Source organism: Scyliorhinus canicula, chromosome 13, assembly GCF_902713615.1.
Source record: "Scyliorhinus canicula chromosome 13, sScyCan1.1, whole genome shotgun sequence".
NCBI classification, from domain to species: domain Eukaryota; kingdom Metazoa; phylum Chordata; class Chondrichthyes; order Carcharhiniformes; family Scyliorhinidae; genus Scyliorhinus; species Scyliorhinus canicula.
In genome coordinates this window covers 128,587,465-129,740,897 of record NC_052158.1, presented here as the reverse complement: position 1 = coordinate 129,740,897, position 1,153,433 = coordinate 128,587,465, and the positions used below count along the sequence as shown (strand labels likewise).

General features: G+C 46.4%; 9 protein-coding genes and 1 long non-coding RNA gene across 28 annotated transcripts; 7 read left to right on the top strand and 3 right to left on the bottom strand.

Moving 5' to 3' along the window:
* Positions 1-36,078: 36,078 nt before the first annotated feature.
* Positions 36,079-55,056, bottom strand: LOC119976398 (receptor-transporting protein 3-like). Its single transcript, XM_038816917.1, is given in 3 exon segments — positions 36,079-36,922; positions 36,924-37,257; positions 54,698-55,056. Coding segments are annotated over 3 exon segments (513 nt in total). The 5' UTR covers positions 54,844-55,056; the 3' UTR covers positions 36,079-36,889.
* Positions 55,057-65,473: 10,417 nt separating this feature from the next.
* Positions 65,474-83,766, top strand: LOC119976399 (receptor-transporting protein 3-like). Its single transcript, XM_038816918.1, has 3 exons — positions 65,474-65,579; positions 77,287-77,463; positions 82,906-83,766. The coding sequence occupies exons 2-3, from the start codon at positions 77,291-77,293 to the stop codon at positions 83,243-83,245; spliced, it is 513 nt and encodes a 170-aa protein (XP_038672846.1). The 5' UTR covers positions 65,474-65,579; positions 77,287-77,290; the 3' UTR covers positions 83,246-83,766.
* A 30,687-nt stretch (positions 83,767-114,453) lies between these two features.
* mul1a (mitochondrial E3 ubiquitin protein ligase 1a) lies at positions 114,454-136,927 on the top strand. 4 transcript variants are annotated; one of them, XM_038816908.1, is made up of 6 exons: positions 114,455-114,761; positions 115,521-115,608; positions 119,983-120,138; positions 121,373-121,460; positions 126,081-126,201; positions 134,456-136,927. In XM_038816908.1, the coding sequence occupies exons 3-6, from the start codon at positions 120,022-120,024 to the stop codon at positions 135,183-135,185; spliced, it is 1,056 nt and encodes a 351-aa protein (XP_038672836.1). In that variant the 5' UTR covers positions 114,455-114,761; positions 115,521-115,608; positions 119,983-120,021; the 3' UTR covers positions 135,186-136,927. The 4 variants fall into 4 exon arrangements, with proteins under 4 accessions (XP_038672839.1, XP_038672836.1, XP_038672837.1 ...); XM_038816909.1 differs by having other exon boundaries at positions 114,507-114,525; XM_038816910.1 differs by lacking the exon at positions 114,455-114,761 and adding an exon at positions 114,803-115,060.
* Positions 136,928-162,244: 25,317 nt separating this feature from the next.
* On the top strand, positions 162,245-163,032 carry LOC119976400. The gene is made up of 2 exons (XR_005462924.1): positions 162,245-162,313; positions 162,352-163,032. It is a non-coding gene; the product is annotated as an uncharacterized LOC119976400 (long non-coding RNA).
* Positions 163,033-195,246: 32,214 nt separating this feature from the next.
* Positions 195,247-198,436, top strand: camk2n1a (calcium/calmodulin-dependent protein kinase II inhibitor 1a). The gene is made up of 2 exons (XM_038816916.1): positions 195,247-195,711; positions 197,173-198,436. The coding sequence occupies exons 1-2, from the start codon at positions 195,261-195,263 to the stop codon at positions 197,241-197,243; spliced, it is 522 nt and encodes a 173-aa protein (XP_038672844.1). The 5' UTR covers positions 195,247-195,260; the 3' UTR covers positions 197,244-198,436.
* A 13,982-nt stretch (positions 198,437-212,418) lies between these two features.
* ece2a (endothelin converting enzyme 2a) lies at positions 212,419-602,456 on the bottom strand. 3 transcript variants are annotated; one of them, XM_038816913.1, is made up of 3 exons: positions 602,028-602,456; positions 450,413-450,696; positions 212,419-212,901 (listed from the first exon to the last, which is right to left on the bottom strand). In XM_038816913.1, exons 1-3 carry the CDS (start codon positions 602,185-602,187, stop codon positions 212,617-212,619), a joined length of 729 nt encoding a protein of 242 aa, XP_038672841.1. In that variant the 5' UTR covers positions 602,188-602,456; the 3' UTR covers positions 212,419-212,616. The 3 variants fall into 3 exon arrangements, with proteins under 3 accessions (XP_038672841.1, XP_038672843.1, XP_038672842.1); XM_038816915.1 differs by lacking the exon at positions 602,028-602,456 and adding an exon at positions 464,801-464,895; XM_038816914.1 differs by lacking the exon at positions 602,028-602,456 and adding an exon at positions 456,127-456,260.
* A 386-nt stretch (positions 602,457-602,842) lies between these two features.
* On the top strand, positions 602,843-641,364 carry alg3 (ALG3 alpha-1,3- mannosyltransferase). 2 transcript variants are annotated; one of them, XM_038816907.1, is made up of 9 exons: positions 602,843-602,976; positions 613,075-613,174; positions 613,995-614,142; positions 616,919-617,079; positions 618,452-618,572; positions 628,978-629,183; positions 630,819-630,895; positions 633,291-633,435; positions 637,686-641,364. In XM_038816907.1, exons 2-9 carry the CDS (start codon positions 613,101-613,103, stop codon positions 637,861-637,863), a joined length of 1,110 nt encoding a protein of 369 aa, XP_038672835.1. In that variant the 5' UTR covers positions 602,843-602,976; positions 613,075-613,100; the 3' UTR covers positions 637,864-641,364. The 2 variants fall into 2 exon arrangements, with proteins under 2 accessions (XP_038672835.1, XP_038672834.1); XM_038816906.1 differs by lacking the exon at positions 602,843-602,976 and adding an exon at positions 603,002-603,279.
* Positions 641,365-651,873: 10,509 nt separating this feature from the next.
* Positions 651,874-852,110, bottom strand: vwa5b2 (von Willebrand factor A domain containing 5B2). Of its 8 annotated transcripts, XM_038816216.1 has the most exons (24): positions 845,638-845,777; positions 844,884-845,013; positions 773,768-773,939; positions 765,462-765,623; positions 759,936-760,152; positions 757,900-758,063; positions 749,756-749,887; positions 743,864-743,988; positions 730,116-730,292; positions 722,864-722,974; positions 720,344-720,546; positions 715,874-715,988; positions 711,477-711,659; positions 705,424-705,637; positions 703,873-704,159; positions 696,734-696,989; positions 693,344-693,679; positions 692,301-692,438; positions 690,467-690,595; positions 688,091-688,171; positions 664,338-664,487; positions 655,567-655,636; positions 654,994-655,117; positions 651,874-652,975 (listed from the first exon to the last, which is right to left on the bottom strand). In XM_038816216.1, the coding sequence occupies exons 3-24, from the start codon at positions 773,904-773,906 to the stop codon at positions 652,205-652,207; spliced, it is 4,284 nt and encodes a 1,427-aa protein (XP_038672144.1). In that variant the 5' UTR covers positions 773,907-773,939; positions 844,884-845,013; positions 845,638-845,777; the 3' UTR covers positions 651,874-652,204. The 8 variants fall into 8 exon arrangements, with proteins under 8 accessions (XP_038672144.1, XP_038672147.1, XP_038672146.1 ...); XM_038816219.1 differs by lacking the exons at positions 844,884-845,013; positions 845,638-845,777 and adding an exon at positions 852,091-852,110; XM_038816218.1 differs by lacking the exon at positions 844,884-845,013.
* A 48,977-nt stretch (positions 852,111-901,087) lies between these two features.
* LOC119976163 (palmitoyltransferase ZDHHC5-B-like) lies at positions 901,088-957,621 on the top strand. Of its 4 annotated transcripts, none has more exons than XM_038816387.1 (9): positions 901,088-901,264; positions 915,690-915,829; positions 924,822-924,967; positions 928,927-929,099; positions 932,770-932,872; positions 935,862-935,950; positions 940,331-940,394; positions 947,824-947,899; positions 957,389-957,621. In XM_038816387.1, exons 1-9 carry the CDS (start codon positions 901,161-901,163, stop codon positions 957,502-957,504), a joined length of 1,011 nt encoding a protein of 336 aa, XP_038672315.1. In that variant the 5' UTR covers positions 901,088-901,160; the 3' UTR covers positions 957,505-957,621. The 4 variants fall into 4 exon arrangements, with proteins under 4 accessions (XP_038672315.1, XP_038672317.1, XP_038672318.1 ...); XM_038816389.1 differs by having other exon boundaries at positions 901,089-901,264; positions 915,708-915,829; XM_038816390.1 differs by having other exon boundaries at positions 901,129-901,208; positions 915,708-915,829.
* A 91,967-nt stretch (positions 957,622-1,049,588) lies between these two features.
* Positions 1,049,589-1,107,715, top strand: tfr1a (transferrin receptor 1a). Of its 3 annotated transcripts, none has more exons than XM_038817249.1 (19): positions 1,049,589-1,049,693; positions 1,061,448-1,061,507; positions 1,064,333-1,064,546; positions 1,069,658-1,069,847; positions 1,071,040-1,071,183; positions 1,074,048-1,074,159; positions 1,078,241-1,078,363; positions 1,081,718-1,081,813; positions 1,084,091-1,084,230; positions 1,084,906-1,085,069; positions 1,085,237-1,085,353; positions 1,086,117-1,086,202; positions 1,091,826-1,091,889; positions 1,092,304-1,092,371; positions 1,096,972-1,097,048; positions 1,098,832-1,098,916; positions 1,100,052-1,100,273; positions 1,103,049-1,103,189; positions 1,105,462-1,107,715. In XM_038817249.1, exons 2-19 carry the CDS (start codon positions 1,061,475-1,061,477, stop codon positions 1,105,702-1,105,704), a joined length of 2,319 nt encoding a protein of 772 aa, XP_038673177.1. In that variant the 5' UTR covers positions 1,049,589-1,049,693; positions 1,061,448-1,061,474; the 3' UTR covers positions 1,105,705-1,107,715. The 3 variants fall into 3 exon arrangements, with proteins under 3 accessions (XP_038673177.1, XP_038673174.1, XP_038673175.1); XM_038817246.1 differs by having other exon boundaries at positions 1,049,681-1,049,819; positions 1,105,462-1,105,704; XM_038817247.1 differs by lacking the exon at positions 1,049,589-1,049,693 and adding an exon at positions 1,055,342-1,055,406 and having other exon boundaries at positions 1,105,462-1,105,704.
* Positions 1,107,716-1,153,433: the final 45,718 nt, after the last annotated feature.

Below are 1,153,433 nucleotides of genomic sequence, written 5' to 3'. Positions count from 1 at the left end.
GGTTAGGGTAGGGCTGGAGTTAGGGCTAGGGTTAGGGTTAGGGCTAGGGTTAGGGCTACGGTTAGGGTTTGGGTTAGGGCTAGGGTTAGGGTTAGGGCTAGGGTTAGGGTTAGTGTTAGGGTTAGGGTTAGGGCTAGGGTTAGGGTTTGGGTTAGGGCTAGGGTTAGGGCTACGGTTAGGGTTTGGGTTAGGGCTAGGGTTAGGGTTAGGGTTAGGGCTAGGGTTAGGGTTAGGGTTAGGGCTAGGGTTGGTGTTAGGGTTAGGGCTAGGGTTGGTGTTAGGGTTAGGGCTAGGGTTAGGGTTAGGGTTAGGGCTAGGGTTAGGGTTGGGTTAGGGCTAGGATTAGGGCTACGGTTAGGGTTTGGGTTAGGGCTAGGGTTAGGGCTAGGGTTGGTGTTAGGGTTAGGGCTACGGTTAGGGTTTGGGTTAGGGCTAGGGTTAGGGTTAGGGCTAGGGTTGGTGTTAGGGTTAGGGCTAGGGTTGGTGTTAGGGTTAGGGCTAGGGTTGGCGTTAGGGTTAGGGTCAGTTGCACCTGGTGGTGTGCCACACATCGGGGGAAGGGGGTGGGGTTCTCATCCTGGCTGCCCTGACGAGGTAATTCACCTTCTTGTGGCACTGGGCGCCTGTCCTTGGTGTTACAGCCACAGCGCTGATGGCCTCTGCCACCTCCCTCCACAGGCACCGGCTGAGGCATGGGGCAACCCTGCGGCCGTGTCCGGGGTACAGGGCATCCCTCCTCTGCTCTACTGCATCCTGGAGCGCCTTGATGTCACGCTCCTGGAACCACGGAGCTGCGCGGCAGGTGACCATCTTGTCGGGTCTCCGGGGGGGGGGGGGTGTTTTTTGTGCTGTGACGCCGCGTGGCGGGTGACGCCGTCATGAATGGCGTCAAGCCACTACTGGCCCATACCGGGCCGAAGACTTTCCGTCGTTTTGGGGGGGGGGGGCCGACACCGGACTGATCCGTGCCGTTTTGGGCGCCGGGTTCCGTCGATCGCGCCAATTACAGGAGAAACCCGCCCAATGAGTTTATCATTAATTTTGTTGTGTTTAAAGCATTCATATAAAATTTGAGATTGTTTACATTTTGCAGAAGTGACCACAACTGACTCATTGGAGGAACTGTGACTCTGATAAGGAGCATGCAACATTTTGGCTGACAAAGCACTATTTAACTCTGGTTTATACCACACTAGCCAATGTGTATCTCAATGTAGTGCACCAACGGCTCTTATAGGACATTAATCATCATTGATAAGGCATACAGATCTCACTAAAAGATAACCAAAGTGACTCGCTGTGAAAGAACATTTCTCTTCTTGTGACCTTGAGTATAATTACTTGTGTTCTTGCAAGTTAGCATGGCTATTTCAATAAGTTGACTTTTTTCACAAATGTTAGATAAATTCATGCTGCCCATAGCTGGAATAATCATCATGTTGTGTTACTTTTGGCTGTCCAAATGATAGCATTGTGAACTTGCAATTGTTGGCTTCCCCCAATCATCATCTGATTCCAATGATTTTTACTGTACTTTGACCAGTTGAGAAGGGATGAACCTGCTCCCCCCTATTTAATTTCCTCTGTTGGTCACAACAAAGGTTCAAGTTTCTTTTTCATGAAGATATGCATTTCCCAAATCAGATTTTCTTGAGTCAAAGAAAGAGCAAATTTATTGACCTCTAAACCTGAGAAAACTAATAAAAATGCATGTCAGTCATTCAGCCTTTGCACAATCATTCGAGACCAAACACACACCCATACGCATGCACATACACACCCATACATACGCACATACACTCACATACCTGAGCACACACATGCGCGCAGGTATCAGAAACAAGAGAGTTAGAGTCCAGTAAAGAAAAAGTAACGAGATGGCCAGTTAAGTGTCCTTTGATCGTCTTTGAGGAGTAGATTTCAAAATGTTGCGGCCAATTTAAGTTCGCTGGTTTCTTGGTTGCGGTGAGATGCAGAAATCTTGCAATTATTGGGACATTTTTTATTTTCTGGCAGGTTTCTGGGAGAGTTGGCTTCTCAAACCAGGTGACACTATTATTCTAAAAGAGAGAGAGAGGGAGTGAGAGCAGTCTTCAGCCTGTGTCCTCTGCTGAAGACTTTCTCGACACTACCTGTGTCACTTGCAATCTCTCCCAAGAGGCTGGACATTGTTAACTTGAAATAGTTCAGCCATTGTGTATTTCCAGGAAGTTTTGGATATGTAAGTTTATGGCAGCAATTGTCTCAATACTTTCTCAAGTTATTTATTTTTCAGTGGAGCCACCAGGCTTTGATTTAAAAACTTTAAAAATGACTGCCAATCGTGATTGTGATTAGCATAAACCCTGTGCAAAATGGGATTAAATTTCTGGAATGCGTTGAAACTGGGCTGCTGCCTTTAACATGACAGTTCAGCCTTGCACTTCAGCAGCAGGATAAGGAGGTGGAATAATGAGCTGAGGAAGAAACAGTGCTTGGCTCACATACTTAGCTCCCAGATAACTTCACCGTATGACTCATCAATCTGTTCATGCTCCTCAAGATTGTCTGCAGCAGAAAGCCAAACATAGCCACAGGCATAACACCCAGGTAGAGAAGATCACTGCATGTTTCTGACTCAAACCTCCAAACACAAATTGTATTAAGGAGGCACAGACTCCATGCCAAACAAGCTTAAAGGGACCGCTTGCTTAGAGGCTACCAGTGTAAAGCAATATCCACTAATATCCACTGGGGGAAATAGCAACACAAACTGTAAAATCCTGAATTAACGATCACTGTTAATCAGAGTAAAGTTGTGCAGCTTTTTAGTTTGGAGGTTCGAAGAGTGTGCTTGTTCTCCACATAGGACAAGACACATTTTGATGCATTTTCTCCTCAGAGAGTCTCTCTCCCTCTCTCTCAGGTTTGCTGAATTTCCTCAAAAGTATTTGAAGGTCGGTCTCACTGAAATTGTGCACTCGCTGCAATTAATTTGTCCCTTTGTAGCTGCTCACGTCAGTCAAATGAATCTTGAACTGTTGAGCAAATCACACATGAGCTATTCAGGACTTCCCTTCTTATTTACTGTTTCCCCACTGTGTTTTATTTTTCTTTCATGAGATGTAGGGATCGCTAGCAAGGGTAGCATTTATTTAGATATCTAATTGCCCTTGAGAAGGTGGTGGTGAGCTGCCTTCTTGAGCTGCTGCAATACCTCTGGTGAAGTGTCCCACAGCACAGAGCGGAAGGGATTCCAGAATTTTGACCCAGTGACAGTGATGGAACTGGTTCCAAGTCAGAATTGTGTGTGGATTGGAGGGAACTTGGAGGGTGGTGTTTCCATACATCCACTGTGTAGTAATCCACGGGAAGCAGGAGTTCCGTCACCACACCAATATTTATTTACAATAACGATATTACAGGAGCAGCTACAAACAGTGCTGCTGGCAGTCCAGTCAACTTAAGACTGCTCACAAAGCCTACAGAGGTGATTATATGGGCCTCCTGAATGAGCTATCATTGAGGGACCTCATACTCCAATTGGCCAACCAATAAAGCCAATTGGAGTTCATTACACACTGCATTTGTCGCTCTAGTTGGTAGAGATCAGGGGAATGGAAGGTGCTGCTGAAAGAACTTTGGTGAGTTATTGGAGTGAATCTTGTATATGGCTCATTCTGCTGCCACTATGTATCAGTGGTGGAGGGAGTGAATGAATGTTTAAGTTGGTGGATGGGGTGCCAATCAAACGGGTTTGTCTTGGATGGCCCCAAGCTTCTTGAATGCTGTTGGAGGTGCAGTCACCTGGACAAGTGGAGAATATTCTATCACACACCTTCCTTGTGCTTTGTGAGTGGTGGAATCAGGAGGTGAGTTATTCACTGCATAATTCCCAGTCTCTGACCTGATCTTATAGCAATAGTATTCATTTGGCTGGCCAGGTTGAATATCTGGTCAATGGTAACCCCAAGGATGTTGATAGTGTGGGATTCAGCTATGCTAATGCCATTTAATTTTATGGGAGATGCTTGGATGCTGTCTTGCTGCAGATGGTCATTAACTGGCACTTATTTTATACAAATGCTACTTGTCACTTGTTATCCCATGCCTGAATGTGGTACAGATCCTGCTGCACATGGACACGCACTGCTTTAGTATCTGAGGAGTCACAAATGGTGCTGAGTACTATGCAGTCATCAGCGAATATCCCCATTTCTGACCTAATGATGGAAGGAAGGCCAATGATGAAGTAGCTGAATATGGTTGGGCCTTGGACACTACCCTGAGGAGTTCCTGCAGTGATATTCTGGGACTGAGGTGATTGACCTCCAACAGCCACAATCACCTTCCTTTGCGCTGGGTGACTCCAACCAGTGAAGAGTTGTCCCCATATTCCAAATGATTTCAATTTTGTCAGGGCTCCTTGATGCCATACTTGGTCAAATGCTGCCTTGATGTAAAGAGCAGTAACTCTCATCTCAAGTCTTGAGTTCAGCTCTTCTGTCCATGTTTGGGTCAAGGTTGTAATGAAGTCGGGAGCTCAGTGGCCCTGGCGGAACCTAAACTGGTGGTCAATAAGCAAGTCATTGCTATGTAAATGCTGCTTGAAAACAAGGTTGAAGACAGGGGCAGCACGGTAGCATGGTGGTTAGCATAAATGCTTCACAGCTCCAGGGTCCCAGGTTCGGTTCCCGGCTGGGTCACTGTCTGTGTGGAGTCTGCACGTCCTCCCCGTGTGTGCGTGGGTTTCCTCCGGGTGCTCCGGTTTCCTCCCACAGTCCAAAGATGTGCGGGTTAGGTGGATTGGCCATGCTAAATTGCCCGTAGTGTCCTAAGAAGTAAGGTTTGGGGGGGTTGTTGGATTACGGGTATAGGGTGGATATGTGGGTTTGAGTAGGGTGATCATTGCTCGGCACAACATTGAGGGCCGAAGGGCCTGTTCTGTGCTGTACTGTTCTATGTTCTATACCTTCCATCACTTGGCTAATGATCAAGAATAGACTGATCAGGGATAAATGGCTGGGTTGGGTTTATCCTGCCTTTTGCTCACAGGACATTCCTGGGCAATTTTCCACATTGCTGTGTAGATGACAGTATTGTAGTTGCACTGGAACAACTAGCCTAGGGGCACAGCTAGTTCTGGAGCAGGTTTTCAGTACGATTGTCAGAATGTTGTCACGGCCCATAGCCTTTGACGTGTCCTGTGCCTTCAGGTGTTTCTTGATGTCACGTGGAGTGAATCAAATTGAATGACGTTTAGCATCTGTGATGCTGGAAATCTCAGGAGAAAGTCGAGATGAATTGTCCATTTGGCATTTGGAAAAAATGAAAATCGCTTATTGTCACAAGTAGGCTTCAAATGAAGTTACTGTGAAAAGCCCCTAGTCGCCACATTCCGGCGCCTTATTGGGGAGGCTGGTACGGAAATTGAACCCGCTCTGCTGGCCTGCTTTGGCCTGCTTTAAAAGCCAGCTATTTAGCCCTGTGCTAAACCAACCCACTTCTGTCTGAAGATGGTTGTAAATGCTTCGGCTTTGTCTTTTATGCTGGACTACACCATCATTGAGGATGGGGATACCTGTTGAACCTCCTCCACTAGTCATTGGTTTAATTGTTCACCTCTATTCATGAAATAATGTGCCAAGACGGCAAGTTGTGGAATCGCTTAGCTTTGTCCATCAAATGCTGCTTCTGCTGTTTGGCATGCAAGCAACCCTGTGTTTTGGCTTCACCAGGTTCGCAATTCATTTGCCTGACATGCCCTCGTCTACTCAGCCCTTTTGTCTTGATGTTAATAGTAGAATGAGGTTTATGATGGGCTGTGAAGTCATAGAATGTGCTTGAGTGCAATCTGCTGCTGCTATTGGCCCAAAGAGCCTCATGGGTTCCCAGTTTTGAGCTGCGAGATCTGTTTTGAATCTATTCCAGTCAATACATTGATAGTGCCACAAAAGACAATCATCAGTTTGACTTGGCTGTTCAAAGTCTGCACACTAATTGCTAAGTATTCCTCACTCTTTTTCACATAGAATTAATTGAAAAGGAAGAAAGATTTGCATTTATGTGATACATTTTACAAGATTTCAAAGTGCTTTAAAGCTAACTAAGTAGTTTTGAAGCCTTCTCACTGGAGGAAATGTGGCGGCCAATATACATAAATTCCCACAAACGGCAATGTGATAATGACCAAGTCATCGGTTTGTTTTTTGTTGTAATGTTGAGTACAGAGCAAATATTGCCCAAAGCACAGGAATAGCTCCCATGCTCTTCTTAGACATCGTCTCGTGGGATCTTTTGGTTCTTTTGGAGCCCCTGTCCCAGCCTCTTGCAGGTTCTCGTCTGTATGCAGTTTATTCCGGCGCCTTCCCGTACCAGCCTCCCCGAACAGGCGCCGGAATGTGGCGACTAGGGGCTGTTCACAGTAACTTCATTTGAAGCCTACTTGTGACAATAAGCAATTTTCATTTCGTATTTCTACGGGGGAACAAAATCACTGTCCCGATGGTAAAATATTGATGTAATGGTAATGTCACTGCCTGAGTAAACTGTAGCTCAAGTAATGTCTTGGGCACATGGTAATAAAACCAGTCTCAGTAATAATGACCATGCATTAATTGCTAAAAAAAACTGATATCCTTTGAGGAAATCTGCTAGCTGGCCTACACTTGCCTACACTTGCCTCCAGATTCACAGTAAAGTGGTTGATTCTTATTGCTCTCTGAAAAGAGCCACTTAGCAAGCCAATCAGTTCAAGGGCAATTAAGGATGAAAAACAAATACTGGTCTCACAATGCCCACATCCCGTGAAAGAAAAAAACAAAAAGAACCAAAGAAAGAACTCTCTGCAGCTCAGCCCCTTTAAGTCTCACAAACAGGCTTCTTCATTTACAGCAGGAAGTGGGGTTTTGTCAAGTATTCTTCCTGGACTTTGAAGGTTGGATCATGGAGGTATGTTCCGAACCACTTGACAATATTGTTCTTTGGAGATCAGACATGGAGATCGCAAGTTTGTGATTTGAAGGGAGCCTTTTCCGTCATGCTGATTTAGGACTTCCTACCTTTCCTTCTTTTCCATGACCACAGGAAGCCAGTTAATGGATGCTCTTGGTATAAACTTACTGGTCCCTAGTTACAGGCCAGACCCCATTTGCTGTACAACCGACCTGACGGAAAGTCAATGTTGGCAGCGCCATTAAGGGTGTGTCAGTAGCAGTGCGTAAACTATCAATCCCAGCTTCTGTTGGTTGTAACCATGGGGATAATGTGTGGAATCCTGTGTCAAGATTTAGGAAGGCAGGAGGCAAAGTAGTTTCTTTCTGGGGCAGGGTAATACGCCATTACATGTCATGCAATATTCTAGAACCTAGAATTTCAAGCGCATTGAAGTTATAAACCACAAGATCTGATAAATAAAAGTCATCCATAATATAATACTGAAATCAATGAACTAATGGAATAATCCTTTTGCAAGCAGATATTTTCAACCTTACATTCCTGTAAATAGGAGCATGTTGACTCAATGCTGTTTTTCCATTTGCCCACATAATTACCAATAAACAACATCATCAACTTGAACGTAATTATTTATCACTGTTCTGTGGTTAACAAGCTAGACTTTAATCTAGGGCACGCTGAAGTTGTTTCTTCAATTTCCTTTGTTTGTTATCTTCACCCACAGAGCAAATGTCAATTTTTTGTTTTCACTTCCTTCCTGTGTGTTCGTTTTGTGACATCATACAATACTAGCAGCGGCGTGAGCAGCATTGCTTGTCAGCAAAAAATCACTAGCAACGAGAAATCTAAACCACACCAAACAAGTTACTGATAACACTAAAATAGATGTGTAAATAGATTCCAAGTGAAGTCGCAATGCAATTCCCCAGTTTATTTTCTGTTCCACTGAACCTCTAATGGTATCTGCTCACTTTTCTTTCAGCTCATAACAAAATTGACGTGAAAATACAGCAGAAAAGAAGAAGCAACAGAAAATGTTTATTATTAAATTAAAAATGCAGGGTCCTGTTTGAAATAACATCATTTGTTGGCATAGTTGACATTTATTGCCTTCCTCTCGTTGCTCTTGAGAAGATGGGCTGAGCGTTTACTTGAACTACTACAGTTCTACTACTGTACCACTGCTGCTAACTAACTACTGCTGCCCTACTGAACTAGGGCAGCACGGTAGCATTGTGAATAGCACAATCGCTTCACAGCTCCAGGGTCCCAGGTTCGATTCCGGCTTGGGTCACTGTCTGTGCGGAGTCTGCACATCCTCCCCATGTGTGCGTGGGTTTCCTCCGGGTGCTCCGGTTTCCTCCCACAGTCCAAAGATGTGCAGGTTAGGTGGATTGGCCATGATAAATTGCCCTTTGTGTTCAAAATTGCCCTTAGTGTTGGGTGGGGTCACTGGGTTAAGGGGATAGGGTGGAGGTGTTGACCTCGGGTAGGGTGCTCTTTCCAAGAGCCAGTGCAGACTCGATGGGCCGAGTGGCCTCCTTCTGCACTGTAAATTCTATGATAATCCGTTGGCGAAGGTGAGACCATGATGCTGTTGGTTAATGAGTTCCAGGATTTAAAAAAAATTAGTTCGGGGGATGAGGATGTCGCTGCTGCCTGCCAGCATTTATTGCCCATTCCTGAGGACCTGAGGACATTTAAGAGTCAACTACATTGCTGTGGTTCTGGAGTCACAGATAGGCCAGAAGGACAACAGATTTCCTTCCCTAAAGATAATTAGTGAGCCAGATGGGTTTCATGGTCATCCTTAGACTTTTAATTCTAGGTTTTCTTAAAAATTCAAATTCAAATTTCACCATCTGCCGTGGTGGGATTTGAAACCCGGGCCCCTCGACCCTGGTCACTGTATTACTAGTCCGGTGAAAATATCACTGCATCACGGTCTCCCCCAACAGCGAATGCCCAAGTCAGGATAGGGAGTGACTTGAAGGGGCCTACACAGGTGAGAAACATTACAACCTGGTATTGTAGCACACTCATGTTTTGAAGATTAAGGTCAAGGTCTTGATGATCGTAATAGGTGATGGCTTCTCCCTGGAACTGGGACAATACCGTGCAAAAGCCCTGAATGTTTTTGAAGATCCTACCAATTCAAATAGAAATTAAAGTGGGTAATACTGTAGTACAATCACCCCCTGCTGGCCTTACAGCCACATGACATGAAAAGATCCATTTAGCGTGAATCAATTGAAAACTCTTTCCGTCACATCACCTTTCCTCTGCCACACTGACGATGTCACCTGCCAATCTTCATAATTAAACATTATATTTTCAGGCATCACATCCTGTATATTTGAAAATTAGGCATTTTTAAATTTATATATCTAAAAGGCAGCAGCTACTGGTTGAGCTACAACCGTCTCAAGCGGTGGTTAAAAAAAGCCCAAGGTCCTGGGCGGTATTCTCTGATCTTGAGGGTAAGTGTTAACGAAGTCGTAAACACGGTGTCAACATGGCCCCTGGAGCAGAAATTCTGACCCCTACAGGGGGCCAGCACGGCACTGGAGTGACCCAAGCCACTCCAGCTGCCAATACCAGCGTCAGATGGGCGCTGTGGGTCTGCGCATGCGCACTGGGACCGGAGCCAACGCCCGCATGCGCAGTGGGACCGTTGCGATTCCCGCACATGCGCGGTGGCTCCCTTCTCCGCGCCAGCCCCGACGCAACATGGCATAGGGCTACAGGGGCCAACGTGGAACAAAGGAGGCCCACAGCCTGAGAGGCCAGCCTGCCGATCGGTAGGCCCCGATCACGGGCAGGGACCCGGGGTGAGAGAATCCCGGCCCCTATTCATGGATGGCCTTGGGGGCTCCCATTTGGTGTGTGAGTTCTGTGTGTGTCACTGAGTTCAAGCTTGAAAACAGGCCAAAAGCAATTTCACCTCCATTGATTCAGATCCCCAAAGTATGGGGCGAAATATTGGATAGTGCACGTTTTCAGACCCAGGGATCACAATGTGTGATTATCTTACAACCAGTCAAGGTGATTTGGGAAGCATGAAATCACATTTCCGACTGGCTATGTGCTCAACAGGTGACCTGGATATATGTGTTGTCAGCACAAATTGTATCTAGGCTGCGTTTCTTAAAGCCACCCTGCTCCTCTTAAAAGGGTGTATATTCTGCCTGCACATTTTTTCTGTGCAAGTAATCACTTAATGCCTTCTTGAATGAATTGAACCTAGCAACACCACACGTCCAGGCAGTGCATTTCAGGCGCGACCCACTTGTTCTGTTGTTACAACACGCTGGGTTAGTGCACGGCCAATTCCCGCCCCAAGTGCCCCAGAGTCACAACACAAATTAACTAACCAATAATTCTTTAAAAATACCCAAAGTCTTTGGCTCTTGTCTGCCCAATAATTATAGTCACCAGGTTTGTAAATAAAAACACAATTACTGTTTATTTATAACAAGGACTATCATGAAATATGCAGTAATTACAACTGGATAACGACAAGCTAATACCGATTGCCCACTTTAACTGTCCCACCCTCTACTCACACACACAAGACAGACAAACACATGGAGTGGAAAGGGATAAAAATAATAAGGAAGATGGTCAAAAGATAAGAGTCTTTGCTTCAGATGGTGATTCTTTATCACACGTTCTTCACAGCAAGCTTGCTGTTTAATGTCTCTGGTATACAGCCAGCAATGATATTCTTTGTAGAATCATTCATTCAGGGTCCCTGCAGTTTAGAAAATGCAGTACTCACAGGCAGCAGACTTTCTGGAGAAACACCTTATTTCTCATGTGCCTTCAGCTCAAGGTTCACATTCAGGCTTCTATAGAGGGAGTTGGTCAGTTCTGCCTTTGTCTTTTAGGAGAGGGAGTTGGTTGAATGTGGAATCTGCCTGTACATAGATTCATTCAGGCTCTCTGCCAGTTCAAAAACTGTCTTTCTGGAGAAAAGCGGAGAGGGGATGATAGGAGCCCCTTTCCTGGGGCTGCCAAGATCAAAACTGAAACCAAACCCAACTGTTGGAGCTCTGAAAAACATTCCAGTAGGATCAGATACAATCGTCATCTGTTTTTGGGCCAATTCATTGGCCATCAGCTAATCAATCGAACCAAGTCCTCGCTGATCTCTCTGTAATTGGTCTATCTCCAGTTTATGCCAGCGCAGCCTTTCGGATTATTCTGTTTGAATTAAGGGTACAAGCCTCTTATCTTAAAGTGAGATCTCCATCATTCATCCATAGATCAAAAGTGCAACAGCAAAATAAAAGCAAGTGGATATAAGGGAATAAACAGGAAGGACCTTACAGTGTGAAAAGGTTTTTTCTCACATCACATTTGCTTCTGATGCAAATCACCCCAAATCTGTGCCTTTCGTTCTTGATCTTTGTAAGGAACTGAAACTATTTCTCCATATCGACTCTATCCAGATACCTCATGATTTTGAACATCTCTTTCAAACCTCCCCTTAGCCTCCTTCTTTCAAAGAGAACAGTTCTAACCTCTCCAATTTATCCTCATAACTATCTCATCGCTGGAGCCATTCTTGTAAACTTCTTCTGCACTCTCTCCAATGTGTTCCCATCCTACCTACAGTGTGGTGTCCAAAATTGTACACAATTTTCTAGCGAGGGTCAAACGAGTGCCTTGTGTAAATTCAACTTAACCTCCTTACTCTTGTGCTATTTACTCCTATGAAAAAAGCCCATGTTCTTCATTAACTGCTCTCCACCTGCCTTGCCACTTTCAATGACCTGTGCACATTTACATCCAGGTCCCTATGATCCTTAACCCCTTTAAGAATTTATCCCTTATTTTATATTGTCTGTCCATGTTCTTCCTGCCAAAATGCATCGCCTCACACTTCTCCTCATTGAACTTCATTTGCCACCTATCTGCAAACTCCACCAAACTTTTTATGTCCTTTTGAAGTTCTCTTCACAGTTTAACATACTTCCAAATTTTGTATTATCGACAAACTGTCCCTGCACACCAAGATCTAGATTATTAATGGACATCAAGACAAGCAAGGGCCTCAATACTGACCCTTGGGAACACCACTACAAACCTTCCTCCAGCCTGAAAATATCTACTGACCATTATTCTCTGCTTCCTGTTATTCAGCCAATTTTGTATCCTGATCAAAGCACCATGCCCCTTTCACTCTCCTGTCAGCAATCTCAAGCAAGCATAATTCAAGCCTAACATCCAGATACTTCACCTCACCCTCATAAACCTACCATTGCTGCAAGGCTCACACCCACCTCTCCGAGCTTTGATGTGAAGCCAACAATGCACCAATGGCGAGCACGTGATACAAATAGTGCAATATACACTGCATTCTTTGCAGGAAAAAGTGGCACACAACAGGAGGTAACATCAGGGAACCCTTGGCACCACAGGCCAAGAAGAAGAGAACTTCCTGTTTTCCATAAAACCTGTAGAAAGCCAAGAGGAGTAAAGTACAGGGGATGAAGTAAAAATGGGAATAAGGAAAGCAAAGGGAGATACAAAAAGATATTGGCAGATAAAATCAAAGAAAATCCGATAATGCTGCCAGGAAAACAAAGGTAGTTTTAAGGGATTTATATTTGCATTTATATTTGCATTGGTAAACATTTAAAATAAGGTATAGGGCGTGATCCTACAGCCACACTGCGCCGGAAATGAATAATAATCTTTATTAGTGTCACACGTAGGCTTGCATTAACACTGCAATGAAGTTCCTGTGAAAATCCCCTAGTAGCCACACACTGGCGCCTGTTAACTGAGGGAGAATTCAGAATGTTCAATTCACCTAAAAAGCATGACTTTCTGGACTTGTGGGAGGAAACCAGAGCACCCGAAGGAAACCCACGCAGATACAGGGAGAACATGCAGACTCCACACAGACAGTGACATAAGCTGGAAATCGAATCCGGCGCTGTGAGGCAACAGTGCTAACCACTGTGCTACCATGCTGTCCAAATGCAGCTCACTGTGGCACAGCGTGGCAGTTGAAACCCGTGAGACCCTGCTCCCGCGATCTACCCAACTCGCAATGACTCGCGAGATTCAACGAAAACTCGCGAGACTTTGCAGTGTGAATCCCGCCCACAATGAGCGAGATCAATTTTTAGCAAATCTGCATATTGGACCGAGTCAGTAAGCCTCACTCTAATGTGCAGGTTCCCGAGGTAACTGTGGTTTGGGATTCATCCCCTCACTTCAGAGACCTTGGGTGAATGCTGTTCCGCACTGGTTCCCACAAACGGCATTGGTGGGGAGGTCTCCCAAAGGATCGGAGGCCCTCAGATGCATGCTCTTTGGGCAGGGTGGTACCCTGGCACTTCTGGTGCCAGCCTGGTATCTTGGCAGTGTCACTTGAGTGCCAACCTGGTTGGCAGTGCCAAGCTGACATTTTGTGTGCATGCAATTGGGTCAGTGTTGCCTGGATGGGTGTTGCGGGGACTCTCCCATATTGCATTTGGGCTGGGGGGAGGGAGGTCAGGGATCGCTCCAGGGGCCTTGGCGATCGGACACTATTTTTAATGGCAGCGTCCCGATTTCTCGCTACAATGGGGAGCCCAGCGAGCAGAGCTCCAGCGAACGGAACTCCTCACTGTAAGAAACGGGGCTATGTACGGCCTCAGCAGCGCATTCCCTGATCAGATCCCTTATTCAATATGAGTCGAATAGCCATGTGTGTCTCGGCACTGTGAGTGCCATGAAACACATGGCGATATGCGCTCACTATGGGACTTTGTTCTCTTTTGGGAGAATCATGCTCATAGATTTAAGTGAGTTTAGTTTAATGATTCTGTGGATGGTACGGTGGTGCAGTGTTTAGCATTGCTGCCTACGGCACCTCGGACTCAGGTTCGATCCTGGCCCTGGGTCACTGTCTGTGTGGAGTTTGCACACAGTCCCCATGGGTATCACCCCCACAACCCAAAGATGTGCAGGTTAGGTGGATTGGCCATGCTAAATTGCCCCTTATTTGGGAAAAACAAATAATTGGGTACTCTAAATTGAAAAAAAAAATTAATGGGCTGGTGTCTCCGGTCTCCAACGCCAAAATCACATCCGACGATTGGCCGGAAAATCAAAGTTCCCGACCAAATTGGGGGCGGCGCTGCTCTTGCGATTCCAAAGCGAAGAATACGCCGCGAATTATAGTCAGCCTCAGGACATTGCCTGAGGCCTGCCCCTTGATGCTCCACCCACGACCGGCCGAGTTCCTGACAGCGTCAGTCACGTGTGGTCTCATCTGTCGGGAACTCGGCGCGGCGGCTGCGGACTGAGTCCAGCGCTGCCAGGGGGTAGGCCGATCCGTGGGCAAGGGGCATCTTAATCAGGGGCTGGGGGCACTGTGGGGGGGGGGGGGTGGTCCGGGTCATGCAAGCTGGCCAAAGGGCGGCACTATTTCGCGGGCCGGGACCACGAGTGGCCTCCGCCATGTAGCATGATGCAGCTGCTGCAGGCCTCTGCCCTGCCCATGCTTGGCCATGGACCCGGCAATTCTCTGGACCATATCAGCAGCTACAGCCGGGCGTTCTACGCTGCCGGTATGCAAGGCCCCAGCTACATGTAGAATCGGTGGCCGTTTTACGCCATTTTTCCTGAATCAGAGAATCCAGCCCAATGTTTCTGTATTCTGTGCCTGGAGAGGTAAAACCTATCGTTAGATTCATGCCAGGACAAATTGGAGAGGATAAGGGAGTTGCAAAGATGTAATCTTCCTGAGGAACAAGAAACACTCCAGATAATCAGGGAATTGGTACAGAAAGAACATTTAAGACACCTGAAGTTAACAGAACAGAGACTGATATTTTGTTCAGAAGAATTCAAGAAAGAGTAAAGAAAGTGTTTTGCGTTAAATAGACAATTGCAGTGACTAGATTTAAAGTGAGGCAGCAGACTTCAGAGGTAAATGGAACATTTGATGTAATTTTAGTACAGTCTTGGAATTGAGAGTTAATGCAATTGTGAAGTTAACTTGTGTTCACAGCAGAGTGTGTGTGTATTTATGTGCTTAAAAAGGGTTTGTGTCAATTAGACCATTATATCTTAAAATGTACTTTATAAACTGTGTTAATCTGAAAATCGGTGTATATTTGTTAAACGAAGGGGGAAGTAAAGACGTATAGTATCATAATCCCTTTTTTTCATATTTAATAAAAATAATTATTGTTGTTAACACTAATTAACGATCCTATGACTTTGTTTCTCCACATTTTATAAAATTAAATAAAAGTAATGTTCTTTATGGGATCTTCCCGGCCAGATATAGAACCATAGGATTCCTACAGTGTAGAAGGCAGTCATTTGGCTTATCGAATCTGCACTGACCCTCTTGATGCACGATCAATTGTACAAAGACTAAGGTTGGATACAACTGTGGCTTTATTGCAGTAAGATGTGTGGCCTCTCACAGCAGCTGGCGAAATGGCTGCTGAATAGAGGACACGCTCCTCCTACTGGGTGGAGCCAGCAGGCAGGGGCTACCGGCGAACCTGTAGTACAGGTCCTACCTTACATCACCTAATACAGGTGTAACAGTGGTTTACCACATTCACCCCCTGTTAAAAATGAGTCCGGCGAGGATGGTATATACAGTAGTGAATTTATGTCCTTTGAAAGTCCGGTGCCAGTTTGAGATTCAACCGGTCTGATTCCTTGACGTTCCGCTGGGAGCGATGTAGCGGTGATGGCGATGTCGATGCTGGCGATGTTGATGCTGGCCTGATGTTGGAGGACTCCGGGAGTGTGCCGAAATCCTCTTCATCCTCTGGCGTGGGCAGGGGAAGGAGGGATGGTCCTGGTGGGGTTAATGTTGGGAGTGCCGGGGGAGGGGAGGGTGGTGCTGGGCCGGAGAAGTGTGTATGGGTGGAACCTGCTGGTGCCAGGTCCCTGAGGGAGACATTATCTTGGCGGCCGTCGGGGTACGCCACATAGGCATACTGGGGGTTGGCATGGAGCAAGTGCACCCTATCCACCAACCGGGTCCGCCTTGTGGAGTCGGACGTGCCTACGGAGCAGGACCGGTCCTGGAGCTGCGAGCCAAGGGAGAGCGACACCCCGGATGTGGACTTCCTGGGGAAGGCAAAAAGACATTCATGGAGTGTGTTATTCATAGCGGTGCACAGTAGTGACCGGATGGAGTGTAGTGTATCAGGGAGGACCTCCTGCCAGCGAGAGGCTGGGAGGTTCCTGGACCGTAGGGCCAGTTAGACGGCCCTCCATACCGTCCCGTTTCCCCGGGGATTATAGCTGGTCGTCCTGCTGGAGGCGATACCCCTGCTGAGCTGGAGCTGACGCAGCACATCACTCATGAATGAGGATCCCCTGTCACTGTGGATGTAGGCGGGGAAACCGAACAGAGCGAAGCTTGTGTTTAGGGATTTGATGACGGTGGCAGACGTCATATCGAGGCATGGGATGGCGAAGGGGAATCTGGAGTACTCATCGACCACACTAAGAATATACGTGTTTCGATCAGAGGAGGGGAGGGGCCCTTTGAAATCCACGGTGAGGCGTTCAAAGGGGCGGGAGGCCTTCACCAGGCGCGCACGGTCCGGCCGGTAGAAGTGCGGCTTGCACTCCGCACAGACCTGGCAGTCCCTGGTGACTGTCTGTACTTCCTCGACGGAGTAGGGCAGATTGCGAGCCTTGACAAGATTGTACAATCGTGTGACCCCCGGGTGACAAAGGCTGTCGTGTAGGGCCCGGAGTCGGTCTACTTGTGCGCTGGCACATGTACCTCGGGAGAGGGCGTCTGGGGGCTTGTTGAGTTTGCCGGGCGATACAAAATCTCATAATTATAGGTGGAGAGTTTGATTCTCCACCACAAGATTTTATCGATTTTGATCTTGCCCCGCTGCGTGTTGTTAAACATGAAGGCTACCGACAGTTGGTGAGTGAATCTCCTGCCGGCCAGGTAATGCCTCCAATGCCGCACAGCTTCAATAATAGCTTGGGCCTCTTTTTCGATGGACTAGTGATGAATTTCTGAGGCACGAAGGGTGCGGGAAAAGAATGCCATGGGTCTGCCTGCCTGATTGAGGGTGGCGGCAAGTGTGGCGTCAGATGCGTCGCTTTCTACTTGGAAGGGCAGTGTCTCGTCTACTGCGTGCATCCCGGCCTTGGCTATATCAGCTCTGATACGGACGAAGGCCTGTTGTGCCTCGGACGTAAGGGGAAAGTGGATGGACTGAATGAGTGGGCGGGCCTTGTCCGCATAGTTTGGGACCCACTGGGCGTAGTAGGAGAAGAACATCAGGAAGCGTTTGAGGGCCTTGGGATAGTGGGAGAGGGGAAGCTCCATGAGGGGACGCATGTGGTCGGGATCGGGCCCCTGAACTCCGTTCTGGACCACATTGCCGAGGATGGCTAAGCGGGCTGTGCTGAACACGCACTTCTCCTTGTTGTAGGTGAGGTTGAGGGAGTGGAGGAATTTGGCAAGGTTGGTATCGTGGTCCTGCTGATCGTGGCCGCAGATAGTGACGTTGTCTCGGTACGGGATGGCGGCCTGCAAACCGTACTGGTCGACCATTCGGTCCATCTCCCGTTGGAAGACCGAGACCACGTTAGTGACGCCGAAGGAAACCCAGAGGAAGTGATAGAGACGACCGTCCGCCTCGAAAGCAGTGTATGGACGGTCCGATTTATGAACGAGGAGCTGGTAGGAGGCGGATTTGAGGTCTATCGTTGAGAAGACCCGATACTGCGCAATCTGATTGACCATATCAGATATGCATGGGAGGGTGTACACATCGAGCTGTGTATACCGATTGATGGTCTGGCTGTAGTCCACGACCATTCTGTGTTTCTCCCCAGTTTTGACGACTACCACTTGGGCTCTCCAGGGGTTGTTGCTGGCCTCGATGATGCCTTCCCGAAGCAACCGCTGGACCTCGGACCTGCTGAAGGCCTTGTCCTGGGTGCTGTACCGTCGGATCCTGGTGGCAACGGGTTTGCAATCCGGAATTAGATTGGCAAAGGGGGAGGGTGGGTCGACCTTTAGGGTCGCGAGGCCGCACGCAGTGAAGGGGTGGTAGGGGCCCGCCAAATTTGAAGGTAAGGCTCTGGAGATTACACTGGAAGTCTAGGCCTAGTAGTAGTGCAGCGCAGAGATTAGGAAGGATGTACAGGCGGAAGCCGCTGAGTTCTACGCCCTAGACCATGAGAGTGACCATGCAGAACTCCCGGATCACGACGGAATGGGATCCGGAGGCCAGGGAGATTCTTTGATTGGCGGGGTGGACCGCGAGGGAGCAGCGCCTCACCGTATCCGGATGAATGAAGCAGTCCAGCAGGCAAGAGGTCACGTGACCGTTGATTCTCACACTGGTCGAAGCGGTGGCCAGGTTGTGCGGACTAGACTGGTCGATCGTCACTGAGGCGAGCTGCGGTCGGTCGTCGCTGCGTCAGAAGGTGGAGAGCCCAGATCGTGGAATGCTGTAGGCATCCATGCCCCTTGGGGAAGACAGGATGGCGGTGCCTGAAGATCCTGCAGGGGCAAAAATGGCGGCATGCATGGACCGCACGTGGCGGGAGCTGTACAAGATGGCGGTGCCCATGGGCCGCACGTTGCGGGGGCTGGACAAGATGGCGGCAGCCATGGGCTGCATGTGGACTGAGGAGGGGAAGATGGCGGCACCCACTGGCCGCTCGCAGCCCCGGGAGGTGACGATCGTGGCGGCCACTGGCTGCGCGTGGTCCGGGGAGGTGAAGATGGCGGCGCCCACTGGCCACGCGTGTTCCAGGACAAAGATGACGACGCCCATTGTGTGTAGGTCAGGGGGGAGGGGGACATAGCGGCGACTGCGAGGGCCTGGCACACCGCGGGGAAGTGCCCCTTTTTGCTGCAAGCCTTGCAAATGGCAATGCGGACAGGGCAGCGTTGGCGGGGGTGCTTCTGCTGGCCGCAGAAGTAACATCGGGGACCCCCGGGGTGCGCGGGTTGGCGTGTGGCGCAGGCGTACTGGCTGGGTAAAGCCCCAGCTGGGGTGGCCGTCTGTGGGGTCCACGAGGGATAGGAGGGGTGGGCCGTGCGGCCGGAGGGGTAGGCCTGAGCATTACGTGAGGCGACTGTCATGGAGAGTGCTAGCTTTTTAGTCTCAGCTAGGTCGAGCGTGGCCCCTTCTAGTAGTCTTTGGCGTATGAGCTCCGACCGCAACTCCGTTGCATTGTGCATAAGAAGGTTGGAATGTTCAGTGGCCGTAACGGCCTGACAGTCACAGTCCCGGACGAGTGGGATTAGAGCCCGCCAGAAGTCTTCTATGCACTCACCAAGGAGTTGAGAGCGAGTGGCGAGTACGTGCCTGTTGAAGAGTGTGTTTGCTTTCTGTGCGTAGTTTTCTTTGAGGAGCGCCATGGCGTCTGCATAATCCGGGGTATCCTGGATCAGTGGAAACACGTTGAAGCTCAACCTTGAGTACAGGATCTGTATCTTCTGAGCCTCCGTCGGAGGGGTGGTCGCTGAGTTGATATAGGCCTCGAAGCAAGCTAGCCAGTGATTAAAGTCCTTTCTGGCATCGCTTGATTGCGGATCCAGCTGCAGGCGATGTGGTTTGATTCGGAGGTCCATCTTTTAGAAAATCTTACTGCAATAAATTGAGGCACGATCAATTGGACAAAGACTACGATTGGATACAACTGTGGCTTTATTGCAGTAAACTGTGTGGCCTCCCACAGCAGCTGGCGAAATGGCTGCTGAATAGAGGACATGCATATTTATAAGCAGGGGCTACCAGCGAACCTGTAGTACAGGTCGTCCTTACATCACCTAATACAAGTGTAACAATGGTTTACCACACCTCTGAAAGAGCACACTACCTAGGTCCACTCCCCCTCCCTATCCCCATTGCCCCATCTAACCTTCACATCTTTGGACACTAAGGGGCAATTTAGTTTGGCCAATACACCTAACCTGCAGATCTTTGGACTGTGCGAGGAAACCAGAGCACCCAGAGGAAACCCACAAAGACACAGGGAGAAATCTCCACACAGACAGTCACGCAAGGCTGGAATTCAACCCGGGTTATTGGCACTGTAAGGTAGCAGTGCTAACCACTGTGCCAGAGTGGTGCCCTCTAATAACATCAACTGGGATCATAACAGTGTTTTACCAATGCATTAAGAGCAAGAGAATAATTAAGGAAAAGGTAGGGCCTATCAGTGATGTACATGGTAACTTGTGGGTTGATTAAGAAGATGTGTGCAGGTTTCTCAATGAGTACTTGGTCTCTGTCTTCACTAAAGAGAGGGGATAATGCAGACATTTTATTTAAAGAGGAGTTTGAAATATTGGATACAATAAGCATAATGAGAGAGGAAGCTCGCTGGAACTTCTCAGTGTAGTGAGAGATCACCATTTAAAAGCCCCCAAAACGACTCCCGACCCCCACAAACGTGACAGTGCCAACCTGGCAGTGCACCTGCCAGCTGACAGTGCTACCCTGGCACCTTGGTAGTGCCAAGCTGGAAGTGCTAGTGTGGCAGTAGAATTGCACTCATTGTCTACATGGATTTCAATAAAGCATTTGACAAGGTCCAATATGGCAGGCTGGTCAAAAATGTGAGATCTCATGATATACAGGGGAAGATAATCCTGTATGTTGGATCCATAATTGGCTCAGTGACAGGAAACAAAGGGTAATTGATGTTGATGGATTTTTTTGTGAATGGAAAACTGTTTCCAGTGGTGTTCCATTTGGCTCAGTATTGGAACCCTTACTATTTGTTGCATATATTAATGATTTAGACTTAAATGTGGGAGGCATGATTGACAAGTTTGCAGATGACACAGAAATTGGCTGTGTAGTTGATAGTGAAGAGGATAATTGTCGACTCCAGAATGATGTCAATAGTTTGGTGGAGTGGACAGAGAAGTGACAAATGGAATTCAATCTGGAAATGTGTGAGGGAATGCATTTGGGGAAGACAAACAAAGCAAGGGAATACTCAATGATTGGGAAGATATTGAGAGGGGTTGAGGAAGCGCGAGACCTGTTCACAGGTTCGTGAAGGTGGACAAGGTGATCAAGGAAGCGTATGAATTGCTTTCCTTTATTGGGAAAGGTATTGAATACAAAAACAGGGGTGTAATGATGAACTGTATAAAACACTGGTAAAGCCACAGCTGGAGTTGTGTGTCTAGCTTTGATCACCACATTACAGAAAGACCAGAAGTGCTCTGGAGAGAGGGCAGAGGGGATTTTCGAGAAAGTTGTCAGGGCTTGAAAATAGCAGTTATGAGGAGAGATTAGATAGCTGAGGGTTGTTTTCCTTAGAACAGAGGAGGCTAAAAGGTGACCAAATTCAGGTGTCCAAAATTATTAGGGGCCTAGATAGGGTATATAGGAAAGACTCGCTTCTGCTAGTGGATGGGTCACTTGCAAGGGGGTATAGATTTAACATGACTGGTCGAAGAATTAGCAGGAACATGAGGAAAAGCCTTTTAACCCAGAGGGTGATGGACGTCTGGATTTTCTGCCTAAGTTTTTTTTTTTAAATAATTTTTATTGAAATTTTTCGATACAAACATTTACCCCTACTACATTTTAAATTATAACACAACAAATCCCCCCTGGAAAATCCCCCCCACGCCCTCCCCCGCGCGCACCCCCCCACCCTCCCCCCCCCCCCCCCCCCCCCCCGCGCTACCAGTCTAGCAACCAAACCGTTTCTCCCTTTCTGCCGATGGCCTCGGGCAGTCATTGCCCGCGACCCCCCGCTGACGTGCTCCCTTCGTTGCTATCCCCCCCCCTCCCTTCCCCCCCCCCCTTTCTCCCCGGGTTGCTGCTGTTTCGGCCTCCAGTTCCTATCTCTGATCCAGAAAGTCAAGGAAGGGCTGCCACCGCCGGAAGAACCCCTGTACCGACCCTCTCAGGGCGAATTTGATTCTTTCCAATTGGATGAAGCTTGCCATGTCGTTTAACCAGGTGTTAACACTTGGTGGCCTTGTGTCCCTCCACTGAATCAAGATCCTTCTCCGAGCTACCAAGGACGCAAAGGCCAATATTCCGGCCTCCCCTGCCTCCTGTACTCCTGGCTCCACCCCAACCCCAAAAATCGCTAGCCCCCACCCTGGTTTGACCCTGGTTCCCACCACTCTCGATACCGTCCCCGCCACCCCCTCCCAGAACTCTTCCAGTGCCGGGCACATCCAGAACATATGTACATGGTTCGCAGGGCTTCCCGAACACCTAACACACCTGTCCTCACCCCCGAAGAACCGACTCATCCTAGTCCCCGTCATATGGGCTCTGTGCAGCACCTTAAATTGGATGAGGCCCAACCTTGCGCACGACGACGACGAATTGACCCTCTCTAAGGCATCCGCCCATGTCCCATCTTCTATCTGCTCTCCCAGCTCCGCTTCCCACTTGTCTTTCAGCTCCTCTATCGATACCTCCTCCACCTCCTGCATTATTTTGTAGATGTCCGAGACCTTCCCTTCTCCGACCCAGATCCCTGACAGCACCCTATCACTCACCCCTCTATCGGGAAGCAAGGGAAATCCTTCCACCTGTCGTCTGGCAAATGCCTTCACCTGCAGGTATCTAAACGTGTTCCCCGGGGGGAGCTCAAATTTCTCCTCCAGCTCTCCCAGGCTCGCAAACCTCCCCTCTATGAACATGTCCCTCAGTTGCCTGATGCCCGCCCTGTGCCAGCTCTGGAATCCCCCGCCAGTGTTCCCCGGGACAAATCTGTGGTTCCCTCTCAGTGGCGCCGCCATCAGACCCCCCACTTCCCCCCTGTGTCGCCTCCACTGCCCCCAGATTTTAAGGGTGGCCGCCACTACCGGACTCGTGGTATACCTTGTGGGGGGGAGCGGCCATGGTGCCGTTACTAGCGCCCCCAGGCTTGTATTGCCGCAGGACGCCCTCTCCATACGTTTCCAAGCTGCCCCCTCCCCCTCCATCACCCACTTGCGCACCATCGATGCGTTCGCCGCCCAGTAGTATCCGGAAAGATTGGGTAGCGCTAATCCTCCACTGTCCCTACTCCGTTCCAAGAAAATCCTTCTCACTCTAGGGGTGCCATGTGCCCACACATAGCCCATAATGCTGCTAGTTACCTTCTTGAAGAAGGCCCTGGGGAGAAAGATGGGCAAGCACTGGAACAGAAACAAGAACCTCGGGAGGACCGTCATTTTGACTGACTGCACCCTTCCTGCTAGCGACAGCGGTACCATGTCCCACCTCTTGAACTCCTCCTCCATCTGCTCCACCAGCCTTGAAAAGTTCAGCTTGTGGAGGGTCCCCCAGTTCCTTGCCACCTGCACCCCCAAGTACCTGAAGCTCTTTACTGCTCTCTTAAAGGGGAGCCGCCCAATTCCCTCCCCCTGATCTCCCGGGTGTATCACAAAGACCTCACTTTTACCCACATTTAATTTATATCCCGAAAAGTCCCCAAACTCCGCTAGTATTTCCATTACCTCCGGCATTCCCCCTTCCGGGTCCGCCACATATAACAACAAATCATCCGCATAGAGTGATACCCGATGTTCCTCCCCTCCCCTTGTCAGTCCTCTCCACCCCCCTGAACCCCTCAGTGCCATCGCCAACGGTTCGATCGCTAATGCAAATAGTAAGGGGGATAGGGGGCATCCCTGCCTGGTACCTCGATGGAGCCCAAAATACTCTGACCTCCTCCCGTTTGTAACCACACTCGCCATCGGTCCGAATACAGCAGCTTCACCCACTTGATAAATCCCTCCCCAAACCCAAACCGTTCCAGCGTCTCCCACAGGTATTCCCATTCCACCCTATCGAATGCCTTCTCCGCATCCAGTGCTACCACTATCTCAGCCTCCCCCTCCACTGCTGGCATCATAATCACATTCAACAGTCTCCGGACATTTGTGTTAAGTTGTCGTCCCTTTACGAACCCCGTCTGGTCCTCATGGATTACCCCTGGCACACAATCCTCTATTCTGGTTGCCAGGACCTTTGCCAACAGTTTGGCATCTACATTCAAGAGGAAGATAGGCCTGTAGGACCCGCACTGTACAGGGTCTTTGTCCCGCTTCAGGATCAAGGAGATCAGGGCCTGTGACATTGTCGGGGGCAGAACCCCCCCCTCTCGCGCCTCATTGAAGGCTCGCACCAGCACTGGACCCACCAAGTCCACATACTTCTTATAAAATTCCACCGGGAACCCATCCGGCCCCGGCGCCTTCCCCGCCTGCATCTGGCCTATCCCTTTAACTAGCTCCTGCAGCTCTATCGGCGCCCCCAGCCCCTCCACCCGTTCCTCCTGGACCTTTGGGAACCTCAATCTATCGAGGAAGTTCTCCATTCCCCCCCTCCTCCTGGGCGGCTCAGACCGGTACAATTCCCTGTAGAAATCCCTGAAGACCCCGTTCACCTCTTGCCCCTTCTGCACTACGTTCCCTCCCTTCTCTCTCACTCCCCCAATCTCTCTGGCTGCATCTCGCTTGCGCAGCTGGTGTGCTAGCATCCTGCTCGCCTTTTCCCCGTACTCATAGACCGCGCCCTGTGCCCTTCTCCATTGCGTCTCCGCCTTCCTAGTGGTCAGTAGGTCAAACTGGGCCTGTAAACTGCGCCGCTCCCTCAACAGCCCCTCCTCTGGTGTCTCCGCATATCTCCTGTCCACTTCTATAAGTTCCCCCACCAGTCTCTCCCTCTCCTGCCTCTCCTTCCTTTCTCTGTGTGCCCTTATGGAGATCAGCTCTCCTCTGGTCACTGCTTTCAGGGCCTCCCAGACTACCCCCACCTTCACCTCGCCCGTGTCGTTCGTGCCCAGATATCTCTCAATGCCCTTCCGGACCCTTCCGCACACCTCATCGTCCGCCAGCAGCCCCACATCCAGGCGCCACAACGGGCGCTGGTCCCGTGCTTCCCCCAGTTCTACCTCTACCCAGTGTGGTGCATGGTCCGAAATCGCAATGGCCGAGTACTCCGTGTCCTGCACTCTCGAAATCAGCCCCCTGCTCAGTACAAAAAAGTCTATTCTGGAGTACACCCTGTGGACGTGGGAGAAAAAAGAATACTCCCTCGCCTTTGGCCTGCCAAATCTCCAAGGGTCTACCCCCCCCATCTGCTCCATGAACCCCCTTAGCACCTCTGCCGCTGCCGGCCTCCTATTCGTCCTGGAACTCGATCTGTCCAGCCCAGGGTCGAGCACTGTATTGAAGTCCCCCCCCATGATCAGGCCCCCTGCCTCCAGACCCGGAATGAGGCCCAACAGGCGCCTCATAAAACCCGCGTCATCCCAATTCGGGGCATACACATTCACCAGCACCACATTCTCTCCCTGCAGCCTACCCTTCACCATCACGTACCTACCCTCCTTATCTGCTACCACCTGCGCCGCCACGAACGACACCCTCTTTCCCACCAAAATCGCCACCCCCCGGTTCTTTGCGTCCAAGCCTGAGTGGAACACCTGTCCCACCCACCCCCTTCTCAGGCGTACCTGGTCTACTACTCTCAAGTGAGTCTCCTGCAACATTGCCACATCCGCCTGCAGTCCCTTTAGGTGTGAAAAAACCCTTGATCTCTTGACCGGCCCATTCAGCCCCCTCACGTTCCAAGTAATCAACCGGGTCGCGGAGCGACCCGTCCCTTTCCCCTGTCTATTAGCCATGTCCTGTCCCCTGTTCGCCCCGGGTCGCCCCTCCCCTTCTGACCCGTTCCCCATGGCGATGGCCCCCCCCCTCTCTCCTCCCGTTCCTCCCTTCCCGTCCTCGGCCTTTCCAGCAGCAACCCGGTATCCCCCCCTAACCCCCCTTCCCCCCCCCCCCCCCCCCCCCCCCCCCACCCCCGGCTAGGACCCCTCCTAGCCGCGGTGTATCCACCATCGTACTCCCGAGAGTCAGCTGGTTTTCGCTGGCCCGGCTGCCCCTGCCACACTCCGACTCCTCCCGATGTGGGGGGGGAGGGGCCTCCCCCCCCCCTTGCCATCCCTCTCTGACCCCGCTTCAGCGCGGGAAAAGCCGCCATTGCTGGCCACACCCCACTCTTCTCTCCTCCCCCTTCCTCCGTCCCGCGCGCGGGAAACAGGGGAAAGCCCGCGCTTTCGCCCGGCCACACCCCACCCCGTCATCTTCAATTCCACCCCCGTCCCCATCCAAGCCCAAAAAAAAGCCCCCTTAAAACGAGAGGAAGAAAAAAGAGAAAAAGAAAACACGCATAACCAACTTGCACCCCCCCCCGTCCCGCCTCCCCAACTTAACAATATAAATAACAAATCTCAAATAAATACATAAATACATAACTATGCCTGCATAACTAAATAACTACCCAATAATAACGTATTTAACCATCACCCTCCATCGAACAGAACAGTAACCATAACCCTTAAAGAACAGATCAAAAAACAGTAAAAAAAGCCCCCCCTACAACAACAATAATTAAGGGAAGTTGGCAACGGGAAGAGACACACAAAAAGGAACAAAGAAACCCCCCATAACACAAGTTTCAAAGAAATCAAACGATCCATCAACTTTAACCAAGTTCCGACCTGGCCTAAGAAAGACATGGGCCACTTGATCAGTCAAGGGTACTCGGGCGGCCTCGACCGCCGGCGTTCCCAAGTTCTAGTTCAGGTCCAGCTTTTCCTCCCGAACAAAAGTCCATGCCTCCTCTGGGGTCTCAAAGTAATGGTGCTGGTCCTTGTAGGTGACCCACAAGCGCGCTGGCTGCAGCATTCCGAACTTGATCCTCTTTGCGTGCAGCACCGCCTTCGTCCGGTTAAACCGGGCCCGCCGCTTTGCCACCTCCGCACTCCAGTCCTGATATATCCGCACCGTCGAATTCTCCCATTTGCTGCTTTTCTCCCTCTTGGCCCACCTCAGCACTTTCTCCCGATCACAGAAACGCTGGAATCGCACCAGCACCGCCCTCGGGGGCTCGTTCGCCCTAGGCCGCCTAGCCATGACCCGATATGCTTCTTCCAGCTCCAGGGGCGATGGACCGGCCCCCTCTCCCATCAGGGAGCTCAGCATCTCCGCTACATATTTCGGGAGATCAGGCCCCTCCAGGCCTTCTGCTAGGCCCAGGATCCTCAAGTTCTTCCGCCTCATTCGAGTGTCAAGCTCCTCAAAGCGGCTCTGCCATTTCAGGTGGAGTGCCTCGTGCACCTCCACCTTTCCCACGAGGACCGTGGCCTCCTCCTCCCTTGCAGTCATCTCCTGCTGCAGCTCTCTTATCGACGCCTCTTGGGTCGCCTGGGCCCCCATCAGCCTTGTGGTCGTCGCGTTCATAGACTCTAAGAGTTCCACTTTCAGCTCCGTAAAACACCGGAGGAGAGCGGCCTGCTGCTCCTCCGCCCATTTTCTCCAATCTTCTAGTGCGCCACCGGCCGCCATTTTGGTCCTCTTCCCCCGCTTTTTTCGGGGAGCTGCTGCCGCTTTTTTTGTCGCCCCACTCCGAGTACCGACCATAAAGTTGGTCTCACTCTCCTCAGGGAGCCTTCCCCCACCGGGATTCGTCTTTACAGTACCGTCGGGGCCCTCCAATCGGCCCTTAAACACCTTTGTCGCAGGAGCTGCCAAATGTGCGACTTAGCTGGTCATAGCCGCAACCGGAAGTCATTTTCTGCCTAAGTTGATGGCTGAGGCTGAAATGCTCAACTAATTTCAAAGGTACCTAGATCTGCATCTCAAGTGTTGTAACCTGCACGGCCAAGGACCAGCTGCTGAAAAGTGGAATTAAAATGAGCAGCGAGTTTCTCTTTTCCCCTTCTTGGCCAGCAAAGGTCTGAATGATCTTTTTCTGCACTGTGATTTTTCTATCGTTCTATGGTTGCTGAACCAACTTACTCATACCTGAACCTGAGCACCTAGGGGGCCTAATTGACCTCTACATTCTGCAGCATGTTTGGATGCTGCAAAATAATTACCATTCATTTTAGACACTATCTCCCCAGTCAATGGGCAAGGAGGTACCTTTTATGTGGTACTGTGCTTAAATCTGATCTGGGGTATAATAACTAACCCATATTCATCCCAGTATATTCTGACAGTGAATCAATACTAGTTCATGCAATGGGCACAAGATATTCCATGAAAGTTTTAACTCGATGCCCATAATAGACTCGTACAGTGGAGTCTACAAGCTTGGTGTGATTGTAATTGGCAATGGTTTTGGGTCCATAGTCTGACAGAGGAGGAGGTGTGTACAGATAATGGAGCTGCTTGTGTTGGTCAGCAGCTCTGATTCTGGGTTGGGTGGATTGGTTCTAGCGAATAACACAACTTGCAGTAATTGGTGACCTCCTTTAAAAAAAAAAAATTTTTTAGACACTGTTGGCTCGACAGAACCTGAAGCAATGACAGTTTAATTCACAGCTGTGAATTGATGATTGGCTATCAATAGATTGTTTAATGCTGCCAGTTCATTGACACGTGAATGAAAGATGACCCAGAAAATGAAATGGGTCTCTATCGTATCGCCCCACAATCTTGCTAGTTTTATGGTAACACTAAGATGGAACAAGGAGTGTGAGTTAAGAAAGAAAACATCCATATTGGTTCCCATGTGAAGGGAAGAAGTGAATATTCCCACGATTTGATTTCCAACTCGTCATGGACATGCGTTATAACAGAACCTCACCAATGGGTGTGACATTGCAATTTATGTATGAAGTTGCTGCACCTACTTCATAGTTTCCCCATAAACATGGCAGACAAATGTTAGGGTTTGTGCATTCAGGTGTAAGTAAATATTCAACGGTGTGATAAATTATAATTACTGCCGAACAAATTCTCAGGCCATGACAATTAAATTTTACAAGTGCGGAATCTTTTTCCTTCAGAGTGTAATTATTTTGATTTATATTCCTTTTTTTTAATCGCTCTCTTAATCCTATCTTTCTTTCCCTCCCTTTATTTTGCTCTCTTTAAATGATTTTACAAGTAATTAAATATTGTAAATTTAACTTCTAAGTTTGAACTCTGCAGCCACAAAATCCAGTACTGTAGTTTTGCCAATAGGGGTGCTGTTGTAGTCCCAACATGGTATCCATGTCACTTCTGGTGTGGCCCATGTCAAATCCTATTTTGGTGAGAGCATTAGTTTGTGCTTTTCAAGTGTGCTTCGAGAGTATGGAGAGTGAACCTATGTAGGCGTTAATAATAATACTCTTTATTAGTGTCACAAATAGGCTTGCATTAACACTGCAATAAAGTTACTGTGAAAATCCCCTAGCCACCGCATTCCAGCGCCTGTTCGGGTACACTGAGGGAGAATTCAGAATATCCAATTCACCTACAGTGAGTCTTTTGGACTTGCGGGAGGAAACTAGAGCACCCGGAGGAAACCCACGCAGCCACGGGTAGGACATTCAGACTCCGCACAGACAGTGACTCAAGCCGGGAATTGCACCTGGGTCTCTGGTGCTGTGAAACAACAGTGCTAACCATTGTGCTTCCATTAGCCAGTATCTAATATTGATTTGACACTAGCATTCTTATTTTGGACATCATTGTTCTAGGCAACATCCTTTCTTAAACATGCATAACCAGGCACATGTTCAGCAGTATGAAGGAGCCCCTCAGGAGTACTATTTAAATAGATCATCAACAACTTGTCGGGTTATTTTCTGCTACTTTCTACTGAGTCTATTTGTGTTTATGCAAGTACCGTGTATTTTGAGGTGTTGCTTGCAATTGGTGAAGACTGCACAGAGTGGTGCTGCATGTAAAGAAGGCATTGGTTGTGACAGTAAGGGCTCTGAGCATACAACTTACTTCCAGTCAAAGAAGCATTTCCCCTGGGACGGCAGCATGAGATGGAGATGGTGCAGAGGTAGCAATTAGGAACGTAAGTGCTCCCAGTGGGAGGTGTAGGAGAAAGTCTTTCAGCTGGTGGCCATATCCACCGGCGGCCTTCTGGGAGCAATTTCCTTGCCTCCAGCTCAACCAGGTGCTTTATGTGCATCATCTGGGATTCACCTGTGCCACCCTTGGAACCAGATCTCTGGACTATTACGGGATGGTACTACTCACGGTTGTGAAGGTGAATGCAGCCTGAATTTTTTCACATCTGGATTCTTCCAAGCTGAAACAGGCAAAAACAGCATTCACCAACTAATGCTGCATCGGGGAGATGACTTGGGCTCTTTATATCATGAAAGGGGAGTTCATTGTCTTCTCTGAACAGAGAGAGGCAGGAGGAACATGCATATGACTTTTCCAGGGTACAGGCATCTCTATGATGCAGAGCGCCCCCAACTACACACAAGTAGATTTCCAGGTGTTGCATCTCAATGCTGAGATCTTCTGCAACCACAAAATGTGCAGTTGTTCTGTGATCATGGTCATCACACCATGCTAATTTGCTATCCTGGCAGCACTCGTGAAGCATTTATTCTCTGCCTGTCTGCTGTTTCAGCATTAAGTCAAACCAGGGAGTGGCTGCCGGGTGACAAAGGCCATGTGTTCTATAACTGACTGACTAAAAACTCTCCTCCACAACCTAACCACACACAGACAGCATACATATAATGACAGCCATGCTGCCGTGAGAAACAGCATTGGGCAGCCAAATGACTTCTGAAGCAATGGTCCCACTGTTTCTGCAGCTAGGGAGGAGCCATTCAATACTCAACAAAACAAGTGGCCCAATTTGTGCTGGTGTGCAGCATTCTCTACAACCTGGCAATCATGAGCTCACAGCGTTGGACACATTCGATGACCATCTCAGAAGGATCACAAAGGTGAGTGAGGAGGCAGGAAACAAGAGGAGGAAGAAAGAATGCAGCCGGCCACATCCATGTTCTGGCCAAGCAGTCTGTGAGCCCTTAATTCAACTGCAGTCCCTGTCAATAAAGTATCCGAGAGGGCCACTCTTTACCATCACAGTTAGGTCATGGTCACATTCTTGGAATAAAAAACACCACAACATTCCGTAGCATTTCTACCCAGCAAAATATCCGATATTCCAACAAATTGTGATTAGTTACCCTTGTGCCTTCCATTAGCACATGTCCTCCTGCTGCTTTGCAGTGCTAGCCCAGTGGCTGCAGTGTGGCTGCTGAGAGGGCTGCTCATTTCCTGTTGAGGGGGCTGCAGACAAACTTGCATTTCAACCTCAAATAGCTCTTAACTGTTCTAGAAGAGCCAGTTTCAGACTGCACTCAGCGTTGGGGACTGAAGTCTCGGCTGGCTGGCGACTGGAAAACAGCAAGGGCACAGGCAGAGTGGCAATGGTGGGAGGGAAAACATTATTCTGCTGAGAGAGGACAGCATGTTGGTGCTCCATGAATCCTCCAATCTTGTCCTTCAAGAGGAGGAAGTGTGAGAATGTGTGCACAATTTGATTGGTTGGTGTGGCTGTCATAGATTAATAAATCGTAGTGCGTTCAATCTGTGAGATATAACAGCAGTGCTAAGTGCGTGAGGTGAGGTGAGGCTATGAATGTGAGTCATGGTTGACGAGGAATGTTGTTGGATGAGTTAACGGGATGTGGTTAATGGAAGAGTGTGTGATGGCACTGGTTAAAATTGAAGATCCATTTTTTGGCTTTGACCACACATTATGTGAGGTAATTAAACTTATTATTGCACTGTGTCCAGGTCTATGCAGGTAGGCTGCAGGCATTGACTGCAAATGTTACCTGTTCCCACTGCCTGCTTAGCAACTGTCTGGAGGACTGTCAGTATCCCTTTGAATGGGCATAAGTTAATTGCCCATCATGATTCCTATGCCCAATCTATTATTTATTCAATGGATGTGGGCATCACTGGTAATGTCATCATTTATTGTCTAGCCCTAATTGCTTTTGAGAAGGTGGCAGCTAATCAAGCGAGCTATTTTGTCCTGGATGGTGTCGAGATCCTTGAGTGATTTTGGAGCTGCATTCATCCAGGCGAGTGGAAAATATGTCATCATACACCAGAGCTGGGATTCTCCGATATCCCGGCCAAGTGTTGACGCCGGCATCCAAACCGGCTCGAGCGACGCCGGCATCAACGGGCCTCCAGGCCCAGTTATTCTCCCTGTCCTCGGGGGCTAGAACGGCGCCGGAGTGCTGTGCGCTTCTCCGACGCAGAGAGACGCGGGTCGGCCTTTGCGCGCCACGGCCGTCTTCGCACTGGCCCGCGGGCAACATGGCGGAGCCCTACAGGGGCCTGGCGCCGGAGTGCTGTGCACTTTTCCAACGTAGAGAGATGCGGGTCTGCGTATGCGCGCCACGGCCGTCTTCGCACCGGCCGGCGGGCAACATGGCGGAGCCCTACAGGGGCCCGGCGCGGAGGAACATAGGCCCTCCCCGGAATTAGCACGCCAGCTGATCAGTTGCGCCTGAACACGCAGAATCACCGCGGAGGCTGCTGTCAACGGCCCCCGACCGGTGCTGTGGTGATCGCGCCGGATCCTCCGACCCAGCACAGGCTCGGAGAATCCCAGCCCAGATTTGTGCCTTGTAGATCCTGTAAAACGTGGGGCATCAGAAGGTGAGTTACTCAGTACAGAATTCCCAGCTGCTGTAGTGGGGAATTCAGTGATAGTAATATCATTGAATGCCAAGGCAAGGTGTTTACATTTTCTCTTGTTGGAGATGGCCATTGCCTGGAACATGTGTGGCATAAATGTTACTTGCCAATCCTCACCCCAAGCCTGAATGTTGTCCAGATCTTGTTGTATGTGATGTGGAGATGCCGGTGTTGGACTGGGGTGAGCACAGTAAGAAGTCTGACAGCACCAGGTTAAAGTCCAACTTCCTCACCTGAGGAAGGAGCAGTGTTCCAAAAGCTAGTGTTTGAAACAAACCTGTTGGACTTTAACCTGGTGTTGCAAGACTTCTTATTGTTGTATGTGGGTAGTGACTGTTTCATTTTCTGAGGAGTTGTGAATGGACCAGAGGATTGTGCAATCAACAACAAATATTCCCACTTCTGATGTTATGAAATGAAATTCACTTATTGTCACAAGTAGGCTTCAAATGAAGTTACTGTGAAAATCCCCTAGTCGCCACATTCCGGCGCCTGTTTGAGGAGGCTGTTACGGGAATTGAACCGTGCTGCTGACCTGCCTTCGAAGCCAGCGATTTAGCCCTGTGCTAAACTAGCCCATTGGTTATGGTGCAGGGAAAGCCAATGATGATGCAGCTGAAATGTCCTGTGGCTGAGATGATTGGTCTCAACATCCACACCAGTTTTCTTTATGCTAGGTATGACTCCAGCCAGTGGAGAGTTTTCCCCTGAATATCATTGACTTCAATTTTACTAGGGTGCATGATGCGAAACTCAGTTAAATACCATTTTGATATCAAGTACAGTCATTTTCACCTCATCTCTTGAATTCAACTCTTATGTCAATATTGGACTACGGGTCTAGAGGTCTAGAGCTGAGTGGTCTTGACAGAATCCAAACTGAGTAAAAGTGAGCAGGTTACTGGTCAGTTAAAGCTACTTGATAACGCTTGACAATGGTTTCTATAACTTTGCTATTGATTGAGAATAAGCTGATGGGACAATAATTGGATGATTGGATTTGTCCTTCTTTTTGTGAACAGGACATACCTGGTCAATTTTCCATCTTGTTGGGCAGATGCCCATGGGTAGCTGTGTGGGAACAGCTTGGCTAAGAGTGTTTAGTTCTGGAGCACTATCAGGGCCCATAGACTTTGCTGTATCCAGTGTGTTCAACTATTTTTGATATCACATGGAGTGTAAGGAGCTGGCTGAAGACTGGTATCTGGGAATTTAGGAGGAGCCTGGAAAGGTCACCCACTCAACACATCTGGCTGAAGGTGTTTGCAAGCTCTTCAGCCTTGTCATTTGCCCTTAAGTGCTGAGCTCCACCATCACTGAAGATGAGATGTTCATGGAGCCTCCTCCTTCTGTTAGTTGATTACTGCCATTAATGATTGGATGTGAGGGCTGTATTGTGGTGCAGTGGTTAGCACTGCTGTCTCACGGCGCTGAGGACCCGGGTTCAATCCTGGCCCCTGGCTCACTGCCTGTGTGGACTTTGCACATTCTCCCCACAACCCAAAGATGTGCAGGGTAGGTGGATTAGCCATGCTAAATTGCTCCTTAATTGGAAAAAGAATCAGGTACTCTAAATGTTTTTTAAATAAACGATTGGCTGTAGCAGGACTGCAGAGCTTTGACCCGATTCATTGGTTGTGGGATTACTTTGTTCTTTGTCCGTAACATACTGATTTTGTTGTTTAGCATACATGTAGTCCGAAGTTGTAGCTTCACCAGGTTCACACTTTAGTTTAGGGTATGCCTGATGCTGCTCCTAGTATACGCTTCTACACTCGCGTTGAACCAGGGTTGGTTCCCTGGTTTGATGGTAATGGCAGAGTGGGGGCTGTGTTGGGCCATGCGGTTATAGATTTTGGTAGAATGCAATCCTGCCATTGATGATGATATACAGTGCCTCATGGATGCCCAGCTTTGGGCTGCTAAATCTGTTCTTAAACTATCCTACACAACACAATGCGGGGTAACCGCAATGCAAAGGTAGGCTTTATCTCCAATAGGACTGTGTGGTGCTCACTCCTGCCAATACTGTCGTGGACAGCTACATTTCTGTTTTATAAGCTTTCACTCATAATGGTCTGAGCTAACACAATTAATTCCAGGTTAAAAAAGCTGTTCCATGTTATGCATATTTTCCAGCAGTAACTGGAATTAAACTCATGATAATGTTAAGAACCTCACTGATATTACCTGCAGGAGTGCCTCGAAACCCTGAAGAATAACTTGAAACACAGGTTCTTAGTGTTGTATTTGAATGTGGAATAATGTGAGGAACAATGTACAACCCAGTGAGGAACCTGTCCAGCCACTGAGTAAACAATTAATACAGAATATCTATTAAAGTGAAAGAAAAGAAAAAAACACAAGACAATAGATTAATATACACAATGACACTTAAGTATATGAATAACTAAACACACCTGAAGTTACCTCTTATTCCCAAAATATACCCACGTTCCTGGAACTCACTGAGACACCCTTTTTCCAAGCAACGTCCAATTTTAGTAATTCTATAGGTCAAATCTAGTTCCTGGTACCACACAATACCATTTAGGTGACCAGATCTGGGACAATGTATCTTCCTGGTTTAGCGAAGGCACAAAACTATCGTCTTTTAGAGGAGAATATCTGCAATCTGCCGTGGTTCTAAATGTTAGCTGGAACAGGTTTCTGTGTCATGGATCACAGATGGAGAACGAGCCTGCTTTCCCAATAAGGGTGCTAGCAGTCTCTCTGATATTCCTCTCTGTGTATTCTGTTGTCTACCTCGCTCAAATTCCTTGCCTTGAGAAGTTAACATTTGCATAGCCTCACTGATCTCTGGTAAACAATGCTTATGATATGACCATTCGCATCTATATGTCTCGAGGCTCCTGGTAATCTTGTTACTTTTCCATTATTTTGTTTTCAATCTCAAGTTCACTGTTAATCTCTTTAATTTCCCACATTCCTGACAATAATACAACTGAAGAGAGGAAATGCAGAAATATACCCAACTGGGTTGAATTGGAATTCAGATCCAATATAGGATAAAACAGTTTAATAACCCATAAGGGGATTCAGGTCATTAATGCCTCCTGACCCAATGCTGTGATGTATCATCAATTGAACGCGAGACGAGTTGCTGTACAAAAGTATGGCTTTAATCAGCTAGATGTTAGCCCTGCGGTCGATTACAGTAAATGGACGACCGCCGGGAGTACTGGGTATTTATACCCCGCCCTGGAGGCGGGTTTAACTCAGCCTCTCGACCAATCGGGGAGCCGTCACATGACTGGTTTCAAACAACCGGTCGAGAGGCACATGACCGACCAGGGCCAATGGTAAGCCGGTGTTCTGCACCAATGGCAGGCAGCTATGCTAATCATACCACCACATGCTGTGACCTAAAAGTATCTTTATTCGAGAAGAGCATTAGTCATAAGAGTTGATGCTGTTAGCTTGAGACCAGTCTTGAGCTCAGCAAGCTGAGCTTTACCTTATGTTAGACAGAGAAAAGTAAAGGTTCCTGTGCTGCTTTGATGGAAAAGAAGGTTGCTTAGCCTAGATTGGCATAAAAAGCACAAAAACACCCCTACGGTTCATACTGGGCACAATAATGAACATTTTGTTAACTCCTGGAAGTTTCTTCTACTGCCCAGGAAATGAGGATGAGGATATCAGGAAAGTGCCATTTGTGTATTGTTTTATTACTTTTAAGAGTGCCAGAATACAATACCATAGGCAGAATTTTACACCGATGGGATTTACAGTCCCTCCAAAGTCAATGCTGCATTTTACAGTCCTGCCCCCACCGCGAAAGACCATAACCTGCCACCCCACAAAGCTGAAATTTCCATTTGACTCATTCAAAGACAATTTATTGCATTCATTTGCTGCTGCAATTGCACTGTAAAGCCCGGTGAAATAGTATAAAAATATATAATTTAACTTTAGAGGTTTAATGTTTCCCTTGGAATGGGAAAAAAAACTAATTTTTGTCAACAGGCAAGAGATACATCTGAACAGATAATATTTTCAAGTGCTATGAAAGCAAAGCCTGAACATTGGGATTTTATTTCATCTGCCAGCACTATTTTAAACTTGAATGAGGTTCATATGAATAAAAAGGTCTTCAAGTGGTTATTTTGAATTATATAAATAATGTACAATTAAATATTAGTAATGCAGCAATTTTCATTGTCATTTTAATTATATTAGTCAGAAAATCATGCCATACAGTGATAGGCCAAATGATCCACACTGTCTGTGACAGCTCTTTGAAAGAGTTATCCATTAAATCCCATTACCCTGCTTTTTGCCCATAACCCTACAAATTTTCCCATTTAAGCATTTATTCAATTGCAATTTCAAAATATGAAGCTGCATCCACCATCTTTCAGGCCTTACAGGTTCTAACGACCCATATACATCAATATGAATTACAATGAAATATAATTTTGCAACATCGAATCCATCAGGTTTGCAAAAGTTTTTTTCTCAAAGGACAAGCTCAGGCTCCTGGTCAGTTATCTTGGTTGCAGATTCCCAAGCTGCAAGCTTCACAATGACGACGCTCGTGGGGACCATCCATGTAGTTATCTCTTCCAAAAAAGGTTGTACCTTCTCCAACGTGTTCCTTATAACATCGTTGCAGAATTTTTGTCATTAACCGACCAAGAACTTGTTTTATATTTTCTTCATTGAAAGATGGTTCCACAAAGCCGACTTCATCATTATGGTCCTTTCGGCACTGCTGTTTGAAGAATCGGACCTTCACCACTCCTGTCCCATTTTGCAGTCTCATATTGAAAAGAATTAGAGCTTTCGCAGAAGCCCATTTATTGGAGCAAGTTGAACAATAAAATCTGAGAATAAAGAAATAAAGCATGAGTTCCTCGTATCCTAATTGTTACAGAAAAATAATTGACCCAGTGTTCTCATTCTTTTCCAAAATCAGAACATACCTGGCTCTCAACCAAGGATGTGACTAAAATATGTAATGCCAGAATTAGAATTGATGCTAGACTGTAGATTTTATTCCTCTGCTCACTTCATATTAGTAAAAATAAACATTGACATGACTTACGAACTTTTAGTAGGTGTTGAATTATGCTAAGATTTAGTTCCACCATGCCTATCACTTTAATATGTCCTCCAAGTAGCCGTTCTTTAAAGAGTGACAGCCAACAGACTGTGTCATCAGACAGAACAAATTCTGCCTCCACTGCAGATTTCCTACTGTAAAATCATAAGATGGATTTAGACAAAGAAAATCATCAGCCCATTTGATTGCATGAGTGTGGAATATGAATCCTACTGACTCCATGTTTAGCGGCATCTTAACAGTTCTATGTACTGGCTGCAACTACTGTAATAGCTGTCAAGTGCTTTGAGAGAATCTAAGTATGTTATAACATGTTTTGTAAGCATGTGTTCTTACATTGCAAATGAACTCTGCACAAAAATGCAAATTGACTACAAATAATTTATTCACTTAACAGTGCTTGCGATGTTCTAATTATTTTCCATCCAGGTGTTTCCTCTTGATGGTTGTATATAGTTTCTGAGAAATATTATTTAATATAGTGCTCCTTCCCAGCCCAATGAGAGAAACAAGTGAGGTGGGTGGCTGCTCATTCTCAAGGTTTGTGGCAGTGGCTCTGTACTTCTTTGCGTGGGCTTCTGCAACTGTTCACACCATATCCAACGCTATAGAGACTTCTGCCTCGGCCGGCTCCATTTATGGTTCAGCATATGAGATTTGAGGGCAATAATTTGGTGGCACAGATGTTCTCTCACCTGTGTCTACTATTATTGCAAGTTACGACTGGTGTGTGTTTCTGCAACATTCCTGTAATCTGCAATCAGCAGAATACAAAGTTGTGCAAAGGTTGTAGAAGTCCCACAACATATCGCCTTGGTAATTCTCCAGTGTGGTACACTTAGTATGGTCCAATTTCAAGCAGAGCATAGCTTTTTTTTGGGGGGGGGGGCTTTCGGTATTTGGGCATCCAGGTGGCGTGGGGGTGGGAGCAGCTACACAAGCTGAATCTAGCTTGGTTGGTGGAGCAGCTGAAAGGGGATTTTAGGAGGTGGTATGTGCTCCCGCTGTCATTGGCGGGAGACGGGTGCAATTGGTGAAAATGACGGTCCTCGGGTGTGACCAACATTCATTTCAAGCAGATGATAGGGACATCTTATGTGCACCTGAAGCAATATGCGAGGGACATTTCTTGTGTGCATTTTGGCACAGGACCTCCCACTACAAACTTGGTAAGTGGAATGCTAATTTTATGCTCAGAAAATCAGCAAGGCACAATTAATTTCTATCCCAAAATCTTTTTCATACCTTTGAGCCATTCAGGTGCATTTTCTCTCTGAACTGCCTCCAGCTCTATGAGTGTCTCTCTTGTATAGGAATGGCTACATTGAACATAATGCTTAAGGTTGTGATCTGACCAAAGCATTATTTAATCATAACTTTCTTTACAGTAGTTGTTGCTGATGCAATCATATCTTTTCTTGCTATTTTGGCTTTATGCGTTAGCATTATATTTGCTTTGTCGATTGCTTCTCTGCTGTGTTTGTGTATGTTGCTCATCAAGCATAACTGGTCTCTTTCAATTTCATCTCAGCTATTACAACGTCTTTCATAAGAGTGTGTGCTGCTAATTTTTCTTCCTATATGTAAAACGTGTCTATTTTAAATTTAATTTATCATTGTTCCATCCAATTGTATATTTACTCCAACACATTTTGTATTTTCGAAGTGTCTCCTTCAAATCAACCTTTACCCATTAGTAATGAATTTGTAAATTCAGGCTACTGACGCAACTTGAAGTAATAATATGAACATGAGAAACAATATTGACCCTGAAACACTCCATTCAGCACTATCTATAATTTCGCGCTTTTCTACCTTTCATACCCTTTATACTCTTCGGAATCTATGTTCACTGCTGGTTGCTAGGTTATTATTGGAGATAATCAACACCTTTAATCCAAGTGATTAACTTCCTGACTTGACAATGTACTGCAGTAACTTTATCAAATTTCCTGAGGCCGAAGCAAATTTTGAATGCTTACCCTTCTCATCTGGGGCAATAAACAGAAGTGACCTCATTCCACACAAACAAATATAAGAAATAGAAACAGGGGTAGGCCATACGGCATCTTGAGCCTGTTCCACCATTCAATAAGGTCATTGCTAATTTGATGTGGCTTTAACTCCATTTCCTAGCTGCCCCCCATAACCCTTGATGTTGATCAGAACTCTGTTTCAGTATTGACCCAGTCATGATGCAGCCTCTGGGTTAGAGAATTCCAAAGTCTACTGGCCCACTGAGAGAAGACATTCTTCCTCATCTTCACATTAAATGGGAAGGCCCTAATTTTCAAACTTCATCCCTAGTTATATATTCCCAATGTCAGGAATAATCCTCATAGATCTACCCTTTCAATCCCTCTCAAAATCTTTGGCGGGATTCTTCTGCAATCGGCGGGATGGCCCGACGCCGGCTCCAAGAGGGGCGCGAACAATTCCGGCGCCAGGCCGCCTGTAAGTTGCGGAATCCTCCGCACTTCCAGGGGCTAGGCCGGTGGCAGAGGGGTTGGTGCCACGACAACCGGTGCCGAAGGGCCGCCGCGGACCGCCGTGAGTTGGCGCATGCGCAGGACTGCTGCCGTGTTCAAGCGCATGCGCAGAACCGTGTTTCCTGCGCATGGTGTTTCTTCTCCGCGCCAGCCATGGAGGAGCCTTACAGAAGCCGGCGCGGAGGGAAAAAGTGCCCCCACGGCACAGGCCCGCCCACAGATCGGTGGGCCCCGATTGTGGGCCAGGCCACTGTGGGGGATGCCCCCGGGGACGGACCTGACGGCCGAGATGACCTTGTCAATTTCACACCGGTGGGACTGGCCGAAAACGGGTGGCCGCCCGTCTCAACGGGGCCCAGAAAATTGCCGGGGGAGGCCGCTGGCAACGGCCCCTAACTGGCGCGGCGCATTCCCCGCCCCCGCCCAAAAACCGGCGCCAGAGAATTCGGCAGCCGGCGTTGGAGCGGCGGGGTGGAATTCACGCCGCCCCTCCCAGGGACTCTCCGACCCACCGGGGGGGGGGGGGGGGGGGGGGGGTCGGATAATCCCGTCCCTTATGTTTCAATAAAATCATGTCTCCTTCTTCTAAACTCCATTGAGTATAGGAGCATGCTGCTCAATGTTTCCTCACCACAAGACAACCCCGCCAGACTCGGAATCAACCTGGTGAAACTTCCTGAACTGTCTACAGTTCATCGATGTCGTTCCTGTACACAGACCACTTGCTGTGGTCTTACTAATGTCCTATACAGCTTTAGCGTGACTTCCCTTCTTTTATATTCCATCCCAGCTCCAATAAAGGCCAAAATACAATTTGTCTTCTTAAGTACTTACAGTAACTTCATGCTAACTTTGTGATTCATGTACAAGGGCACCTGGGTCTTTGTGTATTGCAGCTTTCTGCAGTCACTCGTCATTTAAATAATACTCGTTTTTCACTTCTTCCCACATTATACTTCATCTGTCAGATTTTTGCCCACTCACTTAGCCTATCTTAATCCTTTGACAAACTCTTGGGGGCGGGGATCTTGGGTCCACGTTCGCCCCGAGTGCAAATGGTGAAGCGGACTCAGAACCCTGCAAGAGCTGGAAAATTTGAACCTTGCCGGCGAAATCTCCAATTTTCCCTGCTTGTGATGAAATGAGGTTCCTTCCCAGGAAGGTCAGAAACTTCATTTCAATACATAAAAAAATTAGTGGGATTCCCCACTATATCGTCCCTCCCACCATTAGGAATTCCTCCCCCCACCCTCGCCATTGTGATGTCACAATGGTGAGGTTTACATATTTTTAAAAATGTGAACCAGGTGATGGGAACACGCTAGGGGCACATAAATAAGTATAACTCCCAGGGGAGAGGGACATGGCAGGGCACTGCCACCTGGTACCCTGGCACTGCCGGGGTCAGTGCCAGACAGCAGTGCCAGTGTGCTGGGGGCAGGGTCAGGGAGCCCCTCTGGGGAGCTCCATTGGAGGGAGCTGCCCTTATCCGGGGGTGGTGGGGGGGTGCATTCCCCTTTTGTGTGCCGGGGGGAGGGTTTGCCCATGTGCGTGTGGGGCTCACTATGAGTGTGGGAAGGGGGTTCCTGTTTCTTTTATCAGCGATTGGGGCGCCCAGTAAAAAAGGCACCGTGATCTCGGGATTCCCAGTGTTGCTGCCCACCCCGCCTTGCCAGTGTAATATCATGGTCCGCACCTCCATTTTCTTTTGCACAGAAGCTGTACAGAGTATGAGAAAAGATGGCTGTGGGCCGACAAGCTGCATGCCAGTTTTCTTACCTTGGCCCATCGAATCTGCTCCATCATTCAATGAGATCATGATGGATCTGATATGATAACCCTCAACTCCACTTTCCCAACTTATCCCCACAACCCTTGATTCCCTTATTGATTAAAAATCTATCAATCTGAGCCATGACCTAGCCTCTACAGCCTTCTGCGGTAAAGAATTCCACAGATACATCGCCCTCTGAGAGAAGAAATTCCTCCTCGTCTCTGTCTTAAATGGGCACCCCCTTACTCTGAGATTATGTCCTCTGGTCCTAGACTCTTCCACAAAGGGAAACAATGTGCGCGATTCTCCCAGACAGGGAGAAATCGTAAGGCTGGCATCAAAACCGGGCGGGTTTGACGCCAGCCTCCCCCTCCCCGACCGGGAACCGATTCTGGTCCCCGGTCGGGGCTAGTATGCCGCGGCCATGAACTCCGGCATCGCGGGCTTAACGAAATTCGTTAAGCCCGCTTGCCAGAGTTTGCGCCAGCTGACGCGTCACATGACGTCAGCCGCGCATGCGCGGATTGGATGACTCCAACCCGCGCATGCGCGGATGACGTCATCGCGCATTTGCGTGAAACCCGCGCATGCGCGGGCCAGGATGCCCCTCAGCCGCCCCGCGAAGTGATACAGCGGGGCGGCGGAAGGACAAAGAGTGCGCGGGAATCGGACCCGCTGCCCGCGATCGGTGCCCACCGATCGCGGGCCCATGGTACCCTTGGCACGGCCGTGGTACTGCTGTGCCAATCGGTGCCATGGTTGGCAAGATCGGGACTTTACGGCCGTTTTTACGAACGGCCAGACCAGGTGTGTTTGCCGTTCGTAAAAACGGCCGTAAAGGGCTTGGAACTCGGCCCATCGGCCAGCTAAGAATCGCTGCTGGCCGTAAAAAAACGGCGGCAGCGATTCGTATCGGGAGTTGGGCGTGGGGGGGGGAGAATAGCGGGAGGGCGTCGGACGAGCGTGGCCGTAAAAATTTACGAACCACGCTATTCTCCGCACCGTCGTGAGTGCGGAGAATTGCGCCCAATGTCTCAGCATCGACCCTGAGAATCCTATATGTCTCAATAAGGCTGCCCCTCATTCACCTAAACTCCAATGAATACAGGCCCAATCTATTCAACCTCTCCTCATAAGATAATCCATCCATACCCAGTATCAACTTGATGAATCTTCCCTGGACTGCTCCCTATGCCAGTATATCTTTCCTTAGATAAGGGGTCAGCAACATTATACAATACCCTAAATTTGGTCACACCAAGGCTCCACATAATTACAGCACAGTTTTACTCAGATTCTCTTGCAACAGAGACCAAAAACCCATCTATCCCAGTCTTAAATGTATTCAATACCCTCTGGGGTAAAGTCCTAAACGATTGGATCCTTATCCTGTGACCCAGTGTTTTAGATTCCCTGACCAGCAAAAACAATCTGTCAGCATCTACCCTGTCAAGCTCCTTCAGAATGTTATAGGTTTCAGTCAGCTTGCCTCTCATTCTTCTATTCTCCAGAGAATAAAAGCCCAATTTACTCATCCTCTCATCACAGGGGAACCCCCCTCACCCCAAGGACCAATTCAGTGGACCTTCTCTGTACCGCCTCCAATGCAAATATAGCCTTTTTAAAATGTGGAGATGAGAAATGCATACGGTATTCCAGATATGGGGCGCGATTTAACTAAATGGGAACAAAGTTCCATAATGATCACTGTAGCCGTATGCTTCCCGGAGCTCTCAGCACAGTGAAACACAAGGTTATAAAACGCGAATTGCATTTGATAAGGGGTCTCAATGGGGAACGTGTGGCCGAGGCTGCACGAAGCCCCGTTTTGTAGACTGAGGAACTCCTCAGTGTAGCGAGAAGCGGGATGCCATTTTTAAAGGGTATCCTGATCTCCAAAGCCCCCGAAGCGACCCCCAACACGCCAAGCCCCAAGGGGCTATGGGCGGGTTCCCGGCCTAAGGAACACTCAATAACACCCGTGCAAAAAATACCAGCGAGGCACCTTGGCGGTGCCAAACTAGCACCTTGGCAGTGCCAGGGTATCACTCTGCCCAAAGTGCATGCACCTGGGGGCCTGCGATCCCATGGAAGACCCCAACAAGTGCCATTCCATCTGGTCCCCATTGGTGGAGACCAGGACTGAACAGCGCTCACCCAAGGTCCCTGAGGTGAAGGACATTGATCCTACGCCTCGGGTAACTCTGAAATCTGCAAATTAAAGTGAGACTCGCTATTTCGCCTTAATATGCAGAGGTGCTAAACAGTTAGATCTCGCAAGGTGTTGCGAGCCGGGTAGATCTGGGGAGCGGGGTCTCCTGGCTTTTATCGGCCACACTGCGCTGTGTGAGCTGCTTTTCAGACACAGCGTGGCCATTAAATAGCACCCATGGTCTCACCAAAATCCTGTCCAACTGTAACGAGGCTTCTTTATTCTTGTACTCCAATCCCTTTGCAATATAGACCAATTTGCCAATTGCCTTTGAATTGCTTGATGCACCTGCATGCTTACTTTCTGTGTTCTACGTACAAGAACATCCAAATCTCTTTGAACATCAACACTTACAAGTTTCTTACCTTTTAAAAATGTTCTGTTTATTTATTCTGAAAAACTTTGCACTTCTCTGTATTATACTCCATATATCCACTCATCTAACCTGTCTATAAATCTGTGCAGACTCTCTGTCACCTCCCTGCAACTTACCTATTTCCACAGAGCTTGGTATAATCAGCAAACGTAGATACATTACTCTCTGTCACTTTGTCTAAGTCATTAATATAGACTTAAATAACTGAGGCCCCAGCACTGATCCTTCATTGTGGCACTCCATTATTTATTTCTTGCCAACTTGAAAACGCCACATTTATGCGAGCACTCTGAGTGCGATTATCCGGTACAAGTAACTTTTGGGCAGTCTCCAAATTTTCCCATCATGCCTGCAATGATGCCCACTACTGGCAGGACAAGAAAATCCTGGCCACTATTTTCTATCTATTTACCAATCCTCTACCCATGCTAATTTATTACCTCCAACTCCAGGAGGTATTAAACTTTTGCATGAAACCTCATTGAACACCACTTGGAAATCCAGACATACCACATCTATTAGTCTTCCTTTTCTCTATTTGTTAAACCTGAAAAGAATCCATATTTAAAACTTCATTCATGGCATTTGTTTCCCATCCCTAATTACCCTTGAACTGAAGACACTTAAGAGTCAACCACATTGCTGTGGGTCTGGAGTCACATGTAGGCCAGACCAGGTAAGGGTGGCAGATTTCCTTCACTAAAGTGTATCAATTAACAAACTGGTTTCAATGCAATCGACAATGGTTTCATCATCATCATTAGACTTTTAATTCCAGAATTTTATTGAAATCAAATTTGACCATCTGCTGTGGTAAGAATCAAACCTAGATCCCCAGAACATTGCTCATGTTTAAATGGCGACATGATCTCTGAATCCACCCCCCCACCTCCCCCCCCCGACCCCAACGACCCAACTTACCAATGAAGGAGTTCTCGAGTTCCCCCATCTCATAAGGGCAGAACACTCCCAGACCCTCTTCCCAGTATGGGAAATATGCCATCCAGACACCTTGGCACTGCCAGCTTGGCACTATGGCAGTGCCTTTGCCAGTCACGATGCCATCCAGGTGGCTCTGGCATGGTGCCAGGCTGGCATGCTATGGTGCCAGGGTGGCATTGGGGGTGCCAGAGTACCATCCTGCCCAGAACCCGACCACCCAGGGACCCGACCACCCAGGGGGGCATCTTTACTGGGTGGGCCACCATCAGGGGGGGGGGGGGGGGGGGGTGGCGGAGGGGGTGAGGGGAATGTTGCTGAGCAGGGGAGGTGGCCTTCAGCTGGTTGGGAAGGGCAGGGGAGATGGGTGTCTCCGAAAAGGGGGAACATTCGGTCTATGTTTACTTTATCAATCCTTTTTAGTATTTTATATATCTTGGTCAGGTCCCTTCTCATCCTTGTAAATTCCAGCGAGTATAAGCCCAATCTGTTTAATCTTTCTTTATATGTCAACCCTTTCATTCCCGGAATCAATCTGGTGAACCTCCTCTGAATTGCTTCCAATGCCACCACATCCTTCCTCAAATAAGGAGACCAAAACTGGATACAATACTCCAGCTGTGGTCTCACCAATACTCTATACAATTGCAACAACAGTTCTCTACATTTATACTCCAGTCCTTTTGCAATAAACGCTAACATTCCATTTGCCTTTTTAATTACATGCTGCACCTGCATATCGACTTTCTGAGATTCATGAACGAAGACAACCAGATCCCTCTGTCCAGACGCATCTTGAATCTGCTTTCCATTTAGATAATAATTTGCCTTACTATTTTTTCAGCCAAAATGGATAACCTCACACTTATCTACATTTTTTCTTATAAATTTAGAGTACCCAATTATTTTTCTCCAATTAAAGGGCAATTTAGCATGGCCAATCCACCTATCCTGCACATCTTTGGGTTATGGGGTGAAACCCACGCAGACACGGGGAGAAACAATTATCTACATGAAACTCCATTTGCCAAATTTTGGCCCAACCTCCTAACCCATCTATATCTGTCTGAAAGGTTTTTATCTCCTCTTCACTTCCTGCTTTCCCATCTATTTCGTATCATCCACAAATTTTCCTATGTTACATTCTATCCCTGCTTGCAGGTCCTTTATATAGATTGTGAACAGTTGAGGTCTGAGGACTGATCCCTGCAACTCCCAGCTGGTTACAGTTCGCCATCCAGAGAATGACCCATTTATCCAAACCCTGTATTTTCTGTAACCATGTAATCACGGGCGGGATTCTCCCATGCCCAGCGGGGCGGGGGGGACCCGGCGGGACGAAGTGGCATGAACCACTCCGGCGTCAGGCCGCCCCAAACGTGCGGAATCCTCCGCATTTTCAGAGGCTAGGCCCGCCCCGGAGTGGTTGACGCCCCACTGGCTGGCGGGATAGGGGTTTGGTGCCACGCCAACCGGTGCCGAATGGCCTCCGCTGGCCGGTGCGAGTTGGCACATACGCAGGAGCGCCAGCGCGTGTTGGCGTCATCCCCGCGCATGCGCGGGAGGGTTTGTCTCCACATTGGCCATCGCGGAGGACCACAGCGACCATGCGGAAGAATAGCGTGCCCCCATGGCACAGGCCTGCCCGCTGATTGGTGGGTCCTGACCATGGGCCAGGCCACTGTGGGAGCACCTCCCGGGCCAGATCCCCCCCGCAACCCCCCAGGAACCATGGAGTCCGCCCGCGCCGCCAGGTCCCGCCAGTAAGGGACCTACTCTAATTTACGCCGGCGGGACCGGCTACAGGCGGGCGGGTCTTCGGCCCATCGCGGACCGGAGAATTCGGTCGGCCCCGGGCCCATTGAGTCGCGCCGGACCCCGCTATTCTCTGAGGCGGGCGGGCCGACTCACGCTGGGCCAGTTTTTGGGGAGCGGGAAAATTGGGAGGGCGACGGGGGCAGGATTCACGCCGACCCCCGACGATTCTCCCACCCGGTGGGGGGTTGGAGAATCCCGCCCCATGTCTCTGTAATGGTGCTTGGCTCTAAACTATTTACATCTATCTGTGCCATTTCTTCATAGATCATATTGTAGAGCTTCATGCATTTAGATAGATAACCTTCATTTTCACTTTACAACGTCTCCTCTTTTTACCCTGCAATGACTAATTCGCTGATGCACATTTATTCCTAGAACCTCTGTCCTTTCCTGTGTCACTCTGCATGTCTTTACCCACATTGCTCTACTGCTCTGATGCCTTAACCTTTCCATAGAACCACTACAGTGCAGAAACAGGCCATTTAGCCCATAGAATCTGCACCGACCCTCCGAAAGAACACTACCTAGGCCCACATCCCTGTTTTACACCCATGAACCCACACATTGATCATGGCAATCCATCGAACCTGCGTATCTTTGAACTGTGGGAGGAAACCGGAGCACTCGGAGGAAACCACACAGACAAGGGGAGAACGTGCAGACTCCACACAGTTTCTCTTTCGCTTTGGATTTCTCAATCTACCTTCACCCTCCTCAACTCCACCCCGTCTTAGTTCTAAGCTCTGTCCACAGCCCTAATTATCCTCATGGCCAGGCGCTGGTCCCAGCTAAATTCAAGTGAAAACTACCTCAAGGGAATAGTTCACTCTTCACTGAGTACTGATGTCAGTGCCCCCTGAATTAAAACCCATTCTTCACGTTTATTTCTCTAATCTGTTTAATTCTATGCCAATTAGTGTACAGCTCAGCTATCAATTCAGAGATGATTACCTTTGATGTTCTACATTTTAATTTGGACCTTAACTCCTCAAATGCTCTTAGTATATCATTATTCCTGGTTCTACCTTTGTCGTTGGTTTCCACATGGACCACAACAACTGGGCCCACTCCCTCCTACTCTAACTTTCTCTCAACCTGCAAGGAGATGTCCCTAACTGGGGCACCGGGCAGGCAACACGACCTTCAGAGTTTCCTGTCACTAGTGCAGAGAACAGAATCTATCCCACGGAAATACTGTGCACTATCACTATTACATTCCTCTTAGACCCACCCACTTGCCATGGTATCCTTCACCATGACGCCATGGTCAGTCCGCTCATCCACCATGCAGTCCATCCCCTCCTTAAGTGGGAGTTACTGGGTTACGGGGATAAGGTAGATACGTGGGCTTGAGTAGGATGCTCTTTGTAACGGCTGGTGCAGACTAGATGGGCCAAATAGCCTCCTTCTGCACTGTAAATTCTATGATTCTATGATTCTTATCCACAAAGTTAGCAAGGACCTCATAGCATTTGGAAAAAGCTGACAAGGCTGAGGCTTCCCATCACTATATGCTGGGTTCCCATTATTGGGTTCCCATGACCAATCATTCTTCCCTGTCCCTGACTCTTGACGAACTCAAAGGTTCTGCCTAGCCTCAGGAAATGTGATCGCCTCCTGGAATAAAATGTCCAGTAAACGTTCCCCTCCTTGACGCATCGCAATGCCTGCAGCTCTGCCTCCAGCTCAACGACTCTGAGCCAAAGTTTCTCAACCTGCAGAACTTACTGCAGACATGTTTGCACTGGATCACATTGGTGTATGGGACACCCTACATTCCACAGCCATACTGCACCATCTCCCCAACCTTTGTTATTATGCATTAGTCAATTAATAGATAATTTGTTTCCTTATTTGAAAATTAATAGCCACATTATTCCCAATAACCTATACAGCAACGAGCAAGCCTTAATTCTACCAATAAAACCTCACAATTATTAGTAGGTTATACACTTTTGAAAGATAAAGGAGCAAAACACTCATCGACCAATCACTTACCTATTTCACACTTTGATAATTCACAAGACACAGCTGGTCAACAGTCAGAGCCTCCATGCTGGTTATGCTCTTTAATGGACTCTCATCTCACTCTGCACATTTTAATGGACTCTCATCTCACTCTGTACTCTTTAATGGGCTCTCATCTGCCTCTATGCTCTTTAATGCTCTTTAACCCCAGAAGCCATGGATGAACTTGGATGAGCAGCCTTCTCAAAGGTCAACCCACGGAAAGCCACTGGCCCGGATGGGGTACCCGGACGAGCACTCAGGCCTTGCGCGGATCAGCTGGCGGGGATATTCGCAGACATCTTCAACCTCTCTTTACAACAATCTGAGGTCCCTATCTGCTTCAAGAAGACGACCATCACCCCTGTACCAAAAGAAAGTCAAGCCGCGTGCCTTAATAACTATCGTCCAGTGGCTCTGTCATCCATCATCATGAAGTGCTTCGAAAGGTTAGTCAAGGCAGGAATCAACTTCAGCCTCCCGGATTGCCTTGATCCACTACAGTTCGCCTACCGCTGCAACAGGTCCACAGCAGACGCCATCTCCATGGCCCTGCACTCTACCCTGGAACACCTAGATAACAAAGACATCTATGTCAGACTCCTATTTATCAACTACAGCTCAGTCTTCAACACCATCATTCCAACGAAACTCATCTCCAAACTCCGTGGCCTTGGCCTCGGCTCCTCCCTCTGCGATTGGATCCTGAACTTTCTAACCCACAGGCCACAATCAGTAAAGATAGGCAACAACACCTCCTCTACGTTCATCCTCAACACCGGTGCCCCACAATGCTGAGTCCTCAGCCTGATGACATTAGGGAAGAAGCCGTTCTTGAGTTGGTTGGCACGTTATCTCAAACTTTGGTATCTTTGTCCTGACGGAAGAAGGTGGAAGAGAGTATGTCCGGGATGCGTGCGGTCCTTGATTAGGCTGGCTGCCTTTCTGAGGCAGCGGGAATTATAGATAGAGTCAATGGATGGGAGGCTGGTTTGCGTGATGGATTGGGCTACATTCATGACCTTTTGTAGTTTCCTGCGGTCTTGGGCAGAGCAGGCTCCATACCAAGCTGTGATACGACCAGAAAGAATGGTGCCCTCAGCCCCCTACTATACTCTTTATACACCTATGACTGTGCAGCCAAATTCCCCTCCAACTTGATTTTCAAATTTGCTGATGACACCACTGTAGTGGTTCGGATTTCAAACAGTGATGAGACAGAGTATAGGAATGAGACAGAGAATCTGATGAACTGGTGCAACGACAATAATCTCTCCCTCAATGTCAACAAAACAAAGGAGATTGTCATCGACTTCAGGAAGCGTAGTGGAGAACATGCCCCTGTCTACGTCAATGGGAACGAAGTAGAAAGGGTTGAGAGCTTCAAGTTTTTAGGTGTACAGATCACCAACAGTCTGTCCTGATCCCCCCATGCCGACACTATAATTCAGAAAGCCCACCAACGATTCTACTTTCTCAGAAGACTAAGCACATTTGGGATGTCAGCTACGACCCTCACCAACTTCTACAGATGCACCATTGAAAGCATTCTTTCTGGTTGTATCACATCTTGGTATGGACCCTGCTCTACCCAAGACCGCAGAAAACAACAAAAGGTCGTGAACGTAGCCCAGTCCATCACGCAAACCAGCCTCCCATTCATTGACACTATCTATAATTCCCGCTGCCTCAGAAAGGCAGCCAGCATAATTAAGGACCCCATGCACCCTGGACATACTCTCTTCCACCACCTTCTTCTGTCAGGAAAATGATACCAATGTTTGAGGTCACGTGCCAACCAACTCAAGTACAGCTTCTTCCTGACTGCCATCAAACTTTTGAATGGACCTACCTGGTATTAAGTTGATCTTTTCTCTACACCTTGCTATGACTGTAACATTATATTCTGCAATCTCTCCTTCCTTCCCTATGTATGGTATGCATTGTTTGTACAGCATGCAAGAAACAATACTTTTCACTGTATACTAATACATGTGACAATAATAAATCAAATCAAAATTGGTAATGGACTCTCACCTCACTTTGCATTCTTTGTGGACTCTCACCTGTCCCTCTGCTGAGAAAATTATTGATTAAAAAACTAATGTAGGTCCCTTACATTCAGAAACGGGGCAATTCATAACAGGGAACAAAGAAATAGCTGAGGAACTAAATTCGTACTTTGCTTCTGTCTTCAGAAAGGAAGACATGAATAATGAACCTGAAGTTCTGAGAAACACAAGTTTTAGTGAGGAGCTGAAGGAAATTAGTATTAGGAAAGAAATGGTTTGGGGGAATGAAGGTGAACAAATCTCTAGGGCCTGATAATCTTCATCGCAGAGTACTTAAGGAAGTGGCCCTCGAAATAGTAGATACATTGGTGGTCATTTTCTAAAGTTCTTTGCACTCTGGAATGGCTCCAACAGATTGGAGGATAGCAAATGCAATCCCGCTATTCAAAAAGGGAGGTAAAGAGAAAAGAGAGAACTATAGACCATTGACTCTAACATTGGGAGTAGGGAAGGTGCTGGAGTCCATTTTCAAGAATTTTATAGCACAGCATTTGGAAAGCAGTGGTGTAATCAGATAAATGCCTCATGGATTTACAAAAGGAAAATCATGCTTGACAAATCTACTAGAATTCTTTGAAGATGTAACTAGTAGAGTTGACCAGGGAGAACCAGTGGATGTGGTTTAGTTAGACTTTCAGAAGGCTTTTGACAAGATCTCACATTGCAGATTACTATGTAAAGTTAAAGCGCATGGGATTGCTTGTCATGTCTTGAGATGGATAAAAAGCTGGTTTGCAGACAGGAAGCAAAAAGTTGGAATAAATGGGTCTTTTTCTGATTGGCAGGCAGTGACTAGTGGGGTACCACAGGGGTCTGTGCTAGCACCCCAACTGTTCACATTATATATTCATGATTTGGACAAGGAAACTAAATGTATTATCTCCAAATTTGCAGATGATGCAAAGTTGGGTGAGAAGGTGAGCTTTGAGGAGATCTGAGATGTTCCAGCGGGATTTGGACATGCAGAGTAAGTGGGCACATGCATGGCAGATGCAGTATAATGTGGATAAATGTGAGGATATCCATTTCAGTGGCAAAAGTAGGAAGGCAGATTATTATTTGAATGGGTGTAAATTGAGAGAGGTGGATACTCAGCGAGACCTTGGTGTCTTTGTGCACCAATGCTGAAAGTAAGCACGCAGGTATAGCAGGCAGTAAAGAAGGCAAATGGTATGTTGGCCTTCAAAGCGAGAGCATGTAAGTATTGAAATGGAGATGTTTTACTGCAATTGTACCGGGCATTGTTTGAGGCCATACCTGGAGTATTAGAGTTAACATAGAACAGTACAGCACAGAATTATTATTGTGTGCAGTTTTGATGTCCTTATCTGAGGAATGTTCTTGCTATGGAGGGAGTGCAGTGAAGGTTTACCAGGCTGATTCTTGGGATGGTGGGACTGTCCTATGTATGAGGAGAGATGAAGTCGGTTAGGATTATATTTAGAAGAGTGAGAGGGGCTCTCATAGAATCTCACAAAATTTGAACAGAATTAGACAGGGTAGATTCAGAAAGAATGTTGCCAATGGTGGGAAAGTCCAGAACTAGGGGTCATAGTTTGAGGATAAACCTATTAGGACTGAGGTGAGGAGAAATTTCTTCACCCAGAGAGTGGTGAAGCTGTGGAATTCGCTACCATAGGAAGTAGTTGAGGCCAAAACGTTGTGTAATTTCAAGAAGGAATTAGATATAGCTCTTGGGGCTAATGGGATCAAGGGTTAGGGGGGGAAGGCGGGATCAGGGAATTGAACTTGACAATCAGCCGTGGTTATAATGAATGGCGGAACAGGCTTGAAGGGCCGAATGGCCTCCCTATTGCATCCATTTTCTATGTTTCTATGTTTCATGGATTCTAACATCACTTCGCACTCCTTAATGCATCCTCACCTCTCCCTCTGCTCCTTAATGGACTCTTGCCTCTCCTTCTGCTTTTTAATGCTTCTCACCTCACTCTGTGCTCTTTAAAGGACTCTGCCCTCTCTACCCTTGTTAATGGACTCTCGCTTTCCCCGCCATCGTTAGTGGCCTCTGACCTCACTCTGTGCTCCACAAAGGACTCTGGCCTTTCTACCCTCGTTAATGGACACTCACCATCCCCTCCATCTTCAAATGGACTCTCACCTCTCACTCTGCTCTTTAATGCAATCTTGCCTCTCTCTTCATTCTTTTTTAATGGACTCTCATCTTTCTCCCTCTCTCCACTCTTTAATGGAGCCTCACCTCTCCTGCTGCCCTTTTTAATGGACCATCGACATTCTCCCCACTCTTGAATGGACTCGTGCTTCTCTCTGTTCTTCAATAGACCTCAGCCTCCCTCTCCACATTCTTTCCTCTTTATTGCTTATTATCCAGCGAGTGAGCATTTGCCTTCATTCCAAAGCAAAGTAAATTTATTGAGCCACTTCCAAATTGGTGTGACTGAAATCAATTAATTTACAGGTAACAAGATCAGATAACAGAAAGAGGACAATAGGCATGTATCAGTATCTATGGTAAATTGAATCAATAACTTATTTTCTATTTTTTTTCTGCTCGCTTACTCTTTACTAAGGACACAGGGAGTCCACACCGAGTAAAAATAAGAAGAAAGATTTATTTACAATCGATATATATGCACTTTCCGGTAGACTGGGTTGTAGAATCATAGAATTCCTACAGTGCAGAAGGAGGCCATTCAGTCCATCGAATCTGCAGCAGCCTTTGCACAGAGCATCCTACTATAGCCTACACCTCCATCCTATCCCCGTAACCCTGTAACCCCACCTAACCTTTTGGACACTAAGGGGTAATTTAGCATGGCCAATCCACCTAACCTGCACATCTTTGGACCATGGGAGGACAGCGGAGGACCCGGAGAAAACCCACAGGGACACGGGGAGAACGTGCAAACTCCACACGGACAGTCACCCGAAGCTGGAATTGAACCCGGGTCCCTGAGCTGTGAGGCAGCAGTGCTAACCACTGTGCCACCTTGCCACCCGGGTTCCTTCTGCTTGGTTCCTTGCTGGCAGACCTTATATACACTGGGTAATTGAGATACCCCGTCCCTAGCAGGGGATCACGTACTCTGCAAGGAGCACGGGGAAGGCAAGCATTCCCACCCCGTAGGTCCTGTGCAGGATATTATATACTCTTCCCTTCAAATTTCATCAGTCTTTTTCTGCTAAATGGCCTCATCGCAAGAATTCTAGCAGCACGTTCATGATTTTATATGTTAGCATCATACATCTGCTTTTGTGTAATTGGTTCCATACCATTTGCAACCCTTTCCTTTCTGTGCACTGTTACTGAAATGCAACATTACAGGGAAGTACCGTGCAAATGATTTGACTTTGAATGCTGAAAAATATCAAAGAGCTCCCAACAGGGGATTTGTTTGCTTTGCATCACTCTTTTCCTTAGAGAACTTTGGCTGTTATTATCGCCTCAAAAGACGAGTTAACAATATCTTGCTGATGTTACTTAGTTTTCCTGCCCCTATTGCCCCTAAGATAAAATATTACACATATGCCTTACCTTGCAAATGACGATGTCCTGTACCAATTCCATCCTGCAGGTGCATGCTGTGGTGGCAAGTGGTCATCTTGTGTAATAGTCCAACTATCGGAGTATGCCAGATCTGACACCTTACAATTGAACAATTGAACCCAGCTTGTGTTCATTTTCTTTAGTCTAAAAAATTCACTGACACTATCAAACAAAATCTAAGAAACCTTCTCCAAGTTCTCTTCAATTTTCAGTCTCATCTGTTAGATTGTACTATCACAGTAAGTATGCAATTGCAGTAAGAAACAGAAATATAATTAGGATCTCCTGCTCACGTTTCAATCATTTGGTCTGATACCGCATAGTAACAAGAACAGACTAAATCAAATGGGAGATTCAGCTCTTTAAAGGTTTTGCAGAGTCACTGAGATTAACCACGCCCTCAGTAACTAGAAGTGGGTAAACAAATACATTGTGAGTCGTTACGTAAAAATTGTCAAAGGAAACTGAAACTAATACCAGTGATGGTCTTTTGTAAATGCATATGACAGGAACCTCTTTCACTTTTGTCCTTGTCATGTCATGCTCAATATTTTGACCGTAGATTTATTTTTAATTCCATGCAGTTTTTTGAATTCATTCATGGGATGTGGGTATTGCTGGGGAGGTCAGCATTTGTTGCCCATTGCAAATTGCCCTCGGACTGAGAGGCTTGTGAGGTCACTTCAGAGGGCATTTAAGAGTCTACCACATTGTTATGCGTCTAGAGTCACTTTTGTCAGTAAGGACAGCAAATTTCCTCCCCAAAAGGGCATCAGCAAACTAACAATCAACAATGGTCATCACTTATAATTTGAATTCAAATTCCACCATCTGTTGTGGTCTCTGGATCCAGTGACAATACCACGGCGTCACCGCCTCCCCCCCTTCTGACCCCTTGTACCTTCCAACACAACAAAGCATTTGGAAGGGCAAACAGTGGCCTGCTTCTGGACCTCTGCAATTTCTGCTTTTGGGCTGATCACTGAGAGATGTAGTCCAACAGTAGTCCAGAGTGATTCACCCTCTAACATTCCTCTCTCTGGAAGGGAAATGCCTATGCTTTGTGTCAAAACTCATGTGAAGAGTAAATTCCAAAACAGACTGAGCCCAATAGTATGTTATTGGCCCATAGGTTCCATGCTCCAGGGCAACGTATCTGGGAGGTATCGAAAAGATGTGCTGTGGAACTGCATGTTTCAAGCTAAGGATTGCATGGCAATTGCCAGGGAAGTTCAAACTTCTACTGGACAACTGCTCTGCGCTGGGAACCATCCAGAAATGCGGTTTAAATCGCAAACTTGGGATGGTTTTGACTGCCTACAGCAATAGTTACCCAGCAAAAGTTTGAAGAATAATTTCTAACTTCTGGGTAACTATTGGACTGATGTCCCCGAACCACCATGGGACAACTCATTACCAGCCCCCCACCCCCCTCCCCAACAACCACCAGAACACCCTTCGGCCTTCATAACACCTTGCATGGGACACAGGGGACCTCCTGACTACTCCAACTAGTTCCACCATCTCCCTGATCACACCACCTCCCCACCCCAACACTCCCCCACCCTCCCCTGGCCATGGGACACCCCAACCATCTCCCTGTCAATCTGCATGGGATGCTCCACACCACCCTAAGCACCCAAGCCCTCGGACCCACCCCAAGAGCACCTTATGCGGCCCCCTGCATCCTGTCCACTTACCTTATACTCTCACCTTTACCTGGCTCCTCAGTGTCTGGATCTTTAAACTTTCATGATTTATGGCCGCTAATGCCGTAAAAAAGGAAGTGTGGCTTACTTTGACTGAGCTGCCTTTGATTGTAGGCCGCCAGAAGCTGTTGTGATACACAGATCCCACCTGCCCGAATCGAAAGGTTGGGTGAGAGAGCGGGTGAAATTCGCCGCCTTGCGCCGCCGCTAGCGGAGTTAACGACAAGGCGGAGAATTTAGCATCATGAAGTAAAGTGGATTGGCGCCCCATATCTGATGCTCTGCCCCCCCCCCCCCCCCCCCCCCCACTCTTGGCATCGGGATCGGGGTTCGTGCCTCACGCTAGTGGGAGGATGCCAATGGGTCATCAGGACATGATGAAGTAGTCAGCTAGAAATTTGCATGCTGAAGGATTGGAAATCGCTTCCTGGTTTGCGCTCCCATATTCCTGATTTGCGTAATTCAGCTCCAGCGGGAGAACATAGCCGCCCAAAAGGAGAATTTAGCCCAGCAGCTGGATTTCAAGATAAGTAATTACAAGTAGTGAGGTAATCCAACTCAGTTGCCACTCCACCGGGAGTTATGGGCTGTAACTTGAAGTTATTCCGAAAATAAGAAACTTGGAATGAGATATAATGGAAGAATCACTGCTTTATGGAAGAAAAACACATAAATAGCCACATCATATTAATCATTCAAGCGATGCAGGTTTTGAGATCCAGCTGCTTTTAACGCAAATTATGTGATTGCATCATGTTTTCAAGAGATGGTCTTTTATTGGAAGATTTTTTAAAATTCAGAGTTAAAAAAAACAGGTTTGAAATATCGGATGCATTGTGAAAGGATTGAGAAATATGTGGAGAAGACAAACCTGTTAAAAACTGAAAGAGTTGTTTGGACAGTGGTCCTTTCCTGTCACATTTCAAACAATCGATTAACATCCCAACTCGGTTGGTTCAGGTTTACTTCTGGATGAGGAAACAGAAACTGAAACTGAATGAACCTCAGCTGATCTATCTGGCATGAGGCAAATAGGAATGAAAGGTCGTGCGGCAAGCACAGGAAAGGAGGGTCGAGAAAGAGGAGATGTTGGTAAATAGCTGAAGGCGAAGTGGAGGCCAAGGGGGAGGGGTTGGGAATGAAGGAATCTGGTGCAGCTACAGGAGAGAAAAGCTACTGCTCTTTCAGCTGCCTCTTCATCAGGCAGGGCCAAGGGGAAGACAGAAACCTGGATGAAACAGATGGTGGTCACAAAGCAGAAAAAAGTGGCAAGCTTAGCCGGGCCTTAAGGTTCTCTCAATGGAAATGTATTGAAAACAATGAAACAGTTGTTTAATCATATCGGCTGCACTTGGGTGTGATAGCTGTTTCCAAATCAACATCCTGGGGGTTACCATTGATCAGAAACTGAACTGGGCTAGCCACATTAATAATGTGGCTACCAGGGCAGGTCAAAGGCGAGAAACTCACCTCCTGATTCCCCCAAAGCGTGTCCTTCACCTACAAGGCAGGAGTCAGGAGTGTAATGGAATATCCTCCACTTGCCTGGATGAGTGCAGCTCCAACAACACTCAAGAAGCTTGTCACCACCCAGGACAAAGCAGCCCGCTGATTGCTCCCCGTTCCACAAACATTCAAACCCTCCACCACTGAACTGTGGTAGCCTTCTGCACCATCTACAAGATGCACAGCAGTAACTCACCAATGTTCCTTAGACCAGGCATTTTCAAAGTGGGGGGGGGGCGCGACCCTCGGGTGGGTAGTGGGCGGGTATCGGAAGAGACGCGGAGCCATCCATCGCAGCTTTTCCGATTGCGGGAATTCAGGTGCAACGGCCGCAGCAGCCGACTTTTAAAAATGGCAGCTGCGAGCAACTTTAAAAATAACGGCTGCGACTGCCTTTAAAAATGTAGGCGCGCTGCGGATGCTTGCCCGCTCATCAGTCCGCATGCCTGGAGCCTAGAGAGAAACACCGCCTCCTCTTGATGTCAGCGTACTGACCCAGGAGAAGATTGTTTATTAAAATTCAATTCAGTCTTCTTGCATCTGCCTGGAATATGCTCAATGGCCGAGCCTGCAGAACTCTCTTTGATAGTGAATTTTAGAGATTAAAAAGATTCACAATACTTTGCATTAAGTAATCCCTCCTCATCTATGTCTAATATCGCCGCATTGTAATTTGCAGACTGTATCCCCAGGCTGTAAACCACCCATCTGAAGAAATCTTACATTCTGCACCTGCTCTGTCGAGTCCTGAGTGAATAATGCCTGTTTTAATGAGGTAATTTCTCATTCTTCGCCACTCTAGACGATAGAATATAAGCCCAGGTTCACCTCTCGCATTAAAGGTACAAGAAAATGATAGGTCGCGAATGTCGGCCGGCGTGGGTCGCGAATGTCGGCCGGCGTGGGTCCCGATGGTTGGCTGGCGTGGGTCCCGAAGGTCAGCCTGCATGTTTAAGCCGGGACTAAAGTTGCTTATAACGGTGAGCATTATTACCTCACATTTCATGTGGCCATTTGTCAGGTAAAGTTTTAAAAATTGACTTGGACTTTGATTCCCGGGCTGCTTTTGCTCGGCTTGTTGTGCAAGTGTTAAAGTTTAACCTCTGTGGATGGTACAGCAATTGTCTTCAGGCGGGTTGATCTGCTAGATTTTGGCAGAGGATGAGATGAGTGTGGTGAATGTAATATAGATATGTATATATGATAATTCACACTGTCTTTGTAAGCACAGTAGCGCTATTCTACCACTAGGGGGAGTAGCTCTGGGAGTACTCAGGAACTTTTACTGGGCTCCACCCTTGGATCCGCCCATGACTCCTCCCCCTAGTGCAGCTGTAGAAATACCCTTGTCCAGAGCCAGCCTGAGTTCACTAAGAGTTCATCAACGGGTAACAGGCTGGCTCTGAAGTAAGTCGATTAAAGCCTAGATTCAAATTGGAAACACGTGTCTGGTGAATTGATGGTTCCATCAATTTAATCGACTTAAGAACAGTAAAGATCGATTATAGAATCGGCCCTCAAGCCTGGACGCCTGGAACTCGACCCGCAGGATGCAGAGGCTAAAGAAATCTTCTCCCACTGGATCCGGTGCTTCAAGGCCTACCTGGCAGAAGCGAGCACAGCCGAAACGAAACGAGGATCAGAAGCTAAGTATACTGCACGTGAGGGTGAGCCACAGAATCTCTACGCAACTAAAACTCTGCCAGTTCATATACTGCGGCGCTAGCAGTTCTCGATAAAATTTATGTAAGGCCTAGTAATGATGTTTACGCTCGCCATGTGTTCACGACTCGCTGCCAGCGGTCTACAGAATCACTCGCCGAATTCCTAAGGGAACTCAATAATTTGTCCAATGACTGTAATTACCAAGCGATTACCGCGGCTGAACACAGGGAACTTGCAGTGCGCGATGTTTTTGTAGCGGGCCTCAGGTCTAACTATGTGTGCCAACGACTGCTGGAAAAGGGGGCCCAGGACTTAGAAACGACTGTGGAAGCTGCTACCACGATAGAGGTCTCCTTCCGCAGCCTTAACTCGTTCCCCGCGGACCCCGCGACCCAATCATGGGCCCCCGACCAGCGACTCCCCCAGGCCTGTGCGACGTGGCCGCCCAGTCACCATGCTGCCCCAGCCAGCCACTATGCTGCTCCAGCCAGCTACTACGCTGCTCCAGTCTGCCATTTCTGCGGCCAGAACCAGCACCCGCAGCAGCACTGCCCGGCCCGCAACGCAACCTGCAGTAGGTGCGGGCGAAAAGGCGATTATGCAAGAGTGTGTCTCGCCAAAAGGGCCCCAGCTTCCAACTCCCCAGCGACTCAAAGTAATCGCTCCCCTCACTCGCAGGCTCGTGGGGCCCGAAACGCTGGGGCCTATGCCCGACTCCGCCCCCTCCAGCCACGTGCGACCCATGGGGATCGCCATCTTGGAAAACGTCCACCACACGGCCGGCCACGTGCGACTCATGGGGGCCGCCATCTTGGACGCCATCTTCCTCGCCGCCCGCCACGTGTGATCCACGGGCCCGATCGGCATCTCCGCGCTCGGACAACTCTGCGGAAGAATTCGAATTTGACTATGAACTCAAAGGGCAGTCATCACGGGACCACTCCATCCCAGCTGATCGAGCCGCCTTTGCCTGAAAAATGGCCACATGAAATGTGAGGTAACAATGATCACCGTTATAAGCAACTGAAGTCATTGCATCATTTGTTTGAGAGGCGATTCTTTGTTGGATTGAGAAATAGGTGGAGAAGACAAACCTGTTATGTTGTGGTGTCACATTTAAAACAATCAGATAACATCCCAGTTCTGTTGGTTTAGGATTACTTCTGGATAAGGAAATAGAAACTGAATGAAACTCAGCTACTCTAACTGGTATGAGGTAAATAGGAATGAAACGTCATCCAGCAAGCACAGGCAAGGAGGGTCAAGAAATAGAAGGTTGTGAATAGTGTAGGACTCCCCCTTCTGATTCAGATGAGCGGCGCCACCGAGGATCAGGACCTCTGGGACCCTGGCCTTTCCCAAACACCATTGGAGCCAGGGCCATTGGCCGTGGGCTGCTGCAGCCAGATGACATCTCCCCAGAGCCACTGGAGGAGGATTCACAGAGGTGCAGATCTGTGGCTGGTGAAACCGCAAGGACCGGCAATTCTAGGTCAGCCAACCAGCACGACACTCTGGTTAAGGGAGATGCCCACCTAGAGCTAGGAGTCAGGGCCGGCCCAATGTACCGGCAACTCGGGCAGTCGCCCGGGGCGCCATGTGCTAGGGGGCGCCAGAGACTCGGATCCCGCGCATGCGCAGTTGGGCCGGTGCCAACCAGCGCATGCGCGGTGGCCGCCCTCCCCCAGGGCGGCTCCCTCCGCCCCCCCTCGGTCCGCCCCGCCCCCTCCTCGGTCCGCCCCGCCCCCCCTCGGTCCGCCCCGCCCCCCCTCGGTCTGCCCCCCCTCGGTCCACCCCCCCCCTCGGTCCGCCCCCCTCCCTCGGCCCTGCCCCCTCCCTCGGCCCCCCCCTCAGCCCCCCCCTCGCCCCCCCCTCGGTCCGCCCCGCCCCCCCTCGGCCCCCCCCCCCTCGGCCCCCCCCCCCCGAAGGGCGCCGAAGTTCAGCTTGCCCGGGGCGCCAGCAACCCTAGGGCCGGCGCTGCTAGGAGTCTCCACCCAGAGCAGCCCAACAAAGACAAATATTTGCAGTTGAATTGCAGCCTCACGCTGCAGGTTTCCCTCATCAAAATCACTGTCCAACAGAACTGTCACCTACTAAAATTAGAGCTGGACATGAGGGCTGCTGTCTCAGTGATAGGATGGCAGGTGTTCAAAAAGATCAGGACAGGAATCCAGCATTTGAACTTAAGGGGCACCGAGGCGAGGTTACACCTCGTGGGGGAACCACAAGCTATAGCGGGTACAAGAATTATCCCAATTGTCTATGACAGCAGTCCGTCTGGTTGCCCTTGATAATAGTATGGAGCCCCAGCCTGAGCATATTGGTCTGTGATTGGCTATGGAGGCTCAGCTTGGACTGGCAGCGGATTTTCAGGATGGGAACTGGGGTATTATACAAATTCTTGGGGAAGTACCCAGAGGTTTTAAATGAGAACTTGGGTGAGATCAAAGGTGCCATGGCCAAGATACACGAAGACACTGAGGCCCAACTGAAGTACCTCAGGGCGCGTCCAGTTCCCTACGCTTTGCTGACAAAATAGAGGACAAGCTCAACCAAGGCAAGCCAAGGAATTGTTCAGCCAGTACAATTTGCAGATTGGGCAGCACCTGTAGTCCCGGTAATGAAACCAGACAAAACCCATCTGCCTGTGCAGGGATGACAAGCTAACAGTGAACAAGGCCTCTCATTTGGACAAGTACCCAATGCAGCGAATAGAGGACTTCCATGCAAAGTTGGCTGAGGAAACTTTTTCTAAACTCAATATAAGTCACGCATACCTCCAATTGAAGCTGGATGCAGATTCCAGAAAATTAATACCCCCGGAGGCCTATATTGGTTTACAAGATTTCCATTTGGAGTGTTGTCGGCTTGCGCTATTTTCCAGAGAGTTATGGAGAACATCCTTCAAAGACTACCGCGAGTGGTAGTCTACTTGGATGACGGCCTGGTCACCGGGGCCTTCGAAAAAAAACCACCTGAGCAACTTGGAGGAAGTCATCTGCCGGTTTCTGAGCCAGGTGTCCGCTTTAAGAGAGGCAAATGCATTTTCTATGTCAAAGAGATCAAGTACTTAGGGTATTGTGTCGGCCGAGATGGGGTACACCCAGGAGAGGAGAAGGTGAAAGCAATTAAACAAGCCCAGGGAACACACCAGGGAACACAACAGAATTGCAGTCGTCTCTTAGGACTCGTGAATTATTGCAGGAAATTTATCCCAGGCCTGACAGTGATCCTCGCACGACTGCATGTACTACTGAAGAAATATCAAGAATGGGTGTGGATAGCAACACGAGGAAACATTTGCCAAGGTGAAGCGGCGCCTGTCATCGTCAGGGTTCTTGGCCCATTACGACCCCACAAAGCCCCTCTCGGTCACTTGCAATGCCTCTCCATATGGAATCGGGCGGTGTTATCCACATCGATGACGGGCAGAAGAGACTGATAGTCTATGGTTTGCGGACTTTGGCCGCTGCAGAGTGCAACATTGCCCAGATTGAGAAAGAATGGCTGACTGTCAACTTTTCAGTGAACAAATTTCACCAGTATGTTTATGGGCGTTGGTTAACCATCATAACAGGCCACAAGCCATTGCTCAGATGCAAATCCGCCAATAGCATCTGTCTGGAAACAGAGATGGTCTCTGTTGCTAGCGGCATACAAGTACGTGTTTGAGCATCACCCAGACACCCAGATCATTAATGCGGACCAAGGACTGATGAGGCTGTATCAATCTTACATTTTATGGCAACCTTGCCAAACACCACCGTACAAATACACGGTTAGACACAGAAAGAAATTAAATGAAATTAAACAAAAATCGCTCATTGTCACAAGTAGGCTTCAAATGAAGTTACTGTCAAAAGCCCCGAGTCGCCACATTCCGGCGCCTGTTCGGGGAGGCTGGTACAGGAATTGAACTGTGCTGCTGGCCTGCATTGGTCTGCTTTAAAAACCACCTATTTAGCCTTGTGCTAAAACCAGCCCCATTGATCCAGTATTGGCAAAGTTATGGCGTATTGTCTTACACGGGGAACAGCAAGGGAAAGTGCCTAAGGAGCTGTGGCCTTTTGAGACTAAGCAGTAAGAGCTCAGCGTGGAGGATGGCATCCTTCTTTGGGGAACTCGCTTTGTGCTCTAAGCCAAGGCAGACACGCCATACTGCAAGATTTACAAAATGGCCACCATTTATATCAAAGATGAAAATGCTAGCCAGGAGCTAAGTATGGTGGCTAGGCCTGGGTGTCAAGATCAAGTGACTTGCCCAGCAATGCACCAGATGCCAAGAGCATCAGAAACTCCTTCCAGCCGCAATACTCCCATGGCAATGGCAGGTGCGCCTGCATGCAGATTTTGCTGGACCTTTTCAAGGCTCAATATTCTTGCTGATAATGCACGCCCATTCCAAGTGGCTATACGTCCATTGAATGCCATCCACCAGTTCAAAGGCCACTGTTGAGAAACTATGACTCTCATTCAGTACACATGGCAAGCCAAATGTATAAGTTATGGATAATGGTACCTTGATCGCTAGTAGGGTATTTGCACACTTCATGAAAACAAACGGGGTGAAGCACATGCAGTATTCCCCATATCACCCTTCCTCAAATGGTCTGGCTCAACGAGCAGTGCAGACTTTCAAGAAGGGTATGAAGAACAGGCCATGAGATCTGTGGAGACGAGGCTGACGCGTTTTTGTGTTCAGCTATGGGGCCACGCCACGCGTTGGACCGGAGTGTCACCGGCTGAACTGTTGACGGGCCAGAGGCTCAGAACCCGCCTTCACCTAACCTTCCTCGATATTAGCGGGAAAGTAGAATGTAGACAAGACTTTCAGAAGCAGTACCGAAGCAGATGGACATGGGACAGATGTTTACAAGCAGGGGACGCAGTATATCCGAAACTTCAGGGACGATGCCCAGTGAAATCCAGGGGCCGTAGTGAAACGGGCTGGACTGATATCTTATTCGATAAAAACACAAGAATGGATGGTGCAGAAGCACGTGGACCACCTCTTGAGTAGGGATCCAGCATCAGGACAAACCCCACAGGAGGAACTGTCTCCCAGCCCTGTAGGCCCAACATAAGGGGGCCTGGGGACATCACCCCTAGAGAACCAACACTGAGATGCATGAAGTGGAGGAGTCAGGATCCAACATGGCGACTCATTCATCCAGGTTTTCGGACAACGACCGCCACCAGTAAAGATTGCCGATGGTGCCCCCTGGACAATCAATGCAAAAGCAACATTCTCTAACTCACTAGCTGCCCTCTGACCCAGCCCCACAAAAGCCAGAGACACAACCACAGACAAAGCGGAGAGGACATCCTTCTCCAATCCCTACAACAGAGGGATTTATGGACTTTGGGGGTCCGGGGGGGGTTATAACCCCATGAGACTGATGGGATGACTTGATTGATCTCCCCGTGGGGCCTGTGGAGTATGAGCTGCCCCACTGAGGGGCGGAGGCCCAACAGCGGGCTCGTTAATTCCCCGAGATAAAAACCTGCCCAGGAGGGAGCCGGCATCTCTGGATGGTCCCGACTAGGAATTGGACTGTTGCTCAGTTGCTGCATTTCCTAACTGTGAGCCGGAAATAAACTACTTTTGACTCAGCTTTTTGGGACTCCTCATTGACTACAATAATAAAGTAAAATTGGACAAGGTATAAAAGGACAGATAGGGGCACTCTCATTTTTACTGAAGTTTATACTAACACTGCTAATCCAATCCATGTAATATTTCAGGATTGATCTAAAGGGAGAGCCACAAAAGTAAGCTCAGTAGGATGAGTCGACAGTCATGTGATTTCTTAGAAATGACATAAGCAAAGTGAAACTTACGTTGATAAACTCCACCCCACTGGATGCATATCATAAAGTGGACAACTGTTCTTCAGAACGAATACACAAATTTGCCCCATAGCAAAAGCAATTTACTTTCTGACCAAGTTGCTTCTCTGTGCTGGAGGAACATATTGTCAAAGTGAAAGGTAAGAAATTCTTCATTATAATTCTACCTTATTTGATAATTTGTGATTATTACCGGTCTTTGAAACCAGAAAGGAATGCTTACTGTAGTATGTTCAGGAATGTATCTTTGACTGGGTGGAGAAATACAGACCCCTGGGTCTTGATGCCGTCACACTTGCCTGAACTGTAACCCATAACGCCTGGAGGGAAGAGACACAGGCATTGAGTGGAAACTCCCTCAATCCCTAGTACAAGGGGAGTCTGCAACCTGCAGCTCCAGAGCTCCATGCAGTTCTCTAGGTCTCATTTATAGCTCCCAACCTTTTCCAATTAGGTCAGTATATCACAAGAAATCTAAAATAATTAAATCAAGTAAGAGTGGTGTTTTTATTGTGAGGTCAAAAGGGCAATCATTATGCAGCACTTTACAGTTTCAAATGATTATGCTCTAAATAAACCTGTTTTGAATGGCATAGCTACACCATAGTTATAAATAATGTTTTCGGTTCAAAGAATAGGCGTTACGATGGCACAGTTAGCACTGCTGCCTCACAGCTCCAGAGTCCCGTGTTCGATTCCGACCTCGGGTGACTGTGTGGAGTTTGCACATTCTCCCCGAGTCTGCGCGGGTTTCCTTCGGTTTCCTCCCACAGTCCAAAGATGTGCGGGTTAGGTAGACTGGCCACGATAAATTGTCCCTCAGTGCCCAAAGGTTAGGTGGCATTATGGAGTCAGGGCAGGGATTTTGGGTGTAGGTAGGGTGATCTTTCGGAGGGTCAATGCAGACTCGATGGGTTGAATCGCCTCCTTCAGCACTGTAGGGATTCTATGATTCTGTGAAAAAACTTTTATGGCTGTGACCATTATTGTTTCTAATATTTTTGAGACGATAAATTGTTTGGAATGTGCTATTTGAAGCTTCTTTTAATCACGGCAATATATGGCCATAAAAACAGTCTTAATTCTACACACCTTAAGTTAAACTTTGTTATCAAGATGATTTTGCTGACAAAATCTGTTGCAGAATGCAGAGGCATAAAGCATTCTTTCAGGTTTCCTATGTAAATTTCTTATCACTTTATTAATTCAAAATGGAAATCTGAGGTGGAACTTTGAGCCCTTGTTAGCCGTCTGTGTAAACAGCGACACAACCCAAAATCTCACAAGAGTCAGAAAACTAGATTCACGCCGGCGGAATCTCATTTCCTGATTTCCCACGCCCCCTCACCAGTGACGTAATAAGTTCCGGCACAGGAAAGTTGGGACCCAGATTTTTGAAAATTAGCATTACATTAACAAGCCATCCAACGTCACTTCCACCCTCATCGAATATTCAAGTAGTGCCGGCAGGAAACACGAACTCGGTGACCTCATATGCCAGGGAGTTATCGGAGGTGAGCGCGCCAGTTGTCACAACCCATCAGGGAGTTCAATGTAAGGGGGCATTGGAGAGACAGTGGAGGAACCAACTAAGTCATTATTGGGGACCGGGTCAATTCTGTTATTGTGGTGCCATTCGTTGCTGGATTAGTGCGGGCTCTGTTATTGTGGTCCCATTGGTCACTGGATTAGTGCGGGCTCCATTACTGTGGTCCCATTGGTCACTGGATTAGTGCGGGCTCCATTACTGTGGTCCCATTGGTCACTGGATTAGTGCGGGCTCCATTACTGTGGTCCCATTGGTCACTGGATTTGTGCGGGCTCAAATAGCGATTTTCATTTTCATTTCATTTTTGTTGTTCCATTGGTCACTGGATTAGTGCGGGTCTCTGTTATTGTGGCCCTATTGGTCATTGAATTACTGCGGGCTCAATTATTGTGGTCCCATTGGTCACTGGATTAGTGTGGGCTCCATTATTGTGGTCCCATTGGTCACTGGATTAGTGCGGGCTCCATTATTGTGGTTCCATTGGTCACTGGATTAGTGCGGGCTCTGTTATTGTGGTCCCATTGGTCACTGGATTAGTGCGGGCTCCATTACTGTGGTCCCATTGGTCACTGGATTAGTGTGGGCTCCATTACTGTCGTTCCATTGGTCACTGGATTAGTACAGGCTCCGTTATTGTGGTCCCATTGGTCACTGGAATAGTGCGGGCTCCATTATTGTGGTTCCATTGGTCACTGGATTAGTGCGGGCTCTGTTATTGTGGTCCCATTGGTCACTGGATTAGTGCGGGCTCCATTACTGTGGTCCCATTGGTCACTGGATTAGTGCGGGCTCCATTACTGTGGTCCCATTGGTCACTGGATTTGTGCGGGCTCAATTAGCGATTTTCATTTTCATTTCATTTTTGTTGTCCCATTGGTCACTGGATTAGTGCGGGTCTCCGTTATTGTGGCCCTATTGGTCATTGAATTACTGCGGGCTCAATTATTGTGGTCCCATTGGTCACTGGATTAGCGTGGGCTCCATTATTGTGGTCCCATTGGTCACTGGATTAGTGTGGGCTCCATTACTGTGGTCCCATTGGTCACTGGATTAGTGTGGGCTCCATTACTGTGGTTCCATTGGTCACTGGATTTGTACAGGCTCCATTATTGTGGTCCCATTGGTCACTGGATTAGTGCGGGCTCCATTATTGTGGTTCCATTGGTCACTGGATTGGTGCGGTCGCTGTTATTGTGGTCCTATTGGTTACTGGATTAGTGCGGGCTCCATTATTGTGGTCCCATTGGTTACTGGATTAGCGCGGGCTCCATTACTGCGGTCCCATTGGTCACTGGACTAGTGCGGGTCTCTGTTACTGTGGCCCCATTGGTCGCTGGATTAGTACGGGCTCCATTATTGTGGCCCCATTGGTCATTGGATTAGTGCAGGCTCCATTATTGTGGTCCCATTGATTACTGGATTAGTGTGGGCTCCATTATTGTGGTCCTATTGGGCACTGGATTAATACAGGCTCCATTATTGTTGTCCCATTGGTCATTGGATTAGTGCAGGCTCCATTACTGTGGTCCCATTGGTCACTGGATTAGTGTGGGCTCCATTACTGTGGTCCCATTGGTCACTGGATTAGTGCGGGCTCAATTATTGTGGTCCCATTGGTCACTGGATTGGTGCGGTCGCCGTTATTGTGGTCCCATTGGTCACTGGATTAGTGCGGGCTCCATTATTGTGGTCCCATTGGTCACTGGATTAGTGCGGGCTCCATTACTGTGCTCCCATTGGTCACTGGATTAGTGCAGGCTCCATTATTGTGGTCCCATTGGTCACTGGATTAGTGCGGGCTCTGTTATTGTGGTCCCATTGGTCGCTGGGCTAGTGCCAAATGGGACCAACCCACCCGTTGCACCCATCTGACAGAGCACCGAGACAGGTTGTAACATGTGTTTAATGTGAACGACTATTTATAGATTTGTGCCCTAGCCCCTATAAACTGTGCCCTGCACCCATGCACTTAACTAGTGTCTAACCTCCTGGCCTTACGACCCTAAAGGTACGTCATGATGGTTCTCCAGACAGTACAGCAGGAGTGGAGGTGACCTGCTGTGATTCCTGCCCTGTGACCTGGTTCCCCATTGGTGGGCATCTTCTGGGGCGACTAGGCCTGGATGGGCCCGACTGCTGCTCGGGTCCCAGGTGGCATGGTGCCAGCCGCGTTCTGCCTACTACCCACCAGGTGCACCAAGTATTGTAGGGGATGAGTCCGGGATGCTATGATGTTCTGGCACCTCCCGCGGGAGAGTCCCCATCACCCCTCCTCCCTTGGGGTGCTCGATGGCCCCCAGGCACTCCAGGGGACTGAGGTATGAGCGGAGCTATCCCCTGAGGCTCCCCCGCCACATGGCGCGGCGAGTCATGGAGGGCGCTCTAGTCTTTACCAGGGTCTGCACTCTCACGACCATGGAGCACAGGGAGTGGACCAGCTCCATCTGGGACTGCGCCACATCCTGCTGCGACTGTGCCACCACCTTCTGGGTTTGTGTAACATCAGCCAGTGACTGCATTATCCCCCTCAGATATTGGGCCACCTTCCTCTATGACTGCGCCACATCGGCCAGCGCCTGTTCAATGTCACCGATGTTCCCTGCTGTGACGTGGCTATGCTGAGGAGTGCCGCTGCAATTTCCAGGTGCATCTGGCAAACGGTTGCCTGTGAGTCGGCAACCCTCTCCTGGGCCTCGGCCAACACCTGCAAAGAATGCCCCAGGCCTTGGACATGCTGATCCATAGCCAAAACCGTCACCCTCAATGCCTCCACCGTGGACACCACCCATGCGGTGTTGGCCTAGGTGGCACACATGGTCGGCACCACCTCCTGTCCGTGCATGCAGTTGGACACCTCCAACTGTGCCTGCAGGTACTGGATGCTCATCAACAACCTCTCATTTTCATATAGTTGATGGCTCTGCGATTCCATCTCCACTATAACCACTATAAATGGGACTGTTCCTCCCAGAAGCTCAAGACCCGTCTGGACGGCAGCTAGTTCCTCCGGTCGGCCTACCCTCCGGCCATCCATTCCCTCAGGTGTTCCTACCTCCACCTGCTGCACCGGGTCAACTGTGTGGTTTGCACCAGAGAGTATTCCAGGAGCCTCTTCACTAAAGTGCCTAACTGAGGTGAGTGGCTCTGGGATGCTGGAGGGTGTTGGAGAGAGCTGTGACAGGAAATCAGTCTTATACTCCGGCCCGAGCTCCGGGGTCTCCTGAGTCTCAGGCAGAGGATTAGTGCCCCAGCTGCTTTTCTTGTCGCTGCTCGGTCAAGCGGGGGCTCCGGCTGTGGCACTGGTTGGGGGTGGGGAATGCCTGATGGACCCGCCCCATCCCCGTCCTGTAAGAAACAAGACAAGACAGTGGGCCGGGGTGTGGTGGGGATTGGTGTCTACACCTTTGTAATAAGAGCACGGAGGCAGAAGTCCCGTCATCAAAATTCCTTTTATTTACAAACCCAACAGCTGAACAACAATGACCATTCCTTCTGCTGTCTACTCCGGGAGTGCAGAGGATTTGACACTCCCTGTTATATACAAAGAAAGGGGTTCACTGATTGGGCCACTAATCAGGGAACTCGTATTCTAATTGGCCAATCTCAAAGGCCTGGCCTAAGTCATTACAACCTTGCAGTCCTCGATGTGTTGGGTAGGCTGGGTCTAGGTGGACTGCATTTGATGCAGTGTAGCGAGAGAAAAACTTCCAACACATGATGAGATGCAACACGATTTTATTCAACAGCTATTTACGTATCCGACTGTGGGTTGACACTATGCTGACTTGACTGGAGACCTGATGCTAGCCTGACCAGACTTGCTGACTACCACATGGTGTTTGCACTGGCTAATGCTTACGAGCTCTGACTGTCCCAGAGGCTGGATCCCGAAAGAGCGGGAAAGCTGGTGCCCTCTGGCTTTGTAGTGGTTGTGTCCTGTCTGGTGATTGGCTGCTCTGTTCTGTGTGCTTACTGGTCATCCTGTGTGTTAATCACTGCCTGTCTGCACTCCATTATATACATGGATGTATATTATGACATCTCCCCCCCCCCACTTTTTTAAGCTTGTGTTGAGATAATAAATATTAAAGTGCATGTGCGTGAAAATGTATACATGTACGTGACTATATACATGATATGCTAAAATGGACTTATATACATGGGAAGGTGTCACTAGTGCAGATATAGGGCAGATGAAACAGTAAGAAAACGATATTTACAGATGTCGAAACGATGAAGTAACAAAATTGTGCAAACATTCAGTCTATAAGTTTAGTCTTTGTGGCGGGCGACGAATTCTGGTTGACCGCCTCAAGGGTGGATCAGGGGCCGCCTGCACTTGGATAGGCGGAACCGCCGGCAATGCGGCGGGCGCAGAGGTCGGCAGGATTACTGGTGGATCGGTGGCCTCGTGGCCTCGTCCAGAGGAAGCAGTGTGTGAGGTGGGACATCATGGTTGGGTGGCGGATGTGGAAGTCTACGCAGCGCCCGTCTGTTGCGTCATAGGAAGGAGCCATCAGCCATGCGAACGAAGAACGATCTCGGGGCAACTTGCTTGACCACCACAATTGTGGCAGACCAGCCACCGTCAGGCAGCTGTACATGAACTCAATCAGTTGGGACCAGCTCAGAGAGATGCGTGGCATGTGCGTCGTATGCTGACTTCTGTTGGGCCCGAGACTGCTGCATCTTCTGTATGACCGGGAAGTGGTCAAGGTTTGGGTGGAACCGTTGTTCGCAGAGTGCGGTTCATGAGCATCTGCGCTGGAGATAACCCAGTGGACAGCTGGGTAGCTCTGTGGTAGTGTCCTGTCTGGTGATAGGCTGCTGTGTTCTGTGTGCTTACTGGTCATCCTGTGTATCAATCACTGCCTGTCTGCACTCCATTAGATACATGGATGTATATCATGACAGTCCTGACATTAGCTGGGAGCCTCTCTGTCTGCTCTTGACTTCACTGAACCGGACACTTTTTTCCAGATTACGGTTCCTTGTTCTTTTAACTTCCTGGAACTCTCTTCTTTCCCATTTTGTGGTTTCTGGGACTTTCTGTTCTTTAGTTTCTGGGACTTGCTTTCTGTCCCACTGTATAGTACTGGCAGTGTCTGTGCAATGCGCCTTGCCTCTGGGTTGCCTGGGTACAAACTGACACTAACTGCTCTTGCTGTCCCAGTGTGGGCCTCTGGTTGCTAAGTAACAGCTTAGTTTTTTATATCGTGTGTTTGCTTTAAAATAGTTGTAAAGCCTTATTACAATGCGGGCAACATTTAAAGTGAAACTAAAATTGAACCACATTGAAGTTATTAACCCTTCCTTAGCCCACAAATACAGAAACAATAATCAAACTTAAACTTATACCTTATTCCTAAAACACACACCTACAAATATAAATTACTTGAAACTATCTCTATTTCCTACCATCATTCATTTCAAGAAAATCAATAAGTTTTTTTAATGATCATAAGTTACACTTACTAATTCTATGCTTCAGACAGGGAGCTATACTTGAACTATGTAAATTTCTGTTACAAATTGATGGAACCATCAATTCACCAGACACGTGCTTTCCAATATGAACAGTGGTTTTAATCTACTTACTACAGAGTCAGCCTGTTACCCCTTGATGAACTCTCGATGAACTGCAGGCTGACTCTGAAAAAGGGTATTTATACAGCAGCACAAGGGGGAGGAGTCGTGGGCAGAGCCAAGGGTGGCGCCCTGTACAAACTCCTGAGCATTCCCAGAGCTACTCCCCCTAGTGGTCGGATAACGCATCTGCGCTTACAAAGATACACTGTGAATTACCAAGTTACATTCACCACATTCACCCCCTGAAAAAAAAATCAAGTCCGGCGGGTGTGGTGGTCTACAAAGTCAGTCTGTCTGGTGGTCGAACTGTCCGCTGTGATCTGCAGAGCACCGGGGTTGCAGCCTCTTGCAGTGGCTGGATGGGTGTTGTGTGCTGGGTACGATGGCAGACTCCAGGGAGGGTTGTATCCGAGCTTCATACTCTCCTGGTTCGACTGGGGGCGCTGGGGGCGCTGGGGGCTGGCCGGCGCGGGTGCGCAGAACTGGTGGAGCGGGCTCGTGGGCTCGGAGGCACGAGGGGGCGGCAGCATGGGGTGTAGGTTGAGGGGTCCTTCTGTGGGGGTAGAGGGGGCACTGGATCCAGCGGGTGCCAGATCCCAGAGGGATACAGAGTCCTGACGGCCGTCAGGGAACTCGACGAATGCGTACTGGGGGTTGGGGTGGAGCAGGCGCACCTTCTCAACAAGGGGGTCGGTTTTGTGTGTCCTGATGTGTTTCCTCAGGAGTACGGGGCCCGGTGTCCTCAGCCATGCCAGAAGTGAGACCCCCGTGGTAGTGCCCCTGGAAAAAATGAAGAGCCTCTCGTGAGGGGTCTGATTGGTCGCTGTGCACAAAAGGGACCTAATAGCGTGGAGCGCATCTGGGAGGACTTCCTGCCACTGGGAGACTTGGAGCTTTCTAGACCGGAGGGTCAGCAGGACGGTCTTCCAGACCGTCGCATTCTCCCTCTCCACCTGCCCGTTCCCCCTGGGGTTGTAGCTGGTAGTCCTGCTCGAGGCAATGCCCTTGTCGAGCAGGTACTGACGCAGCCCGTCGTTCATGAAGGACGAACCCCGGTCGCTGTGTACATAGCTGGGGAAACCAAACAGGGTGAAGATGCTATGCAGGGCCCTAATGACTGTGTGGGAGGTCATGTCGGGGCATGGGATAGCAAATGGGAAACGGGAGAACTCATCTACAACATTTAGAAAGTTAACGTTCTTGTTAGTTGAGGGGAGTGGCCCTTTGAAATCAATCGCGAGGCGTTCAAAGGGCCTAGAAGCCTTGATCAGGTGGGCCCTGTCTGGTCTATAGAAGTGCGGTTTGCACTCCGCACAAATCGAGCAGTCCCTGGTGACCGCTTTTACCTCCTCGTTGGAGAAAGGCAGGTTTCGGGCTCTGATGTAGTGGGCGAGCCGGGTGACCCCCGGGTGGCAAAGGTCATTGTGGATGACTTTCAGTTGGTCAATCTGCGCGCTGGCGCATGTCCCGCGGGATAGGGCATCCGGAGGCTCGTTGAGCTTCCCGGGTCGATACTTAATATCGTAATTGTAGATGGAGGGTTCGATCTTCCACCTCAGAATTTTGTCGTTTTTAATTTTGCCCCTTTGCGAGTTGTCAAACATGAAGGCAACCGATCTTTGGTCGGTGATGAGGGTGATCCTGCGAGGTAGTGCCTCCAGTAACGAATAGCCTCCACAATGGCTTGTGCTTCTTTCTCGACTGAGGAGTGTCGGAGTTCTGAAGCGGAGAGGGTACGGGAGAAAAATGCGACTGGTCTCCCTGCCTGATTTAGTGTGGCTGCTAGAGCTACCTCTGAGGCATCGCTCTCAACCTGGAATGGAGTGGATTCATTCACCGCCTGCATGACCGCTTTGGCAATGTCCTCCTTGATGCAGTCGAAGGCCTGGCGTGCCTCAGCTGACAGGGGAAATTGTGTGGCCCTAAAGAGTGGGCGGGCTTTGTCCGCATATTGAGGGACCCACTGGGCGTAGTAGGAGAAGAAGCCCAAGCACCGTTTGAGGGCCTTGGGGCAATGGGGGAGGGGGAGTTCTAAGAGGGGGTGCATACGGTCCGGGTCTGGGCCCAGGACTCCGTTTGCCACGACATAGCCGAGGATGGCTTGTCTGGTTGTGCGGAAAACGCATTTCTCCTTGTTATACGTGAGATTCAGTTTCTGTGCCGTCTGGAGAAAACGGTGGAGGTTGGCATCGTGGTCCTGCTGGTCATAGCCGCAGATGATGACATTGCCCAAGTACGGAAACATGGCCCGCAGCCCGTACTGGTCCACCATTCGGTCCATTGCTCGTTGGAACACCGAGGCCCCATTAGTGACGCCGAAAGGGACCCGGAGGAAATGGAAGAGGCGGCCATCGGCCTCAAATGCCGTGTAGTGGCGGTCCTCCGGGCGGATTGGGAGCTGGTGGTATGCAGACTTCAGATCCACCGTGGAAAAGAGCCGGTACTGGGCGATCTGGTTTACCATGTCTGCAATCCTGGGGAGGGGATACGCGTCAAGGAGCGTAAATCTATTTGTGGTCCGACTATAGTCGACAACAATGCGGAATTTGTCCCCGGTCTTAACGACCACCACCTGAGCTCTCCAGGGACTATTGCTGGCCTCTATAACCCCCTCACTGAGTAGCCTTCGGACCTCTGCTCTGACAAATACCCTATCCTGCAGGCTATACCGCCTGCTACAAGTGGCTACAGGTTTACAGTCCTTAGTGAGATTGGCAAAGAGAGGAGGGGGGGGGGGATTCGCAGCATAGCGAGGCTGCAGATCCTGAGTGGGGGCAGGGGCCCGCCGAAGCTGAGGGTGAGGCTCTTAAGGTTACATTGAAAGTCTAGGCCTAATAAGAGTGGCGCGCAGAGGTCGGGCAAAACGTAGAGTTTGAATTTTGTGTAGCTAGCGCCTCGGATTGTGAGTGTTGCGGCGGTGCGCCCCTGGATCTGGACAGAATGGGAGCCTGAAGCGAGCGAGATAGTTTGCCGCACGGGGAAAACGGGGAGCGAACAGCGTCTTACCAGGTCTGGATGTATGAAGCTCTCAGTGCTCCCAGAGTCGAAGAGGCATGGCATTTTGTACCTGTTGATTTGGACCTCTGCCATCGAATTTCGCAGATGCTTCGGGCGTGATTGGTCCAGAGTGACTGCGCTGAGTTGCGGGTAGTTGGCGGCTCAATCAGCTGTGCTGGAGTGGCCCAGTGATGACTGCCCTCTGAGTTTGTAGTCGTACTCTTCCGATGAATTGTCCAAGCGCGGAGATGCAGGTCGGACCTGTGGATCGCATGTGGCGAGCGGCGAGGAAGATGGCGTCCCAGATGGCGGCCCCCATGAGTCGCACGTGGCCGGCCGTGTGGCGGAAGTTTGACAAGATGGCGGCCCCCATGGATCGCACGTGGCGGGAGGGGGCGGAGTCGGGGCATAGGCCGCAGCATTTCGGGCCCCGCGGGCCTGCGGGTGTAGGGAGTGATTACTTCGTGCCACTGGGGAGTTGGAAGCTGGGGCCCTTTTTGCGAGGCACACTCTTGCGTAGTGGCCTTTCTGCCCACAGCTGCTGCAGGTCGCGTTGCGGGCAGTGCAGCCACGGGTGTTGATTCTGGCCACAGAAATGGCAGGCTGGAGCAGCATAGTGGCTGGCTGGGGCAGCATGGTGGCTGGGCGGCCGCCTAGCACAGGCCTGGGGGAGTCACTGGTCGGGGGCCCATGATTGGGTCGCGGGGTCCGCGGGGAACGAGTTGAGGCTGCGGAAGGAGACCTCCATTGTGGTAGCAGCTGCCACAGTTGTTTCTAAGTCTTAGGCCCCCTTTTCCAGCAGTCGTTGGCGCACATAATGAGACCTGAGGCCCGCTACAAAAACATCGCGTACAGCAAGTTCCCTGTGTTCAGCCGCGGTAACAGCTTGATAGTTACAGTCATTTGATAAATTATTGAGTTCCCTTAAATATTCAGCGAGTGATTCAGTAGGCCGCTGGCGGCGAGTCGTGAACACATGGCGTGCGTAAACTTTGTTAATGGGCCTTACAAATATCTTATCGAGTATCGCTCACGCTGCAGCATATGAACCGGCCGGGTTTAGTTGCGTAGAGATTCTATGGCTCACCATCGCGTGCAGTAGACTTAACGTCTGTTCCTCTGTTGTTTCGGCTGTTCTCGCTTCCGCCAGGTAGGCCTTAAAGCACTGCAGCCAGTGGGAGAAGATTTCTTTTGCCTCTGCATCCTGTGGGTCGAGTTCCAGGCGTCCAGGCTTGAGGCTGATTCCATGATCGATCTTGACTGTTCTTAAGTAGATTAAATTGATGGAACCATCAATTCACCAGACACGTGCTTTCCGATATGAACAGTGGTTTTAATCTACTTACTACAGAGCCAGCCTGTTACCCGTTGATGAACTCTCGGTGAACTGCAGGCTGACTCTGGACAAGGGTATTTATACAGCAGCACAAGGGGGAGGAGTCATGGGCGGAGCCAAGGGTGGAGCCCTGTACAAACTCCTGAGCATTCCCAGAGCTACTCCCCCTAGTGGTCGGATAACGCTACTGCGCTAACGAAGATACAGTGTGAATTACCAAGTTACATTCACCACACAAGGTAAAAACACTGCAGTTACACTTCTCTGACGATGATTCCTTTTGACTTTAGCTCTCCACTGGGAGTGCCAGACTGATTAATTAATTGCTTAAGCATGTCATATGGTCATAACATTCTTTTTTTACATATGACAATAGAAAAATGACCCGAGTACCTGGAAAAAACCCTTGGATTGACTTATTCACGAAGCGTGTGGAAGAAATGGAATTCGAGGCCAAATGGACATTAAATTTCAATTACAAACTCTGTCCAGTTCTTGATGGCGAGCAAAGAAGAGAAGGTTGGAAGATTTATAAAACATCAGCATTTGGCAGGTAAGGAAGATTTAGCCGGGCATCAATCTTGGTGGGTAGGGAAACTTCATTTGGCCAGAGGCCAGAAATCAAGGGCTGGATTCTCCGACCCCCCGCCGGATCGGAGAATCGCTGGGGGGGCGGCATGAATCCCGCCCCCGCCAGCCGCCGAATTCTCCGGCACCGGAGATTCGGTGGGGGCGGGAATCGCGCCGCGCCGATCGCCTCCCTGGCGAATCTCCGGCCCGCGATGGGCCAAAGTCCCGCTGCTGTACTGCTTCTCCCGCCGGCATTAATCAAACCACCTCCCTTACTGACGGGACTAGCGGTGCGGGCGGGCTGCGGGATCCTGGGAGGGGGGGAGTTGGCCCCGGGTGGTGGCCTGGCCCGCGATTGGGGCCCACCGATCCGCGGGCGGGCCTGTGCCGTGGGGGCACTCTTTTCCTTCCGCGTCGGCCATAGCCTCCGCGATGGCCGAGGCGGAAGTGACCTCCTCCCCTGCACATGCGCGGGGATGATGTGAGCAGCAACTGATGCTCCGGTGCATGCGCGGACTTCTGCCGGCCGGCAAAGTCCCTTTGGCCCCAGCTGGCGTGGCGCCAAAGGCCTTCCACGCCAGCCGGCGGGCAGCAACCACTCCGGTGCCGGCCCAGCCCCTCAAGGTGATGGCTTGGCCCCTAAAGGTGTGGGGAAATCCGCACCTTTAGGACGGCCCGATGCCAAGTGGTTCACGCCACTCCATCCCGCCGGGTAGGGGAGAATCCAGCCCCAGTTTCCCAATGGCGGGATGCACTTTAGCAACGATATCCTGGGGACTTTAAAGGCTGGTTAATGGTAAGTCAAGCTTTCTGATGAACAATGTCAGGAGGTCCATTTGCATGTCATGCACATTCAATTAGAATGTTCACATTATTGACTGTACATAGGTAGTATGCACTTCGAGGCAGAATTTTTCCATGGTTAATGGGGAGTTGCTGCTGCACTGTCGTTTTTGGGCGGCCTTTGTAAATGGCAGCCTATACCTTGAGGCCGGTGGGTGACAGTGCAAGTTGTGTGGAGGATGACCAAGAAGGTTAATCGGTAAGTGTGGAGCAGTGGCCATCAACGTGACTAGGATGGTGTGTTACCTCCCTGGTGCCAGGGTCCTGGAACAGCTGCAGGGCCTCTTGAAGGGGGAGGGTGAAAAGACGGGGGTCATGGTACATGTTGGTACCAGTGACATAGTTAGAAAGAGGGATGAGGTCTTGAATCAGGAATTCAGGGAGCTAGGCGGTATGCTAAAAAGCAGGACATCTCGGGTTGTAATCTCTGGATTACACCCAGTGCCACACGTTAGTGAGTACAGAAATAGGAAACTAGCACAGATTAATGCGTGGCTTAAGAGTTGGTGCAGGAGGGACGGTTTTAGATTCCTGGACCACCGGGACCGTTGCTGTGGAAGGTGGGACCTGTATAATCAGAACGGTCTACATCTGAACCAGGGCGGAACTAACATCCTTGCTAGTGAGTTTGCTAATGCTGTTGGGAGGGGTTTAAACTAATTTGGCAGGGGGACGCAGACTGTTCGCAGAATAGGGACACAATGTGTCACAGAAAAACAATCAAGTCAGAGGGAATAATGTGGTAGTAAGTTTCAGGAGAATAAGACAAGGCTGAATGGCCTCTACTTTAATGCCCGGAGTATCACAAGTAAAACGGATAAGTTAAGAGTGAGTGTTGGCACATGGAATTATGATATAGTAGCCACCATGGAGATGTGGTTGAGGGAGGGGCAGGGTTGGCAGCTTAACATCCCGGGATACAGAACCTTCAGGAGGGACAGGAGAGGGGGCAAAAGAGGAGGAGGAGGCATTGCACTACTAATTAAGGAGTCAATTACTACAGTAAGGAGAGATGATATCTTGGGAGTGGCGTTAAATGAAGCTTTTTCGGTAGAGTTTAGGAATAAAAAAGGGACAGTCACATTGCTAGGTGTCTATTATAGGCCCCCAGATAGTCAGCGGGAAATTGAGGTGCAAATATGTGCGCAATTTACAGAAGTGTGTAAAATAATAATAGTGTAATAATAGTGGGTGATTTCAACTTGCCCAACATTAACTGGGATAGTCACTGTGTTAAGGGCATAGATGGAGCAGAGTCCGGAAAATGTATAAAAGAGAGCTTTTTAGCTCAACATGTAGAGGGTCCAACAAGGGATAGTGCAGTGCTGGACCTCATTCTGGAGAATGAAGCCAGACAGGTGGTTGATGTGATGGTGGGGGAGCATTTAGGGATAGCGACCACAACATGGTGCAATTTAAATTTGTTATGGACAAGGAAATTGACAAATTGCAGAAAAAGGTCTTGGATTGGGGGAGAGCAGACTTTAGTAAAATGAGGTAGGATCTGGCCAAGATAGATTGGAACAAGTTACTGGTGGGGAGATCTACAGAAGAGCAGTGGGGTGTTCCCTCTGGGTAATAGGAAGGATTAACAAGCTCAGAGAACGATGGTTGATCAGAGATATTCAAGATACAATGAGAAGGAAGAGCGAGGCATTTAATAAGTACAAGGGGAGCAAATCAACAGACGCATTAGTGGAGTAGAGCAAGTGCAGGATGGAATTTAAGAAAACAATTAGGAGAGCAAAGAGGGGATATGGGAAATCTCTAGCTGGTAAAAGTAGGGGAAATCCCAAGATATTCTATAAGTACATCAATGAGAAGAGGATAACTAGGGAAAAGGTAGGGCCCATTAGGGACCAAGGGGGAATCTGTGGGTGGAGCCAGAGAACTGATGTATTATACTGTATATATGGGTTTTATGGTAAGGCCCCTGTACTACAGGTACGGGGGTAGATCCCTGCCTGCTGGCTCCGCCCAGAGGCAGAGTATAAATGTGTGTGCTCTCCGTACAGCAGCCATTTCATCAGCAGCTGTAGGAGGCCACACATCTCTGTGTAATAAAGCCTCAATTACATTCTACTCTCGTCTCGTCGTAATTGATAGTGCATCAAGGACATTGGTAGGTGTTAAATGAATATTTCACATTAATCTTCACCCAAGAGAATGAGGAGGCAGATATGGAACTCGGGGAGAGAGACTGTGAGATTATTGAGCAAGTTGTCAAAGGGAGGGACGAGGCTTTGGAGGCTTTCACAGGCTTAAATGTGGAGAAATCTCCCGGTCCGGACGAATTGTGTCCCAGGTTGCTGTGGGAGGCGAGGGAGGAGATTGCAGGGGCCCTGCTCTAAAGTTTTTATTCTTCTCTGGCTAAGGGAGAGGTGCCAGGGTACTGGAGAACTGTGAATGTGGTCCCACTATTTAAGAAAGGTTGTAGGGGTATGCTATGGAACTATAGGCCAGTGAGTCTCACGTCAGTGGTGGGGAAACTAAAGGAGAAAATTCTGAAGGAAAGAATCTATCTCCACCTGGAGAAGCAAGATTTGATCAGGAATAGTCAGCATGGCTTTGTCAGAGGGAGGTCATGCCTGACAAATTTGATTAAATTTTTTGAGCACATGACTAAGTGGATGAGGGTAGTGCAGTTGATGTAGTTTACATGGATTTCAGCAAAACATTTGACAAGGGCCCACAGGAGAGACTTATAAAGAAGGCAAATGTACGTGGGATACAGGTGAACTTGATAAGGTGGATTCAAAGCTGGCTGAGCTGTAGGAAGCAGTAGGTAATGACAGAAGGCTGCTTTAGTGACTGGAAGCCATTGTCTAATGGCGTACCACAGGGATCTGTGCTGGGTCCCCTATTGTTCATTCTTTATATAAATGACTTAGAGACTATGTAGGGGGTAGGGTCAGTAAGTTTGCGGATGCCACAAAGATAGGACGAGTGGATAACAGTGAGGCTGAGAGTCTTAGGTTGCAGGAAGATATAGATGGGATGGTCAAACGGGCAGAAAAATTGCAGATGGAATTTAATCCTGAAAAGTGTGAGGTGTTATGTTTTGGAAGGAGCAATTTAACAAGGAAATATTCAGCGAATAGCACCACACTGGGAAGTCCTGAGGAACAAAGAGACCTTGATGTGTTTGTTAATAGATCTCTGAAGGCAGAAGGGCTGGTTAATAGGGTGGTTGAAAAGGCATATGCCACAGCAAGGTCCCTAAGTGCTGGAATAACTCACCAGGTCCAGCAACATCGGTGAAGAGAGCAAGATTTAATGTCTCAAGTCAGAATTGAAGAAGTCATAAGGATTCAAAACATTAACTCTCCACAGATGCTGTCAGACCCGCTGGGTTTTTCCAGCACTTTCTGTTTGTATCTCAGATCTGCAGTATTTTGCTTTTGGGTGCAATTGAACTTCTTCGTTGTGCCCAACTTGGTGTCGGGGCGAGGCTGTTCAATCTCGCGAGAGGCCTCTCGCGAGATTTGCGATGCTTGAAACGTCTCACTAGATTTAACTGGGCGTGACCTATAATTAACATATTTAAATGTGCCATTAGGATCATTTAAATATGCATTTGCAGTATTCTCGTGGTGCCAGGGACCTATCGGTCATGTCTGGGAGACCTCGCCAGGGCGCCGCTTAGTACTGGTTCCAACAAACATGGACTAGTCATAATGGCGCCTGTGGGGGGGGGGGGGGGGTCCCAGACCTTTAGAGAGCCCCCAGGTGGTCAGGGACAAGGAGGGTACCACCCAGGCACCCTGACAGTGTCAGGTTGGCACTGCCAGGGATCTGGCCCAGGGCCTTACTGGTGTGGGGAGAGGGGGAATTACTCTTAAGTACAGCCTCGCAGAGAGAACTTCCCGAGTCCAAAAAAAATGGCACAGTGCCATTGAACAGCTGGGTGTTTCTTGGCTGAATGCGGACAAAACTGGACATAGATTTTTTTCCGATTAAATCCGTCCTTTATAAGAGATAGAACTCATTATTTTGCAGTAGCCGTTGCACTGTTTTAACAGTGTAGAGAGTGCTGTTCAATTGCAATTCAATCATTCCCACTATCCCCATCTAATTATTACTTTGTTTGCATGAACTATCTTAACAATATAAAAACTTGGTCAAGGAGTTCATGTATGGAGTTTAGTAAAAAGGCACAGCATGAACCTGTGTTATAATAACTATGCTAAAGCACTCAGAGACTACAAGTTAATCCAAAGCACGAAATGGGCGGCACTGCGGCACAGTGATTAGCACTGGTGCTTCACAGCGCCAGGATCCTATGTTTGATTCCCGGCTTGGGTCACTGTGCGGAGTCTGCATATCCTCCCTGCGTCTGCATGGGTTTTCTCCAGGTGCTCCGGTTTCCTCCCACAAATCCCGAAAGATGTGCTTGTTAGATGAATTAGACATTCTGAATTCTCCCTCAATGTACCCGAACAGGCGCCGGAGTGTGGGAAGTAGGAGATTTTCACAGTAACTTCATTGCAGTGTTAATGTAAGCCTCTTGTGACAATAATAAAGATTATTATTATTATAAATACTTCAATAGCATTAACCATCCACCCATCCTTTTCAACAGGTTTGACTGTCACTGTTCAAACTCATGGTCCTCAGCCCATGTAGTTATTTTGTTTCATTACCGACTAAGAAAGAAGCGTGGATTAGTGCTGATCCGCCTCTTCAGACAAGGGTGTCGAAACTGCTGGAACTCTCTGGAACTAAAACCACAGGTTACCCACTCTCAAATACAGAAAGTGTTTGATCGACTTATTCCAAAAATATGTAAAAACTGCTATGGGGAAACTGTGGAAGAGATTGAAAGAGTCCTTGAGCATCGTAAGACTAAACCCCACGAGACATCACTCTGTGAAGCCTGCAAGTCGGGTATCTGTCGTAACCAAGCTGATACAGTTGACTGAATTTATATCTGTGAAGAACACTGGAATGGAGTTTCCACTTTGGGCAACAATTGGAAATCACAGTTAAAATGCGTTCTGAGCTCTGCTGGTTAGGTTATAGTTCAAGTTTCTAATAAAAGAAGCTCACATTTAAAATCTCCCAAGAGCCAGCAATATCCATTGGCATAACAGAAGAAAATTGCTTATTTAATTTCTGATAAACAGTATCCCTTGATGCATCTGAAAGTGGTAACCTGGTGAAATGTTTTAATGCAACTGAAAATAGGTTAATCACCAAAAAAAAAGCATTTTAAATAAAAGTGTACCCATGAAGAACCTTATCAAAAATCACAGAAAATGACTCCAAATAGTCACACTGGACAGTTTTATCAATGTACACGCTAGCTTCTTTGTAAATTAGATATTTTTTGATATGCACCTAAAGAAATGAGCGGAATCTTGCAATTTTGATCTGGAGACTGGCTGATCCAGGTGAATTGAATCTTAAATCAATGTAATAATTATGGAAAATACAAGCAAAACTGGTTTGGAGCACAAGTCATTTACAGAAGGCCGTAACCAATAGCAGGTGTCGGCTATTTGGCTCATCAAGCCTACTCTGCTTGATAAGTTCACGCTTGATCTGATTGTACCTTAACTCCACACTTCTGCCTGTCCTTTGAACCTTGATTCCCTTGCCAATCAAAAATCTATCCATTGATGTATGCCTGAATATATTCAATGACCAACCTCACTGCTCCCTGGGAAAAGAATTCCAAACCTAAGCACCCTCTGAGAGAAACAAATTCCTCGGCATGTCAATCTTGCATGAGAGATAGCTTACTTTTAAACTGTGCCCCCGAGTTCTAGATTCCCCCACATCAACTATGTTGAGCTTCCTCAGAATTTTAAATGAGATCCTGGCCGGAATTCTCCAGCTGTTCACTGGCAGCGGGATTCTCTGGTCCTGCCAGCAGTGCACCCCCGCACTCGGGTTTCCCGGTGGCTTGGGGTGGTTTCAATGTGAATTCCCATTGACAGCGACGGGAGCAATGAATCCTCCCGCCAGCGAACAGCAGGCCACCTCCCGCTGCTGAGAAATACTTGGCTGAGAGGCCAGAGAATCCTGCCCCATCACTCATTTTTCTAAACTTCAAATTTGCCCTATATGGAACCTGATTTAAAATCACTGTAAATGATTTCAAATGGCTATACTGAACAACTTAATACATTTTATTGGTGTGCACCAATTAGGTTCTGTGGTAGCGCGGCCCATTTAAGGGGGCGGGCTCCACGGACCATGTGACCAGTTCAAGGCCAATCACACTGGAGCACACGAACCCCAAACTCCAGCAAATAGGGAGTTTGCAAAGGGCCCTGGGAGCAGGACCCCGGGCAGCATGGACCAGGGAGCCTAAGTGTTGAGGCCTGTTGTATAGTGTTCTGTGCCAGTTACTTAATTGCCTTTGCTTTTAATCAATGAACCCCTTCATTACCTAGTGGACGCTCCACTGTATATAAATTGAGCCACCACATTGGCGACGAGGTAAAGGTTTTCGATCGCAGCCGACAGTCATTGGGGGAAAGGAAGGAGCAGTTGAAAAAGTAGGGAAGCTACAGGAAGAATTAGAATCATTTAAACTATGAGTGGAAATGCCTATCATTGGGAGACTAGACCCATTTGACCAAGGGACCAAGAGGTTCAAACTGTTCAGTTTTATTTTACTGTGAATGAGACCACGGGTGAGGACAAAGCAGAAGGTGATACTTCTGACATTTTGCGGGCCTCAAACGTATAATTTGATTGGGAACTTCACATCCCTGGAGGCTCCCGACTCAAATACCTTTGACCATGTTATAACCCTCACGAGACCGGGGAAGGACCTATTAGCCTTCCCGTAAGCATTGTGGAATAGGAGCTGCCCGATAATGGATGGGAGGCCCATCAGTCAGATAATTGATTACGGCCATAAAAGCTGGCCCAGATAGGAGCCTTGGCAGAGAAGTCCTGGCTGGGGCTTAGATTGTGACCAGTAAATAGTTTGTTTTAATAATAAATAATTTTTGTTAAACTCTTGTACCTGACTCTTTGGTGACCACTAAATTGGCGATGAGGGTAAAGTGGTGCTACAGTCGGCGATGTTAACCATTTGAAGCATGGCCACCTCCCCTCTTTGTACCAGAATAAGGTTTGCACCATTTCAAAAATGCTGCTCTGTGGAAGACTCGATGTGTTCAATGTGAGCGTGGAGAACAGGACACAATACCCAGAGCGTATGCGCTATTTCTTTAAGGCTACGATGAGCAACAGATAGTGATCCTTCTGACTACCTGTGGAGCCTGCAGTTTTGGTATTATAATAAGCCTGATGTACCCCGCAGCCCCGGACTCCAAGACATTCAAAGAGCTGGTGACATTGTGGCAAACCACTACCACCCTAAGCCATCTGTCATTGTACAGCGGTACCATTTCAATATGGTTGAGAGGACCCCAGGGTAGTCTATTACTGAGTTCTTGACAAGCTTACAAAGATTAGCTGAATTTTGCGACTATGGCCGGTCCCTTCCTGAGATGCTGCGGGATCGACTGGTGTATGGAGTGAACAAACAAGGCGACCCAACCGAGGTTTCTGTTCTTGCCATTATTGGACCTTTAAAAAGCCGTGGAGATCTTCCTTTCACGGGAAAGTGCGGAGAAAGGAGTCCAGGAACTCTATGGAATATCGAGGATGGAGGTAAACAGCGTGGGACATACACCATCCCGCCATTTGGCACACCTCAGGACTCCACCTTGGCAAGAGCACCGCCGAGGCCAGGTCCATGGGTCCAGGGTCGTGAAAACCAGCAGAGTTCCTCCCCCGAATCAGTAGACACTGACCCCAGACGGTGCGACTTGTGGCTGGAGCAGCCGCAGGGTAAAGAAATCCCTGCGGCAACCAACACAGTGCCCTACCTGAGGCAGATGCCAGCCCAGAGCTTGGACTTTCCACATGGATCAACCTGAAGATGAAGTTGGACATGGGAGTTGCAGTTTCGTCAGGAGACAAGCGTTGGAGAAAATTAGAACCGGGGTGCAACAGTTGAGTCTGCAAGACACAGAAGCAAAATTTCCGACTTCTACAGGGGAACCCCTGCCATAGCAAGGACAACAATGACCCCAGTGACCTATGGGCAGCAATCCATTCGGCTGCCATGAATATAGAGAAGGGCCCCGAACCAAGCATACTGGGCCACGTTTGGCTGCAGTGCCTGTGCCTGGACTTGCAACAGATCTTTCGAATGAGCACCGGAGGTCTAGACAAGGTGTTAGGAAAATGCCCGGAGGTTTTTCAAGCAAGCTTGGGTAATATCAAGAGAGCCATGGCCAAAATACAAGTGGACCCTGAAGAACAATCTAAATACGTCCGGGCCCTCTTGGTCCCCTGCACACTGCTGGCGAATGTCGAGAGGGAACTTCACCGACTAGACAACCTTGGCATCAACCGGCTGGTGCAGATCGCCGATTGGGCAGTCCCCATATGTAAGCCAAACAAAACAGTTCAACTGTACGGCGATTATAAGTTAGCCATGAATAAGGCCTCCCATTCAGACTGGTACCCGATGCCACGAATTGAAGATTTGTACGTGGAATTTGCTGGGAGGTCATTCGATCACCAAACTCGACATGAGCCACGTTTCTCTCCAGCTGGAGCTGGATCCAGAGTCCAGGCATTGTGTGATTATTAATAACACAAGGAACTTTCTGAGTATACAAGGCTGCCATTTGGAGTGTTGTCCGCTTGTACAATTTTTAAACATGTCATGGAAAACATCCTGTAAGGGCTGCTGCATGTGGTGGTTTATTTGGATGACGTTTTGATCACTGGAGCCACGGAGATGGAGCATTTGAGCAGCCTCGACGCGGTCCTCCACCAATTCTCTGAAACCAGCGTCCACCTCAAGAGGGAGAAGTATGCTTTCCACTTGGGTCAAACACGCCCAGCATAAAGACAGACCGATGTCTACTGATTCTCCGTTATCCACCCTGCTTGTTACAACCTCAAAGAACTTTAACAAATTCATCGGAGATGGTTTCCCTTTCACAACCAAAGAGGTTGTCTACTTGGAATACTGCATGGACCAGGATGGACTGCACCTGGTAGAGGAGAAGGGGAGAGCTATTGCACGAGCTCCCACTCCAGAATATGCAACTAAACTGCGCTCCTTTTTAGGATTTGTAAATTACTACGGGAAATTCACTCCTGGCCTGGCGGTCATATTAACCCCACTATATGCTTTTCTGAAAAAGAACCAGGAGTGGGAATGGAGAGCACCTCATGAGGAAGTCTTTGCCCGGCTGGAAAGACAGTTGATTCTGTCCGGCCTGTTGGCGCATCACAAACCCGCTAAACTGTTGTTGGTCACGTGCAATACCTCGCCATCCGGCATTGGTGCCGTGTTGTCACACTGCATGTACGATGGTGGAGAGCGGCCCATCGCATTTGCATCCAGGACACTGGCCGCAATTGCGTTCAGATTGAAAAGGAGGGTATGGCGGTTGCGTTCGCGGTGAGAAATGTTCCATCAATATGTATACAGACATCATTTCCCTATTGTGATTAACCACAGGCCATTATTGAGTGTTTAAGGAAGGCCAGGCAATTCCACTGAAATGCAAGTTGTGTGGGCTTGTGTTTTGAAGTCCAGGCAGGAAGGTACACAGAGGGGTAAGTGCCTCCTGCACTTTCACTAAAGCTGGTCAAAAACAGTTTTCCCAATCAAGTCCATCTTGCATCGGGCAGCATGTTATGTTTCTGGCAGCAGAGGCAAATTGAAGGCCTTAAGTGGACAATAATTGATGGGCGCCTTACCTCATGTTATGGGAACTGGGTTGGGGTGGGCAGGTGGTGGTCGGCTAGCCACTCAATGTATTTTAAGTGCCCCTCAACCCCGTTGCCAAAAACACACCCAGCATAAAGACAGACCTATGTGTAATGATTCTCCGTTATCCACCCTGCTTGTTACAACCTCAAGGGGCTGTTTAGCACAGGGCTTTGAAAGCAGACCAAGGCAGGCCAGCAGCACGGTTCAATTCCCATACCAGCCTCCCCGAACAGGCGCCGGAATGTGGCGACTAGGGGCTTTTCACAGTAACTTCATTTGAAGCCTACTCGTGACAATAGCGATTTTCATTTCATTTCATTTCAAGAACTTTAACAAATTCATCAGAAATGGTTTCCCTTTCACCAAACTATTACATTTAAAATTTCCTGAATTTGCTTTGTTCAGCTAATTCAGATTGCATAACATTGGCAGCTGAAGGAAGGAGAATCTCAACCCCATTGTTTATACAAAATGCTTTTACTGGGGCAAAACTTAAATAAGGATCATTAAAGTCATTTTTAAAATCTATTCCCCACATAAATCTTTTTCAGGTTGGTGAATCAGTAAAACGAAACAAGTTTCTCCGAATTTTAGGGAAAAACCCCAATGCTCCCTGTAACTCTCAGGGAAAGAAATGTATTCATAGCAGCACTACCCAGACATATCCTGGGGACTACTACTTGCACAAACTCCAGACAGTACTTTTCATTGATATGCATTGAAGTGGTATTATGCAATAAATTTCTCCCACCACTTTGTTCCTCGGGCTGAAAATTGGGTTCCAAGATCTGCACACTGTCTGGGAAACTGATTTCTACCCTGAAAAGTGAAAATAAATGTCTTGAGGTGATTTGTGGTCTGGATATTCAAAAAATAGCCTAGATTCTCCAATAAATCTGAGGCAGGCAGAATTTCATATGCTCCACCATGTCTCAACCTCCCCTCACCACAATCCCCCTAAATGACACTCATTTATTTGTGCTGCATCCAAATCCAATTTAGATTAGAGAAGTAGAGTTCTCATGATTTCCCCTCACTGAACACCAGGGCCCAGTGTTCGGAATTGTTAGATTGGTGGACAGGGTCTGGAGAATTCAATTTAAATGACGAGGCGGCATGTGCACGGAGCATATCATCATATCATCAGGAAGGAGTCTTTAAATAATTGCAAGCAGCTTGTCAGTTGTCCTTTCCTCCCATCCTAGGAACACCTTGAGACCTGCTGTAGTATCATCTTCCCTCACCATCGCCACCCCACTCTGCCCCATTCGCAGCTGTAACTGTCCAGCGGAGAATAAGGAACTGGTCTCCCACATTCAAGTGACCCGCAGGACCAGAAATAAACCCAGGTTAGGGGTATTTTCTCGACAGGACATCCATCACACTACTGGATACAGAATTATTGAATTATAGAAACTTACAGTATAAAAGGCCCATGGTGCTTGTACAGACACTTTGATAGATCAGTTAGACATCATATCCTGTTTTTGTCCTTAACATTATCAATGCCTCATCCTCAAGTGCCTATTCAGCTCCCTTTTTAAATTATGAATGGAACCTGCTTCCACCACCTTTTCAGACAGTGCTCCAGATAGTAATGTCTCATCTCCCCATTTGGATGTTTTTCCAATGATTTTAAACCTTTTGTTATTGACCCACTCATCAAGGGGAATAATTGTCCCCTCCATCTACTCCTATCAAAACCTATCATCCTGAAAATCCCCTCGATCAACTCTTAACCTTAACTGTTCCAAGAAGAGCAGTCCTACCCTCTCCTCACAAGAGGAAGTCCCACGTCCCTGGTAACATTCTGACAAACCTCCCCTGTGCCCGATTTCAAGACCTTTTTGTCTTTCCTGAAATGTAGTGGCCAGAATTGTCCACAATATTCATGGTTTATAAATTTCGAGCAAATTTCTTACAAACCCCATCAGAACATCCAGCCGATAAGTTTAAGCAGTAACTTGAGGCAATCGCTAGAACAAAGAGGTAAAGTGACAACTGTTCCTTTGCCAGTCAACAGTAAGTGGGTGAAATTATTAACATGACGAAAATCAACTGGAGTAGTTTAGAATATTGTGCTTAATTTTTAAAATATATATTCAGCTTCTTTTCCACAACAAAGTGTTACAGTTTAAAGATGTGTTTTAACTGATCTGAAAGCTGCTGAATCTAATATTTGTACAACCAGCTGACTAAAATACAGTCCACTGAAGTGGAACATAGGCACATGTTTTAAAAAAAACATACAATTATGCAAATCTTCCATTTCTTACAATTTCTCAGAGCAAACGTTTGGCAAACATTCTAAAAGCCAAGTGATTAATCTACAATTAAAAGAAGTGTTTAAGAGATACAGAAGAAAACAGAATTCAGGTTCGGTGACTTCCATGACATTAATAACTGCAAACTTAGGACTGCTATCTAAGTCTGTAAAAGTGCGAAATGTGTAGATATGCATAGGTTGTCATTGAGCATATTTTCTTGCACTTTAAAAATGTTGCAAATAAAAATCAATTTTTAATCATTCTTAATGCGTGTTCAATTTGTGTTAGAACATAGACCATACAGTACAGAAAGAGGCCATTTGGCCCATCGAGTCTGCACCGACCCACTTAAGCCCTCACTTCCCCCCTATCCCCGTAACCCAATAACCCCTCCTAACCTTTTAGGACACTAAGGAGAATTTAACATGCCAATCCACCTAACCTGCACGTTTTTGGACTGTGGGAGGAAATCTGAGCACCCAGAGGAAACCCACGCACGCACGGGGAGAACGTGCAGACTCCGCACAGACAGTGACCCAGCGGGGAATTAAAGCTGGGACCCTGGAGCTGTGAAGCCACACTGCTATCCACTTGTGCTACCATGCTGTCTGTATTAATATGTGTTGCTATGTATGAACACATAACACAAACATTTTTTGCAAAACCAAGAGGATAAAGGCAATGAGAAATGTAAACAATCACTAGAGAAAAAGTACTGGGAAGGCTAATTGGATTAATGGCTGACTAATCTCCTGGACCTGACAGACTGCATCCTAGGGTCATAAATAAGTGGTTACAGAGATAATGAATGCATTGGTTGTAATCTTCTAAAATTTCCGAGATTCTGGGAAGATCCCAGCGGACTGTGATACTGCAAATCTAACTTCTGTATTCAAAAAAGGAATGGAGACAGAAAGCAGCAAGTTATTGGTCAGTTAGCCTAGCATCTAAATTGGGAAAATTCTCAAATCTATTATTAAGGAGGTAGAAGCAGGATATTTAGAAGATAATAATATAATCAGGAAGAGTCAACATTGCTTTGCAAAAGGGAAATCATGTTTGACAAATTTATTTCAGTTCTTTGAGGATGTAACAAGCAGGGTGGAACATGGGGTACAATTAGAGTGTGCTTGGATTTCCAAAAAGCATTCAACAGGTGCCACGTAATAGGTTATTGCATTAATGACATGGACGATGGGACAGATGGTATTGTGGCCAAATGTTCTAATGATGCAAATATAGGCAGGAAAGCAAGTTGGGAGGGGTTTTCAAAGAGTCTGCAAAGGAATAAACATAAGTTAAGTGAGTGGGCAAAAGAATAATGTAGGAAAATGTGAGATTGTCCATATTGTCAGGTAGAACAGAAAAGCGGAGTATTAATTAAATGGAGACTGCAGAATTCTGCGGTACAAAGGGATTTGGCTATGCTTGTACATGAATCACCAAGGGATCACAAGTACAGCAAATAATTAGGAGGGCCTTTACTGCCAGAGGGATGGAGTATAAAAGTAGTGAAGTCTTGCTTCAGCTGTACAGGGCATTGGTGAGACCGCACCTGGAGTACTGTGCACAGGTTGAGTCTCCTTAAGGAGAGATATACTAGCATTGGAAAGAGTTCAGATGTGATTCACTAGGCTGATTCTTGTGTTGAAGGGACTGTCTTAGGAAAGGTTCTGCCCATACCAATTGGAATTGGCAGAGGTGATCTTTTTTTAAAATATTTTTATTCAAGCCATTTCACAAATATGCACAGAATATCAGAGGAACACCACATCAACCCAATAAATAACCACAACTGTAAAGCCCCCCCAACACAAATCCCCTGCCATGTCCAGCCTTCCCCATTTTAACCTCCCCCAAGACCCCCCCGCCCCCCCCCCCCCCCCCCCCCCCACCCCCCCCCGCCCCCCACCCCCCCCCCCACCCCAACCGGTGACCCATCAATTCTCCTTGAAGAAATCGATGCAAGGTTTCCACCTCCGGCCAAACCCTCCTACCGACCCTTGCAGTCTGAAATTAACCTTTTCCAGGTCGCTGACCCACATCCCCTCTCTCGGTGACTCCGAGTACTGCCACCCCAGCAAAATCCATCCCCAGGCTCTCAGGTCCAGAAATACCATGTCCGCCTTGAGAGTCCTCAGATACGTGAACACACACGACCGTTTAACCGGCCCATTCAACCCTCTCACGTTCCACATAACCAGTCTGGTCAGGGAGCTCTCTGCCCCCACCCCCCCCCTCCCCCGCTGATCAGCCACACCCCGTCTTGTGCCCACACCCGGCCCGCGTCACATACCCCTCCGGGCCCACCCTCAGATTTCTGCCGCAATCTCTCCCTTACCAACTGCGTCACAACAACCGCACCGATGTCAGCACCTCTGCCCACCCCCTTTCACCCGCAAACAAAGAACCAACCCCATCACCCCCCACCACGCCTTCCTCCTGATGACCTCCCGACTTCTCTTCCATTAACTAGCCCGCCCAACTAGCATGGTAGCCCCTGCCCAAGGTCACTGACTTCCTCTCCCTCCAGTCCACTCCACTCCCTCTCTTCCGAACAAACAAAAGAAAAGACGCACTCACCATCACTGCTCCCGCGTTGTAACCAACCCCAAAACCCATCCCATTCACTTTACCATAAACACAAAGCTCCTCTCCAAAGTTCCGTGTCCTCACACTCCTCCCTCATAAAGTCTACCGCCTCTTCTGATGAGTCAAAATAAAACTCCTGTTTCTGATGTGACACCCACAAGCGGTCAGGATACAAAACCCCAAACTTCACCCCCTTCTTGAAGAGGGCCGCCTTTATCCAGTTGAACCCGGCTCTCCTCTTCATCAGCTGGGCAGCACGGTAGCATTGTGGATAGTACAATTGCTTCACAGCTCCAGGGTCCCAGGTTCGATTCCGGCTTGGATCACTGTCTGTGCAGAGTCTGCACATCCTCCCCGTGTCTGGGTGGGTTTCCTCCGGGTGCTCCGGTTTCCTCCCACAGTCCAAAGATGTGCAGGTTAGGTGGATTGGCCATGTTAAATTGCCCTTAGTGTCCAAAATTGTCCTTGGTGTTGGGTGGGGTTGCTGGGTTATGGGGATAGGGTGGAAGTGTGGGCCTTGGGTAGGGTGCTCTTTCCAAAAGCTTGTGCAGACTCCATGGGCCGAATGGCCTCCTTCTGCACTGTAGATTCTATGATCTATGACCTATGAACTCCACACCAAGGTCCTGGTAGACCCGCAGCTCACTCCCTTCCTGGGTGCACTTCCTGGTCTGCCTCACCCATTTCAAGTTGTTCTCTTTGTCCAAGAATCGATGGAGCCGCACCACCGACCCCCTCGGCACCTCACCCACCTATGACCTCCTCCTCCACGCCCTGTGCGCCCAATCCACCCCGAGGGGCCGGTCGAAGGTCCCCTTCCCCATCAACTTCTCCAGCATCCTCGCCACATACTTGACAGCCTCCGCTCCCTCGATGCCCTCAGACATTCCAACGATTCTCATTGTCTGTCTCCTGGGGCGATTCTCCAGGTCCTCAAATTTCTCTCTCAGCCTCTTCTCGCTGTCCAAGACCGTCCCCAACTCCGTCTCCAACAGAAGTCATCCAGTCCTCGTGCTTTTTTAAAAATTCATTTGCGGGGACGTCGTTGATAAGGCCAGCATTTATTGCCCATCCCTTGTTGTCCTTGAGAAGGTGGTGGTGAGTTGTCTTCTTGGATCACTGCAGTCCTTGAGGTGTAGATACATCCATTGTGCTGTTTGGGAGGGAGTTCCAGGATTTTGTCCCGAAGGAACAGCGATATATTTCCAAGTCAGGGTGGTGAGTGGCCTGGAGGGGAACCCCCTCTCCCTCCTCCACCTTCTGTATCACCTGAGCCTGCCTCACCCTCTCAATCGCAGCTCTGAGCGGCTGCACTACCTTAGCCAGGTCTCCCGAAGCCCCCTTGCCCTGCTGCTGGAATTTTCCGTTCAAGAACTCCACCAGCTGCTCTATTGACCACTGGGCAGCAGTGCTATCCCCTTGCCCTCCGCCATCTTAACCTGTGGCTCACCACAAAAACTGTCCTGCTCCAGCTGCTCTGTCTTTCTTGTGGCACGTCTTACCCTCAGATCCATACACTGATCTCACCAGAGGAGTATTACCTTCCCTGGACACTCACACACCTTTTGCACTCAAAAAAAACCCCATATGGGTGGGGAAAGGCCAACAAAATCCATCTTGAGCAAGAACCACCAAATGTGCTACCACCTAAATGGTGGGGCCGGCTCAATGTTCGTACTTATGATTCCTGTGTTTTTGTAAGTCTTCAGAGTTAATAATCCATGCAATTATGCAACAGTCTTGAATTTGCACTGCAGCTGTCAGTCACAGAGTAACTTCCAATTCAAAATGGTCAGTTAGAGCCCTCTGCCATTACATTCTCCAACAAGTCCTGAAAGACGTGCTGTTAGGTCATTTGGATATTCCGAATTCTCCCTCAATGTACCCGATCAGGCACCAGCGTGTGGCGACTGCAGGATTTTCACAGTAACTTCATTGCAGTGTTAATGTAAGCCTACTTTTAACAATATTAGTCGGTAATAGGGGTATTATGGTACCTAGGTTGGAATTACCTGATGCTGTAAGATCTGTGTTTCCTTTGCTGCTGCATTCTGTACCTGCGCTGCTGGGGGAAATATCCAGTTCAATAAATTGATGCACGATCAATAACTCCCGAAGCGAGATTGCAAGACAATTGAAGGCTTTATTGAACTAGATGTTTCCCCCAGCAGCGCAGGTACAGAATGTAGCAGCTAGGGAAACACAGACTCTTATACTTCGCCTTACTGGGCGGAACCAGCAGGCAGGCTTCACCAATGATCTTACAATATCAGATACCCCGCATCAAGCCGGAGTGTCTGCAACTTAGCTCCCACGCGGCAAACTCAGCGGCGACCTTTAAACACTGACTGGTGTGTTTCAATGGATACCTCAGGATGGCCACAACTACACCCACGGAGGACCAGAAACTGCAAGTTCTCCACTCAAGGGTGAGCCCAGAAATCTATACACTCATCAAAGACGCGGACGGTTTCGAGGCCGCGATGACACTGTTGAAAGAATACTACATCCGCCCAGCAAATCAGGTTTACGCCTGACATCTTCTAGCTACTAGACGACAAATTCGGGGGAATCGTTAGACGGATTCTACCGCGCACTGCTGGTACTAGGTAGGAACTGTGACTGTCCACAAGTTTCAGCCAACAACCACACCAAACTTATAATCCGGGACACCTTCATTGCAGGTATGCTGTCCTCTCAGATCCACCAGCGGCTGCTGGAAAAAGAGACACTAAGTCTCAAGGAGCCTCGGACCCTCGCAAGCTCTTCGACGTAGCCTCCCGCAATGCCCGAGCGTATGTCCCCGACCGCGCGGCAGCCCCAGGGGCAGCGTGGACCCCACCCACAGCCGATTCCGACGCATCCCCCAACCCCCCATAAGCGTGTGCCGCGCGGCTGCCAGGCCACCCGGGGGGCCCCAATGTTATTTTTGCGGGCAAGACAAGCACCCCCAGCAACGCTGCCCGGCCCACTCCGCAACTTGCAAGGGCTGTGGAAAAAAGGGTCATTTTGTGGCGGTATGCCAGGCCTGGGCGGTCGACCCTGTCTCCGGGGACGAACCGGTGCTGCCGCCATTACTCGTCTCGCAGGCCATGTGCGGCCCATGGGCGCCGCCATCTTCGATCCCGCGAGCCACGTGCGGACCCCGGGCGCTGCCATCTTGTTCCCCAGGGACCACGTGCGATTCATGGGCGCCGCCATCTTGCCCACCCCCGGCCATGTGCGACCCATGGGCGCCGCCATCTTGGCTGGAATCTCAAGACCCCGATTCGGATGACCGCTCACCGCCTGAGGAATCCCACCAGCTTCTGCCACAACTCGCCTCAGTGACTCTGGACCAGTCTCGGCCCCGAACTCTTTCGACCGCTACGACCACGGTACTCATCAACGGATACGAGACATCCTGCCTGATCGACTCCGGGAGTACAGAGAGCTTTATACACCCCAACACGGTAAGGCACTGCTCCCTCACTATACGCCCAGTTAACCAGAGAATCTCCCTGGTCTCCGGGTCTCACTCTGTAGAGATCAAGGGGTACTGCATAGCTAATCTCACAGTCCAGGGAAGAGAGTTTAAGAATTTCTGACTCTACGTCCTCCCTCACCTCTGGGCTGCCACACTCCTGGGATTGGACTTCCAATGTAACCTCCAGAGCTTAATCTTTAAATTTGGCGGCTCTATATCCCCCCTCCCCTCACTGTCTGCAGTCTCGCGACCCTCAAGGTCAACCCGCCTTCCCTTTTTGCAAACCTCACCCCTGATTGCAAATCCGCCGCCACCAGGAGTAGACGGTACAGTGCCCAGGACCGGACCTTCATTAGGTCGGAAGTCCAGCGGTTACTGAAGGAAGGTATTATCGTGGCTAGCAACAGCCCCTGGAGAGCTCAAGTAGTGGTTGTAAAGACCGGGGAGAAGCACAGGATGGTCATCGATTATAGTCAGACCATCAACAGGTATACGCAGCTCGATGTGTACCCTCTCCCCCGCATATCTGATTTGGTCAATAAGATTACACAATACAAGGTCTTTTCCACGGTGGACCTCAATTCCGCCGACCACCAGCTCCCACCAGACGACCGCAAGTACACTGCATTCGAAGCTGATGGGCAGCTCTACCACTTCCCAATGGTTCCCTTCGGTGTCACAAATGGGGTCTCAGTCTTCCAACGGAAGATGGACCGAATGGTTGACCGGAACGGTTTGCGGGCCACGTTTCCATACCTTGACAACATCACCATCTGCGGCCACGACCAGCAGGACCATGACACCAACCTCCGCAAATTTCTCCATACTGCCAGTCTCCTTAACCTGACCTATAACAAGGAGAAATGCGTATTCAGCATCGATTGTCTAGCTATCCTTGGCTTCGTACTGCACGATGGAGTCATTGCCCCGACCCCGAACGCATGCGCCCCCTCATGGGGTTCCCCCTCCCACACTGCTCCAAGGCCCTGAAATGTTGTTGGGTCTTTTTTTCATATTATGCCCAGTGGGTCCCCAATTACGCGGACAAGGCCCGCCCACTAATCCAATCGACGGTTTTCCCCCTGTCGGCAGACACCCGCCAGGCCTTCAGTCACATAAAGGCAGACATCACAAAGGCCACAATGCACGCAATCGATGAATCCCTTCCCTTCCAAGTCGAGAGCAACGCATCCGACGTAGCTCTGGCGGCCACACTCAACCAAGCGGGCAGGCCCGTGGCCTTCTTCTCATGCACCCTCCGTGCCTCCGAAATCTGCCATTCCTCCGTTGAAAAGGAGGCCCAAGCCATAGTAGAAGCTGTGCGGCATTGGAGGCATTACCTGGCCGGCAGGAGATTCACTCTCCTCACTGACGAACGGTTGGTAGCTTTCATGTTCGATAGTGCACAGCGGGGCAAGGTAAAAAACGATAAGATCTTACAGTGGAGTATCGAGCTCTCCACCTACAACTACGAGATATTGCATCGTCCTGGGAAGCTAAACAAGCCTCCTGATGCCCTATCCCGTGGCACATGTGCCAACGCACCGCACAAGTGGGCAGATCCGGACCCTCCATGATGACCTCTGCCACCCGGTGGCCACTCGTTTCTTCCATTTTATCAAAACCCGCAACCTGCCCTACTCCATTGAGGAGGTCAGGACCGTCACCAGGAACTGCCAAATCTGCGCGGAGTGCAAGCCGCACTTCTACCGGCCAGAGAAAGCGCACCTGGTGAAGGCTTCCCGCCCCTTTGAAAGCCTCAGCATGGACTTCAAAGGGCCCCTTCCCTCCACCGACCATAACACGTACTTCCTGAACGTGATTGACGAGTACTCCCGGTTCCCGTTCGCCATCCCCTGTCCCGACATGACCACTGTCACTATCATTAAAGCCCTCCACAGCATCTTTACCCTGTTTGGTTTCCCCGCCTACGTCCACAGCGATAGGGGGTCCTCCTTCATGAGCGACGAACTGCGTCAATTCCTGCTCAGCAACGGCATTGCCTCCAGCAGGACGACCAGTTATAACCCCCGGGGAAACGGACAGGTGGAGAGGGAGAACGGAACGGTCTGGAAGACCGTCCTATTGGCCCTACGGTCCAGGAATCTCCCAGTCACCCGCTGGCAGGAGGTCCTCCCCGATGCACTCCACTCCATTTGATCATTATTGTGTACCACGACCAACGAAACACCTCATGAACGTCTCCTTGTCTTCCCTAGGAAATCCTCCTCCCGGACCTCGCTCCCAATCTGGCTGGCAGCTCCTGGACCCATTTTGATCCGCAAACATGTGCGGGTGCACAAGTCGGACACGCTGGTCGAGAGGGTACACCTCCTTCATGCTAACCCTCAGTACGCCAATGTGGCGTACCCCTGACGGCAGGTAGGATACGGTCTCCCTCTGGGGCCTGGCGCCCGCTGGATCCCCACCCACACCCCCCTCACCAACCCCACCCACCCTCCACCCGGCACACCCCACGCTGCCGCCTTCCCAGGGGGATCGGTCCTTCCACTGGTCCCACCCAGGGGTGATGAAGCTGAAGAAGCCACGCTGCCGGAGTCACGGATGCCCGAGCCGGCCCCTGCATCACCGTCCAATCTGCAACGATCACAGAGGACGACCAGGCCCCCGATCGACTAATAGCTTCTTTATGACATGTACCTGTAAATAAATACATGTAAATAATTTGTGTGACATTGAAAAGGCAAAACACTGTACCACCAACAGGTACTGCCATAACCTCCACCACTGTATAATGCGAGACCATCACCCCCGCCAGACTCTTTTTTAACGGGGGTGAATGTGGTAATCGGTATTAGGGCTATTACGGTACCGAGGTTGGAGGTACCTGATGCTGTAAGATCATTGGTGTTGGAGGTACCTGATACTGTAAGATCATTGGTGAAGCCTGCCTGCTGGTTCCGCCCAGTAAGGCGGAGTATAAGAGCCTGTGCTTCCCTAGCTGCTGCATTCTGTACCTGCGCTGCTGGGGCAAACATCTAGTTTAATAAAGCCTCACTTGTCCTACAATCTCGCTTCGGGAGTTATTGATCGTGCATCAAACTGTTATAATTCCTTGGGCTAGTGCGCGGGCAATTCCAGCCCCACTTGACGCGGAGTCACAAGACTATTGAAATTAACAAGTTAATTCTTAGAAAAATAGCCAGTCTTTGATCTGTAGCTGCCAATAACTACAGTCACCAGGTTTGTAAATTAAAATACAATTAATTTGTTATTGATAACAATAACTATGAGTAAATAGGCAGCAAATACAACTGATTCACTGTTATCTCATTCAAAATCCTTCCCCTTCTTTAACTCACCCCACCCTGTACAGACACACAGGACAGACAAACACTGAGGTGAAAAAGAGGCATGAAAAAAAAAGGACAAAAGTCCCTGTATCAGATGGACGTCTTCCAATACAGCTTTCTTTAGTCTAGGCCTTGGGCTTTTGCTTTCAGACTGTAATGGTCTTCACTGTAGATTCATCAAGGTCACAAAGACCTCTCCAGATGTTCAGAAAACAGCCATCCAATCGAACCAAATCCATTCATTCCCTCGGGTGCCAGAAAGTCTGGGTTTTTCTGTTCCAAAGCTGAACCTCCATAGCACAGTGTACCATTTTGTTACTTTTGAGTTCCTCGCTTCCTCTGCTCGACTTAAAGGCATATGTCCACTAAATATCCATGGATAAAAATGAGAATGACAAGGTAAAAGAAATTGGAAATAATGGAAGGGCAGGCAGGAAGGTAAGGGGGGTAGTGTAGCACTGATATTTAAGGATGACATCAGGGCAGTAGTGAGAGATGGTATAGGTTCCATGGAGAAAAAAGTTGAATCCATTTCGGTGGAAATTAAAAATAGTAAGAAGAAAAGGTCACTACAAAATTGGTACGGCAATTATCATGGGATAATGTTCGTATTTATGATTCCTGTGTTCTTTTAAGTCTTGAGAGTTAATTATCCATGCAATTGTGCAACTGTCTTGTTTTTGCACTGTAGCTGTCAGTCACAGAGCAACTTCCCATCAAAAATGATCAGTTAGAGCCCTCTGCCATTACATTTTAATCTGCATGTCGATTGGTCAAACCAGGTCGGTCAGGGCAACCTTAAGGAGGAGTTCATAGAATGCAACCTTAAGGAGGAGTCCATGATAGTTTTCTCGAACAGTAGGTAATGGGAACCTACGAGGGAGCAAACTATCCTGGATCTGGTCCTCTGGAATGAGACAGGAATAATGAATGATCTCATTATTAGGGATGCTCTGGGAAGGGCTGACCATAGTATGGTTGAATTTAAAATACAGATGAAATGTGAGAAGGGAAAATCCAATACATCTCACTGTCTTGTGCTTAAACAAAGGAGACTACAATGGGATGAGGTTGGAGTTGGCTAGGGTAGAATGGGAGCAAAGGCTTTGTGGTGGGACCATTAAGGAACAGCGGAGGACTTTCAATGAGATTTTTCACAGCGCTCAGAAAAAGTATATATCAGTGAAAATGAAGTACTGTAGGAAAAAGGATAATCAGCCATGGATGTCAAAGGAAATAAAGGAGGGTATCAAATTGAAACAAAAAGCATACAAAGTGGCAAAAATTAGTGGGAAACTGGAGGATTTGTAAATCTTTGAATGTCAACAGAAAGAACTACAAAGAACAAAGAAAAGTACAGCACAGGAACAGGCCCTTCGGCCCTTCAAGCCTGTGCCGACCATGCTGCCCGTCTAAACTAAAATCTTCTGCACTTCCGGGGTCCGTATCCCTCTATTCCCATCCTATTCATATATTTGCCAAGATGCCCCTCAAACGTCACTATCGTCCCTGCTTCCACCAACTCCTCCGGCAACGAGTTCCAGGCACTCACTACCCTCTGTGTAAAAAAATAGCCTTGTACATTTCCTCTAAACCTTGCCCCTTGCACCTTAAACCTATGCCCCCTAGTAATTGACCCCTCTACCCTGGGAAAAAGCCTCTGACTATCCACTCTGTCTATGCCCCTCATAACTTTGTAGACCTCTATCAGGTCGCCCCTCAACCTCCGTCGTTCCAGTGAGAACAAACCAAGTTTATTCAACTGCTCCTCATGGTTAATGCCCTCCATACCAAGGCAACATCCTGATAAATCTCTTCTGCACCCTCTCTAAAGCCTCCATATCCTTCTGGTAGTGTGGCAACCAGAATTGAACACTATACTCCAAGTGTGGCCAAAATAAGGTTCTATACAGCTGGAAAATGACTTGCCACTTTTTATACTCAATGCCCCGGCCAATGAATGCAAGCATGCCATTTGCCTTCTTGACTACCTTCTCCACCTGTGTTGCCCCTTTCAGTGACCTGTGGACCTGTACACCTAGATCTCTCTGACTGTCAATATTCACTACCTGCATTAGACCTTCCAAAATGCATTACCTCACATTTGGCTGGATTAAACTCCACCTGCCATCTCTCCGCCCAAGTCTCCAAACGATCTAAATCCTGCTGTATCTACTGACAGTCCTCATCGCTATGTGCAATTCCACCAACCTTTGTGTTGTCTGCAAACTTACTAATCAGACCAGTTACATTTTCCTCCAAATCATTTATATATACTACAAACAGCAAAGGTCCCAGCATTGATCCCTGTGGAACACCACTTGTCACAGCCCTCCAATCAGAAAAGCACCCTTCCATTGCTACTCTCTGCCTTCTATGACCTAGCAAGTTCTGTATCCATCTTGCCAGCTCACCCCTGATCCCATGTGAGTTCACCTTTTGTACCAGTCTGCCATGAGGGCCTTGTCAAAGGCCTTACTGAAGTCCATATAGACAACATCCACTGCCTTACCTGCATCAATCATCTTTGTGACCTCCTCGAAAAACTCTATCAAGTTAGTGAGACACGACCTTCCCTTCACAAAACCGTGCTGCCTCTCACTAATACAAAGCCATGGAAAAAGCTATAATGAAAAATAAGATAGATTATGAGAGTAAACTAGCTCACAATATAAAAATGGACAGCATACGTTTCTGCAAATAGATACAACGAAAAAGAGTAGCTAAGATAAACATTGGTCCTTTAGAGGATGAGAAGGAGGATTTAATAATGGGAAATGAGGAAATGGCTGAGGCACTGAACAGGTATTTTGTGTCAGTCTTGTGTGCGGAACTTGGCGATAATGTTTTGCTCAGCGATTCTGTGTTGTCGCGCGTCCTGAAGGCAGCCTTGGAGAATGCTTACCCGGAGATCAGAGGCTGAATGCCCTTGACTGCTGAAGTATTCCCCGACTGGAAGGGAACATTCCTGCCTGGTGATTATCGCGCGATGTCCGTTCATTCGTTGTCGCAGCATCTGCATGGTCTCGCCAATGTACCACGCTTCGGGACATCCTTTCCTGCAACGTATGAGGTAGACAACATTGGCACGAGTATGTACCGCGTACCTGGTGGGTGGTGTTCCCATGTGTGATGGTGGTATCCTTGTCGATGATCTGGCACGTCTTGCAGAGATTGCCATGGCAGGGTTGTGTGGTGTCATAGTCTCTGTTCTGAAGGCTGGGTAGTTTTCTGCAAACAATGGTTTGTTTGTGGTTGCGCGGTTGTTTGAAGGCAGGTCATGGGGGTGTGGGGATGACCTTGGCAAGATGTTCATCTTCATCGATGATGTGTTGAAGGCTGCAAGGAAGATGTCGTAGTTTCTCCGCTCCGGGAAAGTACTGGACAACGAAGGATACTCTGTCGGTTGTGTCTCGTGTTTGTCTTCTGAGGAGGACGGTGCGGGTTTTTGCTGTGGCGCGTTGGAACTGTTGATTGATGAGTCGAGCGCCATATCCCATTCGTACAAGGGCATCTTTCAGCCTCTGTAGATGTCTGTTATTCTCCTCCTCGTCTGAGCAGATCCTGTGTATACGGAGGGCTTGTCCATAGGGGATGGCTTCTTTACTGTGTCTATATATATGTTTCTGGAACATACCTCTTCATTCACCTGAGGAAGGTGCAGTGCTCCGAAAGCTAGTGTTTGAAACAAACCTGTTGGACTTTAACCTGGTGTTGTAAGACTTCTTACTGAGAATTCTGAGATGTTGCTTATCCAGACCCAGTGTTGGTTAGCGGGTACAGAGGTACAAAAGAACCACTAAGGCAGAAGCAAGCAATGTTACAGAGGTAGAACTAATTCTTAATGACAGTGTGGATGCGTGTTGGAAGCTCATCACAGGATTCAATGTGACACAAGATTGTGAAAAGGCTAACTCAATCTCAAACAGTTACCAAGGAGAGGGATGGAGACAATGGTGAGGGAGGAGAAACTGTGACGGGGACTGAAAACAATGGTTTCACTCTTCCCAATAACTAGGTGGATGAAATTTCTGACTTCCAGTTGAGGTGGAGCAGGGTGTTGTCAGAACCCATGAAGGAACTCACTGTTATGTCTCCTCGTTCTCATAAGATAAAAATAATCACACTTCAGACTACAAATGCTGGAGCTTCATCAAGTGGTTAGTAATGTTGCTTCACAGCGCCAGGGTCCCAGGTTCGATTCCCGGCTTGGGTCACTGTCTGTGCGGAGACTGCACGTTCTCCCCATGTCTGCGTGGGTTTCATCCGGGTGCTACGGTTTCCTCCCACAAGTCCCGAAAAGATGTGCTGTCAGGTAATTTAGACATTATAAATTCTCCCTCTGTGTACCAGAACAGGCGCCGGAATGTGGCGACCAGGGGCTTTTCACGGTAACTTCATTGCGGTGTTAATGTAAGCCTACTTGTGACAATAAAGATTATTATATTATTATTACTATTATAAGTGTATTTCTTTCTGCTCTCCATGACTGGAAAACTGACTGCAGTGCAGCAGTGAATGTGACATCCTGGGATATATATTAAAATAATAAATTTGTCCCGAGCTCTTTACTAATATATATCTGCCTCTATATCAATATAACTGTTCCTATCATTATTTTATTTTTCTAAATTAAAGATTACAATTGGCTTTTATCAATAAACTGAACAATTTAAGAATCTTTTTAGCTTGTTTCCCTTTCTAAAGTTATTATTCATGGTATCCCGTATCAGCCTCCCCGGACAGGCACCGGAATGTGGCGACTAGGGGCTTTTCACAGTAACTTAATTGAAGCCTACTCGTGACAATAAGCGATTTTCATTTCATTTCATCAATGGGTGTTGTGGCTCCACCTTGTAGATTAGGCATTCATCACTCTCAGTGGTGAGTTGGCAAGTTGAACAGACGGTGGGTGTGTTGCTCCTGATGCTGTAGGAATCATGGCTGATGTTGCTAATGTTGTGTCACATCTTGGTGACATTGTTGATGTTGAACTATTTGACAGTGATGCTGTTTGTTGAAGTCAGATTTAGAAAGAAGGTTTTTAGACAAAAGGTACCCACTGGCTTAGGTGTCAGTATAAGAGGCAATTTGTAAGAATAGACAGTGTATAAACGATGTGTGTGATTTTATAACCTAAGAATTACTAATATCAGAAAGGACAGGCATACAATTGAAAAGAAGTTGCACACAATAGCTGTTAGCTGAACTAGTCGCATTCCTGAACAACCATTAGCTGGGAAACTGGTACAAACAATATTATACACAGCAGAGATAGTCAGGAAGATAATGTTGACTGATATTAAGGTTTTGAATGGAAAACCGACATGTAGGATTCAGGGAGGAATGCACAAAGAAGTGATAACAGCGTCCACAGGACAAGGAGCGTTGTTCATCCTTGCTGGCTCAAGGTTTCCAGATGGGGACAGAGAAGGTAACTTTAACAGTTACCATGAGTAGTGCTCATGAGGTCAGGGGCTAATCAGGTACCAACAAGCTCTACTTAATGTCAAATTTCATTGGATATATAACTAATGTATGTAATCTGTAATCAATATTATTGGACAAGGCCAGCTGAAATGGGCTGTGTAGCTGTTTGGCAAATTGTAGAAGAATGGATGTTTTCCTTTGTTCGGTGGAGAGACGGTCTGGGGCTTTACCAGACGCCATCTCCCCGCCAGCGCAATAAACCGTTTGATGCAAAGACCAGCCCTGAGCATTAAGTGATTTCTTCGAGATTCTCTTCCATGAACACTGTTGATGTTGTGTCGCTGGCTAGTGATGTTGATGGTGTTGTTCATGATTTTTTTCTGCTTTTTCCTCTCAGGTGTACATCAAATATGGACTCTGTTTTTTTTCATTTTGCTTATCGGTTTCAGTCTACATGATGTGTGGGGCTTGGGGCCCCAGCTTCACCAAAAGCCTTTGGTGGACTTCAGGTTTTCATGATTGGATCCTGTTATCTGTAGTTTGTCCTTTCAATAATTCAGGCAGGGATTTGGCAAGCTTGTTGAAGTGTTGACCTCCTTTTACCCATGCATCAGTGAGCTGCTGCCTTTCCTCCTTCTGGTCACTGGGAGGGAATATCTTGATTGGCAGAGTTGGCTTGTATTTTCTTCCATTCAATAACTGTAATTCCATGTCAGCCTTGAGATGTGCAGATCAGATAAGTAGATCAATAAGGCAAGCTTTGGATCTTCCTTTGACTCTCGGCATTTTGTGATGATTCTCTTGACCGTCTGGACATATCTTTATATAAAGCCGTGTAATCTTGGGTAATGTGCAATGAGGTGATGATGTTGAATCCTTACTGTTCAGCGAATTTCTTCATTCTCTGGGGGTGAGTTGAATTCCATTGTCACATTTTATTTTTTCAGGGATCCTTTGCCCTGTGACCCAACATCATCCTGCTGAGATGATTTTTGTAGCTCTCAAATCTTCTGGCTTTTGGATAAAAGTAGCAGTCTGCAATTATGGGGAACCATTCGTGATTGTGTGTGAACATAGAGCAGGGGTGGGCAAACTTTTCCGTGCAAGGGCCACATTCAGAAATTCACAATTCACAAAGGGCTGCATAGTATATTAAGTAAAATAATTACTTCACCCGGTTATGATTCTGGGCACCTCATATAGAACATAGAACAGTACAGCACAGAACAGGCCCTTCGGCCCTCGACGTTGTGCCGAGCAATGATCACCCTACTCAAGTCAACGTATCCACCCTATACCAGTAAGTAACCCAACAGCCCCCCCCCCCCCATTAACCTTAAAGAAAATTAAAAAAAAAAAAAATTTTTTTTTAAAAAAACAATTTTTTTTTTTTTTAAATGACTTGGTGGGCCGCAGAAATACCTTTGGCGGGCCGCATGCGGCCCGCGGGCCGTAGTTTGCCCACCCCTGACATAGAGGCTCCCACAAATGGCATGGTCTGGACAGCAGTTCAGTAGCTACCATTTCCTCTTCCTACCGTGTATTACTGTACTTCCCATATCATATCAAAGCTCCAAAACCTAGGACTTGGCTCTCCACTCTGCAACTGGATCCTTGATTTTCTGACCAACAGACCACAATCAGTAAGAATGAACACCAACACCTCCTCCACAATAGTCCTCAATACTGGTGCCCCGCAAGGCTGCATACTTAGCCCCCTACTCTACTCCCTGTACACACACGACTGCATGGCAAAACTTGGTTCCAACTTCATCTCCAAGTTTGCTGACGATACGACCGTAGTGGGCCGGATCTCGAATAACGACGAGTCAGAATACAGGAGGAAGATAGAGAACCTAGTGGAGTGATGTAATGACAACAATCTCTCCCTCAATGCCAGCAAAACTAAAGGGCTGGTCATCGACTTCAGGAAGCAAAGTACTATACACACCCCTGTCAGCATCTACGGGGCCACGGTGGAGATGGTTAGCAGTTTCAAATTCCTAGGGGTGCACATCACCAAAAATCTGTCCTGGTCCACTCACGTCAACGCTATCACCAAGAAAGCACAACAGCGCCTATACTTCCTCAGGAAATTAAGGAAATTCGGCATGTCCACATTAACCCTTACCAACTTTTACAGATGCACTATAGAAACATCCTATCGGGCTGCATCACAGCCTGGTATGGCAACTGCTCGGCCCAGGACCGCAAGGAACTTCAGAGGGTCGTGAATACCGCCCAGTCCATCACACAAACCTGCCTCCCATCCATGGACTCCATCTACACCTCCCGCTGCCTGGGGAAAGTGGGAAGCATAATCAAAGACCCCTCCCACCCAGCTTACTCACTTTTCCAACTTCTTCCATCTGGCAGGAGATACAGAAGTCTGAGAACACGCACGGACAGACTCAAAAACAGCTTCTTCCCCACTGTCACCAGACTCCTAAATTACCCTCTTATTTATTGACTGACCGCATTAACACTACACCCTGTATGCTTCATCCGATGCCAGTGCTTATGTCATTACATTGTATATCTTGTGTTGCCCTATTATGTATTTTCTTGTATTTTCTTGAATTGTGTTTAATTCCCTTTTCTTCCATGTACTGAATGATCTGTTGAGCTGCTTGCAGAAAAATACTTTTCACTGTACCTCGGTACATGTGACAATAAACAAATCCAATAAATCCAATCCAATCCAATATACACTGCATGTAGACGTCATTATTTCAATGTCTTTGTATGTGCCTGTCCAGTACACAGCTGATCTGGCTCTGAGCTTACACTTCTCCATTTCCACGTGGCTTTCATGTATCTTTGGCAGAAGTGATTCCTGCATACTTTTCGGTATGCTTATTCGGGATCCAGCGAGCAGAACACCATCTTCTAGTGAGATCTCATCTCAGCTAGACCAAAACTGTCACGTTGCTGGCTATGTTTGCTGAATCTTACATAGAATCATAGAACTTACAGTGCAGAAGGAGGCCATTCGACCCATCGGGTCTGCACGAACCCTCCGAACAGCTGCTTCCTATCCACCTTGTCGATACCCCTCAAAATCTTATACATCTCAGTCAGCAGCATCCCCCCCCCCCACCTTTAGCCTTCTCGGCTCTGAAGAAAAACAACCCGAGACTATCCAGCCTCTCTTCATAGAATTGCGTTCTCATGCTCATTGTTATCTTCCAGGGTGTGGATGTTTTGGGTTTTTTTACTTCTCATTCACTCTGTTGCTCTGTCTCTGACAACTCACTTACCAGCTTCTTTCTTTGTTCGGCAGACCTTTTCCCAGTGATTGGGCTTTCCACAAGTTCTGCAGTTTGACGAACATGCAGGACATTTGTTTCTCTTTGTGAACTCAAGTTGAGACCCACATCCTTTGCACATCATCACTGCATCAACCCTGCTGCCTTTCCCTTGATTTAACTGAAAGTTAATCACTTGGGATAGTCTGCATCTTAATCTGTCTCCTCTCATTTGCTCTGGCAATATCAAAAGCCTGCGATATTCAGAGATTGTCTTTTTCAATTACATTTGGTTGTACTTTGGAGTGTACCGAGCCACAAATGAGCTGATATTTCAGCATTGCATCTGCATTCTTGAATTTCTACTTTCTGGCAGCATTTTTCAGTCTTATTAAGAAATTATCAACAGGCTCACCTGATTCCTGCCTCAGGCCTTGAAATTCACATCAGTAGAGCTGACGATTTGATTTTGGCAAAAGGTATGTGCTGAATTTTTCAAAAAATTTGTCTGGGTTTCTCCTGTCACCTCCACTCAACTCCCAGCGATTAAACAAATTTAACCCTATCTCTCCTGCCTTTTAGACTCACCTGATGAAGGAGCTGAGCTCTGAAAGCTAGTGATTCCAAACAAACCTGTTGGACTTTAACCTGGTGTTGTAAGACTTCTTACTGTGCCTTTTAGAAAGCTACAGAATGTCAGTTTTGTTTAAACTTTTCAAATGCCTCTATGACACCATCAACTTCCCAATTCATCATGGGGTGTATCCTGGGATGAAGGGTTGTCTTATGAGGAAAGGTTGAACAGGTTGAGCCTTTTCTCAGTGAAGTTTAGAAGAATAAGAAATGATTTATTGAAACATATACGGTTCTGATGGGGCTCAACAGGGTAGATTCTGGGAGCATGTTTCCTCTCGTGGGGGAAATCTATGACTGGGGGGCGCAACTTCAAGAAGGGGAGAAGCTATTGGGACCTTGGATAGACTAACTGTGACATCATGGGAGTGGTGGTGGGGCTGCAGCATGACCAGGAATATGGTACTGGCACTGCAGGTTGGGACCCCAATCTCCACACACATGCTGGACAGCCATGAACACAATCCTTCCATCAGTATTTTGTATTGTTCTTTGTTCTTTAGAGGGATGCGCCACCAGAAAACGGTGAGGGTTTTGGCCAAGGATGGTACCATGACTGGTACAGGCTTGGAGGGCCAAAGGGCCTGTTCCTGTGTTGTACTGTTCCTTGCTGAAGCCAAATAACTGTTGAGTGAAAGTGCCGGCCAGCGTTCCCTCGTGGGGATGTGTGCTGGGGCCCAAATTGCACATGCAGGCACAAAAGATGCTGACACTGAAGGAATCCAGGACAATTGCATCCCTGAAAAAGCTTAACTCATGAGATGGAAAGCCAAATTACGGCACAGTCCCAGAAAATCCAGGACGATTGGTCACCCTGAATCACAGAAGGAGACTATTTGGCTCATTGTGTCTGCATCAGCACTCCAAACGAGCATTATGACTTAGCACCATTCCCTGTATCCCTGCACATTTGTTTGTATTTAAATAATAATGTGGGCGGCATGGTATTACAGTGGTTAGCAATGTTGCTTCACAGCGCCAGGGTCCCAGGTTCGATTCCCTTCTTGGGTCACTGTCTGTGCAGAGTCTGCACATTCCCCTTGTGACTGCGTGCATTTCCTCCGGGTGCTCCAGTTTCCTCCCACAAGTCCCGAAAGACATGCTTGTTAGGGGAATTGGGCATTCTGAATTCTACTTCTGCGTACCCGAAGAGGCACCATAGTGTGGCGATTGGGGATTTTCACAGTAACTTCATTGCAGTGTTCACGTAAGCCTACTTGTGATTATCTAATGCCCTCTTGAATGCCTTGTTTGAACCTGCCTCCGCCATAACGGGTAAGGTTATTATTGCATGTGAATGACTGTCAGGTTGTTACCTGAGTCTGCTGTGGGACAGCTCTCCCAATTTTGGCATAAAGTAAGCAGGACTCGCCAGGTTGACAGGCTGAGTTTGCCATTGACATTTCCAGTCCCTAACTCAATGCCGAGTAGGCCGTCCAGTGTCACTCAACTTTGTAGCCGTTTCCATAGAACTGAGTGGGCGTGTTAGGCCATTTCAGCGAGTGTATTACTGCTCTATATGTAACTGATACATTGGATTACTCCATACATGGTGGCTACAGTGAATATGGCACCCTGGGATATATTTACATAACACATAGTTCTTAGATTTTTATAATAGTCCCATTGTTCTTTCAGGAGCAAAAAGGTGCAGTGATATGCATTACTGTATATACACAAGAGGTTAAGGTAAATACACTACAACTAAGTAACCACTAGAGGGAGCACCAAAGATGTATAAATACATAGACAAAAAGGAAGTCAGCCTCTCTCTCTTCACAGGAACGGCAGCTGGTGAGCAGGACACAGACGGGCTTTGAGGGCCAAAGGGCCTGTTCCTGTGTTGTACTCAGATGTAACATAGTCTAAGCCCTGGAGAGAGAACAAACTCATAGAAATAAAGCATCTACTTCAACTGTAAGACTACGAGCTTTATTCAGACACAAGGAATAATACATGGTACCAGGTCTAGGTGACTTCAGAACGCTTACTAGAAAAGTTACACAGGATGCACACAAAGCATGATCGAAAACAGAAGAAAACTCGGACATGGGGAGACTTTGCTGAGTCGATGCAACTCGTTGGAAGTCCAACGCAGCTGAAAACAACCGATCATTGAAGTCATAGATAGAAAATATTTAAACAAACGTTCAAACTGTATATCGTGCTCATAATGTTCGTTTGGAGTACTGAAGCAGACACAATGAGCCAAATAGTCTCCTTCTGTGATTCAGGGTGACCAATCATCCTGGATTTTCTGGGACTGTGCCATAATTTGGCTTTACATCTCGTGAGTTAAGCCTTTCCAGGGATGCGTTTGTCCTGGATTCAGCGTCAGCACATACAGTTCGAACGTTTGTTTAAAGATTTGAACGCGGCCTCAGAAGAAATGAAGATAGCACTTCTCCTAGCAGGAGATGAAGCTAGAGAAATCTATAACTGCTTTAATTACTTCAAAGGTGAAGACAACACCAAATTAGAAGTAATACTTAAAAATTGAAGATTACTGTAACACCAGTAACAATGCTGCTTTAAGACATTCAATGCACAGAGACCAAATTGCACAGGGGATGAAACTCAAACAATCATCAGAACAGAACGGTTTAATGCTGGAAATCCCAATTGACAAGTGCAGATCGCAGCAAAAAAATAACTTTAAGTTTTTAACAAGAAAAAAATGGCAAAAAAGTTCTTTTCCACGGGTCTGAAGAAGTTAAAATGGCGTCTGAGCACATTTTAAACAGCCAGGGAACAAAAGACACAAATCTGGGTCTATGCATGTGCAGGAAATGGCAACTGTGCATGCGCAATTGAATAAAAGACGTTTTCGATTCAGATCGTTCGCCGCATGCACAGTTTACGAAAAAGCGCACAGTAAAGAAAAGCGATTTGCGCATGCGCAATCGATTCCTACGCTTTACGTCATGAACGTCAGAGGTCCTGGACCACACCCACTTTAAGGGGAAATGTCCGAAAATTGAAAAAGAGTTTTAAAGCAACAAAACACAATTTTTTCACCTCGAAAGACAGAACAATGCCTGAACTTCTACCAGCAGTTGAAAATAACCTCCGCAGCACACTGGAACAAGCAGTTTGCACCACCCGAAATGAAGAGCACAATGACAAATCTGAAACCAAAGAAGATGATTTGTTCATTGAACATAAAGAGCACGATGACAAATCCGAAACAAAAGAAGATGATTTGTTTCTCGAAGAATACTACGCAGACATGGCTGAGTTATTCGGATATGATGTTCATAAAAGCATCAGCGCCACGGTTGAGAAGCTCAACACGACTCTACTCATGGTAGATGAATCCAACACCATGATGCAATGGCAGATCGTCGATACATTGGTTGACAGCAACCTGTCAAATACCCAAGAAGAAAATTATGCCACACAGCAAGTACTGAACGACTCTGCTGGGAGAGCACAGATCGACTCCACAAAAAGACCACTGCATGACTTCACACAGAGAGCGATGAAAGATCCCACAGGGAGAGTGATACAAGCCTCCACAGAGAGCTCGGTGACAGACTCCACAATCGAAGCAACTCAAGACTCCATAGCGAAGTCCATGCATGAACAAGACCATGAAGGTCTATCAACCTTATCTCAGCAACCAGCAGCAGACTATGAAAGTCTACCAATCTCACGTGAACAACAAAAAGACTATGACAGTCTACCCAGCTTATTTGAGCCACCAAAAGACTATGATAGTCTACCCAGCTTATTTGAGCCACCAGAAGAAGACACCGGCCCCTGTACAACATGGCGGAGGCCTACAGGGGCCTGGCGCGGAGTGTTGCACGTTTTACTTGAGTGTATTACGCATTTTATTGGAGTGTATTAACACGCCTCCGTTTAAAGGCCGTGTGCTTAACACTACTACGGCTCTGTGTATGTAATTCTGCTCAGGAGTCGCCAGGTGCCGTATTTAGACACCTCACAAGTACATCAAGGTCAGGTTCAAAGTAATAAATCTGTACACCGATTAGTAAGTTCAAACGATTGATATTTATTATAACAAATATAATAAATACACATGCATACGCTAAAGAGACTAAGTTACTTCTAAACGAAACGACTAAAATACTTATCTAGACAGGAACAGGCAAGGTCAGGGAGCGAAGGCCTTCGTCCCGTTCTTGGTCTGCAACTCTCAGGGTCTTAAAATTGTCAGGGTCTAGCAAAGTCTGGATCACGTAGCGATTGTTGTGGTGACACTTACAGTTCGATGGCTGGTGGCTCAACGGCTGGTGATGGAACTGGACTCAGGATGCGATGTATCAGCAAAGCGATGAAAACAGCAGAGAGCCGGAGCCAAAAACAACAGCGAGCCGGAGCCAAACAACAGACCGGACCATGTGCGGGGTCTACTTTTATAGGTCCCCCAAAGTCCGTGCCTCTTCGGGGCGGTTCTCTACCTGCCGTGTATCGATTGGGCCTTCTCCCAATCGATATTTTCCAAACCCCCCAATCTGAGGGTCGCTTCTCGATGGGTGGGGCGGTCTCTATGGTTCTTTGTGATGGATACTATGGTGCCGTTTCGTCTGGGCGTCTACTCAAAAGTATCCATTCATACCTAAATGTTTCTATTGTGACGGCCTGGATCTGGATCACCTCATTACTATGTAAATCGTTGTTGCCATTTACACCTTTAGCTGAGATTCTGCACCTGGCCACAAACTGGTTTCTGTACGTGCAGAATGCTAATTATCCTTCTGCAAACTGCTTGTCCTTGCTAAGACTGTTTTCTCCCTGCAGCCTCAGCAGTTCTCCATTTTGTAGCCCAGTGTCCATCTTAGGTGGCTACAGGAGGAACATAGGCCCTCCCGAAATTAGCGCACCTGCCGATTGGTAGCCCCTGATCGTGGGTCTGGCCACCGTGGAGGACCCCGCCCCCAAATCGGATCCCCGCGCCGCCACCCCCCCCCCCCCAACCAAAACCAGGACGGCCCCCGCAGCCAGAATGCCGAGGTCCCGCTGGGTGGGCCACATATGAACCACGGCAGCGGCACTCGGTCCATCGAACGCGGCGAATCGACGCAGTGGCTGCTTCCAACAGCCCCCGACCAGCGCCGCGTCAACTGCGCGTGACGAGCCAGTGCGCAGAAAATCGTGGAAGCACCATCTTGCCTGATTTCAGGCATGAACGGCTATTCTCCGTCCCCGCGCTGGGCGCGATTCCGGCTCGGAGGGTGGGAGAATCCCGCCCCTGATGTTGCGCACTTGGCAAACTCTGCTTTACTGACAAATGGCAAGTGCCGCATGAGCGGTGTGGGCGAGGACTATCAGAGGACTACAAATCCCATAATTCCGCTGCGCCGGCGGGGGCGGGGCGCAGACTCGGGCGGTGCATTGTGGGAATTGGTCTAGAGGACTATACATCCCATAATTCCGCGGTGCGGTGGAAAGTCGGACGGTGCATTGTGGGGGAGAACTCCAAATCCCACAATTCCGGGGGAGGGGGCCTGCCTGTTGTTTCGGTAACGGACAAACCCTGAGTAAATACCGGCCCGGGAGCAGGTCGTTGCTGCTCGGCCTTCTCTCACCTTGACTGGGAGCAAAGGGGCAGGAACCCGGCCGTTCCCACGAATAAATGGGCAGTAGCCATGCTATTGAGCGGCTGGGCCAGGCCAGGCCTCGGTTCCCCCACTAACAGGGGAGAGGGGCCAGAGCGGGGCTGTCAGGACTCATTCTGCAGACAGGCAGGCTGAAGAAGGTCAGTAGGGTACATCCCAGTCTGAACTTCTAAACAGGAAGGGGGAAGGCTGCAGGAGCTACAGAGTTCCTAGGAGAGAATGAGTGGGTGTCGGGGAGGATGTGTAAACTTGGGAAGCGGGGCATCAGGGAATGAGACAGCGGAGAGGGAGGCTCTTTGGCCCATCCAGCTGTGCTGCCTCCCGAGTAGAGTTTTGTCCAGTTACCTGCTATTTGCCTTCAGGCAGTTGGTCAATGCTGCTCCAAACGTTACTGTTGAATCTGCGTCCACCATCTTTTCCAAAAGCGCTAAAAGCAAAGGTTCCTCATACTCTTTTGTCAATCTGTCTCCCCTGGTTATCAACCCTCGATTTCTGAGTTTGTAAAGGATTTGTGGGCACAGGTAGGAAAGTGGGGATCAGGCCAAACCAGATGCAGCTGTGATGTTAGAAGGCCAAATGTCCTATCTGCCCGTGCCCTTATTTCTTATACTCTGCCACCACATGAACTGCAGCAGCAGTTCAATAAAGTGGGTCACTGCCATCTTCTCTAGGGCAATTGGGGGTGGGCAATCAATCTAGCCAGAGGTGCCCATATCCCTTGAATGAATAAAAAAACAATGCTTCTCCTTATTTACTGTATCAAAGCCTTCATGATTGTGAACAGCTCCATCAAATCTGCTCTTAACCTCCTTTGCTCTTTGAAGAACTCCAGCTTCGCTAGTGTCTGCACATAACTGAAGCCCCATATTTACCAAATGTTATTTTATTTGTTTTGACAGATAATGTAGTATGAGAATTGACTGAAGAGGAATTATTAGAGTTGTTAACAATCTGGCTTCTACCCTATTTACTACTGTCTTTTGACAGGTAAGGTCTGTAGTGTAAAACACATTAGATTATCATACAGTTTTGAAAGCCCTAAGTATTCAGTCAGAATTTCTCAAAATAACAATGAAGCTAATGGCACAAGCTGTTGTTTATCCTAAATTGGATTGTGACTTCAGGCAAGGAGCAGATGTGTAGTTAAAGTATATAGATAAAAGTTGACAGATGACTTGTGATGCTTTCCATTAACTGATGAAATCAGTACATTGATGATGGAATCAGTATCTTGTTGCTGGCTTTCTTGATGTAATAAGGAATTTGTTCTATCTGCCCATTAATTGCCAAGTAAACTTGCCACAAAATGTTAGGTCTTGCCATTACAAGCATACCTTTTAATGACAAAAATATTAATAATTGCCAGTTATCCTCAGGCACCCTTTGAGGGCGATTTGACCTGACGATCGCCACACCTCTGGTGAGGAGCAAGGTTGAGAAGGCAGGCCTTCATGAAAAACCTAAGCCGGTATGGGAATTGAACCTATGCTCTGCAACACAAATCAGCTGTCTCGCCATCTGAGCTAAAGCGGCTCCTAACTGCCATTACCAACTCGCTCACACAATAATAATAACCTTCATTAGTGTCACAAGTAGGCTTACATTAACACTGCAATTAAGTTACTGTGAAAAGCCCCTAATTTGAAGGACAAAAACAATAATTGGATACTGTAAATTTGAAAACAAAAAGCTTCCTCCGTGTCCAAGGAATTTGCATAACCCATCTGATGCCTGCTTTTGAAAGACTTAATAATAATAATAATCTTAATTGGTGTCACAAGTAGGCTTACATTAATACTTCAATGAAGTTACTGTGAAAATCCCCTCGTTGCCACACTATGGCGCCTGTTCGGGTACACTAAGGGAGAATTTGTTACGGGTATAGGGTGGATACGTGGGTTTGAGAAGGGTGATCATGGCTCGGCACAACATCGAGGGCCGAAGGGCCTGTTCTGTGCTGTACTGTTCTATGTTCTATGTAAACCTGAGCACCCGGAGTAAACCCACACAGACGCAGGGAGAACGTGCAGACTCCGCACAGACAGCGATCCAAGCTGGGAATTGAAACCAGGTCCCTGGCGCTGTGAAGCAACAGTGCTAACCACTGTGCCCCCCACGTCCATCACAAAATCACTTCCAGTAACTTTGTGGCAATACATTTTTGAGCTGAGGTTGCAAGGACAAATCTGTAATTAGCAGAGGATGTTAATGGCCTGATACAAAACATCTTGGTCCACTATTTTGTGTTGTGACTTCCTGTTAATTTTTGTTAAATGAGTTGCCTACCTCGGATGTACATAAAGAATAAATGTGATGCACTGGAATTTCCCTGTGCTGTGATAAAATGTATGGATTCAAAGAGGTTTTGGCCCTGTGCGACTTGTTTACTCTAGACTATTGACTGTTGAGGACTTTCCCAGGGGTAAGTATAGTGTGCAAAAGACTGAGTCATAGGTTATACTCCGGGTTATGCAATTATTAATATACTCTTAAAATTTCTTTGGAAATGCTTCATTGACTATATTCTGAACTAGCTGAAAGAAAAACTTATACATTTTTGTATTGCGTTGCCTTTTTGTAAGTGATGATTTTGGGGCGAACAGGAAAGTGAGGTTGAAGACCAAGGGCGGGATTCTCCAATCCCGCAGCAGAGTGTCCATGCTGTCGTAAACGCCGTCGCGAATGGGCCGCTCCTACGACAAATTCTGGCCCCTCCAGGGGGCCAGCATGGCGCTGGAGCAGTTTTCACCGCTCCAGTTGCAGATCCCGGCGCGAACTGTGCGCCGCGGGATCCGTGCATGCATAGTTGCGCCGGTGCCAACAAGGACATGCGCAGTGGCACCGGCGCCAATGCGCGCATGCGCAGTGGCCTCCTTCAACGTGCCGGCCCCCATGCAACATGGCGCAGGACTACAGGAGCCGGCGTGTAGGAAAGGAGGCTCCCAGCCAAAGAGGCCGGCCCACCGATTGGTGGGCCCCGATCGCGGGCCAGGCCATATCGGAGGCCCCCACAGAGTCGCGCACCCCCCCCCCCCCCCCCCCACACCCCTAAGGCTGCCACCCGACCCTTAGGCGCCAAGGTCCGAGAGCAGGTTAGAACGGTGCCGGCGGGACTCGCTCTTTTCTTACGGCCACTTGGCCCATCTGAGGCTGGAGAATCGGGCCACCATGTAGAGCGGCCCGCAACCGGTACTGAGCCAACCACGCCAGCGCCAATGGCGCCGATTCTCCGCTCTCCGGAGCATCGCATGCCGGCGGCGTGGCGTGATTCACGCAGCCCGCCGGCGATTCTCCGACCCGGCGTGGGATCAGAGAATCCCGCCCCAAGATCAGCAATTATCAGATTGAATGACAGAGCATTCTGATTACCAGTTCTAGGAATAGAAATTCCATTACTCATGTGGTAGGGGATAATTGCATGGAATATATAGCACAGAAACATTCCCCTCGGCTGGCCTTTTACGTCACCCCAGTCTCCCTCAATTTAATTTACCTCATCTCAGTCGTTCAACATATCTTTCTGTTCCCTTTTCTCTGATATGCCAACCAAGTTGCCTTTTAAACATTAAAACTATTTGCCTCAGCCATTTCCTGTGGTAGTAAGTTCTGCATTCTAACCACTGAGTAAAGAAATGACTCCTTATTTTACTATTAGATTTATTAGTAATGAGACAAACATATGAATTAGGAGCAAAAGTAGACCTTTTAGCCCAGTGAGCATGCTCCATCATTTATAAGATTATGGTTGGTCTGATTGTGGCCTTACCTCCACTTTGCTGCCTACTCCCATTCCCTTTGATTCAATTGTTAGTTAAGAATCCATCTAACTCTGTCTTAAAAATATTCAAAGATCCTGCTTCCACCATTCTCTGGGGAAGAGAATGGCACAGTGATTAGCACTGCTGCCTCACGGCGCCAGGGACCCGGGTTCAATTCTGGCCTTAGGTGACTGTGTGGAATTTGTACATTCTCCCCCTGTCTGCATGGGTTTCCTCCCGGTGCTCCGGTTTCCTCCCACAGTCCAAAGATGCGTAGGTTAGGTGGATTGGCCATTCAAAATTGTCCAAAGATGTGCAGGTTCGGTGGGGTTATGGGGATAGGGTGCTCTTGGTAGGGTCAGTGCAGACTTGTTGGGCCTTCTGCGCTTTAGGGATTCTATGACTCATCACCTCTAATCTACATCTTAAATGAGACCCCTTATTTTTAATATCCCCCAGTTCTGGTCCCTCCCACAAGGAGAAGCATCCTTTCAGCATTCATCCTGTTCTGTCCCCTCATGATCTTGTATATTTCAATAAGATCACCTCTTCTAAATTCCAATGGATAAGTGCCCTACCTGTTCTCAGATAATCCTTTCATCCCTGGAGTCAGTCAAGGGAGCCTTCTCTGAACTGAACACCATATTTTATTTATGGCCCCAAGCTTTGGATTCTCCCAGTTAGAAACTTTCTCTGCGTGTTTATCCTCACATTGTACAGTCCATTTTATAGACTTTTTAACCAGGTCAGCTCCAAATTACCCCTTTTGCAATCCCTTCAGTGCAGAAAAACACTGTTCTAGACTGAACCAGGCTGAATGCTGTCTTGGTATTGCATTTGACACAGCTGAGGTTTGACCCCATATCCTTTCTCCTTTCTAAACTTTGGAATTAACTCCCAAAAGCTTTCTCCCCTAGATGGTCCTTAAAGCACCTATCCTAGAATCTTTATCTGGCTAAGTGTCAAGTTTTGTTTGATATGTGCTTGTGAAGTGTCTTGGGGAGTTTTTACGATATTCAAGTCACTATATGAAGTTTTTTTAAATAAATGAAATATGCATTGCTTGCTGAATGAAAACAGCAACACTCACACTTGATACTTATGGAAGAGAACAGCTGTAATGATCTACCCTTGTGCTATTTGACCAAGTATCCATTCCCACCACCACTGACGCACTGTGGCTGTTGTAAGTGCAATCTGCAGGATGCGTTACAGCAACTGACCCCAGACTACTTTTGACAGGATCCCATTCCTCTGGACCGCTAGCACCGAGAAGAACAAGCAGCAGTGCTGTGAGAATACCATCCCTAAATTACATACCATCCTAATTAAGACATATTTGGTAAGAGACCATTGCTATTACCCCAGCACCAGAAAGACAACAGTTGTTCAAGAAGGCTCATTAATACTTTCACCTGTTCTGAATAACTGGAGATAGGCAGTGAATGCAACTGTGCCATTCTAAGAACAAAATCAAAACTATTTTTAGATGATCTAATTAGTTGGTTACTTCACATTTGCAAGGAATGCAGAAAGAAAATCAGAGGGTAGACAGTTTGTGCTTGATCTCGCATAACATTGTCTTTGTGTTTTTCTTTTAAAGTCTTGAAAGTTAAAGCAATTGAGTGAATCTAGCCAGAAGATGGACAGGATTCCTGTGTCAACCGTAGAGCTGATCTGTTTGGGGTCGAGCTTTGCATTTTCTGGGTTATTTTACTACTTGTATAGAAAGAAAAGAGCAACAGTGCAATTGCTAAAGGTAAGAGCCATTCTTTTCCAGCTAGTTCCTCTTCTCTCCTCTTCTCCCCCTCTCCCCCCCCCCCCTCCCCCCTCCCCCCTCCACCCCGTTTGTGGCTCTCCTTTTAACTTCACTTGGAGGCAGGACTGTCAGCAATATTTTTATGACAGATCAACATCATTGAACTGTGATGGCAGAGTGGTTAGCATTGTGCATGACAACGCCAGGATCCCGGTTTCCATTCCGGCCTTGGGTGACTGTGTGGAATTTACATTTTCTCCCTGTGTCTGCGTGGGTTTCCCCCGGTTTCTTCCACAGTCCAAAGGTGTGCAGGTTAGGTCGATTGGCCATGATAAAATTGCTCCATAGTGTCCATGGATGTGCAGGTTAAGTGGGGTTACTGGGATGGGGCGACGAGTGGGCCAAGGTAGGGTGCTCTTTCAGAGGGTTGGTGCAGATGGGCTGAATGGCCTCCTTCTGCACTGTCGGGGTTCTGTGGTTTGGTTCAATCTGAGACGGTGGCCTATAAAGGTGATGAAACCATTGGCACAGGTACAGAGTGCGTGACTTCCCAATGATGGTAGCTTCAACCTTCCTAACTGTTAACCTGAGGAAATTGTAACTTAGAGCCTGAATGTCAGACTCTCCCGTCTACCTAGGACGTTGCAAAAGGACAGCATATAGATGAGAATTGGGGGTGAAGGATAGATTCTTGCGGGATACGAGGAAATGGCGTGGGAAAATAGCCCATGCTGAAGATTCTTGGTTATGGTGGAATCAAATGACTGCAGGCCCACTTGGCTGAACAATGGTGTTAAAGGCAATGGAGGAAGAATAGTTGGTTGATGATATTGAAAGGCTCGTCCAAACTGATGAGGCTAGATGACAGTGCGACAATAACCTTAATGACAGGCTATTTTCTCATGTACCTCACAGTCTTTGTGCAGCAACAGGGCACGAGTGGACTGGCCATTTGAGATTGTTCCATTTAAGAGTGAAATGGAAAAACATGTTCTCACAGTGTTGTGGAAATCTGGAACTCGCAACCCCAGAAGATTAGGATGCTTGATCAATAGAAATTTATTTGAGGCCTATAGGCTTTGTTGAATAAGGGTATCAAGAGATATATGGAGCAAATGCGGCTGAATAGAGTGGAGGTGCAGGTCTAACTGAATAGCCAAACAGGCTCAAGGGATAGATTGGCCTAGTCCTGTTCCTACGTCCCAATTAGTTCACTTGTCTTTTTTAAAATTAGGAGGCCCCAAAATTTCAGATCAACAAGAAGTTGGTGGAATTTCTGAACGCCAATCCAGGAAAATGTGTGGAGTATGCTGTTGTAGAAGGTGAGACTTATTTATTTTCTATTTACTGTAATATATTTTCAACTGCCCAGTTGTAAGACTAATGATGTTGATAAATAGAAGGAAAATCAGGCCCCAATTGACCAGTGTTTTTTTTTATTCCCTGCAAGTATTAAAAACATAATCTAGACACACTGCTTTTTTTGTTAGGAGAAAAGAGGCTGTTAATTTTTTGGGCTAACCAGTTAAAAAGATCAGGCGGTGTTTTTTCTCTCTTATCGAATTGCATTACTGACATGTATAAAACCTATCACATAGGATCATAGTAGCTGGCAGATGTGGACAAACTTTCAGACCATCAATCTGGACTCAATTCAAAGATAGTCCTGGAGGTGAAGGGACCGCATGATTTGCTCTGCGACGAGGTTTTGTGAATAAAGTAAATAAACTAGGTTAGCTTTGCTCTTAGTTGAGTCAGCTAACTAAGGGGGTTTACAAGATGGATCTTTGCACAGCCTTGCCTCCAGGCATTCTTCCTGCTCTGCTGAAATCAGTGAACAACGTGGCGAGTTAAAACTTCTCAAAGCAGCCAAAGAAATGTGCTGCTGTCAAACATGATAAAAACCATTTGATAGTTTCTCAAGCTCCAGATTGAATATTTTGGGTATTTTTCCCTCTAATTTATGAAAAGAGGGCAAAGATATTATACAATGCTGTCTCAAATTATCCTTTTGAATAAAAACAATCCCTGCTGCTGTACTGCAGTATTTGATTTCCTACCTGTTTGTGCCCTGCTTAGTAGCTTTCTGGTTTAAGGTCTCCTTATGTTCTGTTTAACAGTTGAAGTATTAGGCTTCTGATACTGAAAGCTTTGTGAAAAATGGAAATATCACCCTGTGTTTTTGTGTTAACTGTTTTTTTGGGCCTGCAAGGCATATCGGCTACTTTACAAAAGTTTAAATTGCATCTACAGAATGCTCTGATGCTGTCAAATCTAATGTTAACAGTGTAATATATCCTATAGCCTCTGGAGCAAATGTGAACTGGTGAGCTTTAGTAGAAAATACAAGTGCTACATTTATTTGCAATTTGGCCAGTTGCAATACTAGTTTTCTGCCATTAGATGGCATAAGTGTGCTTCGTAAAGATGGTTGAAGTGTGACAATTAAAAAGAATGAAATGCAAAATACTCCTAATGACAGAAAATGCTGGAAATTCTCAGGTCAGGAAGCTTCTGTGGAGAGGCAAACACTAGATGTTTCAGGTCAATAGGTTTTTATCAGAAATTTAAAAAACATTGGAAGTGAAAACCTTGTTTTTAAAAAAAAAATTACATTTTATTAAATCATTTATGGTTTTATAACACTAACCGATACAAATGTAAACATAGTTCAGTGCGTAACCCATCCCTCCATCTCCCACTGTTCCCACCTACTCAAAACACAAAATAGCCTAACTCCCCCCCCCCCCCCCCCACCCCTTATTGAATCTGCTAACAGTTTAGTTTTCTCCGAAGAAGTCAATAAACGGCTGCCACCTCCAAACGAACCCTTCGAACGAACGAAACCTAACGTTGATCTTCTCAGGGTGAACTTAATTTTCTCAAGCCTAAGAAACCCAGCCAGGTCGGTAACCCAAACCCCTGATTTCGGGGCTTCGAGTCCCTCCACGCTAGCAATATCCGTCTCTGGGCTACCAAGTTGGCACAGACCAAGACGTCAGCCTCTCTCGTCCCCTGGACTCCTGGATCTTCCAACACTCCAAAAATCGGCACCGCTGGACTCGGCGCCACCCTCACATTTAGCACAGTGGACATGACATCCGCAAATCCCTGCCAGTATCTCCTAAGCTTCGGGCGTGCCCAAAACATATGGACATGGATTGCGGGCCCTCCCGCGCACCTCACACCTGATCACCACCCCAAAGAACTTGTTCATCCGGGCCACCGTCATGTCTGCCCGGTGAACCACCTTAAATTGTATCAGGCTGAGCCTGGCACAAGATGAGGATGTGTTGACTCTGCTCAGATCATCCTCCCACAGGCCCGCCTCTTTCTCCCCTCCCAGCTCATCTTCCCATTTACTCACCTATCTGGGTTTACTCCCACTCCATAAGTTCTTTATAGATTTCCGAAACTTTCTCCGACACTCCAAAAATCGGCACCTCTGGACTCGGTGCCACACTCGTTTTTAGCACCGTGGACATTACATCCGCAAATCCCTGCCAGTATCCCCTCTCCCACCCCCGTTCTATAAACTACCTTGTCCTGTATCCCCTGTGGTGGTAGAAGCGGATAGGTCAAAACCTGCCTTTGCACAAAATCCCTTACCTGCAGATATCGAAACCCATTCCCTCCTCCTCCAAATCCTCTAAACATGGAAAGCTCCCATCCATAAATAGATCCTCCAGCCTCTCAATCCCTGCTCTCTGCCACCTCCGAAACCCCCCCCATCCAGCCTTCCTGGGACAAACTGGTAGTTGCCACAAATTGGAGATCACACCAACACTTCCTCCACTCTCATATGCTTCCCCCACTGCCCCCAAACTCTCAGAGCCGCCACTACCACTGGGCTTGTGTGCTTGTGGAGTACCGGGCCAGCGGGAACGGCAGAGGAGCCATTACCAATACCCCCAAACTTGTGCCCGCCTTCATCCGCTCCCACACCGACCACTGTGAAATCCTTGTTTACTGGACTATATTGTTCCATCAAATTTATTTTACTATAATTGATCTACTGGTGCCTCAGAAAATGTGCCCGGCAAAGAATCTTTTTCACAAGCAGATGTTGGCTGCATTTACAGACTGCAGTGGTAGTAGTGCCCAGAGTCACAGATGATTCAACACAAAAAGAGGCTGTTATCAAAAAGCTTATGCAATCGGTTCCATTTTCTTCACCCCTTCCCATTTCCCTTTCACAGATTTAGCTGATTCCCTTTTTAAATTCAGTTTGAATCTGCTCTCCTTTAAGCAGTGTATTCCAGATCAGAGAAACTGTTTTTAAAACAAAAAGTTTTCTTCATCTGGTTCTTGCGAATTACTGCTGGTTGCTGAGCCATTTGCCATTCTACTAAGCTCCTGCATAATGTTGAACACCTCTTAAATCTCCTTAACTTTCTGTGCTCCAAACCCCTAGTTTGTTTATGTAACTGAAGTCCAGCATTCCTCGTACCATTCTAGTAAGTCCTCTACTATCTCTCTTAATATCTTGAAATCCTTCTCAAAAGATGGTAACTAAGCATGCTACTCCAGCTGTGGCCTAGCCAGTGTCTTAAAAGTATGAATAAAACTTCCTTGCTTTTGTACTCTTTCTCGGTTAATAAAACCAAGTATCCCATATTTGTTTAACTGCCGTCTCAATGTATTATATCACCTTCAAAGATTTGTGTATGTACTGCAACAACTTCAATTTATATAGCATCCTAACATAATACAACATCACAAGGTGCTTTGGAGGAGTGTTATAAGACAAAATTGGACACCTAGCTATATAATGAAATATTAGGGCAGATGGCCAAAAGCTTGATCAAAGAAGTACTCCCCCCAGATCTCTTTCTCCTTTCACCCCCTTTAAAAATGCACCATTGAATTTTATTTATTTATTTATAATTTTTTCCAATTAAGGGGCAATTTAGTGTGCCCAATCCACCTACGCTGCATATCTTTGGGTTGTGGGTTGCGGGAGTGAGACCTATGCAGACAAAGGGAGAATGTGCAAACTCCACACGGACAGTGACCCGGGGCCAGGATCAAACCCGGTTCCTCAGCGCCGTGCGGCAGCAGTGCTAACTACTACTGTATCATTTAATTTGTATTGTCTTTTCAGATCTCCATATTAAGTTACATCTGCTACATGTCTGCCCAGTTCACCAGTCTGCCTACGTTAATGTACTTTGCTTTTGCTTGATGCATCCTCATGGCAGTGAAACCAATTTGGAATCTGGTGACTGAAATCACAAAATTTGTGTCCCCCAATCTCGTGGGCTGATACTCTAACTTGATGCGCTATACTTGCCAGAGCATTTTGCCCTCTTTTTCACAAGTAGCAGTTTCTTTTCTCAATACATTTCGATAATAGTGAATATGCTTATTGCTTTAACCTATTTGCTGTTCAATCTCATGTCCAGATCCTACCTAGAGCAGTTCTGGACATCCTTTAGGAAGGATATATTAACTTTGGAAGGAGTGCAGTTCAGGTTTGTCTTGAGGATATCAGGATTCCAAAGGTTAAGTTACAAAGAAAAATTATAAACTAAGGCTGTGTTCTCTGGAATTTAAAAAGTGCAAGGTTGATTAGATCGAGACATTTAAAAAATATTGCAAGGAACATGTATGATATATAGAAATGATTTCTACTGGAAAGCGAGTCTTGGTTGGGGACAAAATCTAAAAATTCCTCTCCGGGAATCGAATTAGGGAGCAATTGCACATGCAAAAGGGTGGGAGAGATTGGACTTGCCATCCAGAAATAACATTAAATACTGGATCATTGTCAATTTTAGGCCTGAGCTGGATAGGCTTATGCAAAAGTACTAAGGGATGTGAGCAAAAGTGTGTTGTGTGTGAATTTTAGGGCAACTATCTGTCTTCCTGCATCCTCCTCTGTAAACGGTGATGTGTTAAATTTTCACATTCCTGTTGAACTGTTCTCTTTACCCAAACAGGTATCACTCGACCAGTTGGGGAGAGTCTGCGGAGCCATTATCAGGATGACTGCACTGGAGTAATGCAGCGTCTTATTTTGAAAGAGCACAAATTGATCTGGAACAATTTGGCGAGGAGTTGGTATGTGTCCATAATAATTCTACTTCAGATATTTTCCATTCATTTTGCATGTTGCACATATTTTATTGTATGGTATTATTTTCTTTAAAGTTAAGACCAGATTTTTAAAAACTATCTATTGAAATATCAGGTAACTATTATAGTCTCTGGAGAAAGACAAAATTTATTTTCATGGTCCCTGTAAAATAAACAACAAGAGTGATTCCAGGTGACTTGTGAAGGTGACCTTTGAAATTCCATGTACTGCTGTGAGAGCAGTGATACAGCACCACTGCCAAGCAAATAAAGGTATCCATTTCTGTAAGCATCAAATTCCTAGGTGTGTACATCACCAACAATCTGTCCTAGTCCACCCTAGTCGATGCTACGACCAAGAAAGCACAACAGCGCCTCTACTTTCTCAGGAAACTAAGAGTCCAGACTGTCACCAACCTTTACAAATGCACATAGAAAACATCCTATCTGGCTGCATCACAGCCTGGTATGGCAACTGCTCAGCTCAAGACCGCAAAAAACTACAGAGAGTCATGAACACCACCCAGTCCATCACATGATTCCGCCTCCCATTCATTGACTCTGTCTACACCTCCTGCTGCCTTGGGAAAGCGGGCAGTGTAATCAAAGACCCCTCCCACCCAGCTTATTCACTCTTGCAATTTCTTCCATCGGGCAGGAGATACAAAAGTCTGAGAACACGCACAAACAGATTCAAAAACAGCTTCTTCCCCGCTGTTACCAGACTCCAAAACAACCCTCTTATGGACTGATCTGATCTCTTCACACATCTTCTCTGCTGAGTAGTGCTTCACCCATTGCCTGTATCGATTTTTGACGTTGTGTATTTTATGTTTGCCCTATATATTTTCTTTTCACGTACGAATGATCTGCCTGAACTGTACGCAGAACAATACTTTTCACTGTACCTCGGTACATGTGACAATAAACAAATCCAATCCAATCCTGTAGCTCGGAATGCAATTTCTTATTGCAATACAGTTTAAAAACGTACTCTGAATTAACAGTCGTGTAAAATGAGGGTTAGAATAATCACCACATACCATCCCTTGTAAAATACATTTTAATACCTGGAGTTACGTTATCGGACTTTAAAAAATATATATTTTAAAGTTTTTTATCATTTTTACCGATATCGCAACAAACTTTCAAAAAACAAACAGGTACGGTACACAATTACTTCTGCAAACATAAGAATAGAGAAAGACAGCATAATTTCAGATTTATGGTCCTTAAGAACTAGTGCCTCTGCACAACAGATCAATTAGAGAATGGAGGGGGCAAGAGGATAGAACCATACAAACATGGTAGAATGACATAACAATGAAGTAAACCTTTACATATACCGAAATCAAGATTTGTAACATTGTTCATGGAAAACATTGCAGGAGCAGGTCTGACAGAACTGAGCCTATAAATCTGAGATGGGGGTCCCACATGTTGCGGAATATATTTGACTGAGAATTGTTATGGGCCAGGGTTTAGAGAACCGCAAAGTGTATCATGGAATTCACCTGACCCACAACTTTTGATAGATTGTGGTATGGGGAGCACATGGCCCACTCTACAGGTGTAGTACAGCAGAAATGGAAAAGTATTTTTTAAAAGCAAAATAATGTTTAATCTATGAACTCAAGTTAACCTTTTTAAAACATACAGCGAACATTTTAGCAACCATTAATTCAAATACAACCCCCAAAGAATACAACACTAAGTAATTCTTACTTTCCTTTTAACATCCAAAAGACTTAAAACACCTTTTAACAGAAGCACAATAGGTTTACATTCACTACTGAGAACATTTATAATTCTGAATTCACCAAATGATCAAGAGATAGTCTTTTCATGGAAGAGAGATCAACAGTGCACCCGCTCTGTCTGGCTTCAGCTCCAACACTGAAAGTGAAACTAAAACACACCCTGCAGCCTGCTCAAAAACGAAAGTAAGAAGCTGACAGACAGCCCACCTCCACCCACTCTCTGACATCACTGCAGTAGTAAATACCCATTTCTTAAAGGTACTCTCATTACAGATATTTATATACATACCCATTTATAAACACCCATTTCTTAAAGGTACTCTCACATGACAGAATGGAGTGCAGAAGTCAGGAATTCCATAGGACTGCAATCCATAACTAGGAGTAGAGGATATTTTTCCAAGCTGCAAAAGTTAGGATGTTATACAGCCTTTTTTCATTAGCATCAATAATTCTCCTATCTGGAAGATCCAAAATTAGGAATAAAGGACCAAATTCCAAGGCCGTTCCAAATATCCTCTCAAGCTCCTTAACTACACTGGACCAATAGGATTGAATCTTGATACAGGGGCATATGCAGTGTAGGTAATCACCCTTGACTGCCAGACACTTTAGGTACATTGGGGAAATCACAGAATCAAACCTGTGTCTCAAACTCCACCTAATGTGCAAATGGTGCAGTATCTTGAAATGAGTCTCCTTCATTTTGTTACATATGATAATTTTATTGACATAATCTCATGTACTACTCCATGTCTCCTCATCACTGTTGGTTGCCAAGTCACTTTGCCAAGACTGCAAGGTACCCAATATACTCATTAGAACACAAGGTATCATAAAATTTGCTAATTATGGACAGCACAGTAGCACAAGTGGATAGCACTGGGGCTTCACAGCACCAGGGTCCCAGGTTCAGTTCCCTGCTGGGTCACTGTCTCTGCGGAGTCTGCATGTTCTCCCTGTGTCTGCATGGGTTTCCTCCGGGTGCTCCGGTTTCCTCCCACAGTCCAAAGACGTCCACGTTAGGTAGATTGGCCACGCTAAATTCCCATTAGTGTCCAAAAAGGTTAGGAGTGTTTATTGGGTTAGGGGGATAGGGTGGAAGTGAGGGCTTAAATGGGTCGGTGCAGATTTGATAGGCCGAATGACCTCCTTCTGCATTGTATGTTCTATGTTAACTGTTTAGGCTCTGCAGAAGTCAGGATTTTTTCCACTAGGGAAACCGAAGTGTCAAGGTGCAAAGTTGTCTTATTAAGGGTGAAGTCTTTAAGTTGCAGATACTTAAAAATGCTCCCAGACTACAAATGCTCCTATCTCCAAATATTGAATCCATGGTGGAAAGTCTGGGTTTTTCTGAAAAGGAGAGAGGGCAGAAATCAGTTTAGATCTCCCTTCTAATTGACAGACCATCATCCACACTCTTAAGAGTTAATAATTATAGGGTTCTCGCACCAAGCAGAGCCTGATCTAAAGTTCCCGTAAAATAACTAGGCTTGTAAAGGATACATCAACTGGCTTGCTTCAATATTGAGCCAAATGGAGGTAGGATCCTTTCTAACCCAATCCCTATGAAGCTAAAATGAGAGGCTAATTGGTACATTCTAATATTCGGCACCTCAATCCCCCCTTAGAACCTGGGAGCTGCAAGCTGGCCAACTTCAAACAAGACTTTTTATTCCATATGAACTGGCTGATCATTCCATTGATCACCTTTTAAGACTGCAGCAAAGAATAAGATTGGCAACATCTCTAAAATAGGCAATAATCTAGGCAACACATTTATCTTAATCAATGCAATCTTACCCAGCCATGATATCGGCAGGGAGGACCAACAAGTCAAGTCCCACCTAATAGACGCAAACAACTGAGGAAAATTGTCTCTGTAGTTGCTTAAAGAAAGGGATAATTACAACACCCAGATAATTGAACTCCAAAGGGGACCAATTGTCTAGGAAGTTAGCAAGCAGGTGTGGTCTACCTCTCAGCCTTCCCACTAAAATCTATCTTGTAATCAGAGAAAATGATAAATCTGAGATGTCTGGCTTCGATACAAACAGCCGTACATCGTCAACGTCAAGTATGATCTTATCGCTAGACCGCACAGCAAGGGGAATAAGAGCCACCCCTGCTTGGCGCCTCTCTGAAGGCAAAAATTCTCAGATCTATACACTGCCGCCAAGGGCTTGTGATACAGCACCTGTATATCCTTAACATAGTCCTCTCCCAACCTGAATCTCTGCAATGGATTAACTGAGTAGTTCCATTCCACCCAGTCAAAAGCTTTCTCCATAGGGTGGCACGGTAGTGCAGTGGTTAGTACTGCTATCTTATGGCGTCGAAGAGCCGGGTTTCATCTCAGGTCACATCCTGGAGTTTGTACATTCTCCACGTGTCTGCGTGGTTTTCACCTCCGCAACCCAAAAAAGATGTGCAAGGTAGGTGACTTGTTCACGCTAATTTGCCCCTTAATTTGGAGGGGAAAAAAATTTGGATACTCTAAATTTTAAAACAAAGAGGTTTCTCCTTGTCCAAGGAGTTCACTAATCGTCTGACGCACCGTTTTTGAAAGACTTGATAATCTTTATTGGTGTCACAAGTAGGCTTATATTAACATTCAATGAAGTTACTGTGAAAGTCCCCCAGTCACCACACTAAGACACCTGTTCGGGTACACTGAGGGAGAATTCAAAATGTCCAATTCACCTAATAAGCACGTCTTTTGGAACTTGCCGGAGAAAACCAAAAACCCAGAGGAAACCCACGCAGATACTGGGAGAAAGTGTAGACTCGGCATAGAGAGTGACTCAAGCCAGGAATCGAACCCGGGCCCCTGGTGTTGGGAGACAACAGTGCTAAGCACTGTGCTATGTGCCGACTTGAATAACATTCAGTAACCGTCTGACATTGCAAGAATTTCGACTCTTTATGAACCTAGTCTGATCCCCCCAGATGATCAACAGGCAAATCCCCTCAAATCAGCATTCTGAAGTGAGATTGGCCGACAGGAAGCACACTGCTCTGGAGACTTAACTGACTTCAAAATCAGATAAATATTCGCTTCTCGGAGTGTCAGTGGTAGCAGACCTGCCGCAAATGAATGGCAGTACATGTAATTAATGGATCTATCAGCAAATCCTTAAATTCCCTATAAAACTCATACCCAAAACCATCTGACCCAAGGGCCTTATCGGTAGGAGCTCCGTAATGGCCGCAGCTGCCTCCCATTTAGAGATAGCATTTAGGACCTATTGTTGATCCTGTGATGCTGCAGGAAGCTCGAGGGGGAAAAATAGAAGCGTTCCATACTTGTCAGTACATTTCCAGACTGGCTTGTCTTGTATAACTCAGCATAAAAATTTCTAAATACCTTATTAATGTCCACAATTTTAATTAACCTACTATCCCAGGGATTACGTACAGATAGGATAGCTCTAGAATTGACCCATTTCTTAGTCAAGGAAGCCAAGTATTGATTCGGCCTTTAAGTAAACACTCGAGGTAAACCGAGCATGGTCAGGGTTCACAATAGAGTAGAAGGATACCAAATGTATTGCTCTTGGCATGAAGAAATAATAAATTTTAGTGTGACATTGATGAGGTGCTGAGAAAATGAGAGTTCATGGTCTCTTCGATGTAGTCGTCACACAATTTTCCATTTGGAAGGGAAAACTTTGTTGACCAAAATTGCTATTCTCCTATCGGTTGAGAATGAGGCGACAAAATCCTGCCCCACCCAGTCCTGCTTTAACTTTAAGTATTCTTTCTCATTCGAATGAGTCTCATGTAACAAGGTTATGTTCACTTTATCCTTTTGAAGGAAAGACAGGGGGCTGGATTCTCCGTTTCAGCGGCTAAGTGCCGCCTGGAACAGGGAATTTGCGGGTGTTCTACAACGAAAAAAATCGGCACCGACCCCTCACTGATTCTGAAATCAGTGAGGGGCTCGCAGTGGCGCCAGGTGAAACTACCGGCCCCTGTGCCGCAAACGGTTGGAGAATGGCCGGGTCCCTGGCCCGCATGTGCCTGGCGACTACCTGCAGCGGTCGTGTCGTACAACATGGCGCCAGCCGTGTGTGGACCTGACCCGCCAACTACAACCCTACTGGCCACACCCCAATCCTGGCAGAACCACACTTCAGCCAGCGGCATGGATCCCGGCAGAATGTGGCGGCACGAGACACAGTCCACAGCCACCACACTGGGTTCCCGACCGCTGAGACCACAGTTGGGAACTCGGGCCGTCGGGGACGAGCATCACGGGAGGGACTGCCGATGACGCGCCAACGCCATTGCTGCGGCGCGGGATGGAATGACTCCATTTCAGAGGGGACGGAGCATGGCTGACTGGTGTCAAATCGGCGCCGCCCCGATTTAGGCATCAGAGTGGATTCTTCGCCCGATCGCTGATTACAATATTGGCATCGGGCAGCGGAGAATCCCGTACCGGATCTTTTTTCTTTTGATAGGATGTTGCATTCCCCACACTCCAGGAGCATAATTGCTCAATTGTTAACCCCTCCCAATAAACATGGAAATGCTCCAAATATTTAAAAGAGCTGCAGACTGTTAGTCCAAATCCTCTCTATGGACTTTACAAGGTCAAGGCACTAGCCAGATTATCAAAAGACTTAACGGGGCTGTTGGGTATCACCTTCTGGGTCGCAGGATAAAGCAGGGCATAATTAGTGTCCAAAAAGGTTAGGAGGGGTTACTGGGATAGGGCGGAGGCATGGGCTTAAATTTAGGGGGCTCTTTCCAAGAGCTGGTGCAGACTCGATGGGCCGAATGGCCTCCTTCTGCACTGTGGGGATTTTATGAATTCACTCCAGCTGCCTTGAGCGGTTTTCTGACTCCCACAAGTCTCTGCGCTTCTGCTCTGCTCAACTGAGAAATCCTGGAAAAATTAAATCCTCGCCCCCTCATGGAGCCAGGTCCCACCACACCTTGCCACCTCCGGTGTTAGGAAAGAGTTACATCCCCTAGAACTTATCTTGGAATTGGGGTTTTAATTGTTTAATAGACTTCACTTATTGTTTAATAGACTGCACCAAAAATATAAAGGGGACACAAGTGGCACTGTTATGTTGCTGGAGAAGTAACTACTGAGCACAAACTTGAAGTCAAAGAAGTCAAGACCTGCTTTCTAGAGTCACCATCTGAGCTTAACATTAAGAACCTTCTGGCGACTTTTGAAGTTGTGGAAGCGAATGATATTGGGCGTGGGACATTGGTTGTCCCTAGGCCTCAAAGACAGAATATAATGTGCCCTTTCCAGCTTGAAACTCCCAGCCTTCACATCTAGCTTAAGGATACATGGTAGCCAGCTCTCAAAAACAGGGACCTTACCCTCCACTCCTCCTGGCAGTCTGGCAACCCAGACATTCTTCCTCTCGCTTCAGTTCTCCAAATCCTCCAGGATTTCTGACATAGCACCCAACTGGTCTTCCAAGGATTGAATGCATGCTTCGGCTGAGGAAGCAACATTTTTGACGTTCCGGATTCTTTCCTTTGCTTCATCAAACCTTTTATTAGTATTCTGAAGCTCAGCCTCATGAGCATTTATGATCTGTGACACCAAGCCGAGTTTGTAGTCCCATTACTCTGATGATATTCACAATCGTCATTTGATGCACGTTCAAAAGCGCCGGGTTGAGAGCCTGCTCAAGGATCGGGTCTCCATATTGAGAAAATTGCACCGACTGCTCCCTTTTATTACCAGCTTTCTTAGGATTCCTCGGCAGCTTTTCTCCAATAGTCAACCAGAAATCGTCTAGCGACATACTATGGCGTATTAACTTCCAGATTAGGTAAGCATGTGCCATGCAAACAGAATGAAAAAGATTTGAAAATGGGTGGCGCCAGAGCCTGCAGAAAAGCTACTATTCTCATGCCCGCATCGTTTGATTCCTGTTATAGGACTTTTATACGAATATAATTATTGTTACCCACTGCAGTAAGATCTGAGTGCTACTATACTATCGTTTTTAATAAAGGAACACCATTTAACACCTCTATTTGAGTAAAATTATGGTTTGAGAAAAGAATAATGATCAGGAAAATGTCGTAGTTTGATTACTGCTTGAAAAAAAACTATTTCTGTAATTTATCTGGATTTACTATTCCATGTGCTTGAGGTGTATGTTCATGTCTAGGTTTTCAAAGATGCAATGCATGACAGTATTTTGACAGGAATCTGCAGAATGAATTCTGTGCAGCCATCTGCAAAGAAGCAAAATTGGTAGCGGGGAGTTACCCTGATCAAGATGTTAGATCCAGTCAGAGTATCAGTGGTAGTGTCTCTGAGTCACCGTAAATGACACATGAAGAAATATGATGCTTACATCATTTTTGTATAAAGCAGGTTACTCTAAGGCAATTGAAATACACCTTAATAGATCCAATCTTTTTATTTTATTAACTATATACGCACTAAAAGTATGTTGTTGTCTGCCTAATGTCAACACTTCCTTCCTCAACAGGAATGATAGCGAACGGATTATCCACCAAAGAGAGAATGTTGTGCCCTTTGACTTGATATCCCCTGAAGGAGGGAAAAGTGCAATCCGTGTGATCAACCCACTGGAGGCGTCAGGACTGCAGTTTGAAACAGTGTATGAACGGTTTCACCAAGCAACACAAGGCTTCACTGATATCATTGGGCACTACCTGAGTGGTGAGAAGCCCAAAGGCTTCTTGGAAACTGAAGAGATGGTCCGTGTTGGAGCAACTTTAACAGGAATTGGAGAACTAGTTTTGGATTCTGACAAGATTATCAAGCTCCAACCTCCTAAAGATGGTCTGGAATATTTCTTAAGCACCTTGGACTTCCCAAGCATCCTCAAACAGCAGGAGTCAAGTTGTAAACTTTGGAAGGCGCTCATGACCATCTGTGCCCTAACTGGCATTGCAGTGATCTTGGTCGTCCTGCGCAGGATGTACAAAGAGTTCAGTGAGAAACAGGAACTGGAAGAACTGAGGAGGAGCTATGAACGATTTAATGAAAGCAGACGTATACCAGGTTCGACAGCAGATGATGATGAAATTCCAGAGAATGCATGTGTGATTTGTTTATCTAAACCACGGGAATGTGTCTTCCTGACCTGTGGGCATGTTTGTTGCTGCTATGATTGTCAACGGGCTCTTCCCTCACCAACTTGTCCAATCTGTAGAAGTCCTATAACTAGAGTAGTTCCTCTTTACCAAGCATAAGAGAGTATTCCACATACCAAGCAAATTAATTAAGTGCCTTTAATTGCTCATCTGCACCAGAGCGCCAAGCTTTAGAATTTATGTAGTGGCATTACTCCCGTCACCATACCTTCACTTCAATGGTGTTATTGTCTGAGCTTTCGCTCTGCTTTAGCCATTGCAGCCAGGTTGGCACTCATTTCTGAATATGTGGTCATACCTGTTTTCATTCATACACTGATTAACTATTGACCTTTGGTTAAAAGTACCCTGTAATACACCGCACGCAGATGTATTTAAGACCAATAAAGATCTAGTCAAGCTGGATTTGTATTGATAGCAGATGGAATTTGTCATAAGACACCCGTGGCCCATACGAGACAAACCATCATAGATCAATTAGAGCCAATGAACATAAGCAGCCATTCCTCAGGCAGTGTTTTACAGTGTTTCCCATAACTTATTTTAACTCGATACAAGAAGGCTCATGAAAGCAGAATGGCCTGCTGGAGTCCCTTTGACTTGGGTTGCAGTATGGATTAGTTCCTCCACAATTTACAATTTCTTCAATATGTTGACTTCAAAAACAACTTGTTCAACATTTTCCTGCATTAGAAAATGCCTTCATTAATAATAAACAGTATGTCTAGTGCTCGGGAGGTGAGACTAGAAACATGAATGAACGATTTACCCCCTGTTCTGGCACTTTCATCAGTCTATTCTTCATTTCCCAGCTCCTTCTAGTTTTCTTACTGTTTTACAATCATTCATAAGCAAAAGGTACTGTAAGTGGAAAAGCCAGTGGCATGATCATTTATATTGTCAAAGCTGAATACCTGCAATTTATGGTCTTAGTCATCCAGGTAACAGAAATTGTCAGTGTGAGTACTTTTTGGTATTTTTGCACTGAAATCTATGACATCTCTGCCTAATTTCATGAATGCTTAGCTTCTACCATGGAAAAAAGAATGAGGCTTTTCAGTGGCACTGGGAGTACTGCGATAGTACTGTAACATTCAAATGAACTGGGGTATTGTGGCCAATGAAGGCAAAAGAAGGGCGGGAAAGGAGAGATGTGCAATGGACAGAAAAGATGTCCAATGCTTTTTAAAATGTGAAAAACTATCTACAACTTGAGTAGTTTTTACTGGCCTCTTTGTGAATTATAATCTTGTCCTTGAAGGAGTAATACTGTGAGGTAAGTTTGTATATTCCTATATTGTACATTAGATGACACACTGAATTGCATCTTGACTGTCAATTATTTCCTGGTTAAATTTATATGGTTATGTATGATGACTTGATTCTGGTTTTGTGATAGGTCTTTGTTCCTAATTCGGCTTTGATGTTGACTACAGCCTCTAGTGTAAAGCATCACCTTTTGTCACAAACATGCAAGAATTTCCAATCAGAGATGCTGTATTTATAACTGTAATTTTGATTTATTTTTAAATGCACACTCTTAACTGGCTTGACAACAAGAACATTGTGTTTGATGTTCTCATCTAAAAATGCTGCCTCATTGCCAGTGGCTCCCTTATATCCGTCTGTGTCACCTCGTATGGTTTGATTATAAAAATTATCAGAAGCCAAATGAAATAATTTTTCAGAGCTGTGTTCTGGTAATTGTAGCTAATTTTTTAAAAGGTAGAGGGCAATAATTATTTTTCTGTTGCAGGAAGTAAACATATTAGTATGTAATAGTTATTGAGATATATGTGGGTGTATGAAAAAGACTAAATAAAAACATCTTTACAATTACATGAATTCGATCAACTTTTGATTTATTACTTTTTCACAGGACTGATCATTTTTAATGGAGTACAATAATTATTTCCTATAGAGAAGATGAATTTGCATTTCTATGGCTCATTTCATATCCTTGTACCACCCCAATGAACTTTACAAGCAGTAAGTTATTGTGAAGTGTAATCACTGTTTGATAGGCAAAGATGAAAACTAATTTGCATACAGCCAGGTCTCCACCAACATTTAAGTAAATGACCTGTCAATCTGATTTTGCTGGTGTTGGCTATGAGGTGAATCTTGGTCGAGGAGGATGAGAGACCACTTAATAGCGGTTTATAAGATGATGAGGGGGATAGATAGAGTGGACGTTCAGAGACTAATTCCTCGGGTGGATGAAGCTGTGACAAGGGAGCATAACTATAATGTTCAGGGTGGGAGATATAGGAGGGATGTCCGAGGTAGGTTCTTTACTCAGAGAGTGGTTAGGGTGTGAAATGGACTGCCTGCTGTGATAGTGGAGTCGGACACTTTAGGAACTTTCAAGCGGTTATTGGATAGGCACATGGAGCACACCACAATGACGGGGTGGGATAGCTTGATCTTGGTTTTGGACAAGGCTCGGCACAACATTGAGGGCCGAAGGACCTGTTCTGTGCTGTACTGTGCTATGTTCTCTCTACCTTAGTACACAACACAAATTGGGTGAAAATGCATTGGCTGCAGTTCCAAAAAGTAAAAGTTTGAGTGAAGAAGTGTAACTTCAATAGAAGACTGCTTCCAAAATGTCATAATCTTGGGGTTCCGGTAATTCGATAAATTGCCTTTACTTTTGCAGATTTGCACCCATTTACAGCAATGAAACAATCTCAAATTTATTCCACTTGAGTTGGCCAATGCAGTGGTTCGCAAAGGCACCTTTTCAGGGGTAATTGGAGTTGGCCAATAAATACTGGCCTAGCCAGCGAAGCCCACATCCCACAAATATTTTCAAAAAGTGAATGTCCTGCTTTTTCTAAAAATACGTTTAGATGCAATAAAGTTATAAAGTAAAAGCTTTGCAACCAGTGAGCCAGTGCCATTACAATGTATAACATTTACAAAAGCTTCAACATCGTACCAAATCACAAGCAAGTTTTATTATAAGTTGAACATAAGTCAGGAAAATGAGATCTCCTTGTTTTCAGGCGTATTAGCTCATTATTTACAAGTGCAGCGATGTTACATTTTGTCATAAGTGTTTCTCATAAAATTAACAATGTAATGCCAGGAATTTAAATGAACACTAGTTCCATTCTAATGCAAGGAGTCAAAAATAATTACTTATATGTATTTTTGTCCCCTCTTAAATGGATTTACCAATTTGCATTGAAGCCATTCTGAATGTTTGCAGTCTCATTCTGATCTGTTTAATTATTTGCAAGCTAGTTTTAGACTTCATTAATGCAACAAATGAACCTGCAAGTAAATAAAAGTGATACTGATGGTCATTGCTGTTTAAGTGCTAAAAATATTCTTGAACCATTTTAGATTTTTCTAAATTGGGAATATTGTGACCTCATTGAGCTTTAGTATAATTGCTCAATTTTTGCACTAAAATCTGAACAGATTTTTTATTTTGATATGGGGCAAACTTCTCACAGTAACGTCATTGCAGTGTTAATGTAAGCCTACTTGTGACATTGATAAAGATTATTAAGATTATTATAGAATTGTGTGCAGTTGGCTTTCCATTGGGGCGCTATTTCTGGAGCAATTCAGGATATGCTAATGGACCAGCACTCCGCTGCCGCGAATTCCGAGAACTTCCCAGCCCAGCGGATTCTAACTGCTGAGGCCAGAGTTAGCTTAAGCACTCGACTTACCAAATACTCACTGCAGCCACCAAGATGGCTCAGAGAAGACCTGTGGACCCACAGCTTCATGCCAGTGAGGAGCAGAGCTCAAGCCTGCATCCCTGAACACTGCCTGGGAGATGATGGCAGAGGCAGTCAGCACTGCCGGTCTCACCAGGAGGAAACAGCTGGTGATCCGGAGGGGTGGAGGTCACTGGTGAGTCCTCTGCCCAGAGAACCCTGGAGGGTTACAAAGGCTGTGGTGCAGGTGTCCTCTGGTTGTGGTGAGCTCTGTTGATCCCCTGCTTCCTCTGCAATTAAGGAGTGCCAACACCTGGTTGCCTCCTGATTGAGCTTGGCCCTTGATGGTGCAGCTGGGGTATGAGGGTGTCCAAAGGGGCGGCCTGGGTGGGCTCCCAGATGACTAGAGACCACCTGAGCATTTAACAAACACAGGCAGCACTCAGCAGTGCTGAGTGCCCGTAAGTAGCACCAAAGGGGTGCGTTTAAAAGTCAGACTGTAGCAATGGTGGGTCTGAGCCAAACCACTCTGATCCCAAGGAGGACACCCCAAGTCCACGGACTTGGCACCAAGGCACTATCCTCTATTGCCCTCGACCAGGGTGCCAGGATCTCATTTTGTCTAGATGCCCGATCGTGGTTTGTGTTTGCAGCGTTGGGGAGGCGGAGAATTTCACCCATGCACTACTGAGTTTGGGTTCCAAATCTCCTGACTGGTGGTTGGAATTGATTAAATTAAATGTAAGAAAATGAACTAATTTCCAAATAAGAGTTGCTTGTTTGGTAGAGCTTATTGGGGATAGTGTGGAGGGTTGAGCCTGACTCGGGTAGCCTGCTAAAAATAAATGAACTGGTAATCAGTTCAGGATGGGTAATTAGAATAGATTCCAGGACTATTTTTGCTTGAAGGATTTGCATCCTAAAGTTTTCAAAATGAAGTAATGAGACCAGAAGAAAGTAACTAAATAAGAATTTTTAAAAGCCCAAGCAAAATTGTAGCTAGTTTTGTGATCAGATAGTGGTGTAATTGATCCATGTTGTTTCGATATGCCAAAATGGAAAGGATATATTTATTCACAACACTGTAGCACCGTAACATTTTCTACATGAAAGCACTATAAATTATTGTCATCTTCAATAATATGAATATTTTATTCATTCATGGGATTGTGGATGTCACTGGCTAGCCCAGTATTTTATTGCCTGTCCCTGATTAGCCTTGAGAAAGTGGTGGTGAACCCTTCTTTGAACCTCTGCAGTCTATGTAAGCTCCAGTTCAGTTGCTATTAAAGGACCTGGGTGATCTAGAATGATCCCAATGTGGAGAGATTGACAGAAGGGTTTAATTTCAATTGTATAATAAAGATTGGTTGACATAGAGCACTAAAATGCTACCCTATCACCTCTGGGTCTAGCACTTTGAATTACCCCACGGAATGGTTGTTCAAAATTGACTTTTGATCTGTGCATAACTGCACTTAACTTGGCCATAATATTCAGACTCTTCAGGATAGAAAATTGGAACAGTGTGAGCATCCTGCGATTTGGGCTATATTTGAGCAATTTGCCTTTTTTGTTCCTTCTTGAGATGAGAGCATCATTGGCAAGGCCAGCATTTGTTGTCCATCCCTAATTGCCTTTGTTTAGGCCATTTTAAAGGGCAGTTAGAAGTCAACCCACATTGCTGTGGGTCTGGAGTCATACGTAGGCCAGACCAGGTAAGGATGGCAGATTTGCTTCCCTAAAGAACATCAGGAAGCAGATGTTTTTTTCTAACAATCAGACAATAGTTGTCATGGCACCATTACTGAGATTAGCTTTTATGTTCCAGATTTATTAACTGAATTAAATTCCACCACTTGCTGTGGCTTGTCCCTACAGCATTAGTCCAGTGACATTCCTGCTACACCGCCCCCAGTAACAAAGCAACAGTTTTAGTCAAAAGATGACTGTCAGTGTACCTTTCTAACAGCCGGGAATCCCATTTTGTTGAAGACAAACAATTTTATTCTTTCTTAAAACTCATTATGGCTTCCTATTCCACCACCTGTTCTGTAAACTGTTCCACATACTTGCTCCACTCTTTTAGCATTTGCTATTTTATTTTATTATTAATTTGTAAATAGGAGCCCCTCTGCTTAGAAACAGACAGATGGATGTAGCTGTTCTAAATATTAATGCAATATTTCCGGTAGCCAGGAGCAGAAGAGTATAGGCACAGATCAAACATATTACATGGAAGCAGATGGAGATAGGTGGGAAGTAGAAAAGTACATACAGAGAAGGAAATTAAGAAGCCGGGAGCAGAGAAACAAGATCAAACAGAGAGAGTTTCCATCTAGGTCTGAAAGATGAAAGAATGTTGGAATACCCTGTAGCATCTATTTCAAATCATGTTGTTTCTTTACAATGTTAAAATAGAATGGCATATTTAACTCTCCTGTTTTGTTCATTCTATTCTCTTCATTCCCGAATCACTGACAAAAAAACTTCACGCTCTTGTTCTATTGCTCTTTGACAGGAAGGGGAGACTACAACCTGTCAACAATAACTTTAATTTATATTGCGCCTCTAATGTAAAAACACTTCTCAGAGGTGTAAGAGAAAAAAATTGCAGGTGCACTTAAAAGATAAGATATTGGGAAGAATGACCAAAAACTTTGTCAAAGATGCAGATTTTAAGGAAGGTCATAAAGGAGGAAAAGGATTTAAAGAGATGAATGGTCCAGGGAGGAAATTCTAGAACGTGGAACCAATCTCACTGAAAGCAAAGTCACCTTTGGGTTAACAGTGAGGGGATGCAGATGGGGCAAGTGTGTGTGCATGAGGGGTGAGTGTGCATGTGCAAGGGGCATCGTATGTGTGTGTGTGTGTGTGTGTGTGTGTGTGTGTGTGCGCACGCACCCGATGGATGTGTGTCTGTGTGCACAAGGGGAGCGGGGAGTGTGCATGTTTGCGTAGGGGAGGGGCATGTGTGCACACTGGAGGGGGGAGTGTACATATTTGCGCAGGTGTGGGGGAGGTGTGCATGTGCGCTTGGGAGGGGCGAGTATATGTGTGTGCATGGGACGGGTCATATACTGTCCAAAAAAGCCTATATTTTGCATGAAGAATCATTGTGGACAGTCTACAGACAACCATTTAATACGTCGAATCAGTCACTCCGTCATGTCGTTTTTTTCTGAGCCTAGAAATAAATTTCAAATGTGCGCGTGGGAGGGGTGAGTAGATGTGTGTGCATGGGTGTGTGTGCATGGGAGGGGTGAGTACAAGTGTGTGTGTGCGTGGGAGGGGTGAGTACAAGTGTGTGCGTGGGAGGAGTGAGTACAAGTGTGTGTGTGCGTGGGAGGAGTGAATACAAGTGTGTGGGAGAGGTGAGTACAAGTGTGTGTGTGGGAATTGGGGATATATACAAGTGGCTGGGGGAGCAGGGAGGCAAGCGGGTGGTGAAGATCAAGGAGAAATGGGAAGCAGAGTTGGGAATGGTAATCGATTGGGGAGTATGGAGTGAGGCACTGCGAAGGGTAAACGGGACCTCTTGTGCAAGGATGAGCCTGATACAGTTTAAGGTGGTGCATAGGGTGACTCGGGCGAGAATGACTGGGTTCTTTCAGGGGGTAGCAGGTGAGTGTCAGAGGTGTGGGCGGGGGCCAGCGAATCACGCGTACATGTTTTGGAGTTGTGAAAAATTGGGAAGATTCTGGGCGGGAGTGTTCACGGTCTTAGCCAGGGTAGTGGAGGAGGAGATGGACCCGGACCTTTTGGTCGCGGTATTCGGGGTTTCAGAGAAGCCGGAGCTCATGGAGAGGAGGACGGCCAATATAGTGACCTTCGCCTCTGATTGCACAACGACAAATTTTGCTGGAGTGCCGGTTGGCATTGCCACCGGGGGTAGTGGCGTGGTTGAGTGACCTGTACGACTTCCTGCGGTTGGCGAAGATAAAATATGAGTTAAGGGGCTCAGCAGGGGAGCTTGAGAAAAGGTGGGGGATGTTTGAGGAGCTGTTCATTGCAGGGGAGTGGGGGGTGAAAAAGGGGAAAAATCTGTACAGACTTTAATAGTTGATTGTTGGGAATTATGTTTCCCGGGGTGTTTATTGGCTGTAACCTACTTTGATACACGTTGTAATAAAATACATTAAAAAAACAAGTGTGTGGGTGGGAGGGGTGAGTACAAGTGTGTGCGTGGGAGGGGTGAGTACCAGTGTGTGGGTGGGAGGGGTGAGTACCAGTGTGTGCGTGGGAGGGGTGAGTACCAGTGTGTGGGTGGGAGGGGTGAGTACAAGTGTGTGCGTGGGAGGGGTGAGTACCAGTGTGTGGGTGGGAGGGGTGAGTACCAGTGTGTGCGTGGGAGGGGTGAGTACCAGTGTGTGGGTGGGAGGGGTGAGTACCAGTGTGTGGGTGGGAGGGGTGAGTACCAGTGTGTGGGTGGGAGAGGTGAGTACCAGTGTGTGGGTGGGAGGGGTGAGTACCAGTGTGTGGGTGGGAGGGGTGAGTACCAGTGTGTGGGTGGGAGGGGTGAGTACCAGTGTATGCGTGGGAGGGGTGAGTACCAGTGTGTGGGTGGGAGGGGTGAGTACCAGTGTGTGGGTGGGAGAGGTGAGTACCAGTGTGTGGGTGGGAGGGGTGAGTACCAGTGTGTGGGTGGGAGGGGTGAGTACCAGTGTGTGGGTGGGAGGGGTGAGTACCAGTGTGTGGGTGGGAGGGGTGGAGGGATGAGTACCTTTGCGCACATGGGAGGGGAGTACATTTGTGTGGGAGGGGTAAGTTGTGTGTGCGTATACATGAGGGCCAGGTTTACATGTGTGCACATGCAAGGTTTCTGTGTGTGTGTGTGTATGCATGCACCCAAAGGGTGAGTATATGTGCGCATGTGGGATTGGTGAGTATGCACACGCATGAGAGGCGAATGCACACGTGCGATCAGGAGGGGTTAAGTGTGCATGTTTGTGCAAGTAAATCATGTTTAATATTGTGTCAAACCGTATCTTTTCAATAATGTACTAATTGGTCCCTTGGGAGAGAAAATTGAAATGTGGCCCCCCACGAGAGAAGCCTGTTTAGACTGATTATTCACTTTAATGAGATGCTTTCAAAAAATTGAGACAAATATGGACTTTAAAGAACTGCTAATCAAGCATGTATACAAAGGAAACTCAAGATCTTGTTTTTAAATCAAATTGCTTGGCCCTTTCCTTGGAGATTTGGGAAGACCTTTTAAAAATGTTTCTCTTAGATTTTCTTCAACACTGGCAAGGCAGCATTTACTGCCCATTGTTAGCTGTTCTGCAGGTGTTAACAGCCAACCAAGTAGTGTAGGACTGGAATTCCACCTGGGCCAGACCAAGTAGCAGTGGTAGTTTCAATTCCTATTCGGGCAGCTTTCACTACCAATTTTTCCAAGTTGATTCTGGTTTCAGAATTTGTTGTGAAACTGAACACGCACACCCTGGATAACAACACTAAGACTATGGTGATAACTTGCTGGACCCTTTATAACTGCATGCTGCACCATTTTCTGGAAGTACATCTATTTTCATTTTTTTTTAAAGTACCAAAATGACAGATGGTATTACTTAAAAATGGAATTCTTGTAATTTCAGACAACTATCGTCTGCTGCAAGCACTTCCAGCTTCTGTACGGTACACCCCAAGCAACAGCAATGCTCCTATTCTACTCAACAAAGTCCCTTAGTCCAATGTGAGCACATCCTACACAGCAGTGTAACACTTCCCATTTTTCTTGCTCTCCATAGATCTGAGAATCCAATTTGAGTTGGGTCCTGAAGGCCCATTTGGATCTAATTTCACATGGAACCTTAAAGCAGTTGGGGCTGCATTTGAAGCCAAGTTTAAAAAGGCTAATATCCTAAATGTGGATTTTAACTTTGTAAGTACTGTTGAAAAGAAGCCAATACTATACAGTACACCATCGGCAGAATTTTTAAAATCATTTTATTGAGGTATTTATGGTTTTATAACAGTAACAAGAAACAGTGTTCATACAAATATAAACATAGTGCAAAAAGCCGTCTTCCTCCCTCTCAGATCCCACATTTTCTAACACCCTACTCTAAACTAAACTAAGTACCAACCCCCCCCCCCCCCCCCCCAATCTGCTGACGGTTAATTTTCCTCAAAGAAGTCGATGAACTGCTGCCACCTCCGGACGAACCCAACGATTGACCCTCTCAGGGCAAATTTGATTTTCTCCAGACCGAAAAAGCTAGCCATGTCAGTTAGCCAGGTCTCCGACTTCGGGGGCTTTGAGTCCCTCCAAGCTAATATCTGTCTCCGGGCTACCAGGGAGGCAAAGGCCAGAACGTCTGCCTCTTTCTCCTCCTGGATTCCCGGGTCTTCCAACACTCCGAAAATCGTCACCTTTGGATTCGGTGCCACCCTTGTTTTTTACACCTTGGACATGACATCCGCAAACCCCTGCCAGAATCACCTAAGCTTCGGGTATGCCCAGAACATATGGACATGCTTCGCTGGTCATCCCATACACCTTGCGCACCTATCTTCTACCCGAAAGAACCTGTTTATCTGGGCCACTGTCATGTGAGCCCGGTGAACGACCTTAAACTATCAGGCTGAGCCTGGCACATGTTGTGGACGTGTTGACTCTACTCAACGCGTCCGCCCAGAGACCATCTTCTATCTCTCCTCTTAACTCCTCTTCCCATTTGTGTTTCAGCTCCCCTGTCTGCATTTCCTCAGACCCCATGAGTGCCATGTAAATGTCCGAAACCCTCCCTTCTCCCACCCACATTCTGGAAACTACCCTGTCCTGCATCCCCCTTGATGGTAGGAGCGGGAAGGTTGAAACCTGCCTGCGTAGGAAGTCCCGCACCTGCAAGTACCTAAACTCATTTCCACCCGTCAATTCAAATTTCTCCTTCAAGTCCCTCAGGCTGGGAAAGCTCCCTTCTAATCCCTGCTCTCTGCCATCTCCATCTAGCCTCCCCGGGGCAAACCGGTGATTATTGCAGATTGGAGACCAGACCGATGCTCCCTCTGCTCCCATATGTTTCCTCCATTGCCCCCAGACAGTGCCGGCCCTAGGGTTGCTGGCGCCCCGGGCAAGCTGAACTTCGGCGCCCTTCGGTGGGGGGGGGGGGGGGGGGGGGGGGGCAGGGGGGGGGGCGGGGGGGGGGGCCGCGGGGGGGGCAGGGGGGGGGGGGGCCCGGGGGCCGGAGTGACCACCGGCGAGCCTGGATCCATCCGCCATGTTTGTGCAGGGCGGCCTGAGGGAGGGCGGCCACCGCGCATGCGCTGGTTGGCACCGGCCCAACTGCGCATGCGCGGGACCCGAGTCTTTTACGTGGTGCCGGGTCTCTGACGCCCCCTAGCACATGGCGCCCCGGGCGACTGCCCGAGTTGCCGTTCCTTGAGCCGGCCCTGCCCCCAGACTCTCGGGGCCGCCACCACCACGGGGCTGGTGGAGTACCGTGCCGGCGGGAACGGCAGAGGCGCCGTTACCAATGCCCCCAAACTAGTGTCCTTGCATGTTGCCGTCTCTACTCGCTCCCACACCGACCCCCCCCCCCCCCCCCCCCCCCCCCGGCCACCCACTTCCTAATCATTGCTATTTTCGCTGCCTAATATTAATTACTAAAGACCGGCAGCGCCAGCCCGCCCACCCCACTGCTCCGCTCCAGCATCCCCTTTTTTACTCGCGGTGTCTTACCCGCCCATTCAAGGCCAGAGATCACCTTATTGACCCGTTTAAAGAAGGACCGTGGGATAAAGATGGGGAGACACTGAAACACAAACAGGAATCTCAGGAGGACTGTCATTTTCACTGTCTGTACCCTCCCAGCCAGTGATAACGGGAGCATGTCCCACCTTTGGAAATCTTCCTTCATTTGGTCTACTAGACGGGCCAGATTTAACTTGTGTAGCCGTTCCCATTCCCGCGCCACCTGGATGCCTAGGTACCGAAAGCTTCTCCCTACCACTCAAAACGGCAGCTCCCCCAATCACCTCTCCTGCCCCCTTTCCTGGATCACGAACATCTCACTTTTTCCCATGTTCCATTTATAACCCAAAAACCAGTCATATTTCCCCAGAATCCTCATAATTTCTTCCATCCCTTCTAGTGGGTCCAAAACATATAGAAGCAGGTCGTCTGCGATAACAAGACTCCCTGGACCAGCCCCTTCCAGCCACTTGAGGCTCTCCACGCAATTGCCAGCGGTTTTATGGCCAATGCAAACAGCAGTGGGGAGAGGGGACATCCCTGCCTCATCCCCCGATGCAGCCTGAAATATCCCAATGTCAACTTGTTCGAGCGTACACTCGCCACAGGAGCCTGATACGGCAGTCTAACCCAGTTGATGAAACCCCGTCCAAATCCAAACTTCCCCAGTACCTCCACAGATAATCCCATTCCACCCGAACAAAGGCATTTGCTGCGTCCATTGCGATCACTACCTCTACGTCCCTACCCTCTGGGGGCATCGTAATCACATTCAGCAACCTTCTTATATTGGCTGCCTACCCTTAACGAATCCCATCTGGTCCTCCCCAATCACATCTGGAATGCAGTCTTCAATCCTAGAGGACAAGATTTTGGCTAACAGTTTGGCATCTACATTTAGCAGGGAGATTGGTCTGTAGGACCCGTATAGCTCCGGATCCTTATCCCGCTTCAGGATCAATGAGATAGTGGCCTGTGGCATTGTCGAGGGAAGTCTCCCTCTCTCCCTTGCCTCCTTAAATATCCTCATCAGCAGCGACCCCAGTATCCCAGAGAACTTTTTATAAAATTCCACTGGGTACCCGTCCGGTCCCGGGGCTTTACCCGACTGCATGGCCTTCGGCCCTTCTGCTATTTCTTCCAACCCAATTGGGGCCCCCAGCCTTTCTACCAACCTTTCATCCACCTTGGGGAACCTCAGCATCCGTAAGAATTGCCTCATTCCCTCCGGCCCAGCTGGGGTTCCGAATCATGCAGCCTGCTGTAAAACTCCTTTAACGCCTTATTAACCCCTGCTGAATCTCCGACCAGGTTCCCATCCCTGTTCCTTACTTTTCAGATTTCCCTGGCTGCCTCCCTCTTTCTGAGCTGCTGCGCAAGCATTCTGCTGGCCTTCTCTCCATATTCATAAATCACCCCCGCTCTCCTTCCTCAACTGCTCCACCACCTCCCTGTAGTTAACAAGCCAAACTCCACCTGTAGCCTCCATTTCCCCTTAAAAACCCTGCCTCTGGGGTCTCCGCATAACTTCTGTTGACCTGTAGTATTTCTCTTATCAGTCGGTCAGTCTCTGCTCTGTCTGCCTTCCCCCTGTGGGCCTGTATCGAGATCAGCTCCCCTCTAACCACCACCTTCAGCACCTCCCAGACCATTGCAGCCGAGACTTCCCCTAGGTCATTAACTTCCAGATAGTTCTGCTTACATTTCCTCATCCATCCACGCACCTCCTCATCCACTAAAAGTCCGACATCCAATCTCCAGTACAGGCGTTGACCACTCTCCTTGCTCACCTGTAGGTCAACCCAGTGCTGGGCATGATCCAAGATCGTGATCACTGAAAACTCAGTGTCCACTACCCCCACCAGTAAAGCCCTGTTCAAGATTTAAAAAGTCAATCCGGGAGTACACTTTATGCACGTGTGAGTAGAAGGAGAACTCCTTCACTCTCGGCCGCCCAAATCGCCATGGGTCCACATCCCCCCCCCCCCCCCCCCCCCCCCCATCTGCTCCTTTAGATTCTTTGCCATTGCTGCCATCCTGCCTGTCCTTGAGCACAACCGGTCTAGCCCTGGGTTAATGACTGTGTTGAAGTCCCGTCCCCCCCATGACCAACTGACGTGAATCCAGGCCCGTGATCTTCCCCAACATCCTCCTTATGAACTCCATATCATTCCAACTCAGCATGTACGCATTCACGAGCACCACCGCCAGCCCTTCCAGCTTCCCACTAACGATGATGTAACGGCCTCCTACATCCGCAACTAGTCTTCCTGCCTTGAATGACACTCGCTTGTTAATCAGGATCGTGACCCCTCTAGTCTCCGAGTCCAGTCCCAAGTGAAAAAGCCTGTCCAACCCATCCCTTCCTTCATCTGGTCTGGTCAGTTACTCTAAGGTGCATCTCCTGCAACATTGCCACGTCTGCCTTCAGTCCCCTCAAATGCGCGAACATGCGTGCCCTCTTACATTCCATGTGATCAGCCTGGTTGGGGGGCTTCTTGAACCCCCACCCCCTCCTCCACTGATCAGCTATCACCTTTCTTGGGCCAGTCTCTAGCTTGCGCCCCATGCCCGCCCCCAGGCAGCCTCTGCCCCCGACCTCCCTCTTGTCCCCCAGCAAAAGTCCCAGGCCCTGTGAGCAGAACAGTTTCCCCCCCCCCCCATAACAGCACTATACAAACCACCCCCTTCAACAAGCATAACACCTGCTCACCCCCCATTGTGCTTCCGTGAGCTAGCCCGCCCAGCTAGCTTGGTGGCCCCCGCCCATGGCGTCAGACATTTTCCCACCTGTTGTTCTCCCCCCCCCCCCCCATCTCAGACACACATATGCAAAAGCAAGAAGTCCCAACCCAATTGCCCTAAAGAAACACAAAGAAATTCAAAAAGAAGATCCAACATCTAAGATTCACACCTCCATCCCCCATCAGTGCAAATACAAACTTTAACTCACACAGCTCCGCAGCAGGCCCCAAATCAATACAGAAGGTATTACAGATAATGTCCAAAACAAAAACTTTTTGGACATGAACGTTGCAGCAAAGTTCAAACACCTCAATCCGCTACCAGCCTTTTCCCTCCAGCGAAGTCCATCGCTTCCTCGGGCGACTCAAAGTAGAAATGTTGCTCCTCATAAGTGACTCAAAGATGGGCCAGATACAGCAGTCCAAACTTAACCTCCTTTTTGAAAAGAGTGGACTTTATTTGGTTGAACCCTGCTCTTCTCCTGGCCACATCCACGCTCAGATCCTGATATATATGCAGGATGCTGTTCTCCCATTTACAGCTCCGTGTCTGCCTGGCCCACTGTAAAATACACTCCTTGTCCAGGTACCTGTAAAATCTCACCACCATCGCACTCGGGCGGGCGGGCGGGGGGGGGGGGGGGGGGTGACCCCGACGCACGGCTTGCTCGCGAGCGCTCTGTGAGCCCTGTCCACCTCCAAGGGTCGGGAGAACGTCCCATTCCCTAGTAACTTCTCGAACATGCCCGTATGCCCCAGCATCTGCTCCTTCGGATCCCTCCGGGAGACCAATGATTTTCAAGTTCTGCCGGTGGGACCTATTCTCTAGGTCCTCCAACTTCTCCTGGAGCCTTTTCTATTGGTCTCTCAGCATCCCCACCTCCAACCCCACTGCTGTTTGGTGTTCCTCCTGGTCAGCCAGCGCCTTCTCCACTTGCTGGATCGCCCGATCTTGAGCATCCAGTCTAAGTTCCAGCCGCGCAATCGATTCCTTAATCGAGTCCAAGCTTTCCTGTTTCTGCTTGGCAAAGCCCTCCTGGATGAACTGCATCAGCTGCTCCGTCGACCGCTGAGTGGTCGAGCACGGACTCCGGTCACCCGCCATGCTTTCCCCCGCTGCAGCCTCAGCCCAAGCCTCCTCTGTTCGCCTATTTCTTCCTTTGCGAGCACTCCTGGCCTGCCTCTCCATGCACTGATGTAGGATTCCTCTTCACAGTTGCATCCTCCATCAATTTTCCAAATCAAATCCAACAAAAAATCATGGAAAAATGTCCAAAGGTCCGACCCGAGCAGGAGCCCCCAAATGTGCGACCTACTCCTTCATAGCCGCCACCGGACGTCCCCATGGGCAGAATTTCTTGATTGCTGTCACAGTAACCTCTCTGTTCACCATCAGTATGCCCATACCAAGACCGTTAGAAAGCCACATTTCCTTTCCAATTTCTTTTGGTTATTTGTGATCTTCAGGTATTATTCAGCTACCCAAGTTTAAGAAGGCAAACTAAAGCTTTTGAAGCTCAATCAATAATCTTGATTGTACACTTCACAGAGAACACAACAACAAGCAATCATTCAAACAATTTGTAGAAGTGTTGGGCTTCAATCACTGGCGACTAAGGACTTATAACAACAATAATTTATGAAGTACTCTGAGTAGCTCTTACATGCTTCCACTTTGCCCATACTCGAGAGGGGAGAACTCCCATGCTCCTGACAAGTGACCCTTTAAGTAGCTGAGTCATCGCATGACCCCTTGGTCTACACCTTCCTTATTTAGGTGAGACAACCAGTGGTACTGAGATGTAACAGTGTGCGTAAACAGCAACTATGTGCAAACCATATTATAACATGCGTTGATCAGGCTAACAACATGTAACTACACAGGTTGAAACATGTATTAAGTTGTTGCAGCTGGTGCATAGCCCATTGTGTGTCCTCCACTGCTCCCACCCCATTTTATTGTTTAAAGAGATGAAGGCTATTGTAGACTAGTTTGTTGCATAGTTCTGGAACCTTGTATTTGGTTTGATCATATGCCCTGAGCATGTGATGATGCCAGTTGACTGTGTTGGAGATGCTCACTAGCTAGGTATCCTTAGTGTGGGTGACCTGGAGCATTATTTAGGTGCAGGGTTTGCTGCGTAGACGTCTGAGGTAGCCTCCATTTCCACTGGTGTATGGGGCCTGTATTATGGACTGGATGACTGGGGTACTGTGGCATTTGCTGGTGCTGGTTCTGATACCTGTAGTAGGTGACACACCAGTTTCAGCAGTGGGCACTGTCCAAGGGTACCAGTAACTGGCTGCGAGGCATAGCGGTGTACCACTGCCAACTTGTCATGGCCAAGTGTGGTCTGGATCCTGACTGTTTGACCAGGTGTTGGAGGGTAGAGTCTGCTGGTACTTTGTCTCTAAATTGGCCATGAGGACATCACACATTGGCCTGCAAGAGAACCTTGGCAGTAGGAATTGTGATCCCAGTGTGCCTGGAGAACAGTCAGAGGGCAAGCCCTGTCATGGTAGAATTTGTAGGCTAAGGAGTGCAGCATAGTAATCTGTGTGAGCTTGGGACAGTTCTCGAGTAGATGCTTAGTTCAGTGTACCGTCCTTAACGCCTAGCCATTGGATTGTGTGTAGGGGCTGTTCGTAATATGCTCAAAGTCTCATATGTGCAAAGTTCCTAAACTCACTGGTAAACATTGTCCGTCATTATCCTCCGAGGGATACCGTGTGTGGCCAAGTATCTTTTGAGTTTGATTATCACTGTGTTGCTCTTCATGTCTGGCAGGGAGTCTAGTTCAAACCACCCGGAATACGAGTCGACTGAAACTAAATGTTGTTCACTTCCTTTTGAAAATGTCAGCTGTCGTAATCGACCATGGGAGATCCTGGACCTCATGTAGGTGCATTGGTTCTTTAGTTTGATATGGCTTGAGTGCATTACATTGTGTACATCTGATACTTCACTCTTTATGTCAGGGTACATAGCGGGCCAGTGTAGTGATTTTGTTTGCATCTGGTTGCTTCCAACCCTGAGTGCCCCTGGTGCAGTTGCTGTGTGTAATACCTGTGGAGAGATGTAGGGATGACAGATCGCTGGCCATGCAGTCTGTCCTGCACAGTTAGTTCATCTCTGATGGAAAAGAACAAATGGATCTCGTGGGGAAGCTGCCTTGAAGACTCGATCCATGATGTCATGAAGTTGTCTGCATGTGATGTCTGCCTATATGGTATCTTTAAGTTCCTGGATTCTATGAGAGGAAAGCACCTCTATGATCATGATGTCTATATCTTTCTCATGATCTGCCTGGTTTGTAGTGGGCAGGGAGATTCTAGAAAGGCCATCAACCAAATATAACTCCTTACCACATCTGTAGATGACAGTGAGGTTGGAGCGTTGGAGTTTTAGCATCATGCACTGGCAGTCATGCAGACGCAGTGTGAAGAAGCTTTCTTAGAATAGTGGCTAAGGATCAGTTTCGACACTTGCAGGATGACCATGAATGAAGTAATGAAATTTCTGGCAGGCGAAGGCTAGAACAAGGAGGTTTGTTTTGATCTGTGCATAACGAGTCTGTGTCAGTGAGGGTCCTTGATCCATTCTGGATGCAGACTGCGGCAAGTTAGTGCCGGAAGGCGTCTGCTGATGAGAATGGGTGCTCAAAACTCAAAGTGTTGTCGCATCGGTGGAGCGGAGGCTGCCATGTTTGTGTCTGTTGAAGACCACTGTGTGGAGGTCCTGCCAGCACTGTTTGATGACCTACTGGAGAAGCTGGCTAAGAAGTCCAATGGCCATACTTTAACAAGGAATAAACTTGGAAAAATAATTTGTAATACCAAGGAAGTTGTCCATGGAGATGGCCATCTGTCATATAGCTGTTGTCCCTTGAGCACAGGGTAAAAGTGCATGGGGAGAGCGGCAGAGGCACAGGGTAATAGAGCCTGAGGAGAGCGGCAGAGACACAGGGTAATAGAGCCTGAGGAGAGCGGCAGAGACACAGGGTAATAGAGCCTGAGGAGAGCGGCAGAGACACAGGGTAATAGAGCCTGAGGAGAGCGGCAGAGACACAGGGTAATAGAGCCTGAGGAGAGCGGCAGAGGCACAGGGTAATAGAGCCTGAGGAGAGCGGCAGAGGCACAGGGTAATAGAGCCTGAGGAGAGCGGCAGAGACACAGGGTAAGAGCGGTTGAGGAGAGCAGAAGAGACACGGTAAAAGCGCGCGAGGAGCGTGACAGAAATAGGGTAAAAGCACAAGGATAGTGACTGAGACACACGGTAAATGCGTGTGAGGAGAGTTGTGGAGAAACCTTGGGCTGGATTCTCCGTCCCCCGGTGCCAAAATTGTGTTCGGTGACGGGGCGGAGAATCCGTTTTGGCGCACAAATTCGGGACCGGCAGTGGTTTCGCAATTCTCCGCCCCTTAAAAATCGGCGTACTCATGGAGTACTCACCAAGTATCCACTGCCTCAGGCCATTGCCTGAGGTCCGCCCCGCGATGCTCTGTTCCCAACCGGTCGAATTCCCGACGGTGTGGTTCTAATATGGTCCCACCATCCGCGATCCTCGCGTGGCAGCTGCGGACTCAGTCCGGGGCCGCCACAGTCGGGAGGGCTGACCAGCGAGTAGGGGGGGCTTCATTCGGGGCTGGGGGCAATGTGTGCTGGCGGTCCGGGTTGTGTGAGCTGCTGATGCGGTGCACTATTTTGGCTGAGTCCGCCTTGGAACACGCGCGACCGCTGGAGGCCGCCGCCATGCGCACGCGTGGCCTCTGACCCGGAGGTGCGGGGAGGGTGGCCGTATCAGCAGCTAGAGTTATGAACTCTACGACAGCTGCCTGCTAGCCCCCAGCAAAACGTGGAAGCTGTGGCCTTTGGTGCCAGTTTTCCTGGCGTAAAAGACCAGTTTTCCCAACGGCGTGGGGACATAGTCCCAAAAATGGAAAATCCAGCCCCATGAGTGACTGTGGAGCATCCTCCTAAAATAAAGCTATCCGCAGAATTCGTCACTATTCTCCGTCTGCTCCACGATGATATCCAAGCTGTGATCCTCACCAACGGAACCATTACAGACTCAATATGTGCGCACTAGGGTCAAACACGGCTGCTCCAACGCTCTTCTCCATCTTCCTTGCAGCAACACGCTACCCTGTCACTCTGAAACTCTCTGCTGGAATGGAGCTAACCCACCAGACAAGCTGGAAACTGCTCAACTTCCAGCGCCTCCAGGCCAGAACCAAAACAACCACAACCTCTGTCATCGAGCTGCAGTACGCAGACCATGCCTGTGCGTGCGCATATTCAGAGGCCAAGCTACCAACCATCATCGACGCATTCACCAGGGATATGAGAGAATGGGCCTCAGACTAAACATCCGGTTCTCTACTAGCCCACTCCTGCCACACAAAACCGCCCACCAGCCATCAAGATCCACGGTGAACCCTTGGACAATGTGGATCACTTCCCATACCTCAGGAGCCTCCTCTCGGCGTGAGCAGACATTGACAATGAAATCCAACATCAACTCTAATGCGGCAGTGAAGTCTTCGGACGGCTGAGGAACAGAGTATCGAAGACCAAGACCTCAAATCCAGCACCAAGCTCATGGTCTACCAAGCAGCCGTGATCCGTGGTCCCTGGCCTCCTGTATGCATCAGAAACATGGACAATGGACAGAAAAACCTCAAATTCTTGGAGAGATATCACCAATGTTGCCTCTGCAAAATCCTGCTAATCCACTGGCAGGAAAGGCGTAACAACCTTAGTGTCCTCTCCCATGCCAATATCGCCAATACCAAGGCACTGGTCACACTCGACCAGCTGTGATGTGCGGGGCCACAGAGCCTGACACAAGACTCCCAAAACAAATGCTCCACTCCGCAACGGCAAGCGATCATTGGGAGGGCAGAGGAAAATACTACAAGGGCACTCTGAAAACATCCCCAAAATGGGAATCACTTGTCTTCGAACACACAAGTTGAAGAAAAAGCATCCATGAAGGCGTAAGGTGGAGCACGCGGAAGCCAAACGTAAACGTTGGAAGGAGAGTGCAGAGTCCCACCCACCCACCTCATCAAACACCACCTGCCACACCTGTGGCAGTCTGCGGATCCAGGATTGGATGATTCAGTCACCGCAGAACCCACCTCCCCGGAATGGAAGCAAGTCATCCTCGATCCTGAGAGATTGCCCAAGAGAAGAAAGCTGTTGTCTTATCTCTGCATCTGGCTTCACGCCATTGGCTGAGTAAATGGTGCACATAAGGAACCTGGTTTTCTCTGAATCTCCATTTTGCAGGATTAAGCTTTGATTGGAATGGTCCTAATCTTGGAGGCCGAGGCAGAGATATGCACCATGTTTCCCCAAACCAGGATGCCAGCATCTACAAAGAGCTGCAACATACACCACTGGAAAAGCTCACTGTCAGTGGCAATCATGGAATCCCTACAGTGCAGAAGGAGACCATTCAGCCCATTGAGTCTGCACGGACCCCTCGAAAGAGCACCCTAATTAGGCCCACTCCAGCGCACTATACCCGTAACCCTACTTAACATTTGGACACTAAGGGGCACTTTAGCATGACCAATGCACCTAACCTGCACATCTTTGGACTGTGGGAGGAAATCTGAGCACCCAGAGGAAACCCACGCAGACACAGGGAGAATGTGCAGACTCCACACAGTCATCGAAGGTCGGAATGAAACCTGGGTCCCTGGAGCTGTGAAGCAGCAGTGCTGACCTTGTGCCACTGTACCGCCCCACAGGATAAGTGAAGAAAACAGTATCTGTCTACCAGAGACATGAATGAGTAATATTGTTCATCTTGCAGGATTTGCCAAAATCTGAATTTTGCATCCAGGATATTAAAAACCTTGGCATTGGACATGTCTGCTATCAACTGTTTCACCATCTTCATAGAGCGATGAAGTCTGAGCAGCACCTTGTTCAAGTGCATTGGGTCAATGCATTTCCTGACCGTGTCGTCTTTCTTTACTGCAGCTACCATTGCTGAAACCCATTCTGTGGTCTTACCAATGGGAGTTATGACACCTTGTGTTATTGTTCGATGCAGTTCGTTGACTACTTTCTGCTTCATGACTACTGGTACTCTTCTCAGAACACAAACTGTTGGTGGAACTGACTTATCTAGACTCATGTGGTATATTGGTAGCTGACCAATGATGTCACAGTTGAACAAGTCTTTGTACTCTTTGGATTTCAGGGCTCAGTGTTGCAGAGCATGCAGCTCTGGACCAAGGCACATGAGCCTCAATGTAACGCTGTCCCAAAGACCTAACAATGACCTTACGTTCTGGCCGATGATGTGAAATCTGAATCTGCCCTGTGTGCAATAGCGAGTGGCCTCATCTTCTGTGTGGGTAGTTTGTCTGCCAAAAGCAATGAGGTCCGCCTGGGTGTTAGAATCTGTTAGGCTGTTAGGCAGGGAGTTCCAGGATGTTGCCCTGGCAACCTGGAACTGCTTCGAGATAATGATTTAACTGTCTCAAACAGCCATCAGTGTCTACATACTAAACAAGTAGTCTGAAAAAAGCAGCAGGAAACGCAAGTTTTCATGGTAAAAGGCAAGCCCTCCCCAACTGCGGTGGCCATCACCCTCAGAACAGAACAGCATGTTTGGCGTTAGATAAATGCTGCATTAAATGTGGTGATTGGAACCTTTTTTCAAAATGTTGCAACTCTAAACCACAACAGCCTGCCTCTGCCACCAGTCACATTTCAGCAGGGTCCTCTTTCTCCTCCTCCATTTGAAAGACAAAATATCCAAACTTCTTGATGGCATTGGGGCTCGCTAGATTTAGTAAGGTGTATGGTTGTACCTTTTTGGATTGTCTGATAACCCATTACCACTGTAGCTGCACCACTTCTTTTCAAACTTCGCCCAGTTGTCCACGAGTCCTTGTGCCATTCTGCCCACTCCTGACACCATGTAGAAGTGCTGGGTTCCAACCATTGGTGACCAAGGACTATGACAACAATAGTTTATTGTACGCAAACAGGTGCTGGAATGTGGCGACTAGGGGCTTTTTCACAGTAACTTCATTGCAGTGTTAATGTAAGTCTACTTGTGACAAAAAATCTTATTATTAAGTACGCTAAGCAGCTCTTACGTGTTTCCACTCTGCCTGTGCTCTGGGGAGAACTCCTATGTTTCAGACATGTGACCCTTTAAGTAGCCGCGTCATCACGTGACTGCACAATTTGTTAATCCTATCGATCAGAAATGTACCAAATTGATTCACATCCAATGAATTTCTTTGAAGTGTGGTAGTGACTGTTATGCATGAAAACATCAGAAGTTTTAATACAGTGTCCCATAAACAGCATGAACGTGAAGGAAGAATGTTAACCAGAATGGTTATGGCCATACTCCTCTTCCAATCATATCATTTAATATTTACAAGTTATGCATGTATAATAGTTTACAAACCTCCAGGGTAGTAAAAATAATGTCTTGTGTTAAGAAATCAACCTTATTTGAAGGGCTGCACTAACACCTGAACCAACTGTACTTGTGATGCTGTGGAGGAACACTGGGTTGAAGTCACTGACTCTTCTTATTCCCTGCCAGACTCCCTAATAATAGAAGGGTGGGTAATTTGCACAGATTTATTGTAGTTGATCTTCTTATGATCCGGCAGCCCAACACAGAGAAATGTCCCAGCTATGACCACAACATCACCATTCCTGCAGTAAAGAAATATTTAAAATACAATAAATGGAGTACACTTCGTGAAATTGGGAGGTGTGCTTTGCGATTGTTGTATCAAATTATTCATTAGTTGATTTTTTTTAGAACAAGACTGTGGTGTATCTGCGGCTGATTTCATTCAGATTTTTTAAAACTCTAATTCAAGGGAAGGAAAACTCACAAATAAGATGTACATATAATTATCATTTCAGGGTTAAAGCTAATGGTGTAATTATATAAATATACCAACTGCCATTCCCATTACTGTCGACATCATCCCATTTTATACCGCATTTCATAAGTTGTTTCAAAGTAAGAAACAGTGACTATTTACTTCAAGAAGGCTACACAAGCCAGTGCAATTGCTTGGTTGATCTGTATGCAGTAGGCAGAAGTATTTCAGCCAGTCAACCCGCTGACAATCATCTTGTTTAATCTGCAAAATCAAGTTGACCTTGATTTATAAATCCTGAGAAAAATACATTCTGTTCTTACTCCTTCAGCAAGATCCAAGTAGGGGACAAGGTCAATCTGTCCAACAATCAGATGATTGTGTGACTAGTGCAGAAAGGTATATCTAACTTGCCTGCTCTCAATAACAGTCTGCCAGTTCCTCCACCAGCACTATAGACATGGCACCCGCTGCAGCATGGGCACTGAAGCTAGGTCAGAAAAGCACACAATTACGGGATGCACTCTTCTGCACCAAGAAAATCACTTGATGCAAATGTGGCACTGACTGTAGTCCTGTCACCCAGTGTCAAACCACAAAATAAAAGCACAATTGCATCTTGGAAGAACTGGGTTGTGTTTGTTCTAAGTGAGTTAGATCACATATGTGACACCACATATAAAATATCAGTCACGCTTGTTTAAAGCTAACAGCTGAACCAAAGGTTTGTTGTAATACTTCCTCGCCTATGTCCTCGTTCCCTTCCATTGATGACGCATGTGAAATGTGGAAAGACTGTAATACTTGAAACTGAATTGATAATAAACAATGCCATTTCTTTGGTCCTCAAAGCTGAGAGAAGTATGGATCAATACACAGTGGAAATACAAAATTTAATCTGCCACTGAGCAGTGCATCACAAAGTCACGCATGTAACTTCAAGTGCCCTTGGGCTCTGTCTAGATAAAAGGATTCTTTGGTCAGTTTGTGAATACTCAAGTCTTAGAGTGCTGAAGGATATTCTCAATTGACTAGACTTTTAAGTATGATTTGGGACACCTTAATTTGGGGAGTTAGCCGCATGCAATTTTAGCAAATAGAACTGGATGAGTAACCCAGATTTGGTATACAGTTTTTTAAAAAAGTGTTAAACCAGTAAAACGTTACCATTGTACATACGCTGCTAGAGTTAAAGTCTCTGCCCTGGCTAACATGTGCACTCAAACTTCTCTTGAATAAATCTTACCATTCTTAGTAGGATTGCCTGTGACAGAGCAGATAAGTTAGGAATACCTTTCGGCACTAGTCATACAATCACCTGATGAATCAAACAGCAAGCATCATCACTGGCGTATCCATAAGGGTGACGCAGGCAGGTTGGCCTTGTCCTCCGCACATATTTTTCTGAAACATTAAGAATGGAATGTGCTATTTATAGTCATCTGCAAATCAAGATTAAACTTGACTTTTGCTTTTTTCTCCAGTTCTTTATTTCTGTCTGACGTTCACAACAGCAATGAACAACTTAAATTTCGATTGCATCTTTAACGTAGAAAATCATTCCAAAGCACACCGCAGAGAGATAAGAAAGGATGCACATTGATTTTAAGGAATTACTGCAAGGAAGGATCAAGGGCAGAACAATGGTGTAGTGTTAAGCTCTGTTGCCTCACGACAGCGAGGACTTGTGTTCGATGATCCCAGCCGCGGGTCACTATCTGTGTGGAGTTTGCACATTCTCCCCGTGCCTGCGTGGGTTGGCTCACCCTCACAACCCAAGGATGTTGGATAGGTGAATTGGGCATGCTAAATTGGGAAAAAAAAAGAATTGGGTTCTCTAAATTTATACTTAAAAGAAGATGAGGAAGTGAACAAACGAACAAGGTGTACCATGCGGATTGAGTGTTCATGGACAGGACAAAAGGATTCAGCCAAAAGCCTGTTTGAAACCATCGGGGGAAGGGGAGCTTTTGCCTCGTGGTAAGCAGGGGGCAAAGGATGATGGGATTACAAAGGCAAAGCGACCAATTAAGATATAGGGCCAGGTCAGGAGGTGTATAGAATGACCAATGGGAAGCTTATATGTGAATCTTACTGTGATTTTTGAATATATCAGCTAAAGCTCTTTTGTATTCTGTCTCTTTGGTCCGGAGTGCTGCAGGAGACAGCATGTGGGTCCTGCAGCTCTATGGATTAATGCAGCCTTGCAAGTGAGTCGATTAAATGATATTATACCTGCAAATCCATCTCGATTTAATTGAATCTAGACTGACTGCGAATTAACAAGGAATTAACATTTGGTGCCGAAACCCGGGATTTCTCAAGACGGACATACCGGCCAGCTGCGAACTCAGAATTAGGCCGGTCTGGACTGGGAGGGTGGAAATGGGCCCACAACGTGAGTAGCTTAAAATTGCCACGTTGATCTCCCCTTTCCCATGGACTGATTGGCCTGGTCAATCGCGGCTGACACGGAGTGACTGTCTCGACGAAATCAAAGGTCAGTCTGATGGATTTAAAGATTTTATTTCAGTCATTGCAGGTTTGGTTAAGTTTTGGAATGAGGCGAACAGTTCAGTTGGTGTCTGATGGGATGTTGCCTGGTTACTCAGTTGCATGAGGCGAACAGTTCAGTTGGTGTCTGATGGGATGTTGCCTGGTTACTCAGTTGCATGAGGCGAACAGTTCAGTTGGTGTCTGATGGGATGTTGCCTGGTTACTCCGTTGCATGTGAGTAGCAAATTAAAAATTGGCTCTATTAAATTATACTTTAATTCGGTTAAGGTCTTTAACGGATTGATGTGATGTCGCGCAACAGTTCAGTAAAAGACCGCTGATGGGATGTTGGCGCACAGTTCAATTCCGTTCTATTCTAATTTGATTAAAAAATTGGTTAAGGTCTGTACCGGGTTGATGTGATGTCGCGAAACAGTTCAGTGAAGGACCGCTGATGGGATGTTTGCGGACAGTTCAATGCCGTTCAACTATAGCTTCGCGAAGATATGGGTTGTTTGAATGAAACAGAATTGGGTTATAAATGACTTGTGTGTGATGAATGACCGTATAAGGATTTGAATTCCTTTGTCTGAATGGAGATCTCCAATGAATGAATGAGTCTGTTTGATAAGAATGTGATATCCTCTGTTCCTAGTTTTGTGAAATGTTGTGTTTTAGGAGGTATTAAAGTGAGAGTTAAAACGGAGTAAGTATTTGAAATTTCTTCAGAACCTTAGCAATAATGATGTTAATTAAACATAATTCTCAAGAAAAAAACAAAAATTGAAATCAAACTGTATAAATTGGGATTTGTAAATGATTAGTTGCAACTCGGCATAGTCTTGGCTAAAAAAAAAAAATAATAAATAAAATGAGGGAAATAAATACAAAAGTTTCAAATCAATTAGAAGTAAAATAAATGGCCGGCACAGCAATGTGCTTGGGACAAAGATTTCAAGCAGACAGCTTTGTGCAAGCTGTACTGCATGGCTCCGCAGGGTCCCAGTGCCCGACGAGAAAGAAAAGTTTCTTGCAGAAAGAATGATGTTTAGCATGTTATAGACATTGAAGAAGGAGATTTGGAGAATAAAGATATTGGACCAGAAGTTAGATTAAAAGAATTAATTGCAGTATCAGGAAATGAGAATCTGATTGCAGGGAAAGATTTAAAGAAAAAAAAAAAAATGGATGCAGAAAAATTTAGATATTAAAACAATTGCTAATTTAGAGGAAGTTTGAGTGACCATACCAACAAAGACTGCAGGGAACATCATCCTGAAGCTGTAAGATGTGAAGACAAGATTAGTTCAGATTCTGGGTACACATACAGTTGAATTAGGGCAGCATGGTGTCTGGAGCAAATGAAATTGTATCACATTTAAAACAAATGATCCAATGGGGGAGAAGACAGTGAATTAAAACCTGTTAGCAGCATTGATTTGACAGCTGATAAAGTTCAAATGTCATGTTTGGATCTTACTTTCATACAAATCCGATCTTACTTTCATACAAATCCGGTCGTCATCAACATAAAGTAATTAAAGTAAATGCAGTAACACTATCAGGAATGTATCAAGGGAAGGTTTTGACCAGACGGGATCACTGGGTGAGCAAAAGGGGAGGAGTTTGAGATTCTTCGCATCTCACTCAGGGGTGCAATAACAGAAGGAGGAGGCTTAACAGGCCTTAATTGTATGATGTACATCAAGGGTAAGGAAATAAAAAGGTTCAAAAAGAAGTTATGTCAGAATTTAAATAAAAAAGGTTCAAAAAGAAGTTATGTCAGAATTTAAAAATCTGGTCATATTGATCAAATACAGAGGAATTAACAGTTCCAGTAATTATATTACAACATTTCTGATTAATTGAAGATTGATTTATTTGACACCTTTCTGGAGTTTGGCGCTGGTATGCTGATTTACTATCAGCACACACCTAATGGTGTATGTTGTAATAGTGGCTATGTTGCTGGACTAGAAATCCAGAGGAGTGGACAAATGATCCCCACACATGCAAATCCGATCACAGCAGCCGGGGATTTGAATTCAATTAAAGTAATGATTACCATGAAACTACCTGATCTGGTTCACTAATGTCCTTGAAGGAAGGAAATCTGTTGACCTTCCCCTATATAGGACACCAGACCCATGACATTATGGTTGATTCCTAACTGAAATATCATGGTGGTGTTCAAGAAAATGGCTCACAATGATTTGCTCAAGGACAATAAAGGATGGACAATAAATGCTGGCCTTATCAGTGACACCCCCATCCAGTGAACAATTGAATTAAAATGTGAGCTGGTTTAAAAATGCTATGGTCAAGGAGGATGTGGCCCCTGAGAATAGAGCATTTCTGAGCTGTAGGATCAGTGTGAATTGGGTTAAAAGTACTGTATAGAACAGGAGTGGGCAAACTTTTCCGTGCAAGGGCCAGATTCAGAAATTCACAATTCACAAAGGGCCGCATAGTATATTAAGTAAAATAATTACTTCACCCGGTTGTGATTCTGGGCGCCTCATATAGAACATAGAACAGTACAGCACAGAACAGGCCCTTCGGCCCTCGACGTTGTGCCGAGCAATGAGCACCCTACTCAAGTCAACGTATCCACCCTATACCAGTAAGTAACCCAACAGCCCCCCACTAACCTTAAAACAAAATTTAAAAAGAAAATTTTTTTTAATGACTTGGTGGGCCGCAGAAATGGCCCGCGGGCCGTAGTTTGCCCACCCCTGGTATAGAACATACAGTGCAGAAGAAGGCCATTTGGACCATCGAGTCTGCACTGACCCACTTAAGCCCTCACCTCCACCCTATCCCCGTAACCCAATAATCCCTCTTAACCTTTTTGGACACCCAAGGGCAATTTAGCATGGCCAATCCACATAACCCCGCACATCTTTGGACTGTGGGAGGAAACCCACGCACACCGGGAAGGGGGAACGTGCGGACTCCGCACGGGCGGTGACCCAGCCGGGAGTCGAGCCTGGGATCCTGGAGCTGTGGAGTATTTGGGATAACCACCATGCTACATAAGTGTCAGTGTAAGTGGGATAGATTAATGACAACGTGCAATTACTGCAAGGATAATTTGGCCGACAACAATGTGACTTTAAAAGGCTGTGCAATCTTGTAGACAAGTGACAGACTTATGGTATCGATTTGTGAGGCAGTACGTGGGCTATGCTAGATGGTACTTCTGGAATATCCAAGCACGGATAGGAAGATACAAATGAAGAAATAGGGCCCTCTCCGCCTTTGACCTGTTCGTTTTAGTTTCAGATCAAGCAACGATCATACCGATGAAGAACCTGAACAACACTCTGCAGAAGAATGTTTCAGACAGTATGGGAAAAAACTAATGATACAATTGGCTACATGTTTGAGGGAATTGAATGATAGAGCCCGGAAGAAAAACCTTACGGGTTAGCAACAAATCAAAATATCAAATTATTACTGAATACTGAAACCTCCGGTCAGACATCTCTAACGGGACGTTAGCTGATGGGTGATCTGTGGTCTCCAGGAGGGACGTATTACGCGGAGGAGTTATTAAGGGTCTCGGCAGACAGCAGTGACTGACGAGGAACCCCCATATTTTAAATGACAGTAGTCTGGAACAGTGCATCTCAAACTATCTGATGTGGCGTACCGGCAGTTTTTTTTTTCCCAATGTGCCAGGGACCGGTGAGCGAAACAAGCCAATCCAGGATTACTGTCTCTTTCTTTTCTGTAAACACTCCACGTACCGGTGCGTACACGTACCACACTTTGAGAGGCACTGGTCTAGAATATTAGCAGCTTGCTGCCGCGAGGGGAAATTTGTAACCAATATAGCATTGGAGAGTATAACAGTTGTTACAGACTAAATGTCCTGTAAGTTGTTAGGGACTGTTATGTATAAATTCAAATGGGCTGTAACCACAAGAAGTTACCTGTACTAAGTGCGTGAGTGGTGTTTAAGAAAAAACAAATAATGGCAAGTATACAATCCATGCGGTAAGGAAAATGATAACAGACAACAGGGGGTTGAAGAAAACGGAGCTATTGTCTCAAGTAAGCCAGGGCGGGCAGGCTACATGATTCAGTACAATGTTCGACGTCAGAGTCAGGAAGTCAGAAATAGAAACAGGATTGGTTGACGCTCCTGCAATTAATAAAGCAAGATAATCAGTGCATGATACAAAATATCAGCAATTACCATTCCTATGGGAAACGGAAAGCACTTCCTACAAAAAATCCCAGTGAGGGATAAGGACCTTTTGGTCGCTGATGGACTGAGTTGTGGGCTGCTTCTAAGGGACATGAGGACGCTTTTATGGTGCTACTGCCCCGAGGTAGTCAGATGCCTTGGAGGTAGTGGAACAACCGGAATGGCTATTGTGTTACCTTCCTGAGTGGCGCCAGCTATGGTTCACGGTGATTGGACTTGAGGAAAGCACCTCACAAAGGGTCTATTGACACTGGTCTGCGAGATGGATGCATTTACCATTGATTTTCCTGCACAGTTTACAAATTATGACATGTAAATACGAATGACAAGGCTGAGGGATAGTTGCTAGTCAGTATAACTATAAGAAGGATATAAATCCTAAGGGAAACACAGTAGTACTGAGGATGGCTATCTATCTAGTCAGATTCAGTTCGGGGTAATCTCTCATAGCTTGGTCAAGGGGATTTACCTGCTGCATGGATTGATAATACTTGTTATTATAATTGTAGACTGCACAATCATTGGATGCTGCCGATAGGCTTGGCCCATCATTATTCACCAAAGATGACATCTCGTCACTGGTGACCATCACACCAGACGGAAGAGGACGGAGAGCCAAAGGCTGTAAAAATGTGATGAGGTGTTTATGTACGGAATACCGGCTCAGTTAAGTTCTGTTAACGGGCCTCATATTTTATTGGACAGATTAACAAGGAGTTCTGCTCCCAGTTGGGGCAGACGCCAGCAGCTAGACTGTGCGTACAGACCGCAGGCAGCCGGGTTGTTTGAGAGACACGATCAGACCCTCAAAACTAAATTGGCTAAATTAAGAACGGACACGGGGCCGACATGGCTTAAGTTGCTCCCCGTTGCCCTCATTCAGCTGTAGGTCACACCTGCAGGATCGGCCTGGCTCTCTCCTGCCGAGTCTTTTCCGGCAGGCCCATTAGAACTCCCGGGAACCTGCCTGTTCCCAGATTGGTCCAGTTTCACCATCTGACTAAAGAAAGGACTAACTATGTTCTAGCCCTCACTAACGCCCTCAAGGAGCTCCATGGCCAGGTCCGTGCAGCTCACTCGTCACCATCCCTATTACATAGCTCGCTCTCAGTGCAGCCTGGTCGTTATGTCATGGTCAAAAACATTGGACTCGGAAAGGGTCAGAGCCACGATGGGAGGGGCCTTTCCAAGTTCTCCTTACCACCCCCACTGCAGTTAAAGTGGAGGGGCGGAGTGTTTGGGTCCACCTCCACTACTGTAAAAGGTCGGTCACTAACCTGCCTCCCTTCCCCAGCGCTATTTTACAGGTGTGAAGCATGATGGGGTGGCTACACACCGCCTGTGTGATCTTCGGCAACGCCTTGCTTGGAGTGACATTGGCGGCGGACATGGAACAGGGGAATATCATCTACATCTGCAACACCAACCAAACTACAAGGACATTCCACCTCTGCAAAGGTGACGTTCTTCGCTGCCCCCATATACGAGGACGTGGTATCGACACATGGAAGGTCATCCGGTTAACGGACTATGCAGGACTTATGACGCAATGGCACCGGTCCCAACGATGGGAAGGGAAGACTGCATGGACATTGCCTTGTTTTTGGAGCATATGTAAATTTGATTTTGGATGTGTTAACCTTGATGCCTTACAGGTAAAATCAGACTATGAGGAGGGGGTAGGAAGAGGTTGTGAGAGAGAAAGAGGGACTAGACAGAGGAAGGGCTGTGTAAGAGGGGAGGTACAACCAGACGTAGATTATCAGGAGATGTACTTAATTTATTTAGGATCCGGAATGAGGGAAACCTGGACGGTATGAATCTCTTCTAGATTTACCACCGCTTGTATGGCCAGGGGAGGGTTGTCTGCTACCCAAACCCCACATCGGTGTCTAGGTTATGTTCTGTTTCACCGCTTTGGGGCACTCCCCCAACTGTGGTTCATTGTCAGAGTTCCGAGCCACCGTCCGCGCAAGTTACTCTTCCTTCCGATCCAGGTTCGGCCCACCGGCTATTCGCCTTCCCCTTCCTGGGGATAATTCCCACTCTCACTAGGATAAGCTTCAACGGTGGAGGGCATATATATCTAGCCCCTTCACTCCCAATAGAGATTCCCGGTCATATGAGAATTGTTTCAGCAGTGAGAGGTACGGCTATTTGCTGGTAGAGATGAAAATGAATATAACATGTCTGTCCTCCACTTGTACTGATCCAAAGTGTTGCATAACCCTGACATCAGGTCAATGTGCCTGTTGCAATGCCACTTGTGTTCCGTTGACGCTAGGCATCCAGCTCCTTTGAATGTCTCTCATATCACTGTTGAGTCTAGGGCGTTCTGCATTGCTATGAGGCCCGAATGGGCTTTCCAAAGCTGGATGAAATGGGCTACTGGGGGTTCCTTGGCGGTCAACGATAGAAAGTATTTTATTTGTGGCCTTACCATCCTGGGAAACGAGACCTTAGGGGCCCTTGGGGCACTAAACAGGGAATTATCTTAACTCAGGTTGGTTGTCATGCAGAACCGTTATGTTCTTGACTATCTCGCCTGCATCTTTGTGGGCATGATCATCCTTAAATGCATGATGGGTAAAATGCAGGGTGCCGTGGAACAGATAGCCGCCCCTAGAGTCTTGACTGTTAGGATCTACGAGCATGCAGCGGCCGATGAGGTGCTGCAGTAGGATTTAGAAGTGCAGCAACACGTTTTCTTAGTTGAGGGGCCATAACTGCAGGTAGGAATGATGGGTTATCATGAAATGATAAAAGGAGGGAATGAGGAAGTGAACAAACGAACAAGGTGTACCATGCGGATTGAGTGTTCATGGACAGGACAAAAGGATTCAGCCAAAAGCCTGTTTGAAACCATCGGGGGAAGGGGAGCTTTTGCCTCGTGGTAAGCAGGGGGCAAAGGATGATGGGATTACAAAGGCAAAGCGACCAATTAAGATATAGGGCCAGGTCAGGAGGTGTATAGAATGACCAATGGGAAGCTTATATGTGAATCTTACTGTGATTTTTGAATATATCAGCTAAAGCTCTTTTGTATTCTGTCTCTTTGGTCCGGAGTGCTGCAGGAGACAGCATGTGGGTCCTGCAGCTCTATGGATTAATGCAGCCTTGCAAGTGAGTCGATTAAATGATATTATACCTGCAAATCCATCTCGATTTAATTGAATCTAGACTGACTGCGAATTAACAAGGAATTAACAAAGATAGACAGCGAAGTAGTCCGAAACTATGGTCCTGAAACTAAATAGAGGGAGCCATGAAGGTATGATGCGTGAATCGGCAAGGATAGATTGAGGGACCTTATTAAAGGGGTTGACAGTGAATAGGCAATGGTTCGCATTTAAAGAACATGTGCATGAATTACAACAGGTATTCATTCCTGTCTGGCACAAAATTAAAAGAAGAAAAGTGATTCGACCATGGAATACAAAAGAAATTTGGGATAATATTAAATCCAAAGGGGAGAGATATAAATTGCCAGAAAAACAGCAAGCCTAAGGATTGAGAGCATTTTAGGATTCAGCAAAAGAGGACGAAAAAATTGATTAAGGCGGAAAATTAGAGTACGAGAGTAAAATTGCAGAGAATATTGCAACTGACCATAAAAGATTCTCTAAATATGTGAAGAGAAAAAGATGAATAAAGACAAATGTAGGTCCTTTACAGTCAGAAACCAGGGAAATTGTAACGTTGAACAAATAAATGACAGAAGAATTGAAAGCATACCTTCACAAAAGAGGCCACAAATAACTTGCCAGAAATGTTAGGGGACTAAGGGCTTAGTGAGAGGGCAGAATTGAAGGAAATCAGTATTAGTATTAAAATGGTGCTGGGGAAATTAATGGAGTTAAAGTCTGTCAAATCACCAGGGCCTGATAATCTATATTAAAGGAAGTGGATCTGTAAATATTGGATGCATTGGTGGTCATCTTCCAAAATGATATAGATTCCGGAGCAGTTCCTACAGATTAGAGGGTGGTAAATGTAACCCCGCTATTTAAAAAGGCAGGGAGAGAAAAAAGGGGGAAATAGAGACCAGTTAGCCTAACATCAATAGTGGGGAAGATACTAGAGTCTATTATAAAAGACAAGATAAGGAACATTTATAAAACATAATGGGATTCGATAAAGACAGAATCGGTTTATGAAAGGCAAATCATGTTTGACAAATCTACTGGAGTTTTTGTGAATATAACTAGTAGAATAAATAAGGGAGAACCAGTGGATGTGATGTATTTGCACTTTTAGAAGGCTTTTGATAAGATCCCTCATAAGAAGCTAATAGGAAAAATTAAAACACATGGGATAGGCGGTAATGAATTGGCATGGAATGAAATAGGGAGGGGAATAAAGAGTCTTTTCCAAGTGGCAGGCAGTGAATAGTGGGGCACCACAGGGATCAGTGCTTGGGTCCCAGCTGTTCACAATATATATAAATGACCTGGATGTGGGAACCAAATATAACATTTGCTGACGACACAAAAACTGGGCTGAATTGTGAGGAGGTTTCAAAGTGATTTAGACAAGTTAAGTGAGTGGGCAAACACATGGCAGATGCAGTACAGTGTGGCAACATGTGAAGTTAAACACTTCAGTGTGAAGAACAGAAAGGAAGCGTATTATCTAGATGGTGATATACTGGGAGGTATGATTATACAAAGAGATCTAAATGCCCTTGTACAACATCAATGAAATTGGAGGGGCAGGTGCAGCAAGCAATTAGGAAAGCAAATGTTATGTTGGCCTTCTTTGCAAAAGGATTTGAGTTCAATAATAGGGATGTCTTACTGCAGTTACATAGCACCTTGGTGAGACCACACCTAGAGTACGGTGTGCAGTTTTGGTCTCCCTACCTAAGAAAGGGTATACTTGCAATTGAGGGAGTGCAGCAGAGGTTCACTAGGCTGATACCGGAGTTGGTGGTACTGTCTCATGAGGAGAGATTGGTTCAACTGGGCCTGTATTCATTAGCGTTTAGAATAATGAGAGGAGATCTGATTGAAACATATAAAATTCTAACAGTCTGGACAGGCTAGATGTAGGGAGAATGTTTTTCCTGGTTGGGGAATCTAGAACAGGGGACACAGTCTCAGAATATGGGGTCGACCATTTAGGACTGATATGGAGATGCCTGTGTTGGACTGGGATGGGCACAGTGAGAAATCTTACAACACCAGGTTTAAAGATTTTCTTCAGAAATTAATGGCATCAAGGGGTGTGGCGAGAAAGCGGGAACATGGCATTGAGATCAAGGATCAACCATGGTCAAATTAAATGGCGGAGCAGGCTCGCAGAGCCAATTAGCCTACTCCTGGTTCTAGTTTCTATGTTTCGATTACCATCGTTGAAACCTCACCATCAACATCCTGAGGGAGTCCATTAACCAGAAACTGAACTGAACCAGTCATATAAATACTGTGGATACAAGAGCAGGCCAGAGGCTGGGAAATCTGCGCCCAGTAACAGACCTCCTGACTCCCCAAAGCCTGTCCACAGCTTTTGGAGAGAATTCCAAGGAAGATCTTAAAAGGTAAAGATTGGAAACCCTCGTGAGAGAGACGGAGTTCCAGTGAGATTGGTTGATTCACAGTGTGACTAACGCCTGGATGGGTTGTTGAGAAATCCACAGAATCTGTTTGGGTCACATCCGTCATTTATTTTATAGTGTGCTCTGTCCAGCCACAGTTGGCCCGTTAATTCATGAGGACTTAACAGTAACCATGAATCTTGGAATATACGTTAGATACTGTAAATTGTTTTATCTTTCTGAACTTGTATAGTAACGTTTATTTTTGTTTGTTCATTTATTTTTGTTTGTTCAAAACCTTTGGAATCTTGTGGCTTTATTCACTCAGTATGCGTCTTTATTAGCAAACTTTGACTACTTTAAACAAAACATTATTGGTCCCTAAGTCGATCTCCTCCACAACCCAAGGTCTGGCCAAGGATTGTAACAATGGTAGAAGTTGTGGGTTCTTGCAGTGCATCTTGGAGATGGTACACATGACTACAACTGTTTGTCAGTGGTGGAGGGAGTGAATGTTCAAGGTGGTGGCTGGGATGCCAAACAAGTGGGCTGCATTGTCCTGAATGATGTTGAGCTTCCTGAGTGTTGTTGGAGTTGCACTCATCCAGGCAAGTGGAGTATTCCGTCACACTGCTGACTTATGCCTTGTAGGTAATGGACAGGATTTGGGGAATCAGGTTGCCTGTTGCTTGGTCCACCTTGCAGGGTTTCAATCTCACCTTCCGAGATTACATTCCCCTGGATTCCAGAGAACACTCTAACTCCAGCTCACAAGCACAATTTCAGCTCTTTGGCCCCACCAATCCAAACACTGCTCCTGAGTGGTACTTCTGCCCCAGCGACCAGCAGCACAGTGTCGCCAGCAGTCCGCTGCCTTTATGGATCTTTAAGGCTTCTCTCGAGCCCAATTAATTTAAAGGCTACTCCCTGCCGCCCTTTCTTTAACCTTGAGGCTCTCTGTTTCTTTGCTCCTATGTTTTAACAAAGATGAGGAAACTCCGGCTGTTATTTGGCGGTGGGATTTCCTGGTCCCACCGACAGCACACTCCTTCTCATGAGTTTCCTGGTTTCCCGCTGCCATTGAACAACACGCTGCCTCCCACCAAGAAACACGCTGCTGGGAGGCTGGGGAATCCCACCCAGGGACCCAGAATTAATGGATTTCATGACATCCACGTAGAAGGACAAGGTCAGCACTTGCATGTGAACACTAATACCTGCAAGTTCCTCTCCAAGCTGTACACCATCTTGAGTTGGAACTATATCGCTGTTCCTTCACTGTCACAGGGTCAAAATCCTAGAATTCCCTCCCTAATGGCTTGTGGGTGTGCCTAAAACCTGTGGACTGTGGTTCAAGTTAACTCACCACTATCTTGTCAAGGACAATTTGGGATAGGGAAATAATGTTGGCCTAGCCAGTGACACCCACATCCTGTGTATGAATAAAAAGAAAGGCATGATGACTAATAATGGGCTGACTGGTGGGGAGAATAACAAGAGGTTAATGTCAGAGGATCACAATTATTGCTTTGGAGGAAGTTTCAGAGACAGAGAAGGGAACAGCAATGAATTTTAATCTTTGAGGAGTGTCAGCCAATGTAACTCAGCGAAAATAGGGATAATGGGTGAGTGCAACTTTGTGTGGGATGGGATACATGCAATAGTTTATAGAGTTGGGGAGAGTGGGTCGTCCAGGAGAATACTGGAAAGTTAAGTCTGGCAGTAAAAAAAGCAGAGATTATTGTTTTAATGCAAGATGTCCGAGGTATGAACTGAGTTTGGCAATGTTACAAACACAACATAGGCAGTCTCTCTGATAGAAAACATACAGAGTAGGAAGTTCTGCAGTTGAATAAGATGCTGAGTTTGCAAATAGTATTGTTCAACCTGAGGCATTGATGTAAAGCACACCTAGAGCACTGAATACAGTTTTGGGTCTCCATATTTAAGAAGGTATGTACTTGCATTGGAAACATTTCAGAAAAGGTTAGCTAAGCTGATTGCTGGGATGAAGGGGTTGTCTTGTGAAGAATAGGTGAGCAGTTTGGGCCTATATTCGTTTGAGTTTAGAAGAATGAGAGGTGACCTTATTGAAACATATAGGTTCTTGAGGAGGTCTGACAGGGTGGATGCTGAGAGCATGTTTCTTTCCTCTTGTTGGGGAATGTAGAATTAAAGGATCTCCTCTGGAGAGGAGGAGGAATTTCTTCTCTCAGAAGGTTGTTAGTCTTTGGAAAGCAGTGAAAGCTGGATCACTGAATATATTCAGTGCTGAGTTAGATTTTTGATCGACAAGGTTATGGGGGATGGGCAGGAAAGTGGAGTTAAGGTCACAATCAGCCACGATATTATTGAATTTTAGAGGAGACCTCTTGGGCTGAATGGCCTGGTCTTGCTTATGATCTTATTATCTAATGTGACAGTAGCTAGGATGGAGAATGTTTGTCCCCAGGGGCTAAAGATAATGGGTAGGATTCTCCAAATGCCAAGACCGAAATTGCGTTCGGCGATCGGGGGCGGTGCCGTTTTTCCGATGCTCCGTCCCCTCAGAAACAGCATACCCGAGGAGTACGCCGTTGGGACAGCCTCATGTCTGCAGATGATGACATCAGAAGCACATGAAGAAAAGGAGGGGCCAACAATGACACTGAGAGAAATCTCAAGATATTGGTGCGGGAGTAGGAAACAAAGCCATTGCAATAGATGCGCGGGCAATGATCAGATGGACTCGAATGAAACCAGGCATATATGATGCAACTAGCCTTTGCAATGGAAACATAGCATTGGGAAAGGATGGTATGATCTAATGTCAAAGGTTTCAGAGAGATGGGTTAAGTTGAGGAAAGACTTTAGGTATTTAATTGTCACGGAAGGGTTGGAAACTTCATTGGAGGAATTTAAAGAGAATTACAGAAGATATGGGTGTGAATCTGACAGCCACCAACCTATTAAAGTCCCTTGAACAGGAAAGGCAGCTTGTAGTTGATGCAGTCCAGAGGGTGTAGCCACCTGGGGTGGCGACTGCCCAACACAAAATGAAAGATTGCAAGGAATGCAGGGAAAATGGACATGTTGTAAAGCAAGCAGCTTGCAAAGCGATTGTATATTGGGACGGCTGCAGAAACCAGTTTTGACTGCTACAGAAACCAGACAACACTGTGAAAAGAAACCAGTTAACATACTAATGAGGCGATACCGGGCGATCCCCAGATACAATGGAAACAAATTAAACACAGATCGATACATTGAATGGAAGGCCAGACCTCTCGGTTCCAGAGAAGCCCAAAACAATAAGTCCCAAGAACTGCCCCAGTGACCGAGGAACTGCCCCATGATTGGGGGGTTCAAACATATCAATTGGGAAGAGACCCAATCGATTCCAAGCAGGTAAGGGAGTCCGCCCAAAGGGGCGCGGATCCCCTGGGACCTATAAAAGAAAGGTCCCACACGTGGTTCAGTCTCCTGTCTCCTGATCCAGCCTTCGGACAGCAGTCGCCAACAAGTAAGTGCCTCACAATGATCGCTACCAGAGATAGGCACTCCTGACCCCTTTTTACTCATACTAACCTGAAGTCTGCAGACCAGAGCAGAGCAAGAGGCCTTGTTCCCTGACCCAGCAGTTCCTTCGAGATAAGTATTAGTTTATTTAGCGGTAGGAGTAAGTTTAATCCTTTTAGCGTGTGCATGGGTAGTTATTACAATTGTATTATAATAAACTCAGTTGTTTGGACTTACTAATTGGTGTATGGTTTTATTGCTTTGAACTTCACCTTGAAGCTTGTGGCGGTGTCTCAACGACACCTGGCAACTCCAGAGCTTAGAAAAGAAACAGAGCCAAATTGAGTGTTAAGCACACTCACCCAGAACGACCAACAAGGGGTCAAGGATAGGTTTAATGAATGTTGAAAGAATGAGGGGCAGTGCTTAATGAGAGGGACCTTTTTTACAATGTTAGCTAGCATGAGGGCCAACAAGGGCAGTTGGGTGGCCAAGAAGGAACGGTGTCAAGGGAACAAGAGGTGGGTCTCACGGAAAAGATGGCAGCAGAGAGGGCGTGGGGAAATCGGGGAATTGAAAGGTAAACTGTAGAAGGGTTAAATTTCCACATCTACGTCTTTTGTTCAAGGTTTTCACGAATCAACCACTGCTGGATGAATGGAATCGCCTGCTGGGAAATAACTAAACATGAAATCAGTTCTCAGATAACAGGGCCTGGGGTGATTTGATTCGTTTGGCAAAGGGAAGAGAAGGAAACAACAGACACAGCTGAATGCTGGTCTGTCTTGGTGACAAAACACTGCATATACTTTGCAGCTTTCAAGCCGACACACAACAATCTCTGTGCCAACATTGAAGCAATGCTTAATATCAAAATTCCTGAACATAATGAGTTTACAAAACCATATTAAATTGGCTTCCAATCAATAGAATGGCACAAAGAGGCCCAATTCTTGATGTAAGTCACCTGCTTCTGATCTCCTCAATCAGTATATTCCATTCCAATTCTCTTCCCACATCTCGTGGTGCATTAAGGCAGTCTTTTATCTATTTCCACAGCTAGTAATTCCTGGAACAGGTCGCTAGTCTGTTGCCAAAGGCTTACAGCTTGATGGGCGCCATTCAAACTCAAACATGGCTGACGAGGATACTCTCCCGCTCTTACCTCCAGCCTTTGGTGTGTTTGGAAAGGTTTGCAGGTTAACACACTCAGCCTGTTTGGCCAAGTTATGAACACACCATCCTTGATCTTTAAGTCCTGGGATGGGACTCAAACTTGGAGCTTCTGACTCAGAGGGAGGAATGCCATCCACTGCGCCATAAGACCTCCCAATCAGTGTATAGCGGGGACTAAATTTGATAACTCCAGGAATGGGGGTGAGGATCGCGAGGTGTAAATTTAATGTAAGGCCTATTTAATGTAATGCAGGCAACAAAGCAAATTTGCATTGTCTGCTGTTTAAAACTATATCAGAATCTAGCCTGCCTAGCCACGCCGTGGATAGGAACATTAAACCCCAGTACACATTCCACCGTTCAAAGGCAACGTAATTCCATGGGCTGGATATTACAGACCCTCACCAGAGGTATTTTCCACAGGGCGGATATGCACGTAAGAAATGAGGGGTGGCTCAACAGCCGGCTCGATAGATGTAAATAAATAATTGAGGGTCATTTGAGCTTGTTTACAGCCAATTGACTCCAACATACCGCTGCTCACTTGGGAAGGGGGGTGTGTGTCCTTCCCACATTAGGGGCATCCCCTGAAGATACTACCCCTCCTTCCTTGCTCCCCTCCTGCACTGTGAACCCAGACCCCCACATTCCCTCACCAACCAGCCCCCTCAATAAGAAGCCTGACCCCTTCCCAACACCCAATACTGAGCTTTGGTACTGTGTGAAGGCAGGATCTCCGCCCAGTGCTGTCATTGCTGCCTGGAGTGCATCATTGCTGCTTGGCAGGCTTTTTTTTCATTGATCGGTTTCCGACTGATGTTTTAGTCGAGGGGGGAGAGGGGTGGAGACAGGGAGGTGAGCAGTAGCCCCCCCAACACCTCCCACGCTCCCAATAACATCTAGCCCCACAACTCTTAATGCTTTAGGCTAACAAAATTTATTAATCTCAGATTCAAAATTAACAATTGATTTAGCATCAATTATCATTTTCAGAATGAAGTTCCAAACATCTACCCCTCTTTATGTTTTGAAGAAGTACTTGATATTTTCACTCCAGTTGGTCTGACGAATATCTCCTCGTAATTTAACTCTTGGAGTCCCGGTATCATTCTGATAACGCTGCACTCCCTCCAAATTCAATATATCCTCCCTAAGATGTGATGTCCAGAACTGTTCACTTGTTGTCTAGACAGGGTTTTACATTGCTGTAATATGACTATAATATGTAAAACCACATTTTGTATTCTAGTGCTCCAGTTGAGCGTTCTCACCTCTCAGTCACAAGGCTCAAGTCCCAATTGGGGGCCTGAGCACGAAATTCAAGTGCTCCAGTGCGGTACGAAGGAGTACTACACTGTTGGAAATGCTGTCTTTCAGATAAAATACTAAACCTTGGCCCCATTTGCCTGCTGGGATAGATGTAAGATATTCCATGACACTATTTTCAAAAGAGAGCGAGAGTTATCCCCAGTGTCCTGTCCAATATTTATTTCCTCGCAAAAACACATTGGGCGTGATTTTGTAGGTCTGTTAGCCACAGGCGTAAGACCTGTATTTGTTGCAAAATCTTGCAAGAGGCCAAAAACGGGATTTATGGCAACGAGATTTTGGAATGCGTTCTTCCCAGGCCCTCCCCGATGGCAATTTGAATGCATTTAAATCCATTTTAATATCGTTAGTGAGATTAAAGTCAGAAGTTCCGGCCTTGCTGAATCTTCCCGCCCACCAGCGTTATAAGAACATAAGAACATAAGAACTAGGAGCAGGAGTAGGCCATCTGGCCCCTCGAGCCTGCTCCGCCATTCAATTAGATCATGGCTGATCTTTTGTGGACTCAGCTCCACTTTCCGGCCCGAACACCATAACCCTTAATCCCTTTATTCTTCAAAAAACTATCTATCTTTACCTTAAAAACATGTAATGAAGGAGCCTCAACTGCTTCACTGGGCAAGGAATTCCATAGATTCACAACCCTTTGGGTGAAGAAGTTCCTCCTAAACTCAGTCCTAAATCTACTTCCCCTTATTTTGAGGCTATGCCCCCTAGTTCTGCTGTCACCCGCCAGTGGAAACAACCTGCCCGCATCTATCCTATCTATTCCCTTCATAATTTTAAATGTTTCTATAAGATCCCCCCTCATCCTTCTAAATTCCAACGAGTACAGTCCCAGTCTACTCAACCTCTCCTCATAATCCAACCCCTTCAGCTCTGGGATTAACCTAGTGAATCTCCTCTGCACACCCTCCAGTGCCAGTACGTCCTTTCTCAAGTAAGGAGACCAAAACTGAACACAATACTCCAGGTGTGGCCGCACTAACACCTTATACAATTGCAACATAACCTCCCTAGTCTTAAACTCTATCCCTCTAGCAATGAAGGACAAAATTCCATTTGCCTTCGATGTCACGCCGGTGCCAATTACTACTGTTTAGAAAGACATGGACTAGGCGCCCATGGACTCTGAAATGGAGGAAGGAGGTTAGTACCGCTCTCCACTGTGTACCATGGTGCACAAGGGGAAAGTTACCTCTGGAGCTGTGGAGGGGGAAAGGTAGTTCAAGGGTTTGGGATGGGGTTAGTCTGGGGGTGAACGGGGTAGGTTGGGAGTCCCTCCTGAGATGGGAATCGCAGTTGGTCTGTGTTGTCAGTAAGCCTGCTGGGTGCCTGCTTTAAATTCAGTTCACAGCCCTGAATCTGCAGTCTGTATGTTCTAAAGCAGTTCACAGCCCAGAGTGAAAGGCTCTTTGTTATACAGCTTCTGACTGCCCTCAGAGATTTTAGAAAGGTTTTTGCTTCCCTAGCTCTGACTGCCCTCAGAGATTATACAGCAAAGCTTTTTATCTGAAAATCCTTTTATTGCCAGTAATGAATCTTCAGCATGTGTGCCAATGAAGTGAGAATGTCACAGATAGCAGTAGCCAATGAGGATCTGGGCCAACTGGGACAGCAGGTCTCATGAAGTTGGAGGAAGGGAGTGATGAGATTAAAGGTTGCCGGCTTAAAGGGCTGACTGGAGGCTGGATGTGACCCCGAGAGAGAAGGCGGGGGGGTGGGGGGGGGGGGGGGGGGGTGGTGTGTTGTGGTGCCACTGCACAATCACTCAGAGATAATGCAGTGACTGCCCAGGAGTGTTATATGTTAAGGCATGACCAGCAATTAGAAAACTGGGCGACTAAGTCTGAGTATGATCGGCTCCTATTTGTGTAGCCTTTCCCTGCCTCAGAGAATAGTTGTACCCTCCAACAGTCCTGAGAGTCTTGGTCTTCCAATCCTAAATGGCCATCATCATTTCACCCTCAGCAACATCAGCAGCCCACACTTTTAGTTAAGGTGAGGAATTAAAGCCTTAAGTGTCAAGGGATGAAGGTTGGATGCAGGGCATCAGGAGGGATAGTGTTGATCTTCGCAGCTATGACCACCCAAATGTCCTGGGGGATCCAACAGCCCTTAAGATTCACATGGGTGTTTTTTTGCCCAACACATGATAAACCCCATTGCTGCTGATATTAAGGGAGGGAGCAACCAGATATGAGCCCATAGGCGTCTCGGAAGGGGTGAGGGCAGTGACCATGGGTGGTACAGTAGAGAATTGAGGAAGCATTGGTCACTGGATATGGAGTGGGATAGTCAACTTCACGAACCAGGTGGACAAGGGGTGTTGGGAGGGAGTGAGTGTTGCAGTGTGGATCGCCCAACTGACTGGCTCTCTCTTTCTCCCATTCCTCCCAGATTACCGATTTGCCTTGGTATGGAGCCAGTGGAGTTGGCGATAATTCTAATAAGAGCACTGGAGGCTGACAGACAACGTTGACTCTGAGAAGCCCAACCCAAGGAGGAACCTGTGCCAGAGGACTAGGAGGTCGCTAAAACACGGCTGGCCACATTCCAGGGGTCGTCTGATGACCTCTGCGTGATAGCTCAATCGTCAGCCCACAAGTGCATCCGAGAGTTTGCGGATGCTCTGTATGCCCAGGCCTTTCATCCATTTTGACCTCAACCAGGCCAACCAAGATACCCGGGCTGCAGGATTTCTCACCATCGCTGGGATGCCTCACGTCCATAGATGGGACACATGTGGACTCAAGAGCACTATGGCATCAGGGAGTGCCCTACATCAATTGTAAGGAGCTCCATTTCCTGAATGTCCAACTAGTCTGCAATCACCGGATGGACATCATGCACGTGTGTGCACGCTTCGCTGGGAGTATGCATGAGTTTCATACTGAGGTATTCACAGATCGCTGGGGTCTTCGATGACCATCCCAGGCTGCCAGGATTACTCGTGAGGGACAAGGACTACCCGTTGAGGTCATGGTTAATGAAGCAAGCGCGGAGGCCTGGGACTGAGGCAGAATCCTGTTATAATGAGGCTCGCAGTGCCAACCTGTCAGGAATTGAACGGGGAATAAGACTGCTGAAGTTTCCACTTCTTGACCAGTCCGACGGTGCGCTTCAGCCTAGCTTCCAGAGAGTGCCCTGCATTGTCGTTGTCTGTTGTGTCCTCCACAACCTGGTGCAGCAGTGGGGCAACATACTGGAGGAGGAGGAATGTGCCGCTTCCTCTGATGAGGAGGAGAACCAGGAAGGAGTGGTAAAAAGATCTGACTACACAGAGTAAGGAGGACAGGAGACATCCAGGATGCACCAGGCCAGGAGGACCAGGGATGCCCTTATAGCCTCCAGGTTCACTCATAGGAGGATTGGTGGCAGGCAGCTTCATAACAGCCCCCCCAACAAAACCTTCATACCGACTCCTCCCCCCCACAAAGCCTACCCATCCCAAAACCTTCTCCCCCACCAAACCTTCCTTCCCCCAACACTCTCACCCCTCCAAAGGTCTCATTGACATATCACCAGGGTGATAGGCCTAGGTTGGCCGAGTAAGTGAGTTGCAAGTCAGGGCTGGAGGGTAATGATGATTCGATGTGAGGAAAGTTATGATGCGCCTCAGGTTCTGCTTATAAGAACATAAGAACTAGGGGCAGGATTAGGCAATTCAGCCCCTCGAGTCTGCTCCGCCATTCAATATGATCATGGCTGATCTCCTCTCGGCCTCAACTTCTTTCCTGCCTATTCTCCATAACCCTTCAAACCATTACTAATTAAAAATCTGTCTATCTCCTCCTTAAATTTACACAAAGTCCCAGCATCCACTGCACTCTGGGTAGTGAATTCCACAGAATCATGACTCTTTGAGAGAAGTAATTTCTCCTCATCTCTGTTTTAAATCTGTACCCCTTATCCTAAAACTATGGCCTCTTGTTCTCGGTTGTCCCACAAGAGGAAACATCTCTCTATGTCTACTTTTGGCAATACCTTTTATCATCTGATATACCTCAATTATATCTCCTCTCATTCTTCAAAACCCAAGAGAGTGTAGCCCTAAACCACTCAATCTCTCTTCAAAAGAGAAACCTCTCATCTCTGGGATCAATCCAGTGATACTCCTCTGAACAGCCTCTAATGCAACTACACCCTGCTCAAATAAGGGGACCAAAACTGTGCGCAGTACTCTAGTCTTACCAATGCCTTGTACAGTTGCAGCAACAGCTCCCTACTTTTATACTCTATTCCTTTAGCTATTTGCCTTCCTTTTGACCTACTATACCTACACATTAGTTTTCTGAGATTCATGCATAAGGATACTCAGATCCCTCTGCACCAAAGCACTTTGAAGTTTCTGTCCATTTAGATAATAAGTTGCCTTTCCATTTTTCCGACTAAAATGGATAACCTCACACTTATTCTCGTTAAATTCCATCTCCCAAATTTTGGCCCATTCACCTAACCTATCTATTTGGAAATTTCTTATTTCCACATTGCAACTTACAGTCCCATCTATTTTAATGTCATCTGCAAATTTGGTCATCGTACCTTCTAACCCTATTATGTCTTACTCCGGTTTGTCTGCTGACTGTGCACTGACGTCTGGGCTCATATCTGAGTATGGGTGAGGGTCACATTCCCTTGTCCCACAGCTCCAAGGGGGGACGCTGGGGCAACGTTAAGGGTTCACTGAGTGATGAGGCAGTCTTTGCTGGATGTCTGTACTGAGGGTCTCATGGGGGTCTAACAGTTGGGAATGCTTGGACGGCCTGCGGGAGATCCTCAGTTTAGATGGGGAGATGAAACATCCCTGCGGGAAAGGGGTCAAAGACAGGCATAAAGGCTTTCAGGATCAGTATGTATTATTTAATACAGCTATTCGCGACAGTGCAACATTATCTATGCCCTCACTAATGGTGTCTAACTTCACCTATGCCCTCTATGCACCTAAACTTCTTAATCTTCCATGGCCTACATATATGCCTAGGTGTTATCCCAGGATGCACATCAGATGTGGAGGTGGCCTGCTGCCTTTCACTCCTTGTGGCCTGAGATGCCCTTAGCAGTCGTCCTCTGGAAGGCCTGGACCAGGAGGGACCCGGCTGACTTTCAGTGTCACTGGCGCTGTAGTGTCACCTTGTTCTGACCACTGAGATGAGTCCTTATCAGGTAGGGCTAGGGACTGCCAAAGTCTCCTTTTTGAATGAGCTCCAGTGCTTCCTCGGGATGCTTGTGGGTCCCTGAGCTAATCCGTGGAACAGAGGGGCAGCTGGAGTGAGCTCCAGAAGCTTCTGCGCCACCTGATGCTGTCAGTCTCGGAGGTCCGACATTGTCTGCATGATGGTATTGAAATCTTTAGCGATGGTGCTCTGTGTCTGCACCAAGTTCTGGAGCTTCTCAGCCAAGGCACTCGGTAACTGGGCCCTGCTCTCGTGGTCCTCAGCCATAGTCCTTAGACACTCCTCCATGCCTTGAATTCCACCACAACGGCTCTGACGTCCTGTCCCGGGCTCTCCATTGCAGTTGGCACCCTTGCAGTGTTAGCCTGGGTGCCACGCAATGCCTACAGCATTATCTGTGACTGAAGGCTTTAGAACACTTCTAATCGGCTTTGCGTTTGCTGGAATGTCGCTGACAACCCCTCCTGGGTTTCCAGGCTCCATTTTTGCATCTCCAGTAGCTCTGGGAAGACGTAACCAGAAGCTCAACATCTGGCTGTGGGACAGTTGTGTCCTGGGATCCAGCAGACCTCTGACTGCCCGATCCCTGGGGCATTCCTGTCTCCACTTGATGTGCATCAGCAGCTGTGTTGTGCTCACCAGATAGTGACCCAGAAACCTATTTGCTAAGTCCGCTCACCGAGGTGCTTGTCTCTGCGCTGGTGGATGGTGCAGGTGATAGCTGTGATGCTTCTTTGATGTCCCCCTCGGAGATCTCCTGCAAGGTGCTGTCGAGCACTGCAGGGAGGGCTCTGCCTTTGGATGGGCCAGCCTCATCAGATGATGATCCTGCAAGACAAGGGACAGGGTTTCAGTGAATGGGAAGGACAAAGGTATGTGCAGTTAACAACCCACAGGTCATCTCGATGGAGGTTCAGTAGACCCTCACTATGGTGTTGGCCAACCTCACTGTTGGTGATGGTTCGTTCCTCAACCTCCCCTGCGAGCTCCATCGCCCTTTCTTTATAGGGATGAGGATACTGAGCTCTGGTATCTCCCCCCCCCCCCCCCCCCCCCCCCAACTTCTCCCTCTCCTTTTTATTCTGGGCTATCTTCTCCTGTGGGGACACAAAGAGGACATTGTGAGATGCACACCTGGAGTGTCAGGTCCCTAGCAACAGGCACCTGTGGGCACTGTGCCTAGACTCTAAGGGATTGTGATGAGGAGCTCCGGGGGTTTGGAGGAAGATGCTGGGATGTCGGGTGTTGTGTGGCTGCGAGGTGGCATCAGGTGGACTGAGGCAGACACCAGGAGGGTGACTGCCCAGGTGAGGCCGGGAGAGACAGCTTGTCACTCACCCTTGCAGCACGTTGGAGGTCGTTCATCTTCTGGCATTGGTCCCCCGACCTCCTGGTCATGCTGCTGGCACTGACTGCAGCTGCTATGCCTCCCACAGGGGGATGGTAATGTCACTTGTGGGTCTCCTGCCAACATGTGCGTAGATGGTGAGCCACCTCTCCTCCACTTTGTCCAAAAGTCTCTTCAGGTCACCTTGCATAAATCGTGGTGCAGCTTTCCTTGCGTCCATCCTCCAAGATTGCCTGGAATTGAGTGCAGAGGAACTGTTTAAATACAGTGGCCCTTTGATTGCAGGACTCAGCCGAGCCCCAAGTCAGGCGAATCAGACACGTGGCGAGTCAGGTATGGCATGTTTCACTTGGATTCCTTTCCTTGGATTACCACCGTGGTGGAGAGGTTTGAATGATCCATTGATCCGGAAAGAAATGCCATCAAGAGTCTTAAATTCCAGGAAGGTACACCCATAACGGTCAGTTTAGACGGATGAGCCAGACAAATCGTAAACCAAAACAAGTCCTCAACAGCGGATCAGGCGGAAGATACTCATGTGATATCAACCGCTGTGATAGCAAAAGGCTGCAGCAGCAGGAAGATCCCCAGTCATTGAGGTTCACTTGCTGCTGAAACTGGACCTACCCTCTGTCGTGGATCATTTGACAGCTGATGTGCAATGGCATATCCACATTAAAAGCTGTTCCGCACCAGCGACTGACCACTGACGAAGAAACAGAGTTTCACGTGGGGGAGCACGAATTGCACTAAGTGGGGGTAGATCACGATCTGAATTGCGCTGTTGGTGCTGGCGCAAAGCGCAACCATTTTTATGCTCAAAATGACACTTGGTCATTTTTCGGGAAACTTTCGCCAATTATCTGCTCACTATCACACTCTGTGGGAATTTACTGTGTACAAATTGGCTGCCCTGTTTCCTAAAATCGTGATTTTGTGTCAAAAATACTTCACTGGCTTGCATGCCCTTTGAAACAACCGATAGTCAGGAATAAATGGAATAAAAGTAAAATATTATATATTATACAAATTGAAGTCTGTCTTTCTTTTCTTTTTTTTTAACAAAATATTTTATTGAAGCATTTATAATTTTCACAATTTAACATATTGACATTTCAAAAACAACCGCGCGGGTCAGCACACTAAATACCCCCTAAAAGAACAACAAACAATAAACCATGTCCCCCACTTCTCCTGCCCTGTCCCCACCCGTATCCTTATTTAACACCACCATATCTCCTGTCCCCCCCCCCCCCCCCCCCCCCCCCCCCCCGCTTTTCCCTTTCCCCCCTTACTGCTGACATTCAATTTTTGTTGAAGAAATCAATGAACGGCTGCCAACTCCGGGCGAATCCCTGTATTGATCCTCTTAAAGCGAACTTGACTTTCTCCAGACTGCGAAACTCTATCATATTGCTGACCTACACTCCTGACTTTGGAGGCTCTGAGTCCCTCCATCTCAGCAAGATCCATCTCTGGGCCACCAGGGAGGAGAAGGCCAGCAATCGGCCTCTTCCCCCCCCCCCCCCCCCCCCTTGCCTCCGGACCTTCCGACAGCCCAAATATTTGCCAATTCTGGACTCGGAGTTACCCACATTCCAGGACTTCTGACATAACATCCGCAAATCCCTGCCAGAATTCCCTCCGTTTTGGACATGCCCAAAACATATGAACATGGTTGGCCGGGCTACCCCCCACATCGTCCAGATCTGTCCTCCACCTCTTCCAAGAACCTACTCATCTGGCTACCATTATGTGGGCCCTGTGGACTACCTTGAACTGAATCAAGCTGAGTCTGGCACAGGACGAGGATGCATTTACCCTTTTCAAGGCTTTTTCCCACAGTTCAGTTTCCAACTCCCCTCCCAACTCCTCGTCCCACTTCCTCTTCACCTCTCTGATAGGGGCCTCTTCCCACTCTAACAATTCCCTGTATATCTCCCTGTCTTTCTTTTCTTCCCTCTGAATACAAAGGCCTGCATCTCATTAACATTTTTGAAGTATTCTCTATCTCTTCATGATATTTTAATGATCTATGTACCGGAACTCCAAGTTTATTTAAATATGAACCAATTGTAGCTTTTTGCTTTGATTGGCTGGCCATTGGGGTGGGTTATCTGATGTGTCACTAATGCCAGTTACAGCTAGTTTGCATCTCTTAAAGGGAAGATGCATTGTGGCTGGAACACTTAGTGGGAATCATGCAGGAAACAAATTTGACCTGCGAAATATTGAATAATGGCACAAAACAGGAGAGCAGGTGACACGCTTTTCAGACACCATGCTGATGGCCTTGGGAGAAAAGTTGGAAATTAGGAGTAATGTCCTATAACTGCAAGGAGCAAGAAGGCACTCCAAGCCCACATTCAGAAGGCACAGAGGAGTAGATAGCCATCGAGGTCAATACCAGAAGTCAAAACACAAGGATACAATTGTTTCTGGGAGTTTGATGACAGTCAAAGTCAGCAAATGGACCTTCAAATGCACCTACATATTCCACTAACTGTATCATAAGCATCAAACACAGCGAAATTCGGCACATCCTCATCACTTACCTGTCAACAATCTCGTCAATCTGGATTAATACCTGTTTTTACACTGTCAACCACACCCTCACACACTTAACAATGCTGCAAGTCTCACTCCCACATCTTCCAGCTTGCACACACTGCTAGCTGAACCATAATAGCTAGGTCACTCAAACAAATGATGCCACACTCACAGACACATTTCCCTCTCTCTTAATGACAAAGTGATACATTACCAGACGCGGAATAATTCAGCAGGAAGGAGATGGGCACATCTGCATATCCTGACCATTATTGGGATAGCGATTGCTGAGGTCATGGCTCACAAAGTTGCTGAAACCATTGAAGATGATGCTCTTGTCATACATAATCTACCCTCTCACATCCCATGGTCCGCTTCATCTCACGTTATTTATTAATTTAAAAGTTGCAGGCTCAGGTATCTTTCCCATCCAGCCCACAAATCTGACCTTTGTGCCTTGCTCCTCTCAGATAGTCAGGAAGTACAAGTTAGCCAGGCAATGGACGAACAGGAAGAAGATGATGAAAATACATCACTCAATTTCACACTCAGAGCCATCAGCTCAGCTACTGACACTGTACTTAATTTACAAGAGCACATAGAGGTGGCATTTGCACATGGTGATGCATTGGATATGAATTGGCTGGAACCAGACCAGTGGGCAAGGATCTCCCAGGTGCCAGTTCACCAGAGGGTGAGATTGCACACAGGCTCTGCTGCAAAAGACTCAGATGAGGACTGCAATTGAGTCATCTACAGAAGAACGCTGATGGATAAGCACAACAAAATGCTTGGTGCATTGGCAAGTCTGCCGGAAAGTCAACATTCAGGGGCTGGTTTAGCACACTGGGCTAAATCGCTGGCTTTTAAAGCAGACCAAGCAGGCCAGCAGCACGGTTCGATTCCCGTACCAGCCTCCCCGGACAGGCGCCGGAATGTGGCGACTAGGGGCTTTTCACAGGAACTTCATTGAAGCCCACTCGTGACAAGCGATTTTCATTTTCATTTCATTTCAATGCCAAAGTGCATGGTAGCATGCAGCACCAGCTTGGCACAGGGCTTTGGACAGAGCTTGGAGCCCGTCCTTTTCAGCAACAAAGTGGTGGCCAGCTGCTTCAGCACACTTGTATATCCAGCCATAATGCAGCACCAATGTCGCAACTTCCATTTCAGCACAAGCAGCTTCAAATTCTGAGTGCCAAAGGAGAAGCACAGACTGAAATCCTGCCATGTCACCTTGCTTCCATGCAACTCAGTACAGTTGTGGATTACAGTTTGCAAGCTGGCTTGCAGGGTATCACAGCAATCCAGCAATCTGCCCTCCCACAAAATACTAGGATTCCTGAGGCACATCCCCATGGAGCATGAAGTTGCTGTCCTCTCTCAAGATAACAGCATTCGTCCTCCCATCCTTCCAACTCCACCAGTGTGATTGTTGTTGTCCGTCAGCCATCTGACGCAGACTTCCGTTGCCCTTGCCAAAATTGCAGTCTGAAGTCAGGCCTTCTAGGCACAGAGCTGTTCAAGGTCATCTTCCAAGGTCGTCAACTGTCTCTTCCACTCAAAGTTAGCAGCCATCCCCAACCATACTGAGTCACTAGGGTAGCAGACGATGGGAGGGACTCTATGGGCCCTACAAGAATAGGGGAAATATGGCGTGCGGAGTAACTTTATCAGGTGGGATGTGAAATTTTGATTTCCTGACGTCTGGTTGAGATGCAGCGATAAAGTCAGCCACGTGTCGAACCTGACACCAGCCTGTGATGGAATTGCATTTGTAATATATGTGCATGCCATGAATACTTATTAGTGCAAAACTATTTAAAATAAAGTTCTACCTTCAGGACAAAGCTAGCGAGAATTGCATTGCACTGAGTTCACATTTGTTTAAAGGTGGTGTGCTCCAGTCAGCTTTGCAGTGTGTCTAAGGTCAGTGCCTGAATTCATTTTCCTCCATGTGTTATGTGTTTATGATTTTTTTTTACACACATTGACCAGTTTGGTGTTAATAAACACCCTCTCCTGGATATACTTTCTCCGTTCTCTACCCTCACTAGTTAAAGTTAGGACTCATCATCTTTTTTTTCATTCTTTCCCACTGCCTCAAAATGGGAGAACACCTGTGTCTAATCTTCCTTTCTCCTGCAATATGGACTTTTAAACCCAAACAGCTATTGTTTCTGAATTCACCTCCTCTTATTTGTTACTCTTTTCAAATTTAGTGATTATTTGCACTTTAGATCCTGGCCTTTCACCAAGGCTTCTCAATTTATATAAAGAATATGCATGAACTCGATAGGCAGAATGGCATTAGTGCATAATGTCACTTAGGACTGAATTTTACTGGGACAGCAGAGGGCCTGTTGAAGTGAGAGGTGACCCCACTTTGGCGAGCATCGGGACCTGAGGCATTACCTTGCCAGCAACAGCCAATGAAGAGGCTAGCACCGCCCTATTAAGGATGATAACTAATACTCAAGACCTGCTGGACCAATCAAAGGGCAGGCAGATCAGCAGTCCAGGCAGTGCCACCACTAATGGTGGCCATTCTGAGGCTATTGCTGCAGGTTGAGGTTTCCTTAATACCCACGTGCCAATGAAGTGGGGTGAGGGGAATGCTAGAGTCTGTTTTCACTGGATGGTCTCCCCACATGCTGTTGAGCTCCCACAACACTGACAAAAATACACGCAGAGGCAGGAATTGACCATTTGAGTGACTGAATTGGGTTCCTATTGGGTGACCAAACTGCCATCTTTCCTGCTGCTGGCAAAATGGCATGGATAGGAGAGTATTGGACATCCCTAAATGCATTCCTGTGCCATTTTGTCAGTCTTCCTGCCCGTCACCAAAGGGCAAGTAAAGTTCTGACTCATGACTATCAAAAATTAGAACTCCAAAATAATCTTTGAACATATTTTGAACATAAGGTAATATATCTGAAGAAGAGTCATATTCGACTGGAAACATTAATGCTTCTTCTCTCCCCACAGATGTTGCCAGAGCTGCCGATAATTCCCAGCACTTTCTTTTTCACTTTATAATATATGAAATATATCATAACTTGGATATGGTCAAATTCTTGTACATTTGGCAAAATTGGGAGTGAAATATTCAAGAGCACCCACAAGGATCTTCATTACATTTAACAGATAAGCACCCTGGAGGATAACTCTCTTTCAGGTCAAAATGAAGAAGATGCGGTACTGTTTAGCACAGGGCTAAATCGCTGGCTTTGAAAGCAGACCAAGGCAGGCCAGCAGCACGGTTCAATTCCCGTACCAGCCTCCCCGAACAGGTGCCGGAATGTGGCGACTAGGGGCTTTTCACAGTAACTTCATTTGAAGCCTACTTGTGACAATAAGCGATTTTCATTTCATTTTCATTTCATTTGGAGCATTAATATCCATATAAATGGCTAACACAGACTCCATTACACCCAAAATTAAAGAAGTACATCAAATCATAGAAACCCTCCAGTGCAGAAGGAGGCCATTCTGCCCATTGGATCTGTACCCACCCTCTTAAAGAGCATCCTACCCAGGTCCAGCTCCCTGTCCCAGCCCTGTAACCCCCCCCCCCCCCCCCCCCCCCCACCACCCCACCAAATTGCACACAATGAATTAATTCATAATACATGCTCTAAAGACATGTAAAATAAAAAAATACATCTGATCTTGCTAAATATTTTAGATGAGCAACTGCAGTTTCTAACAGTTAATCTTTGAATAGGTTTAGCTATTTAGGAAAAACGATCAGATAGACAGAAATAAATTACCACAGGTAAATCAATTTTGGTAAAAATATAAATCACATATTCCAGTAATTTACAGCAACTGATGCCAAAAACACAGAAGGTGCTATGAATTCTTGTTCATATTTTGTCCTTCGGGATGAGGTACTACTACTGATAGAAACTTTTTGACAGCTTTCCTGGAGAGATTACAAATACAATGGTGCAATACGGCAAACATGTTAGAAAGCTCTGTTAGTGCAGTGTGGCAGATGGTGCATTAATGCATTAACAGCAGCTTCTTGTGTTGAATATTAATGCTTCCAGTTTGTGCAGAGGAGGACAGTGTTAGATGATTCTGTGCACAAATGCTGATGTGAAAAGGTAATCAGTATTTACTTTAGGAAAGCCACAGGAAGGCTCAGGCAGGCTCTCCCCAGCCATTTTTTTAATAGCAGAAAATCAATATTCGCATTTCCGATGTATTTGTATTTATTGCTAGTACTTTGGAATCTCAGACAACAAACAGCTCACAAATCTCAAGTTAAACAATCTTTTTTGCATAGTTCCAAGTGGAGACTTCTTAATGTTCAAAGGCTCCTTAATGCTGAACAGAAATTCTGATTGATCCGAAGACCCCTCTCGTTGAACTGCAGAAGTCTGTAATAATGGAGCTGGTTGGTTCAAAAGGATTTATTGCTATTGTTAAATGTAGTGACAATTCTATATAAACCCTCTATTTCTCTTATTTATTTAATACATCTTGCCTCTCTGCTATGTCTCTCATCTGGTATTAAAACAGAAAATACCATTGATGTCATATAAAAGTTTGAAAATGTCACGGCCAAATTCTAAAAGATAAAAGTCTTAACTAGCCTTTCATTACAATCGCTTTGGTAGAAAAGAGTGCAATGAATTAAGGGAAAATATCTCAAGGATACCTAGAAAGGACCTGAAAGTCAACATTGATTCATTGCTCTGAAGGTTCAGAGAATGTCACAGAGCAATTAAAATGTTGGGGTATATTATTAATGCAGTAAAGTGCATGCCTTAGAGGTATGCTGAGGTTTTACAATAGTTAGCCAACATTTGAAAGACTTTACAATGTAAAAGTAACTCAGTGTTCAATTTTGGTCACAAAGAGAGTGATAAATTTTGGGTGACAAAGCCAAAAACATTAGGGGCTTTCAAAATGCAATTGGTTGCTCAGTCATTGGTTTAATGAGGTTTGATGACCAAGATGCTCTTATGCCACTGTTTTTGCTACTTTTTGCATTCTGATCCTATGAACAGTTTCATAGAATGGTCTGTTATGGTTTCATCAGCTTAGCAATGATGACATTATTACAGCATAATGTTGGCTTGTTAGCATATGAAGTGGTAGACTTAAAAACACACACTAGCAACTCATTATGGAACCCATCTAATTTTCACTCTAGTTGATCAAAATGAGGAAGATTTTTAGTCCTCGCTGGTGAAGTTGAAAATCTCATCTGATGTTTCAGGTATTACTATGCCTCTGTATAATTTTGCTAAAACTCACCCTTTTTCAGTTAGACAAGTGGATCTATCTAGGCCAACAACTTATCTGTAATTACCTTCCTTGCATCTTCATGGCTAGTTATTAGGCAGCAAAACTCAAGTTGCATATCAGAACTAAGTAAGTAATTAGCCATAGTTCATAAAGGATCATAGGCATCTCGCTATGTAGTCTCAGCAGCATGTCATAGACAGAACTAAGCAATTTCAAAAATATTGATCAAATCAAAGAAATGTAGTCCTGCTACATCCACTCACAAGTGGTGGTGAACTATGATGCAATTAATGGGAGGAGGAAGATCCATCAACTTTCCCAACCCCAACAATAGTGGAGCCCAACACATGAGTACAAAAGACAAGGTTGAAGCATTCATAACCATCTTGGATCAGCAACATTAAATGTGATTATTCCCGGTCACCTTCTGTGACCCTGACCACCACAGATGTCAGTCCACAGCCAAATTGATTCACTCCATGTAATATCAAGAAATGGCTGAGTGTAACTGTTACTATGAAGAGGTCCAAAAGTTATCCCAGCTGTAGGGCTGAAGATGTGTGCTTCAGAACCAGTTGAGCTGTTCTTGTACAGTTACAGCAATTGCCACCCTGAAAGATTGGCCAGTTATGTCCAGCCTATAAAATGCAGGATTAGTCTAACCCGCCAATTACTGCCCCATCTATCTATTCTCTGTTATTATAGCAATGTGATGAGGGGAGTTATCATCAGTGCTATCAAGTGTAATTTACTCACCAACAACCTGCTTACTTGATACTCAGTTGGGTTTCACCAAATCAGGTGACTATAGGCCTCATGGTAATTTTAGTCCAAATATGAACACAAGAACTGAATTCCGAAATTGATGTGAGAGTGATTGCCCTTGAAATCAAGGCAATATTTGACCAGGTGTGTATCAAGGAGCCCTGGTAAAACTGAAATAAATGGAAATGAAAATGGGGAGACTGAAATCGTGCCTGACAGAAAGGAAGATAGATAGTTGTGGTTATTTGAAGCGAATCATCTCAGTCCCAGGAGCAAGAGTTTCTCAGGGCAATATCCTCCATTCTGGGATGGGATTCTCCTGTTCCGAGCCGCTGTGTTTCTCAGCAGCACCGTTTACTGATGCCGGAATTCTTTCTTCCTGCTGCTGGTCAATGCGGTTTCCCATTGAAGCCACCCACACCGCCGGGAAACCCATGGTTAGGGGTACGCTGCCAGCTGGAAAAGAGAATCCCAACCACCGGAGAATTCCGGTACTGTTATCTTTCAGCTGTTTCATTACAAATGGAAGCCAATTTGCCCATTAACCCTGTGTTGCAGCAATTTAACTAGTTCCATTCCTCTCCTCTGCCCTTTCTCTTTCTGAAAATCGAATTGTTGTAACTCTACAATGAACATATATACGTATACTTGATGATGTGGTTGAGATATCAACAATGTAATTGGCTCATAACTACTGCCAGGCCATATTCTTAATAAATCAAATAATTATTTTAAGATTCAAGTATTTGACCTCAGTATGTATTCATGACTGCTCCTGTCATAACTTTACATATTTCAAACTGATATTGATGAGAATATTAGCACCAAAATAAACAGTATGATCAAAATGTTTCATCGTAGAGATGTCCATATCTATTCGTCTTCACTCTACCTAATGACATTATATATATATTTACATCAAAGTAGAAAAATGCTCCAAGCAGCTTTGCATAAAGACACAATAGAAGCATGCCTAAGAAGGAAATCATGGGAGTGGTGAGCAAAAGCTTTGTCAAATATATGAATGTTGTTGGATTCAAGGGAAGAGGAGATGATAACACAGAGGGTATAAGGGAAGAAATCCAGACTGTGGGGCCTAGGAAGTTGAAAGCAGAGGCAGTATTGGTGGGGTGAAGGGAGCTGAAGTTGCCAGAGTCAGGATAATGGCAGGTTTAAGGGGAAGATGTTGTAGTTCTTAAGGAGGTTATAGAATTAGAGAGGAATGAGGCAATGGGGGTATTTAAACACAGACATTAGAATTTAAATTTGAGACACTGGGTATGACAGCAATGATAGGGATGATAAGTGAATGGAAGTTGGTGTGGGCTAGTATATAGGCAGCACAGTTTTTAATTATGCTTATGAAGAGAATTGCCAGGAGTGCTTTAGAATGGTTTGGTCTGATACATGCATAGATGAAGGTTTAGTAGCAGATGTGCTCTTGTACGTAAGAGGTCATGCAGTGCTAAAATGGTCTATGGACTGGAGAGGATTGGAGTTTGGGAGTCCAGCACATGTAGCAAATAGGATACTAAGATTATCCACACAGTATTTAATCTTGATACTTTACCTGGGCAGAGAAAGTGATAAAGGTTTGGGGCAGCACGGTAGCATGGTGGTTAGCATAAATGCTTCACAGCTCCAGGGTCCCAGGTTCGATTCCCGGCTGGATCACTGTCTAAGGCAAATGGAATGTTGGCATTTATTGCAGGGGAATTGAGTTTAAAATAGGGATGTTTTGCTACAGCTTGATTTTTGAAGACACCAGTGTTTATAATGCTCAGAATATCTTACCGCTGGTAAATTTGAGCTTAATTCCTGTTTACCTAATTGTAGCCAATACTCTTTCTTTGAAGTCCTACACAGTCACTTTGTGTCCTCTCAAGGAATTCATCACTCTAGGTCCACAATGTGGTGATCCTTAATGACATCTTCAGAAAGTATGAGCAAGATTCTACACATATGCGAATGACACCCAGCTCTACCCGAATGGCCTCCTTCCGCACTGCAAATAAACCTTGCTACAGCTGTACAGGGATGCATCTGGAATACTGTGTAGAGTTTTACTTTTCCTGACTGAAGAAGGGATAGAATTGCATTAGAAGCAGTTCAGAGAAAGTTCATCGATTGATTCCTGGAATGAAAGGGTTACCTTATGAGGAAAGGCTGAACAGGTTGTGTTTATGCTCGTTGGAGTTTAGAAGAATGAGAGATGAGTTATTGAAACATATAAATCTCGAGGAGAATTGATAGGGTGGATGTTTCCGTAGAACTAGGGGACATAGTTTAAAAATCCATCTAAATGGAGATGAGGAGAAATCTTCTCTCAGAGGATCATTAGTCTGTGGAATTCTTCTCCGCAGGGTACAGTGGAGGTTGGGCCGTTGAATAAATTCGAGGCTGAGGTAGACAGATTTTTGATCAACAAGGCGGTTGACAGGAAAGTGGAGTTGAGGCCACATGATCAGTCATGATCTTGCTGAATGATGGAGCAGAGTTGAGTGCTGAATGGTTTATTTGTGCTCCTAGTTCTTGTGTTCTTGGATTTTGGATAAGCAATCTGACAACATGGGGCAATACAGAGGTCAAATAAAATAATATAGAGGGTATAATCATAGAATTTACAGTGCAGAAGGAGGCCATTCGGGTAGAGCTGGGTGTCATTCGCATATGTGTAGAATCTTGCTCATACTTTCTGAAGATGTCATTAAGGATCACCACATTGTGGACCTAGAGGGATGAATTCCTTGAGAGGACACTAAGTGACTGTGTAGGACTTCAAAGAAAGAGTATTGGCTACAATTAGGTAAACAGGAATTTAGCTCAAATTTACCAGCGATAAGATATTCTGAGTATTATAAATACTGGTGTCTTCAAAAATCCATAAAATTCAGTAATGAAAATGTACTGAGCTTCAGAGTAAAATTAGGGATTCAACATTATCAATAATAAAGCACAACAAAAGGAAATGGAGGTACTTCACAATGTAGTGCAGTTATCCTAAATGGTCTTTCTGCCAAGGTTGAACGATCAGCATCACGAAATTCTGTTTGACTAACATCAATAATGTTCTGATCAACTGAGAGAGGTGCTACTCACTCAAATAAGCTGAAGTGTCGGTTCCCCTTTCCCCCCCTAGACTGATCATTCTGCGGCTGCCTCGAGCGTTGGGATGAACATATTCGTTCAAGTGAAAATTTAGGAAACTACTGCTCGAGACAGGTTGAAAAGGCAGTCAGGCCCTCAGATTTGAAACGTGTGGAGTTGGTCACTTGTTTCGGCAGATTACAGGCCACTGTGAACTGAAAATAAAACATTTGAAAATTGATACGATTAATGTTTTTCAAATACTAAAATCAATCACAGTTGTATGAGTGGACAAATGGGGGAATGTAAACGAGTCCATTCTGAAGTTATTAAGATGATACAGAAATCCACATTAAAACTACTGAATTCGATTTTTGAGGGGAGGATTGAAGATATGTTCCGCCTGAAGGTACACAAAAACGTTTAAAATGGTGAATTCAGCTGGTTAACTGGATATTGGTTATTTTATTCTTTAGAACTCGCTGGTGCAGAGTCTAGTTGGACTAAAGATTGCCTGAGATGGTTTTTGCTTTTTGTTTGGGGTGTATCTGACACACACATAAAAGCCTTTGCCCGTGCTTTTCTGCATAGACTTCGCCTTTGAATAGAGAGAATTGCAATTGCTATTCAAACGCTGCCGGTTGATGTCACTGTCTCCTCTCCCAGCCTGGGTGGGAGGAGAGTGATGATCATTAGGCTGTTCTACATCACTCCTTCCCCGGATGGATGACTTCATTCTTCCGCTCGGAGTTCCTTTATGTTGGCGGTGGGGTCCCCGTCTCTCTGCAGAGCTCTCTAAACACAGAAAGGAGACAACATCTCCAGCATCACCGGCGGGGCAACAGCAAACCCTCAGCCACCGACAGTGAACGCCAGGATTACCCAGAAAAGACCCGCCTCGTGCAATTTGTGCAACTCGCTTTCAGTCGGCGAATTTCCGGGACATTGCTGCCACCCCACCGTTCTTGCTTTCATTCCCCCCCACCCCCTCCTCTTGTTGGAGGCACCATGTCGGAGATTTTGCCCTACAGCGAGGAGAAGATGGCTCATTTCGGCGGGGAGGGTGAGGTGGGTCAGCTCTCCTTCAGCTGTCGCCTCCAGGACACCAACACTTTCTTCGGAGGTTCCCAGCCCAAGAGACCCCCCAAACTGGCTCAGATCGGCCGAGCCAAGCGAGGTAAAAAGCGCAAACGTTCGCCTAAGTTTGGACGCGCTGCTCGATCCAGTGTCATCTCAATTGTTAATCGCCTCATGATTTTTTAATGAAATGCCAATACATAGTAAGTCTCGGCATTTCGTCAAAATAATTGTTTGTGTTTAACCCAGATCGAGTCAGCGAAGTCTGGACTTCCCCTTGGTGAGATAGAGTGAATGATGTGTGTCAGGTTTATCGTATTCCTCCTCCATTTGACAGAAAATGTTCCCGATGTTTGTGCGGGTTTGTAGAATATCGATTACACCACATTTTAAACAGAAACCCTGCCACCAGCCCACTATTCTTTTCAAATCATCAATGGTTTGAAAGTTCCTGTCTGTCGCCGCTCACTGTTCGATTCAATCCTATTTAACATTCAGATTTAATAAAAATTCAATGGGATGTTCGAATCCACTTTCCCGCGAAAAATCGAGGTTTTCATTTCATCCGTCCGTTTATTGAGTTGCGGTTTTTTTAAATTATGCACATCATGCACACTTTGCTGCGTCTTTTGCTTGGATGACCAATTTGAAATGGAACCGAGACGCTCGGAAATCCGGATCCCTAGTCCGCTCAGACGCTTTCATTCGCCACGAACCGGTGTAATATTGCCAGATTCGCACCGTGTCAGAATGAACCCGCTCTTAGACAATCCCTTCCAGACCAACTTTCATAGATTTTGCAGAATCCCGCAGATCCACATATCGCCTCATGCACAGAATTCAATAACCAGGAGTCACATCAGACTCGACACCTTCCTCTCTCCACCATGACTGAGGTTTTCCAGCATTTTCCGTTTTTCAGCGATTTCTGCTGTCATTTCAGATTTTTCCATAATCCGTCCAACCCGTTTAACACGTTTTGAGTATCTAATTCGCAAAACGGATGCATATTTCCATCTGTTTCGGCTTTAAGACCTCGCCAATCACGCCAAGGTGTCTGCTAATTTACTCAAATATGCTTAGATACCCCTGTCCTCAATTATTTCATTTAATTCCAACTTGATCAGCGCAAAACCAAAATACAGGCATTTCGCTGAGCAGATATTCCGATTAGCACCATAGTCTCCCCAGGAATAAGAAGCACTATTTTTTTGGTAATTAAAATGTGTTGCAACGTCAAATTATTTGGCGATATTTTGATCATTTGTAAGGCTTGGAAAACAAACATTTAATTTGACGGAGTCTCGCACAACATCAAGCTGAAGAAAACAAGCCCGTGTGTTCTTAACAAAACAATGGACTTTTTAATGTTTGCAATAAATTACAATTCCACATCTTTGCCTTTGACCAAAAATATGGTGCAGTGAGGGCGATTGTTTGCCTCACTCCTGTTACGGTGCATTGAAGGTCAACGTGTTTGTTTACATTTCTCAGTTTGATCATGTTTTAGTGGGGGTGGATACTGTCTACAGACACTGAATTGCCTGTAATTGCTTTACAGTTGTTATCGAAGACGACAGAATAGATGATGTTCTGAAGGGACGGGAAGACAAAACCTCGTCCGGAGTGTAATCGGAAAGGGTGCCACCCTGACTCCCAAACTTTAAAAAAAACTATCTTAAAGCACTTTTGGGCTGTGCATGCGTTTATGGATTGTCCAGAGAGATTTTGGGGCTTGCTGACGAATCTCCAATCCAAACAAATGCACACAAATTGAGGAGCTGTCAACCTCAGCACCATTCGGTTTATCCAAGGCACACACAGATCAAGTAGCTGTCCATTTCAGAATCCCAATCCAAGCCAACGCACAGAAATGGAGGAGCCGGTCATTGCAGCAGCAACAGGCTTCTCTCAGTAAATGCACGGAGATTCCCGAGCGGTGCACATCAATTTCAGACTAACCACAAACACGGCGGTTGATCGGAGAGGACGACAGCTAGCAAAAACGACTAGGTGGCAGAAAGAACGAAAGCAAGGGACAACGAGCAGAAAGAAAGGGGTTTTTTTTGCATCAAAATAGACATATTAAATTCATCCTGTTGCATGAGCTTCCGGTCACGGTGCCAATATCGGTGCCAGCAGTCATTAACAGTTTGGCACGCTTCTTTCTAATGGAATTCTTCGTACTTGTATTTTTATATCTAAATCTTTGTAAAACAAATGCTAGTCTATGTATTGTAATGCATTAAAAATGTTTGTATTTTTTGTAAGGATGTATAAGACCAGATCCAGTGACTTGCAAGACTGATTGACTGATTGTGGTCGATTCTGTATCAGCATTAGGAAGAGACTTATTGAATGTTATTTATGAACTAGGGATTTTTCCCTAGTTTTCTAGGGATTTTTGTTTTTTAAAAAGTTATTTTTGTTTATTTGCACACATCAATGCTAAAAATCTGTATTTAAAATCTATATTGTGAATAACCATTGCTATTGGATTAGTGAAATCTGAAGGTTTATGGGGAAAACGAATGCACTGTTTAAGAAGTTTAAAATAATGCGCTGTTAACATTGACTCTTCTCGTTTTGGACTATTCTGAAGCTGTGTTTTTTAATTTAATTTTGTAACATTCTTTTATGAAGCTTATTATCGTTATATGTGCATGTTAACATGAGGCGTAATTTTAAATAATGAAATCAATCGTTCCAAGGATATATAAAAGCAAAAAAATTGTGATGACATTCTAAGAATGATTCATTGTACATTTTATGACCATTTTCACTGTATTTGGTGAACAAATAAATGGTTGAAGGCTGTAAGGACACATATTGGTTCACTTTCTCATTGTATCTGCATCACATTTTGATTGAATTGGTTTACGAATTAAAAAAAAACATTTTTTAAACGATTTAGTATACACCAACCATATCCATACAATCTTGCACTGTATCATATAACTGCAAATAAACTGTCGACTGGTATAATCTGAATTGGGGTTCAGAGTGGAAGGACAGGCACAATTTCTTTAGGATTACATTTCTAGTTTGTTTTATAGAGACATTATCCTGAACGGTTTATAGATATATAACATGAATTTTAGATGTGCATTGTCTTCTTTTTCATTGTTCCCATCTGCCATTTCATTTCTTCCTTCAGCAGAGGTCTATGATCTGGGCTAATGGTCACTAAACATAAATAGCCCTCCATGTGTAACTAACCATATTTCATGAGAAACTAATGACTGAGCTGGACTGTCACAATCCAGTTGTGGTTAAAACATTGGGAATCCAATCAGTGGAGATATAGATAAAAGCAAATTACTGCGGATGCTGGAATCTGAAACAGAAAATACTGGACGATCTCAGCAGGTCTGACAGCATCTATGGAGCGAAAAGGGAGCTAACGTGTTGAAATCTGGATGTCCGGAGTGGAGATATAGGTTAGGTGACGGGGTTGGGCGGTTTTTTGTAACAATACACGGATTCTGAGGGGGATGATAGGCGGAAGTGTTTATTCTTACTGAATTTTGTCCTCGTGGATCGTCAGTCATTTCCTGACAACATGTTTTTCGGTTTTGTTATAAAAGTCCTTATCTAAATTACTGCCAGGAACACTGGCCGGCAGCAATAGGAATACGTGGGCTGACTACAAATCACCGAACTTGTATCCCTTATAATGGGAATGCAGGAAATCGAAACCCGGGTTGAAGGGGATTCCATTTTGAAATTATATTTTACGCAATTATCTCTCACTTTGACGAGTACCCAATTTAAAAGTAGGGTGACTTTCATTTTTCCCAAACAACATAGCAGTTAATGAAGTTTGACAATGATGCAGTGTTGAAATGCCATTGGTTTTAAGCGTGTGATTAATATTGAAGCGTAATTGAATTTTAAAACCCGGTAACTGAATTCTAATTACATAATGCGCAATAAAAACGAGGCGATGTCGATTATGCCTGGCGGAGCGACATTGTGGCATTATTTGCATATAAATAAAATGAAATGAAGGCGCGCGGATTACAATTACGGTTGGTCATCAATTGTGTAAACCTGGTGTTTATTTTCACCCATTTTTGGCCCAAAGAGGATAAATGTTTAGTTAATTAAAAAAAAGATTAGCAGTACCATTGGCAATGAAATCTGGAGCAGATTGTTAGCTCAAATAGTGAAGCCCGAGGGGCCCCATCCGGCGACAGCTCGAGTCACAGTTACATTGTACCCGAATTGGGGAAATTCCAATGTTTCTCCTTCATTTCTGGTAGAAGCAGAAGCTTCGTGCAGGAAGGGTGCATACATCTTGGGAACGCAGGCAAACCAACAATTCAATTCTCTGCACTTCCATTGTCTAAGTATGAGAAACGTGAGGGGAAAGTTCGACGACTGAAAGTCTCGCTAGCCATTGGAATTTGTTTGGCATGTCACATTGATGGGACAGATACGTCTACGGTAAGGTTATTCGCGCTCTTCATCACGACTTCCTTACCTTTTGAAGTGGGGCAATAAAACAGGCTGCTGCAGTGGAGCAGAACTTAATACCAGACCGTCTTCTGCTCTCCAAGTAACTATTAAGTGATGGAAATGTCTGTACTTGGGCATTTCTTTTCTAAAACGTCCGAGAAGGCAGTCACAATTAGTGAGGAGCATCCAGAGGATAATAAAGGGTCTGTCCCCCCCCAAAGAAGACCAAAAACAATATTATTTTCTCATCCAGAAACGTACAGAACTCGCCCTAATAAATTGTCGTGTTTCAGGAAATCACTGTTGACGTAACTTGGATGAAATCAAACACCAACAGATTTTTTTTCATTGGAAAGCATAAAACAAAAAGCATAAATCACTGTGCATGTGGGAAATCTGAAATAAAACCAGAAAATGCTGGAAATACTCAGCAGGTTACGGCAGCCCCTGTGCAGAGAGAAACAGAATTAATGTGTCACCACAACTGGGAAATGTGAGAAAAGTAATAGGTTTTGAACAAAGAGTGGGTGGTTCACACTACTCCCTCCACCATCTCTGCTACATTTCCCACACTCCTTCTCTCACCTCTTCTCCTTCCATTGCAGAAACACAAGTTCTCCTTGTCCTCACCTTCTGCCATCAACGCATTAAAGGGATCATTTTCCATCCAGGTTGCCATCATCAAACATGTCTTCCACTCCCCTCCTCTTTCGGCATTCGAAAAGGATCGTCCTCTCCATGGTACCCTGGTCCACTCCTCAGTCACTGCCAACATCCCGTACCTTTCACAGGCACCTCTCCATGGCCCGGTTTAACTCAGTGGGCTAGTGAGCTGGTTTGTAATGCAGAACAAGGCCAGCAGTGTGGGTTCAATTCCCATACCGGCTGACCCGAACAGGCGACGGAATGTAGCGACTAGGTGCTTTTCACAGTAACTTCATACTTGTGACAATAAAAGATTATTATTATGCAAACACAGGAGACGTAACACCTGTTCTTTTACCTCCACTCGCCTCCCTGTCCAACGCCCAAACACCTCTTCCAAATGAGGCAGCAATTTACACATGCATCTTTCAATTTAGTCTACTGTATTCTCTGCTTACAATGTCATCTCCTCTGCGTTGGGGAAACCAAATGCAGATTGGGTGACTGCTTTGTGAAACACCTCTGTTCAGTCCACAGATGTGATCCCAAGCTTGCCTCTCATTTTAATTCTCCACCTTGCCTTCATTCACGCTGATATTCCTTCCCTCAGTCTACTGTACTGTTCCGGTGAAGTTCAAAGCAAGCTTGAAGAACAGTACATCTTTCCACCTCAACATTGAGTTCAACAATTTCAGACCATAATCTCTGCACCCATTTTATTTCCTTTTCATGTTTTACTTCTTCATTTATTTGTTGCTTTCAGTCAGCTGCTCTCGACACATGTTTTTCTTTTCTTGCCCCATCATTATTCCTTTTGGCCCTGGAAGACTAACTCGTCTGTCATTCAACCTCTCCTGTCTTTTACACAGGCCTTCCTTTTATTGATGTCCCACCCATCCGTTGTTCTAAACCTGTTACTTATTATATTTTACCTCGTTCTGATCAAAGATCACAGACCTGAAATGTTACCTCTGTTTCTCCCTGCAAAGATGCTGCCATAACCTGTTGAGGTATTTCCAGTATTATTTCCTGTTTTTAAAAAAAACTTGTTTTCATATTTGACTGAAATCAGTCTGAGGCACAGAAATCGAAAACAGTTACCACTTTTCGAGATCATGCAATCCGATCTCTACCATCAAAACATTGATCAAAGAATTAGGAGAAACATATCTATTGTCTAGATTGATATTTACATACACAGATCACAGGCATCCAACAATCCAGTTTATAATACGATGCCCTAATATCTGTTTACCATCATTTCTTTTAATCATAGTCTAAACAACTTCAGTCTTATCAGAAATGAAACTGGAATACTAATTCTGCTTCTAGAAAGTGTGTATGTTTTACTCCAAACTCAAAGTAAGACATTGGAACAGGAGCAAACTATTTGTCTTATTAAATCTGTTGTCTTTTTTAGATATGGCAGGATTTAAGTTAAAACAAAATCCAAATTCTTCACTTTCTCCACATCCCTTAATACTCTGTCTTCAAAAAATACTCATGTCCCATTTAAACACTTTATTCAAATCTATACTTACATTCTTTGGCACAATGCATTGCACATCCCCACACACATTGATAACATTGCTTAATTTTGATCCTTGCTCTGGATTCACAACCTGGAGTAAAAGGTCTTTTCCTATCTACTTTGTCAATTCCACCATTACGCGAAAAATCTTAATTAAATTATTACATGATCGCCTCATCTCTTGGTACTACAACCCAAAAGTATAGGGTCTCATCATAGCCTTATACTTTCACACTAGATAATCTTTAGTGAATTATTGCAGGAGCCCATCTAAATCAGTAAAAACAGTCAGCAGAGTCCCGGGGTTCATCAGCTTATCTCCCAATGGAGAGAGAGCTGACTGGTGGTGTAACCTGAGGGTCATCACAAATCAGGCGAGGTGGCATGGTTGAGAAGGCATGGCCTTCATGAATAACTTCAGCTGGTACAGGAATTGAATCTGCACGGTTGGCATTGCTCCACATCATGAAGTAGCCATCCAGCCAACTGAGCTAACTGATCCGAGGTTGATTTAGCCACTTCAGGTGAGGCTGTTAGAGTTTACGAATGACATTAAGCAATGGCAGTGTTTAATGTAATATGGCCTGATGAATATGAAAGCTCCCTCTCATTCAACAATATGCCTCAGTGTCAATCTTATAAGGTGTGAGACCTTTACACCAGTCATTATGACATCACCCTTAGATTGCCAAATTGTGGGGAAATTTTGTGATCTGGACCCATACTCACCAACAATTTGTTGGAGATTGCCAATTGGATTTGTATGGGAACATTGCAGATAGATGAGGGAGAATTTCATCCATATATCTGGGTTGAAATAGTCTAAATTATTTAAATCAAAATTTACATCAGCCATGAGAAGATGGAGATGGCAGTTCAGTTTAGTTAACGCTGCATCTAAGGACCTACATCCCCATATCAATTGAAAATATGGAAGAAACATTAAATGGATCAAAATGAGATAATATCACAGCACATTTCAAAGATAGCTCGACAAACACATTAGTGCCAGTTGGTGTGATACTAACACTATAATTGTACATCAGCGCAACATAGTCCCCACCTTTCTGTGATAGTGTTTCCGTCTTCTGTGAGTTTTGACAATATAACAAGTGGCTATATTTGTTGAGTCATGGTATGAAAAATGGCAGTTCTAGCATTTAATTTGTTTGCTAAAGAATAGAAATGTGTCAGAAACCTATGTGGCAGGTTTTATGAATATGAATGAAACCATCAAGAAAAGTATCATAAAAGGTCACTTATTGCGAATAAAGGGAGCTGGTTGAATAGAATAGTTTGTGTGTAAATGAGTAGAAAAATAAATGTATAAAGGGTCTGTAAGAAGAAGTGGAGCAGTTTGGTGAATGAGGAAGAATTGTGAGAAGTATTTCTAAAACCTAGCTATGCCATGTTCTACACATCCTGCTATATTTTCATTATGATTTTTCCTTCCTGTTAGATTCCCTCCTGTTATATTACTCCTTTATTTTGCTGAACCTAATGTGAGGCAAGTTGCTATAATTAATTAAAAAGCTGGTTCTAAGGAAAGCTGGTAGACTGTCACATGCAACATTAAACAAGATGGTGTAACAGCAGAATGAAGCAGAGTGGGCTTGTTAAATGCTCAATCATTAACTGCTGGTGGCGAAACAAGCTTAAATAAGAGATACATGTGTGGCTAACATTTGGATTAAAGCACCTACAAAGCAGCAATTGCTCTGTTGCTCATTTTTAGAAGAGTTGATCACTCCTTCAGTATACTATAAAGTGGACTTGATGGTTTGATTTTCAACTTGTTGCCTAGGCATGATATTGACATTGATGATTGGTCACCAGCTAGAAAAACTGGCTTGATCTTTATTTTCAAATTGAGCATTTGACCTGGTGTTTCACCAAAAAAGGTTGGAACTTAAGATTTAGGGTATACTGGCTTTTTCAGTTCTTCCCAAACATTGTTGTTGTTTCATTTCCCACACCTAGTGGCGCATACGGCAGACTTTCATCTGTTCCCACAGCAAATTTTTCTGGAACAGGTTGCTAGTCCGTCACCAGAGGCTTATAGTTTGAGGGGCGCCACTCTACATCAAGTTGACCAGGAATCTCTCATTGCCTGTAATTAGTGTGTTGGAAGGATTTTGCAGGTTCATACTCCTGTGACCCATTATGAACACACCTTCCTTGGCTATCGTGTCCTGGGGTGGAGCTTGAGCCCGGAGCTTCTGGCTCAGAGGCAGGGATGCAACCCACTTCGCCACAAGACCTCCTTCCCCAAACATTACATTTGTGAAAATAACCCACTGTTTTGAATTTCAGTGTGTCTCAGATGGAACTAACGCCAGGGCAATAATTAAACTTTTAGTGATGGTTTAAAAGGGGTGATTTGGGACCAATGGTTGGCAACCTGTGGCTCAGGGGCCACATGCGGCCCACCCGGGTTTCGAGTCCGGCCACAAGCCATTTTGTTGACAGCTGTTCACCTTCAGGGCTGCGTCAGTTTTCTGATTTCCATCCGTTTAGCTTTTTTCCTACCTGTATAACTGAAGTGATTCGCATGTAAAGCAAGGGCAAGTGAAGTGAGGTGCGTGCTGATTGCTCGCAACATTGACTGTGAGAGCCATGCTCTGTCCAAAGTGTGAAGATTTATTTTGTATTTACCATTTGAAGTTGAAGGCAGCTCCATTAATAAGTGAATGATTAAGCATTTTCTATAACTCGTTATGAAATATTCGGTATTTTAAAATATATTTTATGTTGTTCATGGGGGTCATGATTAGTGAACAAAACTGATTTCAATCTTGCAGCCCACTGAGATGAAGGAGGGCAACTCATGTGGCCCCCTCACTAGCCGAGGTCACCTAATAGTGTAAGGTGAAAGAAGAAATATGCAAACAAATTAGGGAAATAAGTTGAAAACATTGAACCACAATAATGGGTTTCAAGTACGCTGAAATTAACAGGCCAGAAGAAGTAGGTAAAGAAGATTTTTAAAAATTAAGTTCAAGCAATGTGTACAGGAATCTTTTCCAAACCAACAAGCAAGAATCCCAATATAAAGTCATAGAGGTCGACAGCACAGAAAAGTTCCTTCGGCCTATCCCGTCTGTGCCGGTCAGAAACCTAACTCTTCTCACCCCATATTCCAGGACCATGGCCTGTCGCCTTATATGCCTTGGCATCGTAATGCACATCTAAATACTTCTTAAATGTTATGAGGGTCTCTGCCTCCACCACCCTTTCAAGCAGTGAGTTCCAGATTTTCTTCACAGCCCCTCTAAACGTCTTGCCCCTTACCCTAAATCTATGCCCCCTAATCATGGATCCGTTCACCAATGTCGAACATTTCTTCCTGTCTACTCTATCTATGTCTCTCATAATTTTAGACAGCTCAATCATGTCCCCGCTCAGTCTCCTCTGCTCCAAGGAAAACAAGCCCAGTCTATCCAAGATAAGCTGAAATTACAGTGAATGCTGGGATCAGAAACAAAAACAGAAAATACTGGACAATCACAGCAGGTCTGACAGCATCTATGGAGAGAGAAGGGAGTTAACATTTAGAGTCTGGAGGAATCTAGCTCCCTTCCCTCTCCACAGAATCTGTCAGACCAGTCTATACAATCTCTCTTCATAGATAAAACTCTCCGGCCCAGGTAACATCCTGGTAAATCTCCTCTGCACCCTTTCCAGTGCTATCACATCTCTCCTATATCGTGGATTCCAGAACTACACCCAATACTCTAGTTGTGGCCTAACCAATGGTTTATACAGTTCCAGCATAACCTCCCTGCGCTTAAACTCTATGCCTCAGCTAATAAAGGCAAACATGTGATATGCCTTATTGCCCACTGTACCCACCTGCTCTGCTACCTTAAGTGACCAGTGTACGTGCACACCAAGGTCCCTCTGATCCTCGGTGTTTCCCCTGCTGTTTATCATGTATTTCCTTGCCTTGGTTGTCTTGCCCAAGTGCATCACCTCACACTTATCCAGACAGAATCCCATTTGCCACTGATCAATGCATCTGACCAACCCATCTATATCCCCCTGCAATCTAAGGCTAGCCTCCTCACTATTTACCACCACTCCAATTTTCATATAATCTGCGAACTTACTGATCAACCCCCTCCCACATTAATGTCTAAATCATTTGTATGAACCACAAATGAACAATGGCCTCAACACTGATCCCTGCAGGACCCCACTGGACACAAGACTTCCAGTCAGGAAAACATCCCTTGGCCATTACCCTCTGCTTCCTGCCATTCAGCTAATTCTGGATTCAATAATGGGGAGCCGATGGATGTGGTATATCTGGATTTCTAGAAAGCCTTTGACAAGGTGCCACACAAAAGGTTGCTGCATAAGATAAAGATGCATGGCAGTAAGGGTAAAGTAGTAGCATGGATAGAGGATTGGTTAATTAATAGAAAGCAAAGAGTGGGGATTAATGGGTGTTTCTCTGGTTGGCAATCAGTAGCTAGTGGTGTCCTTCAGGGATCCGTGTTGGGCCCACAATTGTTCACAATTTACAGAGATGATTTGGAGTTGGGGACCAAGGGCAATGTGTCCAAGTTTGCAGATGACACTAAGATGAGTGGTAAAGCGAAAAGTGCAGAGGATACTGGAAGTCTGCAGAGGGATTTGGATAGGTTAAGTGAATGGGCTAGGGTCTGGCAGATGGAATACAATGTTGACAAATGTGAGGTTATCCATTTTGGTAGGAATAACAGCAAACGGGATTATTATTTAAACGATAAAATATTAAAGCATGCCGCTGTTCAGAGAGACTTGGGTGTGCTAGTGCATGAGTCACAGAAGGTTGGTTTACAAGTGCAACAGGTGATTAAGAAGACAAATGGAATTTTGTCCTTCATTGCTAGAGGGATGGAGTTTAAGACTAGGGAGGTTATGTTGCAATTGTATAAGGTGTTAGTGCGGCCACACCTGGAGTATTGTGTTCAGTTTTGGTCTCCTTACTTGAGAAAGGACTGGCGCTGGAGGGTGTGCAGAGGAGATTCACTAGGTTAATCCCAGAGCTGAAGGGGTTGGATTATGAGGAGAGGTTGAGTAGACTGGGACTTTACTCGTTGGAATTTAGAAGGATGAGGGGGGATCTTATAGAAACATTTAAAATTATGAAGGGAATAGATAGGATAGATGCGGGCAGGTTGTTTCCACTGGCGGGTGACAGCAGAACTAGGGGGCATAGCCTCAAAATAAGGAGAAGTAGATTTAGGACTGAGTTTAGGAGGAACTTCTTCACCCAAAGGGTTGTGAATCTATGGAATTCCTTGCCCAGTGAAGCAGTTGAGGCTCCTTCATTACATGTTTTTAAGGTAAAGATAGATAGTTTTTTGAAGAATAAAGGGATTAAGGGTTATGGTGTTCGGGCCGGAAAGTGGAGCTGAGTCCACAAAAGATCAGCCATGATCTAATTGAATGGCGGAGCAGGCTCGAGGGGCCAGATGGCCTACTCCTGCTCCTAGTTCTTATGTTCTTATGTTCTAATTTGCCAAATTTTCTTATTCCCGTGGATTCTTACCTTCGCCATCAGTCTCCATATAGGACCTTATCAAAAACCTTGCTGAATTCCAGGTAGACTACATCAAATACATTTCCCTCACCTACACACCCGGTCACCTCTTCGAAAATTCAGTCAAATGGTCAGAAATGATTTTTCTTCAGTATTTATTTCTTCAGGTAGAGATTAAAATTGGTAAATGAGATTAGAAATCACATAACTCAGATTCAAAATAAAAAAGGAGGTATTAAATAAACTAATCAAACTCAGAGAATAAAACTCCTGGGCCAGATAGATTGTGTTTGTGTATTTTAGAAGAATCTAGGGAAGAGATAACAGATATACTCTTGTGCTGATGCATATTTAATAATTAGTTAAAAAAGGTCAAGTGCCAGAGTACGGTGGATAACTAAAGTTAAATCTATAATTAGGAAGAACCATTGGAATCCCTACTAAAAGAGAAAATAGAAAAGCGCATAGAACCAAAAATCAATAATCAGTATGGATTTCAAAATGAAATTGAATTCTTTGAATAGGTACCAATTTAGTTAGATTTTTAAAACATCTTTGATAAGGTGACATAAAAGACTAATGAATAAAGACAGGGCATGCAGAATCGGGGTACAAGTAACAGAATGGATAGCTGCAAGAGGAAAAGGGTGGCTATTCCGGGTGGCAGAAAGGGGGACGCAATCTCCCATAAATCAGTGCTGGAGTCACAGTTGGTCATATTTATGTTAACATTTACCCGTTGGAATCAAAAACACCAAACTGGTGGACAAAATCAAATTTGTGGGGGAATGAACTGTGTAACACATTACGTGAAAACATGAATAAATTTGCAGAATGGGAATTTAATCAGCAAATGCGTTTCAAGACATCTTAGTATTACATTGGTTTTACATTGTGGCAAGAAAAATAATGGGGTCACACATTACTTGAAAAGTAAAAATTTTAATGGAATAGAGAAGAAAAAAGTTCTGAGAGCACAAATACATCAATCACTAAGAGTAGCAACACAGGCTAATAAGGCCATAAAAAGACAAATTAGGCACTAAAATGTATTTCTAGACGGATAGAACTGAGAAGTCGTACTAAATGTATATTGCACCTTGGTTAGATCGAACTTGAAATAATGTTTACAGTTCTCATTACCATATTTAAAAAAAAGTATATGAGGCACTTGGAGAGGGTGAAAAATAAGGGGCTGGATTCTCCGTTTCAGGAACTATGTCCCCACGCTGTCCTGAAAACTGTGGCCTTTTACGCCCGAAAAACTGGCATCTAAAGGCCACAGATTCACAGCCCTGTAGGGGGCTAGTAGGGAGCCGTCGTGAAGCTCCCAGCTCCAGCTGCAGATACAGACCCCGCACTCCAGGTCAGAGGCCGCGCATGCGCACGGCGGCGGCCTCGCCGTGCTCCATGGCTGATTCAGACCGTGGAGCAGGACCATGGAAATAGTGCTCCCGATTGGCCACGCGACTGACACGGACCGCCCACTTAAAAATATCTCGGTCCTGTATGAGGCCCCCTGCCCTCCGATCGGCCCGCCCCCGACCATGGTGGCCGCGGACTAAGTATGCAGCCGCCTCGCGAGTTTCCCGAACGGCTGGGACCATGTTAGAAATACACCGTCGAGTCTTTGGCTGGTCGGAGGTGGGGAGTAGCGGGGCAAGCCTCAAGCAATGGCCGCAGGTGGGGGATATGCAGCGCGGCATACTACCCCGGCGCCGGACGCAATTTCAGCAGAGTGTGGAGAATCCAGCCCAAGATTTTCAAGGTTGATACCAGTGTTGCGAGTTTATAAAGATTGGGGAAAAACTATCTCTTTTTTCTTGAAAAAGTCTCTGATAAATTTTGAGAGTATTTCCACTTGTGGAGAAAAGTAGAAGGAATGAAATGCATAATTCAGAAGAAACTTCTTTACCCAAAGAATGGTGAGGATATAGAACTCAGCACAGTGCGTGGTTGAGGTGAACCATAGAGATTAATTTAAGTGGAAGCAAGTTAAGCATATGAGGGAGAGGGGAATTGAGGGTCACGCTGATAGCTAGATGAGGTGGAGCCTTGAGTGAAGCATAAATACTAACATGGACTAGTTTGGCTGAACAACTTGGCACATTCTGTTTCAAACTAGGTTCATGTGTGGGCATGGACATCAGATTGAACTTTGGGTTAGGTGTAGTAATGTGTAACAGTTACAAGCCTTTTGCATCTGCTTGAGTGGCAAAGTTCAGTTACTGGTTAATCGAACATTCATAACTTTCAAGTGTGCATTTAAAAATGCATTCGAAAGCTGTATCGGTGGATTTTGCAAGACTTGAATTGTACACATTCTATAGTCATCTTTGGCAGACCTTTGGAAATGTCTTCTGGTACTTTGGTTGACAGCTCTGTCCTATCATACATCATGTTGTACTCACCCATCACTCTGTTAGCTCTGGCCTTTATTGACTGCCAATCTCCCAACACTGCAAACTTAAAATTCTCATCCTTGAGTGGGATTCTCTGGTTTCCCAGCTTCATATTTGTTGGCGGCAGGAGGCTGTTTGCCGTTCTCAGCTTCTGCTGCTATCAATGCAAATTCCCATTGAAGCCACCCCAGGCTGCTGGGAAACCCACAGGTGGAAGTGCGCTGTCAGCGGGAGCAGAAAATCCTGCCACCAGTGAATGGCTGGAAAATTTTGTCTCTTGCATTTAAATCCTTTTGAGCTATTGTTCTTTCTTATTTGTGTATCGTTCTCCAGCTTTACAATCTATCAAGTGCTATGTATTTCTACAACTCAGCCTCTTATGCATCCCAGCTCACTTTTCCCCACGATTTAGAGAGATTGGGGGGGAAGGAACAGAGACGAGAATGTATGTTGGGGAATGAAGTCATTGGGCGTTAATCAACTAAAAAATTTCTGAGGGTGCGATGCAGCAGCCAATATCTAAGTCTGCTTTTGGCAGGATGTTTCTAGGAGGCTGCACACTGAGAATCACCCTGCTACTCAACAACACTTTGCCTTTTCTTTGGGCTCGGGAGCTTCTCCCCACGATTGCCACAGTTGAAAAGCAGAAAAGGCAGCTCGCAGATCGAGGTGCTATTTTGAATGGCAAGGCCAATCTCTACGCCCCCTTTCAGGCCCCATCCAATGCCCCAGCAACCCCCCCCGCCCCATGATTTAGTGACCCACCCTCCATCTCCTAAACCTTGTTGAGGCCCCTGGGAACCCCTCACTCCTCCCCCCCCCCCCCCATTGGCAGTGCCAGTGTGGTACCCTGGCAGTGCTGCTCAGTCATCCTGACAGTGCCAAGGTACCAGGTATTACCCTGCCCTGTCCCCAACCACGCGGGGTCTCCACTGACCTGCGAGACCCCCTGAGGTGCCCATTACACCTGGTCCACTTTTGTGTAGATCAGTACTAAATGGCACCCGGGTGAGGTCTACAGGTGTGGCCGTTGACTCCCACGCACTGGGTGACTCGTGCGATGTATTGCATCAGGCGCGAGGCTCAATTTGGGCCTCTCTCACGATTGACCAGTCACACCCAGCGGTGGTAGAATCGCACCATTTGAAACAGAAAATTGGGGTTTCAGAAACAGGAGCCAATGAAAATTATTGAAGACGGGTGATGGATAAGTGCAACTCGGTATGGGAAAGGTAGAGGCTACCATTTTGGATGAGTTCAAATACAGTCTATAGATTTATTTTATTTGTTCATGGGATGTGAACGTGACTGGCAAGGCTAGCACTTATTACCATTCCTAATGCCCTTGAGGAGGGGATGAACCACCTTCTTGAACTACTGCAGTCTATGTGGTGTAGGTACACCCACAATGCTGTTAGGAAGGGAAACTCAGTGATAGTGAAGGAACAGTGATATCTAGTCCCAAGGCTGGATAGTTTGTGACTTGGCGGGGAATGGGCAGGTGCTGATCTTCCAATGGGTCTGCTGCTCTTGTCCATCTAGTTTTTTTTAGAAGACACGGTTTTGGAAGGTGCTGGATCAGAATATTTGGTGAGTTGCTGCACTGCATCTTATGTGACACACAGTGGGTGATGCAGGGAGTGAATGTTTAAGGTGGTGAATGGGGTACCGAACAAAGATAATACTGGATCTCTAATAATGCAATATCCCTCACCATAGCAATATATTATGAAGATGTTAAAAAGTAACCCAGAAAGCAATAGAAGCACCTGATTCCCAATTCCAAAGTAATAAACCCTCCTAACATTCCCAACATTAATTGTTATTTTGTTTTGACCTTTTTGTTTACAATAAAGTGAATTGGGGAGAAAAATAAAATCACCATATCAAAACACAGGATGAAAAGGAGACTGTTACAGATAAGGTGATAGGAGAAAAATAAAGCAGCAAAAACATAATCAAAGACAAGAAAGGCTTGGAGTTCAAGCTGTGAGGGTGAAACAAATGGCTGAGAAGCTGTGCAAGTCCAGGGGCACATACACCAGCTCGCATTACTTGTCCATTGACTACCTTCCCTCCTCATTCACTCACTCTGATTGCCTGTGGGCCCAAACATTGTGTTCCACTTCCCAGAGTGTTTCAAAAATCACAAAATGTAGTTTTGATAGTACAGTAAATATTGAATAGGAAGGGAGAGAGACTCAAGTGGATTCTATCCAATATTCTACACAATAATTATTTTTGGAAGATCCGAGGGGGTTGCACCCACCTTGGTTAAGAACCTCTGCATTATGCTATGCCAGGTCAGAGCTCCTGAAACTAGAGTTTTTCTTAGTCTTCGTCGGCCTATGTACCAAATGTGAATTTCCCATTGATAATACTTTATTTGCTTACATTTTGGCTTGTACACATCCTTTCCTGGAATTAATTTGCTAATTAAAATTCAATGTTATTGAGGTAGTCTTCATCCTCAGTGATTTGGAGATAAGCTGTGGCCTTGGGCTCTGCTCTCTGTGAACATTTATCTTCTAGTTCCCGATCACCAGAAGATAGGATTTCTCCTTTGGTCATGGTATAGAAATGATAATGGAAGTCAGTTCCATAGGTTTGATGTTTGATGGACCAGCTGTAATCCCTTTTGGCATATAGCAGCTTCCGAAAATGAGGCTGTGCAAATGTGATGGAAATAAAGCGTCCTCCCTTCCGCAGAATGCGACTAATCTGAAATAAAGAAAGAAAACTTAAAAATCTTTTCTACAAATGACACACTGTCCAATTTCTAGAAAACAATGACACGGAGCCGGTGGAGGATTATGCCACCGGTTTCAGGGTTTCAAACACTGGATGTACTATGCACTGCAGGTGTCTCTCAACACACTAGAAATATAATGCAGTTTGAAAGACAAAATACCAACTTTCATGGAGTCATATAACCTGTAGCATTTCAGCTGACATTTTGACATAACAGAAAGTGCATGTACTAGGTACAAAGTAGCTTGGTATTTTCAGTGGATTACAGAGACAATAATTGATGTTTGAGAGTTTACAAAGAAGTATCTGAAAGATTACATAATATGCCATAAACCGGGATAGTGAATCTAAAGGGAAGACAGGCTATCTAATGGAAGAAAAATAATTTTGTTCATCCTTTGAGGCAAAGATGACTATGTTTTCATCTGGGGTGCTTGGTAGGGTTTAGGTGGGTGCACAGCTGACCGTCAATGCCAATCTGTGCCAAGAACGTTCTGCTGCAATTATCAAAGGTTCCACAGATGGTAGAGTTTCAGGTGAGTTGCTGGCTCAGGATTTCCTCTCTGCCCTTTCTCTCTGGGCAAGATTTTCTGGCTGTTCATGCTGGCGGGATCTTCCAATATTGCCGATAGCACACCCCTGCCATGGGTTTCCCAGCGGCGAGGGGCGCATTCAACATTAAAGCCCGTTGACAATGGCGGAACCAGAAGGTCCCACTGCCAGCCAATGGCAGGCCACTTCCCACCTCCACAAAACACGCAATGGGTTTCTCGGTAAATCCTGCCCATTGTCTCCGATATGCATTTGCTTTCATACCAATCAAAAGCTCATAGGACCTGAAGGTGGGCCCACCATGTTGAGAAAAATAATATTATAGTAGAAATTTAAATATATTTACAGCAGTTTTCACCCCTTTCTTCTACTTGAAGATCCAACCGTGTAAATGTATTATAAATCAATTATGGTTAAGAACCAGAATGCTTCAATGTTCAAACACCAACAGGGTCGAATGAATATTCGAGAGTACTTAAGGAAATTAGATTAGAAGTAAAGGTTAAAGCACTACCGTGGTCATTATTGGTCTGTTGTACTGACATCCAGTTTAGGAAAAATATTAAAGTTTATTATGAAAAGAATTATTCAAAGTGTAAAGCAAATAATTTCACAGAAACATAGAAAATAGGAGCAGGAGTAGAACATTCATTATGATCACGGCTTATGATTCAGTCCAACAGAAATCGAAAATTTTATGGAATTTTAATTTCTTTGAACAATAATGGCCGTGTGATGAGTGTTATGTACCATGAGTTGCTCAAGGCACTTCATATTCTGTTAAATAAAGAAACAGCTAAAAATAAAACTATCGGGTGCGATTCAGTGGACTCACTTCAGTTAAAGCCCGTGAGCGGTGTGTTTAATGGGATTTTCTCAGCAGCTGAAGTGCCGACGAACACCCTGCCATCCAATGGCACTTTGCTATATTTTGTGGCCTCGGGGAGATTCTCTCCGCCGAGGCCACGCTGAGCAGAATTTCCTGCTTCCGAGCTTCAGCTCGCCAGCAAGCTTCTCGCTGCTCAGGCTGCCATTTTCGAAGGCTGCCCCAATCCTCCCCCCTCACCTCACAGACCACCACCCCCAATTTTTGTGACCCCCTTACACAATAACCTCTACCTGGAAAGGCCCCAGCCTCCTGGGCAAGGGCCCTGGCAATGTCAACCTGGCATCCAGGCACCCTGGCATTGCCAGGCTGGTACTGCCAGGGTGCCCAGGTGGCATCAGCAGGCTTCTGGGTTGACAGTGCCAAGGTGTCCAGGTACTAGGGGAGAGCCATGGCACCACACTGCCCTGACTCAGGGCGCCGGGTGAATCCTGCATCCAGGTATTTAAATGAGCCACAAGTCAGCAACTCCTGGCAGCGAGTGTAATGGGGGGTCACGGAATTACGCCCATTGTTTTGACAAGGGAGAAACTATTACTCAGACATGAATTCACTAAATGACAGAAAATTAATAGTTGCGATCAATGCTTGTTGGGCTAATTAGACAGCTGTGACCAGAGGATTCATTGTAGAATGTCTGCTGCAAATGATATTCATAAATAATATTTAAAGCATTTGCAGTAACTTTGCAGATGCCACAAAGTTGTACTGAAAGTAAGATATTCAGAGGCAAATAAATATAGATTCATCGCCATTCATGTGGAAGGCATGGGAAACAGTGGTTAGCACTGCTGCCTCACAGTTCCACAGACCCTGGTTCAATTCCGTCTTCGGGTGACTATCTGTGTGGAGTTTGCACTTCCTCCATGTGTCTACGTGGGTTTCCTCCGGGTGCTCCAGTTTCCTCCCACAATCCAAAGATGTGCAGGTTAGGTGGATTGGCCATGATAAATTGTCCCTTTGCGTCCAAAAGGTTAGGTGGGATTACTGGGTTACAGGGAATAGGGCGGCGGCGTGGGCTTAAGTAGGGTGCTCTTTCCAATGGCTGGTGCATGCTCGATGGGCCGAAAGACCTACCTCTGCACTGTAAATTCTATGATAACATAACATATGATGCAGCCGACAGCAAGAACTCAATACCATGCAGGTTTGGGATTGTAAATGACCTGTTAACATATGCACCACTCATCTCTGCCAGAAAAGGTCAAACATCACACCTAATCTTTAAATATTTTTACTAAGACCCTCACCTGTGGGCCATCACTAATCAGATATATATTGGATGAGCCATATGAACACATACATAGGGGCTGGTTTAGCACAGGGCTAAATCACTGACTTTGAAAACAGACCAAGGCAGGCCAGGAGCACGGTTCAACTCCCGTACCAGCCTCCCCAAACAGGCTCTGGAATGTGGCGACTAGGGGCTTTTCACAGTGACTTTGTTTGAAGCCTACTTGTGACAATAAGCAATTTTCATTTCATTTCATTTCAAGTGCTCAGGTAAGTGACTGTCCTCTTCACCCCTCAATTCCTCTCCATTGTGTACCAGGTTCAAGCCTAGAGTGTGGTGAAATACTTACCAGTTACCTGGATGAGTGCAGCCACAATATTCAAGAAGCTCAACACCATCCAAAGCAGATTGGTCCATTTGAATGGCACCCTGCCTCTGAACTCCACCAGCAGTACACAGTACTGAACTACATGTGATATATATAATAAACTTCATAAAGTCACCAAGTTTTCTTCAAGAGCATTTCCCAACCTTTGATGCTATCATCAAACTACCCATGAGCAAGGCGATCAATTCCAAGATCGACACTATCTTACTGCAACATTTATTGTCTTCCTTAATCTCTGCATCAAATTCCCAGAAGTTTCTTCCTGGCATCGTTGAAGGAGCAGAATTGCAACGTTATAACCCCAGTTGATATGTTATAACTAGACGGGAAGATGCCAGAATGAAACTCTGGCTCAAAAGACTGAAACGTTTACATTTTTTAATAAAACGTAGTGGCAAAGAGTCATAGGACCGTGATCAATGATTAGTTTCAACAACAAGAAAAAATATTTATTAAACATGAACAAATTGGGTGTTTGATACAATGCTCCTTTAATCTCCCCTGCCTTAGTTTAACATTACGCAGTTTTTAGGGTTAACGCAGATTACAAAGTACATCTTTGTCTCCAATGGTCTCATTAATAAAGATAAAAAGATAAAGTTGCCATTTATGGAATGATGTGCTGGCTTCTTGAATTGCTGTTGACCTTGAGATGTGGGTACATCCACACTGCTGTTAGGAAGTCTATGTCCTGTTGGACAATTGCACTGTAAAACAGTGGCATCCCTGAAACAATCTGCAACCTGGACCCCCCCACCCCACTCCACTACCATCTGCCTTGGAGCTCTCAGAGGTCACCGACCAGCAGTGTAGGTTCACCTACATCTCAAGGATTGCAGTGGTTCAAGAAGCCAACTCACCACCACCTTTTCAAGGACAATTAGGCATGGACAATAGCTGTTGGCATTGCCTGCAATATCCACAGTCCACGAGTGAATACCAAATTATTTTGAACCTAAAATGGAGACTTTGACCTGGGATTTCTGTGGTTTTCCTGATTTTCCACCATATCATAGACAGAAAACCAGGGGGAACTTCAAAGTAACAGCGTAGACAGTTGTTTTATTTCTGGATCAACACAGATCCACACTAAACATACAGCACAGGATCAGTTCTCCAATGCAAATTCTAACCACCATCCATTAGTGATGCCACAAGTGGAAACTTATGGGTGATTAGCTATTGGTGATGGCCTAGGAAAGAACCCTATGGATGGGTATATATTGGTGATGGAACATACTAGAAACTGATCTGTAAGGACCGATTTATGATGATATTTATCAGCAGAGTTGCCACACTGTATATGTGTACTTTTAAATACCAAAATAAATTCAATGCAATAAGGGACTGGTTACAAAGCTGCCTATTTTGTGATAAAAGATCTTCATGGAATTCTGTTTATTGCAATTCGTGGCCGATATCATGTCTTCAAATGGGATGATCCTGTCTCTCATGATGAGTCATTCTGTTACTGCTACAGCTTTTATTGACAGCAGTCTACCCCCCTTCTACACCATTGCCTCTTCTAGAGGTGACAACTGATTAATGGACAACTGCTTAATGGGCAACTGATTAATGATGATGCTCTGTTATCCCCAGAATTTTTATCCGGCCCACGGTGCTGTCAATTTCATTCCCGTGATCCTTATGCCTGATCTCTATCACAACGCAAGAAATGCTGTTATAGAGCCGAAAAGAACATGCTTTCTGTTTGTTAGTATAAGCAATGCTCAATGACGTGACAAGTAGGTAGTTGTAGAATCCACAGCTGCCTGGGATCAAATACCTGCTGTTGGGAGTTAAAATAACATCTGGATTGTCTTGTTGCAGTCCCCCCCTGGAGGGGTTTTTGAAAACAAAAACTGATACATAAAACTGGCTGCAAGCCCATATTCAGTCAGGGAATCTTACTGTAAAATAGTGGGAGCCATGGAACAATCAGCAACCTGGACACCCCCCCCCCCCCCCCCCTTAAAGGTCACATTGAGTAAGTGCATCTGGAGTACATTATAGGGCAAAACTTAAATGGTTAATATGTAAGGGAGAACAAATTAACAAATAGCAATTGGATTATTTGTCTCAACCATAAATTGACTTGTGTGTATGTGGACACACATTTCCACAGTGCACATGGCACTCTGCTATGTCACAAGAAGAGTGGTACGTTTAAACTGGACAGGGATTGTAATGAAGCCAATTGACAGGAATAAGTAAATCTTATTGAGGAAATAATGCATTTTGATTTTCGGAGCGACCACAATCCGGTAAAGATCAGGGACTGGGTAGATATTTGATTGCACTGGAAGAGGGAGTACTTCTGCAGTTTGACTGCATGAGATTTATAAGTGAGGCAGAGTCCATGATAGGGAAGGTCGTAAATATTTTAATGGAAGTTTAATGGGTTAAATAAACCCTTTCGTTTTAATAAAATAAATCTGTATTTTCTTGTACTTCCCATGGAATATTACTTTTTATTGTAGAGTAGCTCTATTATATTCCAGTGAAGGTACTGAAAATATCAACCAATTGAAGGTGAGCTCATTAAAAACAGGTAGCTGCTCCAACATATGCTTGTGATACTGGATGGATGTTAGTATATAACCTTAGAGCACTAGCAATGACTTTAAGTGGCTATCAAATGTAAAGTGATGAATCATATGCGTATAATTTTTATTTTTCACTTATTTAATTTTCAGTCCATATGGCTAGGTTCACATTGCAGGAAATATACATTATTTCAAGCTCAATGACTTATTGGGCTGAATTCTCCAGTCCCCTAGCCCTGTGTTTCTCGGTGGCACGCTGTTCCCTGTCAATGGGGAACACGGTAGCATGGTGGTTAGCATAAATGCTTCACAGCTCCAGGGTCCCAGGTTCGATTCCCGGCTGGGTCACTGTCTGTGCGGAGTCTGCACGTCCTCCCCGTGTGTGCGTGGGTTTCCTCCGGGTGCTCCGGTTTCCTCCCACAGTCCAAAGATGTGCGGGTTAGGTGGATTGGCCAGGCTAAATTGCCCTTAGTGTCCTAAAAAATAAGGTTAATGGGGGTTGTTGGGTTACTGGTATAGGGTGGATACATGGGCTTGAATAGGGTGATCATTGCTCGGCACAACATTGAGGGCCGAAGGGCCTGTTCTGTGCTGTACTGTTCTAATGGGAAACCCATAGGCGGGGATGCGCTGCCAGCGGGAAAAATGAATCGCAACGGCCGGAGAATTCCAGCCATTATTTAATTTGAATGAAATGCCTCTGTTTCTATGTTTGCGTCCAACAAACTTTGGTTTCTTCCTGATACACCAGAAGTCGTTTCTATATTGCGTGTCAACACAGAATCACTTTACCACTTTGGTTTTCTGCAAAGGTCTCTGTAACACTTATTAAATACTGCAAATCATAGGCAACTTTACTATAGTACTGGGCCACTCTTTCTCCATGACTAAACACCAGGCCTGGCTCAGACAACCTTGATTTCATCTTTCAACAGCTGCAGCAGATCGTGGACAAGTAATTGAAGACAAATGGAAAATAATTGGTTAGTTCCAAACAAGGGGCAACTATGAAAAAGCTGAAAGTTGTTAAATTAGAATTACGATCAATTCTAGGTCCAGTATTTGTGTCTCTTTCTGACAGATTCTGAAAAATCTTGCAATAATTTATGTTTCAGCATCCTGTCTTTACGAACATGCCTGCTTCACAATCTCTCCCAGGTTTTTAATTGACCTGCCAATCAAAGCCGGCGTTCTGATTTGCAATTTGACCTGTAACTGACTGCCAATTCGTTTCAAGATTCCACAGCAATCACATGCTCAAGGCACTGGGATTGCCGTCGCTCTGACTGCACATTTCTTGTCACTGCAATAAATATAATATGCACAAAAGTAAGAGAAATATGTAATTTACAGGACCTGCCAGATGCTAAAATGCATGAGCTCCATTTGCGCTTCCTGCTGATCTTATTGAATTCTGAATGAGTTTCACAAGAGTAAACCAGCAGCAGCGTTGGGACCTTAAACCTTACTGTAACTACGCGCAAAATGCAAATTCTTAAATTTGTTGTGCATGCCTGATAATCAGTATCCGGTTCTTCAACAAGGAGTGTGACCACAGTAAGAACCTCAACTGTGTTTTTACCTTTGTAAAATAGCGAGCTGAGCCTTTAAACCGGTACAATTTGTACCCTGTCGATACCATGAAGCATCTGAAAGCTGGTACCTTTTCACATATTGTCAGGTTAACTACTGGCCAGTCTAAAGCTGTTAGCAGTTAAACGGTATTCAATAACAGATTTTTACAAATTACACGTGAGCAACATATTTGGTGGTAATATTGCATAATGAAATTAATATACAATACTCCAGTTTTAAATAACAAATCACTTCATTTTGAGGAATTGTTATATTACAGATTGCTAGATGGATTTGAAATGAGGCACTCGTACAATCATGTAAAAACTAAAAAAGGCACATTAAGCTTTAACAGACTACAACATTGCAAAAGAATTGCACAGCAGAAGGCAGATATGAATTATGGATAAGCCATCATTATTTAGTAGCAGGTACAGTGGGAAGTTGCTTTAGTTGAGGGCAGTATAATTGACATCAGAGGCTTCAGTCTTCTTCTCTTGCTATTAAATAGATGCTGGGAATCTGCCAAACCTCAGCACTTTTGGGACATCAACTGTAGGTTTTTAAAGTGGTTTGATCTCTGCGCTTTTAATCTTGTAGGGCTTCATTATGCTGAAGACTGACTAGAGAAATATGAAAAAATAAAAAGGAAGTTCATCCCAATGGAAGCTTCATATCAGAAATGCTGTCCACATTCAGACCTTCACCTATTTGAATTTTCTCATATTTACCAAACACTTTTCAAAACAATTACATTTACTTAAGCATCTTTATATAAATTTTAAATGAAATTTATTTTCAATTAATTCAGTTTATTAGAGGGAAGCCTTACATCAGGCACAAAATATATGTAAAGAAAACTCCCGACAAATGTTGTAAGATTGTTTGGTTTCTCACAAAGAGGTCTGGAGGCTTGTATGATTGAACATAAACTGTTTATTGGTCTCATTACTATATACATCTCCAAGATGCGGTCTCCAAGCTGGTTCCTTCCAGACTCTACTACACACAGACTTCCATTATGTGACTCTTTGTATCACTGTTCGGTACTCTTTCCCTAGTCCCACACTAATCCTTGCTTTGCTTGAACACTCTTATACTACACCTTCTTCTCCAAGTCATTATCAAATATATTGCGCTACAATCTTCTTTACTTGCTACCACTTCTCCCCAGCTCAAGTCTCTGACTTGATAAATTCAGACAGTATGTTGGCTTGCCAATTCTTCCAGATCTTGTTCTATTACGTTTGGAGGAGTGGTAGTCTCAGTTGATTTGGGTAGATTTTATAGGCTTAGTGTTGAAATTGTAGTACTCTGTTTTTCCTATACTTAATAGATATTTCTAATACTTGAAGTTCAAGTTCTAATTTTTCATCAGCAATTTCATAATTTGTCTGTGAATGTTGGTTCTCTGCAGGGAACAGTTCTCCCTTAGCATAGTCTAATTCCTGTATGCTATCCTTCAAGCTCGCATTCTGTACTTTTACTTCTGCTAGCTGTTTCAGAGACTCTTCATGAACTTTATGAGAACTTTCACTTTTCTTTTAACTTTTCAACAATTTTTTGACCTTCTAAATGCTGGTGCTCCATATCAGCCATTTTGTTTCTGAACACTTCAATGATTTCCACTATATTTGAGGCATCCAGTGCTTTATATTTTAGCTCCTTGAGCTTCAGCGTCGCATTTGCATTTTCCAATCTGGGCTGGGATTCTCCACCGGTGTGATTCTTTGTTTTGCCGGCTCCCGGGGGTTTCCCGATGGTATGAGGCTGCCTCACAATGGGAAAACCCATTGACCGGCTGGCATATCGGAGAATCCCGCCGGTGGGTCATGGTAGAAATGTGGCGCGGCGGGTCGGAGAATCCAACCCCCTATTTGTTTTTTTTTGCTCCGTCTGCTGTGGAGCTTTGGCCTTGACCTTCATTTTGGTTTCACAATTGGTCAAGTCTCTCTCTGGTGAAGTCTTAACTTGCTTCCATTTTGTAATTGTCCTATTCATGGCTTTCTTATCCGCTCACAGTTTTATGGCTTTTTTGTTCAATGCCTCCACTTTTCCATTTGGGTGGTTCTTCAACTCTTCAATCTCTTTCTTGTGTCTCTTGGCTTCCTCCTGGAATATTAAACATTGCTGAGTCTTCGCTGCCAACCGGTTCTTAAGTTTATTCAGAGTAACATTAAATTTGATTTGCTTTTCTTTGTAATTTTCCAGAGGAACAAACTTTGATCTGGGGGATGCTTGTGACGTGTGAAGGTCTTCCAACAGGTTTTCATTTTCTTTGCGAAGCTCAATTGCTTTTTCTTGAGTTTTCTTATAATTCAACAGAATCTACATGAGATTTCTCTGCTGTTCACAAGTCTTCATTTCTTCCAGCTTCTGAAGAGTTATGTACTCTTTTTGAATTTTATCTTGAAGGATGATTAACTGTTATTTCAACTGTTTCAATCCTTGCTGGTCTCTTGTCAACACATGTCACACTTCAGTGCATTGCTTTATCATACCTGACAGTTCCAATACAGTTTTTTCTGAAGTAGTATTCAACACTGTTTTCTTAACTTTCCCTGTTATTCCAAGGCTACATATTGAGTCTTTGAAAGGTCTTTCACCACAGAAACTGCTTTGAGTTCCTTTTCTACTTGCTCTTGTGCCTGGCTGTATTTTCCAGCTTTGATACAAACATTTTCCTATGCAAAGCTTCAATTTCTTTTTGCAGGTTTTGTTTATTTTGGGTTATCTCGGATAACCTTGTTATCATTCACAGCCAGCTGCTTGCTCCATACTGCCACCTGAAGTTGCAGTTTTGATGACATGTTTCCATTTTCAAAAAGCTTTATTTTAAAGTGTTCCGGCTGCTTTCAGCCTTTTCTATCCTCAGCACGTGTACCTCAATGCGCTGACATGCAACCATCTTGTGTTTTGCTCAAGTATCACTTCCCTCAGCCTGTAATTTCATCTCCCTTGACGTGGAGTTTTGCTGATTCTGTTGTCCTGGGGTCTCCTTGCCATTTTGGTGCTTTATTGGGAGTGTTCTTGCCCTTTTTTAAGATCGGTGGGCTCCACAAATTGGTTCACAATACTGGTAAAAGGCCTTTAATATCTCATCAAATGTGGCTGAGGATGCATCGATACCTTGTTTTAGGATTACCTCATTTGTTCATCCACAAATATACTGAATTATAAATACCTATTAACTTGCACTTTTTCAGATTTTTTTTGTTTAAACCTGTAATCAAAAAAAAAAGTCTCCATGATGCACAATTTTGGGAATGATTTGGTCCTTGCCTTCACCTAAATGGTTTCATAGTTCTATTTTACTAACCATGGCCATTTTTCATAACAGGTGAGTATCTCTTTAAATTATTTTCTTCCTTCAAGAAGGCGTCACAGTTGCCATGCTTTTTCTGTTCCTTGGCGGCCCCCTGTTGCAATTGCAGGCTTGATTCTCCAAAGCAAGCCAGCCGCTTGGGCTGGCTACTGGATTTTTAATTCAGAGAGAATAAATTGGAAATCGATTTTTAAGCTTGGCCTCAGTTTTAAAACTCTCGTTTTCTTTCAGTCGAGTTCAGCCACCACAAGTCATGGTGCTGTGGACGCATTCCTGCAGCTTTCTTGCAGCTGCACTCTGGAATGCTGGTGCTGATTGCTGTCTATTTTAAAAGACAATCTCATCTTTTTTACTGTACTTTGCTCACCCTTGTTGTGATTTAGCTAGGTCCCTTAACTCTGTACTCACTCAGCTTCTTCTTTTCATCTGCTCGGTGGATGATTCCTCTGATTTTCAGACTTCATTTTTGGGTTTTGCTCAGCCTTTTATGATGTGGCTGTGACACTTGATTCTGCATCCACTAAGATCTGGCTTTTCACCTTCACAGTAGATTCTTCTGTTGCCTTTAAGCCTTTTTTGTTTTTTTGAGTTTTACTCAGTCTTTTGTGATCTAACTAGGTCCCTTGAGTCTGTGTTCGATCAGGGATGCCTTTTCATCCACACAGTGAATTCTTCTGCTGCCTTTAGCCTTTTCTCCATTTTAAAATTTTGCTTAGCCTTTTGTAATCTAGCTAGGTCCAGCTTCTGCTGGATACTGGGGAATCCTTTACTGTGCCATGTTGTTTGGTGTCTCACTGAGAGGTCGGGAGGCTTGTATGGTTGAACAGAAACCATTTATTGGTAAGTTATAACGGTATACAACTCCATAGTACAGCCCTGCATGAGTGCTGGCTCCCTGCTGGCTCCTTCCAGACTTTACTACACATTGTCTCCCATCATGTGGTACTGTTTCTCCAGTCCCACATGAACCCGTGTTCTGCCTGAACACCCTCATACAACAAAAGCAGACTCTATCCAGAATTGGTTTAGACGGGAAGGGGAGGTTCCTCCAAAACACCCTCATTTCCACTTTGGGAGCTCATTGAACTTCACAGGGTGGATTGAACCTTCATAATGTTTTATCCAACATTCAATGCATCACTGCATGAATTCTCATGTTCAAATATTACGGGCGTGATTCAATGGTCACGCTGTGCCTGAAAAGCAGCTTGCCACGGCGAAGTGTAGCCAATAAAAGCCGGGAGACCCACTCCTGCTATCTACCAGGCTCACAACGCCTCATGAGTTCCAATGCAATCACGCGAGATGTTGCGATGTAAATCCCGCCCATTGTGTGCGGGATGGCTGTTTGTGAAATCTGCATATTAGAGCGAGACAGTTAGTCTCACTCTAATGTGGAGGTTCCCAAGGTACCTGAGGCTTTGGGATTCATCCTCTTCGCCTCAGAAACCGTGCCGTTCAGCACTGGTCCCCACAAACGGGGGGAACGGCACTCATGGGAGTCTCGCAGGGCATTGGAAGCCCCCAGCTGCATGCCCTTTGGCAGGGTGATGTCCTGGCATTGCTGGTACTACCTGGGAACCCAGGCAGTTCCAGCCTGACATCCTGGCAGTGTCACCTGGGTGCCAGCCTGGTACCCAGGTGGCATTCCCAGCTGGCATGGACAATGCCAGTGTGTCACTGCCAATGTGCCAATCAGGCTGGGGTGATTAGGGGGCTGGGGGGAAGCATAGAGCATTCGGGCAAGGGGTGGCGGTCAGTGATTGCTTCGGGGGCCATGAAGATCAGGACATCATTTAGAAATCGCTAAATTGGGGGATTTCCGGCGAGTGGAGCTCCCCCAGTGTACAAAACAAGGCTATGTGTGGCCTCGCCACATTCCCCGCTGAGGCCCCTTATACAACGTGAGTTGCGTTGAACAGCCGTGTATTTCTTGTCGCTGCGAGTGCCGGGAAACATGGAGCTAAACATGCTCGCTTTGAGACTTTGTTCCCATTGATTTGAATCGAGCCCTACAAGTTATTAGAATGCAGTTATTTGGGCATTCCTTGCAAATGGTACAGTGGTTATTCCTTGATAGTTTCAGATAGAAGGCAGAGATATCTAGTTGGTTCACGTTTAATCCATTGTAGTGAGAAGTATGGGCTTCATTTTTGTGTTGTTAAACCAGCTGTTAACAAGATAGTAAGATTTTGGGGAATTGGATTCTAAATGTGGTGGGCAATTTAAGGGTTAAAAGCCTGGGGTTAGTTTGTGTTTGACTGCAGTTGTCATGTTTTTAGCAGCCAGAAGATGAAATTGATGAAGGAATGTATTTATCAGTCGGGCTACTACATAGTGGTTTGACTGGGTAAGTCCCTGGGAGTTAATGTGCTTTTGCAGCCTGCAGAGATAGTGAGCAGGAACTAAAGGAAAGATTTCTAAATGTCATTTCAGACGGGTTTGGCTGGGTGTTTCTCCCAGGCTCCGTTGGTGTGTTACCCACTGCTATCTAATCACACATAGTCACTTTTTCAGGCCCTGAGGAGATTCTCTCCGGGCTAGCCCACACTTAGAATTTATTTCATCACTGGACAGCTGAACTCGTTGAATGTTTTTAAGGCAAAGATAGATTTTTGAACAGTAAAGGAATTAAAGGTTATGTGAGAGGGCGGTTAAGTGGAGCTGAGTCCACAAAAAGATCAGCCATGATCTTATTGAATGGCGGATCAGGCTCGAGGGGCCAGATGGCCTACTCCTGCTCCTAGTTCTTATGCTCATAGCCAGCCTTCACCCCCCACCATTTGTGCCCCCCCCCCTCATCCCTCCTTTCATGGGCATGACTCCCCTCAGGTCCTGACCCTTGGCAGTGGCACCAGGAACCCTGGCACTGCCACCCTGGCAGTGCTCCATCCAACCTGGCAGTGCCATCCTGACAGTGCCAAGTTGGCCAGATGCCAGGAGGGGGGCACCCTGCTCCTGACCACCAAGGGCCTCCAGTGGTCTGGGAGACTCCCCCCCCCCCCCCCCCCCCTCCTCCCCCCCCAGATGGTGTGACGTCTGGTCTAAATTGTGTGGATCAGTGCTAATTGGCACCCGTGTAACCTCTCACTGGGGGAGCTGGTTCGATCACGGGGATCCGTTAGATTGGGCTATCATCTTGCCCATGAGATGGAGATTGTCCTTAACTGGCCTCAATTAGCTTTGCACCGAATCTGGGTGGAATCCGGATCCCACCAACGGGAGCGGGCCGGTTAGATCGGCAACTGCTCGGCGCCCTGCGCACTTCTTGATTTGGGCCTCTCCCATGATCTAACCAGCCCACATGGATCCTTGCCGGGCACACTGCGGTCGTTAAATCATACCCAATGTGTTTCAGCTTGGGGAGATGAGGTCATTGCTGGGTGGAGCTCAGAAAGGCAGAGAGTTTGGAGAAACATTGAGGGAGGAGTAGAGTTATGATCTGCCTGAGTCCACAATTCTTTCCAAGTAGGATAGTTTTTAAAAAAGTATAATATTTTAAAGCAGAGTAGTCTTGACTAAAGACAAGGAAGAGGTTGAAACAACCCAGTTGAAGTAGCGATTTGAAGATAGTCAGCCAGATTCAGAAGGGGTTACAACCAGAGCCAAATCTGTTTTATAAAGCATTACTCCATGTCTTGCTAATTTTAAGATGGATTGAGAGTTGTATGTTTATTTTCCTGTTGCTTAATGGAAAATGGTATAGTTGTGTTAAGGGGGCAATTGTAGGCTGTACTTTTTGGGTGTGAAGTTAAATATTTAATATTATATTCATAATGAAATTTTGTTTTAGAAATACTAAAGCCTTATTTTTTATGCAATCACTACTGGAGTGAATCATTCTTTCTGCACAGTCTTACAAATAAATTAAAATATTGGGGTTATGGTCCAGTATCCTAGCCACTGTTGGGGTCTGGTCTGAGATCGTAATAATAGACCAGAGATTTTCAAACTTTTTGTTGCTGAACTCTTCCCACCATACAACCACAGATTCAGGTCCCCTGTGCACCCCTTCCTTCTGTCTGTCCCAATCACCTTATCATAGAATCCTAGAATTTACAGTGCGGAAGGAGGCCATTCAGCCCATTGAGTCTGCACCGGCGCTTGGAAAGAGCACCCTACTCAAGTCCACACCTCCACCTTATCTCCACAACCCAGCAACCCCACCCAAACTAGGGGCAATTTTGGACACTAAGGGCAATTTAGCACGGCCAATCCACCTAACCTGCACATCTTTGGACTGTGGGGGGAAACCGGAGCAACCAGAGGAAACCCACGCAGACACGGGGAGAGTGTGCATACTCCGCACAGAGAGTGACCCAAGCCGGGAATCGAACCTGGGAACCTGGAGCTGTGAATCAATTGTGCTAACCACTGTGCTGCTGCGCTGCCCAAACCTTAACACCAGCAATGTGAAATCTATCTCAGGCTCTTTATAAAACTTTGATTTGAAATGACAGCTCAGGTATCAGCATTAGTAGAAAACTTCCAAAAATAGTTTAAAAAAAATACTGCGTACCTCAGTTGTTGCCTGTAACTGTCTAAAATAACAAGCTTGATATTCCAACATCATATGATGTGCTGAGAGTCTCCCATAACACATAGGTTGAGGAGGATTATTATAGTGTATAATCGCCACACAGTAATTACAATAATAATCTTTATTGTCACAAGTAGGCTTACATTGCAATGAAGTTATTGTGAAAAGCCCCTAGTTGCCACATTTCAACACCTGTTCAGGTATACAGAGTGAGAATTCAGAATGTCCAACGGATATATCATAACTACAAAAAAACAAAAGAAAGTCCGCAAAATCTCCAGCACTAAGGGGAATATATAAGCACATAATCCAGGCCTGGGACAGAATCAACATCAATAGAGTCACAACATAATGATGAGAGGACCAGCAGCAAAAAGGAGCAGAAATGAAAGACCAGGGGCGGGATTCTAAGCAAAAAGGAGCAGAAAAGAAAGACCAGGGGTGGGATTCTCTGTAGCCCGGCAGCAAAATCGAGAACGCGATTGGGCAGAGAATGGCTCCCGATGCCGAAATCGGGGCAGGCACCGGTTTGACGCTGCTTCGCGATGCTCTGCCCCCTCCAAATCGGCGTCATTGGGACACGCGCAGTGGCAACCCCATCAGCCGGCCCACCTACGATGCTCCACCTTCGATGGGCTGAGTTCCCAAGGGCGCGGGACACGTGTGGTCCCAGTGATCGGGAGCCTGGTGTGCCGGCTTGGGCAATGTCCAACGCCACCACGCTCGGCTGAGATCCCTGCTGCTGGCCGAGGGAGGGGGGATTTCTGCTTGGGCTGGGGGGAGTGCTGGGGAAGGCCAGGAGGTGGGCTATGAGGTCAGGGTAGACAGGTATGTGCTCCAGTATGGCCAGAGCCATGTTTTATGCCGTACTCGGGGCATGTGTGGGGGGTGTAGGCGTGTGCGGCTGCAGCTTGTCAGCCCTGCGCATGTGCGTCCCTGGATCCAGCGATTCTTTGCGTTTTCCGCACGTTCCGCAGGTGTTTCACGCGGCACCGATGCTGACCCCTCACCGGCACTGGAATTGTTATGGGATTCGTGTTGATTTTACCATCGTGAAACATCGCGTCCGTTGGCCCCGGCACTTAGCGCCAGGAACAGAGAATCCAGCCCCACAGCTACCTCCACGAAAGAGAATGACAGATACTCAAAGCCCACAACATAAGAAAGGATAATCATTCCAGTCCCTGCTGGCAAGGGATCCCCACCCCGGGGAGAAGGGGGGCCATCAAGACACCATTCAAAAGGACCCCCTGGCAATCCACACCACAACTCGGACCGCCCAGGAGAAAAGCCAACATCAGCTGAAAACGTTGAACGCCGAGACGCAGCCGGCCTCGATATGACCAGGATAGAACTGCACTTCCCAATAGCTCAGGGGAAAAGCAAGGGCAAAATGAGAGACGCAGTGGAGGGCTCAGCCCACATCCCAGAAGACAAAAGGAAGGAAGAAAAATACTATAACCATTGGAGCTAATCACACAGATAAGAGGGAAACAGCATCCAACCCAAACCCCACTATTCACGGGCAATGGGTAGCACGGTAGAACAAGTGGATAGCACTGTGGCTTCACAGCGCCAGGGTCCCAGGCTCAATTCCCGACTTGGGTCACTGTCTGTGCGGAGTCTGCACGTTCTCTCCGTGTCTGCGTGGGTTTCCTCTGGGTGCTCCGGTTTTCTCCCACAGTCCGAAGACATGCAGGTCTGGTGGAATGGCCATGATAAATTGCCCTTAGTGACCAAAAAGGTTAGGAGGGGTTATTGGGTTACGGGGATCGGGTGGAAGTGAGGGCTTAAGTTGGTGGGTGCAGACTCTATGGTCCGAATGGCCTCCTTCTGCAATGTATGTTCTATGTACTATGTAATAGCATGATCCAAGCCAATGCAGGGGAGATGCAACCACTCAGTCCCACAAGGGGGCATCTCACCTGCACCAGGGAATAGAAGGGGCTGGTTTAGCAGAGGGCTAAATCGCTGGCTTTTAAAGCAGACCAAGGCAGGCCAGCAGCACAGTTCAATTCCCGTACCAGCCTCCCCGAACAGGCGCCGAAATGTGGCGACTAGGGGCTTTTCACACTAACTTCATTTGAAGCCAACTTGTGACAATTTAATTTCAACAAGAAATCAGGATTTAAAAAAAGCAAGGATATTAAACATAATTCCCAGACAATTTAGAGTTTCTCCATCTTCAACCATTACTCTTGATCATTGCAGTTTTAATTCAGGCTGCATTGTTATCAGCATCATGCAGTGCAGCAGTTCTAGCTACATGGGGCAGAGTTACGGTCTGGAAACCAGGAGGTGTGAATTTCTTTGACCGTTTTTGAGTTTTAACTCCTGGCAATATGAAACTTGCTCTTGTATAAAATTAGGAAAGAGAAATAATAATTTGGGCATTTAATATAATATTAACTGATTGGAATGTTGATCTATAATGACATAAGTACATGTGACCCAAACACAATCCATTGTTTTCGTTGAATTGCAACCTTAATGGCTATAAAGCAGACTATAAACCCCCATCATGATCTTCCCCTGACCATGCTCTTCCCTCCAGTTGCACAACTAATCTCATTGCTCTTGGCTGCGGCTTTCACCGGGGCCTCCCCTGCCTGACACACAGCACAAGCCCCGAGGGAGGGGTTGCGGTTCCTCAGGCAAGAAGAGGGGTATTTGTGTTCGTGTGGGGGATTAAATTCTTTGTTAAAAGCAAATTACTGTGGATGCTGGAGTCTGAAACAGAAACAGAAAATATTGGACAATCTCAGCAGGTCTGACAGCATCTGTGGCAAGAAAAGGGAGCTAACGTTTTGAGTCTGGATGAGTTTGATAAAGGGTCATCCAGACTCGAAACGTTAGCTCCCTTTTCTCGCCACAGATGCTGTCAGACCTGCTGAGATTGTCCAGTATTTTCTGTGATTAAATTCTCTGAAATTAATGCCAGCTATGGATCCCTGTTACTGTTTCCTCCCGGTCCAAAAGGCAAGACGGCATTGGATTTCTGTGCTTACAAGAACCAGTATGCATTCGGCTATTGACAGCCAATCTTGTATTGGCACAAGATGCAGACTAGGATTTTTGGGATGGCAGGGTTTACTGACTTGCCATCTGAAAAGTCGCTGCCTGCTCTGCAACAATTTCACATATCAACGAGTGGTCATTGGATGCAGATGGGAATTCCACCCCTCACTTTGGAGGAAGTGCCAGCTTAGAAAGCTGCCAGTCAATCTGATTGGCCAGCAAATCTTCATATCCCTGCAGTGCCAGAAGCTGCAGTAGACAGTGTCATGTGCGAGTACCTTTATGCAATGGGTGTTTATAAATGGGTGTGTATATAAGTATCTGTAGTGAGAGTACTTTAAGAAATGGGTGTTTATTACTGCAGTGATGTCAGACAGTGGGTGGAGCTGGGCTGTCTGTCAGATTTTTACTTTTGTTTTAGGCTGTTTGCTGGAGGGTGTGTTTTAGTTTCGTTTTCAGAGCTGGATAGCTGCAGTCACAGCCAGAAGGTGACTCAGAGTCTCTCTCTGTAACCTAATGACTGTAAATCGGTCCTGGTGCTTTAAAACTAATAACTGCTCTCAGTAGTGACTTTAACCTGATGTGCTTCTGTTAAAAGGTGTTTTAAGTCTTATGGATGTTAAAAGGAAAGTAAGTTACTTAGTGTAATATTCTTTGGGGGTTATATTTGAATTGATGGTTGCTAAGATATTCACCGTATGTTTTAAAAAGGTTAACGTGTTCATAGAATAAACATTGTTTTGCTTTAAAAAAATACTTTTCCATTTCTGCTCTACCACACCTGTAGAGTGGGCCATGACTTTGGGGCTCTCTAAACCCTGGCCCATAACAACAGGACTGAAACTGCATGCAGTTTCTGGAGCCTAAGTCCAAGGATTCATGGAAGATGCAAGTTTTGAGGGTCTCAGAGTAGGGAGCGAATGAGGCCTGGGGGATGGACAGTGGAGGGATTGCATTGTAGCGGGGTGGGAGGGCCTGTGGCTGACAGGCTTTAAGGGGGAGTGCTTGAAGTTAAAAGGGAAATTCTGGTGGAGTCGCCCTTCCCCCTTTCCTGTCTTGAGGCCTGAACCCGATTATTTTCAAGCTTCACCATATTTAGGAATTACTTCCACCAACCTAAAATTGAGGCTGGGCGATAAAGGTCCTTGAGTGGACAATAATTTTCCACTTAAGGGCCCCAATTGGTGCAACAGCAGGCAACATGTCTGAAGTCTCGCTTGTCCCAGTGTACAATTTGAGAGTTTGGGGTGGGCGGGTGTTCAGTGGGAAGCTCATCTGCGATATTTCATACTGACCCCTCCTGCCTATAAACCTATTAGCAGGTGAGCGTAAAATTCAGGCCACAGTGTTATTTCAGGCTGGATTTTTGTCATTTAAATTCCCGGTTAAGAGATTTCCAAACTGCAAATATGTTTCAGATGCTTAACCTGACATCTATTACTGTGAATTTAAAAATATATTCAACGCTACATTCATCATCAAGCCAACAGCGAACCTTCCAGAAAATCTCAACATGAGGAAACTGGAAGGCTAATTAGCCAATCATGATTAAAGCTACTTCCAGTTCACAGCCAGTCATTATGTTAGAAAGCTGACAAATCCATCTCAAATCTTAGCTGTTCAAGAGGTTTCCTTTTGAAGGGATGGTATTATCTGTTCCTGAAGCAATTAAAATTCTGTGCACTGTTCAGACACTAATGTTGTTGATGCATCTATAAAGATAGCTGTAATATTGAAAGTACAGTCCTTCCTTGTCAATAATATTAGCCAAAGAATAATCACTGGAACACTCTTAAAACCTCAAAGTATTTAGGTATAAGCCTAGGTAACAAATGGCAAGGAAACAGAAAATGGAAACTGTATTGCAAACTATAAAGGCTACATTGAATTCTTCAAGCCAGAATTTCTTTATGAAAAAAATATTTTTATTAGGGTATTTGCAAGTTTTTATAATAATAACAATGCCATGAACATGATACAATAAACATTCCCCCCAATCCCAATCTTCACACACCCCAAACATGAAACAATAATCCCGCCCTCTCCCCCTTTTGGAATACTGCTTTCGCTGGCAGTTTAATTTTCCCCGAGAAAGTCGACGAACGACTGCCACCTCCAGGTGAACCCTACCATTGACCCTTTATGTTCTCAAGACTGAGAAGCCCAGACATGTCACTAACCCAGGTCTCTACACTTGGGGGCTTTGAGTCCCTCCACATTAATAAGATCCGCCTCCGGGAGGCAAAGGCCAAGACGTCAGCCTCTTTCGCCCCTGAACCTCTGGCACTCCAAAGATCGCCACCTCTGGACTCGGCACCACCCGTGTTTTGAATACCGTGAACATTGCCTTAGCCAAACCCTGCCAGAACCTTCTAAGCTTCGGGCATGCCCAGAACATGTGGACATGGTTTGCTGAGCTTCCCGCGCACCTCGCACACCTGTCCTCTATCCCGAAAAACTTGCTCATCTGGGCCACAGTCATGTGTGCCCAGTGGACTACCTTGAATTGTATCAGGTTAAGACTGGCACATGATGAGGATGTATTAACCCTGCTTAGGGCATCTGCCCACAGACCCGCCTCTATCTCTCATCCTAGCTCGTCCTCCCACTTGCCCTTAAGCTCCTCCACCGGGGTTTCCTCCACATCCCAAAGCTCCTGGTAATTATCTGATACCTTCCCCTCTCCCACCCAGGTACTGGAGACAACTCTGTCCTGTATCCCCCGTGGTGGCAGCATGGGGAAGGCCGGAACCTGCTTTCTCAAAAAGTCTCGCACCTGCAAATACCTATACCCGTTCTCTGCTGGCAATTCAAATTTATCCTCCAAGGCTTTCAAGCTGGAGAAGCTCCCATCTATAAATAGATTCTCCCATCCTTCTAATTTCTGCCCTTTGCCATCTGCGGAACCCTCCGTCCAGGCTACCCGGTACAAACCGATGGTTGTTGTAGATCGGGGTCCAAACCGATGCTCCCTCCACTCTCTTATATCTCCTCCAATGCCCCCAGATTCTCATGGCTGCCACCATCACCGGACCTGTGGAGTATCAGGCCGGCGAGAACGGAAGAGAAGCCATTAGCAGTGCTCCCAAAGTTGTGTCTTTGCATGCGCCGCCTCCATCCGCTCCCATTCCGGCCCCTCCCCCACTACCCACTCCTTAATCATGGCTATATTAGCTGCCCAATAGTAATTGCAGAAGTTCGGCAACACCAACACACCCTCCCCGCGACTGCACTCCAGCAACACTTTCTTCACTCGCGGGGTTTTACCCGTCCACTCAAAGCCCAAAATAACCTTATTCACCCGCTTGAAAAAGGCCCTTGGGATGAAGATGGGGAGGCACTGAAAGACTAACAGAAATTTGGGGAGGACTATCATTTTCACGGTCTGTACCCTCCCCTCCGGTGATAGTGGAGAATGTCCCATCTCTTAAAGTCCCCTTTCATTTGTTCTACCAACCGGGATAGGTTTAACTTTTGCAGTGCCTCCCATTTCCGGGCTACCTGGATTCCAAGATACCGAAAGCTCTTTCCTATCATTCTAAGCGGCAGCTCTCCCAGTCTCCTCCTGTCCTCTTGCCTGGATCGCGAACATCTCGCCTTTCCCCATGTTCAATTTATACCCCGAAAAACTGCCAAAATCCCCCAGGATTCGCATTACTTCCCCCATCCCTTCCAACGAGTCTGGAAAATACAAGAGCAGGTCATCTGCGTGAAGCAGATGCTCCACCCCAGCCCCCGAATCAGCCCTCTCCAGTTCGTAGAGGCTCTTAACGCCATGGCCAGAGCAAACAGTAACGGGGAGAGGGGGCATCCTTGCCTCGTCCCTCGGTGTAATTTAAAATTCCCCGACCTCAACCGATTCATACGCACTCGCTACTGGTGTCTGATAGAGCAACAGCACCCAGTTAATGAAGCCCTCACCAAACCCAAACATTCCCAGTGCCTCCCACAGGTAATTCTACTCCACCCGATCAAAAGCCTTCTCCGCATCCATCTCTACCACTATCTCCACCTCCTCTCCTTCTGAGGGCATCATAATAACATTTAAAAGCCTTTGGACATTGGCCTTGAGTTGCCTGCCCTTTACAAATCCCGCCTGGTCTTCCCTTATCACCCCCGGGACACAGTCCTCTATCCTTGTGGCCAGTACCTTAGCCAGCAGTTTGGCATCCACATGTTTGGGGGGGGGGGGGGGGGGGGGGGGAGAGACCCCCTTCTCTTTTGCTTCATTAAATGTCCTCACCAGCAGTGGGCTCAGTATCTCTGAAAACTTCTTATAGAATTCCACCGGGTAGCCATCAGGCTCCGGGGCCTTGCTCGACTGCAAGCCCTCCAGCCCCTCGATTATTTCCTCAGTCCCAATTGGGGCTCCCAGCCCTTCCACCAGATCCTCATCTATCCTTGGGAACCTCAACTGATCCAAAAACTGCCTCATCCCCTCCACCCCAGCCGGGGCTCCCGACTCATATAATTTACTGTAAAAGTCCTTAAACACCCCATTCACCCCCACTGAGTCCAGGACAGTATTCCCACCTCTACTATTTACTCTCCCCATCTCCCTGGCCACCTCCCTTTTTCTGAACTGGTGCGCTAACAATCTGCTTGCCTTTTCCCCGTACTCATAAATTGCCCCCTTTGCCTTCCTCAGCTGTTCCACCGCTTTCCCAGGAGTCAACAGCCCAAACTCCGCCTGTAACCTCCGCCGCACCCTCAGTAGCCCCGCGCACGGGGCCTCCGAGTATCTTCTGTCCACCCGGAGTATCTCCTCAACTAACCTATCCCTCTAGGCCCATTTCCGCCTTTTCTCTGTGGGCCCATATAGAGATTAATTTCCCTCTGACCACTGCCTTCAAAGCTTCCCAGACCGTCGCTGCAGAGACCTCCCTCGTATTGTTTGTTTCCAGGTAGTTTTGGATTGGTTCACCCGCCCACTTGGTTCACCGATCGCTTCGCCCACTAGCAACCGCATATCCAGTCTCCACAGCAGGCGTTGCTCTCTCTCCACACTAACCCGTAGATCCATCCAGTGCAGGGCATGATCCGACACGGCGATTGCCGAGTACTCAGTATCCATCACCTCCGATGTTAGCGCCCTGCTCAGAACAAAAAAGTCAATGCGAGAGTATACTGTGTGGACATGGGAGAAAAAAGAAAACTCCTTCATCCTTGGCCGTGCAAACCTCCATGGGTCCACTCCCCCATCTGTTCCATAAACCCCTTCAATTCCTTTGCCGCGGTAGGCCTCCTCCACGTCAATGCTGTGTTAAAATCTCCTCCCATAATCAGGTTATGTGACTCTAAGCCTGGGAACTTGCCTAACGCCCGCCTCATAAATCCAATTCGGAGTATATATGTTCTCGAGTACCACCCACACCCCCTCCAGCTTCCCACTCACCATTATGTTCTTACCCCCCTTGTCTGGCACAATTCTCCCTGCCTCAAATGCCACTCATTTATTGATCAAGATCACTACCCCCCTGGTCTTTGAGTCCAGCCCTGAGTGGAATACTTGGCCAACCCGTCCCTTTCTCAATCTCGTCTGGTCTATAACCTTTAGGTGTGTCTCTTGTAGCATTGCCACGTCTGCCTTCTGCCCCCTCAAATGCGCAAACACGGAAGCCCTCCTGACCGGCCCTTTCAACCCTCTGACGTTCCATGTAATCACCCTGGTCGGGGGGCTGCCCACCTCCCTCTCCCCTGCCGACTAGCCATCACCCTTTTTAGGCCAGCCTCCAGCTCGCGCTCTCGGCCTCCTCGAGCCCCCCCTTGGGCATTCGCCGTTCTCGACCTCCCATTTGTCCCCTGGTAACAATTCCTCCCCTGTCAGTAAAGCAGCTTCCCCCCACTCCCTCCCTGCCTAGCAACAGCAGTAGAAACCCAACCCCCCCCCCCAAGTCAAGCACCAGCTTCACACCTGCTCACCCCCCACTGTGCTTCCATGAGTCAGCTGACCCATGCTGACTTGATAGCCCATGGGCTGGTTTAGCTCACAAGGCTAAATCGCTGGCTTATAAAGCAGACCAAGCAGGCCAGCAGCACGGTTCGATTCCCGTACCAGCCTCCCCGGACAGGCGCCGGAATGTGGCGACTAGGGGCTTTTCACAGTAACTTCATTGAAGGATACTCGTGACAATAAGCGATTTTCATTTCATTTTCATGACACCAAGCAGCCTGTCTCCCAATTGTTCTCTCCCCTCTCCCCCCACTTGGACAAACATATTCAAAGCGTCACATTCCCCAGTTAGCAAACATCAGAAAAAACTGTGAAAAAACATCCACTTTAGGAAAAAAACAGCCCCAGAAACCACCCCCCCCCCCTTCTAACAGCTCCCTGCAAGACAAAGTTAACTTTGGCCATCAAAACTCCCTTATTACACATAACACTACTTATACTTATACAACCCAGCACAACAAATGGCCACCACAGTACTCTCCAAGGCTTCAATGTCTTTTAGTTCACCTCCAGTCTTTTCTCTATAATAAGTTGTTTGGATTATCTAAGTAGAAGTCCCGTTCCTCATATGTGACCCACAGTCGCGCTGGCTACAACATCCCGAACTTCACCCCCTTCTTAAAGAGAGCCGTTTTTGCCCGATTAAACCCAGCTCGCCTCTTGGCCAAATCTGTGCCCAGGTCCTGATAAATGCGCAGCTCACAATTCTCCCACTTGCTGCTCCGTTGTTTCTTGCCCACCACAGAACGTGTTCCTTGTCCAGGAATCGGTGTAAACGTACCACCATTGCCCTCGGCGGCTCATTCGCTCGGGGCTTCTTCGCTCGGGCTCTGTGAGATACATCCACTTCCAGGGCCCGAGGGAACACCTCAGCCCCCATCAACATCTCCAACACGTCCGTCACATAAGCCTTTGCATCCTATCCCTCACTGCCTTCAGGAAGGCAGGCACTTCTAAGATTCTGCCTCCTGGGCCTGTTATCCAGCTCCTCTAGCTTCTCCTGCATTCTTTTCTGGCGGTCATTCATCATCTCCACCTTGGTCTCCAGCACGGTTATGTATTGCTCAGGCTTGGACACCTTTTTCTCCACCTCCTGGATTGCTCTTCCCTGGGTCTCTTGATTCACACCACTTGATCAATCGAAGCCTGATAAGGTCCAGCATATCCTTCTTCAGCTTGGCGAAGCAATCTTCGAAAAACTTCACCAGTTGCTCCATCGACCACTGTGCCGTCTCCTCGCGGCCCTTGCTCTCCGCGATGGTTTCCGGCTCTGCTTGTGTCTTCCTTGTAGGACTTTGGGCGTACCTACACCTCAGGGGCTGCAACAGTTCAAGGGGACAGCTCACCACCACCTTCTGAAGGTAACTAGAGATGGACAATAAATGTTGGCCTAGCTAGCGACACCCACATCCCATAAATTAATATTAAAAAATATAAATAACTTGACAGCTTGACAGATCTACAGACCTTCAAGAACATTTACGACCTCTCTATAGATTTGTAACACCCAAACTGTGGGATAAGGTCCTTGCTCCAGCAAAAATTGAGTTTGTTCAACTTGGCATTGAATTGAAATGGTCTATTCCCCCCCAAAAATAGGATCTGTTGGAAATGGCGGCAGAACTTCTGGATCCAAGTGATGTCCACCAGTATTAAAGATCTCCACATTTCAGCAAAAATTCAACCTTTCATATTTTAATACGTAGTTCAATGGTATGATTCGATTTGTGTCCAAGTATTGCTGGTGCAGACTACAGAAGGTCACTGACAGTGTGAAATAGGTGAATTTAATGGTCCAGACATGAGGGGCTGGACTTTCAATTGCCTGTGGGGATGCAATGAAAATCCGGTTCATGGATCCGTCACTGGATCCCAACACCTCTGGAATGTGATGCAACTTTCAAAGGTGGGGGGATAGTCGGAAACCTGTGAGTCTGCAATTAGATGGTTGTTGAGCCCATTAAAAGACTTTTGATCTGGTATTGAGAGTGTTGCATTTGTGAGCAGTGCATGGTAGGGCCTTTGCAAGCAATTTTAAGCTCTTGGGATCATCTGTGCAGCAGAGGTTGGTTGAGGAAGCCCTGGTGAATGAATGAATGAGTACTAGCAGAAAGAGTTAAGAGGGAGAACACTGCTCTGATATTGGACAGAGGAGCGAGTAAGAGCTTCTGAGCAGTTGCACCTCCTGGTCAAGAGGAGGCCAGAGGGTGCTTCATGGTGGTACAGTGGTTAGCACTGCTGCCTACAGCACAAAGGATCTGGGTACAATCCCAGCCCCGAGTCACTGTCCTTGTGGAGTTTACACAATCTCTCCCTGTCTGTCTGCGTGGGTCTCACTCCACAACCCAAAGATGTGCGGGGTAGGTGGATTGGCCATGCTAAATTGCCCCTTAATTGGAAACAAAAGAGGCCAGAGGAGCACAGTGACGGATTGCAAGAGGAAGAAATCGCTACGCAAGAATATTTTGTACTGCCCAAGAGTCAACTAACTGCAAATGACAGAGAGTGAGTGCTGTAGGATACTGCGCCAATCCAGGCAGTTGGTTTTGGACATTCCCTGGTGCAAACTGACCTGTTAACTCGACCTGTCCACATGGCAGTTCCAAGATCACCACTGCCCTGAACGTATTATGCATCCAAATTGATCTGGCGATTAGCTGTGAACAAGGGTGGCATTGCATCATGCCATCAGGCACAGTCACAAATGCTGTATTCGGGAGAACTGAAAATCCATCCATTTTGAGACAGATGGAATATTGCAGGTACATAGTGGTTTGTTGCCATTGATAGATTCTCGCAGGTTCAGGGAATTATTGATCGTATCCAAGGAGTGATCAAGGCACTGACAGACCAGCCAGCACGATTCATGAACAGGGCTTCCATTTAATGAATTCCAGCTGGTCTATGACCACTCACCTGAGGAAGGAGAAGTGCTCTGAAAGCTAGTGTTTCAAACAAACCTGTTGGACTTTAACCTGGTGTTGTAAGATTTCTTACTATAACCACAGGAAGTGCATCTTTCTGGGCTGTAATCATTTCTCTATCCTTCAAGAGTCTCAGGTGCCGCACCTCTTTAGGACAACATCCATTCTTGTGAGTGATTGCTGGGAGGTAAGGGTCATCTTCTGAGGAGGTGTTCTTACATCCAGACATGGGTGGGGAGAGGTGCTACAATCAAAGCCATCTCCTAACACAAACTTGCATTGAACAGACCACTGGAATCTGAAGATGAGTTTCCATTGCCTTGACTGCTTGACTGGTGCTCTCCAATATGAGCCAACCAGGATGTGATTATCTGCAGTATGCAGAACAATTTGACTTTCTGCAACGTCATTCCTCCTGGAAGTGGGATGGGGGAAAGAAAGAAGTGGAGAAAGAGAATGAAGGGGATGCTCCAGAGGAGCCCGATGTCCAGGATTTGGAAGAAGACCTCCAAGGCTGTCCCAGGGCTCAGATAATAAGCAGGCTGGCCATTCTAATTCAGCCCGGGCCATTTTAATTCTGCGAGGTTTCACTTAATTGGCTACCACTCCTTATAGCAGGTGATTCTGTAACTCACCATCCATCAGAAAGCAAAATCATCCTGCAAGCACACAGATCTGTGTAATTTCATTCACACCCAAAGACATTACCAACGGGGTCTCCACGACCAATATTCCCCCATTGCACAGACCATGGCAATATTGCAAACTAAGGCCCTGCTGACAGCCCCTCTTTTGACATCAACCAACAATATCACTCAAAAGCATAAGCAATTATTATCAGAGGAAAAGTTAATAAACAAACAAATTGGGAAAACATCACCTTGACAACCCATAGGTTGCAACGAACAGCATGATGTCTTCTGGTCCCACCCATGCCGAGGAGGTATTCATTTTTGGCTGAGAATGAGGTAGAAGCAGCCTGCTCCCTTGTCTCTATGCTCGGCTGAGATGTCTGTAGTACTGCCCTTCTCTTGGAGGTTACTGTTTTGATTGTTCCACAGGCTGCTGTGGAAGCTGTATTATCACAGGAGCAGTCTATGTCATAAGGCCTTGCTGCATGGATGGTTTCTGAGGCCAAGGGGGTTTGAACTGGCTCCAGTGTCTTTGAGGAGTTATCCCCTCATCAGCCTCTTCAGCTGAATCAGCCCTTTCATGGTGCTCTTGATAGTGCTCATACACAGAGAGCCTCACTCTAACTGTGCATGTCAATAAGCTGTTCCTGAGCCCACTCGGGGGGGGGGGGGGGGGGGGGGGGGGGGGTGTTGCATATGGCCTTCCAAGAGAATGGCCACTCTCTTAATGCAAGGGTTCACGTGCTCAAAATGCTGAGTTATCATGGAGCACGTGCGTTGTATGGCCTCCTCCATTATCTGTCCACAGCTTTGCAATACCACAGGGATTTTCGTCATTTAGGAACTCACTCGCCTCTGATGCTCCAGAAAGACCCTCCTTGTTTATGACACCTGAGGCCCAGCATTTTTACCCAGTAAGCATGGATGTGTTGGTCATCCAAGAGGACTGTCAACAGCTGACGCTGGCTCACTCTCCTCCTCCAGCTCACTCATGCTGCCCGCTCTAATCTTGATTGAGGCCCAACCAAGGTGAGTGGGTTTATACTGGAGAAGATGCAGAGGAAGCGATAGTGCAGGTCGTGGAACATCTCCCCTCACAGATGCCGCCAACAATGACTGGGCTGGGGCATTCTGCTCCACCTCTGAAACTGATCCTGTGGGGAACACAAGAAGGTGGTGATTAGAACCCAGGCTACTCAGCAGGTGTCTGAGAAGAGCCAATCCCATAAAGGCTTTTATACACAAAACATCCATTGTACAGGAGTATCCTCTATGCTCTTAACTTGAAGATAGAGCTATAAACTCTAGAGCTAGAAGATAGGGGCTGGTTTAGCACACTGGGCTAAATCGCTGGCTTTTAAAGCAGACCCAGGCAGGCCAGCAGCACGGTTCAATTCCTGTACCAGCCTCCCCGAACAGGTGCCGGAATGTGGCAACTAGGGGCTTTTCACAGTAACTTCATTTGAAGCCTACTTGTGACCATAAGCAATTTTCTTTTCTTTTCTTCTTCTTCTATCAAATAACCCTGCTCCTCACAGTCTCCAACAGTATGACACAATGGCACTCACGCTATTTCCAACACCGCCTTACCCATCGGGATGTGGAGATGCCGACATAGTTTCTCCAGTCTGGGGAAGTACAATGACATCTTCTTCGCAGCCTTCAACACGTCATCGATAAAGACGAACATCTTGCCAAGGCCATCCCCACACCCCCACTAATTGCCTTCAAACAACCGTGCCACCTCAAACAGACCATTGTTTTCAGCAAACTACCGAGCCTTCAGGAGAACAGCGTCCACGACACTACACAACCCTGCCATGGCAACCTCTGCAAGATGTGCCAGATTATCGACATGGGTACCACCATTATACGCGAGAACACTACACACCAGGTACGCCTCGGCAAATTTTGTCTACCTCATACACTGCAGGAAAGGATGTCCCGAGGCGTGGTACATGGGTGAGACCATGCAGACACTGCGACAATGAATGAACGGACATTGCACGACAATCGCCAGGCAGGAATGCTCCCTTCCAGTCAGGGGACACTTCAGCAGTCAAGGGCATTCAGCCTCTAATCTTCGGGTAAGCGTTCTCCAAGGCAGTCTTCAGGATGTGTGACAATACAGATTCGCCGAGCAGAAACTGATAGCTAAGTTCCATACACATGAGTACGGCTTCAACCGGGACCTTGGATTCATGTCTCATTACATTCACTCCCCACCATCTGGCCTGGACTTGCAAAATCCTACCAACTGTCCTGGCTAGAGACAATTCAGACCTCTTTAACCTGCGATTATCTCTCTCTCCAGTCGCTCCATCTGGACTGGTAAAGACTTAATTACCTGCAAGGACACACATTCAAAGTATAATCTTGCATCATTGGCTTTGTCTATATATGTGGTTGTGGAACCCACCTCTTCACTCACCTGAGGAAGGAGCAGTGCTCCGAAAGCTTGTGATTCGAAACAAACCTGTTGGACTTTAACCTGGTGTTGAAAGACTTCTTACTGTTAACCTCGGGGTTAGAGCTTCGAGGTTCAACAAACCTGTCTAGCACATTTCCTTAGTGTGGTGGGCTCTCTTCTCCTTCAGTAAGAGGAGAGGAAGATTTCTGAATATTCCACCTATTCCACAATGACATTCTCATGAAATGTTGCTCTCCTCAATGCTGTCTCCTATTGGGACCTCTACAAACAGGATGGTCTTCACCTGAACCAGAGGGGTACCAATATCCTGGGAGGGAGATTTGCTAGTGCTCTTCGGGGGGGTTTAAACTAATTCAGCAGGGGGATGGGAACCTAAATTGTAGTCCCAGTGTACAGGATGTTGAGAGTAGTGAGGTCAGGGATAGGGTTAAAAGTTCGAAAGAGGGCACCGGCAAGCAGGACGCTGGTTTGAAGTGTGTCTACTTCAATGCCAGGAGCATCCGGAATAAGGTGGGTGAGCTTGCAGCATGGGTTGGTACCTGGGATCTCGATGTTGTGGCGATTTCGGAGACATGGGTAGAGCAGGGACAGGAATGGTTGTTGCAGGTTCCAGGATTTAGATGTTTCTGTAAGAACAGAGAAGATGGTAAAAGAGGGGGGGGTGTGGCATTGTTAATCAAGGAAAGTATTACGGCGGTAGAAAGGACGCTTGAGGACTCGTCTACTGAGGCAGTATGGGCCGAGGTTAGGAACAGTAGAGGAGAGGTCACCCTGTTGGGAGTTGTCTATAGACCTCCGAATAGTCCCAGAGATGTAGAGGAAAGGATTGCAAAGATGATTCTTGACAGGAGCGAGAGTAACAGGGTAGTTGTTATGGGGGACTTTAACTTTCCAAATATTGACTGGAAATACTATAGTTCGAGTACTATAGATGGGTCAGTTTTTGTGCAGTGTGTGCAGGAGGGTTTTCTGACACAGTATGTAGACAGGCCAACAAGGGGCGAGGCCACATTGGATTTGGTACTGGGTAATGAACCCGGCCAGGTGTTAGATTTAGATGTAGGTGAGCACTTTGGTGATAGTGATCACAACTCGGTTATGTTTACTTTAGCAATGGGCAGGGATAGGTATATACCGCAAGGCAAGAATTATAGCTGGGGGAAAGGCAATTATGATGCTATTCGGCAAGATTTAGGAGGTATAGGATGGGGAAGGAAACTGCAGGGGATGGGTACAATCGAAATGTGGAGCTTTTTCAAGGAACAGCTACTGCGTGTCCTTGATAAGTATGTACCTGTCAGGCAGGGAGGAAGTTGTCGAGCAAGGGAGCCGTGGTTTACTAAGGAAGTTGAAGCACTTGTCAAGAGGAAGAAGAAGGCTTATGTTAGGATGAGACATGAAGGCTCAGTTAGGGCACTTGAGAGTTACAAGTTAGCCAGGAAGGACCTAAAGGGAGAGTTAAGAAGAGCGAGGAGAGGACACGAAAAGTCGTTGGCGGATAGGATCAAGGAAAACCCTAAGGCTTTCTATAGGTATATCAGGAACAAAAGAATGACTCGAGTAAGATTAGGGCCAATCAAGGATAGTAGTGGAAAGTTGTGTGTGGAATCAGAGGAGATAGGGGAAGCATTAAATGGATATTTTTCGTCAGTGTTTACACTGGAGAAAGACAATGTTGTCGAGGAGAACACTCAGGTTCAGTCGACCAGGCTAGATGGAATTGAGGTTCAAAAGGAGGAGGTGTTAGCAATTTTAGAAAATGTCAAAATAGATAAGTCCCCTGGGCCAGATGGGATTTATCCTAGGATTCTCTGGGAAGCCAGGGAGGAGATTGCTGAGCCTTTGTCCTTGATCTTTATGTCGTCTTTGTCGACAGGAATAGTGCCGGAAGACTGGAGGATAGCAAATGTTGTCCCCTTGTTCAAGAAGGGGAGTAGAGACAACCCTGGTAATTATAGACCTGTGAGCCTTACTTCGGTTGTGGGTAAAATGTTGGAAAAGGTTATAAGAGATAGGGTTTATAATCATCTTGAAAAGAACAAGTTGATTAGCGATACTCAACACGGTTTTGTGAAGGGTAGGTCATGTCTCACAAACCTTATTGAGTTTTTTGAGAAGGTGACCAAACAGGTGGATCAGGGTAAAGCTGTTGATGTGGTGTATATGGATTTCAGTAAGGCGTTTGATAAGGTTCCCCACGGTAGGCTATTGCAGAAAATAAGGAAGTATGGAATTGAAGGTGATTTAGCGGTTTGGATCAGTAATTGGCTAGCTGAAAGAAGACAGAGGGTGGTGGTTGATGGCAAATGTTCATCCTGGAGTTCAGTTACTAGTGGTGTACCGCAAGGATCTGTTTTGGGGCCACTGCTGTTTGTCATTTTTATAAATGACCTGGAAGAGGGTGTAGAAGGATGGGTTAGTAAATTTGCAGATGACACGAAGGTCGGTGGAGTTGTGGATAGTGCTGAAGGATGTTATAGGATACAGAGGGACATAGATAAGCTGCAGAGCTGGGCTGAGAGGTGGCAGATGGAGTTTAATGCGGAAAAGTGTGAGGTGGTTCACTTTGGAAGGAGTAACAGGAATGCAGAGTACTGGGCTAATGGCAAGATTCTTGGTAGTGTAGATGAACAGAGAGATCTCGGCATCCAGGTACATAAATCCCTGAAAGTTGCCACCCAGGTTAATAGGGCTGTTAAGAAGGCATATGGTTTACCTGTAAATATGTGTGTTAATTTTTGCGTGTTTGTTTTTGTTTGTTTTTTTTTTCTCTCTCCTAACAATTTGTAATTTGTTCAATATAAAATACGAAAACTGAATAAAAACATTTATAAAAAAAAAAAAGAAGGCATATGGTGTGCTAGCCTTTATAAGCAGGGGGATTGAGTTTCGGAACCACAAGGTCATGCTGCAGCTGTACATAACTCTGGTGCGGCCACACCTGGAGTACTGCGTGCAGTTCTGGTCACCACATTATAGGAAGGATGTGGAAGCTTTGGAAAGGGTTCAGAGGAGATTTACTAGGATGTTGCCTGGTATGGAGGGAAGGTCTTACGAGGAAAGGCTCAGGGAATTGAGGTTGTTTTCGTTAGAGAGGAGAAGGCTGAGAGGTGACTTAATAGAGACATATAAGATAGTCAGAGGGTTAGATAGGGTGGACAGTGAGAGTCTTTTTCCTCGGATGGTGATGACCAACACGAGGGGACATAGCTTTAAATTGAGGGGTGAGAGATATAGGACAGATGTCAGAGGCAGTTTCTTTACTCAGAGAGTAGTAGGGGTGTGGAACGCCCTGCCTGCAATAGTAGTAGACTCGCCAACTTTAAGGGTATTTAAGTGGTCACTGGATAGACATATGGATGAAAATGGAATAGTGTAGGTCAGATAGGCTTCAGATGGTTTCACAGGTCGGCGCAACATCGAGGGCCGAAGGGCCCGTACTGCGCTGTAGTGTTCTATGTTCTATGTTCTAACTGAAACTCGTATATGCTGATTGCTGATGCCTAACTGATAAAACTGTTCACTTGACCTAACAAAGTTAAGGAGTGCTATGTGCACTCTGCCCAGCTTGAACAGCTCAGCAGGCATCTACAGAGACCTATCACACAAGTGTCACTTGTCACTCACCTTGCCAGACCTTATCAGGTCATGGAATCTCTTTCTACATCGGACCCAAATCCTTTTGATGACTACCTGGCTCATGATCTCCATTGCCAAATCCTTCCAGGTCCTTTTTTGTGTTGCTTTCTGCATTTCCTCCATCAGCAACTGGGAGCAAGATATGTCTTCTTTGCCATGGCATTGGGTAAAGCCTCAAGGGAGGTATCCGAAAATCTTGATGTCACCTGTGGATGTCTGCCCATGCCAACGCTGGCCCTTTGAGGACTCTTGCTGCTCCATCACATCAGTGAAGCTCTGTTATGGCTGCTGCTCACCTTTCAAAGAGTCCTCGGTAACTATGACCTGCTTCTAGGTTGCTTCCTGCACCACTAATTGGCTTCTGGACTTGTCCTCAGGTCAATAAGGCCCTTTATATATGAAAATCGCTACTCATCTCTGGCGCAATGCAGGGTCATGGCCCAGAAATGATCCGGGCGTCAGGCTCCGAATCCCATATTGAAAATTCAGCTGAGAAGTCAGTGCTGCAACTGGGGATAAAACACCTTTTTTTGGTGTTGCTGGCGGTTGGAAATTGAGGGAGGGGAGGTGGAAATAGGATGGTGCAGTGAATAATGAGTGTGGTACATTAATAAAAAGTGATCAAAAGCAATTAGAGAATGAAAGAAGATTTTCTTCTAGTCGGATTTTCACAAAAGGTTTCCACAGTTCCAGCAGAATAACCTACTTACAGAAGCTTTACTATGAAAATCAGTGACCTTTCAAATCAGTTATCCGAATTAAGGAACATATGCATTAGGGGCATTAGGTCTTTCAAGCCTGCTCCATTAAAATGTTTCCAATTTAAACATTATAGCTAATTTATTTTTAAAAAAATTTCCTATACAAACTGATGTTCAATTTAAATGTTTGGTTTAAATTATTCATTATTTCAAATCAAAATTGCGCAAACAGCAGCCTCTGTATCATTTTATGAGTAACACTCATTGCAATGGAAGCACAGTAATAGTGTCAGAATAAATTGCAATTATAAAATAAAGATCTCAATTTACAGTAATGCAGTAAGCTTCAAAGCATATACTGGATTCAAAAAGGTTGTTAATGATATTGTATGCTGGAGACATGCATGCAAAGTAACAGGTTAGGTTGGCAAAGTTTCCCTGTGCAGTAAAAGACAATGGGGGTAACAGAATTGTGTAAGCATTTAGTACGCTCCTTCTTAGTGATTCAATGAATTGTAAAGTGTTATAGTTGCAGCAGTTCTAAAATAATTTTCACTTATCTGTAGGAGCAGACTCTTGCTAGACTACAGTTCTACAGTGCTGGCAGCTTCCAATACTTCACCCAAGTGGCTACATGCATAAGCCTAGAATTTAGGTAGGCCTTTTGACCTTGGAAGACATCATAGCCAGTTGTTCTCCTCTGATGTCCACACACATATAATTTCCAGAAGGGTCACTTGATAGCAAATGGAGGAGGAAATCAGGCTTCTAGGTTCAGTTAACTCATCAAAGGCCAGAAATTGAATATGAAGATGTGAGGCATGTGCAAACATAACCATAGCCATTCTGAACAATCTGTCAGAGTCGTTTCTCCTTCCATGAGCTAACTTGTTCCTTCATTCTCACGGTGAGCATGAACCAAATTAATTAAGTATAAATGGAATTCAAAATGTGCTCTCCTCACACTGACCTGAATGTTTCAGATTGTACCTAATGCTCCACCTTTGTTCGCTAACCTTCCAAAACAGTATAACTACCCTGCGTCTAAGCTGCTGTATTAGAAAAAGGTGCTGAAATCAAAATTACAGAAATGTTAAAATTTAAGAAATGTAGTTTTAAAAGAAATATCTGAATCATTACAATGGGCAAAACAGATAAAATAACACAAGGTTGATAATGCATTGGGAGGACAAGCCATCAAACTGTCACATACATATGTGCTCTAACTATGAAAATTGCTGGGGTGGCACAGTGGTTAGCACTGCTACCTCACAATGCTGAGGACCTGGGTTCGATCCCAGCCCCGGGTCACTGTCCATGTGGAGTTTGCAAATTCTCCCTGTGTTTGCGTGGGTTTCACCCCCACAACCCAAAGATATGCAGGCTAGGTGGATTGGCCATGCTACATTGCCCCTTAATTTAAAAAAAATACTATGAAAATTGCCGATACCAGGTATGTAGGCCATAGGTTCCAATGATTGGCAGATTGAATCAAACAGTATGTTCCTTTGGTTGTTCGTAATAGGCAGCATACAGACTATACTCAACTAGCCCAACACTTGCAAAAATCAAAAGCAAAACATCTACTGTTAGAAGAGGTTCTGCAATTGGGCAGCACAGACTGAACACTCTTGAATGCGTTATTAGCTATACCAATGACCAATATAAGATACTCAGTTGAGTTCATAATGTGTAGTAAAAACAGAAAATGCTGGAAGAACTCAGCAGATTTAGCAGCATCTATGGAGAGAGAAACAGAATTAATATTTCATGTCCAATAGGATTCCTCTTCAGAACTGAAGAGAGGAAGAAATATGATGGATTTTATTGTTGAAAAGGGGGAAAGGGTCTGATGGAGCAAAAGGGAAAGTCAGGGATAGTTTATGGGGTGGGGAGATTAAACAACAATGATGGAACAGAAGGCAAAAGAAATGGTAATGATAGTAGCAAAGAGGCCAGCACGGTGGCCTAGTGGTTAGCACAACCGCCTCACGGCGCTGAGGTCCCAGGTTCGATCCCGGCTCTGGGTCACTGTCCGTGTGGAGTTTGCACATTCTCCCCGTGTCTGCGTGGGTTTCGCCCCCACAACCCAAAAATGTGCAGAGTAGGTGGATTGGCCACGCTAGATTGCCCCTTAATTGGAAAAAATAATTGGGTAACCTAAATTTATAAAAAAAAAAAAAAAATGATAGTAGCAAAGGAACAAAGCATAGGTCCGGAGTAGCTGTTAATAGCAGAATAAAAATTAGCACTGCCTGAAAGCAAAACATGAGAACAAGATACAGTCCACCGCTAGGGGAAAATACAAAATGGAGGTCAGAGTCCATGGTCTGAAGTTGTTCAAATATGTTGAGTCTGCAACAATCCTCATTTATGTACATTCATTTTCATTTCATTTCATTCCCAGTTTTCTGCAAACAAAAGGAATATGTTCAAGCCTTGTGCATTTTTCAAATAACCCAGGGAGTCTAGTTCTCTGTTGCTTCCTGAACGGCAACAGCTTGGGCCAATCAGCATCAACTTGCCAACTAATCCTATTCTCCTGCAGTATAAATTGTTGATAGAAAATGCATTCTTGCATTTATCCTGATGCGTGCAAGCCGAACGTTTTCAGCAAAATGTCGCTCTCTTCTGCGATATTCAAATTCTGTACTACCAAGTAACTATTTGTTCTAACTGTAACAGGGAAATATTTGAATATGCTGACAGCATCAGTCCTACACCTTAGGTAATTACCTCTACAGAGGGAGAGCTGTGGCAATAGCATCATAAGATGGACTGCCTTCAGATGACAATGCATCTCCAAGCTAATGGGCGCGATTCTCCGCCCCCCACGCTGGGTGGGAGAATAGCAGGAGGGACTCTCGACATTTTTCTCACCCTCCTGCTATTCTCCACCCCCCCACGCCACGAATCGCAGCTCGCCGTTTTTTACGGCGAGCGGCGATTCTCCGAGGGCGATGGGCCGAGCGGCCGGGCCTTCACGCCCGTTTCAACACTGCAGCAAACACACCTGCTCGCTGCCGTCGTGAAACGGGCGCCAGATGCCTGTTTGGGGCATCTGGGGGCCCAATTGGCACGTCAGTACCACGGCCTTGCAAAGGGGGCCGTGCGTCCGTAACGGACGTACTCTTTTCCCTCCGCCGCCCCGCAAGATCAAGCCGCCACGTCTTGCGGGGCGGCGGAGGGAAAAGACGCCAACTGCGCTGTGCGGGTTGGCGTTGTCCAAACTGCGCATGCGCGGCCAACATCATCGGCCGCGTCAGCCGGCGTGATGCTTGACGTGCAGCCTTGACGACGGTCGTCAAGGCCGTGACGCACGGGGCCGCGGTCCTAGCCCCACCCGGGGGGGAGAATCGGCCCCGGAAGTGGGCGTGAAGGCTGCCATGGGTCACGGCCTGTCCCACGGCAGCCTTTACGATTCTCTGCATTTGCGGAGAATCTCGCCCAATAGGTTTCAATAGTTTTTGCAGGGCTTCAACATTACAAGTGATGGAGGGAGTCATGAACAATGCTATTCAGCGCCACGTACACACAATAATTTTCCAAGATAATTTGTTCTACCAAATACTTAGTTCCATTGGCTCCAGACGCATTCCAACATTGGCACAAATATGAACATGAGCTGAATTCCAGGGTTGAGGCGAGACTAACTGCACCAAATGGCACCAAAGAACCCTTGTAAAACTGAAATCAATGGGGTTTGGGGCGGGGGGTGGGGGGGGGGGGGGCTCTCCCCGGTGGTTGGAGCCACACCTGCCACATAGGAACATGGTTGTAGGTCATTAACCTCAGCCCCAACACAGTACTGCAGAAGTTCCTCAGGGCAATTAACTTCATAAGTTTTATCAATGATGCATCTTCACCATAGGAACATAAGTTGAAATGAAATAAACCAGGCCTACCTGCAGCAAGATTTGGACAATATGAAGCCTTGGACTAATAACGGATAATAAACATCAGCTTCATAGATTTGTCATGCAGTAACCATCTCCAGTAAGAAATAACCAACATTCCATGAGATTACCATTGCTAAATACCTCACAGTGGTGGGAGGGGTTATGGCGGTTATCATTAACCACAAAATCAACTGGACTAACCACATAAATGCCTTGTAATGCCTTAGCTACTACAGCAGGTCAGAAGCTGGATATTCTCCATGTGAATGGCTCACTTCCTGACTCTGCAAAGCCTTTCTACAAGGCACAGTGGGGAGACAGTGGTATAGTGATAATGTCACTGGATTAGGAATCCAGAGGCTCATGCTAATACTCTGGGTTCAAATCCCACTATGCCAACAGATGGAATTTAAATTCAATTACTAGATCTAGAATTAAAAGCTAGTCTCAGTCATTGTGACCGTGAAACCATTGTCATTTGTCATTCAAACCCAACTGATTCATTAATGTCCTTTGGGGAGAGAAATCTGCTATACCTACTTGCTCTGGCCTACATGTGACTCCAAACCCACAAAAATGTGGTTAACGCTTAACTGCCCTCTGAAATGGCCCAGGAATCCACTCAACTCAAGTGAAATTAGGGGTTGGCAGAAAGTACTGGCCTTGCCAGCAACACTCACTTCCTAAGAATAGAGAGAATGTCATGAGTGTGACTTACATGGATGGTTGCAGTTCCAATGCCATTCAAGAAGGTTACTATGCAGGATAAAGCAACCTGCTTGTTTGGCACCCCATTCACCTGCGTAGACATACAATAGCTACAATCTATCCACAGATGCATTTCAGTAACTCTTCCAAGGCTTCTTCAGTAGAGCCCTAAAACTGAGGGAAGCACATGCATTGGAACATCATTGCCTCCAAGTTCACGCCATGCTGATTTGTTCCTTCAATTTCACTGTGATGACTTTTTGGATATGTTCTTTGTAGTTCATTATGTGGGATGTTTACGGACCTCTGACCAGTGTGCAGCAGGCCATTAGCTGTCATTTCCTGTGTGTGTGTTTATTTTGAAGATGCTTTCTTCTAATGCAGCTGCAATTAAAAAACGGTAACTGTTCTGACTGTTTACCTTCAAGGCTTTGAGTTTTGCAATATTTGTGAGTATTTTACAGAGTTTGTCAAAAATCACAAACTTTGTTGTAACATTGGAGGTAAATATACTCAAGTTTAAAAAAAGTAGATCTCATATCAGCTATTGATAAATATGTAAGAGTCTAGAATTTACTTTTTAAAATTTCTGAAAAAAATCTAGATGTACTATGCATTCAATAATTCATACAGTGCTGCAGAATTCTCAAAACCCAGGCTGGGAGTGGATTGTTCCAGCTGAGACCGGTGAAAACAGGTCAAGTTGTCCAGATTTAAAGAACATTTGCTTTTAATTAAGAGGATGAATTAACAGGATAAGTAAGGTCGTAATTTCCCAGAGATATAGGGGGCGATTTAATGGATACATTTCAAAGTATCATTTTGGTGGCGATTGGCAGGGTGTTTCTTGAAAGCACGCTGGGCAAGATTGTGTCCCATATGTAATTTAGTGCTGTAAATGAGCCACCACGAGCTTCTGACAATCACGTCTCAGCATCTCACTGGTAACAAGGCGGAATCTGCTTTTAAACGCTCCCTCACCACTCACCCCAGTCAACACACAATCATGGCAATGCACAGACCTGCTCCTTGCTTTTGCCGACCTGACCAGGCTTCTCAATGCTGTTGATGTGAGCCAGGACATCTTGTTACCCCGAAGGGGTTGGAAGACCAGCGGCAGAGTCATCAGTACCACCTGGGAGGCAGTAGCAGTGGCTGTCAGAGCGGACAGCATGACCAAGAAGACTGCTGTACAATGTTGGAAGAAAACCAATGACCTCCACTGAGCAGCAGATGGCTACTGAATATGAAAAGTCACCGGTAGCCCATTAAAGTATCCCGACCCAACCTCTGGGCTGCTCAGTCAAGCCGCACCACTGCCTGTGGTATCGGCATCTGATCTTCCATCACCTCCCTGTCCGAGAACTAGGCCACAGGAACACAGGGGGCATTAACAAGTGACCCACAAGTCCAGAACAGAATGCACAGTCAACACATAAAACAGATCCTTAAAAACATCCACAGGTTGCTCAAGCAAGTCCTCCTACATCCTTAGCCCGGTGGTAGGCTCCCCGAAATCCTCTCCTTGCCGTACTCCAGGTAAAAGAGACCAAAAGGTAACTAACTAACATTTCCAAAATGGAAATGGCTACACGTTCTCCTTAGCAGCCATTGCATCAGCTTCACGTTTTCTTTTTTTAAAAATAATTTTTATTCAAAATGTTCATAAAATATCAACAACAAAAAGTAATTTTTTTTTACAAAGAACAGAAAAAAGAAAAAACAGTACCCCCGCCCCGCGCATACACAAAGAAAGAGGTAAATTAACACCCGCCATTCACACAAAACACGCGCACACCCCTTCGACAAACCCCCCCCGTGTACACGGAGAGAAATAAATAAATCAACGCCCGCCATTAGCATAGAACAACTATGCCCGTCCCTCCGGTCCAAAACAACGAAACAACCTCTCTCTCCCCCTTCCCCCCCGGGCTGCTGCTGCTGCTGGCCTTTTCCTATCGTTCTGTCAGGAAATCCAGAAATGGCTGCCACCTCCTGAAAAACCCCTGCACTGATCCCCTTAGGGCAAATTTCACCTTCTCTAATTTAAGAAACCCTGCCATATCGTTGACCCAGGCCTCCACGCTTGGGGGCCTCGTGTCCTTCCACTGAAGAAGAATCCTCTGCCGGGCTACTAGGGACGCAAAGGCCAGAACACCGGCCTCTTTCGCCTCCTGCACTCCCGGCTCCACTGCAACCCCAAAAATTGCGAGCCCCCAGCCCGGATTGACCCTGGATCCTACCACCCTCGACACCTTCCTCGACACCGTCCAAAATTCCCCCAGCGCTGGGCATGCCCAGAACATATGGGCATGATTTGCTGGGCTCCCTGAGCACCTGATACACCTGTCCTCACTCCCGAAGAACCGACTCATCCTTGTTCCAGTCATGTGAGCCCTGTGCAGCACCTTAAACTGTATGAGGCCAAGCCTCGCACAAGAAGAGGAGTTCACCCTCCCCAGGGCGTCCACCCACGTCCCCTCCTCTATCTCCTCACCCAGCTCCTCCTCCCATTTACCCTTCAGCTCCTCGACCGAGGCCTTATCCATCTCCTGCATCACCTGGTACGCTGCCGAGATCCTCACCTCACCAACCCACACCCCTGAGAGCATCCTGTCCTGGATCCCACGCGGCGACAGCAGATGAAACTCCGCCACCTGCCGCCTGACAAACGCCCTCACCTGCATGTACTTGAAAGTGCTCCCCGGGGGGAGCCCAAACTGCCCCTCCAGCACACCCAGGCTCGCAAACTTCCCGTCTACAAACAGGTCCCTCAACCTCCTGATACCTGCCCTGTGCCAACTCAGGAACCCTCCATCAATTCTCCCCGGGACAAACCGGTGGTTCCCCCGATTCGGGGTCCCCATAGAGGCCCCCACCTCCCCCCGTGCCGTCTCCATTGCCCCCAAACTTTGAGGGTGGCCGCCACCACCGGGCTCGTGGTATACCTCGTTGGAGGGAGCGGTAGCGGCGTCGTTACCAGCGCCTCTAGGCTTGTGCCCACACAGGACGCCATCTCCATCGTCTTCCATGCTGCCCCTCCCCCTCCATCACCCATTTACGCACCATCGCTGCATTGGCAGCCCAGTAGTACCCACAGAGGTTGGACAGCGCCAGCCCCCCCTGTCCCTGCCCCGCTCCAAGAACACCCTTCTCACCCTCGGGGTCCCGTGTGCCCACACAAATCCCGTAATGCTCTTGTTAACCTGCCTGAAAAAGGCCTTCGGGATAAGGATGGGGAGGCACTGGAACAGGATCAGAAACCTCGGGAGCACCGTCATTTTGACTGACTGTACCCTACCCGCCAGAGAAAGCGGCAACATGTCCCACCTCTTAAACTCCTCCTCCATTTGCTCCACCAACCTCGTGAGATTAAGCTTATGCAAGGCCCCCCAACTCCTGGCCACCTGAACCTCCAAGTACCTGAAGCTCCTCTCCGCCCTTTTCAGTCGAAGCCTGCCAATTCCCCCCTCCTGATCCCCTGGGTGTACCACAATTTCCCGGAGAATCCACATCACCTCCGGCATTCCCTCCACCGGGTCCGCCACATACAACAATAGGTTATCCGCATAGAGCGACACTCGGTGCTCCTCCCCACCCCACACCAGCCCCCTCCAACTCCCTGACTCCCTCAGCGCCATAGCCAGGGGTTCAATTGCCAGCGCAAAGAGCAGAGGGGACAAGCGACACCCCTGCCTCGTCCCTCGGAATAGCCGAAAAAACTCCGACCTCCTCCTATTCGTGGCCACGCTCGCTATCGGGACCTCATACAACAGCCTCACCCAACTAACAAACCCCTCCCCAAACCCTAACCTTTCCAACTCCTCCCACAAGTACCCCCACTCAACCCTATCAAAGGCCTTCTACGCGTCCAGTGCCATCACAATCTCCACCTCCCCTTCTACCACCGGCATCATTATAACGTTCAAGAGCCTCCTTTATGTTGGTGTTCAGCTGCCTCCCCTTCACAAATCCCGTTTGATCTTCGTGGATAACCTGCGGCACACAGTCCTCTATCCTCACGGCCAAGATCTTTGCCAACAGCTTGGCGTCCACATTCAAAAGTGAGATCGGCCTGTATGACCCACACTGCAGGGGATTCTTGTCCCGCTTATGAATCAGGGAGATCAGCGCCCCCGAGACATCGTCGGGGGCAAAGCCCCCCCTTCCCTTCCCTCGTTAAAGGTCCTAACCAACAGGGGACCCAACAGGTCTGCGTACTTCTTGTAAAATTCAGCCGGGAACCCATCCGGCCCCAGCGCCTTCCCCGACTGCATGCTCCCTATCCCTTTGACCAGCTCCTCCAGCTCAACTGGCGTCCCCAGCCCCTCCACCTGTCCCTCCTCCACCCTCGGGAATCTCAGCCTGTCCAAAAAGCGCCCCAACACCCCCTCCTCCGCTGGGGGTTCGGACCGATACAGTTTCTCATAAAAGTCCCTGAAGACCCCATTAATGTCTACCCCCCTTTGCACCACATTTCCTCCTCGATCCTTAACTCCACCAATCTCCCTAGCCGCATCCCGCTTACGGAGCTGGTGTGCCAGCATCCTGCTCGCCGTCTTGCCATATTCATACACCGCACCCTGTGCCTTCCTCCACTGAGCTTCCGCCTTTCTGGTGGTCAACAAGTCGAACTCAGCCTGGAGGCTGCACCGCTCCCTCAGCAATCCCTCCTCCGGGGCCTCCGCGTATCTCCTGTCCACCCTCACCATCTCCCCTACCAATCTCTCCCTCTCTCTCTGCTCCCTTCTCTCCCTGTGGGCTCGAATGGAGATCAACTCCCCCCTAACCACCGCATTCAGCGCCTTCCAGACCGTCCCCACTCGGACCTCCCCATTGTCATTGGCCTCCAGGTGCCTCTCAATACATCCTCGAACGCGTCACCCCACCTCCTCATCCGCCAGCAGCCCCACCTCCAAGCGCCAAAGCGGCCGCTGGTCTCTCTGCTCCCCCAGCTCGAGGTCCACCCAGTGCGGGGCATGGTCGGAAATGGCTATCGCCGAATACTCGGCATCCTCCACCCTAGCAATCAGTGCCCTACTCATAACGAAGAAGTAGATCCGGGAATAGGCCTTATGCACATGGGAGAAGTATGAAAATTCCCTGACCCTCGGCCTCGCAAACCTCCAAGGATCCACCCCTCCCATCTGGTCCATAAACCCCCTCAACACCTTAGCCGCCGCAGGCCTCCTACCCGTCCTGGAACTGGATCGATCCAGTGGCGGATCCAGCACCGTGTTGAAATCCCCCCCCTATTATCAGGCCCCCCGACTCCAAATCTGGAATCCGGCCCAACATGCGCCGCATGAAACCTGCATCGTCCCAATTCGGGGCGTATACATTGACCAGCACCACCCGCTCCCCTTGCAGCTTGCCACTCACCATCACATACCTCCCGCCACTGTCTGCCACCACATTCGACGCCTCAAACGACACCCTCTTCCCCACCAGGATCGCCACCCCCCCCCCCCCCCCCCGATTTTTTGCATCCAGCCCCGAATGAAACACTTGGCTCACCCATCCCTTCCTCAATCTAACCTGATCCGCCACCTTCAGGTGCGTCTCCTGAAGCATAGCCACATTGCCTTCAGCCCCTTCAGGTGCGCAAACACTCGGGCCCGTTTGACCGGCCCATTCAGTCCCCTCACATTCCAGGTTATCAGCCGGATCAGGGGACCGCCTGACCCCCTCCCCTGTCGACTAGCCATCACCCTTCCGCAATCCGCCATGTGCCCGCACCCCCTCTACATGCTCCAGCTCTGCCTTGGCCATTCCAGCAGCAACCCGGTACCCCCCCCCTTTCACCCTCCCACCCCCCCCAAGCTAGAGCCCCCCCTAGCTGCGTAACCCGTTCCATTGTACTTCCGTAAGTCAGCCGACTCCTGCTGGCCCCGGCTGCTCCCACCACCCCAATGAACCCCCCCTCCCAAGTGCAACACAACCACCTCCCCAGTGCCGGCCCCGCCCACCGCTCCTCTAGCGCGGGAGAAAAGCCCGTGCTTCCATCCCAAGCCCCGCCCCTCCGACCCAAAACGCGGGCAAAGACAGGCACATGACCCAACAGGACCGCGAACCCCACCCAAACTCTCAACCAGTGAACAAAATACAGACCCCAAACATGAGGGTGATTTAGAGATGTGGATCAGAAATTGGCTAGTTGAAAGAAGACAGAGAGTGGTAGTTGATGGGAAATGTTCAGAATGGAGTTCAGTTACGAGTGGCGTACCACAAGGATCTGTTCTGGGGCCGTTGCTGTTTGTCATTTTTATAAATGACCTAGAGGAGGGCGCAGAAGGATGGGTGAGTAAATTTGCAGACGACACTAAAGTCGGTGGAGTTGTAGACAGTGCGGAAGGATGTTGCAGGTTACAGAGGGACATAGATAAGCTGCAGAGCTGGGCTGAGAGGTGGCAAATGGAGTTTAATGTGGAGAAGTGTGAGGTGATTCACTTTGGAAAGAATAACAGAAATGCGGAATATTTGGCTAATGGTACAATTCTTGGTAGTGTGGATGAGCAGAGGGATCTCGGTGTCCATGTACATAGATCCCTGAAAGTTGCCACCCAGGTTGATAGGGTTGTGAAGAAGGCCTATGGTGTGTTGGCCTTTATTGGTAGAGGGATTGAGTTCCGGAGCCATGAGGTCATGTTGCAGTTGTATAAAACTCTAGTACGGCCGCATTTGGAGTATTGCGTACAGTTCTGGTCGCCTCATTATAGGAAGGACGTGGAAGCTTTGGAACGGGTGCAGAGGAGATTTACCAGGATGTTGCCTGGTATGGAGGGAAAATCTTATGAGGAAAGGCTGATGGACTTGAGGTTGTTTTCGTTAGAGAGAAGAAGGTTAAGAGGTGACTTAATAGAGGCATACAAAATGATCAGAGGGTTAGATAGGGTGGACAGCGAGAGCCTTCTCCCGCGGATGGAGGTGGCTAGCACGAGGGGACATAGCCTTAAATTGAGGGGTAATAGATATAGGACAGAGGTCAGAGGTGGGTTTTTTACGCAAAGAGTGGTGAGGCCGTGGAATGCCCTACCTGCAACAGTAGTGAACACGCCAACATTGAGGGCATTAAAAAATATATTGGATAAGCATATGGATGATAAGGGCATAGTGTAGGTTAGATGGCCTTTAGATTTTTTCCATGTCGGTGCAACATCGAGGGCCGAAGGGCCTGTACTGCGCTGTATCGTTCTATGTTCTATGACAAGACACCCAAATATAAAGATAACAGTCCCAAACAGGCAGGAAAAAAAACAGAACAGCAAAAACAAATCATCCAATAGATCCGATAAAGCGAAAGGATACCTAGGAGGACCATGCCTCCAGGCTGTATACAGCATTCCCCAGCCCGCATTCCCCAGCCCTCAGTCCTCAGTTCAAGTCCTGCTTCTCTGCCTGAACAAAAGTCCATGCCTCCTCCGGGGAGTCAAAATATAGCTGGCGATCTTTATACGTGACCCACAGGCGTGCCGGCTGTAACAAGCCAAACTTGACCCCCTTCTTGTGAAGCACTGCCTTTGCCCGGTTAAAGCCAGCTCTTCTCTTCGCCACCTCCGCACTCCAGTCCTGGTAGATCCTGATCACCGTATTCTCCCACTTGCTACTCCTCTCCTTCTTCGCCTAACGCAGCACACACTCACGGTCAACAAAGCGGTGAAAACGGACCAGCACCGCCCGATGCGGCTCGTTTGGCCTGGGTTTCCTCAGCAGCACCCGATGGGCACCCTCCAGCTCCAAAGGCCCTGGAGCGACCTCGCACCCATTAGCGTGTTCAGCATCATGGCCACATAGGCCCCCAAATCCGAACCTTCCAGCCCCTCTGGGAAGCCCAGGATCCGCAGTTTCTTCCGACGGGCCCGGTTCTCCATCTCCTCCATCCTCGCTGACCACTTCTTATGGAGCACCTCATGCGACTCCACCTTCACTGCCAGGCCCAGGAGTTCGTCTTCGCCCTCCTAGGCCTTTTGCCGAAGCTCTCGGATTTCCGCACCCTGAGCCGTCTGGGTCGCCATGAGCTTGTCCACGGAGGCCTTAAACGGCTCCAGAATCTCTGCCTTCAGCTCCTTAAAGGAGCGCTGAAGCAGCTCCTGCTGCTCTCGCGCCCTCTGCTGCCCTCGCGCCCTCTGCTGCCACGCTATTGCTGCTTCCCTGCCCGCCGCCATCTTGCTTCTTCTGCCTCGTACCTTTCTCTGCTCCAAAGCCGATTTTTTGACCTCTCCGCTCCTAGTCCAGGCCATCCACCGGCGGAGAATCGTAGAGAGAGTGTTCCCACACGGGGAAAAGTCCAACCAGCACCGCTACGGTCCCTTAAAAGCCCAAAAGACCGAAAAAAGCGCGAGCTACCGAACATGCGGCAACCGGAAGTCATCAGCTTCACGTTTTCAAAAAGGAGTACTAAAATACGCCTGTGTGATTTCTTGCTGGGGAGCCAGCTAATTCCTGGGAGGCCATTACATTCAACTTCAAACTCATTAATGAGATGGAAATTAATGCCAATTGGGATTAATAATATGCTCGCCATATTTTGGTAAAATCCGGAACTTGCCATCGGGAGTGGGCCAGATAGCAACCTGATTCGTGCCCGGTAGGAATCTTGATTTTGGCATTTCCCACTACCTAACCGGCAAGCCCAGATCCACATCGGGCGCAATGTGGTGGTTAAATCACACCCATACTTACAAGGAATCATGAATTATACCTGAAACAATTTTTGCTGATTCAGACAAAACCAGTTTGATTGGCAGTCATTTTTGGGGAGGCGGAGGAATTGCTATATAAATGGATAAATAGAGTGGGCAACCGATTCTTAGATGTTTTTCTAGATGTTTGTTATTTTATACAGACAAGGAATTAGTGATACACTGGTAAATTTAAATATAAAAGTGACTGATTTATCACCATAGTATTTTGGCATGCAGGTTGAGCGACCACATTCTGAGCCATATTTTTGTAATTATCATTACTTTGAAGTCTAAATACCAGCAGTAGGAGCTTTATTTAAAACAAATTAGTTAACAAGCAGTCTTGCAAGAAACCAATTGATTGTCAATGAGCAGATTTATGACACCAAAATCGAACTATTTATAAATACAGCAGATAAATTCAAGGATGCAATCTTGTTCAGATTTAAATCACACTAAGGTGATTACCAGCTCCTCTACTGTTATTTTGCTATCGTATCTTCTTCCAATTTAAGTCAATATTTTTCTTGCTTGTTCCCTTCTCCCCAACCAGAATAGAAAATTCTAAAATCGAGTTTTGTACAGCTGCTGTGATTCCTAAACCGTGATTGCCTCCAAGCAGGGGTAGTTCAGGCAACACAAGCCAAAGAAACTCAGTTTTCTTTTCAACCCAAGATAAAATATGACCCACTAGAATGTCACTCAAATCATCATCTCAGGTAAGAATTGAGGATCTTCACCCGACTGAGGATAGTTCTGCATGTCAGAAACCTGAGGCCTGAGATTTGAACTAGACCACATGTTCCATATTTATGCCTTGTTTCCCTTCTTCCGGTCGCTCCAATTTTTTTCTTGTAGCTTGCTGATATTTAATTCTCCCTGAGCAACAGGGTGCTTCCTAATATCCAAAGTTAATAGTTTATGACTCACCAACAGGTGTATTGAGTTAAACAAATCAAGCAGGATAATTACTCCCAGTCCGAGACTCAAATGGTTTATCACTCATTTTATGTTGCAAATGACAATCTATTGATAAAACTCAGCCTATCAAACAAACTAGGACATACAAGTGAGGCTTTCTATCTGGCAGTCAAGTTTTCAAATCATAAAAGTTGCCTGAGAGAGTTTCTTCTCAACGAAAATATGTTGCGAAATTGGATCAAGTATCTTCTGAACACTGAAATAATATTTTTAAAAACCCATGAAAAGCATAGCATATCAAATAGAATCTAAAACAGAAAGATAAGCTGCACTTCCGGTAATACTTTTAATCAGGAATACTTTTATCCGAACCCACTCCAAGACTTGTGCAAAAAAGTTAGGTTGACAGTTTGAGTACAAATTGAGAGGATCAGTGCATTCTCCATAGCAACGCCTCTACCAATCAGAGTCCACTTGCCAACTAATCAGCACTCTCTTCTCAAACATTGTAAATTGTTGTTCCCATTACATTTGGCATTCTTGTGAATGGTCCTGATGACTGCAAGACAAAAGCTTCCACTACACGTGTCTTTTTTCAGCAAAATCAAGTTCTGTACTACCAAACGACTATTTGGAATCATTGTTTCTTCGGATTCAATAGTGTTGTAAGGGTTAATGAGACAGGCAGGTGTTATTTTTGGCAGGCAAGGGCTAAATGCCAAAATCAAGGAGAAGGCGGGAATGTGTTTTTCTTGTGTAAAAGTGTGGAACCTGCCACAATTAGCCCCGTTGCACCCTCGGGCCACTTGAAGACCACGTTTCTTATTCTAGTCAATGCTCCCTCAAAATGGCCTGAAGTTGCCATCATGAAGTCAACATCATTGTAGAAAACAAATGAGAGATTGGGTGAAACATTCAGCAGATTTGGTTACCCTGAACAACAGGTGAGCAATAATGGACCGTAGTTCATTTACCAAGCATTCATAAACTACTTGAAGGAGAATAGAATTCAACACAGTCAGTCTGCTCCTTATCACCTTGCCAGAAATGGGCTGGCACAAGGTTTTGCACAGACGATGAAACATTCATCAAAGGAACCAGAGAACAAGGCTCATTGTCTAAACGTTTGAGTGAATTCCTGTTCACATACAAGAATACTGCATACTCAACAACCCAAGTTTCTCCAGCATTGCTAGAGTCTGCATGTTCTCCCTGTGTCTGCGTGGGTTTCCTCCGGGTACTCGGGTTTCCTCCCACAAGTCCTGAAAGACGTGCTCTTAGGTCATTTGGACATTCTGAATTCTCCCTCAGTGTACCCGAACAGATGCCGGAATGTGGTGACTTGCGGCTTTTCACAGTAACTTCATTGCAGTGTTAATATAAGCCTATTTGTGACAATAAAGATTATTGTTATAAATATGCACAGCATTCAATTTGGTAAACCCATGCAAGGCAAAGTAATTGGACAACGAAAAGCAGCAGGATTAGATTTTAAGGCAGGAGAACAAGACAAAGTGTTGTGTTTCTGGCCAGTGTCAAGACATTCTGGCAAGAAGTTACACCACAATTAAAAAGTGGATTCCTGCCACCATCTGATCATAGACAGGACCGGTGTCTACACCGTAAAAACCGATGTAATATGGAGAAGGCAAGTGGATTAACTTTTGGCAACAAGACACAATTCACCAGAGGCAGAACCAATAGAGGGTCCAATTTCAGCTGTGCCAAGAGATGACCTGGGTCTTCCCAAGAACCTGACACTAACTGAACCAATTGGGGCAAACAGCATCTCAATTGCGAATCAAACACCAGGTCAACCTCAGATCACTACGTTGATTCCGGTTAAGATAACCACTGCGACATTCACACTAAGCCAAGACACCAGATTTGCAGCAAATACTAAAACGCAGAGGCCCGAGATTCACCAACAACCACACAGAAAACAATGATCTCCGGAATGGCTGCATATTGACTATTGTTGGTCACTGATTGTTCATGTTGATACTGATTGTTGGTGTTAAACTGTTTATTATACAAGGGACCTTTGATGTAAAGGGAGAGGAAATGTGGTGTGTTCACAGTGTTTTTCGTGTTGCCTCACAAGCAACCCTGTAGCTGAACAGGGGCACTTTAGGAGATCGATTGCGTTGATGCCATCTGCTGTTTGCATGGGCAAACGGGCAGTCTAACATCGCAGCCAGTAGTGTTAACATTTTCTAAATAAAGCTCTACATTTTGGTTGAGCCTCCCAAGGCCTGAAGACTTTCCGCAAAAATTCCTAAGTATGGTAGCGAGAGTGAATTGCCGCGAGCGTCCTGACGCTCGGCCCAGCGAGGCCAGCAACTCCAGTCAAAGTTAATTGGTCCACTTCACGAGGTCTCACGGGCAGCTGATTTGGCAACAAGGCGCTTGCCAGCCCCCCGCTAACATGGTCGAGTAGCACTTAATCTGCACTTGCTCAGCCAACCCCTTCCAGCTTGAAACAATGGTGCCGAGGAGACCAGCCCCAAGATTCAGGGATGCTGACCTGGGGAGGCCCCTAGACGCAGTGAAGGAGAGGAGGATGTCCCGAGGGTGAGCCACACGGCAGCCAGTGCTGCCTTGGACGGGGTGGCGACAGCAGTCAGCTCATGGAGCGTGACCAGGACTGGCTTCCAGAGCCGGAAGAATGTCAACCACCTACACCGGGCAGCACAAATGAGTAGACACCAACACCGTGCTCCCCCCCCCCCCCCCCCCCCCCAAAGGTAGCATCCAACCCCCATCCCCCAGACGACCCCTAACCCCCCTCCACCCCCTCCTTCAATACTTACTCGACCCTGGGACCCTCCATGACTCCACTGATTTCCACCCACCTCTTCCCCCCCCCCCCCCAGAATGCCCTGCCTTCGCACATTCGGCCACAGCGGGCCCCCCTCACCGGACCCCAGACCTTGTATCCCCATCACTCGCTCACAATGTCAACTGGACCGGGTGCTGGCCCCCTCCTCGTGGCACTCACCCACCTGCCAGCTGTGGACATATCACCCCCGAGCTGTGTCCCATCCCCTGGGTGTTCTGTTGTTGGCTGCTGCGTGTGTGATGTTGCCTCCCACAGTGTTAAGGTACACTGTTCATGCATCAAGGTTGGATTGGATGCGAGGTAATGGCTCCCACATGATAAATGGCCTGCTCACCCATGGGAATCCTCTTGGGTTGTGAGAAGTGCTTATTTAACCACGACTGCCAATCCTTATCAGCAATAACCTTCAGCTAGACGGCCAGAGGCCACGACAGTCAGTGGGGGTTATGGGTGGTCATTGGGGCAGAGACTAGGGTTGCCCCCCGGAACAGATATACATGCTTTGGGGGTTGGCATGGTGGTGCCACGAGTGGTTGCCCCACAACCTTCCCATGGCAGCCCACCCCTGCGGAGTGTCCCCCACCCCCTGCTGGTAGTGCCACCTGGGTACCTTGGCAATGTCAGGCTGGCACCCAGGTGGCAGGGCACCAGCCTGCTGAAAGGACATGCAGCTTGACGAACCCCATGACTGCTGTTCCGTCCGGTCCCCATTTATGGGGACCAGTACGAACCGGCGCTCACCCGAGGTTCCCAAAGCAAAGAGATTTAATCCTAGAACCTCAGATACCTTGAGAATCTTCACATTAGAATAAGGCTTACTGCCTCGCTCTAACATTCAGATTTGCAAAACGTGATTGCGGGATTCCCCTTTCAATGTCTCATGCGATTGTGTTGAATCTCGTGAGGCGTTGCAAGCCAGGTGGATCCCGGGGACGGGTCTCGGCTTTCACTGGCCACGGTGCGCCGAGGCGAGCTGCATTTCCGGGACAGTGTGGCCGGAGGATCGCGTTCTATGTCTTATGGTCTTATACTATTTGTGCACTTAATTTCCTAATACCATGGCCGTGATTCTCCGGTCTCCGACGCCAAAATCACGTTTGGCAATCGGCCGGTCAATCCCCGCTTGTGCCAAAATAGGGGGGGGGGGGCGCTTTTGCAGTGCTCGGCCCCCTCCAAAACACCCGGCATATGGACGGCCTCAGGATGACACCTGTGGCCCTCCCCCGATGCTCCGCCCCTGATGGGCCAAGTTCCCAACGGCGTGGGTCACTCATTCTATTTATTTGTGTGAACCTGGCATGGTGGCTGCGGACTGCGTAGTGCTGCCACAGTCGGGTGGGAGCCGTTCCGTGGGCAAGGGGAGCTTTGGCGGGGGTTGGAGCACTGGTATGGGGGTGGCGAGCCTGGTCAAAGGGAGGCAGTTTTTGCCAGGCCGGGTCCGCTCGCGGCCGGCACTATGTTGCATAGTGCAGCTGCTGCAGGCCGCCGCCGTGCACATGCACGGCCACGGACCTGGCATTTCTCCAGCCGTATCCGCAGCTAAAGCCGGGGACTTTACTCTGCGTGCCTGCTCCCCCCCCCCCCCCCCCCCCCCACCGGACAGAGGCTTTTGCGCTGTTTTTTGGGGCGCAAAACGCCACTGTTCCCACACCGCCTTCAGTACTCAGTCTTCAAATCGGAGAATCCAGCCCCATGTATTTGTTGCACTTTTATGTGAGCGTTCCCCATTATAAATACCTATGCCCATCTTTTCAGTGGAAAATGGCAACTAAAAATCATCACTCAAATTCCGCAATCTGGCCACCAGGTTCCAACAATTCTCACAAAATGCTTTCTGTATCTTTTCATTCCACGGGAATTTCAATTACTAATGTCTAATAAAGCTTTCACCAAAATGTGAAAATGTAAAATAATTCATAATTCACAATTATGCTTACATTTAACCACTGAATTGGCATTTGTGTCTTTTCAATTTTTACTTTTATGCCCCAGCTTCTCCTAAAACCCTGAGTTTTTGAGTTGGGTATTTTTACCCAAAGATGTGACATTGTGAGCTGAATATTTCACTGCACACTGTGACTAATTTCCCAGGATGCCTCATTATCAGTCAGCTAAAATGAGAAAGCTTTAGCTCCCAGCAGTTTCTACTCAAAAGTTCTTAAAAATTATTTAACAGCACAAACTTGAAAAGCTTTACTGATGTAAAATTCAAAGAGTTTTTTTTTTAAAAAGACAGCTCGTGGAATCTTACCAGAATTTGGCAAAGTGTCAGGTTCAGAATGAAAACTAGCATCTACCTCAGCAGTTGCACAGACCAGTTTTATCTCCAGATCTTGAGCCTCTTTTTAAACAGGATGGCAGGGTTAACACCATCACTCTGGCAGGGCGGGGTCTGAGATCAGAACTGGAACCTAATATTCCCAGCCCCCACCGTGGAGGTATGTAGGGCTCCCCCCCCCACCCGACACACTCATCGGGGGCTTTTATGCCTGCATCTCCATTCTCTCTGACGGCAATCGCATTTTGAATATTGCTCCCAGTGTAAGTGAGTGAAAGAAAGATTATTGCAGTTCATGTTACACACTTGGGGTAATTCATGGTGGGGTGGGGGAATTTTCTGGCAGTGCTCGCCAGCAGGATCTTCCGGTCACGCCGATGGCAAACTACCGCCGCCGGTTTCCCGGCAGCACAGGGTGGATTCAATGGGAAATTGAATTGACAATGGCGGGACCAGAAGATCCTCCCACTGGCCAATGGCAGGCTGCCTCCCGTCGCTGAGAAACATGCTTAGGGATGCCTAAACACCCCCTTCTGTTTCTGGGATCTGAAAGAGAGAGAGGGTATGAATTTGGGGGAACAATTGTTTTACTTTGTTATTTAAACCTTTTAAACAGGATTTTGAAACAGTTAATTACCCTATTTATAACTCCTTGATAATGGCATCTTACACTTGTGAGAGTTTCTAATTTGACAATATGAGACAGATATACATTGACCATTGTCGGGAATGCACAGGATGCGGGCACTGATATTGATGTGGGGGGGGGGGGGGGGGGGGAGGAGGGGGAGGAGCCAGTGCTGGTGGTGCCAGGGCGCTACAGGCGCCCAGCAAGGCCTAGGATTCACCATAACCGAATGTCCTTCGAGGCCCTACCGGACACGGCATGCAGGAGGAGACTACCGTTCAGCAGGGAGATGGTCGCACATATATGCCACTTCGTGGCGCACCTCACATCACGTGGAACGGGAGGAGGACACGCTATACCAGTGTCCGTCAACGTGTGCAGGACGCCTACATTCTGGCAGAGTCGTTCATTCCCGCAATGTTCGAGGGACGCCTCCGCCGGCTGAGAGGCTGGTTGCTGGGCGACAGGGGTTATCCGTTGAGGTCATGGCTGATGACGCCAATACGGAGGCCCCAGACCAATGCGGAGACCCTATACAACGAGGCCCATTCAGCAACCAGGGGTGTAGTAGAGCGGTGCTTCGGACTGCTGAAGATGCGATTCAGGTGTCTGGACCACTCCGGCGGGGTCCTGCAGTACCACCCAAACAGGATCGGTCGCATTGTTGTGGTCTGCTGTGGTGATGCCCTGGTGGAGGAGGCACAGGGAGAACCCGATGGCAGCGGAGAAACTGCAAACGAGGAGGAGAGGGAGGAGGATGAGGACGACGACATGAGAGTGTGGGGGGTCGCCGGGCACAGACACGTCCCGGGTGCTGGTTATGGCCAGGAGGCTGCACGACGGCACCGTCGAGGACGGCGGGCACGCGATGCGTTGGTGGCCACACGGTTCACACACTGCGGGGGAGGTATTCGCTGAACACTGGCACTTTCACCGCCAGTCGCGCATACGGGCACCACCCAGCATCCCCCCGCACCTCCGCACCAATTTCACATCACCTTGCAACTGCGGCACTACGGTATAGCACGACATTGATGATTGTGTAAGCGGGTGTGATCAGTGCCATGTTGAATGATGACAGCCCGATCTGCGATGAGCTGTGAGCTCAGATTCGTTAGACAAAGTCTGACTCATGGCAATAGCTGAACCATTCACCTCGGTGGTCACTGTGTTCGTCACAGACACTCCATCACGTGCCCATGTGGGGTCGCATGCGTCGGTGTGCCGATGACAACGGTGTTCGGTTGGGGGGGGGGGAGGGAACGCACACCCGGCATCACCGTTGCACCAAAGATAAAACCCAGCACCATTCGGTCACCCTCACGAGCCCCCTGGCACCGTCGGACATAGCACAGAGTCTTCAAAATTCAGTGTAACATTGACTTTAATTGTGACATTCACAGACAGGTGCCCTAGCCCCTACAGCTAAGCTGTGCCCTGCACCCGTGCCAACTAACTATGTGTCTAGCTTCTTTGCCTTATGGACCCTACCACTACGTCTAGGTGTCTCCCCAGTTGGTACAACGGGAGTGAGGCGGACTGCTGAGAATCACGCCCTGCGACATGGCTCCCCGTCGGCACGCATTTCCTGGGGCAGCCCGGCTTCGATGGGCCAGGCTGCTCGGCGTGCGTGCTGGATGGCGTGGTGCCATCCTGTCCTGCCCGCTGCCCACCAGATGCGCCAGGGATGGAACGGAGGGAGGCTGACTGTTCAGGGACCCCCTTGCTAGAGTTACCGGGACGGGCCCCAGAACCTCCTCCTCCCTTGTGGAGCCCGGTGGCCACCAGGCCTCACTGTGGGACGGAGGTGCGATCGGAGACATGCACCGTCGCACCACCAACACCTGGCGCTGCCAGTCCTGGAGGCCTGCAGCGGTATTGACCAGGGTCCGAGCATTCGCAGCGGTGGAGCCCAGGGAGTGCGACATCCCTGTAAGGGACTGTGCAACCTCTACTTGTGAGCGAGCTACGTCATCCAGCACGTGCGCCAGGCGGCCGATGCTCTAAGCGATGGACTGCTGGGACTGTGCCATGGCCTGCTGGGACTGGAGCAAGGCGGCAATGTCCTGTTGGCTCTGTGAGATGGCTGCCTGTGAGAGGGCAGCCCTCTCCTGGGCGACGGATGGCGCGTGCACATGAAGCCCAACACCTTGCAGAATCTGACCGATGCCGAAACCGTGTCCCCCATTGCCTCCACCGCGGACACCACCCGTGCGGTGTTGGCCTGGGTGGTTGCGATGAGCGTCACCAATCCCTGCTCCTGCACGCGGTTGGACTCCTCCAACTGCGTCTGCGGGTGTTGGAAGATGGCCGTCATCCCGTTGTTCAGTCCCTGGGTCTTCATATGCATCGGGTCTCTGGGTGGGTCCAGTAATTCCAGGGACCCGGGAACCGTCTGGGCGGCAGCTCGGTGCTGGGCCTGGGCTGCCCTTCAACAATCCAGCCCCTCGGCTGCTCCAATCTCCACCTGCTGTACCGGCTCGGCTGTGTGGTGCGCACCAATCAGTGACCCGGGAGCCTCATCACTTATGTGCCCGACTGAGAGGTGAGTGTATCTGGGATGGTGGATTTGTGGGTGACAGCAGTGCCACAAACTCGAGGTCCTCATCTATCCAGAGGTCTGGTGTGTCCTGGGCCGACTCTTGGACTGAAGCAAGCTGCCCGCAGCCCATGTCATGTTCCCTGCCTGTGTGTCCATCGACAGTCTGGCCGTCCTCTGTGTGTCACTGTCCACAGTCCCCGTCCTCTCTCCGTCAATGTCCTGGCTCATGGCACTATCTTCGGGCAATTCACAGCCATCACTGTCCTGACTGTCTGTCCTGTGTCCCTCGGTGTTGTCTCTGTCCGTCCTCTGTGCGTTCCCCTCCAGTGTCCCGGACTGAGAGGATGACCCTCCTGTACATCTTCCTTCCACCCTCTGGCATGCGTCCCAGGGTGCAGCTGAGCTTCTGCATGGACAGCTGGATCTTGCCCGAGACGACCCTGGACAATCGGCCCCTCATCCTGGGGAACACAATGATGCGGGGTTTGTTAGACACGCTGGTGGTTCAGGGGGCACTGTGAGGGGGAGGGGTTCGGGGTTGGAGTGGGCAGAGTGTGAGAGGGTAGGGGTTCGGGGTGGAGTGGGCAGAGTGTGAGGGGGAGGGGGTGGGGGGCAGAGTGTGAGGGGGAGGGGGTGGGGGGGCAGAGTGTGAGAGGGAAGGGGTCCGGGGGACGCGTGGGCAGTGTGAGGGGAAGGGGTTCGGGGTGGAGTGGGCAGAGTGTGAGAGGGAAGGGGTCCGGGGGACGCGTGGGCAGTGTGAGGGGAAGGGGTTCGGGGGTGGAGTGAGCAGAGTGTGAGGTGGAGTGGGCAGAGTGTGAGGGGAAGGGGTTCGGGGGTGGAGTGAGCAGAGTGTGAGGTGGAGTGGGCAGAGTGTGAGGGGAAGGGGTTCGGGGATGGAGTGAGCAGAGTGTGAGGTGGAGTGGGCAGAGTGTGAGGGGGAGGGGTTCGGCGGTGGAGTGGGCAGAGTGTGAGGGGGAGGGGGTGGAGTGGGCAGAATGTGAGGGGAGAGGAGATGGAGTGGGCAGAGTGTGAGGGGGAGGGGTTCGGCGGTGGAGTGGGCAGAGTGTGAGGGGAGAGGAGATGGAGTGGGCAGAGTGGGAGGGGTTCGGGGGTGGGGGGGCACTGTGAGGGGGGGGGGGGGTGACGGGCTGAGGGGGGCTTAGCCATGCAGGATTGTCTCACTTGCTTCTGCGTCTCTGACCTGACATGGCGCTACCTCCCGGGTGGCGGATCCCTCTGCTCATGAACGGTTAGGGGGCGCTGCACAGGCGATCCCCCTCTGGTTCTCAGACGCTCACGGTGGTTGTGAGCAGTCTTATCCTGTAGGGCGTTGGATAAAGAATCACAATTAGGCAGTTACAATCAGGGTGTGCAGATATAGGCTACATTAATGCTGGGTGGGGGGACAGTTGGAGCCACGCCATGGCATCTCTCAAGGGGGTCGCGCTGCTCCTGTGGGTGGTGTACAATGTTGTGCCCCCTGTGTGTCCGGGGGGGCGGGGGCGGTTGGGGGGGTTGCTGCGAGGTTTGGGGGGGGGGGGTGATCCTCGTGGCACTTACCCTGGCAGCCCTTGTGAGGTCGTGGAACTTCTTCCGACACTGCTCCCCAGAGCGTGGGATATGCCGCACAGCACTGACCGTGGTACCAACCTCACGCCAGCCGCGCCTCACAGTGCTTGATGGTTGCCGATGCCCACGTCTTGGGCAGAGGATAGCCCTGCGTTCTTCCACCTCATCCAGCAGGGCGTCCAGGTTTGTGTCGCGGAAACTCGGAGCGGCTCGTCAGGGCTCAGCCATCACGTCGTCTTGGGTCCTGTGCGCGGATCGCTCACTTTAAATGACAGTGCGCGGCATCAGTCGGGCGTTGCGCGATGACGACGCTGCTTTTGCACCACGCCCCCGAGTTCCGCGCGGCCCCGCTGCTAGCCTATTTTCGGGCCCTGAATCGCTCGTGACCGTGGCCGTTTGGCGCCGTCGTGAAACGCGACGGCATTCACGACAGCGTGGGGACTCTGCTGCATTATCGGAGAATCCCGTCCACTGTTCCTCCACAAGCTTTGTTCCAACATTACTTCACAGACATGGAAAGGCATGAATTTATGATTCTTATCCACAAAACATATTTTTTAAATGTTGGAACTACTCCATTCAAATGTAAGTAAACTTTTAATGGCATGATAAGTCAATTATTGTCAACCTCTTTGGCAATGAAACTTTATTTTTATAAGTGTGGATCAGATTTTAATGATTGCTAGGGACTGAAAAACCTTTAATTTAGCTTTATCTTTCTGTCCTTTTATATGTCACTCTCTTAATTCCATCTTTCTTTCCTCTCTATTTCACTTTGTATGTATAATTTTTAATTTAATTAAATATTCCACTTACACGTCTTAGTTTAGTCTCTGGGCAGAATTTTCAAGCTACATTGGGGTTGGGGACTGAGGCTAACTGGACCTGATAATACTGGCACCAGCTGATGTGCTGTTTTTTCATTTCCATTCCCAATAGCAATTTCTGAAGAAAGCTTGTGGAGGAACAGTGTTACGGACAGGAGGGAGGTTAATTTAAAAGCACTAATTGCACCTCTCACTACCTGCCATTTTTGCCGAGGCAGTGTTGGGGCCAACATAGGGCCCAACAGTCCCCATGCAGTAGGTAGCCAGATAGGCCCTTTAAGAGCTTTGTTAACCAGCAGGGGTTGCAGTTTAACTGGTGATGGTGGCATGCCAGGGCGTGTGCTTCAGGCAGGCTAGAGGCCCTTCCTGCCCACCAGGATACTAGAGCACTCATAAGTTGTCCAACAGTCAAAGTACTCCCCAACAGTGGTGGCTTAGCCACAGAGACAATTTTTTATTTGAATTTTCAAAGTTGGTGAAAAGACGCCTCCAGATTGAACAATCCTCTCAGTTACTAACCAACCATTGTAGGCTGCTGCTCCTCTCAAGCTGGAAGTCCTCTGGATTGATGTCAGGAGTCTGTCCTCTGTCCTTATTAGGACATGATGTGGAGATGCCGGCGTTGGACTGGGGTGAGCACAGTAAGAAGTCTTACAACACCAGGTTAAAGTCCAACAGGTTTGTTTCAAACACGAGCTTTCGGAGCACGGCTCCTTCTTCAGGTCTTTAGGACAGGCAGGCTGTCTCCTTGCCAGTTAAGGGTGCATGTCTGTGAAAAGACTGATTGTTTTCCTCTAACTCCCCTTCCCTGGGGGTGGGTTTGGCACCCAGACAGTCCCAACTCCTGATTCGTGCCCCCAGAGTGCAAATCCAGCCATGTATCTCTCAGTGAGGATTCTCCATTCTGATTGGTTAAGGAGACATTCTATTACCTGCCCTGTTCTCACAAGTGCTAGATCCCCGGGGGACTGCACTGTTTTAATTGATCACTTGTAAATCACAATCCAAAATCCTACAGAAACTCTGTGGGCAGCTGTAAATGCAATGAACAGTGCGTTTAGTTTGTTTGTCAGACAACAAAATCCAGTTTATATTTTCAAGAAATATTGTTTTCCTGAATTGTCACTGGAGTATAATCCATTGTGAAAAATAATTTTTGAAACTGTATGGACATGTGTAAAAACTATACGCCTACGTGAATTAATAAAGTGAACAGTTATACTCCAAAGTTCCTCCCTTTGAAATACATTCTGGAAAATGCTACTTCTTAAAATTTTTACAAAACCCATCTAAATGCGAGATGTGCACAGAAATGTGCAGTTGTCATAGATGGAACAATCTGTCCCTGCAAATTATATACCAAAGATGATTACTTCTTAATGTTCACAATGCCAGTGTGAACTCCCATGGGTGGATCATTCAGTTATCAAAACTGTCTCACACAGGAAAAAAAAGCTATGTGCATTATCCACAAGTCATCACAGGGTTTTGTATCCCGAGTTGACCAGATTTCACAATTACCAGAAGATCATGAATGAACCTTTTTCAATCCCAAGAAAAGGAGTCTGCTGCGAGACTATAAGACACGGTTATCATTGTTTTTTTTATGTTACACGCTGCTTAATGAACAGACTTTTCAGAATATATATATGAAATATTTCGTTTTCCCTCTGAACTGTAACAGGAGACGATGGCTGGAACTTTCAATCTCAGCAGTGTGTAATGAGTGTTATCGATTTGCTGCCTATTATCCAAGTCACTAAATGCCTGGATATTAGGTGGGGTGCAAGTTGTGTGGTCCATCCAATATAACCCATTATATATTGTCGTGGGCCAGGGTTCAGAAAACTCCAAAGTATATCATGGAATTCACCTGACCTACAACTGTTTATAGATTTTGGGTACACCTTCAGGTATTATTCAAGAGAGGACTTAGCACTTTTAATCAAAAACAAGCTTTATTCTCCAAATTTAGTTCACATTATGAACACACACAGTAAGCATTTTTATCAACTACAAACATAAATACCCCACACAGTTACAGTAATCTATGTATAACCCTTCATAAATTCCCCGCTTTAACTGTTCCGATTTTATAACAGGATCCCATAAACCAGTACCCCCTTTTCAAAGGTGTGGCCCAGCACACAGCACTCGAGACCTTGAAAAGATGCTCTTGTTTCCTTTCCAAAACAGCAGGTTTGAATTCCTTCCAGAGAGCTACTATTTCTTTTCAAGTTATCAAGCAGTCTGGAAACAGCTTTTAAAATGAAGGTAGAGAGACATGCCAAGATACTTCTCTTTCAAACAGCAGCCAAATGTGAAAACGAAAGCAAACACTCAGAGCTGCAAACAAGCCCCAAACCAAAGCAAAAGTAAAACCAACTCCCAGAGCCACAGCCCAGCTCCATCCACACAATGACATGGGATAAGACAAAAACATTTCTGAAAGGACACTGCCATGACAATATAAGTTGCTCTGTATTCCCCAGCCACTTCAGTTGAAGTTGAAAATCTTAATGGATGAATCTTTTAAAATAAATCTTTGACTAATAGTTTGGTTGAGGGAGAAGAGAAAAACTTCCACAGACCAAGAAAATTAACCAGATAAATATTGTAACTGGTACAATAATAGAGAAAAGGTGGAGAGCTAGGTAGATTACTTCTACCTTACAAAACAAGGGAAGAGGGCACGCAGTAGAGGGCATCCCAGTGCAATTCTGTGTTAAATAAACAATTTTTACAATCATGCAGCTTTTCTTTGAGGATTTTCCCCTCCTGGCTCTACAACTGGAAAGCTGAAAAAAAATATTTTTATGAAACAATTCCATCTCAATAAGGCGGCTTCAGGACAATGCGCATCCAACAACCTGCTCTCAAGACTCTGCTTACATTTTGACAGCTGTGACAAATTCCACCTCAACAGCTGAGACAATCCACAACACTCCAAATGGAATTTCCTACTCTGGGGACTAAGTGGTGGGCGGGAAAGTCAGCAAGATTCCCACTGGGCGGCAGGGTGGACTTTTGTGTTTGACTTTCCATTTTTCAGATCATTAATTATGCAGCAATGAATGTCATGGCAGAGTGAGCAGTGATTTGTTTGCCCTGCCTTTACCTCATGGGGGTCAAAGGACCTGGCGCTTTATTTAAATGGCAGCCAAACTGAAATTCACTCACGCCGGCAAGGTGAGGGCAGAACTTCAACAAGAGCATTGTTAGGACCAGGATGGGAGAGCTGTGGAATTTATCTAGATCCACTACTCTGCCAGTCACACCAATAGTTTAAAATTTTAATTCACTCATGAAAGTGGCCAATTATTTACCTTCACTACTGTTAGATGCAGAATAAAAGAGACTTTAACCTCTTTCAATAAATTCAAAATGATTAATTTATTATAAAACAAAACTTTTAAAGAACAAATTGCAAGAACTAATGCACATGGAATTGTATGCTGGAAGGATCCATCTTTTTAAAAGTATCCCAACACATGCACACACATTCACCCACACACATACATGGGACAAATGGATAAGGCTCTGCAGATATTGGCCGGGTTTCTCCGAACCAAAATCGCGTTTGGCGCGGGGGCAGAGAATGGGGCATCAGACCCTCGATCGTGTCCAGCTCCTTCCCGCGATTCTCTGCGGACCGGACAATCGCCGCCAGTCGTGCGAGCAACGCAGCACCAGTCGGGGGCCATTGAAAGAGGCCCACGCGGCGATTCTCCGCTGGCAGCTGGCCGAGTTCCCACCGGCGTGGTTCTAACATGGTTCCACCCAGCGGGGACCTGGTGGGGGGGGGCGGGAAGGTTCCGTCACTGGGGGGTCCTCCAGGACGGCCAGGGTTCCGATCGAGGGCCACACGCCATCTGTGGGGGGGCCTATTTTGTGGGGGCCGGCTTGCTGTGTGGCTCCGCCATGTTGCGCGGACCCACGGCCGGATGTGAAGGCCTGGTACTGGCAGCCGGAGCTGCGCGGAACACTCCGGCGCCCTGCTGGCCCCCTTCAGGTAAGTGAATTGCAGGGCCAAGGGGCCCGTTGACGCCAGCGTGAAATGCTCCAGTGTTTACGCCGACGTCAACACTTAGCCACTATTTCAGAGAATCCCAGCCATAGATTTTTGGGAATAAGCTTTAAAAAAGACAGGATAAAGTTTTCAGGGTTTTGATGCTGACGATCTGACTTCCTTCATGTGAAGACTGGTCCCAATAGATGACAGGACATTCTAAATAATGGAGCTTCTGGTGTGAAGAAGAATACAGAGCTGGAACAATTCTTCATGTCTCAGTTTTTCACACTTCCAAGTTTACTCAACATGTCTCATGTTTCTCAGCGGTGGCAGGATCTTTTGGTGCCACTATTGTCAACAAGGCTCACCGCTGTATGCACCCCTCGCTGCCGGGAAACCCGCATGGCAAAGCTGTGCCATTGGCAGGACCAGAGGATCTTGCTGGCATGAACGGCCAGAAAGTTCCAGCCAATGGTCCAAAACAAAGCCCGTCTCTGTCATGCAATTTTCAGTAAATCACTAAGGTTTGCCGTTGCCAGTTCTATTCCCCTCAATCAAAGTGGTTTCAGTTCAAAACAAACAAACAGCTCTTCCCCCTCAAGTAGTAAACTGCTCTCATAGTTTCTTGCAAAAGGCATATTTGTTGACAGTCTAAGGGGAATTTATAATCTTCTTTAAAAATATCCAAGTGTCCAAATAATACCGTGTCCTTTCATATTTTAAAAGAAAAATATATTTCGTGAAAATATAGGGCATGATCCAGTGACCGTGTACTGTGGAATCGGAGGGAGACGCGGCCGGTAGCCATTGTGCCTCGTGGAATCTAACCAGTCTCGCAACGCTAAGTGGCGTGCTGACAGCAGACATAACCGGCTCCAGAAAAACAGTCTCAGAGGGCGGAGCTGTGAGTATATGTATTTACCTCGGGGATTCACGGCCTTGTTTCCAGGGAGCAGTTTCGGAGGGCGGAGCATCGGAGCAGTGAGCATATAAAGTAATTTATCTCGGGGATTCGCAGCCTTGTTTCCAGGGAACAGTCTCGGAGGGTGGAGCGGTGAGTATATAAAGTAATTTACGTTGGGATTAGCAGCCTTGTTTCCAGGGAGTAGTCTCGGAGGGTGGAGCAGTGAGTATATAAAGTAATTTACCATTGGGATTAACAGCCTTGTTTCCAGGGAACAGTCTCAGAGGGTGGAGCGGTGAGTATATAAAGTAATTTACCATTGGGATTAACAGCCTTGTTTCCAGGGAGCAGTCTCGGAGGGTGGAGCGGTGAGTATATAAAGTAATTAATCGCAGGGATTAACAGCCTTGTTTCCAGGGAACAGTCTCGGAGGGTGGAGCGGTGAGTATATAAAGTAATTAATCGCAGGGATTAACAGCCTTGTTTCCAGGGAACAGTCTCGGAGGGTGGAGCGGTGAGTAGTAATTTACCATTGGGATTAGCAGCCTTGTTTCCAGGGAGTAGTCTTGGAGGGTGGAGCGGTGAGTATATAAAGTAATTTATCTCGGGGATGAGCAACCTTGTTTCCAGAGAGCCTAAGGAAATATAGGAGGGTATCAAATTGGAAGACAAGGCATACAAAATGGCAAGGATTAGTGAGAAACTAGAGGATTGGTAAATCTTTAAAGGTCAACAGAAAGCCACAAAAAAAGCAATAAAGAAAAGTAAGAGAGATTATGAGAGTAAACTAGCTCAGAATATGAAAACATACAGTAAAAGTTTCTACAAATATATAAAACAAAAAAGAGTAGCTAAGGTAAACATCGGTCTTTTAAAGGATTGGAAGGGGGATTTAATAATGGGAAATGAGGAAATGGCTGAAGCATTTAACAGGTATTTTGTGTCGGTCTTCACAGTAGAAGACACAAATAAAATGCCAATTAATGTTGGCAAGGAGGCTATGGCAGGTGAGGACCTAGAAACGATCATTATCACTAAGCAGATAGTGTTGGGCAAGCTAATGGGGCTAAAGGTAGACAATTCTCCAGGCCCTGATGGAATGCATCCCAGGGTACTAAAAGAAGTGGCGGGGGAAATAGCAAATGTGCTCATGGTAATTTACCAAAATTCGCTGGACTCTGGGGTTGTTCCAGCAAATTGGAAAACAGCAAATGTGACGCCATTGTTTTAAAAAAGGGTAGACAAAAGGCAGCAACTATATATATATATATAAAATAATATAATCTATATTAGTGACACAAGTAGGCTTACTACACTGCAATGATGTTACTGTGAATAGCCCCTAGTCGCCACATTCCGGCACCTGTTCGGGTATGGGGAGAAGGCTGGTTAGCTTTACGTCTGTCATGGGGAAAATTCTTGAATCGGTCATTAAGAAAAAATTTGGAGACATCTGGATAGAAATTGTTTCATTGGGCAGATGCATCATGGGGTCATGAAAGGCAGGTCATGTTTGACTAATTCATTGGAATTATTTGAGGACATTACAAGCCCGGTGGACAATGGGGAACTGGTGCAGGTGGTGTATCTGGATCTCCAAAAGACATTCGACAAGGTGCCGCACAAAAGGCTGCTGCATAAGATAAAGGTGCATGGTGTTACAGGTAATGTATTAGCATGGATAAAGGATTGGTTAATTGACAGAGTTGCCGGGCTGGCAGGAGCACGTCCAGGATCCCAGGGTGGAAGTGCCAGAGTGCCCAGATGCTAGAATTACACTGCCAAGGGTTAGGGCTTGAGAAGGGTCATGCTCATGAAAGGAGGGATTGGTGGTGGTGAGGGGCAGTATGTAGGGGTGGGATGGGGGAGTGTGGGTTTGAGGGGCCCCTGGCAGGTTGAGAGGGGTGAAAGGTGGGGCCCTGGAATGGCCTGAAAAGGCCTAAATGGCCTTCAGCAACCCCATAGGGGGTGTGGCGGACCCTCAGGCTCACCTAGAGCTATCTCTGAGGAGTCGGTCTGGCCAGCAGTTTAACTCGCCAGTAAATGAAAATATTTGAAGTGTTGGCTGACATGGAAATAAACCTTTCAGGGCCCCAATTAGTTACTAAATGTGGTTAGTTGGCAGAGGGGAACCCGCCGACAGAGCCGAGGAGAAACATCCAGCCAAACCAGCCTAAAATGACACTTAGAAACCTTTCCGTTAGATCGCGCCCGTGGTTTTCTCAACACCATGTCATAGATTATCATAGAATTTACAGTGCAGAAGGAGGCCATTCGGCCCATCGAGTCTGCCCCGGCTCTTGGAAAGAGCACCCTACCCAAGGTCAACACCTCCACCCTATCCCCATAACCCAGTAACCCCACCCAACACTAAGGGCAATTTTGGATACTAAGGGCAATTTAGCATGGCCAATCCACCTAACCTGTACATCTTTGGACTGTGGGAGGAAACCGGAGCACTCGGAGGAAACCCATGCACACACGGGGAGGACGTGCAGACTCCGCACAGGCAGTGACCCAAGCCGGAATCGAACCTGGGAGCCTGGAGCTGTGAAGCAATTGTGCTATCCACAATGCTACCGTGCTGCCCTGTCCAACAGATGCAATAAACCCTTGGCTCCATGGTTCAGTGAGACCTCTCTGGCGATTCTCATCCAGAAAAGGTAGGTCTTCTTACCGCACGATGGGAGCAGGAGGTCCTTCCACCTGACCATGCAGGCTGGGAGGTGGTCACCAATCAGATCAGCGACCATGGCACTGCAGTACAGTGCAGGAAAGAAACAAATGATCTGATGTGCTCTGCCAAGGTAAGGGAAACTACTACTCACTTCAAAATCACTTTCATAACTGCTTCGGGCAGTCTAAGGGTTAGAGTACTGAGAGATATCACACACTACCAGCCACTTTAAGCACACCATCCCGTGTATAAACCATGTGTTAATCCCGTACTGGGAAGGGCTCAGCACACACAGCAGCATGCATGCTCCTGAAATGCTGTGTAGACAATGGGGGTTTCCCGTTGAATGCACCCCTCGCAGCCAGGAAACCCACGGCAGGGATGAACCATCGACAGGACCGGTAGATCCCGCCAGCGTGAACGGCCGGAAAGTTCCGGCCAATGGTCAAAAACGTAAAGCTTGTCTCTGCAATTTCCAGAAGATCCCGCCATGGTAAATGGCAGGCCCTCTGTCGCCAAGGCAAAATACGAGGCAGGTTGCTCGATAAATTCCACCCATTATTTAAAAAGCTGCCTTAGCTCGCTCTCTCCCTGCCTTGCCCGAAATGATGTGCATGGTTATCAACCTCCAGCCAGAGAATCCTCATATGAATATAACTTGTCTGCACTTGGCAACTTGAAAAGCTGAGAAAAGAAGAATTGATCCAGCTCCATGTTCTCCTGCACCCGAAGTGCTCCCAATTGACAGGAGAGAGCCAAAACTGGAGGGGGAGGGGTGGGGTGGGGGAGTGGGGAGAGACACCCTCGGGGCTCTCCTCCCATGGTCATCAAGCAGCAGAGCTCACTGGAGTGGAGAGGTTCACTGCTGCATGGAAGAAAAGCCAGTGTGGTTCCATTCAATATACATTGGCTACGTGGAAAATGGCTGAGCGACCTATATAGTGTACGAGCCTGCGCAATCAACCACTATTTATCTATTCTCTCTCCAGCCACCAGCAAGAAAAAGCAGAGTAAGAGTTCCAGCAAGCGCCTCAGTGTCATCCCGTAGAGCACCTCAGATGAAGAGACAGAGGAAGCATCCGAAGGAGACCTGTCACTATTCACCTGCACCCTCCACCAGCTCAGATACAGATCCAAGCACCTAGGTAGATCCGAGTTCTAGAGTTGGCTCAGGTCATAATCTGATGATCACCTTATAGACAGGTATCCACAACAGGTAAAGGCAGTGGCAGTGGTCTCTGACATTCGCTAGATAGCTGGAGATGGGCCCCTGCAGAGTCCGAGTCTAATGATGAGCCTGAAGGGAAATGTTGAAGATGCAAAAAACGGGGGACGTCAGGCAGAGTTGTCAGCGGCCATCGACAGAGTACAGCAAAAGATGGAGGAGTCTGTCACATTCTGTCTTATGTCGTAGATCTGGTATGTGAGTATAATGAAATCTCCATGGGAAGGATGGCGGCTACCTTGGAGACCCACGTCCAGCAGTTTCTACTGGATTTGTACTCAGACCTGCTGCATTCCAACAGCTGGAGTTGCTCCTCTCAGAGAGTCAGGGCCTCAGCCATCCAAATGTAAGAGCAGCATCAGCCAGGCACTCCAAGGGCATCCACCCAGGAAACTCCAAGGGTGTCCCAATCCAAATCCCAATGCCTGTGACTCCCATCAACACCAGCAGGTCAGCCCAAGGAGGATGCACCTGCCCCAGAGCAGGAGACCCTTAGCAGGTCACTAAGCCAGACTTTGCGCTTCCAGAGAATATCCGCCAAAGTCATCTCGGACAACAGGGCTTGTTGGGGCTACATCTAGACACAGGGGTAGAGTTAAAAATATTAAGAAGTTTTCAATGTACAATGATGGCATGTGTGTTAATTCGCTATAAGTAATCTGCGCAATTGTAAATATATTTCACATTTATTCCTCTCTGTTTCAAGTATTGAATGGTTAATTGATGTGATTCAAGGTCCTGTTTTAATTCAAGGGTACAAAATGAACACCCCACATCCCCAATCACCTCCTATCGTATATCTCAGTTTCAGTAAATCTCACTCAATCTCATCACAATGAATTGCCTTTAGTTCCACATCAGTGACATGAGCATATGAAAACGATGGCAGGACAAGGTACATGTAACCCTTGCATCTTGAGCAGATGTTATGTGACCTCATGGGAATTGTTCATCAAGGTTAGTGATTATCTTCCTGCCATCACATTGAAGTCTGCATTATGTGGATGTAATAAGTCTTTGGCGTGGCCAACGTTGGAGCCTTTCCTCCCAAGTACATTTTGCAATTGCATTATTTGGTGACTCTGAAGTTTTGGTTAAAGTTCTATCCATTGTCAAGCACCACAGCATTTCAAGTCCCCATAACGTAATTTTTTTCTCCGCGTGTGAGGCTGACCTATATTCCTTTATTAGTCTCTACTCTCGCCATGTTTAACGCTGAGCGATGGAGGTTCGTTCCGCTCAGTGGGATTGGAAATGTCTGCTAGAAGGCAATGCGTGTGCTGTCAGAGGTATCTGTACTCATCCTGATTAACCTGTCCACTTACCCGTGAGGAACATAGCTTGCTCCTGAATGGCTGCTCAGCAGTGCTTCACAGGTCACAGAATGCAAATCGATGTGTAATTCATGGCACTCATTGACTTAGGGTTCCTAGAATTGATTGGCCTTTGTGAGATGGACAATATCACGGATTGTAATGGTGTGAAAGTGATCCTCCAGCACATCCCCGTAGTGCTCATCAGTATCAATGAAAGGAATATGTTATCATTAACTGCTGTGTTAAAACTGAATTGGCCATATTTCACCCAAATGCTAAGGCAATGCAAGACGTAAACTTGGCAGGCTTCCAATGAATGTAGGGTCATGAGTGTTTGTTAATAATCACACAATGGTCCTGCTCTCTGTGAGGATAATGATAACTTAACCCACAGTATGCTGTTGTGTTAGAGATCACTGCGTCCTCATGTCCAATTGCACCTTGGGGTTCAGTATCAAGATATGGCCTCTGCTTTAATCACTTGGAGGGATGGTGCTGTACGGAGGTAGCTTCCTCTTGAGAAGGTCCAGTGGCAACCAAAAATGCTTTTCCTTTTAGAGCCACCTTGCAAAGCCACTGTCATGCAGGCATGCATGCATCTATGTGTGCAATAGCTTTTCAGCCTCTTGAAGGATGTCATGACCACTGACTTGTTGATGCTACCATTGAAAGGACTACACTCCTTACAAATCGCTTGAGCATGTCGCTAAACACATTCTACAACGGCCATATGGTCCATTGGCTACTGCCCTTCCAAGGATGGCCCCCATCATGAGAGTTGAAAGTGATGTACTCTTCCTCAGCGGTCAGTGAGAGATTGTTGACTTTTCGGGCATGTTGAAGGTGACAATTAAAGTGTTGCAGCGTCTCCTGCATTGAAGCATGAAGAGAACTGCACTCATAACAACTGGGCTTCACCTTATTCCTCCTGAAGCTACGAGGTTGTCAGGGGCACTTTTTCCACATCATGCCTGTGCAGTGGCATCCTTGTGGTTCATCTGAATTTCCACTCTCTTAAAATTCATCCCCTTCAATGTCATCCTCATCTGAGGAAGCATCTAGTATCTCCCCTATAGTCCTGTTTCTGTCCCCTCTCTGCCCGCTCGTATTGTCTCCCGTGCTTAGCCTTTGCGCAGCTTGTGACACAGACAACCAAAATCTTGCAATAACGGTCTTAAAGGTAGGCAAAAGCAGGGTCCATGTACCTTGAAGCTGCTGATGAACTGAAACTCGTCACATGCACGTTACTTATATACAGTGGGGAAACAGGGCAGTTAGTTTGAAGAGGGCATGCAAGTCTGCTGAGTTAGCCTTTTGCAAAAAATAATTTTTATTCAAATTTTTCAACAACAAATTTTCTCCCAACAATAAAATAAACAAGGCATAGAGAAAACAGAAAGAAAAGCCCCCCCAATACAAAGCAATAAATTAATAACAAAAAAGAAAGTAGCAAACATACAGTCGCAGAAACAAACCCCCTTAACAGACCCATAACTCCCCCCGCCCCCAGGTTGCTGCTGAGATTGACCACCCTCTAACACTCTGCCAGGAAATCAAGAAAAGGCTGCCACCGCCGGAAGAACCCTTGTACCGACCCCCTCAGGGCAAACTTGACCCTCTCTAGTTTGATGAAGCTGGCCATGTCGTTAATCCAGGATTCCGGGCTTGGGGGCTTCGCGTCCCTCCACTGTAAAAGAATCCTGCGCCGGGCTACTAGAGACGCAAAGACTAGAATACCGGCCTCTCTCGCCTCCTGCACTCCCGGCTCCGATGCTACCCCAAAGACCGCGAGCCCCCAGCCCGGTTCCACCCTGGAACCAACCACCTTGGACAAGGTCACCACCACCCCCTTCCAGAACCCCTCCAACGCCGGACACGCCCAGAACATGTGGGTGTGATTCGCCGGGCCTCCTGAACACCTCCCACACCTGTCCTCACCCCAAAAGAATTGGCTCAGCCTGGCCCCAGTCATGTGCGCCCTATGCAGCACCTTCAGCTGAATTAAGCTGAGCCGTACGCAAGAAGAGGACGAATTCACCCTCTCCAGGGCATCCACCCATGTCCCCTCGTTGATCTCCCCCCCCACCCACCCCAGCTCCTCCTCCCACTTCACTTTCAGCTCCTCCACCGAGGCCTCCTCCCCCTCCTGCATCACCTGATAAATTGCTGAGATCCTACCCTCACCGACCCACGTCCCCAAGAGCACCCTATCCTTCACCCCCCTTGGCGGCAATAGCGGAAACTCCGCCACCTGCCGCTTAACAAACTCCCTAATCTGCATATACCTGAAAGTATTCCCAGGGGGGAGACCCCACTTCCCCTCCAACTCCTCTAAGGTCGCAAACTTCCCATCGAGGAAAAGGTCCCCCATCCGCCTGATGCCTGCCCTATGCCAACTCAAAAACCCACCATCTATTCTCCCTCGTGCAAACCGGTGGTTGACCCGTATCGGGGCCCACACTGAAGCCTTCACTTCCCCCCTATGCCGCCTCCACTGCCCCCAAATTTTGAGGGAAGCCACCACTACTGGACTTGTAGAATACCTTGCCGGTGGGAGTGGGGCCGTCACCAATGCCTCCAAACTCGTGCCCACACAGGACGCCACCTCCATCCTCTTCCATGCGGCCCCCTCCCCCGCCATCACCCACCTACGAATCATTGCCACATTCGCAGTCCAGTAGTACCCACACAAGTTGGGCAACGCCAAACCACCTACCTCCCTGCCTCGCTCCAGGAATACCCTCCTCACTCTCGGGGTCTTCCACGCCCACACGAACCCCAGAATACTCTTATTAACCCTCCTAAAAAAAGCCTTCGGATTCAAGATGGGGAGACACTGGAAGAGAAACAAAAACCTCGGGAGCACCGTCATCTTAACCGACTGGACCCTGACCGCCAAAGAGAGTGGCAGCGCATCCCACCTCCTAAACTCCTCCTCCATCTGTTCCACCAGCCTCGAAAAGTTTAGCCTATGCAGGGCCCCCCAGCTCCTAGCTATCTGGACACCAAGATATCTAAAGCTCCTCCCCGCCCTCTTCAACGAGAGCTCCCCCATCTCCCTCTCCTGGTCCCCCAAGTGCAGCACAAACAGCTCACTCTTCCCCACGTTGAGCTTATAGCTTGATAAGTCCGCAAACTCCCCAAGTATCTTCAACACCTCTGGCATCTCCCCCCCCGCCAGATCCACAATGTACAACAGTAAATCATCCGCGTACAGTGACAACCCGTGCTCCTCCCCCCCCCCCCCCCCCCTTACAATCCCCCTCTAGTTCTTCGAATCCCTCAGCGCCATGGCCAGGGGTTCAATCGCTAACGCGAAGAGCAGGGGCGACAAGGGGCACCCCTGCCTCGTCCCTCGGGACAGCCGAAGGTCCTCCGACCTCCTCCCATTCGTCACCACGCTCGCTACCAGGGCACTATACAGCAGCCTCACCCAGCTAATAAATCCCTCACCAAACCCAAATCTCCTCAACACTTCCCACAGGTAGCTCCACTCCACCCTATTGAAAGCTTTCTCCATATCCATTGATGCTACTATTTCCGCCTCCCCATCCGCCGACGACATCATCATGACATTAAGAAGCCGCCGCACATTAACATTCAGCTGCCTCCCCTTCACAAACCCCGTTTGGTCCTCATGGATAACCATCGGGACTACATCTTCCACCCTCCTGCGTCCACGGTGAGGAGCGAGATCGGCCTGTAAGACCCACACTGGAGGGGGTCCTTATCCCGCTTCAGGATCAGTGAGATTATTGCTCTAGACATCGTCGGCGGCAAAGCCCCCCCTCCCTCGCCCCATTCAGGGTCCTCACTAACAACGGGCCCAGCAGGTCTGGGAACTTCTTATAAAACTCCACCGGGACCCCGTCAGGTCCTGGTGCTTTCCCTGTCTGCATGCTCCCCAGCGCCTCCATCAGCTCCTCCAACTCGATTGGGGCCCCCAGACCCTCCACCCGCTGCCCCTCTACTCTTGGGAACTCCAGCTTATCCAGAAAGCGGTCCATCCCGCCCACCTCCCTAGGAGGCACCGACCGGTACAGCCCCTCGTGAAAGGATCTGAACACCCCATTAATTCCGGGTGGTCAGTATATCAAACTCAGTTTGCGACGCTTCCTCAAAAGCCCCTCTTCCGGGACATACACATACTTCCTGTCCACCCTTACCATTTCTTCCACCAACCTCTCCCTTTCAACCCTCTCCCCCCTCTCCCTGTGCGCACGAATAGATATCAGCTCCCCTCTAACCACCGCCTTCAGCGCTTCCCAGACCACCCCAACTTGCACCTCCCCGTTGTCATTAGCTTCCAAATACCCCTCTCTACCCCTACGGACCCGCCCACGTACTTCCTCCTCTGACAGAAGCCCCACTTCTAACCTCCACAGCGGGCGCTGATCCTTCCCCTCCCTCAGCTCCAGGTCCACCGAATGCGGAGCATGGTCAGATATGACTATCGCCGTATACTCCGCCCCCACCACTCTCGGAATCATCGCCCTGCTGAGGACAAAAAAATCAATCCGGGAATAAGCCTTGTGGACATGGGAGAAAAAGGAAAACTCCCTACCTCCGGCCTCAAAAACCTCCAAGGATCTACCCCTCCCATCTGATCCATGAACCCCTTCAGCACTGAGGCCGCCGCCGGCCTCTTGCCTGTCTTGTACCTCGAACGATCCAGAGCTGGATCCAACACAATATTAAAATCCCCTCCCAAGATCAAGCCCCCAGTCTCCAGGTCCGGAATCCGGCTCAACATTCGCCGCATGAAACCCGCATCGTCCCAGTTGGGGGCGTACACACTAACCAGAACCACACGCTCCCCTTGAAGCCTACCACTCACCATTACGTATCTACCACAGCTGTCCGCCACCACACTCGACGCCACAAACGACAAGCTCTTGCCAACTAAAATCGCCACTCCTCGATTCTTCGCATCTAGCCCCGAGTGGAACACCTGCCCAACCCAGCCTCTTCTCAGCCTCACCTGATCCGCCACCTTAAGCTGCGTCTCCTGGAGCATAGCCACGTCCGCTCCCAGCCCCTACAGATGCGCCAAGTCCCGGGACCGCTTCACCGGTCCATTCAGCCCCCTCACGTTCCAAGTGACCAGCCGAATCTGGGGGGTCTTCCCCCTCCCTCTGCGCCGGTCAACCATAGCTCTCCCTAGGGCTCACCACGTGCCCGCAGAACTCCCCAGGCCCATTCCCACGGTGGCAGATCCCCCCCCACACCACAAGCAGTTCCCCTTCGGCCCCTCCAGCAGCAACCCGGTACCCCCCCTATTCCCCCCCCCCCCCCAAGACCCCCACCCCCAAGCTAGGGCCCCCCCCCCCCCCCTAGCTGCGTAATCCCTTCCATCGTACTTCTGTAAGTCAGCCGACTCCTGCTGACCCCGGCTGCTCCCACCACCCTAACTACCCCCCCCCCCCCCCCCCCGGGTGTTACACAACCACCACTCCCCCCACCCAGTGCCGATCCCGCCCACTGCGCCTCCAACGCGGGAAGAAAGCCCGCGCTTCCATCTCAGACCCCGCCCCCCTGACCCAACACGTGTGAAAAAGAAGGGCGCGTGACCCAGCGGGACTGCGAACAGCTCCCCAGCCCTCCTCCAGTGAAAAACAAGAAAGCACCCGAATAAATAAACAACAGCCCCAAAAAGCAAAAAACGAAAGGATACCCAGGAGGACAAGGCCTCTGGATTATGTACATCAGTCCCCAGCCCCCCAGTCCTCAGTTCGAGTCCAACTTCTCTGCCTGGACGAATGCCCAGGCATCCTCCAGGGAATCAAAGTAAAGTGGCGATCTTTGTAAGTGACCCAGAGGTGAGCCGGCGAACAGGCCAAACTTCACCCCTTCTTGTGAAGCTCTGCCTTCGTCCGATTAAAACCAGCCTTTCTCTTCGCCACCTCCACGCTCCAATCCTGATAAATCCTGATCTGTGTATTCTCCCACTTGCTGCTCCTCTCCTTCTTCGCCCATCTCAGCACACACTCACGGTCAACGAAGCGGTGAAAACGGACCAGCACTGCCCTAGGCGTCTCGTTCGGCTTGGGCTTCCTCAGCAGCACTCGATGGGCACCCTCCAGCTCCAAGGGCCCCTGGAACAACCCCGCGCCCATTAACAAGTTCAGCATCACGGCCACGTAGGCCCCCAAGTCCGAAGCTTCCAGCCCCTCCGGGAGGCTCAGGATCCGCAGGTTCTTCCGACGGGTGCAGTTCTCCATCTCCTCCATCCTCGCTTGCCATTTCTTGTGGAACGCCTCGTGCGACTCCACCTTCACTGCCAGGCCTAGGAGTTTGTCCTCGCTCTCCGAGGCCTTTTGCCGTAGCTCTCGGATCTCTGCACCCTGAGCCATCTGAGGCGCCATGAGCTTGTCCAGGGAGGACTTAAACGGTTCCAGGATCTCAGCCTTCAGCTCTCTGAAGCAGCGCTGAAGCAGCTCCTGCTGCTCCTGCGCCCCTGCTGCCACGCTGCTGATTCCCTGCCCGCCGCCATCTTGTTTCTCCTACCTCGCACCTTTCTCTGCTCCAAAGCCGATTTTAAAAACGCTCCGCTCCTGGTCCAGTCCATCCCCCGGCAGATAGGCGCAGTGGATGTGTTCCCATACCGGGAAAAGTCCAGCCAGCACCACTTCGGGCCTTTAAAAGAGCCCAAAACCCCGAAAATAGCGGGAGCTACCGAACGTGCGGCTTAGCTCCACATCACCGCAACCAGAAGTCCATCCGAGTTAGCCTTTTAATGAGCACTCAGGAGGTACAAATTAATGCAAATGTGGTTCTCTACATAAATTAGCAGGAAACTTGCTTTTAACTAGCCATCAGAGGTGGGAGAACAAAATCCAGACTTATTTCTCACTGGTGGAAACTGACTTTTTCCGTCACACCAAATTTAGTCCATCACAATTCCTGCCACTGGCAGAAGTGTAAAATCTCACCCCCTAAATCAAACAACACCATGGCATTCAACAAGGAAAAGTCAATGGCCTGATCTCTCCATGGAAGGATTCTTAAAAAAATTATAGGATCCGAATCCGGATCTGCATCTTCACCAAAAACTAATCAGTTCACCCTTGGGCCATACCCATCTGTGTGCCAAGTTCGGTTCAAATCCGTCCGTTAGTTTGAGATATATCGGTTACTGACAAAAACACAAATGGACTAAGAGTAACAAAAAGAGGCGAAAGTATTATATCCGCCCACATTCACTGGTAGTGGTAAAGCGGTCAATTTGTCTTACCTCCCAATATCAACAGATCCTTAAAAGAATTTCAGAATCTAGATCAAGATCTTTGCCAAAAATTAATCAGTTCTTCCTTGGGCCACACCTGTGTACTAATTTTCACTGAAATCCATCCATTAGTTTTGAGGTGTATTGTTTACAGACAAGCAAACTAACAGGGACTAAAACATTACCTCTGTCCAACTTGAGTGGCGGTGGTGGTAAGTAACATCAAGGAATTTGCACATTCTCCCTGGTCTGCATGGGTCTCACTCCTACAATCCAAAAAGATGTGTAGGGTGGGTGAATTGGCCCTGCAATATTGCCTCTTAGTTGGAAGAAAAGAATTGGGCACTTTAAATGTATTTAGTAAAATACATCAAGGAAATTGATAAGTTACCACTGTCTTTACTAACTTGCCAAAACCAGAAGGCAAATTGTGTACTCAGATGCTAAGGACATTTCCCATATCCAAAATCATCAATTGCTGGACTTTTGCAAACCTGCTGAGAATAAAGTTCTGAAGACTACCTACTATTGGGTATTGTTATCTCAATATCAATACCAGAGCATCTTCTGTCAAGACATCATACAGTAGCATTGCAGGCAACCATTGGTAGACTGGAAAAGATGGTTGCAAGTACTGAGAAAAACAAAATCTTACAAATTAAAATATATTTATTTTTCCTGCAATTCCCGGACACATGCGGCTGTGAAGAAAATCTAGAGAGAAACCTCGGACCCAAAGGACTTTTAAAAATCCCCCGTGAAATCTTTCTCTACAGGAATATTGCTCAGTCCTGTCTTGCATTGGGAGGGAGGGGGGGTTGATGGTTGGGGTAATAATTGATGGGAAAAGTACTGATTTCATTAATGACAAGGCAATTTTAAAAATCTGGTTCAAAATGTCAGTGCATCTGAGGATCCCTGCAGCCTGTCTTTGCAGTAGGCATTGTACAGCAAGTTTATTTTTGGCATGTGATAATGAGAAAATCCTCAACCAAGGGCTTCTGAGAGGATCCTCTGCAGCTTGTTCTAATTACTGAATTATTTCTCTGACCTGAAAAAGAGAATTAATAATGATTGCTTTGCGTTTCAAAAATAGGCAATCATTGACCCATACAGGATTTCAGTATTATTTCTTTACAAGAATTACTATAACAATTACAATAAATTTTTCATCGAGAGATGCTGCAGAGATATGCTATGGTTCTAAATGTTTCTCTGCTTTTAGCTCAATGAAAAAAAACGAGCAATTTAAAGAAATTCTGTCATTCTGGCTTCATGGAAGAGAACTAAAAGGAGCACTAATGGGATGTCTGTCATTTAGATTTATAATTCTAATTAGAGATCTCTTAAGTTTCTTGTCTTCAGATGCCCTTTTGCACAACAAACTTGCAAGACAATAGCTCAGCAGTTCCACTGCACATAAAGCAACTGATGGCTTAACAAAGTCTCTTTGAGCATTTTCACTGGAAAACTTTACACAACTCTCAAGATATTCGCTTGTTCTTGTACAGAGCTCCCGCCATCCCACTAACCAACATAACAGTATATGAACAAACCGTACGACCAGGATGCTATGAAAGTACTTCAGTAGTCAATGTTCCACATACTCTATGACTACTGGATGACAAACCAAAATCATTCCAGGGAGCTAAACATGGTTCAGAGAGGAACACGAGTAGGCCATTATGCTCCTTGATCCTGCTTTGCAATTTAAACAGGATCATTATTGCTCTTGGATCGTGGTTGAACTTCGAAACTCATGGCAACATAGAATCATAGAAATTACAGTGCAGGGGACCATTCTGCCCATCGAGACTGCACAGCCCTAAGAAAGAGCACCCTACCCAAGCCCACACCTCCACCCTATCTCCGTAACCCAGCCTAACCTTTTTGGACGCTAAGGGCGATTTAGCATGGCCAATCCACCTAACAAGCACATCTTTGGACTGTGGGAGGAAACCGGTGACCCACGCAGACATGGGTTGAACGTGCAGACTCCGAACAGACAGTGATCCAAGCCGGGAATCGAACCTGGGACACTGGAGCTGTGAAGCAACCGTGCTAACCACTGTGCTACTGTGCCGCTCTAAATTAATAGTTAGAATCCCAAAGATTCTATACCCTCTAACTCAAGAAATTCCTCTTCCTCTCACTCCTAAATGGCCTGCCTCTTATTCTGAGACTGTCCCTCATTCTATATGCCCCAACCAGGGGAGACATCCTTCCTGCATATACCCTGCCAAGCCCTGCAAGTTCAATGAGATCACCTCTCATTCTTCTAAACCCTTGAGGGAACAGGCCAAATCTGCTCAACTTTTCCTCATAGGTCAATTCCACCATCCCAGGGATTAGTCTGGTGAACCTTTGTTGCAATCCGTATCTTGCAAGCATATCCTTCCTTAGGTAAGGAGACTAAAACTTTATACAATAGTCTAGGTATGGTCTCACCAAGGTTCTATGCAGCAAGAAACAAAAACAAAAAATGTGGGAAAACCCAGCTGACTGGCAGCGGCTGTGGACAGCAAATAGAGTTAGCGTTTTGAGGCCCATGATGGGAATGGAGAATAAAAATAGGGAAGTCTTGCTAAACTATACAAGACACTAGTTAGATCACACCTAAGACGCTGTGAACAGTGTCATTAATTTGCCTAGCACCAGCAATAAAATAAGTTTAATAATAATCGCTTATTGTCACAAGTAGACTTCAATGAAGTTATTGTGAAAAGCCCCTAGTCGCCACATTCCGGCACCTGTTCGGGGAGGCCGGTACGGGAATTGAACAAAACATAATGAATTGTGAGCTACCAAGCAACAGGTAGAAATCTGCCCAGAGACAGCAGTAGCTTCTATTCAAAAGGCTGGATGAGATGCGTCTCTTCCACTAATAAGATTAAATGGCATTTTAGATAAGAATCAAATGTGAATAGTTTCTAAGTAGAAACAGTTTACCGAGATGATTAGGAAGATCAATGAGGCATACATATGAGAGATTTCCCAATCTCTCCCCATTTAGGAAATACTCTGTTCTTCCTACCAAAGCAAATGGCTTCACGTTTTTCACATAATATTCCATCTATCATGTTCTTACCTGTTTAAATCACCTTGATGCGTCTTTGCATCCGCCTCACAATTCACATTCCCACTTAGTTTTGTGACATTAGCACACTTGGAAATATTACATTTGGTTCCCACATCCAAATCATTGATATCTATATTAATAAGGTGATAAGTCAGACTTGCGTAATGGTGCCAATTCAACAGTTGAGAAATTAAAGAATAAGTTAGGGGTTTCATGACAATGGTTCAGAATCAATGATTAATATCCATAGCACAACACATTATGGCATGTTAATCTTTATTTCCTTAGATCCTTATCTAAATCACTACATCCATGGTTCCTAAACATAGGAGTAGGCCATTTAGCTCCTTGAGCCTTTTCTGCTATTCAGTTAGATCATGGCCGATCTGTGACCCAACTTCACACATCCTGTATCAGACTCAATATTATTCTACCCATACATTCAGAGCAGCTTTCATCAAAATCTTTGTTTGAATGACAATCACTGAAACTGCTTCAGCTACTTGTGATCAACATCTTAGGAACCTTTTGAAGTTCCAACTGTATTAACAAAGAACTAATATTGTACTAAAGGTCTGAGATACATAGGATTGCATAGGATTATATTGGATAAACGGCATAGAAACAGGTCACTTGCCGCAACCAGTCCATGCCAGTGTATAAGGTCCATTCAGGCCTTTTTCTATCTTTCCTCACCTAAATCCACCAGCTTAATTCTTAACTTCCTTCTCCATTATCTACATGTCTAGCCTCCTCTTGAATGCATTTATGAAATTAATTTCAAATACACGCTGTGCAGCAAGTTCCAAATTCTCACCATGTTTTTGGTTGACAATATTTCTTCAGAATTCTTTACTGGATTTCCTAGTGGTCACCTCCAGCTATACGCTTCCCAGAAGTGATAAAATGTCTCTGTATCCACGCTATCAACATCTTTCATCATTTTCCAGACTTCTACTAGGTTACCACTTAGCTGTCTTTTTTCAAGTGAGAAGGATCCCAGCCTGTTCACTCTTTCCTGATGTGTGTCCTCACTGGGAGGAGCTTGGGACCAATTGTTCAAATGTGACCCACAGTTTCGCTGGGTATTAAACCCCAAACTGAATTTTAATATCGCTTTCGCCTTGTAGAAGCCTGCGCGCCTCTTTGCCAGTTCCGTCCCAATATCTTGGTATATGCGAACCCGGTTCCCTTCCTATTCGCAGTCTTGCTTCTCCCTGGTCCATCGCAAGATCCTTTTATTTTCCAGAAATGTGCGCATCTGCACAATCACCGCCCATGGTGGCTCCCCCGTTCTCAGCCTTTGCCTTAAGGACCTGTGCGCCCGATCCACTTTGGGGCCTTATTCAGCACTCCCTCCTCCACCAGCCCGGCCAACATCTTCGTCACATATTTTGTTGGGCTGGAACCTTCTGGCAGCCCCACGATTTGAAGGTTCTGCCGTCTGGACCTGTTTTCGTGCTCCTCCATCTTCACCTTCAGCGATTTACACAGGTCCCCCAGAATTGATTTCTTTGTGGTGAGCTGGACGGTGCTGTTGGGGGTGGTGGAGGCAGAGTAAGTGGAAATCGTAACACCCGATCATGAGCCGCATTGGATGGAGGTGAGGCTCAGCAAAGGGCAGGTGCAGAGGCCAGGATGGAGGATAGATTTGGGTCTTTTGGCAGGTAAATGATTTTTGTGAGAAGGTGAGGTCGGCGATTCAGGATGATGTGGAGATGAACCAGAACAGGGCGATGTCGGCGGACACATTTTGGGAGACGTTGAAGGTAGTGGTTCGAGGGGAGATTATCTTGTTTAAAACACATAGGGATAGGAGATGGAGGGAGGAGTATGGATGGCAGTAGGAGAAGATAGTTGAGATGGACAAGAGATCCCCACAAAGGAACTGTTGGTGGAAAGAAAGAGGTTGCAGGGACAGTTTGCTAAGCTGACGATGGGGAAGGCAGTGGGGCAGTTATGAAGGGCAAGGGAGGGCAGTATGAATATGGGGAGAACGCAAGCCGTACACTAGCCCAGCAGCTGAGGAGGCAGACTGCATCCAGGGAAATTTTAAAAGTAAGTACAGAGTAGGGAGAGGTAGTATCATTGCTGGGGAGATAAATGAGGCATTCTGGGGATAGTACGAGAAGTTATATAGGGCAGCGGCAGGTGGAAAGGAAGGGGACATGGGAAGGTTCCAGACGGCTTGGAGTTCGTGAGGTTGGAGGAAGAGAAGAGGCAAGCATTGGAGGAACCCCGGCCTGAGGGAGGTGATTGATAGTGTTAGGGGGAGTTTACAAGGCGTTTGTAACAGATTTGGCACTGCACTTGGTGGGGATGTTTAATGAAGCATTGGAGAAGGGAGAGCTACCAGAGACATTAAGGCAAGCGTTGATTACATTCATCTCGAAAAAAAGGGAAGGATCAGTTGGAGTGTGGGTCATATAGGCCCAGTTCGCTGTTGAATATTGACGTGAAGGTGCTGGCCACGTTGATGGCAGGAAGGGTGGAGAGATGTGTACCAAGGTTGGTAGCAGAGGATCAAATGGGCTTTGTAAAAGGCAGATAGTTCTCCACTGATATCAGGAAGCTATTGAATGTGGTAATGACACTGTCGGGGTGGAGGGGGGGGGAAGGTGTCGGAGGTTGTCATCCCCATTGGTGCGGAGAAGGCCTTCAACCGGGTGGAATGGAGGTATTTAGTTGAATTTTTTTTCCCAATGAAGGGGCAATTTAGCGTGGCCAATTCACCTATCCTGCACATCCTTTTGTATTGTGGGGGTGAGACCCACGCAGACCCGAGAGAATGTGCAAAATCCACACGGACAGTGACCTGGGGCCAGGATCGAACCTGGGTTCTCGGAGCTGTGAGGCAGCAGTGCTAACCACTGCGCCACCGAACCACCTTAAGATTCTTCCTTTAACTGACAAAATCAAAAATAGATTAAATGGATACTCAATCTGATTGCTATTTGTAAAACAGCCCACGCAAATACGGGGAGAATGTTCAAACTCCACACAGACAGTGACCCAGAGCCAGGATCGAACCTGGGACCTCGGCGCTGTGAAGTAACAGCTTTGTAAGAATTTCCACCACAGAACAGATAAGCAATATGTTAGAAACAAAGATCTTGACAACAGTTCACGTGTTGATTCTTAAGAGTTTTCAGAATTCCTTCACTGGCTGAAAATGGTTTAAACTTTAAACGGTATGGAATTGTTCTAAAACATGTACAATACAGCAAACATTCTCTTCATAGTACTCTTCTTTTTGCCATCTGCCATTTTGCTTTCTGAAACTTCCATGACACTGCTACCGGTGCCATTGTTTTGTGACCTACAGAAAAGTGGAGAGTACTGAAAAGCTTTGCTCCATGCTTTAGAATACTGTCTGAAATCTTTACATTATGTTATAACTCATCCAACACTTTTATAACCATCTTTAATTCTGTTTAACAAAAATATTGATCAATCTTCGTAATTGAGTGAAATATCGATTTTTCTGCTCAATAAGATCAGTATAAAGAGCACTTTCCCCTTGCCAATTTTTAATGAAGAACGTATATTGACATCATGCTTTTCACAGCTTCAAAATGCCCTGAAGTGTTTTACAACCTATTAAGCACTTTGAAATATAGTCACTTGTATTTAGTTAGAAAACAGGGCAGTAAATGTGAGCACAGCAAGGTCCCACTAACAGCAATGAAAATAAATGACCAGATCATTCATTTTTGGTAATGGTTAAGGGATGCAGGGAGACATTACTCGATTTTTAAATTATCTTTTTTATCCATTTAAGCAAGAAGGTTGGGACCACAGTTTAACATATTATCTGAAGGAATCCACATCCCTAGAGTGACTGACTTACTGAGCTTCCAGCCTGGATTTACCTCTTACCGGGGAACACTAGTTGAAAGGAGAACATATTGTGTACCTGCAGCCCATAAAAGGTTACAGGTAGTGTTCAAAGACAGGAACTTGGGAAAGTACAGCACTGAGTTGGTTCTGCAGTCCATCTGGCCATTCATAAACACTAAATCCACTTTCTCAAGTATCTATCCAATTCTCCAACAATGATCATCTGCCCTGATTAGTCCATTTCACAAAGTCACCATCAGCTATGAAAGAATCAAAACTCCCCATGTGCCTTCTTTCTACTAAACCTAAGTTTGGATTTCCTGGTTTTAAAGTTTGTGATAATCTCATATATTTATCTAATTCTGAGTACTTGAATAATATTACCACATAGTCCTGTTTGCCAAAGAAAAAATCCCAGAGTCTTCTCATTACTTGGATGCTTTAAGCTACATTGGTATCAGTTTGATTGCCGATGCACTTAGTGAATGGCTTCTCATGCCTCCCCATCTATTTTTTTAGTGTTGCTCCCAGAATTGTAAATAGTCCTCTTGGTGGGATCATACAAATACTTTTGTAAACTCACTATAATTTCCTAGAATTTACATTTCATCTATCTGTGCTTCCCTCGCTCCAGTTAACTTTCCTTATTACTGATGCACACTGTGCTGAACCATCCACTGAAAACTCAGATTGTCTGCTATATTCCATGGCCTACTGCCAGTTAATTTATATTCTCATTGCTTATCTCCATTCCTTGTTTTCGTTCCTTCTAATATACCAGTATTTCCAACCTATTCAGATCCCTCTGTGTTTGAGTTGTGTGGTCCTTATTGTTAGGTTCAATTTGGTATCATCTGCAGATTGGGCAACATTTTAGATACTGTAAACAGAATACCCCAGCACGTGAGCATTCATGAATGAACTCTTTTCATGTTGATGTTGCCATTCACAACCACTCTGCCTGTTTTGGTTTAGCCAATTTTCAATTACCGTCAGAGGCATGTCTCCTATTCGGTGGTTTCGTACCGCATAAAATAATCAATTGTATGGCATTTGCTAAAGCCAACATGCATTACTAGCACAGATGTAATCGTTTTGGGAACGAATAGTTGCAGGTGCCAGCAAAAATGTTCGACAGTCTTTACAAAGGCTGTATGGGGCCCAAATAAGCGAAAATGTTATCACAAGATGTAAATGTGAGAAAGGTTTCTTTGTTTGACACTCATAGGCACCATCCCCAGAGGACTAGAGAGACATTCTCAATAGGAGGCGGTGGCCAGGATCAATGCTGCAAGATATCTGTGGGCACAGGAAGCTAACACAAAAGAGAGCAACAGATCTTAATTGCTAGGACATAGCTACATAACAGTATCATAGTGAATAGCTGAAGCATTCATGCCATAACATTTTAGTTGTCAACTTGCTGTAGATTTATTGCCATTTATTCCAAACACTCAGGCAAATTTGCAGCTAATTCTTTGCTTCCCATGCATATCTATGTTCCAGCATGGACAATTCAAGCTGCAATTTGCAATGGTAGCCTGATATAACAGAGAATTAAATTCCAATATGCATTAATATTTAATTATATTACTATTTATGGAAGTCAAAGTAAAAGTTTATTCTTACTTACCCTCTTAAATAATATGTGGAAACAACAAACTCTTTAGAATAGATCAATGCTCTGAGCTTTTGTTGTGCCTAGTGATTTACTCGACATTAAAAGAAAGGATTTCCCAAATAAGAGGGAAAGTTTTGTTATAATGGACTGCTGGAATCAGCTTACAGTCCTAATACAAGAGGAAATATGGATAAACCATGAAATAAATTGGAGAATGACCACAAGCATTTGAATTGTTTTGTTCTCATTGCTCTGTTATTGTTTGTCAAAGCTAGAAGCTTCTATATCTTCCATTTATTTCTTGGCAGTTTTGCTGTTTTTAGAATTATAAAAAAAACATGTTTGCTATTGAGATGAAAACAGTCTAGTAACTACAAATTTGCAATAACAGAGTAAGTTGGCTCCATGTTAAATTTAATTCACAGGAACAAATAGTCTATTTTGTGCATGATACGAACCATTACATAACAATACCTATAGAATAACGTAAAAGAGCTCTTCTTTGGATTTTATAACAGAGAAACAGAGTTACCTGATAACTCAAGTGACAAAGTGCTGAATGAGATCGGGCAACATTACTAATTGAATCCAAATCATGTTCCACAGGTCTTCAGCAAGTATTTTGTTTGTGTTATACATATGGTAATTAACTAATGTTTTAGGATATATATATTGATTTCAGATACAAAATACTTTTATCTGTATATTCTGGAGTGTTGTTCTACAATATAATTGTTCTTACTCTCAAAGGCGCAACCATTAAATATGAAAAATATTTCATGATGCATAATATAAATCGCATTTCACTAATACTACTATTGTGCCCCAAATGCACTGATAAATAAGGCTTGTTCAATTTCAACAGATCATACAGCACCAAAGTTTTTAATGCAACTACAGTGTAATGATTTTTCATCAGCACTTATCAGGTTAGTTCTATTGTGGAAATAACACAAATACTATTGATGATCTTAACAAGAAAAAGTGAAGGGTCCCTGTACTTCTTTTCACTGGTGCTCCCTATGCTTGTGTAAATTAATTTACTCTTTGTAGGAGCCAACTACACTTTGACCTTTAATAGCAGCAACATTTTTCTTCCCCTCTTTCCCTGAAAACAAAAGAAAACACAGCTGAAGCCAAAGGGGGTTGGGGGGAGGGGGGGGGGGGGGGCGGAGGAAGGGAGGGGGTGACAACGAGGAAGGGGGAGGGGAACTATAGACCGATCCAGACGGCAGCGAAATGTACATAGGGTCGGATAAATGAAGGACAAAATAAACCTCTCTGTACAATAAAGTAAATTGGCACGGGCAAATAAAATGCAATGTATATATACAACTGTTTATAAATATGAGGAGAAGCGGCAATAAAAGGATTTTAAAAAAATTTTCTTCAATAGCAGTAACCCATTTTCACCAATAGCAATTTCCCTGATTTTCAGTTGAAGTAATGACCCTGATTTATACCAAAGCTCTGGAATTCCACTCCTCCACAAACCTCTCCACCTCCCTTTCCTCCTTTGAGATGTTCCTTAAACCTACCTTCATCTGCCCTTTGACTTGGTGTCAGATTTAATTCAATAACTTCTGTAAAGTATCTTGGGGGTGTTTTACCATGTTAAAAGTTGCTGTTGAAGCACCTTGCAATATTTTGATTTGCTAAGGCACTTAACATCAATACCAAGGGAGCATACTGTATAGTAATACATCTTTTATGTCTGACATATGTACTCCTGTGATCGTCCATGTGATTCGTTGTCAAACTCTAAGCAGCTTTGTGCTCTCCGCATATGCACACACTGAAAACTGATTGAGACCACCCAAACTTAATTCTCGTGGGATCCTCACAAATGGCAGAGAAAGAAAATTCTATCTCGACAGTCTGGGCTATATTTAAACCCAAATTCCAAAACTGAAAGAGTTGTCTTCTAACTCCCAGCAGGCCAGTGCCAGAGCATATTTGATTGGATATAATACTGCAACTTAAAACAAAATTAAATTCAAATTATATGAGATTAGATATTTGAAACAATAAAAATACAGGCAATAAATGAATACAAGGAGGAGGAAAATTCACACCAACTGGGGAAAGAAAGACTAAATCAAAAGTAAAGGAAAGTAGGACCATGAAGGAGTGAAATACTGTTATCAAATATAATGTGCTCCAGCCACCATGACAAGAACACTGGCTGATTGAGTGGATAAGTCCTGCCCTAATTCACTGAGCTTAAGATTTATATTATTACATAAAAGTTCAGATATCTCCCCTTCCTTAGTTTTTAAACTTGTTGACGTCAGTAAAATATTATTTTTTGTGGTGGAATAGAAATGGAATATTCATTATATCAGAAACATAGTTTTGGATAACATAATCCTTTTCAATACTAAAACAGTTCTTGGTGTCTCCTACTGAGTAATCAACAGTATGCAAATAGTTTGAGGGCATATGCTGGTGAGCATCACAAAATCCCAGGGTACTTTCAATGTTTTTAGACAGCTTTTTAACGGATTATTACATTTAAGATTTTTCTTTATTAAATGCTGTCATGGGGATGCACTGACTCCATATGAATTTTACAACCAGAAAAATTACATTGAAGTATCAAATGATGAAATGAAATGAAATGAAAATCGCTTATTGTCACGAGTAGGCTTCAATGAAGTTACTGTGAAAAGCCCCTAGTCACCACATTCCGGCACCTGTCCAGGGAGGCTGGTACGGGAATCGAACCGTGCTGCTGGCCTGCTTTAAAAGCCAGCGATTTAGCTTGGTGAGCTAAACCAGCCCCTTTTGATGCAATAGTTAAACAAATCATAAGACATATCTCAGATTTTGGCCTGTCTGTGAATGCAGTAACCAAATTCTAATGCCAATATTACTTCACTTTTTCAGTAATTAAATAGCCCATGTATTGGCAGAGTGACAAAAATGATTGATCTAAAGTGACTGTGAAATGTACTATTTTTCTACTGCAATCCAAAATACATCATCCTCTTACATAATCGTTTTCAGTATACAGGAGTAGCAAATATTCAGTGGGATACTGCAGAGTAAGTAAGGTCATTTATACTGTAATTAGTCACACCAGGTATATCCCAGCGGAGTGCCATTGTCATGCAGGTCTTTACCACTGTTTGGAAACAGGCTGGATTTTTGTTTACATTGTACGATGATCGGGTCTGTTTGGTTTTTGTAGATCTTTAGGGTGCGATGCTAATGCTAACAGTTTCATACTTGCAATGCATGCAAACCAGTCTCATTCTGAAACAAAATATGCAGTGGCAGGACACTTCATTTCAGACTTACACTTACGGAAAGGAAAAATGTAGCAAGATTAAAGCTGAAGCCACATTTCTAAAGTGGATTTAGGTATGAATATATCCTTATTCTTAATCTCTTACATTTCAGACATGAAGAAATGAAGAGTAAAACATATCAAAAAGCATTTAGCCACATTTCAATGTAGCAGATTACAATTTAAATATATTCGGCATGCATGCAGGAGGAAACCTCAATATTTTCACTTGCTAACAATGGTTCTGTTGTGAAACTTAAATCTGAATTTAGTCTAAAAACTGTTCTTTGATGATCCTAGCCAAAACTAATTCGAACTAAAAAGTTGCTCAAATGGAAACACTTTGAGGTAATATACTAAATAGAAAGATTTGTTCAATTTGTGCATCTTGAATTTATTTTGTCCCGTGTCTTTAAAATGTTTCTTTCTGCAAACATAGTTATTTTACAACAACAGATGGTGAGCAAATGACTATTGCCTGTAACAGAACGTTGGTGTACTTTTAATGTTTTTTGAAGAGATAATGATTTGCCTGTTAAACATTTAATTGCAAGCATTCAACCTTTGATAATACTAGTCACTTACACAGCTATTGTAATAGATTGCACCCAGAAAGCAATCCACCACTTTTACCTGTAGAATAGGTAAAAGGTAAATAGGTAAAATACCGTGAGGGCCTCACGGTAGCATGGTGGTTAGCATCAATGCTTCACAGCTCCAGGGTCCCAGGTTCGATTCCCGGCTGGGTCACTGTCTGTGTGGAGTCTGCACGTCCTCCCCGTGTGTGCGTGGGTTTCCTCCGGGTGCTCCGGTTTCCTCCCACAGTCCAAAGATGTGCGGGTTAGGTGGATTGGCCATGCTAAATTGCCCGTAGTGTAAGGTTAATGGGGGGATTGTTGGGTTACGGGTATGTGGGTTTAAGTAGGGTGATCATTGCTTGGCACAACATCGAGGGCCGAAGGGCCTGTTCTGTGCTGTACTGTTCTATGTTCTAATACCTGAACTGATAATGCTGATACACTATCGATTATGCCCATGACACAACTGAGAACAAACACTACCTCAGATAACAATGATTTGTCGCTTCAACTATTCAACTATGTATCATATTCCCTATTAGACCACCAGAGAGCATATGGATGTACTGCTCCCAAGATACGGTAATATCCTCTTCAATAAGCAACCAAGGGTGTAAGGATTACTTTGTGCACACCCTCACTGACAAAGTAGCGGGCATCTCAAACTTGACGATTCAGTTTGGGTACTGATTTACATTTGGCTCCTTAGTTCTGCTTTCAGTCCTCTCGTCAAATAGAGAATGTGTAACAAAAATATTATCAAAATCCTATCACCCTTTTGAGTACTGAATATCTCTGGTATTTTCTTCTTATATGATCGAGAGGATGAAGCATCAAAAATGCATTGTGCTTGCAGAATATTGTAAACTGAACCACGATTCAGAAATATGCAACGTTCTATGTTTAATAAATCTGAATATGTTTTTAAAAATCAAAATGTATCACTTTAATTTATAATCAGGTAGACTCAAATAATACTTCATGTTATTAATTACGATAAAACATTTGAAAATTGGACAATTAAAAATGTATTTAAAAAAGGCATTGGGGCTTTATTTGGTGTCTATTTATGACATTTTGGTGTTTAATCATGCTGTGGAATAAAACATGCAATATTAACAAGACTACAGATATCAAATTCAGTCAGCAACATGAAACGTGAAATACTGTACCCCGTGTGTAACTTATCATCAAATGCCAGTAGCTATGCTATTAGAGAAAACAGAGGATTGCAAATGTGCATCTGTCTGTATGTGTACTGAGCACAATTACTCAAATACAGCTTGAGCTAGATTCATAAAACTTTCAATGATTGCCTTTTTAGCCAGTGGCACATTTGGGATTGATCATAGAATCCTGGCAGTTAATAGTTTCCATGGCAATACCCTGATGATCTATCAAGCCTAATCTTCATTGCTGGGAACCATGCAATATAGGTTGAATATGATTTTATTCCCTCAAGTTTCCTACTCTGAAATGAAGCCATTTTACACAGGGAAAATAAAAACAATTAGCGTAGGAAATATTGCTGATTGCTACAATAACACAGACAATTAAATTTGGCAGGATTGGTATCAGATAAAAAAGTCAATACTGTACAATCTGCAAATTGCCATTATTTTGTAGCTAATAAACAAGATTAGCATAAAAACCTGCAGCTAAATTTTAAAGAAGACTGACTAAATTTCACAGGTAGATTGTACAGAAACATTCGCAGCAAGATTTTCTCAGTAGATAATGAGTTTTTTTAACCTCACAAAAGTTATAATTGGTACAACATGGAACAGGAATGTATGGAGGGCTGTCACCAAAACCACCGCGCCATCCAAACTTGTAAATCTGAACCATTTCAACATCATTCTTATTGATCCCCCTGGCCTCTTGTCTTCAGTCTTTTCAACATGATTTCACTCATCTCAGCTTCCCTACTTCCTTTATAAAGAATTCACATTGATATAGTGCCTTCAAAATTTGATGTGGCATTTTTTATATCTAGTTGAAAAAGTATGCATAAACCACTAGTTAGGCCACAGCTAGGAAACTGTGTACAGTATTGGTAATTGCATTATAGGAAGGGCGTGTTCAGATTAGAGAGCAGGAATTAAGAATTTTTGGTTTGAGGAAAGACTAGATATGTGAGGGTTGTTTCCTTTGGAACAGAGGAGACTGAGGGGCGATTTAATTGAGGCATGTAAAATGTGAGTGACCTGGACATCCCTGGCTCTAAGACAGAAGCTCTGGCTGGAGTTCCAACCCAGAACTCAATTGCCAAGGAAGTGCATTTATAATGTGGCCAAAACAGGTTGAGTATCAAGCTACAAATCCTTCCAATACACACCAATGTGCAGGAAGAATGGGAGAGATTCCAGGTCAGCAATTTGAGGGATGGAATGTTGGAGTTTCCACCATCTCTATCCGGAGATCCAGATTACAAAGTGAGGGAAATTTTAGGAAATTGGGTCCAGAAATTAGACCCCAATGTAGCAGGCAATTTAGGGGTTACACAGGCTGAGGGAAAAATAAACCTGCTTGCAGAGAGTCAGAGGTTACATTGTCCCACTCAGACTTAAACGCATTAGTGGAAATTAGGGACTGCCTCACAGAATGCCCTGGTCCATTGCTCTTCAGGGCACTCCTGTCTGACCAGCTCTTAGCCCATTACAGAGTCTGATGGCCTCTGGGAGGTTAGTTGCATATCAATAGCATGGTTCTGTTCTTTTGTAAAGGGGAGTGGGTCACCAAACAGCCAAGGTAGGTTCAAATCTGGAAACCCGAGGGAATCTTTGTTCGAGGGGCTGGGCAGAACGTAGAGAGATAAAAAGAATCCTGTGTTGAAAGTTACAGAGAAGGATTTGGAAATTGACCAAGAGAGATCATGAAAGTTACAGGAGAGACAGCTCTGGAAATCAACCAGCAAGTCCTTTATGATGGACTTTATGGATGCATGTTGGCTTGGTGCCATGCTTTCAGCACTGTAAACCCGCTTGACAAGCCCAAGCGTTCCACCCCTATGAGTGATTCACGATTTGTCTCCACCGTGGGAAATGTAATCATGCAAGTTCTGTCTTTGACCGTTACTGCGAGCTCACATGCTCCTAACGTTGTGATTTGATGACCATTATAGTCCTTCAGTAGTACTGATCCACGGACCATTTTCGGTTTAATTTTTAGACCTGTTCACGTTGACAAAGTGACAAGATAGGCCCTTGCTCCCTTGTCATGCTTGCATTTGATTAACTATCAACGTAATTGTTCATCTATCTTCTATGGTATTCGCACCTGCATCACTTTGTCTGCAAAAGGTGAGGAAAAATTTGGAGTTTTGGTTGTTCGGACTACTCTTGTCCTCAGTCAAAATCATGTCCACAGCTTCCAGGCATATCTCATTAACTATGTTAACTGGTCCTGTTTAGTTGACTGATGGACGTGAGAGAAATTGCGCAGAAAAGTGATTTGTTCTTCCACACTTGGACACATCTTTCCAAGGGCAGGACATCACCATGGCAAATGTCAATTGCCGCATTGCTGGCACAAAATAGCAGATCCGACCGGCCGTTCAAAATGGCCACCGTACTGAGACCATGTTTCTTCTTTGACTGCGACACAGTGCTTATGGCGCTGGCGTCTTCTGCCACATTGGTGCCAAAATTTTCAGATTGAGCGTGTTAATCTGCTGTGCAGCTAGTTTGCAGGCATGACAAATATTGACAGCCTTTTCCAGTTGAAGTTCATCTTCCCTTAATAGTCTCTCACGTACCTTGTCATTTGATATTCACGAACACTTTCTGATTGCGAATCATCAACAAATGTAAAATACTAAGATTACAAGACTTTGTCTTCAATCGCAAGTCAGTTAGAAAACTATCGAAAGAATTGCCCATCGTCTGAATGCTCATGCGAAAGATATAACGCTTGAATGTTTCTTCGGGGAGCAATAGCGATCAAAGTACTTTATTACTTCATCTTGCTTTCAGCTTCGATGTCGAACACGAAGATATTATAAATGTCTATTGCTTGAGGACCTACTACTGTGAGCAGCAATGCAATATGCCTCTCATCAGGCTGTGCCTGCAGGCCAAGCACTGCAGCATAGAGTCTGAATTTCTGCTTAAAAACACGCCAATTCTCATCTACATTACGACTGATTTGAAGCTGGTGGGGTGCCTTCTATCTCTAACTTCACCGTCTTTCCGTGCATTGAGTTCCATTCGGCCGTAGTGTATCACATAGGGGGAAGAATTTTCTTTTTTCCTTTTCCAACCTGTTTTGTCCAGTCTTCTCCATAGTTCTGTGTTGTGGACGTAGTACAGATGCACACAGAACAACTAGTTCTTTGACTGTAAGTTAGCTTTCTTAACAAGATGAACACATGGAAAGATCGAAACAGCAACAAAATAAATGAATTCAGTCAATTCTCCTGGAGCTACTTTGAGTGTGACTGTCCACTAGTACGACTTACTACCAACTGCCGAATCGCTTGAGTCACATGGTGTATCTCTATCACCGCCTGCTGGTCGGAGGTCGTACCGATGACAAGATACATTGACAGATAATTATATACATTGATGTGCACATGCATATCATCACAGGAGGGTTCACATGATGTGAGCACGGGAGCATCTGTATTTTCGCGAGCTCCGGCTCTGCTAACTTTTAATCCATCTTGGCGATGGCTGGGTGGTTAAGGCGTTGAACCTGAAATCCAAGGGGGTTTTCCCACGCAGGTTCAAGCCCTGCTCGCAGCGATTGTGATTCAGAATATTTACACCGATCCCCTTTCCTGGGAACACTGATCCCCTTTCCTGGGAAGCCGCTGACTGGAGAATTAATTGTAATTGCGGATTATGAAATAGTTTCGCACAATGTTTGCTGGTTCATTTGGAAAAAGTAACATTTATCACATTCAGTTGATATTTAATGGCGCCACGATGACACAGTAGCTACAACTGCTGCCTCACAGCGCCAGGGACACGGGTTCAATTCCGATCTCGGGTGACTGTGGAGTTTGCACATTTTCCCCGTGTCTGCATGGGTTTCCTCCCGGGTGCTCCAGTATCCTCCTGCATTTCAAAGATGTGCAGGTTAGGTGGATTGGCCCTGCTAAATTGCCTGCAAAGTGGGATTGTAGGAACAGGACGGGAAATTGGGCCAAGGTACGGTGGTCATTCAGAGGGTTGGGAGGGTTGGTGCAGACTCAATGGGCCGAATCGTCTCCTTCTGCACTGTTGCAATTCTATGATTTTCATCCGAGCACACATTTTGTATTTGTCTTTTCTTGGTTTGTGTTATAATAACATATGAGCATAAGAACTAGGAGCAGGAGTAGGCCATCTGGCCCCTCAAGCCTGCTCCGCCATTCAATGAGATCATGGCTGATCTTTTTTGGACTCAGCTCCACTTTCCGGCCCAAACACCATAACCCTTAATCCCTTTATTCTTCAAAAAAACTATCTATCTTTATCTTAAAAACATTTAATGAAGGAGCCTCAACTGCTTCACTGGGCAAGGAATTCCATAGATTCACAACCCTTTGGGTGAAGAAGTTCTTCCTGAATTCAGTCCTAAATCTACTTCCCCTTATTTTGAGGCTATGCCCCCTAGTTCTGCTTTCACCCGCCAGTGGAAACAACCTGCCCGCATCCATCCTATCTATTCCCTCATAATTTTTTATGTTTCTATAAGATCCCCTCATATCCTTCTAAATTCCAACGAGTACAGTCTCAGTCTACTCAACCTCTCCTCGTAATCCAATCCCTTCAGCTCTGGGATTAACCGACTGAATCTCCTCCGCACACCCTCCAGTGCCAGTACGTCCTTTCTCAGGTAAGGAGACCAAAACTGAACACAATACTCCAGGTGTGGTCTCTCTAACACCTTATACAATTGCAGCATAGCCTCCCCAGTCTTAAACTCTATCCCCCTAGCAATGAAGGACAAAATTCCACTTGCCTTCTTAATCACCTGTTGCACCTGTAATCCAACTTTATGTCCCAATCAATGTTTGGTCAGTGTCTCTGCATGAAGGAGCACAGATAAAATGCATGAATACTGGGCAGCAAGGTAGCACAGTAGGTAGCTTTGTTGCTTCACACCTCCAGGGTCCTAGGTCCGATTCCTGGCTTGGGTCACTGTCTGTGCGGAGTCTGCACGTTCTCCCCATGTTTACACTTTCGAGTTCCTGCCCCATGGCTCGTCGTCCTTCCTGACTGATTCGGGAGAGAGGGATAGGAGGACTGAGAGGAGTATACCAATGAGCCTGGTCCTCAGCATGAGGCGGTGAAGAGTTATCACGCGAGTTTGAGAATGGGCTGCCATGTTTCGGGAATCTCGATTTGGAGGCCACTGTTGTCATACAACAGACAATGATGGCCTATGTTCTGGTAACTTCTTTGACCTCGCACACAAACATAAATCAACAATTGTACAATGACTGTCCCAGTAGACCGAATGTTTCAAGTTGTTTATCACTTCAACCACTTTCCTCTGGTGTTTGCTTTTTCTTTAGTTCAGTTCATTTCACTTACATCCATGATTCGTTTTGTATGCTTTGCTACTTTGATGACCTCATGTTCTCTGGAACGAATTGTCTGTTTTTGAACACTGCCATCCTTCACCAAAATGATTTCTGATCCTTAGGTTTATTTCTTGAACTGTGATCCATGACGCGATCTATTGGCAATGCTGCACCCCACTTGGGACATGACAAGGCTGGTAAATCGGCCGATATCCCTACCAGGATAGCAGGGGCACTGCCAGGGCCAAGGTGCCCAGGTGGCATCTTGCCTGTGCCGGGTATCGGGCCCGAGGGTGCCCTGCCCTTATGAGGACCTCTTCCTGCACTGTTGAGTGCAGCTCGTTAGTGTAAGAAATAGGACTAAATACGCCCTTGGTGAGGCGTTCCTCGCCGAGGCCTGGAAATGAAGCAGAGTCCCTTTTAATAGCGGGATCATTCTCAGCGCTGTCAGTGCCAGGACACACCCAGCTATACCCGCCCGACTCACTTCCATTAAATCGTGCCCCACGAGAATCTCAATCCACGACTCTCCTCACCATCTTTTAATTGCACTCATTTCTTCCAGAAAAAAAAGTTACTATAGGAACCTAATTTTGAATAAGTTCCAGTTTCTCCATGACATCCTGTAATATTGACAACTCCGTTAGTGCTGCTTCCTGCTCTCACTTTTATATTGAGAAGTCACCAATTATGCTTACAAATCCTACCCACCTCCTGCCAGTACATATTGACACTCTCCTTTCTGGAATTCTTGCTTTCCATTTCTCCCAATAAGGTTCCCATTTATACCTATTATAATCCTATTTTCTGCCACTCTAGCCTGTGAGTTGACATTGTTTCAAGGAGCAGAAACATTATCCAAGCAGTTTTAGGCTGGGTGGGGGGGGTGTGCCGGTTCTGACTCCTTGGCATATCTACTGTGGGCTGGTAGAAGTTTTCAATGTTCATCTCAAACCTTCTGAATCTACAGGAATTTATTTATTATATTAGCTAAAAAGAAGGGTCAATAAATGACATTCTAGATAAACGTGCAGATTACTCTGCTTACAGCAAAGTCTCTATGGCTTTTAATAAATTTACAGTGCTCGTAAGTCTGAATAATTCAGCAAAAATATGCACAAGGTATGGGTTACAGAGTGATGCTAATTTTATTCCATTATATACTACAGCAGTTCAAGAAAATGGATCACCACTTTATCAGGGAAAGTAGCATTGAACAATAAGTGCTGGAAAAATTCAGCAGATCTGGCACCATCTGTGGAGAGAGAAACAGAGTTGATAGTTCACGTCTGTATGACTTCTTCAGAGCTACAGAAAGGGAGAAAGTGATGGATTATGTTATGGGAGCGGCGTTTTCAGAACCCCAAAATGTATCATGAAGTTCAACCAGCCTCTCCCTTTAATGTATTGTTGCTTTTGAAGCACACAGTTTGGTCTCCAGGTGTGGTATTACAATTATGGACACATGGGTTTTTAAAGACAAAACAATGTTTATTCCATGCATTCAACTTAACCTTTTTAAATAAACATTGGATCATTTACCACCCCTTACTCCAAAGATAACCCCGAAAATAATACAACATTAAATAATCCCTCAAAATGTTCCTTCAAACCTCCAAAAGACTTAACACCTTTAACAACAGAAACACATCAGGTTAAAGACATTACTATTATGAGTTTAAATCACCTAAATGATTCAGAGATAGTCTTTCATGGCAGAGATTAGCGCAGATCCAGCTCACTGCAAACACAGACACATCCAAGCTCTTTTCCTCAAAACTGAAACTAAAACTCCCAAAAAGCAGAAGTGATCTCAGCTCAGCTCCCCCCTCTGACAGCACTTCAGTAATATGAGCTGCTCCATTTCTTAAAGATACATTGCTTAAACATCCATTTCTTAAAGGTACCCTCACATGACAATTATATAATGCACAAGAGGGGTTGGAGTGGATGGAGCAAAGTAGGTCAGTCATGGGTGGGAGTTATTGCAACAAAGATGTGTAGGGCACAAGACAGACAAAATGTTAATGACAGTGTGAAGGACAATGGATTGTGCTGATAATGGTATGAAGGTAAGAGAGCTTAAGCTGCAGTTGCTCAGCCAACCCCAGCTAGCCCGCAACAATTTAAAAAATAAATAAATTTAGAGTATCCAATTCATTTTTTCCAATTATGGGGCAATTTAGCGTGGCCAATCCACCTACCCTGCACATTTTTGTGTTATGGGGTGAATCCCACGCAAACACAGGGAGAACGTGCAAACTCTACACAGACAGTGATCTAGAGCTGGAATCGAACCTGGGACCTCGGCGCTGTGAGGCAGGAGTGCTACTCACTGCGCCACCGTGCTGCCCGCCAGCCCACAACAATGGCACCAAAGAGACTGGCACCAAGGGGACCAGCCCCAAGATTCGGGGACACTGACCTAGGGAAGCTCTTAGACACAGTGGAGGCCAGGAGAGATGTCCTGTTCTCCCGAGGGTCCCAGAGGGTGAGCCATAGGGTAGTCAGTGCTGCCTGGGACAAGGTGGCGGCAACAGTTAAATGACCCCCACATGCTACATGGCCCGCCTACTCACGGGCCACCTACCCACGGGAATCCACTTGCGTTGTGTAAAGTGCTCACTTAATCACGATTGCCAATGCCCCATTAGCATTAGCCGGAACGCATAAACACAATCTAAGGGTTGGCATGGAGGTGCCGGGAGCGGTTGCCCCTGAGCGCATCGCCCTACCCTTCTATGACACCCACACCTGCAGTGGGTCTGCCAATCCTCTACTGAGCAAAGGGGTGGAAATCCCAGCGCCCCCAGGATCTTTGCCTGTGAGCAAAAATGGCTACTCACCTCCTTGGCTCCCCACAGAAGCCCTTCCGCCAGGTTCACGTTTTTCAAAAGGAGTAATAATTGGCCACTTGCTGAGAAGGCCGATGGATATGGGGTGGCTCTTGTTAATTGTATGGAAATTGGGGTTAAGTGCCGAAAGTGTGGTTTCTCGCCACACTACAGCGAGATCCCAGTTTCGCCTACGGAAGTGGGCCTGTTGCATTGCAAAGTGTTTGGCACCTGGCGCTTTTTTTCTTTTTTGCCTCTCCCACTATTCACTGGCATCGTTTCGCTTGAATGAGAGTGTAACAAGGCCGGACAATCGTGCCCATTGTTTGTAAACACACATTTTCAAGCAGAAAAGATGTATCATCCTAAAATCTATAACATAATCTGTTTTATAATTCTTAAACCGGGCATTTCACGTAAGTGAACCATTTCCCAAACATCATAACCTGAAATTAAAGTGAAGGAAGTAACATGGTTAAATGGAAGCAAGTGGACTACTCGGGGACTTGGTCCGACTGAGATGGAAAAGGAAAATCTACATGGACAGCAAGCCTGCTCCTTTCTCTTTAATGTAAAGCCTGTAGTTGGCTTCAATAAACTCCTATGTGGAATAGCTGACCATATAAAATATGCATTTTATGAGAAATCAATTTCTGCATATGAAATGAAAACAGAACAAAATCAATTCTGATTTCCTAAAAAATAGTTTCATACAAGTACTGTTCTTTTATTTCAAAACTACACCCAATACTGTTCCAACTTGGATCCCAACTACATGGATCAGTTTGAATTACTTTGCCAAACATCTAATGCCAATTATGGGCTTGAAAGCTTGTGCATTTAAAAAAAAGTATACAATTTTTGCATTGTTTCTGCCATCTTCTCCAGTGGTGTGATTTTACAGATGTGAGCTCTCTGTACATTATTTACACCATTCTTCCTCAATGAACTTAGAATGCAAGGGCAAGCAGGCTATTGTAGAGAGCATCACAACAAAATCGCATCTGTCCTCATCCAATATCAACACTCTTATATTTACCAGGGTAGTCAATAGATAGCAATCAGGAGGAAATGCACTACTGAATAGTGGTTTAGATGCACTGCAGTCAATTAAAGAGCTCCCATTTCTGTCCTAGCTGAGATCAACTAAGTCACCAGAGCAGGTATTGAATCTGTAACTAAAGTATTGGACGATGAAACCTTCAGTAAACTATTGCACAATGCACTCGACAACTGAACCATCAGAGCCCATCATAAAAACAAGTACCATAGATTACTACATAGATTCACACCCAAACAGGAAATATAAAACCATCGTTTAAAAGCAATGCAAAACAAAATACTGCAGACACTAGAAATCTAGAATAAAAAATAAAATACCAGGACAGGCAGCATGTGTGGAGAGAAAAATAGGAGTTTGTTTTTCAGGTTGATAACATTCTTCAGACCAATTTACAAAAACAATACTAGTATCAGACGCATCTTTTGTTTTCTATATTTGCCCATTACTACTACATTTTGCCTTGCACTATCGTCCCTTTTGACATTTCAGATGTATTTTTGGCCCTTCCCATCGGAGGGATCTTCTAGCCCTGTCGAAGGCAAACCCCCATGGCAGGTTCCTGGTGGGGGTTCAGGTGAGCCACGCAAAGCGCCATAACTATCAGCGGGACCAGAAGATCCCACTAGTAGTCAATGCGACCGGCCTCAGTGGAGGGAAAGGTCCACCCTACATCTCTGATGTTTTCTATTTTATCACAGACCTTCATTTTGTTTCCCTGCATCCCTTTTTCCTGCCTCTCTACTTGCTTTAAAATTTGCTGCTCATGGTCTACATAACATCATTGATTACACTTCAAGGCAATTAATTGTTTATGAACACTTTAGAGTATACCGATGTATAAATATAGGCTTGCTCTTTCCAGTGCAAAACCTGCATCTTAATTTAACCCTAAACGTGTGATACAATTGTTTAAGAAACAATTTTATGATGTGACAGTTCTGCAACACTAAATTACCTGAAAGCATGGGGAGACAAAGTCAACTCTCTCATTGGCTCATAAAGTTTCAGAAACTGATATGCTCACAGGTAACAATGCATTCAATTGGTGCTTCTCTTATTTAAATATTCCACCTAATGCTGCTCCAAATAAAAGGCACCCCACTTTGTACATCAATTTCAATACATTTTATTTTGTTAATTAGCACCTGTCTGAAAACATGGTAATAGTAAAATTATTTTGTGGTTGTTTAGCATGGCTTTATAAGGTGACTAATGCACTCACAAATACCTACTCAATACTGGCCAACTGAGGCACTCTCCATTGTAGTATTCATCTGTATTTAAATTATCTTTCAATACCTTTGAATTTCTAAAATATTACCATTGCTATCAGATTAAATAACTGAAAATATGCAAACTCCATTTTTTGTTAGATCTTGTCCTTTTAATATCTCTATGAAACATGATGCTTGCAGCCCTGAAGACTGATACAAAGCTGAAGCCCAGTACAGAACTAATTATACCAATCTGACTAGTGTTTATTACCTCATATGCAGCTTTTTAGATGAGATTGTAAACAAATAGATTGGTTTCACTTCACCTCTCTTCAATTCTGTAACCTTTCTAAAAAATTGGAATGGGTTTGGCTCATTGGGAAAAATAATGCTCTTGTCATGGATAGTACAAGAGCTACCGTACTTTCCGGACTATAAGCCGCGACTTATTTCACACGTTTCGAACCTCGCGGCTTATACAACGACGCGGCTTATTTATGGATTTTTCCCGCTTTCTTTTCACTAAACCAATGAAATTGCGTAACGGGTCAAGGTAAAACAATGTAACTTTTTAGTTTACTGTTTAGATTAAATCGAGCGCGCTCAAACATCCCATCATTCTGATTACGGTAGTCATTTTGTCACCCTCATCATGGCAAAGACACGGAGAAATGCATATGATGCAGCTTTCAAGTTGAGGGCGATCGATCTGGCTGTTGGGAAAGGAAATAGAGCTGCTGCACTAGAGCTTGGTCTTAATGAGTCGATGATAAGACGTTGGAAACAGCAGCGTGAGAAATTGACTCAGTGCAAAAAGACAACTAAAGCTTTCAGAGGGAAGAAAAGCAGATGGCCCGAACTAGAAAATGAGCTCGAAGACTGGGTCAACATGCAGAGAGCAGACGGCCGAGGTGTTTCAACTGTACAGATCCGACTGAAAGCCAAAACAATCGCCACCGCAATGAAGTTTGAGAATTTTAGAGGTGGACCATCGTGGTGTCTCAGATTTATGAGACGTAAAGGCCTGTCCATCAGGGTACGGACGAGTTTGTGTCAGCAGCTCCCTCCCGACTACGAGGAAAAAATTTCAAACTTCCGCAAATTCACTGATGCAATGATAGCAGAGCATTCCATTGGCCCACACAATATCATAAATATGGATGAGGTTCCTCTGACATTTGACCTACCTCTCACTCGGACTGTCAACAGGAAAGGTGAATCATCCGTCATGCTGAAAACAACTGGGCATGAAAAAACGCACTTCACCTGTGTTCTGAGTTGCACGGCATCGGGAGAAAAGCTTCCACCGATGGTGATTTTTAAACGCACGACGATACCAAAAGAAAAATTCCCTACAGGAATTGTTGTGAAAGTCAACAAGAAAGGATGGATGACGGAAAGCCTAATGCATGAATGGCATACGGAGTGCTACGGCAAGCGACCGGGAGGATTCTTTCACAGGAACAAGGCATTGCTCGTTTTGGACAGCATGAGGGCCCACATAACAGATTCTGTGAAAGAAGCCATCAAGAGGACAAACTCAATTCCAGCTGTGATTCCTGGGGGCACAACAAAGTATTTACAGCCACTCGACATCAGTTTAAATCGTGCATTTAAGGTGGCGCTTCGTGTTCAGTGGGAGGCTTGGATGACAAGTGGGGAGAAATCCTTCACTAAAACGGGCCGCATGCGAAGAGCAACTTATGGTCAAGTCTGCCAGTGGGTCCTGACAGCGTGGAGCATTGTTAAAAAATCCACTATCATCAACGGGTTTCGAAAAGCTGGATTGCTGCGTGTTGAAGAGGGCAGCATGAGCTCAGCGGGAAATTTGCCTCCGGATGAAAGTGATGAGAGCGACAATGAAAACAATCCAACATCGGATGAAGCAATTCTGAGGCTATTCAACTCTGACACTGAAGGAGATGACTTCAGTGGTTTCAGTGCACAAGAGGAGGATAGTGACTCTGATCACCTGGGTTGGTGATATCTTGATTACGATCAGTAATAAAATACTTCTTTTTACACATGATTTATTTATTTTTAATGTTTCAAACTGATGATTCTATGTTAATCTTAAGAGCTTAATCGGATTGATTTCGCTCCACAGTGACTTTCTTGGTAGGCTATTCTTTACCGCTAATTTTTTATTTTTGTTACAAGCCGTATTTCGTTAAAGCCTGTGTAAAGCTCATTTGTTTCAATGTACCGGTAAGCACCTGCGGCTTATATACGTGTGCGGCTTATTTATGTTCAAAATAAAAAAAAATTTCAAAATCAGTGGGTGCGGCTTATAGTCAGGTGCGCTTTATAGTCCGGAAAGTACGGTACAATATGTCAATTGGAGAGCTATATTAACCACTATGAATTTTTCCTTTTTACTGTCTCTTTGGAATAATATTTAATGGCTTAACATTGCTTCTCTGAGATGGATAACAATTGCTATAAAAGAAATGGAGTCACACTGACCAAATTTAGGCTATATATTTGTTAAGAGTAAAACGGTCCTGCAACTGGGTGGAGGGGAGTGGAAGTGGATTAAATATTAATAGCTTGGACCAGTCCCAAACTGAAGTCCTGCTGTACATCCCATTTTGGCCTATTTTTGCTAATCCCGGTCTCCGATTCTATAGAACATTTTCTGTGTTATCTCTATACTACCATGTCCTTCTATGTATCCAAAACAAACCAACATTGTAAAACCATTATAATCAGTTCTTCCATTATACTGGCATCACATTAACTGCTTCTGCTTTTCAAACCACAATCAATTCAACAATTTTATGTATAACTAATATTATTTTAAAAAATAAATTTAGAGAACTCAATTCATTTTTTTCAATTAAGGGGCGTGACCAATCCACATACGCTGCACACCTTTGGGTTGTGGGGGTGAAACCAATGCAAACACGGGGAGAATGTGCAAACTCCACACGGACAGTGACCCAGAGACGGGGTTGAACCTTGGCGCCGTGAGGCAGCAGTGCTAACCACTGCGCTACTGTGCTACCTTGTATGACTAATATTATTCGAGCTGATCATCTATAGTTTTGCTTATGGTGAGTTGGAGGTTATGCAAGGGAGAAATGGATGCTTGGGCGTAGAGTGGTGTGCACATGGTCAATTAAATAATTGAAAAAGAAGTTCATGGAAGATCTGCTCCACGATGGTGAAGTGTTTTTTGATAGAGAGAATCTCTATCATTTTCATTCATTGGACATTTAGAATGTATGAAGAGCAGATCTGGATGCAAGACTTTTAGGTGTTAACTGGATGCAAATTTAAAAAAACAAACTGAATACATAAATAGGTGGCCAGAATTCTCAGCTATTGGGATTGTCTGTTCCAAGCGCAGCGCAGCGCACCCGCCACCCCGCCCGTGGGTTTCCCAGCGCGTGGGGTGACTTCAATGGGAAACCCCAATGCCAAGTGGCAGGAGTAGAGAATTCCGCTGCCAGAAAACGGCGCGCCTCCAAGAATCACATGGCTGGGGAACCGGAGAATCTAGCCCAGATTCTACTCCCACTACAGGACCTGCTTGGATCTCAGGGAGAGACCTTTTAGTTTTCTGAATTGTGAGGATATCAAGCTTTGGATTAGTGCATTTCTCATTCGTTGGGCACGAGCAGTGGGAGCAAACACTTCCTGAGCGAAACACAGCCAAAGTCAGTGTAGGTATTGGGAATTTGGAGCACAGTGGGAATTTGGTGTGGAGGGGAAAGGGGTGCTTTATTACCTTTGCTTTCAAACTTTTTAAATCTTGAGAGTGGTCTTAATCTGCAGCATCAGTAGAGGCTACAGGGGAGAGAGCTGACTGGTAAGTAGTGGGTAAGGTCGGGTAAGTATTTACTACTTTTATCACTTATAGTATTGTATGGAAGGTCTTTTGTGGTTTATAATTTAAAAGAGCTATATTCTGTAGTAGCAAGAACTAGGGAAGAAGGGCCCTAACGAATTGTATATAATCTAGCATCTTTCAAAGGTTCAAATTAAAGTGGTAAGCCATGGTAGGAGAGCTGCAAGCCATGGTGAGCTGCTCGTGGGAAGCTGGGAATATTTTCAGTGACCAGGGCCAGGATGTGTGCAGGAAGTGTCTCAAGCTGCAGCTCCTGGAAGCCTGTGCTTTGGAGGTGGAGCAGCTGGGAACATCTGCAAAGTGGAAAGTATCGTGGATAGCACATACAGAGAGATGGTCACACAAGTTAAGAGTCCATAGGCAGGAATGTGACCACCAGGCAGAGCAAGAAGACTCCGCAGGCAGTACAGGAATCACCTGTGGCTATTCCCTTGCATGACACATATATCGCTTTGGATACTGTTGAGGGGAATGGCTCTCAGGGGAAAGCAGCAACAGCCAAATCTGTTGAACCATGGTTGGTTCTGCTGCACAGAGGAGGAGTACAAAGTGTGGGAATGCAATAGTTATAGGGGATTCAATTGTAAGGAGAATAGATAGGTATGTCTGTGGCTGCAAACAAGACTCCAGGATGGTATGTTGCCTCCCTGGTGCTAGGGTAAATGATGTCTCAGAGCAGCTATAGGACATTCTGGAGGGGGAGGGTGAACAGCCAGTGGTTGTGGTACACATCGGTACCAGTAACATAAGTAATGAAAGGGATGAGGCAGCACGGTAGCATTGTGGATAGCACAATCGCTTCACAGCTCCAGGGTCCCAGGTTCGATTCCGGCTTGGGTCACTGTCTGTGCGGAGTCTGCACATCCTCGCCGTGTGTTCGTGGGTTTCCTCCGGGTACTCCGGTTTCCCCCCACAGTCCCAAGATGTGCAGGTTAGGTGGATTGGCCATGCTAAATTGCCCTTAGTGTCCAAAATTGCCCTTAGTGTTGGGTGGGGTTACTGGGTTATGGGGATAGGGTGGAGGTGTTGACCTTGGGTAGGATGCTCTTTCCAAGAGCCGGTGCAGACTCGATGGGCCGAATGGCCTCCTTCCGCACTGTAAATTCTATGTTAATGCTGAATATTTGGAGTTAGGAAGTAAATTGAAAAGTTGGACCTCAAAGTGATCACAGGATTACGACCAGTGCCACATGCCAGTCAGAGTAGAAATAGCAGGATATATTGGATGGATACGTGGCTGGAAAGATGGTGCAAGGAGGAGGGTTTCAGATTCCTGGGATATTGGGACGGGTTTCTGTGGGAGGTGGGACCAGGGAAAATTGGACATGTTACACCTGGACGGAGCCTGATGTCTTAAGACGAGTGTTTGCTAGTATGATTGGGGCAGGTTTAAACTAGAATGGCAGGGGGGTGGGAACCTAAGCAGGGTGACAATGGAAAGAGAAACAAGGGCTGTAAAAAAAGAAAGAACAGTAAAATGCAAAAAACGGTAGATAGGGGAATCAAGGGGGCGAAGCAAATAGGGCCAGAGTACAAAGAAAAGTTAGGATCATTAAAAATAGTAAAAAGGCAAGCCGAAAGACTTTGTATCTTAATGCACAAAGCATTCAGAATAAAGTAGACAAATGTACAATGTAAATTGAGATAAATGAATATGATCTCATAGCCATGACAGAGACATGGTTACAAGATCAAAACTGGAAACTTGTGGGCAGCACGGTAGCATGGTGGTTAGCATAAATGCTTCACAGCTCCAGGGTCCCAGGTTCGATTCCCGGCTGGGTCACTGTCTGTGCGGAGTCTGCACGTCCTCCCCGTGTGTGCGTGGGTTTCCTCCGGGTACTCCGGTTTCCTCCCACAGTCCAAAGATGTGCGGGTTAGGTGGATTGGCCATGCTAAATTGCCCGTAGTGTCCTAAAAAGTAAGGTTAAGGGGGGGGGGGGGTTGTTGGGTTACGGGTAAAGGGTGGATACGTGGGTTTGAGTAGGGTGATCATGGCTCGGCACAACATCGAGGGCCGAAGGGCCTGTTCTGTGCTGTACTGTTCTATGTTCTATGTTAACTTTAAATAAAGGTGAGGGGAACGCTCGACTTGGGGCCGTTGTACAGGATTTTCACCCAGGAGGTGAACTAGCTCTGCTCCTAGCCCAAACCGCTCCAGTACTTCAAAGAGGTATTTCCACTCAATGTCCAGGAAGATGATCACCTCTGGTGTTCTCTCCTGGGGTTGGGGGTTAGCTGCCTACCCATGACAAGGCCCGTCTGGTCCTCCATGACCACCTCTGGCACGCCGTTCTCTAGTCTCTTGGCCAGGATGTTTGCAAGTATCTTTGCGTCTACATTAAGCAGCGAGATGTACGATCTGCATTCCGTCAGGTCTTTGTCTTTTTTGGATATCAGTGATAACATGGCCTGTGTTAGCGTAGGAGGCAGGGTGCCCCTTGCTAGTGATCCACCCCCAGCTGTGAATACTTCCAGCTGCACAGAGGCACACAGCAGGGATGCTCACGGTCCCAACTACTGTTTGCCCTAGCAATTGAACCACTGGCGATCGCTCTGCTAGATGCAAAATGCTGGAAGGGCATCCAAAGGAGAGCACAGAGTCTCACTGTATGCGGATGGCCTGTTCCTCTATGTCTCGGAACCACAGGAAGGCTTGAGAGCAATCCTGCAGCTCCCGAAAGAGTTCAGAATCTTCTCGGGTTACAAATTTAACCTGGGCAAGAGCGCGGAATTCCCGGTGAACCCAGACGGGAGAGGGACAGAGCTGGAGGGACTCCAATTCAAACTAGCCCAAAACAAATTCTGCTACTTGGGGCCCAGGACTGGACACAGATCCGCAAGTGAAACCTGACCAGCCTGGTGGAGGAAGTTAAAAAGGACCTACAGAGATGGTACATGCACCACTCTCCCTGCCAGGGAGGGTGCAGATGACCAAAATGAAAGTACTGCCGAGGTTCCTCTTCCTGCCGAAAGATGTGCAGGTTAGGCGGATTGGCCATGCTAAATTGCTTTTACATGGGAGACAGACTAGCGACACTGAGTGAGCTGACGGAAGACCTGGAACAACCGACAGGACAGGAACTGCGGCATCTTCAGGTAAAGCACTTTTTCCGCAAGGAGATGGAAGAATACCCCAGAGCCCCGAGAACCACACTATTAGAGGACCTGATAAATATGGAAAGTAAGGATGGGGGGAACTGCGGGAACATCTACGAACAGCTACTGGACAGGATGAGACGACCACTGGACGAAGCCAGATGAAAATAGGCGATGAGCTGGGGACTCTAGAGCGAAGCACTGAGCAGGTCCAAGTCCACCTCCTCCTGCGCAAGGCTCAGCCACATGCAGTTAATGTGGTGCCCAGAGTTCACCTAACCAGAACCCGAATGAATAGGTTCTTCCCGGAGGTGGAAGATAAATGTGAATGGTGCCAGGGAGGCCCGGCCAACCACATATACAGTATGACAAACAGCAATCCCTGGAAGTCAGCGAAGACCTTCACCAAAGTTACGGGCATGTACTGCGTCGCCAGGTGCGAAACATCGTAGAAGACAATGCCTAGACGGGCAACGCCCTTGTTAATCGTGCATGCGGTGTACTTTTACGTCAATATCGGGGAGCAACAAAGCAACCGAGTCCAGAGTCAGCGACCCGTCAACATTTCAGCCGGGGTTACCCCAGTCACAGCATATGGTGTAGTTCCACACGAGACCAAAAAATGTGCCAGCCACTGGTTTGTTTCTTCAGGCCTAACTTCACCGTCTGTACAGCGCGCTCTGCCAGTCCACTTGACGCTGGGTGATAAGGAGCAATGTGAACATAGTGAATGACATTTGCCTTCACAAATGCAGAGGGCTCCTTACTAGTAAACAAGGTCCTGTTGTCGGTAACGAGCACCTCCGGAAACCCATGGGCCTAAAAACGGGCCAGCGAAATCCGCATTAACGTGAGCTCAGGGACGTCCAGGTAACTCCCAAGGGTGCAGAGACGCCACCGCCAGAAGCTTTTGATGATCTTAAGAAACAGGGCAGCGCAAGGTCCGTGCCGATTCCTGACCACCAGCTGTAACTCCTGGCCAGAATTTCATCTTGGAGACACTCAGATGTGCTGCATGAAGGCCTTTCAGAACCAAAGCTTGTCCTTTCGCAGGGACAATGACTCTTATGCCCCACATGAGAATACCGTCCTCAACGGTCAGCTCTGACATTTTGGTAGAAAAAGCCTTTATGCCCATCCTTGTCTCCAGTTTAATAAAGGCAAAGGGAGTCAGACGAATAAAACAAAGACAACATTTATTTACAAAGGGCCTGGTTGAACCTCACCAGGTCGATTCTGTTGATTGTTTCCTATCTGGACGACATGGTTATCAGCCCCGTAGTTAGCAGGGAGCTCATACTCCTCGAGCCACACGGGGAAAACAATCGATCCCACCCCATGTGTCCCATGCAGGTTATTATCTTAACATTCAGGGATATTTGACCTTTCGCAGGAACAAGAGGGAAGGAAAGGGTGGTGGGGAAGCACTATTAATAAGAGATGAAATGAGGACAGTTGGGAGAGACGATCGACACTCAGATGGTATAGAGCCTATTTAGGTGGAAGTAAAAAACAGTAAGGGAAGAAGGCATTGGTAGGAGTAGTGTATAGACCACCAAAGAGTAGCCACACTGTAGAAAAGGGTATGATTTCAGCAAATAACAGGAACATGTAAAAAGAATAGAGCAATAATTATGGGCGGCTTTAATCTTCATGTTGATTGGGTTAATCAAGTTGGTAAGGGTAGCTACGACAACAAATTCATAGAATGCATTAGGGATAGTTTCCCCCAGCAATATGTCATGGAACCAACCAGGGAGCAGGTTACTTGGATTCAGAGTAAAAGATCTCCGAGAAAGTAGTCGTCCTAACATGATAGAATTCAATATGCAGTTTGAGTAAGAAACGTGGGTCGGAAACAACTGTGTTTAACTTAAATAAACGGAATTACAATCAAATGAAGATAAGAGTTAGCTAAAGTGAACCGGGCGGATAGATTGGCAGGAAAGTCAGTAAACAGGCAGTGACAGACAGTTAAGGAGGTAAATCTTGACTCCCTGCAAAAATATATCACAGTAAGGAGGAGAGATTCGAAGAGAGGGATAAACCAACTATGGCTAACCAAGGAAGTTAAGGAGAGTATTAAGTTGAAAGAAAGAACATACAAGGAGGCAAAAGTCAGTGATAGCCCCAAAGATTGGGATAAATTCAGAATCCAGCAAAGAAGGACTAAACAGATATTAAAGAGAGAGAAAATAAACTATGAGAGCAAACTAGTGAAGAATATCAAAACTGGCAACAAGAGTTTATTTAAATATATAAAAAGGAAGCGAGCGGTCAAAGTGGACATAGGCCCCTTAAAAAATGAATCTGGGGCGATAATTATGGGGAACAAGGAAATGGCAGAGGAGTTGCGTCATTCATTAAGGTGGAAGATACTTTGAACATCCCATCAATACTATGGGGAAGGAATTTAATACCATCACCATCAGTAGTGAAGTCGTATTAGATAAACTATTGGGGCTAAAGGCAGATAAGTCCCCTGGCCCTGATGCCTTGCATTGTATGATCCTCAAAGAAATAGCTACAGATATAGTGGATACATTGGTTGTAATTTTCCAAGCGTCCTTGAATTCTGGAGATGTACTGGAGGATTGGAAAATTGCCAATGTCACAGCTCTATTCAAAAAGGGAGGGTGACAAAAAGCAGGTAACTACAGGTCAACTAGCCCAACATCTATTTTTGGGAAAATGTTGGAATCAATTAAGGAAGTAATAGCAGTACATTTGGAAAATCATAATCTCATCAACCAGATAAATCATAATCTCATCAACCAGAGTCAGCATAGCTATGATTTCCTCCAACAGTCCAAAGATGTGCGGGTTCAGTGGATTGACCATGCTAAATTGCCCTTAGTGTCCAAAACAATTAAGTGGCATTACTGGGTTATTGGGATAGGATGGAGGCGTGTGCTTGAGGATGGTTCTCTTTCCTAGGGCCGGTGCAGACTCGATGGGCCGAATGGCCTCCTTCAGCAGTGTAAATTCTATGATTCTATGACAAATATACCTCACAAAAGATTAGGTTACAAGATAAGAGCCCATGGTGCACATTGGCACAGGTAGAGAATTGGCCAATGGGGAGGAAACAGCAAGTGGGGATAAGGGGTTATTTTTCAGGTTGGTGACCTGTAACCAACAGTCTTCCACAGGGATCAGTGCTGGGACCACATAGGTTTACAATATATATTAATGACTTGCGGGAGGAAGCAAATTTTGCATGATGTCGCAAAATAGATGGAAAGGCAAGTTGCGAAAGGGATACAAACAATTTGCAAAGAGATATTGATAGGTTAAATAAGCAGGCAAAATGTTGGCAAATGAAGTATAATGTGGCAAATGTGAGATTGTTCATTTTGGAAGAGAGAACAAAAGAACAGAGTATTATTTAAATGTAGTAAATCTGCAGAAAGCTGCAACACAAAGGGTATAGGGGGCATTTGTGCGCAAAACACAGAAAGCTAGCAGACAAGAAGGCTAATGGAATGTTGGCCCTTGTTTCAAGGGGGTTCATTGAATCACTACAGTGCAGAAGGAGGTCATTCAGGCCATTGAGTCTGCATTGACCCTTGGAAAGAGCACCCTACCTAGGCCCACACCCCCACTCTATTCCTGTAACCCAGTAACCCCAGTTTTGTTTGGACACTAAGGAGCAATTTTTCTAACATGGCCAATCCACCTAACCTGCACATCTTTCGACTGTGGGAGAAAACTGGAGCACCCAGAGGAAACCCACACAGGCACAGCGAGAAAGTGCAAACTCCACACAGACAGTTACCCGAGGCTGGAATTGAACCTGGCTCCCTGGCGCTGTGAGGTAACAGTGCTAACCACTGTGCCACCCCAGGTTGGAATATAATTGTACAAGGTACTAGTTATACCGCAGCTGGAGTACCGTGACCCGTTTTGATCTCCTTATTTACAGAAAGATATTATTTCATAGGAAGCCCTGAGATAGAGAGATTGTTGATCAGTAAGGGAATCAAGGGTTACGGGGAAAGGGCAGGAAAATGGACATGAGGAATGTCGGATCAGCCACGATTCTATTGAATGGCAGAGCAAGCCATGGGGCTCAATGGCCAACTCCTACTTCTATTTCTTATGATCAAGATTTGGAACTTGATACAGATAAATATCATTGGTGAATCAATAAACATATAACATCAGTGATTCAGTAAAAGTAGGCTTTGATGATATTAAGATACCCTGGGCAAGTGCATGGCTAATTCCAGCCCCACTCATCCAGGAGTCAAAATACAAGTGAATTAACCAATAATTCATAGAAAAATACCCTTTAGCCCTTGACCGCCCAATAATTACAATCACCAGGCTTGTAAATGTAAAAACATTTACCATTCAATTATAACAAGAACTACAATGAAACACACAGCAGATACTGTGGTTAACTATTAACTAATAGTGTGGAGTGGGGCTGATTATAGTTTGTGTGGGGTGGGAAAAGGCTGATAACTGTGTACGCGGAGAGGAAGAGGGGTTGACTACAGCATGTGCATGTTTGGGGTGTTGAGGGGAGGGACTGAAATTCTTAGTAGAAAACTAAAACTTTGGGCAGTACGGTAGCACAAGTGGATATCACCGTGGCTTCACAGCGCCAGGGTCCCAGGTTCGATTCCCCGCTGGGTCACTGTCTGTGTGGAGTCTGCACGTTCTCCCCGTGTCTGCGTGGGTTTCCTCCGGGTGCTCCGATTTCCTCCCACAGTCCAAAGACGTGCAGGCTAGGTGGATTGGCCATGCTAAATTGCCCTTCGTGTCCAAAAAGGTTAGGAGGGGTTATTGGGTTACGGGGATAGGGTGGAAGTGAGGGCTTAAGTTGGTCGGTGCAGACCTGATGGGCCAAATGGCCACCTTCTGCACTGTATGCTCTATGTTTATTCGACTTGTCTTATGGTTAAAAACAATGGAATGTCAAGATGGCCTTCAGCGAACCTTGGTGTGATTTTTCCATAAATCAGTAATGCTAAATGTAATTGTGAATGTCTATAGCAGTGCTTCTCAAAGTGTGGTACGCGTACCGGTGCCGGTACTTGGAGTGTTTCCAGAAAAGAAAGAGACAGTAATCCTGGATTGGCTTGTTTCGCTTACCGGTCCCTGGCACATTGAAAAAAAAAACTGCCGGTACGCCACATCAGATAGTTTGAGATGCACTGGTCTATAGTATTTGTTGCCTTCTTGCCAAGGTCCATGAGCTGGGGAGGCTCAAATGAAGTAATTAACTGGTGAGTACATAAAACAATAATATTTTTACAGAATCTCTATAATACATTTTTGATGTATTATATGCTGTGCTATATTATGCAAACTTTATTAATTACATAGAATATATTTCTTCTTTAAGTCCCTGCTAAAGGCTGGTCCGACCCACAGCACCGCGATTTCCTTCATGGGTAAGGCAAAGAGGCAGGTCCCGAAACCACCCCAGCCAGATTGAATTAGAATTGAACCTCGTTCCTTTGGCACCAATCTGATCCATACCGGTTGTCCTGCCAACTGAGCCAAAAAGTGCCTCAGAGTCCAAGTTGCTGTGGAAACATGCACTTTTACATGCATGTTAGTGTCAAGAGTTATAAATAGTGATGGTAGAGGCTCCAATTTTCCTTCCATCACATGATTGACCATAATCTCTCCCAATCTTATTGCCTGCTACTGGTGTATGTTGGAAGGATTTACAGATTGATACTCAACCTGTTTGGCCACGTTATGAATGCACCTTCCTTGGCCATCAACAATTGAAGTGGGACTTGAATCCACAGCAACTGGCTCATAGGCAGGTATGCTGATACCAACTGCACACAAAACATCCTTCACTAAATGCCATTATGCTGCTCTGTTGCTGTTTCGTAGCTGGCATTTGGGGTGTGACTTCAAGCATTAAAATGGGTCACACTGGAAAATAGTTTAGGAAGCATTGTCTTTTGGCCAGGCAGTTTTGATGCTGGGAAAGTGACACCAAAACAATTTTCTTGCATAATTTCCTGTTGAATAACATTAAAGCACCTAAACACATTGGCCTCTTTGTTGGAAATCTAATATGTTTGGTATGACAACTTAATTCAATATTAATATTCCTTAACAAGCAAATGAAAAAAAGTTATACTTTTAATAATGCACATATACCATTTCAAAGCAATGACATTTAAAATAACTGTGTTTCAGAAATGATGAAAATTAATAAACTAGTTATTTTATACTAACTGTCGATTGGGCATCAAAGGCCAGCAGCAGAAGGAACTGTAGATTTAAATATTGATCCTGATTATATACTAAGATAAATTAGATAAAATAATGGATGTCTGAGTTAGCGGTTACATTCAATGCATAACCTAAAGGCAGGGCAGATGGTGCTTGAAGGATCAGGTAGATACGTTTTTGGACGTTTGTGCATTTTTTCTAATGTTTCAACTTCACCCCTGCATCTTCCAGATATGTTTGGTGTCTTCCCGAATGAACTTTCTTTAATTTGATTCATCACAAGCCAGGGCCTCCCTGGAGTTAGTGGGGATGCTTAATCTCTTTAGGGATGCTTTGAAGATGTCCCTAAAGAATTTCCGCTGTCCTCCTGATTTTTGCTGCGACCAAGTTTTGAGTACAGCGATTCCTTCAAGAGTCCCGTGTCAGCATAGAAGATGATACTGCTGTTGAACTGCCTTTCCTACCATTGGATTTGGAAAATCTTGCAAAGACACCAATGGTGGTACTTCTCCAGTGATTAGAGCCATCCGCTATAGGTTGTCCAAATCTCTAAAGCACGTAGGAGCACAGGCATCATTGCTGGCTGGTAAATCATGATTTTAGTCATGGGTTCAGATCCAGATCCTCAAATATTCTTTTCCTCAGTTGGCTAAAGACTGAGCTGCCACGATGGTGATGGATTTTGCTATGTCTGCCTTCGGCAAGATGATGTTCCCAAGATATGAAAAATAGTACCCCAACGATCCACCGATGAGACCCTCTAGGAAGTTCCCAGGTGAGGGTTTACCTGGAAATTTCCCAGAAGTGCTAACTTCCTCTGGACAATTGGGCTGGGCACTATCGGAAAAAAGCGATCTAAATTGCTAACTCTGGATTGTTCTGCTAGTTTTACCCTGATAGTTACTCTGAAAGAGGTAGAGGGGAAAAATTCACATCTAACTCAAGAGTAACTATTTAAATACCCAGACCTGGCCTCGCACAAGACACCCCTTATAAACACGACTCCCCCATAGGACCCGTGACACCACTCCTGACTGCACCCTCCCCTCCAGCCTGATCCTCCGCGCCCCCACCCCCTTACTCCCAACCCAAGCCCCCCCAATCCATTTCTAAATGGATTATCCTAGAACCATCAAGAAGAAAAAGAAATCAGGCAAGAAAAACAGCAAGAAAGGGTGAATTCTGGCTCTAACTGAAATTGTTACTGACATATGGGGATGCTTCCAACTTGTGTTAATGAAGGGGGTGTTATATTCATCATGAATTTCTGAGTAGCATGTTTGTTCCTTGAAAGATTTGTAAATCACCTATCTTGATGAACTGATTTTTAATTGAAGCTTGAAAGAATGAACAATTTTCAAACTATTGATATAAGCTTATCAAATATATAAAACGTTGTTCATACCTTATTTGGATTTCCGAATGCAGGTCCATCAAATAATCACTGGGTTGCAACCCCCGTGGAGGTCACGGGGTGTGGGCCATCCGGTTCCCTGACCTCCACAGAATGCAAGTTTCCCCGGTAAAGGGGCGGGGCTTCCCCTTTACTGAGGAGAGAACCTCATAGTATAAGGTAGACACTTCGGGGGCAAGGAGAACTATTGAATATTTTGAATAAATCTATATCTTTGTATCCAGCCAACCGTTCCATGTCTATATAGTCTGCATGGATTCTACACACAGGAAAAGATTATCTTTCAGTTTGGAAGGATGAAAATATGAAAATTAAAGATGAAATATGATGTGGGGATGCCGGCGTTGGACTGGGGTGAGCACAGTAAGAAGTCTTGCACCACCAGGTTAAAGTCCAACAGGTTTGTTTCGGATCACTAGCTTTCGGAGCACTGCTCCATTCACCTGAGGAAGGAGCAGTGTTCCGAAAGCTAGTGATTCAAAACAAATCTGTTGAACTTTAACCTGGTGTTGCAAGACTTCTTACAAATATGAAATAGATTGGGAAAATAAAAGTGTAAAGGCGAAAGAGGGGGAGAAATTCTTGAAATGTGTATGGGAGAACTTTCTTGACCAGTGTGCTTTCAGCCCAATGAGCAAAGAAGTACAGCTGGATGTGGTTCTAAAGGAATGAAATTGGGCACGGTTCAGTGGGGAGTGTTCATAGAATTGACAGTGCAGAAAGAGGCCACTCAGCCCATCGAGTCTGTACCGGCCACTGGAAAGAGCACCCTACTTAAGCCCACACCTCCACCCTACCCAGTAACCCCACCTGACCTTTTTGGACACTAAGGGCAATTTTGCAAGGCCAATCCACCTAACCTACAGATCTTTGGACTGTGGGAGGAAACTCATGCAGACACGGGGAGAATGTGCAGACTCCGCACAGACAGTGACCCAAGCCGGGAGATCTGGCCTAAGTGAATTGGATCAAACACTGGTTGGAGAAACAGTAATTGAAGAATGAGAGGTCTTGAAACAGAATACATTACCATAAGAGGGAAGGGCATCACAAGCTAGAGCTCCCTGGATTAATGATGCAAAGAATAAAATAAGACAGAAAAAACCTTGCAACAAATGTATGGTTAATAATACTGTAGAGAACCAAACTGAATACAGAATATAGGGACATCTAAAAAGGGAATAAGAAAAAGAGGGAGTATGAGAACAGATCATAAAAGGAAATCAAAAGTCTTTGACAAACATATAAATAGTAAAAGGCTGGTCTCAAAGGGTGGGTGCGGCCGATTGGGGTCCATTATTATAAAAAAGATATTTTTGTGGAGGCAGAGGACATGACAGAGGTATGAAATGAGTTGTGAAGGGGGAGGGGCGCTTGAGAACCCCCTAGAGGCAAGTGCCAGGGTACCACCCTTCCCAGAGCCTGACCACAAGGATGCGTCCGATGGCCTGGGTGACGTGGGTGACGTGGGTGACCCCTCCCCCCCTCCCCCCTAATGCCACTCTGCCTGATCCACGTTTATGTGGACCAGTGCTAAATGGTGTCATGGTGAGATATCCCAGGCATGGGTGTTCATTCCCAGGCCTTGGGAGAATTGGGCATTTTTAAATAAGCCTAGTGGCTCGCTTAAGAATGTAAATCTGGATCTCATCCTCATGATGTTGCGAGATCACATTAGAGGCGTTGTCCCTTATGTCCAAAGGTTAGGTGGGTTACTGGGTTGTGTGGATAGTTTGGAGGCATGGGTTTCAGCAGGGTGCTCTTTCCAAGGGCCGGTGCAGACTCGATGGGCCGAATGGCCTCCTTCTGCACTGTAAATTCTATGATCTATGATTCTAAATTGGTAAAGGTGCTAAAGTGTTGACTACCTTTGGTATTGTTAAACTTTTCCAGCATTAATCAGCATGGGCGGGGCAAAGAGGACAAGTGGGGCAATACTTGTTTTAAAGGATCTCTTGCTCAAAAGAAAGGAAATTATATTCTCTCATACCAACATCATGCTTGATAAAAATGGAAGTTCTACATAAGCAATTAGGTGCTGATGAGGAGGTTGGAAGATAAAATGAAAGGAAATAGGTAAAAAGGAAATGTATTTGAACAAATTCATTGATTCATAAAAGGAATTTCAACAAAAAAGGTGAAGGAAAATAATATATTTGAAGCATATTCTAACAAGTTCAAGTTTGCAGAAGCTGAGTGACTAAAAGAAAATGCCAACCACTATAATTAACTTTAGCTGAGAAAAAGTGCTGACTTTGTCATACTACTTATTTTTGGGGCACAGTAAGGTTGCCAAAACACAGGACTCCTTTTTTTTTAAAAAGGCAAATATATTTTGAAGGTGTGTGGAGCCTCCACTGAGCGACAAAGCAGTTGCTTTATTCTGTGACAGAACAAGGCTTGTTTTGAAAAATTTGACAGGATGAGAGCAGTGAGGCCAGACTGGATTTTCAGCTTGACTGGTTGTCTTTCTGTGAAGGCTCCCTAGGGCTTTCAACTTCTTTCACAGTGCAGTGATAGGTAACTAATGAAGTAGACACAAATCATACTGTCTCGCCTATTTGCTTACTTTTTCTCTCTGTAGTTTCCCTCCAACTTTCATCTATCTACCCATTATTAAACCTGCAGCTGAAACCTAGATTTTCTATGATCATAAAACAGCATATTTTAAAAGGGTTCATGTTTTGAAGTTGTCAACTTATTGCAACATATACCAAATACCTCAAGACATTTCTGCCCAAAGTCCATGATTTTCCTTTCACTAATTCAAATGTGCACACTCTTGCTTTACCGCCAAAATTAAATTTAAAGTAATATTCCAGATTTACCGTTGCATTTTCTCAGCAATCTTTGCCAGCCTTCGCTCTATTATAGCATGTTTGTCTGAGTCTGGATGTCATAAGTTTAAACCAAACTTCAAAGACTTGAGCATATATCTAGGCTGGCATGTTTCAGTGCAGAACTGATGTTATTGTGGATAAGTCATGAAACTGATGCCCCATCTTTCCTCTCAGATGAACATATAAAATCCTATGGTGCTATTTGAAAAACAATAGAGTAGTTTTCCCAGTGTCCTGGCCAACATTCATTTCTCAACCAACATCACATAAGTAAAATTAAAAAAGCAGATTTGATTATTTAACTGATTCTCTGAACTGTGCAAACTAGCTGCTATGTTTCCCTTCATTTACATGGGCATTATTGACTGTGACACACTTGAGGCAGTGAAAGGTGTTATGGAGATACGTGTTTTAAAAAGTTCTTATATACATCCTTTTTATGAATTCTTGGGCTAAAAACTCAGAACGACAACAACATCAGTCAGGTTGCTCTTCTTTGCACCGCTTCAGAGCTTGAATGTCACCCTTGTTTCTCAATGAGCAGAGTATTCACAGTACAGCCTGACTGGAGGGCTTGATATAGCGCAATTTTTCCATTGAAATTGCTGCTCTGTATCTTTGGACATCTTGATCATTGTGTCTGTTGAGACTCCAATGTTCTCTTTCAATCTCATCCATAGCCACTTCATAACCATCATGGAGTGCGTCCTGGCTTCACATTTCGCGTGCAGTAATTTATATTTCACTGCATTGACTTTCATCTGTAATTGTTCTGCTTGAATACAATGGGTAGAATCTTACCATATTTTTTCAAAGGTTTGGGCTCTGATTGAAAACCAGCATGTAACTCTCCAGCTGCACAGACCCATTTTCACTCCAGATCGTCATCCGCTCTGAGTAAAAAAAATGAATGGGCATGGTTTGTGCCATCACACTGGCAGGGTGGGGCCTGATTGAGCCAGCAAGGCCAGCGCCACAGAGATCGGGTGCCATCTTTAAAGGTCGCCCAGATCAGAGCTGAATTTCAACTCCCCACCCCCCCCAAACCAATAGCATAGAGGTATTGTCGACATAATGATGTCTCGGATCGTATTTTCGGGATCCTTAAGGGGGTAGGGGAGCAGCCCCAAGTCGTGGTCCACATAGGCACCAACGACATAGGTAGGAAAAGGGATAGGGATGTAAGGCAGGAATTCTGGGAGCTAGGGTGGAAACTTAGAGCTAGAACAAACAGAGTTATTATCTCTGGGTTGTTACCCTTGCCACGTGCTAGTGAGACGAGGAATAGGGAGAGAGACCTGCAACATCCTTCCGCAAAGTGTGCAACTTTGTCAAAATCCTCTTGCTGTCTAGACATAGTGCATTGAATGGTTTTTCAGTCTACTTGACTTGTCATTTCCTCAAAAAAGAAAGGAGGGGGCAGGACGGTGGCGCAGTGGAATGCACTGCTGACTCACGGCGTCGAGGTCCCTGGTTTGATCCTGGCTCTGGGTCACTGTCCACGTAGGATTCGTCCCCACAACACAAAGATGTGCAGGGTAGGTGGATTGGCCACGCTAAATTGCCCCTTAATTGGGAAAAAAGGAATTGGGTGATCTAAATTTTTTTTTAAAAATGGAGGCAGGATACACCCCTTTTTAATCCATGTTGAATACTGTTTATTTGGTTATTTATGTCTCGACAATCCACAAGCATTTTTCTGACAATTGTTTCTATCAGTTTATATTGTACTGAAGTGAGACTAAAAGTCTAATGGATCAGAGGTTGCCTGTCGCACTTCCATCACACTTTGAATATGGTCAAGATATTAACTGGTTTCCAATCTACTGGTAACTTCCCAGGATTTGGTGACTCCCTTATAATGATTGGCAGTAGCTTTGAAATCTCTTCCCTAGTCATTATGATGGTAATGAGAATCACTTGCAATGGTTTCTCTTCCTGCATTGCTATATTGAATGTCCCTCAAGGATCTATCTTTGACTCCCTCCTATTTTTCATGTGGCCTTTCAATGACATAATCCGAAGGCACAATGTTAATTTTCACATGTATGCTGATGACATCCAGCTCTCTTGACTCCTCCACTGTTGCTAAATTATCAGACTGCTTATCTGACATCCAGTATTGGATGGGCAGCGACTTCTACTAAATACTAATTAAATATTGAGAATATTGAAGTCATTGGGCAGGACCTAACAAGCCCGCAGCGGGTTTGGTGGTGGGTGGTTGCGATGAATCTAGCGGGAGCCAAAGTCAGAAACCCACCGATGTAAAATCAAGTTGCAATTCTCCCAATGGCAGGTTAATGGCGGATCACTCTTCCCACTGGTGGCGTAAATGTAATTTGCATCTTATGAATGCTCATTAAAACGGCTACTTGCCAGCCATCCCATCAAGCCTTCTAATCTTGTGTCACGCCAACGAGAAATAACTTCGCATGAAACCCCATTGCTAATGAGTAGCGTGCACAAGGCAGTCCTCAGTTTGCCAGAAACTTTGGGGTAGAGTACAACAACGTCTGCCATAGTGCTGTGCACCATTCTGCCGGGACAGACTGAGACCCGTTACTGCCTCCATCTCCATGCTGATGGACAGCACCATGCTGCTGGACCCTCCTATATCACTAATTTGGATCAGTAATGCACCTCAGGTTGGGAGTACAGGGGTCCCTGTACTGCCACACAGCAGTGTTTATCTGGACAGGACTGTGCTGCGGCACACATGCTGCCACCCTACCAAAGATCTGAATTTTGACTGGAAGTGGAGTGTAAGATGTGGCTGATGGTCTCAGGGAGAGGGTGGCTGAATCAAGGAACAGACTCACTCTTGAGGCTTTTTCCTCATGGTTGTTGACATCCCGCACGGTCTAGTGAAGACAGGCAGGCTGGAGAGAGTGATATGAATGTGCCAGGCCGGTATTTATATATGGCGCCGGTACCTTTGAACCTGTCAGCTGTGGGTGGGCAGACAAATCAGCCACTGGCAAGAGTCAGTGAAGAACTTGCCTCTGAATAATTGGCGAGGTTCTTTTTTTGAAAAATATTTTTATTAAACATTTTTAAATAAATACAAAACCATAAAACGAAACCAACAACCAAAAGCAGCTGCATCAACCCCCCGCTTAACCGCTGACGGTGGCTAAATCTTTAAAGAACACAATAAAAGGCCGCCATCTTTTGTAGAACCCCTCAATTGCACCCAAGATGGAAAAACTCCATGAGATCTCCCAGCCACACCAAGGCACTGGGTGAGGAAGCTGACCTCCACTCCAACAGAACCTGCCTGCGAGCAATCAACAAGGCGAAGGCTAGAACATCCATCACTGCACCCGCCTGCAACGCCAGCAAGTCTGACACTCCAAATATGGCCACTTGGGGACTGGGCTACAAATCCATCTGTAAAATCTCCAACATGGTGCTGAAGAAGGAGACCCAAAATCCCACTAGTTTAGGACACTCCCAGAACATATGCACATGGTTTGCTGGGCCCCTCCCACAGCACTTACACTTATCCTCCACCCCCTCAAACAACCAACTCAACCTAGCCCTAGTTAAGTGTGCCCGGTGCACCACTTTCAACTGCAGCAACGCCAGTCTCGCACACGAAGTGGCGTTCACCCTCCCCATACCACCTCCTCTAATGCCACACCCACCTCCATTTTTTCCTTAATCCCCACCAGGGACATAGTATCCTCCACTATTATCCTGAGTCTAATGATTTGGCCAATACATTATGAATCTACTTGCCAGGCATGGCCAAAATTAAATGTCAAACTCCTCAAGAATTCTACTATTGCATTAGACTTTGCTACACAACTTGGCTCCATTCTGACTTTTGATCTTCCTCCCACAGTGTGATATGGAAGATGAAACAGCTCCATAATGAGCTCTTCAAGATTTCAGTAGATGCCTGTGACACTGCATGCCATGAAACATAAACAGACATGTAACTAAAGGGTTAATCACAACACTTAGCTGTGACATTAATACTAGAGTGCACCACTAAACCACACTATATAACCGAGCTCCCAAAGGCTCTTGGTCTCTTTTTCCACGCAGGAGTAGTTAGATAGCAGTTGTGTAGCAGTCAGATCACAGCCTGGCCACCACGTGTAGTTCAGATACAGTTTATATAGTTATATCTCATTACTTTATTTCTAGAATTAGTTCAGTAGAGTGTCAAACTAATTTATTAGTTTTATCGTTATTTAATAAATTTATTTACTTTACATCAAAGACTTGTGTATTCTTCAAGATCATGGGCAGCACGGTAGCATTGTGGATAGCACAATTGCTTCACAGCTCCAGGATCCCAGGTTCAATTCCGGCTAAGGTCACTGTCTGTATGGAGTCTGCACATCCTCCCCGTGTGTGTGTGGGTTTCCTCCGGGTGCTCCGGTTTCTTCCTACAGTCCAAAGATTTGCAGGTTAGGTGGATTGGCCATGATAAATTGCCCTTAGTGTCCAAAATTTCCCTTTGTGGTGGGTGGGGTTACTGGGTTATGGGGATAGGGTGGAGGTTTGGGCTTGTAGGGTGCTCTTTCCAAGAGCTGGTGCAGACTCGGTGGGCCGAATGGCCTCCTTCTGCACTGTAAATTCTATGATAATTCTATGATCATCTGCAACCATTAACGACAGATATTACTTTAGCCAAGTAATACAACATGCTGTAGCCACCGAAGTTGGCCATTTCCCTGAATACAAAATGGAGGAACGCAAAGCATATAGGATAAAATGGACAATGTTTGCAGCCCCTGCAGGCTGCACCTAGCAGGTGTGGATTCTGTCTGCTAAGAAAGCAGACAGCACCGAAACGAACATTCTGCATACTAATGAGGCAATCACCGGGATAATTAGCATGTTAATGGAACGATTCCAGATACAATGGACACAAATGGGGAAGCAACTGCAACATTGTAAAGGATACCAGACACTCAGGCACCAACAGGGTTCGAAAACAAAGAGCCTGAGAGCCCGCCCAGTAGCTAAGGAACAGCCTCAGTATTGGGGGGATTCAAACATATCGATTGGGAAGAGACCCAATCGATTCCAAGCAGGCAAGGGAGTCCGCCCAAAGGGGCGCAGAGCCCTGGGACCTATAAAAGACAGGTCCCACATATGGTTCAGTCTTCTTGTCCAGCCCTCCTCTCTCTTTGACCAGCACTCCTCCGTGGACCAGCACCTCGGCCAGCTTTTGCCAAGAAGACCCTGAAGGAGAGAGAGAGAGGTTCGGACAGCAGCCGCCAGCAAGTAAGTGTCTCACAACGATCGCTACCAGAGATAGACGCTCCTGACCCCTTTTAACTTATACCAATCTGAAGTCTGCAGACCAGAGCAGAGCAAGAGGCCTTGTTCCCTGACCCGGCAATTCCTTCGAGATAAGTATTAGTTTATTTAGTGGTAGGAATAGCTTAATCCTTTTAGCGTGTGCATGGGTAGTTATTATAATTGTATTATAATAAACTCAGTTGTTTGAACTTACTAATTGGTGTATGGTTTTATTGCTTTGAACTTCACATTGAACTTGTGGCGGTATCTTAACGATACCTGGCGACTCCAGAGCTAAGTAAAGAAACAGAGCCAAATTGAGTGTTAAGCACACTCACACAGAATGACCAACGACAGATATTACTTTAGCCAAGTAATACAGCATGCTACCAGGAGTAGCAATATAATAAAGCACTGCAAGCGCCAGCACTAAGACTGGTTTAATGAGAATTATGAAAACCTCTTGCATCTTCTAAATAGAATCAACTCAGACATGCATCAAGCTGATAAAAATGTTAAACACAAGTTCCAGTGTGCTTTAAGAGAAATGCAAAATGACTGTTCACGCCTTTGACCCAGAGACAGTACAGTAAGAAAAAAATTATACTTTCTTTCACAATTATCTGTGGATCTATTATTGTTTTGAAGAATGTTTGAAAGGACTTTTAAGAGTGTGCAACAAATTTGAAGGGCAATTTCAATTTTCTTGATGGTAAGGAAAACTAGTCCCTTGCTGACCCTTGACCTAGAAAAATACCAACACGGACCATAGAACCACTAAAGTGCAGAAGGAGGCCATTCAGCCCATCCGTCCCCAGATCCATTCCCCCAGCCTATCCCCGTAGCCCCACTGAACCAGCAAATCCCTGGACACTAAGGGGAAAATTTATCATGGTCAACCCACCTAACCTACACATCTTTGGACTGTGAGAGGAAACCACGCAGACATGACAAGAAAGTCATTCTGAATCAAAGTGCAAACTCCAGACAGTATAATATTCCTTTTTATTGTCACAAGTAGGCTTATATTATCGCTGCAATGAAGTTTGTGAAAATCCCCTAGTTGCCACACTCTGGTGCCTGTTCGGGTACAGAAGAAGAATTCAGAATGTCCAATTCATCTAACAAGCACGTCTTTCGGGACTTGTGGGAGAAAACCAGAGCACCCGGAAGAAACCCACACAGACACGGGGAGAATGTGCAGACTCCGCACAGACAGTGACCCACGCAGGAATCGAACCCAGGACCCTGGAGCTGTGAAGCAACAGTGCTAACCACTGTGCTACCGTGCCACCCACACAGTCACCCAAGGCCAGAATTGAACCCAGGTCCCTGGCATTGTGAGGCAGCAGTACCTCAGTTCTATCATGCCGCGCAAAGTTAGTTAAAACCAGAAGTTGTTTAACTTGGAGACACAAGCAGAGGACGGGGGTGGGGAGCTAAGGTCATCAGCGCATAGGTACAGACACAAAGAATAAGCAAACACAGAGAATTCTTGGGACGGATAGAAACAGGTTACTTACAGGAAGAGGCCAGTTTCTCTATTTGGCAGAAAGGAAACAGGAGCTTGGAGGCATTGTGTGATCTGCCTATAAAGGACAAAAATCCGGAAAGCATTGTGAAAAGCTTGGAAAGGCCAAAGAGCTGGTTGTTTCCTTGCAGTTGCCAAACAATGAACTGGCTAGTTGAATAGGAACAAAGGAAAGCTACACCATCTGCTGAAACATCTGCCCCAGCTCCCACTTGCAGCTCTGGCTGATCCAACACCCTAAATATGGCTTCTAGGGGACCGGGCACCACGTCCACATGTAAAACCCACAAAATGGTGCCGAACACTATAACACTATCTTCCAAAACTTTTCCAGCTTCGAGCAGGACCAAAACATGGTTCGCAGGCCCCCCTACCCCCCAAAAAACCATGGTTCGCAGCCCCCCCCCCCCTCCCCACATCGTTCACAGACATCCTCCACCCCTTCAAACAGCTGGCTCATCCTAGATTTTGTAAGGTGAACTCTGTACACTACCTTAAGCTGTATCAGCCTTATGCACAAAGTCGAGGCATTTAACCTCCGCCTTAACCCCCTCCATGGACACCTCATCCTCTTCCAAAATCTTTCTGTAAACTGCTGAGACAATCCCCCTCTCCAATTCCTCCCCGCTGATAGCACCGCCTCCAGCAGCGAGGAGGCTGGCGTTATCGTGAAGGTCTTCCTCGTAACGTCCCGCACCTGCATATACCTGATTCTTTCGCCCTGCACCTTCACCCAGCTCCTCCAGACTCGCAAATCGCCCTCCCGGAAATAGATCCTTCATTTCCGTGATCACCCTCTCTTCCCATCCCCGGAACCTTGCGTCCATCCACACCGGCTCGAACCCATGATTCCTCCTAATCGCATCCCTCGACCCAGCTCCCAATCCGAAATGTGCCTAAACTGCCTCCAAATCTTGAGCGTGGCCACCACCACTGGACTCATCGAATACGTCCCTGGGGCCATCAGGAGCGGCACCATTTCCTGCGCGCGCAACCATCATTTCCTTATATAACAGTTGGACCTACGCCATAAACTTCGGCTGAATGCCAAATTTCCCCAGTCCCGTCATCAAATAACTCCACTCCACCTGATCAAACACCTTCTCTGCATCAAACGCCACCACCCCCTCCGTTTCCCTTCCCTCTGCCGGAGAAAGCACCACATTCAATAGCTTCCTCACATTCGAGGACAACTGTCTGCCCTTTACAAACCCCGTCTGATCTTCCCCAATCACCTTCAGAAGGCAGCCCTCCAACTTTAACACCAATACGGCATTTACATTGAGCAGAGATATTTGCCTGTATGACCCACACTCCACCAGATACATATCCTTCTTGAACCACGAGATGGAGGCCTGCCTCATTGTTTGCGGCAAGACAACCCTGCCCATCGTGTCCTCAAAACATTCCCACCATCAACGGAGCCTGCCGATCCTTAAATCTTTTATAAATTTCGACCGGGAACCTGCCTGGCGCCGCCGCCTTCCATGCCTGCATCCTCCAAATCGCCACCTTCACCTCCTCCACCCCCATCGGCTCCTTAGCTCCTGCCCTCTACACCTCCCCCAACCTCGGGCACTCTAGTTCACCGAGAAAGTCGCTCATCTCCTGCTCATCCTTCGGTGGCTCCGACTTGTACAAGTTTCTCTAGGACTCCTCAAACACCTTGTTCCAGAGCCACCACCAACTACCCCATCCTGTCCTGCACCTGAACTATCCCGCTAGTGGCTTCCCTATGGCGCTGACCTGCCAACAAGCGCTCTGTGTTCTCCCCGTACTTGTAGACAGACCCCCTCGCCCTTCCAAACTGACATACCGCTTTCCCCATGGTCAATAGGTCAATCCTCGCCTGCAACCCCTTCCTCTTTGCCAGGAGTCCCGGGTCCGAGCCCCCGCGTACCTCCCATCCACCTCTAAAATCTTTTCTATCAGTCGTTGGCATTCCTCCCTCTCCTCCCTATCCACCTTAGCCTGAAACAAAATCACTTCCCCCCCTCACCACTGCCTTCAAAGCCTCTCAGAGCACCAGCCAGGAGACTTCCCTGTGCAATTCAACCCCACATACTCCTCAATCACCTTCCCTATCTTGTTACAAAAGTTCCAATCTGCCAACAAACCCACATTCATCCTCCATCCCGGCTTCAGGACTGCCCCCTTCTCCAGTACCTCATCTATCCAATGCGGAGCATGATCCCAGATGAAAATTGCTGAGTACGCCGACTTCTTAACTCTGGCCAACAGCACCTTTCCCGCCACAAAAAAAAATCAATTCTTGTGCACCGGGGAGAAAAGTGAATACTCCCAATCCCTTGGGTGTAAAAATCTCCACGGTCCAACCCCCTTCCCCCATCTCCTTCATGGGCCTTGCCAAAGCCTGCCCCCACCCACCCCCTCCCGCCCCACACTGGGTCAGTGAGCGCAGCTGGGATCTATGTACTATGTTCCAGTACAATGTTCCAATCCGCCCTACTATCAATTCATGGGTATACAGATACGAGATGACACCCGAAGGACTTTTACTTTGAGGCGGTGGAGTTGTTCGTTCAGGCTGAAGGAGTGAGACTGAGATGAGAGTTGGGATTTGGACTTGGTTGATGAGGGTGGGGATTTTCTTATTGACGGTTTTCTATTTGATTGGGGTTTTGTTTCTGTCTCTTAAATTGGGTGGGTTTGTTCTGGGTTTTGGGTTTCTTACTGCCGCCTTTCCACAAAATGTGAAATCTTGATGGTAATTTCTTCTTTGGTAAATTTGGTTATTTTGTTTTCCTGGTCCCTCATAAGGATCGTAACCAATTCAAAAGCTGATGAGCTGCAACATCTAGCTGAGAGACATGATCTGTGTTTTTGCAATGTTGGCTCATCCACCACAACCTTTTGTTTCTATCCTCATAATTGATAGGAATGAACTCATCACTGATAAAGCAGCTGTAATGGAAAGGTGGCCTGAACACTTCACCAAGCTCCTCAACCAGATCTTTTGCATCAAATTGAGCAGCAGACAGAAGTAAAAAGCTCATTTCTTCCTCCTTCCACTGAAGAGTAGATAATGGCAATCAAATCAAATAAACAAAGCAAAACTCCCTGACCCAGTTGACATTCCTGCAGAGATTTGGAAGTGTAGCAGTGCAGAGCTTGTTAACAAACATACCATTGGCTTCAAAAATATCAGGGATGAGGAAAAGGTTCCACAGGACCACAAGGATACCAACATAACCAGCATCTGCAAGAGGAAAAGGTACAAAAATGTACGTGGCAACTACCAAGGAATAAGTCTTGCCTCAATCACAGAAAAGATTTGTACAAGGATCCAATTAAACCATCGACTGAACATTCAGGTGGATGATATCGACCTGAAATCATAGTGTGGTTTTAGGACTAACTGTGGAACAACCGATCTGCTGTTTGTAGCAAAACAACTCCAAAAAAAGTGCAGAGAGCAATATCATGATCTAAAATTGCTGTTCAAAGACCTAACCAAAGATTTTAACAGTGTGCGTGGACCTGGACTTTGGCACTTGCTCTGCAAGCTAGGATGTCTGTACAATCTTGCCAATATACTGTGCATACTGCATCCTTGGACGTGTTTGTTTATGTGGCAAATGACTGATACCTTTATAGCAACTAGTCGCGTCAACTAAGATTGTGTTGTGGCACCCAACTCTTCAATCTTTTCTTTGTTGCAATGGTTAAGGAAGCCACCAGTGATATGGCTGCAGGCATCGACATTAGGTTTAATTCAGGAAAGCTCTTTAATCTCTCCAGACTGCATACCTCCACCAAAATCACAGAGACCATAATCAGAGAGCTTCGGTATGTAAATGACTGTGCCCTAGCTGCCCACAACAAGGAAGGCACCCAGAGCATAGCAAACAGAGATCACGCTGGCAGGCCGCCTTCGCTGCTGATAAATACGCGAGTTGTGCAGCAAATCCCACCATAAGTGTCATTTGAGGCGGGTTTTACTGGGAGTTTCCCGCAGGCTTTGTGGGCGAGGTCCCCACCGCTATCTAACCACACTTTTTAGGCCCTGCAGAGTATTTCATCAGTTTAGCCCACATCACTGGGGAGCTGAATTCAGAGATCGGACCACCATTTTGGGCTTGATTCAACTAAATGGGAACAAAGTCCCATAGAGAGCGCATTTAGCCGCATGTTTGCCGGCGCTCACAGCTCCGAGAAACACATGGCTATACAACGGGACTTGCATTGCATAAGGGGCCTCAGCAGGGAATGCGCGGCTGAGGCCGCACATAGTCCCGTTTTGTACACTGGAGCGCTCAGCTCGTAGGAAAATGGTGTCCCAACCTCCGAAGCCCCCAACGCAATCCCCAATCCCCCCCAGCCTAAATGCACTGTGGAATGGTCCCCTCACCTCCCCCCCCCCCCCCCCCCAAACACCCATGCAGGGCACCCCGGCCCAATCGCATGTGCAAAAAAAATACCACCTTGGCAGTGCCAACTTACCAAGCTGGCAGTGCCATCTGGGCACATTGGCGGTGCTAGGCTAGCACCCAGATGGCACTGCTAAGGTGCCAGGCTGGCACTGCTAAGGTGCCAGGCTGGCACTGCCAGGGTGCCTAGATGGCAGTAGCAGTGCCAGGGCATTACCCTGTCCAAAGGGCACGCAGCTGGGAGACCCCCACAAATGCTATTCCGTCTGGTCCCCGTTTGTGGGGTCCAGTGCTGAACAGCGCTCACCCGGGATTTCCGAGGTGAAGGGGATTAATCCCAAAGCCTCAGGTTCTTCGGGAATCTGCACATTAAAGTGCTAAAAAGTGATCCAGGGGCAGAACGATGGCGTAGTGGATTAGCCCTGCAGCCTCACGGCACCGAGGTTCCAGGTTCGATCCTGGCTCTGGGTCACTGTCTGTGTGGAGTTTGCATATTCTCCCCGTGTCTGCATGGGTTTCTCCCCCACAACCAAAAGATGTGCAGGCTAGGTGGATTGGCCACGCCAAATTGCCCCTTAATTGTAAAACATGAAACGGGTACTCTAAAATTATAATTAAAAAAAGGTGATCCAGGCCACAATGAGCGGGATTTAGATTGCAACATCTTGAGAGATCTAACTTTGCGAGCCAGGTTGGTCTCCTGGCTTTGATTGGCCATGCTGCACCGCGGTGTGCTGCTTTTCTGGCACAGCGTTACCATTGGATGGTGCGCTTTGAAAGAGTGCCTGAATCTCTAAGTGAGCTTATGGGTCTTCCACATCCCTCACCCACCTGCAATGTGACCCCCCCCCCCCCCCCACACACACACACACACATGGGCATTATCCCCCTCCACCCAAGTGAGGACACCCCTCTTCAGGCCCCCCTATTCCAGGCTCCCCACCTGTCACTCCCCAAAGTTCCAGATGCCGCTTATTACCTGCCCTGCACCCCTCATACCCTTCCTTCACCCTCCTTTCATGGGCATGGTTCCCCTCTGGCAGTGCTCCTGATGGCTTGCCATTGCTACCCAGAGCCAGGGTAGCAGTGCCAAGGTGCCAGCTGGGCAATGCCAAGGTGTCCATGTTCTACAGGGAGGGTCAGGGTGCCACCCTGCACTGCCCCTAACTACCTAGGGGCCTCTACAGGAAGGGCCCAGGAGACCCTCCCGGGTGCCATTCTGCCTGGTCCACTTTTGTGTGGACCAGTGCTGAAAGGTGCCTGGCAGGGAGATCAATAGATCCCAGGAGTCCCATAGATACCAGATAGGTAGGCCTTAAGTAGTTTTTAAGGCCTACTTACTCGAGCGCGGCTTGATCCCACCTATTGTGGGGGAGGGGTTCCTGATGGGAGAATCCCGTCCAGGATTTATACCCATTTGGAAACAAATGGACTCATTAGCGATAGATAGCATGGTTTTGTGAAGGGAAGCTTGTGCCTCACTAACTTGATTTGAGTTTTTTGAGAAGATGACAAAGATGATTGATGAGGGGAAAGCGGTGGATGTTGTTTACATGGACTTTAGTAAAGCCTTTGACAAGGTGCATCATGGCAGACTGGTACAAACAGTGAAGTCACACTGGATCAGAGATGAGGTGGTAAGATGGATACAGAACTGGCTCGGTCACAGAAGGCAAAGGGTAGCGGTAGAAGGGTGTTTTTCTGAATGGAAGGTTGTGACTATGAGGTGTTCCACAGGGATCTGTGCTGGGGCCTTTGTTGTTTGTAGTGTACCAAAACGATTTGGAAGAAAATGTAGCTGCTTTGATTAGTAAGTTTGTGGATGACACCAAGGTTGGTGGAATGGCAGACAGTGTTGAGGATTATCAGAGGATACAGCAGGACATAGATAGAAGACTTGGGCAGAGAAATGGCAAATGGAGTTTGATCTGGACAAATGGGAGGTAATGCATTTTGGTAGATCTAACAGAGGGGAAATATACCATGCATGGTAAACTCTTAAGAATATCGAAAGTCTGAGATCTGGGTGTACAGGTTCATAGATCTTTGAAAGTGGCCACACAATTGGACAAGGTAGTCAAGAAAGCATACGGAATGCTCGCCTTCACTGGACTGGGCATAGAGTATAAAAACTGGCAAGTCATTCTAAAGTTGTTTTGAACCTTGGTAAGGCCGTACTTGGAATATTGCGCACAATTATGGTCGCCACACTACCAGAAGGATGTGGAGCTTTGGAGAGGGTGCAGAGGAGGTTTATCAGGATGTTGACTGGTCTGGAGGGTGTTAGCTATGTGGATAGCTAAATAGACTCGGACTGTTTTCATTAGAAAGACGGAGGTTGAGGGGTGACCGGATAGACATCTACAAGATTATGAGGGGCATGGATGGAGTGGATGGGCAGGCACTCTTTCCCAGGGTGGAGGGGTCAGTCACCAGGAGGCATAGGTTTAAGGTCCGTGGGACAACGTTTAGAGATGTACGAGGCAGGTTTTTTACGCAGAGTGGCGAGTGCCTGCAACGCGTTGCCTGGGGAGGTTGTGGAAACAGATAAATTAACGGCGTTCAAAAGGCATCTTGACAAACACATGGGTAGGATGGATATAGAGGAATATGGACAAGGAAGTGCTGAAGGTTTTGGCAAAGGTTGGTATTATGACCGGTACAGGCTTGGAGGGCCGAAGGACTGTTCCTGTGCTGTTTTGTTCTTTTGTTCTTATGCAAGAATGGCTTGGTCATGCCCATTGTGGACAGATTCCTAATCTCATCACCTCGCGGGACCTGGGTAGATCCTGCGAGGCGTAGTGGCGGTTGGGAAGCCCGCTCGCACTGTTCATCGCAACAGTAGATATCACCCAGCGTCTCCAAAGGGTATTGGTGTTCACATTTATTGAGAGCTGATCCTGTTCATAGACCCAAATTGGGAGATCTCACCTCCTTCAAGATAGAGCTTTGAGTCCTGTGAAGCCTCATTTGACTAAGGAGAGGGCTGCTATCGCTGGTCCTCTTGTTCCTCATTAGAGGTCCAAGATAGAGCTGCATCAGTTGCTGACATGCTGTAATGAAGGCTGAGAGCAAGGAACTGCAGATCAAGTAGTCAAAGTCTGATAACCTGACTTCCAAGAAGTTGTAAATCACCCACCAAATAGTAAGAGCACAGAAGGTACTGTGATCACAGCTCTCACTTGGGCATAGCTATTGACCCTGGTGAGTTCCAAACAGGGAAATCAATGGTCTGGCTCTTAAAGCCAGAATTCTGGGCTCAATCTTGACTGAATTGCCATCTTTATAAATTCTAATTACTCATTCAACAGCTCCATGAGGTGTCCCTACTCATCTGCAAACCTGCACGATTTAAACCTGGAAGCCAGTGGGATGATGTCAGGTTTCCAACATGATGCAATTTGTTTTTTAAACACCCGCCACCTCACCTGCAACAAAGCTTCCCAACATGCACACACCGCCCCACTACCCCCCCCTCCCCACCAGCAGTTAAAATTCTGACTAACATTGCTCTCGTATTCAGGGTAACGATAATGAAAAAAGCATCTAATTGGCAAACACATATTGACGCCACACTTAAGATTCAGAGTGAGTCTGAGCTCTGAATATGCACCACACAGATTCAAATGTTAACTCTGTTTCTCTCTCAGTTGTTACCAGACCTGCTGAATTTTTGCAGTATTTTCTGTTTTTAGTTCAGATTTCCAGCAATTGCCGCATTTTATGAAGGCGCAATAGCTTTATCGGTGCATCAGTGGTGTGAGGTACTAAAAAGTCAAAACATGTGCACCAGTTGTGGTAATAGCTAAGTATTGCTGCAACTGATGAAGGCCCAGAATACTGAAGAAAACAATCTGAAATATATACATTTCAAGTACAGACTGAAGGTTACAAAATACCTAGAACATGAATATACATACATTTTAGTGTGGTTCTGAGATGTTTTTGCAGTTCTTGAAGGATTAAAACTTTTTTTTACAACATCTTCTATCAATTTCTGTATGATAGTTTGATTCTACAGAGTATCAAATATATTCTCTGTAAACCTGACTCCCACAAGATTAAACCAGTTTGTATTCTGAGAGAAAACCCACTGCACCACAGCAAGAAAAGCTCCTTTGAATCCACCCAATTAATGCCAACCCTGTAGGCAACTCCAGTTGCTATAGCAACATCAGTGTCTAATCAATACGAGATGCTGGTTTCTATGGGGATTGTACGAGAGATTCAGGGATAATCTGGCAAAAATAACCGAGAAAAATTAGTGCAGTATATTAAAAAATTGACATTTTCAAAGGAGTAAAATATTTAATACAAAACAGAATTTGTGGATGAGGAATGAATTGTATCCCATCATTGTGGCAAAACTGACAGGTTTTCTATCACCTAATGAATGTTAAAAATTGCTTTTACTGCAGCTTTCTTGTTTGTGGTTCAAATACTATAAGTGCATTTTGGCATTCAATGTTTTTCAACATTTTTAGCAGCATTTTCTTGAAATTGTTTACTCGCATCATTTTAGAGGACAGGAAAAATCATTGTCGCCTGACAAATGGTAGCAGTTTCTGCTGCATTCAGAAAAAAGTTATTTATTTAGAAGGGGAGTATATTTTCTTTTGCCGCTGCTTTCTTCTGAAGATTTGATTGATGGCACAGTTCTTTGGGTGCCAACACACTTCCTGTCTTCCAGTCAAGCAGGCACTCTTCATGATTGAACATTGGAAATGAGCGTTCCAATACTGTTCAGCCATTGAAAGTAACTCCAACCCTGTTTTCACCTGTCATCATATGCACATTTTTCAGCAGGGTTTACTGCATTGTAATCATGCCACCCTGTCTGATATTATTTCGCCCCCTCCATCTCTATCCAAGGTTCAATTAAACCAATCGTAGCACCCATAATGTCAACCTAGCTGACGTTAGCCAAGTTAGATGAGATTTTGGACCAGGTCTGGAATGTTACTATTCCCTGCAGGAACAGATATAGGCCATTCAGCCCTTTGAACCTGTGCACCATTAATTAAATCATGCCTGTTCCACACCTTACTTTGATTTGCCTACTTTGGTTCTTGATTCTTGTTGAGTTAATATTGTAGCAGGCAGTGTATTTACTCAAGAAATAATCAGGCCATATTTTTGAAGCAGGTTAGCAATTGAAATTGCAAGATGCATGTTTTGCAGTGGATAGGGCTGGACATGATGATTTTGAGACTTTACTTTAAATATGCTTCCTGGGAAAAAAAGGCATTGGGGCTGAGCCTCTATGCATTCAATGTTACTTGTATGATATATATGGATCCAAAGCTACTTGTATTATATACATATATCTATCAATCATAAACTTATAGGAGGCCTTTAGCTCAGTAAGCAGCTCCTGTCTCTCAGCAATAAGCTGCAGATTCAAACCCCACTCCAGGACTTATTGGCCACAGAAGGAGGCTTGATGAAGCAATACAACAGCTTGATAACCAACTGCTAATCCTTCCAACATTCCCCAAAGGGAAAAATGTGTGATTGAAGACATGAAAGAAACAATCAATACACTTATGAAATGGAAACTCTTAGCCATCTGTACAGGGGTTATACCATTTTTGCCACGGACAAGGAGCATCTGGGGACCAGAAAATCATTGTTTGCACCAGTAGGTGTAGAGTCATAGAGTCATAAATGCTTATAGCATGGAAACAGGCCCATCGGTCCAGCTGGTCCATGTGGCCCATTTACCCACCCTGCCCATGTAACTGGCTAACTGCTTTTTAAAGGACAAAATTGGACCCACCTCTACCACTGCCTCTGGCAGCCTGTTCCAGATGCTCACAATGAAATGAAATGAAATGGAAATGAAATGAAAATCGCTTATTGTCACAAGTAGGCTTCAAATGAAGTTACTGTGAAAATCCCCTAGTCGCCACATTCCAGCGCCTGTTCGGGGAGGCCGGTACAGGAATTGAACCATGCTGCTGGCCTGCCTTGGTCTGCTTTAAAAGCCAGCGATTTAGCCCTGTGCTAAACCACCCTCTGTGTAAAGAAATTTTCCCTCTTGTCTCTTTTGTATCTCTCTCCTCTCACCTTAAAACTATGCCCCCTAGTTCTAGACTCCTCTACCTCGAGGAAAAGATGTTGACTATCTACTTTATATCGATGCTCCTCATTATTTTATAGACCTCTATAAAATCACCCCCAAACTTCTTATGCTCCAGGGACAAAAGTCCCAGCCTATCCAGCTTCTCCTTATAACTTAGACTATCCTGGTAGCATCCTCGTAAATCTTTTCTGCACTCTTTCTAGTTTAATAATACCCTTCCTATAATAGGGTGACCAGAACTGAATGCAGTATTCCATGTGTGGTCTTACTAATGTCTTGTACAACTTCAACAAGACGTCCCAACTCCTATATTGAATATTCTGACCAATAAAACCCAGCATGCTGAATGCCTTCTTCACCACCTTATCCACCTGCAACTCCACCTTCAAGGAGCTATGAACCTGTACCCCTAGATCTCTTTGTTATGTAACTCTCCCCAACTCCCTACCATTAACTGAATAGGTCCTGCCATGATTTGATCTACCTAAATGCATCACCTCAAATTTATCCAAATTAATCTCCATCTGCCATTCATCGGCCCACTGGCCCAATTGGTCAAGATCCTGTTGCAATCTTATATAACCACTATTCACAAATAGCAGTGGACCCTGCACTGATCCCTCAGGCACACTGCTGGTCACAGGCCTCCAGTTTGAAAAAGAACCCTCCACAACCACCCTTTGGCTTTGATCGTCAAGCCAATTTTGTATCCAATTGGCTACCTCGCCCTGGATTCCATGATATTTAGGTTTGTGCATCATTAGAATTTCTGTGAAAGAACACAGTACGTGCGTCAGATTTTAAGATATTATTTCCTGAGATAGTAAACAAATAAAAGCCATCACTGATAGTGTTCCCTACTGTAAAATATCAGCTATTACGCAGAGTTAATTGTATAAAATAATTTACTCATTATAAAGTATACTATAAGTTAAGTCCAGGAAATGTACATTTGACAGCAAGTCAAATATCACTCTACAAAGCTCAAAATGCAGCAGTGTAACACAACATGGAATAGCATAGAACAGTGGAGGAGAACATGGCCATGAAACATTTACTTTTAAATCACTGTGAACTTCTTCTGTACCGCAGGCATCTGGAACCAGGGGCAAAATACAATATATATTTATAATAATATAAAAACATAGTTATGAAGGATAGAAGTGCAGATTTTTTCCCTGCATTGCAACTTGGAAAATTGCAAATTGAAAATATGTACTAGGGATGCAAATTACAAATCATTTACGGTACTTCAACCTTTTCTATACCTGTATTATCTGTTGATCCTAATGCCTTTCTTCTCAAACAGCATTGATCATATTGTCACTAAGCCTTGTGGTGAATTCAAATCGATATGGAATAGAATTCAGAGTCGACTCACGTATGGAGATACTGCAATCTGATATTGTCAGGATCAGCTATGTTTTATAAATTTTCCCTTGTATTTTCTGAAGATTTGTGCATCAAACTAAAATGTAATGAAATAATACAACAAATCTTAATAGCAAAATAACCATGAAACTTTTTAAAAAGTATTTATATTTCCCTCTGCTTATAATAGCATATCCTCCAGGAATCACAGTAAATCCAATTTTGTTTATACTAACAATCACTAAACTGATTTTTATGTTTATATTTCAAACCTTACCGAGATACAGGTAATGAATACATCACCATCATCTTAAATAATAATGGTGTACTTGGAATTGTCAGTAATTTGCTTTTCAGATGTGCAAAATGCTAAACAGTAGCAGCAGTCAGTGATGTCTGCATAAGTCATTCTCAAATTGCAGCTACAATTTTGTTGATCCCTTCAATTCAGATGCATGTATCAGTCACATACCCTAGATAGCCGAATCATAGTTCTGTGGGAAAATGCACCATGTGGTGTGGCACTGAGATAAAAAGACCAAAAAGTTCCTCATCCGTGCAATCTTCCAAAAACTTGCTGGTTTCACAGTTGCTTTTTGTAGCCAGATCAAACGGCACTCTGCAATTTCAAAGTGCTGGCGAAGATTATACAGCCATCGTGGTAGGGGGCGTGGCCTAAACTCACCAGCACAAGTGGGATTCCGAGATCAAGGGAGCCGCGTTCTCAGATTGAAGTTAAATACCAACCCGCACCCCCCACACACACAATCATCGCCGCATTGGGAATTCGAGCCTCCTCACCACCCTACCCCACACACACAATATATCTCAAATGAGATCTCCCCGGCGCAAATCCCGCTCTGGTCCTCTCATGACAGTTAGCGGCCATAATGGGATTTGCATCAGCGGCAAGGGCGCTGGAAAATCACACCCCATGTTCAAGCCCTTGGTCAAGCTGCAAGCTACTGTGATATAGGGGGCGGGATTCTGTGATCCTGAGGCTAAGTGTTGATGCAGCCGGAAACGCCGTCGCGTTTCTCGACGGGGTCAACTCTGCCTCAGGATCAGCAATTCTGACCCCAATGGGGGCCAGCACGGTTCATGTCGCTCCAGCTGCTGATCCTGTCGTGAACTGGGTGCCGCGGGATCTGCGCATGCGCAGTGGCACGGTGCCAATGCGCGAATGCGCAGTGGCTTCCTTCAACGCGCCAGCCCCGAAGCAACATGGCGCAGGGCTACAGGGGACAGCGCATAGGAAAGGAGGCCCTCAGCCAGAGAGGCCAGCCCGCCGATCAGTGGGCCCCAATCGTGGGCCAGGCCACATCGGAGCCCCCACCCCCGGGGGCGCCGCCCCCCCCCCCTCCTGACAGGCTGCCCCCGACCCTTCCAAGCCGAGTTCCCGCCGGCTGACAGCAGGTGTGGACGGCGCGGGCGGGACTCGGATTTTTTACGACGGCCGCTCGGCCCTACCAGGGCCAAGAATCAGCGGGGGGCCGCGCAGAGCGGCCCCTGACCGGCACCGCCCCAACCACGCCGGTGCCAATGGTGCCGATTCCCCGTCTGCCGGCGTCGGGGCGGCGTGGCACGATTTGCGCCAGTCGTGGGGGTTCTCCGGCCTGGCTCCAGGCTGAGAGAATCCCGCCCAGGAAATCGCACAATTTGCCTCAGTGTTTCGGGTGAGAAAAGGTAAAAAGCAGTAAAGTTCTTATTGTTATCCACGGAGCTCTTCTGGAAGTGAAACGTGCAGTTTTGTCTTGGGACATGAACTGCAGTCCTGCATGAGACCCCTCCATCAGGGAACGTCCACAGGAAATCTGAGTAAAATTAAAATTGTTTAATTATACATCACAGGTCATTATTCAGCTCATTTTCTCTGTGCTAGTTTTTTGAAAGAGCTACCCAAGTAGTCATATTTCTCAATTTTTTTTTGCCCAGAAGCCTGGAAACTTTGTCTTAAAAAGGAGAACCAAAAAAATTAAAATTTGATGAACAGCACTAGTATCAGGTCTCACAATACTGGACCTCAGTTAGTTTGTGCTGCACAAGGGCATAAGCTCGATTGATGCATTGATTTTCTATTTTTTGACAGGTTTGTGCATGAATGTTAAAATGAATTAGCAGACATTTCCTTGCAGTTAACTACTACACCAGCCAGCAGCTGAGTGATCAGGCCCATTCTCTCATAATTAAAAGCAATGCAAAAATACATTTTTAGTACATTCCACATGTACTAGATTAGAGAAAGAATTAATTTAAAATGATTGTTCATTAGGAATGTGATACGTGACAACTGTGTGTTGAAGCTAATGGAGAAATAGTTCATCGGCAAATATGATCAAGCATCAGTAAAAAATTATGGACGTTACCTTGCTTAACATTAAAGAATATTTAATCTAGTAATTGTATATATATTCGGCTTGATGTAATGGAAAAATACCAGGTTTCTTCGTAAAACTGCAAAGACTGCGTTGCTATGGTGACATCTTGCAAGACCTTATCATGTTTATACATAGCAGCGTACACTGAACATTGGTGATACCTTTAAAGTCTGGTGTCACAAAAATAATTCAGATCAGAATTAAGGTAAAATGGGAACTGTTTTGAAAATGTTCACTCTCAATAGATACTGGAATCATGTTTGTAATTCACCATAATATTCCATGTCATTGGTCTAGAACAGTTTCTGAAAAATGCCTTTTCAAGAACTGGATGACCAAAATTCCTGGAGATTGAAAACAACTCTTTTTATTAAAAAAATTCATACGCTGCTAAACATTGTTACCATTATGATTATGATGTTAAAATAAATTTAAGATGTACTAAAGTGGAAAAACAGGTCCAAATCCTCTTTGCATTAGTACGGCCAGCTTCATATATGAGAGAATATGTGACCAGATACTCTACAAACATTTGATTTGTTTTTTCTCAAATTCCTCCCCAAACACCACTTTCTTTGGGCTCTTTACTGATCACTTATAAAAACTGCTCACTGAACTTCAGTTGAGTTATTTAATGTATAGGTTTACTGCAATATCCATAAGCATCTTTTATAATCCCACCATGGCTATTGCACCATGTCACATACATGCAACTGTGATGGTTTTGTGCTGCATAAACAGTAGATCTTAAAAAGCCATAATACTCAGTTACAACCTCCCACGCCACCCTCCCCTTGCATACAGAATGCTCCGATACCCTCCCAGACATAAAGGGCACGATTCAACTAAATGGGAACGAAGTCCGAGAGCAAGCGCATTTAGCTGTGTGTTTCCCAGACCTCGCATGGCTGAAAAACAAATGGCTATCAACGGCACTTATATTAAATAAGGCGCCTCAGCGGGGAAAGCACAGTCAAGGCTGCACACAGACCCATTTTCTACACTGCTGTCCTGATCTCAGTGTCCCCCGACGCAACCCCTGACCACCCATGCAGGGCACCTCCGGCCTGATAGCCATCGCACATAAAATGCCAACTTGGCACATTGGCAGCACCAAACCGCCACCCTGGCAGTGCCCCTGGCAGCACCACCTGGGCATGTCAGGCTGGCATCCAGATGACACTGCCATAGTGCCTCGATGGCACCAGTAGTGCCAGGGTTGCATCCTGCCCAAAGGGCATGCAGCGGGGAACCTCCCCCAGGGAGCCCCCCCCCCCCACTAGTGCCGTTCCATCGGGTCCCTGTTTGCAGAAACCAGTGCTGAACGGCGCTCACCCGAGGTCTCCGACGCAAAGGAGATTGATCCCACACCTTGGGAATCTGCACATTAAAGTGAGACTAACGGTCTCGCTCTAATATGCAGATTTGCCAAAACGTGATCCTGCTCACAATGGGTGGGATTCACATCGCAAAGTATCACAAGATCACGTTAGATCTCATGAGGCATTGCAAGCCGGCTGGATCCCAAGAGTCTCCCGGTTTTTATCGACCATGCTGTGCCGCAGCAGGCGGCGGACTGTGGCCATTGGATCATGCCCATAATTAAACCATGTTGCCATTGTCACCTCAAACAGACAACCAATATAATAAAACTGACATTTTTTTTGCACACACCAAATGGTGTATTAAACTATGCTGCCACTCAACCCAAATCTACATATACAATATTCACACAAATTGCATCATTATTCTCTTACCAGTGCCCTTTCCGGACTAGAAATGTGCTAATATCTTACGTCGGTATTTATAATCATGTGGGAAATGGTTAATAAAATTGTGCTATTCTTCTATCCTCCCATATACAATTTATAAATGAGAAATCATAATAAAACACAACAAACTTGAAAGTGGGGCTAACTTACTACATTTATTTTACATTCAATGTTCTGGATATTTTAGCGTATTAAAAACTGCAACCCTCTTGGATAATACACTAAAATACGAGTGAATTTCATTAGATCTTATCTGTTTCTCTCCATTTCCTATCTGACACGGAGGACAGAAGGAATATTACTAAAGTTTTGGATTTGAATTACACTATAAAAGGTATTACAATAACAAAACAAATAATAAATTTGTTTCAAGTTTCTTTCTCTGGTATTTTAACAAAAGCAGAGGGATTTCAAATGGTTGCATTGATAACTAATATTCCTCTGCATAATTTGAATTCCTTTGTTTAAATCCCTACAATTAATTCTTTTATCTTTCTCATCACGGAGGGTGGAACAATCAAGCCTCTGCCGGATCCGGCTTTCCCAGGAGATGACAGAGAAGCATATGTCTATGCAGAAATAACTGCTTAATTTCTACAAGACTGTTTTGTACTTTGTTATTCATGCTATTCAAAAATAATTTGACGAATGATACTTCTGGAACCATCATAAAATTTACTGATCGCGCAGTTATGATGGAGACTCGGGGATTTTAATGGAGTACTTGGATAAAATCTGCAAGGAACATGATCTGTTAAATACATATGAAGAATTGTCAGACTTTGACAGATTTTGTAAAACAGGTGGAAGAATATATCATGGACTTCACATATTGTATAAAAGATTGCAAAAATGTAACGTGGAGAACCCTGGATCGATACAAGTGTTTACATGACTGAATTGTGTATAGGCAACTGGTTCGAACTTGTATTCTATTCATGGAGACAATGTTGGATATCTGCTGCATTAAAAAATAATCCTGGGGAAACTGTATCACCGCTCATTCACTGCCGCTAGATATTAGCACTTTTAATGTACCACATTTACTGCAGGTAGTTCAAGTAGGCTCATCACCACCTTCTGAAGGGCAATCAGGGATTTAACAAGTGCTGGCCTTGCCAGTGACACTCACAAATAAAAATAATCATGCACTGAAGAAAGAACCTCTGATAACGCAAGAGGGAGATCTCTCAATAGTAGTCCAAGCAGACATAAAAGTGGACGTTCAAACTGTAATTTCAATTGATTCAACAATGAACATCCCAGAATCAGATGTTCTCATAATCATGAAGTTTGGTTACTGCCAATAAACTTGAGGATAAATTGAAAATGGAGACAAAACAAAAGGGTGTGAGATAGTGGGGGAGACTTTGGAGTTCATTCTGAGGGATCATAAATAAGTAAACCAGCTCTGTAGCAGAGGTTGATATGTGCTGAAAAAGTCAGTGCACAGTCTAAGAATGTGGTGATGCTACTTGCCAGGGGTTTTGAAGAACCACTGGATGACACAAATGTTAGAGGGGATTCTCCCACAATTGTAAACGTGTTCTTTACTATATTTTTAGCTCTCTTGGCCACTTAATCATGGGAGTGTACATCAATAAACTTCAAAGCCATATTTCTGCAAGGGTGCAATGTTTTCAGCGAGAAGTGTTTCTGAAACTGCCCAAAAAGGCAACACGTAGTGAAGGAAAATTATCCAGCCCAAATTATGCCTCTTGGGTGTGGCATTTTTCAGTTGAGATTTGTTTTGTTCAAACTAGGTTGTGTTCTACTAAAAGCAGATCCTTCAATGTTTTATTAGTATCATAAAGGGAAACATACTGGCATCTTCATGCTGCAGGTTGATGATTTCTTATGGAGCGATGCTGCAGAATTTGAAAGTGAGTCTAGAATAACTTTAAAATCAACAATCCTATTTAGAGTGTTTCACTCATCCCAGTTAAATTTTGTAAAATAATGTGAAAGTTGATGACTTACATTCACCCATTTGATTTTGGAGATTTCCTTTCTCTCCAGCATTTGTTTCATTGGCCAGCTAAGCCAAACCATTATATGGTCTGATGAGGGGTCATCAACCTATGTCACCATGAAAGATGATATTATAGCTAGAAAGACAGATTAATTGTGAAGCCTAATTGGTCAGTTTAACTCGTTTGACTGTCAGTTGCAACCAGATGGTAGTTTTTCTGTGGTTGGAGTTAAGTGCTATGACAAATACCTAACACAGGGAATATTTTAAGGGCAAGTGAAGTCTGTATAAATTGTGCTTAAGTTCCCATCCCTAGATAATTCATAAACGTAAAGGTAGTCATTACTAGAGATGCTCATCTTCTTGATGCGTGTACTTTAGCAATTGGTTTCATTATATTCCTAATAGGTGAGAACAGGAATGTTGTTCTTGAACAGGGGTAACATGGTGACACAGTGGTTAACATTACTGCCTCACAGTGCCAGGCACCCAGGCTCAATTCCAGCCTTGGGTGAGTGTCTGTGTGGAGTTTGCACTTTCTCCCCTTGCCTGTGTGGGTTTCCTCCGGGTGCTCTGGTTTCTTCCCACAGTCCAAAGATGTGCAGGTTAGGTGGATTGGCCATGCTAAATTGCCCCTTAGTGTCCAGGGATGTATGAGTTAGGTGGAGATATGGGGTTGCATGGATAGGTCGGCAACCTGGTTAGGGTGCTCTTACAGAGGTTCTGTGCATACTCAATGGGTCAAATGGCCTCCTGCACTGTAGAGATTCTATGAACTCAGGAAGGGAAGAAAATTAAGAAAGTTGTTAAAAAGAATTTTGGCTGCCAAAACACCAACTCTTGTGGAGGCTATGGATATGGGATTCTATTCATCAAATATTTTAAGTGAGATACTGTTTAGTGGGTGTACTGAAGGTAGCACATTTATTGAAGGCTGTTTATATAATTACTCCTTGTAGGATAATGTAGAAAAAGCATGAATGAGAAAAGTTTACAGCTTGAAGTACAAACAAATAATCCTGGAAATAATCAGCAGGTCGGGTAGGACAAAAGAGTTAACATTTCAGGTTGATGACCCCTCATCAGACCAGATAATGGTTTGGCTTAGCTGGCCAATGAAACAAATGCTGGAGAGAAAGGAAATCTCCAAAATCAAATGGGTGAATGTAACTCATCAACGTTCACATTATTTTACAAAATTAAAAGTGCCAAGAAATTCATAAAATCCCTACACTGCAGAAGAAGGCCATTCGGCCCATCGAGTCTACACCAAACCTCTGAAAGAGCACCTTACCTAGGCCCCGCCCAATACCTGTAACCCCACCTAATCTTCGGACACTAAGGGGCGATTTAACATGGTCAATCCACATAATCTGCCAGAACACCCGGAGGAAACTCATACAGACACAGGGAGAACGTACAGACTCCACACAAACAGTCACCCAAGGCCGGAATTGAACCTGGGTCCCTGGTGCTGTCAGGCAGCAGGACTAACCACTGTGCCGCCCACAGTTGTTAGGGGTCTTAGAGGAAGAATGTTATGCAATGCAATGTAATGTTTTGTACGGCATATACAAATGTAAACTATTTTTTTTATTTAAAGAGAGAAGGGAATCTGATCATTGGTTCTAATTGTATTTAACTGCATGCAGATGTAGCCACCTGGGGTGGCCACGTCCCGATTTCAAAATGGACACTTGCAAAGAGTAAACGGAAAATTGGACAGTGCTAAGGAAACAAGCAGGTGCAAGTTTTGCCTGTGGATTGGAGTTTGCAGCTCCCAGACAAAACCAATACTACAAGCCATTAGCATAGTAATGAGCTATCTCCGGGGACAAAAGAGAAACATTTAAGCAATCGGTACCAGAGCAGACTCCCCAGTGCCAGTGGAGACTAAAACAAAGGCAGGCCAACGGTCACCTAGGACCCGCCCAGTGATCAAGCAACGACCCCTTTATTGGAGAAATCAATATAAATGATTAAGACATGGTCCAATTAATTGGGGCCAAGTTCACGAACCGCCCAAAAGAGCGCGAAGCCCCTTTGGGGTATAAAGAGGAGTCCCCAAAGATAGATTGCTCTCTTCTTCTTCACCTTCATCTTGGCCTTGGCTCTCAGCGACGAGAGACCCGCCAAGCACCAGGCACGTAAGTATAAAGTCAATGCACGCTACGAGATAGGCGCTCCTAGCTACTTTGCGATACAAATTCGATGCCAGCAGCCTCAGAACCGGACAACGGCCATTGTTCCTCTGACTGAGTGGGCGCCCGAAGCTAAGTATAGGCTTTTAGTAGTAGTTGTAGTTTAGTGAGTAGAGTTTGTGCATGAGTATAATTGACTGTGTGTGTACATAAATGTGCATTGATTTCGAACTTACTAACTGGTGTATCGAGTCTTTGATCAGTATTCGGTTTTGAACCTTGTGGCGGTATTGAAAAGATACCTGGCGACTCTTGAGCAAGCATAATTAAAACAGAGCAAATTCAGGAGAGCATAACGAGCAACATTTACTGGGGACATCTGCCGGGACTTGACTTAGAAGAGGCCCCACCACTCCGAGAGAACCCAAAATTTGAATTAGAAATCCAATTGGAAACAGAAAAACCACAAGTGTTTAAGCAATACTGATCAAGCCTCCTGAATTCGAAAGTGTGTTAATGCATGCGTACTAACAGCGATACAAGGTAAACCTGAGAGATTTTGTTGCGTAAAACTATCGGGAGTTTTGTAGGCCGGAAATTAGCGTAAGCTATACCAGTGTTTACATCACCGCTTTATCACCCCCTGTTCCAAATTCAGTAGAGAACCCAGAGATAGGAAAGATGGCAATGAAGGCAATGGAACGCCTTATGAACCCCCAGGAATTCGAGGTCGCAGCGATCAGTAGAGTAGGACAGTGTCCCGTTTGGGAAGAGGAAATTAGGAAATACCTCAAAGGGAAAGGATGGCCCCTTTGGAATGAATTCTGCGCTAATGAGGAAACAGGTCCCGGGAGTACAGGACATACATGGTGGGAGAAACTGACAGAGATCCACAAGAAGAGGTTGGGAAAAGCTCGCAAGCCGATGGCAATCGTGTCCTGTCTGGCACAATTGCGAGGCACAGAGGTCGTTGTTAGGATGCTCCGTAGAGAGATAGAGGAGAGAGATAGAACCAGTGAGGTAGAGGTGAGTGAGATTGAGAAGGAGAATAAAGATTTGAGAGAGAAGTTAGCAGCAAAGGACAGAGAGGTGGATAATGCCAAGAGGGCACACCAGTCTTGTCTTGTGCACTTAAGTAGCTTCCAGACACAGTACGATAAGGCCTACCAGGACACACAACGTGCCGTCTTGGTAAGACAGGAAACCGAGCAGCAGGTAGAAACATTGCAGAAACAGTGCAATGACTTAAAAACAGCCCTCTGAACACTCCATGTTTCCACCACGGAACAAAGGCAGAGCTCCGTAGACCATGCAAAGTGCCAGAAGCAAATTGCAGAATTGCAATCCCTGCTTTCAGTTCAGAACGGATTCCAGAGCACATTCAGACCCCAATTAGACCAGGAAAATGGCCCCGATTGGCAGGAATTAAATGAAACAGCCCATAGATACGTACATGGCGCATGTACGCAGGAGAAGCCCCAGAAAAGGAGAGCACCCAAACCCCCCACTGAACAGGCAGAACACACCCCCATGAACCCGGTAACCACACACCGCAGGGCCGCAGCAGGAGAAGCAGATTTCCTTTACACAACCCCCTTAACCGTGACCCAAGTACGGGACGCATGTGAAAAAATTACACCGTTCCTCCCCACTTCAGACCCCCACCAATTTTTCGCGAAAGTAAAACAGCAGGCCACCATGTACGGCCTCGACCCTTCAGTCGTGGCAGCCCTTCCCGACCCACAGAATGTAGGAGGAGGCACCCTAACAGAGATGCACACAGCGATCCTTGATGCGATCGGCTACAGAGGAGACCCGGTAGAAGGCCTAAACAAGTGTAGGCAGAGTAGGCAAAAGAAAACAGAGTACCCCACAGCGTTTGCTGGATGCTTGTGGATTCACTTCACAGCAGTTTTTGGAGAATTAGCCCGCGCCCATTTGTCCGCAGATAACATGGCCAAATGGACTCGAATCCTGGTCTCCCATGCAACAGAGGCAGGACAGAGAGCTTGTGCGAATTACGACCCCTCAGATGTGGCCCACAATGAGAAATGGGTTTTGAAAAGGTTGTCCTGCAGCGGGAGCAATCCGTTCACAGCAAGACCACATTTAAGACACCCGAGGAAGAGCAGGCAGAAGCAGACATGCATACAGTTAAAGTGCACCAGAACCCCGCATGGGTAAATGAAAGTAGGAACAGCCCACCCCAGCCCAAATCACAGGAGTGTTATAACTGTGGACAGTTAGGACACTTTGCACGAGAGTGCAACACGCCATAGAAATAACAGAGAGCCCAACAGGCAAGCACCTTAAATAGAAATAGGGCAAAGCCTATTCATAGTGTTAGCACCCGTTCAGACAATGGAGACATGAACGGCACAGACTGACGGTGTTCGGGCTCCCCAACGTGGGTCTGCGACACATTTTGGGATAAGTCCGGTCGACCGGTCGTAGCAGGCAAAGCCCGGGGTCAGCCCGTAGAATTTCTTTGGGACACAGGAGGGTCCTGCACCACACTCAATTGCTCCACGATGTTCCAGAGGGGTACGTGGCCCACAACAGACACCATCACCCTCAGCGGCTTTACAGGTCACTTACAAGCGGGATACATCACAGCCCCTGTAGCAAATCGGTAACATAACCACCAAGCACCCCATAGTGTTAGTTGATCTGCCCCACACAGCAGAACATATTTTAGGGATCGATTTTATGAGCTCCCACAACCTTTCCTTTGATCCAGTCAATAAGTGTGTATGGAAATGGCCGCCGCCACGCTCACAGTAGGAGAGTATATAAATAGGATTAGCTCCGTAGGAGACTACTGGTTCGAACCGCGAACCATTAGTGCAGACAGACAGGTTAGGGCAGTCCTGCAAGAACACAAAGCAGCATTTGCACAGCACAAGCACGACTGTGGCAGAATGGCTGGCTCTGTGCAGATTACAGGTCCTGACCCCAAACCCCAGAAGCAATACGGATTTCCCCAGGAAGCAGAGGGAGAAATCTTGAAAGTCATAGACAGCTTATTAGATCAAGGCGTACAGAGATCAGTAGCCTCCACAAACAATGCCCCGATTTAGCACGTCAAGAAACCGGATGGATCATGGCGACTGACCATTGACTACCGGGAACTGAACAAAGTAACCCCAGCAGCAGCCCCCACAGTAGCCACAAGTCCCGTGTCCATGCTCAAGCAGGGACTCCAGTCACGATTCTTTTAAGTTTTGGACATTAGTAACAGCTTTTGGTCCATTCCATTGGCTAAATCGTGCCAGTATAATTCACATTCACCTTTAAAGAACAGCAGTATACGTGGCTGTGCCTTCCACAAGGCTTCCACAACTCCCCCTCCATTTTCCACCGACAGCTGGCAAATGGATTATCAAGATTTTCCCACCAAGAATGTCTGGTCCAGTATGTAGACGACCTGCTACTACGGAGACACAAAAGCAGAGCACATTTAGCTTCTCGCAGAATTCCTAGGACTCCTGAAAGAAATTGGCTGTAAGGTAAATCCCAAAAAGGCCCAGATTTTGGAAGAAAAGGTGATATACTCGGGAACAGGTATCACATATGGTAACCGCGAGATCGAGCAAAAGAGAATTGACTCGATCGTCAAATTGCCCCTTCCCCACAATGTCTCAGCCCTCCGGTCTTTTTTAGGACTAGTTGGCTACTGCTGAAACCATATCGACGGTTTCGCCACTGAGGCAGCGCCCCTATCGGAACCTCTCAAGAAGTAGGCACCTTGGGAATGGCTTCCACAGCAAACAGATGCCGTGGATGCTTTAAAAAGAGCATTCAGCACAGCCCCCGCATTACAGGTCCCAGACCCCCTATCCCCGTATGCTATCGAAGTAGCAAGCACCGACCGAACCCTTTCGGCCGTGCTCCTCCAGGAACGCCATGACCAGTTAAGACCCGTGGCATACGTCTCACGAGTTTTAGACCCAGTCGAGCAAGGATTTTCTGCCTGTGAAAGGCACCGGCTCGCAGTTTTTTGGGCAGTACAGTACTTCGCCTACATCACAGGACTCAACCCCATCACCATCCTCACTGAACACACCCCAACACAGCTATTGTTAGGCGGCCGACTTAAAGATGGCGTAGTCAGCCACATCCGAGCAGCCCGTTGGACACTTCTTTTACAGGGACGGGACATTACAGTCAAACGCACAAAGACCCACACTTTCCTTGCAGACAATTTACAGTACCCAGGCATCCCTCATGAATGTGGGATTATCTCCACACAGCACAACACAGGCCCCTTCATTCCAAAGACACCTCCCAGGAAAATAGGTAGTACACCCCAGAGATCCCAGCCCACGGACACGTGCGCACCCCTGAAAATTTATGTGGATGGCTCCTCCACAGTTTTGAATGGCAAACGAATAACAGGTTGCGGCATTTATGTAGAGGACGCGTAGGGACGCGCCCTCGAAGAGATTTCCCTCAAGTTGCCAGGGCACTTAGGCTCGCTGGCAGCAGAACTGGCAGCAATCGCGTACATTGTAGACCACCCTGACTCGTTCCCCACCCCAGCAGACATCTATTCGGACAGCTTGTATGTCTGTAATAGTCTCATGGGATTCCTACCCCTGTGGGAAACAAGAGGATTTGTTTCCGCAGACGGAAAACCCCTACTCTCAGCCCCATTACTCCGCCATATTTTAAAGCACGCAAAGGACAGGAAATATGGTATCGTTAAAGTTCGCAGCCACCACCATTCTTCCCCCCCGGTAATATTAAAGCAGACGCCCTAGCGAAGGCAGGTTCTAGACATGGTTATTTTTGGCACCCCCCCCACCCGAAAGCACCCCAGTACACGCAGTTCAAGTCTCACAGACCAACATCCAGGATTTAGCACAGGCACAGAAACAGGATGAGAAACTCAGGGTAGTTTTAAAGGGAACCTTCCCAGCCCCTTATGACAAATTGAAAAATTCCATAACCACACATGATGGTGTGATTCTGAAAGACAGCGATTATGTAGTTCCACAGCAGGATAGGAACCAGCTCATTTGCCAGTTCCATGACAATCATGGACACCAGGGAATTGAAACCACTTTAGCCCACCTCAGACCGCTCTGCTGGTGGCCAAATTTAAAAGCCGATGTCACCCACTGTATCGAGAATTGCTTAGTCTGCGCCCAGAACAATCCGGACAGATATGCGAAGAAGGCTCAACTTAGACATACCCGCCCCGTTGATGACCCCTGGACTAATCTCCAGATAGATTTCATAGGACCCCTACCCCTTTGCAGAAACGGATATAAGAATGTGTTGGTGGTCATCGACACCTTCACAAAATGGGTGGAAGCTTTTCCATCACGCACGAATACAGCAAAGAGAACGGCGAAAATCCTAACCCACCACATCTTTACAAGATGGAGACTCCCCCGCAGTATAGAGTCCGATCAAGGCTCCCATTTCACAGGACGAGTTATGAAAAACGTCCTCACAATTTTTGGTATAACCCAGAAGTTCCATATCGCAAACCACCCTCAGTCAAGTGGTGTCGTCGAACGCATGAATAGGACACTAAAAGCCACCCTCAGGAAAATGGTTCAGCAGAATAATAGCACCTGGGATTCAGTTCTCCCATTTGCGCTAATGTTTTTACTAAACACTGTATCCACGTCCACCCCCCCCACACGCTAATGTTTTTACTAAATACTGTATCCACCCCCCCCCCCCCCCCCCCCCCCCCCCCCAACACGCTAATGTTTTTACTAAATACTGTATCCACCCCCCCCACACTCTCATGACCGGACGCCCCATGAAAGGGACAGAATATTTATTAGGTTTGGATTTGATCAGTCCCGCAGTGACAACCCTCACACATGAAAACGCTGTACAACAGCTACTAGCGAATGTTAAAGCCACCCAACTCGCAGCAGCTGTGAGACTGGGAACAAGGAAGAAACAGAGCAAGGCTTGTTTCGATAAAACAGTGCATGCCACTGAGTTTGCAGTAGGGCAGCAAGTGATGCTTTCCCTATACAACCTGAGTTCATTCCTTTCACCAAAATTCTCAGGCCCGTACTCCATTTCGGACAAAGTAAGCCCCTCTGAATACAAAATCAAATATCCTAATGGAAAGTCTGCGTGGTTTCACATAAACCAGCTTAAGGCTCGCAGAACAACCACACACACCACATCCTGCTCGCAGCAGCGGATGACCATGCCCCGCCCACAGAAGACGCATTCCTACCCTCCCCAGCCAGTCCAGCCCGTCCTCGGACACAACTTCAACTCCGCCCCAAGACACACGACTCCGCCTCTCCCCACCCCCAACCGATAGCGACAGTGACTGCGAGAGCACTGACAACAGCCACAGCACACCACGTTACAACTATCCCCCTGCACCAGGCCCCACTCCCAGCGATTCCGAGGTAAGGAGACCAAAACTGCGCACAGTACTCCCAGTGTGGTTACTCCTGTACTCAACTCTCTTGCAATGAAGGCGAGCATACCATTTGCCTTCCTAACTGCTTGCTGCACCTGCATGCTTATTTTCAGTGACTCGTGTACAAGGACACAGTTTGTATATCAACATTTCCCAATCTATCACCATTTCAATAATACTCTGCCATTCTATTTTTCCGACCAAAGTGGGAACCTCACACCTATTCATGTATTTGCCTGCTCACTCAACTTGTCTAAATTGCTTTGAAGCCTCTTAACATCTTCCTCAGCACTCACATTCCCACCTGTGGAATGGGGGGGTTGTAGTATTGTGGAGCTGAAGAACCAAATTCTAAGCACAATCTTCAAAAGACAATTGAAGCATTACAAAATATTCCAGTGCTTGGGAGAGGATTCTGTATCTGGGACTTCAATTATGAAAAGATAACCAAACTTGGTTTAACTGGTTTTCATCAGTGCCATCTGTGTCTGACTGCAACTGTTCGTCAAATATCAAAATTGCCAAAAGATGACAACAGTTTGTTGTCCATGTCCATCAAATGTGGACTTCCATAGTGATGCATTACTGCACCGACTTGGCAAGAACTGTGAAAACTCATTCTTGTTCTCAGCATGAGAGTTTGGTCACAAGTAAATATGGCGAGGAAGATGGAGCTTCATAGCTACTATATCGGAGACATTTTAGTTACTAAGATACAAACCCATTGTCCATCCTATACTTCTCAAATTATAACTTAAGCTGAACTTTAGTGAAATTCTCATTTTACAGATACAGCTCAACATGCCCAAGGAGCTTAATTTTTACTTTTGACCGTTTTTATCTTGGTTTCCAGCTAATCGCACACAGTAGGCACACAGTGGGCCTCACGGTAGCATGGTGGTTAGCATCAATGCTTCACAGCTCCAGGGTCCCAGGTTCGATTCCTGGCTGGGTCGCTGTCTGTGTGGAGTCTGCACGTCCTCCCCGTGTGTGCGTGGGTTTCCTCCGGGTGCTCCGGTTTCCTCCCACAGTCCAAAGATGTGCGGGTTAGGTGGATTGGCCATGCTAAATTGCCCGTAGTGTAAGGTTAATGGGGGGGATTGTTGGGTTAAGGGTATAAGGGTTACGTGGGTTTAAGTAGGGTGATCATTGCTCGGCACAACATCGAGGGCCGAAGGGCCTGTTCTGTGCTGTACTGTTCTAAAAAAAGAAGTGAGGGAGCAACAATTAAGGGAAGAAATAATACTAGGGTGGATTTTGAGCAACAAAACAACTGGCAACTGTTGTTAAGAAGGCAACTCACCACCACCTTCTGAAGGGAAACTGGGGATGGGCAATATATGCTGGCCTAACCAACGATTCCCACGTCCCGTAAATGAATTTTAAAAACAGCTTGTGTCGCTGATCATGAAGACAACTGTCCACAATTATTCAAAAATCCCTGTGGCATGGATGTACTCTCTAATGGCATCTGTTTGTTTTAGTTAGAAGATAAAATATCATAACAAAGTTTTCAAACATTTGAAAACATGGGAGAATTTAAAATTCCACAAATATAAAATACTCTTTTGAGGCCTGTGAGAATGGTTAACAGTAATTAAGAGCTTAGTGTGTTGTCAAAAACAAAGTTTTCACAGCTTTTTACAGCAGGACTAAAGGTGGTATTTACCAAAGGCAATGGGGATCTTACCTCCGGTTGGAGAGCGGAAGAGACCCCGTCACCACCTTTCAGGATTGCCTACTGTTTGAAGTGATACTTGGGCACTTTCAATGTGCCAGCGACAGGCCTTCTCTGGGATCAAGGACCGTGAGGACAAAAATCCAGTCCCTCTGATGGAAATCAGAGTTCAGATGCTCTCACTGCAGGCACCAGGGGAAGAATGACACCTTCCAGCAATGCACATGGGGAGAGCCCTAGGATCAGCAGAAGAGTGACAGTGGGATGGAGGTCACGGGAAAGGGGGGTGTTGGCAGCAAGAGAAGGATGGTGGGTCTCAGTAGGCCCCTCCACTTTCCCAATATCATAGATCAGGTGCTGAATGTCTTTGAAGTAACACTTGCAGGATTTGCTTTACAGGCTTTCTGCATGGCGAGTCCCCACACAGCCTGCCACTGGATGAATACCCAGTGGTGGCGGGATGTGGCCCTTGAGGAGTATTAATTAGGTCTAAATTGGTCAATCGTGAGCCTTATAGCCACTGCTCAATCGGGGCAGAGGCAGAAGGCAGCAGAGTTACAACCCATCTTCCTCCCAGCTGAGTAAATGCCTCCCTGTCACCAAACTCTCAGGGCAGGGCATTAAATTCCACCCCAAGAGTGAAAGTACTCACCAGTACAATAATTATTCATGCATTGCATTCTGAGAGGTTGGGTGTGGACATCAACAGCACACCCTTTGGAAACGCATGGAGTAACTGACAAAAAATTCTGGACATCTATGTGCAACTGAGCACGTGTGAACTCCAGGAGGTGCTGTCAGTTTGAAGAGTAATGACAGCAAATGTTGACAGTCTCACTGTCATTATTACTGCAATGTCCAAGCCACATTGCCTGTCTTTTAAATTGGGCTTCCTGCCAGACATTGATAAAATGGACTGATAAATGTCAATGAGGTACTTCCTGCATAGACAATTATCTTGAATGCATCCAAAAGGCTGGCACTATGAACGTCAAAACAAGTTACTATGATATGATCACTCTTTTAAGTTATATTCACGACAATCCAGATTCTCATCAATATCACATAACTTGTGCTGGTTCATGGAGCGTAAAATCGAATGGATTTTAGCTCCTAATTGAAAACCAACAAACCTTTCTAGAAGTATCGTACATGCACATCATAGAGGATACCCACAATTCAATAGCCTGCTGGAACTCATGTAAATGACTACATCATGAATGAAATACTGTAGATTTCGAGCAGGATAGATTGGGGACGAATGAAAATTGGACAGGATTTTAAAAAAAAATCTAATATTGATCCATGATTGATAAATATTAGTTTAGTCAATTAGAATTACTAATTATCTGTTAATTATTCCACTTATACCCTATTTGCTTAAACATTCTTGTCTATATTATTGTTCTAATCACCTATTTTATATTACCGTATCATTTTATTTTGCAAATAAAAATAGCAAAATGGTGAGGTGTATTTTTCACACCTTGTGACCTTATTGGAAGACTCTTTCTGGTCATTTAATCAAAAATTGAATGACAAACAGTGGTCAGATGAGCACATAATGTTATTCCATACCAGTGGGCTGTATTATTTCAACAAAATAATTAATCTGCATTCTGTCCTACAAGCCTGGGGCATAGTCACTCTCCTGCCTTGGCTTCTTCTGATGCTTGGCTGCTTGTGAAAATTGGTTGCCAAAAGCCAGACTGAGTTCCTTGGTGTCTGTAGTCACATCAGATCAAAGGCTTTTGAAGCACCATGATATGACATGTTTTGTGAATGCCCAGATAAGTTAATGTAGCACCGTCTACATTATCTCTATGACTGTGGCTCTAGGAGAAACAACTTACGTTTTAGTGTATTAACCAACTTTTATTTGTGTGCCTTATTATTTAATTCATGAGAATATAATGGGAACAAAGTGAAAAATCCCAAAATGTGGCAATGTGAAATAATGATAGTGATGTTCGGTCAGCCTGCCTGTATCTACCAGTACTATGTCAACAGCCCATAATACTATTTCTATAATACTGATTCAAGATTACTTTAAGTCATTCATAAATTTACAATACCAAAAGATTAGGGCTATTGTAGAGGAAGAATCAGGAGTAGGCCATTCAGCCTGTTGAGGCTTCCCTGCCATTCAAAACGATCATGGCTGATCATCCACTTCAATGCCTTTTTCGTACACTATCCCTTTATGACACTGATATTTAGAAATCTGTCAATCTTCACTTTAAATATGTTCAATGGCTGAGCTTAGACAGTCCTCTGGCGTGCAGAATTCCAAAGATTCACAACTCTCTTGAGTAAAAAAAAGTATCTTCAATTTTGTTCTTAATCAGCTTCCTTCTTATCTTGAAATTGTGCCCCCTAGTTCTAGACTCCCCAAACAGGGAAAACATCTTAGCTGCATCTACCCTGCCTATCCCTTTAAGTATTTAGCAGGTTTCAATGAGATCACCTTTCATTCTTTGAACCACCAGAGAATAGAGGCCTAGTTTTCCCAATCTCTCTTTAAAGGAAGAGTCCTGCCATCCTGGGAACAGGTCTGGTGAACGATGGCAATAGTATCCTTCCTGAGGTAAAGAGATCAAAAAGAGATCACTTCCAAGGCTGTAGTAATCCACGGGAGGCAGGAGTTCCATCACCACACCAATATTTATTTACAATAACGATATTACAGGAGCAGCTACAAACAGTGCTGCTAGCAGTCCAGTCAACTTAAGACTGCTCACAAAGACTATACAGGTGATTATATGGGCCCCCTCAATGAGCTATCATTGAGGGAGCTCATACTCCAATTGGCCAACCAATAAAGCCAATTGGAGTTCATTACAAAGGTAAAGAAATCAAAACTGCACAGTCTTCCAGGTGTGGTCGAACCAAGTTTCGATACAATTGAAGAAAGATTCCACTACTTCTATACTCAAATCCACATACCACACTATTTCCCTTCCTAATTGCTTGCTGCACCTGCATATTAGCATCCAGTGGCTTGTTGATGAGGACACCCAGGGAACTTTGCACATCTACACTTTCTTACCATTTACAAAATACTCAGCACAAAACCTCCCACCAAAGTGGATCCATTTTTGTTAAGGTCCTTATAACATAATACAGAAAGTGGTAAATTATGTGTTCAACATTTACAGCTTTAGGAAGGCTGTTTTGTAAGACTGCCCAATCAGAAGAGTGTTGATTGCTATGTGCAACTGTGCTTTATCGGCTAACTGCTTGAAAGCTACACCTGCAAACAGTTTTCTCACTCAATCCACTTTCCCTCTTATGTGGTGCATGTCTTAGCAAGATGAGCAGTGAAACCTTTCTCCAATTCTTTCAGTTCAAGGCCTTGTTTTCTGTGGCCACTGTCTGTCACTTCATATTATTTATCAATTAATTGAATCTACTTTGCTGTAGACACCAATTTGTCATACTAACAGTAAGGGTAAGTGCCAAACTGAAATTGAGAAAGAAACGAAATGAGTTTGTGTTGGTTCGCTGAATATTTGAATCTGGCCAAAATCTTACCCACAAATATATTCTTTTTTCTTCAGGTAGAAACTGGGTTACGGGGATAGGGTAGAAGTGAGGGCTTAAGTGGGTTGGTGCAGAATTGATGGGCCGAATGGCCTCCTTTTGCACTATATGTTCCATGTTCATAAATGTATTCAAATCTAGTTGTTTACCATGTGTAGGGAAGTATAAATAAAAGCAAAATGCAGCAGATGCTGGAAATTTGAAACAAAAACAGGAAATGCTAGAAAAACCCAGCAGATCTGGCAGCATCTGTGGAGAGGGAAGCAGAGTTAATGTTTCAAGTCTATATGACCTTTCCCCTGAGGTTTCTCCACCATGGATGACAGGGCAACCAACCAGGGTCGACTCATTTTGAGCACCTCTGCCCTCACCCCTTCCCCTTCCCTCCCCGAACCATGAAAGGGCTCCCTTGTCCTCACTTTCCATCCCTCCGCATTTACGGGTCATTCTGCGCCATTTCCACCAACTCCAACACAATGCCACTGTGAAACACATCTTCCCCTTATCAGTCAGCATTCCGCAGGGACACTCTGGTCCACCCCTCAATCACCCCCAACTCCTCATCCCCTTCCCATGGCACCTTCCCGTACAATCGCAGAAGGTGCAACACCTGCCCCTTTACCTCCTCTCACCGCTCAACGCCCCAAACACCCTGGCTGAGGCGAAGCAACATTTCTCTTGCGCCTCCTTCAATTTTGTCTGCTGTATTTGCTGCTCTCAGTGCAGTCTCCTCTAAACTGGGGAGACTAAATGCAGATTTGGTGACCGCTTTGTGAAACACCGTTGCTTAGTCTGCAAGCATGACCTCAACCTTCCTCCCGCTTACCGTTTAAACCCAGCATCTTGCTCTCATGCCCACATGTCTGTCTTTGGCCTGCTGCAATACTCCAGTAAGCCCGGCACAAGCTGGAGACGCAACATCTCATCTTCCAATTTAGGTATGTTACAGCTCTCAGGACTCAACACTGAGTTCATCAACTTTAGACTGTGACCTTTCTCCTCCAGCTTGACCTCTTTTTTTTAAAATCCAAAAATCAAAAACATTTCTTGTTCCAATGCACCTTGGCACCTCTATAACCTTTAACATTGCCATTAACTCTGTTTTGTGCCCTCCTAGTTTTGTTACAATCTCTTCACTGCAAATGAACTTCTTTATTCAAAAAGGGAGACAGAAAGCAGGAAACTACATGCCAGTTAGCCTAACCTCTATCATAGGGAAAAAGTTAGATGTCATTATTAAAGACATTATAACAGGGCACTTGGAAAAATTCAAGGCAATCAGGCTGAGTCAACATGATTTTATGAAAGGGAAATCATGATTAGTTTGGCTAATCAACTGGAGTTTGTGGAAGGAGTCACATGGCTGCAGAGAAAGGGACGTACTGAAGGATTAACCAATGTAAAATTCTGTACTTGTACTTAGATTTCCAGAGACATTTGATAGTACCTATCAAATGTTATTACATGAAATAAATGCTCATGGTGTTGGAGGTAACATATTGGGACTATTTCTGTGCTGTAAAACTCAATGGGTGCGATTCACGGAACAATTTCTAATGTCATTTTGGGCGCGAATGGCAGGGTGGTTCTCGACAGCCGCATTGGCCGAAAATAAGCCGCCACTAGCTTCTCGCCATTATTGGTTGTCTCACCGTCTGATTCACCAGACTCGTGCCTCAATATCTCACTGTTAACAAGCCCTTCACCAGAATGACTTGTCTAAGTGAGTTGTTCATGTCAGAAAAATGACCCTTCCCTCTCACTGGCCACATCTTCATTCTCTCGCAGGAACTCCACTTCATGGGGCCTGGCCACCCAGAATCTCTTCCCCCCCCCCCCCCCCCCCCCCCCCCCCCCCGCCACCTAAGAGACCATCTAGGAAGAGAGCTCCAGGGAGACCACCATCAAAGAGTCACATCTATCAACCCCACCTTCCACCGGCGCAGACACACTCCTCAGTGGGTGACACTAGTTAACAGGCTTCTGGGGCACAATCTGGTAGGCAACATACAGTTGCTGATGAACATCAGGTGGGAGCAAAAACATCCAAGGGAGTCAGCAGTCGAAGGTCTGCTGGATCCCAGGACTCAGCTGACTCCCAGTCAGATGCCGAGACTTTGGACAAAGTTATGCCAGAGCTGATGCAGTTATGCAGATACTAGGACACTGCCAAGAGATTCAGGACGGGATGTCAGCGACATTCCACCCAATGCATAGCTGATTAGAGGAATCCCAACAGGTACGGGCGCAGGAGTTGGTTCTGACAATGTGTGGCACCGAGGCCAACACTGAGAGGTTGGCGGCCGCAGTGGAAGTCTGCAGCACGAGGTCAGTGTCTTTCGTGGTGATTTCAAGGCATGGTTCAGTCTGTGACAACCATAGCTCAGGGCCTTAACATCATGTCCCAGTCACTGAGGGACATGCCCCATATGCAGGATAACATTGGCCCCCCCACAGCGTGTCTCAGGTGGGCACTGCCGAGGCATGGTCGAGTCATTGAGGAGCATCACTGAGGGGTCCACACCATGGTGCAGACAGTGGGGAGGCGCCAGGACTGGCAGATTCAGATGATGCAGAAGCCTCTGGAGCTCAGTCCTCTGGGCCCCATGGGAACCGTCAGGGAGGGGGAACGCTAAAATCAAACCCGGGGCCTGGACCATGAAGACGATGGCAGACTCCAGCTCTTCTGAATCTCCCCCCCCCCCCCCCCCCCCCCCAGCACCAGCCTATTTCAAGGCACCGGGCAGAACAGGGTGGCACGGCAATGCCAATGACACCGCTAAGTCAGCCGAGGTCCTCCAGTTCCAAGCCCTCCAAAGGACGTCCGCCAAGGGCATCAAAGGCCACGGTGCACGAAAAGCAGCAGGCTGTCTCCACCGCTTATGTGCATCTTGGGGACACATCTCGATAAAGCAATGGACCATGCAAGATCAAGCAGATTGAGGATCACTGTATGAGCACTGGGGTGGGGGTGGGGTGGTCATTATCTGTAGCTGGAGGAATGCAAATGTCAAATGTTCACAATTAGAACATGTTACACCTGATAGATGTGAAGCCTCTGTCACACTAATCTTCACAGCGGGCCTGCCTGCACCCCCACCCCATGTTGACCTCCACTCTCACCACCCCCTGGGCACAGTGGTATGGGGGAGGACTTGGGGCAGGGACAATCAACAAAGTAGGGGGGAAAGGAACCCCATACATGGAAATAGATGACAATTGCCAACTATATGAGCCTTAGAAAATATCTTAAAGCAACAAAGGCCGGGGGGGGGAGGGGGAAGAGAGAGAGAGAGAGAGAGAGAGAGAGAGAGAGAGACGACGACATACCAATGGAAATTTCATGTATATTGTTCCAGAGGCGCATACCCTTGTCATCTGTACAGTGTATAAAATGTAAAACTGCAATAAAAGCATTTTATTAAAAAGATGCTACATGGCATTGATAGGGTGGATGTGGAGAGATGTTTCCTCTTGTCGGAGAATCTAGAACTAGGGCTTACTGTTTAAAAATGCGGGAACGTAAGACAAAGTGCGCGATTCCCTGGACAATTTCTAATTGTGGTAGTGAGCGGGAACTACCGTGAGCTTACCAGCTCTCGGCCCGGCGAGGCCATCAACGCTATTCAATGCTAACTGGTCCTTAAATGAGGCCCCACTGGCTTCTCATCGCAAATGGAAGCTCGCCAGCCAACCCCCGCTAACACGGTCGAGCAGCACTTAAAACAGCAATTGGATAGCCAGCCCCACTCACTTGCAGCCATGGTGTGGAGACAACCGCCCCTAAGATTCGGGGATGCAGACCTGGAACGGCTCCTCGATTCAGTGGAGGCCAGGAGGGATGTCCTGTCCCCTTGATGGTCCTGTAGCGTAAGCTACAGGACAGCCAGCGGTGCCTGGGTCGAGGTGGTGGCAGCCATAAGCACGGGGAGTGGGACCAGGAGGACTGGCCTCCAGGGTCATAAGGTCAATGGGCAGCACGGGATGAGTTAACACCAATCCCCCCCCCCCCAAGACCTTTCCACCCCTATGCGATCACCCACTCCCCCAACCTTCCATGCGGCCCTCAGCTCTCCCTTCAATGCTCCTGCTCCCCTCAGCCCCCCACCCTTCCTTCACACCACACACCACCCCCCTCACATTACTGTGAACCACATGTGCGGCTACTGATCCCATCTCTGTGTCTCCACGGGAGACGCTCTCTCACAGTCGCCGGGAGAGGGCCCAGACTGGCGGAGGGGTGCCGGACATACGAATCATCATCACCTTTGAGGCACGTATCCTGGAGATGATGGGGTGGCCAAGGACAGAGAGGTCAGCAATGCGGAGGTTGGCAGATGCTGCAGAGCTGACTATCCGTGGGACCCACCCGGAAGACTTCACATACGCGAATTGTCAATTCCACACAGACTGGCCCATCCTTGCTACTGACCACGTATTGATTCTCCCGCAGGTTCTCCAGCCGGTGGCACTGGCCCATTCCGGGTGGCCCCTCTCCCGCCTCCCAGGAGAACACCACGGAGGTGAGCTTCGTGGATGCCACGATCGATGCGTCACAACTGCCATCCCCACCCTCCACCAGCGCAGATATACACAGGCGTCTGGGTTACAACCTGGTGAGCACCACACAACTGCAGGTGGAGACAGGAACGCCTAGGCGAGACAGCACTTGGAGGTCTGCTGGATCCTGGGTCCCGGTCTGATGCTGAGCCTGTGGTACAGGTTTACCTGGAGCTGATAGAGACACCGGAACATTCAGAGGGAGATGTCAGTGACACTCAAGCAGGTCCATAGCCGATTGGAGGCTACGGTTGCAGATGTTGGTAGCAATGCATGGCACTGAGGCCAACACTGTTAGGGTGGCGACCACAGTGGTGAGCTTGATGCACAACGTTGGCAGCATGAGAAGGTGTCCAACTGGCGCAGTCGTTGACGGCATTGGCTGAGTGCCTCGGCAGAATGTCCAACGCGTTAGGGGATGTTACCTAGTACCAGGCTGAGCTTGATGAGTTGCTGAGGCTGTGCCCTTGGGTTCTATTTTCTCCTACTATTGGAAACATCCTCTCCACATTCACTTTATCTAGGCCTCTCAGTATTCTGTAAGTTTCAATAAGATCCTCCCTTCTAAACTCGTATCGAGTACAGACCCTGAATCCTCATTTGACAAGTCCTTCATTCTGGGGATCATTCTTGTGAACCTCCTTTGGACCCTCTCCAAGGCCTTCCTGAGGTAAGGGGCCCAAAATTGCTCACAATATTCTGAATGAGTCTGATCAGAACCTTATACAGCCTCAACAGTACATCCCTGCTCTTATATTATAGCTCTCTCGACATGAATGCTAACATTGCATTTGGATTCCTAACTGCAACTGAACCTGCATGTCAACATTAAGAGATTCCTGAACAAGGACTCCCAAGTCCCTTTGTGCTTCAGATTTCCGAAGCTTTTTCCCATTTAGAAAATAGTCTATGCCTCTATCTTCTTACAAAAGTGCATAACCTTGCACTTTTCCACATTCTGTGTCCAATTCTGGTCACCACACTACTAGAAGGATGTGGAGGCTTTGGAGAGAGTAGAGAAAAGGTTTGCCACGATGTTGCCTGGTATGGAGGGTATGACCTATGAGGAGAGATTGAATAAACTGGGACTGTTCTCCCTGGAAAGATGGAGGCTGAGGGCCAACCTGATTTGTCAGGTATGACCTCCCCAATAATACCAAGACCCCACACAAAGAGAAAGTAGAAGTATAATGAGGCCTTGGCCTTGTTAAATACCGCACGCCTTTTAGCCAGCTCTGTTTCCACATCTTGATAGCACCCGATGGCGTGGCCCTTCCATTTGTAGCCTCGGGCGATCCTTCGCTCACCTTAGGACTGGTTCCTTCTCCTGATAGCTGTAGAACCTTGTGATGATTGCCCATGGTGGCTCGCTGGAATAAGGCTTCTCCCTAAGTGCCCGGATCAGTGCTCGATCCAGCTTGGGAGCGGACGTCGATCCATCCTCCCCCACCGTCTTCCCAAACATCTTTCAGATGTCATCAATCCGACATGGGCACACCACTCCCTCCAGCAGCCCCATGATTCTACGCTCTGTCTCCTGGAGTGATTCTCCAGATCATCCACCGTGGCACGCAGTGGTTTATTATCACCAGCCAACAATGCCAACTTAACCTCCAAGGAGACAATCTGATTGCTCTGCTTCGAGAGAACCACCTCCACACCCTGTAACACCATGCGCCTTTACCGTTTCATCCATCTTCGCCAGTGCTGATCGAATTGGAGCTAGGGCCACTTAGATTGAATTTGTGGAGATCCTCAGAGATAGCCTGCTGCTGTTTCTCAAATTCCACTGCAAAAATGCCTTCAATAAGGATCTCGACTGTCAAGTGAAGGAATCTAAGTCATGGCAGCAGCAGCCTCTGCCATTTTCTCAGCAGACGAGTCTCGAGAGGCATCCGAATCCGTCTGCGACTCTTTACTTGCTGGGTTCTTTGACCTGGACCTTCAGGGCATTTCTCTTGTGTGGAAAACTGATGCCATTAAATTATGTAAGTTTTAACCCAAACACCCCCCCCCCCACCCCCCAAAAAAAACTGGGCAAAACTGCTAAAATAAAGCACCCAGGCGGGAGCCACCTCACGTGCGACTACTCTCTACATGCCGCCACCACCAGAAGGCCCGTTGTTCCACTCCTTCTTATACAGTATTGAATCCATCACATTTCTCCCTCTCTTTAGTTCTAAAGATGTCATTCAGATGGCATGCACGATGGCGCACAGAACGCGCTGACATCAGCGTCATGACGTGTCCAAATTGTGGCTCCGCCCATTTAAAGCGGCAATGTCCAGCCAAAGGAAGGCGATGTCTACAGTGTGGAAAGCCTGGGCATTATGCGGCCCTCTGCAGGACCGCTCCACCGACCAACAGCCAGCGATCCCAGCTGCAGCGCAGTCATGTCCACTGCATACAACAAGGCATGCAGGATTCTGATCCCGACAGCCCAACGGACCCCAATGCTGACTGCCTCGTGTCTTCATACCGGGTGGGCATCATCACCATGCGCGAGCTGGCCTCCACCGCGCCTGCAAACCACCTTTCAACCCTGAGTGGATCCTGATGACGAGTGGTGTGTTGTCATCATGGTCAACCAGTCTCGCATCCGATTTAAATTGGACACTGGCGTGTCTTTAAACCTCATAGACCAACTCAGATAACACATCACTGTTGTTTTCAGGGCTCTTGCAAATTACTCATGTTTCTCAAATCTTAAAAACATGAACTATTCACCTCCACCTGCTATCATAACTTTCTAACATCTTCTGCCTATCCCCATAATCCCACCTTGGAGAAATTTGGCTTTAGCCAGTCCACCTGGCCTGCACATCTTTGGATTGGGGGAGGCCGGAGCGCCCGGAGGAGACACACGCAGATGCGGGGACAATGTGCCAGCTCCACACAGACAGGCACCCAGGATCAGAATCGAACCTGGGTCTCTGGTGCTCTAGGGCAGCAGTGCCAAACACTGTGGCACCGTTTGATTATTCATTTTGCAAGTTGCCTGTCAGCCTGGTTCTATTAATCCTGTCCTTTAGTTCATATTATGGTTATTCAAAAATGCAGTGGCATTGAGGTAGGTTCTTTACTCAGAGTGGTTAGCGTGTGGAATGGACTGCCTGCTGTGATAGTGGAGTCAGACACTTTAGGAACTTTCAAGCGGTTATTGGATAGGCACATGGAGCACACCAGAATGACAGGGAGTGGGATAGCTTGATTTTGGTTTCGGACAAAGCTCGGCACAACATCGAGGGCCGAAGGGCCTGTTCTGTGCTGTATTGTTCTATTTGCATTGGTCACTGTATGAGAGTCTGATTTATGCTGTTCAGTTTCTAATTTTTGTTTACTTATTGTTTTCCATTGCCATTTTCTCATTGACAAAAATAGGTCTCTTCCTTCAACTATGCTTCTGTTCTCCTACTCTCTTTTTTGGTTTTGCTCAAGCTTCTTTCCTTTTTCCCTTTGTATCTCAAATTATTATCATTTTAAGATTATCGGTGACTCTTTTCCCCATCATTGTATGAAAAAACCCAGATGTTTCACTTTAAAACAAATGGCTTTGCCATGGTACGTAGAATTTACAGTGCAGAAGAAGGCCATTCGGCCCATCGAGTCTGCACCGGCTCTTGGAAAGAGCACGTACCCAAGGTCAACACCTCCACCCTATCCCCATAACCCAGGAACCCCACCCAACACTAAGGGCAATTTTGGACACTAAGGGCAATTTATCATGGCCAATCCACCTAACCTGCACATCTTGGGACTGTGGGAGGAAACCAGAGCACCCGGAGGAAACCCACGCACACGCGGGGAGGATGTGCAGACTCCGCACAGACAGTGACCCAAGCCGGAATCGAACCTGGGACCCTGGAGCTGTGAAGCAATTGTGCTATCCACAATGCTACCGTGCTGCCCGGTACGGGTTGCTATGATGATCACTATGAGGGTGACATACATTTTCTCAGAAAACATGCACAAATTATACATTGCTTAATCTCAAACCTAAAAGTAAAATTAAGACACTGGCATAGTTTTGTGCTTTTGTATGGGCAGAATTTATGGACGGGTGTTCTGTGCTCACTCATGTTGCAGGCTGAGATGTATGGCAAGATTTTGTTGAAGCGGTTTTTCAGGTAGCAGCACACTCAGGAGGGAAGTTAGACCTCCCTGTAATATTGCCAAGCGGAGGCAATTAAGAGCCGGCTGACAGCAGTGATAACCAGTTAAGGAAGGTGGTCAGGCATTCCATTATTTTGGCCCAATCAGTGGGCTGGCAGCTCTGGAGTCTCGGCAGCATCACGGAGATGGTGAGTGGCTTGGAGAGGCATTTGCAGGTAGCGGTCTGCTGCTCTGGTCCTTCTAAGCGGTAGAGATCACAGGTTTGGAAGGTTCTGTCAAAGTAGGCTTTGCGAGCTGCTGCAGTGTATTTTGTAGATGATATACACTTCATGCCACCCTATTAGGATAACCTGTCTATTCTTTTCTCCCCCATGTGTTTATCTAGCTTCCCCTTAAATGTACCCATGCTAATGCCTCAACTACTTCTTTCCGTAATAAATTACCATTTCACTACTCTCTATGTTGTAAGGAACTTGTTAAATCCTTGTCTGCCATGTGTTAATTTTTAAAAAAACTTCTGTCCAGCAGTATTGCAGATTTTGTTTTAAACTGCAAACTTTGGTCAAACTGAAAACACTCCTGGTCTAATGTACTGGCCAGGCCTCTCCCTTCATGCTCTGTGGCATACCCGATGATGTTGATTTGATGGACTTGGCAAGCAGCCAATAGGTGCCTCTGAGATTCTGGCACATCTTCTGTTCTCGTTTGGGATTGGTCGAGTTTGTCAGAGAGTTGCAGGAAAATTCTAAAAACCAAGGCCAGCTCCATTTTGTCTCTCATTTCTGTGCAGACTAAGACGCAGCACACAGGAAAATGCTTGCTCCAGTAGCTTTTGGCCTGGCGATTTGAATGCTTCCAGCCAGCCTGGGAAAGTAACTTCTGTTTTAAATGTCTCCAGCCAGGTGCTAAATGTGCAAAACTCTGTTTTAAAGGCCTGGCAATTTAAATGCTTTCAAACCTATGAGAGGGGTTGTAGACATTTCTGTGAAACCAGTGCTCCAAATTCTCTCTCCCCTGTTGGATTCTTCTTGAGGGTTCAGAACAAAGAGAGAGGTTATTTAAAAGCACACTTAAAACCCTCACGCTGAGAATTGTAGTGTGGACTGATAGTCCATCTGGTGGACGCAAGCTGGAATTGTACCAACCGAGAGGAACGTCAGTGTGAGACTGAGATCAGTCAAGTGGAAGTGACTCCTCAGAGAGAATTATACAGCCTGCTGGTTCTAACTAAAGCCAAACATTAGAAGATCCTAATCAATTGATGATTGCAATGCTTCATGTCTGTGGAAGGTCGCCAGCTACAAAGACTGCTACCTCAGCAGTAACAAACCATCTCACACCCTTTTATTCCCCGTTATTTTCAATACTCTCCCTACCCCCACATATGTTGCCTTGTGTGTTTCTGGGTGGAGGGTGGGATAGGGTTTGGGGAGTAGTTAGATTAGCACGTCATTGTTCCATTCTTACCATTATACATTAAGCTTTTTCCCCATTATAAATAACATTTTTAATGTTTTACTTATAAATCTAGTGCCTGTAACTCATTGGAGCAGTCAAGAGTCAAAGATCTCAGGAAAATACACAAATTATTAGTTAATTCATTTGTGTTGGGACTCCGGAGTCTGGCTGAAATTGATCACTCACTCACCAAGAGTGTCGTAACAATGGAAACAAATTTCTCCTGAATTCGCTGTTTGATTTATTGCTAACTCTCCTATTTACAACCCCTTGTTTGCAAATATTTATAATGTAATATTAAAAATAACAAGAAATTCATGCTAAAGACTCAGCAGTAATGCTTCATCTGTCTCAATGACCGACAACACTAGATGTTGCACCACATAGGGCATTGATTTAGTAATTATATGCAAATATAATTATATGCAATGTGCAGGGGTACAAATAAACAATTAAAGACATTGAGTAAGTATTTAGTTGGACTCAGAACAATTGGTGATTAATTAGGATATCGTAAAATGAAAAGTTTTAATGTATCTTTTAATAATTTATGAATCAAATTTTCCTCCAATTAGAATAAGCTGCACCCCATCAACAGTAAGCAATGCAACAATTTGAAATGACAGCAATTAATTACCATTTTGAAAGCTAAAATACGACTGTGACCAGTTTAGGATCCTATCATAAAGTGTTTTAGGACATTAAAATTTTATTTAACATGTGTTTTTCTACTTTGCTTCTATACTTCATACAACAGAATACACTATGACAATGATTAGAATTTTGAGTTCATCCTATTCATGGAGCAACACTTTCACAAATTATTCAGGACTTTTGAGGCATTACTCATCGGAAATAAAATGTCTCTTCTTTATCTTTATTGTACATCTGTTGATTAACAGAGCTGGGTAATTTAACAATATATAGAAATTTACTTATCAAATTAATCCAAACTAATTTTTTTTGACACTTCCTAGCCCTTTTCAGTTTCATAATCCGAAAATAAACTACTGAATATGCTGGAAATCTGAAATAAATACAAAAATGCTAGAAATACTCAGCAGGTCTGGCAGCGTCTGGGGTGAGAAACAGAATTAACAGGGCAGAATCTTGTGGAGACAATGAGGAGTTCTCACTTTGTTTGGGAAGGCATCATATGTCACTGTGATATTTAACAGGCCAATAACGAGTCTTCCTCCAAACAAGAATTGCTGGTCAGTCAGAGGATGGCAGCTCTTCTGTACTCAGCAGTGGCACGAGGCAGGCAGTAACTGCTGCCATTACGACATACCTGAGGCCTCAAGGAGAGACCCAGACACAGGTGTGTGAAGGCGGAAGGGGGCCGTGGGGGTGGGAGGGTCACAGGAGGGGAGTGGATTGGCAGCAAAGACAGGGGATGTGGCCCTCTGCTACCTGATGCCAGATCTCTCGATAAGTAAAAGTCCCTTTGAACAAGGGACCCCCATCTTGGAGCTCGCTGGCAAACATGCCAGGATCTGCTTGTTGTGCTCCCGCATGGCGAGTCCCTCTGTCTGTGGCTTGGTTAATCTCAGTAGCAGTAGGATGAGGCATTAATTTCTCACTTTAGGACCTCAATTGGCTACAGGGAAGGAAGGCCATCCATGGGCCTTCCTGCAATGGGTTGAATTGCAGTGGAGACGAGCGGGTAACCTGATTGCCATCAAACTGGTCATGGGGAAGGGCACTGGATGCCATCCAATATTTCAGGTTATTTAGTCATAATCTGAATTGTTAACTCTCTCCACAGATGCTACCAAATCTGCAGTGTATTTCCTGATTTTTCTTTTCCTTTTCAGTTTTGAAATATTAACCTCAAAGTTGATTTCATTTTCTCTGGCATAATATTGTTTAATGACACCGCACTTTTACCTCTGGTGACTAATAATAGACAATAGGGGAACTGAGCAGTACACTTTAATACCCAACGTTTTTTTATCTGTTGGAATTCCTGCTGGATTTAACATCATTCCTTTCGCGTTGTCGACTGGTACTAAAATGGCAACTTAAGGCAATGTAGGATACGAACACCATATTAAGAAACATCTCCCCAGAACCGATTGGACATAATTAAACATATATTCATCTCTAGTGCAGTACTTTGCGGTAGTTTTATTCATACAGATTGTGACACAAAACAGAAATGTCAGTGAAATTATGGCAGAGGTTAAATGCTTGGTAGCTATTTGATAATATAGCTTTCATTAGTTTTAGAGCATTCAACACAATCTTTTGATGCAACAAAAACAGGTGTTATAGTCTAGCTAAGTTAACCACTTCTAATGAATAAAGTTATACAGATCATTTAAGTAAGATATTTAACTGCTAAAATGTTTCAAGTCCTAGACAGACACTTATAGTGAATTTATCAACATAAATAGAAAGTGTAGATTAACATGAATTTTATTTATTGCAGAAATATTTGTAAAGAAATAAACTCCACAAACAAGAGCAGCACAGTAGCATTGTGGATAGCACAATTGCTTCACAGCTCCAGGGTCCCAGGTTCGATTCCGGCTTCGGTCACTGTCTGTGCGGAGTCTGCACATCCTCCCCGTGTGTGCGTTGGGTTTCCTCCCCGTGTGTGCGTTGGGTTTCCTCCGGGTGCTCCGGTTTCCTCCCACAGTCCCAAGATGTGCAGGTTAGGTGGATTGGCCATGATAAATTGCCCTTAGTGTTGGGTGGAGTTACTGGGTTACGGGGATAGGGTGAAGGTGTTGACCTTGGGTAGGGTGCTCTTTCCAAGAACCGGTGCAGACTCGATGGGCCGAATGGCCTCCTTCTGCACTGTAAATTCTATGAAATTCTATGATTCAAGTCCAAGGACAAAACGACACAGAAATGCTTGAGACAGAAAGAGATTTATAATATGAGAATGTTATGGAGGACATACGAGAAACACTTCAAATTACAGAGGGGAAGGTTAAAGTGCCATATTTTCTACAAACTGTTTGTATAAAAAGTGCTTTTCAAAGAGAAACTAACATGTTTTATTTGACCTCTATTGCATTTAAGCTGAAACCAGATACTACAATTTCAATCTTCGTGGAGAATGACCAGCATACTGTGAGTGTTAACGCCTACACTCCTTTCCATCTCCTGATACTCCTACTTTTACTTGCAAAGAAATAACTTAACACCTACACAATAATGACAGGCTCACTGAACTGCTCCAGAGGTGCTGGAGTATCAACAATGATAACACTGTCACTACAATATCTAAGCAGTTTTCAAACTCTTAAAAAAGATTAATATTCCTTTTGTCCACCCACACAAACTGTATTTCTAAATAACTCGTAGCTTTTCAATATGCAAAGAGATGATCCAATTGCACAGACCAGTAGTTCACAGCCAACTCTGCAGGCTGTATTTTCATTAGTACCTATTGACAACATAGGCAGTCACGTGTACTATCTTGCTAAATTCAAGACTGCTGCAAGATTGAAGGACAAGTCTGAAGGTCAAAAAAGTCTGCCATGCAGTCTACTCTTAATGTGGCGTGGCTACAATATGCTTGGTGTAAATTTTCACCTGAATTGTCAGTAACAGTGTTTTACGTGCAAATGCATTTGTAGTTTTGCATTAAGAACTATGGGCGGGATTCTCTGTCCCGGGACGCTCTGAACGCGTTCCCCAATGGGATAGAGAATCGGATTTCGGAGGAAAACTGGGATCAGCTCCAGGCACTGAGACGAACATGATGCTCCGACCCCCCCTGTTGGTAGCGTGAATGAGGTCCATGATGCTCAGCTGGAGAAGGATATAAATCTATTTAGTGGGCCCAGTGCCGTATGTTCCGGCATCCCATGATTATCTGGTTCCCTGTGGCCGAGATTCACGTTAATGTGGATCACATGTGGTCTCAGCAATCGTGAACCTAAGGTGATGGACTTCACGGTGGGCCCCTTGGCCTACTGTGAGGTCCACCACGCCAGGGTCACACTGTAGAGCCCATCAGAGGGTCACATCCCCCTTGACAATGTACTGCCTGCCCACTCCTCCTCAAGTAGACCCTTCACCACACCCCCCCCCCCAAAGTGACAACTATAATAGGAGGACCACCTCCCCACAGGAACCCCTGTAATAGGGGAAACCCCCACAGTTGGACCCCCGACGGACCCCTGTAATGGGGGAACCCCCCACAGGGACCCCCGGCTTAAACAAACCCTCCACAAACAGTTCCTCTCCCGCAATCCCAGAAAAGGGACCCCTGTCTCGAGGCTAGAGAGCAGTCCAGAAGGGACAGTGGGAAGCATTATGCATTACTTTTCACTGCACTTACTGCTCTTTGATGTGGTCAATGTTTACAAACATTGGGGTTTCACCACTTAGGCCACTGAAGCGTGAAAGGATATGAATGGATCAAAGCTGCAGATGGATTTTACAAGCTGTGTATCACAGACCATTACTTCAAAGGCTCCCAGAAAATGGATCTGTGGAAACCTGATGCAGGCACAGCTGCTCTCCTTTGAGGAATGGACATGTGGATCTGCAAAGTATTACAGCTATAATTCTTCCCACTACTCTCTAGCTTCAGACAGAGGTCCATATTCTGGAGACGGGGGCGGTGAGGTCTGTGAGGGGTTCCTTTTGGCGGGCAGTTACAGGGGTCTAGAAGAGGGGTCCACTATTATGCTTTATCGTTGGGGGGGGGGCAGGCCGATTTGTGGTGCTGGGGCATGAGGCTGGCCAGCCACAGGACCTCGCTATCGGGCCACCTGTTCAGGATGGCGGCCCTGGGAACCCTCGTAATTTGCATGGTGGCATGGAACACTGAATTGCATCCCACTTTAAGACCGTACAGAGATTGTAAAACTGGTGCAATTCAGCTCTGCTGGGACAATATAGGGCGCGATCCACCGGCCAGGTTGCGCTCTCCCTTGAGCGGAGTGCAGCTGGTGAATGCCGGGAGAGCCCTCTCACAGACCTCCCGACTGTCTTAACACCTCACGGCATTCACCCAAGTCCTGCGAGGCGTAGGTATCTGAAACACACCCACAAGGGGCGTGACCAAATGGCCACAGTTCTAAACCGGCTTAGGCAAGCTTATCCACTGGCAAACAGGATTCACCGGCTTCCCCAGCGAGGCCGTAGCTAGGCATCGATCAGCACTGGTCCACACAAACGTGGTCCAGTCGAAAAGCCATCTGGGGGAGGGGGGGGGGGGTCTCCCAGGCCATCGGAGACCCCTGAGTGGTCAGGGTAAGTACAGGATGGCTGCCTGGCCCTCTAGCCTGGAACATGGAAACCGTGGCACTATCCAACTTGCACCTTACCCCGAATGGCACTGCCTCAATTCTCAGTCTCAATTCCACCCAAGTTCTATTTTTTGATCTGTTTTATTATTGCTTAAATCTAATAAGAATGATAAGGAAAGGTCCCTAGGGATGAGTGGCTTCAGGTATGAGGAGAAACTAGATAAAATTAGACTATTTCTGAAGCAAAATGATGTTAAGAGGAAATCTGATTAAGGTGTTCAAAATTATGAGGGATTTTATTATGAAACATTGGGGAAAGATATTTCCATTGAGCAGTGAACTGGTAGCTAGAAGGTGGAAGTTAAAATCAATGCCAAACAAATTGAGAAAAAAGGACTTGCATTAATGCTTTACAGCCAATGAAGTTCTTTTTTAAAGCAGAGTCACTGTAGTAATATTGAAATTCTGACAGACAATTTGTGAATAGCAAGCTTCCCAGACAGTATTGTGATAATGACCAGACAATCTGATTTTGTGATGTTGACTAAAGGGAAATATTTACCAGGATAACACCCTTGCTCTTCAAAATAATGCCATGGGATCTTATACATTCGCTTGAGGATAGGGAAGGCCTTGGTTTAATATCCCATCGGACAATGCAGAAATTCTAAGTACTGCATTAGAATGTTGCCCTTAAGTTTAGTGCTCAATCCCTGCAGTGGCACTTGAATACCCAACTTGTGCTATGGACTGAGTCATGGCTATTCAGCAGGGAGAGGTCAACAGATTTTTACTTTGTGCACAGAATGATGTTGAGGTTTAGAAGATCCTGTCAAAAACAGTGATGGAAGCATAATTCAAAATAGCTTTTGAAAGAGAAATCCTTGAAATATAAAAAATGGAAAACCTGTACAGTTCAGGAACAGGTCAATGAGACCAAGTGGACAGTTCCTTCAGAGTGCTAACACAGAAACAATGGGCTCCTTCTTTACTGCAAAATTCTATGATCTTGGAGCATTTCAGTTTTGTTTGAATTGTCAAAATATGTTCTCAAGTCTTTCTTTTGCTAAACGTTTGTGTATTCTGGATAGATCTGGTTTCATAATGACAATGATATATAAATATTGAATTGCATCAGAAACATAAAGGTCATGTTACTTTGCAGGACATTTTCATGTGGCATGTACCCTCATCCAAAAGTTATATTTTATAATGCCAAATTAAACGGTAAAGTAAAAATATCTACCAGTAAAAGTGAGTTTGCATTACTGAGTTAACATTTCCTCTCCAGAATTTTTCTGGAAACATTTCCTCTGGGGACTCATTTGAATTTGACGAGCATGCATTAGGCACATGTGGGACGGCAATATTGATTTCAGCCATGAAATGAAGTATGAATGCTCTTGGACCCTGGAGGCAGTAGAAATCTTAAAAAGAGCAGACACAATAAAAATTCCCCCAAAAGAGATATCAATATATATGAATAATCTGATGAGTACAACAGAAAATATAAAAATGCTAGCAACAAATGAGGTTCGGAAAGTGGTAAATTATGCAAAGCAAAAATTGTCGTTTTCAGTTGTAGCTTTCTCCTTTGGTGAAATGTGACAATCCTGACACTTGTGCACGTTGTCGCAGCATGTAATATTTGGCAAGAATAACTCTAATAAGACATTGGGCTCTTAGCAATGCATCTGGGAAGGCTTTGGAAAAAAGACATTTGAGCTGGAAATCAGCATGTCCATCCATACATGCATGCCATACGCATGCATACTTAAACAACTGTGGGGGCCACAATATGGAAGAAGTGGGTTCTAAAGATAACTGTGTTGGGACAGGAAGAAGATGATACTTTTGTTGTAAGGAAGATTTTTTTGAAGTCTGGATTTACAATTAAACCCACAACAGTCAGACCCAGAGGCAAGCGTAAGCATACTACCAAATACGCCATGTGAATATGTCTTTGAGTTAGTTTCTTTGTTTTTTTTTTGTTTCATTCTCTTTCTCTTTTTTTTCTCTGCCCTTCAATGGGTGGAATTTTAATTGAGCCGGCAGCAAGTAGGCAGCTGTTTAAATCAACTACAGTGTTAGCATCCGGCCTCTGAGTTTCTCATACCAGTTTCGAAAGAAATCCCTGCAAGGGTCAGAATGATGTCAAAATTCCTTGCTTTTGAACGTTTCAGGAAGAAGAACAAGGAATGTAGGACCTGGGAAGGCTGTCCCATGCTTCTCTAAAGTTTCTCTATAAGTGATGCTTCAAGCAACAGAGACATGCTTTCTGCAGATAGGAAAAAGTCACAAATGTTGTCATTCCATCATCTTCTCACAACTTCTCTCAATGTAGGAGAAGACGGTTCACAACGCTGGAACGGCGGTATAAAACTGAGGGTGGCCCTGCAGTCAAAGCCAACCTGACCGCAAAGAGAAGGATAACAGAGGATGTAGGACAATGAAAGAGTGGCAGAGCCAATGGATATAGACAGTGAGAGTCTCCCATATGTGTCAAGATAAAATTGAGTATCACACAGCCACAAGACAGAAGTCACGCATTTTGAATTGTTGTCACCATTAACTCAAAAGACAAGATCTGCATAATGAAGGTGTTGAACCTTTTCCCCATAGTGATTCCAATTCATGTCATTCATTTCCATAGGTCTTTCAAGGGTGATGGAGGAGCTGGAGCAGAAGGAGATGAGTGCGTGCTCTGGGGAAGCACTGTTGCACAACTCATGCAGACTCTCCACCATACAGAAACGTACACCTCTGTGGGAACTCAAATAGAGATCGATCGGTCGGTTGCCACAGGGTGAGCAACAGCAGGAGCTGGAGACAGGGACAGCAATGGAGTTGCAGGGTAATCCAAACTCTGCTGAGCTGAACACAGATGCTGAGCCTCAGCAGCATCTGACTGAGGACGCTTTTGAAGCAGCACTAGGAAATATGTGTAATTCTGTCAGTATTTCCAGAGGCAATGCACACCTTGGAGGGAGTTTGAAGGAATCTGTCTCGGCCATGACTGCCTGGATGTTTCATTATTTGGGTTAATGCCCATGTTCATGAAACAGTGGGCACTTGTATGAAGAATCAGGCATGGCAGACAATAGTGTGAATGTGGCCTCTCACCAATTGCCTGCACACTTCCTGTCACTTTAAACAAGATGGAGGAAACCTCACTGAAGTGCAATTTTACAATCCCAATTGGTGTTATAACTGGACGGGAGGATCCCAGAATGGAACCCTGGCTCAAAAGACCACAACTTTTACTTATTTGTTTTAGAAAACAGAGTCATAGGGCTGCTAATTAATTTTAACAACATACAAAAGAACATATTAAACATGAAAGGTTGTATTATGCTACAATACTCCCTTACGCCTCCCATAGCTTAACCATTACACAGAGATTTTAAGATTAACAAGGAATATAATGTATATCTTAATCAACAGTGCTCTCAGTAACAAAGTCCCTTTAAACACACAGGCTGCTTGTGTCGAAACACACACTCTCTGCTCTGAACCCAAATTAGCATTGGTACACTACCATGATTGGTAAAATGTTGTATGCTTTGTCTTTTCTTCCAGAATGACCTGATGTAGTGTTGACAAAGAATATACCAATCAAAAGATTGAAACAAAACTAATTTATTATTACACTACTAATTAAATGATGTTCGAACACTCTACTGAGCTATGGATGATAATAAATGATATTGAATCTGCATTACAGTATTCATAATTCTATCTATCATAGAATTTATTATCATAGAATTTACAGTGCAGAAGGAGGCCATTAGGCCCATCGAGTCTGCACCGGCTCTTGGAAAGAACACCCTACCCAAGGTCAACACCTCGACCCTATCCCCATAACCCAGTAACCCCACCCAACACTAAGGGTAATTTTGAACACTAAGGGCAATTTATCATGGCCAATCCACCTAACCTGCACATCTTTGGACTGTGGGAGGAAACCGGAGCACCCGGAGGAAACCCACGCACACACGGGGAGGATGTGCAGACTCCGCACAGACAGTGACCCAAGCCGGAATCGAACCTGGGACCCTGGAGCTGTGAAGCAATTGTGCTAACCACTATGCTACCGTGCTGCCCAGAACTAGTCACGAACTACACTATGATTTGACCTAACCCTAATTTCACGCTGATTGTCATATTCGTTTGTACAGTCCAGCTGAGATCTGTCAGTCTCGCTTTTGTTCTGGACATCTTGTATGCTGCTTGTGATCACTTTGTCACTATTCGCAAATACAGTGGGTAGACATTCATAGTCTTCTTCTTGCTGATCAAATAAGCTAGATAGACCTTTTGTAGTCTTCTTCTTTCATTGTTCTCTCTTGTGGAGTCTTTGATTGCTCTCTCTGTGAAGTCTCAGTGCTCTCTCTGTGTGGAGTCTTTTTCTTCTTGTTCGTTTGACCGGTTACTGCTGTCCATTGTAGCAACTGTATGCCATTCTATCAATGTATTAGGTTCATCTACCATTAGTAAACTGGTATTTAGATTTTCAAATGTGATGTTAACACAATAATCATGAAATCCAAATATCTGTCATGTCTGAGTAATATTCTTCAACGTACAATTGATCTTCTTTAGTTATAGATCTGTTGACATTTTCTTCATGTTGCAAACATTTTGTTCCATGGTGCTGCAAATGTTTTCTTCAACTGTTTGTTTAAATTCAGGCAATTTTGTGCCTTGCGAGGTAAATAACTTGTGTTTTGTGCCTTTAAAACTTGTTTTTTCAATTTTTGGGCAGTTTCCCTTGAAGTGTCCAAAATGTTTTCACATCATGACATCATGCGCAAACATGCATCGCGCATGCGTAAATCGATCTTCCGGATTTCCCTCTTTTTTTCATGTTCACACACTTCTCGCACATGTGCAGAGCGGTATTTCACGAGTTCGAGTCTTTTTTGTAAGTGCTCAATGGCAAACTAGTCCCGCACATGCGCAGAACGTTCAAAATTGGAATTGCACCTGTTTCGGGTGCGCACATTTGTCTTTTTCAGCGCAAAGAGTTTTCAACTGCGCTAGAACTTCAACAGAAGCAAACATTTTTTTACTTTGATGATTTAACATTTCGGCACTTCTATTTTTAGATTGTTCCCTCGCATTGCACATTTTAATCGACTCTTCAGGCATCATTTTTGGTTTATTTTGTAGTCTTTTGCTGAGATTTTCATTACTTTCACAAATTGATTTTTTAACTACCAGTTCAAAGTTATTTTTTTCAACATCACTCTCAAAATGGAATGTGTTATATACTTCTATGGCCTGCTGCCCATCCATTAGTAAAAATAAAGCAGTTTTTCGCTCATCACTGGCAGTTTCTAGGTTGGAGGATGAGAGATACAGTAGAAACTGTTGCTTGAACACTCGCCAGTTAACATCTAGCTATAGATCCTTCAGGAGGGATAGAGAGGGAGGTAAAAGGGGTGGAAAAGTTGCATGACTGGTCAGAGATGCTATCACAGCTGTGATTAAGGAGGGCACGATGGAGGATTCGAGCACTGAGGCAATATGGGTAGAGCTAAGAAATAGGAAGGGTGCAGTAACATTGTTGGGACTTTACTACAGGCCTCCCAAAACCGAGCGTGAAGTAGAGGTACAAATATGTAGACAGATTATAGAAAAATGTAGGAGCAATAGGGTGGTTGTGATGGGAGATTTTAACTTCCCCAACATTGAATGGGACTCTTGTAGTGTTGGAGGCGTAGATGGAGCAGAATTTGTAAGGAGCATCCAGGAGAGTTTTTTAGAGCAGTATGTAAATAGTCCAACTCGGGAAGGGGCCATACTGGACCTGGTATTGGGGAATGATCCCGGCCAGGTGGTTGAAGTTTCAGTCGGTGATTACTTTGGGAATAGCGATCACAATTCCATAAGTTTTAGAATACTCATGGACAAAGACGAGAGTAGTCCTAAAGGAAGAGTGCTAAATTGGGGAAAGGCCAAGTATAACAAAATTTGGCAGGAGCTAGGGCATGTGGATCGGGAGCAGCTGTTTAATGGTAAATCCACGTTTGAAATGTAGGAGTCTTTTATGGAAAGGTTGATTAGAGTGCAGGACAGACATGTCCCTGTGAAAATGAGAGATAGAAATGGCAAGATTAGGGAACCATGGATTACGGGTGGAATTGTGAGACTAGCTAAAATGAAAAAGGAAGCATACATAAGATTGAGGCGACTCAAAACTGATGAAGCTTTGGAGGAATATCGGGAAAGTAGAACAAATCTCAAACGCGCAATAAAGAGGGCCAAAAGGGGTCATGAAATATCTTTGGCTAACAGGGTTAAGAAAAATGCCAAAGCCTTTTATTCGTATCTAAGGAGCAAGAGGGTAACTAGAGAAAGGATTGGCCCACTCAAAGACAAAAGAGGGAATTTATGCGTGGAGTCAGAGGAAATTGGTGAGATTCTTAATGAGTACTTTGCATCGGTATTCACCAAGGAGAGGGATATGACGGATGTTGAGGCTAGGGATGGATGTTTAAATACTCTAGGTCAAGTCGGCATAAGGAAGGGGGAGGTTTTGGGTATGCTAAAAGGCATTAAGGTGGACAAGACCCAGGTCCGGATGGGATCTATCCCAGGTTACTTAGGGAAGCGAGGGACAAAATAGCTGGGGCGTTAACAGATATCTTTGCAGCATCCTTGAGCACGGATGAGGTACCGGAGGACTGGAGAATTGCTAATGTTGTCCCTTTGTTTAAGAAGGGTAGCAGGGATAATCCAGGGAATTATAGACCTGTGAGCTTGACATCAGTGGTAGGAAAACTGTTGGAGAACATACTGAGGGATAGGATATATTCACATTTGGAAGAAAATAGACTTATCAGAGATAGGCAGCATGGTTTTGTGCAGGGAAAGTCATGTCTTACAAACCTAATAGAATTCTTTGAGGAAGTGACAAAGTTAATTAATGAGGGAAGGGCTGTAGATGTCATATACATGGACTTCAGTAATGAGTTTGATAAAGTTTCCCATGGCAGTTTGATAGAAAAAGTGAGGTCGTATGGGGTTCAGGGTGTACTAGCTAGATGGATAAAGAACTGGCTGGGCAACAGGAGACAGAGAGTAGTGGTGGAAGGGAGTGTCTCAAAATGGAGAAAGGTGACTAGTGGTGTTCCACAGGGATCCGTGCTCGGACTACTGTTGTTTGTGATACACATAAATGATCTGGACGAAGGTATAGGTGGTCTGATTAGCAAGTTTGCAGATGATACTAAGATTGGTGGAGTTGCAGACAGCGAGGAGGACTGTCAGAGAATACAGCAAAATAGATAGATTGGAGAGTTGGGCAGAGAAATGGCAGATGGAGTTCAATCCAGGCAAATGCGAGGTGATGCATTTTGGAAGATCTAATTCAAGAGCGGACTATATGGTCAATGGAAGAGTCCTGGGGAAAATTGATGTACAGAGAGATCTGGAAGTTCAGGTCCATTGTACCCTGAAGGTGGCAACGCATGTCGATAGAGTGGTCAAGAAGGCATACAGCATGCTTGCCTTCATCGGACGGGGTATTGAGTACAAGAGTCGGCAGGTCATGTTACAATTGTATAGGACTTTGGTTAGGCCACATTTGGAATACTGCACGCAGTTCTGGTCGCCACATTACCAGAAGGATGTGGATGCTTTAGAGAGGGTGCAGAGGAGGTTCACCAGGATGTTGCCTGGTATGGAGGGTGCTAGCTATGAAGAAAGGTTGAGTAGATTAGGATTGTTTTCGTTGGAAAGACGGAGGTTGAGGGTGGACCTGATTGAGGTCTACAAAATTATGAGAGGTATGGACAGCAACAAGCTTTTTCCAAGAGTGGGGGTGTCAATTACAAGGGGCACGATTTCAAGGTGAGAGGGGGAAAGTTTAAGGGAGATGTGCGTGGAAAGGTTTTTACGCAGAGGGTGGTGGGTGCCTGGAGCACTTTGCCAGCGGAGGTGGTAGAGGCGGGCACGATAGCATCATTTAAGATGCATCTGGACAGATATGTGAATGGGCGGGGAACAGAGGGAAGTAGATCCTTGGAAAATAGGCAACAGGTTTAGATAAAAGATCTGGATCGGCGCAGGCTAGGAGGGCCGAAGGGCCTGTTCCTGTGCTGTAATTTTCTTTGTTTTCTTTTTAGTTATCCTGAGCTGCTGTAGAGATTGCACTTTCTCCATGAGTTTGGGATTGTTCGGTGTTTCGCAGTAACATGTCTGTAAGCAGTCTGTTCTTCGAAGTTTGAGTTGCGTGCTAGTTTTTTTTGATAGCTAGATTCTAACTAATCTATCTAAATAGCTTGTGTAGTAACTCTGGTACCATGTTATATTACCATGATTGGTAATATGCTGTATTATCTGTATTTTCTTCCAGAATGACCTGGTGTAGTGTTGACAAAGAATATACCAAGCAAAAGATTGAAACAAAACTAATTTATTATTACACTACTAATTAAATGAAGTTTGAACACTATACTGAGCTATAGAAGATAATAAATGATATTGAATCTGTATTACAGCGTTAATATTCTATCTAGTCACTGACTACACTATTATTTGACCTCGTGCTATCTATCTGTAATTTACATTCAATCTGCTCTCAGCTTCTCCTTGTGCTTCTCACCATATCCCTCCCAGAATTCCCTGATAGCCTGTCTTAAATAGAGAATTAGTAGCTCCCTCTAGTGTTTGATTTACACATGGATGTAATTATTAACCCTTCACTAACCTGACTATATATACATATCATTACAAGCACCTGTGGATTTCTTCTCAGAATACCCCAGATGATTGTTCCAAACTTCACTCCCCAAAAAAAGACTTTAAAATATTCTTTAATGACAGTGCTTTCCATCAGCGATTTGCATTCCAAAATCCAGTCCAAAATGACTCTTCTAAACAAAGCTCCTGCACCACTTTTGACAAAGAATCCAGCTTCCAGGATTTTTAAGTCCCCCTTCAAGATTTCTTTGTCTTGACTGTTGTACAAACTATTCTTAATTACTTTAATTATCGATTCCCAGAATCTATGGAAATGTTGTCAAACTTTTGATTTACCTCAAGTCTGCTTTACCACTTAATTGGTTCCTCCGTCTCTTTCTCTCACAACACATTGTCTGCTTTCCCTTGAATTCTCCTCTGAACATTGTTCTCTGTTCTCTTAACTTCAATCTTCTTAAAATAATCTTTCTGTTCCAATTCACTGGTTATTTGGACTGTAACTGGTTCTTTGGAAAGTCTGCCTCTTTGTAGCTCCAATGTACTGTCCAGTATTTCTTCTCCTGGCAAGTGTTGAGAGATGTTTACTCTCCAGGTTACTATGCTGCAGCTCGGCCAGCCCTGTGACTGCACACAACAGATTAAATCAGCAAACGACCTGGTTTGGCAGAAGGACCAGAAGCTCCTGCATCTCCAGGCTGAGGTGAAGAAATTGCAGAGGCAGCTTAAAGCAGAGGAGATGGCGGCAGGGGATGGACAGCACCTGCCAGCAATTATGCCATCACACCGACATAAACCAGGTACAGTGCATTGTTGAGCTGAGATGTCGGCGCTGGTAGGGTGGTGGAATTATGAAGTCCAAATGGCTACAGTGTTTCTTGGGCTTGTATCATAACATCAGCACAGACAGGTCCCTTGCTGAAACTAGCCACTCTAGTCCCATTCCTTGCTCTTTCCCCATACTCCTTTTCAAATGTTTTCCTTCAAGCTTGCATCAAATTCCCTCTGATAATGCTCTCATTAACTCTTCAGTAACCATTTAAAAAAAATCAATTTAAAGTGCCCAATTCTTTCTTTTTTTCCAATTAAGGGACAATTTAGCATGGCCAGTCACCTACCCTGCACATCTTTAGGTTGTGGGGGTGAGACCCATACAGACATGGGGAGAATGTGCAAACTCCACATGGACAGTGACCCAGGGTCAGGATAGAACCCGGGTCCTCGGCATCATGAGGCAGCAGTGCTAAACACTGTGCCATTGTGCCATTTCAGTAACCATTCTGAACATATTTAATATTATTCTAAAACAATGGTGGCTAAAAATCTAACTGCTCCAGTTTGGTGCTAGTTCGCGTCTCCACGTTACTGACCTTTGTTTTATGACCTTCCACTACGCACTCTGTCCAACCTTTTCTCTGATTTTGAAATCATTTTAATAGTTCCTTTCTTGTAACCTCCTGTACTTTTGGTTCCTGAGCCCTTGGTTTAATTTGCCCTCCTATCTACTGAAGATTCCAACATTTCAATTATCTTCTTTCTAATACAATGTTATTTAACATTAATAACACAAAATTGTGCATTTTACCTAGCTGTTCGGCCTCCGGTGATTTCCCTCGTGAAATAATTTAGCCCATGGATGCAAGTCGAGAGAGAGAGCGCGAGTCTGAAATTGCTAATCTTTGCTAAAATAAGTTGTTTTTTAAAAAAAAACGTTATTTTATACTGTGTTCTCCTGACCTGGAGCTTGAAACTAACAATGTTTTCATTCCCCACGGTTCTCTCACTATGCAGTTAAACTCTGGGTGACCTGGGTTGGAGTCACTCTGCTCTGTTCCCACTAATGTGGCTTTTACATCATTGGAAGTGATTTTTACCCAGTGCATGTCTTGGGGAGATAACTGAGGAAATTGTGGAGGCATTGGTGATGATCTTTCAGGAATCACTGGAGGCAGGAAGGGTCCCAGAGGACTGGAAAGTGGCTAATGTAACACCACTGCTTAAGAAGCGAGGGAGGCAGAAGACGAGAAATTATAGGCCGGTTATATTGACTTCGGTCATTGGTAAGATTTTAGAGTCCATTATTAAAGATGAAATCGCGAAACACTTGGAAGTGCATGGTAAAATAGGACTGAGTCAGCAGGACTTTGTCAAAGGGAGGTCGTGTCTGACAAATCTGTTAGAGTTCTTTGAGGAGGTAACAATGAAGTTAGACAAAGGAGAAGCAGTGGATATGATTTCTTTAGATTTCCAGATAGCTTTTGACAAGGTGCCGCATAGGAGACTTTTAAATAACTCAAAAGCTCATGGTGTTAAGGGTAAGATCCTGGCATGGATAGAGAATTGGCTGACTGCCAGAAGGCAGAGAGTAGGGATAAAGGGGTCTTTTTCAGGATGGCAGCCGGTGACTAGTGGTGTGCCTCAGGGGTCGTTGCTGGGACCACAACTTTTCACAACATACATTAATGATCTGGAAGAAGGAAATGAAGGCAATGTTGCTAAGTTTGCAGATGATACAAAGATCTGTAGAGGGACAGGTAGTATTGAGGAAGCAAGGGGGTTGCAGAAGGATTTGGACAAGCTAGGAGAGTGGGCAATGAAGTGGCAAATGAAATACAATGTGGAAAAGTGTGAGGTTATGCACTTTGAAAGGTGGAATTTAGGCACAGACTATTTTCTAAATGGGGAAATGCTTATCAAATCAGAAGCACAAAGGGACTTGGGAGTCCTTAATATTAACGTGCAGGTTCAGTCGGCAGTTAAAAAGGCAAATGCAATGTTAGGATTCATGTCAAGATGGCTAGAATACAAGACCAGGGATGTACTTCTGAGGCTGTATAAGGCTCTGGTCAGACCCCATTTGGAATATTGTGAGCAGTTTTGGGCCCCGTATATAAGGAAGGATGTGCTGGCCTTGGAAAGGGTCCAGAGGAGGTTCACAAGAATGATCCCTGGAATGAAGAACTTGTCGTAGGAGGAACGGTTGAGGACTCTGGGTCTGTACTCGTTGGAGTTTAGAAGGATGAGGGTTGATCTTATTAAAACTTACAGGATACTGCGAGGCCTGGATAGAGTGGACATGGAGTAGATGTTTCCACTTGATGGAGAAACTAGAACCAGAGGACACCATCTCAGACTAAAGGGACGATCCTTTAAAACAGAGATGAAGAGGAATTTCTGCAGCCAGAGGGTGGTGAATCTGTGGAACTCTTTGCCGCAGAAGGCTGTGGAGGCCAAATCACTGAGTGTCTTTAAGACAGTGATAGATAGGTTCTTGATTAATAAGGGGATCGGGGTTATGGGAGAAGGCAGGAGAAGCACAGTTCATTGCATTTTTATTGAAAGCCGACCTACATACAACACACACATTGGAGTGGTTTTACATGGAAGAAGACTACCCCTCCCCCCCCGACGTAAAAGTCAGTTGACACCAATAGGAGTGGTCTTAATTAGGTCAGAGTGGGACTTCTGCCCCTCAAGGATAGGGGGTTGCACCCTTGAGCTGCTCTGTTCCTGCAGTGCCAGAAGACAGTAGTGGCCACCGCTAGGATTACAACCAATCCCACGAAGAATTGGAGAGGTATCTGAACTTCAGGTAAGTTCGAGGCTTTGCGCAGGGACAGCAGGATGACCACACTGAGGAGAATGAGGGGGTACAAGCTGGGTTAGAGAGGCTGGGAGGGGGGGGTGTAGGGACAAAGGAGGAGTACCACATTGGGGGTTCGCCCGCAAAACACAGGAGTTACCCACCCACACCCCCACCCTAGTTCCTGCGTGACAGGAGCCCACGCAGTGAAAGTTGCCGAGCTATTCACCTTATTTCACATTCCACGCACACTGAAAAATTGCAGAGGTGGCAGAATTAATTTAATATTTAATCTTTATTATTGTCACAAGTAGGCTTACATTAACACTGCAATTAAGTTACTGTGAAAAGCCCCCCGTCACCACATTCAGGCACCTGTTCAAGTACACTGAAGGAGAATTCAGAATGTCCAATTCACCTAACAAGCACATCCTCCGGGACTTTATGGGAGGAAATTGGAGCATCCGGGGGAAACCCATGAAAACACAGGGAGAACGATCGGACTCCGCACAGACAGTGACCCAAGCCAGGAATTGAACCCGGGTCCCTGGAGCTGTGAAGCACATGTAAACCACCGTGCTACAGAACAACAAGGCAAGTGAGAAATTCATTAATATGGAAAACGATAAACAGATCTTGACAAGAGGGATAAAGGCTACAGATCAATGATAAATCAACAGATAAAGCTAGAGGTTAAAAAAATGAAAAAAAGGACAAAATCAAAGGCTTTGTACCTGATTGCACATAGCATTCGAACAAAACAGAGGAATGAATCACAAAAATAGAAATAAGTAGTCGTTCGTTATGTATCAGAGTAACACCATTGGCTGGTGAAATGTCACGTGTTACGCAATGAGATCCGATACACTTTGTGACTGATTAGTTTGTGGCCTCAGGAATGAAGACATCCAATGAAAATTGTTAACTGAAGGTGCGTTAACCCATCAATCTGCAATAGAAGTCGCAATGTTAATGGAACTTGCTGCAAGAGAAGCTTCACTGATTAGGGTTTGAGCTAAAGTCCGCAAGGTGGAGTCTGTGAGAAGCAGTTCCACCAAGAACCCACCATGTCATCTCTGCAACCAAGTGGGACACATGGCTGGAGACTATTGGAGCAAGGAGAACAAATGTAAAAATTGTGGTAAAATTGGTCACATTGACCATAAGGCAAAGAAGCAGAATTTGGCCACTCAGCCAATCGAGTCTGCTCCGCCATTCAATCATGGCTGATATTTTTCTCATCCCCATTCTCCTGCCTTCTCCCCATAACCCCGATCCCCTTATTAATCAAGAACCTATCTCTCTCTGTCTTAAAGACACTCAGTGATTTGGCCCCCACAGCCTTCTGTGGCAAAGAGTTGCACAGATTCACCACCCACTGGCTGAATAAATTCCTCCTCATCTCTGTTTCAAAGGATCATCCCTTCAGTCTGAGATTGTGTCCTCTGCTCCTAGCTTTTCGTACTAGTGGAAACACCAACTTCCATCGGCCCAAAAAAGAGTACCAAGAAAAATGTGCAAAGTTTACAGGGCAAGCTTATCAGTTAAGTGATCAAACTGAAGACTCATTAAGTACCAAAATGTTAAGTCAACTTCAGGATTTTAAACTTGGAGTTCTCGTAGTACAAGGAGATCAGTAATGATTTTGGGTCTATTCAAAAGTAAATGGGAACACTATTGAGATGGAAGTGGATATGGGCACTGCATTATCACTTATACCTGAATTGATATAATATCAGAAATTGATGTATCTGCCATTGCAACCTCTGATGTGTTCTTGAGGACATATACCGAGGAGATCGTGTTGCTGAAGGGCTTCCCAAAGTAACTGTGGAGGTTAACGAGCAGAAAGTGCAAGTTGCCTCTTCACATTGTTCAAAGAAACTTTCCAACGTTGTTTGGGAGATCTTGGTTAAGGAAGATTAAGCTAAACTAACTTGTGAACTAACTTGTTGATTATATGAACGATCTTCAACCACTTTTGAGAAAGTATGCAAAAGTATTTGAGAAGTCACTTGGATCCATGACTGGGGTCAAAGTGAAACGTAAAATAAAGCAGACAGCGTGCCGAAGTGTTTGAAAACGCATACCGTATCTTATGCTATTCAACCTCAAGTGGAAGAAGAAGTTGAGAGGTAACTGAAGACAGAGATCATTGAGCGTGACCACCAGTGATTGGGCAACCCCAATCATCCCAGTCTTAATGTACAAATATGCAGGGATTTCAAAACGACTATAAACACTGTATTATGTGTTGATCAATACTCTTTACCACTTATCAAAGATCTTTTTTCAGGCCTCTCAGGCGTCCAAAAATTTAGCAAAATTGATCTCTCCAAGCCTATCTGTAAATGAATGTAGCTATTGAGTCTCAATCATCACTGATCATAGTACAGTAACACACAAGGGTCTGTTTTGGTATTGTAGACTTCTGTTCAGGATAACACCAGCACCGACTCTCTTCCAATGATCTATGGATCAGATTTTGAGTGGGCTATCAGATGTGCAATGCTACCTGGATGAAATTTTGATTAAAGGTTCATTACCTTTAGCATTTTTTATTTTACATCTTGACTGTGTAACGTCTAGTTAAGCTCTGGAGATAGAACAAACTTACTGAATAAAGCATTTGTTTCAACTGGAAGACTACGACCCTTGTTCGGACATAGGAAACAATATATGGTACCCAGGAGTGACTTCAGGAAAGCTAGCTAGACATCAGAAAGAAAGATCGAAAAGAGAAGAAAACTTGTACCGGATATTCAACTGAGGAAGGCTTCGCAGCATTCGGATCCCTCGGAGACCAATCGGCATGATGGACCCAATTCAAGCTCCACGCCTGCTCAAAACCACCGGTAATATTCATTCCATTTGGCGACTTTTCATACAGAATTTAACATCTATCTGGAAGCTAAAGATCTGACCATTGCGTCTGACCGCTAGAAAAATAGCCATGCTTTTATCCTTGGCAGGACCGCAGGCTTTAGAGATATATAACTCCTTCACTTACTTGGAAAGGGAGGACAAGGGCAAGTTGGAGTAATAGTACAAAAATGTGAATACCATTGCCAAACTGAAGTAAATGAAATCTTTGAGAGGTTCAAGTTTACCAGACGTCTGCAAAAACCTGGTGAATCGTACAACAGTTTTGTTGCAGATTTAAAGTTGCTGGCTCAGACTTGCAATTATGCAGACTTACGTGATTCCCTCATCAGAGGCCAAATAATAAATGGGGTATCTGATGAAGGACTGAGAAAATCACTATTAAAACACAGAGACCTAACCCGTAGAAATTGCAATGCAAAAATGCTCCATACATGAAAAAAGTAAGGAAGAATATGAAGAATTTGCTTACCGTGAACAGGGCCCTCGCCACGAGGTCATGCCAGTAAAGATGGTGTCTCAGGCAGCCAGGAAGCACTCCTTCAACGGCAATCCTGCGCGCGCGCACCACGATGCGGGGCAGGCGCATGTACACTTCACCCGAAAATTTGAAAACGAACGAAAAGCCTTCTGCACGTGCGCGAGCGTGGAGAAACAGCGACACTTAAAGCAATGGCAAACAGTGCTTTAAGTGTGTAAAACACAACCACTTTGCCTCACAATGCAGAGCTGCACTGCAAATGAGAACCCCAAGACCAAAACAAAGGAACTTCAATGTACGAAATGTGGAATCAACGGAATACAAAAAAATCCAACGGTGATTATTCATCAGAAGAATACAATTTCTTGTACAAAGAATTTACATGCACACTCAGGATACATCAAGCCTGGAAGATTAAATCCACCTCATACTGCAATATAGCCACCTCTCACTGAAATACCGACGTATTTAAGGGCATGGGCACTTTACTCTGCCAATACAAGATTCTGCTGAAAACAGACGCAAACCCGTCATTCATCCGCCCAGGAGGGTTCCAGATCCTTTGCGAGAGAAGTTGAAATCAGAACTTGAAAGACTAAAGTCACAAGGCATCATCTCATGAGTCACGTAGCCAACGGATTGGGTCAGTTCAATCTTCTGTCTCAAGAAACCTTCTGGTGATCTCGCATCTGCATAGACCCAAAGAACCTAAACAAGAGCATTCGCAGGGAACACTACCCCATCCCCAAGTGTGAAGAGATCACGCCCGAGATGGCAAATGCTCTCATCTTCACAAAACTCGACGCTTCTCAGGGATTTTGGCAGATACAGCTTGACAACTCGAGCAGATTGCTGTGCAAGTTCAACACGCCATTTGGACGCTTATGCTTCAACCACAAGACCTCTGGCAAAATATCTACATCAGAAATATTCTACAGGATAATGGAGCAAATGTCTGAGGGCATCGATGGTGTCAGAGTCTATGTGGACGACAATCATATGGTCCACAACAGAAGAAGACCACATTTGTCACCTGAAGAAGGTGTTTCAAAGAATTCATCAATACGGTTTGAAACTGAACCACGCAATGTGCACATTTGCACAGAAATCTGTAACCTTCTTCGGCGACACCATATCATCTCAGGGTGTCAGACCAGATGAGGCGAAGATCGCTGCGATACAGAATATGAAGACGCCAGACGATAAAAAGGATTTCTGGGCTTCATCAATTTCCTGGGGAAGTTTATCCCGAATCTGTCCACGAGGACAGCAGCCGTACGCAATTTAACATGAAAGATCATTGATTTTGAGTGGACACAACATCACCAAATTGAATGGGTGGACCTCAAGCAGCAACTGACAGAGGCACCAACCCATACCTTCTTCAACCCAACCAGACCCACCAAGATCTCCACTGACGCCAGTCAGAACGGGATCGGCGCCGTTCTTCTCCAACAGAATGATAAATCTGACTGATTTTGAACAAAGTATATTTACCGTAGAGAATAAGAACTATATATATATTATATATACACATATATAGAAGAGAAGGGCACATGCAAACATACCAAAAATAAAAAATAAAATAGAATGACTGGTAGGGTATTGTTCACCAGCTCAACAGCAGCAACTCTGGACAACTGGCAAAATTATTTACAACTTATAAGTAGGCCACTGTTTGTGGGGGGGGAGGGGGGGGGGGTGAGACTGGGGAGATAAATATACATTTGGGTGCCGGAGCAGCAATTGCAGTGGGCAAAACTCGAATGGGTTTGGTGTTAGTGTTGTTATAGGGATATGGTGGAAGTGAGGCTTTAGTGGGTTGGTGCAAACTCGATGGGCCGAATGGCCTCCTTCTGCACTGTATGTTCTATGTACCCAATCATAGCACTACATGCTGGTTTCTGACCCAATTACAGATTGCCCTGCCCAGGTGCAGATGGGGTGGTGTATAAGGAGACTTTCACAGGCTCCTAAAGCAAAAACACATCCAGCATGGACAGCTTCAAGCAGAGGAACAAGCAGTCCACCTCTAGTTCGTCAGTCTATTCCACCTTTCGTCAGTCGATACAACCCAGCAACTTCTACAGGACGTTTTGAAGACTGTATAGCAAATGTGAATCTTAAATTTGCTTTATTGGCAATTAATTTATTTCAATAATATTGTGATATTTTTTAAAAATATATAAATTTAGAGTACTCAATTCTTTTTTTTTCCAGTTAAGGGCAATTTAGTCTGCCAATCCACCTACGCTGCCTATCTTTGGGTTGTGGGGGGAGACCCATTCAGATACGGGAGAATGTGCAAATTCCACACGGACAGTATTCCGGGGCCAGGATCGAACCTGGGTCCTTGGCTGTCGTGAGGCAGCATTGCTAACCACTGCACCATCGTGCCGCCCTGTCTTTTTTTTCTTTTAATGACTTGAACTAAAATGACCACCTATTTAATGTCAAGTTAAATTCTGTGAATGGCACTTCACTAATTATCATTTTTCTAGCTATCAATGCAATGATGGATTTCTGATGCAAAAGTCCAGATAGACGTAGTTGACAGGGTATTAGAAACAAGTCCAAGTTTTCACTTAAAGTAAGTTGCAAAATATTATTCACAAGACAGGGATTAAGTACATCTGTATGATGAAAGGATAGGAAAAATTAATTTCAGTATGCTGCCTACATATCTCCCACATGCTCTGAAATCTGATTAATGGGATGAATAGAGTCCTTGCACTGTGACCTAACAATAAATAAATATTCAATGCGCAGGCAGCCAAGTGGAGATAAGGATTCAGCCACCCACGCAGTTCTGTAGGTCAAACACCTGCTTAATGAATTGTAGCTTCGTACCAATTCAAAAAAGACAAAACATTCCTCTAGGTTTCAGTTTTTTTTATCACAGGCAGTGTATTGTTTTGGCAATCAGTTGAGCTGAAACACCTACTTTCTGCACTGGTGGCATGGTGGCACAGTGGTTAGCAATGCTGGCTCACAGCGCCAGGGACCGGGGTTCAATTCCAGCCTTGGATGTCTGTGTAGAGTTTGTACATTCTCCCCATGTCTGCCTTGATTTCCTCTGGGTACTCCAATTTCCTCCCACAGTCCAAAGATGTGCAGGTTAGATGGGGTTAAAGGGTTACTTGGATGGGACTCTTTCAGAGGGTTGGTGCAGACCCGATGGGCCGAATGACCTCCATCTGCACTGTAGGAATTCAATTCTTTGGTTTAAATTCACTATTTGTGATAATGGTTGCAAAACAATCTATTGGAAATACAAGACTCTGAAGACAGTGCAGCAAAGCTAGTCTTGGTCAAATATCCTAAGGATTAGCAACCCAAAATATGTCACATGCAGATGAAGATTTGTGTTGTCACAATTTCTTTCTATGATTCAGCAGTTATCACAATGTATGCTGAAATGCAAGCGGAACTCTGATGTGTACAACAGTTTGTGAATAAAACAGGCCTGTCAGAATGTTGAACAGTCAACCAAGCCTCATAAAGCATCAAATCTCCATCCCATTGATTGAGAATAAGATGGCTCTTCCCTTAATTGTGGGAGTATTTTAGCTCAGTTGGGTAGATATCTTGAATGTGGTGAAGAATGACATCTGTGATAGTTCATGGAGGTCTGCCTCCTTGCCTTTTCCCATACTTGATTTGAAGTTTTGCCCCTCGAGCTATCGTTTTTTTAATGTATTTTATTCCAAACATTTTCACAAGTACAAAAACATGAATCAGAAACATTATCAACACCCCCACAGTTCACAGTTTGTGCAATTTTCCCCTCTTTTCACCCCTACCCTCCCTCCCCCCCCCCCCCCCCCCCCCCCCCCCCCCCAGCCCCACGACAAATATTTCCTCAAACATTGTCATGAACAGTCCCCACCATGTCTCAAAGCCCTCCGGTGATCACCTCAACTCGAACTTGATCTTTTCTAACCAAAGTCATACAGGTCCCACAGCCAGACCGCCAACCCTGGTGGTGTTGTCGATTGCCAATCCAACAATATCCTTCTCCGGGCAATAAGAGAGGTGAAGGACACAACATCGGCCCTCCTCCCCTCCATCAGCTCCAACATTTCCAAAACCCCAAAAATTGCCACCATTGGGTCCAGCCCGACCTCACAACCTTCGACAGCGTCCGAATACTGCCTCCCAGTATTTCTCCAACTTCTCGCAACACCAGAACATGTGCGTGTGATTTGCTGGTCCTCGCCCATACTCCGCAAACCCTTTTATAGAACTCAGCCGGCTAGCTGCCCGGGGCCTTCCCCGACTTCATCCCCCTTATGCTATCCACCCCCTCCCTCAGCCCCAACGGTTCCTCAAGCGCCTGCCTCCTCTCTTCATCCAGCCTTGGGAATTGCAGCTCATCTAAAACCGCCCAATATTCCAACCTCACCACCCCGCGCAGTAGATTCTCGTAATACTCCCTAAACACAACATTAATCTTCCCCGGCTCCGACACTATCTCCCCCTTCTCTGTTCGCACCCTCAGAATTTCCCTGGACGCGGCCTGCTTCCACAGATGGTGGGCCAACATACAGCTCGCTTTCTCTTCATATTCATATTGCACACCCTCCGAAGCTGCCCCACTGCCTTCCCGTTTGCAGCCTATCAAACTGCCCCATAAGCTTTTTCTCTCCGCCAACCATCCCTTTCTCAACCAGACCTGATCCTTCACCCGGAGGTGCGTCTCCCAAAAAAAGACCACCCCTGCCTTCAAACTCCGCAAAGGCACAAAGACCCCAGACGTCTTCACCGGCCCGTTCAGTCCCCATACATTCCATGTTATGAACCTTACGCCTCCACTCCGCTCTACCATCCGCTATCACCTGCTCACGATTCTACTTTCTTTAATTTCTCCCTGAACTGGACCCATCCAAAATGGCCCCCTTTCTCCCTCCATGACCACGCTCAGTCTCCAACATTGCCATGCGCATCCCCCCTCCCCCTGACTCTCTCTCTACCCCGCCACTCCCCATTTGGCCATCCCCCACGGCAAACTCCCCACCTCACTTCCATTCACCAGAATTACCTCCTGCATGGCAGCTCCTGCCCGGAGGCGCCTCCTACCTACCCCTCCACCCTTCCCTCCTTGGTCTGTGAAAATGTACCCCATCCTCCCCCACACAAACTAAGACAGATCCAAAAACACAGGTCACCCTTTCCAAACATAAAATCGCCACAGACAATGGGAGGGAAGGGCATTGATCCCTTACAAACAACAACGACAAAATTACCCAACCCAAAAACAAAACACCCTCCGACCTCCACAATACCTGCATCTTCCAACCTCTGCTGTTCCAGCTCCTCCATCTCCCATCAACATGCAGTTCTCCCCCAATTTATGGTCACTTGTGAAGTAATTGGTCTCTTCTGGAGTTTCAAAATAATGCTCCCGACCATCAAAAGTCTCCCACCGTTCTGCCGAGTACAGTACCCCAAACCGAATCTAATAATAATAATAATCTTTATTGTCACAAGTAGGCTTACATTAACACTGCAATGAAGTTACTGTGAAATGCCCCGGGTCACCACATTCCAGCGCCTGTTCCGGTACACACAGGGAGAATTTAGAATGTCCAAATTACCCACCAGCATGGCACTGCTTAAGCCTTGTTAAATCGGGCACGCCTTCTCTCCAGCTTTGCACCGACATCTTGGTAAATTCGAACTCGGTTCCCCTCTCATTCGGAGTTCCGCTTCTCCCTGGTCCATCGCAGGGTCTTTTCCTTCAGCACAAACGTATGAAGCTTCACAATCACGGCCCATGGCTTCCCCGCTCTGGGCTTTTGCCTTAGGGACTTGTGCGCCCTGTCCACTCTTGGGCTTTGTCCGGCAGCCCCTCTGCTACCTGCATCCTTGAAACGCATCTCATAGCACTTGTACCTTATACACCCTCTGGCAGGCCAACAATACGCAGGTTCCGCTTTCTGTACCTGTACTCCTACTCCTCTAGCTTTGCCCTTAGTGACTTGCAAAGGTCCCCCAGGATCCCCACCACTGCCTCCAGTGCCAACACCCGATCACTGTGGTCGGCCATCACTTTCTCCATCTCCCGAATCTGCGACCCCTGTGCCTCAAGATATTTCTCAACTCGCTCCATCAATCCTTTCAGGGGTGCTACCTCTCCCTCAGTGGCTTTCAACTGATCCTCATGCATCTCCTTTCGCTGCTGGCAGAACCCTTCTGTAATAAACTCCATCAATTTTCCAACTTGCAACAACCCTTTCCCCTCCGTCATTTTCACAATTGCTACAGCGCCACAGGTCTCCTCCAATTCCTTGGCCAAGCCCTTAACCTTTTTCTGCCGGGTCTGGTAACTAGCAGATATGCCACTCACAGGGGAAATTGTCTTCCATACCTTCAGCTACACTTTCCTGTCAAAACTCCCCCACTTTCAGATAAAAATAGTTCAAATCAATGCCTTTGAGCCGAGCTGCCCTGTTTGCGACAGTGATAGAAAGAATTTATCAAACCTATTAAGACACAGGAATGGGGAATACCGCCTATTCCTGCTCCTAATTTGTATGTTGTATCTCCAAGGCTGTTCATACTTTAGCAATTACATGGCGCTTTCTGTAAAAATATAAATTTGAGAAAATTGTAATGGTCTTACCTACTTTCACTGAAAAGGCTACTGAAAAGCCTGATGAAATTGAGAGAAAGATATATTTCATACTTCCTGAATGAATGTAGACTTACTTAGATGCAAAATAATAAAAAAATATGAATATAATAATTACAGTTAACAAATCCAAGAGTTATCTCATTAAAGGATTTGTTTCCACTCACAATAAAAGGCTTATGAGTCAATCTGATGCTCTCTGCTGATACAGAAGGAGACTTTTCGTCACATCAGAATTTTGCTAATTTTAACAACATAATAATTAATATTACCAGGAAAAGCTGTTAACATCATAAATAAATATCTTTTGCTGCTAACATCTTACTGTTCCTTTTAATTGGCAGCTACATTAAAAAAAAAATCCCATGTAAAAAAGGGCAATTGGCGATGGACGTTTTGCACGAGTAGGCACGGACTCTTGCAGTCATACTTTGGAGTTAAAGTTCTTACACTCAAGCAACAAGATTCTTTCCACTGAAAATACCTATGGAGGGGTGAAAAACTGGGAAAACAGTTCTAGCATTGTCAACTGGCAGTTTTAACACGATACCAGTGTTCACTACCTTAGTGCTGGCTGTTCAATAATGAGAAATAAGTTATTGCCAAAGGCTCTCAACACCTTATTGGTGATGTTTCCTCTTCAATCCAATAAACTATCCATTGAAAAGCACATTACTTGCAACTTGGGTTGAGAGCATTGTTCTTTTGGGCATATATGCATGCTAGTGAATATTACTATTGCAACATGTGATCTCTTGCATCAAAAGAGATGGGGCACAACAGAAGCAATGTTCCTACAGAACACTCATGGCCCCCGACAAAACTACTCCTGAGGCTAGGTATACAAACCAAGAAGCAGATTCCTGTCACAAATAAAGGGGTGCAGTCAAAGGCAAAAGCTATCCAGGCAGATGTTTATCAACTTGCGCCACCTCCTGAATCCTGAGCTATGCTGATGTGGCAATCTTAAAGATTATATAAACAAAATCATAATATAGAACCAATCATGTTAATAAAATAACTGAAATTATGCATAGAGAGACAGTTAGCCAGTGTTCCATTGCAGTATTAACCAGCTTCATTTCACAGAAACATTGGCTAAAGATGAAGTGTAACTGTAAGTTGGCAGGACATGATGTTGAAGTGGACTGATAGAAATCAACTTTTGAGATAGCTATAGATAAGATAGATAAAAGGTTTAATGAAGAAATCCTGGTTGGAAAAATTATTTAATCCTTAAGAGTATTTAACTAAATCAAAATATATTAACCATGAGAGTGAGGAAAAAGCCGACTAACTGTGAACTGATCAGATAAGATACATCATTCTCACATTTTGCAAGTTGTTTAAATCACTGTCGTTTTTAAACGTGTGTATTTGATTTGAAGAATTGCCGAGATGCGTTTTAGAACACAACCACTGTATTTGTTACAGACAATCGATCTGACTAGCTTGTTGTCGGGCTAGTTGGAACTTCCTAAATTCTGTATTGAAAATTGACTTTACCAGTAGACACTACAAGCTGATAAAAATAAAGTTTCAAATAACTTTACCAGTATCGCAGTCTGGAATCTCTGTTGTTTGGGAACTGAGAAGGGATAACGCGTATCCAGGGTTCCGAATAGACACAGAGATCCATCATGGACCAATGGTAAATTAAATAGCTGACTATGGAGGAGTCCTTGGATTTGACATTATGTGGAATATAACTCTATTGCAATATTAATTTTTATTTAAATTCAGGGGCACAGTTTAGATTTATCCGAAGTTGATGTAGTGACATAAATGCACATCCATTAATTTCAAAATAGTTAGATGTCAACAAGATAGAGAACATGCATGCAAAGAACTCTCCTATGTGGAAGAAATCGGGCCAAGGCTCCCAACAGTACATAATCAAGACAGAATACATTCCAAACCTGGGGCGAAATTCTCCGACCCTGCTGCCTGGGGCCGCCTAAAATCCCGCCCCCGCCGTGGCAGAGATTCTCCACCACCCGGAAGTGACGGTGGCGGGAATCTCGCCACCCCGATCAGCGAGGCCCCTGCGGTGATTCTCCGGCCCGGATGGGCCGAAGTCCGGCCGCTGGGAGGTCTCTCCCGCCGCCGAGGTTTGAACCACCTCTGTAACGGCGGGATCAGCGGCGCGAGCGGGCCCCGGGGTCCTGGGGGGGGGCGGAGGGCGATCGAACCCCGGGGGGTGCCCCCACGGTGGCCTGGCCCGCGATCGGGCCCCCCCGCTCAGACTCCGGGCCAGTGCCCTGGGTGCACTCTCTCTCCTTCCGCGGCCGCCACGGCCTCCGCCATGGCGGAAGTGGAAGAGAAACTCACATCGCGCCAGCTGGCCGCTGACGTCACTGCCGGCGCATGCGCCGACCGCTGAAAGCCTTTCGGCCAGCCCCGCTGCAGGGGGCGCCGGTTTTTTGCGCCAGTCTTCTGGTGCCAACCGCTCCGGCGTGGGGCTGGCCCCCAAAGGTGGGGCGAATTCCCCACCTTTGGGGAGGCCCGACCCCTGAGTGGTTGGCGCCACTCCCCTACGCCGGGACCCTCCGTAACGCCGGGTAGGGGAGAATCCAGCCCTTGATGTGCAAAAGCCTGATAAGTTTTAATCAATATTTCACAATTACTGCAGGTGAATTCATGCAACCTCCTCCCCACCACAAACATTTTTCCTTGTCCATTATTTATTTCCTGGTAACTGTCTTATGTTGAGCAAGACATCTACAATGATATTATCAATGGATTATCAGCCACATTCCAAATCATCAGCAAGACTCCCTATGTTTACCTCAGTACTATTGCCTGCCTCAGCTCATTTGCTGCTGAAACCTTCCATCCATGCCACTGTTACCAGAAGATTTAATTATTTTAATTCTCTCCTTGCTGGCCTTCTATCTGAAATAAACATATGCTCATTCAAACTTTGTTGCCCATATCTTAACTAGCTCTAAAGCTCATTCATCCATCACCTCTGTGCTTGTTGATCTTCACTGGTTCACAGCTGACATCACCTCAATTGTTTAATTCTCATCTTTGTTTTAAAATCCCTCCATCCCTCCCTACCAGTGTAGCCTACAAACATTCAAGATCTCTTACGCTCCTATAATTACTGACTTGTTTGTGCCTTTGATTTTAATTGCTCCACTGCTGGTGCTCGTGATTTTAGCTGTCTTGGGCTTAAGCTCTGGAATTCCCTCTCTGAACCTCTCCACTTTGCCTCTTTTACATGTTCCTAAAATTCAACCTCTTTGATCAAGTCTTTGGTCTATCATCAATCTTCTTCTATGACTGGGTGGCAGTGGTATTGTAACTAGTAATCCAGAGACCCAGCTCTGGGGACCTGGGTTCAAATCTCACCATGGTAGATGGCAAAATTTGAATGATCTAAAAATCTGGAATTAAAGGTGAAACGATGACCTTCATTTAGGGAAAGAAATCTGCCATCCTTACCTGGTTTTCCCTTACTTTGCAATGTTTTATAACAATGTTAAATGCAAGTTGTTGTTATTCTTTGAATTCTTCTGCACAGCCATGACATTCTTTTAGGTAGTTCAGAACAACAAAAATTACTTCCTCTGATCATAAAAAAGATTAAGAGAAACAAGAACCAGATTGATATATGTGTACGAGAATGACAGACTAGATTTTAGCTGTAGCTCAAATTCCCAAACTTTAAGTGCTGACCTTTGACAATATTTTACTGTGCTGGTTGGTGCAAGATATGAATTATAAACTTGTCAAATCTCATTCCCTCAATCCTGTCAGTAGTGAATCGCCCAGCAAACTATTGACAGGAAAATAAAATTTTAGCTTTGGAGGAAATGGCAACTGTAGCTTCTGCTTATTTTGCTAGCAAGTTTCCAATTTGAACCTCATTCACCCATTAACAAGATTATAAGACCATAAGATCATATCGGAGCAGAATTAGGCCATTCGCTCAATCAAGTCTGCTCCACCATTTGATCATGTCGTCCTCATTTTCATTTTCCTGCCTTCTCCCCATAACCCCTGATCCCCTTATCAATCAAGAAATCCCCATATTAATCGAGAACACCAGATTTGTGCTTGAGGTGCTGTTAACTACAGGGCTACAGACCAAGAGCTGGACGATGAAATTAGACAGAATAGTTCTTTCTTAAGACATAAGAACTAGGAGCACTTTAGCCTCTTGTTCCACCGTTCCACCGTTCAATAGATCATGTCTGATCATGTCTGATCTCATCACGGTCTCCCTTCAATCCATTACTAATTAAAAATTCCTCCTTAAATTCACTCATTGTCCCAGCATCCATCTCACTCTGGGGTAGCGAATACCACAGATTCACGACCCATTGGGAGAAGTAGGGCAGAATCCCCATGCCCATGAGAAATCGGGCGCGAATCACTCTGGACTTTCTCCAGGAAAGTCCAGAGTGATTCTCCATTTTGAAGGGGGCTAGCAGGGCCCCGGAGTAGTCCTCGCAGCTCCATCTGCCGATAAGTGGCACTTCCGGCCACTTCTCCTCATCAGTTTTAAACTTTCTACACCTTGTCCTGAGACCATGATCTCTCGTTCTATAGGGGGCAGAGAAGGGGCGGTACCAAGAATGTGCAGGTAAAAAGCTCTTGGTGCATATCTCTCTCTCTTCTTTGTTCTTTTTCCAATGTTCTCTACCTTAAGTCCTGCTGGGCTTTTCTTTCTTTGTATTTGAAAGTGTACCAACCAAGTATTTGCAATTAACTCAATCTCAAACTACCACAGGAACCCGTCTCTTATTAGAAAATAAGATATCCTACATCACCCTTAAATATGTTCAATGATGGAGCATCCACAGTCCCCTCCTGAACTCATCAGCAAAACTGCCTATGTTTACCTCTGGACTATTGCCTGCCTCAGCTCATTTGCTGTTGAAACCTTCCATCCATGCCACTGTTCCTTCATGTGTGTGAGTTCTTGGAATGCAATGCTCCTATTGAGTATTTTTGTGGAGAAATCTACATTTTTCCTGTTTGCAAGCATAAAGTGTTAACATCACTAATATTGCTGATTTCAAATAGGCACTGGAGGCCAACCAGATTTTCACATGATCACAATAGCAGAAATGAGCACAACTTTTTTTACGGCTGACACTTGGAATCCAAGGTTGATTGATTTCATTGCACCTTTTTCACTTTATTTAATGTAAGAGAAGGTATAACGATGCTTGCATCTGATAACATGACATGGTTGTTTTTCTATAGTTCCATGCAAAAGTATTATATCTACAAGCTTCAGAATACAGGTATTTACAGTGATATACAAATTGCTTTAAAGAAACCTCCGTCAAAATAGGGCTGGCACTGCATTAACAGTCATAGCCTTTCACTTTTATTGTTCTTCCATTCTAACAGCGGGCCATCTTCAGTACTCATTTGCTATTCACAAATGTATACAACAGGTAGCTAATTCCCATTGAAAAGGTCAGATACCTTAGATACCTTTTCCTCATAGCAGCATAAACTCTATCATGATTGTGTTCCATCAATTTGCAGCTGGTCAGTCATCATGCAGGTTGGTGCCCGCTTACCAGGCAACAGCCATAAAACTGGTATATATTCAGATGAAATAATTTTTTACCTTCTCACATCTACTATCACTTATGCAGAAAGACTGGATGGACTTTGCCCTGAGTAAAGACTTACTATCTACTCCACACAATGTTGACAACCCTCCCTGTGCAACTACACAGTTACGATAAGATGTACAAATCAAGTTACACATCCTTGACTGTAGTTCCTTGCAGCTGTCCACATAAGGATATTCAGCATGGAGGTGGAAGTAATAAAGAATTCCATGAGCTCTACGTTCTTGTTGTTGGAGCATGGAAGAGATAGATCCTGCTGCCCAGGATGACCTGTGCAGTTGGTGTTTTGCAAAGAAGAGTGAGGCCTGGTAGTGAGTGGGCGGGATTCTCCTGTACCCGGCGGGGCGGGGGGTCCCGGCGGGACGAAGTGGCGTGAACCACTTCGGCGTCGGCCCGCCCCAAAGGTGCGGAATCCTCCGCACCTTCAGGGGCTAGGCCAGCGCCAGAGTGGTTTGCGCCCCGCCGACTGGCGTGGAAGGCCTTTGGCACCACGCCAGCCGGGGCCGAAGGGACTCCGCCGGCCGGCGAGAGTCTGCGCATGCGCGGGAGTGTCAGCGGCTGCTGACATCATCCCCGTGCATTCGCAGGGGTGGGGTGTCACCTACGCGTCGGCCATCGCGGAGGCTGACTCGGCCGCCGTGTAGGAAAAGAGTGCCCCCACGGCACAGGCCCACCCGCGAATCGGTGGCCCCGATCACGGCCAGGCCACCGTGGGTGCACCTCCCAGAGCCAGATCGCCCCGCACCCTCCGGAGGACCCCGGTGCCCGCCTGCGTTGCCAGGTCTCACCGGTAAGGGACCTACTCCAATTCACACCGGTGGGACTGGCAAAAAACGGGCGGGACTTCGGCCCAACGCAGGCCGGAGAATTCGGGCAGCCCCGGGACCCATTGAATCACGCCGGTTCCCGCCAATCTCCGAGGCGGGCGGCATGATTCACGCCTCGCCGACTTTTGGGAGGTCGAAGAATTCGGAGGACGACGGGGGCAGGAATCACGCCGACCCCCGGCGATTCTCTGACCCGGGGGTCGGAGAATCCCGCCCACTATTTCTGGGTAGAACAGACCGTCCCAGAATTTAGTGCAAATTAGCATGAAAGACAATCTAACTCAAAGATCACCAAAAATGATAAATATGTGTGAGAAGTACAAAATTGAAATTGATATAACACAAGTTGCCACAATGGCATGTGATCATATAATCCATAGACCTGATGGGGGATTAATTCACAAATAAATATATGCTGTTAATAGCATATAAGTACCACCAGAATGCTTTCCAATGGTGTGGTAGCACATTGATTTGTTGTGTTTGTCACATGGACTGTTCCTAATCAAAGCTATGTTACCGCAAAGTCAAATTGCTTCCTTGGAATGAAGGATTGGATTGCAGCATATTGTTTGGTCAACACAGGGAGACATGCCAGCGCAATGGGTTGTCTCATGAGAATTATTGTAGGAAGAACACAACAAGAAGCAACAGAGAAATGTCAGTCAATTGATGTGTCTTCTCCCAGGGTGGGGGATAACATTATGTGTGTCTGTTAGTTCCCATCTGTGCAGCGGAACCTGGTCTCTAATAGTCTCAGCTATCCCTGCCATTAGACAAAGACTTGCTCCATCAGGACCGTGTGGTAGTTGATGTGCAACGGACACCCCACATTAAAAGTACTGACTCACAGTCATCTTCCACCCCTTCAAAATTAATTTCAGGGACCTGGAACATATGAATTCTCAAAAACTATCGCAGCAGCGAAAGACCAGAACATCATGCCACTATCTTAACCCGGGAACACTGGCACACACATTTGTCTCCAACAGGCCCAGGTGGAGGCCAAGTGCAAACAGCAGAAGGAGCATACCAAAATCTGCGCATCCCACCCACCATCGTTAAACACTGCCTTACCCACCTGTGGATTCAGCATTGGACTTCTTAGTCCCCTCGGAATGCACAACCCTGGAGTGAAAGAAAGTCATCCTCGATCCCAAGTGACTGTCTAAGAAGAAGAAGAACACAACAGAGAAAAGCACACTATCCTAGATTTATCAGAGGAGCTGTCTATAATTGCTCTAAATGATCAGAAAGTGTCTTCTTCTGAAGAGGGTTCCATAGAGTGACAAACAGGAACAACAAACAGGTTTGCACTGAGTGCTGAGCTTGTGGCATTTGAGTGCTACAGTGAGAGTTTGGTGACTGAGGGAGTATAAGGGTTATTTAAAGTCTAGTATTTCTTTTATTTAGTTAATTAACTTAAAAGTTGCTGTTTGGTCTATAAGAAGGTGAATTTTGAATCAGCTTTAAACAAGGTTCTACTTGGACTTACTTGCAGCTGGAGCTTGTTAATTAGTTAATTGCATTAGGCCAGTTTTTAGAAGCTAGAGTCACAGTATAAATAGGGGCTAGATACAGTGCAGACTTTGTTTGCACTGAGTGCTGAGCTTGTGGCATTTGAGTGCTACAGTGAGAGTTTGGTGACTGAGGGAGTGCTGAGCTTGTGGCATTTGAGTGCTACAGTGAGAGTTTGGTGACTGAGGGAGTTAGGTGAGGAGGGAGTAAGGTACTCCTTTCATTTAATTTCCTATATTTATCAAAGAGCGTGAAGGGAACCAGGAGTTTAGAGTACAGCTGACTGGGAGCAGAGTCGGAGGGCGGAGGTCCAGTTGGTCCACAGGGCAGCTAATTCTGTAAAGTAAGAGGGGATGGAGGCTAGGGCAGTTGCATGCTCCTCCTGTAGGATGTGGGTGGTGAGGGATACCACTGGTGTCCCCGCTGACTATACCTGCGGGAAGTGCACCCAACTCCAGCTCCTCAGAGACCGTGTTAAGGTACTGGAGCTGGAGCTGGATGAACTTCGGATCATCCGGGAGGCAGAGGGGGTCATAGAGAAGAGTTACAGGGAGGTAGCCACACCAAAGGTACTGGACAAGAGTAGCTGGGTTACAGTCAGGGGAAAGAAAATTAACAGGCAGACAGTGCAGGGATCCCTCGTGGCCATTCCCCTTCAAAACAAGTATACCGTTTGGATGCTGTTGGGGGGGATGACCTACCGGGGGAAGGCCCCAGCGGCCAGGTCTCTGGCACTGAGTCTGGCTCTGGGGCTCAGAAGGGAAGGGGGGAGCATAGAAAAGCAATAGTAATAGGAGATTCAATGGTTAGGGGAATAGATAGGAGATTCTGTGGTCGCGAGCGAGACTCCCGAAAGGTATGTTGCCTCCCGGGTGCCAGGGCCAGGGATGTCTCTGATCGTGTCTTCAGGATCCTGAAGGGGGAGGGTGAGCAGCCAGAAGTCGTGGTGCACATTGGTACCAACGATGTAGGTAGGAAAAAGGGTGTGGAGGTAATAAACAAGTTTAGGGAGTTAGGCTGGAAGTTAAGGGCCAGGACAGACAGAGTTGTCATCTCTGGTTTGTTGCCGGTGCCACGTGATAGCGAGGCTAGGAATAGGGAGAGAGTGCAGTTGAACACGTGGCTGCAGGAATGGTGTAGGAGGGAGGGCTTCAGGTATTTGGATAATTGGAGCGCATTCTGGGGAAGGTGGGACCTGTACAAGCAGGACGGGTTGCATCTGAACCAGAGGGGCACCAATATCCTGGGGGGGAGGTTTTCTAGTACTCTTCGGGAGGGTTTAAACTAATTTGGCAGGGGAATGGGAACCGGATCTGTAGTCCAGCAACTAAGGTAGACGATAGTCAGGACGCCAAAGCACGTAGTGATGCAGTGGGGAAGGTAACAATGACAAAGGAGAGTACTTGCAGGCAAGGAGATGGGTTGAAGTGTGTATACTTTAATGCAAGAAGCATCAGGAATAAGGTGGGTGAACTTAATGCAAGGATCGGTACTTGGGACTACGATGTGGTGGCCATCACGGAAACTTGGATAGAAGAGGGGCAGAAATGGTTGTTGGAGGTCCCTGGTTATAGATGTTTCAACAAGATTAGGGAGGATGGTAAAAGAGGTGGGGGGGTGGCATTGTTAATTAGAGATAGTATAACAGCTGCAGAAAGGCAGTTCGAGGGGGATCTGCCTACTGAGGTAATATGGGTTGAAGTTAGAAATAGGAAAGGAGCAGTCACCTTGTTGGGTGTGTTCTATAGGCCCCCCAATAGCAGCAGAGATGTGGAGGAACAGATTGGGAAACAGATTCTGGAAAGGTGCAGAAGTCACAGGGTAGTAGTCATGGGCGACTTCAACTTCCCAAACATTGAGTGGAAACTCTTTAGATCAAATAGTTTGGATGGGGTAGTGTTTGTGCAGTGTGTCCAGGAAGCTTTTCTAACACAGTATGTAGATTGTCCGACCAGAGGGGAGGCCATATTGGATTTAGTACTTGGTAATGAACCAGGGCAGGTGATAGATTTGTTAGTGGGGGAGCATTTTGGAGGTAGTGACCACAATTCTGTGACTTTCACTTTAGTAATGGAGAGGGATAGGTGCGAGCAACAGGGCAAGGTTTATAATTGGGGGAAGGGTAAATACAATGCTGTCAGACAAGAATTGAAGTGCAGAAGTTGGGAACATAGGCTGTCAGGGAAGGACACAAGTGAAATGTGGAACTTGTTCAAGGATCAGGTACTGCGTGTCTTTGATATGTATGTCCCTGTCAGGCAGGGAAGAGATGGTCGAGTGAGGGAACCATGGTTGACAAGAGAGGTTGAATGTCTTGTTAAGAGGAAGAAGGAGACTTATGTAAGGCTGAAGAAACAAGGTTCAGACAGGGCGCTGGAGGGATACAAGATAGCCAGGAGGGAACTGAAGAAAGGGATTAGGAGAGCTAAGAGAGGGCATGAAAAATCCTTGGCGGGTAGGATCAAGGAAAACCCCAAGGCCTTTTACACATACGTGAGAAATATGAGAATGACTAGAGTGAGAGTAGGTCCGATTAAGGACAGTAGCGGGAGATTGTGTATTGAGTCTGAAGAGATAGGAGAGGTCTTGAACAAGTATTTTTCTTCAGTATTTACAAATGAGAGGGGCCATATTGTTGGAGAGGACAGCGTGAAGCAGACTGACAAGCTTGAGGAGATACTTGTCAGGAAGGAAGATGTGTTGCGCGTTTTGAAAAACTTGAGGATAGACAAGTCCCCCGGGCCTGACGGGATATATCCAAGGATTCTATGGGAAGCAAGAAATGAAATTGCAGAGCCGTTGGCAATGATCTTTTCATCCTCGCTGTCAACAGGGGTGGTACCAGAGGATTGGAGAGTGGCGAATGTCGTGCCCCTGTTCAAAAAAGGGAATAGGGATAACCCTGGGAATTACAGGCCAGTTAGTCTTACTTCGGTGGTAGGCAAAGTAATGGAAAGGGTACTGAGGGATAGGATTTCTGAGCATCTGGAAAGGCATTGCTTGATTAGGGATAGTCAGCACGGATTTGTGAGGGGTAGGTCTTGCCTTACAAGTCTTATTGAATTCTTTGAGGAGGTGACCAAGCATGTGGATGAAGGTAAAGCAGTGGATGTAGTGTACATGGATTTTAGTAAGGCATTTGATAAGGTTCCCCATGGTAGGCTTATGCAGAAAGTAAGGAGGCATGGGATAGTGGGAAATTTGGCCAGTTGGATAACAAACTGGCTAACCGATAGAAGACAGAGAGTTGTGGTGGATGGCAAATATTCAGCCTGGAGCCCAGTTATCAGTGGCGTACCGCAGGGATCAGTTCTGGGTCCTCTGCTGTTTGTGATTTTCATTAACGACTTGGATGAGGGAGTTGAAGGGTGGGTCAGTAAATTTGCAGATGATACGAAGATTGGTGGAGTTGTGGATAGTGAGGAGGGCTGTTGTCGGCTTCAAAGAGACATAGATAGAATGCAGAGCTGGGCTGAGAAGTGGCAGATGGAGTTTAACCCTGACAAGTGTGAGGTTGTCCATTTTGGAAGGACAAATCTGAATGCGGAATACAGGGTTAATGGTAGGGTTCTTGGCAATGTGGAGGAGCAGAGAGATCTTGGGGTCTATGTTCATTGTTCTTTGAAAGTTGCCACTCAAGTGGATAGAGCTGTGAAGAAGGCCTATGGTGTGCTAGCGTTCATTAGCAGAGGGATTGAATTTAAGAGCCGTGAGGTGATGATGCAGCTGTACAAAACCTTGGTCAGGCCACATTTGGAGTACTGTGTGCAGTTCTGGTCACCTCATTTTAGGAAGGATGTGGAAGCTTTGGAAAAGGTGCAAAGGAGATTTACCAGGATGTTGCCTGGAATGGAGAGTAGGTCTTATGAGGAAAGGTTGAGGGTGCTAGGCCTTTTCTCATTAGAACGGAGAAGGATGAGGGGCGACTTGATAGAGGTTTATAAGATGATCAGGGGAATAGATAGAGTAGATAGTCAGAGACTTTTTCCCCGGGTGGAACACACCATTACAAGGGGACATAAATTTAAGATAAATGGTGGAAGATATAGAGGGGATGTCAGAGGTAGGTTCTTTACCCAGAGAGTAGTGGGGGCATGGAATGCACTGCCTGTGGTAGTAGTTGAGTCGGAAAATTTATGGACCTTCAAACGGCTATTGGATAGGTACTTGGATTAGGGTAGAATAAGGGAGTGTAGGTTAACTTCTTAAGGGCAGCACGGTAGCATTGTGGATAGCACAATTGCTTCACAGCTCCAGGGTCCCAAGTTCGATTTCGACTTGGGTCACTGTCTGTGTGGAGTCTGCACATCCTCCCCGTGACTGCGTGGGTTTCCTCCGGGTACTCCGGTTTCCTCCCACAGTCCAAAGATGTGCAGGTTGGGTGGATTGGCCATGACAAATTGTCCAAAATTCTATGATTAACCTAGGACAAAAGTTCGGCGCAACATCGTGGGCCGAAGGGCCTGTTCTGTGCTGTATTTCTCTATCTATCTATCTATCAACCTCCTTGCTATCACTCATGCAGCATCTTTATTTTCCCGGCCATTAAGCATGTTAGGGTGCTTCATCCACTGACCAAAAGCTCACTTTTCAGTCTTCCCATTAGTTGTGTCAGTTATTTGTTTTTGTTATACATCTGAAAAACACAGAAATAAGCCATTGTCCAATCATTCGGCAGCTGCCTTCCACACAAGCAAATAGACATAATCATAATTAACCATGATATTCACATATTCCTTCATTTCCTTTGCCTTCATCTAGTGAGCAACCTAATCTTGAATGTTGACATAGTTTCTGCCTCAATCACTACCCCTGAAAATGAATTCCACAGCATCGGAGCGCTCTAGAAAAGGTCCTGACATTCCCCAAATCATTCATTATAATCACAATCCATGTAATAGCCATCATTAAGCTTTATATTATGGTCAATTACACATTCATCAAAGATTAAAAAACAACTAAAATGTTATTGGCACAGTACAATTTTAATATAGTGCTCTCCACAGCACAACATTCTTTGAAGTACCAGAACCCAAGAATAATTATTTTTCTAACATAAATATGTTGCAAAAATGTGATGCAGACAGGGTTGCAGCATTATCTTGTATGCTTTTAAACAGACTTTTAAAGTGGATCAAGTGCAGCATGTGCATGTTACAACTTTCCATTTTAATTTCCAGTGATTTTATAAGAGTTAACTCTTAGTAGTCCCCTGACATATATAAATAGTTAAAAGGCACAGATAAACAATTTGTTTAAATTTAAGTCACATCAATCTAATTTGAGCTCCCTTACCTTGTAGACAAGATTGAAAGTTACCAATTAAGATGGTTCACTGTTGCTGTGGCAACAAGACATTGCCATAGTAATAGGAGTGAATCATCTGCAAGAAGAAAATGTTCACACTTCTATTGAAGTGTAAGGCAACAGGTTTAAACTTACAGCTGTTTCATATTGAATTCTGGCCAAATGTTGTAAATTAGCATAAAGTTGTCAATATTGGTATGCAGAGTGAAACTGCTAGAATGTTGAACAGTGAGGGTATCACGCAGTATTCCTCACATTAAGTGTAGGTGTACAAAATGGATAAATAAAAGGAAGGTTTAGTGCTGATGAGTGAGTGTAGATGAAGAAGATCAAGCACAGCTGACCTTACCATGCAGCTATGTGGATTTCTTGCTAATCATAGTGGATTACAGGACATAAATGTAACCAATTTATCCAGTGGATTCCTGGCTTGGTGCATTATTGAGTCTTACACACTAACAGTTCCAAGGTCCATCTCTAATCTACAAAGTTATTTAAAGTGATTCAAGATGTTGATAGGGCCAAACATTGGACTCAGAAAGATGATAAATACCAGCCAAAGCTACCATTCCCACATATGCCAACCAAGAAAAAGCTGGCATTGCCTCCAAACAAGTAGTAGAACGTTTTTTTTTATGTGCAGGTATACCTAACATCCTTTTACTTGTATTGTAAGAAACAAATCATAAATGCATGAAAATTGAAGGTGGATATACTTCTTCAAAGTTTCATTTTTCAAGGGAATCTGGAAGCATTCTCCAGCCCCAGGTTATATAAATCTTTGACACTTTTTGGAATCTACAATGAACATGGATAATGATTTTTAAAAAAAATCTACTTTAATTAAAAGCACATACATTTAACCATTTGGGAATTAACTATTTTTCTTTACATTTTAATTACAATAGATAATCTATTATTAGAAAAAGTTTTTTTTGGTGAGCGCAAATGGGTGATATTGGCCCAGTCAGGGGCTGGCACTCTCCAGTCCCACCAAAATAGACAAGTTCATTTCTGGGATCTGGGACTCAGGCCATGCCCCATCAAAATATTTGTGTATTTTACATTATGCACTCTGGCTGACTCCAAGCACTATTACTTCACAATTGGCAGACTTTTAATTTAAAAAAGGAAAATAAAATATAGCATATGCCTTTGATCAATCAGACAAACACATCTATAAAAGCAATCTTGCCTCTTTACAGAGCCACTTACAATCTAATATACTGCCCCCCCCCCCCCCCTTTTTCCTATTAGGAAGAACATGTGGCCCACTTTAATCATTCATCCAGAAATCCTACCTGTCCCTCCTTTGTAGCATCTATTGTTACTTACATTCCATGACTGACCTGATTGCAACATTTTCTTACAGCCAGTTCTACTGACATTGTGTCTCTCCTCGACTTCAAATATTTACGCATACCGTTGGAACTATGGAACATGTTCTATAGGTACCCATCCTGTGTTGCTCTTTTGATGTAGGTATGAAGCCAGTGCATTTATGTAATTTTTCACAATTCAAAAAGGGAAGCTTCACAGGGTAATGAAAAGTTCATCAAAGTTTGTGGGTGATAAAAAAGCTGCAGAACTCTCAAATGTTTCTAAGCTCTGGTAGACTAGGGAGAATAAGCCTCTAGCAATATGTCAATCAAAGCTCCTACGAGTATGTCAGCCACTGCAAGAAGAAAATATGTTAATAAACTATGGAAATTTTTTGTTTTATTTCATGAAATCAAATTGAAAGCCCCCTTCGTGCTACTAGCTAAATGAATAAAGCAAAACATTAATACAAGTATACCAGCTTAACTACACATACAGTATACTTGTCTGTAATGGTAAAATCTGAGTCTGGGTTGTTGGATTTTCTTTTTCATTTATTAGCCATTGACCTTTCTTCATGTCAAGGTGAATATCGATAGTATGGCAACAGAATTGCTTTCCAGTTAGAACAGCATGCATTCCAGATCTGTTGCTTTTAGAATTTGCTCATGATGTGCAGGTTAGGTGGGGTTACGAGCAGCAGCGGCCCTAGAGTTGCTGGCACCCCGGGCAAGCTGAACTTCGGCGCCCTTACAAGTGCCAATTTTAAAGGCCTCCAGCACTGCGCTCCATCACCTTTCCCCGCTGCGAATAGCCTTTTCCTGCTCCCCTCGGCGGCCCTCCTCCTGCCGAGGATCCTCCGTGCAGCCACTGCCTCACACAGACACTGAGCAGCCGCCAGCGGCTGAACCAGACCGGCAGGTGGCCGAGGCCAATCAACATGGCGGCCACACATGGGGCGGGGCCGGGGCCAGGGCTGAAGGAGCACCCCACGTGACTCTGGGCTTCGCGTGGGCATGAGTACTGAGCATGCGTAGCTGCCATCAAGCGGAGGCAACATGTTGCAAATGCGCAGATCGTCCTTAGAATCTTACAACCTCAGTACTGATGGCGCCCCCTAGCACATGGCGCCCCGGGCGACTGCCCGAGTTGCCGGTACCTTGAGCCGGCCCTGGTTACGAGTATAGGGTGAGGGACTGGGCCTAGGTAGGGTGCCCATAGTAGGGTCAATGTAGACTTGTATATTTTCCAAATATATTTTTGGAGTAGTCTGAGGAGTCAAGTGAAATCCCAGTGAGAATAAGCAGCTCAGTCGTCATGTAACAATTATTAAAGACTATTTATTAAATTAAAGACAAACACACGAACAGGACAATACTACATGTTGAAGTCAGATTTAGAAAGAGGGTTTTTAGAAAAAAAGTACCCCTGGCATCGATGCCTGTATAAGGCAATTTGTAGGAATAGATAGTGTATAACAATGCATGTGATTTTATAACCTAAGAATTACTAATATTAGAAAGGTCAGACAAACAATTAAAAAGAAGTTACATAAAATGGCTGTTGGCTGAGTTAGCAATACTAAAGGCACAAAATGGCTTTTAGATGAATTAGCCACATTCCTGAACAACCATTAGCTGGGTCAAGTTGCAAACTGGTATAAATAATAGTTACAGACGGCAGAGTTAGTTAGGGAGACAAGACAATCATTTTTTAAAAAATAATTTTTATTGAAATTTTTTACAGAAAATATAACAAACAATAAAAAGCAACAATAATACACCATAAAAACTGTAACACCCCCAAGACCGTATCAACGCATGTATCTCGCGCCCCCACCCCCCCAAACCCAGTAAACAACAAGAGAACTTAAAAATAAATTAAATTAAAATTAAATAAGCAAACATAGTCAACGTCCCGTCCCCCCCTTTTCCCCCGCTCCCCCCCCTGGGTTGCTGCTGCTGCTGACCCAGTACCCTATCGCTGAGCCAGAAAGTCGAGGAAAGGTTGCCACCGCCTAAAGAACCCTTATACCGATCCTCTCAGGGCAAATTTGACCTTCTCCAGCATGAGAAATCCCGCCATGTCATTGGTCCAGGTCTCCACGCTTGGGGGGTCTTGCATCCTTCCACTGTAGCAAGATCCTCCGCCAGGCTACTAGGGATGCAAAGGCCAGCACACTGGCCTCTTTCGCCTCCTGCACTCCCGGCTCCACTCCAACCCAAAAATCGCGAGTCCCCAGCCTGGCTTTACCTTGGATCCTACCACCCTCGACACCGTCCTCGCCACCCCTTCCAGAACTCCTCCAGTGCCGGGCATGCCCAGAACATATGGGCATGGTTCGCTGGACTCCCCGAACACTTGACACACCTGTCTTCACCCCCAAAGAACCTACTCATCCTAGACCCGGACATGTGGGCCCGGTGCAGCACCTTGAATTGGATGAGGCTAAGCCGCGCACATGAGGAGGAAGAGTTAACCTTCTCCAGGGCATCAGCCCATGTCCCATCTTCGATCTGTTCCCCCAGCTCCCCCTCCCACTTAGCCTTTAGCTCCTCTACTGACGCTTCCTCCACCTCCTGCATTACCTTGTAGATATCAGATATCTTCCCATCCCCGACCCAGTCCCCGAAAGCACCATGTCCCTCACCCCCCCTCGCGGGAAGCAAAGGGAATCCCTCCACCTGCTGCCTAGCAAACGACTTTACCTGCAGATACCTGAACATGTTCCCGGGGGGAGCCCAAATTTCTCCTCCAACTCCCCCAGGCTCGCAAACCTCCCATCAATGAACAGGTCCCTCAGCTGTCTGATGCCCGCTCTGTACCAACCCTGGAACCCCTCATCAATGTTCCCCGGGACGAACCGATGGTTCCCCCTTAACGGAGGCTCCATCGACCCCCCACTTCCCCCCTATGTCGCCTCCACTGCCCCCAAATCTTGAGAGTAGCCGCCACCACCGGGCTCGTGGTATACCTCGTAGGAGGGAGCGGCCACGGCGCCGTTACCAGGGCCCCCAGGCTTGTGCCTCCACAGGACGCCATCTCCAAACGTTTCCATGCTGCCCCTCCCCCTCCATCACCCACTTGCGCACCATTGACATATTGGCAACCGAATAATACCCCGAGAGATTGGGTAACGCCACCCCCCCCCACCATCTCTACGCCGCTCCAAGAAGACCCTCTTCACCCTCGGGGTCCCATGCGCCCAAACAAAGCTCATGATGCTGCTAGTCACCCTCCTAAAAAGGCCCTAGGGATAAAGATGGGCAAACACTGAAAAAGGAACAAGAACCTCGGGAGAACCGTCATTTTGACGGGCTGCACTCTACCCGCCAGCGATAGCGGCACCATGTCCCACCTTTTGAATCCCTCCTCCATCTGCTCCACAAGCCTGGTAAAATTAAACTTATGGAGAGTCCCACAACTCCTGGCCACCTGCACCCCCAGGTATCTGAAACTCTTCACTGCCCTCTTAAACGGGAGCCTCCCAATTCCCCCCTCCTGATCACCCGGGTGTACTACAAATGCCTCACTCTTGCCCAGATTTAACTTATAGCCCGAGAAGCTCCCAAACTCAGCCAACAGCTCCATCACCCCCGGCATTCCCCCCTCTGGGTCCGCCACATACAACAGCAGGTCGTCCGCATTCAGCGATACCCTGTGTTCTTCCCCACCCCGCACCAGGCCCCTCAACCTCCCCGACTCCCTCAGCGCCAAAGCCAAAGGTTCTATCGCCAGTGCAAAAAGCAAGGGGGACAGGGAGCACCCCTGCCTGGTCCCACGGTAGAGCCTGAGGTACTCCGATCTCCTTCCATTGGTAACTACCTGCGCCATCGGGGCCTCGTAGAGCAACCTCACCCATTTGATGAACCCCTCCCCGAATCCGAACCGCTCCAGCACCTCCCACAGGTACCCCCACTCAACTCTATCAAACGCCTTCTCTGCATCCAGCGCCACCACTATCTCCGCCTCCCCCTCCACCGCCGGCATCATAATAACATTTAACAATCTCCGCACATTTGTGTTAAGCTGTCTTCCCATGACAAATCCTGTCTGATCCTCGTGTATCACCCCTGGCACACAGTCCTCTATCCTGGTGGCCAGGATCTTCGCCAGCAACTTAGCATCAACATTGAGGAGCGAGATTGGCCTGTATGATCCACACTGCAAGGGGTCCTTATCCCGCTTCAGGATCAGAGAGATCAGCGCCCGTGACATCGTCGGGGGCAAAGCCTCCCCTCCCATGCCTCATTGAAGGCTCGCACCAACAGGGGGCCCACCAGATCCGCATACTTTTTATAAAATTCCACCGGGAACCCATCCGGCCCCGGCGCCTTACCTGACTGCATTTGACCAATCCCTCTGACTAGCTCCTCCAACTCTATCGGCGCCCCCAGCCCCTCCACTAGCTCCTCCAGCACCTTTGGGAAATGTAGCCTGTTCATGAAGCTCTCCATCACCCCCCCCCCCCCCCCCCCTCCCACTGGTGGCTCCGACCGGTACAGTTCCTCGTAAAAGTCCCTAAAGACACCGTTCACCTCTGCCCCCTTCTGCACCACATTCCCACCCTTATCCGTCACTCCACCAATTTCCCTAGCCGCATCTCGCCTGCGGAGCTGATGCGCCAACATCCTGCTCGCCTTCTCCCCATACTCATATACCGCGCCTTGCGCCCTCCTCCACTGTGTCTCCGCCTTTCTGGTGGTCAACAAGTCGAACTTGGCCTGCAAACTACGCCGTTCCCCCAGCAACCCCTCATCCGGGGCCTCCGCGCACCTCCTATCCACGTCCAGGAGCTCCCCCACCAGTCTCTCCCTCTCCCACCTCTCCCTCCTTTCCCAATGGGCCCGGATGGAAATCAGCTCCCCCCGGATCACTGCTTTCAGAGCCTCCCAGACCATCCCCACCCGGACCTCCCCTGTGTCATTGGTCTCAAGATACCCCTCAATACTTCCCCGGACCCTCTTACACACCTCCTCATCAGCCAGCATCCCCACATCCAGGCGCCACAGCGGGCGCTGGTCCCGCGCCTCCCCCATCTCCAGATCGACCCAGTGCGGAGCATGGTCTGAAATTGCTATGGCCGAATACTCGGCATCCTGCACCTTCGGGATCAATCCCCTGCTCAGGACGAAAAAATCTATTCGGGAGTAAACCCGATGCACATGGGATAAAAAGGAATACTCCCGCGCCCTTGGCCTCCCAAACCTCCAGGGATCCACCCCTCCCATCTGGTCCATAAACCCCCTCAGCACCTTGGCCGCTGCCAGCCTCCTACCCGTCCTTGAACTGGACCAGTCCAGTTGGGGATCTAGCACCGTGTTAAAGTCTCCCCCCATGATCAGGCCCCCTGCCTCCAGGTCCGGATTGCGGCCCAACATGCGCCTCATAAAGCCAGCATCATCCCAATTCGGGGCATACACATTAACCAGCACCACCTTCTCTCCCTGCAGCCTACCCCTCACCATAATATATCTGCCCTCCTTGTCCGCCACCACCTCAGACGCCTCGAACGCCACCCTCTTCCCCACCTGCATCACCACCCCCCGGTTCTTCGCGTCTAATCCTGAGTGGAAAACCTGCCCCACCCACCCCTTCCTCAGACGAACCTGGTCCGCCACCTTCAAGTGGGTCTCCTGGAGCATAGCCACGTCCGCCTTCAGCCCCTACAAATGAGAAAATACCCTAGCCCTCTTAACCGGCCCATTCAGCCACCTCACGTTCCAGGTGATCAGCCGGATCAGAGGGACAGTTGACTTCTGCTGACCTCGGCAGCTCCCGCCAAAACCCGGCCCCTCCCGACATGGGGTCATCCCCCCTCCTGCCACACCTCCTTGGCACCGCTTCAGCGCGGGAAAAAAAAACAGTAGAGGCCACGCCCCCACCTCCAGCTCCACCCCCGCCCCGCAAGGCGGGAAACCAGAGGAAAGCCCGCGCTTTCACACTGCCCCACCCCACCCTTCTGACGCAGTTCCCCAAATTCCAGCTCCACCCCATCCCCCAGCCCCGTACAGAAGAGAGAGAAAAAAAAACAAACCCCCAACATTCCCCACATAATACAAAACCATACCCAACAGACCCACCCGGAAACAGAGCAAAAACCAGCATAGAAAACACATGTCAAAATTACAAAAACAGTAACAGCAAAAACAGCAACGACCGTAGTGCACCGGACCCCGCAGCCCCCAGACCCTAGTTCGAGTCCAGCTTCTCCGCCTGTACAAAGGCCCATGCCTTCTCCGGGGACTCGAAGTAGTGGTGCCGGTCCTTATCTGTCACCCACATTCGCGCAGGCTGCAGCATTCCAAATTTGACCTGCTTGGCATGCAGCACCGCCTTCATCCGGTTAAACCAGGCCCGCCGCTTAGCCACCTCCGCACTCCAGTCCTGGTAGATTCGCACTATCGAATTCTCCCACTTGCTGCTCCTCTCTTTCTTGGCCCAACGCAACACACACTCCCGGTCACTGAATCGATGGAACCGCACCAGCACCGCCCGCGGGGGTTCGTTCGTCTTGGGCCTCCTGGCCAGCACTCTGTGGGCTTCCTCAAGCTCCAGGGGCAAATGGAAGGACCCCGCTCCCATCAACGAGCTCAGCATCGTGGTCACATAAGACGGAAGATCCGACCCTCCAGCCCCTCCGCCAGGCCCAGGATCCTCAAATTCTTTCGCCTCGTGTGAACGTCCAGCTCCTCCAAGCGGTCTTGCCACTTTTTGTGAAGTGCCTTGTGCAACTCCACCTTCCCCACGAGGACCACGGCCTCCTCCTCCCGCTCAGCGGCCTACCGCTGCAACTCCTGAATGGCCACCCCCTGGGCTGTATGGGTCTCAAGCAGCTTGTTGGTAGTCGCATTCAGGGAGTCCAGCAACTCAGCCTTCAGCTCCGCAAAACAGTGCAGAAGAGCAGCTTGCTGCTCCTGCGCCCACTTCCACCAGTCCTCGGGTGCTCCGCCGGCCGCCATTTTGTCCTCCTTCCCCCGCTTTTCCTGGGGAGCTGCTGCAGCCTTTTCCTTTACCCCACTCTGGGTACGCACCATAAATTTCGGGGAATGTTCCTCCAAACACCTTCCCCCACCGGGAATCGTCGAAACAGCGCCGTTTGGGGCCCTAAAATAGGCCCGAAAGTCCTTTAATAGCGGGAGCTGCCGAACGTGCGGCTTAGCTCCGCATCGCCGCAACGGGAAGTCGAGACAAGACAAGAATGATTGATATCAAGGCATTGAATGGAAAGAGACATGGAACATTCTAGGGAGTGTTTCACCAGCGAGTGATAGCTCCAGAGGACAAGGAGCATTATGTATCCTCGCCAGCCCAAGGTCAGGTGCAGGCAGGAAAGATAATTTTAACAGTTAAAATGAGTGACTTCTTCATGAAGTCATGAGCTGGTAAGATACCAACCCACTTTACGTAATGTTAAATTTAATTGGATATATAACTAACGTGTGTAATGTATAACCAATATTATTGGATAAGGTCCAGTCGAAATGGGCTGTGTAGCTGTTTTGAAAAATGTATAAGAATGGATGTTTTCCTTTGTTCGGCGGAGAGACGGTCTAGGACTTTACCAGACACCATCAACCCGCTGGCAAAATAAACCGTTTGATGCGAGGACCAGCAGTCCTGGCCGTTGTGTAATTTCTTTGAGATCCTCTCCTGCTAACACCACACTAAGCCAATTCAGTATATGAATTACTAAACACACAGCCAGTTTATGTAGATCATGCTCCATGTTCCAAAATATATCTACAATTCCTGAAGTCCTTAAGACTTTCCCTTTCCCCCAAACAACATCCAAATAAATAGATCGATAGATCAAAACCAGCTTCTACTTACACACAATACAAGGAGGATAATCAAGTCTGGAATACTTGATTTCCTAGAACAGCGAAAATATTTAAACTGTCTTTATATAGGTTTTCTGCACTGCCTTTGCTATAAGACTTAGAGGCTGTGAGAAGTAAAAGGTGGCCTCCAGGCTGCTGGCTGGAAACTAACTTGTCTCCTTTTGTGCTTCTAGGTGTCAACTGGCCTCTCTTGCTTCTGAGGATCCTGGCAATGACCCTTTGTTCCACTTCAACTCTGCCTTCTATGTATTTTGCTGCCTGCTCCCCTCAAATTCCATGACCCTAGAAATTAGCATGTGTATGTCTCACTGATCTCCCAATTGTTCAGGTAATCTGTTTCTACTAATAGGGGACTCACACCCTATCTGATCCTATCTGTTAATCTTGTTACTGGGAAAGCCACATCATGCAACCTTTTGTAGACTGGCTACGAGGCAGATTTCTACCCATTGCTGAGCATATCACATCCTATTATGCCTTGTTAAATTTGTGTTGTTGCTGTTACTAGGCAATCCATGACACGCTCCCCCCTTTTTAAAAATAAAATGTCTTAAGTTGAACAATGTTTCATTTCTCAACCCTATCTTATTAAATATTACAAAATTCAGAGAAGATAACCCACAAATTTTCCTCTGTTCCCAAAAGTCTCGGGATGAAGTATCTGGAACAAAATTTTCTCTCCCAGCCACATGGAAGATTTTTAAATTAAATGGTTGGAAAAGCAAATTTCACTGGAATAACTGAGTTTTTTCCATTCTCGAGATTTTTCAAAACATTTCAACGGGTTGTAGGCCATATGTATGATTGTGTCTGCTGGGCTGCTGGCAACAGAAATCAAACCTTATAATGCCAGTACCAGACTTAACGTCTCTTTCTCAATGGTCAAATACTTCTGCTGGTGCCGATTAAATTTCTTTGAGAAATATCCACAAGCTTCTCAAGGCCAAATTTGTCTTCTCACAATAAAATAGCTCCTACACCAATATCCCAAGCATCCACCGCCAGTTTAAACTGCTAATGCAACTGGGTGCTGCCAACACTGAGTTTGTAGTCAACACAGTTTTTAACTGGTTTATACTGTTTGTCAGTCCTCCATCCAAAGGTCTGTGAGTGGTGCTACCACACTGCTAATGTTTCACATGAACATACGGTAGAATCTGCTCATGGCCAGAAAACCTAAAATCTCTTTTCTGATGGTGGACACCAGGAAGTTCCAAATGGTCTATATTTTGGCATCTTGTGGTGCCATTTGGCCATGTTCCACTGTGTCACAGATATGAAATTTGGGCCGCAGCAAATCTGCTTTTTGCTAGGATCACCACAAGATTGGCTTCTTTTAAACAGTCAACCAGTTCCTTTAGGTGGTGTAGATGCTCTTTCTAACTTTAATGGAACACCACTCAGTCATCAATGTCAAAGGCACAGTGACCCAATCCACAATCATTCTGTTTGTGAGGATCTGAAACATTCATCCCGAATGGCTTAACATGGAATCGATAGAAGTCCTTGGGCTGTTACAAATGCGGAGATCTCAGTCAAAGGTACTTAAAAATACCTCTTCAGCAAGTCTATTCTGGTAATTAATTTTGATGCAGTCTTCAATATGTTGAATAAGAAACAAATCCCTCTTGGCTACGGCATTCACCCGTCTGTAGACCACACACAGTCTCTGGGTTCCATCCGGTTTTAGGCACCATGACGATATGAGAGCTGCAATCACTAGAACTTAATTCAATTATGGCAATAATGGTGGCACGGTAGCACAGTGGTTAGCACTATTGCATTACAGTGCCAGGGTTCCAGGTTCGATTCCGGCTTGAGTCACTGTCTGTTAGGAGTCTGCAGGCTCTCCCCGTGTCTGCATGGGTTTCCTCCAGTGCTCTGGTTTCCTCCCACAAGTTCCGAAAGACGTGCTTGTTAGGTGAATTGGATATTCTGAATTCTCCGTCAGTGTACCCGAACAGGCGTCAGAGTGTGGCGACCAGGGGCTTTTCATAGTAACTTCATTGCAGTGTTAATGTACACCTCCTTGTGACAATAATAAAGATTATATTATATTCTTCAACATATATTCAATTTCTTTCTGTACCTCCACTAATCTGGCTAGACTAAACCTATATGGACATTGTTTGAGTTAAACGGTGTCGCCCAATTCAAAGTCATGCGTCACTAACCCAATTCTACCTTGTTTATTCCCGTAAATACATTTATAGGACTGCAGTAACTCTGTCAGTTCACTCTGGCTCTTCTCTGGAAGATAACTGGTTTGCATTTTCCAGTACTTCCTCATTGTCCAAATTAATTCTCGGATAGTCACTGTCAAGGTTTGACACCTTGTCTTCCCCCTGCTTCATTACTAACAAGACCTCATGCTTGCTCTCATCTCCTCTAACTCAATACTCCTTTACCATGTTCACAGGGTACGCTGTGATTTGCGTCTATCTGGGGTGTGTAAAGATAGTGTACCAAGCCCAATTTCCTTTCAATGCGTGCGGCCCAATAAATATAGCTTTCAGGAGTTTGCCTGACACAGGCAATAGCACTCTCTCGTGTAAAACTCTGAGTCTGGGCCTTTGTATCAGCCCTTGCTTTCATTCCCTGCTAGGCTGTCTTTAAATGCTTTACTTTTGAGTCAATCTGCTGCAATGAGATCAATCTCTTTGAATTAAACACATTCATCTCAATAATCAGATAACCTGATCTCACTGGCATCACCTTGGGCTTGCAACTCCTCCCTCTTTTGTCTTAGCTTATGAATCTCTGATCGCATCATCATGCCATTCTGAAGTGCTCCATGTAATTTCTCTGCAGCAGATTTGTCTATTCGGCTACAGTAGGTATCACTACCAAATGGGATCCTGCTATATGAAACCTGCAATGGGCAAGGTTTCTACCACACCTACCACTACTTTACCTTTCATAGAATCCTTGAATCTCTACAATGCAGAAGGAGGCCATTTGGCCGATCGAGTCTGCACCGACCCTCTGAAAGAGCACCCTAACCAGGCTCCCATCTACCCCCTGCAACCCCATAACCCCACTTAACCCACACATCTCTGGACACTAAAGGGCAATTTAGAATGGCCAATCCACCTAACCTGCACATCTTTGGACTGTGGGAGGAAACTACTGATGTAAAACATCGGTGCTAACCACTATGCTACCATGCCACCCTTAGCTACTTCAAGCTACTTTGTAAGTTTATGTTTACTGAAGGACTTTCTTTCTTTTCACCAAGAATGCTGCTGACTAGAACCTTTTCCTTTAATATCACCAACAAATATCTTTATCCCACAATATTAGGGATTGACTCGCACCTCTATCTCATATTATTTAAATATCTTTTCCCATTCTATCCTGTCATATGGAAATATTTTATCCTGGCAGACAAAATCTTTAAACATGTCTGCTACTTGCTGGTTACACTGCCCCTGTGCAAGTTGCACACACATGTTCCTTTCTATTGTCTGCCTACCTGCTTCCCCTGTTCTCCACCTTCTAAGTTAATATTTCCAGTTTTAAGATTTTTATCTCAAACCAGCTTTCTGTATAATCCCTTGCATTCTGACTTGGTGTGTCCCAGTTTATTACAGTGAAAACATCTAACCTTTTTCACATCTCTCACCCCTCCAATTGACTCTGCCGTATTATGAGATGAAGACTTCGGGAGTTTCCAACCAATCCTCTCTAGCTGGCTTGTCCTCTCTCCCACCTTCCCAGTTTCTAGCTTTCACTGATTTAAAAGTGATCTAAAGAAAGGCTTTGGTCTATGAACCAATTCATAGTCGTCCACAAGCTCCTTGGCCTGTCTGGCAGTTGTAACTTTCTGTTCCTCATTATGAGTTCTAATCATTGTAGGCAATGAATGTTTAAATTTCTCCAACAGAATGATATCTCTAAGGGTATCATAGGTTCCTTCTATTTTCAATGTTCACATCCACCTATCAACCTAATTTTGTTTAACTCTTCAAATGCAAGGTATGTTTGTCCAGATTGTTGTCTTCCAGCTCAAACCTTCTGACTGTACGCCTTTTGTACCAGCTCACAAGCTCCCAATATAGCTTTCTTCACTGTCTCACAATCCACAGACCTTTCCTCTGACAAGTACGCATAGACTTCATTAACCTTACAATCCTAGGGAAGCCATGTGCTCTCTCCACCTGCTTTTCTCTGCAACAAAGAATGTAATTACAGCACATGGATAAAGAGTATCAGTGACTTCGCAAACACAACCGCAGATACAAACTGTGAGATGCTGCAAATGTCTCCAACATCAGCCTGGAAGCAGCCACATTCATGAAAATCCATGTCCATGGTAACCTTTATAGTCACAGGCAATGTGTCCCATTTCTTCTCTGAGATTGCAGTTGTGCCATATGTAGCAGTGGCAGATTTCAGGAAGAACATTTTTACAGAAACATAGCCATTGAAGTCTTTGCTCCTCATTGAGGTGTGTAGTACAATGGGTGAATGTTAAAGATGTTACATAGATGATTTGGAGTTGGGGACCAAGGGCAATGTGTCCAAGTTTGCAGATGACACTAAGATGAGTGGTAAAGCGAAAAGTGCAGAGGATACTGGAAGTCTGCAGAGGGATTTGGATAGGTTAAGTGAATGGGCTAGGGTCTGGCAGATGGAATACAATGTTGACAAATGTGAGGTTATCCATTTTGGTAGGAATAACAGCAAACGGGATTATTATTTAAACGATAAAATATTAAAGCATGCCGCTGTTCAGAGAGACTTGGGTGTGCTAGTGCATGAGTCACAGAAGGTTGGTTTACAAGTGCAACAGGCGATTAAGAAGGCAAATGGAATTTTGTCCTTCATTGCTAGAGGGATGGAGTTTAAGACGAGGGAGGTTATGTTGCAATTGTATAAGGTGTTAGTGCGGCCACACCTGGAGTATTGTGTTCAGTTTTGGTCAACTTACTTGAGAAAGGACGTACTGGCGCTGGAGGGTGTGCAGAGGAGATTCACTAGGTTAATCCCAGAGCTGAAGGGGTTGGATTATGAGGAGAGGTTGAGTAGACTGGGACTGCACTCGTTGGAATTTAGAAGGATGAGGGGGGATCTTATAGAAACATTTAAAATTATGAAGGGAATAGATAGGATAGATGCGGGCAGGTTGTTTCCACTGGCGGGTGAAAGCAGAACTAGGGCACACAGCCTCAAAATAAGGGGAAGTAGATTTAGGACTGAGTTTAGGAGGAACTTCTTCACCCAAAGGGTTGTGAATCTATGGAATTCCTTGCCCAGTGAAGCAGTTGAGGCTCCTTCATTACATGTTTTTAAGGTAAAGATTTATTTCTAACATGTGACGCCTCGCCCTACGCCATTTGGGCCGTCCTGGCGCACCAGATGGACGACGGTGCGGAGAGGCCCACTGCATTCATTTCACGCACGTGGGCGGCAGCAAAGTGAAATTACACCCAAATAGAGAAAGAAGGTTTGCCGCTGGTTTTCAGAGTGAAACGGTTCCACCATAAGTCACCCATTAGGGTTGTTCAAGGAGGACAGTGCGATTTCCCCCTGGAGGTGTCTGCCCGCATTCAGCGTCGGGCTCTGCTCTTAGCGGCTTAAAGTACGTTTTGGAACATCGCCCAGGGACGAATATTCTGCCTCCAACCACCAGTTAGCGTCAGACGAGGTGATCGCTGCCCTACACTTTACCTGTGATGGTGGCCCAAGTAAAGGCATAGACACCGACAGACCCACTATTAGCCAGGGTCCACCACATAGTGCAGTATGGGGCCCAGCTTTGTGCTCTCCCAGAGGATCTACGTGCTTTTACCACAATAGTGGCTAAACTCAGCATGGTGGATGGCATCCTACTGTGGGGTTCCCGAGTGGTCATTCCCGAGCGTGGCCAGGGGGCAATCGTACAAGACCTCTACGGCAGACACCCGGGGGTCTCGAAAACAAAATGTTGGCCACCACCGAACGACTCCGGCAATCCCAGACTCCCTGAGGTACTAGTATCAGAAAATGGCACCACCTTTACAAATTCAGAGTTCGCTAATGGGGTCCGTCACACTACAGCCCATCGCCCAATGGGTTGGCCGAACGAGTGGTGCAGACGTTTAAACTTGGGATGCGAAAATAGACCTCGGGTTCCCCAGAAACCCTCCTTGCCCGTTTCCTTTTTTACTACAGGACCACGTCGTACGCAACAACTGGGGTAGCACCTGCAGAGCTTTAGATGGGATGTCGGCTGCGCAAGCGGTTGAGCCTCTTTTCACTGGACACCGGAGAAAGGATCCATAACCAACAGGAACAGGTCGAAACAAAACGAACCAGACCCATTCGGGAATTTCTAGCTGCTACGCCATTTATGTCCGGAATTTCACAGACGAAGCATCGTGGATCCCGGGAACGCTAATAAAACGGTCCGGTCTCATAGTCTGTATGGGTACAGGGAATGGATTCTAATTGACACTGGTTGGGCAGGTGCCTGAGGACCGGTCAAGGCCCTCAAGGCCAGTAGTGTTCCTTCCTCCAGAACAACCGCCGTTGATGCCCAGTGAGATGACTGAGCCCCATGATTCAGAGATGTGGGAGGTCAACATGTCCAACCCAGAGTCAGACATGGAGACTTTACCCCCAAGAAGTCAAAACAGGTCCCGTGGTGACCGCAGGGCAAAGCACAGCAGAACCACCCAGACATTTGACTGAAAACGACGTTCCGCGGCCCGTTATTTCCCTCTAAGCCCAGAACAGCGGTCAAAGAGAGCAAAAGATTTCCCCCTTCTACTGTCGAAATGGAAGATGTATCGGAAGTGGTTGTTGGGGGGGGGGGGGTTATAACCCTACAAGAGGCCAAGGATCTGCAACCTCAGAGTACAATTGGCCACATCTGAGTACGATCTACCCAGATGAGGGAGTTGTGGGTAGCTACCACTTTAAACCAGAGACTGCTGGGACATGAATACCCCGGCCCAAGTGTGGGCTGGGCACAGACGACCCTTCGGGGAGTAGGAGGTGTAAATATATAAGGAAATAAATCCAACCTTTTCTAAAGTTGTTGCTTTCGAGTGGTCGCTTGCCTGATACATTACAGTAAATAATGATTGGTTTAAAAGAATACGTCAGTCCTACGTAAGATGTTAAAGTAGGAGCATACTGCTCAAATTGTTGCCTTACGAAATGGATCTTCTTTGAATGGACATTTATACTTCCGATATTCACTGTCGATGTTCATGACAGGCAAACAATACCCAGACTGAAAGGTTTTTTTTTGACTATTTATAGTTGTTTACTTTTGGAGTGTTCTTTTTCTGCAAATTACCTTGCTTTATCATAGTTGATCACCAAATTGTGATTTAGAAAAGACAGGGCCAAGATGAAAAAGAATATTTTCAAGTGTAATATTAAAGCTTAACATTCTAATAATTCCACAGTACTGCACATGCAGGTTTGGTTATCAAAAAGTATGAATTACATTTAAAAATTAAAAGAAAATGCCCTCCCTGATCCATTGGTCTTCTTTGCCTGTGCTGATTTACAGCTGAGATCCAACGGATGAAAAATATTTTCCAACACACTGCATCACCAAGTCTCTCACTATCTTTTATTGATCTGTTGAAGCTGGATTTGAATCGCAGGGGAGAAATTGCAGGAACGTAATACCATTTACCATTTCCATCTTACCTAAACTGTGAATACATTTTGCTGCAACAATTAAGCACACTTTCATCTATTTCAACATAATGTTAGAAACAGTTCCAGATTTGCTGCGTGAATTTACTGGGAGGGTGAAATAAAAGAAAGTCAAGTTTTAAAAGTGGTTACTGTTCTCCTCAGGAAAGACTCGATTCGTAGAGTTTAGAAAATAAATGGGATTCTTGAGGTGAAATCTCATGCAGAGAGTAGGGATGTGCACAGAATATTAATGTGTCTATGCTGACAGATAACATGCTGCCTAATTATCACATCCCCAACAAAGCGAATAGCAGATGAAATGCTCACTCCCTGCAGGGGCTTGCTGACATCATCCCTTAAAGTACGTTGTGTAGATGCTTTTATCTGTGAGTGCCACTGGGAGACCCTGACAGATACTGTTTGAGATTGTCTGATATTATTCAGAATATAAAGGGAGTGAGACTTAGCTTGGATGAGAACCGAGAATCAACGCATCAAGCCACATGACAATCAAAATGATTTGACAGAACGCATTCACGCTGATAAAACAAGACAGGAAAAAAACAATTACAGATCCATTCTTAAACACTAAAGCTTTGCCTTCCTATATGACTGGGCTCATTAAGGTGAGGCATGACAGTTCTACAAATTGAAGAATTTTTCAGTCGACATGCTGTTACAGCATGAAAGCATTCTAAGTGAGATGCAGGGACGGAACATTTTTTTATGATCAAATGTTTTTCTCCTCTCTTCTGAAGATGTTTATTGTTGCTTAGCTATTACATTTTGGTACTTCAGCCGAGGGATCATTTTTGATATGCAAGCCTGGACAGTGAGTAGTGCCAAGCTATTGGATCACGCAAGACACCACATCTCAGTGAAACCGAGTGGCTCAGTTGGTATAGTTCTTGATTCTCACCTGGAAGGCCCCAGGATCGAGTCCTACTCCAGAACTTGTTGGTCATGAAAGGAGCATTAATGTGGCTCAAATCAAGCTGCTAATCAGCCTGCAAAATCCTTCTAACATTCAAGGGAGAAAAGAACATTAAGATACGGATAATGATGGCATCTCATTTTGATTATGTCTTCACAATAAGTCGATTTTCCAGCAGCGTTTATGGATGATAATCAGGAGTGAAACTCTGCCTGATTATTTATTTTTTTTAGCGCAGGAGTGCACGGTCCAATTATAGCAGCTTATCACTGTTCACAGCTGAAATCAATGAATAGACTCTGGATCAAATATGAACCTTCCTGACCACATGACTATAGAGCAGTAGCCTGTTTAACTTTGATGGTGAGAAATGATCATCTGGGGCAAAAATAAAGTCATTTGCACAAGTATTAATTAATTAAGAAAAGTCAGTTTGGATCATGTTCAAATATCTTGGACTGGATTCTCAGCACCCCGACGCCAAAATTGTGTTTGGCAACGGGGCAGAGAATCTATTTTGGCGCCAAATAGGGAGCGGTGCCGGTTTTTCAATTCCCCACCCCCGAAAATAGGCGTACTCATGTAGTATGCCCCGCCGAGTATCCACCGCCTCAGGCCATTGCCTGATGCCCGCCCTGCGATGCTCCGTTGCCGACCGGCTGAATTCCCGACAGCGTGGCTGATGTATGCTCACACCATCTGGGATCCTTGTGTGGCGGCTGCAGACTCAGTCCGGGGCCGTCACAGTCGGGGGAGGACCGATTGGTGGGCAGGGGTGGTTTCATTTGGGGCTGGGGGCAATGTGGGCGGGCAGTCCGGGGCGTCTGAGCGGCCGATGCGTGGCAGTACTTTGGTGGTCCAGGTCCACGGGCTGAGTCCACCATGGAGAACGGCGCAGCCGCTACAGGCCGCCGCTGTGCGCATGCGTGGCCTCTGACCTGGAAGTTCTGGGGGCCGTTTCGGCAGCTAGTTTTCCTGGCGTAAAAGACCAGTTTTCACAACGTCAACACTTAGTCTCAAAATCTGAGAATCCAGCCCTTGAACTGAGCTTTTTGATGAGGAAACAGGGAGGGTTGATGAAGGTAATGTAGTTAATGTGGTGTATTTGAACTTCCAAAAGACGTTTGCTAAAGTAAGAGGCCTGCCAGCAAAATTCAAATGCATGGAATAAAAGGAACAGTGGCAGCATAGATGCAAAGTTGGCTGAGTAACAGGAAACAGAGGTTTACCCAAGAAATGGTACTGGAATGATTGCTTTTACTGACACATACTGGCCTGGATTTTCACCTTAATGAAGAGTCTCTCCATTGTGATGCAAATCCCAGAAATGGCTGAAATTTCTAAACCAGCTCCTGAACCCATCATTTCCCATCTTCACAGGGAACTAGAGTCAAGCCAGAGTTTGTGCATGTGCAATTCTCAGAGACAGCTAGCCATTTAAATCACCAGCTGCCTCCATTGAAGTGGGATTGTGGAAGAACAAGTGTGTTTAATCCGGACTGTGCAGATTAGAACAGGTAATAGATTTGAACTGGGTTGATTCTTATGGATATCTAGGGCACCACTTTGGAGAGATACAGTACCCTTTTGGTTAAGGTTCAGGACACCTTTGGGATTATTAAAAGCAAACACAATGATGCATTGGAACTGTCAAACTGTAAAAGAGGTGGCCAGATGTCCAGGAAATGTCCAGCTGTTCAGAAACTGTCCAGCTGTTAAGAAAATGTTAAAAGCTGTCCGGCTGTCAAATTCTCAAAGCTATCAAGGAAGTGTCAAACCTGCATCTGTCAAAGTTATCAAATGAGTGTCAAAGAACTGTCCAAGGTACAAAGTGAATTGCCATGGGGAGGAGCAAAGGTCAAAGGCTGGTGGGGGGAGGGGGGAAAGTTGGCATAAGGGTAATGGGGTTGGGTAGCAGAGCATAGGAGTGTGAGAGCCAAGGGGTGGTGGATGGGGGGAGTCATGGTATGGATTGGGTATAAGAAGTGTTTGAGTTGTGAGGGGTGAGATCTGGAGGAATTTCTTTGCTTTATTATTTTATTTTATTTATGTAAACACACCTGCCTCCACACCTGGCAGCCTCTGGATTTGCTCCAGGGTAGCTTGCCTCATCTCCTGCTTCAGCTATCCAGCCACCCCCCACAAACAAACAACCAAAAACCCCACCTGCAGGAGGCAATTTTGAAAGGTCACATTCTCCAAGTCAGGATATCACCCAACTCTGTGTTTCCGGGACCAAAACTCTGGACCATTGATTTGGGCTTGGGTGTACAGAGTAAAATTTCAAAATTAGCAGATTACACAAAATTAAGAAGGATGAGGTGGATAAACTTCAAAAGGACATAGATAGGCTGGTGGAATGGGCGGACATATGTCAGATGAAACTTAATACAGAGAAATATGATTCTATGATTCTAAGAGCAAAGTGATTCGTTTTGGCAGGAAGAATAAGGAAAGCCAATACAAACTAAAGGGTACAATTCTAAAGGGAGAAAGGAACAAAGACCTGGGGGAGAGGGTCGGCGTCAATGTGGAAAAATTGTTGAAGATCACAGGTCAAGTTGAGAAAGTGGATAACAAGGCCCACCCAACCCTAGGCGTGAGACTATTTGCATTGATTCCAAAAGCAAGGAAATTATATTGAAGCTTTCTAAAATATTCGTTTGTCTTCAACGGACAATTTTAGGAAGGATGTGAGAGGGTGCAGAAAAGATAGAAAAACTCTTGGGCACAGAACTTCAGCTGCATAGAGAGGTTGGAGAAACTATGATTTCTCTCTTTAGAGAAGAGATGGTTGAGAGAGATTTAATAGAGGTGTTTACAATTATGAGAGGCTTGGACAGAGTAGATAAATGCTCCCCTGGTGGGAGCGTCATGAACGAGAGAACACAGATTTAAGGTGTTCTGCAAATGAACCAAAGGCATCATGAGCAAAGTCTTTTTACTCAGCAATAAGTTACGGTTTGGAAAAAGGTGATGCCGACAAATTCAACTGTGACTTTCAAAGGAAATCGACTAAGCACCAAAAGGGAGAAACATGCAGAGTTATGGGGAAATGGTGGGAGATTGAGAGTAGGTATACTGCTGTTTCAGGAGAGCCGGCTCAGGCGCAATGGACCAAATTGCGTCTTTCTGTGCTGTAGCCATTTTAAATTCTATGACTAAGTAGAGAGTGGGTGCTGAATTCACCCAGTAAGCTTTGAGTGATACTTTTCTTTAAAAAAAAATCTTAATATTATTCATCAATAAAGAACAAGCTTTACAGTTTCAGGAGTCAAAGGCAATGGGTTAAATTGAATATTTAAAAAAGAATACGTTTTAATAACAGACCTAAGGCTCTTTAATAACGGACCTGGCAACTAAAGCAGTTTGAAACCAATGAATCCTACAACCAGAGGTGGGAAACTTCAGTTTCCAGCTACCTACAATCAGTGAACCTTGTAACAAGAAAATAAAGTAGAATGAAAAAACAAGATAATTTGGTCTATACAGTCCCCTATTTTAGCAGATGCGACATTAAAAATATTATATCTTGAGGGCATGAATAGTGTGGCTAACACTCCCCATGAGTTAAAACAGAGTTGAATTCTTTCTGGTCACATATATTAACCAGGCCTAATTTACAGATAATATTCTTGTGGTTTCAACACAATCAAAACCACAGCTTTCTAAGAACAGGTTCATCCGTGCTTAAATTTTGCATAGTCATCAAATCGTTTCCAATCAGGCTACTCTTGAAGAATATGTACTGTAAATCATCTTTGATTAGAATCTATTTTACATTTCTAGCTTAGGGATTTTAAATTTTCAACTTTGTTTACACCAGTAGAACAAGACGAAGGTGAATCCCACAAAAGATCATGAAATAAATTGCAGTCAAATTCAGAACCAGAACTCCAGGGATTTCTACAATTGACACATTCAAGCTCTGGGTGCCTTCGAGTTAAACCTTTTAAACCAACTGATTCAGAAGACACTCTTTGGCAGACTTTGTTTCCCTCATTTGACCCTGACTCTGAAGAGCATTCCAATGTGTGAGATGTTTTCATGGATGGTCCTGAAAATTGAATAGAGTGGGTTCAGAAGCCTTGGTTGCACAGTATGTCCTGGCCGCGAGGTTTGCTAGTGTCATACAGGAGGGTTTAAACTAGTGTGGCCGGGGAGGGGGGGGGGGGACCAGAGCAATAGGTCAGAAGGTGAAATAACTGAGGAGGAATTAGAGAATAGGACCAGTAAGACTCAGAGGAAGTGCATGCAGGGAGGGATTCCTGAATACGGCAGAACTGGTGGTCTGAAGTGCATTTGTTTCAATGCAAGAAGTATAACAGGTAAGGCAGATGAATGTAGAGGCTGGATTAGTACTTGGAACTATGATGTTGTTGCCATTACAGAGACTTGGTTGAGGGAGGGACAGGATTGGCAGCTAAACATTCCAGGATTTAAATGTTTCAGGTGGGAGAGTTTAGCCATGTGGAGGAGTTGCACTACTGATTAAGGAGAATATCACGGCTGCACTGCAGGAGGAATCCTCAGAGGGCTCATGCAGCGAGGCAATATGGGTAGAGCTCAGGAATAAGAAGGATGCAGTCACAATGTTGGGCGATTACTACATGCCTCCCAACAGCCAGCGGGAGATAGAGGGTAGATATGTAGGCAAATTTTGGAAAGGTGTAAAAGCAACTGGGTTGTTGTGGTGGGTGATTTTAACTTCCCCTTTATTGATACATTGCTGACATGGCCCCCATCCCACCGAGGGCTGACAAAGTCGTTTTGATACTGACATATGGACATATTGCCAGTGACCACTGTCCAGATACGTGACTGGACGCAAAAGGACTCAGTAATGGCGAAAGTACACCACATCGTCTGACACGAGGGCCAGCAAGGGAAGCTGCCCGAAGAACTACGGGCCTTTGAAGCCAAGATGCAGGAACTTAGCATGGAAGACAGCATCCATCTGTGGGCAACTCGCATTATGCTCCCAAGCCAGGGCAGATGAGAATCCTCCAGGACCTACACAACGGACACCCAGGAGTGTCAGAAATGAAGATGCTGGCCAGAAGCTTTACATGGTAGCCAGGCATGAATGGTGCGATCGAAGGACTTGCCCAACAATGCACCACGTGCCAGGAGCATCAGTCGCCCATCTGCATCCGTGGGACTGGCCAATAAATAGATTCCCGAGTTCAGGATGGATTTGACACAAGAATTAGGCAGCAATATAGTAGGCCAAACATATGGAATTTATCTTGAATCGGAACCTAAACACAAATCCTATGCTTACATAATACTTTTTAAAAACGTACTATCAACATTAAATATAAGCAGTACTTGTGTTTCACATTCTCTGAAAATTGGAGAAATACCATGGAAATTCAGTTCCATTTCCTAATATCATCATCGTGGCATGTGTGTCTACAAGACTTCAGATTATAAATGACAACAGGCAAAAAATATGGCACTGAGGATGTGTTGCATGTTTTGCTATGGGCGTAAAACGCGTTTATTGGGGTGTATTAACTTGCCTGTGTTAAAGGCCGTGTGCTTAACACCACTAGGCTCTGTCTATGTATTTTCAGCTCAGGAGTCGCCAGTTGCCATATAGACAACTCACATATATCTCAAGGTCAAGTTCAAAGTAATAAAACGATACACCGATTACTAAGTTCCAAACGATCAATATTTATTATACAATTATAATAAATACGCATGCACACACTAAGGGACTAAGCTATGACTAAACTAAGCAAACAGAATACTTAACTACACAGGAACAGGCAAGGTCAGGGAGCGATGCCTTCGTCCCGGTCTTGGGCTGCAACCTTCAGAAAGCGTGCTGGTCACTGGGGGTCTAGCGGGCTTGGTTCGCGTAGCGAGCGTCGTATTGGCACTTACGGTTCGGCGGCTGGTGCTCAACGGCTGGAGTCAGGATACGAGTTGGAGGTCTTGGTCAAAGCTGGAGCACAAAACAACAGACAGGACCATGTGTGGGGGTCTATATTTATAGGGGTCCCCAATGTCCTTCCCTCTTCCTGGGCAGGCTTTACCTTTAGGTATCGATTGGATCGCTTCCAATCGATATCTTTTGAATTCCTCCAATGTGAGGGGCTTTCTCGATGGTGGGGGCGGTTTCTATAGTGGATACTTCTGGTGCCGCTCTGTCTGGACATCCACTTAAAGTATCTTATTCAAACCCAAATGTTGCCATTGTGTGTGCCTAGATCTGGACTGCCTCATTAGTATGTAGAACGTTCTGCCATTATCACCTTTGGTTGGAGATCTTCCACCTGGCCAGAAACTGGTTTTGCTGCTTGCAAAATGCTAATGAGTGTTTGCAGGCTGTTTGCCTTGGCTAAACTGTTTTTCCCTACAGTCTTAGCGATTCTCCATTTTGTTTGGTTCAGTGTCCATTTTAGGTGGCTACAGTGGCTACATTCCCTCCTTGTGATCCTCATAATCAAAATATTGTGAAGGATCACCTATGTACGTTGCCTTGAGTGCATCTGGGTTGCCTTCTTTGTGTTCCCTGACCTCGGCAAGCTCCTGAGCGTCTACTCTGTCCTTAAACTATGGGAAGAAAATTTTTTTAACTGACATCTCTACTTGGCGCTATGTCAAAGGGGACATGCATTACCACAAACGGGAACCTCTACCTATCACAATTATCCTTAACTTAACTTAAACATTTCCTTACAGACTAAACCTCATCCATTCATACCACATCACATAACATTTCCTGACTCGGCAGTCGAGTTCAGGACAATATAATACATGGGTACATTTTTTAAAAATTCATTACACAGTGCTTTATTCATCATGGGGCAAAGGGGATTGATGAAACCCGAAGATAGGAGGTTGAACTCCATAGACGGTTGAGGGGCAGGAACGGGAGGCTCTCCTCTTCCACTTCTATAAAGGGTCCTGTGTTATGTAAGGGGGCTACAATTTCACATTCATGGGGCTGTCCTGGGTATTGGAGGTTGTCGGCTAAAAATGTGTGTGTGCGGGTCCGTTTTACTGTAATGTCCCGTCCTTGTAAAAGTAGTGTCCACCTAGCTGCCCTAATCTGGCTAACTGAACCGTCCTTCAGTCGACCGTCTAGGAGTAACTGTGTGGGGGTGTGCTCGGTCAAAATGGTGGTGGGGTTGAGTCCGGTGATGTACGAAAAATATTGCACTGCCCAGAAGACAGCAAGGAGGTGCCTCTCGCAGGCTGAAAATCCTTGTTCAACTGGGTCTAAGAGTCGGGAGGCATAAGCCACTGGTCTTAGCTGCTCGTGCCGTTCCTGAAGTAACACGGCCGAGAGGGTCAGATCTGTGCTTGCTACCTCTATTGCATAGGGGGAAAGTTGGTCTGGGACTTGTAGCGCGGGTGCTGCGCTAAGGGCTTTCTTTAACTCTTCCACAGCCTCTGTATGCTGTGGAAGCCATTCCCAGGGGGCTCCTTTCTTAAGGAGGTCTGAGAGTGGGGCGGCTTTTGTCGCGAATCCGTCGATGTGGTTCCGACAATAACCAACCAGTCCTAAAAACGACCGGAGGGCTGAAACATTCTGGGGAAGGGGCAATTTGACAATCGAATCAATTCTTTTGAATTCGATCTCGCGTTTGCCGTGTGTGATGACTGTTCCCAAATACATCACTTTACTTTCCAAAATCTGGGCCTTTCTTGGGTTAACTTTACATCCAATCTCGGTTAAAAGTTCCAGGAGTTCGGCCAGAAGCGCAATGTGCTCTGCCTTTGTGTCTGTCTGCAGTAGTAGGTCGTCTACATACTGTACCAGACATTCGGGGCGGGAAAATTTTTCTAAGCCATTCGCCATCTGTCGGTGGAAAATGGAGGGGGAATTGTGGAATCCTTGTGGAAGGCATGTCCACGTATACTGTTGAGCTTTAAAAGTGAAGGCAAATTTGTACTGGCACGCCTTTGCCAATGGGATTGACCAGAAGCCATTGCTAATGTCCAAAACCGTGAAAAACTTGGAGTTGAGTCCCTGTTTGAGCATGGTCTCGGGACTTGTTGCTACCGTGGGGGCTACTGCTGGGGTTAATTTATTGAGTTCCCGATAATCAATGGTCAGACGCCATGATCCATCGGGCTTTCTCACTGGCCAAATAGGAGCATTATTGGTCGAGGCTACTGGTCGAAGCACACCTTGCTCCAATAAGCTACCTATCACTTTCTCTATTTCTACCTCTGCTTCTAGGGTAAATCTATATTGTTTTTGTGGTCTGGGGTCAGGTCCGGTAACGTGAATTTGTCCAGCCATTCTGCCACAGTCATGCCGGTGACTGGCAAATGCTGTCCTGTGTTTATTCAGTACTGCCTTAACTTGTCTGTCCGTGTTTAGTGTAGTCGGGTCAAATGAGTATTCTCCTACTGTACTAATCCTGTTAGCGTACTCTCCTACTGTGAGAGTAGCGGGTGCTCTGTCCGATCTTGCCATTCGCCAGACACATTGGTTCACTGGGTCGAACGACAGGCTATGGGCATTCATAAAATCTATCCCTAGGATGTGTTCTGCTGTCCGGGGAAGATTTACTAGAACAACGGGGTGTTTGGTGGAAATGTTCCCTAGCTGGATTGCTACGGGTGCTGTAATGTGTCCCTGCTGCGAGTGTCCGGTGAACCCGCTAAGTGTGATGGTGGAGGTGGTCGGCCACGTGTCTGTGTGTGCCGTGGTGGTGGAGTTAATTGTGGTGCGGGAGCCTCCTGTGTCCCAAAGTAACTCTATGGGCTTCCCTCTTAACTTTGCCGTGACTACCGGTCTTCCTGATGGATCCCATAGTGTGTCACAGACCCAAGTGGGGGAGCCCGAACACCGTCAGTCCGTTCCGTCCACATTGGTCTGTCCTGACTGGATCCCTATACTATGGATCGGTTTTGTTTTATTGCGGTTCAGAGTGCCTGTCTGCTGGCCTCTCTGTGATCTCTGGGGTCCATTACATTCTTTTGCCCAATGCCCTAACTGTCCACAGTTGTAGCATTCCTGCGACTTCTGTGGAGGGCTGCTCTTTCCCTCATTCACCCATGCGGGTTTTTGGTGCTCTCTCCCTGCCTGTATGTCTGCTGCAGCCTGAGCTTCTTCTGGGAATTTCACTCTACTCTTGCCCTGAACTGATTGCTCCCAAGCGCGGGACAATCTTTTCAGGACCCACTTCTCATTATGGGCTTCCTCTGAGGGGTCATAGCTGTTGCAAGCGCTCTGTCCTGCTTCTGTTGCATGTGAAATTATGGTGCGCGTCCATTTAACCATGTTTTCACGGTTCAAATGGGCTCTATTTAAATCGCCAAATACTGCATTAAAATGGATCCACAGCCTTCCGGCGAATGCTGTGGGGTGCTCGGATTTCTTCTGCCGGCACTTATTAAGTCCTTCTACGGGGTCACCTCGCTTATACCCTATGGCATCTAAAATGGAGGTGTGCATTTCCTCTAGGGTGCCTCCGCCAACGTTCTGTGGGTTGGGGAGGGCTGCTACAACCGATTGGTCCAAACTCAGAACTGTGAGTTTGACCTGCTCTCTCTCGTCCAGGCCGTACATGGTAGCCTGTTGCTTTACCTTTGCGAAAAACTGGTGGGGGTCTGCGGTGGGGAGAAACGGAGTGATCTTCTCACACGCGTCCCTTAGTTGGGTTACAGTTAAGGGGGTGGTGTAAGTTATATCGGGTGCGCCTTCTGTGGTCGCTTTTCTCTGGGTGGTGACTGGATTCATTGGAATGGTAAGGAGCTGATCTGTAGGGGGTTGGGGTGCTTGCCTTTTCTGCTGCGCTGCTGGCGCACATGTTCCCTGAACATAACGCTGCGCTGTCTCACTTAACTCTTTCCAGTCTGGGGCATTCTCCTCATCTAACTGGGTTCCAAAGGTGCTTTGAAACCCATTTTGCACCGAAAGCAGCGATTGCAGCTCTGCAATCTGCTTCCTGCATTTCGCGTGATCCACAGTACTTTGCCTTTGCTCTGTGGTTGCAGCATGGAGTGCTCTCAAAGCTGCTTTAAGGTCAGAGCATTGCCTCTGCAAAGCCTCTACCTGCTTCTCAGATTCTTCTCTTATCAGGACGGCACGTTGCACGTCCTGATAGGCCTTTTCGTACTGGGTCTGGGAACTGCTGAGATGGGCTAGACAAGACTGATGTGCCCTCTTGGCATCATCCACCTCTCTACCTTTCTCTGCCAACTTCCCTCTAAGTTCCATGTTTTCCTTCTCGATGTCCCTGACATCCACTTTACTCATTCTATTCCTTTCCTCTAATTCTGCCCGGAGCGTCTGAACGACCTCCTCTGTGCCTCGCAATTGTGCCAAACAGGACACAATCGCCATCGGCTTACGTGCTTTACTCATGTTTTTCTTGTGAATTTGAGAGAGGTTCTCCCACCAAGTATGTCCTATACTTCCGGGACCTGTCTCCTCATTCAAACAAAACTCTTTCCAAAGGGGCCATCCCTTTCCTTGCAGATATTTGCGGAGTTCCAGCTCCCACATGGGACACTGACCTACCCTGCTACTGCTGCTGGTCGCTGCGACCACAAACCGTTCTGGGTTCATGAGGCGTTCCATTGCCTGCATGGCCATTTTTCTCTGACTCACTTTTAAATTTAGGAACAGGGGGTGTTGAGGTTATGTCTCACGAAACGGGTAAGGCTTACGCTATGTTCCGTTCACAAAACTACCGAAAGTTTGTCGCAACAAAAATGCTTTCAGGTTTTCCTTACAACCCTGTTAGTACGCATGCACAAAACACACTTCCGAATTACGCTTATTGCTTTGAACACCTTGAATATTTGTGATTTCTTTCCGTTTTCTTTACCAGATTTCCAATTCAAATTTAAGGGTCCTCAACGGAGTGGGGGTACCACTTGTAACCGTGTCCCGTCAGGATGTCGCCACTAAATGTTGCACGTTTTGCTATGGGCGTAAAACGCGTTTATTGGGGTGTATTAACTTGCCTGTGTTAAAGGCCGTGTGCTTAACACCACTAGGCTCTGTCTATGTATTTTCAGCTCAGGAGTCGCCAGTTGCCATATAGACAACTCACATATATCTCAAGGTCAAGTTCAAAGTAATAAAACGATACACCGATTACTAAGTTCCAAACGATCAATATTTATTATACAATTATAATAAATACGCATGCACACACTAAGGGACTAAGCTATGACTAAACTAAGCAAACAGAATACTTAACTACACAGGAACAGGCAAGGTCAGGGAGCGAGGCCTTCGTCCCGGTCTTGGGCTGCAACCTTCAGAAAGCGTGCTGGTCACTGGGGGTCTAGCGGGCTTGGTTCGCGTAGCGAGCGTCGTATTGGCACTTACGGTTCGGCGGCTGGTGCTCAACGGCTGGAGTCAGGATACGAGTTGGAGGTCTTGGTCAAAGCTGGAGCACAAAACAACAGACAGGACCATGTGTGGGGGTCTATATTTATAGGGGTCCCCAATGTCCTTCCCTCTTCCTGGGCGGGCTTTACCTTTAGGTATCGATTGGATCGCTTCCAATCGATATCTTTTGAATTCCTCCAATGTGAGGGGCTTTCTCGATGGTGGGGGCGGTTTCTATAGTGGATACTTCTGGTGCCGCTCTGTCTGGACATCCACTTAAAGTATCTTATTCAAACCCAAATGTTGCCATTGTGTGTGCCTAGATCTGGACTGCCTCATTAGTATGTAGAACGTTCTGCCATTATCACCTTTGGTTGGAGATCTTCCACCTGGCCAGAAACTGGTTTTGCTGCTTGCAAAATGCTAATGAGTGTTTGCAGGCTGTTTGCCTTGGCTAAACTGTTTTTCCCTACAGTCTTAGCGATTCTCCATTTTGTTTGGTTCAGTGTCCATTTTAGGTGGCTACAGTGGCTACAGATGTTCAAAAATACCCCCATCTTAAGCACAATGATATAGAATTCCAGGAACTCTTTGCAAGATCTTCTGCAGTAACATTGGAAGAGGACCAGTGAAAAGCTTAGCGAAAAGGCATGAAAGGGCTTTATGCCAATCTTCCACCAGGAGAACAGCTGTGGAAATTCTACCACAAGATATTGTCATGACTAAAATAAACCTGCAACTCCAGTTTGTTTTATTAAATTAGAATTATATGATACTTATTCAACCATATTTGAGCTATAACAAAAACAAATCTTCATATTCATACAAAAAATGAGAAATTCTACCTGTTCCATAGGAACAGGCTCCCAAGGAAAGATGAAAATGTTCAACTACCATTTGAGGAGAACTCAACATTTGATGTGATCTTTTCAATATCTTTATTCTTACCTCCTTCAAAATTTGATCTATAATTTCTTTGGTTTCCTGTGATACATTCCAAGGGTCTGTTTCATCCACCATCATTGCATCAAGTGTACCTTTCTCCAGTACAACGTCAAAACTTTCACTTTGAAACTCAAGTGCCTTGGCATCCATAACCTTCCACTCCATTCCTGGGCAGGAAGCATATTTGGAAGCCATTTTTTCAATGCAGATTGCTGAGAAATCAATGTTTGTGATTGATCTGTAACCGCTCATAAACATATCATAGCTCATTGAGCTATTTCCACATCCTAGAAACAAGAGAGAAAGAAGTACTTTTAGGATATTTATTGAGGTTATGTCAACTGTCAGTTCTGAATATATATGGAATTAAAACAGAAAGCATAATAATCTATGTGTGTAGAGTCTATATATTACACAGTGGAATTATTTTAAAATTTTGTCCTATCTGCTTTAATTTTTTTTATTCGTTCATGGGCTGTGATCATTGCAAGTATGGCCAACACTTGTTGCCTATTCCTAATTGTCCTCAAGAAAGTGTTGGTGAGCTGCTTTCTAGCACCTGCGTTGTCCATGTGGTGTAGGTATAACCACAATGCTGTTAGGAAGGAGACATCAGAATCTTTGACCAGCAAGAGGGAAAAGACGGCAATAGATTTACAAGTCAGAATGTTGTATGACTCGAAAGAAAACTTGCACTCTCTTGGTGTTCCCATGCATCTGCTGCCCTTGTCCTTCCAGATGTTGGAGGTCACAGGTTTGGATATTTTCTGTTATCTGACATTGCTAACCTATTCACCATGGTTCCACTTAAGAAAGAAAAAAAGTAATTGATAATTGCACTGCTGTTACATCATGGCAGTCTAGACCTGCCACCATTATGTAAATGAGTATTCCTTGAGCTTATAAATTCAGCAACTTGCACAGTTGAGTTCAGCTTTAATGACACCATCAATTCCGGTCTCGGGTGACTGTCTGTGTAGACTTTGCACTTTCTCCCCCTATCTGCGCAGGTTTCATCCAGCAGCTCTGATTTCCTCCCACAGTCTAAAGATGTGCAGATCAGGTGGATTAGCCATGCTAAATTTCCCCTTAGTGACCGAAAGGTTGGGTGGGGTTGCAGGGATGAGGTGCAGGCATGGGCTTGAGTGCGGTGCTCTTTCTGGGGGCTAGTGCCAACCTCGATGGGCCAGGTGGCCTCCTTCTGCACTGTAGATTCTATGATGAGCATAGAATCATATAAGTTACAGTGCAAAAGGAGGCCATTTAGCCCATCGAGTCTGCACTGGTCCTTGGAAAGAGCACCCCACTGAAGTCCACACCTCCACCCTATCCCCATAACCCAGTAACTCCACCTAACCTTTTTGGACACTATGGCCAATTTATTGCCAATTTATTGGCATGGCCAATCCATCTAACCTGCACATGTTTTGACTGTGGGAGGAAACCGCAGCACCCGGAGGAAACCACGCAGACACGGGGAGAGCGTGCATCTATGATCTACGATTTTATCATGTATCTCTTTGGGTTCCACCATCTCTTCAAAGTAACCCTACTTTAGACCTTGTTCGAGGCTTGAACCACCACATAAATTCACCACATAAAAGCTGAGCTGACTCATCTTGTAATGGAAAATAATGAATAATTCACAACTCCTAAGTCATGCTAAATTTTAATTAAGTTTTATGGATAATTATTCTCTTCGTTGCTCAACAACTCCAAAAAATCTGGTTACTTAGCAATCTTCAGGAGTTTCAGCCAAATATACTTCAAAGGTGACGGATAGCCTCCTTTTCAAAAGTCTAAGATACACTTGCTGCTTTGAAAAGGGCAGCAAGTTAAATTCTTCCAAAACGGCAAGAGGAACCAATGTCATTTAAATAATTTTCTGCTCAATGCAAAAAGCTGTCAATCAGACACATATCACAACAAATCACAGCATGTTTGTCTTTGAAAGAAATGACTCCTTTTAGCAGGTTTGATAACCAACCTTTTCATTGATCAGTCACAGTTCAGCCACTATCTCATTGAGTGGCAGGACAGACTCGAAGGGATAAATGGTCTACTCCTATTTCTGTTTCCTATATCTAGCTTTTCTTTAAGGTACTTTACATTTCCTTACAATTCATATGAATAGGAACAAAGTGGTAATGTTACTGGGCAAGGAAATCTTCAGCTGATTACTATTACAGTCCCCCTCAGCTAATGAATCAGTGCCCTTCCATTTCGAACACCACTTGGAAGAAGTGCTGAGAGCAGCGAGACACAGTGCATTCTGGGTGGGGGGGGGGGGGGGGGGGGGGGGGGGTCTGTGACTGTACTGGTAGGAATGACCACCGCAAAATCATTGTGGAGACTAAGTCTTGCCTGCACACTGACGACACCCACCATTATGTTCTCTGACACTATCGTTGTGCTGAATGATGCAGCTTCAGTACACAAAAGGCAACTCAAAGGTAGGCATCCATGAAAGTCTTGGGCCATCAACAGCAGCAGAAAATGAAAATGAAATGAAAATCGCTTATTGTCACAAGTAGGCTTCAATGAAGTTACTGTGAAAAGCCCCTAGTCGCCACATTCCAGCGCCTGTTCGGGGACTGTTCGGAACTGCACTTAACCGCAATCTGTCACCTCATGTTCCAGCATATCCTTCACACTATCATTACAATCAAACCAGGGGACCAACCCTGGTTCAATGAGCTGTGAAGGAGAGCATGCCAGAAGGAATACCAGGCATTCCTAAAAATTAGATGATAACCTGCAGATTCTACAAGCTAGAACTACATGCATGCTAAACAGTGTAAGCAACATGCTTTCCATTCGGATTTGCGTTTCGCTGTTGTAAGTTTCCTGCCTAGGTGTTATCATAGATCTTTAGTTTACTCTGCCCTCTTAGCACTGTTGCTTCACAGCACCAGGGACCCGGGTTCGATTCTCGGCTTGGCTCACTGTCTGTGTGGAGTCTGCACGTTCTCCCCATATCTGTGTGGGTTTCCTCCGGGTGTTCTGGTTACCTCCCACAAGTCCCGAAAGACTTGCTTGTTAGGTGAACTGGACATTCTGAATTCTCCTTCAGTGTACCCGAAGAGGTGCTGGAGTGCGGCACTAGGGGATTTCCACAGTAACTTCATTGCAGTGTTAATGTAAGCCTAAATTGTGACACTAAGAAAATTATTATTATTGTTCTTGGCACAATTCCAGATTTGTACCTTCCAATATGAATGCTGCAAGTTTGACTGCACATGATTTAATAATGGCTTAATCACTGACCACAAAATTTGGTAAGATTATCAGAAGCAGTCATTACACCTCCCCCTACTTGACCAATCCTTCTACTACTCCACGGTTAACCTGAAGGGAATGACAAACTCAAACCTCCTCCTTCTTCTGCTTCACCCATTCTTCCCTCCAACATCAAAGGAAAGGGGCCCACTGATTTTTCAGACCTCTTCTCTTAAGCCTCCTGTCCCAGATCCCACCCTTGCTCCAATAGCACCAATCTCCCCAAAATCTGTGACACAACCTATGAAGACACTGTTGCTGCTTCAATTTCTCTAAAGCCTTCACCAAGCTAATATCCAAGTGCTGACATCTTGATTCCACCCATCCCAAAATTGAGCTTTCCATCACAATTAAATATCCTCAGCACAATGCTGTTCCATATTATCATCAGACTCTAACCCTTCAAAAATATAATCAAAAATGTTATCCTCGACATCTGATAGAGTCTAGTTTTATTCATAGTTTTATTCACATGAGGGTTAGTTGAATGCAAATAGCTAAAGAGTGCTAAATATTAAAAGTGTCTTGACTGTGGAAACTCAGTCAGTGTCTCAGATAATGAATTAACCATTGTATTCCAGTGTATTCAGCATTGAGAATGTATTTTTCTTTGTCTAATCAACTAATCAGTTCAAGCAAAGTCTCCACCAAGCTGTGTAACATGGCAGATGTGAGAAAACATATCCACTCATTCTCCTAAGACTGCGCACGCAGGCGCCAAGCTAGTTTTGATAGGCACCATTCAATCTTTAGTAATGTCCAATGTTTGATTAACAAATCATCCTCTAAGAACAAACCAGGAGGTCTCAGCTGAGAATTAGAAGCCAATGAAAGTAAATGAGGGGTTAAACCAGAGATAAGAATTCCCTTAAAAGTAGGACCTTGTGGTTGAGGTCTTTGTTCTTGAATCATCTATCTGTTTGTTTGTGTTCAAATGATTTCCTTTTGTGCATTATGCTTTTTATCATCTGCTTGACTATTTTATGTGTTGTTTGATATTTTGTTTCTAAGTTTTTATTCTGTTCTTATTCAAGTGCATTCAAGTGAGTAATAAAGTTGTATTTTTGACACCTCCCTCCAACCGGACTACCGATTCTTATTACAATTTAAAATAAAAGTCCCACAATTTGGCGAGCCAGCCAAGAGTTCTAGAAGGAAGAGACCGAACACCACATCGAGGCATCGGGCAGTGGATCGGCAGAACCGAGGGAAGCAGCTTTTGTGAGGGCCACAAAGACTCCAGCACGAGATTGTAGTCAAACAGAAAGTAATTTGATTTACAACAATATGTACACAGCAGCAATAGTTCACCACTGCTTCCTTCACTAGCCGGTACCACACTGGCCAGCTCTATTTATACAGGTGCAACTGCTAATGATTTCCCCGTCCCCCCCTCATTGGGGAAACTCATACTCCCCAAGATTTATGGGATAACCAATAGTCTACAGCCAATAGGATTTAGGCAGGTTATAACAGAGACACTCACATCTGCAGCCATTTAGAGTCAGATGACCTCCCACGTACCCCTATATATATATTGTGATCCCGCCGGCTGGAGAATAGTCTACGACTTGAGGCCAGGGGTTAGAAAATACAATTTCGGAGTTGAAATGGCGGCCGAAGATCTGCCTACAACTTCTAGGGTCAGCCGAGCCCCACCAGATATTTCTGCAGAAGAAATCTTCCAGACAAGTATTGCATAGAACAGCAATTTGGCATGACTGAAACTGGTACAGAGATTGGACAGAAAGTACAGTACCTGTGGATAACAGGCCACTGCTCACAAACAGGAAGGGGTACCATTCGATGAACATTCAGGTGGTGTGCGATCATCAGATGCGCAATATGCACGCCTGAGCCGATAACCGGGCAGTGTCCATGACCCGTTTATCTTGGCGCACTCGGTGATCCCCGACATGTTCGAGGGACACGCCCTCCGGCTGTGGGGCTGTTGCTGGGCGACAGGGGTCGCCCGTTGATGCCTGTACGTAGGCCACAGACCAAAGCGGAGACCCACCTACAATGGTGCCCATACAGCGACCAGGGGTGAGGTCGAGAGCTGCTTCGGGATCCTGAAGATGCGCTTCAGGTGTCTGGACTACTCTGGAAGGGCCATCCAGTACGGTGTTCGAGGAGGATGAGGAAGAAGGGCAGGCCTCATCAGACGAGGAGGAGGAGGGGGACAATGAGCGGGACATGGGGCCTGGCCAGGCACGGGAGGCTGCAAGACGATATCGCCAGGGTCAGCGCGCACGGGACGCCCTCATCGAGACAAATTTCACAGACTGGGGGTTGAGGAGGGGTTGCTAGCCAGGGGCTGGGACACCACCATTCCACAACCCTCACCTCCCACACCACCGAACACCCTCACCTCCCACACCACCGAACACCCTCACCTCCCACACCACCAGCATGCACACCCCCGCCGTTATGTATACTTGCGGTCCTACGAGCTGGGGGCACTGGGTTGGCAGTGACAGCAGGTGTGGTCCATGGGATGGACGATGATGACAACATGCTCTGCGAGGAGCTCCGTGCTCCACATCGTTAGACAATGTCTGACTCATGTCCACAGTAGCACCTTCCACCTGGGTCATCCCTGTATGCGAGCTGGACAGTCCATCACAGGGCTCTGTTGAGTCATTGGGGAGGGGGTGGGGGGAGGGGCGGGGGGGGGGCACCCACTGGGCCTCACTCATCCCCTACCCCCCACCAACTGGCCAGCACTGACTGCCCAGCCCCACACCCATCAGACAGAGCACGAAGGCAGGTTTAAACGGTATGAACATGTGTTTATTGTGAACAGATATAGACAGCCTGTGGCCTAGCCCCTATAACTAAACTGCACCCTGCACCCATGGCAACTAGTGTCTAACTTTCTGACCTTACGGGCCCAAACACTATGCCTACGTGGTTCCCCAGACAGTACAGCAGGAGTGGAGGCAGACTGCTGTGACTCCTGCCCTGCGACTAGGGTCTCCATTGGTGCACGTTTCCTGGGGGGCCAGGCCTGGATGGGCCCGGCTGCCCCTCTGGCGTCCCGGGTGGCATGCTGCCACGCTGTTCTGCCCGCTGCCCACCAGGGACCGGAGTGGGGGGGAAGAGTTTAAGGTGCAACGCTGCTCCGGCATCTCTGCTGCGGGAGCCACCGACACGGGCCCCAGCACGGGTACCCGATGGCCCGCGGCCTCTCCAGGGGACGAGGGTGCGAGCGGAGCCACCCCCTGAGGCCCCCCTGGCACCTGGCGCTGCCAATCCTGGAAGTCCTCTCTGGTATCGACAAGGGTCTGAATGTTTGTGGCCATGGAGCACAGGGAGTGGACCATCTCTGTCTGGGACTGCACCACATCACTCTGTGAATGTGCCACCACCCTGAGGGTCACCCACATTGGCCACCTGCCTCTGGGACTGGGCCAGGTCCCTCAGTGTGTGGGGCACATCCCTCAGTGAGTGGGCCACGTCCCTCTGCGACTGAACCATGTCCCTCTGCGACTGGGTCATCTCCCTCTGTGTCTGCGCCACGCCGGCCTGCACATTGCCGCCGACACTCTCAGCAATGGCCTGCTGTGACTGGACCACGCTGAGGAGCACCGATGCAATCTCCAGCTGGATCTGGCACATGGTTGCCTGTGAGAGGGCAGCCCTATCCTGGGCCTCGGACTACGCCTACACCGAATGCCCCAGGCCTTGCACATTCTGACCCATATCCGACACCGTCACCTCCATTGCCTCCACCTATGTGGGTTCGGCCTGGGTGGCATGCATGACCGGCACCAGCCACTGCTCCTGCATGTGGATGGATTCCTCCACCTGCCCCTGCACGTGCTGGAAGCCGGCTGTCAACCGTCCTGTCGCCCCTGGGTCTCTGACTACACCCGCACTGTAGCCGGGACTGGATGTTCCAGGAGCCCGGGACCCGGCTGGGCGGCAGCTGGTTCCTGGGCCGGGCTGCCCTCCGACCGTCCGGCCCCTGGGCTGCTCCTACCTCCACCTGCTGTACTGGTCCGACTGTATGGTGCGGACCAGATTGTGTCCCAGGAGCCTCTTCACTAATGTGCCCAACCGAGGTGAGAGTCTCTGGAATGCTGGAGAGTGTTGGAGACAGTAGTGACGGAAAGTCCATGTCCTCCTTTGACCCGAACTCCAGGTCTCTGAGTCTTGGGTAGAGGGCTGATGTTCTAGCTGCTCTCCCATCGGTGCTCTGCCATTCAGGGGTTACTGGCTCTGGCACTGGCTGGAGGCGCAGGGCCCCGGATGGGCCTGCCCATCTCTGGCAGGTCCTGCAACACTTAAGACGCCATGTATGGTTAGACTGCTGGATGATGAGGTGTGAGGTGGTGAAGGTTGAGGTGAGGGGAGCTGGGGTTATGGGGGTTCGGAGGTGAGGTGAGGGTTGGGGTGGGGTGAGGGCTTTGGTGGGTGGGCACATATGTGTTATGAGGATCTGCAACCAGGCAGGGGGTCTCACTTTGTCGCGTGCCTGCCTTGACCACTCTCTCCTCAGGCCTGCCGACCACGTCCAGTATCTTCTGCTCGGGCATGGTGAGGAGACACAGGTCTGGTGGTCCCCTTCCAGTCTTCTCGCACTCCTGGGTGGTGGGGGGTACCGGATCACATGTGGGTGTAGGGTGTTTGGTGCCAATGGCAAAGCGCTGCATACTCACCCTGGCCGCCCTGAGGAGGTTGTGCAGTTTCTTTCTGCGCTGGATGCCAGTCCGGACGACTTCCCTGATGGCGACTGCCACCTCCGCTCAGGCACGGCGAATGGCGCACCTGAGGACCGCCTCTCCTCCATGGAGTCCAGATGGGTCTCCAGCTCAGCATCACTGAAACGCGCGCTGCCATGTTGGCTGAAGCTGTGCGTGTGGGGGGACTGGAGCTGTGCAGCAATAATCCGCTGCCACTCCGTGTGAAAAATGTGGCGTTTCCCGTGACGCCCGTGCTAGCCCCTTTAGAGCGGCTGAATACTTTCATCAGCCGTCGCGCCGTTTTTGCCGTCGTAAAAGTCCACAGTTTTCACGATGGTGTCAGCACTTAGCCTCAGAAAGGGAGAACCCAGCCCAAGATTCGTGCTCTCCAGACAAGATTAAAGCCTAAAGATTTACCATTTCAGTCAACAACCAATGCCCTATCTAATTCAAATGCATCATGGGAGTTGAAACCACCTTGGAGAAAATGCCACAATTGTGGAAAGGACAGGCACTGGGCCAGGTCATGCCGGGCAAAACCACAGGGGCGTCATGGACATGACTGTACGCACGGAGAGCCGCATAGAGAGGCTTACGGGCCCCGCTCAGTCTCTCCGTGCAGGGTGCCGCCCAGGCCCCGCCCATTGTCACCATTCAGAGAAGTGTATCACAGAGAACCACCCAAAGAAATGTATTACAGAGAACCACCCAGAGAGGTGTATCACAGAGAGCCGCATAGAGAGCTTACACACCCCACCCATCGTCACCACACAGAGAGTCCATATACAGGTCTGATGAGGAATCTGGTATGGTCGACGTATTCAGGAAATTGTCACCACGGCACCAAGCTGCACTGATAGAGCTGACAAAAAACTAGGAAAGCCCACTCGCAATGCCCCTGTCCCTGCCTCTCTTCACACCTTGATTGACAACAGGAAGGATGGATATGTGCCATTGAGGTTGGGCGGTAAAGAAATAGACTGCCTTTTTAATACAGGAGTGGAGTTAACATGCCTTCCGCTTGTACATGCAAAATTGTTTCCTTTGGATCACAAAATAACTGTGGTGTAGGAGGCAATGCACTGATTATCAAAATAACCCTCCCAGTCAAGAGGATCATGAGAGAGACTTGTGTGTTCTTCTGGACCATCTCAGCCAGAAAGGACATAAAGTCAGCACAGCCAAAGCTCAAATTGCCCAATATGAGGTTGGCTACGTTGGCAACAAGATTTTGAAGGGAAGAGAGAACTTACTCAAGGTAGACCAGCGGCAATTCAGGTTGCCAAAGAGCCCACCACTGTCCAAGAACTGAGATCCTTTTTGGGTTTGTGTAACTTTAACAGAAATTGGATTGATTCATACACACAGTTGGCACAGCCATTGAATTACCTTTTGGAGGGAAATCAAAAATTAAAAGAGGAGGTCGTCCTTGCAACAGAACAGCAAGAGGCCTTTGTGAATCTGAAACAGGCCTTGTGCTCAGTACCAGCTCTAGGAATTCCAAACAACGGGAACCCATTCATCTTGTTTGTCGATGAGAAAGAAGGATACATGACAGGAATTCTAGCCCAGGAACATGGAGATCAACAGAGATCAATTGAGTACTATTTGGGAAAATTGGACACTTGGATGGGGAATTTGCCTGAGAGCCATGGAGGCCACCTGTCAGGCTGTAATGGGATTGTCCTCGACCAAAAATGCCCTCATATAGTTCATGCATTACTCTCAATGAATAGAATAGCACAAGTTACCACAGCCAGGTGGACAGCAGTTTTGGAAGCCCCTAAACTCCATTTCGAACGGGCAAGCCTGGTAAACCCATCATCTATGCTCCCGGTTCCCAAGGAGCAAGAAGGGGGAAGGAGAAGAGCATGACTGTGTTGAAATCACGGAGGAAATGGAGGAGGCACACCTGATAGATGAAGATCCATTACAAAATCCAGGTTCAGTTTTATTTACAGGTGGGTCCTCCTTCGTTGAAAATGGCATTCGGAAAGCAGGATGGGCAGTCACAAGCCCATACCCGTTATGGCAAGGGGAAGTTTCCCCCCAGGGGCATCAGCCCAACAAGCTGAGTTAAGTGCCCTAGCCGAAGCATGTTGTGTGGCTAACAGACTGCTAACAACTATACAGACTCAAGGTATGGTTTTGGAGTAGCTCATGACTTTGGCCAACTATGGAAGAGAAGAGGATTTCTCATCACCGCAGGAACATCTATTTGAAATGGGAAGAAGGTACTATACGTACTAGAAACCTTAAAACTGCCAAAAGAAGTGGTCATTCTGAAATGCTTGGCCCACATTAAAGAGGACACCGCAGAAGCACAAGAAAACACCCTTGCAGACCAGGCAGCAAAAGAAACCGCCTCACAATGCAATTCTCCAGAGAAAACAAACCACATCTACAGACTGGAAGCGCACAAGACCTACGTAAAATGCAAAGCGAGTGTTCATGAGAAGAAAAATAGACATGGATGGAAACAGATATCTGGTTCTGTGAAGATGGCATTTGGAACCAAGCAGAGACTGACGGACCAGTTGCACCACAGTCACTGATGCCCTTTTTGGCCTAACAGATCGACTCATAGGAGCACCTGGCCCCCCAACAGATTCCAGAAAAGCCGGTAAGGTTGAGGATTCAAGAAACGTGCCCAGGTGGTGGCAGACTGCTGTGTCACCTGTCAGAAGAACAATTCAGGATCTATAACATCAATGCCTCAGTGAAGAGCTGCTGCCCCTGCAGGACCATTCCAGCATATACAGGTCGATTACATTACCCTTCCAACCATGTCAAAGGTACACTGACGTCCTGGTAATATTGGACATGCTCTCCAGATGGAGAGAGGAGAGCTACAGCTAGCCACACAGCTAAGGTTCCATGCAAAGACTATATTCCTAGATGGGGAGGACCAACTTGTATCTGAGATCACAATTGCAGATGTCAGAGCAGCCTTCACGAAGGTCAACACTCGGAAAGCGACTGGCCCGTACGGGGTACCCGGACGGGCACTCAGGTCTTGCACGGAGCAGCTGGCGGAGGTATTCGCAGACATCTTCAACCTCTCTTTACAACAATCTGAGGTCCCTATCTACTTCAAGAAGATGACCATCATCCCTGTGCCAAAAAAAAGTCAAGCCGCATGCCTTAATGACTATCGTCCAGTGGTTCTGACATCCATCATCATGAAGTGCTTCGAAAGGTTAGTCATGGCACGAATCAACTCCAGCCTCCCGGATTGCCTTGATCCACTACAGTTCACCTACCGCTGCAACAGGTCCACAGCAGACGGCATCTCCATGATCCTGCACTCTACCCTGGAACACCTAGATAACAAAGACACCTATGTCAGACTCCTATTTATCAACTACAGCTCAGTCTTCAACCATCATTCCTACGAAACTCATCTCCAAACTCCGTGGCCTTGGCCTCGGCTCCTCCCTCTGCGACTGGATCCTGAACTTTCTAACCCACAGGCCACAATCAGTAAGTATAGACAACTACACCTCCTCCACGATCATCCTCAACACCGGTGCCCCACAAGGCTGTGTCCTCAGCCCCCTACTATACTCCTTGTACACCTATGACTATATGGCCAAATTCCCCTCCAACTTAATTTTCAAATCTGCTGATGACACCACAGTAGTGGGTCGGATCTCAAACAATGGCGAGACAGAGTACAGGAAGGAGACAGAGAATCTGGTGAACTAGTGCGACGACAATAATCTCACCTTCAATGTCAACAAAACGAAGGAGATTGTCATCGAATTCAGAAAGCATAGTGGAGAACATGCCCCTGTCTACAACAATGGGAACGAAGTAGAAAGGGTCAAGAGCTTCACGTTTTTAAGTGTCCAGATCACCAACAACCTGTTCTGATACCCGCATGCCGACACTATAGTTCAGAAAGTCCATCTTCGACTCCACTTTCTCAGAAGACTAAGGGCATTTGGCATGTCACATACGACTCTCACCAACTTCTACAGATGTACCATAGAAAGCATTCTTACTGGTTGTATCACAGCTTGGTATGGATCCTGCTCTGCCCAAGACCACAGGAAATTACAAAAGGTCATGAATGTAGCCCAATCCATCACGCAAACCAGCCGCCTATCCATCGAATCTGTCTACAATTCCCACTGCCTCAGAAAGGCAACCAGCATAATTAAGGACCCCACGCACCCCAGACAAACTCTCTTCCACCTTCTTCCGTCAGGGAAAAGATACCAAAGTTTGAGGTCATGTACCAACCGACTCAAGAACAGCTTCTTCCCTACTGCCATCAAACTTTTGAATGAACCTACCTCGTACTAAGTTGATCTTTTCTCAACACCTTGCTATAACTGCAACATTATATTCTGCAGTCTCTCCTTCCTTCCCTATGTACAGTATGCATTGTCTGTACAGCATGCAAGAAACAATACTTTTCACTGTATACTAATACATGTGACAATAATAAATCAAACAAATCAGTAACCAGCATAGACTCAGGCAACAGAACCCACTTTACAGGTGCCGATTGCAAAGAGGTTTGCAAGCTATTAAACATTAAGTGGGAGCTACATTGCCCTTATTACCCACAATTGGAATGTCAGAACCGGATTCTGAAATAGCGCTTATCTAAGTATCACCAAGAAGGAATGCCATGGCCTCAAGCCTTACCATTAGTCCTGTGCAGCATCAGAGCAACACTAAACAGAATCACGGGCTTGAGTCCATTTGAAGTAATTACTGGCAGGCCCATGTCCTTGCCGGGGACTGCAGGCCAGCAGCGCGGTTCGATTCCCGTACCAGCCTCCCCGGACAGGCGCCGGAATGTGGCGACTAGGGGCTTTTCACAGTAACTTCATTTGAAGCCTACTCGTGACAATAAGCGATTTTCATTTCATTTCATTTCATGAGTGATGCGTTATTCAAATATTGTCAGAACCTAATAAATGCCATCAGTTCTTCTTCCTTACAGGTATCGGCATCGTGGAGTGACCCTCCCGAAGGCGGCACGTACCAGGCGTTGAGGTCTACGTGAAGAAACTGCAGAAGGAGCAGTTGGGGGTCCAAGTGGGAGGGACCCTATCAGGTGCTTCTCACAACCCAAGAGACTGTGAAGATCCAAAGAAAGAAGTCCTGATCCATGTCTCACATGTTAAAAGAGCTCTTTATGATTGAAGCTAATTTCTGTAAAATATTTGCCGGCATCTAATTTTTGGTTGTCTTTTCAGTTTAACAGACTATGGCCAACCCACAAAGGCTCGTAAGGAGTTCAATGATAACACTTTTCCTGATATATGTCGAAGATGTATGCTAAAAATTTCAATGTCTCTAATTGTTGGGTATCATAGAATTTACAGTGCAGAAGGAGGCCATTCAGCCCATCGAGTCTGCACCGGCTCTTGGAAAGAGCACCCTACCCAAGGTCAACACCTCCACCCTATCCCCATAACCCAGTAACCCCACCCAACACTAAGGGCAATTCTGGACACTAAGGGCAATTTATCATGGCCAATCCACCTAACCTGCACATCTTTGGACTGTGGGAGGAAACTGGAGCACCCGGAGGAAACCCACGCACACACGGGGAGGATGTGCAGACTCCGCACAGACAGTGACCCAAGCCGGAATCGAACCTGGGACCCTGGAGCTGTGAAGCAATTGTGCTATCCACAATGCTACCGTGCTGCCCCCATTGCTACTCCCACCCACTCAGAAGGGTATTCCTTTTTGTCTATTCCTTTTGATTTTTCCGAAACAGTATAATGGTACATTTTCAAAAGCACTGCCCGTTCTTCCCAAGCTCGTGAGGGAGCAACCACATGTAGGGGAACCAAATCCTGGGTCTTCCTGAGAAAGAGGGTTCAGTTGTGGAGGTCTGCGGGTTACCCACTGAGTACCTTTTCAGGGTGGTACCAGCCCAGCTACAACAGGGACCAGAATCCTCCCTATATAAACCTCCCAACCACCTTCATTCAGAAGGGGTCCATATGTTTGACAAGTCATCATCCTAAGGGACTGGACTTGGGATTTAGTGATTGCACCCATTATTTTAATGTAAGTAGGGCTTACAAATGTACTCCTGCGTTAATAGAGGCTGGTTCTTCCCCACTCGTGGTCGAAGTTTCTGTTCCTGAATTCTTGAATTATCTATCTGGTTGTTTGTGTTCAAGTGATTTCCTTTTGTGCTTTATGCATTTTGCCATGTGCTTGACTTTTTATGTATTGTTTGATATTTTGTGTCTAACTTTTATTCAGTTCTTATTCAAGTATATTCAAGTAGTGAGTAATTAACAATAGTAAAGCTGTATTTTTGACACCTCCCACCAACCTGACAACCTATTCTTATTAGAAGGTAAAATAAGAGTCCCTCAACATCAATAAATCCTCCAACTACAGATTGCTTAAAAAACACTTCATCACCAGCTTCATATCCAACCTGCATCACTTGCTTTCCTAATCTCTTCAATCCAGTTTCCACTCCACAGTGCCAACACTATCCAAGTCAAAGACATCAAAAAAAATTCTGACTTCAAACAAAGTGTGATTTTTCTTTGTCCTCTCAAGCTATAAAAAGAAAAATAAGTGATTTGTTATTTTTTGCAGATTGTTATACAGTATGATATCTGGAGTACAACAGATGCACCCAAAACATTTGAATAAATAAAATACTACTTTAGTGTTCACTTACCACAGGAAAGGACCCCTTAATTAATTGTATGTAAGCATGTTCACGATATCGCTGAGAGGAATCCTACTGCGGATGCATGAAGTGTGAGTGGCGTGAAGTGAATAACTAAAAAATCTTTCAGCTACAAAAGTGACATATTTAATTTCAGAAATAATATTCAGCGACTAATAGCTTGGAGAAATCATGAAGAATTCTTAATTTAACTGAACATCTTTTTCAATATGTCTATGTTTTCAATCCCACACTTACAGTTATATTAGAACTGCAGCACTGCACAATGTATTAATGAGATTGAATGAAAGAGCTGCAATTGTGCTGTATTCAAAAATGGAGCATGTAGCAACCTTAATGCAGTTCCTGAGATGTAGCAAAGTAAACTGCGATAAAGTTTAGGGAATATATTCGCACCAAGAAGCATATAAATGGGGTATTACCAGAAAAGTTTTTCTTTTAACAAACTGAAACAGAAGCGTCAAACTTAAATTTGAACTAATTTTCTGAATGCATAATAAGATGTATTTTAAAATACGCAAAGATTCTCTTTTAAGTCCTTGAGAAGGTTAACAGAAAGAAACAGTGATAATAAGATGTAATTATTTCATGGTTATTTGTGTATTTTATTGCCAACAGAACTGATGTTTTGTGCATTTGTAGAGCAAAAAATAAATTTCACAAGTGAAGCAACACTTAGCAGTCAGCAACTCAATTTTCCCAAGTAGATTTGAAGGCACAATAGCTGTGATGGAACATTCTATCAAGAAACAGGCTAGAGGAAAGCAGATTATCTCACAAGCAACAGTGACCCTCAGGCATTCTCTCACTTCACTTTTAATTAAATTTTCTCTTCAGTCTTCGGGTCCGCTTACACCATACCAATTCATGCGTGTGTGTGTACGTGTGTGCAGATGTGTGTATGTGTTTTTTAAGTCCCCCTCAGCCTCCTTTGTTCCAAAGGAGCCCAGGGAAGGTTTAAACTAGATTCGCACGGGGATAGATAGGAACCTGAGAAGGAACTCAGAAGTGTAAAACAGGTAAAAGGAAGTAGAAGGAAGGAGAAAAGTGAAAAGTAAAAGTAGAAAACAGACAAAACATAGGCAAGCATCAAAAAGGATCAGGGGCGGGATTCTCCGACCCCACGCAGGGTCGGAGAATCGGCCGGCAGCGGCGTTATTCCCGCTCCCGCAGGGTTTTTAAATCTCTGACCGGCCAAAAACCGGCGCTGTGCAAATCCCGCCGGCAGCCTCTGAAAACAGCTGGCGCCGGCGGGATTTCATTATATTTTTAGATTCCACAAATCTCCGGCCCGGATGGGCCGGAGTCCCGCCGACGTGGCCAAGGGTCACGTCGGCGAAAATCACAGTTGCTTTAAAACGGCGTCAACCATTGATGATGGTTGACGCCGTTCAGTGTCGGGGGGTGGGTTGCGGCATCGGGGGGGGGGGGGGGGGGGTGCGGCATCGGGGGGGTGGGTTGCGGCATCGGGGGTGGGTGGGTTGCGGCATCGGGGGGGTGGGTTGCGGCATCGGGGGGTGGGTTGCGGCATCGGGGGGTGGGTTGCAGCATCGGGGGTTGGGTTGCGGCATCGGGGGGTGGGTTGCGGCATCGGGGGGTGGGTTGCGGCATCGGGGGGGGTGGGTTGCGGCATCGGGGGGTGGGTTGCGGCATCGGGGGGTGGGTTGCGGCATCGGGGGGTGGGTTGCGGCATCGGGGGGTGGGTTGCGGCATCGGGGGGTGGGTTGCGGCATCGGGGGGTGGGTTGCGGCATCGGGGGGGGCAGCATCGGGGGGGGGGGTTTGGGGGCAGCGGCGTGCAGAGAGGGGGGCTACGGATGCCCGGGGCCAACGCACCGTCGCCCCCCCCCTCTGTACGCCGCTGCCGCCTACCCCAACCACCCCCCCTCACCACCCCTACCTCCCTCCAACGCCCCTACCCCCCTCACCACCCCTACCCCCCTCCGCACCACCCCTATCCCCCTCCCCACCACCCCTACCCCCTCCAACGCCGCCCCCATCTCTCGCAACGCCGCAACCCCCCACCCTCAACACCGCAACCCCCCCTCATCGCCGCAACCACCCCCTCTCAACTCCGGGTCCCCCCCCCTCAACGCCGGTACCCACACCCCGTCCCCCTCCCTCTGATGGCCGGTACCCACACACCCCCCCCTCTCCTCCTCCCCCCCCTTCTCTCCTCCTCCCCCCTTCTTCCTCCTCCCCCCCTTCCTTCCTCCTCCCCCCCTTCCTTCCTCCGTCCCCCCTCCTTCCTCCTCCCCCCCTTCCTTCCTCCGTTAGTGGGGGGGGGGGTTGCGGCGTTAGTGGGGGGTGGAGGGTGGGGGGGTGCGGCATTGGAGGGGGGTAGGGGTGGTGAAGGGGGTAGGAGTGGTGAGGGGGGGTGGTTGGGGTAGGGGGCAGCGGCGTACAGAGGGGGGGGGCGACGGTGCGTTGGCCCCGGGCATCCGTCGCCCCCCCTCTCTGCACGCCGCTGCCCCCAAACCCCCCCCGATGCCGCAACCCCCCCCGATGCCGCAACCCCCCCCATGCCACAACCCCCCCCCGATGCCGCAACCCCCCCCCCCGATGCCGCAACCCCCCCCCCCCCCCGATGCCACAACCCCCCCCCGATGCCGCAACCCCCCTCCCCCCCGATGCCGCTACCACCCCACCCCCCCCAAATGCCGGAACCCCCCCCCCCCCAAATGCCGGGTCTGTCTCTCCTCCTCCTCCTCCTCCAAAAAACGCCGGGTCTCACCACTTCCGCAGCTGGTGAAACTGACGCGTATCGCGTCAGTCAGCTGCTGGCCCCTCCGGGAACGGAGAATAGCGGCCTAAAAGAAGGCCCCGACGCCGGAGTCATGTACACCGATTTTTCTCGCCAGGGGGGCAGCAGGGTAGCATGGTGGTTAGCATAAATGCTTCACAGCTCCAGGGTCCCAGGTTCGATTCCCGGCTGGGTCACTGTCTGTGTGGAGTCTGCACGTCCTCCCCCTGTGTGCGTGGGTTTCCTCCGGGTGCTCCGGTTTCCTCCCACAGTCCAAAGATGTGCGGGTTAGGTGGATTGGCCATGCTAAATTGCCCGTAGTGTCCTAATAAAAAAAAGTAAGGTTAAGGGGGAGGTTGTTGGGTTATGGGTATAGGGTGGATACGTGGGTTTGAGTAGGGTGATCATGGCTCGGCACAACATTGAGGGCCGAAGGGCCTGTTCTGTGCTGTACTGTTCTATGTTCTAAATCGGCGCTACGACGGTCTGCAGAGAATTTCGCCCCAGATTAGAGAATAATATTACAAAAGCAGGGTTTAAGGCATTCTATCTGAATGCATGCAGCATTCGCAAAAAGGTTGATGATTTTAATGTACAAATTGAGGTAAATGGGTATAATTTAATGGCCATTATGGAGACATAGCTACAAGAGGACCAAGATTTTAAACTAAATATCTAAGGATATTTGGCATTTAGGAGGGAAAGGCAAAACGGAAAGGAGAAAGAACAGCACTTATAATAAGGGACGAGATTAGTATATTAGTGAAAGAGGATCTTGTGTCGAAAGATCATGAAGTAGCATCAGTTTGGGTTGAGCTAAGAAACAGCCAGGGGCAGCAAATATTGGTGGGAGTGGTTTCTAGGCCACTAAACACTAGTGCTATTTTTTTAAAAATTTAGAGTGCCCAATTCATTTTTTCCAATTAAGAGGCAATTTAGCGTGGCCATTTCACCTACCCTGCACATCTTTTGGGTTGAGGTGCAAAACCCATGCAAACACGGGGAAAATGTGCAAACTCCGCAAGGACAGTGACCCAGAGCTGGGATTGAACCTGGGATCTTGGTGCCGTGAGGCAGCAGTACTAACCACAGTAGTGCTAATGTTGGGCATGGTACAAATCAGGAAATTAAAGATGCATGTAACGTCATGGGTAATATAGTAACAATGGCCGACTGCAATTTAAACATTGTTGCCTGTACAATTCAGATACTTTGACCAGTTTATTATTCAAACATTTTATCCAGGTGCCCTTATTTGCGAGATGAATAAAAGGACAAACACAAGTTCACAATTCAGCTGGGGCCAGTTTAGCTCAGTTGGCTGGGCAGCTGGTTCATGATGCAGATCAATGCCAACAGTGCGAGTTCAATTTCCATACCTCCCACCATTTAAAATATTTTCTGTGTTTCTGTTTTTTTCTACCAATGGATAACCTCAGCCACTGTAGGCAGCCGCCGTGTGCATGTGTGGCCTCTGACCCGGAGGTGCAAGGGGGCATCGGCAGCTGGAGCTGCGAGCTTCACGACAGCTGCCTACTAGCCCTCTGCAAGGCTGTGAATCTGTGGCCTTTTGACGCCAGTTTTTCTGGAGTAAAAGACCACGGGCGCGAAAGGCTGCCGTGGGACAGGCCGTGACCCACGGCAGCCTTCACGGCCACTTCCGGGGCCGATTCTCCCCCCGGGCGGGGCTAGGAGCGCGGCCCCGTGCGTCACGGCGGCGCGGCCTTGACGACCGTCGTCAAGGCCGCACGTCAAGCGTCACAGCGGCTGACGCGGCCGATGACGTCAGCCGCGCATGCACAGGTTGGACAACGGCAACCCGTGCATTCGCAGTTGGCGTCTTTCTCCTCAGCCGCCCGGCAAGACGTGGCGGCTTGATCTTGCCGAGCGGCGGAGGGGAATGAGTGCATCTGTTTTGGACGCTGGCCTGATGATCGGTGGGCACCGATCGCGGGCCTGTCCCCTCTCGAGCACAGTCGTGGTGCTCCCGTGCCAATCGGGCCTCTCGATGCCCCAAACGGGCATCTGGCGCACGTTTCACGATGGCAGCGAGCAGGTGTGACAGACGCGGTCTTCTCCGGCATTGGACTTCCGACCTCTGGAGGTAGGAAGTTCTAAGTCAGAACACCCGTAGCCGGGCGAGTCTCCTTCGAGTGTCTGCCATCTGTGGCCCTGCTCCTGGAAGGTCAACAGGCCCTGCCTCCTCCTCTGCAGTGCACTGTTCCTGCTGGTAGATCGCAATCAGAAGAATTGCTAGCTCGGCTGGCTTCATGATTCGCTAGAATCAAAAACTGAAAGGAAGAGAACATCAAAGTGAGCACTGAGGAGACCTGACAATGACCTGCCCTCAGTGCTCTCAAGATCTGAGACATCCACCCATACGCATTCCGTATGTGAATGGCTCTCATGAGCGGTGATGTCGCTCACGTGAATCTAAAGCAATTCTTATTCCAGCCAGCATCGGATTTGCTGGGCCGGAATTGGTCCTGGAGAGCTTGACAAGCTGGAGCTGCTTATAAGCACTCCACTCGCCACACATTCTCATTCCAGCCAAGAAGATGGCTCAAAGAAGAACAGCACCACACTTCATGGATGCGGAACTCGATAGCATGTTCGATGTGGTGGAGGAGAGGTGGGCAAGAGGTCCCCACCTGCGCTTATCAATAGGGCATGGGCGAAGGTGGCTGAGACAGTCAGCGCTGTGAGCCTCACCAGGTGGACTGGCACACAATGCCACAAGAAGATGAACGACCTCCTTAGGGCAGCTCGGGTGAGCCACCACCTTTGTTCCCTTGACATCACTCCTGTCACTCATTCACTCCTCACATCACATCCCCCACTCCGAGAAAGGCTAATCAAAACCCACCTACTCACATCTCCCTCACATCCCACCCTATACCAAACCCCAAAATCTGTATTATCCTGTAGGAAAACATGGCCCAAAGCAGAAGAGAGTAGGAGAAGACAGGAGGGGGGTCCCGGCCCTCAGGGCTCTCACCCCTGCCGAGGAGAGGATGATGGAATTGCCTGGGGTGGTGCAGGAGAGAGGAGCCCATTCAGAGGCAGCCATGTACCAGGCCCACATGGACATTACTGCGGCCCTCCAGAGCTTTGCCCATTCAATAAGGGTCATGGCTGAGGGCGTCGAGAACATTGGCCGGGTGCTGGCTGACCTGTGCCAGTCGCAGAGGGATATGACTGAGGCAGTGAAGAACATGACTCACTCGCTGAGAGACATAACCCTCTGTGCTCCAAGGTTGAGGGCATCGAGACTTGGGTTGCGATGAGAACGGGCCTCCAGGACTGGCAATGCCAGGTAATGGTGGAGCCTCCGAAGCTCACTCTGGCTGCATCCCTGTCCCAAGGAGTAGCCCGGAGACCATCGGGCACTGCGAGGGATGAGGACGTGATGGGGCTCGTGCCGGTGACTCATGCATTGGAGGTGCTGAGAGGGCAGTGTGCCAGGGAGGGTGCCAAATGCTATGGTGCATGATTCCTTTGTTTGGGGTGAGCTCTGCTTCTCCCCTGCTTTCCCTGCACTGGGGCTGAGCTTCTGATGTGTGCCAATGATTGAGCTTGCCCACACCCATCCTGTTGATTGGTCAGCTGGGGTCTGAGGGTTTCCAGAGAGGTAGCCTGGGAGGGCTCCCAAATGACCAGAGACTCTGTGAACATTTACAGGACACAGTGAGCAGTCAGGAGAGTGAGCAATCAGGGGCCTGTAGCTTGTACCAAATCTGTGCATTTAAAATATGGCAGCAATGGAGGTCTGAGCTGGGCCACCCTGATTCTGAGGGGGACACCCCGAATCCACGGAGCTGGCACCAAGTCACTTCCGCTACTCCCCTGGCCCTGGCAGCCACATCCCAGCAAGCAGTACAATTAACAGTTTTTCAAACATTGCTTACCTTCTCTCTCTCCCTCAGCAGCCATGGCACCCAGTCCTGGTTTGTAAATACCTGTCGTAAATCACGCCCACATGACTTCCTCCTGAGAGGGCGGAGCATCACGGAGGCCAGGTCATAGTGGGTCACATGTGCTAATCACAGTTAAATGAAAATAAATCCCGGTTTTGCATGCCGCCGCGGCGCAGGGCGCAAACCTCGTTATCATCACCAGCGAAGAACCAGAGCATGGCACTGAAACGGCACGAGTTCAGACCTCGGTTTTGCCAGATGCCCAAATCTCCACCCATTCGCGGTTTGCGTTTGCTGCGTCATGAGGCGAGAATTGTGCTCCGTTTTATTTTAATCAAATTGGCCCTCCCCAATTCAGAACCTTAATTTCCAGCCTATCATTGTCCCTTTCCAAAATTTGCTTAAATTCTACTGAATTATGCTCACTGTTTCTAAAATGCTCCCCCGCTGAAACTTCAACCACTTGCCCGGCTTCATTCCCTAAAACTAAATCCAGCACTGCCCCCTCCCTTGTAAGACTTTCTAAGTATTGGCATAAAAGCTCTCACACTTTGACAATCCTAGTTAATATTGGTGAAGTTGAAATCCCCTGCTATTATTACCCGATTTTTCTTACAATTCTCAGAGACCTCCATATCTTCCCTTCTGTCTCTCTCTGACTGTCTGGGGGCCTATAGTACACACCAGCAACGTAATCGCCCCTTTTTTATTGCTAAGGTCTACCCATATGGCTTCATCTGAGGCACCTACCGAGGTATCTTCCCTGAGTACTGCCGTGATGTTCTCCCTAATAAATAATGCAATTTATCCTCCTCTTTTAACTCCCCTTCTATCACACCTGAATTCTATATCCTGGGACGTCCAGCTGCCAATCCTTCCCTTCTTCCAACCAAGTTTTTGTGATTGCAATAATACCATAATTCCACGTGTTGATCAACACTCTAAGTTCATCGGTCTTACTCGTCAGGCTCCTTGCATTGAAATAAATGCAGTTTAGCCTACCAGTCCTCCCATGTCATACCCCAGTCTGCTCTGCCCACTGGACTTGCCTGGTTTATCCTCGATACGTGATGCCATCTTCTCACCTATGATATCCCACGATAAGCAGCCTTCTCGTCAAAAAACTCTAAATTATTATTAGGACGTATGCAAGAGCAGGCTGAGGCAAATCACTCATTGCTTCATTACTTTCACCAACAAATATGTCGCCTCATTCTTCCCCTCCCAACAGATTTGGATTGAACTTACTCATGGGATATCTTATTGCATACTTGGTCAATCTAATCTTGATATTCAAGATATCACAGTTTGGGGATTTGTTGATACATTTTGTCAGAGAAACTACCAGGTAAAATGGTGGCATAATAATGTTATGAGGTTATCAAAAATTGTCAATTCAAATTATTTATTTGTGTAAAGTACTAAGTAAATTCATGAAAACTGCCTTTTCTGAAGAATCTTGCACCACAGTAAACATAGTATCCAAAATCTAACACAAAATAGAAAAAGTAGGCCAGCACAGTCAATTGGTACTGTGATTAAAAGTCAGTAGGATAAAAGGCATAGGATTAATGACTAGTGCAGGACCTGGGCCAGAGTAATATACCTTCGTCCCCGAGGATAGTACACAGTACATACAATGGTTCTGACAGTTTACCTCACTCACTGTTCCAAATGGGTCACCAACAACATTCTGCTATTGGCTGGAAAGCACACAGCAAAATTAAGTCAGGCAATAGCCAGTCTGTGTTAGATCAAAGCTCTGCTACAGATGCAAGGTCTGACATTGGCACCAATTGTTTCATGTCCCTCAATTGTTTTTGGCACTCGGTCCAGATGGTTAGTGAGAACTACCGATTAAACACAGATGGAACTGAAACCCCTTCTGGCTTGCCGTAAGTGGAGTGCAGGTCATTAGAAAGTGTTAGCAGTTTAATTACTGAACACCACCAGCCATATGGCTGGTCCAAGAATGTCTTCTGCAACTTCGGCTGCAGGTAACTATGTACACCTATCCAGGCTTCAATGTTTTGAAGCACAGAGTTGTACTGACAACAGTTTCCTTATTAGTGTCACAAATAGGCTTACATTAACACTGCAATGAAGTTTCTGTGAAAATCCCCTCGTCGCCACACTACGGCACCTGTTCACGTACACTGAGGGAGAATTCAGGGCGCTGGATTCTCTGCACCCCAACTCTGAAATCGCGGCTGGCACAGGTGTGGAGAATCTATTTTCCTGCACGGAATCGGGACTAGCGTCAGTCCCCCGATTCTGCGGGCCCTGAAAATCGCCGTATTCTCTGAGTACACCGCGCCGCCTCGAACCTACCTGGGCCATTGCTGGAGGCCCGCTCCGCTCCCGACCGGCCAAAGTCCCGACGGCGTGGATCTAATATGGTCCTGCCGGTCGGGAAACTAGCGAGCAGCTGCGGACTCAGTCCTGGGTCGGGGGCGAGCCGATCGGAGGGCGGAGGGGGGGGGGGGGGCTTTTATGCAGCCGGGCAATGTTTGTGCGGGCGATCAGGGTCGGGCACATGGCCGATCGGGGAGTCTATTTTCAATGTCCAGCTCCGCGGTCCGAGTCCGTCATGAACCTACATTTGGGCCCGGCCAACCACGCCCACATGTTCTGGTCTTGCCCCAGACTTGTGGAGTACTGGACAGCCTTCTTCGAGGCTATGTCCAAAGTGGTGGGGGTGAGGGTGGAGCCATGCCCGATAGTGGCGGTCTTCGGGGTTTCAGACCAGCCAGATCTATTCCTGGGGAGGAGGGCGGACGCCCTTGCCTTTGCCTCCCTGATCGCCCGCCGTAGAATCCTGTTTGGCTGGCGGTCAGCAGCACCGCCCAGAGCTGCAGGCTGGCTGTCCGACCTCTTGGAATCTCTCCAAATGGAGAAAATCAAATTCTCCATCCGAGGGTCAGACGAAGGCTTCCACAGAACAAGAGAGCCATTCATGCAATTGTTCCGGGACCTGTTTGTGGCCAACGAACAAGAGGAATAATAGTCAGGTGGCCAAGAATCAGGGGAAAATGGACGGGAATCGGGGGAAGGTAGCCGGGGGGGGGGGGGGGGGGGGGGGGGGGCTACGGGTTCGTTATGGGGGTTTGTTTGCATGGTTTTACGCTTATTTCTTTTTCTTGTTAATTTATTGTTTTTGTATTGGAGGGGAGGGTTACTGTTTTTCTCTGTTGTGATAAAAATGTGTTGTTGAAAACTTGAATAAAAATTATTGAAAAAAAAAAATGAACCTACATTTGGATATTTGCAAAACAGTAAGAAAGAAATTCTCAGGATATAGGTGCTACTGGCAAGGCCAGCATTTACTGTCCACCTCTAGTTGTCATTGTGAAGTTAGTGGCAGGCTGTCTTCTTCAACTGCTGCAGTGCACTTCACAAAGGTGTATTGCACAGGGCTGTTAAGATAGGGAGTTCCCGGATTTTCACAGTAAATTCACTACAGTGTTAATGTAAGCCTACTTGTGACAATAATAAAGATTATTATTATTATTATTCTGACCCAGCGACACTGAAGGAACAGTGATATGTGACTAATTCAAGGTGATGGGTGACATGGAGGAAAAACTAGAGCCGTGCTGCTTCCATGTACCCAGCAGCATAACCAAAGACCTCTCCCACCCAGCTAAGTCACTCTTCCAACTTCTTCCATCGGGCAGGAGATACAAAAGTTTGAGAACACGCATGAACAGATTCAAAGACAGCTTCTTCCCCGCTGTTACCAGGCTCCTAAACAAACCTCTTATGGGCTAACCTGGTTAATACTACACTCCTGTATGCTCACCCGATGCCAGTGTCTATGTACTTACATTGTGTACCTTGTGTTACCCTTTTATGTATTTTCTTTTTGTCTTATTTTATTTTCATGTACTAAATGAGATATATAAGGAACCTTGTTAAAGAGGTGGGTTTTAAGGAGTGTCTTAAATGGAAGGAGAGGTACAGAAGCAGGGTCTATGCAGCTAAAAGCATGGCTGCCAATGATAAGTGATTTATATTGAGGATGGTCATGCAGCTAGAATTAGAAGAGCACAAATATCTCTAAGGGTTGTAGGAAATTACAAAGTTAGGGCGGGATTCTCCGACCCTCCATGCCAGAATCACACCTGGCGTGGTGGTGGAGAATAGCCATTCCGTCGCGACAGCGCTTCCGCAATTCTCCACGGACCCGCCAGGCGGTCGAGGGCCTTTGAAAGTGGCCCTCGCGCCGATTCTCCGCACTTGACGGGCCGAGTACGCGCCAAGTCCCACCGCCGTGGTTCACATGTGGTCCCACCCGGCGGGTCCTCGGCGTTCTGGCTGCGGGGACCTTCCTGGTGGGGAGGGGGCGGGCGGGGGGGATCCGACTCCGGAGGGGCCTCCACGGTAGTCAGGCCCGTGATTACGCTCATTCCGGGTAGGCCTACGTTCCTCCGCGCCGGGCTCCTGTAGGTTTGTCATGTTGAGCGGGGCCGGCGCAAAGAAGCCCGGCTGCGCATTCAAGGCCCCGCCGGCAGCCGGAGTTGCGGGACACATGCCGGGGTCCCCTTGAAAATGGAGAATCACCTCGGACTTTCTAGGAAAAAGTCCAATTCTCGCCCGTTTTCCAGTGGGCATGGGGACTTAGTCCCCAGGAGGGAGAATCCAACCCAGGGAGTGAGAGATCATGAAGGCATTAAAAACCAAGAATGAGAATTGTTAAATTTAGAGAGAGCACAACCAGGAGCCAACATAATCCAGCAAATACAAGGGTGAGGAGTGAATACACCTAAAGTGCTGTTCGGAAGGGAGTCCCAAGATTTTGAGCCAACAACAGTGAAGAAACAGCAATATATTTTCAAGTCAGGATGGTGAATGGGTTGGAGGGGAAATTCCAGGCAGTGGTGTTACCATGTAGCTGCTGCCCTTGTCCTTCTAGAGGTAGCGGTCATGGGTTTGGAAGGTGCTGCCGCAGGAGTCTGGGTGAATTCACGCAGTGCATTGTGTAGATGGTACACAATGCTACTGTGGGTCGATGGTGGAGGGTGTGAAAGTTTGCCAATCCAGCGGGCTGCTTTATCCTGACTGTTGTCAAGCTTCTTGAGTTTTGTTGGAGCTGTGTTCATCCAGGCAAGGGGAGAGTATTCCATCACATTCCTGTATTGTGCCTTTTAGATGGTGGACAGGCTTTGAGGAGTCAGATGAGTTACTCTCTGCAGAATTCCTAGCCTCTAACCTGCTCTTGTAGCCACAATATATATATGGATACTCTCGGGTTAAATAAAATGCCAAGATTATGAACAGTCTGGTTCAGCTTCAGTCATTCAGTCGAAGAATCCAGTCATTGGCCTGGGATGGTCTTCACTATACAGAACACAGGTTAGGTTGATTGGCCATGGTAAATTGCCCCTTCGTATCCAGGGATGTGCAGGTTAGGTTACAGGGATAGGGTGAGGTGGGTGGGGCAGTAGACCTGTGTAGGGTGCTCTTTTGGAGGGTGAGTGCAGACTCAATGGGCTGTATGGCCTCCTTCTACACTGTAGAGTTTCTATGATTAACATCCCACAAATAGCTGTAAATTAGGAAATAGAAAGGAGGGAGGAATTCAGGAAAATTACAATTACTGGGAAAGAGGTAATGAGCAAATTGGTGTGCAGGCTAGTGAGATAATTGATGTATCAGTTGTAATTTTCCAAAATTCCCTAGATTCGGAGAAGGTACAATGAGGTTGGAAGGTAGCAAATGTAACTAATTTATTCAAAAAGGGAGACAGAAAACAGGAAACTACAGGACAGTAAGCCTAACATGTCATAGAGAAAATGTTAGACGCCATTAGTAAAGATGTTATCACAGGCACAGACACCGGCACACAGAAAGATTCACAGCAATCAAGCAGAAACAACATGGTTTTATGAAAGGGAAATCATGTTTAACCAATTTTTTGAGTTCTTGAAGAAGTCGCATGTGCTGTTGGTAAAGGGGAATTAGTGAATGATGTACTTAAATTTCCAAAAGACATTTATAAGGTGCCACATCAAAGATTATTGCGTAAAATAAAAGTTCATGGTGTAATAATAATAATCGCTTATTGTCACAAGTTGGCTTCAATTAAGTTACTGTGAAAAGACCCTAGTTGCCACATTCCGGCGCCTATTCGGGGAGGCACGTACGGGAATTGAACCCGCGCTGCTGGCTATGTTCTGCATTACAAGCCAGCTGTTTAGCCCACTGTGCTGAACCAGCCTCTTCGGTGTATGGGGTAACACATCGGCATGAGTTGAAGATTGGCTAGCTAACAGGAAACAGAAAGGTGGCATAATTGGGTCTTTTTCTCGTTAGCAGGATGTGACAAGTGTTCTGCCACTGGGATCAGTGCTGGGGCCTCAATATTTTACAATTTATATAAATGACTTGGATGAAGAGACTGAATGTATGGTTGCTAAATTTAATGACAATACAAAGATAGGTAAGAAAGTAAATTGTGAAGAGGATGCAATGAGGCTACAAAACAAAATAGACAGGTTAAGTAAGTGGGCAACAATATGGCAAATTGAGTATAATATGAACAAATGTGAAACTGTCCTTTTTAGAACATAGAACATAGAACAGTACAGCACAGAACAGGCCCTTCGGCCCTCAATGTTGTGCCGAGCCATGATCACCCTACTCAAACCCACGTATCCACCCTATACCCGTAACCCAACAACACCCCCCCCCTCCCAACCTTACTTTTATTAGGACACTACGGGCAATTTAGCATGGCCAATCCACCTAACCCGCACATCTTTGGACTGTGGGAGGAAACCGGAGCACCCGGAGGAAACCCACGCACACAGGGGGAGGACGTGCAGACTCCACACAGACAGTGACCCAGCCGGGAATCGAACCTGGGACCCTGGAGCTGTGAAGCATTTATGCTAACCACCATGCTACCCTGCTGGAATAATAAAAAATAGCATTTTATCTAAATGGTGAGAGATTGCAGAGCTCTTGAGGTGCAGAGGGATGTGGGTGCCCTAGTACATGAATCATAAAAGGCTGTACAGGTACAGCAACTCATTTGGAAAACTATTAGAATGTTATCATTCATTGTGAAGGGAATTGATTACAAAAGTTGGAAGCTTATGTTTCAGTTGTACAGGGCACTGATGAGACCACATCTGGAGTATTGTGTGTCGTATTGGTCTCCTTAATTCAAGATATATGTTAGTACATTAGAAGTAGTTCAGAGAAGGTTTACTAGACTAACATCAGAAATGGCCAGGTTGTCTTATGGGGAAAGGTTGGAAAAGTTAGGTATCCACTAGAGTTCAGAAGAATAAGAGATGACTCGATTGAAATGTTTAAGATTCTGAGGGATATTGACAGCGTGGATATGGAGAGGATGTTTCCTCTTATCGGAGAATCTAGATCTCGGGGAAACTTTTTTAAAAAAGGGATCTCTCATTTCATACAGAGATGAGGAGAAATCTTTTCTCTTCGAGGGTCGTGAGTCTCCAGAACTCTCTTCCACAAAAGGCAGTAGAAGCAGAGACTTTGAATATTTCTAAGGCAGAGCTGGATAAATTCTTAACAAGGAGGTGAAAGGTCATCGGGTTTAGGCAGCAATATGGGGTAGAAGTTACAAGCAGACAAGGCATGATCGTATTGAATGGTGAAACAGCCTCGAGGGGCTGAATGGCCCATTCCTGCTCCTAATTCATATGTGCGAATACATGATTGAATGTGGTATGAGTTGCAGGATTTGTAGCTGCTGCTGAAGATGTCTTGGTAACTTCTTGCTTTGCCTTCAGTAGATGTGCATTGAAGCTGCAATATTCCAGTTACGGAGGCAGTGGATCAAGTAGACTGTTCCGTCCACCTATCCAGGCAGTGTGACAGTATTCCATCACACTTCCACTGACAAGGCTGGCTTGTGCCTAGTAGGTGTTGGAGAAGCTTTGGGGAGTTAGGAGGTGAGTGCCCAGTGCAGAACTGCCAGAGTTTTAGTTGCATGGCTGATTGAGATGAGTTTCCCCAAATTTATTTATAGCAACACAAATCTGGCAGTATAACTGTGATCCTAGCATCAAGCATCAATAACTATGTACAGCTATGTTCTTTGATAATGTAGTGAATTTCTGTGGCACATCCACACTGAATTGGTATCCTTCAATTCCAGGGAATCTGGTGTTTCAAATTAAAGCAATCGAACACGATGCTTAAAAGCAGGTCACATTTTCAAGTTGTGGGCTACTTGTGACTCAAATCTCCTGAGCTCCAGTGGATTAATTTCTCAGCTACAAAAATGAGTTATAAGGTACTCCATCACAAAGGTGAAGAGAAATAGTACAGAACTTATACACATTTATTTTAGATTTTGGCTCACTGAGCAGAAATGATGTCTACTCCCAGGGTGTACCACCAGTGTTCACAAACTCCAGGCCTCTCACAGTTCAGGGAATTGTGCTCCTGCTCTTGGTATCTTTTTTAAAAAATTGTGACCTGCTGTCTGTTTATCTTTAATTCTGCATTCAATGTGTGCATTCATTTTATTCCCAATCTATTTCTGATGAATTTTTTTTCTAGTTCTCAACGAAGTCTCCTTTTTAATTCTTATTATTTTTTAAAATTTTTAATTCTGGTTTGATGTTCCTTTAAGTTCCGCTCCTAATCAGTTCCCCTGTTAAATACGGAGAAGATTTTTGTTCAAAACACCCAATCTAGCTGCTGAGGGCTGAAAAGTTTTCAGATAGGTGTTCAAATTTTTTAGAGATTTGTAGAGTTAATAAAGCAAAACTCTACACATGGTTGAGTTGGAAACTAGAATACATAGGCCAGAATCTTCCGATCCCACCAGCAGAAGGAATTGTGGCAGGAGGCAAACAATCTGTTTCCCAATGGTGGGATAAACTGTTGGAATTTTGTTCTCCTGACTTTCAAGGTAAAATAAAGGTGGGTCGAGCTTCCAAGGAATAATGGCGGGAACCCCACTTACATGCATTAGTACTTCTTGCTTCAGTATGTATAGGGCATTGGTGAAACCACATCTTGAATACCACATGCAATTTTAGTCTCCTTTGTAAGGAAGGATGTAAATGCATTGGAGGCAGTTCTGAGGAGGTTAACTAGATTGACTCCTGGAATGAGCGGATTGTCTTATCAGGTTAGGCTGCACAGACTGGGCTTGTTTCCACTCAAGTTTAATAGGAGAGTGAGAGGTGGCTTGATTGAAGTACACAAAATCCTGAATAGTTTTGACAAGGTGGTCATGGAAAGGAAGTTTACTCTAGAGGATGAGTCGAGAACTAGTTATAAAATTAGGAGTCACCCTTTATAGGACAGAGATTCGGAGAATTATTTTCTCTCAGAGGGTTGTGCAACTTTGGAACTCTTGTGCCGCAAATGGCAGTGGAGACAGGGCCATTGAATAATTTTAAGGTGGGGTTAGATAGTTTCTTGCTGGGCAAGGGAATCAAAGCTTATCGGAGGTAGATGGGAATGTAGAGTGAAAAAAACGAACAGGACAGCCATGATCGTATTGAATAGTGGATTAACTTTGAGAGGCCGAATGGCCTACTTCTACTCCCATTTTGTGTGTATGCTCATCCCCTAAATTAAGTTCCTCACCAGCGTGAATTTACAACGTTCAGTTTTACGATTGGCATGAACCTGCGAGTTTCACCTCTTCCATGAGGGGACCTGTATCCAAGGAATGATGTGCTGGCCTTGGAAAGGGTCCAGAGCAGGTTCACAAGAGTGATCCCTAGAATGAAGAGCTTGTCGTATGAGGAACGGTTGAGGATTCTGGTCTGTACTCGTTGGAGTTTAGAAGGATAAGGGGTGATCTCATTGAAACTTACAGGATACTGCGAGGCCTGGATAGAGTGGGCGTAGAGAGGATTGTCCACGAGTAGAAAAAACGAGAACCAGAGGGCACAATCTCAGACTAAAGGGACAAACCTTTAAAATTGAGATGAGGAGGAATTTGTGGAACTCTTTGCCGCAGAAGGCTGGGGAGGCCAAATTACTGAGTGTCTTTATGGCTGGTGTTCAAGATCAACACAAATGGTTAACTAAACAGACATCCTAATAATTATGAAGCAACTGGATGTCAACCATGCTCAATTGTTTTCTCCTCTCTATGATAAAGCCCACATTGCAGCAGGTTTGTTCACGACTCAGGTCTCATAATATCGGGCTCCCAGACAAGAGTGGAGCTGTTGTTACTTCTGTGTCATTTGCCATCTGCTGCAGTCAGAAGTAGGGATGAAGGCGGATATCTCTGGCTGGTGGACGGCAGCCAACTCGAGACTCCAAACCTCCATCCTCCAGGGTAAATGGTCATGACTGACAAGTGCTCATGTGGTTAGCCTTTCTATGCTGCCGTGGCAATGGTCACTCTCGAGTCTTGAGGGTAGTGGAGGCAAGCTGAATGGTGTCAGAAGGAGGGTTCCCGCACATGGTTACATACAGACATACGAATTAAGAGCAGGAGTAGGCCACTCGGCCCCATTGAGGCTGCACCACTATTCAGTAAGATTGTGGCTGATCTGACTGTAACATCAATACCGCATTCCTGCCTACCCCGTATAACCTTTCACCCCTTTATTAGTCAAGAATCTACCCAGTTCTGCCTTAAAAATATTTAAAGATTCTGCTTCCACTGCCTTTTGAGGACAAGAGTTCCAGAAACTCACGACCCTCTGAGAAAAAAGATTTCTCCTCAGCTCTGTCTTAAATGAGCGATCCCTTAATTTTAAATAGTGATCACTAAGTTCTGGATTCTCCAACAAGAGAAACATCCTCTCCACATCCACCCTGTCAATACCCCTCAGGATCTTAAAGGTTTCGATCAAGTCACCTCTTGCTCTTCCCAACTCTAGTGCTACAAACCTAACCTCGCCAACTTTTCTTCATAAGACAACTTGTTCATTCTTTTTTAAAAATAAATTTAGATTACCCAATTATTTTTTCCAATTAAGGGGCAATTTAGCATGGCCAATCCACCTAACCTGCACATCTTTGGGTTGTGGGGGCGAAACCCACGCAGACATGGGGAGAATGTGCAAACTCCACACGGTCAGTGACCCAGAGCCGGGATCGAACCTGGGACCTCAGCGCCGTGAGGCAGCTGTGCTAACCACTAGGCCACCGTGCTGCCCTAACTTGTTCATTCTTGATGTTAGTCTCATCACCCGAGCCAAAGTGCAATGTCTCCATCCCGATTCATGTATGATTGGGAGGAACACCTATCTCGGGCCTTACAGGATGTCCCTTACATAGAAGGGGTGGAAAGAGAATGCTATGCCTAGATGGAGACCAAGCTTAGTACTCGTCTGCTGGCTTTGAATTGGAGGGAAACCTGTAAAGGACATGCTTACTTAATGTATTACTTCAATTTATTTACACATCCACGGTGGCACTTATGTTGCAGGCTGCAGGCAACCCTTTGGTAAGGCTCTCACCAAATGAGGAGGAGGAGAGTCCATCGAAAGTTGATACACGGCCAAGAGGAGCAGAGGCACGAACAGCAAAAGGTAACAGGGTCTCAGGAAGGTGAAGATGCTGATGAACAGTGTCCACTGCAACAGTGAACATTGGCTCGACCATGAAGCCATCCCAGGTGATGTTCTTATCTGGAAATTAATGAAAGGCAGTGCTGCAGGCACCTTTATATGTCAGAGAATCATAGAATTCCTACAGTGCAGGAGGCCCATTGTGTCTGTACCATCCCAGGATATGCGAGCTGCCAGCTTCGCCAGCATGAGTTGTAACCTTAAGGACTATGGAGGAGTAATGTAGAGCTCCAAGCCTGCACTAAGTGAATGGTTATCCAGGTGCCATTTAAATATGGGACCAGGATCTTCAACCCCATGAGGTAAAGACAGGGCATGCGACTTCCTGACTGCCCCACCATGAGATTTAGAATGCTCCTCGTGGGTGCATAATTAATGAGCTGAACAGCAGAAAATCACACATGCTCATTCATCCATCTGCCCAGTGGGAATTTTAAAAAAAATTATTTTATGGGATGTGGGCTGGCCCAGCATTTATTACCTGTCCCTAATTGCTCTTGAACTGAATGGCGAGCTAGACCACTTCAGAGGGCATTTTAAGAGTCAACCTCATTGCTGTGGGTCAGGAGCCACATATTGGTCAGACCAGGTAGGGATAGCAGATTTCCTTCCCTAAAGGACATTAGTGAACCACATGGATTTTTATGATAATTGACAATGGTTTCATGGTCATCATCAGACTTTTAATTCAAGATTTTAATCACGCCTACTTGCCCACCAGCCACTGGATTTAACACTTCAGATAAAAAATTCCGCCCCAAGAATTAGGATAATTGCCAAAAGAATCTGAGGGAGATATGGAGAATTTCTTTTTATGCAATGTCTTATAATAATCTGGAATTCACTGTCTTAAAGATGGTGGAAGCAGATTCAGTAGTAACTTTAAAGAAGGAATAGAACGCATATTTGGAAAGGATGAATTTGCAGGACCATGCACTACAGCAGGGAAGTGGGACAAATCATTGAATCTCTACAGTGCAGAAAGAGGCCATTCGGCCCATCGAGTCTGTACTGACATTTCGAAAGACTATCCTACCTAGGCCCAATCCCCCGCCCCGTGATCCCACCCTAAAGGACAATTTAGCATGGCCAATCCATCTAACCTGCACATTTTTGGACTGTGGGAGGAAACCGGAGTACCCGGAGGAAATCCATATAGACAAGGGGAGAATGTGCAAACTCCTCACAGACAATCACCCGAGGTCAGAATCGAACCTGAGTCCCTGGTGCTGTTGAGGCAGCAGTGCTAACCGCTGTGCCACCGTGTTGCCCCCTAATAAGCTAGCTTTTAAAGAGCCAGTGGCTGAATGGTTTCCTTTTGTGTTGCAAGATCCTATGGTGTGAATATTTGGAAGGACAGTTCTTTTAGATGATTAAAAATGTTTTTAGTGTGCAAAAAAATCCATTTCAGTTAGTTTTACCATTGCTGTCAAGCAGATGATTTCTGTGGATCAAGTCGTGGCAGGTGTGGCTCCAACAGTGGACCAGAAAGTCAGGGGCAACCCAGCTAGGTCGTTTGGAGGAGCACCAGCCGAATTTAATGCTAACCTTGCAGATAATGAGCTACTGTCAGGGCATCTGCCTCTTTAAGGAACAAGAGCCCACCTCAAGAGCTGCTGGCCTCAAGCTCAGTAGCATCACCAATAGTAGTAACCACTGCTAGGACTTCACCCAGCTGAGAGACACAGTGATGGAGGCTGCGGGAAGCTAGGTGGGGTCATGGGTTGTTGGGGCTAGTCTGGCAGGCCGCAGAGAAGGGGATGGGTCTTGCCATGAGGGAAGCTACCTTCATGGGCTACAGAGTGTCTGATTAGGAGGCCCCCCAATGCCATGCCAGTGAGGCAAGAAAATCCTCTTGATTGGCCACTTAAGTGGCACAATTGGCTACTGGGCAAGAAGGTGTTCTTTATCTTTTCCGCTGCTGCTAGAATTCCTGCAGGCATTCCAGAAACCTCCATCCTCTTTCTGATTTCTCCCCCAGCCCTCCAACACCACCTATCTTGCTCTTGAGGCTCCATAAAATGTAACCCTGGGCGAAATTCTCCGACCCCCCGCAGGGTCGGAGAATCGCCCGGGACCGGCGGAAATCCCGCCTCCGCCGTGGCCGGAATTCTCCGCCACCCGGGAATTGGCGGGGTCGGGAATCACGCCCCCCCCCCCGATCGGTGTGCCCTCCGCGCCGATCGGCGAGCCCCCTGCGGCGATTCTCCGGCCCGCGATGGGCCGAAGTCCCGCTGCTGAGAGGCCTCTCCCACCTCCGTGGTTTGAACCACCTCTGGTGGCGGCGGGATCAGCGGTGCGAGCGGGCTTTCGGGGTCCTGCCCCCCCCAGGACCCCGAAAGCCCGCTTTCGTGGGGTGATCGGACCCCGGTGAGTGCCCCTACGGTGGCCAGGCCCGCGATCGGGGCCCACCGATCGGCCGGCGGGCCAGTGCCGTGGGGGCACTCTTTTCTTCTGCCGTCGCTACGGCCTCCACCATGGCGGAGGCGGAAGAGAATCCCCCAATGCGCATACGCCGGTGGTGACGTCAGCGGCAGCTGACGCACTGGCGCATGCGCGAACCGGCGAAGGCCTTTCGGCCAGCCCCGGCACCGGGTGTCAAAGGCCGTTGTGCCGGTTTTGGCGCCAGTCGGCGTGGTGCCAACCACTACGGCGCGGGCCTAGCCCCTCAATGTGAGGGTTTGGCCCCTAAAGGTGCCGAGAATTCCGCACCTTTGGGAGGCCCGACACCGGAGTGGTTGGCGCCATTCCGCTACGCCGGGACCCCCCCGCCCCGCCGGGAGGGGAGAATCCCGCCCCCTATATTAAGGGACTGAAATGCAAAGGTCATGCCACAACAACAAATATTAAAACTGAAGCATTATGGGCAAGATTCTCCCATTGGGAGACTAAGTCCCGACACCGGAATGAAAACCCGAGTGTTTCACTCCGGTGTCGGAGGCCGCTCCTCGACCCCTATTCTCCCACCCCGGGGGGATAGGAGCGGCGCTGCGTCATTTACGCGCGCCGGGCCTTGGCGCCGCGTAAAAGCGCGCCACGTAAATGACGTCACCCGCGCATGCGCAGGTTGGCCGGCGCCAACCCGCGCATGCGTGTTTCCGTCCTCCCCGCGGACGCCCTGCAAGAAATGTCGGATTGATCTTGCAGAGGCAGAGGAAAGGAGGTCCTCCTTCAGAGAGGCCGGCCCGCCGATCGGTGGGCACCGATCGCGGGCCAGACCCCATTTGAGGCCCCCCCAGTGCTGGATCCAGGCGTGGGGGGGAGAATTGCGCCCTTTGGATCTATTCAGTAGAACAAATCTCCTGACACTATTCTATAACTGCCCAAAATAAAAATCCCAGATTACACTGCAAATTCACAACCCATGTGAAATCTGAAAATACATTGCAGAATAAGCAACAAGAAAGCTGTAAATCCTAACGTGAACAGGTCACAGCCACCAGGGTCCGTCTCATCCTCCATTTATTCATGAATAGCACTCCATGTGATGGAGCTATGAAATAAATCTGTCTTGATTAGCTATTTTGAATTTACCCTACAGAAATAGGCCTACAGCACTTCCTTGATGGCTCAGTGTACATGGTGTCACACTGAGCTTTATAGGTTTATTAGTCAATTTAGTTGGGAGCCAAAATCCAGGTATGACGAGTAAAGTTTTGCCTTGAAAGTTTGCATTTCTTGTTCATTTTGCAACATGATCCAAGTGCTTGGGCAGTTCCATGAAGTCATGTGTATGTGTGTATATATCTAAGCAAGAATTGAGAAAAATATGAACTGCAGAGAACAATTAACTTAAAGAGGAAAATTTGAAAAGGAGGTGAGTGGGCATCTACATAAGATGCCATGGATATAAACAGCAACATTTCAGCAACAATAAATTCAATTGCTGAGCTGTTTGACGAACAAGGAAATCTCGTCATTTGATTAGTTTTTTAAATTTGGGTTTTGATCCTTATTGTAAAAACACCCTCTAACCTGAAGAATCGAACTCTTTATTCAATGATTCTATATAAGGCCTAGATTTATTTTCTGTCTCTGAAAATTATTGTATTTAGTTTGTTTGGAACATTGTGTCCTGTACGACTAAACATGCAAAAAAATCACAGAAGGTACTTTAAGGGAGATTATCTAATATCTGTTATTTTGGCTGGCTGAGAAAATAGCCACTTGTACCAATCTGCTTATTTGATTTTTGTAGTGCTGCCGACTCAATGCAATCACTTCAGTAGGAGAACTTCCTCTTTGTTGCTTATGGGTCCCCAGGAATAGCAAAAAGAGCATTCATTCCCTCGCCACTGAACCCATCCATCTCACTGCCAACTGTCTGAAAAAGACTGTTGACAACGTTAGTGCCATGTTTAACTTGAGATGAGCTTCAGAACGTATATCTTCATCATTACTCATACTACCTATTTACACCTCATTCACGTTGCCAGTTCCATCCCTGCCTCGGCTCATCCAGGCCTCTGTTACCTCTAGAATGAATTATTTCAACACTCATGGTTTCCTACCTTGCACCCTCACTAAACTTAGTGGGCGCAATTTAATGGCCACGCTGCGCCCGAAAAGCAGCTTGCCATGGCCCAGCTTGGCCAATAAAAGCCGGGAGACCCCACTCCCGGGATCTACTCAACCCGCATCGCACAGTAATTGAAATTGGTGGTGCACAAGTTATTTTAAGGCCCTGTCATCTAAAGTAAGATGCATAACAGCAGCATATCGTAATGGAGGCTTCAATAAATCAGGAAAAAGTAATATTAAATGGAAGTTATAATGAGCCGAATGGGATGCAAGGCAGATGATAAAGCAAATTTGAACAAGCTGGAACTTACAATAATGGTTTACCTACATTTAAGAAAAGTTTAGTCAAGCTCCCGTCATGGCACCACATGCTATGGTACTTATTGCAAAGGTTCTGGGTTTGATTCATTGGCTGTTCTGAGCACACTGCAGCTAATGCTGCAGTAAAAATATTGAATTTGGCATCAGCACCACTGGAAAGTGGAAGAAAAATTGTCAATTTGGGCTTCTGATTGCTGAACAGTGCACGTGTAGACGGTGGATGTGAACAAGATTCTACTTGGCTGTGATAATCATAGTAAAGGCATCGTCAACTTGTTTCCCATCAGTCACTTTCCAGGATCTAGGTATTTACCAGAAGGCTGCAGTCAACCATTTCAGAATAATTTCTCAGTAGGAGTCACTGCTTTAGAAGAGAAGGAGGAATAAATGGAGGCATTAAACAACAGAAAAAAGTTTAATGCTACTCCAAGATTTAAGTCAGTTCAGAACTGTTCTGTCATCCTGGGTGTTCTGCTAATTCCACTTAGTTACATTCAGTATTTGAAATTTACAGCTACATAATTTTCACAGCAGCTACAGTTTTTAAAAAAGGATGTAAAAACAGCAAAATGACATTTGGCACAGAATGGGTGAATATAGAAAAATTATCTGCTCATTTACATCCGTGTTCAATTTACTTCTGTCCTGATGGCTGTTCTCCCCACAGGTGCCAGGTGCAAATTTGAATCTATTTATTATCTCTGTATGAGTCATTGTGACGCAGTGTGACTCTCAACAACTCACCAGTAAAACCACTCATGCATTCGGGACAAAATGCAGCAAAGCTACTGATGTTATTTATTGAAGGTAGAGTGCTATAAAATACCAAGACGCTACCTTCTGTGCCTGACTTTTTCAGTCTAAAATTGCCATATCTTAAAATCTGAAGTGCAACTGAAATAAATGCTCCAATTATTCATTAGGTGTGCCAGTCTCGCTACTGTTTTGATTACTAATGTATCTACGGATTCACAGTAGCATTGAAAACTCTCTCAAACCATTCTATTTTTGTTACAGTAATGATTTACACTCCAGGTGGTTTGAGTCTTTCAAAAGTAAAACTGCTATTTTTTGGTGTTCATTTACTTATAGACAAACTCTAATTGACGACACTTGAGTGACTGCAAAATGAAACTTTTGCAAATAGAATTAGAAAAAATGTGAAGTAACTTGTGTCCATATCAGTTTATAATTACTTTTTATATGAATTCCTATTCATCAGGTTAAACATTACACCACGTTGGCCATCTAATTTGCAGGTAGATTGTGTGTGAATTGTGTCAATTCTGCTACTTCAATCATATAGGCCGGGATTCTCTGATCCCACGGCCAAGTTCTGACGCCGGCGTCAAATGCGGCGTGAGTGACTCCGGCGTCAAAGGGCCTCCAGGCCCAGGCATTCACCCCTTCCTAGGGGGCTAGTACGGCGTTGGAGCAGTGTCCGCTGCTCCGGCGCTTGAAAGCTGCCGTGCCACGGCTGGTGTGGGTCCGCACATGCACGCTACGGCTGTCGCAGGTCTGCGCATGCGCGTGGGTTGCTGTCTCCGCGCCGGCCCCCGGGCAATATGGCAGAGCCCTAAAGGGGCCTGGCACGGAGGAACATAGGCCCCCACGGAATTATCCCGCCCGCCAATCGCGGGCCTGGCCAACGTGGAGGCCCCCCGGAATCGGATCCCCCCGCTGCCCACCAGGACGGCCTCCGCGGCCAGAACTCCGAGGTCCCACCGGATAGGACGATACGTAACCCATTCCGTGTGGTGAGCCACGTATGGTTACTTAAGGCTGTTGTATATACTGTTCTATTACTATCATTATCTCCACTGCTGTATATACTTACTGTTATTGCTGTTCTGTTATTGGTTGTTGCTGTTGTACTGTTGGAATGTTGTTATTGGTGCTGCTGTTGGCTCCGTCTGTGGCTCCGGCCCTCTGAGGAGGTATAAAGCCCATCGATCTGGGGCAGTCTTGCAGTGCAGGAGGAGCTACAGGTTGGCACACTTTTAGTCGATTAAAGCATCGGTTCACTACTACTCAGCGTCTCGAATGAATTGATGTCCATTAATTTAGTAGACTAAAAGTTTTTGATAATGGATGCTGCCCTCAAACCTGAATGTCTCGAACTGGACCTGCAGGCCGCTGAAGCATCGGCTATCTTTGAGCATTGGCTCAGTTGCTTCGAGGCCTACCTCGACTCCTCGACTGTTGTGGTTTCCCCAGCACTCAAACAGCATCTCTCAACACCCGGGTGAGCCAGTTAATCAGGGACACAACCTCGTATTCAGAGGCTGTAGACATACTCAAGGGACAGTTTGTGAGGCCGGTCAACGAGGTCCTTGCTCGACACCTCCTGACCACGCGGCATAAGCGCCAGGGTGAGTAGCTTGCAGAATATCTTCGTGAATTGAGGGTACTCGCCCGCAGTTGTAACTGCCGGGCGGTCTCTTCACGGAGCATTCAGAGATAATGATTCGGGACACTTATGTGGCTGAAGTACGGTCCAGCTATATCCGGCAGTGCCTCCTCGAAAAAGGGGCTCTCAACCTCGATGCGACAGTGAAGCTGGCTACCTCATTAGAAGTGGCTTTCCAGAGCCTCAAGGCCTTCCCGTCCGACCACGCGGCATCCTCAGGGACGTCAGAGACGAAGCCATCACCCAACCCAGGCGTACCTCACTCCTGCGCCGTGCAGCTGCCGCCCAGCTCTGGAGGACCTTGCTGTTATTTCTGCGGGCAGGGCCAGCATCCCCGGCAGCGTTGCGTGTAATGAGTGCGGCAAGAAAGGTCATGTCTGAGCCCCTCTGAAGCTGCAAAATCAAAAGCCTGTCAGGGCCGGCCTGAGGCTCAGAGACCTCGCAACGTGGCATCGTGCTTGCCGGGACAGTCCCCTTCCGACGGGTCATCCGCCACGTGCGACCCGTGGGGGCCGCCATCTTGGCCGACATCGTCGACGACGCCATGTTGTGATCACGCTGCTGCCACAGATAGCCCTCCGCATTACCTCAGCTCGGTCCAGCTCGACCAGTCCCGGCCTTACCATCTGTGAAATTCTATGATGGTCGTCAAACTCAACGGGCAGGAGGCGTCCTGTCTCTTTGATTCCAGGAGCACAGATAGTTTTGTCCACCTGGATATGATAAGGCGCTGCTCCCTCCAGGTCCTCCCCGTCTTGCAGACTATATCCCTCGCCTCCAGTTCGCATTCCATGCAGATCTGGGGGTATTGTGTCGTAAACCTGTCAATACAAGGTGTGGAGTACACTAACTTTAAGATCTACATCCTTTCTCATCTCTGCGCTCTCCTCCTGCTCGGTTTAGATTTCCAATGCAACCTCAGAAGCCTAACTCTAAAATTCGGGGGACCCCTGCCCCCTCTCACGATCTGCAGCCTCGCGACCCTGAAGGTCGGCTCTCCCTTGCTCTTCGCGAACCTCACCCCAGACTGTAAACCCGTCGCCACCCGGATCAGACGGTACAGTGCTCAGGACAGGCCCTTCATCAGGTCAGAGGTTCAGCGGCTCCTGGAGGAAGGGATCATCGAGGCTAGTAACAGCCCCTGGAGAGCGCAAGTGGTGGTTGTCAGAACCAGGGAGAAGAACAGGATGGTAGTCGACTACAGTCAGATGATCCCAGTACACGCAGCTCAATGCGTACCCCCTCCCGCGCATATCTGACATGGTTAATCAGATGACGCAGTATCGAGTCTTCTCTACGGTAGACTTGAAGTTCGCGTACCACCAGCTCCCTATCCGGCCGGAAGATCGCCAGTACACTGCCTTTGAGGCAGATAGCCACCTCTTCCATTTCCTCCGGGTCCCCTTTGGCGTCACCAATGGGGTTTCGGTCTTCCAACAAATAATGGACCAAATGGTGGACCAGTACGGGCTGCGGGCCATGTTCCCGTACTTGGATAATGTCACCATCTGCGGCCATGACCTGCAGGACCATGACGCGAACCTAGACAAATTCCTCCGCACCGCCCGACTCCTTAATTTAACCGACAATAAGGAGAAATGCATTTTCCGCACAACCCAGCAAGCCATCCTCGGCTATGTTGTGGAAAACAGTGTCCTAGGGCCCAACACCGACCGCATGTGCCCCCTTCTCCAGCTCCCCCTTCCCCACTGCCCCAAGGCCCTAAAATGATGCCTGGGGTTTTCTCGTATTATGCCCAGTGGGTCCCCAACTATGCGGACAAGGCACGCCTACTCATTAAGTCCACCATTCTTCCCTAACGGCTTCTGCCCGCTTGTCTTTCAACCCGCTGAACACAGCGGGTACTCGGCCCATCGAAGCATGGAGAAGCGCCGGGGGAACGTTTTCAACGGCCCCCAACCGGCGTGGCGCCGACCCACGGGTGCGATTGGTGCTGATTCTCCAGTTGGCAGAGAATCAGCGGCCCAGCGTCGGAGCAGCGTGGCGCGATTCTCGGGGAGAAGAACAGGATTCAATCGGAGAATCCCGGCCATAGTTTTCACATTTCAAATATACCCCATCAGCGTTATAAAATGTATACAAATACATTCTCACCAATAAATTACAAAAATACAAATGCTGAGAATCTGAAATAAAACTACCAGAATGACACAGCAAAGCTGTCAACATTTGAAACAAAACAGAAGTTAAAAATTTAGGTTTAAGCACTGTTAGTCCAAATGTGGGATGTACACCTGAAATATTGACCTCATTCTTTGTTTTCAGATGCTGACAAAATTCTATCAATTTCCATTCTAACAAGTACTGTGCTTTAATGTGAATTCTTTCTATGTTATCCTATTTTAGATCAATATAAATTTTTAATACAAAACACCCAATGTTCTCAGTGCCAAGTCTCCAACAAACACCAAACCACCGCCCCCTCTCACCTCCCAAGCCACCCTGCAACTCCTGCACCCACTCAAACAAGTGAATAATGTTCAGTATGCATCATCTCAGAAGTAATTTTCTAAAAATAATTTAATGGGATGTGGACTGGGCCAGCATTCATTGCCCATCCCTAATTGAATGGCTTGCTAGGCCAATCAGACACATTGCTGTGGGTCTGGAGTCACATGTAGGCCAGACCAGGTAAGGATGGCAGTGGTAAAGGCAATTAGTGAACCAGATGGTTTTGGTGGTCTCCAGGGATGCTGCACTCTGTATTTCTGAGAAAGCTGGGCTCGTAAGGTCCCAAAAGAAATGTGATCGGCGACCCAGGGGAATGTTTGTGTGTCAATCCAACAATGGGTGAAATTCTCCCATCCTGCCCATGGCTGGTTTGGTAGTGGGCGGGGGCTGAGTGTTTGCATCAGAGGACCAGATTATGGACCAGGCATTGTTGATTGGTCAGTTGAAAATGTATCTCTGGAAAGCTATGCCATCAGGAGTGACGTGCCCGAGTTAAAGTGGGTTCAAAGACATGTGCCTTGTTGTTGTTAACATATCCAGGAACTTCAGATGAAATACAGTTGCTAGTGAATGCCAAATCAAACAAGCGAATAAGTGATACTACATTCCAGAGGCTGAATTGCAAAAACTGTGAGGTTACATATGGTGCCACATTTGTGCGAGTGATGTGGGTGCATATGATGTATCTTTGTTGTATCGACAATTTCAGTGAAATTTACCTTTTTATTTGTAGTATCATTTGTCTATTAATTCACGTGTAATTTGCATTTGTTCTGACTTGCATTAAAGTTAAAGCTACAAAAGTGCTAATTTCTTCATTTGAGAAAATATTTCACAGAAAATTGGGTAGGCAGGATAAAATTCATGGTATGACATATCATACAGGTAATGTGGAAGGATCAAATTATTATTTTCAATGGATACTTTGAGAGGCATTCTCCATCAGCAGATGCCGAAATCGGGAAAGGCGATTGGGCAGAGAATCGTCGTGGAGCCAAAACCATGGCCAGCGCCGGATGCCTGCCAGAATGCCATGATCCAGTGCCTCAACAGCGGCGCCATTGTGTTCTAATCTGCACGTACAGTAAACGCCATTCACATATTATTAACAGGCCTGACCCAATATTTAATGGGACCTCCGTGATGCTCCATCTCCGCAGGTAGGGATTACCGACGGCATGTTTTATTTGTGGTTTCAAAAATCGGGAAACAGGTGCCGTGGCCAATGAGGGTGAGAGAGGAGGTAGGACATGCAGAGGCACAAGCGTGGGATGCCGGACCTGCCTCTGCCTCTGCCAGGCCCGGAGGTGCAGCAGGGGGTTCCTGGAAATGGGATGTGGGATCGGGGTGCCATGGGCTGCAAGGCAGTCACCTTTCTGTGAACCTGACAGACCGCCCTCTGTGGCCTGTGGAGGCACTGCATGCGGCCTCGAGTGTACTGGCAGTGCCAGTCATTCGAGGTTCTGCCGGACCGGACGTGCCATTGAAGACTCCGGCTGAGCAGGGGGACAGTGCGAATTATCTGCAAAATCATGACGCACCTGGCACCGCGGGGCTAAGAGGGAGGATACCCGCTCCCGGTAGCCATCAGGATGACGGCCGCCCTGAACCTCTACGCCATGGGGTCCTTCCAGATGTTGAGTGGAGGCCTATCTGGGATCTTACAGATCTCGGTGCACATGACAGGCTGGTCTTCACAAAGCGAAAGGGGCTCCACTCAATGAATGTGCACCTGGTGTGTGACCATGAGATGAACATCATGCATGTCTGCACCGATACACAGGCAGTATGAAAGAAGCCTTCACCCTGGCATAGTTGACGGTACCTGATCTCTTCATTGTGCACCCCCTGACTGAGAGGAACTGCTGTAGTCGTGACTGATGACGTCTACCTGGAGCCCACAGAACGACGGGGTGACCCGCTACAACGTCACGACGGTGCTTCACAAAATGGGTTATCAAACAAACTGTGAAACCGGGCACTAAAGAAGGATAATAGGGCAGCTTAGTCAAAAAAGTACATTTCAAGGAGCATCTTAAAGGAGAAAAGAGATAGAAAGGCTTTAAGGTTTGTGTCTTGACAGCTAAAGGTATAACACCCAATGATGGAGCAAATAAAATCAGGGATCCTCAAGTGGCCTGAACTGGAGAAACAAAGGTACAAAGGTATCTTAAGAAGGCTGTGTAGTGAGGGAGATGGAGGGGTCTGGTACGGGGTGGGGAGGAACACCGGGTATCGCTGTATGCAGACGACCTGCTGTTATATGTGGCGGACCCAGAGGGGTGAATGCCGGGGGTGATGGAGCTGTTAGCGAAATTTGGTTTTTTTTCGGGCTATAAGCTAAATTTAGGAAAGAGCGAGGTATTTGTCGTGCACCTGGGAGATCAAGAGGAGGGAATTGGGAGGCTCCCTTTTAGGAGGGCAGTGAAGAGTTTCAGGTACCTGGGGGTGCAGGTGGCCAGGAGTTGGGGGACTCTCCATAAGCTTAACTTCACCAGACTAGTGGAGCAGATGGAGGAGGAATTTAAAAGGTGGGACATGGTGCCGCTGTCGTTGGCGGGCAGAGTGCAATCCGTCAAAATGACGGTTCTCCCGAGGTTCTTGTTCCTCTTCCAGTGCTTGCCCATCTTTATCCCTAGGGCCTTTTTTAAAAGGGTGACCAGCAGCATCATGGGATTTGTTTGGGCGCATGGCACCCCGAGGGTGAAGAGGGTCTTCTTGGAGCGGGGTAGAGATGGGGGGGGGGGCTGGCATTGCCCAATCTCTCGGGGTACTACTGGGCGGCCAATGTGTCGATGGTGCGCAAGTGGGTGATGGAGGGGGAGGGGGCAGCATGGAAATGGATGGAGAGAGCGTCCTGTGGGGATACAAGCCTGGGGGCCCTGGTAACGGCGCCGAGTCCGGTGGTGGCGGCTACCCTCAAGATCTGGGGGCAGTGGAGGTGACATAGGGGAGAAGTGGGGGGCTTGATGGAGGCTCCGTTAAGGGGGAACCATAGGTTCGTCCCGGGGAACATGGATGGGGGATTTCAGGGGTGGTACAGAGCGGGCATTAGACAGCTGAGGGACCTGTTTATCGACGGGAGGTTTGCGAGCCTGGGGGAGTTGGAGGAGAAATTTGGGCTCCCCCCGGGAAACATGTTTAGGTATCTGCAGGTAAAGGCATTTGCTAGACGGGAGGTGGAGGGATTCCCTGTGCTTCCCACGAGGGGGGTGAGTGACAGGGTGCTTTCGGGGGTCTGGGTTGGAGAGAGGAAGATATCCGATATCTACAAGCTTATGCAGGAGGTGGAAGAGGCGTCAGTAGAGGAGCTGAAAACTAAGTGGGAGGGGGAACTGGGGGAACAGATCGAAGACGGGACATGGGCTGATGCCCTGGAGAGGGTTAATTCTTCCTCCTCGTGTGCGCGGCTTAGCCTCATTCAATTCAAGGTGCTGCATAGGGCCCACATGACTGGGACGAGGGTGAGTAGGTTCTTTGGGGGTGAAGATAGGTGTGTCAGGTGCTCGGGGAGTCCAGCGAACCATGCCCATATGTTCTGGGCATGCCCGGCATTGGAGGAGTTCTGGAAGCGGGTGGCGAGGACGGTGTCAAGGGTGGTGGGATCCAGGGTCAAGCCAGGATGGGGACTCGTGATCTTTGGGGTTGGGGTAGAGCCGGGAGTGCGGGAGGCGAAAGAGGCCGGTGTGCTGGCCTTTGTGTCCCTAGTAGCCCGGCGAAGGATTTTGCTACAATGGAAGTATGCAAGACCCCCAAGCGTGGAGACCTGGATCAATGACATGGCGGGTTTTATTAAGCTAGAGAAGGTCGAATTCGCCCTGAGAGGATCGGTGCAAGGGTTCTTTAGGCGGTGGCAACCTTTCCTCGACTTTCTGGCTCAACGTTAGGGTACTGGGACAGTAGCAGCAGCAAAACGGGGGGGTGGGGCGGGGGGGGGGGGGGGGCGATGACTATGTTTGTTTATTTAATTTAAATTTGATTTATTTAATTTTAATTTATGGTTAAATTCTCTTGTTGGGGTTGGGGGGGTGGGGGGGATGGGACGCATGTGTTGTTACGGTTTGGGGGGAGTTGCGGGTGTTATGGGGTAGTTTGTTGCATATTATTGCTTGTTGTTATATTTTTATATTTTCTGTAAAATATTCCAATAAAAATTATTTTAAAAAAAAGAATGCTGTGTAGTTGGAGGAGATTACATATATAGGGCGGGGAAAGGTCATGGAGTGGTTTAAAAATAAGGATGAACATTTTAAAACTGAGGCATTGTTTAAGCCAGGGCCAATATGGTGATGGGTGCATGAGACTTGGAGCAAGTCAGGAGGTGAGCAGCAGAATTTTTGATTATCTTAGGCTTATGGAGGCTAGAACATAAGAAGCCAGCCAGTAATTCATTGAAATATTCAAGTCTAGGGGAAACAAAGGCATGAATGAGAATTTCAGCAACAGCTGAGATGGGGGCAAAGTCACATAGGTAGAAGTTATATAGTCATCGGGATAGAATGTTCAGGAAGGATGGACATGGATTTCAACAACCTGTTCAAGACTGTTGATAGAAAAGGGAGGTCAGAGCTGGTGGGGATATCTATTAAGCTTCATAAACAACTTGCAGATTATTATAATTATTCAATGATTTTCACAAGATATGAAATCAATTATTCAGTCCAAAGTACTTTCTCTTAAAGCATTGTTTCTATAAATACTCCAACATCCAGTATTCATACATAATGAAAGCTTCTCCCTTTGGCAGTACTGGGGCTCAAAGCTTCCAGGAGCATAACTGCAAAAACCATACCCAAACCAAGAAGTTTATGGAAAACACGAATTATACAAAAATCATGTATTCATATAGTGCATTTAATGTAGTGGAACATCCAAGACCCCTTTACAGGAGCATTAGCAATCAAATTTTGTCACTGAGCCATGTGAAATATTAGGGCAGATGGAGGTAGGTTTTAAGGAGTGTCTTAAAAGGCAGAAAGGGGTGGAGATGTTTAGGAAATGAATTCCAGAGCAATTAAAATTGTAGAAGTTTAAGAAGTCAGAATTGGAGGAGCACAGATACCTTGGAGGGCTTGAGGTGCGGTGAGGCCATGGAGAGATTTGAAATGAGGCTGAGAATATTAAAATCAAGGCATTGCTTAACCGGGAGCCAACGTACGTCAGGGAGCTTAGAGGTGATGGGTAAATGAGCCTTGCTCTGAATTCGAATAGAAGCAACAATCCTGCATGTGTACAGACCTTTCTCAATCATCTGATTCTTCAAGCTAATACCTTAAAATGCTTAAATGATTGTTATCCTCAATTATCTGCTAACATGGACAAATGTAAGTATTATTGATCAATGTACTTTACATCAATCCTTTCCCAGCTTTGAACATCACTCATCAGTTGTTCAGCTAAACATTGTGCTTACAAATACATACTATATGTTTTCTACATTTCTTCATAAGCCATCACTATTGGCAGATGTACTTTTGAAATGCCACAAATGATTCAGTTTCCATGGTAACAGTTTCATGCAGACATTTCTTGATACACTGTACAGGTTTCACAAGTTGGAGAACAGAAAATCATTTCCACATCCACATCTTCCAATTTTATGTTTCTATGTGGCTTTTTTATTCTGAACTGAACATGAGCAAATAGCTCTGATTAAATCTGATCTTAAAATTCCCTAAATCCTAATAGCCTCACCATCATAAATTATTTTTAGCATAATTATGGCTGAAAATCTTACATTTCAAGTTTTCCACCTTCTTATGTTTCTGGATTAATCCTTTAGTTTCTTCAGCAGTCAAAATGAAGACACAGATTAACAAGTATCTTTTGTGGAAAGGAATAGCAAATTCACAACAGGATCAGACAGTAATACCTTCTCTCTTCTTTCTTCCACTGGTGGTTAACTTCTGAAACGTTACATTTTTCCCTGACCAAACTCAAAGTGACATAAACTCTTTTTTACTACTTATTGAGCTGAGACACAGACCAGGCAGATCTAAGCAGTAATTTTACTCAGTAATTTAATTCTAGCTATCAAGGCACTGATCACTCATTACCTTCTCAGTTCCTTTTTGTTTTCAATCCATCATTATTTAATCTTGCCTTTATGATGATAGTTCTTAGTGATGACCCTTAATGTGGGTAAAGTTTCTTCAAGCTAGAAGAGTTTCACATATTCTAAACAACATGGGGATGAACAACTGCTGCTTAAACTTGAACACTGTGAGCTTTATAAATACTGGTGACAGTGCTCCATAATGCTTATACAGTGTCCATACCAATGCAAAAATAATGAGTAACAAGAACTGGATGAACTTCGGATCATTCGGGAGGCAGAGGGGGTCATAGATAGGAGCTTCAGGGAAGTAGTTACACCAAAGACTGGAGATAGATGGGTAACTGTAAGAGGGACTGGGAAGAAGCAGTCAGTGCAGGGACCCCCTGCGGTCGTTCCCCTGAGTAACAAGTATACCGTTTTGGATACTTGTGGGGGGGACGACTTACCAGGGGTAAGCCATGGGGTACGGGCCTCTGGCACGGAGTCTGTCCCTGTTGCTCAGAAGGGAAGGGGGGAAAGGAGTAGAACATTAGTAATTGGGGACTCAATAGTCAGGGGCACAGATAGGAGATTTTGTGGGAGCGAGAGAGACTCACGTTTGGTATGTTGCCTCCCAGGTGCAAGGGTACATGATGTCTCGGATCGTGTTTTCCGGGTCCTTAAGGGGGAGGGGGAGCAGCCCCAAGTCGTAGTCCACATTGGCACTAACGACATAGGTAGGAAAGGGGACAAGGATGTCAGGCAGGCCTTTAGGGAGCTAGGATGGAAGCTCAGAGCGAGAACAAACAGAGTTGTTATCTCTGGGTTGTTGCCCGTGCCACGTGATAGTGAGATGAGGAATAGGGAGAGAGAGCAATTAAACACGTGGCTACAGGGATGGTGCAGGCGGGAGGGATTCAGATTTCTGGATAACTGGGGCTCTTTCTGGGGAAGGTGGGACCTCTATAGACAGGATGGTCTACATCTGAACCTGAGGGGCACCAATATCCTGGGGGGGAGATTTGTTAGTGCTCTTTGGGGGGGTTTAAACTAATTCAGCAGGGGCATGGGAACCTGGATTGTAGTTTTGGGGTACGGGAGATTGAGAGTATAGAGGTCAGGAGCACAGATTTGACTTCGCAGGAGGGTGCCAGTGTTCAGGTAGGTGGTTTGAAGTGTGTCTACTTCAATGCCAGGAGTATACGAAATAAGGTAGGGGAACTGGCAGCATGGGTTGGTACCTGGGACTTCGATGTTGTGGCCATTTCAGAGACATGGATAGAGCAGGGACAGGAATGGTTGTTGCAGGTTCCGGGGTTTAGGTGTTTTAGTAAGCTCAGAGAAGGGGGCAAAAGAGGGGGAGGTGTGGCGCTGCTAGTCAAGGACAGTATTACGGTGGCGGAAAGGATGCTAGATGGGGACTCTTCTTCTGAGGTAGTTTGGGCTGAGGTTAGAAACAGGAAAGGAGAGGTCACCCTGTTGGGAGTTTTCTATAGGCCACCTAATAGTTCTAGGGATGTAGAGGAAAGGATGGCGAAGATGATTCTGGAAAAGAGCGAAAGTAACAGGGTAGTTGTTATGGGAGACTTTAACTTTCCAAATATTGACTGGAAAAGATATAGTTCGAGTACATTAGGTGGGTCGTTCTTTGTACAATGTGTGCAGGAGGGTTTCCTGACACAATATGTTGACAGGCCAACAAGAGGCGAGGCCACATTGGATTTGGTTTTGGGTAATGAACCAGGCCAGGTGTTAGATCTGGAGGTAGGTGAGCACTTTGGAAACAGTGACCACAATTCGGTGACCTTTACGTTAGTGATGGAAAGGGATAAGTATACCCCGCAGGGCAAGAGTTATAGCTGGGGGAAGGGCAATTATGATGCCATTAGACATGACTTAGGATGTGTTGGTTGGAGAAGTAGGCTGCAAGGGTTGGGCACACTGGATATGTGGAGCTTGTTCAAGGAACAGCTATTGCATGTTCTTGATAAGTACGTACCAGTCAGGCAGGGAGGAAGGGGTCGAGCGAGGGAACCGTGGTTTACCAAAGAAGTGGAATCTCTTGTTAAGAGGAAGAAGGAGGCCTATGTGATGATGAGGCGTGAAGTTTCAGTTGGGGCGCTTGATAGTTACAAGGAAGCGAGGAAGGATCTAAAGAGAGAGCTGAGACGAGCAAGGAGGGGACATGAGAAGTCTTTGGCAGGTAGGATCAAGGAAAACCCAAAAGCTTTCTATAGGTATGTCAGGAATAAAAGAATGACTAGGGTAAGAGTAGGGCCAGTCAAGGACAGTGGTGGGAAGTTGTGTGTGGAGGCTGAGGAGATAAGCGAGATACTAAATGAATACTTTTCGTCAGTATTCACTCAAGAAAAAGATAATATTGTGGAGGAGAATGTTGAGACCCAGGCTATTAGAATAGATGGCATTGAGGTGCGTAGGGAAGAAGTGTTGGCAATTCTGGACAAGGTGAAAATAGATAAGTCCCCGGGGCCGGATGGGATTTATCCTAGGATTCTCTGGGAAGCCAGGGAAGAGATTGCTGAGCCTTTGGCTTTGATTTTTAGGTCATCATTGGCTACAGGAATAGTGCCAGAGGACTGGAGGATAGCAAATGTGGTACCTTTGTTCAAGAAGGGGAGTAGAGATAACCCCGGTAACTATAGGCCGGTGAGCCTAACGTCTGTGGTGGGTAAAGTCTTGGAGAGGATTATAAAAGATACGATTTATAATCATCTAGATAGGAATAATATGATTAGGGACAGTCAGCATGGTTTTGTGAAGGGTAGGTCATGCCTCACAAACCTTATCGAGTTCTTTGAGAAGGTGACTGAACAGGTAGACGAGGGTAGAGCAGTTGATGTGGTGTATATGGATTTCAGTAAAGCGTTTGATAAGGTTCCCCACGGTCGGCTATTGCAGAAAATACGGAGGCTGGGGATTGAGGGTGATTTAGAGATGTGGATCAGAAATTGGCTAGTTGAAAGAAGACAGAGAGTGGTGGTTGATGGGAAATGTTCAGAATGGAGTTCAGTTACGAGTGGCGTACCACAAGGATCTGTTCTGGGGCCGTTGCTGTTTGTCATTTTTATAAATGACCTAGAGGAGGGCGCAGAAGGATGGGTGAGTAAATTTGCAGACGACACTAAAGTCGGTGGAGTTGTAGACAGTGCGGAAGGATGTTCCAGGTTACAGAGGGACATAGATAAGCTGCAGAGCTGGGCTGAGAGGTGGCAAATGGAGTTTAATGTGGAGAAGTGTGAGGTGATTCACTTTGGAAAGAATAACAGAAATGCGGAATATTTGGCTAATGGTAAAATTCTTGGTAGTGTGGATGAGCAGAGGGATCTCGGTGTCCATGTACATAGATCCCTGAAAGTTGCCACCCAGGTTGATAGGGTTGTGAAGAAGGCCTATGGTGTGTTGGCCTTTATTGGTAGAGGGATTGAGTTCCGGAGCCATGAGGTCATGTTGCAGTTGTACAAAACTCTAGTACGGCCGCATTTGGAGTATTGCGTACAGTTCTGGTCGCCTCATTATAGGAAGGACGTGGAAGCTTTGGAACGGGTGCAGAGGAGATTTACCAGGATGTTGCCTGGTATGGAGGGAAAATCTTATGAGGAAAGGCTGATGGACTTGAGGTTGTTTTCGTTAGAGAGAAGAAGGTTAAGAGGTGACTTAATAGAGGCATACAAAATGATCAGAGGGTTAGATAGGGTGGACAGCGAGAGCCTTCTCCCGCGGATGGAGGTGGCTAGCACGAGGGGACATAGCCTTAAATTGAGGGGTAATAGATATAGGACAGAGGTCAGAGGTGGGTTTTTTACGCAAAGAGTGGTGAGGCCGTGGAATGCCCTACCTGCAACAGTAGTGAACACGCCAACATTGAGGGCATTTAAAAATTTATTGGATAAGCATATGGATGATAAGGGCATAGTGTAGGTTAGATGGCCTTTAGATTTTTTCCATGTCGGTGCAACATCGAGGGCCGAAGGGCCTGTACTGCGCTGTATCGTTCTATGTTCTATGTTCTAAGTGCCATTTGATTTGATCAGTAACTCATTTGATTAATGCACTACAATTGAGGGCCGGGATTCTCCCCTACCCGGCGGGGCGGGGGGTCCCGGCTTATTGGAGTGGCGTGAACCACTCCGGCGTCGGGCCGCCCCAAAGGTGCGGAATTCTCCGCACCTTTAGGGGCCAAGCTCTCACATTGAGGGGCTAGGCCCACGCCGGGGTGGTTCCCACTCCGCCGGCTGGCGTGAACGGCCTTTGGCGCCTCGCCAGCCGGGGCCGAAAGGATTTCGCCGGCCGGCGTAAGTCCGCACATGAGCCAGAGCGTCAGCGGCTGCTGATGTCATACCGGCGCATGCGCAAGGGAGGCAGTCACTTCCGCCTCCGCCATGGTGAAGACCATGGCGAAGGCGGAAGAAAAAGACTGCCCCCCAGTGGCACAGGCCCGCCCACCGTTCAGTAGGCCCCGATTGCGGGCCAGACCACCGTGGGGGCACCCCCCCGGGGTCAGATCGCTCCGCGCCCCCCCCCCCCCCCCAGGACCCCAATCCCGCCCCCGCCGAATCACCGAGGGCGGAGAATTCGGCACACGGAGGGAGCGGGACTGACGCCGGCCCCGGGGGGTCGGAGAATTCCGCCCCTGCTATTTCCTGCCCACCTGAATGAAAAAGCAATAATAGCATCTATATATTCTATGTATGACTGTGCGCCTTGAAAGTCCAGATCATTTGCCTGCAGCAGTTAATCACTGTATTTTACAAGTTTCATTATTGTCATAGGTCAAAATTAATATTATTATTTTGATACTGAATTCAGTCAAGATAGAGGGTCAAAAGGAAAGGCATCCTCAAAAAAGAACTGTATCAACAGTTCTATCATTCCTTTTTGTTTATTCCGAATGAATGTGGAAAGGTTCCAAATGGTGTTCTGTTTATGCAAAGAAGGACATTCAACAAAATTAAAGACACTAGGATAATTCTCTCAGCTAGAGAGGTGGGCAATTTTAGGAAATTTACACCCCTTAAAGTTGAAATCAGGTGAGGTTCCTGATATCATTTCACCCTCTTCCGGGTTTCCAGAGGTCGGGGTCTGAGGTCAGAAAGGAATCCTCTTGGATCTCGTGAGAAAACAAATAAGGCAATTAAGAGTGTCCCCAAGCCGGGGAAACGAACTCTCGGTGTGTAGCCTATCAAGTATCTTCATAATCTTGTATGTTTCAATGAAATAATTCTCATCCTTCTCATTCCAGAGATATAGGTCCAATTTACTCAACCTCTCAACAGAGGACATCCCAGGAACCTATCCAGGGAATCTTCACCATACCAACATCTTGCTAAGACCATCCCCACACCCCCACTACTTACCTTCAAACAACCGTGCAACCTCAAACAAACCATTGTTTGCAGAAAACTACCCAACCTTCAGAACAGCGACCACACCACACAACCCTGCAATGGCAACCCCTGCAAGACATGCCAGATCATCGCCCTGGATACCACCATTCCACATGAGTACACCACACACCAGATACGCGGCACATGCTCGTGCGATTCGGCCAATGTTGTCTACCTCATAAGCTGCAGGAAAGGATGTCCCGAGGCACGGTACATTGGCGTGACCATGCAGACACTGCGACAACGGATGAATGCACATCGCACACCAATCAACAGGCAGGAATGTTCCTTTCCAGTCGGAGAACAGCAGTCAAGGGCATTCAGCCTCTGATTTTCGGGTAAGCGGACTCCAAGGCGGCCTTCAGGATGCACGACAATGCAGAATCACCGAGCAGAAACTGATAGCCACGTTCCGCACACATGAGTACGGCCTCAACTGGGACCTTGGATTCACGTCTCATTACATTCACCCCTCCACCTGGCCTGAGCTTGTAAAATCCTACCAACTGTCCTGGCTTGAGACAATTTACACCTCTTTAACCTGTGATTGTCCCTTGCTCCAGTCGCACAGTCTGGACCTGTAAAGACTTAATTAGCTGCAAAATCCCGCATTCAAAGTATCATCTTGCATCATTAACTTTGTCAATATATGTGTTTGTGGAACCCACCTCTTCAATCACCTGATGAAGGAGCTGAGCTCTGAAATCTAGAGATTCCAAACAAACCTATTGAACTTTAACCTGGTGTTGTAAGACTTTTCAATATATCCTGTCATGTTCAAAGATTGATGCACATGCACCCCCTGGTGCTTCTGTTCCTGCACATTAAAACTATTTTGCCTCTCTCTATTCCTTCTTTCATAATGCATGGCTTTTCTGTACTGAACTCTACCTGCCACTCGTCTTCCCATTCTGCTAGTCGATATATACCCTGTTGTAGGTGATCCATATTATCCTCCCTGTCTGCCATGCCTCCAACTGTAGTACCATCTGCAAATTTTGAAATTTTACTCCATGTTCCAAAGTCCAAGTCATTTATGTGCAGCAATAAAAGGCGATCCTGGCACTGACAATTGAAAACACAACTACAACCCTCCAATCTGAAAAACATCCACCAAACTCGCTGCTGTCATTAAACATCTTTTTATCCAATTGGCTATTGACCTACTTATTCCATAGGCCTCAATTTTGATAACCAGCCTCTTATGTGGCACTTTGTCAACCACTGTCTTAAAATCGATATGGACCAAATCCACCACATTCCTTTTCTCAATTTTCTCTGTTACTTCCTCAAAAAAATGAATTAGACAAATATGATCTGCCCTTTACAAAACCATGCTGGCTCTCCTTAATTAACCCAAACGCCTCCAAGTGCCTGTTGTTTTTTTTTCTGATTACGAATTCCAAAACATTACCTATCACTGATGTTACTATAACCAGCCTCTATAACTATAACAAGCCCCTAGTTGAATAAGAGTGTCACATTTGCCACTCTCCAATCCTCTGGCACCTTCCGCAATCTAAGAAAGATTGAAAGGTTAAGGCAAGCCCTTCCACTTTCCTCACCCCCATTTCTTTCAGCAATGCGGGTTGCAAGCCAACTTGACTGGGTGACTTATCTCCCCTAAACAAACCAGCCTTTCCAGTACCTCCTTTTTAAATTTGTCCACTAACCATTGCCTCCAACATCTCTGTTTAAATTGATATTGTATCAGATTTCTCTTGCTGGTAAACATCAATACAAAGGATTAATTAAGTATTCTATTTAAGTATTCTTTTGTTGTCTCTGGGGACTGCCATTAGCACTCTTTCCCCTTGGTTTCTGTGGCCATTAGCACCCGGTTTCCCAGAGTTTCTGTGGCTATGCCTCATCTTTCATTCTCACTCCACAGTATAAATATTTCCCACTTTCTCTGTCTGTTAGCTTTGACAAAGAGTCATCGGACTTGAACCGTTAGCTCTTTTCTCTCTCTGCAGATGCTGCCAGGCCTGCTGAGGTTTTCCAACATTTTCTCATTCGTTTCACATTCCAGCATCCGTAGTAATTTGCTTTTATCATTAAGTATTCTAGCTTTGCCATGCACCTCTAAGCATATATCAGCCTCTTTGCCCTTAATAGGATTCACTCCCAACTCTAGCTACCCATTTATTATTTACATGCTGATAGAGGATTTTGGGGTTCATATTGTGTTTATTGCCATTATGTTCTCTCAATCTCTCGTTGCTAGTCTTATTTTCCTCTTTACTTCCCCTCATCTATTGTATTTGATTTTATTCTCACTTGAAGAATTGATGTGGCATGCATCACACACACCTTCCCCCTTTGTTTCATCATCATATATCTCCCTCATCATCCATGCAGCTCTGTTCTTGGCTCTCTTTCTCATTGGAATGTATCTAGCCTGTAAAAAGCATCTCTCCCTTCTAGGTCACCCATTGTTCCACTATAGGTTTTCCTGCCATACACCTGCCATGCCCTCCTAAGATGCAGAATCCACTTTGCAGACCATCTCCAGGTTCGAAGAATCCTACTTCTGTTGTTGATTTCCTCAACCACTTGATTCCACGCCTGCTTGGTTGGAAAGATTTTCTCTTCCTTCTGTCCTTTAGAGAGCCCACCAAAATGCGACCTCTCAGATCTCGCAGCAAGACATTCAGGTAAGAATGAGAGATGTGGGGAACAGCCTTCCCAGGCTCCTCTCCTTTCATGTGGTTGCTGCAGCCTCAAACATCCAAATGCTGTGAGTCCTAGCACTGGCTCATTCAATTAGACATAATTTATTTGATAGAATGGGCAGCTATCCCACCCACCTTCCCTGTTTGGCCAGGAACCTAAGGAGTCAGAATGTCAATGCCGTTCCGATAGGGACTAAATACAGAAGATGCTACCCATTGTTGGTGTGAAACCTATCAGTCTATTTAAGTCAGTGGACTACCAGAAAGCCTGTTTTCTTTGGAAGAAGATCAGTCACTACAGACGGCTCCCATAACAGATTATGTGTACTGCATTTAGTAAAATGTTGTCCTGTGCTTTTGATTTGTATAAATAGATGTAATCTATAATATAGATCCTAAATCTGATATTACTTTGATCATGGCCATATTAAAAATGAGACATAAATTCCACTGCATTGTATGATGAAAAACAATCATCTTTGCTATTTAAGATTGTATAATGCCAGATCACCGGGATAGAAAGTGTCTTTTAAAATGCCTTAAAAAATCAAAGATCTCAAAACATATCAGCTTCTTCTACAGAGGCCTCATAAGGTGAGGTTTTCACATCCAATCATGAAGGATTTAAAGACTCGCTCCACAAATGCACCATTCCATCCTTTTTGCAGGAAAATTCTATAATTTGAAGTTAAGATGTGAGAAAATTGTAATAAGAAAATTCAATCAACACTTAATTTTACATTCTGATGGTTTAAAGAAAATGGACAACTGAGACATCTGCTTCTTAGGTTCACTAACAGAAACAGTGGCAACATCACACAAATTGGAATAATTAACTTTGTAGCCACCTGAGATGGCCACTAACGAACACAAAATGGAAGACTGCAAAGAGTGCAGGGAAAACGGACATGTTAAAAAGCAAACAGCTTGCAGAGCAATTATGTATTGGGACAACTGCAGAAACCGGTTTCTGACTGCTGCAGAGACCAGGCAGCGCTGTGAAAGAGAAGTCGTTAGCATACTAATGAGGTGATACCGAGCAAGTCCCAGATACAATGGACACAAATTAAGTATCAATCGATACATTCTATAGGAGACCAGACCCAGTGGCGCCAGAGAAGCCCAGGACAATAAGTCCTAAGAACCGCCCCAGCAACCAAGGAACGGCCCTAAGATTGGGGGGTTCAAAACATATTGATTGGGAAGAGGCCCAATCGATCCCAAGCAGGGAAGGGAGTCCGCCCAAAGGGGCGCGGACCCCCTGGAACCTATAAAAGAAAGGTCCCACACATGGTTCAGTCTCCTGTCTCCGGCCTCTGGCTCCAGCCTCCTGTCTTCTACACCAGCCGTTGAGCAGCAGCCACCAACAAGTAAGTGCTTAAACGACGACCGCTACCTGAAACCGGCATTACTGACACCCTTGCCAACTGATAGCGATCCGAAGCCTGCAGACCAGAACAGAACAAAGGCCTTGTTCCCTGACCTCGCAGTTCCTTCTTAGCTAAGTATTAGTTGTTTAGTGGTAGAAGTAAGTTTAATCTTTAGCGTGTGCATGAGTGTTATTATAATTGTGTTATAATAAACTCTAATTGTTTTGGACTTACTAATTGGTGTACAGCTTTATTGCTTTGAACTTCACCATGAAACTTGTGGCGGTGTCTTTACGGCACCTGGCGACTCCAGAGCTTAGAACGTGAAACAGAGCCAAAGCGAGTGTTAAGCACACTCACCCAGAACGACCAACAACTTAAAGTAACCTACAAAGTGATCCTGGAAAATACAATACCCACATACTAGGAAATCAGTTCCTAACATTCAGAGTTGATTTATTTTGAGTGAAGCAGTATACAGAAATCATTTATCTCCCTTATAATTGATAATGAAACTGGGATAAATTTTAGTTCCAGATTTAAAAGGTATATATTTCATCCAATATTCACAGTATCCACAGTATTTCAGATCTCCAGCATGCATAGTATTTTACTTTTATAGCTAATATTCGGTTATCACTGGGGCTCAGGAAAACTGTTTTCGTCAAGATTGTCAGTGAGTCAGATACAAATTCAGGATTTCTTTACAGAGCTCCTATTTGGGCATTTTCAGGAACTGAATGGACACATAGCCACTCTAATAATGAAAATAAAAACAACGTGTAGAAAAATGTTCCAAGACATGTTCCAATTTCAATTCTCTTTCTGCACCTAGTGGTGCACTAAGGCAGATGTTTTTCTATTTCAACAGCTAATTATTCCTGGAACATGTACCCAGTCCATTGGCCATGTTATAAAGCCATTTTCCTTGGCCATCATGTCCTGTAATGGGACCCGAACCCAGAGCCTTCTGACTCAGAGGCAGGGATGCTACCCACTGCAACACAAGACCTCCTCCAAGACATAACCAAAAACAGAAACCAGGATAAAGGAGAAAATATGAGAATGGGCCATCAGGGGTTTGATTAAAGTGGTGGGTTTTAAGGACTGTCAAAGAGAAAGGGCAGTGGAGAGACACAGAGGTTTAGGATAAGAATTTCAAAGCATTAGACCTAAGCAGACACAGACTTGGCCTCCAATAATGGGAAAATGAGGAGGGAATATGCCCAAGAGACCAGAATCAGGAGAGCACAGTGGGGATTCCAGGCCTAGAGGAAGATTCAGAAATAGAGATGGGAGAAATCATAAAGGTAGTTAAACACAAAATTTCAAGAACAAAGTAGCCGCATTCTGGAAACCTATGCAGGCCAGCAATCTTGGGGTGGTGAGTAGTAAGACTTGTACAATTTTGGATGAGACAAAATTTTCAGAGGCTAGAGGATGGGTAGCTGGTCAGGAAAGCACTGGATCAGTCCAATCTAGTGGTGATATAGGCATATTGGTGAGTTTCATCAGAATATTAAATCAAAAACTCTACTCAGAATTAACTTGGATGCCAAGGCTGCAAACATTGGTCATGGAAATTGATTATTGGTATAGGTACATGTTTGTGTGCAGCCACAGACAATGGTTGAGAAGCTCCACCACATTTTTGGACGCTAAATGGCTTTTTAATCTCCAATACATCAGACAGGAAGCACACGCTCACAATGAACAAGAATTATCCCCCCCTGCCACATTAGTGCAAAAATCAGCATGCGCTGTCACACCTGAAAGAAGAGGAATGACAATGGACCTGGGTGTGGTTGTGTACATCAACAACCATATTGAGTTGCATTGAGCATAAATAGATGAATATGAATATAAGGTCAGAAACTCCACTCAAAATTAAACACAATGCCAAGGTTTCAAACGGTGGCTGAGGAAATGAATGACCATTGTTAAAGGTATGCAGTTTACAGCTGTAGCCAAAAACAATTTAGTCCACCTAGTTGATGCTGGTGTTTAGGATCTACACAAGCCTCCTTCCATTTCATTTAATCCAATCAGCAGACCCTTCTATTCATTTGTTCCTCATATGAATCATAGAATCATAGAATCCCTACGGTGCAGAATGATGCCATTTGCCCATCGAGTCTACACCGACCCTCTGAAAGAGTACCCTACCTAGGCCCATTCCCCTGCCCTATCCCCATAACCCCATTTAACCTGCACATCTTTTGGACCCTAAGGGGCAATTTAGCGTGGTCAATCCACCTAACCTGCAAATCTTTGGACTGTGGGACGAAACTGGAAGAAACCCACGCAGACACAGGGAGAAAGTGTAAACTCCATACAGTCACCCACAGCCAGAATTGAATCTGGTCTCTGGAGCTGTGAGGCATCAGTGCCAACCATTATGTCTCCATGCCTCTCCGAGAGGTAAATGTATTACCTCTACGTATTATTCCAACTCTTTGGGAAGGGGTTTCTCCTGAATTACCTGCAGGATTTATTCATGAATATTGTATCTTTATGGCCCCTAGATTTTGAATCCCCTGAAGGATGTTTTGTCCATTTCTCTCCGACCAAAGATTTAAAGAGTCTGCATGTTCTCCCCCTGTGTGCGTGGGTTTCCTCCGGGTGCTCCGGTTTCCTCCCACAGTCCAAAGATGTGCAGGTTAGGTGGATTGGCCATGCTAAATTGCCCTTATTGTCCAAAATTGCCCTTAGTGTAGGGTGGGGTTAGTGGGTTATGAAGATAGGGTGGAGGTGTGGGCTTGGGTAGGGTGCTCTTTCAAAGAGCCAGTGTAGACTTGATGGGCCGAATGGCCTTCTTCTGCATTGTAAATTCGATGAAAGGCACTTCTCAGATTATGGGCGAGATTCTCTGGCGTCCCAGCTATGTGTTTCTCGGCGGCAGCAGACAGCGCGGCATTCACTGACGGCGTGATTCTTGGCTCCCGCAGCTGTCAACAGGAATTTCCACTGAAACCTCCAGAGAACAGCCGGAGAATTCTGACAAATATATTAACCCTCACGGCAGAATTCTCCGGCGGTGCCTGCCCTGCAGCCTGACAATCCCACACGAGGTCAATGGATTTTTCCATTCTCCACGTCACACCCATGACGATCCAGCCCTCTTTTCTTGAGAAATCAACCCCAACTTCTTCAGTCTTCCACGAGAGATAAGGGACGCGATTTAATGAAAAAAAGGGTCCCATTTTGGGCAGGTTTAGCAGGGTCGTTCGCAGCGCTAGAAGCAAAAGAGATTCTCCCATCCACAACTGCTGGTCCATCTGTTCCCCGTTTATGGAGGCCAGTGCTAAACGGTGCCCGGCTGGGGTCTCCTCGACAAGCCCAATAATCTTGGGGGCTGGTTAGATCTGGCGTAGGTATAGTTAAGTGAGCTTAACTGCTCACTTAACTATGCAAGTCTGGATCCCACTGGGTGGGATCCAGATCTCAACGATTCACAAGATCTCATTCGATCTCGCAGGGAATAACAACTGTCAGGAATCCCGGAAGAGGCCTCTCGCGGAATTTAGTGGCTGTGTCCGGTCCCGATTCCGTCAGGATGCAGAGGGTAAATCGCACCCAATAATTCTCAGTTCTGGTGTTAGCCTTGTAGATCTTTTTGCAACTTTGCCAATGCATCTATATCCTTAAGCCATCAGAAGTTGAGGAAGGATTATGCACTGTGATTACAGTGATAAAGAATAGCCTGTAGCTATTTCAATTATGTGGGGGGGGGGGTGCAGAAACCCCACTGAAGAGATTAAATACCCTTGTAGAGTTTGCACATTCTCCCCGTGCCTGCGTAGTTCTCACACCCACAACCCAAAGATATGTGCAGGGTAGGTGAATTGGCCATGCTAAAATGCCCCTTAATTGGAAAAAAAAATTGGGTACTCTAAGTTTATTTTTAAAAAAGAAGAGATTAAATCCGAAAATGTGGGAGGTAAATACCCATTTGGGGAGGTGACAACATTCAGACTTTGGCGAGGAAAAGAAGAGTTGGCGATGAGGTGATTGTTAGCAATGACAGATGTCATCAATTTCTTTTTGAGGTAGGAAGCAACGGTGATCATTTTAAAAAAGAGGGAGACAATTCCCAAAGAGAGAAACCAATTCGCTTGGACCAGGAAAAAAAAGTGATCAGACAGCAATTTGATGGGAATCGTACATAGATAGATACATAGAAGATAGGAGCAGGAGGAGGCCTTTTGGCCCTTCGAACCTGCTCCGCCATTCATTACAATCATGGCTGATCATCCAACTCAATAGCCTAATCCTGCTTTCTCTCCATAGCCTTTGATCCCATTCTCCCCAAATGCTATATCGAGCCGCCTCATAAATATATTCAATGATTTAGCATCAACTACTTCCTGTGGTAAAGAATTCCACAGGCTCTTTGGGTGAAGAAATGTTTCCTCATCTCTGTCCGAAATGGTTTACTCTGAATCCTCAGCATGTGACCCCTGGTTCTGGACACACCCATCATTGGTAACATCTTCCCTGCATTTACCCTGTCTAGTCCTGTTAGAATTTTATGTCTCTATAAGATCCCCGTCATTCTTCTGAACTCCAGCGAGAACAATTCCAAACTAGTCAATCTCTCCACATATGACAGTCCCGCCATCCCTTGAATCATTCTGGTAAACATTCGCTGCACTCCCTCAAGGCAAGAACATCCTTCCTCAGAGAAGGAGACCAGAACTGCACACAGTACTCCAGGTGTGGCCTCACCAAGGCCCTGTACAACTGCAGCAACACATCCCTGCTTCTGTACTCGAAACCTCTCGCAATGAAGGCCAACATACCATTAACCTTCTTTATCGCCTGCTGCACCTGCATGCATACCTTCAGTGACTGATGCACAAGGGCACCCAGGTCCCGCTGCACACTCCCCACTCCCAATTTACAACCATTCAGGTAGTAATCTGCCTTCCTGTTTTTGTTTTCAAAGTGAATAACCTCACTTATCCAAATTATACTGCATCTGCCATTGATTTGCTCACTCGCCCAACCGGTCCAGATCATGCTGTAAGATCCCTGCATCCTCTTAACAATTCACCCTCCCACCCAACTAGGTATCATCTGCAAACTTTGAGATGTTACATTTTGTTCCCATATCCAAATCATTAATATATATTGTGAAAAAGGTCCCAGCACCGATCCCTGTGGTATCCCACTAGTTACTGCTTGCCAATTTGAAACGGATCCATTCATTCCTACTTTTTGTTTCTTCTCTGCCAACCAGTTTTCTATCCACCTCAATACATTTCCCCAATCCCATGCGCTTTATGGTGGTCACGTAGGCAGAAGGTGGATATCATGGATCAGATGAGCATCAGAGTGGAAGGGTGTTGAAGGGAGGGATGCCGCACAGGATGATTGAAAAGAAACTACATAGGAGAACAAGCGCCCAGAGGGAGACTTGGTCATGTTGGCAAGGGAAAGGAGAGAAGCTGCAGGGGAGCTGAGTGTATGGTCTCTATTTGGCTGACAAAGACGTCTGAGCTCCTTTTATTTATTTATAAGGCACAAAGAGGGCAGGGCAGAGGTTTTAAGACTATGGTGAGAAAAATAGGAAGTTGTCTTTGCTTCCTACTCAGACCATGTTAAACCTCATGTCCCCACAAGACATCTATGAACAATAAAGAAGCACTTACTATTGCTGGTAAAATGGAGAAATAATTCAAAGTGTGCAACATCATTTTATTTAAATAAATTAGAATCTGAAGATGACACCTTTGTTATTAATCTAATTCAGAAAATTTCATACTTCAGATTGGGCACAATTCTATGGTTTAGGAAATACATTCTGAAAGGTAAACTTATTTAAAGTCTGGATGACAAGAGGAAGCACTGTCCAGATGCACTGGACAATAACCCAGTACTTGGGAGAGATGATTCAAAAGCTGCAGCAAGAATCTGTTACTCCAAGAGATTCATAGATAGTTACAAATTTAGATTTAACATTTGAAGAATTGAGACCCTTTCCAATGAGAATGAATTAATAATTGGGATTTACTGTTTGCAGAGCTAGTTTCAAGGAGACATGAGCAACATATTTTGTTGTTGGTTTCCTTATCTGGATTGCAAGGCAATGAAATTGACTTTATTTTTAAATTTTCATTGTATTTCATTGAAGTTGCTTAATTAATTTATGATAGTGTTGGAATTAACTGCAAAACACAGATGCGATGCTTGAGAAAATTGTCAGAGAACACTGTGCAAATCCAGTTTAGGGGTGAAAAAAGGATCAAGGTTTCACAGTGGTATGACTAGCTCTTAACAGCTGACAATGGTGAATAGAAAGTAGAGGGCTTCTGTGTCCAATGGTCATATGTTTGGGATGAAGTAACAAAGCCACTGTGACTCATCTCTCGGGCAGATGGTGCGCTGTTCCTCTAACATGTGAGTATACCAAAATAATCAGTTTAGGACTAATGGAAATGTGGGAAATCCATCTATCCGACCTTTAAGGAGAAGTTAATTAGACTGTTCTCCTGTAATTACGTAAAGGATCTCATTAACTTTGAATGGGATGCAAGCTATTAGATTGCATTTGTAAGTGTGCTACTCATTTTACACAATTTGTATACACTAGCCAGGGAACACACTCGCAACTTCACTGATAAATTCTCTTTATTTTCATTCATTCATGGGATGTGGGCATTATTGGCCAGGCCAACATTTATTGCCCATCCCGAATTGCCCTTAAGGCGGTGGTGTTGGCTTCTTGAACCACTGTAGTCTATGTGTTGTAAGAAGAAGGGAGTTCCAGGATTTTGTACCAGCGACAGTGAAGGATAGTGAAGTAGTTCCAAGCCACAATGGTATGGGACTTGGAGGGGAACTTTTCGGTGGTGGTGTTCCCATGCATCTGCTGCCCATATCCTTCTAAGTGGTAGAGGTCGTGAATTTGGACGGTGCTGTCAAATGAGTCTTAGTGAGCTCCTGCAATGCATCTTGTAGAATGTAGACAGATGCCACACACTGCGACTACTGTGCATCAGTGCTCATGGGAGTGGAAGGGGTGCCAATCAAGTGGGTTTCCATTCTGGATGGTGTTGAGCTTTTTGAATGCTCTTGGAGCTGCACTCAACCAGATAAGTGGCATCTTGTCACACACCTGACTTGTGCCTTGTAGATGGTTGACAGGCTTTGGGGAGTCAGGAGGTGAGTCACTACCACATAATTTCCCGCCTCGGATCTACTCTTGTAGCCACAGTATTGATATGGCTGGTCCAGTTCAGTTTCTAGTCAATGGCAACAGTGAAGATGTTGATAGTTGGTGACTCAACAATGGTAATGTAATTGAAGATAAAAGGGAGGTGGTTAGTTTTCTCTTGTTGGAGATGGTGATTGCCTGGCACTTGTATGGCACAAATCTTACTTGCCATTTATCAGCCCAAGCTTGAATATTGTCCAGGTCTTGCTGCATATGGACATGGACTTCTTCAGTTAAGTTTCTTCCCATGCCTTCAGACATTTCTTGATATGATGTGGAGTGAATCGAATTTGTTGGATACTGGCATCTGTAATGCAGGGGACCTCAGGCGAGGTCAAGATGGATCATTCTCTCAGCTCTTCTGGCTGAAGATGGTTGCAAATACTTCAGTCTCGTCTTTTGCACTGATTTGTTGGGCTTCCCCATCATTGAGGATGGGGCTATTAGTTGTTTAATTGTCCACAACCATTGGCAACTGAATGTGGCAGGGCTGTAGAGCTCAGATCTGATCCACTGGTCGTAGACATGCTTAGCTCCAATGCACGCTGCTTACACTGTTTGGCATGCAAGTATTTCTGTAGCTTCACCAGGTTGACACTTCATATTTAGGTATGCCTGGTGCTGCTCTAGGCTTCTTTCTTGCACACTTCATTGAACCAGGGTAATCTCCCAGTTTGATGGGATTGGCAGAATGTGGAATATGTCGGGCCATGAGGTTGCAAATTGCAGTTGAATGTAACTGTGCCGCTGCTGATGACCCACAGCAGCTCATGGTTGGCCCAATTTGAATTCAAAATCCGTCCCATCTGGCATAATGTTAGTGCCACACAACATGATGGAGGGTATCCTCAATGTAAAGGTGGGACTCTGTCTCTGCAAGGACTGTGAGGTGGTCACTCTTTCCCAAAACCATCATGGACAAATGCATCTGCCACAAGTAGACTGGTGAGGACAAGGCCAAGTAGGTTTTTCCCTCTTACTGGTTCCCTCATCGATTGTCACAGACCCAGTCTAAGAGGCCACAGCCAGCACGGGCAGTAGTGGTGCTATTGGACCGCTCTTGGTGACGGACATTGAAGTCTCCCACCCAAAGTGCATTCTGCGCCCTTGCCAATCGGTGTTCAACATGGAGGAGTACTGGTTCACTGAGACGGCAGGAGGTGTCCTTGCCCATGTCTGACCTAATGCCATGAAACCTTATGGGGTCCAGAGTCAATGTTGAGGACTGACTCCCTCCCGACTATATACCACTGTGTCACCACTTTTATTTAGTCTACACTGCCAATGGGACAGCACATACCCAGGGATGATGATGGTGGTGTCTTGGTGTTTGGTGAGTGGGAGAGTTTTAACGGTTAAGTTTTCTTAACGAAAAATGACTGCTCAAGTTGAGAGGTAAGTTCTTCCAGTCTTAACATGGGACATTGTGGGCGGGATTCACCGCAATCGGCGAATTGGCCCGATGCCGGTGCCAAAAACGGCGCGAACCACTCCGGCGTTGGGCCAACCAGAAGTTGCAGAAGTCTCCGCACTTCCAGGGGCTAGGCCGGCGCTGGAGTGGTTGGCGTTGCGCCAGCCGGCGCCGAAGGGATTGTGCGAGTTACCGCAGGCGCAGAACCGCCGGCGTGGTTTAGCGCATGCACAGACCGGCCGGCGTATTCTGCCGCATTGGCAGGGGGGTGTCTTCTCCGCGTTGGCCATGGCGGAGCCCTTCAGGGGCCGGCGCGGAAAGAAGGAGTGCCCCCATGGCACAGGCCTGCCCACAGATCGGTGGGCCAGACCACCTTGGGGCCCCCCCCCGGGGGCAGATCCCCCCGCGACCCCCCGAGGACCGCACCAGCCAGCCTACCAGCCAGGTCCTGCCATGTGGGACCATGTCCAATCCACGCCAGCGGGACTGACCAGAAACCGACGGCCGCTCGGCCCATCGGGGCCCGGGGAATTGCCGGTTTTGGGGGGGGGGGAGGGCTGCCTGCCAATGGCCCCCGACCAGCGTGGCGTGATTCCCCACCCGAAAACCGGCGGGGGGTCGGAGAATCCCACCCTGTACTTTCTGAGAACAGATGTAGCTAGTTAATTAGATAAGTAGCTTAAACTGAAGTCTGAGCTTCATTGTTTTAGAGAGTATAAATACAGGTCTCATTGAGTGCTGCTTAAATGTAAAGCTGGGGTTTGTGACTGAGGAATTTTGGTGAAGAGGGAAACTATAAATTAATTAAGAAAAATAAATTAAATTAACACAATAAAGATGGCAGAATGGGTGATGTGTCACAGCTGCAGCAGGTGGGAGATCCTGGGTACGACTGCAAACCATGGCAACCACATCTGTAGTGTCTATGGTTTGAGGAGTTTTAGCTCAGTGTTAATGCACTGGAGGCTGAGCTGCCGACATTGCGACAGATCAGGGAGAAGGAAATTCACCTGGCACACCAACACACTCCTTAGGATAGTGACATCTGATTTTGTCCGTGGTCAGGGACGAGGGTGTGACAGTGAAAGAGGCAGATATTGGGATTGAGAAAGTGGTCTTAGTCTCCTTAAGGAAAGATATACTTGCCCAAGAGGGAGTGCATCATCCGTTCACCAAATTAATTCCGGGATGGAGGGATTGCCCTATGAGGAAAGATTAAATTGATTGGGCCTTTACTCTCTGGAGTTTATTAGAGAGGTGATCTCATTCAAACATAAAATTCTCACAGGGCTTGACAGGGTAAATGCAGGAATGATGTTTCCGCTGGTTGGGGGTTTAGATCTGGGGACACAGTCTCAGAATAAGGGACAGGACATTTAGGACTGAGGTAAGGAGGAACTTCTTCACTCAGAAGATGATGAATCTTTGGATTTCTCTGCCCCAGAGGATCGTGGAGGCAAGTAAAATTCTGCCCATAGATATAAAATTAGCTGAGTGACAGGAAACAGAGAGTAATGGTTAATAAATGGTTTCAGGCTGGAGGGAGGTCAGTAGTGCATTTCCCCAGGGGTCAGTATTGGCACCCTTGCTTTTCCAGATAGATATTAATGATCAAGACCTTGATGTACAGAAAACAATTTCAAAATTTGCACATGATACAAAACTTGGAAGCATTGTAATCTGTGTGGAGTTTCGAAAGGACATAGAAAAGTTGCTGGCATGGGTAGATAAGTGACAGATGAAGTACGATGTAGATATATGTGAGGTGATACATTTTGGTAGGAAGAACATGGAGCGACAGTATAAAATAAAGGGTATCACTCTAAAGCAGGTGCAGCAGCAGAGTGCCTTGGGTATATATTTGCAGAAGTCAACAAAGGACACAGGACAGGTTTAGAGAGCAGGTAATAAAGCATACAATATCTTAGTATTTATTAATAGGGGCGTAGAGTACAAGAGCAAGGCGGTTATGTTGAGCTTGTATAAGACACGAGTTAGAATTCAATTGGAGTACTGCGTATAGTTCTGGGCACTGCATTTTAGCAAACCATGTGAAGGCAATGGAAAGAGTGCAGAGAGTTTTACGAGAATGATTCCAGGGATGTGAAACTTCAGTTCTGAAAATAGGTTTGAGGCCGAGAGAAGATTGGATAGAAATATGGACGGGAGGGGGTTTAACTTAAAAACCCTAATTTCTCCTCTCACCACCCATCCATTAATCAAAAGGTGCTTGTGATTTTTGATGACCCCCCCTTAATAAGCAGTAGTGCATTTCCCAACTCCTTAGTTTTAGTGTGATATAATATTCTATTAATAAAACCCCATCGCAGACATGAGATAGGATAAACCTACAGGGGCAGTTTATTTTACACAATCTCAAAAGCATGAGATGAAGGTTCGCAACCACCCAACCCAACCTTCTGCATTCATGTAGTAAAAGTGGAATAAAGAAAAGGAAGAGGCACAGGACAAAGATGAAAGCGAAGATAAGAATTAGTGCTTCCCATGAGTCCAAAATCAAAGATCTAATGATGTATGCATTCACAATATGCTAAAACTGATGCTGGATAATCCACTTTTCCAGTAGAGGTGACTTCCATGATGAGATGCGCCAAAGGGGCGAATTAGTCTTGTAAACAGTGATCATCAGGGGTCATCAACAGTACAACATGAGGCATTGACTTAGCAGTAACCTGTTCATTGGTGCTATGTTTGGTTTCCGCCAGGGCCATTCAGCTCCTGACCTCTTTATAGTCTTAGTTCAAACATAATTCAAACATGGACAAATAATAATAATAATTGCTTATTGTTACAAGTAGGCTTCAATGAAGTTACTGTGAAAAGCCCCTAGTCGAGCGGAACTCCAGAGGTGAGGTGACAGTGACAACCCTTGACATCAAGGCCGCATTTAACCAAATGTGGCATCATGGAGCTCTCACAAAACTGGAGTCAATGGGAATCAGGAGAACCCTGAAATGGTTGGAGTCATACCTAACACAATGGAAAATGGTTGTGGCTGTTGAAGGACAGTCATCTCAGCTTGAGGACATCACTGCAGAAATTCCTCAGGGTAGTGTCCGAGGCAAAACAATCTACAGCTAGTTCATCAATGATCTTCCTTTTTATCATAATGTGAGAAGTGGGGATCTTCGCTGCTCATTGTGCAATGTTCAGAACCATTCACAACTCCTCAGATACTGAAACAATCAATGTCCATATGCAGCAAGACCTGGACAATATCCAGGCTTGGGTTGGCAAGTGGCAAGTAACATTCGTGCCTCAAAAGTGGCAAGCAATGACCATCTCATGAAGGGAGAATCGAACCATCGACCGTTGACATTCAATGGCATTACAGAATCTCCCACTATCAACATCCTGGGGGTTACCATTTAGCATTGAACTGGGTCAACCATATAAATACTGTGGCTACAAGAGCATGTCAGAGACAAGGAATCCTGCGTCAAAACCTGCCCACAATCTACAAGGTACAAGTCAGGAGTGTAATTGAATCCCTTGCCTGAATGAGTGCAGCTCCAAAAGCACTCAAGAAGCTTGACACCATCCAGAACAAAGCAGCCCGCTTAATTGTCCCTTCCAAACATATTCACTCCATCTACAACTGCCGCGTGGCAATCCGTACCATCTACAAGATGTACTGCATGGACTCACCAAGACTCCTTAGACCGCACCTTCCAAACCCAAGACCATTACCATCGAGAAGGACACGGACAGCAGATACATGGAACGCCACAATCTAAAGGTTCCCCCCAAGCCAGTTACCATCACTGGGTCAAAATCCTGGAACACCCTCCCAAAATCCTGGAACACTGTACTGCAGTGGTTCAAGAAGATAGCATACTACCACCATCTCAAAGGCAATTATAGATGGGCAATAAATGCTACCTAGCCAGTGAAGCCCACATCCCTTGAAAAAAAGAAAAACAGGAGTTCAGAAGGTCCAGTAGAAATAGCAAAGACTGGTCAAGCATTCAAATATGAACAGACCTCTGGGTGTGAGTTGCTGCTTGCTCGATGAAAGATGGTAGCCTGATTGGAAGTACAACAAGGCTGGGTAACTGGTTCTCCCAGCGAAGGAGCGGGAGTTATATCATATGACACCACTTCTCCACTTTGTCTTTGATGCAGGATGTATATAGATTCCTTAGTCTAGATTTTTGAGGTGGTAATTGTTTCAACCATTAAGAATTTCAAGAGGTGAGGGACGTCCGGTGGTGGCATGTAGGAGGAGGTCGCACGTTGGATGACTCCTGCTCGAGGCTTGATTTTTTAGAATTTAATGCCCGGGAAACATGCCGTGAAGAAGGGGGCGTGTGAAGGTTCGCCGTTGAGCGGAAGGGTCGGCTCGGCAACTGGAAAGATGGCAGAGGCTTGGTTACTGGATGCCCAGGATGCCCAAAGTGATAGTTGTAAAACTTGAAAAACAGTTTGCAAAGCACATAGAGGTGATGAGGAAGGTGATGATGGCAGCATTGAAGGTGTTGGTGGAGGAGGTGATAGCCCCGGTAAAGGCGGCGGTGTTGAGGACATCGAACGTGGTGCGGGAGCAGGGTGAGAAACTGAAGGGAGTGGAGGAGGCCTTGTTGCAACACAGTGATCAACTCACCTCAATGGATGAGGAGCTGCAGAGGGTGGTAAAGGCCAACAATGGTCTGCAAGCCAAAGTGGAGGACCTGGAAAACAGATCTAGGCAGCAAAATCTGAGGATCGTGGGCCTGCCGAAGGTGTGGAGGGCCCAACGCCGACAGAGTATTTTGTCAAGATGTTGGAGGAGCGGTTGGGGGAGGGGGAAGATCCCTCCAAATATGAACTGGATCAGACTCATAGGGCGTGGAGGCGAACGAGCCGCCAAGAACAGTGATTATTTGTTTCCGAAAGTACCGCGTGAAGGGGAAGGTCCTGTGTTGGGCAAAGCAGAAGCGGGAGGTGCAGCGGGCTGGAGCTGGTATACGTATGTACCAGGACTTTAATGTGTTGTTGCCGAGGAGGCGGTCGAGTGTAGCCTTCGGTCGAGTGAAGACAGCACTGCATAACTGCAGGGTGCGGTTCGGAGTAGTGTAACCAGCTAAGTTGAGGGTGACCTACAAATCCAAAGACTTTTATTTTGAGGCGGTGGAAGTGGCGGAGGCATTTGTGAAGGCAGAAGGAGAAATGGGACTGAGGATTGGTCTTGGACTTGAGGGTGGGGGGGGAGTGGGCTAGTGCATGTAGCTCTATTTTTCACTGCATGTTGTATATGTGCTAATTGAGATGAAGTTGCCTATTTGGACAATGTAAGAGTTGGGATTTTGTTTTCCAATGATGGTTCTTTGGGGTTTGTGTGTTAACACTGGGGTTGTGTGTTTAACGGGATTTCTTTGTTTTCCTAGGGGGGGTTTGGACCGGCTCGGGCGGTAAGTGGGTGCAGGGGCAGATTGTCCGGAGGCGGTTCCTGTTGGGGTGGAGGTTAGCTTCTCCATCCTGGTGTTCTACAGCTCACTGAATTGTTATGGTGCCTTCAAAGATAATGAGTAGCTTCTCTGAATGCCAGAAACGTAATTTTGTCTCAGTCACAATCAGCCATGGCTTCAGTCGTTTTAAAGTCGTTATCCACTTTTCAAAATTCTTTATAAATTACCAGGGTGATATAGATTTCTTGAAATATAGAGTGAGGTCCCAGCCCCCTCACACAGTTTTGAGGGACCTGGCCCTGGGTAGACAAGGTGAAACTGTTCCCATCGGAAGGATCAAGAATCAGAGGGTGAAAATTTAAGATAATTTGTAAAAGCAAAAGTGACATCAAAAAAATCCTTTTCACAGTGAGTGGTGTTTAAAACTCTTGACGTAGCATAAGCTGCTTCCTTGATGTGCACTCTGACAAAGGAAGGTTCAGACTTGGAGATAGCTTTAACACATTTATTAAACTGTTAACGATTCTCCTACTTGAATTTGACTCTCCTGTTAATCCTGCTATAAGCTACTCAGACTATCTAACCAGTCTGCTACAATCCATGTGGTGGGTGTGATGTGTTCAATCAACCCTGTGTACTCACTAAGTGTCTCCACTGAAAAGAGGAAGATCATGTGTGCAGTGTCCTTATATATGGGTTGGTGTAATGCCCGCCTGTGGTAGTGTCACCTCTGTGTGTATCTTGAATGCCCAATGGTCGTGTGCTATCTTACTGGCCTATTGGTTGACTGTCTGTGTGTTATGATGTCGCTGGTGCTCCCTCTAGTGTCTATCTAGTTTACGTGTATTTACATTAACCCCTTGTGCATTTACAGTGATGCATATCACCACATTCCCCCCATTTTTCGTGTTACATATTTTCTGTACAGTGTTAAAGAAAATTAAACAAAAATAGGTAGATAAGTGATGCTATGTACAAGTTATGATGACTGTGATGACTATACTATAGTATACAAGACCAAATAATAGTTGTGATGACTTTGAGGATAAGACAATACAAAATAAAAGTTATGAGTCCAATAGTTCATGAATTTATATGGTCTGGTATGGAAATGTCAATGGTGACGTTGTCATTCCACTGTGAACGCCGTCAGTGTCCTGGTGTTTGGTCATCAGGAGGTGTTCAAGTGTTCAAATCACTTCATTGACTGATTTGGAGTCTGTTTCTTTTTTTTCAATGCTTATGGCAGCAATTCTGGATGGCATCTGTCCTGAAAGCCAGGTTGCCTGTTGGTAGTGCAGCACACGTGAATTGGTCAGAGGCATCGTCCTGCCATGGTCTGTCATTGTACTGAGCTGAGCAGTAACAGTGTCTCTCATTTGAAGAGTTGTACCATGTCATACCAGTCGTAGTTCCATTTTTGTTGTCTATGTCGATGTTGTTGCCTCTGGTACACTTCTTGTTATTGTCTTTGATGTTGTTGTTGTGCTGGTTGGTTTTGTTGTCGTGTTTGCTGCGCTCAAGGACCACATTCTGTGGATAATGCGAGTCCTTCACACAGTTACTCGTGTCAGCGTCCTTTGTGGCATCTTCTGTTTCCTTGAGCGTGCCGTCACTGAGTCCGCGGCGCTCCCCGTTTGGAGTCATGTCCGGCTTACTTGAGTCAGCTTTGGCTTGTCGATGCTCCCCGTCAGGAGTCTGGTCTGTTTCACCTGAGTCAGTTTTGGCTTGTCGATGCTCCCCGTCTGGACCCCTTTCTGGTGCACCTGAATCAGCTTTGGATTCTTGCCGCTCCCCGTCTGGAGTCATTGCAGGTTCACTTGCATCTCCCGAGGTTTCTTGATGCTCCACGTCTGGAGTCAAAATGTTCAGGAATTAATTTGCTTGTGCAGAGGCTCGAGCGGATGAGGTTTGAATTAACGTGGTGTCACCGGAGTCACCAGTCGTCTCACTGTGATTGTTGAGTCACTCTGTATACACTAGTTGAGGTCTGTCACGTTGCACATCTGGTATGGGAAGTGGGATGCCATCATCACTTGTCACACATACAGTGGGTAGAGCCTCAGTGTCTTCTTGTCGTTCACTTGAGCTGGGTAGACTGTCACAGTCTTCTTCTTGTTCACTGGAGCGTGGTAGACTGTCATAGTCTTCTTGTTGTGCACTTGAGCATGGCAGACTGTCATAGTCTTTCTGTTGTTCACTTGAGTGTGGCAGACTTGCATTGTCTGCTGCTGGTTGCTCAGAGGAGGTTGCTAGACCCTCATTGTCTTGTTCATGCAAGCACTGCGCTCTGGAGTCTTGTGTTCCTTCCATCGTGGAGTCTGTCCACGAGCTCGCTGTTTGAGATTGTGTCACTCCCTCTGTGGAATCTTGCAGTGTTCCCTGTGTGGAATCGTGCACGGATCTCACTGTGGAGACTGCCATCACTTCTTGTTCATGCAAGGACTGCGCTCTGGAGTCTTGTGTTGCTTCTATCGTGGAGGCTGTTCACGAGCTCGCTGTGGAGGCTTGTGCCACTGGAATCACTTTCCGTGTGGAGATGTGCAGTTGTCTCGCTGTGGAGTCTTTCATCGCTTTCTGTGTGGAGGCTGGGACACTCCGTGGTGCGTGGACCACTCTCTGTGTGCAGTCGGGGACTCTTCACTGTGCGTAGACCACTCTCTGTATGGCAGCAGGCCGCTCTCTGTGGGCTTGTGCCGCTCTCTGTCTCTTGGCGTCAGGCCGCAGCATAATCCTGCACTCACAAGTCGGGATGTCATATATGCTGGGCTGAGGATTCTCCAATCCGAAGAACTCGTCGTCGGGGTCTTCAATGTACAACATCTCGAGTTGCGGTTCGGATTTGGTACTGGGGTAGCCACCTCCCAAGATGAAATCATCGTCTGAGTCATAGTCTTCTAGAACCATATCATCACGTTTTGTGTCAGAGCTGGCATTGGGCCCGCGATGTCCAAGGAAGAATTCAAGGTCTGAGTCATCGTCTTCAAGGACTGTATTATCTCTTTGGGCGGTGCTAACTGCTTGTTGCAGGGTTCTACGGAGGTAACTTTCAGCTACTGGTCGAATTTCGAGCATTGTGCTGTCGTTCCAGGTGAAAGAATCTGGTTTTGAGGCTTTAAATTTTTTCCCCCCGTGTTTTGGGACATTTCCCCTTTAAGTGGGCGTGGTCCGGACCTCTGACGTCATGAAGCGTGTGACGTAAGTTGTAGGAAGCGATTGCACATGCGCAGATCGCTGTTCCTTTACCTGGGGCCTTTTTCGCAATTGCGCATGCGCGGCTTCTCGCGCATGCGCAAACGGACCTTCCCGTTCTGAAATGAAATGAAAATCGCTTATTGTCACAAGTAGGCTTCAAATAAAGTTACTGTGAAACGCCCCCAGTCGCCACATTTCGGCGCCTGTTCGGGGATGCTGGTACGGGAATTGAACCGTGCTGCTGGCCTGCCTTGGTCTGCTTTCAAGCCAGCGATTTAGCCCTGTGCTAAACCAGCCCCTGTCGGTGCGCTTCTCGCGCAACTGCGCATATGCAGCACCTTTTCCAAGATGCCCGCCAATCAAAACTGCCGTTTGTTGCTGCAAGCCTACCTCGTGGTGAGTTTTGGCACCTCTTTTACCTTTTTTTCTTGTAAGTTCCTCGCAGAATTCTTGGAGTTTGTCCAGGACTGCCTGGAAGTCGCTCTTGTTTTACCTCTTTGAGTATTTGAAGGTTTGGAAGATTTCAGCTACTCTTGGACCCACGATGGTGAGTAGCACTTTATTTTCTCTGCATCCGCCACACCATCTAGGTCGGACGCTTACTACGTAGATCTCGAATCTCTGCCTGAACGCACGCCAGTTTTCACTGAGATTGCCTTGGTACATGAGCTGCTGTGGAACTGTAATCTCGAACATCATCTTGCCTGGGTGCCGTCGCTTGGATTTGACTCTCCTGTTAATCCTGCTGTAGTTACTCAGACTATCTAACCAATCTGCTACGATCCACGTGGTGGGTGTGATGTGTTCAATCAAACCTGTGTACTCACTAAGTGTCTCCACTGGAAAGAGGAAGATCATGTGTGCTGTGTCCTTATATATGGGTTGGTGTAATGCCCCCCCTGTGGTAGTGGCACCTCTGTGTGTATCTTGAATGCCCATTGGTCGTGTCCTATCTTACTGGCCTATTGGTTGACTGTCTGTGTTGTGATGTCTCTGGTGCTCCCTCTAGTGTCTATCTAGTCTATGTGTATTTACATTAACCCCATGTGCATTTACAGTGACGCATGTTACCACAAGTGGTTAGGAAGTGGAGTGCATTGCCTGACAGTGGGGTGGGCAGATTCAATGAGGCATTCAAGGCGGAATCAGATGATTATTTAAAAATAAATTATGTGCAGTGGTGTAGGGAGAAGGCAGGAGAATGGCACATGGTGAAATGCTCATTTGGAGAGCTGGCGCAGACACAATACACTGAGTGACAATTGTGATTCGATGCATTTGGGATCGTGGGCTTCATAAATTGCGACATTGAGGAAAAAAAGTAGTCAAGTTGTGCTGAACATTTATAAAGTTCGGGTTAGGCCACTATTAGAGTATTGCATCCAGTTCTATACTTTAGGGAGGATGCGAGGCTCCTTGAGAGGACGCAGAGAAAATTTAGCAGAATAACTTCATGGAGATTTTAGCTAGAAAGTTAGGTTTAAGAAGTTGGGCTTGTTCCTCTTGAGCAAAGGAGATTGAGGGGAGATTTGATGGAGGTGTACAATATTGAAAGATTTAAAAAAGGTAGGCAAAGGTAGCTGATTGTAGAAGGACGAGGGAACAGATTTCAGGTTTAGGCAAGAATTGCAGATGGTAAGGGAGGAAGATCTTTTTTAAGAAGTGAGTGGTAATGACCTGTAACCTGCTGTCTGAGGGTGGTGTAAGCAAAGATAATCAATGATTTCAAAAGGAATTTGGATTGGTGCTTGGGAAATAAACTTGTGGGCCGACAGGTTTAGAGCAGGACAGTGGACCGAGTGGATCATTCTACAATCAGCCAGCAAGAATCTGAAGGGCTGAATGGCCTCCTTTAATGAGTGTCAGAACATAAAGTGCTGACAATTTTCCAACATTGTCAACTTACTGCCTTAGAGTTTTTTAGTCATGGTGTGGTGTAGTTTACAATCGTTTTATTGTTTGTGCTGAGTTATCAAAGTGGCATGAAAAGAGGAAATTACATTTATCACTTACCTCAGGGCTGATTTAGCACACTGGGCTAAATCGCTGGCTTTTAAAGCAGACCACGGCAGGCCAGCAGCACGGTTCAATTCCTGTATCAGCCTCCCCAAACAGGTGCCGGAATGTGGCGACTAGGGGCTTTTCACAGTAACTTCATTGAAGCCTACTCGTGACAATAAGCGATTTTCATTTCATTTTTCAAGTGTGGTAGCGAGTGGTAACTGCCAGGAACTTGCCGGCACTCGGCCTAGCGAGGCCGGCAATACCATTCAACCTTAATTGGTCCATTTAACAAGGCCCAACGAGCACTAGGACACATACCCTGAGAGGGTATGAAATGGGAGTGAGGGGGTTGGGGGGTGATGGGCCAAGGCCCGTCCTAAGTGAACGAGCCACATGCTACAAGATTCGCTCACCCTTACCGCTGCCACCTGTCCTGCAGCCTCCAGCTAGTTTTGCCTCAGGTTCCTCCCTGGGTTTGTCCTCCAACCCCTGCTGGTCCGGCACCGCTTCATCATCAGCGTACCTTCCCTTGGAGGTGGCCACATGTTCCTCATCACCAACCTCCAGCTCGTCGCGCCGCTGCTGTGCGAGGTTAAGGAGGGCACAGCAGACAAAGCGGGAGATCCGCCAGGGGGGTATACTGGAGTGCACCACTGGAGCGGTCGAGGCATTGGAACCGCATCTTGAGGAGTCCGCTGCACCACTCAATCACAGCCCGGGTGGCTGCATGGGCTCGTTGCACTGAGTCTCCACTTCGGTCACCGGCCTGTATTGGTGTCATTAGCCATGTCCTCAGCGGGTTACCCCTTATCCCCCAAGAGCCAATCGCCCATCCTGGGGAGGTCCTCAAAAAAATCGGGGATGACCGACTGCCCAGGATGAAGCTATCGCTTCCCGGGAAATGTGCACACATCTGATGGTCGCACACAAGCTGTGTATTAAGGGAGTGAAACCCCTTTCAGTTAACATAGGGCACTCCAAGATGGCCCGGTGAGTGCTGGGCAACTACTACCCCTGGACCTGGGGCATCCCAGCGATGACAGAGAAACCTGCTGCCCAGGCACCTTGCTTGGCTTGGTGCATGTCAAAGATGATGGAGTTTTCCGCCTGAGCCTGATGCCACACAGGTCCCTGTTCGATCCCTGGAATGAAATTAAAAATTAAATGTAAATCGCTTATTGTCACGAGTAGGCTTCAATGAAGTTACTGTGAAAAGCCCCTAGTCGCCACATTCCGGCGCCTGTCCGGGGAGGCTGATACGGGAATCGAACCATGCTGCTGGCCTGCTTTAAAAGCCAGTGATTTAGCCCAGTGAGCTAAACCAGCCCCTGATCCTGAGGCGTAAAGATTCAGAGCCGCAGTGACCTTGATGACCACCGGGACTGGGTGTCCTCCTCCTCATGCTGTGCCAAGTCCGCAAAAATGGCACAGGTGCCGCATTGAGGTGGAGTCTCTTGGGGCTCGCTCTGTCCGTCATCTGTTCAAACAACCAGTGACGCATGTACACCCTGGGCCCTCGTGGGGACGCCCCCCCCCTGGGTCCCTCCCTGGCCTGATGGGCAACTGTCCTCAGGGTGTGGGGCAGGGTCCGGCCTTCTCCGGTGTCTGGCCACATCGCGTAGCACCACAAGGGCAACCTCGCATCCAACATCCCTGCGATGGCATTCAATATCTGTCAGGCATTGGGAGGGGATGTTAGACTGACAGACAGTGGTGGCTCCCATCCCGGGATCCTGCATTCCGCATTGATTCCCTCCCCCATGTGGAACGCCCTTCCCACACACACCTGGCCGCAGCGGGCTCTCCTCACCGGACCCCAGACCCTGTACCCCGGACACCCGCTCATATCATCACCTGGACCCGGCACTATTCCCCTCTACGTGGCACTCACGTCCAGCCATTGGCATGTCCCTGGAGCTGTTTCCCATGCCCTGGGTGTCCAGATATTGGCTGCTCCATGTGCGATGTTGCCTCAAGCAGTGTTCAGGCACAACGTCCAGGTATCACGGTCTGAATGGGATGCTCGGCAATGACTCCCACATGCTACATGATTCACCCACCCACGGGAATCCACTTGGGTTGGGTGAAGTGCTCACTTAACCACAATTGCCAATTTCCTGTCGGCAATTGTCTCAGGCGCACGGCCAGAGGCCTCGGTAGCAGTGGGGTTATTAGGTGGTTGGTAGGGCAGACGGGCAGGGACATGGGTTGTTCCCAGAACGGGTACACGCGATCCAGGGGTTGACATGTTGGTGCCACGAGCAGTTGCTCCCCGTTTGTCCCCCCAGTGCCTGCCCACCACCCTCCCAATCAGCCCACCCCTGCAAAGGTCCTCCCCCGTCCCGAGCACTTGGGTGGCAAGCCCAGCACATCCCGGGCTTCTTGCCTGTGAGCAAAGATGGCTACTCACCTCCTCAGCTCCCCACAGAAGCCCTTCAACAGGTTCACATTTTAAAAAAAGTGTACTAATGAGCGCCAGTGTGACCACTTGCTGGGTGGGCCGATGAATAACGGGAGGGCACTGGATGTGGGGTGGCTCCTGTTAATTGTTTGGAAATAGGGCTTGAATGGTGATAATTGCGAGATCCCGATTTTGCCCACGGGAGCAGGCCGGTTGCATCGCAAACTGTTTGGTGTCTGGCGCGGTTCTCATTTTCGGCCTCTCCCGCTATTCACCGGTCTTATTTCGCTTGAGATAGAGCGCAACGAGGCCAGAGAATCCGATCTTAAACTTGCATTTGTTCTTCTTATTGATACTTATGCACCTTTCCCAATCTCCACTTGCCCCACACCAACCATCTAACTTGCTAGTCTTTGCCCATTTGTCGAGAAAGGATCACAGGACTGAGATCATTAGCCATTGCCATTCACTTCCTGGAAATTGGTTCACATGGATGAAGCAGATTTTTACAAATGCCGTGAGCAGGATACAAATTAGAGAATTGGGGGAAGAGGTGGCCACGGAGCTTGGAGCCAACAGTGCATTCAAGAACGACAGAAAGGAGAGCTTCAATATGAAGGAGTTGCAGGAGACGGTGGCTAGCCAAGAGTATGTTTTTTGAGAAGAAGCCACTAACTTTAAAACTGAGGACGACACTACAAAATAACTATTTCTGGTACAGGCAAGTTTAGGGCCAAGGATAGTTGACTGCTCAATTGGAACATTCTCATAGGAGTGCACTTGGCAATGACAGAAAGGAAGGTGGGGAGCAGAGGGACAATGGGTTCAGGGATGTTGAGTTAGGAGCTCCGGTTAGTCATGGGAAAGTAACATGTTGAGGTGCGGTAACTGCATAGATACCTTTAATTCTAGAGATAGAAAGTTCATTGAATTCCCTCCATGTCAATGGGGGAAAACTGTAAAAAATAGAGCTTGCATTTTTTTGAAAACTTTATGAAATTTTCTGGATGTCTCAAAGTTATTTATGGTATTATAGAATAAAACAGTGTCATACAGCACAAAGAGATGCCATTTGGCCGATCGTGCCTCTGCCAACTCTGGGTCAAATTCCTGGAACTCCCTCCCTAACAGCTCTATGGACGCACCTACACCACAGGGACTGCAGGGGTTCAAGTACACAGCTAACCACCACCTTCTCAAGGGAAATTAGGGATGGGCAATAAATGCTGGCTTAGCAAGCAACACTCACATCCAATCCTTTTTTTTTACTCTTTCCCCAGTCCTTTGAATCCGACTCAATTATCCTTTCTGGCAGTGTAGTCCAGTTCATAACAACAGAATCGTAGAATGGTTACAACAGAGGAGGAGGCCATTCAGCCCATCGTGCCATACTGGATCTCTGGAAAAGCAACTCACTTAGTTCCACCCAACCATCTTTTCTCCACAGCCCTGCAAATGTTTTCTCTCCAGATAATTATCCAATTTATGAAACATTTCTCTTAATCCACCATGCCCTATGTTGGCTTTTTTGTCAATTAGTGTCTGCTTAGCAACCTTCAAGCCAATGGAAACAATTCTCCGTATTTTCAGTTCAAAACTCTTCATTATTTTGAACACCTTTAATAACAGCCCCTTTAACTTTCTCTGTTCTAAGAAGAACAATTCTTTATTTTTTGAACTCCCTGAATAAAAATGTAACAATTTGTATTGATAACCATTAACACAGAAAAGCATCTCAGGGAACTTCAGAGATTCAGAATAGACCAATTCTGCCGCTGATGAAAAATGGTGAAAGAACACTGGGCGCAATTCTCCGCTGCCCATGACGGGTCGGAGAATAGCGGGAGGGCCTTCCCGACAATTTTCACGCCCTCCTGCTATTCTCCCCTCCCCCCCCCCACGGCCGCCCCACGACACGAATCGCTGCTCGCCGTTTTTTACGGCGAACAGCGATTCTCCCCAGGCCGATGGGCCGAGTTCCCAGGCCTTTACGGCCGTTTTCACGAACGCAATCACATCTGCTCTCACCGTTCGTGAAAACGGCCGCAAAGTGCCCGTCCCGGACAACCATGGCACCAATTGGCACGGCCGCACCATGGCCATGCCAAGGGTGGCATGGGCCTGCAATCAGTGGGCACTGATCGCGGGCAGCGGGTCCGATACCCGCGCACTATTTGTTCTTCCGCCGCCCCACAGGATCAGTCCGCGGGGCGGCTGAGGGGCATGACGGCCCGCGCGGGTTTGACGCGTCTGCGTGATGACGTCATCCGCGCATGCGCTGTTGGAGCCGTCCAACCCGCGCAGTCGTAAAGGCTGCCGTGAAACACGGCCAGTTTCACGGCAGCCTTTACGACTCGCCGCATTTGCGGAGAATCGCGCCCACTGTTCATTCTTTTTCAGATGTCGCACATTTCCAAATATTTGTTTTTTTTTATATAATCAAAGTCATCCAGCTCTCACCTAAATTATGCCTGCTGCTGGAGAGCACATTTGGAGCCAACAAGCCCCTCCCCCTGCCACCAACCCATCAATCTCTCTTAAACATAACAGGCCAGTGTGGTGAGGTATGAAGCTTTAAAAAGTGACTATTTCATGTCAGCAGCTTAGGCGACGTGGGGACTTCCGGTTGCGGTGATGCGGAGCTAAGACGCACGTTCGGTAGCTCCCGCTATTTTAGGTCTTTTGGGCTCTTTTAAGGGCCCGCAGTGGTACTGGTTGGACTTTTCCCCGTGTGGGAACACTTCCTCTAATATTCTCCGCCGGTGGATGGCCTGGACCAGGAGCGGAGCGGTCAAAAAATCGGCTTTGGAGCAGAGAAAGGTGCGAGGCAGGAAAGGCAAGATGGCGGCGGGCAGGAAATCAGCAGCGTGGCAGCAGTGGGCGCAGGAGCAACAGGAGCTGCTTCAGCGCTTCTTCAGGGAGCTGAAGGCAGAGATCCTGGAACCGCTTAAGGCCTCCCTGGACAAGCTCATGGCGACCCAGACGGCTCAGGGTGCGGAGGTCCGAGAGCTTCGGCAAAAGGCCTCGGAGAGCGAGGACGAACACCTGGGCCTGGCAGTGAAGGTGGAGACGCTCCATAAGAAGTGGTCAGCGAGGATGGAGATGGAGAATCGCGCCCGTCGGAAGAACCTGCAGATTCTAGGCCTCCCAGAGGGGCTGGAAGGTTCGGATTTGGGGGCCTATGTGACTATGATGCTGAACTCGCTAATGGGCGTGGGGTCGTTCCAGGGACCCTTGGAGCTGGCGGGTGCCCATCGGGTGCTGCTGAGGAAACCCAAGCCAAACGAGCCGCCTCAGGTGGTGCTGGTCCGTTTTCACCGCTTCGTCGACCGTGAGTGTGTGCTGAGATGGGCGAAGGAGAGGAGTAGTAAGTGAGAGAATGCGGAGGTCAGGATCTACCAGGACTGGAGTGCGGAGGTGGCAAAGAGAAGGGCTGGTTTTAATCAGACGAAGGCAGTGCTCCACAAGAAGGGGGTCAAGTTTGGCCTGTTACAGCCGGCACGTCTCTGGGTCACTTATAAAGACCGCCAGCTCTACTTTGACTCTCCGGAGGAGGCCTGGGCTTTCGTCCAGACAGAGAAGCTGGACTTGAACTGAGCACTGGGAGCTGGGGAACGGTGTACACAGCCCGGAGGCTTTATCCTCCTTGGTATCCTTTCGCTTTTATCGGTTCTATTTGATGATGTCTTTTTGCTGTTCTGCTTTTTCGCCTTTTTGGGACTGTTATCTGTTTACTTGGGCGTTTTGTCACGTCTGTTTTTTTTCACTGGGTGAGAGTTTGGGTGTGGTTCGCGGTCCTGTTGGGTCATGTGCCCGTCTTTTCCCGCGTGTTGGGTCGCAGGGGGCGGGGCTTGGGATGGAAGCGCGGGCTTCTCTCCCGCGCTGGAGGTGCAGTGGGTGGGGCTGGCACTGGGGGGGGGGGGGGGGGGGAGGCGCAGTGGTTGTGTTGCACTGGGGAGGGTCATTGGGATGGCGGGAGCAGCCGGGTTCAGCAGGAGTCGGCTGGCTTACGGAAGTACAATGGAAGGGGTTACGCAGCTAGGGGGGCCCTAGCTTGGGGCGGGGGCGAGGAGGCTTGGGGGGGGGGGGGGGAATAGGGGGAGGGGGTACCAGGTTGCTGCTGGAATGGCCAAGAAGGATGGGGGTCTGTTGCCGTGGGGAACGGGCTGAGCAGGGGGGGGGCGGGGACGTGGCGGACTGAGGAATGGTAATGGCTAGTCGACGGGGGAGGGCGGCAGGTAGCCCCCTGATCTGCCTGATAACCTGGAATGTGAGGGGGCTGAATGGGCCGGTCAAACGGGTCCACGTGTTTGTGCACCTGAAGGGGCTGAAGGCGGATGTGGCCATGCTTCAGGAGATGCACCTGAAGGTGGCGGATCAGGTTAGATTGAGGAAGGGATGGGTAGGTCAAGTGTTTCATTCGGGGCTGGATGCAAAAAATTGGGAGGTGGCGATCCTGGTGGGGAAGAGGGTATCGTTTGAGGCGTCGAATGTGGTGGCAGACAGTGGCGGGAGGTACGTGATGGTAAGCGGTAAGCTGCAAGGGGAGCGGGTGGTGCTGGTCAATGTATACGCCCCAAATTGGGACGATGCGGGTTTCATGCGGCGCATGTTCGGCCGGATTCCAGATTTGGAGACGGGGGGCCTAATAATGGGGGGGGGATTTCAACACGGTGCTTGATCCGCCACTGGATCGATCCAGGTCCAGGACGGATAGGAGGCCAGCGGTGGCTAAGGTGTTGAGGGGGTTTATGGACCAGGGGTGGATCCATGGAGGTTTGCGAGGCCGAGGGCCAGGGAATTTTCATACTTCTCCCATGTGCATAAGGCCTATTCCCGGATTGATTTTTTCATTATGAGTAGGGCGCTGATTGCGAGGGTGAAGGATGCTGAGTATTCGGTGATAGCCATTTCTGACCACGCCCCGCACTGGATGGATCTCGAGCTAGGGGGATTGCTGAGGGAGCGGCGTAGTCTCCAGGCTGAGTTCGACTTGCTAACCAACAGAAAGGCGGAAGCTCAGTGGAGGAAGGCACAGGGAGTGGTGTATGAATATGGGGAGAAGGTGAGCAGCATGCAGGCGCACCAGCTCCGTAAGCGGGATGCGGCCAGGGTGATTGGTGGAGTTAAGGATAGGGGAGGAAATGTGGTGCGCAGGGGGGTAGACATTAATGGGGTCCTCAGGGACTTTTATGAGGAACTGTACCGGTCCGAACCCCCAGCGGATGAGGGAGGGCTGGGGCACTTTTTGGACCGGCTGAGATTCCCGAGGGTGGAGGAGGGACAGGGGGCGCCGGTTGAGCTGGAGGAACTGGTCAAAGGGATAAGGAGCATGCAGTCGGGGAAGACGCCGGGGCCGGATGGGTTCCCAGTCGAATTCTATAAGATGTATGCAGACCTGTTGGGCCCCCTGTTGGTTAGGACCTTCAACGAGGCATCTGCCTCCGACGATGTCTCGGGCGCTGATTTCCTTGATCCTTAAGCGGGACAAGGATCCCCTGCAGTGTGGATCATACAGGCCGATCTCACTCTTAAATGTAGATAGCAAGATGTTGGCGAAGATTTTAGCCACGAGGATAGAGGACTGTGTGCCGCAGGTTATCCACGAGGATCAAACGGGGTTCATGAAGGGGAGGCAGCTGAACACTAACATACGGAGGCTCTTGAATGTTATAGTGATGCCGGCGGTAGAAGGGGAGGCGGAGATAATGGTGGCGTTGGACGCGGAGAAGGCCTTTGATAGGGTTGAGTTGGGGTACTTGTGGGAGGTGCTGGAAAGGTTCGGGTTTGGGGAGGGGTTTGTCAGGTGGGTGAGGCTGTTATATGAGGCCCCGATGGCGAGCGTGGCCACGAATAGGAGGAGGTCGAAGTATTTTCGGTTATACCGGGGGCCGAGGCAGGGGTGTCCTTTGTCCCCCCTGCTTTTTGCGCTGGCAATTGAGCCCCTGGCTATGGCGCTGAGGGAGTCGAGGAACTGGAGGGGGCTGGTGCGGGGTGGGGAGGAGCACCGAGTGTCGCTCTATACGGATGACCTATTGCTGTATGTGGCGGACCCGGTGGGGGGAATGCCTGAGGCGATGAGGATTCTCCGGGAATTTGGGGATTTCTCGGGGTACAAGCTCAACTTGTGGAAGAGCGAGCTGTTCGTTGTACACCCGGGGGACCAGGAAGGCGGGGGGGCGGGGGGGGGGGATTGGTAGGCTCCCACTAAAAAGGGCGGAGAGGAGCTTCAGGTACTTGGGGGTCCAGGTGACCAGGAGCTGGGGGGCCTTGCATAAGCTTAACCTCACAAGGCTGGTGCAGCAGATGGAGGAGGAGTTCAAGAGATGGGACATGTTGCCGCTGTCTCTGACGGGTAGGGTGCAATCAGTCAAGATGACGGTGCTCCCGAGATTTCTGTTCCTGTTTCAGTGCCTCCCCATCCTTATCCCGAAGGCCTTCTTCAGGCGGGTTAACAGGAGCATTACGGGGTTTGTGTGGGCACACGGGACCCCGAGGGTGAGAAGGGTGTTCTTGGAGCGGGGCAGGGATAGGGGGGTCTGGCGCTGCCCGACCTCTGTGGATATTATTGGGCTGCCAACGCAGCGATGGTGCGTAAGTGGGTAATGGACAGGGAAGGGGCAGCATGGAAGAGGATGGAGATGGCGTCCTGTGTGGGCACGAGCCTAGAGGCGCTGTTAACGGCGCCGCTGCCGCTCCCTCCAACGGTGAGCCCAGTGGTGGCTGCTACCCTCAAAATTTGGGGGCAATGGAGATGGCACATGGGGGAGGTGGGGGCCTCGATGGGGTCCCCGATACGGTGGAACCACCGGTTTGTCCTGGGGAGAATTGATGGCGGGTTCCTGAGTTGGCACAAGGCAGGTGTTAGGAGGTTGAGGGACCTGTTTGTAGACGGGAAGTTTGCGAGCCTGGGTGAGCTGGAAGGGAAGTTCGGGCTTCCCCCGGGAACACCTTTAGGTACATGCAGGTAAGGGCATTTGTCAGGCGGCAGGTGGCGGAGTTACCTCTGTTGCCGCCGCGTGGGGTCCAGGATCGGGTACTCTCGGGAGTGTGGGTTGGAGAGGGGAGGATCTCGGCAACGTACCAAGTGATGCAGGAGGTAGACGAGGCCTCGGTGGAGGAGCTGAAGGGTAAATGGGATGCGTTGGGTGAGGAGATTGAGGAGGGGACGGGGCGGACACCCTAGGAAGGTGTCAAGGCTTAGCCTCATACAGTTTAAGGTGCTGCATAGGGCTCAGATGACCGGGACAAGGATGAGCCGGTTCTTTGGGAGTGAGGACAGGTGCATTAGGTGCTCAGGGAGCCCAGCAAACCATGCCCATATGTTCTGGGCATGCCCAGCGCTGGGGGAATTTTGGAAGGGCGTAGCAAGGACGGTGTCGAGGGTGGTAGGATCCAGGGTCAAACCGGGCTGGGGGCTCGCAATATTTGGGGTTGCAGAGGAGCCGGGAGTGCAGGAGGGCGAAAGAGGCCGGCATTCTGGCCTTTGCGTCCCTAGTAGCCCGGCGGAGGATTCTTCTTCAGTGGAAGGATGCGAGACCCACAAGCGTGGAGGCCTGGATCAACGATCTGGCGGGGTTTATTAAATTGGAGAGGGTGAAATTTGCCCTAAGGGGATCAGTGCTGGGGTTCTTCAGGAGGTGGCAACCATTCCTGGATTTCCTGGCAGAACGGTAGAAATAAGGCCGGCAGCAGCAGCAACCCGGGGGGGAGCGTCCCTTTGTTTTGGGCTGAAGGGACGTGTATATTTGTTTTTTGCTAATGTCGGGCGTTAATTTATTTCTTCTTTTTCGCATACGGGGGGAGCGGGGTTTGTTCTTTCTGTTCTTAGTATTTTCTGTTATTGATATTTTGTGAAAATTTGAATAAAAATTATTTTCTAAAAAAAGCTTAGGCGACGTAGGAATAATGGAGACACCTGATACTTGCCACAATCTCCATTATTTGTGCATGAAAATCTCAGACTGAGGCTGTTTTAAAATAAATCACTTCTTTATGAAGTCCAGTCAGCGTTGCTTTGTACATGGCGAGTAAAGAAAAGAACATTTGTGCCAGATGTAGAAATTGGTACCAAAGTGTGTAGTTCTCGATATACTATATAAAATTTCACAAAACAGCGCAGTGGCTTCATACTGTTTGTCATAGCCAGAGTATATCCAGCCATAGAACATAGAACAGTACAGCACAGAACAGGCCCTTCGGCCCTCGATGTTGTGCCGAGCAATGATCACCCTACTTAAACCCACGTAACCCGTATACCCGTAACCCAACAATCCCCCCATTAACTTTACACTGCGGGCAATTTATCATGGCCAATCCACCTAACCCGCACATCTTTGGACTGTGGGAGGAAACCGGAGCACCCGGAGGAAACCCATGCACACACAGGGAGGACGTGCAGACTCCACACAGACAGTGACCCAGCCGGGAATCGAACCTGGGACCCTGGAGCTGTGAAGCATTGATGCTAACCACCATGCTACCGTGAGGCCCATATATTTTCTTTTCTGTGGAGATAACTAATAATCTATCTTTTGACATCCCCTGTTCCTCATCTACAGGCTACTTGGTGACATAATAATATGATCAGAAGACATGCAGTCCGGTGCCACGTGTATGCTGACAACACACAGGTCTACCTCTCTATCATCTTTTTCAATCCCTCTACTGCTTTCATAGTGTCTGTGTGCACTGAAAAATAACAAAAATATATATTTTCAACAGCTTTGGAAGTTAGGTTCTCAAAACCATGTCAAAAGAATATTTACAATGATTAGATGAGATTGGGAAAGATTAGATAACATAATGTTAAACAAATTTCCCCCCTGGGATCTGAGGTGCATGTTGCTTTCATTTTGAGGTGAAAGTGATGGGGAGGGGATGGAGGGAAGACGCAATAGCCTATGTCCATATATGCACCTTTGCAAGAAACACAGAACATTTGTGTGAAAGTGGGGAATATACTCATGATCTATTATTGCAGTTGAATACCTATGAAACAGAGTGCAAGTGAACATTTTGTTTTTCTTCATTGTCAATTTCATAAGTTCTACCATACGTCAGTTTCAGTGTAAATTTCATAGTTTGTATTGCTTTTAGATAAATCATATCCAATACCTCGCTTCAAGTGCCATCTGTTCGATTTGTCAGCATGTAATTTGCATTGCTACAGTTTCACGAGCTAGCAGCTTCAGTAGAAGTTGCTGTTTTGAAAATCTCGAACAATTATTCTAAATTTCAGCTTTTAATTTTTCACTTTGATTTCCACCAGGCCTGCAGGCACAAAGGTTTACATATAGTTCAACTTGCCATGAAAAGGTCTCCGCGAACGATATAAAAAATCTAACCAAGATGTGTTACAAAGAAGGTATTTGATACCCTGTAGGTAATAAAAACTGCTAAATGAAAAAGGCAATGGGCTGGAATTTTCACAGTGAAAAGGCATTGCCATTGACCTGGATGAAAGCTTCTCACAAACACTGTGGAATCTCTGTGACATAGATTTCACCTTTGTCGATTTAAGGTGCCAAGTCAAGGGAATCTTCAAGCGATCAGCAGCAGTGATGTCACACAAGTATTCACACAGAGAGCAAACCAGGATGTTACAATCCTTTCAACGTTCATTTCAAATTTTACAGATAATAAAATAAATAATTGGGACAAAGGGAAGGGTAGAAGACAAAATATCAACTTTTAAAAACAATTTTTAAAATGTGGAATTTCTTTTTGATGGAGAAATGTGACATTCCACAATTCTAAATTATTTTTTCAGGGCCAGAGAAGTTCCCTGGCAGTAATTATGAACTTATTGCACCATTATAGACCCAGTTACACCTCATTCAACAAAGTGTGACTTTTCATGGATTTTTATAGTAAGGCTAAGAGCATGAAAATGGAAGTTCAAAGATTTACCATTGATTGCAGACTAGTGGGCAGACCTCAATGAAACCACAGAATCACTGCTGACAAATTCTGGATTTCTTCATGGTAGCACACTGTTACTTCACACCACCAGAGTCCCAAGTTCGATTCCCGCTTGGGTCACTGTCTGTGCAGAGTCTGCATGTTCTCCCCGTATCTGCGTGAGTTTCCTCTTAGTGTTCCAGTTTCCTCCCACAAGTCTCAAAAGACGTGCTTGTTAGGTGAACTTGACATTCTGAATTCTCCCTCTGTGTATCTGAACAGGTGCCGGAGTGCGGTGACAAGGGAATTTTCACAGTAACTTCATTTCAGTGTTAATGTAAGCCTACTTGTGACAATAATAAAGATTATTATAACTGCACCTATGTGGACTCCTGAGTTTGCTACCAGTGTTAGAGTAATGACAGTAAATGTTGACAGTTTTGCGTCTTACTACCACAAAATATGAGTGAATAGTTATCCCATTGAATTGCTGTGGGAAATAATCATTGATTTAAATCATTTGTACTGCATAAAACCCATTTTGGTGCACTTCAAATTTAAAAAATGAAAACTAATATGGACAAGCCAATTGTTTGATAATTTAGAAACAGAAAACGCTGGAAACATTCAGCAAGTCTGGCAGCATCTGTGGAGAAAGAGTTAACATTTCAGATTGATGGGGCGCGATTCTCCCGAGTTACGAAAACTCGGGAAGCTGGCGTCAAAAACGGGCGCGTTTGACGTCAGCCTCCGCCCCCCCGACCGGGAACCGATTCATCTCCCCGGTCGGGGCTAGCATCACGCGGCCGTGAACTCTGGCATCGCGGGCTTAACGAATTTCGTTAAGCCCGCTAGCCAGAGTTAGCGACGGCTGACGCGTCAGATGACGTCAGCCGCGCATGCGCGGATTGGACGACTCCAACCCGCGTATGCGCAGATGACGTCATCGCGCTTGTGCGTGAAACCAGCACATGCGCGGGCCGTTATGCCCCGCAGAAGCCCCGCGGATGGATCCATCGGGGCGGCGGAGGGAGAAAGAGTGCGCGGGGTAAGTACCCGCTGCCCGCGATCGGTGCCCACCGATCGCGGGCCCATGGCACCCTTGGCACGGCCGTCGGTGCCATGGTTCCCGAGAACGGGACTTTACGGCCGTTTTTACGAACGGTCAGAGCAGGTGTGTTTTACGCTTGTAAAAACGGCCGTAAAGGCCTTGGAAATCGGCCCATCGGCCAGGAGAGAATCGCTGCTCGCCGTAAAAAAACGGTGGGCAGCGATTCGTGTCGGGAGGCAGGCGTGGGGGGGGGGGGGGGGGGGGGGGGGGGGAGAGAATAGCGGGAGGGCGTCGGACCAGCGTGTCCGTAAAAATTTACGCCGCCCGCTATTCTCCGAATTTTCGTGAGAGCGGAGAATTGCGCCCATGATCTTTCATCACTAAAATACTGTTAAAATCATGGAACTCTATGAAATGGAAAAGAATTTGAGGAATTCACATTACTTTCAGCCAATAGAAATGCTAACTATCTTGAGGGGTTAACTCTCAAGCCTCCAGCTCAATTATTTTGAAATTAAATGCATGTTTTACAAAAAAACAAATATAAAGAAAACATAAAGCACAATAGTTGCAAATAAAACATCTATAAATAGGTCACCATGATTAATGTAACCACTCCAAGGATTAGACTTCCTCAGGGAATGTACACCCAGTAAACTCAACACCAACAGCATAGCTTGGTTCCAAATTGTGTAAGAATGTAACATAAATATATCATGACATTTATTCAGGCCTTCCATCTGAGTATGCCCCACAAAATGCTTAATTACTTTTGAAGTGTAGTTATAGCTGCATTGTGGGAAAACTTCGCAGCCAATTATATGCACAGTAAGGTTCTACAAATAGCAATGAGTTAGTAACTGTTAATCCATTTTTGGTGATGGTAGATGCATGTTCGACAATACATTGGGGAAACTTCCTGCTATTCTTTGAAAAAATGCCAAAGAATATTTTATGTCCACCTCAACAGGTGACTAGGACCTCAGCTGAACAAACACCTCATGCAATGACGCACTCTCTCTCTGTACTGCATTAAGATGTCAATGTAGATCATATAATCCAGTCTTAGTGGGTCAAGAGTGGGTCTTGAACTAAATAAAATCAAAGTGTAAATATTTTCCTGTCACATAATTGTAATTGGCAATTGTTTGCCCCATCCCATAGGAAGGAGGCCCACAAAAGATTTCATGAAATGCCATTAAAAATGTAAGCAAGCATTGTCAGGAATCCAAACACAATACAGTTAACAGACACTCCACCACATCCCATCCAATTCTAATTTATAGAGGTGCATAGCATGTAGCTTAATTCAAATATAATTTTCACTTTCTGACAACTTCAAATATGCAATCAGTGATCCAGGAAGCTATAAGCCTATTTTCTTAAAGCACTCAAGCACTGGCATCGCTTCCAAACTAACTTGTCCAACATCAAAATTTATTTGCTTGCAGCAAAATAATGGTATTCTCCAGAAGGAAACACCAGTACCATTGGCATCAGTACTACTGGATTTCCATATTCGGGTATACAAGACAAGTCCAGACAGTACCAATTAATTCCAAGAGTTATTGTTTTTTCATTGCAAGCCTTTGTGTGAGCCACCTACAAAAACGTATCAGCCTTAACAATAAGCATATGCAAAAACAACAGTTCTCAAATCTTTTTACAATCAACTCCACCAAAAATTCCAAAGCGTCTCAGGTCTGAAATTAAAAACATAAGATTCTGGTACATCTGAGGAAATAATTCACTCCCCTTTCTTTCTGCATGGCTTTCTGCCTCACCTTCCCTTAAATATTTCCTTAACTTGCAGCTGCCTTTCCTGAGGCACATCTGATGGTTTATATTGCTCTTGTTTGATAATTCAAGTACTTAATCGGTTTCAAAAGAGCTGCAGGTATATGAAATCAGTAAATCATCGCGGTGGAGCAACCCTTTTTAATTTGCAAAATTAATGGAAAGTAAAACAAGCTGCCTTAAAAAAATCCACTTTTGTCAGATTTTCGAAAGTAGTAGCAGACAAAAATGTGGGCAGCAAATTTAAAATTATATTCACGTCTTCCAAATTGCACCTCTCCCCTCCAGCCTTTCCAATGAAAACTGTGCACATATTTTGAAGGAGGATTGGAATGGCAGGAGACAGTTTTGATTGCTGCTTTCTGCATCCTGCTCCTGAATGAATTTGAAAAAAAAAACTTCCTGAAATTCACTGTAGCATCAGCTGCATGTGTTATTTATGTACCAAAAATAGGACATCGGTTATCAGGCTTACAAAACTGTAAAAACAAACAAGGTTTCAAATTCCAGTAACTGATTGCTAAGGAGGGAAAAAAATAATTTCCTTTGTTGACTCTGAATTGGACGTCAGATTCCATCTTGAAACGTTTTAGTCTTTTTAATATATGGCACCACCAAGTTATATGGCATGGATCGGGGCTCAATGGGTAAATCGGACTCCGCAGCAGGCCGATCACAAGTCACCCAACTTGCTCCACCCAGTGTGATCTGGACCTCGCCCTCGCTGGACGTGATTCAGATCTGAATATTTAAATGAGACTGGTCGCTGGATTCTCCTGGTGCCCAGGATTCACCGACTGCGCCTGGGAGACTGTGTCTGGGAGGTGGTGCCAGAACGCTGTTTTGTACTATTTCATACAAACATGGACCAGGCGTCTCCCAGGCCATTGGAGACCCCTAGGTTGTCGGGGGCAGGGCAGGGTGGCACTCTGGCACTCCCCCAGGCACCCTGGCAGCTCCACCAGGGCACCTTTGCAGTGCTACATTGGCATTGCCAGGGTTCCCAGGTGGCACTGTCAGGGCACTCAGGTGCCAGGTTGCACTGCCAGGTGTCGGGCATGTAGGGCCTTGTACCGTAGAGGGAGGGTGAGGTGGGGTTCCCAGGGCCGGGGGTCTGAAAAGGGGAGGTGGGGGTGAGAAAGATCAGGGCTGCCAGACAAAATGGACACCTGATCTGTGAAGAGCCTTTCCTGCTCAGCACGTCAGCAGAAATCCCTCTGAGTGCAGCCTCGACAGGGATAAACTCCCTGAGGCCCCAAATAATGGCGAAGTGCCATTGGATAGAGGGATGTATCTCGGTGTTGCAGCCACCAAGAAACACCCCGCCAAACGCGCCATTCAGCGGACTTTAACTTGAGTCTGCTGAATCCCTCCCAAATTCAGGAGTTCCAAGATTCTTTCTAGCACTATGTTTCAGCTGATAGGCTACTGCACTAGTATCAACGCCTCATAGAGCAACTGGGACCTCTGTCACATCCGAAAGAATTCATCTCTGACAGTGCAGCACCCTCAGTACAGCACCAGAGTGTCAACCTAGACTTTTGTGCTCAAGTCTCTGGAATGGGATTTGAAACCACAACCTTGTGACTCAATAACAAGAGTGCTACCAACTGAGCTACAGCTGATACTGTGGCTCTAAGAATACATACAACCCCAAGACCAGGAATCTAGTTCTTAAAGTCCAGACAATTTGCTCCTCTGTACATAAATATTTTGGAAATGAACAGTGAGGTTGAAGACTTGGAGGATTGGTAGTGTCCAGTAATGACTGAGAGTCTAAAAGGGCGAAAAGATATGTCTAGGAGCAACTGAAGATGAACTTGGAAAGATCCACATGTCATGGTCTATGTTAGGAACAATGACATGGGAAAGTGAGGAAACCATACTACCGTAGCCAGATGAAAATTTGCATCCGGGTGGCCAGAGGAACATAGGAATAATTTTAGCCACATGACTGATCTCTGACTTTATCCCATATAACCTGTCCTTGCTCTACATCCCTTAATATTTTTGGTTAACAGAAATCCATCAATCCCAGATATAAAATTAACAATTGATTCAGAAACAAATGTAAAAAGAGATTTTAAACTTTTACTCCAAGTCAGGGGCTGGATTTTATGGTCCCTGTTCCCATTGCCCCAGCTAAAAAGTCAGTGGGGAGCCCGCTGAGGGAAGAACAACCATCCCATTGTTATTTAATGATTAATTGCCTTTTAATAGACTGGAGGTGGGATTTTTGTGCCTCAGAGAGCTGCAGGCCGAATCAGATGGCAGGGAGGTCTATGGTCCCAGCAGCATTGGGCAGGAGTAGTGGCTACTGTTGGGACTACATGCAGTCCCCAATAGAGATCATCACTGAAACCAGACAACAAGGGAAGGGGGAGTGGGGGTATTTTTCTAGGGTCAGTCTGACAGGCTCCAGCAAGGAGACTGGGGGGCAGGGAGCAAGGGGCGGGATTCTCCGACCCCCCCCGCATCAATCCTGCCCCCACCGTGTCCCGAATTCTCTGCCACAGAGTTTCGGTGGGGGCGGGAATCACGCCGCGCCATCTGGCGCCCCCCTCCCCCCCCCCCCCGGCGATTCTCCGGCCCGCGATGGGCCGAAGCCCTGCCGCTGTCAGGCCTCTCCCGCTGGCGGGAATCAAAACACCTACCTGACCGGCGGGAGCAGGCGGTGCGGGCGGGCTCCGGGGTCCTGTGGGGGGCGTGGGGCGATCGGGCCCCGAGGGGTGCCCCCACGGTGGCCTGGCCCGCGATCGGGGCCCACCGATAGGCGGGTGGGCCTGTGCCATGGGGGCACTCTTTTCCTTCTGCCTTCGCCATGGTCTTCACCATGGCGGAGGCGGAAGTGACTCCCTCCCCTGCGCATGCGCCGGGATGACGTCAACAGCCGCTGACGCTCCGGCGCATGCGCGGACTTACGCCGGCCTGCAAAGTCCTTTCGGCCCCGGCTGGCGTGGCGCCAAAGGCTGTCCACGCCAGCTGGTGGAACGGCAACCACTCCGGCGTGGGCCTAGCCCCTAAATGTGAGGGCTTGGCCTCTAAAGGTGCAGAAACTTCCGCACCTTTGGGGCAGCCCGACGCCGGAGTGGTTCACGCCACTCCATCACGCCGGGACCCCCCACCCCGCCGGGTCGGGGAGATTCCCGGCCAAGGTTTGGGAGGCTAGAAGGAAGGGTAAAGAGGGAAGGGGAATTTTTGGAGGAGGAAGGGTGTGGGCTCCTATGGGTACACGGACTTGCAAGGAGTCACCACTTGCCAATCCGCGTGCTAAAATTGGTTCCCTTTATCTTTGTAAAATAATTAATTGACCATTTAAGGGTCCCACTAGGTTCAAGAGTGAGCAGGCCACCTGATGCCTCCTCTGCTGAATATAAATTCTATACAGGTCAGGGCCATCAGGAAATGCACACATTGAATTTTATGAGCTCTCCAGCCTTAAAACCAGCGGACAGGAGGGAGTGTAAATTACAGCCCTAGAACTTCACTGCTCCCATTTTTACTGCTAGATTCTCCAGCTAGTGAAACGAGTTTCTCTCTATTTACCCAGTTCCCCACTAAAGTGTAAAAATTTTGTTCAGACCACCCTCAATTTTTTTAATTCCAGAGAATCCAAACCAAATTTGTGCCATTGTTCCTTCAATTTAACCCTTAAAGCCCAGGCATCATTCCACAATCCAGATTACACTCCAATGAATCTCCTTATATGTGTTGCCCAGGACCAAACTTAGTACTCCTCTATCCAAGATTTTGTACCGTTGCAACATTCATTCTAGTTTGTATTCTAGATATACAACCCCACAATCTATTAGCCTTTTTAGTTATATTTGTGTACCTATCGGTGACATAGGGCGAACTAAAATTTTAATTTTGGAAAATAATTATGTAGATTGGGTCAGTAAAGGGAAGAGATCTTAACAAAGATGATACGGCATTAGTGGCAAGGGTGACATTGAAAAAGCTAAATACACTATATTTGAATGCGCAAGCTTTCGCAAAAAACAAAGATAAGGACAGAGGAAAAAGAAACTGGAGAAGGCCATTTGTCCGCTCGAGCTAGCTTCGCCAGCCAATAAGATATTGGCTGCTGTGATATGACCTCAAATCCTTGTTCCTGCTGTCCCCCATAACCTTTGACACCCGTTTCAATCAAAAACCTACCTCACTGATCTTTGAATATATTCAATGATACAGCCTCCACTGCTCTCTGGGGGGGGGAATTCGAAACACTAATGACCCTTATGAATTAATATGACAGATAAAAACAAATAGGTTCAATCTAATAGTATGGTGGCACAGTGGTTAGCACTGCTGCATCACAGCGCCAGAAACCTGGGTTCGATTCCAGCCTTGGGTGACTGTCTGTGTGGCGTTTGCACTTTCTCCCTTGCCTGCAGAGTTTATCCCGAGTGCTCTGTTTTTTCCACACAGTCCAAAGATGTGCAGGTTAGGTGGGCTGGCAATGTTAAATTGCCCATTAGTGTCCAAAGATGTGTAGGTTAGGTAGGGTTATGGGGATAAGGCAGGGGAGTGGGACTAGGTAGGATGCTCTTTCAGAGGGTCGCTACAGGCTCGATTGGCCGAATGACCTCCTTCTGCATTGTAGGGATTCCATGGTTCCATGTGATTACAGAGACACGATTGTAGATAACAAAAGTTGTGAATTAAATATTCCTGGATATTTGACTTTTAGAAGAGATATGAGATATATAAAATGGAAAAGAAGATAAAGTCTTATAATAAAGGATGGAATAAAGACAATAGGGAGGAAGGATCTTAGCTCAGAAAATAATTTTGGTTGGTGCTGAGAACAAAATGGCTGAAAACAATGATCACAGTACTTTAAAGCATTTATTTTCAAACTTAGGGTCATGACCCGCCGCAGATGACAGGAGGGTCATGGCGCCATCGGTCGTGCCGTTCCTGATCGCAGGAAGAAATGCCCAACGTCCATGACTGGCATTTAAAAATACCGGCCGCAACCGGCTTTCAGAATGCCGGCGTCCCGCGTATGCGTGCCCCCTCAGCAGTGCACAGGCTGGAGCCTAGCGTGGCAACTGCCTCTGCCTGACATCAGCGTGCTGATCCAGGAGCAGAGAAGTGACGGAAGACAGCAGGTGACATGGCCCCAAACACTGACGTGCTCCTGGTGTGAGAGATGTTTCTACATTTTGTAGCTGCCAGCAGTCCCGGTGTGAGCTCCAGGGCCTTTAGTGAACAACCCATGAAGAAGCTGAAAACAGGAACAAAGCAGTATATAAATTGATTCTTGAAGTATGGGTTTATTAATTGTGCCACTGCAAATCAGAATGCAAAGTTCATGTGTGTTATATGAAGGGTAGTACTGGCAAATGAAAGATTAAAACCCGCAAAACTTCAAAGGCATTTGAAGACTAAGCATGGCGAGTTTGAGGACAAACCTCTTGATTTTTTTCAATGGATGCAGTGAGATCTTAAATCGTTAGCTGAAGTACTGAGCAGAACTGTATCATTGAATGACAAAGCAAGTGAAATCATGAGGACCAAGCAGGCTCACCTGTTACATTAAAGGTAAGCAAAAATGGTGGGTTGTGACGTTCGGGCGGCATGGGTCGCGAAGTTCGGGTGGCGTAAGTCGCGACGGTCAGCCAGTGTGGGTCCCGAATGATGGCCGGTTGGTAAAAATGGGTCTTGGGCAAAAAATGTTTGAACACACTACTTTATAGGCCTCTTTACAGTAGTTGTAGTGTCTTTAGTGGTGCATATAATAAGGGTAGTACAGTAATCATGTGGGACTTTAATCTTCATACTGACTTTTATCCATGTGATGAATATTAGCATCACTAGCATGCCCAGCATTCATTGTCCATCCCTAAATCTCCTTGATAAGGGTGGTGGTGAACTTTGTTTTTGAACTGCTGCAGAACATGTCATGTGAATAGTTCTGGTCTTCATTTAATATAAAAAGAGCATTGAGGCATGAAATAAATCTTTAAATGATTTACTAGACTGAGAAGTTATGTTTATCAAAAGAGAAAGATGAGGGGTGACCTGATAGAAGTTTTTGAGATTACGAAAGCGTTTATAGCGGAGACATAAAGAAAATATTTCCACTTGAGAGGTAGACCAAAATTAGGGGCCACAGATAAAAGATTGTCACTAATAAATCCAATAGTGAACTCAGTGAACTTTTTTACCAAATGAGAATGTGGAATTCACTACCACAAGACTGAGGTAACTAGCATTGATGCATTTAAGGGCACGGTAGATAAACAGGGTAGGTTTTAAAGACCTACACCTGATATGTAACCTTAGTATAGGTGTACTTCATGTCCATGAATAGAAGTCATCTGCTTCTTGCAGAGATTTGACCCTTATCTTTACATCAAACAATAATTTTAAGCATAATGAAGAAAGTGACACTTTACCAAATCAAAATACGAGTAAAATAACCTCTTGTAACAACCTACAAAATACTGAATAAGCCTTTTGTAAAGTCAAAGGTTAGTTAGGTAATTGTAGAGTTAGTTGGATGCTGCTGCCATTATAGATTAGTATACATTGCAAATAGGTTACTGATATGCAGTTTTTGACACATCACTTATCACGGACACAAAGATACATCACTGTCCTTAGAGACAGAACACGTGATAACATGATAGCTAAAGCATCTCAAATTAAGTACAGGGAAATCAGCCAAAAATGACTGCAATATGGGATTAAACTTCTCCAAGCAATCAGTTAAAAACAAATAACTTCTAAATCACTGCTCTTGAGCTGCACCATGCCGTACAGCTGGAAATCACAAAATGACCTGAAAAACTGTGTTTATTTACAGTATTGCCAAAACCATTAAAGAGAAAAGAAAATCATTATGTCACAAGCACAGAATAACTCGGCTCAGCCATTTATTTTATTGCAAAGTATCAGAATTCTTATAAATAAACATCACAGTTTCTGTCAATTCTACTGAGGGTCATTTTGTTCAACTCCTGATCAGTGTTACATTTCGCTGGCAACTCTTGACAGAGCCATTTATTTTAATTGCATAATACCTGCATGTTTTTAATTCCTCAATATAACAAACCATAATTAGGAAATGTACAAAACCCTAGCAAATTTCTTCATTCAAATCACACTAGATGGTTCTTCTGAAATTACAGTCATGATCAAGAATATTCTAAAGAACAGGAGAAATATAAATTATACGGATAAAATATGAATGACAAATTGTACTGCTAGTTAAATCCTGACACTTGGAAAATAACCTGAAAAATATTCAGCACTTGTGCAGCAAAATAAATATTTAAAAATATTTAAAAACAGCAAAAACGGCAGAAAAATGATCAATTCAGGGTTATCTCGGTAGAGTTGATAACTGAAAATAATTCACAGCAAAAAGATTGAAAATAATTTGAATAATATTTTCTGTTATGTTGTCTGATAATCTGTCTATTCTTGTAACTGATGTAAAATAAAACTAATTGGCATGAAAATAACCCATTGTAAATGGAATCCATGTTTACTAATTTACTAAAGGAATGGATAACTGAATCAACGTTCCATGCTATCACTGGTAAATGTTTACAATATACTCATCTTGTTTGTTTTAAAATCAACATGTATTTTTATAGTCATTTCCTGATTCAGTCTGTTGTCTTTAATGCTGAATGTAACCCGCTTGCAAAATTAATCTCAGGCAAATTAAATTCCCTGCTTCAAAACATTGGGCTGGATTCTCCGTTTCAGAGACTAAGTGTTGACGCCAGGACAGAATCGGTAGATTTCTACGACAGGAAAATTGGCGCCAGTCTCGGAGCAATTCTGGAACCGCTAACGGGCTAGCACTAGCACCACATGGAACATGAGTGATTCCAATGGAGAATGGTGTCCGATTCATTGGGGTCGGGGTTGGCATTCGAGAGGCAGCCAAGCTGCAGCCACATATTAGCACTCCAGTCCCACGAACAGTGATTCCTGCCATCAAGATGGCACTGGATGAACTGGAACGCACCCATCCCATTGATGGGCCGGCTGGGCCAGAGGACACCTGGGGGATGGCCTGGCACCTATACAACCCGTATAGTGGCACCTATACAACCCGTGCCACTAAGTTCACAATGGCCAGTCAGCGGCGTGCACATCTTTATGCTGCTTTGCAGGCTGCGGCAATGGTGTTCCTTGCCCGTCCACACCGACCCCACTGCTCACCTCCTGGCCGCCCCCGCTACTCCCCCGTCCCTGGCAGAAGCCCAGCGGCACAATTGTCAGCACACTATAATGATGTTGGACAGTTTTCTTACTCCTCTCTCCATCAGCAGCCATGGCACCTGTTTGCTGATTTTTAAAACCACAAGTGAAACCCGCAGTCGGTAATTCCTCTTGGCTGAAGTGGAGCTTCACGGGAGCCCCTGAGAATACCAGGATGGGCCCATTAATGATTTGCCAACGGTGTTTACTGTGCAGAGTAGAATTGATTGACACCTCTGTCGAGTCACCAGAGCATGGCATTCTGTCGGGCGCCCTGCGCCGGCCACGATTTTCGCCTCACGTACGATTCTCCACCCAATCACGTTTCCCGATCCGGCGTCTGCTGATGGAGAATCCGGACCACTATGTCTAGTCTTCATAGTCTTTCAAGAGTTTGAAGGAGGATTTTGTGGTGCTCCCACCAGTCCCCCTACAATTCACTAATGAATATTTGAAAGACATGCCATTGCCCTGTTCATTTTAACATATTTTAAAAATTAAAAACAAGAGAGACTTCATGGGCCAGATTTTCAAAGTAATGTAATAATAATGGAGCTAAGAATCCAACATGGAGATAATCTCCTGGTCTCAATGCCTCGACGTTTAAAATATCAATGCCCTAATTGGGCCAGAGTAGAGTTCGGAGATGGGAGCTGCCTGCATAGCACAAGTGGCAAAGGCAGATGACAGCCATGATGGGACCTGTCACCATCTTGCCAAAGAGAACAGGTAGCACCTCTGAGAGCCAGCAGCATAGATGATCATGAAAGTGGCCACACAGCCAAATGATAGGCAAAATGCATGATCAAGCACAAGAAACCCCAGGTCTGTTCACTGCATAAAATAAACTTTCAGTTCTCTCCCTTTTGAACACAAACCAAAAGGTCTGCAATGACGTGCATTAGAAATGAAATGAAATGAAACTTGCTTATTGTCACAAGTAGGCTTCAAATTAAGTTGCTGTGAAAAGCCCCTAGTCGCCACATTCCGGCACCTGTTCGGAGAGGCTGGTACAGGAATGTTCAGGTTTGCAAAATTCATATTTGAAAATTGCATTCTGGTCTTCCACAGTGCACTCCTGAAGCTTAATGGGCTATTAACTGGAGGCGAGCAATTTCCCTGTTCTCCAACCCTGCCACAACCCTACCCCATTTTGAAAATCACAGGGATCAAGATTTCGAAATGTCCTTCGGGAATATTACTCCACTGGAATTGAAAGCCTTGCCCCATGAGTCTGTAGCACTAAACTCATAGAATGACATTTCATTTTATCAAGAACAAGGCAAGCATTTACATAGCTCATCAGGATGTAACAAATGAGCTTCAGACCCATTAAATAACATTTGGCATATAGCCATTATTATGTCTTCGTCAATCACTCACTAACGAGTATGATTGTCCATCTAAGAAACTACGAGTCACTGGTCATGGGTTCTGTGGGTCATTGCATGGCTGATGAGCCTGATCCAAGAGCCGCATCTGCAACTGCACACTTAATTATGTAGGTAAATACAAAAAACTGTTTTCACACAGCAAGATCCCACAAGCAGCAATGAGATGAATGATTAAATGTTTTAGTGATGTTTGATAATTGTAAATGTCACAAATGGAGGATATTTCCCGTACCATTCTGCAGATATTGGCAGAGATTTCCCATTGAAAATATAATATACGAAAAGGACGTCTGCCTCAAAAAGATTCTTTTCTTACATTCAAAGCATCTTAAACGACTTAGATGATAAATCCGACGGTATCGTTGCTAAATTTGCTGATGACACAAAGATAGGCAGATAAGAAAATTGTGAACATTTAAACAAAAATTTAAAGTACCCAATTCATTTTTTTTCCAATTAAGGAGAAATTTTGTATGGCCAATTCATGTGCCCTGTACATCTTTGGGTTGTGAGGAGCGAGGTCTATGCAGACACGAGGAGAATGTGCAAACTCCATATGGACAGTGACCCGAGGCCGGGATCGAACCCGGGTCCTGGGTGCCACCGCGCCGCCCAAAAATTGTGAAGATGAGATAAGGAGGCTACAAAGGAATACAGATTAGTTCATTAACTGAGAGGGAAAATATCCATGAGTCTTTGAAACTCTCTTCCTCAAAGGGCGATGGAAGAAGAGTCTTTGAATATTGTTAAAGCAAAGCTAGATATATTCTTCATTAGCAAGGGGGTGAAAGATTATCAGGTGGAGGATGAGGCCTCGGCGGAGGAGCTGAAAGGTAAGTGGGAAGAGGAGTTGGGAGAGAAGGTCGAGGAGGGGACGTGGGCAGATGCCCTAGGGAGGGTGGACTCTTCCTCTTCGTGCGCGAGGCTCAGCCTCATACAGTTTAAGGTGCTGCACAGGGCATACATGACCGGGACAAGGATGAGCCGTTTTTTTTGGGGTAAGGACAGGTGAGCTAGGTGCTCAGGGAGCCCAGCAAACCACACCCATATGTTCTGGGCATGTCCAGCGCTGGAGGAATTTTGGAAGGGCGTAGCGAGGACGTGTCGAGGGTGGTAGGAACCAGGGTCAAAGAGGGCTGGGGGCTCGCAATATTTGGGGTTGCAGAGGAGCCGGGAGTGCAGGAGGCGAAAGAGGCCGGTATTCTGGCCTTTGCGTTCCTGGTAGCCCGGCGGAGGATTCTTCTTCAGTGGAAGGATGCGAGGCCCCCCAAGCGTGGAGGCCTAGATCAATGACATGGCAGGGTTTATTAAATTGGAAAGGGTGAAATTTGATTTGAGGGGGTCGGTGCTAGGGTTTTTCAGGCAGTGGCAACCGTTCCTAGACTTCCTGGCAGAACGGTAGACAATGGTCAGCAACAGCAGCAACCCGGGGGGGGGGGGGGGGGGGGGGGGTTCTATTTTATTTTTGTTTTTCTATATTGGGGGATCTGAGGGGGTGTATATATTTGCTATGTGTTTCGACGGGTGTTATTCATGTATAAGGGGGAGGGGGGCATTGAGTTGTTTTGTTCTGTTTTGTATTTAATTCTATTGGGTTCCTTTTACATTTTGTTGTTGATATTCTGTGAAAACTTTAATAAAAATTATTTTTTTAAAATAGAAAGATTATCAGGTGTAGGTCAGAATGTGTACATGATGAGCCATGATCTTATTGAATGGTGGAGCAGGTTCGATGGGCCAAGTGGCATACTCATGCTTCTAATGCATATGTTCATATGTTAATGAGGGATTATTTACTTATCTTTGTTCTGCATTAAGTGCACCTCAATGAGGTGTGATCTAATGAGTAAACACAGCTGGTTCTGCCCGAAATAAACAGAGCATTTAAAGACTATAACCAGCAACTTTGAAACTGGCATTAAATCAAATGGATAATGGTTACTGAATGGCAGGGAGGTGGGGCGGTGGGATGTTATTTATTTGTTATGAGATTTCCTGTTTGTTCTCTTTTTGCTTTTGGTTGTGTTTCATGTATACATTTCTAAATGCCTTAATAAAAATATATTTTTTAAATGGTTGCTGCACTTTTGGATGACTGTTTCATTCACATTTTAAATGGTTGGGATTGTAGTGGCATTGGAGGAGTTACAGTGCAGATTAACCAGATTATATGAGGGTAACAAATATTATGTTATGAGGACAACTGCATAAAGTTGGTTTTCAGTACTTTGAGATTAGACGGTCCACACATGATCTTGTATCAAAGTATTTAAAATATATTACGACCCCAGACCAGACCCCAAGGGATCTGGTGGCTAGAATACTGGACCAATACCCCAATACTTTAGTTTATTTTGAAACACTGCGCGGGGAAAAATGACACGCTCTCGGAGTGAGCTCATGAAGAAATACGGATTTGGTATTTTCAAAACAAAACTTTATTGTGAATACAATATTAAACTCATTAACTTCACACCCGAAAAAAACAGCTTTCAATTATTCCTCAAACAATCCGACTCAATTCCCCATTAAACAACAAGAAAAGAAACATACATCTCTCAATCCATCTTAAAATCAACATGGCATAAATACTTCCGTCACAGAACAGAATTGGGCTCCTGTTTGATCACCTGCACTCTGGCTGAATATCTTCAAAAAGCTGGTTCATTTGGCATGTTTCAGCTTTTTCCTTGCCCTCAGACAAGACTGTTCTGCTTTAAATATTATTACTCTTTTATAACTATCCTACTGGGAGAGGACCTTGCCTTTATTTGTGGTCAAAACTAGGGTTGCCAGATCAGACTTCAACTCTTCTACAAAGCTTTCTCAAAATATCTCTCCGAATCACACCACCCAGCAAATACATCAGCCGGGATTCTCCGAGCTTCCACGCCTCAATCACGTTCGGCGCGGGGCAGAGAATGGCCGTCAGACCCACGATCGTGTCCGAAGCCTCTCCCACGATTCTCCGGTGCGCGGCACTGGTCAGGGGGCCATTGAAAGAGGCCGTCACGGCGATTCTCCACCGGCAAATGGCCAAGTTCCCACCGGCGTGGTTCGCCCATGGTTCCACCTGGCGAGCACTCGGAGTGGCGGCTGCAGACTCAGTGGGGGGGGCGGGGGGTCCTCCAGGACAGCCAGGCTCGCAATTGGGGGCCACCGATTGGCGGGCACGCGCGATCTGTGGGGGGGGCCTATATTGTCGGGGCCAGTCCGTCGTGTGGGTCAGCCATGTTGCGGGGGGCCACCGCCGCACACATGCGCAGACCCCTGACCAGATGTGCAGGGCCCCGTATCAGCAGGCAGAGCTGCGAGGAGTACTCCGGTACCCTGCTACCCCCCTGCAAAACGGAGAATCACTCTGGACTTTCTCCAGGAAAGTCCAGAATGATTCACGCCCATTTTCCCGCGGGCATGGAGACATAGCCCCATTATCAGAGAATTCCGCCCATCATCTCCCCAAGCTGAAAAACAAATTAACTCTCCAGGAACTTCCCCAGTCAAACCACAGTGCATTATCCCAGACTGGAAAACACATTCCTCTGGGCAATTTCACTTTCTGGCTCCTAAAAGCTCCCAGGCACTGGAAAACAGGATCCTTTATAAAAATATAACCACTGCAGTCAAACCCTATAACCCCAGGCTGTTCATCCTTAAATTGCCCAATATTTAGGATCCAATATTCCTAAAACCCTCCATTCGTCACAAATGATAAAGTGATTTGATTGTGTAAGGGTCCTTCCTGTTTTCTCGCTGTTTATTCCCTTATTTCCCCTTTCTTTTATTTTGCTGTTAACTTTTTCATCCATGGATGATTTGTGGACATGTATCTTTAAGGAATGTGGCCTCTGCATTTAATTCAAGCAGATGAATCCAGAAAAGGCTGCACTGTTTTAGACTAGTGATGGCAGATTGACCAGTGTCAGCGATGAATAAACCCAAAAGGCTGTGTTCTGCCCAGTGTGGTGATTGGATTTGATCCTACTGAAATGGCTCGAGACCTGAGGAGCTTTGAGTTTCGCTTTGGTAGTTAAGAGTGAACATGTTCTACATTGAGCAACAGATTTTTGTTGGGCAATGGTATCAAAGAATATAGGGAAAAGGCAGTCAAATAAAGAAGAGGTGCAAATCAGTGATGGGTTTAACAGAATGGTGGAACAGATACAAGGGACTAAATGGACTACTCGTGTTGCCCCATTCCTATGACAAAATCCATACTCAGAAACTTGGCGAACAAGTATGTTGACAACAATTTTGATTATAATCTGCTCGCATTTGTCAACAGAAGGTACTAAGGAGCATCTCAAAAAATAAAGCTTGCAATCTGGATTACAAACAAGAGAGAACATGGTGGCAGTGTTGAAAGAAGAATGAGAATAATTTTACAGACACTTGTGAATCAGCCCTTGGTTGTGTTGTTGAAAACTATAATTGTTGTATTTAATTTTCACCTGCCCAGTTCCAACAGATTTTACCATTAAACATGCACAGTAAAAACCACAGCTTTTAAAAGCACAGGGTTAAAAAAAGATCTAGCGCTGTTTTATTGCATCAGAGTGGTTGAACTGAAATTACTGGCAAGTGGTACAGAAATAGTTCATTGTAGAAGTTGCAAAAACAAATATCTATGATCCAACACAAGTGAAATATATTTATTCAAGGGGAAAACACAAACACGCCTTTTGACTAATTCCCCCACCACAAATTTTAGGCAGAACAGATATCAACTTGTTGAAGGATTCCTTTTCTTATTCACTTGCTGTTAGAAATCAAATTTAAAAATTATTGGTCATTTAATATATTATGTCATTGGGCTTATCTTTATTTCACTTTTCTTAGATAACCATCTGCCAAATGCAATTCGATGACAAAGAGGGTGGTCAGGGAATCTGATCCAAAACTCTGACAATGCTGTCGTTGAGCCATTGTGAGGGATAACTGCAATCTTAAATAAAAGCACTGACTGTATCTCCCAACAGCAATCAAATCAGAAATGCATCCTGGATTTCAATGCTTTTAAATATTTTTTAAAAGGCAGAGAGGGATACTTTTTGGATGGAAGAATGAATTACCAAGAAGATATTTGACTTTTTTTTAAAAAAATTGTCAATTTTCTTTCCAATTATTAAGGCCATTTTTTAACACTTTTGTTAAAGTAGCAAATTGAAGAACCTCATATGAACACATTAATTAATAACATCGATGAACACGGTTATTTACATTGTCTCATTATATTTCCATTAGTTCTATTTCCCTTTGTCTACTTAAAGCCCACAAGTCTCGGATTAGATTATTCATCAATTATTAAATTGTCTTCTGACCTAATTGCTTGCACATTTCAGTGATCATTGCTGTTCACAATAAATGATTTGGGAGTTGGAGACAGAAACAAGCTAAAATTACACCAACTTTTTAAGTGGGGTAGGGTTCAAACAATTCTGTATTGGGGATAATTCACTGAAACCTGAATCATAGTATAGCAGCAGTCAGGAAAGCTATCCAAATCTTGGGTTGTGCATCAAAGAAGAATGTAGCACAAATCCCAGGAAGTCTTAGAGCCCATTTAAGACACTGGTACAGCTACATATGGGCAACTCTTTGCAATTCTGATCCCCATGTAACAGCAGGAAGGGGAGTCAGTGCAGAAAAAACAATCTAAGCTGATAATTAGTTCACGTAACGTGAACTATGAAGTTGACTAATGTGAACAATGAAGTTGACACAATTTACAGTGGAAAAATGCAATTTCAGGGGAAATATTGATCTGGATTTTGCTTTCAGTAGCGAACAAGGGCACTCACTCCTGAGTTTAAAGGCAAGCCCTTGAACATGGACTTCCACTTGCCGACAGCAAAGTAAATGAGTAACCCCACCTTACCTTTTTTTTGACACTAAGGGTAATTTAGCATGGCCAATCCACCTAACCTGAACATCTTTGTACTGTGGGAGGAAACCGGAGCACCCGGAAAAAACCTACACAGATACAGGTAGAACGTGCAGACTCTGCACAAACAGTGAGCCAAGCTGGGAATCGAACCTGGGACCCTGGAGCTGTGAAGCAATAGTGCTAACCACTGTGTTACTTGCCGCCCAGGTAAGGATTGCACGGCACTTGCCCAGGAAGTTCCATTGGGCAATTGTCTTGCAACTGGGGACCATCCGATCATGCAATTCAAATCACAAATTTTAGATGGTTCTAACTGTCTTGCGGCAATAGTTACCCAGAAAGAGTTAGAAGAATTAAAACCATATCTAGCTTCTGGGTAACTATAGCACTGACCCACCCCAACCTCCCGTCCCCAATGAGCCAAAGGGTTGAACAGGTTGGGCCTAAACCATTGGAGTTTAGAAAAACAAGAGATGATTTATTGAAACACAGAATATCCTGAGAGCACTTGATATGAGTGGGTACCGGCGGAATGTTTCCCCTTCTAGGAGAGATAGAACTAGAACAGAGGAACACACTCACAGGTGTCTTTGATGGTGCCTTTGTTTAGGACAACCTTCAACACCGGAATGGGCAAGCCGATATGCTGTTACAATTGTTTAAATATAGGAAGCTCGCTTATTCGGCAAGAGGAAATGTTGGGTAGTCTTGAGAGGCATAATTTTAGAAGGGGCTTTGGTTAATTGTTTGCAGAAAAACACAATACAGAATAAGAATGTAATAAAGAATAAGATCAAGCCTTATAATAATAATCTTTATTGTCACAAGTAGGCTTACATTAATACTGCAATGACGTTACTGTGAAAATCCCCGAGTCGCCACATTCCAGCGCCTGTTCGGGTACAGAGGGAGAATTCTGAATGTCCAAATTACCTAACCACGTCTTTCGGGACTTGTGGAAGGAAACCGGAGCGCCCAGAGGAAACCTACGCAGACACAGGAAGAACATGCAGATTCCACACAGTGACCCAAGACGGAATCGAACGGGACCCTGGAGCTGTGAAGCAACAGTGCTAACCACTGTGCTACCGTGCTGCCCACCTTGAATAATGATGTTCCCATAGATCCCAGCCATCCAGTTGCCCCACTCCACAAGATGGTGGATGGAGGTTGTTTTGCGTTTTTCTATCTCCTATTGGATGCTATCTGCCAAATTAGTAATATCCTTGGAGCTGTCCGGGATGTAGATGCAGCACTCGGCCCCTTTCAGAGCCCATGTTTCTCCCTTTTCGGCAAAAACGTAGTCAAGAGCCATTCGGTTCTGCAGGGCCAAGGTACAAAGGGCTACCATTTCTGAATTTATTTTAATTAGGGCTCCAGAGGTACCATGGTCCACCTTTTCCATGACTGATGTCATATTAATGGACTCCCTTGCCAGCTTAGCGGTCCCATAAAAAGGGACCAGGATGGAGAAGAATTTTCCATCTCTGTGGTAGCGCATCTCATCTGCGGTCCTCTGAGGGAGATAAAATGAAGGATAACGGGAACAACATGCCCCAAATTACAAGATCCTGTCCAAGAGCGTGGCAGCCAGGGATAAGCCCTGTGGCCAAAGATAAAGTAAGTGCCATTATTATTATAAGAGTCGAAGCGGGCCAACATCTCGGGATGCCAGCACGCGGAGAAGTTGCCTAAGCTGGTAGGATTGTGAAGACCTGTCAATAGGGATGCATCTTCTGACCCTCCCTTTGTGATAGTTTGCTCTTGTGATGTAATACATTTCGCTACCTTGCTCACATAAAAATAGTGAATGCAATTACTGTGTCCTCCTACCTGTCACCCCCCTGACTGGTGGCTAGTTAGGCATATGGATCCTCTCTGACTCAAGGCAATGGGAAGTTCTATATCTGGGTGCCTATAGCTCAGATTCTAAGTGGGCTGGTACCACCCGGAGAAAGCAGTAAAAAGATAACCCGCTGACTGCCATGTTTCAATGTTACCAGTTACGTTAATAAGGTAGTTACCCCTACACATGAGGTCACCTCCCTCACGAGAGAATGAGCGGGAGATGTTCTGAAAGATATACCATTCAGCTGTTTTGGACAGGTTAATGGGGATAGGTCTGAAGGGAATGCCTCCTTTCGAGTAGATGGGAACATAAGCACATACCCAAAGGCTGGAGAGGTTGATATTTTTGGCATGTTTGGTCATGTAAAGGAAGGTGTTGGAATTTTGCTCCTTGGGAACTCGTCTGGGCATGGCATAGCTGGTATGGCTGGTCAAGCGAAAGCAAGGAAAGCAGAAACTTAAAAGGTAAGCAACAGATATAACAATATGGTTGAACATATTAGCAAGTAAGAATTGGCCTTTTAAGAGATAAGCGTTTTAATCATAGTGTGCCCATTTAACATGAGATGCGTGAATCTAAGCTTTCTTCCCCTGGACTTCAACAGCTGCTTGGGTGGTCAGTAGCACTTCGCATCAGAGGTTCTTTATGTATTTTCTTCACGCAAATCCAAACTCCAGGGATGATATTGTGTCCTCATTTTGGTGGATCTCCCCAGGCTGCTGATACCTGTTGGGAAGTAGAACTAATTACATTTGTTAGATTCTGACAATATTCTAATAAGGCATCACTCATCAAGTGACAAAAGGCTTTTCGCAAATCAATGGTTCTTGGCAGCGACATAGGTCTCCCTGTTATAATTTCAAATAGACTTAGACCCGTAGTTCTATTTGGAGTTGTCCTAATACTGCACAGGACTATTGGGAGTGCCCGAGCCACGGTATTTCTTCCCGATGATGTTTGGCAAGTCGCTGTTTCAAAGTTTTGTTCATTCATTCCAGTTACCCTGACGATTGTGGGTGATAAGGACAATGTAAGTCCCAGGTAATTTTTCTTTTGAAAATATTTTATTGAGGCATTTATAATTTTAACATTTTCACCTTTTAAACAACAGAGAGATCAACCCACACTCAAAAAACCCACAATAACATACCCAACTCCCCCCAGCCCTAAACCCTGACTAAACCCTATTACCCCCGAACACAATCCTCGATGCGTGTGGCCAGGATCTTTGCCAGCAATTTCGCATCCACATTCAGCAGGAAAATTGGTCTATATGAACTACAGCTCTCCGGGTGCTTATCCTGCTTCAAAATAAGGGAAATCGATGCCTGCGACAATGTTGCTGGGGGGGGGGGGGTCAGAGATTGCCCCCCGCTCCTTTCACTCATTAAAAACCTTTACCAAGAGCGGCCCCAACAGCCCGGAAAACTTCTACTGTGCATGTATGCGAAAGAGAAGGTTGGCCACTCTTGGTGATAACAATCCGGGTATCCATCTGGTCCAGGGGCTTTACCCTTGCATCATCCCCAACCCGTCTATAACCTTCCCAAGCCCAATTGGGGCCCCCAAATCCTCCACTAACTGCTCATCTATCCTCGGGAACTCCAGTCCCCCCAAAAATCACTTTATACCCTCCTCCCCGGCTGGGGGTTCCAATTTATACAATTTGCTATAAAACTCCCGAAACACGTCGTTCACCCCAGTCGAATCCAGAACCATCTTCCCCCTTGTATCTCTCACTTTTCCGATCTCTCTCACCATCTCCTGTTTCCTCAGCTAGTGCGCCAGCATCCTGCTGGCCTTTCCCCCATATTCATACACTGCCCCCTTTACCTTCCTTTGCTGTCCCTCCGCCTTACCTGTGGGCAGGAGCCCAAATTCCAGCTACAGTCTCTGACGCTCCCTCAAAAGCCCGTCATCCAGAGACTCCATGTACGTCCTGTCCACCTGTAAATTTTGCCTACCAATCTGTCCAACTCCGTTCACTCGGCCTTCTCCTTATTGGCCCGAATTGAGATGAATTCCTCCAATAACCGCCTTCACTGCCTCCCAAACCACCCCTACTGAAACCTCACTCGCGTCATTGATCCCTTGACCGCTCACATGCCTCCTCCTCCGCTAGCAGCCCCACATCCAACCTCTATTGCAGGCACTGGGCCTTTCCTTTGCTAATCTGCAAGTCCACCCAGTGTGGGGCATGGTCTGACACCATTATTGCTGAATATTCAGCATCTACTACCTCAGCCAGCAGCGGTTTGTCCATGACAGAGAAGTCTATCCAGGAATACACCTTATGCACATGGGAATAGAATGAAAACCGCTTACTCCTCGGTCTCCCAAATCTCCACGGATCGACCCCCCCCCCACATGTGCTGCATGAATCCCCGAAGCTCCTTTGCCATAGCTGATACCTTCTCAGACCTAGAACTCGACCTGTCCAGCCTTGGCTCCAGGACCCTATTGAAATCTCCCCCCATAATCAGTCGATGTGAATCTAGGTCCAGAATCTTCCCAGTATCCTTCCAACAAACTCAACGTCGTCCCAGTTTGGGGCATATATATTTACCGATACCATAGCCATTCCCTCCAGCTTCCCAATAACCATAACATATCTACACCCGGGTCTGCTTCGATATTCCCCACCTCGAATGCCACCCGCTTATGAACCAAGATCACCCCCCCCCACCTTTATAAAGTCTAATCCCGAAAGTAACGCACGTCCAACTCATCTCTTCCTTAACCTCATCTGATCCCCCACCTTCAGATTTGTCTCCTGCAACATGGCCACGTCTACCATCAGTTGCCCCAAGTGCGTGGACACACGGGCCCTTTTGGCTGGCCCATTCAGTTCCCGAAAGTTCCACCTCGCCCCTCCACCCCCCCCCCCCCCCCCCCCCTCCCCTCCCCTGCCGAATAAACCATAACCTCTCCTAGGCCAGTCTGCAGCCCATGCCTCACACCTCCCCTGGCCAGCCTTCTGGCAACTACTGCCATCAACCTTCCTCCTCCACCACTTTGTAAGTTCCCTCCCCGTCAGCAGTATAATCCCCCCCGCCCAACCTCCCCACCCACTCCCCTCCCATCCCCCCCCCCCCCACATCGATCTTCAGCTCACCTCCCACTTTGCTTCCGTGAACTAGCCCACCCAGCTAGCCTGGCAGCCCTCGTCCATGGCGCCTAGCATCCTACCCCCCAACTGACTCCCCTCCCCCCCGCTCTTAGTGCAAACAGCCTGTACCAGCCTCCCTGAACAGGCACTGGAATATGGGGACTAGGGGCTTTTCACAGTAACTTTATTGAAGCCTACTTGTGACAATAAGTGATTATTAATATTATTATTAAACAGTCAAAACAAAGGCAAGAAGTAAAAACAAACAAGCAATCCCTCCCAAGGCCCGAACACAAAGGCCCACCTCTCATCCCTTAACAAAGCACTGTATACTGGCCTAACCCCAAACAGAACCGCAAAACAGAAAAAACTAAAAGAAATCCAAACAACATGAACCCAAAGTTTTTCACAACATTGTTCAGTTCTCCTCAATCAAAGTTCAAGGTCCTCCTTCGCGTGCCAGTCTATTCTCCTTCATAAAGTCCGCTGCCTCCTCCGCCGAGCCAAAGTACAACTCTCGGCCCCTATAGGCCCATAGGCGAGCTGGGAACAGGAGTTTCAACTTTATGCCCTTCTTGTTCTTGACCTTATTTAAACTCGCCCTCCTCTTCGCGAGCTCTGCTCCCAGATCTTGGTACACCCGAATCCCCACATCTTCCGAAGTGCATCACCTTGTCTGCCTGGCCCACCTCATGATGCATTCCTTGTCCAGGAACCGAAGCAATCGCCCCACAATCGCCCTCAGCTGCTCGCCCCCTCACTGGGGATTTCGCATAAGTGCCCTGTGGACCCGATCCACCTCCAAAGGCCGGTCAATCGCAACTTTCCCAAGCAATATCTGGATGTTCTGCCTCCGAGAACGGTTCTCCAAGTCCTCTACTTTCTCCAGCAGTCGCTTCTGCTGGTCACGCATCAGCCCAATCTCTGCTGCCATCGAGGTGGACAGTTCCTCATGCTCCCCCACCTGCTCCTCCAGCCTCTGCATCGCCTGTCTCTGGGCCTCCAATCTCGTCTCTACGCAGTCAACCACCACCTTGATCGAGCCCACCGCCCGGGCCAGGTCCTCCGCACTTTCCTTTCATTGTTGGATGAACTTCTCATTCAAGAAGCTCACCAACTGGTCCATTGACCACTGAGCCATTAGGGCCAGACCCTGCCCATCCGCCATCTCGGTGTGTGTTGTCCACACCACATTCGCCTCAACCAACTGGTACGCTTTTTCCCAAGCGCTTCTGGACCGCAGCTCCATAAACTAAGGGTCACTCTCTTCTGCTCTCACATGGAAAAGTATCTTTTCCCTACAAAATTCCTGTGACAAGCCAGCGTAAAGACCACAAAAAGACCACCATGAGTGGGAGCTACCAAATATGCGACCACTCACTCCATGCCCGTCACCTAAAGTCCCCAAGTCCCAGATAATGTTGAGTAATCTACAGACTTCTTGGCAGACAGCACCTGTGAAGTGGGTTCCCTCGTCAGAGTCAATGCTGGTCCGGACTCCCCATGGGGGAATGTAATTCTTGCATAGAACCATGGCCGTATGATTGGCTGTGGCTCTTCTAGTTGGAACGACTTCCACCCACCTTGAGAACGTGGCGACCACCACGAGAACATCGGTGTATCCTTGACATGGCGGGAGGGAGATATAGTCGACTGGCAAATACTGGAATGGTCCAGCAGGGGGCCTCAGTTGGGCCATTACCACGATAGGTCCGGGATTATCTTTCTGGCAGACCACACAGAGGTCTGCTACCAACTGTAGATGAGTTTTGAATCCCTGACCCCACCAGCTTTGCTGGAACTGCTCTGTCATTTCTGTGGGGCCAAGTGCCCCCATGAGTAGATCTGTTGGGCAAAAAAAGACATCAGTGCATGTGGTACGACTGGCTTGTCAGTACCTCTTTGTCTCCAGATGCCTTCATCACATAGCTTCATTTCTGCCTCAATCCATGTCCATTTTTCTTCTCGAGAGCATTCGCCTTGCATTGTCTGTAGGTCTCAAGTCAGGCTGAATGCTCCCAGTTTATCTATTTGTGTTGGTTCCTCCAGGGAAGCACTATGTGAGGCGGCTTCTTCGGCTGCCTGGTTGGCAAGGGCATTTCCTTGTGCTTCTGTGGTAATTACCTTTGTCTGGGCCTTACACATCAAAATGGACACTTTGCGGGGCAGTCGTGTGGTTTCTAGTAAGTCTCATACCTCTTTCCAGTTTCAGATCGGTGTACCGGCGGCAGTGAGAAATCCTCATCTTCGCCATAACTGGCCAAAGTCATGAGCAACTCTAAAGCTGTACCTCGCGTCTTTATAGATATTAATCGTCTGTCCTTCTGCTATCCGGCATGCCTCCTCCAGGGCCCATAACTCAGCCTGTTAGGCTGGCGTTCCTGAGGGCAGACAACCCTTTGCCACAATCTCGTGTCGGCTTGTGACCGTTCATCCTGCTTTTGTGATGCAATTGTCAGCAAAGGAGGAGCCATCTGTAAACAGGATCAGGTCTGGGTTAGTGGTTCCTCTGCCGCAAAGTTCGACTCCTCCATTTCGTTCAAGATCTCCACACGGTCATGCTCCTCTCTTCCCCCTCTTGCTCCTCAGGAAGTGGGAGCATAGATGATGGGTTCACCGAGCTAGCCCAGACAATACAGAGGTTGGGGGCTGGGAGGTCGGGTGAGGGTCTGGACAGGGGTTGGGAGATTACAGCAGGACTCTTCGAAAATCTTAATACAATCAGCCAGAGTAAACATGTTTTTGTGAAAGGGAAATCATCTAAACTATTTCTTTAGAGTTTTATGAGAAAGCAAGAAGCAACATGGATACAGGAAAACTCGCAGATGTTGTGTACTGCATTTCCAAAAGATATTTGACAAGGTGCAATAATAAAGGTTACTACACAAAATAAGAGCTCATTGTATGGGGATTAACATATTAACATAGATAGAGGATTAGTTAGCTGACAGGACACAAAATTGAGGATAAATGGATAATTTTTGAGATGGCATGATATAACCATTGGAGTGCGGCAGGGATCAGTCACTATTTACAATATATCTACAATCAATGACTTGGATGAAAAGACCAAATGTACGGTTGCTAAATTTACTGTGACATAAAGAAATACAGGAAAATAAGTTGTGAGGAGGATATAAGGAGTCTGCAAAGGGATATAAATAGGTCAAGTTAATGGGGAAAAATTGGCGGATGGAGTATAATGTGGGAAAATGAATGTCAACTTTGGCAGGAAGAATAGAAAGAGAGCGTATTTTTTAAGTAGAGATTACAGTCCTCCTACGGTACAGAGGCATCCTGGTGTTCTGATTTGTGAATCACACTTAGTTAGTATGCAGCTACAGCAAGTGATTAGGAAGGCTAAAGGGATATTGTTGCTTGTTGCAAAGGAAATGGAATGTAAAAGTAGAAAAGTTTTGCTACCTTGGTGAGATCTGGATTTTGTGTACAGTTTGGTCTCCTTATTTAAAGGATATAAGCAGTGCACAGAAGGTTTACTTGACTGATTTTTGAGAAGATGGGGTTATCTTATGAGAAAAGGTTGGCAAGGTTGGGCCTGTATCGACTGGAGTTGAGGAGAATAGGAAGTGACCTCACTGAAACATGCAACATCCTGAGGGAACGAGACAGGGTGGATGCAGAAAGGATTTTTCCACTAATGGGAGACGCTAGAACGAGGGGACGCAATTTAAAAATAAGGAGTCTCCAATTTAAGACTGATGTCAAACATTTTTCTGTTTCCTCAAATTGTTAGTCTATAGAATTCTCTTCCCCAGACAGCAGTGGGGACAGGGTCATTGAACATGTTTAAGGATGAGGTAGGCAGATTTCTAACTGACAAGGGAGTCAAAGGGTATAAAGAGCAGAGAGGAAAGTAGGCACTGCAATAAGATCAATCTTGATCTTATCAAATGGCAGAGCAGACTTGAGAGGCCAAATGGCCAACTCCTGCCCCTTATTCATATTTTCATATATTAATTTTCTTTTCCTTATTCGCATTGGGGAGAGCAGTGCTATACCTAAATAGGTCTGCTCTGCCACCTGGAGAGGATATGAGTCCACATTTGCCCCATCTATGGAGAGTGACCATCACCCTGAGGCCAACTGTGTGCTGGGTTATGACTGAAGTTAGCCAGGAGCATCCCCTAGCTGTCCCCATCACCACTTCCCTACCACACAGCTGGTAGTTTGCTGTTTGTTGATTTGATTGCTGGACAATCTACACGTTGAGCCTATTTAAGTCAGCGATTTGTGTAGAGCCTCTCCCATTCTCTTGTCTGAGGCAGCCAATGATGCACTGCTGCAATGAGTGCAACCAGCACAACAGCTGAAAATACAATAGTGACATTGCTGAAACACAGTGACTGTGTACCCTATCAACTGGAGGAATCGCTTTCCATGTGCCACAGACCTTACGGTTTCAAGAATTAAATACGCTTTTTGGAATCAGTGATCTTCCTGAATAAATTTAAATTATGTTTGAATTTTGTAGGTTGTAACTATTTAAAACTGACTAAACACTGTGGAGTAGCAGATAATAAACAAATGATTACAATATCAGAAACAATCAGCTTAGTTTAGTTGAAAAAAACAAGAAAAAAAATGCCAAAATCTTCAAAGGATTGGATTGCCAGTAGACCTGATCATTAGACAAACAAAATATACAAAGTTTTAATTAGAAGGGAATAATTTACATTTATATGTCCCTTTCACGTCCTCAGGACTTTCAAAGTGACTCACAGCCAATTAATTCTTTTGAAGTGTACTGATGTAAGCAAATGCGGTAGACAATTTTCACACAAGATTCCACAAATAGCAAAATGATAAATAACCAATTAATATCTTTTGACAGTATTGGTAGAGGGACAAACAGTGACATTGGAACAATTCACTCACTCTCTTTAAATGCTTTCATAGGATCATTTACGTTCACCTGCCAGGGAGATAATGTCTTTGTCATCTCATTCAAAGGGAAGTAGTTCCAACAACACAGCACTCCTTCAATACTACAATTAAGCGATAACCAAATTATGTACTCAACTCTAGCAATAGAGCTTGAATGTGCTTGTACAACGTCAAGAGCTTCAATACTAAATTTTTATTACTTTCTTTCATCTCATTTAAATGACCATCAGGGACCAGGAAGAATACTCTGACCATTCGTCCTTAGCTGCAATATCCCTTAATTAGGAAGGGGGAAACCGGCAGAGTTTCTATTTCCTAAATTACAACAGTGACTACATTTCAAAAGGTACATCATTTGCTGTAAAATGCTTTGAAAGAAAAACTTGCATTAGGATTCCTTGAGCTCATGAAACATACCATATAAATTGTTTCTCATCTTTATCCAGCAATCTCTGCAGGAAAGGCACACATGTAAATGTTGAATATTAAAAGAACTGGACACAACAATGATGACCTCTCGGGTCAACTGCTCAATCACCATGTATTTGCCAAGGAAAGCATGAATAACATACAAATGAGTGAAATCCTGGAGAGGTTAAGAAAATTAGTAGGAAAAGAAATATATATATAAAGGTATCAAATTGTATTCAGTTAAGTATTCAGAATATATTTTCATGTCAAAATTCACAATACATAATTTGGCTGTATTGACTTCACAAAGACATGCACCTCAACTTGAAGTGTAAACCACCGAGACAAATTACATCACTACAGAATTTGAATAGGAAAATGGGGAAGTGCTGAGATGATCAACTTTAGTCCTGTTCCTGTTTTGCCTTCTAAAGAAAAGAAACCTAGTTGCACTATTATTTTACTGCAGGGTAAGTGTGAAAATGGAATAAACCAACAACATTATTCCAAAGAGGGCAGCATATTCAACCACACTGTTAACAGGCAACCTAATGGTCATTTAAGGGGAAAAAAATCATTATCTGTTCTCAATGCAAACACAGGATTTGTCTTAGTTATGGGTGCTTCAGTAATTAAATCTGGTCCTAATGTACATATGGCTATGCACAGTATCTACAAAGTCGTGAACATCTCCCAGTTTTCTCCCTGTGTACCGAACAGGTGCCGGAATGTGGGCAACTAGGGGCTTTTCACAGTAACTTCATTGCAGTGTTAACGTAAGCCTACTTGTGACAATAAAGATTACTTTACTTTATTAATTAAGAGGGGATGAGTTATTAAACATTATTTAAACTGACCAATGGCCTGTAAATGATCTTGAAGTATATAGATGAATTGATCAAAGTATTATTTTAAAAAAGCAATAAACAGCAAACTGATCTCTACCTTACTAACATGAGTAGACATGAAAAGATAGTCATTATGATTATAAAATGTCTTTCCAAAAGAAATGGTGCTGACATGGATAATAGGATAATGTTCAGCTTGTGATCATTCTGCACATTTTGCCCATGTATGGTAGCCCTTTGTTGCTAGAAGATGTTGCTACGATTTAAAATATAAGTGTTCAATATTTATTGCGCCTACTTTCTCTTACTATGTGGGACATTTGTTCAGCAACTAGATCACAAACAGGAATCTAACTAAATGTGCATCTATACATGAACTGGGTTCCCGAAATGGTTCATGTATTGTTGTTTTTAATTAACTTAAGATTCAATTCTCACAAAATGCTGCAACGAACTTAACCAAAACCTGAATTCAACTTTTTTCAATGTATTTTGACAAACTACCTTTTAATCGAACTGAAATCTTGCACATGTATCAGTAAGCAGACTAAACGTGAACCTAGCACAATGGATGCAAATATTACTCATCAGTAACAGAAAGAAATTGCAAACTTTAAAAACTGTTTTATATAATGTTGATAGACATTTCCTCCCAACTGTTAACCCAGCATTAGATTCAGTAAATGCAGATGTCCTGGATTTCCCCTTTAATCCATTTACAAAAAATAATTAGACGGTTCAATTGTGATATTTATCCTAAAAACCTGGGCTGGGATTCTCCCCTACCCGGCGGGGCAGGGGTCCCGGCGGGACGGAGTGGCATGAACCACTCCGGCGTCGGACCTCCCCAAAGGTGTGGAATTCTCCGCACCTTTAGGGGCCAGGCCCTCACATTGAGGGGCTAGGTCCACACCAGAGTGGCTCCCGCTCCGCAAGCCAGCGCGAACGGCCTTTGGCACCCCGCCAGCTGGGGCCGAACGGCCTTCGCCGGCCGGCGGATGTCCGCGCATGCGCCTGTGCGTCAGCGACTGCTGACGTCATACCGGCGCATGCGCAGGGGAGGAGGTCTCTTCCGCCCCCGCCATGGTGAAGGCCATGGTGGGGCGGAGGAAAAAGAGTGCCCCACGGTAGAGGCCCACCCGCCGATCGGTGGGCCCTGATCGCGGGCCAAGCCACCGTGGGGGCGCCCCCCGGGGTCAGATCGCCCCGCGCCCACCCCCAGGAGCCCGCCCACGCCGCCAATCCTGCCGGTCAGGTAGGTGTTTTGATTCCCGCCGACGGGTGAGGCCTGTCAGCGGCGGGACTTCGGCACATCGCGGGCCCGCCAAATCGCCACGGGGGGCCCACCAACCGGCGTGGCATGATTCCGCCCCCGCCGAATCTCGGCGGGCGGAGAATTCGGGATACGGCGGGGGCGGGATTGACGCCTGCCCCGGGCGATTCTCCGACTCCTCGAATTCCACCCCAGATTTTTGTAACATTCAACTCCACACAGTCACAGTTGCGGGCACCATCATATTCCAATTTATTTTTCATCATTAGTTGCTGTAAATCCATAGAATCCTTACAGTGCAGCAGGCCATTCAGCACATTTGAGTCTGATGGAGCACCCTATGCAGGCCTATCCTGCAACCCCTAGCCCCACCTAATCTGTACATCTTTGGACTGTAGGAGGAAACCAGAGCACCCAAAAGAAACTCACGCAGACACGGGGAGAACGGGCAAACCCAAGGCCAGAGTTGAACCTGGGTCCCTGGTGCTGTGAGACAGCAGTGCTAATCTCTGTGCCACCATGCCATAAATATTTTGAAGCAACACACAATTTTCCTATGGTAAATGAGGTTACTGAGGGAATTCAATTACTGAAGGTACAGTAGAAAATCAGCATTTTGATTTCAAAGGCATTTGAAATAAAAGGAAGGTAGTGTCATTCTATGAGATTTCCTCCAGCAGCGCTGATTAATTGAATTTATATAACCAGTGCTGTGATAAATGAAGTAAGGTAAACCAATGATATCAAACTCCAGTCTGATACACAATTTATCACTGTGCGATATTATCACAATTGGACCTTCTACTTCGCCGACTACTATCATTATTAAGCATATTCAGGCATTTACAGTGGTACCACTAACTACCGCTCGACGAAAATGAGGCACAACTGTGAGAGCTATTTCTGTGCAATGGCAAATTTGGCAAAGTAGGAGCTAATGTAGTCATGTACAGTATTCACACCAGCTTCATGACTCAAAATAAAGATGACAATTAGGCAAAAGCAGTTTTAAAATTGAAAACTTCATACACCCCAAGGAAATTTCTACATGCTGGTTTAGTGTCTCTGGAGTCAAGATTGTTGAGAACATTTTGTGTTCATAGTAAACTCCATTAAAGTGAAAGAGAAAAATAATACGTTAAGGAATTAAGTGTGATGAGGCACTCAAGTATAAGGAAGATGAATAACGCAACAGATACAGAATATAAAGCAGCAAACTTTTTGCAGTTAATAAGATTTTTCCAAAGTTCTAATATACTTCATAAAAGTGATTTCAACAATATTCTGTATGACATTTATTAAGTTAGACCTCAGTCATGGTGCAGTGGTACCACTGTTGATTGGGTCATGCTTGGGTGAGAAAGTGATATATTAAACACCAGCCCTGAAACTTCATTATATTACATAGAATTTACAGTGCAGAAGGAGGCCATTTGGCCCATCGAGTCTGCACCGGCTCCCGGAAAGAGCACCGAACCCAAGGTTAACACCTCTACCCTATCCCCATAACCCAGTAACCCCAACCAACACTAAGGGCAATTTATCATGTCCAATCCACCTAACTTGCACATCTTTGGACTGTGGGAGGAAACCGGAGCACCCGGAGGAAACCCACGCACACACGGGGAGGATGTGCAGACTCCGCACAGACAGTGACACAAGCCGGAATCGAACCTGGGACCCTGGAGCTGTGAAGCGATTGTGCTATCCACAATGCTACCGTGCTGGTTTTATTTTAGTTTTTTTAATCTGCCCTCCTGACCTGGTCTGCCCTCCAAGTGAATTCAGACCCACAGCAATGTATGATACTGACAACCACCCGCTCAAATGGCCGAGGAAGCCATCCAATTCTTTTTTTTAAATTTTAGAATATCCAATTCATTTTTTCCAATTTAGGGGTAATTTAACGTGGCCAAACCACCTAACCTGCACATCTTTGGGTTGTGGGGGTGAAACCCACGCAGACACGGGGAGAATGTGCAAACTCCTCACAGACAGTGACCCAGGGCCGGGATTCGAACCCGGGTCCTCAGCGCCGTAGGCAGCAATGCTAACCACTGTGCCACCGTGCCGCCCAGGAATATAATCTAGTTTGACATTTCAGTGCAGTACTAAAGTAATGCTGCACTGAATGAGATGTTCAATAAAGTCCCCCACTTACTTGTGCATTAAGAAACATTTTGCACTTTTCAAAGAAGAACAGGGAAGTTCTCCTAGTGTCCTGGCCAACATTTATTCTTCAAACAACATGATTAAATCTCATTATTTATCTCATTGCTGGAAGTGGAATCTTGTTTAGCAGTTGTATTCCCCAATATACAACAGTGTACACTTCAAAAGTATCTGATGGCTATCAGGCACTTTGGGACATCAAGAAAGGTGCTATGTTAGTGGAAGCTTTCTCTTTCTTTCTTTAAAAACTTCCACTGTCGTCAGATTACTGCACCCGAATGGTCTCATCTAACACCCAAACTGCATTGGTCTCACATTCTAGCCACATCTCCTGTGGTTTCCTCAGATAATAGAAGCATGGATAATTAAGTTTATACTGGACAGATGCTCAATCCCCCATATTCAGTTCTCAAATTGAGCAGATTGAACTGCCTCAATCGGGTCAGCAGTTGGGATGCTCAGTTGTTCTCAGCACCTGTGAGTTAGCGTAGAAAGCTGAAATTACTGCTAACATAAGTTGCCTTTTCTGCATCAGTCAACAAACATTGCATAGACTCTGACTCAGAATTTCACAATTATTGGATACAACATCATTAGCATTAACACCACAAAAGAGCTCGCTTTCATTTTACACTGTAGGCTGGAATTTCCTTGATCAAGCTTGTGCCCAAGTTATGCTAATATTGCAAACAAACTTATGCTGGAATTTTCTGAGAATCTCATCAGCATATGTCACAACACAGAAACAAGCATAAAACAACGGAAATAATCAGGACCAATGGAAATCATGGAACAGCAGAACCTGTTGAGAAAATAAATGAGGAAGTTTTCTTCTTTGTGTTGAAACATAGAGATTGATATGATTCAAGTTTCCAAAGATATAGAAAACAAAATGTGGATAACAGTAAGGAGAACTACATTTTTTGCTAAAAAGTTGCAAAACGCAGGTATACCTTTATGCCCATTCTGACCTACTAACATCAATGACGAGAATTAATTAAATTACCAGATGTTTCAGGAGTTGTTTGAAGGATAAATTTTAGGAAAACGCCCTTTCTCGGTCGCATTGTGGATAGCACAATTGCTTCACAGCTCCAGGGTCCCAGGTTCAATTCCGGCTTGAGTCACTGTCTGTGCGGAGTCTGCACATCCTCCCCGTGTGTGTGTGTGGGTTTCCTCCGGGTGCTCCGGTTTCCTCCCACAGTCCAAAGATGTGCAGGTTAGGTGGATTGGCCATGCTAAATTGCCCTTAGTGTTGGGTGGGGTTACTGGGTTATGGGATAGGGTGGAGGTGTGGACCTTGGGTAGGGTGCTCTTTCCAAGAGCCGGTGCAGACTCGATGGGACGAATGGCCTCCTTCTGCACTGTAAATTCTATAACTAAATATTGCCATGGGAACTATTACATCCACTTGAAACACAAACAGGTTTCAGTTTAACATCTGATCCAAAGATGGGACGTCCAGCACTCCCTCAGTAATGCACAAAAGTGTCAGTCCAGATTACGTTCTCATGTGTCTGGAGTGGTACTTGAACACACAACCTTCTGACTCAAAAGCAAAAGTCCTACTAACTGAGCCACAGCTGACATCAGAGTTGAATTTCCAACAAGTAATATAAAAGTGGATTTCCAAAAGTGTGAACTAAATTAATGAGATTTGTTTTACTCCACACAGAGAAAAATACAGGAATCAGTTGATAGGATGTACACACCAGGAATGTGCACACCAAGAATAACAGAAATCAATAAACTTACTCCTGTTCGCATAGAAACAATCAAGTCAAAGCTTGTGGAGCCACTTGATTAATCTTCACATTCAAGAATATAGCCAAAGAAATGTGATGTTTAGAACAAAGCAATCATTTAAATTTATATTGCACTTTTATCACAAAAATACAATTTTGCATCACAAATAGGAAAAGTTAGAGCAACAAACACTAAGTTGCAGGGGAAGAGATTGGAAATAAAAACTGTCAAAAGCATGTGTTTTGACAGGGATTTTACAGAAGGCCGGAGAGATTTAGAGGTGCTAAGGCAAATGAAATGTAGGGCAAAAAAAGGGCAATACTCAAATGGCCTAAGTCAGGGATTTAGGGCTATAGATGATTGCAGAGATAGTGGGTGAGATCATGGAAAGATTTGAAGACAAATAATAATTTGATGTACTGTTAAGTATGATAGGCAGGAAGAACTGAATTTTGGAGAAGTTTCTTTGGAGGATACAGAATCTGAGGTCAGCAACAAGGATATTGAAAAGATGGTGCCTAAAAATGACCAAAGCGCAGATAAGTGAGAGAATTCTCCATTTGGTAGACTATGGGAATCCAGCACTATGTTCTCCCGCCACAGTTGAATTGCACTAGTTTTATGATCCCTTTCTGGTCAAAAAGCAGGATGCAATCCATATTCCTTACCATGCAATACGAAGGGATTCCCGCGGGAATCCTGATATCTTGAGCGGGCGGCCTGATAGTAGAGTCCCACATCGCAAATCGACCATGAACCCCGCCCAAGCCCCCCCCCCCCACATAAGCCACAACCCCCCACCTCCGCCCCTCCACCGCATCGCACATTGACCTCGACCGCTCCCCCCTCGTCTATGCCCCAACTTATGGGTGGGTCCAGGCATCAGGGGTTGGGGCCTGCTCTGCGGTGTGGGGGAAGTGACGGAAGGGGCTGAAATGCAGTGCGGCGGGAGGATGGCCACAGATGGTCTCTACAATTATGGCCCTGGCACGGTGGACCTAACGATTGCCCCCTTGGCACATGGTGAGGTCCACCCAATCAGGGCCACGATTGTAGAGACCACAAGTGAACCTTGGCCCCGTGATTCCTGGGAATCGGAGAATCATGGAGGAGTGGAGCATAGGGCACAGGGTCCGCTGAAAAGATGCAAATGGATCATTACGACCCATTTGCAATTATTTCCATGCTCCCGCTGGCGTGTGGTGTGGAACTCGTTCACGCTGCCAGCGAGGGGTTCGGAGAATGGCATTCGGGTTGGCACCTGGTGCCGATCCCGATTTTGCCCCTATTCCCAATTCTTCGTCCTATGGGGGGAATGCATTCTGGGAGTCTCGGGGATGGAGAATCCCATCCAAGGGCGGTGGAGCTCATAGGTTGTGGAGGTGGAAATAAGCACTCTTGGTATTGATTAGAATGAGGGGCTAGGTATTATAACAGGATGCAAAGGTCGAGGTTCAGCTTGAGTCAGTGACAAAAAAGCCAAGTTTATTGCAGGAATTTAGATTCAGATTTAGATTTATTGTCACGTGTACCGAGGTACAGTGAAAAATATTGTTTTGCGTATAGTCCAGGCAGATCATTCCATACATGAAAAACATAGAACATACAATAAATACACAATGTAAATACATAGACATAGACATCGGATGGAAGCGTAGGGGAGTATAGTTGCAACCAGATAAGGTGCTTTCTATGGAGCATCTGTAAAAATACGTAAGTATCAATGTAGATATGCCAAATTTCCTTTGTTTCCTGAGAAAGTATAGGCGCTGTTGTGCTTTCTTGGTCTTGGTGTCAATGTGGGTGGACCAGGACAGATTGTTGGTGAGTTTGGCAGGAAATTTTGTTGGTAGGAATTTGGAGCTATCAACCAACTCCACCTCGGCACCATTTGATGCAGATAGGGGTGTGTACGACACTTCGCTGCCTGAAGTCGATGACCAGCTCCTTTAATGTCAGCCAGGTAAACTAACAACACAGAGGTGGTCAAGGAGCAAAGAAAAGGTGGGCAAGGGAAACTGATGTTTTATTGCAAACTCACAAGCCATGGAAGTCACTGAAATCAAGAAAATAAAAGAACCACTTCAAGAAAGAACTGTTTAGCTTTGAGGGTTTACAACCTGTTGCTTTTGTGCTTGGGAGTAAGAGTCTGGGGACTTCAACCCAAGATGGCTTTCAAGTTTTGGATGTATTTTTTAGAACATTTACCTTTGGGAACATATTTTATCACAGAGGTTTCCAGCACCTAAGGCCCATTTTAATTTCAACTCTGGTACAACCCAATTCTCTATTAACAAGAACTTCATCTCACTTAACTGAGCTGAACTGGACTCAGTTGATCCTTTTGAAATATTTTCAAATTCCTTTCACATTGCAGATTTCAGTACATAACTGTAAGTGGCGACCACAGATTTGAGCCAGGGAAGTGGGACGGAAGTTTTCGGAAATGGGAGGAGAAGGGGATTAAGACATTAAAAGATTTGTTTCTTGGGTGTCGGTTTGCAGGATTGAAGGAGCTGGGAGCGAAATATGGGCTGGAGCAAGGGGAAATGCAGGTTCGAGACTTTGCAAGGAAGGAGATACAGAGCTTCCCCGTGGAGCCGGGCTCCACATTGCTGGAGGAGGTGCTGACGACAGGGGGACTGGAGAAGGGGGTAGTGTTGGCGGTTTACGGGGCTATTATGGAAGCGGAGAAGGCACCACTGGAAGGGATCAAAGCAAAGTGGGAGGAAGAGTTGGGAAAGGGTATGGAGGAGGGCTTCTGGTGTGAGGTGCTCCGGAAGTGAAAGCCTCCACCTTGTGCGTGAGGTTGGGGCTGATAAAGCTGAAGGTGGTATATAGAGCACACCTCACAAGGGCGAGGATGTGCCGGCTCTTTGAGGGGGTAGAAGATGTGTCTGAGCGTTGCACGGGGGGGGGGGGGGGGGGGGCAAACCACGTTCATATGTTTTGGTCCTGCCCAAAACTGAAGGATTGCTGGAAGGAGATTTTTAGGGTAATCTCTAAAGGGGTGCACGTGAAACTGGACTTAAGTAGGGTGCTCTTTCAAGGGACGGTGTAAACTTGATGGGCTGAATGGCCTCCTTCTGCATTGTAAACTCTATAATTGTGATATACTGACACATAATATAGACCGGCACGAATTAATGATGCTGCTGCCCAAAATGTTCATTTTATTTGCAAGTTTCCTGGGAACACGCAAGAACAGTTTCAACATGTAAGTTGGAGCAGGAAGAATTGCTGGATATGGAAGCAGTAGAACTGAGTGATTTAAAAATACTTAATTGTATTTTGTACTTTTTCATTTACAGGTCAACATGTGATAAGGTTTTGAGATAGCTGCCAGCATATCATCTATCACAGCTCATTAACACTGACTAGCTCTCACACTGCAATGATCCCGGTACCAGTGTTCAGGTTTCTTGTTTCAAGACTATTAAAAATACAATACAGATGCTGATTGTCAAATTCTCCTGGATCTTTTATTTGGCATTGTTATTAACCCTTTAATTCTATGAATTTTGCTTGCCATGATTATAAAACTACTATAATAAAAGCAAAATACTGTGAATGCTCTAAGAAGTCACACATACCTGAAATGTTAACTCTGTTTCTTGCTCCACAGATGCTGCCAGACCTGCTGAGTTTTTCCAGCATTTTCTGTTTCTCTGGTGACATGCTACATGCCACACAAAATAAACAGGATCTACTGAAGAATACAAATTTTGGATATTGATTTTCCACCTTATGGAACATTAATTTCCAATCTAGATAATTAATGCCAGATCAGAGAAAATTTCAGTTATTTAAAAACTGGCAACAAACACTCTTCATTGTTGGAGAAGATTCAGTTATTTCTCAGAGCGAATTTTAGCCGACAGCAAGTCTATTTGTTCCTTCAGATTAATGCAATCAAATTTTCCTTCAGAAAATATATGGAGAGAACCACTGAAGCACTTTCACTGCATGGATCTTTACTTTTGATAGTTCAGCATTTCTTCAATTTTGCATTTCTAAAACATCTTCCCATAAATGATATACCACCGAGTACTTCAAAATCATTGTTACTTTTTTGGACATAATAAACCATGTTAAACCACACACTTGAATTATGACATCTAAATGTCCACCTGTTGAAAAACCTATGCCAAGGGATACAATATCTTTTTGCTACAAATAACCATGGCTCTGGCAATATTTGTAAATAAGTACAACAGTGATCCCTGCTGGCAGGACATCAGTATTTCATCTTTGGGTAAAATACCTCAAACCAAAAGAACTTCAGCTTTTGTTCATAGGGCACCAAATAGCACTTCCATTTGTCTTTAAATCCAAACACCCTGCACTATCTAAATAGAGCAAAATATGAAGCCATTGACCTGGGAGAGATGAAAAACAGAAAGAATTTTGGGAGACTAAAATCCTTCAATACAGATGGAAAAATGTAAAACCTTTTTTCTGAAATGCATGAGTGCCCTCTAATGTTAAAGCTGAGAAGTTGTAATCATTTTTACAAACCTATTCAAAACTGCAACTTTTAGAAATACATTTCCCCAAAAGGTTTATTCTCTCTTTAGTAATGATCTGCCAAAGGGGAGGCCCGCATCTCGCGCGGTCTTGTGCTTTCCTCTTCAGGTACTCATAGGTGCCTCCCATTTTCATTTTCAAGTTGTCTAAGTCATCATTGTCTTACTCCATCCTGGTTTATATTCCTCTAATCTTTTTTCAATCATGTCCTTCAGCAGTTCTCATTCTATCCAACCTTGTTATTTTTCTTGATATTGATTAACAACCATCCCTCTTCCACCATCCTATGAATTTCTTCATTGCTTTGTATTCTCTCCAATCGACAAGCTCCATCCTTATCAAGAATGAGATTTCATAACTTTCTCAACTTTGGATATCCAGTTTTCTCAAGGAGCACGTTTCAGGCCCATACAACCATTTATTCCAAATCATAGTGTTACCACAGGGACGGCGGGGGAGTGTGCATTTTATCTAGCCCCACTATGTTGCAGTCGCACCATTAGTTTGGAAGTTTAATTCACTCACCAAAATGGCCAATTGTTAACCTTCACTACTGTTAGACCCAGATATGTTAACCCGGCTTCTTTCAATTAATTCAAAATGATTGGTTTATTTTAAAGAGAGTCCGTACCGAGTTGTGGAAAGAGATCAAGTTTTATCGCGATAAATATTATTCACACGGCACAAACGATCCCAGCCAGGTCTCTTATCTATGTCAGCACCCAAATTGGCCGGCTTTATAAAGAGGTTTAGCGACACATGGTTTAGGGTTCCATGCCCCCTTTAACAGGGGAGCTCGTATTCAGGGAGGCTCACGGGAAGTTTAATCATTGACACTTCTTAAGTCCCATGTGAGTTACGACGTACTCCCCATCCCCCGCCAAAGTCCAAAAAGTCCTCCAATGACTGTGGAGATGGAAGGCGCCAGACCCGTTTCGTTCTTGGCTGTGCATCATGCACCAGCAGCGCAGGATCGGGCAGTGTGTACTGGGAAGGCAAGCATCACTTCCAATTGGAACGCCAAATCGGAACCATCTCTCAAGGCTGCTGCACTGCGAACTCTGTCGGAAACCACCAACGGTTGGCTCTCCATCTCGGAATCTGTATCGATGACCTCTCTCATGTCAGTGTCTTGACCCCCTTGGGCCTGACCTGGCCTGCTCAGGCAACAGGTTTGGCTGCACAAGAATGTTTCCTTAATGAGAAATTTTATGAAGAATTGGTCGTCTGGACCTAATGTAATCCTTGTGCTGACATATTACTCAATCCTGAACTTTTATTTGGTAGGAAACTGGCCTTGTCTGGCAGATTACGGTCCCAGAGTTCCACTGAGCGGCGTCTGCTGAATTTCGGACATATGCTGTGTCACCTGGTACAAAGAGCCTGGGCCGCCGACGTCGAACGGGGCAACGCCCTTGCAAGGATAACCATGCTAAAGCAGCTCCAGAGCTTCATTATACATTCATGGCATAGGGTAGCACGGTAGCATAGTGGTTAGCACTGTTGCTTCACAGCACCAGGGACCCGGGTTCAATTCCCGGCTTGGGTCACTGTCTGTGCGGAGTCAGTATGTTCTCCCAGTGTCTGCGTGGGTTTCCTCCGGTTTCCTCCCACAAGTGTCGAAGGATGTACTGTTAGGTAATTTGGACATTCTGAATTCTCCCTCCGTTAACTCGAACAGGTGCCGGAATGTGGCGACTAGGGAATTTTCACAGTGACTTCATTGCAGTGTTAATGTAAGCCTAATTATGACAATAAAGATTATTATTATAGACAGTGACCTTCAACAAGTACATGAAGTTCAGGGTGGCGCCGCCGGAGGAGATTGGGGAGGGGGCCAGTCAGCAAGGCCGGGCAGCTCAATGCATCAGCATGCACAACTGGAGTGCCCAGCTTATGTTCGAACGGGTATTCGTAGGCGACCAATAAAAGGGCCCACTGCTGGATCCTCAAGGAAGCGATTGGTGGGATAGCCCTGTCCTCCTTGAATAAACCAAGCAGCGGTTTGTGGTTGGTGATGAGGGTGAACCGGTGGCTGTACACATATTGGTGGAATTCCCCGACTACAAAAACCACTGCCAGATCCTCCTTCTCTATCTGTGCCTTTTTGTGTGCGGCCACAGCCAGCATCTGGTTGACAAAAGCAATCGGCAGCTCCCTGCCATCTGCCATCCTGTGAGAGAGAATGAACCCAACGGCATACAGTGAAGCATCGCACTTAACGATGAAAGGCTTGGCAGGATCGCAGTGACTCAACAACCCGGAAGGCGAAAGCTGATTCACCTGTTTGAAAGCTAACTCCTGCGGCCTCCGCCACACCCACTCTTGGCCAACGACACACCGAAAGGCAACCTGGTGAACTCGTCCAGGCCACGCGTGGTGTGTGATGATCGTGACGTAATGGCAGGAGGCAAAGTCAAATTCGAGTTGAAAATATGCATGACTCATATCATGGAGTAAATGAAAGTCCACGTGCTAATTTAGCATAAAGGTCCTCAATACGGGGCATCGGGTGGCAGTCCTAATGCCATGCTGTCTTTACCGCCAGTCTGTAAACCCTGCATAACTAAACCATCTTGTCCGGCTTCAATATCAAAACCACCAGCGCTGCGCAGGCTGCAAAGCGCACAAGCCGGATGATCCCTAATTCTTCAAAGCAGCTGAGCTCAGTCACCATTTTTGCCAGAAATGCATAAGGGACTGGGCGGGTCCTGAAATATCTCGGCTTGCGCAGCTGCGCAATTAGGATTTTGGCCACAGCACCCTTCGTTTTCCCCAATTTGGACTGAAAGACTTTAGGGTACTTTCCCCGTAATTCGCTCAGGCCAATTGACTCCATTTGGAAGCCAATCAAGGTGCAGACGGCTCAACCAGTCACGGCCCACAAGTTAGGGCCAAGCTCCTTTACTACAATTATGAGGAGGTGCACTAACTGCTGTCCATAAACATCCAGGGCCACAGTGGTTCACGCAATACCCTGCGGCTCACCGTTATAAGTGGCAAATCGGGTCTCAGGGTCCCTCAAATCCAAATGTTGCACTCTTTTCTTAGTGTGATCAAAGTCTGCCTCCCTAAAATGGAAACTGCAGCGACAGTATCAAGCTCCATGTCCAATAGGTGTCCGTTCATTTGCTCAGCAATTCTGATGGGTGCAACCCAAGGTGGCGTCAAACAATTGAGCTGCATGCAATCTTCCTCCTCTGGTTCATCCAGAGGGAAGGTACGGCCTAGACAAATGTCTACCTCTATCGAGGTGCCGGGATCTCTGACCAACCAGAGGTTTGCGCTCAAGTCTGGGCCTATGACCACATGTCTCACAATGGCCTCTGCAAATTCTGAGGAGGTATCCTGTCGGGACAACTCGGTCTTTGACCAACTGACCAGGTCTGCACAGCACTTGGCCCAGGGAGTGAGAGTTCACTTCCATTCCCTGGATTTTCTACACCCCCTCTTTCAGCCCTTTTGCGGGATAGGGAAATTTGCACAGCACAGCTTGCTGCAGGATTAAAGATGGTTCAGCCAACAATTTCTTTTGCCACATAATTTTTTTTTAAAATAATTTTTATTCAAATTTTTGCATAATATCAACAACAAAAAGACAGAATTTTGTTTTTACGAAGAACAGAAAGAACAGTCCCCCCCCCCCCCCCCCCCCCGCGCGCATACACAGCTGAAGAGATAAACTACCACCCATCATTCCCCCAAAACATCTGCCCGTCCCTTCAGTAGACAAGACAGAAACCCCCCCCCACCAGAAGAGGAAATGAATTAATGCCCGACATTGGCACAGAACAACTATGCCCATCCCTTTAATACAAAACAACAAAACATCCCCCCCCCCTCACTGCCCCCTCCCTCCCTCCTCCCTCTCTCCCCTCCTCCCTCCCTCCCCCCTCTCTCTCTCCCCCCCTCCCTCCCTGCCCCCTCCCTCCCTCCCTCCCTCCTCCCTCCCTCCCTCCCCCTCTCTCCAATTTAATAAACCCCGCCATATCGTTGATCCAGGCTTCCACGCTTGGGGGTCTCGGATCCTTCCACTGAAGAAGAATCCTCCGCCGGGCTACCAGGGACACAAAGGCCAGAACACCGGCCTCTTTCGCCTCCTGCACTCCCGCCTCCTCCACAACCCCAAATACTGCGAGCCCCCAGCCCGGATTGACCCTGGATCCTACCACCCTCGACAACGTCCCTGCCACGCCCTTCCAAAATTCCCCCAATGCTGGACATGCCCAGAACATATGGGCATGATTTGCTGGGCTCCCAGAGCACCTAATACACCTGTCCTCACTCCCAAAGAACCGGCTCATCCTTGTCCCAGTCATGTGAGCCCTGTGCAGCACCTTAAACTGTATGAGGCCAAGCCTCGCACAAGAAGAGGAGCTCACCCTCCCCAGGGCGTCCGCCCACGTCCCCTCCTCAATCTCCTCACGCAGCTCCTCCTCCCATTTACCCTTCAACTCCTCAACCGAGGCCTCATCCATCTCCTGCATCACTTGGTACGCCACCGAGATCCTCCCCTCCCCAACCCACACCCCCGAGTGCAGCCTGTCTAGGACCCCACCCGGCGGCAGCAGAGGTAACTCCGCCACCTACCGCCTGACCAACGCCCTCACCTGCATGTACCGAAAGGCGTCCCCCGGGGGGAGCCCGAACTTCCTCTCCAGCTCACCCAGGCTTGCAAATTTCCCGTCTATGAACAGGTCCCCCAACCTCCTGATACCTGCCCTGTGCCAACTCACTAACCCGCCATCAATTCTCCCCGGAACAAACCGGTGGTTCTCCCGTATCGGGGATCCCATCGAGGCCCCCACCTCCCCCCTGTGCCGCCTCCATTGCCCCCAAATTTTGAGGGTAGCCACCACCACCGAGCTCGTGGTATACCTCGTTGGAGGGAACGGAAGCGGCGCCGTCACCAGTGCCTCCAGGCTCGTGCCCACACAGGACGCCATCTCCATCCTCTTCCATGCTGCCTCCTCCTCCCCCTCCATCACCCACTAACGCACCATCGCTGCTTTGGCAGCCCAATAGTACCCACAGAGGTTGGGCAGCGCCAGCCTCCCCCTATCCCTGCCCCGCTCCAAGAACACCCTCCTCACCCTCCGGGTCCCATGTGCCCACACAAACCCCGTAATGCTCCTGTTAACCCGTCTGAAAAAGGCCTTCGGGATAAGGATGGGGAGGCACTGAAACAGGAACAGAAATCTCGGGAGCACCGTCACCTTGACTGACTGCACCCTACTCGCCAGAGACAGCGCTCATGTCCCACCTCTTAAACTCCTCCTCCATTTTGCTCCACCCCCCCCCCCCCCCCCCCCCCCCCGCCCCGCCACCTGCACCCCCATGTACCTAAAGCTCCTCTCCGCCCTTTTCAATGGGAGCCTACCAATCCCCCCCTCCTGGTCCCCCGGGTGTACCACAAACAGCTCGCTCTTCCCAAAGTTGAGCTTGCACCCCGAAAAGTCCCCAAATTCCCAGAGAATCCTCATCACCTCCGGCATTTCCCCCACCGGGTCAGCCACATACAACAATAGGTCATCCGCATAGAGCGACGCTCGGTGCTCCTCCCCACCCCACACCAGCCCCCTCCAGTTCCATGACTCCCTCAGCGCCATAGCCAGGGGCTCAATTGCCAGCGCAAAAAGTAGGGGGGAACAAGGGACACCGCTGCCTCCCTCGGTGTAACCGAAAATACTCCGACCTCCTCCTATTCGTGGCCACACTCGCCATTGCGGCCTCATATAACAGCCTCACCCACCTGACAAACCCCTCCCCAAACCCAAACCTTTCCAGCACCTCCCACAAGTACCCCCACTCAACCCTATCAAAGGACTTCTCCGCGACCAGTGCCACCACTATCTCCGCCTCCCCTTCTACCGCCGGCATCATTATAACATTCAAAAGCCTCCGTATGTTAGTGTTCAGCTGCCTCCCCCGCACAAACCCCGTTTGATCCTCGTGGATAACCTGCAGCACACAGTCCTCTATCCTCGTGGCTAAGATCTTTGCCAACAACTTGGCGTCCACATTCAAGAGTGAGATCGGCCTGTACGACCCACACTGCTGGGGATCCTTGTCCCACTTAAGAATCAGGGAGATCAGCGGCCAAGACATCGTCAGGGGCAAAGCCCCCCCTTCCTTGCCTCGTTAAAGGTCCTAACCAACAGGGGGCCCAACAGGTCTGCATACATCTTATAAAATTCAACCGGGAACCCATCCGGCCCCGGCGCCTTCCCCAACTGCATGTTCCCTATCCCTTTAACCAGTTCCTCCAGCTCAACTGGCGCCCCCAGCCCATCCACCTGTCCCTCCTCCACCCTCGGGAATCTCAGCCGATCCAAAAAGCTCCCCATCCCCCCCTTCCCCACCGGGGGTTCGGACCGATACAGTTTCTTGTAAAAGTCCCTGAAGACCCCATTGATGTCTACCCCCCTTCGCACCACATTTCATCCCCGATCCTTAACTCCACCAATCTCCCTAGCCGCATCCCGCTTACGGAGCTGGGGTGCCTGCATCCTGCTTGCCTTCTCCCCATATTCATACACCGTACCCTGTGTCTTCCTCCACTGAGCTTCCGCCTTTCTGGTGGTCAACAAGTCAAACTCAGCCTGGAGGCTACGCCGCTCCCGCAACAATCCTTCCTCCGGGGCCTCCGCGTATCTCCTGTCCACCCTCACCATCTCCCCCACCAATCTCTCCCTCTCTCTCCGCTCCTTTCTCTCCCGGTACGCTCGAATGGAGATCAACTCCCCCTGAACCAGCGACTTCAGCGCCTCCCAGACCGTCCCCACTCGGACCTCCCCATTGTCGTTGGCCTCCAGATGCCTCTCGATACATCCTCGGACCCGCCCGCCCACCTCTTCGTCCAGCAACCCCACCTCCAAGCGCCAAAGTGGGCGCTGTTCCCTCTCCTCCCCCAGCTCGAGGTCCACCCAGTGCGGGGCGTGGTCAGAAATGGCTATCGCCGAATATTCAGCATCTTCCACCCTCGCAATCAGCGCCCTACTCAGAATGAAAAAATCAATCCGGGAGTAAGCCTTCTGCACATGGGAGAAGTACGAAAATTCCCTGGCCCTCGGCCTCGCAAACCTCCATGGGCCCACCCCTCCCATCTGGTCCATAAACCCCCTCAACACCTTAGCCGCTGCAGTCCTCCTACCCGTCCTGGAACTGGATCGATCTAGTAGCGGATCCAGCACCGTGTTGAAATCCCCCCCCCATTATCAGGCCACCCACCTCCATATCTGGAATCCGGCCCAACATGCGCCACATGAAACCTGCATCGTCCCAATTCGGGGCGTATACATTGACCAGCACCACCCGCTCCCCTTGCAGCTTGCCACTCACCACCACATACCTCCCGCCACTGACTGCCACCACATTCGACGCCTCGAACGACACCCTCTTCCCCACCAGGATCGCCACCCCCCGATTTTTTGCATCCAGCCCCGAATGAAACACCTGGCCTACCCATCCCTTCCTCAATCGAACCTGATCCGCCACCTTCAGTCCCCTCACATTCCAGGTGATCAGCCGGATCAGGGAACTACCTACCCCCCTTCCCCGTCGACTAGCCATCACCCTTCCGTAATCCGCCACGTGCCCGCTCCCCCCGCTCAGCCCGTTCCCCACAGCGGCAAACCCCCATCCCGACCCCCTCTACCAGCTCCAGCTCCTTCGCCACTTCAGCAGCAACCCAGTACCCCCCCTTTTTCCCCCCCAAACCTTCCCCCCCCCCAAGCTAGGGCCCCCCTGGCTGCATAACCCCTTCTATTGTACTTCCGTAAGCCAGCCGACTCCTGCTGACCCCGGCTGCTCTCGCCACCCCACCCCAAAGACCCTCCCCATTGCAACACAACCACTCCCCCTCCCTCCCGCCCATTACTCCTCCAGCACGGGGAAAAAAAAGCCCACACTTCCCTCCCAAACCCCCCCCCCCCCGACCCAAAACGCGGGAAAAGGCGGGCACATGACCCAACAGGACCGCGAACCCTACCCCGTGTCGCGTCTTTTCGTCCGACGTCACTTCGTCCAACGACACTTCGTCCACGTCTTTTGGTCCAACGTCTTTTTGTCCGCACGTCTTTTGGTCCAACGTCTTTTTGTCCAATTATCCAATTACAAATTTAGCTGGACTTACCTGGTGATTTTTCTTAACTAGAAATAACTGCAAATTATCTTCGATGTAGTGCAGTAACACAGACAATACTTGTTTAGTGTTCAAATGCTCTTATTTGACTGTTAAGTGCATGAAACTAGAAAGTAACCCTTTCCCACAAAACTTCATAAAATGTAGCCAATTTAATTTATTTTTAAAAATCTGCGAGGGACATGCAGAGCGTTGTCACCTCACGCCTGTGAACTTCTGTTAGTTCATTAAGGGAGGCATATGCAGGGTGTACTTGATTTTCCGGTGATTGACATTTTAAAATATATCCATCATTTGGGGCACTGGCGCCTGGCATATTTTAATGCAAAGGTCTTTGCAAAATGTGAAATGACAGCTTTGCGTTTCGCAGATATTAAACTGATTGTCGGAAGGAACTTGGTTCCCGTAAGTACACTAACACGGCAAAATCTGAATCAATCCGTACATGATCGGAATATACATTATTCAATATAAGATTTCAACCCTCTGCTAGGTAAAGTGCAAACACCCCTCTTGTAGGAAACACATACGAAAGGTGTATCACAAGGAATGGCGTGATTATGACAAATTGCAGCATCGGTTTTCAGTGATGTCCCCACTGTTAGTTACAGAGCCGGATCAAATTTAGACTGAATAAATGTTCTGTTTATATAATCCCTATTTCAATAATCCACGCAGAGATCAACTCTGGCAATATAAGTCAAGTTACAAAAAGTCTTTGACAAAAAAAATCATCCGACAAAAAAACGTAACAAGTCACAAAAAGTCTTTGACAAAAAAAATCATCGGACAAAATGACGTTGGACCAAAAGACGTGCGGACAAAAAGACGTTGGACCAAAAGACGTGGACGAAGTGTCGTTGGACGAAATGACGTCGGACGAAAAGACATAGCACTACCCCACCCAACCTCCCAACTGGTGAAGGAAAATAAAAATCCAAACAAAACAAACGCCCAAGTAAACAGATAACAGTCCCAAAAAGTAAAAAAAAAGTAGAACGGCAAAAAACTAACATCATCCAACAGAACCGATAAAACGAAAGGATACCAAGGAGGACAAAACCTCCGGGCTGTGTACAACGTTCCCCAGCCCCCAGTTCAAGTCCAGCTTCTCTGCCTGGACAAAAGACCAGGCCTCCTCCGGGGAGTCGAAATATAGCTGGTGGTCTTTATAAGTGACCCACAGGCGTGCCGGCTGTAGCAGGCCAAACTTGACCCCCTTCTTGTGGAGCACTGCGTTCGCCCGGCTAAAACCAGCCCTACTCTTCGCCACCTCCGCACTCCAGTCCTGGTAGACCCTGATCACCGTATTCTCCCACTTGCTACTCCTCTCCTTCTTCTCCCAACGCAGCACACACTCGCGGTCGACGAAGCGGTGAAAACGGACCAGCACCGCCCGAGGCGGCTCATTTGGCCTGGGTTTCCTCAGCAGCACCCGATGGGCATCCTCCAGCTCTAAGGGTCCCTGGAACGACCTCGCACCCATTAGCGTGTTCAGCATCAAAGCCATATAGGCCCCCAAATCCGAACCTTCCAGCCCCTCTGGGAGGCCCAGAATCCGCAGGTTCTTCCGACGGGCCCGGTTCTCCATCTCCTCCAGCCTCGCTGACCACTTCTTATGGAGTGCCTCGTGCGACTCCACCTTCACTGCCAGGCCCAGAAGTTCATCCTCGCTCTCCGAGGCCTTTTGCCGAAGCTCTCGGATCTCCGCACCCTGAGCCGTCTGGGTCGCCATAAGCTTGTCCAGGGAGGCTTTAAACAGCTCCAGAATCTCTGCCTTCAGCTCCTTAAAGGAGCGCTGAAGCAGCTCCTGCTGCTCCCGCGTCCACTGCTGCCACGCTGCTGCTTCCCCGCCCGCCGCCATCTTGCCTTTCCTGCCTCGCACCTTTTTCTGCTCCAAAGCCGATTTTCTGACCGCTCCACTCCTAGTCCAGGCCATCCACCGGTGGAGAATCTGAGAAGGAGTGTTCCCACACGGCCCCTTAAAAGAGCCCCAAAGTCTGAAAATAGCGGGAGCCACCGAACGTGCGGCTTAGCTCCGCATCACCGCAACCGGAAGTCCGTCCCCGCTTCTTCAATGGCCTTGGTGAGATCATTTCACAGTTCTTCCCTCTGCTGCGAGAATTCAGCTTTCATAAAGGCCCTCAAGTCAGCTTGAGGCCTCTAAGCTGGCCCTTCCCCCGCCTGCATGCTTGCAAAGGCTTTTGCCTGCTGCTGCTTCAGCCAAATCTTGCACTGTTTCTGAGGGTCTGATAACCGATAACCAAGAAACATACCATCCCTGGTGGAAAGTACTCCAACATTCACCTACTCCTTTTCATCGAAATTCCAACCCGTGTTGCTTAAAAAAGAGCTCTTTTCTGTAACCTTGGGCAGGAGCTGCCTGTGTGCCACTCACTCCATGGTGCACACCGGAAGTCCCCTTTTGCCACATTATTGATACCACATACCAAGTGGTCGCGCAGCTTTTCCGACAGGGAGGTACAATATTCGCAGAATTCGGCTCTTTCGTAATCTCGCTGTATTAAAGCAGTATCTCTGCACAACTACAAATGGTGTTGGATTAAAATGTTGCCCCCACTAGTGTTACAAGTTGCTCTAAAATATGAGTGTCAGAAGCCGCAGGAGAGGTGAGGTTCTGTATCACACAGTCGGTATGTGCTCCACCGGCAATTAACAAAATGACTGGTGATCATTTTCCATGATACTATTGGCCCTGAAAAAGTAGCTAATTCTTTCCGCATCCTGAGTTCAGTCCTCCATGTTGGCATCAAATACATCTAATCTTCCGAACAATGGCATGATAAATGAAAGAGTCCGACCTGTATCCAGCAGAGTTAAAGACGTGGATTAGCCAACATGCTGATCAGGTAGCTGAAATCAAGTGACTTCCTTGAAAAAGCATGCTGTTGACAGTCCAAAGTGAACTTATGACTTTCATCATATCAGTAACTATCTTCTCACAAAATGTTTCCCAGATGCTTAGATTGTGATATCTGTTTTAGATGCTGACCTTTGCTTTCCTATCATTATTTCTTCCAATCTTCATAACTTGTCTTATTTGCATTCATTTTAATTCCATTAGTTTTCACCAGTTCATTTATTCTATTCATAAGCATCCTCTGCTATTCTTGCCACTCGGGTTCTGTCATCTGCAAATCATGCTACCTTCGCCAATTGACTCCTTTTTTTGACATCTTTCTGTAGTTCATTTTGCAAGTCAGCTATTATGACTTCCACATAGATGTTCAAGAGCAAAGGGTATAGCCGACAGTCTTGTCTCACCACACACCTGATTACACCAGGTTCAATTTCACCAAATACTGTCTTAATTGTGGCACCCTAAACCACATACAGAGTGACAATCATTCTATCAGTTCTCCAATCGATCCTGATCACCTCCAGCACTTTCAACATTTTTTTCTAGTTCATCAGTTGAATGTGTATCTTTTGTGTATTTGCCTTCTTCTCAATGGAACCATTATGCTTCTTAAAAGGTCTTCTCCCTTAATGTGCATCTTACACAACTGCATCAATTCTTTTCGTCTTGCACTTATCAGGACAGATGTAAGAATATCAAATTTCATAGGATCAACATGCAAAAAGGGGTGCTGATTGTTTGGTTGGCAAGTCAGCACTGATCAAGGAAACACCATGAAGAACGCAGCAGTGAACTTTTGTCCTGCAGGCTTTAGTTTATTTTTAAAAAGGTATAATACTGTTATTTTTTTCCTGCAGAGGTCAAGTCCCCATGTATGAATATATACAGCATTTAGCAAGCGTAAATAAGCTACATTTAAGCCTGATTGATCATCTTAAATTGGTTGGTAGTGTAATTCTTAGCACATTAAGGATTGCTCTGCAAATGCTTCCCAATTGCTGAATCACATCTAACATTAAAAATTATGGTTGGAGTTTTGCAAGCACGAGTTGATTGAGTATGATCAACGTCTATTGCGAACATTCAAAGAGACTGCCTATCACATAAATGAATAATGTGGTATACGAATTTCAGTGCCAGTGTGATGTCAGGTACATAGGACGTACATCCCAACAATTGGCGGAATGTATCAAACATCATGTTCCTTCTGCTGTTCACAAATAGGTACTGACCATTGCAAAACTCAGAACATAATGACTAAAGTTAGATGTGATTCCACAATTGTGCAGCACTTGCTAAATAATCCCCAGTGTGCTAAGAATTACATTAACAACCAACTTAAGATCATTAGTCGAGCTCGTAATATAGCTCACTTACATTTGCTAGAAGCTATGTGTATTCATATGCAGGGACCTGTCCGCTGGAGGTAAAAGAGATTTATTCAGGAATTGTGCCATTTTTGAATTAAATAAAAACATGGAGGGCAATTGATCCCACGTTAACTCCTGTACCTTTCAAAGCTAACTTCCACCCGATCAGCACCCCTTTCTCGTGCAGTATAGACATAGAATTTACAGTGCAGAAGGAGGCCATTCAGCCCATCAAGTCTGCACCGGCTCTTGGAAAGAGCACCCCACCCAAGGTCCACACCTCCACCCTATCCCCATAACCCAGTAACCCCACCCAACACGAAGGGCAATTTTGGACATTAAGGGCAATTTAGCATGGCCAATCGACCTAACTGGACTGTAGGAGGAAACCTGAGCACTCGGAGGAAACCTACGCACACATGGGGAGGATGTGCAGACTCTGCACAAACAGTGACCCAAGCCGGAATCGGACCCTGGAGCTGTGAAGCAATTGTGCTATCCACAATGCTACCGTGCTGCCCATTGTTGTTCCATTTGAAATTTGGCATTTTACATCTGCCCTAATGAATGCAAGATGAAACGTTTTGACAGCCTGTCTCTTATTTCAGCTATAATCATGTTTTATACTTCCAAGCAACGATTACTAAATTCTCTCCATGGGTCTAAGAAATGCTGAAAAACATGGATGAGAGTAGAAAGTGGAAGATATACATTAACAAAGGTAATCAAATGTATAGAAAACCAAAAAATGAGCTAAGGAGAGAGATAGATCAGGGAAGAGAAAACTGATATGGAGAGCAGTGCTGAGAATTGGTAGAATCAAAAAAAGAAAGAATGGACACCCCCTATGAGAAAATAAACTGAAGGAAGGGAGGTAAGCAAGCACAAAGATGAAATGCTCTCTTTAAAGTAAGCTGTTTCCTCTTTTAATTAGGAAAGTGATCAAAATATATATCATTTTTCACATTTCTCCATTTGCCACCAGCCAGTACACATTCGCCTTTCAGTTGGGGCTGAGTGTCTGTCTAGGTATGAGATTTCTTTCCATTTACAATAAATGCTATTGAATTACCAGATAGAAGCTAAAGAATCCAGCACAGCAAGCTACACAAAAACCAAGTGAATCTCTCCATTCCTCAACAATTTATGCCTCAACATTACACAACTGGACTGACATAACATAACTTCCTGAACCTCAACAAACAAGCAGGTCTGGCAGCGGGAGTGGGGCTAGTAATGGACCAGTGTATTATACATCCAACTTCCAAGACATGCTGACTCCACTGTGCTGTGTAGTGAATATTACTTGAATAGAGGGTGACCAGCTTTCATCAAAAATTATCCATGTTTTTCCCATTACATTTACAAACCAAGCCCTATAAAAATTAAAATCTATGAATAGTAAATTCTGGCACTTATTTTCAAGAACTCTCACAACGTCTTAGGTCACCTTATTCAAGGTCCAATGGTCTATCTTGCAGACAGAAAACAAGTCAACGTTTGTTTTATTGTACATGCACTGTCAAAACTTAAATTTAGAAACATAGCAAAGGAAAAAAGCTGACAGAGAAAGTGACAAAATATTTCTATAGAACAGTGTTTCCAACCTTTGTGTCATTTTTATTTAATACTTTTATTCTCCTTCTTTTTCACATTTTCATCCAAATTTAAACCCACCAACAAACAATCAGCAATAACAAATACAATGTCAAACACCTGATCAACAATTCCCTCCCCCCACCAACCCCCAAACAGCCCCCAACATTTTAAATACAAACATCAAAGAAAAGGAATCAGGAATCCTCCATCCACCTGAGTTAAATATCCGAGGGTATCAAACTATTCGGAAGGACAGAGTGGATGGTAAGGGAGGTGGCGTAGCTCTGTTATTTAAGGATGACATCGGTGCTATGGAGGAGAAGGTTGAATCCATTTGGGTGGAAATCAGGAATAGTAAAGCGAAAAAGTCACTGATAGGAGTAGTCTACAGGCCACCAAATAGTAACATTATGGTGGGGCAGGCAACAAACAAAGAAATAACGGATGCATGTAGAAATGGTACAGCAGTTATCATGGGGGATTTTAATCTACATGTCGATTGGTTTAACCAGGTCGGTCAAGGCAGCCTTGAGGAGGAGTTTATAGAATGTATCCGTGATAGTTTCCGAGAACAGTATGTAATGGAACCTACGAGGGAACAAGCAGTCCTAGATCTTGTCCAGTGTAATGAGACAGGATTGATTCATGATCTCATAGATCGGGATCCTCTCGGAAGGAGCGATCACAATATGGTGGAATTTAAAATACAGATGGAGGGCGAGAAGGTAAAATCAAACAAAGGAGATTACAATGGGATGAGAGAAGAACTAGCTAAGGTAGACTGGAGCAAAGGCTTTATGGTGGAACAGTTGAGGAACAGTGGAGAACCTTCCAAGCGATTTTTCACAGTGCTCAGCAAAGGTTTATACCAACAAAAAGGAAGGACGGTAGAAAGAGGGAAAATCGACCGTGGATATCTCAGGAAATAAGGGAGAGTATCAAATTGAAGGAAAAAGCATACAAAGTGGCAAAGATTAGTGGGAGACTAGAGGACTGGGAAATCTTTAGGGGGCAACAGAAAGCTACTAAAAAAGCTATAAAGAAGAGTAAGATAGAGTATGAGAGTAAACTTGCTCAGAATATAAAAACAGATAGTAAAACTTTCTACAAATATATAAAACAAAAAAGAGTGGCTAAGGTAATTATTGGTCCTTTAGAGGATGAGGAGGGAATTTTAATAATGGAAGATGAGAAAATGGCTGAGGAACTGAACAGGTTTTTTGGGTCGGCCTTCACAGTGGAAGACACAAATAACATGCCAGTGAATGATAGAAATGAGGCTATGACAGGTGAGGACCTTGAGAGGATTGTTATCACTAAGGAGGTCGTGATGGGCAAGCTAATTGGGGCTAAAGGTAGACAAGTCTCCTGGCCCTGATGGAATGCATCCCAGAGTGCTAAAAGAGATGGCTAGGGAAGTTGGAAATGCACTAGTGATAATTTACCAAAATTCACTAGACTTTGGGGTGGTCCCGGCGGATTGAAAATTAGCAAACATGGCACCACTGTTTAAAAAAGGAGGTAGGCAGAAAGCATGTAATTATAGGCCAGTGAGCTTAACTTCGGTAGTAGGGAAGGTGCTGGAATCTATCATCAAGGAAGAAATAGCGAGGCATCTGGATAGAAATTGTCCCATTGGGCAGACGCAGCATGGGCTCATAAAGGGCAGGTCGTGCCTAACTAATTTAGTGGAATTTCTTGAGGACATTACCAGTGCAGTAGATAACGGGGAGCCAATGGATGTGGTATATCTGGATTTCCAGAAAGCCTTTGACAAGGTGCCACACTAAAGGTTGCTGCATAAGATAAAGATACATGGCATTAAGGGTAAAGTAGTAGCATGGATAGAGGATTGGTTAATTAATAGAAAGCAAAGAGTGGGGATTAATGGATGTTTCTCTTGTTGGCAATCAGTAGCTAGTGGTGTCCCTCAGGGATCAGTGTTGGGCCCACAATTGTTCACAATTTACATAGATGATTTGGAGTTGGGGACCAAGGGCAATGTGTCCAAGTTTGCAGACGACACTAAGATGAGTGGTAAAGCGTAAAGTGCAGAGGATACTGAAAGTCTGCATAGGGATTTGGATAGGTTAAGTGAATGGGCTAGGGTCTGGCAGATGGAATACAAAGTTGACAAATGTGAGGTTATCCATTTTGGTAGGAATAACAGCAAACGGGATTATTATTTAAATGATAAAATATTAAAACATGCCGCTGTGCAGAGAGACCTGGGTGTGCTAGTGTATGAGTCGCAAAAAGTTGGTTTACAGGTGCATCAGGTGATTAAGAAGGCAAATGGAATTTTGTCCTTCATTGCTAGAGGGATGGAGTTTAAGACTAGGGAGGTTATGCTGCAATTGTATAAGGTGTTAGTGAGGCCACACCTGGATTATTGTGTTCAGTTTTGGTCTCCTTACTTGAGAAAGGACGTACTGGCACTGGAGGGTGTGCAGAGGAGATTCACTAGGTTAATCCCAGAGCTGAAGGGGTTGGATTACGAGGAGAGGTTCGGTAGACTGGGACTGTACTCGTTGGAATTTAGAAGGATGAGGGGGGATCTTGTAGAAACATATAAAATTATGAAGGGAATAGATAGGATAGATACGGGCAGGTTGTTTCCACTGGCGGGTGAAAGCAGAACTAGGGGGCACAGCCTCAAAATAAGGGGAAGTAGATTTAGGACTGAGTTTAGGAGGAACTTCTTCACCCAAAGGGTTGTGAATCTATGGAATTCCTTGCCCAGTGAAGCAGTAGAGGCTCCTTCATTAAATGTTTTTAAGATAAGGTATAGATAGTTTTTTGAAGAATAAAGGGATTAAGGGTTATGGTGTTCAGGCCGGAAAGTGGAGCTGAGTCCACAAAAGATCAGCCATGATCTCATTGAATGGCGGAGCAGGCTCGAGGGGCCAGATGGCCTACTCCTGCTCCTAGTTCTTATGTTCTTATGTTATGTTCACCTATACAAAGTCATAACATACACAGTCTAACACCCCCCCCCACCCCAACTCCCCCCACTCTAACTCAATGTCATCCAATTCTTGAAAGTGCATAATGAACAAAGCCCATGAATTGTAGAACCCTTCCATCCTTCCACTCAACTCAAACTACACCTTCTAGAGTGTTAAAAACTCCAACAGATCCCCTCACCACGCGAGGGCACAGGGTGGAGAGATTGACCCCCACCCCAATAGGATCCGCCTTCGGGTGATCAGCGAGGCGAAGGCGAAAACATCTGCCTCCGCGCCCGCTTCCAACTCCGGCTGATCCGATACCCCGAATATGGCCTCCAGAGGACCCGGCTCAAGCCTCACATGTACCACCTTCGAAACTACCCTGAAAACCTCCCACCAATACCCTTCCAGCTTTGGACAGGACCAAAACATATGAATGTGATTTGCGGGCCCCAATGCTCACAAAGATCCTCTCCTGCCTCAAAGAGTCGGCTCATCCTCGCCTTTGTGAGGTGCGCCCTATACACCACCTTCAGTTGTATCAGCCCCAACCTCGTGCATGAAGTTGAGGCATTCACCTACCAGAGCACCTCGCACCACAACCCCTCCTCCATGCTCTCTCCAAAATTCTCTTCCCACTTTGTCTTAATCCCCTCTGGCGGTGCCTTCTCTTCTCCCAGAATCACCGACACTACCCCCTTCTCCATTACCCCTGTCGTCAGCACATCCTCCAACAGTGTGGAGGCTGGCACCACAGGGAAGCTCTGTATCTCCTTCTTAGCGAAATTCCCGGACTCGCATATTTCTAAACATTTCCATCTGCCCCAACCCATATTTCGCCTCCAGCTCCTTCAGTACCGCAAACCGGCCCCCCCAGAAACAAATCCTTTAGTGCCCTCACTCCCTTCTCCTCCCATCTCCGAAAACTCCCATCCCACTTCCCTGGCTCAAATCTGTGATTCCCCCGAATCGGCATTTCCCTTGACTCCACAACCAGCCTTAGGTGCTGGCACAACTGCCTCCTGATTTTCAACGTCGCTACTACTACCGGACTCCTTGAGTATTTCCCCGGGGTCATCGGGAGCGGTGCTACTGCCCTCAGCCCCGACCCCCTGCACAGACTCTCCTCCATCCTGACCCACTGGGAGTCCCACCCTCTAACGCAGCTGCCCACCTTCTCTGTGTTCGCCGCCCAGTAATAATACAGTAAATTCGGAAGACCCAACACTCACGACTGCCGTCCCCTCTGTAACAACACCTTCCTAATCCTAGCCACCTTCCCCGCTCCCCCATATAAACGAGGTAATCATCTTTTCAACCTCCTTAAAAAATGCCTTTGGCAGAAAGATCGGCCAGGACTGAAAAATAAACAAATATCGCGGCAACACATTCATTTTAAGTGCCAGTACCCAACCTGCCAGCGACAGAGGGAGACCATCCCACCTTGTCAGATCTGCTTTCACCATTCTCGGCGTCCAATGCCACAACCACCTCTGTCTCCCTCCCCTCTGCCGGTGTCATAACCACATTCAATACCCTCCCAATGTTCGAAAAGAGCTGTCTCCCCTTCACTCCTCCAACCTACCCGCCAATACCTTTGCCAACACCTCTGCGTCCACATTCAAAAGTGCCTATACGACCCACACTCTGTCGGATCCTTATCCTTCTTGGGCAACAGGGAGATTGATGCCTGCCCAAATGTCTGTGGCAACACCCCCTTCCCTTTTGCCTCCTCAAACATCTCCACCATTAGCGGAGCCAACTTATCTTTAAATTTATTGTAATACTCCACCAGGAACCCATCTGGCCCTGCTACCTTACCCGACTGCATCCTCCCAATCGCTTCTTTTATCTCCTGCTCCGCTATCGCCCAATCCAATATGTTCCTATCCCTCTTCCCCAACCTCGGGTATTCCAACCATCCAGGAATTCCTGCATCTCCCGACCCCCCCCCCCCCCCCCCCCCCCCCCCCCCCCCCCACCCTGCCCCGGAGGCTCCAACCAAGACAACCTCTCAGAAAACTCCTCAAACACCCTATTAATCTGATCCAGAACCACCACCAACTTTCCTGCACTATCCCGCACCTGAACAATTTCCTTCGCCGCTGGCTCCCTCCGAAGCTGGCCTGCCAACATGTGCCCTGCCTTCTCTCCTTATTCGTAAACCACTCTCCTTGCCCGTCTTAATTGGCGCACTGCCTTCCTCGTGGACAGCCGGTCAAAACTCACCTGCAGCTCCTTCCTCTTTTTCAACTTTGCTGGATCCCCGTCTTCTGCATAAATCTTGTCTACCTCCAGCATTTCATCTATTGCCTTTTGTCATTCCACCCTCTCCTCTTTATCCATCTTTGCCTTAAACTAGGTCACCTCCCCCTCACCACCGCCTTTCGAGCTTCCCTGCGATACCTCCCCATACAACTGAACCCCACATAGTCCTTGATTACTTTCCCAATCTTATCACAGAACCCTCGGTCCCCCAACAGCCCCACATCTAATCTCCACACCGGCCTCTGCAACAGCCCCCTCTCCAACATCATATCCACCCAATGCGGTGCCTGATCCGATATCGCAATTGCAGAGTACTCCGACCCCTTAACCCCTGTCAACAGCGCCTTCCCCACCACCAAAAAAGTCAATTCGCGAATAAACCTCGTGAACCGAGGAGAAAAAAAAAGAAGAGTACTCCCACTCCCCCGGGTGCAGAAACCTCCAAGGATCCACCCCTCCCATTTCCGCCAGTAGTCCAGCCAGTGCCGGGCCCTGCCCCATGAGCCTGACCCACACCTATCCATTGTTAACATCGAACCCCATACTCCCCTCCCAGAATTCCACCTGCACTTCCTCTCGAAAAACCGTCACCCAGTATCGATCCGCTTCCCCCCTTTCACACCTCTTAGGCCCATCAAACCCTGCTCGCCAGGCTTCAATGTCCGCAACCCCTCACCCCACCTCACCGCCGTTCATTAGTCCATTTAAGTTAACTAGCGCAGGGGGCCCCATCCAAGACTTTCCTTCCCTCCCCTCCAGTCCCAGTAAAACAATCAAACCCAAACATCTCAATTGAATAACAAAAAACCGTCACTGCGAAGAATGACAATCAAAAAAAACCTTAAACTATATAACAGCATAAAGTGAATAAAGAAAAATGTAAGTCAAACAATAACACATTTACACACTCACCCAACTCCCCATTCACAGTCCACAACCCCTCTTCAGTTCCATTCTTCACTTCTGTCCCAAGCCTTCTTTCTTCACAAACGCCTCTGCCACCTCCATCGTCTCGAAGTAGAAATCTCTGGCGTTGTACGTCACCCTCAGCTTCGCTGGGTACACCACACCAAATCACACCACGCTATTGTATAATGCCTTCTTAACTCGGCCAAAAGCCACTCACCTCTTTGACAGCTCCACCGTCAAGTCCTGGTATATGCGTACTCCAGCACCAGCCTCTTGTTTCTGCTTCGCTCAGTTAACACCTTCTCCTTCGTGCGGTACTTATGAAAGCAGATGATCACTGCCCTTGACAGTTTATTTAACTTTGGCTTCGGTCTCAGCGACCGGTGAGTTTGGTCCAGTTCATATCGGGAGGGTTCTTCACACGCCCCCATCAACACCGCCAACGTCTTGGCAAAGTACTGCGTCGGCCTTGAGCCCTCTACCCCTTCGGGCAAGCCCACATTCCTCACATTTTGCCACCTCGAGCGGTTCTCCAGGTCTTCCAGCTTTGCTCGAAGCCCCTTATTGGCCTTGACCACTCTCCGCAGCTCATCCCCCATCGAGGTGAGCTAATTGCTGTGCTGTGACATGGCCCCCTCCACTCCTCGCGCTCTGCTCCCTCACCTCATCCGATGTCTTCTCCACAGCTACTCTCACCGGGGCGACTTCCTCATCCACCAATATCTTCAAAGCCACCACCATCTTCTTCCTGAACGCCTCCATGTGCTTTGCAAACTGCTTCTCCAGCTCCAAAGACATCACCTCAGTCATCCTTTCTGCTGTGAACCGTGCGGCCTCACCTGGCAGAACTAGCCACCGCCATCTTGACAGCTCCCTGGCTGGCCCGCTCACTCGATGGTGAACACTCACTCCCTCCCTTCTTCACAGCTATTTTTCTTAATCCTTTTGGCATACTTTACCTTCTTTGTATATTCTTTCAATCAATCATTCGCAAATTGCCACCAGGACCGGACTTTAAAACTCCTAAAAGCACGCCTCAAGCAGGAGCCACCCAGCATGTGACTTCTCCTCTACATGCCGCCACCGGAAGTCCCCCTTTGCATCATATTTAACCCCAAGTTGAGGTTTCAACCTATCTGCTCCATCACAAAGATCACGTATTTCCATCTCTTGTCACTTTGCTCAGGTCTGCCCCTATCTCAGCTCATCTGTTGCCGAAGCCCTCATTTATGTCTTTGTTATCTCTAGACTTAACTATTCCAACAGACCCCTGGCCGGCATTTCATGTCACTGTCTGTGCAGAGTCTGCACGTTCGCCCTGTCTTCGTGGGTTTCCTCTGGGTGCTCCAGTTTCCTCCCACAAGTCCTGAAAGTCGTGCTGTTAGGTGAATTGGACATTCAGAATTCTCCCTCAGTGGACCTGAACAGATGCCGGAACATGGCGACGAGGGGCTTTTCACAGTAACTTCATTGCAGTGTTAATGGAAGCCTACTTGTGGCAATAATAAAGATTATTATATTGTACCCTTTATAAATCTGAGCTCATCCAAAACTCTGTTGCTCGTGTCCTAACTTGCACCAAGTTCCGTTCACCCAAAATAGCTGTGCTCACTGATCTACAATGATTCTCAGCTAAGTAAATAGTAAAATTCTCATCCTTGTTTTCAAATCACTCTACTCTCTCACCCTCCCTATCTCGGTAATCTTCACAGCCATATAATCCTAAAAGATCATGCCACTCCAATGCTGGCCTCTTGCGCATCCCAGGTTCCGCACTCCACCGTTATCATCATGGCTTCAATTGCTAAAGCCCTCATCTCTAAAATTTCCCGTCTAAACCATTCCACATTTCGATCTGTAATGCCCATTTAAGATGTTCCTTAAAACCTACCTCGAACATAGCTTTAGGTGATTTTTCCCCCAATATGTCCTTCCATGGTTCAGTGTCAAATTATGTTTTATAATGCTCCTGTGAAGTGCCATTGAAAGTTTTACTACAAAGGTGCTATATAAGTACAAGTTGTTGTTGAAGCAATCCCAACAGTATATGTCAGTATCATATATCACCTTATGCTGCAAAACAGTCTTTGTTTCTTGTTAGTTACATGATAATTCACGAACAAATACATGGCCATGTGTGTTAGGCAATGGGTGTTCAAACACTGAAAATGTTTTTAAAATATTGCTTGTTATTATTTTCCCCAAATGTACAAGTATCCAAGTGTATAACAATCTTGAACAGAAATTACTGTGTAATTTTTCCAGCGATATGTTCACAATTGTAATATTTACAGCACAGATGATTCACTCAATGTGACATGTAGCAGTGAAAAGTTAGAAATGTAAACGGACTTGAGCAAATGAAAGGGGGTAAGGTACATTTCTAACCATTCCCAGTTCTGATCAAAGGACACAAGCCTGAAACGTTAACTCTATTTCTCTCTCCACAGATGCTGTCACACCTGCGTAGTACTTCCTGCATGTTCTGTTTTTATTTCAGATTTCCAGCAACTGCAATATTTTGCTTTTGTGAAACAACCTTAGCTTATTCAGCCTCTTTGAATCTTTTTAGTAATTGTAAAAACCTCCAGTCATGGACAAAATCATTTATCATTATGGTCATTTAAGTCAAAATTTTCTTTCCACTTTGCATAAAATCGCACCGTGGGGTGACCTGAAACTTTGAATTGAGAACATACCCAGGATCAGGATGGTTTCATCGCTTCGAATCTCCTCCTTCAGCAAATGTTCGAAGCGGGAAAATGCCCCAAACCACTCAAAAGTCTCCTCGTGGCGATAGCGTTCATCCCAATAATCCTGATCCTTATATCGCACGTTGGTACTTGGCAAATGATCCATTTTCCAAACGAGACTTCTGTGGTTAAAGGTCTGTTCAAGTTTTGATCTCGCACCCAAAGTCAGGACTCGATTCACTCCAGGTTAGATCAGGTCTCTTTCTCTGATTATCCCAGCCCAGGTTATGCTGAGCCCTTTTCTTGCACTGAAACCCGGTAGTAGTGTCCCCACTATTTCCTGACTGTAGTTTTGTCTGAGTTCTATCCAGTGTTGGTCTACTCGGGGTATGCCTGGCCCTTTTCTCGCAGGGTTGTTCCAGGGCAGGCTGTATCAGACCCCCCTCCCCTCCCCCTTTTCCTTCTGGTGAAGCTGTGCTTTGGTCTCCCTGGGTCACTGAATCAAGTCCTTTTATTTTTAAATAACAAGTCAAGGTCTCATACTGCCGCAGACACACAGTCTGTCTCTGCAGTGCTCCTGGTTCAGTTGTCCTGAGCTCCTACCCCTCCTGTCACCCCGGCTCACAACTCCGTGGGCTCTTCCTCTCCTCTGTCTGTACCGTGGGGATCCTCCCTGACTCTGTATGGGGGGTGTCAGCTCGGATTTAGTTTGCAATATTGATATCTTTGGATTAGACACGCCTGACAGGGCGGCGAGCTCGGTTGGGTCGCCTCGAGCTCTGACTCCAACGGTCGGAAAGTTTAAACGTGTTTGGAACCCGGCACCAGCCGAGGCCCCAAAAAGCGAGTCCCCCGGAAAGCCGGGGCCAAGAAGGACGGTTCCCGCCGCAGATCGATTAAACTGGGAGGTTTGCAGATGGAGAGAGTTTGAGTGGAAGGGGGAAGTGTTTCTGAGGTGAGAGGTGAAAGGGCGAAGCTGCTGCCGCCGCCCCCCCCAACCCCGGCTCCAGTTGGAGCAGCTCGTTCGCCGTCCCCCCCAGCGCTGATCGATGGCGAGGAGAGATGCTGAAAGGCACCAGTTGGAAGTCGAAGGCCCGCACGGCTCCCTCCAGCCGGAGTCGCAGCCCGAGTTACTTGGGGACACTGTGGCAGGAGAAGCGCTGGCTTCTGTTCAAACCGCAGTACACGCTGCCGGTGGCCGCCTGCCTCTGGCTGGCTGAGATCTGCGTTAACCTCTGGGTCATTCGGAAGGTGCCTTGTGAGTAAAGACCGTCAACCATTCAGACAGGAAGCAGCCTGTCCACTATCGTTAGCGCCAGTTTCTTACTCAAGAACAGGTTGAAAGGAGACATTATCTTCCCCTGTCAATGTTACACGGGGGAATGTGTGTTAAAGGGTGCATTTGGTCTGTAAAATTATTTGCCACGTCGAAACAGCCATGTTGTGATGAGCATTATAGATGGTAGCGGACATCTCTCAGTAACCACCAAATGGGTAATTTACCGAGATTGGGAGTAGATGTGCAGTGTGCCTGCTATTTTCTAAGGCAAAAATGTGTAGTTAATATGTTGAAACCAAGTAATATCACCACTTAAAATTAAGCAGGGAATTAACAGTGTTAATAAGACGTAGAAGTAGGCCATTCAGCCGGCTGATCATGTTTATTTGTGTCACAAATAGGCTTACATTAACACCACAATTAAGTTACTCTGATAATCCCCTTGTGTCCACACTCTGGTGCCTGTCCGGGTACACTGAGGGAGAATTCAGAATGCCCAATTCACAGTACAAACATGTTTCATGTCCTTCAGGACTTGTGGGAGGAAAGCAGAGCACCCAGTGGAAACCCACGTAGACACTGGGAGAACAGCAGACTCCACACAGACCCAAGCCAGGAATCGAACCTGGGTCCCTGATGCTTGAAGTAACAGTGCTAACCACTGTGCTACCGTGCCGCCAAAGTCTGCTCCACCATTCAATGAGATCATGACCGATCAGGATACAGAGTCCAGAAGGTTGTATTGCCTATCTGGTGCTTGGGTTCAGGCTATCTCATCTGGGCTGCAGAGGAACTTGGAGTGGGAGGGTAAAGATCCAGTTGTCGTGGTCCAAATAGGTATTGAAGGAAGCAGTTAGGGGCCAAAAAAGCAGAACCAAAAAGATAAAAAATTCCGGATTACTACCCGAGCCAAAAGCACAGGGTCAATAAGATTAAAGGGGTAAATGCGTGGCTCAAAGATTGGTGTGGGGAAATGAGTTTGAATTCATGGGACATTGGTAACAGTATTGGGGAAGGAGGGAGCTGTTCAATGGGACGGTCTTCACCTGAATCAGGCTGGGACCTGAGTCCTGGCGAATCACATAACTAGAGCTGTATTAGGGCTATACACTAAATAATGGGTGGGGGAGGGTTCTGTTGTATGGAAAATTAGAAAATCAAAGTTAAAGGAGAAGGTAGGAGTGCAGGTTAATGATGGGTACTTTAAACTAGTTCAGGGGGAAGGAGGAGGGGAGGACTTGGGAGAGGTTAGTAAAGTTTCCAGAACAAGTAATATAACAGAGCGCATAGGAAATGCAGGAATCAAACTACAGGCACAGAAGAGAAGGAGGACGGTTAGCGCAGGGCTGAAGGTGTTGTACCCAAATGCGTACAGTATGCAATCACAAGGTAAATTAGCTTGTAATACATTGAAATTGGTGGGTACGATGTTGTGGGCATCAAAGAGATGTGACGGCAAGGGGATCACGGCTGGGATCTAAATACCTAAGGATATGTGTCCTATCGGAAGGCAGGAGGATGAATAGAGGTGGCAGGGTTGCCTTGTTAGTAAAAAAATAAACCAAATCAATAGCAAGAAGCAATAGAGGATGAGAAGGCACAGAATCTGTGTGGATAGAGTTGAGGAACAGCAACGGAAAAAAGACCCTAATGGGAGTTATGTGCAGGCTCCCTACCAGTAGTCTGGATGTGGGGCAGAAAATAAAGTCCTGTAAGAAAGGCAATATTACAATAATCATGCGGGACTTCAATATACATGTGGACTGGGAAAATCAATTTGGTAGCGGATCCCAAGAAAAGGAATTTGTAGAATGCCTGCAATATTTTTGTTCCCAGCAGTTTGTCGTCGAGCACGCTAGGGAACAAGCAATTCTGGATTTGGTGATGTGTAATGAGGCAGACTTGATTAGAGAACTTAAGCTGAAGGGGCAGTGACCACAATATGATGGTATTCACCCTGCAGTTTGAGAGGGAGAAACTGGAATTAGATGCAACAGTATTATAATTGAGTAAAGGTAACTACAAAAACATGAGGGGGGAAAGACTGGCCAGAGTTGGTTGGAAGCGGAGTCTAGCAGAGAAGACGGTGGAACAGCAATGGCAGGAGTATTTGGGGGTTATTCGGGAGGCACAACAAAAATTCATCCCAAGAGGAAACATGCTAAGGGGAGGATGAGGCAAGCATTGTTAGATAAGGGAAGTCACGGATAGCATAAAAGCAAACAAAAAAGCATACAATGTGATACGGATTAGTGGGAAACCTTGAAAAGCAAGCAGAGGATAACTTAAAAAACAATAAGGGGGGGAGAAGATGAAATATGAGTGTTTAGCTGGCTCGTAATTTAGAAGAAAATTGTAAGTGTATTTTTGATCATAGAAATTGTAAGAGAGAGGCAAGAATGGACCTCCGACCATTGGAAAGTGAGACTGGGGAAGTAACAAAGAAATGGGAGAGGAACTGAATAGGTTCTTTGCATCAGTCTTCATAGTAGAAGACACCAGTGGCACACCAGAACTTCAAGAGAGTCAAGGGGTAGAGGTGTGTGTAGTGGCCATCACTAAGGAGGAGGTGCTGGGAAAGCTGAAAGGTCTGAAGGAGGATAGATCACTTGGACTGGATGCACGACACCCCAGGGTTCTAAAGGAGATAGCTGAAGAAATCATAGAGGCATTGGTGTTGATCTTTCAGGAATCACTGGAGGCAGGGAGGGTCCCAGAGGACTGGGAAATGGCTAATTTAATAGCCCTGTTTGAGAAGGGAGGGAGGCAGAAGATGGGAAATTATGTCTGGTTATTCTGACTTCAGTCGTTGGTAAAATTTTAGAGTCCGTTATTAAGGATGAGATTGTGGAGTACTTGGAAGTGCATAGGACTGAGTCAGCACAGCTTTGTCAAGGGGGGGTCATGTCTGACAAATCTGTTAGAATGTTTTGAGGAAGTTGAATAAAGGAGATCCAGTGGATATGATCTATTTGGCTTTTCAGAAGGCCGTTGATAAGGTGCCATACAGGAGGCTGCTAAATAAGATATGGGCCCATGGTGTTAGAGGTAAGGTACTGGCATGGATAGAGGATTGACTGACTGGCAAAAGGCAGTGGGTGGGGATAAAGGGTTTTTTATAAGGATGGCAGCAGAGACTAGCGGTGTTCCGCAGGGGTCAGTGTTGGGACCACAACTATTCATGATTAATGATCTGGACGAAGGAACTGAGGGCATTGTTGCAAAGTTTGCAGATGATACAAAGCTATGTGGGAAGGAAAATAGTGGTGAGGAAGCAGAAGGACTTGAACAGGCTAGGTGAGTGGGCAAAGAAGTGGTAGATGGAATACAAAATGTGAGGTTATGTACTTTGGTAGGAAGAATAGAGGCATAGACTATGTTCTAAATGGGGTAAGTAATCCAAAATCTGAAGCACAAAAGGACTTGAGAGTCCTGGTTCAGGATTCTCTTGTGGTTAACATGCAGGTTCAGTTGGCAGCCAGAATTGAAAATGCAATGTTGGCATTTTTATTATAATCTTTTATTGTCACAAGTATTGCAATGAAGTTACTGTACAAAGCCCCTAGTCGCCACATTCCGGCGCCTGTTCGGGTACACAGAGGAAGAATTCAGAATGTCCAAATTACCGAATAGCACGTCTTTCGGAACTAGTGGGAGGAAACCGGAGCACCCGGAGGAAACCCATGCAGACACGGGGAAAACGTGCAGACTCCGCACAGACAGTGACCCAGCAGTGAACATGGGACCCTGGCACTGTGAAGCCACAGTTCTAACCACCGTGTTGTCTGATTCTTTTAGAGAGGGCTAGAATATAAGAGCAGAGATGTACTGCTGAGGCTGTAAGACTCTGGTCAGAACCCATTTGGAATATTGTGAGCAGTGTTCGTCCCCATATCTAAGGAAACATTTGCTGGCCTTGAAGGGGGTCCAGAGGAGGTTTGCCAGAATAATCCATGGAATGAAGGCCTGGTCATAGGAGGAGCAGTTGAGGGCTCTGGGTCTGTTCTCGATGGAATTTAGAAGGATTTTGGGGGATCTTATTGAAACTTACAGAATACTAAGGCCTAGATAGAGTGGACATGGAGAGGATGTTTCCACTCGTAGGAGAAACTAGAACCCAAGAGCACAGGTTCAAAGTGAAGGGACGATCTTTTAAAACTAAGATGAGGATTATTTTTAGCTAGAGGGATTGGATTGGATTTGTTTATTGTCACGTGTACCAAGGTACAGTGTTACAGTATTTTTCTGCGAGCAGCTCAACAGATCTTTAAGTACATGGGAAGAAAAGGGAATAAAAGAAAATACATAATAGGACAACACAAGGTATTCAATGTAACTACATAAGCACCGGCATCGGATGAAGTATACAGGGGTGTAGTGTTATGAGGTCAGTCAATAAGAGGGTCATGTAGGAGTCTGGTAACAGCGGGGAAGAAGCTGTTTTTGAGTCTGTTTGTGCGTGTTCTCAGACTTCTGTATCTCCTGCCCGATGGAAGAAGTTGGAAGAGTGAGTAGGCCGGGTGGGAGGGGTCTTTGATTATGCTGCCCGCTTTCCCGAGGCAGTGGGAGGTGTAGATGGAGTCAGTGGATGGGAGGCAGGTTTGTGTGATGGACTGGGCGGTGTTCATGACTCTCTTAAGCTTCTTGCGGTCCTGGGCCGAGCAGTTGCCATACCAGGCTGTGATGCAGCCAGATAGGATGCTTTCTATGGTGCATCTGTAAAGTTGGTAAGAGTTAATGTGGACATGCCAAATTTCCTTAGTTTCCTGAGTAAGTATAGGCGCTGTTGTGCTTTCTTGGTGGTAGTGGCGACGTGGGTGGACCAGGACAGATTTTTGGAGATGTGCACCCCAAGGAATTTGAAACTGCTAACCATCTCCACCTCGGTCCCATTGATGCTGACATGGGTGTGTACAGTACTTTGCTTCCTGAAGTCAATGACCAGCTCTTTAGTTTTGCTGGCATTTTATGGAGAGATTGTTGTCGCTGCATCACTCCACTAGATTCTCTCCCTCCTGTATTCTGACTTATCGTTATTCGAGATCCGGCCCACTATGGTCGTATCGTCAGCAAACTTGTAGATGGAGTTGGGACCAAATTTTGCCACGTAGTCATGTGTGTACAGGGAGTAGAGTAGGGGGCTAAGTAGCCTTGCGGGGCCTCGGTATTGAGGACTATTGTGGAAGAGGTTGTTGTTCATTCTTACTGATTGTGGTCTGTTGGTCAGAAAGTGGAGGATCCAGTTGCAGAGTGAGAATCCAAGTCCTAGATTTTGGAGCTTTGATATGAGCTTGGCTGGGATTATGGTGTTGAAGGCGGAGCTGTAGTCAATAAATAGGAGTCCTTGTTGTCGAGATGCTCGAGGGAGAAGGGTAGGGCCAGGGAAATGGCGTCTGATGTGGACCGTGATGTGATGTTTCTGTGGAATTCAGTGCTGCAGAAAGCTGTGGAGGCCAAGTCACTGAGTGTTTTTAAGCACAGAGATAGATAGTTTCTTGATCAATAAGGGAATTGGGGGTTACGGGAAGAAGGCAGGAGAATGAGAAACATATCGAATGGTAGAGCAGACACGATGGGCCAAATGCCCTAATTCTGCACCTATATCTTATGGTGTTGATATGATAATGTTCAACTCCACATTCCCATCTTATCCCCATAACCCTTGATTACCTTATTGATTAAAAATCTGTCTATCACCGTCTTGAACATACTGAATAACCCAGTCTCTTACAGCCCTTTGTGTCAAAGAATTCTACAGACTCACTACCCTCTGAGTGAAGAAACTCTTCATCCGTGCCTTAAATGAAGAACTCCTTAATAATGGAAGTTGAAAATTATCATAAGTGATTTGGCACTGGGCACTTTCCTCGAATAGATTTCGAAAAATTCTAAATCAATAAAATAAAAATATGCTGGAACGGAACATGCTAGTGCAGGGGATTTAATGTTGTACAGATTTTGAAATGCACCCTTCAGCTCAATTTTATTTGCTCTAGCTTGCAGAAGTGAGAGCTGATTAGTACAAACTTATGGAGAAAATTAACAATGATACACACTGACTTGCAAATCTCCAGAAGAATTTCCTGGTTGTTTTATGCTCCATGTTATCTTTGTGCAATCATCATCTTGTCCTTTGCTTCCCTATTATGTTTAAGAACCTGCTGGATTTACCAAATAAACTTGCCATGAAATTTATTCTGGTAATTAAGAACAAAAATACCTATTTAACTATGTAATCACTGTTAATGCAGTGCCAATCTCAGACCCAGAAAAGGAACAATTTAAAATAGGCAGTCTCATTCTTGCACACAATAAGTTGTTAATTATGTCAAATTTTAAAGTAACATTTTTTCTCTTTATCATCTCTTAATACAATCTTCTTTCCCTTTTTGTTTCTCATTTTCCTGATGTGACTTGATACGCCCTCCTTCATTATTCCTGCTTCCTTCTCAATCCTTAAATCTCACTAAGGAGGTACACTGCTGATCTTACCCTGATCTCAGGTCCAAGATGCACCTTCATCCTCTGCATGTCATTATCAGCTTGCACTTTAAGCAAGTTTTGGTGCAACAATAGTTTGAGCTGAAGATTGCAGAAAAAAGTCTAATGGTGAATGCAAGCGAGTTCCAGCTTCTTGTAAATTACCAGACAATAGCCATTCCCAAGATTCTGAACTTGACGTCTACGGATTTGTAGTGTAGGTTCTTCCTGTTCCTGAATTTGCCCCCTCCTCCAGTCGAGCTGGCATTGCTACTTTTGCTTTGGAACTCTGTGCTATCTTTCCATGAAGCAAAATATATCTTTCGAACATAATACAAAATGTTGTAGTTTCCTAACTCAACAAAACACCATGACCCAAAGATCAAGAAAAGTCCTTCAGGCCGAAAATAGTTTTGCCCCCAGCATATGTGCAACGTGAATCCCAGACTAGAAATTAATTCTATTCAAACGCTGCAATAAATCTGTACGGTGAATTTGCAAGAGTCGTGTGTTACTGAATGAATGAAAATGTAAACTAAAACAAAGTAAAGGGTCTCGAAGGTATGGAATTTCTGACAGTACTCCTCCAGCACTAACTGCACTTAAAATAGCTCTCCTTGCTGCCTCATAGCTTGTTGCACTTACCTCAGGCAAGAGGGAGTGAATCTTGAGCTTTCCCTGTCAGCTTGTTCTGTAACAGCAGCAACCAGTGTTGGGCTAGCCACTTTAACTGCTGTCCTTCCCTTTTGAAAGAGGTAAAGAGGGTGTCCACCTCGCCTTATCAAACATGGGGATTAAAAACTTGAATACCTCCGCCCTTAAGTCTGAGCTAGGGGTGTCTTCAATGGGACGAGTGAATCCTCCCTTCTCAGCTTAAGCTGTTTTAATTTAAAGTCCCTTTTATCTTTCCTGGAATTCTCTCTCCTTCCATCTCTGCCTCATTTTCCATTTCCTCCCTCCCTTCTTCCTTTTTTTCCTCTTTTTTTTTATCTTTCCTCCATTTCCGATTTCAATTTGCACTGCTCCAATCTTAATTTCTCTGCCGCTAATTTATGTTTCAGTGTCCTCAATTTCCACCTCTAGATGTTTGACTACCCATTTTAAAATATCTGTTTTTCTGGCCCTCAGGCGGAACTCCGGCTCTAAGTCCCTCACAATACTTTTAAATCTTCCGAGTTAAGTGTCCTTAACTTCTCACAGTTTTAGCACTTTAATATTACAGACACAAGGAAATCTTTTGCAATTTTAAATTGCTTTTGAAGGAACAATTTACTTTCCCCACTCCAATTTCTTTAGTCAGTGGGAACAATTCAGATACAAAACTTCAATTTTATAATGACCAAGTGAGATGTGGTGAACTGGCTCCCCTCTATTCAACCTCCTCAATTGGTCATACAAAGGCTTAAGTTTCTTTTTCACCAGATTATGCAATTTTTCAAATCAGAATGTGTTTTAACTATTTCAATTGTACGCAATAAAGAGCCAATTACAAATAGGTTTTTTCGAGTCATAGAAGGAGAAAATTTACTAGCCCAGCAACCTGAGGAAAGACTAATAAAAACGTGACGTCACGCATTCAGCCGTCATGCAGTCATTTAGGCACAACATGCTTCAGAACTAAGGGGAGATTGAGTCCAACTTTTTTTTTTAAAAAGCAAAAGCATAAATTGTTCAGTGTCCTTTGTCTTTGAGGCACAGCTTTTTAACAGTGTGGCTAGTTTGAGTTAGCTGGTTTCTTGGACATGGTCAAATGTAATAGATATTGCAATTATTACAAGATCTCAGTTAGCTGGGAGGTTCTTGTTGGAGTGGGCTTGTCTAACTAGGCGACGTGGGAACACGCTTAATCCAAAAGAGAGAGAATCATAGAATTTACAGTGCATAAGGACGCCATTCGGCCCTGAGAGTCTGCACCGGCCCTTGGAAAGAACACCCAACTTAAGCCCACACCTCCACCCTATCTCCGTAACCCAGTAACTCCGTATAACCTTTTGAACACACTAAGGGGCAATTTAGCAATGCCAGTCCATGTAACCTACACATCCTTGGACTGTGGGAGGAAAGCGGAGCACCTGGAGGAAAGCCGCGCAGAGACGGAGAAAGTGCAAACTCCACATAGACAGTCACCCAGGGACAGAATTGAGCCTGGGTCCTGTGAGGTGCCACCGTGCCGCCTGAAGTAATAAGAAACAGCTTGTTTCATCTGTAGATTTTCTGGATACTGCAGGTGCCACTTACAATCTTTCTCTAGTGAATGACTAATACAGGAGCCTTAGGATGCCAGGATCACAAAGGAGTTGAAGTAATCTCAACACTGGATGAGGACTTTGACAGACGATTCCAATGAATAGAGTAGATGCCCAAGGATTCCTTTTGGAGCCTGATTGTAAGGCATGAAGCACACCTGCTCTTCCTCCTCCTGTCTCTAAACAAGTGTTTGCAAGGGTAATTTTACAAAAGCTACCTTGGCACCTTTAACTAGTCGCACCTACTGAAGTGGCTCCAAACGGTGGGCCTCACCTGACTTCTCCTTTTTGAAGTTCAAATTGCAGCTGTGACCTTTGAATGTAGGCGGCCATCTGCCTATAATGGGAGCCCTGACCAACTTTAACACTGGCAAAGATGTAATTGTACTGGATTGCATCAGTGCGACCTCAGGCCGCTAAGCCTGATCTTAACTCTCCCAAATACTATTCTTGCTGCATGGTACAGGGGTAAAATCAAGGCCAATATGTATCTTGCGGGTGATGCAAAATAGAGCAATGAATGCATGGTTCAATTGGAAAATTCAGGAAGCAAATGAATTGATCTTGTTTAATCAGAAAGCATTGTTGGCTTTTCTATGGTAATTTTCGATTTTATCCTTTTTTTAGCAGTGCTCTTGTTGGCCTTAGACAAACACTTACACTGATCCATGGTGGGGGAGAGGAGAAAAAGTCAGCAGTGGCATTCTGTTAACTGATCAGTGGTATTGATAACTGCTGTGATGTTTCTGTTCCGCACCAAATCATTTTCTGGTTGGTCAGAAACACAGGAAGTCACACTGATTCCTCCAATGCAAAGTGTTAAAATATCACAGAGCAATTGGGCATCTTTCTTTCTCTATGGGAAAAGAGCCTGGTTGCTACTTTGAAATCGTCCCGTTCTAATAAAAGGTAGTTGATCTGCAATATTAACTCTGCTGAACATTTCCAGCATTTTCTGTTTTTATTTCAGATTCCCATAATCCTCAGCATATTGCTTTTGTGAAAACATGAAAAATAATTTGAGTCTAAATGTTTTCTGTACTTTTAGACACAGAAATAGACTGGAGAGCCTATATGAGTGAGGTGGAAGGTGTGATTAATGGAACATATGATTACACCCAGTTGAAAGGAGACACCGGACCTCTTGTGTAAGTACAGGGCACAGGGTTCCTACATTACAGCCACTTGTCTGATCAGCCAACTAAAACTGCTTGCACCCACAAATTTTTGGAATTGTCTATATTATTAGTTTTTATTTTAGTGTACAAATGGATAGAGAAATTTAGTAAATATATCGGATCGCACTATCAACAATTGGGAGATTACATTCAGATTTCTGTCCTTTGTTTCATTGAAATTTCAAAACAGAAGCCTTGTATTTTGTTATATGAATGCAAGTTTTTCTTATTAGGGATGAAAATCTGTTGATTTTCCTGGTGCTATTCCAGTATCGCTTTTGAGTCTTTGTATGCGCCTGGCAATTGTCAGAGTATATTTGTGAGACAATTGCTCTTCTTATCCCAAGGAGAGTAACTCGGGCTAAGGGAAGATCCCATAAGCACCAATCACCTATTTACCTCCTACAACAACCATTTCTTTATGTGTGATCCTGTGTCAGTGTCGGCTGGAAAAACAAACTTCAGCTATCATTGGAGCTGAAATTGCCCATATTCTATATGTGTGGTTTACCGCAGGGACAATAGGGTAGTGAAGAATGATGAGGCCCATTTTGGTAACATGTTTTCACCATAGTTAAAATCAGCTAACTGTTTGTAATAGGAAGGGGAGCATTTTCATCAAATTGTTAGAGATGTATTTGAATGCATTGTGTTTGCTGTATAGTATAGCTGAAGATGCATATGGATATCAAATGTGTATAAATGAATATAGAGCAACGTGCAGGTAATGATGCAATTACTAAAATTAATCTAGGACACTAATACACTGTGCTATCCTCTCTCTGAACAGTTATCCCGCTGGGTTTGTTTATATCTTCATGGTGCTGTATTACATCACAGATCATGGAGCGAACATCCACCTCGGACAGTACATGTTTGCCATCTTCTACCTCATCACCCTGCTGCTGGTATTCAGGATTTACCATCAAACAAAAAAGGTGAATAGCATTCTGTAACTGTGTAGAATGGAAATAGATAATGATTTTTATACAAATATTTGACTTCTTACACATCCATATTACAAAAGTATACATTTTAAAAACATTAAACATTACAGCATAATCTAACCAAAAACAACTAAGTCCGTTCTGGGATGCATCAGAGGGGTAAGCACCGCGAACAGCCCCACTATCTAACAGTACTTTTCGGATGTCAACGGGGAACGCCCACTGAGGCTGACTTAGCCGCGTTTCCAGCACTGAGGAGCTCCTCAGTTTAGGAAGATATCGGTAGCGCCCAAATCTCTCGACTCCCCTCGACGTGACCCCTGGACACCGCCCCCCCCAAAGCCCCAACTTGCCCCTGTCGACGGAGACCCTCCAGACCCCCTGCACCTCACAGGCAGGGCACCCCCGGGCCTGATCCCCAGCGCTGGCAAAATGCCACCTTGGAATCTTGGCAGTGCCCCTGTCAGCCTGGCAGTACCATTTAGGCTGCTGCCCAGGTGGCACTGTCAGGGTGACAGGTTTGCCCCCCCCCCCCCCCCCCCCCCGTGCCATTCCGCCTGGTTCCCGTTTCTGAGGACCAGTGCTGAATGGCACCCGCTGGAGTTTCCTCGGTGAGGCCGGTAGATCCCGGGAGCCAGTTCAGTTTGGCAAAGGGATAGCTAAGTGAGTCTTTAAACTCGCATAAATGTGCAAATCTGGGTGCCAACCGGCCGCATTCCTTTCTGATTCCGGTAAATCACACCCTATAAGATTGTATGCCTCTAACAACCTTGGAATAAAAATGCATTTACTTTTCAATGTTAATGGCAAAGAATGCAGTAAAGATCAGAGCAATGGCCAAACCTATTTGCCAGCTCTAATCTCAAGGGTAATCTTCTAATCCCTATTTTATTTGGCTATTATCTCAATGCAAGTGTTCTAGATGCTGAAAGCTTTCATATCTGAGAAAGCATCCTTCTCAAGCCATTTTCATTGAAGTGTCAAACAGCCATAAATAATGTTACAAGAGTGGCCAGGGACTTGTTCTTTGATTCCAGCTTTCTTCTCTTCCCCTTTCCTTTCTTTTTGAAAAGTACATGAACTTCATGTCAACTCCTGAGGTTGAGAACTCACTACATTTTCTGAGTTCCAACTATCCAACCTTCAGCGCTCCATTTGCCATGACATTTCTACAGCTCCTGATTTACTCAACCATACCCTCACCTCCACCTTTGATTTCCTACTCCCCAATAAAACCATTACTCTCTCTTATCCTGGTCGTTCACTCTGGGATGCATCATTGAAAGGATATTGCAGACAACTGGCTTGGTTATTCACCATCAGATCTGATTGTACCACTTAAAACATTATTGAATCCTGCTGTCTCTACCATAAACCGTCTTCTTCAACTCATCTCCCACTTGCCCTCACCTCCAATAAATAAGTGCGAAAAGCTCATGGAGTTCTTTGTCACTAAAGTTGAGGCAATCTGATCAGCTGCCTTTGCTGCATCACGTACTTCCACTAGCCCATCTGGCTAAACTTACTTCAGCTGCCTTTGCTGCATCACTTACTTTCCCCCTGTCCGAGCCCTGAACTTGCATCTATCTCTAGCTTCCCTCCTATCTCCCCTCATGTCATCTCCAAGCTCATCTTGTTCAAGGAGCCATCCCCTGTCCCCCTCAATCCTAAACTGCTTAATCATCCAACATTCCCTCCTAATCTGCATGCTAGCCAGTATTGTAAATAGTTCTCTCTTCAGGGGCGGAATTCTCCGCAGGGGGCCGAATTCGTGAAGGCCGTCGTGAACTCGGCCGAGGTTCACGACGGCCTCGGAGCCCGCTCCCTGCACCTAATTCACCCCCACCCGGGGGGCTAGGAGCGGGCCTCCGTCTTTCTCGGTAGCGACCCCATCACGCCGTGAATGTGAAGTAATCCGCGCATGCGCGGGTTGCCGGTTCCAACCCGCGCATGCGCGGATGACTTCATTGCACATACGGCACGAACCTGCGCATGCGCGATGGCCGTCTTTCTCCTCAGCCGCCCGGCAAGATGTGGCGGCTTGATCTTGCTGGGCGGCGGAGGGGAAAGAGTGCGTCCGTTTTGGACGCTGGCCCGCCGATGGGTGGGCACCGATCGCGGGCCTGTCCCCTCCCGAGCACAGTCGTGGTGCTCCTGTCCCAATCGGGCCCCTAGATGCCCCAAACGGGCACCTGGCGCCCGTTTCACGAATGCAGCGACCAGGTGTGTTTGCCGCCGTCATGAAACAGGCGTGAAGGGCCGGCCGCTCAGCCGTGAAAAACGGCGAGCGGCGATTTTTCCGAGCGAGGGGGGTGGGTGGGGGGGAGAAACGTGGGCGGCGCCAGGGGGGCGTAAAAAATGTCGGGGGGGCCCTCCCGCGATTCTCCCAGGACGCGTGGGGAGCGGAGAAATGCGCCCCAGGTGTGGTCCTCCTCCTCTAAATCTGCTGTCATCACCACTCTGTGCAAAAAGTAACTCTTGACTCTCTATCCTTAAATTACCATCGCAACACTGACCATACTTTCTTCACAAGTCCTTGAACATTTTGCTGCCTCTGAAATCCCATCCCATTTTTTCCCAGAACTCGATGTTTAAATCCCTGCAATCAGGTCTCCATCCCATCACAGTACTGAAACAGCTATCAAAGTCACAAATGACACAGGATGTCTAATAATGGAATTCCACACAATGTCATTTGCCGTGTACAATGTTTGTCCTTCAAACATTAAAGCTCAAATCCACACACTTTCCAACATTATTTTTTCAGGTTCCGCCATTTGTGTTTTTCTTCATGTGCTGTGCCTCCTATCGGATCCACTCTATCTTCATCCTTCGACTTTTCAATGACCCTATTGCCATGATGATCCTCTACATGGCTGTGAATCTCTTTTTGAGTAATCGTTGGTCACTGGGCTGCTGTTTCTTTAGGCAAGTACTGTAATAAGCAAGAATATTGTTGGTGATATTATTTCATTGTGGAAAAGGCAAAACGACATCTAAAAAAAGACTGGATTATCGATCAAGCCTTTCACATCCTGACAATGTGCAACCTAAATATATGCCTCCCTTCACCCCTTGCAGTCATGCAATCTCCTGTGTGAGGCACATTAAGTGAAAAATCTTGAGGCCAATTTAAATAAAACCTAGGAAATTCCAGAGGCATTGATGACTAACAATTTTTGTTAACCTACCTATCTACTTATGTCTTCCACTCACAGGAATTCCTGCAGATTCTTGCAGTGAACCCACACGCACACACTGTAATCTGTTCCAGCTACCAACAACTTTCTGCAAAGAGGTTCTTCCTGTTTAATTTAAATCAATAATTTTGGAACTTGGAATGATTCCCCTAATCCTCCCCTCTCCATCTAGTTGTATAACCTACCAATTGGACTGAATTTCATCCCTTTTTATTTTAAAGACCCCAGTTGTACCCCTTTGAAGTCTATTATGCACCAAAGTAGGAAGCATTAGTTCTCAATGTCTGTCCCAATCAATTAAGCTAGATATCTTTGATCAATTAATTTTGGATGGCGTCACAATACGAATGACTAGTTAACCTGTTTTGCTGGTGTTGATTGAGGGATCAGTCTTGGCCAGGGCAGCAAGAGATTTCTCCTTTTGCAAATGCCATAGGAACTTTTATGACCATCTGCTAGGATTGCTGACTATTCTAACGAAAAGTCACAAATCTGAAATGTTGATATGCTTCTCTCTCCTTAGATGCTACCTGACATGTTGGGCATTTCTGCTTGAAATACAGGAAATTGGCTTCCTTGGGTTAATGTTACATGTAAAACATAGCTCCTCAAACAATGTTGAAACTGAGTAGTTCCACAGAGATCAGAAGAAATACTGCTGAAAATAAATACATAAAAAACATTGATGCAACAGGAAGCATCCTTTGTGGCTTAGCGTGACTATTTGGCTGCACTACATCAGATCATAATGTCTGCTGACATAGGGTGATTTTGAATTGTCACAATGATTTCATGTTCTCTTTCCATGTCAAAATCGAAATAGGTCTGTTTCTAAATTTTTGTTGTATTATTTGAATAAACCTTACAGAGCATATATAAGACAAAAAATTAAAAATAAACACAATTCTCTCTCACCACTTTGTCAATAAATAAACTAGTGACAGTCAAGTGGGCTATATAACAAGCAATCAATCCACTCCACCCCTGTGGTGAAGGTAAAAATTATTGTCCATCTGCACTTTTATTTTACAAAGCAACCTTCAATTAACATTCTGTTACACTAAAAAATGTAAATGTTATCCTGTTTGTTCCCTTGGTAGTTTAGCTGTTTCGGTAAAGATGAACATTTTGCTCTTCGCTCCAGGACTACTGTTCCTTCTAATCTCTGAGTTTGGATTGTTGCGGACCATCCCAAAACTCTGCATCTGTGCTGTGTTGCAGGTATGTCAAAATTTAGATCTATAGTTTCTGAATTGAAATGACTGTAATATGTTAAAATTGTGTTCAATGTAAATTCTCAAATACTCAGTTCACTGTGGTTTCAATAGACCACCAGCTAAATAAAGAGTTCTTTGAGTTCTTCCCAACGATTTCTTTTGCAGGTTTACTCAATTGATATCTGCTTGTTTGGGCTGGTAAGACTCCTCAGGTTCGTAGGACATTTTTGGAATTGGCAGGCATGAGTGTGGCACTACCTAATCTGTGATGTTATTACCGGGTGGCACATATTCATAAAGTGCAGGAGTGGTTCAAGGATCCAAATGCTATGGGGATGGATGGAAGAGGTTTCATGTATAGGGTTGGGTCTGAGGGCCTTATTTACTGCACTACTCCCATTTTCTCCTGTTAGATTTTCTTCAAGTCTGGCGGTGATAGACACTTTGAGGATTTGGAAACAGTTTAAACTGGGTTCCATGTCATTGCTGGCTCCGATTTGCAGGAACCATAGGTTTGTGCCATCTGGCTTAGATTCTGGCTGGTGGCAGTCTTCATCTCCTTTTTCAGGGAACTGATTGCCGCGGCTGTTAGCGGGGGACAGGGTTTTTATTTTAATTTTTCATGAAGCATCTGTTTTCTGTGCGGAATGGGGAGAGGGGGATTGGGTGGGTGTACTTTCAGTATAATACAGGGGATTTGTTGTATTTTTTTTGTTATAATGAAAATTTTGCTTGAATAAAAATATATATTTTTAAAATTACCATTGCTGAATTCCTCATCAGCATCCAGTGGGACGAGCTGTTGACCAGAAGTTTAACTGGATCAGCCATATAAGTACTATGACTACAAAACGCTGTACATACTGCAGCGAGTAATTCAACTCCTGCACCTGCTGCCCTTGTTCTTCTAGGTGGTACATGTTCAAGGCTCAGAAGGTACTATCAAAGGAGCCTTGAGAATTGTTGCAGTACTACTATTGTATGCACTAATTATCAGCTAGATGTCACTTTTGAAATTTTTCTGCCAGTTGGCAGCATTCTCATCAGCCTGCTGTCGGGCAGTGATGCCACCACTGAAGCACAGGTCGGAACACTTGTCGATTATAAGCACCATGGTTTGTTTTTTGCCACAGCTGCACAGGGTGAGTCATGGTGCCTCCAATGGGAGAGGTTGTTGAGGCAGGGTCCGATTACAATGTGACACCTGTTAGTTTAACGGTAGGTCAAAGCCTGGGATTTCCAATGTGGAATCATCAATCAGTCACTGATTCTGGGATGGGTTATGCCATAGGTCCTTCCACAGGTCCACAGCAGAACAGCCAAGCTCTGGCAAGTTGGGCCAGATTGGCTGCCTTGAGATGAAGCGTTTGCCTGGTGGGTGACCTCTACTCCCAATGGCAGATCGGATTTTTATGCACTCTTTCTAGCAATCATGCTATACTAGCTACACAACGGATTGGTGATGATGCAATATTTCAGAGAACAGGTAGCCAACTTGTGTTTGTTGACCGGATTACTCCTGAGATGTTCCTCATGGTCTCATTCAGCTGGACATCTAACAGTATGCAGTGCATAGAGTTCTTCTAGAAGTGCAGTATTCAGCTATTGAGTAGCAGAGAGCAGAAGAGGAAGTTGTTAAAGTTCTGGAATTGTCACAGTTGAACAGCAGTGGTTTTCAAACATTTTTCCCAGGATCCACTTTTGCCAACCATCACAACACATGCCGGCCGATCATCGCGACACACCATTTCTTTAATGCAACAGATGAGCCTGCTTGGTCTTCACAATCTCCTTTTGCATTCAATGTTACATTTCTGCTGAGGACTTCAGCTGATGATTTAAATTCTTGCTGCATCCTTTGAAAGAAATCGGGAGATTTGTCCGCAAACTTACCATGCTAAATGTCCAAGTTTTGAGGGTTTTAAACTCTCATTTGACAGTACCTCCTGCACATAACATATATGGGCTTTGCATCCTGATTATCATTGTCACAATTAACAAAGCCGTACCTCAATAAATCGCCTTTATACTGCTTTGTTCCCAATTTCAGTTTTTTCTTTGATGGTTGTTCACCAGAGGGCTTGGAGCTCTGTACAGAGCTAACACTGGCACTCCTCTGACCTGCCCTGGACTCTCCAGGGCAGCTGACTCCAACAGATTCAGTTGTGAGTTCCTGGCCAGGAGGTACACTGCCTGTTTGTGTCTTTGGCCCTCTTCCTTTGTAACAAAACAATCCATCTTCAGTTCTTCAAAATTCCTTGCCTTGCTTGTTTGCAGCTAGAAAATGGCGCAATGTTCCCTCTGTAATTTTGAGGCAGAAGTATGGATGTACAGGGCCAATGACCTGCTCTCTGCCGCCACTTCTGACTGGAAAACTACATTGTTCCATTTAAAAGCCAGTCGCGGCCGGCATTCTCAATTTAAAAGTCGATCGCGGCCATTGGGCGCTTTTGCCGCCATGGGGAGCGTTGTGACCAATCATATTGAGACCGGCACTTTGAAACACCCTGCTATCACTGTGCGCCACTGGTGGAGGGAGTGATATTTATGATGGTAATGGGGTGCTGATCAAGTGGACTGCTTGTCCTGGATGATATTGAGTTTCTTGAGTGTTATTCGAGGTGCACTCATCCAGGAAGGTGGAGAGCATTCCGTATTCCATCACACTCTTGACTTGTGCCTTGTAGACTGTGAACAGATGAGTTACTCACTGCAGAATTTTCAGCTGATCTACTGTTGTAACCACAGTATTTTTATGGCTGAACCAGTTAAGCTTTGGTCAATAACTGAACCCCAGGTTGTTGATGGTCGGGACTTAGGCAATGGTAATGCCACTGAATGTCCACGGGAGATGGTTAGATTCTCTCTTGTTGGAGATGATCATTGTCTGGTGCATATGTGGTGTCAATGTTATTTGCATCTGCACTGTCCATTTCATGTGCATATCACATTTTGTGTATTTTGTTATTTCAAATCTGTGATACTGGTTCTGCACTAACTCTTTACTTTGAAGATCTATTTTCTATACTTCTCATTATTTGACACAGATTAGGAAGTTAACCTTTTAAGTCTGAAAAGCCCACTTTTCTCTATTGTCTCCTCATTGATCTCCTTTTATGCTAGGGATAATAGCTGTCTGTCACTTAATTGTCTTCAGATCCTAATGTCTCCTTTTGAGTGTTGTTCACCAGAACTGGGCACAGTACTTTGACCAGAAACTATATAGTTTGAACATGACTTTCTACTTAGCGAATACCCAAGTATTCTATTCTATATTTGTACCCTAATTAAAATATCTTTCCCGTTTTCACCATCCCTTTGTATCTCTTCGAAGAGTAAATATTAATTTATTTCTATACTTCATATTCTGCCTGAGTGCTCTGTAACATGCTCCTAATGGTGACTATATTGGAACCACGTATACTCATTTCTGCACCATTTCTAATCGGAAATTTGCAGAATGTCTCAGCCAAGACCGCAAGAAACTTCAGAGAGTCGTGATTCCTGTACCAGCCTCCCTGACCAGACGCCGGAATGTGGCGACTAGGGGCTTTTCACAGCAACTTAATTTGAAGTCTACTTGTGACAATAAGCGATTTTTCATTTCAACACAGCCCAGTCCATCACACAAACCTGCCTCCCATCCATTGACTCCATCTACACCTCCCGCTGCCTGGGGAAAGCGGGCAGCATAATCAAAGGCCCCTCCCACCCGGCTTACTCACTCTTCCAATTTCTTCCATCAGGCAGGAGATACAGATGTCTGAGAACACTCACGAACAGACTCAAAAACAACTTCTTCCTCACTGTTACCAGACTGATATACAACCCTCTTATGGACTGACCTGATTAACACTACACCCTGTATGCTTCACCTGATGCCGGTGTTTATGTAGTTACATTGTGTACCTTGTGTTGCCCTATTATGGATTTTCTTTTTATTTTCTCATCATGATCTGTTGAGCTGCTCGTAGAAAAATACTTTTCACTGTACCTCGGTAATCGTGACAATAAACCAATCCAGTATCCAGTGCTTTTCACCAGCGCAAATCTCTGTTTGAGGAAAAAGATTGAAGCTAATAAACAGAGCCCATCATTAATTTTATTCCGAGGGCAGCACGGTGGCCTAGTGGTTAGCACAACCGCCTCACGGCGCTGAGGTCCCAGGTTCGATCCCGGCTCTGGGTCACTGTCTGTGTGGAGTTTGTACATTCTCCCCGTGTCTGCGTGGGTTTCGCCCCCACAACCCAAAAATGTGCAGAGTAGGTGGATTGGCCACGCTAAATTGCCCCTTAATTGGAAAAAATAATTGGGTAATCTAAATTTTAAAAAAAATAATAAAAAAAAAAAGAAAAAAATTAATTTTATTCCATCCTATTCATATGGGAGCTGGTTTTCTATCAACAAATGTCTCAAATCTGCTTTATTCAATGTTGAAGCGTATTGTTGTTGGCAATGATTAGATCAGATTTTAAGTGCAATTCTCCTGCTAAATTACCACGATAGCAGCTTTCAAATCAAAAATTCTTTGTTTACTGGCCTCCTTAAGACTTTTGCATTATACTTGCACTCTGGAAGAAATTGTCAACTTGCCACCTGGCTATTAAACTGATGGTGCAGAACAGTCTCCTGTAATAGAAACCATAGAAACTGTCCAATTTTTATTTCCACTCAATCAGGCAGTTTTATGCCCAGCTAGCAAGTTCAAAATTCATGCCTCAGTCCTATTGTTTTGAAGTTACATGGTATTAAAACATTAGGGGTGGGATTCTCTGACCCCCTGCCGGGTCGGAAATCACTGGGAGTCAGTGTGAATCACGCCCCCGCCGTCCTCCTAATTCTCCCCAAAGATCGGCCCGGTGTGAATCACGCTGCCCGCCTCGGAGAATGTCGGGCACTGCCGCGACTCAATGTGCCCCAGGGCTGCCCGAATTCTCCGGCCCGCGAAGGGCCGAAGTCCCGCCTGTTTTTTGCCAGTCCCGCCGGTGTAGATTAGACTAGGTCCCTTACCGGCAGGACCTGGCAGCGTGGGCGGGCTCCGGGGTCCTGGGGTGATCTGGCCCCGGGGGGTGCCCCCACGGTGGCCTGGCCCGCGATCGGGGCCCACCGATCTGCGGGTGGGCCTGTGCCTTGGGGGCACTCTTTTCCTACGCGCCAGCCGTGTCAGCCTCCACGGTGGCCGACGCGTAGGTGAATCCCCCCCCGTGCATGCGCGGGGATGACATCAACAGTCGCTGACGCTCCCGCATATGCGTGGACTCTCGCCGGACGGCGGAGTCCCTTCGGCCACGGCTGGCATGGCGCCAAAGGCCTTCCACGCCAGCCGGCGGGGCGCAAAGCACTCCGGCGCCGTCCTAGCCCGCCGCACCTTTGGGGCAGGCCGACTCCGGAGTGTTTCACGCCACTCCGTCCCGCCAGGACCCCCCGCTCCGCCGGGTACAGGAGAATCCCGCCCTAGATCTATATGAAGAGGGTTTCCTGGAAATAGATTACTTTTCATCTCCATGTATCTTTTCATTATTTAATTTGGCTCCTGTTATTTGATATTGCAGCTGGAGACCTGCTACACAGGAGTGCTCTGAGTAATTGCTTTTCCTTATCATGTCCATTGTTTCATTTGCCTGAATGTTTTACTATATTAGGTAAGAGCTTAATGCAGGCCTGTTGGGTGTCTTTTTATGGTCAAACAATATTAATCTACAAGCTAAATAAAAAATCATCATATGATTAACAGTAATCCTGCTACATCACCAGAAAATAATTTAATTAGCCAAAGTTATTAACCTTTACAATTTCTGTCGACCATACATATGTTAGTGGCATACAACAATATTCTCATTGCCACTGTCACCAACAACAGAAAGATGGTTAACCCTGGATTACTGACTGCCCAATTTTCATTGATCCAAGGATTGCCTTTGAAAGCAGGAGAAAACGCATGCCTTTATATTTTTGGCGCACCAGAAAAGGAAAAACAACGGCTGGAATTTTATGGCTCCGCACACCATCTGGATCGTCCACATCTACCAAATGTCAGTCGACTTTTGGCTGGCCCGCTGCATCCCCCACTGTGGGTCCTGCTGTGGCCAGACCAAAAAATCCCACCAGTGTGAAAGGTCAGAAATTCCTGCCCTAAGATTTATCTGATCTTGAACTTTAAATAATTTGCAATCTTTTTTTTTGTTGTATGATTTCAAGTCCATCAAAGTTCAGTGGATTTTGATGGAAGAAATTTATCCTAAAAACACATTGCTGCAGGTGCCAGCTCGAACAATACGACAGCAACCAGGCAAAATTACTTTGCAGTCCCATTCCCCATCTTTGTAATCTCCTCTAGCCCTACAACCTTCTGAGATCTCTCCGTTCCTCCAATTCTGGTTCTTTGCAATCTCCTGATTTCAATCACTCTATTCGCATCAACCTATTTCAACTTGGAGATTTTATTTCTCAGCAACATTTGTTTCAATCCAATAAAGGCAATCCACAATCTTTTTAGCAAGCGTACATTATCTTACAAAGAATCTATGCAATGTTCAGTGGGTAAACTATCTTCAGTATACCCCTTGCATTGAATTGCCCCTAAAATATTCGGCAAATAGAATCCGATATCCACTGCTTCAACAAGTGTCAGTGTTTCAGCAGCTAAAGAACTTTTAACAACCCTTTTTATTTTCTTAGCTACCTATTTGTACTTCTGAAACCATCTGAACTCGAATTCTCATCAGAAAAATTAACATGTAAAGCACCACTAAAAATGACTAATTTCATGCTCTTTGGGTCACTCATGGATGGCACCTTAAGTGTGCATTTCTCCTGGTGTGATTTTCTTCATATTTAATTTATCTTTAAAGAAATCCTCAACATTAGGGTGTTTCATCACGGTTCTTAATTCATAAAACAAAGGTAGCATAAGGCCTTATCTGAATGCATAACCAATTCAACTGACCAATCAAGCTCTGCAAATGAAAGAGAAAATGCTGGAAAATCTCAGCACGTCTGGCAGCTTCTGTAGGGAGAGAAAAGAGCTAACGTTTCGAGTCCGATGACTCTTTGTCAAAGCTCTGCAAATGCTCTGTCTCGGTTGACCTAGCCCAATTAACCAGGATGTGAATAACACCCTCCCAAAAGTATTGCTGATTTAAAGTTATTCCAGACCTCGATATCTAATCCAATAAGCCTGATTTGAGTAAACTACTGATTCAATTGACTTTGTCCAAAAACAAATGTCTTATCATTCTCCATGTTCAGTTTTATTTGCACCTTTTTCATGGCAGGCTTACTCAACAACAAGGGTATATCACGAGAGACTACATCAGTACTGATTGTAGTCTTTTTAGTTACCACAATGTGTTGTCATCAGTTGGGGTCCTATTAATGCCTCTTCTCTACAGGGGCTTAATGGTTTCAATTTTTCATTGCCACATATGTCACCTTGGATCTAATTTGGCCGTGAAAAGTTTCATTTATTGCTCTCGAGCCATGAATTGATCATTAGATAACTTTGTCCAAGTTTGAGTCCTTACTCGACAAACAGCAGGTACCAGAAACCGGTAAGCAATGGTCAGCTGCTTAACTCCCGTACAATTACATTGTCACTATACCCATAACCATTATATGGTCATCCATCATATTCTGGAAAACATTAATTCATTGACTGAAGGGTGTCATGTGCTGTCTAACACTGTTAAGGTGAAACTGTCAAAAAGGGGGAAACATAGTGGGAGGACTTCTGACATTGCAATTGTGAGGTGGTAGAAAAGTGGGAACCTGCCCCAAAACCATGCAGAATTTCAGTCGACTGTTTGAAATGTTGAAGCAAGTTTATTGCAGTCCTAGTAACAAGGCTGAGATTGATATGGTTAACTAGATATTTGAGTTTGCTTTCTATGTGCAATTTTCCATTTCATTGTTTATAAACTGCTGAATAAACCTTACAATCACTGTGCAGCAATGACTCACTGCCGAACTGAGCTTTGAGAGCAAACAATTCATTGGTGCTTCAGTCCCTTTATCTGGAAAACGGATCAGGTGGACAGATGTTAGTCTAGTTTATGGATGTACTGAAACTGTTTTTTTGCAAAGCAGTTTCTCCAACTGTAGATTAAATACGTTTGAATGATTTCATTGTATTTCTGGTTTACTGAATTATTTGTGCGCTACTTCCCAACTATTGCAAAGCTACTTTCAATATATTGGTATATTCATAATTCCGAAAGTGGAGCCTCCTCAAAGGTTGGTCCCGCAACAGTTAGATCGCTAATTAAGTATTGATGACACTCCTCGGTTACAGTGGGTGCGATTCGCCCCAAACATTTCTAAGTTAATTTGTGGTGGGTTTCTAGGGAGTTTCTGCTGGCGCGTTCCCCACCGCTATTCCATGATACTAGGTCACTTTTTTGGGCCCGGGGGAGTTTCTCACTGGTTTAGCCCTCACTTCGAAATTCTTTTTGCACAGGGGAGCTGAACTCAGAAACCGGGCCGCCATGTTGAAAGGGTGCCCTGATCTCTAAGTGAGCTTGTGGGTCCTCCACACCCCTTCCATGGGCAATGTCACCCCCCCCCCCCCCCCCCCACACACACACACACACACATGGTCAGTACCCCACACCCACCCAAGTGAGTACACCCCTCTATTGGGTCCCTGGGGGTCCCCCATTACAGCACCCCTCCCTCCTAGGACCCCACCCATTCCCCCCCCCAAACCCCGGAAGTCCCTATTTATCTGCCCTGTATTCTCCCACTCTTCAAACCCCCCACCCCCCCTCAGTTCAAGGGCATGGCCCGCCTCGCCTCCTGGACCTTGGGCACTGGCACCTGGGCATCCTTGTACTGGCACCCAGACAGCGCTTCTGTTGGCTTGGCAGTGCCATCTGTCAGCTGGACAGTGCCAAGAGAGTCACCCTGCGCTTACCCTGACCACCCAGGGGTCTCCGATGGCCCGTTTGTGTGGACCAGTACTGATCGGCGCCCGACTGCAGCCTCCCTGGGGAGGCCAAAGAATCGAGGCAGGCTGGTGGATCCCGCGTGAGTAGGTCATAAATAGGTTTATGACTTACTTCCGCGAGTGTCATTCGGTCCTGTCCATTTGGGGCGGGGATCTGACTCCATCTCACAGGACTCACGGTAGCATGGTGGTTAGCATCAATGCTTCACAGCTCCAGGGTCCCAGGTTCGATTCCCGGCTGGGTCACTGTCTGTGTGGAGTCTGCACGCCCTCCCCGTGTGTGCGTGGGTTTCCTCCGGGTGCTCCGGTTTCCTCCCACAGTCCAAAGATGTGCGGGTTAGGTGGATTGGCCATGCTAAATTGCCCGTAGTGTAAGGTTAATGGGGGGATTGTTGGGTTACGGGTATACGGGTTACGTGGGTTTAAGTAGGGTGATCATTGCTCGGCACAACATTGAGGGCCGAAGGGCCTGTTCTGTGCTGTACTGTTCTATTCTATGACTCCGGAAAATCCCACGAGCTCACAAGGTGCGGAGCCTATTGGGAGGTTCACTTAAAGCCTCTCTCAGCATTTTCCAGCCGCCTTGGCCCTCCCTTGAGTGCAATATGGCGCGGGAATCGCTCCTTATTTCTGAGGTCTACTATCGACTAGGATTGTAAACCAAGGTAACACTTAAGGTACCACTCTGCTGAAAGAGGTGGTAGGAGGCAAAATTGGTAAAATAAAGTAGCTTTCGATTGAATAGAGAAATAGTCATGTTCATGTCATTCCAACCAACAAAGCAATGATGCCAACGGAACTGTTCTTCGCCATTATGAAAAGTATTTGTTTGAGGCTTTAACTATACCTGCACTGTATAAATGCAGCATGAAAGCACTTTCCTATTATCTATTATGTCTTTTGAAGAGGCAGTCACTTCAGGTTTACATGTTGGTTTCAACTTGCATAATACTGTCACACATATTCACCATCTCCTCCATTTAATATTCAATTTAATGTAGAAATAAAACCCTGAAAGAACTTAAGAAATTATTTTATCACCGCAGCAGTGTCCCCTATAGGCTGTGCAGCAACTCATGAGTTCCTGCTCAGGCTGCTCATGAATTTGCCCCTTTATTTAAGGCCCATGTGTGGCTATGCAAAATAATAATTGAAGGGGCTATGCAATTACATAAATTGGTTGTACACAAAAATAATTAGAGTGCCAATTGATTCATAATATTGCTTGGGTCAACTCTAGTTTTTTGAAAAAATCTTAAAATGGAATTGAATGGATACTTGGAAAAGACACATTTGCATGGTTGTAAGAAAGAGCAGGAGAATAGGGCTGTTTGAATAGTCTTTTCAAGAGCCAATATGGACATGATAGGCCGAACAGTCTTTTTCTGTGATCTATGATTTTATGTAATGCTGCAATGGCTATTGGATGATCCAAATATATATTTTTTCCTCCTAAATAATTTAGGTAGTTTTGGGTTTGCCTTTCCTGATAGAGAATCCAGTTGGGTATGTGGCAAGGGCTTTCGACCTTGGTCGCCAGTTTCTCTTCAAGTGGACAGTGAACTGGCGTTTCCTGCCTGAAGATATCTTCCTGAATCGTCATTTCCACCTTGTACTGCTGGTGGCACACCTGAGCATCTTGATTCTCTTTGCTGTCTACAGATGGAACAAGTAGGTGTACCTAGATCAGGTTTATGTGCAATAAGTCTGTTTACGTCTAGAATGTACATGATACAATGGGAATAATTGGTGTGCTTGTTGAATAGAACTTTTTTGTGTGCCATTTTTGTGTTTGTCAAATTCAGAAAAATCTGTACTTGAGAGCAGAAGACTTTTGACATGTAGTATTGCCACCAAGCACTCCCAAGAGACGATGCATTCTGCCCCAGTGATATGCGTTGCTTTAGCAATGTGCTTGAATGCAACCTTTGAAGAAAATTGCTCCCCGCTTCGCTTGCCCACTTTTTTGTCAGTCATTTGCCTTTTCCCACACCATTCAGTACATCATTGAAATTGTCATGTGAACCAAAATAAGAGTACTTTACTATTGTGACAGGACTACCACTTACATCTATGGGTATTGAACATAGATTCTGCCATGTTGAAAAGCCACAAAAGAATAACCAAACAATTCTACTATACAGAAAGCCTATCAGTAGGCTACATTACAAATCCCAAATCATATTTCCAAAATATTTTTAACCCTTTTTCCAGAAAATAATTATTCATTTTATGTTAACTGTTTATCTAATTTATGTAAAATGCCATTAACAATATTTCAGTGTTAACAAAATTCTGAATATATGGTGCCCTTTCTCGTACATGGATAGCCATTCCCTAGCTTGGATCCTTTTGATGTTAGCAGTGAGTGCTGAAAGGTGTATTTCCACATTTAACTTTAACATGGGTGGAAAACAAACTGTTTTGCTCTGATATTATCACTGTTGTCAATGCCTCATAAATTGTTCTTTCATTTTAATCTCTCTTCACTTCAGTATCTCCACTTTAATTTCAGTCTTCCTCTTTTTATGTCTTCACTTCTGCTCTTGTTAGTTAATTCTCTGTCTTTTTGACCACTCTTTCATTTCTATGGCTTTCGACCTGCACTTTCATCTCTCTCTAACATCATTCCTTTCTATCTCAACTTCTCTGCCCTTCCTACTCTGTTCCCTCTCTGCTCTTTTACATTATTCTTTTTGTCCTTCCTTGTGCTTTCTTGTGCTACAACAGTGGCTGGGAGTACAAGTTCTGAAAATCTCCACCTCGGCCTTTGTGAGCCCAGGCTAGTCATTTGTGCCAAGATGGATCTTCTTTCATACTCACACCATAGCTGAGCAAATATAGTGCCATTAATGAAAAACTTTCACCTATGGAAAAATGCATGAGTAGATCTTGTTAATAACTGCATTCTGGATTTGCATATCAGACCCTACCATAGGGTTGCTAAATACAGTCGGTCACAACTGGAAGAGAAGCGCAGACGCCATGTGATTTTGTCGTACTGTTCACAGAGCCCATTGTCTGATACCTTTTAAAGTTCCCAGAAACGCATCAGAAGTTTTTTTTCTCCACCAAACATGGAGCTCCATAGACCAGACAGGATTAGGAGGCAGGCTGGATAGGTTAAATATTGCTGTTCTAGATATTGAACATTTCTGTAGTCTTACATAGAACAGGAGTGAGAAACTTCCAAAAACCCACAAGAAAAAATGGCTCATTCCAATTTACCACAACCCTTTATTTTAATCTCAACTATTTGCTTGCAGATATTGTACTAATTTCAATTCCTTGGTTTATGTGCCACAGATCTGAGGAGCGAATGTTTTCACTTCTAAAGGCCCCAGAAGAGAGAAAAACACAACACCAAACTGTGACCGCAGATCATATCCTTCCAAAATTCATAGTGTCATTATGTAGATTTATGATAGTAAAAGGTAAGGCACAACCTAAATGTCAGGAGAAGCAAGGCTGGGATGGTAAACCACTCTGATGGATATGTGTGATGTAAGCTCAAGTACTAAAGCTCTAAATGAGTTATTTTCAAATGTGCTCATGGATTCATCAATTTAATGTCAAGTGATTGATATTACTGTTACGCCCCCTGGGCTAGTTCGCAGTCAATTTTAGCTGCACTTGGCCCAGAGTCACAACACAATTGAAATTAATATATATTTCTTAGAAAAATACCAAAAGCCTTTGGCCCTTGGCTGCCCAATAACTACAGTCACCAGGTTTGTAAATTTGAACACAAGACTATTCATAAACTCTCTGGGGATAAGGCAGGAGAATGAAGATGAGAAAAGTATCAGCCATGATTGAATGGCGGAGCAGATTCGATTGGCCAAGTGGCCTAATTCTGCTCCAATGTCTTATGGTCTAACAGTAACTATAATTAATTATGTAGCAAAAGAGCAGGTTATTATGTAATTCCTAAACCCCACCCTCGCGCCCTCTCCCCAGGCGCCCCGCCTTGGCGCTCACCCTGCCCTGGTGCTCACCCTGCCCTGGTCCTTGCCCCGCCCTCACACCCGCCCCCACCCTCACCCCACCCTTCCACTCGCCCCACCCTCTTTATGCACACAAGACAGACAAACAGGGAGGACAAGACAGGTGTAAAATAATAAGTAAAGTAAAAAGATAAGAGTCTTTGTTTTCAGTTTGAGATTTCTGTTTCCAAGTCTGTATTGGTTTTCACTGTAGATTCATTCAGGCCTCTGCATTTTCAGAAATACAGCAGCTTTTCTGGAGAGAATATGAGGGAGAGGCAGCAGGTCCTTGTCTCTGTGCGTCCAGGTCTCCAACTGTCTTTCCCTTGGCTCTCTGAAAATCGCGCAACTGAGGCAAGACCCATTCACCGCCTGTTGCCAGGGAAGAGTACCGGGCCACCAGCCAACTAATCGAACCAAGTCCCATTGACCAGGTGCTGAAAATACTGGGTTTTGCTGAAAAGAGTGAGGAACTTTCATGTTCCTCATTTTGGTATATGTCCTTAAGCATCCATGATTCAAAATGATAACAGCAAAAATAAAGAAACGGGAGGACAATAAGGAACCAACAGGAAGGTCCCTTACATTTGCATGTATGTATGTACATATATATATATATATATATATACAGTGATATTGTTTCCTTTGGGTGGTATAAACTGACCTTCAGGTCATGTGTATTTGTGACAATATATGCTTGCTGTCCCCAAGAATATGTCAGTATTTACAGGGGACTCTAGGACTCCATCAGTATTTGTAGAGTGTCCCTGACAACGAGGTTGAAAATCACTTTTATAAATTGATTCAATGTTTTAACAAAATTGGAGTCACTTTGTGACTGTGATGCAAGGAATCTAATTGGGTCAGATATTGCTTTTACAAATCCTTGATGACTATACTAATCAAGGCAAGAGATGATAATTTAAGGACAGGGAATATGAGTGGAATATAAACAGATCAAGGGAGCAGACCACCCTTGCCTTTCTTAGCCACTACATTTGGAAATTTGCTATATTTCTGGAATTCTTGCTTCATAAGACCATAAGAAATAGGGACGGGGGAAGGTCGTTGGGCCGCACGAGCCTGCTCTGCCATTCAATAAGATTATGGGTAATTCAACATTCCTCACATTCACTTTCCTGCTCTTTCCCCATAGCCCTTAATTCCCTTACTGATCAAGATCTATCTCACCTTTAGGAATACACAAGGACTCTGCCCCCTCAGCTCTCTGTGGCAAGAAGCTCCAAAGATTCACAACCCTCTGAAATTCCTCCTCATCTGAGTCTTAATTTGGCACCCCTTTATTCTGAGACTATGCCCTCTGGTCCTAGACCCTCCCATGAGGGGAATCTTCCTCTCAGCATTCACCCTGTCAAGTCCCTTAAGAATATGTTTCAATGAGATCACCTCTCATTCTCCTAAATTCCAATAAGTGGAGTCCCAACCTGTTTAACCTTTTCTCGCAAGACAATCCCTCCATACCGGGGATCATCCCAGTGAATCTTGTCTCAACTGCCTCCAATGAAATAATATGTTTCCTTAAATAAGGAGACCAAATTTGCTCACAGTACTCCAGATGTGGTCTCACCACCTTGCACATTTGCCGAAAGACGACCCTAGTCTTATAATCCAACCCATGAAATGCACTTGGTTTTTGCTAGTTGAATAACTATAGAATTACTGTTCATATTGTATGCTGCTTGTTCTTCCAACCCACTGTGTTCTTGAATTAGTTCTGTGACTAAAATCAGATTTCTATGTCTTCAACCTTTTTTCCTTCACTGATAAGCACAGATTGTATTTGTTCTCTTTACCTCAAATTTCATTGGGATCTGTTTCAGTCGATCACTACACTATCAGTTCTATGTCTGGTACTTTCATACGCTGCCATATCTCTTATGGAGCATGCATGTGAAAAAGCTCGCCCATCTTCTCAAGTAAGTCTCAAGCATTTTCTGCAGAACAATACCTATACCACAATTCTTTGTTTTATGTGTTATAGAAATCTCAAGTGAATTGTTTACTTGTATTCTTCTTTTAAAACCTCTAAGCAAGAGATCAGAGATAATTAAACTTGAAATTCAGAGGGTGCGATCTTCCGGCCTCGTTACTCTCGCGCTCGAGCGTAACAAGGCCGGTGAACAGCGGGAGAGCCCAAAAACGGGATCCATGGCAGGCGCAAAACAGTTTGTGATGCAACTGGCTCGCTTCCATAGACGAAATCAGGATCGCGCTGTAGCATCACGAGAAACCGATTATCATCACTTAAGCCCCATTTCCATACAACTAATGAGAGTGACCCCATGTCCAATGGCCTCCGATCGTTCAGTGGCCTCCCCAGCAAGTGCTCACGCTAGCGCCGATTAGTAATCCTTTTAAAAAAACGTGAACCTGGCGAAAAGGGCTTTGGTGGAGAGCAGAGGAGGTGAGTAGCCATCTTTGCTCACAGGCAAAGAGCCCAGGTATAGTAATAAGTAGGCTTCACAAGTAGGCTTACATTAACACTGCAATGAAGTTGCTGTGAAAAGCCCCTAGTCGCCACATTCCAGCACCTGTCCGGGTACACCGAGGGAGAATTCTGAATGTTCAATTCACCTAACAGCACGTCTTTCAGGGCCTGTGGGGGGAAACCGGAGCATCCGGAGGAAACCCACGCAGACACAGGGAGAAGGCTTGCCACCCCAGTGCTCGGTGGGGGGGGGGGGGGGGGGGGGAGGAGGGCACTGCGGGGGGCCAATCGCTTGCAGCACCACCGTGCCAACCCCTGGATCCCAACCCCATTCCGGCGATAACCCTTGTCCCTGCCCATCTGCCCCACCGATCACCCGTAACCCCCACCGATCTGGCCATGCAGCTGAAGGCTATCGCTAATAGGGAATTGGCAATCATGGGCAAGTGAGCACTTGACAAATGCCAAGTGGATTCTGGTGGGTGGGCATGTGGGAGTCATTACCTAGCATTCCAATCGCACCTTGATGCCTGGATACTGTGCTTGAACACTGACATCACACACACAGCAGCCAACTTCCGAACACCCAGGGGATGGGGCCCAGTTCCAGGGACATGTCCATGGCCAGAAGCTGCTCCACCGGGGGCGGGGGGGGGGGGGATGTTGCCTGGAGAGATGGGCAAAGGGTCCGGAGGTCAGCCCGCATTGCAGAAGAAAATGACAGGCAACATAATGGTTGTGCAAAAAGTTGTTTAATATGGTGTACAATGAGGGTTAAATAACAAATATATGCATGTGGTTTTGTGGCTGAAGCTCAATTGCATCTAATTTGTACTTTTTCTGTCAATAAAAAAAAAAAATGTGCTATGCAATGTCCCATTCCTGATAGTCCCAACCCCCAATTCCATCCCCTACCCCGGTGCCCTCAGTTATACTAAGCGTGCCTGTCCTTCCTAGCTCTATCACTACGTCTTAGTGTTTCCCCAGGATGCACATCTGAGGTGGAGGAAAGCAGCTGCTTACCTCCTGCGGCCCTTAATGCCCCTGGCGGGTGTCTTCTGGGCCGGAGGGCCCAACATACTTGTCGGCGGCACATGCACAGCAGTGCCGCCCTGTCTCGTGTGCTGCCTGCGAGACATGGCCTAACCAGAGGGGTGGAACTCGGGGGAGCTTCTGGCCATCATCAACACTCCATGGGACGCATCCAGGTTGGCACTCAGCGCCTCCTCCTGATCGTGCTCATCGGGCCCTGGGGTTCATCTTGGGATGGAGAGGCAGCTGGTTCGAGCCGCAGATGGTCCCGCATTGTCTGGCTCTGCCAGCCCTCGCAGTTCCCCAGGGTCCGCACCATCGTGTCGACACCCTCAGCGATGCTTCTCAGTCACTGGGCCATGCTCTGCAGCACCTCAGGCATGCCCACCTGCGACTGGGACAAGCTCCACAGCGTCCCGGCCATGCTCAACTGAGAGAGGGACATGTTCCGCAGCACCTCATCGAGGTCAGCCTGGTATTGGATGACATCACCCAGCGAGTCAGATCCTCAGCGATGGCCGTCGCCAACTGCGCGTTGCCTTGGACACCTTCACTCATGGTGCCAATGTCGTGCACCAGGCTCTCCACTGCGGTCGCCACCCTAGCAGTGTTGACTCGGTGCCACTCATTGCCGGTGCCATCTCCTGCGCCCCTCTGGGACTCCTCCAAGTGGCTATGGATCTGCTGGAGTAACACTGATATTGCCCTCTGAATGTCCCGGCTGCTCACTATCGTCTCCATCAGCTCCGAGTAATCCATTTCGAGAGGCTCAGCAGCAGGCTGGAATCCAGCTGGGTCCTGGGAGCCAGCAGACCTACAACTGCTGTCTCACCTGGGGGTTCCTGCGTCCACCTGATGTACATCAGCAGCAGTGTGGTGCTGCCTGACCACTAACATTTCCCACCAAGATGTGTGTATCTCACAGATCCAGGAGGGTGGGGATGACAGCTGTGCCACAACTATTATGGTGGCATCCTGTGAGTCCGGAGAGAGGGCCACCTGCGATGAGCCGACACCATCAGCTGGAGGACCTGCAGGAGAATGGACATGTATCAGTGAAAGGGATGGGTCAGTCAGTAAGGCAATCACTACTCGTGTTTGATAGGTCCTCCGGGTGGATCCTCATCTCAGCGACATTCGCGTTGGTGACTGCCCTATCCTTGGCCACACCAGTCACCTCCTCGAAGGATGTGAGGATTACTTTATATTTTCTATTGGGTTTTACTGTTTTTCGCAAACTAACCTCAGTGGTGCCTTCATACCTTTCTTTGTTCTTTTGGCACCAGGAAGTGCTGAGGATTTTGGCCAAGGATAGTCTCATGACCGGTGCAGGCTTGGGGGGCTGAAGGGCCTGTTCCTGTGCACTTTTGTTCTTTGCTATTTTGTTAATTCCGCAGTGGGTGTTTGACCACATACCTCCACAAGTCAACAAAAGTCCTAGTGTACAGAGAAGTTGTCATCATTACACTGTTGTACTGCAGTGGGAGCTGCACTGTGCATCAGTAACATGTAAACACGCTAGAGAAATTTCATCAGCAATGCCTCTGCAGCATCTACAAGATTTAATGGGAGCACCTTAAACAAATGGTAGTGACCTTCATGAAGCCAGCTGCACAAGTATTTAGACAGAATTCTGTCCATATGGCTGAAAACTCTTCCCCACCAGGCCCTGTTTTCTCAACTCTCAAAATGGACAGTCTTCCAGTGGAGGACAAAACAAATACTTCAAAGACACTTTGAAGCCCTCCATGATGCTGCTATTAATGACTGGGAGGAGCTTGCTACCAATCGTTCAAAATAGCAACATCTTGTCCATCAAGCTGCATCACTTTTTTAATATAAATTTAGAGTACCCAATTTTTTTTTCCAATTAAGGGGCAATTTAGTGTGGGCAATCCATCCACCAGGCGCATCTTTGGGTTGCGGAGGAGAATGTGCAAACTCCACATGGACAGTGACCCAAGGCTCAGCGGGAAAGATGAGGCCGAAGCCGCATTTAGGCCCGTTTTCTGCAGTGGGGAGTTGCACTCCCGATGGCTTCCCGATCTTTCGCCCCCCTTACCCCCCTACTCCCCTTCCTGTGCATGGCACCCCAGGCCTGATTCCTGTCGCGTGAAAAATGCCAGCTTGGCACCTTGGCAGTAAATTGGAAAGTATATTTTCTCCAGTCATTTTGGAGGTTGCAGATTCTTTTATTACTGGGAGTAACAATTTCCAAATGATTGTTAGTGAGCGTTGAATTTGTTTACTGTGATACTATGGGCAGTTCATATGTTTTGCTACATTTGTCTACTGTCTTTCGGTATCTTTTGAATTTAAACAGCTGGTCAAATGCAGATTGGGGAAAAGCATTTCTATTAAATTTATCTTCTTTCCCCCCCCCCTCACTCACCCCACCCCAAGACATCCTCCCCTTACATACACATGGTAATTCTGCTTAATTATTTCCCCTTCATGTATACATAATAAACAGTGCCCAGAGTTCAAGGTATTTTCATGCTGCTGGAACAGATTAAGTGAATTGCATTAACAGAATTGGTTAAACCTGTACCCACTACATTGGTTGGGGCTTACTATTTATTTATCACTGGGCGTATGAGGGTGCTCTTTAAAAAAAAAAATGACACAAATTAATGGAAATTACCTTCTCTGCAGATTTGTACTGATTAAAAGGTATGTTGATGACATCTTTAATTCCTCTTTCAGAGTACTTATTCTGGGATTAATTGAGCTGTCCTGGAACACCTATCCCTCGACTGTATACAGCTCGATTTCGCTCCATGTCTGCCACATGATTATTCTACTATCTCTTTGGTATGGTCATGCTGAGCCTGAGAAGAGTGCGCCAACCGATGACCCCAATGAATTGAAAAAGAAAAACTGATTTTTTTTGGACTTGAAGATTCCCTGAGGCACTGCTGATTTCAGGATATGATATAGTTGGGAGAGAAATTAAGAAAATGAAACTCCTATTCAGGGTGACCAGGTGACTACCAGTCTGAAGTATGTTTCAGATTTGTGATCTCATGGTCATTATAGACACCAGACTAATTTGTATGAGTTGGCTACCTACAGCTTTGGTTTTCTCTGGATGCCACTTTGCACTTGTCAGCTGCCTCAATGTTTTTTTTTTCTCCCTTACTATCTTTAGGTTTTGGTTTACAATGATTTTTTTGTGCGGAGAAGTAAGCAGAGCTACTATCCCAATAGAATGGAAATGGAAAAAAACATCAACGCTGTACTTATTTATGCTGGTTAATAGTTTTATAGTGATTTGACTTCATCATCTTGCTCTCAACATCACCCACTTTTACTTCTCTTTCATTTCTTCAGCAACCATTTTTAAAACAGTGAGTTCTTTAGAAGATTTCAGATGTAAAATCACGGCCACAATATGAAGAATTCAGTTTTTAAAGATTGACATTTAATTACAGATTAGCTTCATTCTTGATTTTTTTTTTAAATGTCGAGTCTGTTTATAGAATCCATTAGAATTGGTCTCTAATTAATTGATGTAATTAATGGGAGTTTATTGCATCAGTTGGAGTGGCTGCACCAACACAAACTGACCTTGTAAAGATTTCCATATGTTGACAACATTGAGCTAAATGCTTAGGGCTCGGTGTCCGATACATGAGCTGTAAACTGGACAAATTACAGAATTTTTATGAATAGCAATTGACACTTCAGGGTAGGTTGAGTATGCTAGTATTCATTTTTCAAGCATTCAGTCATGCAGTGTAAGTATAACACCGATATAAAATACAAGATTCCCACAGAGGCACAGAATGGTTTCCATATGGTGAAGCAGAATTTTTTTAACAATGTATGCTCAGGTATTGATGAAAAAATTTAGAAATCTATTTTTATTAGCCATTATGTTTATAATCAAGGAGAAATAATTTTATAAAGGAATCTGCAATAATTTAAATATTTATAATGGCAAATAGTGCTGCATAAACAGCTCTAGGTAGAATATATAGACTCCTTTTTGTTGCAGTCCACTTAACCCCCATGATGATTTGAAGGATTTTGGGGCTGTTATCACCTGCTTTCCTCTCATTGGACAGTCCCCCACACATTTATCCTGTATGTGGAAACTGACAGCTCTAACTGGGCATTTTTGTACGAGTTCAATTGAAGTTAATTAAAATGAAAATCGCTTATTGTCACGGGTAGGCTTCAATGAAGTTACTGTGAAAAGCCCCTAGTCGCCACATTCCGGCGCCTGTCCGGGGAGGCTGGTACGGGAATTGAACCGTGCTGCTGGCCTGCTTGGTCTGCTTTAAAAGCCAGCGATTTAGCCTGGTGAGCTAAAGCAGCCCATGATAAAGGAGCGCATGCTCACACAATTTTAAGCAGGCAGTAGCTTTCAGCTTTTTGAATATTGAAACAAAGCACCTCACTGAATATGAAGGACAGCTAGGGAATCTGAAAATCCACAGCTTTTGTATCCTGGTTTAAATGCTAGGCTCTAGCTGCCTGTGGCCTCCGCCACTAAAACTGACTAAAGGTTTGAGATCAGGGAAATGGCTAACATTTCGTGAGATCAAAACAGAAAATACTGGTAAAACTCAGCAGGTCTGGCAACATGGGTGGAGAGAGAAACTGAGGTAACATTTTGAGTCCAATATGACTCTGCACCAGAATTGTTTTTCCAGCATTTTCGGTTTTTATTTCAGACATTCCAGCAGCTGCAGCATTTGATTTCACTTTAGGAACACTTAGTGAGTCTTTTCTAGATTGTGGAAACCCCAAGGTGAAAAGGCCAGGAAGCCCCAGTAGCTCCTTGAACCAGGCCCACTTGGGGGGAAAAAAACTTTTTGCCCTCCCACCCCCATATTTAGAAATACAGATTCCGGCCTGGAGCATCAGGTGGACTTTACATGCTGCCTCCTAACAAAGTACATCTGGTAAAACCAGGCATGCCTATGCTGATCCTAAATCTATCTGGACTAAGGGTCAGACTAAGGTAACCTTCACACCAGACCCCCACCCCCAGCCTTATACTGATGCCCTTGTGGATGCAAGAGGAGACTTGGTACACTCAAGACAGGGTGTGGTTAGGTCTTGGCTGAATTTGTGCCCATTCATCAGGCATCCACCTAGATGGAACAGATCTTCAGGTTCATGGTGCTCTGGAGAGGAGTGGAACTTCTGCCTACCCTATGAAAGGGTCCCTGGAGCTGTCCATTGCCACATCAAAAAGAATAGTGGAACACTTCAGAAAATTCTATTCCAGTATTTAGAAAGAAAGCAAATTTGCTAATTCTTCACAGGTGGAAATATTGGGCCGGAATTTACTGTCAGTAGCAAGGTCGCTCACCAATGACTTAAGTATGGCTCATTTAGAGATTTAGCACTGGGCTGCACAGTGCCCTGCAGTTAATTGGGAATTACAACCAATCACATTAAAGGGTTTTTACATCTAGTATCCTAACATTTTGTTTCCTTAAATAAACCAAGCAAAAGCGCCACCATGTGCTGCTAGCTACTCTGTCGCTCGCATTGACAGAATGGAATAAAACACTAGAACTCCGCATTCATGGCATTGGCAACAAGCAGCCATCTTTTTAAGGGACTGCAGATGGCTTTGTCGGAGTGGCAAGTCAAAATTCTTGCTGAGCACCTATGGTGTAGACTAACAGGCTGAAACTTCATTTCTGCACTTATCTGTGCATTGCATGGTCTGGAAGGAGTGATGACGGCAAACGCTGACCATTCGCTATCAACACCCCACTGCTCAAGCTCCAGTCTGCTGTTTTTTAGATACTCCTTAGTAAATAACCTGACTGGATTTTGGAACTAGCAAGGCATAGCTTCACTGACTGTAAAATCATGAAAGCATACTCGTGCATGATCAAATGTTTCCATGTATAAGCGTAAAAAATTCACTGGCATTCAGAAGTGGACACAGCTTTCAGCACATTTTAAATAGACCTAACCCTAAATAGATGCCAATTCCCCCCAAAAACGGTATTTTCACATCTTAAATTGTGTACATTTCTGAGAGCATGCTAAATGACTAAAAGTTGATTTTTGATGGTGGTTAGACGAGTAATGTGTTTTGTGAGCATCACTGCACCAATTGGCTGGCATCAGCAATCCATCACTTCCATATATTTTTTTTTGTTGGGCTTTGACACATTTTCACTTCCGTCTTAATTGTACAGTTTATGAAATGTGTAGTTAAAATGTAATCATGCATCAATCAAATTCCTCATTTTCTGATCAGAATAACTCTGTAAACCATTCGTATTCAGACTGCAGACAAAAAAATATGTTTCAAAAATGTTTTGTTTTCTTTGTAGTTCCCTCACTTTCATTTTCACACCAACGCTGAAAGTAAGAAAATAAACTTTTAGAAATTAGCTGGTTAAATGCACATATGTGTACAGTATCGCTTATTGCTGAACTTGTTTGTGCAGCCTACCTGTCTGTTTTTCTACACCCACTGCTGTGTATGAACAAAGTCAGAATATAATGCTATTGTGATATACAACAGTAAGAATCTAGTTGCCATCTAGGAAGCTACCCAAATTTAAAGGTTGAATTTTCAATGCCAATGAGACTGGAGGATGAGGTAGGTAGGGTGGGTGAGTGCTGAAATCGGGAGGAACATCCCATCAGGCTGGCTTCATGGCGTGTTCTCACTTCCGTGAGATTGAGGGGTAGACATTTGTTACGATCCCAGTTGATGTTATAACTGAACGGGAAGATCCCAGAATGGAACCCTGGCTCGAAAGACTAACTTTTACTGTGTTTTAATCAAATGTGGAGGAATAGAGTCACAGGATCGCTAATTAGTTTTAACCACAAGGAAAAAAACATTAAAAAATGATTATAATACAATACCCGTTTACAAATACAAACAGTTTTTGAGAAGTTGCAATGGTCTGATTTAACACCCATAGAATTTTATAGGTTTACAGTGCAGAAGGAGGCCATTAAGCCCATCGAGCCTGCACCGGCCCTCAGAAAGCGCATCCTATTTAAGCCCCACACCTCCACCCTATCCCCGTTACCCAGTAACCCCACCTAATCTTTTTGGACACTTAAGGGCAATTTAGAATGGCCAATCCACCTAACCTGCACATCTTTGAACTGTGGGAGGAAACCGGAGCACCCGGAGGAAATCCACGCACGCACAAAGAGAATGTGCAGACTCCACACAATGACTCAAGCCAGGAATCGAACCTGGGACCCTGGAGCTGTGAAGTAACTGCTAACCACTATGCTACCGTGCTGCCCACCAGTCGGCTTGACGCACACACGATGACTCGTCAAATACACTCCACTTTGAACCCAAGTTAGTACCTGGATTTCTCCTCAGACTTCTCCCCCCCCCCCCCCCCCCCCCCCACCCCAAATGATTGTCATGACAGATGACAGTTTCCAAATTGCACTCCCAAACACACTTTAAATCCTTCTCTCGTAGTAATACTTTCATGTAGCGGTTTGCATTCCAAAATCCACTCCGTGTTTTCCAAAGGACTCTTAAACAGTGCTTCCACTTCACTTCTACCAGAGAATCCACTGGATGTTTACACCAACCCCTTTAGGATTTCTTTGTCTTGACTGACTTCCACTGTTAACACAAACTCTGATATCCAGCCCATACTGTCTTCCCCATTACTTTAAAATTTGTTTTAAAGTAAGGCCTTTGACCAGGTCCCTCATGGCAGACTGGTACAAAAGGTGAAGTCACATGGGATCAGAGGTGAGCTGGCAAGATGGATACAGAACTGGTTAGGTCATAGAAGGCAAAGAGTCGCAATGGAAGGGTGCTTTTCTGATTGCAGGGCTGTGACTAGTGATGTTCCGCAGGGATCAGTGCTGGGACCTTTGCTGTTCGTAGTATATATAAATAATTTGGAGGAAAATGTAACTGGTTTTATTAGTAAGTTTGCGGACGACATAAAGGTTGGTGGAATTGCGGATAGCGCTGAGGATACAGCAGAATTTAGATTGTTTGGAGACTTGGGCGGAGAGATGGCAGATGGAGTTTAATCCGGACAAATGTGAGGCAATGCATTTTGCAGGTAGGGAATATACAGTGAATGGTAGAACCCTCCAGAGTATTGACAGACAAGAGAGATTTTGGTATACAGGTCCACAGGTCACCGAAAGGGGCAACACAGGTGGAGAAGGTAGTCAAGAAGGCAAACGGCATGTGCCTTCATTGGCCGGGGCATTGAGTATAAATTGGCACGGCATGTTGCCAATGTATAGAACCTTAGTTAGGCCACACTTGGTGTATAGTGTTCAATTCTGGTTGCCACAGTACCAGAAGGATGTGGAGGCTTTAGAGAGGGTGCAGAAGAGATTTACCAGGATGTTGCCTGGTATGGAGGGCATTAGCTATGATGTGAGGTTGAATAAACTCGGTTTGTTCTCACTGGAACGAAGGAGATTGATGGGCGACCCGATAGAGGTCTGCAAAATTATGAGAGGCATAGATAGAGTGGATAGTCAGAGACTTTTTTTCCAGGGTAGAGGGATCAATTACTAGGGGGCATAGGTTTAAGATGAGAGGGGCAAAGTTTAGAGAAGATGTACGAGGTAAGTCTTTTACACAGAGGGTAGTGGGTGCCTGGAACTCGCTGCCAGAGGAGGTGGTGGAAGCAGGGATGATAGTAATGTTTAAGGGGCATCTTGACAAATACATGAATAGGATGGGAATAGAGGGATACGCACCCCGGAAGTGTAGAAGATTTTAGTTGAGACGGGCAGCATGGTCGCGCAGGCTTGAAGGGCCGAACGGCCTGTTCCAGTGCTGTACGTTTCTTTGTTCTTTGTTTCACAGACTAGTAAGAAATTCCAAACTTTATGATTCCTTTAGAAAGCTTTTCACCAGCCAATTTCTTCTCAGCTTTGTCTGTGCTTCCCACGAACATTATCCTGTTCTAGTTCCAGGTTCTTTAGTTCGACCTTTAGTTCCTCTGGAGATTGCGCCCTTGCATTTTACTGCTTGGAGCAGAGCTATGAGAGCTGCCTTCTTGCTCTCACCCTGTTTCCAACTGTTGTTAGCAGAGATGTTCCCCCTGTGGAAGTCTGTCTGCATTGACTGCCTGAACTTGCAATTAAAACTAAAGAACAAAGGAATTTTTTTTCCTCATACAAGGGCCTGTAGTTGCCTGTCAACTGTACTTAGTCTTCATGCCATGGACTCTCCATCACAGTTGGAACTTAACCATCCCCACACACAAACACCTTTGTGCAGCAGAATCTAACTTTAGGTCCCTTCCAGGCATATAAACTTTAAATTAAATTTGCCTAAAACTATACCTTATTTCTACTGTTCACCCAACCAAATAGAAATTGCTTAAAACTACATGTGTTTTCCGAACAGAGTTCTGTGGGAATTGGAACTGGCCAAGTTCGAATACACTGAAACCAGACAAGCTGCCAGGACATGTCTGGACCTGCCCTGTCAATCAGCCATCAAGAGATAATCGATTCGATTGATATTCACTGATCTATTGTTGAAAGCCCAGATTGAGCCAGACTCTCGGGCAACTTAGAGTTCCTGCCATCACCTTATTTGGTAAGGGTGTACATGCGAATAACACCATCGGAGATGGACACCTGGGGTGGAAAGAGGAACCCCTTCCTGATACCACATTGGCAGACGGTCACAGGAAGTAGCAAAAGGGAGTGAAGCCAAGGGGGATATGAATTGCCACTCCGGACACCTCGGCAGCAAAGACTCAACTTGGGAGGTGACCTTGACCGAGCAGACCACACCATAGAAGGAAGGAAGAAACTGCTGGTGAGAACCACCTTCGTGACGACGGACCAGAGGGACTCAAGGACCGGATCCAAAGCCCTACCAAGCCAATAGTGCAAAGTAATCTTGGGTATCTCTAGAGAATACTTTGTGGGTAATATGCAGGTAATGATGTTGAATAAAAGTGTTTGAATTTATACCTGTGTTTGCACTTTGTTCTCCTCAGTATTAAAGGACACCTAGGCAAAACATTTCTGTAAATAAACTAGTTGAAAGTATCTGAATTGGGCAGATACAATAAGAGCATTGCCTTATCATCCATGACCATTCACCTGGAAGTTGGGTGTTTTCTGCTGTCTACTAACTGTGCTCCTTAGAGGCATTCCACCTCCATTCATCCCTGCCTCTGACTGCAGCCAATAGCAAATCACACAGCATGAACAGCAACTCCACATTTTGCTGAGATTGTTATGAGACCCATGAGTTGGGAACAAACCTATTGTGTGGGCTTCACCATAGAGAAGAGAGCACATATGAGCATGGTTGACATCCAGTTGCCTCATGATTATTAGGGTGCCCCTTTATTCAGCTAATTGTGCTGATCTTGAACTCCACCCAAGAAAACCTCCTCCCACTGGAAAGTAACACAGTTTTGCATTGATTGCGATTACATAGCTCAGAATCTAAAAATGGTGCATGTTAATTTTGAGACTTGTTCAACAACTTTCTAATCTCCTCATAACCATTCCTTTCCCCTCACTCTTGGACCTCCCCCGTTTCCCTTGTACCTATTACCATCCACTTCTATTTGCCTTCTCTCACCTCTGAGCCGACACCCATTAACGTCCCCATGCCCACCCTGATCCCTCCCATTATTCCACCACCTGTTTCATCTATTTCCATGACCCACCGCCAAGAAATCTTTACCTATCCGACCATCACTGGATCAATCACCCTACTGCATCCCACTCACTGTGACTGTTCCCTCCGTTTTCCAGGACCCTCAGTTCAACCCTCAGGACCCTACTATCGATAGCCCGGCCCTGCACTCCAGGACCATCTCATTCCTTAAATCCTTTCCCAGCAGTCCCCCTCCCCTTTCCAGCTACAGGAACCCCAGACCCAACAAGGCCCCTTCCTCCATCCCACATTCTGCACACCTGCGTTACCTCGCTGCCTCCTTCTCTGCCGCAGTCTCTTCCTTCCCGAGACAGCCTCTTTTCCTTCCCCTGCCTCTGCGTTTCCAGTCTTCATGCAACTTGCCCCACCAGCACCCGATATGAGTCAAGATTTTCCAGTGGGCCACATGAAGGCCAAAGCAACACCTACTCATCGCAAAGTTGTTGAAGAAATGAACCTCACCAGATTCACACTACTTATATACAGTGTGAACATTCTAATTTCTCGCTGGTGGAGAATATATTTGGAAGGGGAACATAATTCCAGAGAGGTGGCCTTTTAATTGGAGATGCCTGGCTTGTTAATGCATGCAAAAGGGCTTCCTGACATTGAGGAATCTCAGCTACCATTTAACATGCCTTTAAGTCCCGAGAATCTAATTGCTAAAGTTGGGGCGGGATTTTCTCAGCCCCGCGCTAGGCCGGAGAATCCCCGCAATCTCGCCACGCCGCCCCAACGCTGGCACGCAATTCTTGGAGCGGAGAATTGGCGCCAGTGCGTTTGGTGCGGCACTGGTCGCGGGCTGCTGTACGCGGCCGGGCCGCCGATTCTCCGGCCCGAATGGGCCGAGCGGCCGCTCTAAAACGACAGAGTCCTGCCGGCGCTGTCCATACCTGGTCGCAGGGTCAGGGGTGACCTGTGGGGGCAGAAGGGGGGCTCTGACCCCGGGGTGTGCCGACCCTGGGGGGTGCCTCTGATGGGGCCTGGCCCGTGATCGGGGCCCACCAATTGGCGGGCCGTTCTCTCGCTCCCTGGCCCCATTTTCTTACGCACCGGCCACTGAACTCCCACGGCATGTTGCGTCAGGGCCGGCACGTTGAGGGAGGCCACCACATATGCGCCGGTTGGCGTGGCGCAGAGTTCACGGTGGAATGGGAGGCTGAGGTGGCGTGAATGGCTCCAGCGCCGTGCTGGCCCCCTGTAGGGGCCAGAATCGATACTCCCAGCGGCCTGTTCACGCCGTTGTGAAATGTTACGTGTTCCCGACAGCGTGGACACTCTGCCGCCGAAGGGGAGAATCCCGCCCACATATTCTCCGCCTGGAAACTGATTATTGTCCTCCTGCCAAATTAACTTTTCCCATCTGCCAAGCTTCCCATTTTTGGTGGGAATGGAAGATTCCACCAGTTAACTCTCTTTGTCATTCGGTCGATGCTGCCAGACTTGTTGAGTACTTCAGCATTTTCTCTTTTCATTGTAGCATATTTTTAGATTGTTAACGTGAACAATGTTTTAGAAAGAAGACTAATCATACATTTAACACAAGATGGTGCTTTGGTACTGAACAGTTATATTTTTTTAATTCAAATAAAATCTTGACTTACCAAGTGGTGGGTTTTGGTGCAGCCAAAATAATTAATCTGCTCATTTTAGTAAAGAATGATCAAATCAGTGAAACTGAAACTGGTTTTCCATTTTTTGAAAAGCTGCAGTATCCCATAAATTAAGAAATTGTATCACACAACTTTGTTAGTAATTTGGTGGGAGCAACATCTATGATAAATCTGAGTTTGAATCGGCCCCTTGGCCCTGAGGAATGAAGGCACTTGTCAGGGCAATGCCTTGACCAATCAGTGTCAATCTTCCTGGTTTAAATTTCAAATAATACTTGGCAATTAACTGTCAGTCACTTGGTGCATTCTCGATGGCAACACCTCTACCAATCACAGTCTACTTGTTAACCTACTTGGGGATGTGCGACCATAACATGATAGAATTTTTTATCAAGATGGAGAGGGAAGTAGCTGATTCGGAGACTAGGGTGCTGAATCTTAATAAAGGGAACTATGAAGATATGAGGCCGAGTTGGCCTTGATAGATTGGGGAGAGTTACTTAAAGGGATGACAGTGGATTGGCAATGGCAAACATTCAAGGAACGCATGGATGAACTACAGCAACTGTTCATTCCTGTCTGGCACAAAAGCGGGGGTAAGAGGGCCAATCCATAGCTTACAAAGGAAATTAGAAATAGTACCCGATCCAAGGAAGAAGCATACAGATTGGCCAAGAAAAATAATAGTTCTGAGGATTGGGAGCAGTTTAGAATTCAGCAAAGAAGGACAAAGGGATTGATTAAGAAGGGGAAAGTACAGTAGAAAGGAAGCTTGCAGGGAACATAAAGACTGACACTGAGTTTCTATAGATCTGTGAAGAGAAAGAGGTTGGTAAAAAGAAATGTAGGCCCATTGCAGACTGAAACAGGGGAATGCATAATGAGGGACAAAGAAATGGCTGAGCAATTAAATACATGCTTTGGTTCTGTCTTCACAAATGAGGACACAAATCAGATCTCAGAAATGTTGGAGAATGAAAGGTTTAGTGAGAGGGAAGAACTGAGGGAGATCAACATTAGTGGAGAAATGGTGCTGGGAAAACTGATGGGATTGAAGGCAGATAAATCCCCAGGGCCTGAGAATCTGCATCCCAGAGTGCTTAAGGAGGTGGCTCTGGAAATAGTGGATACATTGCTGGTCATCTTCTGGGATTCTATAGACTCTGGAACTGTCCCTGCAGATTGGAGGGTAGCTCACGTCACTCCGATATTCAAAAAGGGAGGTAGAGAGAAAGCAGGGAATTATAAACCAGTAAGCCTAACATCAGTAGTGGGTAAAATGCTTGAATCCATTATCAAGGACTTTATAGCGGAACATTTAGAAAGCAGGGCAGGATTAGTCAGAGTCAGCATGGATTCATGAAGGGAAAATCATGCTTGACAAATCTGTTGGAATTCTTTGAAGAGGTAACCAGTACAGTCGCCAATGGGGAGCCAGTCGATGTGGTATATTTGGACTTTCAGTAGGCATTTGACAAAGTCCCGCATAACAGATTATTGTGCAAAATTAAAGCGCATGGGATTGGGGGAAAGATATTGATGTGGATAGAAAACTGGTTGGCAGAGAGGAAACAAAAAGTAGGGATTAATGGGTCCTTTTCAAATTGGCAAGCAGTAACCAGTGGGGTACCACAGGGATTGGTGCTGGGACCCCAGCTATTCACAATATATATTAATGATTTGGATGATGTAACATCTCAAAGTTTGCAGATGATACCAAATTAGGTGGGAGGGTAAATTGTTAAGAGGATGCAGGGATCTTACAGCAAGATCTGGACAGTTGGGCGAGTGGGCAAACCAATGGCATGCAGTATAATTTGGATAAGTGTGAGGTTATTCATTTCGGAAGCAAAAACAGAAAGGCAGATTACTACCTGAATGGTTGTAAATTGGGAGAGGGGAGTGTGCAGTGGGACCTGGGTGTCCTCGTGCACCATTCGCTGAAGGTAAGCATGCAGGTGCAGCAGGCGGTAAAGAAGGCTAATGGTATTATGGCCTTCATTGCAAGAGGTTTCGAGTATAGAAGCAGGGATGTGTTGCTGCAATTGTACAGTGCCTTGGTGAGGCCACACTTGGAGTATTGTGTGCAGTTTTGTTCTCCTTCTCTGAGGAAGGATGTTCTTGCTCTCGAGGGAGTGCAGCGAAGGTTTACCAGACTGATTCCAGAGATGGCGGGACTGTCAGGGATTGTTCTCGCTGGAGTTCGGAAGAATGAGGGGGGATCTCATAGAGACTTATAAAATTCTAACAGGACTAGACAGGGTAGATGCAGGGAAGATGTTACCAATGATAGGTGTATCAAGAACTAGGGGTCACAGCCTGAGGATTCAGGGTAAACCATTTCGGACAGAGATAAGGAGACACTTCTTCACACAAAGAGTGGTGAGCCTGTGGAATTCATTACCACAAGAAGCAGTTGATGCTAAAACTTTGAATATATTCAAGAAGCGGCTGGATATAGCACGGGGAGAATGGGATCAAAGGCTATGGGGAGAAAGCAGGATTAGGCTATTGAGTTGGATGATCAGCCATGATCGTGATGAATGGCGGAGCAGGCTCGAAGGGTCAAAAGGCCTCCTCCTGCTCCTATCATCTATGTATCTATGTATAACCAATCAGGACTTTCTTCTCAAACAGCATAAATTGTTGTTTTCCTCTTAACTTCTACCAACTATTTGTTCCCGGTCATGGAAAGTTTTGTATTCAGTAATATTTAGATAGGTTTGATCAGAAACTTAAGCAAAAAAAAACTTAAACTAGCACAACTTTGAATACAATTTGTACCTGGATTGCCAAGTGTACCCAAAGCAGAAGCTCTTGGCCTAAAGTTTAAAAAAAGATGAATGAAAATACACCCGTATAATCATTCAATTGTACAATTGACTGTTACTATGCAGGCAAAAGTTTCTTCTTGATTGAGGCATTTTCACTTGTCCAGCTGGCAGAACAGAAAGATGGTGGATTTTGTTTTTACAGACCAGACTGCTCAGGGAGAGGGTTGGCCAGGAAGTCATGGGGACCCTGCAATTCAAGATTCCTGTACAGACTGTACATCTTAACTCCAGCAAGTCAGTAACGTCTCTAATCAGCTCCCTACCCAAAGGCCCAGCCAGATTGGCAGCAAGGGGCTTCATTGGGGTGAGCAGCTAGTCAGTCACAGTAGGAGGGAAATCAATATTAGGGATGCAGTGAGGAGCAGGAGCATTTATTGGGTGGGTTGTTCTGTGTCAGCAGAATTGGAGGTCAAAGGCAGATGAAGAGGAAAGATGTTTCAAAGTAGGGAGTGGATCGGAGGCCGTAGCATTGTGATAGTCTTATGGTGGGACGGAAGACCTTACAGTGGGGAAATTGGAGGGAGTGCTCAATTGTGGAGTCTTCCTGGATCCAAGAGGTAGACATGAAGGCACTTACCTCCTCCATCTACCAAGTCCTTCACCTCGATAAAACTGTTGGTTTTTTAGATGTCTGGGAAATCCTGCCGACAGCAAGTTACCCAAAACCTACATGACAATGAGACTTTTACTCTCATCAGATTTAAAGTTACCATGTGCCTGCTTGGAGCACGTTGACTGCCTCTCCACTTTCTGAATTATATAAAAGTGGAAATGGGCGGTTTGGCCTCCACATGCTCCCAACCCCACCAAACACAAACTGCCCTTATTTTCGGTTACAATTCAGATCGTGATAACTGAAGAATTATAGGACCGGATTTAAATTCACTCAAGCCTATTGACAAAGTTAAAATGTGACCCATGATGTGCTATTCTATTGCCAAGTACCATGCCCTCTATTGATTAAGGTGAAAACTGATGCCTCATTCAAACTGTCAAAATCATCGGGCGCGATCCTCCGGCCATTTTGCGCCGGAAAAGCAGCTCGCTGTGACGCAGTATGGCCGTTAAAAGCCAGGAGACCCAGGATCTACCTGGCTCGCAAGCCTCGCGAGATTCAACAGCATCTCGCAAGATGTTGCAAGATTGATCCCGCCCATTATTTTGGCAAATCTGCATATTAGAGCAAGGCAATAAGCCTGACTCTAATGTGCAGCTTCCTGAGGTACGTGAGGCTTTTGGATTCAATCCCTTTGCCTCGGGGACCTTGGGTGACTGCTGTTTGGTACTAGTCTGCAAACGGGGACTAGATGGAATGACACTCATGGCGGTCGCCAAGGGAACTGGAGGCCCCCAGCTGCGTTCCTTTGGGGCAGGATGGTGCCCTGGCACTCCTGGTGGCAGCTTGGTACCTTGGCAGTGCCACTGCCAGCTGCCACCCAGGTGGAACTGCCAGGATACGCAAGTGGAAACCCGATCTCTCACTACAATGGGGAGTTCCAGTGAGCGGAGCTCCCCATTGTCAAAAATGGGACTATGAGTGGTCGCAGCCGTGCATTCCCTGTTCAGGCCCCTCATTCAAAGTGAGTCGCAGCGAATAGCCATGTGTTTCTCGGCATTGCAAGTGCCAAGAAACATGAGGCGAAACGCGCTCACTAGAGGACTTTGTTCCCTTTTGGGAAGATCACTCCCAACAAGTTAACAAGCTTAAAATTAGAAATCGGTGGTGCACTGAAGAATGGGAAGTATTATACAATTTAACTGCCAAAAGTCTCTTAACATTTTGAAATTGCAACAGAATAGTTCCACCAGAAGTGATATAAAATCAACATTGTTATTTATTTCAAGATTATTATATAAATCAAGGCGCATTATTATATTTCCAATTCAACCATCAGTATCAGAATCTTTTTTGATATATGTGATAGAAAGGAGGTATACATTTTGAAATCTGCACTATACATTTTTAATTAATAGAACGCTGCAACCACAATGTTCACGTAATGGCAAAAAGGCTACATTTATCCAAAGGTGCAGCAGGACTTTACATATTTCTTAGTTTCCCCCCCCAATCAGGCACTATAATTTAATTTTCTGTGCTGCAAATTAAAACTATTATAAAGTACATATATTTTCACTGAACGTCTGTATTCACATATTATTTGGGTTGTAACACAACATGTTGAGCTTAATGTTCTCATTCCAGTGACGGAGCAGGAGGAAAAGATGTCTAGTTGCTCCCTTCAGTCTACTGACGTTTACATGTTCAGGAAGCTGCTGTGAGTGTAGCCATGTGTCTGCCTTGGCTGCAATGAGCTGCCATTCCAGAAAGTAACCAGCACACTGATGTTCAAGCCACCCTAGTGCCACGGCAGTTGCCCAGCTCATCCCTTCCAAATCATCGTACTGTGTGTTCAGATCATTTGCTGACTCGTAAAAGATGCCACCAGTTTCAGAGGTGACTGGTGAGTTTTCATATAAATCAGTTTCAGAGCCCCTGCCGCTGTCAACTTGCTGCAAGGTGGTGCTCAGACCATCAATACTGACACTGAATGAATTGTAGAGGCTGGCCGGAGAACTAGTGCAATCGAAAACACTCTCAAGATGTGACCATGTAATTTTCTTTGAACCTTTAGTGCTTTGTTCATTATTTCCCTGATCCTTTTCAGACACTGGATGGACATTCTTCATACTAGCACAAGATTCAGTCTCATTTTGACTGTGGACGGAGATCCCTCTTTCCAGGAGACTTTCAGTTTTGCTACCTGATGTATCTGATGGCATACAGCGTGAAGATGGACTGAGACTTGCTCGATGACATGAGAAAGGTGAGGCCCTCCTCAGTTGCTCTAAGGGAATCTTAACAGCTTCAGAAAATGCTTCATTAAGGAGAAATGCTCCAGATGCCATTTGTAATTGCACCTGAAAGAAGAAAGTGTAAGTTAAATATACTTTTGTATATGTATTTCATTTTTACAAGGAGCCCTCACTTGGAATATATTGATGGTCACATTTGTAGCCACTGTGTAAAAAAATCTGACTTTTGTTTAATTGGACATTTTTGAAATGTTAATCTTTGAGAAATTAAACATTTAAAAACAAATCAAACGAAAATTTAATTTACTTAGGAGAGACATTTACAACATACTCTGACAACATTGATGATTCTACAGGGATCAAATCCTCTACTCCATTCATAGGTATTATAAAGTCATTAGTTTGGCTAATTGTGAAAATGTCACTCTCGTCTTTAAATTCCCTTAATAATTCAATCCAGAAGACTTTCATCTGCCAACACCCAGATTGAAACCATAGAGAGACCATGTGACCCTGGTTCTGGACACACCTATCATAAAATATACTGGATTTGAACTAACAGACAGAGACTTTCACAGGGATAGTAAGGGCAATAGCTTTACCTACTCTTCCTCTGAAATCTCTTTGAACAGACCTGAGCCCTGTTTGTGATTTGAGAACCCCTGCAGAAGACCTCATTGCTGCAAACTGAGAATACTTAAAGGAGGATTATAACCCGACACCCCACGTTCAAGAGAAAAGGAAATCACCCAGCCATGACTACAGAGCGACTATTTCAATGAGAAACCAAGTACCAGCAGTCACCGTGGACAGTGATCCCCTAGCAGTGAACATTCAGACAATCCATGAATAATGTTTCTAGCTTAACCTTTTTTAGTTGGCTAAGATAGGGAGGGTCTTGTGGCACAGTGGTTGTATCTCTATCTCTGGGTTGAAGGCCCGCTTCAGCATTTGATGGTCATGGAAGGCATGAACAAAATGTAACCAAACAGTTTGAATAACAGTCTGTACGTCTCATGGTAGGTGGTGAAGAACAGGAAAGTTTCCTGGTCAGCCATACTGCAGAAGGCTATGGCAAAATACTGTTTGCCAAACATAATAATGGATCAAACCAATGGAAGTCCATGTTTGCCAACACCCTGTTAGGGCATGGTACCTGAAGGAGGAGGACCCGGTCAGGTTTTAACATCTGATATACTGTAAAAGTTTGATTTATTTTTGTGCATGTCTGGGAAAGTTGCGTTTGTGCTTTCTGCTATAGTGGGAAGTTGGATATATTTGCACATTTTAAATCTTTGTGTTAATAGTTTCTATATCTTTACCCGAGTGAGTTTTAGTCATAATGCTAACTCCTGACTTGTTAACTGAAGAAGTCTGGCTGGCTTACTTCTTACACCGAGTTATGTACAGTTCAGTACATATTGAATTGGCAGTATCACTTTTTTAAAATTCAAACTCTTTTATAATCAACCCAGGAGTGGGACAAAGAGGGGGGTAGGGACACCCCTCCTAACCTGGACATAGTACTCTATAGTTCCAGTCATATTGATTCCATAAGAATATTATCCATAAATGAACATAAGATTGTTCTAGATTAACATCCTTGACCTTTCATTTTATTGTCTTCAGTGATCAGGAAGAAATTTCAGGTTCATTTGGGTTGACTTTCTCAATATTGAATTGGAGACAATAAAATTCACATGAAGACTAACTGGGTATGGTGTATTGTAAAAAGCCGACATTGTTCTGATTGATCTTGCACCATTATTACAGAGGGGCTGTTTAGCACAGGGCTAAATTGCTGGCTTTGAAAGCAGACCAAGCAGGCCAGCAGCACGGTTCAATTCCTGTAACAGCCTTCCCGGACAGGTGCCGGAATGTGGCGACTAGGGGCTTTTCACAGTAACTTCATTTGAAGCCTACTTGTGACAATAAGCCATTTTCTTTCATTTCATTATTAAATGACTTAAACCAGCAACGATGCTTATGTGCAGGGGTAATATTCAACATAAACAAATATTTGCTTTTGTAGTAAAAATCCATGTTGTCCAGCCTGAAACAAAGGATTCAATATTTTAATCTACAGAAGCTAATCAGAGTAAGATGTTCACAGTTTTTCTCACCAGTGGCAGATAATCATTAATCTCTTCTTCAGGAGAAGTGTCCAGTTTGGCAGACAGACAATGGGGTTTTATTGGTATGTACTTTCCAGTCTGACTAAGGCTTCTGTACCTTCCCAGGCTAAACCTTGTAGAGTGAATAAAGATGGGTTAGCAATTTGAGTGAATCAATAGCTAGAATCATACCAACAGAGCAGGGCATTTCAGAGGCTGGAGTTAGGTTATCCTGGTTTTAATTCTCCTTCCTACTTGTGCTGACAGAACCAAACTAATTGAGTCAACAATGCTCACTAATATTTATAACGCAAGCTAGAGTTGTATCCATCTATTTGGCAGACAATACCATTGACATTCAGAAAGCATTAGTAGCTACAAAGGAGTTACTATTGATTCAGCCAGTGCTCAATGAAAATGAATCCACCGAAATGTATTATCCTCAGTGGAACATCAAAATGCAATTCTAACAGTGATGTTGCTTTGTCTAGTTGGAAGAAATTCTATGCTCCATGTTTTGTAAGAGGAGTATATCACTGCTACTTTAATTATACACCATTAACAATAAGTTAATCAGGGTACCTGGATCCAAAGAAACTTTCAAATGATTTCTGTGATCGTAGCGAGACTGTTGAAGGGCTATGTGCATTACCTGGATGAATACAGAAAATGCTGTCATTGATATTGAAGTCAAACTGCAAATCAATTAAATGTCAGCAACTCAGATTTAGATGTTTTATGATCTTATTCACTGTAGAAACAATTCTCAATAATAATATTGTCTGAGGTCTCAGGTTCAATCCAGGCTCTGGGTCACTGTCTATGGAGTTTGCACATTCTCCCCGTGTTTGTGTGGGTTTCGCCCCACAACCCAAAGATGTGCAGGATAGGTGGATTGGCCACGCTAAAATTGCCCTTTAATTGAAAAAAATAATTGGGTACTCTAAATTTTTTTTAAAAATGATATTGTATTAACTGGTGATTTGCTAACAAAATGTAACACTAATGGCTACTTGAAACTATAATTTCAGATTCAAGGTCATATTATACCTACATCATGCTGCCTCCACATCACATCTAGAGCACCAAAGCAATATTATTTGTATGTCCACCTTGGTCAAATATCAAGCAATCCATTTCTCCAGCTCAAGGATAAAGGTTTGTAAGTGATCTGCCATGAGTCTACCATTAGTATAATTTACTCCCCTGCCCTGAACAGTTGATATTTAAATAAAGACTTTCGGGATGAGTACAGACATAATTTGAAAATCTTGTCTGGTGCAATTTTAATGTTTGTGTAGGGTTCTCAGTTTGGGTAAGCTGAAACCGATGCTCAGTTGAAGTAGGGACAGCTTTAGCAGTAAGGAGTTTGAACAGAGGTAGAGGAAGAGACAGCAAGGTAGCATAGTGGTTAGCACAGTTGCTTCACAGTTCCAGGGTCCGAGGTTCGATTCCCAGTTTGGGAAACTGTCTGTGTGGAGTCTGCACATTCTTCCCGTGTCTGTGTTGGTTTCCTCCGGGTGCTCCGGTTTCCTCCCACAGTCCAAAGATGTGCAGGTTAGGTGGATTGACCATGCTATATTGCCCTTAGTGTCCAAAAAGGTTGGGTGGGGTTACTGGGTTACGGGGATAGAGTGATGGTGTGGGCTTGGGTAGGGTGCCCTTTCCAAGGGCTGGTGCAGACTCGATGGACTGAATGGCCTCCTTCTGCACTGTAAATTCCATGATTCTAGAGTGAGCATAAGTAAAGTGATAGTTATTTTTTATTCTTTCACAAGATGTGGGTATTGCCAACATTTATCGCTCATCCCTAATTACCCTTGAGAACGTGTAGGTGAGCCGAATTCTTGAACCACTGCAGTGCATGTGGTGTCGGGATACCCACAGTGTTGTTAGGGAGTTTCAGGATTTTGGCCCAGCAACAGTGAAGGAATGGTAATACAGCTCCAGGTCAGGGTGGTGTGCTTGGAGGGTAAGTGCAGGTGGTGATGTGCCCATGCATCTGTTGCCCATCTTGTTTGAGGTGGCGCAGTTCATGGATTTGATGAATTTCTGCAATGCATCTTGTACATGGTACACACTGCTGCCATTGTGCATTAGTGATGGAGGGAGTGACTGTTTAAGGTGGTATGTAGAGTGCAGATCAATCAGGTTGTTCTGTCTGAGATGGTGTCATGTTTTTTGATATTGTTGGAGCTGCACTCATTCAGCCAAGCGGAGCATATTCCATCACACTCCTGCCTTGTGCCTCGTAGACAGTGGACAGTCTTTGGGGAGTCAGCAAGTGAATTACTTGCCTCTGAATGCCTAGCCTCTGGACTACTCTTGTAGTCACAGTATTTATATGGCTCTTTCAATTCAGTTTCTGGTCAATGGTAATCCCAGAATGTTGATATGGGGGGGGGGGGGGGGGGGGGGGGGGGGGGTGGGGGCGGACTCAGTGATGGTAGTTGGGGGGAGTGGTTGCATTCTCCCTTTTGGGGATGGTCATTGCCTGGCATTTGTGTGGCACATATGCAACTTGTCATTTACCAGCCCAAGCCCTGGGTATTGTGCAGGTCTTGATGTATTTGGACATGAACTGCTTCAGTATCTGAGGAGACTTGAATGATGTTGAACATTGTCTAGTCATCAATGAACATCCCCACTTCTGACCTTATGATGGAGGGAAGATCAATGATGAAGGCCCCCCTCCATTCCTATTGACTCCAGATATAAAATCCACATTTAAACTAAAAAAAAACAGTAAAGACCCAAAGTTTGTCTTGGATTTCACTGAAACATTAACACCTGTACCTCATTTGCATAATCAAATAGGTCAAACAAGGGATAGCTGCAATTAAAAAGCTACATTCAATCGAACAATATCACACTGATAGAATAAAAACGTAAGCGTAAACCAGCAAAACTTTGATTAAATTTAAAAGTCAGTGCCAGCTGCTATCTATTAATATGACAAACATAAGGGCCAGATTCTCCGTTTCAGAGACAAAGTGCTGACGCCAGGACTGAATCATGGAAGTTCTATATCCCCGAAAACAGCGCTGGCCCCGTAGTAATTTAGGAAATCCTAATGGGCTAGCTCAGGCGCCACATGGAACTAGTGTAATTCCACTAAAGCTGGCGTGTGATTCGCCGGTGTTGTGATTTGCACTGGAGAGCCTGACAAGCAGGAGCTATATCTAGGCACTGCACACCCGCACGCCCTGATCCCAGCCAAGAAGATGGCACTGGTTATGCTTGAGCACACCTATCTTATTGATAGGTCATCTGGGGCCAGAGAGTACCTGAGGGGGGGGCACCAATACGACCTGTGGCACTAAGTTCACAGTGGGCAACCAGAAATGATGGTTTGTGCCTGTCCATCCTGACCTGGCATGCGATTCTCCATTCCGGAGTCGCTGGTTGGCGAATCCAGCCCTTTGTTGATCAAGTTTGAAGTGACATTAATTTCATGGACAAATTTGCAACTAATTCACCTGTCTCACCAGTAGGTGGAGGTGGTGTGCAAAAGTTTAGGATTTGATTCACAAACATCACAACTGATCATTTCTATAATGTATAAAAATTGTCCAAGAAATCCACATTGTACAGTGTATAAGTTATGTACCGATGCTTTATCCAAGCATACAATTCCAATGTCCCGATGCATAAACAATTCACTCCCAATACTTATTAAGGTGATAGCCTCATCATCAAGAATCCCTAAGTAAAGTCTTAACCATGCTACATCTTATTATTTTATATTTTAAAACTTGTCTGTTATGACAAAATTGATATAAAACTCCCCTGGTGTCCCAGCAGCTAATACTGACCAATCTAACATTAAGCAATCAATACAATATAGTAATATCACTGTACCCAAGTAAGACTAGAGGTTGTTACGACCCCCTCAGGGGCTAAACCCTATGTTGTATACGGCTCCCCCTCCAACACGTGGAGTACAAACTCCCCAGCTGATGAGGGGGCCTTCCCCATGACTGGGAGGAATCTCACAGGATATAAATACTGACCTGGGTGCAGGTCAAGGAGGATGACCCTGTAGGGTAAGGAGTTGTGTAATTGTAGCATTAGTGAGTAGAGTAAATAAACCTAGTTGTATCCTGCCTACCTGGTGTTGTATAAAGGCCTTACCGTTGACTGCCACAGAGGTGATTGGGAAATCTCCAATAAATTATGGTTGCAAATGACTGGGATTGATTTTACACTCGATTTTATGCACATCATTTGTGTTGAATTTTCCTCCATTCATTGCCGTTAGCTGGAGAAATTGCTGCAGTTTTGGCCATTTTCTGTTTGTTGCAGTTTGTAGAGACTCTTTTTAAATAGTCTCTGTAGACTATTTGCTCTAGTATGCTTTTTCAACCAGATTCTGGGCAGAATTCTCCAGACTGCCAGCCGCCTGCTTCTCAGCCGTGCACCGTTCACAGGCAGTGGGATTCAATCTTCCTGCCGATTGTCAATGGAATTTCCCATTGTAACCACCCCACGCCGCCACAAAACCCATTGGCAGAGATGCACTGCCGGCAGGAAAATTGAATCTCAATGGGCAGAGAATTCCGGCCTCTGTTTGCGGAGTATTTCTGCCAGTCTTGTTGGAAATGCTGCTCCACCTTCAAGCCAAAAGAAAAATACTGCAGATGTGGCAATTCTGATATAAAAACAGAAAATTCTGAAAATACTCAACACATTAGACAGCATCTGTGAGGAGAAACAACTTTTTAGTGATGAAGGGTCATCAATCTGAAACATTGGGCCGAATTTTCATCCTCGAGGTAAGTAGCAGGAGTTGGGTAATTTTGCAGCTCAGCGTGCCTGTCTCAGGGGAAGGTACTGACAAAGGCAAGATTTTTGTTTCAGTGGGGTGGATGTTAACTGGAGTTCATCCATCACCCTCAGACACAGTTCAGAGGCAGCCACATTTCCTGCTGAATGCCAAAGTGTGGTGTTTAAAAGGTCTGCCTCAGTGCTCTGCACTTCGTCCCACTGTAATACAGTAGTCCCCCGTTATACCGCGCTCCGCAATACCGCGGTTCGCGATATACGGCGGGGGGGGGCTTATGGACCCCAACTGTCAGCTTCCCTCTCCGGATCAAAGTGAGCCGTCCGCTGAAATTGACACTGCCGGCTGCTCTCTCCCTCCAATCAGCCGGCAGTGTCAATTTCAGCGGCCGGCTCACTTTGATCCGGAGAGGGAAGCTGCTCTCTCACTGAACAATCAGCCGGCCGCTGAAATTGACACTGCCGGCTGCTCTCTCCTCCAATCCAACTTTTAAGTTGTTAAAAATGCAGCAGTGCTGTTTTAATTAGATCCACGATGGGGGTTTTAAATTTATTTTAAAATCTATGCATGCGCTTCCCATCGTGAGTCTACGGGGGTCTGACCTCTCCCCCCCCCCCCCCGGGAGACTCACAATGGGAAGCGCATGCATAGATTTTTAAATAAATTTAAAACCCCCATCGTGGATATTCGCGGCTCGGATGCAACGCGGGTGGCTGTCTTGGACCCCAACACCCGCGTTATAAAGGGGGACTACTGTAGAAGCCAAAAATAACCCTCTATTCATCACCCTTTGCAAACTCCCACGCCTCTCCAACCAGCCCGGTGGGCCTCCAAACACCCCGTCCCAACCTATGCCCTACCAATGGCCCCTCATATCCTCCATGCCAACCCATGTCTCTCCACCAACCCCCCCCCTCCCAGATCCATCATGCCCTCCATGCCAATCTCTACAGAACCAATGCATCTGAGAGGAAGAGGTATGTAACAAAAACTTTTTTAAAAAGTAATTAATTCATAACTCTCTAAAATAAAACTGATTTTACTATTACCCTATAAAAGTGGCAATCAACCAGACCTTGAAATTACTAATTGCAGAAAGTTCAAGCACTTGACAGCTCTTTATCTTATATAAATATTCACTTGCAATTGAGAAATAGATCTAAAATGTTGGGGGCCATTTTCTGATACTGGACTTCCAGCCAGCGCAGAGCAAGGAGACGCTCCAGCAGCATGAAATCGAGACCTCCCCGTGGTCCAAGGTTGGCATCATCCTCTTTTGTGCGAATGGTCATGACTACTTGTTGATAATTGACTATTTCTCCAACTACCTTGAAGTCGTGAAGCTCCCAGACCTCACATTGCGGACCGTCATCAAGGCCTGTAAGGAGACGTTCACCAGGCATGGTATCCCACTCATTGTCATGAGTGACAATGGCCCGTGCTTCAACAGCCACGAGTAGTCGATGTTTGCCAAGTCATATCATTTCAAACATGCCACTTTCAGCCCACACTATCCGCAGTCCAATGGGAAAGTTGAAAAAGGGGTGCACATTGTGAAACAGCTCATCTGCAAGGCCGCCGATTCTGCTTCTGACATCTACGTCGCGCTGATTGCATACAGGGCGACCCCACTGTCCACTGGCATGTCGCCGGCTCAACTCCTGATGAACAGGGACCTGCGAATGACACTTCCAGCCATACACTTGCCCAACCTGGATCACCTCCCGGTGCTGTAGAAGGTGCACCGAAACCAGCAAAAGCAGGGCTATGATGCTCATGCCACTGATTTGCCCGAGTTATCCCCGGCAGACACTGTCAGGATCAAGCTACCAGATGGTGGCTGATCTGCTCTAGCTGTTGTTGTTCGGCAGGCTGTGCCCCGCTCGTATATTGTATGTATGGCTGATGGTTCTGTTGTGCGATGAAATAGACAGGCACTGTACAAAGTTGACGGCCCGCAATCGATTTCTTCTCCGTTTTCATCCGTTGTTTTGCAACCTCCTGATACCACGAACTACGAGGCCACTAGTCAGGATTCCATCCCGCCTGACAAGGCGCTGTCGCCCCCACCACCACCTCTCTGGCGTTCGACAAGGATCAGACGCAAGCCCCAGAGACTGGACTTATGATCATTTGTTTGTTTGCTATGTTCTGTTTTCTCACATTAGACAGCTGTCTTCACATGTAAATACGTTCACATATGCCACCGCTTGTAAATATGTTAATATATGCCACCACATGTAAATACGTTCCCATATGCCAACAAAACATAAAAACAAAGGGGAGATGGCATGATATGCAGACATGCAGATAATGATATATAGACAGGCACAGACAGGCAGCTAATGAACACAGAGAACAGGACATGACCAATGAGCAGGCAGGACATTCAGGGGTGGCATCTCACTATAAAAGGCGTACTTCACCTCTTTCCACTGATGAACATCTACAGAGTGAGTCAGGGTATATTTACAGTATCAAACCTCCAGCACATGGCTAAGAGCTAGTCTGGTTCAGTCAGACAGAGTAATCACACTTAGGTTAGCAGAGAGTCTGTGCTAAATGTGCTACTGGTTCAATAAATCAGATTGAACTAACTTCAAGGTCTGGAGTATCTTTTGGTTAAAGCTGCATCCAGTTGCAGCCTGTGTTATCCCAGAGTACATAAGACATCAGTTGGTGCAGTGGTTAGTACTGTAGCCTCACAGCGTTGAGGATGGGTTCGATCCCGGCCCTGGGTCACTGTCCGTGTGGGGTTTGCTCATTCTCACCCTCATAACCCAAAGATGTGCAGGGTAGGTTAATTGGCCTCGCTAAATTGGGAAAAAAATTAATTGGGTACTCTAAATTTATTTATTTTTTTAAATTAGGGGCACCAGATGTGGAGCCAATAATCCTGACTCTATGAAAATCTCGCCCTTTAACACTGTTTCTCTTCACAATTGTTGCCTGACCCAATGAGTATTTCCAGCATTTTCTGTTTCAATCCCTCCTTCAAGCCATTGTCTGACACAGTTACACATCGACACTCTGAATGCATACCAAAAGATCCTAAGTTCAATGTCTGTTCTGTTACAATTTAACTGACTGCAGGCGAGCAGCACATGACATAAGCATCCCTGACTAGGAAGAGAAAAAACATCAACCAATAATCTCAATCTTGTCCATGTCCGGTAAGCTCTGTGTACGCATGCTTCGATTGCCTGTTGGTATTTTTCAGGTTCACATATGAAGAATGGCCAGTAAGATGAGGTACTGGAAGGCTGTTAATATGTGTAGAACCATACCCTGGTAAAGGGTTAGAATTTTCACCAAAGACGGGAAACAGGATAGGGAGAACATTGACTCCAACATATTTTCTTTCAAAAGATGCAATCTGCATATGCACAGATTCTATATACCCATTTTGCCTTCTGAGTTATCTATGAATACTTCCTTAAAATGATTGTTCCTTTATTGTAATGAATTATTTGCCTTCTTTTTTGCTTCTGAAAGTGTCTTTGAGTTGGTACGTTATTCCTATTAGAAAAATACCTTAAACAATACCAATTAATTTAATTATCAAAATACCAATGCTTGAGCACACAGAAAGGATGCATCAAATGATGCTGCTCAAGTATGCTATCAAGAAATTGGAGATTGGGAGAGAGTCATCTTTTCTTGTCTGAACAGCTGCCATTTTGGATGCCAAATCTGACATCACTAATCTCAGTGAGCGGAGTGTTGCCCTGCTACAAGTTCTCAGAATTCCATTGTTGTCCCCTGTGCTTTACAAAGTTATTACATTTTTTAACGTGATGCAAATAATTGGCATCTTCATAAAGATGCTCAAACTATGCTTGACACCTGCGCGTCTGAGCTCTCCCTTGTGAGTGGCAATGATGTCACTTGTTGGTCAATCACAGTCTGCAAAGGGGTGAATGTTTGCTGCATGCTTGTGGTAGAAACTGCAACATGACTCCAAACCAGCTGACATTGTTTCATGCAGAGTGACAGCAAACGCCTTCAGTAGTGGCTTTACATGGTTAGAATTGCAAAGCAACTCAGTAGAAACTCTCAGCCACGCGAAACCTCTGTATGAGGAAACATCTTTTTCATACAGCAGGAGCAGGTTTAGCTCACTGGGCTAAATCGCTGTCTTATAAAGCAGACCAAGCAGGCCAGCAGCACGGTTCAATTCCCGTACCAGCCTCCCCGGACAGGCGCCGGAATGTGGCGACTAGGGGCTTTTCACAGTAACTTCATTGAAGCCTACTCGTGACAATAAGCCATTTTCATTTCATTTCATTTTTCATTAGGATCTGGAATGCACTGCCTGAATATGTGGTGGAGGCAGGTTCAGTTGCAGCTTTCAAAAGAGAACTGAATCATTATCTGAAGAGGAAAAAAAATGAAGGGCTACTGGGAAAAGGTAAGGGAGTTAGATTAGGTGAATTGTTTTTGCAGAGAGCAGGCATAGACGTGACAGACCAAATGGTCTCTTTCTATGCTGTAACCATGATTCTTAACAGCTGGAGCTCTTCTTCAGTCACTACCTCCGTCCCTTCCTCAACCACAATGAGTGACTCACTCTGTGCCTCCCTCTTAAGTTCATTGAGTGTCTTTGAAGTGTCTGTAACTGGGCTGATGCCTGGTTCAAGTGTAATGGATGGCTCAGACTGTTCAGTTAAGTCTTGCTGTGCAGAGATGCCTGACTTCTCTTCCAGGTCATCTGATCTTTCTGTAATAAAAAAAGCAAAATGGCACTGGATGAGCGCATAGGCATCGCCGTACATATTGGTGCAATGAAAGTACCTGCATATTTAATGGAAAAGCACAGAATCTAACCTAATCTTGAGTAAACCATAAATCATTGCACACAAAAGTACATATTTGCACAAACCAGGTGCATTGTTGTTTCCACAAACTTCAGCATCCCATGCAATGGTCTCCATGATGTGCCCCTCACAGTCGGTATTAGAGTCCCACCACCAGTCCATGTGCGCTGTTTCCTGTTCAAGATCATCTTCATTAGCAAAGAAAAGAACAGTATGCATTGCATGAGAACATTTTGCAGCGAGAAAGGGCTTTGCAGTGTATAGGTGACAGGTTTAAATGCTCTATCTGGTCAGCTGGAATTCAGAAAACAGCATACAGAAATGTCAACGTGAGCAATGAGGTGACTTGTCAATTCTCTCCCATTGTTACAGATGGATCTGACTATCAAGTAACTTGCATTGCAGCATATGGCTGTGACAGTAGTTGTAGCTACCAACCATACTTTCTTGAATGTCGTTTTGGAGAAGGGTTTTGCTCACCTGAACTTATCCAGTATTTTTCTGGAAGTTGAGGACACAAGAGCTGACAAAAATATTTCAGAGGTATTCAAAAAGGCCAGAAAATGCAGTCAAAATCATTTAGGCTGACTGTTCTTATGCATGAACTGTTCAACCGTTGCTCTTCTTGACCTTTTGTGAGAATTTTACATTTATAAGAGCTGCAATAATTTGAAGAGCCTCTTCCACGGTGTGGGTTTCTCTAGATGTCCCCATTCTTTCCATAAGTGAATGTGTGAACATTCCACACCAGCTTGCTGGATACACACATGCCTATCGAGGTGCCCAAAACGATGATTATTGGAGGCGAAGCAAATTGCCTGTAGATTAATTGCAATTGCTTTAACAAATTCAAATTATGCTTCAGTACACTTCAAATATCTAATTGTCAGACTTTTATTCAGGGGGCTGGTGCTTCTCAGATGAATCAACAAAATGCGTAGGTAAAGCTGAATTTTCAAGAATCCAGTAAAAATAAGAATAAAATGGAGACTCTTAAAAATAAATTTAAAGTGCCCAATTCATTTGTTCCAATTAAGGGGCAATTTCGCAAGGGCAATCCCCTTACCCTGCACATCTTTGGGGCGAAACCCACGCAAACACGGGGAGAATGTGCAAACTCCACACGGACAGTGACCCAGAGCCGGGATCGAACCTGGGACCTCAGCGCCATGAGACAGCAGTGTTAACCACTGCGCCACCGTGCTGCCCATAAAATGGACTCTTATTTAACTCATCAAGTTTGATGATTTGGTTTATCACAAAATTGGATACTCGGTCATATTGCCGACACATTTCCCCAGGAGTTAATCCGATTGTCTGCTGTAACGTCAGAAGAAGACTTCTGCTTGTGACCATGGAGTGATTGGTCACATAAAGGGCTGTTCCTGTTCAAAGTCACAGAGAAGGGAGATCTGGGTGGAATTTTGATGAAAAGGTGTAGGTGAATGTTAGAGAAGTAGTTTACCCCGATGGTATGTCTTCTGATCACCGGACCGAGCAGAAAACAGTGAGAGGTTTGGCTGGAAAGTTAAAACAGTCTTGTGCTTCACAGACAGTCCCTTCCAGCATGTAGGCGGGGGATGGGAAAGCTGTAAGGCCCCAGATACAGGAACTGATGACTTTTATTAATGAGGAATTCCATAAACAGAGGAAAGAAATGCATGTGGATCATGCAAAGGCCATTGCAGAAGCTGTGGCACCCCTGAAGAGTACTTTGGAGTGGATGGAGAGGTGTTTGGAGGTGCAGGGGTCACAGATTTTGGAGATTGAAGGAGTGATCTCAGACCACAGTGATTGTGTGGTGGCTCTGGAGGCGGGGCTCCGAGGAGCCCTTTGTAAAATGCTGAGGGCAAAGGTTGAGGAGCAGGAGAATACCTCGAAAAGACAGAACCTGCGAATAATGGGCCTGTCTGAAGGAGTGGAAGGTGTGAGTGCCATGAGGTACGTCTCGAGGATGCTGGCGGGACTGGTGGCAGAAGGGGTGCTGGATAAGGCACCTGAAGTGGACCGAGCGCATAGGTCTCTGAGGCAAAAGCCTTGAGCTGGGGAGCCGCCGTGGGCGGTGATGGTGAGACTCCATAAATTTGTGGAGAAAGAGAAAATTCTATGGTGATCCAGGGAGAAGCGTAGCTGCGACTGGGAAGGAAATAACGTCCGGATTTATCAGGATATCGGAGCCGAGTTGGCAAAACGGCGGGCAGGTTTCAACAAGGCCAAGGCGGTACTGAAACGGCGGCAGATTAGGTTTGGGGTCCTCTGCCCATCGAAATTATGGGTGACGTTCGGAGGCCGGGAGTATTATTTTGAGACCCCAGGAGCGGCCGAAGACTTCATTAAGGAGCATAAACTGGGGGAGAACTGAGTGGACAATGCTTGGGAACCGGGGTACTGGCACTTTGTAATGGCCGGGAGTATGTTTGAAGTGGGTGTCGGGATTGGGGATTTCGCCTTTTTTTGTGGCGGGTGTGGGTTCTGTTCAATGTTGAGATTGTAAGGAGTTGTGGGGGTGAAAAGTTTATGTGGGGATGGATGTCCCCCCCCCTGTTTTATGGGACTATTTGTGTTTAACATCTGTTTGCTTGGTTTTGGAGAAGGCTGCCTGGAGTTCAGGAGAAATCATTGTTTGGGTGGGGGAGGGCAAGGTCAGCAGGAGGCCTTCTTCTTTGAGCTGAGGAGTGGGGGGGGGGGGGGGGGAAAGCGGGGGGGTTTCTGTGACGTGGCAGGGGGTGAGAGATGACAAGAGCGAAGAAAGGGGCCATCTGGGATGGGCTAGGTACAGAGTGAAATTAAAAGGGCAGGAGATAAGTGGGGAACATGACGGATGGTAGAGGGGATTGGAGGCGCAAGGCTCCGGTAAGGTTGGTAACGTGGAACGTCCGGGGACTGAATGGGCTGGTTAAAAGGTCGCGGATGTTCACGCAACTCAGGAGCTTGAAAGCGGGGGTTGTCTTTTTGCAGGAGACACACCTCCATGTGAAGGACCAGGTTAGGCTAAGGAAGGGGTGGGTCGGGCAGGTTTTTCACTCGGGGTTTGATTTAAAATCAAGGGGTGTGGTGATTTTAATGAGCAAGAAAATGGGATTTGTGAGTGCGAAGGAGGTGAGGGATCCAAGTGGGAGGTATGTAATTGTGAGTGGGGTATTGGAAGGGGCACTGGTTGTGTTGGTAAATGCCCCAAATTGGGATGATGTGGGTTTTATGAGGGGGTTGCTGGCAGTAATCTCGGATTTGGCCACATACCAGTTGATCATGGGAGGAGATTTTAACTGTGTCCTGGAGCCGAGGGTGGATAGATCAAGCCCCATGTCGAGGGGTAGGGTACGAATGGCAAGGGAGCTGGTGGGGGGGGGGGGGGTTTATGGAGGGGAGGGGTATAGTGGATCCATGGGGCTTTAGAATCCAGGAAGAAGGGGGTATTCCTTTTTTTCCACACGTCCAGAAGGTGTATTTGAGGATTGATTACTCTGTAATGAGTTGGGAGATTTTGGTTGGGTGGAGGGGCAGAGTATGCGGGGATAGTTATCTCAGACCATGCACTACACTGGCTGGATATTCGGTTCAGTACGGGACGAGAGCAGAGGCCGGGGTGGAGGTTTGACTCGGGGTTGTTGGCGGATGGAGGTTTTTGTGATAAGGTGCAGTTGGCGATTAGGGATTATGTGGAGTTCAATCAGAATGGGAAGGTGTCGTCGGGCATTTTTTGGGAAGCACTGAAGGCAGTGGTCCGGGGAGAAATTATCGCATTTACGGTTCGTTCGCAGGGCGGAACATGACCGTCTTGTGAGCGAGATAGTGGAGGTGGACCGGGAATACACGAGGGTGCCCACCGTGGAGGGATTGGCGAGGAGGAAAAAGTTGCAGGGACAATTTGACAGGCTGACAATGGGGAGGGTGGTAGGGCAACTGCGTAGGGCAAGGGGGGTGCAATACGAGTATGGGGAGAAGGCGTGCTGCATGCTGGCGCACCAGCTGCGGAGGCAGGCATCGTCCAGGGAAATATTGAAGATCCGGACTGGGGCTGGGATGTGGTGTCAGGACCAGGGAAGATAAATGAGGCATTTAGAGAGTATTACCAGGGACTTTATGAGGCAGACACAGGAGGAGAGGAGGGGGATATGGGGTGGTTTCTGGACAAGCTGGAATTTCCCCAGGTGGAGGAAGTAAAGAGGCAGGCATTGAAGGAGCCCCTGAGGCTGAGGGAGGTGCTGGATAGTATCGGGGTATGAATTTGGGGAAGGCCCCTGGGCCGGATGGGTACCCGGCAGAATTTTATAAGGAATTTGCGGTGGGTCTGGCACCACATCTGTTGGGGGCGTTTAATGAAGCACTGGAGAAGGGGGAGTTGCCGGAGACGATGAAGCAGGCAGTAATCACATCCCAAAAAAAGGGAAGGATCCGGCAGAATGTGGGTTGTATAGACCCATATCACTATTGAACACGGATGTGAAAGTATTGACTGAGTTGTTGGCGGGGGGGGGATGGAGGATTGTGACCCGGCGGTGGTTGCAGAAGATCAAACAGGCTTCATGAAGGGCAGGCAGCCCGCGAGTAATATAAGACGGCTGTTGAATGTGGTGATGAATCCGTCGAGAGCTCTGGTACCGGACGTGGTGGTGTCCACAGACACGGAGAAAGCATTTGATCAGGTGGAGTGGCGGTACCTGTTCAAAATTTTGGGAAGGTTTGGGTTTGGGCTGAGATTTGTGGCATGGGTGCGGGTGCTGTATGTGGCGCCAAGAGCGAGGGTGAGGACGAATATGAGCTCACAAAGCTTTGATTTACACAGGGGTACGAGGCAGGGGTGCCCGCTGTCGCCGCTGCTGTTTGCGCTGGCCATAGACCCATTGGCGATGGCTCTCAGGGGATTGGCAGAGTGGCAGGGGATAATGAGGGGACAGAGGGAGCATTGGGTGTTGCTCTATGCCAGGGGTGGGCAAACTATGGCCTGCGGGCCGCATGTGGCCCGACAAAGGTTTTTATGCGGCCCGCCAATGAGGTGCCCGGAATCATAACCGGCATTTTTGAAAAGCCACCGGGGAAAAGCCGCTGAAGTAAATGCGCTTATTCAATAAGCCTTATTATTGTTTGTAACCTGGACTCCTATTGGTCGCACACCCAACTAAACCGACCAATAAGGCAGCCCCACTCATCCACCCCACTACGCGCGTTTTTATCGTTGACTCGGCCAGGCTGTGCTTCTGTCAGTGTTAAGGATCAGCACAAGCAACTTGACACCTGATTTCAACAAACCGGTAAATGACTGCAGTCAGATGCATCATTCTCATTGACATTGTTCTGTTACTTACTGAGTTACTTTGTTTTTCAAATAAATGTGCTTTTTTTTCTTTAAAGACCTTTTATTTTGGCTATTTAAAATATTAATTATTTTACTTAATATACTATGCAGCCCTTTAAAATTGTGAATTTCTGAATGTGGCCCTTGCACGGGAAAAGTTTGCCCACCCCTGCTCTATGCCAATGACCTCTTGCTGTATGTTTCGGATCCGTTGGAGAGTATGGGAAGGATTATGGGCCTGTTGGGGAGGTTTGGAGGGTTCTCGGGTTACAAGCTGAATGTAGGGAAAAGTGAGGTATTCCCGGTGAGAGGACTAATTTAGGGGGGATGCCATTTACGGTAGCAAGGGATAGGTTTGGGTATTTGGGGATTCAGGTAGCGATGGAATGGATGGGGCTCCATAAGTGGAACTTAACGAAGCTGGTGGAGGAGGCCAGGGAGGATTTTAAGAGGTGGGAGACACTGCACTTAACATTGGCGGGGAGGGTCCAAGTGGTGAAAATGAATATTCTGCCGAGGTTCTTGTTTATCTTTCGGGCTCTCGCGACCATTATACCAAAGGCCTTTTTTCGGAAAGTGGACAGAATCATCTCTGACTTTGTTTGGGCGGGGAAGGTGCCGAGGGTGGGGAGGACCCTGCTACAGAGGCAGAGCCAGCAGGGGGGGTTGGCATTGCCAAACTTGCTTCATTATTATTGGGCGGCGAATGTGGACAAGGTGCGGCGGTGGTGGGAAGGAGAAGGGGTAAAGTGGGTTAGGATGGAGGAGGAATCTTGTAAGGGGTCGAGTTTGAGGGCTATGGTGATGGCAGCATTGCCAATGGCTCCGAGTAAGTATTCAGGGAACCCAGTGGTGCAGTCCACGGTGAAGATATGGAATCAGCTGTGGAGGCATTTTACGATGGAAGGGATGTCGGTGCTAATTCCGCTGTGTGAGAATCATGGGGGGGGGGGGGATGGATAGTGTGTACAGGAGGTGGAGGGAAGTGGGGCTGGTCAAGGTGAGGGATTTGTATTTGGAGGAAGGGTTCACCAGTCTGGAGGAGCTAAGGGAGAGGGTAGAGCTGCCGAGGGGTAGTGATTTCAGGTATCTACAGGTTAGGGACTTTGCACGAAAGGTATGGAAGGGGCTCCCTAGATTGCCGGGATACACCCTGCTGGAGCGATTGCTGCTTCTGGATGAGGAAGGTGAGGGAAGAATTGGGGATATATACAAGTGGCTGGGGAGCAGGGCGGTGAGCGGGTGGTGATGATCAAGGAGAAATGGGAAGCAGAGTTGGGACTGGTAATCAATTGGGGAGTATGGAGTGAGGCACTACGAAGGGTAAACGGGACTTCCTCTTGTGCAAGATGAGCCTGATACAGTTTAGGTGGTGCACAGGGTGCATATGACTCGGGCGAGAATGAGTGGGTTCTTTCAGGGGGTAGCAGATAAGTGTGAGAGGTGTGGGCGGGGGCCAGCGAATCATGGGCACATGTTTTGGGGTTGTTAAAAATTGGGAAGTTTCTGAGCGGGACTGTTCGCAGTCTTAGCCAGGGTAGTGGAGGAGGGAATGGACCCGGAGCCTTCAGTGGCGATATTTGGGGTTTCAGAGAAGCCAGAGCTCATGGAGAGGAGGAAGGCCGATGTCTTGGCCTTCGCCTTTGTGATTGCACGGTGACGGATTTTGCTGGAGTGGAGGTCGGCATTGCCACCGGGGGTAGCAGCATGGTTGGGTGACCTGTACGACTTCCTGCGGTTTGAGAAGATAAGGTATGAATTAAGGGGCTAAGCAGGGGAGTTTGAGAAAAGGTGGGAGATGTTTGTGACCGTTTTTGAGGAGCTGTTCGTCGCAGGGGGGTGGGTGATGGTGGGGGTGAAAAAGGAGAAAAATCTGTGCAAACTGTTTAGTTGAATGTTGTGAAGAATGTTTCCCGGGGTGTTTATTTGCTGTAACCTACTTTGATACAAGTTTGAATAAAATGCGTTTTTAAAAAAAGTAACTGCAGAAGAAGCATGAAGCCTGGGGAAAATGGTCTTTTTAGAAGCCAGACACATTTTTTTTTAATAAACATTTAATATGCTTTTTGGCATAGTAAAACAGCAACAGTACAGAACAGTGTGCAAAGAACAATAAACATAGTGCAAATACTGGCTCCCATCCCACAAGGACCCGCCTAATTAACCCCCTCATCTACATTACCCTCCCCCCCCCCCCCCCCCCCCCCCCCCCCCCGCTGATGATTAAATTTCCGCGAAGAAGTCGACGAATGGTTGCCACCTCCGGGCGAACCCCGACAGTGACCCTCCCAGAGCAAACTTAATTTTCTCTATACGGAGAAAGCTCGCCATGTCCGATAGCCAGGCCTCCGATTTCGGGGGCTTGGAGTCCCTCCAGGCCAGCAGTATTCGTCGCCGGGCTACCAGGGAAGCAAAGGCCAGAACATCGGCCTCTCTCTCCTCCTGGACTCCGGGTCCTCCGAAAACCCAAAAATTGCCATCTCTGGACTCATCACCACGCCTGTTTTCAGTACCCAGGTCATAACGTCCGCAAATCCCTGCCAGTACCGCCTGAGTTTTGGACACGCCCAGAACATGTCAACATGGTTCACTGGTCCTCCCACACATCTGGCGCACCTGTCCTCCAATCCAAAGAATTTTTTAATCCGGGCCATTGTCATGTGAGCCCGGTGGACGAAGTTGAATTGGATCAGGCTTGGCATAGCGCATGTTATGGTCACGTTTACCCAACTCAGCGCCTCCGCCCATAAGCCCTCTTCTATCTCACCTCCGAGCTCCTCTTCCCACTTAAGCTTCGGCTCCTCGGTCTGCATCTCCTCTGCCCCCATAAGCTCTTTATATATATCCAAGACCCTCCCCTCCCCCACCCATCCACTGGACACCCTGTCCTGGATCCCCCTAAGTGGCAGGCGTGGGAAGGATGGAATCTGTCTGCATAGAAAATCCCACACCTGCAAGTACCTGAAATCATTCCCTCTCACCAGCCCAAATTTCTCCTCTGGCACCCTCATGCTCAGGAAGCTTCCTTCTAAGAACAGATCCCCCATCCTCTCAATCCCAGCCCATTGCCATATTCGGAACCCACCGTCCACATTCCCCAGGGCAAACGGTGATTATCACAAATTGGGGACCAAACTGATGCTCTCACTTCCCTCATGTGCCTCCTCCATTGGCCCCAGATCTGCAAAGCCGCCACCAGTATAGGGCTGGTGGAGTACTGTGCCGGTGGGAGCGGCAGGGGCGCTGTGACCAGGGCTGCCAAACTGGTGCCCCTGCACGAAGCGGCCTCCATCCGCCCCCAAACCGACCCCGCACCCACCATCCACTTCCTTACCATAGCTATGTTGGCCGCCCAGTAGTAATTACTAAAATTTGGCAGCGCCAGCTCCCCTTCCCCTCGGTTCCTCTCGAGCATCACCCTCTTCACCCGCGGGGACTTTCCCATAAGGACCACGGAATGAAAATAGGGAGACACTGGAATAAACAACAGGAATCTCGGGAGGATCGTCATTTTCACCGTCTGCACTCTTCCCGCTAGTGTCAGTGGGTGCGTATCCCACCTCTGGAACTCGGCCCTCATTTGCTCCACCAACCGGGATAAGTTCATGCAACCAACCCCAGTCCTGCGCCACCTGTATCCCTAAGTACCTGAAAATATCGCCTACAACCTAAACAGCAGGCCCTTAGCCGACCCTCCTGGCCCCTCGCCTGGACTACAAACAACTCACTCTTTGCCATGTTCAGTTTATACCCCAAGAACCGGCCGAGTTCCCTCAAGGTTCCCATGATTCCATCCATCCCAGCCACTGGATCCGTGACGTATAAGAGCAGGTCGTCGGCGTATAACGAGACTTTGTGTTCCACACCCCGCCCGCCCCGAACCAGCCCCTTGACGCTCTCAGAGCAATTGGCAGTGGCTCTATTGCTAGTGCAAACAGCAGTGGGGAGAGGGGGCACCCCTGCCTTGTCCCTCGGTACAGTCTAAAATAGTCAGACCTCGTCCTATTAGTCCTTGCACTAGCCTCCGGAGCCTGGCAGCAGCCTAACCCAGTCAATAAAGCCCTCCCCAAACACAAATCGTCCCTACACCTCCCATAAGTAGTCCCACTCAACCCGGTCAAAAGCCTTTTCGGCATCTACTGCCACGACTACCTCTACCTCCCTACTCTCCGGGGGCATCATGATCACATTTAGCAGCCTTCTTAGATTGGCCATCAGCTGCCTGCCCTTGACGAACCCGGTTTGGTCTTCCATAATAACGTCCGGCACACAGTCCTCAAACCTAGAAGTCAAAAGCTTGGCCAGTAATTTTGCATCTACATTGAGCAGAGAGATCGGCCTACAGGACCCACATGCCTCCGGGTCTTTGTCCCGTTTCAGTATCAGGGAGATGGTGGCCTGTGACATTGTCGGGGGTAAAACCGCTCTGTCTCTTGCCTCATTAAAAACCCTAACCAGCACCAGCCCCACTATCTCAGATAACTTATTATAGAACTCTACTGGATACCACTCCGGCCCCAGGGCTTTACCCGATTGCATGGCCCTCAAGCCCTCCTATATTTCTTCGGCCCTAATCGGGGCCCCCAGCCCGTCTACCAATCCCTGACCTATTTTTGGGAAGGTCAGTCCGTCCAAAAAGCGCCTCATCCCCTCCGGCTCCGCGGGGGGTTCCAAGGTATAAAGCTTACTGCAGACGTCCCTAAACCCATTGTCCAACCCTGCCGGATCCCCTACCAAGTTTTCTCCCCCCCCCCCCCCATCGACTACCTTCCCTATTTCCCTGGCCGCCTCCCTCTTCCTCCGTTGCTGTGCAAGCATTCTACTGGCTTTCTCCCCGTGCTCGTAAGTCGTGCCCCTCGCCTTCCTAAGATGCTCCACTGACTTACCTGTGGACAACACCCCAAACTCAGTCTGTAGCCTCCGTCGTTCCCTTAATAGCTCTGCCCCCGGGGTCTCCACATACCTCCTGTCTATCTGTAAGATCTCCTTTACCGGTCAGTCTGTTTCTGCCCTGTCCGTCCTGTCCCTATGTGCTCGAATCGAAATCAGCCCCCCTCTCACCACTGCCTTCAGCACTTCCCAGAGCACCGCTGCTGAGACTTATCCTGTGTCATTGACCTGCCGGTAGTTTTGCATACATTTCCTCACCCTCTCATCACCACCGCCGTGTCTGCCAACAGTCCAACCTCTAACCTCCATTGTGGGCACTGAAAGCTTTCCTTACAGACCTGCAGATCAACCCAGTGTGGAACATGTTCCGAAATCGTGATCGCCGAATATTCTACATCCGTCACCCCCGCCAACAAATCCCTGCTGTTGATGATAAAATCAATTCGGGAATACACCTTATGAACATGTGAATAGAACGAAAACTTCTTCCCCATCGGCCGACTAACTGTCCATGGGTCAACTCCCCCGCCAATTGCTCCATGAACCCCCTCAGTTCCTTTGCCACTGCCTGCACCCTACCTGTTTTTGAACACAACCGGTACAGGCCGGGGACCGTGTCAAAATCACCTCCCATAATCAGCTCGTGCGAGTCCAGGTCAGGTATCTTCCCCAGCAGTCTCTTAATAAAATCCACATCATCCCAATTTGGGACATATACATTGAACGAAACTGCCCTCACCCCCTCGAGCTTGCCACTTACCATGACAAATCTACCTCCCCCATCCAAAATAGTGCTACCCTCCTCAAATTGCACCCGTTTGTTAACCAAAACTGCGACCCCTCTGGTCTCAGTGTCCAGCCCGAGTGGGAGACCTGGCTGTCCAGCGCCTCCTTAATCTGAGCTGGTCAGCTACTTTCAGGTGAGTCTCCTGCAACATAATTACGTCCACCTTCAGCGCCCTCAGATGTGCTAACAAACGTGCCCCCTTTACCGGCCCGTTTAACCCTCTAACGTTACAGGTGATCAGCCTGGTTGGGGGACAGCTGGTTGGCGCTGATCAGCCATCTCCTTTCTTGGGCCCACCCCCAGCTCCTGTGTTGCGCCTCCCCTGGCCTGCCTCCTGGCAGCCCCCACCTCCGACCTCCTCAATGTTACTAAACCCAAGTCCCTCTCTCGTCGGCAGAACAACTACCCCCTGCTAGCAACAACACCCTGTAACCTAACCCCTTCCATAAACTAGCTATATGCACACACTCCACCTGGCTTCCATAGACCAGCTCACCCCAGCTAGCCTGATAGCTCTCGACTCCGGCGTCAACAAGTCTCCCACCTATTGTTCCCTCTGTTCCATCTCCCCTGCCCATCGACACCACTTTGCTAAACCAGCCATCCTCGAGCAATTGCTCTGAAAAAAGAACAAGGAACAAAGAAAATCCCGACAATAGTGCAATTCAAGTAATACAAAATAAGTACGAGACACTTCCTGCCACCCCCATCAGAACACAAAAAGCCCCCAGAACCAAATACCTTATCTTCACTCTTCTCCAGCAAAAACTCAAATACAGAAGAGAAAACGAAACAAGAAAAACATATAAATATCACTCAATAACTTTTTAACTTAAGTCCAAAAGTCCTCAGTTTGGCACCAGTCCTTCTCTCTAGGCAAAGTCCATTGTGTCCTCGAGCTCCTCAAAATAATGGTGCTGTCCCTCGTATGTGAGGGACGCGCGGGGTATAGCAGCCCAAACTTCACCTGCTTCTTAAACAAAATCTCTTTTACTTGCCTGTAGCCTGCCCTCCTTCTAGCCACCTCCACGCTCAGGTCCTGGTAGACGCGCAGGACACTATTGTTCCAATTGTAGCTCCGCGTGCGCTTGGCCCACTGTAGCACCCTATCCTTGTCCAGGAACCTGTGGAACCTGACACCATCGCTTGGGCCATGATTGTCCAGCACCACCAGCAATCTGGCACTGGAAAGTTCCTGCAGGAATTTTTCACCCTGTGGGTGCCTGGCTGCACCATAAATAGTAGAAGCACCCCAGCTGATTTGTCGAAATGGAGCTGATCCCAGGAATTTCGACAGGTTGCAACTTGTCAAAAGGTAAACATCCTGTCCTGCTATCACCATAGTAATAGAGTAGGGCATAGAGCCTGGCATTTCTAGGTCCTTTTAAGCAGGTTTGTTCAACAAACAAACTCACATTTCTATGTAGTCACGGAGCTGGTGTTTGGTTTCAGCGCATATTTTTCTGTCAATTTGACTGTCAAGGGTACCACGGTAGCATAGTGGTTAGCGCAATTGTGTGGGTTTCCTCCGGGTGCTCCGGTTTCCTCCCACAGTCCAAAGATGTGCAGGTTAGGTGGATTGGTCATGCTAAATTGCCCTTAGTGTACAAAATTGCCCTTAATGTTGGGTGGGGTTACTGGGTTATGGGGTTAGGGTGGAGGTGTTGGCCTTGGTAGGGTGCTCTTTCCAAGAGCCAGTGCAGACTCGAAGGGACGAATGGCCTCCATCTGCACTGTAACTTGTATGTATGTGATGCGACCATCAATTCACTCAGAGACACGAGTTGAAGTAAACTGTGGTTTTAATCGACTGACAACTGAGCCTGCGACTAGCTGTACTGAAGGCAGGCTCGCAAGACCGCAGCACTTTATACTTCCGGTATCGGGCCGAGCCCTGTACATGCTCCTCATCTCCCCCTGTGGGCAGAGCCGTGCAACGGCTCACAGATGGAGCCCACAGGGACACAGTGATATATAGTGTGAATTTATATTATACATTCACCACATTCGCCCCGTGTTAAAAAAATCGAGGACGACGGGGGTGACGGGTCTATAAGTTTAGTCGGTCCGGTACTCGAATCGTTTGCTGGGACCGGCGGAGCACCGGGGTTGCAGCCGCTTCGGATGGCTGTGTGCTGATGTCCGGTGTGAATCCGAGCGTGGACTCCGGGGGTGGTTCTTTCCGAGCTTCGTTCCTGACCAGTGTGACGGGTGAAAGGGGGCACAGGAAACCTGTAGGTGCAGGGGCGCATGGCGTGGGGGGTCGGGTGGGGTGTGGTGTGAGGGGTACCTCGGCGGTAGTGGTAGTAGTAGTAGTAAATCCTGCAGGTGCCAGGTCCCGGAGGGAAACGGTGTCCTGTCGGCCGTCGGGGTGCTCGATAAATGCGTAGTGGGGGTTTGAATGCAGGAGTAGGACCCTCTGTACCAGCGGGTCTGTTTTATGTGTCCAGACGTGCTTCCGAAGGAGAACAGGGCCCGGTGTCCTCAACCAGGATGGAAGCGAGGCCCCCGTGGTGTGCCCCGAGGGAAAACAAATAATTGCTCGTGAGGAGTCTGATTAGTGGCAGTGCACAGGAGGGACCTAATTGCATGAAGCGCGTCGGGGAGGTCCTCCTGCCAGTGGGAGGTCGGGAGATTCCTGGACCGTAGGGTCAGTAGGACGGTCTTCCAGACCATCACGTTCTCCCTCTCCACCTGCCCGTTCCCCCTGGGGTTATAGCTGGTAATCCTGCTCGAGGCGATGCCCTTGCCGAGCAGGTACTGACGCAGCTCGTCGCTCATGAAGGACGAACCCCTGTCGCTGTGGACGTAGCTGGGGAAACCGAACAGGGTGAAGACACTGTGCAGGGCTCTGATGACTGTAGGGGAGGTCATATCGGGGCATGGGATGGCAAACGGGAAGCGAGAGAATTCATCTATGATATTAAGGAAATAAATATTACGGTTGGTCGAGGGGAGGGGCCCTTTGAAATCGATACTCAGTCGTTCAAAGGGCCGGGATGCCTTTACCAGGTGGGTCTTGTCTGATCTATAAAAGTGCGGTTTACACTCCACGCAGATTGGGCAATTCCTGGTGATAGCTTTAACCTCCTCAGTGGAGAAAGGCAGATTGTGGGCCTTGATGTAGTGGGCGAGCCGGGTGACCCCCGGGTGGCAGAGGTCATTGTGGATTGCCTGTAATTGGTCGTCTTGTGCGCTGGCGCATGTGCCGCGGGACCGGGCATCTGGGGGCTCATTGAGCTTCCCCAGACGGTATACGATATCATAATTATAGGTGGAGTGTTCGATCCTCCACCTCAAGTTTTTGTCATTTTTAATTTTGCCCTGCTGCGAGTTATCGGACATAAAGGCAACCGATCTCTGGTCGGTGATGAGGGTAAACCTCCGACCTGCGAGGTAGTGCCTCCAGTGCCGTACGGCTTCCACAATGGCTTGGGCTTCCTTTTCGACTGAGGAGTGTCGAAGTTCCGAAGCGGAGAGGATTCGGGAGAAGAACGCTCCTGGCCTACCTGCCTGGTTCAGAGTGGCAGCGAGAGCCGCTCTCCACCTGAAATGGGACGGATTCATCCACCGCCCACATGGCGGCTTTGGCTATGTCCGCCTTAATGCAGTTGGCGGGCCTTGGCTGACAGTGGGAAGAGTGTAGTCTTAAATAGTGGGCAGGCTTTGTCCGCATACTGGGGGACCCACTGGGCGTAGTAGGAGAAAAATGCGAGGCACCTCTTGAGGGCCCTGGAACAGTGGGGGAGAGGGAGTTGTAAGAGGGGGTGCATACGGTCAGGGTCGGGTCCTACGACCCCGTTTTCCACGACGTAGCCGAGGATGGCTAGTCTGGTTGTGCGGGAAAACGCATTTCTCCTTATTGTATGCGAGGTTGAGTTTTTGGGCGGTTCGGAGAAATCGGTGGAGGTTGGCGTCGTGGTCCTGCTGGTCATGGCCGCCGATGGTGACGTTATCCAAGTACGGAAACGTGGCCCGCAGCACGTACTGGTCCACCATTCGGTCCATTGCTCGTTGGAACACCGAGACCATATTCGTGACGCCAAAGGGGACCCGGAGGAAATGGAAGAGGCGGCCATCTGCCTCGAACGCCGTGTAGTGGTGGATCTCCGGGCGGATTGGGAGCTGGTGGTATGCAGCCTTCTGATCCACCGTGGAGAATATGCGGTACTGGGCGATCTGATTTACCATGTCTGCAATCCGGGGGAGGGGGTACGCATCGAGGTGCGTGAACCGGTTAATGGTCTGGCTGTCCCTAGTCTTGACGACCACCACCTGAGCTCTCCAGGGGCTATTACTGGCCTCCATGACTCCCTCATGTAAGAGCCGCTGGACTTCGGCTCTAATAAATACCCTGTCCTGCAGGCTATACCTCCTGCTGCGAGTGGCTACGGGTTTGCAGTTAGCGGTGAGATTAGCGAATAGTGGAGGGGGGTCGATTTTTAGTGTTGCTAAACTGCATATAGTGAGAGGGGGCAGGGGTACCCCGAAGCTGAGTGTTAGGCTCCTGAGGTTACACTGGAAATCCAGTCCGAGTAGGAGAGGGGCGCAGAGGTCTGGGAGTACATACAATTGGAAGTTGGAGTAGTTGGCACCCTGTATCGTTAGTGTTGCAATCGTGCGCCCTTGTATCTGGACAGAGGGCGACCCCGAGGCGAGGGATATAGTTTGCTGTGTTGGAAATATCGGGAGCGGGCAGCGTCTTACCAGGTCTGGGTGAACGAAACTCTCGGTGCTCCCGGAGTCGAAGAGGCACGGTGTCTTGTATCCGTTGATTTGAACGGACATCATGGAGCTTCTGAGGCTCTTTGGCCGCGACTTGTCCAAAGTGACTGCACTGAGCTGTGGGTAGTCGGTGGCGTGGTCAGCGGTGCTGGAGCGGCCCCGTGATAATTGTCCGTGGAGGTCGTAGTCGTCGAGTGGCATCTCGGGTGATGTCCAAGATCGCCACCGCTGTTGATCGCACGTGGCAGGCGGCGAAGAAGATGGCACCCAAGATGGCGGCCCCCATGAACTGCACATGGCCGGCCGCGTGGGGGAGGATTGCCAAGATGGCGGCCCCCATGAGTCGCACATGTCGTGCGGAGGCGGAGTCGGCAGACACGCTGCCACATTGCGGGGTCTGCGGGCTTGTGAGTTGGAGGGGCGAGTGTTCTGATTAGCATTCGAGTTGGAGTTTTTAGTTTTAGCCAGGCATACCTTCGCAAAGTGCCCTTTCCGCCCGCAGCTGCTGCAGGTCGCGTTGCGGGCCGGGCAGTGCTGCTGGTGGTGTTGGGGCTGGCCGCAAAAGTGGCACGAGAGCCCTCCGTGGCGGGTGGGTGGCCGCGCGGCGCAGGCCTGGGGTAGTCTCTGGTCGGGGGTCCACGATGGGGTCGCATGGTCGGCTGGGAACAAATTTTAGCTTTGAAAAGCGACCTCTAACGAGGTCGCTAGCGTTACCGTGTCTTCCAGGTTCTGGGCCCCTTTTTCGAGGAGATGCTGGCGCACAAAATGGATCGGACCCCTGCAACATTCACATCTCGGACGGCGAGTTCCATGTGCTGGGAGGCTGTCACAGCCTGGAAGTTACATTCTCGTGCTAGAGCATTCAGGTCAGGCAGGTAGTCTTCTAACGACTCTGCAGGGCGCTGGCGGCGGGTTGTAAAAATATGCCGTGCGTAAACTTCATTTACGGGCTGCATGTACAGGCAGTCGAGTATCGCGAGGGCCTCGGTGTACGAGTCGGTACTATCAAGTTGAGTTGAAATACGATGGCTCACCCGTGTGTGTAGAAGACTGAGTTTCTGTTCTTCAGTAACAGCAAAGGTAGTCGCCGCAGCCAGGTAGGCCTTGAAGCACTGAAACCAATGCAGAAATATTTCCTTCGCTTCTGCGGCTTGTGGATCGAGTTCCAGTCAATCAGGTTTGAGGTCTGATTCCATGGTAGTTTTTTTTAAAGTCGATTCACTCAGAGACACGAGTTGAAGTAAACTGTGGCTTTAATCGACTTACAACTGAGCCTGCCTGCGACTAGCTGTACTGAAGGCAGGCTCGCAAGACCGCAGCACTTTATACTTCTGGTTGTGGGCGGGGCCGTGGGCGGAGCCAAGGGCGGAGCCCTATCCATGCTCCTCATTTCCCCCTGTGGGCAGAGCCGCGCAACGGCTCACAGATGGAGCCCACAGGGACACAGTGATATACAGTGTGAATTTATGTTATACATTCACCACAGTATGTAATGCCGACATTTTTGAATGCAGAAGGTACAATAGGTCTAGTGTACAAAAGCAATGATGACTTTCCAGGAGGAATTCATGGATAGTTGAGGAGTGCACGTGTATGTACAGAATTCTTGTAGACAAAGCTATACCAAAATGATATTTGGTTACCTCGGAGGTGACAAGACAATCATTTCAAAGCATGAAGGCCCACAAATGGAATTACATGGGCGCATGCCACACAGATAATGCAGAGACAAGCAGCTGACAATGTTGCAAGCCAGTCTTCAAGAAAGCTGTCAGCAAGCCTCCATATCTACTAATATTTCATCACTTACTTGAATTTCATCATGAACTTGATTTATGGGTACTGCCAATGTGAGGTGACAGAATGTTAAATATATTGCTTGGCGAAAAGAAAGACTTGCTTTTATTGCAGTACCTTTTCACAACCACCGGATGCTTCAATGCACTTAATAAAACCAATGAAGTACTTTTTGAAGTGTAGTCACGATTGTAATGTCGAACAACACACCTTTACATCAATGAAATCAATAACTCAAGAATGGTTAAAGTGAGTGCAGTCATTTTTCATTTTCAGCAAAAGGATTTTTTTTGTTATAGAATTAAACAATAGAATAAAACATTTCCTCTTGTCCATGTTTGCCCTCGATTTTTGCAGCATCTCCAGCAAGCACTCTGCTCCTCTTTCAACAATAATGTTGTGTATCAGACAAAATACTACAATTATTCTGCAACTTGCACTGTGGATCATACTGTGGAGCACCACCACAGTGGTGGAAACATTGCTTTAATATTGCTTATTGCTAAAATTATACTTTAGTATACTTCAGCCTTACAAATATGTAATTATGAACTTTTAGTGAAGAGGGCTGGGGAGTGGATCATGAGATGAATCATGAGCCAGTTTTTTTAAGTTAAGAGAGCCATGTCTCACAGGAACTAACTTGAAGTATGTTCCCTGCCTCCCAACCATCTTAACGAGAGCCTTGATTGCAGGAGCTATCACAGTTCAGAGAACCCAGCTTTGGTGAGCCACAAACTCAGCAAACACTGATCCTCAGGCAGAATGTACACATTATACATTATGCTTCATGTAATTGTGAATGGTGACCTCCTTGTACCTCTGAGCAGTGATGTCTGTTTTTTTTATTCTCCTCCAGAGTCACCAACAAAGATAAACTTTATGGTCCAAAATTTCCTGTGTTGGATTTGGCAAGTACCCTAAAGATGCGCTAGGGAGTCTCTCTCGGAAGTTCCCGGAAGGGTTTACATGGCAATTGTCCAGAAGGGCTAACCACTTTTACCAGACTCTTGAATGACCCTCTTCTGGACTTATCTGACCCCTCCACACATCTTCTCTGCTGAGTAGTACTACACTCCTGTGTGCTTCACCCGATGCATGTGTCTATGAATTTACATTGCGTATTTATATATGCCCTAAATTTGTTTTCATGAATGGAATGATCTGTCTGGACTGTATACAGAACAATACTTTTTAACTGTACCTCGCTATACGTGACAATAAACAAATCCAATCCAATCCGACTACCCCTGGCCAACTACTCTCTGCTGGGAACCATCTGGCAAAGTGATTTAAATCACTAACCAAATGGTCCTGCCAGTTTTATACCAGTGGTTACTCTGAAGGAATTAGAAGAAACAAAACTACTTCTAACTTCAGTGTAACTATTTTAAACATCCAGATCAAGCCCCGCACAGGATACCCCCCACACTCCAGACCCCGCCCCCATCCTGCAAATCCCAGCTGCATGGGACTCCCCATGCGGGCTTGACTTCTAACTTCCCCCTCCTTCAATCGACCTCACTCCTTCACGAGCGGAACCGATCGCTCCCCATCCATCTCTGGAGTGGGCCCTTTAAACCAACCTGCTTACCGACAGCCAGTGTAGTAGAAAAGGGGGCATGTCCTCCCCGAGCTCACTGGTGATGCACGCTGCTGTGCTGTTCGGAGACTCGTTTCAAGCATCTCCAGCTAGCGGAGGTTTGAACGAAGAGCTCCAGAGTAGATCAGCGTTCTTCACACACTTGTAATTCCAGCGGCACATCACTTCACACTGCTGGGTGGAAGTTATGGACCGATATACTCAGAGAGGCTTTGTGTGAAATTCTCCATTCGAGAGTCTATAACATAAAGCATAAAGTGCAGAGGAGGCCATTTGGCCCATCGAGTCTGCACTGACCCACTTATACCCTCACTTCTACCCTATCCTCGTAACCCAATAACCCCTCCTAACCTTTTAGACACTAAGTGCAATTTAGAATGGCAAATCCAACTAACTTGCACATCTTTGGACTGTGGGAGGAAACCAGAGCACCCGGAGGAAACCCACGAAGACACGGGGAGAACATGCAGACTCCGCACAGACAGTGACCCAGCGGGGAATTGAACCTGGGACCCTGGCGCTGTGAAGCCACAGTGCTAGCAACTTGTGAAGTCTATGTTCTCCCGCCGGAGGTGAATCGCTACTGATTTAGCACAAATCAGGAAGCGATTCCCAATCCTCAGCCATGCAAATTAATGCATGGTGAGGACTGCGAGCAATTCCTGCCTCCATTTGGGCGGCCCAATAGTGAGGTCCCACAGCTGAATAGGGAGACCCCCCTCAGAGACCCTCTAGATAGGTGACCCCCCAAACAGGGGGACCCCCACAGAGATGCCAGAAGAGACCTCTGTAAGGAAGCCCCCCCCAGAAAAGAGAAGCCTGATAGGAAACTCCCCTTTACACTGAAGTTATTTTGAAGTGCTCAGCTGGAAATTGACAGCACTTAACTCTCTTGATGTTTGTAAACATTGTGGTCAAGGCACTTTAAAGTTATTGAACCATGAAAAAGAAGAATGAAGCACGGCTGTGTGTGGAAGCTGTCAATCACAGCCCTCTGAGGGGTTTAAACACAGGTCACTGCTTTCCCTTCCCAGTAACTGATAGGTGCTGCTTCCTCTGTTTGAGCCACCAGGTGTATTGTCCAGGTGAGTGTGACAACAGTGGGTTTTTTCACTGCCTCGGTCCGGATTGCTCTACAGCTTCCAGACAGGGGTCTCTTTTCTGGGGGGGGAGGGGGGGGTGTGGGTGATCCCCCTATACAGGGCATCTCTGTGGGGATCTCTTTATTTAGGAGGTCTCTGGGAGAGTCCCTTTATTCAGGGAGTCATTGGGGGGGGGTCGTGGGTGGGTCTTGAGGGGGGGGGGGGGGGGTGTCGGTAGGTCTGACATTGTGCAGGGATAGGCTGGCCCTCATTTCTGCCCATCTGTGTAAACAAATCCATAACACATAATTAGTGGGTGTGCTCGCTCAAAGCCACACACAATATTTTCACCCCAGATATTCTTTCCATTTCAATTTGGACATATTGGGGTAGATTTTCAGACTTGTTACCTGAGCATAAAATCTACATTGTGGATCAGCTGCCCATTAAAAGGAACTGCACAATTTTTCTTTCAATAGAAAAGAAGGCCACGTGATTTGCATAACGGGTAGCCAGTCCATAAATCAGAGATTTGCGCCTGGGTGGCAAGTTAAACTTTTAACCAGCTATCTTATGTTATTTTAACAGGTTGATCAAAACACCTTCTCAGAAGGCGAAGGAGGGAGATGACAACATAGTGGTAATGTCACTGGAAGAGTAATCCAGAGGCCCAGGTTAATGCTCTGGAGACATAGATTTAAATGCCCCCCAGGCAGCTGGTGAAATTTAAAATTCAATGAATAATTCTGGAATTGAAAGCTGATCTCAATAACGATGACCATGAAACTATTGTTGAAAGCTGTAAAAACCAATTTTGTTCAGGGAAAGAAATCTGCCATCTTTACATGGACTGGCCAACATGTATCTCCAGATCCAGGGCAATATGGTTGCCCCTTGACTGCCCTCTGAAATGGCCTAGCAAGCCACTCAGCTCACGGCTAATTAGGGATGGGTGACAAATGTTGGCTTTCCCAGCGATACGCAGATCCCATCGAAGAATAGGTTTTGAAAAGCAAAAATTGCTGGAAATAGTCAGCAAGACAGGTCACATCTGTTGGGAGAGAAACTGAGATGACCATTGACCTGACACATTAACCCTATTTCTCTTTCCAGAGGTCTTGCCAGATCTGCTGTCAATTTCCAGCATTTTCAGTTCTTACTGCAGATTTTCAGCATATGAAGTACTTTGTTTTTCTCAATAATGTTGTGGCCAAGCTTACTTCATATGTGTTGTAAGAAAAGGTATAGTTAAGCCAAAATATACCAATGTATAATATTCCTCTTATATTCTCACTTAGTTCATCACCTCCCACCTTCAAAAACAGCAACATTCCTGGTACCATATCGCTCAGAATGTTTCCCCAGGTTAAAGGAGTATAGAAGGGTAAATTCTATTGTACTATTAGTTTTTTTATCCCAGTTCAAATGTATAAATTTAACTTGACTACCTACTATTAGTTTGATTATCCAATTTAAAGACATTCCCTTAATGTCGGTATTTTTCAAATGTGCACTGATGAAATGAATCTCAACTATTGCCAGTACGTGTTGATAAATCACCAATTGTCAGCATATACTCAGAAAGCTATCCCCTTTGTATCAATGTTATTATTTAAACAATTGCTTTGGCTTCATCCCCACAAGTTAGGAGCCTGCAAGATGGATCTTGTGAGCAGAGGTTGAGTGGCTGAATACTCCTGTGTGTTTAACATTTTAAAACTTTCATAAATGTGTTCTTTCATCATTCAGTATTTTTAATTAAATCCTCAAACAAGTTTGAGGAATGAAATATGCACTTACTGGGGAAACACGCATGTTTATACATGACTAGAGAACTGATACAATCTTCATGAACAGGTAATTAAAATACACGCCTGCACTCCCAACCTTACAACACAGTACGAGTCCATTCGATCAATCATGTCTTTGCTGGTTCTTTATCAGAGTATTCCAAAATGAATGTTACTGAACTCTCTCACCCCAGAGCCCCCTACCTTCTTCTACTTCAAATGTTTATTTGCATCAGTCCCCCTTAAACAAGGCAATGATCTTTGACTCAACTATCTCCTGAATCAAAAGGGCTGAATCACTGGATGTGAGCTTGGAGCAGGGAAGGGCATATAGTTAGGTGGACTGAAGACATACCGAAACCCGACAGATTCCCACGTCTGCCAAAATTAAGTTCTGGGTTTATTAATTAAGGCTTATGGTGTCTATTCTGGTGCCTATTGAGGCCCTAAAGTGCCAATTGATAACCACTTGAGGACCTCATCCTGCTGGTGCAGATATTAACGCAGCTGCAGGTGGACCTGTTGTCATGCAGTATGCACAGCAACTAAAACCATTCGCCCATCTTGTCATCTCTGGAGCAGTGGGTCCCTCGGTCAAAGGTACTCAGTGCCCATTTGAGGGGCTCAACATCAGGGGGGGGGGGGGGGTGGCCTGCTGAGTGTCATTCTCCTGCCTTTGTTACTGACCCCTATACTCCCTTTCCTGTGGTCCCCAATCTGCAAAACCAACTCCCCCCCCCCCCCCCCCTCCCCCCCCCCTCCCCCCCCTCCCCCCACACACTGTCTAAATTTTTAACTGTGGCCTTGGTCAATCTATGATCCTGGGACTCAAGGAGGTGTTTTTTCTTCAGCAGCCACCACTTCCACTGTGGCACTGCTGAGCACAAGACCTTCCAACCTCTAGTTGATTGGCAGCTCTCAGTAGACCAGACTTCTGCCCCCCCAGGACCTTGATTCCAGGGGAAGGCCCGCTGGTGGCCTCACTGATTGATTTGTGATTTGGTGGGCCTTCCCGAAAAGAGGCAGCGGGTCTTAAGCTGGTTCTCTTGCTGACAGGCGAAACCTGCGACACCTCCAATAAGATTCTGCCCAAGTTGTTCAGTGCTCAGTCACCCTTATTTCTCTTTGTACCTCTCCTTGCTCAGAGTAATACCAGTGATGATCCCTTTATACCTTCATTTGCCTAGATAACAACTAATCCTTTCTAAGGTGAATCAAAAACTACTAAAATGCTTTATTTTAAAGCTTTGAGGTTTTTCTGACTGTCATGCCAAGCCACAACAATCTTTCTAGAATCTGCAGGATAGTAGACTGTGAAAAGAAAAGAATATTTTCAAAAAAAAGTATGAATCTTATAGAAACCAAAGTTATGAATTGTTTTCCAGTGTGCTCAATCAATTATGGCACATTTAAAACATTTCCATGTGACTGACACATAATATGTGGTTCAAACAATAATAATTTTGTAAAGATCTGATGGGGAAGAAGTGTGGGTTGTGACAAAGCAGCTTTCAAACATAAAAGTGTATTATTTACCATCTAGGACACTCTGTCTTTCCCATCCAGAGGATGAGGACGAGCCCAGGCTGGTCGGTGAAGCTGGAATTTCTTCCTTTTCTGTAAAGAGCAGAAATACATTTTACCTTTCCAATTTAGTTTCATCTAATGTATATTTTTCCCTACCTCGGACGTGCAAGAAAAGTTCCTGTAAATTTTAGAAACTCCGGTAACAAAGATTAAATACTAAAAATACGGTGCACAAACATTCACACTTAAATCAAGCTCGGCGCTCCCCAATGAATGTAAAATATTAGTCAGGAATGTAAAATATTAGTCAATCATAAGAATGCCCTTGCCTGAAAAAATATGACAGGACTGTTTGAAGTATGCTGTCACTTAGAAATATCGGAGCATAGAATAATTGTCTCTTAAGAAGTCGATAAATGGTTGCCCCCTCTGGACGAACCCAAAGATTGATCCTCTTAGGGCGCACTTGATTTTCTCAAGCCTGAGAAACCCAGCCATGTCGCTAACCCATACCCCCGATTTCCAGGGCTCCGAGTACCACAATGCTAATAGGATCCATCTCCGGGCTACCAAGAGGATGGGGGTGGGGGTTGCTGGTGGTTAGGGAACGTGGGGGGGGGGGGGGGTAGGGGGAGATAGTTTAGTTTATGCGGGATTAGCGATAGGAGGAGGAGGTACTGGGGAATTGTGTGTATAAATCATGTTGGCTGGGTATGGTTGTTGGTTGGGGGGGGGGGGGGGGGGGGGTGTTATTTACTGAATTATGTTTACATTTGTATTTGTGTTATAAAATCATGAATGCCTTAATAAAATATTTTTTTTAACAAAAGAATAATCTTCTCTTCTTCAGAGGCAATGCTCGTAAATTAGTGATGACTAGTTACTGTCCAGTAGAACTTATTGCATCTGACGTAAAATCATTAAGTCACTATGACTTATAAAGTCATTACAGAGAGCAAACTCCTACATTGGCTGCACTTTATAATAATATCTACTATTGAAGAAATTAATTATACAGACAAGAAAACTTATATTTCAAAATTTTATAGATTCAAAAGATATCTAAGTTTATCCATCAGGATGAAAACTGAGATATATTAGTACTGGGGACACCAGCTAGGGATTCCTGTGTTGCTATTATAAAACATACCACAGCATGAGAAAGGTAATTACCTGTGACTTGAAGGGCCGGGATTCTCTCAGCCCGGGTCGGGGCCGGAGAATCCCCACAACCGGCGCAAATCGCGCCATGCCGCCCCGACGCCAAGACGCAATTCTCCAGAATTGGCGGCATTGGCACTGGCGTGGTTGGTGCGGCGCCAGTCGGGAGCTGCTCTACGCGAACGGCCCACCGATTCTTGGCCCTGGATGGGCTGAGCGGCCGTCGTAAAAAGCCGAGTCCCGCCGGCGCTGTCCACACCTGCTCTTAGCCAGCGGGGCCCACCGATCGGCGGGCCGGCCTCTCGGGCTGGTGGTCTCCTTTCTTCCGGGCCGGTCCTTGTAGCCCTGCACCATCTTGCAACGGGGCCAGCGCGTTGAAGGAAGGCACTGCGCATGCGTGCGTTGGCGCCGGTGCCACTGCGCATGCGCGGATCCCGCGGCGCCCATTTGACGCCGGGATCAGCAGCTGGAGCGGCATGAACCGCCCCAGTGCCATGCTGGCCCCCTGTAGGGGCCAGAATTGCTGATCCTGAGGCCGTGTAGATACCGTCGAGAAACGCGATGGTGTTTCCAACGGCATCAATACTTAGCCTCAGGATCACAGAATCAGGATTTTCAATTAATCAATACATTTTGATGGGTAATGGGACAAGACGATGTCAAAATTAATTAATAAAGAATAATCTTCTATTTAACATAGCCCATTCAGGACATTACAAAATGCTTAGGAATCATTTTTTGAAGTTTAGTCACAGTTTTCAGTTAACAAATATGGCAAAAGAATATGTGCAGAGGAGGGCAGAGTGGCAGAGAAATCCATAGCATAGTATCTCATCCCACTTTGGTGCCTAAAACATTTTCTGTTGTCATGTCCAATAAAGACCAACTGTTTTTGGCTGGTCAAAGTCAGACTTGCTTGCTAGATTAGAGCATACCTAGAACCAGCAGGGGAACATTAAAACACATAATCCTAAATGGAACAGCAGGTTAATTTTAAAAGGGACCTAAAAGAAAAGGGAAACCACTTCTACAAATCCTGCATGCAGGAAAGTGAAGAGGTTCACCTGGGGTATATGGGGCAACGAGAGAGCTGGGAAAATGCAGCGCTAGAAATCCAAAGCATTAACAGTAAGAAATTATTTCAGTACTTTACCGGCTGGAACACTATTTCACATTGGTTAGAAAGTGGCTGACAGGATGATTTACTATTAGCTATGTCATTACCTGTTGACACAGACAGATCATCCAAATCCTCAGAATCATGGCTCGAGTGCCTTCGGCCCAACCCAACAGAATAACTTCTCGGACGCTTGGTTCCTGAGCAAGAGCCCCGAGTTTGGTTGAATTTACTTCCTTGAACAGGCCAAAAGAGATATCCATGATTCATAGTGCATTTGAATGTTGCAGTATTTAGGTTATTCTAGATATAACTATTGTTATAGAATATTTCTAGTAGATTCCCTTTTACTAGGTATTCAGGGAGCTACTTAGCCATACTGAAATGTTTGTGATTATACAATGACGTTTGGGCAAAAACTTGAACTATAAATCAATTCAGGAAACTTGCACAATTGACAGGTACGTGCGGCTAAATTGCTGATAGTCTTGCAAATGGAAGGCTAACCCTATTTGTTTCTTTCTCTTCTGCCTTTAATAATCCACTTAATGGCTCGGCGTCCAGTCTTTGTTAACCCTTTGAAGTGCCTTGGAGCACTTCTCTATATCAAAAATGTTGCTTAGTACTGGCCTTGGCTCACAGTTCTTCTGGTGTTCTGGCCAACATTTACCTGCCCATACCCCTCAGGATCCTGAATATCTCGGTCAAGTCTCCTCCAACTTAAGTCTTCTTTACTCCAAGGAGATAGTCTCAACTTCTCTAATATATCCTCATAGCTACAGTTCTTTATCCCTGGAATCATTCTTGTGAATCTCCTCTGTACCCTTTCCAATGCCTTCACATCCTTCCTCAAGTGTGGTGTCCAGAACTGGATACAGTGCTCCAGGTGAGGCCTGATCAATTTCTTATACAAGTTCAACATGACCGCCTTACTCTTGCACTCAATGCCCCTATTAATAAAACCTATGATACTATATGCTTTCTTAACTACTCTCTCAACATAATCTGCCATCTTCAATGAATTATGTACATATACAGCAAGGCCCCTCAGTTCCTGCACCTCCTTTGGAGCTTTTCCCTTTATTTTCTAATGTCTCCCTGTACTCTTCCTCCCAAAATGAATCACCTCACACTTTTCTGCATTGAATTTCATCTGCCACTTTTCTACCCAATCCACCAACATGTTTATGTCCTTTTGAAGTTCAAGACAATCCTCATCACAGTTGGCAATGTTTCCAATCTTTCTATTATCTGCAAATTTTCAATCATGCCCTGAACACAGCAGTCTGGGTCATTAATATATATTGGGAAGAGCAAGGGTCCCAACATTGACCCCTGGTAAACTACACTACAGACCTTCTTTCAATATGAAAAACAACCATTTACCACTCCTCTTTGTTCCCTGTCACTCAGCCAATTTCTTATCTAAGTGTCCACTTTCCCTTTTATTCGATGAGCTAGAATTTTGCTCACAAGTCTGTTGTCTGGCACTGTAACAAATGCCTTTTAAAAATCCATGTACGCCATGTCAAAAGTGCCCTTGTTAACCTACTCATGGTTCCGTCCAACAGAATATTTTGCCCCCAGGTATGGGTGATTTGTTCTCTTACATCACCAGGTGGCTAATCCTACGTTAATCCTTTATGTGCTAGACCCTTATACGAAAGTACATTCTTTCCATTCACCTGACCACTTATGCATCACTAGATACTGGAAAATAGGACGCAGGTGAATACATGACAGAGCAGAAAGCATAAACTGCCTTTGCTTAATTTGGATCTCTGAAAAATTGATGTCGGAGGCGGGTAGTGGGCCAGATTCTCTGTATTGCCATCTGGTGTTGTAATTCACTGAAAATTATTTTGACATATGATTGACCAATATTTTTAGTCCAAGCATTGGGGTGGGGGGGGGAGGGAATCACTGGTATGTTGTTATTACCTGTGTTTCGGACTTCCACATATGATGATAAAGACTTCTGTGTGGCAGCATTTATTGGGATGATAGTGGTGTACATGGACATGCTGTTACACGCTCTGCTTGTCTCAACAGCTTTTAGGCGATATCTTCTCGCAGTTCCTCCAGAAAATTAGACAACAGATTGTTTACATTAATTTTCAAACTAGTTCCTAATACTTTCAAATCAGTCTAGTCTGCTACATAGTTCAATTTTTGTCCTGCATCTAATTAGTTTCTGGGAGATTCTTAAGGCAAAATAGCTTATTTCAACATTTATAATGAAATGTTTACGTACTAAATTTCCATTTTTCTGTTTTATTCAAATTGCTAAGTTAAAACACGGGATCAATAAAATATATTATAGCCACAAATAATGACTTCTGATTAGGAGCAGGCTGTATTATAGCAGACTTTTCGTGCTTTTTTTCCAATTATGAGCACCCAATTATTTTTTCTATAATTAAGGGACAATTTAGCGTGGCCAATTAACCTACACTGCACATCTTTTTGGGTTGTGGGGACGAGACGCAGACACAGGGAGATTGTGCAAACTCCACACGGACAGTGACCCGGGGCCAGGATCGAACCCGGGTCCTCAGCGCCGCGAGACAACAGTGTTAACCACTGCTTCACCGTGCCTCCCTTCGCTTTTCGTGCTTGATTGTAAATATCACCTGGATACAGTGGATGGAGGAATATCAAGGAGGGAGGATTTAAACCTAGAACAGAGCCAGACCAATATTTCACCCACTGTCAGGGGCATTTTTTATTTAAGAATGCCAGAAAATAGAGATGAAAGACCTCTCAGGCTTACTCTCAACCAAATGTTTAGTTAATTATGTATTGAAGCAGAAAGCCGAGAATCAACTCTAAAAATCTATACGATGTATCCACTGCTCTTTGGGTAAATAACCTTTCATCATTTATTTCTTACTTGGATCTTTCAAGATGATAATTAACTATTAGAAAATGCTAAATGTAACGCACAGACATTTTCAAAACCAACATTATAGAAACGGGTTTACCATATTCAATTTCACTCTCCTTCTCCGCCATATTTTCAAAGTCTCTGATGGCTGATTTTGCAGTCAATTGATGGAGGATCTCATCCCATGGATTTTCAGAGATTCGTTTGGACTCCTGCTCAGGAGGAGCCTGGTAGAGGGAGGAAAGGTTAGCTGTTACCTCCCAGCTGACTGATTTCCCATAGATCAAGCCGTGGATCACTGATTTACACTGCATTCCAGGAGTGTCATTCACTTCAGGTAAAGCCGGGTCCTCTGAGGTCACTGGGGAGAATAGGTTCTCTGGATCAAAGAAAGTGTCCCAATCAGGAGTGGACACTTGGAACAGGAGGGTGTCTGTTGGAAATGACAAGCAGAAACAAACTCAGAAATCAAAAGTCCATGCATTCATTTTGATCAAATTAAACTGGTTATTCCTCGTCGAAACTTAATGCTAAATGTGTGATTAGTACAGGGCTCTCCTGTGGATGCCATGGCCTGTTGCTAATTTCATGAATATTCTTGTGTATCCTGCTATCTTCTTTTTCTGCAGTTTTTCCCTTCTCCTTATTAGTTGCCTTAAGATAAAGGGATATTTCCCAGGGGCTGGCACTGCTGCAGGCTAATATCCTTATGGTCCCCATGGCACTTTTCATTGATATAAGTTGAATGCTGTCCTCATACACATACTTCGAATAGGAGCCACTGAATATCAAGCAAGATCAATAGGCTTGGCTAATATTTTTCCCTTCCTTAACCTATCTCAAAGCAACTTCACTGAATGCTATATGTACACGGAATAATCCAAGAATTAAACCGAGAGCCACCTGATCTTAAGAATCCATGTCACAGTTAAGTATGTCACACAGAGTCTCTAATCAAAATATAACAGGCAATTGTACACTTAATACTTCCCTCTAACTAATTATCTCTGCGGTATGGTTAAATGTTATCTCATGAGGTGTAGAGGCTTGTATGGTTCAACAATAATGGTTTATTAATTTTTTTTAAAATTCTGATTAAGCAATTTAGCATGGCCAATCCACCTACCCTATGCATTTTTGGGTTGTGGGGATGAGACCCATACAGACACGGGACGAATATGCAAACTCCACACAGACAGTGACCCGGGGCCGGGATCAAACCTGGGTCCTCCGATAATTGTTTATTAATAACTCTTATCTATATATATTTATACAGGATATGATTCTGACTAGGTGCTATCTCCATGTCGACTTCTACCAGATTCACCACTACACTCTCCTAACCCCATGTGATTTTCTGCATCATTATATGGACGGTACTGATTACCCAGTCCCACACTAACCCTTAACAGTCCTGAACACCCTAATACTACACCTCCCCCACCCCCCCAAGTCTTTACCCAAATGTATTTACAGTAATATTTACCTGCCACTCCTTCTCCCCCCAAGTCTCTGACTTTACAGATTCAGACGATCTGGAGGCTTTACGACTCTTACAGATCTCGTTCTTTTCAAGTCTGGAGGAGTGGTACCCTCAACTGTTTTGGGCTGGCTTTGTTAGTCTGGAGTTGAAGTTATAGTACGTAATGTTTCATATATTCAGCTGTCAACATTTGTTTTGCTTCTTGTGCTCCTTAATCTTGTATTTTGCTTTGTCAACAACCTGTCCTCCTTGGCTTTTTCCCTCTCCTTCTGGAGGGAATGTTCACTCCATTCATTCCGGGCGAGGTCGGTGAATTTGGCCCTTGAGTTTTGCTTTGGTATTGCTATTCCTGCCCTTATGATGCTTTATGAGCTGGACTGTTGATGTTGCTCTGTACTATGGTTTAACTTCACCACGGAAAATTGATCAGTTTTGCTGGTGGATTTATGATTGTCTTACAATTTGGAGGACCTTTTTCCCCAAGTCAGATTTTTTTCCGTTTGGAGCACAGCCAAAAATTGGCCACCCCCAATACTATTCAATTTCTTATGAGCTCCAACTTAAGGTCTCCATAGTCACAGCATTCATTTATGAAAGAGTTTACAAAAGTTCCTGGGCTGTTGGAGTCTGTTAAAATTTGCTCGCTCCAAAATGTTATTGCTTCCTAAGTTAAAGTAGGTGTGAAAGGACTTCATGACCTCTTCAAAGACATTCATTTATTCCTTGTCTGGCTGCTCATCATCAGCCAACAAAATAGAGATATAAAATAGTGTAATCACTTGGTCAGCCTCTGTTTTCTTATTCAAACCGAATGCTATCATGTATCATAAAAATCGTCTCAATAACCTCAATTTTGCACCTGGTCTGCCCCTTCCATCTGCCTTGATGGGTCTGACACTGCTGATTTACCAGAAGCTCCATTACAGATATACAGGCTGAAGGGCAGAAGAAAGATCCACTGTGCAGAGCAAAAAGACCCCACCAGCGCATGTAGATGTCCATTGATCCCAAGCAGAGTGGAAGAAGTTGATGTACCATCCAGAGCTGTTTTCAGCACAGGGGAATACAGCTTTGAAGCATTTTCATTTCTTCTTTCGTCCCGTGCTTGTCAGGATTTGCCAGGCTCCGTTGCGGTGACACAACTGTTTTAAATTTCAGCGATTCTGCAAAAAGTCTTTTGAACGAATAATTTTAGCCGGCTAGTTGCTTTCCTGAGTTTGGAGAATCAAACTGAACCAGTTTTTGCTCTTTGAATTTTTTTGGGGGGTTTGCCGGCCTGCTATGTCAAGCCACGCCCATTAAACAATCAGTCTGCCTGTGCTGCCTGATCATTGCGCCTAATTTAAAAGCTGCTTACCCTTTTTCAATCTTGCAAGGCACTTTGACTCTGCTTGTGATCAGGTATCGCAATGGACCTCCAGGCGCTCTTGTGGAGTCCTTCTACAGTTCACAGTGGATCTTTCTTCTGCCTTTCAGCCTCCAAACCTGTGAGGGAACTTCTTTTGCGACCTCCAGCTTTCAATCAAGGTCTTCAAGTTACGTGCACTTCTCTCAAGTCAGACAGCAGTTTCTTTACTTCTTAATCCTTAAGGATTTGGGGGTCCTTCACCTGCTGCCACCAGGTTATACAGTTGTACGTTGTCTCATGAAGAGGTGTAGAGAGCTCGTAATTATATACAAATATACTGGATTCAGTCATGACCAGGTGCTAGGTTCATGCTGACTTCTATAAGTCTCATCACTACACTCTACTAACCACCCACCCCTCCCACGTGACTCTCTACATCAGAATGTGGACGGTACTGTTCCCCAGTCCCACATTAACCCTTACAGTCCTGAACACCCTAATACTACAATCCCTGAGCCATGTGGCCATGTGAGGATTGAGATCTTCTGGTGAACTTGTCATGTCTTCAAGACATAAGTAATAGGACCTCACAATTTAAAAGACTGTCAGATTCTTAGATGTTTCATTAAAAATATGGATTATCTGTGATATCTTACTGGAATCATTTAGGGTCCGTCTTGAACTACTGTCAGCTTGAAATTGTTGGGATTCACAGCCAATATAATTAATTCTTCCCCCGACAGACCAATTCAGCGTCTGGCCTGTAGAAACCTTCTCCAGTGCCTTACGCAGGTGGCGCATGTCTAGTTGGCCATTTGGTGAAGAGAAACTCCGGCCAGACAAGGCTGCTTGTGCTATCACTTTTCTCTTTCTTCTTGCCTCATCTGAAGAAGGGTCACCTCCAAAAGTGTTCTGAAATGAAGGAAAGAGTTTTTATCATTGTGATAGTTAAATATGACCAGTAAAATGATTGCTTGGTTTCTCAAAATAACGTAAGATATAACTGAAACGGTGATATTATATTCACAGGTAATATATTAGAAAGGACAGTGTGAGACTGGGTTCGACAGATATTCCAAAGGTTTAGAAAATGCAGGCTGAAACCTTCTCCAGCAGATTAAGTGGGTTGGATAGAGGTCACATTTCAACACTTTGTGCATGGTCTGTGTGGAAGGGCTAAAGAACCAAGTAGTTCCTGCCGGCAGTGACCAGGGGTGAACGCCGCCGGTGGGACTCTGTTCCGCACGGCCGCTCTGCCTATTCGGGCTGGAGAATCGGCGGCCTCGTCAAATGTGCCGGCGCAAAATGGCGCCGATTCTCCGCACCTCGGAGAATCACGCGCCGGCGTCGTGGCACGGTTGTGGCGATTCTCCAGCCTGGCGCGGGGCTCGGAGAATCGCCCCCTATGAGTTGTGTGTTGAAAGAATCAGAATGACAGGAGGACTTCAATTCCCTTCATCAATGGGCTCTTGTGGATAACATAGGTTTATCTCGTCTTCTTCCCAAGTTCACACCCTGAAGGTGGGTCAAACCCACAGCCCCACAACCTCCATCAAGGTTATAGCAAAGTGGCAGGTCTCAAATCTATCTCAGTAAGAACAGGGATTGCATCCCGATCCACCCAACCAATGGAGTAAACTGTCCCCCCAAGGAGCCTGAACTCCTGTGGCAACATACGTGTTTATATGCATGTTGCAGTCTAGAGCTATGGATGGCGATGCTGGAGGCTCCAATTTCTTTCCATTGCAAGTCTGAAAAGGAGTCCCTTACTCTTATTGCCTACCATTAGTGTATGGTGGAAGCATTTAGAAGGGGATATCACCCTGTCTGGGTCTTTAACTTTCTTGGCCATCAACTCCGAGATTGGGACTTGAATCCAGAGCTTCTGGCTCAGAGGCAGGATGCTAACATTGCACTACAAAACATGCTTTGTCTCTAAATGCAGGAAATAAACCTGACCAGATAGCTTTCGAATGTGAAAGTGGCCTTTCACAAGCTCTGATCCACAACATTAAACGTGTTTTATTCTTGTAACCATGAATTTCTGTACATGGGAAATACTAGACTGCTCTGATTTCACCAAGAAGAGCAGTAACCTTCAGGTAAGGCAAAAGTTCAACAACTTTAGGCTGTGAACTTTCTTCTCAATCTTGACCAATACTTTTAATCCATTTTTTTGTCCCAATGCAACAAGCCACCCCCTGTCACTTGTTCTTAACACTTGCTTTCGCTGAGCACTGACCTTTGTTCTCCATTAACACATTCTGCCTTTCTGCCACTATCAGCACCTCCTATAGTCCTTAACACTGCCATTGACATTTCCTTCGTCTTGTGGCCTGAACATCTTTATGCAATCTCTCCAAGCTCATACTTATTACTGACCTATTTTGCTTCACCTGCTCTATCGGTCTTAAAGATTATAAAATCCAATTCATTTTTCCCTCTCTAACTCTGAAGAAGAGTCATACGGACGCAAACCATTGGCCAGAAGTCTCCATTTGGGAGAATATACTCCTGTCGGGGATGTATTGTCACGGATTTGCGCTTGCCCTGGGAGCACAAATTCAGAGGCGATTTGCAGGGTGGGGATTGTGAGAAATTCTCTTGTGAATCCTACAATCGGGCATCCATTTTGAGTGGGCGGCCCGATAGCAAGTCCAGCGGCTGATCCCCCCCCCCAGCAACGCAATTCCACCCTGCACCACAGGAACTTTTGGGTCACCATCCCCCCCCCCTCCCAAACAGTGCAAGGGTGACCCGACATCCCCCCCCCCCCCCCCCCCCCCCCCCCCCCCCCACTGACCCCAAGAAGAGAGCCCCCGACCAGAGACACCCCGATAAGAGAGAGAGACCGACCGGGGACCCCCATTATAGAGACCACCCACCAGAAACCCCCATAAGAAAGACACACACCAGATTCCCCCATTACAGACACCCAGCAGAAACATCCCATAAGAAATAGCCCCACCAGAGACACCCTCATAAGAGCGACCCCCAGAGACCACCCATAAGAGACCCCCAACTAGAGACTCCCTACAAGAAAGACCCCTACCATGGACCCTCATTACAGAGACCATTCCATTACAGACCCCCAGCAGAAATTCCCCCACAAGAGAGACCTCCCACCAGAGACCCCCACCAGAAACTCTGTGACTTGCTTTCTGAAAAGAAAGAGATGAGAGCACATACTTAGCCATCTTTGGTATAGTCCAGGAGCTGACAATCATAGCTAAAGTTTTATAACCGCTGCAGTTAGTTTCAGAGCTGACTACTTGAAATCCACTCAAGCATGAAGGAAAATGAGCTTAAACAATCTAGACATCTGTCTATAGAAGAATAGAACAGTACAGCACAGAACAGGCCCTTCGGCCCTCAATGTTGTGCCGAGCCATGATCACCCTACTCAAACCCACGTATCCACCCTATACCCGTAACCCAACAACCCCCCCCTTAACCTTACTTTTTATTAGGACACTACGGGCAATTTAGCATGGCCAATCCACCTAACCCGCACATCTTTGGACTGTGGGAGGAAACCGGAGCACCCGGAGGAAATCCACGCACACAGGGGGAGGACGTGCAGACTCCACACAGACAGTGACCCAGCCGGGAATCGAACCTGGGACCCTGGAGCTGTGAAGCATTTATGCTAACCACCATGCTACCCTGCTGTCTGTGTGTGGAAGCTGTCAATCACAGCCTAGTAAAATCAATTTCACATAGATATGAAAGAAAATATTGCAGATCAAAGATCTGAGGGCGTTTAAACCCAGTTGATATAGTTTTCTCTTTCTAGGAATTTACAGGTACTTCTTTCTCTGCCTGAGCCAGCAGGTGTATTGAACAAGTGAGTATTAAAGCAGTGATCTTTTTCACTGTCTGTCTGGATTGCACTCCACTTTCCAGGCAAGCGTCTCAATTATGGGGCGCTTCTAGGCAGGGGTCTTTGTAATGGGGGCTTCCAGGCAGGGGTCTCTGTAATGGGGGCTTCCAGGCAGGGGTCTCTGTAATGGGGGCTTCCAGGCAGGAGTCTTTATAATGGGGGCTTCCAGGCAGGGGTCTTTGTAATGGGGCTTCCAGGCAGGGGTCTCTGTAATGGGGGCTTCCAGGCAGGGGTCTCTGTAATGGGGACTTCCAGGCAGGGGTCTTTGTAATGGGGCTTCCAGGCAGGGGTCTCTGTAATGGGGACTTCCAGGCTGGGGTCTTTATAATGTGGGCTTCCAGGCAGGGGTCTTTGTAATGGGGGCTTCCCGTATTGGGGGCTTCCAGGCAGGGGTCTCTGTATTGGGGGCTTCCAGGCAGGGGTCTCTGTAATGGGGGCTTCCAGGCAGGGGTCTCTGTAATGGGGGCTTCCAGGCAGGGGTCTCTGTAATGGGGGCTTCCAGGCAGGGGTCTTTGTAATGGGGGCTTCCAGGCAGAGGTCTTTATAATGGGGGCTTCCCGTATTGGGGGCTTCCAGGCAGGGGTCTCTGTATTGGGGGCTTCCAGGCAGGGGTCTCTGTAATGGGGGCTTCCAGGCAGGGGTCTTTGTAATGGGGGCTTCCAGGCAGGGGTCTTTGTAATGGGGGCTTCCAGGCAGGGGTCTTTGTAATGGGGGCTTCCAGGCAGGGGTCTTTGTAATGGGGGCTTCCAGACAGGGGTCTTTGTAATGGGAGCTTCCAGGCATCAGTCTCTGTGATAGGGGCCTTCCAGGCAACGATCTCTAATGCGGGCTTCCAGGCAGCAGTCTCTCTTCTGGGGTCTTCCAGGCAGGAGTCTCCCTTGTGGGGGGCTTCCAGGCAGGGGTCTGTGATGGAGGGCTTCCAGGAAGGGGTCTCTATCGTAAGGGGTTTCTGGTGGTCTCTCTTATGTGGGGGGTCTATGCTTGGGGGGGGGGGGGGGGGGGGGGGGGGGGGGTGAGGAACCGGTTGGGGGTGGTGGTGGGGTCTGGTAGGGGTGGGATGGGAAGGTTTTGCAATGTGGGTGGGGGCTGGAGAGCAGCTCTCCGATGGATTCTTTTATAGAGTTACGCGCTTGGCCCACTGCGAGGTACACTGCGCCATGGCCAGTCTGGGAAATGCCAGTACCAATTCTCGTCCACCTGAAATCCAGCTCAGATTCATACGGGCTTGAAGAATCCGGTGCCCAGCCCATTAATAAGATGTAAATGGGTTGAATTGACCCATTTGCACCCTCCTGCTGCACACTGGGTGTGAATCTCGTTGCCATCGCCAACAGGGAACCGAAGCACAGAATAGGATTGACGCCCGATGTTTTGGCTGATGTTGGATTCTATGCCGCATCAGGAACTCAGCTACTGGCAGTGGGAATTCCAGGCCATTAACTATGTTTCTCTCTCCACAGATGTTGCCAGACTGCTGGGTTTATCCAGGCTTTTCTGTTTTTATTTCTGTTAACTTAAGGTTTTGATGATCAATCAATCTTATAAGTTAGATGCCAATCCCCCTTATCAAGCACATCCATCTTCACCTCCTGTCTGAAATCTCTAACTTGCAACTTCCTCACAGAGCCTTATCCTTAATAAATAGTTTAGCTTCTAATGCAGCAACTCAGCAAGATTCCTTTGACAGCTTCTTTCACAACCACTGCCACCTAGAAGGCGCATGGGAACACCACCAACTTCAAGTTCTGCACCAAGCCACAGGGCATCTTCACTTGGAAACATATTGCTGTTCCTTCACTGGTGCTGTGTAAAAATCCTGAAACTCCTGCCGTACCGACACCACACAGATTGCAGTGGTTCAAAAGGGCAACTGACCACTACCTTCTCTGGGGCATTTTGGGATAGACAATGAATAGACCCTTGAGAGAAAGCTTGATCCTTTCAAGAAGCCATATAGAAGAATTGGTAATCTAAGCACAGGATAGAATGCACGAGACTCAGCCTTCATTTCACTTTCAATTTAACAATTCACGGCGCCAAGGACCCAGGGTCGATCCCGGCCCTGGGTCACTCACTGTTCGTGTTGAGTTTGCACATTCTTCCTGTGTCTGCGTGGGTCTCACCCCCACAACCCAAAGATATGCAGGGTAAGTGGAGTGGCCACGCTAAACTGCCCCTAAATGGGAGATTTGTTTTTGAAAAGTAAATAAATAAAAACGTGTTAATTTAACAATGCAATTTCATTGTTACTTTTATTAAGCATTTAACATTATGTGGGCTTCGTTGGCGAGGCCAGTATTTATTGTTTATCACGAACTGCCCTTGAGAAGGTGGTGGTGAGCTGCCATCATAAACTGCTGCAGGTCATATGGTGTAGGTACTCCCACAGTGCTGTTAGGAAGGAAGTTTCAGGATTTTGACCCAGTGAGCATGAAGGAATAGCAACAAGGTTCTGAGTCAGGATGGTGTACGCCTTTGAAGGGGAGATAGTGCCATTGTGGTAATGGTCTGGCAATCCAGACACCTAGGCAAATTCTCTAGAGATATGGGTTAAAATCCCACCTTGGGGAGAGAGGCACGTGGCGCAGTGGTTAGCACTGGGACTATGGCGCTGAGGACCCAGGTTCGAATCCCGGCTCTGGGTCACTGTCCGTGTGGAGTTTGCCCATTGTCCCCTTGACTGCGTGGATTTCACCCCCACAACCCAAAGATGTGCAGGACAGGTGGATTGGCTATACTAAATTGTACTAAATTGGAAAAAACATGGGGGGGCGATTCTCAAAATGGAGACATAGTGTTCACGCCGTCGCGTTTCATGATGGCAAGAAACGGGTACGGGGATGATGCACTCCGGTCCAGGGACCAGCCACGCAACGAAGTAGGCCCGGGGGGGAGGGGGGTGGAGAGGCCGGCCCACCAATCGGTGGGCACCGATCGTGGTCCAGACCCTTCACGCAGAGTTCCCGCCGGCAGTGACCAGGGCTGATCGGAGCTGGCGGGACTTGCCATTTCTGCGCCAATTCCAGCGGCCCATGCCACGTCAGATGCGCCTGCGCAAATGGCGCCGATTCTCCGCACCTCGGAGAATCGCTCGCCGGCGTCGGGGTGTCGTGGCGCGTTGCGGCAATTCTCCGGCCCGGCGCGGGGCTGGGAGAATCGCGCCCATAATTGGGTACTCGAAAAAAAAATTTTTTTTTTTAATCCCACCTTGGCAGCTGGTGGAATTTGAATTCAGTTAATTTGAATATAAAGCTAATATAAAGCTAATCTCAGAAATGAAACTAGCATTGGTTGTCGTAAAAAAACATCTTTTTTCTATTCATTCATAGGATGCAAGTGTCGCTGGCTAGACCATTGTCCATTCCTAATTGTCCTTTAGAAAGTTGTGGTGAGCTGCCTTCTTGAACCACTGCAGTCCATTTGTTTATCTGTACCTCTACAGTGCTGTTAAGGATTGAGTTCCAAGATTTTGACCCAGTGACAGTGAAGGAACGGCGATATATTTCCAAGTCAGGATGGTAAGTGGCTTGGAGGAGAACTTCAGGTGGTTATATTCCCACGTGTCTGCTACCCCTGCCCTTGTAGATGGTAGCAGCCATGGGTTTGCAGGCGCTGTCTAAGGAGCCTTCGTGAATTTCTGCAGTGCATCAGGTTGGTTGGTTCCTCTTTTTGCTTTTCCCATGCTACATAGGGTCACCACAATGCTGGTTTATCACCTTCAAATCAACCTCCATTTTTGGATTTGGTGGGTGTTATTAAAGCTGGATGCCCTTTCTGCCGCTAACCCTCCCTGTTTATCCAGGCTGGCGATCAGCACCAATACATACTGGCTTGCCTGCAACACTGGCTGGGTTCTTTAGACCATTTCCTTCATATAATAATAGTAATCCATAGACCAGGCCATTTACTTACTTTATCATTGACTAATTCAAAATTAGACGTGGCCTTTTTTGGTGATTCCCAGTGTAGCAAACCTTTCTGTTCGTAATGTGCAATCTTTTCCAAATCATGTGGGAGCGATGTTATTTCCCTATTAGTATCCTGAGGTTCTGTTGAATCACTGCTATTTGAGGCACGGGTGGATCTGTTTTGAATCCCAATTCCTCTTTCACTGCAGGTGGAACAATGTGTCAACTTATATTGTTCCTGGATATACGAGGAATGAGAGATACGCTTCCGTAAGTCATTAAAGTCTGAATCTGAAATTCAAAAAATGAATATACATGAAAGTAAAAGAATGATGTCCCTCTCACCATTATGAAAATTTCCATACTTTATTATAAAACTGTTTTTTTAGACAATGACAGTTTTACTTGTTTAAGTTAAACATTTCCTTTATGTTGGGTGTGCATTTTTCATTTGGAAATATAGAAAGTGAACCTGCATATTTTTCTGTTTTGCATTGATGTCAACCAGCATTAGAGTTGGGAAACAAACAAAATTGCATCTAGTGACTATCATCCCTAGTGATGGAAGTTCAGAACTAAGTCGACCTTCGCAGCAGCTGGCACTAATACCTGGACTAGGCAGACCTACAGTCTATTCCTGCTTTGCAGGATGATGTTGATGATGGGCCAGCTAAATCTAGCTTAATAATGAAGCCTAAAGCAGTGGACCTAACACAGGGGATAATTCTTCCCCTTGGCTCCAGATAACCCTGCACCCAGATAGAATGATTCTGGTTAGACAAACGATAGGATGCTGTATTGGAAAACTGCACACACTGATGGTACCAAAGCCTTAGCTAATGTTGTTGGATTTAAGTGCTACTTTGGAAAGTGGTTTTTAATCCCTAGGAAGAGAAAGTGCGCAGTGCATTGTTCAAACAGATGGCCTACATGCATAGGTTCCTCAGGAACCTGGTTCAAAGGTTAAACATAGCAATGGTTTCCATGAATGTCAGACACCTAGTCTGACATTGAAAATTAAAATTGGCATGATTCAAGTACATCTTTTTTTAAAAGTTAGAATACCCAATTATTTATTTTTCCAATTAAGGGGCAATTCAGCGTGGCCAGTCCACTGGATTGAACCGGGTCCTCAGTGTTGTGAGGCAGCAGTGCAAACCACTACACCACCCTGCCACTCCGTTCAAGTACATCATTAGTGCTAATAGTAATTTAACACTTACTTATAACTGAAATACTGCTACAAATATTTCACTGCTCAAGTAATGAATAGATTTTAATCATATACATGAATCCAAAGTATTCAAAACAAAGGCTCTCAACTGGTTGATCTCCTCCTTCTTAGGGAATCGACAGCCAGCTTCCCCTGTTACTTGTGCTTCTTTGGATAACAAAGTGCCAGTGGTGAAGGTTTAAGAAATAGCCCCGACCATTATCCTTTCATTTCAAGAAACAGCATGAAGTTGAGAAGCTTCTACAGGAAGGTAGGACAAGAGAAAGAAAAATGGGAGAATACACTTTGGTGAAGAAATAGTTTGATGTATGTATGCCTTACCCTTACATTGTTCATTCTCGTCAGCATTAGCACCTGAAAATTCTATTGAAATCACACGGGAAATCTCCTTTACAGCCTGCTCAAGTTCATTCTTTTCAACAGGGAATTGTGGCTTGTTTCCATCAGTCAAAACTAATGGAGAAGAGTCATCTTGAGCCTGGAATACTGAGTTGGTTGATCCTTTTAACGCAGTTTTAGAGATTTGCTGCTTCCCCTACAACAGAAACAATATGCTCAAGCATTTCAATTAGAATTTTTCAATATTAACTGTTGTAGATGTACACACACACACACAACCAGTGGTATTTCTCTTCCTATCATGCCTACTCCTTTTAGTATTGGCATTTCTACTGAAACATAGTAAAATAAAATCAACTTCCTCCCGGAAACATGCATTTTGAATCAACAAGTGAAGCTCAGCCTCAAATCCTGTCACAAACTGCCTAATATGCATACAGAGTTTCTTATTGACAAAGTTATAAACTGGTAACAGTTAGGTCTAATTTGTGGTGCTGTCCTAATGTTCTGTTCCATGTGAAAAAGCAGCTTCTCATGCCCTTTTAGACTGGTTTGAATGTTTTGCTTCCAGAGACTTTTGAACTCGTAACTAAAGCAGAAGAATGGGCACTTAAAAAAAACTCACTGGAAACTTCCACGGTACCTATGATAGTCAAGGAGAAGCCTGGAAAAGAGAGTCAAAAATGGTTTATTTTTTACCATTGGTTGAGGAAAATTCTATACAAGCACAGGTCAAGTCCTAGCCGGGACTATTCTGGAACCCCGGCTTCTGCCTGGGTCAGGTTTTATCCTGTGGAATTAACGAGTCCACTAAGGGGCTGCTGCACGAGTTAGTACTGCACGAGGCTTATAGGAGATTAATCGTATTGTCTCCATGGGTCCCGTGGGGGCTTATAACAGCACCTGACACGTATAAATTGCCTAAATCCCACTCCCAAGATGAAAACTATCCTTCCACTTTTCATCACTATTAATGCTTTCTGGTCCTGTGCTCGTTTCCATACCTTTTACCCCCTTTCCTGTGCCACTCACTGGATCGATATCTGGCAATTGGCAATGGGCAAACATTTCTCATTCCGGACTAAGTCCTGTGGCGTGGGGAGGGACAGATAATGTTTCAATTCGTGGAGGCTGCTGGGAATTTGTGCAGTATCCCGTGATCGTGGTTTATTAAATGTGCAGTTGGGTGTTTTCCAATGTATCATGTGGCAGGGCAGGCTGGATGGTACGTGTCCCGCCATCATATCTGGGTGCCATATTTTAATGGTACCCGGACAGCAATTTACTAACCACACCATTTGCAAAGGCAAGAAAGGGACAGGAACCAGAGGTGGCAAAATTTAGTAACTCATCCCTAGGTATCTTCTTTGACCAGATGGAGGACTCAAGGGATATCCTATACCCAGCTGATGGGAGCAAGTTGCCATCACTGAGTGCCCAAAGTATCCAGTATAGGTCAGCCCTCCAATGCTAAAGTAGGGTGAATGACCTGATCTGCATCGTCAAGGTAAGTGAACCCTCAGCTGCTCACACTGGCCACAATGAATGGTACAGGGGGCATTGGCCTTAGTGGTATTGCTATAAGATAATGTCTTATAGCTCCACTGCAGTCCATTTACTCTGCAGATGAAGTGACCACTGTGCCCTCTTCATCCCTCCATCCAGTGAGGGAAGGTAATGAGCAGGAGATTTAGAGGCAATTTGAGGAAAAGCCTTTTCAACCATAGGGTGATGGAATCTGTAACTCACTGCCTGAAAGAATGGTAAAAGGCGGGAACCCTTACAACATTTAAGAAGCACTTAAGTGAGCACTTGAAATGCAATAGCCTCGAAGGCTACGAACCAAGTGCTGGAAAATGGGATTTGATTGGAAAGATTCTTGTTGGCTAGCACAGCACAATGGGCCGAAGGGCCTCTTTTTGTTCAGTAAAACTGTATGACCATCTGAGTTCACAATGCTGCCTGGAGGAGATGAGGTTTGGGGAGGGGGGAGAAAGGGCTCAGGTGTTGAGGGCACCTGTAAGCTCTTCAAATGACATACCTCACTGAGCCAAACCCTTGTTTGTGGATGGGCTCATTGCTCTGGAGGGTGCTGGCCCAGAACCCTCTGGACAATCACATCCCACACAATCTAGTGGGTTGTCTCTCAGACTGGAAGCATGAGAAAGATATGTGAAATTGCTACAAATAGATACTAAATACAATTCCTCTCAAACCAGTCGTCTCTGCTCTCTTTGAGCAGGATAGGTTTAGACATAACCTCTAAACGAGGAAGAAGATGGGAGGGGGTCGGCTACACCTGAAAGAACTAACAGAATTTGAGATGCATGCAGCCCAGCTGGCAGGGGTGGAATGGGAATGAGCCATGTTGGATATTGGGAAGCTGGCTTTTGGCCTCCAACCAGTAAGGATCCATGCATATCATAGGCACCACAAGGCCAAACGTGTCTCCGTGTTGGAGGCAGCTCATGCTGTCACTCTCCTCTCTTAGTTACAAATGCCACCAGGAAGGAGGCACGGGCTAAACCGCAAGAAGCCATGTCCAGCTCCAACACAAAGCCAAACCCGGAGAGGAGCGAGACCATCACAGAAAAGGTGTTGAGGTGTCACAACAGATACCTGCACCCTCCACCAACCCAGAGACACACACCATGGTAGGTGTTAGTTCTAGTGTAGGAAGGGTCTCGCTCTGGTGTGCACAGCAGGAGGACGCAGGGTCAGCTAAGCTCAGCGGGACTTGGTGGTGCTGGGTAAAGTAGGCTGAAGTCCTCCAGGCCTTGGATCTCCAGAGGAGGCTGCCATGCTCATCCACGGCAACAGGGCCAACAGCTCAGCAGGATGCCTTCACCCCAGCTATGGATGCCGGGGGAGCACCTCGAAGAAGTAGAACACAGAGAAAAATGAAGAAATACTGAAATCATGGGTGCACCATTCACTGTGACAGATATCAAACTTTTGTAAATATATTCACTTTCACCTGATTGATGTCTACTGTTTTGTTTTAACAATATTACTTAAAGATTAGAGCTACCCTCCACTTCATCTTCCTAGAGACACCCCCATTTCCTGGAATGTGGCATCTGCAGGGAGGCAAATGTATTTGTCAGGGCCCTTGAGAGCCACGTGCAAGCACTCTCCCGCACACCCTGAGCCTGTTGCCTTCACACTTCCATATCAAAGGGCCCCAGCATTGTGGAAACTACATTCTGCGGTTCTTCTTGAGTTGTCCAGTTGAGCATCTCCACCCAGCCCCAGAGACTCAAAACCCATGCAGCACCTTGGGATCTGCCTAAGGATCTGTAGAGTTGCGACCAGCCCAGCCATGGTGACAATCAACTTCTTTCTTCACCCCAACACCTTTACCCCTTCCCAAATCGCTCGCACCTTCTCCTTCACAATCATTGATTGACCAACACCCCCCTTTCAACCTCCTCACCCCCATCACCCTTCAACTCTCCCACATGACCTTCAGGAACATTCAGATTAATGTTGAGATCCTTTCCTCCTTGAAAATTCCACCCCCGTTATTACTGGCTTGCCTGCCCTCATCCTTCCTACCCCACCCCCTTCCTGAATCTATGTCCATCTCTGCATTCCTACCCCACCCCCCCTTCCTGAAACTGTGTCCATCTCTGCATTCCTACCCCACCCCCCTTCCTGAATCTATGTCCATCTCTGCATTCCTACCCCCCCCATTCCTGAATCTGTGTCCATCTCTGCATTCCTACCCCACCCCCCTTCCTGAATCTGTGTCCATCTCTGCATTCCTACCCCCCCCCCCTTCCTGAATCAGTGTCCATCTCTGCATTCCTACCCCACCCCCCTTCCTGAATCTATGTCCATCTCTGCATTCCTACCCCCCCATTCCTGAATCTGTGTCCATCTCTGCATTCCCATCCCCCTTCCTGAATCTGTATCCATCTCTGCATTCCTACCCCCACTTCCTGAAACTGTGTCCATCTCTGCATTCCTACCCCACCCCCCATTCCTGAATCTATGTCCATCTCTGCATTCCCATCCCCCTTCCTGAATCTATGTCAATCTCTGCATTCCTACCCCAGCCCCCATTCCTCAATCTGTGTCCATCTCTGCATTCCTACCCCCACTTCCTGAAACTGTGTCCATCTCTGCATTCCTACCCCCCTTCCTGAACCTGTGTCCATCTCTGCATTCCTACCCCCCTTCCTGAATCTGTGTCCACTTCTGCATTCCTACCCCCACTTCCTGAAACTGTGTCCATCTCTGCATTCCTATCCCACCCCCCATTCCTGAATCTGTATCCATCTCTGCATTCCTACCCCCACTTCCTGAAACTGTGTCCATCTCTGCATTCCTATCCCACCCCCCATTCCTGAATCTGTATCCATCTCTGCATTCCTACCCCCCTTCCTGAATCTGTCCATCTCTGCATTCCTACCCCCCTTCCTGAATCTGTATCCATCTCTGCATTCCTACCCCCCTTCCTGAATCTGTGTCCAGCTCTGCATTCCTACCCCCCTTCCTGAATCTGTGTCCATCTCTGCATTCCTACCTCGCCCCCCCCCTTCCTGAATCTGTGTCCATCTCTGCATTCCCACCCCCTTCCTCAATCTGTGTCCATCTCTGCATTCCTACCCCACCCCCAATTCCTCAATCTGTGTCCATCTCTGCAATCCCCCCCCCCCTTCCTGAATCTGTCCATCTCTGCATTCCCACCAACAGGTCTTGGAGCCCTTTCATGTGACATTGTTGCAACTTAATTATCGGCTTGTAACCCGTACCCATTCTTTCCTACCACAGTTACCCTCAATTTACACCCCAGGAGCCCACCATCGACTCCACCAACTCCATCTTGTGAACCCCGTCACACTTCTATACCTATATGCCCCTTCGCACCTCGACACGGCACAGACACAATGGGCCAGAGAGCCTTTCTATGCTTTAGATCTCTATGATCTCCCGCCCCAATGCACCTTCAGACCTGCACAAGCATACTGCTGCCACAACCAAGCACAGCCCTTCCCACCCACCCACTCCATACCAGCTGACCCATTGAAAAGTCCATCTTGATTCCCTCTTCCCCCAGCACCCCAAAGCACCCTGCATCCAGACCTGAACTGCTGCCCAACCTCTTCAGTCTTTCTCTACACTTGTTTCCCTCCCACATGCCCCAACAAACCCTCATCTGCAGGTACCTCCAACAGCTTTCCACCTACAGCTGGAGGATCCAATTCCTGGAACAACTCCCTGGATGAAGGTCTAATCCCTGGGTGAAGTCCCTGGATGAAGGTCTGATTCCTGGGAAAGTCCCTGGATGAAGGTATAATTCTGGGGAAGTTCCTGGATTCAAGTCCAATTCCTGGGTGAAGTTGCTGCACCAGCAACAACCACCTCCCGGGTGCTGCTGCGTGATGACGATCCACGTGATTGATGCTCCACTCATCCACTGCCGCAGTTGTATTCCAAGGTTCGGTTATTGTCAGCCTCCAACTTGTCCCGCATCTCCACAAGCTGGCCAAGGCCTTCTTAAGCTAAGTCTCGAATTCTACGCCTATGTTGGTCCAGATGTGTTCTGGACCGACTTGATTTCCTGATAAGCGTCGTGGACGACCGGGCATAGGAGGGGGAGGCATTTCCAGTCAGGCCTTTGTCTGTACCCCATTATCAGGATGCAAATCAGTTTCATACCTGCCATGGTGGGTGGTCGTAGAACATCCTATCATTTAACATTAGTGTGAAACTAATGTTTGGATCTCCTGTTGAATTCTCACCTCCACATCCACCACTAAACCTGTAATGGGGTGCATAAGAAATTTCTGCCCATGTATCCATGAATTTTCCAGTCACTGCAATATCCTTCGCTAGTTATATTTCCCCTTCTTTGGCTCCCCCCACATAGCCAATAGTTGGTTTTGCCTTGACTTCCATTTTGCTATTGAACATAATTCCCCTTCCTCTTCACTTCCCAATCCCGCTGGTTGACTTTTCAATGTCTTAAGTGTCCCACTGCCCTCAATAATATGAGAAGATTCATACTTTACGTAAACTTGACTTACAGTGTTCTTCTTTTGAAATCCAGAAAGGTCATAAATGACGCCATAACCATTCAGATGGTCCCCTGGGTACATAGGTCCAATTTCACTTGGAGAAAGGAGAACTTCCAAAGTATCTGGGAGATACCATTCGATGGTGATGTCACTCAGAGCAGGCTCAATTGCTTTCTTTAATGATTTAATTAACTAATTGACAAAAGAATGACAGCATTAATATTCAACAATACCTGTCCAAAATCTTTACTGATATACTGTGGGCACTTGACCTAACCCACAGTGTCTACCAGAAGACAGTCAACTTAAGGATTTGTCCATGGAGAATTGGCTTTATTGGGGTTGAGTGAAACCAATTGTTGTACAAAAGACCCTGTGCTCAGACCCATGATTTAAAAGCAGATACATAAAAGAGTCATAACAATTTCTCCCATTTCCCAACAATGCACATATAGTTTGGAGAGCATCTTGAAAGAACGAAATAATAGCACTGACCACTGGAAAATCAACAAATAAGCCTAAGAGTTTAATGATTGTGGTTAGTTTTGTTGCGATTATAATTTAGAAACAAACTGAAACCATCTTGTTGAAAGACTATCAGTTGCTAAACGTTAAGTGGCTGACTGCAAGACTGAACATTTCTTCAATTAATTCTTCAAATGCTGCTGGAATATATTACAAATAATTACACATATTCTGTTCTTTGAATGAATATTAAACTAGCGCAGTTGACATTCCAAGGTTGAGCTGAAAAGAAAATGGAACCCTACCTGAGGACAGGATGGATTACATTATATATGCTCTGCATATCCTTATTTTCCGATTCATTATCTTCAATTCACTTATCATTTATGAAAAATTTGTGAATGCAATTAGGAGCCAAGCAGTGCCACCCTGTACTCGATCGATAACAAAATAAAAATCACCTATTTGATATTTTAGTTTTAAATTCAAATATCATTGCAATAGCCTGGATACTCAGAAGGATTATTTTACGTGACTTATTTCTTTGGAGGCAAATGACTTGTTGGGCGCAATTTAATGGAAACATTTCTAAGTAACACTTTTGGCGTGATTGGTGGGGTGTTTCTCGATGGCTGCATTGGTGAGATCGCGGCCCGTGTTTAACGGCCCGTGTTTAATGGCACTTAGTGCCATTACCTGCTGCCTCTCCTTCTTATTTGCCAGACTCATGCCTCAAAATCTCGTCGTTAACAAGGGGGAGCTACTTTTAAACGCTCCCTGACCACTCACTCCCAGTCAACACACAAGCATGGCAGACTGCAGACCTGCTCCTCACTTTGGGGATGCCAACCTGGCCAGACTTCTCGACGCCATCGATGCAAGAAGGACTAGCAGCAAGGTCACCAATACCACCAGGGAGGCAGTGGAAGCAGCTGTCAGTGCAGGTAGCATAGCCAGGAAGACTGCCATACAATGTTGGAAGAAGACCAACAGCCTCCACCGAGCTGGAAGGGTACGTTACCACCTCTCTCCTGGCATCAGTTCCGCCTGCCATCCATCAAATTCCCCAACCCCCACGCTGCCCCAAATCACTGGCTGACACCTCCAATCTTCGTGCTTGTTCCTCAGAACCCATTGGCATCCACCGGCTCAACCTCTTCATGTCCAGGTGCGGTGCCCACACATGCAACCTGCTATAGACCCCCCTTCCCCCCGACACGATGGTGGCATAGTGGCACAGTGGTTAGAACTGCTGCCTCACAGTGCCAGAGACCCGGTTCAATTCTGACCTCAGGTGACTGTGGGTTTCCTCCGGGTGCTACGGATTCCTCCCACAGTCCAAAGATATGCAGGTTAGGTGGATTGGCTATGCTAAATTGCCCCTAGCTGGGGTTACAGTGATAGGGTGGTGGATTGAGCCTAGCTAGGGTGCCCTTTCCGAGAGTTGGTAGAGACTTGATGGGCCAAATGGCTTCCTTCTGCACTGTAGGAATTTTATGATTCTATAAAGCGTGCATCTCACAACGCCCTCTCTTTGTCCCTGCAGGAGAAGATAGTCTACAATAAGCGGAAAAGGGCCAAGACAGGGGATGGAATACCGGAGATTCAAATGCTTACCCCCTATGAGGAACGGGCCCTGGGAATTTCAGGATTGACTGAGGAGAGAGCAGTCACCAACAGGTTGGCCTGCATCACAGAGGTGATGATCCACTGTCCCTTCACCCAGATGATTTGTCTCAAGCGAGTTGTTCATGTCAGACAAAATGATCCTTCCCCCTCTCTGACCACATGTCCATTGACTCGCAGGATCTCCATCTGATGGGGCCGGGCCATCCAAAGTCGTTCTCCCACCTGCCACCCAAGAGACCACCTCAGAGGAGAGCTCCAAGGAGACTGCCATCAACGCATCACAGCTTTCATCCTCACCTTCCACCAATGCAGATACACTCCTCAGTGGGTGACATTAGTGGACAGGTTTCTGCCAGGGCTGAAGCCCAGCTCATGAATATTTGATTGTTATCTGCTGCCTCTATGGTGCTGACACTTCTCGAGTTCAGGCAAACTGTTCAGGCTTCAAATTGTGATTGAAATGCGATGCAATAATCATTGTCTGAGATATGACACGTGTACCCACGAGAAGCCACTTGAGAATATTTTGTTTATTAAATGGTCAACAGTGACAAAGATTTGAAAATCATTAACGTAACATTCTGCATATCCCAATAACCATTAAATAACAAGGGAATGTCACCGTTCCATATTTGTACCAATACAAAACTATATCACTCGGTATCACCCCTCGCAGGTTCCTCAACAGAAACGGAGGATAAGCCTGAGAATGGGTTATCATGTCCAGAACTCTGTGGTAGAAATGATCTGTCCATTAATGTGTTACTTGTTCCATGTATCAGTGCCATTCTTCGTCCAGGAGCTGCAGCTGTGCAGGCCCTCCCACACGGCCCAATCTCATTGGAACCAAATCCTGGCATCCACATATTCCACTGGCACTCAAGGTGCAGGTCAACATCCTTGACTTCCAGCGTGTTTAACCCGCGGTGATGGGCCAGTTACATGCAGCACTCACCACACCAGCAACAAAAGTATCAGCAATCTGCAAAAGCATTTCTTCAATAGTATCATCAGGTGGCCCATTTGGATCAATGTCACGCACCTGCTCCCGCAGCGTCATCTTGCTTCAAACTGGATTTCCTTCCGGACTCATATGCCCCCCTGAGCCCTGTGTTTCAGGGCCCAGGTACTTTAGAAAAAACTGGCCTTCTTTCCGGCTACAGAAAAGGAAGGAAACAGCGACAGCAGCTTCCAGGCAGCAGGAGCAAGCAGAAAACACATCCTGCAGCTGTGAAGTGCTCTCACAACTAACAAGGCCCATTCCTCATTAGCAATAGCCTTCAACTGTGAAGCTAGAGGCTGCTCACAGTCAAAGGGAGTTAAAGTGACTTTCAGCATAGAACCAAGAGCAGGGCTCTGTCCTGGAAGTGTTTGGTAGGACAGACAGGCGGCAGCTGTAGTTGACCTTATTATGGGTATCCACATTATTTAAAGATGGTTTGAAGGCCTCATAGACAAAAAGCTCCTCAACGCCACCCCCCCATCCAGGGGTAACCTCCCTGACCTAGAACTCTTCAGCCCCTGACAAAGCCCAAACCCCTGAGGGGCTCCTGGGCTCTCCACACATCCTCCCCCCATCAGTTCCATTACCTTGAGCTGTATGACCAAAAATGGAAATGGCTATTCACCTCCTCATTTCACCTCAGCAGCCACTGCTCCAGCTTCACATTTTTAAAAAGGAGGAGTAAACGACGCACGTGTGATTTCTCGCTGGGGAGCCGATTAATTCCCGGGAGGCCATTGCATTCGACTTCAATCTTACTAATGAGATAGAAATCGATGCAAATGAGGGTCATATGCTCACCGTATTTGGCGTTATCCGGAAGTTGCCATCAGGAGCGGCCAGTTAGATAGCAAACTGATTCATGCCTGGCGTGAATCTCGATTTTACCCTTTCCCGCGATTTAACTGCTGCTCCCAAATCTGTGCCGCATGCAACACAATGGTTAGGTTAATCACACCCATTAATTGCAAGAAACTTGTCTGAAGCAGATAAAAGTATGAAGAGGAAAGTGATACTGGTTTGGAAGACAACATGATATAATGAAAATCGGCTACAGAAAAGGAAGGAATCACTCAATGGGCACGATTTAACAGGGAAAAAAAAGAGTCCCGTTTTGGGCGCGTTTAGCAAGGTATTTCTCGGTGCCAAGAACAACCCCACTATCAAATGGGACTTTGTTTTTCTTTTACTTTCATTTTCTAACCTTAATTTCTTTGCACTGATCCAAAATGGCTCATTTTACATTATTCCCCAAAGTCAAAATTACCTCAATGTATCTGCATATTATTGAAGACCATAAACCACTCACCTTTGGTTGTAGTCGTTCACCTTCATTGAAAAATTCAACTGTTCCACCTGTAACCTTTGCAACCCCACGCAACAATCGTTTGCAGGCATTAGGACCCAGCCCATAACTGAAACATCTAATGAAATATTAAGTTAAAATTGTGGCATCGCAAATATATTCTTAGCCATACTTTATACTTGAAGCAATTATAATGAAGCTAGATACCAATATTAATCATGAGCCAAATGATAGCTTTGCTTAATGTCCCATACTGACACTGAACTTTGCCACCACTTTGAGATGTATAAATTAGAATTAGAGAACCAATTGTGTTAATAATGTGTTCCTTGGAACCAACAGCCAAGTGGGTGACTTTTGGAACCCGATTTAATAAATATTTATTGTTAAAGACCTTCCCAACGCTTTTCTCCCTTATAACTAATTAATGAAAGGAACATTGTGAACCAACAGTGCTAAGCACTAATTGGATGCAGCATCTATGAATCAAATTGAACAGCTTGGTTCACTGCCATGAAAGGGCAGGCAAACTACAGTAAAATGCTCACCATCACACAGTGGAAGGTTTTGATTTTAAATGAACGCTTAACAGTTCTGAAGCAAAGATTTGTACTTCCTCAGCTACAAAATGGTTTACTTTTATTAATAATTTTCAAGCTGTGCTGCTTTTATTCACTTTAATGTGATGTTAGAATTATGGACATCAAGTTGCTAATCAATTTGCACAAGCTTTCAATGTTTCATAGCCTTGATTTAGATAAAACCACCAATCAACATTGGATAAATGCAAAGCAACACTGCTATCCATGTCAATCTTACTTCATTTTCTTCACATAATAAATTCACAAAATAGCCACTCTATTGAACCTTATAAGAAACAAACGACTAATAGTTCCCAAACTGTGCAGATTTTGCAACGACGAGGGCACTGGTCATGGTTAAGTGCATCGCTGATTCTTTCTACTCATCGTCTCACTCGATGGGCACGATTTAACAGGGAAAAAACAGAGTCCCGTTTTGGGCGCGTTTAGCGAGGTATTTCTCGGTGCCGAGAACAACCCCACTGTCAAATGGGACTTTGTTTTTCTTTTACTTTCATTTTTTAACCTTAATTTCTTTGCACTGACGAGCTCTGCTCGTCAGTGTAGGAAGAGATCGGGGCACCATTTTTAAATGCCGCCCCGATCTCTCATAGAATCATAAAATCTCTACCGTCTGGTTCACTAATGTCCTTTAGGGAAGGAAATCTGCCGTCCTTACCCAGCTAGTGATGCCACATCCCGTGAACGAATTAAAGATAATTTGTTCTGACAATGCCACCTGCGATACCTGTGCTGTTGATTTGGCTTTTCCCCTCAACCATGGTCAACAGGGCACTGACAATGTCCCTTCTATTTGCCACAGTCCTCTTCCCCCTTCCCCTCATCCCCAGTTCTACCTGTTCTCACCTCCCACCCGACCAGCCTACAATTTCAACACCACTTCTTTCACCATTTCTGCCACTACCAGTGTGTTGTTACCGCCAAATATACCTTCCTCTTTCCTCCCCTTACATATTCCAAAAGGCCTACTCCATCCATGGCACCTTGATCCACACTCCAAACACCTCCAAACAGCCCCCTTCCCATGACACCTATCCAACATCTGCCCTTTCACCTCTCCTTTCAACCATTCAGTCTCTCATACACTCTTCTTCCAGGCGAAACAGCAATTTATTTGTTATTTTTTTCAAAGGAGTACACTGTATATTCACTTCCCATGATGCAGTCGCCTCCGCACTGGGTAGACCAACAGCAGCTTGACGGAACATCTCCATTCATTCCATAAGCAGATGCCTGAGTTTCTGCCTGCCTGCCATTTTAATTCTCTGCCGCTTTCTTACTGTGATCGCTCTTGTCTTCTGCTTCTGCACTGTTCCAATAAAGCTCAACGTAAGCTCGGGAAATGGCATCTCACCTTTCGATTTGGCATTTCACAGCCTTCTAGACACAACACTGCATTTAGCAATTTCAGATCATAGCCTCTGGCCTAATTATTGTGGACAGCAGCTGGTTCTGCTATTCTTAATTACACCTCCTCTAGACACAATTTTTGTTTCTGCAGAAATAGAAGGCACGTTGTCCCATTACTATCCCAGTTTGCCTTGCAGCAATGTCTGGTGTCATTTAAACTCCCCTGCCTTCCACCCTATCACAAAACCATCTCTCTTGTTCTTTATCCACCCCCACACCTTTTCCTTACCTCTGTACTTGCTTAAAGCCAAATTCATCTCAAATTTTCCCTGTTCTGGTGAGAGGTCAGTGATCCAAATCAATGGGAGGAAATAAGCACGTGAGTGCTGGCTGAGGCAGGAACACTGGCATGCAGCTTGTAGGCAGCACCGCCTAGCTTTCTCTCCAGATATTATGGTACTCTATGCACAGAACATCTGGAGGTGTTGTTTTCACGGCCACGCTGGCAGGGTGGGGCCTGATAGATCCGGCAACACCAGCTCCACAGAGATTGGGGTGCCATTTTAAAAGCACGCCAAATCTGCGCTAAGAAAATGCATCTGCTCCCACCCCCAGATACAAGGAAATTGTTCCCCTCCCATGGACACAGGCATCAAAGAACCCCTCCCCCCCAGTGGATAAGAGGAAATCCCCCCCTCCCCCACTCCCAGCCCGGCAGGCACCAGGGAAACACCCTCCCATGGATACCAGCCTCCGTACCAGCCTCCCCGGACAGGCGCCGGAATGTGGCGACTAGGGGCTTTTCACAGTAACTTCATTGAAGCCTACTCGTGACAATAAGCGATTTTCATTTTCATTTTTTCATTTCATTTCATTTCATAAGAGGAAACTCCCCACCCCCCTACAAGGCACCAAGGAACCCTCCCTTCCCATGGATAAGGGGAAGGGGAAACTCCCCCCAACCCCACAGGCACCAGGGACATCCCCCGCCTCTCATTGACAAGGGAAATCTCTCCACCCCCCCTCCCCCCACTCTTACAGACACCAGGCAACACACTCCCCTACAGATAAGGGCAACACCCACCCCACATGGATAAGGGGAACCCACGCCCCACAAGCTCAGGTATGTCTCTCTCTCCTGGGGACCATGCCTACCTGTGTAACCTGGCAAATTCCTCTCAACAGCTTCACATTTTCAAAAAGCAGTGTAAGCCTCTCCAACAACTTTTGTTTGTTCATGGGACGTGGGCGTCGCAGGCTGAGACACCATTTATTGCCCATCCCTAATTGCCTCAGAGGGGACAGTTAAGAGACAACTACATTGCTGCATGTCTGGAGTCACATGTAGGCCAGACCGGGTAAGGCTGGCAGATTTCCTTCCCTAAAGAGTGAACTAGATAGGTGTAGAAGGTTTAGGGGAGAAAATTGGAATCCTCAGAGAGGGTGAGGATTAGAGTTTGTAGGTCAGGAGAGTGTGGATCAGAGGCCTCATGGTGGGATCAGAGTTGTTTAGTGAAAGCTCGTCGGGGCTTTTCAGGTAGCTACCTGGATCTAGGAGGTCGCTCTGATAGAATGATCCTCCAGAACCACCCAGCACTTGCCTCACTGAAGCTGCCATGTTACTCACACTAAAGGAATCCTGCCAGAGGGTTAAAATTGAAAAGCTGAATGGCAATGTTGCTCACAGCCTCATCATTAAATTAAAATTTCCAACCTGGCTCAAGCTGCCCACTCACATTTTGGCCTCAGTTGAAGGTGGAAATGAGCATCTTGGATATGGATTTGGGCCATCAAAAAGATTTTTCAGACTTTAGCACACACATTTTTAGGTTAAAAATCCACCCTTTAATTCGGGCACAAAAAGTTCAATCTGATAGAAATTGGTGTTGAGCTGATAATGTGCTTCACTTCCAATGATAGTATACCTAGACTATAAAAATGTATATAATTCAGTAAAATGAACAATCATTTCTGACTAATATAGTGATAATGTTCAATTTCAGAACATTTCTGTTACACTGATCATGAAAAATTATACTTGTGAGGAAGTTAATTCACTCAGCATATAATAACCAAGACTGTTGAGAAGCCTTATCCAAGGGATCAGGCTCTGTAAGACTGTAAACTTTTCAGCTTTGTTAATAAAGAATACAAATAAAACATTTGAACAGCACACTGGTAGGGATCATTGCAGCATTCATACTCTGACTCATTGTTGGTAGTGACATTACTCCTTTTGAGATAGACTATAGCCCAGTTGTATTATTTTAACCTTCAGTTATCCTGCTGAGGATCTCTTCTGAGTTTATAAGATAAAAAAAAGCATTTGGTCATTATTTGTAATTGTACCTCAGCACAAAGGTGACAGTTTTCTATTTGTTCAAGAAGTGATTAATAGAAATGGAGGAATTAGACAGTAATGGAATATGCAGATCTCCCTGAGATAAAGGGTGAGATCATTAGGTAGCGCAAAGGAACTTAATACTTCATCTAGCGTCTCCTAGAAATACAACAGTAGTACCTTGCAGAACTGGCATTTCTCCGCACAAGCTCAATAGTCTTCCCAGCATGGCTCACAGAAGCATCAGTCAGAATAAAGAGTTGCCGAGGGTAACCACGGTGCACTGGCTGCTTGAAAATCCACGATAAAGCACCAAGAATATTAGTGCCGCCCATATCAGCCCTCATCCTCTGAATATACTCACAGGCGAAGGACAAGGTCTCCTTTAAAGAAGCAAATTAAATTGTTAACAAGATATTCCAGAAACTGCAGGTAAGCTTATAGAGAAGAATTATATGAGCACGTACAACAACACCGTAAGTTTATATAGCACCTTTAGCATAATGAAACACCCAAAGTATAGGAGCCACTATAAAAAAAAGTATGACATTGAACCACAGAATGAGATATAAGGTCAAGCTCAGTCCAAAAGATAGGTTTTACAGATTGTCTTTAAAATGAAGTAGAGGGGCAGAGAGGCTTGGAGGTGGGGAGGGGAGAATTCAGAGCTTAGGGCCTTGGAAACTGAAGGCACATTAACCAATGGTGGAGGAATTAAAATTGGAGATGCGCTTGGGAGGCCAGAATTCGTTGAGTACAGATATCTTGAAGGGTTGTGGGGCTAAAGGAAATTACAGAGGCAGGGAGACGGCAAAGCTATGGAGGGATTTGACCAGGATTTATCCCACCATGGGAGACTCGCCAAAGGCCCATTGACTTTTGGTGGGACTGCACAACCCTGGGGGCAGACAAGGTGGGAGAAATCTCACCCTTTGAATGCAGAGTGCGAATTTTAAAATCAAGACATTGCTTGACTAGAAGCCAATGTAGGTCAGAGAGCACAGTGGCAATAGGGAGACGAGAACTAAAATGCTTGGATATTTGATTTTGAGTTAGAAGTTCACCAGTACTGATCTTTGAGCTAAGCCTTTAAGGTTCAGGCGGTGCATCAAATGCTCGGACAAAGTAGGGGTAAATGTGACACAAGCTTTGCTCAGTCTTTCTGAAACGGTAGCATAGTGGTTAGCACAGTTGCTTCGCAGTTCCAGAGTCCCAGGTTCAATTCCCGGTTTGGGTCACTGTCTATGTGGATTCTGCATGTTCTCCCCGTGTCTGCGTGGGTTTCCGCCGGGTGCTCCGGTTTCCTCCCATAGTCCAAACCCATGTGCGGGTTAGGTGGATTGGCCATGCTAAATTACCCTTAGTGTCCAAAAAAAAAAGTTAAGTGGGGTTACTGGGTTGCGGAGATAGAGTGGAGCTATGGGCTTGAGTAGGGTGCTCTTTCCAAGGGCCGGTGCAGACTCGATGGGCCGAATGGCCTCCTTCTGCACTGTAAATTCTATGATTCTATGGTTCCTTTTTGCTGGCTACTGAGTGAAATAGTCAGCTATTGTGTAAAGACCGAAAGATCAGACTGCATCTTACAGTTACTGGACAAAAAGATTCAAAAATAGCTTTGAAAAGAATATTTTTCTCAGAAATCTCTGAACTTTTGCTATTCAATCCAAACTGCGAATGATTAAGGGAGCTGGATTTTCTTTCATTATGGATTAAGTGAAAAACAGAAAAAACCCGTTTCAAACAAATTAAGAGAAATGTTTGGCTATGTAGCCACGTAGTTGTATCATTTTTTAAAAATATGCTGCGATTTTAGTTTCCAGCAGGTGCTGAATAAAGTCTTAAAATTTGTCACCGGGTAATAGTCAGATCGTTAAATAACTTATTTTTTAAAATAAATTTAGAGTACCCAATTAATTTTTTCCCAATTAAGTGGCAATTTAGCATGGTCAATCCACCTAACCTGCACATCTTTGGGTTGTGGGGGCGAAACCCACGCAAACACGGGGAGAATGTGCAAACTCCACACGGACAGTGACCCAGGGACGGGATTGAACCTGGGTCCTCGGCGCCGGAGGCAGCAGTGCTACCCACTGCGCCACGGTGCTGTCCTGTTAAATTACTCTTATGATGAAAAATGAGAGAATGCTAATTATTCTCTAATTAATAGCTCTAATCAATATTTTTTAAAATCTGCAAATACATGAGATCAGTAGGTGTCTCTTTATGTCTATTGTTTTTAGAATTACATTCTTCTTACAGATTTCATATTTTCTGAAGTGACATCTCGTTATAGTCCAATTCTTTTGGCTTAAAAATACTAAGGTTCTGATGTAAGCAAACCTTAACGACCCAGCAGTGGATGGATTGACTACAAATCCATATATTTTTAATAATTTAACTTCTATGATTCACCCGAAAAAGAGGTTATGTTCATCTCCACATTGACACAACTAAGAGACTGGCAGTATTCAGCAGGGACCATGATTTTTCAGTATATATCCAACAGCTTGGGTAAGAATGTATGCATTCTGTCAAACTAAGATAAACAGGACACCAAGGGAACAAGTCATTTTTTTTTATGATTGCAGGCTTTAAGGAAATATGCTGAGTGCCCATTTATCACTGACATGTACACAATCAAAGGTACCAATATCCCTTTCACACTCTTATTTGGTAAATGCCACAACAAGGAGAACGTACATCATTACACTGTCGACTGGAGGAGAAGAGAGTCCTCACATTTGAGCCAAAGCCAATGATGTTCAGCAATGTTCCAGGTGGTAAACTTTTAATAACAACTACCATGGCTTCCTAGAAATGAAGAAAAAAAATAAAGCAATATGTTTTCAGCTCTGCTTCTAAAATTATCACTTTTATATCTATATTGTACATAGAGAGGGTAAACTCTACTTAATGGATGTTAATAAACCAGCAAGCTATGCCAAAATATCTTATATTGTACTGAAAAAAAATCTCAGAACGTACTGGTCAGTTGAACATGAGTATCCCTTCACACTCCACAATGAAAGTTATGGCCTCCATCACCTTCATCTCTCCCCTTTTAGCTTCTCTGAGACCCTCTCTGTTCTGGCCACTTACCTTGAAGCTGACAGATGGCCAAAGAGCTACCTGACCTTCCTGTACAAGCAACCATTCTGTGTCCACTTCCAATCTGGAGAATGAGGGGAACAGGAGGGAGGTAGGAGGGGAGTCAGACCAGTAAACAAAACATGTTTATTAATAAGAATCAACTATTTACAAGGTTCCCGGTTGAACCTCACCGGGTCCTCACTCTGTGATTCCTCTCTGGCCGACCTTATATACATGGTTATCAACCCCATAGTTAGTGGGGGAGATCATACTGCTTGAGGCACACGGGTGTGGTAGTCACCACTAGTGGCATATTATATGTATTACGGCACTGCCCATATATTAAGGGTACAACGGTAAATCCCTGCCTGCTGGCTCCGCCCAGCAGGCGGCGTATAAAAGTATGTGCTCTCCGATGCTGCAGCCATTCTGGTTCCAGCTATAGGAGGCACAACATCTTGCTCAATAAAGCCTCGATTGTTCCACCATTCTCGTCTTGTGGTAATTGTGGGAGAATCAATTTATTGAGCAAGGTTTTTTGAAACGATGGATCTCCGCATCAAACCTGATTGCCTGCAGTGGAGCCCTTAAGCAGCCAACGCTCCATCCGCCTTCGACCACTGGCTAGCCTGCTTCGAAAGCTACCTCAGAACCACCACTGAAGAACCCTTGGGCTCGCAGAAGCTCCAAGTCCTCTATTCATGGGTGAGCCCTGACATTTTTCCCCTCATCCAGGATGCGCTCACCTACTCCGAAGCAATGGAGCTCCTGAAGGGGCGTTACGTTCGGCCAGTGAATTAAGTATACACTAGACACCTCCTGGCCACAAGACAACTCCCCGGGGAGTCTCTGGATGATTTCTGGCGTGCCCTGCACATCCTAGGTAAGAACTGTGACTGCCAGGTAGTTTTGGCAGTCCAGTAAACAGAACTTACGTCACGGTAATGAAGTCTGCGTACGTCTACCAGCGGCTACTGGAAGGGGGTACGCTTGATCTTGTGGGAATCCGGCAGCTCGCTAATTCGTTAGAAGTGGCCTCCCGTAACGTTCAGTCCTACCCCCCCCGACCGTGTGGCACCCTCGTGGGCCCCACCAGCTGCCGACTCCAGCTCACCACAAACCTGCGCTGCGCGGCAGCCACCAACTCTGGGGGGCCCAAGTTTTATTTTTGCGGGCAAAACAAGCACCCCAGGCAGCGCTGCCCAGCGCATAGCGCGACTTGCAACAGGTGTGGGAAGAAAGGGCACTTTGCTTCTGTTTGCCAGGCCCGGTCGGTCGCCGCTGTTGCCAGGCCCGCCGTTCCTACACCCCTACGTGCAACCCAGGGGCGCCGCCATTTTCCCCTTCACAAGCCACATGCGGCCCGTGGGCAACGCCATCTTCCTCACCGCCATCTTTGATGCCGCCTACCATGTGCGCACCGTGGGCGCTGCCATCTTCGGCGCCATTTTGGACGGTGCCTCAGGACCCCTGCTCATCAGGCCGTTCATCCCCTGCCGCTACCTCCGCCACCATTGACCAACCCGGGACCTCCCAGCATCTGCCGCAGCTCGCCTCTATCACCCTGGATCAGTCCCGGCCACGCAACCACGACGGTGAAGATCAATGGGCACGAGACAACCTGCTTCTTTGACTCCGGGAGCACCGAGAGCTTCATCCACCCCGCTACGGGAAGGCGCTGCTACTTCACGGTACACCCAATCACCCAGAAAATCTCCCTGGCCTCCGGATCCCATTCCATGGAAATCCAGGGGTACTGCATCATGACCGTCACCGTCCAAGGCGTAGAGTTCAGCAACTTCCGGCTCTATGTCCTCCCCCACCTCTGCGTGAGGACAGAATTGCTCAGCCTGGATTTTCAGAGCCATCTCCAAAGCCTACCTTTAAAATTCGGCGGACCCCTAGCCCCCCCCCCCCCCCCCCCCCCTCACCATCTGCGGCCTCACAACCCTTAAGGTCGATCCACCTTCCCTGTTTGCGAACCTCACCCCGGATTGCAAACCCGTCACCACTTGGAGCAGACGGTACAGACAGGACAGGACCTTCATCAGGTTTGGAGGTCCAACGGCTTCTGTGGGAAGGGGTCATTGAGGCCAGCAACAGCCCCTGGAGAGCTCAAGTGGTAGTAGTGAAGACTGGGGAGAAACACAGGATGGTCATTGACTACAGTCAGACCATCAATCGGTACATGCAGCTCGACGCGTACCCCATCCCACGCATACCTGAACTAGTCAATCAAATTGCGCAGTATCGAGTCTTTTCCACAGTGGACTTGAAGTCTGCCTACCACCAGCTCCCCATCCGCCCGGAGAACCGGCAATACACTGCGTTCGAAGCAGATGGCCACCTCTATCACTTCCTTAGGGTTCCCTTCGGCGTCACTAATGGGGTCTTGGTCTTCCAGTGAGAGATGGACCGAATGGTTGACCGGTACGGACTGCAGGCCACCTTCCTGTACCTCAATAACGTCACCATCTTCGGCCATGATCAGCAGGACCATGACGCAAACCTCCAAAAATTCCTCCAGACCGCCAAACTCCTTAATCTCACCTACAATAAGGATAAATGCGTGTTCCGCACCAACCGCGTAGCCATTCTTGGCTATGTCGTAGAAAATGGAGTCCTAGGGCCCGACCCCGACCGCATGCGCCCCCTCATGGAACTCCCTCTCCCACACTGCCCCAAGGCCCTGAAACAATGCCTGGAGTTTTTCTCCTATTACGCCCAGTGGGTCCCTAATTATGCGGACAAGGCCCACCCACTCATTCAGTCCACAGTTTTCCCCTGGCGGCTGTGGCCCGCAAGGCCTTCAACCGCATCAAGGCAGACATCGCCAAGGCCACGATGCATGCGGTCGACGAGTCCCTCCTCTTTCAGGTGGAGAGCGATGCATCAGACGTAGCTCTGGCCGCCACCCTCAACATGGCGGGCAGGCCCTTGGCCTTCTTTCCCCGCACCCTCCATGCCACCGAACTTCGGCACTCCTCTGTCGAAAAGGAGGCCCAAGCCATTGTGGAAGCTGTGCGACACTGGAGGCATTACCTGGCCGGCAGATTCACTCTCCTCACTGACCAACGGTTGGTTGCCTTTATGTTTAATACTACACAGTGGGGCAAGATCAAAAATGACAAGATCTTGAGGTGGAGGATCGAGCTCTCCACCTATAATTTTGAGATGTTGTATCGGCCGGGTAAGCTCAACGAGCCCCCTGATGCCCTATCCTGCGGTACATGTGCCAGCGCAGAAGTGGAGCGACTCTGGGCTCTCCACTGTGACCTCTGCCACCCGGTTCTTCCATTTCGTCAAGGCCCGCAACCTGCCCTACTCCATTGGGGAGGTCAGGGCCGTCACCAGAGACTGCCAAGGGCCCCTCCCCTCCACTGACCGCAACACGTACTTTCTGAACATGATTGATAAGTACTCCCACTTCCCATTTGCCATCCCATGCTCCGATATGACTTCTGCCATGATAATCAAAGCCCTGTACAGCATTTTCACCCTGTTCGGTTTCCCCACCTACGTCCATAGCGATCGGCGATCCTCTTTCATGAGCGATGAGCTGCATCAGTTCCTGCTCAGCAAGGGCATCGTCTTGAGCAGGACGACCAGCTACAACCCCCGGGAAAACGGGCAGGTGGAGAGGGAGAATGGGATGGTCTGGAATGCCGTCCTGCTGGCATGCGCTCCACTCCATCCGATCGCTCCTCTGCACTGTGACTAACGAGACCCCTCACGAACGTGTGTTTGCCTTCCTCAGGAAGTCCACCTCCGCGGTCTTGCTCCCAATATGGCTGACAGTTCCTGGACCCGTCCTCCTCCGGAAGCATGTGCGGACCCATAAGTCGGACCCTTGGTCGAAAGGGTCCACCTCGTACATGCGAACCCGCAGTACGCCTACGTGGCACACCCTGCTGGGATCCAGGACATGGCACCCGCTAGATCCCCACCCACGACCTGTCACCACCCCCCCCCACCCCTGCGCCACCCATCCTCCCTCCAGCGAACCTGACCGCAGCCCCCACCCCAGCAGGATCCATCCTCCCACTGGTTCCACTCGGGGTGACAAAGACGAGGACAACACGCTCCCAGAGTCACAGGTGAGCAACTCAGCGCCCACATCACCACCAGGTCTGAGGCGATCACAGAGGAGGGTCAAGGCCCCTGACAGACTTAATTTGTAATGTTTTCCACCACCCCACCAGACTCTTTTTTTTAAACAGGGGCATATCATATGTATAACTGCACTACCTGTATATTAAGGGTACAACGGTAAATCCCTGCCTGCTGGCTCCGCCCAGCAGGCGGCGTATAAAAGTATGTGCTCTCCGATGCTGCAGCCATTCTGGTTCCAGCTACAGGAGGCACAGCATCTTGCTCAGTAAAGCCTCAATTGTTCCACCATTCTTGTCTTGTGGTAATTGACAGTGCAGCAACACAGAAAGCAATCAAACCCACTCCTGAGTCCCATGCAAGGAGGGTTAGAACTGGGTGTCAAAAGGCAACATGTAGACGAAGAGGAGAGGACAAAGGAAAGAGCTTACGGCACTTCAAAGGTTACATGTGGGGAGGTGAAGCTATTGTGGGAGGTGCCCCAGCAATGATCAAGAATGGAACCAAACGAGGGCTTTTCACAGTAACTTCATTGCAGTGTTAATGTAAGCCTACTTGTGACAATAAAGATATTAAGATAAAGAAATAATCACCTGAACTGTGATTTCAAAATTTAGGAGCAGGAATTTCATCATGGAGGCGAGAATTGGGAGTTGGGATTTTCCCGATGTTAGGACCCTACTTCTGTCCCAACAATGCCGGCATTCTGATCACATTTTTGATTGGCGGGGGTGGCATGGAGTTGGAGATGGAGGCAGGTCATAGCTGAGGCAGCTGGATTAAAGGGTCTACCTCTGTTTGCAGAAAATCAGTACAGTTCTGTGGATCAGTGTTCAGCCCCATATTCCTCATCCCCTACCCACCCTACACTCAAACATCATCAACCACCAACCTCCCCCAAAGCTACTTGGGCTAACACCAACATAACCAACTTTCAACCAACCCTCCCAAACCTCAACCTATAAACAAAACTCATGAGGAAAAACAGAATTGCAGAATATTTCTTAAATGTGGAGAGATTTGGAAATATTGCAGTCCAAAAGAGACTGTCAGCTTTTATTGCAAGGGGATTTGAATATATGAATAAGCAAGCCTTGCTGCAATTGTGTAGAGTCTTAGTGAGACCATGCCTGGAGTATTGTGTGCAGCTTTGGTCTCCTGACCAAAGGAAAGCCATACTGACCATAGATGGAATGCAACAGCGGTTCACCGGACTAATCACTGGAGTGGTGGGATTGTCCTATGGGGAAAGATTGAGGAAAATGGGCCTGTATTCTCCAGACTTTAGAAGAATGAGAGATGGTCTTATTGAAGTGTGAACAATTTTTACAGGGCATGACAGGGTAGATACAGAAAGGACGTTTCCTCTGGTTGGGTCTTCTGGAACCAAGGACATAGTCTCAGAATAATAGATATGCTGGGATTAGGAGGACAGTCTTCAGTCAAGGGATGGGGAAACTTTGGCATTTTCTACTCCAGGGTGCTGTGGAGGCTCACTCATTGAACATATTTAATGCAGAGGTTGATAGATTTTTAGATACCAGTGACTTTCAGATACCAATGGCATTTAGAAATATAGGGATAGTGTGGGAAGATAGTGTTGAGGTGGAAGTTCAGCCATGATCTAGTTACTTTAAAGGTGTTTAAAAACCATTATCTTCTTTAGAAGTTCATAAAATAATCAATATAAACAAGCTTATATTCACCAGATGTTGTGTGAACAAAGCCCGCTGAGCAGAATCGATTAGCGGTTTGAAAGGTAACCAAACCGTCAAACTGACATTTCTCTGAGCAACTGTGTAAACAAACCTTGCTGAGCTAAATCCTTTAGAGTCTTTGAAGACTGCCAAAAGCCCAGAGATCTGTCAAAACCTTGAAAATGCCAAATAGATCGCTGAGCTTTCCATATTTATCGTGCATATGTGGGCTGGGATCCTCCCTTCCGGGGACTAAGTCCCCATGCCAGCAGGAAAACCGGCGCCAACGACTCCGGCATCAACAGGCCCCCAAGGTGAGGAATTCTCACCAGTCTTGGGGGGCTAGGTGGACGCCGGAGGGGTTGGTGCCAGCCCAGCCCATGCTGAAGGGACTGCGTGAGTTTGCGCATGCACGGAACGGCCGCCACAATCTTGTGCATGCGCGGAACCGCCGTCGTATTTTGGCATATGCACTGGGGGTTCTTTTCTCTGTGCCGGCCATGGCGGAACCCTACAGGGGCCGGCGCGGAAGGGTGAAGTGCCCCCACAGAACAGGCCCGCCGGCAGATCGGTGGGCCCCGATAGCAGGCCAGGCCACCGTGGAGGCCCCCACCGGGGTCGGATCCCCCCGTGCCCCCCCAAGGGCCGACCATGCCGACTTACCTGGTAGCTCCCGCCGGGTGGGACCATGCATTACCCACGCCGGCGGAACTAGCCAAAAACGGAAGGCTGCTTGGCCGGGCCTGGAGAATTGTCAGGTGGACCGCCGCCAACGGCCCCCAACCGTCGTGGCGTGAGTTCCGCCCCTGCCTGAAAAATGGCGGCGGAGAATACGGCAGCAGGTGGCGGGGCAGGATTCGCGCCGCCCCCCCCCCCCCCCCCCCCCCCCCCCCCAGGGATTGTCCGACCCGGCGGGGGGGTCAGATAATCCCACCCGAGGACTCCAGACTTGCTGTCAATTTCAGAGGAATAATGACAATGAATATCACAAAATCCTGGCCATTAAAAAACACCGTGACCATTTCAAAATTCACATATATTTCTCAGTAACCCACTTTTATTTTCTCTATATTAATGCCACTCATGCTGCCACTTCTGTCAATAAGGAATATAATTTCTCTGGTCACTTTTCCAAAATCTGTTGGGATGCCATGGAGATCAGGGCAGAAGTTCAGCATCAGCACAGGATTCAATGCGATGTCTTTATGAAAGCGCTTCCGCACAAAATCAACCTGGAAGAAGACAACACTCATGGTCATCGATACCTTTGATAGTTACACTATTTTCACATGTCATAACATAACAGAATTATCGGCAGAGTTAGTAATAGTTGTAATTTATCTACTGACTTGTGTCAAAGCAAATCAAAACACACACAATTCAAGTGTCAAAAACAAATTCTACATCGTCCTCCCACAAACAGCAGTAAAATAAATGATCACCTATTCTTTTGATAGTATTGGTGGAGATGGAAAATTTTGAATTGGATTAATTATTATTACATTATATTTAAAACCTTTGCCCTCATCCGTAAATGCTTCTATCACCTCTCCTCAATCTATTTCTGTGTTCTTGCCTCGCCCTATCTCGTGGTAGAAAGGTGATGTATGACAGATGTTATAAAGATGAAAATCAAGATCTAACACCCCCAGATGCCCCCAGGGCCACCTTAATGTTCTAAAGCTCAAACCTGCAGTCATGAAGGATTCTCGCTCAGAAATCGAGAGTTGCCTGTGCTTAGCAAAAATGAACACACTGCATTGAAGATGACTGGGTACTTATGGGCGCCTCCAAGTGTGCCCCAGTGCTCATCAGGACTTTGACCCCACACATCAAAGGTTGATTTGATGAAAACAATGAGATAATTTAGAATCTATTGGAGGAGAAACATAATCCCCACAGGAGAATTCAACATGGGGAAATATTGAAACTGTGGGAAAATATACTGTGCAAAAATATTGAATCTTCAGAGCGAAACATCAGCTTTTCAGAATCCAAACCACAAACGTGACAATGTAACAGTGTAAGCGCAGCCAGTAAGTTAGATACAAGTGTAAATGCTGGTATAAAATGTTGAGATGGAGCGCCAATCAAGAGTCACAACTCAGGATTATTAAGCCAATGGGAATAAAGAAGGAGTGTTACCAAAAACGTGCATGGATAGGAAAGCTTGACCCATTGTGTGCGTGGTTCTTTTCTTTGTTCTCTCCTCTTTATTCTCTCTTCTTTGTTCTCTTTCTTTTGCCTCTCTGGGCGTTTTGTTTCTCTTTCTAATATTTGAAATTGTACTAACCAAGTTTTGCAATAAACTCAACCTCAACCTACCACCGGATCTCGACTTTTATTGGAAAATAAGAGATCCTACATTCAATGACAACTCATCACTATCGAAGCACCATGCCTACCAAAATATCCGCAGGACTGCCAAATGGGATCTCAGAGAAATGGCTGAATCAGAAACCGGACAAAGGTCAGTAATATTCAGCACGGTAGCACAGTGGTTAGCACAGTTGCTTCTAAGCTCCAGGGTTTCAGGTTCAATTCCCGACTTGGGTCACTGTCTGTGCGAAGTCTGCACATTCTCCCCGTGTCTGCATGGGTTTCCTCCGGGTGCTCCGGTTTCCTCCCACAGTCCAAAGATGTACAGATTAGGTGGATTGGCCACGCTAATTTGCCCTTAATGTCCAAAAAGATGAGGTGGGGTTACAGGGTTATGGGGGTAGGGTGGAGGTGTGGGCTTAAGTAAGGTGCTCTTTCCAAGGGCCGGTGCAGACCCGATGGGCCAAATGGCCTCCTTCTGCACTGTAAATTCTTTGATTCTATGGATATTCAGAGCACAAAGACTGGATGAGATTCTATGGTGCTCTGAAATCTGTGTATGGGCCCCAGTTTACTGGTTTATCACCAATCCCCGATGTCGATATGTCAACATTGCTCAGAGAAAAGGTCAAAAATCTAGAAAAATGGACACAGCATTTTAACCACATCTTCAGCCGGCCTTCATTCATCAATGAAAAAGCAATCAAATTGCTGTCCAGCAGGAAAGCTCCAGGAGCTGATGTCTCCCAGCTGAGATCTACAAGATTGGAGGCCAAAGCCTTGTCAAGACGCTGTATGTCAGCATTACGGTGGAAAAGTACTCATTCTTTTTCCGGAGGGCTTTCACACTGCGGACCCCTCTTTCAGCTTCCAGATTTGATTGATATGGTGGTGGAAGCCGGATGTGGTGGAGAAGTGCGTGAAGTACCCATCAGCAAATTGTGGGCCGGTGTCAGACACAATCTCATCTCGGATGCTGTGGCTCGCACACATTTCTTTCCATGCCTTAATTACTGCCTCTGTGGTCACCATATATAATTATTTCAGCTCTACCCATTGGGAAAAGTAATCCAGAATATAATAAACGACTTACTGTTGAAGACAAATAGGTCAATGGCCAACCTCCCCCATGGCCTGGTAGGGAATTATGTGGTGATGAGGAGCTCTCTTTGGTCCTGCCTGTGCAGTGCATGCACCTGACAATTTGCTACGGAGGCTTGAATTGCCTGGCCACCAGACAGCAGATTGGTCCCATGGATGATGGAATGATGCCCAGATAGACCCAATGTATTTTTTGAAGTATCTCCAGCCAAAGGGAAACAGAGATGACCAAGCTGCTCATTGTACGCCAGGAGATTTACAACGACTGCAAACGTTGACCAAGCTTTCATGGTACCATTGCTGAATCTCTATTGTGGCCAACCTTGTTGGCCGTATCTGCAGATGCAGGCAAGTATCTCATCTCTCGAATCTGTTAAAGTATACTTGTGATCGCTGGCAGGTGTCTCCTTGTCAATTGCGAAAACCCACCAGCAGAGGGCAGAGCAGAGCCGCTGATTGGCTGTTGCGGGGAAAATTTGCATCAGTGCATTGCGGTCACTGTATTCAGAAGGTGTACCTGAGCAAGACACCCTCCGTCTTCAAGTGAAGGCAAGCATCCAGCAGAGGGCAGCAGAGCGGAGACGCTGACTGGCTGTTGCTGGGAAAACTTGCACCAGTGCATTGCGGTCACTGCATCCAGAAGGTGTACCTGAGCAAGACACCGTCCATGTTCAAGTGCAGGCAAGCATCCAGCAGAGGGCAGCAGAGCAGAGCCGCTGATTGGCTGTTGCGGGGAAAATTTGCATCAGTGCATTGCGGTTACTATATCCAGAAGGTATACCTGAGGAAGACACCCTCTGTGTACAAGTGAAGGCAAGCATCCAAGAGAGGGCAGCAGAGTGGAGCCAGTGATTGGCTGTTGCGGGGAAAATTTGCATCAGTGCTTGCGGTCACTGTATCCAGAAGGTGGTTGGTGGAGGAGCTGTTGTCAAGTGACAGCAACTCGTGTAAACTTTGCTCTCGCTTTAAGCCATCTATGAACTTCCAAATCGACGGATGACAAGCACTTAGTTGATGTTGGAAACTGTTGTGCCATCCCTCAATAGAATTGTTCGTTTTCGGCAATCCTTCTTTGACGTAATCGAAACAGTTCCACATTTCATGTTTAAATATAGGAGTACATCTACGGTTGTGTCTATACGGCCGACCAAGCCACGTATCTTCAAAGTAATCCACTACTCCTTGAAGTTCATCTGGAAAAATCTCATTTTCAGTTAAAGATTCAAATGTTGTCACAACATTGGGTATCGGTATAAATGCCAATGCAGATAAGAGACGAGCTTTAAAAGCAAATTCGGCATTGGTGTCATATATAAGCTTTAGGCCACTTCCTTGAATTTTTCTATAAAGGGTTTGACAAAAATGAAAAAAACACCCATGAGATTCTTTTGGGTTGCAAAAATTAATATACGACCATTTGTGGGACCAGAGTCATAAATAAGGAATAAATCTCCTTTGCTGGTTTTTGTAAACTCTTCAGGGATATCACGATCGAGGTAACTATTAGGCAAAGCATGTCCAACATTCTTTCTTGCGCGTGTATTGCGTATGGTTCTTTTCATATTTTCTACTGAAGGGAGCTTCACAGCTGCAGCACCACTTACCTCTATTGAGGCACATGATACAATATATTGCGGTGCATCTCGACTATTCATCGTATGTTCTTTCACTTTCTCCATTGCTTTAGTAGCTTCAATTCCAGCAGCGTCTCCTGCATGGTTGTGATTCCCACTTTGTTTCGTGATACTATCATCAATAGTGATAACACGCGCACAACATTTTCTTGTTTTGGACATTTCACATTTCCAATATATCTTATTGTTCACCGCTTTGTCTTTAATATATAGGTGACCATCCAAACACAATTTCTTCTTTCCTTTTTCGCTCGCTATGAAACTTATATCCATCTTGAGGGTTCGAGGTTTCCAGAATTAATGGTATTTAGCAGTGGTGTTTAACGGTTAATTATTTATTAGTTATCTTTTAAAGAGTGAATTGCTTTGAAAGAATTGGTAATTAACATTTAAATATTTATTAGTGATCGTTTAAAGAATGAATGTCGGCTTTCGAGCAATCTATCTTTCGATCAATTGATAGTTCGAGAAATGATTTTACGAGCAATTGACTTCGAGCAATTAGCTTTCGAGCAATTGATTTCGAGAAATTTACCTGGAACCATCTCAGACCCATGTTATGCTCCTCTTGCTCAATGTGGGAGCTCAGGGACGTGGCTGATGTCTCTGGCTCCTTCACGTGCGGATAGTATGTCCAGCTGCAGCTCTTGTTAGACCGCATGACGGCTCTGGAGCTGCGGATGGACTCACTTTGGAGTATCCGCGATGCTGAGGAGGTCGTGGATAGCACGTTTAGCGAATTGGTCACACCGCAGATTAGGATTGCTGAGCGAGAAAGGGAATGGGTGACCAAAAGGCAGAGAAAAAGCAGGACGGCAGTGCAGGTGTCTCCTGCGGTCATCTCCCTCCAAAACAGGTCTACCATTTTGGATACTGTTGGGGGAGATGGCTCACCAGGGGAAGGCAGCAGTAGCCAGGTTCATGGCGTCATGGCTGGCTCTTCTGTACAGAAGGGCAGGAAAAAGAGTGGAAGGGCTATAGTCATAGGGGATTCAATTGTAAGGGGAGTAGATAGGTGGTTCTGTGGTCAAAAATGAGACTCCCAAATGGTATGTTGTGGTGCATATAGGCACTAATGTTATAGGTAAAAAACGAGATGAGATCCTACAAGCAGAATTTAGGGAGTTAGGAGCCAAGTTAAAAAGCCGGACCTCAGAGGTAGTAATTTCAGGATTGCTACCAGTGCCACGTGGCAGTCAGAGTAGAAATGAAAGAATAGGCAGAATGAATGCGTGGCTTGAGAGACGGTGCAGGTGGGAGGGGTTCAGATTTTTGGGACATTGGTACCGGTTCTGGGAGAGGTGGGACTACTACAAATTGGACAGTCTACACCTGGGTTGGACTGGAACCAATGTCCTTGGGGGTGCTTTTGCTAATGCTGTTGGGGAGGGTTTAAACTAATGTGGCAAGGGAATGGGAACCAAAGCAGGAGGTTAGTGGACAGTAAGAAGGTAGTAACTAAAGCTTGTAAGGAAATAGATCATGAAGTCAGTGTGACTAAGGGGAAGAGTAGGCAGGGAGCAGATGATGGACGCAAAGGGACTGATGGACGCAAAGGGGCTGGTGGTCTGAGGTTCATTTGTTTTAATGCAAGAAGTGTAGTAGGTAAGGCAGATGAACTTAAGGCTTGGATTAGTACCTGGGAGTATGACTTTATTGCGATTACTGAGACTTGGTTGAGGGAAGGGCAACTAAATATCCCAGGATATTGATGCTTCAGGCGGGATAGAGAGGGAGGTAAAAGAGGTGGAGGAGTTGCATTACTGGTCAGAGAGGATATCACAGCTGTGCTGAAGGAGGGCACTATGAAGGACTCAAGCAGTGAGGCGATATGGGCAGAGCTCAGAAATAAGAAGGGTGCGGTAACAATGTTGGGGCTGTACGACAGACCTCCCAATAGCGAGCGTGAGATGGAGGTACAAATATGTAAACAGATTATGGAAAGATGTAGGAGCAACAGAGTCGTGGTGATAGAAGATTTTAATTTTCCCAACATTGACTGGGATACACTTAGTGGCAGAGGTCTAGATGGAGCAGAATTTGTAAGGAGCACCCAGGAGGGTTTTCTAGAGAAGTATGTAAATAGTCCAACTCGGAAAGGGGCCATACTGGACCTAGTGTTGGGGAATGAGCCCGGCCAGGTGGTTGAAGTTTCAGTCGGGGATTACTTTGGGAATAGTGATCACAATTCCGTAGGTTTTAGAATACTCGTGGACAAAGGTGAGAGTGGTCCTGAAGGAAGAGAGCTAAATTGGGGGAAGGCCAACTATACCAAAATTCGGCAGGAGCTGGGGAATGTGGATTGGGAGCAGTTGTTTAAGGGTAAATCCACATTTGATATATGGGAGGCTTTTAAAGAGAGGTTGATTGGAGTGCAGGACAGATATGTCCCTGTAAAAATGAGGGATAGAAATGGCAAGATTAGGGAACCATGGATGACAGGTGAAATTGTGAGACTAGCTAAGAAGAAAAAGGAAGTATACGCAAGGTCTAGGCGACTGAAGACAGACGAAGCTTTGGAAGAATATAGGGAATGTAGGACCAATCTGAAACGAGGAATCAAGAGGGCTAAAAGGGGTCATGAAATATCTTTAGCAAACAGGGTTAAGGAAAATCCCAAAGCCTTTTATTCATACATACGGAGCAAGAGGGTAACTAGAGAAAGGGTTGGCTCACTCAAGGACAAAGGAGGAAAGTTATGCGTGGAGTCAGAGGAAATGGGTGAGATTCTTAATGAGTACATTGCATCAGTATTCACTGAGGAGAGGGACATGACGGATGTTGAGGTTAGGGATAGATGTTTGATGACTTTAGGTCAAGTCGGCATAAGGAGGGAGGATGTATTGGGTATTCTAAAAGGCATTAAGGTGGATATGTCCCCAGATCCGGATGAGATCTATCCCAGGTTACTGAGTGAAGTGAGAGAGGAAATAGCTGTGGCCTTAACAGATATCTTTGCAGCATCCTTGAACACGGGTGAGGTACCGGAGGACTGGAGAATTGCTAATGTTGTCCCCTTGTTTAAGAAGGGTAGCAGGGATAATCTAGATAATTATAGACAGGTGAGCCTGACTTCAGTGGTAGGGAAGCTGCTGGAGAATATACTGAGGGATAGGATCTATTCCCTTTTGGAAGAAAATGGGCTTATCAGTAATAGGCAACATGGTTTTGTGCAGGGAAGGTCCTGTCTTACCAACTTAATAGAATTCTTTGAGGAAGTGACAAAGTTGATTAATGAGGGCAGGGCTGTAGATGTCATATACATGGACTTCAGTAAGGCATTTGATAAGGTTCCCCATGGTAGGCTGATGGAGAAAGTAAAGTCTCATGGGGTCCAGGGTGTACTAGCTAGATGGATAAAGAACTGGCTGGGCAACAGGAGACAGAGAGTAGTAGTGGAAGGGAGTTTCTCAAAATGTAGAACTGTGATCAGTGGTGCTCCACAGGGATCCGTGCTGGAACCACTGTTGTTTGTGATATACATAAATGATCTGGAGGAAGGTATAGGTCGTCTGATTAGCAAGTTTGCAGATGACACTAAGATTGGTGGAGTAGCAGATAGTGAAGGGGACTGTCAGAGAATACAGCAGAATATAGATAGATTGGAGAGTTGGGCGGAGAAATGGCTGATGGGAGTTCAATCCGGGCAAATGCGAGGTGATGCATTTTGGAAAATCCAATTCAAGAGCCAACTATACGGTAAATGAGAAAGCCCTGGGGAAAATTAGAACATAGAACAGTACAGCACAGAACAGGCCCTTCGGCCCTCGATGTTGTGCCGAACAATGATCACCCTACTCAAACCCACGTATCCACCTTATACCCAACAACCCCCCCCCCCCCCCCCCCCCCAACCTTACTTTTTAGGACGCTACGGGCAATTTAGAATGGCAATCCACCTAACCCGCACATCTTTGGACTGTGCAGAGAGATCTGGGTGTTCAGGTCCATCGTACCCCGAAGATGGCTGCGCAGGTCGGTAGAGTGGTTAGGAAGGCATACAGCATACTTTCCTTCATCGGAAGGGGTATTGAGTACAGAGTTGGCAGGTGATGTTATAGTTGTATAAGACTTTGGTTCGGCCACATTTGGAATACTGCGTACAATTCTGGTCACCACTTTACCAAAAGGATGTGGATGCTTTGGCGCAGGTGCAGAGGAGGTTCACCAGGATGTTGCCTGGTATGGAGGGTGCCAGCTATGAAGAGAGGTTGAGTAGATTAGGATTATTTTCATTAGAAAGACGGAGGTTGAGGGGGGACCTCATTGAGCTCTACAAAATCATGAGAGGTATAGACAGGGTAGATAGCAAGAAGCTTTTTCCTCAGAGTGGGGGACTCAATTACTAGGGGTCACAAGTTCAAGGTGAGAGGGGAAAAGTTTCAGGGAGATATGCGTGGAACGTTCTTTGCGCAGAGGGTGGTGGGTGCCTGGAACGCATGCAGGCGGAGGTGGTAGAGGCGGGCACGATAGCGTCATTTAAGATGCATCTAGACAGATACATGAATGGGCAGGGAGCAGAGGGATACAGATCCTTAGAAAATCAGTGACAGTTTTAGATTGAGGATCTGGATCGGCGCAGGCTTGGAGGGCCGAAGGGCTTGTTCCTGTGCTGAAATTTTCTTTGTTCTTTCTTTGTTCTTTGATGAGTTTGTAGTCATGTTTTGTCAGATGTGTTGTGCCCTGGAAAGTGTGTTGCCATTGTTTGGCTTTTACCTTGGATATGTACTGCCTTGTAGGTGAACCTCTGGATTCTGAGAGGCACCTTTACCAACTCCTTCGCATCCAATAGGAGACTAGTTGCTTTTCATCTGTTTCCATTGCGACCAATGAAATAGTCTGAAATCTTCTTGAATGTCCACCTGACTGTGAGGGCTTCCTTTTCTATGATGACTTAGAGAGAAGGTTAAGAGATGACTTAATAGAGGCATACAAGATGATCAGAGGATTAGATAGGGTGGACAGTGAGAGCCTTTTTCCATGATGGTGATGGATCGCACGAGGGGACATAGCTTTAAATTGAGGGGAGATAGATATAGGACAGATGTCAGAGGTAGGTTCTTTACTCAAATAGTAGGGGCTCGGAATGCCCTGCCTCCAACAGTAGTGGATTCACCAACATTAAGGGCATTTAAATGGTCATTGGATAAACATATGGATGATAATGGAATAGTGTAGATGGGCTTTAGATTGGTTTCACAGGTCTGCGCAACATCGAGGGCCGAAGGGCCTGTACTTGGCTGTAATGTTCTAAATTCAATCGTCATTCCCGATTTCGGCGTCGGACAACGGAGAATCCAGCCCAGGGACTCTCTGTTTCTTTTATCCTTGTACCCCAGTGTTGCCTGCGCGGTGCCTTTCATCGGGAGTTTGATGTCTCCTGCTCCGTCATGGCTGCCATCAGCCCTTGGGTCACCAACCTCGGTTCTCTATCCAAGAGAACCGTAACACTGGCTCCCAATTTGTACTTTGTGAGATTACCTAAACAGAAATGCCCGAATTCCAAAAAGAAAACCCAGGAACTTTGACCTCACCCAAAATGCATGGCTGTGTGTTCTCCTGGTGTGCAATCGCGATGGCATGATTCACCTTTGGATCTTCTTGTGTTTAGATGTTTTGGCCTTGCAGAGTTTGCCAAGCTGCCCAATTCTGTTACAGTGAAAGTATTGGGTTGAAATTACAGGACATTTTAAAAAAAAAATCCAATTAAGGGGCAATTTAGCATAGCCAATCCACCTACCATGCACAACTTTGGGTTGTTGGGATGAGACCCACGCACAGGGAAAATGTGCAAACAAAATTGCAGGACATTGATCTAACCTGTGGGGGGGGGGCGCTTTGCTCCACAGCACTGGCATGGTCACTCAACTGATTGGGTCGTGTGTTGCTTCCTTGGCCAGGATGTCTCTGTTTCTGTGCTGTTTCACTAACTGAACAGTTCCCTTTGTACTGCAGTCTACTTTCCCCTTTTAAAATGGACCTGTGCTGCACATGGAGTTTAGATTACCTAACAATCTGGATAATTTTCTCAAAGATCTTCGTTTGCTTGCAGCATTGTCTGCTGTTCCTGCAACTGTTCTGTCTTTGATAAGTTCTTTGATTTAGATCTTCATTTTTTCAGGCTTTAGCCACCCTGTACAGATCATTAATGAATGGGCCGGCAGGTTCTCCTGGCTGTTGGACATGCTTATTAAATTTAGCTCTTTCAAGGATTTTGTTACTGCTTGTCTAAAAATAAATGTTGAATGATTTTAGTACTTATTTAAATTTTGCAGATGATTTTGTTGATTCATTTTCTAGCAAAAATGTGTACTGCTATCGGGCCTACCAAATAAAGCAGTGTGTTAACCTCTGAGGCTTCCTTCTTTTTATCCAGACCTGAAGCAATCAAGTGCGTGGGGATGTTTTCTTCTGCCTCGTCCCTAATTATGTCATTGATCTGGGCCTTGGAGAAGTCCAAATTGATCTGGAGGAATGGATTTCTGATCCATGGTTACAAAATTTTAAAATGTAGGTTCAGCTTTAAGAAGTTGCTGAAATTCAAGATGGTTTCGCCGTTTGTCGAAAGATGAAGAGCTGCTATTGCTAGTTTTAGCAGGCACTTGCTTCATAGTGCTTGTGTTCAACGTTGAAAAGTTTTAAACAATGATGCTTGGCTCTACTGGCTGCAGAGATCTCCATTTCAGTGCTGTGCTTTGGGATTGTGATGGCATCATATCCTAGGAGGCCTTTGCAGGTCTTTAAAACTGATTCTTTAATTGCGATTCTTCCAAATTAACAGAAAAAAAATTGTCTCGGATGGAGCTCAAGCGCCAACACACAGGAATTTGTTTTTCCTGACGGATTTTTAAATGGCATTTCTGACCACTGAACTATTTAAAAGTTTCCGAGGACTTGCTTCATTCTGGAATTTAAAAGTTTTAGCTCAGCCTGACTCGCTCTGGGAGTTGAAGCTGAATTTCCAAGAATGCCTATTGAGTCTTCTGCTGCAGTGAGGAGGTTTAAATTTCTGCCTTCAGCTTCCAAGCCTTTTTCCTCTGCGTGTTTGCTTTGCAAGCTTTTCTTCCGGTCACAATGCTTTTGAGAATTTTTCTTTGTTTTTCCAGGCTTTTGGCTTTCCTCCGCACTTTTTGTGAGGTTTGGGGTTTTTCCATCGCTGTCATTATGGTGACGGGTTTTGGATACTGTTTGGTACGTCTGACTAAAGTCTTCATAGTCTTAAATAGGTATAATACTGCATTCTTCACAATGGTCTGACAATTCTGTGATTAATGGAGCACTTTAGGTATTTCCCTATTTTAAATGTTCCATATAAATGTTGTTGAACCTATTCAAACTGGGACTTCCTTCTGCCTTTAATCATCTTTTTCCTTTTTGACATTAGTATTTTTTATTAATTTGATGCGGATGTCGTTGGCTGGGGTTGTTAAGAAGGCGTACGGTGTGTTAGCTTTTATTGGTAGAGGAATTGAGTTTCGGAGCCATGAGGTCATGTTGCAGCTGTACAAAACTCTGGTGCGGCCGCATTTGGAGTATTGTGTGCAGTTCTGGTCGCCACATTATAGGAAGGATGTGGAAGCATTGGAAAGGGTACAGAGGAGATTTACAAGAATGTTGCCTGGTATGGAGGGAAGATCATATGAGGAAAGGCTGAAGGACTTGAGGCTGTTTTCGTTAGAGAGAAGAAGGTTAAGAGGGGACTTAATTGAGGCATACAAGATGATCAGAGGATTAGATAGGGTGGACATCGAGAGCCTTTTTCCTCGGATGGTGATGTCCAGCATGAGGGGACATAGCTTTAAATTGAGGGGATATAGATATAGGACAGATGTCAGAGGTAGGTTCTTTACTCAGAGAGTAGTAAGGGCGTGAAATGCCCTGCCTGCAACAGTAGTGGACTCGCCAACACTAAACGCATTCAAATGGTCATTGGATAGGCATATGGACGATAAGGGAATAGTGTAGAGGGACTTTAGAAGGGTTTCACAGGACGGTGCAACATCGTGGGCCGAAGGGCCTGTACTGTGCTGTAATGTTCTATGTTCTAACTGCCCTCCATTTCCCTCGGCAGTTTTAGAGTCAACCACATTGCAGTTGATCTGGAGCCACATGTCGGCAGATCAGGTAAAGGTGGCAGATTTCCTTCTTGAAAGGACGTTCATGAACCAGATGGGTTGTTATGGCACTCGACAATTGTTTCATGGTGATCTTTTAATTCCATATATTTTATGGAATTCAAATTTCACCAGCTGCCATGGCAGGGTGTAAACATGGATGCCCAGATCATTCCCTGTGGCTCTGGATTAATAGTCTCTTGACAATACCACTACACCACTGTCTCCTATTTTAACAAAAACACTTATACTACGGATACAATGGACCTTAGCCTGAGGTTTTGGGGTGAGAATGTGCATAGTTACTCTCTATGTAGCAGTAAGTAGCAAATGATCTGTTCGGGGAATAACACATGGTGTATTTAAGAAGAAGATCAAATTTTAGGTTTGTCAAGTGTTTGTTTACTGAAGTGTTTTTGGTGTAAACTACAAAACATTTCACCCTTTCTGTGAAATTGGTCAGGTAGAGTCAAGTGAATGGCATTAGCTTTCCTTTGGAGCCACAAATAAACATGAGCTGGCCAATTGACTTATTCTCTTTTGTTAATGGATTTGCTATTGATATATTTTGATGCTGCTCCATGACTGTGGATATATGTAATCTGTGTTGCAGAGCGTTGGACAGAATGTTTTGTTATAATGGGAATGAAAGTCTAGTATCTCCTAATCTGCTATAATCTGTTGCATATTTATGTACCAAACCCAGATTTAAATTGTTCACACATTGCTTCATTTGAATTATTTACTCTGCATTTCAGTATTAATATTTGATCACAGTAAACAGTTTGGACAAATGGTATGTTAAAGTCTAGGCAATACTGAATTTACTGTGCTCTTCTATTTCACTGTTAGCTGGGGACCTATATAGTAAAACATCCCACAAACTCAGGAAGTTGTGACAATATTATTAGAAGCACTAAACCTGCCTTGTTTTATAAAAGCAAATTACTGTGGATGCTGGAATCCTCTGATTAGGTACATTACAGCCTTCCGGACTTAACATTGAGTTCAAATTTAGTTCAACAACTTCAGACTGTGAACTCTTTCCTCCACCTTCACCCCATTTTTATTTCTACCAATTTATTTAAATTTCTTCCATTGACCTGTTTTTCCTTCACTACTCCCCCAAATCCCCTTGGACCAACTTTTGTTCCAAATTGTCCTTTGACACACTTTTCAACTTTTTTCTGTTATTCACACATACTAATCTCTTTATGTGCAACTATCAGCACGCTTCTTTGCCTTAATCATCCTCATTTACATTCCTTTTGTCTTCTGTCCTCGACAGCTTTGTCAATCTCCACCTATCACTGGCCTCCTACTATCCAGCCCCACCGCTCCACGCCCACTCCACTATAGAATAAATTTGCCCCCATTTCCAGTTCTCTGTAGCTTTGACAAAGAGTCATCCAGACTCGAAATGTTAGCTCCCTTTTCTCTCCACAGATGCTGTCAGACCTGCTGAGATTGTCTTGCTCTCTGTCAAAGGTTAATGTCTCTTTTCTTTCTTAAGAATTAACAGGGCCAATATGAATTCGCTCCAGTGGTAAATTTTTCAAGAAGACTGTTCTTACATGGGTTCCAAAAAATTAGCTTGCAGCAATAACAAGGATATTTTGAAAGGCTATTTTTTACCTTTTTATCTGAGTTAGAGTCTTTCTTCATTGCTTTGGTGAAGTCCCGTCTATTTTTAATGTGTTGTTCATACTCCTCAAAACTCATGCTGCCTTCCTCCAGCACGAGGTGTGGAACGTGAGGCTCTTGTAGAACAGAAAAGCACAATGTGTAAATTTACAGTGGGCCCGAATCAGCGATCACACTGTGCCCGGCGCAGATCCAGGCGCATCGGGTGAATCCTGAGAGATGCCCAAATCGGGCTCCGCGCCAGGCCAATCATCTGACTCGCTCTGCCCGGCACAATCTGGATCACGGCCTCAGTGGCGAGACATTAGGCACATTTAAATACCCAGACACTGGATACATTGGCGCTCAGGAGTCAACGACCATGCCTGCGAGACCTTGCCAGGACGCTATTTAGTACTGGTCTCAAAAAAATATGACCCAGGCATAACAGTACCTCAGGGGGTCTCGCAAGCCATTAGAGATCTCCAGGTGGTCAGGGACAGGGCAGTGTATTAATCTGGCACTCCCCCAGCACCTGGCCACCGCCTGCCTGGCACCCAGGCAATGCCACCTAGTCACCCTGGAAGTGTGGCCTGGCTGGCAGTGCCGGGTTCCCAGGAGCCAGGTTGGCACTGCCAGGATTCAGCCCTGGGGAGGGTCCTTGTCCAATGGATTTGGGGGGGTGGGGATGAGGGTGGTTCCTCGGGGCTATAACAATGTTGGGAGGGATGAAAGGAGGTTCAGTCAAGTGGGAGGGGGCCTAAAATAGGGGACTGGGAAAGACTGGTGCGACCGTTCAAAATGGCGCACGAGCTACGCAGAGCCGTTCACAGTAAATTTCTCTGAGTATGACCTCAGCGAGGAGAAGCTCCCAAGGCCAAAGAAAATGGCAAAGTGCCGTTGAATAGCGGGCTGCAGCCGACGAGAAACACCCCACCAAACCGCCCAAAAGCAGACTTTGACATTTGTCCGCTGAATCGTGCTGAATGCCCTAAAAAAAACTACTATGCATCTTCCATTTTCCCCTTTCCCCAGGAATGTTGAATCCTGAAATTCTTATACTGAATTCAACATTCTGACAAATCCCCCTTCACTCTCTTTATTCCCCTTTCTCGGGCTCCCCTAGTAGGGCTAGATGTGGATGTATAATGGAGTACCTATTAGCTGCAAAAATATATAGTTAGCTCCTGTGATGACTCAGCTGTAAATGCTCCACTTCGTGTGAGACTGAGTTACAGGCCAGATTGGATCTCAGAACGGCATGGATTTAGCTGACCTCAAGTTGAGGCAACAGTTGGCATGTACAACAATTGGCCCAGTGCACTTACTGAAAATCTAATGCCCCAAATTATTTTCCCCACTTTGTACAATTATTTTCCAATGTAATTTGTGCAACGTATTTGTAGTAAACTTTCAAGTGAACAAGGGCACAAAAGCCAATACCGTTATGAAATTCGAAGGCTGTCAAGGCCGCGAGGGAGCATTGGTTTCAGAGGTAATAGACTAGGCATTATAATCTCCCTGGAATTGTTTGAGGAAGTAACTACGCTAAAGGATGAAGATAATCTAGTAGATGGTAACTTACTTGAATTTTCAAAAGACTCTGAACCAAGTTTCTCATGCGAAATGAGCAGGAAAGTTTAAGGCACGTAGATGACAGATTATCAAAATGAACAGATGTGGTTTAGCAATCGAAAACAGAGTGAAGATTAATGCACTTTAGAAAAATAAATCAGCAGTGTCACAGGGGATCTCCATGGGACATCTGCTATTCTCAATATTTGTGAATGCCATGGAAAATAATTACAGTCATCGAAAAACATTTTCTGATGACAATAAGCTGAATGATTAGGTGGAGGTAGATTGATTATATTCAGGGAGGCATTGACTGGTCATAATTGCGAATCCGAGGTATGACAGAGAGATTTCAATGTAGCCAAGTTGTAGGATATCAATAAATGTAGAGTAATAAGGCAATCATTGTTACATGACCATGGGTATCAAAATAATGCTGATCCCGCTCTCCCCGCTGCTGTTTGCGCTGGCCATAGAGCCGCTGGCGATTGCGCTGAGAGCCGCAGAGGGTTGGAAGGGGATGGTGAGGGGCGGGGTTGAACACAGGGTTTCTCTTTATGCAGACGACCTGCTCCTGTACGTGTCGGACCCAGTGGCCTGGATGGGAACTATACTGGGAATGCTGAGGGAGTTCGGCCAGTTCTCAGGATACAAATTAAATACGGTCAAGAGTGAAATGTTTGTGGTACAGGCAAGGGGCCAGGAGAACAGATTGAGAGGGCTACCGTTTAGGTTAGTTGGGGAAAATTTCCGGTATTTGGGAATCCAGGTGGCACGAGACTGGGGCAGGCTGCATAAGTTAAATTTGGCCAGGGTGGTGGAGCAAATGAAGGGAGAGTTTCGGAGATGGGATGCACTCCCGCTGTCGCTGGCAGGGAGAGTGCAGACTGTAAAGATGACAATCCTCCCTCGATTTTTGTTTATTTTTCAGTGCCTCCCGATCTTTATCCCACAGTCCTTCTTCAAAAGAGTTAACGGGCTGATCATGAGCTTTGTCTGGGCGGGAAAGTCTCCGCGGGTGAAGAAGGCGATGTTGGAGAGGAACCGCAGCGAGGGAGGGCTGGCTTTGCCGAGTCTGGTCAATTATTACTGGGCGGCCAACATCGCTATGATAAGGAAGTGGATGGTGGGTACGGGGTCTATTTGGGAGTGGGTGGAGGCGGCTTCGTGCAGGGGCTCCAGTTTGGAAGCCCTGGTCACGGCTCCTCTACCGCTGCCGCCGGCCAAGTACACCACCAGCCCAGTAGTGGTGGCGACCCTGCGGATATGGGGCCAGTGGAGGAGGCATGTGGGGGAGATGGGGGCGTCTGTCTGGGCGCCAATCTGCGACAACCATCGGTTTTCCCCCGGCAGTATGGATGGGGGGTTCCGAGTATGGCGGCGAGCAGGGGCGGGAAGGGTGGGTGATATGTTCCTGGAAGGGAGCTTCGCGAGTTTGAGGAGCTTGGAGGAGAAATTTGGGTTGGTAAGGGGAAATGATTTTAGATACCTACAGTTGCGGGACTTTGTTCGTAGACAGGTCCCATCTTTCCCGCGCCTCCCGCCAATGGGGATCCTAGACAGAATAGTCTCTGGGAGGGAAGAAGGGGAGGGTAGAGTCTCGGGTATTTATAAGGTGCTCATGAGGGAGGAAGGGTCCCAGACAGAGGAACTGAAACTTAAATGGGAGGAGGAGCTAGGCGGGGAAATGGAGGATGGGCTGTGGGCAGAGGCCCTGAGTAGGGTAAACTCGACCGCGACATGTGCTAGGCTCGGGCTGATCCAATTTAAGGTCGTTCACCGGGCCCATATGACGGTGGCTCGGATGAGCAAATTTTTCGGGATAGAGGACAAATGCGCTAGGTGCGCGGGAGGACCAGCGAACCATGTGCACATGTTTTGGGCATGCCCTGAGCTGAGGGGGTACTGGGAGGGATTTGCGGGGGTCATGTCCCAGGTGCTAAAAACAAGGGTGGTGATGAGTCCAGGGGTGGCAATTTTTGGGGTTTCGGAAGACCCAGGCGTCCGGGGGAGAAAGCGGCCGATGTGCTGGCCTTTGCTTCCCTGATAGCCCGGCGACGAATATTATTGGCGTGGAGGGACTCAAAGCCCCCGAAGACTGAGTGGTGGCTTGCGGACATGTCAAGTTTCCTGGGGATGGAAAAAATTAAGTTCGCCTTGAGGGGATCTGTGCAGGGGTTCACCCGGAGGTGGCAACCATTTATTGACTTCTTTGCGGGAGAGTGAGCGTCAGCAGGGGGGTGGGGGGAGGGGGGGGTAGAGTAGAGTAGGAGGGAAAATATGGCGGGTAGTACGGGTGGGAGGGGAGCGGGCTTGTGCAATACGGTACGATGGAAGTATTGAAAGTACGTGGATGTTTGCACATTTTTGCCGTTTTTGCTTCCTTTCTGATGATGTCTGTAACTGTTTATAAAGCCAAAAACTACCTCAATAAAATTGTTTATTAAAAAAAAAAATAATGCTGATCATTTACCGGCCATGTTGCGCTGCGTGTGGCACACTGCTTTTCAGGCACAGTGTGGCCAATAAACCGTGCCCTCTGTTTCAGTGCTCACCAGTGAGGGGGGCAGTGTGGATATAGAGGTCAGGGAGGTGGACTGTGATAAAATTAAATAAATTAACACAGGCAGAGAGGAGGTTCTGGGTGGTCTGGCAGACTTACAAGTCGACAAATCTCCAGGGTCAGATTAAATGTATCGCAGGCTATTGAGTGAAGCAAGGGAGGAAATAGCAGGGGCACTGGCAATAATTTTTGTTTCCTCTCTGGCCCCAGGAGAGGTGCTGGTGGATAGTCAAAGTAATACCATTATTCAAGAAGGGAGGAATAGGTAAACCAGGAAACTACAAACCAGTCAGTCTAACTTCAGTGGTGGAGAAACTATGGAAGCAATTCTGAGAGAAAGAATGAATCTGCATTTGGAGAGACAGGGATTAATCAAGAACAGTCAGCATAGTTTTGTTAAGGGGAGTTCATGTCTGACCAACTTGATTAAATTTTTTGAAGAGGTGACCAGGTGTGCAGATGAGGGCAATGCATTTGACATAGTCTACTTGAACTTCAGCAGGGCTTTTGATAAGGTCCCTCATGGGAGACTGATAGTGAAGGTAAGAGCCCATGGGATCAAAGGAACATTATATCCAGAATTGGCTGAGTGGCAGGGAGCAGAGGGTGATGGTCAAGGGGTCTTTTTCTGACTGGAAGCCTGTGTTCAGTGGGGTCCCGCAGGGATCAGTGTTTAGATCCTTGCTGTTTGTGGTTTATATGAATGATTTAGATGTGAATGTAGGAGGTTTGATCAATAAGTTTGCAGATGATACGAAAATTGTTGTGCTGGTACATAGTGAGAAGGATAGCCTTACAGGGGGGATATAAATGGGCTGGTCAGATGGGCTGATCAGCTGTAAATGGAATTCAATCCAGATAAGTGTGAGATGATGCACAAGGCAAGAGAATACTTGATGAATGGCAGTACCCTGGGAACCACCAAGGATCAGATGGACCTAGGAGTGCATGTACACCGGTCCCTTAAGGTAGCAGAGCAGGTGGATACAATGGTTAAGAAGGCATATGGTATACTTGCCTTTATTAGCCGAGGCATAGAGTTTAAGATCATTGAGGTTATGGTGGAACTGTATAAAACTTTGGTTTGGCCACAACTCGAGTATTGTGTGCAGTTCTGGAATCCACATTATACGAGGGATGTGATAGCACTGGAAAGGGGCCAGAGGAGATTTACCAGAATGTTGCTTGACCTGGAGAGTTTTATCTATGAAGAGAGATTGGATAGACGGGGATTGTTTTCCTTGGAGCAGAGGAGACTAAGGGGGACATGATTGAGATGTATAAAATTATGAGGGGCATAGATAGAGTAGACAGGAAGAAACATTTCTCTTTGGTGGAGGGGTCAATGACCAGGGGGCATAGATTTAAGGTAAGGGGCAGGAGGTTTAGAGGGACTATGAGGAAACACGTTTTCACCAGAGGGCATTGGGAGTCTGGAACCCACTGAAAGGGTAGTGGAGGCAGAGACCATCATAACATTTAAGAAGTATTTTAATGTGCTTTTGCGATTCCAGGCATGTGGGCCAAGTACTGGAACATGGGATGATTGTTTTTAATTGGCACAGACGCGATGGGCTAAAGGGCCTTTTCTGTGCTGTCGACCTCTATGACTCTAACCCGGGCTTGTACCAATCCTGTCAAGGAGGTTAACTTAAAATTATCCCCTCAGTCTCAAAATCAGAATGAAACATTGCAAATACAGTATCATAACAAGGGTAATATAGATTTGATTCCTATATATTCCACAAGAAAAAGATAAAGTTTACCACATGGATGTAAAACGATTTTGAGGTTCCTGTCATACTGATGCTTCTCTGCCAATGTGAGATACAGAGTTGAGGCAGACCTAGCAATAGGATCCGCACCAGCCCGCAATGCATGTGTGGGACTCTCTACACCTACAAAACAAGAGAAGTGAAAAGTTGAGGAATCTGGGGAGAGATTTTGAGGCTTTCTGCTGGTTGAAATGAACATTAGCATTAGGGAAATGTTGGCGAATGACCATCCACCTCATTCCCACCCTCGGAGTTGCTGCTGTGATCATTTCCCGGGGCTACAGGCTTAACAGCCAGCCTGCCCTGTGTCAGGCACTAGTCTCATTCCATATACAATTCACAGTCCGATGTCACATATTTTTGCCATTTTTGAACAGTAGTAAAAAAGGGCATGAGCTATGCACACTCTTTTTTATTCATTCATTCATGATATGTAGTGTCAGTGTTAATCACCAAGTCCCTCAAGAAGGGTGATGTACCACTTTCTTGAATTACAGCAGTTCAATGGATAAGGTGACACCCATAGTGCTATTCGGCAGCGAGTTCCAGGATCTTGACACAGCGAAAATTAAGGAATGGAAACATATTTTCAGGTGCTGTGTGATTGGGAGGGAAATTGGAAATGGTTTCCATGCGCTTGCTGCCCTTGTTCTAAATGGTAGGGGTCACGGGTTTGTAAGGTGTTGTTGAAGGAGGCTTGACATGGTAGATGCTGAGGGGATGCTTTCTCTTGTGGGAGAATCCAGAACAAGAGATCATTATCTCAGAGGAAGAGATGAGGAGGAATTTCTTCTCTCAGAGGGTAATGCGTCTGTGGAATTCTTTACCACAGAGAGCTGTAGAGGCTGGGTCGTTAAGTATGGTATGGTAGACAGAGTTTTAATCAGTAAGGGAATCAAGGGTTATGGGGATAAGGTGGGAAAATGGAATTGAGAATTATATCAGATTAGCCATGATTTAATTGAATGGTGGAGCAGACTCGATTGGCCAAACGGCCTTCTTCTGCTCCTAAGTGTTATGGCCTTATGCTACTTATCAACCCAATTCTGAACTTTAACCAGGGCCTTCTCTTAAGACTCAATGGCCTCCAGACATCCCTGCCCCCCAGGCTGCTGCCCTAAAACTCAGATCGCTTACCCAGCAACCCCCCCCCCCCCCCCCCCCACTCGAGGCCTTCCCTCCGATGTACCCATTGAGTTGAGCGGTGAGTATTTAAACTAGCTGCTTCGCTGTTTAAACAGCAGCCACAGGGTCTTTGGGGATAAATTTGAAGAGTGACATCACAGTAAAGCAGTGACCCGATTGGCTGGTAAGGAAAGTGCTCCAATTAGCAGAAGCTGGTAGAAATTTAACTCTTCGTGTGTTGGTAAGTATTGTGATTGGTAAGTAAAATCTTTATTCCTTTCATTTATTCATTATTTGATATTAAATTTGTAATCAGTTAAGGTAAAGTGTAAAAATGGCATGAGATCCCAGGCCCATGTTATGCTCCTCGTGCTCAATGTGGGAGTTCAGGGACGCGGCCGATGCCCCTGACTCCTTCATGTGCAGGAAGTGTGTCCAGCTGCAGCTCTTGTTAGACCACATGGCGGATCTGGAGCAACGGGATGAACTCACTTTGGAGTATCCACAATGCTGAGGAGGTCGTGGATAGCACGTTCAGTGAGTTGGTCACACCGCAGATTAGGATTGGTGAGGTAGACAGGGAATGGAGAGGGAGGTAAAAGGGGTGGAGGAGTTGCATTACTGGTCAGAGATGATATCACAGCTGTGATTAAGGAGGGCACTACAGAGGATTCAAGCACTGAGGCAATATGGGTAGAGCTAAGAAATAGGAAGGCTGCAGTAACATTGCTGGGACTTTACTACAGGCCTCCCAAAAGCGAGCATGAAGTAGAGGTACAAGTATGTATAGACAGATTGTAGAAAAATGTAGGAGCAATAGGGTGGTCGTGATGGGAGATTTTAACGTCCCCAACATTGAATGGGACTCATGTAGTGTTGGAGGCATAGATGGAGCAGAATTTATTAAGAGCATCCGGAGAGTTTTTTAGAGCAGTATGTAAATAGTCCAACTCGGGAAGGGGCCATACTGGACCTGGTATTGGGGAATGATCCTGGCCAGGTGGTTGAAGTTTCAGTCGGTGATTACTTTGGGAATAGCGATCACAATTCCGTAAGTTTTAGAATACTCATGGACAAAAATAAGAGTGGTCCTAAAGGAAGAGTGCTAAATCGGGGAAAGGCCAAGTATAACAAAATTCGGCAGGAGCTAGGAATGTGGATTGGGAGCAGCTGTTTAAGGGTAAATCCACATTTGAAATGTGGGAGTCTTTTAAGGAAAGGTTGATTAGAGTGCAGGACAGACATGTCCCTGTGAAAATGAGGGTTATAAATGGCAAGATTAGGGAACCATGGATGATGGGTGGAATTGTGAGACTAGCTAAAATGAAAAAGGAAGCATACATAAGATCTAGGCGACTTAAAACTGACAAAGCTTTGGAGGAATATCGGGAAAGTAAGACAAATCTCAACCGTGCAATAAAGAGGGCTAAAAGGTGTCATGAAATATCTTTGGCTAACAGGGTTAAGGAAAATCCCAAAGCCTTTTATTCGTATATAAGGAGCAAGAGGGTAAATAGAGAAAGGATTGGCCCACTCAAAGACAAAAGAGGGAATTTATGCGTGGAGTCAGAGGAAATGGGTGAGATTCTTAATGAGTACTTTGCATCGGTATTCACAAAGGAAAGGGACAAGACGGATGTTGAGGCTAGGGATGGATGTTTAAATACTTAAATATATAAAGGTCAAGTTGTCATACGGAAATGGGTGAGATTCTTAAAGAGTACTTTGCATCGGTATTCACCAAGCAGAGGGACATCATGGATGTTGAGGCTTGGGATGGATGTTTAAATACTCTAGGTCAAGTTGGCATAAGGAACGGGGAAGTTTTGGGTAATCTAAAAGGCATTAAGGTGGACAAGTCCCCAGGTCCGGATGCAATCTATCGCAGGTTATTGAGGGAAGCGAGGGACGAAATAGCTGGGGCATTAACAGACATCTTTGCAGCATCCTTGAGCATGGGTGATGTCCCGAGGATTGAAGAATTGCTAATGTTGTCCCTTTGTTTAAGAAGGGTAGCAGGGATAATCCAGGGAATTATAGACCTGTGAGCTTGATGTCAGTGGTAGGCAAACTGTTGGAGAAGATACTGAGGGATAAGATCTATTCACATTTGGAAGAAAATAGACTTATCAGTGATAGGCAGCATGGTTTTGTGCAGGGAAGGCAAGGTCTTACAAACCTAATAGAATTATTTGAGGAAGTGACAAAGTTAATTGATGAGGGAAGGGCTGTAGATGTCATATACATGGTCTTCAGTAAGGCGTTTGATAAAGTTTCCCATGGTAGGTTGATGGAAAAAGTGAAGTCGCATGGGGTTCAGGGTGTACTAGCTAGATGGATAAAGAACTGGCTGGGCAACAGGAGACAGAGAGTAGTGGTGGAAGGGAGTGTCTCAAAATGGAGAAAAATGACTAGTGGTGTTCCACAGGGATCCGTGCTAGGCCCACTGTTGTTTGTGATATACATCAATGATCTGGACGAAGGTATAGGTGGTCTGATTAGCAAGTTTGCAGATGATACTAAGATTGGTGGAGTTGCAGATAGTGAGGGGCACTGTCAGAGAATACATCAAAATATAGATAGATTGGTGAATTGGGCAGAGAAATGGCAGATGGAGTTCAATCCAGGCAAATGCGAGGTGATGCATTTTCGAAGATCCAATTCAAGAGCGGACTATCCGGTCAATGGAAGAGTCTGGGAGAAAATTGATGTACAGAGAGATCTCGGTGTTCAGGTCCATTGTACCCTGAAGGTGGCAACACAGGTCGATAGAGTGGTCAAGAAGGCATACAGCATGCTTGCCTTCATCGGACGGGGTATTGAGTACAAGAGTCGGCAGGTCATGTTACAGTTGTATAGGACTCTGGTTAGGCCACATTTGGAATACTGCATGCAGTTCTGGTCGCCACATTACCAGAAGGATGTGGATGCTTTAGAGAGGGTGCAGAGGAGGTTCACCAGGATGTTGCCTGGTATGGAGGGTGCTAGCTATGAAGAAACGTTGAGTAGATTAGGATTGTTTTCGTTGGAAAAACGGAGGTTGAGGGGGGACCTGATTGAGGTCTACAAAATTATGAGAGGTATAAACAGGGTGGAAAGCAACAAGCTTTTTCCCCAGAGTGGGGGTGTCAATTACAAGGGGTCACGATTGCAAGGTGAGAGGGGGAAAGTTTAAGGATGATGTGCGTGGAAAGTTTTTTAGGCAGAGGGTGGTGGGTGCCTGGAATGCTTTGCCAGCGGAGGTGGTAGAGGCGGGCACGATAGCATAATTTAAGATGCATCTAGACAGATGTCTGAACGGGCGGGGAACAGAGGGAAGTAGATCCGTGGAAAATAGGTGACAGGTTTAGATAAATGATCTGCATTGGCGCAGGCTGGGAGGGCTGAAGGGCCTGTTCCTGTGCTGTAATTTTCTTTGTTCTACATTGTCAAATCATATGTAGGCCAGATCAGGTAAGGATTGAACCAGATAGGCTGGTGGAATTTCACGACAATCAACAATGGTTTCATGGTCACCACTATTGAGACTTTATATTACAGATTTATTAAATGAATTTGAATTCCAAAGGAATGTGAATCTGTGTTCCCAGAACATTAGCTTAACCTCTCAATTACTGGCTCTGTGACATAACCACTACGCTGACTCTCCACTGGCTCTGACACTTAGGCACAAGCAGGTTGGTGTAGTTCTGGTCACATGGCAATATGTGAATAAATGTACGTTATCTACCCATCATCCAAAAAAAAATGTCTAGGTTTTCCTGCATGCAGGCAAGGATTGTTTCACTATCTGAGGAGTTGTAAATGCATCTTAACATTGTGCACTGTGCAATGCCAAAGCTCATTGCTGAAGCAGTTGAAGATGGTTGGGCATAAAACACTACCCTGAGGAATCCTGCAGTGGTGGCCTGGGGCTGAGGCGATTAATCTTCAACAACCACAACCAACTTCCTTTGTGTTAGATATGACTCCAAGGAATGGAAAGTTTCCCCCTGATCGCCACTGACTTTAATTTTGCTGGGATTCCTTGATGCCATACTCAATCAAATGCTGCCATAATGACAAGGGCAGTCACTCTCACCTCATCTCACCTTAACTTGTCCTACCAGGTTTGGACCAAGGTTGTCATGATGTCTGGAGTCAGTGTAAATCAAACAGACCATTGATGAGCAGATGGTTGCTGGGCAAGAGTCACTTGATATCACTGTCACTTTAACCACTTTGCTGATATTTGAGAGGAGACTGACAAGGCTGTAATTGGCAGTTTTGGGGGAAAGGACATATTTTTGCATTTTTCCCACGTTGTCGGGTACCTACCAATTTTGTAGTTGCTCTGGAACAGTTTGAATAGGTTTATGGGTAGTTCTGGAGTGTGGTAGTCGGTATTAGCGGTATTATGGTACCCAGGTTGATGCTGTAAGACCATTGGTGTGGGAGGTACCTGAGACAGCAATATCATTGGTGAAGCCTGCCTGCTGGTTCCGCCCAGTAAGGTGGAGTATAAGAGCCTGTGTCTCCCCAGCAGCTGCATTCTGTACCTGCACTGCTGGGGGAAACATCTAGTTCAATAAAGCCTTCAATTGTCATCCAATCTCGCTTCTGGAGTCATTGATCGAGCATCATGGAGCACAAGTCCTAGTGTTATAGCTGAGATCTTACTGAAGAGGAGTCACGGACAAGTTTTGTTGCTTCTTTGTAGGGCCACAAAGCCTGCTTGGGCTGCTCACCCTCCCAGCTGCCACGTACCTCCCAGCACCGCTCCGCAACCCCCACCACCATCGGCCTACCCACCTTCTCCTGGCTCATAGGGCATTCTTTTTGCCATGGCCTGGAGTCAATGGGATCTCAAGGAATACTAATTTTCCTCCTTCTGCCAGTTGCTAATGCTCACCCAGTCCATCTCAACTTGGGTCAGGTGATGAGCTGTGATTTGAGCGATTTGCATTCTCACCAGCATGCTCATTCCATTTTGTTTTTACCATGACTACCTTCCTGACATTTTTCCAGCAGCATTTAACCGATCCATTCTGGTGTCTCTTACAACCACCACCACCCCTTCCATTAAGGTAATTGGGTTTCACTGTAAGAGCAATCTCTTGTATATTCAATTAGATCTGCACTTTTAAAGCCCAATACTTAAATTAATCGACAAAAACAACATCACCCTTATTATTATTCAGAACCTTGTTGCACTGTGCTTAAACTCAGTGATTTACTACATTAGGACTCAGATTGTCTGGAAACCCTTTAGATTCCTTCTGTCAGAAGTAATTGTATTTAATACAGAGGCTGCAGAAATCAATCTGCTAGATTGACTTAAACTATTGATTATTTCTACACTCATGTCTGCCTTGAATATTTATAAAAGATGATGAATAATTGCATGGTCTCGGTAAAACAGGGTTTCTTCCAGTTAAATTAAATTTCTTTTCCTGTTTTACGTGACATCTTTAACCCTTTAAATTCCTCTTTGACCCACAGCATTTTCTTTAAGGCTATAAAATAATTGGATGAGGGAAGGGAGCTGGAAGAAGACATTTGACTTTACTCGTATTACAGCTGGATAGTTGATGAAACGTAATATTTATCGCATTTACTTCAAAACATTTGAAATATATGAATTCCAGTTTTGCGTTTAGGGTAATCAAATCAAATGCTCCCAAGCATGGTATACAACAAGAATGATCATCCAAACCTATAAAGCAAGTATCATGTCAACAAACAACAGGGGTCCATTGCCGTCATCTCATATTCCGAGGGAAGGATGAGACAGTAAGAGCGAGAGACAAAGAGGGCAATTATAAATCACAGAGAGCGGAGAGGTTGGGGCTAGGTGAAAATTTAAATTTGAAATATTTCTGACACAATCCCAAACTGCCGAGCCCAGATGGTAAGGATGGCTGACAAATCCACTCTCAGAAATTGTGTCAGTCAGTAAAAGCTTTTACAAAACCTCTATTCCTCCATTTTTATCAGCTTTGTTATTTTCAACCCATTTTGGCTAGGTAAGAAAAGAGACATAAAAGGGTCAAGTACATGAGGTAAGTGCATTTACGACACTGTTTTTAGGTCAGGGGAAGCAAGAATTTAAAAAAATTAAATTTAGAGTATCCAATTCTTTTTTTTCAATTAAGCGGCAATTTAGCATGGCCAATTCACCTACCCTGTGCATCTTTCTGGGTTGTGGGGTGAGACCCACGCAGACATGGGGAGAATGTGCAAACTCCACACAGACAATGATTCAGGGCCGGGATTGAACCCGGGTTTTCCGTGCTGTGAGGCAGCAGTTCTAACCAGTGTGCCACCTTGTTACCCTAAGCAAGAATTTCTGACCATGACTCAACAAGCTTATCTGCTTCCAGTTTCATGATCTCTGACTCTGCACAGTCTCTCCTTCCCCCTTATCTCCACATTGTGAGGTCTCTGGTTGTTTAAGGATATCAGTCTACTTGCAGGAAGTTTATTAAGAATCCAAAGTTATAGTCATGTTGGACACCTTGAATATTCCGCATTTCTGGCTTAGAAGCTGGATCAGATAACCAGAATAACTAGAAAAACATTTACGATGCAGACAGTTGTACCAGCAGATGTTTCATTCTCCTCCACAATTACAATTCATTTGAGGTGTCCTTTTACTTTTATTCAGTGTGCGTGGTTACCTTTGTAATCAATGTGAACTCTTTTCAATGGTGTCAAGGAACTTACTGCAAATCATCTGCTGGAGAATCCAAAGTCACCCTCACCCCACCCCAAAGGTTCAGTAGCTATTGGAACTGATTCAATTAGTCACATATCCTCTCTTTGTTTACATAAATAAAGGATTGCCGTTAAAAGAAAACAGGTAACGTCCAACTAAAGGATTCCATATTGCTCTATTTCTCTATCTTGTAATAGGTTACGATGGTAAAATTAGACCTCTTCAGTGAGAGTTCAATAAAAACCTGATCAGATGAAAGTGGTAAATATTGCCAACATTAGAGTTTACAGCCTTTTACTATAAAATCTCTTACCTGCTAGGAGGCAGGGGCCTCGCACTAGCATCTCAAAGCTAAATTCGTATGGTACTGGGTTGAATATTTGTTCAGTGAAGATCTCTGGTAGACTGCGGTGTCCACTAGTTGAGGACTTTTCTGGTTTCAACCCTCCTCCTCCAAAGCAACCAGTGGAGCTAAAACTGTACGTTTATAAAACGTTGGGGGGTGGGGGGGACACATATGAAAATTCCATTGTAATAACATTCAGGAAAAATCATATCAAAATAACATATCAAACCCAATGCCTTGCGCTGACAGCATCAGTGTCCCAAACATGTGGTCAAAATAGTGGCAATCTATAGTTAGTTAAAATTCCTGGTTGGCAAATGTCAGGGTTATTAATGATTGTTATGTCTGCTATATGACCAATGGCAGTACAAAATTGATCCAAATTTTCGCTTTTCATTAAAAGTAAATGTAAACAGGTAGACAATGGGCGGGATTTACCGACCACCCCGCCGCGTGTTTTCGGTGCGGGAGGCAGCCCGCCAGCGGGATCTACCGGTCCCTCCCTTGTCAACGGGATTTCCTGTTGACAGCATCCCTCTCTGCCGGGAAACCCGAGAATTTCCTGCTGGTGTGAACAGCCAGTAAATCCCACCCAATTTTTCAATTCCAACCTTACAGTGGCTGGAGTCAGTTACTCCAACCACAACTCCATAATGAGTGGTTTGAATAGTCCTTTTATTTCATTGTGGCAGAGGTTATCGTTATGATAGTCTTGCAGTGGTTTCAAATTCATAACCTGGGTAGGAAAATGGATATGATTCTATATCTCCCATGAATTGTAATTACACTGTCCAATATCTGTACACCAAAATGTAAACACATTTAAAAGACATGCCTTATTTTAAGTATCGGCTCAAGTGATTTGAAAAGATTAATGCCTCCCTTAAAAAGCAGATCAAGCAATTCTACAATAGTTTGAACAGTTGCATATTAATTCACATACTACACTCAATTTTAATTGCCTCCTTCCAATGAAATAGTGACAGTGTGGCTTACAATGACATTAGGTCACTTAGCAGCCTGTTCTCGCCACCCTCAACTGGGGTAGGGTCATGAGAAAGACAGCCAGAGCACCCACGTGTTTCAGGCAAGAAACCTCTTGGAATATGCAAATTTGTGCCCGACAGAATCATAGAATTTACAGTGTAGAAGGAGGCCATTCGGCCCATTGAGTCTGCACCGGCCTTTGGAAAGAGCACCTACCCAAGCCCACACCTCCACCCTATCCCCGCAACCCCACCCAACCACTTTGGACACCAAGGGCAAATTAGCATTGCCAATCCACCTAACCTGCATGTCATTGGACTGTAGGATTCTGTTTTTTTTTTAATCATTTATGAAATGTGGGAGTCGCTAGCTAGGCCAGTGTCTATTGCCCTGATTGTCTTTGAGAAAGTAGTGGACTTCTTGAATCACTATAAGCCATGTATTGTGGGAACACTCCCAGTACTGTTCGTGTGAGGGTTGCAGGATTTTACCCAGCGTCCTTGAAGGGACCAGATGGCAAATCCAAGGTATCAATGGACAAAGTGGGCTTTTAGAGTGTGTGTGGGTGGGGGTGGGGGGAAGATTTTATCTCTCCGAATAATGAGCGGGAAATGAGCAGTTAAAATAGAGCATATCAGCATCCCTTCCAATTCTCCATTATCGCCTTGGCTAAATTCATCTCCCACTAGATGTGCATGGACTACACGGACACTTTTACTCACTTCCAAGCAAAATATCAGCCACAGCAAAGCCATAAAGCTATTCTACATAAAGTAGATCAGCTGTCCTAAGCCACCCCCACCTTACCCCCACCCTCAAGCAACAGTAAGCCCCTATACATTTTTGTTGTTAGCGGCTTATCCTTGATGCGAGTGAGTGACTCCACACTGCCCAAACTTTATCTCTTAACAGGTTTTTGAGAATCGGCTAGCCAATTTTGCAACACCAGATTCCACAGACTAATTTCACAGTTGGCCATAAAACTTCACATGAGGCAGAAACCTATGAACACTTACTCTTGTTCGTCTCTTCTTGTTGACTCAATCTTCTCCTCATTGCTGTTTACCAGAGGCATTAACACAGATGAGAACACCACTTGCATGGTGCCATTTTTTTGTGTCTGAGCTTCCAAAGTGGTGCTGAGAAATATCGTCATGGTTTCCAGAGAACCAATCAGCCCAGTACTAACAATGAAGGTTGTCCTATCCATGTCTTCATCCAATATCAGATGACCTGTGTAATAATATGGTGAAGACTCAAATTTAGGGTGCTTATTCATTTCCAAGGCTGTAGAAAGAAAAACTGGGCATCTTCATTGCGAATGGCCACCCAAAATATTAGATCAATGAACTTGAACATTCATTTTTTTGGCAGAAAGGGGAGAAAAGGTAAATTGTGCACTCACAAACATAGAACTGGAATTCCTACAGTGTAGAAGGAGGCCATTTGACCATTGAGTCAATACCGACCCTCTGAAAGAGGGTCTAACCCTAACCAGGCCCACTCTCCTATGCCTGTAATCCCATATAACCTGCAGCCTATTTAGGGACTATTTAGCATGGCCAATCCACCTAACCTGCACATCTTTGTGCTGTGGGTGTGATCGAGCCGGGGACCCCCCATAGTGCATTGGGACCTGGTGGGGGCGGGGGAGTTGTCGGGGGTCGCTTCGGGGGTCTTGGAGATCGGGTTGCCATTTTTAAATGGCGTTCCGATCTCTCACTACACTCCGCAGTTCCGGCGAGCGTAACGACTCAGTGAAAAAAAAGGGGCTTTGTGCGGCCTTGACTGTGCATTCCCCATTTATTCCCCTAATCAAACGCGAGCCGCGTTTTATAGTTTTGTATTTCTCGGCATTGCGAGCACTGGGAAACACGCGGCTAAACGCGCTCACTCTGGGACTTTGTTCCCATTTAGTTAAATCACACCCATTGTCTAACATATAGAAGCAGATCTTCCAGGAGTGAAAGAAAAACAGAAAATGCTGGATAAACTCAGCAGGTCTCTGTGGGGAGAGACACAGGGCGCGATACTCCGACCCCCATGCCGGGTGGGAGAATCGCAGGAGTGCCGGGCAATTCCCACCACATCGCCCTGGCACCCGCACGCGATTCTCCCACCGGCGTCTCTAAAGGACGCACTCTTTTTCCTCCGCCGCCCCGCAAGATCACTCAGACATGTCTTGCAGGGCACCCGCGGGGAGGGCGGCAACTGCGCATGCGCGGGTTGGCGCCGGCTAACCTGAGCATGCGCGGGTGACGTCATTTAAGCGCTGCTGGCTGCGTCATTGACGCGGCGCCAAGGCCCGGCGCCTAGCCCCCTGGGGGTGGGAGAATAGGGGGCGAGGAGCGGCCTCCGACGCCGGAGTGAAACACTCCGGTTTTCACTCCGGCGTTGGCACTTTGTCTCCCGTTGGGAGAATTTCGCCCACAAAATTGACGGGGGAATTTTCCGGCCACATCGCACCCATCATAAAACCCGCTATGTCGGGAAAATTCGGTGTGAGGTGGGCACAACAAGTTTGCGATCTTCTCTGGTCCGTCCCACTGCCGCAAACCATAGCTCACCCACAAAGGGTGGGAAGCTCATTAAATGCATTTCAATGAATTTCAATCTCATTAACAAAATTGAAATCAGATGTTCCGGCCTCACTGAATCTTCCCACCCACCAGTATGATAATCAGCCGGGGACCAATTACTACTGGTCCTCACAAGCGTGGACAGACGCGATGGATGGAAGGAGGTGAGCACACCTGTCCTTCTACCTCCAGGGTGCACAAGGTGACAGCAGCCACTGGCCAAATCCCATGGGGGGTCCTTCAAGAGAACTGGGGATTGTGGGGATCGGGCTGGGCTGGACGGGGTCAGGTCGGGGGTCTCACCTGGGCTGGCGGTCGTGTAAAGCCTTGAGGCCTGTTTTCTTTCATGTTTAACACCCCATATCAGGGCAAAGCATGGATGCTGCCTGCCTGTCCTAAAGGCCACTCACAGGACAGAGCCATGCTGCAGTGTGTCTCTTGGAGAAGCATTTAATTACCCTTGGTTTCAAAGGCCTCTGTGGTTTCACTGTTGCCTTCTTGTGTCTCTTTGTACTTGCAATCCTTTTTGGGGGGCACAGGATTGATACCAGTGAGCATCGATGGTGGGGGGGGGGGGGGGGGGGGGGGGTTCTGATGTCCATGGAGGAAGGTCTTTACCTTTATTTTGAGATAGGGGAGCCCTTTAAAAATGGTGCCCTGATCTCTGTGAAGCCAGGCTTGTCGATATGCTTATGCCTCTCGGAATACCCCATCCTGAGTCCCGTGGCAGGGGGCAGTACCCATGTTTCCCACTGCAGAAGCTGGTGGGAAAACATGGCAAATCTTCCAGCCCCGACCTCATTAATTATGCAACGGGGTATATTGTGCCATATTTGCCATATTCCGTGGCACGTAGTCCACCATTTTTTCCGGGTGTCAGCTTGAAAAGGCACCCAACATTACTGATCCACTATTGTAAAAAGAAGGCGGAACTCCAGGTGCACTTTGTTGCCAGAAGGTGGACCTCCTGAGAAGGAAGATGAATCTCCAGGGGCTTTCTGAACATGGACCCTCTCCTGGACACCGAACCTGGAAGGTCCACCTGCAAATACCCCTCAGACACACTGCTATGGTGTTCTGGGGTCCAGGGTTGTCGCCAGCCTCCATCCTGAACTCTGGTGGCAGCCCCAGTCACTGTTCATATGAGTAATAATAATAATCTCTATTAGTATCACAAGTAGGCTTACATTAACACTGCAATAAAGTTACTGTGAAAGTCCCCTAGTCGCCGCACTCCAGCGCCACACTTGTGGGAGGAAACTGAGCGCCCGGAGGAAACCCACCCAGACATGGGAAGAACGTGCAAACTCCGCACAGACAGTGACCCAAGCCAGGAATCAAACCCGGGTCCCTGGTGCTGAGAAGCATCAGTGCTAACCACTGTTGTTCCAGACCTGTTTCGCACCATCGTGTCTTCCTGCTGGATGGTCGTGCCTTCATCAGCACCTCATTGGCAGCATGCAAATGAGTTTCATGCCGACCTCCAGCGGATTTCCTGATCAGTCATGGTGGGCACCAACGGAAGATCCCGTGGGATATTCTCACTGGTGTAAAACCAATTTTGAGCCTCCCACAGAATTCTTTTTTCAAGCAGTGATGTACTTCAACACAAAGAATATGAAAAGCATATGAAGAGAAAGAAATATTCCCAAATGAGGCAGAACTGAGTTTAAAAAGAAAGATTAATTTGAATCAAAAACATCAAGCATATGCTGCTTGCACCACATTTAAAGCAGATGTTCACTTTAATAAGAAGGATATGAAGCCATAAGGACTGTGTGCCATAGTTTCAGCAGACTGATGCCAGGGATTGGAAACTATAGATACATGGAGAGATTCAGGTTTCTGGGATAATATCACGAGGGCAGAGAAGGCAAAGAGGAGATTTAATGGAACTTTTGTACATTTTGAAAGGCTTTCATGGATGTATTAGGGAAAGACCATTTCCTCTTTTGGTGTGAAGCCATTGATGATGGGTTAACAGTTCAACAACATCACAAAAAGAGCCACGAAAGAGATTAAGAGGAATTTCTTTGCACAATGCTTGTTGGAACTGAGAAGATTTTGTACTTGGGATCTGATGCAGATGGAGATACCAGGGCCTGTAGAAATCCCAGGCCAATGGGGTCAACTTTGAATTGCTTTAGCAAAGAGCCTACACAGAAATATTGGGCCAAATGGCCTCCTCCTTTACCTTCAAATGCTTGGCTCAAATTACATGATCACAGCTGGCAGGTAAGAAAGAGTTCAGAAATGTCACCATTTACAATTAGTACAGATCTGTTCAATTCAGTAAACATTTGACAGCAAGGTAAGTGTAGGTTATTATTCAAACTACCAAAGGGACTATTTTGCTAAAGTACTGATTATTTATGTATTTTAATTTGGAGTGATGTGTTTTCTTTTCAGCCCCGTTTTGTGTCATCGCTGCAACTGATCCATTACTAGATTAATATGTGAAAATGCTTTAAGTGACAATCATATACAGACAAAATTCATTGTGCAGGGAAATTTAATAACCTCAAGCCAGGTCTCTAATAATTTGAGTGGACAATTTTGAACTCTAACCCAATGTAAATCTATTGTTTTGATATGAGAAAGTAGTTTTGTGCACATGTTTTAATGTTATTTCCAAGTTCATAGGGACGGGGATAAATCAACATAGATAAATGTGAAGTATTGTGCTTTGTCAAGAAAGATAAAGGAAGTTGCATATGACCAAGAATAATCCAAATCAGGTACAGGAGAAAAGGGATCTGGAAGTTCAAATGTGTGAATCACTAAAGGTAGCAACACAGGTTAACAAAGCCATAGAAAAGCAAACCAAACCCTTGAGTTTATTTCTACAAGGATTGAATGAAAAAGTAAGGACGTTCTACCAAACTTTGTCAGATAGTATCTGGAATACTGCACAACATTCTGACCGCCATATTATAAAGGCATAGAGGCACTGGAGATGGTGCAAAAAATAATTCACAAGAATGACACCAGGAATGCAGGATTATATCTATCAGGAGGGGATGAACAGGCTGGGTGTCTCTGGAAGAAAGACTGAGGGATGACCAATAGAGGTCATTAGAATTATGAAAGGTTTTGATAGGGTGGATGCAGAGAGAGTGACCAGAATTTCCACGTTAGGGGCAGCACGGTGGCCTAGTGGTTAGCACAACTGCCTCACGGCGCTGAGGTCCCAGGTTCGATCCCGGCTCTGGGTCACTGTCCGTGTGGAGTTTCCACATTCTCCCCGTGTCTGCGTGGGTTTCGCCCCCACAACCCAAAAATGTGCAGAGTAGGTGGATTGGCCACGCTAAATTGCCCCTTAATTAGAAAAAATAATTGGGTAATCTAAATTTTTTTAAAAACTTAGAATTTCCACGTTAGGAAGAGGGTCAGACTTATTTCTTTCTGAAATTCCCCACACATGCCAAGTGCCAGTTGAAATTCCACTTGTGAAGAAGAGTAAAACCAGAGACCACCTATATAAAACAGTTACCAAATAGAGAAGTCACAAGAAACTTGTTTACCCAAAGCGTGGTGAGAATGTGGAACTCCCTACCACAGGTAATTGTATAAATGCATTTAATGCGAGGCTAGACCAGCCTATGAGGCTGATGAGGAAAGACTGGAAGAGGCTCGAGTGCAACACAAACTCTGGCACAGACTTTTTGGAACAAATATCCTATTTCTGTGCTGTACATCCTCTGTAAGCTAATGTGTTCTCTTTAGCTTGGAACTCTTCCTACTCAGAAACTATACTATATGTAGAGTAAGATTGATTGAATTTGCCTCATACGAGTTCTTACTCAGTCACACCCATACAGGCATTCAGAACCCTATAATTATCAAAGTGCAAAAGGAAATGCACCGTATTACACAAGTTTACATCAATTGTGGCCCAAGGATTCTTTACAGAAGGCATCAGATGAGACTATGATTTGAATGTAATCTATCGCACTGACTTACCATTGTTACACTGTAGAGCTAGGTTGGCACGGCTACAACAGTCAAAGCAGCAGTCTTCCGCTCTTCCCCGATTCTTTATCTGAATCGTTACAGATCTTCCTGCCGTTGAGGCTTCAAATGCAACCACCGTCTCGGATTCCTCCAGCAGGTAAACAAACATACCTAGAAAAGGGGCTAACCTTTTAAAAATTCTAACTTGTGCAAGAAGAATTGTATTCATGGAATAAAGGTTCATGAATTAACTTTAACAGCACAAAGCAACATTTTGACCTTCAGAAAATGTTGTTCCTTGCACACAGATGGACAGGGGGGTTATCACAGAGGGAAAGCTCGAGACCATTCATGTCAGTCTCTGAGATCACAAGTGAAAGGCATGAAGCAAACATGGAAAAATCAACAAAATGGAACAATTTGACAGGAGGCAAAGGTCTTTGAAATAAGTGCTCCTGCAAATGCTTTCAAAGTTAATGTGGTTATTTCCCAGTGGCTTTGTGAGATTTGCATTTAATTATATTGGAAACATTGATTTATGGTCACATTCCAAGCAGCGCTGCCTGGACTGCACCCATCAATGCTTTCCAATGCAGAATCTGTGGGAAGTTTGAGAGGTGATAGGGAAGGGCACGGGGCGAGTTGCTACCAGTGCCCTATGTGTCAAGCTTCAGCACCTACCTCCTCCGTATGACCAGAGAATCCAATACCTGCCCGTCATGGAACTCAGTGTAAGGAGGTTGATCACATTTTTGTGAAAACAAAGACTTCCATGGTCTAAAACAGAAAATGTCTTGCATTTCTGTAGTGTATACCTGACACACCACTCGCCATGGGCGCGATTCTGTGATCGCGTTTCCCGACGGCGTCAACATGGCCTCAGGAACAGCAATTCTGGTCCCTACAGGGGGCCAGCACTGCACTGGAGAGACCCTCGCCGCTCCTGCTGCTGATCTGGCGTCAACTGGGCGCTGCGGGGTCCGCGCATGCGCAGTGGCACCGGTGCCAAGGCGCGCATGCACAGTGGCACCGGCGACAACACGCACATGCACAGTGGCACCGGCGCCAACGCGCGCATGCGCAGTGGCTCCCTTCTCCGCGCCGGCCCCGACTTCCTCTTATGTGGCACTCTAGAACGAGAGGTCATGGGCGCGATTCTCCGCTGCCCACGATGGGTCGGAGAATAGCGTGAGGGTGTCCACGACATTTTTCACGCCCTCCCGCTATTCTCCCCCCCCACGGCCGCCCCACGACACGAATCGCTGCGCGCCGTTTTTTACGGCGAACAGCGATTCTCCCCAGGCTGATCGGCCGAGTTCCCAGGCCTTTACGGCCGTTTTTACGGCAGCAAACACACCTGCTTGCTGCCGTCGTAAAAACGGCCGCAACATGCCCGTTCTGAGCATCCAGGGCCCCGATTGGCACGGCCGTGGGGGCATGGGCCCGCGATCGGTGCCCACTGCCTTGTATAGTTGCAACAACACTTCCTTACCTTTAAAATCTATTCCTTTAGCTATAAATATCATGCGCAGCTGACGTCATCATGCTAGCCCCGCCCGGGGGGGAGAATCGGGTCCCGGGAGGGGGCGCGGAGGCTGCCGTGAAACACGGCCAGTTTCACGGCAGCCTTTACGATTTGCCACATTTGCGGAGAATCGCGCCCCATAGTCTTAGAATAAGAGGTCGCAAATTTAAAACCGAGATGAGGAGAAACTACTTCTCCCAAAGAGTTGTGTATCTGTGGAATTCGCTACCCCAGAATGCGGTGGATGCTGGGACAGTGAGTACATTTAAGGAGGAGTTAGACAGATTTTCAGTTGGTAATGGGTTGAAGGGTAATGGAGAACGGGCAATACTGTGGAGTTAAGGCCAGGATGTGATCAGCCATGATCGAATGGCAGAGCAAATTCAAAGGGCTAAATGGCATAATTCTCCTCCTAATGAACTAATGAAGCGTAGAGGCTGCAGACCGGTGACTCACATTTATTTTATTCCTAGCAGACCTTCCCCATGGTATTCCTCACATTAAATTTGAGAATAGACAGGAATACTATATTTGTAGCACTGTAAAATGCATTATTTTATCATCTGAATGTTTGTGTCATGATAGAAATTGAATGTCTAATAGGAATAAAGGGGTAGGAACTTCTGAAGGTGGCATATAGGTGGGGGTCACACGTTAGGTGGTTCCTGTTTCTGATTTTTGGACTTTTATGCCCGGTTTCAGGGTTAGTTTGTGGATGAGTTAGTGTGGGAGTCATAAGGAAGTCGAGGAACGTTGAAGCCCCAGAAGAAAGGTGCTGGAAAGAAGGGGGTGAGCGAAAGTCTGCCAGTAGGTGCGGTTGAGAGTCCTTTGGGAAGAAAGGTGGTGGGGGCTGGGTCATTGGGTGGAGCAGCTCCCCTCACGGTGTAAACTCTTATCAAGGTGATGGCTGTGGAGTTTGAAAGATTGTTTGCAAAGCATATGGAGTTGCATCAGAGGGAGATGATAGCTTCGCTGAAAGAATGGGTGGGGAAGGCGATTGCCCCGGTAAAGGCAGCAGTGATAAAAATGTCGGTTGAGGTGTGGGAGCAAGGAGAGAAGTTCAAGGGGGTGGAGGAGGCAGTGTCACAATATAGTGACCAATAAGTCAATATAGTGACTTTGATGGGTGAGGAGCTGCAGAGGGTGGAAGAGGTCAACAAAGAGCTCAGAGCCAAGGTGGAGGACCTGCAGAACAGGTTGAGGATGCAAAACGTGAGAATCGTGGGCCTGCCCAAGTGGGTAGAGGGCTCAAGGGGGTAAGGGGCCCGAGGCTGATCGAGTACTTTGAGAAGATGTTTGCTGAGTTGATGGGGTAGGGGGAAGAACCTCACAATACAAGTTGGACAGGGCACATTGGTTGCCCACGTCGAAGCCTAAAGCGAATGAACCACCACGGGTGGTTATAGTCTGCTTCCACAGCTATCACATGAAGGGGAAGGTTTAGAGCTGGGCGAAGAAGAGACGAGATGTGAAGGGGAATGCGTTGGCATACCCATATACCAAGATATGACGGCGGAGTTGGCGAGAAGGTGGGCGGACTTTGGATTGGTGAAGGCAGCATTGTACTGCAGTGGAATGAGATTTGGAGTGGTCTACCCAGTGAAGCTTTCGTTAAGGCTGAAGGAGTGAGACTGAGATGAGAGTTGGGATTTGGACTTGGTTGGTGAGGACGGCGATTGTGTTTTCTTATTGAGGGTTTTTTATTTGATTGGGGTTTTGTTTCTGTCTCTTAAATGGGGGGGGGGGTGGTTTGTTTACATGTGTTCTGGGTTTTGGTTTTCTTTCTTCCTTATGGATGCGGTTGTGTTTTGTTTCTTGGTTTAAGGGAGATAGGTTTTGGACATGTGGGACCTACTGAGGAGGAGGGAAGGAGAGCGTTCTGGCAGAAGTCACCACACTAGCAAACGGGCATCGATACTGGGTGAGGTGTTTGCAAGAGGAAGTGGATGGGGGGGATTCTGGGAGTGGGGGGCATCACGATAACAAAAGAATGGGGTGGGCCTGGCTGGATGGGCAGGGTCTGGGGTAATGGTGACGGCGGATAGGAGGGGGGGAGGGACCCCTGGTCAGAATGATGACGGGGAATGTGAAGGGGTGAGGGGTACCGGTGAAGAGGGCTAGAGTTTTTACGTACTGGAAGGGTTTAAAAGCTGATGTGGTGATGCTGCAGCAGATCCATTTGAGGTGAAGGATCAGGTGAGGCTTAGGAAGTGATGGAAGAGTGAGATGTTCCATTCGGGGTTTGATAGTGCGGCAAGAGGGTGAGGTTTCAGGTGGAGAAGGTGGTGCCAGCTAAGGGGCAGGTATGTGACCCAGTCAGGGGAGGGGTGGGGGTGCAAAGGCCTTTGGCTTATGGGGAAGGTGGACCCGCGGAGATTTTTACACCCAAGGGATCGGGATTATTCGTTTTTCTCCCTGTTGCACAAGGTGTTTTCAAGGATTGACTTCTTTATTGTGTTGGAAAGGTGTTGTTGGCCGAAGTTAGGAGGTTGGAGTACTTGGCAATTGTGATCTTGCATCATGCTCCGCATTGGATGGATGAGGTATTGGAGGGGGGGGGGGGCCCAGAATTCGGGATGGAGGATGGATGTGGTATTGGAGAGGGGGGGGGGGGCGTAGCCCATAATTCCGGGTGGAGGAGTGATGTGGTATTGGAGAGGGGGGGAGCCAAGAGTCCTGGGTGGAGGATGGATGTGGTATTGGGGTGGGGGGGGGGGGTTTGGCTTCGGAACAGATTAAAAAGTTGTTCGAAGAGTTCCATAGGGACATGTATAGGTCGTAGCCACCGGAGGGGGAGCAGGAGATGAGGGAGTTTCTGGCTTAGCTTGAGAGCCCGTGGTTGGGGGTGGCGGAGAAGGCAGGGTTGGAGGAGCCAATGGGGGTGGAGGAGGTCAAGGTGGCAATTGGGAGGATGCAGGCAGGGAAGGTGGCGGGTTCCGACGGGCTCCCGACGGCTGAATTTTACAAAAGATTTAAGGATAGGCTGGTGCCATTGATGGTGGGAATGTTTAAGGACGTGATGGACAGGGGTGGCTTGCCGCAAACAATGGGACAAGTGTCGGTCAAGAAGGATAAGGATTCGGTGGATCATATAGGCTACTATCTCTGCTGAATGTAGACGGCAAGATATGGCATTAGGTTTGGAGGCGTGCCTTCCGCAGATGATTGGGGAGGATCAGACGGGGTTTGTAAAGGGAAGACATGTGTCCTCGAATGTGAGGAGACTGTTGAATGTGGTGCTCTCTCTGACAGAGGGAAAGGAGATTGAGGTGGTGGTGGCATTGGGTGCATAGAAGGCGTTTAGTCGGGTGGAGTGGAGTTATTTGATGGCAGTATTGGAGAAATTTGGGATTGGGTCGATATTTGTGGCGTGGGTGCAGCTGTTAAATGAGTCGTCGATGGCGAGCGTGTGCACAAATAGTATAAATTCAGGGTGTTTTGCATTGCACCGGGGTACGAGGCAGGGATGTCCCATGTCCCCCCTTCTATTTGTATTGGCTACAGAGTCCTTGGCCATCGTGCTGAGGAGCTCGGGGTTGTGGAAGGGGATAGTGAGGGGAGGGGAGGGAGGTGCGGTGGATCATAGGTTGTCCTTATATGCAGATGAATTGTACATTTCGGAGTCGAGGGTTGCTCCAGAGATTTGGGATGTTTTCAGGGTACAAATTGAATTTAGGGAAAAGTGAGTACTTTGGGGTCTCCACTCAGGGAGTGGGGGTGGGGGGCTACCATTTTGTCTGGCAATGACTCATTTTAGGTATTTGGGGGTGCAGGTGGCCCAGGATTGGGCAGGGCTTTGGAAGTTTAATTTCACTTGCTCGGTGCGGAGGGTAAAGGCTAATTTGCTGAGATGGGACAATCTCCCCCTGTCGTTGATGGTCCGGGTGCAGGGAGCAAAGATGGATGTCTTGCCGCAATTCTTGTTCTTGTTTAAGTGCCTGCCGGTCTTTTTGCCCAAGGCTTTTTTCAGGGGGAGTAGACAGGCTGATCTCCTCGTTTGTTCGGTCAGGGAAGGTGGCTAGGATTAGAAAGGTGATACTGCAGAGGGGAAGGCAGGCGGGTGGGAGCTAGGCCTGCCGAATTTGGTTTATTATTATTGGGCGGCAAATGCAGAGAAGGTTCGGGGATAGAACAGGGAGGTGGGGGGCTCTGTGGGTGAGCATTGATGCTCTTCTCCTGATGGCCCCAGGGACGTATTTCGGTGAGTCCAGTGTTGACAGCCATGTTGAAGATCTGAAGGCAGTTTAGATTGGGAGCTGGATCAGGGGAATGCCAATTAGAGGGAATCGTGATTTCAACCGGGGAGAATGGATGCCAGGTTTTGGGGATGGCAAGATAGGGGGATTAAGAATATGAAGGATCTGTTTCTCGAAGGGCAATTTGTAAGCTTTGAGGAACTGGCGAGAAGTATGGGCTGACACGGGGCAAAGTTTTCAGGTATGTGCAGGTGTGGGACTTTGCGAGGAAGATCTTTCTGACATTCCTGATGGTGCCTGCCTCCTCGTTGCCGGAGGCGGTGCTGTCAGCAGGGAGGTTGGAGACGGGGGGGTGGGGGGGGCGGTGCTGTCAGCAGGGGGGGTTGGAGTGTGGGGGAGGATTTTGGAATCCCCAGAAAGGCGGGTCTGGTTGGAGTGGAGGTCAGTTTTTTCACCCTGTGCTTCAGTGTGGTGGGAGGAATCTGTGGGAGTTTTTCACCCTGGAAAAAGTGAAGTTTGCTCTCAGGGGCGTATGATGGGTTCTATAATTTTTCGGATTTGTTCAGCATACATTTCGGGGAGTTGGTTACCGTTGACTGTTAAGAGAGGAGGGTGGGGATTCTGTTGGGTTATTGCAAATTTTAAAAACGTTGAAAATTTGTGGAATAAAAAAAAAAGGAATAAAGGGGTGGAACTGCTTGGCCTCGCCTCAATTGTCCTTTTCAGCCAAATGTAACTGATATAAATATGCACGTCCTGAGGTTCATTGTCAAACTGCTTTGTTGCGGTTTGCTGTTGTTGACAAAATATGTCTGAACCAATCAGATTCAACTTGTATTATTTTCAATTGTGATGTATGTGCTTTTATTATTCAAATGGATTATGCATGGTGCAATCTCCATGTACCATGCCCTAAGAGGGTAATGATGACCACGGACCTCCATTGGGTTGGAACCTGATTAAACTTGCCAAAGTAATACAGTGGCCTGCTGTTGCATTATGGCTGACCAGTATACCTGCCTGCTATTGGGCATACCAAAAGGATTTACAAGCTCACGGTCTACCTGTTTGGCCACATTACAATACATGATCTGGGCCATTAAGGTCTAAATTTCCATTCTGAGAGTTGGGCCCAGGTGATAAGTGTGTGGGGGGTCGGGTGATTAGGTGGGGTGGGATGATCAGTGGGATCGTGGGTTGGGTGTTGAGCGGGTGGGAGTCAGGTGATTAGTGGGTGGGGTTGGGTGATCAGTGAGGCTGGGGGGTCAGGTGATCAGTGGATGTTGGGTAATCAATGAGGCGGGGTTGGGGGGGGGGGGGCGCGGCGGGGCAGTCAGGTTAAATCACAGTCAGTGTGATTTGTCTAACTTTGCCTGGGCAACTATTATTGTAAGACAGTTAGAATTGTCCAAAGTGTCTGATTTAAATCAGTTTCAGATAGTTCCCACTTGTAAGGTAATTCCCAACAGAAGTTTAAACTTCCCAATCCATTGCCATGAAATCATTACGTGGGGACCCACACGAGGGAATTCCCAAAGCCCATCTTCGGACATACCTCCTGCATATAATACCCCAGAGATTGGAAGTTATGGGCCATTTTAAATATGGTAATTGTTAAGCTTGTCCACATGGGAGTTTATGCAGGTGCAGAGTTGTTCCAATTCAGGGACGAGGATAGGAAAGTTTTTAAAAATAGTTCAGAATAAGGCAGCAGCAGGTATTTCTTGCAGAAGTTAAGAAGGACAGGACCTTGATTCCTTGTAGTTCAGCTGTGAGTGGCTCCAGCTACAAAGGGACACCATTTCTCATTGTTTTCCTAATTCCATACTTAACTGACTCTGATAAGCAGCTGTTTCGACAGCACTTTATCCCTATGATTGGTGGAGGTAAAACCAGGATGCCTGGTAACGGGGAACACATTTTCCTGCTGCCAAGAGCAAAACATATCCCCAGCTAATTCACTCTGAAAAGATGAGATCAGTAATTGTGAAAAACAATGTAGTTATACCTAACTCACTCTGCAAATTGAGATAAAATAGCCCCGATTAACTCAGAGGCAGCAGAATTCTCATCAGTGATACCATCCTTCTTCATATTTATGTGCCTGACTAAAGAAAACTACAAAGAACTTCCGCTTTCAATGCAATTAGCAATCAAACAAGTTGAACCCCCAAATTGCATGAGTTTTGAAAAGTGTTTTTCCCCTCCCGTTTACTCATTTTTATATCCATGCGTGAAAGCAATCAAAAAGTTTTAGAATGTGATGTAAAGTAAATGTTGCTTTAAAAAATATCTTTTGATGCATTTAAGTCCGGCAACCTGGCACAGCTGAAAGTGAATTTAACACAGAAAATAAGCATTTTAACCAAAGTGTTAAAATTGCCATCTCTGAGTCACCCAATCTACGCAACATTAAAAATCACTGTACTGATCTTACTAGTTATACTCGATGTAAAATAGTGAGGTTTTTAGTATTTTTTTTAAATAAAGAAAACTCCTGCCCTGAAAACTCTTTACCAGGTTTTCCCCAGTGCTAAATAGTCTAATCTGTGATTTGATTTCCTCCTGCTTGAATTTGTTGCTTGGCTGCTCACCGTCCACTGGCTCTGCTTCGGGGTTGGTGTAGGTGAGACATGCAGATACCCTGAAGGAGTAACCATTAGTGCAGGCTTTGATGGAGGAAGCTTTCAATGGAAGAGGTGCCCATGTAGATTGATTCAACAAGCCTGGCATCGTGTTCAGGCACAATCTTTATGGATGGTAATTCTGAAATATAAATTTATATGAGCAGAGGATAAGTTTGGAAATATCTACAGAAAGATATATGAAAACAAAAATTAGATTGGTCTCTGGCATATGATAATACAATCTCTCTGTTAAGCAAATAATGCGAAAGTGTTTTGGCATGAATGTTCCAGATATTATTTGTGAAAGACAAATGCTACAAATTGCAAATCTTGTTTTGTCCATGTCTAAAATCAATTGCTTTAAAATGCCTTGCTTTTCTTACTATGTGCCATGTGTTTGAACCAGATCAATTGAGCAAATGTCACATTTCTTTTTGAACCCTTTTATTTTATTTTTTAAAATAAATTTAGATTACCCAATTATTTTTTCCAATTAAGGGGCAATTTAGCATGGCCAATCCACCTACTCTGCACATTTTTGGGTTGTGGGGGCGAAACCCACCCAGACACGGGGAGAATGTGCAAACTCCACACGGACAGTGACCCAGAGCCGGGATCGAACCTGGGACCTCAGCGCCGTGAGGCGGTTGTGCTAACCACTAGGCCACCGTGCTGCCCTTTGAACCCTTTTATAAAAGAAAACCCACAAAGTGCAAATGTCTTGAGGATATAAGATTACTCTACATATTTGATAAAAATGATCAAATCAGTCACTGTTTCCTTCATAACTCAGACACAAACAGCTAGACACTCCGTTTTGCTCTAGGGAGACCATAGACAGGATTTTCCAGCCCTGCTGGGATCATGCAGCCCCGCCAAAACGTGAAGTAGATGAACTTAGAGCTTGTATTAGTACTTGGAACTATGATGTTGTCGTCATTACAGAGACTTGGTTAAGGGAAGGAGAGGATTGGCAGCTTAATGTCCCAGGATACAGATGTTTCAGGCGGGATAGAGGGGGATGTAACAGGGGTGGGGGAGTTGGATATCTGGTTATGGAGAATATCACAGCTGTGCTGCAGGAGGACACCTCGGAAGGCTCATACAGCAAGGCAATATGGGTAGAGCTCAGGAATAGGAAGGGTGTAGTCACAATGTTGGGCGTTTACTATAGGCCTTCCAATAGCCAGTGGTAGATAGAGGAAATGATATGTAGACAGATTTTGGCAAGGTGTAAAAGTAACAAGGTTGCCGTGGTGCGTGATATTAACTTCCCCTATATTGACTGGGACTCACTTAGAGCTAAGGGCATGGATGGGGCAGAGTTGATAAGGAACATCCAGGAGGGCTTTTTGAAACAGTATGTAGATAGTCCAATTAGGGAAGGGGCTGTACTGGACCTGGTACTGGGGGATGAGCCCGGCCAGATGGTCGACATTTCAATAGGGGAGCAGTTCAGGAACAGTGGCCACAATTCAGTAAGCTTTAAGGTACTGATGGAATAAGGCAAGTGTAGTGCTCAGGTGAAGGTGCTAAATTGGGAGAAGGCTAATTATAACAATATTAGACAGGAACTGAAAAATGTACATTGGGGGCAGATGTTTGAGGGCAAATCAACATCTGGTATGCGGGAGGCTTTCATGTGTAAGTTGATAGGAATTCAGGTCCGGCACAATCCTGTAAGGGAGAAGGATAAGTATGGCAAGTTTCGGGAACCTTGGATAATGAAAGATATTGTGAGCCTAGTCAAAAAGAAAAAGAAAGTATTTGTCAAGGCTAGGAGGCTAGGAACACACAAAGCAAGTGTGGAATACAAGGAACTTAGAAAGAAACTTAAGCAAGGAGTCAGGAGGGCTAAAAGGGGTCACGAAAAGTCATGGCCAGCTGGATTAAGGAAAATCCCAAACCTTTTTCATATATAAAGAGCCAGGGAAAGAGTTGGTCCACTCAAGAATAGGGAAGGGAATCTATACGTGGAGCCAGAGGAAATGGGCAAGGTATTAAATGAGTACTTTGCATCAGTATTCACCAAAGAGAAGGACTTGGTGGATGATGAGTCTGGGGAAGGGTGTATAGATAGTTTGGGTCATGATGAGATCAAAAAGGAGGAGGTATTTGGGGGTCTTGAAAAACATTAAGGTAGACATGTCCCCAGGGCCTGATAGGATATTCCCCAGAATACTGAGACAGGCAAGGAAGGAAATTGCTGGGACCTTGAGAGAAGTCTTTGTATCCTCACTGGCTACAGGGGAGGTCCCAAAGGATTGGAGAATAGATAATGTTGTTTCTTTGTTTAAGAAGGGTAGCAAGGATAGTCCAGGTAATTACAGGCTGGTGAGCTTATGTCAGTGGTAGGGAAATTATTGGAGAGGATTCTTCGAGACAGGATTTACTCCCACTTGGAAATAAGTGGACATATTAGCGAGATGCAACATGATTTTGCGAAGGGGAGGTTGTATCTCACTAACTTAATTGAGCTTTTCGAGCAAGTGACGAAGATGTTTGATGAGAGTAGGGCAGTGGATATAGTCTTCCAGGACTTTGACAAGGTCCCTCATGGCAGACTGGTGCAGAAGGTGAAGTCGCACAGGATCAGAGATGAGTTGGCAAGATGGATACAGAACTGGCTCGGTCATAGAAGACAGAAGGTAGCAGTGGAAGGGTAAGTTTCTGAACGGAGGGCTGTGACTTGTGGCATTCCTCAGGGATCAGTGCTGACACCTTTGCTGTTTGTAATATATAATTTGGAGGAAAATGTAACTGGTTTGATTAGTAAGTTTGCGGACGACCCAAAGGTTGGTGGAATTGCGGATAGCGATGAGGACCGTCAGAGGATACAGCAGGATTTACATCGGTTGGAAACTTGGGTCCATAGGCGGCAGATGGAGTTTAATCCAAGCAAAAATTAGGTAATGAATTTTGGAAGGTCTAATACAGATGGGGACTATACAGTAAAGGGCAGAACGCTTAAGAGTATTGATAGGCAGAGTGATCTGGGTGTACAGATACACAGGTCACTGGAAGTGGCAACGCAGGTAGAGAAGGTAATCAAGAAGGCATACGGCATGCTTTTTTACCAGGATGGAAGAGTCAATTACTAGGGGGCATGGGCTTTAGGTTCGAAGGGCAAAGTCTAAAAGAGATGTACGAGGCAAGTTTTATTATACAGAGTGTGGTGGGCGCCTGGAACTCGCTGCCAGGGGAATCAGATACGATACTGACTTTTAAGGGGAGTCTTGACAAATACATGAATAGGATAGAAATAGAGGGAGTGGTCCTCGGAAGGTTAGGGGGTTTAGTTCAGATGGGCAGCATGGCCGGTGCAGGTTTGGAGGCCAAAGGGCCGGTTCCTGTGCTGTAATTTTCTTTAAGATGTCTTACAACACCAGGTTAAAATCCAAAATGTTTGTTTTCTTTTTTTTTTAAATAGTTTTTATTGAGATTTTCAAAAACATATCCAAAACAGAAAAAACAACAAGAAAACAATATTAACAACAACAAAAAGAAAGAAAAAACACACTAACCCCCAAAACCAACCCCCCCCCCCCCCCCCCCCCCCCCCCCCCCAGTAACTACAAAAAGGAGAGATAGATAAACACCCAGCATATCCAATAAACACATATACACATTTCTCCCCTCCCCCGAAACAAACTACGAGGGACGCAAAGGCCAGAACACCGGCCACTTTCGCCTCCTGCACTCCCGGCTCCATTGCAACCCCAAAGATTGCGAGTCCCCAGCTTGGCTTGACCCTGGATCCTACCACACTCGACACCATCCTTGCTACCCCCTTCCAAAACTCCCCCAGCGCTGGGCATGCCCAGAACATATGGGCGTGGTTCGCTGGGCTCCCCGAGCACCTAGCATACCTGTCTTCCCCCCGAAAAACCTACTCATCCTCGTCCCAGTCATGTGGGCCCTGTGCAGCACCTTGAACCCTATGAGGCTAAGCCTCGCACAGGAAGAGGAGGAATTCACTCTCTCCAGGGCATCCGCCGACATCCCCTCCTCAATCTCCTCACCCAGCTCCTCCTCCCATTTACCCTTCAGCTCCTCCACCGAGGCCTCATCCACTTCCTGCATGACGTGGTACACGTCCGAAATCCTCCCCCCTCCAACCCACACCCCGGAGAGCACCCTGTCCCGTACCCCACATGGGGGCAGCAGAGGGAACCCCTCCAACCTGCATGCACCTAAACATATTCCCCGGGGGGAGCCCAAACTTCCCCTCTAACTCATCCAGGCTCGCGAACCCCACATCCACAAACAGGTCCCTCAACCTCCTAATACCTATCCTGTGCCAGCCCAGAAACCCGCCATCGATGCTCCCTGGAACAAACCGGTGGTTCCCCCCATATCAGGGACTCCATCGAGCCCCCCCACCTCCCTGCTATGCCGTCTCCATTTCCCCCAAACTTTGAGGGTAGCCGCCACCACCGGGCTCGTGGTAAACCTCGTTGGGGGGAGCGGCAACGGCGCTGTTACCAGCGCCTCCAGGCTCGCGTCCACGCAGGATGCCATCTCCATCCTCTTCCATGCTGCCCCTGCGCCATCCATTACCACTTACGCACCATCGCTGTGTTGGCAGCCCAGTAGTAACCACAGAGGTTGGGCAGTGCCAGCCACCCCCCCCGCCCCGCCCCAAAAACACCCCTCTCAGCCTCGGAGTCCCACGCGCCCACATAAATCCCGTAATACCCCTAACATGTTTGTTTTCAATCACTAGCTTGCAGAGCACAGCTCCTTCATCAGGTGAGTCTCTGAAAGCGAGTGACTCCAAACAAATCTATGGGACTTTAACCTCGTGTTGTAAGACTTCTTAATGTGCCCAACCCCAGTCCAACGCCGGAATCTCAACATTGTAATATTCTTTGTTCTTTGAAAGACAATGGGCCATTGGCTGGACCGTCTGACAAAATGGGGCAGGAAAATCAGTTTTACAAATCCTTGAAACCGTTAACAAACTGCACTATTCCATTTCAGTGCTTGCTCGGATATTCATTAGTTCTGAAAGTGCTGTGTTATGCAGAAATGCGTGGAATTTTAATGGCTTCTCCATTAGTTTTTAGTTTTATACCATGACACCTCAGAATTGCCTTTTCAAATTCAGGTAGTATTACAAATTTACACAATTAATGCAGTTTTTTCCAATACTCTGTCACAGAATGACACCTGGAACAGAACCACATTGTTTGCATGTCTGTGAATAATTAACTGTAACACTAACATTGAAGTTGATAGAGAAACATGTACAAATACTATGTATTCTCAATTTGTTTTTCCTCTCAATATATTATAGTGCAAAATTCAATTCTGAACAATACCTGGATAAAAACAGATATCCTTTCCTTCCGCTGGGAATTAAATTATACATTAGAATAATCGGAGGGTTTTCTTCCTCACTCTTTCGTGCAAATTGAATGTTGTAATGGGTGGGTTTACCATCTCTAAATAAGTGTAAATGAATATATGGTATATACTATGTTACGTTCGAGGTGCCTCACCTGGCAATAAGGAGCAGAATAGACTGAGGATAGAACAGGAATCCTGCTCTCCCTCCAATTAAACGCCATTGACCAGTTTAGCAGCTGATACCCACTTTGCCAGTGCTGGAGAGCGCATTAATTTAACAACCAACATAGTGTAGATTCACTCCAAAATTGCCTGTTACCTAGTGGGCTCTGTCGTAAGCTGCTCCAAAAAAACATTTTGTAGACATTCTATAAATTCCTTTTCTTGCAATCTGTTACCAACTTGATTTTCTCAGTCTACCTGAATATTGAAGTCCCCCATGATTATTGTAATATTGCCTTTCTTATATGCTATCTCCTGATTCATTTTCTGCCGCACATCCTGACTACTGCAAGGGCCCTGTACATAACTCCCATCAGAATCTTTTTTCCTTTGCGATTTATAACTTTACCTATACAGATTCTACACCTTCTGACCCTGTATCACTTCCTGCTATCAATTCAACATAATTTCTTACTAACAAGGCAATCTCGCCCTCTCTGCCCATCTGCCTGTCCTTTCGATAGACATATATCCTTGGATATTTATTTCCCAGCCCTGATCCCCTTGCAGCCACATCTCTGTGCTGCCCACAACATTGTACCGGCCAATTTCAATGTGAACTATAGGCTCATTTACCTTGTTTTGTATACTGCGCACATTTAGGTACAACACCCTCAGTCCTGCACTGACCTCCCTCCTTCTCATAGATGTCCCCTTATCTGCTGTACCTGAAGTTAGATTCATGCCGCTTTGCATACTCTCCATTCTATTACTTGTTCTGGAAACTTTACTGACCTCTGGTGAGTCCTCGGACCCTTTAACTAGTTTAAAGTCCTCATCATTAACCTGTACTCTCACCTTCTCTTATAACTGTGATTTCCAATTTTCCATGCAATTGAACCCCCCCCCCCACCCCTCAACTATTTAATTTGAAGTCCTATGCGATTGGCCAGGACTCTGGTCCCAGCATGCTTCAAGTGAAGACCGTCCCATTGGAACAGGTCCCTCCTACCCCAATACTGGTGCCAATGTCCCATGAATTCAAACCCATTTCTCCCACGCCACTCTTTGAGCCACGCATTGACCTCTTTATTGACCCTGTGCTAATTACCTCGTGGCCCAGATAGTAATCCAGAGATATCACCTCTTTGGTTCTTCTTTTTAATTTAGCCCCTAAAAGCTCATATTCCTTCAGCAGAACCTCTATTCTTGTTCTACCTGTGTCGTTGGTACCTATGTGGACCATGACATCTTTACTCTCCTACTCCGAGTTCCTCTGCAGCACAGATGAGATATTCCGAACCCGATCACCAGGCAGGCAACACAATCTTCGGGATTCTCGATCCTAGTCACAGAGAACAGTGTCTCTTCCCCTAACTATACTATCCCCAATTACGACTATATTTATTTTCTCTCCACTTGAATGGCTCCTTTTGTAAGAGCAATGAACACCGAGTTTGAATGAAACAAAAGCTTTTGTTAAAATTTAGAGTACCCAATATTTTTTCCAACAATAATTTAGCATGACCAATTCACCTACCCTGCACATCTTTGGGTTGTGGGGGCGAGACCCACGTAGACACGGGAAGAATGTGCAAACTCCACACGGACAGTGACCTGGGGCCGGGATCAAACCTGGGTCCTCGGCAATGAGAGGCAGCAGTGCTAACCACTGCGCCGCTGTGCTGCCCTTGGTTGAAACAAAAACGTACTTATTTTTACAACAAATTATGTATCCCAATTGGGTCTTCTCTAGTCAGTGCTTTACTGGCCGACTCTATTTATGCAAGCCAATTATCAGGGGAACTCTTACTCTGCAAGATCCACAGGGTAGTTAATCATCCCTATCTTGTAAGATCAATGCTGATTACAACAGCTTCCTCTATCACGGTGCTGTGGTCAGTTTGATCGTCCTCACTGCAGTCCCTGTTCCTGTCCACACAAGGAGCAAGAATATCAACCTGTTGGACAGGAACAAGGGCTGAGGTTCCTGCAACCCTACCTTATGGATTCCTCTAACTGCCTCAGTCGCAGCCAAACCCACCTGTATCACTGGCCGAATTCAAGGGAGTTAATCTAAGGTGTGTAACTGCTTCCTGAAACGCAGTGTCCACGTAACTCTCCCCCTCCGTGATGTTTTGCAGCATCTGAAGCTCAGACACCAGCTCATCAACTCTGAGCCAAAGTTCCTCAAGCAATCAACATAGATGGGTTCACTAGGGACCACAATGAGGTCTACCAGTTCCCACATCATGCAGGTATAACATGTTGCCTGGCCATGCATTTCTATTTTATTGAATTAGATTTTAGTTATTTTGTTAAATAAAAATTTCCAGCTGTTTTTAGTCTTTCTAATCTGTAAAAGCATTCTCTCAGCATGCAGAGCAAAAAGGCACTCCATGCAAGGCACTGAACACACTGTTTTTAACTGCCTCAGCCTGAAACTGATCTGAATTGGTTTACTAACTGCACTAATTTACTTCCCTAGCTAGTCTCACTATAGGACCTTCTTTAAAACTTTTCACATTTTCAAAGGTGCAATTTAACCAAAACTTTCTAAGTATGATAGCGAGCAGGAATCATCAAAGGCCACGGGATGTAGTAAGCTGCAGGCTGTCTCCACCTCTGATGCGCATGCGGGGGATACACCTAGACGTAGTGGTAGAGCATGAAAGTACATTGAGGATCACTGAGGGGGGGGGGAATAGGGGGTAAGGGGGAAAGGGTGGGGAGAGTGGGGTGGCACCAATCGGGAGAGTGGGCCAGTCAGGGGCACATATCTACATCATTAAAATCTGTTGACCTCGACCAATGTGATGCCTGTGGCACTTCCTTCCGCAATGCGGACCGAGCACCAATCCCATACATCTTCTCCCCAGTCATGGAGGACCTAGCCCAGAAATCCCTGCTCCACAACTCCCACCCTCCCCCCTGCAATGGCGGCCCACCCGGTAGCTCCCCTACCCACCACCTAGCTCTGGAGTAGCAACCCCACTGCTCCCGGGCTCTTTGCCTGTGAGCGAAGATGGTTACTCACCTCTTTGGGTCCCCGCAGCAGCCCTTCTGCCAGCTTTACATTTTTACAAAGGAGTACTAATTGGCACCCATGTGCCCACTTGCTCGGGAGGCTGTTAGGTCACATGGGGACCGTTAGATGGGGTTCGCTCCCGTTAATTTTATGGAGATTTGGCTTAAGTGGTGATTTTTGGTTTCTTGCTATGCTACGGCGGGATCCTGATTACACCAACGGGAGCGTGCCGGTTAGATAGAAAACAGATCGGCGCCTGCTGCGGTTGTCGATTTTGGCCTCTCCGGTGATTTAACAGCCTCGCCGCGCTCTCGCTAAAGCACAATGAGGCCATTATTGGGGCCAAATTTCGACCAGCAAGGATCAGGAGGAGGCCATTTGGTCCAGCTTGCTGTGAGCTTTCAAAAACTGAGGATGGTCTTCAACTTCAATGAAAGCGAGTCAAAATTCAGTCCTGTCTTCATGAGTGAGTATAACACTTTTGTTAAATACTGACCTTCCTGTGACCATGTGAAGCCTTACTCCAGATTTCACATATTCCTTTTAAAGCTTTATTTGCATCTACCATCTGTCGCTTGATCATGAGTTTTCTCTTTTAGCAAACTGAATAAAGTGCAAACCCTTGATATCACTGCCAGGTTGCGTAAACCATATCTAATTTGAACCTGCCACTTGTGCATAATTAAAGTTATATAAAAGGTCATCCATGATTACTGATCACAATCATTTAGCACGGAGGCTAGTATACAGCACCAGTTTCACCAGGAACAGTTAATCTCACTATTTTCAAGCATTCGTATTTAAGAGATGCATTGAGAGTAGTATTGAATGTACAGCTGACCGAACTAAATCTCAAGTACAATCAAATCAAGATCATAATCAAAGTCATCCATAAAGTTGGCATCTATTCATTAAAGTAATAACGCTTCTTAAATGATATAGTTTTTAAAGTTGTTTCTCATTACAATATCATAAAGATTAACACAAACTGTGTTTGTCTTAACAGCCTGTGAGGATGTATACCACTAACTGACATGTGAGGATGGAATAAATATATTAAAGGATAAATTAGATATGAAATTCCCCTCACTGAAATTTGATCTTCCTCTACTGTTAAGTAGAAAATGCAAATAGAAGAAGATTATACAGTTGAAACAGCATTTTATTTTACAATTATTCAATCTTCAATGTGCAACCTTGCGCTCTGAAATCAAACAGTACCCATTTTGGAATCTCAAATAACAGGAGGGCAAGTTGCAGGATCAGGTATTCAGGTCAACCAGCTCAATGGCTTTTAGAATTGCATAGAATTTACAGTGCAGAAGGAGGCCATTCAGCCCATCGAGTCTGCACCAGCTCTTGGAAAGAGCACCCTACTCAAGGTCAACACCTCCACCCTATCCCCATAACCCAGTAACCCCACCCAACACTAAGGGCAATTTTGGACACTAAGGGCAATTTATCATGGCCAATCCACCTAACCTGCACATCTTTGGACTGTGGGAGGAAACCGGAGCATCCGGAGGAAACCCACGCACACACGGGGAGGATGTGCAGACTCCGCACAGACAGTGACCCAAGCCGGAATCGAATCTGGGACCCTGGAGCTGTGAAGCGATTGTGCTATCCACAATGCTACCGTGCTGCCCAGCCATTGGCAAAACAACAGCACCTCAAATTGGGCAAGGACAGTCATCCTCATTTAATTATGGTTCTCCTCTTCCAGTAAGACTGCATGTTCAGAGTGCAGTTTTGTCTTTTCAGGGCCATAAACATCTGCTACATATTACCAGTAACACAGTTTGAAAGTTGTTTCCCATTACAATCAAATCAAATATATTGTATTGTTTAAATGACAGAATGATTAATTAAATGGGCTGTATTACAATCATTTATAAATCACTGGTTTAATGTGACATTAAAGGAATATTGAGTCAAGTATAAATAGCAAAGACATTTTCAATATCAGAATTTAACTGCATTTGGTGCAATGAATCAGACACTGGTCTTCCATCTCTTGCACCTGGATTCAGATCCATCCACAATTATGGCTAAAAGGCTCTCTTTGACTTCTACCAGTATGAACCTTTTATTAATTAATTTTGACGGTGTCACCTTATTTCCTATTAAGCATGAACTCACAACAGATTATTCTTTCAAAACTGTTAAGCTGGTTTAGAGATGAGATCTGATCAATAATGCTGATGGATGTTTGAAATGTTGTCTTGTGCTTTTATCACATTAATGTAAGCATACCTTGAAGATATATATATATTTTTACCTTAATCATAGAGTCCCTACAGCGCAGAAGGGGGGGCATTCAGACAATTGAGTATGCACCGACCCCCTGAAAGAGCACCGTACCTAGGCCCACTCCCTGCCCCTATCCCCGTAACCCCACCTAACCTACACATACTGGGACAATTTAGCATGGCCAATCTACCTAACATCTTTGGACTGTGGGAGGAAACCGAAGCACCCGGAGGAAACCCACGCAAACTCCATACAATCACCCAAGGCCGGAATTGAACCCGGGTCCCTCAAACTGTGAGGCAGAAGTGCTAACCATGGTGTCACCGTGCTGCCATTGCCCTATATATGCCAAATGCATGTGTCTGACTCTTTCCAAGGAAATACCCAATGAGACGTGTCAACTTTTATACTGTATTCAACACTGGGTATAATCAGCAAAATTGTTTGAACTTAAAGAATGGGGTGGAAGAGGTCCAAACAAAAGCACTGGACACAAGATAAGGACCACATTGGCAGGTGTGAATAAGCTAGCCTTACTTATCCAAGAAAGACTTTTAATTAAATTGAGCTGCCAACAGCTAAAACAGTTAATACTGAAACTCAGAAACATTTACAACATGTGTTTCAGTAAGTATTTTCTAAGGGGAAAAACGTGAGCAAAATTTATATAACTACCCAAAAGAAAATTTATCAGCCAAAATGTGTAACCAGATGATCATGTTCCTCAGGCCTACTAATATAAATGATCCCAAAACATGGCAGATATTGGTTATATAATGCATATAGTATGGAAATGTACAAATATTGGTTTAACTCAGTGGGCTAGACAGCTGGTTTATGATGCAGAAGAAGGCCAGCAGCATGGGTTCAATTGCCGTACCAGCTGAGAATTCTGAATTCTCCCTCTGTGTACCCGAATGTGGCGACTTGGGGCTTTTCACAGTAACTTCGTTGCAGTGTTAATGAAAGCCTACTTGAGACAATAAAGGTTATTTATTTATTTTACTTATATTGATTCCTAATCAACAGAAGCATATGGTAAAGAAGGATTGAGACCCCATAGGTTGCGGTAAGGCGGATGGAAATGGTCATTTGATGTTCGCTTCAATATTGTTCGTTTATTGAAAAAAGTCATGGTAAATCCAATCTATGCTATAATGTATAAGTGATTTAAAATTTAAAAAAGGTTAGTATAAATTTGTTTATTTTATTTAAATCAGAAATACCCTAAGATAATCTGATTGTCACTTTTGCAAAGTAGGGTTTCTCTGTGGCAAGTATGGTCACTAGCCACTTGTTAGATGATTATGCTAAACCTGTGACTTCAATGAACCATGAGCCAATTGTTGGCCAAACATTAAAAATCCAATTACCATAGCTACAAATGGGAAACAGCCCTCAAGCGGCAAATAATTGGCCATTTAAGGGCCTCAATTGGCGAAAGGGCAAGTGTCCCACCTGAGGCCTAGCCCGACCCAGTGTAAAACTGTTGTGAGGTCAGGGTGGGCAGGAACCCAGAGGAAATCCTATTCCTTCCATTTCATGCTCCCAGACCTAAAAATCCACCAGCAGGGGAGTATGCAATTCAGGCCCATGTTTTTATAAGTGATGAAAGGAAGGTAAATGTAGTGATTGGGTTTTATCAAGGCAAGTGTTTTTTTTTTAAAATAGTGAATTCGTCAATAGACACTAAGAACTCCTGGATCTAGAGGTCTGCCCATGGTGGATACTGGGTAAATTGGCATGAAGGGTGTATGGGTGGTGAGAGTGGGGGCATGGTGTGGCATGGGTTGCACTAAATTGGCGTATAAAGGCTATAAAAGGCCCCAGGGATGAATAGGATGCATATGCTGTCATAGAAGGGATAGGGTATATTGGAAGTTGGTAGGGTATAGGTTGGCATGGAAGGTATGAGGGCCACAGGTTGTTATGGAAGCTATGAAGGGCAGTCCAAAGATATGAAGTTTAGGTGGGGTTACAGGGATAGGGTGGGGGAGTGGGCCTACCGGTATTCTTTCAGAGGGTTGGTACAGGCTTGGTGGGCCGAATGGTCTCCCTCTGCACTGTAGCAATTCCATGGTTGTGTGGCAATTAGGGCATGTGTTGGCAGGGAGAGAATGAGGGGTGGTGGGGGTATGAGTTGGCATGGGTAAGCATGGGGGTTGGGGGGCTGTTTTTCATTCTCATTTTCATAGTTTCGACAAAGTGCCGAAGCACCAAGGTCACCCAGCCTGCCTCCACACCCAGCAGCCTCAGAACACTTTCTGCGGGCAGCGACCATGACTTCCATTTTTACCCCCTCCCAAATCCACTCTCCTGCCCCAGCACAAGGATCCAAGCATCCAGGGCAATTTTTCTCAGGTCGAGTTTGTGGAATCAGGATTGCCCCAACTCTGTGTTCCCGAAGAACTGGGAGTGAAAATTGAGCCCCAAATGTATATGGTTCTATCCATCTCAAATTGAATCCCAGGACCTGATGAGATGCAACAATGTTTAGGTTCCGTTATGTTGGTAACTTGGTTCCAAAAGGGATCGGTTTCTGTGAGAAAGTATCAAAAAGGTAACGGCACTCTAGACAATCAGAATAAGGCAGGCCAGTGCCTGAAATCAGTTTCTGATTTCCCTGTCAAAAGCAATGGGTGGATGGCTTTTCCCAGAAAGTAAGATTGAGCAAAATCATGAAGTCCTGGGTATTCAGGGAAGAGTTGTGTAGAAGACCAATTGAACTACCAAGCAAAATAATCGTAAACAAGAAAAGTTAGCACACAAGATATCTGGGATAACAAAATATCAGTCTGGGCAGCGGACTGGAATATCATACTGACCTGTGATTTAATTATATCTGCTGCCCAAACTGACTCTTATATATGTGCTTTATGAAACTATTCTCAACCCAGGTTCTGTTGGTTGATGACTTAAACATAAAATCTTAAAGATGAGAAATAGAATGATAATATTTGCACTGGAACAGAAGATTCTACTCTAAGTTTTAAATGGAGCTTAACTAACAATTAATCTTTAAAGAGCGTGGAGAAAGGGGCAAAACTTCAGTGAAGAGCACAGAGAGAGGCAAAACTTCAATAAAGAGCGCACAGAGAGAGAGACAAAACTTCAGTAAAGAGAGCACAGAGAGATACAGAACTTGAGTGAAGAGTGCAGCGAAAGGGAGGCAAAACTTCAGTAAAGAGCACGGAGAGACAGAGATACAAAACTTCAGTAAAGAGCACAGAGAGCGAGGCAAAACTTCAATAGAGTGCGGCGAGGGAGGCAAAACTTCAATAAAGAGCACAGAGAGAGTATGGCAAAACTTCAATAAAATGTGCAGAGAGAGGCAAAACTTTAATAAAGAGTGCGGAGAGAGAGGCAAAACTTCAGTAAAGAGCGTGGAGAGACAGAGGCAAAACTTCAGTAAAGAGCGTGGAGAGAGGGGCAAAAATTCAGTAAAGAGCACAGAGGGAGAGGCAAAACTTCAGTAAAGAGGATGGAGAGAGAGGCAAAACCTCTAAAGATGCACAGAGATAGAGAGACAAAATGTCAGTAAAGAATGCAGAGCGAGAGACGAAACATCAGTAAAGCACGCAGAGAGAGGGAGGCAAAACTTGAGTAAAGAACACAGAGAGACAGAGATACAAAACTTCAGTAAAGAGCACAGAGAGGCAAAACTTCAATAAAGAGCGCGGAGAGAGAGGCAAAACGTTTGTAAAGAGTGTGAAGAGAGGTAAAACTTCAGTAAAGAGTGCAGAGAGAGAGGCAAAACTTCAGTAAAGAGTGTCGAGAGAGGGGCAAAACTTCATTAAAGAGCACGGAGATAGGCAAAACTTCAGTAAAGAGCACTGAAGGAGAGGCAAAACTTCAGTAAAGAGCACGGAGAGAGAGGCAAAACCTCAAAAAGACGCAGAGAGATAGAGAGACAAAATGTCAGTAAAGAATGCGGCGAGAGAGACAGAACTTCAGTAAAAATCACAGAGAGAGAGGCAAAACTTCAGTAAAGAGCACAGAGAGAGGCAAAACTTTAATAAAGAGAACAGAGAAGGAGGCGAGTACTCAGTAAAACGCAGAGAGAGAGGCGAAACTTCAGTAAAGAGCACGGAGAGAACAGTAGGGACAGAGGAAACAAGAGTGACGTCATAGGAAAACGGTATGCTCATTGGCTGGCAAGTAACTGCTAATTTACATTACTTATTATTTGCTTTCCGATTAAAGGTAACATAGAGAAATATTTTACAAACTGTGTGAGGATTGTGATGGGAGTGGAAATGTTTATTGTACCATGTTTATGTTACTGTTATTGTTATTATTATAAAAACTTGCAAATACCCTAGTAAAATTATTTTTAAAAAATAAATCTTTTACAAACGAGAATGACTAAAAATCAGCTGGAAATTTAAATTTAAAAACAAATTAAAATCAAATTAACTAAAATAGAGATGCAGGGCCAAGCGACATGCTGTACCTGCATGATGTGGGAACTGGTGAGCCCCATTGTCATTCCTCGTGAACTCATCTTTAGTAAATGTTGGCTGCTTGTGGAACTCTGTCTCAGAGTTGATGTGCTGCAGTCTGAACTTCGGACACATCAGCGATGGGGAAATTACCTGGATACTGTGTTTCATGAGAGAATCACACTCCTTAGACTAACTACCAGTCGTTAGTGATAGGAGGGTGTGGCTGCGAGTGAGGCAGGTAGAGGGATCCAGGAGATAGTGCTGCAGGAGCCTCAGCCCTTGTCCTTGTCCAACAGGTTTGAAATTCTTGCTCCGTGTGGACGGAATGGGGACTGCAGGAAGGATGAGCAAACTGACCACTGCACCATGGTATAGGGAGCCATTTAAGCGTGGAAGAATAGAGAAATATAGTAGTAATTGGGAATAGTATAGGTAGGGTAATAGACACTGTTCTCCGTGACCAAGATCAAGAGTCCCATGGGTTATGTTGCCTATATGGTGCTCAGGTTTAGGATACCATATCTGGACTGCAGAGAAACTTGGAGTGAGAGGGTAAAGGGATTTTCTCAGTAACTTCATTTCAGTGTTAATGTAAGCCTACTTTTGACACTAATAAAGATTATTATTAGTGGTGCTAATGACACAGCTAGAACAAGAACAAGGACAGAAGTTTTGCTGAGGGAATATGAGCATCTAGGGGCTAAATTTAAACCAAGAAAGAAAAAGGTAATAATCTCCGGATTATTACCTGAGCCACGAGCTAATTGGCACAGGGTCAATAAGATTAAAGAGGTGGATGAGTCACTTAAAGATTGGTGTGGGAGAAATGGGTTTAAATTCATGGGACATTGGTACGAGTACTGGGGAAGGAGGAAACTGTTCCGATGGGACGGTCTTCATCTGAATCATGCTGAGACCACAATCCTGATGAAGTGCATAATTAAGGCTGGAGATAGGGCTTTAAACTGAATTAGTGTGTGTGTGGGAGAGAGGGGGCGGATTGAGTTGCAGGAAAATTAAAAAAAACAAAATTAAAGGAGGAGGCAGGAAGGCAGGTTAGAGATTTGGCGGATGATAACCAGAAAATAAAGGGAAGGGACAGAACGGGTGAATATCTTTTTGCAACAAGGAATTATAAAAGAGTCAGGAAATTTGGCAATAGAACAAATTTAAAAGACCATAAGACCATAAGACATAGGAGTGGAAGTAAGGCCATTCGGCCCATCGAGTCCACTCCGCCATTCAATCATGGCTGATGGGCATTTCAACTCCACCTACCAGCATTCTCCCCGTAGCCCTTAATTCCTCGCGACATCAAGAATTTATCTATCTCTGCCTTGAAGCCATTTAGCGTCCCGGCCTCCACTGCACTCCGCGGCAATGAAATCCACAGGCCCATCACTCTCTGGCTGAAGAAATGTCTCCGCATTTCTGTTCTGAATTTACCCCCTCTAATTCTAAGGCTGTGCCCACGGGTCCTCGTCTCCTCGCCTAACGGAAACAGTTTCTTTGTGTCCACCCTTTCTAAGCCATGTATTATCTTGTAAGTTTCTATTAGATCTCCCCTTAACCTTCTAAACTCCAATGAATACAATCCCAGGATCCTCAGCCGTTCATCATATGTTAGACCCGCCATTCCAGGGATCATCCGTGTGAATCTCCGCTGGACACGCTCCAGTGCCAGTATGTCCTTCCTGAGATGTGGGGCCCAAAACTGGACACAGTACTCCAAATGGGGCCTAACCAGAGCCTTATAAAGGCTCAGTAGCACATCGCTGCTTTTATATTCCAACCCTCTTGAGATAAATGACAACATTGCATTCGCTTTCTTAATCACAGATTCAACCTGCATGTTTACCTTTAGGGAATCCTCGACTAGCACTCCCAGATCCCTTTGTACTTTGGCATTATGAATTTTCTCACCGTTTAGAAAGTAGTCTATGCTTGGATTCTTTTTTCCAAAGTGCAAGACCTCACATTTTCTCACGTTGAATTGCATCAGCCATTTCCTACACCACTCTCCCAAACTGTCTAGATCCTTCTGCAGCCTCCCCACTTCCTCAGCACTACCTGCCTGCCCACCTAACTTCGTATCATCGGCAAACTTCGCTAGAATGCCCCCAGTCCCTTCATCCAGTCCCTTCATCATAAAAGCTTTGTATGTAAATGTACAAAGCATTTGGAACAAGAGTTAACGGCACAAATAGAGACAAAAAGGTATGATTTGATGGTGATTATTGAGAAATAGTTACAAGGCCAAATCTGGGAATTGAATATCTAAGGGTACTCAGTATTTTGGAAAGGAAAAGGAGGTGGTGTAGCATTGCTGGTGAAGAAAGGGATCAGTGCTGTAACAAAATATAATATAAGCACTAGAGATTAAGATGTGGAATCAGTCTGGGTAGAAATAATAAAAAGCAAAGGGAAGCAGTCCCTGGTAGGAGTAATCTATAGGTCCCCCAAAAGTAGTTCCGCAGTGGGGCATGGTACAAACCAGGAAATACTGGGGCTTGTAAGAAAGGTATGGCAATAATTATGGGTGATTTTTAACATACGCATAGACTACATTAATCAAATTGGTAAGGGTAGCCTCGAGAGGGAGTTTGTTGAATGTATCAGAGTCTGGATTAGTCAAATAGGCAAAGACACCCTCGTGGGAGAGTGTGGTGCATGTATTAGAGATTGTTTCTTGGAACAAACGGTTATGGAACCAACCAGGGAGCAGGCTATTCTGGATTTGGTATTGTGTAATGAGGAGAGATTAATTAATGACCTCTTAGTTAAGGATCCTTTGGGAATAGTGACCATAGAATTCAAAATTAGGTCTGGGGGCAAGAAAGTGGGGTCCCACACTAGCGTTCTAGAATGAAACAAATCCATAGCTAAGCAAGGAAATTAAGGACAATATAAAGACGAAAAAAAAGGTATATCACATCGCAAAGGCCAGTGGCAGACTGGAAGATTGGGAAACTTTCAAAAACACACAAAGGATTACTAAAAAAGTAATGAAAAGAGCTAAGGTAAATTACAAAAGAAAGCTAGCGCAAAATATCAAAAAGGATAGCAAAAGCTTCTAAGTACATAAAAGGGAAGAGAATTGCTAAAATTAATGTTGGTCCCTTGGAAGATGAAACCAAAGAGTGAATGGTGGGAAACATGGCAGAGATGCTAAATCAATATTTTGCCCCAGTTTTCACGGTGGAGGACATTATTGAATGGTGGAGTGGGCTCAAGAAATTAAATTGCCTCCTCCTGCCATTAGTTCATATGTTCTCAAGTTCCAAGAAAGAACTATTCTGTCTAATTCCACCTTACAGCTCTTGGCCCTTTGGGTAACTGCACCTCAAGTACAAATCTGGTGTTCTTGATTAATAAGAAGATTCCTTGATTAATAAGGGGATCAGGGGTATGGGGAGAATGCAGGAGAATGGGGATGAGAAGCATATCAACCATGATCAAATGGCGGAGCAGACCGATGGGCCGAATGGCCTAATTCTGCTCCTATATCTTATGGCCTTCTGATTAGCCCAGTGAAGGCCATGGAAAAGTATTATGTTTATTGTGTGCAAACAAATTGAGGAAGATTTGTATGTTATTGAAGCAAAAATCAAGATGGATACTCAACGTTAAGATATAGGAACCACCAAATTCTGAAGATGTTGGAAAAATGAAACAGCAACAGAAAATACTGGAAACACTCAGAAACTTAGGCAGCAACTTTGGAAAGGACATAAAGTTGACATTTTGGGTACAAATATCCTTTATCAAGTTTCATCTTAGCAAACTGAAAAGCCCAATTCTGACTGTAATACTATCTTCAAGACTCAGACCCAGATTTTCAATGCACCAGCTAATGCCAACCCCCACTACCATTTGCCCTTAAGACTGCCTGCAGGTCACCTAGCATCCTTTGACAGTTCTTTTTTTAAAAAAGATATTTGATTACAAACGTAAATAAGAATGTCAAAACTGCATTAACAGTTGGTACATTTTTCTTCTTTTAATCCTCTCCTTCGCCCCCTCCCCCCGAGATGATGAGCTCCTCAAATATCATCATGAGCGGTGTCCACCGTACCTCAAAGGCTTCTTCCACTCTTCCAACCCCCTTAAGGCAAACTTAATCTTTACCAACCGGAGAAACGTGACAGATCTCCCTGCAACCTGGTGGCGTATCCGTCCTGCAAGCAAAAATGGGAGGAAGAGTTGGGCAAGGAATTAGAGGCGGGATTGTGGGAGGATGCTTTGAGTAGAGTTAATGCGTCCTCGTCGTGTGCCAGGCTTAGCCTGATACAATTCAAGGTGGTCCACAGGGCGCAGATGACTGTGGCCCGGATGAGCAGGTTCTTTGAAGGGGTGGAGGATAGGTGTGGGCGGTATGCAGGAGGGCCCGCGAATCATGTTCACGTGTTGTGGGCATGTCCGAAGCTTAGGGGTTTCTGGCAAGGATTTGCCGATGTCATGTCCACAATATAGAAGGTACGGGTGGTTCCGAGTCCAGAGGTGGTGATGTTTGTTGTATTGGAAGACCCGGGAGTCCAGAGGGTGAAAGAGGCTGATGTTTTGGTCTTTGACTCCCTGTTAGCCCGGAGACGGGAGGGAGGCAGGTGGTTGAGGCGGGATTAGTAAGTGGGGGAGGGGGCCTGGGGAATTGTGTATGTCAGCCATGTTGACTGGGTATGGTTGTTGGTTGGGTGGGTGTTATTTACTTTGTTGTTTTTCCTCTTGAAATTGTTGTTAAAAATTCACAAATGCCTGAATAAAATGTTTTTAAAAAAAGAAACTGCACCCATAATGGGAAGTGAAGAGTATTCCATCACAATCCTGACATGTGCCTTACAGATGGTGGACAGGCTTTGTGGAGTCAGAAGGTGGGTTGCTTTCCACAGAATTCCCAGTCTATGACCTTGCAGCCGTAGCATTTATATGGCTGGTCCAGCTAAGAGTTTGGTCAATGATAACCCACAGAATATTGATAACTAGAGATTCAGTGACAGTAATGCCATTGAATGTCAGGAAGAGATGGACTGCTTCTCTCTTGTGTTGGAGATGGTCATTACATGGCACGTTGTGTGGTGTGAATGCTGTTCCCAGCTTGCTGCAAATAGACACAGACAGCACCAGTGTCTAAGGAGCCCAAATGGTGCTGAATAAAAGCAATCATCAGCAACTATCCTTATTTCTGACTTTATGATGGAGGGCAGGTCATTGCTGAAGCAGCTGAAAATGGTTGGGCCTGGGACACTACCCTGAGGAATTCCTTGAGCGATGTTCTGGGACTGAGATGATTGACCTCCAATAACCAGTCATCTTTCTTTGTGCTAGCTATGACTCTAAATACTAGAGAGTTTTCCCTCTGATTCCCATTTACTTCAGTTTCACTAGGGCTCCCTAATGGCACACTCAGTTAAATACTGCCTCACGTTGCCTATGGAGTTCAGCTCTTTTTCCATGTTGGACTAAGGCTGTAATAAGGTCAGGAGCTGAATTTTAATCTTTTTTTTCATTTGTTCATGGGATTTTGGCGTCGCTGGCTGGGCCCACATTTATTACCCATACCTGAGAGCATTTAAGAGTCAACATGTAGGTCAGACCAGGGAAGGATGGCATATTTCCTTCCGTAAAGGACATTGTTGCCCTGGCGGAATCCAAACTGAGGGTCAGTGAGCAGGTTATTACTAAATAAGTACCACTTGATAACTCTGCTGATGACCCTTTCAATCACTTTGCTGATGATCAAAAGTAAACTGACCAGGATGGATGTTTCCTGCTTTTTATGGACAGGACATATCCTTGGTAGCTGCCAGTGTTGTTGTTCCATTGGAACAGATTGTCTAGGGACACAAGCCTTCAGTACTATTGCTGGAATGTTGTCAGGGCCCTTAGCCTTTCCAGCACCGATTCACTCAACACTTCTGGCTGAAGATGGCCTTGCCTTTGCCCTGATGTGCTGGACTCTCATTATTGAGGATGAGGATATTTGTGGAGCTTCCTCCATTCATTATTTGTTTAATTGTCCACCACCATCATGACTGGATGCGACAGAGTTTATGTTTGATCCTTAGATTGTGGAATAATTTATCTCCATCTATCGCACCCAAGTAGTCCTGTGTTGTTATTTCACCAGGTTGACACCTTGCTTTTCGGTATGTCTGGTGCTGTTTCTAGCACATCATCCTGCACTCTTCATCGAACTAGGGTTGATCCCCTGGCTTGATGGTAATGGTAGAGTGCCGCATATGCCAGGTTACAGGTTGTGTTTCTGCTGCTGATGACCCACAGTTCCATAAGGACACCCAGTTTTGAGCTGCTAGTTCTATTCTGAATTAATGTATCCTCAATATGAAGATGGGACTTCATCTCCAGAATTATTGTGCAGTGGTCACGTCTAGCAATGCCATCATGGACCGACAAGTAAATTGATGAGGACAGGTCAAATAGGTTTTCCCTCTTATTGGGTCCCTGACTAACCGTTTCAAACCCGATCTGGCAGCCATGTCCTTCAGGCCAGCAGCGGTGCTAGTATTTCATGGAGTCACACATAGGCCAAGTAAGAACACCAGATTTCCTTCCCTAAAGGGTCATTATTAAACTGGATGGTTTTATGTGAAAATTGACAGTAGTTGGCTCGCTTTTAATTCCAGATTTATTAATTGAATTTAAATTCCAAAAGTTGCCATGGTGAGATTTGAACTCGTTTCCCCAGAGCATCTGCCTGCTTCGGGACTACCCTCCCAGAAATGTTACCACTATTCCTCTCAGGAGGGGAATTGTTCAACCTGTTGGAAGGTCTCGGGTTCAATCAGTTCAGTCATCGGGACATTATAATTGACGTAATTCTCCTGAATCAGAGAAAAGAAATTCTAACAAGGTTCTCACTCTGGAATATCCAGAAACCTCCCTTTGCTATTCAGTAACCTTTGCTTAAAGCATAGGCACTGTATCTCAAGTAAAGACGAGAATTGAACTGCCAGTGATGTTCCACACAAATACCTTGCTGCTGCTTGTGTCTAAACTCAGGAGTGAATAATGACCACTTAGCCAAAGTACCTGGGGGGCAAATGGTGCCCACAGAACAGCATCTCGGCAGAAAGCCAACTCCTGAAAGAGAGTAGGTGGGAGTGGAAACAAAATAACAGAAATTGAAGGATGGATAGGAAAAGGAGGAGAGGGGGAATCTGCAACCAAACTGACAAGGTAAGACCTGGTAAAGAAAAGAAAAATACAGAAATTAGCAGTAGGTTGGCGTAGAGCCTTGCCTGTAGTAAATGAGAGATAAGATTGGGCTTGACAGTGGTGTCTCACAATTGATTTCCTGCCAATGCTAGCTGTCTTAGCTCATAAGCCAACAATTGTCAGTTGGGTGTGTTATCAGACAGCATACAGTACCCATGGAAAAATTATGCCAGGAAGAAGCCAAACACTTCACTTCTCTCCTGAAATGGGAAGAACGGGAAAGTATTTGGCAGTAAAAGGAAGAACTGGCAGAATGCATGATTTGGGAGTCAGAATGGTTGAATGATGTCAATCATATTTCATTACTAATTGTTTGCCAACGGTCAAACAATCGACATGTTTAGATGTCAGATGGAAGAAAAGTACCTTTTCTATTCATCGTTTTTATTTTAAGACTATGCTGTGAGCGGAACTGAAACATTTGTCTGGAAGATAATAACTGAGTTAGGCGTTTGCTCTCCCACCTTCAGTGAATGATATGCTCTGGAAACATTAAATCAATAATCCCCTCCTCATTCTGAAAAGAGAAGTGGTCAGGAGAGGATCTTATTGTGGGAGAGAAGTTACCCTCCCTCAGGGACATTTCTGGTGATATCTTACCTGAAAATAACGAGTTAAGGCTTGAACAAAAAAGCCACGTATGAAAGTTTTTTTTTTCGCCGCCAAGCCAAAATTCGGCCCTGAAAATGAAGCAAACGTTGGAGGGGATTTGGGGAGAGCTAAAAGTTGTTCCTCCAGATTGCGAAGCTGCTGTGCAAACGAACTAATGGAAACATCGTGGCTGTAAACACGCACTGTTTGAATAAAAAAATATCCTGAGCTGAAAGGGGCTCATAAATACTTTATTAGTCCTGAGCTAACAAAAAATAAAATCCAGGCAACACAGTTCTGCTGGAGGAGGAGGAATAACAACAGCGACTCGATGTTAAAGGCTCAAACGTTTCAAACAAAGGAGGAAATGCAGGGAAAGTAGAAATAAGTCTTCAGGGTTCTGCAGGGTTTGGGTTGGATAATCACCATTACCAGAATGTTATCTAAATAACAATTCACACGACATGCCTGAGAATGCTATCCTCTCTCCCTACCGATCAACGTTGTTTTAGTGCCACCGCTGAGAATAAACTCAAATCGGATTTTTAAAAAAAGGTATCATCCCTTTAATCCAATGCTGCAATTAAAATCTCTCAAAATAAATATTATCGCCGCTTCCCGTTGTTTCGTCCGCGTTATTTAATGGGTAAGGAAAAGAAGAGAAAAGTTAAACAGATAACCGATCAACTGTTGTAGAAATGTCCAAACACGGCGGAAGGATGAATGAGGTTTACCTTGCTGTTGATGAAATATTTTGAACGCCCCCTTCTATTTCTCCCTTTTTAGGAGTTATCTTTAACGTTGTGTGTGGTAAGATGCGGCTCCTGTTGCTAACTGCTGCATCTGCTTAGCTGCCACTTGATTTACATCCTGAGTGCCTCTCATTTGGTGGCAGCTTGTTCCCATCTCAAGGACGTTTCCTGAGATTCCGGTGGCGGAGAGCAGGCTCTCTCTATTTGGACTCTATACACGTGTGAGGGATGGGCTCGGCGCGGTTGGTCTTAAAGGTACAGTCACGAACTTTCAACAGGGAAGAGATACAAATTGTATTTTGGGTCCATTTTGATGTATTTACATCCAGATCACCCCCCAGGGCAACCATTACCCCCTCCGCCAGCTCATTATCCTTCCCACCAGCTGAGGTGAGAGTGACTGTCCTTGACAGGGCAGCAAGGTAGCATTGTGGATAGCACAATTGCTTCACAGCTCCAGGGTCTCAGGTACGATTCCGGCTTGGGTCACTGTCTGTGCGGAGTCTGAACATTCTCCCCGTGTGTGCGTGGGTTTACTCTGGGTGCTCCGGTGTCCTCCCACAGTCCAAAGATGTGCAGGTTAGGTGGATTGGCCATGATAAATTGCCCTTAGTGTTCAAAATTGCCCTTACTGTTAGGTGGGGTTACTGGGTTATGGGGATAGGGTGGAGGTGTTGACCTTGGGTAGGGTGCTCTTTCCAAGAGCCGGTGCAGACTCAAATGCCTCCTTCTGCACTGTAAATTCTATGATAATCTATGACATCAAGGCAGCATTTGACTAAGTTTGACATCATGGATTACCTTCCTTCCATCATAAGGTCAGAAGTGGGGATGTCCGCTGATGATTGCACAATGTTCAGCACCATTCACCACTCCTCAGATACTGAAACAGTTCAAAAGAACATAAGAACGTGGAACAGGAGTAGGTCATCTGGCCCTTCAAGCCTGCTCCACCATTCAATGAGTTCATGGCTGATCTTTTGTGGACTCAGCTCCACTTTCCCTTTATTCCTTTATTCTTCAAAAAACGATCTATCTTTATCTTGAAAACATTTAATGAAGGAGCCTCAACTGCTTCACTGGGCAGAGAATTGCATTGATTCACAACCCTTTGGGTGAAGAAGTTTCTCCTAAACTCACTCCCAAATCTACTTCCCCTTATTTTGAGGCTATGCCCCCTAGTTCTGCTTTCACCCGCCAGTGGAAAAATCCTCCCCGCATCTATTTATCTATCCTTCATAATTTTATATGTTTCTATAAGATCCCCCCCCCCCCCCCCCCCCCCCCCACCGCACCCTTCTAAATTCCAGCGAGTACAGTCCCAATCTACTCAACCTCTCGTAATCCAACCCCCTCAACCCTGGGATGAACCCAATGAATCTCCTCCTCACGCCCTCCAGTACGTCCTTTCTCAAGTAAGGAGACCAAAACTGAACACAATACTCCAGGTATGGCCTCACTAACACCTTATACAGTTGCAGCATAACCTCCCTAGTCTTAAACTCCATCCCTCTAACAATGAAGGACAAAACTCCGTTCGCCTTCTTAATCACCTGTTCCACCTGTAAACCAATGTTTTGAGACTCTTGCACAAGGACTCCCAGGTCCCTCTGCACAGCGGCATGTTTTAATATTTTATCAATTAAATAATAATCCCTTTTGCTGTTATTCCTACCAAAATGGATAACCTCACATTTGTCAACATTGTATTCCATCTGCCAGACCCTAGTCCATCCACTTAAACTAAACCCTCTGCAGACTTCCGGTATCCTCTGCACTTTTTGCTTTACCACCTTAGTGTTGTCTGCAAACTTGGACACATTGCACTTGGTCCCCAACTCCAAATCATCTAAGTAAATTGTGAACAATTGTGGGTCCAACACTGATTCCTTTGGGACACCACTAGCCAGTGATTGCCAACCAGAGAAACGCACATTAGTTCCCACTCTTTGCTTTCTATTAATTAACCAATTCTCTATCCATTCTACCACTTTACCCTTAACGCCATGCATCATTATCTTATGCAGCAACCTTTTGTGTGGCACCTTGTCAAACGTTTTGGGAAATCCAGATATACCACATCCATTGGCTTCTCATTGTCTACCGCACTGGTAATGTCCTCAAAATGTTCCACTAAATTAGTTAGGCACGACCTGCCCTTTATGAACCCATGCTGCTCATGGGAAGGATAACGATGAACCTATGAACCCAGTTCATGACCAAATGCAGCAAGACCTGGACAATAACCAAGCTTGGGCTGACAAGTGGCAAGTAACATTCACACCATACAGGTATTATGATCCCGGACCAGGCACCAACATTTCTCGGATACCGGACAGGAACCCCAAAAGTGAGGAAAGGAGTGATTCCAAGCACAAATAAAGATATAGTATATTAAAACAAATGTTAATATTAACACAGTATTTAACTACCTTAACATCACAGAAATATATCTTACAATTGTCTAACAGTTAAACAATGCTTAACAATACAATTAAACACTTTGGACGGGATTCTCCTTTCCAGGGACTAAGTCCCCACGTCGACGGGAAAAGCGGAGCAAACCACTCTGGTGTCAACAGCCCCCGAAAGTGCGGAACTCTCCGCATTTCCGGGGGCTAGGTGAACGCCAGAGGGCTTGGCACCGCGCCAGCCGGTGCGGAAGGGCCTGCACGTGTTCGCGCATGCGCCAAAGGGCCAGCGTGATCTAGCGCATGCGCGGAATTGCCGGCGTGTATTGGCACATGCGGGGGGGGGTTCTCTTCTCCACGCCGGCCATAGCGGAGCCCTACAGAGGCCGGCCCGGAAGGAAGGATTGCCCCGACGCACAGACCTGCCCGCAGATCAGTGGGCCCCGATCACGGGCCAGACCACCGTGCCCCCCCCCCGGGGTCGCATCCCTCCGCGGCCCCCCGAGGACTGCCCCCGCTGACTTACCTGCCAGGTCCCACCATGTGGGACCATGTCTAACCCACGCCAGCGGAACTGGCCAAATATGGACGGCTTTTCAGTCCATCGGGGCCCGGATAATTGCTGAGGGGTCCACAGCCCCCGACCGCCATGGCGTGAACCTCGCCCCGCCCGAAAAATGCCGGTGGAGAATACAGCAGCCGGTGACGAGGCAGTGGCACGGGATTTGTGGCGCCCCCCCGGGGATTCTCCGACCCGGCAGGGGTCGGAGAATCCCGCTGTTTATCCTTCCTTTATCTCCTTTACTTCCTTTATCTCAAATCAAGCAAAATCCATCACAAGTCAAAACCCACTTTTAAACAAAGTTAGCGAACACAGGATTTATTGTCGATCTCTGGATTGAAGCGTCTTTGAAAGACAGCTTGAGGAGAGAGTGAAATCCTCTCATTAAACAGCCTGCAGGTCCCAGTCTGTCAGATTGATGCTGAATCTGACAGCCTTCCCCAAACGTTTTTGCGCATCTCATAGCTTCCAGAAACTAACCTAAATTACCTTCTGCAGACTTTGCTCCTTCCATTGCTTATATCATCTTTATTCCACTCAAGTTTCATGACCTATTTACTTAAATTTAACCAAAATGTCTCGAATGATCTACTCCCAGAAATCCTTGTGAACATTAACATGGTTCGAAAGAATGATTAACTCACTTTTACATAATCTTAATTGCACGATTTGCACTCACAAAGTTAGTCTGTCTTTTAAACCAGGAGTTTAAAAAATATTACCACAGCAGATATATACAGACCCTAAACCAGGCTTTACAAACATTTCTGCAACAAAAACATAATATACAATAGATAAATACACCATTTTCTTTACATTCATCACACAGGTGCCAGGTATTGACCATCTGTAGCAAGACATTATCTAACCATTGTCCGTTGACATTCAATGGTATTACCATCGCTGAATCTCCCACTGTCAACATCCTGGAGGTAACCATTGACCAGAAACTGAACTGGCATAGCTATATAAATACTATAGCAACAAGAGCAGCTCAAAGGCTAGGAAACGCGAGGTGAGTAACTCACCTCCTGACTCCCCAAAAGATGTACACCATCTACAATGCGCAAGTCAGGGGGTGTGATGGAATACTCTCCACTTGGCTGGATGAGTTCAGCTCCAACAACATTCAAGAAGTTCAGCACCATTCAGGACAAAGCAGCCAGCTTGATGGCTATCCCCTTCCACAAATATTCAATCCCTCCACCACCAAACAGTAGCAGCCGTGTGTATCATCTACAAGATACAATGCAGAAACTCACCAAGATTCCTCAGGCAGCAACTTCCAAACCCACAACCACTACCATCTAGAAGAACAAGGGTAGCAGATGCATGGGAACATCATTACCTGGAGATTCCCTTCCAAGTCACTCACCACCTTGACCTGGAAATATATCACTTTTGTTTACTGTCACTGGGTCAAAATCTTGGAACTCCGTCTTGAACAGTACTGTGGGTGTTCAAGAGGCAGCTCACCACCACCTTCTCAAGGGCAACTAGGGATGGGCAATAAATGCTGGCCTGCCACTGAAGCCAATATCCCATAATGGATAAAAACAGTCTCAACGCTTCCCCATAGGTTACCAAGCCTAATCCTTCCCACGCATTTTAGTGTCATCCCCTTTGGTCCTCAGTTCACTCACTTTCTTTACCTGCTTTCTAAAACTTATTCTATCCTAGTTCCTGACTAACTGTACCTCTTGCTAACTTCACCAAGTTGTCTCTCTCATCCAGCACTGGTCCTTCAAAATCTGGGGGACATTTTAACTTAACTTGTGAGGCAGGAAATCTGCAGGATCATGCGGAGAGGAGAGAATAAAATGGGGCATGGTGCATTGCATCAGGTCTCATTCATTTCCCAATGGGTGTGTTACATTAAAATTGCCTTGCTTATTGCCACTCCTCCTGAATAAATCCATCCAAAATAAAGCCTTCCATGCTCTTCAGCTCCTTATCTATCTCAAATCTTTTCCCTGAAGAATCTTGGATCATACTGTTGGTTTGCAACTACATTCTGGCCTCTCTCACCAGACCCTACTTGAAGCCTTCCAATTTGGTTTATACCTCTCCCAGTTCTGCTCTTACATGTCACAATATTGCTAATTACTTCTCTTCCTCTGCATGGATGGTCATTTATCCGTCCATGGTCATATCTCCTCCATTTCTGTCATCTTCTCCAGCCCTACAGTCCTCTCAGATATCTGTCTCTTGTCTATTGAGCATCTTCAATATCTGCCGCCGCCGGCTGTATTTTCAGTTGCCATGGAATTCCCTCCTTTAACCTCTCTGCCTCACTACCTCTTACTCCTCCTTTAAGATGCTCGTTTAAACTTACCCCACTGACCTGCTCCTTAAAAGATAATTCTCTGACCTGCCCCGTAAAAGAGAGCTCTCTGACCAAGATTTTGACCATCTGCCCTGAAATGTGGTTCGGTGCCAAATTTGCTTCATAATGTTTCTGTGAATTGGGACATTTTGGGCGGGATTCTCCGACCCCCCCCCCCCCCCCCCCCCCCCAGGCGCCGGGGATTTGGCGGGGGCGGGAACCGTGCATTGCCGATCGGCGGCCACTAGCACCCCCCGGCGATTCTCCGGCCCGCGATGGGCCGAGTGGCCACCCGTTGTTTTTGCCAGTCCCGCCAGCATAAATTAGAGTAGGTCCTTACCGGAGGGTCCTGGCGGCGCGGGTTGCCTCCGGGGTTCGCGGAGGGCGAGGGGGGTCTGGCCCAGGGAGGTGTCCCCATGGTGGCCTGGCCCGCCAGGGGCCCATCGATCCGTGGGCAGGCCTGTGCCATGGGGGCACTCTATTCTTCTGCATCTGCAGCTGTGGTCCTCCGCCATGGCCGGTGCAGAGACGAACCCTCCCACGCATGCGCCGGGATGACGCCAGCACATACTGGCACTCCCGCGCATGCCCCAACTCGCGCCGGCTGGCGGAGGCCCTTCGGCGCCGGTTGGTGTGGCGCCAAGCCCCTTCTCCACCGGCCGGCGGGGCGCAAACCACTCCAGGGCGGGCCTAGCCCCTGAAGGTGCAGGGGATTCCGCACCTTCGGGGCGGCCCGACGCCGGAGTGGTTCATGCCACTCCTCGGCGCCGGGACCTCCCGCCCCACCGGGTAGGAGAGAATCCCGCCCATGATTACCTTATACACACTTTATAATTACCTGTGTACGGTTGAAAAAAAGAGGTGCTGTTGAAGATTTTTGTTTTGCATTCACCGGGATAGATGCAAGAATACCAAACTTCAAAGAGAGCAATAATTAATACTGCTTGAGAAAATGATGCTTGATTGGTTGGTAAGTCAACTTTGATTAGTCGAGGTGTTGCCATGGAGACTGCATGGCAATATGCAATGGATATAAATATATATTTATATAGAACCATTTATTGTTGTCGCTGTGGTGTACACCAGCTCCCTTCCATTATCTAATAATAATGTTTATTAGTGTCACAAGTAGGCTTACATTAACACTGCAATGAAGTTACTGTGAAAACCCTACAATGTTATAGTCCGGTAACATTCTCTGGAAGCACTCTGAATTTTCCAAACTCTCAGTTTGCCAGTCTGATATCAAGGCATAGAAGAGCCAAACTTTCTCTCATGAAATGTTGGAAAAAGTGAGACTAAGCTCTTTGACTCCCATCAGTAATTGACCTGGATTACATCAACTTTTTGTTCATTGATAGAGACATTTAAGATGTATCTAGAAAGATACATGAATGGGCAGGGAGCAGAGGGATACAGATCCTTAGAAAATACACGACAGTTTTAGATTCAGGATCTGGATTGGCGCAGGCTTGGAGGGCCGAAGGGCCTGTTCCTGTGCTGTAATTTTTCTTTGTAATATCTTTGTTCTTTGTTTTGCAAATATCAGGTGGAATATTGCGCAGGAAATGGGGGGTCTTAGGTGCCAGCTAGAGAGCTGGAGAGACCCCCCGAATTGCCTGTATTAGGGAATGCCCATTGCATTTTGTGCTGCTCAGGCAGTTGACAGGACAGCAGCAGATCTCCCCACAGGACCACAGACCCAAGGGTGTGGAGATCCGGCCTGCTGCCAGTCAATCAGAAGCAAGCAGCTCCTCTGTATTCAGCAGTTCCACTGGAGAGGCAATGGCAGCTGCCGGTATTCCACCTATCCGAGGATCAGTAAGTGTCAGGTTGGCACCTCCAGGGTGCCGGGGCACTTCCCAGGTGCCAGGTTGAGAGTGTGCCATGTTGGCACTGCCAAGAGTCAGGCCTGAGGGGGCTCTCCTCGTCAAAACTCCAGTGCAGGAAATGACGCTGAGTGTGACCTTTGGGGCATGTTCCCGCCAGAGCATTAAATTAAAACAGTGTGCCGTTAGACAGCGGGGTCGCCCTGGAGCTTGTAGCGCCCGGAACGACCACGCTAATCCTGCTCAGAACGATCTGATTTTTTGGATAGATCAAGTGTGGCTGAATCCAGGGACTGGATCACATCCAAAAAGCCAGCAGGAAACACCCCACCAAAATGAGGTTAGGGACGGAGAATCCCATCCTGCTGCACCAGTCTTCTGGTGTGGCACGCCCCTGCCACCAGCGGGATTCTCCGTCCCACCAGCCGGCCAATGGGGTTTCTCATTGTGGGCAGCCCCACAACATCGGGAAATCCTCAGTGGGTGCCCTGCCGGTGCAACGAAGAATCCCGCCAGGGGAGAATCCAGCCCTGTGCTAAACCGCTATTACACCTGTATTAGGTGATGTAAGGTAGAACCTGTACTACAGGTTCGCAGGTAGCCCCTGCCTGCTGGCTCCGCCCAGTAGGAGTATGTCCTCTATCAGCAGCCATTTCGCCAGCTGCTGTGGGAGGCCACACATCTTACTGCAATAAAGCCACAGTTGTATCCAACCTTAGTCTTTGTACAATTGATCGTGCATCAAGCCCTTAGTCACTTTTTGGGTGAATCACACGCAGAATTTCTGTAACTACCAAAATGCGAAGCAAGAAGACTAGTGTGTGTAAGTGACATTTCTGATTTTGATGAGACAACGGGCAGGATTTAATGGAAAAATCTCAAAGTTGTATTTGGCAGGGTATTTCTTGATGGCCACGGTGGCGAGATATTTAACGGCACTGGGGGCACTATCTGTAGCTAGGGGTAATGAAAATGATAAATGTTCATAATTAAAACATGTCACACCTGATACTTGTGAATCCTCTGTGACGTAAATCTCCACAGCAGGTCTGGCTGCACCCCTATGGCCTATTGCCCTCTGCTCCCCCACTACCCACCCCCACTACCCACCCCTCCTGGGCACAGTGGTCCAAGATGAAATTCTCCCGATGCAGACCCTGTTCAGAGGATGGGTGTGAGTGTGTTGGTGTCAGCAGAAAGACAGGAGGCAGACTTTGGCATAAAGTTTGGAGTACCAGAGCTAACCTCACAGTGAGGTATCATCACTCTCCTGCCTTGTATATTGACCTGCTGACAGTGCCGACACAGGCCCATGAGGCTGGGGTGATATTACAGACACTCTGGGAGGGTGGAACAAGGTCGTTGAGATGGGGGAGCTGGTGGGAGGGACACTCATTGAACATTCAGTCGCGCGGAAAATCTCCGGAGTGCAAGGCAACATGCGAGCCATCAGTTACCCCTGGACCTAGGGCATCCCGCCGATGGTGGAGAATCCTGCTGCCTGGGCATCTTGGTGGGCGAGGTCCAGCTCACATTTGCTATGGTTTGCTGCATGGGCATACAGGGTATCCGTGACTCACGGATGCACTTGTGGGCTGTAGCTCGCAATATACTTTACAGGTCTCTGCTCAAGCCCTGTAATGAACCGGCGGCATAGACGTTCAGGGTTGTGGTAACCGTCATGGTCTTCAAGAGCGGTTTTCCTCCTCCTCCACTGGGTGCCAAGTCTGCCAGGGCATGGCACAGGTACTGCAATCTCTCTTCGCTGAGACTCCTGTGGCACATTTTGTCCGTCATCTCTTTGGATGATCAATGACGCCTGTACCACCTTAAGCCATCGCTGTAGTCCCCCTCTGGGTTCCTCCTTGGCCTGATTGGCAGCTAGGTCTTTGAGATACTCTCAATTACGACACAGGAGAGAAGATAGGTAATTCAAAGGCTTTAATCATCTGAGAACTGAACAGCAGCCGAGAAGTGTGCTCACCACATGCTGCCGAGTGAGCCTCATCTTATATACCGTTTCCTGGGGGCGGAGCCAGAGGCGGAGTCCCCCAGGGTTCCAAGCCCGGTCTTAAAGGGCCAATGCATTAAAGGTAAGGTATCGTTACAGCAGCTACTGATAACATTCATCACAGTCACCCCCTGTTAAAAAAAACCCACATAGTCCGTCGGGGGTGAAGTAGAGTTATAAGTTCAGTCTTGTGGGTGGTTTGGCTGTCCGTGCTGACTTTCTCCGCTCCGGTGGTGGTGCCGTGGATACGGTCGGTTTTGATGGTGGTATATCCGGGAGCACGGTTGACTGAGCCTTTGCTCACCTTGGAGCGGGGGGGGTATCCGGGGTGACTAGGGTGATCGGTGCTGGCGCTGGCTGGGGGGAAGGAGGCGCTATGGGGGGGTGGGGGGGCGCTGTTGGGGTCGGCAGTCGGTGCGGGGAGGGGAGCGTCGGTGGGGGGGGGGGGTCGGTGGAGAAAGCGTCAGGGTCGGTGGGCGAGCCAGCGGGTGCCAGATCTCGCAGGGAGACGGTACCCTGCCTGCCGTCGGGGTGCTCGATCGCGGAGGAGAGTCGGTGGCCCACCCGGGCATATAGTAAACGCAGCTTGCGAGCGCCATCGACATCAGTCGCTGAGGAGTCAATATAGTCCTCAAAACACCGCAGCTAATATTTAAACATTTCCGGGGCTTCCGGTGACCGAGCGTCCAGGTTGAGTTTCTCCGGCTTTAGAGCGCTGTCCATCTTGATGTGTCAGATGATTAAATTGAGATACCCTCAATTACGACACAGGAGAGAAGATAGGTAATTCAAAGGCTTTAATCATCTGAGAACTGAACAGCAGCCGAGAAGTGTGCTCATCACATGCTGCCGAGTGAGCCTCATCTTATATACCGTTTCCTGGGGGCGGAGCCAGAGGCGGAGCCCCCCAGGGTTCCAAGCCCGGTCTTAAAGGGCCAATGCATTAAAGGTAAGGTACCGTTACAGCAGCTACTGATAACATTCATCACAGTCTTCAAGATGTCCAGCCTGCGTCGTCGCTGCTGCCTTCTCTGGCGTCCAGCCGCATGGATCACACTCCGCAATGGATGGACGTGGTACTGGAGAAGGGGTTAGCCCATCATTCGGGGTGGAGGATAGATGTGGGGTTGTTGGTGGATCGGAGTTTCTGTGACAGGGTTGGGAACGTGTTTGAGGAGTCCGTGGGGTTCAATTGCACAATGAGGTTTCGCCGTCAGTGGTTTGGGAGGCTCGGAAGGCAGAGATGAGGGGGGAGGTGATCTGGTTTAAGGCTAAGGTGGATAGGGAGGAGAGGGAGTAACGCCAATGGTTGATAGAAGAGATTTTGGAGGTGGATGGGAGGTGTGCGGGGGACTTGGGTACGGGGCTCCTGGCAAAGAGGAAGGAGTTGCAGGTGAGGTTCGACCTAGTGTCCACGGGGAAATTGATGCATCAGTTGAGAAGGGCAAGGGGGGCTGTCTATGAGTACGGTGAGAAGGCGAGTCATATATTGGCATGTCAGCTTCGTAGGTAGGCCACAGCGAGGGAGATAGTTCGGGTTTGGGATAAGACTGGGGAGTTGGTGGTGGCTCGGGAACAGATTAACAAGGTGTTTGGGAAGTTTTCTAGGGACCTGTACAAGTAGGAGCCACCAAAGGCTGAATGGGAATTCATGGGGGTTTAGAGTGCTCAAGATTGGGTGACGACCTATTTGGGTGAGATCTGGAACTCGCCATCGGGAGTGGGCTCGTTAGATGGCAAACTGATTCGCGCCCGCGCAAATCTCGATTCTGGCATTTCCTACTATTTAACCGGTGCACCCAGATCTGTGCTGAGCACAATGCGGTGGTTAAATTGTGCCCAACATCTTAATGCTATGGTCTGATGAAAAGGCAGGGGCTAATCATGCCTATTAGAGCCAGGATAGCAGAGAAAACGCTGACTTGAGGTCATCAACCTGAAACGTTCACTCTGTTTCTCGCTCTCCAGATGCTCCTGACCTCTGAGTATATCCAGCATTTTCTGTTTTGGTTTCAGATTTCCATCAGCTGCAGAATTGTTACTTTTAACTTAAGATAAAAGTGGTGTACCAACTATGAGTCGGGTTGCAGTCCAACTGTGCAATGCAGAATGCCTGCTGGAATGTGATTCAGGTCGTATGAATTTAGTCCTTCAATCTGGTGGCACAGTGCTTAGCAATGCTGCCTCACAGCTCCAGGGACCCGGGTTCAATTCTGGCCTTGTGTGACTGTGTGGAGGTTGCACGTTCTCCCTGTGTCTGCGTGGGATTCCTCCGGGTGCTCCGGTTTCCTCCTACAGTCCAAAAATGTGCAGGTTAGGTGGATTGGCCATGTTAAGTTGCCCCTTAGAGCCCAAAAGGTTAAGTCGGGTTCTTGGGTTTAACGGGGATAGGATGGGTGTGTGGGCTTAATTAGGGAGCTCTTTCTAAGGGCTGATGCAGACTCGATGGCCCAAACGGCCTCCTGCACTGTAAGTCCTGTGATCTGTCAAACAGTTCTGTCGTTATCTGTTTAATACATAATTACCAAACACCTTGCACTACTTATGCATCTTCATTTACAGTCTATAGATAATATACACTAGCTGTGGTAAGTTACAATCTTAAATTGTCGTATCAACATTGAATGTTCTGACCTTTGGTGTTCATCGCGCCATTGGTTGCAAAAACAGTATTTCCCCTAAGAAAGCAAATTTTGGAAATCCCAATACAATCTCTGAGCTGAGAGAACCATAATGCACGGGAATAACCTTGCACACTGCACAAATTCAGACAGCAATGCCCTGAGAATCCTGGCACAGTTGGTCAACTCCTTTCAGCTCACAAAATGATCACTGTGAGGAAAAAAGTCAGTGCTGCGTTTCAGAGATTACAAGAACAATGTACATGTCACTTTTCCTGGTTGCCCTTCCTGTCATTCACTACTCGGGCATCGCACTTCCTGTGCCACACCTCAGATGCCAATAACAAAACATTGTACTAATGGACTGCATGAAGAACATGTACCTAAAGTTCCAAAAACAATCCGAGTCAGGACAATCCACCAAGGCACAAAACGATAAGTAAACGACTGAAAGTATTTCTTTCAAAACATTTTTTGTCCCTGGTTTCTTTCCCCTGAACCTGCCAACTTAATCCTAGACTTTTGAAGGTAATAATACTGTTAGAATATATATATATTTTTAAGGTATTTGATTAAAAAATCTATTCTTTTGCTCTCTCGTTCCTTCATTTATGTTTACACTTGGCACCTCTCAAATACCTACGGTCGCAATTGACTTTTTTCTGTGCCTGGAGTTCTCAGGTTGCTGTTGCCTGGCCTCATTCGGGATCTTCACAGATGCACTAGTATGATTCACACACTGCGGGTAGAATGGGATTTCTGAATTTATACTTAAAAGCAGGTTGGCCACTGAATTTTGAAAGCTTTCTTTTTTTCCCTCGCAGCATCTTCTCGTTCACAGGGAGAGAGAGCCTACTTATGGGCTCGTGGTTGCCTCAAGGAACGCCATTGAAACTCATTGAAATGCCCAGAGGAAAGCGGGAGAGTGGGCAATCAAAATCAGCCCTTTTACATCACTGGGACGACATTTTAAAATGTACGTAAATGATGGGCATCGTTGGTTCACCAAGCTTGCCCCACACAGTCAAGGTGTTTGAACGGGGAACTAAAGATCACTTACCCACCAACAACTATGTTATCTCCTGGCAGAGGTTAAAAACAAAGTAAATAGGAAAAGAAAATCTGTAAAAATCCTCTCTTAGCCCCTCGGCAATCTCAAAAATGTCTCTAATGTAAATGAACTCAGGGTTGACAGCTCAACTGAGCAGTCAGATTATTTAAGCTAGAAATCATGTGGCTTTCCTCTGAACCTTTTCCAAAGCTCTTCTTTGGCTCACCAACAGAACTGAAACTCAGCGTAATTTTCTAAAAGCGATTTAGCCAAGATCATACCTGGAAGAAATGGTGAGTTTTGCTTTGATTTATATTGAATAATACTGCTAATACAACTTTAGTAACCTATTTTCTTTTGATATAATTTTCCAGTGTTGTCCAATCACTATGCACTATTTGTTGATGCACCACTGTCAATGTACTCTGTTGATTATTATTATTTTGACTACTATGTACGTACTGTGTTCGTTCCCTTGGCCGCAAAAAAATACTTTTCATTGTACTTCGGTACATGTGACAATAAATATCAATCAATCAATCATGAAACTTTCGAGAATTATGAACGATAGTGGCATGACTTATTGGAAACCTATGTAAAATGTTGAACGAGGAGAAACAAGTTCATTCAAAAAGTGTTGTTCAATTTTTTGACAACAATTTAATTTGAACACTAGAAACTTGACATTTATATTTACTGATCTGCAGGTTAATTTGAGGCCGTTTGATAAATTAATTACTTGTGTACTAATTATTAATTAGCTGATATGGAGAGGAACTAAGTACATTCCACAAATGAAACACAACACCTTTCACATTAAAGGAACATTAATATTATATGAGGTTTGCTACAATTTCTAGTGGATTAGAGACTGGTACTGCTGTGAACAATGCACTTCTAAATCTTGTTCATAATGAACAAAGATCAAAGAACAGTACAGCTCAAGGAACAGGCCCTTTGGCCTTCCAAGCCTGTACCAGTCATGATATTAACCTTGGCCAAAACCCTCAGCACTTCCTTGTGCCATATCCCTCCATACCCATCCTACCCATGTAGTTGTCAAGATGCCTTTTGAACGCCGTTAATGTATCTGCTTCCACAACCTCCCCTAGCAGCACGTTCCAGGCTGTCACCACCCTCTGTGTAAAAAACCTGCCTCACACATCTCCCCTAAACATTGCCCCAGGGACCTTAAACAGATGCTCCCTGGAAAATGAATATTCTGCCGCAGTTCTTGTTTATCTTTCAGGCTCTCCCGATCTTTATACCAAAGGCCTTTTGTGGAAAGTGGACACGATCATCCCGGACTTTGTCAGGGCGGGGAAGGTGCCGAGGGTGGGGAGGACCCTGCTACGAGGTAGAGGCAGCAGGGCGGGTTGGGGTTGCCGAACTTGCTTCTTTATTATTGGGCGGCGAATGTGGACAAGGTGCGGCGCTGGTGGGAAAAAGAAGGGGTAGAGTGGGTTAAGATGGAGGAGGAATCCTGTAAGGGATCTAGTTTGAGGGCTACGGTGATGGCATCATTGCCAATGGCTCCGAGTAGGTAGGGAGCTCAGTGGTGCAGTCCACAATGAAGATATGGAATCAGCTGAGGAGGCATATTAGGATGGAAGGGATGTCAGTGCTAACGCCGCTTTGCAAGAATCATGGGTTTGAGTTGGGGGGGGGGGGGGGTGGATAGTGTACATAGGACATGGTGAGAAGTGGGGCTGGTCAAGGTGAGGGATTTGGAGGAAAGTGTCTGGAGGAGCTAAGGGAAAGGGTAGAGCTGCCAAGGAGTAGTAAGTTCAGGTATGTGCAGGTTAGGAACTTTGTGCGAAAGGTCTAGAGGGAGTTCCCTAGGTTGCCGGGATACACCCTGCTGGAGCGACTGCTGCTTCCGGATGTGGAAGTGGCTGGAAAAATTGGGGATATATATATAAGTGGTTGGGGGAGCAGGGAGATGAGTCGGTGGTGAAGATCGAGAAGAAATGGGAAGCGGAGTTGGGAATGGGGAACAATTGGGGAGTATGGATGGAGGCACTGCGAAGGATAAACGGAACCTCCTCTTGTGCAAGGATGAGCCTGATATAGTTTAAGGTGGTGCACAGGGTCCATATGACTCGGGTGAGAATGAGTGGGTTCTTTCAGGGGATAGCAGATGAGTGTGAGAGGTGTGAGTGGGGGCCAGCAAATCATGCGCACATGTTTTGGGGTTGTGTAAAACTGTGAAGGTTCTGGGCAGGAGTGTTCGTGGTCTTGGCCATAATAGTGGAGGAGGAGGTGGACCCCGACCCTTTGTTGGCGATATTAGGGATTTCAGAGAAGCCGGAGCTCATGGAGAGGAGGAAGGCCAATACCTTGGCCTTTGCCACTCTGATTGCATGGCGACGGATTTTGCTGGAGTGGTGGTCGGCAACACCACCGGGGGTAGCAGCATGGTTGGGTGACCTGTACGACTTCCTGTGGTTAGAGAAGATAAAGTATGAGTTAAGGGGCTCAGCAGGGGAGTTTGAGAAAAGGTGGGGGATGTTTGTGACTGTGTTTGAGGAGCTGTTTGTCGCAAGGGGTTGGGGAGTGGGTGATGGGGAGAGGCGGGGGTGAAAAAGGGGGAAACTCTGTACAGACTGTATAGTATGTTTCCCGGGGTGTTTATTTGCTGTAACCTGCTTTGATACAAGTTCGTAATAAAATACGTTTTTAAAAAAACCTATGCCCCCTGATGACTGATTCCTCCACCCGGGGAAAGAGTGCCTGCTCATCCACTCCCCTCATAATCTTGTGGACCTCTTTGAATTCACCCCTCAACCTCCGTCGTTCTAATTAAACCAGTCTGGGTCTATTCAGCCTCTCCTCATAGCTAATACCTTCCAGACCAGGCAACATCCTGGTAAATCTCTTCTGCACCCTCTCCAAATCCTCTGCATCCTTCTGGTAGTGTGGCGGCCAAAATTGCGCGCAATATTCCAAGTACGGCCTTACCAAGTTTCTATACCACTGCAGCATAACTTGAGAGCTTTTGTACTCGATGCCCCGTCCAATTAAGGCAAGCATTCCGCATGCTTTCTTGACTACCTTGACCTGAACGCCCAGATCTCTCTGACTTTCTATATTCTTAAGAGTTTCGTCATTTACAGTATATTTCCCCTCTATGTAACTTCACCTTTTGTACTAGTCTGCCATGAGGCACCTTGTCATTGGTAATGGAGATGGGCAGCACGGTAGCATAGTGGTTAGCACTATGGCTTCACAACACCTGGGTCCCAGGTTCGATTCCTGGCTTGGGTCACTGTCTGTGTGGCGTCTGCACGTTCTCCCTGTGTCGGCGTGGGTTTCCTCCAGGTGCTCCAGTTTCCTCCCACAAGTCCCGAAAGACGTGCTATTAGGTAATTTGAATTCTGAATTCTCCCTCTGTGTACGCGAACAGGCGCCGGAATGTGGCGACTAGGGGCTTTTCATAGTAACTTCATTGCAGTGTTAATGTAAGTTGACTTGTGACAATAAAGATGATTAAATTATTAAGTTTGTGCTGAAGCTATGCTATTCCTACTGTGCACCTTGATTCTTTACAGTGTCGTTTTTGAAAAAATATAAAATTGATTGGGGCAGGTGTTCTTTGTGGGGCAATGGTGGCAGATTGAATTGCATCTAACATCTTACACCTATCTAGTGTTAAATACAACTTAAAGTTTAAAAATCTCTTAATGTTTGAATTCGATGCAAAGAAAAGGTGTTTTCTGAGCCAGTAGCATTTGAAGAAAAATTGTCAGTAATATTTTTCTGTATAGTCCCCATGCCTTTGATATCACCGAGTTTCATGATCATGAAACGCTATTTTTGACAGACTTAACTATTTATAAAGGTTTCTTTGTTTTTCAAGCGAGGGATTTCAAACCTTCAGGATGGTAAATGTTTCTTATTTAGACCCACGGCTTTGTATATTTGGCGGAGGTGGGAAACAGGACTCAGGACTGTTTCTGGGTCCTGGCTGGGGGGGGGGGGGGACAGGGGTGGGGTTAGTCTCTGTAAATTTTCTTTGGGTGAACTTGCCTTTTTCATGCATTTAGTTGGTCTGAAATTTATACTTTAATCCCTTCAATCTTCTGTATACACTTACAATTAAAGCCGAAGATTCTGTACACTATACCTTATGTTTAATTTTTAGCCTGCAGGAGGACAACCAAGGTCGCCAGGACAACCCCTTCATCTTCCATGATGTAAGTAAGACAAAGATTTACTGTCCGAACACAAACATTTATTCAGAAATCTAATGGCTTTATCAAGTAACGGTACCATTAATAAAGATTATTATTAACCTCACTGCAGTTCACTACGGGTGGATACTTGCACATCCTACATATTTAGCTTCCTTACCTTTTTCCAGAGCAAGGCTACCAATAGAAATTGTATAATGGTTCCAGCATCAAAGGAGGCCATTCAGCCTGTCATAACCAAACCATCTCTGTGCAAGAGCAACCTGAAATTTGTTTCTGTTCAGATCTTTTATTATTGTCACAAGTAGGCTTACATTAACACTGCAATGAAGTCACTGTGAAAACCCCCAGTCGCCATACTCTGGCGCCTGTTCGGGTACACAGAGGAGAATTCAGAATGTGCAAATTACCTAAAAGCACATCTTTTGGGACATTGTGTGAGGAAACCTGGGCATCAGAGGAAACCCACGCAGACACTGGGAGGACGTGCAGACTCCACACAGACAGTGACCCAAGCCAAGGAAAGATAATCAAACAAACCTCCTGCCTTTAAGCTGTTGATCAAAGGCTAGTTAAAGCCACTGCACCGTAAAAGTGAATGAAGACAAAACATTTCGAAAGATCTCACGGGATTTCAAAGCTTTTCAAGCAAACACTTCAAAAAGCAACAGTGTTAAAAGCATGGGCTTGAGTGGGCAGATGTGAGGAAAGGGAAACTCTTTGGGACTTCTTGGCTTGAATCTTTAAGAACTGTCAATCTGTTCATGAACTGTCAGGCAGTGCACTTCATAATGAGAAGGTCACTTCAATGTTTAAACATTTCAGAAAGTTGTTGTCTGAGATCACCATGTCAAGAGTGATCTTTAGATTGCCCAAGGCTAAAGGGTCCAGACATGGGACCACCCCGCCCCCACCCCCCCATGCCGGGGTGGGTTGAAAGTTTTCAGACCTGCTGGGCCCGCTGCTAGTGAGGACCTTGAATGAGGCAAGAGGGTGGGGGGGGGGGGGGGGAGCTTTGCCCCCGACGATGTCCAGGGCGTTAATTTCATTGATTCTGAAGCGAGATAAGGACCTCCTCCAGTGTGGGTCATACAGGCCGATTTCGCTCCTCAATGTGGACGCGAAACTGCTGGCCAAGATACTGGCCAGGAGGGTGGAGGATGTGGTGCTGCAGGTTATTCACGAGGACCAAACGGGTTTTGTGAAGGGGAGGCAGTTGAGGAGGAGTTCAGGAGGTGGAATGTGCGGCAGATTCATAATGATGCCGGCGGTGGACGGGGAGGCGGAGATAATGGCGTCGATGGATGCGGAAAAGGCCTTTGACAGGGTGGAGTGGAGATACATGTGGGAGGTTTTGAGGAGGTTCGGGTTTGGTGAGGGATTTATTAGGTGGGTGAGGCTGTTGTATGATGCTCCGGTGGCGAGTGTGGTGACGAATGGGAGGAGGTCGGAGAACTTTCGGTTGTACCGGGTGCCCCCTGTCTCCCCTGCTGTTTGCATTGGGGATCGAACCCCTGGCCATGGCGCTGAGGGAATCGAGGAACTGGAGGGGGATAGTGCGGGGGGGTGGGGGAAGCACCGGCTGTTGTTGTACCGGATGATTTATTGTTGTACGTTGCAGATCCGGCGGGAGGGATTCCGGAGGTGATGAGGATTCTTGGGGAGCTCGGGGACTTCTCTGGGTATAAGCTCAACGTGGGGAAGAGTGAGCTTTTCGTGATGCATATGGGGGACCAGGAGAGACAGATAGGGGAGCTTCCGCTGAAAAGGGCAGAGAGGAGCTTCAGATACCTGGGGGTCCAGATAGCCAGGAGTTGGAGGGCCCTGTATAGGCTAAACTTTACGAAGCTGGTGGAGCAGATGGAGGAGGAGTTCAGGAGGTGGGATGTGTTGCCACTCTCCCTAGCGGGCAGGGTCCAGTCGGTTAAAATGACGGTGCTCCCGAGGTTTCTGTTCCTCTTCCAGTGTCTACCCATCATGATCCCGAAGGCTTTTTTCAGGAGGGGCAGTAGGAGTATTACGGGGTTTGTGTGGGTGCAGAAGACCCCGAGGGTGAGGAGAGTATTCTTGGAGCGGGGCAGGGAAGTGAGCGGGTTGGCGCTGCCCAACCTGTGTGGGTACTACTGGGCTGCGAACGTGGCAATGATACGTAGGTGGGTGATGGAGGGGGAGGGGGCGGCATGGAAGAGGATGGAGGCGGTGTCCTGTGTGGGCACGAGCTTAGAGGCGCTGGTGACGGCGCCGTTGCCGCTCCCCCCAGCAAGGTATTCTACGAGCCCGGTAGTGGTGGCTACCCTCAAAATCTGGGGGCACTGGAGACGGCATAGGGGGGAGGTGAAGGCTTCAGTTTGGTCCCCGATATGGGGGAACCACCGGTTTGTACCAGGGAGGATGGACGGAGGGTTTTTGAGCTGGCACAGGGCAGGTATCAGGCAGATGGGGGACCTCTTTCTCGACGGGAAGTTTGCGACCTTAGAGGATTTGGAGGGGAAGTGGGGTCTCCCCCCAGGGAATACCTTCAGGTATATGCAGATTAGGGAGTTTGTTAGGCGGCAGGTGGCGGAGTTCCACTGTTGCTGCCAAGGGGGGTTCAGGACAGGGTTCTCTCGGGGACATGGGTTGGCGAAGGGAGGATCTCGGCAATCTACCAAGTGATGCAGGAGGGGGAGGAGGCCTCGGTGGAATAGCTGAAAGCAAAGTGGGAGGAGGAGCTGGGAGAGGAGATTGATGAGGGGACATGGGCGAATGCTCTGGGGAGGGTGAATTCCTCCTCCTCTTGCGCACGGCTTAGTTTAAGTCAGCTAAAGGTGCTGCATAGGGCGCATATGACTGGGACCAGGCTGAGCCGGTTCTTTGGGGGAGAGGACAGGTGTGGCAGGTGTTCGGGAAGCCCAGCAAATCACACCCACATGTTCTGGGCATGTCTGGCATTGGAGGGCTTTTGGAGGGGGGTGGCAGGGACCTTGTCAAAGGTGGTTGGCTCCAGGATGGAGCCGGGCTGGGGGCTCGCATTTTTCGGGGTAGCATCGGAGCCGGGAGTGCAGGAGGCGAAAGAGGCTGGCGTTCTGGCCTTTGCGTCCCTGGTAGCCCGGCGCAGGATTCTTTTACAGTGGAAGGATGCAAAGCCCCCGAGTGCGGAATCCTGGATCAAAGACATGGCTGGGTTCGTTAAACTGGAGAGGGTCAAGTTTGCCCTGAGGGGGTCGGTACAAGGGTTCTTCCGGCGGTGGCAGCCGTTTCTAGACTTCCTGGCGTAGCATTAGAGGGTGGTCAACTTCAGCAGCAACCCAGGGAGGCAATTGGGAGGTGGGGGGGGGGGGGGGGGGGAGTGGGCTACGTGTTTGCTGTGGGGTTGTGGTTTCATGGCTTTATGCTCATTTCCTTTTTGTAAATTTATTGCTTTTGTATTGGGGGGGTTACCGCTTTTCTTTGTTGTGTTAAAATTTGTTGAAAATCTGAATAAAAATTATTTTAAAAAAAAGTATATTTCCAGTTCACTTTCTTGTTATCTGTTTTATTGTTTAATAAGCATTTATTATGTTAATAATGATCACTTCACTGGTCTTAACATTTTCCTCACATTATAGCAAATTATTACATTTAGTTGAGAGCAGGCATTTCAAACTTCTCTTCTGGGATTTGGAAGACCCTAGACTTTAACAACAGCTGTGCTAATGCCACAACTCCTTTTTCTATTCATGACGGTGACAATTCTACTGATAAAAAGTGCTGACCCAAAGGCAAATAGTTGATGTGTCACGTTCAATTCAAAAAGAAACAATTGCACAGTTCCAACAAGTTAAGTTCTCTCCCATAAAGAATGCTGTCTGAAACCTGCCTTTTTTCATCTGGCAGCCCTGCTCTCCAGTCCCTACCAGTACTGTAGACATTGATGGTACATTCGCTAGGAGCAATACTATCTGCATCTGAAATGAATGAAATGAAAATCGCTTATTGTCACAAGTAGGCTTTAAATGAAGTTACTGTGAAAAGCCCCTAGTCGCCACATTCCGGCGCCTGTTCGGGGAGGCTGGTACGGCAATTGAACCTGTGCTGCTGGCCTGCCTGGGTCTGCTTTAAAAGCCAGCTATCTGCAGTAAATTTACAGGAAGTAAGCACTTTACATTCGCAACACTAATCTCAGGTGTGTTGGGAGTGTCAAAGATTATCTCAAATAAGATATTATATCAGGGGTTTTGAAGTTAGAAAGGAGGATAAATTTAGACAGGGGACAAAAAGTTGGGCTCTCTACTTTATGGGGCTTGGTGAAAGCTTGTTCCAGCTAAACATTTTTTAACTACATTAGGGTTAGATTTTGTGCTATGAACCTTGTTCTCTCAGGAGGATACTCTCATCCCTTTGATCCAGTTTAATTCCACTTCCTGTTACAGAGTTGACAGGATGTTGTTCTAACTACTCCACTGTTTACAATTCCCAAAATATCTTCAAAAATTCTCCCTCAAAATAGACTGTTTGAGATCGTCAGGAAAAAGATTATTGTTCATTATCTGCTATTCTGTTGGAGAATGTCACTGTGGGCACTTATTTGCACCGACTGTGTTGAGATTAAAATACTGAGAATCACAAATTCCTCCATAGAGGTGATACAATTTCTACATCTGCAGAAGCAGTAAAAAGAATGGCATGACATGAATATGACCCCGTTGCCAGTTGAGAATAACAGAAATACTTGACAAATTGTGTTGAATAGAGGCCAATGCAGTGTTTTCCCATTGCCTTCCTCCGCGGGTGAATTTTCAGCTCAGGCACTGTGTAGAAGGGCAGTCTATAGTCAAAGAAATCCTATTCAAAACTTTGTTGCAGTATCATGTACAAACAATCTCGATTGTTGAAACATGCTTGTAGTCGCTCATTTATCTATTTTTTAAATTTAAAAACAAATTATTATTTTTTTCCAATTAAGGGGCAAATTATCATAGCCAATTCACCTACCCTATCTTTAGGTTGTAGAGGTGAGACCCACACAGACACGGGGTGAATGTGCAAACTCTGATGTGTTGGGTATGCTGGGTCTGTGAGGACTGCGTTTACCAGAGCAGTAACATAGACAGGCTACCAACACTTGTAGAAGTACAACTCTATTTTATTTAACTGTGAGCTGTTAAACATACTTGCACTGTGGGTCGACACTATGTTAGGTTGACTGAAGACCTATGGCTAACCTGACCAGCCTTTACTGCTGGCACATGGTAGATGTTCATGCTACTGACTGCAGGCTCTGTCTGTCTCAGAGGCTGCATCCCGAATGAGCGGGAAAACTAGTGCCCACTGGCTTTATAGTGACTGTGCCCTATCTGGTGATTGGATGCTGTGTTGTGTGTGTTGATTGGTCTTGTAGTATGTCAGTCAATGTGTGTCTATGCATCATCATATCCTTATGTGTATATTATGACATCCCCCCCTTTTAAAAAAAATGTGTGTACGTGGCAATAAATAATGTAGTATGTGAATGTTCCTGACTATGTGGGGCATATGTGAGCATATTTACAGGACTATATACGTAAATGCTAACATATTTACACAGGAAGGTGTTGAGTGCAGATAGACAGTATGTAACACAAAGCATGACTAGAATAACAGTATGTCCGAACCAGTGAGTTAATGAACAGGGTAACGAAACAATCAGTTCATGAGTTCAGAGAGTCCATGAATTTAGGCAGTTCATAAATTCAGTCTCTGTGGTGGGCGACGAATTCTGGTTGACCGACTCAAGGGTGGATCAGGGGGCGCCTGCTCTGGAATGGGCGGGACTGTGTCAGTCTCAAAGGGTGGCAGCACAAAAGGGAGATCTGCAAACTCCGTGACGGGCCCGTCATGAGGGCGAGGCAGGACATGACAATCTGGCGGCGAGCGTGGAAGGCGTCGTAGTGCCCACCTATTTCGGCAAAGAAGAGAGCCGTCTTGTAGACGAACCAAAAATGACCTGGGGGCCACTTGTCTGAGCACAGCGGTGGCGGACCAACCACCTTCAGGAAGATGGACATGAACCTTGTCATCAGGAGCAAGAGCAGGGAGATCTGTGGCACGGGCGTTGTACGCCGATTTGTGTTGGGCCCGAGACAACTGCATTCGATGAAGGACTGGAAGGTTGTCCAAGTCCGGGACATGAATGGCCGGCACCGTCGTCTGCAACGTTCGGTTCATCAACAATTGAGCCGGTGACAGGCCAGTGGACAATGGAGCTGACCTGTAAGCAAGTAGTGCGAGGTAAAAGTTGGATCCCACATCGGCCGCGATGTGTTGGGTATGCTGGGTCTGTGAGGACTGCGTTTACCAGAGCAGTAACATAGACAGGCTATCAACACTTGTAGAAGTACAACTCTATTTTATTTAACTGTGAGCTGTTAAACATACTTGCACTGTGGGTCGACATTATGTTAGGTTGACTGAAGACCTATGGCTAACCTGACCAGCCTATACTGCTAGCACATGGTGGGTGTTTGTGCTACTGACTGCGGGCTCTGTCTGTCTCAGAGGCTGCATCCCGAATGAGCGGGAAAACTAGTGCCCTCTGGCTTTATAGTGATCGTGCCCTATCTGGTGATTGGCTGCTGTGTTGTGTGTGTTGATTGGTCTTGTAGTGTGTCAGTCAGTGTGTGTCGATGCACCATCATATGCTTATGTGTATATAATGACAAACTCCACATGCACAGTGACCATGGCTGGGGTCAAACCTGGTCCTTGGCACCGTGAGGCAGCAGTGCTAACCATTGTGCCACCGTGCCACTGTGGTTGACTCTTAACTGTCCTCTGAAAGGGCCGAGCAAGCCATTCAGTTGAAGGAGAAGTAGGGATGGGCAACAAATGTTGGCACCAGCGAAGCTCACATCCTATGAAATTTTCTTTGAAATTAGTACATCAGAGGGAAGGCCTCGAGTGGGATGGGGTGGCAGGGGGTGTGGTTGCAGGGTGAGCGATCGGAGTCTTGGGAGAGCAACCTGGGGAGACTGGGATGTCTGAAGGCCATTGGGCCTTAAGAGGTGGCGCTCCCAACTCTTCCCCACCATCCCCCTTCCTGTCCGAGATCCATCTTTGATTCTTTGCTGCTTCCCCCCACATAGGCACAATGTGCCTGCCTGCCTAAAAATTGGAAAAAGAGTGGGCTTCCCATCCGTGGCACCGTGAGGCAGCAATACTAACTACTGCGCCACTGTGCCACCTATAGCTCTTTTATATAACTGAATACATTGAAATTTAGCTCTGGGTATACTGCCTGACCTCACATAAAGTAAAGAAGACTGCTTACATTTGGATAGAAGACAACCCCCCCGCCCCACCCCTCCCCCCCCATCTTGAATATACACTATACACACTTGGTTTTAATGGAGAAGAGTCAGGGGTCAAAACCTTGGAGATGCCTCCCTCAAAACAGTCTGAGGGTACCAACACCACATGGATTGCAGCAGTTCAAGAATGTTGCTCACCACCAGCTTCTCAAGGGCAATAATGGATGGACACTAAATGCTGCCCTTGCCAGCAATGCTCATATTCCAAACATGAATTTTTAAAAATTCAACAGGGCCTCTATATTACCCACATTTCCAGGTCTTGTTGAATCAGAGAATCCATACAGTGCACAAAGAGGCCGTTTGGTCCACTGAGTCTGCACCGGCCCTTGGAAGGAGACCCAACTAAAGCCCCCACATCCACCCTATCCCTGTAACCCAGTATTAATAAAATAAATCTGGAGTTGAAAGCTTGTGCTTTATCGTAGAATTCCTACAATGCAGAAGGAAGCCATTTGACCCATCGAGTCTGCATCAACCCTCTGAGAGAGCACCCTACCTGTGCCTATTCCTCCACTCTAGCCCCATAACCCCACCTAAACATTTAAACAATAAGGGGCAATTTAGCGCAGCCAATCTGCCTAATCTGCACACCTTTGGACTGTGGGAGGAAACAGGAGCAACAGGAGAAAACCCACGCAGACACGGGGAGAATGTGCAAACTTCACACGGACAGTCCCACCTGAGGCCGGAATCGAACCCGGGACCCCAGAGCTGTGAGGCAGCCGTGCTAACCACTGTGCTACCGTGCCGTCCATCACAACCCTCCTGATGGTCTGCTGACCATCACAACCCTCCCACCCCAACCTTCCCTGTAAAATATCAGGGTCATGACAATTGTGCTGTTAATTTGCAGTTAAGCAGCTGAATGATTATCAAAAATAACCAAATCCCATTTTGTTCATTTTTTTTCATTTTGATTTGATGATCGTTCCTCAAGCTCTTGGATGGTAGATACATTTATTGCAAAAATTATTTTGGGGGTGTGGCTAGTGTTTTTCCTTTAAAATGTTCCTCTTCCCGGAAGGTGAGAAACTGTCATTTGAAATGTTTCCTCTCTGCTAAAAGTTTCATTGGTCTCATAGAGTACTATCAATATGTATCTAGGCCAGAGAAATAAGTATGTATGATATGTAACCTTAGTGCACTGAAAGACACTGGAGTAAAGTTTGTGGTAATTTTGTGGTTATCTTGCATTCGCTGGAACTTCTTGGATTACAGTTGAATAGCTGCATTTGGTAAAGACTCTGACGAGGGCAAGTGCAGAATTTCAACATGGATTTAAGTTTAAAGCAATCAAATGGATATGAAGCTAGTATTTGAACATAACCTTTTATAGAGTTTTGTTAATTCTGGCGTTTGCTCGTCATTGCCTTGACTTAGCTTGTTTGTTTGAGTTTCCGTAGCAACAATCTGTTGCTCTTTCCACTGCAATAGAAGAGATAATAATTTACAAAGAGCTACTAATCCATATATAAAGGAACCAATGTTCAGAGAAACTCCATGTTGAGCAGATGTTTGAAAAGGGTTTTGGTCTTTTAAATGATGGCATCGAAATTAATTTCACACTTCTATAATTGAAGCAAATGGTTCTGAAAATTATATAAGGTCACAACTCTACCAATTATTTTTTTATTTGTAATTATTTGAAAGGATAATTCCATCTTATTTAGCCCTGTGGCAGGGGAGAAGGCCATGTCCTCATTGTGTACCTTGTTGGCTGTGTGCTTGTGAACAAGAACTTGTGTTTCTAAGGGATAAATATTTCTTGTAGCTTATCAGATAATAAAGTGAAGATATTACTCTTTGCATTTTTAGAGCTATACATATCACTAAATATTTTCTCCACTTACTTTCTCCCCTCCCCCCCCCCTCCCCCCCATTGTGTTCCCCAGATAAGCTGCCTGTAATCATACCTCCCATTGAACTTAAGGCAGGAGAATATTGAAGTGGTATATTACATGACAAGGGTGGCATGGTGGCACAGTAGTTAGCACTGCTGCCTCATAGTGCCAGGGACCTGGGTTCAATTCCCAGCAACGGGTGAGTGTCTGTGTGTAGTTTGCACCATCTCCCCATGTCTATGTGGGTTTCCTCTGGGTGTTCCGGTTTCTTCCCACAGTCCAAAGATGTGCAAGTTAGGTGGATTGGCCAAGCTAAATTGCCCTTAGTGTCCAAAAGATTAGGTGGCCTAATTAGGTTATGAGGATAGGGTGGAGCTGTGGGCCTAGGTAGGGCGCACTTTCAGAGGGCTGTTGAAGACCCGATGGGCTGAATGGCCTCCTTCTGCACTGTCGAGATGCTATAATTCTATGATGATTCTATGATGACCAAAAGACCCCGCTGCAGACAGTCCTCCTGTCTGGAACTTCAGCTCATGCTTCCTATTGATCCTTTGCTCCCTCTGCCATGGTCATGCCAGCGAATTCAATTTCCACACAACAAGAGTTAGCTGGCATGCTTCGTGGGGGAGGAATATTACCCCTCACACTCTGTATCAGTCCTGCCAAACTCCAGTTGGGATCACCAAGGGAAATATTGAGCATGTCCAACAGGGAGATTCCCAGCCTCTTTGGGCTAAGTCTAAATGCACAACACTAATGTGTCAACTGAGATTATTCATATTCCAGGTCTCATTTATGGATAGATAAATATTTAAATCTTTCCAACTATAGCAATCATTTGTAACACGCCTACTTCTGTTTTAATATATTTGAGTTTGAAACAATTTGAGTTTTCATATATGGAACGATCTGCCTGGACTGTACTCAGAACAATACTTTTCACTGTACCTCGATACACGTGACAATAAACCCAAATTCAAATCCAAAAAACCTTGTAATTCTCGAATCAGGAAAGCATTAAGCTGAATTATACAGTGGAGATATTTCTTTTTAAACCACAAGGTTAAATGTTATGGAATTTATAGCCTCAGGTATTAGGTTTGTAAACTTTGCGCTATTGTTGATTTTTGTGTTAAAATCATGAGCATTTTGCAAATAAACAATTATATAGAGATTTTAAGGAAAATAATTTTCCTTGTGTATTATGCATAATCTCCTTAGTTTCCTTTGTAGCATTTTGCATGAATTAGTCTTCAGTAAGAATTTCCTCCGAGTTCTGTTACAGTTTTTTAATTAGATAGTGCATACATTCTGCTGCACACTTTTATTCGGAAATAGGCCGAGTAGAGCTGAAGACAGTTCAATGATGGTTAGATACCATTTGTCAGGAAATGGGCTGGACCTGTGCTGAGAAATGGACTGAGCTACATTGTCTTAGGCTAAAAAAAAAGATGTTTCCAACTTTGTGATACTGAAACACAGTAGCGCAGTTCAGGTATTATGTTCACAATATATTGTTACAGCGAGGGAGAATGTTTCACTCTCATATACTTCTCATGTAGCTTTATCATGATGCTACTGGAAACAGCCTGAACGTCACATTTTGAATTGCGATTGGATACACAGCTGTTGTGGCAAGATTCTCAAGGCCCATGACGGTGAAGTGTTTCCACTTAATAGATATTCAGTCATACAGCCTGTTTCAAAATCACTTATCATTAAAGTAATTGACGTTCCAAATTATTTCTTGATGTCAAGATATGCAAATGTCCATAGCTCACCGGGATAATAAATTTAACGCAGGCAGCCCAGTTTTGGTACAAATTGAAGCTGAGTATTAAATGACATTGCAATCAAAACCCAAGCAAAAGCATTCTTCAGTTTATTCGTATTTGTGCATTTGGCATTGCATTTTTAGTGGAAGAAAAGTCATCTATTGAAATTAGGTAACAAGTTGCAATATAACAAAATTTGTTTCTTTCCACATCACATACTGGAAAAAATAGAAACTGAGCACAAAAAACGAAATGGATGCTCGGAGGCATTGGTAGTGGTGACTCAATCAGAATCTACCTGACCAGCTACTAGATGGCTGCTCTGCCTGACCTTCCTTCCAGGAACTGGCTCTCAAATCTTTTGGTCCTTTAATTAATGGTTTTGATTTTGCGCCACTTCAGGAATCCTAATTGTAGACTGTTAAAATATGCATGGTCTATTTTATTCCAAGGTACTGTGTTAAGAAGAATCTGAGCTCATCGCGCACTGAGTGATTCCATTTCTGATTGTGATTCCTTCCAGTAAAGCAATGTAATCTAATCATATTGGGGGCGGGGGAGGTTGGGGGAGGATGCAAGTGTTGGGGTCTAAGAATTGTTTCAACCACAATGCGGAGCCACATTGTAAAAAGGCTGAAAAGAATGATCCAAACAATTCCTTCTTCACATTGGATATTGGAGAATTATCTGAATTTAGTACAGGTGATACCCATTGAGTTTTACAATTCCCCATCTATTGAATTATAGCAAAGTAGCCCTATTTAGTATGAAGAATGTAATATAATGAATTCTGTCTTTTCCAGAGAGAGATACTGTAATTGTAAAAGCCCACGTATGATAAATCTGTCAGTGTGATGAATGAAAATGCTTTTACTGTAATTTATGAATGAATTATTCTTTACTTTGGCTTGAACCTGATCTTCCTGCACCAGAATTAGATTCCAACTGAAACCAGTTTTGATGGAGTAGCTTTGGGTTAAACTATGTTTCACTCCTTCTGTGGACACTGCCAGAATTTGTACATAAACTGTAACCTCCTGTTTTTTAATCTCTTGCTGTTAGCTGCAATCTAGGCTGTTAGAGACTGATACACAAATTCTATGATAACTGATTCTACACATTGCTGGAGTACATCACATACCTTTGACTACGCTCACACAGTAGGGTAATGAATCAATGCATGAGGAATAAAGTTGTCGTGGCATTGAGAAATGGTTTGAAAAATATGGCGTTTACTTAATTGCACTCAACTACAGCACCAACTCATTAAAATAATTTTGGACACTGCTGACACTTTGTGTATGATGCGCTGGAAGTGCCACAGTGGCTAGGATAAATGCCAGAAAATATTGAAAGCTCAAACTGTAGGCCGCCTTGAAAACACAATTTTGTTTTAAATGCTTGATGTACAGAGGCCATTTTGCAAAAGTGGCTGCTGAAAATCAATAAGATGCAAGGGCCTGACATCCAATTGATCTCCCCACAGGACTCGTGGAATATGAACTTCCCCACTCGTGGGCAGAGGCCCATTAGCTGGGACTTGTAGAAATTGTCCCAAAAAAGCCAGCCTGGAACAGGACCAGCAAAAACGGTAGTCCCGATTGGGACCTTGGAACTGTAAGCCACATTGCGGCCGATACTTTAGTTGTCAAATAAAACTTCTTTTGGATTCAAATTCTTGGGCATCCTGAGCTTTTAGGAAAAGCAACAAGGAAAACAACAGCTGTGCTCCTGGCGTCCTGACTGCACCAGAATTCCCCAGCTCAAAAACAAGATCAGTGAAACTTTAAAAATGCTGCTTTTGGGAGGGCTTCAGGCCTTTTATGCAACTTGCAAGACTGGGCCCAGCATACCAAACTTCTTCAAGGCAAATGGTATCGTTCGAGATGACCGGCAAATTGTAATACTGTAGGGTTCCGACCTTCAATAAGAAGATTATCGACCTTCGATAATCAAGAGCCTCACATATTTGATGGCCCCAGACCCCAGAACCTTTAGTGACCTCATGGAACCTGTTGTGAATCATGATGATCCTAAGCCGGCGGTAATCATGCAACGACACCGCATCAATAGTGCCAGTGACACCCTGAAGAATCGCTATGGATTTTTTGATGTGCCTTTGCAAATTAGCCGAGTATTGAGACTTCGGCCTACCCCTCCCTGTGATGTTGAGAGATCGGGCTAGTGTGTGGCATAAACAGTATGGCGACCCAAAGAAAACTGTTAGCGGAACCGGCCTTGGACCTAAAAAGGGCCATAGAGTTGTCACTCTCCCATAAGAATGCAGAAAAGGGGGTTCAGGAACTCCACGTGCACAGCCTTAGCCGGCCCCTATTCCGATGAATGGCGGCCCCCAAGGATAGGACTTACATGATCCAGTCGCTGCCAAAGTAGTGTTGCAGCCAGACCCACTGGCCAACGGCCACCACAGCCCGACGGGATATCTCCCCAGAGGACAGCGAGGAGTACCCACAACAGTACTGCACTTGCGATTGCAGGAACCGCGGTGGTCGAGGCTACCAGAATTGCCAGTGAATGCATCACCCTGGCCAGGTGACACAAACACACCGGGCCAGGGCATTGCACATTGCCCCACCCGAGGAAGATGACTTCATGCAGTTAAACGCACAGTAGCACAATGGTTTGCACAATTGCTTCACAGCATCAGGGACCGGGTTCGATTCCTGGCTTGGGTCATTGTCTGTGTGGAGTCTGCACGTTCTCCTGTGTCTGCGTGGGTTTCCTCCTGGTGCTCCGGTTTCCTCCCACAATTCCCGAAAGACGTGCTGTTAGGTAATTTGAACAATCTAAATTCTCCCTCTGTGTACCAATATGTGATGACTAGGGACTTTTCACAGTCACTTCATTGCAGTGGTAATGTAAGCTAACTTGTGACAATAAAGATTATTATTACTATTATAAATTGCATCAAAGTAGCCCCAATAAGAATAACATTAATGGTCATCCCTTGGACATGGAAATTGATATGGGGCTGCTGTTTCAATTATTGGACTGCAGGCATTTCAATAAGCCCTCAGGGTATCTTGCACCTGGGCTTGCAGGACACCAAGGCCCGGCTGGGAACCATTGACCATCGTTGGGGCCATGGTGACCCCGATTACCCACGGACAGCAGTTGGTCTGGCTACCACTAGTGGTGGTGAAGGGGCCTGGACCTAGCCACTTAGGCTGTGACTGGTTACAATCACTCCAGTTGGACTGACAACAAATCTTCTGGATGGATACAGGTGGTTTGGATGATGTCCTCGGAAATTTTTCAGGACAACTTGGGAAAGATAAAGGGGCTACAGGTAAGATCTATGTTGACCCAGAGGCCCAGTCCAAATATTTTAGGGCTCATCCAGTCCCATACGCACTGGTGTCGAAGGTGGATGAAAAGTTGGACCAGCTGGAGAACTTGGCCATCGTATGCCCAGTCCAGTTCGCAGAGTGGGCAGCATCAGTGGTCCCAGTGCTCAAGCCAGTCAAGACCGCTCGCCTGTGTGCCAACTCTAAAACGACAGTCAACAGGGCTCCCACCTGGACAGATAGCCCAAGCCACACGTAGAGAATCTATACTTGACTTTAACTGGGGGGGGGGTCATTCTTTCACAAAACTAGATAAAAGCCACATGTTCCTCCAATTGGAGTTCTTCGCAGCGCCTAGAAAATACGTCATCCTCCGTGTGGGCGCAGAAGACCCTGAGAGTGAGGAGGGTATTCTTGGAGCGAGGCAGGGAGGTGGATGGACTGGCATTGCCCAACCTGTGTGGGTTTTTCCTGGGCCGCGAATGTGGCAATGATTCATAGGTGAGTGATGGAGGGGGTGGGAGCCGCATGGAAGAGGATGGAGGCAGCGTCCTGTGTGGGCGCGAGTTTGGAGGCACTAGTGACGGCCCCGCTGCCACTCCCCCCGGCAAGGTACTCTACGAGTCCAATAGTGGTAGCTACCCTCAAAATTTGGGGTCAGTGGAGGCACCATAGGGGGGAAGTGAAGGCCTCAGTTTGGTCCCCGATATGGGGGAATCACCAGTTTGTACCAGGGAGGATAGATGGAGGGTTTTTGAGCTGGCATAGGGCAGGTATCAGGCGGATGGGGGACCTCTTCCTCGATGGGACGTTTGCGACTCTAGAGGAGTTGGAGGGGAAGTGGGGTCTCCCCCCAGGGAATACCTTCAGGTATATGCAGATTAGGGTGTTTGTTAGGCGGCAGGTGGCGGAATTTCCGCTATTGCCGCCAAGGGGGGTTCAGGATTGTGGAAGTGGGTCGGTGAGGGTAGGATCTCTGCAATGTATCAGGTGATGCAGGAGGGGGAAGAGGCCTCGGTGGAGGTGTTGAAAGCGAAGTGGGAGGAGGAGCTGGGGGGGGGCGATTGATGAGGGGACGTGGGTGGACACCCTGGGGAGGGTGAATTCTTCTTCTTGCACGGCTTAGTTTAAGTCAGCTAAAGGTGCTGCACAGGGTGCATATGACTGGGACCAGGCTGAGTCGGTCCTTTGGGGGTGAGGACAGGTGTGGGAGGTGTTCGGGAAGCCCAGCGAATCACACCCACATGTTTTGGGCTTGTCCAGCCCTCGAGGGTTTCTGGAAGGGGGTGCCGGGGACCTTGTCCAGGGTGGTTGGATCCGGGGTGGAACCGGGCTGGGGGCTCGCTATTTTTGGGGTGGCATCGGAGCCGGGAGTGCAGGAGGCGAGAGAGGCCGGTATCCTGGCCTTTGCGTCCCTAGTAGCCCGGCGCAGGATCCTTCTACAGTGGAGGGACGCGAGGCCCCCGAGCCCGGAATCCTGGATCAGTGACATGGCTGGGTTCATTAAATTGGAGAGGGTCAAGTTTGCCCTGATTTAAAAAAAAATAAGAAAATATGTCATCCTCAACAACCACAGGGGCTGTATGAATCCACCTGACTTCCATTCGGACTGCCATCAGCATATGCAATTTTCGGAAGTTGATGGAAAACATTCTCCAAGGGCGCCCCAGGGTGGCTGTTTACTTGGACGATATACTTATTACAGGAGCCACTGAGAAGGAACATCTCAGCAGAGGTCCTCGATGGTTTTTCAATGTGGGTGTCTGCCTGAAAAGTGTCAAGTGCGTCTTCCAGGCGAAAGTGGCCACATATTTAGGTTATAGAGACCAGTTGCACCCAGTGCAGGCTATCAAAGAAGCCCCGACACCTGAGAGCGCGACAGAGCTGAGGTCATTCCTAGGACATGTCAAATATTACGGGACGTTCATCCTGAACCTGGCTACCTTGCTGGCGCCCCTACACACGCTTCTAAAAAAGAACCCAAAATGAGTGCGGAAAGCGTCACTAGGGTGCATTTGCCAGGCTGAAGTGACAAATGCTATCATCAAAGCTGTTGACACATTACACCCATCGAAGCCACTCGTCCTCACGTGTGACACCTCTCTATATGGCATTGGGGCAGTGTTTTTCCATCGGTGGGACGATGGGATGGAAAGGCCGATAGCCTGCGTTCCAGGACTCTGTTTGATGCAGAGATTGAAAAGGAATTTCTAGCCATGATTTTCAAGTTAAGAAATTTCATCAGTACATCACCGGACGTTATTTTACTGTAATTACAGACGATAAGCCCTTACTTTACCCAGTCAAGGAGGATGAATTGATACCACTGAAAGCTTCTATCAGGATCCAACGGTAGAACCTGCTGTTGGCGGCGTAGGAATACACATTCGAACATCATCCAGGACGATGCCCACAGATGCCCTCAGCACTCTGCCTATAGACCCCACATCTTCACCAGTGATGGACAAAGTTGTCTTGGCATTAAACTTTATGAACACATTATCCGTCACGTTGCACAAAGCTGCGCATGGATCCAAAAATACCCGACATTGGCTGAATTGGGCTACATTGTCCTACATGGTGGATTGCAGAGGAACTGCAGGAGTACGAGACAAAACAACTGAAGCTCAGCATGGAGGAGGGCATCATCCTGGGGAGCCTACGTCATTGTCCCGCAGCCAGATCAGCGAACCATTTTGCAGGACTTTTAAAATGAAGGAGCTCACCAAGAGTTGTGTGTGGCCAGGGCTCGATGGCGGTATTGAGGGACTGGTGCAGCAATGTGGCAGCTTGCCAGGAGCAACAGACGCTCCCTACGTCAGCCTCGCTCTACCTTTGGGAGTGCCTGGGATGCCCCTGGGTGTGTTTACACGCCAACTTCACTGTCTCTGCTCCCGATCGACGGCCATTCAAAGTGGATGGACGTACACTGGATGTCTTCCACCACTTTGTGAGCCACCGTGGAGAGGTTGTGCCAGTCCTTTAGCGCCCATGGCATTCCAGAGGTGATTATCACTGACAATGGTACCCCCTTTACCAGTGAGGAATTTCAAGGATTTATGCACGTTAATGGGGTGAAACGCATCCAAACTGCCCCATATCACCCATCTCCCATCGGTCTGGCAGAACGGGCAGTCCAGACATTTGACCCGATGGGCTGAATGGCCTCCTTCTGCACTCTAAATTCTATGGTTATGGGAAAGCGGTGCATGAAAAACAGATTGCAGGGTCAGTTGATACAAAGTTGGCACGGTTCCTGTTCACTTACTAGATGAGGCCACATGCTACAACCAGGATAGCACTGGCACAGTAACTGATAGAACAAAGAACAAAGAAAATTACAGCACAGGAACAGGCCCTTCGGCCCTCCCAGCCTGCGCCGATCCAGATCCTTTATCTAAACCTGTCTCCTATTTTCCCTCTGTTCCCGCCCGTTCATATACCTGTCTAGATGCCTCTTAAATGATGCTATCATGCCCGCCTCTACCACCTCCGCTGGTAAAGCGTTCCAGGCCCCACCTCCCTCTGCGTAAAAAACTTCCCACACACATCTCCCTTAAATCTTTCCCCTTTCACCTTGAAATCGTGACCCCTTGTGATTGACACCCCCACTCTTGGAAAAAGCTTGTCGCTATCCACCCTGTCCATACCTCTCATAATTTTGTAGACCTCAATCAGGTCCCCCCTCAACTTCTGTCTTTCCAACGAAAACAATCCTAATCTACTCAACCTTTCTTCATAGCTAGCACCTTCCATACCAGGCAACATCCTGGTGAACGTCCTCTGCACCCTCTCCAAAGCATCCACATCCTTCTGGTAATGTGGCGACCAGAACTGCACGCAGTATTCCAAATGTGGCCTAACCGAAGTCCTATACAACTGTAACATGACCTGCCGACTCTTGTACTCAATACCCCGTCCGATGAAGGCAAGGATGTTGTATGCCTTCTTGACCACTCTATCGACCTGTGTTGCCACCTTCAGGGTACAATGGACCTGAACTCCCAGATCTCTCTGTACATCAATTTTCCCCAGGACCCTTCCATTGACCATATAGTTCGCTCTTGAATTTTATCATCCAAAATGCATCACCTCGCATTTGCCTGGATTGAACTCCATCTGCCATTTCTCTGCCCAACTCTCCAATCTATTTATATTTTGTTGTATTCTCTGACAATCCTCCTCGCTATCTGCAACTCCACCAATCTTAGTATCATCTGCAAACCTGCTAATCAGACCACCTATACCTTCCTCCAGGTCATTTATGTAGATCACAAACAACAGTGGTCCGAGCACGGATCCCTGTGGAACACCACTAGTCACCCTTCTCCATTTTGAGACACTCCCTTCCACCACTAATCTCTGTCTCCTGTTGCCCAGCCAGTTCTTTATCCATCTAGCTAGTACACCCTGAACCCCATACAACTTCACTTTTTCCATCAACCTGCCATAGGAAACCTTATCAAACGCCTTACTAAAGTCCATTTATATGACATCTACAGCCCTTCCCTCATCAATTAACTTTGTCACTTCCTCAAAGAATTCTATTAGGTTTGTAAGACATGACCTTCCCTGCACAAAACCATGCTGCCTATCACTGATAAGTCTATTTTCTTCCAGATGTGAATAGATCCTATCCCTCAGTATCTTCTCCAACAGTTTGCCTACCACTGACGTCAAGCTCACGGGGCTATAATTCCCTGGATTTTCCCTGCTACCCTTCTTAAACAAAGGGACAACATTAGCAATTCTCCAGTCCTCCGGGACCTCACCCGTGCTCAAGGATGCTGCAAAGATATCTGTTAAGGCCCCAGCTATTTCGACCCTCGCTTCCCTCAGCAACCTGGGATAAATCCCATCCGGTCCTGGGGACCTGTCCACCTTAATGTCTTTTAGAATACCCAAAACTTCCCCCTTCCGTATGACAACTTGACCTTTATACATTTAAGTATTTAAACATCCATCCCTAGCCTCAACATCCGTCTTGTCCCTTTCCTTTGTGAATACCGATGCAAAGTACTCATTAAGAATCTCACCCATTTCCTCTGTGTCCACGCATAAATTCCCTCTTTTGTCTTTGAGTGGGCCAATCCTTTCTCTAGTTACCCTCTTGCTCCTTACATACGAATAAAAGGCTTTTTGATTTTCCTTAACCCTGTTAGCCAAAGATATTTCATGACCCCTTTTAGCCCTCTTTATTGCGCGTTTGAGATTCGTCCTACTTTCCAGATATTCCTCCAAAGCTTCATCAGTTTTGAGTTGCCTCGATCTTATGTATGCTTCCTTTTTCATCTTAGCTAGTCTCACAATTTCACCCGTCATCCATGGTTCCCTAATCTTGCCATTTCTATCTCCAATTTTCACAGGAACATGTCTGTCCTGCACTCTAATCAACCTTTCCTTAAAAGACTCCCACATTTCAAATGTGGATTTACCCTTAAACAGCTGTTCTCAATCCACATTCCCTAGCTCCTGCTGAATTTTGTTATACTTGGCCTTTCCCCAATTTAGCACTCTTCCTTTCGGACCACTCTTGTTCTTGTCCATGAGTATTCTAAAACTTACGGAATTGTGATCGCTATTCCCAAAGTAATCACCAACTGAAACATCAGCCACCTGGCCGGGATCATTCCCCAATACCAGGTCCAGTATGGCCCCTTCCTGAGTTGGACTATTTACATATTGCTCTAAAAAAACTCTCCTGGATGCTCCTTACAAACTCTGCTCCATCTACGCCTCCAACACTACACGAATCCCATTCAATGTTGGGGAAGTTAAAATCTCCCATCACAACCACCCTATTGCTCCTACATTTTTCTATAATCTGTCTACATATTTGTACCTCTACTTCATGCTCGCTTTTGGGAGGCCTGTAGTAAAGTCCCAACAATGTTACTGCAGCCTTCCTATTTCTTAGCTCCACCCATATTGCCTCAGTGCTCGAATCCTCCATCGCGCCCTCCTTAATCACAGCTGTGATATCATCTCTGACGAGTAATGCAACTCCTCCACCCCTTCTACCTCCCTCTCTATCCCTCCTGAAGCATCTATACCCTGGGATATTCAGTTGCCAGTCCTGCCCTTCCCTCAACCAAGTCTCAGTAATACCAATAACCAATACCAATACCAATAACATCATATTCCGAGGTACTGATCCAAGCCCTAAGTTCGGCTGCCTTACCTGCTACACTTCTCGCATTAAAACAAATGCACCTCAGACCACCTGTCCCTTTGCGACACTTCCGGACCCACCTAAGTTTGACATTCCGAACCTGGGTGGGAAGGGGGAAAACAGGGCCTCAAGAAAGGTACCACGATAATCCAACATGTGACAGAGGCTTTAAACCTGGGATTGCAGACCACGTTCAAAATTTCGGAGACGGTGCCCAGTGGATTCCAAGGACCATTGTGGAGAGAATTGGGCCAATCTCCTACAGGGTTAAGACTGGATAATGGACTGTATGGAAACATGTGGACCATCTCAAATCAGGGAGCCCACCCCAGAGAGAACCATGTCAGACGACTCGGTCTCCCGTCTGCCATCCTTGAACCAAGGCGCACTCACCACTGGGGACCTGTGCCCAGGCCAACAGGATGCAGATGAGTCAATGTGCAATATGGACACAGAAACCTCAGTACTCTCAAAGGACATTATTGTCAGAGCTGGACCACCAGCAGGGCCGCCTCGTCGATCAGTGCAAAAGAGGCACTTCCTGCCACATTACGGACCCTGACCTGGCCCCACGCCTGTTGCAAGAAGCACAGCCAAGGGCAAAATGGTAAAGAAGATCCTCCTCTGCAACCAGCTACTTGGGTATCTTCAGACATTAGGTGGGGAGGAATAAAATAACCCTCACATGACCTTTGCTCAAAAGATGTATCCTAGGCCATCCAATGTTTAACCAAAGCTGCTGATGGTGAGGTTATTGATCAGAACCCTGATTTACTCTCTGTGGGGAAGTGACTGTCTTTCATTACCTTCTGGCAAAGATCAGCATTGTACCAAGTGTATTCTATTGGAATAATGAGTCATATAGTAATACACTGCTTGCCACCATACTGCTATGGTTAAAAAATGTAATTGCTTTGCATGAGCACACATCGTTTGTTTGCTGACTGGAGTATCACTTCCACAGTGTGGTTCACCTGATTCTAATCTTCTCAATGGTCTGATAGGCATTCAGAATAATTGCAATTATGGAAGAAAACATTTTTTTGTTGAAAAATTGGACTTTGGGGTAAAACCCCAAATTAAGCAATGATGAATTGCAACACTCATTGAGAGTAAGCTGAACCTTTGAAGGATAAGATGACAGAAACGTTACAGTACAGGAGCCATTCAGCCCGGTCTACACTAGCTCTCCGAGTGAGAATGCCGTATCGTGCCATTCCCCCACCTTCTCTCCATAATGCTGGCCATTCATCCTTTTCAGATAACAGTCTAATTCCATCTCGAAAGCTTTGATTGGACCTGACACCATCAAACTCTCAGGCAGTGAAATCCAGACCCTAACCACTCACTGTGCGTAAAGATTTTTTTCTCATATCACTTTTGCTTCTTTTGGCAGTTATTTTAAATCTGCGCCTCTCATTCTCAGTGCTTTCACAAGTGGAGATAATTTCTCCCCATCTACTCTGTCCACCCCTCGTGAATTATAATACCTCTATCAGATCACCTCTCAGCCTTCTTTTCCCCAAGGGAAACAGTCCTAACTTTTCCAATCCATCTTTGCAACTGAAGTTCCTGGTCCCCAGAACCATTCTCGTCATTAACTCCAACTGTGCCTGAGTACATCATCTCTGCTTATAAGCAGTGTAGCACTGACCTGCTGCTGCCTTCAATACCAGCTCTGTCCTTTCAGTGCGATTACAAACCAGGAACCTCGGGCTGGATTTTCTGCACCACGCTGCCGAAATCGCATCCGGCGCTGGAGCGGAGAATTAATTCCCATACATGGAATCGGGACCGGTGCCGGTTCCTCGATTCTCCGGATCCAGAAAAGCCGAGTACGCTGTGCCGCGTATCCCCTACCTGCGGCCATTGCCAGAGTCCCATTCCGCTATTCTCCGCCCCCGACCAGCCAAAGACCCACTCATGGTCCTGCTGTTCGGAATACTCACATGGCGGCTGCGGTCTCAGGCCGCGGCCACCATGATCGGGGGTGGGCCAATTGGAGGGCGGGGGGGGCCTCGTACGGGACCGAGCTATTTTTGGGCGGGCGGTCCGAGTATAGTGTACGGCCGATCGGGGACACTATTTACGAGGTCCAGCTCTGCGGTCTGAGTCCGCCATGGAGCATGGCGTGGCTGCTGCCATGCGCATGAGTGGCCTCTGACCCGGAAGTGCGGGGCCCCGTATCTGCAGCTAAAGCTGAGAGGTTCATGACGGGTCCCTGCTAACCCTCAGCAGGGCTGTGAATGTGTGGCCTTATGACGCCAGTTTTCCTGGCATGAAAGGTCACAGTTTTTACAACAGCGTTGGGACATAGTCCCTGAAATGGAGAATCCAGCCCCTCTTGTCTGTTCTGCTGATTTATATAAGCACTATTCAACACAGTGGAGAATTCTCCTGGTCTTCTTCCCATTATTACTCGGAAAGCCACCACATAAAATTGGGTTAACGTGTCATTGCTGTTTATCGGATAAGAAAGTCAAGACAATTAAAAGCGTGGAGACTTTTTTCTTGGATTGTGAATTGTTGTCGACGATTTTAAAACGTTCTTTGTTTTCTTGCTTTTCCTTTCTATCTCTTTCTTCCTCATGTATCTTAATCTACTCTTTTCTCTCTAAACCCAATTTGACAATGAATTCATCCAGTTTTCGTGACACATTGTTTACCCCGTCATTCTCCAAGGTCCCAAATTCTCTGATGTCCTTACATGTCCATCCACTGTGCAGGAAAATAAAACCTCACAAATAAGTCTAACAGGGCACGTCATGAGATGCCCTCTCCACCAAAATCTGAGCTATTATGTCAGCTTCAATCATCTCCACAGATGCAATCTAAAACCCGAGCAGCAAATGTTTCTTTGGCACTTGGCAGTGTTTGAAATATAATGGCACCTTCAGATGAGTAAAGCAAGTAAAGCTTAATAACATTGTTGTTGTGTGGTATTGTTCACTTAGGAAGTCCAATTTGCTGAGACACTTTTGAATGCATGTTGTCATCTAGGACTATGGATAGTGATGGCAGAGACTCTAACTTTCTTTCCATCACAGGAATCTGTCCCAGTCTTACCACCTGCAATTGGCACATATTGGAAGGATTTGCAAGTTGAGTGTTCTGCTTCTGGCTCAGAGGCAGGAAAACTACCACTTTGCCACAATACCACCTCTAAAAAACATTGTACTACAATGTAAATGATTTACATTGAATTTTGAACACACTTGTGATTTGATTGAGAACCTGATTATAAAAAGTGGTTGAAAGTCAATCAATTAATTGAATGCAGTGAATTAACATTTCGGCATTGACTGCTGCTCCTTCAACATCTAGATCGTCCATTCTAGACCTGCCTCTCTAACCCTTTCCACCTCTCTTCCTCTCCAATTTCCTTTCTTGTTTTAAGACCCTCCTTCGAATCCATGTCAAAAGTTTTGCTTTCCCCTTTACCTTGGATTATATGAAGAGCCTTGAAATGATCGCTCCAGAATCCAAAATATTTTATTAGGTGACTTTGCATCAACAACAATCTATTGAATTGACTTCTCCAAGATTGGTTTGAATTGAGATATTCAGCACCACTGCGGTCTAAACATAGGGTGACCAGCTAATAAATTGCATGCTTGGCCCAACAAAACGTTGTTGATGGGAGGAACACATTTACTCCTTAGCCCTCACTCCTCCACATTGCCACCATTCCCAGTCCCAATCCCCAGTTACCAGGCCCAAGAGACATTCCTTCAGCTATTCCTTTGATCTCTCTCCCCAGAATCCACCCCTCCCCACCCCTCCCTTGAACTCTCATATTCTTCAGATCCCCAGCCCCATCACATACACTCCAATCCTTAGCTCCCCAGTCTCACTTTGCACAGCCCCATCTGTTCCCCATCTGTTCCCCATCTTCATGGTCCATGCTCCCCCCAACAGCCCCCCCCCCCCCCCCCAAACCCCCCCCCCCCCCCACCCCCCCCCCCCCCCCCCCCCCCCCCAAACCCTTCCTCGGCCCAATCCATGCCATTCTCTACTGGATTCCTGGCCCGAATCTCAGAGCTGACCCCTGGGGCCACTTACATGAGGGCCACTGCAAAGCCCTTCAACCAACGGCTGAGACCTATTGCCACCAGAAGATTTCACCCATTGTCATTCAGATGATACATTCAGTCAAGACCTCACCTGCTCTCTCAGATGTGCATAAAAGATTCTTTGGCACTATTGCGCAGAACAGCAGGGGAATTGTGTTTTGACCAATATTTATCCATCAGTCAACCTCACAAAAAGCAGATTATCTCGTCATTATGGGAGCTGTATTGGGGAGCATTCTGTGCACAAATTCGCTGCAAACATTATTTTGAAGCTCTCCTTAAAGAGATTCTAAGCCAATAGACTTGAGTAATATAAAAACAGGAAATGTTGGGAATGCTCAGCAAGGTAGCACTGCTGCCTCATGGTGCCGAGGGTCTTGGAAGGTTGATCAATTTGAACCCGGCCCAGGGTCACTGACCGTGCGGAGTTTGCACATTCTCCCCGTGTATGCATGGGTCTCACCCCACAACCCAAAAGATGTGTAGGCGAGGTGGATTGGCCCGCTAAATTGCCCCTTAATTGGAAAATAAATAATTTGGTACTTTAAATTTATTTTAAAAAAGCAAGGTAAACGATATCAGTGGAGTAATATTGGCCGGGATCCTCCGACCCCGCGTCGGGTCAGAAAATCGCTGGGGGGGGGGGGGGCTTGGGAATTGCGCCACACCGCCCCGACGCCAGCCCACCAATTCTCCGCCGCCGATTCTTGGGTGCCTATGGAATCGCCACCACACCGGTCGGGGGCCCCGATCGCGGGCCAGGCCACCGTGGAGGCCCCCCCTGGAGTCAAGTGCTTGACAAGTTCGGCCAAGTCCCACTGGCGTGGGTTACATATGGCCCCACGACCTCAGAGTTCTGGCTGCGGGGGCCGTCCTGGTTGGGGGGTGGGGGGGGGGGGGGGGCGCGGGGGGATCCACGGTGGCCGACCGATGGGCGGGTGGACTAGTTCCGTGGGAGGCCTATGTTCCTCCGCACTGGGCCCCTGTAGGGTTCCGTCTTATTGCCAGGGGGCTGGCGTGGAGACGAGAACCCACGCGCTTGCGCGGACTTGCGCTGGTCATGGCGTGCCGGCTTTCGGGCGCCGGAGCTGCGGACACCACTCCGGCGCCGTACTAGCCTCCTAGGAAGGGGTGAATACCTGCCACTTGAGGCCCATTGACTCTGGAGTGGCTCACGCCGCTTTTCACGTCAGCGTCAGAACTTGGCCGTGGGATTGGAGAATCCCGGCTGTGGTATCTCTGCATTGCTCTTTGACCAAGCAGATCTACATATGGACTCCTGCACATATGCACAGAGTATTGTTATCCATAACCTGGTTAAATATGAACATGAACCAATGAGTCAGGTCAGATCATATATCAAACAGTTTAAAATGAATTTTAAAAGTCCCCAGATTGTCTAACCAAATACTTGAATATCTTTAGGCTTTACAATGCTGCTGTAGTTGTGATAATGAAGCAATATGAAAGTAACTTCTTCAGCTGGTCTCGTATTGCTTGTTACAATTTTATCCAGCTGAGCTGACTCACAGCTTGTACTTCACATTTGTAATTTGGAAAAATAAGTTGCTTTACATCAGCACAAACCATGTCATGACTAGTTAATCTATGACTGTTATTGGAATGCAACAACATAACTTAGACAGGTGAAGGCAAGTTCTTGGGTCATGACATCCAGTTGTAGACAATCCAATGTTCAGCTACTAAGCTGTCTTCTGGGGTGGCAACTGATATGTATACTGGCTTTACATGATGATGCAAGTAAGCGTTGGTAGATTTAAGTGATACTCCTGATTTTAAATTGCCTCCACGACCCCTAGGGGAAACCAATATTTTACTCACATCAAAGGTTCATATTCTTGACTTTGGCTGTGGCGATTTTAAAAATAATTTGAACTCTATAACAATCATGTTTTATTAGATTCATGTTTTGTTTGGTTGTAAGCCCTCACTGAGAACAGGATGGTCCTAACTGCAGGCATTTACCCATCTTGTTTACACATGTCCTTTAGTGAAGGAAATCTGCCATCCTGACCTGGTCTGGCCTACGTGTGACTCCAGACCCACAGCAATGTGGTTGACTCTTAAATGCCCTTTGAAATGGCCCAGCAAGCCACTCAGTTCAAGGACAATAAAGGATGGGCAATAAATGCTGGGCCAGCCAGCGACACCCACATTCTATCTAAGAATAAAAACAAAGTAATGACAGAGCTACTCTGTGGTACACAATGCGGAACACAAGCTGCGAGCTTTAAGAACTTGACATTCTTCAGTGTTGGTGAAGTGCACCGATGTTGATATTGTGAAACTGGTTGGAGGCTCCTTTGCTGCTGGTTAAATGATCCCCGAATTGTCAAAAGTATTTGAACTTAAGCCTAAGAATCAATATCTCTTTCACCTTAAATGCGCCACACACCAATGATCCCTTACAGAACTCACACAGAAAGAAATCAAGCAAAAAGATTCCAAATGTATCTCTGTGTAAGCACCGAGTATCTGGTAAAGCTTGATGTGAAAGCAAAAACTGCTGCATTAACTTAAATCGGTGAGGATACATGTTTAAAACCTGGAAATAGAAAATAAATTGGCTGAAGGAGTCTGAATCGAGGTAGGTGTTAGAGGATGTATGTGAAGGCAGAGACAAGACGGGGGCCAGTCTGTTTCTGATTTAAATCAATAACTTGGATTGAAAAATTCAATGTAAACTGCTTATATCCACAGGCAATGGCAAATGAATAGGGACACAGCAGAATTTGGGGAAGCAAAAATGAATTAGGCAAAATTGCCAGGGTTTTTCCACTTCTACATCTGCCAGTCCAGAATTCCAGGTGACTGAGTGTAGAAGCAGTAAATATTGAGCAATGTCAGATTTGGAGACACTAAAATAACATTGCACAGAACAGAAGGCGATCATTCAGCCCTTTGTGCCATTTCCCCGCTCTTTTCCCATGGTCCCTTTTCAAGTATTCCTCTCAATTTGGACCTCTCAGGAATTCCTGATTTCAATCACTCCAACATTGGTGTGGCATTCCATTCTTGCACCTCGCTTTCATCCTTGAAATCATTCCTTAAAGCTGATGTTCCTCTTTGACCAAGCTTTTGGTCATCTGGCCTGATATTTCCTTATTTGGTTTGGTGTATATTTTGTGTATAATGCTCCTGTAAAGCACCCTGGGTGTTCTATTGCTTAAAGGTGCCAGATAAATCCAAGTTGTTGTTTTTAACATTACTATTGAGTCTGCTTCCACTAACCTTTCAGGTCATAACAATTCACTTAAGAGGGGGGGAGTCATGGCATTGTGGTAATGCCACTGAACTAGTAATCCAGAGGTCCAGGTTGCGCTCTGATGACATGGGTTCAAATCCCACCATAACAGCTGGTAGAATTTAAATTCAACTAATAATTCTGGAATTAAAAGCTGGTCAGTAACGGTCAGACCATGAAACTCAATGATTGTTGGAAAAACCAATCTGATTCACTAATGTCCTTCAGGGAAGGAAATCTGCCATCCTTACCTGGTCTGGCCTACATGCGACTCCAGACTCACAGCTTAACTGCCCTCTGAAACGTCCCAGTACACTGCTGAGTTCAAGGGCAATTCAGGATGGGTCACAGTGACACCCACATCCCAAGAATGAATTTTAAAAACAATATAAAACAAATTCTCCTCGTCTCGCCCTGGTTCCTTTGCCAATTACCTTAAATTTATAAAGTCTGGTTGCAGACACCCATGCTAGTTAAAACAATTCATTCCTAAGTACACTATCAAAACCCTTTAATGGTACTTGAAATTTTGTACAGACAAGTGTAAATCCCAAATACAGAAAGAGAAAATACATGATAAAAGTACTCCATGAATGTCACTATCTAGAGTTGTCACTATCTAGAGTTTAATTGTTGCTCAAGACTAATCAAGAAGGCAGATAGAATGTTGGATAACGTAGCAAAATGGTGGAGTAGAAGTCAGCTGAAATTATTTTTATTTCGTAGAGCGCTCGAGTACTGTATCCAGTTCTGCTCACTCAAGTACAGCCAACACAATTCAAATCCTGATGGCAGTGTATAACACAAAGCCACATTACTGACCTTTGGCATTAAATGGTTGAGTTACAAACAAACAAATGATCAAGGAGCAGAAGTCGGCCATTCAGCCCGTTAAGCCTGCTCTGCCATTTAATAAGACCATGGCTGACCTGATAGTAACCTCAAATCTGCCTTCCACCCATCCCTGATAACCTATATAAATGACCAAGCATCGATTCAACTCTGCCTTAAAAATATTCAAAGAATCTGCTTCTTTTCATGGTCTTTTCAGGACGAGCATTTCAAAGACTCTACATTCTGAGAGAAAAAAAGACTCAGCCTTGAAAGAAACCAGAGGAGAAATGATCGAATAGAACTTTAGAAGATGTAACCAATGTAGGAAAAAGTACTGAAATACTAAACTATGGGAATAGAAAAGAAGACATGAAGCTATAAATTTGTCCTGGATAGTAATGCAAAAATTAACAATGAAGACTTATGGAAGAGAAAATCAGGCAGCCTGTCGAGTGAGCTACCCAGGGACTATTATCAAAACCCATTTTCCAAATTATCCAGTTTCTCCTGGGGCAGCAGATTCATTCTAGGGTACAGTTCTATTTGAGGTGAAATGAGCAAGTACATACCTGAAATCAGGTCTAGGATCTCCAACCCTGTCAGCTCCAGTTACCAACTTGCAGATGAACATAACTAAGTCTTATGGGAAGTTACTTCATAGCTACATCACAGGGAAGCTTCAGGGTGTCATCCTATAATAATGACTCAGGTTTCAGTGAGGTAGAAATAGCCTCATTTATGTTTGGAATTCTCTACCACAGTCAAAAAAAATCTTTGCCACAATTGGTTGGCGAATACATTGCTCAATTTTGATCTGAGCTGCATCAGACCGGGATTAGGTTCATTGTGTTGAGTTTGCAAATCTAATTCCACTAGTTGGCTAGCAGTAGGGCTACTAAAAATGGACCAGGGCCAGGAAGTAAATATCAGAGAGTAACCTTGCTCTTATCCTGTGACTCCTTCTGAGAAAGGAATTTTGTGGATACTATTGGGAAAACTTTCAAGTTGAGTGCAAAATAGGTGGTTATTGGTTTAACTGGGTTACGTTGTGGGGACTGGGGCCTTAGATTAGGCTTGTATTCCATTCAGAATAAAAGATTAAGGGGGTATTTAATTAACACATTATAAGGAGTTGATATTTCCTCTGATGGAGCGGCAGGGGCAGCTCCCATAAAAAGAAGGCATAACCTTAAAATGAGAGCTAGGCCATTCAGGGGTAATGTCAAGAAGGAATTCTTTATAAAAAGAGAAATCTGGAACATTCATCCCTATATGGGGTTGAGATTTGATCATTGAGAATTTCAAAACTGAGATTGACATTTTTGTTTGGCAAAGGTTAGAGGACCAATGTGAGTTAAGATTCAGGTCAGCCATGATCTAAATGCATGACAGAATAAGCTCGAGAGGCTGAAAGGCCAACTTCAGTTCTTAATGTATGCCCGTGACACCGTAACCAAGGTCAGGAGAGTGGCCAAACTATTTTTCAGCTTCAGCCTCATTTAAATTTTGTGGATAAGATCAGGCAGATTTGCTGCACTGGAAAATTGATTAACTTTGATACAGAGGTGCCTGGCAGGTAAGGCCTTTTCTGGAGTGAGGGGCCGGGGATTGGGGGGTGGGGGTGGGGGGGTTAGGTTTGGATCAATGGGGAAACCAGAAAAACCTTTTGTAAAGCAAAAGCTTACCTTTTCTGAATGATGGTAGAGGTCCCTTCAGGGCTGTTTCGGCTGCTCAATATCTGGAAGAACTTGGACCATCATGTCCAATGCTGGTACTTTTCAGAGTCGCAATCTTACAAATTTAAGCTGTCACTGTCTGTAATCCAGAAAAGGAGGATTCATCTTTTTGTCCCCTTAGATGGAGGTTCACAAAGTGCACAAGGATGTGGGGATCACTTGGTGGTGATCATGGGTGGAAATCCTGGCTATATTAATCCTTCCATTTGAACATAGCATTAATCAGGCCAAATATTGAGGCTCTACTGGCTTAGCTCTATTTGTTTAACACAGATCAGCGCTTGAACCTGGTCTCTACTGATCCCTGCCTCTTACCCACTGACGCAGCACATGCCCCTTTAGCAACAATTTATTGCAAGTGATAACCTTGCACCAGAGAGAGGGGCAGTCTCAACGTCTCACAGTCTCAACGTCTCATTGACGTGTGAGTCCTGAGTAAAAGGAATTCTGCCTATCGCTTTCTCAGCACAAAACTGACTTTGTATTTTACAGGTCGAAAATCCAAGTCGTAGCCAACAACAAAGTATTTTATTTTGGTTTGTTCAAGATTTTCCCTCAAGTTATTCAGGAATTCTAATTTATTGTAACGGCAAAAGAAGGAGAAGTTGCCCGGACCAGCCCAGTTTACAGAGATCAAAGAGCAGCAGCCAAACACTACAAATCACAATCAAACGGTTGAATAAGTCAGTAAAATAATACCTACTTATATTTCAGATCCTCACTCCCTTTCATAGAGTAGATATGATTCAGCTTCCATGATACGCAAACGCTACAGAATGAAGTTATCTTCAATTTTAGATTAAGCTGTACATTTCTTGTGTAAATCTTTGAGGAAAATGAATAATGTAGCTGCCAGTGCTGTCACAGAGGCACACGTTCAGACAAGATTTAATTGGTAAATGTTGACGCAGCATTGTGCTGAAATATTTCAGTCTTCCATGGCGTCCTGGCACAAATATTTTGTACATTCCAAAGTAGAAAACAGTCAGACAAATGTAACCACAACAGAGGCTTTGAGGTCGGGCAGGAGTAATCTGATGGGAGAGACAGAAATGTTATGAAATGCCCCAGTAAGTTAAACAACTTTATTTGTGGCTTACAAGTTTAGTTCAGTTCAAGATTCTGAGCATTCTTTTGATGTCCTCTAAAGAAACGTGTGAACTCCGGAATCAATTCTGCACCGAACAAAGCTGCTTTCCCCTCAAAAAATACACAACCTTGCTCCCCTCCATCTCAGAAGAATTTGTGAGGTGGAGGGGAGCATATTCTCCCTAAATGTAACCATGGCACATTACCACTCTGCCTCCTCCATCTTATCACACCCTTTGACAATGTCAATGATGCCACCCTCTTTAAAAAAAATAAATTTAGAATATCCAATTCTTTTTGTTTCCAATTAAGGGACAACTTAGTGTGGCCAATTCACCAACACTGCGCAAACTTTTGGGTTGTGGGGGTGAGACCCATGCAGACACAGGGAGAATGTGCAAACTCCACACGGACAGTGACCTGGGACCGGGATCGAACCCCGGTCCTCAGCACCCTGAGGCAGCAGTGCTAATCACTGTGCCACCGTCTTGCCCGAACCATTCTCCTCAATCCACCTCTGCAGAACTGTCCTCACTCGGGAGCACTCTTATCTATTCAATCTCAGCCAGAGCATTTCCAGTCCTACTCAATATTGTTATCTGTGGAGCTACGCAAGGATATATCCTGATCCCCTTCCTTCCTTATCTACACACTGACCCTTAGCAATGTCATCCAAAGACATGGGATTAACTTCTAAAAGTAAGCCAGATAAAACCTAGCCCTTCTTCTTTATCAACGTTCTTGGCTCGACTGCCTCTGTGTTATCCAACATGTTCTCTGGCAGAGAATGGCCCGTTGTGCCATTACTTCCGGTCAGCCCGACGCCGGAGTGGTTCGCGATGCTTTTGACACCGGCTACGGGCTATCGCGCCAATCGTGGAGAATCCTGCCCCTGAGGTGTAGCATTGCAGAAAACGTCTTCACTGAAGATAGTCTTTCTCATTGCTAGGATTTAATTATGCAACTGTTCACATTGATTTACAATTATGCTGAAATATAAATTCTAATTCCTTAAATAAACTAAATTAAACAGTGATGGTCACAGACAAGGTTACAAGGTGAAAAGACTTCTCAGCCTTCGCTCTCCTCAGAGAGGTGACCTGACAGTGGTTGTTAAAATTTCGAAGGGGTTCAGTAGGTTAGGCTTAGAGAAGACTTTTCCACGTGCGGGGAAGACAAAATCTAAAGGCCATAAGTATAAGATATCATTAATAAACTTAGTCAGAAGAATCTTGTTTAGGCAGTGAGTAGTTTGAATGTGAAACATGCCACCAAATGGTGTTGTTGAGATAATAGTGTTGATGCATTTAATGGAATGTTGGGTAAGTAAATGAGGGAGAAATGGATAGATGATTATGTGGTTCGGGTGAGACAAGGTAAATACAAAATAATGGGGGCCATTTGGAGCATAAACATTGGTTGAAAGACTTAAATCTACATTATTCTATGTAATACATATTGGGCAAGATCCATTGGCCATGCTGTGCCAGAGAAACAGCTCGCCAGGGCGCAGCATGGCTGATGAAAGCCGGGAGACCCCGATCCCGGGATCTACCCAGCTCACAATGCCTTGCGACACGCAACGCGACCTCGGGAGACATTGTGATGCGAATCCCGCCCACAATCTTTGGCAAATCTACATATTAGAACGAGGCAGTTAGTCTCACTCTAATGTGCAGATTCCTGAGGTACCTGAGCCTTTGGGATTCAATCCCTTCACCTCAGAGACCTTGCCCGGGTGCTGTTCAGCACTGGTCCCCACAAATGGGGACCAGATGGAATGGCACTTGTGGGGTCTCCCAGGGGAGTGGTGGCTCCCAGCTGCATAGGCTTTGGGCAGGGTGGTGCCTTGACACTGCTGGTACCACTGGTGCATCCTGACAGTGGTAGCCTGGCACATTTGCTTTGCCATCTGGGTGCCAGCCTGGCACTGCCAAGGTGGCTCTGTCAGTGGGCATGGGCACTGCCAGGTTGGCACTACCAAGGTACAAAGCTGGCATTTTTTTGTGTGTGTGTGAGATTGGGTTGGGGTTTCCTGTGGGGGTGGTGGGGGGTGACGCTGGGGGAGAGGTCGGGGATTGTTTCTGGGGCCTCAGAGATTGGGACGCCATTTTTTTTTGCCTCGGCTGCGTGGTCCCCGTTCAGGTCCCCTATTCAACGCGAGCCACATTAAATAGTCATGTGTTTCTTGTCTTTGTTCCCTTTTGGGAGAGTCATGCCCTTTATCTGTCATTTTAAAGAACAGTCAAAAGTAAAACTGATGGCATTATATCAAGTATTCAGAAAGTTCTATGATGGAATAGTTGAACGATTTATTTACTTTTGCCTCATTCTTGATTTACAAGAGGGGTTGCCAGCGACTTTCCAGCGCCCGTTTCAGATACATGAAAGTTAGTTGTAATGTTGCTATTGCTGTCCTGACTTAACTAAGCTGGCTAACTAAGCATCGACTGACAAAAATGCAGTATTCTTCGCGATGATTTATCAGAGGCTGGTTTTCCTCCACCATGCTCTCAAGTAACTGCCTCTCCCCCACACACACATCACCCCCCGCTGCTGCTATTGTGTTCTTGAATGGCACAGCTCCCAAACCTGCCCTACACAGCTTCACCATTGTTGAAAACCTTTGAAAGGGTTGTTGCAATCTCCCTCGAGAACTTCCCAGGCTACTGGAAAAATCCAGGCAGGAATTACACAGAGAATTGAAAACAGTTAGACCGTTGCTCTGGGCCCAGATCAAAATTGAGTCTGGGGGGTTCCAAATTATAACAGGATGTCAGAGCCCTGCAGAATTGCTAAGTAATTATATATTCGCCTGATAACATAAAGTGGACACAGCAATATAAATTATTGTCAGAGATAAATTGTCTGCATCAAAGTACTTTTACAGATCCCTAAGCTGCTGCCACTCCAGGAAAAGGCTGATACAGTATTGTGAAGATAGATCCTTATTTTTTACGAGTGGCTTATCTGTTTCTGCATTTGTTACAGAATGTTGCTCCCCTTACCGCAATGGAAATAATATTCAGCACCATGGCAATAACCTCCCGATGTTATTTGCCATCTCTTTTCTTTAAACCACTAACAGTTGTACCAATAGGAGTTCCCCCTCTTACTAACCTTACCACTGATCTATGCCACCTGGATTAACAAGAGAAACCAGTACGCTCCTCTTCTTCCTGAGTCACCAAGCTTCATATCAACCTCTATCTATCTGCTACACAACCCAACTTGGTACCGCGACGCACCCTCTTACGAAGCATGTTGTAAGGATATTTGGACTGGTGGTGGGGCACAGCCGTTATCTCAGCCTTGGCATATTGTACAAGGGCAATTAGGGATGGGCAATAAATGCTGAATTTAAAAAATGGATTGCAATTTATGGAGAGAAGGCATGGAGTGAAATGGTGATGGAAGTCTGCTGGGATTGCTAGTGGTCTTCCCATTAACTTCTGGCCATGGCATTTGCCAGTAGTGAGGAAAGTGGAGGATCTCCCACCTTTCCAGAGACCAATTGTGTCACTTAAATAGCCAATTAAGGGTTCTTCCCATCGGCACCTGCATTTTGCCAGAAGCAGATAGGCCCTCTGCTGAGATTGGAGAACTCTGGGAGCCTTTCTACAGACTCCAGGTTGGAGGTGGGGGATTGGGGGGGGGGGGGGGGGGGGGGGGGGAGAAAGGGGTGCATCCTATGTGGGCACTCTATGGCAACACCCACCTGCCCTCACCGGCCAACTCCTACCAACTGCCCCACCAGCTCACCAGGGCCTGCCTGGCTTGACCCAGCAACTCCTGATGCCACTCCATAGGTGGATCCTCTCAGCTGGCCGCAGTTCCAGCATAGGTCACTGCTCCCGCTGCCACTGCTAGGAGTGAAGCGCTGTTGGCCTCCCCGATTGGCTGGCACACTCTCGGATGGGTGCTGTCATCCGTTAAAAAGAAGGCAGCCCTGGTGACAGGACATTAGCTGGAAGATGGGGACAAAGTCTGGTTGGGGCTGCCAAAGCTGCCAAGGCAGGGTTGCCCTGTGTCTCTCTGGCCAGTTATCAAAGCTGCTGCCACCCTGACAAAAGTCAACCTTCTAACATAAGCACCATGTACATTACAAATATGTATTGGATGAGCACTGGCAAACATACCATAATGTTTCTAAGAATATAAAAACAAAGAGCAAGATTAGGCCATTCTGCACCTCGAGCCTCCCCCATGTTCCATAAGATCATGGCTGATCTGATTTAGATCTCAACTCCACTTTCCTGCCAACTACCCTTAACACTCAAAAATCGATCTCAGTCTTAAATATATTCAACATCTCAGCCTCACAGCTCTCTGGGATAGAGAACTGTAATTTCGTAATTAAGTATATATTATGCCATGTGCTCGTATGTACAGCGAAGCCCCTAAAATTGATACATCACAAAAAAACAATAGTACAATTCTGACTCCATCTCCATATTATGGAAGTGTATCAAGCTGAACTGAACAGAAATGGTCATCAATGAACCTCTTCAGTCTGGCCCATCCTGAGCGTATTATCCCCATCAGTACAGCATTCCATATGAGCATTTGATTTTGTTGTTGGTTTACATTTTCACAAAACAGTTTTCAGAATACAGCAAAAATCTGTCAAAATAATGAAGTTTCCAATTGAATGTAAAAATGTGACCAATAATCCAGTTAAACAGATCAAGTTGCTCAATACAAATCCCCAAATAGTCCAAAATATTCTGAAGAAATTATAACAATAATTAGTACACTCAAACATTTATATGAATATATGGGGGATATTCCTGATAATATAGTGACTCATTTAGCGGACAATGACTAGGAATGTAGCCTCCTTTTTCTTCCTTACAATAATCTTTATTAGTGTCAGAAGTAGGTGTCTATTAACACTGCAATGAAGTTACTGTGAGAATCCCCTAGTCACCACTCCGGCACCTGTTTGGGTCCACTAAGGGAGAATTCAGAATGTACAATTCACCTCACAAGCACGTCTTTTGGGACTTGATGGAGAAAACCGGAGTTCCTGGGGAAAACCCACGCAGACACGGGGAGAGCATGTAGACTCACAGACAGTGACCCAGCCCGGAATCGAACACAGGTCCCTGCCGCTGTGAAGCAACAGTGCTAACCATTGTGCTACCATTCCTTGATTAAAGTCATTAGATTTCTGAATAAATGTTTGTGTTCTGACAGTAAATCTTTGTCTCAATTACATCATGGAAGGTTAAGCGGTTGTCCTGACGACCTTGGTTGTCATCTGTATGGCTTAAAACGAAACACAAGATTTAGTATACAGAACCATCGCTTTAGGTGTGAGTGCATGCAGAAGATGAAAGGGATTAAAGTATAAATTTCAGACCAAAATAAATGCATGAAAAAGGCAAGTTCACCCAAACAAAATTTACAGACACTAGACTGAGTGACAGTAAAAATGTTTAATTTGTATTTATGTACAATTCAGGAAGATTAATTTTAAATTTCATCAGTTTTCCTCATGCTTAGAAACCAATCAAGCTGCCTCACTCAATACAGATGTATTTTTTTCCTTAACATTTGCTCATGACTCTAGACAAACAACAGCTGGGCCTCAGTGAACAGCAAATATTTCTTAGTTATATTATTTCCATTACACTTCAGCAAAAACTCTAAGTCATTTGCAGTGGCAGCAATGATCTTTGGCCTGTTATTAAATTGCAGTATGTAAAGTGTTAGGAGCTGAATGCATTTATTGATACGATTGTTTCACTGCTGAAATCCAGATGCAGCACAACACAAAAATTATACCTACGTTTCCATCGTGAGCATACTCACCTCTGCACAGTCATTTCCTGTTGAGAAGAATAAAGATTTCTGAAGTCCATAATACATTTAACTTTGTTATATTTTAAGAATCAAAACTGCAGCCCACTCAGCTGTGAGCGAGGCATTAATTGTGGACTTGATAAAAGCATACCCACTCCAGTCAACCTTGTAAAGTTCTCCTCGTTATCACCTGGGCACTTGTGCCACAATTGGGGGAGCCATTCCACAGATTAGCCAAGGAACAGAAAATCATGCTCACCCAATCATACCTCAAAACTAAAGTCTGGACTCCTCCATCAGTGTCCCTGGGAATGTCCTGTTCCACCAGCAGGGAATACCCATCAGATCTGGCAATACAATAATATGCAATCAGGATGGAGTAACTCCAGACGGCCTCACTATCAACTCTGGACTCCATAAATTCTCGCAGCTTCAAATCAAACTTGAGCAAGGAAACCTCCTTCTTTTTCCTACCTGTCACCCTCCCTCAGCTGATAAATCAATACTCTTCTATGTTAAATAAGAGTTGGAGGAAGTACTGAATGTATCAAAATGTGGAAGCAATGTCCAGCACCATAAGTACCACATCTAACCATGAAGGTCATAACTGTTAGTCTGGGCTAGCAGCAGGGTGGTGAGGGAACCAACATGAGGCAGTAACCTACTTGATCTTGTCCTCAGTAATCTACCTGTTGCAGGTGCAAATATATATTGTAGCATGGGCAAAGTAACCATCGCACAGTCCTCATGAAGCTCCAGTCCGGTCTTCACACTTAGACCACTATTCATCATGTTATGTGGTACTACCACTGTGCTGAATGGGATAATTAAAAACAGATTCAGAAAGTTAAAGCTTCTAGGAGGCTCTGTTGGTCATCATAACCAGCAGAGTTATATATCAACATAAAATGTGACTTCATGACCCAGTACATTCCTCACTCCTCTATCAGGTTCAAGTCAGACCAACCCGCGTTCAATGAGAAATGTAGAAGAGCGTGCCAGGAGCATCATCAGGCATAACTGATGCCAGCCTGATGAAGCTACTACACAGGACTGAATATATAAATAAGACTTGCATTTACATAGCACCTTTCACAACCACATGCTCGCCTTCAAAATAGAGTCATAGAATCCCACATGTGAGAACAGATGGGATCTTGTTTTAACATCTCATCTGAAAGACTTTAGTTCAAATCTCCCCTATTGAGATTGGAATCCCTATTTCCAACTCAGATCAGAAAATAAAATACCCACTCACGTTTTCTGGAAAATCTTCTGATGAAGGATCTTGCAGAACCCAACATAATAAACCATGGAGACATCAGTGAAGAGATTCTGTGCAGAAGGCACTCTGGGTTCCATAGCTGCCATACTCTGTTAAGTATAGAGATTAAATTAACTTTAAAGTTATGGACAGATGGTCAGTGGGTAAGGGGGTGTGGTGGGTGAGGTAGGTAGGTATAGGATAGGATGGTAGGCGGATCAGGTGATGGGATGGCAGGTAGGTAGGGGGCTAAATAGGTAAGATGGCAGGTAGGCACTGTGGCAGGGTGGAAGCTGGATAAGGGGGAGGGATGCCAGCTGGGTAGGGTGGTAGGTGGACAGGGTGGTTTTTGGGTAGGGTGGTAGGTGTGTAGAGTGAGAGACTGGCAGGTGGGTAGAGTGATAGGTGGGTAGGATGGTGGATAAGTGAGGTGGGTAGGGCGGCATGTGGCTGAGTGGGCAGGTGGGTTGGGATAGTCGGATTAAGATGGGCGGGGTTATCAGGTTGGGGGCTAGTCTGGTGGGGATGAGGTGGGTCAGGTTAAATTGGAGTGGAGTTCGGTGGTCAGGGGGTAGTCCAGAGATCGAGGGGTTAGCTGAAGCATTGTGGGAGCAGGCGGGGAGGGGTCAGTTGTATAGTTACCTAAGAGTTAGACCAGGAGTTTTCTGTTTCACATTTCAATGGTACTTATTCAGGTGAGTCAGCACCATCGAGTTCTTTGACTCTAAGTCAGAGTTGAAGATGTTTTTGAAGGGTGCCGGCAATCTGCGGAATTTCCAATCAGTAGCTCAAACTTCACAGGCAATTCCCACAGATGTGGAGATGCCGGCGTTGGACTGGGGTGAGCACAGTAAGAAGTCTTACAACACCAGGTTAAAGTCCAACAGGTTTGTTTCAAATCACTAGCTTTCAGAGCACTGCTCCATCCTCAGGTGAATGTCAGGAATTCACCTGAGGAAGGAGCAGTGATCCGGAAGCTTGTGATTTGAAACAAGCCTGTTGGACTTTAACCGGGTGTTGTTAGAATTATTACAATTCCCACAGAGTCAGTGCATTTGGACATCCAAAGGGTGCTATCGGGTATCCTCCGGTGTCTGTCTGGCCTCCCACGGTCCAGTGACCACACTGAAAAGTATGAAATTATGCTTCTGGAGCCCTCTCCAATCTCGGGTCACCTGCACACCCAAATGCCAAGCGGAATGGCAGTGCCCCAGCCCCGCTCCTACTCCTAACAGAGTACTGACCAGAATATCTCGGCTTTTACCTCTGCAAACAGGTGCAGCTGAGGAACTGAGTGCATACCTGAGAATTTGGTGAGTGGGGAAGTTCGGCGAGAGGGGAGGCAAAAGGAGGTATTTGTTTCCTTTTGCTTTTGCTACCTTTTTTTACCCTGTACGAATAGGCTTTTACACTACAACAGGGAAAGGAGCTGGCTGTTTGGTGAGTACCTGGTGAGTGGTGAAGATCTGTTTCAATCCTAAAATAGTATATAAACTGGTCGTAAAGTTTTAAAATATAGAAAAAAGGGCATAAATAAGTAAATAATATAATTAAGTAATTAATTAAACCACAAGACGAGTGACGTGTCAAAGTTGCAGCGTGTGCTCCTGGATGCCTGTGTGATCCGGGGTAAACACATCGGCAGTAAGTGAATGCAGCTCCAGGAGTTTACGCTCAGAGCTGCAGGTTGATCTGTCGACACTGTGACACATCAGGGAGGGAGAAAATTACCTGAAGAAGAGTAATACAGATTAGAAACATTAACTGTTTTTTTTCTCCACAGATGCTACCAGACCCGCTGAATTTTTCCACCATTTTCTGTTTTTATTCCAGATTTCCAACGTCCATGGTATTTTGCTTTCACCTAGGGTAGGGTCTTCTGATTTGGTCAGTGGTCAGGGACAGGAGAGTGTGACGGTGAGTGGGGCAAGTAAGGGGGCCCAAAGGGCAAGAGTGCAGGCAGAGAGGGGCTTACACTTCTGGGGGCCTCATGTTCTCCCACTTTGTGGGAGCCCCTCATCACGTCCCACCTCCGGTGACATGGCAGCCGCCCTAATGACATCGACCACCACCCCCAATAATGTTGAGCCCCGTTCACAATGATATAGAACACCATTCTGAATGAAGTCAATGGTCTCCTGACCCTGTCCACCCTCATCTCACACAATGCAAGGGACAGAAACCCCAAATTACTGCTTGGCAGACTGCTGCAGTACTCTTTAACTCATGGAAACAATATGCCTGTACTAATCGATCGATTGAAATCCAAGCCTACCTGTTGTCAGCATGACGGTAGAGATGGTCAATATTGCAATCTCTGTGTTTGGAGGTGAGCAAACAGGAAGTGGCTGATGAGCAACAAGATGGAGCAGAGGGTGTCCCGATACACCGATGATCTGCTGCTGTATATTTCGGAACCGAGCACGTCGGTGGGGAGTATAATGGAGCTGCTTCAGAGATTTGGGACATTCTCGGGGTATAAATTGAATTTAGGAAACAGCAAGTAGTACCCTGCCAGGAGTAGGGGCGGGGGTGGGGTCTGCCATTCTGCTTGGCATTTGGGGGTGCAGGTGACCCAAGATTGGAGAGGACTCTAAAAGCATAATTTCATAATTTTCAAACTTCTCTGCTAAGGATTTTACTTCGGCAATCACATGTGGTTTATCTGAATTTAATGTGACTATAAGCATTACTTTATATCGACAAAGTTCAATCTCAAAGTCAGAACAGCATTTGCATGAGAGGATCACCTGGTGTCATAAATTCTTTTGACCGTCTCATGTTCGCTCCATGCATGGTTGCAACATAATCCACCGATGTGTGGAAACCAAAAAGAAGGCATACGAGTTTTGAACAAAGTCAGAAAAATGTGCAGCTGCCTCATGATTCAGCTGCTGCATTGCAGATTAAATTCAAGGAATGACTGGAACATGGGATGGATAATGCACAGGGGCTTGCATTGTTCAGTCTTGCTTGTAGACCTGAATATTTTCCTGCCATATTTGTGGCACTATCGAAGCTTTGCCCATGACAATTTTTGATGTCCAAACCAAAATGTGCAATGATTTCCAAAACAGAGTTGTCTCCAGGCAGTCAGAAGTGTGGGATTGTAGCTGGACAAAACAAAGAAATTGCTCTATAACTTTAGCATCGCTGGTCACATATTTTAACATTAATGTTAATTGGTCCACATGACTCACATCTGGTGTTGAATCAACTATTGTGCAATGGTATTTGGCAGTGTTGACTTCATTAGTGAATTGGTCCTTGCTCTGCTATTGGAATGATTAAATAATCGTGGGACTGTGCATTAAAAAATTGGTTTTCCCTGAGCCACAATATTGATAACTTTTTAAATACTTTTTGAGAAGCTCATCAAATTTACTGAAATATTCAAGGAAGGCTAAAAAATTGCCTCTTTTGTCTTGACTCTGATGACTCATCATGTCCTCTTAAAGAAAGTCCCAAGGAAGACAGCAGTTTGACTGTAGCAACAACACGTCTCAGCGCATTCCTCCAGCAAACATACTCCTTTCAAACTGAGCCAGTAACACAAAATCAATTCTTCCAGATAATTTACAAATGCACACATAGCTTTAATATGACTTTTGGAAGTTTCATGATCAACAATATCTCTTCCAACATTTCTTCAGTTGGAGTACCTGTCGGCAAATGCTAGTTTCCCTTTACTAGGATCAGGGAATAATTTGAAAACATAACAGTAGACTGCTTTAGGAGCTTTCTAAAAAAAACAATCAGTCTCTTTTCCCTCATGCCATTTCTCCTCACCCTCAGAAAAGGCGACTTATGAAGACTTCTAAACTGCTTTTGGCGTCGAACCTCAAACTCTTTTCTCAAATTTTCCATGTTACCTAAGTTCTCTGGCCTCCTTATTACAAAATATTCATTCATACGCGGTGAAACAGATTTTGACCATCAGGCAATGTCTTCAGGGTAGGTTTCTTCCCACACTTCAGAAGAACAGTGTGCTTGAGTGGTATCTTGTAGTTGCATTTGTATTTCAGAGTCCACATCGTGTTCACTTTTTCAGGCAATGTGTTCTCCGAAATCAGCAGGTCAAAGTCATCAACAAGTCACATAAACCTTTTGTGGATGTTGTTGTTGAGGATACTTAGTTTTTTTTTACTTAGAATTTACAGTGTAGAAGGAGGCCATTCGGCCCATCGAGTCTGCACCAGCTCTTGGAAAGAGCATCCTACCCAAGGTCAACACCTCCACCCTATCCCCATAACCCAGTAACCCCACCCAACACTAAGGGCAATTTTGGACACTAAGGGCAATTTAGCGTGGCCAATCCACCTAACCTGCACATCTTTGGACTGTGGGAGGAAACCGGAGCACCCGGAGGAAACTCACGCATACACGGGGAGAACGTACAGACTCCACACAGACAGTGACCTAGCGGGGAATTGAACCTGGGACCCTGAGCTGTGAAGCGATTGTGCTATCCACAATGCTAAAGTGTGAAACATTCTTTTTCCCTAGCTTTGTCCTCTTGCCAGGCCCTCAACGTCCTGTGTTTTTGACTGCCATATTCATCATTTCTCTTCATGTTGATTGGGGATGATCTGTCTTGATTTCAACGAATCACAAATAAGTCAGTAGAATCTTCTGTCAAGGGAACCCTCCTTAAGCAAAAGCAGCAGATTGTCTAAGCTGCTCAAAAGCAGTGACAAATTAAATAAAGCTTATGAGTTGGTCGAGGAATAGTCTTTAGAAATTGTGAAAAGAATTGTTATGAAGATGAGTTGGAGTTCATTATCCAACCAGAGTAACTGGCTGTTGGTAATAATTTTTGGGAAAGCTGTGATGCCGATGGATGGTTAAGGCAAGCGGGGTATCATAAAAGGCACCGCAATCAATCAGAGAGAGAAGTGACTGACACCAAAAAAGGCCGTAAAGTCAACGTGCAAGAACAACAAGAAGAAAGAGATGTTGGTTGCTGTACAGCTCTCTTGCCCTCAGCCCTGCCTGGCTGGCCTCTGGCTCTGGTCACATTGCTCCGCTCCCACTGGCCACTGCTTCCCGATTCCCGAGACATGATGCCAGCGCTTGTTTGGCCTTCTTCACACCTCCCAACTTCTACTCTGCTCACCTCATAGCTATCACTTGGGTGGTCGGGCTTTGAACCTTGATGACTATGTGTGCTCTTGGCTGGCTCCTGGCCATGTGGCCTGGTAACCTCTGTTCATTTTGGTTGGTTGGTTGCCCTCTTGCCCTCCTCAGCCCTGGCCATGAGGCCAAGAGTCACCCTGCTGTTCCACTCGACAATTATACATTGTTTTAAAAATTAAATAATAATCTTTATTGTCACAAGTAGGCTTACATTAACACTGCAATGAAGTTACTGTGAAAAGCCACTAGTCGCTACATATCCAGCAACTGTTCGGGTACACTGAGGGAGAATTCAGAATGTCCAATTCACCTAACAACATGGGCGAGATTCTCCGGACTCACGACGGGTCGGAGAATAGCGGGCGTCGGAAATTTTTACGGCGACGCTGTTCCGACGCCCTCCCGCTATTCTCCGAACCCCGCAAATTGTCGGAGTCGCGTTTCCCAACAAACGCCTCCTTCCCGCCCCTGACACGACCAGAATCGCCACTGAGAGCCCCCCCGCTATTCACCGGCCCGGATGGGCCGAAGTCCCGACGTCATGGCGCCCTGTTTGGACGTCGTGAAACACACCTGCTTTTTAAATTCGTCAACCAGTCGGCCTGGCTGACGACTGCTTGGAGGAGGTCAGGGCACCACTCTGCGCACCGCTCAGCGCACCGCTCAGCGCACCGCTCGAGTCTGGCCACAACGGGGAAGGCATCCCTGGGAACGGGAGGGGGTCCAGAACGGGGGCGGGTGGGGGGGACGGAGGGGGCAGTGGGGGAGACGGATGGGGGCAGTGGGGGAGACGGAGGGGGCAGTGGGGGAGACGGAGGGGGCAGTGGGGGAGACGGAGGGGGCAGTGGGGGAGACGGAGGATGCAGTGGGGGAGATGGAGGGGGCAGTGGGGGAGACGGAGGAGGCAGTGGGGGAGACGGAGGGGGCAGTGGGGGAGACGGGGGAGGCAGTGGGGGGCGACGGAGGGGGGGGGATTTAGGTAGAGAGTGAGCCGTCCAACCCCGTAACAAAATGTCTGCCACCATGCCATGGTGTGCAGGTGACGAGGACACGGCCGCTGGTTCCCCTGTGGCTTCCGGCCACAGGCCACTGACGCACCCGTGAGGAGGACATAGTTTACTGGCCGTTGGATGCAGGAAGTGACCAGGGGTTAGGCTGACCGCGTGTCAGCAGCGCGACCAGGCCACCGGGACACACTGGTATCCCATGGCTGGCGGCTGCCGAGGTGTCGACTAACGTCCGTCTAACATGTCCCGTTTCTCCGCCCCCCACCACCCTTCTGTAGGTTAGCACGATGCATGGGAACAGAACGGCTATGTTCTGCGCAGTGGTTGGGGCAGCTCTACTGGATTTGGAGATGCAGCAGCATCCACACCCACAACCCGCAGTGGCTGCAGGGCCAGCTGCAGCAGCAGAGGGACAGGGCCGAGGAGTTGCCAGTCGTCGAGCAGCATGGGGGGGGGGAGGAGGAGGAGGAGGAGGAAGAGGAAGAGGAGAGAGTGAGGGTGCAGCCACGGCGTCAGAGGCGACGACCAAAGCCGAGGGTGTACCGTGTCCGGGTCTCTTTCCTAACAATGCCGGACATCACCTGCAGGAGAAGACTCCGGCTGAGTAGGCAGACGGTGATACATATCTGCGAACTCCTGTCGCACCTCGCCCCACGTGGAACGGGGGGAGGACACGCGATCCCGGTAGCCATCAAGGTGACGGTCGCTCTGAACTTCTATGCTACCGGCTCCTTCCAGTCTCCGAGCGGGGACGTCTCTGGGATCTCCCAGTCATCGGTGCACAGGTGCATCCGGGATGTGACCGACGCCCTCTATGCCATCGCCGATCGCTACATCACCTTTCCCGAGGACCGAGCAAGTCAAGACTCACGAGCCCGTGGATTTGCCAGTGTGGCCGGGATACCGAGGGTTCAGGGGTCAATCGACTGTGTTCACGTCCCCATGCGCCCGCCTGCTGTGGACAGGGACGTGTTCACAAACAGGAGGGGGACATACTCCATTAATGTCCAGGTGGTATGCGACCCCCACATGAGGTTCATGAACGTCTGTGCAAGGTTCCCAGGGAGTGTGCATGACTCCTACATACTAGCGCAGTCGTTCATCCCTGCGATGTTTGAGGGACGTCCCCCCCGGCTGAGGGGCTGGTTGCTAGGTGACAGGGGTTATCCGCTGAGGTCTTGGCTGATGACGCCGATACGGAGGCCTCAGACCAATGCGGAAACACGATACAACGAGGCCCATGCAGCAACCAGGGGTGTGGTGGAGCGCTGCCTTGGCCTCCTGAAGATGAGATTCAGGTGCCTGGACCGCTCCGGAGGGGCCCTGCAGTACCAGGCCGACAGGGTCGCTCGCATTGTAGTGGTCTGCTGTGCGCTGCACAACATCGCGATGCAGAGGGGAGATGACCTGTTGCAGGAGGCGGAGGGAGAAGCTAGTGGCAGTGGTGCCAGCACAGAGGAGGAGGAGGAGGAGGAGGAGGAGGAGGAGGAGGAGGAGGAGGAGGACGCTGGCGGAGTGGCGGGCGCAGCACGCAGACACGACCCAGGTGCTGGTTGATGTCCAGGAGGCGGCACGACGGACCCGGCAAGGACGGCGGGCACGCGACGCCATGGTGGCAGCACGGTTCACGCATCGCATGTGACGTCCCCGATGAACACCAAACCACCACCTGCATCGCTAGTCATGCAGAGGGTCACCACACAACTGCCACCACCACAACCCCCCCCCCCCCCCCCCCCCCCCCCCCCCCCCCCCCCCCCCCCCCTCAGTGTACACTGCTCCACTTCGACATGACGCTTATCACTGGGTCCAGACGGAATGGCACAACATTGATGGCTGTGTCAGCGGGTGTGATCAGTGCCATGTGGAATGGTGACAGCCCGCTCTGCGCAGAGCTGTGAGCTCAGAATCGTTAGAGAGAGTCTGACCCATGGCAATAGCTGAACCATCCACCTTGGTGGCCGCTGAGTTCGTCACTGACACTCCATCACGTGCCCGCGTGGGCTAGCTGTGGGAGGGGGGTAGGGGCAGGGACTGCACACCCGGCACCGAGGTTTCACCACCCGCCACCCCCAGCGACACTCGGTCACCATCACGATTCCTGTGGCTGTGGAACAATCACACGGTATTACAAGTAAGGTGGAACAGTGTGTTTAATATTAACAATTATTTACAGGTGCCCTACCCCTACAACTAAACTGTGCCCTTCACCCGTGCCAACTTACTCAGTGTCTATCTTAGTTGCCTTACGGGCCCTACCACTACGTCTAAGTGAATCCCCAGATGATACAGCAGGAGTGGAGGAGGATTGCTGCGAATCGCCCCCCTCGACTCGTTTCTCCTTGGCCAAGCGTTTCCTGGGGCGACCCGGCCTTGATGGGCCAGGCTGCTCTGCGGGCGTCTCGGGTGACATTGTGCCACCCTGCTCTGCCTGCTGCCCACCCGATGCACCAGGGATGGGACGGGGGGAGGCCGAGAATTCCGGGACGTCCCGTGATGGAGTTAATGGGACGGGCCCCGAAACCTCCTCCTCCCTCGGGGAGCCCGGTGGCCCCCGGGCCTCACTTTGGGACAGAGGTGCGAGCGGGGAGGTTCCCCGTCGCACCACCGACACCTGGCGCTGCCAGTCCTGGAGGCCTGCAACGGTATCCACCAGGATCCGAAGGTTTGCAGAGACGGAGTCCAGGGAGTTAGACATTCCCGCCAGGGACTGTGCGATCTCAACCTGATTGTGCACGACGCCATCCAGCACATGTGTCAGGCGGTTGATGCTCTCGGCGACTGACTGCTGCGACTGGCCAATGACCTGCTGAGACTCGGCCATGGCCCGCAGGGCGCCGGCAATGTCGGTTGGCTCTGGCACATTGCTGCCTGTGAGAGGGCAACCCTGTCCAGGGCCGAGGATGACGCGTGCACATTAATCCCAACGTCTTGCATAACCTGACCCATTGCCTCCACCGCGGATGCCACCGTGCGGTGTCGGACTGGGTCTCTGCCATGAGCGGCACCACTCCCTGCTCTTGGACGCGGATCGACTCCTCTAACAGCGTCTGCAGAGTCTGGAAGGAAGCCCTCATCCCGTCATTGTTTCCCTGGGTTTCCTGAGGCATCGGCTGTGCGGGTGGGTTGAGAAACTCCAGGAACTCCGAAAACGTCTGGGAGCCAGCTGCATCCTGGGCCTGGTCTGGCCTCCGCGAGTCCGGGCCCTCTGTTGCTCCGACCTCCACCTGCTGTACCTGCTCATCTGTGATGTGACAACCAGACTGTGCCCCAGGAGACTCATCACTAAATAGGCCCGCCGGGGTGTGTATCTCTGGGATGATGGAAGTGGTGGGAGAAAGCAGTGCCGCAAGCCCGACGCTCTCAATGGTTAGGTCCTCGTCCAGGGTGTGGGGCCGCTCAGCGACAGGAGGGTTGTCCCTGGCCATTTCTGGTGGTGGTGGTGGACCTCGAACCCTCTGTGCGTCCTGGTCCGCAGATTGGGTTGGGGCAGATAGGGCTGCCCGCTGATCGGGCACCCTCTGTTGTGAGGCCCCGGGTGAGGTGGCGGCAGATTCGTGTCTCCGTCTGCAGCCAGACGGCCCTGGTCGTTCGGCATCACGTCCTAGGGAAGAGAATGAGACGGGTTATTTCGATTTGCTCGGCAGGCCGCTGGACGGTCCCAGTGGGCAGGGTGTGTGAAGGGACAGAGGATGGGGAGGTGTCCCAGTGGGCAGGGTGTGTGAAGGGACAGAGGATGGGGGGGGGGGGGAGGGTGTTTGTCAGGGAGGGTTGTCTCACTTGCTGCAGTTCCGCCAACCTCGCATTGCGCGATATCGCGGGTGGCAGACCCCCCAACAAGGTCCAGTGCCCTCTGTTCAAAGGTGCTGAGGGGGTGCATGTTGGGCGAACCCCCTCCAGTCTTGTGCCGCTCACGGTGGTTATGACCGGCCTTGGCCTGTTGGGGGAGGAAACATAGGTAGATCATTACAAAACGGTAGGTCTCAGAAGTCCGTTCTGATACTGGCACAGTTTGGGGGGGGGGCAAGTTGTCATCAGATGATTGCATCTCTCCTCGGGGCCAGAGCGCTGGGTCTGTGACAACTTTGTGAACCACCCTCAAATAACTCTGCCCCAATCCCTCTCCCCCCCCCCCCCCGGGCAGTTAAGGGGGAGGGATGGTTGTGACTAGGGGGCACCCTCATGGCACTTACCCTGGCAGACCTGGTGAGGTCATGTAGCTTCTTTCGGCACTGCTCTGCTGAGCGAGGGGTCTGCCCCACAGCACTGACGGCAGCAGCCACGTCACGCCAGGCCTGGCGTACCGTGCTGGCAGGTTGGCGATGCCCTCTCCGCGGGCGGATGATGCCCCTCCTCTGCTCCACGGCATCGAGCAGCGCCTCGACGTCTGCATCAATAAAGCGAGGTGCAGCTCGCCTAGGCTCCGACATCCTGCCCGACAGATTCTGTGGTCGCCCGCGCCTTTTTACGGCGTCGGGCGGCGTCACATGGGCGGGTTCGTGTCGTCGTCGCGTTCCGTCGTCATCACGCACGTAATTGACGCGGCCGCGCTGCTAGCCCATTTCCAGGAAGTGAATCGGTCGGGAAATGAAGCCTTCGCGACCGTCGTAAAACGGTCCCGATTTTTACGACCGTTTGCCGACTTTCCGCGGGTGCGGAGAATTTCGCCCCATGTCTTTCGGGACTTGTGGGAGGTAACGGGAGAATCCGGAGGAAACCTACGCAGACATGGGAAGAACGTGCGGACTCCATACAGACAAGTGACCCAAGCCGGGATTCAAACCTGGGACCCTGGAGCTGTGAAGCAACAGTGCTACCTATTGTGCTATCAGGACTTGGAGGCTACCGTGACTTGGAGGTCACCGTGAATTGGCCAGCACCTCCTCCTTGCTTGCTAAAGGCAAGCTCCTTGCTTGCTTAGGTCGGCAACCTCACTTTTGCCAGAAATCCTTTTTTGGTGTCAGTCATTTCACTCTATGATTGAGGTGCCTTTTTTGAAAGTTCAGATACTTCACAGCAATTCAGGAGATCCGTGTCGGAACTGCTCTAAGTCTCCACCGCCTCCCAAAGTCTGGCAAACTGTTATTCCGCTCGAAAGAGGAGTCCACCAATCAGAGCACGATGTTGTTCTGTATTGCCAGCTGATAAGCTGAAGAAATGAACTTAAAGGGACAATCCTTTATAACAAGGGTGAGGAGGAATTTCTTCAGCCAGAGGGTGGTGAATCTGTGTAACTCTTTGCCACAGAAGGCTATGGAGGCTAAATCACTGAGTGGCTTTAAAGCAGAGATAGATAGGTTCTTGATTAATAAGGGGATCAGGGGTTATGGGGAGAAGGCAGGAGAATGGGGATGAGAAAGATATCAGATATGATTGAATGGTGGAGCAGACTCGATGGACTGAGTGGCCTAATTCTGCTCCTAAGTCTTATGGTCTTGTAAGAGGGTCATATAGAACATAGAACATAGAACAGTACAGCACAGAACAGGCCCTTCGGCCCTCAATGTTGTGCCGAGCCATGATCACCCTACTCAAACCCACGTATCCACCCTATACCCGTAACCCAACAACCCCCTCCTTAACCTTACTTTTATTAGGACACTACAGGCAATTTAGCATGGCCAATCCACCTAACCCGCACATCTTTGGACTGTGGGAGGAAACCGGAGCACCCGGAGGAAACCCACGCACACAGGGGGAGGACGTGCAGACTCCACACAGACAGTGACCCAGCCGGGAATCGAACATGGGACCCTGGAGCTGTGAAGCATTTATGCTAACCACCATGCTACCCTGCTGCCCCGAGGGGATATTAATAAGGGGATAAGGGGATATTTAAGAAAACGCAAAATAGATAATTTCCGTGAGAAATAAAAATTCCAAGCAGAAGATGCAACATCTGTGGTTGACTAAAAAAAATTAAATTTTTAAAAAATGAATATCGCTTATTGTCACAAGTAGACTTCAAATGAAGTTACTGTGAAAAGCCCCTAGTCGCCACATTCTGGCGCCTGTTCGGGGAGGCTGGTACGGGAATCGAACCGTGCTGCTGGCATGCCTTGGTCTGCTTTAAAAGCCAGCGATTTCGCCCAGTGTGCTAAACCAGCCCCTTAAAGATAGTGGGCAGAATGGTACATGACCCTTCCCTCACACCACCCCATCCTAAATGGCAGATTCTAAGGTGGAATGCAAAATAGCATGGGCACAATTCCCTCCAGGATCCTGCTCGCCCTGATCTGAACACGATTTTATGGTAGGACGGACAGAGCCTTGAACAGGAGGCCCGCCAGGACCCGAATAAGTGCCTTAAGGAGCCTCTTAATTGGCACTTCAGGGCCTTTCTCACCCAGCCTCAATTTTTAGACTGGTGGGGGCCGATGACAGAGGGTGAGAAACAGAAAAGGTTCTCACCCTCGATCACTTGCGAGATGGGTGGGTGCCTTCACTGAAAGATCTCTTTAGGTGCCCTCGCCTCATGGGCCTGAGACTTCTGGCCCATCCTCCCCCTTTCCCTGGCCATGACCCTCACGACGTTCCAAGGCATCTCCTACACTACCCTCCCCGGGACCCTTGCTACTTACCAACACTGCGGTTCCCAGGACTTAGTCTCAGGCATGGTGTTGCATCAACTCAACCAACTACTGCAACGCTATGTCTGGAGGGGATGAACAGCCATCGGCCAGTCTGATTAGAGTGTGAAATGATAGCGGGCCTGTTGGAGTCATGTAGAATGCATTCCCTGCCAACTCTCTGGAGGCGGCACCGAGCGCTTACCATCCTGAACCTTCAGGCCACTATCACACTTAAAGAAAAATCCTATAACTGTGCAAAGATGGGTGACAGGTTAGAAGATTGGACAGAAATAAAAAAAACAGCAAAAATGACCAAAGGATTGATAAGCAAGGAATAATTAGAGTGCAATAAAGATCTAACTAGAAATAAAAAGACAGATAGTAAGGGTTTCTATAGATATTGTAAGGGTCCAAGTCCAACCTGTTGGTTCCCTTATTTATCCTTTCTTTATTTTTTGTCATTATCATTTTTGATCCATGGGTGATGTCATAATATACATCTATGTATATAATGGAGTGCAGATAGGCAGTGATTGACACACAGGATGATCAGTAAGCACACATCACAGAGCAGCCAATCACCAGACAGGACACTACCACTATAATGCCAGAGGGCACTAGGTTTTTCCCGTTCTCTCTGGACCCAGCCACTGAGACAGTCAGAGTTTGTGAGCTAGCCAGTACAAACACCATGTGGTAGCTAGTAAGTCTGGTCAGGCTAGTACTAGGTCTCCAGTCAAGTCAGCATAGTGTCAACCCACAGTTGAACATGTACAGTAGTTAAGACATCAAATACAATCGTGTTGTATCTTATTAAGTGTTGGAGGTCTGTCTCTGGCTACATTAGACAAAGTCCAGTCCACATCGACCCAGCCTGCCCAACACATCAGGTGATTAATGGACATGTATCTTTGAGTCAAACAGCAGTGACAATGAGGAATTCAAAAAGGTGTACCATATTATATGGGGCTGGTTTTTGAACAGGGGAAATCAGACTTTGTGGCACCTGAGAGATGGGGTGGGACTCGGTTCGATTGGTTGGCTGGTAGCCACTGAATTGGCTAAAAGGCCATATTCTGCCCCGTGACAGGTAGTGATTGGATCCTGCCTGAATGGGATGATTTCCAGAGACCTAAGGAAAGCAGGGTCTGGTCCCTAGTCACTCAGGGAAAGGACCTTCTCTCTCACTCGTGTTTTCTCCAGAAAAGCTGCTGTATATCTAGAACTGTAGAGGGTGAAATGAATCTACAGTGCAAACCATTACAGACTGAAAGGAGAAATCTTAACCTGAAAGCCTGGTTTGAAAGAAAGTGTCCTGGAAGCAACCATCTGAAATAAAGACTCTTATCTTTTCCCTTTAATTATTGTTTTCACCCCTCTCTTACCCTCTGTGTTTGTTTGTCTTACGTGTGTACATGTGTGTAGTACGTGTATGTAGAGGGTCGGGGCAAGTTGAAGTGGGGGATTAGGAATTAGATAATAGTTAACCAGTTATATTTGCAGTGTATTTCATTGTAGTTCCTGTTATAAATAAAAAGTAATTGTGTTTAAATTTACAACTTTGGTGACTAATTATTGGGCAGCCAAGGGTCATGAACTTTGGGTATTTTTCAAAGAATTATTGGTTAATTCAATTGTGTTGCGCTCTGGGTAAAAGGGAGCTGGAATTGGCCTAGCCCAGGGTGCCATAGCAATATTTAAATTAAAAAGGAGTTAACAAAGTGAGCATTGGTCCGATAAATAGATAGGTCTGATTTCAGAATAGATAGAAAGAATAGGTGGATTCTTCAGCCCCGCCCTCCACAAGAACGCCACGGACGAGATACCGACAAGGGAAAAATCTGTTGCACTCGGACGGGATTCTCCGGTTGCGGGATGAACGCAGCCGGAAAATCCTGCCCAGTGTATCAGAGGAATTAAGAATTTGAAATAATGAGATGGCAGATTAATTGAACATATTTTGCATCAGTTTTCACTATCAAGGATACGAGTTGAATGCCAGAAATAGCTGTCAATCGGGAAATGGAAGGTGGGAGAGACTGAGGAAAATTACAATCACCAGGGAAGTAGTACTGAGCAAATTACTGGTTGACAAGTCCCTGAGTCCTCATGGACTTCATTCTGGGATCTTTCAAGAAGTGGCTCGTATGACAGTTGGTGCGTTTGATTTAATTTTCCAAAATTCCTGAGATTCATGGAAGGTTCCATTGGATGAAAAGTAGCCAATGTAACTCCTTTATTCAGAAAGGGAGGGAGACATAAAGTTGGAAATTACAACAGTAACTTCATTGAATGTTAATGGAATCCCACTTGTGACACTAATAAAAATTATTATTATTAAAAATGTTAGAGCCGATTATTAAAGACGTGTAACACGGCACTTGGAAACATTCAAGGCAATCAGGCAGAGTCAACATGGTTTTGTGAAAGGGAAATCATGTTTAACCGACTTACAAAGATGAGAGTGGTCCTGAAGGAAGAGTGCTAAATTGGGGAAAGGCCAAGTATAACAAAATTCTGCAGGAGCTAGGGAATGTGGACCGGGAGCAGCTGTTTAAGGGTAAATCCACATTTGAAATGTGGGAGTCTTTTAAGGAAAGGTTGATTAGAGTGCAGGACAGACATCTCCCTGTGAAAATGAGGGATAGAAATGGCAAGATTAGGGAACCATGGATGACGGTGGAATTGTGAGACTAGCTAAGATGAAAAAGGAAGCAGACATAAGATCGAGGCGACTTAAAACTGATGAAGCTTTGGACGGATATCGGGAAAGTAGGACAAATCTCAAACGTGCAATAAAGAGGGCTAAAAGGGACCATGAAATATCTTTGGCTAACAGGGTTAAGGAAAATCCCAAAGCATTTTATTTGTATATAGGGAGCAAGAGGGTAACTAGAGAAAGGATTGGCCCACTCAAAGACAAAAGAGGGAATTTATGCGTGGAGTCAGAGGAAATGGGTGAGATTCTTAATGAGTACTTTGCATCGGTATTCAACAAGGAGAGGGACATGACGGATGTTGAGGCTAGGAATAGATGTTTAAATACTCTAGGTCAAGTCGGCATAAGGAAGGGGGAGGTTTTGGGTATGCTAAAAGGCATTAAGGTGGACAAGTCCCCAGGTCCGGTTGGGAGATATCCCAGGTTACTGAGGGAAGCGAGGGACAAAATAGCTGGGGCTTTGCACAGATATCTTTGCAGTATCCTTGAGCATGGGTGAGGTCCCGGAGGACTGGAGAATTGCCAATGTTGTCCCTTTGTTTAAGAAGTGTAGCAGGGATAATCCAGGGAATTATAGACCTGTGAGCTTGACGTCAGTAGTAGGCAAACTGTTGGGAGAAGATACTGAGGAGTAGGATCTATTCACATTTGGAAGAAAATAGACTTATCAGTGATAGGCAGCATGGTTTTGAGCAGGGAAGGTCATGTCTTACAAACCTAATAGAATTCTTTGAGGAAGTGACAAAGTTAATTGATGAGGGAAGGGCTGTAGATGTCATATACATGGACTTCAGTAAGGCGCTTGATAAAGTTTCCCATGGCAGGTTGATGGAAAAAGTGAAGTCGTATGGGGATCAGGGTGTACTAGCTAGATGGATAAAGAACTGGCTCGGCAACAGGAAACAGAGAGTAGTGGTGGAAGGGAGTGTCGCAAAATGGAGAAAGATGACTAGTGGTGTTCAACAGGGATCCGTGCTCGGACCACTGTTGTTTGTGATATACATAAATGATCTGGACGAAGGTATAGGTGGTCTGATTAGCAAGTTTGCAGATGATACTAAGATTGGTGGAGTTGCAGATAGCGAGGAGGAGTCAGAGAATACAGCAAAATATAGATAGATTGGAGAGTTGGGCCGAGAAATGGCAGATGGAGTTCAATCCAGGCAAATGCGAGGTGATGCATTTTGGAAGATCTAATTTAAGAGCGGACTATATGGTCAATGGAAGAGTCCTGGGGAAAATTGACGTACAGTGATCTGGGAGTTCAAGTCCATTTTACCCTGAAGGTGGCAACGCAAGTCGATCGAGTGGTCAAGAAGGCATACAGCATGCTTGCCTTCATCGGACGGGGTATTGAGTACAAGAGTCGGCAGGTCATGTTACAGTTGTATAGGACTTTGGTTAGGCCACATTTGGGATACTGTGTGAAGTTCTGGTCACCACATTACCAGGGGGATGTGGATGCTTTAGAGAGGGTGCAGAGGAGGTTCACCAGGATGTTGCCTGGTATGGAGGGTGCTAGCTATGAAGAAAGGTTGAGTAGATTAGGATTGTTTTCGTTGGAAAGACGGAGGTTGAGGGGGGACCTGATTGAGGTCTACAAAGTTATGAGAGGTATGGACAGGGTGAATAGCAACAAGCTTTTTCCAAGATTAGGGGTGTCAATTACAAGGGGTCACGATTTCAAGGTGAGAGGGGGAAAGTTAAAGGGAGATGTGCGTGGAAAGTTTTTTACGCAGAGGGTGGTGGGTACCTGGAACGCTTTGCCAGCAGAGGTGGTAGAGGTGGGCAGGATAGCATAATTTAAGATGTATCTAGAGAGATATATGAATGGGCGGGAACAGAGGGAAGTAGATCCTTGGAAAATAGGCGACAGGTTTAGATAAAGGATCTGGATCGGCGCAGGCTGGGAGGGCCGAAGGTCCTGTTCCTGTGCTGTAATTTTCTTTGTTATTTTGTTCTATTGGAGTTCTTTGAAATAATTCCTGCTGTGGATAAAGGGGAACCGGTGGATATACTGTAATCAGATTTTGGGAAGGCATTTGATACGGTGGCATATCACAGGTTATTGCAAAAAAACTTATGACACAGGGGTAGCATGATGGCATGGATTGAAGATTGGCTAGTTAACAGGAACAGAGAGTAGGCATCAAATGGTCTTTTTCTAGTTGGCAAGATATAACAAGTGGCAGGATCAGTGCTGGGCCTCAACTTTTTACAACTTGGATGAAGAGACAGAAGGTATATTTGCTAAATTTTCTGAGACACAAAGATAGGTAGGATAGTAAGATGTGAAGAGGATATTAGGAGGCTACAAAGGGGTGTAGATAGACTAAGTGAGTGGACAAAGACCTGGCAAATTGAATATAATGTGATTAAGTGGGAAGTTGTCCAATTTGTCAGAAAAAATAAAAAAGAAGCTTGTAACCTAAATGGTGAGACATTGCAGAGCTCTGAGGTGCAGAGGGATCTGGGTGTCCTAGTGCAGAGTTTTTCAAACTCAGGGTCGCAACCCACGGGTGACTCGTCTTCGGGTGTCGGGAGGGTTGCGGAGTGATTGACGTGGCATTCCCAATTTTAGGAATGCTGGCCGCAGGCAGTTCCCGATTGGTTGCGGCATTTGAGTGGGCGGGGCGGCACAAACCTGGGTTGTGTGCTGGACCCCGTGGCATGGGGGAGGGTGGGGACAGGGATTGATGGGCATCCACCATCAGTGTGTAATGCTAACGGTGATAGCCCCAGCATGGAGCTCCGCTCTGGTGCTCGTCCTCTGCGCACTGCTCAGCTCATCCCCCGCCACTGATTGGCAGTATGCGACATGTGGCTCCACACTCAAGCAGTTTAACAGCCTGTACAATGTCCGCTTGCACTCCCATGACGTGACTTACCGGTCGGGAAGTGGTCAGCAGTCTGTGATTGGAGTGGATGCAGCTACTGGACAGTGAGAGGGAAGCCAGGCCAGGTTTGTCAGCGAGGAATACCGATCAAATGAGACAAGTCAATATGGGTGACACATGTCAACACTGGAAGAAACCAAAACAGTCGCCACTCTGGTAGGTGCTTTTCGTGAGAATGGAGAAGGAGATAACTTGGATATTTGGATAGTGCAATGCAACGGAACTAATAACAAATATTGTGACATTGTGTGTGTTTGACAGGTTACTTCATTTTGTTTAAAGTCATAGTTTGTAAAGCAAAAAATAAGTCTGTACATTTTTCTACACATGCTTAAATTTCAAAGGAAATGGGAATATATTTAAAACAAAGTTTGTGTGTAAATGTAAGGATGCGCATGTTCAACTGAAATTGTTTTAATTTTCAGTCGTAAAACTTGAAATCATGTGCGGGTTTCTCTGTCCCACCGTGCCAGATTTCTGGTTCATCACGCTGTTGGGAGTCTCCGTTTCACCGGCTGGTCAATGGGATTTCCCAATGTGGGGCAGATACACACTGGGCGAAATTCTCCCCTACCCGGCGTTTCGGAGTAGCGCCAACCACTCTGGCGTCGGGCCTCCTGAAAGGTGCGAAATTCTCCGCACCTTTAGGGGCTAGGCCCGCGCCGGAGTGGCTCCGCTCCGCCGACTGGCGCCAACGGCCTTTGGCGCCACGCCACCCGGCGTCGGGGCTGGCCGAAAGGCCTTCGCCGGTCGGCGTGGGTCCGCGCATGCGCCAGAGCGTCAGCGGCCACTGACGTCACCACCGGCGCATGCGCGGTGGAGGGGGTCTCTTCCGCCTCGCCATGGTGGAGGCCGTGGCGGCGGCGGAAGGAAAAGAGTGCCCCCATGGCACAGGCCCGCCCGCCGATCGGTGGGCCCTGAGCGCGGGACAGGTCACCGTGGGGGCACCCTCCAGGGTCCAATCGCCCCGTGCCTCCCCGGCCCGCTCGCACCGCCTGCTCCCGCCGGCACAGAGGTAGTTTAAACCATGTCGGCGGGAGAGGCCTCACAGCGGCAGGACTTCGACCCATCGCGGGACGGAGAATCGCCGCGGGGGGTCAGCTGATCGGCGCGGGGGAGCCCGCCGACTGGCGGGGCGCGATTCCCGCCCCCACTGATTCCCGGATGGTGGAGAATTCCGGCCATGGCGGGGGCGGGATTTACGCCGGCCCCGGGCGATTCCCCGACCCTGCGGGGGGTCAGAGAATTCCGCCCACTGTTGGGAACCCCCAGGGTTGCCGGCAAAATGGAGCATCCCAACAGCGGAGAATTCAACCCCATAACCTTCCAACACAGAAGTGAGAGTGCTGCCAACTCAACATATAGGCTAAGTATTAAAATCAGCATGGTAACTTATTAAGATGTGCAAGCGTTACTGTGTTGTGTGACTGCCTTGTTATTTTGTTTCACAGCTGTATTATTGCATTGCATCATCCTTTTCATCCTGACCATTTTGTGCTGTAATTTACAGCACAGTAGCACCATCCTGTGGCCCATGTGGAGATAGCACACACACTTTAGACGCATTGAACTATTCTGCTCATAGATCTGAGAATCAAGGGGCTGGATTCTCCTGCCCCACCCGCTGCAGGAACGCCACGGGTGAGACGCAGACAATGGAGAAGTCCATTGACCTCAGGCAAGATTCCCCAGTCGCAGGTCGGACACAACCGGAGAATCCCGCTCCAAGAGTGTAGACCTGTCTATAGACACTCTAACCGCTTTCTCGTGATCAATAAACCCTTGTTTGGTTATACAAGAGCCTCCACAATATTGCCTCAAGCCATTGGCAAATCCTCATTAGTCTCAATGTTCGGGGCTTCCGGTAACGGCATGCGAGAGGAGATCACAAGTTGGGTAGCTCCTGCTACAGTTCTGGGTTTTTGGTACTTTCCGCACTTTTTACGGGGGGAAAAAAAATCATAAGAATATTTCTCCCCTGATGCACGATCAATTGTACAAAGACTAAGGTTGGATACAACTGTGGCTTTATTGCAGTAAGATGCGTGGCCTCCTACAGCAGCTAGCGAAATGGCAGCTGAATAGAGGACACGCATATTTATACTCCTCTTCCTGGGCGGAGCCAGCAGGCAGGGGCTACCGGCGAACCTGTAGTATAGGTCCTACCTTACATCACCTAATATAGGTGTAACAGTGGTTTACTACATTCAGCCCTGTTAAAAATGAGTCCGGCGGGGGTGGTGTAGAACTATATACAGTTGTGAAAATTATGTACAGTGTTTTAATAGAAAAGAGAGGGGGAAAAAATGTCTTTTGAAAGTCCGGTGCCAGTTAGAGGCTCAACCGGTCTGGTGCCTTGACGTTCCGCTAGGAGCGACGTAACGGTGGCGGCGATGTCGATGCTGGTGACGTTGGTGCCGGCCTGATGTTGGGTGACTCTTCATCCTCTTGCGTGGGCAGGGGAAGGAGAGATGGTCCTGTTGGAAGCGCCGTGGGAGTGGAGGATGGCGCCTGGCCGGGGAAGAGTGTATGGGTGGAACCTGCTGGTGCCAGGTCCCTGAGGGAGACATTATCTTGGCGGCCGTCGGGGTACGCCACATAGGCATACTGGGGGTTGGCATGTAGCAAGTGTACCCTGTCCACCAATGGGTCCGCCTTGTGGAGTCGGACGTGCCTACGGAGCAGGACTGGTCCTGGAGCTGCGAGACAAGTTGGGAGCGACACCCCGGATCTGGACTTCCTGGGGAAGGCAAAAAGACGTTCATGGGGAGTGTTATTCATAGCGGTGCACAGTAGTGACCGGATGGAGTGTAGTGCATCAGGGAGGACCTCCTGCCAGCATGAGGCTAGGAGGTTCCTGGACCATAGGGCCAGCTGGACAGCCCTCCAAACCGTCCCGTTCTCCCTCGCTACCTGCCCGTTTCCCCGGGGGTTGTAGTTGATCGTCCTGCTGGAGGTGATACCCCTGCTGAGCAGAAACTGACGCAGCTCATCACTCATGAATGAGGATCCCCTGTCACTGTGGATGTAGGCGGGGAAACGGAACAGAGAGAAGATTGTGTTGAGGGCCTTGATAACGGTGGCAGACGTCATATCGGTGCATGGGATGGCGAAGGGGAACCTGGAGTACTCATCGACCACACTGAGAATATACGTGTTACAGTCGGTGGAGGGGAGGGGCCCTTTGAAATCCACGCTGAGGCGCTCAAAGGGGCGGGAGGCCTTCACCAGGCGCGCACGGTCCGGCCGGTAGAAGTGCGGCTTGCACTCCACACAGACCTGGCAGTCCCTGGTGACTGTCCGTACTTCCTCGACGGAGTAGGGCAGATTGCGAGCCTTGACAAGATGGTATAACCGTGTGACCCCCGGGTGGCAAAGGCTGTCGTGTAGGGCCCGGAGACGGTCTACTTGTGCGCTGGCACATGTACCTCAGAATAGGGCGTCTGGGGGCTCGTTGAGTTTGCCGGGGCGATACAGAATCTCGTAATCATAGATGGAGAGCTCGAATCTCCACCGCAAGATTTTATCATTCTTGATCTTGCCCCGCTGCGTGTTGTTGAACATGAAGGCTACCGACCGTTGGTCAGTGAGGAGAGTGAATCTCCTGCCGGCCAGGTAATGCCTCCAATGCCGCACAGCTTCCACAATGGCTTGGGTCTCCTTTTTGACAGACGAGTGCCGAATTTCTGAGGCATGAAGGGTGCGGGAAAAGAATGCCACGGGTCTGCCTGCCTGATTGAGGGTGGCGGCAAGTGTGACGTCTGATGCTTCGCTTTCTACTTGGAAGGACAGTGTCTCTACTGCGTGCATCCCGGCCTTGGCTATGTCTGCTCTGATACGGGCGAAGGCTTGTTGCGCCTCGGCCGTAAGGGGATAATGGATGGACTGTATTAGTGGGCGAGCCTTGTCCGCGTAGCTTGGGACCCACTGAGCGTAGTACGAAAAGAACCCCAGGCAGCGTTTGAGGGCCTTGGGGCAGTGGGGGATGGGGACCTCCATGAGGGGGCGCATGCGGTCGGGATTGGGCCCCAGAACTCCGTTCTGGACCACATAGCCGAGGATGGCTAAGCGGGTCGTGCTGAACATCCACTTCTTCTTGTTGTAGGTGAGGTTGAGGAGAGTGGCGGTGCGGAGGAATTTAGCAATGTTGGCATCGTGGTCCTGCTGATCATGGCCGCAGATGGTGATGTTGTCTAGGTACGGAAAAGTGGCCCGCAAACTGTACCGGTCGACCATTCGGTCCATCTCCCTTCGGAAGACCGAGACCCCTTAGCGACGCTGAAGGGAACCCCGAAGAAGTGACAGAGACGACCGTCCGCCTCGAAGGCAGTGTATGGATGGTCCGATTTATGAATGGGGAGCTGGTGGTAGGCGGATTTCAGGTCGATCGTCGAGAAGACCCGGTACTGCGCAATCTGATTGACCATCTCAGATATGCGTGGGAGGGGGAACGCATCAAGCTGTGTGTACCGATTGATGGTCTGGCTGTAGTCCATGACCATTCTGTGTTTCTCCCCAGTTTTAACGACTACCACTTGAGCTCTCCAGGGGCTGTTGCTGGCCTCAATGATGCCTTCCCGAAGCAGCCACTGGACCTCGGACCTGATGAAGGTCTTGTCCTGGGTGCTGTACCGGTTGCTCCTGGTGGCAACGGGTTTGCAATCCGAAGTTAGATTGGCAAAGAGGGAGGGGGGTCGACCTTTAGGGTTGCGAGGCCGCACACAGTGAGGGGTGGTAGGGGCCCGCATAATTTGAGGGTGAGTCTCTGGACGTTGCACTGGACATCCAGGCCTAGTAATAGTGCAGCGCAAAGATTAGGAAGGATGTACATGCGGAAGCCGCTGAATTCTACGCCCTGGACCGTGAGAGTGACCGTGCAGAACCCCCGGATCGGGACGGAATGGGATCCGGAGGCCGGAGAGATGCTTTGGTTGGCGGGGTGGAACACGAGGGAGCAGCACCTTACCTAATCCGGGTGGGTGAAGCTTTCGGTGCTCCCGGAGTCTAGCAGGCAAGAGGTCACGTGGCCGTTGATTTTCACCGTAGTCGAAGCGGTGGCCAGGTTGTGTGGTCGGGACTGGTCGAACGTCATCGAGGCGAGCTGCGGTTGATCATCACTGGTGTCAGAAGATGGAGAGCGTGGGGGGCCCCGGTCGTGGAATGTCGTCGCCGTCCATGCCCCGTGGGGAAGACAAGGTGGCGGCGACTGAAGATCCTGCGGGGGAAAAAATGGCGGCGCCCATGGGCCGCACATTGCTGGTGCTGAACAATATGGCGGCGCCCACTGGCCGCACGTGTCCCGGGAGGTGAAGATGCTGGTGCCCACTGGCCGCGCGTGGCCCCGGGGGGGTGAAGGTGGCAGTGCCCACTGGCTGCACATGGTCCGGGGTGGTGAAGATGGCGGCGCCCAGTGGCCGCACGTGGTCCCAGACGAAGATGGCGGCGCCCATTGTGCGTGTGTCAGGGGTGAGGGGGTGATCGCGGCGACTGCGCGGGCCTGGCACACTGCGGTGAAGTGGCCTTTTTTGCTGCAAGCCTTGCAAATGACGGTATGAGCAGGACAGCGTTGGCGAGGGTGAAGTGTTGGCTAGTGTAGGCTTGAGAGATGAACAGACACTTCCAACTACTTCTAACTAACTAAAACACAATGACTGTGGGTCTAAATGATGCTAACTTAAACTAGAGACCTAAGCCTTGTCCAAACCAGTTGATTCTCTCAGCACGTGTTGTGAGTTTGTGCTGGGCTGAATGAGTTCATGTTACACTCAGAGGCAGCACCCAGAATGAGCGGGAACGTGGTGCCCTCTGCCTTTATAATGTGTGTATTCTAACTGGTGATTGGCTGCGGTGTTTGTGCATGTTGATTGGTCCCTGTGTGTGTCCATCAGTGTGTGTCTGCACCATGATATATTGGTGTATATTATGACAGAGGTTGCTTCTGCTGGCCGCAGAAGTAACATCGGGGACCCCCAGGGTGCGTGGATTGGCATGTGGCGCAGGCGTATTGGCTGGGTAAGGCCCTGGCAGTGGCTGCCGTTTGCGGGGCCCACGAGGGATAGGGGTGGGGCGCGTGGCCAGAGGGGTAGGCCTGAGCGTTACGTGAGGCGACCGTCATGGAGAGCGCTTGCTTTTTAGTCTCCGCTAGGTCTGGAGTGGCCCCTTCGAGCAGTCTTTGGCAGATGAGGTCCACTGCAATCCCTATTACAAAAGTATCGTGCATGAGGAGATTAGAATGTTCGGTGGCTGTGACAATCACAGTCCCGGACGAGTGGGATTAGGGCCTGCCAGAAGTCTTCAATCGACTTACCAGGTAGTTGAGAGTGACTGGCGAGTACGTGCCTGGCGAAGAGTGAGTTCGCTTTCTGCGGGTAGTTCTCTTTGAGGAGCGCCATGGCGTCCGCGTAAATTGGGGCGTCCTGGATCAGCGGAAACACGCTGGAGCTCAATCTTGAGTACAGGATCTGTATCTTCTGAGCCTCCGTCTGTGTTGGTCGCTGAGCTTATGTAAGCCTCGAAGCAAGCTAGCCAGTGATTGAAGTCTCTTCTGGCATCGGTCGATTGCGGATCCAGCTGCAGGCAATCTGGTTTGATTCGGAGGTCCATCTTGTAGAAAATCTTACTGCAATAAATTGATGCACGATCAATTATATATCAGATTGGGTACAACTGTGGCTTTATTGGGTAAGATGCGTGGCCTCCTACAGCAGCTGGCGAAATGGCAGCTGAATAGAGGACACACATATTTATACTCCTCTTCCTGGGCGGAGCCAGCAGGCAGGGGCTACCGGTGAACCTGTAGTACAGGTCCTACCTTACATCACCTAATAGAGGTGTAACAGTGGTTTACCACATCCCCAGTGAGACCTAGTTGGTGAAGAATGTCCAAGAGCCAACGAAGAGCTGCTGGGAGGAAGAATTTGAGTGTTAGTCCACCAGCAGGGTTATGCACAGGGAAAGGTGCGTTGGCAGGGAAGATGGCGGAGTCAAGCTCGCTGATTGGGCCGCCGTCATAACGGTCAAGACACTGATGGAGGTGATGGCAACGGAATTTGTCAGTTTAATAAGCACTTTGAGCGGCAAGGGAGGGAGATGTTGGGATCGCTCAAGCATTCGGTGGAGGTCCTGCTGGCCCCGATTAGGGAGAGGCTTGGACGAACAGCGGAGGTAGTGTAGGAGCAGGGTGAGGCCCTGAAGGGGCTGGAGGAGGCACTGTTGAGACACAGTGACCAGGTTGCGTCACTGGAAGCTGAACTGGGCAAGGTGAAGGACAGAAATAAGGGCCTGAGAGCCAAGGTGGAGGACTTGAGAACAGATCGCAGCGGCAGAAATTGAGGATCGTGGGGCTGCCTGAGGGCATGAAGGGCCTGAGGAAGACGGAGTTTCTGTCAGCAATGGTGAAGAAGTGGATGGGGGAGGAGGACAACGTTCCTCCCGTGGTGTTGGATAGGGCCCACTGGTCGCTTCGGCCAAAACTGCGATCGAATGAGCCACCGAGGGCAGTGATTGGGTGCTTCCATAGCCTTGTACGACATGCTTTGCAACCGCTTAATGTGTGGCATTAACAACATAAATAAATATACAGAAGACATTACTAGTTGAGACGAAGATTTTCCTGGACAAGGAGACCGAAGTAGCTCAGGTAACCGAATGCATTGAGAAAGGTGATGTAAACCCTCTTGGCATGTCTGCAAGGTGCGCTACCAGGTCGACAGGCACAGAGGAAGATCAATTACGATCCCAGGAACAGGATCGTTGTCAGCGGTCAAGAAGGAAAAAAAGAGTCGTCAACCCTGAAATTATGACAAATGCTCCAGATGCAGGGGAGATCACCCCCAAGAAGCTTGTCAGTGCAGAGACTTTATTATGTTTTCAGTCCAATATGAAGGGCCACGTTCAAACATGTTGCCGCTTTATATTTGAAAATACCTTCAATAAAATATGTATTTTTTAAAAGACATGTTGCAGCACCAGCAGGGCATGCCATATCTTAGAAAAAGATAAACAACGACTTCAGTAAATAAAGTGGGAAACTGATGACAAATCAGAAACGTACAGGCTGAGTATGGTAAAAGTGAGTAAAACACTCCCAATAGAAATAGTCCTCATGGTAAATGGGAGATCACTAAGTTTGGAGGTTGACACTGGCGTGTCGGCCAGAGTGGTGGGCAAACAAACATTCACATTTTTTCAAGAAGGAGTTCAGCCTTTGAACCTGAGCAGCACAACCGCCAAGTTGGTGACATATACAGGGTGACCCTGAGAATTCTGGGCCAACCATGATGCCAATAGGATGCCCAGTTACCCATGATCATTGTCAAAGGACATCAGACAAGTCTCCTGAAGTGAGATTAGCTGTGCCAAATCAGGATAAACCATTCAGAGGTCTTTAAGATATCAGATGGCATTTTCCAGGAAGCCTTGAGCAATTATAAAGATGCATTCCAGAATGGGTTGGGTTGAATGCGAGTAAAGGTCAAGGTTTACGTCAAACCTGAATCCACACCAAAGTTTTTCAGGTTCCTCTTACGCCTTACACTTAAAGGTTGAAGCCAAGCTGAAACACCTGGAAACAGTGGGATTTATCAAACCTGTGCAGTTTTCTGAATAAGTAGCCCTCATCGCCCCTGTCTTAAAACCAGACCGCACAGTCAGAAATGCGGGAAATACAAATTTACGATAAACAAGACGTTCCAAGTTGACAAATATCCAATTCCCCGAATTGAAGATGTTTTAGTGCCTGGAACAGAACCAAGGGAACCAGGAGTTTTGTAGAGGCCCTGCTGATGACCCCTGAGGGAGTTTGAGGAGGGAATGCCCCCGAGGTAGTGGTCGAATCCTCGAGGCAACTTTCCACAGATGAGAATGATGCTACCTTAGTGGTGGAAGAGCCAATCGGGGGGATTGAGCCGGTCTATGATGTCCAAGAAGTCCCCCAACAAATTAACTCTTTGAAGGACTGTTATGGACCCACAATGCCATCATTCCCACCCCCTGCCCCCACACTCCCAACCCAACCCAACCACCATTATTTGAAGGAATAATCATCAACCTGCAGGTTCATTGCTTGTTACATTCTAATGGCTCCTTTCTGGGTTTTGGGGAAGTACTGGGTGTTTGGAAGAGTTACTTACAGTTGACAAAGATTTTGAGAATGGTGGTTCGCCATGTAGGGAAAGCACTGCTTGATGCTCCAGGGATTGCGTGCCCACAATCTTGCATCATGTCAAACCAGAAAGTGGCTGCTGGACAACAAGGGCTATTCTGCTCCAAAATCTGCTGATGACTCCTCTCTACAACCCAACGATACTTGGTCAACTGTTATAACCTGCCCGTTTACCACTGGTTGGGGACTAATGGCAATCCCACAATCCTTTGGGAGTATGAGCTTCCCCAATGAGGGGGGCGGAGAAATCAATAGCAGATTCCCTGCATAAATACAGCTGGCCAGTTTGGAACCAGCTGGAGAGGAGTGAGCAACAAGGGAGTAGTTGCTGCTGCTGCTGCTGCTGCTGCTGCTGCTGCTGCTGCTGCTGCTGCTGCTGCTGCTGCTGCTGCTGCTGCTGCTGCTGCTGCTGCTGCTGCTGCTGCTGCGTGTATATATATATGTTATTGTAAATAAATGTTATTTCTTTCTATCCTTCAACTCGTGCTGGATTCTTCGTGGCTCTCACAAAACTGGCGACGAGGGTTAAAGTGGATAGCTGTCTATGCTGCTGGTCACCTCCCTGAATTTTTGTTCGATATGGTTGGAAGTTGTTTTTCTGTTACACCATGCCTCTGTATGGACGTTTGGATGTTTTTGATGCTGTGCTGGAAAGTTGGAACCAGTACGCACAATGGATGCGTTAATATTTCCGGGCAAACAACATCACCGAAAATGAGCTCCAGAAGGTCATATTGCTCACTGTCTGCGGCCCGCATACGTTTGGGGTGATTAGGAGCCTTGCGTACCCAGCTGCGCCAGATACCAAGGCGTTTGTGAACTTCTGAATTTAGTGGGGCAACATTTTAACCCAACCCCGTCCACCATAGTCCAGCGTTACCGGTTTAATACGGCTGAGAGGACCCCAGGAGAATCCCTTGCTGACTTTCTATCCAGGCTACGCAGGATTGTGGAGTACTGTGACGATGGTGAGACCTTGTCAGAAATGTTACGTGACCGTTTGGTTTGCGGTATTAACAATGCGGCCACCCAGAGAAAGTTGTTTGCCGAGCCAACATTGACTTTTCAACAGGCCAGTCAAAAAGTATTGTCCCAAGAGAGTGCAGAACAGGGAGTGCAGGAGCTACAGGGAATGGAGGTACATGCCTTGGGGCGCAACCCCTTCCGTCCAAAAACATCTCCCCGCACCCCTGTGGTACCTTGGGCGAGGCAACGTCCGGATCGACGCCAGTGGCCATCGGATGTTCTTCCCTGAAGGGAGCCTTCTCCAGAACCAATGAATGAGGAGCCATGTCCGTGTCAGACTTGTAGGCGCCGACTCCTCGCGGACGCCGGTCCTGGGGGCGCCTTCATTCCGACAGCAACTGGGGTCTGCCCAGGGGCCGTACCTTCCATTTGGATGAACCTGCGGCGACTACTCCCGAGGACGTGGAGACGGAGGATGACTGCCTGCAGCTGCATTGTGTGGTAGCTCCCCATGTGGCCCCCATTAAGGTGACAGTATGGGTCAATGGTCACCCGCTTGAAATAGAGTTGGACACTGGCGCAGCGGTCTCTGTAATCGCCCAGAGGACATTCGACTGCATCAAACAGGGTATACAGACCCTTACATTAACCAACACACAGGTCAGGTTGGCCACCTACATGGGGGAACAATTGGACATTGCAGGAACTACGATGACCCCTGTTGTTTATGGACGGCAGGAGGGGCGTTTCCCACTTCTCTTGGTGCACGGCCATGGGCCCAGCCTGTTGGGTCGGGACTGGCTGCGCCATTTGCGTTCGCAGTGGCAGCACATCCTCCAAACAGGTTCTGGAAGGTTGACTGAGGTGCTAGGACGGTACCCAGATGTATTCCAGCCTGGTTTGGGGAAACTAAAAGGGGCCGTAGCCCGTATCCAAGTTGATCCAAGAGCCACGTCGCGCTATTTCCGGGTGCGCCCGGTGCCTTACGCCTTGCTCGAGAAGGTAGAAGGGGAGCTCACTCGTTTGGAGACCTTGGGTAGTATCAGGACCGTCCATTTCACTGACTGGGCAGCACCAATTGTACCTGTAATGAAGCCAGATGCCACAGTTCGCTTGTGCAGCGACTATAAACTTACAGTGAATACAGCTTCCCAACTCGACCAATATCCAATGCCTCGCATAGAGGATCTCTACGCGAAGCTTGCAGGCGGACTCTCGTTCACAAAATTAGATATGAGTCACGCCTACCTACAGTTGGAGCTGGACCCTGCCTCCCGGCCAAATGTAACTATTAATACACACCGGGGCCTGTATGAATATATATGGCTGCCCTTTGGGGTATCCTCTGCCTGCGCTATTTTTCAACGCATCATGGAGGGCATCTTGAGAGGTTTACCGCGTGTCGCTGTCTACTTAGACGACGTTTTAATTATAGGGACGTCGGAGCAAGAATATTTGGAAAATTTAGAGGCTGTCCTTAGACGCTTTTCAAAGGCTGAAGTTCATTTATGTCACACAAAGTGCATCTTTCAGGTGAAGGAAGTAGTCTACTTGAATTATCGGGTGGACCGCGAAGGTTTGCACCCCGTCGCAGAGAATGTGCGCGCAATTCAACAGGCCCCGCCCCGACTGACACTTCACATCTTTGTTCTTTTCTCAGCCACGTAAACTATTACGGGATGTTCCTCCCCAATCTGGCCACTACGCTGGCCCCGTTGCACCTTCTGCTAAAGAAGAATCACACCTGGGTTTGGGGTCAGCTGCAAGAAACCACTTTCCGGCGGGTAAAGCAACAATTGTCGTCGTCTGGGTTACTAACCCACTATGATCCTGGAAAGCCTGGTATTGGGGCTGTCCTGTCCCACAATATGGAGAACGGGGCCGAGCGGCCGATAGCTTTCGCCTCCTGCAGCGGAAAAGAAGTACACACAGATCGAGAAGGAGGTCCTGATGGTGGTCCTTGCGGTGAAACGCTTCCGCCTGTATGTGTATGGCCGCCACTTCACTATCGTGACTGATCATAAGCCTCTGCTGGGACTTTTCCGAGAGGATAGGCCAATACCACCTATTGCTTCCAGACGGATCTAGCGCTGGGCTTTGTTGCTCGCTGCATACGAGTATTCTCTGGAGCACAAACCAGGAACCAGATAGCGAATGCCAACGCATGAGACGATTGCCTTTATCGACCAGCCCTATGTCGACCCCCACGACCAGTGAAGTGGTTGCAACCCTAAATTTTATGGACTCCTTGCCTGTCACGGCATCACAAATCCGTGAGTGGACACAGACGGAGCCAGTCCTGTCAAAGGTTCGGCACATAGTCCTGTATGGTGGGCAGCATAGACAGCTCCCAGGTGAGTTGCGGGCATTTCCCTCCAAGCTGTCAGAATTTAGCGTGGAAGACGGTATCCTCTTGTGGGAGACGCGTGAGATTGTCCCGGAAAAAGGACAGGAGCTGATACTGAGAGACTTGCACAATGGGCATCCGGGTGTGTCAAAAATGAAAATGTTGGCCCGGAGTTATGTCTGGTGGCCAGGCCTCGACACCAACATTGAGAAGGTGGCCCACAACTGCTCCATTTGCGAGGAACATCAGAAGCTTCCGCCGGCTGCGCCCCTACAGCATGGGAATGGCCAGGGCAGCCTTGGGCGCGTGCATGAGGATTTCGCCGGCCCTTTTCAAGGATCCATGTTCCTTCTATTAATCGATGCCCAGTCTAAATGGTTAGAGGTGCATAAGATTCACGGCACAACATCTTGCGCAACAATCGAGAAGATGCATTTGTCTTTCAGTACGCATGGCCTCCCCGAGGTGCTGGTGACGGACAACGGCACTCCGTTCACAAGTGAGGACTTTGCGAGGTTCATGAAGGTGAACGGCATTCACCATATCCGCACCGCTCCATACCACCCGGTTTCCAATGGGTTGGCGGAGCGCGCAGTGCAGACATTCAAACGAGGCCTAAAGAAGCAGTCTACTGGGTCTATGGACACTAGACTGGCTCACTTTATATTATCATATAGGACCACTCCACATGCAGTGACTGGGGTAGCTCCCGCAGAACTCCTAATGGGCCGGAGACTTCGCAGCCACCTTAGCCTGGTTTTCCCGGACATTGGTGCAAAAGTACGCCGCACTTTTAGTCCATTAGTCCCCAGTCAGTAGTAAGCAGGCAGGTTATAGCATCCCTCCCCCCCCCCAAAGTCCAAAGAATACGCTGAAGACCCAGGTGAAGGAGGGCGTCGGACTCGTTTTTCTGCAAGCCGGCCAAACTTTGCACGGGGCGCTGGATCGGGTGGCGTGTAACTGCTGACATCAGTCATTGAGGAGTCCAGATAGTCCTCAAAACACTGGAGCCAATATTTTAAAATTTCCGGGGCTTCAGCGACCTGGCGTCCAGGTTGAGTTTCTCCGGTTTTAGAGCGCTGTCCATCTTGATGTGTCTGTAGATTAAATTGAGGCACCCTCAATTACGACGCGAGAGCGAGGTCAGTAATCAAAAGGCTTTAATCTACAGAGAACTGAACAGCATCCGAGAGAAGTGTGCTCCCCACATGGAGCCTTTTCCTATATACCGTTTCCTGGGGGCACAGCCAGAGGCAGAGTCCCCCAGGGTTCCAAGCATCTTAAAGGGGCAAGGTATTAAAGGTTTACAGCAGTTATTAATACTGTTCAACACATCAAGTTTTCACAAATTTTCACCAACAAGAATAGAAAGAAATAAGAACAATAACCCCCCCCCGTATACACAAATAATAAGTTAACAGAAATAATTAACATGAAAGCAAATATACACGCCCAATAAAGAAAAACAAACAAACCCTCACCCGCCCGCCCACCCCAAACAACCGCCCCCCCCCCCTGTTGCTGCTCTTGCTGACCATCACCTAATGCTCCACCAGGAAGGCTAGAGCAGGTTGCCACCGCCGGAAGAACCCTTGTACCGACACCCTTAAGGCAAACTTGACCCTCTCCAGTTTGATAAACCCAGCCATATCGTTAACCCAGGATTCTACGCCTGGGGGCCTCGCATCCTTCCACTGTAGAAGACTCCTACGCCAGGCTACCAGTGACGCAAAGGCCTCTTTCGCCTCCTGCACTCCCGGCTCCACTGCCACCCCAAATATTGCGAGCCCCCAGCCCGGCTCAACCCTGGAACCAACCACCCTTGACAATGTCTCCGCGACGCCCCTCCAAAAGCCCTCCAGTGCAGTGCGCGCCCAGAACATGTGGGTGTGGTTTGCTGGGCTCCCTGAACACCTGACACACCTGTCCTCTCTCCCAAAGAACCGGCTCAGCCTTTCCCCGGTCATATGCGCACTATGCAATACCTTAAATTGTATTAAGCTGAGCCTCGCGCAAGAGGAGGAGGAATTCACCCTCCCCAGAGCATCCGCCCACGTCCCCTCGTCGATCTCCTCTCCTAACTCCTCCTCCCACTTACCTACTTTCAGCTCCTCTTCCACCGAGGTCTCCTCCTCCTCCTGCATCACTTGGTAGATTGCCGAAATCCTCCCCTCTCCAACCCACGTCCCCGAGAGCACCCTGTCCTGAACCCCTCTTGATGGCAACAGTGGGAACTCCGCCACCTGCCGCCTAACAAACGCCCTTACCTGCATGTATCTGAAGATGATCCCCGGGGGGAGGCCGAACCACCCCTCCAGCCCCCCCAGGCTCGCAAACTTCCCATCTACAAATAGGACCCCATCCGCCTGGTACCTGCCCTGTGCCAGCTCAGAAACCCTCCGTCCATTCTCCCTGGGACAAACCGGTGGCTCCCCTGTATCGGGGACCACACTGAAGACCCCACATTCCCCCTATGCCGCCTCCATTGCCCCCAGATTTTGAGGGTAACCGCCACCATTGTTGGGGAAAGCGGTAATGGCGCCGTCACCAGCGCCTCCAGACTTGTGCCCACACAGGACGCCATCTCCAACCTCTTCCATGCCGCCCCTCCCCCTCCATTACCCACCTACTTATCATCGCCACGTTAGCAGCCCAGTAATACACACAGAGGTTAGGCAGTGCCAACCCCCCCCCCCCCCCCCCCCATCCCTGCCCTGCTCCAGGAACACCCATCTCACCCTCGGGGTCTTCTGCACCCACACAAACCCCATAACGCTCCTATTGACCTGCCTGAAAAAAGCCTTACGAATCAGGATGGGGAGGCACTGGAACAAGAACAAAAACCTCGGGAGCACCGTCATTTTGACTGACTGGACCCTGCCCGCTAGGGAGAGTGACAGCACATCCCACCTCTTAAACTCCTCCTCCATCTGCTCCACCAGCCTCATAAAGTTAAGCCTATGTAAGGCCCCCCAGCTCCTAGCTACCTGTACCCCCAGGTACCTAAAACTCCTCTCCGCCCTTTTCAGCGGGAGCTCACCAATCCCCCTCTGCTGGTCCACTGGGGGCACTACGAACAGCTCACTCTTCCCCATATTGAGCTTATAGACGGAGAAATCCCCGAACTCCCTAAGGATCCTCATCACCTCCAGCATTCCCCCCACCGGGTCCGTCAGGTACAACAGTAGGTCATCACCGGGGCCTCGTATAGCAGCCTCACCCACCTAACGAACCCCTCCCCAAACCCGAACCTTTTCAGCACCTCCCATAGGTATCCCTATTCCACCCTAGCAAAGGCCTTCTCCGCATCCATCACCGCCACTATCTCCGCCCCCCCTCACACTGCCGGCATGATTATAACATTTAAGAGCTTCCGTACATTAGCATTCAACTGCCTCCCTTTCACAAAACCCGTTTGATCCTCGTGTATGACCTGCGGCACGGTGTCCTCAATCCTCATGGCCAATATCTTTGCCAGCAACTTGGCATCTACATTTAGGAGTGAAATCGGCCTATATAACGCACACTGTAGGGGATCCTTATCCCGCTTCAGGATCAAGGAGATCAGCGCCCTAGACATCGTCGGGGGCACAGCCCCCCCTTCCCTTGCATCGTTGAAGGTCCTAACTAACAGCGGGCTCAGCAGGTCCGGGTACCTCTTGTAGAATTCAACCGGGAACCCATCTGGCCCCAGTGTCTTCCCCGTCTGCATGTTCCCTATCGCTTTAACCAACTCCTCCAGTCCAACAGGTGCCCCCAACCCCACCACCTGCTCCTCCTCCACTCTCGGAAACCTCAACCGGGGAAGCGACCCATCCCTCCCTCCTCCATTGGGGGCTCGGACCAGTACAGTTCCTCGTAGAAGCTCCTAAAGACCCCGTTGATGCCCATCGCGCTTCGTACCATGCTCTCTCCTCCATCCCTAACTCCCCCAATCTCCCTAGCTGCCTCCCACTTTCGAAGCTGGTGCGCAGCATCCGGCTTGCCTTTTCTCCGTATTCATATACCGCCCCCTGCGCCCTCCTCCACTGCGCCTCCGCTTTCCTGGTGGTCAGTAAATCAAACTCAGCCTGGAGGCTACGCCGCTTCCTCAGCAATCCCTCCTCCGGGGCCTCCACGTACCTCCTATCTACCCTCACCATCTCCCCCACCGACCTCTCCCTCTCTCTCCTCTCCCCCCTCTCCTTGTGTGCCCCAATGGAGATCAGCTCTCCTCTGACTACTGCCTTCAGTACCTCCCAGACCACCCCTACTTGCACCTCCCCATTATCATTAGTCCCCAGGTACCTCTCTATACACCTCCAGACCCGCCCACTCGCCTCCTCGTCCGCTAGCAACCCCACCTCTGTACGCCACAGCGGACGTTGGTCCCTCTCCTCCCCCAACTCAAGGTCCACCCAATGCGGAACGTGATCTGAAATGGCTATCGCCGAGTATTCCGCGTCCTCCACCCTCAGAATCAGCGCCCTGCACAAGACAAAAAAGTCAAACCGGGAGTAGGCCTCGAGGGAATGGGAGAAGAATGAAAATTCCCTAACCACCCACCCCCCCCCGGCCTCGTAAATCTCCATGGGTCCACCCCTCCCATCTGGTCCATGAACCCCCTCAACACCTTGGCCGCCGCCAGCCTCCTACCCGTCCTGGACCTGCAGCGATCAAGTGCCGGGTCCAGCACCGTGTTGAAATCCCCTCCCATTATTTGACCACCTGTCCCAAGGTCTGGAATCCGGCTCAACATACGCCGCATGAAGCCCGCATCGTCCCAATTCGGGGCATACACACTGACCAGCACCACCCGCTCCCCCTGAAGCTTGCCGCTTACCATAACATACCTACCGCCACTGTCCGCCATCACGCTCGACGCTTCGAGCGATACTCTCTTCCCCACCAAAATCGCCACCCCACGGTTTTTCACATCTAAGCCTGAATGGAACACTTGCCTTACCCACCCCTTTCTCAACCTTACCTGATCCACTACCCTTAGGGGCATCTCCTGAAGCATGGCCACATCCACCTTCAGCCCCTTCAGATGCGCGAATACCCGTGCCCGTTTGACCGGCCCATTCAGTCCCCTTACATTCCAGGTTATCAGCCGGATCATGGGGCTACTCACCCCTCTCCCCCACCGATCAGCCATAGCCCTTCCTAGACCAGCTACGTGCCCGCGTCCCCCGCACGGCCCGTTTCCCACAGCGGCAGACCCCCGTCCCGACCCTTTCTATCAACTCCAGCTCCCCCCGGCCCTTTCAGCAGCAACCCCTTCTCCGCCCACCCTCCTCCCCAGCTACGTCCCCCCTAGCTGCGTTACTCCCCCCATTATACTCCCGTGAGTCAGCTGACTCCTGCTGACCCCGGCCACTCCCTTTGCACCAACGACCCCTCCCCCCCCCCCCCCTCCCCCAGTGTAACACTGCCCCTCCCTTCCCTGCCCACAAACAGGCTCACCTCCTTCCCCTTCCGGTCCCAGCACGGAAAAAAGCCCGTGCTTCCAATTTCAGCCCTGCCCCCACCAACCCTTAGCACGGGACAAAGCTTGCGCTTTCCACTCGGCCGGCCCCGCCTCCTCAGGCGCAGCTCCCCTTTCAGGCCCAGTCCCACTAGCCCCATCCCATGCCACCCTCCCCCCCCCCCCCCCCCCTCCCATGGGGCCCCATCAACCCCTACCGACCATCAACCCCCCAGGGCTATTTGCCTATCCCCCCCCTTCACGAGCCCATCTAGCGGACCTGAACAACGCCCCATTAACCCCCCAAAAGACAAAAGAACAAAGAAAGAACCCCCCCTCGGAGCACAACACAACAATCCCCGACCATCCCCAAACCCTCAGTCTGAGTCCAGTTTTTCGGCCTGAACAAAGGCCCAGGCCTCCTCCGGGGACTCAAAATAATGATGTCGGTCCTTGTGGGTGACGCACAGGCGCGCCGGCTGTAGCATGCCGAACTTCACCCCCAGGGGCAGCACGGTAGCATGGTGGTTAGCATAAATGCTTCACAGCTCCAGGGTCCCAGGTTTGATTCCCGGCTGGGTCACTGTCTGTGTGGAGTCTGCACGTCCTCCCCGTGTGTGCGTGGGTTTCCTCCGGGTGCTCCGGTTTCCTCCCACAGTCCAAAGATGTGCGGGTTAGGTGGATTGGCCATGCTAAATTGCCCATAGTGTCCTAATAGTAAGGTTAAGGGGGGGAGTTGTTGGGTTACAATTAGGGTGGATGCGTGGGTTTGGGTAGGGTGATCATTGCTCGGCACAACATCGAGGGCCGAAGGGCCTGTTCTGTGCTGTACTGTTCTATGTTCTATGTTCTATGTTCACCCCTCTCCTGTGAAGCACTGCTTTCGCCCGATTATAACCACCTCCGCACTCTTCTTCGCCACCTCCGCACTCCAATCCTGGTAGATTCGGACCTCCGCATTCTCCCATCTGCTGCTCCGCTCCTTCTTGGCCCACCTTAGTACACACTCTCGATCAGCGAACCGGTGGAACCGCACCAGCACCGCCCGCGGCGGCTCGCTGGGCTTGGGCTTCCTCGCCAGCACTCGGTGGGCCCCCACCAGCTCCAAGGGCCCTTGGAAGGACCCCGCTCCCATCAGCGAATCTAACATGGTGACCACATAGGCTCCCATGTCCGATCCCTCCAGCCCCTCCAGGAGGCCCAGGATCCTCAGATTCTTCTGCCTCGACCGGTTCTCCACCTCCTCGAACCTCGCCTACCATTTCTTGTGGAGCACCTCGTGCGCCTCCACCTGCACCGCCAGGCCTAGGATCTCATCCTCGTCTCCGAGACCTTTTGCCGGACCTCCCGGATCGCCGCCCCTTGGGCCGTCTGGGTCTCCAGGAGCTTGTCGAATGAGGCCGTCAGCGGTTCCAGCAGCTCTGCTTTAAGCTCCCTAAAGCAGCGTTGGAGCAGCTCCTGCTGCTCCTGCGCCCACTGCGTCCACGCTGCCTGGTCACTGCCCGCCACCATCTTGGTCCTCCTCCTTCGTATCTTACTCTGCTCCAATGCCGCTTTTTTAATCGCCCCGCTCCTGGTCCAATCCATACACCTGCAGGGAAATGTTACTGTTCCCTTTCCACACCGGGAAAAGTCAAACAAGCGCCGTCTGGGGCCCTAAAAAGAGCCCAAAAGTCCTTTGCTAGCGGGAGCTGCCGAATGTGCGACTTAGCTCCACATAGCCGCAACCAGAAGCCCCCTATATATGTTATTGTCAATAAATGTTATTTCTTTCTATCCTTCAACTCGTGCTGGATTCTTTGTGGCCATCACAAAATCAACAAGCATATAATGAAAGCCATGCTACAAAGATGAACATCAAAGATCAGGCGATTGATATGCTGAAGCAAATGTTCCAATGTTTTAGCTGCTCTGGAGGAGCCATCCAGCACCCACCAGATTGGGTGTCCCTATTTGTGATGCTGTGCTGTATTCTCCACAACTTGGCAACTATGGGGACACAGCATTTGCCACATAGGCTAGGTGTTGACCTCAGAAGAAGGAGGAGAAGGAGGGGCAGGAGAATGAGGATAAAGGGAAAAGGCAGTCAGAAGATCCACCTTCCGGAGAGATGCTCCTGAGCATCTCATTCAACTCCAGTTCTCCTGAATACAACTCCAAATCTACATTATCCAAGTGTTCTCTTGGTCAAAATTCTGAAATGAAAGCCACTATGAAACAATTCAACAGCAACTTTACATCCCGAATAACCCCTTCAAAATTTAAGCAATCGTCCATGTGCATTCCCTTAGTGCGTATTTTGAAGCTGTCTTGCCTGATTTCCTTTACAGTGCTACCCCGTGGCTGAAGCAGAGCTGGTGGAAGGCTGCTGACTTTCAGTGGAGGATACCGTACATGGCCTTGCAATATTGCCTCAAGCAGTTCTAGACCTAGAAGACCTGGGGCGGAATTCTCCGACCCCCCGAATCGCCCAGGGCCGGTGTAAATGCCGCCCCCGCCGTGGCCAGAATTCTCCACCACCCGGGAATCGGTGGGGGCGGGAATCACGCCGCGCCGGTCGGTGGGCCCACTGCGGCGGTTCTCCGGCCCGCGATGGGCTGAAGTCGCACTGCTGTCAGGCAGCCCCACCGATGAGGTTTAAACCATCTCTGGTACCAGCGGAAGCAATTGGCATAAGCGGGCCCTGGGGTCCTGGGGGGGCGCTGGGCGATCTGACCCCGAGGGGGTGCCCCCACCGTGGCCTGGCCCGCGATCGGGGCCCACCGATCTGTGGGCGGGCCTGTGCCGTGGAGGCACTCTTTTTCTTCCGCCGCCACCACGGCCTCCACCATGGCAGAGGTGGAAGAGACCCCCTCCACCGCGCATGTGACAGGGTGATGTCAGTGGCCGCTGACGCTCCGGTGCATGCGCGGACTCACACCGACCGGCGAAGGCCTTTCGGCCGGCCGTGGCACCAGTCGGCGGGGCGCCAAAGGCTGTTCGCGTCGGTCCGCGGGGCACCAACCACTACGGCGCGGGCCTAGCCCCTAAAGGTGCGGAGAGCACCTTTGGGGAGGCCCGACGCCGGAGTGGTTCTTGCCACTCCGGTACGCCGGGACCCCCTGCCCCGCCGGGTAGGGGAGAATCTCGGCCCTGGCTACAGATTTGCCCATCTTGGTGCGAGTGACAGCACTCTGGCCTGGCTAACCAGCAGACAGCTAGGGCACTGCAGGAGGGCACTGGTGGGAGCACAAATGCTGTGGTTCCGAAAGAGTTATTATTCGGCAATAATCTGTGGGATAGATTGCAGGACTGCTGTGGGGCCCCAAGATCGATTTTGACCATTGCCATCCATAGCCATGGTAGCAGCAGTCCGAGATGAATTGAATCTATGCTCCATTGGAAACCTTGTGCGCAGCTATCAATGAGGAGAACGGCATTCCTTTGCCACTGACTGCAAAATCTGGGCCAATCCCTCTTGTGTCCTTCATTTCCCCAGAATTTGCATTTTCAGGAAGGTGTGGTCGACTTTGTATTGACTGATCTTATCGAGGGTGGTGCTTTACCTTCCTGTAATAACTGTGGTTTCAATGCAAGGGAAAAAGATTTATCGAAAAGCATGCGGCGACATGGTGTGCAATTTATTCACCATTATTATTCATTGCTCAAGTTTGAACAGTGATCTTTTGCAACTTGGTAGAAGGCCAGCTAAATATGATTGAAAAGCAGCCCAGCCTCAGCATTACCCCACCCTTCTAGAGTATTTAGGGCATTTAAACACCCCCTGAAATGTCCACAATTCTTCAAAAAAAATCACGCCTTCTCAAAGTGCCTTGGTAAAAACTCGTCAGGTTCGCAATTCGACCTTTCGCTTCTAAAGATTCACGGGGATACTTCAGTGAACAGTAGCAAAGCTATTGATAGATCTGCCGACTTGCAACATCTAACTAGCATTTGGACTTTGTACTTGGGGAGGTTTTGTCCAACAAGATTGTTTTTGCTATTTATTTGATTTATTTGAATTAGTGGATTGTACCACTTGTACAGAGGTAATCAAGCTTTATTCAAACCTTTCTGTGAAATTTCTATTTGGAAAACAGTCCTGTCAAAGTAATTTTGTTTGAAATGACAAGCTCATATCCAAACAGACCCAGAAAAAGATCCCCACAGTACAATACAATTTTAATGTTGCATCATTATGAAATCTTCCAAATGACAAGGACTGAAATCGCTGGTCTGACAATTTTGGTAATTGTTGTGAGACAAGTCTGAGCACTTACTTCATGGTGTGTGCTCAACCAAGCCACAATTATAGGAACAGGAATAGGCACTTAGCTCATTGAGGCTGTTTCACCATTCAGTTCGATCATGGATGATCAGCTACCTCAACGACTCTTTCCTGCAACATTTCCATATCCCTTGATTTCATTTGTCCATAAGAATCTATTGATTTATGTTAAGAACATGCTCAGTGATTGAGCTTTCACTTTGCCCTCTGGAGTAGAGAATTCTAAAGATTCACCATGAGGAGAAATTCCTCCTCATCTCAGTCTGAAATGGCTTGCCCCTTATCCTGAGATTATGCCCCCTGGTTTTAGACTCACCAGCCGGGGGAAACATCTTATTAACATCCACCCTGTCGTGCCTGTAAGAATTTTGTAAGTTTCAATGAGGTAACGTCACATTCTTTGAAACTTGAGGGACAGCAGTCCGAATCTCCTCAATCTCTCCGCATAAGTCACATACATGATCAAGTATCATCGGTGCCAACAACATAGGTAGGAAAAGGGACGGGCATGTAAAACAGGAATTCAGGGAGCTAGGGTGGAACCTGAGAGCCAGGACAGACCGTGTTGTCATCTCTGGTTTGCTGCCAGTGCCACGTGCTATCGAAGTGAGGAACAGAGAGAGAGTGCAGTTAAACACATGGCTACAGGGATGGTGAGGAGGGAGGGAGGAGGGAGGGTTTCAGTTACTTGGATAATTGGAGCGCATTCAGAGGAAAGTGGGACCTGTGCAGGCATGAAGGTGGTTTGAGGTGTGTCCACTTCAATACGAGGAGCATCAGGAATAAGGTCGGTGAGCTTGAAGCATGGATTGGTACCTGGGACTACAATGTTGTGGCCATTACGGAAACATGGATAGAACAGGGGCAGGAATGGTTGTTGGAGGTTCCAGGATTTAGATGTTTCAGTAAGATTAAGGAAGGTGGGAAAAGAGGTGGAGGAGTAGCATTGTTAATCAAGGATAGTATAATGGCTGCAGAAAGGCAGTTTGAGGAGGATCTGATTACTGAGGTAGTGTGGGCTGAAGTTAGAAATAGGAAAGGAGCAATCACTTGTTAGGCGTTTTCTATAGGCCCCCAAACAGTAACCGAGATGTGGAGGAAAAGATTGCAATGCAGATTTTGGATAGGTGTGGTGGTCACAGGGTAGTTGTCATGGGTGACTTTAACTTTCCAAATATTGATTGGAACCACTATAATTCGAATAGTTTGGATGGGGCTGTTTTTATCCAGTGTGTGCAGGAGGGTTTCCTCACACAATATTTGGATAGACCATCAAGAGGCGGGGCCACATTGGATTTGGTACTGGGTAATGAACCGGGCCAAGTGTTAGATTTGTTTGTGGGAAAGCACTTTGGAGATAGTGACCACAATTCGGTGACTTGCACTATAGCAATGGAGAGGGATAGGAACATGCGGCAGGGCAAGGTTCATAACTAGGGGAAGGGTCATTACGATGCGATTAGGCAAGAATTGGGGAGCATAAGATGGAAACAGAAACTGTCAGGGATAGGCACAATTGAGATGTGGAGCTTGTTCAAGGAGCAAATACTGTGTGTCCTTGATATGTATGTCGAGGAAATGGTCGAGTGAGGGAAGCATGGTTTACAAAAGAGGTTGAATGTCTTGTCAAGAGGAAGAAGGATGAGAAAACAAGGTTCAGTTAGGAAACTTGAGGGATACAAGATAGCTAGGAAGGAGCTCAAGAAAGAGCTTAGGAGAGCTAGGAGGAGGCATGAGAAGTCCTTGGCGGGTAGGATCAAGGAAAACCACAAGGCTTTTTACACTTATGTGAGGAATAAAAGAATGACCAGGGTGAAGTTAGGGCCGGTCAAGAACAGTAGTGGATAGAGTCTGAAAATTTAGGAGAGGCCTTAAATGAATACTTTTCTTCAGTGTTCACAAAGGAGAGGGGCCACGTTGTTGAGGAGGATAGTGCGAAACAGGCTGGTAGGCTGGAGGAGGTTGATATTCGGATGGAAGATGTGTTAGAAATTTTGAGAAGCCCGAGGATAGATAAGTCCCCTGGGCCTGATGGGATATATCCTAGGATTCTTTGGGAGGTGAGGGATGAGATTGCAGAGCTTTTGGCTTTGGTCTTTATGTCCTCACTGTCTACAGGAATAGTGCCAGAAGACTGGAGAGAGGCGAATGTTGTCCCCTTGTTCAAGAAAGGGAATAGGTATACCCCTGGGAATTATAGGCCGGTTAGTCTCACTTCGGTTATAGGCACATTATTGGGAAGGGTCCTGAGGGATAGGATTTATGATCATTTGGAAAGATACCGCTTAATCCAGGATAGTCAGCATGGATTTGTGAGGGGCAAGTCTTGCCTCACAAGTTTGATTGTATTCTTTGAGGAGGTAACTAAGTACACAGATGAAGGTAGAGCAGTTGATGTCGTATGCATGGATTTTAGTAAGGCGTTTGATAAGGTGCTCCATGGTCGGTTCATGCAGAAATTAAGGAGGCATGGCATGGAGGGAAATTTTGCCGATTGGATCAGTAACTGGCTATCACATAGAAGACAGAGGGCGGTGGCAGATGGTCAATTTTTATCCTGGAGCCCAGTCACCAGCGGTGTACCACAGGGTCCTCTGCTATTTGTGATTTTTATCAATGACTTGGATGATGGAGTTGAAGGTTGGGTTAGTAAATTTGCTGATGACACCAAGATTGGTGGAGTAGTGGATAATGTGGAGCGCTGTTGTCGGCTGCAAAGAGACATTGACATGATACAGAGCTGGGCTGAAAAGTTGCAGATGGAGTTTAACCCTGACAAGTGTGAGGAGATTCATTTTGGTCGGACAAATTTGAATGCGGATCACAGGGTTAACGGCAGGGTTCTGAAGAATGTGAAGGAGCTGAGAGATCTTGGAGTTCATGTCCACAGATCTCTGAAAATTGCCACCCAAGTGGACAGAGCCATGAAGAAAGCCAATCGAGTGTTAGCATTTATTAACAGGGGGATTGAGTTTAAGAGCCGTTAGGTTATGCTGCAACGGTACAAGACCTTGGTTGGACCACATTTGGAGTATTGTGTGCAGTTCTGGTCACCTCATTATAGGAAGGATGTGGAAGCATTGTGTGGTGAATGTGATTCACACCGGATTATAATCTGTATATACATGTGTCTGTATTGTAAGTGCAGTTGCACTACCTGTCCTCCAGGGTGAGTAGCACTGGGAATGTGCGAGTTGTACGGGGCTTCACCCTTGGCTCTGCCCAGGACGCCTCCCCCCGGAAGCTGCTGTAAAAAGATCAGTGCCACATGGTCAGTCGGCCAGTTGACTGAAAGTTCAATGGCTAATAGGCTGGCTCTGTTGTGAGTATATTAAAACCACTATTCTAATCCTACAAGCACGTGTCCGTAGAATTGTTGGTTCCAACACATTGGAAAGGATGCAAAGGAGATTTAGCAGGATGCTGCCTGTATTGGAGGGTAGGTTTTATGAGGAAAGGTTGAGGGAGCCAGGGATTTTCTCATTGGAGCGAAGGAGGATGAGAGGTGACTTAATTGAGGTGTATAAGCTGATGAGAGGGATAGATAGAGACTTTTTGCTCGGGTGGATGGAGCTGTTACAAGGGGGAATAACTATAAGGTTCATGGTGGAAGATATAGGAGGGATGTCAGAAGTAGGTTCTTTACTCAGAGAGTGGTTGGGGCCTGGAACGCACTCCCAGCTATGGTAGTGGAGTCGGACACTTTAGAAACTTTCAAGCGGTTTTTGGATAGGCATATGGCGTGCACTAGAATGATTGAGAGTAGGTTGATTTGATCTTAGTTTCAGACTAGTTGGGCACAACATCGTGGGCCGAAGGGCCTGTACTGTGCTGTACAGTTCTATGTTAAACCTTAATTGGATTGCAGGTGAACTCTCCTGACTACCCTGCCCAAATAGATTGTTGATAAGCAGTTCTGTGTGGAAACATTCTATTTCGAGCAAGTAGAGAACATTCCTGTAACCGCAGGACGAATGAAGAAGCAGACCAGAAATTATACAGTACTGTCTGAGATTATGGACATGGTCCTTCGAGGCAAGACTTCATGAGCAAACCTTGAGGTAAAGCCACATTCCACTCAAAGACTTGAGTTATCCATACCGGCAGGTTGCCTCCTCTGGAGAAAGAGTGTCATCATTCCACAAGTATTAAATCAATTACATGAAGACCAGAATCATAAGACCGGTATCATAAGGATGAAGGAGATAGCTCGGAGCTATATTTGGTGGCCAGGGCTAGATGCTGAAATCGAGGAGAAGGCAGGAATGTGCAACAATGCAGAACATGTCGGCATTAGCCCCATTACACCTGTAGGAATGGCCAGAAGAGTCCTGGCAACAGGTACATGATGATAATGTCGGACCATTGACGACACATGTTTTTCATTCTAGACGATGCTCATGGAGGCATGATGGCACAGTGGTTAGCACTGCTGCCTCCCAGCTCCAGTAACCTAATTCTGGCCTTGGGTGACTGTGCGGAATTTGCACCTTCTCCCTGTGTCTGTGTAGATTTCCTCAGGGTGCTGTGGATTCCTCCCACAGTCCAAAGATGTGCGGGTTAGGTGGATTGGACATGGTAAATTGTCCGTTAGTGCCCAAAGATCTTCAGGTTAGGTGGAGTTGCGAGGGTTGTGGGCCTAGGTAGGGTGCTCTTTCAGATGGTCAGTGCAGACTCGATGGACAAAATGCTTTCTTCTGCACTGTAGGGAATTCCAAGATTCTTTTTCTAAAATGGTCTGAAGTTGCCAGCATGACGTCAATGTCATCGGAGAAGACAATTTAGAGATTGGGTGAAGTCTTCAGCAGATACAGTTACCCTGGATAACTGGCGAATGATAATGGACGATAGTTTAATTTACCAAGAGTTCATTAGCTACTTGAAGGAGAATAGAATTCAACACACCCAGCCTGCTCTTTATCACCCTGCCACAAATGGGCTGGCACAATGTTTTGTGCAGGCGGTGAAACATTTGTTGAAGTTAACCAGAGAACAAGGTTCATTGTCTAAACGTTTGAGTCAGTTCCTGCTCACATACAGGAATTCTGCACACACAACAACCCAAGTTTCTCCATTGCTAATAGTTAAACATCAGCTATAGAACATAGAATATACAGTGCAGAAGGAGGCCATTCGGCCCATCGGGTCTGCACCGACCCACTTAAGCCCTCACTTCCACCCTATCCCCATAACCCAATAACCCCTCCTAACCTTTTTGGACACTGAGGACAATTTAGCATGGCCAATCCACCTAACCTGCACGTCTTTGGACTGTGAGAGGAAACCGGAGCACCCAGAGTAAACCCACGCAGACACGGGGAGAACGCGCAGACTCCGTGCAGACTCCGCACAGACAGTGACCCAGCGGGGAATCGAACCTGGGACCCTGGCATGTAAAGCCACAGCGCTATCCACTTGTTCTACCGTGCTGCCCACTGCTACCGTGCTGCCCACTGCTGCCGTGCTGGCGCTATGCACAGTATTTAGTTTGTTAAAACCACCCAAGACAAAGCAAATTGTTGGGAAAAAGCAACAGGATCAAGTAACATGGCAGGAGAACAGGGAAAACTGTCATGTTTTGCGCCAGATGTTCTGGCAAGAAATTACAGCCCAAGTGAAAAGTGGATTTCTGCATCCATCTTAGTTGAGACTGGACCAGCCTCCTACACCATACAAATCCAAGCCAATGGGGAAGGCAAGCCAATCAATCTCTGCTGACAAGAACCAATCTACCAGAGGCAGAACCAACAGAGAGTTCAGCTGTGCCAAGAGATGAAATGAAATGAAAAATGAAATGAAAATTGCTTATTGTCACGAGTAGGCTTCAATGAAGTTACTGTGAAAAGCCCCTAGTCGCCACATTCCGGCGCCTGTTCGGGGAGGCTGTTACAGGAATCGAACCGTGCTGCTGGCTTGACTTGGTCTGCTTTCAAAGCCAGCGATTTAGCCCAGTGTGCTAAACAACCCCTGGATCCTCCCAAGAACCTGACACTAACTGAACCAATTGGGGCAAACAGCATCTCAATTGCGAAACGAACACCAGGTCAACCTCAGATCACTACGTTGATTCCGGTTAAGATAACCACTGCGACATTCACACTAAGTCAAGACACCAGAGGTTGCAGCAAGTGCTAAAACGCAGAGGCCCGAGATTCATCGACAACCACACAGAGAACGACGACCTCCAGAACATCTGACGTATTGACTGTTATTATTGATTGATTGTTCATGTTGCAAATTGATTGTTAATGTTATACTGTTTATTGTGGCAGGGACCTTAAAGGGGGAGAATGTTGTGATGTAATTTTTAAAAAATGTTTCCTCACAAGCTCCCTTGTAGCTGAGCAAGCGCACTTTAAGAGAACGATTGCAATATAATCGGAGACTGTACCATCGTCTGCCTGCGCAGGCAAAGGTGCAGTCTGTTGTGGATTTTTTCTACTACTTGGTATTTTCTGTGGCTCTGTTCCAATTCGGGCAATCAGTAAATTTGCCTTATTTCTATATGGTCTATGTCCGAATGCTTAGAGTCGCCAGGTATCGAATGATACCACCACAAGTTTCAACCGGCTATTGGTCAAAACACCAAACACCAGTTAGTTAGTTCCGGGTCAAGGGTACTTTATTTCCATTCAATCAGTCATGAAACATAAACACTACTAGTTGACTCCAACTTCAAGGAGCTATGAACCTGTATTGCTAGATCTCTTTGTTTTGTAACTCTCCCCAATTCCTTTCCTTGCTTCCGGGGGTCAAGACCATTTTATCTTTCTTCCATTTTGATGCTGCTGTTTGTGCATTTGGTTGTCTTCCCCCATCAAATTCCAAGACATTCCCTAGACATTCACATGTTAGTACCTCATTGATCTCCCAATAATCCTGCTGATTTCTTTCAATAAATAGGAGATTCACACCTGATCCTATCTGTTAATCTGATTACTGGGAAAGACTCATCTCAGCCGGCCTTTTGTAGGATGGCTACTGCTGTTGCAAGGCAGACTTCTACCTGTTGCTGGGCATATCACACTCTATTACGTATTGTCACATTCGTGTTGCTGCTGGTACGAGACAAATCCAAGTCACTGTAATGTTAATATCTTCAAAATTAAGCTGCACATTTTGGTTGAACCTCCACGGCTCGGAGACTCAATCTTTAATCCACATACCTCAGCAGTAATGGTGATTGAGATTATTTCTCTGGTTACTTCCGTTCCCTCCTCTGTGAAGCATCTTTCTGTCATTTTCTGCCTTTAAGTGGTTATGGTTGACTGTAATGAACTGAGTGGTAGGTCTCAATTAACTGAGTGGTAGGTCTCATGAAAATGAGGCGCTGTGACATTTCCTTGACAATGAATTATTATGACACACCACTGCAGCGATAATGTTTGTGATGATCTCTTTGGTAATGGTGATTGTGATGCAGTTCTGGCGTGCTGTATGAATCACTGTGCATTCTATTTAACTGAACATATGTTGGGGAAGAACAGAAACAGCTTTCCTTCCAATCCATGGCCTCAAAACCAGTGTATTCATTAGTAATGGAAAATGGATGAAGAACAATGGTGGAGAAGCTCCTGCTACAAGAGCCTGATGGTGTGTTTTACCACATGTATGATCCTGGGAGGAAGCAGCTTGTTTTTCACTTTCCCGTAAGAACTTTTATATGCAAAGCTGAATTGTACCAAGTGGTTTTAATTATCATGAAATGCCTTTAAAGTTTATTGTTAGTGTTAACTAATGCCCAAAATCTTGATCTTAAAACAATAGAAATAACAGAATTTCTTAATCAATCTGAGCTTTGAAGCATTTTCGAGCCTACTAAGATAAGGTATAACGAACAAGGAACTGGAGTCGCCCATATTGTATCTCAAGCTTACTCCACCATTCAATATGATAATGTCTGATCTTCTACATTGAATATGCTCCCCAGCCATATCCCCATATCCTTTGATTTCCATCCGATCCAAAAGTCTATTAATCTTAGTTTTGAATATATTCATCAACTGAGCATTCACGTCCCTCATAGGTAGAGAACGTCAAAGATTCACAAACCCTTGAGTGAAGAAATTCCTTCTCATCTCAGTCTTAAATGGTTGGCTCTTTACCCTGAGACTATGGCCCCTAATTCGGTGTTACAAGAATGCAAGAATTAGGAACAGGAGTAAGCCATTTGAGCCTGCTGCTATATTCAATATCATGCCTGATCGGATTGAACTCTCCATTTTCCTGTCTGGCCCACATAACCCTTGATTCCCTTGTCGATCAAAGATAAATCTAATAATAATAACCTTTTATTGTCACAAGTATGAAGTTACTGTGAAAAGCCCCTAGTCGCCACATTCCAGCACCTGTGCGGGTAAGCTGGTCCGGGAATTGAACCCGCGCTGCTGGCCTTGTTCTGCATCACAATCCAGCTGTCTAGCCCAATGAGCTAAACCAGCCCTTACTCAGCCTTGAATATAATCAATGACCAACCTTCGTTGCTCTCTGGCGAAGAAAATTCCACAGACTAACAACACTCTGAGGGGAAAAATTCTCCTCATCTCAGTCCTAAATAAGAGATTAATAGAGAAATGGTGCTAGGAAAACTGATGGGATTGAAGGCGTATAAATCCCCAGGGCCTGAAAATCTGCCTTCCAGAGTTCTTAAGGTGGTGACTCTGGATATAGTGGTCGCATTGGTGGTCATCTCCCAGGTTTCTATAGATACTGGAACTGTCCCTGCAGATTGGAGGGTGGCTCATGTCACTCCGACATTCAAAAAGGGGGTAGAGAGAAAGCAGGGAATTATAGACCAATAAACCCAACATCGATATTGGGGAAAATGTTTGAATCCATTATCAAGGACTTTATAGCGGAACATTTAGAAAGCAGTGGCAGGATCAGCCAGGGTCAGCATGGATTTATGAAGGGTAAATCATGCTTGACAAATCTGTTGGAATTCTTTTAAAGTGTAACCAGTACAGTTGACAAGGGGGAGCCAGTCAATGTGGTATATTTGGAGTTTCAAAAGGCGTTTGACAAAGTCCCGCGTAAGAGATTATTGTGCAAAATTAAAGCACATGGGATTGGGGGAAATGTATTGAGGTGGATAGAAAACTGGCTGGCAGAGAGGAAACAAAGAGTACGGATTAATGGGTCCTTTTCAAATTGGCAGGCAGTAACAAGTGGGGTACCACAGGGATCGGTGCTGGGACCCCAGCTATTCACAATATATATTAATGATTTGGGTGAGGGAACAAAATGTAACATCTCAAAGTTTGCAGATGATACCAAGTTAGGTGGGATGGTGAATTGTGACGAGGATGCAGGGGTCCTACAGCAAGATCTGGACGGGTTGGGCGAGTGGGCAAACCAATGACAGATGCAGTATAATTTGGAGAAGTGTGAGGTTATTCACTTTGGAAGCAAAAACAGGAAGGCAGATTACTACCTGAATGGTTGTAAATTGGGAGAGGGGAGTGTGCAGCGGGACCTGGGTGTCCTTGTGCACCATTCGCTGAAGGTAAGCATGCAGGTGTAGCAGACGGTAAAGAAGGCTAATGGTATGTTGACCTTCATTGCGAGAGGTTTCGAGTATAGAAGCTGGGATGTATTACTGCAATTATACAGGGCATTGGTGAGGCCACACCTGGAGTATTGTGTGCAGTTTTGGTCTCCTTCTCTGAGGAAGGATGTTTCTGCTCTCGAGGGAGTGCAGCGAAGGTTTACCAGACTGATTCCAGGGATGGCGGGACTATCATATGAGGAGAGATTGACTAGTTTGGGATTCTTCTCGCTGGAGTTCAGAAGAATGAGGGGGGATCTCAGAGATTTATAACATTTTAACGGGATTAGATAGGGTAGATGCAGGGAAGATGTTACCAATGATGGGTATGCCCAGAACCAGGGTTCACAGTCTGAGGATTCAGGGTAAACCATTTCGGACAGAGATGAGGAGACATTGCTTCACACAAACAGTGGTGAGCCTGTGGAACGCATTACGACAGGAAGTAGTTGATGCTAATACTTTGAATATATTCAAGAGGCAGCTAGATATAGCACTTGGGGAGAATGGGATCAAAGACTATGAGGAGAAAGCAGGATTAGGCTATTGAGTTGGATGATCAGTCATGATCGTGATGAATGGAGGAGCAGCCGGTGTCGGAGCGGCAGGGCGGGATTCACGCTGCCCCCGGCGATTCTCTGATCCGGCAAGGGATCGGAGAATCCCATCCCATGTGTTTTATCAAAATTAGCTCGAATTATTCTAAATTCCAGTGGATAGGTCCAATCTTCTTTTTCAAATTTAGAGTACCCAATTAAATTTTTCCAATTAGGGGGCAATTTAGCGTGTTCAATCCACCTACTTTGTACATCTTTCTGTTGTGGGGGCAAAACCCACGCAAACACAGGGATAATGTGCAAACACCACATGGACAGTGACCCAGAGCCGGGATCGAACCTGGGCCCTTGGTGCCATGAGACTGCAGTGCTAACCACTTACAGGTCCAATCTGACCAACTTTTTCTTGTTAGTTTACACTTCATCCCAAAATCAGTTGCATGAACAACCCCTGAACAACGCCTAAGCTATTACATCCTTTCTTAAGTAAGGAGACCAAAACTGTACATAGTACTCCAAATGTGGTCTCACTAAGGCCCTGTGCAGCTGCAGCAACACTTCCCTACTTTTATATCCGATTTCGACTCAATTCCCCGTGCAATAAGCTCAAATGTTCCATTTGATTTCCTCATCTGCTGTATCTGAATACTAACTTTTTGTGACTCATGTGCCTGGACAACCACATCCCGTTGTACCACAATATTCTCCAATCTCTCCTAATTTAAACAATAGTTTTTCAGTTCTCCTACCTATTTCATGTGCCATTAGCCAATTTAGTGACTGTACATTCGGCCCCTTTATCAATGTCATTGACTTAGATCATAAATACTTGAGGCCCTGGCACTGATCTCTGTGGCACTCCACTAGTTACAGCTTGTCAATCTAAAAATTACCCATTTATCCCTACTCTCGGCTTCCTTTTGTTAACTAGTCCACTATTCATGCTAATATGTTACTGCCAACACCATGAGCTCTTATTTTGTGAAGCAACTTTGATTTAACAGCTTATGTAATGTATTTTTGAACATCTACAGGTTCACTTTTATGCACCTTGCTTGTTACATCCTCAAAGAACTTTAGTCAGTTAGTCAAACACAATTTCCCTTTCAAAAAACCATGTTGACTCTACCTAATTGTATTATGATTTTCTAAATGTCCTGCTACATCCTCATTAGTAATAGTGTGCTGTTTGTCATTGTAATTTTTATTTAATTTTCAGACATTAATCTTAGACCCATACATCTCATCCTCAAACTGAATATGAAATTCTGTCATGTTATTATCACCATTCCTAGGCAGTGTTCTCAAACTTTTTTCCCGGGCCCCACTTTTGCCAACAAGCTGACCTTCTGGACCCACACTGGCTGACCTTCTTGACCCACGTCGCCCGACCTTTGAGATGCACACCGTCCAACCTTTGCGACACACACTACTTCACCCACCTTTAATACGAAAGGGGAGCCTGTTTGGTCCTCACGGTCTCACTCCAATCAAGTTCACAAGAGGAGAGGATAATGTGTATATCAGATGCAGACTTCAGCCAGTTCCTTTGTAACGTCTTCATCTTTGTGAAAATCCAATCTCGCATATGTAGGTTGGCATGAAGGAACAAAATGCTTGTTTAGGCAGCATTGGATACTCCTGGAAATGGTACTCCAGAATGCTGACAGCCTTATGGGATTTTGGCGTGTTTTTAATGTGTTATCACAGGCCAGGTACAGCAGCGTAGTATTTTCATTTGGAATCAGCAGTAAGTTAATTGCTGACTCTGGGTTCCCAACCTCAAAAGGAATTTTTCACCTACCACTTCTCTTTAAAAATCTGAAATTACTCTCATTTGCCAGTACTTCTTTATATATATATATATATATATATATATATCCCTGTTTTGCATCCTTAGTTGCATTGGCACAATTGACAAAACCAAACTTCAAGAAACCTTCTTTGAATTAAATTGTTCCCAAGTTCAGTTTCTTCTTTGTAGGCTGCTAACCAGAGGCCCTGGAGCTCTGCACAGAGCTAACATTCACACTGCTTTGTCCTGCCCTGGACCCCCCTGTGCAGCTCTCTCCAGCAGCTTCAGTTGTGAGATCCTGGCCAGTGGATACACTGCCTATTTGTTTCTCTTATTTGTAAGAAAATGATACATCTACACAGTTCTCTTGCCTTGCTTGCCAGCATCTAGGAAATGGAAGAAGCTCTCCTCCGTGATTTAGTGCCAAAAGCATATACATATGGGGCACTTGACGTCAAGTGTACATGCAGGATGCCGGAGCTGTTCACTGCTGCCACTTCTGGCCAGAAGACTGCACACAGCCTAATTTCCTTCTTAATTAAAAGGCAGAAGTGACCACCATTCTTAATAAATATGCCGGTAGCAGCCGTTGAGCACTTCTCACATGACCACCGCAGGAATGCCATGACCATGTGCTCTACAACCCTCCCGACACCCGCCCTGAACCCACCCACCCACGCTTTGAAAAACCCTAGCCTCAAGACTCCTTTTTTACCATAAAGTAATTGAGTAATCTTGTTTCATTGTACATGATTAGGCCAAAAGGGGGCCGGTTTAGCTCAGTTAGCTGGACAGCTGATTCGCGATGCAGAGTAAGACCAACAGCACAGGTTCAATTCCTGTACCGGCTGAGGCTATTCATGAAGGCTCTGCCTTGTTAACCTTGCCCCTTGGTGTGATGATCCTCAAGTTAAATCACCATCAATCAGTTCCCCCCCTTAAAGGGGAAAACAACCTATGGTCATCTTAGACTATGGAGATTACGTTACAGGCCAGAAATAGCCTACTCCTTGGTTGGCAAGTTAACATACTGCTCTAAGAAATTGTCTTGAATACACTCTATGAACTCATCTTCTAGATAGCCTTTGCCAACCTGATTCAGCTAATCTATATCGAGATTATAATCACATATGACTATTGCAGGCCTTTCTTAAAAGACCCTCAAATGAACCTCCATTATTTCTTCCTGTATTCTTTTTTCTGAAGTGTATACTGTTCGGAGACCTATAAACTACTGCCATAAATTACTTCTTCCTTTGTCATTTGTCATTTCTTATCTCTACTCAAATTAATTCAACATTTTGATCTTCTAAACTATAGTCATTTCACACCAGTAAAGTAAATAAGTAAACACGGCGCCTTCATGAATAACCTCACACTACCACACTAACCTCATCCTTAATTAACAAAGCAACCTCACCATCTTTTCCAAGCTTCCTGTCCTTCCAAAATGTCAAATATCCTTGAATAGATAGGTCAACTTGCAACCACATCTCTGAAATGACTATCAGGTCATACATATTTATTTCTATTTATGCTATTAATTCACCTATTCACCAAATGCAGATACAGAAATTTCAATTCTGTCTTGTTATCAATCTTGTGAACTCTGGCCTTATTTATTGATGCACTGTTACGTTTATACACTCTCTCGGGGCAGCACGATGGTGCAGTGGGTTAGCACTGCGGCCTCACGGCGCCAAGGTCCTAGGTTCGATCCCGGCTCTGGGTCACTGTCCGTGTGGAGTTTGCGCATTCTCCCTGTGTTTGCGTGGGTTTCAACCCCACAACCCAAAGATGTGCAGGGTAGGTGGATTGGCCACGCTAAATTGCCCCTTAATTGGAAAAAATGAATTGGGTACACTAAATTTATATTAAAAAAAAGTTTATACACTCTGGGCTGGATTCTCCGCTGGCAGGATTCTCCATTGCATCGGCACCGGACCCACACCCGCGGGCGTGGGGCTGCCCATAACGGGAAACCCCATTGGTCAGCTGACTATGATTGGGGTAGAAATTGGACATACAATGTGTAGTGATATGCATCACTGTGTACACACAAGGAGGTAAGAGTAAGACACTCCAACTAAGTAACCACTAGATGGAGCACCAGAGATGTATATAATGGACAGACAGGAAGTCACGGTGGACTCTTCACAGGAACGGCAGCTGGTGAGCAGGACAAAGACAGACAGCTCAGATGTAACAAATAGTATAAGCGCTGGAGAGAGAACGAACTCAGAGTAATTTTGATAGGTGGATAAGGGCTTTGAAAATAGATCTAACGTATGAAGCTCTCAGAGAAATTGTACTTTTAGAGGAGTTTAAAGATTTAATTCCTGATGTAGTGAGAACTCAAGTGGAAGAACAGATGGTTAAAACTCTGAGATTAGTAGCAGAAATGGCAGATGATTATGAATTAGTTCAGAAATCAAAGCTTGGTTTCTGATATCAGTTTCAGCCTGTGAGGGATAGAAACTGGGGACATGAGAAATACTCGAGTGGTAAAGGTAAAGGTGATCTGATGGGAGATAATAAGGAGAGTGTACCTCAGATTAAAAAATAAATTTAGGAGGGTGGAAGAGACATGAAAAGTTTCAAATGTTTTCACTGTAATAAACTAGGCCATATAAAGTCACAGTGTTGGTGGTTGAAGAAAAGCACTGGGAAGGCTGATGTGGTAAAACAGGATAAGACAGTGGGGTTTGTTAAAGTGGTAAAGGAAAGCCCAAGTGAAGCGAAGGAGGTACAGAAGATTGTACAGCCTGATCAAGAGGTGACTGATGAGAAGGTGCCAGAACTCTTTAAAGAATTTACTTGTGTGGGTAAAGTTTACTCATGTGTATCAGGTGGAGCAGGAAAAGAAGGCACAATTTTAAGAGATACGGGAGCTAGTCAATCTTTAATGGTAAGAGATGAGGAGTTATATAGTTTGGGAAGAATGTTGCCAGAAAAGGTGGTAATATGTGGAATTCAGGGTGAGAGGTATAGCTTTCCATTATATAAGGTAAGGTTGGAAAGTCCAGTGAAGAGTGGTGAAGTGATAGTAGGAGTAATATAGACACTATCTTGTCCACAAATACAGTTTATCTTAGGTAATGATATAGCTAGATCACAAGTGGGAGCGATGCCTACTGTAGTTGATAAGCCAGTGGAAAATCAGACAACTGATGTTTTGAAGGACGAATATCCTGGGATTTTTCCGGATTGTGTAGTAACAAGGTCGCAAAGTCACAGGTTAAAACAAGAGGAGAAATCAAAGAGTGAAGATGAAGTTGAAGTGCAATTATCAGAAACGATTTTTGATCAGATGGTTGAAAAAGAACAAGAACAGATGGAGGATGAGGCAGATATTTTTAGTTCAGGAAAATTGGCGGAATTACAACAAAAAGATAGAGAAATAAAACGGACGTAACAGAAAGCATACACGGAAGAGGAATCTGCGTGTATACCAGAGTGTTATTACCGTAAAAGTAATGTCTTGATGAGAAAATGGAGACCTTTACATATGCAGGCAGATGAAAAGTCGGCAGAAATTCATCAAGTAGTATTGCCATTAGGGTATAGAAAGGGGGTGTTGCGAGTTGCACATGAGGTGCCAGTGGGAGGTCATTTGGGAATAAGGAAAACTCAAGCTAAAATCCAGAAATATTTTTATTGGCCTGGACTACATAAAGATGTAATTAAATTTTGTCAATCATGTCACACATGTCAAGTGATAGGGAAACCTCAAGCAGTGATAAAGCCAGCGCCCTTAATACCCATTCCAGCATTTGAGGAACCTAATTAATTGCGTAGGACCGCTTCCTAAAACAAAAAGTGGGAATCAATATCTTTTGACTATAATGGATGTATCTACTAGGTTTCCAGAGGCCATTCCAGTACGTAATATTACAGCTAAAAAGATTGTGGAGGAGTTATTTAAATTCTTTACTGTATGTGGACTACCCACAGAAATACAATCGGATCAAGGATCAAATTTTACCTCAAAGTTATTCAAAGAAGTTATGGATAGCTTAGGAATAAAACAATTTAAATCAACTGCGTACCATCCAGAATTGCAGGGAGGGTTAGAAAGGTGGCATCAGACATTAAAGACAATGTTGAGGGCTTATTGTCAAGATTATCCAGAGGATTGGGATAAAGGAATTCCATTCATACTGTTTGTAATTAGGGATGCACCTAATGAGTCAACCAAATTCAGTCCTTTTGAACTAATTTTTGGTCATGAGGTAAGAGGATCACTTAACTTGATTAAGGAAAAATTGGTGGGTGAGAAATCGGAAATTACATTATTGGATTACGTGTCAAATTTTAGGGAACGATTAAATAGAGCAGGTGAATTGGCGAGACAACATCTGAAAGTTGCACAAAATGTGATGAAACAGGTCGCGGACAAGAAATCCAAAGTTCGTAGTTGTGCCAATGGAGATAAAGTTTTAGTGTTGTTACCAGTGGTAGGTGAACCTTTAAAAGCAAGGTTTTGTGGACCTTATCAGATTGAAAGGAAATTAAGTGAGGTGAATTATGTGGTAAATACACCAGATAGAAGGAAGACTCACCGAGTGTGTCATGTGAATATGCTTAAAAGGTACTTTGGAAGGGAAGGAGAGAAAAATTAGGTTTTAATGATTCTAACTCAAAGTGACGAACCAAATCCAGATGACTGTGAATTTGACATACTTCAAATTAAATTGGAAAATGAGGATGTTCTTAAAAATTGGGATAAATTGTTCAGCTATCTTCCAGAGGAAAAATGAACTGACCTGAAAGAGTTATTGATATCACATGGGCAGGTTTGTAGAGATAAATTGCGAAGTACTAAAATGGTTATACATGATGTAGATGTGGGAAATGCTGTTCCAATCAAACAACATCCATATAGACGTAACCCTTTAAAATTGGCACAGGTTAACAAAGAGATTGAAAGTATGCTTAAAAATGGCATAATTGAAGTGGGTTGCAGCCAATGGAGCTCACCCATAGTGATGATACCAAAACCAGATGGTACCTAATGGTTGTGTGTGGACTATAGAAAGGTTACTGCAGTTACAAGAACAGACTCTTATCCTATCCCACGTTTGGAGGATTGCATTGAGAAAGTTGGACAATCAGTTTTTATTTCCAAATTGGATTCACTTAAAGGTTACTGGCAGGTACCTTTATCCGAAAGGGCGAAGGACATTTCAGCTTTTGTCACTCCAGATGGTATATACCAATTCAAAGTTATGCCATTTGGCATGAAAAACGCCGCAGCCACATTTCAACGATTACCTAACAACGTTGTTTCAGGATTACCCATTTGTGCGGTATACATTGACGATCTGGTAATTTTCAGCCAGACATGGACAGAACATTTAAAACATCTGATGGAGTTATTTGATCGACTTCAGGCAGCGGGTTTGGTGATAAACCTAGCCAAAAGTGAATTTGGAAAAGCCCAAGTCACTTTCCTTGAGGAGTTTTCGATACCCTCGAGACAAAGGGAAATAATGTGATTTCTTGGCATGAATGGATTTGATCGATCATTTGTGCAAATGTTTTGCAGCGTGATTGCTCCAATGATGGACTTGCTGAAGAACCGTCGCAATTTTCAATGGACAGCGGACTTTCAACAGGCATTTGACTGCCTGAAAACTGTGATAACCAATGCTCCTGTGTTGGAGAATTGCAAGGGTCTCTATGATCAGATTGAACTAAATTATCTGACATTAAAGAGAAATGCCAAGGTATGTAAAAATGGATGGACCGTGCAGAGACCTTCTTGTTCAAAGCGACTGTCAATCGAGATGAATTTCAGTTGGAGGAAGAAGGAAAAAATTGACTATATTATTGTACCTGTTTGGGTGTGTTGTTTTTTTGAAACAAAAAGTGTATTTACTGTGTGCATTTCTTAAAGGATGGTGAAAAGGTGAAAAATGAAACCATCTTGAAGTTGATGGTTTATTTTTTTTTCTGGGTGGGAGGTGTCATGTGGGAGTACCCTTTAAGAAATGGGTGTTTAAGAAACGTACCTTTAAGAAATGGAGCTGCTCATGTTACTGGAGTGATGTCAGCGTGTGAGTGGAGCTGAGCTCCACTTCTGCTTTTTAGTTTCAGTTTGAGAAGAGCTTGGGTGTGTCTGTGTTTTTCAGGGAGCTGCATCTGAAGTCCGCCATCCAAAGACCATCTTAATCATTTGGTGAATTCAGAATTATAAATGATTTCAGTCTTGAATGTAAACCCAAATGTGCTCCTGTTTCGAGGTTTGTTAAGTTTTTGGATGTAAAAAGAACAGCATACAGATTACTTAGTGTTGTATTCTTGGGGGGGGGGGTGTATTTGATTTACTGGTTTCTAAGATGTTCACTGCTTGTTTTAGAAAGGTTAACTTGAATTCATAGAATAAACATTGTTTTGTTTTTAAAAACCACTGGTCCATTTTCTGCTGTACCATACCTGTAGAGTGAGCCGTGTGCTCCCCATACCACAATCTATTAAAAGTTGTGGGTCAGGTGATCTCCATGATACACTTTGGGGTTCTCTAAACCCTGACCCATCACAATAGGGTCATGGGGCATTAGAATAACAATTAAATTGAGATATCTGATGTATAATATTAAATTGGTGAACCTCTGTTGTACTCCCTCTGTGGCAAGTCCTTAGATAAAGAGATTAAAACTGCACGATGCTCCAAATGAGGTCTCACAATGGTTCTGCATAACCTTGACTGGCAAAAGATTTTCCAAATGGGATCCAAGGGCCCATATATTAGTGCTTGGGAAATACCCTGAGGTCTTCCATCCAGACTGTTTTGTTTGGTCCCTTAAACTTTGTTAACGAAAGTTGAGGCAGAACAAAACTGGCTCAAAGGCCTTAGAATCATTAAATCAGTATGTTAGGCTGATTGGCCAGCACTAGTCGGTCCAGTGCTCAAACCAATAGGATAGTCAGGCTGTGTGGGGACTATAAGTTGATCCTCCCAGATCGCCACCTGTGCCCCGCAAAACTGGCCAATGGACACTCATTTATAAAGCTTGATATGCGCCATGCATACTTTCAGATAGAATTGGACCCTGCCTCATGAAAACATGTCAGTATAAACACCCATGGAGGTCTATACAAGAACACCAGAATACCCTTTAAAGTGTCGTCAGCCTGTCTCATTTTCCAGAGGGTAATGGAAAACACATTGTGATCTTTGCTGCCAGTCACAGTGTATCTAGACAACGTGTTAGTCACAGGGTGACTGAACAGGAACATTCAAGTAATTTGGACGAGGTCCTCCATCGTTTCTCAGAGACGGGTGTTTGCCTGAGGCGACAAAACTGCGTGTTCCACCCAAGGGAAGTAGGGTGCATCAGGGTTACCAAGTGGACCATGATGGGTTACACCCAGTTGTGGAGAAAGTATGGGCAATTCCGCAAACTCCTCCACCTGGAAACACCACGGAGTTGCGGTCTTTCTTGGAATTGGTGACCTAACAAAGAAAGTTCATCCCCGGCCTCACGGCAATGTTAGCCTCCTTACACCTCCTCTCAAAAAAGAACCAAGAATGGGCGTGGAAAAGACAACAGGAAGAAGCTTTCACACAGGTTTAAAAAATACAATTGATTTCCTCAGGCTTGTTAACACATTATGATGCCGCCAAACAACTAATAGCCATGTGTAACCCATCATAGAGCATTGCATTTTATTGCATTTTATCACACCGCATAGAAGATGGCAGGGAGAGGCTATCGCTTTCGCCTCCTGGACACTGGCTGTGGCTGAGGGTAATTATGTGCAAATTGAGAAAGAGGGTCTGGCAGTTGTCTTTGCCATGAAGAAATTCCATCAATGTGTGTATGGTCGATGGTTCACCATCATCACGGACCACAAGCCGCTGCTGGTCTTTTCATCAATTCCGCTCATCGCCACCACCAGGATATAGCATTGGGCCCCATGATTGCTCATTTGAGTATCGTCCAGGTACCTAGATTGCCAATGTAGATGTCTGTTATGGCATCCCGAATCCATGTTTATTGTAGAAGACGGCATCCTTTTGTGGGAGACAAACATAGTCGTTCCGGGTAAGGGCCAAGACCCAATTTTGAAGGACCTGCATAATGAACACCCAGGGGTGTCCGAAATGAAAATGCTCGCCCGCAGCTTTGTTTGATGGCCAGTCCTTGATGCAGGTAGAGAACGGGTGGCCCAGCAGTGCAGCGTTTGTTAGGAACAACAGAAGCTTTCACCAGCCCCGCATCCCTTCACGCATGGGAATGGCCAGGGTGCGGTTACACACTCACTTTGCCAGCCCCTTTGAAGGCTCAATGTTCTTACTCCTGCTAGATGCCCACTCTAAGTGATTGGGAAGTCCATAAAATGTCTTCCACCACCTCAAAGTGGAGAAATTGCACCTTTATTTCAGTAAGCACAGTACCCCAGAGGTTTAGTTACCGACAATAGTATGCCCTTCACCAGTGAGGGGTTCATGAAGGCGAATGGGATGCGACACATCCGTACACCCGTATCACCCGATTTCTAATAAGCACAGAAAGGGCAGTACAGACATGCAAATAATAGCTGAAAAAGCAGACTTCAGGGTCCATGTATACAATACTGGCCAGATTCTTTTTATGCTATAGGACCACTCCATATGCAGCATGGTAGCACAAGTGGCTAGCACTGTGGCTTCACAGTGCCAGGATCCCAGGTTTGATTCCCCGCTGGGTCATTGTCTGTGCGGAGTCTGCACGTTCTCCCCGTGTGTGCGTGGGTTTCCTTCGGGTGCTCTGGTTTCCTCCCAGTCCAAAGACATGCAGGTTAGATGGATTGGCCATGATATATTGCCCTTAATAACCACAAAGGTTAGGAGGGGTTATTCAGTTATGGGGATAGGATGGAAATGAGGGTTTAGGTGGGTCAGTGCAGACTTGATGGGCTGTATGGCCTCCTTCTGCACTGTATGTTCTATATTCTACGTCACAACCGGGGTAGCACCAGTTGAATTGCTAATGGGCCAAAGGCTTCAAACTAAATAAAAGCAGATTACTGCAGATGCTGGAATCTGAAACTAAAGAGAAAATGCTGGAAAATCTCAGCAAGTCTGGCAGCATCTGTAGGGAGAGAAAAAAGCTAACGTTTCAAGTCTTAGCCTTGACTTCCCTGATATTGGTGGGAAAATATGCCACAGCCAGGATCAGCAAGGGCATTGCTCAGTTAGACAAAACCACCCAGACTGTTTGTACCAGGTGATGCAGTCTATAGTCGCAACTTGGCAGATGGCGCCTAGTGGATCCCTGGAACAATCATCCGCCAGACTGGGTGAGTATCATCAAGTTCAGGCACAGGGACTCATCACCAAACTCTGGAGCCATCCTAATCCTTCTTCCCTCTCGATCACCTGGCTCCCTTCTGTCAGGGATCTATAGAGAGACAAAGAGAGTGATCAGTCTGATGCATCATTTCTCCCCGTATTTATTAGCTTTATGGTCCTTTAGTGAGAATAGTCAAAAATAAACAACGAATCTCATTGCCTCTGGCAATGTTTACAAATTATGTTATTCAGGAACAAAGTCTTCTTACATCAGGGGCCCCTTTGAATAAGTGACCATGACCTTCTCCGGGCCGCATCCTTCAGCCTGGTGCCCAGACATCCTCCCCTCAATGGCCCATTCGGTGAGTAGCCCGTCCTTCACTGACACTGTTGGCCGCCAACCCGCCTGGACATTGATAATTAGATGATTAGTGTGTTATCCACCATCCTGGGAAGGTGGGGAAAGCAGTCAGCAATCACCTACCTCCTTAGACCATTATTCAGCCCATTATTACCGGTTAGAATGTCTGGGACAAGGCAGCAAAGTCAAAAATTTGAGCCAGCCCTTTCAAGAATGAAATTAGGGAACACTTCTACCAGTGTTAGAAGTCCGAGGTATTAGGGATATGGGGTGGGTATTTGGAACACGGATCACCTATCATTTCACTGAATGGCAGAACAGGTATAAGGGACTAAGTGGCCTTTTCCTATTGTGGACAGACAGAATGAAAGAGAGAATTGTTATGCCTATGAGCAGTACCTTTAAAAGTCAGCTTTCTTTCAAAAAATGGCAACATAGTTCTAGAAACTTGTAAATCTGGGTTGTATCCATAGATACCATGTATACACTTACTGTCTTGTTAACTCCACATTATAACGTTTTTATTTCCTAAAGGTTGCCTCTGTTTTTCAGTTGTGCTTTCTTGGCTGTTAAAGTTTCCCTGGCAATCCCAATCGCGGCTGGAATCTTGTTCTTACTGTGTTTTACAAGTTTCATTATCACCAGCTTCATGGACCCTGGAATTCTGCAACAAGGTAAAGCAATTTAATTTCTCAAAGAAATGGACAAACCCGTCAAAACTTGCTCACTTGGAGTGAGATGCACTGACCATCCACTCAAACCTATTTTTATAAATCAGGCTACATAGAGTTTTTCAAGCACTATGGCAGTACCTTAGCAGCCAAAATGGCAGGATTTTTGCAGGCATGCACTTACAGCCAAAAATGCATTGCTCATTACTTTGATATAGTAAGAAGTCTTAAAACACCAGGTTAAAGTCCAACAGGTTTGTTTCAAACACTAGCTTTTGGAGTACTGCTCCTTCCTCAGGTGAAGGCAGTTATAGGCAGTAGTGTTGTGTTATAATAGTATCCTGGCAGCATTTAATGTCAAAGGTAATTAATTTATCATGATGAGGGCTATCTGCTACATGTGGAATGTAATAACTTTTTAAACCACCACATGTTCACCTCACTCAGCACAATGGGTCACAAACTGACAGCCCAGTTGGAAGCTAAATTTAAAGGGATCAGGCAATACTTATAGGTTAGCTGACAGCTCACTACTTCTAGCTACTACATCACTTTGAGGCATTTTTGGCTGCACTCCACCAGTGCTCAGATTTCACAGTGAGAGGCTTGGCTTTGCACTGCTCACAGTGCAGGCTCACAGCCAGTCAGCCTGCAAAATTAGATGGCTTGGTAGGGCTGCCTTTGGGTGGAAAACGCGATTTGGAGCACCAAAAAAGTTACCACTAAGCAGGACAAGATGCCAGAAGAAGGAGCAGGAGAAATGCACAATACGAGACAACATCCACAGAGGGTCTGCAGGCAGCATTTCTCCCACCTCATCTCCACTGACAAGCAATGTATGAGGTGTCTCCACTTTACCAAGGAATCTGTTACGGATCCATGTCAGCTGTGCAGCAAAGGACAGCACTGCTTGTGTGACTGTCAAGGTTACACTCAGTTTTTAGGTCACAGATTCCATTCAGATTCCAGTAGATGATATGAGCAATATCTCATAGTTCACTGTATATTAATGTCATTGTGGCTCTCCACACAAAGAAAAAAATTGCATCTCCACCCCTATTGGACATCCCTATTGGTAGAAAGATTGAAGATGAGTCGGCGTGTAGTTTTGTCCAGATGTCGGTGAAATGTGATACTGACTACGCGTCCGTTTGCTTGTTTGTGTACTTCCCCTATTAAAACCCCATGTTATGGGTCCGGACCAGAACCCCAATCTTTTGTTCGGATCCCGCATTAGAATCCGTAATTTGAAATTGGTAAAACGGTGAGAAAATGCCGCTGCACCACAGGAGTGATAACACTGACCAGCAGACGGCTTTTATAGTCAAACAAACTTTAATTTAAACACTCAATTAGAACAAAGAACAATACAGCACAGGAACAGGCCATTCGTCCCTCCAAATCTGCGCTGACCATGGTGCCTGTCTAAACTAAAACCGGCTGCACTTGCAGAGTCTGTATTCTTCCATTCCCACCCTATTCATATATTTGTCTATACGTCCCTCAAATGCCACTTTCGTACCTGTCCCCACCACCTCCCTAGGCAGCGTGTTCCATATATTTACCACCCTCTTTGTGAAAAACTTGTCTCACACATCTGTTCTAAACTTTCCCCAACATACTTTAAATCTATGTCCCCTAATACTTAACTCTCCTACCCTAGGAAAGTCTATCTGACTATCCACTCTGTTCACCCCACTCATTATCTTGTAGACCTCTATCAGGTCGCCTCTCAACTTCCATAGCTAATGCCCTCCATACCAGGCAACATCCTAGTAAACCGCTTCTGTACCCTCTCCAAAGCATCCACATCCTTCTGGTAGTGTGGCGACCAGAATTGTACACAATATTCCAAATTAGGCCTAACTAAGGTCCTGTACAGCTGCAACATGGCTTGCCCTTTTTATATATTCAATCCACTGACCGATGAAGGCCAACATACTGTAGGCCTCCTTGACCACCTTATCCACATGCGTTGCCACTTTCAGTGGTCGGTGGACATGAACGCACAGATCTCTCTACCATTTATTGTGTAATTCCTACATGTATTGGACCTTCCAAAGTGCATTACCTCACACTTGTAAACTCTACCTGCCATTTCTCTGCCCAAGACTCCAACCAGTTTATATCCTGCTGTATCCTCTGACAATCCTCTTCACTATACACAACTCCACCAATTTTTGTGTTGTCTGCCATCTTATTAATCAGTGTGTCGTCTGCGAACTTTACTAATCAGTGTGTCGTCTGCAAACTTACCAATCAATTAAGCACATTAACAACAAAGATATAGCTTTACAGTTAATAATTGCAACATTTTGATGTGCTTCCTGAATCCTGCCTCTACATTCCAATTAAGCAAACCACATTGCTTGAATATCTTTCATGGATAAAGCCAACAACAAAGGCTTCCACTTCCTTATTTGGTACAAGCCTTTTAGAGAGAGACTCCTTTCAGAGAAAACTGAACCCTGTCTGTCCAGCTTAGTGTTCCAGAAGCAATTGACAAACCTGGCCTCGTCCATTAATTATGCCGCATGCAATCCAAAAGCATAGCACATTCATGTTACAAAGGTTACATTACCCCTACAAAAGTCAATGATTCTCTCAGTTTGTAACTAGCTTAAAATGTACTTTGTGGTCCGTTAATCGTAATGTATATGTGTATTTGTTAAGCTAAGGGAGGAGTGAAAGAGTATGCTATCATAATCCAACTTTTCATATTTAATAAGTGTTTTATTTTCTTGTTGTTACAACTCAGTAATGGTGCTGTGATTCTGTTCCTCCATGTGTCATTTAAAAAAGTTAAAGTTATGGTCTTTTGAGCAAGGGTTCCATTCTGAGATCTTCCTGTCCAGTTATAACAGTAACTGAGATCATTAGATGGACGAGGAACAAGAAGATGAGGAAGGGCAGAATGATAGACAAGGACCAAGGGAGTCCCAATCTGCTCGAGCTAGAGCTCAGCTCACCAAGGCAACTAAGTCAAGTCTTCCACTCACCTTCAGACCTGATTATTCTCTCTTCCATCATTTCACACTTATTGGGCTCAGCCCCACTTCAACATAAATACAGATACCAGCCTGTGACCTGAAACCAAAACCTATTTATTAAATAAAGGATGTCATCATTTACAGCAAATATGACTATTTAACCTTCTGCATATCTTCACTGTCTGTCTTTCATGTTACTTTGCATAGCCTCGTGCTTCTACAAAGTGTTTTGCACTGGCTTGGTAGTTAGAAGATAGCTGAGATTTTAGTAAAGACACAGCATGTGGCCTTAGAGGGCAACTTCGAGCAGTTCTTGACTCAGGGGGCCCAGTTACAGACAGGATCATTTTGGCCTGGGTTTCATTTCTCTGGCCCAGCTGACATAAAGCACCAGCAAGGGCACTAGTGGTCACTTGCGGAGCAAGAATATTGTCATCTAGGGAGAGGACAGCAGCTTTCTCTCAAATGGAGCCAAGGCTCTTAGGGCAGTAAATAGTCACTTTGATCACTCATTTTTTTTAATTTTTTTTTTTAATTTTAGTGTACCCAATCATTTTTCCAATTAAGGGGCAATTTAGAGTGGCCAATCCACCTAGCTTGCACCTTTTTGGGTTGTGGGGGCGAAACCCACGCAAACACGGGGAGAATGTGCAAACTCCACACGGACAGTGACCCAGAGCCGGGATCGAACCTGGGACCTCGGCGCCGTGAGGCAGCAGTGCTACTCACTGCGCCACCGTGCTGCCCCCTTTGATCACTCATAATACCCTTTTCAAGAGTGATACCCAAAACCAAGGAGGCATTCAGCTTCCATGGCAACAGTTATGCTGCTGATGATGGGGATGATCAGCCGCTTTACAATGAAAAGAGTGGACTCCATGCTCTGCACAAATTCTTGTTCCAAGTGGGGGTGAAATCGTCCGCAACATTATGTGCAAACGCTCCAGCATGCTGCCAATGCACCAAGCATTTTCTGGTATTTGCACATTCGCCTACTTCAGTAGCCTGGCCTATTAATGTCTGTATCTGAGACACTGCAATAGAACTGGTGTGCAACCTTGCTGTCTGTAGTACAAAGGAGAACACATGGCCCATGTGTAGAGGCGAGTGTAGTGTTGGATATAGACGTGTGCAGAAGCAAGCATGGAAACCGTTCCTGGCTTGGACCTTGGCTGTACCGATGAATATACTTTCCAGTAGCTAATGAATATTTATTGTTGAACTACCTAAAACTACAAATACCTGAATAAGACTTTCTGAATTATGCCCATCATTTTCCTACATGGTGGCAGTGAATGGATCAACTGAAAACCTTGCAGAGACTGCAAAAGAAAATTAAAGCCCTGAAAAACAGAAGAAAAAAAAATATATATATATATTCTGGCCTAAAGAAATGCTCAGGGAAAATCGCCAAAGAAAGGCATGGAAGCTGAAGGCAGAAATGCAATTCCTCACTGCAGCAGAAGTCCAGCTTTGAGAGCCAGAGTATTCAGAGTCAGCAGACCTAGGAGGGGTGAGCTAAAAGTTAAATATTCTTGGAAAACACAACTCCTTAAAAATGTTAACTACGTCTTCGGGGAGTACACCGCACGTCATTGCGATGGCCTCAGGACGTGAGGTGAAGGCCCTCCCCAAATGCTCCGCCCCCGAGGTGCTTAGTTCCCAACAGCGCGGAGTGAGCTCGTTTTCTGAGTGTCAGAAATTGCCATCTAAATCTGAGAAAGCTGGAGCTGGATTCTCCGATTTTGAGGTTATGTCCAGAGAATGTCTCTAGTTCTACGATGAAAAAATCGGCACGGCTCCAGCACTGACTCTCTGACCGGCAAGGAGCTAACATCCATGCCACATAAAACGCACCTCCTTTACAAAATAAACAGCTGGAGCATTGCCGGGTCCATGACCGTGCGCGTGCACAGCGATGACCTGCAACGGTCGTGCCGAATAACATGGCTCCGGCCATGTGCGCACCCGACCTGCCAGAGAGTGCCCCCTGGACACTGCCTCGCCACCCCCCGACCATCCCCCCACCAGTTCCCCCAACCCTCGCCAAAGCTACTCTGGCCAGCGGTTCAGCTCCCCCCCGACTGTGGTAGCCCCGGACAGTCTGCAGCCCCCATGCTGGGTTCACGAAAACTGAGAGCACACCCCTGCACCGTTGGGACCTCAGCCCATCAGGGGGAGAGCATTGGGGGAGGGCATTCACCTAACGTCCTGAGGCCATCCCAACGGTGTGTGGTGTACAGCCCAATGACGCTGTTTTGGAGGGGGTGGAGCATCCTAAAAAGGGATTCTCCACCCGATCGCTGATTACAAAATCGGAGAATAGAGAATCCTGCCCCTGTTTCCTGAGTCAGTGCCTGAACAGGTGGCGGCTGAGCTCAACCCAAGCATTAAAAAAAATAATGAATTGAAAATTAATCTTGACTGAGTGGGCAGCTTTAAAAACCCAGCTAAACCCGGGATTCAACACTTCCCAGGCCCAAGAACATTGCAGTAAAGCGAGGAAAGCTTTACAGTCAATCCCGACAGTCATTGTTGATAAAAATGTCAATGTGGAGATCACAAATGCCATTACTGTGAGAGCCCACCAAAACTGGCAGTCGTGAGAAAACCCTTTGGGCAGAAGTATATGGGGGGACTATGTTGAATTTTCAGTAACCTCGTAAAAACTGAACATACAATTTAACAGAAATCGACTCTTCCAGACCAATTTCAACTCATTCAAGGTGCAGATAAATCGCAGAATTGGGGACTCTGGAGAAAGAGATTCCTTCGATACATGATTGCTTCAGGTCTGGATCAAAAGACAGAAGTTGAACAAGTTAACACACTACTTTATAATGTAGGCCTGATAGACAACAATATAATAACTAGACACATAATCAATGAACTACCTGCAAAATCTGATGACATTTCAAAATAATTTGACAGTAACAAAGGCCTTGACAGAGCTAAATTTAATGAATGTGCCCAGCAGCCAGGAAAACCTGTTGACTCCTTCATTGATTAGCTCTACAAAGTGGCTGACAGCTGTGATTATGATGACCTGAACTGTGACTTGATCAGGGATAGAGTAATTGTAGGAGTTGCGGATGGCATACTCTTAGACATGCATCAAGTGAAGGAAGATCTAATTCTTGAGAAGGCGATCCAGATCCGAGGGGAGAAAGCTAACTATGGTACAAAGTAAACTCCACTGCCAATTAGTGAAACAGCACAGAAACAGGGACGCTCCAAGCCATGGGAAGTAATACTCTAACTAACCAATAGAGTGACCATGCCAGCGCTGCATAGCAAAGCATCCCCACAAGTGTGATCAAGGTCCAACAACTTAATTCCAGTGCTTTCAATGTAACTGAATGGGACACTTCAGCAAAAATGTCAAAATACACAGAAGACCCCAAGAGAATTCCTGTGTTCAACATAGCATGCAAACATACTTCTTGAGTGAGGTCAAAGCATATGGGTTTTCTTTCTGGAAGCAGACATCTCGGTTAATGGCCATCTCACAAACTTTAAATTGGACAAGGGAACCAGTGTTATGGATCTATCAGACAAAATAACATGGCTCAGAAACCTTTGACAATGAACAACACACTATGGTCCTGGAGGCATCCGATTTCCAGTTATTGGCAGATTTCTGGAATGATTAACGTATGGCACAAAAGAAATCTTCAATCTGATGTGTGTCATCTGTAACCAGTCTTTTTCTCTTTTGAGCACAGATACCTGTGTAGCCCTAAAGCTCCTCAAAATGGTGGAAGATGTCAAGACAATCACTGTTGTAAATAATACAGAGCAGCAAATTCCCAAGAGCTCCAACTATAAAACTTTTCTTGACTGGGTCTTCAACTTTGAATTGTCTTCTCTCTTTGCAAAGCAGGGCCGGAATTCTCTATCATTGCGATTCACTTCTCCCGCTGGCAGCACATTCCCATGAGTTTCCCAGAGGTGTGGGATGATTTCAGTGGAAAATCCCATTGACAAGCTGGGAGTGTATAGAATCTCGCCACCAGCGAACAGCACAACACTAAGATGCATGTGGCTGGGGGAGCCAGAGAACCCAGCCCAGATTTCTCCAGCTTTGTTACATTGGTCAGACCAGCCAATCACTCAGTTGGCTACCTTGACATCTCAAGTAGATGAAAGGAGAGGAACCAGAAACGAGAAGTACTCGACCTCTGGCTCCAACACTAGTTGGCGAGACAACCCCGAAGAGCAGAGAGTAGACACTGAGCCAGCATGACAGTGCCACAAACAATGCTGGAACTGAGTAGTAGCCATCCATTGATGACAGTACACCGCACATTCAAATGTTCAGGTAAGCTTATTACCAAGTCACACCCTCACAACAGGAAGAACCGCATTCTATCCCAGCGTATGTCACGGCAAGCAGCACAAAAGAAGAGAAAACACATTCCAGATATGAGCCCCGGGGTTCGGCTGCCCCATAAAGAGCAGGACAAACCGACCGGCACCCATCATTACAATTGAGATATCAGCAAAGAGTGATCCAATGCCAAAGAATGGGAAAAGGGGATGAAAAGATACCTAGGAACCAGAATAATCCCAAGTCAACAAAGTTTACCTACAGCAATGGAGACTACCACTCCTCCAAGGCCTCCAGACCGCCTGAACCTATGAACTCAGAGACTTGAGGTGAGGGAGATGGGGTACTAGTATTGATGCAATACATGGAGTAAAATGGAATAACTTGAAAATACATTGGATAAAGGCTGGGAGGGGGGGGGGGGGGGGAGAGGTGTATTATAATGGTCTGGCACATAAAGAGTTGATGTCTGACTGAGCACAGTACCGGTCACACAGCGATGAAAGAAAACACACCACCTGCACCTAGGGGTCAGTATAATGATGGACATAGCTGTGCAGAAACAAGCATGGAGAAAGCCTCCAGCTTGGAACTTTATTATTCCTATGCATATAGTTTTTAGTAGTTCATAAATACTGTTGAACTACTTAAGACTTTGAATTTCTTAATAAGACCCACCAAACGACACCCAACTCCTTAAATACTCTTCAGCAAGTTGGCAGCTGTTGCGTACTGTCCCTCGGCTCAACTCCCAATAAAGTGCCCAGTGAGTTGCCATGTGTAGATTCTGCATCTAACCTAACCTTTAGATGCCTTACTGCATGCTGTTAATACCTCAGCTGGCAGTTATGAATGTTAGTTCAAGACACTGCATCTTCATTATCAATCTTGTCCTCTTCCTCCTCTGGCAATGGGCTTTTCATTCTGAAGAGTTGAAATGAGGTTTGGGTTACTTTGTGTTGCAAGGAATAGGGTAATGCACTATGTAAATGCAATTCTTTCATTCTTGACTTGAATGATTATGAACAAAAACTTGGGAGCATACTGTTTACTGTCGTGTGAATATGCCTTTCCACAGCTGGATAACTAGTTTTTGGTTTCCCTTTCGCCCTCCAATGGGGCGGCACGGTGACACAGAGGTTAGCACTGCTGTCTCCCAGTGTCAGGGACCCGGATTAAATTCTGTCCTTGGGTGGCTGTGTGGAATTCACACATTCTCCCTGAGTCTGTGTGGATTTCCTCTGGATGCTCCGGAATACTGTCACAGTCCAGTAGATGTACTGGTTAGGTGAATTGGCCATACTAACATGCCTCTTAGTGTCTAAGGATGGGCAGATTAGGTGGATTGGCTAAATTGGCCCCTAATGTTCAATGATGTGCAGGTTCGGTAAATAAGCCATGATCAATAGATGGGTATTGAGCAGGGGGAGTGGGCCTAGTTAGAGTTCTCTTTTGGAGGGTCGGTGCAAACACGATGGGCCAAATGGCCTCCTCTGCACTAGGGATCCTATGGACATCTCCAACCTGGTTCCAGACATGTGCATCAGCCTGTCCAAAGCTCACTGTGAGACCTTCATTGTATGCTAATCTAGTAAGTATGCACCTCCTGAGTAATTTTTGTTGTTTAAATTTCAAAACTGGTATAACTCAAATCATTTATTTGTTCTAATTGCAGGCTCACATATATCAATGCATGAGAGACTTGATCCCAAAGTTCTGAAGGTCAACGGCAAGATATTTCGTTTGAAATGGTGCAGAGTGTGTCAGTTCTACCGCCCACCCCGCTGCTCACATTGCAGACTCTGCAATGTATGTGTGGAGGTGAGCAGTTCTAAAGTAGACAGTCTACATGTGGCCAGATGTGTGAAACTGAACCACAGAAATTATTTTTAGTCTTTAAACTTTTCATTTTTGTTCTTTCTTCTGCTTCAGTCCTTGTTTCTCATTTCTGCATGCTTCGAAAAATGTATCTGTTTTTATTTACAAAACTAGCTGAAGTATGTTCATCGTATGAGACATGTGACCATGCATGTGATGAGTTTGCTTGATTAACTTTGTAGAAGAAACTGATTAAATAGATCCCCGGCAGAGGAGATTATTTCTGGACTCTCTGCATCGGTAATGGCAATGACAAGCCAAGCACATTTATTCATTCTAATATTCTTACAGATAATAGACCATTCTGCACATTAAACAATTATTGCACACACTATGTGAACTATGCACAATTGACGTTGTTAATATGCTGCTTAATGTTAATACAGTTGATGAGAGTGGGAATTTTGAAATGTCTGAGCTATTTAGCTGCTAAAACATGGGTGATTTTGGTAACTTGTTAGATAACCATTGTTGATTCCATTCCTGGTTGTATATGTGCACATGTGTAGATGTTAATCAGATGTGCAAATACAGTATAGACACATGTACATATTAACTATATGACATGCACCTCTCCTAAAGGTAATGTGACAACGTCCATTTTATTTTTAAAGTTTATCTACCTCACCAGGCAATAGATTTAGGGAATTAGATAGGTGGTCCATTTTACTGCTCAGCCATTTTAGTGTCCGTTTGGCTAAGACAAGGTGTAACATTGACAGTTAACAGGTAAACTAAGTAAAACACAATGAAAAAACGCATAGGGCAGGATGTAGCAGGCCCGTTCGCTGTGGGTACAAAACCCACTATGACAGCAAGAGCTCACAAGCGGGTCATAATGAGATTTGCACCGATGAGACCTCAGTTTGAGATCTTACCCACCCTCGCCGGTGACGTGATCAGATTCATGCCAAGAAAGGACGTTAACTTACTTTCCATGCATTATAATATATTAACATATACTTACTGTACTTGACACCATAACCTCCACCCACACCCTCTCCTCCCACCCAGTCAGCATGACGCACGCTGTCGCAAATCACTATTGGTTTTCAAAAACAAAAACCAGTTGTGATGACCAAGCCAGGGATGTGGAGATGAGTATAGCCCCTACGTGGTAAGGAACATGGCCGGACAGTGCCCTTGTTCCCTTATGTGTGGTGGAGGGAGGAGAGGTTGGAGCCCCGATTATGACGTGGTGATGGGGGGTAGGTGGAGAGGGGGGAAAGAGTGCCCCCCGATACTTCCGTGGTGGAGGTGGTCACCCTGAAGCTTGTGGGGGGATCCTCTGTGTCCATTGGGTGTTTGGAGAAACTTATTTTAAATGCAGATTGGGGCGTCGTTTAAAGATGGTGCCCAGATCTCTGTGGCACTGGCCTTGCTGGCTCTATCAGGCCCTGCCCCACCAGAGTAACAGTGCAAACCATAAACACAAATCTGGTCTGAAAACTCAGCTGTGTTTCTGGAGAGAAACACGCTGGTTTTCACTTGAACCTGACATTTTGCCACTTTTTGGTAAAGTTCCGCCCATAGGAACTATTGAGTGGTTCAACTGCGTAATCACCCTTGTAAGTTGTCTCCTGTCATACCAGTTGTTATGTTCTGGTGCTTAGCCGGTTGGAATCAATGCACTAAAGAATGTCTAGTTCTTAGACTAGTTAAAGTTTTATTCTTGAACAATTGCGTGGGTTAGATAACCATGAGAATATTATCAAAAACTACTCACTATAATAAATTAACTACAAGCTACTACAAACTGACTATCCACTACGAAGACCCTTTATCAACTCCCCGATGTAACCGTGTCACGTGTTCTCTCCTCTCTCCTGCCACCTGCCTGTTGGAGGTCTTGTCTATCACTATATACATGACAGTTTATGCATATCAACACATCAGTGTCACAGGTACTAATACAATAATAATCAGCTTTTCAACCCATAAGTTGGAATAAATGGAGGCTATCAGTGTTATAATTACAGTCAAGGTACTTGGATCTTTTCATCTGAACATGTCGATACATTGAAATATGTAAGATTTTAATATCAATGCTATAGCAACTTTTTGTGTGACACACTTTAAGTATTTTAGAGTGGACTTTTCTTTCCAATTTCAAAGAACAAAGAAAAGTACAGCACAGGAACAGGCCCTTTGGCCCTCCAAGCCCGTGCCGACCATGCTGCCCATCTAAACTAAAATCTTCTTCACTTTCTGGGTCTATATCCCTCTATTCCCATCCTATTCATATATCTGTCAAGATGCTCCTTAAATGTCACTATCATGCCTGCTTCCACCACTTCCTCCGGCAGCGAGTTCCAGGCACCCACTACCCTCTGTGTAAAAAAACTTGCCTCGGACATCTCCTCTAAACCTTTCCCCTCGCACCCTAAACCTATGCCCCCTAGTAATTGACCCCTCTACCCGTGTGTGTACACGCTACAAATTGTCACTTGAATCGCATCCCCTTAAGGCAGTTGATCATTACCGCTACAGGTCTATCTCTCCCTTATCTCATTATTATTTATGTGTAAATATTAACAGCGACTGTTGACAACTAAGAGTATTTGCTGAATCTGATTCTATCCTCACGTGATATCTGCACAGTGGTACCTCCAGCAAGGATAAGACATAAGATGTCGGAACAGAAATACGCCCATCATGTCTGCTCCGCCATTCAATGAGATCATGGCTGATCTGATATCATCCTCAAATCCATTTTTATGCCATAACTCTTGATTCCCTTACTTATTAAAAAATTTCCAATGCAGCCTTAAACATATATACTCATTTGCACATATAAGTATATTACATCTACTGGTTCCCCTTCATCCATCCTGTTATCACTTCAGTGAATTCAAATAAATTTGCCAGGCATGATTTTCCTTTCATGAAGCCACGCTGACTCTGCTTGATTATATTATTAATTTCCAATGCTCTGCTATTGCACCCTTTATAATGGATTCTAACAATTTCCCAATGACAGGAATTAAACTAACTGGCCTATAGTTACTTGTTTTTTTTGTCTGCCTCCTTTGTTTAATAAAGGGGTTACATTGGCAATTTTCCAATCCTCCGGGACTATTCCAGCCCATACCCCACCGCCATTTATTTATGATTATTTATTTTTGGAATGTTATTAGTGTCTTCCACCGTGAAGACGGATGCAAAGTATTTGTTTAACTCCTCTGCCATTTCCTGGTTCCGCATTATTATTTCCACAATCTCATTCTCGAAGGGTCCAATGTTCTATGTTCACTTTGCCTTCTCGCTTCCTTTTTATATATTTAAAGAAGCTCTTGCTGTCCGCTTTTATATTTCTTGCTTTCCCTTTTTTTTGGTCATCTTTTACTAGTTTTGAAAACTTTCCCTATCCTCTGGCTTAGTAGTAAACTTTGTCACATTTTATGTTTTTTTCTTTCAGCTTAATATGATCCTTCACTTCCTTGATTAATCATAGTTGATTTATCCCCTTCCTAGAATCCTTCTTCCTCACTAAGAACTATTTTCAGAAACATCTGCCATAGCTGATCAACCGTCTTTGCTGATAACTTCCTTTCCCAGTCCACTCCAGCCAACTCTTCCCTCATCCCTTTATAATTACCCTTATTTAAGTGTAGCACAGTTGTTTCTGACCCAAGTTTCTCACTCTCAAATTGAAAACTAAATTCCACCACGTTATGGTCACTCATCATTTTTCCCTCACTTAACCTGAAACCATTGACGCCCTTCTGTTGCCCCAGCCGCAGAGTTAAGTCATCTTAGATTAGGGATCATATCCATGGTCTTTCGGAATGGTTGAGCTGCCAACTGGATTATTGTCGACTGCCATCAGAGGAGTGTTCTTGTGGAGAGGATCTAAAGAATATAGAATATTAGTAGCTGAAAACTGCTTTCTCTTGTTGCAGGATTTTGACCACCATTGCAAGTGGGTGAATAACTGTATCGGGAGAAGGAATTACCGCTTTTTTTTCCTCTTTGTTTTCTTTCTTGTTCTTTACATGCTGACTATTTTGGGATCCTGCATCATGTACCTTATTCTCAACCACCAAGAGCCAATGACAGCGGAGAAGGGCACCACGTATCCTTTAATTCTCACTTGGAATAATAGACAGCATTTCTGGGACTGGAGTTCCCGAGCTGGGAAAATTTGTTAGTGGGTGGAGTGTAAAAGTAAGTTTCCATGGAATGTTCAAGCACAGTATCACCACTGGTGCAGGATCATCACGACTGAGGGAAGTTGTAAACTCTGAGACCAGGGTCCTGAACTTAAAGAAAGCTAACTTTGATGATATGAGAAGTGCATTGGCTATGATAAGCTGGCAAAGGATACTTAAGGGGTTGACGGCGGATAGGCATGGATGAACTTCAACAATTGTACATCCTTGTCTGGCACATGGCTATGACCGGGAAGGTGGCTCAACCAGGGCTAACAAGGGAAATCAGGGATAGTGTTAAAGCCAAAGAGGAGGCATATAAATTAGCCAGAAAAATCAGCAAGCCTGAGGACTGGGAGAAATTTAAAATTTAGCAGAGGAGGTCATAGGTTTAAAGAGGAAGAGGAAAATAGAATACGAGAGTAAGCTAGCATAAATCATAAAAACTGACTGAAAAAAGCTTCTATAGATATGTGAAGCGAAAAAGACTGGTGAAGACAAATGTAGGTCCCTTACAGTTAGAATCAGTTGAATTCATAATGGGCAACAAAGAGATGGCAGAGCAATTTATCATGAAAGATAGTTGATCAGCAATGGCAGATGTTTCTGAAACTAGTTCTTAGTGAGGAAGAGGGATTCTAGGAAGGGGATAAATTAACTATGATTAATCAAGGAAGTGAAGGATCATATTAAACTGAAAGAAAAAACATAAAATGTGGCAAAGATTACTAGCAATGTGGCAAAAATTACTAGCAGGAAATATAAAAGCGGACAGCAAGAGCTTCTTTAAATATATAAAAGGGAAGCGAGAAGGAAAAGTGAACATAGAACATAGGACCCTCAGAGAATGAGACTGTGGAAATAATAATGGGGAACCAGGAAATAGCAGAGGAGTTAAACAAATACTTTGCATCGGTCTTCACGGTGGAAAACACTAATAACATTCCAAAAATAAATAATCAAGGAGCAGAAGTTGGGGGCGGTGGCGGTGGGGTAAGGGCTGGAATAGTCCCAAAGGATTGAAAAACTGTCAATGTAACACCTTTATTAAACAAAGGAGGCAGACAAGAAAACAAGTAACTATCGGCCAGTTAGTTTAACTCCTGTCATTAGGAAAATGTTAGAATCCATTATAAAGGGTGCAATAGCAGAGCATTGGAAATGAATAATATAATCAAGCAGAGTCAGCATGGCTTCATGAAAGGAAAATCATGCCTGGCAAATTTATTTGAATTCACTGAGGTGATAATGAACAGGATGGATGAAGGGGAACCAGTAGATGTGATATACTTATATGTGCATATATGTATATATGTTAAAGGCTGAGTTGGAAATGTTTTTAATAAGTAAGGGAATCAAGAATTATGGGGATAAGGCATAAAAATGGATCAGCATGGCTTTATGATAGGAATATCATCCCAACTAATTACTTTGGATCTGTCTTCACTAAGGAGGACACAAATAACCTTCCGGAAATACTGCGGGGCCGAGGGTCGAGCATGAAGGCGGAACTGAAGGAAATCCTTATTAGTCAGGAAATTGTATTGGGGAAATTGATGGGAGTAAAACCTGATAAGTCCCCAGGGCCTGATGCTCTGCATCCCAGAGTACTTCTGGAAGTGGCCTTAGAAATAGTGGATGCATTTGGCGACCATTTTCCAGCATTCTATAGACTCTGGAAGAGTTCCAATGGATTGGAGAGTAGCTAATGTAACCCTACTTTTTAAAGAAGAAGGGAGAGAGAAAGCGGGGAATTATAGACCGGTTAGCCTGACATTGGTGGTAGGGAAAATGCTGGAGTCAATGATTAAGGATGAAATAACTGAGCATTTGGAAAGTGGGGACAGGATCAGTCCAAATCAGCATGGATTCACTAAAGGGAAATCATGCTTGACAAATCTTCTGGAATTTGTTGAGGATGTGACCAGTAGAGTGGACAAGAATAAACCAGTGGATGTTGTGTATCTGGACTTCCAAAAGGCTTTTGACAAGGCCCCACACAAGAGATTAGTGAGCAAAATTAAAGCTCATGTTTTGGGGGTAGTATATTGTCATGGATAGAGAGCTGGTTGGCAGGCAGGAAGCAGAGAGTGGGAATAAACGGGTCCATTTCTGAGTGGCAGGCAGTGACTAGTGGGATACCACAAGGTTCAGTGTTGGGACCCCAACTGTTCACAATACACATTAATGATTTGGATGAAGGAATTGCATGCAATATCTCCAAATTTTTAGACAAGACAAAGCTGGGTGGCAGTGTGTGCTGTGAGGAGGATGCAAGGGGGCTGCAGGATGACTTGGGCAGGCTGGCTGAGTGGGCAAATACTTGGCAAATGCAATATAATGTGAGTAAATGTGAAGTTACCCACTTTGGTGACAAAAACAGGAAGGCAGATTATTATCTGAATGGTGGCAGTTTAGGAAAAAGGGAAGGGCACAAGAGCTGGGTGTCATGGTGGAACAATCACTGAAGGTTGGCATGCAGGTACAGAAGGCAGTGAGGAAAGCTAATGGCATGCTGGCCTTCATAGCCAGAGGATTTGAGTATAGGAGTAGGGATGTCTTGCTGCAGTTATACAGGGCCTTGGTGAGGCCACACCTTGAGTATTGTGTACAGTTTTGGTCTCCTAGTTTGGGGAAGGACATTCGTGCTATTCAGGGTGTCCAGCGAAGGTTCTCCAGACTAATTCCCAGGATGGCAGGACTGACAAATGAAGAAAGACGGGATCGACTGGGCTTGTACTCACTGGAGTTTAGAAGAATGAGAGGGGATCTCATAGAAACATATAAAATCCTGATGGGACTGGACAGGCTGAATGCAGGAAGAAAGTTCCCGATGTTGGGGATTTCCAAAACTAGGGGTCACAGCCTAAAAATAAGGGGTAAACCATTGAGGACTGAGATGAGGAAGAACTTCTTCTTTCAGAGTGGAATGTGGAATTCTCTACCACAGGAAGCTGTTGGGGCCAGTTTGTTGGATATATTCAAGAGGGAGCTGGACGTGGCCCTTGCAGCTATAGGGATCAAGGAGTATGGAGAGAAAGCGGGAGAGGGATACTAAATTTGCATGATCAGCCATGATCATATTGAATGGTATGCAGGCTCGAAGGGCCGAAAGGCCTACTCCTGCGCCTATTTTCTATGTTTCTTGCTCTCCGCCCAGTCAGAACCAATGCGGGGAATGAGCCTGACATCAGATCAGTACATTTGCAAATTATCAGCAAAGCATAAGACTGGTGATGGAACTTACGACAGAAATTATCCATTTGTACTCTCATTGATCAAAAGGAAAATAAAAATCAGTATTTCTGCAATAGGTGGTCAATCCACAACACCTTTATTAACCCGGATGGAGGGTTTACAACCTACTGTGCACACCCATGTATGCACACCCTGTGTGTGGATACCTTTAAATTCTTAGTCTCAAACCAGTGAGAATAATATTGCCACATGCTGGGGGAATCATTTGGAATGTCACTTTATGGTTTACAACAGCCTTTAGACTCCTGTTGCCCGGTATTCCAATCTGTCAGCCTTATGTAATTCTAAATCCCATCCATGAGTTCTAAAAATAAGTTTTCCTTAATAATAACTCAGTTATGCTGTAATCGTTCCAATTGCTTTTTTCCTCTTTCCAGTGCTTTTCCTGTTTGGAGCTCATATTGAACTCATTGTGTTGGGAGAAACAATGTCTGAAGAGGTAAGATATAGAATCATAGAATCACGACTTCCGGTGACGGTGGGCGAGAGACAGCCGCACACTGGAGGGCTCCCGCTCGGGAATAGGAATTTCGGAGTTTTAACACCCGGTCCCGGGGGCAACGGAGGCTGAAAAGGCTGTAAGAAGGCACAGGGAGGAGAAATGTCCAAGTTTGGGAGAAAAACGGCCGTGAAAAAGGGGGTTAACGGAAGTCTGCTGGGAGTGTTGCTCTGTTTACTTACTATAAATATGGCGGTTAATAAGGTCGCCTTTCTTAATCCTAATTATAAGTATACTTTCAGAGTCGCCAGAAATCTCTCAATACCGCCACAAGGTTCAACCCGAATACCGATCAAAGAGCCAATACATCAGTTAGTTAGTTCAAAGTCAATACTACTTTATTTACACACAGTAAGATCTACTCATGCACAATAACACTACAGGCTAAACTATATCTATCACTAACACCTATACTTAACTTTGGGTGCCCACTTAAGTCAGAGGAACAATGGCCGTTGTTTGGATCTGAGGCTGTTGGATTTGAAGAAGTAACAGGAGAACAGCTAAGGTCGTCGATCTGGTAGCAAGTGTTGAACTTGAACTTACTTGCTTCTGGTGGTTCTGGTGGAAGGGTCTCTCCGCTTGAGAGCCAAATCCAAGAGACTGAAACTTTGTCGGGGGTTCCTTCTTATACTTGGAGGCTTTGTGCGCTTTTAGGCGGGCCTTAAACTTGGTCCCAATTAATTGGGCAGCTTCTTGATCATTGTCATTGATCTAAACCAATAAAGGGGTGGGTGCCTTGATGGCTGGGCGTGTCCTAGGAGGCCGTTGGCCTTGCTTTGTTTGTGTCTTCTGGTTGGGGTAGTGGCGCCGGACTATCTGGAACAGTATTGGCTACCTGAGCACTCGTTCTTTGTTTCCCGGAGATGGGACATCAATATGTAAATCGACTCAGAGTTTCGATTCCATCTGCAAACTGCCTTCCAAATATGCATTCAGGCTCTGTGCCTGCTTGTTGCTTAGTATAGTCCATATTTCCCTATAAGCTCTGCGAGTGTCCATTTTGTATACTGAAGGTGGCCATCCCAGATGGCTACAGGAGTGAAAAAGTCAGCACACGAACTTGTAAGGAAAACAGAGGCTGGAGCACCAGGGGAGGCCGCATCACTCACAGCAGAAGACATGACCAAGTGATGGCTGTGGAACTTGAAAAACAGTTCACGAAGCACATGGAAGTGATGAAGAAGGAGATGGGGGCGGTACTGAAATTGCTGGTGGAGGAGGCGATTTCCCGGTGACGGCGGTGGTATCAAACACAGCGGCGGAGGTGCGGGAGCAAGGTGAGACACTGAAGGAAGTGGAAGAGGCATTATCACAGCACAGTGATCAACTCACTGTGAGGAGGAGCTGCGGAGAGTGATAGAGACCAACAAGGGTCTGCAAACCAAAATGTAAGACCTGGAAAACAGATCCAGGCGACAGAATCTGAGGATTGTGGGGCTGCCCGAAGGGATGGAAGGCCCGAGGCCGACAGAGTATTTTGCCACGATGTTGACAAAGCTATGGGGGAGTTCATATCCCTCCAGATATGAACTGGATCGGGCTCATCGGTCGTGGAGGCCTGTACCAAAGGCGAGTGAGCCGCCAATGATAGTAACTCTGTGTTTCCGTAGGTATAGCGTGAAGGAGAAAGTCCTGTGCTGGGCAAAGCAGAAGCGGGTGGTACAGTGGGCTGGAGCTGGTATACGCATATACCAGGGCTTTACGGTGGAGCTGGCGAGGAGGCGGGCTGCCCTCAGCCAGGTGAAGAAGGCACTGTACGTCAGCAAGGTGCTGTGTGGCATAGTATATCCAGCTACATTGAGGGTGACCTACGAATCCAAGGACTTTTATTTTGGGATGGCGGAAGCAGCGGAAGAGTTTGTGAAGGCAGAAGGACTGTGGCAGAATTGAGAAATGGGTGTTGGTGTATGTACTAAAGTCGACACTATATTTTTGGACAAGGGAAGAGATGGGACTTTCATTTGCAATGATGGTTCTTTGGGGCTTGGGTGTGTGTGCGAGGGTTGTGATTTAAAGGGGATTTCTTGCTTTTCCTGGGACCCGGCAAGGGGGAAGAGACTGGTTTAATATTTGTATACAAAATGTTTCAATAGAGTTTATAAAATTATGAAGTGCTTTGATTGAATGATTATTAAAGATTATTCTTTTAGTTTGGGTAGTTGGTGATAGGCAGTCATCAGTTTAAAATGATTAAGAACGAGGACAAATGTTGGGGGAAACCTGTTTCCACAGAGGAATATGGAATGAGCAGCATTGAATCAGCTGTCCGTAAAACACCGCTTTGTTTCCCAACACATTGACTTCAGTGGTCAAAATGATTTACCTATTTGATACTCCCAACAAATTGGAAGAAATGGTTGAGGCACAGGCAAATACGTCCTTTTGTGGAAAATTGGATAAATATTTGAGGCAAAGAAAGGTACAAGGTTCTTGTGCGGACGCAAGGCCCAAGGAGAGAATGGGGCAGTGGAGTTAATGTTCTGTTGCTCTAATGAAGAGTTCACTTGGATATTTCTGGACTGCAAACATTTATAATTCTATACATCTACGGTCAAATTACAGTATCCCATTAATGCCAATTAAATTCAGTTCTGCCTGTCAGCAGCTATCTAGATGTTAAGTGAATCCTATGTGCTCATATTTTTAGCAATGGATAGTTGTCAGTGAAGGCAAGTGTCTGTCAGTAATTTTGTGGCTGTTTCTCTGACCATTAACATCACTCCTTGAAGATAGTGGATGAACTAATTGTATTTTTCTGCTATCATCAGTGCACCCCGCCACCCCCCCCCCCCCCCCCCCCCCCGCCTCCCCCACCCCCCTGCTCACCATCTGAATACCAGTTTATCACCACACTGTAATATCTGTAAAGATTTTTTGTTAATGAATTCTGCTGTAAACAGCACTGATATTTTTCCCCCTCTGACAGTACAGTGAAGATGAAGACAGAAAAAATCCTTTCACACATGGCTGGAAGAAAAACTTTTTCAACATGCTGTGTGGTCGCATTGTGCCAAGGTGAGTCAATCACTGTGAAAATTTAAGAATGGTCTATCCCGTACCAGCCTCCCCGGACAGGCGCCGGAATGTGGCAATTAGGGGCTTTTCACAGTAACTTCATTGAAGCCTACTCGTGACAATAAGCGATTTTCATTTTCTTTTATATTGACAATATCTACACCTCGCTGCTGCTTCCCTCTTGCTTTCACAAGCCTCTTGCCAGAATTATAGTCAGAGACTGATTCACCTCTCAAAGAATTGCAGGGCCAGTATTATGTCCCAGGGCCTGTGCAATCTGACATACCACCAGTCAGCGTTTCACAATAAACACTGAACTCCTGACTTTATTCACATTGAGAGGCAGTCACTGACTGCAGTCCAGAGAGGAAAGTGAAATAGATAAGGGGTTGGATTCTCCAATTCTGAGATTACGTGTTGACTCCAGTGCAGAATTCGTCGAGCTCCATGACAGCAAAACTGGCGCCGCACCTGGACCGATTCAGCTGCTGTGGAGGGGTTAGCACCGGCACCACGAGGAACACAATCGATTCCAGTGAGAAACGGTGCGGGATTCGCTGGTTCCGAGATTGTAACTCCGGAGGCTGACAAGCTGCATATACGCGCTTCACTCCTCACACACACCATCCCAGCCAACAAGATAGAGCAAGGAGAGCAGCTCCACACTTCACTTACGCCGAGCTGGATACCCTCCTGGAGAGGCGGATGACCCTGTATACAGGCCCAGGAAGGAGGCTGCCAGCCACTGCCTTTCACCGTGCCTGGGCACAGGTGGCAGAGACAGTGAGCGCCGCGGGTAACATCGTTCTGAACGACCAACAGTGTTAGAAGAAACTGTACCACCCCCTCAGGGCAGCTAGGGTGAGTAGGGAAGACTGTGCCCCTGGCACTAACCCCCATCCCACACACCCGTATCCCTACACCCCCCAACCCGAGGGCACACAAACCTTCATCCTGCACCACATGCTGGCACCCATACCGGCTGCCATGGTCGGGTGCCCAGGCCACTGAGGCCACCGGCTATCCACCCTTTGGGCTTCATGTGTTGGGCTGTCTTACACAATTGCTTTCTGTTTCCCCCCAACCCCCAGGAGAAGAGCACCCATAACCGCCGGGAGCAGGAGAAAAGTGGAGAGGGACCGCTGGCAGAGCAGAGAGCCCTGGATGTGGTCGGCAGCCGGGAGGTGAGGGCGATCGCCAGGGTGGACTTTGGTCGGCGGCGGCGAATTAAGACCCTGCTGAGTTGCGGTTCACCATGAAACGTGTGTCAACACCTACCAACACCACCCCCACATCACACTCACCCACACCACACCCTCACCCCCACACAACACTCAGCCCGACCCTCACCCCCACACCACCCTCACAACACCCTCAGCCCGACCCTCACCCTACATCACCCCCCACCCGCATCACCCCCTAACGCCCACCCACACCCTCACCCCCACACAACACTCATCCCGACCCTCACCCCCACACCACCCTCACAATGCCTTCAGCCCAACCCTCACCCTACATCACCCCCACCCTCACCTTCCCCTCATGACCACCCGCACACTCACCCACCCACCGCCCCCCCCCCCCCCTCCCCCCACAACAGCCCCTCCGGCCCAAGGTCAAATCATGCGTCTTCCCTTGTGTCTTACAGGACCTGCTGGAGATGGGGTGGGTCCATCTGGTGACCCCACCCCCAGCCACTGCCACGACCAGAACATCCCCCCGTGAGCCGAGCACCGACGATGAGAGCTGCTCGGACGCCATCCTTCCACCCGAGAAGCAGGACACCCGGGAGCTTGAGTCTGAGGATGACACTGACTTCCCTTCACAGTTGTCTCCTACACCCTCCACCATCCAGATGCACTCACCTTGGTTGGGCACTTTAGTGAAGAGGCTCCTGGGACATTCTCTGGTGCTCACCATGCAGCTGATCTGATGCAGGTTTCCTACCTCCTCTCTCTCCCTCATCAGCCATGATGCTGGTTTCACAACTTTCAAAAGCACAAGGGAACCGTGCCATTGGGAAGTTGGCCATTCGGATGCAGAGAATCACAGAGGCCCCGGAGAATACCGGGTTGGGCCCATTAGTAACATGCAAACGGTGTTTACGGTATGTGCGTTTAGGACCGCATTGACACCAAGGTCGAGGTGCCGGAGATTTGCCATTTGCCATTAAATCGGCACCCACCCCGATTTCCCCCAATCATATTTTCCAATTTCTGCGTCAGCCAATGGAGAATCCTGCCCAGCATGTCTTTGTTGGCTGCTGTGGTTTGCATTTTGACAGCAGATCAATGGCTATATTTCCAGTGACCATAGGATCATCAATCTTGATCTGTCTCCTTCAACTTTGTTGGATGGGTGGAAGGAGTATGGGGGTGGGGGGGGGGGGGTTTCGGATAGTGATGCAGGTTGGTGGTAATGGTGATGATGGTGATGGTGACGAGGCAGGGTGCTACGGTCGGGCAGGGTGAGGGTGTTGGCAGTAGTAGACACTTGTGGAGGTGGGGGGAACAGTTTGAAATGTTTGGTGTTATAAGGAATTATGTAATTGAAGGGCTGGAGCCGGTTTTCACGCCATAGCCCCATTATTGGAGAATCCCACCCGTGATGTCAGCAGTTGAGTAGCAGGGGTGATTTTAACTGCCTGCCCACCCAGCTTCAGAGCAGGTGGGATTGGAATCAGAATTTATAATTCTTGGTCTTTTTCCAGAATAAAGTAATGTTCTGAAGACCATTTGATTATCTCTGTAAATTTATTCTGATAACCTTTAACCTAATTCTTAGCTGTAAATGCATATATTGTATCGCGTCAGAAACACTAACCTTTTGGGCGGGATTCTCCGCTCCCGGGACTAAGTGCCCGCGCTGTCGTTAACGCCGTCGCGTTTCACAACAGCGCGAACAGTGCCCGGGCACGACCCATTCTGGCCCCCACATGGTGCTGGACTGGTTCACGCCACTCCATCCTCCATACCGCCGCGCCAGCGCACGCATGCGCAGTTGGGGCAGCTCATTCCTGTGCATGCGCAATTGGGCCGCGCCATCCTGCGCATGCACGGGGAACTTCTTACGCGTGCCGGCCCCCCACCAACATGGCGCCGGTGTTCTGGTGCTGACCGTGGAAGGAAGTAGGCCCAGGGGGGGGAGAGGCCAGCCTGACGATCGGTGGGCCCCGTTCGCGGGCCAGACCCCATTGGAAGTCCTGCCCAGTGAAGGAGCCCCCCCAACAGGCCGCCTCCCCAGCATTCCGGCACAGTTCCCGCCGGCAGCAACCAGAGGTGTACGGCGCTGGCGGGATCCTGTTGTATCAGAGCGACCGCTTGGCTCATCCTGGGCGGAGAATCGCCGCTCGCCGTTTGTGGCAATTCTCCGAGTGGCCCGGTGTGATTCTCGTGCCGCTGGTTTCGGGGGGGGTGGGAGAATCGCGTGCGGGTGTCGGGGCGGCGTGGCGCGACTCGAGCGGTGCCCCGCCGATTCTCCCACCCAGCAATTCTCCCTCCCAGCGTTGGGGGGGGGGGGGGGGGGGGTGGGGTATACCTCCCATGGTGTTCCTATGGTCTGAGTTTCTGTTAAGCATATCAGTGGACTTTCCAGATTGACAGTGCATGAGCTGAGATTGTACTAATCAATAGAGTTGGAGGAAGAGGAGTTTCTAAGGATACCGGTATTCACTTGCATTTTGTTTATTGTCACGTGAACCAAGGTACATTGAAAAGTATTTTTCTGTGAGCAGCTCAACAGATCATTAAGTACATGAAAAGAAAAGGAAATAAAAGAATACATAATAGGGCAACACAAGGTACACAATGTAACTACATAAGCACCGGGTGAAGTATACAGGGTGTAGTGTTAATGAGGTCAGTCCATAAGAGGGTCGTTTAGGAGTCTGGTAACTCCTACTCATGTTCTCAGACTTTTGTATCTCCTGCTCAATGGGAAACGTTGGAAGAGTGAGTAGGCCGAATGGGAGGGGTCTTTGATTATGCTACTCGCTTTCCCCAGGCAGCGGGAGGTGTAGATGGAGTCAATGGATGGGTGGCAGGTCTGTGTGATGGACTGGGCTGTGTTCAAGACTCTCTGAAGTTCCTTGCGGTCCTGGGCCGAGCAGTTGCCATACCAGGCTGTGATGCAGCCCGAGAGGATGCTTTCTATGGTGCATCTGTAAAAGTTGGTAAGAGTTCATGTGGATATACCGAATTTCCTTAGTTTCCTGAGGAAGTATAGGCGCTGTTGTGCTTTCTTGGTGAAGACTAAAGAAGTTGAATGTTTTTCATTTGCCAAAGTTATGGAACATTGTGGAACAGAATGGATGATACTGCAGTCTGGCCTAATGTGGAGCAGGCATAATTTACTTGGTAATTTTGTGATCTATTCCTTCAGGTACCTTGGATCACTCGACAAACTGGAAACAAAAAGGGCATCAAGGAAGAGAGATGTGCAGCAGGTTGGTGAAAGCTCATACATATATTCTGCAGTGTGTAACATTCACTGCACTTGCAAAGATAGTTAAAGAATGCCAAGAGTATAATGGCACCATAATCATCTAACTTCATGGTTCACATTAATATTTTAGTGGTAATTTTTAGTTTTGGGAAGATGACCTTTGTAAGGGTAGGATAATTAAATACTGGACTTTAGAAATTGCCAGGATGTCTCAAATGATGGTAGTTCAAAGGATTCCATATGTACTTATGGAATCAGAGTTGAAAGAGTGAAAGCAATAAAAATGCCATGTGACCTTCATTTATCCAGGGGCTGCAGACAGCAAGTCTGAGAAAAATTTACTTCCTTAGAAATTTAAATTATTCAGGTGGGTCGCAGAATCAAAAGGTTTGCTTTTGAAGCTAAATGTTAGTTAATCTAAAACTCTATTGGTTACCTCAGCTAATATCAGTTGCCTTTGAAATGAGTAATTCAAGGGTGAAGCCTTTGTAAGAATTCTGGCAAATTGTCTGTGGGATTTTTCCAGGAGATCTTTGGGGTTGGAGCTGAAAACAACTACACTGGTGGAGGTAAACCCTGAGCTCAGAGGGCAGAGAAAGAAAGAAGCCACTAAGGGCTGAAATGCAACTCTGGACCAGAAGCAAAATGGTTATCAGAAATCACTGGTAGTTCTACATTGGAGGCAATAAGCAAGATTGCAGTGAATTCTAAATTTGAGCTGAGAAGTTCACAGTCATGAGATTTTGAAGGGTAATTGAAATGAAAATCGCTTATTGTGACAAGTAGGCTTCAAATGAAGTTACTGTGAAAAGCCCCTAGTCGCCACATTCCGGCGCCTGTTCGGGGAGGCTGTTACGGGAATTGAACCGTGCTGTTGGCCTGCCTTGGTCTGCTTTCAAAGCCAGCGATTTAGCCCTGTGCTGAACAGCCCCTAAGAGTATCACTTAGACAAAAGCTAATGGAAGGATCCCCATGTAATTTCACACCTCGGGGAATAGCTTGAACACTGAGGAGAAATCAAATTGAATGTCAGAGGATTGTGACGTACCTTTGTCTGTGTGGGTTTCCCGGTGTCTGCGTGGGTTTCCTCCGGTTGCTCCGGTTTCCTCCTACAATCCAAAGACGTGCAGGTTAGGTGGATTGGCCATGATAAATTGCCCTTAGTGACCAAAAAATGTTTAGGCGGGGTTATTCGGTTCTGGGGATCGTGTGGAAGTGAGGGCTTAAGTGGGTCGGAGCAGACTCAATGGGCCGAATGGCCTCCTCCTGCACTGTATGTTCCATGTTCTTTGGCTTGGTCCCAGGAAAAATGAATGAAGCAAAAACAGCCTGATATGCAGCGAAAGACACTATGAGGACAAGTCAAAACAAAAAGGGGTTCAGTTGAGAATTTTAGTCTAATGTGTTGCTCAGAAAACAAAGGTATCTTTAAGAGATTTACATTTGTATTGGTAAACATTAGAAATAAAGTATCGTTTTAAGTGTGTTTAATTTAATGTTTCTGTGCTACAAAGGATAAAACCTGTGGTTAGATTTGTGCTGGACATGTCAGGGTTGGTTAAGTTCCAACTGTTTTTCCATTGTGCTTAGAGGGGTCTATGGCTTGAAGAATAAATAAACCAGCAGTGGTTGCTTAGCAACTGGGGCCTTGTAAGGGAGAGAAGCGTTCAAGTTTTGTTCAGTGAATGTGTGGGCAGTTTAAGATATGTAGTGAGAGAGAAGGCAGCTTTCATCGCTCTGCTAGAAACAATTAGCTTAGAAGGCTAGAGAGGGAACATCTCTCTTAGGTTTGCAAGACAAAAAAACCACAGCAGGGCAGTATGGTGGCAGTGGATAGCACTGTTGCCTCACGGTGCCTAGATCCCAGGTTCGATCCCGGCTCTGTGTCACTGTCGTGTGGAGTTTGTACATTCTCCCCCACAATCCAAAGATGTGCAGGTTAGGTGGATTGGCCATGCTAAATTGCCCCTGAATTGGAAAAAATGAATTGGGTACTCTAAATGTTTTAAAAACCCACAGCATGGAGTAATGGTTAATGAAACAAGTGTAAAGATCTGGAGGTCAGTTAGTTAAGGAAACTAGAGAAATGAAGAGAAGTGTCGAAGAAGCCTGCGGTTAAAATGTGCTAGAGCAGAGAACTATTCAGTAAAGTCACAGAGAGTTGAAAAGGCATTGGCTCATGTGAGGCCAGAAAGATATCTGAAGTGATTTCAGGTTTATGAGATTTTACCACAGCCTGTGGACCGTGAGTTGAAATAATTATGGAAATCGGTGCCGGGATCCCGGAGTTTGTGTAAAAGAATTTAAGACAAAGGAAACCTAAAATAGTGTGATGTAAAATCCGGGACAAGATTCATTGTTAAAAGTGGAGCGGAAGCTTGGGTTAAAAGAGTCATTTCCGGATTTTGGAATGCACCCTGCTAATGAAAAGCATTATTATGAGAGAAGATTTTGAAACCTGTTTTTGGGAGTGAAGTTTGGAAACTCACTTCATCTGGGGGAAGTCTGAGGAGAAATTCATAGACACGAACTTGAATTCAGAGCGGATTGTGTGTATTTGACCAGAGCTAATCTGTGCGTTTAAAAGAGACTTTGTATCAAATTCGCCCTGAGAGGGTCGGTGCAGGGGTTTTTCAGGCGATGGCAACCCTTCCTGGACCTCTTAGATCAGAGATAGAAACTGAGGTCGTGACAGCAGCAACCCGGGAGGGGAGGGGAGGGCGGGAGGGAGGGGGGGGGGGGGGGAGGGTGTGGGGGAGGGGAGGGGGGGGAGGGGGGATAACAACGAAGGAAACACGGTATCGGTGGTGTCACGGGCAGGGCCTGCCCGAGGACAATGCCAGAAACGACAAGGTGGTCTGGCGGCCGGTTCGTAGGCGGGGGGGGGGGAGGCGGGGGGGGGCGCGCGGGTAGGGGGGGGGGGGGGTTCTTGTTAAGTAGGGGGGTTTGACTTTGTTTTGATATAATTCAAATGTAGGGGGGGTTAAAATGTTTGTACTCTGAAAAATTTCTTCAATAAAAAGTATTTTTAAAAAAAAGAGACTTTGTGTTAATGGGACCATTTTAGCTTAACATGTAATTTGTAATCCATGGTCATCTTAAAATTGCCTTGTATTTGTGAAGCTAAGGGGTAGTAACGGTGTATTGTATCATAATCCAATTTTTTCATTTAATAAAAAAATTCTTGTTGTTAAAACTAATTAGCAATCCTGTGATCCTGTTCCTCCATGTTTTAGAAAAAAAGGTAAAAGTTATGGGGCACGATTCAGTGACCATGTTACGTCCGCTGCTGATCTGGGTGAATTGTGCATGAGCCCCAAAACATGCTCCGCGCCAGGCGCCGGGCCGATCACAAGTCACCCGACCTGCTCTGCTCAGCGCGATCTGGATCTAGCCCTCACTGGGCGTGATTCAGATCTGCATGCCTGGATGCTGTATGCCCGAAATGCCTGGGAGTTGATGGTTGCGCCTGCGAGACCTCGCCAGGGCGCCGTTTCGCACTGGTTACCACAAATGTTGACCATGTGTGATGGCACGTTGGGGTTATCACAAGCCTATAGAGACCCCTGGGTGGTCAAGAACATGGCAGGGTGTTACCCTGGCATCCCCCAGCACCTAGGCACCTTCGCACATCCAGCCTGGTATTCTGGAGGTGCCATCCTAGCACCCTGGTGGTGTCTGGGTCACTGTGCCAGTGTGCCTGGGTGCCAGATTGGTACTGCCAGAGGTCGAGCCCGTGGGGGGCCTTTGCCATTGGAGGGGGCTGAGGAGGGGTCCAAGAGGCCTCGACAAGTTAGGGGGGTGAAGGAGGGGTAAACAAATAGCGGTGAATAAAGCGGAGGAGGGCCTAAAGAGGGGGTAGAGATCATGGCTGTTGGTCAAAATGGCACCCAATTTGGCCACTTGCCAGTTTATCATGGAAGAAGATTTTGACTGGGTCTTGGAGCCGAGGGTGGATAGATCGAGCCCCAGATCGATGGGTAGGGTACAAATGGCAAGGGAGCTGGGGGTGGGGGGGGGGTGTTAATGGAGAGGATGGGTATGGTGGATCCATGGCGCTTTCAGAACCCAGGGGGAAGGGAGTATTCCTTCTTTTCACAAGTCTATAAGGTGTATTCGGGGATTGATTACTCTGTAGTGAGTAGGGAGATTTTGTTGTTGGTGGAGGGGGCAGAATATGCGGGGATAGTTATCTCGGACCATGCACTCCACTGGCTGGATATTCGGTTCAGTACGGGACGAGAGCAGAGGCCGGGGTCGAGGTTTGACTCGGGGTGTTGGAGGATGACGATTTTTGTGATCAGGTGTGGTTAGCGATTAGGGATTATGTGGAGTTCAATCAGAATGGGGAGGTGTTGGCGGGCATTTTTTGGGAAGCACTGAAGGCAGTGGTCCGGGGAGAAATTATCACATTTACGGTTTGTACGAATAAGGAAAGGAGCAGGATGAGCCTGATATAGTTTAAGGTGGTGCACAGGGTGCATATGACTCGGGTGAGAATGAGTGGGTTCTTGCAGGGGGTAGCAGATGAGTGTGAGAGATGTGGGCGGGGGCCAGCGAATCATGCGCATATGTTTTGGGGTTGTGAAAAATTGGGAAGATTCTGGGCGGGAGTGTTCGCAGTCTGCCAGGATAGTGCAGGAGGGAGTGGACCCTGACCCTTTGGTCGCGATATTTGGGGTTTCAGAGAAGCCGGAGCTCATGGAGAGGAGGAAGGCCGATGTCTTGGCCTTCGCCTCTCTGACTGCGCGGCAGCTAGTTTTGCTGGAGTGGCGGCCGGCATTGTCACCGGGGGTAGCAGCATGGTTGGGTGGCCTGTACGGCTTCCTGTGGTTAGAGAAGGTAAAGTATGAGTTAAGAGGCTCAGCAGGGGAGTTCGAGAGAAGGCGGGGGATGTTTGTGACTGTGTTTGAGGAGCTGTTCATCGCAGGAGGGTGGGTGAGTGGGTGATGGGGAGGGGGATGGTAGAAAAAGGAGACAAATCTGTACAAACTGTATAGTTAATTGTTGGGAAGAAGTTTCCCGGGGTGTTTATTTGCTGTAACCTACTTTGATACAAGTTTGAATAAAATGCATTAAAAGAAAATGGCACCCAAATCTGCAAAGAGCCATCAGGAAATTGATGAATGTGTGGCCTCAGTGGGGCGAAACCCCCCCCCCCCCAAACACCCAAAATACCAGTGAATAGCAAGGTGTATCTCAGCGCTGGAGTTGCCAAGCAACACCCCGCCAAATGCACCCAAAAGCGCACTTTAACTTTTCTCCGCTGATGGTCTTTTGAACCAGGGTTCGATTCTTGAATCTTCCCGTCCGGTTATAACATCAACTGGGATGGTAAAAGTACAGGTGATTATGTTTTATTTTGCTTTTGATCTGAAGTATTAACCTCAGACAGTCGCTAGACTTTCCGGCGCAGTGTGCCGGGCTTTCCTGCAGCGGATGCAACGATTTATTTAAATGCCCGTTGAAATTGGCAGGACCAGAAGATCTTGCCAGTGGGCCAGGCCTCCAGAACCAAATTCTGACCTGCGGGCGGCCATTTCTAAATGTCAAGTTCACAGAGTCACATGATTTCCCACCTCTGTGCACCAGACCCGGGAGAGTAATTCTGGGCATGCCTGATAATGGCTGTTCCCACAATGTTCTTTTGGCTGAATACAGTGAGATCACTATTCACAGCTGGGAAAATAAAGCCGTCTTAACCAGAGTTGCTGTCTCCACAGGTCTTTATGTTTAGCTGAGTCGTAACTGAGAGGGAAGATCTCCACATGAAAGCCAGCTCAATACTCAGTTCTTGAAAACGCTCTTACACATGGGGCAGGATTCTCTGATCTCGCGCCGGGTCGGAGAATCGCCGGGGAGGGGGGGTCGTGAATTGCGCCATGCCACTCTGACGCTGGTCCACCTATTCTCTGCCGGCCGGAGAATCGGTGGCAATCGAGCTAGCGTGGTCGCCGCGGTGCCGGTCGGGGGCTGCTAAACGCAGCCCCCCCCCCCCAACAACGGCCATTCTCCGCACTCAATGGGCCGAGTGCCTATCGAGTCCCGCCGGCGTCGTTCGCGTGTGGTCCTACCCAGCAGGACTTCGGCTTTCTGGCTGCGGGAGGCATCCTGGTGGGGGGAGAGTGGTATCCGACTCCGGTGGGGGGGGCCTCCACGGTGGCCAGGCCCGCAATGGGGGCTACCGGTTGGCGGGCGGGCTCATTCCGCGGGGGGGGGGGGGGGGGGGGGGGGGGGCTATGTCATAGAAACATTGAATTTACAGTGCAGAAGGAGGCCATTCAGCCCATCGAGTCAGCACCTTGGAAAGAGCACCCGATCTAAGCCCACACCTCCACCCTATCCCAGTAACCCAGTAACCCCATCTACCCTTTTTTGGACACTAAGGGCAATTTATCATGGCCAATCCACCTAATCTGCACATCTTTGAACTGTCGGAGAAAACCGGAGCACTGGGAAGAAACCCACGCAAATACGGGGAGAACGTGCAGACTCCGCACAGACAGTGACCCAAGCCGGGAATCGAACCCGGGACCCTGGAGCTGTGAAGCAATTGTGCTACCGTGCCGCCATTTTTTGTTTAACATTCAGAAGATAAATTTTAGTGCACGGCTTGAAAAACATTGTGGTTGAAAAGAACATGCGGAATTTCTCTTTGATAGTTAACTGTTTCCGGAATCAGTTATGTTTCACACTAATTAGAGCTTTTGATTTTTTTTAGATGAAAGCTATCATAGTATAGATTAATGGATTTAGTTAAATTGCACCAGTATTTAGCCATCAGGATGAAATTACATCACAATATTGTACCACTGATAAAATAGATAAAAAAGAAATACTGCAATCAAAGATAAGCTGAAGCTGAGGAACGTGTCGTCAGAGCTTCATCAGATATTTAAGCAATATTCATACCCTGTGCAGGGCTGACTTTTTAAAAGTGGCTGAGCAGAGCAGAAAGCTTGGTACAAAAAGAAACCCATGCTTTGTGAGTCAGTTTTAGGAACGAGAAAGACGGGGCTTCCATTTCAGAGAAAAGGCAATAGACCAAGCATATCAATAATGAATGAAATTAATGAAAATCGCTTATTGTCACAAGTAGGCTTCAAATGAAGTTACAGTGAAAAGCCCCTAGTCGCCACATTCCGGCGCCTGTTCGGGGAGGCTGGTACGGGAATTGAACCGTGCTGCTGGCCTGCCTCGGTCTGCTTTAAAAGCCAGTGATTTAGCCCAGTGTGCTAAACCAGCCCCTTTATGTGCTAAACCAGCCCCTTTATGTGCTAAACCAGCCCCTTTTAGTGTAACGATTGCAACCATTGTTTGGATTAGGAAGTGATGTCAAGAATTGGGCTTTAAGAGTAAAAGGAAAACATATTTTCAACGCTCCATTGATGGAAATGAGTGGGTAGTAATCTTTTTCATTCCATTTATAGGCTGACAGAGAAACTGGAAATCTAGTTCCGAGTACAAATACAATAAAAAATGGAGCAATCACAAAGGCAACAAGAGGTATGGGAGCATTTATTTAGCACATATTGAAAACAATGCTGTTGGAACCAACAATTCTACGGACACGTGCTTGTAGGATTAGAATAGTGGTTTTAATATTCTCACAACAGAGCCAGCCGGTTAGCCATTGAACCTTCGGTGAACTGGCCAGCTGACCATGTGGCACTGATCTTCATACATCAGCTCCAGGGGGAAGAGTCCTGGGCGGTACCAAGGGAGAAGCCCAGTACAATTCTCGAGCATTCCCAGCGCTACTCTCCCTGGTGGTCAGGTAGTGCAACTGCACTTACAATATAGGCACATGTATATACAGATTATAATCCGGTGTGAATCACATTCTCCACACATGCTATGAAATTATTGTATTACTCTTTATTCCTTTTTATCTTCAGGTCACAATGACTGATAAAGCTTCAACGCCCCACAATGTTTTGGGCAGAAATTAAAAACAATGACCAAAATGAATAGCTCCAACTAATTTAAAAGCTCATGATTTAAATCCGTTTTTATCTTTCTAGGTATTAAAACAGAAAGCTGGTTACACTGAACTGAAAGCAATAACTTTTTTGTACTGCTTATATTCTACTTGTCCCTCTCCACCACGATGCCACTTCATTGCGCTGCACGGCAGTGTATCCGAAAGAACATCCGCCATTTTGTGTTTATCTTAGTACAGGCTGGGAGTTTGAGATTTCTGCAGTGACTTCCAAGAGTGGAACTCTGAGATTGTGGCAGTTGATCAGTTTTGAAGAATAAAAACAAATTGCTGCCGTAAATGAGCCTTAAACCTTTCTTTCTATAAAGGTTCAGAATAATCAGCAAAGAACATGTTTTACTTCGACAAAAATTTAAAGTTTTCCTGGTGATTAATATTTCCGTTTACATCCATGGATGTATTTGTAAAGAAGACAAACTCTAGTCTTTTCGAGGCATAATCTGTGTAGTGCTTTGTGAAAAGTGAAACGTGGCGAGAAATTGAGGAATTTGTTGGAAAACCTTACCTCCATGGTATAAGAGAAAACAGCAGTGTAGATAGAAGGTTCGGGTTGACAGACAGAAAAAGAGTTTGGGTGAATCATGTCACCAAGACTGGAGAAGTGTTGATAATGGCATGACCAAGAACCACCACTGGGGGCAGTAGGTTTTGCCACCACGAGAAGACCTTTGAAAGACATTTGTTGGCGGCATGGGTTGGCAGGGGGGAAAAGTGGCTTAATGTGAATTGTTGTGGAGTGTTATGCTTTCGGATAGTGACTAAGGAATGGGAGGACATTGTTAATGGATCAACACATGATCAGCAAAATGACAAAACTTTAAATAATGGCCGAGATTCTCCATTGCGGGTCCACCCCGATACCTCTGTGACCAAGGGCAGAGAATGTAGGCCTCAGCCAAACCTGCCACTCGGCAGCGGCACTGGAGAATCCGGCTGCTGTAAACGGACAGAGACTCTGGCTGCTGTAAACGGGATGGAGAATCCGGCTGCTGTAAACGGGATGGAGAATCCGGCTGCTGTAAACGGGATGGAGAATCCGGCTGCTGTAAACGGACAGAGACTCCGGCTGCTGTAAACGAACAGAGAATCCGGCTGCTGTAAACAGACAGAGAATCCGGCTGCTGTAAACGGACAGAGACTCCGGCTGCTGTAAACGGACAGAGACTCCGGCTGCTGTAAACGGACAGAGACTCCGGCTGCTGTAAACGGACGGAGAATCCGGCTGCTGTAAATGGACAGAGACTCCGGCTGCTGTAAACGGGATGGAGAATCCGGCTGCTGTAAACGGGCAGAGAATCCGGCTGCTGTAAATGGACAGAGAATCCGGCTGCTGTAAACGGACGGAGAATCCGGCTGCTGTAAACGGACAGAGAATCCGGCTGCTGTAAACGGGATGGAGAATGCGGCTGCTGTAAACGGACAGAGACTCCGGCTGCTGTAAACGGACAGAGACTCCGGCTGCTGTAAACGGACAGAGACTCCGGCTGCTGTAAACGGACGGAGAATCCGGCTGCTGTAAATGGACAGAGACTCCGGCTGCTGTAAACGGGATGGAGAATCCGGCTGCTGTAAACGGACGGAGAATCCGGCTGCTGTAAACGGACAGAGACTCCGGCTGCTGTAAACGGACAGAGACTCCGGCTGCTGTAAATGGGATGGAGAATCCGGCTGCTGTAAACGGGATGGAGAATCCGGCTGCTGTAAACGGACAGAGAATCCGGCTGCTGTAAACGGGATAGAGAATCCGGCTGCTGTAAACGGACAGAGAATCCGGCTGCTGTAAACGGACAGAGAATCCAGCTGCTGTAAACGGGATGGAGAATCCGGCTGCTGTAAACGGGATGGAGAATCCGGCTGCTGTAAACGGATGGAGAATCCGGCTGCTGTAAATGGGACGGAGAATCCGGCTGCTGTAAACGGACAGAGAATCCGGCTGCTGTAAACGGACAGAGACTCCGGCTGCTGTAAACGGACAGAGACTCCGGCTGCTGTAAACGGACGGAGAATCTCGCTGCTGTAAACGGACGGAGAATCCGGCTGCTGTAAACGGGATGGAGAATCCGGCTGCTGTAAACGGACAGAGAATCCGGCTGCTGTAAACGGGATGGAGAATCCGGTTGCTGTAAACGGGATGGAGAATCCGGCTGCTGTAAACGGACAGAGAATCCAGCTGCTGTAAACGGGATGGAGAATCCGGCTGCTGTAAACGGACAGAGAATCCGGCTGCTGTAAACGGACAGAGAATCCGGCTGCTGTAAACGGGATGGAGAATCCGGCTGCTGTAAACGGGATGGAGAATCCGGCTGCTGTAAACGGGATGGAGAATTCGGCTGCTGTAAACGGGATGGAGAATCCGGCTGCTGTAAACTGACGGAGAATCCGACTGCTGTAAATGGACAGAGAATCCAGCAGCTGTAAACGGGATGGAGAATCCGGCTGCTGTAAACGGACAGAGAATCCAGCTGCTGTAAACGGGATGGAGAATCCGGCTGCTGTAAACGGACGGAGAATCCGGCTGCTGTAAACATACAGAGAATCCGGCTGCTGTAAACGGACAGAGACTCCGGCTGCTGTAAACGGACAGAGACTCCGGCTGCTGTAAATGGACAGAGAATCCGGCTGCTGTAAACGGACAGAGAATCCGGCTGCTGTAAACGGACAGAGACTCCGGCTGCTGTAAACGGACGGAGAATCCGGCTGCTGTAAACGGACGGAGAATCCGGCTGCTGTAAACGGACGGAGAGTCCGGCAGCTGTAAACGGACAGAGAATCTGGCTGCTGTAAATGGGACGGAGAATCCGGCTGCCGTAAACGGACAGAGAATCCGGCTGCTGTAAACGGACGGAGAATCCGGCTGCTGTAAACGGACGGAGAATCCGGCTGCTGTAAACGGATGGAGAATCCGGCTGCTGTAAACGGGATGGAGAATCCGGCTGCTGTAAACGGACAGAGAATCCGGCTGCTGTAAACGGGATGGAGAATCCGGCTGCTGTAAACAGACGGAGAATCCGGCTGCTGTAAACGGACGGAGAATCCAGCAGCTGTAAACTGACAGAGAATCCGGATGCTGTAAACGGGATGGAGAATCCGGCTGCTGCAAACGGATAGAGACTCCGGCTGCTGTAAACGGGATGGAGAATCCAGCTGCTGTAAACAGACGGAGAATCCGGCTGCTGTAAACGGACGGAGAATCCGGCTGCTGTAAACGGGATGGAGAATCCGGATGCTGTAAACGGGATGGAGAATCCGGCTGCTGTAAACAGACGGAGAATCCGGCTGCTGTAAACGGACGGAGAATCCGGCTGCTGTAAACGGGATGGAGAATCTGGCTGCTGTAAACGGACAGAGAATCCGGCTGCTGTAAACGGGATGGAGAATCCGGCTGCTGTAAACGGACAGAGAATCCGGCTGCTGTAAACGGACAGAGAATCCGGCTGCTGTAAACGGGATGGAGAATCCGGCTGCTGTAAACGGACAGAGAATCCGGCTGCTGTAAACGGGATGGAGAATCCGGCTGCTGTAAACGGGATGGAGAATTCGGCTGCTGTAAACGGACGGAGAATCCGGCTGCTGTAAACGGACAGAGAATCCGGTTGCTGTAAACGGGACGGAGAATCCGGCTGCTGTAAACAGACAGAGAATCCGGCTGCTGTAAACGGACAGAGAATCCGGCTGCTGTAAACGGGATGGAGAATCCGGATGCTGTAAACGGGATGGAGAATCCGGCTGCTGTAAACGGACGGAGAATCCGGCTGCTGTAAACGGACGGAGACTCCGGCTGCTGTAAACGGGATGGAGAATCCGGCTGCTGTAAACGGGATGGAGAATCCGGCTGCTGTAAACGGGATGGAGAATCACGCTGCCCTAAACAGAAGGAGAATCCTGAAAGAATAAATGCTGCCTTATTTCCTTTTATCATCACTGTTGCCAAAGACGTTAAACAAAATGAGGATCACAATCGGGATAGTGGCAGTGGTATCAAAGAAAAAAATCCAGTGTGCAATCTTTCCCCAATGATGATGTAAAATACTGTCCAAATTTCGCACTTTGGAATGGTAACATATTGCAGCACTCAACACTTAGAGCAGAGTCCCTGAACAATACACAACTTTACACTTTTAGGACATATGAGCAAGAGAGAAAAATGGCCTGGATTTTAGCATGGAGGAAAATTTCATGTTGGGGGGCTGCTACAGGAAGCCTTTAGAGGATGCCCGCCAGGGCATCGAAGGCCATGGGATGTGGCAAGAAGTTGGCTACCTCCATCTCAGATGTGCATCCGGGGACACCTAGACATAGAGTTAGAACTAGGAGGGCCAAGCACATGGAGGATTACAGACAGTCACCCAAGGCCAGAATTGAACCCAGGTCACAGATGCTTTGAGGCAGCAGTGCTAACCACTGTGCCACAGTACTGCCCAGATAAACCTACCTCAGGGATTCAGCCCTTCCTGACTTCTTTCAGCTGCTGAGATTCTCTTGACTAGGAAACCTGGCTGTCTGTAACTAAAAACAGAATGGCTATTAAAAAGGCACATAGCTCCGAGGTTTCGCCCTCATTCTTCCAGCGGAGCGGGCAGAGAGGGGAGCGATTTTTGGAGGGGAGAGCTGGAAGGTAAGCTGAGTTTTTGATTTTTAACTTACTTTTTCGGAGCAGGAAACCTGAAGTCAGCCGTGGGGAGACCTGGGTAGGTTGTATTACTCAATAAATTTGAACGGTGAGGAAACCCGAGACCCTACATGTGTAGTGTCTCCCACCCTCCCTCCTCCTCTTCCCTAAAAAAAAGACTCAGTGCTGTGAGCAGATAGGCTATTTACTTATTTTTTTCTTTTTTAATGGGAGACTAAGTAGAGGTGATGGCAGCCAGGGCAGTGGAATGTTCCTCCTGCAGAATGTTCGAGGTAAGGGAGACCACTGGTGTCCTTGCTGACTTCACCTGCGGGAAGTGCAGCCATCTCCAGCTCCTCACAGACCATGTTAGGGAACTGGAGCTGGGTGAACTGAGGATCATTCGGGAAGCTGAGGGGGTGATAGATGGAAGCTACAGGGGCATAGTTACACCTGAGAACAAAGACAACTGGGTCACAGTTGGAGATGGGAAGAGGAGGAGGCAATCAGTGCAGGAATCCCCTGTTGTTGTTCCTCTCAACAATAAGTATCCCACTTTGGATACTGTTGGGGGGGGGATTACCTAGCAGGGGTAGGCTGCAGTGACCGGGTCTCTGGCACGAGGTCCGGCTCTGGGGCTCAGAAGGGAAGGGGGGAGATTAGGAGAGCACTAGTTATAGGGGACTCAGTAGTTAGAGGTACAGACAGGCAGTACTGTGGGCATGGGCGAGACTCTCGGATGGTTTGTTGCCTCCCAGGGGCCAGGGTCCATGACATCTTGGATCGTGTCTTCAGGATCCTTAAGGGGGAGGGTGAGCAGCCAGAAGTCGTGGTGCACATTGGTACCAACGACGTAGGTAGGAAAAGGGGTGTGGATGTAATAAACAAGTTGAGGGAGTTAGGCTGGAAGTTAAAAGGCAGGACAGACAGAGTTGTCATCTCTGGTTTGTTGCTGGTGCCACGTGATAGCGAGGCTAGAAAGAGGGAGAGAGTGCAGTTGAACACGTGGCTGCAGGAATGGCGTAGGAGGGAGGGCTTCAGGTATTTAGATAATTGGAGCACTTTCTGGGAAAGGTGGGACCAGTACAAGCAGGACGGGTTGCATCTGAACCAGAGGGGCACCAATATCCTGGGAGGGAGGTTTTCTAGTACTCTTTAGGAGGGTTTAAACTAATTTGGCAGGGGAATGCGAACCGGATTTGTAGTCCTGCAACGAAGGTAGCTGATGTTCAGGACGCCAAAGCATGTAGTGAGGCAGTGGGGAAGGTAACACTGACAAAGGAGAGTACTTGCAGGCAAGGAGATGGGTTGAAGTGTGTATACTTTAATGCAAGAAGCATCAGGAATAAGGTGGGTGAACTTAAGGCATGGATCGGTACTTGGGACTACGATGTGGTGGCCATCACGGAAACTTGGATAGTAGAGGGGCAGAAATGGTTGTTGGAGGTCCCTGGTTATAGATGTTTCAATAAGACTAGTGAGGGCGGTAAAAGAGGTGGGGTGGTGGCATTGTTAATTAGAGAATTGCAGAAAGGCAGTTTCAGGAGGATCTGCCTACTGAGGTAGTATGGGTTGAAGTCAGAAATAGGAAAGGAGCAGTCACCTTGTTGGGAGTTTTCTATAGGCCCCAATAGCAGCAGTGATGTGGAGGAACAGATTGGGAAACAGAATTTGGAAAGGTGCAGAAGTCATAGAGTAGTAGTCATGGGTGACTTCAACTTCCCAAATATTGAGTGGAAAAGCTTTAGATCAAGTAGTTTGGATGGGGTGATGTTTGTGTAGTGTGCCCTGGAAGCTTTTCTAACACAGTATGTAGATTGCCCGACCAGAGGGGAGGCCATATTGGATTTGGTACTTGGTAATGAACCAGGGCAAGTGGTAGATTTGTTAGTGGGGGACCATTTTGGAGATCGTGACCACAATTCTGCGATTTTCACTTTAGTAATGGAGAGGGATAGGTGCGTGCAACAGGGCAAGGTTTACAATTGGGGGAAGGGTAAATACGATGCTGTCAGACAAGAACTGAAGTGCATAAATTAGGAGCCTAGGCTGTCAGGGAAGGACACAATTGAAATGTGGAACTTGTTCAAGGAACAGATAGTACGTGTCCTTGATATCTATGTCCCTGTCAGGCAGGGAAGAGATGGTCGAGTGAGGGAACCATGGTTGACAAGAGAGGTTGAATGTCTTGTTAAGAGAAGGAAGGATACTTATGTAAGGCTGAGGAAACAAGATTAAGACAGGGCGCTGGAGAGATACAAGATAGCCAGGGGGGAAGGGATTAGGAGAGCTAAGAGAGGGCATGAAAAATCTTTGGCAGGTAGGATCAAGGAAAACCCCAAGGCCTTTTACACATATGTGAGAAATATGAGAATGACTAGAGCAAGGGTAGGTCCGATCAAGGACAGTAGCGGGAGATTGGGTATTGAGTCTGAAGAGATAGGAGAGGTCGTGAACGAGTACTTATCTTCAGTATTTACGAATGAGAGGGGCATATTGTTGGCGAGGACATTGTGAAACAGACTGGTAAGCTCGAGGAGATATTTGTTAGGAAGGAAGATGTGTTGGGCATTTTGAAAAACTTGAGGATAGACAAGTCCCCCGGGCCTGACGGGATATATCCAAGGATTCTATGGGAAGCAAGGGATGAAATTGCAGAGCCGTTGGCAATGACCTTTTCGTCCTCACTGTCAACAGGGGTGGTACCAGGGGATTGGAGAGTGGCGAATGTCGTGCCCCTGTTCAAAAAAGGGACTAGGGATAACCCTGGGAATTACAGGCCAGTTAGTCTTATTTCAGTGGTAGGCAAAGTAATGGAAAGGGTACTGAGGGATAGGATTTCTGAGCATCTGGAAAGACACTGCTTGATTAGGAATAGTCAGCATGGATTTGTATGGGGTAGGTCTTGCCTCACAAGTCTTATTGAATTCTTTGAGGAGGTGACCAAGCACGTGGATGAAGGTAAAGCAGTGGATGTAGTGTACATGGATTTTAGTAAGGCATTTGATAAGGTTCCTCATGGTAGGCTTATGCAGAAAGTAAGGCGGCATGGGATAGTGGGCAATTTAACCAGTTGAATAACGAACTGGCTAACCAATAAAAGTCAGAGAGTGGTGGTGGATGGCAAATATTCAACCTGGAGCCCAGTTACCAGTGGCATACCGCAGGGATCAATTCTGGGTCCTCTGCTGTTTCTGATTTTCATTAATGACTTGGATGAATGAGTTGAAGAGTGAGTCAGTAAATTTGCAGACGATACGAACATTGGTGGAGTTGTGGATAGTGAGGAGGGCTGTTGTCGGTTGCAAAGAGACAAAGATAGGATGCAGAGCTGGGCTGAGAAGTGGCAGGTGGAGTTTAACCCTGAAAAGTGTGAGGTTGTCCATTTTGGAAGGACAAATATAAATGCGGAATGCAGGGTTAACGATAGGGTTCTTGGCAATGTGGAGGAGCAGAGGGATCTTGAGATCTTTGTTCATAGATCTTTGAAAGTTGCCACTCAAGTGGATAGAGCTGTGCAGAAGGCCTATGGTGTGCTAGTGTTCATTAGCAGAGAGATTGAATTTAAGAGCCTTGAGGTGATGATGCAGTTGTACAAAACCTTGGTAAGGCCACATTTGGAGTACTGTGTGCAGTTCTGGTCGCCTCATTTTAGGAAGGATGTGGAAGCTTTGGGAAAGGTGCAAAGGAGATTTACCAGGATGTTGCCTGGAATGGAGAGCAGGTCCCACAAGGAAAGATTGCGGGTGCTAGGCCTTTTCTCATTAGAACGGAGAAGGATGAGGGGGCGACTTGCTAGAGGTTTTTAAGATGATCAGGGGAATAGATAAAGTAGACAGTCAGAGACTTTTTCCTCGGGTGGAACAAACCATTACAAGGGGACATAAATTTAAGGTGAATGGTGGAAGATATAGAGGGGATGTCAGAGGTAGGTTCTTTACCCAGAGAGTAGTGGGGGCATGGAATGCACAGCCTGTGGAAGTAGTTGAGTCGGAAACATTAGGGACCTTCAAGCGGCTATTGGATAGGTACATGGATTACGGTAGAATGTTGGGGTGTAGATTGGTTTGTTCTTAATCTAGGACAAGAGTTCGTCACATCGTGAGCCGATGGGCCTGTTCTGTTCTGTATTTTCTATGTTCTATTAAATCAATGGCAGGCAGCCTCATTTCTAATATGTAAATGATGAGTAGATTGATCACCCTTAAATCTGGAAGTGGGAAAGCTCATCCTCTTCCAGGGTTTTTGCATCTTAACCTTTGACCGGAGTACAACCTACCCATTTTAAGGAATTAAGATTCAGTTCTATGAATGTCCTTCAAAACTAATAGTTTGCTTATCTCACCTGGAATAAAGAAGAACTGTAGCCCCTTATCTTTTACAGATGTACACAAGGTCGCTACCAATACAGTCAAGGAAAACGGCAAGTGGACTTTGAAGATGAATGAAAACAAGTTAACTCCAGCCATCAGTTACATCCTTAATGAGAGTCATGTTTAAATAAGCCATGTTTCAGTGAGCCTCCAATCATTACTTTTATACATTATTTTACACAGCAAATGTATAATATCCATATTACTACTCAGAATGCAGGGCTGGAAGCAAACTACTCGACCATTATTTTACCAACCCCCCCCCCCCCCCCCCCCCCCCCCCACTGCCAAACCCCACCACCACTGATTTTGCTCCTGACTTTCAACATTGCTTCAAAATGTTGAATTTTAACCACACCTCAAATACTTTCAATCTTGCAAATTAAACACTTTATCCAAAGCCTCTTTTTAGGCTCACTTATTTACCACATGACTCCCTGAACATGAGACCCCTTTTTTTCTCCAAATACTTCCGCTACTAGGAGAAGTGAGAGTGGAATCCATTTGCCCTGTCACACATTTGCCTTTTGGGAACTTGTCTAACTGTAATTTGGTGTCGATCCAGAGCCAACAACTGGATATGTTCCTTCTATCCTGTATAATTTCATGTTTCGATGATGTCACTCTGTTGAGATTCACAGAGGCAAACTCACATCTTGCCATCACTCTGCCAGTTTGCTGTTTTCAATATATTTTGTTGTGTAGATGTCACGGGCAAAGAATAGGATAGTGATGTCACCAGTTAGCAACATGCTCAGTGGCATGAACATTCTCCCAGCTCAGCAACAGTCACCTGTAGTTTTGAAAAAACTTTTGCTTTCCAAGATTAGTCCCAGACAACTGAAAGAGGTCAAAAGCCTCTCTAAACTATGTAAAATCTGGCTGCTATATCAGAAACAATTTCAACTGTTCACAGGGATTCATCTGATAGTTGAAATAGCGGGATATTTTGATACTCCTCCATCTGTCAGCCCCCATAAGACAAAGACATTACAAATAGCAATAGTTTTAACAATAATGTATGAGAAAACATTTTTTGCAACAAAAAAATGTACAATGCGAAACTCGGCATCCAATTTGAAAACAGTTGTATTGGTGTGTATAGGAATTACATGAATTACTGCAATTTGTCATTGGTACAGGATGCAAACTAGGTTACCATCACATCACCTCAATATGTTTAGGAGGCCACATTTGATCATTTAAGACATTTTAGATGGTTCTTCTAAGTATCCAATTTGTTTCCTTTATATAAAGTGTATATATAATTGAGTATATGTAAAGCTGTTCAATTGGACAAGTCCACCCACCTCTGAAAAATTACCTAGAATTATGATATGCACTCCTGTTTAGTGGAGAAGAATTAATTAATGAAAGAATAAATGTGTTATGCAAATAAATGTATCAAAATGCAACCATTTTGATTTCATTTTTGTTGTTAGCTGACATGACATTAATTAAAGACTAAAACATTTTTGTTTGTTAATCATTCCTGTACATTGCTTCTTCATGTATCATTTTCCACTTCTAAGACTCAATAAGTTAGTTATTGATTCAGATTCTTTTCCTTTGTTGGTGAATGAGAAAAATAATTGATTCCTCGCCACATAACTCATGTAATTTTTCTCCTACTATTTGTAATTATATAATTTAAATTGAATATATAGATTATTATTAATCAACTATTATTATTCATGTGGCTTAAAAACCCTATTAATTCAGAGGCCTTCAAAACACCATTTGTTCATGGTGAATGGCTCATTTTTAAAATTAGTTTCCAAAAGATCCCAGTCTTCCCTGTTAGGGTGGCACAGTGGCACAGTGGTTAACACTGCAGCCTCAAAGTGCTAGGGGCCTGTGTTCAATTCTGATCTTGGGATTCTGTCTGTGTAGAGTTTGCACATTTTTCTCCATGTCGATATGGTTTTCCTCCAGGTGCTCTGGTTTCCTCCCACAGTCCAAAGATGGTCAGAAGTCTTACAACACCAGGTTAAAGTCCAACAGGTTTGTTTCAAACACTAGTTTTTGGAGCACTGCTCCTTCCTTTTACTGTGCCCACCCCAGCCCAACGCCGGCATCTCCACATCAGTCCAAAGATGTGCAGGTTAGGTGAAATGGCCATGCTAAATTGCCCCTTTGTGTCCAAAGGTTAGGTGGAGTTACAGGGATAGAGCGGGGAGTGGGCCTGAGTGGGATGCTCTTTCGGAGGGTTGGTGCAGAATTGATGGACCAAGTGGTCTCCTTCTGCGCTATCGGAATTCTATGATCTGAGTAGCTTGTTTGCACAATACATTATGTGATACGAGAAGATTCTTGTCTTCGGCAATAGTTACTTTCTCTGCCTCAGTCTGCAGATGAGGAAGGAGTAAACAGAGTCATGGTAAAAAGATAATGGGCTGAACCTTTAGGCCACGATGTGGGTGAACAACGAAGTAAGCACTCTCTCTCTCTGACTTAGCTTTACAGAGCTTCCTCTCAGCCCTCCAGTTTCAAGAGCCCACCTACCATCCCTAATTGGATGGTGAGCCTGTCCTCCAGATGTTAATTTGTGGAATAATCACAGCCGGGTGACTGTTCTCCACAGGGCAAGCTTCTGACCCCCATTTGACCCTGATATTGGAGTCCTGAATCCCACTGAAAATCCTGCCTAACAGATTTCAGTGGAATGCCTGGAAGTAAATTTTCGATATTATCACAGCACCGGAGACTTGGGTTCGATTCTCACCTCGGTTGACTGTGTGGAGTTTGCGCGTTCTCCTTGTGTCTGGGTGGGTTTCCTCCGGGTGCTCCGGTTTCCTCCCACAGCCCCAAGATATGCAGGTTATGCTAAATTGCCCCTAGATGGGGTTACATGGCATGGGGGATTGGGCCTGGATGGTGTGCTCTTTCAGAAGGTCGGTGCGGACTCAATGGGCCGAATAGCCTCCTTCTGCACTTTAGGGATTCTGTTTTTCTATGATACCTATGCAATTTTACTTATTTTTATTGATCCATCAGTATATTAGAAAATAGGCAAATAGATGAAGGTGATGCAATAAAATTGCAGAATTGTTACAGAGCAGAAAGAGGACATTTGGCCGATCGTGTCTGCACTGGCTCTCCAAATGAGCATCGTGGCTTAATGCCATTACCCTGCCTTTACCCCCGTACCCCTGCACATTGTTTCCATCCAAATAATCATCTTATGCCCTCTTGAATGCCGCAATTGAACTTGCCCCCACACCACTTCCAGGCTGTGCATTCCAGACACGAACCACTTGCTGTGTAAAAACGTTTTTCTCACAAAACATTTTCTTCTTTTGCAAATCATTTTAAAGGTGTTCTCTCCTTCTTGATCCTTTTATGAGCAGGGACATCTCCTCCCTATGTACTTGTCCAGCCTCCTCATGATTTTGAACATCTCTATCAAATATCCTGTTAGCCTTCTTCTCTGTGAGGAAAGTAATCCCAACCTCTCCATCTATCCTCGGAAATGAAGTTTCTCTGATAAGTGTGAGTGCTGCTCTAGGGGGGTTGGATAATCACACACATACGTTCTGTTCTTATCCCAAGTTGGTAAGCTTCTGGGCCTCTTTCTTTAACACCGTGTCGGCGCTACTCAATGTAATTTGGATCCTTGTCCGCTGGTGCCCATATTTGGGGTGTCAGACTCACCGACGCTTCAATGAGGGGTGAAGGTGGATGTCCTCGCTTTCACCTCAATGATAGCCCAGAGACAACTTCAGCTTGGGTGGAGGGCTCCTACTCCATCTTGGTTTGGCTGGGTGATCTCCTGTCTTTTCTACATTTGGAGAGGATTAAGATGGCAGTTATTCATGTTCTTTTTTGAAGTGCTCGTCACGTCAGCTGTCAGGGGATTTAGTTTAGTTTAGTTAATACATGTTTTTGCTTGTTTGTCTCTTTCTTCTATGTGTATTTATGGTTAATTGTTTTGGATGGTTTTGTGCAATACGACATTTTTTTAATAAACAGATTTTAAAAGAAGTAAATGAAGTTTCTCATCCCTGGAACCCTTCTTGTAAACTTCCTCAGCACTCTCTACAATGTGTTCACACCCTTCCTGTAGTGTGGCACCCAGAACTGTACACAATATTCCAACTGAGGTCTAACTAGTGTCTTGTGTAAGTTCAGTATAACCTCCTTGGTCTTGTACTCTATGCCCCTGTTAATAAAGCCCAGAATATTATACTTTATTAACTGCTCCCTGAGCCTGTCCTGCCACCTTCAATGATCTATGCACGTATACACCCAGGTTCCTGTGCTCCTGCACCCCTTTACGAATATTACCCCTTATTTTATATCGTCTCTCCATGTTCTTCCTATAAAAATGTATCACTTCACACTTATCCACATTGAACTTCGTCTGCCGCCTATTTGCCTACTCCATCATCTTGTCTATGTCCTTTTGAAGTTCTACACTGTTCTCTTCACAGTTTGGATTATTTTAATGTATTGTTTTATCCGCACACTTTGAAATTCCCCCTCCATACCAGGATCTATATTTTTTATTTTTTTTTTGAAAAATGTTTTTTTTCAACATTTTAACACAAACAGTACCTGACACGCACCCCCCCCCCCCCCCCCCCCACATCCCTTGGCAGCAACTTCCAAACTGCAAACAGAAAACACCCCATCTCTGTGGAACCCCTCGTCTGCCCCTCTCAGAGCACATTTTACAAGGCCAAAATCTCTAACAGGTCCTCCCAGCCACACAGAGGAACTGGGAGAAGAAGCTGACCTCCACCTCAACAGGACCTGCCCACGAGCATTCAGCAAGTTGAAGACTAAGACATCTGCCCCCCACCCATTTGCAACTTCGGCATGTCTGACACCCTGAATATGGCCTCAAGGGAGCCCGGCTTCAATTCCATGTGCGGAACCTCGGGCATGGTGCTAAAAAGGACCCCCAATATCTCTCCAACTTCGGGCAGAACCAGAACATATGGGACATGGTTGGCTTCACCCCTCCCATACCGCTTACAACTATCCTCCACCCCTCAAACACCTGGCTCATTCTCGCCTTCGTTAAGTGCGCTTTATGCACTACCTTTAGCTGAATCAACCCCAGCCTCGCACATTGATCTTTCAAAGCACTTCACACCATAATCAGTCCTCTAGGCCTATTCCTAACTCTTTCTCCCACTCAGCCTTAATCCCTTCCATAGACTCCTTATCCTCCTCCATAGGCCTACCGTAAACCACTGAGACAACCCCACTCTGCAACCCCCCATCCCCCACCGACAACAACTCATCCAGCAAAGAGGACTTCCTTGCGAAATTCCGCACCTGCACATCCCTAAAGCCTTTGTCATGCTGGAGCCCATACCTCACCCCCAACTCCTCCAAAATTGTGAATCTCCCGTCCAGAAACAGATCCTTCATCTCTTTCACCCCTTTCTCCACCCATCCCCAGAAATTCGCATCCACCGGCCCTGGATCAAACCTATGATTTCCTCTTACCGGCATCACCCTCGACTCCACCTCAACTTGAAGTACTGTAGAAATTGCCCCCAGATCCTCAGTGTGGCTACCACTACCAGATTCCCAGAATACTTCCCTGGGGCTAGCGGCGGCGGTGTCGTAGCCAGCGCCTACAACCCTGACCCTTAAAGGACACCGCCTCCATCCGCACCTACAAAGCTTCCAACTCCTTCCTACAGCCCCGCATTTTCTCCGCATTTGCCATCCAGTAATAGTGCAACAGATTTGGAAGAGCCAAACTCCCCGACTGCTGTCCCCCTTGATTGTGAGAGGAAACCGGAGCACCTAGAGGTAACCCAAGCAGACACGAGGAGAACGTACAAACTCCACACAGTGACCCAGGGTCGGGATCAAACCCGGATCCTTGGTGCTGTGTGGCAGCAATGCTAACCACTGTGCCACTGTGCCTCCCTATACTTTGAACTTTAGTAAATATATTCTACTTTATTCTTTCTCCAAGTCCCATGGATCCCACGGATATTCAAATGATGCAATGTTTTCCATGCATTCAGAGGTCAAACGTTCACTCTTCACCCTAAAGAACGTCCAGTTGCATTGATCCCTACACGATCTCACCATAGCGAGTGCCCTTAATTTTCACATCTGTGCCATCAACAAAGGAATGTAATATGTGAACATGGTGGCTGGCCAATACACCTATCACTCTTAAATCCCAGGTACACATCATGGGGGAATCGCTCAGGAGGCATGGGGATTACCTCCCACCTTACTGCATTCCACTCCCCCCTCTAAGTGTTATTATTCCCTCCTCCCACCAGAACCCTGAGTTCCCACCCCCAGGACCCCACCATTGACACCATGGATCAACCCTCTAAATCAAACCCCCCAATCCCTTTGCTGAACATATTCTTCCCCTCTTTCCCAGACTCTCTCTCCTGCATTTCTTGCCCAGCTTCCACTCTACCCTTCCTCTGCCCCCACCCTTTGCTTCTGTACCTTTTAGGGCCTTGGCATAACTTTGGTACTAGCACTTGAGAGTGGCCCCAAAGAGCGCAAAAGCAGTGTCAACTGACCTGAGAGTCCAGGATGAAGTCTACCTTGCCATGTACAGTCATGGAACAGAACGTTCTATATTCCTGCTGTCAGGGCGCTTAATTTGGAAAGGGAGCAATATTTTGGTGTTTTGGTCTTTTAATGAAATTTATTAGATGCAGATAGGTTTCTCGACATAACTCCACGGGACATTCATCCTACCTTTAAGCCGCCATGAAAGTCCAGAGAACAAAATTCCAATCTAATTTTTGCCCTCCCACCAGGTCTTATTTGTCCATCCACCACGATTTCTGCTGTGGGAGGAGTGGACATTTCTACCCAGAGACTACAAAAATTGGATTTTGGAGTGTCACTGTGGATTGTGCTACAGAAGCACCAACCTGAGATAGTGTGTATAGCCACATGAGGTGCAGCCTGTGTTACACCCATGCTGGAAAGGGCACAGGTTTGGGTGTGCCGTACATAAACAACTTTCACAATGGGGAAAATTGTAAAGTCACTTAAGCATTCCAGCTGATTTGAGGCATGTTCTGCAAACTTGGCCCATGCAGGTCCAGTTAACTCCTACTCACAGCTGAAATGAGTTCAGCTACACAAGGAAAATTAAAATATCTGGATCCGAGTGGTGGGTGACATGCGTTAGAATTACTCCTACTTTTGCAAAGTCTGTGAAAGTATTGGAGTATTTTTTTGAAGGTGAGTTGTTGAATTTGAAAGGGAGTGTTGCTGTGTGCACACAAGGGAGAGCAATGGAGATTTGTCACCTAGTTACATAAAGGCTGCAACAACTATTGAGGCTGTAGTTGCAGTGTCTCTGTGTCTGAGCCGAAGTCTCCTGCTTCCACTAGTCAGTTACAATTCTACCCAATGCTTTGTGGAATGCTTAAATGGAAAACAGAAGCTGGTTAAATGGTTGAGGTGATATTAGCATTAGACATCAGGCTTTGGGAGTTCAACACACTACAAAACATTTACTGGTATTATTCCATACTGTGCGGGTAAGAGAACGTAACGACTGTAGAATAATGGAAGTCTAAGCTAAGAGATGTTGCAGTTTGAGGGGAATTCATTTCCTATTTTATCACATGCCCGCAATTAGGGAGTCAATATAATTGTGGCCAAGGAGAACAAAACTTGCATCCCCACACTCCAAGGGTCTGCAGATTAGTTTGGTTCTCTAAATAAATCTTAATGTGAGAAATGATTAAACAAGAAGCGATCAAGTGATTCACCAGACAAACTTTTATGGCAATAATGTTATATTATTTCCCTTGACACATCTAATCCTTTATGGAGATAGTCTGATTAATGTTTGGTAATCCCCAAAGTTTTAATGTTGCTGCAATTATCCTATGTACTCATATCCGTGAAAAATTAACTTGTAATTATTGTTTCATGATTCCTGCTCCACATTGTATGGCAATCCCTGCCATTTAGTAGGCTACCCATAATCACTTTTTAGATTACCACATTAAGAATAGCATTTGTTCCCCGAGGGCGGTGCTGGTGCGGTTCCACCGATTCAGTGACCGGGAGTGTGTGCTGCGCTGGGCCAAGAAAGAGAGGAGCAGTAAATGGGAGAATTCGGTAGTGAGGATCTACCAGGACTGGAGTGCGAAGTGGCTAAGCGGCGGGCCGGGTTCAACCGGACGAAGGCGGTGCTTCATGCTAAGCAGGTCAGGTTTGGAATGCTGCAGCCTGCGCGCCTGTGGGTGACATACAAGGACCGGCACCATTACTTCGAGTTCCCGGAGGAGGCGTGGGCCTTTGTACAGGCGGAGAAGCTGGACTTGAACTAGGGCCTGGGAACATACTTTGGCCGGCGTTGTTTCCGCTGTGGCTGTTTTGGTCCAACTGTTTCAACTTTTTCAACTTCGAAATGTGTGTTATGTATGCTGGTTTTCTTTTTGCTCTGTTTACGGGTGGGTTTGTCTGTTGGGTATGGTTGTGGGGTAGGTGGGGAGTGTTGGGGGTTTGTGTTCTATATGTTCTCTTCTGTACGGGGCTGGGGATTGAGGGGAAACTGGATTTTGGGGAACTGCGTCAGAAGGATGGGTGTGGCAGTGTGAAAGTGCGGGCTTTCCTCTGGTCTCCCGTGCTGCGGGGCAGGGGGGTGGAGCTTGCGATGGGGGCAGGGCCTCTACGGGTCTTTTTTCCCGCGCTGCAGTAATGCCAAGGAGGTGTGGCAAGAGGGGGATGACCCCAAGCCGGGAGGGGATAGGTTTTGGCGGGAGCTGCCGGGGTCAGCAGAAGTCAGCTGACTCACGGAAGTACCATGGAGGGTGCGTCGCGGCTAGGAGGGGTCCTAGCCTGGGGGGGGGGGAGGGGGTGGGGGGGGATACCGGGTTGCTGCTGGAACGACTAAGAAGGAGCCGATGAGGGCCGGGGGGGAAGAGGAGAGGCGCTATCGCCATGGGGAACGGGTCGAGCGGGGTGTGCTGGCCTCGGGCGAACATCTGCCAAGCTATGGCTAGTCGGCAGGGGAGGGGGGCGGGTTGCCCTCTGATCCGGCTGATTACCTGGAACGTGAGGGGGCTGAACGGGCTGGTTAAGAGAACCAGGGTGGTCTCCCATCTAAGGGGGTTGAAGGCGGACGTGGCTATGCTCCAGGAGACCCACCTGAAGGTGGCGGACCAGGTCCGTCTGAGGAAGGGGTGGGTGGGGCAGGTTTATCATTCAGGATTGGACGCAAAGAACCGGGGGGTGGCGATTCTAGTGGGGAAGAGGGTGGCGTTTGAGGCGGCTGAGGTGGTGTCGGACAAGGAGGGCAGATATATCATGGTGAGGGGTCGGCTTCAGGGAGAGAAGGTGGTGCTGGTGAACGTATATGCCCCGAATTGGGATGATGCTGGCTTCATGAGGCGCTTGTTGGGCCGCATCCCGGACCTGGAGGCAGGGGGCCTGATCATGGGGGAGATTTTAACACAGTGCTGGATCCCACACTGGACCGGTCCAGTTCAAGGACGGGTAGGAGACCGGCGGCGGCCAAAGTGCTGAGGGGATACGTGGACCAGATGGGAGGGGTGGATCCCTGGAGGTTTGGGAGACCGAGAGCGCGGGAGTATTCCTTTTTCTCTCACGTCCATAGGGTTTATTCCCGGATAGACTTTTTTGTCCTGAGCAGGGGGTTGATCCCGAGGGTGCAGGATGCCGAGTATTCGGCCATAGCGATTTCGGACCATGCCCCGCACTGGATTGATCTGGAGATGGGGGAGGCACGGGACCAGCGCCCACTCTGGCGCCTGGATGTGTGGATGCTGGCGGAGGAGGAGGTGTGTAAGAGGGTTCGGAGAAGCATTGAGGGGTATCTGGATACCAATGAAACGGGGGAGGTCCAGGTGGGGATGGTCTGGGAGGCTCTGAAAGCAGTGATCCGGGGGGAGCTGATCTCCATCCGGGCCCACAGGGAAAGGAGGGAGAGGAAGGAGAGGGAGAGACTGGTGGGAGAGCTTCTGGAGGTGGACAGGAGATATGCGGAGGCACCGGAGGAAGGGTTGCTGGGAGAACGGCGCAGGTTGCAGGCCAATTTTGACTTGTTGACCACCAGAAAGGTGGAGACACAGTGGAGGAGGGCGCAGGGCGCGGTATATGAGTATGGAGCGAAGGCGAGCAGGATGTTGGCGCATCAGCTCCGTAGGCGAGATGCGGCTAGGGAAATTGGGGGAGTGAAGGATGGGGGTGGAAATGTAGTGCAGAAGGGGACAGAAGTAAACGGGGTCTTTAGGGACTTTTACGAGGGATTGTACCGGTCGGAACCTCCGAGGGGGAGAGAGGAGATAGAGAGCTTCATGAACAGGCTATGTTTCCCAAGGGTTCAAGAGAGGCTGGTTGAGGGGCTGGGGGTGCCGATAGAGTTGGAGGAACTAGTCAGGGGGATCGGGCAAATGCAGTCAGGTAAGGCCCCGGGGCCGGACGGGTTCCCGGCAGAATTTTACAAAAAATATGCGGACCTGGTGGGTCCCCTGCTGGTGCGAACTTTCAATGAGGCGTGGGAGGGGGGGCTTTGCCCCCGACGATGTCGCGGGCACTGATCTCTTTGATCCTAAAACGGGATAAGGACCCCTTGCAGTGCGGATCATATAGGCCTATCTCACTCCTTAACGTAGACGCTAAGTTGCTGGCGAAGATCCTGGCTACCAGGATAGAGGATTGTGTGCCAGAGGTAATTCATGAAGATCAGACAGGGTTTGTCAAGGGGCGGCAGCTCAACACGAATGTGCGGAGACTGCTCAATGTTATCATGATGCCGGCAGTGGAGGGGGAGGCGGAGATAGTGGTGGCGCTGGACGCAGAGAAAGCGTTTGATAGAGTTGAGTGGGGGTACCTATGGGAGGTGCTGGAGAGGTTTGGATTTGGGGAGGGATTCATCAAATAGGTGAGGCTGCTTTACGCGGCGCCGATGGCGAGTGTAGTCACAAATGGAAGGAGATCGGAGTATTTTAGGCTTTATCGTGGGACCAGGCAGGGGTGTCCCCTGTCCCCCCTGCTCTTTGCACTGGCGATTGAACCGCTGGCCATGGCGTTGAGGGAGTCAGGGAAGTGGAGGGGTCTGGTGCGGGGGGGGGGGGAGGAGCACCGGGTATCGCTGTATGCGGACGACCTGCTGTTATATGTGGCAGACCCAGAGGGGGGAATGCCGGGGGTGATGGAACTGTTAGCGGAATTTGGGGGCTTCTCGGGCTATAAGCTGAACTTAGGAAAGAGCGAGGTATTTGTAGTGCACCCGGGAGATCAGGAGGAGGGAATTGGGAGGCTCCCCTTCAGGAGGGCAGTGAAGAGTTTCAGGTACCTGGGGGTGCAGGTGGCCAGGAGTTGGGGGGCTCTTCATAAGCTTAACTTCAGCAGATTAGTTGAACAGATGGAGGAGGAATTTAAAAGGTGGGACATGGTGCCGCTATCGCTGGCGGGCAGAGTGCAATCCGTCAAAATGACGGTACTCCCGAGGTTCTTGTTCCTCTTCCAGTGCTTGCCCATCTTTATCCCTAGGGCCTTTTTTAAAAGGGTGACCAGCAGCATCATGGGGTTTGTTTGGGCGCATGGCACCCCGAGGGTGAAGAGGGTCTTCTTGGAGCGGAGTAGGGATGGGGGGGGGGCTGGCGTTGCCCAACCTCTCGGGGTACTACTGGGCGGCCAACGTGTCGATGGTGCGTAAGTGGGTGATGGAGGGGGAGGGGGCAGCATGGAAACGGATGGAGAGAGCGTCCTGTGGAGATACAAGCCTGGGGGCCCTGGTAACGGCGCCGTGGCCGCTCCCTCCCACGAGGTATACCACGAGTCCGGTGGTGGCGGCTACCCTCAAGATTTGGGGGCAGTGGAGGCGACATAGGGGAGAAGTGGGGGGCTCGATGGAGGCTCCGTTAAGGGGGAACCATAGGTTCGTCCCGGGGAACATGAATGGGGGATTTCGGGGATTGGTATAGAGCGGGCATTAGACAGCTGAAGGACCTGTTTACCGACGGAAGGTTTGCGAGCCTGGGGGGGTTGGAGGAGAAATTTGGGCTCCCGCCGGGAAACATGTTTAGATATCTGCAGGTAAAGGCATTTGCTAGACGGCAGGTGGAGGGATTCCCTGCGCTCCCCGCGAAGGGGGTGAGTGACAGGGTGCTTTCGGGGGTCTGGGTCGGAGAGGGGAAGATATCTGATATCTACAAGCTTATGCAGGAGGTGGAAGAGGCGCCAGTAGAGGAGCTGAAAACGAAGTGGGAGGGGGAACTGGGGGAACAGATCGAAGATGGGACATGGGCTGATGCCCTGGAGAGGGTAAATTCTTCCTCCTCGTGTGCACGGCTTAGCCTCATCCAATTCAAGGTGCTGCATAGGGCCCACATGACTGGGACGAGGATGAGTAGGTTCTTTGGGGGTGAAGATAGGTGTGCCAGGTGCTCGGGGAGTCCAGCGAACCATGCCCATATGTTCTGGGCATGCCCGGCATTGGAGGAGTTCTTGAAGGGGGTGGCGAGGACGGTGTCAAGGGTGGTGGGATCCAGGGTCAAGCCAGGATGGGGACTCGCGATCTTTGGGGTTGGGGTAGAGCCGGGAGTGCAGGAGGCGAAAGAGGCCGGTGTGCTGGCCTTTGCGTCCCTAGTAGCCCGGCGAAGGATTTTGCTACAGTGGAAGGACGCGAGGCCCCCAAGTGTGGAGACCTGGATCAATGACATGGCGGGCTTCATTAAGCTTGAGAAGGTTAAATTCGCCCTGAGAGGATCGGTGCAAGGGTTCATTAAACGGTGGCAACCTTTCCTCGACTTTCTGGCTCAACGATAGGGTACTGGGACAGTAGCAGCAGCAACCCGGGGGGGTGGGGGGTGGGGGGGGGGGACGTTGATTATGTTGGCTTATTTTATTTAAATTTGATTTATCTAATTTTAATTTATGGTTAAGTTCTCTTGTTTGGGGGGGGGGGGGAATGTGATGCATGTGATGTTACGGTATGGGGGGAATTGTGGATGTTATGGGGCTGTTAGTTGCATATTACTGCTTTTTGCTATACTTGTTGTAATATTTTCTGTAAAAAATTCCAATAAATATTATTTTAAAAAAAAGAATAGCATTTGTCTGAGATATAGATAAGTCCCCTGGGCCAGATGGGATTTATCCTAGGATTCTCTGGGAAGCCAGGGAGGAGATTGCAGAGCCTTTGTCCTTGATCTTTATGTCGTCTTTGTCGACAGGAATAGTGCCGGAAGACTGGAGGATAGCAAATGTTGTCCCCTTGTTCAAGAAGAGGAGTATAATTATAGACCTGTGAGCCTTACTTCGGTTGTGGGTAAAATGTTGAAAAAGGTTATAAGAGATAGGGTTTATAATCATCTTGAAAAGAACAAGTTGATTAGCGATAGTCAACACGGTTTTGTGAAGGGTAGGTCATGCCTCACAAACCTTATTGAGTTTTTTGAGAAGGTGACCAAACAGGTGGATGAGGGTAAAGCGGTTGATGTGGTGTATATGGATTTCAGTAAGGCGTTTGATAAGGTTCCACGCGGTAGGCTATTGCAGAAAATAAGGAAGTATGGGATTGAAGGTGATTTAGCGGTTTAGATCAGTAATTGGCTAGCTGAAAGAAGACAGAGGGTGGTGGTTGAAGGCAAATGTTCATCCTGGAGTTCAGTTACTAGTGGTGTACTGCAAGGATCTGTTTTGGGGCCACTGCTGTTTGTCATTTTTATAAATGACCTGGAAGAGGGTGTAGAAGGATGGGTTAGTAAATTTGCAGATGACACGAAGGTCGGTGGAGTTGTGGATAGTGCTGAAGGATGTTATAGGATACAGAGGGACATAGATAAGCTGCAGAGCTGGGCTGAGAGGTGGCAGATGGAGTTTAATGCGGAAAAGTGTGAGGTGGTTCACTTTGGAAGGAGTAACAGGAATGCAGAGTACTGGGCTAATGGCAAGATTCTTGGTAGTGTAGATGAACAGAGGGATCTCGGCATCCAGGTACATAAATCCCTGAAAGTTGCCACCCAGGTTAATAGGGCTGTTAAGAAGGCATATGGTGTGCTAGCCTTTATCAGTAGGGGAATTGAGTTTCGGAGCCACAAGGTCATGCTGCAGCTGTACATAACTCTGGTGCGGCCACACCTGGAGTACTGCGTCCAGTTCTGGTCACCACGTTTGGAAAGGGTTCAGAGGAGATTTACTAGGATGTTGCCTGGTATGGAGGGAAGGTCTTACGAGGAAAGGCTCAGGGACTTGAGGTTGTTTTTGTTAGAGAGGAGAAGGCTGAGAGGTGACTTAATAGAGACATATAAGATAGTCAGAGGGTTAGATAGGGTGGACAGTGAGAGTCTCTTTCCTCGGATGGTGATGACCAACACGAGGGGACATAGCTTTAAATTGAGGAGTAGTAGATATAGGACAGATGTCAGAGGCAGTTTCTTTACTCAGAGAGTAGTAGGGGTGTGGAACACCTGCAACAGTAGTAGACTCGCCAACTTTAAGGGCATTTAAGTGGTCACTGGATAGACATATGGATGAAAATAGAACAGTGTAGGTCAGATAGGCTTCAGATGGTTTCACAGGTCGGCGCAATATCGAGGGCCGAAGGGCCCATACTGCACTGTAATGTTCTATGTTCTATATAGGAGAGTGACCAGAACACATGGTCCAGCAAAATAACCGTGGTGAATGTATAAGCACTAGTAATTCACCAGTATACTGTGTTGCATGATGCCATGCCATTAACCCTGTGGGCTCCATGTATGGGCCACTGTGTGGCTTCACCCACAGGGGGAGATGTGGAGCATGTACGGGCTCCACCCATGGCTCCGCCCCTTATAGGAAGTATAAGAGCAGCTGGTCTGCGGGACCGCCTTCAGTAATGTACCAGTCGCAGGCAGGCAAAGTTGTAAGCTGATTAAAACCTATGTTTACTTCGACTCGAGTTTCCGAGTGAATTGATGGTCACATCAATAACTTCTGGAAAAGGTCAGGCTAAGCAGGTGCACTGAGGAACCCACCGCAACACATTTCTCTTTCACCCCGCCAATGGGATGATCCATTACGCCGGCTGGTCAATGGGGTTTCACATTGTGGGGCAGCCCCACGCAGTCCGGAAACCCCGGGCCGCCGGCAAAATGGATCATCCCGTCGATGGAGAATCCAGCAAACCATCTCCAGATATTTTAATTAATAAGAGAATCTAGAGTGGAAATCTTTGATCTACTTATTGCCTATTTAAATGATTGCACAATAATTCCTGTAATTCCTAATTAGACTGCAAAATTTTCAAAGAATCAAGACTGACTGAATGATTTGCCTGTCAGGAAGAATTAAGATTTACGGAATTTGTGTGGGATGCCTGATCTCCAAATCTGAATTATTTCCCTACATTAGGCACCTCTGTTTTGCCAGTTGCATTTCCAGATCACCTTCAGGCTTTCTATGGTGTCTGCCACTATGGATAATAATAATAACCTTTATTGTCACAAGTAGGCTTACATTAACACTGCAATGAAGTTACTGTGACAAGCCCATAGTCACCACATTCCAGCGCCTGTTCAGGTACACCAAGGGAGAATACACCGACAGATTGGGTTAATTCTGTGGTGTGCGTCACCCCAAAGACCTGAACCTTAACATCAAGAGAGAGCACTACCCGATTCCGAAGCGGGAGGAAATAACAGGCGAGATGGCTGGAGCAACATGTTTCAGAATACTGGACGTGTCAAAAGGCTTCTGGCAGCTCAAGCTGGATGAAGCAAGCCCAAAGCTGTGCATGTTTAACACATCCTTTGGGTGCTATTGTTTCCTGAGGATGTCATTTGGCATAATTTAGAATGTGTCAGAAATTTTCCACCTTCCATCTTGCCATGGAGCGCATAGTTTTTTTACCAATTATTTTTTTCCATTTTAGGGGCAATTTAGCATGGCCATCCACCTAACCTGCACATCTTTGGATTGTGAGGGTGAAACTCACGCAGACACGGGGAGAATGTGCAAACTCCACACAGACAATAACCCAGGACCAGGATTCGGACCAAGTCCTCAGCGCCATAGTCCCAGTGCTAACCACTGTTCCACGTGCTGCACTGGAGTACATAGTTGAAGGGTGACCAGGCATCTGAATCTATGTGGATGACATAATAATCTGGGGTTCCACACATGACGAGCATGACAGAAGACGTTTTAGGGTTTACAAAGAATAAAAGTGGCCTGAAGCTTAATAAACCAAAATGCCGAATTGGGGTTGACAGCAACACTTTCTTGGGGGGCAGGCTCTCTGCTCAAGGTGTGCAGTTGGATAATGAGAAGTTAAAGGCTATTTTGACGATGCCACGTCCCACAGATTAAAAAAGCAACTTACAGAGACTAGGGATGATCAACTTTGTTGGCAAATTTATTTCCAATCTGGCTTTAAAACCTCTCACCTCCGCGATGCGATAAAAAAAGGGCGCAGTGTTCCAATGGTCTCCCAGACATGAGCAGGAGTGACAAGCATTGCATATCCCATTGACTACAGCGCCAGTTATAGTGTTTATTAACCCTCAGAAAAAGACTGAGCAGGAACGCCAACAATAAATGAAGGTGGAACACGATCACCTATTCAGCCATTGCTGAGGAGATCATGTCGGAAACCTGAAGAGACTGAACTTGTAGTGAACTGTGTAAAGTACATGTTTAAATTCATCATGCATATCATGTTTTGTAAAGCACAGTCATATTTCCAAATGTTAACACTTACAAAGGAAGGGGGAAGTGGCGATATGCATGTGCACATCAATGCATATAGTCATTTATCAATGTATATAGTTATCGGTACGACCTCCGACCAGCAGGTGGCAATAGAGATTCACCAGATGAATTGAGAGATTTGGCTAGGGGCTTTTCACAGTAACTTCATTGCAGTGTTAATGTAAGCCTACTTGTGACAATAAAGATTATTATTATGTGGTTGAGAATTGGCGTGTTTTTAAGCAGTCCGTTAGTTATCTTTCCACGTGTTCATTTTGTTAAACAAATTCATTTTGTTAAATAAACTATCTTGCTAGTCAAAATGTACCTGGTGTTGTAAGACTTCTTACTGTCTCTACTCAAAGAACTAGATGTTCTGTGTGCATCTGTACTAGAACCACAACACAGAACATAACAGAAATGTGTGTGCCCCAGTCTGCAGACATGGTGATCACAATTCACAGGCTGCCAATGTCAGTTCCAAACGAGATGAGCAACACATAAATTTAGTGCAGCTGTCTCTGCATTCAACATTGTGAAGATACCACACGGTGCAGCCAGCTTGCTATTCTTAAAGCCAGGCTGTACATTAAAGAGAAGCTGCGGTAGGGAGGGCTACTGTATGTTTAATGAAACTTAATTGAACAATATTGGTGGAACTTAAATAATGGAAAATTGAACACCAAGGCAGAGACATGGTCCCAGGGTAATAGATGCGGCACCAGATGTATTGGTGGTGAAGTGGGCAGGAAAAGAGGGACCATTGTTCTGTTGGGGGTCCAAGAGGCCCTCAATGACCCATCTTGAGAATGGACTATGTGCAAGTCATCAGGAAATTTGATTCCTGGATTCTGACCTGAAGACTTAGCAGTAGCACAAGAAGTACAATGACTTCATGTGGATCATCAATGTCAGCGGATACATCTTCATATGTGCGGCACGGTAGTACAGTGGTTAGCACTGTTGCCTCACAGTATCAGAGACTTGGATTAAATTCCGACCTTGGGCGAGTGTGTGGAGTTTGCACATTCTCTCCGTGTCTGCGTGGGTTTCCTCTGGTTCCTTCCCAGTCGCAAAATGTGTAGCTTTGGTGGATTGGCCATGTTCAATTGCCCCTTCGTGTCCAAAAGGTTGGGTGAGGATAAGGTGGGAGCTAGGGCCTAGATAGGGTGCCCTCTGAGAAGGTTGGTCCAGTCTTCTGTGCCGAATTACCTCCTTCTGCACTGTAGGGATTCTATGATTCTATCTGGCATCTCCTACCCACACCACCAATCTCTCGCACAGCCCAATGCACCACAGCCTCCTCAAACATGCAGCAGCCCTCCCTACCACTTGAGACCTGCCTAACATCTAGGTATTCCATCATACCCTCCCACACCTACCAATGCTGCCAACCTCACACCTATCGCTCACTGCACGTAACTACACTGCTGTTCAACTACAGAAGACACAAAATCACAGCACAACACGGTCACTGAAACTCTGTTCTCTGTCTTGCAAGAAAAAAACCACACACAATAGACGGGAGCCCAACAGAGCATTTGGAAGGCAAGGATAACACCTGAGCCCTGCAGAGGAGATGGCTCTCTGCACAATGGCGTTGGCTGCGATGGGGCCACTGGCATCTGGCATTTCGGAGAATAATGAGAATGATGGTGTGTTCCGACCTTATGACTCTTCCCAGCTCCTTGAACACCCTCGCCCTGATACCTGGCATGATGAGAAAGTTGCTGATGGTGTGACCATGGACTTATTGCATCCCATGTATCTCACTCTCTTCATCTCTACCTTCCACTTGTGATTTTCTGCTTTTAAACATCATACGAACAGCCACCTGACCAGCCACAACAGCCCAAGGAGGTATAGATTGAACAACAGCACAGTACTGATGTAAAGGCCCTGCCACTTAATGTGACACACACGTCCATCAGCTCAGATATTGGCACAGCACCTAACATAGCAGCTAGTATAGAGTTTTTCATAATATACACCAGTATATCATGGTGCAGACACACACTGATGGACACACACAGGGACCAATCAACATGAACAAACACCGCAGCCAATCACCAGTTAGAATACACACACTATAAAGGCAGAGGGCACCACAGTTCCCGCTCATTCTGGGTGCTGCCTCTCAGTGTAACAAGAACTCATCCAGCCCAGCACAGACTAACACCACGTGCTGAGAGAATCAACTGGTTTGGACAAGGCTTAGGTCTCTAGTTTAAGTTAGCATCATTTAGACCCACAGTCATCGTCTGTTAGTTAGTTAGAAGTTAGTTGATAAAATTGAGTTGAACCTTCATCAGTGTTGGAAGTGGCTGTTCATCTCTCAAGTCTACACTAGCCAACACTTCAGAGTTGGGATCAGTACTTGGTGTGTCATCCGGGGAGAAATGAACTGTAACTAGGCCAAGGGAAAAGACAAGGTCATGGATATGTTCAGTGTATAGACTCCGATGAGAAGCAGAGAAGAAACCACTTATGACACACCAAGAGGCTGAGTGCATTTGTTACTCTGTCAGACAACCTCCTGTCACAAACAAGAGAATGAATGAGTCCAGCACCACTCTAACAGAGGGTATTGCTCAGAGCTTCCACTCTCCACAGATTGTCCTCAATCATCTTGTTGAATTTGTTGCCTGGACCTGATTCAGGAAGTAGGCAGAGGTGCCTCGCATGCCAACAAAGCGACACTAGGTCTCCAGTACTACGAGGGCGACAAGGTGGGGCAGTGGCTAGCACTGCTACCTCATGGCGGCGAGAACTCATTCTCCCCGTGTCTGCGATGGTCTTATCCCCACAACACAAAGAGATGTGCAGGGTGTGTGGATCGGCCATGCTAAATTGCCCCTTATTTGGGAAAAAAGGAATTGGGTACTCTAAAATTTTATTTTAAATCTCCAGTACTACGCTAATGAATTCCACATCCATGATAAGGATGGCACAGTGGTTAGCACTGTTGCCTCACAGTGCCAGGGACCTGGTTTCAATTCCAACCTCAGGTGACTGTGTGAAATTTACCCATATCTGCGAGACCTTCTTCCTGGTGCTCCAAATATTCCACCTCTTGGTATGTCTCTTCTCTGCTGCCGCATTGAGGTCACTTGATTTAGCTCCAAAGATGCACAGTTGATGTACAGTCCAAAGATGTACAGGTTTGGTGGATTGGCCATAATCAATGAGCGGGGTTACGGGATAGGACGGGGTATTGGGCCTAGGTAGAGTGCTCTTTCGGAGGGTCAGTGCAAATCCGTTTGGCCAAATGGCTTCCTTCTGCACATTAGGGATCCCATGAATTCACTGGATTCTAAGGATAAATAGTTTACTTCTCAGCCATTTCTATGCCTGCAGCATGATTTAAATGAGGTCCCGCAGACCATCTGCAGTATTTAGCTTTCTAGTCGTTGGACAGCACCACTAGAAGGCAATCAAGATTATCAAGTCAACCTGCTAGTGATTTGATTTGCATCAGGACTGTTGAGAACAATTCCTTGGTCCTTATGCAAATTCAGGCGTGCAGGAAATAAATGACAATGGCACTATTAGCTCAAAAAAAATTGATGTGTTCTACTTTTCTTTCATGTTCAAGGCATTTTCACACGAGCAATGTCTGGATGAAATTCTTCCTGAGAAGTTTAGTCAGATTGGGTGCCGCCTTTTTGATGTCTTAGGATAGAAGAGTCAACATCAACTGCTGCAAGGGTTTAAATTGGCAACAATTCAAAAATGTTGAACACAGAAGGAACACCCATCAGTAATTACAATAGAAACACTGAGCTTCACAGCAGAAGGAGGTTATTGGCCGGTTGTCTATCCGAGGCTGAATAAATTCAAAATGAATCATGCTGCCCCTATCTTTCTTCCAATCTGCATCGTATCCTGATTCAAATGTTTATCAAAAATACTTATTTTTTTTAAAATATAATTTTTATTGGAATTTTTTACAGAAAATATAAAACATAACGACAAACAATGAAATGCAACAAAATAACCCATAATAACTGTGACACCCCCAGACCGTATCGGCGCATGTATCACATCCCCCCACCCCCCCAACCCTAATGAACAACAAAAGAACTTTAAAAATATTAAAATTAAATAAACAAACATAGTCATTGTCGGCCCCCCCCCTTTTCCCTCCCCTTTTCCCTCCCCTTTTCCCTCCCCGGGTTGCTGCTGCTGCTGTCCCCGTACCCTATCGTTGAGCCAGAAAGTCGAGAAAAGGCTGCCACGGTCTAAAGAACCCTTGTACCAACCCGCTCAGGGCGAATTTGACCTTCTGTAGCTTAATGAAACCCGCCATGTCATTGATCCAGGTCTCCTCGCTTGTGGGCCTCGCATCCTTCCATTGTAGCAAGATCCTTCGCCGGGCTACTAAGGACGCAAAGGCCAGCACACCGGCCTCTTTCGCCTCCTGCACTCCCGGCTCCACCCCAACCCCAAAAATCGCGAGTCCCCATCCTGGCTTGACCCTGGATCCCACCACCCTCGACACCGTCCTCGCCACCCCCTTCCAGAACTCCTCCAGTGCCGGGCATGCCCAGAACATATGGGCATGGTTCGCTGGACTCCCCGAGCACCTGACATACCTGTCCTCGCCCCCAAAGAACCTACTCATCCTCGTCCCAGTCATGTGGGCCCGGTGCAGCCCCTTGAATTGGATGAGGCTAAGCCGCGCACACGAGGATCAAAAATACTTATTAATGTACAAGTGATATTGTGGCGAACCTGTTTACATGAAAAAGCTTTAATCAGTTCCATGACGTGTGCAAATTTCTCAAGCGCAGGTTCAACTGGATCACTGTGAGCAAACCAGTTTTTCCTGTACACTGTTTTCAAGCTAGCTACAGCATGGCAACTGCAAATGTCGCCAACCCTATTGAATTATTTTGGAGTCTTCAGAAATTAGAGACTAATCTCCTAGATGCTGCTGAAAACAACCTGAAGGAAAAATCAACGTGGCATGAAAGATAATTGCACATTTTCTTTTCATTTTTTGAACGCCTTTGACTGCCCAGGGTGGTTGAAGGCAGGAGGGCATCGACAATGAGACTTCCTGAAATACGTGGAGCTAGAATTGGAAACAAGGTCCTCTCCGAACTACATGGGTGCACAGCGAAACAGTAATCTGAAACATGCTGGGCAGTATGACAAACTGACCAGTCAGTCATCATTCCATTTTAAGATTGATGCCGGTGGGGTTGCGTAGGAATCTTAAAGTGACCACAAAAACAAGCTATGCACTCAGAAGCGATGTCTGTAGAAAAGTTTGGTTTTATTCTGGTTACTAAACACTACTCCTACATCCCCGAAAGGTTTTCCGTGCCCACCCACACCTGGGCTAAGGTACTTATATCCCAGCAATCCCAGGAAAAGGGGGATTAGCCCCTCCCTCTCATCGGGATGAATCATATTCAGGTGAGGCCACAGGGATTCTCTAATGTTAAAGTTACCCTGGTCCTCTGTAAGGTGATAACAGCACCAAAAAGAAAAATGGGAGGGGACATTGATTGACGACCCTACAACTGGCTGAATGTGGCTGCCATTTGTCCATGCAAGATACCACGGGCGGGATTCTCCGACCCCACGCAGGGCCGGAGAATCGGCGGGCAGCGGCGTTATTGCCGCTCCCGCAGGGTTTTTAAATCTCCCACCGGCCAAAAACCGGCATTGTGCAAATACCGCCGGCAGCCTCTGAAAACAGCTGGCGCCGGCGGGATTTCATCTTTTTTTTAGTGTCCACAAATCTCCGGCCACGGGTCACGTCGGCGAAAATCACAGTTGCTTTAAAACGTCGTCAACCATTGATGATGGTTGACGCCGTTCAGTGTCGGGGGGGGGGGGGGGGGGGGGGTGGGTTGCGGCATCGGGGGGGGTGGGTTGCGGCATCGGGGGGGGTGGGTTGCGGCATCGGGGGGGGGGTTGCGGCATGGGGGGGGGTTACGGCATGGGGGAGGGGGTTGCGGCACCGGGGGGGGGGGTTGCGGCACGGGGGGGGGGGGGGTGGGTTGCGGCATCGGGGGGGGTTTGCGGCATCGGGGGGGGTTGCGGCATCGGGGGGGGGCTTGGGGGCAGCGGGGGGGTTGCGGCATCGGGGGGGGTGGGTTGCGGCATCGGGGGGGTGGGTTGCGGCATCGGGGGAGGTTTGGAGGCAGCGGCGTGCAGAGAGGGGGGGCGACAGATGCCCGGGGCCAACGCACCGTCGCCCCCCCCCTCTGTACGCCGCTGCCCCCTACCCCAAACACCCCCCCCTCACCACCCCTACCTCCCTCCAACGCCCCTACCCCCCTCCCCACCACCCCTACCCCCCTCCCCACCACCCCTACCTCCCTCCAACGCCCCTACCCCCCTCCCCACCACCCCTACCCCCCTCCCCACCACCCCTACCCCCCCTCCAACGCCGCCCCCCCATCCCCCCTCCAACGCCGCCCCCCCATCTCTCGCAACGCCGCAACCACCCACCCTCAATGCCGCAACCCCTCCTCATCGCCGGGTCCCCCCCCCTCAACGCCGGTACCCACACACCCCCCCCTCTCTCCTCCTCCCCCCCTTCCTTCCTCCTCCCCCCTTCCTTCCTCCGTTAGTGGGGGGGGGTGCGGCGTTGGAGTGGGGTAGGGGTGGTGAAGGGGGTAGGGGTGGTGAGGGGAGGGGGTTGGGGTAGGGGCAGCGGCGTGCAGAGGGGGGGCGACGGTGCGTTGGCCCCGGGCATCCGTCGCCCCCCCTCTCTGCCCCTGCCGCTGCCCCTACCCCAACCCCCCCCTTCACCACCCCTACCCCCCTCCAACGCCGCACCCCCCCACCCCCCACTAATGAGGAAGGAAGGGGGGGAGGAGGAAAGAAGGGGGGAGGAGGAAGGAGGGGGGGGTGTGGGTACCGGCCTTCAGAGGGAGGGGGGGTGTGGGTACCAGCCTTCAGAGGGAGGGGGACGGGGTGTGGGTACCGGCGTTGAGGGGGGGGGACCCGGCGTTGAGAGGGGGGGGTTGTGGCGTTGCGAGAGATGGGGGGGGCGGCGTTGGAGGGGGGTAGGGGGGGCGGCGTTGGAGGGGGGTAGGGGGGGCGGCATTGGAGGGGGGTAGGGGTGGTGGGGAGGGGGGAGGGGCGTTGGAGGGAGGTAGGGGTGGTGAGGGGGGGTGGTGGGGGTAGGGGGTAGCGGCGTACAGAGGGGGGGGGCGACGGTGCGTTGGCCCCGGGAATCCGTCGCCCCCCCTCTCTGCACGCCGCTGCCCCCAACCCCCCCCCCCATGCCGGGTCGCTCTTCTCCCCCCCCCCCCCGTGCCGGGTCGCTCTTCTCCCCCCCCCCCCCCATGCCGGGTCGCTCTGCTCCCCCCCCCCCCAATGCCGGGTCGCTCTTCTCCCCCCCCCCCCCCCCCCCAATGCCAGGTCGCTCTTCTCCCCCCCCCCCATGCCGGGTCGCTCTTCTCCCCCCCCCCCCCCCCCATGCCGGGTCGCTCTTCTCCCCCCCCCCCCCCCCATGCCGGGGTCGCTCTTCTCTCCCCCCCCCCCAATGCCGGGTCGCTCTTCTCCCCCCCCCCAATGCCGGGTCGCTCTTCTCCCCCCCCCCTCCCAATGCCGGGTCGCTCTTCTCCCCCCCCCCCCCCCCATGCCGGGTCGCTCTTCTCCCCCCCCCCCAATGCCGGGTCGCTCTTCCCCCCCCCCCCCCAATGCCGGGTCGCTCTTCTCCCCCCCCCCCCCCAATGCCGGGTCGCTCTTCTCCCCCCCCCCCCCCCAATGCCGGGTCGCTCTTTCCCCCCCCCCCCCCCCCCAATGCCGGGTCGCTCTTCTCCCCCCCCCCCCATGCCGGGTCGCTCTTCTCCCTCCCCCCCCCATGCCGGGTCGCTCTTCTCCCCCCCCCCAATGCCGGGTCGCACTTCTCCCCCCCCCCCCCCCCAATGCCGGGTCCCTCTTCCCCCCCCCCCCCCAATGCCGGGTCGCTCTTCTCCCCCCACCCCACTGGGTCTCTCTCTCTCCCCACCACACAAACGCCGGGACTCGCCACTTCCGCAGCTGGCGAAACTGACGCCTATCACGTCAGTCCGCTGCTGGCCCTTCCGGGAACGGAGATTGCCAGCTTAAAAGAAGGCCCGGACGCCGGAGTCATGCGCACCGCTTTTTCCCGCCGGAAATGGGCGTCACGTCGGTCCGCGGAGATTTTCGCCCCACACGTGTAATTTCATGCCATCTGAGCAGGGCAATTTGAGACACAGAGGCAGACATGGAGAGTGAAAGGAGAGAGTGAGAGGAGGGAGTAAGGGAATCCGAGAGGAAGGGATAAAGGGAGAGGGTAGCACAGGACATTGCATTTGTCCAGCATCTCATTATATCTCAGAAGCACAACCTAAAAGGAATAGCTTTGAAGTGCAGTGAAGTGCAGTGCAAATACATGAATAGGATGGGAATAGAGGTATACGGACCCCAGAAGTGTGGAAGGTTTTAGTTTAGACGGGCAGCATGGTCGGCACAGGTTTGGAGGGCCGAAGGGCCTGTTCCTGTGCTGTACTTTTATTTGTTCTTTCATTTGATACATAGGTAAAACCATACCAGTTTCATCAATATTGGTTAGCACAGCTGCCTCACAGCACCAGGGACCCGGGTTCAATTCCGGCCTTGGGTCACTGTCTGTGTGGAGTTTGCACATTCTCCTCGAGTCTGCATGGGTTTCCTCTGGGTGCTCTGGTTTCCTCCCAAAGGTGTGCAGGTTAGGTGAATTGGCAATGCTAAATTGCCCCTTAGTGTCCAAAAAGATGTGTAGGTTAGATTAAGGGATTAATGGGGTAAGGCAGGGTGTGAGCATGGGTGAAGTACTCTTTTCAGAAGATCGGTGCAGACGTGATGGGCCAAATGGCCTCCTTCTGCACTGTAGGGATTCTATGATGGATTCTATATATTGAGAATTAAATGAATGCAATATCCTTTGAAGTCAGAAGTATTATTTAATGGAAGGGGTTACGCAGCTAGGGGGGGGGCCTAGCTTGGGGGGGGGGTGGGTGGGTATGGAGGGGGAAGAGGGGGGGGCACCGGGTTGCTGCTGGAATGGCCACGGCAGAGCTGGAGCATGTAGAGGGGGTCGGGATGGGGGTCTGTCGTTGTGGGGAACAGGCTGAGCGGGGGGCGCGGGCACGCAGGGCCGGCTCAAGGCACCGGCAACTCGGGCAGTCGCCCGGGGCGCCATGTGCTAGGGGGCGCCAGAGACTCGGTTCCCGCGCATGCGCAGTGGGGCCGGTGCCAACCAGCGCATGCGCGGTGGCCGCCCTCCCCCAGGGCGGCCCCCCCCCTCGGGTCCGCCCCCCTCGGCCCCCCCCCCCCCCGCCCCCCCTCGCCCCCCCCCCCCCCCCTCGGCCCCGCCCGCCCACCCCCCAAGGGCGCCGAAGTTCAGCTTGCCCGGGGCGCCAGCAACCCTAGGGCCGGCGCTGCGGGCACGTGGCAGATTGCGGAAGGGTGATGGCTAGTCGACGGGGAAGGGGGGCAGGCGGTCCCCTGATCCGGCTGATCACCTGGAATGTGAGGGGACTGAATGGGCCGGTCAAACAGGCCCGAGTGTTTGCGCACCTGAAGGAGCTGAAGGCGGATGTGGCCATGCTTCAGGAGACGCACCCGAAGGTGGCGGATCAGGTTAGATTGAGGAAGAGATGGGGGAGCCAAGTGTTTCATCCGTGCTGGATGCAAAAAGAAATATTATTTAATATCGAACTTTCAACTTTAATGTATTAACATTTTAATTTACTGTTAGTTGTGACTTCTCTATACTGCGATTTCACTCTGATATTTTAAAGGGAATTCTCTCTTCTAACAGCACCCCCTTCTGCCGACTAAACTCAGAAACAGGCTACATTGCCCTTTTGGGAAAAAAATAATCAATCAATTCATGCTTTTTGTGCCAAAATAGCGAATCAGTGTTTTGATTCTACTGTGTAGCCTTCCCCAGCCCGGGTCAACATTGACCTGAAACTTTGGGCTGATTTTATTTTTTATTTGTCCATTGAATGAGGCCGTTGCTGGCTGGATGAGTATTTATTGCCCATCCCTGAGGGTAATTAAGAGTCAACCACATTGCTGTGGACCTGAAGTCACATGTAGGCCAGACCAGGTAAGGATTTCCTTCCCAACCCTATGGTGGTGGCTTTGCAGGTGGGGAAAATTGGGGAGTGCAATGTCAGTATGGCACCCGGATGCATTCCTGTGATCAGGAAAATTTCCCAGGGTGGGCTGGGAAGCTGATCAGCTGCCTGCTCCACAGACAGAATCAGGCAGCCAATTTGCATTGTTGAGGCCCATATTAGGGCCGATTCTGCAGCCTCGCCATCATTTTGCCACCAGTGGTGCAGGCCCTGCTCATGCAGAAGCCATCAGCTCAGTGCTCGTGGCCTCTCTGCAGCAGGCTTGGTGACCATCAGAGCCAGAGGAATGATGCATTCACAATGATGCATTCATTCACAAAAGGCCACAATGTTAGATCAATCTACTGAAAGGGATTCCCTTCCCCCCAGATTCACCATCAGGTTTATATCTTGATTATTTAATTATTGGTGTCCAGGTCAGTGGGGGTGCCTCTGTGTTGAAGTGTCCTCGTTGTTCCTGATGTGCCTCAGCACCTCTCTGGTGGAATTAATGGCCTCTGATTGGGCCGCACCAGCTCACCATCCCTAATAGGAGGCTTCCCCAGGAGGATTGCATCGTTGGTCTCCCTGCCAGTAGGTGTGGACACGGAACCCTTATTTGATCCAAATATTAGGGTCTCGAAGCCCATAGAAAAACTCAGCCAAATAACTGTTTCTCTCTGCAGATGCTGCCTGATCTGCTGAGTATTCCCAATATTTTTGTTTTCATTTCAGTGAAAGAGAAATTTGAATTTCAGCTCTGCATTACCTCTCATCAGACCTAAACATGTATAACATCTATACCATTTCCCACCCCACCCCACCTGTCCTCCACACAGTCATAATATACACCAATATATCATGGTGCAGACACACACTGATGGACACACACAGGGACCAATCAACATGTACAAACACCGCAGCCAATCACCAGTTAGAATACACACACTATAAAGGCAGAGGGCACCATGGTTCCCATTCATTCTGGGTGCTGCCTCTGAGTATAACAAGAACTCATCCAGCCCAGCACAGACTCACACCACATGCTGAGAGAATCAACTGGTTCGGACTAGGCTTAGGTCTCTAGTTTAAGTTAGCATCATTTAGACTCACTGACATCGTGTGTTAGTTAGTTAGAAGTTAGTTAATAAAATTGAGTTGAACCTTCATCAGTGTTGGAAGTGTCTGTTCATTTCTTAGGTCTACACGAGCCAACACTTCACACACCAACCCTTTCCCATGCTCTCCCACTAGAAAGGCATATTTTTAGCCGCACCGATGTGTCTATGAATCGAGCTTGTTGGAATTTAGCACATTGGTTGAATTTGTATAAATCCAGGACCTTTTTGAAACCGTTGTCGTAAAAACCTATCTTGTTCATAAATGTCCTTTAAGGAAGGAAATTTGCCATCCTTACTTGGTCTGGCCTACACATGACTACAGACCACAACAATGTAGTTGACTTTTAAATGCCCTCACAGGGCAATTAGAAATGGGCAATAAATGCTGGCTCAGGCCAGCAATATCCACGTCCCGTAAATGACTAAAATGAGATAAGGAATCAACATCATACAGCGTGGTAATGTAAATAGTTGCAAATACGTCAGGTCATTAACTAGAGCATAGCCTGCAGCCTTGCATGTTCTGTTCTATTGTATGGTATCTATGGAGTTAAAGCTGTTGAGTCTGGAGCATTCCAACACAAGTAGCTTTCAAATTCCATGCAGTTCAGAGAGCAAAGCAATTATTAATAAACCTCTTGTGATCGCACACAAATGCTTAACAAGGTCACCTTTGCAGTCCTTTTACTTAATGAAGAGAGGGATTATTTAGCTGTTTTGTAAATTCAAATTATTTTCCATTTAGGGACATGCCTGTGGCCTTTTCATTAAAAAAGAGTTGTATTTATATGGCACTTGTCTTGAAAATGTCCCAAAATATTTTACATGTTTGAAACACAATCAGCGGGAAGTTGGTGTTGAGGTAGAAGATCAGCTTAAGAGACCAAATAGCCTACTCCTGCTCGTATGTTCCCACAAGCACAGCAAGGTTGCACAAACATTAAAGAGTTAATGAGCAGGTAGTCTCTATTTTACTGTATATTGAGACATCACTTTAACCAGGACGCCAGGAGAACTCTCCTGCTCTTCTTCAAACAGTGGGCACGGGATATTTTAAACTGTCAGGGCCCCAGATCTAGGTGAGAGGGCCGGTTGCATTGCAGACAGTTTGGCATCTGACATGGTGGGCTGTCATGGGAGATGGGAGGGAGAATATGGTCTGCTGGGGGGGGGGGGGGGGGGGGTAATCACCCATGGCTCCTCCATATCAACATTTCATTTGAAAAACAGAATCTCCAATATAGTGCTCCCTCAGTACACAAGTCCTGAAGATTTTAACCCAATATTTTCTGACCCAGAGTTGAGAGTGCTGCCACTGAAACAAACTACATTGGGAATTAATTTCCAGGGGAGCTTTATCAAAAAGCCATCAAAATGGTCTAATGCCACATAACAAGCGTGATTCTCTGGCCTCGTTTCGCTTGAGTGAGAATGCAACGAGGCCGGTGAATAGCGGGAGAGGCCAAAAATGAGAATCGTGCCACGCGCCAAACCATTTGCAATGCGACCAGCCAGCTCCCGTAGGCAAAAGTGGGATCCTGTCGTAGCGCGGCAAGAAACCAATAATCTTTACTTAAGCCCTATTTCCATGAAATTAATGGGAGCTACTCCACATCCAACGGCCTCCTGTGATCCAGCCGCTTCCCAAGCAAGTGGTCGAGCTGGCGCCAATTAATATTCCTTTTTAAAAACGTGAACCTGGCGGGCTTCTGTGGGGCGCCGAGGAGGTGAGTAGCTATCTTCGCTCACAGGCAATGAATCTGGGGCACTTAGCTTGCCACCTCTGTGCTCGGAGGATGGCAGGGGGGAACACGCTCGGCGAGGGTGGGCTACCATAGGAGGGGGGAGGGGGGCCACTGGGAGGGGCAATCATGCGTGGCTCCTCCGTCCCAACCCCTGGATCGTTCCGGGTGCCACCTTGTCCTTTCCTGTCTGCCTCACCGACCACCCATAACCCCCACTGACTGCAGGGCCTCAGGCTGTGCTGCTGAGGGCTATTGCAGAATTGGTTAGGTGAGCACTTCACACATCCCAAGTGCATTCCCATGGATGGGCGTGCCATATTTCACAAGTGTCCCATTCTCCCAATGGAGCTGTCCCACTCTCCCCACCACCCCCTCACCGCCCTTAATCCGTAACCTACCCCCCACCGCTCCCCCCCTCCCCCACCACCCCCACCCCAGTGCCCTCAGAGATGCACATAAGCGGTGGCCTTCGATGCCCCTGGCGGAGGTCCTCTGGGGGCTCTGAGGCCATAAGGACCCAGTGCACTTGTCAGCAGCACATGCACAGCCTTGCCACCTTGTCCCATGTGCTGACTGCAAGATGCGGCTTCTGAGGGAAGGAACTCAGGGGAGATGGAGGCCACATCCCCACTCCATGAGACGGGTCAAGGTTGCCACCTAGCACCCCCTACTCCCAGGTGGTGCCCATAGGGCCCCAGGGTTCACCTCAGGATGGAGGGGCAACTCCGGCTGCCCTGCATCATCTGGATCTGCCAGCCTTGGCAGCTCTTCAATATCTGCATCATCATGTCAATGCCCTCAGCGATGTTCCTCAGTGATTGGGCCATGCTCTGCAGCGCTTCAGCAATGCCCATCTGCGACTGGGACAAGCTCAGTCGCGCCTTGGCCATTCCCATCTGAGACCATGACATGTCCCACAGCTCCTCATCAAGGTCAGCCTGGTACTGGGTCATGTCCCCCCAGTCAGTTGGACATTCTGCTGAGGCCCTCAGCCATGGCCGTCACTGACTGCGCCGCACCTTGGACACCTCCATTAATGCTGATTACGTTGTGCCCCAGGCTCTCCGCTGCGATCGCCACACTAGCAGTGTTGGACCCGGTGCCTGGGCTTCTAGTCCTGGACCTGCTGCAGTGTCGCTGACATCTCCCACTGAATGTCCCGGCCGCTCCCTAACGTCTCCATCAGCTCCGGGAGAGCCTGGTCCAAAGGGTTGGCATCTGGCCGGGACCCAGCTGGGAATTGAATCCAGTTGTCTCATCTCACCAGAACTGCCTCCACCTGATGTGCATCAGTGACAGTGTAGTGATCAGTAGAATGTGACCCAGAAGCCTGACCACTAACAATGCCTACCAAGGTGTGGGCCTTTGTGTGTGTGTGTCTCTGCACTGGTGGAGGGTGGGGATAACAGCTGTGTCTCACCGATGTGGCATCCTCGGCGCTCTCCGCCGAGGTGGTCTCATGAGAGGCAGGGGAGGGGCCACCCCGGATGGGCAGGCATCTTAGGTTGGAGGACCTGCGGGAGAATAAACACGTGGTCAGTGGGAGGGATTGGTCCGTCTGTATGGCAGTAACAACTCAAATGTGACAGGTCCTCCGGGTGGGGCCCAGTGGTTCCTCACCTTTGCAGCATTGGTGACCACTCTGTCCTCGGCCACCCCCTTAACTTCCAGGGCCCATTCCACGAAACCTTGGGGATTCTTATGCCCGGCACCCCTCTGCCAGTTGGGACCTCTCCCAGCAATTGTGGGAGAACATTCTCCTGTGGAGACACAAAAGGGACACAACCTGTTCACAGTGTGGAGGGGGGAGAAGGGCATATAGAGGGTTGGGGGCGGCTGGTCACGTGGGGGTAGGATGGTCTTGGATGGGATGGTGTCAACTCACCCTACTTTCGGCACTGGAGGCCAATCCTCCTGGTCACGCTTCCCGAGCTGATGGCCGCTGCCACTTCATCCCAGGCAGTATTGGCTGCCCTGTGGCTGACCCTCCGGGACCCTCGGGGGAGGGGGGGAAGGACATTCCTCCTGGCCTCGTCCACATCTAGGATCCTCTCCTGGTCGGTGTCCCCGAATCGTGGGGTGGGTCGTCTCTGCGCCATGGCTGCATGCTGAATGGGGTTGGCTGTGAATGTGCTGTTTAAGTGCTTCTCGACCTTGTTAGCAGGGGGCTGGCACGCGCAGTCCTGGTGAATCGGCTGGCGAGCCTTCATTTGCAGCGTGGAGCCTTATTAAGTGGACCAATTAATGTTGCTGGCCTCACTGGGCCAAGCACCAGGAAGCTCACGGTAGTTCCCGCTCGTTACCACACTTAAAAAATCTTTCCGGAGAATCACTCCCAATTTGTTTTTGTTTTAAGTCACCACAGTTCTTCTACCAGAGTCTCAGTGGAGGAGCGGGAGAGGTCCTGTGGAAATCCACCCTGAATGATTTCTTTGTAGATTGAAGGGCTTTCAGTGTGTACAACAAGCCTCTTTCAGGCTGCAGTGTTTACTGATTCCGGGGATGTGGTTGTTGCTGGCTGGGCCAGCATTTATTGCCCATCCTTAATTGCTCTTCAGTAGATAGTGCTGATAGAACACAATATCTTATGATTCAAATGGCTAGGCCAGCCATCTATTGCCCATCCCTAATTGCGCTTGAGGAGGTGATGGTGGTGGGCTGCCTTCTTGAACCGCTGCAGTCCACAAGGTGTAAGTGCACCCACAGTGCTGTTTGGGAGGGAGGTGCAGGATTTTGACCCATGTTCTGCATTTACTGTGCATTCAGCATCCTCTTAATTGGGCAGTGAAACATTTTCTGCTGTCCAATTATCTCCCTCCATGGTGCTGGCCAAATTGATTGTTGTTTCTGTGCGATCAGATTAAGTCATGGGTTTCTGGCATCCTAATTATGTTAACAACATTTTATGAATGAAGAGCTGAGTATATGCAAGGAGTCATGTGATCTTCCTACTCAATAACAGCAACTTTAAGTCAAATATTTGACATATCTTTAAACTTTCCAACTGGACTAACCAACAGGTTTAAGACAATAACAGGAAATTTTGGGAATACTCAGGAGCTCTTTCCAGCATTTTCTGCATTTCAGATTTCCAGCATTGCAGTACTTTGCTTTTGTAACAGGCACCGTGAGATCAGTGCTCCCACTTATTTGCTTGAATAACCTTTCTCAACTAGAAATATTATTTAAGTCAAAAAATATTGTGTACTTATACCTGGACCGGGTTTCTCCAAAATCCCGGCCAAGTGTTGACGGCAGCGTAAACACCAGAGTGGTGTAGGTCAGCATCAACCGGCTTCCTGACCCAGCAATTCAGTGGTCTTCAGGGGGCTAGCACGGTGCCGGTGAGCTGTGTGCTGCTCCGATGTTGAAACGAAGCCCTGCATGGCTGGCGCTGGTCCTCGCATGAATGTGGTTGCTGTCTCCACGCTGTGCATGCGCGTGTTTGCTGTCTCCGCGCCGCACATGCGTGTGGTTGCCATCTCCGCGCCAGTGTATGCACGTGGTTGCCGTCTCCATGCTAGCGCAGAGCAACATGTCGGAGACCTACAGCGGGCCCGCACGGTAGGCGGTAGGCCCCCCCCAGATCGCAGGCGCCCGCCAGTCAGTAGCCCTCGATAGTGGGCCTGGACCCCGTGGAGGTCCCCCCACAGTGTCAGATCCCCCCCCCCCCCCCCCCAACCAGGACATCCACCGCGGCCATGGGTCTGAGTTCCCGCCAGGTGGTACCAGGTTGGAACCAGAGCGGCGAGGCTTTGCGGAATTCGGCGGGAGGTCAGCCGGTCGCCCATGGAGAATTGCCGCAGAGGCCTGTTTCAGCGGTCCCCGACCGGCGCCACATCGACTGCACGGGCGTGACTGGTGGGGTCCGCGGAGAATCGCTGAAGCGCCGATGCACCGGATTTCCGGTGTGAATGGCTTTTCTCCGCCCCCGTGCCGGGCGCGATTCCGGCGCAAAGGGTCGGAGAATCCCGCCCCTTATTTATTACCCCTTGACAATGGGGTTCACAATTTAAATTAATCTGAAAACTCCTCCATGTTGAACACTTCGGATGACTTTGTTAACCTCCCTTCCGATGACTTGAAATTATTAACAAATTTCATCACATATAATAATTTCCTGTATTATTTATGAGTAAGATGTCAACTTTTGCTCAATGGTTGCACTATTTCCTCCACATCAGATTGAGTCTTTATTACAAGGATTTAAGGACACAACCTTTGCAGTAATAGCTTTGTGCTATTTATATGTTGCATAAATCATGTATGTGGGTTCCGTTTGCTTGAGGATCTCTGGTAGGATGTATTTACAGCAATCTCCAGACACTCCTGTTGTCTAGAGTACATAGAACATAGAACAGTACAGCACAGAACAGGCCCTTCGGCCCTCGATGTTGTGCCGAGCAATGATCACCCTACTTAAACCCACGTAACCCGTATACCCGTAACCCAACAATCCCCCCGTTAACCTTACACTATGGGCAATTTAGCATGGCCAATCCACCTAACCCGCACATCTTTGGACTGTGGGAGGAAACCGGAGCACCCGGAGGAAACCCACGCACACACGGGGAGGACGTGCAGACTCCACACAGACAGTGACCCAGCCGGGAATCGAACCTGGGACCCTGGAGCTGTGAAGCATTGATGCTAACCACCATGCTACCGTGAGGCCCTAAGTACTACAGTACTTAGACGGGACGTGGCTCCTGGTTACATGCTGACATCCAGGTGCCTGGCACATTTGCACATTAAAGAGACAGCAGTCTTAAAGCGATATTACAACAACCTCAGTACATCAGTGCAGTCGTGAGGGAGGGTCTCATAAGAACAAAAGAACTAGGAGCAGGAGTAGGCCATCTGGCCCCTCGAGCCTGCTCCACCATTCAATGAGATCATGGCTGATCTTTTGTGGACTCAGCTCCACATTCTGGCCCGAACTCCATAACCCTTAATCCCTTTATTCTTCAAAAAACTATCTATCTTTATCTTTTAAAAAATGTCCATGATGCTGTCGTTTCTGTCCTCCTGGCTGGATGAAACAGATCCCATGGCACTATCTGAAGAAATGGTGGGCAACACGGTACCACAAGTGGATAGCACTGTGGCTTCACAGCGCCAGGATCCCAGGTTCAATTCCCGGCTGGGTCACTGTCTGTGCGGAGTCTGCACGTTCTCCCCGTTTCTGCGTGGGTTTCCTCCGGGTGCTCCGGTTTCCTCCCACAGTCCAAAGACATGCAGGTTAGGTGGACTGGCCATGATCAATTGCCCTTAGTGTCCAAAAAGGTTAGGAGGGGTTATTGGGTTACGGGGATGGGGTGGAAGTGAGGGCTTAAGTTGGTCGGTGCAGACTCGATGGGCGGAATGGCCTCCTTCTGCACTGTATGTTCTATGTTCTAAATGCAGGTGATTTGACCTATATTTACCTCTCAACATTTTACATCCCTCTGTTCTAGTCAAGAAGTTTCAAAATACTTTACAGCTAATGAATCACTTCTGAAATGCAGTCACTATTGTTATGTTGCCAAATGCAACAACCACACAGACACGAGTGAGCATGTTGCAGCAGTGGATATTGCAATTGTTTGCATGCCTCCTCAACATGGAGAATACTCCTTTACCCTTCCTTGCAGGAAAGGTGTGTGAAAATATACCACCATCCATTTTATCTAATTGATTATGGAATGATAGAAATTTAAAGCTCAGAAAGAGGCCATATGGCTCATCATGTCTCTGCGGATCACAAAAGAGCCATTCAAACAAATCCACTTTCCAGCTCTTTTTGATTTGGACCAGAGCTTTTTAGGCTATGGCATCTCAACTGCAAATCCAAGTAGTTTTTAAATGAGATGAGGGTTTCTGCCTCCACCATCCATTCAGGCCGAGAATTCCATATCCCCACCACTGGCTAGATGAAAAATGCTTTCCTCCACTCTCCTCTAATCATTCTGCCAATTACTTTAAATCTATGAGCTCTGATTATTGCCATCTCTGGGAAATGTGTCCTTCCCATCCTTTAGGGCACTCAAAATGTTACACATCTCAATTAAACCTCATCTCAGCCTCCTCTGTTCCATAAAAACTCTTCCCAATCTTTCCTCATTGCGAACATTTTCCCATCCCGGCAGCATGCTCATTAATCTCTCTTGTACTGTCTCTCCTGCAATCACACCCTTTCTGTAATGTGGGGGTGAATTTTATAGTACACTGCCAACACATTTGAAGTGGAGATGCCGGCGTTGGACTGGGGTGAGCACAGTAAGAAGTCTTACAACACCAGGTTAAAGTCCAACATGTTTGTTTCAAACACTAGCTTTCGGAGCACTGCTCCTTCCTCCTTCCTTTCACCTGAGGGAGGAGCAGTGCTCCGAAAGCTAGTGTTTGGAACAAACATGTTGGACTTTAACCTGGTGTTGTTAGACTTCTTACTGAACACATTTGAAGGCACGGAGGCTCATAAAATAGAACAGGTGACCTGCCTGCTGACTTCCCCATAGAATCATAGAATTTACAGTCCCCTTCACTGCAACACCCCCCCCCCCCCCCCCCCCCCCCCGTCCCCCCACAGGCTGGAAGGGTCTCTCCAGCCCCCATAGCAGGACACTCTTCAGTCGTCATGGCATCGTTAAATGCAGTGGTTACTGGAAGAGGGGCAGAGAAATTGGTGCCCTCATCCAGAGCACCTTGAGAGGAGACCACAGAGATGACAAGCAGCCTGTGTGCTAGGGTGAGGTGCGTTTGGTCCTCCCTGCTCATCATTGATGGACAGACACCGAACAAAGAGACTAGGGGTGGGATTCTCCGTTGGCTGATGCCAAACTCGGGAAAGGCAATTGGGCAGAGAATCGGTCTTGACACCGAAATCATTGCCGGCGGCAGTTTCATGCCAAAGCGCAATTCTCTGCTGCCTCGATAGCGGCGTCAATGCGTTCCACTCTGCACGTATAGTAAACACGGTTTGCATATCATTAGCGGGCCTGAACTGGTATTGTCTGAGGCCCCCACCTCCGCACCCCACCCTCTGCCATACCAAAGCCCGCAACCAGCCGCCACCCGTCAGCGGGGCATCACGTGGCCCACCCAAAAAACAATGCCCATAGTAGCCCTACGGGAGGGGGGGGGGGGACGGGGGGGGACCGGGCAAGGGCCGCGGAGTGTACTGCTGGCAAGGGAAGCGCCAGCCAATGGTACCCCTGTTAGCAGGGACAGGCACCAGGGCCAGAGGTCTCCACGGTGCCAGGCATGGGAGGGACCAGGGGTGCGGTGCGGAGATGGGGGAGGGGGGGACATGTGGGGACAGGAGCTGCTGAGCCAGCCGGGGCGACCATATAGCCTGTTGGACCTGACTGGGCATAGGGGTACGCACATGCTAACATATCGGCCTTTCCTCCCCTGCAGACAATGGATATTGGAATCCAACCAGCTTGGTGGGCTTCCTCCGAGTCGCGGCAGCCCTGAGGGATACACTCTGGCTGTATGAGCTGGAGCTGCTTGAGGGGGAGGAGGAGGCTGCAGTAGCGGATCCTGCCCCAGAGGAACAAGAGGCAGCCAGTTAGGGTGGAGAGCCGGCCGCCAAACAAGCGGAGGAGGAGGTGCAAAGGAGAGGCTGCATGAGGCTCTTGTGTACCGGCACCTCCTGTCATTCGAGGACCTGCCGGACCAGGCATGTCTTCGAAGGCTCCGGCTGAGCAGAGGGAGAGTGTGACATATCTGCCAGACCATGGCTTACCTGGCACCACGGGAGAATGGGGGAGGGCACCTGCTCCCATTTGCTCACCCCAAACATCTACACCACAGGGTCCTTCCAAACGTCGAGTAGGGACCAGTCCCTGATCTCACAGAGCTTGGTGCACAGGTGCATCCGTGATGTCATGGAGGCCCTATATGCCCAGTCAGCACAATACATCCATTTCAATGTGGACCGAGCCCACCAGCATGCCCGGGCAGTGGTATTTGCTGCCATTGATGAGATGTTATTATCATTATATTATTATTATGTCTAGGGGGTGATCGATAGGATGCATGTCGCTCTACAAGTACCTGCAGATGACAGGCCGTTCTTCACAAACCAAAAGGGGCTTCACTCAATGAACGTGCAGCTGATCTGTGAGCATCAGATGCGCATCATGCACATCTGCATCCGATACTCAGGCAGTGTGCACTACACCTTCATTCCAGCACACTCATCGATTCCTGGCCTCTTCGAGACCGACCACCACCTGCAACCCCCCCGCCTCCCCGCCCCCACTGAGGTTGTAGTTGGTGACACTTATCCGGAGGCCACAGACTGACGCGGAGATCAGCTATGATGCCCATGCAGCGACCATGGGCATGATTGAGGGGTGCTGTGGCATCCTAAAGATGTGGTTCAGGTGCCTGGACTGCTCTAGACGAGCCCTCCAATATAGTGCAGGGAGGGCCAGGGCCAATGCACATGAGACACTTTGATCACCTCCAGGTTCACCGATTTAGAGGCCTGGCTAGCAGTACGGACCTCCCATCCCAACCCCTCCATGCGCCAAACCCCCTTGCAACCCACGCCATGATACCTACCTGCCTCACAGCAGTGTGCGGCCCTGGGTTGGCAGTAACAGCAGGTCTGGTCCATGGGATGGGGGATGATGACAACCCACTCTGGGATGAGCTTTGGTGCTCCGTACCGTTTGACAATGTCTGACTCCTGCCCACGGTAGCACTTTCCATCGTTCACCTGGGTAATCCCTGCATGTGAGGTGGCCTTCCACCACACGGTTGCTGGGGTGGTGGAGGAGGGGATGGTGGGGAGTGGGGGGGAGCGTAAATTGGGGTAGGACTCCTGAGCGCTTTCAGAACTGGGGTCCCTGGGCTTAGCCCGCTCCCCACCACCCCACCCCCTGCCTCCTTTCCAGATCAGACCAGCCCTTCCCTCACACACTTCTGATAGAGCACAGAGGCAGATTGGAATGTTGTTCACAGGTGTTTAATGATGAACAAAACACATACAGCTTTGTGCCCTAGCCCTTAATACTATACTGTGCCCTGCACCTGTGCCAATTTAACTGTGCCATTCTGGCCTTATGGACCCTAACGCTACGTCTAGGTGGACCCTCAGGCAGTACATCAGTAATGGAGGTGGGCTGCTGCGACTCCTGTCCTGTGACTTGGGTCCCCTTTTTCGGCCATCTTCTGGGGCCACCAGAAGTTTGGGTGTCCCAGTGGTATGGTGCCGTTGTTTTGTCCGCTGCCCACCAGATGCGCCACGGACAGAAGGAGCAGGTAGAGTCTGAGGCACTGCGGTGTTCCAACACCTCCCCTGCGGGACTCACCGGCACGTACCCCATTGCCTCCTCCTCTCTAGGGGTGCCCATGGTTCCCGGGCTACTCCTTGGGATGGGAGGCGTAAGTGAGATAACGCCTAAGGCTCCCCTGCCACCTGAGAGTCAGTCCTAGAGGCGCGCTCTCATCTAGACCAGGGTATGCATGCTCGCAGCCATGGGGCACAGGGAGTTGAGCACCTCCATCTGGAACTGCGCCATATCAGCCAGTGACTGTGCCGTTTCCCTCTGGGACTGGTCCACCTCCCCCTGGGTCTGTGCCATGTCGTCCAGTACCTGGGCAATGCGCCGATGCTCCCAGCCATGGCCTGCTGTGACTGGGCAACGCTCTGGAGCTCCACTGCAATGTCCAGATGGATCTGGTACAAGGCTGCCTGTGATAGGGCAGCCCTACCTTCGCCACCAAGGCCTCCACTGGGGGTGTTGGCCTGGGTAGCATGCATGATGGGCACCACCTCCTGCTCTTGCACGCAGTTGGAGTCCTCCACATGCACCTGCAGGTGCTGGATGCTCGCCGACAACCCCTCATGTAGTCCCTGGCTCTGTGACTGTATCTCCACAATCGACGGGACTGTCCATTCCAGAAGCCAGAAACCCGTCTGGACGGCAGCTAGTCCCTGGGGTCGGCCCACCCACCAACCGTCTGCCCCTTGTGAGCAGTGGTGTTGGAGAGGTAGTGAGGGTGGAGCTGGGTAGAGATGGGTGAAGGGGGTGGTGGTGGTGGTGGGAGGGGGGGGGGGGGGTGACACTCGGGCCAAGGAGAACAACAACTCAGCAGGTTCTCACTTCCTCGCCAAAGCCAACGTCCGCTCCGTCTACTGCCCTTTCATGGGGTCCGCTGACCACGTCCATGCCCTCTGTTCTGCTGCGGTGAGAGGCCGCAGGACCAGCAGTCCCCCTCCAGTTTTCTCCCGCTCTCGATGGTTCAGAGCGGCCTTCTCCTGTGTGTGGAGAGGGGGTGGGGGGTTGGGTACAGAAAATGCAGTGTTAGACAGTACGACGCAAGCAGCCCATGGGGTGGGTAGCTGGTGGCTTCAATGTCCAGGGCACCCGGCCATGGCGACTGGTATGGACGTCGGCAGGTGGTGCAGGGTGGGGGTTCGGTCGCCCTTGCGTGGTGGGGAGGATTGGGTTACAGGCATGTGTGATAGGAGTTGATGCTGGGGCACAGTGCTGCCTACTCACCCTGCCAGCCCTGAAGCACTACTGGCTGGTCGTGACTGTGTTGCCGACAGCGCTGACAATATCTGCCACCTGCACCCAGCCTCGGCAAACTGTGGCGGCTGGCAGTCTCCTTCCCACCCTGTGGCACAGCTTTGCCCGCCTTTCTTCCACTGCATCCAGCAAGGTCTCCAATTCCGTGTTGGTAAACCTTGGTGCCGCTCGTCTTGTTGGCTGGAATGAGTGTGTGTGGGAGTGAAGTGCGTATGTGCGGCTGCAGCTTGTCACCCGCCTGAGAGTCAATCCCGAAACCGGCGAATCAGACACTAATTCTCATTGGCCCTTAATGTTCGTTGAATTGGTCCAGGTGCGGCGCCAGTGTTGTTGTTGTAGAAATCCACTAATCCTGCCCCGGCGTCAACAACTCTACCTCACCATGGCCAGGGGCAGTGGCATTCCAGCTCCAGTTCATCACCCTGGTATGGGTCAGGACATGCAGATTCGACTCCCCACTGCCTGTTCTTCAGGGCTCTTCCACATTGTGGCTTCTCCTCTGAAAGAGAAAAACAGAATTCATCATTAGTGTTCCCTGTATTCCAGTCTTTTCTTTCCATCCCCCCCCCCCGCCTCCCCCCCCTGCCCCCCCGTCTCCCCGCCTCCCCCCCTTCTCTCTCTCTCCTCCCCCCCCCCCCCGCGCCACGTCCCCCTCTGCTCAGGCCTTCTTGCCTTCTTGGTTAAATGGGCAGCCTACTTGTTCCATTAGTTTGTCCCATCTGGCACTGATCTCCTCCACCAGAACTCCAAAGTACTCATCCACAAAATGGGAGCAGAGCGGCCACTGGACTTGCCGTCTGTACCCAAAAGGTGCTGAGGACATTATCGCTCCAAATACTTTCTTCCCAGACTTCAAAAAACTCCCTCTGCCTCCACGACAAACCCTGGCATCCCTCTGGGTGCTGCCTGCAGAGTTTTTAAACCCCCTGCCTGATCCCCATTGGACTCGGCACCTGACCCGTTCCCACCATCGCCCGCACTGTCAGTCCAACCGGGAGACGTGTTTCACGCTGGGCTGACTTCAAGAAGCAACCAATGTGAAATCAAGTGGAATCATAGAATCCCTACAGTGCAGGATGAGACCATTCGGCCCATCGAGTCTGCACCGACCCTCTGAAAAGCACTGTACCTAGACACGATGCCCCACCCTATGCCTGCAATCCCAGCTAGGGACAATTTAGCGTAGCCAATCCACCTAACCTGCACATCTTTGGGTTGTGGGGGGGAAACTGGAACACCCGGAGGAAACCCACACAGGCACGGAAAGAATGTGCAAGACTACATATACTTTCTTCCAAGACATCAGAAAACTCCCCGACAAACCCTGGCATCCCTCTGGGTGCTGCCTGCAGAGTATTTAAAACCCCTGCCTGTCGCCGGAGGTATGAATCAAACCCGGGTCTCCAGCGCTGTGAGGCACCAATGCTAACCACTGTGCCACCGTGCAGCCTCAGAGAACGTGATCTTGGCCAGGAGTAGCTATCCGCTTCTGCTCGCCCCGACTTAACTTGTATGCCAAGCGTAAAATTCAGGCTCTAAAGGTAAAGAAATGTAACCACATAGAGGAGAGTCAAATCCTTTGGTCAGCTGAGTTGTAAAACATTATTTCATAATTGTGGATGCAGGCTCTCAAAATCTACAATCTTTTTGCTGGATTTAAAATGCTATCAGGGTGGGGGATATTTTGAGATGTAACGCACTTATGCTGGGTCTCCACAGCACTTGGCCTGCACGTGGGTTTCCTAAGGCACCATCCCTTGCCAGATGCCACTGAAAGAGAAGTGGGCCTGTTAGGATGGCATTGTCCACTGGAATGGATGGCATTGTCCACCTGTTCTACATCCCCAGCCCCAAGGATAACACACACCTACATGACACAGGCACATGTTACTTGATGAAAATTTTGCAAGGCCTGTTTGGAAAAGGGATAATTTAGTTCCCATGAAGAACCTTCATCCAGCCCACACAGCACTCTGCGCCATTGCCACCACTTTCTCCTAACAATACACACTCAAATGCTCATGCTTAATCTAATTACAACTCTGACCACATGGGCTAGATTTTTAACTTGACACCTGCATGTAAAGCTGGCAAAATAGATTGACCGTCCATTATGAAAAAAGATTCCTGATTTTCATATCCCAGGCAGTAAGTTGAAAATTTACCCGGCTGGAATACAAAAGGATCCAGTGACACAAAGGCCAGTGGAGAGAAACTCCTTTCTGCTATAATTAGTGTCAGCAAGCCTGTTCATAGATGTCATAGAATTTACAGTGCAGAAGGAGGTCATTCAGCCCATCGAGTCTGCACCTACCCAACCCCACACCTCCACCCTATCCCCATAACCCAGTAACCCCACTCAACACGAATGGCAATTTTGGACACTGAGGGCAATTTAGCATGGCCAATCCACCTAACCTGCACATCTTTGGACTGTGGGAGGAAAACAGAGCACCCAAAGGAAACCCAGGCTGACACAGGGAGAACGTGCAGACTCCACACAGACAGAGACCCAAGCCGGGAATTGAACCTGGGACCTATGAAGCAATTTTGCTAACCACTATGCTACCGTGCTGCCCGTATTGTTGCAGCAGTAGATACTACAGCTTTCCATGTGCTTTCTCAAAAAGAGGACACATCTTTACGTATCCTTCCTGACATCCATGTGAACTAAAATTTCTGTTATAAAAACTGTCTTGGTTAGTAGGTCAGTAAATGAGGGCTTTTACAGTTAATCAGCCTCCACTGATTCCGTATTCCTCCCACAGTCCAAAGATGTGCAGGTTAGGTGGATTGGCCATGCTAAATTTCCCTAATCAGTCTTTGGCATGGTGACATTATTGAATGGCTATTACATGCAAATATTGTTGTATCCCTTCCAGGTTACCTATCCCAAGTTGAGTAAATTCACAAGATTAACATTGGGCAGATGGTGGTATAGTGGCAATGTCACTGGGTTAACAATCCAGAAGCCCAGACCAATGCTTTGGGGACAAAAGTTCAAATCCCACTATGGCAGTGGTGGAATGAAAATTCAAACAATAAAATCTGGATTTGAAAGCTAGTCTCAGTGATGGTGACCATGAATGTCCTTTTGCCGTCCTTACCTGGTCTGGCCTCTGGACCCACAGCAATGTGGATGGCTCCTAACTGCCCTCCTAAATGATGGCAAGCCATTCAATTCAAGGGCAGTTAGAGATAGAAACAAATGCTTGCTTTGCCAGTGATGGCTGCATGAAAAAATAAAGTACGTTTACGCATGAGATTGTTCAAAAATTACTAAAAGCAAAAAATGTTTTCATATAAGTAAATTCCTTGCTCTCTGAATTACTGTTGTTGGAGGAACGAAGGAGACCATTCAAGATAATTAGTCCAGCTTTCATTCCAGTATGGTATTCTCAAAGTTGTCTGGGTCTTATTATTATGTCTCACAGAAAATATCCTTGAGTTCACTGAAATAATCTAAACAGCAGAAAGGTCAACCCTTTCCTATCTGTAATAAAATAAGAACTGTTACAAGGTTTTAACAACAAACTAAATTTCAATTAACATTTACTCCAACACTAAAAAATGTTGCACTCTGCAATACACATTAGATACATTACACAGAAAATATATGTGATGTATATCTACCTATAATGTAAAAAACGGTGTGTGGACCATTTCATTTTTTGCAAAATACATTGAAAACTCCTATGTCAACTGTTCTTTATGGAAGATACCATTTAAAACGTGTCCTTCAGGTGGCCCTTTTCAATGTTAATGAAGTTGGTCGTTCACATTACCTGGCCCAAAGTTTGTAGTAAAATAGTGGTGAGGCTATCTATCGGTGCTCACTGTTATTAAAGGATTAGTTGGACAGCAAATTACGATGACTCGGTTATATAGTTAAATGCAGGAATCAAAGCCCATGTTTCTTTGTTCGTAGTTACAGTGAATGATGAGATGTCAGCCAGAGACTTTGACCTTCTCACTCTTCATGATGTACTCAACTTAGTTTTGTTTTATTTTAAGGACAGCAGTGTCAAGACAGTCTAGCTGGCTGGAGGTAAATCGTGATGCAGTGGGTGACCAGCACATCTCCTGTGTCTTGTTGAGCTCTACACATTCTACCATTGGACCTTAGATTGGTCTCATCCACCGAAATCATTCCTTGCATTGGATAGAAAATGTATCAGTTATTCACCCTCCTAATGCTCAGCAGCTGTATCATCAAACATCTGGCAGCACATCAAATGAGAACTAATAGATAAGGTTGCACAAATTAGGAAGCTGTTCCTAGGAATACCCATGGAGCATTCGATAAGTTTTTGCCCTCTGATGCACATCCATCTTGCTAACACCAACTACCTCCTCTGTGGCCACCCTGCCAAGGTCAAGGGCCTTGTCCCCTTCCTCTGTTGGTGTCCATGCTGTCTGGTGGGCCACTGCATCTCTGGAATGATTGCTGTCATGGGTGCTGTGTGCTCTTTTCTTCTGCAAGGTGAAGATGAAGAGTTTAGCAACAATGAAACTCCCATCTGACCAGCATGAAGCATGTTTACATGTTCTAATCCTGGCATTGCAAAGTCCATGGACTTGCATCTTCCAAATATTACACTGATGGGAGCCCTTCCCTTGGGGAGACGTGGGACTGGACACACACCTCCTCAATCTTACACACTCAGTCTTACACACTGGCCACACATCTGTGTGGAAATGCAAGCAGAGGCCCAAATCCAGCAGTCCCACACCCGAATCTGGCTTCTGTCATTTTTGCAGGGGTCGAAATGGGAGTATGTTCTAAATTTCACAATAGTGGTTCCTGGAGGAAGGTACCCATATAAATCCGCAGCTGCCTCCACTCACGTCTGACTTTGATGAAGCAGATACAGATTTAACCAGGTAGGAACATGTCTGAACCTTTATGGATTTGTTTGGATAGCCAAGGAACCATTTTGGAGAGGTCTTTGGATATGGTCCCAGGATATTTTTGGGTCACATACCTTTTGGTTGAAATAATGTATAATTTGGGAGAGGTCAGGTGCCCTTTTGGATTATTAACGGTAGACATGAATGTGTATTTAAAAAGTGCATCAACTCGTTGGAATTGTCAAGATGTGAAAGAACTATCAAGTTAAGAACTGTCAAAGCAGTCACAGAACTGTAAACACTCATTACAATTATCAAAATTCATTACAACTAAGAAAGCAGTCAAGAGATTTAGTTTTAATTTATGGTAGTTTTTTTTAAAAAATCAGGACTAGCCATTTCACTCTGTTGACATGAGACTGATGGTTATCATTATAGGATTCCTGCTGTATTACTGATATTAATTGGCGGTAAAGTACAAATTGGTCAACTCTGGCAAAATTCAAATTATGTGGTGAGGGAACTGGAATGGTCCTGACATATGGGGCCTGAATTGTGTTTTAAAACATTTAATTCATTGCAAACTCATATAAAAAAGTGAATTAATGAGACTTGCTAATCCCAAGATCATTTCACAGAATCACAGTGTAGAGTCTACACCAATGCATGAAAAACACCTGACCTACATAATTCCATTTGCCAGCACTTGGTCCATAGCCTTGAATATTATAACGTGCCAAGTGCTCACCCAGATACTTTTTAAAGGATGTGAGACAATCTGCCTCTACCATCCTCCCAGGCAGTGCATTCCAGACTGTCGCTACCCTCTGGGTAGAAATGTTTTTCCTCAAGTTCCCCCTAAATCTCCTGCCCCTTACTTTGAATTTGCATACCCCAGTAACTGACCTTTCAACTAAAGGGGACATCTGCTCCTGATCCACCCTGTTCATGCCCCTCATAATCTTGTGCACCTCGATCAGGTCATCCCTCAGTCTTCTCTGCTCCAGCGAAGACAACTCTAGCCTATCCAACCTCTCTTCATAACTTAAATGTTCCATCCCAGGCAATATCCTGGGGAATCTCCTCTGCACTCCATCCAGTGCAATCACATCCTTCCTATAATGTGATGAACAGAATTGCACACAGTATCCAGCTATGGCATCACCAAAATTCTATACAACTTCAATATGACCTCCTTGCTTTTGTAATCTATGCCTCGAATGATAAAGGCAAGTGTCCCATATGCCTTTTTCACCACCCTATAACCCTGTTCTTTTTGATGTGGAGACGCTGGCGTTGGACTGGGGTGAGCACAGTAAGAAGTGTTACAACACCAGGTTAAAGTCCAACAGGTTTGTTTCAAATCACTAGCTTTCGGAGCACTGCTCCTTCCTCAGGTGAATGATTTCCCTGTATTGTTTTCTACTGTGGTACCGGGGGTGGATTGGTTGTGCTGGTGATGATGCCGAATTTCTCAAGCTTCCTGTTCTTGGTGTGCATATAGGTGGCATAGTATCATTGCCTCATCTGTTTGGCGGTGTTCCGCAGCTGGTCTGCTGCGTCCTGAGTGCAAGTTGAGAATATGGCCTCTATCTTGGTTTCCAGGTTGCGTCGTCTGCTGTAGAGCTGGTGTACGAGGTGGTTGAGGAGTGTGAGAGAGGTGCGACGGCAGAGATTCTCAGCATAGTCTGTGTTGTAGGTCGACTTGAGTGGGTTTGTGATCTGTAGCACTTTCGGAATCTTGTTTGCTTTCTTGAATCTTTGTAGAAACTTAATGTCAGTGTCTATATGCGCGATCTTCTTGGAGATCCTCTCCACTTTGGGCCGGCAGTTTGCGGTGTCGACGGTAGCCATGATGTGGAGATGCCGCCATTGGACTGGGGTGAGCACAGTAAGAAGTCTTACGACACCAGGTTAAAGTCCAACATGTTTGTTTCAAACACGAGCTTTCGGAGCACTGCTCCTTCCTCAGGTGAAAGGAAGGAGGAAGGAGCAGTGCTCCGAAAGCTAGTGTTTGAAACAAACATGTTGGACTTTAACCTGGTGTTGTAAGACTTCTTACCCTGTTCTTTTTAAACGAGGAAGACCACTTTGCTCCTCTTAATTCATCTAACTGGAATGGCCCTCGCAGTCCATGTACTATGACCATCCTCTTCAAATACAACAGTTTTAATTTTTCCTCATTTCTTTTAATCTATTGTTTTTAAAGTAATAAACTTGGTTAGTAGTTACGTGCAAGAATGTAATCGGCAAATAAACTTACTTTATTGATAGTTGAGAGTTTTCATTTCCTGTACATTGTCTGGGCCATTTATAAAGACTAGGCCAAGGTGAGCACCATTTCTTGTGACTTCCCTTATGCATTAAGTCTTGTGGCAATGTGGGGACTTGATGGCATAGTGGCAATGTCACTGGCCTAAAACTCAAGAAGCACAGGTTAATGCACTGGGGACAGAGTATAGCTCGTGAAATTTAAGTTCAATCAATTTATCTGGAATAATAAGCTAGTTGTCCATTTTGTTTTAAATTTAGAGTACCCAATTCATTTTGTCCGATTAAGAAGCAATTAAACATGGCCAATCCACCTACCCTGCACATCTTTGGGTTGTAGGGGTGAAACCCACGCAAAAACGGGGAGAACGTACATACTCCACATGGACAGTGACCCAGAGCCGGGATCGAACCTGGGACCTCGGTGCTGTGAGGCAGCAGTGCTAACCACTGCACCGCCGTGCTGCCCTGGTCTTCCATGAAACTATCATCAATTGTTGTTAAAATGTCATCCGGTTCATTAATGTCTTTAGGGAAGGAAATCTGCCTTCCTTACCTGCTCTGGCCTACATATGACTCCAGACCACAGCAATGTGGTGACTCTTACCTATCCTTTGAAATGGCCCAGGGATAGGCAACAACTGCTGTCCTTGCCAGTGCTGCCCACATCTCATGAAACAATATTAATAATGATCAATTATATTTACCATGTCCGGGGGCAGCACGGTGGAGCAGTGGGTTAGCCCTGCTGCCTCATGGCGCTGAGGTCCCAGGTTTGATCCCTGCCCTGGGTCACTGTCCGTCTGTAGTTTGCACATTCTCCCTGTGTTTGCGTGGGTTTCGCCCCCACAACCCAGAGATGTGCAGGCTAGGTGGATTGGCCACGCAAAATTGCCCCTTAATTGGAAAAAATGAATTGGGTACTCTAAATTTATTTTAAAAAATATTTGCCATGTCAGACTCTAGACCACATGGTTTTCCCAAATTATATTTGTTCCCACATAAATTACTTCAATTTTTACAGAGTCAACTGTCTGTTTTGGTTGACTTGATGATCTTAGCATACTCCTGGCTTCAGCTTGGATTTTGCCACATTCAGAGTTTTCTGTCTAAAGTAATTCTTTATGAATCTTACTTTCTCCCGAAGGATGAATTCCAGGAATTTCCCTTTTGTACCTGGCATATATGGCTGCCCTTCTTTCCTCTCTTCTTTAATAATAATAATAATAATAATCTTTATTATTGTTACAAGTAGGCTTACTTTAACACTATAATGAAGTTACTGTGAAAATCCCATCGTTGCCACACTCCGGCACCTGTTCGATGCCATTCTGAGAATTCCCAATATCCAATTCCCCCAACAGCACATCTTTTGGGACTTGTGGGAGGAAACCGGAGCACCGGGTGGAAACCCGCGCAGACACAGAGAGAACGTGCAGACTCAGCATAGACAGCGACCCAAGACGGGAATTGAACTCGGTTCCCTGGCGTTGTGAGGCAGCAGTGCTAACCAGTGTGCTACCGTCTTCTCACTTAAGTCCTTGAATATTTCAGTAATTCCCATCTTCTAGCTTTTAACTACATTTCTGATAATGCCACCACATCATAGTACTGCCAAAGCTGGCATCTTATTTTTTAGTGCTTATAGAATTTTTTTTAATGTACTTTATTCCAAACATGTGTTAAAAAAAAGCAACATATACCATGTTACAATTCTTACCGGAGGCGCCACTCCCCTCTACTGTCTGCCATTACCCCCTCCTCTAATACCACCCTCAACCGGGCCCACATCTCCGCCAATGAACACGTTCAGTCTCCAACTCAATCACAATCACCCCCCCCCCCCCCCCCCCCCCCCCCCCCCAGCCCAGCCACCTCTCGTGGCCTCCTCCCTCATCTCACCTTCATTCACCAGCATTACCTGCCATTGTGGCAGCTCCCACTCAAAGGCCCCACTACACACCTCTGCCCCTCCCCCATGAGTCCCTCCTTAGATAAGCAATCGGGCCCCACACCAACCTGAATGCCCTTCAGCCGGCAACCCCACCCAACCGGCCCCACCATACACACCCTTTACTCGTAAAGAAAAATCACCCAAAACTGCAAATCGCCCCATCCAAAAGGGAAAACACCACAAACACTATCCTCAATGTCACACGAACTGTCAGTTCTCCCCCATTTTATGGTCCCTTATAAAATCAGTAGCCTCTTCTGGCGTCCCAAAATAATACTCCCGGCCTTCAAATGTGACGCACAGTTTCACCGGGTACAGCACCCCAAACTGAATGTTCCTTCGATTCAAAAACGCCTTGGCCCTGTTAAATCCGGCACGCCTCTACGCCAGTTCCGCATCAATGTCCTGGTGTATTCCTACCTGATTCCCCTCCCATTCACAGCTGTGCTTTTTTTTCCCTGGCCCATCAAAAAATCTTTCTTTTTCCACAAACTTGTGCAATTGCGCAATCACTGCCCATGGCGGCTCCCCAGCAATCGGCTTAGAGACCTGTAGGCCCTGGCCACCTCTGGGGCCTTGTCCAACACCCTCTCCTCGACCAACCCGGCCAGCATCCTTGAAACATATTTTGCGGTGCTCGGTCCTTCCACACCCTCTGGCAACTCACAGTTTGCAGATTCTGATGCCTGGACCTGTTTTCCAGCTCCTCAACCTTCACTCTCAATGACTTGCATTGGTCCCCCAGGATCACCACTGCCGCCTCCAGGGTCATGGTCCAATCGCTCTGGTCGGACATCACCTTCTCCACCTTGCGTATCGTCGCCCCTTGCATGTCAAGGCACTTCTCTACACGATCCATCGATCATTGCAGAGCTGCTACTGCTCATTCAATGACCTTCGACCAGTCACCATGCATCTCCTTCCTTTGCCGGCGAAATTCGTCTTCGATGAAGCCCATCAGCTGCTCCATCTGGGCCTTTCCCAATGACGACCACTCTTCCCCATCCGCCATTCTCGCAATTGTTGCTGCTCCACAGGCCCTTCTAATTCCTTAGCCAGGTCTTTAACTGTTTTTTGTTGGGTCTGGTAGACATGCCAAACTTGGGGACAACCTCTCCCTCTACATCTTCTACACCACTTTCCTGCCGGAGCTCCCCACTGGTGGGTATAAAGTCCCCAAACCAAAGCCTTTGAGCCTGAGCTGGCCTGTGTGCGACCACTTACTCCATAGCTGCCACTGGAAGTCGTGCTTATAGAATTTATATATAAGTATCTTAATGTAGATTTACCTTTTCTAATTTTGTTTTATCCTGTATACACCTTTCCTAAATACTAAAAGTAAGTGCAATTTAGTCCAGTGTTCTGATTGCATTCTCGCAGATAATTTTACTTTTTAAATTTATTTCTTTAATTCATTTTTTCCATTAAAGGCCACATTTAGCGTGTCCAATCCACCTACCCTGCACATCTTTTCGGTTGTGGGGGCGAAACCCACGCAAACACAGGGAGAATGTGCAAACTTCACACGGACAGTGACCCAGAGCCGGGATAGGACCTGGGACCTTGGCGCCGTGAGACAGCAGTATCAATAACCAGTGCACCATCGTACCGCCCTTCTTACAGATAATCTTGAAGATTGTCGAACCAGTCTGACAAGGAAATACTTATTGCACCTGTAATTACTGGTGTTGGTTTATAATGGTGTTCCTCCTCTTTCTTCCTGTTAAGAGGTTCCTATAACCTCAATGAGAGACATTTCAGCCTTGTCACAAACGTTTGCTGATCACAATCCTCTGCTGATAACCCTGTTATTCTAAGTATCCTGAATGTTACAACCCCCTCAGTGGTCAAACCCTATATTGTTGTGGTTCCCCTCCTACACCTTGGCGTACAAACTCCCCAGGTAATTTGGAAGGGGGGGGGGGGGGGGCAGGCCGAGGAGAGTGACCCTGCGGGGTGAAGAGGAGTGTAATTGTAGTATTGTAAGTAGAGTAAATAAACATGGTTGTTATCCTGAATACATGTGTCATATGAAATCCTTGCCTTTGGCTATCACACTGGCATCAAGGAGCTTTTTGCCACCGACCAGCTTTGTCCAGGCTTGGAGAGGCCTCCACCCCGAGCAGGGCGATGGCGCTCATTGGTAATCTGGAACCATTTGATGCTGACTCCGACGATTCCGCCTCATATATCAAGTGGGTAAATCATTTTTGCGGACAAGCACCATCACAGATGGTGAAAGCCAGATGATCACACTGCTAACTGCGTCAGTCGATCAACCTTCAATTAAAAGCATTGCCTATCTGGACAGGCTGCCGTTTGCAAAGCTGGTCGACTTGGTCAAAATGCCCTTAAACTCACAGCCTACAATCATTTTCATAGAATTTACAGTGCAGAAAGAGGCCATTCGGCCCATCAAGTCTGCACTGGCTCTTGGAAAGAGCACCCTACCCAAGCCCACACCTCCACCCTAATCCATAACCCAGTAACCCCACCCAACACTAAGGGCAATTTTGGACACTAATGTCAATTTAGCATGGTCAATCCACCTAACCTGCACAACTTTGCACTGTGGGAGGATACCCACACACACGGGGAAAACGTGCAGACAGAGACCCAAACCAGGCAGTGAACCTGGGACCCTGGAGCTGTGAAGCAATTGTGCTAAACACAATGCTACCATGCTGCCCAATGGTCCAGAAGTACCATTTCCACATGGCCTCACAGACCCAGACAAATCCAATGGGGAGTTTTTGGCACTTCTACGGACGCTCACCGTCCCCTGCAAATTTGGGACCGAATCCCGGAGGGACCATTTTGTCTGTGGGTTACGGGATCAAGATACGCAATGCAAATTATGAATGGAGACTCCCCTGACCCTCCAGAGAGCAGTACACATCGCACCCTCCAGGGAGAGTGCTGAGTATAACCTCCAGGAACTCCATGGTCTAGCGGTCCTCATTATCGGCCATTAACAGGACCGCCGGCCACAACCAGAATGAGCAGCCAGAGTTTTCGCAAGGCAGAACCCACCGTAGGTTCTGAGACTTACCCCGGAGCGACCGCAGAATTTCCCCCGACCCAACATTCCAGGATGACAGCTGCCGAAATCGAGGCAACACCATGACCAGAAGCGAGCGTCTTGGATAGCACCTGGGAACACCATTCCCCAGCAACAGGCCAGGCCCACCCCCCCGGCACCCCGATAGGCCGGATGTACTATGCAGATGACCCAGAAGCAGAGGACACTGCCCTGCTGCTGCACTTTGTTATGGGCCCCAGGATTGCACCTATCCGGTTCACGCTACAGATGGAACTCGATACCAGGGTGGCAGTTTCGGTGATCAGCCTTCGGCCGTTCACCACAATCCGGCGCAGCCTCCAGATGCTGGAACTTCAGGACATGGGAGCCAGGTTGGCCAGTTACACCGGGGAGCCCTTGGCCATCAGGGCACTGCCCATGTGCCCGTGCTATACAGGGACCAATCAGTGTGCTTGCCATTGGTGATGGACCGCAGCGAGGGACCCAGCTTGCTGGGCCACGATTGGTTACACCACCTGTGGTTGGATTGACAGCACGTATGTCAGATGTACCCCCGGGGCCAGAAGGAGTGCTGGCCAAGTTCCTGGGAGTCTTCGCCAAGGGCCTCGGTACCATAAAGGGAGCGATGACCACGAGAAAACTCAACCCTGGTATTTGGCGCCTGCCAAGTACTTTACAATCTGTGACCCAAGGTCAACCATGAGCTGGATCGGTTAGAGCATTTGGGCATCATCTGCCCTGTCCAGTTCGCAGAATGGGCTGCACCAGTGGCCCCAGTTTTGAAGTCCAACAGATCAATACAACCGTGTACTGAGTATCCCGCCTCGACTGTTACAGGTCCCCTGTATCGAGGACCTATACACTAAGCTCAGCAGGTGCAAGATGTTTACGGAGCTCGATATGAGCCATGCATACCTGCAGCTTACCAGAAGGCCTTCCAGGAGATCAAACTGCGCATGTCATCAAACAAACTACTGACACACTTCAACCGGTCAAAGTTGGTGCTCCCAAAGCTGGTGCACCTCAAGAGTGTAATGTCAAAATTCCACCAGCACATCTCCTGTCCCACCAGGGGCGACAACACTCTTGACCACTGCTACTCAAAACTCAAGGGCACCTACCGTTCCATCCCCTGACCGCACTTTGGGAAATCAGACCAGAAGACAGTGCTCCTTCTCCCGGCTTACAAGCAGAAACTCAAGCAGGAGAATCCAGCTAAGAAGGTTGTGCAGTGCTGGTCCGAGGAGACAGAAGAGCTCTTACGTGACTGCTTAGAGACAGTGGACTGGTCCATATTTAAGAACTCAGCGACCAACTTAAATGAGTATGCCACCACCGTCACAGACTTCATCAGCAAATGTGTGGACAACTGCGTGCCAAAGAAAGCAGCACATACGTTCCCCAACCGGAAACCACGGCTCAATCGCAAGATTGACTCCCTACTGAAGGACAGATCTGAGGCGTTCAAGGCAGACGACCCTGACCTATACAAGAAATCCAGGTACGACCTCCGCAAAGCCATCTGAGATGCCAAGAGAGAATATCAAACCAAGTTAGAGTCACAGACAGACTCTCGGCGGTTATGGCAAGGACTAAACAACATAACGGGCTACAAAGCGAAGCCGAGCAGTATCTTTGACAGCAGCGCACCCCTCCCCGATGAACTTAATCCATTCTATGCTCGGTTCGAGCAGGTAACCAACAAACCGCTGTCGAGTGCCCCAGCAGACCATAATTCACCCATACCCACCATCACAGCTTCTGAAGTCAGATCAGCCTTCCTGAAAGTGAACCCACGGAAGGCGACGGGCCCGGACGGGATCCCTGGTCGTGCACTCAGAGCCGCCGCCTATCAGACATCAGGAAGCCAAGGTAGCCGATGCACTCGTGGGGCTGTCAAACAACGACGATGGCTCCGACATGGACACCGGCCCGCCCGACAGCAGAAGGCTGCCGTTTGCGCCAACACCTTTGCCGGCCAAGCCACTCCCACCTCTTCACGAAAATTATGGTCACAGGTGTGCTACAAGCCTCCTGGACCGAACTTCCTGCCACTGGACCACTGCTCATTTCTCAAGCGGGAACCACATCTAAAGCAATGGATGTTTCTACAGACTTGGGCGGTCGGGGGACCGGGGGGGGGGATTGTCATGATCCCCTCGGGGCCAAACCCTAGCTAGTATACAGTTCCCTTCCTATACCCTGGAGTGTGAACTCTCCAGGTGATTAAGGGATGGAGCCTCCCCTAATTGGGAGGAACCTCACAGGATATAAACCCCCGATGTGGGAGCAGGTTGGGGAGGATGTCCCTGAGGGGTGAGGAGTGGTGTAATTGTAGTGTTGTGAGTAAATAAACCTGCCTATCTGGTGTTCCTCGCCTGCAGCTAACACACTGAGGGCAGCATGAGGTCTGATGGGGAAATTCAATGTGCACTACCAAAAAATGACTCTGTAATACCACTGACCCAGCAAATATAGTTCTAAAGGATACAATACCCAGATTTGTTGAAAACTTGAAGCAAGGAATCTACCAACTTGAGCTCGCCCACAGCTATTTGACTAATTGGGCCAAGTACTCCTCCCCTAATCAGCAAATCAAGAGAATGAGTTACTTTTGTTACCTCTGAGCTCCCAAATAATTTAACCTTTGCTTCCTTTTATTTTTTATCAACATATCACCTATCCCTCAGTGATATCATCTGAAAACTCATCAGGTTCTACATATATGCTGCTGATACTCAGCTCCATTCACCACCAATCTTTGGATCTTCCCACTGGCTCTAATTTGTCACATTGCATGTCTCACATCCAATATTTAATGAGCAAAAATTTCTCCTTCTAATCATTGGGAAGACTGAAGCCATCGTCTTTGGTGCCCACCACCACCAACTCCTTTCCCTGACTATTATTTCCACCATGAGCAACAGCCTTAAGCTGAGTAAGACAATTTGCAAACTTGGTGTTGTGTTTGATCCTGGGATAGGTTTCTGACCACATATTGGCACCTTTGCCAAGTTGGGCAAAGTATATCTCCATAACATTGCTCAACTCTGACTCTGTTATCTCCTGTCGCAACTTTCATCCATGCCTTTTGTTACCTATCGATTTGACTGTTCCTGGCTGGCCTCCCATCATTGACCCTACATAAACATGTGCTCATTCAAAACTCTCTTGTCGGTATCTTAGTATCTTGCCATGCTTTAAATCTCAGACATGAATCACTGCAGGTCCGCTGCATACCCGAGCAGTGGGAAGGACTCCTGGTGGCACTGCTGGGCTGCCAGCTCTCTGATTAGGCTGGCGATTCTTGGGGACATGTGGCTGTCCCACACAGAATGGCAACTCCAGTAGCAGGTAAGGAGCTGCCGCTGGGAGTGTTGAGGGTGAAGATTGGCCGGCTGTGTGTGTTGCTGGCAGGAATTTTGGGTCATTGTCAAGACTCAACTCAATTGATAAAAGTTCTGGTGCATTATCCCATCCAGTCAAGAATTGTGGCGGACAAGGAGGCAATTAATTCAAAGGAGGAGCCACTAATAACCTCCCTTCCTCAACCAATGTAAGGGCCCAGCATGTGAGAACAAAGGACAAATGTCTGGAATTTTAGTGGGACTGCTCGAGCAGGACATACCTGGAACTTGGAGAAATGGCATACATAGTTAGAAGCAGCCATTTATACTATTTCTTTTGGGTTTCTATCAATGTTCCCTCTAGGGCGTAGGGCCACATGGCTGTACAGCAACTCTGAGGTTCCCGCGCAGGCCAGGCACAAGTCAGCTGCTGTAGGTTAACTCGTGTGATCACCCACTCAAAATATTAAAAGGGCCATGCACTTAAACAAATCACCAAAAATAAATTAGAAGGTACTTGGTTTTACCCAATCTTTCACTTGTTGGAATAGAATATCAGGAAATTCTCCCTGAAGTTGAAGTGAATGCATGTGCCTCAGCCAAAAGTGTTGATCAGATGATCCTTTGAGAGATCCCCATTATTATTGAAGCCAGTGATTAACAAATTTGGTGGACTCCTTTAACAGCAATGTGTCTGAGTACACTTGATACAGAAAGTTCTTAATAATGTGTGACGGTACATGTTGTAAGGTGACGGTTAAAGTTTGGTACGTCTTAAGAAGTCTTCATTGTTATAGAGTGAGGATGTCTTGCTGCAATTATACAGGACTTTGGTGAGGCCACACCTGGAATATTATGTGCAGTTTTGGCCTCCTTATCTGAGGACAGATGTACGTTCTTGCTCTCGAGGCAGTGCAGCGAAGGTTTAGCAGATTGATTCCTGGGATGGCTGGGCTGACGTATGAGGAGAGATTGGATCGGTTAGGATTTTATTTGCTGGAGTTCAGAAGAATGAAGGGGGATCTCATAGAAACCTATAAAATTCTAAAAGGACTAGACAGGGTAGATGCAGGAAAGATGTTCCCGATGGTGGGTGTGGCCAGTACCAGGGGTCACAATGTGACGATATGGGGTAGATCATTTAGCACTTAAACGAGTGGTAACCCTATGGAATTCATTACCATAGGAAGTAGTTGAGGCCAAAACATTGGATTTTTTCAAGAGCAGCTAGATATAGCACTTAGGACAAAGGGGATCAAAGAATATGGGGGGGGGGGAAGCAGAATTAAGCTATTGAGTTGGATGATCAGTCTGATGATAATGAATGGCGTAGCAGGTTTGATTGGCCATATAACCTCTACTTGCTCCTATTTTCTATGTTTCTGTGTTCCTATATGTATGTTAACTGTAAGTCTATTTTGATTCTAAGAATTATTTACAAATATACAGTGAAGGGTTCATTCTAGGAGCTTCCATGCTTGCTGGTAGACATGGCTCTGTCCAACATAACCTTCGTGTAGGTTATGTGATCTCTTACATCACTGTGGGTGCTACTTTCCTTAGTCCCACATTAACACTATATGTATACTACACTCAACCTTTCAGCAATGTTCCATGTAATCATGGCACCAATATTGAGGAAGAAAATCCAGGTATGTTCTATTCACAAATCTAACCTGGCCAATTACTGCAGCCATTAATCAGCAAGACAATAAGAGAAGTCACCAATGGCATTATGGTTACCACTGCTGCCTCACAGCGCTAGGGACTGGGTTCAATTCTGGCCTTGGGTGAATGTGTCAATTTTACACCTTCTCCCCGTGTCTGTGTGGGTTTCCTCCAGGTGCTCTGGTTTCCTCCTACAGTTCAAAAATGTGCCAGTCCAGGCTAAATTTCCTCTTGGTGTCCAAAGATGTGCAGGTTAGGTGGGGCTATGGGTTTAGGGCTGGGGGAGTGTGTCTAAGTATTGGGTGTGTGGGCATTCCGAGGGCTGGTGCAGACTTGGCGGTCCCAATGGCCTGCTTCTGCACTGTAGGGATTCTATGTATACTTACAAATACTATTTTAGGCTCCGTAAGAACGATTCAATTCCGGACATCATCGCAGACTCTATTCAAACATGAACACCAGTTAAATGCCAGAGAAGATGAGAAAGCAGATGCTCTGGATATAAAGGTAACATTCACTGAGCATAGCATCAAAGAGCTCTAGCAAAACAGAGGTCAGTAAAGGTCAATGAGAAAATCTTTCAATGTCTGGATTCATATCTGACAGACAGAAAGAATGGTCAGACACCAAGCTTCGCAGTCCCAGGACATAACTGTAAAGGTTTCTCAGAACAGTATCCTTGTCCAAACCATCTTCAGTTGCCTCAGTAATGACCTTGCCTCTACCTAAAGGCTTGGAGCAACATTGGCGTTGACAATCTCACAGTGTTAAGCTTTATTCACAACTCCTCTGATAGTGATGCAGCTCATGTCATAGTCAGGATCTTACAGCACAGAAAAAGCCCTTCGGCCAATTGCATCTGCGCCAGTCAAATACAACCACCTAACCATTCTAATCCCATTTTCCAGTACTTGGCCCATAGCCTTGGATGCCCTGGGATCACAAGTGCATATCTTAAATGTTATGAGGGTCTCGCCCTCCACCACCCTTTTGGGCAGTGAATTCCAAACTCCCATCCAACCCCTGGGTAAAAAAGTTTTGGTTCACATCACCTCTAAACCTCCTGCCCTTTACCATAAATCTATGCCCTCTGGTCGTTGACCCCTCCACCAAGGGGAAAAGTTTATTCCTGCCAACTCTATCTATTCCCTTCATAATTTTACACCTCTCAATCATGTCCCCCCTCAGTCTCCTCTGCTCCAAGGAAAATAACCAAGTCTATACAATCTCTCTTCATAGCTAACATTCTGTAGCCCAGGCAACATCTTGGTAAATCTCCTCTGCCTCCTTTCCTGTGCTTTCACATTCCTCTACAATATGGATTCCAGAACTGCGCACAGTACTCCAGCTGTGACCTAACCAACATTTTATACAGTTCCAGCATAATCTCCCGGCTCTTAAACTCTATGTAATAGAGTTTACATAGAGTTTATATTAAACTCTAAGTAATAACAACAATAATAACAATTGCTTATTGTTACGAGTAGGCTTCAATGAAGTTACTGTGAAAAGCCCCTAGTCACTACTTATGTATAAGTATTACATATGCCGTCTTAACCACTGTATCCACCTGCTCTGCTACCTTAAGGGACCGATGTACATGCACACCAAGATCCCTCTGATCCTCAGTGATTCCCAGGGTCCTGCTGTTTATCATGTATTCTCCGGCCTTGTTTGTCACGCTATTGCAAACGTGGAGAACATTTAGGCTTGGGATGATGAGTAGTCAATAATATTCACATTGTCTAAGTGGCAGACAATGACCACCTCTAATACAAAAAAGCCAATCACCTTCCTTTAACTTTAGCTGCAACACCACGGCTCAGTCCCCTACTATTAACATTTTATAATGCACACCATTGACCAAAACCTTAACGGTACCACCCATATCAACATGATAGTCAAAAGAGTAGAATCTGAGGCTGGTTATTCCACAAAGTTTTTTCATCATCAGTAAGACACTAATCAGATATGGTGGAATGTTTACCACTTGCCTGGAAGGGTGCACTGCAAAGGCATATGAGGATCTTGACATCATCCAGGGCGATGCAATGGCACAGTGGTTAGCACTGCTGACTCACCGCACCAGGGACCCGGATTCGATTCCAACTTTGGATGACTGTGTGGAGTTTGCACTTTCTCCCCGTGTCTGCATGGGTTTCTTCCGGGTGGCTCTGGTTTCCTCCCACAGTCCAAAGATGTGCAGGTTAGGTGGATTGGCCATGCTAAATTGCCGCTTAGTTTCCAAACGTTAGGTGGAGAGTGCTCTTTCGGAGGATTGGTGCAGACTCAAGGGGCTGGATGACCTCCTTCTGCACTGTAGTGATTCTATGATTCTATGACAGAGTAGTCCATTTGGCTGGGGGAATTATTGGATAGCTCTTTGCACAGAACTTAAAGCCCACACACTCAATATAATGTGGCTGGAATGTGTAGTATGTATTAATAGGATGCATTAAATTACTCTGGGGGTACCTCCCAGTCCACCAAAATCACCACAGAAAATAATCATATAATTAGCTGGAATTGTCCGGTAGTTGTGATTAACTTTTCCTGCCGGTATCACACCAACGCCCACGGGTTTCCCGGTGGCATGGGGTAATTTCAATAGAAAATCCAATTAACAAGTGGCGGGAAGATAGAATCCTGCTGATGCGACCATCAACTCATGCGAAACAAGGAGTTGAAGTAAACTGTGGCTTTAATCGACTAGAACAGTGCCTGCCTGTGACTGCTCTGCTACTGAGAGCCGCCTACAAGGCTACTGCTCTTTATACCTCCCCTCAAGGGGAGGGGCCAGGGGCGGAGCCCACAAAGGCACCAACATGATACATCACAGGTAATACCTTACAATGGTCCATAGGTGGAGCCCTCATGGGCAACAGCGTGGTACAGTTACATACATGGTGAATGGTTAGTGCAATACGTTCACCACACCCGCCGCTGGCTATTGGTGCACGGCTGAGAAACACGCAGCAGGCGGACCAGAGAATCCAGCCCATGGTAACATCATGAGAACCAAATTGCCTTCCAAATGGCACATAATACTGCTGGCTTAGAATTACAACACCATCCTTTAACATTGTTTCCTTTATCTCTCTCCATTTCCTATGCCACAGTCTCTCCTAGCCTGAAAACTTTTCACCCCTTGCATATCAAGAATCTATCCACCTCCGCCCTAAAAATATCCAAAGACTCTGCTTCCATTGGCTTTTGAGGAGGAGAGTTCCAAAGACTCACAACCCTCTGAGTGAAAAACATTCTCCTCATCTCTATTATTTTTAAGCAGTGGCCCCTAGGACTGGATTCTCTCACAAGAGGAAACATTCTTTCCACATTGAATACCCCTCAGGGTCTTATTTGTTTCAATCAAGTTTCCTCTTACTCTCTAAACTCCAGTGGATACAAGTCAAGCATGTTTCTCATAAGACAGCCTTCCCAATCTAGCTATAAGTTTAGTAAACACTCTCTGAACTACATTTACATCCTTATTTAAATAAGGCCACCAATACTGTACACAGTACTCCAGATGTGGTCTTACCAATGCCCTGTATAACTGAAACATAACCTCCCTAATTTTATATTCAAATCGCCTCATATTAAATGATAACATTCTATTAAATTTCCTAATTAATTGTACCTACGTAGCAGTCTTTTGCAATCCATGGACTAGGACCCTTGACAGCAAGGACAAGAAAAGATTCACATTCAAGTCCCGTGTAACCATCGGAAAACATAACTTGTTCATATTGCTTCATAGTTCAAGAGTTAAAATTGTGTTTTTCAGAATTGTCAAAACTAAGTCTACCAGTGAGAATTTTAAGATAAAAGCAAAACATTGCAGATGCTGGAAATCTGAAATAAAAACAGAAAATGCTGGAAAAGCTCAACAAGTTTGGCAGCATCTGAAGAGAGAGAAATCAAGTTCATGTTTTCAGTCCATGTGACTCTTTGTTTCAAGATGCCACTCAGCACTGCATTGCAATGCAAGGGCGGCACGGTGGCACTGTGGTGAGCACTGTTGCTTCACAGCGCCAGGGACCCAGGTTCGATTCCCGGCTTGGGTGACTGTCTGTGCGAAGTCTGCACATTCTCCCTGTGTCTGTGTGGATTTTCCTCTGGGTATTCTGGTTTCCTCCCACAAGTCCCCAAAGACGTGGATTGGACATTCTGAATTCTCCCTCAGTGTACGCGAACAGGTGCCAGAGTGTGGCGACCAGGGGAATTTCACAATAACTTCATTACAGTAAGCCTACTTGTGACACTAACAAAGATTATTATTATTTTTTGTCTGGTTGGAGCTGCTGTCATTTTAGCTGCTGGGTTTTGACATTGTCAGGCAGGCAGCTGAGGACCTAAAGAATATTTAAATATTGAGGTCCGATGAATTCATTTATTCCCAAAATATCTTGACTGCTATTCATGGTACTGATATCTGATGTGTTGGACAGGCTGGGTCTATGTGGACAGCGTTTGATGCAGTTTAGAGAGAGACAGGCTTCCAACACTTGAAGAAATGCAACACGATTTTATTGAACAACTAACGATAATGCATGCTTATCTGTGGGTTGACACTATGCTGACTTGACTGGAGACCTGAGGCTAGCCTGACCAGACTAACTGACTACCACATGGTATTTGTACTAGCTGCTGCTCACGAGCTCTGACTGTCTCAGAGGCTGGATCCCGAGAAAGCGGGAAAACTGGTGCCCTCTGGCTTTATAGTGGTCGTGTCCTGTCTGGTGATTGGCTGCTGTGTTCTGTGTGCTCACTGGTCATCCTGTGTGTCAATCACTGCCTGTCTGCACTCCATCATATACATGGATGTATATTATGACAATATCCAATGCGAGAGACAGAAGTGAACATAAGGACATGAGAAATAAGAGCCAGAATTTAGCAGTTTGCGTCTGCTCCAGTATTCAATAAGATCATAGCTAATCTGGTCCGGGCCTGAACCATTTACCCTTGATTCCTTTGTGGGTCAAAAATCTGTGTGACTCAGCCTTGAATACATACAATATTCCAGCCTCCACTGCTCCCGGAGGTAGAGATTTTCGAAAAGCAACAATTCTGAGAAGAAATTCCTTCTCATCTCTGTCTCATGCGAGATTCCTTATTCTGAAACAGTATTCCCTCATTCTAAATTATCTCAGGAAGGGAAACACCTTCTCAGCCTCTACCTCACTGAGCCCCCTCAGAATCTTGGGCAGGATTCTCCAATAATGGGGCTAATTGTTGAGACTGTCATAAATACCAGAGCGTTTTATGACGGAGTCATCTGGCCACTAGGAGCAGCGGTCCCCCAACCCACAGGGGGGCAGCATGGCACTGGAATGCTTCGCGCAGCTCCAGCTGGTGATATGGGCCCACGCACGGGCGGTGCAAGTCTGTGCATGTGTGCCACGGCCGGCGCAGTTCCGTGCATGCGCGTGGGTTGCCGTCTCCGCACCAGCCCACACGAAACATGGCAGAACCCATACAGGGGCCCGGCACGGAGGAACATAGGCACCCCCCCCCCCCGGAATTAGTCCACCCGCCGACCGGTAGCCCCCGATCACAGGCCTGGCCACCGTGGGAGACCCCCCTGGAGTTGGATTCCCCCCCCCCCCTTCCTCCCCAGGACGACCCCTGCAGCCAGAACGCCGAGGTCCTGCCGGGAAGGACTGGCGAGCAACGCCAGTAGGGCTTGGCCGAACTCAGTGGGCACTCAGTCCATTGGGTACGGGGAATTGCCGGGGGGCCGCGTTTAGCCGACCGCGCTGGCGCCATTGGCGCTGATTCTCTGGTCGCCGGAGAATTGGCGGCCCGGCATCAGAGCAGCATCGTGGGATCCCCCCCCCCCCCCCCCTCCACCGGCGACCCTCCGACCTGGCGCGGGATCGGAGAATCCCGCCCCTTATCTATTTAATAAGCTAGCAGGAAGCAGTATCATAGCTGGGCAGGGTCATGTGTTAATTTGAAATGTATTTTCTGCTCTTTCATTGTGGAACTGGAGGAACAGGATTCTCACCTGTGTACAACAAAAGCCACAGGCACCTAGCACCAAAAGATTGGGTACGTAAAGAGCAGAGGCTGCCTGCATCCAAGGCAAGGCGGGGAAATTTATGGTTGAGCAGTCCACACTTCCTATTTGTGGCACAGAGGAACAAGTCTGCTCATCCTATACCTTGAAAATACAGTTTTAAACTTACCTTGCAGGCTCTGATAACCATCAGACCCAGATCATACAGTAGGGATAGCTGCTGATGGCATTACCCCATTGACATTTTGATTATATCTGACTACAGGTCCTGAGGTAAACAATGCACCTACCTTTTTTTTTATAAATTTAGATTAGCCAATTATTTTTTTCCAATTAAGGGGCAATTTAGCGTGGCCAATCCACCTACTTTGCACATTTTTGGGTTGTGGGGGCGAAACCCACGCAGACACGGGGAGAATGTGCAAACTCCACACGGACAGTGACCCAGAGCCGGGATCGAACCTGGGACCTCAGCGCCGTGAGGCGGTTGTGCTAACCACTAGGCCACCGTGCTGCCCCTACAATGCACCTACCTGACTCCGATGTGCATGAAAAATCAAGTGTGTTAAAATTTGAACAATACAGAAATGTGTCATCGGCTCAATTTTAACTGTCCACTCATCCTGTTTCTGCGATGCAGATGGAAATGAAGTTTCCAAAGGTACAAACAATTTTAGCAGTCTAACAACTTACAAAACTCTCCTTACAACTATTACGTCAATTAAAACACTCCTTAGAACAGTGTGCCAATTTCCACCTTTATTCAGATATTTCTGTTCAGCTTGTAGAAACCTATCTGGTTCTCTTGGCTACATTTCAAGAAGAAAAAATATTCAGCTGGTTAATAGCTCATGTCATTAAATTAGAATTTTCCTTTCCTCACGAACACAAATAGTGCACAGACCTTTGAAAGCTGTACTACCTTTTCAGGTATTGCTACATATTTCCTTATTTGCTGTTTAAACTATTTCCAATGATGATCACGTACAAGGCATCACCCAACAAGCTATGTAGAGTATTGCACAGGTCTTATGTGATTCCGTGTGTGCTTGTGACATTCTTTGAGGATATTTTTGCTGGTATTTTAATTTGATAAGTAATGGCTTCTGGTAAGTCTGTTTCACACTCTGAATTTGGCATTTCCTGATAATAGGTGGATTTCATTTTTGCTGATCAGAAATTGAAATCAACAAATTTTTTTAAAAATAGGGGTGCAATTTAAAGGTCTTGCACGTCCAACCTGGTGATACGACGAGGCTGTAAATCTTGCGTGAGGCCTCGTGAGAGGCAAAGACGTGTGAGATCTAATGAGATCTTAGGAGACGTTGTGATCTGGATCTCACCCTTGCTTGGCTCATTTAAATATGTTTGCACCCAATTCTCCCAACGCCTGGGAGACCTCGCCATGGCGCCACTGGTCCACACAAACCTGGTGCAATGGCACCGGTCGGGGTTGTGTTAAACCGCGCCCAGGGTCTCCCAATTCATCAGTTAACATAGAATATAAATTTATCAGTGCACATGAGAAAGATAGGAGTAACATTGTTATTGTCATCAAACTATTTTTAGAAAAATGTGATTAATCTTTCTTCAGGTCTTGAACTAGTTTTATGATGAGGCATAATTACACTGTGTAAATATGTGGTGGCCCATTTGTCCAGTTCAAAAGTGCTTATGAAAACATTCATTCAGGGATTGGTTTATCCAGTTGCCTTTATGATACAGATTGAGAATCCAAAATTCTGAAAACCAAGAATTCCAAAATGCGCACTTTTGTTTGCGCGCCAATGTGACGTCACAGGTGGGAAATCCCGCAAGGCTCCCGGGCGATGCGCATGCGCAGTGTCCAATGCAAGCCTCACATGCGCAGTATATTCTAAATCTGAAAAATTCCAAAATCCTATACACACTCGGCCCCAAGCATTTTGGATAAGGAATTTTCAACCTGTATACGTAATACATTCACAAACAAATAAAATAGGAGTATAAGTAGGCCATTCAGCCCCTCGAGTCTGTCACTCAACAAGATCATGGCTGATCTATTTATGTTAAATTCCATATTCCCCACCTTTGGTAATCCTCAATAATCTTTGATTCCCTTGCCCAACAAGAATCCATCTACCTCCACCTTAAAAATATTCAATGTTGCCGCTTCCAACACCTTCACATCCCTCTAAGAGAAAATAATTCTCCACATCTGCTAAACCATTCAACGTAGTACCGGGGGTCACGTTGTCGTCGGTAAAACCTCACACACTTCGACCAGTTTATCACTCAAACATTTTACCCAGGTGCTCTTACTTGAGAGATGAACAAAGCACAAACATAAGTTTATGATTCAACAAAATGTATTACTAAACACAGTGAAACAGTCACCTCCCTTAAATAACCTCTAATAATAACAATCCCAAGATACCCGTACCGATCAACTCAATTGAGCTGTGGGTCTGATTCTCTGAGTGTCGATTCCTTAGGCACTTCATCCATGAAGGTGGGTCTTGTACACTGCTTCCTTCCACCTCTGGTCAGTTGTCCAATCTTCTCTGCTAACTCTGTGAGTCTTCGTTGGAGAAGGTCCAAGGCGGCTGATCTTCGTGCCTTACCAGAAAGCTCTCTGGCTCTCAGCCAAAGAGGTCTCGAGGTGCAAAACCCAATGGTATTGCCAAGTGAAACTCTGCAGGACACCAGGAACCCAACCCCTGTGGTCCATTCCTAGATGTATGACTTGCAAATAACCTCTCTCCATATATGGTAATGGAGGGAAAACTGAGTGCAGAATGTCTAGCTTAATCTGGGAAATCCATAACAACTGATCCATATGAATAGGACTGATTAATTCCTGATAGATGATTGACAGGGCAGGTCCAGACATGCCTATGTTCAGTGAATTCAAATTTTTTTCACCACACCTCAGGTGAGGGGTAAGGTTGAGAAGGCGGAGCATTTATGAATAATCTCAGCCAGTACGAGAATTGGACCCACGCTGCTGGCCTTTGTTTTCATCAAAATGTAGCTGTCTACCCAAGTGAGCTAAATGGCCCCCAGGACTGTGAAGTATCCTTGAAAGAAGGTTGAATGGAACATTTGGATCCAGTCTTCGAGGCCTGGGGTTGGACGGAGGCCTCAATCCAGTCCGGGCTGCTCGTCATGAAGGGTTGGAGAAGGTTGGCCGGGTCGAGTCACCACCCGGCCGGGGCCTGGGTTTGTGGCCACCTGGGTACCGGGGCAATGACATGGCGTGGGTCAAGGCACTTTGTTCGATGGAACCTTTGAGATACCCTGAGTGTTGTTTGACGATTCTGCCATGACGTTGGCCTTTCCAAGCGACATAGATGGTGTTATTGTCCTGTAGTTCATCAACAATCCTGGACTTTGTTCCCTTGTTTTCATGTTGTTGTCTTTTCTGCTGACATGTGTGTACGATATTTCAGCATGGTGACAAGGGTTATTTGTTACCCTGTTTTAGTAAAAACATATTGATTCAGTAAGGTGAAAAGTAGTTTGTGCAGTCTTTCTTTTTGTGCTGAAATCCTTGAATCCATGAGAAAGGAATGCATTTTGGGCACCCCCTTATCTAATTTATAAAGCAGATTGGAGGAGTGACTGTGGGGTGATGGATGGATGGCTGTGTGGTGGTGGGTGGTGAGGTTAGATTAACCTTCACTTGGATTGAGGATAGCCCCCAGTTAGACCTACTTGTATTGGGTTTTCATTTTGCATTTTTTTTATTGTTGCTTTGAATTTTGAGATTCTGTATGTCTCCTTCGATGACCTGTGCAGATCGTGTATCCTGCAGGGACTGGGTTCCTTTTGATTCATTTGTGTGGTTGGCAATTTTAGGGCTATCGGAGTTGGGAGAAATGAGTGGTGGTGCATGCCTGGGTGTGGCCGCTTTATCCCTGTTCAATATGTTGAAGTGAGAGTCTGTATGCTATGTCTCTGTGTTTCTTCGGTTTGGGAGTAGGTTTCAGGGGGGAGTTCGGCGACATCCTCCGGGTGGTTTCCTGAATGTCCTCCTCTTTGTGGTTGGGTCGTCCATGGGGAGGTCGTGATTTTTCCTGTTGTGGCAGCGCTGCCCTGTCTCCTAATATCCTTCTTGCAAGAATTTACTCTGCTGATCTGTGCCTAATATTCATGGGTTTACTCAGGCATCCTCCCTTGTTTGGGGAGGGGGGTTTCATCTCTTCATCTGGGTGAACAATGTGCTGTTATCAGCCTTGTTTTGGTCAAGCGGTTGGTGCGCTGCTCTGGGTGCGGTTAGTGAGGTGCAGTGCTGGCTGGGTGGTGGGTCTTGGCCAGGGGGTGGAACTACCACTCTAGACCCTCAAAGAATGCATCTATCCTGCACACTCAGCTCATCCTTGTGTTTCGCATATGGTCTCAGATCTTCATCCTCTATAACAGGAGGCCAACCCTACATAAGCAATCTTCTCACCTGGGAAAAAACTGGATCCCTGTCCGTCCATTGTTTAATCTGTTTGGCACTCAGAAGTTGAAAGTCGTTCAAGCAAGAACCGGAGAAAATACTGTCTTGGTTGGCATGTCCAGTAAGGGAAGATGACTCAGCGTGTCTGCGTTTGCATTGTCCTTCGCTGCCCTGGGCACAATGTTGTACTGGCAGGCTGACAATGTGAGATCCCAGCGCTGGAACCTCACTGAGGCCATGGGAGGACTGCGTCTGGACTCACTAAAAAGGCTCATGAATGGCTTGTGGTCTGTACATAGACTGAATGAACACCCATAAAGGTATTGATGAAACCGTTTCACAGTGAAAGGGATGGCTATACCTTCTTGTCTAGCTATGAATATCCCTTCTCAGCCATTGTCAGAGTGCATGATGCCAATCCAATGACTCATCCTCTGTCAGATGACAGAACACTGCCCGACACCATAAGGCGAGGTATCACCTGACAGAATGAGCTCTCTGTCCTGATCAAAGTGAACCAGCAGGTTAGCTGACTGTAGCAGCACTTGCACATCATTGAAACATTTCTCTTGTGCTGCCCCCCCCCCCCCCCCCCCCCCCGCCTCCACTTCCATTGGGTCACTTTATGGGGCAACAGACACACTGGCACCAACACTGTTGAATGTGGAGCAGAAATGTCCTGTAGTATTTCACTAAACGCAGAGATGATCCGAGCTCAGACACATTCCTGGGTTTTGGAGCTTTCTTGATAGCTCAAACCTTTTCCTCCACAGGGGACAGACCCTGCACTGTGATTCTATGACCCAGACATTTCCCACTCCATGCCTGGAAGATGCATTTGCTACGCTTCAGATGCAGATTTGCCTCTGAAAATCTTGTTAACACTTGATCCAGGTTATTGATGTGCTCCTTTTCTGTTTCCCCTGTGATCAGGATATCGGCCAAATAAACGGAGAACCTCCTGCAACATCTTGTCCATTGTCCAGACTGGAAGACACTCCAAAAACCAGAAGATTGCATTTGAAAAAACCCTTGTGGCATACTGTTTTGAGTCTGTTTAGCACAGGGCTAAATCGCTGGCTTTGAAAGCAGACCAAGCAGGCCAGCAGCACGGTTCGATTCCCGTAACAGCCTTCCTGAACAGGTGCCGGAATGTGGCGACTAGGGGCTTTTCACAGTAACTTCATTTGAAGCCTACTCGTGACAATAAGCAATTTTCATTTCATTTAACAAGAGCTGTTGGCAGGCTTGATACTTTTCAAGTTTGGAGAACGTCTTGGCTCCTGCCAGAGTTGAAAACAGATCTTCTACCCTCAGCAACGGGTGAGTGTCCAGCTTGGAAACCTGATTAATGGTACGTTTTTAGTCCCGACAAATACATATGCCATCACTTTTTTTAAATAGTACAATTGGAGCTTCCCAGCATGAAAACTGAATGACTCAATGATTCATAGCCTTTGCAGCCACTCCAACTCCTCTTCCACTTTGCCTTTAATGGCATAGGGCACTGTCCTGCTTGAAAAAGCGAGTAGCCTGAGGATCTACAAACAACTTAACTATAGTGCCACGCAATTTACCCATTTCGTCTCTGAAAACCGAGGCTATTTCTGAATGACTTCCCTAGTCACTGTTGTGTGTGCTTCATCTCACCCCAGTTTAACTGAATTTTCCTGACCCAGTCACACCCTTGGCCTGGTCCATGCCCTTTTACTACCAGGAGCCATGATCTTGCTTCTTGGCTGTTATGCACAATATCCAACTCAAATGCTCCAAGTAATGGTATAGTCTTGCCAGTGTAGGTTCAAAGGTTGATCCCTGTCTGAGTAAGGGCTAGCGCCAGCTTAAAGCCACAAATCCTCCTGTCGCTCACCTCATTGATGACGGATGCAGAAGCTCCTGTGTCCACCCCACCGGTTTCTGTCCATCGATTCCCACTGCAGCATAAATAGGCTCCGCGCATACCTCACTGACATTGAACGTCTTGGAGGAGCACTCCATTTCCTGCTCTGCTCTTTCCAGATGATGCAGAGCTGCCAACCTTTCCCAATAGAAATCAATATTCCAGATAGCAAAAATCAGTATTTTGGCAGTAAAATCGGTATTTTCACACACACATACGCTTATATGCACACTCACTCTCACACTCTCATTCATTCGCACACACACAATCTCATTTACACTGTGGTGAATGTAAGAAATTGTTATACATGTTATATGTTATATCAGTTTCAGTCATGTTTTTAATAGCCGGGGTTAAGGTATATATTTGTTGATGTAATATTATTAAAGAACCTAATTTAAGGTACCCTCTGTGTATATACTAAAACTGTAATTAAGGTGTCATAAGAGTGAGATAATCATTCATTTCAACCACTTACTTGGTTAATGGACTTTGTGTGAAAGGTCTGGAGGGGTATCCCTAGGTTGCCGGGATACAGCCTGCTGGAGTGCCTGCTGCTTCTGGATGTGAAAGGGGAGGGAAGAATTGGGGATATATACAAGTGGAAGAGAGTGGGTAGTGAAGAACAAGGAGAAATGGGAAGCAGAGTTGGGAGGGGAGATCAATTGGGGAGTATGGAGTGAGGCACTGCGAAGGGTAAATTTGCAGTGCCTCTTATGCAAGACTGAGCCTGATACAGTTTAAAATGGTGCACAGGGTGCTTATGACTTGGGCGAGAATGAGTGGGTCCTTTCAGAGGGTAGCAGATGAGTGTGAGAGCTGTGGGCGGGGGCCAACAAATCGTATCAATATGTTTTGGGGTTGCGAAAAATTGGCAAGGTCCTGGGCAGGGGTGTTTGCGGTCTGAGCCAGGGTAGTGGAGGAGGAGGTGGACCCGGATCCTTTTGTGGCGATATTTGGGGTTTCTGAGAAGCCGGAGCTCATGGAAAGGAGGAAGGCCGATGTCGTGGCCTTCGCCTCTCTGATTGCCCGGCGGCGCATTTTGCTGGAGTGGCAGTCGGAATCGCCACAAAGGGTAGCGGCATGGTAGGGTGACCTGTACGACTTCCTACGGTTAGAGAAGATAAAGTACGAGTTAAGGGGCTCAGCAGGGGGTTTGAGAAAAGGTGGGGATGTTTGTGACCGTGTTTCAGGAGCTGTTCGTGGCAGGGGGGTGGGGGCAGGAGGGGGAGCGAACAACCGGAGAGGGAGGGTGAAAAAGGGGAACATTCTATACAGACTATCGATGATTGTTGGGAAGTATGTTTCCTGGGGTGTTTATTTGCTGTAACCTGTTTTGATACATGTTTGTAATAAACTGCATATTTTTTTTAAAGACTCTCTATATCAATTAGACTTCATAATTACTTGCTGTGCCTGCACAAAAACATCCAGATCCTTCTGCAACCCTGAATTCCGTCTAATATTCTGCTTTTTTAAATTATTCTTGCCAAAGAGAACAACTTCACATTTTCCCACATTATACTCGAGCTGCAATTTGTTGCCCACTCACTCAACTTATTTATATTTGTTTGTAACCTTCTTTTATCCTCTTTACAACATACTGTCCTACCTATCTCTATGCTATCTGCAAATTTAATTATCATGCCTTCGCTCCCTTCATCTAATCATTGATGTAAATAAAATTGAGGCCCAGCACAGATAAACTATTACTCTCACTGTAATTTTCACTCATACAGCCCTCATCCATGCTCCCTTAAGTCCAAGGGGACTTGAATATCTATGATGGACAGGTGATTTGGCTAGTCATCACCAGATCTAGCTGGGCCACAAAAAGAACAATTGGGTCCTCCTGTCTTCTGTAAAAGGTGCTCATTATTTCCAGACAATCTTGGAACACAAAGGTGACCCAAGGGTTCTTTTCTTCATTACAAACCATCTTCTTAATTCCCTCTATCTTTTCTCTGCCGTCAGGGCAGAGGGACTTATGGACTTCTTTGTCAGTAAGATTTAGTCCATCAACTCAGCTGCCTCGATAGCTTCCTTCCCCATCCCTAGCCCACCCTACACCCCCATGTTATCAGATAATATAGTAGTGGTTTATTTTTAGTGGACCATAGCATATTTTCATGGAGTAATTATGCCTCGTCACTCAACTAAATAGTTCAAGGCCTGAAACAAGCTTAATTAAATTGTTTTAAAAATAGTTTTATGAGGATGATAATGCATTGGTTCTCATGCACACTGATACATTTATATTCCATGTTAATGGAAAGAGGGAGAGCCTGACATTTTTCTTTTTTTTTTAAATGAGGTTTGTTTTTCATTTCTGACTCAGCAAAACTGGCAGCCCACTCGTTATCAGAAAATGCCAAACCCAGGGTGTGAATCAGACTGGCAAGAAGCCATTTGTTTTCAAATTAAGACCTTTTTAGTAGCCTTTTTTAATTAATACAGTAGCTTCCAACAGTTGGGTAGTTGCCGCCTTCCCCTTCAGATCTGTCATTATCATCCCCTTCCCAAATAATCCCCTATTAACCAATCTGTCTTTGAATAATACCGTCCAGTATCTAAACACCCTTCCCGCTTCAAAGTCCTTGACTGCGATATTACTTCCAAACTGTGCCTATCTTTCCCACAATTCCATGTTTGAATACCTCCAATCAATCCTCTGCCTTTGCCTTAATGCAGAAACTGCCCTTATTATAATCACAAATTATATGTGACTGTGACCATGTGAGTATCCCACCTCACCCTTCTCAATTTGTATTTAACCTTTGACATGGTTGACCACACCATTCTCTTTCAATGCCTCTCCTCTATCATCAAGCTGGGTGGACTGGCCCTTGCCTGATTCTATACTTTTCTAAATTGTAGTCAGAGAATCATCTTCTCTTCCTACCCCAGTGTCCTTCAAGGACTTAAGGGCAGCACAGTAGCATTGTGGTTAGCACAATTGCTTCATAGCTCCAGGGTCCCAGGTTCGATTCCGGCTTGGGTCACTGTCTGCGCGGAGTCTGCACGTTCTCCCCGTGTGTGCATGGGTTTTCTCCGGGTCCTCCGGTTTCCTCCAACAGTCCAAAGATGTGCAGGTTAGGTGGACTGACCATGCTAAATTGCCCTTAGTGTCCACAATTGCCCTTAGTGTTGGGGTTACTGTGTTATGGGGACAGGGTGGAGGTGTAGGCTAGGGTAGGGTGCTCTAGGGTGCCGGTGCAGACTCGATGGGCCGAATGGCCTCCTTCTGCACTGTAAATTCTATGACTTATCTTTAGTTCCATCCTACATTTCATCTAAATGCTACCTCTCTGCTACATAATCCAAAAGCACCGCAGTTTCTACATATATGCTTCTGACACCTACCGCCTTTACCCTGCCAATGTTCCTGAGTTGTCACACTGTTTATCTGACATTTATTCTTTAATGAGCAGGAATTTCCTCCAACTAAATATTGAGAAGGCCAAAGTCATTGTCTCTAGGCGCCGTCACAAGTTCCGTTCACTAGCCACCGACTCTATTCCTCTCCTTGGCAACGATTTGAGCCTTACTGGATAGTTTACAACTTTGATGTCACATTTATGTCCTGCGCTAAGTTTCTCACTGCATATTTACTGGACTGTCTTCTTTAACCCATAATAACATCAGTGAACTCCAGCCCTGCTTCATCTCATCTGCTGCTGCTGAAACTTCACCCAAGTCTTTGTTACCTCTCGACTTGACTATTCCAATGCTTTTACTAAAGAAAAATACTGCAAATGTTGGGAATCTGAAATAAAAACAGAAAATGTTGGGAATACTCATCAGGTCTGGCAGCATCTGTGGAAAGACAAAAATACTTAACATTTCAGATCAACAACCAAACAATTTCTTTCTCCGCAGATGCTCCCCGACTTGCTGAATATTTCTGTTTTTATTCCAATCATCTCCATCAGCCCTCCACTTGTTACCTTTTGTTAGTTTAAACTCACCAAAATTCTGCTGCTCATTTCCTAACTTGCACCAAGTTCCATTCAGCCATCATCCTTTTCCTCACTGACCATATTGGCTTCTGGTCCAGCAATACCTGGATTAAAAAAGTTATCATCCTTGTTTTGAAGTCGCTCCATGGCCTCACTCCTCCCTAACTCTGTAAACCTCCTCCTGACATACTACGCGCTGAAGTATCTGTACTCTGGCCTTTTGCACGTCCTGATTTTCACTGCTCCATCATTGATGGGCATGATTTCACCTGTCTCTCCCGAAACGCAGGAATTCCTTCCCAAACCTCACCTCCTCTCTCCCTCTCTCTCCTCCTTTCTGATACTTCTCAAAAACTAACTCTTTGACTGAGCTCTTGGTCGCTTGTCCTAATGTTTCCTTATTTGGCATTGTGTTAAATTTTTAATTGATAACGCTCCTGTGAAGCACTTACACTGAAGGCACTAAATTAATTCAAGATGTTGTTAGAAACAGCTCTATTAAATCGCTGTAAATCTCTATTTTAGCAAAAAACAGCCCAATATAAACTGACGGGGTGAGGGGATAAGAAAGGTCGAAAGACAAATGAAGGCAGAATGAAACATTTTGAGAATTTTGTCCCAAAGTATCTGCTAATGTGATTATCCAACAAAATTCATTTATTGTATTTCAAATGATTTAAAAATTAGGATACTTCACAATAAGTACTCTTATTTAGCAAAATACTAATGAGAAACTGAGCCATTGAACATACAGTAATGCAATAGTCATGATGTAGCAATAATTGTGTACAAATCATTGAATTTTGGTGTAAATTACATTATTATAAATTGGCCAAATATTCTTGGGGATCATATTCTCGCCTTTCACAAATGAGAAATCAATCAAAAACCACGTACAATTTCCAGCTGTCATTGTGAGAAAGAATCAAAAATGACATTTTGCATTCAATAGCAACAGTTACATTTCTCGAGGTTAACATATTGAAGTTGTGCTTTGAGGTTTGGCTTGCTCCAAATGCACAATCAGATGTCAATAAAATGTCGAGTAGACTGTTTTCTCCATTAAGTAAAAAATATGTGAGTTCCACCACCTTTTCCATTTGCTCTCTGCAATCGGGAAAACTCAATTTTCTTCCAGTACTTGAAGAGCAATTGTGGATTATAATCAATAAAAAAAATTATCTGTGGAGACACAAAGTCTGAGAAGGACCTTTCATTATTTACTGGTTCTTTTTAAACCGTTGATGAATTTATAAGGCATAACATGGTGATTCCTGGCTTATCTATTGTTCGCATTGGACTGCCTATCAGTTGTGCTTCCTTAATTTAAAGCAAGAAAACTGGTAGTACTGGGGTGCACTGAAAGCCCAGCTCTTTCAATCTGGTTCCATAATGTAACTGTCTGAACTATGATATTGTTATTGATAGGAAGGGAGAACAGCAACAGTCATGCCTCATTATCATCAGAAAAATAAGATGTGCAAGCAATACAATGCCACCACAATGCATGATTCAGTATGGGGTGACATGGTGGTACAGTGGTTAGCACTGCTGTCTTACAGTGCCCAGGGACTTCAGGCCTTGGATGACTGTGTGGAGTTTGCAGATTGTCCCTGTGTCTGCATGAGTTTCCTCTGTGTGCTCTGGTTTCCTCTCACAGTCCAAAGAAGTGCAAGTTAGGTGGATTGGCCATGCTAAATTGCCCCTTAGTGTCCAGGGATATGAAGGACAGTTGGAGTTATAAGGTTGCAGGGATAGGGCAGGAGAGTGGGCCTAGGGTGGGGGGCTCTTTCAGAGGGGTGGTGTAGACTCAATGGGTCAAATGGCCTCCTTCTGCACTGTACGAATTCTATAATTTTATGAATTATTACATTGAGCCTCTGTCTCAAAGGAAATCAGGACAATTATCATTTAAAATATTTTTGAATAATAGCGGTACCTCTGAAATTATTTAAATTTCTCCCCTCCACCAGAAGTACCAATTGATGTAAAAGCACAGTTCCACTGTTTGCCGGGAAACCCATGTGTCGGCATGGGAGCGGAATATCCCAACAGCGTGAACAGCCCAATATTTGCATTGGTTTGTAAAAAGTATCTGTGGCATCCACGCAAACAAACATTAATTCTGTTACAGACAGGGGAGCGGTGCATTGAACTTCCTTACCTCGCTCCATCTATGTTTAGGCGGAGGTGTTTTTGAACTTTTTAAAAGTAGGCTTTGGTATATTTCCCCCACACTAAGTTTTGCCCAATTTTATAGGTAACACGCAACAAATTCTCTTGATGATAAACTCAGGAGGTTAATTTATTTCACATTCAAACCCGTCGGGGCTGCGGTCTGGGGTTCATACATAGATACGGTATGGAGGAAATAGGAAAAAAGGAGTTTATACAACTATGGATATCAACAGCAAAAGAATGGCAGAAATAAACATTAGTTCAAATGATTTCCAGTTTCCAAGCAGTGAAGGTCCAGAGGGTGTCCCTTCATGGTGGAATTTAGTTCAGATGAGTTCCTGGTTGGGGACAGCAACATTGAAAACATAGAACATATGGTGCAGTAGGAGGCCATTCGGCCCATCAAGTCTGCACCGACCACTTAAGCCCTCACTTCCACCCTATCCCCGTAACCCAATAACCCATCCCAACCTTTTTGGTCACTCAGGGCAATTTATCATAGCCAGTCCACCTAACCTGCACATCTTTGGACTGTGGGAGGAAACCGGAGAACCCGGAGGAAACCCACAGAGACACGGGGAGAATGTGCAGACTCCGCACAGACAGTGACCCAGCAAGGAATCGAACCTGGGACCCTGGCACTGTGAAGCGACAATGCTATCCACTTGTGCTACCGTGCTGCCCTCCTGAAATAAATGACGATAAAGTACAATGGGCGTTCTGTGCTTACACCAATTGTCAGGCAATACCTGGAGACTTTTAAATGAAATAGGCTTTGAGCAGTTGATACATGGTAACCAGCCGCTTAGTCAGCTAAGAGTCCTCCTGTAGGTCTGTTTGATTAGTCATTAATTCAGCAGACTAAAGGTTTCTCAGTTGTCAAAGAAATATAGATTTCAAAATGGTCACTAAATTCATGTGACCTTCTTTCATGACGATGATTTCTAAAGGGATGTTTATCTCGTGTCCTGGATTGGCTTTGGTTTCGCCATTATCTTTTGAAAAAGTTAACATCCATGTTGAGGATCTTGTGTGGGGAAGCCTCTATCTGGGCAGTCCCTCTAACTCCACTAGAGTTGTGAGTTTCTCAAGAAGAAAATGACGGCCACTGTCCCCTCAAAGCACCACCCCCCTTTGAAATAGATCTGGAAAATCCCAGGTGTGAGATAGGTCTACAGGAATAACAAATTTTTTTTTTTTAATTTAGAGTACTCAATTATTTTTTTCCAATTAAGGGGAAATTTTAGTGTGGCCAATCTGCCTAACTTGCAATCTTTGGGTTATGCAGACATGGGGAGAATATGATAACTCCACACAGACAGTGACCCAGAGCTGGGATTGAACCCGGGTCCTCAGTGCCGTAGGTAGCAGTGCTAACCACTGCACCACTGTGCCACCCTTGGAATAACAAAGTCAATCTGTGTGTTCCCTGGTTTTGTGATTATAATGTCCTTACAATTGGGCTGAGAATCCACAATGGTGAGAGGAGGATTCTTTTTTTCTCCTGCTGATAGCTTCCAGAACTAAAGGCCAATCCTGAGGTCATTTGGCTTGTAGCAGCCATCTTGTTGGGTTCAGCTGAGTCCATTTAAAAATAGCAATGAAAAATAAAGTTTGGTGTACACACTTTGGATTTCTTTCGTGTCTTATTGACATAATAATTATCTATTTTATTTATATGGAAATTTAAGGTAACTTGACTTTCTTGAGAGATCAAAACAATTGTTTTTTGTACTGCATTCTATGAACCAAATATACATCACAATAAAAATGTAATTCAAAGGCATAACAGAATTCTAAGAGTTAAAAGACTAATTCAGGACCATCAGAGTCAATTTCTAGCATTATTCAATTTAGTGGACTCATTAAGTAGATTGCAGCTTTAGAAACCGACTTCTTATATTTATGTTAGATCCAGATTTTTCAAAAGCACTGCCAAATATGCTGTTAATTTATTTATACAAATTAAATATAATAATTACTGCCGTATGTTCTGGCAATCATTTGTACTTTTATTCCAATATATTTTCAAATGCTTCCCTCAGATTACTTAGATTTAAGAGGAGCAGGAAAGCAAGGAGGAGTATTAAAGGCAATTGTTACAAGCTACAACCCAAATATGTTTATGGCACCCAAAAGAAGCCTGTCTGGGCCAGGAGGAGAACGAGTTTATATTCCATTTAGGTTAAAAATATTAAATTCCACAGTTTACTAGAAAATCACCCACTTAGACATTCTACCAACACTTATTGGATAGATGAAGGGGTGGGAGCAGGAATAGGCATAATAGATTAGTTGCTTATCAACAGCAACTCTCGCTGGTTTGGAATTTGGCCACAATGACTCAGCATTTATCAATCTGCAAAGTCAGTTCTGATACTCTGTTTTCTTTGTAAAAGATTATTTAAACAGGCTCCAAGAATTCTACACCCATTGAAGGAGAAACATTTATCCCTTCTCACAGGCTTACACATTATCACGTATCAAAATGCCAGTTAGTTCAACTTTACTTTTGTTTCTTAAAGGCGTCACTGGCTGCCCATCCCTAAGGGCATTTAAGAATCAACCACATTGCTGTGGGTCTGGAGTGACATGTAGGCCAGACTGGGTAAGGATGACAGATTCCCTAAAGGACATTAATGAACCAGATGGGTTTATACAATTGGACAATGGTTTCATGGTCATCATTAGACTTTTATTTCCAGATATTTACTGAATTCAAATTTCACAATCTGCCATGGTGGGATTCGAGCCCGGGTCCCCAGAGCATAACCCCAGGTCTCTGGATTACTAGTCCAGCGACGATACCACCGCCTCCCCTACTGAAGGATATGTCTACTAAACAGGGTCATGGCACATTTGAAAATTTTTTACAGTACCCAATTATTTTTTTCCAATTAAGGGGCAATTTATTGTGGCCAATCCACCGAACCTGAACATCTTTGGGTTGTGGGGGTGAAACCCATACAGACACGGGGAGAATATGCAAACTCCACACGGTCAGTGACCTGGGGCCGAGATCGAATGCGGGTCCTCATCGCCATAGGCGGCAGTGCTAACCACTGTGCCACTGTGCAGCCCAGCAGATTTTAAAGTTGAACAAACAGTTATTCCTCTCAAGTCAAGGACTAAAATTAACAAAATTGTTCAGTTCAGTTGAGTTGGGTCAATTGGTAAATACTTTCTTTTATAAATTTAGAATATCCAATTATTTTTTATACCAATTAAGGGACAATTCAGAGTGGCCAACCCACCTACTCTTCACATCTTTGGGTTACAATTGGGTTTAGAGTGCGGTAGGAAGCCATTCGGCCCATCGAGCCTCAACCGGCCTTTGGAAAGAGCACCCTATTGCAGCCCACACCTTCACCCCTTCCCCGTAACCCAATACCCCACCTAACCTTTTTCAACACTAAGGACGATTTAGCATAGCCAATCCACCTAACTTGCACATTTTTGGACTGTGGGAGGAGGCCGGAATACTATGAGGATACCCACGCAGACCCGGGGAGAACGTACAGATTCTGCACAGTGACCCAGGCTGGGAATCGAACCTGGGACCCTGGGTCTGTGAAGCAAGAGTGCTAACCACCGTGCCACTCGGGTCTTCAGCACTGTGAGGTAGCAGTACTAACCACTGCGTAACCGTGCTGCCCCAATTTGGTAAATACGATGTAGAACTGACCTGTTGCAAAATGATTCAGCGCCCCCCCCCCCCCCCCCCCCCCAACCCATCCCACCATCCAAGAAGATTCTGTGGATTGGGGCGGGGTGGAGGGGGTGTTAAATTGCATGGACGGGATTTCCTCCAGGATCCCACCCGTCCCAAACCACACTCAATTTTACAGTGAGGTGGGCAGGCCTTGGACAGGAAGCCCACCCATGCCCGTATTAAGGTCCATAAGTAACCACTTAGGGCCTTTTGCCACTCAACTCCAGCCAAATCGTAAGCTGATGGGTGCCTGATGACTGGAGTAGGGAAACTGAAAAAATTTTCACCCTTGAGGGTGGGAAGTGGGAGGGTAGCTGCCTCAATTGGAAGGCCCCTTCAGACTGAGGGTGCCCTCCCTAGGGGGCTTTGGCCATGCATCCCTCACTGGCCTACCCCTCGACACTGAGATTGCCACACTCCTGACCCCCCAGGGTCTCCCCAACCCTCCTCCCCTCCCAGACACTCCTGGTACTTCCCTGAAGTGCGACCCCAGGACTTAGGCTCAGGGACAGCGCCTCAGTACCTCTTCCGGCCACAGCAGCAGCACTCCATCTGAAGGGGCTGGATAGCTGTCGGCCAACCTGTGTGCGCATAAGTCCCACCCACCTCTGCCAATCAGCACTCAATTGAGTGTATTAGCCCTGTGCTAAACTAGCCCCTGTTATTTTTGATGTTAAACAGGTCTTGAGAGGGCAAGAGGTGAGTTACTTTCTTCAGAACTCACGGCCTCTGACATGCATTTTGTATCTACAATCTTTCCAGTTCAGTGTCTAGTCAATACTAACTCCCAGGATGTTGATGGTGGGGGATTTGACATTTGCAATATTGTTAGATGTCAACGGGGATTTCCCCTTGTTGAAGATGGGCAATAGGTGGCATTTGTGTGGTGTGAATTTACTTGCTACTTCTTGGTCCAAATCTGAATGCTGACCAGATCTTGCTGTATATGGATGCAGACTGCTTCAGTATCTGAAGAATTGTGAATGATACTGAACATAGAGCAATCATGAACAAATATCTAAACATATGATGGAGGGAACCTTACTGATGAAACAGCTAAAGTTAATTGGGCTTAGGACCCTACACTGATAAACCCCTGTAGTGATGTCCTCGGGCCTTCAACGACCATAGCATCCTGCTTTGTGATATTTATGACTTGAACCACAAGAGTTTTGTCCTTGATTCCCAGTGACACCAATTTTGCTCGAGTTGCTTGATGTTACGTCCGTTCAAATGCTGCCTTGATGTCAAGGGCAGGCACTCTCACTTCTTCAGTTCATTTGTCCATATTTGAACCAAGGCTAAATTCAGATCTGGACCCAGGCAGCGCTGGTGGAACTCAGACAGAGTACTGGTCAACAGGTTATTGCTGAGTAAGTGCCTGTGGGCAGCATGGTAGCACAGTGGCTAGAATTGTTGCGTCACAGCTCCAGGGTCCCAGATTCAATTCCCAGCGTGGGTCACTGTCTGTAAGGAGTCTGCACGTTCTCCCTGTGTCCGCATGGGTTTCTTCTGGGTGCTCCGGTTTCCTCCCACAAGTCCCGAAAGACGTGCTGTTGGGTGAATTGGATATTCTGAATTCTCCCTCAGTGTACCCGAACAGGTGGCGGAATGTGGCGACGAGGGGATTTTCACAGTAACTTCATTGCAGTGTTAATGTAAGCCTACTTGTGACAATAAAGATTATTATTATTATTACTTGATAGAAAAGCAGGGACTGTACCAGAGGGATGGCCTACATCAAAACTGTGTTGGGACCAGTGTTCTTACAAAATGCTTAACTGGGGAAGTAGAGAGGGGGTGTCCGGGGATGTGTAGGTTTACAAAGGAAAAGGATATGACAGTATTACAAGACAGCTATTTAGGTAATTGTACCCCGAGTGTGACAGGAATGGTGTACATACATAAAAAAACGGCAACACATAGATTCAAAAAGGGAAAAAATGATAACAAGAGACTGAGCAAAGCCTTGGACACAACCACTCAGGCTGCTGACATCATGCTCCAGGCTCTTCACCTTAGTCGCCATGCTAGTAGTGTTGGCCTCAGTGCCACGCATTGCCGGCTCCATCTCCTGCACCCGTACCCTTCGGGACTCCTCCAATTCCCATTTGAGCGTCACAGTCATCCCCTATGAATCTCGCAGCTGCACCCTAGCGTCTGCGTCAGCTCCAGGATAACCTGGTCTAGAGGCCTGTATATGACTGGGAGCCAGCTGAGTTCTGGGAGCCAGCTGAGTTCTGGGATCCAGCAGACCTCCGACTGCCGCCCCCCCCCCTGGCTGTTCCCTACCAGCAGAGGCAATGGCATAGTGATATTGTCACTGAACTAATAAACCAGAGACCCAGGGTAATGCTAGGGGGACCCAGGTTCAAATCCCACCACTGCAGATGGTGAAATTTGAATTGAATAAAAATCTGGAATTTAAAATTTCTAATGATGACTATGAAACCATTGTCGATTGTCAGAAAAACCCACCTGGTTCACTAATGTCCTTTAGGAAAGGAACTCTGCCGTCCTTACCTGGTCTGGCCTACATGTGACTCCAGACCGACAGAAATGTGGTTGACTCTTAACTGGCCCCTCAAGGCATGGGCAATAAATGCTGATACAGCCTGCGATCCCCATGTCCCATGACCGAAGAAGCCTGTCCACCTCTTTCATATACCAAGGTGTGTGTCTCTGCACTGGTGGAGAGCTGTGACGCCTCAACGGTGTCACGGAACTGACCCCCAAGGTGTTCTCGTGAGAGGTCATGGGGGGGGTCATCTATCAGATGGAGATCCTGTGGAAGAATGGACATGTGGTCAGTGGGAGGGTAGGATCATTATATCTGGCATGGACAACACATGTGTGATGGGTCATCTGGGTGGGGGCTGGTGGAGACTCACTCACTTCTGCAGCGCAGGCAAAACTCAAGGTCAGGATAAAATCTATCCTAGGCCAGCCCGACGGCCTCCAGGGCCAGTTCCTCGTTTTGAGTGAGGATTCTGATGTCCGTGATGCACAATCAATTGCACAAAGACTTGAGTTGGATACAACTGAGGCTTTATTACTCTAAAATGTGTGGCCTCCCACAGCAGCTGGCGAAATGGCTGCAGCATGGGGGACACACATATTTATACTCCACCTACTGGGCAGAGCCAGCAGGCAGGGACTAACAACGTACCTGTAGTACAGGTCCTACCATACATCACCTAATAGAGGTGCAACAGTGGTTTATCACATTCACCCCCTGTTAAAATTGAGTCCGGTGGGGGTGGTGGAGAACTATATACAACAAATGTTTTTTTTTACATTTACATTTTTTTGGTACAGGGGAATCTGGAGTACTCATCGACCACACTGAGAAAATACGTGTGGTCACCAATGAAAAGAGGGAGATGGACCGAATGGTCGACCGGTACGGTTTGCGGGCCACCTTTCCATACCTAGACAACGTCACCATTGGGCGGAGCCAGCAGGCGGGGATTACCAACGTACCAACGGTCCTACCATACATCACCTAATAGAGGTGCAACAGTGGTTTACCACAGTCCGGCACCCAGCCGTTCGTCTCGGCCCTCTCCCATCTGCTATGGGAGACAAAGGGGGACAAAGAGAGGGCATCATGAGCCGCATATTTCATGTATCGCGGGGTGGGGAGGGTCGATGGTGGACGTAGACATGGGCACCACTGCTGGTGATGGGTGTGGTACGCTGGTGGGTGCCATGGTGTGCTGGGGCACAGGCGCAATATTGTGTACTGAGGGGTGGCAGATGGGATCGGTGCCAGGGGGCCAATGCCAACCCACCCATTTGGCCCACCGGAGACTGTTGGGCTTCTTGCAGCACTGAATGGCAATCCTCCTTGTGACACTCCCTGCTCTATTGGCCACTGCTACTGCCTCCTAAGCGGCACTGGCTTCCCTGTGGCTGACTCTCCAGCCCCCTCGGGGGAACAGGGCACCCCATCTGGACTCCACGACCATCAGCAAACACCCAGCAATTCCCGCTCGCTACCACCTTTTTGTCTGATCGCGCCCATGGAGATCAAAAGTGGGATATTCAGGGGTATATGTCTTTTTGTAAGGACAGGCAGGAAGGAAAGGGGGGTGGGGTAGCTTTGTTAGTCCGAGATGGAACAAGCATGAAATTATCCTGGATCGGAAGATGCAGAATCCATATTGGTGGCAGTAAGAAATAACAAGCGGAAGGGGTCACTGGTGGAAGTAGTCTACATGGCCCCAATCTGTAGCTAGACGATAAGATGGAAAATAAATCAGAAGATAATAAAGGCATGTAAAAAAGGTAGTACCTTAATTATGGGTTACTTTAATCTTCATGCAGATTGGGCAAATTAAATTGGCAGAGGTAGCCATGAGGAAGAATTATAGAGTGACAGTTTCTAATGTGTTGTGGATCTAACCAGGGATCACGTTATTTTAGATTTAGTAATATGTAATGAGGTTGGTTTAATAAACAATCTCAGAGTAAAAGATCCCCGAGGGAGCAGTGACCATACATGGGAGAGTTTAGTTCTCAATTTGAGAGTGAGAAATTTGAATCAGAAATAATTATGTTACACTTTATTAAGGATAATTATAAAGGAATAAGGCAGAGTTGGCTGGAATGGACTGGGAAAGAAGTTTAGAAGAAAGATGTTTGATCCGCAATGGTAGACGTTTCTGAAAATAGTTCATAACCCACAACAAAAAAATCCCAGTGAGCAAGGATTCTAGGAAGGAGATAAATCAACCATGATTGAACCAATAAAGTGAAGGATGTATTAAACTAAAAGAAAAAACATAAAATGGCAAGGATTATTGGTATGTCAGAGGATCAGAGGATTGGGACTGTTTTAAAAACTAATAAAGACTAAAAATAGTAAAGAGGGAGAAGATAAACTATGCGGGTAAACTAGCAAATAGTATAAAAAGGGATAGCAAGAGTTTATTTAAATATATAAAAGGGACGAGAGAGGCCAATGCGAACTTTGGACCCTAAGAGAATGAGACTGGGGAAATAATTGGGAACCAGGAAATTGCAGAGGAGTTAGTCTTTATGGTGGAAGACACTAATACCATTCCAAAAATAAATAATCAAGGGATAGAAGGGAGGAAATAAATACAATAACAATCACTGGTGAAGAAGTAGTAGAGAAACTCATGAGTTAAAGGCCAATAAGTCCTCTGGACCTGATGGGTTGCAACCCAGGATATTATAGGAAGTAGCTACAGAGCTGGTGGGTGCGACTTCCGGTGGCAGCCATGGAATGAGTGGTCATACACACGGGAGCTCCGGCTTGAAGGCATTGGTTTGGGCACTTTATACTCGTTAATCTGGATTTCCGGCAGGAAAGTAGTGTGGAAGAGTAGAGGGAGAGGTTCTCCCCAAGATCAGCATGTTTACTGGCTATCAGACCCGGCAAAAAAACAGTTAAAAACCTGGCTAAGGAATTAGAGGGAACCTGTGGCACAGCAACAATTAAAAGAGTGGCGGAGAAGGAAGGACTGTCACCAGTCGGAAAGCCCGAGGTGGAGCAACTGATGGCCTTCATCAAAGATTAATTTCACCAGCAAAGGAAGGAGATGAGTGGCAACTGGTCGAAGGTCACTGAGTGAGCCTTTGCGAGAATCGATGGACCATGTCGAGAAGTACCTTGAGGCACAAGGATGCAAGGTGGAGAAAGTGATGAACACGATATGCAGGGTGGAAAAGGTGATGTATGACCAGAGCGATCAGATGGTGACCCTGAAGGCAGAGGTGGGGATCCTGGGGGACCTATGCAAGTTTCTAAGAATGAAGGTCAAGGGGCAGGAGAACAGGTCTGGGCGACTGAACCTGCGAAATGTGGGTCCGCCAGAAGGTGTGGAAGGAATGAGTGCCACGAAGTATGTGTCGAGGATATTGGCTGGGTTGGTGGAGGAGAGGGTGCTGGATAAGGCTCCAGGGTGGACAGGACCCATAGGTCTCTAAGGCAGAAGCCGTGAGCGGGGGAACTGCCACAGGCGGTGATTGTGCGATTACACATGGAAAAGGAGAATATCCTACTGTGGGCCAGGGAGGAACGAGACTGTGAATGGGAGGGGAATGGCATCAGAGTATACCAGGATATTGATGCGGAGCTGGTGAAGAGATGTGCTGGATTCAACAGGGCCAAGGCAGTGTTGCACCAAAGGAAGATTCGGTTTGGGGTGCTGTTCGCAGCAAAACCTGTTACATGTGAAGGCCGGGAGTACTATTATGAAACGCCAGAAGAGGCCAATGACTTTATAAGGGACCATAAACTTTGGGAGGATGGAGATTGGTGTGAGATAGAGGAGCTATATCTGAAAAGGTCCCCCCTCCCCCGCCTTTGTGGTGTTTTCTCTTTTTGGAGGGGGCGATTTGCAATTTGGGGTGTTTTTTCTCTATGGGTAATGGAAATGTATGGTGGAGCCCGCTGGATGGGGTCGTCGGCTGAGGGGTAGTCAGGTGGGCAGGGGGGCCATTTGCATAGGCTAAGGAGGAACCGGTGGAGTGTGAGGGGCTGAGGGGTTTCTGGGGGGGGGGGGGGGGGGGCCTTCGAGCAGGAGCTGCCAGGTTGGCGGGCAATGCTGGTGAACGGAGGTTAATTGGGTGAGGATGCTGCGAGAGGTGGCCAAGCACCCGGATAGGGTCGCGGCATAGCTTAGTTGGATACTTAGCTGGTCATGGCGGAGAGTGAGTCTATCTTGGATGGGCCTGGTTTAGGGTAGTGTTAGAGGTGAGGCAAAGCCGGAGGGGGTGATGGCGGATGGTAGAGGGGACTGGAGGCATAAGCCTCCTTTAGAATTGTAGGTGGAACATACTTGGATTAAATAGGCAGATTAAGCGGTCTCAGGTTTTTCACAGCTGAGGAGTTTGAAGGCGGAGGTGATCTTTTTACAGGAGACACACCTCCGGGTGAAGTTAGGTTGAGGACGCGATGAGTGGGAAACGTATTTCACTCGCGGCACAATTAAAATAGTGGGGGTCACCATTTTGTTGAAGAAAAGGACGGGGTTTTGGGGGGGGGGCAAGGAAATGCGAGGCCTCGGGGGGAAGATGTGTGATAGCAAGTACGGTGCCGGAGGAGACGCCAGTAGTGCTAGTCAACGTACATGCACCAAATTGGGATGATGTGGGGTTTGTGAAGGGTTTACTGGGTACGATCTCGGATTTGGATACGCACAAGTTGATTATGGGTGGAGATTTTAATTGTGTGATGGAACCGAGGGTGGACAGGTTGAGCCCCAAGTCAATAGGAAGATTGAGGATGGCAAAGGAGTTGGGAGGGTTTATGGAACATATGGGAATGGATGATCCGTGGAGGTTTAAGAATCCTGGAGAGGGGGGAGTACTCCTTGTCACACGTGTATAAGGAGTTTTTGAGAATTGATTTCTTCGTGGTGAATTGAACGGTGTTGATGAGGGTGTTGGAGGCAGAGTTTGCGGGATTCGTGATTTTGGATCATGCGCCACATTGGCTGGAGATGAGGCTTTGCTCGGGGCAAGTGCAGAGGCTGGGATGGAGGCTAGATTTGGGTCTTTTGGGACATAAGGTGTTTTGTGAAAAGGCGAGGTCGGTAATTGGGAATTAAATAGAGCTGAATCAGAACAGGAAGGTGTCGAAAGCCACGTTCAGGGTGGCGTTGAAGGCAGTGGTCCAAAGGGAGATTATCTCGCTCAAGGCGCACAGGGATAGGAGGGGAAGGCGGGATCATGGACAGTTGTTGGTCGAGAGAGTCGAGGTGAACAGGAGATATTCGGAGGCCCCCACAAAAGAGCTGTTGACAGAGAGGATGAGGTTGCAGAGGCAGTTCGATAGGTTGATGACGGGAAGGGCAATGTGGCACCTATGGAGGGCCATGCAATATGAATATGGAGAAAAGGCAAGCCATATTCGGGCCCACCAGCTGCGTATGCAGACTGTGTCCAGGAAAATTGTAAGGGTGCAAACAGAGATGGAAGGTTGTGTCAGAGCTGGGGAGGAGACATTAGGTGTTCAGGAGGTATTATGAGAAGATGTACAGTGCAGAGCAGGGTGGAGAGGAAGGGGATATGGGATGGTTTTTAGATGGCTTGGAATTTCCAATGTTGGAGGCAGACGTTTGAGCAGCCATTGGGGCTGAGGGAGGTGATTGCCAGCATTAGGGGGATGAAATCGGAGAAGGGTCCAGGACTGGATGGCTTTCCGGCTGAGTTTTATAAGCGTTTGCAGCAGAGTTGGCACCGCATTTGTTGGGGATGTTTAGTGAGGCATTGGAGAAGGGGAAGCTGGCAGAGACACTGACACAGGCATCGATCACGCTAATCCGGAAGAAGTGGAAGGATCCGTCGGAGTGTGGGTCGTATAAGCCCACTTCGGTGTTGAACACAGACATGAAAGTGCTGGCTACGTTAGTGGCAGGGAGGATGGAAGGATGTGTACCATGGATGGTCGCTGAGGATCAAACAGGTTTGTAAAGGACAGGCAGCTCTCTAGCAACATAAGGAAGCTGTTAAATGTGATTATGACTCCATCAGTGGGGCAGGAAGTTTGTGGTGTGGGTGCGTCTGTTGTGTGTAGACCCGGTGGCAAGTGTGCATACAAATGAGATTAGTTCACAGAGTTTTGGATTGCACAGGGGAACGAGACAGGGCTGTCCGCTATCATCTTTATTGTTCATGCTGCCGTTTGAGTCCTTGGCGATGGCCCTTAGGGGTCTGTGGAGCGGCAGGGGATTATGAGGCGTCGCTGTACGCGAACGATCTATTGTTGTTTGTGACGGACCCGATGGAGAGTATGGGTAGGATCATGGGAATATTGGAGAGGTTTGGGGCCTTCTCTGGGTGTAAGTTAAATATCGGGAAGAGCAAGGTGTTTACGATAAATGCGGCTGGGCGGGGCCAACTTGGATTTGTTGCCATTCAAGGTAGCTAGGGAAAGGTTCAGGTATTTGGGGATTCAAGCGACGAGGGAATGGGCTACCATGCAAAAGTGGAATTTGATAATGTTGGTGGAGGAGATTGGGGGGAATATTAAGAGATGGGATACATTGCACCTGACACTGGCAGGGAGGGTGCAGATGGTAAAAATGAATGTGCTGCCAAGGTTCTTGTTTGTCTTCCAGACACTCCCGATCTTTCTCTCTGAGGGTACCTGGCCTTCTTCCGGAAATTGCAGACTCGTGATTTTGGAGATTGTATGGGCATGGAAGGTGCTGAGTGTAAAGAGGGCACTGCCACAGAGGCAGAGACAAAAAAGGGGGTTGGCATTCCTGAACCTGCTTCACTATTATTGGACGGCGAATGTGGAGGTGAGGCTATGGTGGTGGTGGTGGGGAACAAGTGTCGGCAGAGTGGGTCAAGATGGAGGGGGAGTGGGTCAAGATGGAGGAGGTGGAGTGGGTCAAGATGGAGGAAGGTTCCTGTAGGGGTTCCAGTCTGAGGGCTATGGTGACGGCTCTGCTGCCACTAACTCTGGAGCTCCAGGAACGTATACGGGAAACCCGGTGGTACAATCAATGGTTAGGGTGTGGAATCAGCTGTGGAGGCACTTTAAGTTGGGGTAGATGTCGGTGCTAACACCATTGTGTGGGAACCACAGGTTTAAGCTGAGGGAAATGGATGGGATGAATGGAAAGTGGAGGGAGGCGGGGCTGGTGACGGTGAGGACTTGGAAGGGAGATTTGTAGGTCTGGATGAGCTGTGGGAGAGGTTTGAATTGCCGAGGCAGAGTGAACTTAGATATATGCAGTTGAGGAACATTGCGCGAAAGGAGGGGTGGACGTTTCCCAGGTTGCTGGAGTACACCTTATTGGAGGAGCCGCTGCTTCCAGAAGAGTTAGGAGAGTGTAGGGTTGAGGATATATATATGGGTGGTTGGGGGAGCGAGGCTCAGGTGCTGAGTATCAAGAATAAATGGGAGGAGGAATTGGGGGGAAATAGGCTGGGGACTATGGTGCGAGGCGATGCCTAGGGTGAGCGTGATTCAGTTCAAGGTGTAGAACAGGGTACATATGACTCAAGCGAGGATCAGCGGGCTCTTCCGAGGGGTGGCTGATGAGTGTAAAAAGTGTGGCCGAGGGCTGGTGAATCATGTGCTCATGTTCTGGGGTTGTGAGAGGCTGGAGAGATACCAGGAAGCGTTGTTTGGGACGCTAGCTAAAATTGTGGGGGTGGAGGTCAGGCCGGACCCAATGATGCCGATCTTTGGGGTACCAAAAGTGCCGGAGCTGCTGGAGTGGAAGGAGGCCGATGTTGTGGGATTTGTACGATTTTCTCTGGTTCGAAAAGATTAAATTTGAGTTCAGTGGGTTAGCGGAGGGCTTCGAGATACAGTGGGAGTTGTTCATGACAATGTTTGAGGAACTGTTCGTTGGAGAGTTTGAGAGGGGTAGGGGAGGGGAAAGGGGGAAAAATTGTACAAACTGTGGACTGTGAGATTGCATATTTTTGTATATGTGGGGGGGGGGGGGTGGTTACGCCTATTTGGAATAAAATACATTACAAAAAGGAGATGGTGAATGTGCTGGTTGTAACCTTGTCCAAGGTAGGAGGCCCAGACTAGGTAAGGTCTAGCAAATTGCTTCTTGGTCTTTTGGCTAAGATGAATGGGAGGTCAGGTGTAATGCCTGGATCTGGTATGTCTCTCTTGTGTGTGGACCATGAATTGCATTCAAATTGCATCCAAATTGAATTGTTTTTTGGAGCAGACAAGGACCTGGATTAAGGGTTGCCCCTGTCCACCCTCTAACCTCTGGCTTTGTAACTCTGATAAAGTAATTTAAAAAAAGGTAAGGTCTAGCAGGGGGAGGAGGGCCTGAGCCATGTAAGCTCTGTTTGGGGGAGAAAGATAGGGCGAAATTCTCCCCCCCCCACGACGGGTGGGAGAATAGCGGGAGGGCCTTCCCGACTTTTTTGACGCCCTCCCGCTATTCTCCCCCCCCCCCCGCCGAAATCCCGACACGAATCGCTGCCGCCGTTTTTTTACGGCCGGCAGCGATTCACAGCTGTTAGAAGGGCCGAAGTCCCAGCCCTTTACGACCTTTTTACGAACGGCAAACACACCTGGTCCTGCCATTCGTAAAAACGTCGTGACCACCTGGAAAAAAATAACCATGGCACCGATTGGCACGGCAGTACCACGGCCGTGCCAAGGGTGCCATGGGCCCGCGATCGGTGCCCACCGATCGCGGGCAGCGGGCCCGATGCCCGCGCACTATTTGTCCTTCCGCCGCCCCGCAGTATCAATACGCGGGGCGGCTGAGGGGCAACCCGGACCGCGCATGCGCGGGTTTCGCGCAAAAACGCGATGACGTCATCCGCGCATGCGCGGGTGGAGTCTTCTCACCTGCGCATGCGCGGCTGACGTCATATGACGCGTCAGCCGGCGCTAAGTCCGACAAGCGGGCTTAACGATTTTCGTTAAGCCCGACTTGTCGGGGCCTCCGACGTCGGGCTGCTAGCCCCGACGGGGGACCAGAATCGGTCCCCCGTCGGGAAGGGGCGCGATGCCGTAAAACCCGCCCGGGTTTTACGGCAGTTTGACGATTTCTCCCGTTTTGGGAGAATTTCGCCCTTAGTACTTGGATCACAACCCGAACAGGGGGTAGAGGAGGAGGGTACCTGGTCATGTGAATTCTATCAACAGGCAACTGGGATTTGGATCGGTATCTAAATTTGGATCAGGATCTAGATCAGGATTTGGATCTCGTGGCACAGCGGTTAGCACTGCTGCCTCATAGTTCTATGGTCCTGGGTTCAATTCCAGCCTTGGGTGACTGTTTGTGTGGAGTTTGCACTTTCTCCCCGTGTCTGCGTGGGTTTCCTCTGGATGCTCTGGTTTCCTCCCACAGTCCAAAGATGTGCAGATTAGGTGAATTGGCTATGCTAAATTGCCCCTCAAGGTTGGGTGGGATTACTGGATTACAAGGATAGGGTGGAGGCGTGGGCTTAGCTAGGATGCTCTTTCCAAAGGCTGGTGCAGACTTGAATGGGCCGAACGGCCTCCTTCTGCACTGTAAATTCTATGATTCTATGAGAATCAGTACCTGGATTTGACCATCGGGATTTAGATGAGTATCTGGACCTGAATTTGTTGCTGGAAACCGATTTGAATTTATCAAAATAATCTTTACTATTGTCACAAGTAGGCTTATATTAACACTGCAGTGAAGTTACTGTGAAAATGCCCTAGTCGTCACACTCCGGCGCCTGTTCACTGAGGGAGAATTCAAAATGTCCAATTCACCTAACAAGCACGTCTTTTGAGACTTGCGGGAGGAAACTGGAGCACCCAAGTGACCCAGCGGGGAATCGAACCCGCGTCCCTGGCGCTGTGAGGCAACAGCGCCAATAAGGAAGGCAGTGGCATCATCGCTGGACTACTAGTCCAGAGACCCAGGGTAATTAATGCTCGAATCCCTCTGCAGCAGAGGGTGAAGCTTGAAGTAAATGAAAAAACTTTAATGATGACCTTGGAACCATTATCGACTGTCGTTAATAAAAAGGAGAATCTGGTTCAATGGTGTCCTTTGGAGATGGGGGTGGTGGAGGAGGAGGAGGAAATGTGTCGCTTTTACCCTGGGTGGGCCAACACGTTGACTCGAGAGCCAGGGCGAAGTGATTGACTCTGAACCGCTCTCCGGGAGGCCGCCCACCAGCGACGCCCACCATTCCCAGACGGTCCGGATTGGCTGCCTGTCCGGAAGTGAGGTTGACCCATCAGCGACGCCCACCATCCCCGGACGGTCCGGATTGGCTGCCTGTCCGGAAGTGAGGTGTGGTGCTGCGAGCCGCTGAAGGACGGATGGTTGCTCGCTTGCTGCCTCAGTGAGGAAGATCGGCGGCACTGAGGTAAGGAGCATGGAGGTCGCTGTGGGCACGGCACTGTCGCCGACTCCCTGGGTGGGGTCCGGCTCGACGCTGTTCCTCTCGGGCCCTCGTTAACCTGCCTCAAGCATATTAAGGGCAGGAGGGAAGGTCAGTGGGAATGAGGGTCGCGCTGGAATGACTTTACCCTCAAGTCGATCAAAATTCACCCCATAATTCTGTTGCCTGAGACAAACCCCCCCCCCCCCCCCCCCCCGGTCACTTGATCCAGCTAAGTCTGATAGAATTACGATAGAATAAATTCTTCTGTTTTTAATGAGGCTGACAGTGAGTTAGTTGCACAGCGTTGGGTGAAGACAATGTGGGGAAGGACCGTGTAAGCTGCTTGGTCAGATCGGTTGTTCAGAAATCGTGAGATGGGTCCCTTTTTCCAGCACACGGTTTTCACCCTCCACTGTTAAAACTTAAGAAAATTGGCTCGAAATTTCACATGCATCTAAATTGCTTGCGTTATGGTTGAAGGAAAGAGAACATTACTTCAAATTTGGACATAAATTGTTCAATTTACCCCCCCCCCCCCCCCCCCCCCAACCTTTTATTAAAGTAACATTTGGGAGACTTGATTGTTCTTATGTAATTGGAATTTTATAATTGATTTCTCCACATTATAATTGTTGATTCTCTCTGCAAATCCATTAGAACAAGGAACTTAATTCGAACAAGAATATAAACATAAATGTTCTGGTCATGTGAAAGAATGTGTTTCCAATTTGCACAACTATAGGATGTCCTAAGGCTGCAAAAGCCATGTATTAATTTTTTGAAGTGTTGAGCAATGTAGTAAGTAGCAGGTTCCTCAAACAACCATGCTATAAATAACTAGAAAGCACCTGCTTTGCAAAGTGGTTAAAGAAAATATGATGGCCAGGACATGCCCTTTAGAAAGCACCTTGAAATAGGCTCTTTTACAACCCATATGAGAAGGCCCTGGCTTAACATCTCCTCTGAACGACTGCATCATGGTCTAAGTAGTTAATGTGCGGAAGTCTCTTGAGTGAGATTTGAATCAGCAGGATTTTTTTTGTCACAGGCGAGCTGCAATTAAGTAGACTTGACCTTAAAGAAAAAGATGATGTTTAGAGAAACTGTGAGCATTTTCATTGGACTAAACAAAATTTAAATTTTAATGCCTGTACAATAATGTGCACATAGCTTTAAAATACAGAATTTAAAATAAAGCATGCTTTGTCTAGTGTTTTGTTACAGCTAAATATGTTAATTCTGTTCTAATTGTAGTGAATTTCTACTGTGCTCTCTTATGACCTTGACGTCCTTTCAAATAAGGTGTCCAAAGCTGGGCATTATGATTAGGCTGTAGCTGCTATATAGTGTATTATCACTACCTCTGCTTTGCTACTCCAGTTATGCAGCCCATGATTTTGTAGATTTTTCAACTGTTTTATCAATTTGCCTTCCACTTTAAGATCTGCTAATCTGAACCTCTAAATTTTTTGCTCCTCTAATCTTTTAAAGTCTACCATTTAATATATATGTTGTCTCCCAAAATATGTCACCAAGTTTGTCAATTTAGTTTGCCATCTATGTGTCAAATCAACTAAAATGAAATCTTAAGTGATCTCATCCGTCACCTGCAGTCCCTATTTTGTAATTTGTAAATTGATACTGAATCTGTATTGTCTTGATACTGAACTCACGTCCAGATATTGTATACAAATAGATTTCCTCTGGCATTGCATGTTAGGAGTCAAAATCAACCAGTTCTAGAGTAAAGTAGGAGTCGAGTGGGGAATAGTCCTGTCTTATTCATAAGTGGTCATTCATTCTGTTGATTTCATATACCGATCACAAATTCATATACCCATGTTTACAATGGAAAGAACCTCTGCAAAATGTCATCACTTACACTCTCAGATGGCACAGTGGTTAACACTGTTGTTTCACAGAGCCAGGGTTCAATTCGAGGCTTGGGTCACTGTCTGTGCGGAGTTTGCACGTTCTCCCCGTGTATGAGTAGGTTTCTCTGGTTTCCTCCCACAAGTCCAAAAAGACATGTTTGTTAGATGAATTGGACATTCTGGGTGGGATTCTCCGTTAGCCGACAGCAAAATCAGGAAAGGCAATTGGGTGGAGGATCGGTTCCGGAGGACGCCAAATCGAAATGCTCCAGCACCTCCACAGCAGCTTCAATGCATTCTAGAAAGCACGTGTAGTAGACACCGTACGCATATCATTGGGCGCACCTGATCCGGTATTCTCCGGGGCCTCTGCGATTCTCTGCCTCCGACGGCGTAGTTCACTTGAGCTTTTAAAAATTATGAAATCAGGGTGGTGGCTGCTGAGGGAGATAGGGGGTACGGAAGGTGCCCAGCATCGGCATGTTTGCTGACAGTTGTGCCGCTGGCCGATGGGGTGTCTGCCAGTGGGGTATATCCAGGAGGTGGGATTGGGGTGGACAGGCATGGAACACCATTGCTGCAGCCGGCAAGGCTGCCATGCAGCTGTGCACACCGCTAACAGCCCACATTGAACCTAGTGCCATGGCTTGTATAGGTGTCCGCCCGGGTGCCCTCTGGCCCCAGCCAACCCTTCAGCTGTATGGGCGCATTCCAGCACAAGTGCCATTAGCTTGTCAGCCTTCCGAGTGTTGATCATGGACCCCACGAATCCCGCACCATTTTTCATTGGACTCGATTGTGTTCCACACGGCACTGGTGCTAGCCACTCAACAGTCGTGGAATAGATCAAGGCATGGCGCCAGTTTTCTGTCGTAAAAGTCCATGGATTCTGTGTTGCCGTCAACACTTCGTCTCAGAAATGGAGAATCACACACTCTGAATTCTCCCACAGCGTACCCAATTAGGCAACATAGCGCTGGCTCTTGAGGATTTTCACAATAACTTCATTGCAGTGTCACTGTAAGCCTACTTGTGACACTAATAAAGTTTATTTTTATTATTATCTTGGCGTGGGTAGTACCTCTGTTGTCATGAGAGTATAAATACCACATAGAAAATTTATAAAGGAAGTTTCTATTCCCGTTATTAATTTGTTTATTATGGGATGTGGGCTGGTTAACCACGTTCCGTTGTTTTTGTCCTGTTCAAAGCTGGAGGGGTATTGGAGGGAGGTCTTCAGGGTAATTCCGAAGGTGGTACATGTGAAGCTTGGGCTGGGTCTTCTGGAGACCATATTTGAGGTATCGGATCAGCCGGGATTGGAAGCGGGTGCGGAGGCAGATATTTTATCCTTCGCTTCGCTGATGGGGGGGGGGGGGGGGGGGGAAGGTGTGGACTATGTACGTTGGTGGTGACTATGTATGGGTTGATGGTGGATTCCTATTCCTTTTCTTTGATGTTTGTATTTAAAATGTTGGGGGTTGGTGGGAGGAAGGGATTGTTGGCCAAGGGATTGACATTGTATTTGTTACTGGTGATTGTTTGTTGATGGGTGTAAATTTGGATGAAATTGTGAAAAAGGAGACTAAAATATTTTTTTTAAAAACAGGCAATTGTTGGGTGACACTGTGCCACAGTGGTTAGCACTGCTGCCTCACGGCACTGAGGGCCCGGGTATGATCCCGGCCCCAGGTCATTGTCGGTGTGAAGTTTGCACATTCTCCCCGTGACTGCGTGGGTCTCACCCCCACAACCCAAAAAGATGTACAGGGTAGATGAATTGGCCATGCTAAATTGCCCCTTAATTGGGAGAAAGAATCAGGTACTCTAAATTTATATTAAAAAAAAGAAAAAAATTCAGGCAATTGTGCTTTGGCTTGTCCTGTGTACTTAGTGGACAGGCTTTGCAGAGTCCAGAAGTGAGTTGTTGACTGAAGAATCCTAGCCTCTGGCCCTGCTATTGGAGCCAAAGCATTTAGATGGCTGGTCCAGCTCATTTGTGGTCAGTGGTAACCCACAGAATGTTGATACTGTGGGATTCAGTGATGCTAATGGCAATGAATATCAAGAGGAGCTGGTTAGGTTATCTCATTAGAGATGGTCATTGCCTGCCACTTGGTCTGACACAAATGTCAAATCGGAATTTGGAAAAGGTGTACACACTTTTATATTACATTTGGTACAAAGAATAATTCAGCTCAGGAACAATTCCTTCGGTCCTCCAAGCCTGTGCCGACCATGGTACCTGCCTAAACTAAAACCGCCTGTACTTAGAGTCATTCCCATCCTATTAAGATATTTGTCTAGATGTCCTTTAAATACCACTGTCGTACCTGTTCCCACCATCTCCCCAGGCAGCAGGTTCCAAATATTTACCACCCTCTGTATAAAAAAACTTGCCTCGCACAATCTGTTCTAAACTTTTCCCCACGCACTTGTCCCCTAGTACTTGACTCCCCTACCCTAGGAAAGAGCATCTGAGTATCCACTCGGTCCATGTCACTCACAATCTTGTAGACCTCTATCAGGTCGCCTCTCAACCTCCGTCGTTCCAGTGAGAACAGACCGAGTTTATCTAACCTCATTTATTTGTAGAGTTTATGTTAACCTCTCCAGGGGCTGGTTTAGCACAGGGCTAAATCACTGGCTTTGAAAGCAGACCGAGGCAGGCCAGCAGCACAGTTCAATTCCCGTACCAGCCTCCCCGAGCAGACGCTGGAATGTGGCGACGAGGCTTTTCACAGTAACTTCATTTTGAAGCCTACTTGTGACAATAAGCGATTTTCATTTCATACCTATTTCATGCCCTCCATATCAGACAACATCCCAGTAAACCGCTTTTGTACCCTCTCCAAAGTATCCACCTCCTTCTGATAGTGTGGCGACCAGAATTGTACACAATAGTTCAAATGAGGCCTAACTAAGGTCCTGTACAGCTGCAACATGACTTGCCCTTTTTATATATTCAATCCCCTGACCGATGAAGGCCAACATACTATATGCCTTCTTGACCACCTTATCTACATGCGTTGCCACTTTCAGTGATCGGTGGATATGCATGCCCAGATCTCTCTGCCTGTCAGTGCTTGTAAAAGTTCTACCATTTATTGCGTAATCCCTACATGCATTGGACCTTCCAAAAGTGCATTAACTCACACTTGTCCGGAATAAATGCCATCTGCCAATTCTCTGCCCAAGACTATATCCAACAATCCTCAGTGAGCCATTGTCTCAGTATTAATCCATGGGAACATCAATGCTTACATTGCTCCAGTGTGCAAAACATCATTAACCAGTAACTTCATTATTTTCTTTCAGTCAACCTTTTAAACCTGCTGCAAAATTACCATTAACACCCCGCGCATTAATTTTAAATCTAAATGCGTTTCATCCGTCTTTCGGAACTTTCTTGCTCTAGCTTGCGCGGTTAAGCAGAAGGATGAGCGGAAGGACTTCCTGGTGTAATACTGTAATGCTACCGTACTGGAACGCAGAATCGTCGCTAAAGCCACGTAATATTTAAGTTACTATTTTGAATGGTAAAAACTGTTTTTGAAGTACACACTCTTACTCCATTTCAATATGAAAAGAATCACATTCAGGACATATCGAGGCTACACATTCACTCGCGTCTTCAGACTCTTTAGTTGCCTCCATCTGAAGTGCACCCCCACCTACTATATAATTAAAGATTTCAGGCATGGTGCGTGGTGGGGAGTGGGTGTGATTGAATTGCTTCCCGGGTCACAGTTCCGGTCGTGATCCGCCCGCGCGCAAAGAAGCAGCAGCGCCTTCTTGTCCTCAGTTATATTTTTAACCGGGTAAGTGACATTCTGGTGAATGCAAAGACGCGAAGAGAAGAGAAGTCAAAAGTTGTTTTGACTTATTGAATTGTTGCGATAAGGTGGGCGGAGGGGGTATTTCTGTGAAGTGAATTAATTAAACACGTGGTCTCTTGTTGAAAACGTCCACTTGAAAGCCCGATCGTGGATAGGGACCTCGGGCGATGGTCTTCAATTGTTTGAATGCCCCTCAACATGGTCCCGTGTATTTCTTCTCTGACCAGCCCGAGGACGTGGGCAGATCATTGTCTGGGCCACAGTGAGTTCTTAGGCATTCAAGTTTAACATTAGTTTCAATTAACCTTTGGCAACCACTGAAATCGATTTAAGTAACGTGTATGTCTTTTCAGTTGGGTTTTACATCGGCGGCGTGAAAAGTATCTCAATTTCTTTGAGTGGGGATTGTGGAATTTGTTTGGGTGGTCAAATGATTCAATGTATGAAGGCTCCATTCATTCCCCAACCCCCAATAAGAAAACTTTTGTTCTCACGTGAGTGGAGACCTCCCCAACGTTTCAGACAAGAAAGACAGGGTGTCTCAGAGGGAGAGAGATGCGGACAACTGAGCAGATATACTCCCCGAGAGGAATGGGATTGGTAGATTTTCTCAAAATGGCGATAAGCACAGTTTTAGTCTTTGATCTTAAGATTTGGGGCTCTGTATATATGTCGATGATGCACCTACTTGCATTCGGTGTTTCCAACTTCGGGTTGTCCAGTTTGACTCAAAACTCAGCCTTAAAACATGTTGGTGCAAGTATTGAATTTTATTTTTATTTCGTAGCATACCCAATTCTTTTTTCCCCAATTAAGGGGCAATTAGCGTGGCCAATCAGCCTATCCTGTGCATCTTTTTGGGTTGTGAGGGTGAGACCCATGCGGACACCGGGAGAATGTGCAGACTTCACATGGACAGCGACCTGGGGACTGCGAATGCACCAGAATCCCTGGAGCGTGAGGCAGCAGTGCTAACCACTGCTACCCAAGTATTGCATTTTAAATGTTCCAAACTGTTAGCTTGGTTCAGTTGGAAGTGTTCACCTTCCCTGAGGTAAATATTGGCTGAAATTATCTGGTCATTGCGATTCACTTTTCTTGCGGCGGCGTGGGGTGATTACAAAGAACAAAGAAAAATTACAGCACAGGCCCTTCGGCCCTCCAAGCCTGTGCCGATCCAGATCCTGTAACTAAAACTGTCGCCTATTTTCTAAGGATCTGTATCCCAGCTGTTACAATGGGAGAAATACCATTGACCAGCCAGAGCAAGATAGAATCCCGCCGTCAGCAAACAGCGTGCGTGTCTGAGAAACATGCTACTGATGAACCAGAGAACTCGAGCCCTGCAGCACTCTAGTTTCTAATCTATGCTATCCTGTTGGAGGTGCCATCTTTTAAATTAGATGTTGAACTGAAATCAGACATGTCCGTTTATGTATCTTGGGTGAATGACCATTTATGTATCTTGGGTGAATGTTAACGATCCTGTGGCACTTTTTAAAGAGAAAAGGGTTCTGTTATTCTGGTCAATGTCCTTCCTTCAGCCAGCAGCACTAGGTTAACTGAACATTCATACGGTTGATGTTTCTCTAATGCATACAACTTTACTGTACATGTGCTGAAATTGTTCACTGCAATTCAAACTAATCAATTAGTCTTGAAACTCCTGTAACTGGTCCACGAATGAAACCTGTGCATTAAACTTGCCCTTGTCCATTTAATTTCCATAATTTTTTAATATGAAAGTTCATGGAAGCAAGATGGAAACGGTGTGCCCTCTAGAGGGCATCTGGGACCTGTTTGGAATTACAGTTGCAGTACTGCTCCTAAGTATCTCCAAAGCAGAGTGCATGGTCTGCACAAGGAGGTGTAATTTAGAATGTGGAGTTGAACAATTTATATTGTTTGAGTTGATTTATGTGTTTTCCTATTGCTTGCAAACCTATTTTCCACTTTATTGTGACTGATGGGGGTGACCATATGTTAACAAACGACTTGATTACATTTTGACATGGAAGCAGATGGTCTGTGGCCTTGCATTTGTCAAATCTTTGGTTTCTATGTAATTTTAACCTTTTGTAATGCGTTGTCTATTGTCCTTGACAGTCACTTGCTCCATAAAGAAACACAAAAATGTCCTTTCCATGTGTTCTCTTGCTGAATTCAATCTCTTGAGCAGCGTTAATTCATTGGCATAAAGCAAGTTAATCCTTGGATTAGTTAATCATTGGATTACCATTAGAAATTGCTACGGAGTACAACCCATGGGAGTTGCATTTAAATTGTGCCATTTGGTCGACTCGACTCGACACCAATGTGACTTTTAAACTCTTTATTCTCATTTTATGATTTTTAAAAATAAATGACATATAAAGCTCAAATTCAGTTAAAAGCTACAATTAATTTAATAAATTTAAAGTACCCAATTATTTTTTTCCAATTAAGGGGCAATTTAGCATGGCCAATCCACCCAACCTACATATCTTTGGGTTGTTGAGGTGAAACCCACGCAGAGATGGGGTGAATGTGCAAACTCCACACGAACAGTGATCCAGGGCCGGGATTCAAACCTGGGTCCTCAGTGCTGTAGGCTGCAGCGCTAACCGCTGTGCCGCGTGATGTGCAAGAGCTACTTAATTTATGAAGATCAGTACAAATTATGATTCCTATTGTGAATTTAGACTTCCACCTCTTCCAAAATGCTTGACTTTTCAGTTAACTACTCAATGAAATTTTAGATGAAGGTTGAAACAGCATCCCTATATTGTAAAAACGTTCGTTAGAGGCCGTTTTATGATGCTGACTGTATATGTTGCGCTACTCCTGCTCTAATATGTGCCTTGCTGTGTATGTAGTGTATATATAGTTCCCAAGTGTTCAACAATGCAAACACTCCTTGTCGCAATCTTTACACATGTAAAATTTTAATGCACAGAAGGAAGCCATTCACCCTGTCGTTTGTGCTGGCTTTCTGAGTTTATCCTGCTTGCACTTCTCTGCTCCCCTTTTTAAAAAATGTTCTTTATCATATGTTTAGGGAATTTTGTGTCCTAGTAGTAATAGCCTCCATATCAACATTCTCCGAATCTCCTTTTTGTTTTGTTTTAATGATCTTAAAAATTAATTACCTTTATTCGTCAATGGCAATAGTTAGATCTGCTTCTGCTCAAGATAATGGCTCCAGAATAATTTGATAGCCGAGTTATTGAAAACCTGATATTGAAAATAAAATAACACTAATGAAAGTAGATAAGTGGCTTTGTTAACGCAGAGTCAGCTGTTTTGTTTTACTTGGCTTCATGTCAAGGGTACTTTAGAACACTAAGAAAGTAGAATTGCCTTCAGGAGCAGGGTTATTTGATGACCAAGCAAGAGTTTTGATAACTAATCACTTAGGACCAAATTGTTCCAAATTCTGCATACCATCCAGTAACACAAATTCATAACTTTAATTTTAGTGTTGACTAACTCGTACCTCTTGCTCCCTGTTTTCTCACCTTATCCATGGCTTCTGATCATGCCTGACGTCTGTGCAAGTTGAAGGTCAAATAAGCAAAGCCCTACCAGAGAGAACAACGGATGCTATGAAAATTAAACCGTATTGCATTTTTAACTTTTTCCTCCAGTTAAAACATCCTGGATTGACATTACTATAGTTGCAATGTTTGATTGAGACATTCACTTCAAAGCTTTTATACATGCAGTGTACTACATTCTTATAAGCTATAGGAGCAGAATTAGACATTTGGCCCATCGAGTATGCTCCACTATTCAATTATATTTAATATGTCCCTCATGCCCATTCTCCTGCTTTCTCCCCACAACCCTTGATCTTCTTATTAATCAAGAAATCCCCTTATTGGTCACGAACACCAACCATATTTGTGCTTGGGGTGCTGTTACCTACGGTGCTAAAGACCAAGAGCTGGACAGTAAAATCAGCCAGACTAGTTTTTTCTTAGAACACATTAACTAGGAGCAGGAATAAGCAATTTAGCCCCTCGAGTTTGCTGCGCCGTTCAATATGATCATGGCTGATCTCATCCTGGCCTTAACTACACCGTCCTGCCCGTTCTCCATAACCCTTCAACCCGTACCAATTAAAAATCTGTCCAATCCCTCCTTAAATTTACTCACTGTCCCAGCATCCACCGTACTCTGGGGTAGCAAATTCCACAGATTCACAACCCTTTGGGAGAAGTAATTTCTCCTCAACTCTGATTTAAATTGAGTAGCACAGTGGGTTAGCCCTGCAGCCTCACGGCACCGAAGTCCCATGTTCGATCCCGGCTCTGGATCACTGTCCGTGTGGAGTTTGCACATTCTCCCCGTGTTTGCGTGGGTTTTGCCCCCACAACCCAAAGATGTGCAGGCTAGCTGGATTGGCCACACTAAATTGCCCCTTAATTGGAAAAAAATGAATTGGGTACTCTAAATTTATATTTAAAAAACTGTTTTAAATTTGCTACCTCTTATCCTAAGACTATGACCTCTCATTTTAGAATGCCCCACTAGAGGAAGCATCAGCTCCATGTCTGCTTTAGAGAATATAGGCCTAAACTGTTCAATGTCTCTTCATGTAGAATAAAAGCATGATGGGAATAAATAGGATAATTTGAGATGGTAAATACTGAGCTAATTGACTGCTGAATCAGTAACATAATAGATCTAGCACGAAGGTTCACTCTTTTAAAAAGAGAACCACTTGCACAATAATTAGTTTGCTGTACTAGACCGATTATTGATGGTGTAACTGATTTAGTGGCAAAAAATTAAACTCTCAACTTGGAACAGCAGTTTGAAAACAATCTGTTCATTTGATGACTGATTTGGGCACTCCTCCAATTGGTAATTGTATGTATGCAATCACTGAACATTTTCTTGGAGAGGAATCGTGGGTTGCATCCATGCCTAAATAACCAGAAGCTCCAAATTTGAGTCCCACTCCAGGACCTGTTGATCACGGAAGGTGTGCCATAACATGGTCCAACAGGTTGATTGTTAACATGATTACAAAATGCCCAGGGGTACAGGGAAAAGGCCGGCGAATGGCACTAAGTCATAATTTTGATCACAAGTAGGCTTACATTAACACTGCAATGAATTTACTATGAAAAGCCCCAAGTCATCACATTCCGACGCCTGTTCGGATGCACAGGGAGAATTCAGAATATCCAATTCCCCTCACAGCACTTCTTTCGGGATTTGTGGAAGGAAACGGGAGCACCCGGAGCAAACTCACGCAGACACAGCGAGAGCATGCAGACTCTGCACAGACAGTGACCCAAGCTGGGAATCGAACCTGGGACTCTGTCACTGTGAAGCAACAATGCTACCCACTGTGCTACCATGATGAACATGATGTTCATTTGGAGATGGTGCAGACACGATGGGCCAAATGGCCGCTTCCTACGACGTAACAATTCTGTGATTCTATGAAATCCTTGCAACATCCTTAGATCAGGCGGTATGAGTGGGAGAGGCTCCTGGTCAGCCATGCTTGATGTTGTGTGGTGCCCCTCCTACTTCATGCTAGTGACCTATTCCAGGGGCAGAAACAGACTTGTCCTGCAAAGGCACCTATTTATTACCTGGAAAATTCGTCAACATTGAGCACCTGTAGACGTGCTTGAGAATTTCTTTGCTTGCCTTTCTCCCTGCCCCCACATGTGGCATACAATGATACTTGCGAAGCTCCTGGTATTGCAATATGTTTTGGATTATCTAAGATTTTCTTGGGTTTACAAATGGGGGACCAACTGGAACCCAAAAGGGATTTCCTTTTTCTTCCCCAAAAAGAAAGCAAGCCTCAGAAAAATTTGCTTTTTGACCCTTTCTACTTTGTTCTAACCTGGGCTTAGATATTTTGACTTAAGTTATTTATTGTTGTGGTTGAGAGGGAGAGATGTTACATACATGATCCAGGTTAAATAATAAGCGGAGAATACTGAACTTGTTAGACTACTGGGATAGTAGGATGTTACTGAGACTTGCTGCTGATGTTTTTTTTATTCTCTTTTCAGCTATCTCAATTTCATCACAATTCTACAATGGATCGTGCTAGAGTAGCCATTTCAAGTTTGGTAGGTTTTTTATTGCATAATCACACAATTGAGAATCACACAAGCATAATCACACAATTGAGATTGTATTTTAATGTCCTGGGAGTTGTGCAGTTTTTGCAGACAATCACTAATGTGTAATTTTTAAACTTTTTTTTAAAGACGAGTATTCCATTTGAGATTTTGCTTTTGAGATGTGTGTCACATACAAGTTGATTTGAACTCACAAAAATTGTGAAGATATGATATTTATATTAAAGGCGCTATATAGATATAATAAAATATTCCAAGGCACTTCTCAAGAGCATTATAAAATAAAATATGATGCCAGGCCACAAAGATATTGCCTCATAACTTTCTGGTTCGCCAGTGCCGCATTTCGGGGGTATTCCAAAGATGAACTGGAGAGTCCTTTGAGGAAGTTCCTATGCAAGAGTTTACCAGGCAATTGTTCAGAGACGCTAACTTCCTCTGGACAATTGTGCTGGGCTGGGAACCACAACAATCAACAACCAATTGAAATCATTAACTTCAGATGGTTCTGCCAGTTTTAACCTGATAGTTACTTTGAAAGTTAGAAGGTGAAAAGAAAGGAGTTATAACTTCAGAGTAACTATTTTAAAGACCGGACTCAGCCCTCAGCCCCCCACCGAACCCCATAGACCCCAGCAGATCCAACCTGACCTGACTCTCTTACAGGAGTTGACCTTCTGGTACCTCAAACCCACTCTACCATTTAATAAGATCATGCCTGATCTGATAGCAACCTCCAATCTGCATTCCGTCTCCCCAATAAACTATCACCCACTTGCTTATCAAAAATCTATCCATCTCTGGGTGGCACAGTGGTTAGCACTGCTGCACCACGGCACTGAGGACCCGGGTTCGATCCCAGCCCCGGGTCATTGTCCCTGTGGAGTTTGCACATTCTCCCTGTGTCTGCATGGGTCTCACTCACACAAACCCAAAGATTACCCCTTAATTGGAAAAAGAAAAGAGTCGGGTACTCTAAATTTATATATAAAAGAAAATCTATCCACCTCTGCCTTAAACATATTCAAAGGCTCACAACCCTCAGAAAATGTTGCCTCACCTCTGTTTCAAATGGGTGACACTTTTTTTTAAAAACACTGACCCCAGGTTCTAGATTCTCCTACAGAATGTTGTGTCCTCTCCGCATCCACCCTGTCAAGACTCCTCAAGATCTTCTATATTTCAATTAAGAAGCCATCGCCTCTTAGTGTGTCTTAAAGATGGGAAGTGAGGCATAGGGAGGGAATTCTAAAGCTTGGGACCTAGGCAGCTGAAGGAGCAGCCTCCAGTGGGTGGAACAGGGGTGCTCGAGTTCAGAATTGGATGAATGCAGATATTTTGGAGGGTTGTGAGATTAGAAGTAGGGATACATAGCCAAAGCATCTAATGAATGGCTTTGATCTTGGTGGTGAAGGCCATGAATTCCTCGCACATTGCTGAAGGTGAGGGTGGAGGTAAGAGGGGTTTAAGAAGATGGTTTGCAGTAGAGAAAAGAAGCTGGAGTTATCTTTGCGTTCCTAGAATAACATAGTTTTATCAGATGAGAGTAAGACTCAACAGTGTTCTATCAGGTCGTGCCAAATCTGGCAGTGGGTGGCTTGCCTGGAACACCTTCTCAAGTCTGCATTGGAGATCAGCATCATGCTAGGAAGAGCAGCCAGGATGTGAGTGAATAAGGGTTTTATTGGGGACTAAGGCATCAATGATTGTGGTGTGTGGTCGAGCAAATCAGTAGCTGAAGTTGTATGGCAAATGGAGCGCCAGTGGCCCAACAGTTGAGATTTTGAAAGTGCAATTGTAAGTGATAGTTTTTAATCCCGGGGTGGATCTCACAGGAATGGACACAGAGGAAGTAGAGTTAGAGCATGGAAGATGGCTTTGGTGGAGAGTGATACATGGAGGTGAGTTGACCTTTCTGTGATTGATTCTGTGGGACGAGCAAGACCACGCAAGGTGACCATTAAAGTGGGTTAGAGAGATTTACATAGAGGGAGAGAGAAAGTGGGTAGTGAACTTGGAGGAGAGAGAGCATGATGAGTTGAGATGGAGTTGAAATCGTGAGGATGAAAAGCCGTTCAGTGCAGAGGCTGAAGGACAAAAGCAGTGAAGTTTCTCAGTGAGAAATCTTTTTATGATACTTAGGAGGGTGATAGAGAATGATTTAATTTTGAGGAGAGAGCAGCGGAACAAGATGATGTTCAAAGGAGAAGTGTCGGAGGAGTAGAGTGTCAGGACAAGGTGCAATCTGTTAATTTCCATACTGCTGCCACAATGGTCATCCTAGGACAAGTGGTGGAAGATCTGGGCAGACGGCGAAGCTTTATTATGGATATAGCGAAGCTTCATTATGGATAAAGCACCTAGGTTTCCTCAAGGCCATGTCAATTAAATCTTTGTTTTAAAATTCATGTTGGCAAGGATCTTGTTCACAAGTTAACTAAGGTTCGGGTAAAGTTGGGAGGGTCATGTTGCTGATCTTGTTGAACCTGCGTTATTCAAAGATGGGCCAAGATTTCTTGAAGTTTCTGCTAAGCTAAGCTGTTTAGTTTAGGCTCTACTTTAGCACAGTGGGCTGAACAGCTAGCTTGTAATGCTGAACAAGGCCAGCAATGAGGGTTCAATTCCCGTACTGGCCTCCCGAACAGGTGCCGGAATGTGGCGACGAGGGGCTTGTCACAGTACCTTCATTGAAGCCTACTTGTGACAATAAGTTATTATTATTGACTTGCCTGCAAATGTTTTTAAATCTCCATTATTGTGAATAGTATTGCTTATTTATAAACTATTATCACATGAAACATTTTCTCCTTTAGTTTGGAGCTGAGGCAAGATCATATACACGTTTCAGTCTAACACGCCGAACAGATGGGGATGGCAGCAGAGTCGAGATGAAATTAGCAGAGGCTGAGAATGATGAGGAAATGGGAGATGGAATGGCAGATGGCATGGAAACCCGGATCGAAAAACCTCAGAATAACTACAGGCCCCTGGGATATTTGATGGCTGTGATATTGTTTGTTCTCATAGGTAAGAATGATGTTTCCTGTCTGGCTTGAATATCATCATACAATTTTCCACCTTCCTCTATCCATCCAAAAATATTTGCTACGTGTGAGGGGGAAATCTTTGTAGTTTGCTCATAATAAAATAATGTTGGGTCACAAATGGCTTTTATACCTACACTGAAGTTTGTACGTGTTGATGAGCAACAATTGAATTGATATCAAATCCTGTATGCTTGTCTTGAATTGTACTTGAGCAATTTTTTTTGGGCACTTTTTTTTTCTTTTAAATGCATTTTATTCAAACTTGTATCAAAGTAGGTTACAGCAAATAAACACCCCGGGAAACATTCTTCCCAACAATCAACTATTGTTTGTATAGATTTTCCTCCTTTTTCACCCGCCCCCTGCAACGAACAGCTCCTTAAACACAGTCACAAACATCCCCCACCTTTTCTCGAACTCCCTGCTGAGCCCCTTGACTCATACTTTATCTTCTCTAACCACAGGATGTCACACAGGTCACCCAACCATGCTGCTACCCCCCATGACGATGCCGACCGCCACTCCAGCAAAATTTGTCGCCATGCAGTCAGAGAGGCGAAGGCCAAGACATCGGCCGTCCTCCTCTCCATGAGCTCCGGCTTCTCTGAAACCCCAAATATCACCACCAAAAGGTCCGGGTCCACTCCCTCCTCCACTATCCTGGAACACTCCCACCCAGAATCTTCCCAATTTTTCACAACCCCAAAACATGTGCGCGCGATTCGCTGGCCCCCTCCCACACCTCTGACACTCACCTGCTACCCCCTGAAAGAACTCACTCATTCTTGCCCGAGCCAAATGTACCCTGTGCACCACCTTGAACTGTATCAGTCTCATCCTTTCACAAGAGGAGGCCCTGTTTACCCTTCGCAGTGCCTCACTCCATACTCCCCGATTGGTTCCATTCCCAACTCTGCGTCCCATTTCTTGATCTTCACCACCCGCTCGCCTCCCTGCTCGCACAGCCACTTGTGTATATATCCCTAATTCTTCCCTCCCCTTCCACATCCAGAAGCAGCAATTGCGCTAGCAGGGTGTATCCCGGCAATCTAGGGAACCCCTTTCAGACCTTTCGTGCAAAGTCCCTAACCTGTAGATACCTGAACTCTCCCCTCAGCAGCTCTACCCTCTCCCTTAGCTCCTCCAGACTGGCGAACCCTTCCATCAAATACAAATCACTCACCTTGACCAACCCCACTTCCCTCCACCTCCTACATGCACTATTCCCCCCCCATCCCTCTCTCTTAAGATCCTCCCTGGCCTCCTCCACCAGCTTTGTTAAGTTCCACTTATCGAACCCCGTCCATTCCCTCGCTACCAGAATCCCCAAGTACCTAAACCTATCCCTCGCTTTCTCCCCCCCCCCCCCCCCTTGCTTTTCCCTACATTCAGCTTGTATCCCAAGAACCCTCCAAACCTCCACAACAGGCCCATAATCCTTCCCATACTCTCCAACGGATCCGAAACATACAGCAGGAGGTCATCGGCATAGAGCGACACCGATGCTCCCTCTGTCCCCATATTGTCCTCTGCCACCCCCTGAGAGCCATCGCCAACAGCTCTATGGCCAGCACAAACAGCAGCGGCGACAATGGGAACCCCTGCCTTGTACCCCTGTGTAAGTCAAAGGTTTGTGAGCTCATATCATTTTTCTAGTCACTTAATTGCCCAAATAAATTATGTTGAAGAGACTATGGCCAGCAAGTTTCTCAGATTTTCCCTTGTGTTTTTCTAGGGCTCTGTTGCTCACCTATCATTTTAAAACAATAATGCTACTTTGTAACCTCTGCAATAACATTGCAGTGAAGTCTCAAGTTTTTTATTTAATAAACATTTTATTGAGATATTTTTGGTATTATAACGAGAACACAATAAACGATGCACATGAAACTATAAACATAATGCAACTTTAAATGCTTAGCCACCGCCATAATTACCTCATCTTTTCCCATTTTTTTGGTCAGGTAAAGTTAACTGCAATGTTTTTGCCAAATAAAAAAAAACATTTGAGGTATTTTTTGGTATTATAACAACAACACAATAAACGATGTACATGGAACTATAATTATAGTGCAAAAGCCATCTCCCTCCCTTACAGGTCCCACCTTTATTAACCCCCTACTATAAGCTAACCTAAACCCCCCCCCCCCCCTTCTGCTGACGATTAATTTTCCGCGAAGAAGTCGACAAACGGTTGCTACCTCTGGGCGAACCCTAACAGTGACCCTCTCAAGGCGAACTTTATTTTCTCCAAACAGAGAAAGCTAGCCGTGTCCAATAGCCAGGTCTCCGACTTAGCTTGGAGGGACTCAAAGCCCCTTAATGGTATCTGTCTCCGGGCAAACAACAGTGGGGAGAGGGGACATCCCTGTCTTGTCCCACGGTGCAGTCTAAAATAGTCCAATGTTGTCCTATTCATCCGTACGCTTGCCACAGGAGCCTGATACAGTAACCTGACCCAGTCAATAAAGCCCTGCCCAAATCTGAACCATCCCAGTACCTCCCGCAGATAATCCCATTCTACCCGATCAAAAGCTTTTTCTGCATCCATTACGATCACGACCTCCACCTCCCTACTTTCCGGGAGCATCCTGATCACATTTAACAACCGTCTTACATTGGCCACCAACTGCCTACCCTTAACAAACCCTGTCTGGTCTTCCCCAATAATGTCCGGAACACAATCCTCAATCCTGGAGGACAAAATTTTGGCCAGCAATTTGGCATCCACATTCAACAGGGATATCGGCCTGTAGGACCCACACAGCTCCGGGTTCTTGTCCCGCTTCAGAATCAGCGAAATCGGGGCCTGTTACATCCTCGGGGGCAGCACCCCTCTTTCCCTTGCCTCATTGAACATCCTCATCAGCACCGGCCCCAATATCCCAGAGAACGTTTTATAAAGCTCCACTGGGTACCCGTCAGGCCCAGGGTCCTTACCCGACTGCGTGGCCTTCAGACCGTCCACTATCTCTTCCAACCCTATCGGGGGCCCCCAGCCCTTCTACCAGCTCCCCGTCCACCTTTGGGAAATTCAGCCCCTCCAAGAAGTGCCTCATCCCCTCCGACCCTGTAGGGGGTTCCGACCTATACAGCCTACTGTTGAAATTCCTAAATGCCTTATTCACCCCTGCTGAATCTCCAACCAGGTTCCCATCTCCGTCATTTACTTTCCCTATCTCTCTGGCTGCCTCCCTCTTTCTGAGCTGCTGTGCAAGCATTCTGATGGCCTTCTCTCCATGCTCATAGATCTTGCCTTTCTCAGCTGCTCCACCGCCCTCCCTGTGGTTAACAAGCCGAACTCCGCCTGTAGCCTCTTCCGCTCCCTTAAAAGCCCTGCCTCTGGGGTCTCTGCATACCTCCTATCGATCTGTAGGATCTCCTTTGCCAGTCGGTCCGTCTCTGCCTTGTCCACCGTCTCCCTATGAGCCCGTATCGAGATCAGCTTTCCTCTGACCACCGCCTTCAAAGTCTCAGGTTCTATCCCAACGTTTTTGCACAATTCTTAATTTAACCTTGTATGTACAAGTCACAAAGTGAAATTTGCCGATGCATTAGTCTGCACTCTTGACTTTTTACTGCTTTCCTCCAGAAGTGGTATCAGTGAACGTCACAGCTTTTGGAGCAACTTTCATAATCATTGTGCCTTTTGTTTCTCTTTCTGTCTCTGAATCTACAATCATACAATTCAGATCACAATTCAGCTCCTCACATAGCTTCTGAGTGATACAGGGGAATAATTTTTTTTTTTGTATCTGTGAATAAGAGTCCCAGTTGGTGCATTATCTTTTTTTGGTGCCACGATGGGTGGAAAATGTTGGGAAGGCAAAGAGAACGGGGTTGAAATGAATTTGACATCTTACTGGAGAGTGTAAAGAGTTGAGCAGTAGATTGTGCTTCAGTGATCTTCAGATTTCTTCTTGTGCCAAATGGTTAAAGGTTAGGTGGATTGGCCATGATAAATTGCCCTTAGTGTCCAAAATTGCCCTTAGTGTTGAGTGGGGTTAGTGGAGGTGGAGGTGTTAACCTTGGGTAGGGTGCTCTTTCCAGGAGCCGGTGCAGTCTCGATGGGCCGAATGGCCTCCTACTGCACTGTAAATTCTATGATTCCATGAAAAGGTTTTAGAAATTTCAATGAATTGGTAGTGAGCTAGTTTGGGTGGAAGAGTTAATACTCTTGAAGAATCAGAGTGAGTTCTGAAGGAAGAGGATGCCTTGCCGAAAGGCCAGCTTTTTTCTGAACTGAAACTGCATTGGTGTATTTTTGGAGGGTAAATAGGAAAGTGGGAGAGTTGATTTCAAACTAATTAATTGAGGGAAGAAGAGTCTATATTAAGATTAGTGAGGATGGTAGGGGATTCTATCTGCTGGAACATGAGCTGAAATCATATTAAGTAAAGTGACAGACAAGTAAATTCTTTGTAGAATAGGCAATAAGCATTAGAAAAATAAATTTGGAGCTAAAAGGGAATAATGATTAACTTGTCAAAATGTTTTGAGCGTGTGTTAGTGAATAAGAAGTAATTTAACACAAAATTGGAGCATTAAACCAAGGAGTTGTGATATAATTGCTGTAATTGAGAATTTTGACTTGGACAGGATTAGTGACTTGCTTTCCTGGTAATGGGGAATGCAATTTCTGGGAGCTCAGTAAATAAGAATTATGAGTGGATAGAAGTTTTTCTGTGAATGATTGTCGTGCACAAAGTTTTGACGTAAGAACTGGGATGTTGCATCCTTTAACCATAAACGGGTAAATATTTGTAGCTGGGAGAATAAAGTTAGGGATTAGTTTAGGATCGCAAAAAATATTAGTTGGCATAGACAGTGTTGAATGGCTCCTGTGTTGTAAATGTATGAATATATATGTAGAGTATTGTTAAGAGCACAGTTGTGATCAGTGTAATAACTGACTTGTGAATTTTAAATTTTTTGTATAGAATTCAATGTCTTAAACATCTGACATTTATGCTGGCAATGTTAGTTGATGCATTCTACTTAATGTGCATTTCAAAGTGCATTGATTGGGAAACTCTTTGGGTGTTGTATTGCTGAAGATTAACAGTATATTTATCTTCCTTTGACCTTTAGGGTTTCTCGTTGGTTATCTGGCATTTCGTGGTCAAACACCAAGGAAGAGCCGCCCGTTTCCAGACCCAATTAGTTTGGAATATAATGATGACGATGAGATGACTGGGACAGTTTCATCACTCTATTTCTCTGACCTTAAGAAAATGCTACAGGATAACCTGGGCTCTTCAGACCTGGTATCTAAAATTCGGTAAGCAGGCCATTGTTATACCCTGTAAGATACTTTGTTACAGGAGAGTTAAAAGTGCTTGCTTGTGTCTAATGTCGCGGTGGAATATCTGGCATTCCCTAATTTCAATAGTGGGAACAAGTGCTGCATAGTCACGACAAATGAGCAGTAGTGAATATAAGTTTCATATATTCATTGTCTTGAAATGTTAACTCTTTCTTTCCATTCATGCTGTCTGATCTGCTGAGTATTTCCAGTATCACTTGTTTCCGATCTGCAGCAACCCCAGTAATTTTGCTTTCATAATTATTATCTAGGAATTCATAGACTCACCGAATACCTACCAAGCTGCCAAGACCCTCGTGACACACCGGCTGGGAGTCGCCGTTCGGTGCTGCATGTGTCCGACGGGGGTGAAAGAGGTCATCCAGCCACAAAGACTGCACTGACACTTTTGAAAGATGACCCTACCTAGGCCCAATCTTCTGCCCTGTAACCTCGCACTAAGGGGCAATTTAGCACGTCCAGTCCACCTAACCTGCACATCTTTGGACTGTGAGAGGAAACTGGCGCACCCGGTGCAAACCCATGCAGACATGGGGAGAAAGTGCAAACTCCTCACAGACAGTCGCCCAAGGTGGGAATCTAACCCTGGTCCCTGGCGCTGTGAGCAACAGTGCGAACCACTGCACCACCGTGCTGCCATAAATGACCCAATCTTCTACCCGTTTTAGCTTCACTATTTCCCACCCTCATTCGTTGACGATTCCTTTTGGTAATCTTAAGCATTATAAATTTCTTCAGCTGACTTGAAGGATTCCCTTTCCACAGTCACAGCCACCTTTACCTCCAAACTGCTTTTGTCGTCACAGCAAAAACAGAAAATACTGGACCATCACTACAGATCTGACCGTATCTGTGGAGGAAGAGAGACGACAGATGCTGTCAGACCTGCTGTGCTTGTCCAGTATTTTCTGTTTTTGTTTCAGATTCCACCATCCGCAGCAATTTGTTCTTATGTTTTTGTCATCATATTTCTCTCCATCATACCCCATCCACCACCAAGGAATCCACCATTTGACCCATGTGTTTTTGCCAACCACTGCTTCATGTCCAACTTTGGGCTTGCCTTTCATGTTTAAGGGATTGTATCAATGTAAAGTAATTTGTCCATAATTGCAACTGCTCCTCACCAAATTTTTCTCTTTGTCAGCAAAGTTTCTGAGGCTGACCAGCGTGAAACTGGATCCACTGGAGATCTGACCATCACTCAGATCATCCGTCAAGAGCTTTTGAAGACCTTGGGTCAGCACAATGTCTGGTTTGACACTCACTATGTATCACTACAAGTTAACGGGTTAGTGTTGCAAAAATTCCGCTTTGGCAAATTGGGAGCTTTATCACAGAAGATGATGCATGATAATTATGAACTTGTATAAGATTCAAGATATTGTGATGTCCTTTCACTGAGTAGTGTACAGCCCCTTTCAACAGGATAAAATGCAGTTTTAATTTTTGTTGAATTCTATTATGTACATTCAATACCATTTTCAACTTGTGGATGTTGTATTATGAAAAAAATCCTTCCAATCCATGATTCTCGTGTGAAAATATCTCTTGGAAATGCAGGTCTGTGTTTCAAATCATTTGTTGCCAAAGCAGTATCCATAAAACCTGCACACTGTTTAAAGCACAATTGGATTGTTGCTTGTCTGTCACAAAATAGACCTGCTGTTAACTTAGTCCTGACTGCAATCGGAATTTGCATTTGCTTTGAAAAGGTTAACTCTTATGACCTGTAAAGTGTTGCATTCAATTGTTAGTCTACATATTTATATTTGTGGGCACTTGAGTTTTGGGAGAACGGAAAGAAAATGTATTTGGGTTGGTTGCCAGTTACAACTGAGAAGTTTATAGTACTCAACAGTTCATCAGAGGCATAGAGTCAAAAGAACTGAGCTTTGAAATGAGCTTCAGTTTTCTCATTTCATACAAGATTTTATGCATACAGTTAACTGTAATTCTAAAAGTGAAAAATGAGTGGCTGAAGAGAGCTGGAAAATGTTTTTGAAATGCTTTGGAAGGAGCAGCATGGTAGCACAGTGGTTGGCACTGTTGCCTCATAACGCCAGGGACCCGGGTTCAATTCCGGCCTTTGGTGACTGTACATCCTCCCCATGTCAGGGTAGATTTCCTCCGGTGCTCTGGCTTTCTCCACAGTCCGAAGATGTGTAGGTTAACTGGGGCTAGGGGGATAAGTTGGGGGAGTGAGCCTCCATAGGGTGCTCTTTCGGAGGATCGGTGCAAACCTGATGGGCCAAATGGCCCCCATTTGTGCTGTAGGGGTTCCATGGCTCTAAGAGGCAAATTGTTTGGAAAGACCAACAGCCCTTGTGCAAGGACTGAAGGAATATGGAATTTATCTAATATTATGTTTATAGTTGCAAATGACTTTTTGAAGAAGGTATGATTTCATTTGTCATCGATCAGTTGCTAAATAAGGTGGACAATGTTTGCATCCTGTCTAATTTTCTATTTGCCACTTCCCATTGTCTTTTGCTCAGTCCTTATAACTACAGTTGGGAAGGCTATACTAGGTATGTGTTCATTCGTTTCTATTCATTGGTTTTTGAGATGTAGACTAACGGATGTGGCAGAGGCAATAAGACAGCATACTAATAGTCTGTATATAATCATTAGTGGTTATGTACTATAGATCAGCATAAATGTGAAAATCTGTTTTTTAAGCACTTTGGAAAAAATGTACTCATGCAGGTATCAGGCAAGCTCGCCATATTCACCGATGACCAAAGACTAGTGAAGTCCTACTTTCTCTCTACACACAGCAAGTGCTCCCCACCACAGATATCTGTGCCTGCCAAGCAGTCACTAGCTCAGGGTAAGAAACCCTAGAATCACTACCATGCAGAAGGAGGCCATTCGGCCTATCGAGTCTGCACTGACCCTCTGAAGGAGCACTCTACCTAGGCCCTATCCCCGTAACCCCACCTAACCTTTGGGTACTTGGGGATAATTTAGCATAGCCAATCCGCGTAACCTGTGCATCTTTGGACTGGGGAGGAAACTGGAACCCGGAGGAAACCCACGCAGACAAGGGAAGAAAGTGCAAACTCCACAAAGACATTCACCCCAGGTTGCAATCGAACCCAGGTGCTAACCACTGTCCTGCCCCAATAGAAGCAGGAACCCAGTAAAGGCTGAAGGCGTCAATCACCTGACCTGAGTTACAGGCCTCTGTCTATGCTGAGTTGCTACACAGACATTCAGGCCTGCATGACCCCCATTTAGGCTGAAAGGGCACTTTGGGCTCATAATCCAGCTGTTTGACAGCGTTGGTCCAGGGGTGATCGGCTAGAGTCTCCACTCTGCAGTTGCTGCCTGATTTTTTTTTTTGTGAATCCCAAACCTCCGGGTTCACTGTAGCATCAAGAGGATGCAAAAATTATTTTTGAAGCATTGATTTGCTCATAACTATCAATGGCCATTTTTCTACCTGCTGTAAAGCTTTGTTTGGCTCTTGGATGTATCTTTATATTGTATATCAAGTTAATAAGTTTGTATCTTCATCAGCTGCCTTCTACAGACCTTATTTCTCAGCAGACTGCTTGTGGGGTTTGACTATCCTGTCAGTTTTCCCTCTTCCACTTTACTATTGTGTTATCAGCTACATGACTATTTCCCTTTGATGCTGCCCACCTATGCTGCAAGTTTTTCATTTGAAGAAGCAGTTGGTTTCTAATTTAAATGTTTGATGCATAGTGATGACCAGTTTTTGAAATAGGGTTTAATAGTTTTTATGTTAAAATTATACATTTAGAACACTGATCAAAATTACTGAATCGTGCAATTTCAAGATGACGTTCCTGGTTGGCTGATTATTAGTCTCTGCATTCTTTTATTAATCTTAATAAGGTCCGGGCACTGTGCACAAATTCTCTGAGCACAAGGTGTTGTCCCAGTGCTGATGAAATACATCATATATTCCTCAGGAGAAGTTTTCTTTTCCTCCCTACACTAAGTATGAGGGAAAAGCTTCCTGACGTTTTTGATGCCAACCGATTAAAATCCTTTTCTTCTTTTGAGTTCATTTTTCCAATTTGCTATGGTGACATTTTGTATCACCCCCGAATTATTAGTCCAGTACAAAAACCACCACCACTACTCTAAATCACAAGTATAACCTTTTTATTTTTCATCTAGTAAGTCTCCAAATAGAGTCTTGCTTGTTGGAGGTGGAATTGACGACAAGCTAGTGCCAGGGCCAAGAAATTCACAGGTCTATTGTCCATACAGTGCAACTGGTAACTTCACGGTAAGGATCAAACTTCTTTCAAATAATTTTGTGAGTTATTCAATATATTACAGAATTGACAGCTTACTCTAGACTAGCCAGCTTGAAAGCAGTATTTTTTCTGTTTTAAAAAAAATATATATATTTTAGTGGGGTAACTACGATCCAATGTGGAGAATTTTCAACCCAAAGCATTTTTTAAAAAAAATTTAAAGTACCTAATTACATTTTTTTTTTCCAAAGTGGCAATTTAGCATTGCCAATCCACCTACCCTGCACAGTGTTGGGTTGTGGGGATGAAATCCATGCAGACACTGGGAGAATGTGCAAACAGTGACCCAGGGCAGGGGTCGAAACCGGGTCCTTGGTGCCGTGAGGCAGCAGTGCTAACCACGACGCCACCCCAACCCAAAGCATTTAGACAAGTCATATATACAAGCTCGACCAGTTTAAAATTTTCTGTTTTTGCATAGGTCCTGAAGTAGTTGAAACATTTGCTTTTTGTACAAGCTGTGTCGATTTTGGTTGTCCAAATATTTTATTTAGTATGTTATAAGAATATCAGACATATATCAAAGATGCCTGTGTTCAGCCAATTTGATTCATTCCACGTGATATCAGGAAACGGTTGAAGGCACTGGGTGCTTCAGAATTAGCTGTGTCCAGAGCCAAGATATTCCAGTATAGCTACAACACTAGCATCTGACTGATGATGTGAAATCTTTTGCAGATATTTTCTGTTCACAAGAGTCAGACAAATCCAATCCAGTCAATTACTGCCCTGTCAGAATAAAAGCTAAATATCGGTGGTGCTGGAAATCTGAAATAAAAAATAGAACAATTGCGCTTTCAAGCCCATCTCATCCATCAGTAAAGTAATGGAAAATGCTGGGCAGTGCTATCAATTGGCACTCACTCAGCAATGACCTGTTCAACTTTGCTCAGTAAGTGCCATATTTTCCAGACCTCATGGGCGCAATTCTCCGCACTCACGACGGGGCGGAGAATAGCGGGGGTCGTAAATTTTTACGGTCACGCTAGTCCGACGCCCTCCCGCTATTCTCTTTCCCCCCCCCCCACGCCCGACTCCCGACACGAATTGCTGCCGCTGTTTTTTTACGGCGAGCAGCGATTCTCAGCTGGCCGATGGGCCGAATTCCAAGCCCTTTACGGCCGTTTTTACGAACGGCAAACACACCTGGTCTGGCCGTTCGTAAAAACGGCCGTAAAGTCCCGATCTTGGCATCCATGGCACCGATTGGCACGGCAGTACCACGGCCGTGCCAAGGGTGCCATGGGCCCGCGATCGGTGCCCACCGATCGCGGGCAGCGGGTCCGATTCCCGCGCACTCTTTGTCCTTCCGCCGCCCCGCTGTATCACTTCGCGGGGCGGCTGAGGGGCATCCCGGCCCGCGCATGCGCGGGTTTTGCGCAAATGCGTGATGACGTCATCCGCGCATGCGCGGGTTGGAGTCTTCCAATCCGCGCATGCGCGGCTGACGTCATGCGACGCGTCAGCCGTCGCAAACTCTGGCAAGCGGGCTTAACGAAATTCGTTAAGCCCGCGATGCCGGAGTTCACGGCCGCAGCATACTAGCCCCGACCGGGGACCAGAATCGGTTCCCGGTCGGGGAGGGGGAGGCTGGCGTCAAACCCGCCCGGTTTTGACGCCAGCCTTACGATTTCTCCCTGTCTGGGAGAATCGCGCCCCATATACTCTTGGTCCAAAATAGATGGGAGCTGAATTCCAAAACTTGTGTTTTGAGTGATTCCCTCTTGACATCAAGGAAGCTGAGTGTGGCTTTAATGAGTCTTAACAAAATTGAATCGGCAGGCGGGGAGTCATACCTATCACAAAGGAAGATGGTTGAGGATGTTAGAATCAATCGTCTCTGCCTCAGAACATTATTGGAGAAGTTCCTCCGGATAGTGTACTATGCCCAGTCATCTTCAGCTGCGGTCCCTCCACCATAAGGTCAGAAGTAGGATCATGGAACACAAAGTACCATTCATGATTCCTCAGATACTGAACAATCTATCCCAAATGCAGGGGATATCCCAACCTGGACAAAATTCAGACATGGATAGATAAATGGCAAGTAATATTTATGTCACAGTTCCTTAAAATAACCATCTTAATTGGGAGAGAATGCAGCCATATCCTTTTGACATCAATGACATGGCCATCATTGTGGCTACAATAGCATGTCAGAGGCTGGAATTTCTGCAGTGACTAACTCAACACCTGACTCCCCAAAGCCTGTCCACCATTTACAATGCACAACTCTTTGAGTGTGTTGGAATGCCTGGGTGAATGCCGCTCCAACACAAGAAGCTCAAAGCCACCCAGGACAATGCAGTCCGCTTCATTGGCACCGGTAACATTCACACCCTCCACTACTGGTGTACGTAAGCGGCATTGCACTACAACAGCCCGTCGAGACTCTTTTGCAATATCTTCCAAATCCAAGATCTCTACCACCTCAAAGGAAACGGGCAGCCAAAGCAGGGGACCACCACCACCTAGTTCCTCTCAAGCCATACTCCATTGTGACTTGGGGCTACAATGCTGTTTTTTTTACTTGGTCAAAACTCCCAGCACTGAGTCCACCCACAGCACATGGACTATAACCGTTCAAGAAGGTGAGCAATCGCCATCTTTTAGGGCAATCGGGTGATGTTTACATCCCATGAATAAATTCAAAATATAGTAAACGTTCATTTTTTAGTAATTTCAAACCTGTGCATGACTAAATTATATGGAATCTAGCTTTTCTCCTGTTGTATTATTGCATTCTCTTATATAGGCTAAATATATGCTGTCTAGTCCAAGCAGCAGCAGCCCTATTGCATTTCTCTTTTTTGTTCGCACTGCTCTTCAGTGTATTGAATCATACGTCAAAAGACAATGGAATTATAAAAGCTGTACTGGAGTATATTTATATTTCATTACATTTTATTCCAATGCTTTGAATATTTATACACGTGTTTCTTAGAAATTTCACACCCTCCTGTTTCTCATAGTAGTAGGTGGCACTGTAAAGAGAATTCTATTAATATTTCCACTGTCCTGTAATGGTTCTAAAATCACCCTCATTGTTCCATCTGGTGACGATTGTAAATTATTTTCAACTTCCCTCTGGAATTTCTCCCTTCGCCTTTGTATTAAGTTTTGTACGCCAGCTCTATTCTAACCGTACTGCTTTTCATTATTGACCTATGGCCCAACACAACATCTCACTCATTTTTTCAGATGATGCGTTTATAGATTTGTTGATTTAAAAAAAAACCAAATTATATTGAATAATGCAGCACCATTAATGTAAGCCTACTTGTGACAATGAAGATTATTGTTATTAAGTAGGCTTACCGTAACTCTGTAATGAAGTTACTATGAAAAGCCCCTCGTCGCCACATTCCGGCGCCTGTTCGGGTACACTGAGGGAGAATTCAGAATGTCCAAATTACCTACCAGCAAGTCTTTCAGGACTTGTGGGAGGAAACCGGAGCACCCGGAGGAAACCCACGCAGACACAAGGAGAACATGCAGACTCCACAGACGGTGGGGATTGAACCTGGGATCCTGGAGCTGTGAAGCAACAGTGCTACCCACTATGCTACTGTGCTGCCCATCTATTGATTCTTCATTGCTTTCTTTTCTCCCCTGAAAGCCCTGCCAACAAAGAACAAGGAAAAGTACAGCACAGAAACGGGTCTTTTGGCTCTCTAAGCCTGTGCTGATCATGATGCCCTGACTAAAAGCAAAGCCTTCTGCCCTTACTCGGCCCATATCCCTCTTTCCTCCCTATTCATGTATCCATCCAGTTGCCTCTTAAAGGTAACTAATGTGCCTACTTCCACCACATTCTCCAGCAGCGTGTTCCAGGCACCCGCCACTCTTGTGTCAAAAACTTATCCTGCACATCTCCATTAAACTTTCCTCCTCTCACCTTGAACCTTGTGATTGACACTTCCACACTTGGAAAAAGACTCTGACTATCCAGAATCATTTGGATTCTTGGCAACAAGGGTGGATGACGGCTGTAGGACTGATCCATTAATGCCTTGTGTCTAACCTAATACGTTCTATGTTTTGATTTAGGGCAAACTGGTATATGCCAACTATGGAACTGAAGACGATTTTGAGTTTTTGAGCAGCAGAAACGTGACAGTCAATGGCAGTGTTGTCATTGTTCGTGCAGGGAAGATTAATTTTGCTGAAAAGGTATGTGCTCTGGACACTGGTAATTAAACAATAATTAACATTTCTTTTTGCTGTTGTTACTCGGCCACATGCACCATATTTATTAACAACGAACAATGGGATAGAAAGCCAAATATCCAAGTTTATTGTTGAGACAAAGAAAGGTGGCATTGTAAGCTGTGTATTGTGACGTATTAAACTCTGGCAAATGGATTTCAATGTGTGGTCATCCACCTACCTAAAAAAGATAGAATGGTGTACTTTTAAATGTGGAAAACCCAGAAGCAGTGGCGATCCAAAGAGATCTTGGTGTCCAGGTCCATCACTCATTATAAATGTACTGAGTACAGAATATAATCCAAAAATGCTAATGGAATGCAATCCTTTATGTTGGGATGAATAGAATATAAGGAATGGAAGTCATGCGTCAGCTACGCAAAGCCCTGCTTAGACCACACCACAAATAATGTGAGCAGTTCTGGGCATCATGTTTTTGGACTGATGTGTTGACCTTGGAGGGATTATAGCATAGGTTTAACAGAATGATAGCTGGATTCCAAGTGTTAAATTATAAGAAGAGGTTGCGTAACCTGTTTCAATGAATTCCAGTGCAAAAATTTCCACTTGTTCCTTTTTTAAATATATATATATTTAAGAGTTTTTCCATTTTTACAAAAAGCATAAACCCTCAAAACTGGTACAGTATAGCATGAATTTTTCTCCATATGAGAATACAGAAAAACGTAGTTGGTTCAGCTTAATCATTATGCTGGCATCTCCATTTGTACAAAAAAGTCTTGAAAAGATGAGAGGAAAGGCGGATGAAGCCATGAAAATATGGCAAAATGGTGTGCAACTTCATGTACAGCCTGTTAAAGGCAGTGTTCCATAGCTTATGGAAAACATAGGAACAAGTCAGGCAGTAAGGAACCTATATATTAAGATAGGGACCCCATACCTTTTGGATTGCATCTGATTTAGATTGGCGTATGCTGGTTAGAGGTTCCATCGGGATATATTCCATGATAATTTTAATTTTATGCCGGTTCTGAACTGATGGGGATTTATCGCTAATACAGGAGCAAATGATAGATATTCTTCCATGCTGCAAATGTTAGGATATCATGCAGCTTTTTTTCATTAGCATCAATTATCTTTCTGTCTGGGAACCCCAGAATTAGGAATAAAGGATCGAATTCTAACATATATTATCAAATATCTTCTCAAGCTCGAAGTACACCAGACCAGTAGGATTTAATTTTGACACAGGACCAAACCAATGTGTGTAGTCTCCATTGATTACTTTGCACTTTTGGCACAGCAAGGATAAGGTTAGGGTCTTAAGTTTGACATGATAGGCAGATGGTGTAATAATTTTCCTGTTTCCTTGTTCTATTGTAAACAGATTCTGTTGGCTTTTTCCCATATATTTCCACAAGTCTCCTCATCAGTATTCACTGCAAAGTCTTTTTGCCATGACCACAGAGCTTCTAGTATATTCACACCGGATCTAAAATTTAAAGTGTCATAAAATTTGCTGATTAATTGCTTGGGTTCCTTGGATATCAGGCTTTATTTCCCATCAAGGAGACATTTGCGTGAATATGCAGAGATGGCGCTGGAACGTGGCGACTAGGGGCTTTTCACAGTAACTTCATTTGAAGCCTACTAGTGACAATAAGCGATTTTCATTTCATTCATTCATCAGTGCAGACTCGATAGTCTGAAAGGCCTCTTGCATTGTAGTATTCTGTGATTCTGAATGTTAATGATTATAGGATTTTCACACTTGACAGGCACAGCCTTGAAATCCCTAAGAAACAAATCCCTAAGAAACAAAAGGACCTGTAAGGAATACACTGACTGGCCAGCTTCAGTATTGAGCCAAATGGAGAAAGGGACCCATTCCCGAATGAATCTAAGATGAGAAGCTAACTGGACCCCACTCGGCACCCTATCCCTATAACCCTGCCTAACCTTATGGCCACTAAGGAGCAATTTAGCATGGTCAATCCACTTAAACCTGCACATCTTTGGGTTTTGGGAGGAAACCGGGCCACCCGGAGGAAACCCACAGACACTGGGAGCAAATGCAAACTCAAGACAGACAGTCACCCGAGGCTGGAATTGAACCTGGGGTCCTGGAACTGAAGTAGCAGTGCGAACCACTCTGCCACCATGCTGTGCCTTCTTATTTCCCCATGAACAGTGAAAATACATACCAAGTTTTGATATATAACCAACCTTTATAGGGTTGAGTTGCAGGAAAAAGAAAATTCGGCCTCTGATATGAGGTTGTTCGCATTTTCTAATTTTTAGCCCAGGTAGCCTTGTTTTCCAAAGATGCATAAATATTGCACTGTACAGTATAGTGTAAACGCATAGTAATTTTAGATTATGTAGTCAGTCTTTATAGAAGAAAAAAGTATGCCTTTGCGGTAGGAGGTCTTTACATTGTCATTTGTATTCATGAATTTTAGGAAGTATAATTGTATCCACGAAAACACATTGAATAAGCAGATATATTTTGTGTAAAATGTTTTGCTTCACTTCTCTTTTAACTTCCAACTTCCTATTGATCTTGTATATGGTTTCATTTTATATATAACTCGAGCTTAAGAAATAGTAGAACTCTGGTGCAATCTCCTTGAAAATAATTTAGGAACCAGTGGTGATTGAAAAAGTTTCTCTATAGCAAGTACAAAAAAGTCGAGTGATACAAAGTAAAGCACATCAGAACTGGTGGTAGAATATATAAATAGTGTAAGATTTTTACCAGACTTTATCATTCATTGAGGGAATTTATAATGAAAAGACTGACGCACAAAGATAATAAAGATGGGTTTCAAATATTTTTAGTATCGACATAAACATTTATGGGGACTTTGTATGCAGTTGATAAGTCATTAATGATGTTCTAAAAACAAGGATTTCTTCTGAAATCCTTGTATCCCGGGAATGAAAATAGGTAATTGAATCCCAATCTGATTTTTTTTCTCCCTCTATCCATTTAATCTTGAGCAGATAAAACAGCACTTTACTGTCTGATACATACAGATAAAAAACAATTGACAGCAGGTGAGCTTAGGTGGGTGGTGCTAAGAGAACAAAAACATTGCGGGTAGATCAGGGAGGAAACTGATGTTCAGAAACTCAGAGGGGTGTACTGAAAGTTGGAAAGAGCCAAAGGCAATTTATATTTGAATCTCTGGCCACCTTTTCCCCTGTACCAACATACCCAAGAACATCACCTTGGGAGATCTGCCAGTAGTAAATTACTGACTGATGTTTCATGTTTAAAATAAATGTTGATCACAGTTGCACATTAATTAACTGGTGATGGTGAAGCTATGAAATAATTGTTTTTCTTTTGAGGTTTCTAATGCTGAGAAGATGAAAGCTGGAGGGGTTCTAATCTATCCTGATCCTAAAGATTATGATCTAAATGAAGACTTTGCCATGTTTGGACATGTAAGTATCTACAGGGAAAGAAGCATCGTGATAATGTTACTAACTAGTCCTGAATTAATGCTCCAGAGACATGTGTTCAAATCCCACCAGGGTATCTGGTGGAATTTGAGCTCTCAAAGTCTGGAATGAAAAGCTGCTGTCAGTAATAGTGACCATGAAACTTCTGGGTTATCGTTAAAAGCCCATTTGGTTCATTAATGTCCTTGTAGGGAATGAAATCAGGACAACATATGACTTGCAAACCACAGTGGTTGACTCTCTTGCTTAAAATAGCCTAGCAAGCTAGTTGGTTGTATCAAACCACTGAAGAGAAGTTGGAAAAGGATAAAACCAGAAGGACCACTTTGCACGACCTAAGCGCCGGAAACGGCAAAGGCACATCCTGCCCAATGCACCTCACAAAGACTTCCCCACTAACATCTGGGAGTGTTATCACACAATCAAGCAACAATCTGATATGGTTGTAATTGGAGTCATATCTTACAGCTAATGTCAGACTCTTTCATCATCCTTCAGTGCAACAGAGCATATCTATCAGAAGTATATTATGTAGTCAGGGGGGAGTTGTCCTGAGAGTCGTCGATATTAACTCCTGGATCGCATGAAGTCTCATGGCACCAGGTCAAACATGGACAAGGAAACCTCTTGCTGATTCATTGCCTATTGCCCTCACTCAGCTGATTGAATCAGTAGTTCTTCATGTTCGACACCACTTGGAAGAAGCACTGAGGATACAAGGTTACAGAGTGTATTCTGGGTGGAGTACTCCAATGTCCATAACCAAGACTGACTTGGTAGCAGCACTACTGATCGAGCTAGCCATATCCTGAAGGAATAGCTCAAATGGGTCTGTGGCTCGTAATAAGGGAACCAGCAAGCGGGATGTGTGCATATAACCTGCCTGTCACAGATGCATTTGTCAATGTCCCTATTGATAGCAGTGACCACTGCACAAACACTGCAAATTAAATTCCATCATGTCATGTGGCATGCCATTGCTAAATGGGAAAAATTCTGAATTTTTTATTGAAATACTTTTATTGGTGTTTCACCTAACATGTTACAGAATAAACAAGAAAAGAAGAATACAAAAAAACTGGATTACACATATAAAGTTTCATACAATGACACAGGTTTGAACGGTCGAGGGAGGGGGGTGGTGGCCTCCTTGTCACCATAGCCATAACTGGGGCTCTAACCCTGGATAGTATTTACATTTGTACTACAATGTTTGATTTTTAGAACAGTGTTAAGTTCCACTCATGTCTCTGTAGTTTAGCGAGGAGTCGTATCTCGGTTTCCCCCTTCTGTGTTGTGGTGTGTTTTGGTTCCCCTCCCCCCGTTTGTCTGCTCACATCTCTTTAGGCCTTCGAGAGGGGATAGGCTTGCTTGCTATCCCTGTTTCTCCCCCTATAGGGGAGGCCTGTGCTCCCTCCAGTAGATGGCCCTCCTCCCCCTTCCCTGTTCTTCTCTAGCTCTCCTCTCTGCCCCGATTCTCTCTCTTCTCCCCCCCCCCCCCCCCCCCCCCAACCACCTTTCCTCCCTCCCTGCCTGGCTGCTGGTTTCAAACAGGTCCATGAATAGGTTTGTGAATTTGCTCCACGTGATATGGAACCTTTGTTCGGGCCCTCTTATTTCGTATTTGATTCTTTTCCAGCCTCAGGAATTCAGCCAGGTCTACGAGCCATTCCGTGGCCCAGAGCGGTGCTGCTGACTTTCATCCTAGCAGATGTCTCCACCTGGCAAACAGTCAGGCAAAGGCCAGTGTGCCCACCTCTTTTCCTATCAAAGCTCTGGGTGCTCTAATACCCCAAAGACTGCCGCAGACAAGCACAAATCCATCTCGACCCCCACCACCTTAGACATAGCCTCGATGAAGGCCGTCCAGAATTCCCTAAGTCTGGGACATGGCAGAACATGTGGGAGTGGTTGAAAAATTCAAAATTGACCCAGCAGCTCAAAACTGGGCATCCATGACGCATGTGGGTCCCCCAGCAGCACAATTGTATTCAACACAATCTAACCTAATGGTCTGACATTTCCCTTGCTCTACCATTACCATCAAGCCAGTGGCCAACTTTGGTTCAGCAAGGTAGTACCAGACAGACATGCAATTAAAACTGAAAGGACAAAGGACTTAACCCACAAATCAAAGTTAATTGTTGTCATTAATTTACAATCAAATACACTTCACTGTAAAATGTTCATTTTTGATGTCCTTAAGTAGCTGATCATTTTGGTGGCTGTATAGTTAACAGTGCATTTTTTTCCCAAAAGGTTCACTTGGGCTTGGGTGATCCCCGGACTCCTGGATTTCCATCCTTCAATCACACACAATTCCCCCCAACTAAATCATCAGGACTTCCTGGAATCTTGGCTCACTCAATTAGTGCAAAAGCTGCCATGTATCTTCTTGGGTAAATATACAACACATGAACACTGAACTATTTAATCTAACAACTTTGTTGCTTTTGGAAGCATTAAAAATTGTAGGCGGGATAACATGCACCAAGTTATTTACATTCCTGTGGTCTTCATTTTTATTTTCCACTCAACTTCATTTAGTGGTTGTTGCAACCTTTCTTTGAGCACAGACAACTGGAATGAACTCTGATAACATATTCAGGAATGTTATAAAATTCCCTATCCTACCCCTCTCCCCCACCCATTCATTCAGTTTCTTCAAGCATGGTTGCTTGAAGACAATTTTGTTGTCTTTATAATTAGCTAACCTGGTACAGAAGAGAGCTCAAAATTCAGATCTTTCTGATCTGCATGGTTAAACAACATAACTGCATGTTGATCTGTCAGGGCCGGATTTATTTACGTTGCAGATATTTACAGCTTTAGCATGCTCATGCAATGATTTGCGAAAATTTGCTTGTATTGCTCTCTATTTATGCTGTGTATTTATAATTTTTCAACTCCTTATCAAAGTTGTCATTGGTTGCATTTCAGAAATGACCAGCACTGCAGGTTTTCTGTATTCATTGGGTCCATTTAGATTTATCTACTTTTAGTTATGTAAGAAATTTTATAGTTTGAAGCCTATATTCTCTTAGTAACTTGTAGGTCTTTTTTGTTGTTTTTAGTAAAATGCGTGGTACTGATGTTTCAATTTGGGACAGCTCGGCATTGAAAAGTGGGCCAGGGTTTGCCAATGATGATAGACAAGTAATGATGGAAGTGAATAACGTTGAAACAGTGAGAGAACTGCACAATGTCTTTGGCGTTGTTAAGGGTTTTGAAGAACCGGGTAAGATGTATTCATTTAAATGTATTAAATACCAATGTCTAGCAATACCTTACTTGTGACTGGTTTTCAATAACAGTGCAGATTTTGATGTGACTGTGACCTGGGGGTAGTTTGTACTATCTGTACATTTTCTAATGTAATCTTGTTTTCCCCCCCCCCTCACTTAGATCATTATGTTGTGATTGGAGCTCAGCGTGACTCTTATGGCCCTGGTGCAGCAGAGTCTGGAGTGGGAACTGCAATACTATTGGAACTAGCTAGAGACTTTTCCAAGATGGTTGAAGGTGAGAATATAGACCATTCCAATCCAGGGATATGAAAATCCAATGGATCTGTGTTTAGTACAAACTTTAGAGGAAGGACAAAGGCGAAATATCATGCCTGCATGAAACTATTTATACAGAAATAGAGAATGTGTATAATAATGTCAAATGATGGGTGTCCACTGAAGCCCAGAAGTATGGCACAGATGATTTGACTAGACAGAAGTCATGAAATCAAAATTATTTTGAATTGAGGGTTATTGAGGATCAAAAATACCCCTCCCGTTTGCAAAATCAGACCGAGCATACAACTCTAGTTATAACTCCAAATGTTAAGCAAACTTTACTTGTGTGTCCACTTTGGTTGTTTTTCTATCAAGTAGAATAAACTCCCCATGACTGCTTGAGGTGAGGGAAATCCACCAGTCTACATTGCTCAATTTTCTGTCTATACCCATATTTTGAGTAGGAGAAAGGGAGTGTGGCAATGCAGCCAGATTTCACTTGGTGTTCATATGTGTACCTTTCAGCAATAATCTGAATTGCCAGTAGGAGTGGGAGCTGCCTTTATTTTCCTCTCCTCTTAACTAATCAATTCCATTGCTCCAAATGCAGACCTAACACATTTTTAAACTGCTCATATTTAAACTAGTATGATGTATGTTTCAGTGCTATGTTATTCATGTCTTTTTCAAGCTACAGAGCTCAGTGCATTGCAAGCTGTTTTGAATGTTGGCTTGTTAATTTCTTGTGGTTGTTTAATGCTGTCTATTTTTCTACATAGATGGTTTCAGACCTAAAAGAAGCATTATCTTTGCAAGCTGGAGTGGTGGTAGTTTTGGAACAATTGGAGCAACAGAATGGCTAGAGGTAGGAAAGTTTTGAAGATCAGCTTGATCAAACTGATCTTTCTAGAAAAGTTACTTTAAATCCACAACTTGTTGAATTGGACACCCGGTCATTCAAACTTTTTTGTTTTATATATGGGTTATATGGGCGGCACGGTGACAAGAGTGGTTAGCACTGCTGCCTTTCACCTCCAGGGACCCGAGTTCAATTCCAGCCTCTGGTGACTGTGTGGAGTTTGCACTTTCTCCCCATGTCTGATTGGGTTTCCTCCCTAGATGTCCGGTTTTGGCCCACAGTCCAAAGATGTGCAGGCTAGGTGGATTGGCCATACTAAATTGTCCCTTAGTGTGTCCAAAAGATTAGGTGGGGTTACGGGGATAGGGTGGAGGCCTGGACTTAAGTAGGGTGCTCTATCCAAGGGCCGGTGCAGACTCGAAGGGCGAATGGCCTCCTTCTGCACTGTAAAATCTATGATATATTAAAACAATTCAATGTGTTTTAAAGGAACATCATTCCAAACAAGTTACTCAGTTGTAACATAATTGCTTTAAAAAGAAAATTGCAAACATCTCCGTACTAAAGGATGGTTATTGTTGGTCTGCCAGTGTCACCCTTATTGCAAGAACAAAGAAAAGTCAAATATTTATTTTGAAAATATTGAAAAACATTGCAAAAATGTCATTGTCTTGCTTCAGGTCAAAATAATTCTCCATATATTAAACACCCCAGTGTTTCTCATCTGATGAACACAAGAAAAGTCTTATCTACTGGGCTTGTGCATTATGTTTGTAAAACAATTGTAAAATGAACATTTCTAAAATATCAGATATGAATCATGAGGGACATGTTATTAATGCACCAATGCCCAAGTGCTTGCCCATGCACTAGTTGAGCAAATTGATTTCAAGTCTTGTTTGTTTAGGAACTTAACTTTGTTTCGTTAAAGGAGAGACGGTGATATAGTAGTAATGCTACTGCACTAGTAATCCAGGCTAATGCCCTGGGAACATGGATTCAAATCCTACCACAGCAGATGGTGGAATTTGAATTCAGTTCATAAAATCTGGAATAGAAAGCTAATTTCAGTAATGTTGTCCATGAAGCTTTTCATAAATTGCTGTAAAAATCCATCTGTCATCATTATCCAGTCTGGCCTTTAGTAATGTGGTTGAATCTAAACTGCCCTCTGAAATGGCTTAGTAAGGCAGTTCAAAGGCCATTAGGGGTGTCCATGTTGTTAATTAGGGTGGAGAGAGATGTAAACAAGGATAGCAGGCCTTGTCTTGAACATAAGAACTAGGAACAGGAGTAGGCCATCTAGCCCCTCGAGCCTGCTCCGCCATTCAATTAGATCGTGGCTGATCTTTTGTGGACTCGGCTCCACTTTCCGGCCCGAACACCATAACCCTTAATCCCTTTATTCTTCAAAAAACTATCTATCTTTACCTTAAAAACATGTAATGAAGGAGACTCAACTGCTTCACTGGGCAAGGAATTCCATAGATTCACAACCCTTTGGGTGAAGAAGTTCCTCCTAAACTCAGTCCTAAATCTACTTCCCCTTATTTTGAGGCTATGCCCCCTAGTTCTGCTGTCACCCACCAGTGGAAACAACCTGCCCGCATCTATCCTATCTATTCCCTTCATAATTTTAAATGTTTCTATAAGATCCCCCCTCATCCTTCTAAATTCCAACGAGTACAGTCCCAGTCTACTCAACCTCTGCTCATAATCCAATCCCTTCAGCTCTGGGATTAACCTAGTGAATCTCCTCTGCACACCCTCCAGCGCCAGTACGTCCTTTCTCAAGTAAGGAGACCAAAACTGAACACAATACTCCAGGTGTGGCTGCACTAACACCTTATACAATTGCAACATAACCTCCCTAGTCTTAAACTCCATCCCTCTAGCAATGAAGGACAAAATTCCATTTGCCTTCTTAATCACCTGTTGCACTTGTAAACCAACCTTCTGTGACTCATGCACTAGCACACCCAAGTCTCTCTGCACAGCGGCATGCTTTAATATTTTATCGTTTAAATAATAATCCCGTTTGCTGTTATTCCTACCAAAATGGATAACCTCACATTTGTCAACATTGTATTCCATCTGCCAGACCCGAGCCCATTCACTTAACCTATCCAAATCCCTCTGCAGACTTCCAGTATCCTCTGCACTTTTTGCTTTACCACTCATCTTAGTGTCATCTGCAAACTTGGACACATTGCCCGTGGTCCCCAACTCCAAATCATCAATGTCAATTGTGAACAATTGTGGGCCCAACACGGATCCCTGAGGGACACCACTAGCTACTGATTGCCAACCAGAGAAACACCCATTTATTCCAACTCTTTGCTTTCTATTAATTAACCAATCCTCTATCCATGCTACTACTTTACCCTTAATGCCATGCATCTTTATCTTATGCAGCAACCTTTTGTGTGGCACCTTGTCAAAGGCTTTCTGGAAATCCAGATATACCACATCCATCGGCTCCCCGTTATCTACTGCTCTGGTAATGTCCTCAAAAAATTCCACTAAATTAGTTAGGCATGACCTGCCTTTTACGAACCCATACTGCGTCTGCCCAATGGGACAATTTCTATCCAGATGCCTTGCAATTTCTTCCTTGATGATAGATTCCAGCATCTTCCCTATTACCGAAGTTAAACTCACTGGCCTATAATTTCCTGCTTTCTGCCTACCTCCTTTTTTTAAACAGTGGCGTCACGTTTGCTAATTTCCAATCCACCGGGACCACCCCAGAGTCTAGTGAATTTCGGTAAATTATCACTAGTGCATCTGCAATTTCCCTAGCCATCTCTTTTAGCACTCTGGGATGCATTCCATCAGGGCCAGGAGACTTGTCTACCTTTAGCCCCATTAGCTTGCCCATCACTCCCTCCTTAGTGATAACAATCCTCTCAAGGTCCTCACCTGTCATAGCCTCATTTCTATCAGTCGCTGGCATGTTATTTGTGTCTTCCACTGTGAAGACAGACCCAAAAAACCTGTTCAGTTCCTCAGCCATTTCCTCATCTCCCATTATTAAAACTCCCTTCTCATCCTCTAAAGGACCAATATTTACCTTAGCCACTCTTTTTTGTCTTATATATTTGTAAAAACTTTTACTGTCTTGTTTTTATATTCTGAGCAAGTTTACTCTCATACTCTATCTTACTCTTCTTTATAGCTTTTTTAGTAGCTTTCTGTTGCCCCCTAAAGATTTCCCAGTCCTCTAATCTCCCAGCAATCTTTGCCACTTTATATGCTTTTTCCTTCAATTTGATACTCTCCCTTATTTCCTTAGATATCCACGGTCGATTTTCCCTCTTTCTTCCGTCCTTCCTTTTTGTTGGTATAAACCTTTGCTGAGCACTGTGAAAAATCACTTAGAAGGTTCTCCACTGTTCCTCAACTGTTCCACCATAAAGTCTTAGCTCCCAGTCTACCTTAGCTAGTTCTTCTCTCATCCCCTTGTAATCTCCTTTGTTTAAACACAAAACACTAGTATTTGATTTTACTTTCTCACCCTCCATCTGTATTTTAAATTCCACCATATTGTGATCGCTCCTTCCGAGAGGATCCCTAACTATGAGATCATGAATCAATCCTGTCTCATTACACAGGACAAGATCTAGGACCGCTTGTTCCCTCGTAGGTTCCATTACATACTGTTCTAGGAAACTATCGCGGATACATTCTATAAACTCCTCCTCACGGTTGCCTTGACCGACCTGGTTAAACCAATCGACATGTAGATTAAAATCCCCCATGATAACTGCTGTACCATTTCTACATGCATCAGTTATTTCTTTGTTTATTGCCTGCCCCACCATCTCGTTACTATTTGGTGGCCGATAGACTACTCCTATCAGTGACTTTTTCGCCTTACTATTCCTGATTTCCACCCAAATGGATTCAACCTTATCCTCCATAGCACCGATGTCATCCCTTACTATTGCCCGGATGTCATCCTTAAATAACAGAGCAACACCACCTCCCTTACCATCCACTCTATCCTTCCGAATAGTTTGATACCCTCGGATATTTAACTCCCAGTCGTGACCATCCTTTAACCATGTTTCAGTAATGGCCACTAAATCATAGTCATTCACGATGATTTGTGCCACCAACTCATTTACTTTATTCCGAATACTACGAGCATTCAGGTAAAGTACACTTATGTTGGTTTTTTTACCTCTGTTTTGAATCTTAACGTCTCCAGTTTTATTCCTTTTGTTATTACTGGGCCTATTCACTGTGCTCCCCTCAGTCACTGTACCTTGTACTGTCGCCCTTATGGATTTCTGACTATGTCTTCTCTGCCTTGCACTTTTCCCCTTACTTCCTTTTGTTTCTGTCCCTGTTTTACTACCTTCCAACTTCCAGCATTGGTTCCCATCCCCCTGCCACATTAGTTTAAACCCTCCCCAACAGCTCTAGAAAACACCCCCCCTAGGACATCGGTTCCAGTCCTGCCCAAGTGCAGACCGTCCGGTTTGTACTGGTCCCACCTCCCCCAGAACCGGTCCCAATGCCCCAGGAATTTGAATCCCTCCCTCTTGCACCATCTCTCGAGCCACGCATTCATCCTATCTATCCTGACATTCCTACTCTGACTAGCTCGTGGCACTGGTAGCAATCCTGAGATTACTACCTTTGAGGTCCTACTTTTTAGTTTAACTCCTAACTCCCTGAATTCCGCTTGTAGGACCTCATCCCGTTTTTTACCTATATCGTTGGTGCCTATGTGCACCACGACAGCTGGCTGTTCACCCCCCCCCCCCCCCCCCCCAGAATGTCCTGCAGCCGCTCCGAGACATCCTTGACCCTTGCACCAGGGAGGCAACATACCATCCTGGAGTCTCGATTGCGTCCACAGAACCGCCTGTCTATTCCCCTTACGATCGAGTCCCCTATCACTATAGCCCTGCCATTTTTCTTCCTGCCCTGCTGTGCAGCAGAGCCAGCCACGGTGCCATGAACCTGGCTGCTGCTGCCTTCCCCTGGTGAGCCATCTTCCTCAACAGTATCCAAAGCAGTATATCTGTTTTGCAGGGAGATGACCGCAGGAGACACCTGCACTGCCTTCCTACTCTTGCTCTTTCTTTTGGTCACCCATTTTCTATCTCCCTCAGTAACCTTCACCTGCGGTGTGACCAACTCGCTAAACGTGCTATCCACGACCTCCTCAGCATCGCGGATGCTCCAAAGTGAGTCCATCCGCAGTTCCAGAGCCGTCAAGCGGTCTAACAAGAGCTGCAACTGAACACACTTCTTGCACGTGAAGGAGCCAGGGACAGTGGACGTGTCCCTGAGCTCCCACATCGCACACGAGGAGCATGACACGGGTCTGGGATCTCCTGCCATGTCTTAAACCCTTGGTAAATTTAAACAACTAGAATTTCAAAATAAAAATAAATAAATTAGACAATGAAAAGAAAAAGAGAGACTACTTACCAGTCACTTACCAGGGTTAAAAAGCACCTCCTCATACTCTGCATTGAATTACCTCACTGCACCAAATTACCAAGTTTCAATCTCCCACTCTGTATGAGTCTCACTCTGGACGAGTCTCCTGGAAAAGTGCTCGCTTGAGATGGCACTGTAAATCAGTTTAACTGATCATCTTTCTTTTCAGGGATATATGTCTGTGTTACATCTGAAGATCTGTGCCTACTTTAGTCTTGATAGAGCAGTGTTAGGTAAGTGAACAATGTTGTGTCATTATAAGAGTAAATAAATGGGTAAACTTTGTTTAAAAATGGGGTTTTTCAGCATTTGAACATGTCTCAATTAGATGGTGAGCTGGATTGTTGGATGGAATGTTGCACTAAGGCTAAGTGAGAGGAAACTTTTTAATATTGCAGTTAATCTCAGAGTTAATCCCAGAGCGGATTTGTAGAGGTCCTGTCCCAAGCAGTTGGAAGTGAATTAATTTTGTTTAACCTGCAATGGGCAAAGTATATTTATAATTAATTGGCTCAGTAGGCAAAACATTAATAGCTTCTGAGTATTCATATTTAAATCTGAATCGTGAATGTTCTCATCCACTTTTGACTTGAGAGATTTTTTTTTTGTGTGTGTGTGTGTCAATCACGTTATGTATTCTGTTCCAGGAGACGACAACTTCAGAATGTTTGGCAGTTCCATGTTGCACAATCTAATTCGAGAAAGTATTTCTGAGGTAAGAATCCTTTAATGCTGATTAATATAGACTTTTAACAAAATTATCTGCTGCCTTTAATTTCAAGGGGCCTGAATTGTCAAATAAACTGCAGCATATGTGAAATGAAATGGGAATCGCTTATTGTCATAAGTTGGCTTCAAATGAAGTTACTGTGAAAAGCCCCTAGTCGCCACATTCCGGCGCCTGTTCGGTGAGGCTGGTACGGGAATTGAACCATGCTGCTGGCCTGCCTTGGTCGTCTTTCAAAGCAAGCTCTTTAGCCCTGTGCTAATATTGCTTGAGAAAGGTGCCAAGCAGATGCAAGGCACCCAAAGACCTTGACTGCCTCTTGACTGATTTAGATTTAATAACATTTGGGTTTTGAGAATTATATTTTAATGAAAGCTATTATTGACTGCCAAAAAGATGTTGCATGAATGCATCTTGAAGATGACCCAATTTAAATCAACATTGCTGAATCTGTAGTCTTTGCACTTTTGATGAGATCATGACTGATCTGATTGTGGCCCTCATTCCACTTTCCTGCCTGCCCCCCATAACTCCTTTTGATGATCAAAAATCTGTCTAACTCAGCCTTGAATATATTAAATGGTCCACTGCGCTATGTGGAAAAGAATTCCAAAGTTTGATGACCCTTGGTGAAGAATTTCCTCCTCATCTCCTTTATTTTTAAACTATGCCCCCAAGTTCCAGATTCCCCATGAGGGGAAACATCTCCCAACATCTACCCTGACAAGCCCCTTCAAGATCTTGTGTGCTTAATCAGTCACCTCTCATTCTTCTAAACTCCAGTGAGCTATAGGCCTTATTAACTCAATGTTTCCTCATAAGACAAGCCATTCCTCTCCGGAATCAGCCAAGTAAATCTTCTCTGAACTGCTTCCAATGCAAATATATTCCTCCTTAAGGAGATGAAAACTGTGCATAAGACTCCAGGTACAACCGTGCCAAAGTCCGAAACAGTTGTTGTAAGACTTCACTACTTTTATATTTCATTCCCTTTGCAATAAAGGCCAAAGTTCTATTTATCTTCCTAAATACTAGATACCCTATCTGCCAATATTTTTCCCACTCACATAGCCAATCTGTATCCCTTTGCAGACTTTTTCTATCCTCACAACATGTTTCCTACTAAACTTTGGACCATAAGCAAAGTTGACCAAAAGACGGTCTGTTCCTTCATCCAAGTCAGATTGTAAATAGTTGGAGCCGCGGCATTGATCCCTGTAACACTCCTCCAGTTAGAATTTGCAAACTTGAAAATGACGCATTTATTCCAACTTATCCACGCTACCATCTCATCCCAAACACCATGAGCACTTGAACAGCAACATTTTATGGGGCATCTTACCAAATGCCTTTTGGAAATCCATGTTTGTAAATTATCAGACACTTTGACCAGTTTATTAGCAAAACATTTTACCCAGCTGTCTTTACTTATGAGGCAACCAAAGGACAAAACAAATTTGCGGTTCAACCCATTTTTATTTGAATATTACAATATTCAACATCACACACACGTGAATCAAACTCACAGTTGGGTTCTCGGTATTACCCGCAGTTAGTGAAGGAGGTTGGCCAGGCGACAATCACTCAATGTGGATATCTTCTCCTGGGCTCAGTGCACAGGGTCCCTTCTTGCGATGGTTGTGCCTAGGGACCTACGGGTTATTGCTGATTAACTGATCCAATGTTCGATCTTTTATTCGGGTTCTGCTAGCACCGAGTCATAGGTATACGCCCACATGTGACCCGAGTTCTGTTGTACCACCCCGAATTAAATTTGTTAATGGGAATGAACCGGATACTCCAGTTCAGCCAGGGGGATTCAATCAAGATCCATTGTCCTTGAAACACTCTTGTCTAACCAGCTATTAGCCCGTTACAGAGTCTGATTGCCTCTGTTTGTCCTGCTGCAATGTTGATCACCACTGTCTGGAAATTAGTTACATATTCATAGCATGGTCTTGTTCTTTTGTGTAAATGTGATACATACTGTGAGTGGGTAATCACAAAGTCAATATAGCGATTGATGAGTTTGTGTTGTCTTCAGTGATCTTGGAGATGGTCAGTATTACTTCCAGCCAGGGCAGGATTTGGCAGTTTCTGTTTCCAGCCAATGTGTTTTTCCCACTGTCAGTCTGTTCCCAGTACCAGGGTCATGTAAAATGTGATAGGTGGATAGCCCGGTCTTCCCATCCAACCCCTGAGCCAGTCTCTACAAAATCGTAGGTAGGCAGCTGCCAATATTGGCAGTCTTTTCATTTGAAACAATTAACAGGCAATTGATCTTGTCAACAAGTCAATTCACCTGAATATTTACACTGCCCACACCATAATATTACAGGCAGGAGTGAGCAAATCATTGTTATAACAACTTATTGGAAAAGGTGTGAAGGAAGGCGGTGCGGTTCACATAATTTATACAGGGAATACCCTGTGTGCACCGGGGACCCCCACCTCCATTCCTCAACCTGGCCTCCAAAGCCTATTGCCTCACGATCCCTGATCCTGCCCTCTCCAAAACCTGGGCACCAGGGTGCTCCAAGTATCGAGGAAAAGATTAAGGAACACTTTGGCACGTGGGTCTGAGAGTGAGGTAGGTCATTGCTGGTGAAGATCTTAGTCCAGGGATGTTACTTTGGGGGGGTGGGTGTTTCCGATGCTGTTACCTTTGCCTCTGTCCCCTCGCACTTAATGTTACCAGCCTGTCAAATGTCAAAGCCTGCGGAGACATCCGAAATCTGGACAAAACAATCTTGGAAAGGCCTGACCCAGGGCAGAGGATGAAAGGCCAAATTATACTATGGATGGTCACCCTGCCCGGGGCTTATGAGTCTGGATGTCATAATTGCTGCCTTCACAGTGCGTACTTGAAGTCCTATCAGTGCCTAATACTCGAGATATGGTGCTGATAGGACTTCTAGCCAGCAAAATTGACTGGCAGCTCTTGAGCGTAGGACTTTTCCCACCGAGAAGCAGATGTTCCACTCTGCTCATTCACCCCACTGGTATTATGTTATCACTCCGGGGGTGGGGCGCCGACATTTAAGTTGTTCATGCCTCCCCCCAAACTTGTTGAAATCTGCCCTGCCTCATTGCATTATGATTTTCTAAATGTCCTGCTAATAGTTCCTTAATCATGGATTCCAGCATTTGCCTGATAGCTTATAATTTCTTGAATAGTCTTGTTACATTTGCTGATTTGCAGTCTGCTGGGACATTTCCAATGACTTTTGGACGATTACAACCAATGAATCCACTATCTCCGTATCATTGGAGAATGTTGTGTTATTTTGTGAAGAAGGCTATTTGTGAGCAATGATTCATTTAACCTGGGGAAAGGTTAATAGAGGCAACTTGTCTGAGATAAGAAGGGTAAAGATACTAAACACATGTATATGTAATAAGCGGCCATGGTGAAGTGGTTTTATAAGTAAATAGGTTGGGTTTAAAATTTGCATTAGGAGATAGGTAGGGACTTGGTTTTTTCAGCTGTTAAATTTTGGGTGCTTTTGCAATTTAAAAGGAAACGAGGGAAGGTTAAAATTTCATTTGACACAATGGGAGACAATAGGAAAATAAGATATTTTTATATTTAGGAAAGCTGGAGTTCAAAAATCTGCTGAGGACATTGGAATCAAAAATGAGAGGAGAAAAGGATGTTGAACGGTTATGGCTGTGTGCAGAAGTTGACTTGAGGTCACCAGCTTTGTCCTGAGAGGTGTAAAATCTGAAGTAGCCATCCAGAAACCAGGCTAGTCTTTGTTTTCAAAAACAGTCTTACTTCTGAATTTCTACAGCAGAGTGGGTGAGAGTTTGAGGAGCAGTGTGACCTTTACTAGAGCAATAGCACTTTTGTCTTGGGTAGTATTGCTGGATTTTTAAGAGTTAAAAATATATACATGAGTATTGCCAAAAATGTGTTTAGTTGTATATTCTGACCAAGTGGATCTTTTTAACTGTCTAACTTTAATCTTGTGTGCTTAAGTTTTCTTTTTAATCTTATAACTTTTAATATTCTTGGGATGCCTTCTGTGACTTATGCTGTACTATCTTCTCAATTACTCTTGCATTGACTTTATTTATTTAAGTCCAGGCCTGTGTTTGTGAATGCAAATTTCTCACCCTCAAACTGATTATGAAATTCTTCAGAAATTCACGTTATGACCACCCTTTTCTAGAGGATTGTTTATTATGAAGTCCTTAAGTAATCCTGTCTCATTACATTACCAGGTCTGAAACAGCCGGTTCTCTGGTTGGTTCCAGAACATACTGTTCTAAGAAACTGTCTGGAATGTATTCTTTGAACTCATCCTCAAGCTATTGGCAACTTGATTTGTCAGATCTATATGAAGGTTAAAATCTTCCATGCTTATTGCACTAGGTCTCCTACAAGCTCCCACTATTTATGAATTTATAGTCTGTCCTACAGTGTAGCTACAGTCACAGGACCTTTCATTGACACCTACAGAAGATGTTCCTTTGAAGTAATGAGAACTGAAATTTGTAATTAGAAATACACTGGCGTTAAATTGTTTTTTAGAAGTGTTAGATTTTGAAGACCCCATAAGACCTCATCTTATGTTTCCAACAGGTAAAGAGCCCTTCGTCACCTGAACAAACCATCTACGAAAGAGCTAAATCGGGTGTTACTGACTGGACGGAAGCAATGTAAGTTATTTTGCATATCATCTCAATTTAACTTTCTGTCATACTTTTCCTTTCCCAATTGGAAAAACTAAATTCTGGCTCCATTAATCTATCCGCCTCTGTTGGAGGGAATTAAAGTTGAGTCCTGGAGGCTGTCTTGAGCTTCAAGGAAAGGTTCTTATTTCACATGCATGCCGAGATACAGTGGCTCGGGCCTGATTGTTCCTGTGAGTCAGTGTCTCTCCCTGATTGTACATTGCAATGGCCAGTTATACTGTCCAATGTCGTAAAGTTCCAAATTGTACAATCCCCCATATCTTGGGGGATATGGGGGGGAAGGGGGTGTGGGGGGGGGGGGGGGGGGGGGTGTTGGAGATGGGGGGTGTTCAAGGACCCATTTTGGGGAAACACTTTTGGTCCTTCTTACCCACAAAGGACTCGGGTGTTCACCGTAGCATCTTCTAGCCAGTTGGTTCTTCCCACCATGGTTCTGTTACTAGACAGCATAGGGTGCAGTGCAGTACTCTCCTGGCTTGACTTTAATGTTATGTTACATCACTGGGCTGTGATTTTACTGGCTCCCTGCAAGTTTTTTTTTAAATTTGAAGTACCCAATTCATTTATTTTTCCAATAAGGGGAAATTTAGAGTGACCAATCCATTAAACATCTTTGGGTTGTGGGGGTGAGACCCACACACAATGGGAAAATGTGTAGACACCACATAGACAGCAACCTGGGACCAGGATCGAACCGGGTCCTCGGCACCATGAGGCAGCAGTGCTAAACACTGCACCACCATGCCATCCTCTGCACATTTTTTAACAGGACCACTGCAATGCCCTGAACTGTTGTCATTTTATATTCTGAGAATTGGGTCAATTGGAGGAAAAGTCTTAATGATGACGATTAAGACCATTGTTGATTTTAAAAAGCCATCTGCTTCACAAATGTCCTTTAGGGGAACAAATCTGCCAGCTTACCTAGTCTGGGCTCCATGTGACTTCAGACCCACACGAATGTGGTTGACTCGTAAAAAGAAATGACCTCTGAAATGGCACAGAAAGCCATTCAGTTCAAGGGCAGTTAGAGGTGGGTGACAAATGGTGGCCCAACCAGCGACACCCACATCCCATGAAAGAATTTTAAAAATAGTTGACCCTTTCTTGCCCCAGGTTGGGACAGGGGAATGAAATAGAATCCACAATATTTCAAGGCTGCATTACTTTAAAAACAAATTATATTTGTTCTTCTGACACTGAATGACCTTGTCTTTAGTGATCTTCAGCAACATGTCTGACATTCGTCAAAGGAAAGTTTGCACAATGGTGCAATGAATACATTTTCATAATTGTGTTGAGATTTGAGGTTTAGTGGATTGGCATGATGGTTAGCGTAGTACAACTTTAATGTAACAACTCTACAATATTGTAGAATTTTATGATCTGTATGTGTATTCTTTAACCTGGCATCTCTGCAGATTCTCTTCAAGCAAAAGATATTGAGGAATGGGATCCAGAAGTGGTTAGGAAGCAAGATGAATGCGAGGGACAAAATCTCTTGAGGGACAGAGAAAGATTGCAGACGGTGGGGGTCAGGGGAGATGACCTTGCTATCATCAGCCCTGCCTTGGGAAACCCATTTAAGATTGAAGAGAAATCATTTTCCAGAAGGAACTAATTGAACTTCAGACATCTCCATACAAAATGGGATAAGTCTGAGCACAAACCCAAGCCTTTAGTAAAAGTAATTAAAATACCACTTCCGATACCTATTATTTGACAAATACAACATTGCTTCTTGCAGTTTGCAGCCGATGCCTATGGATACCAGTGTTTATGCGTTCTTGGCAGTTGGTGGGATCCCAGCTATTGGACTCGGTTTTACTGAGGTAAGTGGTGTCTGAAATTCCTGCTGAGACATTACGAGATTAGATCTGGATTGGAATGAAACTTTCTCATGGCCATGCCATTGACATCACTGGAGTCAGATTAATAGAAATATTTGGGTAGACCTTTATTCGCACTGGCTCTGTAGTGGGGGAAAATTGTACTGTAGAGTTTTGCCAGTGTTAAGAGAACCCATGAGTCTCTGCAGGTCAGTAAAATCTTTTAAAATTATCTGATAAGGCAAGCGATAGCAGAACCAAAGTTGTTGATTTTTAGACATTACTTTTAATTTTCTCCAGTCGTAGCAAAACCAAAGAAGTAAATGGTGCCTAACTTTAAAGGCTTAAATGAGTAACTGTGTTGCACATGATGTATTTCTTTTATCTTTTGTGTTACAAGTGGTGCTTGCCTATTTGAGGGTAGGCTTGTTATGCATCCACCCTGAAAGTACGAGAACTTGTTGAGCAGATCCCTGTCAATTTGAGATCCCACTAAAGTTTTGTCCCCTTCCTTCCAGGATGCTGGTACCCCCAGGAATTTGTTTTGGTGGGGCAGCAGGCAGGGGAATGGCACTAACCAATTTGTTTTTGCAGAGAGCTTATAATAATAATCTTTATTAGTGTCACAAGTAGCTTTACATTAATACTGCAATGAAGTTACCATGAAAATCCCCTAGTCGCCACACTCTGGCACCTGTTCATGTACACAGAGAGGATTCAGAAATTCACCTAACGAGCATGTCTTCCGGGACTTGTGGGAGGAAACCAGGGCACCTGGAGTAAACCACCGAGAGGATGTGCAGGTTCTGCACAGGCAGTGACCCGGGCTGGGAATCAAACCGGGACCCTGGCGCTGTGAGGCAACAATGCTAGCCACTGTGCTGCCATACTGCTGCATGAACAAATGGCCGCATTCTGTGATGTAATCATTCAGTGAATCTGTTGAGTTTCTTTTTGGTTAGACCAAACTGCTAATGGTGAAGTCAGCTACCCAATGTTGAAGAAGTGAGTTGAACAATTATTTTCAGAAATTTTGGCAGGGTATCTGCTTCCAATTCCTATTAACCAAAACCAGAGGAGGAGTATTTTAGGATGTATATATAAATGTAATATTTCTAATTGTTGTTTTTTGTTGCAGGATACAAATTACCCATGCAGTACCGAAGTTGACACATTAGAAACTCTCAACAAGTTTACCAATAATAAACTAGAGTTTGTTGCTCGTACCGTGGCAGAGGTCATCGGAATTGCTGTGATAAAGCTAATCAATGACCATCAGCTTCCACTTGATTATCAGCAATATGCTAATGAGTTGTTGCGCTACACTACTCAAATTCATAATTATACATCAGAGCTAAAGGTAAACAAAAACTATGTAGAATCTTTTTTTTAAATTATGGGGCCATTTTAGCGTGGCCAATTCACCTACCATGCACATCTCTTTGGGCCGTAGGGGTGAAACCCACGCAGACATAGGGGGAATGTGCAAACTCCATATGGACAGTGACCCGGGGCCGGGATCTAACCCAGGTCCTCAGCACCATGAAGAAGCAATGCTTGCCACTGTGCTGTCCTTGACGATGTAGAATCCTTGCTTGTCATAGAGTCTGATCAGTAGCAGTATGAACAAAAATAGTAGTTCTATTCCAGGTGCAGAGTTTGAGCTGTTGTTTGGCATAGACCAGGAATGATAAAATTGCTTCCTCAACAAACGTCTGCATAGAAATAATCTATTTGGCCAGTTGTATTCTAGAAAAGTCTAAAATAGTTTTCCAGTGTCCGCTTTGTTCAGTTGGTAACCTTTACTTTCAGTTGGAGCTTGAGTGTGCAGGCCCGATTATGAATGAGCACATAATTTATGCTGGAACTTGAATCCATTACTGAGTGTTGCATTGTAAGAAATGCAATCCTTCTCATAAAGCACTGACTGAAACCCATTCTCCAATTTGGCTGGAAAAAGGCGCTATCTTAATGAAAAACACCAGGGGATCTTCCTGGCCAATGCTTATCACTTAACCAATAGAACTAAAAATAGCTCATCTGGACAGTTTAAAAAAAAATGTTCTTCCATGTAATGTAGCCGTCACTGCCATGACCAACATTTCTTTCCCATCGCTAATTGCCCTTGAATCCAGTGGCTTGCTCGGCTACGTTGCAGAGAGAGCCACATTGCTGTTGGTCTGGAGTTGCATGTAGGCCAGGCCCAGTAAGGATGGTAGACTTCCTTTCCAAAGGATATTGACAAGCCAACAATTGATTACTGAGACTAGCTTTCAATTCCAGATTTTATCAATTGAGTTTAAATTCACCAGTCACGGTGGGATTTGGCCAGTGTCCCCAGAGCACTAGCCTGGGTCTTTGGATTACTAGGTCCAGTGACATTTCCGCGACACCATCTCCCCTTGAATTCATTCAGTTGAGTCTCTAGGACATTGCTGTGCACAAATTGGATGACACATTTGCTTACGTTTATTTTTTCTAATGTAAATTTAGGGTACCCAATTATTTTTATTCAATTAAGGGGCAATTTAGCATGGCCAATCCACCTAACCACATCTTTTGGGTTGTGGGAATGAAGCCCACACAGACACGGGGAGAATGTGCAAACTCCACACGGACAGTGACCCAGAGAGGGCATTCGATCCATTGAGTCTGCACCGATCCACTTTAAGCCCTCACTTCCACTCTACCCCAATAACCCGTCCTAACCTTTTTGGACGCTAAGGGTAATTTAGCATGTCCAATCCACCTAACTTGCATACCGTTGGACTGTGGGAGGAAACCGGAGCACCCGGAGGAAACCCAAGCAGACATGGGGAGAACATGCAGATTCCACACAGACAATAACCCTGGGCCCCTGGTGCTGTGATGCCACAGTGCTAACCACTATTCTACTGTTCTGCCCAAATTGGATGCCCCATTTGCTTGTTTTAAACAGCGTTATTTATTTATTTTGTAGAAATAAAAATTATTTTTCCCTGTTGATGCTCCCATGTGGGGTGTACTCTTGATACTTGACGTTGTCCACCAAAGTTTAGTCGTTTTGAAACCATCTTCACTTTTTTGATGTTTTTATTGTGGCCAATCCACCTACCCTGCACATCTTTGGATTGTGAGGGTGGGACCTACGCAGATACAGGGAGAATATGCAAATCCCACAAGATAATGACGCGGTGCCGGCATCGAAGCCTGGTCCTCCGCAGCAGTGCCAACCACTGCGCCACCATGCCACCCCTGATGTTTTTATTGTTCTTTGCTTGTGCTTCTAATGTCATTCTACGTTACAGATGAGTTACGCAAGGATATATTTTTTAATCCTTGGGCAAAAAAAATCTATTAAACAATCTGATTTTCCAAACAAATGCCTGCTGGGAAGATGTGGCTTCTGAATCATTAAAACTTGTTTGACAAACTGTCACATTATCTTAGAATTTACAGTGCAGAAGGAGGCCGTTCGGCCCATCGAGTCTGCATCGGCCCTTGGTAAGAGCACCCCACTTAAGCCCACACCTCCACCCTATCCCCGTAACCCAGCAACCCCACCTAACCTTTTTTGGACACTAAGGGCAATTTAGCATGTCGAATCCACCTAACCTGCACATCTTTGGACTGAGAGGAAACTGGAGCACCCAGAGGAAACCCACGCACACACGGGGAATGAGCAGACTCCACACATTCAGTGACCCAAGCTGGGAATCGAACCTGGGGCCTTGGAGCTGTGAAGCAACTGTGCTAACTACTGTGTTACCATGCTGCCCCGAAATAGTGCTTCATTCTCTTGCTCATCCACTACCTCACTGCCCGACTACCCTCATGACCATCCCAATCCATCACCAGTTACCTACTTCCTACTTCTTGGGTGCTGAGACCTTCAACCCCACTTCCCCCCCAAAAACATATTTACGCTAAACAGAATGCCCAGAACTTCTTTTTACTCACCCAGTTCATGTTCCTGGTGCAGGCCAAGTACCCATTTGAAGTTTAAATTTCCCATGCAGTCCTTCTGCAGAAGGGGTGATACACCTGCACATTTTCTGGAGCCTGCCGTGCCTCTTCCCCCACCGGCCCCTGCCCCCTGTATGGGAAACTGATGCAGTGTGAATTAGACTTGAAACCAAAATTAATCTTTTTGCAGGACCGTGGACTGACTACACAGTGGCTACTTTCAGCACGTGGTGACTTAATACGTGCTGCCAATAATCTGAAAACTGAAATCGAAACCTCTGATATGAATAATGTATTGCTCTGCCGGACCTACAATAATCGAATTATGAGGGTACGTTTTTGTATTTCGTTGCATTGCTTCTACTGCAATTTATGTAACTTTGACTTTGATTTGAGGTTGCAAATTTGATTTGATCTGATCTGGAGCACACTGCCTTACAAGAGTTTCCAAGCCATGATATTGAAAAATCTGTTATCAGTAAAAATATCTTCATCTTCATGGATGTAGGTGTACTGGTGGCTGGGAACACAGGAGTTTTTGGACAGCCTTGCAAACTGTCGGTCACTCGCTCAAAAAGGGGTTGACCATTTAGCTTTGAGAAGAGGAAATACTTGCAAAAAAGGTTACGGATCTTTGGAAATCTCTATCCCAGATGTTTGTTGATGCTCACTTGTTGAACATGTGTGAGGGGGGTCGATACACTTTTGGATGCTCTTGGAATTGAGAAATAAAGAGTGAGGCAGGAAAATTGAGTTAACATAAGAGATCAGGCATTATTGTATTGAACGGCAGAGCAGACGTAGTGTGTCATATGGCCTATAGCTTCTCTTAGGATTCTTTGCTTAAAATCTTATTTGGCTCTATCCAATTCAGTATGTATAATTCCATGGGCACCATCTAAATAGATGTGATTTGGAAACAGCAGAAGCTGAATGTAAATGTGAGCAAAGCAGGAAGGTGTTGTCACGATATTTTTAAGCGTAACAAGTTCCTGCACACTTTATAAGTTCCCAAGATATAGGAGCAAAATTAAGCCATTCAGCCCATCGGGTCTGCTCCGCCATTCTATCATAGCTGATATGTTCCTCATCTGCTACCGACAATGTTACAGACCAAAAGCTGAATTGCGAAATCAGCCAGAGCATCTCCACCCTAGAACACATAGAACATAGAACATAGAACAGTACAGCACAGAACAGGCCCTTCGGCCCTCGATGTTGTGCCGAGCAATGATCACCCTACTTAAACCCATGTAACCCGTATACCCGTAACCCAACAATCCCCCCATTAACCTTACACTATGGGCAATTTAGCATGGCCAATCCACCTAACCTGCACATCTTTGGACTGTGGGAGGAAACCGGAGCACCCGGAGGAAACCCACGCACACACGGGGAGGACGTGCAGACTCCACACAGACAGTGACCCAGCCGGGAATCGAACCTGGGACCCTGGAGCTGTGAAGCATTGATGCTAACCACCATGCTACCGTGAGGCCCTGGGAGAATAGGCAATTTAGCCTCCCAAGCCAAGAACCCTCAATGTCATCATGGCTGATCCCATCCTGGCCTCAACTCCACCGTCCTGTCCATTCTTCATACCCCTTCAACCCATTACCAATTAAAAATCTAACTCCTCAAATTTACTCACTGTCTCTGCATCCACCACACTCTCTGCGGTAGCGAATTCCACAGATTCACAACCCTTTGGGAGTTTTTCCTCCAACCTGTTTAAATTTTCAACCTCTTATTCTAAGATGACCTCTTGTTTTAGAATGCCACACAAGAGGAAGCATCAACTTCACATCTACTTTACCCATACCTTTAGCATCTTGTATGCCTCAATTATATCTCCCCATATTTTTCTAAGCTCCAGGCCTAAACTGTTCAATTTTGGCCCACTCTCCTAACCTATCTATATCCATTTGTAACGTTCTTATTTCCTCATTGCAACTTACTGTCCAACCTATTTTTGTGTCATCTGCAAATTTGGCTACATCCTTCTATCCCTGTATCCAAGTCATTAATATAGATTGTAAATAGCTGGGGCCCAAGGACTGACCCCTGTGGCACCCCTGTGGGTCAAATCTGTCCTCGAGCCTAATAAGTTTCCTTTGCTTAATTTCAGAACACTAGGGTGGGGCTCCCCTTTCTCGCTCCAAAACTGAATCTTGAATTCTGCCATACTATGGTCACTACTCCCTGGTGGATCCTTAACTGTGAGGCCATTAATTAATCACTCATTACAAAATACCAAATCGAAAGCAATCTTCTCCCTGGCTGGTTCCCCAACATACTGTCCCAGGAAACAGTCTCTAATGCATTCAATGAACTGCCTCCAGGCTACCCTTACCAATTTGATTCCTCCAGTCTATGTGCGTGGTAGAAGTTTTAACCACCTGCATGAATTAATGCTTTGCAGAAAATAAATTGAAGAATGGTATAATGGATCTGTGTACACTTCTCTGTCCCGTAAAATTCCATTTTCACTGGTTGCAGGATGTTTTGGACAAAATAATAGGTCTCCTAATATGTAAAAAAAAAATGCAATTTATCCAGTTTTGTGCTGAATTAATTAAAATTAATATCCATTGTTCCAACAGGTGGAGTACAATTTTCTTTCTCCTTATGTGAATATAAAGAGTTGTCCGTATAGACACCTGTTGTATGGCAAAGGCAACCATACCCTTGCCGGTATTGTGGAGCAGCTGAAACTTCTGAGAGTGAACCCTAATCTCGTTGATTTCAATATGACCCGTAACGATTTGGCTTTTGCTACCTGGACCATCCAGGGAGCAGCCAATGCACTCGGTGGAGAAGTATGGGCCAGCAGCAATGGGTTCTGATCTACAGGCATTCACACTGGTTTGACTGCAGGCACCACTGCTTTAACTTTCAAAATGCTGAGATAATTAATGCCTGAGCACTTGTCACTTGGGTTTAACTACCCTTGTATGGGATTAATTGAGATTTGTATTTAAATCATACATGAAACCTGTTTTGTGAGGTGCAAACTTATTAGCATAAACTTGCTGACTTATTTGGATGCTTTAAAAGAACAGATGTTCTATTCCAGAAGTACAAGTGAGGGGACAATAATATCTCAGCTATATTTAAGTCATCTAATCTTTTGTATTCCATATTGCTGCCATTTTAGCTGTTTATATATTCGCCTTAGAGAGGTGCTTGCATTACTTGTTACCAGTGAATAGACATGTACCTGGCAGACTCCCTCTTGTCAACATCAACAGTCTACATTTACTCATTGTTTAAGAACAGCTCCTGGGAAGACCTGCTTTCACTAGATCTTTTGGGGAACTGATCTTGGCAAATTAACAAATTTCATTAGTATGTAACAACTGCACATTATAAACCTGGTGGTGCAAGTACCTCCTTGGACCAATGGCGAAGCAGCTGTGCAATATATCCTTTCGTAGGTGACTTATCCCGTGTTGTTCTTGCATTGTATAGTGGTGAGCAAAGGAGTACATTTAAACTTGGAAGCACTGAGGGAAACAAATCTATGTGGGAATAGGAGAAATGGTGCAAGTGATGATCCTATTACAAGAGGGGTAATGAGAAATCAAAGAAATACAAAACTAATTTGAAACGGGTGTGTATTTGGGGGATGAAAACTGTAATATGACAAGTTAGGATTTCACTTTTTCCATGTGCAGCACTGCAATTGATGGATAACTAGCTAAGTCGTTATCTTGATGTGTAATATATATATATATATATATATATATATATATATATATATGGGGGCCAGTTTAGCTCAGTTGGCTAGATAGCTGGTTCATGATGCTGAGCGAGACCAGCAGCGCAGGTTCAATTCCCGTACCGGCTGAGGTTATTTGTGAAGGGCACTCCCTTCTCAATCTTGACCCTCGCCTGAGGTATGGTGATCCTCTGATTAAATTACCACCACCATAAGCAGCCTATGGTCACTTGGGACTTTGGCAACTTTAATATATTGATGAAGCTGTTGACCCAACATAAAGTTTCTCTTCTCAAAACATTTTGTGAGAGGAGTTGAACTCTTGCAACATTGCACATGGGGAATAAGTTTGTATATTGTTAAATATCTCCATATCCTGAAAGAATATAATAACATTGCTCCTCCCAGCAGTGAAGCACTGAAATTACTATGAATATAGTGTGGGCACCAAAAAAAAGTGAGGAACGTTGTAAATTTATTCAGTGTAATATGGAAATTAAATTGGCTATGCAAGAGGCAAAGTTTCTATAGTCTTGGAGAAGTTTTTTCAAAGTTAAATTTAATTATTACACCAGCAAAATTGAAATAATCCAGGAAGAGCAAGAAGTGGGAAGATAGAATAATTTGCATTAACAATGATTTGATGGCATCAGGGGTAATCTAATATTTTTCTCGTTAATAGCAATGGCACTTTCAAATTTAATGGGTAGATTTGAAAGCTAATGAGGCATAAAGCAGTTAGTGTTGCTTAAAAGAATTGCTTTCAATCCATTGGAAAAGTTTGTGTTTGTCTTTTATGAGGCAGCATCATTTAGCAAAATTGAAAGATATTTGCAGCATTACAGTGAGGAAATCTTCAAAATAAAATTAGGGTCCAGACCAAAAATGTATGCAAAATTAATAAATTGGCATAAAATTCTTAACTTTTCGATGCAGTGCAGAGATTTAAGTAGAGTGATGGTAGCTGGATGAAGCATGTTATAAATGTTAAAGTTACCCAATGATTGGGAGGGTGCAAATAAATACAAGTAGTGTGGATGAAAAGGGTTTGCCCATTCAGAAGTAAAGTAAAAGGGCATTAGCAGCTTATTTTGATTTGCAATAATGCCATGTTACCAACTGAAATACATGAGAAATTGAAAAGAGAAGATTTGTATAATTAATCTCCAGCCTCACCTGCAGGTTTTTACTTGACTTTAATGGGATTGAAAACAACTGGCTATTTTGAAGAATTCATTGCACTTTTTTCTGGATGAACAATCTGGTGTCACAATTATGACAAACTCAAAACAAACATTAATACAATGATCACTGCCCTGGAATTTTTTTCTTCTTTATTGCCCATCCCTCTGGGCATTTAAGAGTCAACCACATTGCTGTGGGTATAGTCACTTGTAGGCCAGACCAAGTAAGGATGGAATATTTCTTTCCCTAAAGGACATTAGTGAACCAGATGGGTTTTTAAAAAACTAAAATCGACAATGGTTTCATGGTTGTCATTAGACTTTTAATTCCAGATTTTGTTACTGAATTCAAATTCCACCATAGTGCGATTTGAACCCAGGTCCTCGGAGTATTACCCTGGGTTTTTGGATTACTAGTCCAGTGACAATACCACTACGCCACTGCCTCCCCACTGTTCTCAAGAGCTCAAAGTTGTGATACATTCACACTTTTTTGTTGGTCCGTTGTGTATTTAGGTGGGGCTGGGGGTATGAGGGCATTCTTGTTACCTTTTTCTTCCTCCAGATTAGGCTAATGTGCTAATTAGGTAACATAAATTGAGTGTCCAAGAAATTGCCTCAGAAACCCTGACGTTTTGACTCTGACTTTAAAATAAAATCTAGATTTAGATGGTACAGAAATGAATGCAGCTTGCATTTGGCATCTATTTTGAAATCTTTTTAAATATTAACTTTTGCCTTCTACTTCAGTGCTATTCATCTGTCTGGAAATTTTGACAGGCTTGGCAATAATACAAAAATAGTATTTGAGTACTTTATTACAATTGTCTACACTTCCAAGTTATAGGTAAACTTTGCTCATCACCACTTTTTTCATAAATTAATTCAGTTTAAAGTGAAGGTATACTGTGAAAGATGGCTTGTCCCAATAGCATATTACAGACTAGTCCCTCGAGCAGATAGTTTGATGGGTCAGTTATTGTGCAAAGTACAATAATCCCATTTTTGAACCAGGGCTAGTTTGTAAAATTATTGGCTGCATTGAAGAGATATGGAAAATTGTATGAAATTAGCACAGGCAGTTTATATCTTGAATTTTACTGATGCATAGGTTTGCAAATACCGTAAAAGCCCAGAACTAGTGGCATGAAAAGAAACGTCATACTTGGCTTAGTTATCTTAATCCATTTAACATCTGTTTGAGTACTTTACTGCTGTCTACCTATTTATCTAGAATATTGGTCAGTGTGGCAGGGCTCAATGCTTACCAATGATCAGCTTTCTTTCAAAATAATGCATCTAAATTATTGTCTGGTAAGTAACTTTTAAGGATGCTGAAATTATCACTAAAATGACTATAACAGCAACCATTTAGTAATACAGCTTTTGTACGCTTGTCACTTAAGCATCTGTTGAGCCCAGTTATCATGTCACTACTTTTTTCACCAATCAGCACTGAGATATTTATTATTTTTATTTATCAGTGACAGAGTTCACTATAAATAGTATTTTATCTTTTTTAAAATAAGATAATTATCGGAAGCAGTGTCTTCCATAATTATGACGGTTATACTGTCGACAATCAGAAAGCAGCATCTGCTACTAAGAAATGAAAGCCAATGACATTTCTACAAGTTTAAAAAACTCATTATCGGGAGCAGTGTCTTCCATAATGTCATGAAATAAGGTAGTTTTTGCCTACCAAGGTGTATATCGGAAGCAGTGTCTTCCATATGTTTCACCTAAGGTGTATAAAATTATCGGGAACAGGGATTCCCATAATTTATCTATTTTATTTGAATAGCAGTTGCGGGGTGGGAGTGGGGTATGTTTTAATTGCATGCTAATAATCAACTGCAATCCTGTTTTATTTGCTTAATTGTGTGTAATAGTAGCTTAACTAGTGGTTTATACCCTCCATGTATAAGGACCCTGTGTGCCTTGTGTCAATATATGTTCACAGTTACTTTAAAACTTGTCTACCCTTTTTAATTGTTACTTGAGCATGTGGAGCAGGGAGAAGAAATACATGGACCAGTAGTAATGAAAGAGTGCAATAGTGTTGCGAAGTTCCAAGATATCCTCACCTCCAATATAGACTTATGAATATATTTGCTGTTGTTTGTTGAGAAAACACTGTTAGTCCTGTTTCTCATGCTCTTCACCGTTAACTGGTGGAAATGCTACAGATTGGCCTAAAGTGTACTTGCTCTATAGCGAGGAGAATGGTGGCAAAGTACTTGCTTGTGAAGAGCTTCTGGTGCCTATTGTCCAGCTGGCAGAGGATCAGACTCGTACTTGTTGTCACGTGACGGTTTTGGGGTGGAAGAAATTGAGTCTTTACTGTTCAGTTGACTGCAAGGTGCATGCCTCATCATGGAAGTTTGTAACTGAGCCAACTTAATCCAAGTGTCCAGTAAATCAATTGATTGACCAACCAGTTTGGTTATAATTGGAATCTTGAAGCAGGAAACTTTCTCTGGAAACTGGAATTCTTCTAACTGCTCCAAATGGCCTCATGATCAGTGCCCTTATAGTTCAATCCTACATGGTTACCTTTGATCTGTGCTAGTGTCTTCAGATGCTTTAAATCCAGCAATATCCATGTACAAACTTGGGAGTGCCTAAATTTTGTTTTTGATAATCTGCACCTAAGCACTTTTGCTTTGGTAAGTGGGTTGTGTTCTTTTGTATGGCATTGTAATTTGATGGTGCGTGCACTCCATCCTTGAGAGGCTATTGCACTTACTATTGCACTTATCCCAGGATACAAGAACGGAACATTTTTAAACCAGTAGCTCTTAAATTCTCAAGGAAACATTATCAGTCCATCAGATAAAAAGAGTAGAAATCTTGCATGTTAGTGTGTCTTTACTCAATGTTTATAGCTTTCCCAGTTACTCTGCCATTTTTATCTGAATAGTTTCTGCAGTTCACGTTGCCATGAGATTGAACTAAGCTATTGTAAAATGCATTACTGGCTACCAGGGTGGGAATTATGCTATCCAGTTGCATTTAAGTCCAGAGTCTATGGAAGAGAAATGTTACTTCAGTTTTTAAAGTATTTGCAATGTATATTTGTCGCCATTGTTTTTGTTTGAAACAAAATGTTCAGGTCAGGAACTGAAGTGTTAAACTAAATCAGGCTGACCGAGAACAAGGAATGAATAATTCTAAAAACAAGTAACTTAATAGACTAATGAGAACCCACATCCATAACTCAATCTGAGAGTTCTTTGGCTCTCTCTCTTGATGCGTCGTAACCACCGTTTTCAAATGTAACCAGTTTCCAGTTATTGGTTGTGGTACCTAGTAATTAATGCTTTTAAATATACTGTTTGGATTTTCTTTTCCACAGTTATTCAATGCCATTTGGACCTGGCTTTACTTATTTTGTTGTTTTTGTTACTGCAGAATATTCTGAAAACTTGTCAGTTATCTCTTATTTTGTATTTGTGAAGCATAGCACTTGTATAGGCATAGTTCTAAGCAATGATAATTGTATTAATTTACAAATTGATCTAAAATGCTAGTTGGTACAAGATTAAACTATGTTGTCTTGCATATATGATTCAAATAAATCTTAAAACAACGTTGCTTTTGGATTGCTTAGTGTTTGCGCATAGACCAAGCCATTCAGCTCCAATAAACTTTCACTGTTGACCCTTATTTTTCTTGGCAAAATGTCCAAATGCACATCTACCTATATTAAAGTTTAGTTGCTAATTACATGCCTATTCTGCAGGTTTATTAATGTCTACTGGTATTTTGTCATTAACCTGAAGATGAGCTGCAAATTTTGGTCCGTATGTGTGACTTTTTCCAGTAAGGTGCACAACTGCCCAATTAGTATAAATCAGTAGAAAAGACAACTGTACAAAGCTGTTTTGTAAAGTTGTGACATTTGCCTGGATCTTTAATTATTAATTTATTACTGTTTAATTGCTAATCCTGGTCTTTTAAGATTTCTAATTTTAAAAAATAGGTACAAGATATGAAATGGGTCAGAATGTCCTCACGGCTGCTAGTTTGGGTAATTAATGTTACCAAAGGAAAGCAAGATGAGTATAATTGAAACAATATTTGAAACCTTCAAGTCTCAATAGCAGAAATAATTTGTTCCAAGATGTCCAGAAAGACTCGTGCATACCAAAACATAGTTGGATATTAGATAAGGAATTGAACCGGAGTAGGTAGTTAGCTCTTGAACTTTGCCATTCAGTGAAACCATTGATCTCAACCCCACTTTCCCATCTGATACTCTTATCCTTTTATTCCCTTGGTCCAAATGTCTATTAATCTCAGCCTTTGAAACGCTATCAACTTGGCTTTCGTAACTATGGGGCAATTTTAACATGGCCAATCCACCTAACTTGCACATCTTTGAACTGCGGGAGGAAACCAGAGGAAACCCACGCTGACACGGAAAGAATGTGCAAACTCCACAGTCACCCAAGGCCAGAATTGAACCAGAGTCCCTGACGCTGTGAGGCAGCAGTGCTTGCCACCGTGCTGTTTCCTATTCTAAAACTTTGACTTCTAGTTGTAGACTCTCAAACGAGAGAAATAACCTCCTGGTACCTACTCGGATAAACACTTGAGAATTTTATACTTTTCACTGAGATCACACCTCATTCTTCTGAACTTGAAAGGAAAGTCCCTACTCTGCTCTTCGAGACAACCCTCTTATCTCGGAGACCAATCCTTTTGTTGCAGACCAACGCGGAGACCCACTACAGCAACCAGGAGCATGATCGAGCAGTGCTTCAGCCTCCTGAAGATGCGGTTCAGGTGCCTGGATATCCCTCCCTGGGTATAGAGACCAAAACTTTTTTTTAAAAAAAAATATATATATATATATATATATATATATTTATACATACACACACTGCTCCACTCTTGAACTTGATATGACCATAGTCAATATTATGGGGAACAATTATGATAATGTGATGTGTAGTAAATTGAGTTAAGGTCTCAACTGGTGTTATTACTGGACTAGACAGGGGGTGGTTTAGCACAGTGGGCTAAACAGCCTGTAATGCAGACTAATACCCAGTAAGACCAGGTTAAAGTCCAACAGTTTTGTTTCAAATCACTAGCTTTCGGAGCACTGCTCCTTCCTCGGGTAAATCTTCTTCAGAATAATGCCAGCAGCCTGGGTTCAATCCCCGTACTGGCCTCCCCGAACAGGCGACGGAATGTGGTGACGAGGGGCTTTTCACAGTAACTTCATTGAAGCCTAATTGTGGTGACAAGCAATTATTATTATTATTACGAGAAGGTCCCAGCATGGAACCCTGGCTCAGAAGATTGTAATTTTAAAAAAAGAAAACGTGGAGTAACACAGGTCTGTCGATTAGCTTTTTAATAACAATTTTTTTTATTAAACATGAAAGGTTTGCCCAGAATACTTTATTCATACTTATTTTCACAAATGCACAGATTTCAAGGATAACACAGGTCACACAATATGTCTTGTGATATAATGCTTTTGGTAACCTTGGTTCTTTCAAATCCACAAGTTGACTGGTCAGACACACTCCACTCCATCAACCTGCTGTGGATTTTTACAAATCCCACCAGATGATTGTCACGTGTATTTAAACTCCACTTTCAAAGACTGGAACAGGAGTAAAACATTCAGCTCCTTGAGCCTGTCACTCCAATGAGATCTGGCTGATCTGTGGCCTAACTGTTTCCCTAGAAGATTTTTTTGGGGCAGCACGGTAGCATTGTAGGTAGCATTGTAGATAGCACAACCGCTTCACAGCTCCAGGGTCCCAGGTTCGATTCCGGCTTGGGTCACTGACTGTGCGGAGTCTGCACATCCTCCCCATGTGTGCGTGGGTTTCCTCTGGGTTCTCCGGTTTCCTCCCACAGTCCAAAGATGTGCAGGTTAGGTGGATTGGCCCTGGATAAATTGCCCTTAGTGTCCAAAATTTCCCTTAGTGTTGGGTGGGGTTATGGGGATAGGATGGCGGTGTTGACTTTGGGTAGGGTGCTCTTTCCAAGAGCCAGTGCAGACTCGATGGGCCGAATGGCCTCCTTCTGCACTGTAAATTCTAAGAAATAACTACCACATCTCTTAATAGATTTTTGTTAAGTAAAAAATACCCCTCCGATTTAAAATTAACAACTGTTCTAGCTTCAGCTGCTGTTTGTGGGAATTTGAACTGCCAAGTTTGAATATACTGGACAGAGACAGACAGCCTGGGCCCACCCTCTAAACAAGACATCAGGAGATAATCGGCCCCATTCACATTGATTGTTGTGGACCACCCATATGAAGCCAGACTTTTTGGCACCTAGATTTCCTGCCCATAACCATACATGCAAGCAATGGACTTGGAAGATAGACCCCAGCGGGGGAGAAAGAGTTCCTGGGGGCCGGCAGAGTTGCAAGCGGCAACTTTTGGGTATTGTGACCCCAGCCCTGAGATCCCATTGGCTGAGGACCAGAGAAACCTGTGGAAGGGTGTAGAGAGGGGGATAAGAATTAGGGACCAGCGAAGATTCAACGACGGACAGAATGAATCGGCATGCGAGACCCACTTATGCAGACAAAGGCCCTGAGGTGACCGAGACCTGGAGGATTGGACCTGCAGCTCGATCCAATTCATCAGGGTAGTATGGCCTGTCACCTCATCAACTTGTCTCAAGCAAAGTTGATGAGGGGCAGCCAGTGGATCTGGTTTATTTGGATTTTCAGAAGGCTTTTGACAAGAACACATAGAGATTAACGTGTAAAATTAAAGCGTGTGGAATTTGGGTAGTGCATTGAGATGGATAGAATGGTTGGCAGACAGGAAACAAAGTAGGAACAAATGGGTCTTTTTCCGAATGGCATGCGGTGACTTGGGTATAGTCGTGATCAGTGCTAGAATCACAGCTAGTCACAATGTATATTAATGATTTAGATGAGAGAACTAAATACATCTCCAAGGGGTGGCACAGTGGTTAGCACTGCTGCATCAAGGTGCCAGGGACCCAGGTGGAGTTTGCACGTTCTCCCTGTGTGTGTGGGTTTCCTCAGGGTGTTCCGGTTTCCTCCCATGGTACAAAGAGGTGCAGATTGGGTGGATTGACCATGCTAAATTACCCCTTTGTGTCCACAAAGATGTGCAGGTTTGGGGGAGTGAGCCATGATGGGGTGCTCTTTCAGAGGGTCGGTGCAGACTCGATGGGCTGAATGGCCTTCACTGTAGGAATTCTATGGTTCTATTTCTATGTAATTCTAATTTGCAACTGACAAAGCTGGGTGGGAGGGTGAGCTATGAGGAGGATGCAGAGATGTTTCAGTGCGAGTTGGACAAGTAAAGTTAGTGGACAGATTCATGGCAAATGCAATATGTGGATAAATGAGGCTATCCACTTTGGTAGCAAAAATCAGAAGACAGATTGTCATTTGAATAGCTATAGATGGGATATAGGGGAATGTGCAACAAGATTTGGATGTGCTGGTGCAATTTTTTAAAGTATTTTTATTAAGGTTTTGCAGAATGAATACCACCTGTGTGTTAATCACCTTGGACATTGCTCTCGCGAACCCTTGCCAGAACACTCTAAGCTCCGGGCATGCCCAAAACATGTGGACATCGTTTGCAGGGCTGCCCTTGCACCTCATACAACTGTCGTCTACCCCAAAAAACTTGCTCATTCTCGCTGCCGTCATGTGTGCCTGGTGGACCACCTTAAATTGAATTAGGCTGAACCTGGCACATAATGAGGAATTAACCCTGCCCAGGACCTCTGCCCACAGACCCGCTTCCAGCTCCTCCTCCCACTTGCCCTTGAGCTCCTCCACCGGGGTTTCCTCCGCCTCCTGTAGTTCCTGGTAGATATCCAACACCCTACCCTCCCCCACCCAGGTGCCGGAGACCACCCTGTCCTGTATCCTCAGTGGTGGCAGCCTCTGAGACCACTACCTGTTTTTTCAGGAAGGCTCGTGCTTGCAGATATTTAAAGGCGTTTCCTGGCAGCAGATTAAATTTGTCCCCTCGCGCCTTCAAACTGGGAAATCTTCCATCTATGAACAGGTCTCCCATCCTTCTGATGCCTGCCCTCTGCCAGCTGTGGAACCCATCATCCATCCTACCTGGGACAAACCTGTGATTGTAGCATATCGGGGTCCAGACCGACATTCCCATCACCCTCTTGTACCTCCTCCACTGTCCCTAGATCCGCAGTGTCGCCGCCACCACTGGACTTGTGGAGTACCGCGCCGGCGAGAACGGCAAATGAGCCGTTATCAAAGCTCCCAGACTAGTACCGTTGCGTGACGCTGTCTCCAGCTGTTCCCACGCTGCCCACAACCCCCCCACCCCCACCCCTGAACCTCCCCCATTCCCTCCACAGGGTCCGAAATGTACAGGAGCAAATCATCCGCGTATAGCGAGACCCGATGTCCCCCCCCCCCCCCCACCACACTGAACCAGTCCCTGCCAGTTCCTCGAGGCTCTCAGCCCCATAGCTAGTGGTTCCCCAGTGAAGCTCGAAGTACCCCGACCTCAGCCGGTTTGTACATACACTTGCTACAGGTGCCTGGTACAGCAATTTCACCCAGCCAATAAAGCTCTCACCAAACGCGAACCTCCCCAGCGTTTCCCAGAGGTACTCCCACTCCACCCGGTCAAAGGCTTTCTCTGCGTCCATCGCTGTTACCAGCTCCGCCTCCCCGCCCTCTGAGGGCATCATAATAATATTCAAAAGTCTCCGGACATTGGTATTGAGTTGTCTGACTTTAAAAAACCCAGTCTGGTCTTCCTCTAACAGCCCTGGGGCTCAATTCTTATGGCCAGAATCTTAGCTAACAATTTGGCACCACATTTAAAAGTGAAATCGGCCTGTATGACCCGCAATGTTCCAAGTCTTTCCCTCGTTTAAGAATGAGTGATATCAAGGCCTGTAACATAGTTTGGGGGGGGGGGGGGGGGGGTCCTTTCTCTCTAGCCTCATTGAAGGTCCTCGTCAGGAGTGGGCTCAATATTTCTGAAAATTTCTGATAGAATTCTACCTGGTGACCGTCCGGCCCCGGGGCTTTACCCGATTGCATGCCCTCTATACCCTTGACAATCTCCTCCAATTCAATTGGGGCCCTCAGCCCCTCCACCAGGTCCTCTTCCACCTTTGGAAACCTCAACTGGTCCAAAAATTGCCTCATCCCTTCCGCTCCCGTCGGGGGCTCCGACTCGTATAGTTTACTATAGAATTCCCTAAAGACTGCATTCACCCACCCAGATCCAAGACAGTGTTACCCTCCTTATTCTTTACTCCCCCGATTTCCCTGGCCGCCTCCCTCTTTCACAGTTGGTGTGCCAGCGTTCTACTCGCTTTCTCCCCGTACTCGTAGACTGCCCCCCTTGCCTTCCTCAGCTGTGCTACCGCTTTCCCTGTGGTCGGCATTTCAAACTCCGCCGCTCCCTCAGTAGCCCCGCCTCGGGGAGCCTCCACGACTCCTCCACCAGTCTCTCCCTCTCGGCTCTTTCTCTCTTTTCCCAATGGAATCAAACCTCTGACAACTGCCTTCAGAGCCTCCCAGACGGTTGCTGCTGCTACCTCACCTGTATCGTTTGTTTCCAGGTAATCCTGGATGTTCCTGCTAATCCGCCCACAAACCTCTTCGTCCGCCAGCAGCCCCACATCCAGTCTCCAGAGTGGGCACTGCCCTCTCTCCTCACTAAGCTGCAGGCCCACCCAGTGCGGGGCATGGTACGAGACTGTGCTTGCTGAGTACTCTGTCCCCGCCACCTTTCTGATTAACTCCCTGCTCAAGAGAAAGAAGTCTGTGTGGGAACAAACCTTTATGAACGTGGGAGAAAAAAAAGAACTCCTTCGCTCTCGGCCCCGTGAAACCGTCCCCCCCCCCCCCCCAACCACTCCATAAAACCCTTCAGTTCCTTAGCCACTGCAGGTTGCTTCCCTGTCCTGGACTTCGACCTGTCCAGCTCGAGGTCAATGACTGTTAAAGTCTCCCCCCATGATCAGGTTCGGGATTTTGCCTAGCATGCGTCTCATAAATTCCACATCATCCCAATCGGGGCATCGACATTCACAAACACCACCCGGACCCCCTCCCACTTTCCACTCACCATTATATACCTGCCCCCCTTATCTGCCACAATTCTCCCAGCCTCGAATGCCACACCCTTACGGATCAGAATTGCTACTCCCCTGGTCTTCGAATCCAGCCCTGAATGGAACACCTGGCCTCCCCATCCCTTTCTCGATGTCGTGTGATCTGCGAGCTTTAAATGTGTCTCCTGAAGCATTGCTACGTTTCCATTTAACCCCTTTAGGTGCGCGAACACGCTCGCTCTTTTGACCGGCCCATTCAAACCCCTCACATTCCACGTGATCAGCCTGGACAGGGGGGTTAACCCCCCCACCCACGCCCCCTGCCCACTAGCCATCGCCCTTTCTTGGCCAACCTTGAGCCCGCACCCTTCGCTTCCTCGAGTGCCTCCACAGGGAGCCGCCGCCCCTGACCCTCAATTGGTACCCCAAAATTGATACCTCCTGTATGTGACCCACAGCCTCGCTGGGTGTAGCATCCCAAATTTCATGCCCTTGCTGAAGAGGATCGCCTTCATCCGGTTGGATCCAGTATACCTCTTGGCCAGCTCTGCACCCAGGTCCTGGTAGATGCCTATCACGCTGTTCTCCCACCTGCTGCTCCGTTCTTTTTTTTTGCCCACCGCAAGACAAGTTCCTTGTCTGAGAAGCGATGAAATCTCACCACCATGGGCCTCGGCAGTTCATTTGCCTTGGGCTTCCTTGCGAGGGATCTGTGTGCCCCATCCAGCTCCAGGGGTCGAGGGAATATCCCCGCCCTATCAGTGTCTCCAGCATCTTGGACACAAATGCTCCCACATCCGACCCCTCCACACCTTCGGGGAGGCCCACAATTTTCAAGTTCTGTCTCCTGTACCTGTTTTCTAGGTCCTCCAGCCTCTCCTGCCACTTCTTGTGGAGGTCATCCTGCGCTTCCACCTTAAGGGCCAACACAACCAACTCGGCCTCATGGTCGGATAGCTTTTACTCCATCTCCTTAATCGCTTTCCCTTGTGTTGCCTGAGTTGCGATCATTTGGTCTATTGATGCCTTCATCAGGGCCAGCATGTCCTTTTTAAGATCAGCAAAGCAGCCCCTAAGGAACTCCTGTTGCTCCTGTGCCCACTGAGCCCATGGACACTGGTCTATACTGGCTGCCATGCCGTGCCTCGGCGCCCACTCCGCACCCTTCTGTCTGCTGGGACCTAAACGCTTCACCCAGTCACTCCTGGTCCAGCTATCCATACAACAGAGGGAATCCTTTTGGCAGTGCTCGCTTCACCAATCTGCCCCAAAAAGCCCGTGGAAACTCGAAGGTCCGAGAGTCGGTTCCAGACGGGAGCTCCTGAATGTGCGACCTACTCCTCCATGGCTGCCACCGGAAGTCTCGTCAGTGCTTCTTCAATGGCCTTGGCGAGACCTTTTCATAGTTGTTCCCTCTGCTGCTAAAATTCAGCTTTAATAAAGGCCCTCAAGTCAATTGGAAGCCTTTAAGCTCGCTCCCCGCCTGCATGCTGGAAGAGGCTTTTGTCTTTACTGCAGCTCTAGCTAAAGCTTTCACTGTTTCTGCCGGGCCTGGTAACCAAGAGACATAGCATTCCTGGGGGAAAGTACTCCTCCAACATTCACCTATGTCTTTTCATCAAAATTCCACCCTGGATTGATAAAAAAAGAGCTCTTTTTCTGTAACCTTGGGCAGTAGCTGCCTTGTGTGTGACCACTTACTCCATGGTCCACACCGGAAGCCGCTTGTACACTTTGTTGAAAGTAAGCATACAGGTAAAGCAGGCAGTAAAGAAGGCAAATGGTATGTTGGCCTCCATTGTGAGAGGATGAGGGATGTCTTGGTGAGACCACACTTGTGTGGTTTTGGCCTTAGTTGAGGAAGTATTTTCGTGCTATGGAGGGAGTGCAGTGAAGGTTTGCCAGACTGATTCCTGGGATGGTTGACATATGAAGAGATTTCAGCCGGTTAGGATTGTATTCATTGGAGTTTAGAAGAATGAGGGGGGGGGCATCCATAGAAACTTATAAAATTCGAACAGGACTGGACAGGGTCGATGCTGGAAGATGTTCCCAATGGCAGGAGAGTCCAGAACCAGGGGTCGCAGACTGAGGATAAGGAGTAGACTATTTAGGACTGAGATTGAGGCATTTCTTCATCCAAAGAGGTGAGCCTGTCGCATTCTCAAAAACAGAAAGCAGCCACGACCAAAATGTATGTTTTCAAGGGGCTAGATATAGCTCTTGGGGCTAAAGGAATCAAAGGATACAAGGGGAAGGTGGGAACAGGTAACTGAGTTGGATGACCAGCCATGATCATAATCAATGTTGGGGCAAAAATTGCTGCCTTCTGCTCCTATTTCCTATGTTTCTATCCCATGAAAGCGTGCCGGTTGATTTTTCTTCGTGATATACGTTTATAAAACCTACCTACCACTAACATTAAGCTAACAGGCCTGTAGTTACGAGAAATGGCCTCATATCCTATCTTGAACAACATTTGCCACTTGCCAATTATTCAGCACCTCCCCTTACGTTGATGGAAGATTAAGACGAGTCCTTCCTTATATCTCCTCTTCTCTTTCTTTAGCAACCTGTAATGCAAGCCATCCAGACCACGTGACCATTGCACTCACAACATAACCAGGCTTTCTCGTTCATCTTCCCTATCAATTTTCACGTCTGATATTTTGGCAGCTCTTCTTTGTCATAATATCCACACATGTATATAATGAGATGCAGACAGGCAGTGATTGACACATAGGATGACCAGTAAGCATACAACATAGTACAGCCAATCACCAGACAGGACACTACCACTATAAAGCCAGAGGGCACTAGGTTGCCTGCTCTCTCGGGACCGAGCTATTGAGACAGAATCCACGAGCTAGCAAGTGCAAACACCATGCCATAGCTAGTAAGTCTGGTCAGGCTACTACAAGGTCACCAGTCAGATCAGTATAGTGTCGACCCACAGCTGAATATGTATATCAGTTCTATAGTTGAATAGTGTTGGATCTTCTCCAGTGTTAGACATCTGTTTCTAACTTCCCTGCATCGAGTGCAGTTCACATTGAACCAATCTGCCTAATGCATCATTCTTTAGTAAATAGCCATAGCAAGTTCTGGTCCTGAACTCAGATTGCCACCCTACTCCTACTTTCTTAACTGAAGCTTTTTTCAATTCTAACTCACCTGACATTCTCACTCAAGTCGGCCTAGGTCTGCTCAGTGTAGTATGTCCCTGAGGCTTAACATCAAGGGTAGATCAGTCAGCTATATGGAGGCTGCTGGCTGTAACCAGATAAGATAACGGTCCAGCAGGTTTAAAGGTCCTTGACAGGTTATGGAGAAATTAAGTGGGTGGAGTTTATGGAGGAGGTGTGGGTCAAATCATGCCTCTGGGTGGGGTGTGTATGTTTGGGTTGAGACAGGCATGGCTTCAGGGGTGAGGGAGTGGGTTGGGGTGAGGGAGTGGGTTGGGGTGAGTCAGGCCTCAGCCTGGGGGTGAGGCGGTGTTAGTGTGGTAAAAGTTGGGATTCAGGCCTTGGGAGGGGGAGGGAGGTGTGGGGATCCCCCATAGTACGGGGGAGGAGCCCAGGGAAAGAATCCCATGGTGTAGGGGGATGGGGTGAGTTTCATGGGAGTGGGAATCCCACGGGCGGGGGGCTGGGGGCGGGGGGGGGGGGTCTGTACAACAGTTACCAGACGGTCGAAGTAGTTTTAATTCTAACTTTGTCTGGTTAACTAGATGTAACATCGTTGGAACTATCTGAACTTTGTGTTTTTGGATGGTTTTCCGGGCAGAGCACTTGCCCAGGGAAGTTTGCACTTCTCTTGGGCAATTGTCATGCAAACCTTAAAATAAGCAAAATACCATAGAATCCAAAACAAGAACAGAGGGTGCTGGAAACTCTGCAGGTCTGACCACATCTGGAAGGAGAGAAAACATATTCCAAGTCTGTCTGGCTCTTCATCAGAACCGAAGAGAGGGAAAATGTGTTGGCTATTAAACTGTAGCTGAGCGAGATTGCCACAAGATACTGGAAGTGTGCCCTGACAATTGAAATTTCGTCACCAGCTCCTCTAAACTAGTAAGCCTTACCTCCCTGAATGGATTCCCAAAATACTCAAGGCCCTTTCCTTCATTCCGACAACTTAAATGTTGCATCCAGACCCAACAGCACAAACAAATGGTCGCTACAGATAAGGCCCAATAACGACGTGATGCTCAACCTGTAAGCCTAAATTGCTTCCATATCCATAAAGTGTATATCACCACCGGGCTCGAGGAATACGTCACTGGGGAGGTCAGGAACAAAGTCGTTAACAAAGCTCGTAAACTCAAGCCCCTACACGAACTTGCCTTCATCTGTCCTCGTATAATCTGACTCCCGCAACTACCCCAACACCTCAAGTGAGCAAAGTGTGTAACGTAGGCCCCCACCTGCTGGTCCCTCTGAAGGAATACCCTATGAATTCTCGGTGACTTACCCAGCCAAAGGGAAGAAGTGATTAACTTGTTGACCTTGGTAAAGAAAGACTTAGCAAGGAAAGCAGGAAGACATTGAAACAGAAATAAAAACCTTGGGAGAATGTTCATCTTAACAGTCTGGACTCTGCCCGCCAAGGACAGCGGAAGGTATTTCCGTAAGCCGGACCTCATCAGACTTGTATAGTTTATTCTATGAAGCATGGGCCAATCACGGGCCACTCAGATACCCAGATATCAGAAGCTACCTCTGGCAAGACCCCCAGATTGGCTTCCTTTCAGGGGGATTAACTGGAAAATATTCGCTCTTCTCCAGGTTCAATTTATACCCCGAAAAGAAGACAAAGCTCCTTAGCTGCTTCATTATGTTGTCCATAGAGGTGACTGGATCCATAACATACAAGAGCAGATCATCAGCAAATAGAGAGCCCCGATGCTCCCTCCCACCCCCGCCTTATCTCCCTCCAGTCAGCCGAAGACCACATCGCTACGATCAAAGATTTTATCGCTGGCACAAACAGGAGTGGCGACGATGGACAATCGTGCCTTGTACCCCTACTCAATAGAAAATGCCCCAAATTCGTCATGTTAGTGCATACACTGGCCATAGGACTCTATATAATACTGAATCCATGAAATTAACTTCTACACAAATCCAAATCTTCCAACATCTCAAAATGTTACTCCCACTCCAAGCTGTCGAACGCTTTCTCAGCATCCATTGATATAATTACCTCTGGATAGGACAACATTCAGCCCACGTTGTATATTAACCGATAACTGCCACCCCTTAACAAAGCCTGTCTGGTCTTCTATGATTACCTCTGGGACATCCTCCAATCGCAGCGCCAGCACCTTGGCCAGTAGTTTAGCGTCCTTGTTGAAAAGAGAGATGGTTCTATATGATCCGCATTCCGTGGATATATCCTTTTCAAGATGAGGGAGATAGAGGTCTGCAAAAGCATGTCAGGCAATGAAGCCTGAGCCAAAAAATCATTGAACATATCTATCATCAATAGCACCAACTGGCACGCAAACCTCTTCTAAAATTCAACAGGCAACCCAACCTGACCAGGGGCCTTAGCTGTTTGCATCAGCCCAATGCCCTTGAGTACATCATCAGGACTTAACAGAGCCTCCACCTTCTCTCTTGACCACCAAGAGGGACAACCCATGTCAGAACTCCAACATTTCCGTCCCACGCCCTTGGAGCTCTGACCTATAGAGGTCCCTGTAAAAAAAACCTCAAATGCTGCATTAAGCTCTCTCAGAGTGGAAGCCAAGTTACTGCCCAAGACCCTGATCTGTACAATCTTCCGGGAAGCCGCCAGCAGCGCCCCTGCCCCCCGCAGAAATCACGACCGCTGTCCGATATGGGAGCCTGCAGTGCCCCCACGCCACCTCCTACCTCTTCTCTTAACCACCTCAGCCAGCACGCCGGCTTCACAATTTTGTATAGGACATTAGAAACACGCCATCGTCAAAATCCAGCCCAGGGTATATGTCAGTACTGGCCCTTATATGTGAGAACCATATGTTTTTACCTGGGAGGATGTATGGGAGGTGGCGTGGAGAAGGGATAGAGCGGGTAAGGGACCCGTTTGCCGAGGGTAGGTTTGTAGGGTTGGCGGAATTGCGGGAGACATTCAAGTTGCTGAGGAGGAGTGAGTTTAAGTATTTGCAGATGCAGGACTTTGCATGAAAGGGGTTACCCTCGTTTCCTCAGCTACCGGAGTATACACTCTTGGAAAAGTTGTTGGTTTCTGATGAGTGAGGAAGAGAGGATCAGGAATACCTATGGCGGTTGTAGAGGGGGCGTGGGGGAGGAAGGAGAATGCACTAGTGGAAGGAATTAAGCAAAAGTGGGAGGAAAAGCTGGGGATCGAGCTGGGATGGGGGTGGGGGCCAGGAGCGAGATAATGCATCATGTTAACTCGCTCTCTTGTGCAAGGTGGTACACAGGGTTCACATGGCATGGAGTTGTTTTTCTCGCGAGTGGAGCATGTGTGTGGGAGGGGGTCTGCGAACCACACTGATATGTTTTGGGTGGGTGCAAAGTTGGAAGATTTCTGGGAAGTGGTGTTCAAGGCATTGTTTATTAAAAAATTTAGAGTTCCCAATTTTTCTTTTCCAATTAAGGGGAAATTTTTCATGGCCAATCCATCTGTGCTGCATTTCACACCCCGCAGACACGGGGAAAATGTGCAAACTCCATACGGACAGTGACCCAGGGCCGGAATCGAACCCGAGTCCTCAGCGCCGTATGCAGCAGAGCTAACAACTGCGCCCAACATTGTCAAGGATAATTGGGGTCAAGAAGGTACCGTGTCCTTTGGCGGTGATTTGTGGGGTCCTACCAGAGCTGATGGAGGGGAGGTTGGCTGATGTCGTGGCCTTTGTCTCTCTGATTGTCCGGCGATGGATTTTATTGAGCAGAAGGTCAGCAATGCCGCTGGGGTTCATGGCGTGGTTGGAGGATTTGTATAAATTTGGAGTTTAGAAAAAATTAAGTTTGCCCTTAGGGGGGTCAGAAGATGGGTTTTACGCGCGATGGAGGCCGTTTCTGTCCATGTTGAAGACTTGTTTATCGTCGGTGGGGAGAGTGGGGATGGGGATTCAGGGAGGGGGATAAAAAGGGAGAAAGTTACAAACTGTGTGTAACATATTTATTTTTGAAGTGCTATATGTTGTTTATATTTGACTGTGTTTGGAAAAAAATATTGATGGATCTCTGTGTCTATTCGGAACCCAGGATATCTGTTACCCCTTCTCAGTTCCCAAGGTCACATTTGTGCTTTCTGGCAAAGTCCACTAGTAATTTATCTGTCAGCTGTGCCACTGGTAACTTTATTTTCAATACAACATATAGGAAGTTCCGACGAGCCCTGCAGCAAGTTAGTCAAATTGATTGTCTTCAGCGAATACAGTGGTTGAGTTTTCATTCGATTACAGATCATGGTAATTCTTTAAATCATAATACACAGTATAAAATCACTAAGTTATTTAAACAAAAGAAAGATGGCGATTCGCAAAAGCAAGCAGCAAAGAAAAAGTTTTCAGAACTATATATAGAGTGATTCCGGAATGAGTTTTTCCATCCCGGTAAGTGATTCTTAAGGAGATTATTATCTTAAGGTCTGGTCATCTTTTTACTTCTGATTGGCTTTAACTAATTTATAATTCACACAATTCGGCCAAACTGTCTGTCTATCAATTTTAAGAAATATATTTATTTAAATATCTTAGTTCCACTTTCCCATACCATTGCTTGCCAGTTTTCCAAATTATCCACACCTGCATCTATCATTAATTAGAAAAACACAGTTTTCACTAAGGTATTATATCTCTAGACGAGCTGTTTCCATAGAAGCGGGTCTACTCGTACTGGGACTGCAGCCCAGTTTTTAACCATACAATGGTGTCTTTTAGCTACTTGACGTCAATGGCCTCGCAGTCTCAAGCGGCTTGCAAAATGTGAAACTTAAGAAATAAATTAGAGAGTGTTATCTGGATTAACCCTTCGTGCATTCCCAGCTATTTGTTGCACTGAAGTAATGCTTAACATGATTATAGTTAATTATTCTTAATGAGTTCTCAATTAAACCTCTATCATCTCCCATTACTCTCATGGTTATAGCTGATTAGAAAAGTCAATTTCTGTCAAATATATATATATATATTTTAACTATAAACAATAAAAAAGGCTGAGAAATACAAGGGGAGAGAGTCCTTAACAATTCATCACAATTTCAATCTGGGTCTCGTAGACTGCCTTAGTCCCACAACTGGCTCCTCTAACTCTGAGGTATTAGTGTTGTTATCGTAGCAGATTGCCTCTGAGATTTGGCGACTACAGAGGGATTATACCATTCTCTAACTCCTTCTGAGGTCATCAAAGGGGCCTCCTCAGAACTCCCAGAATCCCTCTGGTGTAGTGAATGTAGGAATTTTGGATGTATTGTATTATAGTTATGTGGTGCAGTAAGGATTACATGCTTGGGTTAGTATGTGTGACTACTGCAATCATGTTTTAAAATAAATCCTAATTTGAAACTGTTGGGTGCCAGGGGTGCAATTAAAACATCATAAAAAGCTTGGGTCAATGGAATTTTGTTTTGATTAAGGGGATTCCCTTGTTAATTAGATTTTAGCTTGGTCAGGTGATGTTGGTGCTATGTGCAACCAAGACATCAGGTATTTTGAAGAAAGTAGTTCCAGACCTGAGCTGAATGAAGCTGTGACAAGGCAGTTCTGCTCTCACTGCAGTTCAGTTAAAAGAGATTAACAAACTTTAAAGCAGTGCAGACCTGCCTCAGAACAAGGGGAAGCTGGAACAAGCTGAAAAGCATTTTCTGAAGACATACAGCCAGAGTTTCTGCATGGGTCTGACAGGAGTCAGATCTTCTCTTGAAAGCGGCATCAGGAGATCTCTCTGTCTGTGTGGAGTTTGCACTTTATCCCCGTGTCTGCGTGGGTTTCCTCCGGGTGCTCTGATTTCCTTCCACAGTCCAAAGATGGGCAGGATAGGTGCATTGGCCATGCTAAATTGTCCCACAGTGTCCAAATAGGTGCAGGTTATGTGGGGATATGGGGTTACGAGGATGGAGCGGGACAGTGGGCCTAGGTAGGGTGGTCTTTCAGAGGGTTGGTGCAGACACGATGGACCAAATGGCCTCTTTCTGCACTGTAGGAATTGTATGATTCTATGGTTCAAACATCTCTGAAGCAAATATTCCTATGTGCCATTGGGAGTTAAAGTGGATTGAGAGCTGAGAATTCTTTTTCTTGTTGCTTAAGTAGGAATAAAGATATTAAGAGTACTGCATTCATTGTATTGAGTAGTATTGTTTATGGGGTTATTGTAAGCAATTTTATAGTATGATGTTAAATATTTTAAAACCGTGTTAACAATAAGGTTTGTTTTAATATACCATATCCCTATTTCTTTGTGCAATCAGTCCTGGAGCCAAGTATCCTTTCCTCACAGTGTTACAAAACTAAAATACAATATTGGGGCTTCTGCCCTGTATCCTATCCACTGTTGGGGTCTGGCCTGGTGATCCTAATACTGTTCTCTCTCCTCCACAGGAGCACTGGTGCTGCCGGACATCTCTAACTGTTCCGAGATTGGGGTTGTGGTCCCCCAGGCTTCTTATGTGGTTAACATGTTGCTGCACTGTCCTGCCATTCAGACCCACCGCATATGAGACTGGTCCCAATTTTGATATAATTCTGCCTGGTAGCCAAAATGGGCCCGAGGCAAAGTTGCTGATGAGGACGAGGTCGCCCACTTGAAATGACCTGAACCCTTTTTTGCAAAATGTGCTCTTTCCTCTGGGAGGCCTTCCCTGCCTCCTCCCTCCCTGCCAAATTCAGGAAAATCAAGTCTAATCAGGTCCTCGGCATGGAAGTTATTCTGCCGGCGTGACATACTAGATGACGGCATGTGGGTCATACTAGAAGGCCAACCTAAGGCATAGTGATCTGTTGGACTGCTTCTTCATTGCTGTCTTGAACGTTAACCCATTTGAAGCAGGGTGATAGAGAACTCGTACAGAGGATGCTATTTGTTTGGAAAATGTGCTGAAACTCTTCTCCAGTGACTAGAATTCCCGTGTCAGGCCCTATTACTTTGGGGAGGCCATGGGTAGCCAATATCCATTGAAGGGCCTCTATTGTGGCCGCCGAGGTCATCATTCCCATCTCTTGACCCTCCAACCACTTTGAGTGGGCGTCGGCCAAGATGAGCAACATTCTGCCCAAGAAACGACCAGTATATGTGCCCTCATCCATGGGCGACTAGGCCCGGGTGGCAACGTATGCTGTGTTCGGTCGGAGTTGCACTGGTGCACCATGCGATCAACATCCTTATCTGTGCCAGACCAACAATTGTAGCTACAAGTAAACAGTTTCATTTTTTTCTTGACAGATGCACTGTGTAATTCTTGCAACAAGGGCTCTCTGGCTGGTGGCGGCACTATCGCTCGGCAGTCCCAGAGTATGATTCCATCCTTGCAACTGAGTTCATCTTTGCGAGTAAAGTAAGGTCTTAACTGGTCAGATTTAGCATGGTGCCACCCGGTTAAGATCATGTGCTTCACTTTGAACAGCAGTGGGTCGCATTGTGTCCAATTCTTTATATGGCATGACAATATTGGCAAAGTGTAAAGAAAGTTCATTGCCAGGATGATTTCTTGAGGCACCTTTGGTGGTGCCAGGTTCTTTGGAAGTGGGAGCCGATTCAGCCCATCAGCGTTTGAAATTTGAGTTCCTGGTCTATGCTGAAAGATGTCATTGTAGGCCGCCAGCAACAAGGCTCACCATTGTACTTTGACAGAGGCGATTGGAGATATCAACTTGTCGTCACAAAGAAGACCCAACAGCTTGTGGTCCATTATTATTGGGAAATGTCGCCCATAAACATTTCCTGAGGCCACAGATCATGGCGAAGCCTTCCTTCTTGATCTGTGCGCATTTCCACTCGGCATCAGAAAGAGTTCTCAAGGCAAAGGCAATTGGCCTTTTTTTTCAATATTGTTTATTGTCACAAATAGGCTTACATTAACACTGCACTGAAGTTACTGTGAAAAGCCCCTAGTTGCCACATTCCGACGCCTGTTCGGGTACGCAGAGAGAGAATTTAGAATGTCCAAATTACCTAACAGCACGTCTTTCGGGACTTGTGGGAAGAAACTGGAGCACCCAGAGGAAACCCACTCAGACACTGGGAGAATGAGGGTAGAGGGAGAGGATTTGAGAGAATATGGTGGATAAATGCAATCCATAAGGATTAAAGGAAAACACAGATTGGCTGAGCCAAATGGATGGTTTCCATGATGTAATTTCTCTCAAGTATTGAAAAGTATTTGATTGTATAATAATACATTGTACAATAAACATATCTCCATTTTATGTAAACTGATCCCTACTCCAGCAGGCACTGCTGGAAGCAGCTGGGGTCTTGCACATAACAATGTTCCAGATGTATTTCTTTCCCACTTTTCAGTGTCACACAATACACAAAAGTATCAATCATTTTCAGTAACTGGGAAAGTACTTTTCATTTATAAACAATAAACAAATTAGAGTTGTCTGTTCCCAACCATCTGGGTCCAAGTGGACTTCATCCCAGGGTCTTAAAAGAGGTGGTCAATGAGGTTGATGTGTTGGTGTTAATTTTGCAAAATTTCCCAGATTCAGGAAAGATTCCATCAGACTGGAAAGTAATAAATATAACCCCTCTATTTAAGAAGTGTTATGAGCTAGGGTTTAGAAAACCCCAAAGTGTATCATGGAATTAACCTGACCCACAACTTTTAATAGATTGTGGTATGGGGAGCATACGGCCCACTCTACAGGTGTGGTACAGCAGAAATGGGAAAGTATTTTTAAAAACAAAACAATGGGCGCGATTCTCCGCAAATGCGGAGAGTCATGAAGGCTGCCGTGAAACCGGCCGTGTTTCACTGCAGCCTCCGCGCCCCCTCCCGGGACCCGATTCTGCTCCCCGGTCGGGGCTAGCAGCGGGGCCCCGTGAACCTCGGCATCGCAGGCTTAGCGACCGTCGCTAAGCCCGCGCGCCAAAGTTAACGGCGGCTGACGCGCACGATGACGTCAACTGCGCATGCGTGGAATGGACGGCTCCAACCCGCGCATGCGCGGATGACGTCATTGCGCATATGCGTGAAACCTGCGCATGCGCGGGCCGGTATGCCCCTCAGCCGCCCCGCGGACTGATCCAGCGGGGCGGCGGAGTAACAAAGAGTGCGCGGGGTTCGGACCCGCTGCCCGTGATCGGTGCCCACAGATCGCAGGCCCATGGCACCCTTTGTGAAGACTGCTTTGCTACAAGTTGTTAAATTGGAAAAATTCCACTTTGCTTTTTTTCCCCCTAGAATATTTTGTTCCTTCCTCTTTTTTTCCTCTTTTTCTTTACCCACCCCAGCAGCAAACATTGTTTGACTGACCCTGAGGTTTAGATCGGTGCCATGGTTCCCCAGAACGGCACTTTGCGGCCGTTTTCACGAACGGTGAGAGCAGGTGTGTTGCCGTTCGTGAAAACGGCCGTAAAGGCCTGGGAAATCGGCCCATCGGCTAGGGGAGAATCGCTGCTCGCCGTAAAAAAACAGCGAGCAGCGATTCGTGTCGGGGGGCGGGCGTGGGGGGGGGGGGGGAGAATAGCGGGAGGTTGGGAAAAATGTCGGGAAGGCCCTCCCGCTATTCTCCGACCCGTCGTGGGGGGCGGAGAATCGCGCCCAATGTTCATTCTATGAACTCAAGTTAACCTTTTTAAAACATACAGAGAACATCTTAGCAACCATCAATTCAAGTACAACCCCCAAAGAATACAACACTAAGTAATCCTTAATAACTTTCCAAACAACATCCAGAAGACAAAAGAAACACCTTTTAACAGAAGCACATTAGGTTTACATTCACTACTGAGAACATTTATAATTCTGAATTCACCAAATGATCAAGAGATTGTATTTTCATGGCAGAGAGATCAGCAGTACACCTCTGCCTGGCTTCACTGAAAATGAAACTAAAACACACCCTGCAGCAAACAGCCTAAAATGAAAGTAAAAAGCTGACAGACAGCTCAGCTTTACCCACACTCTGACATCACTGATAAACACCTATTTCTTAAAGGTACATTTCTTAAACACCCATTTCTTAAAGGCACTCTGACATGACAGAAGGGACAGTGGCAGAAAACAAGCAACTATAGGCCAGTTAGCTTGCTGTCTGTCATAGCTAGTGGTTAGAATTAATTTTTCAAAAGTTATAGCTGGGCACAAAGAAAAACTCACGGTAATTAGGAAGAGTCAGTCTGCTTTTATGAAAGGGAAATCATGCTTACACAATTTATTAGAGCTCTTTGAAGGGGTAACACATGGAACTTCTACAGTGCAGAAGGAAGCCATTTGGCCCATCCAGACTGCACTGACCCTCTGAAAGAGTACCTTACTGAGGCCCCTTCTTCCACCCTATCCCTGTAACCCACCCCACCTAATCTACACTTCCTTGAACACTAAGGAGCAATTTAGCGTAGCCAATCCACCTAACCTGCACATCTTTGCACTGTGGGAGGAAATTGCAGCACCCGGAGGAAACCCACACAGACACAGGAAACGTGCAGACTCCACACAGGCAGTCATCTAAGATGTAAATCTTGGCTTTTACTCCCTTTATATGGCCCAGCTTGTTTTGAAATACATCTTTATATTTGCATAAAACTTCCTGGAAGACACTGTCTGAGATTCTTTCAATTTCTATCAAATTTGTTTGCACTGGAGTGCTGAGCTTGTGGCATTTGAGTGCTACAGTGAGAGTTTGGTGACTGAGGGAGTATAAGGGTTCATTTTTATTTAAAGTCTAGTATTTCTTTTATTTAGTTAATTAACTTAAAAGTTGCTGTTTGGTCTATAAGAAGGTGAATTTTGAATCAGCTTTAAACAAGGTTCTACTTGTACTTACTTGCAGCTGGAGCTTGTTAATTAGTTAATTGGATTAGGCCAGTTTTCAGAGGCTAGAGTCATAGTATAAATAGGAGCTAGTTACACTGCAGACTTTGTTTGCACTGGAGAGCTGAGCTTGTGGCATTTGAGTGCTACAGTGAGAGTTTGGTGACTGAAGGAGTGCTGAGCTTGTGGCATTTGAGTGCTACAGTGAGAGTTTTGTGACTGAGGGTGTTAGGTGAGGAGGGAGTAGGGTGCTCCTTACATTTCATTTCCTATATTTATCAAAGAGCGTGAAGGGAGCCAGGAGTTTAGAGTACAGCTGACTGGAAGCAGAGTCGGAGGGCGGAGGTCCAGTTGGTCCACGGGGCAGCTAATTCTGTAAAGTAAGAGGGGATGGAGGCTAGGGCAGTTGCATGCTCCTCCTGTAGGATGTGGGTGGTGAGGGAAACCACTGGTGTCCCCGCTGACTATACCTGCGGGAAGTGCACCCAACTCCAGCTCCTCAGAGACCGTGTTAAGGTACTGGAGCTGGAGCTGGATGAACTTCGGATCATCCGTGAGGCAGAGGGGGTTATCGAGAAGAGTTACAGGGAGGTAGCCACACCAAAGGTACTGGACAAGAGTAGCTGGGTTACAGTCAGGGGAAAGAAAACTAACAGGCAGACAGTGCAGGGATCCCTCGTGGCCGTTCCCCTTCAAAACAAGTATACCGTTTTGGATGCTGTTGGGGGGGATGACCTACCGGGGGAAGGCCCCAGCGGCCAGGTCTCTGGCACTGAGTCTGGCTCTGGGGCTCAGAAGGGAAGTGGGGAGCATAGAAAAGCAATAGTAATAGGAGATTCAATGGTTAGGGCAATAGATAGGAGATTCTGTGGTCGCGAGCGAGACCCCCGAAAGGTATGTTGCCTCCCGGGTGCCAGGGCCAGGGATGTCTCGGATCGTGTCTTCAGGATCCTGAAGGGGGAGGGTGAGCAGCCAGAAGTCGAGGTGCACATTGGTACCAACGACGTAGGTAGGAAAAAGGGTGTGGAGGTAATAAACAAGTTTAGGGAGTTAGGCTGGAAGTTAAAGGCCAGGACAGACAAAGTTGTCATCTCTGGTTTGTTGCCAGTGCCACGTGATAGTGAGGCTAGGAATAGGGAGAGAGTGCAGTTGAACACGTGGCTGCAGGAATGGTGTGGAGGGAGGGCTTCAGGTATTTGGATAATTGGAGTGCATTCTGGGGAAGGTGGGACCTATACAAGCAGGACGGGTTGCATCTGAACCAGAGGGGCACCAATATCCTGGGGGGGAGGTTTTCTAGTACTCTTCGGGAGGGTTTAAACTAATTTGGCAGGGGAATGGGAACCGGATCTGTAGTCCAGCAACTAAGGAAGCCGATATTCAGGACGCCAAAGCACGTAGTGATGCAGTGGGGAAGGTAACACTGACAAAGGAGAGTACTTGCAGGCAAGGAGATGGGTTGAAATGTGTATACTTTAATGCAAGAAGCATCAGGAATAAGGTGGGTGAACTTAAGGCATGGATCGGTACTTGGGACTACGATGTGGTGGCCATCATGGAAACTTGGATAGAAGAGGGGCAGAAATGGTTGTTGGAGGTCCCTGGTTATAGATGTTTCAACAAGATTAGGGAGGATGGTAAAAGAGGTGGGGTGGTGGCATTGTTAATTAGAGATAGTATAACAGCTGCAGAAAGGCAGTTCGAGGGGGATCTGCCTACTGAGGTAATATGGGTTGAAGTCAGAAATAGGAAAGGAGCAGTCACCTTGTTGGGAGTTTTCTATAGGCCCCCCAATAGCAGCAGAGATGTGGAGGAACAGATTGGGAAACAGATTTTGGAAAGTTGCAGAAGTCACAGGGTAGCAGTCATGGGTGACTTCAACTTCCCAAACATTGAGTGGAAACTCTTTAGATCAAATAGTTTGGATGGGGTAGTGTTTGTGCAGTGTGTCCAGGAAGCTTTTCTAACACAGTATGTAGATTGTCCGACTAGAGGGGAGGCCATATTGGATTTAGTACTTGGTAATGAACCAGGGCAGGTGATAGATTTGTTAGTGGGGGACCATTTTGGAGGTAGTGACCACAATTCTGTGACTTTCACTTTAGTTATGGAGAGGGATAGGTGCGTGCAACAGGGCAAGGTTTATAATTGGGGGAAGGGTAAATATAATGCTGTCAGACAAGAATTGAAGTGCAGAAGTTGGGAACAAAGGCTGTCAGGGAAGGACACAAGTGAAATGTGGAACTTGTTCAAGGAACAGGTACTGCATGTCTTTGATATGTATGTTCCTGTTAGGCAGGGAAGAGATGGTCGAGTGAGGGAACCATGGTTGACAAGAGAGGTTGAATGTCTTGTTAAGAGGAAGAAGGAGACCTATGTAAGGCTGAAGAAACAAGGTTCAGATAGGGCGCTGGAGGGATACAAGATAGCCAGGAGGGAACTGAAGCAAGGGATTAGGAGAGCTAAGAGAGGGCATGAAAAATCTTTGGCAGGTAGGATCAAGGAAAACCCCAAGGCCTTTTGCACATATGTGAGAAATATGAGAATGACTAGAGCGAGGATAGGTCCGATCAAGGACAGTAGCGGGAGATTGTGTATTGAGTCTGAAGAGATAGGAGGGGTCTTGAACAAGTATTTTTCTTCAGTATTTACAAACGAGAGGGGCCATATTGTTGGAGAGGACAGTGTGAAACAGACTGATAAGCTCGAGGAGATACTTGTCAGGAAGGAAGATGTGTTGCGCGTTTTGAAAAACTTGAGGATAGACAAGTCCCCCGGGCCTGACGGGATATATCCAAGGATTCTATAGGAAGCAAGAAATGAAATTGCAGAGCCGTTGGCAATGATTTTTTCGTCCTCGCTGTCAACAGGGGTGGTACCAGAGGATTGGAGAGTGGCGAATGTCGTGCCCCTGTTCAAAAAAAGGAATCGGGATAACCCTGGGAATTACAGGCCAGTTAGTCTTACTTCGGTGGTAGGCAAAGTAATGGAAAGGGTACTGAGGGATAGGATTTCTGAGCATCTGGAAAGGCACTGCTTGATTAGGGATAGTCAGCACGGATTTGTGAGGGGTAGGTCTTGCCTTACAAGTCTTATTGACTTCTTTGAGGAGGTGACCAAGCATGTGGATGAAGGTAAAGCAGTGGATGTAGTGTACATGGATTTTAGTAAGGCATTTGATAAGGTTCCCCATTGTAGGCTTATGCAGAAAGTAAGGAGGCATGGGATAGTGGGAAATTTGGCCAGTTGGATAACAAACTGGCTAACCGATAGAAGACAGAGAGTGGTGGTGGATGGCAAATATTCAGCCTGGAGCCCAGTTATCAGTGGCGTACCGCAGGGATCAGTTCTGGGTCCTCTGCTGTTTGTGATTTTCATTAACGACTTGGATGAGGGAGTTGAAGGGTGGGTCAGTAAATTTGCAGATGATACGAAGATTGGTGGAGTTGTGGATAGTGAAGAGGGCTGTTGTCGGCTTCAAAGAGACATATATAGGATGCAGAGCTGGGCTGAGAAGTGGCAGATGGAGTTTAACCCTGACAAGTGTGAGGTTGTCCATTTTGGAAGGACAAATATGAATGCGGAATACAGGGTTAACGGTAGGGTTCTTGGCAATGTGGAGGAGCAGAGAGATCTTGGGGTCTATGTTCATAGATCTTTGAAGGTTGCCACTCAAGTGGATAGAGCTGTGAAGAAGGCCTATGGTGTGCTAGCGTTCATTAGCAGAGGGATTGAATTTAAGAGCCGTGAGGTGATGATGCAGCTGTACAAAACCTTGGTCAGGCCACATTTGGAGTACTGTGTGCAGTTCTGGTCGCCTCATTTTAGGAAGGATGTGGAAGCTTTGGAAAAGGTGCAAAGGAGATTTACCAGGATGTTGCCTGGAATGGAGAGTAGGTCATACGAGGAAAGGTTGAGGGTGCTAGGCCTTTTCTCATTGGAACGGAGAAGGATGAGGGGTGACTTGATAGAGGTTTATAAGATGATAAGGGGAATAGATAGAGTAGACAGTCAGAGACTTTTCCCCCGGGTGGAACACACCATTACAAGGGGACATAAATTTAAGATAAATGATGGAAGATATAGAGGGGATGTCAGAGGTAGGTTCTTTACCCAGAGAGTAGTGGGGGCATGGAATGCACTGCCTGTGGAAGTAGTTGAGTCGGAAACATTAGGGACCTTCAAGCGGCTATTGGATAGGTACATGGATTAGGGTAGAATAATGGAGTGTAGGTTAACTTCTTCTTAAGGGCAGCACGGTAGCATTGTGGATAGCACAATTGCTTCACAGCTCCAGGGTCCCAAGTTCGATTTCGACTTGGGTCACTGTCTGTGTGGAGTCTGCACATCCTCCACGTGTGTGCGTGGGTTTCCTCCGGGTACTCCGGTTTCCTCCCACAGTCCAAAGATGTGCAGGTTGGGTGGATTGGCCATGAAAAATTGTCCTTAGTGTCCAAAATTCTATGATTAACCTAGGACAAAAGTTCGACGCAACATCGTGGGCCGAAGGGCCTGTTCTGTGCTGTATTTCTCTATCTATCTAACCAGTTCAACTTCTTTTTTAAAGAAAATTAACTTAGATTACTCAATTATTTTGTTTTCCAGTTAAGGGGCAATTTAACATGGCTAATTCAACTACCCTGCACATCTTTGACTTGTGGGGGTGAGATCCACACAGACACGGGGAGAATGTGCAAACTCCACACGGACAGTGAGCCAGGATTAAACCCCGGCCCATGGCGCCGTGAAGCAGCTGTGCTAATCACTGCATCACGGTACCACCCTAGTTTAACTTGTTTTGGGGCAACCAATCCCACCCCGTGAAACTTGGCTGATGTCCCTTGACAATAGCTGGGTATCTTGTTGCTGATATGACACTGGCATCATGATTGTCTCCGAAGTTTTCAGGGTCTGTCCTTGACCTATACAACTAGTGAAAACATTGTAGAATAAGGGGCTGCATTGTGGCACAGTAGTTAGCACTCATGCCGCACACGACATGGACCCATGTTCGGTGCAGTCTCAATGGTCTGAACGGCCTGTTTGGCACTGTATTATTCTGTGATTCTGTGACCCGGGTTCAATTCTGGCCTTGGGTGACTGCCTGCAAGGAGTTTGCACAATTTCCATGTTCCTGTGTGGGGTTCCTCTGGGTGCTCCGGTTTCTCCAACATTGAACCATGTGGTGAAGATCATCAGAATGTGACTGAGTAACAAGGAAATTGGAGAAAAGCACTGAAAGACGGGAATGAAGTTCAATAGATCAAAGACCCAATTTATGGATTGTCAGTCTGAGCTGAAGGAAGAGAATCAGAGTGAAGCTGTAAAGATTCTGGGTGAAGATTTTGAGAAAATGAATAGCTTCAAATACCTGGGGGTCAGTAATGGCAGAAGTATGGAAGTGTAAATTAGGCAACAGGTTACTCTGGGTGGAATAATTGGAAGTAATGTGTTCTGTGATGAAAATGTATCTCAGAAACTGAAAGAAAGAAGCTGCAAGACAGGCATAAGGCCGGCCTTGCGATGTAATGTAGAGCCTTGGACAACACCAAGAAGAGAGGAACAGTAACTGGATACTCATGATGCGGGTGTGTGGAGTTACAAGAGAGGGAAAAATCAGGAACCAGCACATCAAGGGTCAGTGAGGATTGTGGGAGCAGCAAAGAAAGGAACCGAGAAGAGACTGAAACGGTGTGGTCACCTGTTGTGGAGACAGAGAGAGAGGAATTGTGAGCTGAGTAATGAGATGGGTCTTGTCATAATATACACACAAGTATATGATGGTGCACAGACAGGCAGTGATTGACACACAGGATGACCAATGAACACACAGAACACAGCAGCCAATCACCAGACAGGACACAATCACTATAAAGCCAGAGGGCACTAGTTTTCCCGCTCTCTTGGGATCCAGCCTCTGAGACAGTCAGAGCTCGTGAGCAACAACTAGAACATACACCATGTGGTAGTAAGCTAGTCTGGTCAGGTTAGCCTCAGGTCTCCAGTCAAGTCAGCATAGTGTCAACCCACAGTTGGCCCACAGAGTATGTATGATAGTTAAGAGTTCAATAAAATCGAGTTGCATTTCTTCAAGTGTTGGAAGCCTGTCTCTCTCATTGCTGCAGTAAACGCAGTCCTCACAGACCCAGCTTACCCAACACATCATGGTACCAGTGAGTCATGTTCGAGTTTGACGGACCTACCTTGAGATAGTCTGCCTTTGACCAGCGATCAGCCATCCGGTAACATCGACAGCGTCTGCCCTCCCCCGCAGCTCCGCATCGCCGGCAACCTCGGTGCTAACTGGAAGATTTTCAAGCAAAAGTTCCAGTTGTATCTTGAAGCCACCGACCTCGAAGCTGCATCAGATGCCAGGAAGATTGCTCTCTTCCTCTCTACAACTGGGGACCACGCTATCCACATCTTTAACTCCCTCACCTTTGCTGAAAGCGAGGACAAGACAAAGTTTAAAACAGTCCTGCTGAAGTTAAACAGCCACTGTGACATCGAGGTCAATGAGAGCTTTGAACACTATGTGTTCCAGCAGAGGCTTCAGGGTAAGTCCTTCTCAACCCATCTCCGTATCCTCGCGCAGTCCTGCAACTACGGCTCCACTTCCGACTCCGTGATCCGCGACAAGATCGTTTTCGGGGTCCACACCGATCCCCTTTGCCAGCAGCTCCTTAAAGTTAAGCAGCTCACCCTGACCATCGCCATCGAAACCTGCGTCCTCCATGAGCACGCTAACAACCGGTACTCCCATATCAAAGCGGCAGAGACGGTGTGGCAAGGCCGCCACGATGCGGAGCGCGTGCAGGCCGTAAAACACCTCCAGGGCCTGGGTCTGGATGAGGGCGGCCATTTCGCGCGCTTTTCCCGGGCTCCTGCGCATGCGCGCCACGGCCAAGGGGACGGCGAGGCCGACAACCGAACTGCGCAGGTGCGCACATCGTTCGACCACACCGTGCATGCACGGTGGCGCACGGAGCATCCTGATGTCGGCGACATGACGTGCAACAACTGTGGCTCCGCCCATTTAAAGCGGCAATGTCCCGCGTAATCTCGACGCTGTCGCAAGTGTGGCAAGCTTGGGCACTGCGCAGCCCTGTGCAGATCTGCTCAACTGCCCAACACACAGCGATCCCAGCCGCAGCGCAGGAACGTCCGGACAGTACAGCAACCTGTTGCAGACTCCGACTCCGACATGGTTCCAGATCCCGACACCGAGGGCCACACATCCCCATTTCGAGTGGGCATCATCACCAAGCATACGATGCTTTCAGCCAAGAGGATGAAACAACTCCCAGTGATGAGCATTGATCCGGACGACGAGTGGTGTGCCACCCTTACAGTCAACAAGGCTCGCATACGCTTCGGGCTGGACACAAGCACTTCAGCGAACCTCATTTCAAAGTCTGACCTTGACACCATCCGCGTCAAGCCAAGCATTCTTCCACCGGCCTGCCAGCTCCTCGACTACAATGGCAATGCCATTGCTGCCAGTGGCTCATGCCAGTTTGCGGTATCCCATCGTTCTTCAAAAGCAACCCTGAGTTTTGAAATTGTAGGAACTACGGCTCCACTTCCGACTCCATGACCCGCGACCAAATCGTTTTCGGGGTCCACTCCGATCCCCTTTGCCAGCAGCTCCATAAAGTTAAGCAGCTCACCCTGACCATCGCCATTGAGACCTGCGTCCTACACGAGCACGCTAACAACCGGTACTCCCATATCAAGGCGGCAGAGACAGCATGGCAAGGCCCCCACGAGGCGGAGCGGGTACAGGCCGTAAAACACCTCCAGGGCCTGAGTCTGGATGAGGGCGGCCATTTCGCACGCTTTTCCCGGACTCCTGCGCATGCGCGCCAACAGAGCTTCCCTGCTCGGTGCTCAGGTCTGCAAGATCTTGAATCTTGTGCAGCGGGTTCACACCATGTCGTCCGCTGAGGCAACGGCCTCTCCAGATGTCAACTCCCAAACCCGATTAGATGACATCATAACACAATACCACAGCGTGTTCGAAGGTATGGGCACACTCCCTACCGATACAATATACTACTGAAGCCGAATGCTACACCTGTGGTTCATGCACGCGTCGGGTGCCGGCATCCCTTAAGGACCGCCTCAAGCAGCAGCTGCAAGACCTCCAGGACCAGGGCGTCATTTCTAAGGTCACGGAACCCACGGACTGGGTTAGCTCCATGGTTTGTGTCAAAAAACCGTCAGGGGAACTTCGCATTTGTATCGACCCCAAAAATTTGAACCGTAACATCATGAGGGAACACTACCCAATACCTAAACGAGAAGAGCTAACCAGCGAGATGGCTCACGCCAAGTTTTTCATGAAGCTGGATGCCTCCAAGGGGTTTTGGCAAATATAGTTGGACGCGTCCAGTCGAAAGCTGTGCACATTTAACACCCCGTTCGGTCGTTACTGTTACAACCGGATGCCCTTTGGCATCATCTCCGCCTTGGAGGTGTTCCACCGAATAATGGAGCAAATGATGGAGGGTATCGAGGGGGTGCGAGTGTCGATGATATAATTGTCTGGTCCACAACTCCTCAGGAACACAAACGAGTGTTCCAAAGGATCCACGAGCATGGCCTCCGACTCAATAGAGCCAAATGCTTGTTTGGTCAAGCAGAAATAGAGTTCCTTGGCGACCATATTTTGCAGTTCGGTGTGCAGCCAGATGCAGACAAGGTGTCGGCGATCAACGCCATGAAGATCCCGGAGGACAAGAAGGCGGTCCTCCGCTTCCTAGGGATGGTCAGCTTCCTTGGGAATTTTATCCCCAACCTTGCATCACACACCACAGCTCTCCGCCATCTTGTTAAAAAAACTACGGACTTCCAGTGGCTCCCCGCTCATGAGCAAGAGTGGCGTGAGATCAGGGGGAAACACACCAAGGCCCCGGTACTGCCGTTTTTCGACCCCGCCAAGGAGACGAAGATCTCCACCGACGCGAGCCAGGCTGGCATTGGGGCAGTACTCCTCCAGCGGGACAAATCCTCCTCCTGGACCCCAGTTGCATATGCATCTAGAGCCATGACACCCACTGAGCAACGATATGCTCAGATTGATAAAGAATGCCTGGGCCTCCTCACAGGGATTGACAAATTCCATGATTACGTGTATGGACTCCCCAAATTCATGGTCGAGGCAGACCACAGGCCATTGGTTTACATCATCCATAAAGACCTCAATGATATGACGCCATGGCTACAACGTATCCTCCTCAAACTCCGCCACTACGATTTCGACCTGGTCTACACCCCGGGCAAGGAGCCCATTGTGGCCGATGCACTCTCTAGATCCATCACCACGCCGAGTGAGCAGTCAGACTTTGTCTGTCAGATAGACGCTCAGGTGAAGTTTTGTGCCTCCAACTTTCCGGCCACTGATGAAAGGGCCGTGCAAATTCGTCAGGAGACGGCCAGGGATCCTTTACTCCAGCGGGTCATGCGACATCTCACGGATGGTTGGCAAATGGGGCAGTGCCCCCAGTTTTATAATGTAAAGGATGATCTAGCGATAGTGGACGGCATACTAATGAAGCTGGACAGGATATTAATCCCACAGAGCATGCAAAAGCTGGTCACGGCCAAATCCACGAGGGTCACCTGGGGGTCGAAAAGTGTCGCCGTCAAGCCCGAAAGGCAGTATATTGGCCAGGCATCAGTCAGGATATCGCCAACACGGTCCTCAATTGCCCAACGTGCCAAAGGTTCCAACCGGTTCAGCCGAAAGTGACTCTGCAGCCGCATGAACTGGTGTCCTCCCCATGGTCCAAAGTTGGTATTGACCTCTTACATGCAAAGGGCCGAGACTATGTCCTCCTCGTGGACTATTTTCTAACTACCCCGAGGTGGTCAGACTGACTGACCTCACATCAGCAACAGTCATCAAGGCAGGCAAAGAGACCTTTGCCCGCCATGGCATTCCACTTACAGTTATGACTGATAATGGCCCGTGCTTCTTCAGCCAGGAGTGGACACATCTTTGGGTTGTCGGGATGAAACCCACGCAGTCAGGAGGATAATGTGCAAACTCCACATGGAGAGTGACCCAGGGCCGGGATTCAAATTCAGGTCCTCAGCGCCATAGGCAGCAGTGCTAACCACTGCGCCACCATGCCGCCCTTTCCCTCACCAATTCTCACCTTCCCTTTCCTGAAACACATTGCTATTGCTCAACTGTGTTCTAACCATTTGTTGTTTCAACAAAACCCTTCCAGTCAAGCTTCCACCAAGCTCATAATGCTGAGACTACCGGTCAAAGTTGAAAACATTGGGTGAAATTCTCCGCCTCAGGCTGCACACTGACCCATTTCTAATGTTCCTGCCCCCCACTGGCAACAGAATCAACCTGATCGAGGAACAGCCACACCCTGCCCAATCTCCGCAATCCCACCCAACCTTTGGATACGAAGGGGCAATTTTATAATGGCCAATCCAACAAACTTGCACATCTTTGGATAGTGGACTTGACAGGTGCTGCTTCCTGTGTCCGAGCCAGCAGGTGGTAAAGCGGTACTCTTTTTCATTGCCTCTGTCTGGACTGCCCTCTTGCTTCCTTACAGGGTCTCTCTTCTGGGGAGGGGGATTCCAGACAGGGGTCTCTTTCCTGGGTGGTCTGTAGGGGATCTCCTTATTTAGTAGGTCTATGGAGGTTTCTTTATTTAGATTGTCCCTGCGGGTCTCTATTTAAGGTATCCCGGGTCTCTTTATTTAACGGTTCTCTGGGGGTCTCTTTATTCAGGGGATCTCTGTGTGGTGGGGGCCGGATCACTCCCGTACTGGGGGGAAACTCAGAAAATCCAGAGTGTGAGGCTGTGAATAGCATTGCGGGCGGGGGTGGGGGGGCTGTGGTGGGTAGCCGCAGGACCTCACTCTCAGGTCACCCGCTCAAAATGGCAGCCCCAGCGCAAATCAGGTGCAATTCAGCTCCAGCGGGAGACAGCCTCCCAAATGGAGAACACAGCCCCCCCAAACCCAATAAATTTGCTTTGCAGTGTAAGTATTCATATTTGACCACTAGGTGGGGCCAGAAAAATATAAATTTTACTCAGAGTAAGCTGTGAATTGCCCTTGTTGAATATTTTAATTTCAGTACTTTTACTTTTACACAGAATTTAGATTACGCAACCCAATTTCTCTCACCACAGTAGTTTTAAGGATCATGACTCCCACTCTACATTTTAGATTGTCAGACGTTGGCAGTGTGTTAAGGATAGTTACTTTATAGTACTTTCTGAGTGAACTTCTGAACACCATTGAACTATCTGAAAATAGCTATATTGTTTGTTATATTGAATCGGGTTAGATTGAGCGGGATTCTCCAGTCCACAAGCCGTGTATTTCTGGGCGGCGTGCTGTCTGCTGGCGGCAGGATTCTATACCTGTCAATGGGATTTCCCATTGAGGCCACGCTGTTGGAAAACCTGCGCGGCCAGGGTGCGTTGACTGCGGGAAAAGTGAATTGCAATAGTTGGAGAATTCCGGCCTTTATCTTTTAGAATAAAAAATTAAGGTTTGCTTTTTCTTGTTTGTACAAAGATAAGTGTCTGGATTCTCCATTCGTAAGTGTTGATACTGGGGCAGGCTTTGTGGACTTCCATGATAGCAAACTGGCACCGTACCTGAACCAATTCAGCAACCTTGCAGGCTGCAGCAATTCCGTGTCCGTCCACTCCGACCTCACAGCCCATCTCCTGACCACATCCGCTATTCACCCCCCCGGTGTGGCAGAAGCCCACCTCCCCCCAGCCAGCGGCACAACTGTCAGCAAACTATGGTGATGTTGGACACTTTCTATGGTGTCAGGGTGTCAGTTTCATGATTTGTAAAAGCACAAGTGAATCTCGCCATTGGGAATTCACCCCAGTGAAGGCAATTGCAGAGGCCCCAGAGAATATTGGGTCGGGCCCACTAATGATATGTCAACAGTGTTTACTGTGCGTGCATTTTGGAACGCATTGACACCTTTGTCGAGGTGACGGAGAATTGCAATTTGGCATCAAACCGGCGCCCACCACGATTTTGGCGTCAAAACCGATTCTCCGCCCAATCGCGTTTCCCGATTCTGGCATCGGCCGACAGAGAATCCCGCCAAGTTTTACTAAATGAGCTTCAACCAAGGATCCTATAACATGAACTCCTCAAAACTCTGAGGCTCACAATTCTATTTTCCCGATTTACACTATTTCAAACCAAAATTACGTGTTGTGTTGTACTGTGAAAGAATTCTAAATATAACTTTGTTGCATTTTCACCATTAATTCCTTCGAAGAATTTCAGAAGCTTCTGGTTAGATTTCTTTTCATCCCATTCTTCGTGAGGTTGGATTCTGAATTGCCAGTGGCGTCCTTGAAGTAATTCATCTTTTAATAGGGGTGCAGACTGCCAGAGAAGTAATTAATACATAGCTCTTACAGCATGGGTTCAGGAGAAAGATTATACTGGACTTGAAACATTAACACAGTTTCTCTCTCCACAGATGCTGCCAGACCTGCTGGGTTCATCCAGAATTTTCCATTTTTACTTCAGATTTCCAGCATCCACAATATTTTGCTTTTATATGACAACGGGCTATGTGGCCCTTTGCCCTCCACAAGAGGATTATTTTGGGAAAAGTTGTTTCTCCTTTGTTCCAAAGAGATTAACAAAACTCCCCCCAGAACTTGCTTTGAGTGTCGCTTTTGGACTTGACCCTTCACCATGGGTTATTAAATGTTCTAATTCGAAATGCAACAGTCACCGATTGAACGAGTAATTTAACCATAGACAAAAGATCCCTGTTGATGACGGGTTGTTTGTAGTGCCAACTATAATTCAATGATAGCAGGGCCTCCCTTGAATCAGATGGCTGTGGGAGATATAATCATTAAATCCCGGCTGACATTCGTGTGCAGCGCTGAGGGGAGTGCTAACCTGTTGAAGGTGCCATCTTTCAGATGTGATGGTAAATCGCTGACCTCTTAGGTGGAGGTAAAATATCCCACAGCACTATTCGAAGGAGAGCAGAAAAGTTCCTCTGGTGTCCTGGACAACATGTATCCCTCAGACAGCATTAGTAGACCGGGTTTTCTGTATATTACCACATTGCTGTTTGTGGGACCTTGCTGTGTGCAATTTGAGGCTGCAACCAAAAATACTTGATTAGTTGTGCAGCACTTTTGGACGTCCTGAGGTGTTGAAAGGTGCTATATAAATCCAAGTTCTTTATCTTCTTTCCAGGGCATAGTTCAGTGACACGGTGTGCTACTTCACTTATGACTTATTACATTGACCACCTAACTATGATCTAGTAGAGTGTCTCAAAAACGGCAATTAGGGACACATGAAATCAAGACAATAAATTCCTTTTGAATACACATTGAAATGCTTTCTATCCATCTTAGTTTCTAGCTTTTCCAGAATGCCTTTCTGCCAACGAGAGTCTCCTGTCTTTTTTATTGATGGAATCTGACATGTAGGTTTTATTTTCTGATCGACATTTCTTAATTTTAGTGCAGGCTGATGGATTCTCATTCTTCTGGCTGGGTTTTAGCTTTTGTATTTTTCTCTTCAATGGCATTGCTGCCTTTATCCTTACTGAAAATATGCTTCCAAGTGGAATACATAGCTAAATATTCTACCGGATTGGATTCTTCAGGAGCCTTTTGTTCTTCCTGGGTGAATTCAACAGTCTCTGCCACATCTGCACTGACTTCATCAAATCCAAATATTTTTCACCAACTCTCTTGGCCATCTCTGGGAAAGGTTTAGCCATCTTCGCTGGCGAGGTAAGGTAAACAAGGCTGATTCATTGGCTGTGCTGGATGCTAGTGACACTGCCAGAAAACTAAGCTAAGCTAACCCACTTGGAGCATGGGAAACATCAGTGCCAAGTGGATGCAACAACTTCCCAAATAAGCCAGCAAGTATTTCTCATTCATTTAACAGGACTTAAACTTCTTGCATGGCCCACTTTTTAAAAAGATTGTCCGTTTTTTGTACACCGTCAGATTTGATGTACTGCATTGTACATGGTGTATCCATCAAAAGAGTCTGGTGGCAGGATGGTGACAAATTGACCAACCAGTCTTATTTGTTTATTATCGTGAACTCTGGGCGTTTGTTGCAGTTCTAGAGGGCCAGGAGCAACCCATGCTTTTAATTACTTCTGCTCCTCCATGCTCTATATTTAAGGTACCTGGATTTTCAAAAACAGACATTTTTGATGGCATGTTCTAGTAGTCCCTTTAAGAATAGTTGGTTAGGCTACATGAGAACCTGTCAGTCCTGAAACCCAGCAGGCTTAATCAGTTCCAGTTTGATCCTAAACAGTTGTTACATCCCTTATAAACTTTGAAAGTCCAATAGTGGCATTGGACCTTTTTCTGATGCTATTTGAGTGTGACAGGTTGGTGTCCTAAATTGGGCCATCTGTGTTGAGCTCCGATGGTAACGCTATATATAAGAACTAGAAAGCAAGTTTTGACAAGTTTATTATGTTCAGCAATCACTTCTCCAATGACTCCATAGTGCCACCTGTATCCCCTTTATATATTGGTGCAATCTATTAAACAAACAGGGGATCGATTAGCTCAGTTGGCTGGACAGCTGGTTTGTGATGTAGAGCAATGGCAACAGTGCGGTTCAATTTTTCATAGAATTTACAGTGCAGAAGGAGGCCATTCAGCCCATCGAGTCTGCACTGGCTCTTGGAAAGAGCATCCTACCCAGGTCCACACCTCCACCCTATCCCCATAACCCAGTAACCCCACCCAACACTAAGGGCAATTTTGGACACTAAGGGCAATTTAGCATGGCCAATCCACCTAACCTGCACATCTTTGGACTGTGGGAGGAAACCGGAGCACCCGGAGGAAACCCACCCACACACGGAGGGAATGTGCAGACTCCACACAGACAGTGACCCAAGCCGGGAATCGAACCTGCGATCCTGGAGTTGTGAAGCAATTGTGCTAACCACATTGCTGCAGTGCTGCCCACTGCTGCATTCTCATATTGGCTCAGGTTATTCATAAAGGCCCCATCTTCTCAATCTTGCCCCTTGCCTGAGGTGTGGTGACCCTCAGGTGAGATCACCTCCCATCACTTCTCTCTGTCTCAAAGGGGAGAGCAGCCTATGGGACTATGACATTATTTTTGATTAAACAATAAATGCATTCTATTAAACAATTAAAAGCTCAACTCCAAATTAAGTAGTGCACTCATTTCCCACCTGAAGATAGGCAGTTCCTAGGTCAAGGAGTTTCGTAAAAAGGGTCTTCCTGTTCTGACTCCATATATAGCTGCAGTTGGGGCAGCACGGTGGCGCAGTGGGTTAGCCCTGCTGCCTCACGGCGCTGAGGTCCCAGGTTCGATCCCGGCTCTGGGTCACTGTCCGTGTGGAGTTTGCACATTCTCCCCGTGTCTGCGTGGGTTTCACCCCCACAACCCAAAGATGTGCAAGGTAGGTGGATTGGCCATGATAAATTGCCCCTGAATTGGAAAAAATGAATTGGGTACTCTAAATTTAAAAAAATATATATATAGCTGCAGTTTACTGACTTATCATCATCGAGAGAATTTTCAAGTTCCCTCCTGACAATGTATTTCATTGTTACACAGTTGGTTGCTCAAATGTTTTTGATCTTCCAGCCCAATTCCCTTATAATGACTTTGAATAGGCCAGAGGTCTTATACTGTCTACTATTCTAGAGGCCAATTTTGTACCTTCTGAGAGTTAAAAGAACATTATGTGACTCCAAGCTCGCAGTCTGTAAACACTCAGTCTGTAGGTAAACACTCAATGAGAAATTTGTGAAGAACTAATGAATGAAATAACTTTTTTTAATATTCATTCATGGGGTGCGGTTGTCACTGGCTAGACCAGCATTTATTGCCCATCCCTAATTGCCCTTTAGCTGGCAGTGATCTGCCTTCTTGAACTGCCTCTGTCCGTGTGTTGTAGGTGTGCTGTGAGGGAGGAAATTCCAAGATTTATACCCGGCGACCATGAAGGAACCATGAAGAAAAATATTGACGGCTAGTATTTTACCACAGCTGGTCAAATTTTCATGTTTGTTCTCAGAATGTGGGCACTACTACATTTATTTTCCACCCTTGGTGCTGAGATGAAAGCGTTTGAGCATTTTATTTGAATGCTGCAACTCTTATAATGATGACAGTGCCACAGTGGTGTTAGGTGGGAAATTCATATATATATTCAGCTGATTTTTTTATTTGTTCACAGGATGTGGACTTTACTGACAAGGCCAACATTTATTGCCCACCTGAAAGTATCCTTGAGAACGTGGTAATGGATTAGTTTCTCTTTAGTGTTTTGTTTGAGCAGTTTATTCAGTCATTTGAGAGGGCAGTTAAGAGACAGATACATTACTGTGAGCCTGGAGTCACATAGGTAAGACTAGGTAAGAACTACAGATTTCCTTCCTTAAAGGACATTCACTGACCATTTAATGCCAATCTAGTAGTTTTATGGCTACCATTACTCATAACAACTTTTTAGTCCAGGTATTGCATTTTGGCAAGAAGAATAAAAAATAATAATTTTATCTAAATGGTGAGAGATTGAGGAGCTCTGAGGTACAGAGGGATCTGTGTGTCCTAGTGCATGAATAACAAAAGGCTAATATACAGTAACGAGGAAAGCTAATAGAATGTTATTATTTATTGTGAGGGAAATTGATTACAAAAGTAGTGAGGTTATGCTTCAGTTGTACAAGGTATTGGTGAGATTATATCTGAAGTATTGTGTACAATATTGGTCTCCTTATTTAAAGAAATATGTGAATGCACTCAAAGCAGTTCAGAGAAGGTTTACTAGACTAATACCATGATGTGGAGATGCTGACGTTGGACTGGGGTGGGCACAGTAAGAAGTCTTACCAGGTTAAAGTCCCGCCATGGCAACCTCTGCAAGAAGTGCCAGATCATCGACATGGATACCACCATGGCACGTGAGAACACTGCCCACCAGGTGCGCGGTCCATACTCGTTTGACTCGGCCAACATTGTCTACCTCATACGCTGCAAGAAAGTCCCGAGGTGTGGTACATTGGCGAGACCATGCAGGCGCTGTGACAATGAATGAATGGACATCGTGTAACACCAGGCAGGAACATACCCTTCCTGTCGGGGAATGCTTCAGCAGTCAAGGGCATTCAGCCTCTGATCTTCGGGTAAGCATTCTCCAAGGCAGCCTTCAAGATGCACAACAATGCAGAATTGCTGAGCAGAAACTGATAGCCAAGTTCCACACGCATGAGTACGGCCTCAACAGGGACCTTGAATTTATGTCTCACTACATTAACTCCCCATCATCTGGTCTGGGCTTGCAAAATCCTACCAACTGTCCTGGCTTGAGACAATTCACACCTCTTTAACCTGTGATTATCCCTCTCTCCAGTCGCACTATCTGGACCTGTAAAGACTTATTTACCTGCAAAGACGTGCATTCAAAGTATCGTCTTGCATCATTGACTTTGTCTATACATGCGTTTGTGCAACCCATCTCTTCACTCACCTGAGGAAGGAGCTGTGATCCGAAAGCTAGTGATTCTAAACAAACCTATTAGACTTTAACCTGGTGTTGTAAGACTTCTTAAGATTAATACCAGGAGTAGGCAGCTTGTCTTATGAGGAAAGAGTGGAGAGGTGATGTTTGTATTTACTGGAGTTCAGAAGAGTTAGAGATGAATTGATTGAACATTTAAGATCCTGAGGGTTATTGACAGGGTGGAGGTGGAAAGGATATTTATTTTTGTTGGGGAATCTAGAACTGGGTCATTGTTTAAAAATAAGGGGTCGCTGATTTAAGACCGAGATGAGGAGAATTTGTTTCTCTTAGAGGCTCATGAATCTCTGGAACTCTTCCTCAAAAAGCAGTGGAAGCCGAGTCTTTGAATCTTTTTCAGGCAGAGCTGGATAGATTCTTGATTAACAAGGCTGTGCAAGGTTATTGGGGGTAGGCGGGAATAGAACATAGAACAGTACAGCACAGAACAGGCCCCTCGGCCCTCGATGTTGTGCCGAGCAATGATCACCCCACTCAAACCCACGTATCCACCCTATACCCGCAACCCAACAACCCCCCCCCCCTTTAACCTTACTTTTAGGACACTACGGGCAATTTATCATGGCCAATCCACCTAGCCCGCACATCTTTGGACTGTGGGAGGAAACCGGAGCACCCGGAGGAAACCCACGCACACACGGGGAGGACGTGCAGACTCCGCACAGACAGTGACCCAGCCGGGAACTGAACCTGGGACCCTAGAGCTGTGAAGCATTTATGCTAACCACCATGCTACCGTGTGGGGTTGAAGTTACAAGCAGATCAACCATGATCTTATTGAATAGTTGAGCAGGCTTGTAGGGTCTAGTGGCCTGTTCCTGCTCCTATTTCATATGTTTGCATGTAACTGAATTTAAATTCCTGAGCTGCTGTGGTGAGATTGGAACTTGCCTTTTGGATTATTAATTCAGGCCTCTGGATCACTAGTTCAGTAATAGAACCATTAAGCTGTGACACCCTAAATGTCATGTGGAATGATCAACAGAAGGTTTCCTTGGCTTTTTTTGAAGTTGTTTGTCTTCCAGGAATCGATATTGATTACTTCCAAGACCATTCATACCTAACTGTATTGCATTGTGCCCTACTACTCCACGACCCCCCCCCCCCAACTTTGACAACTCTCCAAGATATTAGTGGTGAGGACTGGTTGAAATTGACTTACCTTTATGGACTAATGCCTAGGCAGCCATGTCCAATTTTGGAATATTGAACTATGTAGCAATTGTTTACAACAGGGTGGTTTGCTGGGATATGTCAGAGGACATTCAAATGTAGCATGAGACTAGAATCATATGAAAAGCAAACTGTGTAGGTGCAGCAGGCTTCCCGTTCTAATGTAAATTAGTGAACTGGTTAACTTTTTATGGTAATCTTGAATCTTTTGTGGTTATATTTCTAGCGTTGGCTCACAATAAACTAAATTAATTGAATTTAATTCATATCAAGATGAAGTTTGAACTCATATTCTCCGGGTTGCTTGTCCAGGTACCAGAATCACTGTGGCACTCTGTGCATAAGGTGATGTCATAGGGCGCAACATAATCAAAGGCATTAGCTTTCTTCAGTAATTCCAGTCCCTTCACTAAACCTGTAACAACATTAATGCATAGTGTTAATAGATTTCTTTAAAAAAAATCAATTTAAAGTACCCAATTTTTTTTCCAATTAAAGGGCAATTTAGCGTGGCCAATTTGCCTACCTTGCACGTCTTTTGCTGTGGGGGTGAGACCCATGCAGACACAGTGAGAATGTGCAAATTCCACACGGACAGAGATCCGGGGTCGAATTTGGGTCCTCGGTGCCGTGAGGCAGCAATGCTAACCACTGCGCCCCTGTGACGCTGGTGTTAATAGATTTCTAACCATTCAATTACATTTATTAAAATAACAAATTATTGATTTGGGAATTTATAGAATATATTAATTTATATAAAGGTGTATTACATTACCTTATCATTATGCTTCAGATTATAAACTCTTTTGTTGCTTAGATATTCTGTACCACTAATTCCTAATGGAAAGTAATATTGTGTGATATAATATTGGAATAATTTACAAGCATGTTGCATTCTAGGAAGGACCAGGTGACTTTGGATCTACTGTTCCCATAGCCCTCCACCACCGGGACATTCCTAGCACCATGTTTATGTCCATTGTACACTTATCGATAGGGATTGATTTTTATGTTTTGTCAGTAATTAGTCATATATTGTATCAGGGTGGTGAATGATGGACTAGATGGACCTTGGTCTTTTTTTAATCATGCAATTCTTATGTGACATGAGATGAATGATCATATTGATCAAGGGGGGGACATTGGCCAGACTTTCTGCTCTTTTCCACATAATGACATGGGTTTTTAGCATCCCACTTGAACATGACATCATTTTAACAGTAATTCAAATTAGAGTTCTTCTGACATTTCAGCACAGATCAACATTTTTTGAGTGTTGATTAAAAAATAAACCGTGCTAAACAAACTGAAGGAGAGGGTGAGCTAATATTGAATAAGGTGTGGTGCCACACTTTGGCAGATGCAATTTGGATCAGTTGTACTTGATACCTCTTGTGGCTACCAGAGACCATCACAGAGTTCTAACATAATAGATAAGAGACAACTAGTAGTTTTAAAAGTTTTATCCTACAGAGATGAGAGCATCATGCTGCTAACAATGTTGCAAATATTTAATTGACTAATAGATACATTTCCAGGTCAGAGGATGTCATTAATACGTTGCCTAAGAATATTTTCCCACACATTTATTGCTCTAGTAGTTTGACTGGACACAACTCTGATCTCAGTGTTGAACACATGGACACTTTCCAGTAGCAATTATTAGATAGTGATCAGCAGCATTTGGAATGAATATCCTACCTGCACACAATGAGGACAACTGTAACTACTATTCTGGTGAAGAGCAAAATTAACTTGGGATGTCCCTGGTACTGCACATATAAGGAAGATCTGACTGCCATATGTAAGACAAAGATCAAAATTAATTAATGCTTTAAATATTTGCCACACATTAATTTGCTAAAATCCCATCCCATCTCTATTGTAAAAAAAACCTATACTAAACTCTTGTTTTAAAACAAGTTTTTGACCATCCTTCCTCACATCCATCGAGGTGCAATTGGCACCCCCTGACCTAGAAATATGCATTTCATCATGTGAAAGGTGCTATATAAATACAAGTTGTCATTCAAGTCTTTGTCACCATCAGCAAAAACAGTTGCCCATCAATGTGGGTATTATGCACAGCTGATGTGATGAAATTTATGTAACAATCACTTTTTTTCTTTTTTTTTTAAGAGTACCCAATTATTTTTTTCCAATTAAGGGGCAATTTAGCGTGACCAATCCACCTAACCTGCACATCTTTGGGTTGTGGGGGTGAAACTCACACAGGCACGGGGAGAATGTGCAAACTCCACATAGACAGTGACCCAGGGCCGGGATTTGAACCCGGGTCCTCAGCGCCGTAGGCAGCAATGCTAACCACTGTGTCACCGTGCTGCCCCATGTAACAATCACAATGGCACAGTGGTTAGTACTGTTGCCTCACATCACTAGGAACCCGGGATCAATTCCAACTTTGGGTGGCTGTCTGTGTGAAGTTTGCACTTTCTCCCCGTGGCTGCGTGGGTTTCCTCCGGGTGTTCCAGTTTCCTCCCACAGTCCAAAGATGTGCAGGTTAGGTGGATTGGCCATGCTAAATTGTCCCTTAGTGTCCAAAGGTTAGGTGAAGTTATGGGATAGGGCGGGGGATTGAGCCTAGGTAGAGTGCTCTTTCGGAGGGTTGGTGCAAACGCGCTGGGCTGAATGGCCTCAGTCTGCACTGTAGGGATTAATTTCAACAAGTGGTTGCATTTTGTGGTCACTTTCATCCTGTGGCGAGTGGTATGGGTTACTGAACTTCACTAAAGCTAGAGAATGCTCTGGGGTTCTAGGCTCGAATCCCACCATAGTAGATGGTAAATTGTCCTGTGGCAGGTATGGGTGAGCTGGAATGCATAACAAGTGCCACCACCATGTGACAGAAGGAGGTTAATACTTGGGGTGGAT

What these genes read in the sequence shown, in the direction of transcription:
- ece2a (XM_038816913.1), bottom strand. Translation starts at nt 602,187, where the DNA reads ATGGATCATTTGCCAAGTACCAACGTGCGATATAAGGATCAGGATTAT. An exon ending in TGAAACCATCCTGATCCTGG is followed by an intron (nt 450,697 to 602,027) that starts GTATGTTCTCAA and finishes TCTTGTTTCTAG; the next exon opens with GATGTGGAAATAGCTCAATG. An exon ending in TAGATCAAATTTTGAAGGAG is followed by an intron (nt 212,902 to 450,412) that starts GTAAGAATAAAG and finishes TCTTTATTTCAG; the next exon opens with ATTAGTCGCATTCTGCGGAA.
- camk2n1a (XM_038816916.1), top strand. Translation starts at nt 195,261, where the DNA reads ATGACTTCATTCTTCCGCTCGGAGTTCCTTTATGTTGGCGGTGGGGTC. An exon ending in GATCGGCCGAGCCAAGCGAG is followed by an intron (nt 195,712 to 197,172) that starts GTAAAAAGCGCA and finishes ATTGCTTTACAG; the next exon opens with TTGTTATCGAAGACGACAGA.
- tfr1a (XM_038817249.1), top strand. Translation starts at nt 1,061,475, where the DNA reads ATGGATCGTGCTAGAGTAGCCATTTCAAGTTTG. An exon ending in GTATCACTACAAGTTAACGG is followed by an intron (nt 1,071,184 to 1,074,047) that starts GTTAGTGTTGCA and finishes TTTTTCATCTAG; the next exon opens with TAAGTCTCCAAATAGAGTCT. An exon ending in ACTGACTGGACGGAAGCAAT is followed by an intron (nt 1,097,049 to 1,098,831) that starts GTAAGTTATTTT and finishes TGCTTCTTGCAG; the next exon opens with TTTGCAGCCGATGCCTATGG.
- alg3 (XM_038816906.1), top strand. Translation starts at nt 603,084, where the DNA reads ATGCTGAAAGGCACCAGTTGGAAGTCGAAGGCCCGCACGGCTCCCTCC. An exon ending in GGAGACACCGGACCTCTTGT is followed by an intron (nt 613,175 to 613,994) that starts GTAAGTACAGGG and finishes CTCTCTGAACAG; the next exon opens with TTATCCCGCTGGGTTTGTTT. An exon ending in AAGCTCGCCCATCTTCTCAA is followed by an intron (nt 633,436 to 637,685) that starts GTAAGTCTCAAG and finishes TTCCTCTTTCAG; the next exon opens with AGTACTTATTCTGGGATTAA.
- vwa5b2 (XM_038816219.1), bottom strand. Translation starts at nt 773,906, where the DNA reads ATGCCAGGCTTGTTGAATCAATCTACATGGGCACCTCTTCCATTGAAA. An exon ending in ACAAGAAGAGACGAACAAGA is followed by an intron (nt 758,064 to 759,935) that starts GTAAGTGTTCAT and finishes ATAAACGTACAG; the next exon opens with TTTTAGCTCCACTGGTTGCT. An exon ending in TTAATGATTATCTGCCACTG is followed by an intron (nt 652,976 to 654,993) that starts GTGAGAAAAACT and finishes TTCTTCTTTCAG; the next exon opens with GTGCAATTACAAATGGCATC.
- LOC119976163 (XM_038816387.1), top strand. Translation starts at nt 901,161, where the DNA reads ATGGATGAAGAACAATGGTGGAGAAGCTCCTGCTACAAGAGCCTGATG. An exon ending in AGCTTGTTTTTCACTTTCCC is followed by an intron (nt 901,265 to 915,689) that starts GTAAGAACTTTT and finishes TATTTCCTAAAG; the next exon opens with GTTGCCTCTGTTTTTCAGTT. An exon ending in GAGAAACAATGTCTGAAGAG is followed by an intron (nt 932,873 to 935,861) that starts GTAAGATATAGA and finishes CCCCTCTGACAG; the next exon opens with TACAGTGAAGATGAAGACAG.
- mul1a (XM_038816911.1), top strand. Translation starts at nt 120,022, where the DNA reads ATGGACAGGATTCCTGTGTCAACCGTAGAGCTGATCTGTTTGGGGTCG. An exon ending in GGAGTATGCTGTTGTAGAAG is followed by an intron (nt 121,461 to 126,080) that starts GTGAGACTTATT and finishes TTACCCAAACAG; the next exon opens with GTATCACTCGACCAGTTGGG. An exon ending in AACAATTTGGCGAGGAGTTG is followed by an intron (nt 126,202 to 134,455) that starts GTATGTGTCCAT and finishes CTTCCTCAACAG; the next exon opens with GAATGATAGCGAACGGATTA.
- LOC119976399 (XM_038816918.1), top strand. Translation starts at nt 77,291, where the DNA reads ATGACCCGAGTACCTGGAAAAAACCCTTGGATTGACTTATTCACGAAG. An exon ending in AAAACATCAGCATTTGGCAG is followed by an intron (nt 77,464 to 82,905) that starts GTAAGGAAGATT and finishes CCTTTTCAACAG; the next exon opens with GTTTGACTGTCACTGTTCAA.